The 1,153,433-nt window shown below is 37.9% G+C and overlaps 30 protein-coding genes and 5 long non-coding RNA genes across 61 annotated transcripts in view; 14 read left to right on the top strand and 21 right to left on the bottom strand.

Moving 5' to 3' along the window:
* The first annotated feature begins 46,849 nt into the window (after window positions 1-46,849).
* Window positions 46,850-52,453, top strand: LOC117982604 (very long chain fatty acid elongase 7-like). Its single transcript, XM_069498662.1, has 5 exons — window positions 46,850-46,929; window positions 48,489-48,683; window positions 50,140-50,210; window positions 50,569-50,868; window positions 52,232-52,453. Exons 1-5 carry the CDS (start codon window positions 46,869-46,871, stop codon window positions 52,451-52,453), a joined length of 849 nt encoding a protein of 282 aa, XP_069354763.1. The 5' UTR covers window positions 46,850-46,868.
* Window positions 51,877-61,478, bottom strand: LOC117982603 (very long chain fatty acid elongase 7-like). The gene is made up of 5 exons (XM_034968965.2): window positions 61,146-61,478; window positions 58,544-58,734; window positions 57,481-57,555; window positions 55,627-55,923; window positions 51,877-54,779 (listed from the first exon to the last, which is right to left on the bottom strand). Exons 1-5 carry the CDS (start codon window positions 61,210-61,212, stop codon window positions 54,555-54,557), a joined length of 855 nt encoding a protein of 284 aa, XP_034824856.1. The 5' UTR covers window positions 61,213-61,478; the 3' UTR covers window positions 51,877-54,554.
* A 12,282-nt stretch (window positions 61,479-73,760) lies between these two features.
* Window positions 73,761-103,520, top strand: LOC117982453 (very long chain fatty acid elongase 7-like). 2 transcript variants are annotated; one of them, XM_034968810.2, is made up of 6 exons: window positions 73,761-73,900; window positions 85,058-85,119; window positions 89,718-89,908; window positions 90,526-90,600; window positions 100,187-100,486; window positions 102,763-103,520. In XM_034968810.2, exons 2-6 carry the CDS (start codon window positions 85,065-85,067, stop codon window positions 102,991-102,993), a joined length of 852 nt encoding a protein of 283 aa, XP_034824701.1. In that variant the 5' UTR covers window positions 73,761-73,900; window positions 85,058-85,064; the 3' UTR covers window positions 102,994-103,520. The 2 variants fall into 2 exon arrangements, with proteins under 2 accessions (XP_034824701.1, XP_034824700.1); XM_034968809.2 differs by lacking the exon at window positions 73,761-73,900 and adding an exon at window positions 81,108-81,237.
* LOC138402402 (gastrula zinc finger protein XlCGF57.1-like) lies at window positions 92,487-99,686 on the bottom strand. 2 transcript variants are annotated; one of them, XR_011236777.1, is made up of 7 exons: window positions 99,423-99,686; window positions 98,047-98,221; window positions 97,099-97,191; window positions 96,434-96,568; window positions 95,026-95,391; window positions 92,722-94,316; window positions 92,487-92,558 (listed from the first exon to the last, which is right to left on the bottom strand). XR_011236777.1 is itself a non-coding variant. In XM_069498742.1 (6 exons), the coding sequence occupies exons 1-6, from the start codon at window positions 99,506-99,508 to the stop codon at window positions 93,285-93,287; spliced, it is 1,887 nt and encodes a 628-aa protein (XP_069354843.1). In that variant the 5' UTR covers window positions 99,509-99,686; the 3' UTR covers window positions 92,720-93,284. The 2 variants fall into 2 exon arrangements, 1 of the variants encoding a protein (XP_069354843.1); XM_069498742.1 differs by lacking the exon at window positions 92,487-92,558 and having other exon boundaries at window positions 92,720-94,316.
* A 17,525-nt stretch (window positions 103,521-121,045) lies between the features above and the next one.
* LOC117982397 (very long chain fatty acid elongase 7-like) lies at window positions 121,046-167,920 on the bottom strand. 3 transcript variants are annotated; one of them, XM_069498805.1, is made up of 6 exons: window positions 167,748-167,920; window positions 129,716-129,859; window positions 126,946-127,136; window positions 125,037-125,117; window positions 123,454-123,753; window positions 121,046-122,225 (listed from the first exon to the last, which is right to left on the bottom strand). In XM_069498805.1, exons 2-6 carry the CDS (start codon window positions 129,810-129,812, stop codon window positions 121,974-121,976), a joined length of 921 nt encoding a protein of 306 aa, XP_069354906.1. In that variant the 5' UTR covers window positions 129,813-129,859; window positions 167,748-167,920; the 3' UTR covers window positions 121,046-121,973. The 3 variants fall into 3 exon arrangements, with proteins under 3 accessions (XP_069354906.1, XP_069354907.1, XP_034824644.1); XM_069498806.1 differs by lacking the exon at window positions 167,748-167,920 and adding an exon at window positions 130,856-130,979; XM_034968753.2 differs by lacking the exon at window positions 167,748-167,920 and adding an exon at window positions 130,883-130,979.
* A 7,781-nt stretch (window positions 167,921-175,701) lies between these two features.
* LOC138402410 (uncharacterized) lies at window positions 175,702-178,292 on the bottom strand. Its single transcript, XM_069498829.1, has 3 exons — window positions 178,125-178,292; window positions 177,512-177,571; window positions 175,702-176,815 (listed from the first exon to the last, which is right to left on the bottom strand). Exons 1-3 carry the CDS (start codon window positions 178,136-178,138, stop codon window positions 176,554-176,556), a joined length of 336 nt encoding a protein of 111 aa, XP_069354930.1. The 5' UTR covers window positions 178,139-178,292; the 3' UTR covers window positions 175,702-176,553.
* Window positions 178,293-180,123: 1,831 nt separating this feature from the next.
* Window positions 180,124-188,626, bottom strand: LOC117982279 (very long chain fatty acid elongase 7-like). Its single transcript, XM_034968605.2, has 5 exons — window positions 188,506-188,626; window positions 186,442-186,623; window positions 184,426-184,494; window positions 181,763-182,062; window positions 180,124-180,333 (listed from the first exon to the last, which is right to left on the bottom strand). The coding sequence occupies exons 1-5, from the start codon at window positions 188,561-188,563 to the stop codon at window positions 180,124-180,126; spliced, it is 819 nt and encodes a 272-aa protein (XP_034824496.1). The 5' UTR covers window positions 188,564-188,626.
* A 62,867-nt stretch (window positions 188,627-251,493) lies between these two features.
* LOC138402354 (uncharacterized) lies at window positions 251,494-252,973 on the bottom strand. Its single transcript, XR_011236752.1, has 4 exons — window positions 252,494-252,973; window positions 252,249-252,369; window positions 251,905-251,983; window positions 251,494-251,792 (listed from the first exon to the last, which is right to left on the bottom strand). It is a non-coding gene; the product is annotated as an uncharacterized lncRNA (long non-coding RNA).
* A 3,252-nt stretch (window positions 252,974-256,225) lies between these two features.
* LOC117982179 (very long chain fatty acid elongase 7-like) lies at window positions 256,226-307,265 on the top strand. 3 transcript variants are annotated; one of them, XM_069498802.1, is made up of 8 exons: window positions 256,226-256,433; window positions 272,219-272,435; window positions 278,113-278,303; window positions 281,830-281,910; window positions 288,100-288,262; window positions 289,361-289,497; window positions 301,805-301,869; window positions 303,381-307,265. In XM_069498802.1, exons 2-8 carry the CDS (start codon window positions 272,336-272,338, stop codon window positions 303,763-303,765), a joined length of 1,122 nt encoding a protein of 373 aa, XP_069354903.1. In that variant the 5' UTR covers window positions 256,226-256,433; window positions 272,219-272,335; the 3' UTR covers window positions 303,766-307,265. The 3 variants fall into 3 exon arrangements, with proteins under 3 accessions (XP_069354903.1, XP_069354902.1, XP_034824373.1); XM_069498801.1 differs by lacking the exon at window positions 256,226-256,433 and adding an exon at window positions 256,636-256,733; XM_034968482.2 differs by lacking the exon at window positions 256,226-256,433 and adding an exon at window positions 271,751-271,854.
* Window positions 307,266-309,591: 2,326 nt separating this feature from the next.
* On the top strand, window positions 309,592-424,593 carry LOC117982178 (uncharacterized). Of its 9 annotated transcripts, XM_069498745.1 has the most exons (14): window positions 309,592-309,943; window positions 326,005-326,112; window positions 326,143-326,326; window positions 408,319-408,457; window positions 410,321-410,385; window positions 410,714-410,852; window positions 411,715-411,827; window positions 414,352-414,486; window positions 415,203-415,337; window positions 415,852-416,071; window positions 417,330-417,475; window positions 417,881-418,210; window positions 418,925-419,131; window positions 419,640-424,593. In XM_069498745.1, exons 3-14 carry the CDS (start codon window positions 326,182-326,184, stop codon window positions 419,738-419,740), a joined length of 1,875 nt encoding a protein of 624 aa, XP_069354846.1. In that variant the 5' UTR covers window positions 309,592-309,943; window positions 326,005-326,112; window positions 326,143-326,181; the 3' UTR covers window positions 419,741-424,593. The 9 variants fall into 9 exon arrangements, with proteins under 9 accessions (XP_069354846.1, XP_069354850.1, XP_069354849.1 ...); XM_069498749.1 differs by having other exon boundaries at window positions 309,592-309,776; window positions 326,011-326,326; XM_069498748.1 differs by having other exon boundaries at window positions 309,592-309,776; window positions 326,005-326,326.
* On the top strand, window positions 354,694-358,549 carry LOC138402348 (uncharacterized). The gene is made up of 3 exons (XR_011236749.1): window positions 354,694-357,579; window positions 358,145-358,282; window positions 358,372-358,549. It is a non-coding gene; the product is annotated as an uncharacterized lncRNA (long non-coding RNA).
* A 1,359-nt stretch (window positions 424,594-425,952) lies between the features above and the next one.
* On the top strand, window positions 425,953-581,060 carry cdi (center divider). The gene is made up of 9 exons (XM_069498832.1): window positions 425,953-426,675; window positions 561,238-561,359; window positions 568,526-568,727; window positions 569,737-569,822; window positions 571,737-571,866; window positions 573,020-573,145; window positions 573,965-574,080; window positions 574,596-574,699; window positions 575,123-581,060. The coding sequence occupies exons 1-9, from the start codon at window positions 426,310-426,312 to the stop codon at window positions 576,052-576,054; spliced, it is 2,184 nt and encodes a 727-aa protein (XP_069354933.1). The 5' UTR covers window positions 425,953-426,309; the 3' UTR covers window positions 576,055-581,060.
* Window positions 581,061-588,669: 7,609 nt separating this feature from the next.
* Window positions 588,670-590,825, bottom strand: LOC138402363 (uncharacterized). Its single transcript, XR_011236762.1, has 3 exons — window positions 590,531-590,825; window positions 589,578-589,762; window positions 588,670-588,800 (listed from the first exon to the last, which is right to left on the bottom strand). It is a non-coding gene; the product is annotated as an uncharacterized lncRNA (long non-coding RNA).
* A 1,083-nt stretch (window positions 590,826-591,908) lies between these two features.
* On the bottom strand, window positions 591,909-603,472 carry LOC117982601 (cyclic GMP-AMP synthase-like receptor). Of its 2 annotated transcripts, none has more exons than XM_069498788.1 (4): window positions 603,142-603,472; window positions 595,600-595,756; window positions 593,938-594,606; window positions 591,909-593,345 (listed from the first exon to the last, which is right to left on the bottom strand). In XM_069498788.1, the coding sequence occupies exons 1-4, from the start codon at window positions 603,147-603,149 to the stop codon at window positions 592,956-592,958; spliced, it is 1,224 nt and encodes a 407-aa protein (XP_069354889.1). In that variant the 5' UTR covers window positions 603,150-603,472; the 3' UTR covers window positions 591,909-592,955. The 2 variants fall into 2 exon arrangements, with proteins under 2 accessions (XP_069354889.1, XP_069354888.1); XM_069498787.1 differs by having other exon boundaries at window positions 595,600-595,759; window positions 603,142-603,471.
* A 2,809-nt stretch (window positions 603,473-606,281) lies between these two features.
* On the top strand, window positions 606,282-614,840 carry LOC117982409 (cyclic GMP-AMP synthase-like receptor). 3 transcript variants are annotated; one of them, XM_069498766.1, is made up of 6 exons: window positions 606,282-606,409; window positions 607,085-607,264; window positions 608,701-608,889; window positions 609,669-609,955; window positions 610,565-610,727; window positions 611,193-614,840. In XM_069498766.1, the coding sequence occupies exons 2-6, from the start codon at window positions 607,091-607,093 to the stop codon at window positions 611,991-611,993; spliced, it is 1,614 nt and encodes a 537-aa protein (XP_069354867.1). In that variant the 5' UTR covers window positions 606,282-606,409; window positions 607,085-607,090; the 3' UTR covers window positions 611,994-614,840. The 3 variants fall into 3 exon arrangements, with proteins under 3 accessions (XP_069354867.1, XP_069354869.1, XP_069354868.1); XM_069498768.1 differs by lacking the exon at window positions 606,282-606,409 and adding an exon at window positions 606,598-606,621; XM_069498767.1 differs by lacking the exon at window positions 606,282-606,409 and adding an exon at window positions 606,892-607,002.
* A 1,045-nt stretch (window positions 614,841-615,885) lies between these two features.
* Arl8 (ADP-ribosylation factor-like protein 8) lies at window positions 615,886-769,257 on the bottom strand. Its single transcript, XM_034968765.2, has 6 exons — window positions 769,243-769,257; window positions 627,606-627,811; window positions 625,802-625,882; window positions 624,802-624,875; window positions 623,800-623,961; window positions 615,886-623,541 (listed from the first exon to the last, which is right to left on the bottom strand). Exons 2-6 carry the CDS (start codon window positions 627,726-627,728, stop codon window positions 623,418-623,420), a joined length of 564 nt encoding a protein of 187 aa, XP_034824656.1. The 5' UTR covers window positions 627,729-627,811; window positions 769,243-769,257; the 3' UTR covers window positions 615,886-623,417.
* cwo (transcription factor cwo) lies at window positions 634,203-671,563 on the top strand. 2 transcript variants are annotated; one of them, XM_034968763.2, is made up of 9 exons: window positions 634,203-634,548; window positions 660,253-660,361; window positions 661,188-661,371; window positions 663,278-663,439; window positions 663,690-663,890; window positions 664,195-664,370; window positions 664,980-665,120; window positions 665,258-665,348; window positions 665,573-671,563. In XM_034968763.2, the coding sequence occupies exons 1-9, from the start codon at window positions 634,496-634,498 to the stop codon at window positions 665,749-665,751; spliced, it is 1,296 nt and encodes a 431-aa protein (XP_034824654.1). In that variant the 5' UTR covers window positions 634,203-634,495; the 3' UTR covers window positions 665,752-671,563. The 2 variants fall into 2 exon arrangements, with proteins under 2 accessions (XP_034824654.1, XP_034824653.1); XM_034968762.2 differs by having other exon boundaries at window positions 660,253-660,370.
* On the top strand, window positions 641,744-643,538 carry LOC138402319 (uncharacterized). The gene is made up of 4 exons (XR_011236731.1): window positions 641,744-641,796; window positions 641,911-642,105; window positions 642,808-642,863; window positions 643,428-643,538. It is a non-coding gene; the product is annotated as an uncharacterized lncRNA (long non-coding RNA).
* On the bottom strand, window positions 672,205-676,681 carry LOC117982411 (probable rRNA-processing protein EBP2 homolog). Its single transcript, XM_034968764.2, has 5 exons — window positions 676,473-676,681; window positions 675,431-675,651; window positions 674,089-674,247; window positions 673,814-673,961; window positions 672,205-672,619 (listed from the first exon to the last, which is right to left on the bottom strand). Exons 1-5 carry the CDS (start codon window positions 676,524-676,526, stop codon window positions 672,248-672,250), a joined length of 954 nt encoding a protein of 317 aa, XP_034824655.1. The 5' UTR covers window positions 676,527-676,681; the 3' UTR covers window positions 672,205-672,247.
* Window positions 678,343-708,065, top strand: upSET. 2 transcript variants are annotated; one of them, XM_069498712.1, is made up of 12 exons: window positions 678,343-678,508; window positions 679,137-679,248; window positions 680,879-682,584; window positions 682,977-685,506; window positions 685,839-686,017; window positions 686,931-687,108; window positions 688,156-688,594; window positions 689,212-689,300; window positions 689,436-690,770; window positions 693,287-693,503; window positions 697,016-697,135; window positions 697,472-708,065. In XM_069498712.1, the coding sequence occupies exons 2-12, from the start codon at window positions 679,210-679,212 to the stop codon at window positions 697,498-697,500; spliced, it is 6,861 nt and encodes a 2,286-aa protein (XP_069354813.1). In that variant the 5' UTR covers window positions 678,343-678,508; window positions 679,137-679,209; the 3' UTR covers window positions 697,501-708,065. The 2 variants fall into 2 exon arrangements, with proteins under 2 accessions (XP_069354813.1, XP_034824651.1); XM_034968760.2 differs by having other exon boundaries at window positions 689,197-689,300.
* On the bottom strand, window positions 708,732-725,656 carry Srp72 (signal recognition particle 72). The gene is made up of 13 exons (XM_034968517.2): window positions 725,499-725,656; window positions 724,373-724,607; window positions 723,814-723,958; window positions 722,361-722,551; window positions 721,597-721,734; window positions 720,799-720,931; window positions 719,960-720,139; window positions 719,134-719,295; window positions 711,340-711,552; window positions 711,074-711,171; window positions 709,834-709,935; window positions 709,562-709,666; window positions 708,732-708,908 (listed from the first exon to the last, which is right to left on the bottom strand). Exons 1-13 carry the CDS (start codon window positions 725,599-725,601, stop codon window positions 708,773-708,775), a joined length of 1,941 nt encoding a protein of 646 aa, XP_034824408.1. The 5' UTR covers window positions 725,602-725,656; the 3' UTR covers window positions 708,732-708,772.
* Window positions 725,943-730,171, top strand: LOC138402350 (uncharacterized). 2 transcript variants are annotated; one of them, XM_069498588.1, is made up of 3 exons: window positions 725,943-726,008; window positions 727,057-727,326; window positions 728,206-730,171. In XM_069498588.1, the coding sequence occupies exons 1-3, from the start codon at window positions 725,984-725,986 to the stop codon at window positions 729,300-729,302; spliced, it is 1,392 nt and encodes a 463-aa protein (XP_069354689.1). In that variant the 5' UTR covers window positions 725,943-725,983; the 3' UTR covers window positions 729,303-730,171. The 2 variants fall into 2 exon arrangements, with proteins under 2 accessions (XP_069354689.1, XP_069354688.1); XM_069498587.1 differs by lacking the exon at window positions 725,943-726,008 and adding an exon at window positions 726,029-726,349.
* On the top strand, window positions 750,723-763,682 carry Klp67A (Kinesin-like protein at 67A). 5 transcript variants are annotated; one of them, XM_069498736.1, is made up of 9 exons: window positions 750,723-751,502; window positions 752,188-752,406; window positions 752,836-753,041; window positions 753,552-753,724; window positions 754,365-754,499; window positions 756,857-757,041; window positions 758,099-759,008; window positions 759,622-759,735; window positions 761,418-763,682. In XM_069498736.1, exons 1-9 carry the CDS (start codon window positions 750,978-750,980, stop codon window positions 761,480-761,482), a joined length of 2,532 nt encoding a protein of 843 aa, XP_069354837.1. In that variant the 5' UTR covers window positions 750,723-750,977; the 3' UTR covers window positions 761,483-763,682. The 5 variants fall into 5 exon arrangements, with proteins under 5 accessions (XP_069354837.1, XP_069354836.1, XP_069354834.1 ...); XM_069498735.1 differs by having other exon boundaries at window positions 761,415-763,682; XM_069498733.1 differs by having other exon boundaries at window positions 761,403-763,682.
* A 7,519-nt stretch (window positions 769,258-776,776) lies between the features above and the next one.
* On the top strand, window positions 776,777-818,733 carry LOC117982341 (uncharacterized). The gene is made up of 13 exons (XM_034968696.2): window positions 776,777-777,854; window positions 781,974-782,133; window positions 784,940-785,041; window positions 786,039-786,176; window positions 788,063-788,146; window positions 795,237-795,393; window positions 799,382-800,018; window positions 801,243-801,402; window positions 807,940-808,041; window positions 809,045-809,182; window positions 809,689-809,772; window positions 815,246-815,402; window positions 816,165-818,733. Exons 1-13 carry the CDS (start codon window positions 777,078-777,080, stop codon window positions 816,259-816,261), a joined length of 2,793 nt encoding a protein of 930 aa, XP_034824587.2. The 5' UTR covers window positions 776,777-777,077; the 3' UTR covers window positions 816,262-818,733.
* A 7,678-nt stretch (window positions 818,734-826,411) lies between these two features.
* Window positions 826,412-835,078, bottom strand: LOC117982214 (probable peptidoglycan muropeptide transporter SLC46). The gene is made up of 7 exons (XM_034968534.2): window positions 833,995-835,078; window positions 833,604-833,760; window positions 832,666-832,767; window positions 831,971-832,108; window positions 828,083-828,166; window positions 827,551-827,707; window positions 826,412-826,609 (listed from the first exon to the last, which is right to left on the bottom strand). Exons 1-7 carry the CDS (start codon window positions 834,841-834,843, stop codon window positions 826,528-826,530), a joined length of 1,569 nt encoding a protein of 522 aa, XP_034824425.1. The 5' UTR covers window positions 834,844-835,078; the 3' UTR covers window positions 826,412-826,527.
* Window positions 835,079-840,513: 5,435 nt separating this feature from the next.
* Window positions 840,514-849,690, bottom strand: LOC117982195 (lysosomal proton-coupled steroid conjugate and bile acid symporter SLC46A3-like). The gene is made up of 7 exons (XM_034968513.2): window positions 848,664-849,690; window positions 844,796-844,955; window positions 844,569-844,670; window positions 844,071-844,208; window positions 842,540-842,623; window positions 842,043-842,199; window positions 840,514-841,320 (listed from the first exon to the last, which is right to left on the bottom strand). The coding sequence occupies exons 1-7, from the start codon at window positions 849,537-849,539 to the stop codon at window positions 841,245-841,247; spliced, it is 1,593 nt and encodes a 530-aa protein (XP_034824404.2). The 5' UTR covers window positions 849,540-849,690; the 3' UTR covers window positions 840,514-841,244.
* Window positions 844,964-848,654, bottom strand: LOC138402407 (proton-coupled folate transporter-like). Its single transcript, XM_069498808.1, has one exon. The coding sequence runs from the start codon at window positions 846,943-846,945 to the stop codon at window positions 846,103-846,105; it is 843 nt and encodes a 280-aa protein (XP_069354909.1). The 5' UTR covers window positions 846,946-848,654; the 3' UTR covers window positions 844,964-846,102.
* A 1,073-nt stretch (window positions 849,691-850,763) lies between the features above and the next one.
* LOC117982193 (proton-coupled folate transporter-like) lies at window positions 850,764-871,993 on the bottom strand. Its single transcript, XM_069498769.1, has 8 exons — window positions 871,858-871,993; window positions 866,058-867,028; window positions 859,267-859,420; window positions 858,666-858,767; window positions 855,512-855,649; window positions 854,640-854,723; window positions 853,460-853,616; window positions 850,764-852,621 (listed from the first exon to the last, which is right to left on the bottom strand). Exons 2-8 carry the CDS (start codon window positions 866,865-866,867, stop codon window positions 852,471-852,473), a joined length of 1,596 nt encoding a protein of 531 aa, XP_069354870.1. The 5' UTR covers window positions 866,868-867,028; window positions 871,858-871,993; the 3' UTR covers window positions 850,764-852,470.
* Window positions 871,994-880,169: 8,176 nt separating this feature from the next.
* LOC117982122 (lysosomal proton-coupled steroid conjugate and bile acid symporter SLC46A3-like) lies at window positions 880,170-888,315 on the bottom strand. Its single transcript, XM_034968417.2, has 7 exons — window positions 887,182-888,315; window positions 886,130-886,271; window positions 883,356-883,457; window positions 882,372-882,509; window positions 882,212-882,295; window positions 881,405-881,561; window positions 880,170-880,327 (listed from the first exon to the last, which is right to left on the bottom strand). The coding sequence occupies exons 1-7, from the start codon at window positions 887,977-887,979 to the stop codon at window positions 880,264-880,266; spliced, it is 1,485 nt and encodes a 494-aa protein (XP_034824308.1). The 5' UTR covers window positions 887,980-888,315; the 3' UTR covers window positions 880,170-880,263.
* A 4,422-nt stretch (window positions 888,316-892,737) lies between these two features.
* LOC117982598 (lysosomal proton-coupled steroid conjugate and bile acid symporter SLC46A3-like) lies at window positions 892,738-898,437 on the bottom strand. The gene is made up of 7 exons (XM_034968960.2): window positions 897,348-898,437; window positions 897,066-897,222; window positions 896,382-896,483; window positions 895,918-896,055; window positions 894,517-894,600; window positions 893,342-893,498; window positions 892,738-892,915 (listed from the first exon to the last, which is right to left on the bottom strand). The coding sequence occupies exons 1-7, from the start codon at window positions 898,125-898,127 to the stop codon at window positions 892,804-892,806; spliced, it is 1,530 nt and encodes a 509-aa protein (XP_034824851.1). The 5' UTR covers window positions 898,128-898,437; the 3' UTR covers window positions 892,738-892,803.
* Window positions 898,438-898,567: 130 nt separating this feature from the next.
* On the bottom strand, window positions 898,568-902,617 carry LOC117982597 (proton-coupled folate transporter-like). The gene is made up of 7 exons (XM_034968959.2): window positions 901,819-902,617; window positions 901,515-901,671; window positions 900,460-900,561; window positions 899,941-900,078; window positions 899,502-899,585; window positions 898,858-899,014; window positions 898,568-898,731 (listed from the first exon to the last, which is right to left on the bottom strand). Exons 1-7 carry the CDS (start codon window positions 902,611-902,613, stop codon window positions 898,614-898,616), a joined length of 1,551 nt encoding a protein of 516 aa, XP_034824850.2. The 5' UTR covers window positions 902,614-902,617; the 3' UTR covers window positions 898,568-898,613.
* A 1,391-nt stretch (window positions 902,618-904,008) lies between these two features.
* On the bottom strand, window positions 904,009-915,932 carry LOC117982121 (lysosomal proton-coupled steroid conjugate and bile acid symporter SLC46A3-like). Of its 3 annotated transcripts, none has more exons than XM_069498770.1 (7): window positions 915,082-915,931; window positions 914,255-914,411; window positions 908,166-908,267; window positions 907,258-907,395; window positions 906,566-906,649; window positions 905,195-905,351; window positions 904,009-904,182 (listed from the first exon to the last, which is right to left on the bottom strand). In XM_069498770.1, the coding sequence occupies exons 1-7, from the start codon at window positions 915,853-915,855 to the stop codon at window positions 904,023-904,025; spliced, it is 1,572 nt and encodes a 523-aa protein (XP_069354871.1). In that variant the 5' UTR covers window positions 915,856-915,931; the 3' UTR covers window positions 904,009-904,022. The 3 variants fall into 3 exon arrangements, with proteins under 3 accessions (XP_069354871.1, XP_034824307.1, XP_069354872.1); XM_034968416.2 differs by lacking the exons at window positions 914,255-914,411; window positions 915,082-915,931 and adding exons at window positions 912,529-912,685; window positions 912,785-913,673; XM_069498771.1 differs by lacking the exon at window positions 906,566-906,649 and having other exon boundaries at window positions 915,082-915,932.
* A 1,132-nt stretch (window positions 915,933-917,064) lies between these two features.
* LOC117982145 (uncharacterized) overlaps window positions 917,065-1,153,433 on the bottom strand; it is a 328,575-nt gene continuing 92,206 nt past the window's right edge. Inside the window, exons 3-10 of the mRNA XM_034968440.2 lie at window positions 1,115,554-1,115,762; window positions 1,082,349-1,082,484; window positions 993,573-993,706; window positions 977,599-977,760; window positions 975,404-975,517; window positions 973,128-973,305; window positions 921,814-921,874; window positions 917,065-920,815 (exon numbers count right to left, since the gene is read on the bottom strand). Coding sequence (XP_034824331.1) covers window positions 920,800-920,815; window positions 921,814-921,874; window positions 973,128-973,305; window positions 975,404-975,517; window positions 977,599-977,760; window positions 993,573-993,706; window positions 1,082,349-1,082,484; window positions 1,115,554-1,115,762 — 1,010 coding nt within the window. The 3' untranslated portion in view covers window positions 917,065-920,799. The remainder of the gene's footprint in view (window positions 920,816-921,813; window positions 921,875-973,127; window positions 973,306-975,403; window positions 975,518-977,598; window positions 977,761-993,572; window positions 993,707-1,082,348; window positions 1,082,485-1,115,553; window positions 1,115,763-1,153,433) is intronic.
* LOC138402343 (uncharacterized) lies at window positions 941,216-943,935 on the top strand. The gene is made up of 2 exons (XM_069498574.1): window positions 941,216-941,645; window positions 942,970-943,935. The coding sequence occupies exons 1-2, from the start codon at window positions 941,471-941,473 to the stop codon at window positions 943,800-943,802; spliced, it is 1,008 nt and encodes a 335-aa protein (XP_069354675.1). The 5' UTR covers window positions 941,216-941,470; the 3' UTR covers window positions 943,803-943,935.
* LOC117982144 (uncharacterized) lies at window positions 941,861-944,071 on the bottom strand. The gene is made up of 2 exons (XR_011236746.1): window positions 943,934-944,071; window positions 941,861-942,912 (listed from the first exon to the last, which is right to left on the bottom strand). It is a non-coding gene; the product is annotated as an uncharacterized lncRNA (long non-coding RNA).

Raw genomic sequence — 1,153,433 nt, 5'->3', positions numbered from 1 at the left:
AAGTTGAACCTGTTCTAATAGGCGGAAATATTTGTTGAGGCTGATTAAGAGTCTTTGTAGCCTTCCACAGAGATCGATCTCCACGACCTGTCGGTGATAACTGTTCAAGTTGATTTCTGATCGTGTAATTAGATGTGTCTGCTAGTATATTTTTAAGTTCTTTTATTGCACGATTTAGACTAGTTTTGTCATGCGGGCAGCGTGAGCTTTGCCAGACACGTCTGAGTCGCCTTTTTTCCTTAATTTTAGATCTTATGTCTGATGGAAGGTATATCCTATCTTGTTTAGGATTTAGAACAGGAGTGTTAATCCATGCTGCAACTTGGATTAAATTTGTCACATATGCAGCAGCATTATCGATGTCATCGGTGTTCTGGAGCGGAACTTTAAGGTTAATATTATTATTGAGATAATCTCGGTAGGATTCCCAGTCCGTCTTGTAGTTATGCAGCTTATCTTGGTTTTCACTCGTTGATAGAACAGTATTACTCACCTCCAAGATCAATGGGGAATGGTCTGATGATCCGTCTAGACTTGATTCAATTTTAGTATAAAGGTGGGATACATTTTTGGTTACAAAAAAGTCCAGGAGGTCAGGTCTTTTGCTGGGATCAGAAGGCCAATACGTCGGTTCGCCCGTCGAAAGGGTAAGTAAATGATTTATATCGACACTACTCTTCAGTTCTCTTCCACGTGGAAAGGTGTAGCGCGAGCCCCAGAAGGTATTTTTCGCATTCCAGTCACCACCGGCAATGAATCGATTGCCCAGAGTTTTAAAATATTTGGAAAACATACCTTCGTCGATTTTGTGACGAGGCGGGCAGTAGATGGCTGAAAGCGTAATGAACTCCGACTTCTCATGAACTTTGACTGTAGTGGCTTGGATATGGGGTGTTTTGTAGTGATCTAGCAAGTGGTGCTTCAAATTATTCCTGATAACTATTGCAGTTCCACCGTGGGCTCCGCCATCTGGATGAGGAGTCAAATAGCTACAATAGCCAGGAATTTCAAATATGCTTCTGACCGTTACGTGGGATTCCGAAATAAGAACAACGTCCAGCTTGTTAGCGGCTATGAAGGCTACTAATTCATCTTTTCTACCAGTGAGACCGTTTATGTTCCACGTAGCGATGCGTAAAGAATTCATTTTGAAATTTTAGTAACGAGTGTGGTGATAAGCCCCAACAGGGTACTTATTTGTTGTAGTAAGAGGTCAATTTTTTCACTTTGTTTTAGAAGTAAATTTTCTATGGAATTATAAGATCCAGGAGTTGATTGAGGTTCGGTATTGTTTGGTGGAGCTTTACGTGTTCTTGTTGCTTCGGCATATGTTTGTGTTCCCTTTTCTCCTCGACGTGTGAATGAATTCGTGTCATGTTGTTTAGTGTTATCCATGTCAGATTTAGCTTGGTGAAAAGATTTAGCGTTATAAGTACTCTTTTTTCTATTAGATATCTCCCTGTAAACCTGGCATCCCTTGTAATTAGCTGGATGGTCAAGCGAGCAGAGTGCACATTTAGCAGGTGAATTTCTATCTTTTTTAGGACATTCTGATGTTTTATGCCCTTCTCCACATTTCACACACCGATAGGGTCTCATACAGTTGTTTTTGGAATGACCATATTGTTGACACCTGTGACACTGGACAACTGTTTTTGATTTTCTAGGGTTTTCTATCTTAACTCTTTGGTGAAATATATATTCAATATCTTTTAGGGATCTATTATTTATGCTCGGCTCCACGTTGACGAAAAAGGTAGATGTAGGATTCTTGTCCGGCCCGTATCTGGCGTTGATTATTTCACCTCGAACTTTGTTCCCTGTTGACTCCACGGCTTCAACTATTGCAGAATGGGGAGTTGAGTGATGCAGGTTCTTTATTACGATTCGGTAGCATTTAGTATCTTTGCTAGTGAATGTGTGCCCAATCAAGCCATTTTGCCTTATAACATCTATTATCTTTTTATACTCATCCACGCTGTTGATGACAATTCGAAGATTGGTTTTACTAACTATTTTTAATTTGAAGTGTTCTGAATTGCTTGTAGACTCCAATAATTTAGTCAATTCATTTACATCCTCGATACCGTACAGGATAATAGGTGGGGGTTTATTTGCAAATTTTGTCCTAGGCATTTCGTCGCAATCATCAGAGGGGTCTAATGGGAGATCGCTGAAACTATTCCTGGTCTGAATATCATGTGGCGACGGAGAAGTACTATCACGTTTGCGTTTCGGGCCTCTGGAGCAAGGAATTTTTTGCCAACTAGGAGGATTAGCTGGTTTAAGAGTAGCTTCTTGAGTATCCATTCGTGATTCAGTTGAAGGTCCATGTGTTATATTCACGTAATGATCAATTTTCCGTTGGGTAACCTTAGTGACGTCTCCAAGAGAGGATGACCTTTGCCTAGTCAAATGCCCAGGCAGAGCTGACGTAGTTGGATTTTTGAGCACTTGCTGCTTCAATATTCTGCTTTCGTGCTGTAAATTACTTTGGCCAGTAACATTCTTCACTGATGGGGTAGCCTGGTTGCCCACTACCTCACAGTCTTCGGTAACCAATTTCTCACTCACAGGCCCGGGTACCCGTGAGCGCCGGTCGCTACCCGGATTGCATGGCAAAACACATTCATCATTAGGCATACTTTCATATAAAAGGGGGGGTTGGGAAAAATAGTTGTAACGCTTTCCCAAGGCCTTACACGCAGACTTTTTGGAGATTATTTAACTTCTCCTGGTTCCTGCTAACCAACGCAAGCAAGCCCGCGGTTGTCGGGGTAGTTTCCGCCGCCCGATGTTCGGCGTTGAAGTGTAACTGTCTGTTTGGTGTTGAGTGTCCTGTCTGAATAGCTGAGGTGTGTATGATGGAGAGTGAATCTTGTGACTGTGCAGAGTGCGGGATAGTGGGAGCAGGATGAGGTAGGAGAAAGTTGGATAGGTAACTGGAAAATAAGGTAAAGGGTAAATGGAATACGGCTGATGGTTTTTGTTACGTCTGATTCAGAAGGGATCAGACCAATAACAGGCAGCAACCACGGGAAGGTAAACACATCAGCCTTGCCTAGGGGATCTACGTGACCTGCACTCTCCCCCTAGGCCATCCGCCAGACCCAGCACCGGACAAGTGCTGGGAATAGAGATGGACCCAGCCTACCTGCTAGATATAATCCTAGTCTGCGCCCACCCCCGCCCGAATATATAATCTAGTATTTTATAAAAGCTGAAAGTTTCTCTGCGTACTGTCCCCAACACTGGGAGGTAAGTTTGTTTGGATGTTTGTTTGAGTCATGGTGGCTTTGGGAGATAACAGGTAATAAAGGTGTAAAAAATCTTACGTCAAAGTAGATAGAGGCAATCTTCATTTGGTCAGCGTGGTAAACTATGGCCAAAACTCTTCTCACTCTGAGAGAAGACCCTTGGTCTGTAGTGAGCCGACGATGGGTTGATCATGATGACGATGAAGTAGATTAGGTTATCTCAGGGCCTAGACTAAACTTTTAAGTAAAAGTCCCTAAATTATCCCATCCCACTTATTTATCCTCATAAATATAGGGAGGAAATTCCTAAGTAACCCCTAAAAATAAAAAATAAATCTAAGTAAGCTGTTAAATCAGCTGTTCGATTGCGGTCTAGTGACAGCTACAATGTCACGATTGAAATCACCTCCATTTTTTTTTTGTTCAGTAGTATTAGAAATCACGTCATGTATTGCCAGAGAGTATGGTGGCAACCCCCCGCCAATAACCTTTAAGGGTGTCCGGTGGGGGTTCCCACGGTACTGATTCCTCCGCACCTACGACCTTTCGGAATTCAGTCCGTTCTTTAACGGTTGAGCTATTGAGGTTTACTACTTGTAGGGGTGGTAAATTGGGCGGAATGGAAATATACCCGGATACGGAATAATCTACCACCTTACAAAGATTAGAGGAAAAAAAAAAATAATTTTACTTACTTGATCTATCTACCTAGTAAAGAATAGAAGCTAGCCGTCGACTCCCTTGTAATGTATATGAGGTGTTATAAATGAAATTTGCTAGATGTTAGGCAAAATTGTTTTTAATGTAACTTTTACCGGGGTCGCTTAATACATAGTGATGGCTAATAATGCTTAGTTATTCTAGCTTAATGCCAAGACTTAATTTAGATACATTAGAATGCCTTAGGTAGATAGTACATAAAATCTATGTATTAAATTTAAGATGCCATTGGCATGGAATAGACAATGACACAGTAAAATTCATAAAATTGTTTCAAAATAAAAGCTCAGTAGTAAAGACAGGGTTCTACTGTACACATACACTAAGAAGGTTCACTAAACTGTTCCAGGATACAAACATTTGCTTACTTGTAGGTGCGAAGACTGCAAGGTAGCTGGACGGCATCGGCCAAGCTCCCAAAACTCGATTTAACTTGATTCTTCACAACCGAAATGTTTCATTACAAAGATTTTCACCAAGTCTTATCCATAGAATTAAGTTGCCAACGTGAATGTGCAAAAGAAATAAATACGGAAAACGAAAGCAAAAAAAAAACGGAAAACCGAAAACTAAAAACGGAAACGCAAACGGAAAACCCTATTGAACTCCTGGCCACCAATGGTTTTCAGGAGTCCACCCACAACCCATTATCCTCATTTATTTGGGAAGATAAAATAACTGGAACATAATTGATGAAACATTGAAATACGTTAGGATGACTAAATTTATAACTATTGTATTTTCCCAGGCGAAGCCATGGGCGAAAAAGAGTGAGATTTTCCTGGAACGAAAAAATTCGTCTTCACATGTTGACTCCAGAAAAATTCTAAATCTCACCAATCGGTGTTGCCAGACGCAACCCGAGTGTGGCCGCTCTCAGTTAGATTGATCATGAAGCCAATTCATTTTTGAATATTTGCGGAACCTAAGGATATATTATAAGAACCGTTTTGTTAATGACTTAACAATAAACAAATGATATTATGGTTTTATTTAATTATTTTGTTTTATTTTTACGACAATTGACAACGAAGCAAACGCCATCTATTGTGGCTCGAATGAACTCTGAACATCGACCCACGCGTAGTTCTGCACCTTGATGCTAGGTGGCACCAACATACTTTGAACAAAATTGATTTTTATTAAAAGCGAAACGCTAGTTAGTAGTTCAAAATTTACAACGTCACATACTTTAATTAATTTAATTAATAGATCGTTTTCTTAGGTGGAATGTTTTTCCCTTTCTTACCTTGTGGAACCTTTTCTTAGCGAAGATCCAATAATAAAGAAAACTATCATTTAATGTTAACCTGCATTAAATTTTTTTGCCTAGCTGTTGTGCATTATAGCCAGATCAGTCAGATTCTCCTTTATACAGATTTTGCAGTAGGTAACTCTGAAACGAGCTAATGCGTAACCGTAATGAAGCATCTGATTGGATGCTGCGGGAACCAACTCTCCGGGGCTCCGAATTCAGCCAATTGATTATACCAATGTACATACATTTTACTACAGTAATTATCCTTGGTACGAGTTTACACATCTCGATACCGTTGATAGACTTCGAGTTTTGGAACACTAAATCGAGTAAAACATATTTTTTTTTTTTTTAATTAAGAATATTAGCCATATCAAATGACTAATATTCCCCTTTCCTCTCCAACCAAGCGTCAGGCTCGTACTAGGAGTTCGGTTTACAGTCCACTTCTTCACCGGTTGAGCTATTGAGGCTCTGTTGTTTTTCTTTAGAAGAAAGAATTATTAAGAAAGTGTTTTAATAAAAGCCTCAGTAGCTTAATTATTATCTTGGAGTGCACTATTTAAAATTGTCAGACCTACTCCTAGTACAAGTAAAAGGTTTGTCATTTCCTAAGAAAGGAGTGCAGTCACAAAGAGGCCGTAATAATATGACCACACACCGCCAGCACTCCATACAAATGAACTAAATTAATTTGTGATATGTCTACTACCGGAACACCGACCTGTCCGCCCATCTGTGTGTGTGTATGTGTGTGTGTGAGAGAGTGAGTGTGTGTGTGTGGGTGTGTGTGGCTGAGGTCTGAGCCAATTGAGCGGGACAAGGACAATGCAAAGGAGGATGCGTAAGCAGCATCAGTGCTTCCCTCTCGCGTAACAACAAGGTGACAGTGCCAGTAACCGTGATATTACTTTGCGGGTGACCATAAACTGCTAGGTCAGCGTTTCCCATTTGCCGGGTCGCGACCCGGTACCGGGCCATCAAAATAAAATACTGGGTCGCAACATTCCCGTCTTGTTTTAAAAATATTACCCACTATCGATCAACGCATCGTAAATATTCGTAAGGCTGAGACCACAATACTGCGATGCGACGTCGTAAAAAAATGTCAGCTAGATTTTCAACACTAGTTTACCTTGAAGTGGAACCAGACCTTAGCATAAAACTGGCGTCATTTTCCGCGAACTTGAATTCTTTAGTAAAAAATAAGGAGCAGCTTCATAACTTTGCACTAACATTTTGTGACTAAATAGGCGATATCAAAGTATGTAGTAGGTAGGTACTAGTAAAACCTTTTTACTATTATCTAATAAATGTGTATTATACCTAATGGAACCAGCATGGGTTTAAAAATGTTAAGTGGGTCACAAAGGGGCAGTGTGAAAATTACCGGGCCATGGCAGAACAATGTTTGGCAAACACTGTGCTAGGTGATTCTCTATATCAGTGTCTAACACTAAATGATAGCCACCGAGGTTGGTTGGTTCTACATTGCTGCTTTGATGATATTAAAATATTTTTTTCGTAGAAAACCTTCAACGGATTAAAAAATGACCTCGGTGGCTATCATTCAGTGTTAGACACTGAGTTAGCGAATCACATTGCTGGTAAGGGGATTGAGTGTTGCTTCTTTACGTAGATAGTAGGTACTTAGTTTTAGTTAAATCTGAATTTATGATGTGTTTCAATAATTTAAAATAGCTTGGGCTTTAATCCAAGTGTGTTCCAGGACTTAGCTACCTATGCTAACCTGAATCTCTGTAAATAAATCCCAGAATGCATAAAATGCAAATTGTGGACATTTACAAACGTTTCAACACGCCGCCTAAACGCAACATGACTAAATACACGTAAGCTGTAAACCTGCTAGCATAATGAGAGGACAACGACATAAAGAGTACAACACTCTACCACTTCATTACTCTGTGCCACGTCAAAGTTATAGCCCTTATTACAAAGGTATTTAGGTGCAGTTTTGCATTAAATTGCCAGCGTATCTCGGCCGTGCAAAACCGTGAGTGCGCATAATAGGAGGTAAATGAAGGCTTTTGTGTCCTTTCGAATATAGAGCAGGTTAGTGTTTGATGTTATGCGTTTTCACCTATTGACCGACTTGCTTTAACGAGAATGAATTAGGTAATTATTATGAATGGTTTATAGTTTTTTTTTATGTTTCGCTGGCAATCCTCCGACATGGTTATCGGAGACTTTGTATAGCTTAACACCGAACTGTAATCAGAGCGATTCAGTCTTTCGCCCCGTTCAACCCCGCCAGGGCTAAAGCTACGCCGACGACACCACGCTTAACCTCGGCGATCCCCTAGAGGACGACTTAACGTTAACGAGTGTACTTTTTTTATTTATTTATTCAGATACAAGTTAGCCCTTGACTGCAATCTCACCTGATGGTAAGTGATGATAGCGGGCTAACCTGAAAGGGGTATGGCAGTTTTTTTAAACCCCTTTGGTTTCTACACGGCATCGTACCGGAACGCTAAATCGCTTGGCGGCACGGCTTTGCCGGTAGGGTGGTAACTAGCCACGGCCGAAGCCTGCCACCAGGCCAGACCAGAAATTTAGAAATTATAAAATTCCAAACCCCTGCCAGGAACAGAACCCGGGACCTCCCACTAATAAGACCACAGCGCTCACCACTGCGCCAGGGAGGTCGTCAAAATCCAATTAATCTGAATGATGATCTGAATTGCATCTATGACTAGGAGAATAAGAAGGCTACGCATTGAAGAACTAAGTTGAGGCTCAAAAACCCGAACTGTATGTCCTAAGTCGAGGCGACGCTATTTACAGTTACCACAATTTTACGATATACTGTGCTCAGTGGCGTGCACAGGGTTTGAAGCCAGGGTAGGCATTAGTTAGGTAGTAACCTGTTTACTGGCAGGTCTTAATGAAAAATATGCATTGAGCTTACAACTGGGGTAAGCAGTGCATTTATGCCTCTATGACCTGCACGCTACTGAGTCTGTGCTATTACAACACTGAATAGTAGGTACCTATGCATTGCAGTAAGGAGTTTCGTATTAGGAACTTAACGACTCAAGTAGAGGCGGATCCGTTTCCCAGTTAATGTGGGCAATTACCCTTATCCACTCTATAGTTATGCTGACACTACAAACGGCGGCTTATCGGCGATAAAGACGCTTGGTTTATGGCGCTCGCTTAATTTGTGTGATACGATAACCGCGAGCTATAAGCGAAAATCGATACACGGCATAAATTAATATCAATAGCTATAGTACGTCGTAAATAAGGTTTTAAGGCCAAACTTAATTACGCCGTTGAGCAGATTTTACCTGGTGACATAGTTTTAGTTGAATCATATGTACATATGATCACCATAATCTCAACCCATCGCCATCACGGGTCTCCTCTCAGAATAAGAAGGGTTAATCACGATGGTCTACTGCGGATTAATAAACTTCACACACCTTTGACAACATTACGGATAACTCTCAATCACGCAGGTTCCTTCACTATGTTCTCTTTCACCCTTAAAGCATTTGTGGAATGGTTTACTTCACATATCTTTGTGAACACATTACACAATGGAAAACTCTCAGGCATGCAAGCTTGAAAGTTTCCTCGCCATGTTTTCCTTCGCTGTCAAAGCAAGTGTTTTGTCAAAGCAATATTATGCAAAACTCTGTAGGTTTCCTCATGATGTTTTCCTTCACCGTTGAAGTGATATTAAATTGTTTACTTACATACAAGGCACGTACTTCTAGACTATCATCACTTTTATACACTTAACTTGCAAACAGTGGCGTGCAGGTCATAAAGGCATAAATGCACTGCTTACCCCAGTTGTAATAGCTCAATGCATATTTTTCATTAGGACCTGCATGTAAACAGCCTACCTAACTAATGCCTACCCTGGCTTCGAACACTGTGCACGCCACTGCTTGCAAAATACTTACACACAATTTATACGTTTTTCAATAAAGGATTAATGTTAACAAAAAGAGAGTGTTGCATAATATAAATTGACAAGAGGTGAGCCGGAGCCAAAACCGGCAGTAGGTCGTTTTATTTATGAAATTATTAATATTGCGTTGCAGTTGAAAATTGGCATACAAAAAGAGGAGGCTTTTATTTTTCAGAATTGGATAGGTATGCGGTGTTAACCCGTACCTCGCTGTAATATTTCGGGCGATAAAATACAAAATGTGTAATTTTTAAGCAAATGCTATTATTTGTTTGAACTTTGAATTTATTTTAAAAAAGCTATTGACAAAATAATGGGTAAGTACCCTAAATAAAGATACCAGGGTTAAATATATAGCTCAACGCGTTGCGAAGCTGAAGTGGAAATGGGCGAGGGAATAATAGTTCTGAGGTAACCTCCAAGTGTGCCTGGGGGCTGCTGGTCCCTTTTGGATACGTCCGAGGGGAAGAGCAGTATTCTAATAACTTCTCTTCGCACATCGTTGGTGCGCCTCGGAGGTGCAGTTGGGTCCCCGGTGCAGGGTCCCCAGTTGCCAAGCGACGTGCAGGAGCACGGTTGGGTTTTGGTGGGTATTCCGGTCGCAAATAAAAAAAACAAAAAAGGCATATAGTTCTAAGAACCGATAGACATAGTGGTCTCAAGGAGCTAGATTGGCGACTTTACCGCCAAAAAGCACAGCGTTGGCTGACATCCGGTGAACCAACGACATCAAACGCGCGACATCAGCGCAGGGAGCCGCTGAACTTAGGCGGTGTAAAACTGACGTATGGAAGTCCAAGAGACCTATCTATGTCTCGCAGCGGACGTCTATCGGTAGACGACTTTTTTTTTTTTTTTTTTTAACGTGGGGAAATCCTCATGGATACCACCGCGCTCGGGGAGGTGCGGTGGTTATGTCGGACTCTTACCGACTAAAACCCCACGGTGTTCTGTCTCATCCGTTGTTGCTAGGCACAGGGACACGAATGTATTCGACTGCAACCTAGCTAACGGCTCCCGCCAAAGCAGGCCTAGCTCTGGGACTTAATGGGGTCCCCAACTCAGTTTTAGGCTCACCAGGGACAAGGGCTTGCCTTCCAACTCAAGGACCTATTCTCCCGCGGGCAACAGACTCCCCGTGTCTATTACCCAGAGGTCCTATTCAAGGGGGCAAGCGGCGGTCATGCGCAGCTCGCCTGCGCCCGATTCTCCTGCGGCGCATGGGATGAGAGTTCTCGGCTTCCTCTCTTACCCTCTCCGCTGCCTCCTTCTGCGTCATTACTTCCTCGCTGAAGGAGACCATCGCTTTCCAAGCCCTCTCACTGTCCACCATGGATCTGGCCACGATGGGCAAAGAGAGGTCCTGCCCCATAACCAGCGACTGGCGTGGCTCCGCCCATGCCGGGCACTCAGCCAGTGTATGGCTGTGCTGTGTCTGAAGCACTACCGCAATGGTGGCAATCCTCTCTGGGCTCTCTTCGCGCCACCTTGCACAGGTATTTACCAAAGCACCCATGCCCCGTAAGAACCTGTACAAGGTGGAACGTGAGTGCTCCGTGCTTCCTTTTCATCCACTCCTCAAGGATAGGACGGATAGCCTCAATGGTCATGTGACCGGTGTGGCCTCAATGGTCATGTGTGTGTGATCGGTAGACGACTATAACAACCCCTTCCAAGTTAGTTCAGTCACATCTTAGGCTGAGATCTATAGAGCGCACTTTGACTTTGCTCAGACTTAAGAGAGAGATATAGCTCTGTCTCATTTTAACTCTGTCTTCAGTCTAAGCTAAGTCAGAGTGTGCTCTTATAGATCTCACCCTGAGATCGCACAATAACTATATCTCTATGACTATAACTTACAACAAGCCCAGAAGCGTATTTTCCAGCGAAAAATAAACTTGCTGTAACATTTTAGTATAACTTTATAAAATAACAGAGTTTCGTCTGAAATTACGATGTTGAACTTCAATTTATTGCGAAAATATTCAAATTTTCTTAGCCCAAAGTAAAAATTAAAAAGGTACTTTAATAGACAACTCATTTAGACTTATTTATTGCGAGGGTCTTATATTAACCATTCTCAGGGGTCACGGTTGGACAGGGAATTTATTTTCGCAGGGTTTTTAAGAGCCCTTGTTATCAGTGAAGGGAAAGATGAGATCTTTTTCTAAAAAAAAACAGCCAAGCGCGCCGAACCGAACGAACGAGGGTTCTGTATGCCTTAGAAGAATACGTGTATTAATTTTGTTGTTATTATCTCTAACTGCTAATATAAGTTTGTAATCGCAAAAAAATCTGTCGATTTTCGGATTTTCCCTTTGCCTGTGCTTGTGAGACCTTGCTTTAAACGAGATGGACAAAATTTGCCCCAGGCTGAACTATGCCTATCATGAACTTAATGCCACGACTGCAAAACAACATGCGACTTTTTTTTCTTAAAATAGAAGATTTTCACTATTAAATGGCATCATCTCTGTACATTCTGGGGCGCGCCTCCATACAATTTTTGTCCATCTCCTTTGATAATTTAAGGTCAACGAGAATTAGCATTTATAGGTTTTGATTTATTTGCGAGTGTCAAAATATTATGGAGCATTAATAAACGTATTTTTTTAAATGCGTGGAGCTTGATTTTTACAGCTCAAGGGATCGCAGACCTAAGTATTCAACGCATTTCTGAGAAAAGGATCTTGACAGACTAACATTAGAGATTTATCCAGACAGACAGTCAGATAACGACGTGATCTTTTAGGGGTTTATTTTCCTTTTGCGGTACGGAACCCTAAAACACTTTAAGTTGCTTTATCTGGCCATTTTATGTATAAAGTATTGTTGCTTAACATTAGATCTTGCAGCTTAATTGGAGTGATTTAAATTAATTTAATTAAATGCCCTTTGACGCTGATTTAGATCTAAAGATCAACAGAATATTTCCAGTATAAGAGACTTTTTTAAAGATTTCCAAAATAAGAGGATGTTGACAATTACTCCTATCAAATACTCCTATCAAAAAAACCTTTTCAAAAATATCTTTATATTTGGACCGATTTGCATCTATTTTTTTCAATTGATAGCGAATTCGTCCCATTCCAAATTTCTGGTTCCAATTATCTGATCCTGATGCTGCAGGGTACTGCACTCCTATGGCAGGAACTTTTGATTATAATGATATGATATAAACTTGCACAATTTTTTTTTAAATATACCTATAACACCACTACAAAGTCAGTAAGTACTTATAGGAAATTGTTTTGTTCAACTTAATCGCTACATCATCCGCTTCCGCTCACAACCTGTACAAGCCCTTAAACAACAATGCGCGGTTTTAAACGTTGCTCGCAAATCGACGGTGCTATATACTCATAAAACTATATAGTTTCGACAACTCGTTACGAGCGGTTTGTGAAAAAGTTTTAGTTGCATCGCCTATAGAAACGGTATGGGTGAGCGTGTAGTAAGCGGTGTTTGAACTTTTTCAGCTCAATTTTAAAGTTAAAGCGGGTGGATGATCGCAGACTGTGACGTTCCATACATGCATAAAAGCACTGCCTACATCGCGTCATTAATTCGGGCGATGATCGCGTATTTGCGTTCTATCAGGTAAGACTTTTTTCTTAAATTTCGATACAAGTTAGCCCTCGACTGTAATCTCACCTGGTAAGAGATGTAGTCTAAGATAGAAGCGGGCTAACTTGATAGGAGTATGGCAGTTTTTATGGAACCAATACACCTTTGTTTTCTACACGGCATCGTAACGGAACTCTAAATCGCTTGGTGGCATGGCTTTGCCAGTAGGATGGTAACTAGCCACAGCTGAAGCATCCCACCAGACCAGCCCAAAAGTTTAGAAATCATAAAATTCCAAAACCCTGTCGGGAATCGAACCCCGGACCTCCCACTAATAAGATCACAGCGTTTACCACTGCGCCAGGGAGGTCGTCACTAAGCCTTATGGCGAGTCACCGAGGCGGGCAGCATGGATCTGAAGTAAACCGCTTGGCAACGTTCAAATTCTGTGTTTAAAACGTTAAATTTGAATTTAATAAATTATAGAAGTCCTGTTGAAAACCAAAATTTCACAGGTTCTCTGTAGTACTTAAAGACAAATATTTCCATGTAAAAATTATTTGCCAAGTCAGATATTTTAGTATTAAATAATTAGTTTTAGACTTTTATTTCGGCTTATTTCAAGATTTTATTTGATCGAGTGAAGTACTTCCTATTGTGTATCAAAGTAGCACATTCTTTAGACAATGTCTTTAGGTATATTGTATATTTTTAGCAAGGCCATTATTTAATAGTAAATACCTAAAACATTTGATCTAGCAAACCAGTTTTTTCCGCTTAGCCTCGGTGACTCGCCTTAAATAGCCGTTGCGCGTCGCGGTCGCGTACCGTTAAGCCTACCTTAGCACATGCATAGAACTTCGCCCACTTCCCAGTTATAACGAGTACACAACTAGCGCAGGATAGTGGAGGATATGCACCGCCACTTCACCCTAACTACATACTTGACACGTGTTTTACATGTGAGCAGGAGCATTTTCTGGAAAATTCACTCCTTTAAGCAGGTCGCAGTTTCGCTATCTCGACTCGCGATAATGCGGCCAAGAGTTTTACTTCGTTTTAAGTCGAGTAGATATACAACCTGTAGTATGAGTAGATGTATAACTAGATTTCTCCTAATAGTCGTGTAAATTTTGTGTCTTCCTGTCTGTTTGTTCTGACTAATCTCCGAATCGGCTGGACTGATTTGGATGGGGCTTTCATTAGCAGATTGCTGATATTAAATGAGCTAAACTAAATGAATGAATTAAATGAAATAAGGCTACTTTTATTTCAGAAAAAGAATTAGGGTTCCGCTAAAAAAAATTGAACCCATGAAATTCAATGTATAATACTAATTGTACCTATTAAGAAATATAATATTTTAATATTCTTCAAACATCAGCGCAGCCCATATTTTTTTTTTTTTTTTTAAAGAATATACCTAAGCCATGTTAAATTACTAATATTCCCCTTTCCTCTCCAACTAAGCATCAAGCTTGTGCTAGGATAGGTACGACAATTATTATAGTGCGACGGGCGGGGTTTGAACCGTTGACCTTTCGGTTTTCAGTCCACTCCTTTACCCGTTGAGCTATTGAGGCTCTGAAAAATTTAAAAAACTATTAAAACCGATAACCAGTTCATTATTCGGTCACTAGATGGGTCTGTTACAGGAAACAAGTTTGAAATGTATATTATTATTTTATTTCGCCACCAACACTAGTTTTATTAATAATAGTATTTTTTTCTATGCTAAATAAGTGGCTAAACACTGTTTTTGCAAAGTAACGAACAACTTACAATTAAAATACTTTTTAGTCTAAAAATACGCAAACCATGAACTACCTACTGACAGATGAAACGTCAAATAACTTTATGGAATAGATAAAAGGCGCACATTGGCCAGTTAAGTTTAAACGGAGTTTATCTTTTATTGCGTTGTTCAGAAACGCACTGTCTCGAGTTTATGGACTAGCGCTATTGAATAGATAAACCGTCGATAAAAGTACTCAGAAACCGGGCATTAGACGAACAGAATACAAATATAATGTTTTTGTTAAGAAAGACTTAGTTCAATTTGTTATGTCGCTCGTAGCATTCTGTACGAGTATCATTAAATAGTCATTAGGGAGTATTATGCATATAAGCAGGGTTTTATTTATTTATATTTTACTACGAGTAGCTCCTGCATGAGACATTAGTTCGCAGAGTTCAAATTCTGAGCAAAAGTTTTGACGGATGGTAAAAAATTCATAAATTAATTGTTAGTTTTGAGAAATCTATGAATATTTTGTGAGATTAGGTAGGTATTTTAATTTAGGAACTAGCTGATGCCCACGACTTCGTGCGTGGGTTTAGGTTTTGAAAAAACTCGGAGGATTTTTTTGTTTTTCTGTGATAAAAAGTAGCCTATGTCACTCTCCGTCTACCAATCCGCACATGGCCAGCGTGCAGTAGCGTGCAAGTCATAGAGGCATAAATGCACTGCGTACCCCAGTTGTAATAGCTCAATGCATATTTTTCATTATGACCTGCCAGTAAACAGGTAAACCTAACTAATGCCTATCCTGGCTTAAAAGTAGTGCACGCCACTGCCAGCGTGGTAGACTATGGTCAAAACCCTTCTCACTCTGAGAGGAGACCCGCGCTCTGTAGTGAGATGATGTCACTCTCCAATGGATTGAAATGATGGGGTCTTCCTGTACCTACTACTACTCACAGACCGACGATGTAAGTCACACGGATATAGGAAAATTAAAAATAATGCGTAAAAATGACTTCTCATGCGCCATTTCAAACTCTATGAGTCAAATTTCATGTCAAAAGTAAGATTTATTACCCTATTTTAAAGGTGAACCGTACTTTTGAGATGACGGTTGACCCATACAGTTGAAACAATGCTAGAGAAGTCATTTTGCGGACTATTACTTAAGTAACACACCGGCTTGAAGTTTAGTCGACGTTAGGCCGGCTAGTTACGTGAATCTACTAAACACGTGAGAAAAGCAGGTGTCTGTTATGTGTAATGGAAATCACTCACGATAGTTTAAACGCTAAAAAGGCATTTGATTTATGTAAAGAAATCATTGTAGTTTGTAGTCACTACAAGCAGAAGGTAGGTAGTATTTAACCGTAAACGTATAAAAGACTTTCTCGTATCTGGAATGAACCCAACGTCGCTTGGCTGGCAGTACACTGGATATATTTTAGAGGCATAAAGCCCGCTTAAGCCTAAATATTGCCTCGGGAGCGTTCGAGGATTTACCCCCGAATTTGCTTCACGGATGGAATGAGAGAATTAAGTTTTTACTTAATGCTACAAGTAAGATAATATTATGATATGGAGCATGAATTCACGAGTTTACGCGTCATAAGGTTACAAACTTTATGCGATTTTCACTAAGTTTGAAGAGAGATCAAACTCCAAAGATTGACCGTCGGTTCACCATCGAACGATAGTAATGATAATCGATCCAATGTTTATCGACCGGTATTTCTTTATGCTATTGAATTGATCAGTTGAAGTTTGTACGGAGCGGTTGTGTAGGCTTGTCGTACCAAAGAGAGATTTTCCCACCGAGTGGTTGTCTTGCTCGATAGCGCCACCTGGGCCGACGACAGTTGTATCTTGAAACTTCTATGTATAGTGCAGATTTCAGAAAACTCCATTAGTGCGAGTTATGTCGGCGGCACACTAATCGTTCGGTCATGAAACGTTATCGATTGAAAGCGCCATCTAGTTTCATATTGTTCATCATACCCGTGGTACCCATCTAGCAGGTTACTTGTGATTGCTTCCTTCTTGGTTTTTTGTCTTGCGTGATTATTTGATCGACTGCTTGCAACTTGCAACGCCATCTGCTTGCAGCTGTGGCGACCGTGGCGTTCACTTGCTCATATGATCCGGAAAATATACCTTCATAAGCCGCACGCCCCTTCAATAGTTCTCGCGTAAGTCTTACCTATCTCATAGAGATAGAAAGAGAGCGTTCGTTAAATTTAAGCCGCAGCGCTATGCGAGCTGAGTTGCACTTTATTGCGGCGTAACAAGAGTTGCTATTTTTTGCGGAGCGAGCCCTTTTTCTGCCTGAAAGGTAGGTATAAGTCCCGCAAATTGCTATTGCCCTGGAACCATGTCTCATTAACATCGAAATGACGTTATTTTGACGTCAGCCGAAATAAAAATATACCATCAGCTCGACACTTCAGTCTAGTGCTGATGGCACTAAAATGGCGGCCACGCGCATTAGCAATTTGCGGGACTTATTTAAACCACAGAGTAATATTATAATTAGTACTTATAACTAAAATAACAAAAATGGAAAAAAAACAGTTGACCTAACTAAGACAAGAATACGCGACCTTTTAAAAGCACTTCTTTGTACAGAAAATGGCATAAATGCTGTTCCTCTACTGACTACTATTATGCGCACTCACGTTGTCCCAAGCAACTGAAAGTTTGTGGAAAAACCACTCTTACAGCTTTAGTAATAAGAGCTGTAGGTAAATTCCGCTATTATGAATAAAAGTACCACTGTTAATGAAGTGTTGTACCAGCGCAGCGCACTGCTTTAAGCGCTTTTAGAGCCAATACACACTGGATACATATAGCATCTCTTCTATTGCCTCGTCGGTCTAAAGGTATGATTCCGAACCACGCTGCACGCAGCAGCGCTGCCGCAACAGTGCTGCCACCAGCTGTCACAGTCCTGTCGCGGCACTACTGTAGGGCGATTGTCTAAAACCTGCATCAGTCATTATTACAATCTCAATTGTTCTGATTGGCTGAATTTGTGCGATTCTTGTTGCAACAATGCATTGTAGCCAATAGTGACCGAGCGTTAACCAATCAGAGATGATTGCGATCGTGACATTGTAGCTGTCAAACAACCGCGGTAGGGCCCCTGGTCCCCATACAATGTCTATAAGTTTATATGACATTACATTCCGAGCAATGTTCCGCTACATTAATGCCTAGCTTTTCGGCTGGGCGTCATTTAAGATCTTAGTACATCGAGTGTGTTTTGGGATTTGTGTGGTGCTGCGTGGTGGTGGTGCGTATTGCTTGCCTGGTGGCTGCTTCTTCCTGCATGTTTAGCAGTGGGAGGGTGGGCGGTGCATTTAGCATGCTGCATGTTACACCATACAGATTCGACCTGTTTCAGCTGATTATAGCGAATTAAGCTTTTTGTTCATTGTCTAACAAAAGTTTCTCAACCCGCGTTGTAAAATGGTTTTCATCTACAGAATTCCAGAGTTTCACCATTTATGTAGACGACACAATGCATGTATTTTAGCAATCGTGATCACAGACCGATAAGTTTTAAAGTTAAGATCTTGTTTCCATTTTCAGACGGTTTTTTAGAATCACTAAGTTTACATTTAATAATTATCCATATCGAATCTCACGTTATTTTAAAAACTGATCCTGTACACCCTTTTGGCAATCACAATTATTTATGTATTCACATTTTATAATAATAAGGAGGTATTCTACAATAGTGCAACGGGCGGGATTTGAACCATCGACCTTTCGGTTTTCAGTCCACTCTCACACCGGTTGAGCTATTGAGGCTCTTATCCTCAATAGCTATATCCTTAGTTTAAACTGTAATGAACCCGTTTCTCTCACAATTTCTTTAACTAATAAATAAATAATCTGAGGAAAAATCATACGTCAAAACAGACTTGATCCAAAATTATTCTCCGTCTATTTCTCGTAAGATTAATCGCAATGGAGACACGCTTTCGCATGTCGGCTAACAAGACGTGGGCAAGTTTGAAATTGGTCGTTTGTTGAAAATTCCGCGAACTGCACAACTTCAATGTCGCAACGGCAACTCTTAGGGCTTGGTCAGACACAACGCGTGACTTCAGCAGCATAAAAATCTTAGAATAAAAGTAAAAATTCCGTGTTCGTTTCCTTCAAATATCCTTCTGGTTGCCGCTTACGTAACTTGCGTTGATTATTATCAGTTAAAGAAAAAGCAGTGATAGCCTACTGTTTAAGACATCCACCTCTTTATTTGGGAGCTTAGGAGTTCGATCCCGGGCACGTACCACTTGGTGGACAAACTCTTCTCATTCTGAGGACAATCGTGTTCAGTGGTAAGCCGGCGAGAGGAGATCCCGTATCGTATGGGCCAGTGCCTTCTCATACATAGTGGTTGTACTTAAAACTAATAAGAAACGAATACAAAGGTTGTGTGTTTTGTGTGTATGTGGTGTTGTCTGTGTGTGTGCGAGCGCGCGCGCGTGTGTGTGTGTGTGTGTGTGTGTGTGTGTGTGTGTGCGTGTGTGTTGCTGTGTGTGTGCTAGTAGTATGTTTGCGTGTAATAAATACTGTAGCTACTCTCCTACTATACTACGGTTAATCGTACCAGTGAGTGTAGTAAGAACCATTATTTGATGACGACGACGTTGACGATTTCTTAAGCCGCGTTCTATACGTTATCAGCGCACGCCACTACCGTCACGCGTCGCGTTGTGTTTGACCAGAAGTTTAATCCCCTTCGCTTTTATCAAACGGCTAACTTTGGAGGCCCAACTTCGGACATTTGATCCGGTCGAGGAAATTGTTTGATTCTCTTTGTTAAACGTATTTTGAATTAGAAATAATGTAATTACCACTAATCTAATCTTTTTTTAAACTGAATTGAAAACGAAGGAGATTATCCATTTAATCTGTATAAAAGAAAAAGCTGAGTGAGTGACAGAGACAACGCTCTAAAAAGCCGAAATGTCATTCTAAAGGCCGATGCACATTATTTTCTGCCGGGTACTGTTAAAATAAATCCGCATTGATTCCGCTTTATTACAGCGTTCGAACAAATTGTTCGCAATGATTCCTACATTTATATTTTCGCGTTCAATCCAGCGAAATGGATTGGGAAGGCATAGATTATAGATTTTCTCCGACACGGCCATTTTAATAGGTAGTATTGATACAATGAATCTCTTATAATCTGTTATTGGGATTGGATTTGGCCTTTAATATTTTAAATGCTTTTTTTTAATAGATTAATAATTATTGGTCTCGATGGGTTTTTTATACGTTTGCCGAAGTATGTTGAGGCCGTAGGGAATAATAAAATGCGGCAACCGTGAAAGATGTTTATTCAGAGCCGGCTTATGATCTACAAAACTTATGGGCTAGCAATACCAATAAAGAAATCTTACATACTATTATTTTAATCGTATTGCTTAACTACCTCACCTACATAATTTTGCATCACCTCTCTTTCAATCCGATGTGCAGGCAACCTACTTCGATATATTGAGGAGTTGCATTTTTATGTTACAGCTAATATGAACATGCTACGTTTAAACTGACAATTCGTACATATTACATTGCTTGCATTATCATAGTATCTGGAAACAGACAAATTTTTAATGATTTTAAGCTTATTTCCAAGTGAATACCTACCTAGATAGATACATACCAATTTTCACCAATTTTTAAACTGCTACGAGTATTTTAACCATAGAAGTCGAATTTTCAAAAATAAATAATTTATTGTTTCACCAAAATTACAACCAAAATTAGGTTAAGCCACCGATGCCTAAAATAAGTTGTACACTCGTGTTATAGGCATCAGCCTATAACACGAGCTATCGTCTGTAATAGACGAGACTAGAATATTAAAAACAATAAAGGAATGAAAAATATTATACGAAACAAAAACATTTTTGACATTAGGTTACAATAATATGAAGTTTAATATGTACCTACATATATACATACTATATGTAAATCCTTTCATGCAAAATAGTCCGATCCGTGTAGTAATTTGCGTCGTGTGTTGATAGATCAGTCTCTCAGCGTTTTCTTTTATATATTTAGACTAGCTTATTCCCGCGACTCAGTCCGCGTGGACTACACAAATTTCAAACCCCTCTTTTACCCCATTACGGCGGTTACGCACTCATCCGATAAATAAGTCCGAGTCCGTGAAATAAGTTCCTTTTTGTTTTGTATGGGTGCTTATGACATAACATGTCGTAAATAACCGCTGCTATTCTCACGGATGACGGATAGAACTCGGATGACGGGAATGCAGCGCGTAATCGCCGTTAGGGTTTTCAAAAATCCTTTCTTACCAGATGTCTACGTCATAATAGCTGTATCATGTATGCATGCCAAATTTCAGCCCGATCCGTCCAGTAGTTTGAGCTATGTGTTGATTGGTCAGCCAGCTTTTTCTTTTAGTGTTAAGGCGAGTCACCGAGGCGGGCAGCGCGGCTCTGAAGTAAACCGCTTGGCAACGTTCAAATTCTGTGTTTCAAACGTTAAATTTGAATTTAATAAACTATAGAAGTCCTGTTGAAAACCAAAATTTAGCAGGTTCTCTGTAGTACTTAAAGACAAATATTTCCATATAAAAATTATTTGCCAAGTCAGAAATTTTAGTATTAAATAATTCGTTTTAGACTTTTATTTCGGCTTATTTCAAGATTTTATTTGATCGAGTGAAGTACTTCCTATTGTGTATCAAAGTAGCACATTCTTTAGAGAATGTCTTTAGGTATATTATATATTTTTAGCAAGGCCATTATTTAATAGTAAATACCTAAAACATTTGATCTAGCAAACCAGTTTTTTCCGCTTAGCCTCGGTGACTCGCCTTAAACATTCAAAAACTGTAAGTGTGAATGTGTAATGTGTACATACGAGTAGGTATGTCATGTAAAACGTTAACACGTAAAAATGGGGTCGTTTAGCAGACTTCCGGAATATTTTATTATTTCCAATACACGGGCCACGGGGTCGTGGGTCGTAATGGCGTTGGTTTATCGCTGTTAATGTGTTGATGCCGTTCCAAAAACATGCATTATTTGCTTTATTACAGTTTGCGTGGTGTCGGAATATCGCAAATCTAAATATATAAAAGGAAAAGGTGACTGACTGACTGACTGACTGTCTGACTGATCTATCAACGCACAGCTCAAACTACTGGACGGATCGGGCTGAAATTTGGCATGCAAATAGCTATTATGACGTGGGCATCCGCTAAGAAATGATTTTTGAAAATTCAACCCCTAAGGAAGTGAAATAGGGGTTAGAAAATTGTGTAGTCCACGCGGACGAAATCGCGAGCATAAGCTAGTACCTACCTAGCGTATAATGCGTAAAAAGTAAGAACTCACTCGCCATTTTAACTTTACCTGTCAACTGTCATGTCAAAAGTACGATTTTATTCCTCATTTTAAAGACTAGCTTATGCTCGTGACTTCGTCCGCGTCGACTACACAATTTTCAAACCCCTATTTCACCCCTTTAGGGGTTGAATTTTCAAAAATCCTTTCTTACCTGATGCCTACGTCATAATAGCTATCTCCATGCCAAATTTCAGCTATATCCGTCCAGTAGTTTGAGCTGTGCGTTGATAGATCAGTCAGTCAGTCGCACTGTAGTAAAATATGGTAAAAAAGTAAAAAAATACTGAGTTTCGGATTCTACTTAACTATTTAAGAATTAAATTGTTTTTATCAAGTGACATTTTAGTCTATAACATAGTATCGATATAAATGACAAAAATTTTCACGGTTTTGGAACCAAATAAATCAGCGCCACCTCTTAGATACTAATGAACGACCTGTTTGAAATCCAGACGTCACTGAGGTTGCATTGGTGCTTTAGCACCACTGAGTCGGTGCCATTTTGTTTGTTCAATGGCCCTGTCCATACGAAGTAATATATAAGTCAATGTAGAATAGTAACCTAATCGTTATCATGAATAACGGCCTACTTCCATCACGCTTTAACATCTGACCTAAAAAAGTTAAGAAATTCTCAATCTCTTAAAGTAGTTTCAGTAATAAACAGCTGTCGAAGAAAAAAAATATTGGCGGTCCGCACCCCTCGGACATTAGACTCAAGATAAATTGGTAGGCAATCACCCTTAACGAGGAGCTAGGGATTTATCGGTGGATTACTGAAGCCTAATGAATTAAGCGCCCTTACATTACTGTTAAATAACGGATTTTTCTTTTAACGTAAACACACGGACGTCGATTTTCGAAAAAACGTCGTGGTTTACGCGCGGTTTTTACACTACCCAATTTTTTTTTTTTTTTTTATTTATACAAGTACCCTCGACTGCTGTCTCACGAGGTGGTAAGTGAAGATGCAGTCTAAGATAATAGCGGGCTAACCTGGAACTCCATACCCCTGGTCGGTTTCTACACGGCATCGCACTTGGCGACACGGCTTTGCTGGTAGGGGTAGGTAGCTACGGCCGTAGCCTGCCAGACCAGACCAGAGACCATATTTTAGAAAATATTAATTAAAAACCGGAAAGTCCTTGAGTGGAGACCGCGTTTAAGCAAGCGTAGTGTGGGACGCCCTCCAGCACGATGGACCGACGATATAAAGAGGCTGGCCGGAAGTAGCTGGATGAGGAAGGCTGAGGACCGGGTGTGGTGGCGCTCTTTAGCGAAGGCCTATATCCAACAGTGAACGTCCACAGGCTGATGATGATGATGATGATGATTATGATGATGAAATTAAAAACTGCCCCTTGCGCTTTCCAAAGTGACCGGCACTTATAAGAACACAATGCTCACCACTGTGTCAGGGTCAAATTTAACGTCGTCGTTTTAAGATAAAAGTATTAGACACGTCTATCTATTCTTGAATTTAGTGACTTTCAAATCAATAATTAATTATTTATTTGTTTATTTCTCGTTTAAACCATTACAAAATTTTTTCTTACTCTAACCTAATTTAGTAAAAACCAATAAATACTTCCACATAAGAACAATAGTAATTTATTCTGAATACTGCAAACACAACCCGTTTCATAAAATTTAAATTTAACTAGCTCTAAAAAACTGTCCGTTATCAACCCACTCAAGTGATACCGTGTAAATAAAATTCATTATAAGCGTTCGCTTGTCATGAAACATAAGCTAAAAAATTAAACGCGGCAGATCGTGTTATGAAATAATTAAGTGTGTTTGTTTCATCCATATCTCTTCACTTCATACATAAAGAGGTTTTGACCTAGCAGTACTCGCTGTTTAATTAAAATTGAAAGTTTTAATAAAGTGGTTTGGCGAAAGAAATTTTCATGTTCTTAATCTTAACAAGATGAAATGAAAGGGATGATTAATAACATAGTCTTATTAATAAAAGTCTTATAAAAAGAGCTCGAGACTTGAGTAGTACAAAATTATACCTAAGTATAACTTATAGACACTATAGTCCGCGACAGGTCGAGATGGCAATTGGGGTATGAGGCGGGGGGGACACCCTGCACACCAGCACGTCACCTGCATCGGGTTAGCGCGGGGGCTGTACGGGTGTGCGGGGTGTTTGGAGCAATGCCGGTTCATCGATGGTTACCAAATTTGTTGTGACCCGCCGGACCATTATATTAGGTATATTTTGTTGCAAATTGCAAACCAACCAGTAATTACTTTTACTTTTTGAATACTTTTGAATTCACCCGCCACGAGTTAATCCTATTGTTATTGCTAATGACGGTCTCAAGTGGAAACACGCCAGTTAATATTGAATGCACTATACCTAGACTGCTAAAATCATAACTCTTCCTTTTGGCTTTGCCGTAGTCGGGTAAAAATAAAACTACTTCCCTCTGACAAAACTGCTTAAAAGTTGGTCGCTCGATTTATTTACTCATTGAAAATTATGACTTTATTAACATAGGCGAAACTTATGAAAATGTCTTCATTTAGGAGCTTTGCAGCGTTACCCGCGGATTAAATTTACAAATTGGCCATTAATTTGTAATTTTAATTAAGGCATTTGAAATAATTTCACCGCCACAGGTGAAACTAGCCAGCTTACTGTGACCCCTCTCGCCCTGGTTTTAATTCCATTGTGTATATTAATAAATTTTTGGGACGGATGAAAATATATTCATCTAAATTTTAGTGGCTCTGCACACGACGGTCGTCATCTTGGCGCGTGGCGAAAATTGGAACTAACGTTGCCGTCAAGTGTCCCCTTTGTTCTTATATGAATACTAGCTGATGCCCGTGACTTCGTCCGCGTGGAATTTGGTTTTTCAAAAACCCCGTGGGAACTCTTTGATTTTCTGGGATAAAAAGTAGCCTGCGTGTTAATCCAGGGTGTAATCTATCTCCATTCTAAATTTCAGCCAAATCCGTCCAGTAGTTTTTGCGTGATTGAGTAACAAACATTCAAACATCCAAAAATCGAAACATCTACACTTTCACATTTATAATATAAGTAGGATAACCTATATAGTATACTTTACAATCTCTCATTCTTGATAAATATCCAGAAATGAACAATTTCGAGAGAGCAATAAGAAAATTGTTGAGTAATAAAAAGGTTCTATTTGAGCTTTTCTTAAGCAAACGCTGTTAATTAAGAAACCTCTGGGTAACTAGATGGATTAGAAAACGCAATGATTTCCCCTCGGCCCTCCGCTCAGCTGAGCATTATTGCCATAGTTGCAAATCTTTAATTTGCTAAACTCTTTTTTTTTTGGATTGACCTTTTTAGGGTCCTTACCAATGTGCCAATGGGTAGTTTTGACATCAATGGTGCCTACAGTACCCTAATACTAAGCCTCTGCCATCCCTCCGTCTGTCCGTACGTATGTCCGTCCGTTTGTCTGTCAGTGGGTTGCATCTCATGAACCGTAAAAGGCAGAGAATTGAAATTTTTACAGAGGGATTTTTTTTTATTAGTCTGCGACAGGTCCAGATGGCAATCGGAGTATGAAGCGGGGGGACGCCCCGCACACCAGGATATCACCCGCACTCGCATGCACCGAGTTAGCGCGGGGGCTGTGTGGGTGTGCGGGGAATTTCATCCCCGAATGCCATCTCGACCTGTCGCGTACTATACTTCTATAATAAATCTATTGCCGCTATAAGAACAAATAGCACAAAACCAAGATGGCGTATTTCAAAAATGACTTGTTTTGCTAAATCAAAAATTACATTGACATAATTCAATAATAATAAATTGGAGAATACCCATACCTTGAGAAGAACTTCAAAAATATATTCGGAAGATATTATAAGAGATACGAGTTGGATACGAGTAATTTGGTGAAATGAGCCAGAAAATGGGTAGAATCTACAAATATTCGGAGTTCAATGCTTCGGCAGAGACGACATTTCCGTTTTGGTATTACCAATTGTAAAATATAAAGGCGGACACAAGAGGTAGACAATTTTATTTATAACAAACGGAAAATGCACAAATGAAACAACAACAAGCGATTCACTTTTCCGCGTAGAAGCGGATTAGCGTTTTATAAACTGTCATTTTATTTATTACAGGAAAATTACCAGCAAAACATAACAATAAGGTTAAAAAAATAAGTAAAAAATAAGTAAAAATAAGTAATAAGGTTAAAAGTCTTAAAGGTTGTTTAAAAACCCCGTGAGAACTCTTGTTTTTCGGGATAAAAGTAGCCTAAGGCAATGTAGGCGAACAATTTATCTTCCCATTGATGTTGGAGGAATCTACTAGACCTAATAACTGTATGAATTTACTAGACTGCTAACTAATGTGATCAGCAATTTCAATATTAATAAAAAGGTGCCTTCCACAGCCTTGATGGCGTCACGTCAAAGTTTATTTTTGAAGGGATTGAGTTGCGCCGAATACACAAACTTGGCAAGTGGTACAGTTACGAAAGTCTGAATATATACATGGATAGTAGATACATACATACATAGGTACACTTTCAAGAGATGAGATAATTGTCTTAATTGTGATGAGATGCCTACGGTCGCAATTGGACCGATAAGTGGCCATGAACTGGGGCGGAGCTCGTTTGGGTCGGATTAAGAATTAATTAGCCCCGGGGTGAACAAATTCTCGCGCCTCTGCACCCTGATTTGACTGTCAACATCTTCTAACCTAACCAGCAGCTATTGTGCTAATGACTCATAATTTTAGTATTGAAATACTTGTTTCCTGCAGTCCTGACGGCATCTATATAATTCCATATATCAGTTTATTTTGGAAGAGATTAAGTGAATACAAATCAAGTAAAGGCGTCTGGACGATTCACTAGTATTGAGATTGATTGTCTTCTTTGTGTGGTATGCCTACGGTTGCAATCGGACCGATAAGTGGCCAAGAACTGGGGCGGAGCTCATTTGGGTCGGATTAAGAATTAATTCGCCCCGGGCTACAATGGTGGGGCGATTAATTTCTCGCGCCCCTGGATTAGACCATTCAGGCATCGGATTGAATTTTAATTGGAACACCTGATTTAATTCTGGGATTTCGCGACAGGCATTGTGTTAAATCGCGGTTTAATCGTTCATAAAGCTTTGATTATTGTCTGTGGTTTGAGGTGCTGGTTTTATTCGTGTCATACAGAGAGTTGCAATATTGCTAGAGTTAATTATGTCATGCAAAATGGTCTCAAATCATCGCTAAATTACTTAGCAACGTTTTTAAATATCAAAAAATACCATACAACTTTTCACAAATACAACAATGTCGCTAAGTAACTTTTCGATAGATTACAGATAGATTCAATAATATGAATTTCGGCTGTTAGAAAAGACCTTGTGAGAAAAAGACTTTGTGATAGTTCTAATAGGTTTAAGTGATTTTGTAAAGTGATGATAATAAAAAGAATACCCGGCTGAGTTTGTTGTGGGCTCTTCTCAGACTTAGGCGCGTTTGAAACGCGTGTAGTTTTAAGTACGTAATTAATTATCACCACTTTAATCATTTTACAAATAAACAATTTTTTACTATCAGTACCAATTAATAAAATTGGTGCTGGACTTTATTTTACCATTAAGTATATTATGATAAGTTATTATAGTAAACGGGGTTGATAGGTATATATTAATATGTTTTCTGAAACATTACATCTGTAATCATGAGGAGGGATGCTTTTTTGTCGCTTGTTTTATAAAAAGATTTGCTCTTCCGTTTCTATTTAACTCAATGTTTTATGTTAAACGAGAAACTCGATATTTGGAAATTTTATTAATCGCTGAACTTTCATATTAAATTTCGGGAAAATTCCGGCAAAGCTGGATTTTGGTATAAGGCTTTGACGAATATGAATAAAATCTAGGCTTAAGTATAATATCTATGTGTTTAAGTTGTTATAGATACTTACTTACTGTTTAAGTTTTTTTATTAAACTAACTAACGTACAAGTCCCGCAAATTGCTAGTGCGCTGGAACCATGTTAACTCGAAATGAAAATCGATCGAAATGACGTCATTTTGACGTTATTTGACGTACATTTAAGTAAAAATATACCATCAGCTCGAAACTTCAGTCTAGCGCTGACGTCACTAAAATGGCGGTCACGCGCATTAGAAATTTGCGGGACTTATACGTCAACATCAAACGAGTCGTATGGAGCCGTTGAATTCAGTGTGTGAAATCTGCCAATCCGCTTTTGGCAAAATTGGTAGACTTTTGCCAAACCCTTCTCATTCTAAGAGAAGACTCATGCTGTAGGTTATCAACCTATCAATGGCTGCAGTATACTAATAGGTACAGCCATTGATAGGTTGATAATCTATATATAAAAATGAATCGCTAAATATGTTGCTGATCGCAAATCTCGAGAAAAACTGAACCGATTTCGCTAATTCTTTTTTTATAATATTCCTTGAAGTACGAGGATGGTTCTTACGGAGAGAAAAATTTAAAAAAATCCTGAAAAAGAATCCTGTTTGGCGGTACGAAGTTCGCCAGGCCAGCTAGTGATGATATACAAATTTCTGCTGTGCCGGGATCTGAACTCGAGACCTTCCATAAGCTGAGCTCACCACTGCGCCAGAGAGACCGTAATTCCTCTTTGAGCAGTGAGGTGATTCCCTCCAGAGTTTCTATCGTATGGAACTCGGGAGTTGTTTGAATAAATTACAATAGACGTTGTGTTCTGTCGTACGCTGGCACTAATTTATACATACTTGCATTCTACGAAATAATCCTCTTAGACAAAGATGTAGAGAAGATTGGAGAGACATCATTGTTTCATGACCTATTTTAATTTTATTCTTATTTATTACTAGCGACCCGCCCCGGCTTCGCATGGGTGCAATGAAGATACTAATGTGGTGGCTTTGAGGTGTATTTGCCTCGGAAACTCTCAAATGAGGATATTTTCCGACCTAATTTACATTATTTCAATTTCTCTAGGGATCTCTAATTTTTTGAGAACTAAACTTTAGCTATAAACCTTCCTCTTGAATCACTCTATCTATTGGTGAAAACCGCATTAAAAGCCGTTGCGTAGTTTAAAAGATCTACGCGTTCATACATACAGACAGCGGGAAGCGACTTTATTTTATACTATGTAGAGAAGAGATGCCACTAGTTGAATCCTTCAATTCAATAGGGTCTGGGACTATGTAAGTAAAATGAAGTGATTTTTTGTATAGCGGTAGCTTATGGGGCTAGAATTCAGTATTAAAGAGAATAATTTTAAAAAAACATGGAGGATTTTATACTTTTGCCGAGCGAAGCCTCGTGCGGTCACTAGTCAAAACACATAAAGAGTTAAGTAGGTGCCGATTACTGCATTCAAAACAACTTCATATTTTGAATGGTGAGCGAAAAGCCTCAATTTACCTATTTTCGTATTGTTCAAAATAATAGGTTTCGCCGCAACGCCGGTGTTTGCATTTTAGAGTGAAAATGCGATGGATATTACGATCTTGTATAACAGCTAGGGTGACCACGCTTGGTCAAAACTAGCGAGACGACTTTTCCAAAGTATTTTTGTACTGTAATATCTGTACCTATGCAAAATACGAGTCGCAGGGAACCGCTTGATTCAGGCGGCGCAACCGTGGTGTGTGGAAGTCCTACAAGAGACCTATGTCCAGCAGTGGACGTCTATCGGTTGATAATGATGATGATGATGATGCAAAGTAAAGTTATTTCAAGTACCTAAGTAATAAATAAATAAACTATGCCTATGGTTAAAAATACGCTCATAGTTGCTGTAATAACTTTGATAGTTCTAATAAGTTTAAGTGAAATGGTGATAATAAAAAGAATAGGTACCCGACGGAGTTTGTTGTAGGCATATATAGCAGAAGTCTGTTATCTATGATTGTAGGCTTCTCCTTAGACCAGGGCGCGTTTGAACTCTCGTAGATTTACTTGTAAGTTTACGTAATTAATTAAGTATCACCACATTTCTTACAAAATCCACAATTGACAATGGTACCCAATTTGAATAAACGATTTGAGTTGAAAGAATTCCTAAAACTAGATGAATAGTTTCAGAGATTTCTTTTACTTGCAAACTTTACCTTTTTATAATTTTATTTATTTATTTTATTTATTTTGTTTATTAATTGAAAGTAATAAACAGCGTAATTACATCATTATTAGATATAATATAAATCTAAATCTAGCTTTAACAGAAGGCGACAAGAGATTACTTAAAATTATAATGAAAACTATTAATAATAATAATAAAAACCCTTCCTTCTTCCTACCTACCTTTCTGTAGACTATAGATAAAGCAAGATAATGTGGAAGCAATTTGATCACACCCATCTGAGTACGCGACAGGTCAAGATATCAATCGGGGTATGAGGCGAGGGGACGCTCCGTACACCCGCACGTCACCTGCGCTGCCAGCACCGGGTTAGCGCGGGGGCTGTGCGGATGTGCGGGGCATCCCCGATTACCATCTTGACCTGTAGCGTACTTCTATAAACCTTTGTATAGAGAAAGCACTCGTGAACGGCTTTATCGTGAGGAATAAAAAGCTTCGTCCTAAAAATAAAATGGCCAACCTAGTCTTAGAGGAATAGGTATTGTGGTTGAGAAAAATAGAATATATTTTTATCAGACCATTTTCTGCAGGAGGAATTCCGATGAACTCCGTCTAAGCACGACTCAAAACTTTTGCGAGTTAAAAATATTATTGAGTTATAAAGTTAACATTGGTTCTATTAAGTACTGCCTGTTGGGGAATAGAATTAAGTATGTTCTTAAATTTTTAACTTCATATATATATTTAATTTTCATTTTCAGAGAAGTTAATAAATTGAGTTATTTAATATGTTTAGTTTTTAAAAGCTTTTAATTTGTTTGACTTGTTCGTATTGGCAACAAAATTTTCTGTTCGAAATAGTGATGTTCGCAACTTCGTTCGCAAATCGCATGTTTAGAGATTATTTTTTAAATCCCGCAAGAACTCTTTATGTTTCCAGAATAAAAGTAGCCCATATTCCTTCTCCACGAGCAAGCTATCTTTGCAGTTTGTACCTACCTTCATCCACGATTAATTTAGGTTCTTTAAAAATCCCGTGGGAACTCTTAGATTATCCGGGACAAAAAACTCTGTGACCTTCCACGGGATGTAAGCTAACTCTGTACCCGTCAAAATCAGTTAAACGGATAGGGCGCGAAAACGTAGGAGACGTACAGATAGACAGACACACTTTCACATTTATATTATTACTAGCGTATACTCTTAGGGTTGAATTTTCAAAAATCCATTCTTAGCGGATGTTTAGCTATCTGCATGCCATATTTCAGCCCGATCCGTTCGTATAGTAGTTTGAGCTGTGCGTTGATTGATCAGTCAGTCAGTAAGTCACCTTTTCCTTTTATATTGAGTAGGTATTTAGATTTAGAAACTATGGGTTTGGGTTATAAGATAAGAATTTATATGTCTAATCTAGTTTCTCTGTGACAAAGAGTCGTATTTAAATACTTTACAGCGTCGTCTCGGCGCTACGCTTAATCTTCCTTGACTTATCCCCTCTTTGATGTCAGGTAAGCAGAATAATCCTATATACTTGCTTAATTCTACGAGTCACTAGAATAGAATAGAAAGATTTTTTCCACTGTGTGACTTGAAACATGGTTCATGCAGGAGACTTGCTCAGTGGTTCCTGTCTACTTTTGTGGTGTTAATAATATGAGGATTCTAAATAATATCTGTCCCGGCTTTACTCACGTGTGTAGTCGACGTTAGCCCGACTAGTTTCGAACCCATACGGGGGTCAAAACCGCGGCACGTGCGCGAACGGACTCCCTTGAAAAAGGACCCCGTTTGGGTTCGAAACTAGTCGGGCTAACGTCGACTACACACGTGAGTAAAGCCGGGACAGATATTATTTAGAATGGAAATCACTCACGGTAGTTTAAACGGTAAAATATGAGGATTACCTGTAGTAACCAATTTAGAGCCTTAAAACCCTTAAAAATCTGATACTATTTTCAAAGAGGTTAGCCGCCAACTCGGTTGGGCAGCGTTCAGGAAGCTTCGAGTGTATTTTCAAAGTCTTCGAACAGTGCGTGTTGCCAGTGATGACATATGGATCCGAGACATGGTCGCTAACTATGGGCCTCATAAGAAAGCTCAGAGTCACTCAGCGGGCGATGGAGAGAGCTATGCTTGGAGTTTCTCTACGTGATCAAATTAGAAATGAGGAGATCCGTAGGAGAACTAGAGTAACCGATATAGCTCAACGGATTGCGAAGCTGAAGTGGCAATGGGCAGGGCACATAGTTCGTACAACCGATAGACGTTGGGGTCCCAAAGTGCTGGAATGGCGACTTCGCACCGGAAGACGCAGTGTTGGAAGACTCCCCACTAGGTGGACGGACGACATCAGACGAGTCGCATGGTGCTGCTGGATTCAGGCGGCGCAAGACTGTGGCGTGTGGAAGTCCCTTGTAAGGACTTATAGGTCTCTTGTAAGAACCTCCACACGCCATGGTTTTGCGCAACCTGAATCCAGCGGCTCGCTGGGACTCACCTGATGTCGTCCGTCCACCTAGTGGGGGTATTCCAACACCTCGCCCACAATATGAGATTATAATAATTATTAGTCCCGAAATTGCTATTGCACTGGAACCATGTCGTATAAACATCGAAATGACGTCATTTTGACGTCAGCCGACATAGAAATAAAGGTACCATCAGCTCGAAACTTCATCAGCTAGTGCTGACGTTACTAAAATGGCGGCAATGCGCATTAGCGATTTGTGGGACTTATATAGGTAGTTAACTTTAACCAAAATTTGGCGCTTTCGCCGGAAAAAAAATATTTTAGCAAACAACAATCAGCGTTCGTCCGTGAAAAATTTAGTTCTTGTTGGTTAGATGCAAGTCCTCACATAAATTGGCGAGGCGCCGACGGATTCGGAGCATTAATTTGTGGTAAATCGTGTGGAAAATGGAAATTTTGTGCAGCCTCTGGCATCGAGGGAGGCAAACTTAACTCTAAGCTGCGAAATTTTTTTTATAACCAACCTGTACAAACTTGAGCTTTGTGCAATCAATAATAAGGCTATTTTCTAAAACCGTTTGGTTTTGTGGCCTGCAAATGTATCGTGGCTGATGATGGCGTCAGACGTGATAGGAATATTTCGTTCGTATTTTAATGAGAATAAGTTGTTTTGTATTTTTTTTTTTGGTATGTAAAAGAGATCAAAAATACAATGGAGCGCATTGGGTTTATTACTCACAAAATATTACCTAATACTTTAGGAAAGTGTTTACTCCTACAAGTTCATCGAAATAGTTTTTGTTCGAAACAACCTTTGACTCGCAAATTACTTTTGAAAATGAACATGGCCCGAAATTTTTTATATGTCTGGACTTAGACAATAATCTTACTTGTTTATTCATCTATATATCATTATATTATTATTATCAAAGTAATAAAATTATTATCTAAAATCAAACTAATAACATTCCGAGTTCGTAGGTATTTCCAAGGAAACGAAAATCTCTCTACCATTATGCCTCGTTCACATTGATCAAGTTACTCGATCCAGTAAGTTTATTATTAGTGGAGTAGAAGCACACGAGTAGATAGTGGTAGTGGCGTACAATACGCGGCCGAAAGTAATGTATATCGGCCTTCAGAATGACATTTCGGCTTTGTAGAGCGTTGTCTCTGTCACTCATACCTATATGACGTTTTGTCGGTCTCAATGACCGAGACAGTGCTCTACAAATCTGTTATCTCCTTCTAAAGGTCGATGATGTACATTACTTTCGGCTGCGTACTGTACAATACTTTTGCCATAATTGAGATTCAAATACCTACACTAAAATTCACTGGTTGACAATCAAACCTTGTCTGTAAGAATATTGTAATAGGGACCTTGAACCTACTCCTAGAAAAAGAAATATAAGTTTTACGATAGTGAGTTTGTGACCACAATCACACTTGATGGAAAGTGACGATGCAGCCTATAATATGGGACGCGTTTGCCTAGAATACACGTTTGTAGAATACACCTATTCACTTTTGATTTAGTGACACCCGATTTATAATTGGTAGGAAACAGATCACGGAAGAGTATTTTAAACATTATTAATGTTATTTATAGCGTTTAAATTATCGTGAGTTATTACCATTTTCTCTTCATAGTATCCAGTACTAGCTTATGCTTGCGACTTCATCCGCGTAGACTACACAAATTTCAAATCCCCTATTTCACCCCTTTATATGTTGAATTTTCACCTGCATGCCAAATTTCAGCCCGATCCGTCCAGCAGTTTGTCCGTTGTGAGCTGTGCGTTGATAGATCAGTCAGTCAGTCAGTCACCTTTGCCTTTTATATATTTAGAAGCCATGACGAATATAGAAGAAAGTACAGCCGGATTCTATACTTATAAAGCTAAGCGAGGGAGAGTTTGACGGTTAAAAATCTTTTAATGGAACGATGTGAAGCGGCCACTAAAATATTCAGTATTCAATATGATTTCGGTAACGCAAACTAATCTTCTATACGAGAAACCATTGTCCGTATCACAATAGCATCATAAATTAAATCTTATAAAGCCACATGACTCGCGAGTTCAGGAAAACTCAATGTCATCTAGGAAAATAGAATAGCCAGGAATAGCTATCTCCACTTTTTTAGGGCTGGCACAGAACATTTACTAGAAAACAAGATTATTTTCCAAAAACCTACTAAGTACTCATACAACTCTACTACGAAGTTTGATTGTTGAAGTGCGAGCATCGTACATCGATTTCGTCGTTTCTTCAAAATACCCAAATTTTAGGGTTCCATACCCTTCGGGTACAGAACCCTAAAAACAAAAAGCATTCAAAAATACCTTGTACCCGAAGGGTATGGAATCCTATTACCACCTATTATCAAGCCTCCGCTGTAAGTCCATCTGTCTGTCTTTCAGAGGGTTGTATCTCATGAACTCACACTTGACCGGTTTTATCTAAATATATAAAAGGAAAAGGTGACTGACTGACTGATCTATCTACACACAGCTCAATGTACTGGACAGATCGGGCTGAAATTTGGCACGCAGATCGCTATTATGGCGTAGGCATCCGCTAAGAAAGGATTTTTTAAAATTCAACTCCTTAGTGGGTGAAATAGGGGTTTGAAATTTGTGTAGTCCACGCGAATAAAGTCACGAGCATAAGCTAGTTAATAATAATTGAATGTGTACTCAGCTTTAATGTCCTCCAGCAAAGCTTATGGAAAACTTATGGAAAAACATGCGGGTATTTTGTATGCCCTCCAGTATGACATCTTAAAGAATGATGACAAGTATTTGTACACTATGGAAGAAGGTGAAAAATATTCATAAAACCTTGCACATTCCTGCTGGAAAAGAATCCAAACTGTAGAGATGTTTTTTTCCATTTTAATCCAACCGGAGAGATGTGTGGCCTATTTGGGACAACATGTCGATTGGGTCTAATTACTTTGGGGATCCAAATTTGGCCATTTTGTTTCCTCTGTGCCTCAGAGCACTTAGAGTAGTTTGCCTAGTACGCTCCCCAGTGTAGCGCTCTCCATATAGACGTAGTTTAGAGTAGTAATAATAGGGTCTTGGAATAGCATTGTGACGTCATTATTCGCTTCCCGTACAGCGTGACGTTAATAATTAAGTAATTATGATATAAAAAAACCGGCCAAGTGCGAATCAGGCTCGCGCTATGAGGGTTCCGTACTACAGTCGTATTTTTTCGACATTTTGCACGATAATTCAAAAACTATGATGCATAAAAATAAATGAAAATCTGTTTTAGAATGTACAAGTGAAGACCTTTCATATGATACCCCACTTGATAAAGTTATCTTACTTCGAATATTGAAAATACTAATTATTAGTTCATGATCACAATTTAATTTTTTTTGTGTGATCTAACCCTAAATTCACGGTTTTCAGATTTTTCCCCAAATACCAATAAGATCTACCTACCTGCCAAATTTCATTACGGGAAGTACCCTGTAGATTTCTTGATAGACAGACAGACACACAACAAAGTGATCCTATAAGAATTCCTTTTCTCCTTTTGAGGTACGGAACCCTAAAAATCACATCATTTTATTATTACAGTCCAAGCTACCCTATTGCAATCACAACTGAAAATCAGCGTCCTGCATCTTATGTTATATGTTAACGCATATGATGCAAGACATTATGCTGAGCTGTACACCCATTTGAAGTGGTGTCGCAGATAAAAATGTTACATCTGTACTTTGTTTTTATCTGTGACACCAACAACAAATAAATGCATTTTATTTCTTTCTTTCTTTCTTTCAATCAGAATCTGTACCAATGACGGTTACGCTCAAGAAGTTAGCAAAATGGTACATAGCTCTGCCTGGCAAGAAAGGCAATCGGTCAACGGTTATGTGAGTAAAGGTACGGACAGACGTGCGTGCTTGCGGAAAACCAGCGCTGCAGCTTGCTGCAGCATGATGCTGAGTGGGAGACCTATATTTGGTCACACGTACTCGTGTATGTTTATAGTATATTTTTATTATTATTTTTTACTTATCAGTTTAATTATGTAGATTGACTTAATTAGATTTTAAGGTTTATTGTAGTATTGTGATCAAATAAAAGTTTTCTTTCTTTCTTCTTTCTTTTATGATTGCTTAAAGTTAGCATGCTCATGTAACTGTTCACATTTGCCAGCAATAAGCATACTTAAATAAACTGTAGAGTTGTATGTTGTACTGAGTACATGCTAATAAGCAAACCCTTTTCTGGTGGGAGGCTTCGGCCGTGGCTAGTTACCACCCTACCGGCAAAGCCGTGCCGCCAAGCGATTTAGCGTTCCGGTACATGCCGTGTAGAAACTAAAGGGGTATGGGTTTAATAAAAACTGCCATACCCCTTCCAGGTTAGCCCGCTATCATCTTAGACTGCATCATCACTTACCATCAGGTGAGATTGCAGTCAAGGGCTAACTTGTATCTGAATTTAAAAAAAAACCCTGTTCAGACGCGCTCGGAGAACGCCCCCTTCTACCCGCGCCTCAGGTAGCGTGCTCGAAAATCAAACGTCGGTTGATTTTTGAGCACGCTCTAAATAAGCATGCTCATTACATTACACACGTGCTACTAATGAGCACGTCTGTCTGTACCTTAATGCCTCAGGCTGCTATCGTGCGCTTATGACATCTTTTTTAGACATCAAGTGCACCGCCTGGCGAGAGACATAACTCGCACGCTGCGCTTTGTTACTGTTCATTTTAAACTTTCAGTAAAGCTAAAAGTTATACTTTTTACTAACTTCGTGATTTTGAGAATTTCACTGCACATAAGTAGAAAAAATCGGCCAAGTGCGAATAAGACTCGCGCATCGAGGATTTCGTACTACAGTCGTATTATTTCGACGTTTTGCACGATAAATCAAAAACTATCAACTAGTGGTAACTAGCCACGGCCGAAGCCAGACCAGAGGGCCTAACATGCGCCCCGCGAGAAAATTTTGTCTACGCATTATCTCGTGTTTTTTTCATACAAATAAGACGAGTAAATGCGTAGACAAAATTTTGTCGTGGTGCGCATGTTAGAAGTGCAGAACAGACCAGAAATTTAGAAATAAAACTCCAAACCTCTGCCGGGAATCGAACCCGTGACCTCGACAATAAGACCACAGTACTTACCACTGCACCAGGGAGCATGGTGGACTATGCCCAAATCCTCATTCTCATTCATTGATAATGATAATAATAATCACGCACCGCAATGGACGATTAAATACCCTAAAATCCACGGGGCACAAAACATTTTGGGTGAATTTCGGGAGAATTTGGGCGGGTAGCCGAAGGTCACTTAATTAATATTATTTGAATTATACCTCTGTAAGGAAATTTCTGTGAACTCCAATGAAATTAAATGATTTAATAATAATTCTTACAAAATTAAGGGTTGCGCTATAAAGATACGCGGTAATTTTCGTCATGAAAACATCGTAAAGAGAGAGAGAGCCAGAGCGGGCCAGACCTTCGTTATTTTATAAAAGCTGAAAGTTTCTCTGCGTATTGCGCCCAACACTGGGAGGAACGTTTGTTTCAAACTCAAACTCAAATAATTTATTCAGAATTGGTAAAATTTTACGCTTCCTGATTGTCATAAATTTGTATTTGTAAGATGTTATGATATAGTGGTGATAATTAATACGTTCTTAAAACTAAAGCTACGAGGGTTCCATTTTATGTTTGTTTTGTTTATTTAGAACACTTAAATATTTTTGGTATACGTAAGTATAGGTACCAAATAACCATAATTATGAGCTTAAAAAAAGGTAGTTATATCGACATTACAGACAGACACTTCAATTTTATTTATTAGCATAGATGCGAAAATTCCTATCTGATTTCAGCACCAGTGTGGAAGAGCTTTTATATGCAATTTGTCAGTAATTTTCCGCAACAAAAATGTTTGTTTTCCAGACACCCTGTGTGCAGTTTAAACAATGACTAATATTGACGCGAGCCGAGCGATTAATTGCTTTCTGTTTATTTTGCACTTAGTTATTTTTTTATTGTTTTTAGGGTTCCGTACCCAATGGGCCTATTACTAAGCCTGCACTGTCCGTCCGCCTGTCTGTCAATATTCAAATGGAACCAATCTACGTTTGTATGAAGAGCGCTGGGGAGCGCGCTAGAGAAACTTCTCTCAATTCTACACTGTAGACGCGTATGTAACGTAGGTATCTTTCAACCTCCACTGTCCGTCCGTCCGTCTGTCTGTCAACGAAGTGTACCTATCTGTTATTTTCATGTACGATCGTACAGAACCCTTCATGTATGACTCTGATTCGCACTTAACCGATTTCTTATTTACACTAGCTTATGCCCGCGACTTCGTCCGCGTGGACTAAACAAATTTTAAACCCCTATTTTACACCCTTAGGGTTGATCTTTAACAATGAAATTTTAACATATGAGCTAAATAAAATATGTCATACCTACTGCTAATTGCAAAAATATTAACTACAAAACTTCTTAGCGTTTAAACTACCGTGAGTGATTTCCATTATAAATACTATCTGCCCCAGCCACCCTCACAACGGGCTCTACGGGCAGCGGCACGTGCGTCCCGCAGTCAAAACCGCGGCGCGTGCGCGGACGGACTCCCTTGAAAAAGGACCCCGGATGGGTTCGAAACTAGTCGGGCTAACGTCGACTACACACGTGAGTAAGCCGGGACAGATAGTATTTATAATACAAAACTTCTTCATAGACACTTCAAAACTGACAGACTTTCATACAAACTTAAACCCCTATTTTACCCCTTTAAGGGTTGACTTTTGAAAATTCCTTTCTTAGCTTATGCCTACGTCATAATAGCTATCTGCATGCCGAATTTCAACGCGATCCGTCCAGTAGTTTGAGCTGTGCGTTGATAGATCAGTCAGTCAATCAGTCAGTCAGTCACCTTTTCCTTTTATATATATAGATAATAATTGATAAAATATATCATTGCTTCAAACTTAAAATCGTTTTCCATTAAATTTCGAAAACAAACAAGAACCCTATCGAAACAGCTTTTATCCATTTAATTACAGCATTCCCGGCAATAAAATGTTAAAACTTTATATAATAATAATAATAGCACTTACAGTGGTTAGTGTAAAACAAAATTTAAATTATCAGTTTAACGGTAAATTGCGATTTGCGGACCTTTTCAAAGGTAAAATTTTGTGGTCCACAAATCCGGTAAAACGCTCGCCGTGAATTTTGAATGAGTTTAAAGGACTCCCATATGAAAATTGGGTCAATAGGAGACTCGTGTGTGTGACGGACCGAGAGACAGTGGAAGATTTTTAGAAGGTGATTGATAAAAGGATAACGGTACTGATTTTGAGCACACCTAAATATTAGAGCATTCGCATCCTCTTCTTACTACTATTCATACTAATATTATAAATGCGAAAGTGTGTCTGTCTGTCTGTCTGTCTGCTAGTTTTTCACGGGCCATCCGTTAAACCGATTTTGACAAAATCAGAGGTACAGAGATAGCTTGCATCCCGGGGAAGGACATAGACTACTTTTTATCCCGGAAAATCAAAGAGTTCCCACGGGAATTTTAAAAATCGAAACTCACGCAGACGAAAGTCGAGGGCTTCACCTAGTGTCATATAAAAAGGACAGACGCAGTTTGACAGTTTTAAATTTAATTTAGAGCTGTCAAACCTCGTTACTTTAGCTGCCAGTAAAGTCTTTAAATGTAAAATTCGTATTCTGTCCTCTTTTAGGAATGTTGTAAAGAAAAAGATGCAGATACAATAAATTTAGTTTAGAGAAAGACAACAGAATCAGCGCCAATGTTTTATATGGTTCCTAGATATTCCTTAAGCTTTTCAAATCATACGTGTACTAAGCTGAAATTTTGTCCATTCACGAGTTAGTTTCAGTTTTTGAAGTTTCCTGATTTAAGAATTATTTGTGTAAGCTCATATCATTAGGTATAATTTTTATTGTACTTATTTTTCCACTTTTTCAACTAGCTGTAAGTTTTCCTCTATAATAAACTAACATGAAATATTCAATTTATTTTTTCTTAGACGTGCTAGAAAATAAATACATTAAGAATTGAAGTTGTAGCGTCAATGACCTCTGTTAAATAACTAGTTACACATTGCATTTTTTAAAGTTTATTAGGAATCTAAAAAAGACTACGAAATAAAAATTTGCTAGGCAAACAAAGTACCTAATCAAAAATATTTCGAATTCCATAAATTTTGATCCCACCATGGTCTATTTAGCCATGTCAAGGGAAGATAATGAAATGTCAGGTTTTATCAAGCACCTTCCCATTGTTCCCCACGATCTCTGGAACTAAGAGGGGAATTTTCAATTATCTGAAAAATAAACTCATATTTGTATACTCAAGGTGACATTAAGTCTCTTGACATTACGAACCCCTCTGAAATGTAATGAATAATGATATAGGTAGCTAAAGTTAAAAGAGTTTACCCGACCCTTAATTTAATTTCAAAATATTATATTCGCAAACATCCAAAGTTAAACAAACACCTACTTACTAAAATCATAGGATCTACTAGCTGATGCCCGCGACTTCATCCGCGGTTTAACTCATTTTGTAGTTTTAGTGATTTAGTATTTTTTAAACCAGCAGTCAATGCCCCGCCTACGACGCGGCCTTGACTCCGAGTGGCATACTTACGCAACATTCGTTGACCTCTAGCGTCAGTCAGATGTTTTATTTGCAATATATCGTGAACTTTTCCAAAATATAGGATATTTTACAATTTTTTTCGCGTTTTTTTTTGTGGTATCCTATCAGTAATCTTCAGTAGGTAGGTATCAGCTGTCTTCGTTTTAACTAGCTTTCTGGTTACAACCTGTATAAGCAAAACTCTTCTAAAATTCTCTTTGCATTTCACCATTTTCCCTTAATTGCAATAAGTCACCTCCGTTTTATCTCCACAACAGTTCACCCCGCACCCCTAAAGTGATAATTTACTTAATTCCCTCTAGCCATTGACTTATATATTACTTCGTAAGGACAGGGCCATTGAACAAGCAAAATGGCACGGCATAATGAGTATTAGGTCCTAAAATGTTTATTTAGCACCAATGCAACCTCAGTGACGTCTGGATTTCAAACGGGTCGTTCATTCGTATCTAAGAGGTGGCGCTGATTTATTTGGTTCCAAAACCGTGAAAAATTTTATTCGCTTGGGCATATCTTGTCATTTATATCGATGCCCCTAGCTAATTAATTCGCGACGCGCACCGAATTCATACAGATAAGATTATTGCTTTAGTTAAATTGTAAGAGGTATCTACCTATTTTAGATTTAGGCTAAGTACACATTTTCGACGACCTCCCTGGCGCAGTGGTAAGCGCTGTGGTCTTGTTAGTGTTCGGGTTTGATTCCCAGCAGGGATTTGGTTTGAAACTTCATAATTTCTAAATTTCTGGTCTGGTCTTGGTTACAATCTCACCTGGTGGTAAGTGATGATGCAATCTAAGATGGAAGCGGGCTAAGCTAGAAGGAGTATGGCCCCCTTTGGTTTCTACACGACATCGTACCGGAACGCTTAATTGCTTGGCGGCACGGCTTTGCCGGTAGGGTGGTAACTAGCCACAGCCAAAGCCACCTAGGTGATTCGCTAACTCAGTGTCTAGCACTAAATGATAGCCACCGAGGTTGGTTGGTTCTACATTGTCGCTACACTGGGTGATATCAAAACATTTTCACGTAGAAATCCTTCAACGGATTAAAAAATGAGTTCGGTGCGGCTATATCTTTCAGTGTTAGAAGCTGAGTTAGCGGATCACACCCCAGACCAGAAACTTAGAAATTATAAAATTCCAAACCCCTGCCGGGAATCTATTATATAACCCGGGACCTCCCATTAATAAGACCACAGCGCTTACCACTGTGCCAGGGAGGTCGAAAGTCTTCTCAGTGAAAGTAGCGACTGGCAAGAAAGAAAAGAGTTTATCTGTCCTAAGCCTTAGTTTAGGTAAGTTAAGGGACATTTAAATACACGGTACACAATAAAATACAATGTTTTACGATTAACAGAATTGTTCAGAAGGCATGCAATAAAGCGAAATAACGAATACTTTGAAACGGCTCTGTATTGCGGATAATATAATTAAACTATCTCACCATTTTTAGGGTTCTGTACTCAAAAGGAAAAAAGGAACCCTTATTACCCTTAAGGATCACTTCGTTGTCTGTCTGTCTGTCCGTCTGTCGTGTCTGTCGAGAAAGCCTATACCTAGGGTACTTCCCGTTCTCTTCTCAGACCATTTGGAACCCTCGTAGCTTTAGTTTTAAGTTAGCGTTATTAAATTATCACCATGCAACAACCGACCATCAAAAAGTGTATTTTATTACCTACTAGCTGAACCACCCTGGCTTTGCTCGGGTGGAGTTTAGAAAATTGAGGGGGAGGTTGAATTAATTTTTTCTCTCCGTAAGAACCATCCTCGTACCTCAAGGAATATTTAAAAAAAAAAAAATAGCGAAATCGGTTCAGCTGTTCTCGAGATTTGCGATGACCAACACATTTGGTGATTCATTTTTATATTATCGATTTCGAATAAAACATTTGAATTTTTGAATTTTTTAGAAGTTATGGTGAAATAAAGAAACTCATAAGTACATCATGGTAGTTACCTACTATCAGGTAGTTATGCAAAAACAAGGTAAAAAATACATTCATGAGCTAGAACAATACTTCTACGTATGAAAAACTTTGTAAAACGGTAGGAAGTTTATTCCTAGTTCAAAGAGCACGTATCTACGTAAGTGATTTCCCAAAGGACATAACTACACTGCCGAATTGATCCAAGGTATAAGTTCCGCAAATTGCTATTGCGCTGGAACCATGTCTCATTAACACCGAAATGACGTCATTTTGACGTCAGGCGAAATAAAAATATACCATCAGCTCGAAACTTCAGTCTAGTGCTGACGTCACTAAAATGGCGGCCACTCGCATAAGCAATTTGCGGGACTTATACCAACGACTTCTATGGATACGGGCGGGTTTTAAAGGATGCTTGTAGGTGTCTTTCAGAACAGTCAGTTCAGATAAGGTCCTTATAAGGCATTCATCATGATCAACCCATCGCCGGCTCACTACAGAGCACGGGTCTCCTCTCAGAGCGATTAGGGTTTGGCCATAGTCTACCACGCTACACTGGCCATGTGCGGATTGGTAGACTTCACACACCTTTGAGAACATTATGGAGAACTCTCAGGCATGCAGGTTTCCTCACGATGTTTTCCTTCACCGTTATAGTGATATTTAGTTACTTAAAACGCACATAACTCCGAAACGTGAAAGGTGCGTGCCCGGGATCGAAACCCCGACCTCCGATTAGAAGGCGGACGTCCTAACCACTAGGGCTAGGCTATCATAGACTATAATAAGGCATTATAAGTGCGTACAACCCGCGGTCTATGTAGTCCACATGTAGTCTGTGCTGCTATATTTTTTTTAAATATTTTATTTCCATAACAAATATAGGTATTTACATAGGTTCTTAACACCCTTAGGTCTTATCGAATAGTCTGGGCGCTGCACATTCCTCTATACAGGGTGTAACCATAACGCTAGCAAAAGCTTAGCGTTATTGTTTTACTACCTAAACACAATCCAATACCAATAACCATTTGTCTCGTTTTGTACTTTTAGTGATTTAGAATTTTTCAAACCCACTATGTATAGCGTGCGAAACTCGGGTCAATGCCCCGCCTACGACGCAGCATTGACTCCGAGTAGCCTACATTCGCAACGTTCGTTGACCTCTAGCGTCAGTCAGATGTTTTATTTGCGATATATCGTAAACTTTTACAAAATTATAGATTTTTTTTACATAGGTAGGTATTTTTTTCGCGTTTTTTTTTTGTGTCATCATATCAGTAAACATCAGCACTATCACCTGTCTTCGTTTTTGCCAGCGTTCTGGTTACACCTGTATAAAAATTACATTATGAATTTATATTAATTTATATCCCGTAGTTTGAAATAAGCTTTAAAGTTTGAACCACAAACCAATCGAATTGGAGGCCTCGCGTTAAACCAATCGTTAAACCATTGGGCTATGACTGCTACAGCTATACACCATATAGGTACCTACACATACGCCCGAAAGTATTTTATTCGTAAAATGCGAAAAATACAGTGCTGTGGCGTTTACCTGTGATTTCCCACAGGACAGACTCTACCGGATTGTTGTACTACATGTGTAGCAAGCAGCGACGTTTAGTGGCAAAATGGATACCAGTTTTTTTAGACTCCCCTGCCCGAAACTGACGAAGTTACCTACTGTTTTTGAAGCAAAATAAACCTTTATAAGTATGCAAAGCTTTGCGACATTCAGATTTTTTATATGGGAAATCCATAAATCTAAATCTAAATATGTAAAAGAGAAATACCACTCACTCACTGACTGACTGACTGACTGACTAATCACGAAATCTCAGAAACAATAAAGCCTACAAACTTGAAATTTGGAAGGTAGGTTATTTCTAGAACGTAGGTAAATCAGCTAAGAAACGGTTTTGAAAAATTCAAAATTGAAGGTTGTATGAAAGTCCTATGTTTTTGGAGTTAGAGACGTGAAAATCGACATTTAGGTTATTAGCTTTAAATAATAAAAATCTGTATAATTCAATTTGGGAAATTCCCCCCTTAAGGGTGGTAAAATAGGGGGGCAATGTTTTTATAGAAACGTTTTAACAATTGTTATTTTTACTTGAAATTTAAAATGTAGGCTATTTCTAGGGGGTAGATATCAGATAAGAAAGGATCTAACTAAATTCCCCCCTAAGGGAGTAAAATGGGGGTGGAAGGGTTATATGAAAATCCTATGTTTTTGAAGTTAGAGATTGGCATTTAGGTATTCTGGCTTCCGTGCCTTAAGGTGAGACTGAGTGAGCAGGTAAGTGAGGCCTTTTGCAGCGGGAAAATTTCAGATCTCATGAGAAACCAGTACGCGGACGAAGTCGCGGGCATCTGCTAGTATTATATAAAAGGAAATGGTGATAGACTGACTGACTGATCTATCAACGCACAGCTCAAACTACTGGACGGATTGGGCTGAAATTTGACGACGGCCGATTCTTGGCAACTATTATTATTTCTAGGTTACATTATTCTAGATTCTTGGTTAATTATTATTACCGCCATCTATTAATGACTCGAGGAACTATGGTAAAAACACGTAAGTAGGCAGTACTGGAAGTGGTGAGTTTTAGAAAGCCTCAAGCATTTTACGATGAAATGTAACTAGATGGAGCAATCTGTCCTGTGATATGTTATAACTTATATTGCAGTGAGGTACAGACCTATCAAAGTACTCTGAGGAGGTATCATACGTCATTAATTGCGTGCGGTATTTGCATACTTTTGTAACATCGTAGCCAGGTTCCTCGATGAAATGATGACATACATAGCCACATACGGAACCCTAAAAATTTGCAAAATACATATTTTATAAGGTGAATAAAAGGTGAATTGACTGAATTTAAATAAATAAACCGAAATTATAAGTACGTACCTAGTCTACTGATTTATATAAATATTACTTATGTAGGTACGGTGTGAGTATTAGCGGGAAACTCAAAGCCCTTTTGATAGAAAAAAAAATTACTATGGAAAATAATTTCTTCAATACGCAAAACCTTTAAACCACTCTTAACTATTCACTAAACTAACGATTTGTGGTTAGATTCTTGATGGTTATCTAGTTCTACGTAGTAACAATATTGTAATGCCAGTGATTTTATAATCACTCATAATTTGTTGCTAATCGATTCATATAAACCGTATAATTATGATATATTTAGCATATTTTAATCCATGATATAAAATATAGCCATGACGTAATGAGTACTACTTTGCCAACCCATTTATCAGAATTCGTAACAGTCATCAGCATCATCATGATCAACCCATCGCCGGTCCACTACTAAGCACAAGTCTCTTCTCAGACTGAGAAGGATTTAAGCCATATTCCGCTACGCTGGTCCATTGCGGATTGGCAGACTTCAAACTCCTTTGAGAAAATTATGCAAAACTCTGAGGCAGATTACCTCATGATGTTTTCCTTCATTGTTAAAGCAAACTATAGGTATTAAATAATAAATTAATTAATTAATTGCTTAAAGTCCTATTAAAAAAACCAGCTAAGTGTGAGTCAGACTCGCTCACCGATGATTCCGTATGACAGTCGTAGGTATTTTTTCGACATTTTGCACGATAAATCAAAAACTATTACGACAATGCTTAACGTAAATCTTTCTGTATTCGCTTGCATTATGGCCAAACACCGAATTTCATTGATTATTAAAATATGTTACTTATTAATAATTTATAATATTATAGGTACTTTAAAAATGATTTACTTTTTAGTTGCAGTCTAGAAGGAACGGTGCCAAAACCTAACATGGAGCCACTGACACTAGATTTAAATAGGACAAGTTTTCAATGGAATACAAAAGATGAAGGTACTTATGTTACTATAATTATTATTAGTTACTAGCAAAACTATCAGCAGACGCAAGACGAGCTATCAGAACGGCATGCGAGCTAAAGCACAGAATATATAATAGTACTAGCTGATCCCCGCGGCTTCGCCCGCGTAGATTTAGGTTTTTAAAGATCCCGTATAGCCTATGTCTCTCAGGAATAATGTAGCTTTCTACTGGTGAAAGAATTTTTAAAATCGGTTCAGTAGTTCCAAAGATTACCCCCTACAAACAAACTTAACGACAATTACCTCTTTATAATATAATAGTATTATAAAAAAAAAAAAAAGTATAGATATAGATTGGTTATGCAAGGCTCTAAAGTTGTAATTTATTTTATTTTATTTTTATTCAGATACAAGTTAGCCCTTGACTGCAATTTCACCTGGTGGTAAGTGACGATGCTGTCTAAGATGGAAGCGGGCTAACCTGGAAGGGGTATGACAGTTTGTAATAAACCCATGTCCCCTTTGGTTTCTACACGGCATCGTACCTGAACGCTAAATCGCTTAAACCTAAAAAAGTTTTTTATAGAATAGAATAGAATGTTTTTTTATTCATGTAAACTTTTTAAAAGTGCTTATGAGTCAGGTAGTTTTAATTTACCACTGGTTCGGAATGCCGTTCCTACCGAGAAGAACCAGCAAGAAACTCGGCGGTTGCTCTTTTTAATTTTTCAATTTACAATGTTATTATACCGTATTATACAAGCCATTGCAGCCCCGTGCATTGCTGGAGCGAGTCAAATCCAAGCTTTTTTATCGTTTACATATTCTGCGACTGTATAATATGCTTTTTTTAGGAGCATACTTTTAACACATTTTTTAAATTTGTGTAAAGGCAAGTCTAAAATTGCTTGTGGAATTTTATTATAAAATATTACACTCATTCCCACAAATGACTTTCGCACCTTCCAGAGGCGGAGCGCAGGAGTAGCTAGCTTATTTTTGTTTCTAGTTTGCCTATCATGGAGATCACTGATTTTTTTGTAACTGTGAATGTTTTTTGTAATTTTTTATAATTTGTGTACCATTAATTCCATTGAACCATCGACTCACAATGTTAGACACCTTTCTAAAGTTACCCGTAGCTACTGTACCAACTCAGTTGGTGATTCTTTTTGCCCCCCGCACTATTTATTTTTCATTAAAATCTGGTAGCACTGGAAACGTCAAAAATGTTGTTTAATTAAAAATTTGACATGGTATAGGCCTTAGATGAATGATTACCTGGATGGATACTAAGCTCAAAGAATTTCTAAGTACTACTTCGTGTCACTATTTTCACCGATAGAGCGACGTTGCCAGACTTTTATGAGCTATCGCTTTTACACGAATGGAGGTTCCCTGAAAAAGACGGAGATAACAATACCTCTTTGACACATAGATGTACAAGAGCGGCAACACGTTATGGTTACCTCTATGTATACTATCTCTATGGTATAGGCCTTGGATGAATGATTACCTCTCTATGGTATAGGCTATCACGGCAATTTCTGTAAGTACCTACCTACATCTAAAATCTAAAAAACTTTTCAGTGCCGAATATCCATGACTGGTTCCTGATGAGTTCGCCAATGCCCGTAGCCGGAATCATGATCTCATATTGGTTGTTTGTACTGAAACTGGGCCCAATGTACATGAAGAGTCGGGACCCTGTTCAAGTCACGAAATACCTGGTTGTATACAACATCTTCCAGGTTTTCGTGTCTTTTTATATAGCTATTGCTGTAAGTATGGGCTTTTATGGTTTATTTAATCGACTTTACGTGCCGAAAAACTTTTCAACCTGGTTCCTCCTTCACCTTTCTGCTAGCGTACCGCAAGGCATCGCCAAGTTCTGCACCAGTACGTAGTCGAAATTCCCCGGACACGTAAGAAGCGATCTGCCTCCTCATTTCTAATCGAAATATATAAAACGAAAAGGTGACTGACTGACTGACTGATCTATCAACACACAGCTCAAACTACTGGACGGATCAGGCTGAAATTTGGCATGCAGATAGCTATTATGACGTAGGCATCCGCTAAGAATGGATTTTTGAAAAGTCAACTCCTAAGGGGGTAAAATAGGGGTTTGAAATTTAAGCATAAGCTAGTTCAATATAATAAAAGAGTGAATAGGCATCTTCTAGGCAAGCGCGCTCCATCTTAGGCCGCATCATCACTTGCCGCCCAGGGATGATTGCAGCCAAGCGCTAGTCTATAAATTAAAAAAAAAAAAAACTTTAAAAGAAGAAATAAGACGAAAGTATGAGTAAGACGAAAACATGTCTAATGTTTATGTCCCGCCTCACCCAGTACTCGTTGAGAGCTCTGCACTCGAAATTGTAGACGATAATATTATATGTATACCTAGGACACACAATCCAGTTGCGTAGGTCCAATTTCGAGAAAGAGGTCAGCCGTCGAATCTAACTCAGTTGGGCAGCGTTCAGGAAGCTTCGAGATGTCTTCTTGTCCAAAATTCCTCAGTGCTTGAAGACCAAAGTTTTCGAACAGTGCGTGTTGCCACTTGCCAGTGATGACATATGGATCCGAGATAATATGGTCGCTAACTATGGGCCTCATAAGAAAGCTCAGAGTCACTCAGCGGGCGATGGAGAGAGCTATGCTTGGAGTTTCTCTACATGATCAAATCAGAAATGAGGAGATCCGTAGGAGAACTATAGTAACCGACATAGCTCAACGAGTTGCGAAGCTGAAGTGGCAATGGGCAGGGCACATGGTTCGTAAAACCGATAGACGTTGGGGTCTCTGGGATGGGTGCTGGAGTGGAGACCTCGCACCGGAAGACGCAGCGTTGGAAGACCCCCTCTAGGTGGACGGATGACATCAGCGAGTCGCAGGGAGCCGCTGGAGTCAGGCGTCGCAAGACCGTGGCGTGTGGAAGTCCCTACAAGAGACCTATGTCCAGCTGTGGACACTGGACGTCTATCGGTTGATAATGATGATGATGAAAAGAAAAAGTTCTTTACTTGGCACCAAGGTTAACAGGCACCGTCTAGGCAGGCGCGCTCCACCTTGGCCTGCATCAGTATTCAGTATTCAATACTTGAACTTGGTATAATTGCAGTCAAGTGCAAGCCTATAAGGGTAAAAAAAACTTATAACTGCAGCGGGTTTTTTTTCAGTCTCATCAGATTCCTTTATCTGTATGTCTTAGATATTTCATTTTATTTTCAGGCAGTAAATTGTATGCGAACGTATGGTGTTTTTCCTTCAATATGTCCTGGAGATCCAGTAGAAAGAAAATCATTGGTAAGAACTTTTATAACATAATATTTTATGATTTATGTGGCACATAAAAATGTGGCATGGTGGCAAAACAGGCATGTGTATTTATAAATCATCTCAGTGGGTGCTAACCATTTTGAGGCACCAACCAATCATAAATGAAAGTATGTTTTCTAATTGAATTTCAAATGTTAAATAACATTTAATCCTTTTCAAATAAAACGATTTCGAATGTTTTTGAAACATGTCTGTGATTGGTTGGTGAATCAAAATGGTTAACGCGCTGGGATATTTTGGTCTCTATCATTTGTTTGGGATTGCGTAACAGAGGGAACGCTATACTAACTTCTTCCCGCGGATAGACTTATAATTTATGTTTCAGTTAGTAAGAAGTTGTCATACGTTCCTGCTGGCAAAGATCACGGAACTACTAGACACAATCTTCTTCGTATTGAAGAAAAATGGCCGCCAAGTGACATTCCTGCATGTGTACCACCATTCGATGGTCGTGATAGTTACATGGATAGCCCTAAAGATGGATTCAGTCTATCCCAGTGCGACTTTCATAGGTGGAATCAATGCCCTCGTTCATGCTGTCATGTACACATATTATGGTCTGTCGGCCTTCCCTAGCATGGCGAAATATTTATGGTGGAAAAAGTATATCACCACGCTTCAACTAGTAAGTGATTTAAGACTTCATTAGTTCTACCATTTTCACGATTTTTAGGGTTCCGTACCATAAAAGGAAAAAGGAGCTGTCTGTCTGTCTGTTCATCTGTCGTGTCTATCAAGAAAACCTGTAAGGTACTCGTACTGGACATTGACCTAGAATCATGAAATTTGGCAGGTAGGTAGGTCTCATAGCACAAGTAAAGGAAAAAATCCTAAAACCACGAATTTCTGATTACATCACAAAAAAATAAAAATGTGCTCATGAACAAATAATTAGTTTTTCAATTTTCAAAGTAAGAAAACTATACCAAGTGGGGTATTATATGAAAGGGCTTTACCTGTACATTCTTAACCAGATTTACATTTTATGCACAATAGTTTTTGATTTATCGTGGAAAATGACGAAAAAATATTACGACTGTAGTAGGTACGGAACCCTCGGTGCTCGAGTCTGACTCGCACTTGGCCGGTTTTGTTGTAAACGTTTGTATTAGATTCAAGGCATAGATACTTGCTATAAGTACCGCAAATTGCTAATGCGCATGGCCGCTATTTTAGTGACGTCAGCACTAGACTGAAGTTTCGAGCTGATGGTATATTTTTATTTCGGCTGACGTCACAATGACGTCATTTCGATGTTAATGAAACATGGTTCCAGCGTAATAGCAATTTGCGGGACTTAGACACTTCCAGCTGACGCCCGCGACTTTCATCCGCATGGATTTAGGTTGTTAACAATCCCGTGGGAACTCTTTGGTTTTCTGGAATAAAAAGTAGCCTATGTCACTCTCCAGGTCTTTGACTATACCCATGCAAAAAATCAGGTCAATCCGTTGCTCCGTTGCGACGTGATTGAAGGACAAACCAACAAACCAACAAACAAACACACTTTTGCATTTATAATAAGGGTACTGATTTATAATAAGGGTACGGATTTATAATAAGGGTACTGATTTATAATAAGGGTACTGATTTATAATAAGGGTACTGATGTATAATAAGGGTAAAAGTAAAGTAAAAGTAAAATATGCTTTATTGTACACCAAAACAAAAACAATAGACATATAACAAATACAGCATGTACAATAGGCGGCCTTATCGTTAAAATAGCGATCTCTTCCAGGCAACCTTAGGGTAGAGGATATTATAAAAATTAAAGAAAGCGGAAGGGGTGTACTAATTAAATAAAGTAAATACACATAATATACGTATGTATATATATATATATAAATGAAAATACAACAGTAAATAAGAGAGGAATAGACGACAGATAAGTGGAATAAAAGTAAGGGTACTGATGTATAATAAGGGTACTGATGTATAATAAGGATACTGATACAGCGTACCATTTATGCTTAATCTTGTTTCAGGCACAATTTTTTACAATTATGGCACACCACTACGTGTCCTTCAGAATGGCAAAATGTGACAAAATAGATATTTTCTTTTTGGCGACGATATTCCATTTGTTCCTTTTTGTGTATCTATTCTTAGACTTTTACATAAAAACTTACATGAAGAATATAAACAAGAAGACTGATCCAGGAAATAGTTCTAAGTGTAATGGTAAAAATAAAATAAAGCATAACTAAATTGCAGCTGTAGTTTTCTTTATAAGTTCACTAGCTGATGCCCGTGATTTCGTCCGCGTGGATTTAGGTTGTTAACAATCCCGTGGGAACTCTTTGGTTTTCCGGAATAAAAAGTAGCCTATGTCACTCTCCAGGTCTTTGATTATACGCATGCAAAATAATCAGGTCAATCCGTTGCTCCGTTGCGACGTGATTGAAGGACAAACCAACAAACAAACACACTTTTGCATTTATAATAAGGGTACTGATTTATAATAAGGGTACTGATTTATAATAAGGGTACTGATTTATAATAAGGGTACTGATGTATAATAAGGGTACTGATGTATAATAAGGGTACTGATGTATAATAAGGGTACTGATGTATAATAAGGGTACTGATACAGCGTACCATTTATGCTTAATCTTGGTTTCAGGCACAATTTTTTACAATTATGGCACACCACTACGTGTCCTTCAGAATGGCAAAATGTGACAAAATAGATATTTTCTTTTTGGCGACGATATTCCATTTGTTCCTTTTCGTGTATCTATTCTTAGACTTTTACATAAAAACTTACATGAAGAATATAAACAAGAAGACTGATCCAGGAAATAGTTCTAAGTGTAATGGTAAAAATAAAATAAAGCATAACTGAATTGCAGCTGTAGTTTTCTTTATAAGTTCACTAGCTGATGCCCGTGATTTCGTCCGCGTGGATTTAGGTTTTTAAAAACACCGTGGGAACTCTTTGATTTTCCGGGATAAAAAGTAGCCTATATTACTCTCCAAGTCTTTATCTTTACCCATGCAAAAAATCACGTCGATCCTTTGCTCCGTTACGACGTGATTGAAGGACAAACCAACAAACCATCAAACAAACACACATTCACATTTATAATATGGGTAACTACTGATATTGTGGCGGTCGCCACAATAGAAGCTAGATGGCGCTGTTCAATCGATGACATAATCCCGAACAAATGTACCGCCGACAGTACTCGCACTAACAGAGTGTTCTGCAATCTGTATATATAGAAGTTTCAAGATACAACCGTCGGCCCAGCTGGCGCTACCTAGCTCAACCAACCGCTCGGTGGGAGATTTCCCCTTTGGTACGGTCGAGCCTGCACACCGCTCCCGTACAATATGACATCGGTACTAATTTATAAAGTACTAGACTAGAGATGCCCGTGACTTCGTCCTTGTGGATTTAGGTTTTTTAAAAATCCCGTGGGAACTCTTTGATTTTCCGAGATAAAAAGTAGCTTACGTCCTTCCCCGGTATGCAAGCTATATCTGTACCAAATTTCGTCAAAATCGTTTGAACTGATGGGCCGTGAAAGGCTAGCAGACAGACAGAGAGACACACTTTCGCATTTGTAATATTATAGTATGGATAGTATGGATTTTTAATTAAGCAAAACGCTAAAAAGGCTAAGACACTTATGCCACAAGACCACAGAATATATAATAAGTCCCATTTCGCCATTTCAGTGACGTCAGCACTAGAATGAAGTTTCGAGCTGATGGTATATTTTTACTTAAATATAGTCAAATAACGTCATTTCGATGTTAATGAGACATGGTTCCAGCGCAATAGCAATTTGCGGGACTTATTTGTACCTACATTAGTCCCATTGTTGCTCATTGGCAAGTATCCTACAGGATTTAAAGCTAGGTTTTGATAATAACGGTGTAGGTGGGTTCTATGCTGCCACGCAATTGGTTCGTTAATCAGGAACAGTATCAATGTGCAGATATACATCCTCTCGTTTGTCGTTCAGCGTGCTTAGTATTTAGAATAATTAAAAAAAAACTTAAAGTTCCATTTAATAACATACCTAAATAGGTAGGTAATCGTAAAATCACAATCTTTGTATATCGGTACTAGGTACAGTTCTTGCAATTCACGAAGGCGAGTGAACTTTACTAGTGGTTTGGTTACGTCGTATACACGGACATTGCGTAAGTGTGCGTGCATGTCGGACCAATCAGTCGCGAGCAAGCGCTCGCAAACGCACGCATTTAGTGTCGGTACTTTACTTATAGGTACCGATACGACTTAAACACAAGCATGAACCACCCGCCCTCGTGAAATGCAAGAACCATAATAAGGAGTTAGTTTAATTTCGCATATTTTTCATGGTTTTGTACATCGTTATTATTTTTGCACTTCGCTTGTTTTCCTTTTGCTTTTATGTAACAAGTAACGTAGAAACTCCCGAATAGATATAAGAATAAGAACACATTTAGGACTATAGTAATCAGAAGAGTGTTGGAGGGCGGACAACCGGAGTACTTCAAGTTTGCTAATGCGTGCACCAGAATTAACACGAATTGGGTCTGAAAACAGAAATAAAGATATGTAAGTACCTGTTGCTTTGTAGGGTTCCGTAGTAAACAAGGAACCCTTATAGTTTCGCCAAGTCCGTCCGTCCGTCCGTCTTCGGTTAATCTCAGAGACTATTAGCACTTAGTGCTAGAAATCTGTTTGGCATGGGTATACGTATTAATCACGCCGACAAAGTGGTGAAATAAAATTGTGATGAATATTTTTTTTTAGGGCAGCTCCCTTACATGTAAAGTGGGGATGATTTTTTTTTCTCGTCTACCCCATAGCGTGGGGTATCGTTGAATAGTCTTCTTTTTTAAAACAAGAGTGAATTGACACCTTCTAGGCCACATCATCACTTCCCATTAGGTGTGATCGTGGTCAAGCGTGCGCATGTAATGAATAAAAAAAAATTTACAAAAAGTGTTTGTGTATCGAAGTCGGTTTTTATTTTTTTTGTAAAAAAAATTTATTTCACAATTTTTAGTGGCCCCATGGTATTAAAATATGCTATGCCTGGTTAAAAATCTACTGTTTACTAAGCTATTACACTGATCGCGAGCAATAATTTACTCTTATCCGTTGAGGAGTTCCATTATAATATATCTTCGAAGATGTTCATCAGATCTTCACCAAATTTAAATGGGACCAACATTGAAGTATACCTTTCAAACAAAAAAGAATTTTCAAAATCGGTCCAGGCGTCTTCGAGTAATCGGGGAACATACATATAAAATAAAAAAAGATTCCGACGAATTGAGAACCTCCTCCGTTTTTTGAAGTCGGTTAAAAAAAAGCTGAGGCTTGAATAGGGTCTTTTGTGTACGATACGGAACTCTGAAAAACTAAATTTCTTACCAATTGCATCCTTGTGATATATTTCTTCCACCACAGATACTTCTCCATTTCGGGGAACGCCGACAACCCATAGTAAGCATACATGATCACGTGCACATACGAGTTTATGGTGCCTAGGAACACTAGACTGTACGATGGTTCGTATTTCAGTGTCAGCCAGGAAGTCCAAAGCATTAAAGTATGGTGGTATACATGGAGGAAAGTGACCTGGTTGTCTTTCTTGCGGAGGACGAAAAACATTGTGTCCATTAACTCTGTGAATTTGGCGATAAAGTATAAGTAGGTGCTTGATGTGATCTGAAATAGAAAAGAGACTAAATAAGTAGAAATCTCGAGAACAGCTGAACCGATTTCGCTTATTCTTTTTCATAATATGTAGTATATTATAGAGATATGTATATAGGTATATATATTTGTATATATTTGTGTATTATTAGAATATGATTAGAATGTACTGTGTATGTAGTCTAATTTATAATAATACCTAGGGCCATTTTCGGCTGCCGCACCAACCTGTGCTTTCGTGATTCCTTTCGTCAAAGGTTGCCTGGAAGAGATCGCTTTAGCGATAAGGCCGCCTTTGCAAGCTAAATCTATTAGATTAAGATCCTGTATTGTGTTTTTTCAATGTTTACTTTGTGTTGTGTGCAATAAAGTGTAAATAAAATATAAAATAAAAATAATATTCCTTGAAGTACAAGGATGGTTCTTACAAAGAGAAAAGTTTTAAAAAAATCCTGAAAAAAAATCGACTGTTAGGCGGTACGAAGTTCGCCGGGGCATCTAGTAAATGAATAGAAATAGTGAAATTTCATACAAATGAAACTTTTATATTTTACTAGCTGATGCCCGCGACTTCATACGTGTGGATTTAGGTTTTTAAAATCCCGTTTGAACTCTTTGATTTTCCGGGATAAAAAGTAGCCTTTGTCACTCTCCAGGTCTTAAACTATCCCTATGCTAAAAATCATGTCGATCCGTTGCTCTGTTGCGACGTGATTGAAGGACGTCACTGAAGAGTGACACAGGAAGATTTTAGATTTTTATCCCGGAAAATCAAAGAGTTTCCTCGGGATTTTCAAAAATCTAAATCCACGCGTACGTCGCGGGCATCAGCTTGTACGAAATAATGCGAAAATATTATACACACTGTAACGAAGCGTTACATGAATTTATTATTTATATTATTTTTTTATCTTATCTATTATTATAAATCTTATTTTTAAACGTAATTAAGTATAGTTTTAATTAATTTGCATTTTTATTAAATTTAGGCGTTGCGAATAGCAACACCCATTTCCAAACGCAATCTTTGCTGTTGCTTGTTTTATACTTCAGGTCGAATAGAACGGCTTGAAGTTGGTTTGATTGACAGACCGCGATTATGCACCCGGCGCATCTTGACGCTGGGTGTGTAAGTTTTTTTGTTGCGTCCACCTTTTCTATGGTGGACGCGACGCCTTTAAAATGTGCGTTATTGAAATGTTCCCTTAAATTAATTATATTATGCAGTGCTCAGCACCGTCGGGTACCCACGGCAACATCTGCTGACATCGAACTCCCGGCCTCACACCATCTACGAGGCCGTCAACACGAGGGGAGTAGGTACACATTACTGCCGCTAGGGCAAAGGCCGAAATCAACGTAACACCACGACCCTACAAATTTTGTGTGCCGACCTATGAGCTAAGCCGCGGTAGTTTTTTTGTACCAACATTTTTATATTATTAAATCCTACCTACCGTGTGCTATTTACGCAGTTTCATTTCTATCATTTCATTCTTTTTTAACACCCGGTACAACACATGCAGACATTAATTGTGAAATCGGTTAAAAGAAGTTCTTTATACTCACCAAATAGCGACTCTCTTTTGTTTCCATAAGGCATGATGGACATAGTAATCCGTTTGTCCAAATAATACTGGTACCCTGAAAACAAAATATTAGAGAGTTCAATGAGAAATACTAAAAAGCATGTTTCCATGTAATACCTACCTATATCTACTTTTTTTTCTATTGACTAATTGACTAATATTCCCCTTTCCCCTTAGTGGATACGACAATAGTGCAACGGGTGGGGTTTGAATCGGCGACCTTTCAGAAGGCAGTCCGCTCCTTAACCGTTGCATTCGCACCTGCTGGTAAGTGATGATGAAGAAACAAAAAAAAAAAATGATGCAGTCTAAGATGAAAGCGGGCTAACCTGGAAGGGGTATAACAGTTTTTAATAAACCCATGCCCCATTGGTTTCTACACGGCATCGTACCGGAACGCTAAATCGCTTGGCGGCATTGCTTTGCCGGTAGTGTGGTAACTAACCACGGCCGAAGCCTCCCACCAGACCAGACCAGAGAAATTATAAAATTCCATACCCCTTCCAGCCATACCCCATACCCCTTCCAGGTTAGCCCGCTATCATCTTAGACTGCATCATCACTTACCACCAGGTGAGATTGCAGTCAAGGGCTAACTTGTATCTGAATAAAATAAAATAAAAATCCAAACCCCTGCCAGGAATCGAACCCGGGACCTCCCACTGATAAGACCACAGTGCTTACCACTGCGCCACGGCCGCAGCGCATGGAAAACGCATCGTATGGCCTCAGTCTTATGTGTGAATTAGCTACGGATGCGGATTCATCAGACCCAATTACAATCCTCTGAAGTCCTAACCTCTCTTGAGTAAAGTAGCAAATACCTACATAGCAAGTGGAAGAATAAGCATTTAATAGTCGGTTGAGTCTCGCGTCAGAACGAGACTAGTTTTAAAAACCATCAACCACCCGTATTTATACAATCGACACAAGATGTAGACACAACAGATCACGTGACGTCCGTTTCAAAGGCGGCAAATTACTTATTACAAGCGCGATAACACTAGTTTGTGTTAGGTACTTAAAATGTGTGTAATACTTACAACAATGGCCAAGTACAGGGAGTACAGCACTTGTAATACGTTGTATAGAATAAGTACGTTGGTAACTTTAAACGCATTTCGATGTTTCATGTAAGCAGGACCCACTTTAAGCACAAACAGCAAGTAAAAGGACGTGATGAAGAATAATTGGAAGGGAGTACTCATAAGAAACCAACCGTCGACAAAGTCCACTGAAACCAAGATAACATTCGAAAATTAAACCATGAAATAGTATAGAATAGAGTGGAGTGGTGTGGAGTGGGGTGGAGTGGGGTGGAGTGGAGTAGAGTAGTGTGGAGTGGAGTGGAATAGAGTAGATTGGAGAGGAGTGGAGTGGAGTGGAGTGGAGTGGAGTGGAGTGGAGTGGAGTGGAGTGGGGTAGAGTGGAGTTGAGTGAAGTAGAGTTTACTTGTGCTATAAGACTATACTTACCAAATTTCATGATTCTAGGTCAACGGGAAGTACCCTATAAGTTTTCTTGACAGACTACACGACGGCCTGTCTGTCTGTTTATATGCAAATTGCAATAAATGAATAAATCAAAAATCAATCAAATCAAATCCGTCGCGACGGACAGACAGGCAGCAAAGTGATCCTATAAGGGCTCCTTTTTGCCTTTTGAGGTACGGAACCCTAAAAAACCTAAATCTACGTGGACGAAACTGGAAAAGGACATAGACTACTTTTCTACTACTACCGGGAAAATCAAAGTTTTCCCACGAGATTTTAAAAAAACTAAATCCATCCTATACCTAAATCGCGGACGTATCATAAAATTGACGTATCATAAAATTATTATCGTCGGTAAAGTTCTTCAGTACTACTTAGTTACTTTAACTTAGGTATTGAATAACTTCAAGGACGGAAGTGAACCTTTGATTAGTTTATGTTTTTTAAACACAAACATACTAAGTAAACGTTATTTTTCAAAAGTAGGGATTTGCGAAATTTGATTAAAAATATTTACATACAATCAATTTGATTAGTGTCAATGTCTTGAATAAATTACTTATATATATTTTTTTACTCGTGGATATGCCTAGTCGTAGAATTTTGTAATCATTTTCATCATCACCAACTCTTTGTCGGCCCACTACTGAGGACGAGTCTGCTCTCACAATGAGAACGGTCATAGGCCCAGCCCATAGTGCCCATAGCCACGCTGGCGAAGTGCGGATTGGCAAACTTCACACACCTTTTTTAGGGTTCCGTACCTCAAAAGGAAAAACGGAACCCTTATAGGATCACTTTGTTGTCTGTCTGTCTGTTTGTATGTCTGTCTGTCTGTCTGTCCGTCAAGAAACCTACAGGGTACTTCCCGTAGAATCATGAAAATTTGCAGGTAGGTAGATCTTATAGCTGATATTTGGGGAAAAATCTGAAACACGGTTTTCATTCAATTTAGGGTTAGATCGAACAAAAAAAATTAAATTGTGGTCATGAACTAATAATTAGTATTTTCAACTTTCAATGTAAGAAAACTTATAACAAGCGGGATATTATATGAAAGGTCTTCACCTGTACATTCTAAAACAGATTTTTATTTATTTTTATGCATCATAGTTTTTGAATTACCGTGCAAAATGTCGAAAAAATACGACCGTAGTACGGAACCCTCATTGCGCGAGCCTGACTCGCACTTGGCCGGTTTTTATTTTTTTAAAGAATATTAGCCAAGTTTATCATGCTGACTAATATTCCCCTTTCCCCTCCAATTAAGCGTTAAGCTTGTGCTAGGAGTAGGTACGACAATAGTGCAACGGGTGGGGTTTGAACCGGCGACCTTTCGGTTTTCAGTCCGCTCCTTTAACCGTTGAGCTATCGAGGCTCTTTGAAAAAAGTATGGAAAACTCTCAGACATACAGATTTCCTTCACCGATAAAGCAAGTCGCATTCACATAACTTTGAAAATTTAGAGATGCGTGCCCGGACACGAAATTGTACAAATGTATTGTTAAATTTTCCATGAACAAGTAAGTGTGCAAATTAATTTTTCATGGATTTTTTTAACGAGTGAAGTATTTATAAATTTTAGACTAGCTGATGCCCGCTTCTTAGTCCGCGTGGAATTAGGTTCTTTAAAAAATTCGGTGGGAACTTTTTGATTTTCCGGGATAAAAAGAAGCCTATGCCACTTTCCAGGTCTTTAAGATCTATACCTATGAAAAATCACGTCAATCCTTTGCACCGTTGCGACGTGATTGAAGGACAATCCAATAAATCAACAAACAAACACACTTTCGCATGATAAGGGTACTGATGAATATCTTCGAAAAATCATAACGAATATTGCATTTTAGTCTTAAAATGGCACCGATTCCTTTGTCTTACTCTAAACTAAATTTAGAGTATCTGCATCCTTTTCTTTTTAACAATGCTAAAAAAGGAACGGAACGTGACTTTTAGTGCACAATACAAATTTAAACAGTAGGTTCGCGAGTGCGTGCTAAAATCACGGGTTTTACCATCTAAAAATTAAACATAGTAATGTCAAACTGCTTCTGTCCTTTTCATATTACAATAGTAAGAAGAGGGTGCGAGTACTCTAAAATTAGGTTGTGCTTAGAATTGGTCTAAAAAAGTTAATTAGAAAAAAAATTACCTTTTCCTTTGAAATTCCATATTTTTTCCGACAACGTAGCATTGTTAGCAACTGAACTCACATCCATTTTCTTTGAAAAACACTATTTTGTTTAGATTTTTTATTTATCACTTATTATCATTAAATGTTTACTTTTTATTTTAATATAATAAAATAATAACTGTTAAGTAATTTATATTCAAGTAATTAGGTTACTAGTTGATTGGTGGTGTTCGTATCGTCACATTGACAATGCAACTGTATATTTTAATTAACAATGAAAAATCCACTGTATAATTAAGCCACTTTAAATTTCGCAAGTAAGGGATTGTATTGTAATGAATAATCATTGTATTGCTATATATAAGGAAAAGTAACTCCGTAGATTTTTTTTTTAATTTAAGTCAGATAGGTCAGCCATTTAAAGATGAACTTGAATTTACTTTGTTACTATTAATTCCAACAGTGACGTCGTCATCGTCAACCGATAGACGTCCACTGCTGGACATAGGTATGTAGTACGGATTCTCACACGCTGTGGTCCTATACCGAGGACCCTCCCGCTCCCTGCGACTCGTTTGATGTCGTCTATCCACCGCCGGGGTCTGCAAACGCCGCGCTTTCCAGCCCGAGATCGCCTTTTCAGCACATTGGGACCCCAACATAATAATATATCGGTTCTTAGAACTATGTGCCTCGCCCCTTACTCTAATTTTTCTACTGATTTGATCACGTGTAGAAAAACTCTGAGCATACATATCTATCTCCATCGCCCGCTAAGTGCTCTGAGTTTTCTTATGAGGCCCATAGTTAGGGACCATGTCGCGGATCCATATGTTATCACTGGTAACACGCACTTCCCGAAGACTGGTCTTCAAGCACTGAGGAATATTGGGCAAGAAGATATCTCGAAGCTTCTCGAACAATGTCAAGCCGAGTTGGTTTCAGCAGCTAGCCTACTGAGTGACTCTGAGCTCTCAAGATGCGGTCCAACAGTGTATTTTAATTATTGATGAGGTAATTTTAAATCCAAACTAAGTACCTAATGAAATGAGGAGATTCGTAGAACTAGAATAATCGACATAGCTCAACGGGTTGCGATGCTGAAGTGGCAATGGGAAGGGCACATAGTTAGTAAAACCGATAGACGTTGGGGTTCCAACGTGTTGGAATGGCGACCTCGCACCAGAAGACGCAGTGTTGGAAGACCCCCCACTAGGAGGACGGAAGACATCAGACGAGTCGCAGGGAGTCGCTGGATTCAGGCGGCGCAAGACCGTGGCGTGTGGAAGTCCCTACAAGAGACCTATGTCCAGCAGTGGACGTCTATCGGTTGATAATGATGATGATGAAGTACCTAATATTATAAATTGGAAAGTGTGTCTTTTCAAGGCCTACTGAACAAATCTTGATGACAGAAATAGATAGTAATCCGGGGACGCATATATTATTATGGTTTTTATCATTAAAAATACCTCATCACCAAAAAGTAGCCTATGTCCTTCCCCGGTGTGTAAGCTAACCAAATTTCGTTAAAATCGGTTAAATTATTGGGCCATGAAAAGCTAGTAGACAGACAGACAGATACACGTTCGCATTTATAAAATTAGTATGGAAGTATAAGTACATACCTAAGCTAATTGTTAAACATAAAGACAAATGACACAAGCAGGTAAGAATAGTTAATATTAATTTGATTAAACACACACACATTTATATGACTAAACACTTATCGTCTTGTATAGTCTGATTTTTAATTCCGTGGAATTCTGACGTTTCTTAATGTTAACAGAGGTAAAACAATTCCCACAAAGAAGAAAACTTTAAATATTATACATAGATATTTAAGTACATAAATCAATTGCCATTTGCCGCATGTATGTAAGATCATCACTTGAGAACAAATCAACCGATTTGGCCGATTTTTTGTTGTTTTCGTAAAGGACAAGGTTTTTGTGAAAGAATTTCTTAAAAAATCCTGAATCATAATCTAAGCGTGTACTTTTAGGCACATCAAGATGATTAAAATTAAAAGGAACTAAAAATAAACTTACAAATGTTCAACATATAAGTCAAGATTACATCCTCAAATCAACCGATCCCATTGCTGCCAGTGTCCACTTTCCACTGTTAAAGATTGCACCCTATTTTAGTGCGAAGTTATGTCTTAGGACTTTTTATATTGATAGGGATTTAATGTAATTTGGGGTAAAATCGAATTTCAGGTGGTGGTCATACTGTTTTTCATACAAATAACTCCCCTCACCCCTTATGTACAAAAATGACAACGTCAGAATTTTACCGAATTAAAAATGAGAGTATAGGTATAAACCGTCACTTGTTAATAAAAAAGTTTATTTTAAATTCACTATATAGGTACCTACACACTTTAGGACGATCACACCTGATGGTAAATGATGATGTTGCCTAAGATGGAACGCATTGTTTTAAAGATTCCCGGATTAAAATTGGTGAAAACACTGAAGTAAACACAAAATAACTCTAATAAGTGTAACAAGAATTTAAAAAAAAATCTGCAATAGATACAGTTTCTCAAAAAAGATTAACTATACACTACAAATAGGTATTTCTAATGCCAACCGATCGATTTAGCTGATAGTACCTAAGTAGTAACTGAGAAGATTTTTTCTAAGAGACCACTTTTATACAATCTCTAATGACTTCCGTAAAAGTATGTAATTTTATGAACCTTGTTGTATCTAAGAAAGGTCACTACTCACTAGTCACTAGTAGTGTTTATATCGTTATGTTGCATATCGTTTTTATACGTTCCGTAGTAAACAAGGAACCCTTATAGTTTCGCCATGTCCGTCCGTCTGTCCGTCTGTCCGTCCGTCAGTCCGTCCTCGGTTAATCTCAGAGACTAATTGTTAGAAATCTGTAATTTGGCATGGGTATAAACAGTGGCGTGCACAGGAGTTCAAGCCAGGGTATGCATTTAGGTATGAACTTATTTTACAGCAGGTTATAATGAAAAAATAAGCATTGATTTCTTACACTGAGGGTAAGCAGTGCATTTATGCATCTATGAGCTGCACGCCACTGGGTATAAATATTAGTCACGCCGACAAAGTGGTGAAATAAAATGTTGATAAATATTTTTTTAGGGTAGCTCCCCTACATGTAAAGTGGGGATGATTTTTTTTCTCGTCTACCCCATAGTGTAGGGTATCGTTGAATAGGTCTTTTAAAAATACTGTGGGTATGGAAACATCATTTTTCGATTTCTAGATCCGTTTGTAAAATATGATGTTTTAAAGTGCTAATTTTTATTAGAGTCAAGTGTCCCCCCCCCCCCCCCCCCCCCCCCCCCCCCTCTATCAGCCAAATGGTAGTATATAGGAACGTGAAAAAATTCACAGCAGTAGTATATTATATAATCCATTTTAAAGGAAAACTATCATGGCTAAGTAGGGTTCACCGGTTAAGGAGTTATATCTGTTTTTCGAGGATTGTGACTACGGAACCCTACACTGCGCGTGGTCCGCCACGCACTTGGCCGGTTTTTTTTTTATGATTCTTCTGAAATGATAGGGTTTCCGGTGCAGACATGCAGGTTTCCTCACGATGTTTTCCTTCACCGTTATAAAGCTAGTGATATTTAATTGTTTGAAAAACGCACATAACTCTGAAAAGTTAGTGGTGCGTGCCCGGGATCGAACCTCCGACCGCCCGAAAAGAAGGCGGACGTCCTAACCACTAGGATATTGCAGTGGCAGTGGACAGGCCATATTGTCTGTCGCAGAACCAATGGCCGCTGGTGCAGACGTGTTATATAGAGTGGACACCACGTACCAAAGCGCAGCATGAGCCCCAACCCGCTGGACTGACGACCTTAAGAAGATAGCGGGAAGTGGGTGGATGAAGAGGGCAGAGGGCTGTATGTGGTGGTGCGCTCTCTCTAAGGCCTAGGCAAACAGGCTGATCGATTGATTGTACAAACGCCTGGTAAAAATGTTATACTAAAACTTTATATACAATTTTTTTGATCTTGCTGTTAACTTATTTATTTTATTACTAGCGGCCGCCCCGGCTTCGCACTATTACCATCTTCGTAAGTTTCTCTAACTTTTTGAAAATGAAATATAGCCAATGTTACACAGGAATAATGTAGCTATCTACTGGTGAAAGAATTTTCAAAATCGGTTCAGTAGTTTCAGAGACTACCTCCTACAAACCAACTTACAAATTCATAATATCAGTATAGAGTTAAGGTGTAATTTTTACCCTGTTTGACTCAGTCATCATATTAATATCAATACGATTACTATTATGCTAAACTAACTTACTCTCACGACTTCGTCCGCGTGGACTACACAAATTTCGAACCCCTATTTTATCCCCTTAGGGGTTGAATTTTTAAAAGTCCTTTCTTAGCGGCTGTCTACGTCATAATAACTATCTGCTTGCCAAATTGCCATGATGCCAGCCCGATCCGTCCAGGAGTTTGAGTTGTGCGTCAGTCAGTCACCTTTTCCTTTTATATATATTTAGATGCTCCCGCGATATCTTTTATTTTATGCGTGATAAGCTTACGCTTGATGATCATGCTTAAAAAAATCGATCAAGTGCGACTTGGACTCGCACACGAAGGGTTCCATACCATCGTACAAGAAATAACACTTTAACAATAGCGTCCATTTCGAAATCAGTACGCTTATCAGTACCCTTATCAGTACCCTTATTATATCAGTACCCATAAACGCGAAAGTGTGTTTGTTTGTTGGTTGGCTGGTTTGTCCTTCAATCACGTCGCAACGGTGCACCGGATTGACGTGAAAAGTAAATTGACGTGACGTGTAAAGCTTGTGTAGGAGTAGGTACGACAATAGTGCAACGGGTGAGGTTTGAACCGGCGACCTTTCAGATTTCAGTCCGCTCCTTTAACCGAGTTGAGCTATCGAGGCAATATAATAATTCACCACAATATTCACCACAGTGCACTAGGCAGAGGCATCTCTAGCCCTTGTGGCGCCCGTGTGCAACCAGTACCCTGGCGCCCTCTAGTCTAGTAGGAGCAGGGTCAAAATGGAATACTAACAGTTATATTTTCAAATGGAAATAGGGACAACCCTCCACCTCCCATGGCCCCACCAACCTCTCGGTTATATGGGCCGAATCGCGGGAGGGCGCCCGTTCGGTACTTGCTCTTGGCATTTTCCCGGGGCGCCTTCTTGAGTCCCTACAAATTATTTTGTCTCTTCCTTGTCCCTTATGCTCACTCTCCCCCCTTGGGGGCTAGACGTCACTAATACAGCTGTGATCTCCGCTGCTGCTCCTCCGTGGTGCCGACTTGGCACCTGTACGCTCCGAGCTGCTTCGCCTCTTATGCCAATGGTGCGCGAATTCCCGTAGCCGGTTGTAGTTCCCCGCCGATGAGACGAGGTCCGTGTAGAAGACCGGCCCCGCTTCCCCGCGTACGATCCCATCCAACATCGTCACTCGCAAGTCCTCATAGAGGGGACACTCCCACAGCACATGGTGCCTATCCTCGTCGCCAAAGCCGCACTCGCACGCCGGGCTCTCGCACAACGTCATCCTATGCAGGCGCGCCCGGAAACAGCCGTGTCCGATGAGGATCTGTGAGGTCTCGTAGTCCGGCGCGACCCAGGTGGCCCCGAGCCTGTCACCCCAAATCTCCGCAGACCACCGCTCCTGCCACATCGCAATCACATCCGACCCGATATCCCGCTTGCGTCTGCTCAACTCCTTCTTGGGCACGGACTGGCGCACCTCTTCGATTCTCCCAACACGGATCAATTCCAGGTCGGCCGGCAACACACCCGCGAGCACCGCTAGCGCAGCGGAGCTGGCGGAGCGATACGCTGACGTGAGTAAGATGAGGGAAGACCTCTGCGCCTTGATGAGCCGCCGCCCTCCCCGCCCAGCACGCTGCAGCATACGTTATCGTCGCTACGAATGTTCCAATTTTTTTTGTGTGATGTAACCACAAATTCACGGTTTTCAAATTTTTCCTTTTGAAGTACCCTGTAGGTTTCTTGACAGACCGACAGACAGACAGACAATAAAGTGATTCTATAAGGGTGCCGTTTTTCCTTTTGAGGTACGGAACCCTAAAAAGTTTCCACTTTAAAAATTTGGAATGTAGGTACGTAAAGTTTCTTGAAGTTCATGGGTTACTCGAATTTAATTTAATTCTAATTTGCGAATTAGAATTTCAAATGAGTCCTATATGTTAATCTATCCAAAATATACGTAACTAGCGACCCGCCCCGGCTTTGCACGGCGTGCAATGTAGATACTAATTGTTGTCACTGTGGTTATTTTGTTTCAATTTCAAGTTTCAAATTCAAAACAATATGATAGCATTTTCGATAAAAGCTCTCAGTCAGCTTGATTGAAGTGAAGAATCGACGTGATTGAAGGAGAAACCAAGAAATCAATAAACCAACAAACAAACACACTTTCGCATTTATAATAAGGCGTACTGAGGTACTGATGGACCTAGAGGCATTACGCACTGTCGACTCAGTCGGCCGGGCTATTAGTCGACAGTGCGTAATGGGCCTTACAAGTCAGAAGTCGTGGGTAAATTCTAAAGTTCCCAGCTAAGTCAATTTCATCATTATCATCATCATGAACGGCATTCCGAACCAGTGGTAAATTAAAACTACCTGACTATTCAAAAGCACTTGTAAAAATTTTACTTGAATAAAACATATTCTATTCTATTCTATTTATGATCAAACCATCGCCGGCCTACTACTCAACACAGGTCTTTCCTCAGAATGAGAAGGGTCATAGTCCACCACGCTGCTGGTCATGTGTGGACTGGCAGAAATAGAAATAGAAATGAAATAGAAATAGTTTATTTACATGAATATGGGAAGACAAGGTGTTTACAATACAGATTAAGCCAACATATCCAGTCAGGAAACCCTGACATACCATTTTTTTGACAAAAAAGTAGGTAGTCCATTTTTGATGCGTTTACACACCTTCGAGAACTCTTTATGAATTTCCTAGGTATATTAAGATTATTATTAATCCATGATGAACTTAATGGATTTGAGATTGATGTGATAAATTAATTGCTTAATACGCTCACAACTCCAAGAATTTAGAGTTTGCCACGAGTTTGCACTCAGTGTGCGTGGTAGTAATTTCTTGAAAATGGTTAGTGTATTAGAAAATCCCAAGATTTTAGCGGTAAAGCGTGACGCATGACCCTGTGTGTACGGCAAAATATTATGTAGATACATAATGATCAAGAACACACATTTCCATTCCTATAAAAATAAATTAATAACATTATAAAACAAACAAGGTTTTTACAAAAAAAAATTGTGGTTTAATGTTGCACTTTTCTATAATGAACAGCCTCTAGTGATATCAATTTATAAATTGCTATTAATTATATTTAGTATCTATTGAAGGTGAGAATAGCCAGGGTTACTTCGTACGCGTGGAAATAGGTTTGGTAGGTTTTTTCAAAAACCCGTGGGAACTCTTTGATTTTCCGGGATAAAAAGTAGCCTTTGACACACTCCAGGTCTTTATCTATATGCAAAATCACGTCAATCCGTTACACCGTTGCGACGAGATTGAAGGACAAACCAACTAACAAACAGAGTAGCAGCAGTAAGCAGAGTAGAGAAGAGTATCTGGAGTTTTATAATAATTACTAATATCTTTGCTTTGAAACTTTTTTTTCTTTTAATCAATTTTTAATTACAAATAAACTATTAATAAACTTAAATCTAAAAAAACAACATTAAATTAAAACTAAAATAAATTAAATTAAATCTAAAACTTCATCGAGACCACCGCAGCGAGGCATTGTACCCAAGATGCTGGCTGCTCTTTTCGCAATTTCTTCAAAAAGAGCTCGAGCCCCCGGGCCCCACGGCCCCAAGGTCTCCACACCAAAAGGCACGAATACGAAGCTCCCATCGAGGTTTTCATATTTGCCTGCCCTTTTGAAACTACATAATACTTTTATGACAATTGAACAAACCAAAGACACTAATATTATATTCGTTTGTAAAGCATAATTATTAAAAATTTCAATGAGTACCTACTCAATTTGTTCAAGAAACAAACTTCGTTTGCGTGGAGGGCGCCCCAATTTCCGTTTCCGCCACCTTAACCAAATTCAGGTGAATGGATCTCGAGATACATCAGCTTGACCCTCACAAGTAAGTACCTCTGCTTGAGCGAGAGGGACTGAGGGGGCCATGCAAGTTGCATATCTGTGGCTTGACCCCAATTTTAAGCAAAGCGGAGGGTAATCTCATGGTCAAGTATCAAAATTTCTTATATGTACCTAATAAATAATATGACGCGCAGACCTTGCTATTGAATGGTTTTATTATACCTATCTACTTGTTTGTAACGATGACAGACCACGCACTGCTAGAGTTAGGAATTTCCTTCCGGTATCTGGCTTCTTCCATCGAGAACTGAGGATCTGCTGATTGAACTCAAAACATTTATTCAAAAAATTGGGCACCATTTTACACTTTTTGATTGTCAAATTATTGCGAAATTTGTAAGAATATGATGTAATGGTGGTAATTAATAACGTAAACTTCACACTATAGCTACGAGGGTTCCAAACGAGCCCTAGTCTGTGAAGAAGCCCAAAAAAATCAAGCTATAATTATTAGCTCTTTATGCCTAATTTAATTTAATTTACTTCTTTCTAATTTCAATTAAATTGAAGTTTATTATAATTCATTATTATACCTAACTAGCTTATGCTCGCGACTTCGTCCGCGTGGACTACACAAATTTCAAACCCCTATTTCACCCCCTTTGGGGTTGAATTTTCAAAAATCCTTTCTTAGCGGATGCCTACGTCATAATAGCTATCGGCATGCCAAATTTCAGCCCGATCCGTCCAGTAGTTTGAGCTGTGCGGTGATAGATCAGTCAGTCAGTCAGTCAGTCAGTCACCTTTTTCTTTTATATATTTAACATTATTATACCTAACTAGCTTATGCTCGCGACTTCGTCCGCGTGGACTACACAAATTTCAAACTCCTATTTCACCCCCTTAAGGGTTGAATCTTCAAAAATCCTTTCTTAGCGGATGCCTACGTCATAATAGCTATCGGCATGCCAAATTTCAGCCCGATCCGTCCAGTAGTTTGAGCTGTGCGGTGATAGATCAGTCAGTCAGTCAGTCAGTCAGTCAGTCAGTCAGTCACCTTTTTTATATATTTAGATTAATCAAAATTGCCTACTAAAAAACCTCATAAGTATTATATCAGTATAAGCATGTTTTTTTATGTACCATCTGGTTTTAAATAATAATGTGCCCTAAATCAAAACGTGCCCAATAAGAGACGTTTTTTATTGAAAACCATTTGAAAACAGGTTTATGACGTGGTGATGGGACTATCCTAAATCTAAACGTAATAAAACTGGCGTTTTATAAAGATAAACAAGTTAGTGACACGTTAGGTATATTCATTTTAATGGTATGCGTTTCTGACGCACTCGTTAGATATAAACGTGGTTGCGTAGAAGAGGTAATTTTCTAGGTTTTTACGCGATTTTCTATACGCGGATCTCTACAAAATTAACCAATTATTTTAATAAAGTATCTACCTATTTATAAATTTTATTACTTCGTCGCGATAGGTTTTTTAATCCCGTGGGAACTCTTTGATTTTCCATGTCCTTCCCCGGAATGTAAGTTAACTCATCAAAATTGGTTTAACGGATGGATCGTGTTAAGCTAGCAGACAGACAGACAGACACACTTTCGCATATATGATATTAAACTATGGAGTATGGATTTATGGGTTGTTTACTTACCTACACTTTATTTCGTTAAACTGTGCTTTAAGGAAATTTCTAAATGTTTTTGTTTTTCAAATAAATCTATAATTTTTCTTAATTTCTGATGGTGAATTGATATTGACTACTTACACTAAAAACCTTAAATTATAAACAAATATTTAAAAAACCGACTTCCAAAACCACTACAAAGTAAAAAATAACTATTGTTTCTAGTTTCTATACGTGTAGGTATGTAAATATGGAGTCGGGCGAACATAAAAAAAACTAGAAATCAAAGTGTCCAGCTCGCCGGACTTCATACATACATACCTACACGTGTAGAAACTAGAAACAAAAGTTATTTTTTACTTTGTAGTGGTTTTGGAAGTCGGTTTTTAATTGATTTTTTTACTCTCCTAACTCATAATGGATATTAAGTAAAGAGTATGGAAAGCCTTATTTTATGATGGTGTACAATAAAGCATATTTCATTCATTCATTCATTGAAAGTGCTGTGTTAGCGGACTCCCCAGTAGGCTGAAAAATGGCAGTTTGTTTGCGGAAAGAGACCTTTACTAACTTCTCTCCGTGGATAGTAGGTATAGACTTCGGAATGTGAAAGTTCCTACAAGAGACCTATGTCCAGTTATTGACGTCTATCGGTAGACGATAACATCGATGGTTATCTGGAATAAATTATATAAATTGAGTCTGCATTTTAGCCTTTTTTTTTGGATAAAATAATTCAGAAAGCCCCTCGGATCGCACATACTTGACTGGTTATACTGGTATTTTGTTTGACTTTGTTATTGCAAAACATAAACCGTGAAAGCGTCCTAGCTATCATCTATAAAAAAAAGTCAGACAAGTGCGAGAAAATGTAGGAAAAATACGACTGTAGTACGGAACCCTCGGTGCGCGAGTGTGACTCGCACTTGGCCGGTTTTAACTTATAGGCTGTGCGTTACTGTTCTTACCTTTTCTCTTTCAAAAGGATTGTTAGCGAGAGTTGGGCAAACCTACTTCGATATTATTATCTAAATATTTCTAAATATATAAAAGGAAAGGTTACTGACTGACTGACTGACTGACTGACTGACTGACTGACTGACTGACTGACTGACTGACTGACTGACTGACTGATCTATCAACGCACAGCTCAAACAACTGGATGGATCAGGCTGAAATTTGGCATACAGATAGCTATTATGGCGTAGGCATCTAAGAAAGGATTTTTGAAAATTCAACCCCTAAGGGGGTGAAATAGGGGTTTGAAAGTTGTGTAGTCCACGCGGACGAAGTCGCAGGCATAAGCTAGTTATTATTAAACTTTATGTGATTTACGACAATTTTCTGTAAAAATCGCTAGCGAACCTTAAAAATAAAATAAAATATTTGTACCGTTTTTGTTACACCGTTTTTAGTGGGATGTCAGCTATGTTAAAGTAGGTACCTACTATTAAACAAATATAATCTAAATCTAAATATATAAAATGAAAAGGTAACTGACTTACTGACTGACTGCCTGATCTAGCAACGCACAGCTCAAACTACTGGACGGATCGGGCTGAAATTTGGCATGCAGATAGCTATTATGACGTAAGCATCCGCTAAGAAAGGATTTTTGAAAATTCAACCCCTAAGGGGGTGAAATAGGGGGTTTAAATTTATGTAGTCCACGCGGACGAAGTCGCGAGCATAAGCTAGTATTTATTAAAATGAAAAGGTGACTGACTGACTGATCTATCAACGCACAGCTCAAACTATGGACGGATCGGGTTGAAATTCGGCATTCAGATAGCTATTATGACGTAGGCATCCGCTAAGAAATAATTTTTGAAAATTCAACCCCTAAGGGGGTGAAATAGGGGTTTGAAATTCGTGTAGTCCACGTGGACGAAGTCGCGAGCATAAGCTATTATTATTACATACATGTACCTAAATAAAATTATAATGGGCGTTATAAAGCTATTTATAAATTAATTACGGTTAATGATTACAATGTGCGATTCTAATTTGATAATAATTAATCTATTATTTCTTCTGACAAAGCTCAAATTCGAAGCGAATAAGAACACTATTTTAATAAATCTACGCTAATTGTAATTTATTATTAAACAACTATGATACATAAAAATAAATAAAAATCTGTTTTAGAATGCACAGGTGAAGCCCTTTCATATGATTTTTCATTTGATATAGTTATCTTACTTCAAATATTGAAAATACCAATTATTACTTCATGAACACAATTTTTTGTGTGATATGACCACTCACGGTTTTTACATTTTTCCCCTAATGTCTGCTATAAGACCTACCTACCTACCAAATTTCATGATTCTAGGTCAACGGGAAGTACCTTGTAGATTTCTTGACAGACAGACAGACAACAAAGTGATCCGATAAGGGTTCCGTTTTTCCTTTTGAGGTACGGAATCCTAAAAATTAAGTAATTTTTTATGTAATAAAGGTAATAAATAAATAGTAAATACAACAATAGAATTTATCAGAATTTATTCAGCGCGGGGATGCATAATGGGCACCCTACCTAGGGCTCAAAATATTGATAACAACTTTAATTCTTAGTTTTAGTGATTTTAATTTAATGATATTTCTAAGTATAGTTTTACTTTATTATTATAAATAATAAATTAATATTATCTATGATCTATATATTTATCAGACCTATTTACTAAAAGCATAATAATTGAGCTTTTATAATTAAAATTTATATTACGAAAATCTGTAAAAAAATGTGTTTCCTGTAAAAACAGATATTACCTTGAACTTGTGCATACGTTTAGCTCAAAGACACCTTGTCGCCTGTTTATATAAACTTAACTTAAGCGGTGGTAGTGTGATCGGCCGATCATTATGATTTGAGTGTTGCTTCATAGCGCAGTGCCGGATTTAAATCTCGACTTTTTAATTTCAAGTTCAAGTTTACAAGTGTCAAGTTGGAGTGCTGAAAGAAAGTTCGTATAGACTGTACTTATCAGTTTACGGTAAGATTTTTAATTTGATTTTTTTACTGATGCCCGCGACTTCGTCCGCATGGATTTAGGTTTTTAGAAATCCCGTGGGAACTCTTTGATTTTCCGATATACCTACAGTAAAAGAGCGATTTTTATAAGGTGCCTCTTTGGATGCCTAGTCTAGGTCTAGGAAGTGTTTCATGTAACGATATTTTATATGTACAAATATGCATTAATTAACAGCTTTTATTTTTAGAACAGTTTTTTACCTATATTTTATTAAATTTGTATACCTAACGCGAACTCGCCATCCTCACATAAACTTTAACAGTTTCTAGAGGATGGCGAACTGTTTATTTTAAAATGTATTATTGAAATTTACGTGATCAATTAAATATATATATAAAAAGTAGCCTATGTCACTCTCCGGGTGCTCAACGAGCAAACAAACACTTTCTAATATTAGTAGGTCTGTACATGATTTTTGCGATGTTTCCCGATGGCAAACGACGATGCAATTTGACTTCATGTAGATGGATGCGGGCTAACCGGAAGGGCATAATATGGCATTTTCTACCCCTAATCGTAATCATGGTAAGCCGTCTTTTTAAACTAAAGTTTTGATCTTTACCTTATTTTCTATGCTTCTGTTTTGTAGTGTGTAAAGTGTACTAAGTATGTTTTCGTTATGGCCCCAAATAAAATAACATTTATTATTTACTAGATGATGCCCGCGACTTCGTCCGCGTAGATTTTGGTTTTTTAAAGTCCCGTGGGAACTCTTTGATTTTCCGGGATAAAAAGTGGCATTTGTCCTTCCCCGGGATGCAAGCTATCGCTGTACCCGATTTCGTCAAAATCGGTAGAATGGATGGGCCATGAAAGGCTAGCAGACAGACGGACGGACAGACAGACAAACAGAACAGGGATGATGTAAGTAAGGATTCTAATGATACCCCATACTTACCCCATACATGCATACATACAAAGTGATCTTATAAGGGTTCCGTTTTTCCTTTTGAGGTACAGAACCCTAAAAAAATATTAGAAGCCACTAGCTGACCCACCCCGGCTTCGCTTGGATGAAATTTTAAACCTTTCTTAGTAGGGTTACGTTATAAAACACCTGGATGTAATATCGAGTTTCTAGACCCAGTGGTTGGAACTGTAATACATAGTAATCATAGTATACCGCTCTTCTCAGTAGAACTACTTTCCTACGCACTACATTAGTTTATACATAGACATTATATAAATAGCGTAGTTCATCTAAATTATATGTCGTCGTTTCTAACCTTAACCTGAACTATCGTGTAGGTATTTTTTTTTAAATTCATTATAGGCAAACGCTTGACCACAATCTCACCTGATGGAAAGTGATGATGTGGCCTAAGATGGGACGAGTTTACCTAGAAGATGCCTATTCACTCTTGTTTTAAAGATACCCGGGTTGTAATTGGTAGGAAACACAGATCGTGGAAGAGTATTCCAAACCTTAGCCCATGCGTATGAGAAATGATGACGCAAAACGTTTCGTGCGTGTAGATGGGGTTATTATTATTTATTTATTTGATCTTGAAGGCTATATTGGAATTAGAATATATCTGGGTATCCACGCTGGGTATTTCTTACCTGGCCTGGGGTAACTTTGTTTGGGAATACATAATTTTCTGAGATACGGGCTCTTGCCGAAAGGTATCGTACAAAATCATTAGCAACAGCTATAGCTTACACCCCTGCTATACTCAAAGTCAAATGATTTATTCAAAATCTAAATATATAAAAGGAAAAGATGACTGACTGACTGACTGACTGATCTATCAACGCACAGATCAAACTAATGGACGGATCGGGCTGAAATTTGGCATGCAGATAGCTATTATGACGTAGGCATCCGCTAAGAAAGGATTTTTGAAAATTCAACCCCTAAGGGGGAGAAATAGAGGTTTGTTTGTGTAGTCCATGCGGACGATGTCGCGAGCATAAGCTAGTAGGTAATAAATTACTCTTTTTGATAGTCAGATGTTGGATTTGTAAGATATAGTTGTGATAATTATTACGCAAACTTAAAACTAAAGCTACGAGGGTTCCAAACGCGCCCAGGTCTGCGAAAGAGCCCACAACAAACTCAGCCGGGTATTCTTTGTTATTACCACAATTCTTTGTTACATCACACAAAAAAAAATTAAATTGTGGTCATGCACTAATTAGTATTTTCAATTTTCAAAGTAAGATTACTATATCAAGTGGGGTATCATGTGAAAGGGCTTTCCTTGTGTATTCTAAAACAGATTTTTATTTATTTCTAGGCATAACAGTTTTTGATTAATCGTGCAAAATGTCGAAAAATACGACTGTAGTAGGTACGGAACGCTTGGTGCGCGAGCCTGACTCGCACTTGGCCGGTTGATTCTTTTTTTTTGGTAGGACATACTTGAGAGGTCTATTTTACTCCGGTGAAGATCTGATGAATATCTTCGGAGATGGAGAACAGAACTCCTCAATGGATAAGAGTAAATTGCTCGCGATCAGTGTAATAGCTTAGTAAACAGAAGGTTTTTAACCAGGCATACGATATTTTACTACAATGGGGTAAAATTTCATCAAAATCGGTTGAACGGATGGGCCGTGACAAGCTAGCTGACAGACAGACACACTTTCGCATTTATAATATTAGTATGGACTAGTATGGATTATGTAAGTGGTAGGTATGAAAAATGCGACTTATTGTTATTTTTTTCGCATTGCAATATTGATATGTGAAGTGACCTCGATAACAGTAGGTATTGAGCGATACGATCTACTTAGAAAATTTGATCATAATTATCAGTTTAGGAAATGTTTTTATAAACATTTCCTAAACTGATAATTATGATCAAATTTTATTTATATAAATTCAAATATCAATTTTTATTTTTATAAATACAAAATAAAAGGCTACTTCCATACTAATAGTAGGTACATACGCGACAGGTCGAGATGGCAATCGGGGTGGGCCCGCCCCGTACACGCACACAGCCCCCACGCTTGCCCAGTGCGGGATAGCGCGGGTGACGGGCGGGTATACGGGACGTCCGTCCCCCCGCCTAATACCCCGATTGCCATCTCGGCCTGTCACGTACTAGGTATACTTGGTTAATTTAAAATCAAACTTGAAGGCCCACCTAAGTACCTGCTATTCCTAATACTAGACTATAGTCCGTACAAAATCAGAACTTAATCGCCATTTTAACTGACATGACAGTTAACACATAAAGTTAAAATGGCGAGTGAGATCTCATTTTGTACTCAATATACGTAAGTATATATATATAGTACGACCATCGATGTGTACAACCCATATAGTGCGTAGTAAGTACATATAATTTACCTAAAGGTGGTTGACTGAGTTCAATTTTTCATTGCCATCCTATCATTTTTCACTACCATCCTACCATTTTTCACTACCATCCTACCATTTTCTTTTCTTCGATGTCGAGTTAGCCCTTGACTGCGATCTCACCTGGTGGTGATAAATGATGATGCAGTCTAAGATGGAAACGGGCTAACCTGGATGGAGTACGGGAGGTTATAGCATCTAAACATTATAAAGGAAAATGTAACTGACTGACTGATCTATCAAAGCACAGACACTCTGGCACATGTCAAACTACTGGACGGATCGGGCTGAAAGGCATGTCGATAGCTATTAATTGAAGACATCCGCTAAGAAAGCATTTTTGAAAATTCAACCCCAACAACCATTGAGATAAAAACGCCCAAACTTTCGCATTTATAATATTACTAGACTAGATAGTTTTACCATACAATACATAACTAATGTAACTAGGTATTACCGTAATCTATATTTTATCGTATTGTATAGATAACTAGTTTATGCCCGCAACTTTATCCGCGTAGACTACATAAACTTCAAACATGGCTTTACCCCTTTAGGGATTGAATTTTCAAAAATCCTGTCTTACCTGATGTCTACGTTATAATAGCTATCGGCATCAGTCCGACACGTCCAGTAGTTTGAGCTGTGCGTTGATAGATCAGTCAGACAGCCAGTCAGTTAGTCAATCAATCAGTCAGTCAGACAGACATTTAAAATAAAATAAAATAAACAATTTATTCTGTTACCAATCATTAATTTTTTTTTGTAATTAAACCAATTTATCGATTTAAAATGGCTCAAAATCGATTTGGTTTAACCTTATGAGATTTAATATTTAAAGATTAGACAGCAAATAATTTCGAAAAAGGTTTTTACAAGTTATACCATAATTTAAATTAATGAATACTATGGCAACATTTTTTTTAATTGCAAATAATTACTTTTTGTTTCAAAAAAATTATAGCCTACTAGAGGATGCCCGCGACTTCGTCCGCGTAGATTTTGGGTTTTTAAAAACCTCGTGGGAACTCTTTGATTTTCCGGTATAAAAGTTGCCTTTGTCCTTCCCCGGGACGCAAGCTATCGCTGTTCGTAATTTCGTCAAAATCGGTAGAATGGATGGGCCGTGAAAGGCTAGCAGAGTAGACAGACAGACGGACAGAACAGGGATGATGTAAGGATTCTAATGATACCCCATATATCCAAAGTCCAAACCTGTTGGGGCCATTTAGGAGTTACGGTGGAGTAAAGAAACTTACATACATACATCTCCTCCTCCTTTTTATTTTTGGGCAGTCGTGCATAAACATGATGATCATGTCCAGAAGATTTGAAAAGTTTATAGTTTTCTTTATAATATTAGGTATAGCGAAATGAACGTATGCATAACAATAATAATTAACTAAAGAAATATTAAAAACAGCAAGCAAATACAAAATACATAATATGCAGATTTACATTTTATCAAAATTTTAATGGTTTTCAGGTGGTAATTTTTAGGGTTCTGTACCTCAAAAAAAAAAAGGAACTCTTATAGGATCACTTTGTTGTCCGTCTGTCTGTCAAGAAACCAGACACTTACATGTACACGTACTTCCCGTTAACCTAGAATCATGAAATTTGGCAGGAAGGTAGCTCTTATAGCAGACATGAAAATCTGAAAACCGTGAATTTGTGGTTACATCACAAGAAAAAAATTAAAATGTGTTCATGGAACCAATATTCCTATTTTTCCATTACTTTCAAAGTAAGGTTGCTATATCAAGTGGGGTATCATATTATTATGAAAGAGCTTTACCTATACATTCTAAAACTGATTTTTATTTATTTTTATGCATAATAGTTTTTGATTTATCGTGCAAAATGTCGATAAAATACGATTGTAGTACGGAACCCTCAGTGCGCGAGTCTGACTCGCACTTGGCCGGTTTTTCTTTATCGATCTTTGAAAGAATGTATTATGATAAGGTGACATGAGGTCGACCGTATATTATTATTATGTACCTATGTAATCTTGACTCCAGCAAAACGATAACAAAAATAGTAGGTATTGCACATTTTGCCATTTACACTTGAACTCGATTACATAGGAAAAGTGTCATAAACTACAAACAACATGATGCCCGTGAGTTTATCTACGTGGATTTAGGTTTTGTAGGGTTCCGTACCTCAAAAGGAAAAACGGAACCCTTATAGGATCACTTTGTTGTCCGTCTGTACGTCGCGTCTGTCAAGAAAACAGTAGGGCGATTGTCTATAACCTGCATCAATCATTATTCCAATCTCAATTGTTCTGATTGGCTGGATTTCTGCGATTCTTGTTGCAACAATGCATTGTGGCCAATAGTGAGCGAGCATTAACCAATCAGAGATGATTGCGATCGTGACATTGTAGCTGTCAAACAACCGCGGTAGGGCCACTGCTTCGCGATTGCGGGAGAATGACAGCTACACTGTCACTATCGCAATCACCTCTGATTGGTTAACGCTCGCTCACTATTGGCTACAATGCATTGCTGCAACAAGAATCGCAAAAAATCAGCCAATCATAACAAATGAGATTGTAATAATGATTGATGCAGGTTTTAGGCAATCGCCCTACAGGTACTAAGGTAGAAGACCGGTAAAAAGGTACTTCCCGTTGACCTAGAATCATGAAAATTGGTAGGTAGGTAGGTCTTATAACACAAGTACAGGAATAAATCTGAAAACAGGAAAACAGTGAATTTGTGGTTTCATCACAAAAAAATAATTAAAATGTGTTTATGAACAAATAATAGGCTAGTTGACACTTTTTTTAAGTAGGTCTTAAATGGTTAATATTTGTCCTATTAGATCAAAAAAATTAACACTATATTTTTTGCGCCCTAAAAACCGTAAAACTTTAATTTAAAAATATATTTTTCTTAGACAGGTGAAAACACTGTCGGTCATGTTTGGCCGACAATAAATAAAATTATAGTGTCTGTCTCTAATTTCGAAATAACTACCTCAAATAAAACTCATATGGTTATTGGAACTGTATACCATAACTGAATCGCAAGTTTTTAATTGTTTTGTCTGTCTGTCTGTTTGAACGGGCTACTCTTCGGAACAACTAAACCTATTTTGACGGGACGTTCACAGACAAGTAGAGGACTAACCAAGGAGTACACATAGGCTACTTTTTAAACCGCTTTTTGAAAAAGGAGGAGTTGTGTTTTTGTACCTATGTACACCGAAATATCCAAGATTTCTGAACCGATTTGCGTCCGATTTGCGTATTTTTTTAACTATAGAGAAACTTTGCGACATTGTCCCATAAAAAATTTGGATTCCAACTCCTCAATCCTGATGCCGTACGGGACCTTACCACAAAAATTGATGGGATTTAGGAACTGTCGGTTATAAATTGACATTTGAGGTACCTACCAAGTAAAGACTTTGTCGTTGAACTCGAGGACCCAACTCCTCAACCCTGATGCTGTAAGGAATTGCATTCCTAAATCGTCGTGATACCACGGAATTTTTAAAGAATCATCCGTTCAGAGAGACCTTGCATCCTAGGGAAAGGATTCTACGGATAGGCTACTATTCGTCCTGGAAAATCAGAAGTTCGCACGGGATTAAAAAAAAACCTAAATCCATGCAGTCGATCCACGAAGTCGCGGGGATCAGCAAGTTTATAATATATAAGTATAGGTGACGAAAATTCCAGTAACTCCAAGAATAAGTTAACGTTAGCATAAATGATAATGATTCATTCCTAATGACTTTAAATATATCTTTAATGAGTTATTAGAAGTGCAGGTAACGCAGTTATCTTAATTAATAATCATTTTTGATCAAACTGGTGATTTATGTCAGTTTTACGAAAGACAGTGACTGTATTGGATGTATGATATGAATATTATACTGAAAAGTGCAAGTTAATGTGAATAAAGTGACATTGACTTCAAGAAATGAGACAAGTGTTTGGAAGATATCTAGCAAGCGTCAATTTTAACCGGTAAATTTTAAATACCTATCAAAAATTGCGGACCGGCAGGAATCGAACCCGCGTCTCCTGGGATCGCGCCCGACGCTCTGGCCACTAAGCTACGGCATGCTTGCTGCCAGTGACGAAATTTGTGATATGTAATTGTAGGTAAAAGACTATAAAAATTATAAAAATACTAGTACTAGCACTAAGTAGTACTACTAAGCGAGCTTATGCTAGTACTACACTAAGTAGTACTAGCATAAGCTCGCGACTTCGTCCGCGTGGACTACACAAATTTTAAACCCCTATTTCACCCCCTTAGGGGTTGAATTTTCAAAAATCCTTAGCGGATGCCTACGTCATAATTTATAGCTATGTGCATCCCAAATTTCAGCGCGATCCGTCCAGTAGTTTGAGCTGTGCGTTGATAGATCAGTCAGTCAGTCAATCCTTTTATATATTTAGATTGAAGGTCTGGCACGCGCTGGCTCTTAGTCCATTAACATTATGCCGCACGATCTACGCTTTAGATTGATAAGATATAATATTCTCCAGAACACACAATATACCATAGAAAGAACATGTATTATTATGGTAATTATAACATGCGAGATAGGTATGCTTCATAGGTTCTGTACAAAGGCGGTTTTATCACTAACTAGCGATCTCTTTTAGATAACCCTAAGGTTAGGCTTTATAGTCGAAATTAGAAGATTGAAAGGCATGTAGATAATAACGAAACAATTTGAATAGCTATTCAAGGTAGACGGACTGATCTTATTTTTAAGAAACAAAAAAGTTGGGAAAAATAAAGTAAAACAAAAAGAAAACTCGAATTTAAGCACGAAATGTTTTGCGTCATTCATTTAACGTACGGTCCATTACGGAACAAGGCGAGACTCTCAGAATGAAAACGGCTTAGGCAGAGCTCTATAGAGCGCACTTTGACTTTGCTCAGACTTAACTTTGAGTTAAAACGAGATAGATTTATGTGAGAGATATACTTCTGTCTCGTTTTAACTCTGTGTCAAGTCTAAGCAAAATCAGAGTGCGCTCTATTAGATTTTTCACCCAGACTTTAGGCCATAAGACTAAGCGCGGATTGGCTGACTTCACACACCTTTGAGAATCTTGAGAATAAATATTATGGAGAATTCTTTGGCATGATTCGTCTGACTCTCCTTTGACCGGTTTTTTATATATCTACTTACTTTAATAAAATAATATTATGGTCGTGGTCGAAGATATTGTGACTAATATGAATAAAAATGGAAAGTAAAGTTTGACTTAGTACGGTAAATAGGTTAGTAGGTTTTATAGATAGACTTTTAGAGAGAGAGCCAGCGCGTGCCAGACATCCTTATTTTATAAAAGCGGAAAGTTTCTCTGTGTATTGTCCCCAACACTGGGAGGAACGTTTGTTTGGTTGTTCCTCCCAGTGTAGGGGACCCGCACTCCACCCGCGCTATCCCGCACCGGCTTAGCGCTGGGGCTGTGCGGGTGTGCGGGGCGTCCCCACCCCGATTGCCCTCTCGACCTGTTTACTAATGAATGTACGAATTTTCGATGTTTTTAAATATTGATGCCCCCATTGTCTGTACTGGTAGGTACCTACTTAATCGACGAAATGCGTCAAACGTTGAGATTCCGATTCATGCTCATTAATTTTTAATTAAGTAATTGAGACAGTCGCGACTCGCGAATGAGTGTATTGAACTTAAACGTTTGCATTTATTAAAAAAACCGGTGAAGTGCGAGTCTGACTTGCGCACCGAGGGTTCCGAACTCATCGATATAGAAAGTTACGTACTTATTAAGAACTAAGTAGACTAACGTAATATTAACGTAAGATTCGTACTAAGAATTAGTACCTACTCAAAATTTCTTTGTCCGTATTTTTTCTATTATGCATACAAATAAATAAAAATCTGTTTTAGACAGACAGACAGCCATACAAACAAAGTGATCCTATAACGGTACCTTTTTTCCTTTTGAGGTACGGAACCCTAAAAAACTGGTCAGGTGCGTGTCGGAATACGCATAAAGTAGTAAATAAAAAGTTTGGCGGTCATTCATTCTTAAGCCATAGTTTTTAGGGTTCCGTACCCGAAGGGATATTTTACGCACTAGCCCCGACTTCCGTCATCCGAGTTCTCTCCGTCATCCGTGAGAACATTATGACGTAGTAGATATGTCTAAGATGTCCACTGCATGGATTTGGAACAGAGATTGGATTAGTGCTTAAGCAATATCCGAGTTTTTATTTCCATATTTTCACGGACTCAGATCGGATGAGTGTTTATGTATATAAGAAAAAATTACCATCAGCTCGAAACTTCAGTCTAATGCTGACGTCACTAAAATGGAGGCCACGCTCATTAGCAATTTGCGGGACTTATACCGAAGTGGCCGTTTACCTTTTATTCAATGTACAAACTTTTTACCTTTTACTGTTAAATCCATAGACAAAGAAAGTTAAAACTATTTTTAAAAATTAAGACAGTTTAATTGGTTTGACATCAATGACGGGGTGTAAGCAGTAAGCGATTTCTAATACAAAAGGCTCGCAAATTATTGGAAACTAGTTTTTTGGTCGATAGAGCACTCATTTAGGGAAACTAATCCTATGGTGATTTCAATCAACAGTACCCTGTGCGTAAATAGCCTATTAGACTCTTTACGCACTGCATCCGATCACGAGTCCCAGGAATTTTCATGAGGCGTTTCGCTTTAGATCCGAGTTTCGTTTTCCGTAGCCGAGAATAGCTCAACCGGTATAGGAGTGGACTGAAAACCGAAAGGTCGACGGTTCAAACCCCGCCCGATGCACTATTGTCGTACCTACTCCTAGCACAAGCTTGACGCTTAATTGGAGAGGAAAGGGGAATATTAGTCATTTAAAAAATGGCTAATATTCTTTAAAAAAAAAAAAAAAAAATCTCCAATTCGGACCGAACTAACCACAATATTACTTGTATGAACACTTGCGTACTGCGTCCAATCCAAATCCGAGCCAAGAATCATCCGTCAAAACGAACGCAGTGTATAGAATAGATATACAGTCGACAATCGACATCCCGATTTATCCAAGTTTTCTACATTTCGATTTCCTCTTATTCGGCTTGGATGCAGTGCACCAAAACTTGAAATCGTTGTTAGATTTCGAGCATTGGACCAGTAACAGAACCACTAGTAAAATAGACCTAAAGTGACGGTTTTAAATTTTTTTTAAGGCTATGGGGTTGTTCCCGCATACTGAGTATCGATATAACTATCGACTAAAGAAAACCGTCGCGTCTTCATCAACATCAACCGATAGACGTCCTCATCTGGAGATAGATCTCTTGTAGGGACTTACACATGACACTTTCATACGCCGCGCCGCGCTGCTTGAATCCAATGGCTCCCTGCGACTCCACTTAATGGTGGGGACTTCAAACGCTGCGCTTTCGTACCCTAAGGCTGCCTGTCCACTGGTGCGGAGCGGGGCGGAGATGTCGTTGTCGATAAATAACGTGATAATTTCATTCCGTCATCTGACAAAACTCTGATTGGTCAACAATACACATCTCCGCTCCGCTCCGCACCAGTGGACAGGCAGCCTAACCCTTGCTTTGAACCCTAACGTATAACGGTTCTTCGAACTATGTGCCCCATCCATTGCCACTTCAACTTCGCAACCGGTTGAGCTATATCGGTTCCCCTGGTTCTTCTGTGGATCTTCTCATTTCTGGTTTGATCACAAAGAGAAACTTCGAGCATAGCTCGCTCCATCGCCCACTGAGCGACTCTGAGCTTTCTAAAGAAAATAATATTATATTGAAATATGGATTTTTCATCTTTTCAGGCACACAATGAACGGGGAAGTCGGCCTCCGATTCCTTGATTGGGATCTGACAAAAAGCAAATGTAAGTAAAAACTTTATTATAATTTAAAATTATTTATAAGCTTGACTTTATAAATATTTCTCTTAGACTGTAATTAATGTTTAAAATTAATTTTATGTGATGCATAATTAATTTTAAATTAATTACGCTCTGAGATTAACTAACTTTACAACTTACTTCTAACTTAACTTACTTAAAGTAACTTTTCAAATCAATATTTTCTTTCCATTTTCCAGTGGTAGGAATTTTCTCGGATAATACCTACCATTATTATCTTGAGAAAACTCTTGGATTTCATGCGGAAAATCTTTTATCGCTTTTTGAAATACAAATAAAAAGATTGTTTATTCAAATTCAAAGTATTTGTAAAAAATTTAAAGCTACATAGTATCTCTATATATATATATATATATATATAAAGATGGATCGCTGAATGTATTGCTGATCGCAAATCTTGAGAACAGCTGAACCGATTTCGCTAATTCTTTTTTCATAATATTCCTTGAAGTACGGGGATGGTTCTTACGGAGAAAATTAATAGACTGTTAGGCGGTACGAAGTTCGCCGGGTCAGCTAGTTTTTCATAAATCAAAGCCCCTATAGAGTTCTTGACGTATAATTATCATAGAAAAGGCTCGTAAAGTGTTCTTTTATTACCATTATATTTGTATATTTAAGGTCAAACTATCATTCATAAAAATTAACATTATCTTACCGATATAAACACGCTTCTTTTCAGGGTTCCGTACCCGAAAAGTGTCAATGGAACCCTATTCCTAAGCCTCCGCTGTCCGTCTGACCGTCTGTCTGTCAGCGGGCTGTATCTCGTGAACCGTAGTAACAAGGTAGTAGGGAGAGAATTTTCACAGAATGTGTATTTCTATTGCCGCTATAACAACAAAATATAATAAAAATGACTTTCAAGATGTGCTATGCAGCTATGCTGCAAAGATGTGAAATATGTGACCGTTTCCACCAATACTAAGCTATGTAGCTAAGCGTACTGTAGCTACTCTAATCTGCACATAGCTACACCACTCGCGACGGCCCATAGCACGCATCCTTCCATATAAAAAACATATCTTATAGTCTGATTATTAATTCCGTGGAATTCTGACGTTTCTTAATGTTACCAGAGATAAAACAATTCCCACAAAGAAGAAAACTTTAAATATTGTACATAGGTAAATTTAAGTACATAAATCAATTGCCGCATGTATGTAAAATCATCACTTGAGAACAAATCAACCGATTTGGCCGATTTTTTGTTGTTTTCGTAAAGAACAAGGTTTTTGTGAAAGAATTTCTTAAAAAATCCTGAATCATAATCTAAGCGTGTAGGTACTTTTAGGCACATCAAGATGATTAAAATTAAAAGGAACTAAAAATAAACTTAGAAATGTTCAACATATAGGTAAGTCAAAATTACATCCTCAAATCAACCGATCCCATTGCTGCCAGTTTCCACATTCCATTGTTAAAGATTGCACCCTATTTTAGTGCGAAGTTGTCTTAGGGCTTTTTATATTGATAGGGATTTAATGTAATTTGGGGTAAAATCGAACTTCAGGTGGTGGTCACACTGTTTTTCATACAAATAACTCCCCTGATGTATAAAACTGACAACGTTAGAATTCCACCGACTTAAAAATCAGAGTATAGTTGAATCCGTTTCCACCAGTGCAAAGCTATGTGCACCAATGAATATGATTGGTAGATATCAAACGCATAGCAACGGAAAAGCAGCCTTACTATTAGTAGATAGAGGTCAGAGGCCAGAGCTGAATAGCGACACAAGATGGGAAAAATCATGATTTCACACCTTTATACAAAATCACTGAGTACACAAGCCCGGTGAGGTAGTAATTATACGTTTATGGTTCGATGTTACGAAAACTAACACCTACTTGAAAATTAACACTAAGCTTCAGATACGGCGTAAACCTATAAAAGAGATCACCGTTAGGTATAGTCCGGGACAGATCGAGATGGCTCTGTCTGTACCTACCCGTAAAAAACATTTAAACAAACGATCCCATTGACTTATATATTCTTTAAAATCCCGTGAGAACTCTTTGATTTTTCGATGTAAAAAAAAACGGGCCGAACTGAGAACCTGAGAACCTCCCTTTTGGAAGTCGGTTAAAAAGTAGCCTATGTCACTGTTTAGGTCTTCAACTATACCCATGCAAAAAATCACGTCGATCCGTTTGTTCCGTTGTGACATGATTGAAGGACAAATCAACTAACTTTAGCTTTAGTTTTAAGTTTGCGTAATAATTATCACCACTTCATCTTACAAATCTAACACCCAGACCATCAAAAAGAGTAATTTATTACCTATTTTGAATAAATCATTTGACTTTAACTAATAATTAACCAACAAATAAAATATACACTTTCATATTTTTAATATGCGTAGTGATGATAGTAAACATAATATTTTTAACAAAAAATGTTTCTGTTTGGTATAGACTTACTTAACCCTTATAGACTTTGAAACCATCCAACCGATGTGCCACAAATCGCGTTCATTAGAAAGGCAATAATGCGAATATGGTTTAACCAATAAAAAGATGCATTAGGCAATTTTTTAGCGCAGTAGCACACGCCGGGTATCCACTAGAAATCTATCTATCTGTGTTATAAATAAAACATGAATCGCCGAAATGTATGTACCTACCTGGTGGGAGGCTTCGGTCGTGGCTAGTTACCACCCTACCGGCAAAACCGTGCCTCCAAGAGATTTAGCGTTCCGGTACGATGCCGTGTAGAAACCAAAGTTTTAATCAAAACTGCCGTAGGTACTCCTCCCAGGTTAGCCCGCTTCGGTCTTATAGACTGCATCATCACTTACCACCAGGTGAGTGATTGCAGTCAAGTAACTTGTATGTATCGGAGTAAAAAAAACCTACTTACGCGCATAACTTCCGAAAGTCTGCACCAAATTGGTTAATTCTTTTTTTTTCTATTTGTCAGGACAAGGTTTGCATGGGAAAATCCACGGGAAATGACGCAAAGTCGCGGGCAACAGCTAGTATCAGTACCCTTATTATAAATGCGAAAGTGTGTTTCTTTGTTGGTTTCTTGGTTTATTGGTTTGTCCTTCAATCACGTCGCAACGGCTTGACGTGGTTTTTTGCATGGGTAGGTATAGATAAAGACCTGGAGAGTGACATAGGCTACTTTTTATGCCGGAAAATCAAAGAGTTCCCACGGGATTTTTAAAAACCTAATTCCACGCGTACGAAGTCGCGGGCATCAGCTAGTAATATTATATAACCAATGTTTTTTCCCTACTTAGCCTAAATTAACATTGGAATGTGAACTTACAAAAAAAAGAGTATTTGCATTAACGTCTTTCGCATTAAATGATTAGATTCGTTAACGTGATTGTTTTCTATTTAACCTCTTTACGCTTGACCTCTTTTGGACAAATATTTGTGTGCGTAAGTACCTACAATACAATCGATTCCCACGTATGTGTTTACTTACAGTTACTATGCAATTGTGTCAAGTTTTGTACTTACGGTTTAATCGTTATGCCGTCGCGGCCCACTACTGAGAACAGCCCCCCGATTGTGTCATACAAAATACAAATACAAATACAATACAAAAGAGATTGCCCATTTTCTTAGGAGCTTTGGGCCCCCCCCTAATATAATTGTTATGTCACCATGGTTTTAATTTTATTTTGTAGACAAATAATTAACTCTTTTTATTCTGCAAACGATTTCTATTTATTCACCCTGGTTATAAAGAAATCTTATTTTTTATATTGCTGATATTGAGGTTATATTTAATTAATACTTCTTCAAAATAAATGCATGTTTACGATTCTAACTGTAATTGTGGATATTTTCAATAATAGAGTGAAAAAAAGTCGTTATAAAACATAATCGTAAAAAAATAACATATTTAAAAAAAAAAAAAAATTTAAGTTTTGACACGACCGCGCGCGATGCCACAAAAGAGGGCCCGGCCCGTTCACGGGCGATCTCCTTTCTTTATAGCGAATCTGGGTAAACAGTGATGTTACAAAAACAAAAAGGTACAGCCAAATTCTGCCTATTAGCATGCAATATGTTATGATATACCTAACAACGTGTAGGCACATAGTTTTGATAAAATTAGCCAAATTAAATACTTAGTCACAAAAGAATAAGAAACAAGATGGTACTTAATACAAAATAATATGTCAAAAGGTAACAACCATCAATCCACCAAAAAGGAAAAAATGTCATCTTAGATATTCGTCAACACTATAAAAAATATTTTTAATTAGGTAAATATTCGAATAATTTTTTTAAGGCCTTCTATTTTATTTATATTTACAAGTTCTCTTATTTCTAAAATTTGTTTACAATTAAAACGTATTCATTGTTATCGTAATCGATTGATTGGTTGATTCGATGTTTACATTTTTTCACAGCAAAGGGCAGAATTTGTTGACGATTATGATAACGATGAATAAGCTGTTTTTCTTACACAATTGGGGGGCTGGTGTTCTCTTGGGCTTAATAAATAAATAATAAAATAATAATAGTTTATTTCAATTAACTTAGGTAAACAGTAACTCTTAGAGGTTGGAAACTTCTTTACGTAGTTTTTGTTCACAGATGACGAAACCGACTCTCTGCCTCTGATGGTGACACCGGGCCCAGTGCTGATAATTTTAGCTGTATACCTGCTCTATGTACTGAAAATCGGACCATCTTTGATGACCAAAAGGGAACCTTATAAACTGAAGGCCGCATTAGTGCTGTACAATGCGATTCAAGTGGTCGGTTCCGTATATTTAGTTCGACGGGTAAGTTTTATCATTATGTTTATATAGACTGTAATCAGAAATCTAGCAAAAACGAAGTCAGGTGATAGTACCGATGATTACCGATAAGATACCTTTAAAAATTAAACCTTTAAAGATTAAAAAGTTTGTAATGTATTGAAAATAATATATCTGCCTAAGGCTAGTAGAGGTCAATGAACGATGCGTAGATGTGCCACGGGGTCAGTGCCACGTTGCAGGCGGGACATTCAACCCGAGTTTTGCGCTCTATACATTGCGAGTTTGAAAAATACTAAATCACGAAAACTACAAGTGTAAAGAAATTGTTATTAATATTGGATAGTGTTTAGGTAGTAAAATAATAGAGCCAAATTTTTGCTAACGATCGAATAACACCTTGTAACTATTCTATTTTAATAGAACAGCTATGATTGAGATTGAAATTCACTATAGCAACAAATAAAGTTTCTTTTATTTTTTCTTTGGATTTTAATTTAAAAAAAATTAAACTTAAAGTGTTCGTAAATCTGCCTCTATAGCTCAAGAAATGTGTTAGATCTGAACCCTAGATACCTACTACATTTTCCTAATTATTCTATATTCTATAAGTCACATTATTATACTTATTTGTTTTGCAGTATTTTGGACAACTGATGGAACAAGGGATATTTCCAAAGACGTGTCATCTTGCTAATGAAAACGAAAGAAGCGAAGTAAGCCACTTTTAATTATTTATTTTCGACTCACGCTTTATAATTTCGGAAGCTTCTCATAAAACCCGGAATTTAAAAAAATATATAAACATACCTACGTAGGTAATCATTCTCAATAAAAAATAATACATTTTAATGATGAATAAAATTATCAAAGATCTTAAAATATCATAATTTTTGTATGTATTTTTGTTTTGTAAGATGATGGTTATATATTTCTTTTTGTTTTTGTTTTTCCTGTACCAGATAAAAGATAAAAAATAACGTGAAGATTTTTTTCAAGGGTTTTACAGATTTTGACTTGATAAACACAAATAATTACGTTTCATTGTGTTACCTACTTCAGAAATTGTATTTAATTATGATAATCACTAAAATTATAAATGTTATATAATTGTGACGCCGCAACGTAACAACGGATAGGCGTGATTTTTTACATGAGTGACACAGGCTATTCTTACCTCGAAAAATCAAAGTTCCCACGGGATTTTAAAAACCTAAATCCACACGGACGAAATCGTGGGTGTGGTGGTAGTAATCTAAATACCAAAATATCTTCATTTATTTTATAATAGATACAACTAGCTGACCCGCCCCGGCTTCGCTCGGGTGGAATGTAGAAAATCGGCGTGGTACAATTTTTAAAATCGAGAAATACCTAAGTATTTTTAATTCTTAAACGAAAGCCTGAATACCAATTTTCATCGATGTAACTTTAAAAATGATGACTTTCATGCAAACTTCCGTCCCCTATTTACCCCACTCTGGGAGGAGACCCGTGCCCGTGCTCTGTAGTGAGCCGGTGATGGGTTGTGCCCCTTTGTTTCTACGCGGCATCGTACCGGAACGCTAAATCGCTTGGCTGCACGTCTTTGTTGGTAGGGTGGTAACTAGCCACCGCTGAAGCCTCCTACCAGACCAGAAATTTAGAAATTATAAAATTCCAAACCCCTGCCAGGAATCGAACCCAGGACCTCCCATTAATAAGACCAGTGCTTACCACTGCGCCAGGGAGGTCGTCAACCTGTCCCGGACTATACGTTTGTTTGAACGCTAAAAAAGAAAAAAAACCGATCAAGTACGATTCAGACTCGCGCGACAATGGTTGCGTACTCGGATATTTTTTCGACATTTTGCACGATAAATCAAAAAATATTAGGCATAAAAATAACTAAATTTTACTATTAAATTATTAATAGTAAAAATTTTTACTTTAATTTTAAAAAAATTTTGAAGACATTTTTAATTTTTTTGTGATATAACCACAAATTAACGTTTTTCGGATTGTAAACTTAACTTCTGCTATAAGACCTACCTACCTACCAAATTTCATGATTCTAGGTCAACAGGAAATACCCTATAGGTTTTCTTGACAGACACGACAGACGGACAGACAGACAGACAACGAAGTGATTCTATAAACATTCCTTTTTTCCCTTTTGAGGTACGGAACCCTAATAATTAAACAAATACTGAAATACTATATTATACCTAAGCACAAACTGTAAAAAGTTAATTAATATTAAATTATTCAAATCTGTCAGACAGCAAAGTCAGATTATAGATCATTAAATCTCATTTTAATTATGAAACGAGAGTGTGATTTATTTACTTGACGTCATTGATAATAATTAAATAATAAGGTTTTTCTTCGAGGATAAACCACCAAAATGGTTTATATTATATTAATCAGCAAATCTGTATAAAATATTTAATTAATTTTTGCATTAGTCTGTGTATTTGTTTTTATGTAATTTTTAGGGTTCCGTACCTCAAAAGGTAAAACTAGGAATCTAGCAAATTATAATTTTCCATACATTTTGTAAGTCAGAACCTACTCATTACCTGACCTTGAGTCCCATATATCAACAAAATAAAGAGAAATACTCAGTTAGAGATTGCATTTATTAATTTGATCGTCAAACTATAAATATTTACACAAAAATTCACCATTGTGGCTAATTCCTTTGTACACAATCTCTAAACTAAACTAAAATGCCAAATCTAAATCTATTGCTATCCCTTTCATAATGTTGCTTGCGGAAAAGGATAGCACTAGATTTAGACCTGTTAATTTAGTTTAGTTTAGAGATTTAGTACAAGAGAATTGGCCCCAATGACACGTTAAAAAGCAAACAACTATAAATCATATTAAAAATAAACTACTAAAACTAATATAAAGTTATTAACATGACCATTTGGTATTTTAGTATTTTTTCTCCCACTTGCTCGGAAATGGCTTCATCACAAAAAAACATAAGCTGGCCCTATACTGTCCGCACGCCAGCAATTTCTAACAGGACAGTAACAGAAATTGCTTGACAGTTTCTTATAGCTGACGAGGTTTAAACTTATTGAGTACTTTTTTTAATAAGACCGTCACTTTCGAATTGATGTGTTTCAGGCTGTATAGTTTATGACCTTTACATAATATAAGTTTTTTTATTGTTTCCTCACAAATGGGAGAAAAGTATAGGTACAAGTCTCGGTCAAAATAGCAATTAAAGATCTCGTTTTGTTTAAAAGCCCTCGGCTGGCGCCTCTTACTTTTAAAATCACTTACTAAGTCCGCGACTTCGCCTCGTCCGCCCAATATTACTCGGCTGGCAATTGCTTTATTTCCGGCCTAGACTGTAATATACTATTACATCTCTACTCGGACCTATGCAGTAAGCGCGAGGGCTTTAACGGTGAGTTCTCATGTGCTTCACTAATCCACTACTATCGGAGCTCTTATATTTACATAACTTACAACAAAATGGTTTTTCACCAGTGTGAGTTCTCATGTGCCTCACTAATCCACTATTTCGATTACATTTATACTCGCATAACTTACAACAAAATGGTTTTTCACCAGTGTGAGTGCTCATGTGCCTCTCTAAATCAACTTTTTTATTAAACTTATACTTGCATAATTTACAACAAAATGGTCTTTCACCTGTGTGAGTTCTCATGTGGACCACCAAAAGACTATTTTGGGAGCATTTATATTCGCAAAACTTACAGCAGTATGGTTTTTCACCAGTGTGAGTTCTCATATGCACAACTAATGCACCAGTTTGGCTACATTTATATTCGCATAATTTACAACAAAATGGTTTTTCACCCGTATGAATTCTCATGTGCTTAACTAAATCACAATTTTGGTTAGATTTATATGTGCATAAGTTACAACAAAATGGTTTTTCACCAGTGTGAGTTTTCATGTGCCTCACTAAATCATAATTTCGGTTACATTTATAATTGCATAATTTACAACAAAGTGGTTTATCACTAGTATGAGTTCTCACATGCTTAACTAAATCAGAATTTCGTTTACATTTGTATTCGCATAATTTACAACAAAATGGTTTGTCACCAGTGTGTGTTCTCATGTGCACCATTAAATGATTTTTATCTTTGGGTTGGTATTGGCAAGTCTTGCAAGTAAATCTATTTAGTGACACATGACTCCGAATGTGTTCTGCTAAAAGACTTTTTTGTTTAAACACTCTTTGACAAAAGTCACAAGTGTACACAGTGTTTGATGAAGTAACTTTCTCTTCACTAGTGCCTGCATATTCTGTACTATTCTGAAATGTCGCCTTATAACTGATATCTATAGAGACAATGTCCTGTCTCACACAAGAGCTGACAGCTTCTTGTGTTGTCGCCAGTGTGTTGTGTCCGCACCTGTCGTCTATATTAGCTTCTTCAGTTGATGGTACTTTGTTGTCCTATATAAAATAAATAAATTACGATCAAAACTCAAAATAGTTTATTCAAAATAGGTAACAAATTACACTTTTTGATGGTCGGTTGTTGCATTTGTAAAATGATGATATAGTGGTGATAATTTTTACGCGAACTTAAAACTAAAGCTACGAGGGTTCCAAACGCGCCCAGGTCTGAGAAGAGCCCACAACAAACTTAGCCAGGTATGATTTTGAGAGATCCCCTCTAGCTTGTTTAGTTAACAAGCTATGGTAATGCTTTAAAGGAGATGTTTTAAATTGTGCCATACATGTACGCTTCCTTAAAAAATTGAGAAATGTGACAATAATTTGAAAATTACAAATCATTAGTTTAAATGTATAGTTTAGTGTTACAAAAATTATTTTAAATTAAAAATTTCATAGAAGTCGCGGGCATCATCTAGTAGATAATAATCATCATCATCATGATCAACCCATAACCGGCTCACTACAGAGCACGGGTCTCCTCTCAGAGTGCGAAGGGTTTTGGCCATAGTCTACCACGCTGGCCATGTGTTGATTGGTAGACTTCACCCACATTTGAGAACATTATGGAGAACTTTCAGGCATGCAGGGTTCCTCACGATGTTTTCCTTCACCGTTAAAGCAAGTGATATTTAATTAATTAAAACGCACATACCTCCGAAAAGGAGAGGAGGAGGAGAGGAGATAATAATAGTGGGAATCTCACCTGGAGATGCATGCTCATATGTTGCATGTACGCATGTTCATGGACAAAATCCTCCAAACAATATGTACATTGGAAGACACACCTTTCATACTTCAACGGATCCTGAACAAAACTATGGATATTACTGTTATCTTCATTTTTCATTTCCATGTCTTCATCAACCCACATAGACTCTTCATCATCAACCCTTCCTTCAGCTTTTACAAACTCTCTGAGTCCAGTTTCCTCTAACTCTGTCTGTTTGTCTTCCGAGGGGTGTTCTAGTATGTGTAACTCGCAGTGGTCAGGTCCTAGCGTTGTTAACACCAAATTACTCTTTAGTTGGAGTTTTGTGCAGTTTATCATTTCTATATGTTGTCTTGTTATCTGTTGAGACAAGCTAAGTATTCAATATGTACATTACACTAAATAAATGGATAAAATGGATAGTCCTCTGATGGGGAAACTCGTGCAGAGGACTAAATCCTTTTTAGTTATTAAGTACTAACATAGTGATTAAGTATTTTGTTACTAACTCCTTAGTGTTTAAGTATTAACATAGTTATTAAGTATTTATTGTTACTAACACATAATGGATCAATTGTTGTCCGATTTAATAAATAAATTGAAATTGAAATTACAAAGATAAAAAATTGGTCAAGTGTGAATCGGAATCACAACCATCTTACAAGGAGCAACACATTTAATTTTTTAAAATTTTGAAGGGAGCCATTTTAATTTTTTTTGTTATTTGTTGTGGTAGCAACAATAGAAATCCATGTACTGTCAAAATTTTTACTCTCTACTATAATTATGGTTCATGAGATACAGCCCTCTGACAAACAGTCGGGCAATAAAGACTTAATAATAAGTCCCTGTTCTCTCTCCAATCTTCCGTTGGCATGGAACGGTATAAGCAATGCAAGTTTATTTATTTATTTTATTTTATTTCTCAAAGAACCACCCACAGAATTCATCATCATCATCATCATGATCAACCCATCACCGGCTCACTACAGAGCGCGGGTCTCCTCTCAGAGTGAGAAGGGTTTTGGCCATAGTGTACCACGCTGGCCATGTGCGGATTGGTAGACTTTACACACCTTTGAGAACATTATGGAGAACTCTCAGGCATGCAGGTTTCCTCACGATGTTTTCCTTCAAAGCAAATGACATTTAATTAATTAAAACGCACATAGCTCCGAAAAGTTAGAGGTGCGTGCCCGGGATCGAACCACCGACCTCCGATTGGAAAGCGGATGTCCTAGCTACTAGGCCAACACAGCTTTTTACCCACCCACAGAATTACACACTTAAAATTACATAAAATGTTTTTGAGTTTTATAGTGTAACTCAATTTACGGGCAGTCACAACGAACATTGAAAAACCGTCCAATAAAATAACCTAACCTATGTATAAAGTACTTACTAATTCATGTTTTTCAACTAAGTTCATCATCAGTGCACGAGCTCTCAAGCTCTTGTCTCTGAATCTACTAAAGTTCATCAATCTCTGAGCGCATTGTACGCAAAGTGTTTGTTTTAGGTTTCCTTGATCACACAACTGAAACAACATGTCATCATCATCATCATGATCAACCCATCGCCGGCTCACTACAGAGCTCGGGTCTCCTCTCACAGCCAAACTCAGAGTCCCTAATCGTTACTTAAGATTGAGTTAAAATGAGACAGATTTATGTGACAGATACAGCTCTGTCTCGTTTTAACTAAACTTAAGTAACGATTAAGCGACTCTGAGTGCGGCAGTCAGAGTGAGAAGGATTTGGCCATGCTGGCCATGTGCGGATTGGTAGACTTCACACACCATTATGGAGAACTCTCAGGCATGCAGGTTTCCTTACGATGTTTTCCTTCACCATTAAATCAAGTGATATTTACTTAATTAAAACCCACAAGTCCGAAAAGTTAGAGGTGCGTGCCTGGGATCGAACCCCCGACCTCCGATTAGAAGGCGGACGTCTAAATCTAAAAAATTTGAAATAGAAACAACATGTTAAGTATTTAAATTTTAAACAGTTGTTAAATATAATCCTCGTTCATCCCTTGTAAAGATAACATAAATTAACAACTTACAGGATGTCCCGTTAACTTTTCATATGCTTCTTCCAATTTGTGTTTACTAATTAGAAACAGCTTGCTATCAGTGTCTAGGCATATCATGCAAACCTGTAAATATACTACTAGTTACAGGTATGTGAAGATTAAAAAAAACAAAATAAAATCAAAAACTGACTTAAACAACTATAAACTCTGAACTCCTATGTATCATATCATGCTACACTTGGTTAAAATTCTACTGTTAAGTAAACTATAACACACATCACAAGCAGTTTACGCTTATCTGTTGAGGAGTTCCATTGTCTATCTCTGAAGATCTTCACCAAATTATTGAGACCAAACTAATAATATTATGTCCTTTCAAATAAAAAAGAATTAATGAAATACATAATACTGAATTGAGTACCTGTTCCTTTTTAGGGTTCCATACCTCAAAAGGAAAAACGGAACCACTATAGGATCACTTTATTGTCTATCTGTCTGTCTGTCTGTCAAGAAACCTACAGAGTACTTCCTGTTAACCTAGAATCGTGAAATTTGGCAGGTAGGTAGGTCTTATAGCAGACATTCGGGGAAAAATCTGAAAACCGTGAATTTGTGGTTACATCACACAAAAAAAATTAAATTGTGGTCATGAACTAATAATTAGTATTTTAAATTTTCGAAGTAAGATAACTATATCAAGTGGGGTATCATATGAAAGGGCTTTACCTGTGGATTCTAAAACAGATTTTTATTTATTTTTATGCATCATAGTTTTTGAATTATCTTGCAAAATGTCGAAAAACTATGACTGTAGTACGGAACCCTCGTTGCGCGAGCCTGACTCGCACTTGGCCGGTTTTTTTCCTTAGAATTCAGATCTTATATAAGTCTTAGCTCCTTTTCCTTCTACAGTCACCTTTAATTTGGTTTAGTTAATTTTGTTTTACTAACTATACAAAACATGACGTTATGAGTTACCTGCACTGTTGAAGGAATAGCACCAGTAATAATTTGCCTTCCGCCACTTTCTGTTTCATAAATTTCGTCATTTAGAAAATGCTGCGAGCAGACCACAGCACAATCTGGTAAGTGACTGTCTTGTTTGCCGAGGGCTCTGAGCCAGGCAGCACGAAGATGCACTTCACTGGGGAAGCTGGAAATTACTATTTATGTTACTTAAGGAAGCAAAAGCTGTGATAGCCTAGTGGTTAGGACATCCGCCTTCCAATCGGAGGTCGGGGGTTCGATCCCGGGCACGCACCTCTAACTTTTCGGAGTTATGTGTTTTAATTAATTAAATATCACTTGCTTTGACGGTGAAGGAAAACATCGTGAGGAAACCTGCATGCCTGAGAGTTCTCCATAATGTTCTCAAAGGTGTGTGAAGTCTACCAATCCGCACATGGCCAGCGTGGTAGACTATGGCCAAAACCCTTCTCACTCTGAGAGGAGACCCGTGCTCTATAGTGAGCCGGTTATGGGTTGATCATGATGATGATGAAGCAAACAAACCTATACCAGAGTGATTATGTTTTGCACAATAGATCCACCAATCAGATATAAGTATTTCAAGTTTACACTGACCCTTGAACTTTTAACCTAAACGGGAACCACCTATTTTTAGATTTTTAAACACAGATAGATTGCTATGGGTAAACATACTACATTATTATTTATTTAAGAATATTTCAGCTCTTTAAAATGTGGTTTTCGGCTGTCTATTCTGAGTAAGTTTTTGATTGCTCTAAAGCACCTTTGTAGAACCTTGAATACCTTTTTCCCGGTTCACCAAGTTAGCCCAAAATATAGGAATTAATTTAAATACTAGCTGATGTCCGCGACTTCGTTCGCGTGGAATTAGGTTTTTAAAAATCCTACGGGAACTCTTTGATTTCCCGGGATAAAAAGTAGCCTATGTCGCTCTCCAGGTCTTTATCTATACCCATGCAAAAAGTCACGTCAATCCGTTGCACCGTTGCGACGTGATTGAAGGACAAACCATCAAACAAACAGTCACATTTATAATATAAAGGTACTGATGTTGAAACGACGCTCAGGTATGGTGTCATTACAACATACCTGAACGTTGATTTGATGCATTCAAAATACGATATATAGGTACGTATTGTTGGCGTATTTCGCTTATTTTTAATACGCATTATAATACCTCATCCAAAGCTCTAGCTATGCTACAAGCGGCTGCAAGCGGGCTGCGGCCCAATGTTTCAATGACCCCAGCGTGACTAACTGATTACTGCTCAAACCAGCAGTCAGCACAGAATTTAAGCTGACAAACACAATATAAACTAACAAGTGAGATCTTGACGACTTGCGAGTCAACTCAAAATACTCACCCATGAAAACTAACCGCCTTCCCCTCCCCGTGTGATGTGGATACATTATCTGAAGTATTTTTGCAGGACGGCACACAGCACTGCATTTCCAAAACTTCTGTTCTGCTTCTACTAGAATGAATCTTCTGTGGGCTTGTGAGACTACTAGTGTAGTCAGTGCTACAAAACGGTCAAAATGCACCTGTTTCTCTATTTTTAATGTTATATAAAACAAAATAAAATGATTTCCTTTTTCAATCCAGCCACAGGTACCACAGACCAATAACATAGGTACCTATAGGATACTTTTCAAACTTTTCAAATGACAGTCAAAGATAATAATCACTATGACAGTTGTCATTGTTTTTTTCTGTCACTGGTTTTACGGCTCTGGGTTCTAGCCTTTTTGAGCCATTGAGTTAATATTTTTTTATTAGTGATATTATTTAAACTAGAATGATGCCAGCGACTTCACTGAATTTGGATTTTTAAAAATCCCGTGGGAACTTATTGATTTTGCGGGATAAAATTAGTCTGTCACTCTCCAGGCCTCCAGGCCGTTGCTCCGTTGTGATGTGATTGAAGGACAAACCAATAAATCAACAAACAAACACACTTTAATTACCTAGGTACCTATAATAATAACTGGGTAGAGATTCAGTCAAACTACTTTACTACTAGGTACCTATGTGGTATTACCTACTTTTAACTAAGTAACTTTTTACAGGTTAATGACTTCAATAAAATACGTCCTACTAATATTATAATCCAATTCATTGTTTCAGATTCTCTTAAGCATATGGTTATATTTCGCCGCGAAGGTCACTGAACTCCTAGACACAGTTTTCTTCGTGCTTAGAAAGAAGGACAATCAAGTCACATTCCTCCATCTATATCATCACTCTGTCATGATGATTGGCACATGGGCGTTTTTGAAGTACTGGCCTTCAACAACACTTATTTTCATTGGCTTCCTAAACTCCTTGGTGCATGTGTTCATGTATACGTACTATGGCTTAGCGGCTTTGGGACCCAAAGTGGCAAAATATATCTTCTGGAAGAAGTATATGACAAAGTTCCAATTGGTAAGTGATTATATCTTCACTATCTATAAGTACGTACTTAATGATATACCAATGAATGCAAAAGTACTTACCTACTCTCAAGTCATAATATCTTAAAATTCGAATTATAAAATCAAAATGTGTCACATCTTGGCTTACTTTATTCACTACCTACTAAAGATGGGCGTTATTGGCTATTTCTGGCAACGGTTATCCAACAGTTATTTAGTTTCAATACCGATATTGATAACCGTTGCCGAATATCGGTATCAGAGTTGTGTTTCAAGTAATTTAATATGCGCAACGCGCAGCGGTTTTCGTTGTAGTAACTAAGCTAGCTACCGTATCAATACCATCTGTATAGCTAGCGCGCGCATATTCACTAAAATAAAACCAATTTTACTTTCATAAATATCGTGAAGTAATCACAACCTTAAGTTCATAGCAGCAAAGTTTAATTATAATGATCATTGACATAGGTCAAACTATATTGGACGCCTGCACGAATAGTTTGCCACAGTCCAGTTAACCAAAAACATTTCACGAAGATTGATAAACCAAAGAGGACCTTATCTCTATTACTCTAAGGCTAACTGTATTAAGATTGATAGATCAAAGTGTAATGGACAAGTACTTGTACAGTTAAGCCTAGCGTAATAGAGATAAGGTCGGCTTTGGTTTATCAAGTTCTTAGTTACTAAGCCGGTACCCAATAACCGCTCCTTCTCAGCTTTCAGTGAAAGAAAGAAAGAGAAGGCATAATTATTGCGTTTCTAGTTACCAAAAAACCAAACAATGTATTGTCAGTTGCCAGTTGGCAGTGTTGCGTTGTCAGGTGGTTTGTCATAGATGATAGCTGATAACCGTTGCTAGCTACGACAATAACGATACGGTACGCTATAGGCACGGCAGCGGTTTTCAGTTAAGTTAAGCTATAGCGGACACATGTCTACTACCTACTATACTTTAATAAAAAAATAGTAAGTAGGTAGGTAGGTAGTTTATGAAACATGAGTTGCACGTGTTTAAAAAATGAGCCGCAGGCGAGTTTTTTAATAGTATCACAAGAGTGTTTTAATATCTAATTATGTAGAGTTTCCTACACTAGGTACTTTATCTAATCTCATATTATAATATTATCTTGGAGTGACTGAAACTGTCTCTTCTTTAATATAGCAAAGTGTTCTTCACATCGTTCACTTAGATAGTATAATTAATTATAATCAATTAATCACCAACTACGAACTATGCAATAAGACGATTCCTCGTTCTTTTAAAATTAGTAAAAAAATTAATATGGCTATTAGACCCCACCTATGACTTATGTCTTATGAGATGCAATTGCCTAGGCTGCTCTCAACATTTAATCCGCCTCTGGTGTTACGAGTACATAAGTATTACTTCACCATAGAATCCATATTGCACTTTGTAATGTAATCAACTATTAAATAATTACCAACGTAGGTAGTTATTTAGGTGTAGATTATGATTTAGGTTCTCATAGCTAAGTCGTATCTTTCTAACTTAAAACACTCCACGGTCAATAGGTTATCGGTAAACAATAGACCATCATTGTTTAAATTTCAATAGAAAAGTTGACGTATGAGCATTTTGTAATTGGATAATGATTAACTTGATGATTAATGACATTGGGGGATATTATCAGATAAATTAATAGGTACAGAATTTTACAATTTTATGTCATGAAATCTATTTTTCAAATATAATTAAGGTAGTTAGTCGTAATATTGTCGCGTATTGTCTCCAACACCGGGGGAACGATAAGCGACTATAAAGTTTTTGGATCGTCGGGACTTTGGGAGATAACAGATAACATAAGATAACGTAAGTTTTTTAAAGCAAGTACACCTTCATGACCTGTTATCTCCCAAAGCCACCATGATCCAAACTTCATAGTCGCTGATCGCTGTGTGCAATAAAGTATAAATAAATAAATAAATCGAACTTTTAGCTTTTATAAAATAACAAAGATCTGGCCCTCGCGGGCTCTTAGTGCAGATCATTTTTGAATTAACTTGGTATTATCAATTTGATTGCATGTCGCAACATTTTTGAATTAACTTGGTATTATTTATTTGATTGTATCTCGCAACATTTTTGAATTAACTTGGTATTATCAATTTGATTGTACCTATCTCGCAACATTTTTGTATTAACTTGGTATTATCAATTTAATTGTATCTCGCAACATTTTTGTATTAACTTGGTATTATCAATTTGATTGTACCTCGCAACATTTTTGTATTAACTTGGTATTATCAATTTGATTGTTACAGATCCAGTTTGTCTGCATTATCATCCACTACAACATCGCAGTGAGAGTCTCTGACTGCCCGCCATCTAAAGGTGAAGCGGCATTCATAGCTTGCAATACAGTCTTCTTTCTTCTCTTATTTTTAAACTTCTACCGACAGAGTTATACCAAAAGGAAACAACAACTATCAAATGGTATTTGTAAGCCAGCGTACAGTAAAGAGGAATGTGTTAATAGTAAAAAAGAAGAATAACTATAGATAATAAAGAAAAATAGTTAAAGAAGAAAGAAAAGCTAATCGTAGGTCTAAAAATAGATCTGATAATGATCTTCTTTAGCGAAATAGATGGTGATGTTATTATGAGGAATGATTATGAAAAAGATAGAAAGAAAAGGTATTCTAAAGAGCAGAAGTACCTAATAGATAAAAAGTACCGCCAAAGAATTAAGAATCGTATGAAAGAGGCAAAATTAATATAATATACTTATTAATATAATAGATAGAGTAGATAATTGTATAAATATATAAAAGGAAGGTGACTCAATGACTGATCTATCAATGCACTCAAACTAGGATAGATCGGGCTGAAATTTGGTATGCAGAACAGTGGCTCTACCGCGGTTGTTTGACAGCTACAATGTCACGATCGCAATCATCTCTGATTGGTTAATGCTCGCTCACTATTGGCCACAATGCATTGTTGCAACAAGAATCGCACAAATTCAGCCAATCAGAACAATTGAGATTGTAATAATGATTGATGCAGGTTTTAGACAATCGCACTGTGGAAAATCGAGGTCTGTTTCGGATCAAAAATCGATAACTTTTTTATTATAAAAGATTATACTGTGAAATTTTGCACTAATATAGATTAGTATATAAGGCTTTAAATGTAATGTGTTTTTCATATAATTCATTTTTATAAAATATATTAAAAATTAAAATAAAATTCAGAGTACAAAAATTACCTTTATTTTTCTTTTTTAAACTATCAATACAAGTTATAATGTGCACGAAACCTAATTATTTTATTCTTAATTTCAAAATACAAATCAATACTAAAGAAAAATATAAAATATATTGCTCTAATGTTAAAATTATTATTTTTATAACTCTTAAACAAAAACTGAAAGAAATAAATTGAAAATAAATTGACATGAATTTAAAACATTATATTTTTGTCGTAAAACTGCATAGTATAGTATTGCACTATATTTTATTTTGTAAACTTCGGGATCTGAAATTAATTAGCTCACTTTCAAAAACACTTTCAAATAATCTTCACGTTTTACGGTTTTATTATGTTGGTTATGTAGGTACGGATTATAAATAGCATTCTTTCTTTTTTTTGCTGGATTATGACGAGTCTGTATAAGATATGCCCGGTCTTCCACGTTTTCCAGAAGAACTAGAAGGTGTGGAGTCACTTGTAATATCTTTTGATATTGATAAAGTTATTACATATTCTGAGTCTAACCAGTTACTGTTGTTATTCATTAAAACTCATATAAGTAAAAGTCGATCCTTTTTCCATCATTTACTAAAAGCAGGAATAACATGTCTTTAAATAACACTGATGATAAAACATAATACTATTATGCTGTCATCAGACGATATTTTCTTTCGAAATTATTGATCATGCCTCAAAAGTTTTTCTCCTTGAATATAGGAAAGTAATTTTTTTTCGAATACCTACTTGATACATTGAAAAGAATTAACAAAAAACGTAAGTATATCATATTTGTAACAACTAAACGTCTCGTCTGTTTAATTATAATTAATAATTATAAACTGTAAATAAAGAAATACATGTCTCTTTATATATATTATTTGAAAAATTGTAGTGTGCATTTTGATTAAATTTGACACTCGTAAATAAGTTCAAAATATGTTAAAATTACTAATATAAATATTTTTTTATTATAAGATACAAAAAAAGACCGCAAACTATTGATATAAAAAGTCTACATTCTAAGCCGCAATAGAGAAAGGGTTTCCGTTTTCTGACTTTTGTCACATTTTTATCGATAACTTCGAAAAGCGCAAATATGCGCAGCTAATTTTAATAAATGTTTTTTATGATTAACTAAGCTACAAATCAACATCAAATGTAAAGCGTGGGGAAACGTGGGTAACTATTAAAAGTCTCAACGAACCTAAAAAAATCCTTTTTTTGACGTTATTTTATTTTACAATTATTTAAACGTTAACGTTAACATAAAATTATAAAAATATTAGTTGTTTAAAAATGTTCAGATAATGAGCTTTTCAGAAATGTATAATACTTTACATATATTCCTACAAAGTTTAACTTTAAAATCACTTTCAATGTGATGAAGTGAACTGGCTTAACATGGACGTCCGTAAAAATAAAAAAGTTTGTGGCCTTGCAAATAAAAAACTTTATATTATTAGTGCAAAATTTCTACATTATAGTTTAGTTAGACTCTTAAACTAATAAATAAACTAAAAAAAATATGAAATTTGCGACATTGACAAAAACGATTTTTGATATGGCGTTGTACTACCATTTTCCACAGTGAATCGCCCTGCTGTTATTATGACGTAGACATCAGCTAAGGCATGGCATAAGCTAATTTCAAATGAAGTCACTGTAAAATCTGATGGTTATCAAAACAAGAAAAATGTTATTCAACTTTTTTCGCAAATACCTGTTAGTTTTTATAATCCAGAATTACTTTAGTGAATGTAATTATGAAGGTAATTATGAATAATATAATATAAAAAATTAATAACCATAATTAAAATTGAAAAATAATTGCAGGTAGGTATACCTACATATATACCACGAAGCTAGTAAAAAATAGCTAAGGATGCTTAGGTTAGTTGATTTCATTGGTTCTACAAAAACATATTCTTTGTAATTAGATAGTTAGGTACATGAAGCGCTGCGCTACAGCTAAAAAATTTTGGCCACAATCACACTTGACGGAAAGTGATGATGAGGCCTAAGATGGGGCCGCGTTTACATAGATTCTAGCCTCTTGTTTTAAAGATACCCGGATTGTAATTTTATTGGTAGGAAACACATCGGATTGGTAGGATCACGGATTCAGATTGGTAGGATCACGGATTCAATAAATTAAGAAATTATATTTTTGCTGAAAATTGAAGTGTATATTATATTATACATAAGTACCTATTATTATCTATAAATAATAATACTATTGATAAGTTTTGTGATGTAGTTCATAATATTTCTAGAATTTTAGTTATTATAGTTAATAATTTTATTTAATTGTTTAGTAATGTAATTTATTCTACCATAAGTCTTTGTACATAGATTAAGATAAAATAAGTACAAGAGAAACAATTAGATACTTTTAATTTTATAATGGTCTCATTTGTCAATGTTGTTAACCCAAATTCAGTTCGACGTTGTTATGCGAAAAGGTTCTTACTTAGTTTTAGATTTTCAGCTTTAAAGTCTGAAATTATGTTGAATACCTAATTCTAACTCTATGTGGGTTAGATCTTTTTTCGCGTAGCAACGCCCAAAACCTCTCGGAAATTATGAATTTTAAAAAGAAATACTTACTTTCTTTTAAAAAATCATCTTCTATCGCACAGGGTAATCGACCAGTCTACTGATTCGTTAATTCTGTGTCTAACGCTGAATGATAGCCATCAAGCTCATTTTATTATTTGCATTGAAGGTTTTCTACGAAAAATATTTTACTGTCACTCAGCGAAGCAGCAATGTATGACCAACTTATGTCAAATGAGCTCTGTGGCTATCATATTTCAGTGTTAGACGCTACGTTAGCGAATCACCCCACAGTAGGCTCCGACGCGACGTCCTAGTAGACATCATTTTTTTTTTTCTACCATAAAGCACCATTATAAAATGGCAGCTTTATTACTACTACCATCTAGCCTATGGGCTAATAAGTAATATTATTCTAGCTTAAACTTCTACTTATGACACTTATTAGTAGACATCATTATCATCAACATCATGACCCATCGCTAGCTCACAGAGCACGGGTCTCCTCTCAGAGTGAGAAGGGTTTGGCCATAGTCCATCACGCTGGCCATGTGCGGATTGGCAGACTTCACTCACCTTTGAGAATGAGAACATTATGGATAACTCAGGTACGCAGGTTTCCAGATGATGTTTTCCTTCACCGTTAAAGCAAGTGATATTCAATTTCACAAAACACCTCAAACTTCGAGAAGTAATTCTCTCCTTGTAACAGGGTAAAAATGTAATTTTACGTCACTGTAAGAAGTTTTTTTTAAAATAAATACAAGACACTAATTTAGAAAAAACTTCTTCCACTTACCCGGTTGTTAATTTTATTGAATATCATCTAATTAGGTACCTAGGTACTTAGTTCTGTTTGTAAAATGGACAGAAAACGTAATCACTTCATAGAATTACTCATAATATTAACATTACATATTACCTTATGTTTACGAATTCTAGCGATAAATACGTTTGCTCAGAAACAGTAGGTACACATTGAAGACAAAAAAATTATTTAACATTTCTGAAGAAATCAAAATTATTCTACTAAAATTGGTGGCACTCTTAACTTAGCATAAGAATTACTAATAATTACCTTAGGTACTTGGTATTCATAATAACTAACTAGTATAGACATACTAGGTACTTTGATTAGGTAGGTGGCAGTGGCGTGCAGGTCATAGAGGCATAAATGCACTGCTTACCCCAGTTGTAATAGTTCAATGCATATTTTTCATTATGACCTGCCAGTAAACAAGTTCCTACCTAACTAATGCCTACCCTGGCTTCAAACTCTGAGCACGCCACTGGTAGGTGGGTAGATACTTCGATTGTAATTTGTTAATTAAAAATATATCTAACCTCAACTAGTAGATGGAAAAATCTCCAATAGTCAGATCATTTGAGTACCTATTGATTCATTTAATTACCTACACACATCCTACACACGATAATCTTGTGTAATTATGTGAATCAATATCGTATTTCACCGCAAAAACACACAAGTACTTAGGATCATTTAATGTTTTGTTAATAAAAAAATAATTACCTAGTGTTTGAATGCATAAAATGACACAATCAAGAAAAAATCAGACAACTCCATTCAACTCCAACAGCCATTGAATTGTGTGGTTTTGAATCAATTAAAATATAGTGTTTGGATTCTCGCACCTATTAGATAAAATACTTTCTTTCTTTATAGTCGTTTTACTCATTGCTCAGGGTCGTGATCCCTTTCCATTAATCGTATAATGACAGGAGTTGTCTTGGTATAATAATGCGGCTGGTTCTTAGATCCTTCCGCATACGACTCGGCTAAGTATTTACTTTTCGACTCAAAGTTGAAGTCAAAAAGTCAAAGTCAAATTATTAATTCAGAATAGGTAACATGTTACGCTTATTGATGGTCAAAATTGTTAATTTGTAAGATGATATAGTGGTGATAATTAATTACGTACTTAAAATCAAATCTACGAGGGTTCCAAACGCGCCCCAGTCTGAAAAGAAGTAAATTTACAATTATTATTAGATGATGGTGATAATAACCGGGAATGACGGGTGCTCTCTTAGGCACGGAGGAAACGAAAAGGCCAAATTCAGACCTCCACAGTCGGTTACCCATCCAGTTACCGACTTGGGTCAACGTTGCTTAACAATCGCAATCGATTGATATGTGTTGTAACAACTAGGCCACACGTTTCTCAGACAAAATACTAACATAGCCTTAACCATCTGCAAGTTGGAGTAGCAGTGGACAGAACATGCTTGTCGTAGAAGGGATGGCCGCTGGAGCAAAAAGTTAATATAAGTTTAAGTAGAACCGATAGACGTTGGGGTCCCAAGGTGCTGGAATGGCGACCTCGCACCGGAAGACCCCCACTAGGTGGGCGGACGACATCAGACGAGTCGCAGGGAGCCGCTGGATTCAGGCGGCGCAAGACCGTGGCGTAAGGAAATCCATACAAGAGATGTCCAGCAGTGGACGTCTATCGGTTGATGATGATGATGAAGAAGAATTGAAGATTTTCGTGTCTGTCTTGTCATATAGTGTGCGCATTTAGTACATTCCTAAAACCGTGCTGCGTGACTCAATAAATATTTTTTTTGCAGTTAAGCTCTTATTAGCATTGTCAAATATTGGCAGTAGCAATTGTTACATGTTCATGAAATTATATTAGGCACTGACACTTGACTACGTAAATGTTTGGTTAATTTTACTATTTGGTCTGTATGTTGACTCGTCAACTAAGTATCAAGTGCCTTGTAAAAACCCTAAATAACGAGTTAATAGTATTCGCACCTTAGTCACTAGATCCATAGCTGAGTAGGTACCTACTTCGAAGGTCGGAGTTGTTCGTGTGTGTACGTACGTGTTCGCACGAATCAATGGTCTTATTAGTGGAAGGTCCCGGTTTCGATTCCCGGCAGGGGTTTGGAATTTTATAATTTCTAGATTTCTGATCTGGTCTGGTGGGAGGCTTTGGCCGTGGCTATAGTTACCATCACCCTACCGGCTAATCCGTGCCGCCAAGCGATAGATAGATAGAAATATTGCACACAAAAAAAAAATATTACATAACTATTACAGAAACTAAAACTAAACAATAATTGTATGCAAAGGCGGCCTTATTGCTCACAGCAATCTCCCGTTTCACGATTTACCGTTCCGGTACGATGCCGTATAGAAACCAAAGGGGAGAGGGGGGGGGGGTTAATACAAACTACCATACCCCTTCCAGGTTAGCCCATTTTTACTATATTTTGGCTGACGTCAATTCGATGTTAATGAGACATGGTTCCAGCGTAATAGCAATTTGCGGGGCTTTTCTAAGACACTCATCGAGAATGTATCTTCGTGGGAACCTTTTGACACTATTGTTTGAATCGAAGCTATATTGTAGTACCTAATTACTTATTCAATTGCCTTTGACACCCTTTGAGACAACAATGAATGTTTTTTTTTAAATGACTAATATTTCCCTTTCCCCTCCAATTAAGCGTAAAGCTTGTGCTAGGAGAAGGTACGACAATAGTGCAACGGGTGGGATTTGAACCGGCAACCTTTCAGAATTCAGTCCGCTCCTTTAACCGTTGAGCTAATGAGGCAACGCAACTTCTATTCAATTCGGATCCAGTTCATTAACAATAGGTCAAAGTTGTTGATCAATATCGTCAATTTGTCTATCTATCAGTCGGATGATATCTATATCAGTGTTTAACCATTTAACTCGATGATAGCCACCGAGATAATTTGACATTTATTTTTAATCCATTAAGATGGTTTTCGGACGGATGGATGGTCGGTTGGGCAGCGTTCAGGAAGCTTCGAGATGTCTTCTTGACCAAAATTCCTCAGTGCTTGAAGACCAAAGTCTTCGAACAGTGCTGACATATGGATCCGAGACATGGTCGCTAACTATAGGCCTCATAAAGCTCAGAGTTACTCAGCGGGCGATGGAGAGAGCTATGCTTGGAGCTTCTCTACGTGATCAAATCAGAAATGAGGAGATCCGTAGGAGAACTAGAGTAACCGACATAGCTCAACGGATTGCGAAGCTGAAGTGGCAATGGGCAGGGCACATAGTTCGTACAACCGATAGACATTGGGGTCCCAAGGTGCTGGAATGGCGACCTCGCACCGGAAGACGCAGTGTTGGAAGACACCCCATTAGGTAGACGGACGACTATCTCGGAGCTCGGTGGTTATCGTTAAGTGTTGTACACTAAATTAGCGAATCACTCCCGGGCTAACCCATTATCACTACCCAATAATTATAAATGCGAGTATAAGATAAATGGTTAGAGTTGCTATTTATTTCTTGAAATTGCTACTAAACTCTTTAGATTTTGCTTAAGAATTAATTCTAAACCATTGACATTTTATTTGTAAACAGAGGCACGTCAAAATGATAGACAAAATACTACAGACGTAACAGATAATATATAGCAGCTAATCCAAAGGTCTTACATGGTGAAATTGATTTTATTATATTTTAGAAGTAAAGTAATTGTAGATTTAAATAGAGTATAATGTGGAATTTTGAAGTGTATAAATTTAAAACTAAAGTTTAATCTCTATTGTCGACTCTATTGAATTTGAGTTTTATATGGTATCATTATACTTATGGAAAGGGTAGCCAAAGGGCTATAAATGGCTCTGCTTTGACGGTAGAAATCATTAATTTTCCTATTTTTAATAAGAAGCTGTGACATACCTACAGGTACGAATATTGTTGATTTTATATTTCTATTGTTATACTATGTATGTTGTTTTATGTGTTGGTTAATGTGTAATTTGTTATACATCTGGTATTCCTTTGTAATAGTTTATGCTTATACCCTATGTGGGTTGGATATGTTATGGTAATACCTACCATAGTTGTATCTATTTTTCAATAATTGTGAATAGACACCGCCGAGTTTTTTCTTGCCAGTTCTTTCTCTCGGTAGATATGCTTTTTCGAACTGGCGGTAGATTTTTCTTAAAGGAAATAATAAATTATATAATGATAAAGCAATAATTAATGGTAAAGATAAACTTTGATTTGGAGGGACTTTTCCCTGAATAAAACAGTTTATTTCCTTATACAATCTTTTATTTTGTTTTCTACCTTCAACCACGCCCTAGCTTTTTGATAACGAACTAAGGTTTAGGCTCTCAGTAGGTGATTCCTGACTCTATTGTCTCTATACTTCTGAAACTAATCTAGCATCAGAAGTGGGATACGATATGGCTGAATTGTGCCTTTTCTAATGCAGTTTGTACAAGTTTCAGAAATACCGGCCATTTCGGATGGCTTTGTGAAAAGCCATCAAAGATGTTACAACAGGCGTTGTGATGACTGACGTCCACGAGAGGTACCACAATGGACATTGGATACCCTTAATCTGGATACCCTAAATCGGTATGGAAGCTTATTTTGTTCAAAGTGTTGTGAAAGTGAAAAAAAAAAGTGTTTTTGCGAGACTATTTTTTTCAGGCAGGTAGGCCTTAAAAAGTTTTATTGTGTAATCATGGACCTATTAATACTCTGCGTAATGTAGTAACACAAACTAATTGTATTATAGAAAAGATGTGGGTACTAAATAAATAAAATTTTTGCGGGTAATTTTGTATTCAGTATAGATGTTCTGTTTCAATGACTCAGATTAATGTTTGAAGGTGTTTAATCGCATGATGTCCCAGCTAGTAACACAAATCGATATTACGTAAATTAATGTTAAAAATTTGCAGGTAGTTAGTTGGTATGAAATTTTTATTAAATGATCATACGATAAAATGTGGTTAAATGTCAGACTGACCGAGCGGTGAAAAACTAAAGCAAGTTTGTCAGTAAATATTTACTGATGATTAATTTGTGTTCTATTTTAATTTACGTCTGACGTCTAGCCGTATATTCGTAATTTATATGATAGTGATGTTGACATTGAATCATTGAATATTGTTTTACGAGTGATGAGTCATCTTACTTTTTTTTTAGTTATGTTCTTGAGGCATTTCCTATGTAAGTACTTCGAGAACGAAGTACTTTTCAGGTTGGCCGAATAGATGTATATAATTTATTTATGTGTTACATAATGACAGAGAGAAAAGAAGGAAAAAAAAAGAACCAAAAAAAAAAAGAAAAAAAAAATTTTTTTTTTGTTGTAATTTTGTTTCAAATTAAGAACAATACAGAAATACATATTGCATCATTCGTTAAATATTGATGATTCATTGATCAGAAACGCGATTAGCGTGGCCATTTTTGTAAATTTGCTATTGACTTTGCATCGGAGTTCTCACTCGCGAAACGTAGAGATGAAAGATTTGTGATACCTACCTACAATAATTAAGAAATTTTGTTGGAGTTTATTTTTGTAGTTTTTATATAAGGATAGGTTAGGCTGCTGATGTCTTATCCTGTTGCTATGCCGCTAAGTCTAGTAGCTACTGATTGTTTGATGTCATTGTTTTTTTATAAATACCCACCGTTATGTAATGTGATGTAATGGATCTGCCAAACCACACTTGGCCAGCGTGGTGGACTATGGTCAAACCTGAAACCTAAATTTAGAATATTGGAGTTTAGAGATTCTTGACTACCCACTTGTGTTTGATATTTTTTAATTCCGTAGGTTTTTGTTTTGAATAATACTTTTTATTTTCTGACGTTTTTGATGTTTGAAATGTTTTAATTTTTGAACATGGATTTTCTTGTATTTAACTATTTTTGATATTGATTACTTCTTTGACGATCTTTTTAATGTAAATTATTTTTGTGTGATATTTTTTGACATTTTAATTTTTGGTACCTACCTTCATATGTTTTTATTTACTACCTTTTTGGATTTTATATTTTATTTATGAAAAATTGTATAGTGGTAGGTATATGGATCAAAACCAATGGTGTTAAGGGACAATTTTATGATGTTTACGATGTTGCCTTAAAACCAATGGTGTTGAAGGATATTTTGTAGATGATACTTTAAAACGTTGGAACCAACAGTGTTAAAAAGTATTTTTATAATATCGCTTTAATACCAGTGGTGTTAAAAATATTTTTTGATATTGGTTTAAAACCAATGGGGTTAAAGGATATCTTGTTTGGAAACATAATATGTGCTGTGGCGAGAAAAATATATCTTGTATTTTTTAGAGCAAACTGTGTGGTGATTTTGAACATGTTTTATTTTATTTTATGGTGGCCACAGACATGTTGTTTAAAAAAAATGTTTTGATGTTGTTTAACAACTTTATTTACTTAACGAATTGTTTGTTTTTATTTTGTTGCTTCGAGAACGAAGCAATTGTCAGTTTGGCCGTATAAGATAAATGGTTAGAGTTGCTATTTATTTCTTGAAATTGCTACTAAACTCTTTAGATTTTGCTTAAGAATTAATTCTAAACCATTGACATTTTATTTGTAAACAGAGGCACGTCAAAATGATAGACAAAATACTACAGACGTAACAGATAATATATAGCAGCTAATCCAAAGGTCTTACATGGTGAAATTGATTTTATTATATTTTAGAAGTAAAGTAATTGTAGATTTAAATAGAGTATAATGTGGAATTTTGAAGTGTATAAATTTAAAACTAAAGTTTAATCTCTATTGTCGACTCTATTGAATTTGAGTTTTATATGGTATCATTATACTTATGGAAAGGGTAGCCAAAGGGCTATAAATGGCTCTGCTTTGACGGTAGAAATCATTAATTTTCCTATTTTTAATAAGAAGCTGTGACATACCTACAGGTACGAATATTGTTGATTTTATATTTCTATTGTTATACTATGTATGTTGTTTTATGTGTTGGTTAATGTGTAATTTGTTATACATCTGGTATTCCTTTGTAATAGTTTATGCTTATACCCTATGTGGGTTGGATATGTTATGGTAATACCTACCATAGTTGTATCTATTTTTCAATAATTGTGAATAGACACCGCCGAGTTTTTTCTTGCCAGTTCTTTCTCTCGGTAGATATGCTTTTTCGAACTGGCGGTAGATTTTTCTTAAAGGAAATAATAAATTATATAATGATAAAGCAATAATTAATGGTAAAGATAAACTTTGATTTGGAGGGACTTTTCCCTGAATAAAACAGTTTATTTCCTTATACAATCTTTTATTTTGTTTTCTACCTTCAACCACGCCCTAGCTTTTTGATAACGAACTAAGGTTTAGGCTCTCAGTAGGTGATTCCTGACTCTATTGTCTCTATACTTCTGAGGCTAATCTAGCACGAGCGTGTTTGTTTGTTGATTTATTGGTTTGTTGCCTTGCAGATAGCTATTTTGACGTAGACATCCGCTACGAAATGATTTTTGAAAGTTCAACCCCTGAGAGTAAAAATAGGGGCTTGCAATTTGTGTAGTCCATGCAGACGAAGTCGTGGGCATAAGCCAGTCTAAATATATAAAAGGAAAAAGGTGACTGACTGACTGATCTATCAACGCATCACAGCTTAGTCTACAGAACGGATCGAGCTGAAATTTGGCATGCAGATAGCTATTATGATGTAGGCATCCGCTATAAAAGCATTTTTGAAAATTCAACCCCCAAGGGGGTGAAATAGGGTTTGGAATTTGTGTAGTCCACGCGGATGAAGTCGCGAGCATAAGCTAGTAGGTAATCAGTAAAACTGATGCACAATACAAATCGTTTTTACCACGGTCATAAATACCTACCTACCTACTTATTATTATATACTGATATAGTTATCCAAGACTCATCCCATGTACCTACCTAATAATAATAATAAACCAGTCATAATCAACGGCAATTATATATAACGAATATCATTACAGATTTTTTCACAATAAATATTCTTGTGATGTTGATAATGTTGTTATGAGGCTGTTAAATTATTCGTAAGTATGTGATTAAATTAACCATTAGTAAGTAATTTCCTATGAAATATTAAACAACTTCCGTAAATACCAATGAAAAAATCATATACAGTACGCGGCCAAGGGTAATGCATATCGGCCTTAAGGGTGCCTGTCCACTAAAGCGGAGCGGAGCGGAGATGTGTCAAGCAGTACCAATTATATTGTCGGTAAATTTTATTCCGTCATCAGACAAAACTCTGGTTGGTCCACACATCTCCGCTCCGCTCTGCTTCAGTGGACAGGCACCCTAAGAATGACATTTCGGCTTTGTAGAGTCTGTCTCTGTCACTCATACCTACATGACGTTTTGTCGGTCTCAACGACAGAGACAGTGCTCTACAAATCTGCTATCTACTTGTAAAGGTCGATGTATATTACTTTCGGCCGTGTACTGTACTTAGATAAGGTTTTTCTTTCTTCCTAATCTAAGTAGGCACCTTTGCAACTGATAGTGATTGATTTGATTTCACCCATTGAGGAGTTACTCCTCAATCTTCGAAACTATTCTCAGATCAGATCTTCATTATTCATCATCATGATCGACCGGTCGCTGGCTCACTACAGAGCACTATCCTCTCAGAATGAGAAGGGTTTAACCTTAAGTCTTCTACCCTGGCCAAGAAGATTGGCAGACTTCACATGCCTTCCGAACATTGAATTGAAATGAAATGAAATGAAATGAAAATGAAATGAAAATCTTTTTTATTCGTATAAACTTTTACAAGTGCTTACGAATAGTCGGATGCATCTACCACTGGTTCGGAATGCCTTTCCTGCCGAGAAGAACCAGCAAGAAACTCGGCGGTTGCTCTTTTCAAATATTTGATATAGGTACAAAATTATGCCATGTATAAAATAGTATTTGCAGTCTTGTGCGTTGCTGGAACGAGCTGCAGGTCAAATCCACGCTCTTTTATCATTTAGATAATCTTCAATTGTGTAATATGCTTTTTTCAGGAGCATATTTTTAATAGATTTACATAATTCATTATGCAGGTATTCCTTAAAGCAAGTGATAGGCATTTAATTAATGTGACGTTACCACTAAATTCACGGTTTCGGACTTATTCCTTTACTTGTGCTATAAGACCTACCGACTTACCAAATTTCATGATTCTAGGTCAACGGGAAGTTCCCTATAGGTTTTCTTGGCAGACACGACGGACAGACAGACAACAGAGTGATTCCATAAGGGTTTCTTTTTCCCCTTGAGGTACAGAACCCTAAAAAAGAACATGGTGGAGATAGGTACATGTCCACCATGTTCTTTTTTAGGGTTCTGTAGGGTAGCCGTAGGCCAGACTCCATACTAAAATAACATTCAAATCCAATCTACGAGGGTGGATTGATAAGTTTCCGGCCTGACTAAGAAAAACAAGGTTATTTAAAAAAAAAAAAAAAAATTCTCAACATAATCTCCTCCAAGACTGATACATTTCTCATAGCGGTGTTCCAGTCTATTAATGCCATCTCTATAGACTGATTCGTCAAGCTCCTCAAAATAACCATTTACAGCTTCGATTACTTCTTCATTGTCTGCAAATCTCTTACCGCCAAGCCATTTTTTGAGGTTAGGGAACGGAAAATAGTCACTCGGGGCTAGGTCTGGAGAGTAAGGAGGGTGCGGCATCAATTCAAACTTTAGATCGTTGATTTTAGCCGTCGCAACGATTGACGTGTGCGCTGGTGCGTTATCGTGATGAAACAAGATTTTTTTCTTCGCCAGATGAGGTCGTTTAATTTTCACCTCGTGGCTCAAACGTTGCAATAAGTCTGCGTAGTATTGACCAGTGATAGTTTTACCCTTTTCAAGGTAATCAATGTATATTATACCTCTTGCATCCCAAAAAACAGTAGCCATAACCTTGTTCGCCGATAAAATTGTTCTTGCCTTCTTTGGAGTTGGTTCCCCTGGTCCAATCCACTGTTTAGACTGTTCTTTGGTTTCAGGAGTGTAGTGGTGGACCCAAGTTTCGTCAACGGTTACGAATCGACGCAAATGACAAATTTGCGGTAGAAATGTTTTTTCGAATCAATTTTTGGTCGACTGTTAGCAAACGCGGCACCCATCTTGCACAGAGCTTTTCCATATGCAAATGTTGGTGCAAAATATGTTGCACACGTTCATATGACATCTTACAGGTCTCAGCTATCTCACGCACTTTCAATCTGCGGTCTGCCAGCACTATTTGATAAATTTTTTCGATCATATCTGGAGTTGTGACCTCAACGGGGCGTCCTGAGCGAGGCTCATCAGAGGTGCTCACACGACCCTTTTTAAACTCGGAAACCCACTGCTTAACGGTTGAATATGACGGGGAGGATGCCCCCAGTGTTGAGTCCATCTCTTCTTTAATTTCCTTCGGCGTTAACCCCTTCAAATAAAAGTATTTGATGACAGCACGATTTTCCTGCTTTTCCATTTTTACGAAAAACACAGAGGCGTCTTGTTCAGCGTGCTCTCAAACCTACACTAGCAAGGCGATCGGGCTGAAACTATAGCTACAAGCTATCCAAGGATGGTACTATAGAATGTCACCTTAAGGTAGGCCTAGTGGCGCCATCTCTTGGTCAGGCCGGAAACTTATCAATCCACCAGCGTAAAGGGATGAAATCAAACAATTGACGGCAGTATAACACTTTATAATAATAATTTCATACCCAGTTTATGTATTACGATAACAAGTGTAAAAAAAGCGTTTTTCGAAATACGAAACTATTGCAAGAAGTTTTGTATGTTGAGTTTTCCGCAGCGACATAGCTAGCGGAATTTGGGATGAAATGAAATGGGGAAGGGAGCAACACAGACGCGCGTGGAAATTTTCGTCAGCGTCTTTTCCGCACATTTCAATAATATTGTCTCCCAGTAGCTAAATTTCTATTCCCAGGTAAGGTAGGTCAGACTCCATACTGAAATACCCAAAAAAGGATCCAATCGAAAGGGATGAAATCAAACAATTGACGGTAGTATAACACTTTATAATAATAATTACAAACCCAGTTTATGTATTACGATAACAAGTGTAAAAAAGTGTTTTTCGAAATACGAAACTATACAAGAAGTTGAGTAAGTATAGTTGAGCTTGCCGCAGGGACATAGCTAGCGGAATTTGGGATGAAATGGAATGTGGAAGCGAGTGACATAGATAGACGCGCGTGGAAATTTTCTTCAGCGTCTTTTCCGCACATTTCAATAGTATTATGTCTCACAGTAGCTAAATTTCCATTCCCAGGTAAGGTAGGCCAGACTCCATACAAAAATATCCAAAAAAAGGATCCAATCGAAGGGGATGAAATCAAACAATTGACGGTAGTATAACACTTTATAATAATAATTACAAACCCAGTTTATGTATTACGATAACAAGTGTAAAAAAGTGTTTTTCGAAATACGAAACTATACAAGAAGTTGAGTATAGGTAGTTGAGCTTGCCGCAGGGACATAGCTAGCGGAATTTGGGACGAAATGAAATGTGGAAACGTGTGGGAAAAACGACACGGACGCGCTGGAAATTTTCTTCAGCGTCTTTTCAGCACATTTCAATAATATTATGTCTCACATCACAGTAGCTAAATTCCTATTCCGCGTGTGCCATTCCGCTAGGTTTGTCTTTAATCAATAAAAACTTATAATAGGAATATTATTTTACAAAATTGTACAAATTATAGTAGCAGTCCTATCAATACTTATATACCTACTTATCATCAATATATACTTATAATAAAACTGTAACAGGTCAAATTCTGTACATTGAAGATATTTTGAAAATTTTTTTTCGAGGGCACTCTATAATCGATACTGAACCCAAAACTGTAATTTTTTTCATTTTTGTCTGTCTGTCAGTCTGTCTGTCTGGCTGTATCACGGCCGCGCATCACGCTGAAACTACTGAATGGATTCCAATGAAACTTGGTGCGGTTTGAGGTCATACTATGAGGAAGAATATAGGATACTTTTTATCCCGAAATTCAGCATGGTTCCCGTAGGAGAGGGGATGAAAGTTAAAATGTATACTGAGTTGTAATTCATTAACGCGTAGTCCGATTTCATTTATTCTTTTTTTGTTAGAAAGGGGATATTTTAAAGATTGTTCCGTAAATATTTCAAGGTCATCGGTTTTTAACCGACTGTCAAAAAGGAGGTGGTTCTTTTTTCTACATCGTTTTTTTCGAGGTTTCTGGACCGATTTGCAATTTTTTTTTTAAATCAACAAAAAAAGTTTTCGTGGTGGTCACATAAAAAATTCTGGATTCAACTCCTTAATCCTGATGCTGCAGGGTTACTGCCCGCCTGAGTTATCAAGATTCAGGAAGTGTTCATAGTGAATTCGTATTGTAGGTACCAAGCAACGACTTTATTCTCAGACTTCAAGTCCCAACTCCTCAACCCTGATGATGTAGGGTACAGCACTCCTAAACTATAATGTTTCAGTAACTGCGGATGATGCAAAATTAATTTAGGTACCAAGCATAGGCTACATCATTGAACTTCGGCTCCTAACTCCTCAATCCTGATGCTGCAAAGTACTAAGGTCCTAAATCGTGGGGATTTTAGAATTTCTGATAGTGAATTGATATTTTAGGTATCAATCAACGGCTTCACAATGACACTCCCAGTCCGAAATATTCCACCCGAGCGAAGCCGGGGCGGGTCAGCTAGTAGTAAAATATTTACATAAAAGTGACGTGTTTTGTCTTTATCACTGTTTAGAGCTTTTTCATACACTACATACAGCTTGCTCTAACAAGGTATTATTATTATGACGTCAAGTCTACCTTGATTCTTTGTCTGAGGGGAAACAGAACACCTCCTGTCGCACTTAAGGGCTTTGCGGCAGACATAAATACGCACTAATGTCATGTACAGTGCGACAAGAATATAATAGAAGTATCTTGGCGCGTGGCGAAAAGTTGTTTTTTGAAAAAAAAAGTTCTTCAGTGACGCATTTATTGATTCAAAAACTTACCTACACACTAAAATCTACCCAAAGAATTTCTAAGTACTACTTCGTAGACCTTAAACTACTTCTAAAACTATCGTATATACACAAGTTATTTGGGTAGGTAAGTTCATTCATAAAGAAGCCTACAGAAAAATATTTATCTGTAAAAATTGATAAATAATTTTCTTAAGACAATATTATTGGTAAAATGTAACCAAAAAATAACATAGCTTTACCAAACACAGTACGGTCTATGACCGTTGACTATGCTTAATATTAATTAGTAATGGATTAATATATCGTTTGATGGATAAATAGTACGGAACCCTTCGTGCGTGAGCCCGTTTTTTATATTCAAGGTAGATAAGTTTGATGGTAACCAAGTATGACTATTAAAAGGTAGGTATGTTATATTAATGTACTTTACTATTATTTCTACTTCATTATCAATGCGTTGCGAATATGAGAGTTTTACCACATTTATATTGTCAAATTATTAGTAGGTAATTCATGACATTTTAATATCAGAAAAGGCTGTTTTACGACGGAGCAACCATATGTAATGCAGCAGAGCCATGGAATTGGAATATTAGGGTATGACAATCTGCCGATGATTCTAACTACATTTTAAATTATTGTACCATGGTCCATGACATGCCCCAATATCACACTGTGCTGTTCTGGCATAAAACGGCCTTAATATTTTGTGCGACACGTTCGAGTACCTACCTATACGGCACAGTGATGTCACAAAACTTCACGAGTGCAGCAAATTAACCAAACAATGGCGCCGATTCTCTTGTCTTTCTCTAAACTAAATTTAGACTATCTGCATCATTTTCTCTTTAATATTGCTAAAAAGGGACAGAACATGAATTTTACATTTAAAGACTCTAAATTTTAGTGCACGCTACAAATTTAAACAATAGGTTTGCGACTGGCAGCTAAAGTCACGCAGTTTGACAGCTCCAAATTAAATTTGAAACTGTTAACTTTCAATAGATACTCTAAATTTAGTTTAGAGAAGAACAACAGAATCTACGCCAATTCTTAATTATGCAGATGTATCGTCTCTAAAGGATCATTTTTATTGGTTGGTAAAAAGCATGCTGGGAATCCGTAGGCAAAGTTTGACCAAAAAATTCAGCAAAATGGAATGCTTTTTAAGAACCGCCAGCATGCATCCCGATTGCTTTTCCAATGAATATGAACCTTTATTCCTCATACGTTTTAGGTAACTATGCAACATTTATGCTTTTCAACTTATTAGGTGGTTCTCAGATGTACGAACAGCTTAAACTTTTAAATGCTTCTAGCTTTGAATACTTCTATCGTTACCGGCGGAGTGATTATGTAAAACGTTGCAGTAGTGAGAGCAACGCGACAGCAGTAGCAATCCGATAGTTCATTTGCTGTCTCTCTTCTTCTTCTTCTTATTTTACTTTGTGGCTATTGCTGTCTCTCTCTAACCGGACGTTTGGCAATGATCGCGAGATTTACGCCTGTCGCAAGCCTGTCGCGAGATGCGTAATCACCCCGCCGGTGTATCATACATTTTGTTGTGCAGTATCATCAATGGATTTTCATCATCTACTTGAATAGACTGTGTTACTTTATACAAATGTCCTTTTTGGCATGGTATATACTTTTACTAGCTTTTAGTTCAATAATTACCTACCAACGGCAGGTTACAACTATCACTAATATACTTCGAACATTATAATACATGGTCAGTGTTAGTTGTTTACTATATTATATTCCTATATTTACAAAGTATGTACTAAAAATTACGGCCGATATCTGAAATATCAATTAATTTTTAAGGCCACCTAAAATGCCAAGTGATGGTTATTAGTATTGCTAAAAACTCAACCATATTATCATTAAAATTTAATTTTTTTAGTTTTCGGGGTTAGTTTTATTCAATCTTTTTTTCCGTACTTATAAAACCATTTGCTTTGCCGTTTTGTATGCTAACGTTAGCATTTTTATCTTTAATCGAATGTTTTCTCTTAGTCTCAGGTTTTCCGTACGCCTTATAATAGAAGTCATAGAAGAGATAGTAGAAGAAGATCGAGTTGGGAAGAGTGAACACGACGGACCAGCGCGGGTAGCCACACTCGTAGAAGATAAGTTGAGAAGAATGTAGAAAGGTGATGCAGAACTGGAGCTGAAAGAAGAATAACCACTCGTTAGGAACACAAATTGTCAAGCCCAAAGTATCAAAAATTAAAACTGCATAGGTACCTAATAATAATTAATCCACGTATTTAAAATCTGACAGATTTTTAGTTAACATAATTAAGTATTTATCGTTTATCATGATGTTTATCTTAAGCATTAAAATTTAACTGCACGAATAATAAATGTTAAATTGTGAATATTGTGTTTTCAAAGGATAAAATAGTTGAGTCAAATAAATATAAAAGTAATGTAGATAACAAAGCAAACAATGGAAAGAAAGAAGAACATAAATAAGTATTATTAATTATAGGTAATAATCCAAGAGAATAATCGTTGATTTAATTGAAAATAAACACTATTTTTCGGTTTCTTAGTTATACTGTATACATTTAGTAGGATACAATAGACTAATGAAACTTTTCCTTTCATCTAACCATACTCGCCATTAATTTGATTGCTAGGTCCAATTGGTGGTTAAAATTACGACCTGTCATGCAACCAGACCTTAATCTATGATTATGTTAACTCATAGATTACCCCGCTCTTGTTCCTAGCTTTCACTACTAAAGTGACTGATAGTTAACTTTTGAAAGTTAAATGTACAACATGTAACAACTAACAACATTGCGTGACGTGCAAGTCGAATTTTTGATGATGTCGAAATATACTTTTAAGGTAATAAGGCCAATAATAACATGACATGCGCATTGATGTAATTATTAACATGGGTAATCCTCTATTCATCACGATCAACCCATCGCCGGCTCACTACAGAGCACGGGTCTCCTCTCAGAGTCAGAAAGGTTTTGGCCATTGTCTACGAAGCTGGCCAAGTGTGGATTGGCAGACTTCACACACCTTTGAGAACATATGGAGAACTCTCAAACATGCAGGTTTCCTCACGATGTCTTCCTTTTCCGTTAAAACAAGTGATATTTAATTACTTAAAACGCACATAGCTCCGAAAATGTAGAGGTGCGTGCCCAGGATCGAACCCCCGACCTCCGATTAGGAGGCAGATGTTCTTACCTTACTGCTAGCAGTATATTATTAGCTATAATTAACCTTAATTCTTCTTACTCAATTATTAATACTAACCAACATGTTGTAGGTAAGTACATAATATAAAAACTAATATCTACTTTCAAAATATTATCACTAATATTATTATCATTTTCCGCCTCAAAAATAGCAAAGTTTCATCAAAATCTTACCATTTGTAAAGTAGTGATGTATTTTTTCCAGAACAAGAATCTTTGGTACTGAGGCCCCATGGCAGCCAACATGTAATACGTGTACATGATTATATGTACGAAGGAGTTTATCACTCCTATCAATGTACCATGACCTCCGGGGTAGTACTTCGTCGCACCCCATGATATCATGGGCATCACTGTGTGATGGTACAAATGGAGGAACGTTATCTGACGTTCTTTCTTTCTTATCACGAAGAATACTGTGTCGAGCAGTTCGGACATTTTCGCCAAGAAGTATATGTAGACTCCTCGCGCTACCTGAAATTAGAAATGGGTTAGGATTAGAAAAAAATAGAAATAATAATAATGTCCGAAGCCCGAGGCTGGAATCCTGACAAAATTTTGGTCATAGCGGCTATTCTCGGTTGAAACTATTAGCTGCTCACATTATGAGTATCGAGCAATTAGCTGCTCACATTATGAGTATCGAGCAATTAGCTGCTCACATTATGAGTATCGAGCAATTAGCTGCTCACATTATGAGTATCGAGCAATTAGCTGCTCACATTATGAGTATCGAGCAATTAGCTGCTCACATTATGAGTATCGAGCAATTAGCTGCTCACATTATGAGTATCGAGCAATTAGCTGCTCACATTATGAGTATCGAGCAATTAGCTGCTCACATTATGAGTATTGAGCAATTGGCTGCTCACATTATGAGTATCGAGCAATTGGCTGCTCACATTATGAGTATCGAGCAATTGGCTGCTCACATTATGAGTATCGAGCAATTGGCTGCTCACATTATGAGTAATGCGAATCACTTCGACAAATGCATTGAATAAGTACCTAAATGGCGAATATTTGTAAACTATATTCTTAGAATTAAGTTCTCATGTAAGTGACTTTGTCTTTATGAGAATTAAACGTCTTTAAACCTAAACCTAACTAGGCAACTTAACAAAAAATAATTATAGTGCAAAAGTGTTTGCGCGAACAAAATATGTTTGCAGCCAAGCTCTAATCTATAAACTCCCTTACTCTCACAATTAATCCAATGAGACGGCAATTCGACACGAAAGGAAAGAAATCACGAAATAGAGCTACTACTTTTTCCGGGGTGCTACTAATGATTTCTTAACACAAACACGAAACGAATTTTTTGGCTCGACCCGGGGACTCGATCTCGAGTCAACAACAACAAGTATGAAGTAACAATCCACAGCCGAATAAGCTATCTACTAGAACTAGGCCAATGAGTCAGTCCTAAGTTCTGACTCAAAGATTTACCAAAGATATTTTGTCTTGATCACAAAAGTTGGAAACTAATAGGAGAGCAAACCAACACTTTCTTGCAGCTTGCAGCTTGACATACCCTATCCGAGGAAACTGTTTAGCTCTATCATTTGTATGGGTATTTAATAGAGATAGCGCTTTACTAACTTATTCCTCGGAATGAAGTTAGTATACCTAGCGCTCTCTCTGTTTTTGTATGGGAATAGGTAGAGATAACATTATATTATTCCTTCCTCTTCATTCCGCTGATAGGGTAGGTGTCAAACTTTTCAATGATAGCTACTTAAAGAAGAATTAATTACCCTCATAGCTTCAGGTGACTTGGAAAAATCGACTGGTTGACATTTCCAACTGTAAGTCCTCAACCAACCGGCGTCGAGGCCCTGAAAAAAAAACAAAAATCAAAATTAATTTTGAGTTGACTCAGAGGAACGCCATTGTACCTTTTGTACCTTTATACCAGGAACTGAATTATCAGTATTTTTATAGCGTTATCAAAGTAGGTATGGTTATGTTAACGAAAGAGTAAAGATAAAAATAACGATACAAGATTATATGTCCTATGTACTTTATAATTTTTTTTAATTTACATGGCAGCCATTTTGAAATGTTTATTATTTCTTGTTGCAGCAGAAATCAAAATACACATTCTATGAAAATTTCAACTCTCATGAGAATTGAGATACAGCCCGCTGACAGACGGACGGACGGACAGCGGAGGCTTAGTAATAGGGTCCTGTTGGCACCCCTCGGGTAGGGTACAGAACCCTAAAAACGCATGCAAGAAAAATGCCTGGTGCCTGGCGGTTGCTTTTTCCTGCATGTTTAGCAGTGGGAGGGCGGGCGGTACATGTCGCTTGCTGCATGTTGCACCATACAGATTCGACCAGTTTCAGCGGAATATAGCAAACAAAGCTTTTGGTTCCAGGTTCATTGTATAGCATGGATTTGCGCAAAGTAACGCCTGCTTTTATACGACATTTCACAGATATGCAACTAGCGTGGCCCCCTCAGTCCCTCTCGCTCAAGCAGAGATACTTACTTGTGAAATGTTATTCCTTCTATTTTACGTTCGCTTCAGCTATTGTAGCCTAGTATACTGTAACCACCATTGCACAATAACCTCAAAAACAAAAACAATACAACAAATCAATTATTTCTTTAAAATACTTGAGTCAACATAACCTCACTTCACTTTGTTTGTCAAGATCTCATGTAGGTACAAATACATCTTGACAAAAAAAAGTGGCCACGGCGATAAGGACAAAATATAATCACTTTGTCACGTTCTAATAAGATCTTAAATGCATTTAGCTATCTCGCTTTTACAGTAAGAGTCACATTAGGGCTACTTCTACAGGTATTTGTTCTGAGCGACATTTAATACAGGTCAATAGTCCAAGATAAAAAGAGTAATTTTTTGTGTTGTGCCGGAAACACGAATTCTTCGCGTCTCGCCTTCGGTAGCCGTAATGGAATCATCAATCAAAAGTCAACTTTTTGATTGCCTCTAGAGTGTCTAACACTAAATAATGATAAGTTATGTGCCGCAAAGTGCTTAGCTAACCAATCATTTTGAATATAGCGAATTTTATACAAACTTGTTTCAATGGAATTGTTTTTTAATTGCATAAGTAAATAACAGTGAGTTAAAATAGTAGTTATAGTCGACGCATTTTAAACTGAGTCGTCGTGCAATAAACGTCACTAACAGTAGGAATGTGCAAGTTGTAGACCACCAGGGTCTTCTGCATCTGGACGAACTTCTTGTCAGCCATGTACCGCGGACCCCATTTCAACGTAAAGTACAGGTACAAGCCGATTATGGTGAGCCCATAGGGCTCAATGGCTTATGTACAAACCTCGTAAAATAACCAGCAGCTGACGAGAACTTGTATGAAGTTGTAGACCACCAGGGTCTTCTGCATCTGGACGGGCTTCTTGTCGGCCATGTACCGCGGGCCCTATTTTAACGTAAAGTACAGGTACAGACCGATTATAGTGAGCCCCATAGGGCTCAATGGCTTATGCACAAACCTCGTAAAAAACCAGCAGCTGACGAGAACTTGTATGAAGTTGTAGACCACCAGGGTCTTCTGCATCTGGACGGGCTTCTTGTCGGCCATGTACCGCGGGCCCCATTTCAACGTAAAGTACAGGTATAGGCCGATTATGGTGAGCCCCATAGGGCTCAATGACTTATGTACAAACCTCGTAAAATAACCAGCAGCTGACGACAACTTGTATGAAGTTGTAGACCACCAGGGTCTTCTGCATCTGGACGGGCTTCTTGTCGGCCATGTACCGCGGGCCCCATTTCAACGTAAAGTACAGGTACAGGCCGATTATTGTGAGCCCCGGAATGGGGCTTTTGATGAGGAACCAGTCATTGGTCCGGGGATCTGGAATTGAGAAGGTTGTAACTTTAAAAATTTGCTACTACAAACTACAACTACAAAGTCTTGTTAGAATTTTTTCCACTACTGTCTTTTGCCGCATGTCTAGACTCTAGAGGATCTCTGCGACTCGTTTGATATCGCAGACGATATGTACAGATCTAGAATGAGTCTACCAACAGTACCAACATTGTGCTTGAAAGAGCAATCTCCAAATCATAATTTAGAAAAGCGATACCTATAATAATTATTATAATTCTTAAAAAAATTAAACTTTTTAATCTTGACGCGACGAACGTTGAGTTTTTGGTACGTGACGGTACGCGCTTAGATAAAAGTTTTTGCGTTATTTGACGCTAGATCACGATTACATTACGTGACCGATAATATTGACGATGATGCAGTCTTGAATGATAGCTAATAACCAATTCGATAACGTACACCGTTAATATTATATTTTCTGTCATCATCACCTTTGAAGGAAACAGTCCTATCCAATTATTGTTCTTGCAATTCACGAAGGCGAGTTAACTTTACTTGTGGTTACGTCGTATACATGGGCAATGCGTAAGTGTGCGTGCATGTCGGACCAATCAGTTGCGAGCAAGCGCTCGCAAACGCACGCATTTAGTGTACTTTACTTATACTGATACGACTTAAACACAAGCATGAGCCACTCGCCTTCGTGAAATGCAAGACCTATACTTACTTTGAATTATTATATTCTGACAATAAAGATACTATTATCCTGACCAAACATAGGCATGCGACAAAGATAAGACAACGTCACGAGTCAGGCACGGAAGAAATTATTCTAAAAGGTCAGGAATCAGGATTAAGACTTTTCCTGTTTACAATTTATAAATAACTAGCTTATGCCTGCGACTTCGTCCGCGTGGACTACACCAAATTTTAACCTCTATTTTACCCCCTTACGGGTTGAATTTTCAAAAATCCTTTCTTAGCGGACGCCTACGGCATAATGCATGCCAAATTTCAGCCTGGATTACGGACGGTTCTATTGAAATTCTGTCATTGTCCTTTAATCCCGTTCCGTCGAGTAGTTTGAGTTGTGCGTTGATAGATCAGTCAGTCAGTCAGACACTCACCTTTTCCTTTTATATATTTAGATTACTTTAATAAAACTAAGTAGATATCTACATAATTGTGACACGGAAGACATCGTAACTTTGAAATAATCCATTCAGACATCTTATACACAACCACACACACACACACACACACACACACACACACACACACACACACACACACACACACACACACAAACACACCCTGACACACGCATATACTAATCCAACATAATATTAAGTGATTTTAAACTTTTTTTTTTGTTTTGTAATTATTTCTCAATCTGGAGGTGGGCGTTAACAACTGTAACACAGTTTCTAACTAAAGCAGTTGTTACCGTTCTTTATTTTTAAGGCAACGTAAAGAGAAAAATAAAGATTTTTTCATAATACTTTTTTCTCAATCGGTAGGTAATAAATACTGTTATCTGGCAAAACAAATAACCGGAAACCATGAGACCTTGACCTGAAGTAAAATGTACATATAATAAGTAATAAGTATCACCACTTGACTCCACTGACTGTCAAGTGTCCAAGTTATTTCCGTTAGCTGACTTTACCCGATAGTTAACCATGAGTTAACCAAGGTCAGTTATTAAACCTTAGCGTAAGGAAACCTTGTTAGTGTTATAAGTTTGAAATGCAGAAATCAATACAAATAGTTTCAGACATTAACTGGTCCATTTAATTTTCGAAAAATCAATTTTGCACATGACTTTGGCCATATTATAATATAATTTATAGCCACTTCATGGTTAACACACGGGGATAATGTAGCTATATATCAGCGAAATAATTTTTAGAATCGGCTGATTAGTTCTAAAGATTATAATTTCTAAATTTCTGGTCTGGTCTGGTGGGAGGCTTCGGCCTTGTATTCAGATACAAGTTAGCCCTTTACTCCAATTTGACCTGGTAGTAAGTGATGATGGTGTCTAAGATAGAAGCGGGCTAACCTGGAAGGTGTATGGCAGTTTTAAACTAACCCATGCCCCTTTACCCTGTACCGGAACGCTAAATCGCTTGGCGGCACGGCTTTGCCGGTAGGGTGGTAACTAGCCACCGTGACCACTAAGCACCAGACGTGCTTAGTGTAAACGGGCGATTTTTTTTAAAGAATATTAGCCATGGCCCTTGACTAACATTCCCTTTCCTCTCCAATTAAGCATGAAGCTTGTGCTAGGAGTAGGTACGACAATAGTGCAACGGGTGGGGTTTGAACCGGCGGCCTTTCGAATTTCAGTTCGCACCTTTAAAATCGCTCTTCAGGGAGAGCGATTTTGCGACAAGTGTAACTTTATAATTTTCGTGCTATATGATTATCAAATTCAGCATCCCGGAAAAGTGCACATTCAGTCAACGCTCGTTATACACGCATTATGTAGGTGTGACCCAACGGGGAAAAAATTCCTATTAAGTCACAGTGAACGGGGAAAAATCCTTTAACCGTTGAGCTATTGAGGCTATAAAATTGGGAAATAAAATGATAATTACCAGCTAACTCCACGAACAGACGGTTGTACGTGTTCGCGATAGAGTTGTTGGAGAGCGCCATCTTGCTTCCGCTCGCGTGTTCACTTCCGGCTGTCATGAAAGGCTTTCCCGCATTTTTTTGACGACTATCGTTTTATTTGATACCTGAAAATAATGAAATTATAGAGTTAAATTGAGTTGGTTTTAAATGCAGTTGCGTAAATATCATCGAGAACGAGACTACAGTGAGACAGATGGATTGGGATTTCCGAGCATATACTTAACACTCATTTTGACATATGCGCTTGTAGTGCACGCAAAACAAGTAGGTAGAGGTATTAATTATGTAGTCCAATTTTCACAGAATGTTTGTCCTTCCTTCACATCCTAAATAAGCAACCAATCGACTTGATTTTTGGCATAGAGATAGTTGAAAGAACGGACAGTAAGTAAAATAGGCGACTTTTTATACCGGAAAATCAAAGAGTTCCCACGGGATTTTTAAAACCTCCCACGCGTATAAAGTCGCGGGCATAGCTAGTATCATCATAATTATCATCAACCCTTTCGTCGGCTCACTACAGAGCACTGGTCTTCTCGCAGAATGAAAAGGATTTTGGCCATGATCTTGATCACGCTGACGAAGTGCGGATTGACAGACTTCACACATCTTTGAGAACATTATGGAGATCTCTCAGGCATGCAGGTTTCCTCACGATGGTTTCCTTAACCGTTAAAGCAAGTGACATTTGATTACTTGAAACACAGTAAGTAAGTACTCCGAAAAGAAAGAAAAGAAGAAGAAAGAAAAGTTACCAAATAGGAGGCAGACACTCGATTCAATAGCAAAAAAATTCAGAGGCTCCCACTTTTTTGATGCTACATTCGCCATATTTACTTTGTTCATCAGAAATGTAACCTGTGTAAGTGACCATAATAGCGAATCAAATGTCACCTTATTCGTCGAAATCTGTTCAATAGCTTAGGTGATACATGATACATTACACACATACATAACATAGACTGCTAAAATCATAGACGTAGTCGGGTAAAAAAAGTCACATTTTTGGCAATCACCTTGGTATTGTTTTTTTAGGTTTTTAGGTTACCTACATAAAAATTTGGGGTATGCTCACTTAGGTTTTTGGGTTAGGTACCTACCTACATAAAAATTCGGCGAATGCTTACTTTTATGTCACAAGCACCAGCCCATTATCACTTTCATTAAAATTAATTACTTTATTTATCACAGACACAGAAGCACGTGCGCTCTCACTGAAAGCTTTGACGCAACTGAGTTTTCCCCTTCAGTCAGGCTTTCAGTGCCTTCACCTCCCCTGCAGCCTGCCCTTGGCGCAGTTTTCCACGTGCCACTACACGACACGACATACGACACGACTCGAAACGACGAGCGCCATAAATATTTAGCCTACTCATGCAATGACATCCCACAGCACACCGATATTGCCCGCGACTTTGTCCGCGTCAGTATCAATTTTTAAAAACCCGTGGGAACTTTTCGAATTTTCCGAAAAAGAAGTAGTCCATGTCCTTCCCTTGGATGTAGTCCTTTGGAACCAAACGTCAAAGTTTCTTAAGCGAATGGACCATGAAAAGCTAGCAGACAGACAGACATACTTTTGCATTTATAATATTGGTATGGACTCGCTTATGCTCGCGACTTCGTCCGCGTGGACTACACAAATTTCAAACCCCTATTTCACCCCCTTAGGGATTGAATTTTCAAAAATCCTTTCTTACCGGATGCCTACGTCATAATAGCTATCTGCATGCCAAATTTCAGCCCGATCCGTCCAGTATTTTGAGCTGTACGTTGATAGATCAGTCAGTCAGTCATTCAGTCAGTCAGTCAGTCAGTCAGTCAGTCAGTCACCTTTTCCTTTTATATATTTAGATATATTGATCTCAGTAGTTGCCGTGTTAGAGCATTTTTAGTTTTTACACAGATACTACACGTTTTACTGTCACGTAAAGGAATGCTAAATCGCACGGCACGTGTTTCTGATAGAGTGGTAACTACTCACGACCGAAGTCTCACAGCAGTTGCACCAGGCTGCAGATGTACGGATGATCACGAGACTTTAAAAAAAATAGTAGTTAAGGCTCAATTTCCTCTAACGCAAAAGTGGTTGGACGCTCAAATTCTAGCAACGTTAGTGCAATGTAAAATCTTATCTAGCCCAAAACATACCAAAAACAAAAAAAATATTTAGAAATACCAGAAACAATTTAGAGATTGTTAATTCTCAAAATACCCTCCCGGAAATTGAACCTAAGTTCTCCCACTTTAAAGCCCAAAGCATTTATAACTGCGTCAGGGAAATCGTCGATACTTCGTACATACGACAAATCGTATCGTACGTAGGCCCGTGGACAAACGCCCTTAGGCGCCATTTTGGTTAAGGGAGAGATCGCTAGGGAGGTGCGATGTACAGCATGCTCCATTTAAATACCTACAACTGTTTAGTTGATAGTTTTTATGAATGTTATATTTATGTAACTGAGTTTCGTATATTTTTAAGGTCCTTATCCACCCACTCCCCGCTACCTTCTGAAGGTCGTCAGTCCAACGGGTTGGAGGTCGGATACCATTATATTAATCGAAACCTATCAGTTGATTTCAACTGGAACTGGAATATCAGAAAAGTATGCAGTATTCGGAAAAATCCGGGAACTTCCAACTTAGACTGCATCATCACTTACCACCAGGTGTGATCAAGGGCTAAATGACCCTCAGCAATGAGGAAAACGATGCAGAGAGAAATACAGTGAAATGTTACAGTTATAATAACTATTATCTAGGCCATAATGTTGAAAAAAATTACATCACATAGGTTTTATATCGAGTTACACGCTGTATGTTTGGATAGCCTATCGCATAGACGGTTTCAAAAGAGCGATATATCTTACCTATACCTAAGTAGATACAAAATAATCTAGACATATTTATTTACTGGATTATGCCTGCGATTTTGTCGGCTAGTTCGTCTCGAGATCGACTCGAGTTCCACTCGAGGTTGATTCGAGTTCGACTCGAGTTCGGCTCGAGTTCAACACGAGTTCAGATAAAGATAATAAACACGGGTGTCAGCTTAACAGACAGAGCCCGAAATGCTCATTACTGTTATGTAAAAAAGTGTGATTGCATACTAGATAGATCTGTCAGTACTCAGTCAGTCAGTCAGTCAGTCAGTCACCTTTTCCCTTTTATATATTTAAAGATTAAATTTCTTTAAAAAAAAATTGTATTTATAAGACACGAAGAAAGATGTCTCAATATAGAGTAGGAAGTAAAAAGTAAACAATGTAAGGAAAAGTGTTTAAAATATTGCAAACACTTACTTACCTACACAATAAAGAACAACGAGGTCGTTGCGAAATATTGCCATAAAACTTCTATAAAACATAATATTTACAAACAAACGAAAAAAAACTGCAGATATAAACCAATTAAAATACCTCTCAAAAAGGGTTATCGAGTCAACCGGGGACCTAAGAGCTGGCAGCTACCTTCGTCAAAGAATTAGTTTGGCCATCCAAAACTGCTGCTAGCATCTTGGGTACAACTACAACGCCTCGCTCCGGTGGTCTCAATGAGGTTTTAGATTTAATTTAATTTATTTTAGTTTTAATTTAATGTTGTTTTTTTACTTTTAATTTAGATATTAAAAAAAAATCATTAAAATAATCTAACTCATTTGGAGCGAGCTATGTTGGGTATCACTCTCAGGTATAAAATTCGGAACGAGGAAATTCGGAGAAGAACAAAAGTGACCGACATAGCTCAAAGGATTAGCGGGCTGAAGTGGCAATGGGCAGGTCATGTCTGTCGCAGAACCGACGGCCGATGGGGCAGACGTGTTCTGGAGTGGAGACCGCGTACCGGTAAGCGCAGTGTGGGACGACCTCCAGCTCGCTGGACCGATGACCTGAAGAAGGTGGTGGGGAGCGGGCTGAGGACCGTGTTTGGTGGCGCACTCTTGGAAAGGCCTATGTCCAGCAGTGGACGCAAACAGGCTGATGGATGGATGGATGGATGAACTCATTTGCATTTGCCACCCAAGTCAGAGTGAAGTAACTCTCGGTTTAATCCTGAATCGACGTTATTATGTCAAATACTAGGGGCTATGGCCACTTAAAATAAATAAAAAATAGGGGTACTTTAGGGCTACCTGCGTCAAATGTACTAACATTTGACGCCTGCCCGTGACGTCGCAGCCTCGAGACGTTTTGTTAGATGTTCCCTAACTGTCGTGAACTGTCCCCAAGTTGTTTACATTTGGCAAAGATTTTATAAAACGTCAGATAGACAAAGGTCATACAATTGTTTTTTTTTTAAAGTGAAGACTATTCCGTAGGTCTTGCGTGTGTGATACATGCGCGTAGTGACTGACAGACAAACTGCATAGATATTGGTTCGGGATTTACACAACTTTGGACCCCTAGCGTGCTTCAAAAAATAGCAGCCCGTTATAAGTCCCACAAATTGCTAATGCGCGTGGCCGCCATTTTAGTGACGTCAACACTAGACTGTAGTTTCGAGCTGATAGTATAATTTTATGTAGGCTGACGTCAAAATGACGTCATTTCGAAGTTAATGACACATGGTTCCAGCGCAATAGCAATTTGCAGGACTTATACCAGAGTTGAATTATACTTTGGAATTTAAAAATTATAACATAGTACTAAGTACGAGTATCTACTGAAAAAGTTACTTAAGTACATCAAGTTTTTTCAGTAGGCAACACTTGTTTCCATGTAGTCCCGTTGTCCCCGTGAATAAAATTATTAAAAACTTTTTCTTGGTTTTTATGTTGTTGGTTTGATAAGAAACGCAGTATGTATATTAATTAAAAGTAATATTTATTAAGGTCTACCAAGTAGTTACCCAGTTATTGTAATTATTAGTTTTACAATGTTAACTAATAGGTATTTAGTAATATACTATCAGTTTATAGAAACAGAGGCCGCCAGGGCCAGACCTTCGTTATTTTATAAAAGCTGAAAGTTTCTCTGCGTAAGTCCAACACAGGGACTAGGGAGGAACGATCAGCGACTGGTGGCTTTAATTTAATTTTGAGGGTTCCGTACCTCAAAAGGTAAAACGGAACCCTTATAGGATCACTTTGTTGTCTGTCTGTCTGTCTGTCTGTCCGTCTGTCTGTCAAGAAACCTACAGGGTACTTCCCGTTGACCTAGAATCATGAAATTTGGCAGGTAGGTAGACCTTATAGCTGACATTTGGAGAAAAATCTGAAAACCGTGAATTTAGGGTTACACCACACAAAAAAAAATGGTGGTCATGAACTAATAATTAGTATTTTCAATTTTATAAGTAAGATAACTATATCAAGTGGGGTATCATATGAAAGGTCTTCAACTGTACATTCTAAAACAGATTTTTTTTAATGTATATCATCGTTTTTGAATTATCCTGCAAAATGTCGAAAAAATACTACTGTAGTACGGAACCGTCATTGCGCGAGCCTGACTCGCACTTGGCCGGTTTTTTTTTCTTCGGAATAGTATTACAGTCGGCCGCGAATGATATCGCTAATGATATGATTTCAATCCGTTCGGAAATCCAAAGCTGGATGACGTCCATTCAATTGGCATAAGTTTTTCACATTCACGAAACGATTTAGGAAGACGTCCACTCCATTTGGATATGATTTTGATTGATGGACGTGTCGTCGGTGGCTACCTTTAGAAATCACGTCATGATTGCCAGACACTATCTGCCAAAGCCACCGTGATCCAAGCTTTATAATCGCGGATCGTTCCTCCCTATGCTGGAGACAATACGCAGAGAAACTATCAGCTTTTATAAAATAACGTAGGTCTGGCCCTCCCGGGCTCTTAGTTCCTTAGATTTTAGTCGGATAAATGAGTCTATTAATTATGATTATTATTACCTAAGTCACGATAACATGATAATTGTAAATCAATGATGCTATCGTTAATTATGTACATTCTTATTTTATGGGACTTGTTATGTTACTCGTGTATACTTAAGTCTAGCCAATGCCAATATAAGACTTGTTTTCTTCTTCTTTAGTGTTAAGGCTAGGGACAGATCAAGCGGAACCCCGCGATTAAAAAACGGGCGTGGAATTTTTATGCGTTGTTTTTTGTTGGTTCTTCTCCTTAGACCTTTAGGGCATATCGTGGTGAATGACAGAGAGTAGAGGCGCGGTGTGCCAAGTGATGACTAATGTGTGGTTATAATGGGCAAGAATCATATTGAGCTGTTAGGGAGAGCGTTCATTTCAATCATTTCAGTAGAATGTCATAGTAAAAGCTGAGTTTAAGCCTCAAGTACAGATAGTTCAATCCACTATGACGCGCCCCACTCTTTGTCGCCCCACTCGTTGTGCTGAGACTGTGAGCTCTATCGTAAGTCGTAACGCACCGATCAGCGATGTGGGCACACGCACAAGAAGATAAATTAGGTAGAGATCAATCCCCGCACGAAAAAAAGTGGGGCGTGTCTTCATAGATTGAACTATCTACACATAGAATAAAAGAAGCTACATCTCTTTATAGTTTACGCCACTCTATCAGCATTAGCCATGGAAAGTACATAAGAGACGACGGATGTGAATCCGGCAGACATGTATTTTGTGTGAATTATGTTTACCGATTTTGATGTGTGTGAGAGTGACGGCATGCAACCTATATACAGACTACAGAAACAGCGCGGCATGGGCAAAGCACATCGGTATAATCAGGCCTATATCACGCCCAGCGCCGCGCTGTTACATCGCCCACGACCATCGCTTCTTGTGTGTCCCGCGCCTTACAATTTGAATCGTAATAATTTTATAGGCAAAAACTTTTAAAATGTAAAATAGAACATTTAAATGGCAGAACGTATCAGAATTTTAAAATTTTGATCAAAATTTGTATGGATTCCACGTGTACAAAATAATAAAATACCTCCCTTTCAAACAATCGATGGTAGTGATGATGCAGTTAATATTATTATACCTAGACCCCTAGTTGGTTTCTATGCAGCATTGTAAAGGAAAGCTAAACCGCTTGGTTTACCTAGTACGGACGCCAAAGCACCCCATCAGGTTTTAATATCTATTGTTTCTACCATTTTTATGTGTACTAGTTTTAGGGAGTCTTTGTCTAGTACAACATTTTCTTTGAATAAATAAAATATTATTATTATTAAAAAAAACATGGCTTTGCCCATTGATGTTGGAAGCCCCAGTGATAGCCATAACCTCAAACCTGATTAGACCTGAGTCTTCAAAAATTATAAATGTTACCTGCCGAGAATTTAACCTAGCTGGGAGGTCATCACTGATTTAACACTTTTAAAGGTTAAAAAAAATTATAAGCCTATATTGGGGCTGATTCTCTTGTACACAATCTCTAAACTAAACTAAATTAACAGGTCTAAATCTAGTGCTATCCTTTACCGCAAGCAACATTATGACAGGGATAGCAATAGATTTAGACGCGTAATTTTAGTTTAGTTTAGAGATTGTGTACAGGAGAATCGGCCCCATTGTAATATTAAGTAAGAATATAATATTACGAATAGTGTAAACTGTTAGTAATATAATTATGGTTATTATGATGAATATCATAAAATAATTATGATAATAAACATACCTAATTGTATAAGCGATTATGAGATCGTCGGCCTAAACTATTCATTTCTAAATCATTAAAGCACTTTTGTTTCATAATAGAGCAGCATATCTACCTACACATATTATCATCTTCTCTATTATATATATATATATATATATATATATATATATATATATATATATATATATATATAAACTAGCAGTTCCGCGACTTCGTCCGCGTAAAATTTTTGGTTTCTCATGAGATCTGAAATTTTCCCGCTGCAAAAGGCCTCACTTACCTACTCACTCATAAGGCACGGAAGCCAGAATACCTAAATGCCAATTTTCATGTCTCTAACTTCAAAAACATAGGATTTTCATATAACTAATTCAACCCCTTATCTGATACCTACCCTATCCCCTAGAAAGAACCTACGTTTCAAATTTCAAGTAAAAATAACAATAGTTAAAACTTTTCTATAAAAATATTTCCCCCCTGTTTTACCACCCTTGACTTTCTCAAATTGAATTAAGTATTCAGATTTTTATTACTTAAAGCTAATAACCTAAATGTCGATTTTCGCGTCTCTAACTTCAAAAACATAGGACTTTCATACAACCTTCGACCCCCCTTTCACACCCTTAGGGGGGGATTTTTTAAGGGGGATTTAGGGGGATCGCTTTGTTGTCTGTCTGTCCGTCTATCTGTCGGTCTGTCAAGAAACCTACAGGGTACTTCCCGTTGACCTAGAATCATGTTTGGCAGGTAGGTAGGTCTTATAACAGACATTCGGGGAAAAATCTGAAAACCGTGAATTTGTGGTTACATCACACAAAAAAAATTAAATTGTGGTCATGAACTAATAATTAGTATTTTCAATTTTCGAAGTAAGTAACTATATCAAGTGGGGTATCATAATATGAAAGGTCTTCACCTGTGCATTCTAAAACAGATTTTTATTTATTTTTATCCATCATAGTTTTAAATTTATCGTGCAAAATGTCGAAAAAATACGACTGTAGTACGGAACCCTCGTTGCGCGAGCCTGACTCGCACTTGGCCGGTTTTTTAGTGGTAGGCGTACCTGCTTACTGGTTTTATGGGAAAGGGTCATTCGCTTACCTAACACCCATGAACGGAAAGATTGGAACAACTATTTCGCGTAATCAGTGTTGAAAATAAAACTAATATGCATAATGTTATGTAAGATCTGTTATTAAAATGTCATGAATTTTCTATGAGATCCTATAAAATGAATTGAATTGGGGGCACTAGCAAAGCTAGCGCGTACTAGCTATTTACGTACCTAATGTGTTTAGTAATAAAATAAAACGATCAGAATAAGGTGATTCGTAGGAGAACCAGTGACCGACACAGCTCAACGGGTTGCGAATCTGAGGTGGTAATAGATAGGACACAGAATTTGAAAAACCGGCCAAGTGCGAGTCAGACTCGCGCACCGACGACGGTTCCGTACTCGGGTATTTTTTTCGACATTTTGCACGATCAATCAAAAACTATAATGCACAAAAATAAAAAATAAACTGTTTAAGAATGTACCGGTAAAACCCTTTCATACGATAGCCCAATTGGTATAGTTATCTTACTTTGAAAATTGAAAATACATTTTGTTTTTTTTTGTGATGGAGGTAACCACTAATTCACGGTTTTCGGATTTATTCCTTTACTTGTGCTACACGACACCTACTAACCAAATTTCGATCCAAATTACGCGTATTTGTAAAACTCATTTCAATCGGACATTTAAAAAAAATTACATTACAAGTTAGCCATTGACTGCAATCTCACCTGGTGGTAAGTGATGACGCAGTCTAAGATGCTAGCGGGCTAGCTTGATTTTTTTTTTAATTTGAAGTAGGCGAAAAATCTGTTACCAATTTCGACGGAATGACAATATATGAACAATTGAACCTAAAAGAGGTGGGAGAATCTGACCACTTTTTAGGGTTCTGTACAGGTACGGAAGGGACCTTATTACTAAACAAGGAACTAAAAGCTTAATTTTTTTATTATTCGCTTATACAATGTTATGGTCTGTATCAGCGGATAATAGCAAATTAAGGTTTTTGTTCCTTGTTACATATCTTCTTGACTTCCGCAAAGTAACGCCGGCTTCTATACTAAGCCTCCGCTTTCCGTCCGTCCGTCCGTCTGTCAGCGGGCTGTATCTCGTGAACCATAATAGAGAGTTGATCACAGAATCAGAGCCATCTTTATTCTATTGGAGGCCCTGGGCACATAATGGGGCCCCTAAGATCTTGACAGAGTAGGTACTATTTTCTTAGAATAGGCAAAGGAAGTAGATAAGTCACGTTCTAGATTTTCGGTTATAAAATATTGGTCAGTCGGTTATAGGTTGGTGATCTGGCAGGGACTAGTGGGCCCTATCGATCGTGGGCCCTGGGCACGTGCCCATAGTGCCCAGTGGGAAAGAGGGCCCTGCACAGAATGTGTATTTCTATTGCCTCTATAAAGAAAAATATAATAAAAAATCCAAAATGGCCACCGTGTTTACCACCACGTTAAAATAACGGCCACTAGATTAAAATCCATACTAATATTATAAATGAGAAAGTGTGTCTGTCTGTCTGTCTGCTAGCTTTTCACGTCTCAACGGTTAAACCGATTTTAATGAAATTTAGTACAGAGATAGCTTACATAACGGGGAAGGACATAGGCTACTTTTTATCCCGGAAAATCAAAGAGTTCCCACGGGATTTTAAAAAACCTAATTCTACGCGGATGAAGTCGCGGGCATCTGCTTGTAATTAATATGCGTTATTTCTTGTACGATAGTAGGGGACCTTTCGTGTGCGAGTCCGACTCGCACTTGACTGATTTTTCTGTGTTTGGCATTGTAGCACTAAAATCAATGGACCCATTTCAACGCATTTCAGGGCTGGTTTAATCGAGAACCAGTTTTATTGAGATGGTACTTAAATGTATGAGATAAAAATCTGTTATTTTATTAAAGTTATGCAAAAATAATTGTCTCTTTTTACATACTGGATAGAGTAACCGACATAGCTTAAGTCGCAGGGAGCCGCTGGATTCAGGCGGCGCAAGACCGTGGCGTGTGGAAGTCCCTACAAGACATCACAAAAGTCTACATCCAAAAAAGTGGGGGTCTCAAATAAATTATTTTTGGTATCGTATCGAGTGGGATGTCAATTATTGAAAGACGAGAAAATTTTGAGTTCATAAATATATACCTACCTACTACAACATTAAAATATACCAAGCGGCAGAAATATTGTAGTAAGTCAATCCATTCTAATAAGCATGGACACATCGTGGCATACAACACAAGAGCCCAAACATGGCACACGTTTCTAAATTCACCCTATTTAGCTTCAACTGCTCCATTTATACATTCCCGCTAACATTCAAGTCCTGTAAACTAACCTCAGTGATTAAGCCGCAATGCAAATCGATTAAGCACTCGAAGCTGAATAAGGTGATTTTAGAAGCAAACTTGAACAAAAAATGGAATGGAGTAGTGTAGCACTATAAATTTTTGTTATTTCTTTGAGAGATTTTTCGTTTTTGTAAATATGAAACTATTATACTATATCTATACTATATAACTATTATATATCTATACTATATATCTGCTCGTGCTGATTTACTGACTGACTGACTGACTGACTCATTTGATCACCTCTTCTGTAAAATTTGTATGTTTTTTTTACCGATGGTTTCGTATAGAGGACAAAAAATGATTCGGAGGAAAAATATGGATAGAGCTGATGATTGAGGATTTCGGTGAGGAGCACGGCCAGGGTATTGAAGATAGGTGGGGGGTGCTCGAACAAATGTCACTCAGAACTTCATCCAATTGACAGGGAGCTGAAAAATAAAACCAAAATGGTGGATTCGAGATGGCGGCCATACAAATTTCATGGTGTCTATCTCGGAGAATATAAAAGATACAAGAATGCTTCTTTGGCGAAAGATGATCAGAACCCGAAAGTCTACTTGGTTAACAGAAAAAAATTCAAGATGGTGGATTTTTTTTTGATATAAAATATATGGCGAATATTGAAGAGACTAAAAGTTGGGAACTATGCATACAATCACCTCGTCATACAAATCCACCGCGCTAGCACTGCGCACCGGAGGTCGTCAAAAGATAATAAAATAAATGTGATACAATAATGGCCAATAGATTTTACATTGAACAAAAAAAAGCTACTTCACAGTTTTGTTTTTCCGACAATCGTGACGCGCCCTTCCATCTGTCTCTTTCCGATGTGCGTGAGAGAATGGAATGGGAACATTGTAAATAATTTTAGATATTTCTAGTGTTTTCAATGGTTTTACTAAGTATTTTACACTTTTTCGCATGTTATCTTACGTAAATAAAATTAATTTACCGGTGGCAAGTCACACCATCTCTTTTCTGCGTCGTTAACGTATTATTTCGGCACTTTTTGATCGCGCATATTTAGGCATGTTGACAGCTTTGCAGTCAACATGCGACTAATGAAGAAAGTGTGCTTACACCGAGTATAAGCACAATTACTTGGTCCCTTGTTATGCGCGCCAGTGCGATGTCCTTACTTATTAGAATGTCATTGTAGTAAGTAAACAATTTTATTACAATATTTCAGCGTTTATTAAGACGATCGTAGTCGGGCTTTAGTTTTCGACTTTATCTTGTTAATTAATGCTAATCTTAGATCAATGTGTATGATAGTTGTATTAAGATGCAAAACGGTCATGCTACAGTTATTGAAATATTTTGAACAGAGCTCATGTGTGAAAGATAGCAAGTACCTACCCACTTTACTTATCAGCTGTTTTGCCCCTCTTTGAAAATGTTGAAATACTTGTTTACCGGTGTTTTTTACCGTATTTTTTTATTGTAACAAATATACCAAGTAAGATAAAATATGAAAGACTAACTGATGCCCGCGACGGAGCAACGGATCACAACAATACAATGTTGTATGTATTGTAACAAATATACCAAGTAAGATAAAATATGAAAGACTAACTGATGCCCGCGACGGAGCAACGGATCAACGTGATTTTTTGCATGGGTATAGTTGAAGACCTGGAAGAGTGACATATGCTACTTTGTATCCTGGAAAATCAATGAGTTTCCACGGGATTATTAAAAACGTGTACGAAGTCGCGGGCATCAGCTAGTATCTACGTAATAATCTCGTAATCTACATCCACAACAGAAGGCTGTTTAGGTAGGTACTTAAATATTAATTTGAATAAAAACATAGAAAGAAAGAAAGGAATAAATAAAACACGTTTATTTATACAACTGTGCCACACATCACAACTAAGCTAAGAGATGGTTATTTCGGCGCTTCTTCCACCTGAGAACAAGCAAAAGAAGCGCCGGAACGGAACAAACCGTCATGTGTCGCACTTGTTGCACAAGAACATAATATAGCGATGATTTTCAGCTGGTACCCTGGACCGGGTGACGTCACGGAATCATAAACTAGTTACTTAGTTATTTAGCACTATACATATTTTAATATCTACTAATAGTAAAACAAAGACTAAGCACACCTTCATAATTATATTATAGGTATATACATAGAGACTATAAATAGAGAAACCTCACATAGGCTCCTGCCTCCTACGCATGAACCCGTGAATTTGTAGTTACATCACAAAAAAATAAAAATAAAAATTCTTGTACGATGGTACAGAACCCTTTGTGTGTGACTCCGACTCGCACTTGACCGGTTTTTTCTTATAATTTCTTTTAAAAAATCTTGAATCAAGTTTAGGAAGGTACTTAAATATTAATTTAAATAAAAACATAGAGAATCCTCACAGAGGCTCCTGCCTCCTACGCATCATTTTGTAATATGAGTGAGAGTGGTAGGGATTTCCGAACGGTAATCTGTGGACCGCGGTATTTAGGACAGGCAGCGGACCGAAGCAGTGTCGAAACAAGCAAACCTGGCATCTAGACCAAGCAAATATATCGCTTACTGCATTACACTAAAGTTCACATGCACTGCAAATATTATGTTTGCTGGTACTTGTGAAAACCAATTTGCAAGACCTTTCAGGTCTCTTTACTGTATCTTAGGTTGAATAGCTCAAGTTATGGTGGGCGGTGTCTTTAGTAACGTTGGGTGCAAGTATGAATGAACCTTGCGAAAGTTAAGTAAACATGGGTGCAAGTGAAGTTGATGTAATGCAAATGTTTGTGCATGCGATAGTGAGAGTAATGACCCGTGGGTGTTTTTGGTAACAGTGCAAGTTCATGGTCGTCTGGTTATTGTTTTTTTTCCTCTTTTGGTACTGAATCAGCCTGAAACCATCGATATAACTGTAAAGATATGCCCAAGCGAACAAAATTTTTCACGGTTTTGGAACCAAATAAATCAGCGCCACCTCTTAGATACTAATGAACGACCCGTTTGAAATCCAGACGTCACTGAGGTTGCATTGGTGCTAAAGCACCAATGAGTCAGTGCCATTTTGTTTGTTCAATGGCGTGTCTGAAACGGCACGTCACTTTACAGTGAAGAACTTTACAGTGTTTACCCGAAGTATAGTTCGTACAAAATGACTTCTCACGTGCCATTTTCACTCTATGGGTCAACTGTCATGACAAAAGTACGCTGTCATACTCCTTCTAGTTAGCCCGCTTCCATCTTAGACTGCATCATCACTTACCACCAGGTGATATTGCAGTCAAGGGCTAACTTGTAGATATATATCTGAACTAGCGACCCGCCCTGGCTTCGCATGGGTGCAGTGTAGATACTAATGTGGTGTCCGTGAGATTTCAATTTTCCTAGGGATCTAAACAATACCTATAAACCTTCCTCTTGAATCACTCTATCTATTGGTAAAAACCGCATTAAAATCCGTTGCGTAGTTTAAAAGATCTACGCGTTCATACATACAGACAGACAGCGGGAAGCGACTTTATTTTATACTATGTAAAGATAAATAAAATAAAATCGGTATACCTAGGTATCTTCTAAGATGTAACAGAATAGATTATTTCTTATAATTCAAGCTAGGCTTCCGCTTGACGACAATCAGGCGTGATGCAAGATAATGATGAGGTCTAGATCGGAACGTGTTTGCCTAGAAGTCATAGTCAAGTTATAGATAGGTAAGTGAAGGTACTCATAGTCGTAAAATGGTTGCCTTGGAATGTTGAAACTTTTATTTATTTATTTTTTACTCTGACATTTTGCAAGGGGCTTTTACAGATAATCTATATGCCAGCCCCATCGTTACAAACCAAATTAAAATCAAACTACATAATTAAACCTAAAATTATATCAATTTGAGAGAATCACAAACAAATATATACACTCTCATTGTCGAAATGCTCGAAGGTTTGTTCAAAATACAGTTAATAAAAATTTTTTACAAAAAAAATAAAAACCGACTTCGATACACAAACACAAAAAATTTAAAAATAATTTAATTTATTACCGAATATATTATGTATACAAGAGTATAATTAATATAGTTCCATAATAATACTTTTTGGTGCCGGTGCCAATTAGCTTTAGTAGCTGCGCGAATCGTCTAGACTTCATATGTTTATGAGACTCCACAATGGCACCTCATTGGCACCGACCCCAAAAAATATTATTATGGAACTATATTAACTCTTGTATACATAATATATTCGGTAATAAATTAAATTATTTTTCAATTTTTAGTGTTTGTGTATCGAAGTCGGTTTTTATTTTTTTTGTACAAAAAATTTTATTTCACAAAGTTTAGTGGCCCCATGGAATTATGCTATGCCTGGTTAAAAATCTACTGTTTACTAAGCTATTACACTGATCGCGAGCAATTTACTCCTATCCGTTGAGGAGTTCCAGTATCTATCTTCGAAGATGTTCATCAGATCTTCACCAAATTTAAATGGAACCAACTTTGAAGTATACCCTTTCAAACAAAAAAAAATTTTCAAAATCGGTCTAGGCGTCTTCGAGTAATCGGGGAACATACATAAAAAATAAAAATAAATAAAAAAAATAAAAAAAAAGATTCCGACGAATTGAGAACCTCCTCCTTTTTTTGAAGTCGGTTAAAAATACCAATATTCATAAAATTTTAAATGTTGAAACTTGAAATTGATTTCACCTGTTTTAGACTTCACTCGTTCACCAATATTAGTGTGCGGTTAAAGATACTTCAAGTTGTGGTCGCAGATTTGTGGTTCTCGCGTTTAGTGGCTAAAGTCGCCACTAAATATTTTGTCATTGACCTAAAACCTATGTTCAATAGGTGCAAAAATTCACGAGTCAAAGTTCAAAACTAAACTTGCCTACTAACTAATTATTCTATTTATAGTTTGTACTTAGATGTTGTAAGAAAAACTCTCTTACTGAAAAATACTATAAAAACTTACCGACGTACGTAGGTATACCTACCTACCTAATGTATTTTATTTTGTTGATGAGTTTTTAGGGTTCCGTAGTAAACAAGGAACCCTTATAGTTTCGCCATGTCCGTCCGTCTGTCCGTCTGATCTTCAACGCGCAGCTCAAAGTACTGAACGGATCGGGCTGAAATTAGGCATGCAGCTATTATGACGAAGGCATCCGCTAAAAAAAGATTTTTGAAAAGTCAACCCCTAAGGGGGTGAAATAGGGGTTTGAAACTTGTGTATTCCACGGGGATGAAGTCGAGGGCATAAGCTTCATTTAGTAGAAGGGAAGATGACTTTGAATACATATCAAAAATTGCGGACCGGCAGGATTCGAACCCGCGTCTCCTGGGATAGCACCCGGCGATTTTTTTTAAATAAAATATAGAAATTTAATATGCTGAAGATGATTAACAAAAATACGCGAAAATAAAAAATATGTTTAGATAATAAATTACATCTGTCGATGTAATCACAGACATCCTTTCTTAATAAACTAGCTTCATTTACAGATAGGTGCTAAAATAAACGTTTTACTCAACAAAATGTCAAGATACGAAAAAATGCGTAGGAGTCGTTCCAACGATCAGCTGTTTTAGACTGACCTTCTTTGGAAATCATCATCATCATCATCGTGTGCCTTCTTCGAAACGAAGTTTTGAGGTCATCGATGCGAAAAGCTTCTCTATTAAAAGCCGCCGCCGTCTTTGGAAATACTTTCAAACTAATATTATATACTAGATGATGCCGACGACTTCGTTCGCGTGGATTTAGATTTTTTTTAAATCCTGTGGGAACTCTTTGATTTTCCGGAATCAAATGTAGCCTATGTCCTTTCCCGGCATGCAAGCTATCTATGTACCAAATTTCGTCAAAATCGGTTGAACGGATGGGCCGTGAAAGGCTAGCAGACAGACAGACAGACACACTTTCGCATTTATAGTATGGATTAGCTGATTGATGCCCGTGGCTGGATGAGGAAGGGTGAGGACCGGGTGTGGTGGCGCTCTTTAGGGAAGGCCTATGTCCAACAGTGGACGTCCACAGGCTGATGATGATGATGATGATCATTATGCCCTCATTATAATATTCTCTAGGATTTCATTAATGGGATGGTTTGATGTGCTTAGAAGAACCCAAATTTTTCATGAAAGAGATTCTTCTGATCTTTAAAGTTTTCTGATAGAAGGTAGGTAGGTACGTGTGAGTCATTGAGATAATAATATAGGAAGACACAGACAGGCACTTCCTTGCAATTTTATTATTCCAAGTATCATTCCATAACAGTCAAAATGTCAACAGCTTTGAGTCATACATAATGTGAACCACATTACTTATCTCTCGATTTTACTCTTATTTTACATTCTTCTTATCTTTTTTAGGGCTCCGTACCCCAAAAGGAAAACCGGAACCCTTATAGGATCACTTTGTTGTCTGTCGTCTGTCAAGAAACCTACGGGTTACCTACCTTCCCATTGATCTAGTATCATGAAATTTGGCAGGATGGTAGGTCTAATAGCAGGCATGAGGAGAAAAATCTAAAAACCGTGAATTTGTGGTCACATCATAAGAAAAAATTATAATGTGTTCATGAACAAATATTGCTATTTTCAACTATCAAAGTAAGATTACTAAGTATACCAAATGGGGTATCATAATATGAAAGGGCTTTACTTGTACATTCTTAAACAGATTTTTATTTATTTTTAGGCATAATGGTTTTTGATTTATCGTGCAAAATGTAGTACGGAACCCTCAGTGCGCGAGTCTGACTCGCACTTGGTTGGTTTTTTTTAATCTTTCTGCGGTCATGGTCACGCCATAATAATAAAATTGTAGTGCGTAATTTAATTTACTTTTACTTCATTTTCTGTAAGTAATTCAATCTCACATTTAGGTTTAACCCTTCTTCGGCAGGACTTTTAAAAGAAAAGGTTGCTTTGTGAAAAAATCGGACGAGTCGGACTCGCACACGAAGGGTTCCGTACCATCGTATAAGAAATAACACTTTTTATTTTAGTTTTCATTTCGTGGGCGCCATTTTGAAATTTTTATTATTTTATTAAGTAATTATAATATTTAACACCGCCGAAAGGAGTTTTTTCCACGGGCGGTCGAAGTGCACCCAGGTGGTGAGGGTGAAATTGTTTACGGTGGCGTGCGGTGCCTTCGTAGAAAAAGGAGGGTGGAATGAGGTCAAACAGTTCTTTAGGGCACTCCCCATTATAAATTGGGGATAATAAATAAATAAATAATAAATAAAGGCGATAGAACACGCAAAAAGAGCTTACAGTGTGACACGGCTCTCTTGGCACCTGAATGACATTGACAGGGGGGCAACCCTCGACCTCCCATGGCCCCACCAACCTCTCTTATATGGGCCGAATCGCGGGAGGGCGCCCGTTCGGTACTTGCTCTTGGCATTTTCCCCGGGCGCCTTCTTGACTTGAATTGACAGGGGGGCGCTGTTGGAGAACAAAGACTTAGAATATTCAAACAAGAACAAAGGGGACACTTGACAGAAACGTTAGTTCCGATTTTCGCCACGCGCCAAGATAGTCTCGTCGCACTGTACGTCTGGAATCTGGGGCCCTACCGCGGTTGTTTGACAGCTACAATGTCACGATCGCAATCATCTCTGATTGGTTAATGCTCGCTCACTATTGGCCACAATGCATTGTTGCAACAAGAATCGCACAAATTCAGCCAATCAGAACAATTGAGATTGTAATAATGATTGATGCAGGTTTTAGACAATCGCCCTGCTGGATAAACGTCTGTGGTCTCTGCAGTGCTCCAGGCTTTCCAACGAGCTGGTTAATTTGTCCAATGGAACGGCAATCCAAATTTTCATAAAATATTAATCTACATATTACTTAGATAGTAAAAGCTTAGTATGTAGAGAGCCTAAGTCATTTGAACCCTGTATCGTATTGCGAAATGCAAACAAGTCTAATGCAAGTGATGTAGGCATTTCTCTGCGCAACCCAATGGCCCACTTAAATTGCACAGCGCACATTATTTTATGGTTAATACGTAAAGTTATTGCAAGTTAACATAATATGTATAGTGGCTAAGTTGGTAAGTGTAACTAGTGGACGCTTGCAATTTGGACTGTACAATTATTTATTTAACTTACAGCTGATTAAAAAAGTTTTAAGCAATTAAATATAGTTTGCTTTTACGGTAAAGGAGAATATCTTGAGGCAACTTGGACCTAATCGAAGGTCAATTCCGGGCATCCATCCCTACGTTTTCGGAGTTAAGTGCGTCTTAAGTAATTAAATAAACGTCGTAAGGAAACTGGCCTGAGAGTTCTCCAAATGTTCTCAAAGGTGTGTGAAGTCTGCCAACTAGCACTTTGGACCCTTCGTGTCTAACGTGCTCCATGCAAAAAATCACGCCGATCCATTGCTCCACAAAGCCACCTGATCCAAAAAAAAAACCAGCCAAGTGCGAGTCAGGCTCGCACACTGAGGGTTCCGTACTACAATCGTATTTTTTCGACATTTTGCACGATAATTCAAAAACTATGATGCATAAAAATAAATAAAAATCTGTTTTAAAATGCACAGGTAAAGCCCTTTCATTTGATACCCCACTTGATATAGTTATCTTACTTCTAATATTGAAAATACTAATTATTAGTTCATGACCACATTTTAATTTTTTTTGTGTGACCTAACCCTAAATTCACGGTTTTCAGATTTTTCCCCTAAAGCCAGCTGTAAGACCCACCTACCTGCCAAATTTCATGATTCTAGGTCAACGGGAAGTACCCTGTAGGTTTCTTGACAGACAGACAGACAGACAACAAAGTGATCCTATAAGGGTTCCGTTTTTCCTTTTAAAGTACGGAACCCTAAAAACAGGCAAACAAACGTTGCTCCTAGTGCTGGGACGCAGAGAAACTTTCAGCTTTTATAAAATGACGAAGGTCTGGCACGCACTGGCTCTCTCTCTATAAATAATACACTGGGAGTCATGTTCCGTGGTTACTACAAAGGTTGCAACACGATTAAAGGATAATATATCTGGTTTGACCTTTTACACTTACATTTCACTTTCCACAGTTCATGCTAATATAACCTTTGTTTGAGGTGAGGTGAGGGATCACCACATACAAGTTCCTACCTAATGTTAACGGCTTCGGTATACGGAAAAACTCAAGCTTCGAGTTTATGATTATACCTGAATTTGTGTAACCTGTAAATATTTTTTCTTAAATAATTTTTTTTATTATTATTATTATTATTAAGTATCACTACCCTTATATTTAACGAGCATATTCCCGCGACTTCGTGCGCGTGGACTACGCAAATTTCAAACCCCTATTTCACTCCCTTGGGGTTGATTTTTCAAAAATCCTTTCTTTTGCGGACGGCTACGTCATAATTGCTACTTGTATCTGCATGCCTAATTTCAGCCCGATCCGTCCAGTAGTTTGAGCTGTGCGTTGATAGATCAGTCAGTTAGTCAGTCACCTTTTCTTTTTATATATTTAGACTAGCTTATGCCCGCGACTTCGTCCGCGTGGAGTAAACAAAATTTAAACCCCTATTTTACACCCTATCTTTCACAATGAGATTTTAACATAAAATATTATGTCATACTACTAATTGCAAAAATATTAACTACAAAACTTCAAACTTCTAACTGGAAAACTGACTGACTTTCATACAAACTTCAAAACCCTTTTTTACCCCCCTGGAGTTGAATTTTGAAAAATTCTTTCTTAGCGGATGCCTACGTCATAATAGCTATCTGCATGCCGAACTTCAGCGCGATCCGTCCAGTAGTTTGAGCTGTGCGTTGATAGATCAGTCAGTCAGTCAGTCACCTTTTCCTTTTATATATATAGACTAGATGATGCCCGCGACTTCATCCGCGTGGATTTAGGTTTTTTTTAAATCCCGTGGGAACTTTTTAATTTTCCGGGATAAAAATTAGCCTATGTCCTTCCCCGGGATGTAAGCTAACTTTGTACCAAATTCCATCATCGGTTGAGCTGTTGGGCCGTGAAAAGCTAGCAGACAGACAGACTTTTGTATTTATAATATTATCATGGATGTACAAAGATTCTGGTTGATGATCCTAGATACTATATACCTGTTGTTTTTACGTCTTTGACAAAAAAAACATGATATGGTAATCTCTGAATGACTCATAAAAAGTGGCAAAACAAAGATAACATTTACCTATGGACACATCCTAACCATAATGTCATAATACTACAAAATGTTATGTATATATTCGATGTGTGTAATCTACATAATACCTATATAACCCCGAATGTGAATTGAAATCAATATGTTAAATATGTAATTTATTCTAATTTATTCAATTTTCGTTCTAAATATTATTAGCAAGGCATTCATAATGGTAAGTTTTCACGAGTTATTCAATTTGCTTTTATGGTATAGAAATATAAAATGTCGTCGACATGACCCAGTTTTCACTAATCGATTTATTTATGTACAAGCTTATGCTCGCAACTTCACTATACAAAATCAAACCCCTACTTGTATTTCACCCCTTAGGAGTTGAATTTTCTAAAATCCTTTCTTAGCGAATTTCTAACAGACTTACTCAGAGTCGCTTAATCGTTACTTAAGTTTAGTTAAAACGAGACAGAGCTCTATATATCTCTCACATAAATCTGTCTCGTTTTAACTCAATCTTAAGTAACGATTAGCGACTCTGAGTACGACTGTTAGTCATAATAGCTACCTGCATGCCAAATTTGAGCCCGATCCGCCTAGTAGTTTAAGAGCTGTGTGTTTATAGATCAGTCAGCCAGACGCTTTTCTTTTTATTATAGGTATAATTTTTCGTTTGTCTGATTTTACCTTGACCTGGTGATGATGTAGATTGAGACGGAAGGCGTTGGCGGAAAAGTATGGCAGTTACATAAGCCCTTAGATTAGTTTCTACATGACATCGTTCCATAACAAATTGCTTGGCCAGTAAGGCAAAAGCCCACAAGAATGTCCAAACCGGGCCCAATTGTAATGTGATGATCGCAATCACTTTTGTCGACCGATTTCGTAAAAATCTGCATCAATCATTGTTATAATCTCAATTGTTCTGATTGGCTGAATTTGTACGTTTCTTGTTGCAGCAATGCATTGTAGCCAATAGTGAGCGAGCGTCAACTAATCAGAGGTGATTACGATCGTGACTTTGTTCTTTGTAGCTGTCATTCTACCGCAATCGAGCAGCAAATTAGATCACTGATATACTATGACTGACTATACTCTTTTTCTATCCGTATTAGAACTTAAGACGTCAGCCTAAAACTCTGTCGATCTCTAACTTTTGAAAATTATGAGCGTTTTGTGCAATTAAATACCATTTGCTTTAACCGCGAAGGAAAAAAACATCTTAAGGCAACCTGTGGCCCTACCGCGGTTGTTTGACAGCTACAATGTCACGATCGCAATCATCTCTGATTGGTTAATGCTCGCTCACTATTGGCCACAATGCATTGTTGCAACAAGAATCGCACAAATTCAGCCAATCAGAACAATTGAGATTGTAATAATGATTGATGCAGGTTTTAGACAATCGCCCTGCTGGATGCCTGAGAATTCTCCATAATGTTCTCATATCAAATATTGTGCGAAGTCTGCTAAGTGCCGATTTCACCAATATCGAATGGCGTGTAACCGAGGAATAAATTGGGCGTTATTAAATTTTTTTTATTGAAACATTACTTGTTTTGATTGTCGTTATTCCCTCGGTGCGCGATTCTGACTCGCACTTGGCCGGTTGTTTTTATTAAACTCCCGAAAAACCAGTCTTTGATTTCAGCGATAAAAGTACTTACCTAGCCTATGTCTGTCTCCAGAATGCAAACTATATCTGTACCTTTCATTAAAATTTGTTACGCGGCCGCGCGGGTGGACCGTGAAAAAGAAATGTCTGCTACTACGATTTACATATTTTATAAAAGTCACTCAGCGATTACCACCTTCACTGCCAAAGTCATAAATACCAAAGGATTTAATCATAATTATCGGCTAATTAATTTAAATAAGTATGATTTATTTCTGCAGCACAAATAAAACAAAATGCTTACATATTTAATCATTTTATATCTGCCATAAGTCTGTCATATAATAAATTATATCGCCTCAAAATCAAAATAAATAATGTCATAATTTAATAAAATATTATAATTTGCATGCGACTTTCCGCTTGAATTAAATTAAAAAAAATATATAAAGACTAGAATTTATCCGCGATTTGACTGCGTCAAATTTTTATTTCTCGAGGATATCGATCAATCAACCCGTTTGCGTCCACTGCTAGGCATATCCCTTCTCGAGACTAAGCGCTACCTCATCCGCTCACTTCCTACCTTACGTGTAGCATACCGCACTTGCCGGTACTGAGTCTCCACTTCAGAAAATGTCTGCCAAGTATACCTAATTGTGTAAAAATTTATAGAACTATATCCATCTTCAGTCAAGTGGAGACCACGTACCAGCAACCGCCGTGTGGGACGATCTCCAACCCGCCAGACTGACCTTCTAAAGGTCGATGTACATTGTTTTCAGCTGCGTACTGTAACTAGATGATGCCCTCGACTAGCGTGGATTTAGGTTTTGAAAAAATCCTGTGTGAACTCTAACTTTCCGGGATAAAAAGTAGCTTATGTCACTTTAACTTTGTCAATGCAAAAAAATCACGTTGATCAGTTGCTCCGTCGTTAAGGCACATATCTACTCATGTGGTAAAGGCTTGATTAAAAGACAAACCGACAAACAAACACACTTCGCATTTATAACTGGGTAGTGATATTTGTACGGATACGGATTAATTTAAAAAGGAAATAATTTAAATATGCATAACAGAAACCACTCTTGTAAAATGTTAAAAATTTATTAATTTTATTTTGAGACATTTTTATAACGCGGTGTGGAGAGATAAGTTGTTAATCCATTCAAATGTGAAATATCACATTAATTAAACTGTGCATGAGATGCATAAATTAATTAATGTATAAACAAATGAATTGTGCTAATACCTATTCAAATATTAATGAATATTTTTAACACATCTAATACATAATGCGCGCGTCTTGGTCAGCGTGATTAAGTTTTCAATGTGACCGTAAAAAGGTAACAGACAAACAGAAACTTTCGCACTTATATAATTTAGTATGGAATTGATTAATTGCTCATCTGCTCAGTGGCGTAACAGATGGTTAAAGTTGCGTTACAGTTAAACTTAAACTTTGACCATCAATAAAATGCAAAGTGGGTTGCATAAACTGTCAGTATTCATACCTCCATGATTAAGGTTTAAAGGTAAAATTTTGGTTCAAAGTTAACAAAACCTGATTTGACCTATTTTGCTTTAATGATGGTTAAAATTATATAATTACGGTAACATAACTTTAACGTTTGATGATCTGGGGCCATTTCATCCTGTGCCAAGTGGGTGCAAGAACTCATTTTAGATTAAATTAATTATTAAGTACTTCTTATTATCTACTAACTACTAGGTATCTACTAACCATTAATTTTAAGTTTGTTTGTACCCTAGGCATAAGATGAATAAACTAGTTTTCTTTCTTTCTCCCTTTAACTTTTACTTTAATGGCATCGATCTAGCGCAGTGGTAAGATGTGATCTTGCAAGTGCAAAGTTCGGGATTCAACACAACACAAAAACCGGCCAAGTGCGAGTCGGACCGCGCACGAAAAGTTCCGTACCATCCATACTAATCTATACTTATATTATAAATGCGAAAGCGTGTGTCTGTCTGTCTGCTAGCTTTTCACGGCTCAACTGTTCAACCGATTTTGACGAAATTTAGTACAGAGATAGCTTGCATCCCGGGGAAGGACATAGGCTACTTTTTATCCCGGAAAATTAAGGAGTTCCCACGGGATTTTCAAAAACGTAAATCCACGCGGACGAAGTCGCGTGCATCATCTAGTTATCTATAAAAACGAGCAAAATAATCACGTTTGTGGTATGGGAGCCCCCTTAAATATTGATTTTATTCTGTTTTTAGTATTTGTTATTATAGCGGCAACAGAAATACATCGTCTATGAAAATTTCAACTATCTATCACGGTTCATGAGATACAGCCTGGTGACAGACGGACAGACAGACGAACGGACAGTGGAGTATTAGAAATAGGGTCCCGTTATAGCCTTTGGGTACGGAACCATATAAACCAAAATTCACGCGGATGAAATTACGGGCATCAGCTAGTGTATAGATCTTGGTATAAATCTTGGTATAAATCTAGGTATAAATCTTGGTCATGACTAAAAGGTTCCACGTGGATTGATGAACCGTTTCAAATGAGGTCTAGACAATTAAATAGATAAAAAAGTAAGACGGTTTTTCCGTTACGTCTCAGATATCAAACAGTGATCTTGATCGTGGGAATATAATTGCAGTTTCGGCAACTATAACTCTGCAGTTCTACTAGTACTTAACAAAAGGGAATAAGTACTTTATTAGTTCGAGTTAAATGCAAAATTACGGCGTGCAATATCGTCAATTTATACTTAGTACCTAATTGTAGAGTCTGGTCATAGAGTCTAGGTTAGCGTAGGTATAACCTTGTCATTGTCAGTGAAGTTTCTAAGTATCTTGAAAAAGGGGGCTTCACCTCAAACTCTTATAGGATCACTTTGTTGTCCGTCTGTCTGTTCGATTGTCTGTCTGTCAAGACCATTTTTAGGGTTCCGTACCTCAAAAGGAAAACCGGAACCCTTATAGGATCACTTTGTTGTCTGTCTGTCTGTCTGTCTGTCTGTCTGTCTGTCCGTCTGTCTGTCCGTCTGTCTGTCAAGAAAACCTACAGGGTACTTCCCGTTGACCTAGAATCATGAAATTTGGCAGGTAGGTACATCTTATAGCTGACATTTGGGGAAAAATCTGAAAACCGTGAATTTAGGGTTAGCTTACACAAAAAAATTGTGGTCATGAACTAATAATTAGTATTTTCAACTTTCGAGGTGAGTGAATATATCAAGTGGGGTATCATATGAAAGGTCTTCACCTGTACATTCTAAAACAGATTTTTATTTATTTTTATGCTTCATAGTTTTTGAATTATCGTGCAAAATGTCGAAAAAATACGACTGTAGTACGGAATCCTCATTGCGCGAGTCTGACTTGCACTTGGCCGGTTTTTCTCAGTAACGCGGGAAAGTATCGAATTGAAATTAATATTAAATACCGGTTCCTGAAGCTATAAAAAAAATTAAACTTGGCTTGGAGTTAAAAAATCTAAAAGTACGTCCATAAATGACGCTCGCAAATAAATCAAAATCAATAAGCTACTGCCCGTTGACCTACAATTATGAAATTGGGCATAAAGCAAGGTATTACAGCACAACTAAAACGAAAAATCCGAAAATTGTTAATTTGTTGTTGTATCACACAAAAATTACACGTAACCCCACGTAATGTGGGATAAGATAAGGAAGAAGATATACTAAAATATTCTGTAAATATAAAATTACAGATCATATTATCTAAACAATATCTAGATAACTTTTCAGCGGTAAAACGGCACCGTTCTTACGTAACAAATTATTGTAAAGCTTGTTATCTAAACAGCGTATAGTGTTTCAAAAAGCATAAACAATAAAATTAAGCACCTACTTAGGTAATAAAAATTCAAAAATAGCAATTAAGTAAATAGCAGCACGATAAAACTACTTTATTACGTGTAAGGTATCTACGATATTTTTATTTTTTTCGTGCGAGTGAGCTTAAGGTACCATATAGACGGGCCACGAAAAAATTAAAAACGCGTCCTATTGTTTTTCTATACGATTACTAGCTTATTTTTTACCCCCTTATGGGTTTAATTTTAAAAAAAATCCTTTCTTAGCGGATGTCTACCTTCTGCATGCCAAATTTCAGTCCGATCTATCCAGCAGTATAAGCTGTGCGTTGATAGATCAGTCAGTTAATCATTCAGTCAGTCAGATTTTCCTTTTATACATGGATTATCGGATGTACCTACCTACCCACTGAGTTTTTTGAAATCGGATTGTGTCGGAATTAAAAGTTTGTGTTCTCTTAAATTTTTTAGCCAAGAAATACAGAATCTATCGAACCAACATAATCATACAAAAAAAATTTCATTATTCAAATCCTTGGTGTTAAGTTATTATATAATTCAAATTATAGGCGGCTACAGCATACAAATTTAGACAGATAACTCGTGCGTAAGAACTAGGGCATGATAAGAAAGGTTAAAATCCCTCAGTGGATTACAAAAAATATGGTCGGGCTATCTCTCTATTCTGTGTTTATTCCAATTCAATAAAGGTTCTCCATTTTGAAAGTAAACGCTTTTGGATTGAGAAAATCAGAAGAAAAGAATTGCTTCTTCAGAAAACTCTTTAAAAATCAATCTCTACGGCATAGACGTCACTGAGGATTGACAATCCTCAGTGACGTCTATGCCGTCCTATAAATCCTACATTTAATCGAACAATAACTTTCTTAGGACAATGTATAATGTATAACATCAAATTATCATTCACTAAGATCGACACTCGAAGCATAGTCGAGAAACGTAGCCCGTCTGTGAATGCCTTGACAATGAGAATTGACCAACGAAACAGTAATATCCATCAAGTGTAGGTACACGAAAGTAGCGTTATGTTATGATACCATATAATATGATACTCTCTATGCTCCAGTTAGCGTCATAAAAGTTATTTTCTTACAACTGCGATCTCTTTTGACAACCTACTGTGTGTTTGTTTGTTGGTTTGTCCTTCAATCACATCGCAACGGAGCAACGGATCGACGTGATTTTTTGCATGGGTATAGTTCAAGACCTGGAGAGTGACATAGGCTACTTTTTATCCCGTGGGAGCTTATTTATTAATAAGCTCCCACGGGATTTTTAAAAATCTAAATCCACGCGTACGAAGTCGCGGGCATCAGCTAGTCTAGACTAAATAAAAGCCGAACACATTAAGCCGAAAAAAGTCATAGGCCCAGACACAAAAGTGGCACAGGTAATAAATATTTCTAATAATGTAATTTGGTCCGTTGTAGTTATAAATCATCTCAATCGGCTATAGTCTCCTGCAAGCGAATAATATCATTTTCATAATGAACCTTTTACTTGTGTAAATATATAAAAGGAAAAGTTCTCTGACTGACCGACTGACTGATCTATCAACGCTCAGCTCAATGTACTGGACGGAGTAACCACAAATTCACAGTTTTCGGATTTATTCCTTTACTTGTGCTATGAGACCTACCTACCTACCAAATTTCATAATTCTAGGTTAACGGGAAGTACCCTATAGGTTTTCTTGACAGATACGACGGACAGACGGACAGACAGACAACGAAGTGATCCTATAAGGGTTCCTTTTTCCTTTTGAGGTACGGAACCCTAAAAACGTGTTAACGGCCGATAACCGTAGATATATGTTGTATAGAAGCAGGAGTTACTTTGCGGAAGTCCATGATATACAATGAACCAAAAGCTTAATTTGCTATAATCCGCTGAAACAGGTTGAATCTGTGTGGTGCAACATGCAGCATGCGAAATGCAAAGCCCGCCCTCCCACTGCTAAACATGCAGGAATAAGCAGCCACCAGCCAAGCAATACGCACCACCACCACGCAGCACCACACAAATCCCAAACACACTCGGATTCAGATTCAGATTCAGATTCAGATTCAGATTCAGATTTATTTATTTGCTTTCATGTACATTTACATTAATTGATGGTGGTACTCGACGCACGTTTTGCCCCGACACCGGAGCATCCTCAGGATGCAATTGTGCACAATTGCATGCTCCTTTTGGTTCATTGTATAAACCGTACATGTAGCCACGACCTAACGCGATAATTTCAACGAAGTTAGACGATTTTAGCCCCAATTCAATGGCTTCAGACGTTAACCGTTCCCGTGTGGCCACTCAGTTCAACGCGTTGATTATCGACGGAATTATCACGTTGATTAAGGCGTTGTTAGGTATTGACAACCTTAATTTGGCCCGAACATTAGGAACTGCGCTCAAACCTTGACCTTTTCGTAGCTTTTTACTTCGCATGATTAATATCATGCGCAAGCCTATCATGAATTTTAAAAAGATGCAAATATAAATATAGTAAGAAATTAATCATTTATTATTATCTAATAACATACCTAATTAGTAAATTGTTGCTAAAATACTTTAAGAAATTTATTCGTTAGTTCTTGGGCTATAAGTGGTACACATTCCACATCCGGACTGAGCTTTTAATGAGCCATCAACATCTGGACAGGTCAGATAATTACTATTGTTTAATTAATTTTTGTGAGATCCTATGCTTGCGCAAATGCAACTTTTTATAATGCTAATAATAATATGTAAATTCATATTTATATTGTAAACTAGCTGCCCTGGCGAACTTCGTACCGCCAAATAGACGATTCAAATTTTTTAAATTTTTCTCTCCGTAAGAACCATCTTCGTACTTCAAGGAATATTATAAAAAAAGAATTAGCGAAATCGGTTCAGCTGTTCTCGAGATTTGCGATGAGCAAAAGATTTAGTGATCCATTTTTATATTACAGAAGGTAAGACAGTGTCTTTATGTGTGTGAGTGTTTGTTTGATTGTGATGAATTTGATACTAGATAGCTTGCATCCCGCAGATGAACGAGAACGGATGGGCACCCACGGGATTTAAAACCAGCCAAGAGAGAGTCAGACTCGCGCGCCGAGGGTTCCTTACAACAGTCCTATTTTTCCGACATTTTCAATCAAAAACTAAATAATCATTGAATTTCTTAATGCTTTCTGCTTTAATGTGGGAGGCGTCGGCCATGGCTAATTAGCACCGGCAAAGACGTACCTACCGCTAAGCAATTTGGCGTTCCGGTACGATGCCTTGTAGAAACCGTTAAAGGTACCTAGTACCTACCCACTGGCATATCCCTTCTAAGTTAGCCCGCTTTCGTCGGACGGCATCATTGATTACTATTATTAGTAAGTAATTACCATAGATACCATAGATGATAGTTAAGGGCTAACTTATATACTCGTACTAGCGCTCGCCCGCTACTTCGTCCGCTTGATATCCAAACAATCATCTGTCTGTCTGTCTGCTAGCTTTTCACGACTTTGATGTTTAGACAAAGTTAGCTTAAGCCCGGGGACGGACATAGAAAACTTTTTATACCGGGAAATTAAAGAGTTCCCACGGGATTTTTAAAAAACCTAAATCCATGCGGACGAAGTCGCGGGCATCATCTAGTAAATTTTATAACTTTTCGCACTCGGGGATAATGTAATGCATGAAATGCATCAGTGAAATAATTTTGAGAGTCAGATCGTTAGTTCTGAAAAAATTATTAAAAAAATTAAAAAACCGACTTCCAAAACCACTACAAAGTAAAAAATAACTTCTGTTTCTACACGTGTTTGTATGTTTCAGTACATTACAGCATCAGGAGTTAGGACTTGGAATTTAATACAAAAGTTTATGCTCGCATTTACAGTATTATTTCAGCAGGAACAATTCCAGAAACTCTATGGTTTAGGAGTGCTGTACGGAGATTACCTACCCATCCAAGCTTACACATTATAACCTCTTTTGTAATTAAATTAAAATTAAATTGAATAGGATAGAAATCTATGCATTTTCGCATTTATAACACTAGAAGGATAGGATTTCACAATAGGAAAAATAGCAATATTTCAAATGATTCAGTGTTTCATGCATGAAGTAGGTGCCTACACACACTTGAGCCGCCTTGTAATCGTCCGGTTTCGGAAACTAACATCCCTTTTGAACTGTTTTACAAGAGTTTTACACTCTATTTAGCATATTGGTTAAATATCACCGCACACACAAAATCTAAAAAATATATAAAAGGGAAAGCCGACTGACTGACTGACTGATCTATTCTTTTTTTTATTTATTCAGATACAAGTTAGCCCTTGACTGCAATCTCACCTGGTGGTAAGTGATGATGCAGTCTAAGATGATAGCGGGCTAACCTGGAAGGGGTATGGCAGTTTTTATTAAACCCATACCCCTTTGGTTTCTACACGGCATCGTACCGGAACGCTAAATCGCTTGGCGGCACGGCTTTGCCGGTAGGGTGGTAACTAGCCACGGCCGAAGCCTCCCACCAGACCAGACCAGAAATTTAGAAATGATAAAATTCCAAACCCCTGCCAGGAATCGAACCCGGGACCTCCCACTATTAAGACCACAGCGCTCACCACTGCGCCAGGGAGGTCGTCATCTATCAAAGCACAGCTCAAACTACTGCTCGGATCGGGCTGAAATTTGGCATGCAGATAGCTATTATAACGTAGACATCCGCTAAGAAAGGATTTTTGAAAAAGAGGGGTTTGAAATTTGTGTAGTCCACGCGGACGAAGTCACGGGAATAAGTCAGTTTATAATAATACCATTTAGGTATGTAAATCATAATCTGTGATAGTCTAGTGGTTAGCACGTCCGCCTCCTATTCGGAGGTCGGGGGTTCGATCTCGGGCACGCACCTTTTCGGAGACATAGTTAAGGACCTGGAGAGTGAGATAAGCTACTTTTATTCCAGAAAATCAAAGAGTGCCCGCGGGATTTTTAACTACCTAAATCTACGCGGACAAAATCGCTTGCATCAGCCAGTATATCTGGGTTTTATTAATTTTTTTTTCTAAAGAATATTAGCCATGTTGAATGACTAATATTCCCCTTTTCCTCCCCAACTAAGCGTAAAGCTTGTGCTAGGAATAGGTACGACAATAGTGCAACGGGCGGGGTTTGAACCGTCGAGCTTCGGTTTTCAGTCCACTCCTATACCCGTTGAGCTATTGAGGCTCTAAAGTGGTTGGTTCACATAACTGGAAATCTATTACAATGCAAACCAAATACGGGTTTGAGATATTATGGTTCTTGCAAAAGTCTATAATATGTAAAACAGGTAAACAAAGAATTTCTTAAGATACCAACCGCTGTTTAAGAGAAGTGTAGGTATTTTGATTACGTCATGGACTTAAAACCACAGAGATAATCAACGAAGAGTATGTTTAATTAACAGTAAAAATAAAATATAATAAACACCATAGTTACCAAAGAAAGTTCAATAGCTCAACGGTTAAAAAGCGCGGCGGATTAAAATCCCAAAGGTCACAGGTTCAACCCCACCCGTTGTCGCACCCACTCCTTTCTTTTTTTTTTCCGTGGGAAATCCTCATGGATGCCACCGCACCCGGGGAGGTATGGAGGTTATGTCGGACTCTTACCGACTAAAACCCCACGATGTTCCACGCATCGCCTGGTGGCTGGGCTACGGGGTCAAACACGTTCGCGCAACCCAGCCAGCGGCGCCTGCTAAGGACCCTCCTCAGGGGACCAATAAAATCCCTACACAAAATTTCTACCTGCGATCTTGCACAGGTACCTTCCGAAGCAGCCGTGCCCCGAAAGAACCTGCACAAGATGGAAGGTAAGTACTCCGTGCCCTCTCTCCACCCACTGTTGAAGAACTGTCCTGTGACCTGCGCTGGGTGGTCGCACCCACTCCTAGCACAAGCTTTCGTTTTGTTGCAGGGAAAAGAGGAATACCTATTAATCATTATTAACATGGCTAATATTCTTTAAAAAAACACACAGGCAAACCAAACTCAATGTACCTACTAAGTGTTTGAATTATCCCTAATGGTATCTCCCCACCCCCCATAAATACTAGGTTAGGTACCTATATTATAATTACCGTACGGTCAACATGAAACTAACTGACTGACAGACAACGCACAGCCTAACAGTGGACATAGTGATCATTGAAAGGAGCATTATAATATATTCCTTGAGTTCCTTAGGGGAGCATTAAGAAGGGATTTTTGAATCTATAAAATCTACAAAAAAATTAAATTCAAGCGGATGATGTCACAGGAATAGGGTAGAAGTTAGTAAGAATAATACAATAATATAAAAACTTACTTAAAACTAAACTATACTAACTTATAATTTAAAATTAATCAATTTAGGTATGACGATACAAAACTAATATTATGCAAGTCCGCGTGGAATACACAAATTTCAAACTCCTATTGTAGTCCCTTAGGGGTTGAATTTTCAAAAATCCTTTCTTAGCGGATAGCGTCTACAACTGCATGCCAAATTTCAGCCCGATCCGTCCAGTAGTTTGAGCTGTGCGTTGATAGATCAGTCAGTCAGTCAGCTTTTCCTTTTTTATACCTATTTAAAATTGGCAATTTCAAGTAGGTATTACTAACACTTCATAAATCTTCAAACTTTTTCGCTTATACATAACCGACAATATTAATAAAATATAACAAACTTTTACAACTTAATCGTAACAACTTATAGATATTAAAGCATTAAGTTATGCGCTCCTAAAAAGGCTTAAGAATGATTTATTGAGCAATTTACATACTATGAATGTAACTTTTTCGGTACAATGGGACCGATTCTCTTGTACACAATCTCTAAACGGTATACAAAGAAATATTTTTTATATCTAAATTAAAATTAAAAAAACAACATATCTCTAAACTAAACTAAATTAACATGTCTAAATCTAGTGCTATCCTATTCCGCAAGCAACATTGTTGTTAAGAGATTGTGTACAACGGAATTAGCGACAATGGCGCTTATTCTGTTGTTTTTCGCTAAACTAAATTTAGAGTATCTACATCCTTTTCTTTTTATTATTGCTAAAAAAGGACGAAACATGAATTTTATATTTAAAGACTAAATTTTAGTGCACGCTACAAATTTAAACGATAAATACGCTCTCGCGACTGGCAGCTAAAGTCACGAGTTTTGACGGCTCTAAATTAAACTTAAAACTGTCAAACTATGTCTGTCCTTTTCATATAATATTAGTAAAAAGAGGATGTAAATGTTCTTAAATTTAGTTATTCTCAGAATCAGTACCAATGTGTGTTATACAAATACAATCAAGTGTTAGGTACAACACGGTAGTTATAGTATTCGGATAGTAAAATTAATTTGCGAGAATTTTAGCTGTTATTTTTTATTACTTATGTTAATCTGTTTTCCCTTTAGAAATAATATCATCATCATCATCATGATTACCTCATCGCCGGCTCACTACAGAGCACGGGTCTCCTCTCAGAGTGAGAAGGGTTTTTGGCCATAGTCTACCACGCTGGCCATGTCCGGATTGGTAGACTTCACACACCTTTGAGAACATTATTGAGAACTCTCAGGCATACAGGTTTCCTCACGATGTTTTCCTTCGCCTTTAAAGCAAGTAATAGTGAAGGGAAGGGAAAATTGAAAGAGACTTTCACATGCAGGAAGAGAAGAGAAGAAGGTAGAGATACAAGAAGTTATCTGTTCTACACGGGATTTTAAAGAACCTAATTCCACGCAGACGAAATTGTGGGCATAAGCTAGTAATTATATAAAAATAGTAGGTGACTGACTGACCGGCTTTGGAGGCAGGTAGAGAAGAGAAGAAGATAGAACGTGTTGATCCATACTAATATTATAAATGCGAAAGTGTGTCTGTCTGTCTGTCTGCTAGCTTTTCACGGCCCATCCGTTCTACCGATTTTGATGAAATTTGGTACAGAGATAGCTTGCATCCCGGGGAAGGACATAGGCTACTCTTTATCCCGGAAAATCAAAGAGTTCCCACAGGATTTTCAAAAACCAAAATCCACGCGGACGAAGTCGCGGGCATCATCTAGTGTAAAATAAAATGAGTAAGTAACTAGGTATATTTTTAATGAATCTACACAGACATGTGACGCAAGTAGCTCGTAGGTAAAAGTGCTGAGTGTAACCTACAAATCCTCATACCAACTCAAAAGTGGGACAAAATCTTTACACTGCAAGCAATATAATAACGTATGTAATACAATTAGAATGTATGTCTGCTTACTACGAATTTTCTTGACCTAGTATTTCGTAATTATTGGTTAATGCAAATTTGATAGGGCAACCATTGAGTGATAGGTTTCATCTTATTAAATGATAGATGATTAACAAATAATGTGAAATCTTTTTTTTTTAGGGTTCCGTACCTCAAAAGGAAAAACGGAACCCTTATAGGATCACTTTGTTGTCTGTCCGTCTGTCTGTCGGTCTGTCAAGAAACCTACAGGGTACTTCCCGTTGACCTAGAATCATGAAATTTGGCAGGTAGGTAGGTCTTATAGCAGACATTAGGGGAAAAATCTAAAAACCGTGAGTGTAGGCTTACATCACACAAAAAAAATTAAATTGTGGTCATGAAATAATAATTAGAATTTTCAATTACAGAAGTAAGATAACAATTGGGATAATATCAATTGGGGTATCATATGAAAGGTCTTCACCTGTACATTCTAAAACAGATTTTTATTTATTTTTATGCATCATAGTTTTTGAATTATCGTGCAAAATGTCGAAAAAATATGACTGTAGTACGGAACCCTCAGTCCGTGAGTCTGAGTCGCACTTGGCCGGTTTTTTGATGAAGTAATAATATGGTTTCGGTCTAAGATGGTAGTACGGTCACTCAGAAGTCTTTGATTTTCCGGGATAAAAATTAGTCTATGCCACTCTCCCAGGTCTTTAACTATACCCATGCAAAAAATCACGTCAATCGGTTGCTCCGTTGAGACGTGATTGAAGGACAAACCAACAAACGAACATTTATTATATGGGTACTACTGACGTGAATGTCATACTTTGGACATTCACGGATGCGAATGCGAATGCGAACATCTGCTGCCAACATTCTCGAATGCGAATGCGGATGCAAATATTCAGTTTTTGTTTATATTTGGCGCCATTTGTCTATGGCTTGGTGACCTTGTCAGTCACTCTACCAAATGATAAAGAGAAGACCGATAATGTGATTACGAGGTTAACTTATTTTTTATCACACTAAAAACATAAGAAATTAATGGATTTTGTTTTATTAACCAACAATTACACCAAAAAAATATTTGTATATTCGCAAAACATTCGCAGTAATTTCGCGAATGCGAATGCGAATATGCAAATTTATGCAAATATCCGCGAATGCGAATGCGAATATTCGTTACATCACTAATGGGTAGGTACTGATTTACACCAAACACGTCCGTTTTGCACTCGCTCGTAGATGGCACTTGTTTTGGAAAAATTATGATGATGGTGAATGACAAATAAAATTTATGGAGATTATCAGTTTACAAATATTATTACAATCATAAATTATGTAATCACCATAATATAATTTATAGGTCCATTTCATAATTTAGACCGACTCTCTAACGAGGCCTTTACGTGCGAGAGCCACGCAACTTGACCGGAAGCTTTTAGAACTGGATAATACTGCGTTAAGAAGATCATCGGGGAAGGTAGGTATAAGTCCCACAAATTGCTAATGAGCGTGGCCGCCATTTTAGTGACGTCAGCACTAGACAGAAATTCGAGCTGATGGTATATTTTTATTTCGGCTGACGTCAAAATGACGTCATTTCGATGTTAATAAATAAATAAATAAAAGTTTATTCAGCTCACAAAACAAGAAAAAACGAAAAAAAAAAAGAAAACCTAATGAGACATGGTTCCAGCGTAATAGCAATTTGCGGGACTTATAATCGTAACTCGGACAGGCAATGTAATGTCATCATCATTTTGACGACCTACCTGGCGCATTGGTAAGCGCTGTGGTCTTATTAGTGGGAGGTCCCGGGTTCGATTCCTGGCAGGGATTTGGAATTTTATATTTTCTAAATTCCTGGTCTGGGCTGGTGGGAGGCTTCAGCCGTGGCTAGTAACCACCCTACTTGCAAAGCTGTGCCGCCAAGCGATTTAGCGTTCCGGTACGATGCTGTGTAGAAACCAAAGGGGCATGGGTTTATTAAAAACTGCCATACCCCTTCCAGGTTAGCCCGCTTGCATCTTAGACTGCATCGTCACTTACCACTAGGTGAGATCGCCAGTCTACTACTGAGCACGGGTCTCCTTGATGGGTCGGAATGACTTCACACACCTTTGAGGACTTTATAGAGAACTCTCAGGCATGCAGGTTTCCTCACGATGTTTCCCTTCACCGTTAAAACAAGTGATATTTAATTGCTTAAAATGCCCATAACTCCGAAAAGTTAGAGGTGGATGCCCGGGATCGAACCCCCGACCTCCCGAATACGAGACGACCGTCTTAACCACTAGGCTATTAGGTACACACATAATACGAAAAAAATTGGATCCGCTCCCTGTTGACCGCTAAGCTTTTTTTTTAAATAGAGATAGCGACCAAAAGAGCAGGTGGGTCACCTGATGATAAGTGATTACCGCCGCCCATGAACATTTGCAGCACCAGAGGAGCTGCCAGAAATTTGTTGGTCCGCCCCTTGAATATCCCCATCAAGTGGGAACACCGCCGATAGGAGTTGATTCCAAAGTTTGCATGTGCGTGGAAAGAAGGACGGACGGACGGTCGAAGCGCACCAGACTCCCATGTGGTAAGGGTAAAATTGCTTACGGTGGCGCGCTGTGCGTTTGTAGAAAAAGGTGGGTGGAATGAGGACAAAAAGTTATTAAGGCTTACACTGGCATTGCATGTCGTCTGAATGATCCACTAAAGAAGCCCCTATCTTGACAACGAATCCCAGTATAAGCATCCGCTAATACTGTTCACTCTGGCTAGGCTATTAAGGCTTCTACTTGATGTAACTTAACATTAACACATCATTATTCACGCTCTCTTACAATCTAACTACCACTCCCTCTATCAATTTTACTTTTTTTTTAAGTCGCAGACGCAACAAGTGTTTAGCAAAACGACAAAACAAGACAACAGCTTGTTACAAAACGTCAAACTTTCACCTAAATTAGAGCTAAAAGTGTCTACCGTAAAAAATACGCATGCCCAGTCAAAGGGTTTGAAATAACCACATACCTACCGTAATTGAGACGTAATGCTTTCTATTTAAATTATCTAATTTATCTATAAAAAAATCTATCAAATTGCATAATAATACAAATTTAATTAAAAGAAAAAAACATTAAATTTAAAACTAGTGTGAAAAATTAATTTTACGAACCTCTACAGCTCCTGGGAAATAGGAGACACAATGAACTAAAAAAATGTACACACGCGATCGCGTAGTAAGAATTCGATTACTGGAAATGGGGCACAAAACACGTCAACCCTTCGAGATGGTCTGAAAGCAACTGGTGTAAATGCTTCTTGCAGTAGGCTGCGCGGGCGCAGGCTGTACTGCGATGTTCATCGAAGCCTACGCGTTATGCAATTTGAAATATTATGTTTTTGAGATCACCCGTCACCGTTTTCTCTAAGCAATTTTGTCTTTACGGTTTTGTTATAATATTTGTGCTGTTCGTACACGTGATAGTTTGTGATCCAAATTCCTTTAGAGCCTTCTATTTGTCGAAGACGTCGTGATAGTCTAGTGGTTTAGACATCCGCCTTCTATTCGGGAAGTCGACGGTTCGATCCCTGCCACCTCTAACTTTTCGGAATTTTGTGCCTTATTTAGCTATGAAATATCACTTGCTTTAACGGTGAAGGAAATATCGTGAGGAAACCTGCATGTCTGAACGTTCTCCATAATGTTCTCAATGGTGTGTAAAGTCTGCCAATCAGCTCTTGCACAGCGTGGTAAAGTATGGCCAAACTCTCACTCTGAGAGGAGACCCGTGCTCTGTAGTAACCCGGCGATAGGTTGATCATGATGATGATATAAACTACTAGAAACTAAAAAAGAGAAGCGAGAAGTGAGAAGCGAGGAGCTAAAAGCTATAAACTATAAACCGCTATAAACTATAAACTACCTATGAACTATATACTATGTATTAAACTAAACTAAACTAAAACTAGGAACTAAAGTTTTTAAATATGTAATATGTCTTATACCTGTATAATAATGTCGTATGGACGGAACGTGGACATGAACAGTGGAATGTTCACAAATTGCTCGTCCACAAAATATTTAAAGTTGGGTATCTCTCTTGACTCTTAGGGGATAAAATCCGGAACAAGGGAATTTGCAGAAGAACAAAAGCAACCGACACAGCTCAAAGGATTAGCGCTGAAGTGGCACAGTGCAGGTCATGTCTGTAGCAGAACCGACGGCCGTTGGGGCTGACGTGTTCTGGAGTGAAAACCACATACCGGTAAGCGAAGTGTAGGATGACCTCCATCCCGCTGGTCCGATGACTTGAAGAAGCGGGAAGCGAGTGAATGTGGAAGGCGGAGGACCGTGTTTGGTGGCGCGCTCTTGGAAAGGCATAGGTCCAGCAGTGGACGCATACAGGCTGATGTAATGGAATGAAAAGTTAATAAAAAATATAATCCATACTCCATGCTAATATTATAAATGCGAAAGTGTGTCTGTCTGTCCGTCTGTCTGTCCGTCTGTCTGTCTGTCTGCTAGCCTTTCATGGTCCATCCGTTCAACCGATTTTGACGAAATTTGATACAGCGATAGCTTGCATCTCGGAGAAGGGCATAGGCTACTTTTTATGCCGGAAAATCAAAGAGTTCCCACGGAGTTTTGAAATACCTAAATCCACGCGGACGAAGTCGTGGGCATTATAACTAGTTGCTTATACGGAAAACTTACTTTATAAGGAAACACTTTTTGAATAATCTTTTTTTTTTTCATTTAAATTTTTTCACAATCCAATTCCGGGATTCTGGTATCCCGGTATTGAAAAAAATGTTTCGGTATTCGAAAGCCCTTGCAATAAAACTGCGTGATGCAATCTAAACCATGTTGTGTAGACCTTTGGGCCACTAAGCCATCAAAGTAAGTTACTTTTCTTACGGTTAGTCAATATTTACATACATAGTTAAAATATTCCACAGTGTTATATAATTTAATAAACGGTTACAGTAAAGAGCCGTTAAACCGATTTTGGGGTCAAGGTGAGTATTTGCTTAGTAATTATCGCATTATTGACTATTTTCATCTTGAATGTACTATAATTATTATTGTTGTATTCTGAGCGTTTATGAACGTTTCTGCAAAAAGCACTTTACATAATCTAAGCAAAAATAGATTGTATAGAGGACTAAGTAGGAAAACATCTTGAGGAAACCTGCATGCCTGAGAGTTCTCCATAATGTTCTCGAAGGTGTGAGAAACGTACCAATCCGCACATGACCAGCGTGAAAAACTATGGCCAAAACACTTCTCACTCTGAGAGGAGACCCGTGCTCTGTAGTGAGCCGGCGAAGGGTTGATCATGATGATGATGAAGGAACAAGTCATGTACTATGAACAAAAATATTGGAAAGTCTGAAGATAACCTACTTAGGTCAAATTTTTATAAAAACTAAGCAGTAGGCACACTAGGCATAATTACGCATTTAATATTCTTGCAAAATATATTCACTATGCAAATGTTCTTACTTTCGCATTGACTTATATATTACTTCGTAAGGACAGGGCCATTGAACAAGCAAAATGGCACCGACTCATTGGCCCTAAAATTTTTATTTAGCACCAATACAACCTCAGTGACGTCTGGATTTCAAACACTTCGTTCATTAGTATCTAAGATGTGGCGCTGATTTATTTGGTTCCAAAACCGTGAAAAATTTTGTTCGTTTGGGCATATCTTGTCATTTATATCGATGTATTTTTGTCGATTTTAAGATCGAGTCCACTGAAGACAGGTCTGCAAATGAAACCAAGACACTAAAACTAGTCAAATGCGTGACAAAACACGCAAAAGGTAGGGTTCCTTAGTTATGCTTTTTTTATTTTTTATTCAGATAAGATTTTTTATTAAGTTTGCCTTTGACTGCAATCTCACCTGGTGGTAAGTGATGATGTAGTCTAGGTAGAGAGAGCCAGCGCGTGCCAGACCTTCGTTATTTTATAAAAGCTGAAAGTTCGAAACTCAAACTCAAATTATTTATTCAGAATTGGTAAAATTTTACGCTTCCTGATTGTCAAAAATTTTTATTTGTAAGATGATATGATATAGTGGTGATAATTAATACGTACTTAAAACTAAAGCTACGAGGGTTCCAAACGCGCCCAGGTCTGAGAAGAGGCCACAACAAACTCAGCTGGGAATTCTCTGCGTACTGTCCCCAACACAGCGAGGAACGATCAGCGACTATGAAGTTTGGATCATGGTGGCTTTGGGAGATAACATGTAAAAAAGGTGTAAAAAATCTTAAGTCAAAGTATAAAGTCTATTTTTCTAATACTTTCTTACGAATAGTAGTCACGCATTGCCAGACACCTAGTGTCATGGCAACACCCTGCCAGACACTCCTAAACTTTAATAAATTGTTACTCTCACCTACCTCTTATCGTTAGAATACTTATCCCGAATGACAATGGTTAAATATAAATTAATAAAAAAAAATCAACATGCGGCTTTATGGCCACATACAGGCTACCGCCATGTTGTTTTTGTTAACTTGAAAACTACGGAACCCTAAAAAATTTTTCGCCAATTCCAGTGGCATGTTATGGTATTATTATGATACGCAAAGGAAACTGTTACTTAACGCTTAATAAAAAAGATTTATTATATTGCCCAACTCTAATTGGATTGCTAGCATAAAATAATAATCGACGGCCTATCATCAAAATTCAATAATTTATAATAATCTTGTGATAGGTGCTTAATATAGAGAATAGCAGAAATTTATATACTTACATAAAGTATGTTTATTTTAACCTAGTTGACCAGGCCGGCTTTGCCCGGCTGCGCGATTGCGGGAGAATGACAGCTACAATGTCACGATCGCAATCACCTATGATTGGTTAACGTTCGCTCACTATTGGCTACAAATGCATTGTTGCAAGAATCGCACAAATTCAGCCAATCAGAACAATTGAGATTGTAATAATGATTGATATGCAGGTTTTAGACAAATGCCCTACGGATGGTCTTATCTATCTTTAACGACCTCCCTGGCTCAGTGATATCTGGTAAGCGCTGTTGTCTTATTAGTGGGAGGTCCCGGGTTCGATTCCCGGCAGGGGTTTGGAATTTTATAATTTCTAAATTTCTGGTCAGGTCTGGTGGAAAGCTTCGGCCGTGGCTAGTTACCACCCTACCGGCAAAGCTGTGCCACCAAGCAATTTAGCGTTTCGGTACTAACCAAAAGGTTGTGGGTTTAATAAAAAACTGCCATACCCCTTTCAGGTTGGCCCGCTTCCATCTTAGACTGCATCATCACTTACCACCAGGAGAGATTTCAGTCAAGGGCAAACTTGTACCTGAATTTAAAAAAAAATTGACGAACTCCCTGGCGCAGTAGTGAGCGCTGTCGTTTATAATGGGAGGTACCGAGTTCGATTCCTGTTACGTCACGTCAGGATACGTCAGGTTTTTTTCATCAGGTCCGATCCGGTCAGGTTACCTGAAGGCACGGCGATACAGGTCCGATTCTTGCGTCAGGTTACCGCCATGATGAGCGATCAGGTTACCTGATCGGACGTGTATTGTACATTCAAACAAATGTATGACTTCAATGCCTTCAGGTAGCCTCACCTGACCGTATCTGATGAAAAAACCTGTCTTATGTTGCCGGCCTTATAGTTTCTAGTTCTACTCGTTTCTCATTCACCGTCGGCGGTCGGACCACTGCCTAAGTCAGAAGGGATTTTCATAAATTCCACTCAAGCGAAGTCAGGGCGGGTCAGCTAGTATAAATAGAGGGTAATGATGCGCAAGGAACGTGTACTAACAATATCGGATGCGTATTGCGCCGCTGGAAACGGAAATGAAAGTTATTCACGTTGCCCCAATGTAACCTTCAGCCAACCAATGCTGTGTGTAAGGGACACGTAATATCCTCTATTCTACGAATCAGTTTCGGTTTGATACAATTTGATGATAATGATGATGATGGCGACCTCGCACCGGAAGACGCAGCGTTGGAAGACCCCCACTAGGTGGACGGACGACATCAGACGAGTCGCAGGGAGCCGCTGGATTCAGGTGGCGCAAGACCGTGGCGTGTGGATGTCCCTACAAGAGACCTATCCAGCAGTGGACGTCTATTGGTTGATAATGATCATGATGATGATGATGATGGAATCCTTTTATTCCCGCATGGAACTGATGTCGTGGTGCAGTTGTGCGCGTTATGGCCTTATCTAATTAATACAAATCATGCCCGCGTGGAATGGTGCCAAGAATAATGGCTGCATTTCCGCCCTGGACAGCTAGGCTAATCCGTTGCGCAAAAAATAAGCCCTCCTGTCTCCAGATGAGGCTATTAATCGCAGTGAAAGGTCTCATAAAAAAAAATTTTTTAAGACTCCACGGCCCCAGGGTTTCCACGGCAAACGGAACAAAACTGTAACTCTCAATAAGAGAGGCATACTTGCACCGCTTGCCGTTTTCAACTGTTTCTGCTGCGGCTCCCGGTCTTGATGCTGTCCTGATATGACACGGGGCCAATGTGTCAACGCAAGTTGCGTCCCACATTAGCGCCCGTCCCCGTTCCCGGAACCAGCGTCAATGGTCTTTCGCATATTTTATAATAATATTAACTAGCTGATGCCCGCAACCTCGCACCGGAAGACGCGGCGTTGGAAGACCTCCCACTCGGTGGACGGACGACATCAGACGAGTCGCAAGGAGCCGCTGGATTCAGGCGGCGCAAGACCGTGGCGTGGCGTGACTGATGGGTAGTGCAGAGATTCTGACAATGCAGAATAGCTCAGACCTATGATAATGATGATGATGATGATAGAAACTCTTAGATGATCATAGCAGGTACCCAGTGGCGTGCACAGAGTCCGAAACCAGGGTAAGATAGGCCTTAGATAATAGATACACCTTATGTAGACCTTTGGAAAGGCAGGTCATAAAGAAAAATGTCGTTTCAACTAGGGTAAGCAGTACTTTTATGCCTCTATGAATTGCACGCCACTGCAGGTACCTACGTAAATAGCATTTAATCAATGTCTGTTTATTATTCTATGACACTGGCAGACATTTTTCACACCTATCGATTGCAGTTTGACCTACGGCATGCAACATAATTTGTTTTATGTAATATATTATCACTAGCTTATCCCGCGACTTCATCCGCGTAGGCTACAGACATTACAAACTCCTATTTTACCGCCTTTTAGGTTGAATTTTCGAAAATCTTTCTTAGCGGATGTCTACGTCATAATAGCTATTTATATGCCTCAGCCGAACCGTCCAGTAGTTTGAGCTGTGCGTTGATAGATCAGTCAGTCAGTCATGCTTAAAACGCAGCTATGATAAAGATTTATAGGTAAGTATCTCTATTTTAATGTAAATTCAGAAGAATTCATTTTATTTGACGAAACATAGATAACGAAATAAAGTTGTACAGTAGCAGATAGTTTTGTATAATAATATTTGTGTTATCACAGATTATTTTAAAGTAAAAGTTTGTTTTGTTTTTGAGATCAGTGTAACTTTTCAGTTTTCAGGAAAAATTAAATTGTGGTGATTGCCACAATTGCAAGTAGATGGCGCTCCTAACTCGTACGAAGAAATTAGATCCAAACTTAAACAATCTTGTACATCAATCCATGCCTTGATTACGCACGTCGCTCTCACTAGATGGCAGCACGGATAGCATCCTAAGTACGATTAGTACGAGATTTTATGTCTCACCAACGTTGATAGTATTCGAGTGTCGAAACACTTCCGCCTTATAGTAAACTGGATCTTGTCTTCCTTGTTTTAAAGCTCAAGTTTGTTTACACATCTACAGTCAGCGCTCCAAGCGGAAACGTTATCAATGGCAAGGCATTATTGACTTCAATTCAAGACCCTTTAGGTCTACTTTACTTTGACGTTATTGTGTTTCGACTCTCGAATTCTAGCAATGTTGCTTGGTGAGACGTAAAATTATAAATAATATCTTCACGGCTGTACTCACGTGTTTAGTCGACGATAGCCCGACTAGTTTCGAACCCATCCGGGGTCCTTTTTCAAGGGAGTCAGTTCGCAGTCACAACCGCGGCGCGTGCGCGAACTGACTCCCTTGAAAAAGGACCCCGGATGGGTTCGAAACTAGTCGGGCTAACGTCGACTAAACACGTTAGTACAGCCGGGATAGATATTATTTATAATGGAAATCACTCACGGTAGTTTAAACGCTAAAAAAGAGACGTAAAATCTTATACTAAGCGTACTGAAGAGATCTCCCTTTGATACGGTCGAGCCTATAACACACCGCCTCCCGTACAAAATCAAAGGTTTTCTTGCGTTTCCATAATATGGTTCCCATTCATACTAAATGACAGGTTTAATAAAGTTAAGGTTTAGTTTTAAGTTTACGTAATTAATTACCACTATACATCATAGTACTGCAAATTCAGCAATTATTGGCAATCACAAAGTTTATAGGTAACGCGCTGGCTCTCAGTCCATTATCTTTAACACTTTAACTGCGGCAAACGCAAGTGCTGTGTTTTATATTGCGTAACGCGTATGCGGCTCGCACACGCCACGCACGTTCTATACAGGAATGCGGCACAACGAACATAATGCGTTTTTTTCGCCACTCCGCGAGTGCGGGCGTACACAAACCCTGCGTTTTATTGAATGCCAAGCCAGTGAACTAGTCAAATCAGTAACTTTTTATCAAACGTCAAAACGCGCGCTAAGTATACAAGATTCTATGAAATACTGGATGGTAGGGAATCCTTCGTGTGCGAGTCCGGCTCGCACTTGACCTTTTTTATGTTGATTATAATAAAAATATTAAATTATTAGTTGTTTTTTTTTTCCAAATAATATTTGCAGTTGAGAACCACCTCGTTTTTGGAAGTCAGTTAAAATAAAGTCCTATTATCTGCAGCTGGAAAGAGATTAGGAACTCTGTAATATTGTGGGCTCTTTTGTTTAGCAGTAAACGCAATAACAACAAGGCCGGAAGCAAAATAAAGCTAAAGACTTAATCCAAATCCTTTCCCTGGAGAGATTAAGAATAACAAAAATTATTACTTCATTCCACAGATAAAGTATAGATAATTTGGATTGGGTTTATCCTTAAATAAAACAATAAGCTTGTCAGTTCATTTTTATTTACAATTATTTACAGGTTAAAAATTATTATAAAAGAATTATTTACAGGTCAATTATCCATACTAATATTATAAATGAGAAAGTGTGTGTCTGTCCGTCCGTCTGTCTGTCTGTCTGCTAGCGTTTCACGGCCCATCCGTTCAACCGATTTCGACGAAATTTGGTACAGAGACAGCTTGCATCCCGGGGAAGGCCATTTAGGGACTTTTTATCCCGGAAAATCAAAGAGTTCCCACAAGGAGTTCTAAATACACGCGGACGAAGTCGCGGGCATCCTCTAGTTATAAAATATTTACATTACATACCTATTCATTTTTTTTTTTAATTTTTTTTTTTTTAATTATTTTTTTTTAATTTTTTTTTTTTTAATTTTTTTTTTAATGTACAAGTTCATTTAATAAATTCATTGAGGAGCCCTGGAAAATTGGAGACCCTTGAGCAGTTTAATTGACTCGCATAACCCCCCTTTCGCACGGCGTCCAGTTTTTTGCAGGATCCCGTTTGATGGCGAATGTGTTCGTATGCTAGCGTTCACACGAGCATCCCGCATGCGGGATGCTCGCTAGCATATAAACACATTCGCCTTCAAACGGGATCCTGCAAAAAACTGGACGCCGTGTGAAAGGGCTGTAAGGGTGACTGGCCACTGAAGCGGAGCGGAGCGGAGATGTGTTGAGCAGACCAATCAGATTGTCGGTAAATAACGTAATAATTTTATTCCGTCATCTGACGAAGCTCTGATTGGTCAACTATACACATCTCCGCTTAGCTTCGCTTCTGTGGACAGGCACCCTTAGTGTTAAAATACGAGTCAATTAAAACTACTAGCCCATTTTACCAGGGCTCCTCGTGCCTCGCTCCTAGCGCGCGTTCGTGCTGCGCCACGCGGCGCTGTACGCGTTTTTGGACTGCGGCCATGGCCGCGTCCCAAAGCGCCTGCAGTTCTTGGAGCTCCTGATCCGTCATTGGTGGCCTCCTCCTCTCCGGAGGAGAGCACCAATGCCGCGGCGGCTCCGGCAGCCGCATAGTCGGAGGGGTGCGGCGCTCGGGCTCAGGTGACGGCGGAGGCGCCGGTGTACACTCAGCTGTCTCCACTCTATAAGATGTCGAAGAAGATAGTTTTATCAAGTCCACTTTGATTACACAAAAACAAAAAGTCAGACTCGCTCACAAAGGGTTCATCACATCATACAAACATGGCAGCCAATTTGAAATTTTTATTATTTTTAGGGTTCCGTACCACATAAGGTATGAGGTACGATTTATAGGATCCTAGCCGAGTCTAGCAAGACCGCTTTTTGCATCCTGGCTGCGTGCGAACTGCCACGGAACCTCAGTCGCCTTAGATGGTGAGCGAGGCTGATTGGGATCAACCCATTCGCAGATATAACGATTGGGATGATTTCAGTGGACTCCACAGCTCAGTCTCTGTGGTCTCAGCTCTCACGAGGTTCTCATCATATGAAATGGTGATGTCCACCAAAAGCACCCTCGACTGTGCCCGGTCCACCACCACGAGGTCAGGCTTATTCGCTAGTATACTCCTGTCCGTGATGATGGACCGGTCCCAATAGAGCCGGACTCCGTCAGTTATTATTATTTTTATTATAGCAGACATTAGAGAAAAATTGGAAAATCGTGAATTTGTGGTTACATCACACAAAAATAATTAAATTGTGGTCATGATCTAATAATTAGTATTTTCAATAATCAAAGTAAGATAACTATATCAAATGTTCATTCTTATTATTTTGCACTATGCAATAGATGAATATTGAAATTGAAAACTTACTTTGCTTGGCAGCAAAACCAACGCTGCCACCACTTAGGCTGGCTGCCTAGCAGGGGATACCTGCAAAAACAAAATCAAAATTCAACCACTCCGGCTGAGATCTATAGAGTGCACTTTGACAGATTTATGTGGAAGATTTAGCTCGTTTTAAGTCTAAGCTAAGTCAAAGTGCGCTCTATAGATCTCGCCCTTAGTAATTCACAATAATTATTAGGTATCTATATATTTATTATAGACTAGCTGATGCCCGCAACTTCATACGCGTGGATTTAGGGTTTTAAAAATCCTGTGGGAACTCATTGATTTCCCGGGATAAAAAGTGTCACTCTCCATGCAAAAATCACGTCCGTTGCCCTGTTGCGATGTGTTTGAAGAGGAAACCAACAAACAAACACTTTCGCATTTATATTATGGGTACTGATTTTTATGCAACTGTCCGGCAGATAACTGTATGTATAGTAGGTAAAGGACAGACAAAACAAAGGTAAACTCTATGTATTGCAAACTTCTATAATATGATGAAACTTGTTTTATGTTGTTGTTGAACGAATTGCTACTACCCTTATGTTGAAACACTGAGCGTAGGTATTTAGACTCCAAAAAATTTACTTGCCTTTCAGTCTCCATCGTGACGCAAATAATCACCGACCAGAAATAAAAATAATAATAAACCGAATAAATTCCATCCACAACTGACAAGTCCGCGTCCACAGATAGTTCACAGACTAGTAATGATTTTTTTTACGGCTCTGGGTTCTTTTTCTGGCGGCTCCACGTGCTTGGTGTTTGGTAACTATATTCATGATAGGTAGGTAATATAATAATATTGTATATTTTAGTAGGTAGATAATGTAAAAAAACCGGCCAAGTGCGAGTCAGACTCTCACACCGAGGGTTCCGAACGTATTTTTTTCGACATTTTGCAGGATAGCCACCAAAATAAATATAGAAACTTTTAGCAATTTTTTTAATTATCAATAGTTGAACTCTATTAATTATTAGTGATTATACCTAAAGAAATCAGGTTTGTGACTTTCGGCGTAGTCTATGGTAAGCAGCGGCATCATCAAAGGTTTGCGGCGACACGATACAAACAGCGCGCCGCCAGTTACACTCGTGCCGACTGACCAATCGCGTGCAACCGCCATTCGCGTTTGCTCAAGCAACTGGTGTCATATTTTGTTTCACAGAGTACTTTTTACATATTTTTGTTTTTAGTAGGTGTAGCGACGCGAGGTGTACTAGATGGAAGTGAGTACTTACCGACTTTCTCTATTAATTATAGATAGGTATTGTGAGGAACTCTTATGTTATGAAGTTGAGGTTTACAGTTGGATTTTCGAGAACCTATGTAGGTACCTGTATTTCTGTAACAGGAGGTGATGTTTTGGTTTTGCTTATTACCTTATGACATTGTTTATATTTTATGCTGTTGACTAAAGAAGGTAAGTACCTACGTACTTAAGTACATTTATTTTGTTGTGTTAATCAGGAAGATCAAGACACTAATCCCAGCTCGTGGACCCCTGCGGCTGATACCTGCGCCGCGGGCACCGGCTCTGGCGGAGACGGCAGCGCAGGAGAGACGAATTTATCGGCTCTCCTGCGAGCTGCGATCGCTGCCGCACATAACCAAGACGCCGGGCTGTCCTGGCGCAGGACAGGTCAAGACGCAGGGGCTCTGCCATCGGGGGCGGCGTCGCAAGCGCCCCCCTCCGCCGCCAACAAAAACTCCCTTTCTAACCACACACCACCACACCAAAGAAAAACCCTTTCGGCTAAGGAGCGGGCTGCGAGGGACCTTAGGGACGCTGGGCCGTCCTGGGCCTACATGCCTTTTGAACGGCCCAGCGTCCAAGAGGCCTCTTGCAGCCGGCGGATCCTGTCCATCAGCGAGTCTGATGACAGTGACACTGATGGGCAGGGTCCGCGGAAGCGAAGATGTATTCGGAAGTGAATGAGATATCGTATTCACTTCCGAATACATCTTCGCTTCGTAGTCGAACTTTTTAGGGTTCCGTACCTAGTATACCTAGTTATTATAATATATTATTCAATTTTTATAATTTTTTGTAGTTTCATTATACATAATGTATTACCTAATGTATTGTACCTAATAGGTACATACCTATAAATATTTCATACTTTCATAATTATTATGTAGGTAAGTACGACGTTTTTGACGTGTAATAACCATTATAAATTATCGATTAAAGTAAAAAAGTACGTCATTATGATGTGACGTCACATTCCAATATTTCATAGAATATCGCATACAAACTGCGCGTTTTGACGATTGATAAAAAGTTACTGATTTGACTAATTGTCAAATACCGTAATATAACGCATCTGATGCGTGGGGCCGCACTGCTGTTGCTAAACGTTTCTCGCAAGTGATGCGTTTTGACCGCACGCTCGTAGCGTCCATTCAAACGCAGGGTACTCGTGCCCCGCACGGACGGTCGAGTTTGCTCCACGAGTGCGGGAACGCAACTGTCGCGTTAATCAGCCGCAATGCTGTATTGATTACGCTATAGTTCGCGAAGCAGTCAATGTGCATTCTAAAATGATAGGTTATGTTATAAATAATGATCACTCAATTTACATTTATTTCACTGTTTGACACACGCTTCGGTTCCCATGCCAATGTCAGCAACTTTCTTCTTAGATTTGGCGACGTAGCTTCGCACATAGAAGTTCGTGAAGAGAACAAAGAACGAGATGATGCTGGAGAGGCAGAAGTAGTGGAACAAGGCCGGGACGGGGCACGGCGTCAACTTCTGCTGATAGTGGAGATTGCAGAGAACTAAGATGAATTGCATCTGTAAGAAAGTATAAAAGAATATACCTACCTAATGTATAATTTTTTATTATTATTCAGATAGAAGTTAGCCCTTGACTGCAATCTCACCTGGTGGTAAGTGATGATGCAGTCTAAGATAGAAGCGGGCTAGCCTGGAAAGGGTATGACAGTTTTTAGGGTTCCTTACATCAAAAGGACAAACGCAACCCTTATAGGATTACTTTGTCTGTCTGTCTGTCTGTCTGTCTGTCTGTCTGTATGTCAAGAAACCTACCGGGTACTTCCCGTTGACCTAGAATCATGAAATATGTCAGGAAGGACCATCACAAGAAAAAAATAGCATCAAGACCGGGAGCCGCAGCAGAAACAGCTGAAAACGGCAAGCGGCGCAAGTATGCCTCTCTTATAGAGAGTTACATTTTTGTGCCGTTTGCCGTGGAGACCCTGGGGCCATGGAGTCTTAGTGCTAAAAATTTTTACGAGACATTTTACCGCGATTAATAGCCTCATCTGGTGACAGAAGGGCTGGCTCATTTTTTGCGCAACGGATCAGCCTGGCTGTCCAGCGCGGAAATGCAGCCAGTATTCTTGGCACTATTCCACGCGGTCATGATTTATATAGTAATTAGATAAGGCTAGCTTTAAGTTTTATTGTAATATTTAAAAAAAAAAAAAAAAAAATTGTTCATGAACAAATATTGCTATTTTCAACTTTCAAAGTAAGATACCAAGTGGGGTTTCATATGAAAGGGCTTCACTTGTGCATAATAAAACAGTTTTTTATGCATCGTAGTTTTAGGCTCGCGCACCGGGCGACGGTTCCGTACTCCAATCGTATTTTTTCGACATTTTGCACGATAAATCAAAAACTATTAAGTACCTACTCATAAAAATAAATAAAAATCTGTTTTAGAATGTACAGGTAAAGCCCTTTGCCTTTCATATGATATCACACTTGGTATAGTAATCTTACTTTGAAAGTTGAAAATACTAATATTTTGATCATGAACACATTTTAATTTTTTTTTGTGATGTAACCACAAATTCACGGTTTTCGGATTAATTCCTTTACTTGTGCTGTAAGACCTACCTACCCTATATTATTATTTTCTTATGTGTAAATATTATTTTCTATTAGTACAAGTACCTTATTACTTTCTTGACAGACACGACAGACGGACAGACAGACAACGAAGTGATCATATAAGGGTTCCTTTTTTACTTTTGAGGTACGGAACCCTAAAATCATCATTCATCAACCGATAGACGTCCACAGCTGGGCATAGGTCTCTTGTATAGGGACTTCCACACGCTATGGTCTTGCACCGTCTGAATCCAGCGACTCCCTGCGACTCGTCTGATGTCGTCCGTCCACCTAGTGGGGGTCTTTCAAGTTCCAACCCTAAAAATATATTTAGTTAAAGAAGTTTCTAGTATCAAAGTCTTACCAGTTGAACTTTGGTGAGGTGTTTCTTCCACCACACGTATTTCGCATACTCCGGCCCTAAAGATGAGATCCCATAATACGCATACATCAGCACATGAACAAAGCTGTTGATCAGCCCCACCACCACGAAGTGATCCGTGGGGTAGTACATCTGGTAGAACCACGACCAGGTCAGCATCAGGGTGTGGTGGAACACGTGGAGGAACGTCACTTGGTTATCCTTCTTCCTTAGCACGAAGAACACCGTGTCCAGAAGGTCTATATGCTTCGCTATGAAGTATGGTGTTATTTCGCTTATCACCTGAAAGAAAAGAGTTCGCATTGCTTCTGAAATTAATGTTTGCTCTTTTAATTTCGTCATTGCTTTAAACACAAGTTTAAAAAATCTATCAAAAGTAGGTATGCTCCTGAAAAAAACATATTACACAATTGAAGATTATCTAAATGATAAAAGAGCGTGGATTTGACCTGCAGGCCCTGCAGCTCGTTCCAGCAACGCGCAGGACTGCAAATTCTTTTGATACATGGCATAGTATTGTATATCAAATCTTTGAAAAGAGCAACCGTCGAGTTTCTTGCTGGTTCTTTCTCGGCGAGGAAAGGCATTTCGAACCAGTGGTAGATGCATATGACGATTCACAAAGACTTGCAAAAGTTTAATATTAATTGCATGCAAAATATTTTTTTTTTTATTTTTATTTTTTTTTATTGATATTTGCTCTTCAAATTTTGTCAGGCGTATAGAAAATAGAGGGACATGTGGGTTGTTTTCTTGTTTATTACAACGTTTGTCAATCGATTACGATTGTTAAGCAAGGTTGACCTAAGTCGGTAACTGGGGCTTTCTGAGACTGACCGACTTTGGAGTTCCAAAGGAGAATGCCAGATGGCCATAGTAAATTTGGCCCTTAGGTGCCCACACATGAAAGTACATGAAATGAACAGTTTATAATATAGCAATTATTTGGTAAACATTTGGATGTAAACAAGGAGATGGTTTCAATGTTACAAATTATTTTTATTTTTTATTTTCTAGAGGATCGATTTTCAAATTGTACAAACACATCGTACAGTAATGGGCTGATTACACCTACCGAGTACTGAAGCGAGACAGTAAAATGTCACTCGGCCGAGACAGTGCTGTGGTGGCCGTTTATACGTATTTCGAAATTGCGCCGAGCACTCGTAAGTGTTTATACCAACCGAGTACTCGACCGAGGACACTGACTCGCCACTGTACTCGTTAGGTGTAATCGTACCATTAGGGATAAATGGTTTTAAATACATGCGTCACACGTATTAAAAACTCAAAAATTGTAAGCAAATTTTTTTGCACAACTAGCAACTAGCTGCCCCGGCGAACTTCGTACCGCCTAACAGTCGATTTTTTTTCAGGACTTTTTTAAATTTTTCTCTCCATAAGAACCATCCTCGTACTTCAAGGAATATTATAAAAAAAGAATTAGCGAAAGCGGTTCAGCTGTTCTCGAGATTTGCGATCAGCAACACATTCAGCGATTCATTTTTATACATAGAGATATTAAGAATATGCTGGGCACAATTTGGGCCAATCCTTTTGGGCATTCCCCTTTGGCTTTTCCCTTCCTGCGTGGCTCTTCGCGTCGATCCCTGGTAGTATAACTAACAACGACAAAAAAATAGAAAATACGTCGCACAGTCGTTGCCCCACAGGGATTAATTAAATTACTAACACATCAAACGATTTACGACCATTGTATAGGTTATTAATTAACTTGTTTTTTTACTGTCAAAAAACATGATGTTAATCTACATAAATTATTATATAAGGATAAACGGACTAATTGATATATTAATAACGTAAACTTAGACCGGTGGATCTGGAAACATGAGGCTACGTGTAGGTGGACTCACAATGTAGACACTCAATAACACTCGATACACTATGCTGTGTAGGCCTTACTGGCCGCTAGAGCGGGGGGGGGGGGGGGGGGGGGGGGGGGAGTCCACGCCCGGGTGACGGTAGAAATCGGGGTCCTCGTCTCCGCCGGCGAAGACGCTGTAAAAAGGTTGACTTGTGTAGCCCTATGAGATAGGGAGCATTGTCGGTCATGATTTAGTCGTCGGGATCGTTAAGGACGTGCTTAGGGCGCCTTTTATCAGGGGGGGGGGGGGGAGAGGGGTCCATATATACTCATGTGCATATAGTCCCAATGCAGGACAGGTCGAGATGGGAATCAGGGTGGTAACGTGCGGGTGTGCGGGGCGTCCCCCAGCCTCATACCCCGATTGCTATCTCGACATGTCGCAAACTATAAGTAGGTAGATGAGATCGCGGGAAAAATCAAATTTTTAATCACAACCCATAATATTGTAAACTAGCTGATGCCGGTGAACTTTCAGTGTTTTAAAATCCCGTGGGAACTTTTCGATTTTCCGGGATGAAAGTAGCCTATGTCACTCTCCAGGTGATTGAAAGACAAACGCACAAACAACAAAGTTGTACGTAATGCGAAAAGTAATGGATTCGTGTGATTTTCGCGTATAGTTGAATACCCGGAGACTGACCTCGGCTAATTTTTGTCCCGTAAAATTAAAGGATTCCCACGGGATGCCTACCTAGGACAACCTACGCGGACGAAGTCGTGGGCATCAGCCAGAATTATTTTATGAACAAATCCTTACCTCTTTTAAATCTTCACCCCTAGGGCATCGAGTTATAATAACGCCATGTCTTATTACATATCTTGTGTACTGAAAAAAAAAACAAATTAAGTAATAATTATTATTTAAAAATTATATAGAAAAAAAATTGGGAACCCCCACTTTTTTGGATGTAAAAACCGCTACAATGGAACACGAAAAATAGTTACAAACATACATACACAGATACATACATACATAGACTGCTAAAATCATAACCCTTCCTTTTGGCTTTGCCGTAGTCGGGTAAAAAGGAAAAGGTGACTGACTGATCTGTCAACGCACAGCTCAAACTACTGGACGGATCGGGCTGAAATTTGGCATGCAAATAGCTATTATGATGTTTGCATCCGCTAAGAAAGGATTTTTGAAAATTCAACCCCTAAGGGGGTGAAATAGGGATTTGAAATTTGTCTAGTCCACGCGGACGAAGTCGCGAGCATAAACTAGTCTATCCTAAACTAAAACAAATAATAAGAATAATCCAATGTTAATAAAGCCTTGAACGCTTGTTATAACATGCTTTTCAATTTACGAGTTTTTGCAGAAAATTAACAGGTTCGATTTGTGATGAGATTTTTCTATTACAAAGAAGTAACATGGTTATTTGTGACGCCTACATTATTTTAATAGCAATTTATCTCTCTCAGTTTTGCTCTCTCTCCGTGTCATATCCCTCATTACAGAAGGTCGTAAGTAGTGAGTGTGACCCCTTTCCTAAAATTACTGGTAACAAGGAAGAGAACGTCTGATCGAATGCTTAAATCTGGGCTAATCCGAATTCTGATGGAGTTTGCAATCTGTTCAGATTGTTACAGAGTAGGTACCTAAGCAACATTGTTGTGAAGTTTGTATGATAGGATAGGATTGTAGGATAAGTTAGAATAGGCTACTTGACTCATATCTAATTTCGTCCAATAAATCATTATTTATTATAGTATTTTGCTTAAGACAACGAAATATATCAATAACAATTATTAAAAACGCAGGATGGATATATAAATCCAATTTTAAAAAATACAGTTTTTATTTTTATTTGAAACGCAGAAAACGCTGTCAGCCATGATGTGACGTCATTGTATATGTAAACAAAGAAATGTCATCCCTATGTCACGCGGGGACTAACGTAGTATCCATATATATAAAATTTAGAGTCCTGACTAACTTATATATCAACGCACAGCCTAAACATCTAAACAGCTGGTCCTAGATACATGAAATTTGGTGGGTGTGTTCTTTGTAGGTAAAGAGAAGGTATCCACTAGGAAAGGATTTTTTGAAATTCCACCCCTGAGTGGGTTAAATGGAGGTTTGAAATTTATGAAGTCCACGCGGGCGAAGTCACGAGCATAAGCTAGTTTTTATATATTTCTAAAAACTCATAGTAAACGTAAAAAAATATCGTTTTCTCTTTATAAATTGAATAAGTTATTAAGTAAGACTTACAACAAAGTGATCTTTGCAAAAATAAATTTGGGTTGAAGTCGTTAGTTATATAGGATCCCTTTAAGCAAGTCTTCGCGTGTTACGTATATTTATTTCACTGGGCACTAATCCACAACTTTCCTGTGGTCTTTATCGATGCGTTTTTTACATTCTCGGATGATACAATAACGAAAATTACTATATTTTTCATGTACTCTAGTATAGAAGTCATGTTTATTAAACTTTGGGAGGTTATGCTGTTGTTTACAAATGCATGACGTCAGAGCACAGATAATCTATCGGCCAAACATGGCCGACAGTGTTTTCACCTGTCTAAGAAAAATATATTTTTAAATGAAAGTTTTACGGTTTTTAGGGCGCAAAAAAATATAGTGTTAATTTTTTTGATATAATAGCACAAATATTAACCATTTAAGACCAACTTTAAAAAAGTGTCAAGTAGCCTATTGTATACATACATATAATTGTACATTAAGATATTGTACAATAAGGCTGACATACATCAATGTAAAAGCCTGATAATAAAAGATTTAAAAAAATTATCATACTCACCAGAAACACAGCATAAGATGAAAAGGCGACTTGAAATACATTGTAAAATAACAGAGGCGTCTTGAGTTGATAAGGTTTTCTGTCTTTCATAAAATTGGGCAATATCTTTAGCACTAAAATTAGGTATAACACTATCACTGTCCCAAGACCTACAGACGTTTCTTCGAATGTCCATGTGTTAACTGAAAGTAAAGAATTGGGTATTTGACTACATCATTTTTTTAAATAGAGATAGCGAGCAAACGGGTCACCTGATGCTAAGTGATTACCGCCGCCCATGAACATTAATTTGCAGCACCAGAGGAACCGGCCGATGCGTTGCCGGCCTTTTAGGAATTTGTTGGTCCGCCCCTTGAATAACCCCATGTTGTAATCTAAAGGGAACACCGCCGAAGGGAGTTAATTCCACAGTTTGCATGTGCGTGGAAAAAAGGATCTGGCACGACGGGTTTTTAGTGATTATTAAATAGCGGGCCTTCCAAAATACGTAAAATCCACGTCATTCGTTAGTTTAAGTGTAAAAACCCTTTTAAATTATCGATGAAACTAAAAAAGTACCTACGTCATTATGATGTGACGTCACATTCCAGTATTTCATAGAATATCGCATACTAAGTTCGCGTTTTGACGTTAGTTAAAAAGTTACTGATTTGACTAGTCGTTAAATACCGTATTACGGTCATTGATAAATAAATAACTTTCATTGGTATTAAAACCGTGACCATAGGCTATCTAAGCAAGAACAAAACCTAGGTATTTAAATAGGGTAAGAGGAAATCCCATCAAGCACACCCGTATCTATATACCCATAATAAAAATAAACTAGACGATTTCTGTACATTATAATAAATATAATGAGTAACCTATTTTTGGGGCCGATTCTCTTGTACACAATCTCTAAACTAAACTAAATTAACGCTAAAGTGCTATCCTTTTCCGCAAGCAACATTATGAAAGGGATAGCAATAGATTTAGACGTGTCGTTATAGTTTAGTTTAGAGATTGTGTACAATGGAATTAGCCACATTGTTTATCATAGAGCCCAAAACTATTTATTGTTTATTTTTTGTCTGTCTATCTGTCTGAGCACGCTTCAGGCTGAAACTACAGATTTGACGAAACTAAGCACACTTATCTTTAGCTAATACTCCGTTTTAACTTATAGGATAGTTTGTATCCCGAAAAACATTAGAGCTTCTTCGGATACTGGATTAAATTTTTTATCGATTTTACTCCATATGAAACTCCGATTGAATTTTCACGATTATTGTTTTTACGAAGTTTGTACTATCAGGTTGGTTTCATAATAGATTTAACTAGCTTATGCCCGCGTGGACTAAACAAATTTTAAACCCCTATTTTACACCCTTAGGTTTGATATTTAACAATGAGATTTTAACATATGAGCTTAATAAAATATGTCATACTGCTAATTGCAAAAATATTAACTACAAAACTTCTTTATAGACACTTTAAAACTGACAGACTTTCATACAAATTTCAAACCCCTATTCAATTCAAAAATCCTTTCTTAGCGGATGCCTACGTCATAATAGCTATCTGCATGCCGAATTTCAGCGTAATCCGTCCAGTAGTTTGAGCTGTGCGTTGATAGATCAGTCAGTCAGTCAGTCAGTCAGTCAGTAGGTCACCTTTTCCTTTTATATATAATATATATATATATATAGATTAAAAGTTTCAGAGATAGAGAATGGAAATCCTTAACGGGAAACGGGCAATAATAAAATAATTATGTAGGGACCCATTAGAAACTTACTTTTACTACACATATTAAGTAGGGATCTAAGTAAGGATATTAATTAGAGCCTTAATAGCTCAACGGGCTTACCCGTTAACTGGGAGTAGACTGAAAACCGAAAGGTCGACGGTTCATACCCCGCGCGTTGCACTATTGTCGTACCTACTCCTAGCACAAGCTTGACGCTTAGTTGGACAGAAAAGGGGAATATTAGTCAATTAACATGGCTAATAGTAATATGCTTTAAAAAAAATAAAAAAAATATTGACATTTATTAGTTAGATATTAATAATTAAAACACTTACGTAAACCACGATTTTCTTTACAATTTTCCGCAAATGGATCATCATATTTAGAAGCCATTGCAAAATACAACTGAGCCCCTTTAAATTTTCACTCTTACTGTTTTGTCCAAGACTACTTGTGATACTAAACCTGACAACAGGTTTTCCAAAGATTTATTTAATATATACCTCGTCATTATTCTATACAATTTTAATTAAAACACGGAAAGTTTCTTAATGCTAAGGATTTGTCACGTGAAATGAATCCATACTGCCCTGAGATACGATTTAAAATACTCTGGTGCTATCATGTACCTACTCGGATTTTACATGTGGCATATATACAAGATGTTCTATTTACTTGTCAAATTTCACGTAATGTAAAAAATAACGGGTCAAGAGCGAGCGTATGAAATACGCGGTAGGATTCCGTAGCCATTACGCTAGCGTAATTTATAAAAAAACTGGCTAAGTGCGAGTCAGGCTCGCGCATTGAGGGTTTATTTTTATTTTATTTTTATTTTATTTTATTAGATATGCCAACGATAAATTGTAACAACATTCACAAATATTAAAAACATGTCACAAACAATTTCATTCACAAAGGGTTCCGTACTACAGTCGTATTTTGCTACATTTTGCACGATAATTCAAAAACTATGATGTATAAAAATAAATATAAAATCTGTTTTAGAATGCACAGGTGAAGACCTTTCTTATGATAGCCTACTTTATATAGTTATCTTACTTCGAAATTTGAAAATACTAATTATTAGATAGTTCATGACCACAATTTTTTTTTGTGTGATGTAACCACAAATTCACGGTTTTCAGATTTTTCCCCTAATGTCTGCTTTAAGACCTAAGTACCTACCTACCAAATTTCATGATTCTAGGTCAACGGGAAGTACCCTGTAGGTTTCTTGACAGACCGACAGACAGACAACAAAGTGATCCTATAAGGGTTTCCTTTTTCCTTTTAAGGTAAGGAACCCTAAAAACCGAAATTCATAATTATCGACTGCAGCAGCTAACGAAAACCCAACTAAACAGTTGGGTTTTCGTATCACAATTGTCGCGATAATTTTATTTTCAAACATATTTTTGTTGCAAGGAGCTATCACACTATACCTACTTACCTATCAATTTTATTTTTTAAATTCTCATTTTTCATACTAATTTTTAATTAATTAAAATATCACTTGCTTTAACGGTGAAGGAAAACATCGTGAGGAAACCTGCATGCCTGAGAGTTCTCCATAATGTTCTCAAAGGTGTGTGAAGTCTGCCAATCCGCATTGGCCAGCGTGGTAGACTATGGCCAAAACCCTTCTCACTCTGAGAGGAGACCTGTGCTCTGTGGTGAGCCGGTGAGCCTCAATAGCTCAAGCGGTATAGGAGTGGACTGAAAACCGAAAGGTCGACGGTTCAAACCCCGCCCGTTGCACTATTGTCGTACCTACTCCTAGCACAAGCCTGCCGCTTAATTGGAGAGGGAAGGGGAATATTTGTCATTTAACATGGCTAATATTCTTTATAAAAAAAAATAAAAAAAAAAAATAAAAAAAAAAGGTGATGGGTTGATCATGATGATGATGAAATACAGGAGGGTAAGGGGGTGTGCTAACATCTTAGCACCCCAAATGTAAACCTCACCTGCACGTGGTGCACTAATGCGAATCAGCGAACGAGGATATGACGACCGAAGAATGGCGGGATAACCATTCCATATGGCTTGGCTTTAAATAACACAGACCAGAGACGGGCAGCAGCGTCACTGGTGCGAAATGGCCTACAGCCCTGCGCTGACCAACCCGCCTGCCCAGCGTGGTCTGTATGGGCACTAATGAGCAGCGCCAACAGACAAAGGCCCCCAGTTCCCGGCAGCCCTGCTATTCCCGATCACGGCAAGGCAGGCGGTGCTAAGAATCACCGGGCTATGGATGAGGAAGGCGGAGGACCGCGTTTGGTGGCGCGCTCTTGGAAACAGGCTGAGGACGCAAACAGGCTGATGGATTGGATTGGATTGGATACTAATTAAATAAAAAATTGTTTTTTTAAAAATCTGAATACGTTCTACTTATACCTATCTGAATAAAATTGCTCTGTTAGGTACACAGACGGTCAGACGGACGAAGAAACTAGGCTTCTTTGTTATCTGCAGAATCTTCTGGAAAAACCATAACTTCATCACAACAACGTCATCTGAAGGAGTAAATCACATGCGAAAGACAAACACAATAATAATTGTAACACTAGCTAATGCTCGCAACTTCGTCCGCGTGGACTACACAAATTTTAAACCCTATTTCAGCGTAGGGGTTGAATTCTCAAAAATCCTTTCTTAAAACAAAACAATCAATCAATCAGCCTGTTTACATCCACTGCTGGACATAGGCCTTCCCTAGAGCGCGCCATCACACACGATCCTCCGCCTTCCTCATCCACCCACTTCCCGCTACCATCTTAAGGTCGTCAGTCCAGCGGGTTGGAGGTCGTCCCACACTGCGCTTACCGATACGCGGTCTCCGCTCCAGAACGCGTCTGCCCCAGCGGCCATCGGGTCTGCGGCAGACGTGGCCTGCCCACTGCCACTTCAGCTGGCTAATTCGTTGAGCTATGTCAGTCACTAAAAACAAAACACCATGTATGTAATTAATAAATCACAAAACACTTTGTATTCAAATGTATCGTCCCAATTTCAAGAAATCCTAAATAGTTTTAGTTACATAATTATATTCAGTGATATATAATAAGGTCATTATGTACTTACCTATCTATAATCGGTGTCTGCCTTACTTACATAAGGCCTTTATATCATGGACTAGCGAGCGAAATGAGCCACGACAAAATATACCAAACAAATGTCGTAAGAGACATTTTGTCGTATAAGTCCCGCAAATTGCTAATGCGCCATTTTAGTGACGTCAGCACTAGACTTAAGTTCCAGCGCAATTTGCGGGACTTATAAGTACCTACATTTTCTAAAAAGGTGCAATTGAAAAGAGAATTTTATTCTCTGTATCTTTCATTATGTTGTCGCTTGGAAATTATATTACGTAAGTATATCCATACAAATATTATAAATCTAAGGGGTGTCCGTCAGTCTGTCTGTCTGTCTAAAAAGTAAGAGACAGACTAACTTTAACCTATTTTGCGACAGGAGCAGAAATAGTTTGCAATTTGCATCCCTGAGACAAAATATATGGGCTACTTTTCATATCGGAAAATCAACGAGTTCCCACGGAAATTATAAAAAAATGAAATCCACACGGATGAAGTTGCGGATATCAACTAAGTAGTTAGTTAATACGTTTTTTATTAAATAAAAATAGCGTACAAACGACCAGGCGGGTCACTTGATGTTAAGTGATTACCGACGCCCATGAACATTTACAGCACCAGAGGAACCGCCAATGTGGTGCCGACATTTCAGGGATTTGTTGGTCCGCCCCTTGAACAACTCAGAAAAAAAAGTTTTTTTCAGCCCACACGTTACAACAGCGCATAAAATCAGCCATTTTGATTTTTTTACGAATTTCAGCTCTTAGTGACATTCGCGTCATCAATACGAATCTAATGATGTATCATATTTTATCAAAATCGGGTGAGCCGTTCGGTAGTTACAAGCGGACATAGAAACGGACATACATACATACCCAAACACATAACCCTCCTTTGGATATCGCCACAGTTAGGTAAAAAAAGATTTTTTTAAACACGTGGGAATTTTCCAGCGTAAAATGTAGACATGTCAATTATACTTATATCTATATGCAAAAAATCAGGTCGATCTATTGCTCCGTTGCGACGTGATTGAAGGACAAACCAACAAACAAACACACTTTCGCAATTTATAATATGGGTAGTGATAATATGGGTGGGTGGGGATAAGAAAGTTGTGGTAGCCTAGTGGTTAGGACGTCCGCCTTCCAGTCGGAGGTCGGGGGTTCGATCCCGGGCACGCACCTCTAACTTTTCAGAGTTATGTGCGTTTTTATGTAATTAAAATGTCACTTGCTTTAACGGTGGAGGAAAACATCGTGAGGAAACCTGCATGCCTGAGAGTTCTCCATAATGTTCTCAAAGGTGTGTGAAGTCTGCCAATCCGCAATTGGCCAGCGTGGTAGCCTATGGCCCTTCTCACTCTGAGAGTAGACCCGTGCTCTGTAGTGAGCCGACGATGGGTTGATGCTGATGATGATGATGAATATGGGTAGTGATAATATGGATAATGAAATATGGGTAGTGACTAGTGACTAGTGATCAGGTAAACAATCCGATTCTCTTGTGTTTCTCTAAACTGAATTTAGAGTATCTGCATCATAGATAACTGCGTCTTTTTCTTTTTTATATTGCTAAAAAAGGACGGAACATTAATTTTACATTTATACACTCTAAATTTTAGTGCACGCTACAAATTTAAACAATAGGCTCGCGACTGGCAGCTATAAGTCACCAGGTTTGATGGCTCTAAATTAAATTTAAAACTGTCAAACTGTGTCTGCCCTTTTCATATTACATTAGTAAGAAGAGGATGCGAATACTCTAAAATGTATAGTGTGCTCAGAATCAGCACCACTGCGTGGTTTCCGAAATTTCTTTTTAACTGGCGATATTATTATATGATAAAGCAAGCAGTGATAGCCTAGTGGTTAGGACGTCCGCCTTCCGTCCGGAGGTCGAGGGTTCGATCCCGGGCACGCACCTCTAACTTTTCGGAATTATGTGCGTTTTGATTAAGTAATTAAATATCACTTGCTTTAACGGTGAAGGACAACATCGTGAGGAAACCTTCATGCCTGAGAGTTCTTCATCATGTTCTAACTCTGAGAGGTGACCCGCGCTCTGTAGTGAGCCGGTGATGGGTTGATCATGATGATGATTATTATATACCTGTCTAAAGCCTACGGACGATGCTCTTGTGCAACGTAGGTACCTCTCAGTTCGTTTAGAGTCGGTCCGTATAAAACGCCCTTTTAAAATAATTAGAATACCAAATTTTTGTAATTATGTAACAATGGGTCAGATTGCCAGAGGTCAGACTAGGATATGTATTTACGTCTCAAGTACGCACCATGTCTAATACTGCCTAAAAAAAATTATAGCATTAAATATAAAATATTAATATATAATATTAATATTAATATTATATATATTAATATTAATATTAATATTAATATAATATATAAAATATTAATTATAGCATTATATATAAAAATTATACATTACATTCCAGGCCTGAAATAAAGCGATTACTGGCGGAGTATAATTGGAAGGCCGAGGAGAGAGACTTTTAAAGTGATTTTGAAAGGACGAGGCGCCAGCTGAATGTTTTCAAAGGTGTGTGAAGCCGGCTCTATCCACGCTTAGCCAAAGTGGGGGATTATGGCCTGAGCCCTTCTCATTGCGAGAGGGGACCTGTAATCTGTGGCGATAGGTTAATCATGATGATTACGATCTCTTCATTTGTTTTAGCTCTGTATGATTGCTACACGATGTCATTATGCCATACAATACCTATTGCTCTCAATGCGTTGTTCTGAGAAAGGTATTGAAAGTCGTGAGTTGATTCAAATGCTCACTATTTCTACATTAGATGGATTACAGCATCTTCATTTACTTTACGTCTATTACGAGAAAATAAATTAATTCATTTCATATATTACTAGCTGACCCGCCCCGGTTTCGCTCGGGTGGAATTTAGAAAATCGATATGGGGTTGAATTTCTAAAAATCCTGAAACATGTATTCATTCATTTGTGATCGAAAACCTAAATATCAATTTTCATGGACATAACTTGAAAAATGACGGACATTCATACAAACTTCCATCCCCCATTTACACCCCTTAGGGGTGGAATTTCGAAAAATCCTTTCTTAGTGGATACCTACTCTTTACAAAGAACATACCCTCCAAATTTCATGTCTCTAGAATCAGTGGTTTAGGCTGTGCTACTATTATACATTCTGTGGCTGTGCGTTTTTATATAAGTCAATCAGTCAGTCAGTCAGTCAGCACTGAATTTGGGCGCGCGCGATCCCAGGAGACGCAGGTTCGAATCCTGCCGGTTCCCCAATTTTTGATATGACATACCAATTTAAAACTTATTTAGAAATTTCCTTGAACTGTAGGTAAAAACACTACAAAAATATAGTGGAATATTAGTCATCAATTGGCTATAATATTCTTTAAAAAAACCGGCCAAGTGCGAGTCAGGCTCGCGCAATGGGGGATTGAAGACCTTTCATAATATGATACCCCACTTGATATAGTTATCTTACTTAGAAAATTGAAAATAGTAATTATTAGTTCATGACCACCATTTTTTTTGTGTGGTGTAACCCTAAATTCACGGTTTTCAAATTTTTCCTCGAATGTCTGCTATAAGACCTACCTACCTGCCAAATTTCATGATTCTAGGTCAACGGGAAGTACCCAGTAGGTTTCTTAACAGACCGACAGACAGACAGACAGACAACAAAGTGATCCTATAAGGGTTCCGTTTTTCCTTTTGAGGTACGGAACCCTACAAAAACCTTAACCGTGGCAGATAAATCGCAGGCTGTAGCCAGTTGGTAAAAGCGATGATTGCCTAGTGATTAAGACGACGACGGTCTCCTATTCAGAGGGTCCAGGGTTCGATCCAGAGCATGCTCCTCCAACTATTTGGAGTTATGCAAGCTTTAATCAATTTTTAGCAGATTTTTATATCACTTGCATTCGGTGAAGGAAAACATCGTGAGGAAACCTGCATGGCTGAGAGATGTTCTCTAAGGTGTGTAAAGTATGCCAACTTTCACTTGCCAGCGCAGCGTGGTGAACTATGGCCTAAATCGTTCTCATTTTCAGTGGGCCTGACGGTGTCATATTGTCACAAGCATCGGCAAGCAAGCTAAACCAAAAAAAACTACATTTAACAAGTCGTACTAGTTTCCACATATTGCGTTACCACTTACCACATAGTAGATATATAGATACACGCTACAGAACATCTGTCATTACCAGTTAGACGCTAATTTCTTTGAATGACTATCGTAAAGGGTTCCAGCCTTGTACCCTATAGTGTAAGGTTCTTAGTAGGTGCATTTTGTCAATAGACCAATTGTTATTATTCTCTATCGAGTATCGTATCAATCGATTACTATAAGTCCCGCAATTTGCTAATTTGCGCGTGGTTGCCATTTTAGTGACGTCAGGACTATAGACTGAAGTTTCGAGCTGATGGTATATTTTTATTTCGGCCACAGAATTTCGGCTACCGTCAAAACGACGTCATTTCGATGTTAATGAGACAGGGTGCCAGCGCAATATCAATTTGCGGGATTATTAACACAGAAAAGATAAACTTACTGACTAAAATGTTTCCTCTACAGAGCACGCGTCTCCTCTCAGAGTGAGAAGGGTTTTGTTCATAGTCTAGCCCGCTGACCATGTGCGGATTGGCAGACCTCTGAGAACATTATGATTTATGGAGAACTCCCAGGATTGCAGGATTCCTCACGATGTTATCCTTAAGCGTTAAAGCAAGTGATATTTAGATACTTAAAACGCACATAACTGCGAAAAGTTAGAGGTATGTGCCCGGGATCGAACCCCCGACCTCCGTTTAGGAGGCGGATGTCCTAACCACTAGGTTTTTACAGCTTATAATATTAGTACCTTTATGGTATATGGCGCTATAATACGCTCAGATCGCGCTATAATCGCACTGTCTGTGTATGATAAGGATCAGAAGAGTTCAAATATTATTATTATTTTCGATTAATATTGACGAGAATTTTTGCAATAGAGACCCTTTGGTATCTATCTAATATTATTATATTATATATACTTTCACAGTCATGTTATTAATTAATAATTATTGTTATTTGTAATTGTAACCAAACTCCTATTTTAACTGTCACCCAATTTCGTTATCATAACCTTCGGTTCTATTTATTTTCTAGCAAAGTCCAATCAGCCTTATAACTTCAGCGAGACAACCTTCCAAGTGCAGTTGAGTAACGGACAAACACACTCACGGACAACATTTCACTTTTAATTAAATATATTATATCAATAAACATATTGGTCAACTGAATGACATGACAATAATAGGGCTGTTGAATGATATTCCTGGTAATAATTAATAATTGGTGAGGATTACCTATTATATAGTGTTTCACAAGAATTTGACGATTTATTAGGTACCTCCAATCTATAAGTTCGTGGGTAGTGATGGCAATTGGGGTATGAGGCGGGGGGACCTCACCCGCACGGGGTTATGGCAGGGGCTGTGCGGATATGCGAGGCGTCCCCACACCGATTGCTATGACGACTTATCGCGAACTATGCCCACTATACCTATAGGTAGTACGCGACAGGTCGAGATGGCAATCGGGGAGGGAACACCCCGCACAGCCCCCGCCCACGCGTTAACCCGGTGCGGGGCAGCGCGGATGACGTTTGGGTGTGCGGGACACCCCACCGCCTCATACCCCGATTGCCATCTCAACCTGTCGCGTACTATACTTACCAGTATCATAGTTTAGCGTTACCTACTAGTTTAGGCACTCTGGCGCAAGACACATCGGGGGAGCGCGGTTTGTTACCCCTGGTCTTTCCCGCGGGGTGCTTACGTAAAACGTTGCAGTAGCGACAGCAACGCGACAGCAGTAGCAATGCGACAGTTCTTTTTTTTTATTTTATTCAGAGACAAGTTAGCCCTTGACTGCAATCTCACCTGGTGGTAAGTGATGATGCAGTCCAAGATGATAGCGGGCTAACCTGGAAGGGGTATGGCAGTTTTTATTAAACCCATGCCCCTTTGGTATCTACACGGCATCGTACCGGAACGCTAAATCGCTTGGCGGCACGGCTTTGCCGGTAGGGTGGTAACTAGCCACGGCCGAAGCCTCCCACCAGACCAGACCAGAAATTTAGAAATTATAAAATTCCAAACCCCTGCCAGGAATCGAACCCGGGACCTCCCGCTATTCAGACCACAGCGCTCACCACTGCGCCAGGGAGGTCGTCAAAAAGTTCATTTGCTGTCTCTCTTCTTATTCTTCTTATTTTGCTTGGTGGCTATTGCTGTCTCTCTCTCGCCGCTGTTACGTGTGACGTTTGACAGCAATGATCGCGAGATTTAAGCCTGTCGCAAGATATGTACGTAATCACCCCGCCGAATCTATGGAAGATACCACGGGTACCCGTGGTCCCTCCCATACCTAGAAGATTGGTACTAGGGTTCATGATTTCTCGAGCTTATCAATTTCTAGGGTCTCGAGAATAGGCTACTTGACAATTTTTTTAAGTTGGTCTTAAATGGTTAATATTTGTCCTATTATATCAAAAAAATTAACACTATATTTTTTTGCGCCCTAAAAACCGTAAAACTTTAATTTAAAAAAATATTTTTCTTAGACAGGTGAAAACACTGTCGGCCATGTTTGGCCGATAGATTATCTGTGCTCTGACGTTGTTGTATTTGTAAACAACAGTAAGGGTTATACTGTTGTTTACAAATGCATGACGTCAGAGCACAGATAATCTATCGGCCAAACATGGCCGACAGTGTTTTCACCTGTCTAAGAAAAATATTTTTTTAAATTAAAGTTTTACGGTTTTTAGGGCGCAAAAAATATAGTGTTAATTTTTTTGATATAATAGGACAAATATTAACCATTTAAGACCAACTTAAAAAAATTGTCAAGTAGCCTATTCTCGAGGCTAATTTCTCGGGTCTTCTCGGGTTGTCGAGAAATTTACATTTACGTACGGATTTGCATATTCTTCGGTTCCAATAATGCGATTAATCAACAAATTCAGTGGTTTCCTCTCAAATAAAAGTACCAAAATAATTATAAGACTTTTATTGACAGTCTTCAACATAATTAGCTTCTTTTTCTTAAAGAAAACTAAAAAAATAAGCTATTCTGACATTTGTGACTTATACATATATACAATTACAGCACAAGCACTAAAAAAGCATTAAAAAGAAAAATAATCAACTTAAAACTTCTAGCTTCTTTCTTTTAAACAAAACAAACAATAAACAAAAATTTCAACATGAAAACGTTAACCTTATCCTAACTTATAATTAAATTACAATCACAGCACCATTTTTGGCATGTTAATTAGGAAAAAAAATCAAACGAAATTTTTGCATTTAAAACAAACGGCAAACGCAAATCGTTTTATTTTATAATTTCATAGACTCAAATATGATTTCTCGAGTTCTCGAGTTTTCTCGAGCTTGATTTCCCGGGAACAAAGCCCAACGATTTCCCGGGAATTCTCGGCTCGAGAATTCCCGGGAATGAACCCTAATTGGTACCCTCCCTCCGAGAAATACAATAGGTACCTACTACCGGCTTAAAGTTGTGTCTAGGTCAAGTCATAATAGGTACAGTCAAAGTCACTATTAAAAATAACTGAAAAAAAAGGACTTCCAAAAAAAAAAAACACTACAATCTGAAAAATAACTTTAATTTCGGAAGTCGCGGGCAAAAAACGAAAACAAAAAATCAAAGACAAAAACTCGCAAAAACTTCGTCTGCGTACGTCGTCTATATCTACGTAAATACGTAGGTAGATATTTTTTTCGATGTTTTAATTTTCAACGGAGCTAGAGACTTTTTATTTTGTTTTTATTTTTTAACATTTTACACCACACTTTTAGACCAAAGCACTAGATATAAAAACAGAGATCGGTGTTTGCAATGAGGAAGTTTCCTGGCAACGTTCGAGATAATTTTCATAGATGAAGATTGAATGATAAAGATGATAAATAATACCTATATCTATAATATGATCTATGCTTTAAATTTTTTAATTAAAATCGGATGCGAAATTAATTAATTACTTCTATTATACTTACATAGTTCACAGATTTTGTGGGGGAAAAAAGTTAGGAAAATTGCAGTGCACGTTAGCTTTTTTGTGTATATAGTGATAATAATTTATTGCGAATATTACGAGTTTTTATTTAGTTTTCTGTTTTAAATTTAGTATTGAAGGTGTGTAGAAGCCATTTATGGTGCACTAGATGATGCCCGCGACTTCGTCCGCGTGGATTTCAGTTTTTGAAAATCCCGTGGGAACTCTTTGTTTTTCCGGGATAAAGAGTAGCCTATGTCCTTTCTCGAGGTGCAAGCTATCTCTGTACTAAATATCATCAAAAACGGTTGAACGGATGGGCCGTGAAAAGCTAGCAGACAGACAAACAGACAGACACACTTTCGCATTTATAATATTAGTATGGATTGCTGTGTAAAAGTTGTAGTGAACGCAAATTATGAAACATAACCTTTCTTTTGTTGTTTTGTCCCTCTCAGGTATACGCGTCTGACAAATCTCCTTGATTCTTAGTCTGAGGTATCTAATGATAGTGTAGTAGGTATATTTTCAGTAATGCTCGCCTCGTATGGCTACAAAAACGTATTTAAGTAAAATTACTTACGTTCTCAACACCACAAGGTCACATTGAAGTTGGCCAAGAGCATTTCAAGAGTCTCTTTTGTTCAGTGCTCAGTGAAGAGTCCACATACACAGTGGTTGCTCAACGTTGCATTATGTTCTAGGATTAAATGAGATAATGATGTGCTACGTGTACAGATGTATTCGCAATAAATTATTTTATAGAGTAATAGAGCCTCAATAGCTCAACCGGTAAAGGAGTGGACTGAAAACCGAAAAGTCAACGGTTCAAACCCCGGCCGAAAAAAAAAGTCTATGCCAACAATATCCAATTATAACCTTTTATACATCGATATAAATGACAAGATATGGTCACAAACAAAATGTTTCACGGTTTAGAAACCAAATAAATCAGCGCCACCTCTTAGATACTAATGAACGACCCGTTTGAAATCCAGACGTCACTGAGGTACGGCACCGCAACGCACCATAGCGCACTGCAGTGTACAACAGCGATACAGACCGCAGCGCACCGCAGCGCACCGCAGCGCACCGCAGCGCACTGCACCGCACTGCACCGTCTCTGTGACCGTACCGCACCGCACCGCCAGGAGCATTTTAGAAATTTATAATTTCTAACTAATTTTCGCGAGTGGCATGCTTCGGCCGTGGCTAGTTACCGCCCTACGAGCAAAGCCGTGCCGGCAAGAGTTCCAGTACGATGCGTGTAGAAAGCGACAAGACGTAGTATACTCAAACTAACTGATTTTATAAAAATCCCGTGGGAACTCTTTGATTTTCCGGGATAAAAATTAGCCTGTGTCCCTCTCCAGGTTTTAAACTATACCCATGCAAAAAATCACGTCGATCCGTTGCTTCGTTGTCGTGATTGAAGAACAAACCAACAAACAAACACACTTTCACGTTTATAATAGGGGTAGTGATTACTTAACTGGTTTTTATGACTAATAGCCGTACTCAGAGTCGCTTAATCGTGACTTAAGCGACTCTGAGTACGGCTAGAGTACGTTTAGTTAAAACGAGACAGAGCTATATCTCTCACATAAATCTGTCTCGTTTTAACTCAATCTTAAGTAACGATTAGCGACTCTGAGTACGGCGGTAAGTATGAGTAAGGAGCTGGCTATTCGTCACGGTAGGGAGCAGCGCTTGCGCAAGCGTATTGCAAGTGACCCATGCGTGCAATATCTTATACCTACTAGTACCCAGTGGCGTGCACAGGGTTTGAAGCCAGGGTAGGCATTAGTTTGGTAGGAACCTGTTTAATGGCAGGTCATAATGAAAAATATGCAATGAGCTATTACAACTGGGGTAAGCAGTGCATTTATGCCTCTATGACCTGCACGCCACTGCTAGTACCTTAACCTATTCGCAGTTGTTTAGTGACATTTTACTTGACTGTCTCTTGGATTGATTGGGTCAACGATTGCGAGTGTTAAGCAACGTTGACCCAGGTCGAGAACAGGTCCTTGAGTTGGAAGGCAAGCCCTTGTCCCCGGTGAGCCTAAAACTGAGTTGGGGACCCCATTAAGTCCCAGAGCTAGGCCTGCTTTGGCGGGAGCCGTTAGCTAGGTTGCAGTCGAATACATTCGTGTCCCTGTGCCTAGCAACAACGGATGAGACAGAACACCGTGGGGTTTTAGTCGGTAAGAGTCCGACATAACCACCGCACCTCCCCGAGCGCGGTGGTATCCATGAGGATTTCCCCACGTTAAAAAAAAAAAAAAAAGGTCGCTAACTGGGTGGGGTGCCAGCCAGTGTGCCTGGGTGCTGCTGGTCCCTTTTAGATACGTCCAAGGAGAAGAGCAGTATTCGGGCCGGTGCAACCCGGTAACATGGCCAATAATTTCTCTTCGGAGATATTGTTGGCTATGGCTAATGACCTGGCAGGGGGAGGTTTCTCCGCGTGTCACTCTGACTAGCAGAGGGCACAGTGGACGAGGCGAAGGATGGGACGCGGGCGACGTCCCCGGTGGAGGGTCCGTCTCGGTGGACGTCGCTGGCTGGGTCTCGGTTAATTGCTTCGGTGTTCCCGTGAGCCAGAGAGAACTCTTGCCATTATGTGATTAATGGAAAGGAGTCACTACCCTCAGCAATAAGGAATACGACTATAAAGAAAGTCTATAACCTATTCGCATCTAGTTGTTCACTGACATTTTACTTGACTGTCCCTTAGTCTGGTAGCTGTTTTATTTAATTTTAGACCACGAGGTCCCAGGTTCGAGCACTCTACTCATGTGCTCCAGCTGTGTATCAGCATACTCTAAGTCTGCGGTCCAGCCGGGAGTGGCCAGCGGGCGCGATGCCATACTCTCCATGCCGCTCGGCACCCGCTCTCGATTAGGACGCGTCCGCGCGTCTTTCTTTCAGCTCTTTGTAAATATTGTGTCGTAACTTTTGGTGGCACGTAACGTCGTTAGTCATCGCCTAAGGGTTGATGAAACGTTTTTTTTTTCTCTAGGCATCTCCTAAATACTTAGGCATCCGATTTAGGCGACTCTTAGGTTTAGTGTAAACGGGTGTAAGAGTTTGTTCTACATGCTGGCCGCCACGCAAAACGGGCCCACTCCCACCTGGGCCACAGACTTTCCACGTTCTATAGATTTTAAAGTTAAAGCTGAAGTCAGCTCCTGGTAATTATTTGCTTCACATTCACGATCTGTTTTCTAAGGCCTCGTCCTCTAACAAATCCCACCTTTTCGCCATTGCTATGTTCTTGTTGCACCATATATAGTTTGTAATTTTAAATTCATATGGAAATTGAAAATTTATAATCGGAAGATTCATATAGAAATTTTCCGTTGCTATAAATATTTGTGAAACTCGCTGTCAACTTAATAATTAGGTAGGTACTTCCCCGCCCTGTAATATTATTTATTCATATTCTTATGAAATCCATATTGAAACTTAAAGGTCCAAGCGACACCGACATGCTGGTTTTATTAGCTTTTGAAATTTTTCACTAAACGCAACACAGGTTCAATTTTTAACGGAGTAAAAAAATGTAGTCTATCCATACTAATATTATAAATGCGAAAGTGTATCTGTCTGTCTGCTAGTTAAAACCGATTTTGATGAATTTTGGTACAAAGTTGGCTTACATACCGGGGAAGGACATAGACTCCTTTTTATCAAAGAGTTCCCACGGGATTCTTCAATCCACGCGGATCAAGTCGCGAGCATCATCGATCGACTAGTATGTATCTTTTTAGATACGTTGTACTAGTAAAATATATCTTTTTAGATATTATATTATCTTTTACTAGTACAACTTCCGTTTACAATTTAGAATTAACGACGAGTATTACAAATAGCAAGTACGAGTAACATACGAGTAAACAAGATATTAGTCGCATTGAACACTAGTGTTGCAACACAACTTCTTGCGCAAACGTGACTTCACCGTGACAAAGTACATTGATCCTCAGTCACATGTCACTCACATACCTAATTCCTATTATTTCTCTATTAATAGCTAGATAGATTTAAGCAACTAAATATCACTTGCTTTAACGGTGAAGGAAAACATCGTGAGGATACCTGTGTATATCTGAGAGTTCTCCAAGGTGTGTGAAGACTGTGAATCTGCATTTCGTCAGCGTGGTGGACTATAACCTAAGCCCTTGTCATTCTAAAGGAGATCAGTAGGGCGATTGTCTAAAACCTGCATCAATCATTATTACAATCTCAATTGTTCTGATTGGCTGAATTTGTGCGATTCTTCTTGCAACAATGCATTGTGGCCAATAGTGAGCGAGCATTAACCAATCAGAGATTATTGCGATCGTGACATTGTAGCTGTCAAACAACCGCGGTAGGGCCACTGTGCTCAGTAGTAGTGGTGGGTTGATCATGATGATGATGATGATTATGATGACAGATACCACATTACTCACAGACAGAAAGTCTTTATTGCACACAAACAAGAAAAACATAAAGAAAATAAAGACCTTTTTTTACAACAGCACCACACGCCACCGCAAGTAATTTCACCCTCAACACCTGGGTGCCTGGTGCACTTCGACCGCCCGTTGTGCCAGAATCATCCACACACATGGAAAACTGTGGAATCAACTCCCTTCGGCGCGGCGGTATCATACTAGTATCATGGCAACCCCCTGCCGGACACCCTAAAGGTTTTTTTTTCCAATTTATTTATCACCGACAACTTCCATACATAAAAGACCGCACATTTAAATACATACAATAAACAGTATGGTCGTCAATTACAGGTGAAACTTTACTTATAAACTAACATGCACTAACTTACAGACTAACAGATTAAAGTAAAGATTAACTTAATAACAGACAGACTTAATAACGTACAGAGTAACTTGACAGATTAACAGTAGGTAAAAATAAAATAGTTAAATATGTAAAGGAATTTAAATTTAAAGAAAAATATAGATATACCTACTTAACAAAATATAACTAACAAAATATCCACGATTAATGGTCTCTAAGGTTAAAAAGTTTAAGGGTTTTTGGCAGGGGGTTACCACGATACTAAATGTCTGGCAATGTATGACGTCGTTTCTAATACTGCAGAAAATTAAAAAAAATTAAACTTTTTAAAAATTAAACCTAAGATTTTTACACCTTTATTTAATTACCTGTAATCTTCCAAAGCCACCATCAAGATCCAAGATCCAAACAAACGTTCCTTCCAGTGTTGGGGACAATACGCAGATAAACTTTCAGGTTTTATAAAATAACGAAGGTCTGGCACGCGCTGGCTCTCTCTCTCTCTCTAATACTAATTTAATCTATTTCTTAGCTTCTACTTATTTGCTGAAGCGTATGTTATGACTAGCTTATGCTAGGCGACTTCGTAACAATACCCACGCAAAAAATCACGTCAATTGAAGGACAAACCAACAAACCAATAAACCAACAAACAAACACACTTTCGCATTTATAATAAGGGTAAGGTCCCGACCCGAAAAATGATTTTATTTTAATTTTATTAAGATCCGTTGGAGTATTCGGCACTAACCGCGGTACTCTAAGATTGAGTTAAAACGAGACAGATTTATGTGAGAGATAGCTCTGTCTCGTTTTTACTAAACTTAAGTAATGATTAAGCGACTCTGAGTACGGCTTAGTCACTTATTGTTGTTGTGATCTTTACCAAAGAAATCCATTAAGAAAAAAAAGAACTCTTCCCTTAACGATACAGTCGCTGCAAAATGTTAAGACACCACCACACGGGGTTGCGAAATCGCTAGCCGTTCCACGTCAAGCTCTCAGTAGTTATCGAGCGTTGGACCACTTTGCTTTGCTGCTCCGTCACGACCTTGCGCCGGCCTTCAGGTGAGTGTGGAAACGTCTTAAACTTGACTTTGGGTTTTGTAACGCGTTCATATTATAGTTTTAAGACTCCAAATATTTAGTTATCATCTGTGAAATATTTAGTTGTTTAATTTGTGCTATTTTATTTATGTGTGTGCTTGTTATGCTTACCTATATTTTATGATTGAACTAAATTAGTAGATACCGATGAAAGGGCAATTAAAAAAAAACGGCCAAGTGCGAGACTCGCGCACCGAGGGTTCCGTACTCGAGTATTTTTTTCGGCATTTTGCACGATGCATCAAAAACTATTTATGCATAAAAATATGATATGATACCCCATTTAGTATAGTCATCTTCATCTAAATATATAAAAGGAAAAGGTGACTGACTGACTGACTGACTGATCTATCAACGCACAGCTCAAACTACTGGACCGATCGGACTGAAATTTGGCATGCGGATAGCCATTATGACGTAGGCATCCGTTAAGAAAGGATTTTTGAAAATTCAACCCCTAAGAGGGTGAAATAGGGGCTTGAAATTTGTGTAGTCCACGCGGACGAAGTCGCGAGCATAAGCTAGTCCGACTATAAAAATTGAAAATACTAATTGTATGTTCATTAACACATTTTAATTTTTTGTGTAATTCCAACAAATCCACGGTTTTCGGATTTATTCCTTTACTTTATAATGCCTACCTACCTGCGAAATTTCATGATTCTTGGTCAACAGGAAGTACCCTGTAGGTTTTCTTGCTAGACACGACAGACAGACGGACAGACGGACAGACAGACAGACAACGAAGTGAGCCTATAAGGGTTCCTTTTTTACTTCTTAGGTACGGAACCCTAAAAAACGTGTCATAATTTGTGTAAAATAATAATTATAATTCGACGGCCAGTTAGTAAGCAAATATAAGTTGCAGCCCGCAAAATACGTTACGTTATAGGTCACATTGTATTTTATCTTCATCATGGTTTGGTAGGTATAGATAATTGTCCGTGATCATGAGTTTATGTAAATTCTAACGTATGAAGTTTTTTGTTTTAGTTCCTATTTTCGAAATGTTCAGGAGAAACACGTCTAGAAGAAGACATTAACTATCATCAAAAGTTCAGTAACATTTCATGCGGGGAATACTACAATCCATTATTCAACAACTTGCACAGTTGTACTACATTAATTCCTATATTATCTAGTGCAACGACGAAACATACAATATCATACTCGAAAATTTTAAAAAACTTAACCTACGTCGTATAAAGTATTAAGTATTCCTACTTCTAATACCTAATTAAAATACTTATACTACTTACTAAACTATGATGTTTCATCGTCTATTTCCGAAGATTACATCCTGCTCCCAAACTCATATAGAATCACCTGAAATTAAACTCTATTTTATTTTAGTTAGAAAAATAATCTTTACCCGACATTAACTTAAGTGGACACTAGACATCGACAAAACATAATTACATACATACAAATGGATCAAATTAATAACCTTTGTCAATTTGAAGTCGATTAAAAATAGAACAACAATACAATCAACAATTTACGCTCACTCCGATGATACTTCTGCTTATTATATTATTTAGAGTAGACCCAGTGGTCTAGTACTGTGGCTTAAATTAACGTTGATATCACCTCCTCCATAAGCCAGCCTTGGTTTATTTGCGGTATGTTATTCGGTTAAAAGAAATAAATTATTATAAGAAAAATCATAACACTTAATTTATGCAATGCAGATTTCAGATATTTAAAATGTTTTATTAAGTTAATAAAATAGCTGAAAAACTGGTGGGCAGTTATAAAAAGGTGCTTGTTAAAAATGAAATAGAAATAAAAATAGAAAGTTTCTTCAAATAAATTTGTAAAAGTAGGTAGGTAGATATTTTTGAATCGTCAAATGCCTGTTTTAACTGAACTATGCTCAAGTCTGGTGAGAGGCTTGGCCTGTGGCTTCATCACCCCACTCGCAGAGACGTTCCCACCAAGCGATTTAGAGTTAGAAACCAATTATTAGGAGTAAGGTATTGCTAGGAGTCGCATGGACCGAATTTCGTACCAACATCTCTATACTCCAAGAACTCGGCATTAAAAAACGACTTTCGGCGTTAGTACAGAGTCACATATTAGAATTCTTCGGACACGTCTCCCGGCGTGAGAGTGACTCCATCGAGCATCTTGTCGTGCAGGGCAAGGTAGAGGGCACCAGAGGGCGAGGAAGGTCACCCATGCGATGGACCGACAAAATTAAGTTTGCTGTGGGCGGTCCTTTGCACGAGTGTACCAGGCTGTCAGCCAACAGGGAGAAGTGGCGAATGCTCGTGTGGCATACAACATCTGCCCTCAAAGACCTTGCTTCGTGATGACCACGACCACTCTGCCAAGAGTGATACGACGAAGAAGAAGAAGGGATAAAGGTTAAAAACTGCCATTCTCCTTTTAGCTCAGGCCCCTGCCATATTCATATTATTATATTATTGTAAAGCTTGTTTAAATTATCAAACGTACTGTTATAAATAATTTATATTTCATATCTATTTAAGTAATCTGTAAAAAATTGTAATCCTATTTGGCCTTATTTTCAGTCTGTTATTATGTAAAATTATATTGTATATATCGCTGTTGATTGCAAAAAACAATAAAATAAAAATAAATAAATAAATCACTTTTACCAGCAGGTGATAATGCAGTCAAGGACTAACTTGAATCTAAATAAAAAACGTGTGTGAAAAATTTCCCACGACCTCTTGGGCTAAATCGAACGAAAAATAAACAAAAAATTCAGACGAAAATGACATGTTGGGTTCAGTAAATTTTGCACGGCATGCTTGGAAGGGTATGTGATTACTAATTACTTAATTTATAAGACCCCATCTAAATAATATACATGTAGGTACCAATTGAGTAATTAATTTAATTGAGCCTCAATAGTTCAACGGTTGAGGAGCGGACTGAATTTCGAAAGGTCGGCGGTTCAAACCCCACCCGTTGCACTATTGTCGTACCTACTCCTAGCACAAGCTTTACGCTTAGTTGTAGAGGAAAGGGGAATATTAGTCCTGATTCGAGCAAAATAAATGATTATGATTATGCAAGTCAAAATGTTGACTAAATAACGGTACAGTACAGAGGTCTGAAAATTGTAACTACCATTTTATCGACTAATGTTTCAATTCATTATTTATTAGCCTACTTTTACATTAATGAATCTAAATAAATAAAATGAAAAGCTGACTGACTGACTGATCTATCAACGCACAGCTCAAACTACTGGACGGATTGGGCTGAAATTCTGCATGGAGATAGCTATGCTAGCATGCTATTATGAAATAGACATCCGCTAAAAAAGGATTTTTGAAAACTCCACCCCCATTTAGGGGGTAAAATTTGGAGTTTCAATTTAGTGTAGTCCACGCGGATAAAGTCGCGGGGATAAGCTAGTTTATTATAGGTCAAATTTTAGCAAAATCGAGTACCTAAGTATAATATAACTAAACTAAACATTTAGATCATTAGCTTTTATTGCCAAACTTATGTAGTTTTTCATTTGATTGCCATCTCTAATCTACATGTTAATCGTGCTTTTTACACTCGACAATAACACTTCAATTACAAAGTTATTTGTCACACCTTGAAATTATATTATCGTTGTAATAAATCTCATTGTTAAACGATACCTAAAGGGGCTATTACACCTTCCTAAATTTAGACGACTAAATGATTTTGTTCCTAACTTCAAAGCAGTGTAATGTGTGTGTTACATTGCTCTGAAGTTAGTAACAAAATCATCTTATATTTGAATAATTCGTAGGACGTAAAACAGGGGTTCGAAATAGTCCACGCGGATGAAGTTGCGAAAAATATTTGTTATTCCATTCTAAATACTAAGTCTTATTCTATATACCTACATTCTAATCAAATTTTGATACCAGACTTTCGCGTCGTTTTCGTATATTGTTGTTTAATACAAATTAATCTAATTTATCTGTGAAAGGATTACAAGCCAACCAAATTAGTCACAAACCGAAACCAACGGAGCGTGACGACATACTTGTAATAGATAGGCCAAAAACGTGACAATGTAAACTGTCAACAAAAAGGTACCAATTGGCAGCTTTTTAGTCAATATGTTTTGTTGACTGTAATACTAAATTTGTTAGGTGAGCAAGATTTTATGTGCATTTTTTTAAAGTCTCAAATAACCTGTGATGTTAAAGGATATTTTATCGCCATTAAAAGTAACACCTGGATAAACACATTTATTGCTACATAAATGATTTTTCACTTAAATGGAATACGGGGTATGTTACAAAAAAGGGGGTTAAAAAATTTCGTCTTAAAGCACACAGTAAATACATACACAGCTTAGTAATTCAATGTGCATGTATAATGCCAACTATTGTTCCTATTGTTTATAGAAACACTATAATTATTATTGTTATGTATTAAGAAGTAGACGGAATAACACACTTTTTAAACCTTCGTGGTTTTTTGCTGTGTCTAAATTGGATTTCGTAAACAATCTTTATGTTGGTAATTAAAAAAACAAAAATCTATTGATATAGATTGGTTCATATGTGATAACAGACAGGTCGAGCATTTTCGCATTCGAAACGCAATATTTTGCAGTTTGTTTGCAGTAACTTAGACAAAACTGCTGATCGGCTGCATAGTCCACGTCCAGTTATCATTGCATGCCGTCTTTACACCGTGTTAATACTAAGGTCTATATGTATGACATGTATTTTACAATCTACATGTAGTGTTATAGGTATTTGTGTACACCAAAAATAGTTGAGAGAGAAACTTTAAATCAAAATGTAAAATGCTGGAAAAAGTTTAATTAGCTCTACCATATTATGCTAATACAAAAGAAAAACATTTTGTTTAAAGAATATTAGCCATGTTTATCATGACTTATATTCCCCTTTCCCCTCCTACTAAGCGTAAAGCTTGTGCTAGGAGTAGGTACGTCAATAGTGCAACGAGTGCAATAACTTGTTTGTTAGCAAAAACTATGGATAAGAGGCACGCGGATTAAAACATAAGAAGAGAAATTTACAAATATAACCTGCTCTATCTTTCAGATAAACCTCTTTATCACAAAACATGATCAATGAAGCGAGACTCTTGTGTTGAAGTGTCGCAAATAATTGCGAATTTAACGAGCCCCGGTCAGCGGTCAGTTTCGCCAACATTTCGTCACTTCTCTTCAAAGATCATGTCATTGGGTACATATCCGTACTATCGTGTACAGCCGGGTTATTTAAATACACCCTGGCGCAGTGGTAAGCTACGAAAAAGGCGCCCTAAGCACGTCCTTAACGATCCCGATGATCAAATCGTGACCGACAATGCTCCCTATCTCGCACGGATACACAATTCAACCTTATTACAGAGTCTTTGCCGGCGAAGACGAGGTCCCCGATTTCTAACGTCACCCGGACTTCGACTCACGCCACGGCCGGGCCTAGGGGGCTTACGGACTAACCAGTAGTTCAACAACTCCTTCCATCCCAACGTCATCCTAAGCCGTGGTCCGAGCCTCACAGGAGGCACCCTTAGGAGGACAATGCCCTCCTAAGGGCCCCTTGACCTCTCAAATTATTTCTTCGAGCCCTAGGGCTCACCCCCAGGCGGAGCTTTGCGCTCGATTAATATTTACCTCTCTTTCCATTAAAATTATACGGGTTTATGTAAAGTGAGGTCACAACCTTAAATACATCGATTTTATACTCTTTGAGTCTTTATGCCATTCAGCTATGACTGTTTATTAGCCATAAATACTTTCGCACTAAGCCCGCTCTGTTTAACATTTACTATTGTAATACGTGTCAACATAGTTTGCTTAACCATTTCTCAAACCGTAGTTTTCAGGCAACTTTCATTTACCTACTATTTGACTAATATTTTTATCGTTACTCGAGTTCTCCTACGGATCTCCTCGTTCCTGATTTGATCACGTAGAGAAACTCCAAGCATCATCGCTCGCTGAGTGACTCTGATTTTTCTTTTGAGGTCCATAGTTAGCGACCATGGATAAATCGTAGTTATTTGAAACAAATTGAACAGTTATTTATTTCAGTGCACCGTTTTAGGTTTTACCTTCGAAGGTGAACGGCTTAGCTAAGATGTGGCAACAGTGCAATACTACATTTATTTCTAACAAAATGTAAAAGGTAATGCGAAAATAAGTAAAAAACCTGTCAGGTGCGAGTCGGGCTCACACATGAAGGGTTCCATACCATCGTAAAAGATCCTAGGTACTTTTCAATAATTTTTTAGGGTTCCGTACCTAAAAAAGAAAAAAGGTACCTACCCTTATAAACACTTTGTTGTCTTTCTGTCGGTCAAGAAACCTATCTGGCAGGTAGGCAGGTCTTATAGCACACGTAACGGGAAAAATCAGAAAACCGTGAATTTGTGGTTAGATCACAAAAAAAAATGTGTTCATTAACAAATAATTAGTATTTTCAACTTTTAAAGTAAGATTATTATATCAAGTGGGGTATCATATTACGTTATTTTACTTGTACATTCTAAAACAGATTTTTATTTATTTTAATGCATAATAGTTTTTGATTTATCGTGCAAAATGTCGAAAAATATGACTGTAGTACGGAACATTTTGAACTTCGCCATCTTGGTTTTTTAATATTACTTAAAGTTGTTGTTATAGTGGCAATAGAAATACATACTTACTCTTTGAAAATTTCAGCTCTCTGCCTATAACGGCACCTCGGTTGTGGTAAATTGACAACTACAATGTCACGATCGCAATCACCTCTGATTGGTTGATGCTCGCTCAGTATTGGCCACAATGCATTGTTGCAAAGAGAATACCATAAATTCAGCCAATCACAAAAATTACGATTGTAATGATGATTGCAGGTTTTGCGAAACCGACCGACATTGTTTATAAGATAGCCGACAGACAGACGGGCGGAAATCGGAGGCTTAGAAATAGGGTCCATTGACACCTTTTGAGTACGGAACCCTAAAAATATATCCATTACCTTACCCACCTACTACAGTCTCAGGCACTCTCAGTAAACGCCACTTACGAGTCAATTAGTTTTTTTTATTGACGCTGATTATGGTATGCGCTTGAGCAATTTTTTGATCTGATATTATGGTCTGAGGAAGCTTCTGAGTTCTGATAAGATCTTTTTAAGGTTTCGTACCTCAAAAGGAAGAAAGGAACCCTTATAGGATCACTTTGTTGTCTGTCTGTCAAGCTGTGATAGCCTAGTGGTTGGGACGACCGCCTTCTAATCAGAGGTCGGGGGTTCGATCCCGGGCACGCACCTCTAACTTTCGGAGTTATGTGCGTATTAAGTAATTAAACAAATATCACTTGCTATAACGGTGAAGGAAAACATCGTGAGGAAACCTGCATGCCTAAGAGTTCTCCATAATGTTCTCAAAGGTGTGTGAAGTCTACCAATCCGCACATGGCCAGCGTGGTAGACTATGGCCAAAACCCTTCTCACTCTGAGAGGAGACCCGTGCTTTGTAGTGAGCCGGCGATGGGTTGATCATGATGATAATGATGATGTCTGTCTGTCCGTTTGTCCGTCGTGTCTGTCAAGAAAACTTACAGGGTACTTCCCGTCGACCTAGAATCATGAAACATAGTAGATAGGTAGATCTTACTACACAAGTAAAGGAATAAATCAGAAACCGTGAATTTGTAGTTATATCACAGAAAAAATTAAACGTGTTTTAAGCTTTGCCTCCCCACACATTTGTATATGATGTATGTAGATAGTAATTGGTGATTTTTTAATCTCTCGAAATGTCCCAACGTTTAATGACAATCATAGTGTGAAAAATAGTTTCTCGAGATCCCACGACTCGGTACAAGCAGATATACGCGATAATCGTGTGCAAAGTGATAGTGATGAAACTCACATTCGTTTCTTTATATACTTAGACAATTGTCGCTAATTCTGTTATTTCTGTTGCACTTGTCTTAATCTAGTTTTGTCTTTTTTTGCGAGGTGCATTATGAAAGAGATAGTAATGCATTTAGACCTGTTATTTTAATTTAGTTTAGAGATTGTTGGAGTGGCACTAACGGGGTCCGGGAGTGGTAGTTTAGGCCAGCCGAGCGCAGGTTGCACGCTTTTCATAAATATTAATTATATTTAAAATTCTATGCGCTCTGTTACAATTAAAAAAAAATACCGTAATCCCTGTTAAACGTAAATACGAAATTTTATTGCAATTGTTTTTATATCATTCGAATAAAACTAGTTTTTCATGGTCGTGTAAAAAATGCGTATTTTGGGAAAGCTTCGCGATTTTTTTGAATAGGGGAATTGGTGTTTTGGCTCTCGTAATTCACTAAACAATATCTTTCATTTTTATAATATTAAAAAATAAATAAACAAATTTGTAGTTTTTGAGGCCAAAACTTGATTCTTCGAACATCCGAAATGTTTCTCAACACCGCTTTTGGGATGCATTTCGCCTTAATATCATCTGTCCACGCAGTGACCCCTTTATCTATCCGTTTTGGAACTATGTACCTTGCCTATTGCCACTTCAGCTTCGCAATTGACATAGCTCAACCTATGTCAGTTACTCCAGTTCTCCTACGGATCTCCTCATTTCTGCAGATTTGATCACGTAGAGAAACTCCAAGCATGGCCTTATGAGGCCCATATTCAGCGATATGTCATCACTGGCAACACGCACTGTTCCAAGACTTTGGCCTTCAAGCACTGAGATCCAAGTATACATTTGTCCAACCATTCGCCTAATACCCTACCAAGGTCGCATCACCAGTCTTTCACACGCGCGTCATAACTTCATAACCCAAGCATGAAGTCCGTTACTCGCCGAGTTACTCTGGGCTTTCTTATGAGGCCCATAAATGTCATCACTGGCAACACGCACTGTTCAAAGACTTTGGCCTTCAAGTACTGAGATCCAAGTATACACTAGTCCAACCATTCGCCCAATACCCTACCAAGGTCGCATCACCAGTCTTTCACACGCGCGTGATTCATAATTTAGCGCGACATTAGAAGCAGCTTTCACAACGCGCACGAATATTAGGCGGCCTTGAGTTGTCGTCAAGGCCCAGAGAAATTGTGTAATGGCTATCCAACTACATGTGACCAATTATTTTATTGTCATACGCCAATAAAATTAAAACTATTAACATTCTTTGTACCTAAGTGTGACGTAGGTACCTAGTTGCAAGAGTTTTTTTTAGGGTTCCGTACCTCATAAGGAAAAAAGGAGCCCTTATAGGATCACTTTGTTGTCTGTCTGTCTGTCCGTCCGTCTGTCCGTCGTGTCTGTCAAGAAAACCTATAGTCCCGTTGACCTAGAATCATGAAATTTGGCCGGTAGGTAGATCTTATAGCACAAGTAAAGGAATAAATCCGATAACCGTGAATTTGTGGTTACATCACAAAAAAAATTGAAATGTGTTCATGAACAAATAATTACTAGCTTATGCCCGCGACTTCGTCCGCATGGCCTACACAAACTTCAGCCCCATTGTTTCCCCTCTTGGGGAATGAATTTTCAAAAATCCTTTCTTAGCGGATGCCAAAGTCAAAGTCAAATGATTTATTCAAAATAGGTAATAAATTACTCTTTTCGATTGTCAGTTGACATTGGATTTGTAAGATATACCTAGTGGTGTTAATTATTTCGCAAACTTAAAACTAAAGCTACGAGGGTTCCAAACGCGCCAAAGTCTGAGAAGAGCCCACAACAAACTCAGTGTACATCATAATAGCTATCTGCATGCCCAATTTCAGCCTGATCCGCCCAGTAAGTAGTTTGAGTTGTGCGTTGATAGATCAGTCAGTCAGTCACATTTTCCTTTATATATTTAGAAGATTCTCAATTCTGTGCCCACTAATCACACGTACTATAGTCATGTAGTTTTGCAAAGTCCTCTATTGTAACAAAGCAATGGTCTTACTCATCAACTGTTCTATAGAGTTTGGTATGTACAAAGTATTTGCAATCGTTTATTCAAAGCGATAATCAACTTTATTAGTACGAGATAACGTCTTAATTTAAAATGTATTTAAGTACGCATTCATGAATTGAGCAATTTAAACATAAAACGTTTTATTCAAGTTAAAAGGGCATAAATTAAACAGTAGCAGCATTCGAAGTGTATGTAGAAATTAGTTTGACGAATACTGTGAGGCTCTTTACGCACTGTATAAGATCCGAATACCCTGCAACTTTGTCCGCATGGACTCAAGTTTTTACAATCTCTTTCTCTCTCGTAGTTTTGCGGAACATAAAGTAACCCGTGTCACTTTCTAGGTCTGTAATCATATCCATGTAAATAATCACGCCGATTCTTTGCATGGTCAAACAAACAAGCCAATAAATCAACAAACAAACACACTTTCGCATTTATCATGGGAGCGCAAAAATACGCAAGCAACATTCATTGAAATGGAGGCAGTCTAAAATTGAATTTCGGATCCTAGTTTTCTAGATCTGAATTTTTAAATAAAAATAGCGAACAAGCAGATGGTTGACATGGTGTATGTGATTACCGCCCATTAACATTAGCAGCTCCAGGAGAACCGTCAATGCGTTGCCGGCTTTTCAAAAATTTGATCTGCCCACTGAATAACCTCATGTTGAAATCTATTGGGAACACTGCCAAAAGGAGTTGGCTCCACGGATTCTATAAGTCCCGCAAATTGCTATTGCGCAACCATGAACCATGTCTCGTTAATATCGAAATGACGTCATTTTGACGTCAGCCGAAATAAAAATATACCATCAGCTCGAAACTTCAGTCTAGTGCTGACGTCACTAAAATGGCCACACGCATTAGCAATTGGGTATTTGACTCCAATTTTTTTTTATTGCTTTATTATAACTAGGATAAAAATAATGACGTAAACTGAAAAAACTTATTAAATCGATTAAATAACAAAAAATTTATAAGCATTTAAATATTTCAGATTAGACAGAGATAGCGATATAGTATTTTGACGTCACACCTCACTAATGCCATAGTAGCTTCGTGCGGTTTCATACAAATTTTCGTTTTGCGAGAAAGGGATAGAAGACCCTCCCACTCCAAAATTAAAATGCCTGTCATTACGTCATTATTTTTATCCTAGTTTATGATAAAGTAATAATATTTATCAAACTCAAAAGTAGGAAAATACCTGTGAGTGGAAAAAAGATCTGGCACAACAGGTGGAATATTTTTTGGGTTCGGATTGGATGCAGTACGTAAAGAGCCGCGTGCTGATGTCTTGTCGGCAGGGCCCTCTTTCCCACTGGGCACTCTGGGCACATGCCCAGGGCCCACGATCAATAGGGGTCCACTAATCCCCGCCAGATCATCATACTATAACCGACAGACCGACATTTTATTAAGTACCAAAAACATATTTATTTCGATAAAATCAAAGGTCAAAAAGGGCCTCTCAAACAAACAACGATAGAGATTGTCCGACATGATGATGACAGATTGATGATCCGACACTCGGCGGCTGTTGGACTATTATTTCTTTGCCTATTCTAAAAAAATAGTAGGTACCTAATCTGTCAAGATAATAGGGGCCCCATTATTCTAATGTGCCCAGGGCCTCCAATAGTTTAAAGACGGCCCTGCTAGTCGGCAAGTTTTTCTAAAATCATTCATCTTAACTAGTCTGTCTAGTCTTAATGTTGTCTTGTCAGTATTAACTATTCAACTGAACGCAAGCGAGGCGTAACGGTCAATGATCTCGTTTCCGGTCAGCTGGCCGATTAAGATTAATAAATAAATACTTAAACAATTTATGCACTAGCTACCTACCTACTTGCGGAAACTTAGTAAATATATTAACATTTTTGCGTAAATACCTGTACATCCTTTTGCTTTTCGTAGTATTCTTATTTTAGTTTATTAAAAGTTATTTAATAAACAATTACCAAAAACTAAAACATGGACGCAACTACTGAAAAATAACTGGTTAAGTGCGTGCCACTTTTATTTTCTACTAGCTGATGCCCGCGACTTCATCCGCGTGGAATTAGGTTTTTAAAAATCCCGTGGGAACTTTTAGCCTATGTCACCACCACTCTCCAGCTCTTTTTTTTTATTAAAGAATATTAGCCATATTAAATGACTAATATTCCCCTTTCCTCTCCAACTAAGCGTCAGGCTTGTGCTAGGAGTAGGTACCACAATAGTGCAACGGGCGGGTTTTGAACCGTCGACCTTTCGGTTTTCAGTCCACTCCTTTACCGATTAAGCTATTGAGGCTCATCTTTATCTATACTGTAAGGGTGGTAAATTGGGCGGAATGGAAATATACCCGGATACGGAATAATCTACCACCTTACAAAGATTAGAGGAAAATAATAATTTACTTTACTTGATCTATCTACCTAGTAAAGAATAGAAGCTAGCCGTCGACTCCCTTGTAATGTATATGAGGTGTTATAAATGAAATTTGCTAGATGTTAGGCAAAATTGTTTTTAATGTAACTTTTACCGGGGTCGCTTAATACATAGTGATGGCTAATAATGCTTAGTTATTCTAGCTTAATGCCAAGACTTAATTTAGATACATTAGAATGCCTTAGGTAGATAGTACATAAAATCTATGTTTTAAATTTAAGATGCCATTGGCATGGAATAGACAATGACACAGTAAAATTCATAAAATTGTTTCAAAATAAAAGCTCAGTAGTAAAGACAGGGTTCTTACTGTACACATACACTAAGAAGGTTCACTAAACTGTTCCAGGATACAAACATTTGCTTACTTGTAGGTGCGAAGACTGCAATGTAGCTGGACGGCATCGGCCAAGATCCAAAACTCAATTTAACTTGATTCTTCACAACCGAAATGTTTCCTTACAAAGATTTTCACCAAGTCTTATCCATAGAAATTAAGTTGCCAACGTGAATGTGCAAAAGAAATAAATACGGAAAACGAAAGCAAAAAAAAAACGGAAAACCGAAAACTAAAAACGGAAAACGCAAACGGAAAACGGAAACCCTGCAACAAAGAAAAACAAGATTATAATTTGTGCTGTGTGAAAATTTCGACACGTGGAATTTTCCCGATCAAACACAACTCACCTATTGAACTCCTGGCCACCAATGGTTTTCAGGAGTCCACCCACAACCCATTATCCTCATTTATTTGGGAAGGTAAAATAACTGGAACTGAAAGGGAAAATCATGAAATTAGGATTTTCTCTAACCAAACCGCCATTTTGTCGAATCCACATTACTTGATTTTTCACTCACCATAATTGATGAAACATTGAAATACGTTAGGATGACTAAATTTATAACTATTGTATTTTCCCAGGCGAAGCCATGGGCGAAAAGGAGTGAGATTTTCCTGGAACGAAAAAATTCGTCTTCACATGTTGACTCCAGAAAAATTCTAAATCTCACCAATCGGTGTTGCCAGACGCAACCCGAGTGTGGCCGCTCTCATTTAGTTTGATCATGAAGCCAATTCATTTTTGAATATTTGCGGAACCTAAGGATATATTATAAGAACCGTTTTGTTAATGACTTAACAATAAACAAATGATATTATGGTTTTATTTAATTATTTTGTTTTATTTTTACGACAATTGACAACGAAGCAAACGCCATCTATTGTGGCTCGAATGAACTCTGAACATCGACCCACGCGTAGTTCTGCACCTTGATGCTAGGTGGCACCAACATACTTTGAACAAAATTGATTTTTATTAAAAGCGAAACGCTAGTTAGTAGTTCAAAATTTACAACGTCACAATACTTCCCCTCCTACGAAAAGGTTCAACAGGTTGAACCACGCTGCCCTCAGCGTCATCCAACAACTACTAACAATTTGCCTGAAACAAACAAACAAAAAAAACACAGAAGTTACGCGTGAACGCACATCTACTACTAACAAGGAAAATTGTCTAACAAAATAAATATACTGAAAACAGTGTAAGGTTTTATACATTATACTTAACTACACAACCCTAACTTCTAAAAAGAATATATACAAAAAAACTTCATGGTGTCTAAGACACTTGAGTGGAAACATCTTGGCATCATTCTTCAGCTGACTGATAGAATGCGTCTAGGCCTACGGTGGTTCACTCTTTTAAACTACCATCTTAATATTTGTTACTCAACAAATACGGAAAAACTGGTTGTGAACGGGTCCATCTGATATGGCAACCGTTCTCTATCCCATTCGGAAAAATAAAACCGAATCAAAATCGGAATATGAGAAAAAAAAAACGAAATAACTCTCCTAGAAAATAGATCTCGGAACAGAATCGGAAAAATAACAGAAATGATCCATTATCTAGAAGGAAAACGAAAACAAAACACAAAACCCCCCCCTTTTCGTTATCCCCAAAGTACGATATTTGCATTTTTACTTTCTCAACCGGTTGGTCTACCACAAGCATTCCAATCATCACATATTCATCCCTACATACATCCACTACATTCCTCCTCAACTGAACCATGGTAATGTAACTGTTAACTCAGAACATCACTACACTCATTCAAATTCCTAATTGAATATTGATAACTTAAATATTCAAACAGTTTAGACCAAACTAAGTAATGGCAAATATCTACTTCTTAATATCCTTAATATGCCAAGTGCCTATTGGGTGGTTGTCAGCTACTCTAACTAGTTCGTAAACCAAAGGTGACAAAACCTTGACAACCCTGCACTTTTCATACTTAGGTGCCAGCTTAGCTGCGAAAAAATTTGTAGCGTCGCTTTGTGGATAGGTCTTTTTCCACACTATATCCCCAACAGAATAGCTTGCAGACCTACGCCTTAAGTTGTAATGCGTTGCATACTCTGCATGAGCCTGAAACAAATTTCTCCTAACCTGACCAAATATGTCCTCCAAAGTTCCAAACTTTCCTGCGTATTCCTCCCTTGGAATTCCGGCCTCGTACTCCTTATCCGTGTCCTTATAGAAGGAACCATTTAAAACCGGTTCTCTAGCGTGGACAAGGAAGAACGGGGAGAATCCAGTGGATTCATTAACCGCACTGTTTATGGCGAACTGGACCTTGTACAGGTTTTCGTCCCAGGACCTGTGGTTATCTTTCACAAAAGCGGCTACAGCAGTCATAACAACCTTATTGTACCTCTCAACAAGGTTAACTTGCGGAGTGTACAGTGGTGTGTAGTGTAATTTCGGAATATTATAACGCTTAATGAGATTACGGAATTCAGATCCTGTAAATTGGGACCCATTGTCCACAATCACAGTCTCTGGAACACTATGGTTCAAAAATACAAAATTCTCTAGCGCTTTAACAACAGCGGCACCTGTGGCACGCCGTAACGGAAACAACATTGTATATTTCGAAAAACAACACGTCACCACAAAAAGAAATGTAAATCCTGATTTAGACCTAGGCAAAGGTCCGACTAAATCAGCCGAAATGACCTGAAAAGGTCTCTCGCAGACTTTAGGCTTCCCTAGCAGACCTGGAGTGGCTGATGTCGTGTGTTTATACGCAGAGCAAGTATCACAATTCTTAACGTACTCAACCACGTCCTTATACATACCACGCCAAAAATATCTGAGGGATAATCTGCGATGAGTTTTGAACACACCAAAATGACCTGCAGTTGCATCTGCATGGTTTTGTTGCATAATTCTATGGATGTCGTTCTTGTGGACTACCTCTTTCCAGTCGAACTCACTGAGAAGCTGGTATTTACATTTACTGTAACGATATAGTTTATCGTTCAAAATACAAAAATTCGGAAAATTTGCTGGATTGATTTTACAGCCATTAAATGTTTTGTCATACCAGTCATCTACCAAAACTTGTTGACTAGAGTTATCATTACGATCACCAACTACATCTACGTGTATGAGTCTCGACAAGGTATCCGGAACTACATTATCACAACCCTTCCTATGTTCGATAACAAAATTATACTGTGATAATCTACAACCCCATCTGGCGAGTCGTCCTGAGGGATTTTCTAAATTTAAGAACCACTTTAGGGATGCATGGTCTGTGATAATTGTGACTGGCTTGGAACCAAAATAAGCCTGAAATTTCTCCACTGCAAAAATCACAGCTAGAGCCTCGCGTTCCGTCGCGCTGTAATTCCTTTCGTTTTTATTTAGGCTCCTACTGACATACGCAATGGGATGATCGCAACCATCGGTTTCTTGCGTCAGCATACCGCCAACACCATATGCAGAAGCATCACAATGTATTTTGAATGGTTTTTCAAAATTCGGTACCGCAAGAACAGGTGCGGTTACCAACGCATTCTTCAATGTATTAAATGCTACCTCTGCCTGTTCGCTCCACTCAAATTTAGGTGCGTTCTTTCCTTTACTCGTTAGTCTATTGAGTGGTGCAGCGATGGTTGAAAAATTCCTAATAAAGCGCCTGTACCAAGAACAAGTGCCTAGGAAAATCTTTACCTCCTGTGCAGTTTTTGGGGTCGGAAAGTTCAAAACTGCGGCAACTTTTCCAGGATCTGTGCGTAAACCAAATTCATCCACTATATACCCTAAATATTTCAAAGAGTTTCTAAAAAAATTACATTTATCAAAATTTATGGATAGTTGAGCCATTTTTAGTTTATCCAGAACTCTGTTTAATAAAATTAAATGGGTTTCAAAATCAGCAGAACAAATAACAATATCATCTATATAACAAAATACTATTCCATTTTCAATATCACTACAAAAATTTTGATTAAATAACTGGTCCATTAACCTCTGCTGTCGTGCTGGTGCACCGCATAGGCCAAACGGCATGACTTTAAATTTGAATAACCCTCTACCAGGAACTGTAAAACTGGTTTTTTCCTGAGAGTCGTTAGCTAACGGAATTTGCCAGAAACTTGAACTTAAATCAATTGATGATAAAAACCTTGCCTCTTTCAAGCTATCTAGAATTTGTGGAATGTACGGTATTGAGTATGAATCCCCCTTTGTCACTGAATTTAATTTCCTGCAATCTAGGCAAAATCTCCAGTCTCCATTTGCCTTTTTCACTAAAATTGCTGGGTTATTCCAAGGGCTTTCACTCGGAGTAACTACGTCCATTTCCAGCATCCTATCTAACTCTTTACTTAAAGCTTCCTTCTTTTCGGGAGAAAGTGGATATTGTTTTATTTTTATTGGGAAGGCATCACCGGTGTCAATAACATGTTCAATTAATTTTGTTCTACCCAATCCAATTTTCGCTGAAGAAATATCTAAAAATTTATTTACTACAGATTGGGCTAATTCTTTCTGTTGAGATGATAAGTTTTCAAAAGAAGTGATGGTATGAATTTGTTCATTATCAATCGCACAAATATTGTAAAATTGAGAAGGTGCCTTAATTAATTCTAAATTATCAAAAATGCCAGGGGCTAACTGAAATGTTTTCCAAAAGTCACAGCCAAAAATAACATCCGCTATTATAGAGGGTACTACAAAAAATTTTATTATGTGAGTTACGGAATTATAAGTAATCGGAATAAACATATAACCCATGCAATCAAGTTTGTCTCCATTTGCCACTGAAAATGTGGTATCAATACTGCTATGCAATTTATAACCGAATCTCAAAAAAACCTTGTGCGCCTGGTTACCCAAAATTGACGCGCAAGCACCGGAATCTAGTAAACCTGTAATCTCAAAACCGTCAACAAAAACCTTTAAATGTGGCCTAAAGTCTCGTTTATCCACTGAATACAGAACTGTGTCAGGTAAAAGGGATGTTTTGTTGTTAATGACCAAGTTCTTTACTTGTGTCTCTGCACAGTTCTTACTAATTAGTTTTTTGAATTTTTGTCCGGAGCGGGTTTACTAATCGCCTTTTTACTACAACTTGGACATGTCTTTACTGTAAAGTTCTGACGTCCACACGAAAAACATCTAATAAATTTCGGAACTGTCCTGCAAAATTTAAAGGAATGGTTACCCTTGCCGCACTTGTAACATAGTTGTTTATTTGTTTTCGAAAAATCAGTGCCTTTACTTGTATCAACCTTAGGTGCGGGTGTGACTGAAAGTGTGTTTATCTGTTTTGTCACTTGTTTGTAAGCAAACTCTGAACTTAAAGTTGCCTTACTGTTAGTAGGCTCAGAAAATAAGGCGGAACGCTGCCTCGCAGCCTCTAGTTTGCGACACTTTTCCTTCAACATTGCGACAGACTTAATGTCAACAAGAGCTAATTGTTCTGAGTAAAAAGGGCGAATATTATGTAATAAAATTTGTAACTTTTGTTCTTCGGAAAGTGGTGTTGACAACCTTGAAAACATGCAAAACATTATAGCGAAATAGATAGACACAGGTTCTTCAGAGCCTTGTGTTCTTGCTCGAATTTCACCTAGCAACCTGTAGTCATAATCTACTGCATCAAATTCCTCTAAAAATAAAGTTTTCAATTCTGACCAAGACGAAACTTGACATTTGTTGCCTCTGTACCATAACAATGCTCGGCCTGTAAAAAGATGAAATGCAGAAACAAATAATTTTCCATCTGAAACGCCATAAGATCTTTTATATTCCTCAACGCGTTCGATGAAACTGCGCGGATCACCCTGTCCGTTGAAATGTAACTTCCACTTGGCAACATTTTTATCACCAGTGCAGTCAACGGCGGTACTCTCGGAATCCAGTGATTCGTCGTGAGACGACTCATTGTCAGCATCTAATCTGGAAATCAAACTCTGCAACTTTGTATGTAATTCACTCTTCCTACTTATTAAGCTGAGTTCGGAACACTGTATTCTCAAAATTCTAAAGTACAAATGTGAAGCTAAAGCTTTAGACCTACAGAGGGCATGTCTATCTTTAGTGTCAGAACACTTTTTTAATAAATCTTCTAAGTCTTGAAGTTTTTTAGTAATAACCCCTAACTCACTTTCAGAAGTGAAATCCGTCTCTAAAATTGATTCAGAAGGAATTTCCTGAATTAATTGTTTTAACTGTTTCTTTAAACCTAGCACTGTAGGTGCTGGAGTTTCGGAACGAATGGATACCTCATAACACAATTCGTCCTTCAAAAGTGAATGAAACTGGGCAAAAGTCTGTTCCATTGTGTTAAGTCAAAACACATTTAACAAAATATCGAGCTTGTGTAACTGTCTATGTTTAGCCTTATACAAATTGGTTAAACACAAACACAAAAGAAGTTATTTAAACTATTAAATATACACAAGCAAAATACACAACAAAAACAATATTCTTAAGTCTATCCTAACTATTTTATCAATTATGTTCCTATTCCAAAATATTGTTAATAATACAAGCACATATTATTACTATAGTAAACAAAATATAACAAAATAAAACTTCCCAAAATTGAATAAATGATTGTAAGGTGCAGTATCACCTTTATGAGTACACAGTGTGTTACAACCTTTACAATTACAAAAGTAAACAGGCAACAAAGTTGCAATGAACTCTGACTAGCATATTATCTTTCAAAAAAACAAAGAGATTGTGCAATGGTTTGATGGCTGTTACTTTACACTTTTAACACATAACCTAAAATACAACAAAATCTGTTTCTAAATGTCACTTTAAACTACCAGCATTCAATTAAACTTAACATGTTTTGTGTGTGAAGTAGCTTTTATCGTAACCTTAACACAGCTCTAAACAAAATTTCAACAAAATAATGAAGTATCAAGTCACTGAAAAAAAAATTGTTCATAACTTCCTACTTGAACTTAATGTAATCTCTGAATATAGTTTATATATTTAGTTTCACAAGTTGTAACTCTTAGTATTTATAAATGTATGTGTGTAACTAGTTAACAGGACATAGCGTTTCAAAACTTTAATTATACTAAGTTACCGGAATTTCAAACATAAGATGTACTTACTATTGAAAGCAATACCCAACAACAACTCAGTTAAGCAATGTTTATTACTAAACTGAAGGCAAACATTCACTTATACACCTCCAAGGTAAGTCGAATAACATAATTAAACGGCATAAGCACCATTTATAAAGTGTTGATTAAGTAAGAAAAAAAATGTTGGACTATACTCAGAAAATTACTTAAACTATCAAACAAAATTTCTAACTATTAGTTATTATTTAGTTAGTTAACCATAAAAACAGCTTAGTGCTCTTTGCAATGTGTCACTACTTAGAAAATTGTACAATCAGCGGAGTACATTTCATAAAATTCACAAAATTTCTCAAAATATACTGAAATAACTATATAAAAAAACGTTCGGGCGCCATTTGTAAGGGTGGTAAATTGGCGGAATGGAAATATACCCGGATACGGAATAATCTACCACCTTACAAAGATTAGAGGAAAATAATAATTTACTTTACTTGATCTATCTACCTAGTAAAGAATAGAAGCTAGCCGTCGACTCCCTTGTAATGTATATGAGGTGTTATAAATGAAATTTGCTAGATGTTAGGCAAAATTGTTTTTAATGTAACTTTTACCGGGGTCGCTTAATACATAGTGATGGCTAATAATGCTTAGTTATTCTAGCTTAATGCCAAGACTTAATTTAGATACATTAGAATGCCTTAGGTAGATAGTACATAAAATCTATGTTTTAAATTTAAGATGCCATTGGCATGGAATAGACAATGACACAGTAAAATTCATAAAATTGTTTCAAAATAAAAGCTCAGTAGTAAAGACAGGGTTCTTACTGTACACATACACTAAGAAGGTTCACTAAACTGTTCCAGGATACAAACATTTGCTTACTTGTAGGTGCGAAGACTGCAATGTAGCTGGACGGCATCGGCCAAGATCCAAAACTCAATTTAACTTGATTCTTCACAACCGAAATGTTTCCTTACAAAGATTTTCACCAAGTCTTATCCATAGAAATTAAGTTGCCAACGTGAATGTGCAAAAGAAATAAATACGGAAAACGAAAGCAAAAAAAAACGGAAAACCGAAAACTAAAAACGGAAAACGCAAACGGAAAACGGAAACCCTGCAACAAAGAAAAACAAGATTATAATTTGTGCTGTGTGAAAATTTCGACACGTGGAATTTTCCCGATCAAACACAACTCACCTATTGAACTCCTGGCCACCAATGGTTTTCAGGAGTCCACCCACAACCCATTATCCTCATTTATTTGGGAAGGTAAAATAACTGGAACTGAAAGGGAAAATCATGAAATTAGGATTTTCTCTAACCAAACCGCCATTTTGTCGAATCCACATTACTTGATTTTTCACTCACCATAATTGATGAAACATTGAAATACGTTAGGATGACTAAATTTATAACTATTGTATTTTCCCAGGCGAAGCCATGGGCGAAAAGGAGTGAGATTTTCCTGGAACGAAAAAATTCGTCTTCACATGTTGACTCCAGGAAAAATTCTAAATCTCACCAATCGGTGTTGCCAGACGCAACCCGAGTGTGGCCGCTCTCATTTAGTTTGATCATGAAGCCAATTCATTTTTGAATATTTGCGGAACCTAAGGATATATTATAAGAACCGTTTTGTTAATGACTTAACAATAAACAAATGATATTATGGTTTTATTTAATTATTTTGTTTTATTTTTACGACAATTGACAACGAAGCAAACGCCATCTATTGTGGCTCGAATGAACTCTGAACATCGACCCACGCGTAGTTCTGCACCTTGATGCTAGGTGGCACCAACATACTTTGAACAAAATTGATTTTTATTAAAAGCGAAACGCTAGTTAGTAGTTCAAAATTTACAACGTCACAATACCCATGCGAAAAATCACGTCAATCCATTGCACCGTTGCGACGTGATTGAAGGACAAACAAGGGAATGAGGGTACTGATGTCTACTTCGCTTCTCCAGGATGTAATAAATAGATGTCTCTATACAAAATTTTGACAAACTCGGTAAGTCGATTGCCCGTGAAAAGGTAACAGATACACAAACAGACAACTGTCTTGTCGTCAGTCTTGTTAGTCTGTATGATAAACACACTTTCGCATTTATAATATCAGTATGGATTCCGTATTGAACACATTGAGTGGAGTAAAATCATCAAACGTACTGCAGCGGAGTGGGTGAAGGTCACTCGAAGACCGGTAAAGTTGCAACACTTTACGCGTTTCAAAGAAATATACTATTACCGTGTCTCTAGAAGGATCTACAGTACGCTTTGTATAAGATTTTACGTGTCACCAAACGTTGCTAGAATTCGAGAGTCGAAACACAATACCGTCAAAGTAAAATGAACCTAAAGAGCCTTTAATAGAAGTCAAAAATTCAATGCCACTGATTTTAATTTCGCAACGTTTCCCCTTGGAGCGCTGGCTGTAGATGTGTAGACAAACTTGAGCTTTAAAACAAGGCAGTTAAGATCCAGTTTACTATAATGCGGAAGGTTTTCGACACTCGAATACTATCAACGTTGGTGATACATAAAATCTCGTACTAAGCGTACTGAGTTCTTTGTATTGTAAAACTTGACAATTTCATCAAAACTGGAAATTTAGGAGCAGCTATAAGCGCGTTGATGTCTTTTTTGGACACAGTTTTGTTTTGTGTCGAAATCCTTTGTGGAAACTGTAACATTATTATTATTTACTAACTAGTTACATTAGGGCGGCTGCCCAGAGCTGGTATAAGTCAGAACACCTTTTTGGTTGGTACATGGTTTAATTGGGTTACAACGGAATTACAAAAATGTTATATATTATAATTAAAGATAATGTAGTGTACGTCCGTTCGCGTCGATGATCGTACACGAAGGCGCCAATGTGTGCTTCTTCGGCAGGTAGCTCACGTTGCGCCGATGGGGCAGTCAGCCAGCGTAACAAACTGACCCGGCGAATTTCGTACCGCCTGACAGTCGATTTTTTATTTTTTTAATACTTACAATTTTTTAAATTTTTCTCTCCGTAAGGACCATCCTCGTACTTCAAGGGATATTAGCGAAAACAGTTCAGCTGTTCTCGAGATTTGCGATCAGCAACACATTCAGTGATTCATTTTTATATATAGAGATTTATTTTACATCTAATTGGAACGGTAGTGCCACTTAATTTAACTAGATGTGCAATGATAAATTTAAAAACAAACACAAAAAGACACAAAATACAAAACGATAAAACATTCAAGGATTTTGAATGTATGCTGAGAACATTGAACGACCTGTTGATGCTATGCTATTCGCGTACTTTAGTAACTCTCGAATCCAAGTTATACACCCGTCATTGAATGGATCCCATTGAGCATTATTGTCTCCAAAAGCGCATTGAACGATGCCAATGAACGCGGTATAGGTGCCATAGCTCTAGCAACATAAACCTCATATACATTCAGTAGTTTACTGGTGCAGACCTTTGCGATGCCTTGTGGTAGGTACTATAGTTTTTTTTTTTTTCTGCGACACACTCTCCGATATATATAGCAGACAGACAGGACAGCGCTCTCAAGGCGCACTGGAAGTCTGCATTAGTTAATAAGTATATTAATTATATTAACTAACATAGAATAAGTTTCTTACTAACATACATTATATTATAATATAGTTACTAACATAGATTAAGATGGTTACTAACATAATATTGTGGGCCTTTGATGTCTGTGAAATAAAGATTATTTATTATTATATACTGAAAAATACCGATAGACAGGCATCTTTACGCTGATGTTTACTACAAGTTAATACAGCAGGTGTACGAGAAAGTGATGAAACGCTATAGATAGGTATACGCCCACTGTATGACCTTGACTCGCCTAGCCGTGCCGGCGTTGAGTTCGTCGACATCCACGAATTAGTCCAATTACATGGCAGACGGTTAAATTTACGTTACGGTTATGGTTTAACTTCCACCGTTAATAAAAGCCTCAACTGGTGACAGAAGGGCTGGCTCATTTTTTGCGCAGCGGATCAGCCTGGCTGTCCAGCGCGGAAATGCAGCCAGTATTCTTGGCACCATTCCACGCGGTCATGATTTATATAGTAATTAGATAAGGCTAGCTTTAAGTTTTATTGTATTAAAAAAAAAAAAAAAAAAAAAAAAAAAGCGAAATGGGTTGCACAAGAAAATTTTATCTTAATCATGTAGGCATTTTAAACTAGCTTATGCTTGCGACTTCGTTCACGTGAACTACACAAATTTCAAAACCCTATTTCACCACTTTAGAGATTGAATTTTCAAAAATCCTTTTCTAGAAGATACCTCCGTCGTAATAGCTATATGCATGCCAAATTCCAGCCCGATCCATCCAGTGGTCTGAGCTTTGCGTTGATAGGTTAGTCAGTCAGCCAGCTTTGCCTTCTATATATATAACTAGCTTATACCCGCGACAGTGTCCGTGTGGACTACACGAATTTTAAACCCCTATTTTACCCCGTTAGGAGTTAAATTTTCAAAAATCTCATAATAGCTATCTATCTCATACATGCCAAATTTCAGGCCGATTCGTCAACTGCATAGATTGAGCTGTGCGTTCATAGATCAGTCACTCAGTCAGTCAGCTTTCCCTTTTATATTTATACTTAGACTAGCTTATGCTCGCGACTTCGTCCGCGTGGACTACAAAATTTCAAACCCCTATTTCACCCCCTTAGGAGTTGAATTTTCAAAAATCCTTTCTTAGCGGATGCCTACGTCATAATAGCTATCTGCATGCCGAATTTCAGCCCGATCCGTCCAGTAGTTTGAGCTGTGCGTTGATAGATCAGTCAGTCAGTCAGTCAGTCAGTCAGTCAGTCAGTCAGTCAGTCAGTCAGTCAGTCAGTCAGTCAGTCAATCAGTCAGTCACCTTTTCCTTTTATATATATAGATATCTTCTTCTTCTTCTTCCTTACCTTACCCCACGCCACGCGGGGTCGGCAAAACATATAGGTACTTACTACTTAGAAAATATATAGATTTTAATAAAATGGTGGGTCTATTTTAATTTCACCATAATAAAGTAACCAGACGTTAAACCATGCACCAATTCACGAGTAGACCAAGGACGAGAAACGGTCGCTTTGTTCGGTAGGCTTTATTAATATTGTTGTAGTGTTTGAATTGATATCTTTTGCTAGTTTCCTCATACAAAAAATACGTTTTACTCATCCTCGACTTTGAATAATTTCTTCATAGAAATTGCATAGATGAAAAATATAAAAATTCCACTTTAGTATGTAAGATAAGTATTTTGTAATATCTTCTATCATTTTCAGGATTTAAAAGACGTGTCTAAACAACAGAAGAAAAATATGAAAATTACTTTCAACAGGTCACCATTAGGTACATTTTTTTTTTCGTTTTCAACAGTGACAGAACAATGATGCCTACAAACTTACAAACCAACCCTGAAAAATATTTGCAATAGAATGAAGGTAGGTACAACTCAGACACTTAATTCAAAAGGAGTCTCCAAGTCTTGAAGTGCTCAGCTCTGGGTCTGGAAAGTTGTATCTAATCTAAGTATATAAAAGGGAAAGGTGACTGACTGTCTGACTGATCTACTAACGCACAGCTCAAACTACTGGACGGATCGGGCTGAAATTTGGCATGCAGATAGCTATTATAGGGGTTTTAAATTTGTGTAGTCCACGCGGACGAAGTCGCGAGCATAAGCTAGTTTTGCATACGAGTATAAGTATATAGACCCCTAATAATAAATAAAATCGACTGTCAGGAGGTACAAAGTTCGCCGGGTCAGCTGGTAAGTAATATAAATAAATTGGCTTACAATATCCTTAATTAAAATATTAATCAATCCGTGACACTCTTGAAGAAAATCCAATGAACTCACTCTGTTTAGAAGTACAAGTCCCCCCTTTACCCTTCCTTCCGAAAGCTCGAGAACCTGACCTGTCCCAAGTCAACGGAATCCGGTGTTGATGGTGCAACGGCCCGGACGCCAGTGTCGCAAGCCATGCCTTTCTATAGATACGTATGAATTAAGTTAACGGAACGAGATTTAGGATGGAAATCCAACAGAAGCTAAGATTTGTTGAATATAGTAAGGACTTTTTTTTTTTTTTAATTCAGATACAAGTTAGCCCTTGACTGCAATCTCACCTGATGGTAAGTGATGATGCAGTCTAAGATGATAGCGGGCTAACCTGGAAGGGATATGGCAGTTTTTATTAAACCCGTACCCCTTTGGTTTCTACACGGCATCGTACCGGAACGCTAAATCGCTTGGCGGCACGGCTTTGCCGGTAGGGTGGTAACTAGCCACGGCCGAAGCCTCCCACCAGAAAAGGACGGAGGACTAGCTTATGCTCGCGACTTCGCAAATTTCAAACCCCTATTACACCCACTTAGGGGATGAATTTTCAAAAATCCTTTCTTAGCGGATGCCTACGTCATAACAGCTATCTGCATGCCAAATTTCAGGCCGATCCGTCCAGCAGTTTGAGCTGTGCGTTGATAGATCAGTCAGTCAGTCAATCCTTTTATATATTTAGAAGACTAGCTTATTGCCGCGACTTTGTCCGCGTGGACTACACAAATTGCAAACCCCTATTTTACCCCCTTAGGAGTTGAAATTTCAAAAATCCTTTCTTAGCGGATGTCTACGTCATAATAGCTATCTGCATGCCAAATTTCAGCCCGATCCGTCCAGTAGTTTGAGCTGTGCGTTGATAGATCAGTTAGTCACCTTTTAATTTTATATATTTGGATTGTAACTGAAAGCTACAAGCTACGGCTTCATCTACATAGATCCTAATCTAAATCAGCCTGTGCTGTCCCACGTCTGGGCAAAGGCCTCCCTCCGATCCTTCCACCATTCCCTATTCCGTGCCTCTTCGTTTTTAAAAATCATAGAGCCTGGTTTTTAAAAATCCCGTGTATTTTTATTTTATTTTACTGGCCAACATTTTATTTTTATTTTCATTATACTAAAAATTGTAGTCACATAGTAATAAACCACACATAGTATCTAGCTATCCAGATAAACTTGGAAAGTAAAACCTTATAATATACATAGCGATACAATTAGCGAGACTAGAGCGAGCGAGCGATTAGGTTACTCGTTTAAAGTATAAGATTGAATTTACGAGAAAATAAATGTATGGCTTTCAATCTGCTTATAGCTTTGTATTTTTACTGGAGCGCGATCTCAAAGTCGTCTATCTCGAAATTGCGTACATTATAGACGCTACTTGAACAGCTGTTAAACACTTAACATATTCTAAGCCTAGAGTGGGTTTGATATATCTAAAATATTTACATTTAAGTTTCAGTTTACCTACTTTGTAACAAGTCAAGCAAGCAAGGTAGGGAATTTAATATTTGATTTTATTTTTGTAAATAAATATTAATAATTTGATTTAAGTTTTATTTTCGAACACAACTTAGCTATCTTAGTTTATACAAACTTGTAAACAAATGATAGTACTGAAAACGTAGGCTCTAATCTTTTAATGTAGTCGTAACTTATATAGATTTTTATTTTTAAAAAAAGCTGATAACCTTAATGCCGATTATCACGTTTCTAACTTCAAAAACATAGGACTTTCACATATAAAGTTTTGTGAAAAAAAAGTATTGTGAAAATCGGACAGAGTTATGCAGTAAAATAGATAAAAAAATTGATCCCGTATCCCGACGAATCCCTAATTTTTTTCGGGATAAAAACAACCCTATATGTTAATCCGGATTAACAGCTATCACTGTACTAAATTTCATTTAAATCCGTTGTGTAGTTTTCGCGTGATGCACGCACATACAGACAGACAGACAAAAATTCCAAAAAAAATTGTTTTGGGGTCTATGGGCGTTTGTGCACTAATCCGTATTCGGTTGGTATCCGATTCGTATTCTTACAAAATCCGTGATTTCATGGATGAGTGCACAAACGCCCTTAATCGATAATAATGTTTTCTCAGATTAAAATTTTCAAAATATAATTATTAATGTACAGAAATCGCCCAGTATTATTATAAGTAATAATAGATATAGATTAGTGTGATTGTGAACATTCTAATACAAAGAAGGCTCAGTGCGACAGGTTAAGAAACCCACTGGTTTTCACATTATAATTATATCTATTTACATCGCCGGCTCACTACAGTGCCGCGGGTCTCCTCTAAAAGTGAGAAGGGTTTTGGCCATAGTCTACCACGCTGGCCATGTGCGGATTGGTAGACATCACACACCTTTGAGAACATTATGGAGAACTCTCAGGCATGCAGGTTTCCTCACGATGTTTTCTGTCACCGTTAAAGCAAGTGATATTTAATTACTTAATAAAAAACGCACATAACTCAGAAAAGTTAGAGGTGCGTGCCTGGGATCGAACCTCCAACCTCGGATTAGAAGGCGGACGTCCTGACCGCTTGGCTACATTCATCTATTTACATAGTATTATTATAATTTTATCCCCATTGCGTTCTAAGTAAACAAAGAAGCCAATTTCATTGTTTGGCGTCACAGACGGACGTCATATTGTGGTCATAGCGTGCCGGTGGTGAACTTGACCTGTGCCAATTATCTACGGTGTATAACAATGTAGTATTATTACATAACACCATAGGCCACTGCCACTGCCTATGTTCGACCACCGACGATGAACGAGAAACGAGTAGAACTAGAAACGTAGAACTAGAAACTATATAAACGAGTTGGCGATCAGCGGGAAGCGAGTGTGTAGTTTCGATAGTTTTGTCGCCGGCCTATAAGCGAGTGTGCAAGTGCGACGAGCGATTACTCGCGCCATTCGCCCGCGGTCGCTCAGTCCTATGCAAACCTGCGCGCGTGTTCAAGTGAGCGAACATCGCTGAACGAATATCGCTGAGCGAGTTTATTTTGAAAGCTCGTCGCTCAGCTACAAAACTAGTAAAGCGAGTCGTCGCTGGCAGTGTGAACGGCCAGAGAACAACTTTTGATAGGTATATGCATCTCTGTCGTTTACACGGAATGTACATTTATTGTGCGTTTCTTGAGAGAGAAAATCGCCGAAAGTTAGTCGTTTTCTCGCCGGTAGTCGAACCACTGCCTTACACGAAGCTGTAGGTACGCCGGCTCTTCTCAGTTGAACCTACATTCCGAACTTGACTTGTCATAAGTGGCACATGCTGTCCTATCTATATCAATATTTCTATCCTAATAAATTAAATTGAAGTGTTTGTCTGTAATTTCGATATAAATCGAATGACGACGAACTTTCATACAAACTTTCACCCCCTATTTAACCCCTTCAGAGGTAGAATTTACAAAACTCCTTTCTTAGTCAGAGCTTCTCTATCTCTACATAGTATAAAATAAAGTCGCTTCCCGCGTCTGTATGTATGTATGTATGAACTCGTAGATCTTTAAAACTACGCAACGGATTTTAATGCGGTTTTCACCAATAGATAGAGTGATTCAAGAGGAAGGTTTATAGGTATAGTTTAATTCTCAAAAAATTAGAGATCCCTAGGGAAATTGAAATAATGTGAATTAGGTCGGAAAAAATCCGCTCATTTCACACCCATGCGAAGCCGGGGCGGGTCGCTAGTACGTCTTAAACGAAACCTACTGTGAAAATTTAACCCTTATAATTTAAAGTTTCTAACCCCACCTTTTTTAGTAGTTTAGGCTGTTTAGTTTAGTTTATAGATCTGTCAGTCAGTCAGGACAAGTCTTTTTATATTATGTAAAGATTTATTTTTGTCATTGTGCAAACATACAAAAAGTATAAAACAGCTTTGTTATCGTCAAATTTGTCCGTAATTTAAGATCTCACCTGATGTTAAGTGATTACAATACAAATTACCTACGTTAAAGTGGAACTCAGCGACCTTTACGAAATTCTTCAGTGTCAAAAAATGTTAACCCTAATTAACTTTCAGTATTTATTATATTTAACCCTTGACGTAAGAAAGGGATTATATTGATTGAACAAAGCACGGTCTTTGAGTCTACTTGAGTGAAATTACACTCCTTCCGTCCGTCTGTCACAGGCTTATAACTTCTGAATCACTAGAATAGAATAGAATAGAATAGAATGTTTTTTTATTCATGTAAACTTTTTAAAAGTGCTTATGAATAGTCAGGTTTAATTTACCACTGGTTCAATTTTAATTTACATTTTTAGTACTGGACGTAATTACTTCAAAAAACATAATAATATGCAAATTGATGGCCTTCGGCCGAATATTGCATGAAAAATATAAAAAGCTTAATTTCAGGAGGGCTCACGTACGAAATGGGGGGGGGGGGGCTTTAAAGAGGAGTTTGAAACCGAAACTTGTGTACAATTTCAGTTATTGTCCTGTACTACAAATACTAAAATCAGATAAACATTATAAAGAAACGAAATTATTTTATTTTTAATGCGCATCAGAGCTTTTAACATATTAATTTCACAATAATGTTAATAGATGGCGCTGTTATGGGATAATGGAACCACAGTTTAAGTTCAATTTAATGGGTAGTACCTACCTAGAATGATTTTTTTTCTCAATCCACGTGTATCTCTATACCTAAGATCAAGAAGGGATATGAACTACGTAAACATCTAAATAACTATTTGATGAGCAGAAAATTTTGCGGAAATCCACACGTCTACACGTAATACCAATTAAGGGTTATAATATTAGGCACCGCGCAAACGGGCCACCGACCACAGCCACAGGTGGTTGTCGCGCACATCATTTGGTACTGCGCAAGCGAAGGTGGTCGGTGGCTGCCATGAGTGGTCGATGGCCGCCACTAGTGGTCGATGACCGCCGCTAGTTGTCGGTGGCCGCTACAATTCGTAACATTCCCCTGCTGTAAGTAGCAACTGGCTGCTACATTGACATGTGACCCACGTTGACAACCTCGAGTGGTCACCACCAGTGGCGTGTCGCGGATACTGAATCGCGAGGAAAAAACTGCCATACATCCTCTTAGATTGCATCATCACTTACCACCAGGTGAGATTGCAGTCAAGGGCTAACTAACTAAGAATTAGTTTAGCCATCCAAAGGGGTAATGCTGCCAGCATCTTGGGTACGATGCCTCGCTGCGGTGGTCTTGATGAGGTTTTAGATTTAATTTAATTTAATTCAATTTAGTCTTTATTTAATTTTTTTTTTTACTTTTAATATAGATTTAAGTTACTTAATAGAATTGTTTATAACTTCCTCATGTAGGGTTAACTTATATCTGAATTTAAAAAAATAAAAAAAATTGGATGCCACTCTCTACTGCAAGTGTGCGGAGATTCCATATAAAACGTGTTAAAAATCATGTAAACAGCTAGTCGCCAGCCAATGGTGGCTGTGGTCGGTGGCCCGTTTGCGCGGAGCCTTATGTACTTAGGTAGTAAGTTACACGAGCAAAAAGTCTACAATTTGCTGACCCCAAGGTCATAGGACTTATCCTAATCTCACGTGCAAATCTCTCCGCTGGCAACAATTCCATATTCGTGATGATTTTTGTTACAAAAAATCTTTTGTCTTTTTTTACCAAGGCCCTATGGCTCATATTAATTGTGTATTCAAAAGTTGATTTTTGATATCATTTTTTTGAAATGAAAAACATATTTTTATGCTAACTTATCACAATTCAAGACTTTACCTCTGTAATCAAAAGTTGATTTTTGACATATTTTTTTGAAATGAAAAACACATTTTTACTAACTTAAGAACTTATTCATTTCATGATTCTAGGTCAACGGGAAGTACCCTGTAGGTTTCTTGACAGACAGACGGACAGACAGACAGACAACAAAGTGATCCTATAAGGGTTCCGTTTTTCTTTTTGAGGTACGGAACCCTAAAAATGTTAAAAGTTTTATATGGAGAGTTCAAGGGTAGAGACAGGTGAAGTGGCCGTAATTGACTTGAATGAGAAATCGGCAAATTGTATATTGAAATATCGCATTGTAATTATAGTGTATTATTGTTGTTGTAAGCGATAATTCGTGCATTTGAATATTGATGATTTTAGATATCACGATCGTTTTTAGTGTTATTTTCTATTATATAAAAATAAATCGCTGAATGTACACGCTGATCGCAAATCTCGAGAACAGCCGAACTGATTTCGCTAATTCTTTTTTTATAACATTCCTTGAAGTACGAGGATGATTCTTACGGAGAGAAAAATTTAAAAAAATTGCCTGAAAAAGTACGAAGTTCGCCGGGGCAGCTATAGTAATCTATAAAATCTATCTATACAGGGTGGCCGGGGACGTGACCTCTAAAAGAAAAAAAATACTTTATATTAAGGGGTATCCAAATCACCCCTATATACCTATGTTCAGCGATTTTTAGTAGTTTAGGAGATATGAATTTTTAATGATTTATTTTGCATAATTTTCATCAGTCAGTAGTTTTTAATTTTTTTCTTTTTCTGTAGAACATTTTTGGACAAGTTTTTTTGTGGTAATAAGTAAACATGAACTCAACTGTCCCCGCCTCATACTCCGATTGCCATCTCGACCTGTCGCGGACTTTACATTATCTCCGATTGCTAATAGTAGGTACCCATATTATAAATGTGAAAGTGTGTTTGTTAGTTGGTTTGTTGGTTTGTCCTTCAATCACGTCACAACGGATCAACGTGATTTTTTGCACGGGTATAGTTAAAGACCTGGAGAGTGACATAGGCTACTTTTTATCCCGGAAAATCCAAGAGTTTCCACGGGCTATAAATCATGAGGACGAAGTCTCGAGCGATAGATATAATTATCTATACATATGATATATTCAATTATTATATACAAATGAAAATACAATAAACAAAAATACCAAACTTATTCTAGAACATAAAAATTACAGATCGAGAATATCATCTAAACCACCGCAACGAGGCAGGGTGCCCAGAACGCTGGCAGCGTTACCTCGTTGAATGGCCAGACTAATATGCTGACCGAGGTAACTGCCAGCCCTCCGGTCCCCCCGTGGATTCCGCGATACATATGATAGCAAAAAAATTTTACAAAAAAAATAAAAACCGACTTCGTTACATAAACACTAAAAATTGAAAAATAATTTAATTTATTACCGAATATATTATGTATACAAGAGTTAATATAGTTCCATAATAATACTTTTTGGTGCCGGTGCCAATTAGCTTTAGCTGCGCGAATCGTCTAGACTTCATATTTTTATGGGACTCCACAATGGCACCTCATTGGCACCGACCCCAAAAAATATTATTATGGAACTATATTAACTCTTGTATACATAATATATTCGGTAATAAATTAAATTATTTTTCAATTTTTAGTGTTTATGTAACGAAGTCGGTTTTTATTTTTTTTGTAAAAAATTTTTATTTCACAATTTTTAGTGGCCCCATGAAATTATGCTATGACTGGTTAAAAATCTACTGTTTACTAAGCTATTACACTGATCGCGAGCAATTTACTCTTATCCGTTGAGGAGTTCCAGTATCTATCTTCGAAGATGTCAGGTTAAAGAATTATTTATTTCTCTCAAAGAATTACAAAATTCACTTACAGAGAAAACATATTTACAATAGGTAGGTACTTATTCGTTTGTTCGGCAATCATTATAACTTACTTGATCTACAACTCACATTACATATTTTACTTTAACAATTTGTTATTTTAATTAAGTAGTTGATATAATTTCAAATCCACCCTCACAATTCACTTTATTTTAATATCGCTCCGCCTTGGAAGAATGCGAAATCGTTGCCACAGTGTAGTTCATACAGTATAGTAACAAAATTTAATTAAGTAGGTTTATATCATAAAGTATGTGTTTTTTGAGTTTGTTTTTAAATATATTGAACGAGCTCGCATTCTTCACCTCCTTCGGTAATTTATTATACACTTGTACACCTGCAAATTTTATGTTTCTTCTTCCTTGAGAAGTACGTGTTTGTGGGAGCAAGATGTGATCTCCTCTACGACTGCTTCTACTCTGCACTTGATGTATTTTGGTGAAAATGATATGCGTGTGAATAGATTTGTTGAGTATTTTCCTTATTAGTATGCAAGTGTGATATGAATGGAGCTGTTTGATGTTCATGAGTTTTGTTTCTTTATACAATTTGGTTGTGGGTGTTAGGTAGTCATAATGAAATAGCATTTTTATAATTTTGTTTTGGGCAATTTGTAGGTCTTTTAGGTGTGTTTTTGGTGCGAATCCCCAAACTTCAATTAGATATAGTAGATGTGGTTTAACTAAAGAATTATATATTGTCTGGCGTACTCGACGAGGTAGGCAATGGATTATGTTACGCAGGGACCCCATTAAACTAGAAATCTTATTTTTAATATATTTGATTTGCGTCTTCCAATGCAGGTCACTATCCAATCTTAACCCAAGATATTTTTCGGACAGTTTCTGCTCCAATGTTTGATTATTGATTAAAAGTGGGGGATGTGATGGATTTTTTTTTATTTTTGCTCTTAAAAATGATATAGCTTGTTTTAGAAGCATTAATAGTTAGGAGGTTTTGCTCAAGCCAAATTGATAGTGTATCCAGGTCTTGTTGTGCGAGACTCACTATGTTGGTTATGGAACTACCAAAGTAAAACAGACATGTATCATCAGCATATAGGGACAGGTGGCCGTGTAGTTTGAGTTCGTGCATTGAATTTATATAGATAAGAAATAGCAGTGGTCCCAATATTGATCCTTGGGGTACACCAAATTCAGAGCAATAGCAAGGTTTGCTTTGATATTGACCAATTTTAACAATTTGACGTCTTTTACTTAAATATGATTCTAGTATTTTATATGCTACCCCTGATATGCCGATATCTTTGAGCTTCTGTAGTAGTATCGAATGGCTAACTGTATCAAAGGCTTTTTTTAGGTCAATGAATAAGCCCAGTGCAATCTTTTTCTGATCTATATTAGTGTGTAATTTTGTAATAAGGTCAACTGTAGCCGAAAGAGTATTGGATTGTGACCGAAATCCATACTGTCTCTTATAGATGAAGTTTATAGATGTAAGATAATTATTTAATCGAGTATAAATAAGCTTTTCAAAAATTTTGGATATAACCGGCAGTACTGAGATAGGACGGTAATTATTAGGGTCTGTTTTTGCACCAGATTTATGAATTGGAGTTACTTTTCCTATTTTTAATGCATCTGGAAAAGTTCCTGTAGCAAGGTGTTCATTGATACAGTTAGTCAATTCATTTCCTATGAGTTTACCGATACATTTTATGACTTTAGTGGTTATACCATCAATTCCCGTGCCACAGTTTGGATCAAGGCCATTTATTATTTTATAGATTTCATCGGTTTCACATGGTGTAAATGCAGTTAGTTTGTCATTGTAGGTTTGAGAATGTGATAATATGGGTGTATTATGTTGTTGTTTGGAAGAAATGGCATAAGCCAAAGTAGAACCAATCGCAGAAAAGAAATCATTAAATTTACCACAAATTTCATTGCCATCAGTTAAGGGGCCCATCTCTGTTAGAAGTTTAGGAGGAGTGCTGTCTGATTTTATTTTATTGTTTGATAGTGTGTTTATTAGGCTCCACATTTTCTTTGGCTCTCTTATATGTCTCATAAATTCATCGTAGTAAAATTTTCCTTTGATATTTTTTATTTTTTCGGCTGTGCTAATTCTTTCTTGTACATAATTTTCTTTAAGTTCATCATTGTTCGGATCCATTTTCAATTTGTACCAAATTTCATTTCGTTGCTGAATTTTAGTGATTATTTCTTTGCATATCCAGTCTTGGCGAGGTAAGTTTTGTATTTTGGTTTTCGTGATTTTGCTAAGATTTATTGCACATTTTAGGTGTTTTTCTAAATGTTCATAGCTGTTCGATGAATATTTCGTGTCTTCAATATATGTGTAAAGTTTTCCATAGTTGATGGCTTCATATTTTATATATTTCTTTTTTGCGGATTTGTATTTCTTCATCTTTAAGTAAATTTGCTTGTGGTCAGACATAGCAGAGTCGATAATTCCCATATGAAAGTCTTTATCTTTTAAGTTTGAGCATACGTGGTCGATGATGGTTTTTGTAGTGGATGTTTCACGCGTGGAGTAGTCTTTGTCAATTTTGTTAATAATTTGAAAACCACATTCCCGCAAAGTATCACGGTAACGTTTGCTATGACGATTTTTTGTAAGAAGGTCGATGTTGAAGTCACCGAATACTATTGCTCGTTTCTTTTGGACCAGCTGTGCAGAGTAGACTTCAAGAAATTCGTTTATATTTGAGATTCCGGGATTATAAACAACACCTATTTTTACCGCACATTTCTCAAGATGTACCCAGAGGTAATTGACTCCACCTGTATAAATTTCTTCATCTAGGCTATGGTTCAGATTTTTGTGTACATATATAGAAACACCACCACCCCTGGAGTCTGTTCTGATGTTATAATAGTGTGTGTAGTTCGGGATTTGGAATGATTCGGCTTCTTCACTAGATTTTAACCATGTTTCTGTTAATAAAATAACGTGAAGTGTACATTCTACGGATTTCAATATGCATTTTAATTCATCAAATTTCCCTTTTCTACAGATACTTCGAACGTTTGCGTAAAATAAGTTTAGGTTTGACTTTGAAGTAAGAAGATCCTGATAAGTATGACAAATCTGGTAAGTTATGGTTTCGTCAGAGTTACTATGTTTATCTGGTAGTATATTCAGTTTTTTGGCTGTATTCGTACGATTTTGGGTGTGCCTTTGACGTACTTAATAATTAAGTTCTGTTCACCATTGTCTTTACGACGATTTAATTCTTGGTCGAGTTCTTTGATAATGCTCTTTTGGGTAGGGGTCTGATCCGAGTATATTTTAACATTATTTCGTAGTTTATTTCTATTTCGTAAAAGTTCTCTTACTTCTTGGGGACTCTCAAGTATAACTTTTAGTGGGCGGGTTTTTCCGGGAATGAATTTACCAAGACGAAGACTTTTAATGATTTTGTGACTTGCGGGGACTATACTCTGAAGGGTCTCTTGAGCAACATTCATATCACCAGCTTGGCGTGCTAAGTTATCCGCGGCGGTTTGTTCAGCTAATCCAACAATGACAATATTTTTGCTCCTGTTAGCTCTTTCTTGTAATTCAGCAATTATTTTCTCGTTAGCAAAAACGTCAAGTGTAGCGGCATTCTGTGGGTTAGTTTCAAATTTCTTGATTTCATTCTCAAGGTTAGATATCTGAGACTTTGTGACTGTGTTATGTTTTTTGAGCTCTAAAATGTCAGCTTTCATGCTATTTTGCTCTGTTAATATTTTGTTAGTTGAATCTTTAATATCATCAAACTGACCTTTCAGTGTCGAGATTTCATCACGCATCAATTTGAAATGTGTGTCGAGTAAAGATATTATTTCCGTACGAAAGTTATTTAGTTCGGACAGAACGTCGCAACAATCTCGCTTCCTTTTCCGAAGAATAGTTCGGGTTCCAGTTCCCTCATCATCACTAGTTTTTGATAAGTCAGGTTGTGAAATTGATAAGTTTTGACTTACTGATATGTTTGTAGACTGTGGCAAGTGTCGACTACCCATGACGTAACTGTGCAGTTGCGATTAGGCGATACACGCAGGTGTAAGTAGGATGAAAAATGCAACTGTTTCTTTTACCCGAGGTGGAGCAGGGTGCACTTGTCGCTGAAGGATGAGGTGTCACTTCACACAATATACGTCTATTTGGCTTACAACTTATGAATTATTATTGAGTGAGACTTGTTATAATATTTTAAAATAAATTGACGACACGTCTGCTCCAACTGACTGCCGAAGCAAGCATGTTCATCAGATCTTCACCAAATTGAAATGGGACCAACTTTGAAGTATACCCTTTCAAACAAAAAAAGAATTTTCAAAATCGGTCCAGGCGTTTTTGAGTGATCGGGGAACATACATAAAAAAAAAAAAAAAAAAAAGATTCCGACGAATTGAGAACCTCCTCCTTTTTTTGAAGTCGGTTAAAAACTATAATAATTATAGTAGATACCTATTCCATAGTAGTAGATACATTGCAATACTAGGTATACCTTTGCAATGTGCAACATTTAACCTATGGATGTCCCATTTGAGCAATTGCTTCATAGTTTATGCGCATCAAATGATTAACCCTTTATAAACCACACCGACAAATATATAATCACTACAATAATTATACATTATTATCGGTTCGTCCAACAGTCAAGTGTCCACTAGCCATACAATCATATAGATTGTCCGTCTGTCACCAGGCTGTATGTCATGAACCGTAACAGATAGATAGTTGAAATTTTCACAGAAGATGTATTTCTGTTGCCGCTATAACAACAAATACTAAAAAACAGACTAAAATAAAAATTATTAAAGGGGAGAGCCCCCTTATTATTTACAACAAACGTGATTTCATTGCTCGTTTTTATAGAAAACCCGCTAATGCGAGTTGGACTTCCGTTTTACCCTTTGGGTACGGAACCCCAATAATGGTACGGAACCCTTCGTGCGCGAGTCCGACACTTGGTCGGTTTTTTTCATTTTTTCAAATAAGCGCGTCATACCTTTGATAATGAGTAATGACTCAAAAACTGATATTAAAAGCTAATTTGCAAATGCAATGTGCACGTTTCATCTACACTAAAGTCACTAAATCATCTCTTCATCAAAGTCAAGGTGACCGTTGACAAAAACTGAATAATCAAATCTAAATCATAATCAAATTAAAAAGGGGAAAGACCGGACTAAATTATGGGAAACTAGCCAGTATATTACAGTGGTAATAGCCACAAAAACTGTCATTAACTCCAAGCCTCTATTGTCATGAAACAATAGATCCTAATAGGTAGCCGTTTTTTCTTTGGTTTTTCAGATTAGTAAAGGTACTAACTATAATATCTAGTTTTTACTACAATTAAAGTTATTTAATACTAGCTGTTGCCCGCTGATTCGTCCGCGTGGATTTAGGTTTTTAAAATCCCATGAACTCTTTGATTTTCCGGGATAACAAGTAGCTTATGTCACTCTCCAGGTCTTTAACTATACTCATCCAAAAAATCACGTTGATCCGTTGCTCCGTTGCGACGTGATTGAACGACCAACCAACAAACAAACCCACTTTCGCATTTATAGTATGATCAGTCAGATTTCTTAAGATTCCTATTAGAAGAGTTAGATAATTGGAAAAGGTTAGGTTGGTACCTAGATACTAAAAATAATATTTTATTTCACAATAAATGTTTTATGTTATGTAAGTATACTGATTAAAATAAGAAAATTAATGCATCCATCTATACTAATATTATTATAAATGCGAAAGTGTGTCTGTGCGATATTAGAAATCTGTCTATTTAACCGATTTTAATGAAATTGGGATACAAATCTAGCTTGTTTCCAAGAGTCGTCCCAGAGGCTGACTTCTGTCCCGGAAAACCAAGAAGTTCCACAGGAAGGTTCACCCGTTTAAACGATTTTGACGAAATTTTGTACAGATATCATGCATTCCGAAAACGAACATTAGGTAGTAATTTTTTATCCCAAAAGTCCTGAGAGATTTTTCAAAAATTAAATGCACGTGGACGAAGTTGAGGGCATGATGTTCACTGATAATAATCTAAGAAAATTAAAATGTGAAAAATATTTTTAAAACAACGTTTTTCCATTACTTCGTTACTAAATTGTAATTGTATTTTATTTCACCTTAAAAAAATTATGTTAAATAAATAACATAATTTTTTTTAAATTATGTATACTGTTTAAAATAAGAAAATTAATGCATCCATCCATACTAATATTATAAATGCAAAAGTGTGTATGTCCGATTTAATGTCAGTCTGTTTAAGGCGAGTCACCGAGGCTAAGCGGAAAAAACTGGTTTGCTAGATCAAATGTTTTAGGTATTTACTATTAAATAATGGCCTTGCTAAAAATATACAATATGCCTAAAGACATTGTCTAAAGAATGTGCTACTTTGATCAAACTAAACTCTTTTTGACGAAATTGGGATACAATTCTAGCTTGTATCCAAGAGACGTCCCAATGTAGAGGCTGTCTTCTGTCCCGGAAAACCAAAAAGTTCCCACGGGATTTGAAAGGTTCATCCGTTTAAACGGTTTTGACGAAATTTTTTACAGGTGGTCCTTGCCTTCCAAAAACGAACATCAGTTATTTTTTATCCCGAAAGTCCTGAGAGATATTTCAAAAAATTAAATTCACGTGGACGAAGTTGGGGGCATCATGCTCACTGATAATTATCTTAGAAAATTAAAATATTAAAAATATTTTTTAAATTGTAATGTAGGTACAATATGTGTAAATTAAATTGTAAGACGTATTAAAAATAAAATAAGGTGTAAGTAGGTAAGTAGGTAACATACCTAATGCTTTTTTTTGCTGGCTTCGAATTAAATCTGTACATTGTACAACCCTGCACAAGGAAAATGGTAAATTAGATATCCATGTTTGTTATAAAAACGAGCTTATGCCCGCGACTTCATCCGCGTGGACTACACAAATTTCACACCCCTATTTCACCCCCTTAGGGGTTGAATTTTAAAAAATCCTTTCTTAGTGGATGCCTTTAATTTTTAAATAGAGATAGCGAGCAAACGAGCAGGCGGGTCACTTGATAGACGGTAGACCCTACGTAAAGACAAAACTTAGTGAACTGACCACAAGACAAATTAATAAATATTCATCTAATAACCTCGTTTTTAAAACGCAATAAGCCAAAATTCGTGCAAACAGTACTTTTTAATAATTTCAACAATGACGCAGTCTTGTATTACGAGTTATGCGTCTGTTTGTCTTCAAGTCCTTTAGTATTCAGCTCGCGTCGGGCGGCGATCACGCAACTCAAGTGAGTAGTCCTTTACAGCCGTATTAATCTTCGCATAACACAAAATAGTTCATTGTTCAAGTAGGTTACGGCCATTGAAGTAAATTATTAACTTCTTCTTCTCCTGCCTCTCTACTAGGTATTCTGACTGACTGACTGACTGATCTATCAACGCACAGCTCAAACCACTGGACGGATCGGGCTAAAATTTGGCATTCGGATAGCTATTATGATTATGACATCGGCTAAGAAAGGAATAAGCTATTCTCATCTTATATGTATAGGCACTAGTTTATTCTCGCGACTTCGTCCGCGCAGACTACACAAATTTCAAACCCCTATTTCACCCCCTTAGAGCTGCTATCTGTATGGCCTTTTATCTGTAGGCCTTTTATATTATTTAGATTACATCAGTCCACCATAAAATATAGCTTTTTAGACAATATTAGCCAAATTGCTGACTAATATTCTCCTTTCCCCTCCAATCAGCGGCTATACATTGGATATTTTTGATCACCACGCTCCGCGTAGGAAAGCGCTTGTCAAACAACGGCTGTGTCCATGGATGACGTCTACCATACAATCAATGTTAAAATTGCGAAATGCAGCTTACAGGAGGTGCAGATCCATGCAAAAAGATTCGCCCGAAAAAATATATTACAAAGAATTAAAAAAGGTTGTATTCAAAGCTATGGAAGCGGAAAAACGTGCCTATTATAAGTTCTATATAGATGGTCATAGTAGGAACCCAGCAGGGATGTGGAAGCATCTAAGATCAATTTTAGTGATTGATAAAAAAAAAGATCATGAGCTTCCTACGTCCCTGAATGACCCTGAACTTATTAATAGGCATTTTTTGGACATCCCACATAGAAATACAACTAAACTATCCACCTATACCTTCTTTGAATTTAATAGGTTTGGCCCTGACTCGTTCGATTTTAAATTAGCTAACGGACATGAAATATTAAAAATTATTAAAGGTTTAAAGTCAAATGCGACTGGCGTGGATAAAATCTCTCTAGAAATGTTAGAGTTAACACTCGCACAGAGTCTCACTACTATAACTAACATAATAAATAGATCCATAATAACTTCAACGTTCCCCGACGCATGGAAAACAGCCGTTGTTAAGCCTCTCCCTAAAGTTGACAACCCTACAAACTTAAAAGACCTCAGACCAATTAGTATCCTCCCATGTATCTCGAAAATTTTAGAAAAGGTGATATGTAGTCAAGTGACCAAATACATTGAGGAAAAAAATATACTACCCATTTTTCAATCTGGCTTTCGTAAAAGTCACAGCACAACGACAGCAATCATGGATGTAGTAGATAATATACTTACAGCACAAGATCAGGGCATGGGGACTATATTAGTCCTGCTAGACTATTCTAGGGCATTCGACTCCATTAATACTTCCTTACTCCTTTCCAAACTATCCTATTATGGTTTCACTTACAACACTGTTAAGTGGTTTGACAGCTATTTTAAAAACAGAGAACAGTTAGTCCAAATAAGCCAAACGAATGGCAGCCTGTTAGCCTCTCCGACCTTGCCAGTCCCTAAGGGAGTTCCTCAGGGGTCAATTTTAAGCCCCATACTGTTCGCATTATACACTGCAGATATGATTCACTGTATCAAACATTGCACTTATCACCTATACGCGGATGACGTCCAACTTTATTTTTCCTTCCAGCCACCGGACACAACTGAAGCTGTTACAAAAATTAGTCAGGATCTCGCAAGCATAGCACACTGGTCAGACTTAAACTCTCTCAATCTTAATCCTCAAAAAACAAAACTAATGATTCTAGGTACAAAAGGAACTATCGCGAAAATTGAATCTTATAGCCCCACCATTCGAATTGGAAATGATGCGGTGGAAAGAGTTTATGAAGCACGTAATTTAGGAGTTATTTTGACCCTAACTTACGTTTTGAAAAACACCTCCGAAACATTGTTAAAAATTGTTTCTATAGGTTGAAAGTCATTTATAAAATGCGCCCCTATCTTAGCACTGAGGTTAGAATACGTTTATGTGAAGCTTTGATCTTGTCAAAATTGAACTATGCCGACACTGTATATGGGCCGTGTTTGCTAGCCAGGTTAGCAAAGTTAGTACAGAGGGTTCAGAACGCCTGTGCAAGATTTTGTCTCTCCATAGCGCCTCGATCACATGTCAGCCCACATATCAATAACGCAAACATGCTAAATATGGAATCGCGGCGTAAGCTCCACTTAGCCACTTTGTTGTTTGGCATCATTTCTACAGGAAAACCAGCTTATTTGCACGCTAAAATAAAATGGGTACCTGAAAGAAGTAAATATAGTGTGAGGACTGTGAGGGCTGTACCCCGAATCGCTATGGCAAGGCATAAAACTGCTGCATTTCGAGGTACATTTAAACACGCAGCCTGTAAGATCTGGAATGATCTCCCACCCCCCATCAGAATGCTAAAATCTACAATTTCTTTTAAAAAAACTTTAAAAAAATATGTTTTAGAAAGCCAAAAATCACAGGGTTAAACGACTATTCCAGATCTTACACGCACTACAACACACGATACTTATCTCTGACTATACTATACTATGTCATATTATAATATACTACTTATTCTATATTATGGTGGTCAAGTGGTCAACCAAAAGATTTGTTAGTTCCCTGCAGGTAGTCTACACAAACAGAATAATGGCATTCCATACATCAAAAACATGTCGTACCTACATTTTGTATGTGTATAAGTTTACATGTGTTTAAGTATATATGTAATATCCTATATGTATATATATATATATATTATATTTATTACTCCACTAATAATGAAGTCTTTTTTTTTATTTTAGTTGATTTTTATATTATAGAGAACACTTTCGTTGTCGGGTCGTGACACTAGGGCTCTGCCTGAAAATCAGCGCTGCAGTAGTCAAATACTGCAGCATCATGCTGAGGCAGTAGCCTTTTCAGCTCAAACAAGACATCATTTTTCTTTTTAGTACTGTCGAGCTCGTAGTTTTAAGCTTACCTAGTTTTAATTTTTTTAATTTGTAACATTTGGTTTGTATGTTTTTTGTATTTTCTTGTTTTGTGAGCTGAATAAACTTTTATTTATTTATTTATTTATTTAATCAAGAAATTAAGCGAAAAGCTTGTGCTAGGAGTAGGTGCGACAATAGTGCAACGGGTGAGATTTGAACGGTGGCGCGCCGGTTGGCGCGGGCGACCTTTCGGTTTTCAGTCCGCTCCTATAACCGTTGAGCTATCGAGGCTCTAAACTAAGCTATCCACGTATAAAATTGTTCTATGCAGTGATAGTCTAGTGGTCAATACGTCGCTTGGCCACCTTTTCGGGGGACCAGCGTGCAGTTTGATCCCGGGCACGCGCCTCTAACTTTCGGAGTTTTAAGAATTCTGCACATCTGCACTTGGCCAGCGTGGTAGACTATGGCGAAACCTTTCTCTTTGAGAAGATACGCGTGCTCAGTAGTGAGCCGGCGATGGTTTGATGAGGATGATTTTAAAATATACCTACCCACGTATTAAAATATTGTAGAATGCTGATTTTCCTCAAAATCTAACGTGGTATAAAGGAATCTCGCAATGACGCAGCATTTGATTTGTCGGTCGATTTGTCCCCTTGCTTGTTAGATTGCTCAGTATGCAACTCGTGTCTGATAATTGATCAAGCAGTTAAAGTGAGTTAAAAGCCATAAAAATATTGTGAAATTATGCTGAATAATAAACTTAGAAGCCACCCAAGAGCATGTAAGATTAATAAATAGTTAATTGACCAAATCCTAGCCTATTCCTCTCTAAAAATAATAAAATAGGGTCTTGATGGACTGTAGAAATAAAATGACGTGATTTTTTGTATAGCGGTAGTTTATGGGGCTAGAAGGATAATTTAAAAATATTTTACAGGTTTAAAATCCGGTGAACTCAGAAGACCACAGAATGTTGTTCACAATCCTACTCTACATCGTCTACTACATGGTGTACACTGTTCTACTGGCGATAGCTGGTCTCTGGTGCTTCGAAGAATGTGCTTTGACGGAGGAAGAAGAATACGAGTTCATCCATCATCATCGAGCGATGCCGTATTGAGCGAGTCCAACTTATGCTTGGTCTACTTGGTCTACTGGAAAAACTGTAAGTTTTTGAAAATTATTTATATATTGCATGATGTATAAAATCTATCCCTAATAATATTATAAATGCGAAAGTGTATCTATATGTCTGTTCGTCTGTCTGTCTGCTAGCTTTTCACGGCCCAACGGTTTAACCGATTTTAATGAAATTTATTACACAGTTAGCTGACACCCCGGGCAATGAGATAGGCACTTTTTATCTCGGAAAATTAAAGAGTTCCCACAGGATTTTTACAAAATCCACGCGGATGAAGTCGTGGGCATAATCTAAAAATTATAATATTATAATACTATACTAGGGAATATCCGGCATATGCTACTACGCTAAAAAAAGAATGTGCCTAATATTTTTTTGTCTAAAATCATCTTCGCATTATTGCCTTTCTGTTTGTGGCATATCCGGTTTGGATGGTTTCAAAGTAAATAATGGACAAAGGTAGAAATATTTTTTGTGTTTTATAGATAGAAATAAGCAGTGATAGTCCGGTTTATTATTCGGAGGGTGTTTAGGTTTTCAGCTCAGGCACGCACTTTTAACTTTTCGGAGTTATGTACGTTTAAAGCCATTAAAAATACAAGTTATACTATAATCTTTATTCGTATTTAAAAAGGGATAGACAATTCTACTAAATAAACTTAAATCTTAATTAAAGTAAAAAAAAACATTAAATTAAAACTAAAATAAATTAAATTACCTTTTAAATCAATAAATTAAATTTAATAACCTCATCGAGACCACCGCAGCGAGGCATTGTACTCAAGATGCCTGGCAGCATTACCCCTTTAAATGGCCAAACTAATTCTTTGACCAAGGTAACTGCCAGCTCTCGGGTCCCCGGTTGACTCGATAACACTTTTCGAAATTTCCTCAAAAAGAGCTCGAGCCCCACGGCCCCGAGGTCTCCACACCAAAAGGCACGAATATGAAGCTCCTATCGAGGTTTTCATATTTGCGCGCCTCGCTGACGTGGTCTCGATGATGTTTTAGATTTAAGTTAATTTATTTTAGTTTTAATTTAATGTTTTTTTAAAATTTAGATTTAAGTTTATTTAGTAAAATACAAGTTGTAAAACATAAAATAAGTATTATTAGGTACGTACTTACTCAATAAGAACTTTTCAAGCTCACGCATGTGTATCACAGAACACATTTACTCCAGGAGAAGAAGCCCAACTACATACAAATAAAGTGCAGACTATGCACCGTCACGCCATCTATTAGTGATTCCATAGAATTAAACTTTTGGCGCGAAATTACGAACCCCGTATTTTTTTTTTTCTATATTAGGCCCGCATTTCAATCGCCAAATAATCTTTAACCGAGGAGTTTATTCCACAGTTAAAGATTATTATTTATGGCGATTGGAAAGCGGCCATAACAAAACTGGAATAAAACAAGTAAAAACTTTTTAAAATGCTATAATTTTTAGAAATAAATTTTTATATTATACTGTGAAAACCATACAAAGATTTAAGTTATGTTTTTACTTATTTTTTTTCTAAGCTATTAGATGAAGTAAAAAAAATGTACTTTTAAAGTGTTTTATTACAACTATGTCATAATCCACAGCATACATAATGAAGAAATTACAAAAACAGGTTAAAGTTAAACCAAAGTTGGATTACAGTAATAAATCTTAATAGAATTATTATCTTTTAAACAGATTAATTATTATTAAAGATCTAATACTGAAATGTTTTTCAAACTAGGGAATGTTACATAGCAAGAACTACTTATTCAATATATCATAAATAAAATAATGAACAGAACCAAGATAGGCATATAGGCATATTATTTTGGTAGTGGTTTGTGGAAGCACAGACCTTCAGGTCCTGAAATAAGGCAAAATACACAAAATTATTATATTTTTTTAACTGATGATTTATAAAAAATTGCAATAGAAACATTATATAACATACCACTGTGATGTATCTTATTACATACCACTGTGATGTATCTGGTGGCCGAGATAAGATAGGCACATTTGCTACCTAGTGGGTTGCGGAAGCCACACTGACTGTTGCTGGAATAAGGCAAAATACACAATCAATATATTGGTTTCTCTACTGAGAATGTATTAAGTATATATATATAATAATATGTACCATATTGCAATAGAAATCTATATTATGTACCACTTGAATTAAATGTTGCTGTGATGTGTCTGCTGGCAGAGACAAGATAGGCACATTAGGACAGGTTCTAAAATAAGGCAAAATGAACAATTGATGTTTTTCTGAGAATTTTTTACAAATTGCAATAGAAATGTATAGTTACTAGGTACATACCACTGAAATTGAATGTTGTTGCAATGTTTCTGCTGGTGAGCCAGGCACACTGCTGGTGTGCAAGCTTTTCAACACCTACTCAGTTACATTGGCAAAACAATATTCTGCCCAAATTCGAAGCCTGAAACATTATAATAATACTATATAATAAACCAAAATATCAAAAACACCCGCGTTTCTGATTTCTTTAGCCGGTTTGTAGACAAAAAGAACAGCTGGTACTTAAGGGACACGACAATATTTACCTTGCATAATTAGATGCCTTTCCGGCTCTTGGTAAAGAGTGGATAGTAAGTGTTGGGTCGAAAGCCAATGCACAGCACTTAACACGCTTTCTATATTTATCAGACATGATAAATTTAATCTTACAAACGAAAAGAGTCACAAACAATAAGTCACTGTCCTTATTTTTCTCTAGTCTCAATCACACTGCTGCGAGTTTCTTCAAGCTAACAGGGAGAGAAAAATAGAAGCAAAAACACTAAACCACATGAAATACAACTAAAAATATACAAATTTATCACAACTGTTGGGAAAGAAAACTTTCATATTTAAACCAACAACCTAAAAACAAACGTACCATAGAGTAGATAGTTGCCAGTTGTTTATAGTTTGAAACTTTGTCTCTGACTTTGAAGTCTAGAATGAGACAAAGAATTTCTTTGTTTCATTCTAAATGATTCCATAAAAAAGTCTGCAGTGGCCCCATACAAAGTTGCCACCCCCTGATGTGTATCAATGGTCGTTGATATAAAAGCCCACGGTATTTACACAGATTAATGGACACATAGACATATTTTTTGCGGCACTTGTCGAACGGAAGGTTTTACTGTGACTCGTTAAGGGTTCCGTACCTCAAAAATAAAAAATAAACCCTTATAGGATGACTTCGTTTTCTGTCTGTCTGTCAAGAAATAATATAGGAGTCAGATAGGTGCTTACTTCCCGTTGACCCAGAATCATGAAATTTAGTCGGTAGGTAGTATAGGTCTTATAACACAAGTAAAGGAAAAATACGAAAACCGTGAATTTGTGGTTACATCACAAAAAAAACAAATCACGAACATAATTAGTTTACTGAATCACAGATGGCGCTGTTGTCATGAACTTGTAGTGTTGCACATAATTAAGTATCTTGTACTTATGATGGTACGAAACCCTACGTGTGCGTATCCGATTCGCAATTGACTGGTTTTTACTATGATCATAACTTTTTCATCTTTAAAATTTCTATGAAATATGTATAGGTACTTATGAAAATCTTGAAACAAAATCTATTGTCTTTTTTACATCGAAAGAATTAATTTAGAATTTACTTTTAGGTGAACAATGGAACCCAAATAAAAATCATTTTGGACAACTATTGTTTTGACAATTTTTTTTACACGCCGTTGAGATTTGTAATTATTAACAAAAGTTAAGTAAATAAAATAGTAGTGACCGTGTCTGAAGAATTCAGATTTGGTAAAAATTGTATGCTACTCTCCAGGTTTTTAACTATTTAAATCCATGCAAAAATCACCATGACCCGTTGCCCCATTGCGGTGTAATAATAAAGGACAAACCAACATACAAGCACAATTTTTAATTACAATATGTATAGTGATTTGTTCATTGTTTCTGCTTACAACAATCTTATGAAATTTAAAAAGAGCTTATGACCTTTGCTATTTTTTCTAGAAACCATGTTTACAAGACTAGCAGTGTACAAAGGATGGGTTAAATGAGACATGACATGCCGTTTTTTGATCATGATGGCATGACAGATTATTATTAGTTGACGTAACAAAACTATTAGAATGACGTAGCTACCTACAGTTCACGCCAGTTAGGGAATAAGAACAAATAGGCACTTTCAGTGGGCTTAGAGTCCGTATTTTAACTCTCAAATGGTATAACTGTCAAATTACCTTTACTTTAGGAAATTAACGAAGAACGATTAAAAGAAATTAACTTTAGGCGAACAGTTGAACTGTTCGCCTAAAGTTCGACTTAAATCGTACTTTTGACATGAAATTTGACACAAAAAGTTACAATGGCGCGTGAGGAGTTAAATTTTATGCGTCATCAATAAGACTATGCGGCGTATACTGTCATGGCAACGAGTATACTAATAAAACATAAAGAAGTATAAAGTTTGTAAGTTTGGTTGTAGGGGGTAATCTCAGGGGTACTGAACCAATTTTGAAAATTCTTTCACCAGTAGAAAGCTACATCATTTCTGACTGACAAAGGCTATATTTTATTTTCAAATAATTAGAGATCCCTAGGAACATTTTAAAAGGCTACCCGTGCGAAGCCGGTGTGAGTCGCTAGTATTTTATAAATTTAAAATTGCAAAAATTACCAACAATAATTTTATATCTCTTATCTTATTAAAATATCTTACTAAATTATTTAAATTCAAAAGTGCCACCAGTGCCAATTATTTAAATACCACCATACAGGTTAATTAAGGGAATGGTTTTTGCTGCTCGGTTATTAAGTATCATCTTTTTTACTAAAAGGGCAAGGATCTGTTGCTAATTAAATAATAATTAATAATTACACTATCAACAATTTTTGTCTTTACAGTTTTTATCGAAGTAAGTTACAAGATTTTCTTACCTTACGAAATTTTAGGTAGTTTGTAAATATTGTGTCATGTGTACTAAAACATAAAATTTATTTTTAAAATATTTACTAACTAGCCGATGTCCGCGACTTCATCCGTGTGGATTTAGGTCTTTAAAAATCCCACTAGAACTCTTTAATTTTTCAATTTTTCCGGGATAAAAAGTAACCCTTGTCACTCTCCACATCTTTAACTATACCTATTCAAAAAATCACGCCGACCCGTTGCTCCGTTGCGACGCGATTGAAGGACAAACCAACAAACCAATAAATCAACGAACAAACACGCTTTCGCATTTATAATAAGGGTAGTGATTACCTACAAGTTTTATTCGATTCATTATACCTACCTAGCTAAAAAATTATTTGGAAATGTTTGGAAGGGCCTTGCAGCAATGAGGGGTTACGGTGCAGATATAGAGAGAATGATAACTTTTTCAATTCGTGTAATTATAATAATTTGTAGCTATAGCTCAAACTTAGTGTTAGATATTTGACAGAACGTCGAGCAAAGGTCAAGCCGGCGTACACTCACTCAACAAACCAAAAAATAAATAAACCTTTGTGAACAACCAAAAGGTAGAGTAATTCCGGTGTAGACATAATTCACAACCCATATAAATACGAAAGTGTGTTTGGTTGTTGATTTGTTGGTTTATTCTTCATGCAGCAAAAGATCCACCTAATTTTCCCATGGATATAGTTAAATACCTTAATAGTGTCAGAAACTACTTTTATCGCAGAAAACAATGAGTTGCCGTGGGATTTTTAAAAACCTAAATTCACGAGAAGTCACGGGCATCACCTAGTTTAGAAAATAAATTATTATGAATCTTTTTACTCTAGTCCGTAGATATTTGACAATAGTAGAGTAAATACAATAATAAGTTTTATATTAACTGTAAATAAATAAATAGATCAAGCTAAAAATTTCGTTCAGTAAATACACCTAGAAATTAGGTACAATTTTTTCAAACAAAAACAATACAAATTGACCTATCCATGACCTAGGCTTTATTTTGTAATTAGGTATAGGGTAATAGCACTGAATGCTATAATAAACACTTAAATTATTAGAATGAAGGAAACAGTAATAATGTAAATCGAAAAAGGAAATTACAAAACAGCGCGTAAAACTAATTACTCAACCCATTATTTATGTATTGTACAACATTCCTAGGTCAAAATCAAATTAAAAAATATTACAAAATTGCAGAATTTATTCAATTAAAAAACGCAGTTTTAAACACGAGGAGCCGGACGATGCAACGTCCTTACGCTTCTCGCCACGATATGAAACCTCTGTTCTTTTCAGTACACTGTGCATTTTGACCGGCTTAATACATTTTTATGTTTGCAATTATTTGTATAAATAAACATCTTACTGCGCGCGCTTCAGTCTAGTTCAGTCAGTGATGAAACCTTTTTTGTTTTATTAATTTAATTTATTAAAAATAATGCTACTAAAACAAAAAAAATATTTACGAGAGTTGAATGAAACTACTAAGTGTTTACCAGTATCTAGTGAAAATTAGTTTTACGTGAGGATAGAAACTGAACTAATTATAAAAGGTGAGTACTTACTTATCTTGATTTTAAACTTGATTTTGACTTGAAAAAGTCAAAATCAAGTCTTATTATTGTAGTCCATTACAACAATAATAAAACTTTCCACTAAAATAAATGCAAATATTTATCGTATCCATCATCAGTCCGTGATGAAACCTTTTTTGTTTTTATTAAATCAATTTATTAAAAATAATGTTACTAAAATAAAAAATTATTTACGAGAGTTGAATGAAACTTAGTGTTTAACAGTAGCTAGTGAAAATTAGTTTTACGTGTGGATATACACTAAATTAATTATTCAAGGTATGTACCTCCTTCCTACTTGACTTGATAAAGTTAACAATAATAAAACTTTCCACAAAAATCCAATGAAAACTTAAACTTTATTCGATGACTAAATTGATGTTTTGTATCGGATTTCCATCTATGCGCAAATCTCACTTGTAAAAGTTTATTCGAATTAAAAAAAAGATTTTTATTTATTTTATTTTATTTACTAAGAAAGGATTTTTCAAAATTCCACCCCTAAGTGGGTTAAGTGGGGGATGGAAGTTTGTATGAAAGTCCGTCATTTTTCAAGTTATTTGCATGAAAATTGGTATTTGGGTTTTCGGTCACAAATGAAGAAATACGTGTTTCAGGATTTTTGGAAAATTCGCCCATAAGGGTGGTAAAATAAGGGATGAAAGTTTGTATGGGAAAGTTTTAACTTTTAACTATTGATATTATTAACTTGGAAATTTGGAAAGTAAGTTTTTTCTTGATGATAGATGTCAGCCGAGAAACGGCTATGAGAAAATCCCCCCCTAAAGGGATGAAACGGGGGTTGGAAGGTTATATGTGTTATTAGGTGCTGTTCATGGTGCGCGTCCTGATGTTATAATGTTTGTTTCTGAAAAAAAAAATGCCACACGCCCAGGCTTCGCTCGGGTGGAGTTTAGAAAATTGAGGGGGCGGTTGAATTAAATTTTTCTCTCCGTAGGAACCATCCTCGTACTTCAAGGAATATTATAAAAAAAGAATTAGCGAAATCGGTTCAGCGGTTCTCGAGATTTGCGATGAGCAATACATTTAGTGATTCATTTTTATATTATAGATTAAACAGTTACAAGTACTTTTGAATCATCAAACACATTTTCCACTGGTTCGGAATGATTTTCCTACCGAGAAGAACCAGCAAGAAACTCAGCGGTTGCTCTTTTCAAAGATTTAATTTTCAAAATTATGCCATACTATTATATTAAAAAAAGTAATTGCAGACCCGCGCATTGCTGAAACGAGCTGCAGGTCAAATCCACACTCTTTTTAACCAACTTTAAAAAAGCTCCTCCTTTTTTACCAACTTTAAAAAAGCTCCTCCTTTTTTAAAGTTGGTTAAAAAGAGTATCTCGGCGGTAATCACTTCACATCAGGTGACCGGCCTGCACGTTTGATCGCTATTTCAATTCAAAAAAAAGAAAAGATTTACAAAAATTCCTTCAGAGCAAAGCCAGGGCGGATTAGCCGGTTTGATATTTTAACTTTTAATTTGAAAGCCTTGAAAGCACGCAAACTACTTACTAGATCATACCGCATTTTGTTATTTTAACCTCATAAGTCGTGTTTATGACTCTCAAGTGCAATTACAAAACTGATTTTGTAAGACGACCTTCCATGGTTTCATCTTTGAAGTCAGCCTCGGCGGTGTGTGCTTAGCCTAACCCGGGTCACTGTCGAACCGTCACAGTTCAAACATTAAGAAATTCGAACTTGATGTATGAACTTGGTCCAAAGCAAAGAATGCCCTAGCGCAGTGGTAAGCGCTGTGGTCTTATTAGTGGGAGGTCCCTGGTTCGATTCCTGGCAGGGGAAATTTGGAGTTTTGTAATTTCTCAATTTTCTCTGGTCTGATCAGGGGTGATTCGCTAACTATCAGTGTCTAACGATGAATGAAAGCCAACGAGCTGATACATTCGTTGGTTAATGGTTATACATTGCTGCTTTACTGAGTGACACTAAAATAATTTTTCGTAGAAAACCTTCAATGGATTAAAAATAAATGTTAAATAAGATCGGTGGCTATCATTCAGCGTTAGACACTGAGTTAGCGGATCACCCCTGGTGGAGGTTAGCTACCACCCTACCGGAAAAGCCGTGCCGCAAAGTAATTTAGAGTTCCGTTACGATGCCATGTAGAAACCAAAAGGGGTTTAAGAGAAACTGCCGTACCCCTTCCATCTTAGACTACATCATCACTTACCACCAGGTGAGATTGGAGTCTAGGGTTGACTTGTATCTGAATAAAAATGTGTACTGCACTACCTACTCAGCTTAAGCTCAGGGCCATCTTTAACCTATTGGAGGCCCTGGGCACATTAGAATAATTGGGCCCCTATGACTTTGACAGAGTAGTGGGTCGGGGGTAAACAAGAAGGATCGAATATCAGTCTTGACTATAGTTAACTATCTCTATGGTCCTCTGTTTGATTGGGAATTTTTGACCGTTGATTTTATCGAAATAAATATGATATGTTTTTCGGTAGGTAATAAAATATCGGTCGGTCGGTTATAGTTTGGTATTCTGGCAGGGACTAGTGGGCAGTGGCGTGCAGGTCACAGAGGCATAAATGCAATGCTTACCCCAATTGTAATAGCTTAATGCATATTTTTCATTATGACTTGCCAGTAAACAGGTTCCTCCCTAACTTAATGCCTACCCTGGCTTCAAACCCTGTGCACGCCACTGCTAGTGGGCCCCTATATATCGTGGGCCCTGGGCACGTGCCCAGAGTGCCCAGTGGGAAAGATGGGCCTGCCTAAGCTAGGTCACTGTCGGAGCGTCGCAGTTCAAACATTAAGCAATCCGAACTTGTTATATGAACTTGGTCTACAGAAAATTAAAAGTAAATTTTGAGATAAAATTTACATAATGCTTTATTTACTTATACACAGTGGCTGAAAATTTATTCTAGTGATTCATGTTTTTAATATAAAAGTTTGAACAAGTATGTACCTACACTTTATTAGGGTTACGTAGCCGAATGGCAAAAAACGGAACCCTTATAGATTCGTCATGTCTGTCTGTCCGTCCGCGTCCGTATGTCACAGCCACTTTTTTCCGAAACTATAAGAGCTATACTGTTGAAACTTGGTAAATAGATGTATTCTGTGAACCACATTAAGATTTTTACACAAATATAGAAAAAAACAATACATTTTGGGGTTCCCCATTAGTTAGAACTGAAACTCAAAAATTTTTTTTCATCAAATCCATACGTGTGGGATACAAACTTCCACCGAAAATAGGTTTGAACGAGATCTAGTAAGTAGTTTTTGATTTAGCGTGCAAAATGTCGATAAAATACGATTGTAGTACTACCCCTTTGGTTTTTATGGCGGCATCGTAATTCGCTTGGCGGCACGGCTTTGCCTTGGTAACTACTAACTAGCCACGGCCGAAGCCTCCCACCAGACAAACTAACCTAAATAAGATGATCTTTTATGACCTCATTTTTGAGTTCGACCTCGGTGATGTGTGTTCAGCCTAAGCCTGGTCACTGTGGACGTGTTGCAGTTCAAACATTAAGACATACGAACTTGATGTATGAACTTGGTTCAAAGCAAAGAATGAGATCAGACTTACGCAGCCGAAAATAATGTACATCTACCTTTAGAAGATTTGTAGAGCGTTGTCCCTGTTATTGAGACAGACAAAACGTCATATAGGTATGAGTGACAGAGATAACGCTCTACAAAGCCAAGATGTCATTCTAAAGGCAGTGCAATGTCGCGGCAGCAATGTAGCGGTACATTGCTGCCTAGCTCGCAATGTAATGTCATATAAGCTTATAGAGATTGTATGGGGACCAGTAGTGCCGCGACAGGACTGTGACAGCTGGTGACAGCACTGTTGCGGCAGCACTGCTGCGTGCAGCGTGTTTCGGAATCATACCTTAAGCTAGGTCTCTGTCGAAGCTATCCCAGTTCAAACATTAAAAAATTCGAACGTGATATATAAAATTGGTCAAATGAAAATGAAAATGAAAAATGAAAATGAAAATCTTTTTTATTCGTATAAACTTTTACAAGTGCTTACGAATAGTCGGATGCATCTACCACTGGTTCGGAATGCCTTTCCTGCCGAGAAGAACCAGCAAGAAACTCGGCGGTTGCTCTTTTCAAATATTTGATATAGGTACAAAATTATGCCATGTATAAAATAGTATTTGCAGTCTTGTGCGTTGCTGGAACGAGCTGCAGGTCAAATCCACGCTCTTTTATCATTTAGATAATCTTCAATTGTGTAATATGCTTTTTTCAGGAGCATATTTTTAATAGATTTTTAAACTTGTGCAAAGGTAAGTCCAAAATAGTTTGCGGGATTTTATTATAAAAGGTAATACCAATACCCACAAATGACTTTTGGACTTTCCTGAGGCGGAAGGCAGGAGCTGCAAGTTTGTCTCTGTTTCTAGTTAGCTTATTGTGTAAAATCATACAATGTGATCAACATAAAATTTTGCTTTATTTATTTACACTACCTCTGTGACCGCAATTTCATTCGATAGAAGGCTATTCGATTTTACTATTTACTGGTTTATGCCCGCGACTTCGTCCGCGTGGACTACACAAATTTCAAACCACTATTTACCCTTTTCATCATCATCGTTATCATCATCAGCCGTCCACTGTTGGACATAGGCCTTCTCTAAAGAGCGCCACCACACCCGGTCCTCAGCTTTCCTCATCCAGCCACTTCCCGCCAGTCTCTATATATCGTCGGTCCATCGTGCTGAAGGGCACACTACGCTGGCTAAACGCGCTTTACCCTTTTAGAGATTGAATTTTCAAAAATCCTTTCTTTGCGGATGTGTGCGTCAATGCATGCCAATTTTCAGCTCGATCCGCCCAGTAGTTAGAGTCGTGCGTTGATAGATCAGTCAGTCAGTCACCTTTCCCTTTTGTAAATTTAGATATCAGTAGGGATCCTTCCTAGACGTATTTACTTATAGACGATGCGTAGTCTAGTTTTCTATGCGTTGTAATGTTTACGCACTAGTAAAGTACAATCGCAATCATCATGCAACGCACGGTTTATCTGAGCATTATTTATTGCCATTGTATCACAACGCGGGAAGAATATTACTTAGCAATTAGCATTTTAGTTGCCGAGCTAAGTACGTCTTGCGGATTGCCTCAGATATAATTTAATTTCAATCGCTTTACTTACAACATAGAGCCTGAAAGAAAACGCGCCACAGAAATGTGTCCTATATGACTCCTAATAAATTATCAGAATGATGAATGCTATTGCGTCCACATGGATTTAGTTTAAATTTCTAAATCTAAATTATATAAAAGGAAAAGGTGACTGACTGACTGATGATCTATCAACGCACAGCTCAAACTACTGGACGGATCGGGCTGAAATTTGGCATGCAGATAGGTATTATGACGTAGGCATCCGCTAAGAAAGGATTTTTGAAAATTCAACCCCTAAAAGGGTGAAATAGGGGTTTGAAATTTGTGTAGTCCACGCGGACGAAGTCGCGAGCATAAGCTAGTCTAAATATATAAAAGGAAAAGGTTACTGACTGACGGATCTATCAACGCACAGCTCAAACTACTGAATGGATCGGGCTTAAATTTGGCATGCAGATAGCTATTATGACGTAGGCATCCGCTAAGAAAGGATTTTTGAAAATTCAACCCCTAAAAGGGTGAAATAGGGGTTTGAAATTTGTGTAGTCCACGCGGACGCAGTCGCGAGCATAAGCTAGTCTAAATATATAAAAGGAAAAGGTGACTGACTGAGGGATCTATCAACGACAGATCGATGCTGGGTGGCATGGTACATTTTGGCGTGGCGAGGTCCAACTCGTATGCAGAAATTAAAGCTTGTATACGCGGACATATTTTATTATATTTTAAAACTACCTACCTACATTTTTGTTTATAATAGTTACGCATACCTACCTAGAATATTAGACTAAGTATTAACTACAGAGGAATGTGCAGTGCTCTGACAAGCCGCCAAGCGCTTACGAGCATGAAGAAACCAATATTGTAAGCGTTTTTTCTTTTTGTGTGGAAATAAATAAAAAATAAATAAAACGCACAGCTCAAACTACTGAACGGATCGGGCTTAACTTTGGCATGCAGATAGCTATTATGACGTAGGCGTCCGCTAAGAAAGGATTTTTGAAAATACAACGCCTAAAGAGGTAAAATGAGGTTTGAAATATGTGTATGTCTACACGGATAAAGTCGCGAGCATAAGCTGGTTACAAATAAAAAATAATTAGGACATCATTAAAGATGCACGGGTTTCAGGAAAACATTAATTATTTTACAACAAACAATAGTTAAGTTGAGGCGTACCTCTAGGTACAATAGGTTGCATCAGTTCGTGTAATGGATGCAATTAACTCGAACGATATATCGTAACTTTAATTATGCAATTCAGTTTACCTTATAACATAATAAACAACGTTACAGTGCATTGAGACGAGCTTAGCAAATGAAAAAGAACATTGATTTATATCAATCAATTGTCGGAGCGAATATTTTACATATTATTTGAAACATGAAAAATCATTGTAATAAAACAATATCACCTGATTAAATTATATTTCTTAAGGTTTTAGTTTTAGTTTTATTGTTTAAGTAAATTTTTAAGATGTTCACAGAACCGCCCAGTTTCTTGCTGGTTCTTCTCGGTAGGAACGGCATTCCGAACCAGTGGTAAATTAAAACTACCTGACTATTCATAAGCACTTGTAAAAAGTTTACATGAATAAAAAACATATTCTATTCTATTTAGATTAGTATTTTTTAGTTAGTAGTAGATGAATACATTTTGTAGTTTAATATTTCAAATAATTCAAATAATTTAATAATTTAATATTTAATATTAACTTAATAATTATTTCCGGAAAAAAGTTAAAACATACTGATTCATATTGAAAATTGATATAATCAATTATTTATTCTTTTTAAGTAGGTAGATATAAAGACAATTTAGGTATTATATTATTTATGGGAAGAACAAAATATTTTACCTACACTTTAGTTTGATTTCCCTTAACGTAAACCTTCTCAAAAATAGATAGAACAGTACATTTGATTAGAAAAGTGCAAAATAATGTAAATAAGTAATGTTGGCTTGGCACATAAGTCTTTGCGTATTTAATTTGAGGCAATAGAACCGACGTCAACGCTACTAGCATTGTTTCAGTAAATTATTCATTTTTTCCTCAGTCCTATTGTTTTATATTGTGACGCAATTTCAAGTTCAAATGTTAGGTTCTGACATAACTATTAGTTAATTCTATTACTATTTTCACGTGGCACTTACTTAGTTATTTGCATACTAATTTCTATTTATAACGCGTAAAATTTAAATCAATTTAAATATATGTGCCAAATTTACATTTCGTAAAATAAGTGTACTTACAATTAAGTATAATCAAATTAAAGCCTATTTTAAATTTCACCAAATAATATTCAAATGAAAAATGAATTCTATGTTAAGTTACATAAGTGTTTTGTATGAGAAACCCGTCAAAATGTTTTTATCAGTTAAAGTTTTGTTATTAAATGATTGAAAACTGACTTTTTAGTAAAGTACTTAGTTTTTAGGGTTCCGTACCTCAAAAGGAAAAACGGAACCCTTATAGGATCACTTTGTTGTCTGTCTGTCTGTCTGTCCGTCCGTCCGTCTGTCCGTCAAGAAACCTACAGGGTACTTCCCGCGTTGACCTAGAATCATGAAGTTTGGCAGGTAGGAAGGTCTTTTAGCAGACATTAGGGAAAAAAATCTGAAAACCGTGAATTTGTGGTTACATCACACAAAAAAAATTAAATTGTGGCCATGAAATAATAATTAGTATTTTCAATTATCAAAGTAAGATAACTATATCAAAAGGGGTATCATATGAAAGGGCTTCACTTGTACATTCTAAAACAGATTTTTATTTATTTTTATGAATCATAAAAATAAATAAAAATCTGTTTTTGATTTATCGTAAAAAATGTCGAAATATACGACTGTACTACGGAACCCTCGGGCCTCGGCGCGCGAGCCTGACTCGTTCTTGGCCGGTTTTATTTTATTATTTGTTTTTACTTAATACATTTGTAAATCATAACAAAATAAAAGAGATACACTAAGCAATTATTCATAACCTGATAATTAAATCGCATCTTAGAAATACTTAATTTTCTCAGCAATAAAAAAATGCTGTTACATGCATACATACTAAATATTTCTTCGCCAATTATAATTTGCAATATTAATAACAGTAAAAAAATTGCCGCAATTTCATCTCGAACGTTTCAAAGTTGCAAATAAATACAAGACAATTAATTCGTGAATTAGGTAATAAGCTTCCATTGTGTATTCTATCTAGGTTAGTGTCTAGACTAATAACTAAAGAATCTAGTAGCAATGTTAATCAGACTCAGATCTTTTAGACAGAGAGCCAGCGCGTGCCAGACCTTCGTTATTTTATAAAAACTGAAAGTTACTCTGCGTATTGTCCCCAACACAGGGAGGAACGATCAGCGACTATGAAGTTTGGATCATAGTGGCTTTGGTAGACAACAGATAATAAAGTTGTAAAAAATCTTACATCTAATTACAAAAATTCTCTAAATTTTTTATATTTTCTTCAGAATAGCATTAAAATCACGTCATGCATTGTCAGACACTTAGGCTGACATCTTTAGAGCGCACTTTGACTTTGCTCAGACTTAAGATTGAGTTAAAACGAGACAGATTTATGTGAGAGATATAGCTCTGTCTCGTTTTAACTCTGTCTTAAGTCTAAGCTAAAGCAGAGTGCGCTCTATAGACCTCATCCTAAGTGTCGTGGCCTACCCTCTGCCAGACACCTTTAAACTTTAAGACAATAGAGAGAGAAACTTTCAGCTTTTATAAAATAATGAAAGTCTGGCACACGCTGGCTCTTAGTCCATTTGAATTAGTCTTTGTTATCTTCCACGAAAGACATTGCTGTACTTGCGAGTAAAGATTTTATTGTCAAACTTTTTTAGCCAAGGGATTAAGGTTTTTAAAAACCCCGTGGTTTTCTTTGATTTTCCGGGATAAAAAGTAGCCCACGTCACTCTCCCGGTTTTTAACTATACCCATTACCCAATTACCCATGCAAAAATCTACAATTGAAGGACAAACCAACAAACAAACACACTTTCGCATTTATGGGTAATGAAGCCTCTATAAGATCGTAAATATTAGACGTATATTGTAAAAAGTCCCGCAAATTGATAATGCAGGTGGCCGCCATTTTAGTGACGTCAGCACTAGACTGAAGTTTCGAGCTGATGGTATATTTTTATTTTAGCTGACGTCAAAATGACGTCATTTCGATGTTAATGAGACATGGTTCCAGCGCAATAGCAATTTGCAGGACTTATCTACATATATGTGTATTTTGAAAGAGCCTGCACGGGCCGGTTTAAATGTAAATCCACCTCTAATTACTAAAATAGCGTGTAATTAAACAAATCGTTCAGGACACTCGTAGTCTAGTCATTTCCATACTACACTTCCGAGCGTACGATTTTCAAGTCCTTGTAGCTGGCGCGTGCAATATCCTGCCAATTGCGTGCTCCGCTTGCGCAATGCCTGACACGCATTCTACCTATCATCCGAAAATGGTAGGATTATATTTACATTTTATATGAATGAGTTTATCCGCGACTTCATAAATATTTGCAGATAACTTAAATTCAAGCCAGATTTATAGGGTTTAATTAATAGACAAAGAAAGATTTTTCCGTTCCTTGGTAAAACCCTTACAGTTTCGTCAAGTCTAAAAAAATATTGATTACCTCCTTGAGTGATACCTTTATATATTATGTGAAGATCCAATTTCTGGAAAAATTCAAAATTTTTTGGTGGCTTACTATCACTTTAGGATAAAATTAAAACACTTTTCAAAAAATGGTAAAATACTCTATTATTGTTATGTAGCCTGAAGTCAAGGAGCCGGTGCTCTCTACGATATCCGGATGTCCCGTGATAAGAATCGATGCAAGGAGATTATACCTACACCATAAAATTATTCGCCGTGAAGTATGAAATAATACGAAACGCAACAAAACACCTTACAAAGGATTCTATCTTATTTTCTTGCAGGATAAATCCTATAAGTAGGTGTTTGTCTGTTTTTAGTATCGGTTTTTCGCTTCATCGAACTTCAAACACAACGATAGATACTTACTACTTAAACTAGTTTTTAGTTTTACTTCAATATGATATCGTATAGTGTGAACAATCCCAAATTGTCTCGAGATGGAAAAACACCGTTGCATGCCAATAATAGGCTACTAAGTTAAACGCTCTAGTGCAGTACAATAATAACATTTTTATTCTTACGTAAACAGCACATAACAGAGACCTTAACCTGGATGGCGTATAATAGCCCACAATAATTACTGAAGAGTTGAATATTTGACGTCTTTCATAATGTTGACGAAAGTTGACATTGACGGGTGGACGAGTTTTCCACTTAGGCCTAATGGACTAAGCGCCAGCGCGTGCCAGACCTTCGTTATTTTATAACAGCTGAAAGTTTTTCTGCGTATTGTCCCCAACACAGGGAGGAGCGATCAGCGACTATGAAGTTTGGTTCATGGTGGGAGATAGCAGTTAATAAAGGTGTAAAAAATCTTCATCATCATCATGATCAACCCATCACCGGCTCACTACAGAGCGCGGGTCTCCTCTCAGAGTCAGAAAGGTTTTGGCCATTGTCTACGAAGCTGGCCAAGTGTGGATTGGCAGACTTCACACACCTTTGAGAACATATGGAGAACTCTCAGACGTGCAGGTTTCCTCACGATGATGTCTTCCTTTTCCGTTAAAACAAGTGATATTTAATTACTTAAAACGCACATAGCTCCGAAAAGGTAGAGGTGCGTGCCCAGGATCGAACCCCCGACCTCCGATTAGAAGGCAGACGTCCTAACCACTAGGCTATCACTGCTTCTTAAAAAATCTTGTAAAAAATCTTACGTCAAAGTATTACCTAAGTCAATTTTTTTTATATTTTCTTCGGAATAGTATTAGACATCACATCATGCATTGCCAGACACTTAATGTGGTGGCAATCCCCTGCCAGATATCCTTAAAGATATACCTGTTATCTCCCAAAGCCAATCCAAACTTCATAGTCGCTGATCGTTCTTCCCTGTGATGGGGACAATAGGCGGAGAAACTTTCAGCTTTTATAAAATAACGAAGGGCTGGCATGCGCTGGCTCTCTCTCTATAAAGGGCTTGCCATCCGGTTCGGATTAAAATGAATTTATTCAATTTCTTAAGAAATTCTTGTCTGTGAAATTTCTAAATAGAAACATTCACATTCAAGGCTACTACTATTCGTTTTAGGGTTCCGTATCTCCAAAGTAGGTTATAAGTTACAGTATCACATCGTTATATACCTGTCGTGTCTGTCAATACTCAAGACCCGTTAAGGGAATCAAAACCTATAGGGTACTTCCCGCTGGCCTACTGCCTGCGCCGCTAGTCTAGAACTGTTTGGCAGGTAGCAATCTTCTATAATATAAAAACCGGCCAAGTGCGAGTCAGGCTCGCGCAATGAGGGTTTCGTACTACAGTCGTATTTTTTCGACATTTTGCAGGATAATTCAAAAACTATGATACATAAAATTAAATAAAAATCTGTATTAGATAGCACAAGTGAAGGCCTTTCATATGATACTCCACTTGATTAGTTATCTTACTTCGAAAATTGAAAATACTAATTAATAGTTCATGACCACAATTTTTTTTTTGTGTGATCTAACCCTAAATTCACGGTTTTCAGATTTTCCCCAAATGTCAGCTATAAGATCTACCTACCTGCCAAATTTCATGATTCTAGGTTAACGGGAAGGACCCTGTAGGTTTCTTGACAGACAGACAGACAGACATACCTACAGACAGACAACAAAGTGATCCTATAAGGGTTCCGTTTTTCATTTTGATGTACGGAACCCTAAAAATGATTCACTAAACGTGTTGGTCATTGCAAATCTCGAGAACAGCTGAACCGATTTCGCTAATTCTTTTTTTATAATATTCCTTGAAGTACGAGGACTGTTCTTACGGAGAGAAAAATTTAAAAAATTTGAATCGACTGTTAGACGGAACGACGTTCGCCGGGGCAGTTAGTATCTTATATGTATTTTTCCCTTTACGTCATACGTGTGCTAAAAGACCTATCTATCTGCCAAATTACATGATTCTAAGTCAACGGGAAGTACCCTATAGGTTTCTTGACAGACAAACAGACAGACAACAAAGTGAGAAGGGTTCGGTTTTTCCTCTTCAGGTATGGAACCCTAAAGATTGGTTACTTAAGTCAAACTAATAAAGGCCTTCATGATTAAAATACAATATTAGGTATAGTTCTTAAAACCGATAGACGTTGGGGTCTCAAGGTGTTGGAATGGCGACCTCGCACCGGAAGACGCAGTGTTGGAAGACCCTCCACTAGGTGGACGGACAACATCAGTCGAGTCGCAGGGAGCTGCTGGATTCAGGCGGCGCAAGATCGTCGTGTGTGGAAGTCCCTACAAGAGACCTATGTCCAGCTGTGGGTGTCTATCGGTTGATGATGATGATGATTAGGTATACCAAAAAATTCTATGATCTATGTAATGTATTGCAGTATGCCCTTACAATCAAGCCTGTAGGGCGATTGTCTAAAACCTGCATCAATCATTATTACAATCTCAATTGTTCTGATTGGCTGAATTTGTGCGATTCTTGTTGCAACAATGCATTGTGGCCAATAGTGAGCGAGCATTAACCAATCAGAGATGATTTGCGATCGTGACATTGTAGCTATCAAACAACCGCGGTAGGGCCACAGGTTTCATTATCGCCCAAGTACAATGAACAATTTGTGCATCGCATGCAATAATCTATACAATCGGTCGTACCTACAAGACCTGTCATGCAAAGTGTGCCTTTTGTTCGTGAATTTCTCAGAGAGGTAATCATTAAGCCTTTGTTTGTAACCCCTGACCTACGACAGTATTCTTTTCATAGTGTTAGATTCTTTTGAGACATTTTTGAAGTTCATAGACAGCCATTTTTAAGACAGCCTTGGCCTGGTAATGGCACAGAATATAAATAATAATAGTAACGGTAATGGCTAGAAAAATAACTCCATTTTATGTAAGTAGCTTTCAGTGACACAAATTTGTAGGTCTAGCTAGTATTAAATTTTTTATAGGCTCTATAGTCTGCATAATTGCTCTATATAGTCTGTAATCTGTATGGGTTAATAGCGCGGGGGCTTGCAGATCTCGACTTGACGTAATTTTAATCGAAATATCTCTTATCGATTTCTTAACTTGTCTCTTCTTCCATTCTTCAAATCCATTAATTTTAAGAATAGACGAAATCCTCAATCATAGACGGCCTACTATGACAGTGATCTTGACATTGATACTTCACTACTTTCGATAAATTCTACTGTTAGCGCCATCTACCCACAAGTGAAAGAACTTTTATGCGAACGAAAGTTTTTGATGTACTTTCCTAGAGGTCTCATGGCTCATAAGAATTCGTGTTCAACTTTCATTACCATAACGTCTGTTCATTGATGTTGGAATCCCCCTGTTAGTGTAAGGACTCGTTGTTGAAAGACCGTAAAAACCGGCCAAGTGCGAGTCAAACTCACCCACGAAGGGTCCCATTATCTATAAAAACGAGCAAAAAAAATCGCCTACATCATAATAGCTATCTGCACGCAGAATTTCAGCCTGATAGTCCGTCCAGTAGTTTGATCTGTGCGTTGATAGATCGGTCAGTCACTTTTTATACTTTTATATATAACTAGCTTATGCTCGCGACTTCGTTCGCGTGAACTACACAAATTTCAAACCCCTATTTCACCCCCTTAGGGGTTGAATTTTCAAAAATCCTTTCTTAGCGGATGCCTACGTCATAATAGCTACTAGTAATCTGCATGCAAAATTTCAGCCCGATCCGTCCAGTAGTTTGAGCTGTGCGTCGATAGATCAGTCAGTCAGTCAGTCAGTCAGTCACCTTTTCCTTTTATATATTTAGATATCTATTATAGATGTAATGTTTTAAAATATGGTTAAATTTATTTCAAAATTTTGTTGAAAGTGTGAAAAATTACAAAAGGAAACTTGAAGAAATATCTACGTGTGAAAATTAGACACTTCTGAAGGCCAATGTTATTCGAAGATTCGTTGCCTAATCCCAATCTCATGGCCTGATCTCTCACGGTCTAAGGGACTAAGTACCTATTCTTCCATTTTATTACAAAAAAACCGGCCAAGTGCGAGTCAGGCTCGCACACCGAGGGTTCCGTACCTACAGTCGTATTTTTTCGACATTTTGCACGATAATTCAAAAACTGTAATGCATAAAAATTAATAAAAATCTGTTTTAGAAAGCACAGGTAAAGCCTATTAGGGTTCCGTTTTTCCTTTTGAGGTACGGAACCCAAAAAAGCGGCCAACCCCAAAAAGTAGTTTTTGAGTTACAGCCAAAGAACGAAGAAAATAATTATGTAAAACTAGTGGTCCAAAAAAGTATGCCACATAGAAGCAAACTTTTCTATACTTTTTAGAAACATCAGTTCTTCAGCATTAAAAGACACTAAGTAGTTGCCCTACATGGAATTAACAAATATTGATTTTCATTAAAGTTACCAGCTTACTTCGTCGCTAATTCAGTGTCTAACACTGAATGATAGCCACCAAGCTCATTTGACATTAATTTTTAATCCATTGAAGGTTTTTAACCAAAAAAATTAACATCATTCAGTGAAACAGCAATATAACACCAACCAATGTCAAATGAGCTCGGTGGCTATCATTCAGTGTTAGACACTGAGCGAATCACCCGCGGATAGATGGGGCGTTCGAGTTTTTATTTATTAATGGGTTCCTACGCGACTAGTTAACGAAACATATTGTTTATGCAAGTGGACTTACATATTATATTATAAGAAAGTAACCACTGCTAAAATTAAATTATATATCTACTTTACTTTTTTATTTCTTCACTAGAACACCGTTATCTAAAAAATCATTAGGCACAGCTCCATAGTTCATACGAATAATATAGTAAAAAAATAGTCTCAAAAGCCTTCCAACGTGTAAATTACCTGAGCAACGGTTGCGGAAATATAAACTTTTTGCTCCGTGTAATAGAACGCAATTTTCCGCTGACGCAACGCGGCACTTACGTCCTTGTGCCGCGTGGGGTGGAACGGCAACGATTGGTCAAAACAACCGCGCGAGATTCAATTGCATTTGTGTGACCGGCGCGCGCGCACTTTCCAAGCTTTCGCTTTTATCCCACATGACTCGGGTTATATTTATGAATAAATAACACTTGGAGAAATGCCTTGCGCGGGCAAAAGATTTCGGTAAATTTTTAATTTAATTACTGCTCCAAAACTTGTGAAATAAACGTGTAAAAAGCGAACGATAAGTTCAGTTCGTTTTTAATAATAAAATTAGTGAAAATAACGTGTTAATCATATAACGAATTAAACGTAAATCTGCATTTTTATTAAAACTATTTTATTTTACAAAAGTTCAAAAATAACAATTTTAAATATTAAAATCCTTTTTACTCTTAATTTTTTCACAATATTAAGTAAACACCCCCTGGGTACTTGGTCCATTTTAATATTAAGTAGAATTTTTTCGTTGGTTTTTGGTTTGGGTTTTTTCAATTGCTGGTTTTTTACGTTGGATTTTTCTAAAAGAATTATTTTCTTGTTGCAGGTGACAGCTTGCTAGCAGCAAATTGTTACCGAGTAGTAGTGACTTTCGAAGCAAGTGGAGTGAAGTGTGTGACAAGTGAGATTTAACTAGTGTACGAAGTGATAGACTATTTCCAAAATGACCGGTTTCGTTAAATTAGCTATCGACGACTATTACTCGGACAACAACTGGACTACCATTATCAATAAATATTGGATGCTAGCTGAAAGAGTCTCAGGTAAGCTTAAAATATAACTAAATATTAATAAGGTTAGATTTATATCAATATTCTGGAGACACTTTAAAGGTTTAATTTAATTTAATTTAAAACAACTTTATTGTTACCAAAATGACACAGAGTAAGAATATAGGATACACCTTTAAAAAGCAAAGGGCGACCTTATCACTAAAGGATTAACTCAAAAAATCAAGTTTTATTGTCTTTACTCTTGATTTTATTAAAATTATTTATTTCTTCTTCTCTACCATTATCTTGAATTAGAGTTTTACTCTATTTTATTATTATTTTTATAAGAGTTTTGCATAAAAATTTAACTGCAATAGTTTTTTTAACTAAGTCATACTTCGTTTTATTTATCTAAGGACAGGACTTTTTCCGCTCCTTTTCAAACTCTCGCTTTAAAATTCTCTATGCATTCTTATATGGTCAACAATACCTATTACTTATATTGTATCTATCCGTGACTTAGCTCCTAAACTATATTTGCATATAAAAAAATATCTTTGAATAATATGATTATTTCGATCAAAATACACCAATAGAATAAAATCGTTTAGTCATTACTCATCCTCGAGAAATCCGTTCCCTATTCGTCGTTTAAAAATCAAAAATCAAATACCAATTGGTACCTACATCCTCTTAAATTATTTTCACACCTTTCGTTTCTATTCATACCCATTTGAATGTAAAAAGAAAGTGCTAACATTGCATTGTGTGTTTCGTTAAATTCTAATTGACATCCGAATATAAATGCTTTGCAAAAAAAAATGTGAAAGAATTATTATTTTAAACTGTACCGCAATTAAGTTTCTTTGTAATTGTTAATTCTAAAACTAAGTACTTGCTTGTGTGACAATTGTGTGACCTAATAATTATGGACTTTTACATTTTACGTATCTCTGACAAAACCACAGACATTAAAAACAAAAAAAACTATTCCGTAAGGTAAAATAGATCACACCAGACTTTTTCTTCTATTCTATATTTATGTACCTAGTTTTTTTGATTTGAAGAAACTTTTTTGCAAACTATTTTTTTTGTTCAAAGATTTATTTGAATAGATTCAATCTCTTCATTTATAACACTCTCACATAATTAATCAAATATCTCTATTCATCTTCGTCAACAATTTAATCATCTTTTGTCAGTGTAGCTATCTCCTTAATATGCCCGACAACAACAATATTATTATTTTTACAGCTGAAATTATTATTGTTGTTCTGTCATCTATAGACTTTATTTTGCCCTAATTGACTAACTTGTCGTATCGTCTAGTAATTTTCTTTCAATCATTCTTTTTCATGTATCAAACGTTTATTAACTTCTATCTAGTAGTACAGAGTATGCTCTGTACTATTATGAATCCTGAGCCATGATTGAAAATTCCCACTTTTTTTTCTTGATCATGATTTCAACTTTAAATGAGTCTGCTGTAACTTACACACTTTAAAGGCTTCCCTTCATCGTTTCTTCATTTACCATCACTAAACTGACAAAGAAAACAGTAAGTACTAAGTACCTTTCTTCATGACGACAACCAAGATTTATCTTTTGCAATTATGTCCATTTTCTAATTGGCTACTGCTTTCTGCTCATTAAGGTCTCAAATAACCTAATAGGTTCATTTCGTGAGTGCAATTGAAGGCTAAGATGATTCTGCTTACAATACAATGATTTTCCTTGACGTAAAATGTAAATGATCATGGATTATTATAATAACACCAAGCAGTAACTAGCTGATTGATGAAGTTCGTGATGATAAATTCAAACTCTCAATAGCATAGTGGCGGAAAGAAAAAAGGCGGAATACAAACCTGTGATCGTTAGTTACAATCTGAACTGTTATTATCTTAACTATCTAAATATATAAAAGGAAAAGGTGACTGACTGACTGACTGACTGATCTATCAACGCACAGCTCAAACTACTGAACCGATCGCGCTGAGTTTTGACATGCAGATAGCTATTATGACGTAAGCATCCGCTAAGAAAGGATTTTTGAAAATTCTACTCCTAAGGGGGTGAAATAGGGGTTTGAAATTTGTGTAGTCCACGCGGACGAAGTCTTACCGTACGTTCATCCTCTAAACCCATCGACGGCCCACTCCTGAGGAGGTCTTCATTCAGAATAAAGTGTTTAAACCATAGTCCACCACGCTGGTACGTATGGACGTGAAGATCTTTTACAAAGTCGATTAAGCTTGACAGTTAACGAACGGTTAACGGTTGTCGTAAGTTCGATGCGATTGGAGCAAAACCAGATTTTGAGATAGGTCAGTGAGTCAGTAAGGCATAAAATTAAATTAACAGTGAAAAACCAGTTATCATCATCATCATAATAATCAACAAACTTCTGAGCACAAGTCTCCTTTCAGAATGATAAGGATTTAGGCGATAATCCACCACGCTGGTCAACTGTGGATTAAACTACCGTTTGATAAATTAGCTTATTACAATTTTCGTAGGAAGCTCTAATTTTTTTGAAAAAAAAAATGTAGTCTATGTCACTCAGAAATAATGTAGCTTTCAACTGGTGAAAGAGTTTTCAAAATCAGTTCAGTAGTTCCAGACATTACTTTCTACAAACAAACTTACAACTTTTACCCCTTTACAATCTATATCTAAATATAAAACCGGCCAAGTGCGAGTCAGGCTCGCGCAATGAGGGTTCCGTACTACAGCCGTATTTTTTCGACATTTTGCACGATAATTCAAAACCTATGATGCATAAAAATTAATAAAAATATGTTTTAGAATGTACAGGTGAAGACCTTTCATATGATACCCCACTTGATAAAGTCACTCACTTCGAAAGTTGAAAATGCTAATTATTAGTTCATGACCACAATTTAATTTTTTTTGTGTGATTTAACCCTAAATTCACGGTTTTCAGATTTTTCCCCAAATGTCAGCTATAAGATCTACCTACCTGCCAAATTTCATGATTCTAGGTCAACGGGAAGTACCCTGTAGGTTTCTTGACAGACAGACAGACAGACAACAAAGTGATCCTATAAGGGTTCCGTTTTTCCTTTTGAGGTACGGAACCCTAATAAAAGGAAAAGGTGACTGACTGACTGACTCACTGACTGACTGACTGACTGACTGATCTATCGACGCACAGCTCGAACTACTGGACGGATCGGGCTGAAATTTAGCATGCAGATAGTTATTATGATGTAGACATCCACTAATTAAGGATTTTTGAAAATTCAATCCCTAAGGGGGTAAAATAGGGGTTACAAATTTGTGTAGTCCACGCGGACGAAGTCGCGTGCATTTGCATAAGCTAGTATTTGTTTAGATGAACGTCAAACTTTTGGCAACTAGCATGGCTACGGAAGCCTACAATCCACATTATGCGAAAACCATCGATATAAATGACAAGATACGGTCAAGCGAACAAAATTTTTCACGGGTTAGAAATGGCTGAAACCCACTTGACGAGCTTTTCGTTGGTTCTTTAATTTTACGGCTCACTGACCTATCTCAAAATCTCGTTTTGCTCCAACCGCAACTTACCGTCAGGTGAAACCGTAGTTAAAACTGTCAGACTTTGTCGAAGTTTAAAAGATCTTTAAGTCCATACGTATTTCCGGCTCTCCAACGCTATTTCCGCGAAAGTTATTTGACCTATTCGGTACTCGGCCGACTTTGAAACTGACATCTTGAACTTAACTTTAGGCAGTGGTCCGACCGCCGCGGCCGGCGAAAAAACGACTAACTATCGGCGATTTTCTCTCTCAAGAAACGCACAATAAATGTACATTCCGTGTAAACGAAAGAGATGCATATATCCAAAGTTGCTCTCTGACTGTTCACTCTGCCGGCGACGACTCGCTTTACTAGTTTTGTCGCTGAGCGACGAGCTCTCAAAAATAAACTCGCTCAGCGATATTCGTTCAGCGATGCTCACTCGCTTGAACACGTGTAACGCGCGCGCAGGTTTGCACAGGACTGAGCGACACAGAGTACATTGAATAAACGGGTACTGAGCGACCTTGGGAGAATGGCGCGAGTAATCGCTCGTGGCACTTACACACTCGCTTATAGCCCGGCGACAAAACTATCGAAACTTCCCGCTGATCGCCAACTCGTTTATAGTTTCTAGTTCTACTCGTTTCTCGTTCATCGTCGGTGGTCGGACCACTGCCTCAATCATGCTTTTTTTTGTTTTAAGTAAACCAGTTTTTCATAATACTTATTCGCTTAATCTGAACTTGTAAAGTTTACTGTTTTTTTTACTACCGATAAATTGTAAATCAGATACCATACATACCGAAAAACTTTAGGTACCTATATTAAGTATATGAAATACAGCACGTGTAAAATAATAACAATAAAAATCCTCTATATTTTTTCTTACTTTCGATCTGTAGATGATAAACCAATTTTCAGAAAGTGGTTAAATTTTGTTTTAAAGTTAAATGTGTTTTGAAATTAAAAGTAAAAGTCGATATTACGTTTTTAACTAGTCATTTAAACTAAGCAGTAATTTGACTACGCGAATTTCGAACCTCCATTTTACCTCCTTAGGTGTTGAATTTTCAAAAAGCTTTTTTAGCGGATGTTTGCGTTATAATAGCTATATGCATGCCAAATTTCAGCCTGATCTGTTTAGTGGTTTGAGCCGTGGGTTGATATATCAGTCAGCTTTTCCTTTTATGTAGATATAGATTAATTGTAAGACTGATACGTTAACCGAATCTTATTCCTCAGAAGGTACCTACTACATCCATGTAGAACTTTTTACTACCAGTATTATTTGGTTTTCTTATAATTATTTAGATTTCGCCAATACAAATAATAAATAAATAAATAAAATATTTTCATTTCATTTCAAATTGGCAGTTACCTCGGTCAGCATATTATAGTCTGGCCATTCAACGAGGTAACGCTGCCAGCGTTCTGGGAACCCTGCCTCGTTGCGGTGGTTTAGATGATGTTTTCGATCTGTAATTTTTACGTTTAATTGTTTAAATTCGTTTTAGTGATTTCAAATTAGCTATTACATTACAAAAATAGATACGCTAAAACGTAATGTTAATTAGCACCTAAGAGGGACATAGACTTATGATAAATGCCACTAGACAAATATTTTGCTGACATTCTCGTCATCTTCACTTTCACATCTAATCGTGTGACTTGCTAAAAAATCCTTTCTCATAAAATTAGCACTTTTTTTAATCGACAACGGATTTCGCGTATTACTTAGCACTACAATCGCGCAATCTCTCCTGACAATGCTTAAAATCTTCTTAGTCCACGAGACATTAATAGTGTCTCTATGGTATTTCTGTAACACTTAATTATAGATTTATTGAGAAATATTAATCAACTCAATGTTAACTTTTACTTTTGTGTTCAAACATTTTCCCAGTTTATTATAACTAAGCTAGGTAGGTGCTTGTTATATAGCACACATAATTTTTGTTCTCTTTTCCATCCAACAGTACCAACTAATAGCTAATGGACTAGTAAAAATTTAAGGATTTCAACCCACCGTCTAAACCATTGCGCCATCGAAGGATTGTCAAGATACTATGTTTTTTAACATCAAATTGAATTCGTAACTCTCTGAAATGCTTAAAACCTAAAATCAATCAGGTACACTACAAGGAGGAGTTATCAGTCCTAAACAATTAAGCGTATTCATCGTAGACCTTGTCCCCAGATCCCCGAGTACAAGGATGGTTCCTGTTCGACACACCCCTAGCGACCTTAGTGATGGTCATCATATACCTCGCCTTCGTCATGGTGGCCGGCCCACAATGGATGGCGAACAGAAAACCATTCCGGATAAAGAACGTCTTAGTCGGTTACAATGCTGGACAGGTTCTACTATCTTCGTATATGTTTTATGAGGTGAGTTTTTATACTGACGGCTGAATGCTCTAGCTGATTAATTAATTGTTAAGACTACATTAAATCTTAAGATGATCTTTTAAATACGAAATAGGTGTTTTTGACTTGTAGAAAAACACGAAAAACATGAGCCTCGCTATTTGATGTTTGGAGATAAGTTGTTATTTAAACTTATTCTATCTAATGATAAGACCTACATAAATTAGCCCTATAACTGGAAATAAGAAAAATGCAGAGTTAAATAATGTTCTTTAGTAAAATCTTTATGAAAGGCAAACAAAATAACATTGAAAGTGAGATTAATGATTGATAAATTGGTTTGAGCAATAAGAAATATTTAAATCAAAAAGCATAACAATAGTATTTTAAATAGTAAATTCAGTGTGTATATCATTTAAAAAATGAATAGGTAGTAAAGTAAACTAACAAAACTTATTTAATTCTTTTGAAAAACGAAGAATTTTGCGCTCTAATTGATTATGTTTAGAAGCGCATTTGTTTAAATAATTCAAACGTTAACCAATGTTTTCTCAACACATATTTTTGTGTTAGATATTCATACACTTTTAATCTGCTATAAAGATTAGGCTAAATAATCTTCGAAGTTAATTTAGATATTTTTTCATAATATTCACATAAAAATCAGATTAACAAAATCTCAAACTCATATTCCCATAAACAATATAAGTTACAATTGAGGTTTTTAATATTCTTAAAAATAAATCTGGCAGTTATCATACTTTGTAATAACTATAACATCTGTTTGTTAATTTTAATTGTTGTTTACACAATTCATATCGTTATATGTTTTTTTAATCTCTGTTAACACTTTTCTTACTTTAAATCTGTGTTGGATAATCTTATTATGTATAATTGTAAATTTAATGTAGCTAACACTAACTTCAAGTATTTTTATCGTGGCTTTTACATCTTTATCTTTTGAAATCTATGTTATTATTCTAGAAGGACCATTTTGTAGAATATTTGAAGCGTTTTTGACTTTGCTCAGACTTTAGAGTTAAGCCGAGACTTTGTCTCTGATAACAGATATCTGTCTCATTTTGACTCTAGCTAAAGTCTCAACTTACACAAAGTAGGTAAGCTCTGTAGATCTCCGCCTAAGCTTTTAGATTGGCTTCACCTGTTGTTAATCGTATCATGAATTGGGTTCTAGGGTTTTCCGTACCGGATAACGTAACTTTGGGACTTGGGACTAGTGACTTCGATTTGTTGAAATGATCAAGACAAGTAATAGAATAGGACAATAACCATTAATCAGGTGCATTTGCGTGCATCGACCTTGTCCGCATTATATGCCATATGTCATTCTTACAAAACGATCGCGCTTGACTGCGCTTCACCTGTTGACACAATCCAGAACTTATGTAAATACCATCTCTAATGGAGGCAATATTGCAAAACTTTATGAATCACCTAGTTCTTTTTTTAATCAGAAAACCCCCTGATTAAAAAATGAATTATGTCGGTGTAACTTTATCGTAAGAAAACTTCTAGGCTATTTTGAGATGAATAAAACGTCACAAACATGCTAATATTGATAGTAGTAGAAATTTCAATTTTTGAAAATCTCAAAAAATAAGCAAGTGTTACTTTCACTTCAGCCGGTAGTTCTCACTGACTGTCAATTTATTTACATGTGTAAGTTAATTTTTATTATTAGAAAGGCAACTGAAAAATCTTTCTTTTTGACGGATTTACCCCAACATAGATTTCATGTTAGCTTACCTATAGTACGCGACATGTTGAGATGGCAATCGAGGTATGAGGCGGCGGGGACGCCCCGTACACTCGCATGTCGGTCGCGCTCGCCCACACCGGGTTAGCGCGGGTGTGCGTGGCGTTCCCTGGCGATTGCCATACGAAAAAAGTTACCTAAGGCTCAGACCTTATAGTAGTACAGATACTTAGGTAGTATAGGAAGTGTCATAAAGCGCACAGAAGTGGCACATTTTTTGCTAGCGTCACGGGTGCATGACTTGGAAGATTATGATTTAATGGCGTTCCTTGACATCTCTATGACGAAAGATTGCGTGTTAGGGCAGAAACATTCCCAATACACGCGACGTGACTCCACGCCACGTCAATACTTCATCAAATCAAATCGTAGGTGAGTTGTTCTAGGACTAAAATCAAACTATAACAAGTCGTAATTAAAAACACGACTGGTCTGCCTAAAAATGAACTAAAAAGTAAATATTTTCACATTTGAAAATGGCGCTATACAGCCACAAAAATATTTATTTATTTTCAAAAAAGAATTATAGCCAGTGTCACTCGGGATAATGTATTGGATTTTAGAATCGACGATCTAACGATAGTCTATACCTACATTCAAGTCTGTTCAGGCATTTAGAATTTCATTTCATTTTAGCCATTTTAACCTGGCACCTATGATTTGAATAATGTATTTTTTTGTATAATTCTGTTGGTGGTTCAATAAAATAAAATAAATAAATAAAATTAAAACATTTAGGCATGTCACACGCGAAAAAAACCTCAGATTTTTTGACTAAGTCGTTTAAACTTTGAGCTATAGTTTAGTCAGAGCATTGATCTTACAACAAATAAAATTAAGTGTGTCCGCCTTCTATGCGTTCGCGCATCGTTAATATAAATAAGTTGAAACTTTGTACATTTGTTGTTGGCACTTGCGAGAAGGTTTCTGCCACAGTCTGCCAAAAAAAAAAAAAACAGTACCTTCAACGTACAATAAGTGGCGCGCCATTGAAGCAAGCTGATCATTAGGTCATCATAAATTGACGTGACCAGCAGCAGTAGGTAGGTACTTACAATAGCTTTAAGTTGCGTCGCGTGTTACAAGTATGTTTTTGTCTTTATTTGCATTCCAGTACCGCAAAGTACAAAATATAACATGGACCAATGCCTCGTTGTGGCTGAATGTCCTCGCTACCATGTTTTTGACAACAATTATGGTGTTTTTGACCATGTAATTTTAATTTCAAATAACATAAGTTAATATTAAGTGATTTCAAGATAATGACTTAATATACATACCTATACCTATAATATGATATGATGATGAGCCGGTAATGGGTTGATCATGATGTTATATCATCTACCATAGTCTACCACGCTGGCCATGTGCGGATTGGTAGACTATATTGGTGATGTTATATGATAATGATTTATTTTATTAATTCAAGTTTAAAATAAAACTCTTCCTATTTGTTGTAGGTAGGTACCTACTTATTGTAAAAAAATTAAATTGTTTTTATTTACCAAATAATGCCCGCGACTTCTTCCGTGTGGATATAAATTTTAAAAAGCCCGCGGGAACTCTTTGATTTGCTGGGAAAAAGTACCTAAGCAATCTTCATTTTGAACAGCCAAATCGGTTCAGTCATTGTGGCGTGAAGAAAGAAAAATACCAAACAAATCAACCTTAATCGAAGAATTTGGTTGTCTCTTCTTCAATTGGCGCTACTTTAAAGAGATCCAGATCATGGCTGTTTTGTATGTGGTGCATAACTTTTTCTTTTTACAGCACCTAATGTCAGGCTGGTGGGCCGACTACAGCCTCAGCTGTCAGCCAGTTGACTACAGTGACAGTGAAAAGGCGAGACGGGTGAGTAATTCCGTTTTCCTCCATTTTACTCTTTTTCATGTCAAAAGATTTTACTGAGATTTTTCATGATTGGCCTTCACGATTCATGATCAACCTTGTCACAGTTCACGACAGTTAGGGAACTGCTAACAAAACGTCGAGGCTCGACGTCACTGGCAGGCGTCAAATGTTAGTACATATGACGCAGGTAGCCCTAAAGTAGCCCTTTTTTTCTTTCTTTTTACGTCACCATAGCCTAATATTGGTCATACCCATCGTTGATTTAGGATCAAACCGAGAGCAGAGTGAACTACATTATAGATTACATAGTAGATTATACTATGGTGACGTAAAATTAAAGAAAAATAGCGCTACTTTTAGGCTTTTTGCGTCAAATTTACTAACATTTTACGTCTAAGCTTCGACGTTTACTTAGTTAAAACTTCCCTAAGTGTCGTGAACTGTGCCGAGAGTTCCCTCACTCACCTTGTAAATGCGGACTCGCAGACTTCACACACCTTTGAGAACATTATAGGTAGAGAACTTTCAGGCATGCAGGTTTCCTCATGTTTTCCTGCACTTTTAACGCCAAGTAATATTTAATACGGTATTCGACTATGTCAAAAATAAATTGTTTCAGGGATTATTAAATAGAGGGTCTTCCAAATTACGTAAAATCCGCGTCCTTTGTTAGTTTTATGTGTGATACCCAATTTGAATTATCGATTAAACTAATAAAAGCAAGTCTCAAATGACTGCGATGCCACATACCGACATTTCATAGAATTTCGCATACTAAGCGCGCGTTTGGGCGTTTGATAAAAAGTTACTGATTTGACTAGCTGTCAAATACCGGATTGCTATGCACAAAATTCTGAAAAGTACCTTATCTTCGATTTAACATTAATTTAAGAATAGGGACAAAGGAATTTGTCCCTAATCTTAATTTAATGCTAAATGTCTTTGCTGTAATGCTATCTTGTCCACACATAATGTTAAGATAACGTGGTGATAATGTACGGAATAAGTATAATTACGTCTTTTATACACAAACAGTCATGGTTAGTGAAAAACATATCTCGTTACTCATAGAAAGTGTGGAGATGAGACGATACCGGTTGTTACTGGCCAACAAACGTTTTGATAGAGTTACGTATCTGTTAGACCAATACTATAAAAAAAGGAAAAATCAAAAAAACATTTTTAAATATAAGTCCCGCAAGTTGCCAATGCGCATGGCCGCCATTTTAGTGAAGTCAGCAGTAGACTGAAGCTTCGAGCTGATGGTATATTTTTATTTCGGCTGACGTCAAAATGACGTCATTTCGATGTTCATGAGACATGGTTCCAGCGCAATAGCAATCACATTTTTTGTCTAGCATTTAAGGAGTGTTAAAATTGTAAGCAAATTTTTGTGGGTATAAATTGAATTGAATCCATTTAAGTGATGTTTGAAAAGACGAAGATTTTTTTTACTTTAGAAACAAAACTAGCTGATGCTCGCGACTTCGTACGTGTGGTTTTAAAAACCTAAAGTTTTTAAAAATCCTGTGGGAACTCTTTGATTTTCTGGATAAAAAGTAGCTTATGTCACTCTCCAGGTCTTAAACTATAGCTATGCAAAAAATCACATCAATTCGTTGCTCCGTTGCGAGGTGATTAGAGGACAAACCAACAAACCAATAAACCAACAAACCAACAAACGCATTTATAATAATATTATGATCAGTGATTTAGGAATCTTGTATGCATAACAAAACTTAAAATGCAATTATATCTTTGAAACGCGATAAAAAATTTTGGGTAGGTAATGTTAAAATCCAATTTTATTCTAATTTTATCCTCGTCTTCCATTTTTTTTCACCGTCAGTGGCTCTTGCAGTTTTAGCACCTCACACCTAACAAACGTAAAGTCACCATTACGACACCATTCCTCTAGTGAAACTGCAAGTTTAGCTACATAATAATAATATTTCTTAGTTGGTACAGTCTAACGCAGCAAAAAGTGAAACTTTTTATCAAAGGCCACTTCTGTCCATTCAAAGCTCTGCATAACTCGGTCAAGTTCATTCAAAGACACTCGCTATACGGCGATACTTTCGAATCACTGTTTATTTTGCGTACGAGAAGTATGAAACAAAAGAGAAATGAGTTTGGGCAAGCGACAAAACGACATGGTCGTTAGTGTAAATATCTTAGCATGTTAATGGTAGGTATGTGCGTAAGTTTCTTACACAAAGAGTTGTGAATCGTTCGACAAAATATTTTTGGAAATTTTATATTTCTACAGGCAAAGACTTGACGCATACAAGGTAATAATAATATCAATGGAATGCTCTTCCGGCTTCTGTTTTATATATATATATATATAAATATATATATATATATATATATATATATATATATATATATATATATATATATATATATATATATATATATAAATATATATATATATATATATATATTGCAACTGTAACTGCATCATCGCTCACAGCAATCCTATATACTTACACCTGCTAGATTTTTATAAATCCCCATAAGATATTATTTGATCATCTGGGATAAAAAGTAGCCTACTTGTATCTAATATCAAAATCTGTTTAACGGATGGGCCGTGAAAAGCTAGCCAATAGAGAGACAGATAAACAGACACACTTTTGCATTTGTTTTATTAGTAACTAGCTGATGCCCACGAATTCATCCGGGTGGATTTAGGTTTTTATAAATCCCGTAGGAACTCTTTGATTTTCCGGGATAAAAAGTAGCCTATGCCTTCCCCGGAGTATAAGATAGATACTCTGTACCAGATTTCATCAATGTGAAAACCTAGCGGACAGACAGACAGACACACTTTCGCATTTACAATATTAGTATGGTTGGAGGTAGACGAAACGCAAACTTAAAAGAGCGTTATCTATAGATAATTGGCGGTTCCTCTACTGCAAATCTTCATGTGGGTGGCAGTAATCACTTAACATCAGGAGACCCACCTGCTCGTTTGCTCGCTATTAATGTTTAAACAGGTTGAATTAAAATTTCAAAACTCAACACACCCAAAGTTGGTCAGGCTTTCAGAAATTATGGTGAAACTAGCTTATGCTCGCGACTTCGTCCTTGTGAGCTACACAAATTTCAAACCCCTATTTCACCCCTTTAGGGGTTTAATTTTCAAAAATTCTTTCTTAGCGGTTGCCAACGTCATAATAGCTATCTGCATGCCAAATTTCAGCCTAATCCGTCCAGTAGTTTGAGTTGTGCATTGATAGACCAGTCAGTTAGTCACCTTTTCCTTATACATTTAGACTAGCTTAGACTAGCTTATGCTCGCTACTTCGTCCGCGTGGACTAGAAAAATTTTAAACCCCTATTTTACCCCCCTAGGGGTTGAATTTTCAAAAATCTTTTCTTAGCGAATGTCTACATCATAATAGCTATCTGCATGCCAAATTTTAGCCCGATCCGTCCAGTAGTTTGAGCTGTGCGTTGATAGATCAGCCAGTCAGTCAGTCACCTTTTCTTTTTATATATTTAGAATAAAGAATAACACATATTATATGAACTCTAAAAACATTAGTACCCTCCCTACCCCTTTTTTCGGGCAGTCATAGTCGTATAAAAAAATCACAAAATCGAACTTGTGACTTGTTCGCGAGTAAATCCCACCAATGAGCCGGAAAGGTCGTCGAACCGATCGGTATTTCGCGTTATCATTTTGCTAGTCCATACCCACCGTTTCACTGACCCCAACCTTTACGGTCGCAATGAACTTGCCTGAGCCTGACGTAACAGAGAAAGCCGGCCGTCGATGCAGCGGTTAACTCTGTAATTACGTTCACGTCATCCGTCGAACGTCAAAAGTGAAATTGAAGACCTAGAGGACTTGTAGTTCTTGAGCTAAGATCTATAGAGCTTGTTTTGCCATTGCTCAGACTTAACAACCTGGGACCTCCCACTAATGAGACAACAGCGCTTACCACTGCGCCAGGGTGGTTGTCAAGACCTCTACTAATACGGACTGACGAAGTGTCACTTGGGATGATATTTATAAGAATTCTAACGAAACCCTATACGTCCAAATCTAATTAGGCATTTAGAAGTTATGGATGAAAAGGGTTTTGGACTGTAGTAATAAAATGAAGTGATTTTTAGGGTTCCGTACCTCAAAAGGGAAAACGGAACCCGTATAGGATCACTTTGTTGTCTGTCTGTCTGTCTTTCTGTCTGTCTATCGGTCTGTCAAGAAACCTACAGGGTACTTCCCGTTGCCTGTCAAATAAATCATGAAATTTGGCAGGTAGGTGGGCCTTATAGCTGGCTTTAGGGGAAAAATCTGAAAACCGTGATTTTGTGGTTACATCACACAAAAAAAATTAAATTGTGGTCATAAACTAATAAATAACTAGTATTTTCGAAGTCAGATACCGATACCAAGTGGGTATCGTATGAAAGGTCTTCATCTGTGCATTCAAATACAGATTTTTATTTATTTTTATGCAGTTTTTGAATTATCGTGCAAAATGTCGAAAAAATACGACTGTAGTACGGAACCCTCGTTGCGCGAGCCTAACTCGCACTTGGCCGGTTTTTTTTTGTGTAGCGGCAGTTTATGGGATTAGAATTCATTATTAAAGAGAATCTCTCTCCACCAGAAAAAAGGGCATAGGTACACCATATAATTTTTTTTCTTTTTAGCACCTAATCTTCACAACCCAATAGGTCCCCACGACGCTCGAGTAAATCCTCATTTAGCCTCTTTGGCTCCCCCACTATTAAATAATAATCTTTAACTACATCACTCATTCATTTATTCATATTTCATTCATAAATAAAATAAATTATGCTTCACGGATGTCGGCTGTTAAGTAACTCATTGAAGTTTAGATAATCTATTTAAAATACCACACATTTTTTGCGAACTCGCGCGCAAAAAAAGAAACATGATCATTTAGATATATTTAAATTAATTTTATAGCATAATTATGCTAATTTTATGAACACAGCTGTCATAGAGATCATTGTAAAACTGATGTATTTTATTTTTATCAATAAAAACACATTAGCGTTATCCTTCTATTCGATAATCTGAGCTGTCATCATCTAAATCTAAATATTATATAAAAGGAAAAGGTGACTGACTGACTGACTGACTGACTGACTGATCTATCAACGCACAGCTCAAACTACTGGACGCATCGGGCTGAAATTTGGCATGCAGATAGCTGTTATGAAGTAGACGTCCGCTAAGATAGGATTTTTGAAAATTCAAAGGGGTGAAATAGGGGGTTGAAATTTGGGTAGTCTACGCGGATGAAGTCGCGAGCATAAGCTAGTTTAAAACTAAACTATTTAAGACTTGATAAACAGTAAAAAAAATTAAAATTTTACTGTGTGGAAATGCGTTTGATGAGATGTGTTTAAAAAAAATTTACTAGAAAATATGTACATAACAATATGAATTTACATAATATAATTTTTTTGCAATAAAATTATAGTAGAGAGCTACTTATTTAGAACTAGGTAAAGGTCTCTTAGGTGTGTGAAATCTGTCAATCCACACTTTGACAGCGTGGTGGATTATAGCCTAAATCATTATCATTCTTAGAGGAGACCCTCAGTAGTGGTTCGGCGATTGGTTGAGTTTTTTTAATAGAGATAGCGAGCAAAAGAGCAGGCGGATCACCTGATGTTAAGTGGTTACCGCCGCCCATGAACATTTGTAGCACCCGAGGAACTGAATAACCCCATGTTGTTATTAATTCAATTCAAATAATTTATTCAAAATCAGTACCTACCCATAATATTATAAAATGTGAAAGTGTGTATTGTTTGTTGGTTTGTCCTTGAATCACGTTGCAACAGAGCAAGGGAATGACGTGATTTATGCATGAGTATAGTTAAAGACCTGGAAAGTGGAATAGACTAATTTTTATCCCGAGAAATCAAAGAGTTCCCACGGGATTTTTGAAAATCTGAATCCACGCGGACAAAGTCGCGGACATCAGCTAGTACGTAATAAATTACACTTTTTGATCGTCGGTTGTTGGATTTGTAAGATAGTCTAGTGGGAACACCGCCGATGGGAGTTGATTCCACAGTTTGCATGTGCGTGGAAAAAAGGATCTGGCACAACGGACGGTCGCAGTGCACCAGACACCCAGAGACCAGAATGATGAAACTTACTTACCGTAAAATCTTGTTTCCTTTCAGATGCTTCATCTATGCTGGGTGTACTACTTCTCGAAATTGTCCGAATTCGCAGATACGATATTCTTCGTGCTCAGAAAGAAGAAGAGTCAGATCACATGGCTTCACCTCTACCATCATTCCCTGACGCCGTTTGAGGCGTGGCTGCTTGTCAAATTTATTGGGGGTAAGGACCTCTTTTTTATTAATTAAATAGCTGCCCTGGCGAACTTCGTACCGCCTAACAGTTGATTCAAATTTTTAAAATTTTCTCTCCGTAAGAACCATCCTCGTACTTCAAGGAATATTATAAAAAAAGAAATAGCGAAATCGGTTCAGCTGTTCTCGAGATCAGAAACACATTTAGCGATTCATTTTTATATATAGAGATTTATTCGTACTGCAAATCCATACTTAATATTATAAATGCGAAAGTGTGTCTGTCTGCTAGCTTTTCAAGGCCCAACCGTCCAACCGATTTTGATGAAATTTGGTACTGAGTTAGCTTTTATCCCGGGGAAGGTCATAGGCTACTTTTTATCCCGGAAAGTTGAAGAGTTCCCTCGGGATTTCATAAAACCTAAATCCACGCGGACGAAGTCGCGGGCATTATCTAGTTTATAATAAATCGTTTAGAAAACCGGCCAAGTGCGAGTCAGGCTCGGGCACCGAGGGTTCCGTACTACAGTCGTATTTTATCGTAATTTTGCACGATAATTCAAAAACTATGATGCATAAAAATAAATAAAAATCTGTTTTAGAATGGCATACAGGTGAAGCCCTTTCATATGATACCCCACTTGGTATAGTAATCTACTATAGATATTGAAAATACTAATTATTTGTTCAAAACACCTTTTTTTTTGTGATGTGACTGTCACGCTTTTCAGATTTTTCCCCTAATGTCTGCTGTAAGACCTACCTACCTGCCAATCTTCATGATTCTAGGTCAACGGGAAGTACCCTGTAGGTATCTTGACAGACAGACAGACAATAAAGTCAGTACCCTTATTATTAATGCGAAAGTGTGTTTGTTTGTTGGTTTTTCCTTCAATCTCGTCGCAACGGTGCAACGGATTGACGTGATTTTTTGCATGGGTATAGATAAAGACCTGGAGAGTGACATAGGCTACTTTTTATCCCGGAAAATCAAAGAGTCCCCACGGGATTTTTAAAAAACCTATTTCCACGCGGACGAAGTCGCGGGCATCAGCTAGTGATATATAAGTGTTCCGTTTTTCCTTTTGAGGTACGGAACCCTAAAAATGAAAATAATGATTTCCAGGAGGTCACGGCACGTTCTCGAACATCATCAACAACCTCGTCCACGTGATCATGTACAGCTACTACATGATGGCCGCCATGGGGCCGCAGTACCAGAAGTACCTGTGGTGGAAGAAGCACCTCACTACACTGCAACTAGTAAGTCCTATTTACATATTATTACTAGTTTAAATACAAAATGTATTCATCTATTACTAACTAAAACTTAAAAGATACTAATCTAAAAGTTAACATCTTAAAAATTTACTTAAACAATAAAACTAAAACCTTAAAAAAAAAAATGTTTTAATTAAAATATATTATTATTAAAAGGAGTCCCTTTAGGCAGGATTCCGAAGATACTGGCAGCGTTCCCCCTTTGAATAGCTAGGCTAATTCTTTGTCCGAGGTAGCTGCCAGCTCTTCGGTCTCCTGTGATGTCGACCAGTGGCGTGCACAAGGTTAGAAGCCAGGGTAGGCATTAGTTAGGTAGGAACCTGTTTACTGGCAGGTCATAATGAAAAATATGCATTGAGCTATTACAACTGGGGTAAGCAGTGCATTTATGCCTCTATGACCTGCACGCCACTGATGTCGACTAACCTTTTTCCTTCAAAAGTCTTATAGCGCTAGGACCCCACGGATCAAGGGTCTCGACACCGAATGGGACAAAATCATATTCGGAGCCTAGACCCCTGTATTTGCATGTTTTGGCTTTTTCAGCCGCTTATTACTAGTTTATGCTCGTGACTTCTTCCGCGTGGACTACATAAATTTCAAACCTCTATTTAACCCACTTAGGAGTGGAATTTCGAAAAATCCTTTCTTAGTGGATACCCACTCTTTACATAGAACACACCCTCCGCATTTCATTTCTCTAGGACCAGCGGTCCGTTGATATGTCAGTCAGGTGAAGGAAAACATCGCACGCCTGAGAGTTCTCTTTATTATTCTCAAACTTGGCCAGCGTGGTGGATTGTGGCCAAATCCATCTCATTCCGAGACCCGTGCTGAGTCGGTATTAAGTATATTATCTAACAAAAACAAATTAAAACATGTATACTGTAATTTCGTTCATTTATTTAGAATTTAAAAAGGGATAGACATTTCTATTAAATAAACTTAAATCTAAATTAAAACTAAAATAAATAAAATTAAATATAAAACCTCATCAAGACAACCGCAGCGAGGCATTGTGCCCAAGATGCTGGCATTACCCCTTTGGCCAAACTAATTCTTTGATAAAGGTAGCTGCCAGCTTTCGGGTCCCTGGTTAACTCGATAGGTAACCCTTTTTGAAATTTCCTCAAATACATACATGTATCCTTGTACATTTTTGTTAAATAAAAAATAAATAAAAAAAAATGGTTAGGTGTTTAATTTTCTTTAAACCAAGTTATGCTAAGTTGATGTTGTAACTACCTTCATTATACTTAAACAAACCATGAGCGAGAGATTATTGTAACCTATGTGTTAACAGAGATTCTCAACCGCTCACCCAATGTGTTAATACTTAACACTTAACAGGCCCTTAAGTGAATGAGTCAATGCTTCTAACCTAAATTAAAATGTAGGTAATGTGCAAAACATCCGCGGCCCGCAGGATTTTGCACATTCTCCAGCTAATAAGGACCTTAAACACCACACCCCGAATTCCTTGAGAGGAAAAGTTGCGCAATGTTGTTAGGATATACGCCAAAGCTGAGTTGTATTAGAAAGGATTTTCCGCAATGATTTATTAGCGTTTACTTAAGCGGGCTGCGCTTGTGCAGTTTTAACTAGCATTTGTAGGGTCCCGTACCGTACCCGACGGGTGCGAACGGGACCCCATTACTCCTCTGTCCGTCCGTCCATCTGAGGGCTTTATCTTAGCTGGGCCAAACTTAGCTGGGCTGGCTATGCTTGTCAATTATCACAATAAAAAAAAATAGAATGATAAACAAACCTTGATGGGACTGACATAATTTCTTGACCAAAATACGGTAAATATATATGTACTTAACTGATCCACTATAGAGCCATTTTGAATCAACCAAAAATCATGGTCTGAATCTTAATCGTATTGTATATTGGTTCATCTCATATACGCAAAATTATAGTAGGCATATATTTTTATTTATTTATTGCAGTCAATCACCTGACCTAAGTTGGTGGTCGGTTCCAACCATGTTGGCTCGTCTATTATTCTATTACTAAGTGCCAAGGCTCGCATTATATTAATAAGATTTTAAAGGCACAAATGGTAAAATAATAACTTAAAGTTAGATGTTAAGTTAGATGGCGAAATTTCAATTTGAAACACTTGGCTTATTAACTTTACAATTGAATAATAAAATTGTTAGAATCATTTTGTAGAATCGCACAATTATTAATTTAATTAAAAATAAGTAAGGCATAGTTTTGTTTATTTGATGCTTTGAAATAAAATTGAGACAAAGAAGTGGTACGTAATTATTCGATTGCCCAAGCATGCAACGTTAACCAAGTATGTAATGGGATGGGTGGCCAATTGAGAAATAGAAACAGAAAGATATTCATTCAAATAAAATTTCACATGTTCTTTTGAATCCTCAAAAAATCTACAACTAATTTTGAATTTTCATACAAATCTTTGAGCCGGCGCGGCGGTGTGGTGTAACTTTGAAAACCTCAGATAAAAACATTTGTGTTGAATCATTAGATTAAAACAAAAATAATTAGTCTCTGTTTAACAAATCTCTCATCCCAACTGCTTGAAGCATTGAAGTAATTATTACAAAAGTGACTAATTATAATCACAGCGATGATTACGAATCATTGAATTATCAGTTCCCATGACCATGTAACAAAATGCAGACTCCGCACCAACGCTCGCAGTATGGTAAGAAAGACCGTAAACATACTTTTCACACGCCACCCGATCTAGCTCCGTGCAGATGTGTAGTGACACATCAGCGTTAGTTGTTGTAAGAACAGCCTTAAGGCACTATGTGTCCCAAAAGCGGTGTTGAGTCACATTTCGGATTTTCAAAGAATCAAGTTTAGGCCTCAAAAACTACTGTTTTTTTTTTAACATTATAAAAATTGAAGATATTCTTTAGTGAATTATGAGAGCCAAAACGCGATTGGCACAATTTGGCTCAACACCGCTTTTGGGACGCATATCGCCTTAAGGGCTCTAGCTCCGATGATAATGATCATGATGATGAAGTAACGACGATGACGACAAATACACGACGCGATTTAGTGTGTGTGTTTCTTCTAATCACAGAAAATACTAAGATTAAACTCAATGCACTTCATGGGAGTCAGGTTGGGCCACAGCGTGTTGTAAGTATGCTCCCAGCCTAAAAAGAAAATTGTCGATAAAGTGTTGTACAATGGTTTAACAAAAGAGACAAAATACTGGAACAAGGCCACGCGGTGGCAACTACAGAAGACTTGATTAAGCAACTGTAATTACAATCATAGTGTTAAAGTGACAAGTGACACTCGATTGTTGTAGGCTAAAACATTAGAAATAACACTATCATATACTAAGTACTACATTAAAAGCGCCCTATACACTTATGTTTCACGAAGGAATAAAAGGAGTCAGTGTTAAAATAATTAATAGAGTAGATAATATATTATATGAAGTGACAACATTGATTTCCTTTAAAAATGTTGTACCAAAATTTAAAGATATAACCAATTTTACGGCAAAAGAGCATATTCAGTTAAGAATAAAGTAAGTACTTGAAGCAAATTTTAAGAATATTACTAATGACGAGAATTTAAGAAGGCCAAGAATACAGAAAAAGTTACAAATAATGTTCAAGTAAATAATGATTTGCTTTTGCAAGGTATCGTAATTCAAAGCTAAATTACTTATCAAAACAGTGGAGTGCTCCTCTATCATCCGAAAGTAAATAAGGAGAAGTAAACTTTAAAATTGATAAATGTCCGTGATATTTATTCAGTTTTGATAAATGCCTAGACCAACTTCATGAAAAAATTTTAAGAAAGTATAATAATAAAATTATGAATTTGCTTGAAAATTGAAGCTATGACTCGGAAAAAAATAATACAATATAAAATATTACAAAGTTTCGAAGAATATTATAGTGACTTAAAAATCATAGGGTAAAACAACTCAAGTGAGCCGTACGCAAAGACGATAAAAGAACTAATTGGCTGGCATATCAACGACGTATCTAATTTAGAGATTAAGGTTTAGAAACCAGAGATTTGGCCTCTAGGTTCTAGAACTTTAAACCCCCACTGAGACAAAATTTGAGGAATCCTAGCGGTTTCCATAAAATCTTGATCCACGCAGACAATCGCTAAAAAACCTAGTAGAAGAATAAATATAAGCAAATGACAAGGTATTGTCGCTGTAATAATTAAACAACATTAAAAAACAAAGAAAATTAACTTGATGACGATATTCATCAAAATTTTCATAACATTGATGAGAAAGATGATAAAGAGAAGGCCGACTTAATAATTACAAGGCCACGGCAAAGCCATTGATAAAGTATAAAAAATAAACAGTAAAAAGCTGGTAGAAAATTATGTAACTTTTATAAGCAACTGACAGTAATAGCGTTGATCACCTAGTGGTTGAAGACGTGACCTCTTCAAGAGATTGAAGAGATTAGGATGGGTTCCCAACGAGTCACACTCAAACGTGTCAGAGTGTGACTCTTTGGGAAGACATAGAAATTTTTTCCTCACATCGAGTTAAACTATTACTAGTTGCAACTTTTTTATTCATTTCGAGTCACACTGTTAGTCTCTCTAGACTCTAGCGTGACTCGTTGGGAAGAAGTTGATTCTAAAGAATCGCGTTTATTTATTTGAGTGGGCAATGATGGCATAATCAATGAGAATGTCACGCACCTTTAACTTTTCAGAGTTATGTGCGTTACATGCATGTACATGAGAATGCATGCATGGTTGGGAGATCTCCATAATATCCTCAAAGTAGACTATGGCCAAACCCTTCTTATTCTGAAAGGAGCATGTGTTCATTAGTGGGTAGTAGGTACCACCGCCTTTATGTATAGAAAGAGAGAAAGGTGTCCAAGATAACTTTATGGTTTCTTCAATTCTCATCTTAAGGCATTTATCAAAAAAAAAATCTTCAACGCAAAGTGACGGCCACCTGTCGGACCACTCGTACTAATAAGGTACGGCTAATATCAAGCGTTGGGTGCAACATTCGATGATTTCAACACTGCAAGCGGAACGCTATATCCTTTCTCTGCTGGCTGTTGCACTTAGGGCTGCCGGCTTTATAATATTCACATTTAATTTATTATTTTAAAGGGAAAACTTTTTTATGTACGTTAAACGATTTTGGGATTCGTAAAAATTTCAAGGTTGCGTCACCAACATCCTAATATTAATAGTGCTTATAATGCTGATATGTGTAAAAAACTAAACTAAAGTCAATGGTTTTAATTTACAAATTATGAAATTTTATTTTTTAATACTTATTGCAGTTACGCTCTCATCCGTGTCCGTGAAAATACGTTCCAAAGTAGTCATAGAACTATTTGCATGGTAGCTACCATGACATATTATGACTTGGATATTTTTTATATCCGTATTTTCACGGATTCGAATCTGATGAGTGCGTGATCGCACTTACTATAACTAATTTGAAAATATAAACAAAACACTGTTATAATTCATACTTTAAGTTTCTTCTTACCTTTCACGAAATGCCGACAGAAGTGAAAACCAAATATTTTTTTTGTATGTTTTTGTTCAAAATCATGTTTACGAACTTTACTGAAGTCAAATTAAGAAAGATTCATAAGCATTGATATACATACATTTTTTAAATACAAAATATTTTTTTGCTCTCACATAGTTTATCATTTTCTTAAAATAAAATTTATTTTTTGGCACGTGCATTAGAAATTGATGCAAGTATGTAATAAGTTACTTTAATTCTTAAGTTCATAATATATTTGCAAATAGTATCATAAAGTCTCTCTTAAGTCTCAGTAATTTGATCCTTTAGCCATTATAGAGAGCCATTAGAACCAGCAGAAAAAAACAAAAAAAAATTGACAACCCTAGTTGTATCGCCGAGAACATTCTACCAGCAGTACTTCGGATGCAGTGAAAACTAGATAATTAGATTTAGTGCAGTGGCAAAGAATTCGTCGAACTGCATCTACTAGCTTTACCAGAAGGAAATGTTGCAATCTAATTGCGATTGCCATATTGCACAGTTTTATTTGTGGGATGCAAGATTCTTAGACATTATAGAAGAAGTCGACAGTAAAATTTGCTTTCAATAGCCAAGCACAAAGGCCTGGACCAATCCATACTTCCACACTAATATTATAAATGCAAAAGTTTCTGTCTGTCCGTCTGTCTGCTAGTTTTTCGCGGCCCATCCATTCCACCTATTTTGACGAAATTTGGTACAGAGATAGCTTGCATCCCGGGGAAGGTCATTTTATTCCGGAAAATCAAAGAGTTCCCACGGGATTTTTAAAACACCTAAATCCACGCGGACGAAGTCCTAGGCATCATCTAATACTTAAAAGGGTTCATACTCATTGCTAGTCTTAATTGAATAGGTAAGTTGTCGTTGATGAATCTTAGTCTAGAGTTCTACCAACTATGCGCTTTCCGATGCTAGGTCGGGATTCCAGCACCTTGGAAGGTCGGTTACATACATCGGTTACGTGCATCATCCATTGCAGCTTCGGTTGAAAACGGATATTCTGGTTCTTCTACAGATCTTTTCATTTCTAACTGGAACACGTAAAGATGCTCTAAGCTTTCTCCATCGTCTACAAAGTGTATCTGAGCTCTTTTATCAGGCACATAGTTGTGTCAACCATCTTAACCATCACTTAAAAGGCGCTCGTGCTCATTGTAATTATGTTAATTCACTTGATAGCAATCTTGCGAGTCTTTATTCGCGTGCGTTGCATTTTTATAAATTAGCATGCCTAGGACTTCTGGGTCTACAAGGTTATTTTTAGTTTATGAAATTAGAGTGAGTTGATCATCACTTCAGATTTCACACGTTTATCTGAGATTGTAGTCAAACTTAAATTCTGATATAATCATTATAAGAAATTGCCCGCCCTTATGGACTTCTTCTCAGACCAGGGCGCGTCCTGGAACCCTCGTAGCTTTTAGTTTTAATTTGACAAATGTAGTTAGTTATCTTCATCATGTTATTTTTAACATTTTACTTTCAAAGGTAATTAAGTATAATTGAATGAATTATTTTGACTTTGACTTTATGAACTTCTTAAAGAAGATAGTGTTTGTAGTAGAACTTGACCAGTTTTAAAACTACAGATATTTTAAAACTGGTTACATTATCTGGTCAGAGAAGTCATCTGATCGATACAGGCTTTGCAGGCACGGATGCTAAAATTGAAAGTGTACGAGAGAAAGTTTGAAAGCATAAATCTGAATAACATAAACACTTCAAGGCCCTATCATGGGAATGGCTTGCCTTGATCTAAAAAATGTTAGTTAAATTGTTACGCTTGGTATGTTAGTGTCTCAAGCTCTAGTGATTTTTTCGCTGCAAGGAAAATTAGAACAAAATATCAAGTGGTGGTAAAAATGGTGTAAAATTTACATGAAATCAAACAGAAGGAGCAAATAACTGAGTAAAAGCTTGAAACTTTACTGTAATTGTATCTACCATTTTGTTCGAAAGTACGCACTTTGGACTCAAATAAGATTCAGAAGAACAGAATAAGTTTAGTTTGACAAAAACGGTCGGATTCAAAAAATTAATTTTGATCAAAAGTGTAAAATGTCGGGTTCTTAGTCTATAGAATAGATATCACAAATTGGATTTCATACACCTTTGAGAACATTACGGCGAAAATTTCATACGCCTTTGAAAACATTAGGTACGGTGAAATCTCAGGCATGCGGATGTTCTTCACCGTTAAAGCGTTAAATAATAATTACTTAAGCCCGAAAACAGAAACGTGCCGTAATGAGATTGAACTTCGAACTCCCCGAATAGAAGCCCGAAGTTTTAACAACTAGGCTTTAGATAGGCATATACATTACAAAAGATCACAAAGTCAAACTCACAGTTCCGCTCCAAATACAGATAGGTAGGCACCATTTCATAGCAGAATAGTGTGTGAGTGACCTTGTAAAATTTTACAATTAATTGTTATTTGCACACTATTACTACCGCGTGCTCCGTTAACTTAAATAATAACTTGACTTGCAATTTTTCTTACACGTTAATAATGCGTCCAAATTGTAATCAGGACGTTTTATCTCTATTGTTAATGTTGTAATCTTTGTGGTTTGTTAAATAGAACGTTATTGGCTCTGATTCTGTTGTCTTTCTCTAAACTGAATTTAAAGTATCTGCATCTTTTTCTTTTTAATATTGCTAAAAAGGACAGATTATGAATTTTACATTTAAAGACTTTAAATTTTAGTGCACTCTACCTCATAGCTGGCAGCTAAAGGTGCAGCGTTATCATTTAAAATAATAGAAGAAGAATAAAGAAGAAAAACATAGAAGGCTATAATTAATTAAACCAAAATGGGAGCAAAGAAATAAATTTCACAGCAGGTACAAAATTGCAATAATAACCTACCTATAACTGTGGGAAAGGTATGGGCAGCACTTTCATTCTCGCCCAAATTTTACACGTGCAATTTTATCATTAAATTATTGCAATGAGAAGATTGCCAATGCGGCGGTAATCTTAAATGTAGTCTTAATTATACTGATTCTGAGTGCACCTAAATTTTAGAGTTTGTTTGATGTAACCACAAATTCACAGTTTTCAGATTTGCCCCCTTTATTATGCCAAATTTCTTGATTCTAGGTCAACGGAAAGTACCCTCTAGGTTTCTTGACAGACAGACATACAACAAAGGATCCTATAAGGGTTCCGATTTTTCTTTTGAGGTACGGAACCCTAAAATTGACATCCCAGTTCACCCTACATCTTTAGAGTAAATCTATACAAAATCTTTTTAAGACCAAGTAAGTATAATATCCTTAGCGGAAAGTCTAATTAACCTTCAAGCTACCAATGAAACTACATAAATTCTAAAACAGAAAATAATCATTGACACTTATAGAACTACCTAAGTGTTTAACGAGAAAACGAATAGAAGGACAAACACAGTAATTGCCCAGTCCACACGCAACCACAGAACCCACGATCTTTATGGTTAAGTATTAAAAAACATTGTCTTTATGTTTTACACCGAACGAAAATCTATTAATAGTTATTGCTAAAATATTTCTAAATTCGTGGACAAAAAATTGCGAAAGGGCAGTGGCGTGCAGGTCATTGAGGAATAAATGCACTGCTTACCCCAGTTGTAATAGCTTAATGCTCATTTTTCATTATAGCCTGCCAGTAGGCCCAACCGTTAAACCGATTTTGATGAAATTTGGTACAGAGTTAGTTTATATCCCGGGGAAGGACATAGGCTGCTTTTTATCCCAGAAAGTTGAAGAGTTCCCACGGGATTTCAAAAAACCTAAATCCACGCGGACGAAGTCGCGGGTAACATCTAGTTCCTTAATAATTTTTACAAATTATTTTGGTTCAGTCAGAGCTGGGGACTACGGACCCGGTACCAAAATTACAAAACCAACACGCAAATACTAAACTTTTGATAATAATTTATAATTATACTTTAATAGACTTTTAGAGACCTAATTTTGAAAATTAAACGCAAAAACTCACTCTCAAACATGATCGGTACCGTCTCCTTCAAACCATCATGATAGGCAAAATTGAGGGAAAGAGAAGCGTCGTCGGTGGAAGAAGAGAGTCATGGCAGTCATCCGAGATGGGATACCCAGTGTAGCACAACTTTTCAGTTTGGTGAAAGACGGCCAACCTCCAATAGTGGAGAGGCACAAGAAGAAGAAGAAAACTTTTGTAATTATTACTAGCTTATGCTCGCGACTTAGTCCGCATGGACTACACTTTTAAACTCCTATTTCACTCCCTTAGGGGTTGAATTTTCAAAAATTCTTTCTTAGCGGATACCTACGTCATAATAGCTATCTGCATACCAAATTTCAGCTCGATCCGTCCAATAGTTTAAGCTGTGCGTTGATAGATCAGTCAGTCAGTCAGTCAGCTTTTCCTTTTATATATTTAGATTATTGAAGCTTAGTTTTGTCCCGATTAAAAAAGAATATGGTATTTTTTTGTAGTGTCTCTTTTCTCAGAACATCATTATTCTGTCTCAACTCTCAATTCTTTAATTACGAAACACTTTCATTTGTATTTTGTTACTGATTTAAAATGGAGAGCAATATACCTACTTTCCGAACTTTATTGTATACTCACTTTTACTTTTTTATATTCATTATCGGAAGGTCTTATTCTACACTGTTTTAAAATAAGAATATTTTTTTCCAAAGGTTATAATTTCACAGTGTGTAAGTCCATACTTGCATACTAATATTATAAATGCGAAAGTGTGTCTGTCTGGTCTGTCTGCTAGCCTTTACGGCCCAACCTTTCAACCGATTTTGACGAAATTTGGTGCAGAGATAGCTTGCATCTTTGCTTCATTTTCTTTACTTTGATAGTATACTTACATACCTACAGATTTGTAAGAGTACTTTAGATTACTTAAATAGTTGCCACATGAACTGTCAAGACTTTTTACACTCATTGAATTATATTCGTTTTTACTCACAGCCACAGTATTTGGGTCACTAAGGGCTCATGTTAGTAAAAACTACACCAAACTAGTTTGATACAATTTCACCATCAGACTTGTTCACTAATAAAGAAAAACCGACCAAGTACGAGTCAGACTCGCGCACCGATGGTTCCGTACTCGAGTATTATTTTCGACATTTTGCACGATAAATCAAAAACTGTTATGCATAAAAATAAATAAAAATCTGTTTTAGAATTTACAGGTAAAGCCCTTTCATGTGATACCCCACTTGGTATAGTTATCTTACTTTTAAAATTAAAATACTAATTATTTGTTTAGGAACACATTTTAATTTTTTATTGTGATTTACCTAACCACAAATTCACAGTTTCGGTACTTTTGCTATAAGACCTACTTACCTGCCAAATTTCATGATTCTTGGTCAACGGGAAGTACCCTATAGGTTGTCTTGACAGACACGACAGACGGCCAGACAGACAGACAGACAACGAAGTGATCCTATAAGGGTTCCTTTTTCCTTTGAGGTACGGAACCCCAAAAACAGCTCATTAATGTATGGTTGACTTTTATCAATTCTAGTATTGATACACTAGGAATAATTAATGCATTTGAACGGGTTTTTGATGCAATAGAAACTTATGGAAATGAGAAAAATTTTGGAATGCTGAACGAAGCTGTGATAGCCTAGTGGAAGCTGTGATAGCCTAATGGTTAAGACGTCCGCCTTCTAATCGGGGGTCGGGGGTTCGATCCCGGGCACGCACCTCTAACTTTTCGGAGTTATGTGCGTTTTAAATGTCGTGGGAAAAAGGAAAACATCGTGAGGAAACCTGCATGCCCGAGAGTTCTCCAAAATGTTCTCAAAGGTGTGTGAAGTCTACTAATCCGCACATGGCCAGCGTGGTAGACTATGGCCAAAACCCTTCTCACTCTGAGAGAAGACGTGCTCTGTAGTGAGCCGGCGATGGGTTGATCATGATGATGATGAACGAAGGTCAAATATGTGGTTCAAGGAGAAAATCCTAACTTGACGCTGGACAAACCATAATTTTTAATTTCTGTAATTAAGTCACTAAGATGAACAAAAATATTTAGATACTTGTCCATTACCTCTAAACAATTACATTTTGGACGACCTCCCTGGCGCAATGGTAAGCGGGATCTCCCACTAATAAGACCACAGGGTCTTATTAGTGGGAGATCCCGCTTTTATTATTATTATAAAAGCCAATTTCTCTTTCATTTTGTGCCTTAAGTTACGATATTTAGCTTAATTAGCGTTCAGCATGCATCGCTAATCTCTCCACATTGAATAATTCGATGTCTTTGGTCAAGATGTGTAATATGTCATGCTATATTTTAATGATCCACGTATTTTTTTAAACGCAGTAGAAGAAAAAAAACGAATTTTTACTTTCTCAATATCATTAAGATACTTATTGAAAGTCGGAGAAAGTATCGGACCATATTTAAGGGCAAATGTTTTAATCCCCAAATATTTAATATTTAACTGTTTCCAGTCATAAAATAATTGACAAATCTCTACAGTAATCATAAATCTAAGGACGACCTTGAGACTAGATTGCTCTTCAATTTTTCGTCATCACATTTTAATCATGCCAAAAATCAAAGATTTGAACCTTATCTGTTGAATTTTTTAAGTTCTATTTCTGTACCCATATTCTTGGAAGTAAAATATTTTATAATTAATTATTTATACAGACTTCTAACAATATTTTCACGTATGATAAGAAAGTTATGAAAGGTTTATTATTTTGACAAACACATTTTAACCTATTATTTCTTTTTATTTCAGGTCCAATTTTTCATGGTGCTGTTCCATTCAATAAGTGCGCTAGTGTACGATTGCGGTTATCCAAAGTAAGTTCTTCGAATTTCATATAAACATAATAATTATTATATTATATACTATGTTCTTTTATTTATGTTGAATGGTCTACAATTACCTTCCTATTCTTAATATACATCTCATTATTTTGTCATTTCCGCTACGAATATGTGAACAAAATTGTCATAATGCTTATGACAATTTTGCTCTACATTTTAATTGATTTGTGCAATGTACCTATTGGTTGTGTATTTGTGTTTATTGTTTCTTCTAGTACCTATTCATTACCACTTATTGGTTGAGTTCATTGTTTCTTCTCGTACGTATTCATTACCACCAATTGGTTGAGTTTATTGTTTATTCTCGTACCTATTCATAACCACCTAAGTATTGGTTGAGTTTATTATTCGTTTACCGATCTTTACTTATTGCGTTACTTTGGTCGAGTTTTTGTACCCATCCTTGTCTATAGCCATACATGGAGAGACCAAACTGAACATAATTTCAGGCTTATCGGATCTGGGTACATACATGGGACAATCTTGTCCGTGCATTTCATGAATCTTTGAATCTCTTCAGTCCGCTTGTTCATCTTCGGCGCGTAAATCTTTTAGCCGAAATATCCACATATACGAATTTTCATCTGGTGAGGCAAAATTGGCAGAATTGTCCGTGTATGAGTAGCTAATAGCAGTATTTAATGACTTCGCAAATGCTCACCATCGTCATTATAATGGGCTTATATTACATCACACTACATCCGTTCTGCAACGTTACTTTGTAATTCAGAGAATCATTAATTTCGTGTTTTTTCTTTTAATGTTTTATTTTAACCGCATCTGATGATGATAAGTTTGTAAGATTTTTAAAGCCATTTTTAAAATGTAACCGTCACTACTCTCTAATGTCGTATGTGTAAGCAATTATGATTTGTGTTTACTTTCCAACCACTTGTTACAAGTGAAGAGAGCCTCATGTAGAAACGTCATAACAAAACTTTTCTACGCTGTGAGATGCGCAGGCATGGAAATTTCATAAAAAAAAATCAGTTATTTTTTGTTCGAACTGCTGTAGAATCATATTTTTTTATAGATATAAACTACATAATAATAGTAATTTTCTGTTACAAAACTTTCTGTCGCTCTCACGTTGTGAACATCAGAAGCTTACGACCGATCTGGCAATATTTCCATAGTATTCTTTGGCGTCTGGTATCTATGCATCTACAGTAGGTACCTTTATAAGCAGTCTTCCGCCGCGTATTTTAATATTTCTGAGCGTCAATTTATTATAACATGTAGATGACCAGCCTAATACACAGATCATTTTCATAAAGATCAACCTGGTTTTACAAGCTAGTAGATTGTGCGTAGTTCCAAAGATTCTTAGGTATCACATTTTTGTGATGCAATTTGACGTATCATTATATATTCAATTCTCCTTTAATTCAATCATTATTACTGTCATCAGCATCATCATCATCATCATGACCATAAAAAATGATAAATCATCTCAATAAACTTATGTGTGTAATTTGTTACAGAATCATCGCATCCGGTCTGATTCTACACTCGTCCATTTTCATCGTGCTCTTCACAAACTTCTATATTCAAGCATACAGGAGAGAGAAACCGAAACTTAAAGTTGATGCTTGTAATAACAACATCAATAATAATGGCTACGTCGCAAATGGACATGCTAAGACTAATGGACATGCTTTAAGCAATGGCCATGTGACAAGCAATGGCTACGCAACTACCAATGGCCACGCCACAATGAATGGCCATGCCATAGCCAATGGCCATGCCATAGCGAATGGCCATGTCACGACCAATGGTCACGCCACAATGAACGGCCATGTTATCGCTGAGACAAGTTTAACGAACGGATACGCCAACGGTCACATTGTAAAAGAAAAAGTGCATTAGTATGATCATTTTACTTTTAAAGACAACGTGAAAGTGATTAATAAAAGACTTTGTAAATATTTTAAAAGAAACGAACGGTACAAAGACTTTGTTACTGAATGGTATGACAAAAGATAATAAGAGGACTTAAATTTTACGCGTTACAGTTGAAATTGCTAAAAAATATTTTAAAGCTGCAATAAATCATTAATGGAGAAAATACGAAATCTTGTTATTACTACAACATAAACGCTTTCACTAGTGAACGGTATAATTTTGTCAAAAAGACAGTAAGCGAGACTCAACGAATAGTGGTAAGATGGCTCGTGTAATAAATGGAATGAACGTAAGAGAAAAACGTATGATTTTTGAAAGGTATTGATTGTATAATACAAAATTATTGTAAACTAGCTGACCCGGCAAACTTCGTACCGCCTAACAGTCGATTCTTTAATTTTTTTAGAACTTCAAAGAATATTATAAAAAAAGAATTAGCGAAATCGGTTCAGCTGTTCCCGAGATTTGCGATCAGCAACACATTCAGCGATTCATTTTTATATATAGAGTGGATAACATATCACATAAAATGTATGCAACCAAGTTACTTTTTTATAATGAAAAACAACTGAAAACTTAATAATATTTTATCCAACTGTGTTATTAATTCATTTTTCAAAATTTCTGATTCATCCCGTTTTACCTTGACTACCGATTTTATAAACTGAAATTAACATTTTTCGATTGTTTATTGCTATCTTGTTTATACTTTTTTTATTTTGCTCGCTTGGTGTAAAATATCGTATTGTTACGTTTAGGACGTTTTGTACTCTATTTTATAACGATTGCATCGATCTACGCCACTTCACTTTTCTAACGCTGGTTTTCTTTATATAAAAAGTTACTTGGGCTGTCTAAGGTACTTGCATTTAAAGAATATTTTGCAGTACATTAAAATGTAAATAAAATCAAAACTCATTAACCGATTCATGATGTTGTTATTATGTTCTAGTATATAAGATGGAAAGGCTCAATTGTTTAATACTACTGTAAGCTATGTACCTAAGTACCTATGTTAGTAACAAGGGACTAGTGAAATTGTAGGAACAATCAGGATTTTTTGGTCTTTAGAAAAACTTATTTCTAAAAAAAAAACGTGTTGTAAAGTACCAGAGGTTCTCAAACTTTTTGAAATACACCTAATGAATATTTTTATAGTAATATAAACAATTAAAAATGTAATGCATTCGTATATAAAGACATCCTCTAGAAACACACTAGCAATTTCTCTTAAAGGCTAAAGTGTCCTTTAATTTTAAGAGGCGCTGTAGAAAAGTTAGAAAAAAGACGGTTTTAGTATTTTATCCAAACATCACACATTAATATTTCAGCGTACCTGAAATAAGATAATGAACGAACTTCTATAGATAATTGATTAAGATCTAAAAGACTTTTTGTACATACTCTGTAAGTAATATACCTAATGCTAATTTACTTAAAAGTAAGACTCCATTCCTTTATCTTTTATTGAATCAATAAAAGATAAAGATAGTTGATCAAGTTAATACATCAAATTATATAAATTAAATTAACGAAGAAAATAAAACGACATGTCATAAAATTTCGCTGAACAGTGTTTTTGGATACATAAGGCATGTCCACATGTGCAGTGCCAGAGACGTGATCACGTCACAAAAATGTCTATTACTATGCATTTCAACTTAGATCTTTATTTGAAAAGTGGTTAAAGTTACGTTATTGTTACTTATATACTTTTGAACACCAATAAAAAGCAAAATAAGCTGCACAAGCCAGTAGGTGTTGTTATGATGATTAATGTTAAATATTCTATTAAAGTTTAATTTTAACCGCTTGTCATGCAACTGGATCTTGAAGAGAATCACCATCATTTAAATTGTTGGCCCATTCCTAAACTCACGATTTCTTTATTTTTCTAGTTTTCTTGAAAAATAAAACCAGTAAAATTTCATCAAGCAAACTTATGAGGTCACATTGAGTTACTTATTTTGCTTGCCAAAAACTGTTTGGCAATAATGAGATAACTATATTAAACTATTTTACTATTTTCATTTACACATACTTAATGATTTTATGCTTTAGAATAAAAACTAATAATGTGACAGATTCGATGTTCTTAATTCATATAATATTATGTGCCAAAAAAATGAAAATAAAAAATTTTGACTCATCCCCTTTTTACTTGGAGCCACCGAGTTTTTGTTGTTGCTAGTACAAGTACGATACAAAAGTTTTAGAATACTTTGTCGATGATCTTCTCAATTGAAATGCATAGTATATTAAATCATTCGCAGTTTCAAAGTTGTTTAATGTACACAAATTCAAACACTACGCAACCCTGCTACGAACTTGTTACTGCACGATTGTGTGCATACGCCTTAATAATTAGGTTGACATTCCACTGTGAGCTATATTTAAATTTAATTAATTTTTAAACTAAGAATAAGAATGTTACATATTGTTGAAAATTAAGAACTTTTGAAATATTTTCTTAAATATTTTATAGTGTTAGTTACCAATTTGGTGCTATATATTTTTTATAAGTAACTTTTTCCCCTATTTTTTCTCTACTTTTATTTTAATCTTTTTTAATTTTATCTACCTCATTGTCTTCCGTCCTTTATTTTATATCCGTCCAATATAAAGCTTTATTTAATCTTAGGTGTAAATGTAAATAGTGTAAATGTAATAAACAAATACTTTGTACCTACTTATATTTTGAAAGAATAGGTATGAGTGCATAATAAGGTTATCGCAATGCTTTGAATGTGATAGTAAATAAATTGCAACTGTACTAATATGGCCATAATATAGAAATATCGAAAAATAAAAAACTGGTCAAGTGCGTGGCAGAACACGCAAATGGTTGGGTTCCGTAGTTATGCTAAAAAAACTTTGATGGTAATTATTTTATAAAAAGTAGGTTTTTGTGAACTGTCTACGAATCTTCATTATGATTTTAAAATACCTATTCAACGAGGTATTATTCGAGGGGGATACCAAAATATTTTTTTGGCTGTGGCTTTTCATGGTCAGAACCCTGACTTTTTTTAATTTCAATGCGCCCCTGTATAGTCATAAAAGGTGTATATAACTGTGCTAAATTTCAACTTTACAACTCATATACCTACCTTTTTAAATTCTTGTGACACAGACATACCAACTGGACGAAACTATAACTCCTTTTACAACGAAATCCTAAAAGTGGCTTACATTAGATCTGATTTATAATACAAAATTAAAAACAGTATTACGAAATTCAAAACATATAATTTTAGTTATTATGATATAACTTTTAGCTCAATATGTCATAGCTCCCAGTGGAACAGTATCGTTAGAAATAATTTTAAAAGGCCAATGTATACCAGTCAGTTATAGAAAAAATAGCATATTATGTATATAGAAATACTAATTTAAGAACATACGACTTTATTGTACTTATAAATGTACACTTTTTTACATTATTAAAAATATATTAAACTATAGCTATGTTGGTTTTATTTTATACTAGCTTTATATTGCAAAACTTCGTTTGCGTGGATTTATGTTTTTAAGCATCCAGTTGGAATTTGTCAAAAGCCATAATGAGAACCTACATGCTAAATAAATACAGGTAGATCAGTGATATCCTTCTAGTTAAGACTTTGACTTCCTATTCGGGAAGTTGGGGGTTCAATCCAGAACACGCAGGGCAGGGCAATAAAGTTAAATCAATTAACTTTTTCGACTTACCCGCGACTTGAATCTAGGACCTTAATCAAGCTTGCCACTACTGTGACACCAACGAGGCTTTCAAAAAGTATGGTAGTGACATCTATTGAAGAGCACTGAAACTACGTTGGAGGCGGAGATGTCGCGGTCGCAAACTTTGGGAAGTTTTGACATACTTTCATTTTCGACTCATAAAAGCTGCCGAAGGTGTCGCTCATTGGTTTCATAAAAATACTTAATTTTATTTTTCAACATAATAATTTTCAAATCAATAGTTCTTTTAATTTATATTTATATTTACTTCCATAACAAATATAGGTATTTACATAAGTTCTTAACACCCTGTCTGGGCGCTGTTCATTCCTCTATATAAACATTACATTATAATAAAAATTTAAAAGAACAACTTTCATAAAATAATTATAAGGTAGGTAGGTACTTAGATAGAAGCCTTACAAATTATGCGAGAGAAGGTTAGGGAACTAAAAATGCAGCTAGAATACTGCTGCAACAGCTGTAAACGCTATGCTAGACTAGAGCATGGTAAATAAATATAACACTTAGGTACCTACCTACCTACTCCATTACAGAGACATCGTCAAGATGAATTCAGGAAGAGCATTCTAAAGTGCAAAAACAAACAGACATAGGTATCTCTTGAAAATAAGCTGCAGCATTGATAATGACAGCATAACTCGCTTGGCTGCAATCAGACTCTGGCAAAGGATGATAATATTATACCTAGTCTTAGATAGAGCGCGCTTGCTTAGAAGATATTATCTATTTACTCTTGACTTGAAGGATGACCAAACTATGCTCAATCATATAAATAACTAATGTAGATGATGCCCGTGACTTCGTCCGCATGGATTTACTCTAATTTTCTGGGATATAAAGTAGCCTTCTCCGAAATGTAACTATCTAACTGTGTACCAAATGTCATCAAAATCGGTTAAACTGTTGGAACGTGAAAAGCTAGCAGATAGACAGACCCACTTTCGCATTAATAAAATTAGTATACAATTAGTATGGATGTAAAGCCTGCAATAAATTCAAAACTTTTCGAATAAATTGAAAATTTTAGTCCTAAAGTTAATTAAAAACCCCCACATCAAAACATACTGAACAAATAAAATAAATAAAAATAAATTAATAAATAAATAATCATTTATTTGGTACAAAAAAGACGGAAGTAGGTATACAAAAGAGTAAAGACGGACAGTTTCTTTTACTGCCGGCTTATTATGGGACAGATCCCTTTTAAATACCTGTTAAACGCCCAAATCCAATAAAAATGAGCACCCTGTTACGACCTCATTTAAGAGCCAATCGGAACAAACTAATTGAAACGAAAATCCAAGCTTTAAATTTTAACGGCGTGCCTATAACTTCCATAGACCCTCGTAAGCCTTAATTATCGCCCGGCGAAATGTCAATAAACCTGACGTTCGGACGTTTTTTCTCCCCTTTCTCATTTGTTGGCCCTAAAATTGTAGCCCTACGGTTTGTATTGTAACAAACCTACAAAACCAAATATGAATGGAACTCCGCGATTCGCTCGACCTCGCGAATTATGTTTCCGAAAACGGATACAACGGACAAAAGCAGGGTTCGGTTTATACTGGATAGAGTTACCCTGCATTGAGAAGGGTACACAGGGTTGAAACACGCACCACTCTGGGACCTTTGGTTCAAGTAGAGCAAGCGAGATGGCGACACAATTGCCGATTCCTTTGCGCGTTCCTTTTCATGCACAACAATTTATTTATTTGAAAAACTCCATACAATACTATACAGTTTTAGTAAACCTTAAATTTTTATCCAAAATCTTAAAACGAACTAAACCTATACACATACGAATTAATAAATAATTCTCAAAGATATGTTACATAACATAAAAAAGACACATGAAACTCGAATCGTATTAATTAAGTTAACTGTTTAAAGGCTCTACAGTTATATTGGAATGGTTTATAATATTTAATCAATTAATTAATTAAATTAAGAATCAATGTTTTTTTAGCTGAAACGGAACGCAATTGAAGTGTACATCGTGCGCCGGCCGGGACGAAAACCTTCAGCCGGGGACACAATCAGTCGAATACGCGCGCGCGAACGGAGCGCCCGAACGCTGCGTCGCTTCCCCGCACCCTCTAATGCAAAATACAACAAAATAACCCAAAAACCTCACTGCCAATCACTAAAATATGTATAGACACAGTGTTTTCGTGCCGCCCCAAGTGTTATCTGTTACAAACAAGTGAACGGACCTGTTGTATAGAGTGGTAACGTCAGGAGCTTTGCACCCAGCGTCCCAGTATCTTGAATAATGATATAAAACAACATTTTGTACGGCAATAAATCGGTCGTAACTGTGCGCTTTAATCGGTAATGTGTCGTTCCACTCGGGGTTGAGATACTCTAATGGAATAATGGTTGGACCACATAAAGAGTGGGTGTCTGTGTAATATGCTAATCAGAGGGTTTCTTTAAACCCGCACACAAAAACCTCTGCACTAGATACTGCAGTGCGATTTGTGTTGCAAATTTTCGTGTTTTCGTCACTGCTAAAATTTTATTGATAGGTACCTACTCTATTCATTTATAAAGCACTGTTCCAGTTATTTGGTTCTTCCTTATATTCATTTAGGTACATATCATAAATGTATGCGTTAATTCTAATAAGTAGCTTCTTTTTTGTAAATATTGTATGTAGATTCAAAATAGTTGCGCTAGTGATTCCAGCATCAGAAATTGAAATAATTATATTTGTAACATCCAAAACAAAAGCAAGCAAGGGAGCAAAATTACGCGTATCTTATATTGGATGTTATTATTGCAATAAAACATAGAATACTAAATAATAATTTACTAAATAAATCTTTGATAATATAATTGTTTACTGTTTATTTTATTCTAATTGTTTAACCATTTGCGTTCCTATCGTCACGTTTAAGTTCTTATATTTATATTTATATCTATTTTCGTTGTATTATGTTTTAGGTTATTTATAGTTTCGTATATTTTGTTTCTGCCGTCTTACTAACAATGACCTTAAAAATAATATATCTCTAAGTTGTTAAATATATTTGCTTTTAATTTTTAAACCGTGTAGATTTCTATGTGATTTCATTTATCTAGAACATATTTTTATGAAGCAAGTTTATGAGCTAATTGCTAACACATATGTACACATGTTCTGGTCTTTAGAATAAGCAGCGCCAGTGCGAGTCAACTAGTTCATTACAAAAGCAAGAGAGCTCGTATCCAACCTAGCTAGTAACTACACATCGTAGACTGGTTTTACTTACTGCAATGTCTGCAGTGTTGTTTTTATCTCGAACGAAACAAAAGCCAGTAGAAACGCTGGTTGCAATTGTCGCAGGATCTTTGGGGTGCATTAATAATTATACCATTCCACATATTGTTGTGTCAAAAAAAAATTTACGTAGAGTCAAGTCATATTATGTGGTAGAGTTGAATGTTACTTAGATAGCTAATCAATATTACATTATTCAAGACTAACTACTTGAAATAATCAGAATAAAAAGAATCAAAAATAGTCTAACTGATCCGTAAAAAAATTAAGAAAGGATATAAAAATTTCTAGGTTTGTCGTTTTGTGTAAAACTATTAAGTATATTATTGAAAACCTATTAATTTAATTTGCCATACCTACCTTCTCCGTAGTTAAAACGATCTTCTTTGTTATCACTTATCACTTAAGAGCTCGTAAACTATTTTCATTTGTCGGTATTAAACTCGGGAAGATGCTATATTCAAATTTAGTTTAATTTATTTACTTTGCGTAAGGTAATACCATGAATTTAGCATTAATTTTAGAATTCAAATTACAATTTTTATGATCCATGACTATTCGTAGTCTAATTAGAGAAAAATATAAGACAGCCCCGTTAACTGTAGGTGCTATGCCCACGTAAATATGCTGACTTTTCTCTTACATCCAAAGTAATATTGAAGTAAAGACAGACAATCGCATCTTGGGAATAGAACTAAAACTCCATTTCTGTCTAGTATTCAGACAACTCCGCCAAATGGCTTCAGAAACTAGGGATTCATCCAGAACTACTGGCTTTACAAACTTCTATAAAAGCTCCGTGCTATTCCGCCAGTGGTCAAAAGAATTCTCCTTTTTTGCTTCCCCCTTTCAAGCTTCTTTGAAGCGCCTTAATAAACTCAATAAGTTATTTCGTATGTAATCGGTAAATCGTATTTTTTGCTGGAAAATATCATAGCGCTTATTATGATTTTACCTTTTTCATCATTGGTTTAGTATGTTTCTAGCATTCAACTAGAATTATCTACGTTTTCTAAATCCCTAATTGATACATTATGTACAAGTTTTCATATTTTGTGACCACAACATCCCGGTGATGTAATAATACATGGAAATACTTAAATATAAGTACTTTGAGTTACTATATGGAGTTTTCAGACTCCTTATTAATTTATGCACAATATTAGGTGTAACAGAAAAGTGTTGAGTAACTCTAAAACCTCCAATCAAGCAAAACCATGGAAATTTCAAAACACATGATGCTAAAACTGAAAATGCCTAAAATCACGGAAAATTTAGGAAATATATTTATCAAAATGATTCAACCGAGAATCTACGACCATTGGCTTACAAGGCAACAATGCACAGCTTTGCCAGAGAGGTCATCATGTCGTTGGATCCAGTAATTGTCGAATTGCTCACAAAATACGGATTTGTAGAGGCAGATGGAGTGAAATTCGTCCACGGTTCGTTTGTTTTCAACGCAAGCTGGCTCCAAAAACAATGAGGACCCGTTCCTAAAATGTAAATTTCCAACCAGTTTACGATTTATAAACGACACGCCTAAAACATGATACATAACGACCATTGAGCCTGTTATGGATGTTTTCCATTTGATTTACGTAATACGTAACTGTATTAAAAAAAACATAATCATTACTTACTACACTAATTATACAGTTAAATAAGAGGTGAAACAACTCATTATCTTAATCTGATTATAAAATCTCTACATCCTCAAGAAATAGAAATTAAAACATACTAAAATAGTCAGTCATATATATAAGAGAGTCACATACTAATTATACCAAGATCTGCACTTCTGGAGTTCATTGTTCTCTACTGAGTAATCAAATAAAATAAGTTTAATAATTACTTACCTGAAATATTTACATTAGGGAGTTCATTGGAAGATTAAAATACTTTGACCGTAGCGGTCAACTAAGTTTATGGTAGTAGAGATCAAACTTTCCAAGCCACAGAGCATTGATTAACTATAGTCAACATAAACCATTATCAGTGGGACATCAAGAATGTTCCTGGTTACTTATCTAAACAGTGACCAAACTAATCTAACATGAAAATAAACCCGAGATTCAATCGTAACAAAACAGGCAGTCTGATCAGTTTCATCAATCTGTAGATAAACGTACCTGTTAAAAAAACAAATTGAAACAAGCAACAACAAAACTAGAAACCCAATCAAACTCTCACAATGACCTAACGGTGAAAATAATTGTTAATATGCCTACTATTGAAATCAGTTCAATCATAAAAACAGTAACCCTAACAATCAAACCCGATTTAAGGTTCTTGACCCTTAAAATATACGCTTCAGTAAAATTTTATTATAAAAACTAATTAGTCACAGATTATTATGTACACACATTACCACCCATATTATGAATGCGAAAGTGTTTGTCTATAAATATTGTTTGCCTGACTGACTGACTGACTGACTCACACTAATCAACACACAGCTCAAACTACTGGACGAGTCTGGCTGAAATTTGGCATACAGATAGCTATTATGACGTAGGCATCTGCTGAGAAAATATTTTTGAAAATTCAACCCCTAAGAGGCTAAATTTGGGGTTTGAAATTGGTGTAGTCCACGCGGACGAAGTCGCGGGAATAAGCTGATTGGTTTATTGGCTTGGCATTTAATCACATCGCAATTGAGCAACGGATTAACCAACGCGATTTTTCGCACTTAAAAATCTGGAGAATGACAATTTAGCAATTTTTGCGCGAAAAGTCATATGGTATTTTCAAAAACCTGAATTTACGCAGACGAAGTCGTCGCGAGCATTGGCTATTTTATTACAAGATGGTAACAGATATTCTTTACCGTAAATTCATATTCGTGCAAAACTTTTCATAATTTTTTTTATCATAATTTGTTTTATCAGTTTATTTGTTTGTTCTCGTTTCCTACGCAAACTACTTGACAGATTTTATTGCTATACGAATATACAAATGAGGGAGGACAATCAGAATACTTTTTGTCCCCTTTAGCTACGCTATGGATTCCAGTTATATTTTGATCTGCCCATTATGTCAGGTCACTTTAAATAATTATTTTGAATCCCCCAACTATCAGTATTTAGTTTAAGTTTACGTAATTTATTATCACCATTACATTATTGTCTAATAAATTCCACAATTCGACAATCAAAAAGTGTACAATGATACCCAATTTGAATAAAGTATATGATTTTGATTTTGTACAGTAAAAATCAGGTTTCATACTAAAAACTCAAGTATTAGTAGCTAAGCGATTGGCCACAGCTTGTTATGAACCAATACAAATCATTAGACGAAACCTCACTAAGTGAGAAAGCTGCAATGGATGTTATAAATCATAAGATATCCGAGAATGGATGCCGAAGAACGTCGATTCCATCGGAACTCTTGTAATTTATTGGTTATTCCATTTAGTGTACACTTATTGGTTAAGAAAATTTATGGCTCACAAAATTTTATCTTCGAAACAGCAAATCTTTTAAACAAATTAGATAATTTTCAAATCTTTTAAACCAGTATTATTAAAGTTCATTTTGAATTTCAAACCTAAAAGGTATTTACAAGTTGGTACTTTTGAGTATGTATTGAACATTCATGTTCAAAATTATGATCCTTGGTAATAATTAATGTAGTTGGTAATACATCTAGCTCATCAAAGGAGACATGCAGAATAAAACTAAACTGTTGAGAGGAAAAGATTTTTTGTACATTTATGTATACTTTCTACATATCTCTATTTGACGTTTGTTGTATCTAAAAACTAAAAATGGTTCAAATAAAATGTCAGTGATAAAAATTGGGATGGATAGCTAACCATTTTGTATTTAAAGATAAACGAAAAATACACCATCCTCAATCATGTTCACGAAAACAATTTTCTGTACACCTTATTATAAAGAATGAATATGCTATAGAATGTACCGCTTCAAAAATCACTTAACCTAATGGAGCGTTAAATAAAGGTGTACGTATAACGTTAGTAAAAAATCTATGAGCAGGTTTTAATAAAAGAGATGCACCAACAAAAACCGACGCAAGCAAAAGCCGAGCCAAAAGAAATAAAACATCATGTGAAGTAAGAGAAATAAGAACAAAACTACCCCGACTTAGACTTATTTCTTGTGCTCCGGAAGTTATCAGCATTCGACCGGTTTTCTTGACTTACAATAGCAAGACTAACGTTATGTAGGCAATACGACGAGGATTGGGATCAAAACAACAAATTGAGTTAATTTTGGTGTATTTGTAACTGATGTGTTTAGAAACTGAAACTTATTTACTTGAGCTAAAATTGATAATGAATTAAGCTTCCTATTTCTACTGACAGTAGAACTTATACATACCATCAATTTTATTGTTTTACTCATGAACAGGATGTAACTCTAGCTTCAAACATAGACGTAGACTGGCGTAATAAGTTTTCGGGTTCCATATTTATTTATCATCGCCCTTAACTAAGCACGAGACCTCTTAGAATGAGAACGGTTTAGACATAGTCCACGACGCTGGTCAAGTGCGCATTTGTAGACTTCACACAGCTATGATAACATTAAATTAAGATTTATTAGGCATGCCAGTTTCCTCACTATGTTTTCCTTCACCATTAAAGCAAATGATTTGACAACGCCATAACTTCGTTAAAAATACCTACCCGGGATTGAATCCTGAATCTCCCAAAAAGTATGCCAACGTCTCGTATCACTTGTAAACAAAATTTTCTCATTGTATATTTGATACGTACATTATTCAATAATTCTTTCTTGATTGACATACCAAAACAATACCGCTGATGGACATACCAAATGTTTAGCTCGATCGCTAATGGAGTATTCTTTTTATGATGCATCAACGATATTTATAGTTCCTCGTAGTTTACGATTACGCACTAAAACATTCTACATCGCCTTGAAATTAATGATCTAATTTAAGTGCTACTTAATTTTAAGAAACTGGGAGCGAGCATGTTAGATTAATTTCTCGGCTACGAACTAATTCACTTTTTGAATTGCTTCCCTACAATTTTCTTTGTGCTAAGAACTTTCTGTTCGAATCAATTTATCTTGTGGAATATATTTTTGTTTTACTCGTTTGTAGTTGGTAGCTACTGTGGGTGATAAATTCGGCAATTTGTTTTACGGTGAAAAGTTACAGTTTTTGTTGTTACTGTCATAAAGCACTAGATTTAAAATCATCTTATCGTTGGCTACGTTATTGCAATCATTTATCAAGTCATTTAAGTTTTCTTTTAGTATAATAGGTATATCTCAAAAAGTTCAATGACTTTTCTTCTTATAAGATTAAGTTTGTTCTGTTATTTTGTTTTACTTTAATTTCAGTATAGAATAGCACCAATTTACCTACACTATTATTTCGATTTGAATTAGTTTCAGTGTATTACTTTCAAGTTAATTATTACTTAGGTTACAATAATTTCCTAAAAAAAACCTGTCATTAGAATGTTTTTTGAAACCAATTAGATATTTGAAATGAATATTTGATACATTTGCTTGGGAAAGTTTTCGTGATCAAAATACCTATTTTAAGTTTAAAAATATTAGTACAATACCTATTATTACATATTTTCAATTATGTACTTTGAATCCTGCGATATACGTTTCTAACAATCAAATCTATTTTCTATTTCTCTCCCTCAAACCAAAATAGCCGTTCAAGCGAAAAAGTGCAAAGACAAACCAAAATGGTTTGTCACTTGTGACTGACAACTGACAGACTGTTTCTCGCTCAACCGTCACACACAAAAATAGACTTTAATGTAAGAGAATTAAGATTCACGTGTGATGCAAATGTATCGCGGTTATGTCACATACGGCCTCGGGCAGTAGAGTATTACAGGACGATTAATTTATCACAACCTATGTTATGTTATGTTGGTTCTGTGACAGACGTTCAGCCAAAATTTATCATTATTAAATCAATACCCATGTTATTAATGTGAAAGTGTGTTAGTTCGTTGGTTTATTGGTTTGTTGGTTTGTCCTTCAATCACGTCGCAACGGAGCAACGGATTACCGTAATTTTTTGCATAGGCATATAGTTAGAGACCTGGAGAGTGATAAGGCTACTTTTTTAATTTAATTTTAATTTTTTTAAATTTACGTGGCCACCATTTTGAATTTTTTACCAGTTGTTGTTAAAGCGGCAATAAATACACGCTTTGTGAAAATTTCAACTTTCTACCTACGGTTCTTGAGATACAGCCCACTGATATACTGACAGACAGACGGGTGGACGGCAGGACAGCGGACAGCGAAGGCTTAGTAAAAGGGTTCCGTCGACGCCTTTTGCGTACGGAACTCTACAAATGGTAAATAGAGTCAAAAACTATGCATCATGTATCTATTGAGACCTTTCTTCTTTTTGAAAGTCAGTTGAAACCATTCTAAGTCATGTTTTAATCAAGTCGAAAAACAGGCTTAAAAAGCCACAAATTTAGCTGATATCCTGTATCCCGACCCATTGAGGTCCTTAATCATGAGCTTATCATGCAGTAAAGTAGCCAAATGAGCTTTTTTCACCCGGAAGCTGTATTAGGCAGTGGTCCGACCGCCGCCAGTGAGAAAACGACTAACTATCGGCGATTTTCTTACTCAAGAAACGCACAATAAATGTACATTCCGTATAAACGAAAGAGATGCATATATCAAAAGTTGCACTCAGAGTTTTCACACTGCCGGCGACGAATCGCTTTACTAGTTTTGTCGCTGAGCGACGAGCTTTGAAAATAAACTCGCTCAGCGATATTCGTTCAGTGATGCTCGCTTGCTTGAACACGTGTAACGCGCGCGCAGGTTGTACAGGACTGAGCGACCGCGGGTGAATGGCGCGAGTAATCGCTCGTCGCACTTACACACTCGCTTATAGCCCGGCGACATAACTATCGAAGCTACACACTCGCTTCCCGCTGATCACCAACTCGTTTAAGTTTCTAGTTCTCGTTTCTCGTTCATCGTCGGCAGTCGGACCACTGCCTAAGGACGTGATCCAGACAAATTGTATTAAAGATATTACTATCTAATAAAATAAAGCTTACACTGCTCGACAGGTTTTGACAACCTCCCTTGCGCATTGGTAAGCACTGTTGTCTTATTAGTGGAGGTCCCGGATTCGATTCCTGGCAGGGGTTTGGAATTTTATAATTTCTGAATTTATGGTCTGTGGTCTGGTGGGAGGCTTCGGCCGTGGCTAGTTACCACCCTACCGGCAAAGCCGTACCGCCAAGCGATTTCGCATTCCGGCAGATTCCGTGTAGAAACCAAAGGGGCATGGGTTTAATGAAAACTGCCATACCCCTTCCAGGTTAGCCCGCTTCCATCTTAGACTGCATCATCACTTACCACCAGGTGAAAATGTAGACAAGGGCTAACTTGTATCTGAATTTAAAAAAAACTCTGTTGTGAACTTACTAGTAAAAAATGAAGGTACAATTGACCCTAAATACAATGAATGTACCTACCTATGTAGGCCCAATTATTTGTGTTTTAAATGAATATTGGGTGAAAGATAAGTGGGATCAAATGTAAATAAATGATCATCAAAATATATAGGTACAAAAATACGACCCCTAAGGAGGTAAAATACGGGTTTGAAAATGTAGTCCACGCGGATGAAGTCACGTCAGTCATGATAGTTAGAGTACTTATTAAAATAATATTCTTTAGTGAAAAGTCCGTCTTCCCCACATATTCTCATGTGCAAACATGGTCAGCACTTGCCCAGGTCATCCTGTATGCTCGTATTTGCCTAGCGCCGCGGTCGGTACCTGGTGAGTGGCCCCGTTTCGCGCCGGCACAATGTTTGGCCGACTTATTTCTGAGTGACTTGAGGTTGAGACCCTTGCTCGAAATGAAAACTAAGCTCTTAAAATCCACGTAGCAACAACATGAAAAAAGCTTAATTTAGTGTGTATAATCTATACTTAAATTATAAAAAAACCGGCTGAAACTGAGAACCTCTTTATTTTTATAATTCAGTTAAAATTCTTATCTTAACGCAAAGCCTAAGCCACTAGGGTTCAATACCTACTTGTTTTGAAAGTATAAAATAGACAGGGCTTTCGGTCAAAAATGAGAAAATTACACACCACATATTTCGGTATTGCTACAGAAATAACTTGCAACCCGGAAGTCGGAATAGGAAAATACTTTTTTCCTGGAAAATCCAAGAGTTCCCACGGGATTATGAAGACCTAAATTCTACGCGTACGAAGTCGCGGGCATCAGATACTTATTCTATAAAACTTGCAGTAGGTATTTCAGATTGTCAAAATGTGTATCTTTCAGAATAGTGTACCGTCCATATAGGTTTCTTAATCTTAGGTACCGTCTAACTTTACTAAGGATAAAGTAATTCATCATCACCATCATCATCAACCAATAGACGTCCACTGCTGGACAATAGGTCTCTTGTAGGGACTTCCACACGCCACGGTCTTGCGCCGCCTGCATCCAGCGGCTCCCTGCGACTCATTTGATGTCGTCCGTCCACCTAGTGGGGGATCTTCCAACGCTGCGTATAAAGTAATTAAGTAATAATTATTGGAAGCAAAAATAAATTCATGAAATATGGACAATATATCAGTCAAATAAACCACTCGATCAGTGCGCCATAATAACCAAGAGAACACCGTGCCTCATGGTTCTACTTTTATGAAGAACGACTTATTAACAGTCAGTACAAGCAAAAAACACCCCTAAGCTACTTAAATAGAGTTCACGTTGACTGTATGGAATATTTTTGAAAATTTCTCCAGTCACGCGATGGGCTTGTAGGAAGTTTGGGTTCAATACACATTCGTCGGCACGTAATCGCGTTGTGTCGTAGCAGACTTATATCAAAAACATAAATAAAAACTTGACTAATAGTTATATTAAAAATTATGCTGATATGAAATACTATTTATTTACTCAAATATGTAAGTAATGGTACCTACCAAACTTTTGTAGTTTTTCATTGCAGCGTCCTTCCTCGTATTTAGTTTTATTATTTTGTATTATGTAGTTTTGAATTTTGATAATATATTATTTAAAAAAACATTGGCAGTTTTAGATCGTTCTGACTATTATCTTTTATATCATAATACTAATAATATAGCAAAAATAAGATACCAATTCGATGGAAACACAACATAATTATGAAAACCAAATTAATATAAATCTATATATTAAACAACAAATACATAATATTATACAACTAGATTGAATATTTATTAATGATTGTTGATGCGATTTTTCACTGACAAGTGTGTAGAGTCTCAAAGGCTCACGCTTTATGATATTATTTTTTGGAATATAGCCCTTATACCTTGGTAATAACGAGCAATGTGTTATGTGTGTGCAACTTTTTCTAGAAGTACTTATAATGGAATCTAGTAGTTTGATGAAAATATTATTACACGGTTTGTGTTTAAACAAGACGTTAAATTAACAGATTTTGGAAGTCAGAATTTCAATCTTTTTAACATTAAGTAGGTAAATCAATTGTCTAAGATTTAAAGACAGATAAGTACCTAATTATAATTATTCTGTCTTGTTTTAATGCTAAGTGAAGTCTGATCAAAGTCAAATTACACTTTACATAATTAATCTCAGCCTAAAGGGCCACCAACTCTCAAGTCTCAACCTCATCTAAAAATGAAAAAAAAACCTTCTCTATTTTGATAACATCTACTTAAATAAGCTATTCACAACCACACTATTTGACACCGCTATTAAAATAAAAATAGAACCATCTCAAGCACACCGGAAAAAAATCCTAAATCTCACTTTAACGTGAATAGAAAACGAATAGTATTAAACATACTTGAAGAGCTAACGAACTACAGTACGCGCCTGAAAATAATGTCCATCGGCCTTTAGAATGACATTTCGGCTTTGTAGAGCGTAGTCTCTGTCATCATCATCATTATCAACCGATAGACGTCCACTGCTGGGCATAGGTGTCTTGTAGGGACTTCTACACGCCACGGTCTTGCGCCGCCTGAATCCAGCGGCTCCCTGCGACTCGTCGGATGTCGTCCGTCCATCTAGTTTGGTTTTCTAACGCTGCGTCTTCCGATGCGAGGTTGCCATTCCAGCACCTTGGAACCCCAACGTCTATCGGATTTACGAACTATGTGCCCTACCCATTGCCACTTCAGCTTCGCAACGCGTTGAGCTATGTCGGTTACTCTAGTTCTTCTACGGATCTCCTCATTTCTGATTTGATCACGTAGAGAAACTCCAAGCATAGCTCTCTCCATCGCCCGCTGAGTGACTCTGAGCTTTCTTATGAGGCCCATAGTTAGTGACCATGTCTCGGATCCATATGTCATCACTGGCAACACGCACTGTTCGAAGACTTTGGTCTACAAGCACTGAGGAATTTTGGACAAGAAGACATCTCGAAGCTTCCTGAACGTTGCCCAACCGAGTTTTTTAACGAAACAAACTGTATACTGTCTGGGCAGGGTTACTTTTGCCCATATTATGAGTGAGCGAGACAATGCAAGACAATACGAGAGATAACGATGATGAAATAGGTGACCAGCTCTCGGTCTACACGCCCACGAGGCCCTTTTGAATCTCGTAATATAGGTTATATACCTGGCCGTTTGAAAAGGCTTAAGTTTTTTGTGTGGCATGAATCCAATCGGGTCGATTTAAAAACCAATTAAACTGGAAAGGTGTTCAACGTGTAGAGGGCCTTTAGTAAAGGTATGCTGTTCCCACATTTTTAGTTTCAATCATTCCCATCGCTCTACAGAATATATTGTATCTATAGAACGGCTATTCCAATTTTTAGGGTACCGTACCTCAAAAGGAATAACGGAACCCTTATAGGATCACTTTATTGTCTGTCTGTCTGTCTGTCAAGAAATCTACAGGGTAAGTAGGTACTTCCCGTTGACCTAGAATCATGAAATTTAGCAGGTAGGTAGGTCTTATAGGAAAGTTTGTATTTACATCACACAAAAAAATTAAATTCTTTTCATATACTAATAATTAGTATTTTCAATTTTCGAAGTAAGATAACTATATCAAGTGGGATATCATATGAAAGAGCTTTACCTGTACATATTAGAACAGAGTTTTATTTGTTTATTTGCATTATAGTTTTTGATTTATCGTGCAAAATGTTGAAAAAATACGACTGTAGTACGGAACCCTCGGTGCGCGAGTCTAAATCGCACTTGGCCGGTTTTTAGACGTAATTCACATAAATTTCCTTCCTTATTCACGTATCACGTATAATAAAGGAAATGATAAAAAAGCGTGGATTTTGATTAGACTGGATTGCAACTAGGTACCTACCTACTTACTGTATATTTTATTAATTATTTTCTGTTAAATTTTTGAAAACAGCAACCGCCAAGTGTCTTCTTCGTAGGAAAAACATTCGAAACCAGTCGTCAAATCCAGTTCGAATCGACTTGCTAAATTGTATGTGAACTATTCCAGTCAAACCATTTTATTTCAGTTTATTTTGACCTGTTTTGTCCTATATTGCGTCCTATTCTGTCCTATAATATTCTATCCTGTCTTATTCTATCCTATTCTATTCTTAATTCTATTCTATTCCTACAGCAGGTGTAGCTAACCAACCAACTTTACTCTACTAACTTTACTCTGTCGTGGGCCTGCTCCAATATATTTTGTAATAGGTATACGTACCGTACTGAATTCTTGCAAAATGGGCTTTGTCTTGTTATCTTGCTGTGCGGTGGACTACGGATTTCAAATATTTAATATACGCCCGCCTGAAGGGTAAATGTATTCTCTATAGCAGCCTTCGAAGTAGTGTATGAATTTTAATGGGTAGTTTTCTCAGAATCGATTTCATGTTAAGTCTGAAACAGTGGCGTGCAGTTTCAAAGCCAAGGTAAGCATTAGTTAGATAAGTACCTACCTATTTGCTGAGAGGTCATTAAAAATTGGCAAAATTAAAAAATTTAAAAACCTTTTGAATTCCTTGTATTATCATTGACATTATCAACCGATAGACGTCCTATGCTGGACATAGGTCTCTTGTAGGGACTTCCACACGCCACGGTCTTGCGCCGCCTGAATCAAGCAGCGACTGCGACTCGTTTCATGTCTCTTTCCACCTAGAGAGTCTTCCTACGCTGTGCTTTCCTGTGCGAGGTCGCCATTCCAGTACCTTAGAATCCCAACGTCTATGAGTTTTTGGAACTAAGGTGGGTAATTTGCACTTTCAAACCACAAGTGCAAATTAACCACTCACTTGTTTGTCTTTCAATATACTTAAGTAATACTTAATTGTTCGCTATTTTTCTTACAAAAACATTCAAAAAAAATTAACAACCCTTCAAACCCGCTTTCAAAAGTTGTTACAGTAAAGTGAGTCAAAATGTTATGTTACAATTATGGATTGACAGAAAAAATATAAAAAGCATTCGTGATTCAAAACCAGTTAAATAACGACCCTATTATTACGTGGCAGATGTTTTGCGGTTACCTATAGTGAATGAAAAAAACCTTATTATAGGTTATTATTTTGTTGTAGTTTATTAAGTCATTTTTGTATTCCTTACAAAAAATTCTGGCACCGTATCATACCTCTCTACACACCTGTTAAAACCTTATGATTATAAATAAAATAATATCTTTTACAGGACCAAACACGTTATATTCTTTATACTAGCGACCCGTCCCGACTTCGCATGGGTGCAATTTGAGTTTATCCTACTTTTTTTTCTTATAATATTTGTTAATTTTCGATGGAATCTTGATTTCTTCCGACATTTTGTTCTAAGAAAGTAAAAATTAAGCAAGTTTAAATTAAATAAATTTTATCAAAGTAGGTAATAAATTTAAAAGTTCAAATAATAAAATGACGCGATAAGAATCCATTAGTAAGAAAATAATTGACCTAGTGCGAGTCGGACTCGCACACGAAGGGTCCCGTATATCGTACGAGAAATTAAACGTATTTAATGTTTAAAAAAAATATGGCAGCCATTTTGAAATTTGTTATTATACTGTCAATAGACAGACACACTCTTTAAAAATTTCAAGTCTGTACCACAGATTCACGACAGTTAGGAAACTTCAAACTATTAGGTACGGTTCACATTTCACAAGATACAACCCGCTGACAGACAGACGGAAGGACGGATGGACGGACAGCGGTGGCTAAGTAATAGGTTGCCGTTGGCACCCTTCGGATACGGAACCCTAATAAGTTCACCGAAATCACGTTCATACTTATCAAAATCACGTAGCCATGTAATGTTAAAGGCCGTTCAAAGTATTAACGAAGATTAGAAGAATTAATCACAATTCGAGAGCTCGTACCTTCGGACCGCTCCGTCCATTACTGCTAAAAGGCCTTATCGACGATCTGTTTCACCGTTTTGATTTATTAAGGTTACCTTTAGTAGGCTAACCGTGATAACCCTGTTAACCTAGGACACCAGTTCATAGAGCTATCATCTCTGTCCATTTTGTTTGATAATAATAGTAGTTTATGAAACGGTTGCATAATGGGTGGTATTAAAACACGAGTTGTGAGTTTAAAAAACGAGCCGCAGGCAAATTCTTTAATAGTATCACACAAGTGTTTTAATACCTAATTATGTAGAGGTTCTTACACTACTTTATTTAAACTCATATTGTTTTAAAATCCACACCATAAAATCTTATTAACATAAAACTCATAAGCTTTTCTTGATAAATATTGCAAGAAAAAATATTTAAGTAAAAATATTCACTGTATTTAGGACCATGTATAATTACATTTTCCATCATAATGAAATTTATGAGCAACAAAAATATATGAATATTATAATTTTTTTTTAAATTATTCTCTTCAATAATGAATTCTAGCCACATATATTATAACCGCTATACAAAAAAAACACGTCATTTTATTACTATAGTTCAAGACCCTATTCTTTGATTTTCCGAGATAAAAGATGTATGTCTACGGGATGAAGCTATCTCTGTGCCAAATTTTGTCAAAATTGATTAAGCGGTTGACCATAAAAAGGTTATACAGATCAAAGACGGACATACTTTCGGATTTTTCACATTAGTATGAATTTTGGCATATGAAAATACCCTAATTATTAACCTAAATATTGATTATAACAATTTGAATTTCATTTCTATGTGATAAATTATAAAGGTATTGCATTAGTACTATAGAATTTGAATCTGAATGTGGTAAATAAAGCAAACTAAAACCACATTAATCTCTATTTATTGGTGAAATCATAACCACATACATTTTAAGCTAATCCAGCATAATAATAATATTACACTACACACAACCAATATATCATACCAATATATCGAATGGGTTCGAAACTAGTCGTACTGACGTCTACTAGACACGTGAGTAAAGCCGGGTGTGAGACATGTACAATATATCATACTTTTTATTTGACATATTTGCCGCCATAAGTTCACTTTTTTTTGTTTATAAATGTCAAAAATTGTGCATTTTCCCTTATATTCTTCTAAAAGTAAAGGCTAGTATCTATATCTAGAATCTAAGCTAGGTTTAAAAGATAACAGACAGACACACTTATAGTAATTTTTATACGGATGTTTCTTGAAATATTTCGAACTTGGTCACCCTACAATATACTTGTAGTAACCTTTCATGTTGATTCAAGATATCGTTTGATATAAGCTTGTAAGCCGCCTGATTAGGTACACTTAAACAATTCAAGAGTTTTACATAAAGCGCTAACTTAGTAACATTTTCAGCGCGGATTATGATAATATAGAATCTCAACTTCGGTAAAGAACGATTGAATATTGCCTCGAGTGATGAATATGTTAATAATACATATAGAAATAAGCAGTGATAGCCTAGTGGTTAGGACGTCCGCCTTCTAATCGGAGGTAGGCGGTTCGATCCCAGGCACGCACCTCTTCGGAACTATGTGCGTTTTAATTAATTAAATATCACTTGCCTTAACGGTGAAGGAAAACATCGTGTTCTCAAAGGTATGTGAAGTCTACCAATCCGCACATGGCCAGCGTGGTAGACTATGGCCAAAACCCTATTTTGTTTTTATGCATCATAGTTTTTGAATTATCGTGCAAAATGTCGAAAAAATACGACTGTCGTACGGAACCCTCGTTGCGCGAGCCTGACTCGCATTTGGCCAGTTTTTTATTGCACTTAACTTAAAACTAATTTTATTAACTCTATCTTAGTTTCAGTCACTAAAATCGTGTCATAACAGTAGTCAGTAATCCGAAAAACTATGAACAACACAAAAGTGAAGTGCAACTAACAGAAGTGTACAGAAGTGTACAGAAGTGTACAGAAGTGTACAGAAGTGTACAGAAGTGATCAGTGAAGTGAAGAGAAGTGTCAATGGTGGCGCGGCGATGGCGCGGCACCGGCCGACCGCGCGTCATTTCCACAACCAGCCGGAGCTGCAGAGAGGCGGCAGCTCAGGTCTGATGCTGCGGTGGATCTTCCTCGCGTGGCTGGCTAGCTGCGGCCCGCTGGGGAACACTGTCAAACAGGATGGTAAGTGCTTCTTTATCCATTTATCCTACCGTTTATCCCCGGAAAGAAGGGGTTCCTCGGCCCTTCGACAAAATCGATCAGGTTCAATTCTTCAGTCAATTATCTGCCCAGCTTGACCCGGTTTTTGCGTGTCGGCTGGCTTTGAGTGAAAAACTGAAGAAGAAAGACTCCGGCTTGAATAATAACCCTTCATTAGGGTTCCGCATGTGATATAATCTAAAGTAAATTATGAACTCAATAATAGTAACAAAAGTGTGAATAATAAAACAAAATGAAAGGAGTGTTTATCGACCCGGTGTTTTGTTTTTATAAACACAAGACTCTTCCACCTAATATTGGGGATTTTAAAGCTAAATCCACGAGCCTAGTAGGAAAAAATTAGAAGGTATTATGTATTTTATTGTTTACAGATATTTTACCTGTAAGTACAGTATTTTGATTATTAACCAACTTCAAAAAAAGGAGGAGGTTCTCAATTCGTCGGAATCTTTTTTTTTTTTTTTTTTTATGTATGTTCCCCGATTACTCGAAAACGCCTGGACCGATTTTGAAAATTCTTTTTTTTGTTTGAAAGGGTATACTTCAAAGTTGGTCCCATTTCAATTTGGTGAAGATCTGATGAACATCTTCGAAGATAGATACTGGAACTCCTCAACGGATAAGAGTAAATTGCTCGCGATCAGTGTAATAGCTTAGTAAACAGTAGATTTTTAACCAGTCATAGCATAATTCCATGGGGCCACTAAAAATTGTGAAATAAAAATTATTTTTCAATTTTTAGTGTTTGTGTAACGAAGTCAGTTTTTCAAGAATTAAATTAATTTTCCCTAGAAACGGCGACGGGGGCTAATGTGGGACGCAACGTGCGTTGACACATTAGCCCCGTGTCATATCAGAGAGATAGCATCAAGACCGGGAGCCGCAGCAGAAACAGCTCTTATCGAGAGTTACATTTTGTTCCGTTTGCTGTGGAGACCCTGGAGCCATGGAGTGCTAGTGCAAAAAAAAATTTACTAGACATTTCACCGCAATTAATAGCCTCATCCTGGTGACAAAAGGGCTGGCTCATTTTTTGTGCGACGGATCAGCCTGGCTGTCCAGCCCAGAAATGCAGCCAGTATTCTTGGCATATATTACCTATTCCACGCGGGCATGATTTGTATAGTAATTAGATAACGCTAGCTTAAGGTTTTATTGTAAAAAAAAAACACTAGAAATGTATAGCAACTTGAAGCTAGCAACATTTTTCCATCCAAGTCTGGCCGGCCACCGTGACGTGACGGGGCCGAAGGGGGGTGGTTTAGACAATAGTTCCGAAAAAAACGGGCCCTTTTGTTTCGTGCGACCCTCTGACAGCAATTAATGTTGTATTTTAACTTTATGCTGCATACACACGAGACGATTCTATCTATACCTACTCTATCGGAGATAGAGTCTATCCACGAAAAGAAGTACAACAAATACAGGATGTAACCAGAACGCTGGCAAAAACGAAGACATGTGATAGTAGGTACTGATGATTACTGATATGATACTACAAAAAAAATCTCAGACGGCGTTAACCATTTTGAGTCACCAACCAATCACATGAAAAAATTCATAAAACCTTTCAAAAAGGCCGGGTTTTTTGTGTATTATGCACATTGAGACCTTCTCGTTCTCACTCCTTGGTCTAGACTCTAGAGGCAACAAAATAATTCTTGAGTAGACTAGCTTTTCCCCGTGCTGTTGTGTTGTAGCATAATAAATCCGGTGTGAAGTCAGCATATTTTGATGACGTCTTGATAGAGTTGTAACGAGCGTCACCTGCCGCGTGGAGGGCTGAGCGAAGCGGATATTATTGTTAAAAAGTATAAACGGTTAATTTGTGTATCTAAATGAATTGTTTTTGTGTATTATGCACAGTGAGCACAGGGGGGGATGGATTTGGTCGAGTCGCAACTTGATTAACTAATGTTTGAACACAATACGTACAATATCATATCTTGGTAAAGTTTACAATAATTTAGACGACTTATTAGAAAGCTACTTTATCCAGAAGTAAGAAATAAATAAAATAAATAAATAAAAATAGTTTTTATTTAATTTAATTTTTACAAGTACTTTTAAATCGTCATATTATGCTTCTACCACTGGTTCAGAATGCCTTTCGAAATGCATAAAGTTAATTTATTAAGTAAGTTAATAATAATAAGTTACCTATATAATATCAAGTTTCACGTGAGTTAAGCCGGGTGGATCAGCTAGTGTTACATACGTAATAATTGACATACCTTGTTGAGAAAATGTTAGGAGAAAACGAACCAAAGTACCTAGTTTTTTTTTGAAAACTTGCAGTAAACTCAACGCTTCTCAACTTTACAGACGTCTAGCCCCTAACTAACTCGTAAACTGTGTTTGAGTATCCACTAAAGCTCCCTTATGAGATCTGCCGTGAATAAAATACGATACATTGCATTTTAGGTACGTACCTACATAAAACTTAACATATAACTAAGTATAAGATTTAAAATTAACTTTGACACCTTCAAATCTAAAGAAAACGCGCTAAAATAATAATTGATCGAGCGAAGCGAGCTAAATATAAATACGGTAAACTGTCCGTCTGTGTGTATATTTACCTGTCCACCCGAAAAATGACAGAATTTTTCTCTTTTTAATATGGTCTTGGACTGTAGTAATAAAATGACGTTTTTCTGTAGGTATAGTGGTAGTTTATGGGACAAGAATTCATTATTAAAGAGAATAGCTTTTAAAAGATCATGATTTTTATTTATTTTTAACGTAATTAATTACTAACGCCACGCTGTACAAAAAGCGGATAATGACTTCACAACGAATAAACGACAAGTATTTTTCAATTTTTGAACATAAAAAATACTTTCCAGCAGAAATTACTCTATTTTTATGTTAAAAATTGAGTAATCATTATTCGTGTTCCATACATTAATGATGTTAAAAATAAATAAAAGGATGTTTTTTTATTATTCTCTTCAATAATGAATTCTAGCCCCATAAACTACCACTATACAAAAATTCACATCATTTTATTACAGCAGTCCTTCGATTATAGATAGATTTAACTCAAGATCATCATCGGTTAGTCTGTATCCACCATAAGATTGGTATTTACGTCTATATCATCTGTCAAGACGATCGTCAAAGGGAGGTGTTGATTTCGGCGAAGGCTTCAGCTCCGATAGCCTCACGTAGATGAAGTTTAACCACAAGCCTTTGTGTCGCTTGTCAAAGACGGGCTATGGATACGTTAACAATGTGTTATTTAACTAATGGATGCCCTTGGGTTCGTCTATTGAATACAACGCAACGTAATTTTGACAGCACCTCAGAATAAATACTTGTAGAAATAACCCTATTGTCCCGCAAATTGCTATTGCGCTGGAACCATGTCTTCTTAAAATCGAAAATTTTGACGTCAGCCGAAATAAAAATCAGTTCGAAACTTCAGTCTAGTGCTGACGTCACTAAAATGGCGGCCACGCGCATTAGCAATTTGCGGGACTTATAACTCTTACTGTTAGAGCGCGATAGCTAAATGCATTTAAGCTCTTATTAGAACGTGTTTCCTCACTACTTTGAATCCTCACATAATTAGAATTATTATGTCAAAGAAATGAGACAAGACAGTTTGACATTTTTTTTAATTTATTGACTAGCGCTTGGCCGCAATCAGACCTGTTGGCAAGTGATGATGCAGCCTGAGATGGAGCGTGCTTATCTAAAAGATGCCTATTCACTCTTGACTTGAAGGTACCCATAACATAATTGGAGGGAAAACTGATGCTGGAAAGGTGTTCTAAATATTAGCGGTTCGAGTTAGAAATGAGGAGGCAAATCGCTACTGTTACACCCCTTAACTGTACCCAAAAGAGCTGATGACAGACCGACTCTGACTTGACCGCCGGTAGATAAGGTAGCTTTCCCAGTCAGTCCGTGCTAGACCTCTGAAGAGCGTAAACGTCTCTTGACTCTTCCAAATATCCGTGTTATATTCCTAGTTTATTTTATTTTTCAAGTTTAATTAATTAATTAAAGTGTATTTCTTTTAGTTATTAAATAAATCTTTTTTTTTTAACCTTTTCGAAAGAACCCTTGTAACAGTACGTATACGTGGAAATTCGACAGACCTCGATTTAAAACCAGGTCATCTGTCCTCATTTTGGTCTCCATCTCATTGAATAGTAACTCACTATAATTATAAACTTAGTAGTTAAATATTAAACATATTCGCAGGTGCATTATAGTAACGAACCGCTGACACTTAACACGCTTTACTTTCATTATAGCCAAGCACGGGAACCCGTACAGCGCAGAGACCTGCCTCTGAAAAGGCTATAAATAGGTTACCCAGCTCGCTCAATTATAATTAACGCTGAAGGAAAATCAACTAGAAGACCATTCATATACAAAATCCAAGATGTCCTCTTGACCGACTTTTTAGAAAGGCCACGGCAACCAAACTCAACGGAGACTAGCCCGCTACGATAGAGATATAAGTGTATTAATTAATATTTCAATAGGTATTATATTATATGGATTAGTAGTATGGTTTATTAGTATTTAGGTTTATTATATACACCACCTCCCACTGTCCATTTGTTCGTTTTCTCCCTAGAGGTTGTCTGGAAGAAACCGCTATTTAGCGATAAGTAGAAATATATTCGCCTTTTTGTACCTACATGCTAAGATCTATTTTTGTAACCTGTAATTTGAGTTTTGTGGTGCAATAAAGAAAATACATACATACTACATACATGCTTTTTTTAAATACAGAACAAAATAATATCAAGGAACTGTGCAGTCTGTATCTTGGTTTTAGTTATATCTACGGTTGGACCATTTAAAGAAATTATCTTCAATGATTTCTTAGGTAAACTGTTCAGTTTTCTTTTTTAATTTTTCTAAAGCGATCAGTGATTTTCTCTTTCCACGTCTTTTAGACGTACCTACTCAGTATTTAACCGAGGCCTGCACATCTTTTGAACGAAAGAAATTTCTAATTTGGGTATGTATGACATCACACAAAAAGGTGGTATAATATGATTGGTCAGCATGCTTAGTACGAGATTTTATGTCTCACCAACGTTGATAGTATTCGAGTGTCGAAAACCTTCTGCATTATAGTGAACTGGATCTTAACTGCCTTCTTTTAAAGCTCAAGTTTGTGTACACATCTACAGCCAGCGCTCCAAGCGGAAACGTTGCGAAATTAAAATAAGTGGCGTTGAAGTTTTGACTTCAATTCAAGGCTCTGTAGGTCCATTTTACTTTGGCGGTATTGTGTTTCGACTCTCGAATTCTAGCAACGTTTTGTGAGACGTAAAATCTTATACTAAGCGTACAGATCTTTCAAGTTGCGAAAAGCTTTTTCGATCCGTTAATTCAGGGCAAGTAGGTACCTACTACGAGTAGGTATGATCCTTTCAACAGTTTTTTGGCAAACCTCTTGAGTAGGCCTTTTCAACCTTTTTATCATCCCCTCAATAATCGACTAATACGTCTCTTGTATGAAATTAATTGAGGATCTTCAAAGAATATGCTTGGGTTATACCTATATGTATATATATATATATAATATAATATATAAAAAGCTTTATTTTTATCCCTTACTAATTAATTTTACATTTTTATCTATACTTAGTTTAAACTAGATATTCTTATTTTTATTCTTCCCAACTTACTTAATATTTACACTAACCAATTTAAATAATCTAATATCTACAATAAAAGTTTTATATTGCACTTTTTTTTTTTTTTTACTTAAGTTCTATGTAAGGGCCGCCAGTGGCGGTAAAAGCCTCCTCCATTTTACCCCATGTACACCTATCTCTGGCCAGCGTACTCCAAATCTTCCCCGCAACTTTCGCGAGGTCGTCTTCCCATCTTTTTAATGGTCTTCCGGGTCTTCGCTTCCAATTCAAAGGATACCAATTTGTTACAGTTTTGGTCCATCTATCATCTTTGTATCTTTGAATATGCCCCGCCCATCTCCATTTAAGTCGTAGGATTTGCTTTATTGCGTCTCTCGCTTTAGTCTCACGTCTTATATCGGAGCTTCTTACGCGGTCTCTTAGTTTCAGCCCAAGGAGACTTCTCTCTAGGCCTCTCTGGCATGTACGTATTTTTTTAATTGTTCTGATAGTAAGAGGCCAGGACTGACATGCATAGGTAAGACATGGTAAAAGACAAGTCTCTAATACTTTAGTTTTTATTTTTGTGGGAAGGTTACCTTTAAAAATCTACTTCATGCTCCAATACCTGTTCCACGTATTTGTTACCCGTCTGTCTATTTCTTTGTCGATAGAGTTTTCAAAGGAAATTAGCTGGCCGAGATAAATATACTCGTCTACATATTCTATATTAACCGTCTCTATCTTGATATGTTTCTTTACGGAGTTTGTCATTACTTTTGTTTTATCTTGATTTATTTGCAGTCCTACTTTTATACTTTGTGAGTTTAGTGTTTCTAGCATATACTGCAGATCGTGCGAGTTTTCTGAGAGTAGTACAATATCATCTGCAAATCTCAGGTTTGATAAGTATTTGCCGTGAATTCTTAACCCAATGCTGTCCCAGTTTAGCTTCCTAAATATATTCTCAAGTACAGCTATAAATAGCTTTGAAGAGAGCGGGTCGCCCTGCCTAACGCCCCGTTCTAACTTGAATGGTGTACCAACTCTATCTATACGTACGCTAGATGTGCTCTTCTGGTAGAGTTCCTTTATAATATCTATATATTCTTTATTGATGCCTTGTTCTGATAGAGCTCTCCAGATAGCCTCATGCGATATAGAATCGAAGGCTTTGGAATAATCTACATAACCAATATATAAGGACTTTCCATATTCCTTGTATTTCTCTATTATATTTTTTAAAGTATGAATATGGTCTATGGTAGAAAATCCCTGTATAAAGCCTGCTTGTTCAATTCCTTGGCCTTCGTCTATGGTTTTTGTGATACGTCGTAATAAAGTGGTAGAGAATACTTTATATAGGCATGATGTTAGACTTATAGGCCTATAATTGCAGATTTGATTTGGGTCTCCTTTTTTATATATCAGTGTAATTTCAGAATATGTCCATTGAGACGGAAGCTTTTTCGTTTTGAGTATCATGTTAAAGAGTCTTGTCATCGGTTTTATAAGAATGTCCTTTCCAGCAATAATGATCTCGTTGCTGATGCCGTCTGGCCCTGGACTTTTTTCTTGTTTTAATTTATTTATCGATAGCTCTACTTCTCTTTCTATAAACAGCGGCACTGAGTCGTCATTGTAAGTGTTCTCTACCATTATTTTTGTTTGGCACTGTTTACTGTATAAAGTTCGATAATATTGGGTAGCTACCTGAACTATATCATCTCTATTTGTGACAGTAGAGCCTGTTGCTGACTGTATTTGACTCATTACTATTTTAGTGGTGTTTAGCTTTTTATTTACTTTTTTTACTGCTCCAGTCTTCTCCAGTAAGTACTTTATGGTGTCTAGTCTATACGCTCTTATATTTTCTCTTATTTTTCTATTTATAGTTCTATATAGTAAGCTTAATTTTTTCTTTTCTTGTTTTGTTTTATTATTTTTATTTTTTAACGTGTGTCTCTCATTTATTAAGTTTTCGACTTCTTTGGTTATTATAAATTGTCTTTTATTTTCTCTATTTGTTATTCTGGCTATTTTTGAGCTATCTATTAAAAAAAATTCTATTCTGTCGTAGATCTCCTGAGGGTTTTCACAGCTTTCCCAGTCAATAATACTTATTTTATTCAAAAGTGTTGCTTTTAGTTTTTCTCTATCAACATGTTTCGCTGCCTTCTGATTATAGTGACGTCTTGATGACTTTTTGAGAGAAATATTAACAGCTGCTCTCACCATTCGATGGTCACTCGGAAACCTGAAATTACTTAGAACACTAATATTCTCTATTGATTTAGGTACATTTGTTGTAATAAAGTCAATTTCATTCTTTGTTATTCCATTTGGTGACTCCCATGTCTGATGTGGTGAGTTTACTGTAACGCGGAAGTATTTCGACTCTCGAATTTGGTTTGGTTTGGTGAGACGTAAAATCTTGTACTACGGGTACTGAATGTTATAGGCTATAAATTATATCATGTGGACGAAGTCACGAGAAAAAGCTAGTATTATTTCTCCACATCAAAGCATAACTTAGGCCATTGTTTACTTCTAAATGGTCTTTCACAACAGTTAATTGCAAAACAAACTTTATGACAAGTGCCTTAAGAGTCACATTAGTTCGGCTTGCTGGTGTCTAGATGATAAAGACCTTGCCCCGAAGTTAGTGGTTAATATCGATGTATGGCTCTTCGGGGAGCGCCTGCGTCTGTATGCGTCAAGTTTAGTATAAAGTGGTATAGATAAGTTGAAACTTGGAATTCATAAGATTTGCGGTTCAGAGAGCTATAGTAAACATTATAATGGTTTTATCATTGACTTATATTATATTACTTCGTATGGACAGGGCTATTGAACAAACAAAATGGCACCGATTCAGTTGTGCTTTAGCACCAATGCAACCTCAGTGACGTCTGGATTTCAAACGGGTCGTTCATTAGTATCTAGGTGGCGCTGATTTATTTCGTTCCAAAACCGTGAAATATTTTGTTCGCTTGGGCATATCTTGTCATTTATATCGATGGGTTTTATAACACCGTTAAAACTTCTTGGATTATTATAGATTGCATTTTGCTGTAGGTAGATAGCTGAAGATTAAAGTTCTTATATTCTTAAATCCACATAAATGTGGGAACTTAAATTCATACCTAGTATTAAAAATGTGAAATTCTGTCGTCTAGTCTTGTATCTGTTACCTACCTTTTCATGACCCATCCCCTTAACCGATTTAAAGTGTGTTTGTTTGTTGGTCTGTTGGTTTGTTGGTTTATTGGTTTGTTGGTTTGTCCTTCAATCACGTCGCAACAGAGTGACGGATTGACGTGATTTTTTGCATGGATATAGATAAAGACCTGTGAGAGATGATAGGCTTTTTATCCCGGAAAATCAAAGACTTCCCACGGGATTTTTACAGAACCGAATTCCACGCCGACGAAGTCGCGGGCATCGGCTAGTATTATCATATTATAGGCACATAGGTATATTCAGACGTCCCTTGATAACTCCGCCCTCGCAAAAACTTTGCACCTGACATGGCTAATTGATAAACAGGCTCATTAATCACCCGACTTGCTACGCAAATTGTTGTACCTACACCTACAAATATTCTCATCTTTACACCTCAATACATCCTAATTTATCAAGATTTTATTCTACCTAACTAGGTTATGCTCGCGACTTCGTCCGCGTGGACTACATAAATTTCAAACCTCTATTTCACCCCCTCAAGGGTTGAATTTTCAAAAATCCTTTCTTATCGGATGCCTACGTCATAATAGCTATCTGCACGCCAAATTTCAGCGCGATCCGTCCAGTAGTTTGACCTATGCGTTGATAGCTCAGACAGTCAGTCAATCCTTTTATATATATTTTAGATACCGCTTACCTGGTGACAGAAGGGCTGGCTCATTTTTTACGCAACGGATCAGCCTAGCTGTCCAGCGCGGAAATGCAGCCAGTATTCTTGGCACCATTCCACGGTAGCATGATTTGTATAGTGATTAGATAAGGCTAGATTAAGGACTAATATTATTGTGATATGTAAGTAAATATTAATAAGTTTATGTAAGACTAGCTTTCATCATCATCATCATTATCAGCCTGTGGACGTCCACTGTTGGACATAGGCCTTCCCTAAAGAGCGCCACCACACCCGGTCCTCAGCCTTCCTTATCCAGCCACTTCCCGCCAGCCTCTTTATATCGTCGGTCCATCGTGCTGGAGGGCGTCCCACACTACGCTTGCTTAAACGCGGTCTCCACTCAAGGACTTTCAGGCTCCAACGGCCATCGCCTCTACTACAGGCATGACCTGCCCACTGCCACTTCAGCTTGCTAATAGTTTGGGCTATGTCAGTGACCTTGGTTCTCCTGCGGATCTCCTCTTTTCGGATCTTATCCCTCAGGAAAACTCCTAACATAGCCCTCTCCATAGCTCGCTGAGCGACTTTGAATTTGTGAACAAGGCCGTTTGTCAGTGTCCACGTTTCAGCACCGTAGGTGAGGACGGGAAGAACACACTGGTTAAAGACTTTCGTCTTCAGGCACTGAGCTTTCAGCTATGTAAAAAACAAACAGAAAAAGTTAAACCCTCGTATTAAAATCACAGAGAAAACGAGTTGCAGTGGCTCGATCCGCACCTCAAACGCAAACTTCGCTAAATTAAGTTAACACGTTCCCGCCAGCCGCCTCCACTCGACAACCCACGTATGGTGGTTTGTAGACGAAGTTTTTTTAATATTCAATTTTATATTATACCTAGTTTGAATTGAAATATGAAGTCTAGATACATATCAGAGGTGACATAGACATCTCTCTGCATTATATAATGTAGATGCGATTCAGGAATGGCTAGCTATATCAGATAATATGACTGTACCTACTAGCTGATGCCCGCGACTTCGTCCGCGTGGATTTACATTTTTCAAGATCCCGCGGAAACTCTTTGATTTTCCGGGATAAAAAGCCACTTATGTGTTAATCCAGGGTATAATCTATCTTCATTCCAAATTTCATCCAAATCCGTTCAGCCGTTTTTGCGTGATTGAGTAACAAACATCTAAACATCCACACTTTCACATGTATGATATTAGTAGGAACTATTAAAGTAAGTATATATACAATGCTTCAATATTTTCTTTTAAAATATCACAAAATTTATTCAACTGAAGTCATACAGCATGCCATTGCGCTGTCAGCCCCCGGCGGTACAGTCTCGCCTAAGCTCTCCGCTCTCCGATGCACACGGCACGTCTTCTGCAACACTGTCTAATCTCTGACGGAATAAAACATTTTATATTATCTTTATAAAATAAATACAGACTGCGTGATAACTTATACAGCGTCTGTCAGTTATATTGCCAACCCCAGGCGGTAGAAAAATGCCGTCTCGCATAAACTCTCCTGTACACGCGACATGTGTGCTGCAATAGTGTCTTATCTGTAACGGAATACTTAATGCATTTTATACTTCTTTGTCTTTATAAAATAAATTCAGACTGCGTGATAACTTATACAGCGTCTGTCAGTTACCCTGTCAACCCCCGGCGGTACTGAAGTGCTGTCTCGCCTAAACTCTCCGCTCTCCGCTGAACACGGCACGTCTTCTGCAACACTGTCTAATCTCTGACGGAATAATGCATTTTATAGTTCTTTATCCTTATAAAATAACTACCGGATACCCGCGAGTTCATCCGCGTGGATTTCGGATTTTTTAAATGCCGTGGGAACTCTTTGATTTTCCGGGATAAAAAGCCTATGTCCCCGGGATGTAAGCTAACTCTGTACCAAATTCCATCAAAATCGGTTAAACTCTAAACTGTTGAGCCGTGAAAAGCTAGCAGACAGGCAGACAGACACACTTTCTCATTTATAATATTGAATATGGATAATAGCCATAAAAGAATTGAAAGCTACTTCAAATAATTAAGCCAATTAAGTAGGTATGTGGAGTTTGTTCAGCCATTAACGATTTTTAATAAGCCGCTTAGACCATCGGAATCAGTCGGTATCGAATTTCAAATTCAGAACTAACAATTATTAGTCTCGAATTAATATGCCATTTTTGTCAAACGACCAAAAAATCTTTTGTTTAGTTGTGCGATGATACTGACGTCTGCCTCTTATTTAGGGTCGGGGGCTCGATTTCGGGCATGCACCTCTCTGAGTTACGTGTGTTTTAAATTTAAGAAATTAAATAGGTATACCTACTTCCTGTATCGGTGAAGGAATACAGCGTGAGGAAACGTGCATACCCCAGAGTTCATAATGTTCTCAAAGATATGAAAATTCTGCCAATACGCACTTGGCCTGAGTGTGAACTATGGCCTAAACCGTTCTCACTCTGAGAAGAGACTAGTAGTGGGCCAGCGGTGAAATGAAAAATACAACCATATTAATGCAGCAGCTATGTATAGTAGTTTGACATAATAGTATTGCCATTTCATAAAGCACTCATCCATACTCAGTGGCGTGCACAGGATTTCAAGCCAGGGTATGCATTTAGGTATGAACTTGTTTTACGGCAGGTTATAATGAAAAAGTAAGCATTGATTTCTTACAATGAGGGTAAGCAGTGCGTTTATGCTTCTATGAGCTGCACGCCACTGTCCATACTCCATACTTAATATTATAAATGCGAAAGTGTGTCTGTCGGTCTGTCTGCTAGCCTTTCACGGCTCATCCATTCAACCGATTTGCATCCCGGGGAAGGACATAGGCTACTTTTTTCCCGGAAAATCAAAGAGTTCCCACGGGATTTTCAAAAACATAAATGCGCGCGGACGAAGTCCGCCGCCGAAGACTAGTAAAAAATATAAGTAACAATAACTATTTTTTATTGTAAAACTTTGAAAATCTTAAGAGGAAATGTCAAGTAGCAAGCATTTTTCTATAACTATGTAGTTATAAAAAGCAAAATGTCGATACACGGACGAGGGCGCGATTAAAATCTCCCAACTGGCAGCGTGCCAATACAAATAGACGCGGAAAAAACGGAAAAGTGCTTATTTTGGCTTCGCAAGTATGTTTGACGAGTCACCCCTAAGTGGAAAATAATATTTATTAGTCTAGGAGACCGCCACGTCATTGTAGATTCAAAGAAGATAGCAAACCACAAACTACATAATAATCTAAATATATAAAAGAAAAAGATGACTGCCTGACTGACTGACAGTTCTATCACCGCACAGCTCAAACTACTGGATGGATCAGGCTGGGCCTGCAGATAGCTATTATGACGTAGGCATCCGCTGAGTAAGGATTTTTGAAAATTCAACCCCTAAGAGGGTAAAAGAGGGGTTTGAAATTTGTGTAGTCCACGCGGACGAAGTCGCGAGCATAAGCAATGAAATTATTGGCCCCGTCATCGAACCAACATTCGTCCAAACTGGCCGATTTCATCTCTTCCACGTGAATTTTTATTTTTCCCCTTACGTGTGTAGGACCAGTAAAACTAGAAATGAAAAAGTCGACTGACAATAAATAGTAAAACTAAAGATGAAAATTAAAATAGTAGAAATAAAAGCTCGTGGATTGCTTCACAGCTACTCAATGTCGTTAACGAGTCGCTCGACAGGTCGCGAACTAGCTGCGGCAATCTTCCACTATTGTTTAATGGCCGCACTAAAATAACTCGCTCCGGGACTACTGCTATTTCAGTCTGTGTCATCTTATATCTACGATTGTTAACCGCAGTACCAATAGCCACAAACTAACGCTTGCAACTAAGAAAAAGTTTACCTAAGTACATAAACCTCTATCAACTCGATTTTTGAAAATTCAACCCCTAAGAGGGTAAAAGAGGGGTTTGAAATTTGTGTAGTCCACGCGGACGAAGTCGCGAGCATAAGCTAGTAAATTATATTTGGATTTTCATCTTTTATTCGTCATCATTTCATTTCAGCCTGCTGACAACAACAGGTTAGCTTTTCGTTTTATAAATGAATATTTGAAGCTTTAGAAAATATAAAGTCTTGATTTGACTCTAATTTAAAAGTAGAAAATATAAGTCTTGATTTGAATAGATTCAGTAGAAATCTTGATAACAAGTCATGATACCTACTAAAATGGTAATCGTAACGTCAATAAAATAAGAACTTAGGTAACTTTGGTTGGTGGTCTTGGCCACCAGTCTTGCTCCGTCAGTGGATTATCATGAAATGACAATTGTGTATTTATTGGACGTAGAATAAACTTGGGATAGATACAAAGTTTGCTGTACTAACTTTAAGTAAGCTCTATGCATTCTCAGGCCAAATTTAAGGATCATCCTTAATACGAATGTAGAGACTATTTACTACGAGATGGTGCCAGCTACTCCGTCTGCGTGAATTAAGGTTTATAAAATCCTGTGGGAAATCTTTGATTTTCCGGGATCAGAAGTAGCCTATGTCCTTCCCCGGGATGTAAGCTATTTCAATCGTGATGTTTTGAATCCGCGCCTCGTACGTGGCACGGCCCGCGCCCGCCACGTGTTGGCATAAATCATCCCTTAGTTATCCATCCCTAATGTGTACTGTGTGTGTTTCAACAAAATTCAAACAATAATTAGGTAAAGTTACCTATCATATTTTAAACTTGACTGACACTGAAATAGGCAAAGAGTGGCGTATGCAAATAAGTGTTAATTTATAACAGCCACTAAACAGAACCGCCCTAAGAATAGGAGCGGACTTATTTGCCACTAAGTGCTTTGCCGTGTTACAATTTGTCACCCAACAACTGCAATAATACCATGAGTATTTATTTATGTACAAATATGTATTATTCACTTTTCGCATTATTTTAAACCTAGTTTAATGTTATTTGTAAGGTTCCGTAATAAATCTAGGAATCCTTATAGAATAGAATAGAATATATTTTTATTCAAGTAAACTTTTACAAGTGCTTTTGAATCGTCAACTAGTTTAATTTACCACTGGTTCGGAATGCCGTTCCTACCGAGAAGAACCAGCAACAAACTCGGCGGTTGCTACGGAACCCTAAAAATAAACTTTGAGCAATTATTATTGGTTGTCAAATCAGGAATATAAATACAGGCTCTGTGAAAATTTCTTACATTTCATGAGATAGTAGGTACACCCTGCTGACAAACAGACGTACGGACAGCGGAGGCTTAGTAACAGGGTCCCGTTGGACCCTTCGGTTACGGAACCCTAGAAAGTGTCTGGGGAAAGACAAAAGATACTTTTCAATCCAAGAAAACATTGATAGAGATATTTAAAAAACCTAATCCATTTGTAAACTTTTCTGATGAACTTTCCCCTTGGTCATAATTTTCACCCTCTTAGAAATTAAAATAGACAAAGAGCGGTGTATGTAAATATGTCTTAATTTGACCCTAAGAATAATAATAGAGCTGTTTACCGCAAAGTGCTTTGCAGTGTCTCCATTCATCATCTTCCAACTACATTAATATTAAGACGGATAGCGTTTGTCATCTCACTCGCACGTGGCGTCTCGCTCCGACGCGACGTTATCTACTTGACAGTTTCGCATGGGGGAGCTTTTTTCGACAGTAATATTTATAGTGTAAGAGACAACAGTGAAAACTATAGTGGCTGCTCTATACCTACAGGAAGAAAAGAAATGAAGCATCCCTATAATTCCATTCTTACTTCTTATAAAATCATCATCATCATGATCAACCCATCGCCAGCTCACTACAGAGCACGGGTCTCACCTCAGAGTGAGAAGGGTTTTGGCCATAGTCTACCACGCTGGCCATGTGCGGATTGATAGACTTCACTCACCCTTGAGAACATTATAAAGAATTCTCAGGTATGCAGGTTTCCTCACGATGTTTTCCTTCACCGATAGCAAGTGACATTTAATTACTTAAAACGCACATAACTCCGAAAAGTTAAAGATGCGTGCCCGGGATCGAACCCGTGACCTCCGATTAGAAGGCGGACGTCCTAACCACTATGCTATCACATGCCCTTATAAAATAGGTAGTGGTATTTTTAAAAACCTATGAGCTCCCCATTATTGCTTTTTTTATGGGAGGCTAGTTACGTCCCTACCACCAAGCGATTTAGCGTTCCGGTACGATGCCGTGTAGAAACCTTGCAGTCTAAGGTGGAAGCAAATCGTCAAATGCATCAAATGCGTCAAGTGCATACCACTGTGCACTGGTATGGAATGCCTTTGCAACCAAGAAGAGCCGCAAGAAACTCGGCGGTTGCTATTTTCAAAGATTCGATACAATGAGTTATATGTTAGTAAAAATAAAATCGATATTTTAGTTTGATGATTGTTTTACTAACACAGATTTAGGAAAAGTGATAGAAATGTTTAAAAAATATTAGAAAAATAACTGAATGTATTATGGCTGTTGTAGAATATGTATCTACTCTTAGACTATGAGACATGTCTAAGTACACGGATGCAAACTGCACTTTTCATATCCAAACGTGGTTATCTACTATGGCACCTATATGCAGAAATACTGGGAACTCTATCTTAACTACTCCTAAAAGTTGCGAGTTCATGATTCAATCTTTAATAGGGCCTAGAATTTAGACATCGACAGCTGATATAATATACAGATACATTCGTACTTTATCGACAAATTGCACGATAATTATTCAAAAACTATGATGCATAAAAATAAATAAAAATTTGTTTTAGAATGCACAGGTAAAGCCCTTTCATATGATACCCCACTTGATATAGTTATCTTACTATTATTAGTTCATGACCACAATTTAATTTTTTTTTTGTGTAATATAACCCTAAATTCACGGTTTTCATATTTTTCCTCTCATGTCTGATATATAAGAGTTACTTAGCTGCCAAACAGGATTCTAAGTCAACGGGAACTACCCTGTAGGTTTCTTGACAGACAGACATACAGACAACGAAGCGATCCTATAAAGGTTGCGTTTTACTTTTTGAGGTACGGAACCTTAAAAACCGATAGACATTGGGGTCCCAAGGTGCTAGAATGCACCAGAAAGCGCATCGTTAGCAGAGCCCTGAATAGGTTGACAAACGACATCAAACGTATCGCTTGACGACCTCCCTGGCGCAGTGGTGAGCGCTGTGGTCTTATTAGTGGGAGGTCCCGGGTTCGATTCCTGGCAGGGGTTTGGAATTTTGTAATTTCTAAACTGGTCTGGTATGGTGGGAGGCTTCGGCCGTGGCTAGTTACCACCCTACCGGCAAAGCCGTGCCGCCAAGCGATTTAGCGTTCCGGTACGATGCCGTGTACAAACCAAAGGGTATGGGTATGGTATGGTAGGGTAGGGTATGGGTTTAATAAAAACTGTCACACCCCTTCCAGGTTAGCCCGCTTCCATCTTAGACTGCATCATCACTTACAACCAGGTGAGATTGCAGTCAAGGGCTAACTTGTATCTGAATAATTAAAAAAAAGGTAGCCATTGGATTCAAGCGGCGCAAGACTGGTGTCTAAAAATCTTATGTCCAGCAGTGGACGTCTGTCGGTTGACGATAATGATGAGTTGAGACTAAATAGGGTAGCTCGTAATGACGTTACAAATAAACACACATTCCAACAATAAAGGGCTGTAATCATTTGTCACAAACGGAACAAACCTTTGTCCCACCCTCGTTAGTAAACTCTGCAGTACTTTTTTGACGTCTGCTTTAGGGCGTTCTATAACGCCTTTTATAGACGTACCAACAAATCTGCTGCAACAACTCTAACAGCCGTACTCAGAGTCACTTAATAGTTACTTAAGTTTAGTTAAAACGAGATAGAGCTATATCTCTCACAAAAATCTCGTTTTAACTTAATCTAAAGTAACGATTAGCGACTCTGAGTACGGTGGTAAGTACGGCTGCAAGACCTTTAAAAAAAGGTATACGTTAAGTAACTCATGTTATAAAGAAAGTTAAAGCGTAGGTATGAATCTATTTGATTTAAGAAAAACAGATACCATCAAATTATGGTTAACTAAATGCGGAGTAAGCGGTGACAGCTAGTCATTACGACGTCCGCCTTCTCTTCGGAAAGTCGGGGGTTCGATGCCGGGCACGCACCTCTAATTTTTCGGAGTTATATGCATTTTTAAAACAATTAAATACCACTTGCTTTACCGGTGAAGGAAAACATCGTGGGGAAATCTGCATGCCTGAGAGTTCTTCATGTTCTCAAAGGTGTGAAGTCTGCCAATCCGCATTGGGCCAGCGTGGCAGACTATGGCCTAAGCCCTTCTCACTCTGAGAGGAGACCCATGCTCAGCAGTGAGCTGGTACTGGGTTGATCATGAAATGCGGAGTAAAAATAATTTATACTTATAATGTAAATGTTCAATTTTGCAAGTAATTCATGAGAAAATAGAGTAAAGGGAAACATTTTCAATAACTTTCTTTAAATTACTGTTAATTTTATGTTAGTTAAGAAATAAAATAAAACTGCAGAGTTGGGTCCGTAACCATAAACAATAGACAGACGTGCGAAAAAGTCAGTCGACTAACGCGGCCGAAAATGATGAACATCGGCCTTTAGAATGACATTTCATCTTTGTAGAGCGTTGTCTCTGTCACTCATACCCATATGCCGCTTTGTCGGTCTAAACGACCGAGACAGTGCTCTACAAATCTGCTATCTCCTTCTAAAGAACCACGTACTGTAGTCGCAGTTTGAAGTTGGCATGTCTGTTTATGATAAATAACAAAGATGCATAGAACACGCCACAAAAAGTACCATGACTTTTATTCTGGACACCATAAGGGCTACATTGTGAGCATTAATTTTTCTGAACTCTCAATTTTATATTGTTACCACTGAAAAATATTTTAAACCTTAAAACGGAAGATGTGAAGTACAAAATCGAATGCCATATATTTTACAAAGTTATAATATAAAGGTTATGTATAAGAATTTTTGTTCGTACACTCTCGCGGCACTCGAGATGAGTGTCTGAGACTTGGTCCCCTGAAAACTTGTGGAAATAAATACGGGAGAACACTTTATACTTTTCGTATCGAACAAAAACCTCTTGAGATTTCGTTTCAAGGACGTCGGAAATATGACAAAAATTCCTTACGAATTTGTAGGCTTTAAATTAGCGAGTTACTTTGTTTGGAGTTATAAATAGAAGATTTGTTCTAAAGTACTTATATTGAAAACTAGCGACCCACCCCGGCTTTGCACGGCGTGCAATGTAGATACTAATGTTGTCACTGTGGTTATTTTGTTATATTTCAAAACAATAAGACAGCATTTTCGATAAAAGCTCTCAGTCAGCTTGATTTCTTCCGAAATCTTGAACAATTATCGTCATTTTTCAACAAATTAGCACAAAACAATTTTTTTTTTTTTTTTTTCACTTGATTTAAAAAGCAGCACTGCAGTCGCGCTACCTCCTCGCGGCACTTTGAGGCTAATTTTAATGCGCCCTAAAGACATCTTTACCATCCTTTTTCGTTTATGGCTCTTTAGTTGTTTTCTTCCGTAGCACCTGACGATTATTTCTTGTTTTCCATTTTGTATTCCCACACAAAAATCGCCGCAGGTCTCCAATTAGTAACCCATATGCCATAAAAATCCTTTGAGTTTTGATTTATATCACATAATCTATGATTGCTATCTTTACCCTACAATCGGATTTAAAAAATCAACCAAATATTTTGGGCCAGTTTTTGATTTACGATTTTCAAAATTAGCCTGATATTTAAAAGTTCTTTGATTTTCCTAACCCGGTGCGAGATAGCGCAGGTGACGGGCGGATGTGCGGGGCGTCCATCCGTCTCATACCTCGATCATCTCGACCTGTCGCGTACTATACCTAAGTACTTGTAGGTATAGTTAGATACATCAAGCTCACCTCACTTGCCACAGCCAATTAGAGAATGGGGCTAGTAATGCTTATGTAATAGTCACGACGCTGAACTAGACAGGAGGGCACCAGCGGAACTATTCTCTAAACTCCTCGCTTTCAACGCTGAAGCAACGACGAAATTACAAATCACTATCTATTTAGATAGCTTGCACATAGGCTACTTTTATCCCGCATGGTTGTAGATAACTAGAGGGGGCCAAAATCACAGATGATTGATGATGAAGCAAAATTATTTTCCTATTTTTTTTTAAATATCAAAAAAAAGTGTGCTCACTTGATTCCAATCGTGGGCAAAATCTTATTGTTTTTCAATATTTTTTGTGTACCACAAGCAAGACGATGGATCGTGTGGTCCACCTCTTATTGTATCCGGGCCCTAAATCAATATACGCACCTGTAATCCCCAGAATGCTCCCAAATAAAGGGAAGGCAGGTGAAAAGACTGCGGTTGGTAATTTATTACAAAAATAAAGCCGTCGGCTATCTGATCGTGACTTACATTGCCCCTTTGAGCCCTTCGGAGACCTCGCTTGCTCACAGATCGACCTGGGTCTTGTCTATATGTTATTCTCTACTATAATAATTATAATATTGCAATATTCTGTTTATTTGTTTGTTATTTAAATAGATACCTACGGAGAGTCAAGAAAAATAGTCTGACTAAGATACTGCTCTAACTCTCATTAAAATTGATTTTAAATATTCAAAAGGTGGAGTGAGATGAAAACTGCCACTAGTTGGCGCTGATACCGTTAGTAGTAGTAGAATTAATAATTGTAAAATTGATTTTCTATCGCTTGGTATGTTTAAATATTACTATATATTTTATATTCATGAACTCTACATCAACTAAATATTATACCAAATCAAATCTCTATGTATAAAAATGAATCGCTGAATGTGTTGCTGATCGCAAATCTCGAGAACAGCTGATTCGATTTCGCTAATTCTTTTTTATAATATTCCTTGAAGTACGAGGATGGTTCTAACGGAGAGAAAATTTAAAAAAAAAATTAAAGAATCGACTGTTAGGCGATAAGTAAAGTAAGTACTATTAGCTAGTATCAAATATAAATAAAATTAAAACACTTTTCCCTGCATCGAAATTAGTCAAGGATCATTTTTCTCAGCAGCGATAAAGAGAGAGAGCTTGTCTGATTTTGCCATGATAAAACTTTTTGGCAAAACTTTGCGAATGTGTCGATAGACGACGCTAACATAGACAACTAGAAGAAGGTTCGAACTCATAGGGCTTAGTTTGGGGTGAGCCACTAGTAATAAATAATTGACAGTAAAGTAAACTCCAACTCCAGTGGGAAAGTTACTCAATAAAACACAGAAAACTAGAAAAACTTCTAGTCTGGGCTGGCTCCACAATCTAAATTATACAGGATGGAACCAGAACGCTAGCAAAAACTTAGCGTTATTGTTATAATATTATGTACTATCTAAACACAATCCAATACCAATAACCATTTGCCTCATTTTGTAGTTTTGGTGATTTAGTGTTTTTCAAACTCGCAATGTAAGTATAGAATGCAAAACTCGGGTTAATGCCCTGCCTACGACGCGGCATTGACTCCGAGTGGCCTACTTACGCAACGTTCGTTGAACTCTAGCGTCAGTCAGGTGCTTTATCTGCAATATATCGTAAACTTTTACAAAATTATATATATTTTTTTATTTATTTTTTCGCGTTTTTTTTTAGGATCACCTGTTTTCGTTTTTGCCAGCGTTCTGGTTACACCCTGTATAAAGTTGTGACTGACTCATCTACGTCCAGCCCATCTTTGGACCTAGAAAGCTGAAAGTACAGAGGTTTCGTTTATAATTTAGACAAGGAACAATTCCAAATTTCCTGAAATCCCCACGGGATAGGGAATATGTAAAGACGATTTATATTTACGCCGAGCCAAGCCGCGGGCGATCGTTGTTTTATAATTTGGTCAACGTCTAAAGACCAATGCATATAGACGGAGAGGGATCGAGTCGAGTGTTTTGATAACAACTTAAACTCACCTTTATGGACTGTGACATACGGTTGGCATTGGTGTACTGAAAGCAAAAGAAGAAGAACGCGCGACGCTTAATAAATGCTTGTGCGGAGCGCACGCTGCTGCGCTTAAAATAAAGCTTACTTTGAGTTGTTATCAAGAAAGACGCTGCGCCTCAGCCCCACTGGCCACTATAGTCTGCTGGTGTGCATTGCACATTACACTGTATGATAGAAATACATAGTTCGCATAGGGGCGTCTTGACTCTTGATTCATCACAAAGAATCATTAACGACTTTTTGTTCCCAAGCGGGCGGGCATATTTTGAATGGAATAATTAAAATTAAATTGAACGATTTCTTAATGAAGACATTAATTTTACAAGGCGTTGATTACCCTGCTCCGTCTACGGTTTTAGTTCGGTGTTGTCGTAGGTATTCTTTGCTGAGTTCCATATATAAAAGGAAAAGCTGACTGACTGACCTATCAACGCACAGCTCAAACTATTGGACGAATCGGGCTGTTTGGTATGCAGATAGCTATTGTTAAGTAGACATCCGCTAAGAAAAGATTTTTGAAAATTCAACCTTTAAGGCAGCTCAGTTCGGTGCTTTCTTCATACAAACGTAGGAGGGAAAATACAACAATATTCGATATTGTACGCACAAAACTAAGAATTATATCGATTTATCTCGTCATTATCTAGGTTCAATGATATCTAAAACATTGAAAAAAATATTGATTTAAAAGTTACGAGCCTCAAAAGATTCCTATTTTAACACTAAATTTATGTCAACTTTGGGCGTAAATAAATAAGATTAGGAATAGGAAAATTCTAAAAAAAATTATCATTAGACATAGTTTATTTATTCATTAGTTGAAATAACTTTACTTTGCAAACCTAAATTCAGTAGTTTTTTCTCAAAAATACTTTTCCCAAACTACTGTTCAACCCTTTTCAAGCGCTAGATTTCGGCTAAAATCATCATGCTTCTCACCCCAAAACATTAGACACCGCGCGGGTGGCGGAGGGAAGGGCCAGCCCAGCGGCGCGCGGCTGCGCGTGTAATATTGTGGTTTCTATGACGACAACTGTTGTTATGTTTTCAAAAACAAAAGTCGTAATGATTTTATAAAATTAATTTTTATTCAGTGGCTATGCAAATGTGTAGAAGATTGAGCAGAGCAGAGTCAATAAGTCCTTCAAATACTTATTGCATTTTGTACATTGACCTCTGGAATTTGAATTTAACCAATTTACACCAATTTAACACCAATTTTATTCATTGGTTTATTGACCTGACTTTGTTGTTGAGGTCCTAGTAGGGATATCTACTCGTGTGGTCCTAGTACAATAGGTAAGTAACTTTGTTTAGTTATTTATTTTATCTAATTTTAAAAAACCGGCCAAGTGCGAGTTGCTCGCGCACCAAGGGTTCCGTACTCAGGTATTTTTTTGACATTTTGCTCCATAAATCAAAAACTATTATGCATAAAAATAAATAAAAATGTGTTTTAGAATACACACAATACAGTAAAGCCCTTTCATATAATACCCCACTTGGTATACTTATTATACATTGAAAATTGAAAATACTAATTATTTTTTATTATACACTTTTTATTAACACACTTTTTTTTTTGTAAGTTGTAATCACAAATCTATGGTTTTCGGATTTATTCCTTTACTTGTGCTCTAAGACCTACGTACCTACTAAATTTCATGATTCTCGGTCAACGGGAAGTATCCTATAGGTTTGTGTGACAGATACGACACAGACGGAGAGACGGACAGACAGACAGACAACGAAGTGATCCTAAGGGTCCCTTTTTTCCTTATAAAGTACGGAACCCTAAAAAGGTACCTGTATATGTATAATAATATAGGTAGGTAGGTACCTACCTGGTGGTATTTCTTTGTATTTTTAGGGTTCCGTACCTCAGAAGGAAAAAACGGAACCCTCTGTCTGTCTGTCTGTCGGTCCGTCTGTCCGTCCGTCCGTCTGTCCGTCCGTCCGTCCGTCCGTCCGTCCGTCCGTACGTCCGTCAGTCCGTCCGTCCGTCCATGCGTCTGTCGGTCCGTCCATCGGTCCGTCTGCCCGTCCGTCTGTCCGTCTGTTCGTCTGTCGGTCTGTCCGTCTGTCTGTCTGTCCGTCTATCTGTCTGTCTGTCTGTCTGTCCGTCTTACAAATAAAGTACGCAACGCTTCGTACAAATAGTACTTTTTTATTTATTTACTAGCTGACGCCCGCGACTTCGTCCGCGTGGATGTAGGTTTTCAAAAGCCCGTGGGAACTCTTTTATTTTCTGGGATAAAAGAAGGCAGGTCATGCCTGTCGTAGAGGTGATGGCCGTTGGAGCCGGAAAGTTCTTGAGTGGAGACCGCGTAGGTATAAGTAAGCGTAGTGTGGGACGCCTTCCAGCACGATGGACCGACGATATACAGAGGCTGGCGGGAAGTGGCTAGGTGAGGAAGGCTGAGGACCGGGTGTGGTGGCGCTCTTTAGGGAAAGCCTATGTCCAACAGTGGACGACCGCAGGCTGATGATGATGGAAAAAATCACGTTGATCCGTTGCACCCCTCACACGTCCCTATCCGCCTTCTCCACTCCTGTCACGCTGGCGAATAAGTTTGGAATAGAATAGGATTTCGATGGAGTGCGTGGATTTTTGTGAACGGAGTTCAACCATGTAGTCGTGGTTTGGTACAATAGTAAATGGTACAATATTAATTCACCAACAACAGTTCCTAAAACCCATAGAATAGGAGTGCAGTACCCTGCAGCATCAGTATTGAAGAGTTGGAACTTAAAGTTCAATAATGGTATATATGTTTGGCATCTACAATATTATCTCACAATCAACAGTGGCTTAGGAGTGCAATACCCAGTACCCTGCATCATCAGGGTTGAAGAGTTGGGATATCGAGTTGAATTATGAAGTCGTTGCTTGGTACCTAAACCAGAGATAGTTTATTCTAAGCGTACCTTTAATATCAATTCAACATCAACTATTCCTAAAACAGCTGATTGAAATCCAAAAGTACAAAAGCTACCCGTGATTATTATGATGATGGTTGAGAAGTTGGCACTTGAAGTTTTAACATGTATGGTTTCTAACAAAAAAGAATGAATGAAATCGGACTACGCGTTAATGAATTACAGCTCAGTATACATTTTAACTTTCAACCCCTCTCCTAAGGGAACCATGCTGAATTTCGGGATAAAAAGTATCCTATATCCTATATCCTCATAGTATGACGTCAAATCGTACCAAGTTTCATTGGAATCCATTCAGTAGTTTCAGCGTGATGCGCGGCCGTGATACAGACAGACAGACAGACAGACAGACAAAAATGAAAAAAATTCCAGTTTTGGGTTCAGTATCGATTATAGAGTGCCCTCGAAAAAAAAATTTCAAAATATCTTCAATGTACAGAATTTCACCTGTTACAGTTTTATTATAAGTAATAAAATAATAATAATAATATTGATTCAGATACAAGTTAGCCCTTGACTGCAATCTCACCTGGTGGTAGGTGACGATACAGTCTTGCTTACGACTATTTCGGATCGGAAATTCTTGGATTCAGGTTAAATGCAGTGCAAAAAGAGAGATCATTAGGATTCCGTACCTCAAAAGGAAAAAGGAACCCTTATAGGATCAGTTTGTTGTCTGTCCGTCTTACAAATAAAGTACGCAACGCTTCGTACAAATAGTACTTTTTTATTTATTTATTCAGATACAAGTTAGCCCTTGACTACAATCTCACCTGGTGGTAAGTGACGATACAGTCTTGCTTACGGCTATTTCGGATCGGGAATTCTTGGATTCAGATTAAATGCAGTGCAAAAAGAGAGATCATTAGGATTCCGTACCTCAAAAGGAAAAGGGAACCCTTATAGGATCAGTTTGTTGTCTGTCTGTCTGTCTATCTGTCAGTCTGTCAGTGTGTCTGTCAAGAAGCCTGTAGGGTACTTCCCACTGACCTAGAATGATAAAATTTGGCAGGTAGGTAATAACAGTTATAACCTTGGACGATTTAACCTAAGGACGCGCCTCGCATGATTATTCCCCTCTGTCAATAGTAATGGATTTTTAATCCACTGCGTTTATAAACACTGTTTGCGGAATCGATTTTGTCATTGTCAGAATCGTTTTCGATGTGTGACGACGTCTTACACGCTGGGTGAAAAATGCCTGTTTGTGCCGTTAGTGAGTGCAAGAACAAATCAAACACATCAAATTTACAAAAAGATGGAATTTCATTTCATAAGTAAGTATTTTTGGTGTAATAAACGCTTTCTATAAATTAAATTACATAAATTATTATAATAAAATAACAATCGAGAACTTTACCAATTCAGTAATTGAGTACGTAATAATTCGGTAGAAACGAGTCACACTTCTCACGAGACTATATTTTGTTTTTTCTAAACAATTGCAACCCTCGATATATACAAATTAGGTTAAAATTTGAATACGCGTGAACAGCATGAAATTACGTAGTAGTAAAAATAACACTAGTCTCGTGGGAAGTGCGGTATACTAAAGACGGAGAGCCAGCGCCCAAAAAACTGTTTGAATTTACTAAGGCTAATTTTTTGCGCATACTGACCAGCTCTGTCCCCATATTCTGCTGACTAACCATTACAACTTTTATTTATATGCAATATACAAGTTATATAACAATTTTCAGCCTTAGTAAATTCATTTTATTACCTCGCAGGTACGACACCTTTGATAGCGCACCTGAGTCACTGTTCTCAGGTTCACTTGACTGACCGCAGTATGTTTGTGTACGCAACCATTCTAATGAACTATAAAAAAATTAGCCTTAGTAAATTCAAACAGTATTTTGGGCCCTGGCTCTCCGTCTATAGTATACCGCACTCCCCACGAGACTATAGTGTTATTTTTACAAAATTTTTCAGTATTAGATTCAATTGCATAGGACATAAGGTTCGATTTTTAAGAATCATGTGATAGTGATTGCGGTTCGATTATCGATATCGATGAAAACATTTTCTTTATTATTAACGACTAAATTACCGTCTTCAAGTCAAGTAAAGAATAGTTATTATTAATTACCACAATTTTTTCGCTACCTATACTTGTAATAAAACTGGTCGATTTCTGTGATTTCACGTACTTAATACATTTAAAAAAAAATTAAAGCAACGCAATTTTAGTGATAGGCGCGAAACGGGGTAGGGTGTCTCTGAACTAGTTTAGAGATTGTGTACAAGAGAATCGGCCCCAATGACGTGTTAAAAATAGAAGAGGCCACCGGGTGTGTTTACTAATTTATTTTCAAAGTATCATATTATCTGTCTTATGGAATTTTGCTGTGGGGTAAAAGCGGCAGGTATTGAGAAAATTTTTGCATTGCTAATTTGTAAGGGCAATACGTGTTATATTTAATAACTTACATTTAATATTTTTGGACAAAGAGTACACCATATTGGAATTACCATGTAAACCCAATGTGCAATAAATAAATGATTGATTGGAAAGAAAAAAACATTTTATTGATTGATATACCTACTAATTATGTTTGGTAGGCTTTTGCGCGGTCAGGTTTATTTTGTATTATATAATAATATAAATCATTAATAAGCACATTTTCACTATCGAAATTTTAAATGAAAATTTCGTTATATAAAAAAATACAAAAGATTAAAAATGATATAAAATAAGTAAAAAAGTATGTGCATATTTTTTAAATAAATATTTTTCTTATTTTTACGTTGCATTATTAGTTTTTGGGATAATTACCTATTAAGTGAGGTGAATGTATGCAAGAATACGCTACGCTGACCAAACACTGGTTTTAAGTAATTAAATACGAGTAATAAATTCTTACTTCTACTTTTGTTTCTGAAAAACTATCGATATATTTTAAAATATCGATACATCTCAGATATCTTACACTCGTAATGTCTTTGTATGTTGATGTATATAACTTATTAGTGTGCGTAAAATGTAGTAGTGTTGAAGATTTAGATATGTGTGTGTTAATAATGACACAAAACTTTGTTGAGCGAGTGTGTCAAGTTGTCTATGTAGTGTTTCCTCGTCCCGCACCAAAAGTGACAGAAATTTTTATTCGTAATATTAGGCGCGTTACAAGTCCATAGGTTAAATCGTCCAAGGTTATAACACACGTAAGGGGAAAAATCTGAAACAATGAATTTGTGGTTACATCACGAAAAATAAATAAAAATGTGTTCATTAACGAATAGTTAGTATTTTCAACTTTCAAGTAAGATTAGTAAACCAAGTGTGATATCATATAAAAGGACCTTACTTGTACATCAAAAACCGATTTTATTTATTTTTATCCATACTAATATTATAAATGCGAAAGTGTATCTGTCTATCTGTCCGTCTGTCTGTCTGCTAGCTTTTCACAGCTCATCCATTTAACCAATTTTGATGAAATTTGGTACAAAAATAGCTTGCATCCCGGGGAAGGACATAGGCTACTTTTATGATAAATAAGATTTAGTGGATACCGCTATTTTTCTGGAAATAACGTTAGATGCGAAACTTCAATGGGGCTCTCATATAAATAACTTATCGAACAGACAGTTCTGCTGCATATGCGGTAAAAAAGATTCGCCAGTTGACAGACATAGAAACGGCGAGACTAGTATATTTTAGTTACTTTCACAGCATTATGTCATATGGCATATTATTAGAAAAGAAAAAGAAAGAAAAGAAAAAACGTTTATTTTTTAAAGCTGTACCACACATTACCAGTTACCAACTGGTTAGGTTATCCCAGCGCCTCTTATACTTGAGTAATAAAGTCAAAAAACCTCAAGTAGAAGAAGCGCCGGAATAAAGTATGTCATGTGTGGCACAACCCAAAAAAGCCCTCCCTACTCAGCATAAATGCATATTGTCTTGCACAAGTACAAAAACATACAGCGCTGGTTTTCAGTAGAAACCCTGATTCAGATGGCACCACGGAATTATTATGGGGTAATGCTGCTGATATAAATTCTATTTTTGTGCTGCAGAAAAGGGCTGTTCGAGCCATATATAGTATGGGACCACGAGAGTCGCTGAGAACTAAATTTAGAGAAGTTAAAATTATGACAGTGCATAATCAATATATTTTTGAAAATTTATTGTACGTATATAAAAACATAAATAAATTAACAAAAAAAGTGACTGTCATAAGTTCAAAGTGACTGTCATAAGTTCAAAGTTTTCATAAAACGTAAACTAATTAAAAAATCCTATTACATTGTAAAGGATTATTTAAATGATAAGCAAGCTTGGGAATGAGTTGCTCGGCTTTGTGATAGTTCTAATAAGTTTAATTTATGATTTTGTAAAGTGGTGATAATAAAAAGAATACCCGGCTGAGTTAGCTGTGGGCTCTTCTCAGTCTTGGGCACGTTTGGAACCCTCGTAGCGTTTGCGAAATAATTATCACCACTATATTTTACAAATCCAACAACTGACAATCGAAAAGAGTAATTTATTACCTATTTTGAACAAATCATTTGACTTTGACTTTTGATCCCGGAAAATCAAAGTTCCCACGGGATTTTTAAAAAACCTAAATCCACACGGACGAAGTTGCGGGCATCATCTAGTGCATAATAAATAGTTTTTGATTTATCATGCAAAATGTCAAAAAATACTATTTACCTATTTATTTATTTTTATTTTTCACTAGCTGCCCCGGCGAACTTCGTACCGCCTAACAGTCGATTCTTTTTCAGGAATTTTTTAAAAATTTTCTCTCCGTAAGAACCATATTCGTACTTCAAGGAATATTATAAAAAAAGAATTAGCGAAATCGGTTCAGCTGTTCTCGAGATTTGCGATCAGCAACACATTTAGCGATTCATTTTTATATGTACCGAAATTCTAGTTACATAGTAGTAATAAATTAAGTTACATTGTAAATGCTTATCTCTAAACGGAGATTTAGAGATAAACATTTTACTATTGTAGTACGGAAACCTCGGGGCGCGAGTCTGACTCGTACTTGGCCGGTCGGTCTGTCGGTCGGTCGGTCGATTTATTTTAGAATGCATCGTATCGACAGCTGGTGGTAGTAGTTTACATATATCCTACTAATATTATAAACTAGGTGAAGCTATGATAGCCTAGTGGTTAGGACGTCCGCCTTCTAAACGGAGGTCGGGGGGTTCGATCCCGGGCACGCACCTCTAACTTTTCGGAGTTATACGCGTTTTAATTAATTAAATATCACTTGCTTTAACGGTAAAGGAAAACATCGTGAGGAAACCTGCATGCCGAGTTCTCCATAATGTTCTCAAAGGTGTGTGAATTCTACCAATCCGCACATGGCCAGCGTGGTAGACTATGGCCAAAACCCTTCTCACTCTGAGAGGAGACCCCTGCTCTGTAGTGAGCCGGCGATGGGTTGATCATGATGATGATGAGGTGATGCCCGCGACTTCGTACGCGTGGAATTAGATTTTTAAAAATCCCGTGGAAACTCTTTGATTTTCCGGGATAAAAAGTAGCCTATGTCACTCTCCAGGTCAACCATACCCATGCAAAAAATCACTTCGATCCGTTGCTCTGTTGCGACGTGATTGAAGGACAAACCAACGAACCAACAAACAAACACACTTTCACATTTATAATAGGTGTAGTGATGTGTGTGTGTGGATGTTTGGATGTTTGTTACTCAATCACACAAAAACGGCTGAACGGTTTTGGATGAAATTGGGAATGGAGATAGATAAAAGTGTTAATTTAGGGTATACCCTAAATTAACACATAGGCTACTTTTTATCCCGGAAAATCAAAGAGTTCCCACGGGATTTTTAAAAACCTAATTCCACGCGGACGAAGTTGCGGGCATCAACTAGTAATAAAATATAATTTGGACTTATCCGAATTCCGAAAGTCAGGGTTGTCAAATCACACTTATATTATAAAGGCGAAATTTTGTATCTGCGTGTGTGTGTGTATAGGTTTGTTACCCTTTCACGCAAAAAGTACAAGACGGATTTGGCTGAAATTTGAAATAGTGATCGCTTTTGAAAGAGTTCTCGCGGGATTAAAAAACCACTATATCCTCGCGGACGAAGTCGCGTGTATCATCTAGTTACAAATATAAGTATGTAGGTCATATTGTGTGCTTAGACAATTTAATTATATACTTGAGTTTTCATGTAACAGAAACAAAAATGGATTGGCGGAAGAGGAAAAAGAAACGGTTTAGACTCGCAAAAGCAAATCCCTTGCAAAGAGGAGATCTATTAAAATTCATCAGAATCTTTCCAAACCATAATATTATCTTGTGATGATAATGCCATTACTTTTTCGGGGTTATTCCCGTGCGTCACACCCGACGTGAGTAACAATGTGACTCGACGGGAATTTTATTTGACTGAATATGTACTTTTCCGGGATGCTGAATTTGATAATGACATTTATTTTCAAATCCAAAATAGCAGACATGCACTTTTCACAAAAAATAGAAATGGGTGTCGTTTTCAGGGTTTCCAGGATGCTGGTTTTGATAATGACATTAATTTTTTAATCTAAGATGGCGGGCCAGCACTTTTTATAAAAAATAGACGCGAGTGTCGTTTTCAAGGTTCTCCAGGATGGTGAATTTGATGATGACATTTATTTATTTTTAATAAATACTTATATATTATACTTCTATTTTAGTGGATCACGGGATTTTCTTTGGCAAGGAAACGACAAAGCAAAAAATCGAATTGAATTAGATTATGATGCTATCACACCGTACCATTTAGAGCCAGCTTCTGAAAGTTTGACACTGTGTTTGTAAGTTGATATTATTTAGATACTAGCAAATGCCCACGACTTCGTCCGCGTGGGCTACACAAAATTTCGAACCCCTATTTCACCCCCTCCAGAGTTGAATTTTCAAAAATCTCTTCTTAGTGGATGCCTGCGTCATAATAGCTATCTGCATGCCAAATTTCAGCACGATCCGTCCAGTAGTTTGAGCTGTGCGTTGATAGATCAGTCAGTCAGTCAGTCAGTCAGTCAGTCAGTCAGTCAGTCAGTCAGTCAGTCACCTTTTTCTTTTATATATTTAGATTAGGAATTATGATTAGGATAATATAATTATTATGTTACTAGCTGCCCCGACGAACTTCGCACCGCCTACAGTCGATTCTTTTTCAGGACATTTTTTAAATTTTTCTGTCCATAAGAACCATCCCCGTACTTCAAGGAATATTACCAAAAAGAATTAGCGAAATCGGTGCAGCTGTTCTCGAGATTTGCGATCAGCAACACATTCAACGATTCATTTTTATATAATAATATAGAGATTTACTATTTGTTGTCAGATTTGTCAATGCTGAATTATGTTGTATTTTAGTGACTCAAGACATTCCTTTTAGAAGAAAACAAGGAAAATAAAATGAATGTGCCCAATATACGTACCACTGAAATCCAACATGATGCTGCAACATTCAATTCCGTACTAAATATTGAAAGGTCTACCCATACCATACTTGTAAGTTGTTATGCTATGTTTTTTGCATACATTCTATATAGATAATACTCACAATATATTTACGTTGATTGTATGTTTATTAATTCCAGAAATGAAATGGAGAGCTTCAATAGTTCTGCGTCGAATGATACATCTAATGTGACTGTTGAAACAGAAAATGATACATTTTGTGTTTATGTGTGTAGTGGGCTTTTAGAGGGAAATTGAATTGTACCTACTTCCTACTTATAAAAATAAAATTTTCATTTTTGAGATCAAAGTGGAATTTATTTAGACTTTTTTATACACAAGTAGATGGTATATATAGTTTTTAGTCGCTACTAATAGATAAGTGTAGGCAACAAAATTTATTTTCACAGACAAACGAATGTGTAATCATGTGTTCCTAATAGGTAATCCGCCAGCACAGAGAATTCAACTCCTAGAGTACGCATATACAAGGATTTACATGAAAACAAAATCGTAAAATGTTGGCGGGGGACAGGGGAGAATGCTTTGTTGTGATTGGTGGACTGACTAATAAAAACAATGTGCGGAATGAGGGTACCGAACGGGCGTGGGCGATGATTCATTTAAAATTCCGTGGGATCACCACGATTTAGCAATGCAATTCCTTAGGTACAGCATCAGGGTCGAGAAGTGGGTCTTCGAGTTCAATGATAAAGTCTTTACTTGGTAGATATAGGTACCTACCTCTCAATATCAATTTATAACCGACAGTTTCAAAATCCCATAAGTTTTGGTGGTCATGTCCCCTGCAGCATCAGGATTGAGGAGTTGAAATCCACATTTTATATAGGACAATGTTGCAAAGTTTCTTTATCAATTAAAAAAAATACGCAAATCGGTTCAGAAATCTCGGAGATTTCTGTGTACATAGGTAGAAAAACACAACTCCTTTTTTAAAAGTCGGTTAAAAAAGTATCCTTTGTTAATTCTCTACTTGTCTGTAAAAGTCCCGTCAAAATAGGTTCTGCCGTTCCGAAGATTAGCCCGTTCAAACTTCAAACAGACAGACAGACAGACAGTTTTTAAAAACATTTGATTCAGCTGTTATGGTACAGTTCAAATAACAATATTATGAGCTTGCGGTAGTTATTTCGAAATTACAGACAGACACTTCATAGAAGTATGGATTTCTATAATATAATATAAGTACGAGTTGTTTATACACGCTGAGGTAGTAGTTACCTAATAGGTATGTATGTAAGTGAGATTTTATAGTATTCATCAAAAGATAAGTAGGTAATCATTATCATTCAAAAAAAATTTAAAAATATCTATTTCAGTAGGTAAAACAATTTCACATAGTGCGTAGTAATTGGGACCATCCCAGTAAGTGTTTTAGTATTGCTACGAGTACTCGTGGCAGGCGACCCCGCTCTTCCATAAAATCTTATACAATAATAATTGAAATAAGTAGTTCCTTCATAAATCATATATTTACAAAAATTCATCGGTGACATCTGTCCAACTATCTGTGTGCCATCATCAATATATCCGGACGCTAGTGTGAGCGCATGCACTCGCTACACTGCTCATCACTGAGTCTATTTCTTTCTATCACAATGTTAGGTGAAATAGCATACAGGTTACCCACGTGGGCCGAGCAGTTCGGACGTGCATCCAGCGTCACCTTAAGGGAGTAAAATAGGGGTTAGAAATTTGTGTAGTCCACGCGAACGAAGTCGCGCCATAAATAAGGTTAGATAATGATAAATGCTTAGATAAATGTTTTCTAATAACTTGTGTACACTAATATAAACTTCACTTTTACTTTTATTTTATTTTTAGTTTGATACTTTGATTTTTGGCAGCGTTATATTTTATAGTAATAACCGAATAGTAGGATTTACAAGAACTCGTAAAAATAATAGTCCTATTAATAAACTAGCTTACGCTCGCGACTTCATCCGCGTGGACTACACAAATTTCATATCCCTATTGTACCCCCTTAGGGGTTGAATTCTCAAAAATCCTTTCTTAGCGGATGTCTACGTCATATTAGCTATCTACATGCCAAATTTCAGCCCGATCCGTAAAGTGGTTTGGCTGTGCGTTGATAGATCAGTCAGTCAGTCAGTCACCTTTTCTCTTTATATATTTATGCATACCTAGTGTACGCAAAACAAGGGGTCCGAAAAGTTAGAAGTGCGTTCCCGGAATCGAAACCCAAATCTCCCAAATTGGAGGCTGACACCACTAGGCTATCCTCGTCGCCAAAATGCTAACTCAGAAATTGTTCACCCATCCAGTTACCGACATGGATCATATTGCACAGCCGGCAAAATTTTCTACGCCATTGAAACAAGCCACAGCACCCTTAAAAAATTATAATTTCTGTCCGAAATCTCTTCATTAATAAAAATCAAAATCACTCAAAAGGCTGCAGGGTATAGGGTCTAATGGATAGCGATACAAGCCATTATGGTCATTAGCCACTAATTAATAAAGCCCAGAGTGGCCCCGCCCGGCGCTGGGCAGGGGAGTGTCCGGGACCGATAGCGTAATCCCGGCTTTTTATCTCGCGCCCTATAGACGGGACGGCTAATAAAGTGGCACGAATATTTGACAAGAATCCTGGAATTCGGCGTCTTTTTAAGGCTCTGATTTTTAGGCTTGAACCACAGCTTTAACCTTTAACTTTAAACTTTAACAATTTATTAAACTTTAAAGTTCTAAGTTGCCTTTAAAGTACGTCTGGCAATGCATGACGTGATTTCTAATACTATTCCGAAGAAAATCAGTACCCTTATTATAAATGCGAAAGTGTGTTTGTTTGTTGGTTTATTGGTTAGTTGGTTTGTCTTTCAATCACGTCGCAACGGAGCACGTGTTTTTTGCATGGATATACTTAAAGTCCTGGACTTCTACGCGGACGAAGTCGCGGGTATAAGCTAGTAATATATAATTTGACTTTATACCTACTTTTTAAGATTTTGTACATCTTTATTACCTGTTATCTCCCAAAGCCACCATGATCCAAAACTTCATAGTCGCTGATCGTTTCTCGTGTTGGGGACAAATGACAATGTGCAGAGAAACTTTTAGCTTTTTTAAAATAACGATGGTCTGGTACGCGCTGGCACTTAGTCCAAAAGTATAAGAGTCTACTTAAACAGGATCCAACATTTTGTGTGAAAATCAATTAAATTTTTGTTTGCGCTCAAGTTTTGACACAAGTTATAATTCCCCGGAATAACACCTCGCGCGGGGAAATATTTGACGAAGCGATATACCGCGCTTATGTAGAGGAGAGCGCGTTTCCATTGAACATGTTATAAAATCGTAAAAACGTTCCGACTTTTAATTTAAGAACGTACTGCCTACTTATACTACAATTTCTGTCATTAAAATATCTGAAGCTACGTTAATTATCTATAACCGTATATCTAACTGACGTTCATTTTATATGCCCGAATAGTGTGGCAATGAACTCGCGCACTCGATATCCGTGAAGAAGGTTAGTATAGTTGGCAGGAAATTTTGGTGCGCCATTGATACCGCCTCGATTGCGCCTCAAGGTTCCACTCTGCACAAAATTCTCAAAAATTTGTATGTGCGCCGCACATTACGACTAAAGTAAGTCTGAGCAAAGTCAAAGTGCGCTTTATACACCTCAGATTATATAATGACATTAGGGAAGACATTGAAAGAACTTTAGTTCTGCGACCTTGATCTAGAGTCTAGACTGTCAGGAGCCTGGGAATATCTTAACTCACGTAGACCGTTTTTGTAGTGTTCGAGCCAAAAAACCGGACATTAATTACAACGGAAATTTTACCGTATCGTGTGGCAATGGACACGCGCACTCAATATTCTTGAAGGAGGTTTGTATAGTTGGCGGGATGAGATTCTAGTGCGCCATTGATACCGCCTCGAACGCGTCTCAAGATTTCAGTCTGAGGAGTATGTGCACCGCACACTACGACTCTGGACCAATCTCATTTCATACAAGAATAGCATCCTAGTATCTAAAGAAGACTCTCAAGCTTCTCTACGGCAATAACGCTATTACACTACACAAAACAATATATTGTTTTGTGTAGTGTAATAGCGTTATTGCCGTATTATGTAGATCCTTTGTACTATAGTACAAAGGATCTACATAATATATACCGCACATTGAATGAAACAACTCTCAACAAACAAAGTAGATGGCGCCGCACAATCATCAATCTCGCTATCAGAGTTTGAGAACCGTATCGTGTGGCAATGGAATTGCGTACTCAATATTCGTGAAGGAGGTTTGTATAGTTGCCGGGAGGTCCTGATGCACTGCATTGATACCGCCTCGAACGCGTCTCAAGATTTCAGTCTGAGGAGTATGTGCACCGCACACTGACTCTGGACCAATCACATTTTATAGGATATGTCGTATGAAGAACTTGGCTTGGTTGTATAACCAAGTTAAAATATAATAGAAACTTTATTGATTTGATTTTTCAATGATCGATCAGTCAATCAAAAATAATAACTGAAATTGATTCTTAAAAACAGCAATGTAAATATTAAAAATCAGTCAAGTGCGAGTCGGACTCGCACACGAAGGGTTCCGTACCATCGTACAAGAAATAACACTTTTTATATTTTCATGGCGGTCATTTTGAAATTCTCATTATTTGTTGTTATAGCAGCAATAAAAACACACATTCTGTGAAAATCTCAGGTCTCTAACTATTATGGTTCTAGAGACGCAGCCCGCTGACAGACAGACGGACGGACGGACAGCGGAGTCTTATTAACAGGATCCCGTTGGCACCCTTCGGGTTTAGAACCCTAAAAGCAGCCAAAACTAGGTAGGTATATGTACAGTTAAATAATATAAAGTAATGAATGAAATTAAAACAGTAGTTTATGTCGGAGTCAGTCTATCAATTAATCGGTAAGTAATTGACGGACAGACTGACCGACTATCACCATTTACCTTTTAACGGCTTGCGCTGTGAAAGCAACTATTTTAAGAATTTTCAGTAAATAAATAATTTACTTCATTAATCAATCAATCAATCGACCAACCAATAAACTTTTGAGTGGATTGTGGAGTAGGTATATTTATTCTAAAGTTTTTAATAACTTAGTAGTCCACTAAAGTTATCTCTAACTACCTGATGTCCGCGACTTCGCGTGGATTTAGGTTTTTAAAAATCGTGAGAACTCTTTGATTTTCCGGGATAAAAGCCTATGTTACTCTCCAGCCCCCCAATTGTGTAAGAATAACCATTTCATGGCTATCGCAATCGTCAAGAAATTCTGCCCTTTGATTGGTTGATTCGCTGTTTACATTTTTTCACAGCCAATCAAAGGGCAGAATTCTTGACGATTGCGATAGCCATGAAATGGTTATTCTTACACAATTGGGGGGCTGGTCTTCAACTATACCCATGCAAAAACTCACGTCGATCCGTTGCTCCGTTGCGGCGTGATTGAGGGACAAACCAATAAACCAACGAACGAACACACTTTCGCATTTATAGTACTACTAGCTGATACCCGCGACTAAGCACGCGTGGATTTAGGTCTTTAAAAATCCCACAGGAACTCTTTGATTTTCCGGCGTAAAAAGTAGCCTATGTCATTTTCCAGGTCTATATCTATAGACCTACCCATGCAAAAAATCACGTCGATCCGTTGCTCTTTTGCGTCCTGATTGAAGAACAAATCAATAAACCAACAAACAAACACACTTTCGCGTCTATAATATTATGGGTAGGTAGTGATTAAATAAAGTTGGGAGTAAAAGCTAGATTAATGAAAAATACTCAAAAAACTGAGTTATACAAACTAAAGTTTTTCCAATAGCAATAAAAACCGTTCATAATACCGACATGCATCAAGGGATTATATTATACCCTCGTAGGATAGGGGCGATATGAAGTGTCTCGTAACGCCAGACTCATCTGATGCATTCCATCTGATATTAATCGAACCGGTCTTTTTATCTCTCTCGTAGTCGTACTTATCCAACTGCACCTACCAAATCTAAGTAATGTTGACAATTCTATCTTTATAAGGGCCTGCACAGACGACGGATTAAACGGACGGACTAGGACGGTGAAAAATCGTAGTAAAAGGTGACGGACTTTTGTCGTCCGTGAACAATATACCCTCGTCTGCACAGGCCCTTAATCTATACCTCTAATTAGACAAAGCTGGCACAAAGACCTAGATTTTATGTAAAAAAACAAGATAAGACAAAGTTGGCAGAAGAAGCTAGATTTACTTATTTAAAAAACTTAGCCAAACAGAGTTTCCAATAACAATCAAAACTGTTCATACCGACACGTATCAAGGGATTATATATTATACCCTCGTAGGATAGGGGCGATATGAAGTGTCTCGTAACGCCAGACTCGTCTGATGCATTCCATCTGATATTAATCGAACCGGTCTTTTTATCTGTCATACTTATCGATCTTTTTATCTCTCTCATAGTCGTACCTACTTATCCAACTGCACCTACCAAATCTAAGTAATGTTGACAATTCTATCTTTATAAGGGCCTGCACCACTTTGGTTTGAACGAGATCTAGTAAGTAGTTTTTGATTTATCGTTGCAAAATGTCGATAAAATAAGATTGTACTACGGAACCCTCAGTGCGCGAGTCTGATTCGCACTTGGCCGGTTTTTTTATATCTCTGGTAGTCGTACTTATCCAACTGCACCTACCAGATCTAAGTAATGTTGACAATTCTATCTTTATTAGGGCCTGCACAGACTTCTTAACAGGAAAACTCAACTATTTTTGGCCTGACCAGGGAATCAAATCCAGGACCTCGTCCTCCGCAGTCAGACATGCTAACCAATATCAACGATGCAGACAACGAAATTTTTGCGTAAAGGCCTCTACACATAACTGTGTGTCAGTAAATTAAACTTTTACAAGTACTTTTGAATCGTCAAATGCGTCTACCACTGGTTCGGATGCCTTTCCTACCGAAAAGAACCAGCAAGAAACTCGGTGGTTGCTCTTTTCAAAGATTTGATATACAATATTATGCTACACTTATACAAGTACAAAAAGTATTGTTACGTATGTCTGAATAATCAGTATGTAACCAACGAACACAAAAATATGTCATGTCGAAAAGTTCCTGGAAACAAAAGGCTGTATTTGTATTTTGTGTAGCGTGTAGCGTGCATCATACACATACAGTCGCAAAGTGAAGTTTTCTCATGTGTCCAGTGGGGTTAGTATGAGTATTGCGTTTCGCAAACGTTGATACATTTTCGAACATCGAAACACAACAACATCACATTAAAATGGATCTACTATCCTTGTTTTAATGTCGTGCATTCAGTAAGTACTAAAGCATCGTGCAAGATTATTACACTGTACTTTTTAATTTTTTTTGAATTCGCATGGCGGCCATTTTGAAATTCTCAATCTTGGTTGTTTATTATAGTGACAATAAAAATATACACTCTGTGTAGGTAACTTTTAATTCTCTACCTATAAGGGTTCATGAAACACAGACCAACAGACCTACAACGGATGGTGGATCGTGACTCGTGAGGCCCTGTCAGGGCGGCAAATACAATTTGTTGTAGGTACAATAATATGATTATTAAAATTTAAGATACCATCAATGTTGGAATTGATATACCTAAGCATATTAACATTACAAATTTTAAATATTATCAATTTTTATTTTATTTATCAGTATAATTGTCAATTATATTATATTGTAATAGGGTCCCGTTAGCACTCTTCAGGTACCCTAACGAAAATGACAGCTGAGATCCATTTTTCTTTGACGTTATAATGTTTCGATACTTGTAATCTATCAACGTTGTCGAGATGTATAAAGTACTAGCCCCACAGAGCACAAAACATCACCCAATTCCCGGCGGAACAGTAATCACTTTCCCCACGTTGCCTCAAAGGGAATAATAGTCACACGTGACGACTGACGGCCGGTGCTACTCTGACCCTGACCTCTGCAGAGAAACTAGAACATACCTAATATTCTTCTTTCTAAATGTTATGTTCATGCGAAATGCACCGCCCGCCCTCCCACTGCTAACCATGCAGGGAAAAGCAGCCACTAGGCAAGCAATATGCACCACCATGGTACAGCACCACACAAATCCCAAAACACACTCGATGCACGTTTCGCCCCGACAATTGTTATGGCAATAATTGTTCCTGCATGTTGCATCATACAAATTCGACCTGTTTCAGCGGATTATAGCAAATTAAGCTTTTGGTTCATTGTATATTCTTCTTTCTTTCTTCGCTCTGGGCTGGTTTCCCCACTTAAACGTTTCCATCTGTTGTGCGTGCATTTGCCCCTCCCCGCTGAAGTCTTCACTCCAGCCATCCAAGCTCGCTCCAGAAGCCGCCCAGGTTGCCGAAGGCTTCATGAAGTGACCCTCGTAGCTTTAGTTTTAAGTTTGCGTAATAATTATTACCACTATATCTTACAAATCCAACATCTGACTATCAAAAAGAGTAATTTATTACCTATTTTGAATAAATCATTTGACTTTGACTTTGAAGTTGGGGAACCCAAATGCCGCTCGCGTTGTTCTGCGCGCCCGTGCGCTCTTAGAACACGTGCGTCGGTGTTTCATCGACCTCCTTGCAGGCCCTGCACAGAGGACTGTCGGTGACACCTACCTATAGCTAACTTTATTGCAACGCAAAAAAAACCTACCACCACCAAATTTTTATTTTTATTTTTTTTGATGCCAAAGTAGCTCTTGCCTGGTGGTGCCGAATCAACCTCGGATGGAAGTGGGCTAAGTTGAAAAGAAAATTGTGCCACACGTCACATCTTAGTAACTAAGAGTTGGTTATTCCGGCGCAATAAGCCCAAGTCTCTGGTGGGAGGCTTGGGTTAGTTACCACCCTACCGGAAAAGCTATGCCACCAAGCGATTTAGCGTTCCGGTACGATGCCGTGTAGAAACCAAAGGGGCTTGGGTTTATTAAAAACTGTCATATCCCTTCCCCCAAATTATTATGATATTATCTGAAAAGTAAGCAATTAAGTTTTAGTTACCTAGTTAGTTACAGCACTAGTGCGTAAACGCCTCTATTAAAGTATTAAAGCTTGTTAGTATAAAGAGTAAAGGGTTTACAAGCTAGGTTCGTTACAGCAGCAATCGGTACGATTTCGTTATGCAGATTTGACTCTCAACTGCTAACGACATGATCGCCGGACATAGCCAATTGCGATTGACTTGTAGAACGTTGTATCTGGGTTTTCTGTCTAGTACAAAACAAACTCGTCCCTAGACCTTAGTCCATTGTACTTTTTAGGGTTCCGTAGTAAACAGGGGGTGGGTGTGGAAACATCATTTTTCGATTTCTAGATCCGTTTGTAAAATATGATGTTTTAAAGTGCTAATTTTTATTAGAGTCAAGTGTCCCCCCTCTATCAGCCAAATGGTAGTATATAAGAACGTGAAAAAATTCACAACAGTAGTATATATAATCATTTTTAAAGGAAAACTATCATGGCTAAGTAGGGTTCACAAGTTAAGGACTTATATATCTGTTTTTCGAGGATTGTGACTACGGAACCCTACACTGCGCGTGGCCCGCCACGAACTTGGCCAGTTTTTTATTTTTTAAAGTGAAAATTTCTGGGCGTGTTGGACAATTTTTGGCTGGGTAAAAACTTCAAGGTGGCGTCATTCTTTCGTCATTCGGCGTTTTAAGTTTTTACACAGTATCGTACTGGAATGCTGAAATCACTAGTCGGTACGGTTTTGCCAGTAGAATGGTAATTAGCCACAGCCGCAGCCGAAGGCTAGGCTTGCCACGTTATTCTATTAGCAAATGTAGAGAACATGGTTAAGATTGATTGCAAAAGTTGTATTTTTTTTTCATTCAGATACAAGTTAGCCCTTAACTGCAATCTCACTTGGTGATGATGTAATCTAAGATGGATGCGGGCTTAATTGGAAGGGGTATGGCAGTTTTTATTAAACCCATACCTCTTTTGGTGTCAACACGGCATCGGTACCGGAACGCTAAATTAACTAGCCATGGCCGAAGCCTCCCACCAGACCAGACAAAAAAATTGGAAATTATAAGATTCCAAACCCCTGCCGGGAATCTAAGCCGGAACCTCCCACCACTGCGCCAGGGAGGTCGTCAAAAGTACTAAGTGGGGAAATTAATAGATTATCTTCCTAAGTTATACCGTTCTCCACGTAGCCCGCCTTCAGTATCGGGTATCTAAACTCTAAAGGCTGTATAGTTACGTGACGGCAAACGTCAAAAGGGATTGTGTACCGCCATTGTACCGCAGAGTACATGATATCAAGTCATGAGAATACGTGTATTCTGACCCTCACAAAATGGTCTACAATTATTTCAAGTAACGGCGATTACGCACTGCACTTACGTCATCCGAGTTCTATCCGTCATCCGTGAGAATAGCAGCGATCATCTACGACATAATATGTCATAAGCTCCCATACAAAACGAAAGTGAACGTATTTTAACGGACTCGGATCGGATGAGTGCGTAACCTCCGTAACTATGGGTATGAGACTTGAAGTTTTTTAGCCAGTTTTTGGGAAAAAAATACTAAGTACCGTTTAAGAAATAATGACTGCCAAACTATTTTGAAATGGTGATAGCCTAGTGGGTAAGACATCGACTTCCTAGTCAAGGGGTCCAGGATTTGATCCCTCGTGCAACTTTAACTTTTCGGAGCTATATTATGTGCGTTAATTAGTATCACTTGCTTAACGGTGAAGGAAAACATTTTGGGAAAACTGCATGCTTGAGACTTCTCCATGTTATTTTCGAAGGTGAGTGAAGCCTACCAATCCGCACTTGGCCAGCGTGGTAGACTATAAGCAATCCCTTCTCATTCTGGGAGAAGACCTGTACTCAGTAGTGACCCAGCGATGGGCTAATAATGATGATAAATGATGTAGAATCTAGGTCAACCACATTACCACCCTAGTTAAATAACAAACGTAATTATAAATGCCTAGGTAGGTACATCAATAAAACATGATTATAGTCACTTCAAAATCTCATTAGTCAAACACAGGCAACAATAACAATCACATAACACGGACTTACAATACATGTTGCATTTTAATACGCTCTAGTTTCAAAATAGGTCACGGTCGTACAGCTTGTACTAACAAAACAGACACTTATTTTTTCAGTCGGGGAAAATGTGAGGACAAAGCCACTACTACCTTCTGAATGTAGGATTTACTAAAAAAAACTAGTCTATTGCGAGTACACGCAAAACGCAGGATTCCGTAGGTTTTTTTAACGCTGGGAAATGCGTTTATGCATCCCCCCTCCCGGAAGCCAGCCAGCTATCCAACCAGCCAGCCAACTGGAGGAAGGTATGTGGGACTCGCCGGCCGAGAGGCGATCGGAATACCCACTAAAACCTAGCGGCGCCACAACGCGATCCCGCGCAAGTCACCCGCGTCCTATCCTTCGCCTCGTCCACTGTGCCCTCTGCTAGTCAGAGGGACACGCGGAGAAACTTCCCCCTGCCAGGTCATTAGCCATAATAAATAAATAAAATAAAAATAAAAAAGCCTTTATTATTCCTTATCTTGAACTAAATTATTTACAATTTTTTTTTAAAACAGTATATATATCTACTTTTTACATCTAACATTACCTACTTATTATTAGTAATTTGTTAGTATTTTTTAATTAGTATAGGTGAGTGTATGAACTGTATGTGTCTGTGTGTATGTGTGTGTTCATATCTGAGAGTGTGCTTGTGTGTATGTGGATGTGAGTTTTTGTGAGTGTGATATTGAGATGTGTGATTTTAGTATGTTAGTGAATCTTAGCATATTTTATTTATTCTTGTTTTTCTTCTTTCTTAGATAAGGACCCCTCTTGGGTATAGGCCTCCTCCAGGTGGTGCCATTTCTTTCTGTCTTTGGCGCTATCGAGCCAATTTTTCCCCGCTATTCGCACAATATCATTGGACCAGCGCGTCTTCGGTCTACCTATTTTTCTTTTGCCTGCTGGACCTGGCCAGGTGGAAATTTTTCGTGTCCATCTTTCGTCTGTCAATCTCGATACGTGTCCAGCCCATTTCCATTTAAGTTTCAGGGCATGTTTCAAGGCGTCTGTTAGCTTTGTCTTTTTCTTTATTATGTCATTAGCCATAGCCAACAATATCCCCGAAAACAAATTATTAGCCATGTTACCGGGGTGCACTGGCCCGAATACTGCTCTTCCCCTCGGACATATTCAAAAGGGACCAGCAGCACCCATGCACACTGGGAGGTTACCTGGCTGGCACTCTGGATTCCGTAGCCCTGCTAGTTGCTTTTATGATGAAAGCATACCCATCGCCAACTCACTACTCCTAAACGGCTCTCCTCTCAGATTGAGAAAGGTTAGAAATCTGGCCAAGAACGGACTGCAGACTTCACACAACACACCTTTGAAAACATCACGGAGAACTCTCAAGCCTCTGGCATGAAAATTCCTCACGATATTTTCCTTCACAGTTAAAGCAAGTGATATTTATTTGCTGAAAACTCACAAAACTCTGAAAAGTTTGATTGGATCGCGCCTTGGACCGAACCCCTGACCCCCGACCTGACCGGCCGACGTCTTGACCACTAAGCTATCGCCTTTTCAAAATAGTTTGCCAGTCATTATTTTTAAAACGGCGGTATATTTTTTTTAAACAGTCTAAAAAACCTCATAGTTATTTTTAAATACCAATACCTATTTAACGAGGTATCAGTCAAAGAGTTAGACCAAAATTTTTATCCGCCCGACAGATTTTGATGAAATTTAGTACAGACAGAGCTTGAACACCGGGGACTGACATAGGTTGCTTTTTATCCTAGAAAAGGATATTATTGTCAAACCTAAATCCACGCGAACGAAACCGCGGACATCATCTAGTTGCTAATAAAATGATAAAAGGTTTATTTTTGATAATCTTGTATCGGCCACGGAAAAGGTATCTTTAGTTATTTTCTTAGTATATAGGTTGTCGTTAAACCAAATAGCAATTCATTCGTTCTCCGAAACAATGGCCAATAAGAAAGCCGGCAGTTCTCTGTCCGAAGTCGGTTAATCCCCCCGAGATGAAAAAGTAGAAAAGATATAAAGGCTGGCGAGTAATCGATCCGCCGAATAGAGTTAGGATGGCAAACTGTGACTAAGTATTATGGTACATATTATGAGGACAAAGCGTTATTTAGTAGGTACTTTATTGTGACACTAGTGCGTAAAAATACTAATTACAGTCGAAGGAAAAATATTAGAGTAGGTACAGATCAAAAAGTAGAAGAGATACAAAGGTTGATGAAATTATTAAAGATCTAAAAAGAAATGTTCTGACTCACTTTTTGACTGACTCATCAAACACTTAGCCCAAATCCTTGGACCTAGAAATCTAAAATTTTGCAGTTTCCTTTATTTAGATAAAAATATGGCCGGGTTTTTTCAAAATTCTATAGCGATAGAGAATAAAAAGGATTGTTGCCGTCCCCTTTTTATTCTTATAAAATACAACCTGTTTTTTCAAAGCTACCTTTGTAGGTTCATTCATATAAGGAATTCTAGATTTTTTCCTTTCTTACCAGAATAAGTGTAATAAACAATTACTGTCTTTAATTACCATAGATCGATTATTATTTACCAAACCAGGACTGTAAACTGTACAGCATACCTGTAGGGTTTAGCAAAATTAGCTAATAACGCTTCCGCTTATGAAGTCGCTTACTCTCAGGAACTGGACCAAAATCTGCAACTTAGAAGTTAGTATGAACACTCGCAAGCTTTAGGTAACAGATGGCAGGAAATGATAGAACTATAGCCCTCGCTTATCATTGACTCCACTCTGCTGAGTGCTGACCTGGGCCACTGATACTTGACACAAGATAATGAATATCAAAATTCTTTTGCACACAAAGCACATTAAAACTACTTCACATGCCTTTACTTATCTAATCTGTGTTCTCATCATAATATCCGGTGTTTTCTAATAATTTTCGTACATATTTTTTCGATTTTCAAAATCAAAGTTACACAGACTGTGAATTCATTAAGTCATTCGCGGTAGGAAAGGCATTCCGAACCCGTGATAGATGCATGACGACTCAAAAATACTTGTAAAAGTTTAATTGAACAAAAATATTTTGATTTATTTATTTTTATTACCGCCCTTGATCGATAATACACATTAAAATTAATACTTAAAATGACGGACTTTCATACAAACTTCCATCCCCCATTTAACCCACTTAGGGGTGAAATTTCGAAAAATCCTTTCTAGTGGATACCTACTCTTCACAAAGAACACACCTTCAAAATTTGATGTCTCTAGGACCAGGCGGTTTAGGCTGTGCGTTGATATATATGTTAGTCAGTCAGAACTTCGTCAAGAATTTGAATTTTATATATACAGATTGAATTCAGTTCTTATCTAAGTAAGTAGTTGAGAATTCACATGATTTCTGGAATGAAATCCTATAATTTAGGTATAAGGCTACAGTCTACACAATCAAATATTATATCGTCCAATTTGCTCACGGGATTTGCTCGCGATCCTCAGCAATGAGAAATATGGGATCTTTCAAAATGCATGCTATTCCAATTTAAACTTTATAATAAGTTATTTTAGCTCGGAAAATTAACGCTGTTATTATTAAACGTGCTTTATTACACTAGTTATTTAACAGCCAATGCAAAACGCGCAGAGCTATATAGCTCCAGCATTAGCGGCATTTTAGCGAATCGCTTTAATTAAGCAACTATCGCGTTAATAGATTCTACCTGCTATTATTAAGTTAAGGTTAACTAGAGTAACCGAAATAGCTCAACGGGTTGCGAAGCTGAAGTGGCAATGGGCAGGGCACATAGTTCGTACAACCGATAGACGTAGGGGTCCCAAGGTGCTGAAATGGCGACCTCGCACCGTAAGACGCAGCGTTGGAAGACCCCCCACTAGGTGACCGGATGACATCAGACGAGTCACAGGGAGACGCTGGATCCAGGCGGCGCAAGACCGTGGCTTGTGGAAGTCCCTACAAAAGACCTATGTCCAGCAGTGGACGTCTATTGGTTGATAATGATGATGATGATGATGATTATTAAGTTTCCTTAAAATTGTACTTTGCCAGCCAAAAGTCTTTAATGAGGTACTGACGTACGACCACAGGAAATTTAACAAAACTTTGAGGCTTTGACGTCACTGGCAGGCGTTAAATGTTAGTACATTTAACGCAGGTAGCCCTATTTTTCTTTGATTTCACGTCACCATAGACTAATATTTGACATATCGTCGATTCAGGATCAAACCGAGTGTTCCCTCACTCTAGTTCACTCTGTTATGGTGATGTAAAATCACCGTCAAATGTATAATACGCGACTGGTCGATATGGCAATCGGGGTGGAGACACTACGCACATCCGCACAACCCCCGCGTGAATCTGGTGCGGAATGACGCAGGTGACGTGCGGGTGTGCGGGGTGTCCCCCATCTCATATCCCTATTGCCATCTCGACCTGTCGCGTACTATAGGTACATAGATATAGCGGATAGGTAGAGATAGGTAGGTAGTGGGTACCTAGTATAGCGAAGTAGCACTAATTCACTCGGTAGCAAATTGTTAGCTCGTAAAGACTTGGGGAATAGTTTTAATTGCGTTACCCGTTAATTGATAGATGCTACTTTGCTACCTGCTACTTTGCAATTGTAAAGTTTCACTTTTGCCGCACTGTAATTTGCGGGAACTGTTCATAAGTGTAACTGGGTGCAAATGGGGAAAAGGGATACTTTGCTTTATGTTTAAAATAGGATTTCTCTCTACCTCAAAAATATATAAAAGAAAAAGGTGACTGACTGATTGACTGACTGATCTATCAACGCACAGCTCAAACTACTAGAAGGATCGGGCTGAAATTTGGCATGCAGAAAATCCTTTCTAAGCGGATGTCTAGATCATAATAGATGACGTAGACATCCGCTTCGAAAGGATTTTTGAAAATTTAACACTTAAGGGGGTTAAATAGGGGTTTGCAGTAGTCCACGTGGACGAAGTCGCAAGCATAAGCTAGTCACGATATAATTTAGATCATATTGATAATAGGTCCCTTTTTAAGAAACTAAGAAAGGATTTTTGGAAATTCTATTCCTAAGATTGTTAAATAATAGGGGATGTTGGTATGAAAGTCTGTCATTTTTCAAGTGTATCTATGAAAATTTTGTATTTGGGCTTTTGGTTAAAAATGAAGAAATACCTAAGTGTTTCAGGGGTTTTAAATATATATATTCTACCCCCAAAGGAGATTAATGTTTGTATGAAAGTCAATCATTTTTCAAATTATCTATGAGTATTGAGTAGATATAAATTTTCGAAATATCATGAGTTATAGGTACCTACTGGGGCTAGACTGTTGTACTGATATTGATTATTACAGGTTTTATGCGTGGCCGCTATTTTTCAAAAATTCAAAATGGCTGATTATTAGGTAGACCAAAAAGCGCCTTTTTAAAATACCTAGGTATAATGCGCTACGGGTGCTTTTAAAGCAGGCAGCTAATGTGCACCCAGCCTAAGGCTATTAATTTTTTCTACTTTCAGTACTGGTTTTATAATGTTTTAAAAAAGATAAGTGATGACCAATTAATCATTCCCTAAAAGATCACTTAAAGGGGCTTGTACATGTGTTATCTTTTTTTTAATCGAATAAAATAACGCTGTCTAACTAATGGGGGAGATGTAACTTAGGATACCAGCAAAATATCTCAAGATAATCCGAATCTTATTACGTTATTTCAGAGTTCAAATTCCTCTGTAATTCCAAAGTAAGTATGAATTATTAGGCGGGCTTGTCAAATTAATTTGATTGTTCTCTGAATTTTTAAACACTCAATTTTCCACTTTACTTCCCTATGAATAAAGTTCTGAATTATTAATTTACATTTTCGGATATATTTATGTTTAATTAATGGTTAATTAGGACGGCTCATTAAGACGTGTCCCGTTAGCATTTATTTGGACTTAGTTAATTTCATTTGGACAAAAATTAATTGGTACGTTAAAGAAGGAAGCTGGTGTTCAGAGTTTTTATGTTTAAATTGGCCCTCACGAAATTAGAAAGCAAAGATTAAGTAGGTATCTGTACTGCGCATTACATTTTAGACTAGCTTATGCCCGCGACTTCGTCCGCGTGAACTACACAAATTTCAAACCCCTATTTCACCCCTTAGGGGTTGAATTTTCAAAAATCCTTTCTTAGCGGATGCCTACGTCATAATAGCTATCTGCATGCCAAATTTCAGCCCGATCCGTCCAGTAGTTTGAGCTGTGCGTTGATAGATCAGTCAGTCAGTCACCCTTTCCTTTTATATATTTAGACTAGCTTATGCTCGCGACTTCGTCCGCGTGGACTACTAAATTTCAAAACCCTATTTCACCCCCTCAGGAGTTGAATTTTCAAAAATCCTTTCTTAGCGGATGCCTACGTCATAATAGCTATCTGCATGCCAAATTTCAGCCCGATCCGTCCAGTAGTTTGAGCTGTGCGTTGATAGATCAGTCAGTCAGTCAGTCAGTCATTCAGTCAGTCAGTCAGTCAGTCACCTTTTCCTTTTATATATATAGATTAAATCTCTAGATATTTTTTCTCACGCTTTAAAATTATGATAAAAAAATTGAAATTCTTCGGGTTTTTCTAAAATAAAAGAGAGGGAATATGCGTGGTCAGTATATACGTGAGAATATGCATTTTAAATTCATTCAAGCTGAATCGAATGTTAAGACGTAATATCGAGAATTCTACATAATACCTGTGAGGCGCTGGGTTGCCAATCTTCAAATCATTTTAGAAATTGGTTGAAAAACAACACACCTACCATATTTGCAATTTTGTTTTGATTGTTAAAGATATGTGAAGGCTTACCTAATTGTTTTTGTACCTGTGAATAATTAATGTATTCTATGATGATTGAATTCTATAATTGATTGAATATCTATAATTGATTGAATATCTGAAGCCCCAATAGCTCAACCGGTAAAGGAGTGAACTGAAAACCGAAAGGTCGACGGTTGTATTGTCGTACCTACTCCTAGCACAAGCCTGACGCTTAGTTGGAGAGGAAAGGGGAATATTAGTCATTTAACATGGCTAATATTCTTTAAAAAAAAAAAAAATTATTGGATACCCGCTGTCTCGCCTCGCTGCGCCGTATGTGTGTCCAAGCCCTTACATTACTATCAGCTGGCAATCATCCGAAATTATTAAACCGAATGTGTTTCAACATCAGCTACCTAAACACCACGTTTGCGTGACACTTCTTTTACTCTAGTGTTATTTTGTGAAACATGTTTTCTATATTTTGTGAAACGTGTTGTCTACTGCTCTATAAAAGTAAAGTAATAGGCAGTTAAATGTCCCATTTCCCATTTTTTCGTAAAATAACTACAAATTTTTGTATAACCAGTGGCTTGACAAAGGTAATAAAATTAATTAAATTATACTGTTAGAGTAATAATAGGTACCTATGTTTGAGCAGTATTACAGCACACTATTTACACTTACGGCGCCGAGAGATTTTAAGAGAAATAAATGTATTTACAAATTACAAACTAGGTACAAAACAAATTTTTAAACTTAATTATCATTAAAATAAATACAATTTTACATACTATAAGATTTATTGTTGTTAGGCATAAATAATAAAGAGATAAATCGATTGCTTGGTTTCAGATCTACGACAACAAATAATAGAAAATTCGGCGTAATAGGTTAGTATTGAATAGCGCGTATGAATCCAATCCCAGACATTTATGCCACAGAATAAAATATAATCAAAGTTAGCATCTAAAAACTAAAAGAAAGATAAAAATCCTTCTTACTTCCATTTAGTCATTTACCATCACTCATAAAGAAATGCATCGTATTATACCGCGTTTGTATGGGGAGGTTTAATTAAAAAAATATGGCCGACTACGAATTTTATGAATGCCCTTTAAATAAATTCAAAACGGAGTCTTTTCTAAGGATGTCTTTATGTAGGTCCGCGGAGAGTTTAAGGACTTTTCAAGACCTTACACAAGTTTTAGTGGATTTATTTTCTCTTTATTGAGAAGGTTCTGGTACTTGTAAGAGATGGTTCGATAGGTCACATTGGGTATTGAATTGGTGTTGTTTAGCACTTTTCTCACAAAGAACATACGTACTAGCTCGTTTAAAAGCTTTATATCATACTAGCTTATTCTCGCGACTTCGTTCGCGTGGACTACACAAATTTCAAACCATTATTTTACCCCCTTAGGGGTTGAATTTTCAAAAATCCTTTCTTAGAGGATGCCTACGTCATAATAGCTATCTGCATGCCAAATTTAAGCCCGATCCGTCCAGCAGTTTGAACTGTGCGTTGATAGATCAGTCAGTCAGTCAGTCAGTCACCTTTTCCTTTTATACATTTAGATCTATAAGATAATTCATTCATAGCTGTAAGGTTATGGTTGCTTAAGCTTTTATTATTTTGTTTGGAAAATCATCAAAATACGAATCCCTTTTGAAATTTCATAAAAGAAACACAACAAAATTCCAGTCAAGGCAATATAGAAAATTCAAGTCTCTAAAATCACTCGACCGGGAATGTACCTACTTAACTTAGGACTAGCTACTTAGTAGGACGTAGACATACCAATCAAAGAGGTCGTCTAACCTTAAACCTGTTGCTAAAGATCTATATGAATTCTACAAAGTCGTTTAATCACTAGACCCTTTATACTAGAGGGAAAGTCTTAATAATGAATATTCTAAGGGTTCCACGGGGGTAGTTTATTAGAGAGCGATCATTAACGAAACGATTAATACGCAATGTACCCCTTTATAAATACCTACTCTATAAGCGTTCCATCAGATTTCCCCGCTCTTCAAAACCGCTCCATCAATCGCGAAAGCCAAACAATACCTGATAAAAGCCGTCATATCAAAGAGAGTTGTTTTGTACGCTGCCACAATTCACAGGTGTTAGCGACTTAACTAAATATCACAACATAATAACAGCTATGGTACCCAGTGGCTCGAATTCTTGGCTGAAATCTACATTATAGAATGTACTTTGAATTTTCTCAGCCCAAAGATGTATAAAAACTCCTGATAGGCCAAGCTCATGCAATTGTATTTTAAAGAGTGAATACAAATCATGCGTTTTTGTATGTGACAACGGGGTTTATGCACCTTTTGACTCCTGCGAGCGTGCTTCAAAAATGGTGGCCCTTTACCAGGTTTGGTCATATCTCAATAATTTTAAATACATGTCAAAAATTGCGGACCGACAGGAATCGAATCCGCGTCTCCTGGAATCGCGCCCGATGCTCTGACTACTAAACTACAGCAAGCTTGCTACCAGTGAAGAATTTTGTGATGTGTATGTTTACTCAGTACTGAAGCGACTGTTTACGCCATCTAGTAGCAACGCTTTTGCAGTTATCGAAACTAATTTCAAATGCCTATATTATAATGCAGCTCTTTAGTCTATTCTCTACTCTACAGCCGTAGATTTAAGATAGATTTCAGTGGGTTGTGGCTGAAGCAACAGAACGTGCGACGGACGCGGGATGCGTGACGCGATGCGAAAGCATCCACGACCTAAATCTACATGTGCAGGTATTGTGGTTGCGTAGGTGTGCATGGTGCCATTAAATATAGTGGGAGACGACCACCCTGCGGCTGATGTTCCCACATCATAGTTGCTTTGGTCACGCAGGTTTGGATGATGCTTAATTATTATTGATACGTCATATCGCAACTAGGTCACACGTCCGCTATCACTAATCTCTTATAACTTAAGCCCGCCCCACTGTGTATAAGTAAAATTCGATTGACACGCCGTCAGACCGCTTTCGGCTGTCATTTTGCATTTTTCGAGTGTTTCTTTATAGATACCAAGGAAAAAAGGGTTGGTTTTTAGGGTTCCCTACCCGAGGGTTTCCAACGGGTCCCTTTTGCTAAGCCTCCGCTCTCCGTCCATCTGTCTATCTGTCTTTCTGTCAATCTCTTTGCTTTGTAACCCTTGTTGTAAAAAAACCAAATTACTTAGTACAATATAGAGTTTTAAAGAAAATTAAACAATCGACTTCCAAAAAAACCATTAAAAAGTAAAAAATAAATGAAGTCGGGCGAGCTTATCACGGTTTGATAGTTAGTTTCGTTTACTATGCCCAACTTCAACATACATACACGTGTAAAAATTTTTTTTTACTTTGTAGTGGTTTTTTTGGAAATCTGTTTTTTTATTTTAAGCTTTTTAGTGTAAGTAGTCCTTGCTTGGCTCCTAAAATGTAATTCACCAGCAAAACTTTCCAAACCCACACGGCTTTCAAATAAAAAGCTTTCAAAAGTAGCAATATTTTGTTTATATGACCCATGTTAACTTAGAAATCCGTTTTGGAATTAAAATTAGAATCCGCATTAAGGCTCAACAAATCGTTAGTCTTAATTTGAGTTGCCCGATGAATTAGGGCAGAGCTAAAAGAGTAGCGAAGCTTTAAGTTGCTATAATTCACCTAGGAATTAGACAAAGACACGATTACAACGTGAAATTAAAACAAATAGCAGTTTTTTACAAAAAATGTATTTTTATTTCTTAGATGCTGATTTGGTTTTTCAAGCCATTAGTTAGATTGATTTAGGAGCGTCGTTCTAATACTGAATTTTAACATATTAGTTTAATTAATAGCATTTGTGTGATAACAACTGTCTACCAATCCCCAAATCGCCAGCGTGGTGGACTAGGGCCTAACCCTTCTCATATTGAGTGGAGACACGTGCTCTATGGGCCGATCATGATGACAACTATTTTACACTGTTTTCATAGCTAAAAATCGAAAGCAGCGTACCAATCACAAAAAGTTAAGGAGGAGAGGTATAGCTGTAGATACGTAATATTAAATAAATAAATAAAAAACCTTTTATTCAGCCAAATTTACAAATAGGTACAAACAGGTACCAAGTATTACATTACCAAGTATATTTATTACCAAGTTTATTATATTTATATATATTATATTTATATTTATTACCAATATTATTATTATATTACCAAGTACCTACGTCGCTATTTTATCAAAACTTTACTATGTATTCAGCTCTACATACCAAAAATACTAGATACAGTGCGACAACCCTATCTTGGCGCGTGGCGAAAATCGGAACTAACGTTGCCGTCAAGTGTCCCCTTTGTTCTTGTTTGAATATTCTAAGCATTTTTTCTTCAACAGCGCCCCTCTATCAATGTCATTCAAGTGCCAAGAGAGCCTTAGATACTAGATACTAAATACATCATCATCATCATGATCAACCCATCGCCGGCTCACTACAGAGCACGGTTCTCCTCTCAGAGTGAGAAGGATTTTGGCCATAGTCTACTACGCTGGCTAAGTGCGGATTGGCAGACTTCACACACCTATGAGAACATTGTGGAGAACTCTCAGGCATGCAGGTTTCCTCATGACGTTTTCCTTCACCGTTAAAGCAAGTGATATTTTAATTACTTAAAAACGCACATAACTTATACATACATAGTTGTATGTATATACTAAAAATCTTCTTGCTATGAAACTCTGACGTTTTGTTTGAGCAGCAAAAAGCTCGTTCCAGTATGTAGCGGAGGCCTAATATTGAAATGCAGAGTCAGCCTTCGAGCGTGATTGACGAGCGGCCGCGGTAAGCAAATACTCCCCGGCTACCACCTCCACCTTTACAACACACGACACGATCACCGGAATATATTATAAAAACATTACATCCCATCAGCTAGTACAAAATAGGGAGAATATTATCCCAGTGATTAAAATTTTGAGTTTGTTTAAATTTAACACAACAGAAATACAAAACTAATTAGAAAAACCCGACCTATCCCACCAAACCTTTGCCCTGAAGGTTTGGTTTTCTGTAAAAGTTCACTTGAGTGAAACTTGAGCGCCCAATCAGGAAAGCTAACAGACGAAACTTTTGTTCGAAAACTAATTTTTAGAGTTACTGAAGTTGTATCATTGTATGTCATTATTATTTACGGGATTTTCTTTTTAAAGAATATTAGCCAAGTTAATTGTTGACTAATATTCGCCTTTCCTCTCATATTAAGCGACAAGCTTGTACTAGGAGTAGGTACAACAATAGTGCAACGGGTGGGATTTGAACCGGCGACCATTCGGTTTTCAGTCCGCTTCTTTGACCGTTCAGCTAGCGAGGCTTTTTTAATTTGTTTAATGTTTAAAGATTCATTTAGGCCAGAACAATTACGGCATGCTAACGGATATAAATATTTGTAATAGTTAACTATTAACATTAGTCGCAAAAAGAGCTAAATTTCCGTCTGTCTGTCTGTCTGCGCTTGCTTTTCACAGCCTATCCATTTAACTCATTTTGATGAGATTTGGTACAGAGATAGCTTGTATCCCGGGGAAGGACATAGGCTTCTTCGATCGCGAAAAATCAAAGACTTCCCACGGGATTTTTGAGACTAAACACACGCGGACGAAGTCTTGGGCATCATCTAGTACGATAATAATAAAAGCCAATCGTGTCTTAGGGTGTAAAAGCTAAGCCGACCGCACAAGAGTTATTAAATTTGCACACGCGCCACTAATTATCGGGCAGACTCCGAACCCAATCTATTTATCAGAATTCAGAGCGGAGCGGATGCGAGCGCCGCCGTGCGGAGAACAATGTGGACGCTTAATAAATGTATAAAGATGTACACACACACACACACACACGCACCTTGAACTTTTCGGAGCTACGAGTATGTGTGCATTTTAAGCAGTTCGATATCCTACAAGCCTTAAGCCTTTTTTATTTTAATCAAAAATCAATAATATTTAAAAATCGAAAATATTTATTTCAGTAAAACAATTTCACATAGTAAGTATGTAGTAATTGAGATCATCCTAGTAAGTGACTAGTATTGCTAATTACTAGTACTATTTAATACTAGCTGACACCCGGGACTTCGTCCGCGTGGATTTAAGTTTTTAACAATCCCGTGGGAACTCTTTGGTTTTCCGGGATAAAAAGTAGCCTATGTCACTCTCCAGGTCTTTTAATATATCCATGCAAAAAATCACATCAATCCTTTGCCCCGTTGAGACGTGATTTAAGGACAAACTAATAAACCAATAAACAAACACACTTTCGCCTTTATAATAAGGGTACTGATTGTTTTGACATTTTTAATAGACTTACTTGTATGAAAATGTCAAAACAATATTCAAATATTTAGAGCCTCGATAGCTCAACGGTTAAAGGAGTGGACTGAAATCCGAAAGGTCACCGGTTCAAACCCCACCCGTTGCACTATTTTCATACCTACTCCTAGCACAAGCTTTACGCTTAGTTGGAGGGGAAAGGGGAATATTAGTCATTATGATAAACTAAGTAGTAATTTTTTTTTTTTAAGCGATAGTATAGTAGGGCCCCTGCATAGTGTGTGCTATAGCCCTTAGTAGCCATACAAAATGGCTAGGTATATAGGTATACTTATGTTAACATTTCATTATTGTGCAAAGGTTCTGTTTCATATTTGTTTGTGCTGAGTCATTGTTTGTATCATTTGTTACATTTATTTTCTTATTACTTTTTTTTTCATTATAGTACCATTTTATTTTTTCGGCGTGAAGTAGGGTTTTTTAAATAATTTTATACTTACATAGGTAGGTATTAGCTACTTAGCATAATATAAGTTGGTTAATATTATGGCTCGCACTTTTTAAAGCAATTATTGCTCGGCAACACGTATGGATCAATCTGGAGCAATTGTTTCGCATAACATTGCATTGGTGTCAGGTATTTCTGGGTATTGCAATAAATTGCTTCATGGGGTCGTGACGTCATAATTCACTAAATTGTCTGGAATTGCGGAATTTCAATTGCCATTTTATATTAGTAAATTATAATTTACATGAATTACAATTAATGTAAATTATAACTTACTTATAAGTACTTATACAGATTAAAGTTAAAAAACAAATAAGTAGTTTTCTTAGTAGATGTAGGTAGATAAAAAAAACAAAAAAAACATTACCTGTCGATATTCCTGGCCCCCGAACTAGGATTCCCTGAGCTACGGGAAGGCAATTTCATACACTTAAAAGATAACAATACATATAGTTTAGTTCTTCTAATCTAAGCTAGATACCTACTTGTTTTGCCGTTTAGTCAGTTTAAGGAAATTTAGGTTTGTTTATGTTACGTTATATTATTGATCGAAAATCACATTTGTTATTCAATTTTACCCTCACACTTAATAGTAGGCATATGGTAGTGAATTATTAAACAGCAAACAATAATAACCCAAGCGACTTAGACCCCAAAATGGATACCCAATGTAAAAGTAGGCATTTCCATAGTCCTAAGTCAAAATTTCCATATGCATAAGAGAGCCATCCCATCCTCCCATACATACAATCTAAATGTGTTGTTGTCGCAATTTGGACTCTGTCCCGTGGGCGTAGAGCTTTATATTGAATGTTGCCTTATCTTAAGAGTCCATTTGCCTAGCGCACATTAGTAAAGTTGCCCAGTGCTAAGAGTAGGGTCAGTATGCTATCAAAAAAATTCGGACATGCCTGTTTTTCAGTTTGTGTTAAAAAAGGCTAAGTATCTCTATAACATTATCCATTTTTAGACTGAATCTCTTGGAAATACCTCAAACACTCCCTATTTGGGCCATGTCTAATAAAGTTATAATGACAGACAATCCATCGATTTGATAAGTTTCTGTATAATAAATCAACTCAAAAACCAAATCAAAATCGTTAATTTGCCTGAATGCATACATAGAGAAGATATTACAGCGATTTTGTAACAATCTACAATTCGCCATACGATGGGTGTACATTTGAATACGTATTGTTGAACACCAACTTATTTTCCTTATACATGTACTAGCTTATGCTCGCGACTTCGTCCACGTGGGGCTACACTAATTTCAAATCCCTGTTTCACCCCCTAGGGGTTGAATTCTCAAAAATCCTTTCTTAGCGGATGCCTACGTCATAATAGCTATCTGCATGCCAAACTTCGGCCCGATCCGTCCTGCAGTTTGAGCTGTACGCTGATAGATCAGTCAGTCAGTCATCTTTTTTTATATTTAGATAATGTTTAAAAAAATAATTATGTCACAATGTAACAATTGTCAAATTGCCTCGATAACTTGACACATTTTCAACTTCTTTTTTTTAGCTTTTCAACGTTCCAACCCAAAGAAATTTTAAGTACTAATCTTAGTACAACAATTATTACTTTCCATATCGATGTTCCAACCTAACATAACAGTTCAATTTGTTTCAATGTATAAATTAATATAATACCACAATTAAACCCTACGCCATTTCAAAATGCGCTTCAATAAAAATCCAAACCATTTATTGTCTCGATTTCATTGAAAATAATACGATACTGCAAAAAAAGCTTACAGAAAAAAATGCAAAACACACCTAAAGAAAAAACTTGATTGAAAACTTCCCGCTTAGCTGTTTCGATTATTATTATTCCCCCCTCGCATATGCACCCTACTTCTCACTATCCGAAATAAAATATTTATGGAACTAAAAGCACTTTTTCTCTTTGATTCAGTGGTTCTATCGGTTCGGGTGTTTCGTGGTAATAAATGTGTTAGGGGTGGTCGGCCATAAATAAAATTAGTCCATGGAACACTCTCCCCGCGGCCTCATCATAATGATATGGGGTATCATTGAGTTATTAGCACTTGAATGTGTCAATATATTGTTGCATCAACCACTTTGGAGATTACACTTCAAATGTGTTTTAGGGGGTCCGCAGTAAAACAAGGAACCCATAAAGAGTTTCGTCCAGTCCGTCTGTCAAAGTCAAATGATCTATTCAAAGTGGTTGTAGTTGTACACTTTTTGAAGACGACTATAGTGCTGATAATTAATTAGGTAAACCTAAAACTAAAGCTACGAGAGTTCAAACGCGCTCAGGTCTGAGAGAGACCACAACAAAATCAGCCGAGTAATATTTTGTCTATAAAAGCTGTAGAATTACAATCTCAGTTGTTGCGATTGGCTGAATTTATCGTATTCTCGTTGCAACAATACATTGTAGCCTATAGTACCTAAGCCAGTGTTGACCAAACAGAGGTGATTGCGATTTTCACATTGTAGCTGTTAAACTACCGTGGTAGGGACCCTACTATCGCCAAATTGAATAATCAGATAGAGTAATCAGATTTTGAAAAAAATCTTGCAGGTAACGTACCTCCTGAACATACAATGTTTTCCCTCACCGTTAGATTAAGCATATTTGATTGCTTAAAAGGTGCGATCTTGGGATCAAACCCCGGATCCCTGCCGAATAGGGGCTATCGTCTGCTATTATCTGCCACGAAATCATACAAATTGGTTAGCCCCACTCACTTTACCCAGCTTTCGTTTCTAATTTCCAAACTACCAAGCCCTGTTATTAGGCATTCTTAAATGTAATAAAGTCTTCAATATTCTTCGCGAAATTGTTCAAACGTTTGACGTTTAAAGTACAAGTAAATGGACGCCAGGAGCTCGCTGGCTAATTCCGATTTCAGTGCACGCGACGTCGCAACTCGTCCACGACAACACGCTACGTACGAATTACGGCGGAATTTACACTTGCAGGCTAAGGGATGATTTATGCTACACCATGTCACGTTCGAGGCACGTCCAACGCGCAAACGGCGCGGTCTGATACGACCGTATACTTTCCGTACCGTACTACCGTATAAGTGGTAAAATATGTGTCCCCCCCTGTAACTTCTAAAATAAGAGTATGATAAAACTAAAAAATATATATGATGTACATTACCATGCAAACTTCCACTTAAAATTGGTTTGAACGAGATCTAGTAAGTAGTTTTTGATTTATCGTCCAAAATGTCGATAAACTACGATTGTAGTACGGAACCCTCAGTGCGCGAGTCTGATTCGCACTTGGCCGGGTTTTTTTTATTTCCCTCAAACATTCTGATTAATAGCAAGTTTATGTCGCCTTACGATCTACGAAAGCACCATTTTTTTAAACTAAACCCCTTCTGTGAAATCAACCCTAAACAACAGACCATACGGTCTATACGACCACGTCGATATTTTACCAGTTTTACAAAGGATTATTGTTAATGGTAGACATGGTAAAGCGTTTAAATACCCTTAACATATGTTTTGTCATTTGTGGTAGGGTATATATAGCTTTTAAAGTACTGCAATATTTATATATTATTCATTTGCTACATGATAAGATATAAATTATAATTGTGACAACTTTTGTACAACTTAATAATATCATTTCCGACCAGACAAATAATTCTGTAAATAGCTTCGAATATGGAAACATCAAAAGTAATTAACTTCAGTGCCTTTATTTTGTAAATATACTACCAGACGAAATTTTCAAGAAAACTTACGTAACATCTGATGACTTTCCTGGTGCAGTGAGCGCCAAGACCCCGAGTTTGATTTCCGGCATTGGCAATTTAGATGCTAAGATTTAACATTTTAGTATAACGATGGGGCTGGCATATAGATTATCTGAAAAGCCCCTTACAAAATGTCAGATAAAAAAAACATTTTAGCACGATGCAGCTACCGATTACGAGAAAGAATTCAATGAAACTACGTCCATCTTTGACTTCATCATTAATTAATTATCTACCAGTTACCATCAGACACTGTCAAGACTAAAAGATTGGTCAACAGTCTGTTCAACTCCAAAGTCAAAACTTAATACAAGTATGCACGAAACAGACTCAAGTCCTTTGAACTTCACGCCTATGTAACTAGCACAAACGCCCACTAAAACTGTTTATAATAGGATATTAATTACACAAAATGTCTAAGCCTACGTTTACAGAAGAGCGGTTGCTAGTGTAAAGTCTTACTCGTCTAAAGTCGTACTTAAGGCATTAATTAGTATAGATAAATAATGCCTTAAGTAACGATTAAGCGACTCTGAGTGCGGCTGAGAGTAATACATATTTACGCAGTATCTTGACCAGCTATTCTGTTCCAGCCTAAACATAAATTGGGAGCTAAATAAACACTTCCTCATGACTTGGGTTTATTTGAGGGTGGCAAGTCATTTGTTCGGATTTAGGATTAGGATATTAGTTGTTGGCATCTGTTTTTGTCATTTCTCAATAATATCGAATTGTAATTGCAACCTTATGACATTCACATTTAGATTTAAATTTTAAAAACATGTGTTAATCTCTTCTGTAGTTCAATATTTGTGAAAGCAGTTCCTTAAGACTGGGTGTTATTCTAAATCTTCTATTTAGTATGTTCAGTGGAAATAAATCAAATGAATAAACTAGCTGAGCCACCGCGATTCGGTTGGGTAGAATTTATGAAAAATCATTTCTTGTTCTTAAGATTTTGTAATGTAGGTTCTCTTTAACATCTTATTTTATTATTATATTTACCTACCATGATTTCATCCGTGTGGATTTAGGTTTTTTAAATCCCGTAGGAACTCTAATTTTCCGAGATAAAAAGTCCAAATTTCGTCAAAACCGGTTAAACGGATGAGTTGTTGAAAGGTAACAGACAGACGGCATACTTTCGCATTTATGATATTACTTAGTATGATAATGTGGCTAATTCCATTGTACACAATCTCTAAACTAAACTAAAATGGCATGTCTAAATCTAATGCTATCCCTTTCATAATGTTGCTTGGGGAAAAGGATGGCACTAAATTTAGACCTGTTAGTTTAGTTTAGTTTAGAGATTGTGTACTAGAGAATCGGCCCCATTATAATAGGTAGGTATGGGTAGGTACGTAATATTACTAAGTATGAACTAGCTTATGCCCGTGACTTCGTCCGCGAGGAATGCACAAATTTCAAAGCACTATTTTAACCCCTTAGGGGTTGAATTTTCAAAAATCCTTTCTTAGCGGATGTCTACGTCATTATACCTATCTGTATGCCAAATTTCAGCCCGATCGGTCCAGTAGTTTGAGCTGTGCGTTGATAGATCAGTCAGTCAGTCACCTTTTCCATTAAAATATTTAGATAAGGATATAGACTAAAATAAATCTGGAAAATTTAATATAATTAGCTGAATTCATTAAAATAGCATCAAAATATTAACCTCTTCTTTCTTTTTCTTAACTTAACTTTAACTTTCTTGATAAGTTTTAAAATAGCTCGTGAGAATTTCCAAAGAAGCCACATCGGAAACTATGCAGAATACAAAACGAAATTTCCGAAGTGCATCAGCTGAAAATACGTACAATTAACCGTCCATTGGAAAACATTGGACGGAGCGAACGGGGCCCCGACCGCCGGCCGGCGCGACCGCAGTGCTAGTTAAAATGCTTTTCGTGTTAAATCATCGACGTCATCGGGCTATTATAGTTTTGTATATTCGAAGCTGAGAGGGTCGTTTTGGAATGGTCGTTTGGGGGTTGGTGTTGCTCGCGTCCGTAGGTTGTACCCCATTACCCTACACGTGACCCCCGGGTGGTGCTAAACGAGTAACATAGGTGGTAGGCTTCGGCCGTGGCTAGTGTAACCACCCGTCGAGCAAAGCCACACCGCCAAGCGATTCGTTCTGTGGTGTGATTCGTCGTGTCGTAGGGCGGTTCGTGTTCCGGTGTGATGCTCGTAGTAGCCAGTCCAAGGGGGGTGGGTCTGTATTGTTGCGCTGCGTTTAGAGACAGGACCCGATTTGCGAGGTGACTGCACCGGACGTCTCGACCTGGAGCCTAGCGGGATCCGAAGCACGGTTAACCGCTGGCCGACCGCAGTCAGTAGGGGGCCCAACTAGTAGGTTAGCCACCTATGAAAGGCTGCCCCGCCAACTTGCGAAAAATCCTGGGATGGCCTCCATCGCGCCGGTTGGCGACCGGTGAGAGGACCCGATGGCAATTCCCAGGGGGGTTCGGGCGTCCCCGCAGTCTCCAGTCGAGCTTTCCAGCAGTGTGGTCTCTTTAAAAATCGTGGAGTCTAAGAACGTAGCGCCTGGTACAACTGCCATTCCGCTTCCTATTCACCCCTTTTTAAACAATGAAACACAAACATAAGAAAAGAAAGTATAAACAGCGGCTGCACCTCCTCTCACTCAAAGTGCACCTCACAAACATCAGAGGACTGCACTCTAATCTTTTCGCAGTCCACCACCATCTGGAGACTGCAAAGCCGCACTTATTGTTCCTCACGGAGACGCAAATCGGAAATCCAGCAGATACTTCATACCTACAATATCCCGGGTACTCCCTTGAATGCAATTTTAAACCGCACGCCGGGGTCTGCTTGTATGCCCGTAATGATATCTGTTGCCGGCGTCTTCGTAACTTAGAGGTACCCAACTTTTCTGTCTTGTGGTGCCTTCTAGACTCAGGCAGTGATCAAACACTCTTTGCCTGTGTCTATCGCTCACATAGTGGAGACAAAGAGACAAATCAACTCTTCGAGTACCTCAGTGTAACGGCCGACGTTGTCCAACAACGGTACCCTTTAGCTCATCTCGTCTTTCTGGGAGACTTTAACGCTCACCATCAAAACTGGCTATACCCATTCCAGAAAACCGACCACGCTGGAAAAGAGACATATAAATTCGCTCTTTCTCACAATCTCACCCAGCTAGTTCAGGAAGCGACAAGGATTCCAGACGTTGATGGGCATACTCCAAACTGTCTAGACCTCCTACTGACCACTGATCCAGACCGTCACTCTATTGCTATCTCAGCACCTTTAGGCTCGTCCGATCACTGCCTAGTGAGGTCAGTATCAAACTACCGTCCGCCCATTTCAAGTACTGGTTGCAAGAGAAGAGTGTGGCGGTATAAGTCAGCGGATTGGGACGAAATGCGTCACTTCTTCGCATCCTACCCTTGGCAACAAACATGTTTTTCCTCCAACGATCCATCGAACTGCGAGACTTCCATTTCCGAGGTGATTCGTCAGGCAATGGAGTTTTTTATACCATTCGCTGACGTACCCCTTAATGGCAAAACCCCGCGGTGGTACAATGCAGAGTGTGCCCATTCCGAAGCCCAGAAACAATCAGCATATTTAGCTTGGGTTGACGCTCGAAGTCGTAAGACTCCAGACTTGAAATCAAAGAAGAAGGAGTTCAATGTTGCTGCCAAGTTACATAAGACAGTTTTAAAGAAGGCTCGATTCAACCGCACTAAGCGGATCGGGAACAAAGTAGCTTCCTACCCCAGTGGTAGTAAGGCTTTTTGGTCCCTAGCTAAGTCGGTTGAGTCGAACTTCTGTCGGCCTACACTGCCGCCGCTGCTCAAACCTGACGGATCGCTTGCTTTCACAGCACCTGACAAGGCAAATCTTCTCGCTTCACAATTTGCTAAAAGTTCACATCTTGAGGCTGGAGATGCCTGTCCACCCGCTCTCCCCACTTGTGATTCCATAATGCCTGAAGTGCATATCCATCAAAAGGAGGTTCTCAAAACACTCCGTTCCCTTGATGTGAACAAAGCCAGCGGTCCTGATGGGATCCCAGCAATCGTCCTGCGAAACTGTGCCCCTGAACTATCTCCTGTCCTGACACGTCTGTACCGTCTCTCTCTGAGTAAAGGTCAAGTGCCCAAATCCTGGAAAATCTCTAATGTACAACCTGTACCAAAAAAAGGCAGTCATGCTGACCCGGCGAACTATAGACCTATAGCTATCACCTCGTTACTTTGTAAGAGCATGGAGCGCATACTAAATACGAAGCTCCTGGCATATCTCGAGTCCAATGATCTACTCTCCGACCGCCAATACGGGTTTCGTCAAAAGCGGTCCGCCGGCGACCTACTCGTGTATGCCACCCACGTATGGGGAGAAGCTATAGAGAAGCACGGAGAAGCACTTGCTGTCTCTCTCGATATATCTAAGGCTTTCGACCGGGTCTGGCATGACGGCCTTCTTAACAAACTTGCAGCATACGGCCTCCCACCATGCCTATGTGACTGGATATCTAACTTCTTGAGTGAACGTTCCTTCCGAGTAGTCGTTGACGGCTGCTCGTCGGATCTTATGGCCGTCAATGCTGGTGTTCCTCAAGGGTCTGTCCTCTCCGCTACACTTTTTTTGCTGCATATCAACGATCTGTTACAACCCGGTATCATTGGGTACGCCGACGACAGCACTGTAGTGGAAAGTTACATATCCAGTCCGCGTGCTGGTGGCTCAGAAATCAGTGAACTCAGAGAGGCAATGGTTGAACGGTTAAATTCCACCCTGAAATATGTTTCAGATTGGGGTGATGCCAATCTGGTAGAGTTTAACGCGACAAAAACTCAGGCGTGCCTGCTTACAGCTAAACGGAGTCCTTTCACCTTGACTCCCACTTTCCGAGGTGTCTCCGTTCCTATCACCGATCATATTGATCTCTTAGGTCTCGACATTTCAGCCAATATCAACTTCGGAAGGGCTATCGAAGCTAAAGCCAAGACTGCTGCCAAAAAACTTGGTATTCTCAACAAAGTCAAGCAGTACTTCACGTCGCACCAACTGGTAACCTTATATCAGGCCCAGGTCCGGTCGTGCATGGAGTACTGCAGTCATCTCTTCGATGGCTCTGCTAAATACCAACTTGCCGCTTTAGACGCCGTTGATAGTCGAGCCAGGAGACTTATAGGCGAAGATTCACCACTTTTGGGGAAGCTTCAAAGTCTTGATCACCGCCGAAAAGTTGCCGGCCTATCGGTGTTTTACAGGATATATTTCGGAGAGTGTGCGCAGGAGCTGTTCGATCTTGTCCCTCCCTCACCTTTCTACCACCGTACCGCAAGACACCGGGCGAGTTTTCACCCCTATGTCGTCAACATTCCATCTTCGCGCACGAAACGCTTTGCGTCATCATTCCTTATACGCATGGCTAGGGTCTGGAATACTCTTCCTAAATCAGTGTTTCCTGTCAATTATAATCCGGGTATCTTTAAAACAAGAGTGAATAGGCACCTTCTAGGCAAACGCGTCCCATCTTAGGCCATATCATCACTTTCCATCAGGTGTGATCGTGGTCAAGCGTGCGCCTATAATGAATAAAAAAAAAAAAAAAAAAAAAAAAAATGGTTTTCGTAGTCTGTGCTCTGGCTGAGCTGATTTAGTGTGAGCGTTGTTTGCGACGTAATTTCTGTTACAGGTCTAATTTTCTTTTCTTACTTAGCGTATAGTATAAGGAACTTATCAACTTACCCTAACTAACTTGTATATTTGAACTTGTAACTTGTGCCAGATTTGATAAATGTTTTTGGGTAGCGAAACCAATAATTAATGTATGGTTTTTGGAGTAATTTTCTAAATATGTTTTTAAGTAAGTAACAATTTATATCCGTTACAGTTAGTATGGACAGATATATGGGGTTTTTATTCTGCTACGTCTTGTTATACAAACTTTCTAAACGAAATATAAAGTTCATGTCGACCTAAAATGCGTATGCTATTGGCCCACGCGTAGGTATGATCAGCCTCCTATTGGAAATCATTGGCCCGCAAAATGGACGGAGTGAACGTGGCCGGCGCGACCGTAGTACTAGTTTAGGGTTAAAATGCTTTTCGTGTTAAATCATCGACGTCATCGGGCTATTATAGTCTTGTATATTTGAAGCTGAGAGGGTCGTTTTGGAATGGTGTATGGTAATCTGTGCTCTGACTTAGATGATTGTGTGTGTAATTTGTAGGTATGTAACTTCTGTTACAATTCTAATTTTCTTTTCTTACTTAGCGTATAGTATAAGGAACTTATCAACTTACCCTAACTAGCCCTAACAGGCCGGCAGACAGATTGACTGGCACACTTTTGCAATCATAATTTTAAAATGGGTTATGGTTGGTATGAAAATGGGTTTTCTTACTCAGTCAAATCTTGTCATCCAGACTATCACAGAATATAAAGCGCATTTCGGCCGGAAATGCCTGCGTTATTGGCCCGCGCGTACAATTAGCTTACAATTGGAAAATATTTGTTCGCAAAATGGACGCGCAACGGCGAGACCGACCTTAGTGTTAGTTTAGGGTTAAAATGCTTTCCGTGTTCATTCGGCGGCATGTAGTGCCCACTTGATTTGCGTTTGGATTTTCTACTTTTAGGAAAACATCGTGAGGAAACCTGCATGCGTGAGAGTTCTCTATAACGTTCTCAAAGATGTGTGAACTGTGAAGTCTGCCAATCCGCACTTGGCCAGCATGGTGAACCATGGCCTAAATCATTCTCATTCCCAGAGTTAGCAGTTTGCTTGCGAAGGGTTTTTTTAGTTTCATTTATTACCTATTAGATAATGCCCGCTATTCAGGTGTTTAAATATCCTGTGGGAACTCTTTTTTCCGGGATAAAACGTGTAGATGTTCGTCTCCGGGATGCAATCTATTTCTGTACTAAAATTCGCCAAAATCGGATACACGGATAGGTCTTTGAAAATATAGTAGATAGACGGCGACATCGCGTTTATAATATTAGTATGTATTCAAATAAAACACTTTAAATTCAAGTGTGTGTTTGTATAATTGAAAGCACTGTACCATAAATCGTAGAGGTATACTTATTCTAATCAGGTCTCTAAGAAGGCTAAAAGCGTGGGTCAAGAGAGCTATATATCCCTGAAGGCGCCTAAACGTACTTCATAGTCTAAGAGCAAGTGACCTAAAATTCCTGAGGCCCTGATCTACTAGTGAACTTGCGGTAGATAAAGATTACAACGGCCTTACTCGCGGCTCGTCATTCCTTCAATCCATCCATACTAATATTATAAATGGGAAAGTGTGTCTGTCTGTCTGTCTGTCTGCTAGCTTTTCACGGCCCATCCGTTTAACCGGTTTTAATGAAATTTGGTATAGAGATAGCTTGCATCCCGGGGAAGGAGATAGGCTACTTTTGATCCCGAAAAATTAAAAAGTTCCCACGGGATTTTTAAAAACCTAAATCCACGCGAACGCAGTCGCGAGCATCATCATTCATTCATAGTATTGAATAATTGCTTTAAATAATAAGAATACAAGCCATGTCCTCGCTGTATCGTTGCGAAGTTCCCTCGGAGTGTATTTGGAGTTAATTTTGAGTGAGCCAAGTCATGGTGAAATTTTGAATGGGTTGTCATAGTAGGGTGTTTTACCATTTTTTGGTGTCTTATAATTTGATCGCAAAGTGATAATAAACTACCGAAAAATTTACAAAAAATTTATTCGATCGCAAATGCAAAATTTTAATGCATTTTTATTGCACTTATGTGCAATAAAAATCATTATTTTCTCAAAGCTGTTTAGAGCCTTTCAAATTTCAATTATCTTACGCAACATTAAGAGCATAGAAATCACTAGCTCTTAGTGTACGTGTTTTGAACATCACGTATCGCTATCCAGCCGAAAATATTAATAATCTATGACCCATAGGGTTGCCTACAGACTAAAAAATATAAAAAGCAGAATAATAGAGTACTATTTGTACTAATAGTAGGAGTTAGTACTTGATCGTATGTCTAGTAACTTGAGTTTATTTACGTATTATAAGTATGTCTATAACTTAAATTGAAATTTTACTTTTTGTTTATACATCACTTATTTTAATGTTGAGATGATATAAGACGCTTCATTCGGTGAGTTGAGTGTTTTTAAGGGCTGTCTGTCTGTCTGTCTGTCTGTCTGTCAAGAAACCTACAGGGTACTTCCCGTTTACCTAGAATCATGAAATTTGGCAGGTAGGTAGATCTTATAGCTGACATCTGGGGAAAAATCTGAAAACCGTGAATTTAGGGTTAGATCACACAAAAAAAATTAAATTGTGGTCATGAACTAATAATTAGTATTTTCAACTTTCGAAGTGAGTGACTATATCAAGTGGGGTATCATATGAAAGGTCTTCACCTGTAAATTCTAAAACAGATTTTTATTTACTTTTATGCATCATAGTTTTTGAATTATCGTGCAAAATGTCGAAAAAATACGACTGTAGTACGGAACCCTCATTGCGCGATCCTGACTCGCACTTGACCGGCTTTTTTAAATACTAAAATCAATATATCAAAATAAAATCAATTAAGTTACCTTCCAATCGACAACCCTAAACTATCCAATACTCTCGGTGCTATTTATTTACGTGGCCATTACAGGGTTAAGTATAGGTTGCTTGAAATTTATACCTTTCCGCCGCGTAGGTGGTATACAATTTATTATACATTATACACTACTTTAGGACTGAGAGACTAAGGAAATAAATAGACGGCATTCTTGGGAACAAACGTTCATTTATAGTAAAGCCCACTTACTCATTCAGTCGTTTAGCTCTACAGTTCTCAATTATTGAGATTGATCTCATTTTCCTAGTCGGGACATAATATAATTATAAATTTATCATTTACTCAAGTTGTAATAATATAACCATGAGTATTAAATATTTGCATGCTACATAATATTATGTTTAAACATCATTCAGCAAATAAATTTCATTTCATGTCTATTATTTTCACACTATGCAAATATCGATGAAAGTTGAGCAATACAAGGAATGGGTATTGCAGTTTATTAGATTTTTCATCATACGGATCACATAATCGTGTGGCGAAACGACAGTCGAAAATCAAAAGCGAAACTTTTATTTAAATATAGGTCAAAGAGATCATTGAAAGATGATAAAAGCGGCTTCTGCGCACTGGCTTCATATTTTAATATTTGCGACTCTATCTCCTTTTTAGTCTTTGTAACGTATAATATAACATACCTCCAGGCTTTAAAGGTGTCGGATTGTTTGACTTATCTGTCGGATACTTTACAAGGGACATTTAAGTTGAATGTTGGATGCATCTAATTATGGCGGTATTATGTTACCTTAATAGCACTTTGTATTTAATGTATAATTATGGGACTCACAGGTGGCCATGAAAAATTTCAAATAAATATAACTAACATTAACTAGTTTATGCTTGCGACTTCATCCGCGTGGACTTCACAAATTTCTAACCCCACTTAGGGGTTGAATTTTCGAAAATCCTTCCTTAGCGGATGCCTAAGTCATAATAGCTATCTGCATGCCTTCCAGCCCGATCCGTCCAGTAGTTTGAGCTGTGCGTTGATAGATAAGTCAGTCAGTCACCTTTTCCTTTTATATATTTAGATTTTTATTATGAAAATTCTTTAGAACCAGTGGTAGATGCATCCGACTATTCGAAAGTACGAGTAAAAGTTTATTTGAATAAAAAAGATTTTTATTATTTTTTTTATTTTATGTTTTGCAATAATTCGAAGCTATAATAGAATGCGGCACTTTAAACCGCCTCAGTTCCTGTTCACCCCTTGTGATATATTCACCTACTTCGCATAAAAAATCGTATGCGTTAACTGTAAGTGCGCTCCAGTGTTCAGCGTTCACATTGAGTGCGTCAGAGATTTGTGTTGTTGTTTGTATGTTAATACATGTCACCATAAACTTTTGTACCATTAAACTATGGAAACAACTAAAGTGTATGGATCGATAAAATTATCATTCCGTGCAGTTAGAAATTATAAGTAAGTAGCTTATGCTTTATTTTACTCCCTTTAGGGGTTGAATTTTCAAAAATCCTTTCTTAGCGGATGTCTACGTCATAATAGCTGTGCGTTGATAGATCAATCAGTCACCTTTTCCTTTTATATATTTAAGAAGATTGTTCAAAAACAAGTTCTTATGAGATAATTTTTAAATTATATGACAATAATTAATATTATCATTATTTTATATGAATGTTAAAGGAAATAATAATTTACTGTATACTTATGTAAATAATTTTAGGTAAGCACATATTGCTGTGAAAAACGACATTCAGAAGTTTTTCTAGTTTTCTTTAATTTTTTTGTTACATTTTGTACAAATGAATTAGCGCCGTTCAACATTACGCATTTTTACTTGCAGTCATGGATATAAATGACATGATAATATGGTCAAGCGAACAAAATTTTTCACGGTTTTGGAACCAAACAAATCAGCGCCACCTCTTAGATACTAATGAACGACCCGTTTGAAATCCAGACGTCACTGAGGTTGCATTGGTGCTAAAGACTAAACACCACTGAGTCGATGCTATTTTGTTTGTTCAATGGCCCTGTCCATACGAAGTAATATATACTGCAGTCAAATACTGCAGCATCATGCTGAGGCAGTAGCCTTTTCAGCTCAAACAAGACATCATTTTTCTTTTTAGTACTGTCAAGCTCGTAGTTTTAAGCTTACCTAGTTTTAATTTTTTTAATTTGTAACATTTGGTTTGTATGTTTTTTGTATTTTCTTGTTTTGTGAGCTGAATAAACTTTTATTTATTTATTTATTTATTTATTTATTTATATAAGTCAATCCTTGCAGTATTTAAATTTTCAACGCAGTGTGTTCGAGATTAGTTAAACAGTGGGGCCGATTCTCTAGTACACAATCGCTAAACTAAACTAAATTAACAGGTCTAAATCTAGTGCTTTCCTTTTCCGCAAGCTACATTATGAAAGGGATAACAATAGATTTAGACGTGATATTTTAGTTTAGTTTAGAGATTGTGTACAAAGGAATTAGCCACATTTAGTGTTTAATTCATCACGGGATTGCGAGCATGGGCCGTTGTATGGAAAACAAAGTAAATAGGTTTTTGTGTTGGAAAAATGAGTGCAGCACATTATAACAAGCGTGCAGCTGCTACCGCTTGAAATTTAGGACACAGGTTTGCAGGTTCTTTCGTGAAAGTACCTGAAGCACTCACGAAATACCTATGCTTGAAAAATAATAAATGAGAACTAGCTTATGCTCGCGACTTCGTCCGCGTGGACTACACCAATTTCAAACCCCTATTTCACCCCTTAGGGGTTGAATTTTCAAAAATCCTTCCTTAGAGGATGCCTACGTTATAAAAGCTATCTGCATCCCAAATTTCAGCCTGATCCGTCTAGTAGTTTGAGCTGTACGTTGATAGATCAGTCAGTCAGTCAGTCAGTCACCTTTTCCTTTTATATATTTAGATTTTCATTAAAAGAAAATGAGAAGTGGCGCTCCACGTTGGGAAAACCCATACAAAAACTTCGTATTTCAAGAAAAATTCAAGTTGCTTTGCCAAGTCTTTTAAAAAAAATCTTAAAACAACAGAGTTGATATCTACCAACCTATATCTCTATAGATAAGTATATAAAAATGATTCGCTAATCGCTGATCGCAAATCTCGAGAACAGCTAAACCGATTTCGCTAATTCTTTTTTCATAATATTCCTTGAAGTACGAGACCATATGGTTCTTACGGAGAGAAAAATTAAAAAAAAATTTAATCGAGTGTTAGGCGGTACGAAGCCGGGGCAGCTAGTAGTATATAAAGACTGGAGCTTAGTTTCAATGTTTCCATCGCAAATCGATGCGATGTATTCCGGGGTCCATCGCTGAATGGGAATTAATGACAGCCGCCGCTGGCGAGCACCTGACTCGGCGGAGTAGCCTTCTCTTAGCCTTTTTATAGCGCTCATTTCAGAGAATATGGCGCCTAATGTATCATGAAATACTTGTAAATAGTGGTATTTTATTTTAGCACCTATACTAACTAACCCGTTCCTGCTTCGTTTGGATGTAATTTCCGCAAATCCTTTAGGTTAGGCCGGCTTGGCTTTCCTGGTAGATCGATAACTAGAACCTCCCGAAGTTTCCCACCATATCAAACTAGAATTTCAAATTTTGAAGTTATCAAACCCGGGACGCCCACCTACAACACGACAGTGCTAACCATAGATACACTAATATGCAAACCACTGCGCGAAGGAGATGAAATACCTCCTACTTGTAAGTATAAATCTTTTAATTAAGCACTAGCTTAATATGCTCGCGACTTCATCCCCCTTTCACAAATTTCAAACCCCTATTTCGTGACGTGATTGAAGGACAAACCAACAAACCAATTAACCAACAAACAAACACACCAGGTAATCTAAGAATCATATTTTCTAAAGAGAGATATACGTACAAATAGAACTATAGAGACTCTGAGACGAAATTTCTAAACAGCAATAGATCGTTACTTACACAATAATAACATGAATCTTCAATGTATGTACAGGGTGTGTTATGTACAGGGTGTCAAGTTCCAAACAAAATTCATCGTCGTCTTGTAAATATTCATTTAAACAAATGAACCCTCCCGCCAATTTAACTAGACTTACATGTCACGACTCAATACCGATACGACCACGACTGTTATGGGTGGTTGCGACTATTGCTTCTGGATTATCTATTTTATTTTAGTAACAAAAGCCCGGTGAGTCTACTGTCTAGGACTGAAGTGTACGAATAGAGCGTATAAGTCCCGCAAATTGCTAATGCGCTGGAACCATGTCTCATTAACATTGAAATGACGTCATTTTGACGTCATTTGACGTATATTTAAGTAAAAATATACCATCAGCTCGAAACTTCAGTCTAGTGCTGATGTCACTAAAATGCCGGCTACACGGTCGATTGATGCTTCTTGCGATTTTTCCTTGTCTCGAAGAGCGTGCCTTTACTAATCCTTAAAAGCATACTGAAATAATTTGTGACGATGTTTTTTCATAGATCTAAGAAGATAAGATCGAGATTTAAAAATCTACTCCAAAGAGATGGTCGACATCAAAGAATTTTAAAAAAAAAATGTCGTGTATTATAAAAATGAGTTGTTATGAACAAAATGATGAGTAATTAGCAAAGTTCGTGAGTACATTAATTTTATTTCTGTGCCTCGTAATGTATATCGTATCTAATATATTGTTTATTACACCCATTTTCATGTACTAAATCCAACGTCGTATGCTGGGGTATTGTGGTGTGTCATGTATCTTATAGACCCAGTAGATTGGTTAAGAAAGCAACACAAAAGTAAATTGTACCTAAAACTAAGAGCTAGTGGAGTGGAACTAAGTTTTTTTTTATAGCAACTTAAACTCGGATAATATACCTAGTACCTAGTACCCTTTGTTTCGGTGGGGAAAATGTAATTTCGAATCCCGCATAAAAGGCAAGGCATTCTAGGCAAATGCGTTTCATCTTAGGCTGCATCATCACTTGCAACCAGGTCTGATTGCAGCCAAGCGCTAGTCTATAAATTAAAAAAGAAGTACACATCCGTATGTCGGTCTCACTGGCTCTGCCAAGATTGAGGATACCCTCTGAAAAATCGACAATTTGAGAATTGGGGTCATACGACATGTTTCCTGTTCACAGTCGATATTATGTATTTGGCGGTAGAGGTTGTGTGTGTGTTTGTGCTCTTTTCGTCACCATTTTCCTGAAAAACTACTAGGCCGATTTTCATGCATTTTCATGCATGCGATTTTGAATCAAGAAACGCATTAAGGTTCTTGATTTCTTATATGTTTTACGGCTGTAGACCTACAAGAGGGTGTTGAAATCATATTGTTTTTAATTTTTTACTATTTCACCGTTTTCCTGAAAATCTATTGGGCCAATTTACATGCACTTCTTTGCATTACAGTTACACAGGTGAGGCTAGGTTTAGGCTGAGATCTATAGAGCGCACTTTGACTTTGCTCATACTAAAAATTGAGTTAAAACGAGACTGATTTATGTGAGAGATATAGCTATGTCTATGTGTCATTTTAACTCTCTCTTAAGTCTAAGCTAAGTCAGAGTGCGCTCTATAGATCTCACCCTTAAAGTTATCCTTAAAAGATATAATATTATGTATTATTTATATGGGCACTGCAATAGTTTGTTTGGTTTTTGATCGAAGATTGTAGCAAAGAAAGCGTGATATTCCTTGTGAATACAAAGTCATTACGACCATAAATCAATTTAATGATATTTGCTATCACTACTCAGTATTTAATGTCCATTCTATATTCACCAAGGGCACCGCTTCCGGTTTCCGTTAACTTTTCGCCTCTACATTGTCTCTGGCCCTTCAATAAATGATACGCAATTTGCATGGAAATGTATGTGAATTGTTGTGATTCATACTGATTTGTTTATGAGTCACTTTCTTAGGACATTCGCTGTATAAGTCCCTCAAATTGTCCCCAAAAAAGCCCGTGGCCGCCATTTTAGTGACGTCAGCACTAGACTGAAGTTTCGAGCTGATGGTATATTTTTATTTCGGCTGACGTCATTTCGATGTTAATGAGACATGGTTCCAGCGCAATAGCAATTTGCGGGACTTATACCTACCTACGTGTAACTAACCGTGTACCCGTGTAACCTGTCTGTCTGTTTGTCTGTCTGGTTTTAACGAAATTTGGTATAGAGACAACTTGCATCTAGGGGACACGTGGATTTAGGCTACCTTTTATTCCAGAAAATCCAAGAGTTCCCAAGGGTTTTTACAAAAATTAAATCCACATGGACGAAGTCTCGGGCATCAAATTTTGTTATAGAGATAGCTTGCATTTTGGACACGGATATACATAGGTTACTTTTTATTACGAAGAGTTTGCACGGGATTTTTAAAAATCTAAATCCACGCGAACGAAGTTGCGGGCATCATCTAGTTAAATGCATATACCTAAAGCATCCGTTTGTAGTGGTTCAAAGAAGAGTAGACGGGCTTAAAAAAATGTGGTTAGAAATATGTAGGTACCTACTCCAAATTTTTTTTTACATTGGACTTACTATTCACAAAAGAGCTCATAATATTGCTCATTGGAAGCTTAATTTGAACAAAGCATTTAAATAAGTACACCGTTATTATCCGGATACGATTATAAAGCCGGGTATTCACTTAGGTCCTGTTGCATGAAAGGTGGTTGCAGTTACATTACGGTGGTTACGGCTACTAAAGTTTGACCAAAAAGCAATGCGAAATTGACTGATAAATAATTTGAAAGTTGACACTTGACAGGCGGTTAATCTGTCATAAAATAAAATGAATAGTTAGTAAGTAAACTAAACTTGGATACTTAAACGAGTAGGTATGTATGTATTAGTTTCATCGAATTAATAATTTGAAGAATAAATAATTTTTAATTTTTTTTTAATCCTGGGCCCTAAATTAGGAAACCTTGTTTTTAACGGCCAGTGCCTTTCTCAACGTAGTAGTGGAATTAAAAAGGTAATGTTTTTTTTTTAACTTATTTAAGTATAATAATTCATAATACTACACAGCAGTGTGTTGGCGAGTTTGCGCTCATAGAGGATTACACGGTGCCCTTATAAATTATCTAAATATATAAAAGGAAAAGGTGACTGACTGACTGACTGACTGACTGACTGACTGACTGACTGATCTATCAACGCACAGCTCAAACTACTGGACGGATCGGGCTGAAATTTGGCATGCAGATAGCTATTATGACGTAGGCATCCGCTAAGAAAGGGTTTTTGAAAACTCAACCCCTTAGGTGGTGAAATAGGGGTTTGAAATATGTGTAGTCCACGCGGACGAAGTCGCGAGCATAAGCTAGTCTTATAAATAATACTTACTCTAATACGTACTTATTAATATAATCTACTTACATTAACCTAACTTACTTATCCAACACTAAGTACTTATATTATTTACAAGTTAAATTTACATATAGTACAGAAGGTGACGCACACATCCGCACTGGGGCCGATTCTCTTGAACACACTACACTAAACTAAAATGACATCTGTAAATCTATTGCTATCCCTATCTGTCTGTAATGTTGCTTGCAGAAAAGGATAGCACTAGATTTAGACCTGTTAATTTAGTTTAGTTTAGAATATGTGTACAAGAGAATCAGCCCTACTGTGCATCCACACTAATATTATAAATGCGAAAGTGTTCTGTCTGCTAGTTTTTCACAGCCATCCTTTAAGTATATTTTGGCGAAATTTGGTACAGAGATAGCGTGCATCCTGGAAACCGAAAAATCTATGAGCTTCCACCGGATTTTTAAAAACCTAAATCCATGCACGTAATACATTAGGTACATGCTAACCTCTTACCTCTGTTTTCAATATTCAAACTATCTGTAATATATAATCTGTAAGAAGTTACTCAGCAACATTGTTATTTATCAAAAAATGTATCGTATTGACAAAATATAAACGCTGCTTAGTAACTTATCGACAGAGTAAAGATAGATTAAATATTGAAAATGGACGTCAGTGAGTACCCGGCTTAACATGTATTAAGTAGCTACCTACTTATTCTCATAAAAAACTTTTCATTTTGTATAATCCGGGTTTATTGTTTGCGTCCGTATTCCTTCGGAAGCCTGCTTGCAATTAGGGTCGCCACGGGTTCCGTCGTTCCCGGACTTGTCCTACTTTTGGGGACATTATTTTTTAAGACCATCCGGAATGCAATTGCTATTGGATAATCGCGATTGTTTGCAAGTGTCGTTTGAAGTTCAATAATAAATTTCTTCGGCGCGCTGACGCGTATCTTTAACGCACAGTCTGGTTTTGTATAGGTGCAATTATTTCTGTTTTAATGAGGAATTTTCCAGGGCGTGTTCCCTTCCAAGGCGGGAGAAAAGGGATAGTACTTTTTATCCCGAAAAATAAAGTTCCCTCCCACTGGCTAAACCAGATTATTTTTTACATTGACGCTTCTTCTGGATAGGTATGTCCTGAACACTAGGACAAAATATTAAAAAATATATATATATGAGATATACTAATTTAAAAAGGTAAGTATGCCTAAAACAATTTTATAATTATTTGAAATAATCTTAGAAACCTTGAAGTGCATGTACCAGTACCTGTATACTGTAAAAGTATCATAAAATATATAGGTATACTTAAATATGCCTCTTTTTACAACTAAATTTCAAGTATACAAGAATACAAACAAGCTCAGTTCAAATTATAACGAATGCAATAAAATTGTAGCAGTGTCATATACACAGCATTTGTAGCGTAACAAGGCGTATTAAAGTCATTTCTTTATCCCATTTTTCTAGTTAAATAGATAGCCGTACTAATTGCAATACATTTTATATCTAGTTAAGCTGGAATATGGCCAAGAAAGTTTAATTTTACTAACTAGAAATGAATTAGACGGTTGAACAAAGAGTGTGTTTTGTTATGTGTTCCAAATATTTGCTTTGAGGATTTAATTTCGGGATTTTGTTTTGTTATGTTGATTCTACTTAAGTGGTGTGAAATTTCGAATTAATTTGCTTACCTACTTCTGAAATGGGAAGTCTCTAATATTAAATTCGTTTACGCAGTTTTAATTATAACAACTACGTAAAACCATAGATTAGTCCGCGACATGTTTAGATGGCAATCGGGGTATGAGGCGTCAGGACGTCCTGCACCACTCCTGCACATCCGCACGTAGGGTTGCCAGGCGTCCGGATAAAGCCGGACATAGGTAGGCTTTTTGATTGCGTTTCCGGCCAAAATAAACGTTGTCCGGCTTGTCCGGCTTTTGTTAGGCTTTTTACATTTCGCAAACGAGCGTGGCCGAGCGTAGGCGAGTCGATTGTCGGTCGCTCCCGCAGGCGGCAGTGCCGCCTGACAACAAGATTTATGACAATAATAAAAAAAAGCTCGATTTTACATACAATTTTTTCGTCGTACCTATTAATACTGAGACACAAAATCTAATATATATAAAAGGAAAAGGTGACTGACTGACTGACTGACTGATCTATCAACGCACAGCACAAACTACTGGACGGATCGGGCTGAAATTTGGCATGCAGATAGCTTTTATGACGTAGGCATCCGCCAAGATTTTTGAAAATTCAACTCCTAAGTCGCGAGCATAAGCTAGTCCTCAATAATGTAGGTTGTACGGCCTTTCTACCCAAATTTCCGCCCAAACTGGCTGGTCTGTCCGGCTATTAGATTTGGCGACCTGGCAACCCTATCCGCACGTCACGCGGGGGCTGTGCGGGTGTGCGGGGCGTTCTCTCCCCGATTGTCATTTCGATCTGTCGCGTACCAAAGGCACAGTACACGGCAGAAAGTAATGGCAGATTTGTAGAGCATGTTTGCCTGTCTGTTTGTTACTTTTTCACGGCTCAGCCTAAAACTGATGTTGACGAAATTTTACATAGAAATAGCTTGCATCGTGGAAACGAACATAGGACTCACATTTTTATCCCAAAAAATCAAAGAGTTCCCTATAGTTTACGTAAGATTCTCATTCAATTTTGAAGTTATAACCCGAGTTATGTAAATTATTTGCTCAAAACTCCCCTGTACAGTTTACATGCTATGGCAAAGTCACCACCACACAATCAAAGTATCATAATAATAAATAAATGTTTGTATGCTCTTACAGTTTAGCCGAAATTAAGTAATTTACATTACGCGACAAAATTAAATACGCATTCATACCTACTATGTGTGAGTAAGCATAATGTTGGTTTCACACTTAGCCGGGTAATCGTTGCGTTTATATAGACCATTATAACGTTATCAGCAATCTAATGAAAGTTTTGGCTTATGCCTTTTTGCGCTTTATCAAATTAAAAGGAACTTTGTGTTGATTTTCTGTAATAGTGGAACGAAATTTCTACAAGTAGAGATGTTCGAATTACGAATCGAGATGTTCAACATCAAGATGTTGGTTTCATACACACCAGAATCATATCACAAGAATTACAGTTGAGTTACTATAATGGCAATTAGAAGTACTTACATAATTATAATTAAGATTATCAATTTATATTACAAAAATTCAAACAAATATGTAATACTAAATGATGGCCGCGACTTCTTCCGCGTGGATTTCGGTTTTTAAAAATCCCGTGGGAACTCTTTTATTTTCCGGGATAAAAAGTAGCCTATGTCCTTCCCCGGGATGCAAGCTATCTCTGTACCAAATGTCGTCAAAATCGGTTGAACGGATGGGCAGTAAAAAGCTAGCAGACAGACTGATAGATTGATAGGACATGGCTAATGGTCATTGTAAAACGATCACACTCGATGACTGATTCAGGCTATTACAGCACAATGATCGCTCAATTGCCTCTCACAGATGGATGAATAAAAATCATCCCCATTGACAATGACAGTGTTGCAGTTGTCTGGTTATTATTTGTTCCTTTGTCGGTCTAGACGTGATAAACGTTTTTCTAATAACCAATATCCTGTTGGTTCAATAAGCTGTGACAGCCTAGTGGCTGACGTCCGCCTCGCAATCGGAGGTCGGTGGTTCGATCCCGGGCACGCAACTCTAACTTTTCGGAATTTGGTGCATTTGATTTAACGGTGAAGGAAAACATCGTGAGGAAACCTACATGCTTGAGAGTTCTCCATAATGTTCTCAAAGGTGTGGGTTGTCTGCCAATCCGCACTTGGCCAGCGTAGACTATGGACAAAACCCTTCTCACTCTGAGAAGAGACCCCGTGCTCTCTAATGAGCCGGGGATGGGTTGATCATGATGGTGATGATGAATATCCTGTTGGACCAGTTTTGGACTTTGATAATTGTTCTGAAAAGTTTAAAATCTGATTGGTTTTCGTTGCATCCTCTAATCCCATTCCTTGGACTATTGACGCACTAGTACTCGTATTCATAAAAGGTCAAAACAGGCTATAATAGCAGGTATGTGCTAGATTCATATTCATCCCAAATTCTATGAGAGACGAGAAGTTCCTGACGTTTGATTCCCTCTTTCCCAAAAACGTCTGATCTTCTCTTTCCAAAAGTTACAGCTTCTATACAATATATAAACGAAAAGCTGACTGACTGATCTATAAATCAGTAGTTTGAGCTCAAACTACTGGACGAATCGGTCTGAAATTTGGCATGCAGATAGCTATTGTATTATGACGTTAACATCCGCTAAGAAAGGATTTTTGAAAATTCAATCCCTAGGGGTAAAAAAGGGTTTGAAATTTGTCTAGTCCACGTGGACGAAATAGCTTAGCTATAACCTAGTTACAAGATATTTTGGTTACCTTCAATCTCTTATGTCAAATCCATACTAATATTATAAATGCGAAAGTGTGTCTGTTTGTCTGTCTGTCTGTCTGCTAGCTTTTCACGGCCCAACCGTTTAACCGATTTTGATGAAATTTGGTACAGAGTTAGCTTATACCCCGGGGAAGGGCATAGGCTACTTTTTATCCCGGAAAATTAAAGAGTTCCCACGGGATTTAAAAAAACCTAAATCCATGCGAACGAAGTCGCGGGCATCATCTAGTGACCCATAAAAAATGGCCGCAATATAAGTACCTACTTAAGCAGAAATAAACCGAGCTAAATGGAAGAAGCAATAATCAATAGTTAGAAACCCACTGCTATGAATATTTTATACTTTCATTACATTAACAACGCTTTGAAAGCCTACAACTACACTACAGGGGCAGTAATAATATGTTAGAGCACTTATTGCTGCTTGCTGGAGTGCCAAGACCTAATTACGGTAATGGAGAATTACTCTTATAAATATTTTTATCTATATTCCATAACATTAAATGTTTTCCATAGTTTAAAGTGTTTTGATATGAAATGTTTAACTTACGGGGATGACATAGCCACCCATGACTAAACCCCCAAAAAGAATAAAGAGAGAAAAAAAATAGTATTAAATCAGTACCCTCATTATAAATGCGACACTATGTTTCTTTGTTGGTTTATTGGTTTGTCCTTCAATCACGTCGCAACGGTGCAACAGCTTGACGTGATTTTTGCATGAGTATAAATAAAGACCTGGAGAGTGACATAGACGTTAGGAGTGACATACTTTGTATCCCGGAAAATCAAAAAGCTCCCACGGGATTTTCAAAAAACCTAATTGCACGCTGACGTATTCGCGGGCATCAGCTAGTGGTAAAATAAGTTTTTCTATATCTGTATGAAGTTTTTTTCAATCTGACATATCATCATCATCATTATAAACCCATCACCAACTCACTACTGAGCACAGATCTCGTAATGAGAAGAATTTGGCCATAGTTTACCAAGCTGGCCATGTGTGGATTGGCTGACACTTTTGGGACAATTATGGAGAAATCTCAGGCATGCAGGTTTCCTCACGATGTTTTCCTTCACCGTTAAAACAAGTGATATTTAGTTGCTTGAAATGCACATAATATAAGTACCTACCTAGCTCCGAAAAGTTAGTCTCTTTTTGGTATCTTTTACTGCCCCTATAGGGGAGCCCCCTTAAATATTTATGCTATGTATATGTGCTATGTTTAAAATCAACTCCCAATAAATTGTTCGAATATCTTTGTCCTCAGGTTGCGCGTTCCCGGCGCGATGGCAAGGCCGCTGGTTCCAGTCCGGAGTGATCCAGCCCATCATGATAGACGGCGCCATCCTCTCCAACAAGGGCCGCTGCCTCTCCTCCGAGGGCGACAAGTTTCTTATCGTTGATGAGTAAGTCGAATTATTAGTTTACACCATTTTCCTACTCATCGCCAAACTGTCGGAAGAAAAATTCGTATTTCCAAGTTTGATAGCAAACTTTGGATAAAAACTCAAGAGACTTTCTATCTCTCTCTTTCCGGTTGAGTCCTCATGATTGAGTATGAATATCATGATCACCATGGATGACGTCATAATGTTCTTCTATCAAGTTTTCTTTGGTCACATGGTGTACCTGCCATAGAATTTCTTTCTGACCACGCCGGGTTGAAGATTCGTCTCACAGTCTTTTGCGTCATAAACATGGGACAACAAGCTTAATTTGCTTATTTCCGTTCAATAGTAATTCAATAATAATATCTATTAAGATAAGATTTCATTCTGACCCTAGACCAACATCACAGAACAAACGATTCTTCAAACGCAATCCTATATCGACGACCTCCCTGGCGCTGTGGTCTTAATAGTGGGAGGTCCCGGGTTCGATTCCTGGCAGGGGTTTGGAATTTTATAATTTCTAAATTTCTGGTCTGGTCTGGTAGGAGGCTTCGGCCGTGGCTAGTTACCACCCTACCGGCAAAGCCGTGCCGCCAAGCGATTTAGCGTTCCGGTACGATGCCGTGTAGAAACCAAAGGGGTATGGGTTTAATAAAACTGCCGCTAGTTAGCCCGCTATCATCTTAGACTGCATCATCACTTACCACCAGGTGAGATTGCAGTCAAGGGCTAACTTGTATCTGAATTAAAAAAAAAAAGATATGAAAGAAAACTGGATACCTAGTTTCGTCAAAGAACTTTTACAATAATATGTGATGATTATACTCTCAGTATCTATTCCAGTAAATTCTAGAGAGCCTAATATGAAAACCACTGAAAGAAAAACGACATCTATTATAACAAAAGCGTTCTCATTCGCTCACCTCATTTCAGTTGTGATTCAAGATATTCCCTGAGATTCGAGTGGAGGGGGGAATAGGGCAATAATTTTAATCTCGATATTATGCTCGCCGAGATTGTCAGTGTAGAACTGTGGATCTGTTGAAAGCTCCTCGGAGTGTCTTTCGATAGTATCTGGAACGACGCGCATTTATCACTTTTGGCGTTTTACATTAGGCTAGCTAGTTAGGTCACGGGAACCAGATTATTTGGCAAGTAACTTTGGGAAGTAAAAATAAATCTGCTGGTTCTTTTTAGAGAAAAATAATGTGTGACTTCAACAGAGTTTAGTCTTATTTTCACTTTCCTTTAAAAGATCTGCCAAAGCCAGGAAACCCAAGGAAAACTTGGTGACATCAAACGAGTCGTATGGGGGGGGGGGGGGGCTGTGTTCTGGCGGCGCGCAAGATCGTGGCGTGTGGAAATTCCTACAAGAGACCTTTGTCCAACAGTGGACCTCTATCAGTTAACGATGATGATGATGATGATGATCATAAAACAGCTATAAGCATGCATCTATTATGCATCTCTTATCGAGTGTTTCATTCATTTTTGTTTTGCTTGCCATGAAGACTTTGGGCACGGTAACGGTGCTTTGGGGCCATAGAGTGCTAAAAAATCTTCTAAGATATTTCACCGCGGTTAAGTTTTTTTTTTCACCTCTCTTTCCCCTCCAACTAGACGTAAAGCTTGTGCTTAGAGTAGGTACGACAATAGTGGAACGGGTGGTGTTCGAACCGCAAATTTCGCATTTATAAATATTTTTTTTCATTCGTAGGTTCCTAAGTATGATTTTTTAATAAAAAGAAAAGCTTTTTATTAGAAAATAAAGTAGGTAAGTAATGTACGTGATAAAAGTATCCCCTGTGAATATGTATTTACCTACAGCAGGCAGACAATAACAACATAATGATGGTAACTACGGTATTTTCTTTACAGAAAAGGCTGTTACCGTTGCGTTGTGATGCATGAAAAACACACGAACGTTCTGCAATACAAAGAGAGTGAGTATTTTTATATCGCAAAACTCTACCTACTCGTGACCTACAAAAAATGCCTTATAATAGCTTTTTGCTTGCATGAACCTGGGGCTCGATCACGGGAGAATGACAGCTACAATGTCATGATCGCAATCACCTCTGATTGATTGATATTCGCTCACTATTGGCTACAATGCATTGTTGCAACAAGAACACCATAAATTCAGCCAATAACAACAATTGTGATTGTAATAATGATTGATGCAGTTTTTCCGCAATCGACTAGCTGAGATGATGAAACTTTCCTACTGTCCCTTATTCTGATCAATAATAATAATTTTCTATTTCCCAGCCTTCTGCCACCGCCGAGACGCCCTTCCACACCTCTGTTCAATGATCACCGGCGACGCGCTGCTCTACTCCATGTTCAGGGAAAATGCTGAACCTGTGGAATGTCCTCTTAAAGGACCGTTTTCTTTTACTTATAACAGGTAAAATCAACTATATTTTATATTTGTCACAGATTATAGACTACTTTTGTGAATTCACCATTGTTATTATTTCTATACAACGTTAGTTCTGGAATACAAAAACCTATCTCTATGACAAAAACAGAAACATGTGTCAAATGTTTTTACATAAAGAATAAATATACGAAATTTCAAAAATATTTAATGAAAACTTGCGAAGTTATAAGCTTGTGTTGAGTCGTTGTCCCGCAAAAACATGGTCACCCCAAGCAATCGGCTGTGTGCGAACGGGACGGCTAGCGTCGATCGTGCGCGCTCTCGTTTTCGCGGCTCGATCAGCTGCTGCATGTGGTCATTCAACTAGGTGTTCTAACTTGCAGGATTTTAAAGTATTTTTGGTCAAAATATAACCCGTAGTAAAAATGATTGCAATCAGTTCTTTTACTGATTCTGAATATACCTACTACTTTTAGGTTTTGCGTATTATACTTAAGCTAACGTTGTATAAGTTAGCCCTAGACTGCGAGCTCACCTGGTGTTAGTCATGATGTAGTCTAAGATAGTAGCGGGCTAACCTGGAAGGGGTATTAAAATATCTGCTATAGAATAATACATTTTGTTTAAGTTCTTAATTATCCTTATAAGATAGACTACATCGTGCAAGTTTCTTCCTGGTTGTTCACATTAGGGTGGGCATTCTGAAGCAGTGGTAGATTTTTACCTATTCTTCTTACTCTATCTTTCTATTTCTAGACGACGTTGAAAGCGAAAATGGCGATGACAACGTTTCAAACTTAGTCGATATCGATACGTGGCAAAGATAACTGTTACTTCCTTAGATTAGTCCGCAAAGAATAATGTTAGAATTTGTCTTTAATTTCAGGGGACACGGCGATTGCAAAATACCGGCATCGTCTATAGAAAGCTGCACTGAAGACTCCAGGTTACTGCTCAACTATCAAGCGTGCCCTGATGTTTACGGTTCAGAAAGTACAGGTAAACCATACAAATAAAAATAAAATAAAAATAATATACTTACCTACTTTTTTCAATTCAACTTTTACAACTTTACTTTTGAATCGTCAATATAATATATTATCATAGAAATAATACTGTTATATCTAAACTAATGGATACTACGTCCGATAGTCGGTGACCAATTCTTGTCGGCTAAAAATAAAACATAGGTACACATTGCAATATTGAAACGCACACGTCATAAAGATTGTCAATGGTGATTTTAGGAAGAAAAGTTCACAAATCCCCGTTGATGGGGGGATTTTTTGCAGGGATTAGTGCAATAACCCAAAAAGTCGGTCCAAAATCTATTATAAAAGTCAATGAAATTATTGGCCCCGTCATCGAACCAACATTCGTCCAAACTGGCCGATTTCATCTCCTCCACGTGAATTTTTATTTTTCCCCTTACGTGTGCTACACCAGTAAAACTAGAAATGAAAAAGTCGACTGACAATAAATAGTAAAACTAAAGATGAAAATTAAAGTCTGCTAAGAATAAATAGTAAAATAGTAGAAATAAAAGTTCGTGGATTGCTTCACAGCTACTCAATGTCGTTATAACGAGTCGCTCGACAGGTCGCGAACTAGCTGCGGCAATCTTCCACTATTGTTTAATGGCCGCACTAAAATAACTCGCTCCGGGACCACTGCTATTTCAGTCTGTGTCATCTTATATCTACGATTGTTAACCGCAGTACCAATAGCCACAAACTGACGCTTGCAACTAAGAAAAGTTTACCTAAGTACATAAACCTCTATCAACTGCCATTTTAATGCCATTAACTTGACTCTAACAAAAATTATAAGCTTTAAAGTACTCAATTTTTATTAGCACTTTAAAGCTTGTAGAAGTTTTTTTTTCCAACTCCTACAGTTCTTGCAATTCACGAAGGCGAGTGGACTTTAAGTTTACTTGTGTTTACGTCGGACACGCGGGCATTGCGTAAGTGTGCGTGCATGTCCGACCAATCAGTCGCGAGCAAGCGCTCGCAAACGCACACTTTCAGTACTTATACCTTACAATACATACCGATACGACTTAAACACAAGCATGAGCCACTCGCCTTCGTGAATTGCAAGAACTGTACCACTATATGAATAAAGGCAAGGGTCACGACTCCCAGCAATGATGCAGAGAGTTATTTGTTAAAACGTTCATAACGCTGAGACAGTCGCGAAGATCTGATTGTATTTATAAAGACAATAGAAATAACTTGGCTATTTTAAGTGACGGTGGAATGGAACCATCTTGTTCGTGCTTGTTAGTTGTTAGCAAACTGCTGCAGATAATATTGTTTGAGATTTGCTGATTGGCGACGAACCTGGATCTTACAGCCATAGCTTAATTAGGAGCGTATCTCCTAAAGTTTGAGTAGGTAATTATTATTTGGGTCAAACTGCTATCTGTTGTAGCCGTAGCTATCTGTAATCTGTATAACGGCACTCCAATTATATCTACTCTTAGTCCAATGCCTTACGCCTAACTACTCAAAAACGTGATAGGTAATTTAAAGTTCTCGAGCAAGTTTAATTTTTACAAACAATTTTTTTGCACTGATGTTAAGTGATTTAACCACCACTGCGTTGCCGGTCTTTTAGGCCAATATGTGTCTGTCTTCAGAAGTTCATGTAGGTATGTGTGCAACAAAGTACATAGGTATTATTCTAGGTAGGAAAGGCACTCTGAACCAGTAGTAGATGGATCTGACGATTCAAAAATACTTGTAAAAATTTAATTGCATATATAACAAACAAGAAGGAATTTGAACATTCCGCGTCGACCTGTCGGACTATAGTGAACACTAACTATTTTTAGGGTTCCGTACTTCAAAGGAAAAAAGGAACTCCTATATGATCACTTCGTTCTGACTGTGTCTGTCGTGTCTGCCAAGACAAGGGAATTAAAACCTATAGGTACGGTACTCCGGACCTACCGACTACCTACTCCGACTCATGAAATTTGGCAGGTAGGTAGGTAGGTGGGTTACAAGTAAAGAAAAAAATCAGAAAACAGTAAAGTGGTTACAAAAAAATTAAAATTTGTTCACGAACAAATACTTAGATTACTAAATCACATCATAGATGGCGCTGTCCATAATTAACTCGCAGTGTTGCATACAAAAATGATATATCTTGTACGATGATGCGGAACCCTTCGTTCCAAGATTTCTAACGTCACCCAGACGTGGACTCACGCCACGGCCTCGGGGGCGTACGGACTAACCAGTAGTCCAACAACTCCACCCATCCCAACGTCAATACTAACTAAGCTATGGTCCGAGCCTCACAGGAGGTGTCCTTAGGAGGACGTTGCCCTCCTACCTCTCAAATGATTTCTTCGAGCCCTAGGCTCACCCCCAGGCGGAGTTTCGCGCTCGCCACCCCCACGGTGACGCTGTAGCGGCCAGTAGGGCCTACGTAGCAGTCAATCCGAAACAACACAAGGCATCCTTCGAGTGCGACTCCGACTCGCATATGACTGGCTCTTTTTTCTTTTCAGTGGAAGAACTGGAATGCCTGGCGACGTGGAAGGAGGGCAGTTTGCGCTTCCTGGTGGGGAAGCTGCACCACAACCACGCGACCAGCAACGAGGACCGCTACAGATGCTTCGTCTACGAGAAGACAAATGGTATTGGTAAGACTTGGTTGGCTTTTGGTTTGTATTCTTTTGGTTTCCTTTATTTTTCTAAGATCTATTCTAATGTAACCTAAACTACAGTACGCGGCCAAAAGTGATGAACGTCGATCTTTAGAAGGAGACAGCAGATTTGTAGAACACTGTCTCGGTCGTTGAGACCGACAAAGCATCATATGGTTATGAGTGACAGAGACAACGCTCTACAAAGATGAAATGTCATTCTAAAGGCCGATGTTCATCACTTTCGGCCGCGTATTGTATCTCATGATTGGTTAACTGTCCATTTCGTTCCGTTTTGACGCTTATTTGTTATTTGATATTACTTATCTATATATTGTGGATTTTTACTGATCGGTTTATCAATTTTAATTTGGCTGGTCTGAACTGTGCGGCAGTCTGTTGTGCTTGTTTTGCGCACGGTTCGGGAGTATATATTTTCTAAGTTTCCGAAAACATTTATATAAGGGATAAATAAATTCCCAATATTCTTGCTTCATCTGCCAATCCGCACATGACTAGCGTGGTGGACTATGGCCAAACTCTTCTCATACAGAGAGGAGACCCAATTTTGCTGATCCTAAACTTGACTTGAAACATTTTTATTAAACGTATGAAATCAGCCATTATTATAAGGATAAAAAAACGCGGTGGTAGCCTAGTGAGCTTGCAATGGGTTGGTCATGATGATGAAAAGGATCTTCTGCTTTTTCCAGCTTCAGGCAGCAGTATGAAGGAAGGGCCGGCCCCGGCGGGCGGCGTGGAGTACAGAGTGGCGCAGTCCGGCGACGCGACCTGCAACGGCCTCTTCAGTGCCACGGAGGGGTCCAGGACTATGGCTTTGAAGAGAGGTCTTTATAACATTTTATTTCATAACTAAAATAAAATAAACTCTTGCATAACCTATTATAAGCTTCTAGCCCCCTTCCCCCTTCAGGCCCAGAATGTTGAGTTCGTAAAATATTGAATTCTTATAATGTGGAATTCGCGAATGTTGAATCTTAAAACAAAAACACAAGAATCGGTTGTTTGAGGTGACCAAACCCATATCTAAGCTGTGAGGAGATGTAACAAGAAAATAAAACTAATTAATGGAGTTGGTTGCTAAGTAAACTTTTAATTCAAATAAGTATGCTTAAACGTAAGTAATAGAAAAAGAAATGGCCAAGTACGAGTCGGACTCGCGCACCGATATATGAATTAAAATTAAAAACTTACTCAACAAATACGTATTATGTACCAACTTAGTTTAATTTTTTTGTAAGTCTGAGCAAAGTCAAAATATGCTCTATCTTAACCTAAGCGATAAGTCCGCGAGGTCATCAGATATCGCTTTTCAAAATCAAATTTTATTCTCATTTTCAGTATCAGTCCGCTTCAACTGCCAATTCCCTTCTTGGATGACGTTCTCCCTTACGTGGCACACCCTCGACTTCAGTAGCAACTACACATTCTACCAGCGCAACGCTACGCTACGCATCACCAACCAAACCGGGGCTGAAATCAAAGTTCACTGCGTTTATGTCAAAGCCAGCTCACCTAGCGGTAACTCTGTCGCCCTGGTAGCTCACTGGCAGCACCACTGGTAAGTTACGTTAAAACGTTCGTAATTATCTAAGTTAGTGGGTTTTTCAGCGTACATCTATCCACACTCGCATCACCAACCAAACCCTAATCAAGAACAAAGTTCACTACAATGAACCAAAAGCTTAATTTGCTATAATCCGCTGAAACAAGTCGAATCTGTATGGTGCAACAGGCAGCATGCGAAATGCACCGCCCGCCTTCCCACTGCTAAACATGCAGGAAGAAGCAGCCACCAGGCAAGCAATACGCACCACCACCACGCAGCACCACACAAATCCCAAACACACAAAGGTGCATTTCGCATGCTGCATGTTGCACCATACAGATTCGACTTGTTTCAGCGGATTACAGCAAATTAAGCTTTTGGTTCATTGTATATCATGGACTTCCGCAAAGTAACGCCTGCTTCTATACAAAGTTCACTACGTTTACGTCAAATTCAGCTCATCTAGCGGTGACTCTATCGCTCTGGTGGCTCACTGGCAGCACTACTGGTAAGTTACGTCAAACAATTAGCTACTGATTCTACCACTATAATACTATGAAATCAGGCGCACTGAATGTACGACAAAACCATCTCACCTGCGGCTCTGCCGGTAGCTTAGGTACCTTAAACATATCCCCATAAAGTATGTGGTAAGTACCTATTTCACATAAAAGAAACAATTGATATGGAGATAGGTAATAGGTATATCATTTTTTGTCGTTCGGTGTTCAATAAAGATTTTTTTAAATTTATTAATCACTAGCTGATGCCCGCGACTTCGTCCGCGTGGAATTAGGTTTTATAAAAATCCCGTGGGAACTCTTTCATTTTCCGGGATAAAAAGTAGCCTATGTCACTCTCTAGGTCTTTATCTATACCCATGCAAAAAATCACGTCAATCCTTTGCACCGTTGTGACGTGATTGAAGGACAAACCAACAAACCAACAAACAAACACACTTTCGCATTTATAATAAGGGTACTGATAATGCACTTACAATAGTATTATATTATCTACAATTTACATCGTGCCAAACTGCACAGCAGTTTATGGCGAGTTTTTACTTTACTCTATTTTTAAAATCATCACCGATATCACAGGTAAGTTCGCTTATGCGGTGCGGTGACTCATACGCATGTTGCGTATGAATTAAACGAACTTACCTGTGAGGTTTTGTGGCATATAACAATCGGAACCATACATTTATTTTTTGGTACAATATGATACCTTTTCCTTACTAGCTTCTCATCTTATCATTGTATGTTTTCAGTGCGACCCGATACGTCTGCGTGGTGCTATACCGACGTGATACCTACATAGCTGAGTTGCAGCGAGGCACACCCACTTCTAGGCCGGATGATGCCTGCTCCACGCATCATTTTAATGCTGTCACAGCACCTTACGTTACTTTAGTTGGTATGTATAATATGCCTATTAAGAATATGTTACGTTTGCAATTGACGAAGTAAGACGAACTCCCTGGTGCAGTGGTGAGTGCTGTGGTTAAGCTAGTGGTACCTTAAAAGACAATAATTGAGATTGTAGTAATGACTGATGCAGATTTTTTTACCATTGAATAGCTAATACATTTTTGTATCTATATACAAGATCGAAAAAAATGTTATAATCGGGGAGGGAACGCCCTGCTCACCTGGTACGGGCGAGCGTGGGTGACACGTGGGTGTGCAGGGTGCCCCCCCCCCCCCCTCTTACCCTGTTTGCCATCTCAACCTGTCGCGGACTATACCAACCAACCAACAATATAAATTAATTAAAGACATCCTACATAAAATCTGTAATTTATTATTGTTTCTGTTACAGCTAGTAATCCAGAATCAAAAGAATGCCCGTATTCTGGGAAATACATAATCTCAAACCACCGTCACAAACGAAGTTTTGGTATGAGTGAACGAGAGAGAAATAGGAGTAAGCGAGACAAAGCAATGTTTGAACATAATCATAGGGTTAACCACACTAGACTGTTCAATTTTAGCGTAAGGAATATGTCGAGTACTCCGATATTGAGGAGTAGAAGACAATCGGAAGAACCGAGTTGTGCTGGCGGCGTGTACAGTAAGCTGGCGGTCGGGTGCAATTCTAATAAGAACATGGAGTTTTATTCCACTTGTGATAATAAGGAAATAGTTACAGGTAAGTTTCATTTAATTAATTATTGTCAGTAATGAAACCTTCCACACTTAATGTTCTATGATACGACTATATTAGAATGCTAATTAATACAGCTATATAATGAAACAACATAACTTACCTAAACTTAATTTTTACAGGTAACTTCTGTTTATAGCCCTCGTACTAATTGAGTTGTGCAGATATTCAATTGTATTATTATTCCTCATTAAGTTACTAGGATACATACTTATATTATAAATACGAATGTCTGTTTATCACCTTTTCACGGCCCATCCGATTTTGTCGACAGAGTTGAGAAGGATTTGGCTTAAAACAACAATATTAGGGTGTGTTGGATTGTCACAATTTGAATGATCGAATATCACATAACTAACATTTGAATGATTGAATTCTCTATTTCCTGTGATCTTAGCAGATGGCTAAGATTATTAAAGATTAGGTGATATAGTAAATTTGCTTTAACAGTGAAGAAAAAAGTGGACTGACGATAGGTTGAGACTTGAGATTCAAATCAAATCAAATCAAAATCATTTATTTCTAAACAAAAACATTGTTCTGTAGTGGTGGTTAGATCTAACAATTTTTTTAAATTTTAGAATAGCCTTTAGTAACATTTGAGAACAAAAGTAGTTTTCCTTGCTAGATTTTAACGAAAACCAGAAATTATAATTATGATGGTGAAGATTTTTATTTTAAAATTTGTAATATTTCCAGTATACATATGCCACGGTGGTTGGTATGAGAACGGCGCATCATTCGTCGTGACAACGCCAGTGACGCGGGACAGCACGGCGGCTCGGCGATACTGCTTCGTGTCTCGGGAGCCACGCGATGGAGCTCTGACTGTGGCCCGCTCGGCGGCTAACTGTGAGCGCGCGGTGTCGGACTCTGAAGCTATGTTGTTTGACGCCGCATTTACTGGTCAGTATACATATGCCACGGTGGTTGGTACGAGAACGGCACGTCATTCGTCGTGACCACGCCACGGCCCACTACTGAGCAATTGAGCATGGGACTCATCTCAGAATGAAAAGAGTTTTGGCAACTGTCCACCACGCTAACTAAGTGTGGATTTACATAATTCACACATCTTTGAAAAGATTAATGGAGAACTCACAGGCATGCAGGTTTCCTCGCGTAATTTCCCTTCACTGTTAAAGCAAGTGATATTATGTCAAATGTTTCTAAGGGTTTTAAAAACCTAAATCCACGCAGATAAATGCAGGGGCATATTCTAGTTTAATATGAAAACTATTGATCTTTGTATATCTTTTTTATTGTACCTGTAATCAAGTTTTACTCAGAAAATCTAGTTTTTCGTGAGTTATCGAAACTTACCTGTGAATATTGTGAAGCTACTTAGTCTGGGTACCTACGTATTTTTATACTTAAGAGGATTTTTTGATTGATTTGTATTTAATTGTTCTAGGTAAATGCCAAGACAAGCCTAACGGCCAACCGTCTGTCATACCATCGGCATACATCATCTGTGTAGCAGCCGTCATCCTACATTTTATCATACCAAGGTGATTTACAGAGACACATAATATAGGAATTTTCGAACCCCTACCGTTGTAATTATATCAAAAGCTTAGATAAAAAAATGTTATTTTCCCACATTGTTACATTATTTTAATGTATTTTGAAATTGCTCATCACATAATAATTATAAGTTTTACTTAGATGATATCATTTAATTTGTTGTGTGTACAGGTAAGTTATAATAAAACTCAAACGGATTGTTGCTGTAAAAGTTTTTTTTAATTTTATATAAGTGATTAAGCATATTTTTATCAAAGCGTATTAGCCGCCAATTACCTTATATTATGATTTAAGAATATTAGTCACCGTAAATATTTGAAACAGTTACATTTAGATATTTTCACCCACATAAAATTTAATGCCTCAAAATACCTATACCTACAAATATTTATTCAATTTTATTTTATTTTCAATTAATTAACGTTTTCTGCACCTCAAGTATAGGTACATATAAATAAAATTAGGTACAACCTCTTCCATGATAAAAATATAAGTGAAGCCTTATATTGCTTACATAAATTATACTGACTCAGATATTCAGAAATATATGGCTTTTAACGATTTTTACCTGTTTCATTAATATTTCGTACTTCAAATGAATATAAAGATGTCATATTATTTCGAATGATGATAGAGATGGTGCAAATGGTTGTGAAATAAATGTTTATTAATAACTACTGGTGAAGGAGTCATCTTAAATTCTTTGGTTTTTAGAGTGTGTAATAAAATATGATAACATCGGTAAAAGAAACTTTAAAAATACGATATTATGTATCAGAGATAGGTATATATTTTTTTGGTTAGATATTGTAAGAATTGCAAGATATAATAGTTCAAAATTAGCAATGATGAGTAATTAATAATAAAGATTTTTGAATTCCATGTCTTACGTTTAATACGTTACTAGAAGAATGTCAAATAAATATCCCGATATTTCAATATATCGTTTAATATAACATCATAATCTATCTTTGGCTAAGAAGTACCGAATGATATTTTTTTTTATTTTAGTCACTTGCAAATTCCTCAAACTAATATAAAAAACCCAGTGTAACTATCAGTTAATCATATTCAGAATCTATCAAATACAACTTTATAATAGTTCAAGGCTTAGCTTAAAACGTACTGCACGCCTCTTTTGCGATTTTACCTGTAGTTTGTCTGGTGGGAGGCCTCGGCCGTGGTTAGTTACCACCCTACCGGCAAAGCCGTGCCGCCAAGCGATTTAGCGTTCCGGTACGATGCCGTGTAGAAACCAAAGGTGTATGGGTTTAATAAAAAAAAACTGCCATGCTCCATCCAGGTTAGCCCGCTCCCACCTTAGACTGCATCGTCACTTACCATCAGGTGAGATTGCAGTCAAGGGCTAACTTGTATCTGAATAAAATAATAAAATAATAAATAGTTATTTACTCAAAAATTGAGTTATAATAAAGCAATAAAAGCGTTCTTAGAAAATAATACTATGAAATGCTCTAAAATTCACATTTTTTTAACTAAAGGACAAGGTAAAGGTAAGTTAAATCAAGTTTGTACCTTTACCTTGAAATGAGTGAAACAATTTTGGATACCCTATATAATCATTAGTGGAATGCATTTATTTACGCACATAAATAATTATTATAACTAATATGATAATTAAAATAGAAATCTGTAAAACAAATCTAAACTATTATTTTTCAATTTTGTGAATTCTTAGGTACTCATAAATTCTCTCTTTTGTAATAAGTAGTAGTTTCAAAAAATATCTTCCACTTTATTGTACCTATTTATGATATAAAATTATAACAAACAAACAAAACATAAACTAGCTTTAATCACAGCATCGAAGACTGTATATTTCTCAGATAGTTCTTATATTTATAAGATAACTTTAGTTTCTCTCGCAATACAGTTAAATTTTTAGTATGTTATTCTTCGAATCATTTATATCCGGAACAACTTGCAGAGCATGCAAATTATTTGTGACATGTGTCGCATATAAATTATAATTAGTATTTGTAGAATGCTAACTAATATACCACGTAGGTACAGTAGGTACCTACGCGGCAGAAAATAGTGTACATCTAACTTTAGATCGGTTTCGGATTTCGGTTTTGTAGAGCGTTGTCTCTGCCACTCATACCTATGTGACATTTTGTCGGTCTCAACGACTGAGACAATGCTCTACGAAACAGCTACCTTTCTCTTTCTAAAGGCCGATGTACGTTATTTTCTGCCGCGTACTTTAAACAAGCGATACTCACTCACCCTCGCTAATTTATCATCGCCCGGAAACTCGGTTTTCGCCTTGTCAGATCCGAGTCCGTGAAAATACGTTCCGAAGTTGTCATAGAACTATTTATATGATAGCTTATGACATAATTATGTGACGTAGATATTTTTATATCCGTATTTTCACGGTTTCGGATCGGATAAGTGCGTGATCGCTCTTAGCCAATACCTACTAATTTTTTATTTCACTCGTGAAATTAACGAAATATTGTGAAAGAAACTAGTCGCTTTCTGCTTATAATTATAATCATAAATATTATTATGTATTTAAATAAACAAGAAATATTATTATGTTTTATGTGAAAACATTCATGTTAAATCGAACACGAAGCTTAGTAAAGATGTACAAAGTTATTGTAACGTGTTATTGTGTAGCTAGAATAATTTAGCGCTATATTTTCCATGAACGGTGTGTGTTCATATTTAGATATCTTAAATATTTGGTAGCCAGCACAAGGAATAATAAGCTTTGTGTTTTCATACCGAAAATAATGGCGTGCAGGTGAAACTAAATGTAATATCTGGAAATATCCGAATGATCAAAGGCTAAGAAAGTATTTTTTTTAAATGAGGGTAGTACGAGAAAAGTTTTTCAATATGAGCTATCTTGTGACTTAATCATCATATTGGTTGAGTTTCTGGCACTCCTGCTAAAACTCTATAATAGACAGTATGAGTGAAAAGAGTGCCATCCAATCAGAAGGATTGCAAAGTCGCATCACATCAAAGTTTTATCAGTCTGGCCTCACTTGGTCACGTGACATAAGGAATATACCTAAAGAGGCGCAGCCCTTCGGGGGTGCTCACGTTACTCTTGTCTCTTATTAGAGAGAGAGAGAGAGAGAGAGAGAGAGAGAGAGAGATGCGCTTATTAAATTTTAGGCCGCATGTTGAATTTGCACTGTATTGCATCGTAACAAAAGCCACTATGTAATTAATGTTTACATATTTGCGGAGGAATCCTTCTGTACCTGGAAGTATTCTATAGTTTTATGATACACATGCATTTTTCAAAATCAATCATGGTTTGAACTGCTCAAAAAGAATGTACCTACTTAGGTATCTTCGTGTTTAAAACAAAGCTTATGCTTCTTTGTGCCCTTTTGATTTGCCCCAATTTTTATAAATAATCTATTTATACCGCCCCCACCCTAACATCTTGAAACTACTTTGTATTTGTTCGCTTAGGTTAAATATTTACAACGTTCCTTACCACCTAACCATATTGAAATTATAATTTAATAACTTTAAGTAAAAATATTTCTACCACTTTTTATCCATTACTAATTAAAATATGTTAAAAGTTAGCTATACCTACTTACTTTCGGGCCGTATTACAATCAAATTTACAGATCAGGCTATGAAAGTTTGGATGTTACTCCTTTACACTACAAATGACTAAACCAATATGGCTAAAATAGCTTATTACATAACTTTTTACCTTGGGAATTAAAGAGATACTAAGTACCTACGTCTCTTCTTCTAGCTCACACAGTGAACGAAATATACCAAATTATTAGCAATTTTACTTAATTTTCTACGTAAGCGATGTTAAAAAATAAAAAATCTAAGGAATCAATTATTCTGCTAATTATTGTAATACGGCGCCATCTGTAAAGCTTCCTTTTTATTCTCATGGAAGGCATCTAAAAGATCAACGCTGATTGTGAAGTATTCCAAAGACATCAAACCTCGAATATAGAATGGGAAGGGAGCTTGAATGATATCTCATACTCACGATTGTTACAAACGCACCATCTGATGGTGGATTTTATAGTTAATACGAATTTGTTACAAATTTCTAAGGGAAGCAATGTTTCCTTCATCAAGCAATACTAAGATAGTTAAACTAGATTATACATTTAGATAAGGGAGAACGAATACTCACTATGAGATTAATGTAATTATAGTTAACTAGATAGTTAAGGATTAGGTATAAATCGCGACAGCAATAATATATTTGTATTTATAGCTATTGAGCGTTAAATTTTTAATAGTTAATAGGTAGTTGTGAATAATTGAGCTAGTGTTGTTATTTTTTATTGTGACAGAGATGTTTCTAAGGAAATAGGACGAAAATCATCTTTAAATATATTATAGCTATATGATCTCGAAACATATTAATCGCTCTGAGCTAATACCTAAATAATGTTAACGACAATGGATATAGAAATAAAATTATACGTACATTGGCAACCAAAACAAATGCAGTGAGGCCACCTGTTAACTGAACAAAAATGAATAATACAGAATACTTAACTAATGAATAATTTATTCAAACTACTGTATAGGTACGACGTACCTACCTAGAATTTGTGATTTATAAAAAACTGCTAAGTTAAGATATGATTTTTTGATTTAAAAAGTTAATAATTAATAACTAGGCATAATTCTTAATAATAAACAGATTCACCAGTAGGGCGATTAAGATTAAGGCGAACAAATTATATGTTGAGGATGATTTTCTGCAAAAACACTGTCATCGTGGTTTACATCGTGTGATATAGATACATTTAATTAAGTATATATAGTCGTCAGCATGGATTATAATAAACTGCGAAACTGTAGTGTTTGTTTTATTTCTTCATCCTTTGCTTTTGCCTGACCCACAATTATTTATTTTTATTCGATAACCCTTGACTGTGATCTCGTCTATCACGAATGGCAGTTTTATAAATCCATAAAATGTCACTTGGAGTCCGACCGCCGACGATGAACGAGAAACGAGTAGAACTAGAAACTTAAACGAGTTAGCGGGAAGCAAGTGTGTAGTTTCGATAGTTTTGTCGCCGGGCTATAAGCAAGTGTGCAAGTGCGACGAGCGAATACTTGCGCCCTGCTCGCGCCATTCGCCCTAAACTAGTAAAGCGAGTCGTTGCCGGCAGTGTGAAAAGTCGGAGAGCAACTTTTGATATATGCATCTCTTTCGTTTACACGGAATGTACATTTATTGTGCGTTTCTTGAGAGAAAATCGCCGATGGTTAGTAGTTCTCGCCGGGCGGTCGGACCACTGCCTTATTTATAAAATACTAGCTTATGCTCGCGACTTCGTCCGCGTGGACTACACAAACTTCAAACGCCTATTTGACCCCCTTAGAAGCTCTGAAGAGTGACAGAGACATAAACATGGTTTTTTGTCTTTGCCATAGTTTAGCTTTTTTTGTTGGGCACAAAATACTACGTGCCCAACAAAAAAAAGCTATGTGATAGTAATTTATTGCGAATATTACGAGTTTTTATTTACAATTACATAATATAGTTTTCAAGTAGAAGGTGTGTGAGCCATTTATGTTGCATTGCTGTGTAAAAGTTTAGAGAACGCAAATTTTATTATGAAACAACCTTTCATACGTAAGTATTATTAATTCTTTTGTTGTTTTGTCCCTTTCGGGTAGGTAGGTATACGCGTTTGACAAGTCTCCTGATTCTATTGATATACCTATGCTTAAAATTCTTAAATTTAAATCGGACGCGAAATTAATTAATTACTTCTATTATACTCGTAGTTCACAGATTTTGTGGGGGAAAAAAGTAAGGAAAATTGCAGTGCACGCATAGAGTAAAGTAGGTACTACTATAGATTGAAAAAGAGAGCCCCATAGAGATAGTACCTACCCACTCTACGAATTTATTTGCCAACACAACACTAGCGCCATCTATAACCTAACCAATCAGAGCTGCTCTTGTTTTTTAAGGTTTCTGGCTGTGGACTCCAGCTCTTTTTAATTTTTAAGAGTGGGCCAATGTCAACCAACATTGGCCCAATCATGGCCAAACATGTACATTGTACCATAGACAATTTTTTCTTACATTTATTTACTTACCTACTAAACGGAGTTTCAGTTACGCCAACATTGACAAAATAAAACCTCTACAGGTGTGCCACCTTTCAGAAAATAAATGTCATTGCAGTTGAAGTGGCAGGGGCAATGCTTGCTTGCTATTGCTTACTTTCTGCTTTCGTTGCTTTGCTTGTACTCGCGTCGCCAGTCAATGGCCTCTTCGGTTTAGAACACAATAACATAAGTCTAATAAACTCAAGTTTAAACTTTTCAACGAACTGAGAGTTCTTATCAGAACTGGGGTGCTTCGGAGATATGTGAAAGTGACAGTGGCGTAAAATCGAATTCTTTTTAGTGAGAATTACAATGTTTCGCATAGTTTCAAGTGCCGCCACATGAATTTTATAATGGTTCGAGGATTCGTGTGTAAGACCGAAGCTCACTATGTTCGAAGCGGGCTAACAGGAATGATAAACATTAGTTCGTGATCAACAGTTAGAATGCAAGACGGTAGTAGTATAAGTACGGAGTTGAAGAGGAACTTCGAGCGGAAGCCTACGAAAGTGTTAAAGATAGCCGAGAGTTTCACGAACTTGGACGAAACAGCGAAGGCTGGTCGGTTTGTGCGGGGTCCGAACTCACGGACGGGCAGGAGATTCCAAGAGAATGGCGGGCGGACTAAACGCGGGTGTTGTGATGATAGTAATTGTGCGGAGTCAAGTGTGAGTGATGGTGAGAAGGTCGGTGACCGCAGGGTGACGGGCTCCTCGTGCACGGCTCTGAGGACCGCAGTGGCCGCGCTGTACCCCTTCGACGACTTCATCCTCGAGAAGATCGGGACCGGGTTCTTCTCCGAAGTTTTCAAAGTAAGACCTCATCTTTCTGTTTGTTTACAAAGTAGCTGTAGATCTATCACCTAAATTTGACTGCAGTGTGACAGTCCTAATGATTATCACAGGTTAATAAAAATTCTGATATGTACCTGAATGCACTCCACTCATATATGTACATTTGGTGCACATAGACTGGCAGAATTTCGTCAGATTGTATATCTGCTTCTGATGCTTGCAAAGTGAGTGAAACACAAATTCTGGTAATATGCAGCTAGTCTAACTATACAGGTTTAGCAATCATACAGTGAATACAGCGAATCCCAATAATTGAGAGCAGCAATCTCTCAACGACAACTCACATGTTAAGAGAGCAAATCCCCAGGTTTGGTATGTTGGTTCGTAAAACTTTTTTTTGGAATCTACATTATTAGAAAGAATTTAGATGTGAAATAAAGTGTAGAATCAGCAGTTTGAGCTGTACGTCAATAATATTTCATGTCACATGTCACATAATATAAAAATTTGGTGAACTGGTGATATTGTGAACTGAACAGATCACATTCACTATCCATATCCATACTTAATATTATAAATGCAAAAGTGTGCCTGTCTGCTAGATTTTGATAAAATTTGGTACAGAGTTAGCTTTTATCCCGGAAAATCAAAGTGTTCCCACAGGATTAAAGAACCCAAATCCATCCATCCATGTCACGGGCATCAACTAGTGTTTGATAAAGTTGCAAACTATGAGCTAGGTACAGTGTGCTAGGCCTACTGGTGATTATTTAAATTCAAATACTCTCACAAAGTGTCAATTTATTAAGTACTGACTTAGTTGTTGAAAAGTTTATCTCTTTTTACTAATAAACAAGAAGTAGGTGCTCCAGCAAGATATAAGGAGGCTGACGGTGTGTTGGTGCTCTTTAGGGAAGCCTTATGTCCAACAGTGGACATCCACAGGCTGATAATGATGATGATGAAGAAGTAGTTATTTACCTAGTTCGATAAATAAAAGTACAATGCTTACATTTCAAAACTGAACACTAACCTGAGTTTTATTTCTAGTAAAAAGTGTTAGCTAAGAGAGTTTCACAAGAATAGATTACAAAATAAATGTGGCCTCTATATTTGTTGATAAACACATGGCAATAATCTTGCCGTTATCATATTGGTTATTTGGCAAAGACATTTTTTGGCAGTTGCTCTTTTGCTTACAATTTCACTGGCATGTTGCCTTCACTAAATATCTGTACTAGAATGTTGCTAATTTGCATGTAATTAAAATGACTGGATGCCATAAAAGTTCATGGTAATTTAGGACAATTAACTACATAGACTTTTATACTTGTTATTCTGGTATTTTATATATATAAAACGAAAAACTGACTGACTGATCTATCAACATACAGATCAATTCACTGGGCGGATCAAGCTGAAGTTTGGCATACAGATAGGTAGATTATGACGTAGACATAAGCTAAGGAAGGATTTTTGAATATTTTAACCCTAAGGGGACAAAATAAATTCAACCCCTAGGGGCCAAAGTCACGGGCATTAGCTAGTTTTAGTTATATAATATGTAGGGAGGAAGGAAGACATATTGGAGATGTTTCTCAACAAGTTCAAAATTTCCCAAAATGTAAACTTATTGAAAAGTCCTATTGTCCTAATATCCAGTTGTATTTAAATCCAATAAGATTTTTTATTTGAACTTAGGTAAGTAAGTCATCATCATCATCATGATGATCAACCTATCCGCCAGCTCACTACAGAGCATGGGTCTTCTCTCAGAGTGTAGGGTGTATGTATGCTTGTAGGTTTCCTCACGATGTTTTCCTTCAAGGTAGCAAGGTAGGTTTTATTTTAGTCTCCTTCCGAAATTCAGGGTGATCATTGAATATTTTTGTTGAACTTGATAATTGGATGTTGCGATAGGAATCACACTCTGATTTATTAATTTATTTTACCATTAGTTTCTTTAAGATTAAAACTCTCAGATAACCCATTGGTATGTGCTGAACTTGTGTTCCTCACTTAGGCTTTGGAAGGACATTCCAATAATTTGTTGAAAATCAGTACCCCTACAATACCCAGTGCAACGGATTGTGATTTTTTGCATGGGTATAGATAAAGACCTGGAGAGTGACATGGGCTACTTGTTATCCCGGAATACCTAAGAGTTCCTACAGGATTTTAAAAAATCTAATTCCACGCGGGCATCACCTAGTATTTAAATAATACCTGCTTTTTTTGAATGACGCTAATATAATCAATAACATCAAACCACAGTCGTTGTACCTACCTACAGAATAATTCAAATTCAAAAATACCTAACTATTCAATCATCATATTATTATTGTTATGGTTTTCCTGACCTTGCCAATGACCTTAATCTAACTACTCATACACTACACTTTGTATATATAATTTGATTTGTTAGTAAGTACTTACCTTGAATGTGTAATATAGTTACTAATATATGACATTGAATCTCGTACTCAAATACTAGACCATATTTGTATTTTGTACTTCTCTATAGTAAAATCAGTCACCTTCAATATTTTTGTGTTGTTGTTTGTAGCGTCATGTACAGATCCATTCATCATACTTAATATCGTAATTAGTTATCACCACTATATTCTACTACTACTAACTACTACACAATATACACTATATATATACTACTTACTAGCATGTTACTAGCATCTTACAAATCCAATACCTGACAATCAAAAAGTGTGCAATAGTAGGTACTTACTTGCCTACTTTGAATAAATGATTTGACATAGACTTTGATTGGTCTGTCATAGCAAGGGGAAAAGGTAAAAACCGCGTATAGAAAGAGTTGAGATCGGTTGTGCATTTCCTATTTTTCTCTAGTTTAAAGTCAAATCATAAAAGCCGGGTCCAGACGAGTGTAACGTGTAATGTAACACGAATTCTACGTGTGGACGACACTACGAAAATTTCATATAATGCTCGCGCCGGCGCGCGCTCGGGCTGATCCATCGGCTGTCGGTATTTTGCGCGAACACAAAGGTGCTCACAGTACTCGTTTGGACGGATTTGCTGAGATTTTAACTCCACAAGTAAAGAAGATCTTCTTTTATACAATTTCGTTTTCTACCATCGACGTTTCAAACGTTTCCGGTCTGCAGTTAGTAAATACATACAAAAGCAGCACCGGCTATCACGACCTTTCTATTCGGCGTGTTCGTACTTCGTAGCAACTGAGTGGAAACAGCTCTTTAACAATAGATTCGCGTACACAATTCGCTTTGAGTTCGTGTGCCATCCACACTGTTGACGCTAAATTACAAGTAATCTTACATTACACGTTATACTCGTCTGGACCCGGCTTTAGGCGACGTTAACGCCATTATTTTGACGGCTTCTTATTACTTTGTCGGTTGTATTCTCCAAAAAACTTATTTCCGAAACACATTTTCGCCCTTCCCTTTGTCACGGTGGATCGAGGAAATGATTCAGCCTATCCGTTAAATTATTATCGTACTGTGATACACAAAACGTTATTTTTACACGTTCGTGTCTTCAGCCGGTAACTGGACTTTTGTTGAACTTTGTTGTTCAAACAGTCTTGAACAGCGTTTGTTACTTACGGTTTGTTGACGATCGTAAGAGCGTTCTCGCATTTCTAGGGTTACGAACCCAAAGGGTGCCAACGGGACCAAATCAAATCAAATGGTATATTCAAAATAGGTAATAAATTAAACTTTTTGATAGCATTTATAATAGTGGTGATAATTTTTACGCGAACTTAAAACTAAAGCTACGAGGGTTCCAAACGCGCCTTGACCCTATTACTAAGCCTCCGGCTTCGCTATCCGACCGTCCGTCTGTTTGTCAGCGGGCTGTACCTATCTCGTGACTGTAATTCGTGAACCGTAATAGGTAGAGAGTTGAAATTTCTACAGAATGTGTATTTCTATTGCATCAAATTATTATTTGTTCTTATAGCGGCAATAGAACAGAATGCAAACAACTTTTAAATGGCCAGCTGCTCGATTACGGTAGAATGACAGGTACAATGTCACGATCGCAATCACCTCTGATTGGTTGACGCTCGCTCACTATTGGCTACAATGCCTTGTTGCAACAAGAATCGCACAAATTCAGCCAATCACGACAATTGAGATTGTAATAATGATTGATCCAGGTTTTACGAAGTCGACCTACAGGGCATCAGCTTGTCACTGATACAAATGTACGAATGCAGTTGTACTAACATTCCATACATGAATAATTAAGTAACTAATAATAATCAGAGTCATCAAAAGAATACGCTGAGGATCGTGTCGGTCCTGTGACAGCACCTTTGTTGGTTGTTGGTTCAAGTGAGGCGAAGAAAGGCATGCTTCACTGGTGACATCACTTGTTAGTAAGTAGTGTTTATTGTGAGCGGAATTCCACAGTTCAATGTCAGTATTGTGAAGCCATTTTCAATATTTACTTAGTGATTAGGTTTCACGAGTATACGTATATAACTATTGGAAATATTTTACGACATCTGTAATATTATGATTCTGTGATAATGTTAGTAGGTAGGTACTCCTGAATCATCGCCATCTTCATTGTCGACCTGTGGAGACGCTAATTTGCTATTTTCGAATGGCTAAAATCTTTATATCATGTATCTACTTTACTCGTGGTAGTTACATCATCGATACAATCAATTTTAATATTCTTTACTTAGTTTTCACCTGCGACAAATACTAGGGAAAGTAAAACAGTAGGAAATTCGGTCTCGCTTCCAGTAGAGAGGCGGGTTTATAATGAACTGAATTAATGGGTCACTCGGCGGGCGATGGAGGGAGCTATGCTTGGAGTTTCTCTACGTGATCAAATCAGAAATGAGGAGATCCGAAGGAGAACTAGAGTAACCGACATAGCTCAACGGGTTGCGAAGCTGAAGTAGCAATGGGCAGAGCACACAGTTCGTACAACCGGTAGACGTTGGAGTCCCAACTCCCAAGGTGCAATAATGGCGACCTCGCACCGGAAGGCGTAGCGTTGGAAGACCCTCCACTGGGTGGGCATGCGGCATCAAACAAGTCACAGGAAGCCGCTGGATGGCGGCGGCGCAAGAACCTGGCGTGCGGGGGTCCCTACAAGAGCCTGTCCAGCAGTGGCCGTCTATCGGTTGATGATGATGATGATGTGATGGTCTTGCTTCCAGTAGAAAGGCGGGCATATAATGAATTGAATTAATGGGTGGGTTAGGGCTAAGCGGATGTCTGATTGGTTCTATCCTGAAACGTACGAATTAAACTATTTTCGATTTTCCGGTGTGCACTGTTACGCCCAAACAATCGAAGATATAGAAGGCGGGATTTCGTCCGCTTATATCGAAATTGTTGGTAATTGAATCATTTTATACATATATAACTTTTTCAAACAAACCTTACATGATATTTTTTTAATTGATTTGTATTGTTATGAAATATTAAATGAATTTAAAATTGCTACATTGCGAACGCCGCCACTATGCGTTCTATTCGCTGACTTGTTCTATGAATTCACAGATCTTCAAAAGAAGTCTGTAAGATGAAGCTAATAACACTGATAGTGATATTAAGGCTGAGATCTATAGAACGTACTTTGACTTAACTCAGTCTTAAAACTAGATTTATCTAGATGTATAAGTGACATCTATTCTGTCAAGCAAGCAAAAGTGCAAATCAGCAAATCGAGCAATGTAAAATTAAGCTCTATACATATCTCAGCCTAGTAATCACGGATATCTAAGATTATATCAGAAAAACAGAAGAAGACATATCTAGATAAGACAGTGGCATTGCCCTAAATGATGATTTATGTTTCTTGCACAATTCTATAAATCTTGAGTCTCAACAGCAAGCAGCGGAAAATCTAATAACATCAATGTTCAAAGAGCTAGATGAAAGAAACATGTGAGATCCAAAAGTAGAAAGACACAAAAACATCACCGCCCGATGTTGCCTGCGCCAACGTTATCTGCGACAAGTGATCGAGAATCACGCAGCGCGCTGTCAAACGCATGCGCATTTTTTATCTGCAATCAGTCGGGACGTCAAATGGGCATAGCAATCTTTTGAGACTGTCATGTGGAACATTCTCTTTATGTCGACGTGTAGACTTTTTGTGGTGCATATCGATTATATTGTTTTCGAATTTCTTGTCGATTAGAAAAGTTTTATATATATGATGAGCAATTTTTTCAAATTTTCTTTCAAAATTCTTTGCCGATAAAGCTTTTTCTATTAGGTATATGGTATTAGTTAGACAACACCGTATGTAAAGAAGATGTTTAAAGTCTGTGAAGCAGACGTTTTGTTCAGATTCAGTTATAATTCGACACTCAAAAATATCATTTTAGGAACAATTTTTTTGGTTATGTGGACAAAACTACAAATTTAAGCCAATTATCTGATGAACATACTAAAGTATCTAAATGGTTTTTGTAGCATCATTTGGAAACGCTTCACAAATCACAGTATAGGCACTTACTAATTCTATATAGCCTTCACATGTTATCAAATTTGCACCTGTACGTTACAACAAAAACTAATAATAACTAAGTAATCTGTCATGATATTACTTAGGTACAGCGAAGCAGACAGTAAAAAAAAAACTCATCTTCAATCTCAATTAACTTCCGAAAACTTGGCTGTACGCTTTTATAATAAAACTGGTGAAGTGCGAAACTTTGCGCTTTCACAATATTATTTTATGCGAAATTTCTCAACGTAACCTTCGTTAAAAATACCAAGTTATTGCGTGTATTTGAAATGGCTTCTCGGGTATACCTTAATGGAACCACTTTCCAGATTACAGAAATATTCTATGCTTATAAATTGCTATTTTACTAGTGGTCTTTCAGAATTTTATTTTAGACGGTCGTTACTACTTGATTGCTGCAATATATTCTGATCCTGAACTCACTTCTCCATTAGGTCCGATATTAAGCATTTCTTTAAGGTGTACATTGGTACTCAATTTGAATAAATGATTTGAGTTTTAACTTGGTCTATGAATATTAGTTACTCTAACCTGTTTTCTACCGTAGAACTTTTTTTAAATTTTTATTTCATTATAGCACACTTAAAATTGACCTTTCTTTTCATCTTCCTTTTTTCTGCTAAATCTTAATTAAGTACTTCATTCAGTATTGTTTTTGTTATTTCGTCTATCGAATTCTTCACCTTCCAAATGTTAGCCAGTAAATGTTGCCACGATTTTAAAACACATTCAAATGTTGTGTATCCATCTGTTTACTTTTATTGTAAAAAAATGCTAAAGCTGTGACAGCCTAGTGGTTAGGACGTCCGCCTGCTAATCGGGGGGGTTGATCCTGGCCACGCACCTCTTACTTTTCGGAGATAATGTGCACTTTAATTAAATATCACTTGCTTTAACGGTGAAGGAAAGCATGGCGAGGAAACCTGCATGCCTGAGAGTTCTCCGTAATCTTCTCAAAGGTATGTGAAGTCTCCCAATCCGCACTTGGCCAGGTGGTAGACTACGGCCAAAACCCTTCTCACTCGGAGAGGAGAGCCGTGCTCTTTGGTGAGCCAGCGATAGGTTGAGCATGATGATGATATATCGATAGTTAGGCTTAGTTCACAATAGGTTCTGTAGTAATATAAAATGATGTAATTTTTTTAATGTGCTCTGTGTTCTTTTTTAATGTGTAGATGGGTTGATCATGATGAAAAAAATGTAGTACTTAAATAGTTAATACAAAGCTAATTCCTAAGTTAATAAGTTTCTTATGAAGTATTAGTTATCGCAAAACAATCGAGCAACGCAACAATTGAGTTCCACGGAAGAAAAATAGTTATAACTTTTTGTTCGGCATTGTGAGATTGAATGCAGGAAAATGTTTCTAAGGAAGTTTGATGTGGATACAGGATGTTACCTTCGAGCAAGGTTTACGAGCCAACATAATATTTTTTTTAGTAGATAAAGTACTTGACCATATTGTAGCAATTTGAAGATAATTAAGGTGTCCTTTTTTAAAGAGTTGACTTTTTTGAAAAGACCTGCTGCGCGATTGCGGGAGAATGACAGCTACAATGTCACGATCGCAATCATCTCTGATTGGTTAACGCTCGCTCACTATTGGCTACAATGCATTGTTGCAACAAGAATCGCACAAATTCAGCCAATCAGAACAATTGAGATTGTAATAATGATTGATGCAGGTTTTAGACAATCGCCCTACTGGGTTCATGTTTAACCGAGAACTAGTATGGAAGTATGTTATTGATATTATTACTATAAAATTCAAGTATATTTTGCTAAATTCAACGTTTTGTTTTCCTTCCTTCCTAGATCGCTGTACTAAAATACTAAAATGTTAAGTGGTTTTAAAAACAATGTCTGAAATAACTTTTAAAATCAAAATGAAAACTAGTCGGGTAACCTACTTTAGATCCTGATTTTAACATTCCATCGTTAAAAGTGACACGTTGATCGATCGTTTTAACTGTAATTACATTAATTAAGTACTTAACTACTTATATTTGTACTAAGTCGACTCGACGTAGTTAATCGTCAGATTGGGACAATTTTTTTTTCATGATGATCCATCAAGCCGATATGTATGAAACCAGTTCCATTAGAAAGGCAATAATGCGAAGATGGTTTTAGAGTTGGGTTTTTTAGGGTAGTAGCACGCGCCGGGTACCCGCTAGTAAATTATAGATTAGTTCATTGCAATTTCGCCAATCTTTTCTGCAGTCATGCCAGTATCAATGAAGCTGACATTGTGCTAATGACAAAATCACCGAATGTACCCGAACCCGCTGATTCAGCCGAGAGGTTCGCGTCCTCAGCCGTCGAAGAGCCTAATTATAGCTAACCACGTGCGATTTGTTTGTGATGCGCTTCGGCCGGTGATTTTTACTGCTCGTTACAGATTTAGATTTAACCTCTTCTGCACAGGAAATCGATCGCAAAAAAAAGTTCTTTGCCTAATCATTTCAGGACGCGACTGCCCAAAGTTTTGAATACATGTTATACATACATGTATTCAAAACTTTGTGTACCTATGTGAGTTCCTTTACTCCACAATAACTTTGAAATGCCTGAACATAATATAACATGAAACATACAGATTGCAATGTTAAAGCGCACACGTCCTATAAAAAGTCGGTCAAAATATGTATGATAAAAGTTGGTGGCCCGATTATTATCGGACCTACAAAAAGTCTTAATGTGGGTGGAACGCCTTGTCACTTGGAAGGCTTAAATATCTTCAAATATGCGAAGTGGACAGACAAATGAGTAAGTACATAACTAACTAATAACCAGCTTAGCGACAAAAAGCAACATCAAAAACGACACGAATTCCCCGACGGCCGCCGCTTACCTCGACCGCTTTTCGAGCGAAATCCACTCGCTCGCCGCTCGCCGCCGAGCAGATGTTTTCGACATTCGCTGCAGATAACGACGCTAATTACACTTTGGGTTTCGCAATTACATCCTTGTCATTTGCAGATAACAACTTAGATCGTAATTAGGCATTACAGTTAAATCATCATTCTAATACCTACTTTAAAAATTGCGCTTGGAAGTTGAACGTGCCAGTAAGTAAATAAACCGATAGATAAAATCTTTTCCCATTTTTACTCAAGTCCATTACTTACTATTAATTTAAAACATCAGCAGGCTTCATCAATTTATTATTCTCGCTTTGACGTTTTTTCTAGAGGGTTCAAACATTGTCTTGAAGACATTTTATTTAGAAGTCATGGAGAGTATTGGTAGTTATCCATGCGTGGCAATACGTTCGCACTTTGATCACCACAGACGTAGTTCCGAAGTTCCTGGATTGCTCTGCTACAAAAATTCAATACGTATTTTAATAAAACGTCTTTCTATTTCTGCTTCTGTCAACTAACAGATTCTTCCATTGCTTGTGCCTTATATTGAAGTCAGACATGTCTCTCTTGGCGCAATCCAAGCGTAGCTGAAGTCAGGTTAGTTGTACTATTAACCACGCATAACCGTTTCTCTTTGCATGTGCTACTGTGCCAAAAAAGAACTTCATGGGGTAGCCGAGAGATAACAACTTTGATCAGAAAAAAAGTTCCTACCCTATGATTTATGTGGTCTATTTTTTGGGCTTCGACGTGTAACGTTTCGTGGCAAGTATGGTAAGGAAGGATGCAGCTGTGGTTGCCATTTTAACCATGAACCATATATAGGTACCTACTTTTATAGGTTTTATGGGCAGGACTTGAATGATAACAGAGTTATTGCCACATTTTATTACTTCACAGCTTCATTTTTTTTTTAAAAGCGTAAAACCCCTTAGTTACCGTTCAACGTACTTACTGACCCACAAAAACTGGTCTTGAAATTTTTTGTTTATTTTTCAATCGTAATTTCAGCATGGCAATAATTATGTCATACCTTATTTAAACTCGGCCTCTGGCGTAACCTTTATGATAAAGCGCCGCTTTTTGATAACACCGCACATAATAATATAATACTTAATTATACTTAATTACTGTTTTATTAATAGTAATGACGCACTGTAATCTTAACTGAGGTCAGGTTGGAATCACTAACTATATTTTATCTTCAGACATACAGTGACATAGGTAAACTAACTATAGATATTTAATCTGATACGTTAGACTATTATATCAAAACTTTAGACACCGGTTTAATTAGTTTTATTGCGGGTTCACGCTTCACAGCGATCTCACAATGATTAAGTGACCATGCAGGCTATAAACCTTAACAAAGTGTGACAGTTTGGTATGCAACAGAAATATTTGATAGTCGGTCCAACAGTGCAGGAGGTCATCCTAAACTGTGCTAGAATTGGCAAACGTATTGACGCGGTCTCCACCCCTAAACACGTCAGTCCTAGCGGTCATCGGTATGAGATGACCTAACCTCTGCCACTTCAGGTTACTAACTTTTTGGGCTGTACCGGTCACTATGGGTCTCATACAAAATTTTCGGAAATATGATATCCTCGCAAATACATTGGCAAATCTAAATTCTAAACACAACAATTTTCCTTTACTTTTATCTAACTCTAAAATACTACGTCAGAAGTCGCTTTTGCATAATAACTTGCACATTAGTTCCGCAAGTCAAGAATTCAAGATGTTCAATATCAGGTTTAGCATGTGTTAGGTTTAAAGATCGGTCAATCAGTCGTTACCAGTTAATTGCGGAGAAGTCCTTTGCGAAGGCCGCTTAAACAGGTTCTTAATAAACCATGAAAATTATAACTGCTGTGTTTATGCAATTATATGATATTATGACGTGATCTTGAGGATTCTTTATGTAGGGTGGACCTCTTTTGACATGGAATTTTCCTGATTTTTCCAAGTCGTGTTCTGCTTGGTTATTGGTCTGATGTTTGACAGTTCACAACTAGAGTAGCAACCGATACCGATCCGATAATTATTCCGATATATCGGAATCGGCAATATAAAGTATTTGCATGTTGTGTTTTCTAATTAAAAAAATTATCAAGTTTAATGTAAATATTAATTAACTTTCCAAAAATGACAATTTCACTCTGCTATACTTTTTAAAAGGTTGTAAATCTTTCAAATGAAATGTTTTTGTAGTGCCTTATTTGTTTACACTTTCTATGAAATTCACTCAATTTATCGGTATCGCTATAGCCTATACTTTTTAGGGTTCCGTATCTCCAAAAAAAAAGGAACCGTTATAGGATCACTTCGTTGTCTGTCTGTCTATCTGTCGTGTCTGGCAAGACCCGTCAAGAAAATCAAAACTTATAGGGTACTTCCCGTTGACCTAAAATCATTAAATTGGGCAGGTAGCATTGTCTTATACCACAAGTAAAAGAATAAACCTGAACAACGTGAGTTTGTGGTTACATCACTCTGAAGAGTAATGCATAAATCAGCTACTGCACATCTACAAGGTCAGTGACCTTTTTACGTGACACCAACCAACTGTACAGTACTTCTAATCATACCGGTTTGAACCCGATATATCAGCGTGCTTACTACCTAATAAATATTCTGTGCCGGAACACCAAATCGGCGTTTGGCGGTCTCTATTTAGCCTCCAATTAATTAATTGGCTTCACTGCTATACCGGAACGCTAAGGGCCTAACTATGTCGACGACGCGGAAGTCTAAGTGCATAGGCCCCTAAACGTTGAGCTTTGCTTTGCATGCTATACTATGCTATGCTATGTGCCCAACAAAAACGTAAATGTCAAGAATAATAAAAGCGTATGAATCAAACTAATAAATATTTTATTTATTTATTTATGAATCAAACACTGCCACATAAAAAGCTGAACGACAAAGGTCGTTGAGAGGTATTACGTAGCCGTTGGTTATTGAGTGCGCTCGTCAATTGATAAGGCAGACGCAGGTAACAAGTAACAACCTTCCCCGCAAGGCTGTCTTCAACATACGCGGAGCCATTAACCTAAAAACGGGTAAGGGTTCGTGTCTTATGTGCCCACTTACAAGCCGTTTAACATTGAATGGTTCTTTTTATTTCGCGAAAATATACGATGGCAGCTCTTCAAGTGGTATTTTTGAACAATTCGAAAAGAGGTTCTGAAGTTACTAAGTTGACATGTTTATGTATAAAAATAGGACGTTCTATAATTTGTATTATCATGCATCTTCTATGCATTGTATAAAGCCTTTATAGTTGTCTATGTATCTCAAAAACTGTTCAAATTCTCCTCAATAGAAAAAGAGCTCACCTTGAATCTCCCATATTGCAGTCGAAGGTTCTATAGGAATATATCTAGGAAGCCTAAAATGATATATTATCTAGCATTGACATGCTAAATGTCCACACGCAATTTTTTTCTCGAAAAATAGTCATGTGCCTACGTAATAAAACTAAAGCCACCCGTGCGTAACCGAGCAAAGCAAGTAAGCCAAAGATAATGGTAAAAAATATTTTTCGTAATAGTTGCCTACCTAAGTCGTAAAAATATCTTCGACACACATTGCGACCAAGTAGAGCGTAAAACAAATTGTCACGAATATGAAGAAATTGACACTTTGTGAAATATTTACGCGGAGGCTATAATAACTATCATTTCACAAGAATACTATAGGTACTTCGAAATTATTCTTAAATATAAACTCGACTTATACTTAAATCTTGTAATTATACATTTAACATTAACATTGACGTTTACATAAATTGCGATACTTGTTAGAAGACAATAAAGTGCAATTTAGCTCGCACCGGGCTGCGGTTTAAAATTTAATAAACGCCTCTCTTCTATCGCGTAATTTTTTTTATCTCGTATCTCTCTCTCATCTAAATAAAAGGAAAAGGTGACTGATTAAATGATTTATCAAACTACTGGACGGAGCCCGCTAAAAGGCATGCATATGCTGTTAATCTATTATGACGTAGACATCTGCTAAAAAAGATTTTTTGAAAATTCAACCGCTGAGGGTAAAATAGAGGTTGAAATTTGGCAGTCCACTAGTCGCAAGCATAAGCTACTAAAGAGATAAGAGAGTTACGCGAGTGCCGTCGAAGGAGCTCATTGGCGTAGGTATATTTCTCGGGTCACGTGACAAATGAGCCTATCCTGATCCTACTTAATACAAATTAATACTGTACACTATAATAACAGGTCCAGTTGGTTAACATCATAACCGTACAAATCCAATTCGAAACTGATATTAATAGCCCTGGCGTCCATCCCATTTGGCAAAACTCCTTGAAATTGTATCAATGTAACGCAATTTTGGTGCCGTGGAAACCAATCTATCACACGCCTTAATTGAACTATTTGATTAACATGTTAATTATTCCATTGCAAGTGTTGACAGTTTATATCCAAGGTTGGGCTTATCAACTATTTGTACTGGTTAGAGAAAATTTAGAACACATAAATAATTGAGATAATTAAATGGGCTCCTTTACTTGTCAAGTATTATGAGAGTACTAGCTGATGCCCGCGACTTCGTCCGCGTGTAATTAGGTTTTTTAAAAATCCCGTGGTAACTCTGATTTTCCGGGATAAAAAGTAGCCTATGTCACTCTCCAGGTCAGTTAGGTTGGAATCACTAACTATATTCTAAGTGAGAATAAATATCTTTAGCCGTATATTTTATCTTCAAACGTACAGTGGCTTAGGTAAACTAACTATAGATACTTTACCCATGCAAAAAATCACGTCAATCCGTTGGTGTGTGAAGTCTGCCAATCCGCACTTGGTCAGATCTTACTCATTCTGAGAGAAGACCCGTGCTCAGGTAGAGAACCGGCGAAGAGTTTATGTTAATGATTATGATCGGATATAATATTTAAATATAATATATTTACAATTAACTAGTAATTATTGATTAAAGATTGCTCATCAGTAAGAAATTTGTGAGCGTAAGCAGATGGGCAAGACATGTCTGCCTGAATACAAAGCGTCTAATTTAAATACTAACAAGGCATTTAACGGAAACTTTGTTACGTGAAATGGTTCATAAGATCTTAATATACAACAATAAGCGCGGTAATGAGATGACGTAGAAACGTAGAAACTTAAAGTCGGTTAGAACAAAGCTGAATTTGAAGTGGAGATTTTCCATACAAATGATGTGCGTGTAGATTTCCTTTTAGCTGGTGTTTTTCTTAAAGTTCTTATAAAGAAACCAAGGATAATAAACAAATATGTGTTTAGAATCAATAATAAGCAGACACCTGCTTAAGAAGATGATAAAACGACGAGGAAGCTTCAAAGAAACATTTGTATTGAAGATCCAAATGAAAGAGATTTTTTTAACCTAAAAAAATCAATATTAGTCACATTTAAAATTTGAAACATCGGGTTTAATTTTAAGGCGATTATTCTCTGAGATATGGTCAGTAGTTAAAATAATAATGTCAGGTACATTTTTGATCTAGTACCTAAGTAGCATGGAAGTACTAAATCTTACTGATGTAACTAGTCTTCTTTTTATTGAAACACAAAAAATGTTTGTATCCATGTCCGTTATAGACTTTGAAACCATCCAACCGATGTGCACCAACCGGTTTCATTAGAAAGGCAATAATGCGAAGATGTTTATTTTTAGCGTAGCCGGGTATCCGCTAGTACTTATTCATTCTATTGTGAGTACTGACTGCTCTCATTGCATTAAATATACCAAAATCTCAATCATATGTAAAAGTGAAACGTAAAAGACGTACGAGGCATATGTCCGAAGCATTCGTTCCGAGGTAATTACAATGCAGTGAATCCAGTTTCACTTGTCATAAAAGTTAACGGTTTATCATTTTCCGTTTAAGTAAAAACAGATATTACTTTCGGTGTAGTTACCTTCAAACTTTCCACGTGTTGAACGCGATTGCGCATGACGGTGCGGAATCGGTGCGGTTTACAGTGAGCGCAGTTTTGTTTACACATCCAAAGCTAAATCCGCTAAAGCCGTGTAACTAATTATAATTTGTCTATTACGTCTTTGTTTACAAGAAGTCGGTTAAAAAGAGAAACTGACTGACTGACATAATACCTATCAATGTGCTGCTAAACCGCGCCGTTTACAAACCTGAGATTTTGCATGTATCTAAAGGTGAGATCTATAGAGCGCACTCTGACTTTGCTTAGACTTAAGACAGAGTTAAAACGAGACAGAGCTATATCTTACATAAATTGGTCTCATTTTAACTCAATTTTAAATCTGAGCAAAGTCAAAGTGCGCTCGATAGATCTCTGCCTCAATCTTCTCTCTCTCTCATTTGTTTAAGACAAAATCTAAATATGTATAAAACACGAAAAATGTTCCTACCTATGCATGTCCGTTATGGACTTTGAAACCATTCAACCGATGTGCCTCAAACCGTTTTTATAAGAAAGGCAATAATGCGGTTGGTTTTTAAATGGTTTTTTAGCTTAGTAGCACACTTCAGGTATCTGCTAGTTTTAAGTAAGTGCAAATTCAAAAATAGGAGCCAATAGTTGAAAATTAACAAAATGACGTCATTAAAGTTGTGCTATAACCAATGATATCTACTAATAATGTGATAATAATCAATACGCATGATGGTGCTGAATTTGTTAAACCAAAAAAACTTATCATGTTTGTTATTACGTTAACTCGCTCCACCTAGACGAATCTAATGAAAAGAGCAACCGCCGAGTTTCTTGCTGGTTCTTCTCGGTAGGAAAGGCATTCCGAACCAGTGGTAGATGCATCCGACTATTCGTAAGTACTTGTAAAAGTTTATTCGAATAAAAAAGATTTTTATTTTATTTTATTTATTTTATTTTAATGAGTTGACATATCATAATTATCGGTTAAGCCGTTGAGTAGTTGTGGACATAAGAACGGACCCATACATACAGGTCAAACACATAACCCCCCTTTTGGATTTCGCCGCAGTCAGGTAAAAAGAAAGAAAGAACATTGCGTGTATTAATTAGATCATACTAATGGATGAAAATCTAAACTAGAGTATATGAAAGCGATCATCATCTGATTTTTGAACACAAATTAAAAACATGATTGTGCATGACAGCGCGAAATCAGTGCAACTCGGAGAATACTCATCTCATACATTAACGCATCTGTATTGGAAAGTCATCAATGCAATGATGTAAATCTTAAAACTGGTGAAAGTGTATAATATTTTCTTACAAGTCAGCTAGAGTTTCGTACTGATATGGTACAAAAAGACACTGTGGAAATGAGACATACCTACATAATATTATTATGTAGATTCATAATATAATGCTATCGACTCCAAATTGTGTTAGTAGTGATAATTAATTTAAAATGGTAAATCGTAATGGAGTAAAGTTTTATATTATGAGTGTTGACAGTACATTAGCGTTAATTTTGTGAGAACGTCAACAAGTTAAAGTAATGATGAAGCAAACACATTTCCTGACCTGGCTAAGAAAGAAGATAGATAGATAGAAATACTTTATTGCACACAAAAAATATTACATAACTATTACAGAAACTAAAACTAAAAAAATAATTGTATGCAAAGGCGGCCTTATTGCTCACAGCAATCTCTACCAGGCAACCTTTGGTGAAAGGAGAAACTAGGTGTGTTGGATAGTACTTAGAAGATTAGATCCTAAGGGTTAGATCTATAGAGCGCACTCTGACTTAGCTTAGACTTAAGAGCTATATCTCACATAAATCTGTCTCGTTTTAACTCAATCGTAAGTCTGAGCAAAGTCAAACTGCGCTCTATAGATCTCAGCCTGATGCCCAATCTCACCAACGACCCATAAGATTTAAGGGACCCCTAATTATATTTAGGGGCCAGTTAGGGGATGGTTTCTGTTTCACCAGTTTTAAACAGTCCCTTACTGACTAAACGGTCTCCTAAATTTAGGAGGTGGATAATTGGTCCCATAAACCTTCACATAAGTAAAAGTTACTTAAAGAAGGCATGATGGACACTGATTTATTTGATTTCCTTGATAATTTAGATATGATTGATACTATATCCTTCATACTAATACATAATAATGCGAAAATGCGTCTGTCTGTCTGTCTGCTAGTTTTTCATGGCCCATCCATTCAACCGATTTGGACGAAATTTGGTACAGAGATAACTATTTCGATAAAATAGATTTTTTCGAAGATAGAGGTTATTAATATTAACAATAATTATTATATTTGTTGGGGAAAAATGATAGCAATTTTTTTGGGATTTCCTGATAATAGTTAAGTTTTTCATATATCTAAATTTTATATAATATTGAATCAAATAGGTATTATAATAAATAACAATTCTGTAAAATAAACTTCAATCCAAATTAAAACTAAAAAAACCAAACTTATCTACTATTGAAGCTACGAAATAAAAGCATAAAAGGTTAGGTAGGTAGTTTATTGCTCACCTAACGGTAAATTTTGAATGGTTCGAATGAGTCTGTTTGGTGCTAACTGCTAACTAAAAGGTACTTATTTTATTTATTGGGGATACTTAATAAAATATAATACAAAATGCGCGGTAAATAGAGTACTCGTAGTACGTGACAGGTCGAGATATCAATGGGGGTCTGAGGCGGGGGGACGCCCCGCACACCCGTACAGCCCGGTTTGGGAAACCACGGGTGACGTGTGGGTGTGCGGGGCGTCCCCCCGCCTCATACCCCGATTGCCATCTCGACCTTTCACGTACTACAAGTACTCTATTTAATTAAATTCGCAATATATACCAAAACAGTCAAAGCAAAGATCTAACAGAGTGTCAAACATAGACTAAAAATATGATGTTTTATTGTATGTTCACACAAAATTATAATATGTATCGGTCAAAATACAAAAGAAATATTTCTCCGTTAAAATAATACATGAATTACGTATTTTTTCTATAAAAATTAACCAATTCCGATATAACCGGTAACAACAACTCTGTATCATTCACTATCGTCGTAAAAAATCTGTCACATACGGAGGAGTCCCATAGTAAGAGGCCTGTTGCGTTCGTGAAAACAAATTTTAGTTATGGGTTGATTTAGGGGACCTTTTAGCTTAGCGGTCATCTAACTATGTGATTGTTTAGGGGATGTTCGTGAAATCGGGCATTAGACCTACTTTACATAGACGAAAAACGTAAGAAAATGTTTGTATCTTTATAAAGGGCGGTTTGACTACAACTACCATTTTATGCGATAACCGAAATTTTTATATTATGATAATAAATAATATCAACATAATATTTTGACGTCTAATTTGAGACATAATTTTTTAGTATTTTTTTTAATAATATTTTGATTACTTCTTTCGTACAAATAATAATAATAATTTATCAAGTATTTACAAATTTTAATCTCATCGGGATTATCTGTATACATTTCCTGATGAGTATTGGATATTCTAGATATGTAGTAAAATATGAAGATCGCTTATACTTAGTTATAATTTATTGTAAACATCCTGTATACTGTATTCAGCATATATATATTATATTCTATTAGATTTATGTAATACTGACCGGACTTGCGGAATTTTGAACTGTACAAATACGCATCTGTTACATACAAGGGTGTTACGAATACGATCGCTACATTGTCCGCCGTTGTATTTATTGCGATATGAAACGGTCGGTTTGGCAGAGAACTGGCGAAACGCTCTTGATAGCTCCGAATTGATAAATAATTTTATAACCGCGTTATAGTTAACGCAAATTTATTAGGCAACATTAAATATATTATTTTACTTCCGCTATATCATAACCATATTGTTACACGCATTCAATCGGCTAACGTGAAAGTAAGGTATTATAAGTTATAACTAATACGCATGTAAATGATTTAAAAATACTGGTTTCTGTTTAAAATCGATTAGACTATCTTAGTCATAAATTAGATGACTCTGAATTAATTCATTGCGTAGTAGCTTTAGATGACGCCTAATAACTTTATTTTATTTTATTTTAGTTATACTTTAGATTGTGATAGTTAACTAGTTTAATGCTAAAATAACTAGCTTGCATGATCTAAAAAACTCGTTTATCTCCCGCGCTATTATAAATTAACAATTATCAATTTCATTTACGATAGTGTTCAATTACATAAATTGACCCATAAAATAATCCAGCAAATGAAGTGCAATGCTTTTAATTCACATTTAGATAACAACTACATCCGTTTTATGTTTTTGGTCTTGAATTATCGCTTGAAAAACATGTTGTTATATCTCCCGTACTAATCAAACTCTTCATTCATCAATTTCATTGGCGGTAGCGTTCAATTACTTAAATTGATGTGTGCGGTGCACATAGATCCAGCTTGGAGAGAGGGGACCTTTGCCGACTTAATTCAATCAATCCCGCTCGCACTCCCTTCACGCTTGTATCGAGTTTCACAGCTGCTTTAGCTTCTGGCACCTCTCTGTTTACAAAATGTTGCTTATTTAGCTATTCATTTATCGTGTTTCCTTTGCATATTTTGTTTTCTGCTATTTACTCAGCTATCTTTAGAATTTATGTATTACTGGCGACTCGTCCCGGCTTCACACGGGTACAAACTAGATACTATTGTGATGCCAGTATGTATGGTTATTTTGTTAAAATATTTCCAAAGTATAAGACAGCATTTTCGATGAAAGCTCAGTCGGCATGATTTCTTCCAACACCTTGAACAAATTACTGTCCAACAAATAAACAAATAAAAATATAAAACTAGACGTATATAACCTTCCTCTTGAATCTTGATGAAAACCACATTTAATCCGTTGCGTAGTTTAAAAGATCTAAGCGTCGCTTCCGGGAAGCGACTTTGTTTCAATACTATGGTAGAAATGTAAATTTTTGGGACTTTTTTTTTTAAATTATAGACTAGCGCTTGGTTGCAATCAAACCTGGTGGCTGATGTGATGATGCAGCCTAAATAGAGGGATGCAGCCTAAATAGAGGGATGGAGCGCGCTTGCCTAGAAGATGCCTATGCCTATACCTTGCCGACTCAATTTAATCAATCCCGTTCGCTGATCGCTCTCCCTTTGCGCTCTCATCGATTTTCAAAGCTGCTTTATTTTCTAGCACATCTGTGTTAACAATTGTTGCCTATTTAACTATTGATTTATCGTTATCGCCTTTGCATAATGTTTTTATTTGCTCAGCTGTTTGTAAATTGAATATTATATTGCATAGGGGACCTTGCCGAATTAATGCAATTGACACTAGATATCAAGGTTATAATTTTCAGTGGCACAATTATTTCTAACCTCTGCCAACCAACTTTACAACAAAATAGTCAACTCCTCATATTATTTGGAATTTTTTTAAAATGCTTCTCGAAATAATCTTTATCGATTTTATCCGACATTTAACCCTTTTAGTATCGTTTTACACCTCAAATCTTACATCTTCCAATTAGTATCGTCTACTCGCTTATACTGTTATTTATACAAAATAGAACTTTCAAGTTATTTACTAAACACCTGTACTTAATTAAGGTTAAGAATAAAAAAGCGAATTACCAGCAAACCGTGAGAAACGTTTCACAATGGAAGTCATCTTCTCTGCAATTAGACGACCGAGGCATGGTAAATGGCGTGATTACGAATTTTAAGATGTTGTTTGTTGTAGGTACCTACAGTCTACACATCTCAGGGCTAGTATAGCTAATTAACATTTAAAATAGTTTTTCGTTGTCTTTTTTTTTAATAACTGAACTATTTATTCTTGAAGTCAAGTGAAGTTGTTGTCGGTGTCGTTTACCTTAGCAGATTTTGAGTTTTTAGGGTTCCGTACCTCAAAAGGAATTCTTATAGGATCACTTTGTTGTGTGTCAAGAAACCTACAGGGTACTTCCCGTTGACCTAGAATCATGAAATTTGGCAGGTAGGTAGATCTTACAGCAGACATTCAGGGAAAAATCTGAAAACCGTGAATTTGTGGTTACATCACACAAAAAAAATTGTGGTCATGAACAAATAATTAGTATTTTCAATTTTCGAAGTAAGATAACTATATCAAGTGAGGTACCATATGAAAGGTCTTCTCTTGTGCATTCTAATTTTTATTTATTTTTATGCATCATAGTTTTTGAATTATCGTGCAAAATACGGAACCCTCATTGCGCGAGCCTGACTCGCACTTGGCCTTTTTTTTTTCTCATGTATATTACGCTGTCTCTATTTCTATATCGACTGTTAATAAATTAAAATATTAATTTCATCCCTTTTTTCCTTGTAGCTTTCTTACTTTATTCTTGTATTTATTTCTCAATTTGAACTTAATTGTGTATTAGATATTTATGCCTATTGTAAAAAAACAATTCGTCATAAACCCAATATATGCGACAGCCTTCAAAGTAGTATTAACTTATCAAGAACATCGTTTTGCGGTAGGCACTGATTCTGTACCCGTAGTACAAGATTTTACGTCTCACCAAACCAAACCAAATTCGAGAGTCGAAATACTTCCGCGTTACAGTAAACTGGATCTTAAATGCCTTGTTTTAAAGCTTAAGTTTGTCTACACTTCTACAGCCAGCGCTCCAAGCGGAAACATTGCGAAATTAAAATCAGTGGCATTGAATATTTGACTTCAATTCAAGGCTGTTTAGGTCCATTTTACTGTAACGCGGAAATATTTCGACTCTCGAATTTGGTTTCGTTTGGTGAGACGTAAAATCTTGTACTACGGGTACTGGTATACAAATGTAATTCGAGTTGTATCAATATCATATCGCGAATTGTGGGAACTGAAATATAAATATGATACTCCCGAATAGTTGACACAGATTCGTTTTAATTAGAATGTCTTATTTCTGAAATTAACTGGTATACTAACAAATATTTACTAATTAACTAGTTCATACCTGCGACTTTATCGTGAGGATATAGTAGGTTTTTTTAAAATCTCGTGGGAACTCTGATATTCCAAATTCCCATGAAATCAAATCAAGATAATATATTAAGTAAGTATTTCATGAAGGACAATTATTATTATCGTCTCTCTTTTCCCAGGATGCAAGTTATCTCTGTGTCATTTCATCAAAATCAGTTCAGTTTTTGAGCCCCAAAAACTAGTGCCTGAACTAAATTGATAAAACATAAATCTAGTGTTATTAGTGCTATACTTTTTGAGCTGTCATATTAGTAAGAACATTTTAAAAAAATTGTGTAAGTACTTACAACAAATAATTTAGCCACATTATATCAAGAAATTAGTCTTTTATTTTTAATTTCTTTATTTCAACTAAATAAAATTGTACATTTTTACACTTGACATCCAGAAACTTTCTTGAGTTTATGTGGATGTTGCACAAGTAGTCTAAAAAATGTAAAGCACAAAAAGAATTGCGTTACAAACTTAAAATAATGTAATCTAGTTACTATACAAGAATTGATAGATAGATATACAATGCGAAGTTTATAAAAAGTTACGTAAAAAATAACTCAGATAAGGAGCAATTGAATGCAGTAAAAGGAAACAAAACGAATCGAGAGATAATAAGATAAAGAGTAAGCCTGTAATCTAATTTACGAGCAGGCGTCAAACCGCAACGTGGCCACAATAAATAGTTTCAATAACCCCTGATGGCGACCTCACTTCTTTTTGTTGTGGAAGGCTATAATAGGGCTGTAATAACTTCATAATCTGATCCTATTTTTGGTTGTTATGCTCAGACATATTATTTATAATGGAGTATTATAAATTAAGTAACTAAGTTTTATTTATTTTATTTACTCTCACGCACACAAAATAAATGTACGATATGAAAGCAAAAAATATTAAGTACAAATGTTAACTAAATGTAACCTACAAAAAACATTACACAACTACATATTATATTTGTATTGGGCGGAGAATTACACCCCGGCAGGGGAGACCAGACGGCCGGGGGTCAGCACGACAGGTTGGGAAACCGGCGGACTACCCTCACCGAGTCATTTCACTTCATTACCGCTTACTGCGTCCTGGCAGCGAGCAAAACTGCCATGGAACCGCAGTCGCTTTAGATAAAAAACAATCTTCTTCACAATTTTGTCTACACAAAACAGCTTGCATCGACGAAAGAGGATCATAAAAGTAAACCTTCCTAGAACCACAAACCAGTTAAAGAAGTCGTTACCAACAAGATAGAATGACAGAAAATGCCAAGACGAAAATATGTGGAAATAAGAATGATAGATGACGAAATATTCAGCTAAAAAGACTACTGACTTTTATTAAAGTCCGATATATACCTACCTACTGTTTATGCGTGACCAGAAATTCTTTACACATTATTAAGTAAATTATTTCTTTGAATCACATTATAAACAAAACAATCATTGGTGCGTGTTTGTCGGCCAAGGTCACACGACACGATAACGGACGCATAGTTTCGGCTCAGGCACGTTTGAATCATCAAATAGTAGCAATAGTACTACTATTATAGTAGTGATAAGAGTAAAACTGGAACATACCAGTGCTGCCCAAACACGTCTGATAGTATTTAGATGATTACAAATATAGGTTACAAAACCATGACCAAGTAAAACAGTCAACTTGTCACAGGATATACATTGCGACAAGGCTATCTTGGCGCGTGGCGAAAATCGGAAATAACGTTGTCGTCAAGTGTCCTCTTTGTTCTTGTTTGAATATTATAAGCCTTTGTTCTCCAACAGCGTCCAACCCAGTCAATGTCATTCAAGTGCCAAGAGAGCCTTGTCGCACTATACTTATGACACACAGAAGATCAAAGATGCCTTGTCGTCTAAACCAATAGACGTCCACTGCTAGATATAAGTCTCTTCCAAAAAATTCCAGAAACATTCAAAGTTGCCAGTTCGCCATTTTCACATTAATCAACCTAATTCATAAAATTCTAACAGCAGGCTGTAATCTTCCCCGCAAACTTCATCCGAAACTAAAATTACGACTTCAATAAAGGCACCCTTAGGATTTTATAAAGTTTTTGGTTCCGACATCCCTGTGGGGTACTATTTCGTAACTTAATAATATTATATACGTCTTCCAACATTTTCATCATTGTAATCACGTATAAGAGCAATTACAAATGATTGAAAGTTCCTAACATTGTTACCTAGTCAAACTGTAACTAGTAGCTACGCATGTATTTGGATATATAAACAGATCTCACTAGGCGGGTTCGCCAAAGACGTCACTGTCCTCATTTCCTTTACGATGACCACAGACCACCACCTATTGACGCCTTATAGCCGGACACCCCCATCGCCAAGCTTAGGCAGTTGCTTAGCATTAAAGTCGGCCCATGCCTGTTCGGTACCCTCATTCCGCACATTGTCTTGATTACGTTACTTTTGAGTCCACCCATCACAAGCATTCTCCCCTGTCCCCCGCCAACATTGTACGATTTTGTTTTCATGCAAAACCTTGTGTTTGCGTACTCTTGAGGTTGAATTCTCTGTGACGACGACACACTGCGTCTACCCCAAAACGCCTCTCGAACTTGTCAAGGCCAGAAAAGTCAAAAATTAATACCAAAAAGCTTATTTGATGTTGATGAGCAATATTGAACACGTTTCTGAGGTTTGCAATTTTAAATTTAAATTAAACACCCGGTTTACAATTTTTGCAATTTATGCAATTTTTTCTCCAATAATTAATTATTACATTCATACAATACTTACTTAACAACAACTCGTTCACGTTGAAATATAAGCGATCAACGCAAATACTTAATGACTTAATTTTGCCCATTTAGACTTCGTCAGTCCAATTACCTGAACTAGTTTTCATCTGCTTAGAACCTGTTTCGAATGCGAATATTTTTAATTCTATAGTCGTATCTGAGCCAATTTTATTTTTTATAATACACAATTACTGTACTTATCTTTCTAAACCAATAACAATTTGTACCGTTAATTAAACTGGACTCAATAGTTGACAGAGTAGTTACACAAAATTGTTTGTTAGCTGACCAAGATTAATCCAAATGGTACATGACTGGTTTAACTTCGGTGGTCATTAATTTGTCTATTTACCGACAAAATGATTGTGTTTATTAAGCACGTCTTCCCACAAATGTTTGATTGTCTTAAATTTTTTTTGTATTTTTACGTGAATATTTTCTTCTTAACAGTTAAATCCATACTAATATTATAAATGCGAAAGTGTGTCTGTCTGCTAGCTTTTCACGGCCCAACGGTTCAACCGATTTTGAATAAATTTGGTACAGAGTTAACTTACATCTCGGGGAAGGACATAGGTTACTTTTTATTCCGGAAAATTAAAGAGTTCCCACGGGATTTTCAAGACAACCTAAATCCACAGCATCAGCTAGTTAAATATATGGGAGCAGTACAGCCAAAAATAGGATCGGATTATGAAGTTAAGTTAGAGGCGTATTATAAGCCTTCCATAACAAAAAAGAAGTGAGGTCGCCATCAGGGGTTATTGAAACTATTTTCATCTAGTCTAGTGTGTAATAAAGCCTGCAGTTTAAATAATTAAATAACATCACCGACCTTGAGAGGTGACGAGAGACGTAATGGCCAATACGTAACACGTAAAAACAAAGCCAGAACGAACGTGGGACCATGTGTGTGGAGACTTTCACGACTTTCGCCACTAATTACACGTGCCGACGGAACAATGCAAGCAGATCTCTAGATGTTGCCATTAATTGCCGATCACCCAGGCTTTCTACGACACCTATGGTTCATGAACTCACTCGATATTCACATTGACAATAATGACAATCGATAAAGAGTCATACGTTGTACAGTTGCCCAGCTCTAATCCTCCTATAGTGAAATTAGTGTTATTTGTGAAAATGCTCATAAACTTGACTTGTTCATATAGTTAATACTAGCTTATGCTCGCGACTTCGTCCGCGTGGATTTAGGTTTTTAAAAATCCCGTGGGAATTTTATGGTTTCCCGGGATAAAAAGTAGCCTATGTCACTCTTCAGGTCGTTAACTATACCCATACATCACGTCGATCCGTTGCTCCGTTGCGACGTGATTGAAGGACAAACCAACAAACACACTTTCACATTTGTAATATTGTTGTGATAACAACTGCAGGATAATCCATAAAAAGGATATATTTGTAGTGTTGATTTAATATCCCTGTTTCGAGTAAAATAAAAAGTAGTTGATCGCCAAGTAGGTACCTAAAGTAAATTCCAAAAACATTGATGGCAATTGCCAACAAAAAGAATTCCAAAATTTTTTTTAAAATCATTATCAAAAAGAACTAGGCTCTCGTATCTTTAGTTTTCTCTACATCATATTATCTATAAGCTGGTCTCCTTAGTCCTTCACCATATTGGATACACCAGATTCACCATAATCGTTGACCTTTCTCGTGAGACATTTGATTTCATTTAAGCATATCAACAAATCATACTAACTATAACTAACTATGCTTTACAATCAAACTCCCATATAAATTGTGTTGTATAATTTCACTATCCAAAACATCACTGAAGTGCTACATTATATTTATTTAATGCCGACTGTACCTCTCGTGATGACGGATCACAGATCGATTCAACTTCAACCATACAACAGGTGACGCTAAAACGCCAGTGAATAAACAATTACATTTGATAACAATGGCAACAGGCGTCTAGTGCTTTATTTTTTGTTCAACGAGAAAGTGTTTGCGATTGGCTGCTTCTTCTTTAATGTTTTGTGTAATGTTCGTTTGAATTCTTAAGTGTTCATTATGTTCAATTTATGGAGGCACTTTGAAAGAATTCTTTTTAATATTTGATAAAAACGAGAATTTTTTATAGTTTGACACGAGGTGAGAGTCAGATTCGTTGAAACGCTCCTGCGCCGCTAACTCAGTTTCTAACACTGAATGATAGGCACGGAGCTCATTTTTTAATCCGTTGAAAGTTTTCTACGAAAAAATATTTTAATATCACCCAGTGAAGCAGCAATGTAGAACTGACCAACCTCGGTGGCTATCATATAGTGTCAGACACTGAGTTAGAGAATCACCTAGCTGGTATAAAGGCACCCTCAGTCTTTTAGTTTTCAACTGAAAGTAGAATTTATCAATGTATAGGCTTTGTTGGGCATTTCCTAGAATTAAGTGCTATAAATTACTTATTTAATTTATTATTGTTCTAAGTTTTTAACATATCGTTTCATCATTACTATGTGAAGAAAGATGGGATTTTCTTTTGTTCTAGGTTAAGATTAAGAGTAATGTTATGTATTAAATTAGTACTAGGTAACTCTGGGAAATGCTCGTTTTGTTCTTTTAAAAAGTACTCTATTATAACACGTTTCAAAAGTTTTATGCTAGAATCGTAATCTCGTATGCAATATCTGAACCCTCTATTAAACTTAATAAATCACTCGATCCATTTTGAAGTTTAAGAGGGTCTACATTTAGAAAATTTGCAGTAATTCAGTTTTATGATACAGATTTCTCGAGTATGATTTGCAATTAACATAGGCCTTCCAACATTCTGAGAAAATCCGTTGGTTAAAATAATTGCTCGTAAATTTTAAGTCTCATAGTTACAAAATATATGACATCGTACGAAGACTCTATTTTAGATACGTCAGAGACCCGACAAATTTTATCATCATGTAGATCGTTAGTGGTTATTTACGATAACTGCTCGTCTAATAAGTACCTCAGTCTTATATTTACAACAACCATAAAGAGCTCTATCGCAGTTTTTTAAATAATTCGACATAATCAATGAAAGGCGAAAGCATGGCGTTTGCAAGAACATGAAAGCCAGTATTAATATAATAGACAGCGGTGCGAAAGACTTTATATTCGTTAATGTATTGATGAGATTTTTAATGAGCTAGAATATTTATAATTATTTTGAATATGTAATATATATTCTTGACTACTACAGATTTATTAGTAAAGCAACTAGATATAATTTGCGCCGGCTTTGCACGAGTGATTTTAATTAAGCAATGGCACCGATTCCGTTGTCTTTCTCTAAACTAAATTTAGAGTATCTGCATCCTTTTCTTTTTAACAATGCTAAAAAGGGACAGAACATGAACTTTACATTTAAAGACTCCAAACTTTAGTGTACGCTACAAATTTAGACAGTAGGCTCGCGACTGTGCATTAGAATCACGGATTTTACCATCTAAAAATTAAATTTAAAACTGTCAAACTGCGTCTGTCCTTTTCATATTACATGAGTAAGAAGAGGATGCGAATACTCTAAAATTTGGTTGTGCTCAGAATCAGTACCATTAGCTGAAACTTCCCCGAAAGACTAATAAAATCCATTCAGCAGGCACATTTTAAGTTAAATTGTTTCAAACGGAACGCCTATTGTGGTATTATCTAATTATTATTATTAATACCAAAGCTCATTGTCACTTAGTGGGCGATGGAGAGAGCTATATGCTTGGAGTTTCTCTACGTGATCGAATCAGAAATGAGGAGATCCGTAGGAGAACTAGAGTAACCGACATAGCTGAACGGGTTGCGAAGCTGAAGTGGCAATGGGTAAGGCACATACTCGTAGTTCGTAAAACCGATAGACGTTGGGGTCCCAAGGTGCTGAAATGGCGACCTCGCACCGGAAGACGCAGTGTTGGAAGATCCCCACTAGGGGGACGGACGACATCAGACGAGTCGCAGGGAGCCGCTGTATTCCATGTATTGTGTCCCTACAAGAGACCTATGTCCAGCAGTGGACGTCAATCGGTTGATGATGATGATTATTAATACATAATGAAATAAATCATTCACATTATACGTAACAGAGCCAACGTTCAGTAAACTTTCTCGTTCATCAAAATAAACGCGCTTTCGTCGGAACTTAGTTTTTAATTTGAAAGTAAGTTTATGGTTACCAACAATATCTACATTGTCTAACACACCAAGTATTTTGATGTGAATCCTCCATTACGGTTTCATTCGGCTATAAAAAATAAATATGCTAGATTATTTTTTAAATTTGAAATTTATGCATTGGGCACTTTAAAATCGGATTGAACAGAATAGAGAAAACGGAACTTCGTCTGCTAATCCTTTAAGACTGCATAGTGTATAATTATGTCAACTTTATAAACTGTATACTGTACATTTGAATGCTATGTAGTCTGTGTACCTACATAATACGTATCGAAGCATCTTCAAATTTAGCTATGGCGATAATATCGACGAGCATTAAAAACCAAAACGTATTCACTAATACAGCAATGATATGCAAATCTAAAATACATTTCAAATGTTAATTTATTTTTACATACTTAAATAATATGTATTCAACGAATAATCTTATCGTATTTTGGACTCGTATCATTCGTAATATGATTATTATGTTTCCGCCAGCGAAATAAAAACTTGTGAACAAAAAATTCACTAAAGCCAATTTACCTCATTCAAAAGTTTTTCTTATGAATTTTAATTAGTTTTTGTATTTTTTGTTCCATTCGCGTTTTTATTCATTGTTGTTACCATATTCTTCATTCAATCCCTGTGCTTATTTTAAAACTAGATGATGCCCTTGACTTCGTCCGCTTGGATTTAGGTTTTTAAAAATCCCGTGGGAACTCTTTGATTTTCCGGGATAAAAAGTAGCCTACGTCCTTCCCCGGGATGCAAGCTATTCCTGTACCAAATTTCGTCAAAATCAGTTGAACAGTTGAGCCGAGAAAAGCTAGCAGACAGACAGACACACATTCGCATTTATAATACTTTATTCTGTTACATCATTACGTGTAATCTCAAACGCCATTTGTAAATTTTATCAAGCGGATAGATTGTTTTATCATAGACTAGCTTATGCTCGCGACTTCGTCCGCGTGGACCACACAAATTTCAAACTCCTATTTCACCTCCTAAGGGGTTGAATTTTCAAAAACCCTTTCTTAGCGGATGCCTACGTTATAATAGCTATATGCATGCCAAATTTCAACCCGATCCGTCCAATAGTTTGATCTGTGCGTTGATAGATCAGTCATTCAGTCACCTTTTGCTTTTATATAATATATTTAGGTAATTGATTTTTGAACTACTTCCTAGTATCTTTGGTACGTTTTCGTTTATCCTATGACGTAAACTCATATCTACGTGACCACGAAGGCGTATGACAATTTGATTATCTTTGCTCGAGACTGATATATTTGTCGCTAATCAGTCAAGTCATAAAGAATGTTGCATTCACTTTCCCGGCATTTTTGCGACATTTGCTTATTATGCTTTTTAATGTAGGTAGGTACTTTTTAGGTTCAAAAAGGTAAGGTTAGGTTCAAGTTCTTGAACCTAACCTTACCTTTTTAAGTTCAAAAAAGGTAAGGTTAGGTTCAAGGTTCTATCCAATACTGACGTCTTCTCGGTACTTACCTATCTGTGCTTCCTGCTAAGTATAACTTGCATGCTTCAAAGTAAAAGTGAATAAAATTCATGGAATAGGATATTTGATGACCTCCCTGGCGCAGTGGTAAGCGCTGTGGTCTTATTAGTGGGAGGTCTCGGGTTCAATTCCTGGCAGGGATTTGGAATTTTATAATTTCTGAATTTCTGGTCTGGTTTGGGTGGTGGTGGTCTTCGGCCGTGGCTAGGTACCACCATACCGGCAAAGCCGTGCCGCCAAGCGATTTAGCGTTCCGGTACGATGCCGTGACGAAACCAAAGGGGCATGGGTTAATTAAAAACTGCCATACCCCTTCCAGGTTAGCCCGCTTCCATCTTAGGCTGCATCATCACTTGCCTGCAGGTCTGATTGCAGCCAAGCCGTAGGTATTTAGTCTATAATCATTTTTTTAAATCTTCAATCGCGTTGCAACCTAGATCTCTTGCTTTTTATCTGGCATGATCGTCGTCAAGCGCAAGCCTAAAATAAAACATTCAGGTCACCAATAAATACCGATTTCGACCAATTCGCTTGACCAAACGTAACGATTCGTTAAAGTCTATCGCAATAAGGCCACATAACCTTCGGGTCTATTCGCGTAGTGTGGCCATAGTATAGACAACAATAAGCCTGCGCCGGCGCAGCGTCTTGCTTAGCCGGCACCAACGGGTCGTTGACCCTGCACGGGTTAGCGTACGAGCATTGATATACCAGCACCCAAAAGATATACCTACATTCTACCATTGACGTCACGTGAAAAGTGGCGTGAAAAACACATGAAAAAGAACCATTAAATATTGAAATGTTTTCTGGAAACTTATGCTAAAAACTAAATCGGCTCATATTGGCACGAAAGAATCGACAGTAATCAGTACCCTTATTATAAATGCGAAAGTGTGTTTGTTTCTTGGTTTATTGGTTTGTCCTTTAGTCACATCGCAACGGTGCAACGGATTGACGTGATTTTTTGCATGGGTATAAATAAAGACCTGCAGAGTGACATAGGCTTTTTATTCCGGAAAATCAAAGAGTTCCCACGGGATTTTCAAAAACCAAAATCTAGTTCATATCTTTGGCTTTTTTATATCGACGCGTATGAGATTTAAACCGATCCGCTTATTAGGTATTCTCTATCGTGTGGAGTGTAAGCCAGTTTTGTACGCGCGGTCTATTTTAGGAATGTAAAAACGTTCACTTTTGTAGGTGAATTCACTTCCAGTGTGACAAGAGCTATAGGCTACTTTTTATCCCGGAAAATTAAAAAGTTCCCGCGGTATTCAAAAAACAAACGTGCGGACGAAGTCGCGGGCATCATCTAGTTACTTATAGATTTAAAAAAAAAATCAGGCTAGCCTGTATTCAATTTGGGCTTCATCATAATCTATCTCTACATAGTATAAAATAAAGTCGCTTCCCGCTGTCTGTATGTTTGAACGCGTAGATCTTTTTTTTAAACTACGTAACGGATTTTAATGCAAATTTCACCAATAGATAGGGTGATTCAAGAGGAAGGTTTATTGGTAGAGTTTAACATTGGTTTGTGTTATTTTGTTGAAATATGACGATATTTGCACAAAATATCGAAAGTAATCTCGAATCGGACTCTGACACCACATTAGTATCTACATTGCACCCATGCGAAGCCGGGGCGGGTCGCTAGTTTACAATAAGTGAAAAAAACTTCAACCTCTTCTAAATCTTATCTTATAATATATATAAAAGGAAAAGGTGACTGACTGACTGACTGATCTATCAACGCACAGCTCTACTGGACGGATCGGGCTGAAATTTGGCATGCAGATAGCTATTATAACGTAGGCATCCGCTAAGAAAGGATTTTGAAAATTCAACCCCTAAGGGGGTGAAATAGGGGTTTGAAATTTGTGTAGTCCACGCAGACGAAGTCGCGAGCACGAGCTAGTCCTTTATAAGAATCTTTGCTTATAGATCCATGGTTTCAAAATTTCGTATAATTTCCTTTTTGACTTGAAGATCTTTTCACCAAAGTCTGCAACATTTATACACTTATATTTGATTTCAATAATTCCACCGGATGTGATTGTCTCAGCGACGTGACAAGGCGTTGACGCCCTTAAATCAATGTAACGCCAAGCGCCGCTTAAGAGTGCTCTCCATGGTCGCTTTAAGTCGAGCGTTAACTAATTACAACATTTACGGGAGGGACATATTCAAGAGCGAGATGAGTGATGTGTGAACACCGCGAATCAATTTGATACTACGTCAATATTATTGCAAATTAATTAATATTTTTCATATGAAAAGAACCTCCCCCCGTGGTGCTTAGTTTTATACCGATCACAAGCACCCGGCGTCCCTGGAAGCAGTTACTACACAAACAGATAGTAGGTAGGCTGACTAATCTTTTCACCACGACACGGCCACCTTTAAGACCGAGCTATCGCAGTTGCGGCTTTTTGGGCTGCCCGTGTTTGAGGTGACCGTCGACTCGAGAAGAAGAAGAACACACTAAAGACATTTGAAGTTAAAATTGAAATTTTACAGTTTCTCACATGGTTTATTTACGCACGAAGTTGTCCCAAAATTTGGCTGAACATAGAGATGTTTCAAGAATCATAACTTTCAAAATTATAAAATTTAACTACATTTATTGTTTTAAGGCATAGACAATGAAAGGATAAACCAATATCTGGCTTAGTTATAGATGTAGAACAACAAATAATGCATAAAAATAGGCGTAATACGTTTTTATGGTGAAGCGCGCAAGAAGTGTAGCCTTAAATCAATGTAACGCCGAGCGCCGCTTATCCTCCCATTCAGAACGTCTCCCAGTCCCCTTTGACTCCGGGCCCTTACGCGCAGATGACGGGTTCAACGACCGGGCGATAATAGAAAACCTTATTTTGATTGCCCGTGCATTTTCCCTTTGCTAGATCGCCGGAGATTTTATTGAAAAGTAAACTACCTATTGGTTTATTCGTTTTCTTTTTTGAAAATACAATCCATTTATGTGTGACTTCGTCCGCGTGGACTACTCAAATTTCGAACCCATATTTTACCCCCATAGGGGTTGAATTTTCAAAAACCCTTTCCACTACTTTTTTTGGGCAGTCCTACAGAAATCGGCGTTCGATAAAAGTAATCGTTATTCGATACATACATAATTTCATTAAACTGGGTCGCTATTCATAATATAGCATCGTAAATATCGCCAACGTGTGTAATTATTCAATCTTTTACGAGTTTTTTTCTCTTTATCTGGTAACATGTTCCGGCCATATATGGCGCAGGTACAATTTCTTGGCCTTACTTAACAAGTGCGGCCTTTATGATATTTTTTCTTCTTGAAAAATGACACTGTTCTTAATATTTTTGCGACCTACATTTATAATGGAACTTGACAAACACCCCTCGGGGTGTGGACCATTCATCATTAGTACCATAAAATCTGCCTGTAGACTGATTTTTTTATAGACTAGCGCTTGGCTGCAATCAGACGTGGCAAGTCAGAGATGGAGCGCGCTTGCCTAGAAAATATACAGTAACTGTGGCCCATTGCAACTTAAAAACAGAGTTACCTAACCAGTGCAATCTTTATGTTGCAATGCCAAGCTATACCTTTTTCATTTGGTATGTAATGGTGTTAAAGTGGTAATCACCACAAGGTCAATCGCTGGTCAATCGACACATTATCCATTAACTAAAACTGCTATGTTGCAATTGAAGATCATCATCATCGATAGACGTCCACTGCTGGACATAGGTCTCTTGTGGGGACTTCCACACGCCACGTTCTTGCGCCGCCTGAATCCAGTGGGTACCTAGCCACCTACGATCTGTTTGATATCGGCTGTCCACCTACTAAAGGGTCTTACAACGCTGCGCTTTCCAGTGCGAAGTCGCCATTCCAGCTTGGGACCCCAGCGTCTTTCGGCTTTTCGAATTATGTGCCCTGCCCATTGCCACTTCAGCTTCACAATCCGCTGAGATATGTCGATTATTCTGGTTCTCCTCCGGATCTCCTCATATCTGATTTGATCACGTAAAGACACACAAAGCAGAGCTCTCTACATCGCCCGCTGAGTGACTCTGAGCTTTCTTATGGGGCCCATAGTTAGCGACCATGTCTTGTCCCCAAATGTCATCACTGGCAACACTCACTGTTCGAAGGTTTTGGTCAAGCAACGAGGAATTTTGGACAAGAAGACATCTCGAAGGTACCCGGACGCTGCCCAGCCGAGTTGGATGCGGCGGTTGACCTCTTTCTCGAAATAGGACCTTAGCTGTTATGGTGTTGCAATTGCCAAACCATATTTTTTACATTATTTACGTAATAGTGTTACACTGGTAAAGGTAGTGAATAGGCACCTAGGCACCTTCTAGGCCACATCATCACTTTCCATCAGGTGTGATCGTGGTCAAGCGTGCGCCTGTAATGAATTTAAAAAAAAACACTACCAGGTCATAGCGCTGGTCCATCGACCTAACATCCATTCACTAGACTAGCTGTTTGCGAACGTATCGGCAATATCGGTAATTCATGCGTGACTGGTAACATTACACTTAGGTATTTATTAGGCAAGCCGTGATAGCCTAGTGGTTAGAAAATAGAAAACGTCCGCCTCTTATTCAGGAGGTCAAAGGTTCGATTCAGGGAACTAACTTTTCGGAGTTATGTGCGTTTTAAGCATGCTTTAACGGTGAAGGAAAAATGATTCATTGTGTGATTTAATAAAAATCTTAACAAACAACGTTAGTTAGTTAGTTTGTAACGCATGACTAAGATTACAATTTAAATAAAATTAGTAATAATAGGTTTTATGTCAGAGATAAGCTATGACTCATGTAAACAAACCGATTCTTTGCCGCGGAGATAAGTACTTATTTATTTATTTAAACCACTATATGAAATTTAAAAAAAAATAGGGTAGGATAAAAAAACAGTTTTTGAAAAAAAAAAAACTACCTGTTACCAAATAATAACAGTCAGAGTCTCGACCCTCAATTGCCACCTCGACCTGACGCGTACTATATGTGGTCGAGACGGAAATCGGCGGGGGACGCCTTGCACAGCCGCACATCACCCGCGCTCGCCCGCACCGGGTTAGCGCGGGGGCTGTGAGGGCGTGCGGGGCGTTCCCTCCCCGATTGCCATCTCGACCTGTCGCGGACTAATTTACCAAATTGTTTGCAGCACTTATCAATGACTTCTATGTATACTAGAAGTCATTGGTACTTATTCTAATTTTGGCACAGCGACAGATTTAACAATTCAAATGCATAAATAGATTGCTACAACTTTGATCATAATAATTAGTTCACTAGCTAGCTTTTTATTTCACGCGAGCGAAACCTAGGTCTACAGGTACTATGTATAATACGCGACAGGTACGCCTCATACCCCGATTGCCATCTCGGCCTGTCACGTAATATGCGTACATAATAATTTTATTATTGTTTCATTTCAGCAGTCAACACATTCAATCAAACATAATCATTTGATTGTATAACACGTTCCCAAAAAATTATAACAAGTTCTCTACAATCGCAATACAATTGTAACACAATGGCGGTGCGGATAACACGTCACTTACGTAAAAGGGTAGTCACCTCACCAATGAATGGTGTTTAATTTGGAAACTCACAACATTCTTCAATTATACCTTATATTACAATACATAAAGCATCGGTAGACATGCCAACTTTTAACTCCACCTTCGGTTATAAACTGACTTTTTCGCGCGTCTGTAAGTAGGTTCGTTACTCGGGCCCACATATAATTATTACTTTATTGGAAAAAAGTTGTGAGTGTAAAGCCTTTAAGTTCTTTTCCAAGGGAGTTCGCAAGTATACTTCGGACTATGGGATAACCAGGCTAGTCAGCATAGAAATTGAATTGATGCAGTTTGGTGAAGGAAAACGGCCTAAGTAAACTTCTTGACGTGTAGGTTTGCCAGGGCTGCTACGTAAAGAAAGTTGAATTAATCTGATATTTTTATTTTATCGTCATCATTTAATTTTATGTATTTAATAAGGAACACTTACAACATACATATTCTACATTTACCACATTAATATTATTATTATTATGTACACTTTATTTGTACCACCACAAGAAGGATTACAATAAAAGAATTAAAAAAACACAGACAGAAGGAAGATACAAAAGGCAGTCTTATCGCTAATTAGCGATCTCTACCAGGCAACCTTAAGAATAGGAAAATATGAGGAAAGTTAGACTGCAAGATTAACCATCAGTGAATTTGCCGCTGATTGGAATGTTAAGACTTGTTGGCATATCTGCAGATGCCTTAACGTTACATTACATGGTAGCATTTCAGTGAAATTATTTCACACGCAACAATATGTTAATAAACACTCCTTCAGTATAGAAATGACGATGAGAGTATAGTTTACTCGCACTCGCATACCTACCACGTATCACGTAACTCGTCTGGTTTCTTCGAGTATGTGGATGACTCTTCAAAATCTTCATAGTTAGAGACTAAAGTGGGGTGTCATTGCTGGCGGATATTGGTGCTAATTGGACTGTATACCAAACCTAACTAAACAAGGTGCAATAAACACATATTCGGTATGAAAATGACGATGAGAGTTTTCCCGCACTTGCATACTGTATCACGTAACTCGCCTGGTTTCTTCGAGTATGTGGATGACTCTTCAAAATATTCATAGAGACTAAAGTGGGGTGTCATTGATAGCGGATATTGATGCTAATTGGACTGTATACCAAGTCTAACTAAACAAGGTATAATGAAGTGTTTATTAGGTTCCGGTACTCTGCGTACTTTGCTGGTAATGTGACTTTGATAGGATTTTGAGGCAATATTTTTCAGATACCTTTTAGCTATCCGCGAATCCTATCAAAATCAAATTTGTACTGTTTGTATTTACCATATTGTTGCATTTGTATATCCCATTAATTGTCGTTATAAACAGCAATACTTAAACATCCGCTGTAATTCAAGCCCCACCTCCTTGTATAATAACAACGAGAGCGAACAATCATGCAACTTTCGTAGCTTCGCGACTAGGTTCCGGAATTATGCGTACGCTGCTGGTGGTTGGTACCACAGTCTGATAACATCTACGCAGTCAACTGACCGGCGATTATGTGGGGCCACCGGCCAGTTTATGGGTGTTGCTCGTCTTTACGTAACCACATTGGATAGTGAAATGAAAATTTTCTTAGAAACTGCAACCAAGGAAACATTTAATGCAAATGTTCTTACAGGACAAAGCAAAGCTCCTTAGAAGCGAACCTTTGTCAGTTAAGGCAGATTACAAATTGCAGTTGTAGGTACTAAGACTAAAGTGAAAAAGTCCTGATAACCTAATGGTTAAGATGTCCGCCTCTTATTGGGAAGGGCAGAGGTTCGATCCCGGCACGCACCTCTAACTTTTCGGAGTTAACTATGTGCGGTTTTGGCAATTGAATATCAATATTTTGCCGGACAGCTCGTGAAATTCTAGCGAAAATAACAAGAAAGAGGGTAGTTCGCTATTGCCCTTGACAGCTCGAACTTCATCTCTCGCAGCACCGCAGTCCTTTCGTGACCACGATCCGTGCAATTTGGTTGAAATATCGACAAATAAAAACGCCAAATTAATCGTGGTTTACATTAAAACATGTCGTTAAATCACGAAATAAACTTAAAATCAAAAGCAATGTGACTTGAGTCCAAGATAAAACCTTCAACCTTCAAACCTTTCTGAAGCATCAAAAGTGAGACAGAGTTCAAAATCCGTATGACACTAGATATTTTTTGCTCTACGGCGCGGCGCGGCGTCACAAATATGCAGACTAATAAGAAATCAATTGGCTCCTGTCCCCTACGTTACTAAATCTCGGCTCTCAAGTCTCGTTCAATACTAAGAAAGCCTATTAAAATTCTATCTCGGAACTTCTTTTTGCTGTCGCTGAAGATTTTTATGTGAAATGGCGCAATTAATCGAATGCAGATAAATCTGTTTTTGTGTAACGCAGTGTTACGTGGTTTGGTGTTAGTGCCCTTAATGAAGCAACTTTCATCTTGCAATCAACAATTATTAACTTTGGGGTTTTACGAAAACTTGTTCAATTTATGCCAACGTCATAAAATGGATCTTACATAGGTAGTTAGTCAATAGCTTTAGTTGGTTAGAGTTAGGGTTTATCCTGTAAATACGTATTTTCTAAGCTAATACTAGAACGAAGACATTAAGACAAAATTTCCACAGGCATTTAGGACTTCGATCGGCACATACGTAATGGATATTTTAAAATCTCATCCATACTAATATTGTTAATGCGAAAGTGTGTGCCTGTCTGTCTGCTAGGTTTTCACGGCTCAACCGTTCAACCGATTTTGACGAAATTTTTATCCCGGAAAATTTAATAGTTCCCACAGGATTTTTAAAAATCTAAATCCACGCGTATGAAGTCGCGGGCATCAGCTAGTACCTATATAATCTAATTTAGTCTCAACATTGTCTCATCATTGTCAGCCTCAAAATATATTCCATACATTGCTTCACTAAGCCATGCCGATAATATCATCAGTATAGATGTATCGTATCACATGTAAACATATGAAGTATTCGGGTTTGTTAGCATAACTGTCATGTATCGCAGCTCCCAGAGGCATGACGAATATTCTGTATTAGTCACCACAGGCGTTAAGTGAGGCCTGGGCGTCAGTATAGCACGCATACATTTCCGGACCCCAACGCGCATTAATCCAAGAGGGGGGGACTCACAGGGCACTAATAAAATTAATCATAACATTTGCGTGGCTTTCCTATGTCTATGTTGCGTGGCCATGAAATGTTGGTCTGCATGTCTGGATCATGTTTTAGTGTGAAGGATTAGCTCAAATTTTGTGATCGTTTTAATTGGTTGAATTTATGCTACAATTGCGAAATTTGACAATCACAGGACGTGTTGCTCGCTAGTAGTTTGTATATACATCCTACAACATCGCAGGTAACGGATATTCCTCGGAAACCGAGGCTTGTACATCAGCAGAGATGTTGGAGCGCACACTTTGATTATTATCAATGGATATCTGGCATACGCTATGTAGCAGCTATACATTAGGTTTCAGCATCTTAACCGAATTCAAATCCTCGTTTTATCGCTTATCGAAATGCGATTTCATATTCTTGAATGGCTCGATGCATTGATGCAACCTGATGCAGTTTATAAGATAATGCCGTTCGTTACTAAAACTAGCATCTCTATTATTTGCCAAATTATATATTTAAACGGTTGTTAGTGTGACTATTATACAACAGCGTCGCGCGGCACGCGATAGTCTTTAGAAGCTTAATTATTATCTGTCGTCTGACTCACCACATATCAATTGCTCGATCTGATGTGAATCATGGGTTTACGATTCGGGCCGCGTTAAGGACCACGGGTTACTCGACACAAGGTCACATGAAATCGCATCGGAAATTTAAATTAATCTGCTAAAGCACTTGGGTACGCTTGAAACCGTAGAAAGTGCAAGTTTGTCTTAGGCTGGGGTGACATGGTATGAGTACGCTTGCATGTTTGCAGGACAAAATTTTTCTTTATTATTTCCCCATCCAAATTCACAGACTTTAAGTTTAAAAGCGTGTTAAAACTTAAATCATTATTTAAATCATTATATCAATATGACCCTTACCACAGAAATCAATTTGAAACCACTGTTTTTATTTTAGATGGCTATTGAACTGTCAATGTGATATATTTAGAAACGGTGACGCTAATGGTTGAGACACCAGAGCAAAAAAGTCTAGCAACATTGCTTTGTACCTTTTTAGTCCCACATTCCATAGTAACAACTTAATCTGCATTATAATCGTACACCTCCACAAACTTATTCGGCGAATTTTTGTAGTCGCTTATCATTTATTATTTTTTATTATTTGGTTTCTACAATTATTAACATCTTTGAAAGAATTCATACTTCTTTTCTCTTTTTTGTATTATTTATTTTTTTCGCTTGGCTTGGATCCTCGATTCATATCCCAGAGGTATAATTTCAATTTATGAAGGTCCGAGTGCGATTGCTTCACTTACCTTTGCTTCAATCTAAATAAAAATAAGCTATAAAGAAACATCTATGTAGTCATTCGAGCGCATTTGTACCGTGTCCACCCCGCTTAAGTGAACTGGGCGTATCAGCGGAAAAGAAGTCAGAGAAAAAAACATCCAATTTTACATCGTCTTCCGTACATCATAAGTTTTATATTCGCTTGTAGAAACAGAGTCTTCTCTTTAAAACTGATAGAATATTTTAATTGGTGCTATCAATTGCCTCAGCGCTTTCTACATAATATGTAAAGAAATCTAGGGAACTACCTCTTGTACGCGGTCAATGCAATTTGTTTCGTATATCACAGAATGGTGATTCGATTCAAAATGTTACTGTGAATTCTTCTGCTGGTGTCGATAAAATTTTATTGTTTTATTTTTATTTGTATTTGTCACGCACATTTTGTATGGTTTCATCTGCATCGGTCCGTAGTTACAGTTTTAAAATAACGGATATATATTCAAAAGCTAAATCTCTTCATGGTATTAATTTTCCTGGTGTATTCGTAAATCTACGATAAATTATGTAATTTATTTGTCTTTATCCATTTTATTTACTATAAGTTTCGAATCTGTAACCAATATTGGTATTAATAAAATATGATCAGTGAATTTATCAAAGCTTGAAAAAACTTCATCGGGAGTTGATTAGTGTACTTTAATGGGCTTAGATCGTATATAAAAATCACTATCTGAATCGATCTCGCAATTATTTTATTCAAAAGAAATCCAAGTCCCGAGTACAACATTCATCTTTCGGATTAACTGCGAAAGCAATCCACCCGGAAGTAACCATACAGTGCGAACCAAAATTAATAGTAACAATAAAAATGAAATGAAATAATTTATAGCCGGTCGAAATGTCGATCGTGAATTTCACTTGCTTGCACTTTACAGTGCCGTAAACGTGTGCATATTTTAAGGCTTGTACATACACAATGCGCAACGAAACGTCTCCTTTGCGTCTGATAAAGTTGCTTCGCTGCTGCTAGAAGTTGTGATAAAAGGAATGATGGTGTTCACACTTTAGAGCTCATGTGAGCCGCACTAATGCAGCCTTGCTCTGTACTTTGTAGTGTTTATTTAGTTCCTTATATTAGAAATCGTACCAAATGATCGTACCATAATGAATCTATATATATAAAAGGAAAAGGTGACTGACTGACTGACTGACTGACTGATCTATCAACGCACAGCTCAAACTACTGGACGGATCGGGCTGAAATTTGGCATGCAGATAGCTATTATGACGTAGGCATCCGCTAAGAAAGGATTTTTGAAAATTCAACTCCTAAGGGGGTGAAATAGGGTTGAGAAATTTTGTAGTCCACGCGGACGAAGTCGCGAGCATAAGCTAAAAAAAAATAAAAAAAATAAAAAAAAATCGCAATCATTGCGTTGTCCTGTCGTGCAGTTGCAATCACGTGATTCTGCTGTCTAGATATAGGCTAGTCTACAAACTCCATGTCGCTCGGCGTACTATAGAAAGTGTTATGCTCAGGATTTCTTTGAGGGATAAAGTCCGAAACGAAATTATCCGCCAAAGAGTTAAAGTAACCGACGTAGCTCTCAAGGCTAGTCCGTAGAAGTGGCAGTGGGCTGGTTACGTTTGATAGAGGACCGCTGGAGGTGAAGGTGAGTAGAGACAGCGTCTCAGCAAACGGAGTGTACTCCCTGATTACGTGGATCCAGAAAGTAACTGATACTTATTGATTGCGAAAGAATAGGCAACGTTGGCGCTACCTAAAAGGTGCATATGTCTAGCAGTATGCATCCACATATTGACTGTTGATGATAATAATGTCGTTGCCGTCGCGCTCGATGTAGGCCCAAGCCTTAACCACGAGTAGGAATAAAGTGGGGCTGCAAGTGTAAAAACGTTAATGTTCAACTTGGCTGCCCGCGATGATCTACTTCTTAAGATATTTGTAAAGGTCTGTGATACTAACAAGGAAATAGCATTTCTTGTTTGTTAAACTCGAGTGATTTTTGTAGCATAACTACAGAATTCTTTGATTTTAAAAGGTAAGTTACATATTTATGTTATTCTAAATTTATTGACTAGGAATCCCAATAATCTAATCGGAATCTAATCACAAAATCTCCTGATCTATAAACATGAATACTTCTTCTCATCCATTCACTCTTAGCAGTGTTTGTGTAAATCTTATACTTACAGTACGTGGCAGAAAGTAGCGTACATCGGCTTTTAGAATGACATTTCGGCTTTGTAGAGCGTTGTCTCTCACTCACACCTATATGACATCTTGCCGGTCACAACGACGGACAACGCTCTACAAATCTGCTATGTTCTTCTAAATGTCGATGTACATTACTTTCGGCCGCGTACTGTACATCTTTTAATGCTGTTTCGATCTCGTTCCAGCGTTTTTTAATGACGGCATTAGGTGACAAATGAAATACTACTAACAAGTAACTATCGATGCAATCACTCAAACAACAATCAAAAGTTGCTCAGCTCTAAATCAGCTGAAAATTAATTGTTAAGTAATTATCGTGACGTTCGAAATTAACTTCCATACTAAAAATTGCTGCTTCACCATTAATTTCAATTGCGTCTAAATCTCGTGTGTCATCTTCTTAACTTTAAAGGAGGAAGTGAATCTCTTTCGCTACAGAGTTACATTAGCTAGCCTTTAAAATTTCCAAGTCACGAACAGAAATAGGAAAAAGGTGACCAAATTTTACGGTCACTCCGAGTATAAAACGTTTCCGGCGGAGTGGCGTGTGCGGAAACGCTTGCATAAGCAAAGTTGAATACCGATCCAGCACTAACGATGTGTTCATTGTGTTGTTACAGTTGGACTTTCTATGGACGTGCATTTAGGAAAGAATATAGAGCATCCTGGCCGACGCTTTTGTTTGCTACGACTTGACCTTGACTTTGTTTACTACGAAATATCAAACTTCTGTAAAGTGTTACATGTGCCAAATATTATTATTACTTATATATTCCTAGTGGTTAAGACGTCCGCCTCTTATACGGGAGGTCGGGGTTCGATCCCGGGCACGCACCTCAACTTTTGAAGTTATGTGCATTTTAAGAAATTAAATATTTGTTTTAACGCTGAAGGCAAACATCGGGTCACCTCTCAGAATGAGAAGGGTTTGGCCATAGGCCACCACGCTGGCCTATGGTCAAACCCTTCTCATTCTGAGAGGTGACCCGTTCTCAGTAGTGAGCCGGCGATGGATTGATCATGGCTCATTGCATTTCAACGTTTGCGTTTTGAAGAGTATAACTTCAAGTTTCTTGTCGGGTGTTCTGCCTCCCGAACCCTCGGTAGAGTCTTCACTCTGGATTTGGCATAGGAACCACAATTATTAGAATTGAACGAAGCAAAAAGAGGATTAGTGTCAATGTACTTGTATCTAGTAACTAGTATTTTTAATTCAAGCAACAATGAACAAGTAGACCGTTTGTTAGTAACTTTATAATTAAACTTTATAAAATAATTTCAATAATCAGCAAACTCCAATTAAGAACACGACGCCAAACAAAAAAAGAATAAAGATTACAACACGCAACTTTAATGAGGATGATAAAAATAGTCAGGTTGTACCACACACAACGCACTCTATCAACGCATAAACATTTCCATTACAAACAGCAATTGTAGCTTCCACTGGTTTAAAAATAAAGTATACATCACAATGTAGGTCTTTATGAGCTCTTTCGAGATTATCATGTCAAGACAACTTGATCGGACCAAAAATATTGATTGTCGTTTCGTAATACTTTCATTTTCGTATAATGCAATTGCATATTATGACGATCCGGTTTGCGCGTAACTTCGTCCTTTGTACAGCCTTTACATAAGTTCCTCGTCTTAAGTAATATGTTTTTTTAACAAAGAAGTTTTTATTACTGACAAGTAGGTCAGAAAAATACTGCAGAGAAGTTTCGCTGGGATCGTTCTTTTGAATGGTACCGAGGGGAATAAAAACTCCTAACAAACCACAACAAATTCATAACTTTGACCTCATTCCATGAATTAGAACAATTTATTTTTTTAGGATTCCGTACCTCACGGATGCCAAAAAAAAAAAAAAAAAAAAAAATAGTAATAGGAAGAGAGCACAGCATGTGTATTTCTATTGCCGCGATAACAACAAATACCTAATAAAAATTTCAAAATGGCTGCCATGAAAATTAAAAAAAGTGTTATTTCATGTACGATAGTACGGAACCCTTCGTGTGCGAGTCCGACTCGCACTTGACCTATTTTCAATCACGTCATTTAGAGCAGTATGTTTTAATGAGACGTAGAAATAGGTCATCATTATCACATTTCTTGTTGAACTGAGTAGAAATGTTGGAATGAATTTCAATGCACTTTATAAATGACAAGTATCATTTCCGGCCAATTAATGCCTATTCGTATTTCGTTAATTACCGCTCTTAACAATGATGACAGGTGAAACGATTACCGTAGATCCTTGAGCCAGCCAACCAGAAATTCTTCCACGAATGAGCCCTCTTTGTCTTTTTGTTGTGCCTTGGATAATGCGACTGCTATAGTTTTGTATTCCGCATTGCATTCGAGATATATTGTAATACAAAAATTCACTAACACAACTATTAAAAACCAATTTCAAATTACATTTCTTACTCTTCAAGGCTTTGCTTCAAATTTCTAAGACGGCAAAAGTATCTTTTAGTTAGTACTTAGTAGGTATCTTATTTGTTAATCTCGTTTTCTTCTACTTTAGCTGGATTCCTAATTAGGCTCTAAAACAATTTCAAATCCATACAGTCATATTATAAAAGTGGATATAATCAATGGGGTCTAGGAAGTTGAGATTTCCAATAAAAGATTTTTCCTAGAACGTATAGTTATTCCCGTTTAAAAACTATTTTTTTTTAAATTTTACCCGGATGAAGTTAGGATGGGTCAGCTAGGCATAAACAAATCATTATGACTACTGTGTTACTACTAGATACCAAACACAATACTAAATTGTTGTCGAGAAGCAAGCACTGCTCTGGATAAATGTTTATGTTGTCAGTAACATTCGCACCGGCGAAATGTGGGTTAATATCCGCCTGAAATATATTATTGCACTCCGCATCTCAGGTGTTAGCAATTTATACTGGAGTTAACTTAACCAGTTGTATAACCTATTCATTCTTGTGGCGCTGCGAATTTGGTCATGGTCTCTAATAATATGTTTTGTTGATGGTGTTCATTTTGTCAGTAGGTACATATCTTTTACTATGTAGCATGTTCTTAGATTCGGGCCATTAGTAGACCCAAGGGTGAGTAACATGTCAACCTATTTTAACATACGACAATGGTAAGCTACTGCAGATTAATAATAAGTTTTTAGGGTTGCACACCTTATAGGATCACTTCGTTGTCTGTCTGTCTGTTGGGTCTATCAAGAAACCTACAGGGTACTTCCCATTGACCTAGAATCATGGAATTTGACAGGTAAGTAGCTCTTATAGTAATCTATCTCATACGTAAGGGAAAAAATCTGAAAACCGCTAACTTGTGGTTACATCACGAAAAAGAAATTAAAATGTGTTCATGAACAAATATTAGTATTTTCAACTTTCAAAGTAAGATTACTATACCAAGTGGGATATCATATGAAAGGGCTTTACCGGGACATTATATATAGCAGAAAATGTCAGCTGTAGTACGGAACCATCGGTGCACGAGTCTGACTCGCACTTGGCCGGATTTTTATATTTATCTAATATCACTTTACTGAGTATAGTACACCGTATCTAATTTGCGAATACTAATTTTCCTTTTCACCAATGGCTGCTCCCAACTCCAGTCTCCATTTTCAATGCTTCTTTGAATGTAAATTACTTTGTGTTTACCCGTAAAAGTCGTAAGAATTAATTATTTCTAACTAAACATTCTCTGTTTTGCATCTCTGCACGATAGGTGTCTATTACGGCTGTTGAAGTTGCCGCTTGAAAGTTGGATACGAAAGGATCTCTTATTTTCTATTGAGTAAACGTTTTAGTATCGCCAATGTTTGCTTTCTGCGGATTTCGTTTTATGACTTCTTTTAGTTTCATCGTTCTTCAAGTAATCTCTTTAGAAACTTCATCTACAAAGGTTTTCTGGAGATATTATCACGGGACCAAATATTAGTCTATAGATATATTGTAGCGCACTAATGCAATTTTTTTTGTTTATACACCGATCCTTGTGTATGGTAAAAGAAGCCTTTTTGTATAGGACTACAACATCAAAGATTTAATTATTATTAACACTAATATTCAGAACTTATGAATTACGGTCTGAGCTAGCCGAGTCGGGAAGGTTTCATCATCATCATCATCAACTGATGGACATCCATTGCTGAAGTATAGGTCTTTTAGGAAATATATCTTCTGCATTTTTGTTGACAAACACAACCCCGAATATAAACATTATGTAAATTAGGTAATATGTCACAAAACACGGCCTAGGCGGAAGATATATTATGCGGAACTTGAAATTATAATTACTCAGGACGGGAAAAAAGGGTCACCGTGATTTAATTCTCGCGTGTCAAACAGACATGCTTAACATTTCCTATTAACAAAGTTAAAACATCCACTCATGGCATCTTGACACGCACCGCTTTTATGGTTCTCTCGTGGAATTGAGGCCCTCTGTATTTTCACTTTTATCATATCCGGTGATGTTTCGATGACCTTAATTGACCGTATTCAAAAGCGAGTGGCCGTGAATGCGATTCCCAATCCAATTTAGGAAACGACAATTTAAGGTGAAGATTTCAGTAGTATTAATGTGAGTATTAAAGTGTACTTATCGGTTGGTGCCATTGCACCATTGCCATTGCCATTGCCATTGATATAAAATCTTCATCGAAGGTGCTATCCCCGTGCTAGTCCCGCAAAATGCTATGGCGCTGGAACCATGTCTCGTTAACATCGAAATGACGTCATTTTGACGTCAGTCGAAATAAAAATATACCATCAGCTGGAAACTTCAGTCTAGTGCTGACGTCACTAAAACGGCGGCCTCGCGCATTAGCAATTTGCGGAACTTATAGGGCAAAATATTCATTCAAGTTGTCCTAACTTTAACCCGGGTGACTACGATTTATTACACTAATATTTTCGAGTAACTTTTGCGGCAGCACTCAAGATCTATGCCTTCTCTATGATCACAATCATATAGAACGCATCATGGATCTCTAACGTATGTAATCCATAGATCACATAATATACAGTATACAGGATTCATTGCTACATTAAAATAGGTTCTAACAAGTTCTATCAAGTCAGCCATTTCCAATCATGTGAGACTACGAGAGAATTGAATCTTATCAATAAAGCTCTAATTTTTCTCACAACATGTACTCAAATACAAGCATATCATAGAGCCTTGTAAGCCTCTAATGGACGCTACAGATTGGCTATCACGACTATCACATTTCTGCTGTCAATGCCACGTTTCTAGATGGTCAGATTTTACTTCCGATAATACCCTTATATCAACACTAGTAACAAAATGTTATATTAATATTATCTTTATATTTACCTGTCCGTTTATTTTTAGTACCCGTAGGTTGATTTTATCTAAAATAGATATAGAAAGATTTTTATTCAAATAAAGTTTTACCAGTGATTTTGAATATCTCGAAAATGTTTAATAATATTTTATATCAACTGCAAGCAGAAACATAAGAAGACTACTGCATGGCATGACGTCCCAATATACGCGCACGTACGCGATACGTGGATCAGAAAGCACTTCAACTTCAGCTTACGACTCCGACAGCTGATGCCTTTCAAAGTGAACGTCTTTATTAATACATTTCCTGGTCTTAAACTTCTAAGAACCTCTCTATTATACAGGTTTGCGTCATGCGTTCTTTTTCATTGTTTCACCCCAAAGGCCCAGTATCTACCAAAGCAGGGATGGGCGAAGATGTGTTTAGCAGACCGCTGAACACATCTCGAATCTAAAGTATGATTATTGTTTCGTGCCGTGCCGCAGTTTCTTAACCGAGGTTAATATGCTTGAGTTGCTTAACATTATAAAATTAAACAGTCCATAAAGCTCTTTCCCAAATTCAGATATCTTTAAAATAATAATTGTATGCACCGCATTTGCAAAACGGTATAAAACCGGTTGTTTTCCAGTTGCGCAGTACGAATTAATTCCACTTATCTTCAGCGGAGTCAATGTTTATGCAATGTTTAAGTAACAAAAGAGCAGGTAAAAGTGATATAAGCCGTAATTAAAGCAAACTGCTACATTTTTCTAAATACATTAAGCAATTATAGTAACTTATGCTGATGACGCGCGCCGGGTTGGTATTCATTGTCCGTAAACATGGCATTTTGTAATTGTACGCCCAAAATGTAAGGCTTTCGTTAGAATTTTAATTCTTTCTGTAATGTTGAACGAACGTAAACGCTTGCGTTGTGAATTGTTATGCATTCTAAACAATGCACAACGTCTTCGGCTCTCCTTTTATTTATCACCATGTCATCATCTTCAACGGATAGAATATATCCACTCTCTTGTAGGTACTTCCACATGCCACTGTCTTGCGCCTCCTGAATCCAGCAGCTCCCTGTCATTTGATGTCGTCAGCTGTCCACCTTTTATTTATACAAAATTTTTGTATGTACAAAAATTGTTCTTTCTATATTAATTTTGTATTTATTATTGTTTCAGGTAAGAACCCGCATCAGAGAAGCGACATATCTAAACTTGTAAGGTATAATACGAGGTTGTATTATAATGTAGATTGGCAGACTTCACACATCTTTGAAATCATTATGGAGGACAGGCATCTCAGGCTCATCAAGCTGTATTATTTACTTACTAGCATTGTTAAAAAGTTGTACATAAGCTTTACATAGTAATTTTTATGGAGTTTTATGTAGGTAAACGCATATTATGACAAGCATATTATGTGCCAATACTTTCTTTCATGTTAACGTTACCTGTGCGCATATCTGTTTCTTAGTACGGACAGGAAAAATGTGATTTGACATCTTCCTACAATTTTGACAGATTAATGCCAACACGTGGCGGGCACGAGCCGTGTCACGTACGAGGCACGGCTTCAAAACATTACGAACATTTTCTATGAAGCAGTTTATGCTTCACCCTGCCGTGGCCGTGCAAGGACGCTACATAGTAAATGAAATGAAAATGCAATAATTTGTTTGCAAGAAACATTGTATATAAGATGTTAACATAAAATTAATAATTATCCAAAATGTTTCGTCAATTGACATGCAAAATGTGTTATGAGTTGTCTACATGATCATTATTGACCCATTAAGAATACTTGCCCTTTTTGAACAATTTCGATAATTAGGTACATTGAATTATGCTCAAAGTACCTACACATTGCAGTCATACTGAATGTCAGATTTCACAATGTAAAGCATGAGTAAAAAGGTATTCTTTCAAGGAAATAATGTTGTGATGAGTAACATAAGTTTTTAAAGAAATTTGGAGGTCATACGTTTGAACTTGAGTGGCGACCATCGTTCATCGAAGCGTATCACCTTATGTTGCGCCAGGTGTTTATCGAAAGGGGAACTTATGTGCAGACATAAATAATATACATACTACCTAGTATGGGTATACTGTGTCTTTTAATTAACTGACATAGGATAGGGGACTCTGAACGTGAAGGTAGACGTTAAACTGTCTAGTATTGCTCCAGGACGAGTTTTTTTATTGCGATACAAGTTAGTCCTTGACTGCCGTCTTCTCTCTCTCCGGTCGTTCCTTCATTGCTGAAGATCGTGGTCCTGGCAAACTGCCCTCGAATGGATTATCTATTTCCACCGGCTTCTGTTGGTGGCCATTTTCACAATGTGATAAAATCCACACCTGCTGGACTCCTTTAGCTGGTGAGCGGCCTCTCGCTCTTTTGCCCTCAGTGTTGCCCGTCACTATTAGCTTGACTGCCATCTTACCTGGTGGTAAGTGATGATGCAGTCTTAGATGGAATCAGGCCAACTCGGAAGGGGTAGGCAGTCGATGCTAGTAGGCATTCATTAAACCCATACGCGGCATCGTATAAGAACACTATTCGCTTGGCGGCACGGCTTTGCCAGTAGAGTGGTAACTAACCACGGCCGAAGCCTCCTACCAGATGAAAGTAGTAAGTAGAGTATTTTAATAATCAAAATGCACGTGGAACGTGGAAGAAGTCGCGGATATCATCTAATCTATACTATTATAATCGGAATCGGTAGTCGGGAGACTCGGATCGGATTACATAGGAGAAAGATCTGGGAGCCCACGGAGGAAGGTATACTGGAATGTTTTAACAATTGGCATAAAAACGACAGGAATATTGTGAGTGTCATTTATTGACTGTTTGATCTTTGCTAACCTTATTACATGATCCCTGCGAGACCGTCGCTTATTCCTTGAAGTTTTAAATAAAGTGGAATGATTTATGAGAAAACTTGTAGGGAATCATGAATTTGAGTATCTTTAGCCGAGTATTTCAACACAAGTAACTAGGCAACAACAAAGCTATCGGAACGCATCAGGAGCTAGTGTATTCGACAAGCCCGTGCCAGCGACATATGGCGCGCTCGCCTACACGGCGCTTGTAGTAATTGGACGCGTCGCGGCTGTGGTGTCAGAGAATTGTATGAAATCCCATTTAATTTTCTGTGTCTATTCGAGTTGTGCACTGGCTGATATTAGAGATACCCTGACTTGTCACATAATAAGGTTTGAATATAGAATTGAATATATGTATCAATACATATTATATTCAATTCTATATTCAAAACTTATATTAATTTTATTCTAATTGATATGATGCCTATATTCAAATACAGGCATCATATCAATTAGAATAAAATTATTAAATATCTATTCCAATAAAATTAATAAAAATGTGACTTATCAAATATCAGTATAACATGCCTCCCACTAAGAAATATTTTTTGCAAAAATTACATCCGGTATTGGTCAGCTAGTTTCGTTCAATTCTTAATTCAAAATGAAAAAGTTTTCAATAGATAGTGGTAGGATTGAAAGAGGGGGCCCGGGGATTAGGGGGGGGGGGGGGCATGGCTACGAAACAAGATAGTGGACTTGAATAAAAACACTCAGTTATGGAGAGGATCATGACACAACAATGTGGCTAAGCCATGGCAAGGCCATGTGCTCTATTCGTTTTCCCATGGATTCTTATCAGAGGGGTCACGGCCAGGATGTGATCGTCATTTAACTCCATCAAATTGTTTTTTTTAATGGATTCAAATTGAACAATTGAAGGACCATTTTACTCTATTTACATCAACTTTAAATCAAAAACTAAGAACAAAAGTAAGGAGCATCATACGACACGAGCGACGTCCGTAGGTACCGCACGAGACATTAAGGTTGACATTTTGGTCGCATCGTAAACGTGCTCTTTGTCTGTTATCTGCGACCAATGACGAGTGATTTCTTACTTCCCTATTAGCTCTTCTCCCTTTACAACCCACCGCCTCCCATGGCTCCACCAACCTCGCGGTTATATGGGCCGACACGCGGGAGGGCGCCCGTTCGGTACTTGCTCGGTCTCTTTCCCGGGGCGCCTTCTTGACTCCCTACAAATTCTTTCTATCCTTGTCCGCACAAGCACACACCACTCTCCACGAGACACATGTCATGCAGGCGCTTGTTGCTGTCTCCCTGAACAGGTTATAGTTTTTATATTACAGTTTATTTTTGGTATAATCTTATCGTATTGTACGGTAGATAGATACCTACACTCGCGATGGCGCCACCTGAGGCCAAGTCTCGAGACAGGTCGGTTCCACGCGTGTAGGTCGGGCGTCGCGTGGAGGTCGGATACCCGATGATACGTATTATATGACTGCTCACTACCGATATCTGCCTACCGCCTACTAGCATCGACTGTTCGTAATTACCTAGTACCCACGTGTTGCTACACTATATCTTATTTCATTATATTGACAACGCAACATAGTATATCAAAAATTGCAGCGCCAGGTTCGTGTAAACAAACACACACAGCAACATGATCTTAGTAAAGTTTATATTCTCTCAAAATATTCCAAAACTTAACCTAAAACTTAAATACGTTGAAATGTCTAGAGTGGATAGAGTTCTAATTTTTCTTAATATTATACTCATACATAAACCACAAACTTTCCAAAATAAGAGAGCTTCAAAGTCTCTTACTATGTCAAATACTATTTTTTGAATTCTTACCTATAAGTGTAGAAATTCACATTCTATTAAATACATTACACCTTCGGGATAAGTAACATATCAACAATTAGTTTTATTTATGAAATACTTATTAATTAAAAATACCCCACATAATATAATTGTGCATGAATATGTAAAGAATTTTTATCATTGCCAGCTATTTATAGACGGAAACTACAGTTCAATACTTATAAATAGAAAAATGATTTGTAAACAGCGACACTGGTATCATACAAAAATAATAAATACTCACATGACACAAGTTTATGATAAGGCTAAAAATAACGTATAGTGAACAGTTTTGCATTGAAACATGACGGGGAATTTTTATCTCCTTCAACTATGTAGTTTACAGTCATATTTAGACGTGCCAACTAACTAGATGCTGAGTTCGGACCACCCCATATATATTATGCGAATACCCACCCCATACTGACGAAACGGTCGAACCGGTCATCATCTTCATCATCAACCAATCTGCATCGCCGGCCCACAATTGAGTCCCCTATCAGAATGAGAAGGGCTTAGGCCACAGTCCGTCACGCAGGCCCAATGCGGATTGGCAGACTTCATACACCTTTGAGAACATTATGGAAAACTCTCAGGCATGCAGGTTTCCTCACGATGTTTCCTTTACCTTAAAACGCTCATTACTCCGAAAAGTTATCGGGTGTCGGCGTCTCCGGGTTCAAACCCCCGACCTCCCGAATAGGAGGTCGACGTCTTTACCACTAGGCTATCACCGCTTTTTTCTTCGAACCTGTAAAGTCTAATAATTTCTTATGACGAGCCAATCAACGTTCATAAAACATTTTATGACATAGTAAAAAAATCTTTACAAAATATACAGCTATTAAATGACAAGGTAGAATGAAACTAGCTATTAAAAGAAACAGCTATTAAAAGAACTAGCCATTAAAAGAAACTAAGTATACATGGTAATAAAAATAAAACAATTGTTGAAGGGCGACTCGGACATATTTGATATGATATAAACTTTCTCAGTCACTGATGCCCCCGCCGCAATAAATTATGCCTTGTCTCTTGATAAGAGTAAAAATAAACCACAATGTGAATAAGATGATTTTGCGTTGCGTCGCGCGTCGGTACGCGACAAGGAATCTTTATCAATGTCAGATAACGTCTAGGTTAGTTACACACGGACCACATTTCAACATTTGTTTAATCTTTATTTTATTTTTCACTGTATTCATTCCTTCTATTTCTATACTTGTTCATTAATTTGCGATCTCGTTTGCTCCTATTCTTTCTACGTTTTAAATACCAGTGCCTATTTTACATTTAACTCTACATCTTAACAACCTATGCGTTTTAGCTGGTATTTCTTTAGAACGAATATTAAAATAAATCCAAAATAATTAACGATTTCCATTTCAAGGAAGAGTTCACTTCTTTATTGTAGAGAGGGATGGAGAATCAAGATGGATCGGAGATAACATGTTTTACACTTCAGTAGAATAATTGATTTTATTAATTAACTAGCTTATGCTCGCGACTTCGTCCGCGTGGACTACAAAATTTCAAACCCCTATTTCACCCCCTTTGGAGTTAAATTTTCAAAAATCCTTTCTTAGCGGATGCCTACGTCATAATAGCTATCTGCATGCCAAATTTCAGCCCGATCCGTCCAGTAGTTTGAGCTGTGCGTTGATAGATCAGTCAGTCAGTCAGTCATCTTTTCCTTTTATATATATAGATACATTTTGATTTTGCCAATTCGCTTTGTTCTGTTAAGTTCCTTACGTTTTTGGTGTCCACTGCATTGGTTCGTTGCAACATTATCGCGAATTCGGTCAAGACACAAAACTGTGGCTCATGTATAGCCACTAGCCAGCCATATGTTCCACATTCTAGAACCTTCGTACTTAAAGAATAAATAAGTCTAGTCATTGACGCACTGGCTTACCTAGATTTGCAATTGATAAAGCCATCTGTCGCGGCTCGCGACATCGTTTCTCTCTACGGGCATGCCGAGTTTTGCAAGTGAACTGGATAATTCTTTGAGTTTCCGAACTAAACTGCTGCATAACCTTTTTTTCGTTAAATCAAGTATTGAGGGCACACGGTTGTATAATCTAATTACAATGTTACCAATTATTGTTTTGGGTGATCATATTCATAACACAGAATTTCATTCAGTTTCATTATTGTACCTTTACAATTTACCCCGAAAGGTGGACTAATCCTAATAAAGGACACAAAGTAGATACAAACGGAGAGTGTGCCGAAGAACTTTTCGACCTGGTTCCTCCTTCACCTTTCTACTATCGTACGGCAAGGCATCACCAAGGTCTGCAGCCGTACGTAGTCGAAATTCCACGGATAGGTACGAAGCGATTTTCCTCTTGATTTCTAATTCGAACCGCTAAGATTTGGAACACCCTTCCAGCATCAAATTTCCCCTCCAATTATAATATGGGTACATTCAAGTCAAGAGTGAATAGGCATCTAGGCAAGCTCGCTCCATCTTAAGCCGCATCATCACTTGCTACCAGATCTGATTGCAGCCAAGCGCTAGTCTATAAATTTAAAAAAGAAAAAAAAACGCTAAGGTAAGCTGAAAAGGTAAGGCCATTGTTTCTTAAAAGCAACGATGCAACAATTTTCTCACCTGAACCGTCATAATATTATTGTATCTGTTACGCAGGCGAAGCCAGCGGCTGATACATAGTGAGCCAGCGCAACATGCATTCCCATTCCCACGTACGAATACGACCCGTATAGCTGACGCGGCGTAATACCAGAACCCGCGCGATGTGGGAATCGTAATATTAAGTTAGAATATTCTCATCCTTAGAGATAAGCACTAGTTATTAGTCTTTTCATTTTAAATGTAACTTTGAATATAATTATTATAAGGATATTATCGCCGACTAGTTTTCTTCCATCCACCTCCTGCGAGCCTAAACATTACTGGCGCAGTGACGGGGTAGGATAAGCTGTACCTGTAGCTGTATCGGACAACTGTGACGGAGAACAACTTATCCTGAGAACCTACCATTCGGAGGCCGCAGTGTAGTGGAGAATCTAAACTTCGATTCGTGGAAAGAAATAGATCGGCGATGCGGTAAGTACTTGAATCGTTCAAGTTCCTTTTGCCTATCCTTTTCCGACTAACAAGAAAAAGAGGTATTGTGTTTAATTTTTTTTTTAATTGATTTTTTTAAATCGTACTTTTATTGAATCCTCATTTATATATCGTCCTTATTCCTAAAATTTTATAATCTAGGTTTATACAAAATCTATAGACCTATTTAATATAATTTTACGTGAACTTTAGGGAAGTAATTTTTTATTGAGTGTTTTTTAAAAAAAGTTTTTTGAGTGTATTTTTTGTGTGTGTTAGTTTAATTTTTATTCGTCAAGATTTTTCATCCAAGGTCAGGACGTAGTTTCGTAGGTTCGGTTAATAGGTCAAGAGCCGTAGACGAATCTAGGAACTTAGAAGACATGGCATCAAACGATTTAGATACTATCTATAAATCTATTAGATTTTTACCCGAATTTGACGGAAATCCTCATGTGTTAACACGGTTTATAAATTTGTGTGACCAATTAGTGATTGCCCATTTTGACGTTAGTCCGGGACATGAATTACAAAATTCGGCATTAATTAGTGGAATATTAAATAAAGTGACAGGTTCCGCGGCTAGGTTAATTAATGCAAACGGTATCCCAGATAGTTGGAATGGCATACGAAATGCCCTTATTAATAATTTCGCAGACCATCGCGATGAGACCGCTTTATACAATGATTTGTCTCTACAGACACAAGGCTCTAGCACCCCACAAGAATTTTACGAAAAGTGCCAAAACCTGTTTAGCACAATTATGACCTACATTTCCCTACATGAATCCGTACCTACCACAATAGAGGCTAAACGGCAACTTTACCAAAAGTTAACCCTGCAGTGTTATTTACGTGGTCTAAAAGACCCGCTAGGCTCAAGGATACGGTGCATGCGGCCAGTGTCAATGGAAAAAGCCCTCGAATTTGTACAAGAGGAACTTAACACCCTATATATACAACAGCGAAATGAAGGCGGGTTTTCTCATAAAAATTTTGGACATAAATTTTCCGTATCAAATTACACAGATCCTTCAAGGTCACAAGGTTTCGCTATGCCTGGGCCATCTTGGCAGCAGCCTTTACATTTTAGACCACCTCAGAGTCAGAAACCTATGCATTTTAGACCTGGTTGGAAACCTAACCCTCAAATGCATCCGCGTGGTCCTAGTCGTACCCAATTAATGTTTCGCGCTCCTCCACCGAATTATAACCCGAAGAGCAACGTTTTCAAATTACCAAATCGACACCAACCGCCTAACAATTCTAATTTCCCACGTCCCATGAGCGGTGTGAGTCATTTCACCCCTAGACATTTACCACCATCGGGACATGATTGGCGTAAATTTGGTAATCCACCACCAACTAACTATATGAAATCACGCGACGTCAATTTTAATGAACTTAACTATGACTATGATTATGATTATGACTATGACTATGACTACGATTATGACTATGACAATTACGAACAATTCACGAATGAATGCTATAATAACTATGAGGAAAGCTCCTCGAACGTTGAACCAAGTCCAATAACAGAAGAAGTTGATCAGAAACAGGAAGTCAGTTTTAAGAAAGAAAATTTTCAGATAGTCAGCGAATCCGAAAAACCAGGATAGATGTCAATTTTTATGTCCAGCGGCAACTTGGTTATGTACAGATTAGTAATCCACCTCTCAGATTTCTTATCGATACCGGGGCGAATCAATCTTTTATCAGTCCTAAAGCAGTACAAATGTATTTTAGTAATATGCCACTTAACTATGAACCCTTTGAAGTAACCAACGTGCACGCAACAACTAAAAATGACTATTCCATTACATTACCTTGGTTTTCCGAATTTAACGAAGATGGTGATATTACTTTTTACGTATATAATTTTCACGAATACTTTGACGGTCTTTTAGGCCTAGATTTACTTGAAAAATTGGAGTCCACTATTAATCTTAAAGACAGAAAATTAGTAACGCGTAACGCTGAGATTCCAATAAAAATGTATGATTCGCGTAACGTTAATTTGTTCGAAGAAATTATTCCTGCTCATTCATCAAAGCTATTTGCATTGCCTATTAATTCGCAGGACGGTGATGTCTTGATTCCATCTCAAACTATATGCAGCTGTATTATTTCCGATTGTATAACACGCGTTAAAAATAAGAAAGGATATGTTGAAATTACTAATGATTCCCCGAATGATATAGTTTTTTCCATAGACAAACCCATATCAGCAGAACTTTATAATTTTGAATGTGAGCAAACCAATGTTTCTTCGAATCGTGCTAAAGAAGTTTTTTCTCGTCTTCGCACTGGACATTTAAATCCAGAAGAAGCAGCTAATTTGAAAGCACTGTGTGCAAAGTATGCCGACGTGTTCTATCTTGAAGGTGAACCTTTAACGTTCAATAATAAGATTAAACATAAAATTAAGACCAGCGATGAAATTCCTGTACATACAAAAAGTTACAGATATCCTTATGTCCACCGACAAGAAATCAGAGATCAGATCAGTAAAATGCTTGAACAAAATATTATAAGACCTTCTGACTCCGCCTGGAGCTCTCCTATTTGGGTGGTTCCCAAAAAGGCAGATGCTTCTGGTCGTCGTAAATGGCGTCTTGTCGTGGACTTCAGAAAAGTAAACGAGAAAACGATTGATGATAAGTACCCTATTCCCAACATCACCGATGTTCTAGACAAATTAGGGAAATGTCACTACTTCACTACCCTAGATTTAGCTAGTGGCTTTTACCAGGTTGAAATGGACCCCGCTGATATTCACAAGACTGCATTTAATGTAGAGAATGGGCACTATGAGTTTTTAAGGATGCCCATGGGGTTGAAAAATGCTCCATCGACTTTTCAGCGAGTCATGGATAATGTTCTCAAAGATCTACAGAACAAAGTGTGTCTAGTATATCTTGATGACATAATTTGCTTTAGCACAAGTCTTCAAGAGCACATAGTTAATTTGGAAAAGATATTTCAGAGATTGCGTGAGTCAAACTTCAAGATACAGATGGATAAGTCTGAATTCTTGAAGTTAGAAACCGAATTTTTAGGTCACATAATTTCTAAAGATGGTGTAAAACCAAACCCCAATAAAATAGCAGCCATAAGTAAATATCCATTACCAAAGACTACGACACAGATCAAACGTTTTCTCGGATTGCTAGGATATTACAGAAAATTCATCCCTGATTTTGCACGTCTAACAAAGCCCCTTACTCAATGCCTGAAGAAAAATTCTAAAATAATAATCGATGATGAATACATAAGGTGTTTCGAGCACTGTAAGCAACTGCTTACCAATGATCCCATTTTACAGTATCCGGATTTTACTAAAGAATTTTTGCTAACAACTGATGCTTCTAATGTCGCAGTAGGTGCCGTTTTATCACAGGGCCCAGTAGGGTCTGATAAACCGATCGCATATGCATCTAGAACTCTTAATTCTAGCGAATTGAACTATAGTACGATAGAAAAAGAACTCTTAGCAATCGTCTGGGCCACCAAGTATTTCAGGCCTTACCTTTTTGGACGTAAATTTAAAATTATTACAGATCATAAGCCCCTGCAGTGGGTAATGAGTCTTAAGGAACCTAATTCGAGACTTACAAGATGGCGTTTAAAACTCAGCGAGTTCGATTTTACGGTGTTGTATAAGCAAGGAAAGTCTAATACCAACGCGGACGCGTTATCGCGCATTGAAGTTCATGTGGAAGAGCTAAGTTCGATTGCTGTGAATCTATCGGACGGAGCTCCCTCTTTAGATGACTCTGGAACTCTCTCAGCTCCGGAGCCTGAAGATGGTTCTAGAACAGCAACTGTCCATACTGATGACGAAAGCCCCATCTTGGAAATCCCGATTTCAGAACATCCGTTGAATAAATTTACTAGGCAAATCGTTTTTAACGTTGTAGGTGATATTAAAACCAAACCAGTCACTACACACCCCTTTGAAAACCATAAGCGTACGACTGTTCAATTATCTGAGTCAAATTTAGAAATAGATGTCATCAATGCTATTAAAGAATTTGTTCAACCTAAAATTAAAACTGGTTTATTAATCAATCCACCATTGGCTATGTATAAGATAATTCCAATAATACAGAAAACCTTTAAAAATTCGTCAATGATACTCAATTTAGCTAAAACAGAAGTAGAAAATGTTCGAGAATATTTAAGGCAGCAACAAATTATAGATAAGTACCATGATGGCAAGACAAACCACCGCGGTATCAATGAATGCTTTCTTGCTTTATCTCGAAAATTTTACTGGCCTAAAATGCGAGAGCATATTTCAAAATTTATTAACGACTGTGCAGTATGCGGACAGGCTAAGTATGACCGTAATCCAATCCGACAGCAATTTCAAGTAGTTCCACCACCCAGTAAACCTTTTGAGCTTGTGCACTTAGACCTCTTAAGTGTAGAAAGCTGTAAGTTTCTGACAATAGTCGACTCTTTCTCCAAATATGCTCAAGCATATTTCTTAGGAGACAGCACGGCAGTCAGTGTAGTTCAAGCATTACTTAAATTTAGTACGCATCATGGAAATCCTTTAACTGTAGTTACTGACAACGGTCCGGAATTTAACAATCAACTTATATCTGAGTTCTTCAAACTTCATAAAATCCAGCATCATAAGGTCGCACCACATACTCCTAACGAAAATGGTATCGTTGAAAGATTTCACTTAACACTCTTAGAACACCTTCGTATCTTTAGAATCAGTCAAAAGGATGAATCAGTAAGGAACCTGATACCTTATGCTCTTCTAGCCTACAATAGCAGTATTCATAGTTTCACAAAATGCAGACCAATCGAAATAGTAACTGGACATTTTGACCCACGCGACCCACTCGACATAGACCTCACGACACATGTCTTACAGCAGTACATACAGGATCATAAAAATAGAATGAAAATTACATATAACCTTATCCACGAATCCTGTAGTAGTCTACGCAGAGATTTAACTAATAGTCGTAATAGAACTAGAGAGCCCGAAGCAAATTATTCCCCAGAACAACAAGTTTTTGTTAGAAACCCTGTTGCCTCTCGTCAAAAGGCAGCTCCCCGCTATACTCAGGATGTAGTTGTGGCAAATCTCCCAATCCACATCTACACTAGAAGAAAACGAGGCCCAATCGCGAAGTCAAGACTAAAGAGAGTTCCTAACACTGCCCAATTGTTGCAGGATCCTCCTTATAATCAATCTACTTCTGCAGCCAGTGGTAATGATCCAACATGATAGAGTTAGGATATTATAGTGTTAGGATATTATAGTGTTAGGTTAGTATTATGTAAGAAATGATATCATTTTGTTTTTCATAGTTTAAAAATTTCCTGTTAGTTTAACCTAAGTATATTATGTATTAATTTCCCATTACCACATACGCATCATGATATCCTTGTCACTTATTATCCATTCCTTGCTTGAACGAATACAGGTACATAGAGGCTGAATGCTCGAAGACCAGCAAAGGTTATCTATATTATAATATGCCGATATACGAAGCTTATAGATTTACACTTACCCAGAATAGAAGAAGACATAGCCATCCAAGTTATAGTTTTACCTAAAGAAGAATCCTTTGACTCAAGACCATCCATTATGAATAATTGAAGTCCACAAAACTGGATCACCTACATGATGCAAGTGCAAAGGTTTCATCTCAAACGCCTATCACTCTACCTCCAAGTACGGACCATGGAGTTATTTATCACACAATCATTACCATTCGCCATATTAATTGGAACCTGCAGACTGAATATGATCATTACAGTTTATCAGAAAATACATCGCACGAAGACCTTGCAGTTAAGAAACATAACCAAAATTCTGAGTTCTTCATCCGATGACCTTTCGGCGCAATTCACAGCCAAGGTGTTCCATATGCGCCGATCTGATGGGGGAGGTGTTACGCAGGCGAAGCCAGCGGCTGATACATAGTGAGCCAGCGCAACATGCATTCCCATTCCCACGTACGAATACGACCCGTATAGCTGACGCGGCGTAATACCAGAACCCGCGCGATGTGGGAATCGTAATATTAAGTTAGAATATTCTCATCCTTAGAGATAAGCACTAGTTATTAGTCTTTTCATTTTAAATGTAACTTTGAATATAATTATTATAAGGATATTATCGCCGACTAGTTTTCTTCCATCCACCTCCTGCGAGCCTAAACATTACTTATCTGTAACACTTTCACAACACAAATCTCAGAGGTAATTGAGTAATAATGAAATAATGCTTAAACTGAAATAAAATTTAATTACTATTAACACACAGTCACGATTATATCACGCCGTATAAATACAGTGATAATAATAATAATATATGTTGTAACTTGTAACATACTTTTTAATTTCTTGCATCTGCACTCTGCAGCAACTAGAGTCAGGTAATACGAATCGGTATATTTCCTCGTTTCAAACTTTACCAGGTCAAAAAGTTTTGAAATACTTAATTTTGCTAATACCAGATACAGAATACTTAATACCAAGAGTAGTTCACTCTGGTATTATAGCAAAAGTAAGAGTGAGGGAACTCTCGGTTTGATCCTAAATCGACGATATGCCAAATATTAAGCTATGGTGACGTAAAATCAGAGAAAAATAGGGCTACTTTAGGACTATCTGCGTCAAATGTGCCAACATTAGAAGCCTGACAGTGACGTTGAAGCCACGTACGTTTTGTTAGAAGGTCCCTAACTGTCTTGAACTGTGATAATACCATTCAGAGAGAAGTAGATATTCCAAGCAAATATTGCATAGCTACTCTAATTCTAAATTTTCTATAATGAAAACAAGAGTTGAAAATTAATCTTGCCAACTTTCAAGAGATATGGTAAGAATCGTATTATTTCTAATTTGGTTCCTACATTTCATCGTATCGGAACACTAAATCATAAATTTTTGGTCGATACAGTAGATAGCGAAAACCACGATGTCGCGAATATTCCGTTACATTTAAGTATAGCAAACCGCTCCAAATGTACACAAAATAGGAGTTGTGTAGATATCTGAGGAACGCTTTTGACAAATTGTATCACAGCTCAGACAGGTGATTCTAATAATTTAGTAGCATTAACTTACTGTTACATAGAAAGCGAGTTGCCTCAAAGCAAAAGATTGTGCTGCAAAATACCACTCGAAATTGCTTCAACATTGCAACGCCGGTAATCATAGAAACATGTATTAATAAATAATGGACATTTTCTAGCGAAAGTCAGACAATATTATGGTTAGCTCGATCTTATTGATGGTTGCAAGTCTTCGCCGCTTGCAGCATGCCAACCCGTCGTGCAAGTTTTTCAGCCAAGAATGTCGAATCGTTGCCGGTATTGGACACGACGACTAAAAGTATTTGCGCCGACTTTTGTCTTTCGATTCCAGTTCGGGACTAAAGAAAAACCAGTTGACCGTCGGATTGTGTGGGATGGCCGAAATTATGTTCTCGTCCAAACATCCAAAGACATTTGGAAGTATAATATAACTAGCTGATGCCCGCGACTTCGTCCGCGTGGAATAGCTTTTTTAAAAATCCCATGGGAACTCTTTGAATTTCCGGGATCAAAAGTAGCCTATGTCACTCTCCAGGTCTTTATCTATACCCATGCAAAAAATCACGTCAATCCGTTGCACCGTTGCGACGTGATTGAAGGACAAACCAACAGACCAACAAACCAACAAACAAACATACTTTCACATTTATAATAAGGGTACTGATTAGAGTTCAGTAGCTCATATTAAACAAGTTTTACATTACTGAGTTTTATTTTATCGATAGGTATGCTGCAGAAATCAACGTATTTATGATGATAATGTTTTAACAAATCATGCTTGCCTTGAAAATGATAATTATGCTGTTTATTTATTAAAACTAGCTTATCCCCGCGACTTCGTCCACGTGGACTACACGAATTTCAAGCCCCTTAGGGGTTGAATTTTCAAAAATCCTTTCTTAGGAGATGTCTGCGTCATAATAACTATCTGCATGCCCAGCCCGATCCGTCCAGTGGTTTGAGCTGTGCGTTGATAGATCAGTCAGTCAGTCAGCTTTTTCTTTTATATTTCTACAGATATAGATTTCCAAGATTCCAATTAAAGTAAAGGTGTGTAGTTAGGTAATTGTGAATTATTATGATTATCCGATTTTACAGAAATTACCTAACGATAGGTCCAAAAGGTATAAGGTATTTTTATGGTAATTTGCACCAGGAACTGTCGTTAATGTTTACAATATAGCCTATGGGCTATGGGACATACCAAAAAGGTGCATACAACTTTCTTTCTTACATAAAATTCACTTTTAATGGTATATATGACAAAAACTGGAAATGCAGCGAGCAATTCACTTCACGTTTTCCCTAGATGTAACGTTTATTTTCACTGCATAAGCGATTTCGTAATGTTTACTTTAAAACGATGTGAGGAAACCCAGATACGGCACAGATTAACGAATCACCGAAATCTGTATTATTTCCAAAACTATATAATAATATAATAATAATAAATTATTTATTGATCAAAAACATAGGTACAATTATACATACTTACTTACTTATACATACTTATAATAACATACCAATTTGTTAAGTAGGTATACACATACAGAAATACCGACTGTCCCTAAGCTAGGTTTTAATACACCTGTGTTTTAGGCGACAGCTCTCTCCTTAAAATTCATGGCTCATTTTATATACAAAACTGTCTAAATTGTTTTCTGAAAATGGATCGGGCTGAAATTTGGCGAGCAGATGCAGCGCTATTGAGACGTAGACATCTTCTAAGAAAGGATTTTTGAATATTCCAGCTTTAAGGGGGTAAAATGGGGGTTTGAAATTCGTGTAGTCCACGCGGACGAAGTCGCGGGTAAAAGCTAATTCTATTCTAAGACACATTTTCCCGATGTTGGGTTATAATATTGTTGTATGAAGTTTGTACATTAACGAATATTGGTCAATTTAAAAATTTCAACTTGTGTCATTTCAACTTTCTGCTATCTTAATCATAATCATCTCAAAACATCGCCAGCTCACTACTGTACTGAGCCGAGTCTCCTCTCTAAATCAGAATGGCCACCACGCCTGCCAAGTGCGGATTTACAGACCTCATTCATCTTTGAGAATATTATGGATCTTGTCTATGCGATCTTTAAAGCTGGGGACAATTTTGCGTTAGTTTGAACATAAAATAGAAAGTGCCTTATCTCATGAACCTACATTTTTTGGCTCATGGAATCCGGGCCGACTATACCCAGAAGTCCTCTATCGATTTGGACTATCAACGATCATCAGTCAACTCATTACCATACGAATGTTTGGATTCCCCCGGTCAATTTAGCACGATTCTCTCACAACATTGGATTTACGGCCTTTGTCTCTCACGTTAAATTGTTTTTATTGCGATTCAATACAAATATTGATGAATATTGCTCATTGTTTTGCTTTAGGCATCTCCGCTCCTCGAAATTAATTGACTTTGACGAATTATTGGCTCGATATTGTTGCCTGTTTCTATGGTTAAAATAATAGGCAAGAATTAAGTACCAGGAATGTAGACGACTCTTTTATTCTTATCTTTCAGTTTAATATCTTCAGATATAACGTAACCAAAATTTAATCGTACGTGAAGGTAAAGCAGATCAATATTTTTCCTTGTTTTCTTGAAAGGAAAGAAAATTATTATTATATCATTTATTTATCAATGGTGTCACAGACATTATTCTATTTTTTTTGTCTTTAACATCACCTAAAATACGGTTCAGCCTGTGATACCCTGCATCATATATTGTGCATACACATAGTACTAAGCAGGGCGCTTTTACAGACTATACAGATTTAAGATTTTGATTGTCTTGGAAAGATAACACGTCCGTACTTCTTTGCTTATATTATTACAACTGCACTCAATTTAACTAAAAGGTACTCTAATCGTTTTCCAGATTTATATTTCGATTTGTTTCATACATTTAAAATTTTATAGTCGTGATGGAGCCAGACATAAATATTTTTTTTACATAATTCCGTCATTTTTCATTTTTAATTCATGAATGCTGAATTCTTAATCACTTGTCTTTAATCTTGTGCGCTCATACAGCCTTATGCTGAATTGTATGACACTTAAAACTAATAGTTGTTCAAAGTCCACTTGGTGGCAAGTAAGTGCACGTGTACACCGTTTCATCTCATAATTGCTCATCTAGCGTAACAGAAGCACATTAAAACTCTTTACCAGAACGTTAAAATATTTCTTTATCTATGTATTAGGTAACTTTTTATATGAACGTGCGGATTTGAGTCGCATGCAGTCATTGAACTCAAAGATTGCAAGCATCGAACAAAATCATAAACGTTTGTATAATAAGCTTAGTATTTCAACAACACTATTATAAAGTGCATGCTCGAAACTGACAATTATATTTAAAACTGTTGGTCAAAATATTATGACATTATAATTAACGTACTTAAACACTTAAATTAAAATAAGTTTGGAGAAATAAGGGATGTTACATAAAAGACATAAAGAGTGATTCAAAAGAGAACTGCATTCACTTACAAGTAATTAACGATCGCTTCATATTTCAAACTAAAGCAACATTAATTATGTAATACCTTTCTCATTAGTCGTGATCGTGCGAAATTTAATTTAGGCGATTGACAGGAAAGCAAAGAAAAAGTTAACCGCAAATCTTTTTACATATTACGATGTAATAGATGTATAATAATTGGCGATTAAACATGACTCAAACAACGCGTTGTGTATCATAACTGAATTAGATGTTGTATATTAACAAGAAGCCTTATATGCGCCTACTCAAATAAACCTTATCACATCAAAATCTCAATATATTTTTACCAATAACAAAATATGTAAATACGGTTTTAGTTGCATTTTACTCCTTCTTCTTAAAGCGCCGTCTCCTATCGGAGGTTGGCAACCATTAGGGCTATATGTACCTTAGACGCTGCTGCTAGGAATAAAGATCGGGGTACTCTTCCCGTACCATTGAAGTAAATTCTTGAGCCATAATGTTATTCTTCGGCCAGGTGGTCTTCTACCGGCTGTCTTCCCCTGAATTATGAGCTGAAGGAGGTCGTATATTCCACTCCTGCTACTACATATTTTGCTTGTAGAGAATTTCTCTAAATACTATTTTGTACGATGCAAATCGTCTCATATTACTTAGCTCAAATTATTTTATTATTTATCGTCGTCTAGGATCAACAGCCCCATATAAAGCATAATCTAGACTACAATAATTTCTTATCTATAGTCTTGTGTCTTGTTTGACATTTACGTTACTATACAGTTTCCCATACACAGCAGTACCCATTTAATGATCTGCAGTGACCTCTTAGAAAACATATATTTCATGGTCGTAATCTTGATTGATTAATGTTCCTATTTGTGCCGTCGCTTATTGTTCGTTTCTCACGTGTCTATTTGAATGCATAAGCATATGCTCAGCCCTCGCAAGTTAAAGAACTTGGATACCATTGTCCGATCTATCTCGGTCCTCATCGGGTACATATGTTTTTGTTATGTTTGCATTATCTGTATTATTGTGAGCTGCTTTACTTTCCTTTTGCCTTAAAGGTGCTTATCTAGTTTCAATATTAATTACGTCTACCATTTCTGTGCTTGTATCTTACAATTGTTTATGTTTTAACGAATGACTTCGTTTGAAAAGATTTTCATTTTTAGGCAGTTTTAGTTCTTTCCTTTTACTTTAATGTATAATTGTATTGAGCAGCACCTATGACTCTATCACTTGTAATTCTTCATATTTGTATAACGGTACAAAAGGCTGTACGCGTGCAGCCATGCCTATGTTTACTTAAATCAGTAATAAAATACTCATTAAATCTGACTTTCGCGACATGAATTTCGTTTGTAAGGCTTCGAGGTGCCTTTGGACTACCTTTTAATCCGATTAAAGACTTTGCTTGTTTTCTCTCATCGTTATTTTTGACCTATTTGTGTGTAGCAAACGTTTTTAGGGTTCCGTCCGTCTGTCCTGTCTGTCAAGAAAACCTATTGGGTACTTCCCATGGACCTAGATTCATAAAATTTGGCAGGTAGGTAGGTCTTATAGCACAAGTAAAGGGAAAATACGAAAACCGTGAATTTGTGGTTACCTCACAAGAAATAATTAAAATGTGTTCTTGAAGAAATATTGGTATTTTCAAGTTTCAAAGTAAGATTACTGTACCATATGAAAGGGCTTTACCTGTACATTCTAAAACAGTTTTTATTTATTTTTATGCATAATAGTTTTTGATTTATCGTGCAAAATGTCGAAAAAATACGACTGTATGTGCGCGAGTCTGACTCGCATTAGGCCGGTTTTTCAGTTATAATTAATGTACTCAAATAAAATATATTTAACTTAAAACATCAAACTCTCGATCATATCTTTTGGGGTGGCTTTAGGTGGCGATAAATAAAAAATAACCAATTTTTTGCGCTATTTCCATTTTTATTATTTTAAAACCGCATGGTTCTTAAGGACCCATGACTACAGAAACATAAGTATTTTCCACGCAAGGGTTAAGCTGTGTCATTACAACTTTCTATTTAATTTGATTACACATTATAGTCACGCCCTTCTTTAGTTAGTTTTCATACATTTACATGTATATATTCATACAACAGCCTTTGCGAGTGTCATGATGGTTCCGCGATTTGGCTCATCTGTCCTTAGGTGTAACGATCACTGTCGAGGTCTCTGGCTCGCGAACTTTGGATTGTCATGGCCATTGTTTGTATGCAAACTAATTTTCAATCAAGGAAGTCGTTTTTTATTTGCCGAGACATAACTATGTATGTTTTGAACTCACGACGTGACTCATCTTGAAAGATTTAATGATCTTGAACTCCCTAGCGCAGTGGTGAGAGCTGTTGTTTCATAAGTGGGAGGTACCTGCTTCGATAATTAATTCAAAAATTTCTAGTAAATAGTATCTTATGCCCGTCTCCGAGATGCAAACACTCTGTACCAAATTACGTCAAAAACGGTTGTTAAACAGATGGATCGTGAAAATATAAAAGACACTTTCCATCCAATTTATATTAACGTGTAACGTAACACATTTCGTACATACAAAACGTTTTTCCTTCCAATATCATCATCTAGTTAACAATAAACAATTTTAACTCTGTTAAAAACTTTTTTTTTAAATAGAGGCGGCGGACCGCAGGCGGATCACCTGATGTTAAGTGATTACCGCCGCCCATGCACATTTGCAGCACCAGAAGAACTGCCGATGCATTCTACATACATTAGCATTATATTACATACATACTCGACGACGTCGACGACCTCCCAGGCGCAGTGGTAAGCGTAATTTCTAAATTTCTGGTCTGGTCTGGTGGGAGGCCTCAGCCGTGGCTAGTTACCACCCTACCGGCAAAATCCGTGCCGCCAAGCGATTTAGCGTTCCGGTACGATGCCGTGCAGAAACAAAAGGTGTATGGGTTTAATAAAAACTGCCATACTCGTTCCAGGTTAGCCCGCTCCCACCTTAGACTGCAACGTCACTTACCATCAGGTGAGATTGCAGTCAAGGGCGAACTTGTATCTGAATAAAAAATAAAAAAATACTATTACATACATTCACATACATGCATACGTTGTATTTTTCCAACAATTTCTCAACGATATGTTAAACGGTTCTCAGTGAAAAGTGCTAACTGTCGGCGTTTGCATTCTCTGGTCAAATGATAATGCGCACGCGATCCAGATCGTTTGTTGGGAATCTTCGCGGTATCGTACCTGTGTACATCATCGAGTTACGATTCAATTAAGTATTTCATCGATTTCGTTTGTTACCATCGATGTTTGTTACCACTTTTCAATTTCAATTCCAAGATGTAATAGAGATGTGTTTATTAGGGTTTGAAAAAAACAAAGCCGATTTCATGTACTTAAACTAGACTATGCCCGCGACTTCGTCCGCGTGAATTTAGGTTTTCAAAAATCCTGTGTGAACTCTTTTGATTTTCCGGGATAAAAACGACCTATGTCCTTCCCGGAGATGCAAGCTATTTCTGTACCAAATTTCGTCGAAATTGGTTGAATGACTGGACCGTGAAAAAAGGCAAGCAGACAGACACACTTTCGCATTTATAATATTAAAAAGTATAGTATGGAATAAAAAGTATTTTGTTTGCTAAACTTAGTAGTAGTAACTGTAGGTCATTTTTTGATTGTTCGGTTGCTGCGAATAAAAAAATGTTATTCTTAAACAACGACAAGAAATACATATTTAGTCATAGCGTTAAAAATAAAAATAAATTACATAATTTCAATTTAGCTGAAAGTAATATTTTTTTGTAGAAGATCAAATATCAAACTAAAATTATTCGGAAAACAACAAACCTGTAAATTCCAGCTCACAATGTCTAACACTAAATTAACAGTCTATTTTGGCTTAAGTTGTTTTTCCTAAATCTGCGAAAATAGACAATTTATTTTAGAAATTGAAAGTTTGCCAACAGTTTTTTTTACTATCTAGTTCTGCCATAATTTTCCAAATCAAAAGTACAAGGTTTCTGTAATTTTCTGTGTTCAAATGTGTTTCTTATGCCGTCGCCACATATTACAAAGATCTGATTACATTTGAATACTTAGAAATGACATTTAAAGCTTTATACAGCACTAGCTTATGTCCGCGAATTTGTTCCCCCCGTTCCCACTTGTCGTTTGTCGCTTGATGTTCCAGTGGCAGTACATTTTGACACAAAATCGGTTCCCGACAAGTGTGAGTAGCTTCATAATATTATACAAAATGTTCTGTCACTGGAACATCCGATTTAAATCCGGGCCCGACAAAACGACAAGTGGGAACGGGCAGTAAGGGGTTGAGTTTTCAAAAATCCTTTCTTAGCAGATGTCCACATCATAATAGTTATCTGCATGCAAAATTTCAGCCCGATCCGACCAGTAGTTTGAGTTGTGCATTGATAGTTCAGTCAGTCAGTCAGTCAACTTTCCCTTTTCTTGTACTGCATTTTAAATATGTTTGGCGCCGTGACACCACCTTCTAAACTATAGTAGCATTGGCACAATAGATTATCTGTGAGCATTATTAAGAGAACTATTTGTGTGAAAACAGCACAGAGCATAATACTTACCTACAGGAAGTAAACAACTAAGTATCTAATTTATATCTAACTGAGGGCTCTGCCTGAAAATCAGCGCTGCAGTAGTCAAATACTGCAGCATCACGCTGAGGCAGGAGCCCTTTCAGCTCAAACAAGACATCATTTTTGTTCTTAGTACTTCGGAGCTCGTAGTTTTAAGTTTACCTAGTTTTAATTTTGTAATTTTTATATATTTGGTTTATATATATATTGTTTCTCTTGTTTTGTGAGCTGAATAACCTTTTATTTATTTAATCTAGATAGTAAAACTGTCATTTGAATACTAGACGATCCAGATAAATCAGGATGTATGGTCGACCTTGTGTCTTGTGTGGACAATTAGTCGTTTGGCTGCTACGACCCATTGTCTGCAGAAATAGCCCTTGGGATGACATTCGTGAAAATAAGTGCAGCGTGCAAAAGGTGATAAAATGTTAGCTCATATATCAACTTGGATAAAAGCGTTGTTAAAAAAGCGCAAACTGATTAAAACTAATCTGTTAGCGCTTTTTGAAATACTTTATTTAAATAATCTGTGATTTAACTGTTAATATATTACCCTACTAGAAGTAAATGTGAGATTTTGCATGTAGATTATCTCTATAACGTATAGTCCGCGACAGGTTGAGATAAGGGGTATGAGGCGGGGGAACGCCCTGCACACCCGCACGTCACCCGCACGGCGCCCGCACTGGGTTAGCGTGGGGGCTGTGCGGGTGTACGGGGCGTTCCCTCCCCGATTACCATTTCAAACTGTCGCGTAGTATAAACCCCCATTAAAAAAAGTTTTCAGTGTTTCCAACCGAGCGATGAAGGCGCGAGTTAACTAGTCTGTTATATTACTGACTGACTGACATACCAACTCTCAAGGCGCTCACTGGTTCGAGATATTTGAGATTTTGCATATAAGTCCTTATAAATTAGGCCTCTAAAGTTAATATTCCCCTTTGATCTACGCAACGTAGAATCGATAAAATAGTGCTAGAAAAAAAGGTAGTAGACATAATTTTTTAGTTTGATTTCAGTTTGTTTACTACTAAACTACTGCTTACTAGAAAATTCTATTTTACCAAAGTACGTATCAAGTCACATGGATTGGCGACCTCGAAGCTGTGTGTAACTAATCGCTAGCTCAATGGAATCTATAGCGCACAACCTTGCCTCTCTGTCGGACACTCCTTAGGTAAATACGCTGTAAGGCAGTGGTCCGACCGCCGGCGAGAAAACGACTAACTATCGCAGATTTGCTCTCAAGAAACGCACAATAAATGTACATTCCGTGTAAACGAAAGAGATTCATAAGGATATCAAAAGTTGCTCTCTGACTGTTCACACTGCCAGCGACGACTCGCTTTACTAGTTTTGTCGCTCAGCGATGAGCTTTCAAAAATAAACTCGCTCAGCGATATTTGTTCAGCGATGCTCGCTCGCTTGAACGCGTGTAATGCGCGCGCAGGTTTGCACAGGACTGAGCGACCGCGGGCGAATGGCGCGAGTAATGGCTCGTCGCACTTGCACACTCGCTTATAGCCCGACGACAAAACTATTGAAACTACACACTCGCTACCCGCTGATCGCCAACTCGTTCAAGTTTCTAGTTCTACTCGTTTCTCGTTCATCGTCAGCGCTCGGACCACTGCCTAATGATGTACTTACGGTTGTTTACTGGGTTAGTTACATTGGCAATGCAATACGCCACTTTTTCCTTTGTTGTAACTACTTACCTAGAGTGAACATTATGGAAATTCATACAATAAGCAGATTCTTCTTCGTTCTAGTATATTTCCGGTTTTTTGCCAAGGTCTGCTCTAAGCCCATTTGGTAGGTTAATGTGAATCATAAAACCGTCATTAAAATGTTAAGGGAACCTCAAATATTAAGCATACTTTGCCCTATTCACAAAAATATGATAAAATATTAATTCAGGTACCTACTCTTGGTAATCGTAAATTTTAAGATAAGCTTTCTGTACCTACTTATTGCAGTGCCTCATCAATATCGGATCACACTATTCTCAAAACACAACCACGACACAACTAAGGTAGAATTTGTATGACGACATTTTTTACATTTTATATTTAAAAACATCAGGAATTGAAAAATTGCGTCCTGGTTTTCCGAATAATTATGCTAAATTCGAAATAGAAATTCTTAGCATCAGAAATTATGATAGCAATTAGTTCACACTAATGATGGTTGAAGATATAAATTATGTTGATTTTAGATATCTTTCCGATAAAAATACACGTGCGTCGATTTAAAATTGCATACGAGTGAACTGTAGGAAATTGATAGTTTCTTCATAGTAATCATTTATTAAGTTGCAACATTTCGTTGCTTCCACGTTGTATGTTTTCATTGCGTACATTACAAAGGGAAAAATGAGAATCACCTCAATTACTAATTGCTTCCAAATTAACATATTGCATTAGTGATCACAATTAAAGTTGTGCATAATAAAGTTCAGGCATATTTCTTTATTTCAAACTAGCTTATGCTCGCGTCTTCGTCCGCGTGGACTACACAAATTTCAAACCTCTATTTCACCCCCTTAGAAGTTGAATTTTGAAAAATCCTTTCTTAGCGGATGCCTACGTCGTAATAGCTATCTGCATGCCAAATTTCAGCTCAATCCGTCCAGTAGTTTGAGCTGTGCGTTGATAGATCAGTCAGTCAGTCAGTCACCTTTAATTTTTATATATTTAGATATCGGCTAAGTATGTAAGTAAGTATATTGCTCGATGCAAAAAAAGATTGACTACATCATAGAAGCCTGGAGTGAAATCAAAAATAAAAGAATGAGATCTAAAGGAACAGAAAGAGACTTGGAAAAGAGTAGTGTCTGCCTTTTATTCCGAAAAGGGAATATACGATTAAAGAAGAAAGACAAGACGTTTGCGAAATGAAGCGTAAAAATTATTGTAAAGTTAAATTCTTGAAGTTAAAGTGCTATAATTTAACTTTACAAAATGAGTTTGTAACCAGAAAAAAATATTCTGTAATGCTAGTTTCCTCCTAGGATTACACATTTGTTATACCGCTATTTATAATTTTTCTTTCATTTTCTTTCAAGTTTTATGTTCTCCTAGCTTATTTAAATAAAGATTAAATAATTTTGAACCACAGTTACATTAAAATATTATCATTGGTTTTCATCCGATTTTTCGAAAAAGTTAATTAGTGTCTTCTTTATCGACAATAATCGATATGAATGATTAAGGTATCATTAAACATTTAATCTCTATCGTCCTTATTTTAAAGCTGCTGAGCTGTTTAAAAATGCTTTAAGTTGTATGAAACAAACAGTGATTCTGATGTCAAACCATTTCCAACGTTGAAAATAAACATGTACCGCGTGATTGTAGCCATCGCACCGATCTTCGAGCAATCAACAAATCGCTCCGCTTCGTTAATCCATGAAACGAGTGGTAGAATATTAAAAACGGTTTCAAATTGATTCGAGTTGATGGTCAAAGTAATAGGACAAGTTTGATACAAAAAGTTTTTTTAACATATTATGCAGGCAAAAATGCGATTCATATTCAACACAATTTTGCAGCACACAATGTTGCAGCTGGCCCGCAGTACTTTGGTGGTCAAATATTTTGGTAGACGGCAACATCATCATAATCAACCGGCTCACTACAGAGCACGGGTCTTCTCTCAGAATGGGCCAATATTTTGGCAGAGGGAAACATCATCATGATCAACCCATGACCGGCTTACTACAGAGCGCGGGTCTCCTCTCAGTATGGTCATAGTCTACCACGCTGGTCAAGTGCGGATTGGCAGAATTCACCTTTGAGAACATTACGGAGAACTCTGTGGCATGCTCGTTTCCTTGCGATGTTTTCCTTCACCGTTACAGCAAGTGATATAAAATTAATTCAGAAAAGTTAGAGGTGCGTGCCCGGGATCGAACCCCCGACCTCCGATTAGAAGGCTGACGTCTTAACCACTAGGCTATCACAGCTTTTAGGGAGAGAAACATGCTTAGTAGACAAATCTACAAATCCTATTAGGAATCGCATGCTGCACGCTCTCGCAATGTGATTTTATATAAGACACGTGACTCGTGTTTTTATTAATTCCGTTTCGTATTAACCTCTTATTTCAGTTTCTTTAAATACATTTTAATTGCTTACGTTATCACACAATTAGCTCAATTCATTTATTTTACACGTGATAATGATGTAAATTAAATTGTAATTTGTAGATAAACTAAATATTCCTACAAGGTATATATGTGTCGTTTTGTTTTACAGTGTTACCAGTGGAAAGGTTTCATCATCATCATTTTTCACATTTTTATATAGGTCTGTTGTAGGGACTTCCGCACGCCAAGGTCTTACGGCGATTACGCACTGCACTTCCGTCATCCGAGTTCTATCCGTCATCCGTGAGATTACCAGCGATTATCTACGACATACGTCATTCAAAACAAAAAGGAACGTACCTTTTTTGCACGGACTCGGATCGGATGAGTGGGTAATCGCTCTTACGCTGCCTGAATCCAGCGGCTCCCTGCGTGAGTCAGTGGGAAGGTTTACCAGTGTTTTATCATTTTTATGATAACAAACTAAGTTAGATATTCCCGAATCGAACGCATTCTCTTAATTTCAGTATGGCATGCTTCTATGTTGTAGATATATTGTGTATTATTTTTAATTCGTGTTCTTGTTTTTCAAATGACTTCACTTTTATCGAGATTCGAGACATTTGCATTATCTCTTCAAGGTTACGTTGATGCGTCAACAAGTCTATGTCAATGACCGGCGCAGAAAACTTTTATCCCTGTCTTATTTTTGTTGCTTTTTAAGGTTCCGTACCTCAAAAGGAAAAGAAGGAACCCTTATAGGATCACTTTGTTGTCTGTCTGTCTGTCTGTGTGTGTCAAGAAACGTATAGGGTACTTTCCGTTGACCTAGAATCATTAAATTTGGCAGGTCTTATAGCACAAGTAAAGGAAAAAATCCGAAAACCATAAATTTATGGTTACATCACAAGAAAAAAATTAAAATGTGTTCATTAGGTATTTTCACTAGTTAATTGACTTTTATATTATTATATTATTGTAAAGCTTGTTTAAATTATCAAACGTACTGTTATAAATTTATAATTAATAACTATTTAAGTAATCTGTAAAAAAAATTGTAATCCTATTTGGCCTTATTTGCAGTCTGTTATTATGTAAAATTATATTGTATGTATCGCTGTTGATTGCAAATAAACGAATAAAATAAAAAAAATGAACAAATCAATTAGTATGTTCAACTTTTAAAGTGTGGGGTATCATAAATGAAATGGCTTTACCTGTAGATTCTAAAACAGATTTTTATTTCTTTTTACGCATAATATTTTATCGTGCAAAATGTCAAAAAAAAAACTACGACTAACCCTCGGTGCGCGAGTCAGACTCTCACTTGGCCGGTTTTTATTTTATTTTAAGTCTATATATTAAACAATTTACAGCTTAGTTGTTTTCTCTCTTCTAAATTACTCCAATTTTAACGCGACTTTTTCCATTATCTTTTTAACGCGACATGCCGTCTATGTCAACAGCTGGTGCAGAAAAACTATAAACAAACGATTACTTCACAACGGGCCGTCTATTATCGAATAGCGGCGGCCTTGCCACCGTTTGGCCCAGCACTGGTGCCGTTGACTCCTTGGCACTTTCTAGTGGTTTTTGTAGTATCGCGGCTATAAATCGCCAGCGGTATGTTAGCGGTCGATTGTAATGACGGGTTGGTATTTAACGAGTTCTCTAGCGCAGCGGTTTGCTGTCATGTATTGTTAGCTACCAGATCTGGGTTCGATTAGGGAAATTTTGTTTCCTAAATTGGCCTTTCTAGGTAGAGTATTTCCATCTTACCAAGATCATTTTAGAACGGTGATAGTCGAGTGGTCCAGGCTTCGACGTCCTGTTCGGGGGCCTGTTAGGGGTGCTTTGTGAAACCTACATGCCTAAAAGTTATCCATAATATTCTCAAAGGTGTGTAGTCTACCAATCCGCACTGGGCAAACGTAGTAGAATATCCTAAACCCTTCTCATTCTGAGAGCTTTTCTCAGTAGGCCGATCGATTGTTGATGAAGATCATTAAAATAATAGCAAATCTGTCATATTATATCTGATATTTAATTCGAATTTTTAGAAAGGTAGATTTTTATCTGATGAAATAATTTTACAGATATGTAAAAATAAACTAGAAAGAAGATAATTATGCTACCAAACCGTAACCTTTTAGTAAGTGAATTTAAAGATGAGGCGACTACAAAAAATCTCTATCATGTTACGTGTGGATGAGTTGGGATAAATATAAACTCATAGAAAACGTGCCATCTGAAATTGTCGCGCAACGAATCTGCTCACGGCAGGTGGCTGAGTGAACGCGCAACACCTGCCGACGCGCGACGCGCGTTCGCCTTATCTCGAATAAAATTTGTGCTAAGAACACACGAGTGTTTTCAGCCCCGATATATTTATTTTTGAAGTGAAACTCCTTAACGAACGTTTAGTATCTGAACCTAAATGTAACAAATGCATGAGGTACAGTACGCGGCAGAAAGTAATGTACATCGGCCTTTATAATGGCATTTCGGCTTTGTAGAGCGCTGTCTCATACCTATATGACGTTTTGTCGGTCTCAACGACAGAGGCAATGATCTACAAATCCGCTATCTCCTTCTTAAGGTCGATTTACAATACTTTCTGCCGCGTACCGTACTTCATTGGCTGGGCAGCGCACATTATTGCCCATATTGTTTAGTAAGCAAGACAGAGTATATTAGACTATTTCTCTTCTCTTAGATATTAGGTTTTTGTTAATCTTCTTCTAGCGTCGTATGCAGTTTTTTTGTTGTTTTTATTTAATAGTTAACAGTTGGTATGCATTTGTTTATTCTGATTTGAATCGTCTCCATGATCTGCAATATAGTGATAACTGATAATAAAATCAACAAAAAAGACAGATAACTTGTGCATCTGCTTACTTATCCGTGTAGATTAGTATTAACTACAATTACTATAATATGTTATCCTTCAATAAAAAGCGGTGACGGGCGACATCCGCTTTCTACGCCAACAAAAGCTAATATTTAAGTTACGGTGTCGTATCCAATCGATTGCCATAACTAATTAACATTAGACACAGAGTCACAAGGTCTAGTGACCGCGTTCAATGGCCTTATCGTCTATATTATTATATTATGTTAGATTATCGCCACAATCTCAAATGTGTAAGCACAACCTCGTATCAGCTGTTACCTACCTACCTGTTGACGAGCTCCCTGGCGCAGTGGTGAGCGCTGTGGTCTTAATAGTGGGAGGTCCCGGGTTCGATTCCTGGCAGGAGTTTGAAATTTTATAATTTCTAAATTTCTGGTCTGGTCTGGTGGGAGGCTTCGGCCGTGGCTAGTTACCACCCTACCGGCAAAGCCGTGCCGCCAATCGATTTAGCGTTCCGGTACGATGCCGTGTAGAAACCAAAGGGGTATGGGTTTAATAAAAACTGCCATACCCCTTCCAGGTTAGCACGCTATTATCTTAGACTGCATCATCACTTACCATCAGGTGAGATTGCAGTCAATAGCTAACTTGTATCTGAATAAAAAAATAAAAAAAACCATTATGTTAAAATATTAGAAATACTTTACCGTACCACTTCCCAGTTAGGTCGTTTGTGCACTCATCCGTGAAATCACGGATTCCGTAAAAATACGAATCAAGGTTCAGTTCAGGATCAAAGTTCTTCTTATCTGACGCTAAAACTGTTCATATAATATCTACCAACGGCTTCACTCACGTATTTAGTCGACGTTGGCCCGACTAGTAGACTACGGGCAGCGGCACGCGCAGCTCGCAGTCTCAACCGCGACGCGTGCGCGAACTGACTCCCTTAAAAAAGGACCCCGGGTGGGTTCGAAACTAGTCGGGCTAACGTCGACTAAATTTATTTATTTTATTTATTTTTTTTTAAAAAGAATATTAGCCATATTAAATGACTAATGTTCCCCTTTCCTCTCCAATTAAGCGTCAGGCTTGTGCTAGGAGTAGGTACGACAATAGTGCAACGGGCGGGATTTGAACCGTCGACCTTTCGGTTTTCAATAGGTGAGTAAAGCCGTTGGTAGATATTATAATGTTCATATAAGTATATGATATTGACATGATTTTATTTTTCCGACGTTTACTTCTACAATTACTAGTCTAAAACGATAGAGTCTACAACTTTGGAATAAAAACAGCGCGGCATCGATGTCTTTGTGGTCGTTGTGCACTAAGCCGTATTGCGAATACGCCGATGCGCTAAATACGTCGGCCTTGATTCGGTTAGCAATTAGTTTTATGTGCTTACTCTTTCACATTTCTTTTTTTCTTAGGTATTTGTCTTTAAAAATAAGAATGCGACTTGATCCTAGATTTTTGTCATCAAGACAATGAAATGTGTATTTTATAATCCTTCTTCTTCTTTTGATTTAGGCCAAATCAGCTGTTTTTTTTTTAAAATTATATGGCGCCCAAATCAGCTTATTTAATTTGTATTGAAATCAATATGAATATCTTTTTCATTAAATTTTACCTAGTCACAATTAATTATTATTATCTATTACTAAGTTTATCAATGCTGGCCCCTAAGACACGGGATTTCCTAGTTTAGGGGTCAGGATTCCAGAGAGTTGAGTACTGTACTGAGTTGTTTAAATAAAAAATAAAAAATGCATTTTGCAACTATGTACTACAATTTTAAATAATATAATAATAATAATATAATAAAAAGCTTTATTTTTATCCCTTACTAATTAATTTTACATTTTTATCTATACTTAGTTTAAACTAGATATTCTTATTTTTATCCTTCCCAACTTACTTAATATTTACACTAAACAATTTAAATAATCTAATATCTACAATAAAAGTTTTATATTGCACTTTTTTTTTTTTTTTTACTTAAGTTCTATGTAAGGGCCGCCAGTGGCGGTAAAAGCCTCCTCCATTTTACTCCATGTACACCTATCTCTGGCCAGCGTACTCCAAATCTTCCCCGCAACTTTCGCGAGGTCGTCTTCCCATCTTTTTAATGGTCTTCCGGGTCTTCGCTTCCAATTCAAAGGATACCAATTTGTTACAGTTTTGGTCCATCTATCATCTTTGTATCTTTGAATATGCCCCGCCCATCTCCATTTAAGTCGTAGGATTTGCTTTATTGCGTCTCTCGCTTTAGTCTCACGTCTTATATCGGAGCTTCTTACGCGGTCTCTTAGTTTCAGCCCAAGGAGACTTCTCTCTAGGCCTCTCTGGCATGTACGTATTTTTTTAATTGTTCTGATAGTAAGAGGCCAGGACTGACATGCATAGGTAAGACATGGTAAAAGACAAGTCTCTAATACTTTAGTTTTTATTTTTGTGGGAAGGTTACCTTTAAAAATCTCCTTCATGCTCCAATACCTGTTCCACGTATTTGTTACCCGTCTGTCTATTTCTTTGTCAATGGAGTTTTCAAAGGAAATTAGCTGTCCGAGATAAATATACTCGTCTACATATTCTATATTAACCGTCTCTATCTTGATATGTTTCTTTACGGAGTTTGTCATTACTTTTGTTTTATCTTGATTTATTTGCAGTCCTACTTTTATACTTTGTGAGTTTAGTGTTTCTAGCATATACTGCAGATCGTGCGAGTTTTCTGAGAGTAGTACAATATCATCTGCAAATCTCAGGTTTGATAAGTATTTGCCGTGAATTCTTAACCCAATGCTGTCCCAGTTTAGCTTCCTAAATATATTCTCAAGTACAGCTATAAATAGCTTTGAAGAGAGCGGGTCGCCCTGCCTAACGCCCCGTTCTAACTTGAATGGTGTACCAACTCTATCTATACGTACGCTAGATGTGCTCTTCTGGTAGAGTTCCTTTATAATATCTATATATTCTTTATTGATGCCTTGTTCTGATAGAGCTCTCCAGATAGCCTCATGCGATATAGAATCGAAGGCTTTGGAATAATCTACATAACCAATATATAAGGACTTTCCATATTCTTTGTATTTCTCTATTATATTTTTTAAAGTATGAATATGGTCTATGGTAGAAAATCCCTGTATAAAGCCTGCTTGTTCAATTCCTTGGCCTTCGTCTATGATTTTTGTGATACGTCGTAATAAAGTGGTAGAGAATACTTTATATAGGCATGATGTTAGACTTATAGGCCTATAATTGCAGATTTGATTTGGGTCTCCTTTTTTATATATCAGTGTAATTTCAGAATATGTCCATTGAGACGGAAGCTTTTTCGTCTTGAGTATCATGTTAAAGAGTCTTGTCATCGGTTTTATAAGAATGTCCTTTCCAGCAATAATGATCTCGTTGCTGATGCCGTCTGGCCCTGGACTTTTTTCTTGTTTTAATTTATTTATCGATAGCTCTACTTCTCTTTCTATAAACAGCGGCACTGAGTCGTCATTGTAAGAGTTCTCTACCATTATTTTTGTTTGGCACTGTTTACTGTATAAAGTTCGATAATATTGGGTAGCTACCTGAACTATATCATCTCTATTTGTGACAGTAGAGCCTGTTGCTGACTGTATTTGACTCATTACTATTTTAGTGGTGTTTAGCTTTTTATTTACTTTTTTTACTGCTCCAGTCTTCTCCAGTAAGTACTTTATGGTGTCTAGTCTATACGCTCTTATATTTTCTCTTATTTTTTTATTTATAGTTCTATATAGTAAGCTTAATTTTTTCTTTTCTTGTTTTGTTTTATTATTTTTATTTTTTAACGTGTGTCTCTCATTTATTAAGTTTTCGACTTCTTTGGTTATTATAAATTGTCTTTTATTTTCTCTATTTGTTATTCTGGCTATTTTTGAGCTATCTATTAAAAAAAATTCTATTCTGTCGTAGATCTCCTGAGGGTTTTCACAGCTTTCCCAGTCAATAATACTTATTTTATTCAAAAGTGTTGCTTTTAGTTTTTCTCTATCAACATGTTTCGCTGCCTTCTGATTATAGTGACGTCTTGATGACTTTTTGAGAGAAATATTAACAGCTGCTCTCACCATTCGATGGTCACTCGGAAACCTGAAATTACTTAGAACACTAATATTCTCTATTGATTTAGGTACATTTGTTGTAATAAAGTCAATTTCATTCTTTGTTATTCCATTTGGTGACTCCCATGTCCATCTCAGTTTCGGTGACTTTTTAAACATTGTATTCATTACTTTTAGTTTATTTTGTTGGCAAAATTCAATAAATATTTCTCCCCTTTCATTTCTGTTGCCGTATCCGTACGAACCCAAAGCATAGCTATCATTTTGTTTTATTTGCCCTATCTTCGCATTCATATCTCCTATACAAATGATGTGCTTGTTGCATTTTTCAATTGTATTTTGTAAGCTTTGATAAAAATAAGTAATCTCACTGTCATTAGCCTCACTTGTAGGTGCATATGCTTGTATAATTGAGTAAATATTTTCCTCAATTTGTACTCGTAGTAGAGCCACTCTCTCAGTTATACCTAAAAAGTCTAAAATTTTTATTTGATTTTGTTTTCTTATCAAGAAACCGACTCCCTTTTCTCCCTTCGTTTCGCCGTAGCTATATAGCATATATTCGCCTCTATCTTCTATGTTATAGCCTAGACGGCGCACTTCGGAGAGCCCTATTATATCCCATTTTATTTGTGATATTGCATGCTCTAGTTGTATGACTCTACCTTCGTTAGCCAATGATCTGACATTGAAAGTGGCTATATAGAATGTTTTCTTTGGTGGAGGGTTTTTGTCTACTACCCCCGCGGTGACAGGCCGTTCTGGGGGAGGTTTTTTATATTTTTTATATTTAAATGTTCCGTTTTCTCTAATGTTGCTGGCTTTTGGCGTTAACCCTTGAGTTAATTGCTACTGTTTTTCTGGTGTCATATTATCTTGATTTTTGTTTTGTTTAATTTTAAATAAACCACATTATAATTTAACAGACTCTTGTAAAATGACCCATATCTACTTCAAAATAGATTTAACATGCTTCATAATTTACCATCAGATTTGTAAACCTCTAGTTGAAAAAGCTACCACAAGTTATCTTGAATCTACAGCAACACGTCGAATTACAATGACACTCGTTTTACTTGGTGCAATTAGTATTTAGTGGCGGCGATGAAGATTGCAACACTGTTGCCTCCAATGCCTATATGCGGTGTCTGTAATCATAATATTCCGCTTATGGTTACCGATAACGTCTATGTTGGTTTAATCCGTGGCATCGTAAAAACCTGTCCCGGTTTAGGAATGGGAACTATTACAGCGCGGCGATTAAATTTTATCTCCCTGCCTACATTGTGCACTTTATGAAAAATTTATAACCATTCTAATTTAAATAGACGTAAAATAAAAGTTATAACGTAGTCGAGGAAAAATTAATAGATTTTGTCTTGTACAAATAAGCATGTATGAGCATTTATGTAGTTTTTATTCGACGTGGCAAGTCTGCGCTATAATGAACAACTATGTAATAAGGCTTTGCGAATTAATACTTGAAAATCCATTAAATACTAGAAAAAAACATTTTTTTGCGGTCTTAGGAAAGATCCATCCACAGTCAATCAAATGTACAGTACGCAGCTAAAAGTGATGAACATCGATCTTTAGAAGGAGACAACAAATTTGTAGAACACTGTCTCGGCCGTTGAATCCGACAAAGCGTCATAATATGGGTATGAGTGACAGAGACAATGCTCTACAAAGATGAAATGTCATTCTAAAAGCCGATGTTCATCACTTTCGGCCGCGTTCTATAAGTATTTGGCTCAAGGCTTTAAGTTGTTGTTCTGCCATCAAAGTTCCGCATCTGTTTAAGGATAAACCAAGACACGGAGGGATATCAAACAACCAAATTTAGTACCAGCCAAAATCAAGAGTTAGTTTCCGAGGATGTTCCGGTAGTAGAGGAAACGTGCGTCGATCAGTGATTTGATGTTCCGGCATGTTTACAAATACGAAGTACCTAAAATATACCTATATATAGTTAACTAATACATTTCATGCCAGATTGAAACCTTTGATTTTTTGGATTAAAGTTGAACAGTTCTAATCTTTGGATTTTAATAAAATCCAAAGATTAGATGATTCTATTCGTACTAATTGCTCTGTCTTGGCGCTTCGTATAAATTAATTTCCTTTCCCTTCGTATAAATTATTTTAAGTCCATACGGATTATAATAGTACAGTAAACTTCTTGATTTCTATTATAAAATAATTATTTTGCAATGTGGTGCTCCTATACTTGGTCATATTTTCACGATAGTGATGCTACTGACATGTGTAAACGTTACTTAATCGGGCTGCAGATCCAATAAGTCAGGTGGTTGATATGTGTTTACCAGTAGAACGTGTTGGAGATTCCGTAATAGATATTACCTGGGTTCGACGTTGCGTAGGAGTGAGGCGCCACGAACGCCCGCGCAAATTATATCTGTCTGTATCCACTCGGTCACAACCTGTGTATACTCGATACTCTATGATTTTGTGAGATGGTTATTGTATGTGACATATTTCGTTACACGAGTAATAAAACCCTTTCAGTTTATCATGGTAAACATGTTTGGGATATAAATAGATTAAATTCTCTTAAAATAGTGGCTAGTATGATGATAGACTTAGATAAATTAGGTAATGCGTTGAATTTGTTATGAATTATGACTGTTTATAAAAAGCTTATTTCCTCTTGCCGTGGAGATTTCCAAATAAGAGGAGAAATGGCTTGGCTTCAATAAACTGAGTTTCTAAAGTCGATGCTGATATTACAGTCATCGCTAAATAAATAATTTTATAAATTATGTTTAATTGGGAAATGTCTATTAAATAACAAACTGAAGGTATACGGAAGAAAGTGGAGAAATATCATCCGTGGCAGAGAGCAGACTATCGGGACCTAGGCTAATTGTGAAGTCATAAAAACGATAGCTCTTGAACAGCTTTACGGAATCAGAATAAGCCATTTTGCGTCGATAACACAAATTTTGTTAAGTCGAAGCAGCAAATTTTACATAATAAATGTCACCCTTATATTCCTTTTCCTTTCTTCACCGACCTAGCTTTCCTCTATTTCTTCATATACCCGTACTGTTTTTTCCTTCTTATGATTTACTAATTCTTAAAACCTGTGAATCCATATATGAATCGCATAGGTATGACAAGTTTATTCATAAAATGATGCAGAATTACGATATAGATATCGTTGGCAGGATATGAACCAGTTCGTTATCTGTCTCTGCTTCGATGCAAGACCATTATTACAGACTACTATAAGGTTAAAGCCCTTTATTAACTATGTTAATTAATACAATAAATTAATCATCGCTTTATAAATCGGAGTCTATCGTAAATGTGGATAAGTAGGTACATAAAGATATGCATGGGCGCATCATGATAATAATTTTCCAAAGCAATCATTTTGCAATAACTATTCTGGAGATAAATGAAGTAAAATTACTAATGGATGTCTTCATATACTCTTCTTGTAGATACTTTATATTCAAATATCTTTATTTTATACTAGCGACTCATCCAAGCTTCGCACGGGTAGCTTATGACAATGTTCATAGGGATCTCTAATTTTTAATGGAATGGAAAAAAATGGAATATAGCCTATAATATGAATAATGTAGTTTTTTGCTGGTGAAAGAGTTTTCAAAATCGGTTCAGTAGTACCAGTGATTACTTCCTAGAAACAAGCTAACAAACTTTACCTCTTTATAATATTAAAATAGATAGGCGAACTTGTGGCTCTTATGAAAAAGTAAACCTTTAACTTAAATGGTTCAATAAACTTTTAAAAAAATCGGTACAGTTTAGATTAGATTATATAACGTAACTTTTGTCTCTCTCTCTAGTATCTCTATTATCTATAGTTATAATGTTGCCAGTTCTAGTATATCAGTCGTATCTTCTTATTTCACTATCAAAATTTTGACTTATTAGGTACTAGCTGATCTATGCTGACTTCGTTCGCGTGGAATTAGGTTTTTTTTAAAATCCTATGGGAACTCTTTGATTTTCCGGGATAAAAGTAGCCTTTGTGTTAATCCAGGGTATAATCTATCTCCATTCCAAATTTCATCCAAATCCGTTTAGCCGTTTTTGCGTGATTGAGTAACAAACATCCACACTTTCACATTTATAATATTAGTAGGATTAGGCTCTAGTAAAGTATTTTTCTGCTTTATTTTAGACTATTCAAGGTCAATATCAACATTTCAAACCATATCATGTCACAGATCGTAAACATTTGCAAAGAATGCTTGACTTAAAATTTTAACTCTTTTTTTACCTGAGTCCGAAACTTCCATGGCCATGATGAAATGAAATGAAAATTTATTTATGACAACAATGTCGGTTTACAGTTTTGAGTCTTCCCGACTCAAGTTCTTACTTCCCTGAAGTAAGTTTAATAAACCTGTGTCTCAGGGTCCTCCTCCTCCTCAGTCTCAAAACTAAGTCTAAACAATTAGCATGCAATGTGTCGTGCGTGTATGTGTGTGTGTGTGTGTGTGTGTGTGTGTGTGTGTGTGTGAGTGTGTGTATGATGATAATTATATATAGATGATAAATATGATGAGAATTCCAGTTGTAGTTCGGAAGAAATATCGATACTCGTGTACATCAGCTTTCATTTTTAACACAACCGATTAATGAAACGTAAATAAAAACCCCCACATGAATTCCTCATCCTCATCTATTGCCTCAAAAAACTTGTCGATAATTAGATGTGTCGCATCCGCCGATTACGTGCAAATTATTGTTCGCTTGCGGAAACAATGGAGGAAGAAATTAAGTCGCTTCCTCCAAAGCCAGATTTTTTGCCACACGATGGCACACGATTGCATTTTTAATTATTGTTCGTATACGCTTCGCGAACTTCTGCTTGTATTTCATTTAGGTACCTACCTACAGTACGCGCCAGAAAATAATGTACAGTGCGACAAGGCTCTCTTGGCACTTGAATGACATTGACAGGGGGGGTGCTGTTGGAAAACAAATGCTTAGAATATTCGAACAAGAACAAAGGGCACTTGACGGCAACGTTAGTTCCGATTTTCGCCACGCGCTAAGATAGCCTTGTCGCATTGTACATCGGGCTTTAGAATGACATTTCAGCTTTGTAGAGCGTTATCTCTGTCACTCATACCTATATGACGTTCTGTCGGTGTCAAGGACAGAGACAATGCTGTACATATCCGCTATCTCCTTCTCAGTACCAGGTATTATGTGATGTCCTAAGGTTCTATATTGTTATAGTTTTGTAAACTAGACTAGTTTCTCAGAACATTCTCAAATGTTTTTTAAAAACTTCTTATTATTGAGAACTAGTTAAAGAAGTTTTTAGTCCCCCATTTTAAAAATAGTCACTTCTAGACACTGACCAACAGATGAATATAAAATACCTATCTGACAATAATCATCATGATACTGAACACGGGTCTCCTCTCAGAGTGAGAAGGGTTTAGGCCACAGTCTGCCACGTTGGGCCAATGCGAATTGCAGGCTGGTTGACAATAATCAATGTAAGATTATATGTATTTGAAGTTAACTGTACCAGATATCATTGCAAAACAGAGGCAATTGTTGTTTTTTTTTTCAATCCTCAGTTAATCTTTCGACAGTGCCGTGGGTGCAAAGGAAGTTGCATCAGAAGGCAGTTGCTACCTCTGCCCGAGTGTCCATCGGAGCTCATAAATAATTCACGCCCACCGTCCACGCTATAGGGCCAGTATTAAGGGCTTCGACAAGAAAAGTCCAAACACCGTTGTAAACAACGTTATTTATTACGACAGAAGAGAAATAATTTTCCTTAGATGATTGTACAGTCGCAGTCGGATTTATGAGCAGCCTAGATACACAAATATTTTCATTGGTATCTATATTTGAAAGAAATATTATGCAAATACCTATTGCTGGAAGATTAATTTAAAAGGTGTCATGTTTAATTTAGACACTATTATTAAGAACTGGAAGAAGAAGCTTTTCGATCAGATGGCTTTCAATAAAAAAGCTTTTCGCATGATGATTTCGATGAAATTTGGCACAGAGATAGCTTACACCCGGGGAAGGACACATGCTACTTTTTATCCCGGAAAACTAAAGAGTTCCCACGGAATTTTAGAAAACCTACATCCACGCGGACGAAGTTTCGGGCATTAGCTAGTCAAAGAATGATCTGCAGTGTTTTAGTCGGGCATTTTAATAAAAATAATAAACCCAAAACTAGGTAACTAAACAAGCTCAGTAATTGGAAGGGATAATAGACCTAATTCAATACCCCTACAAAAAATAAGCGAATTTAATTGACAGACCACTTGATCCCATTTTAACGAACCGTGTACAAAGGACCAATCTAAAGCTCTTTTGTTAGTAAGTGGGGCAAACATAGGCACGAGTTTGCACGACTTAGGCCGAAACGGAAACACCATTACGGAGCAAATAAAATCTAAATATATAAAAGGAAAAGGTGACTGACTGACTGGTCTATCAACGCACAGCTCAAACTACTGGACGGATCGAGCTGAAATTTGGCATGCAGATAGCTATAATGACGTAGGCATCCGCTAAGAAAGGATTTTTGAAAATTCAACCCCTAAAGGGGTAAAATAGGGGTTTGAAATTTGTGTAGTCCTCGCGGACGAAGTCGCGAGCATAAGCTAGTTAATGACTATAACAATAGTCTAATTCACTGAAATATCATTATTAATGAAGGCCCATAACACACGTACACAAACGTAATAACAAAAATGTGTATTTTAAATTGTAATTTTTTCTGTAATAAAATGAAATTTGATGTTGTATTTGTAATTCCACACACTGTTTGCATTTAAATCTGTATGATTAGGTAGTAGATATAGTAAATGATGTAAAGTCCGCGACAGGTCGCGATGGCAAGCGGGATATGAGGTGGGGGACGCCCCTCACACCCGCACGTCACTCGCGCTTGCCCGCACCGGTTTAGCGCGAGTGTTGTACGGGTGTGCCATCTAGAGTCTAGACCTGTCGCGTACTATATATGAAGGCATTGTAATTACAACCTGACAACCGGAAAAAAAATTAATTTTAAAAACACAAATGTACATCGGCCTTTAGAATGAGATTTCGGCTTTGTAGAGCGTTGTCTATGTCACTCTTACCTATATGACGATACAATGCTCTACAAATCCGCCATCTCCTTCTAAAGGTCGAAGTACATTACCTATCGGCCGCGTACTGTAAGTATATTATTGTAGTGAAAGAATGTAAATACTTTCAAACTTTTTCTTTTATCTTCTGGAATGCTAACCCCAATAGTAAGGGCGAATATTGCCGATGACATATGCTGCATAGAAAGTACCTACGCATCGATGAAAACCAGAAGGTGAGGTATTTTGGACTGGCGCCCAGTAGGCTATGCTCGAAATCATCCGCCATTGCAAATAGTTGTTCGACGGCTACTTGATACACTTTCAATTTTAGAATACTTACAGAACAATTTTAGACTTGCCTTTACAAAAGTTTAAAAAATCTATTAGAAGTGTGCTCTTAAAAAAGCATATTATACAATCGAAGACTATGTAAATGATAGGGCAAAAGACCGAGAGGTCGCTCACCAACTAGGTGGTCCGACCAGCTAAAGGAGTCCAGCAGGTGTGGATTTCATCACATTGTAAAAATGGCCACCGACAGAAGCCGATGGAAACAGATAAGCCATTCGAGGGCAGTTTGCCAGGACTACGATCTTCAGCAATGAAGGAACGACCGGAGAGAGAGAGATGTAAATGATAAGAAAGCTTCGATTTGACTCACTCCAGCAATGCACGGGGCTGCAATTGCTTGTACAGTATGGTATAATAATATGTATTGTAAATTGATCTCTATGGAAAGAGCAATCGCCGAGTTTCTTTCTTGATGGTTCTTCTCGGTAGGAACGGCATTCTGGACCAGTAGTAAATTAAACTAGTTGACGATTCAAAAGCACTTGTAAAAGTTTACTTGAATAAAAATCTATTCTATTCTACTCTATTCTATTCTATTATGTTTAGTTACTCAGCTTACGATAATGCGAAGCTTACGAAGTTGATGATGCGATGCACACAATATTTGCATGTGCAAACTGGGAAAAAGAGAGAAGAGAGATTGTCAGTAGAATGGGAGACTTAACAGTAGAAAATCTGATAGAAAAAATGCTAGAAACTGAGGAAAACTGGACAGCTATAACAGACTTTGCTGAAATAATAATGAAGGAAAAGGAAGAAGAAGAGAAAAGGAGAGGAAAAGAGTAAAAGACAAGAATGTTGCTGTGTTGTAGGCTGAAAGGCGGGTACACAGTCAACAAGAAGACAGCAGGGGTTTTTTAGCCGGTAAGAGTCCGGCTCTACCTACGGGTGTCCATGAGGATTTTCCCCCTACTGTATAAAAAAAAAAAGCTTACGATAATGCTAAGTACAAGTACTAATACCGCTTTTATAAGTCGCATCGGCAAAATTCGTTTTTGCAGGAAAGCGATAAGTTCCTACCGCCAACTAACGGCGGTTACGCACTCATCCGATCCGAGTTCGAGAAAATACGTTCCATTTTGTTTTGTGACATAAATGTCGTACATAATCGCTGGTATTCTCACGGATGACGGTTAGAACTCGGATGACGGAAGTGCAGTGCGTAATCGCCGTAAAACTGAATGTACACCAATGAAATACAGACCTTATTGCTTGACGTTAATATTTTAATTTAAACACAAAAGCAATAGAGACTCTAGTGCTATCTCGCGCGTACAAAACATGACGCATAGGCAACAACCAATAGAAACCCGGGTCACAGCTGAAAATCAGCGTCCTGCATCTTATGTGTGTTAACGCATATGACGTAGGACATTGTGCTGAGCTGTACACCCATTTGGGGTGGTGTCACAGATGAAAATGTTACATTTGTACTTTGTTTTTATCTGTGACACCAATTACAAATAAATGCATTTTCTTTCTTTCTTTATTTCTTCTAATAGCGGACGGACGCGCGCTATGATTGACTGATAATTTCGCGCCATTAAAAATAAGGTTTCTGCGCAGGTACATCGGCTTAAATTGTAAAAGTGGCATTACTGTATAAGTACTGCACTATGGTGGTATTTTCCATCAGGTGTGATCGTGGTCAAGCGTGCGCCTATAACGAATAAAAAAAAATGGTACTTAAGTGTGTAAACATTTTGAGCGTCTATATTACCTAATCCGAGAAAACTAATAATAGAAGTCAAAAAAAAATCTGAGAGCAAATCCGCCATGTTTTTGTTTTTGTTAGACTCTGCCCATTAGCTAATGATGGAAAAACACACGCAACAACAAAAAGAAGTAAAACTAAAGTTCAATCTAAGTTTGTAACTCGAAATGTTTGAAATGTAGTCTCCGAATTAACCCGTCGCATTCAATCCTGAAAATAAAATCGGTATATAACTTCTCAGCCTTCTCAAACTTGAAATACACACACACACAACACACACACACACACACAGGTACACAATATTGAAAACTTATAAATTGTTTTCATGTCCTATACATATAGAGGTATGCCTAGAAAGCTGTCGGTTAAATCAATCAGTAATTATATTATAAATGCAAAGGTGTGTATGTTTGTTGGTTTGTCCTTCAATCACGCCGCAACGGAGCAACGGATCGACATGCATGGATATAGTTAAAGACTGGAGAGTGACATAGGCTACTTTTTATCCCGGAAAAATCATAGAGTTCTGACGGGATTTTTTGCATTGATATAGCTAAAGACCTGGAGAGTGACATAGGCTACTTTTTATCCCGGAAAAATCAAAGAGTTCCTACGGCATTTTTTGCATTGATATAGTTAAAGACCTGGAGAGTGACATAGGCTACTTTTTATCCCGGAAAAATCAAAGAGTTCCGACGAGATTTTTAGAAAACCAAATCTTCCACGCGGACGAAGTCGCTGGCATCAGCTCGTAGCGAAATAATAAAACTTTTGAACAAGTTTGTTTATGTTTACCTACGCCATTTCAACGTAGCAGTGCGTTCTCAAATGCATGTACCTACTGATTTTTTCTTCTGGTCAATTTCGGCTTGTTTAAGGTTAATAACTTGTTTGAAATTGTTTATGTTTATCGAATCGGAGTCAGAACGAAAGGCGCTGTTTACTTGATGCATGATTTTAATCCCATTCTGTTTTCTTTTCAGGTAAGTGTTCGAGTTGAAATGTTTCTTCCTGGAACGTCTGCATCGAGAGTTTTACGGTATTCAGTATTTTCTATACACAGCGATATATTCATGTCTGTGTCTATACATTATAACACCTTCAGTCTACATCTTTACTCTACTACTTCAATCATCATGGTCACCAGCACCGGCCCACTACTGAGCACGAGTTTCCTCTCAGGATGGGCAGACTTCACACACTTTTGAGAACATTATGGACAACTCTCAGGCATGCAGATTTCCTCACGAATCACGGTCTTTTCCTTCAGCGTTAAAGTAAGTGATAATGTGGCTAATTCCTTTGTACACAATCTCTAAACTAAACTAAAATATCACGTCTAAATCTATTGCTATCCCTTTCATAATGTTGCTTGCGGAAAAGGAAAGCACTAGATTTAGACCTGTTAATTTAGTTTAGTTTAGAGATTGTGTACTAGAGAATCGGCCCCATTTATTACTTAAAATGCACATAGCTCCGAAAAGTTAGAGGTGCGTGCCCGGGAACGAACCCCTGACCTCTTGATTAGGAAGCGGACGTCTTAACCACTCTACTACTTATTTATATTAATTTGGTTTAAGCGTCTACATGACGTAGATACCTAGGGCCTTGGAAAGTCATAGACTACAGATCATTCATAAAGTTTGAGAACCCGTTTTACAATAGATCTATTAAATTAGGTACATTCAATGTGTTCGCTCCTTTAGCACGTATTGAATCAAGCAATTACACTAAATCCACTAGACCCAATTTGTCCGTATCAACAAATTTCCTAACCCATCACATAAATTCCTCCGAGCCGTTATACCATTGGCATTGAAACAAATGGTTCTGCAGTTCTAGACGCAAGCATAAAGCTGAAATGCATAACGCGATCTAATTATAAGAGCTCGTTAGTATCGAAGGACGGCGAAGACGCGGGATGCATTCGGCTGACGCACGATGCCACTCAGTTATAATGCATAAATTTTAAGAACGCATTCGCCATATTTGCTCTATCAACGGGCAAGTCAAAAGAACAGCCAGTTCACTTATCTTATCCCCTGCCATAATGTTGGCACCATTGCAAGTCACGCAATAACAAACCCTAATTTCTAAGGAATAAAGCAAACAATAAAGCAATGGTGCCAACATGTCGGCAGGGGACAAGTTATAGTGAACGGTCTGTCTGTTTTCACTTAATTATAAAAAATAATGATTAAGGTACTTTTGACATGACAGACACATGAACAAAAATGGTAAGCGCTTTCTCAAAGTGAACTGTTCTTCTTTAGATTAAGGACTAAAATCGTACTTTTGACATGACAGTTGACATAGAGCAAAAACGACGAGTGCGTTCCTAAAATGTATGCACTATAGTCAGTTACACTTCACACGGTCGAAAGGCCGCTCGCATAGCAACGATGCATACAGCGGAAGCAATAGGCTACTTGACAATTTTTTTAAGTTGGTCTTAAATGGTTAATATTTGTCCTATTATATCAAAAAAATTAACACTATATTTTTTTGCGCCCTAAAAACCGTAAAACTTTAATTTATTTAGTTTTAAGTATAACCACAGGGTTATACTGTTGTTTACAAATGCATGACGTCAGAGCACAGATAATCTATCGGCCAAACATGGCCGACAGTGTTTTCACCTGTCTAAGAAAAATATTTTTTTAAATTAAAGTTTTACGGTTTTTAGGGCGCAAAAAAATATAGTGTTAATTTTTTTGATATAATAGGACAAATATTAACCATTTAAGACCAACTTAAAAAAATTGTCAAGTAGCCTATTAGGTTTACTTGACTTGCGTTTGAATAATCAGCTGACTTTTCGAGTTATCTACTTTTATGATATTCTTGTATTGCTTTAAAAAAAGAAAACTGAAAGATTTGTATAACGAAACAAAGCAACTTAGGGATGCCGACATCACCTTTAAATGCGAAAGTGTGTTTGTTTCTTGGTTTGTCCTTCAATCGCGTTGCAACGGAGCAACGAATCGGTGCGATTTTTTGCATGGATATATGTAGTTAAAGACATGGTGACTAGGCTAATTTTTATCCTGAAAAAATCCGTGTTCCCACGGGGTTTTAAAACCCTAAATCCACACGGTTGAAGTTGTTGGCATAAGTTAGTATAATTTGGAATTTGAGTTTGAACGGTGAAAAATCATTCAGAACCTTTTACGAGGAAGTTTTTACAAGAAAATTTAAGGACAAGTAATTAATATGTTTACAAAATATCGGCACTCCCCAAAGTGCCTTTTTAACTCAATAAGGAAAATGAACTTTCAAGATCCTCTAATAATGCACATGGCAGGAAATATTATCAAGTGAAGTGCAGAAAAAATATGGCCAGATTATAAGCAAATTAAATTAAAAGTCAATTTCGTGGCGATGCGCTTGGAAAGGTGTCTTACACCTCAATGGTCGATTCAGGCGCAACTACGTCTCTTGCCAGAATATACAATAACTTGGCTTTAGAAATACTTGCAGATGCATTTGTTCTCAGACTCCTGGCACTTTAACAAGACGGATATACCGCAGACTTTGCTTTATTTCAACGACAATTTATTATATTTGCCTTTGCAGTCGTCTTCATATAAATGGGACAACAACCTAAACAAGCTGTTTTAATGAACAAAATATACGAATAATGCTAACTCAAACAATGTAGAATTGCAGGCCTCAATTATGAAATTCAAAAATGTACCCAATATTGAAAAACTTGTACATTTATCTTTTCTAGGCTATGATAATGTAATTCTAATATTTTTCCTGATTGTCAATTTACTATGGGCAGAGTGAACTAGAGTGAGGGAACTGTCGGTTTGATCCTGAATCGACGATAATATGTCAAATATTAGACTATGGTGACATAAAATCGTAGAAAAATAGGGCTACATTAGGGCTACCTGCGTCAATTGTACTAGCATTTGACGCAGAGAAGTTCCCTAACTGTCGTGAACTGTGCTATGGCGCTATGGGTAAGTTGACAATCAGGAAAAGAGATCTTTATGTTTCCCTTTATGTCTTCTTCAAAAAATTCCATGCACACATGCAAACCTATTATTAAACACATTACAGCGGATTATGAGCATACACCACTCGTACAATGTGCATGCGTAAGTCGTTAAGATGTGTGAGGAGTAGGTAAGCCTGCGGCCTAGGTGGGAGCGGGTGCGTCCTGCGGGGCGGGCAGCGGACGCGATGCCATACACTCCACGCCGCTCGGCACCCGCTCTCGATTAGGACACGTCCGCGCAGCTTCCTTACAATTTCTTATTGACCGAGCGAAGCGTGTCTACTTGATTGAAATGGCACTTATCCAAATGGCACTTATGTCCGTCTCTAAGAGCCTTATAACTTACTGAACTTGTAAGTATTACTTCAAATTTAAACATGTAAACTGATGGCCTTCCGCCGAATATTGCATAAAAATATATAAAAAGCATTATTTCAGGGGGGCTTTTTTGATGATTTAACGCTTTATATCAAAAACGGCTACATTATTAGAAACCGAAACTTATGTATCATTTCAGTTATATCCTGTAGTTACTTGAACAACAAACACTAAAAAATTTGATAAGTATTATAAAGAAATGTAATTATTTCATTTTTAATGGGTACCAGTATTTTTAACATTACTTTACAATAATGTTAATAGATGGCACTGTTAACATTATAAAACTATCGGGAATTATGGGATACCGCGAAGTCTTAGTTCGATTCGACGCGCGACGCACCCGCTCCCACCTGGGCCGCAGGCTTAGACTGGCCGCGTCCACGGATCAGTGGGAACGTTATTTATAGCACTCATAAGCCCTTCGGCACGTCGGATGTCCATTCCTCAAGTTCTTAGCGTGTTTCGTAACGGACTTTTTCGGTCATGCATTTTTATCATACTAATTCCATCTTGGAATTTTTCTTCGGCGTCATTATGTTTTGGCACTTGGCACCGACAAAAATTTTAGTTTTTGCCTTATCACAAATTGGCTTTTCAAGTAACGTGGTTTGGAATTAATTAAATATATTCATATTAAATACTCATATAAATACAAATATTATAAAGAGGTATTTGTTAGTTTGTGAGTTTGTTTGTATGTAGAGGATACCAAATCACCGGAGCAAACGGTCCGATTATGAAAATTCTTTCACTGTTCGATAGCTATATTATCCCCTAGTGTTATAGATAGGTTACAAATGAAAATACTATCCCGCACCGGGTTAGCGCAGGGGCTGTGCGGGGCGTCCCCTCCCCGATAGCCATCTCGGCCTGTCGCGCACTCTAGGTAATTTTGAATATTGCATTGAAATCTATGGACAGGTGTGATGCAATCGACACGTAGTTACAAGCGAATGTGAGAGGATTAATTTATTAGCTCCTACAAACATATCAATCACAATCACGAGTACTGCTGATAATAATGGGATTTGACAAGTGTTGTACGAGTAGATGTTACGCTAGGTAGCGTTGCAAGTCTAACAAACAAATGATACCGCACTAGTGCGACAAGTTTCGTAATCAAATATATTATTTCTTCGCTGTTTCATGTAACTGCTGAATGCAACCGATTCAGAAAGAGAACATTTTTTTAATTTATAGACTAGACCACTATAAATCCCATATTGTCATTGTTCTAAGGAGGTTTTAAGTGTTCTAATTGATTTAAATGTATTATTTAATTTATTATTGTGGCAAGGTTTTTTTTTTGTAAATAGTCAAATTTAAAATAATATTATGAGCTAATAAAATGCTTGGCTCACATAAAATAAAAGTATATTACAAATAACAATCATTTGAATTACATAGGCACGAGGTAAATAATGTTAACGCGGCAGGGCTCGTGACGAGCTCGCTGTCTTGCGTGCGTGCACGTTGTCGAACATGGGAGTACTGAGGGGCAGACGGAGGAGCGGGACGCGCCTGCGGCGGTCACGGGGAAATGCTTGGCGGCACCCCCGCGCCCCACTGTCGCGTACAATGCCTACACGTTGCCTTACATCTCCCCCCTATAGTCCTGGTGGTAGCATGGTACCAATAGGACTAGCACCTAACTTACGGGGTCGGCCCCGTTTACGCTTTTCCTGAAGCGGCGCTTGGATGTGACCAACGAAGGGAGTAAGATCAGACGAGTGGTACTTACCAATAACCTCCTGATCGCTGATTTTCTCCAGCTGGAAAGTAGCAGGACCGCACACCTGGCGCACGCGGTACGGGCCGTCGCGACGCGGCAGTAGTTTCGGCGTTTGCCCTCTGGCAGCGTCGTTGGAGCCGTGGGTCTTCAGCAGGACCAAATCACCCTCCTTATACAAAGGCGCCGGCCGTCGCCCATCATCTGCGTACTTCTTTGATTCCGCTTGCGCGCGTTCATGCACATCTCTGGCTTGGGCTAGTACATTAGCCATCTTTTTCAGGTAAGGCGTAAAGCTAGGGATGAAATTGTCTTCATCTAAAATGGCGCGGACGTCGGTGGTGGCATCGCTAGGAGCTCGGAGTTCCCGCCCGAAGGTGAGATAAGCAGGTGAGAATCCGGTACTGGCAGTCACAGCTGAGTTCATCGCAAAGCGGATAGCGGCGAGGTGAGTATCCCACGAGGTGTGATCTCGGCCGACTAATATAGCGAGCTGTGGCTTGAGGTCTCGATTCTTCCTCTCAATTGGGTTACTTTGCGGGTGATAGAGTGGGGTGAGTGCCTGGGTGACTCCCATGGCGTGGCACGCCTGCTGCATCACGTCACTGATGAATTGGACTCCGTTATCGGAAATCACCCGGCGGCTCGTCCCGTACCTAAAGTAAATTTCGTTGATGAGGATTTTAGCACACTCTGCGCTCGTAGCAGCTTTAAGTGCGAACAGCTCGACCCACCGACTACATACATCTTCTACTATAAAGATCCAGCGATTCCCTTCTTGGGTCTCAGGGAGAGGACCAAACAAGTCGATAGATATGACTTCGAACCTTCTCGCCGTAGCTGGCGTCTGTACTAGGCCAGCTGGTTTCCGGGTATCCACTTTATATCTCTGACAGGGAACGCATCGCTTGATGTAGTCAGCTACCTGGGCTCTCATGCCTGGCCAGTAGTATCTGGCTCTCAGACGTTCCAAGGTGCGCTCGACACCAAAGTGACCAGCGGTCGGTGCGTCGTGTAGGTCGGCGAGGGCGCGCGCGCGCTCGTGCTGCGGCACCACGAGGCAGGGCTGCTCGACGTCCTCGTCGTCGGCTGAGCACCTGTACAGAATGCCGTCTGACATGACGTAGCCTTTATCGGACCACACTCGCGCTTTAAAGGGATCGTTCGATTCCATGTCGTCTATAACTTTCTTGACTTCAAGATCTTTCATCTGGTTCTCTCTGATATCTGCCGGGTTTCGCGTGGGCATATCCACGATAGTATAACAGAAATCGCACGCATCATCGTTAGCGCACGATGGACGCGATAGTGCATCGGCGATAACGTTCTTTTTACCTGGTGTATAATTTATCTCAAGATTATACTCTTGTAGCGACAGCGCCCAGCGTGCTAGACGACCACTCGGCGATTTCAAGCTCATGAGCCATTTCAGCGGTTGGTGGTCGGTCATCACACGTACTGTCGATCCTTCTATATATCCTCTAAATTTCTGCACCGCCCATACAACCGCGAGCGCTTCTCTCTCCGTCGTCGTGTAGTTTTTCTCGGCGCTATTGAGTAGGCGGCTGGCGTATTCGATTGGACGTTCGTCAGGCCCCTCCCCTTGCATCAAAGCAGCCCCGAGGGCGTAGCCACTACTATCAGTGTACAGCGAGTAGGGTTTTGTGCCATCAGCTTGTCGTAATATAGGTGCAGATGTAAGTTTTACCTTTAACTGTTCGAATGCATCTTGCTGGTGTTGCTCCCATCGCCAGGTGCTGGCCTTCTTCAGCAGATCCGTCAGCGGTTTTGCTGTAGCAGCAAAGTTAGGGATGAAACGCCGGAACCAACTTGCGGCTTGAATGAAGCTCTTGAGATGCTTAAGATTTAGTGGTGGGGTCATGGCTGCGATGGCGGTCACTTTCTGGCAGTCCGTGGACAAGCCGCCTGGCACTATCACATGCCCCAAAAATCTTATGGAGTCTCTAGCGAAACAGCTTTTCCCTCGATGGACGCGCAGCTTGAACATCCGCAGGCGTTGAAAAACAGCCTCCAGGTCTTCCAGGTGCTTCTCGTATGAGTCTGAAAGTAAGCACAAATCATCAAGGTAAGCCCATATATTGATATCCTGTAGGTTGGATTTAAAACGGTCCATCAACCTTTGAAAGGTAGCGCCCGAGTTCCTCAGACCCATCGGCATTCGTTTGAACCTATAAGTCCCTAACGGCGTGACAAACGCAGTCTTATCCCGATCTTCAGGCTGTACTAAAGCCTGAAAGTATCCCGAGCGAAGGTCAAGAGTTGACATGTAGTTGCTCGCCTTTGCCTCGTGAAGGATATCTTCCATCCGAGGAAGTGGATACCGGTCGGGTTCGGTGACTGAATTAAGCTTCCTATAGTCTACGCATAAGCGCACTCCTCCATCTTTCTTTCCTACTAAAACAACGTTTGCAGCCCATGGTGATTCGCATTCTTCTATTATGTCCTGCTCGAGTAACTTTTGCAGCTCCTTTTCTAATATCTCCTTCTTACCTGCAGACATTCTATAGGGTGGTGACGCAATAGGTTGTTGACCCTTCTTCACCTTAATGCAGTGCATAGCGTACTCGGTAGGCGGGCCGTCAGCTGCGAACACGTCGGCATACTTGGACAGCAGCTGATCCAGCTGGGACCTCTGGTCACTAGTAAGCTTAGTACCCTCTTCATCTCTAAGGTAGACAGACTGATCATTATTTAAAGCGAGAAGTTCATCATTTTGTGATGGTGAGTGGTCATCGTTTTTAGATGGTAAGTGGTATGTAACAAAATCATACTTGGTACTCGGAGAGTCACTAAAGTACCAGACTTGTTGAGGCGCATCAACTATTATGCCTGCCTGAGTAATAAAGTCAAGGCCGAGTAAAGTTCTAGCATCGGCAGCATCAGGTAGTACCATAAAGGTAATGGGCAAATCGCGGCCTCCCAATTCGAGTTCTGTGTCACCGGTGAAAATTCTACTCACCCGGCGAGTCCCATCAGCGAGTCTCACTGATCGTTGCGACTCGTAGAACTGCACCCCTGCATCCAGCAGGATGTGATGCAGTCCCGGGCTGGCGATGCAGTGCGTCGCTCCGGTATCCAGCATGGCGACGCCTGCTCGGCCCGCGGCGCTCACCCGCACCACGGGGCGAGCCGGTGCAGAAGTAGGTTCGTTGACTTCTGAAAAGCTGTGAAAATCCACTTGTTTATCGCCTGCTTTATTATTGTTACTGGCAGCCCTGCAGGTAGTGCACCGAGATCTCACTACCCCTAGCTGGCCACATCCATAACACCGCAACGCACTACTATTGTCGCTCTTAGAGCTTGATTCAGATTTTTCTTTCTCTTTGTCTTTTAACCTACGGCATTCTGACACTACATGCCCAAAAATATGACAAAAGCTGCACTTGGGGCGACTTTGCCGTGGTTTAATAGTTACCTTGTCAGCGTGACTAGTACTAGGCAAACTTTCCATATTATTATTATGAGAAGAGTTCTTTGAAACAGGTTTACTACTTACGTTTACTAATTCTTCTATGTTTTCTTCGACTTCCCTAGCCCTACGTAACAACCCCTCAGTACTTACGCATTCCTCACGCTTCAACCGTTTACGCACGCGTTTATGTAAAAGTCCATAACACATGTCTACTTGGATGTGGTCCTCGAGGTTGTACGGAAGTTTCGAAAGCGCCGCACGAGTGCGCGCGACGAACACGTCGGCACGCTCGCTGTCCTGTTGCTCGGCGGCGAAAACGTCACGGAAGATCTTGTATGGAGCTCGTGGTGCGCCGAACATGCCTCGTAGACACTCTATCGCAGCGGCCCACGTGGTCGTTGTTGCCTTCACGCCTTGCCACCAGACAGCTGCCTCACCAGTGAGAAGCATGGGTAGGCCTCGCAGAGCGTGTTCATCGGAGACGTTAGTGCAGTCCTTATACACCTCGACTGCATCGATGAAAGCTTCTAGCACGTCGGGATCGCGCGGCAAACTCCCCGCGAAGCGAGCCGAACACTTCGCGAACGTCCCGCATGGCGGCGGCGCGGGCGGCGTGCTGATATTTCCACCCGAGATCCCTCGGATGAGTGCGGCGAGCTGGCTCTCCGTTATCATCAGTGCAGAAGGCGACTCCCGGGTCGCGCTTCCGATGAGATCTTCTACTTCTTGCTCCCGGTCATCCGGGCTGGCCATCCCTTCGTTTTTCGACTCCGTCCGGGTCTTGCTGCGCGTCGTCATCGCGTCGTAGTAGGGTTAGGTAGCGATGTGTCGCTTCACAATCACCCAAAATGGCCGTTGGCTTCCCAGAAGCGCGACGGACCTCTCGTACGCGATGTAATTAACTCGACGCGATAGGTATCCCCGTTCGTTACGTAAAACGTCTATTGAGTTGACCTCACTTTAGCACGGCAGTGTTCATGGATCGTAACAAAATGTCCGTTGACCGTTGGCCACAAGTAGCGCGACGGAAAAAATCGAACGAACGCGATTCCACGAAACCACACAAAGGTAGGTATGTACGTACTCCCGATTGAATGTTCTTTCCTCGTGCTCCACGTTTAGGCGCCACTATGAGCTAATAAAATGCTTGGCTCACATAAAATAAAAGTATATTACAAATAACAATCATTTGAATTACATAGGCACGAGGTAAATAATGTTAACGCGGCAGGGCTCGTGACGAGCTCGCTGTCTTGCGTGCGTGCACGTTGTCGAACATGGGAGTACTGAGGGGCAGACGGAGGAGCGGGACGCGCCTGCGGCGGTCACGGGGAAATGCTTGGCGGCACCCCCGCGCCCCACTGTCGCGTACAATGCCTACACGTTGCCTTACAATATTAAATTTACATAAAATAATTCTAATATAATATTGCATGCCTTAGCATACAAGGTATTTGGCTGTACCATCACAATTTATGACTAAGAACCATTGTAAACCCAAATAAGCAATAAATAATTTGATTGATTGATTGATGAAGTTTTTTTAGTTAAAGCAATAAAGTTCATAAGTATGTTGAAATAAAGATTACCATTAAATTAAGCTAGTCCAAAATCATATGCTATTTACATAAATAAGACGTTTTTGATGAATCAATCTAAATCTAAATATATATAAAAGGAAAAGGTGACTGACTGACTGACTAATCTATCAAAGCACAGCTCAAACTACTACACGAATCAGGCTGATATTTGGCATGCAGATAGCTATTATGACGTAGACATCCGCTTAGAAAGGATTTTTGAAAATTCAACCCCCAACCCCTAACTTAAAATTTGTGTAGTCCACGCAGACAAAGTCGCGAGCATAAGCTAGTTAATATTAAATGCGTAAAGTTGTGAATTTTCATAATTTTATCGTGAGTCACGATATTTCTAAAGATAAAAGTAAATGTCAGTGTATGTGTTGTTTTAATATTTGCTAAGTAAAAATAATGTACGCAAAACACCTCAATGTTAAAAGGGCAGACTGAAATCTAAACGGCCATTGGCATAATCACATTGAAAGGTTACCAACTTACGTTTCGTTTATTCGTAAACTTCATCTCGAACTTTTACATGCTTTTATTAACTACTAGCTGATGCCCGCGACTTCGTACGCGTGGATTTAGGTTTTAAAAATTCCGCGGGAACTCTTTGATTTTCCGGAATAAAAAGTAGCCTGTCACTCTCCAGGGCTTTAACTATAACCCATGCGAAAAATCACGTCAATCCGTTGTTCTGTTGCGACGTGATTGAAGGAAAACCCAACAAACCAACAAACAAACACACTTTCACATTTGTTTTGTTTTATTTTTTTTATTTAGATACAAGTTAGCCCTTGACTGCAATCTCACCTGGTGGTAAGTGATGATGCAGTCTAAGATGATAGCGGGCTAACCTGGAAGGGGTATGGCAGTTTTTATTAAACCCATACCCCTTTGGTTTCTACACGGCATCGTACGGGAACGCTAAATCGCTTGGCGGCGCGGCTTTGCCGGTAGGGTGGTAACTAGCCACGGCCGAAGCCTCCCACCAGACCAGACCAGAAATTTAGAAATTATAAAATTCCAAACCCCTGCTAGGAATCGAACCCGGGACCTCCCACTATTAAGACCACAGCGCTCACCACTGCGCCAGGGAGGTCGTCAAATAATTATAATATGAGTAGAGATACCTTCTAAACAATGCTAAAGAATTTAAACACTTTTCACCTACTTCTAAGTATTGTAATTTGCTATATCTATTTCAAACTCATTGAACTCCCACGACAATTCATCAATTATTATGTTACCATCAAGTTGGTAGATGTTGGGAGGTGAGAGGAGTATTCCATAGGGGCTTCTCAAAACAGTAATTATATCGTTTGGTCTCATTCTATTTGTCTCTTTGAGTTCATTGTTTGGTTTTTGTTTTTATTTCGAAAACAATAACTCACATAGCAAATTGGTTTTTGGGTAAGCGCCTTGCCGCTTGTCCGAGGACTGCAATGCATTCCTCAATAAGTCAACTTAGATCTAAACACAAAGGCGGCTAATTTACGTAATACAAATATAACTATAAAACTTATATTAAAAAGTCTTCTGTGTTAGAGTTATTTAACTCAATTGTACATTTGAAATCCTCAGTGATTTTAAAAACTTTTCCTTTTCCAAGCTAGGCGGGCGGGCGGGCGGGCGGACGGCGGGCGTGGCATGTGAAATGCATCGAGTTTAATCAACTTAGCTTCGTCGACGGGCCTGAATCGAGTCTTTTAATCCTGTTCTCAAACAGCTTTTAGCTCCATAGCTTTGCACCGAGCGACGGGCGACGTACTGTTTAATTTAATAGCCCCGCAGGATGTTGAGCTAATGAAGTTTGTTACTCAACAATGAATCGTATAGTACGGGACAGGTCGAGCTGGCAATCGGTGTGGGAACGCCTCGCACACCCGCACAGCCCCCGCGCTATCCCGGTGCGGTAAGGCTACAATAATACGCATGGGCCTAAAATTTAAACTTATCCATACTAATATTATAGTCTGTGTATATAAGTGTGTCTGTCTGTCTGCTAGCCTTTCACGGCTGATCCGCTTAACCGATTGTGATGAAATTTGATAAAGAGATACCTTGCAACCCGGACATAAATCAAAGAGTTCCCACGGGATTTTCAAAAACCTAAATCCACGCGGACGAAGTAGCGGGCATCCTCAAGTCTAAAAAAAATGTTTCCCACAGAGCAACTCGTCTCGCCAGAAATAATTTGATCCTGGAAAATCAAAGAGTTCCCACGGGATTTTCAAAAAACTAAATTGACGCGAATGAAGTACCGAAGAAGCATCCTCTAGTCTAAAATAAAATGGTTCCCACAGAGCAACTCGTCTCGCCAGAAATAAATTTAAACAATCACTCAGTGCACCTCGATAATAATCAACGGAACGAAATCGAGAGTGCTTAAATCAATCAATGCAGGTATTGTTTATCAAGATGCTTTACAATCCAATGGCCGCGCCAAAATAAACTAACCGATATTTACAATAGGAAGTCATCACTCTCGATGCTGCGAATTGGTCATTAGAAACGTGACGTCACCTGTGTTCTGTGAACAGAAAGATCTCTCAATTCTATAGAGGATAGATAATAAGTTTAACCGGTAACCGGTGATAGTGTATCCTAATGGTTAAGACTTTGAGGGATGAATGTGTGATGTATGAAGTCGGGCGAGCATAATAAACGAAACTAGAAATCAAAACGTAAAGCTCGCCCGACTTCAACATACAGAAATAAAAATTATTTTTACTTTGTAGTGGTTTTGGAAGTCAGTTTTATATATTTTTTTTTCTATTTTAAACTCCAGCTAATAAGCTTTGCGGAAGGATTCCTTAACCATTATGTTTGGCTTCAAGTATACTATTTATCATTGTTAACCCAGTTTCGAAATATTTCCTTTAACCATGAGACAGTCTTAATGATTCCAAATGAAACTTTGCGTTGGTATTGCCTTGCCAAAAGTTTTATACTTTTTCTGATACACTGTTACGGCTGGTTTACATAGTTCCAGTTGCATTCCTATACCTATTTGGCTATCTAACCCAGCGTCGTATTGATGAAAATTATGTTTGGAATGTATTATATAGAATAAGCTGAAGACCCTAGTGGTTAGGACGTCTGCGTCCTCATCGAAAGTCGGGGGTTCGATCCCGGGCACGCACCTCTAACTGTTCGGAGCTATATGCGTTTTAAGTAATTTAATATCACTTGCTTTAACTTTGCTTTAATTAAAACACCGTAATGCAGGTTTCCGCATGCCTGAGAGTTCTCTATGTTCTCAAAGGTGTGTGAAGTCTGCCAATCCGCACTTGGCCAGCGTGGTAGACTCTGGACAAAACCCTTCTCAATCTGAGAGGAGACCCGTGCTCTGTAGTGAGCCGGCGATGGGTTGATCATGATGATGATGATCATGAGTGCAACGTTATCTTTATTAGTTACTGAATTAGCAGTCTTTCAATACAGTGTCAGCTTACCTATACACCTATTCGAGTATTATTCACTAGCTTACGCCCGCGACTTCGTCCGCGTGGACAACACAACTTAAACCCCCTATATTACCCCCTTAGAGGTTGCATTTTCAAAAACCTATTCTTAGCGGATGTCTACGTCATAATAGCTAATTGCACGCCTAATTTCAGTCCGATCCGTCCAGCACCTCGATTGCGGTAAACTTACAACTACAATGTTACGATCGCAATCACCTCTGGTTGGTTGTTGCACGCTCAATATTGGCTACAATGCATTGTTGCAACAAAAACACCATAAATTCAGCCAATCACAAGAATTGCGATGGTAATGTTGATTGATGCAGGTTATGCGGAATCGACCTAGAGTAGTTTGAGCTGTGCATTGATAGATCAGTCAGTCAGTCAGCTTTTCTTTTTATATATTTAGATTTGTATGGAGTTCACAACTCAATGGCCTAAAATGAAGGAAAATCTATTCCAGTACACGTGGTCGCTGGATGCAGCGGATTGGAGTAATGCAAACCGGCTTTTACTTTTTTACTTTAGCTTTTCCTAATTAGTATCTTCCAAATGACTTGGCTCGTGCGAGACGATCTTATCTGGCTTTATTTTTAGTGTCAATTGCCCGTTGTTTTCACTAGTTCTAAAATTATGTAAGGTGTGAGAAAATCTGCGTTCCGTATCACGTAATTTTGTTTTCTATTGTCTTTATTTTTTCATCTTTATTCACGCTCCTGTTTTCAACATCTCTTTTACACTAATTTAATTAAGACGAAATCTTTATTAGTCTTGCTGGATATTATACTTACTTATAGTAGTTTATTTTATATCTTGACTCTCTTGATCTGAATTCTTGTTATATACCCTCAATGTAAAGTATATTTTAAAATTGATACCTACCCTTTTTAGCTGAAACGCCATTAATAACAGAACGAAAATTGTCTACTATTTATATTGAACGCGAATATTTTATGTATATAACTGTCATTATAATTTAATTTACTTCATGAAAACAACCGCGAAAAGTCAACATAAAAGAATTCGGAATTATTTTATCTTAACTTTTGTAAATATTTTTAAACTGAGTTAATTTTTTGAAGTGGTACACGAAATAAATAGTAAACACGTGGGTGGTATTGAAAATGTTAATGTACTTTTAATTCTTAACACCACAAGGTAAGTAGGTCGGTGCTCGGGCTCCGAATATTTTCAGTTTCGAAATTTGTAGAGCGTTGATAATGCGGCTTGTTGGCTTTGCTATACGTCGCCCACGAGTATGTGGCAAATTACTTTATAATAAACTAGATGATGCCCGCGTCTTCGTCCGCGTGGATTTAGGTTTTTGAAAATCCCGTGGGAACTCTTTGATTTTCCGGGATAAAAAGTAAGCCTATGTCACTCTCCAGGTCTTTAATTATACCCGTAAAATTTATGATCAAACGAACTTACCTGTAAGTGAAGTTCGATTCAAATTATGCGAGCAAGCTTCATTCGACGCGATTTGGGGTTTTACTTATTGTAGATGTTTATCACGTCAATCGGTTGCCCCGTTGCGAGGTGATTGAAGGACAAACCAACAAACAAACACACTTTCGTATTTATAATATGGGTAGGTACTGATACATAATTAATTAAAATCTAAAACAGGATATAGAGAAATTGACATCGCTAATTGTTGACAGTTAACAGTTTGAACGTCTCTTCGTGATCTAAATTTTAAAATTTCACTCATCTGTACCCTTATTATAAATGCGAAAGTGTGCTTGTTTGTTCTTCAATCACGTCGCAACGGTGCAACGGATTGACGTGATTTTTTGCATGGGTATAGATAAAGACCTGGAGAGTGGCATAGGCTACTTTTTATCCCGGAAAATCAAAGAGTTCCCACGGGATTTTTAAAAACCAAACCCTAATTCCACGCGGACGAAGTCGCGGGCATCAGCTAGTTATCAATAATTGTCAAATTTAAGAAGCCAAAAGAAAACCACGCTAAAATTAGAATAAATTAAAGCTAAAACTAATAACAAGGGATCATAATTTTTGTCATTTAATACTACTTAGGTAGGATATTGCGCGACAGGTTGAGATCGCAATCGGGGTTGGGAACGCCCCGCACAGGCGCCTCCCTAACCTGGTGCGGGTGACGTGCTGGTGTGCGGGGCGTCCCCCGCCTCATACCCCGATTGCCATCTCAACCTGTCGCGGACTATACTTATTTTTTAAGACAAAATAAATCAGAGTAGGTATAGGACGCAGCCGAAAGTAATGTACATCGACCTTAAAAAGGAGATAGTAGATTTGTAGAGCACTGTTTCTGTTGTTGAGACCGACAATACGTCATATAGGTATGAGTGACAGAGACAACGCTCTACAAAGCCGAAATGTCATTCTAAAGGCCGATGTACATTACTTTCGGCCGCGTACTGTAAAAACTTTAGATCATCTTAACATCGAAGGAAACTTTTAAGTCTTCAACATGCGATCCCTAGTTGAGATCCCTAAAAGTCTTCTTTCTATAATAATACCTACCACTTATTTAGAGACGATGAATTCTGTACTGAAAAGTACTGAAAGTATTCGTTGCATAATAATTCAATGATGAATTAATGTAATATTATGTGAGCTAAGAATTTTAGTGAATTTATAAATCTCATATTCGCACGTAACTGTTAACAACGCAGTAGGTATCCTAAAAAAGATGTAAATTCTGACTTAACTCTACGATAAAACGTGTTCACTTCTTTGGCTTGTGCTACGCGCGTTACAACTATCGTTTAGAAATAGGTCAAGTGTGACTCGGACTCGCACATGAAGGGTTCCGTACCATTGTACAAGAAATAACTCTTTTTAACTTTTTCGTGGCGGCCATTTTGAAATTTTCATTATTTGTTGTTAGGGCGACATTAGAAATACACTTTCTGTGAGATTTTCCACTCTCTCTGCCTTTTACGTTTCACGAGATGCATGAGGGACAGGGAGGAGTAATAAAATAATTTGCGGCGAATCAAGAAGGCGCCCCGGGAAAACGCCAAGAGCAAGTACCGAACGATTCGGCCATTTAACCGAGAGGTTGGTGGGCCCATGGGAGATGGAGGGCTATCCCTGGTTCATGAGATACAGCCCGCTGACAGACTGGCGGACTGTCGGACGGACAAAGGTGGCTAAGTAATAGGACCCCGTTGGCACCCGGATCATCATCATCATGATCAACCCATCGCCGGCTCACTACAGAGCACGGGTCTCCTCTCAGAGTGAGAAGGGTTAGGCCATAGTCTACCACGCTGGCCATGTGCGAATTGGTAGACTTCACACACCTTTGAGAACATTATGGAGAACTCTCATGCATGCAGGTTTCCTCACGATGTTTACCTTCACTGTTAAAGCAAGTGATATTTAATTAATTAAAACGCACATAACTCCGAAAAGTTAAAGGTGCGTGCCCGTGATCGGGCCCCCCGACCTCCGATTAGAAGGCGGACGTCCTAACAATTAGGCTATCACAGCTTAACGATTAGGCTATTACCCTTCGGGTACGGAACCCTAAAAACTAGATTCACTTCCAGCGACAGTAACAGATGTTACGCCCACGGAACTTCCATTACCGCATTGCTTTACATAACAATCTGTAGATAACGTGAAATTAAAAAGCGAAAATCTTTTAGATAATATCCTTCCATGCGTAATTGTGTATGCGATGCACTGTACACAAACTCAAAGTAGTCCGTGTGAAAATACCATTAGAAAGGTGCATCTATATTTGTACATGTACAATCTAATCGTTTGTGAACTAAACTAAGTACTTCCTGACAATGTGGAGCGGCCTCGTAATTTTTAAATGTCTGTTTCTGTTTCGGTTTATTAATAAATATGAATTCGTTTAGGTTATGTAATTAACTGCTTCTTGATGTAACTGATTATATTAATCTAAATAGATACCTACTTAAAAGGAAAAGCTGACTGACTGATCTATCGACGCACAGCTCAAACTACTGGACGGATCGGGCTGAAAATGCAGATAATAGCTATTGTGGCGTAGACATCCGCTAGGAAAGGATTTTTGACAATTCAATTCCTAACAGGTCAATCCTTTGCCGGCTCACTTCTGAGCATAGGTCTCCTCTTATAATGAAAATTAAAGGCCATAGTCCGCTATGTTGGCTAAGTGTGGATTGGCAGACTTGACCCACTTTTGAAAACATTATGGAGAACTCTCAGGCGTGAAATAAATGAAATGAAATATGCTTTATTGTACACTATCATAAAAAGAAACAGATTTTCTCGCAATGTTTTCCTTCACCGTTAAAGAAAGTGATATTTAATTCCTAAAAACAAATTGCTTGGACTAAGTATTTTAATCCTAGAAAGCCTTTTTTATGAGCCATGTTAAACCAAAATGACTAATATAGGGAATGTTGTATGCAATTGAACCATTGACCTATCGGTACATACTCCATGCCCAAACCGTTAAGCTATTGCGGACTACAATTGGGTATTTTCCTACTTTTGAATTTGATAAATATTATTACTTTATTATAAACTAGGATAAAAATTATGACGTACACTGAAAAAAATAATTAAATCCAACAAAGATTTACAAAGTTACAGTCATTTTAATTTTGGAGTGGGAGGGTCTTCTATCCCTTTCTTGAAAAACGAAAGATTGTACGAAACCGCACGAAGCTACTATGGCATTAGTAGGTGTGACGTCAAACTGCTGTATCGCTATCTCTGTCTAATCAGAAATATTTAAATGCTTATAACTTTTTGTTATTTGATCGATTTAATTAGTTTTTTCAGTTTACGTCATTATTTTTATCATAGTTTTTTTATTCAGATACAAGTTAGCCCTTGACTGCAATCTCACCTGGTGGTAAGTGACGATGCAGTCTAAGATCGAAGCGGACTAACCTGGAAGGGGTATGGCAGTTTATAATAAAGTAATAAAAAAATTGGAGTCAAATACCCAACTGTAACACCGAATATTAAAGTGATCTAAATTCTACCCCCTTTACATGTAATGAATACAATGCCAAATAATTTGATAAACATTAATGTTAACCTATTCAGTATCTCGGAACAACCAGCGTCTCTAACTCGTTGTATCTATTCAATGCTAATACATCTACAAGATCCGTATTTTCTTCGGTAACTGCCAAAGGGCTGACCGCAAGTAATGGATCGCAATCGATATTAAACGGTCGGCCTTGATACGGATTCCGAGTCCAATAACTGTTATGCCGTTTCTGGAGTGATACTACTTTGAAGTGGCTTGAGTTTTTTTTTAAATTCTGATACTTGAAGTGTTATCGCACTTGTGGTTGCCGCCTTTTCTAACGGAAGTCACGTGATCTGTTGCGGGGAAGCCATCTTGAATCGATTGGTATAAATGCGGGTAGTTGATGGTTTTCAGGCACTCTCGTCCAACTCGAGACTTAACGACTATTAAATGCTTTTTAGGGTTCCGTACCTCAAAAGGAAAAACGGAACCCTTATAGGATTTTCCTCAACCCTCACTTTGTTGTCTGTCTGTCTGTCTGTTTGTCTGTCTGTCTGTCTGTCTGTTTGTCAAGAAACCTACAGGGTACTTCACGTTGACCTAGAATCATGAAATTTGGCAGGTAGGTAGGTCTTAATAGCTGACATTTGGGGAAAAATCTGAAAACTGTGAATTTGTGGTTACATCACACAAAAAAAAATTAATTGTGGTCATGAACTAATAATTAGTATTTTCAACTTTCGAAGTGTTCTGTTAAATATGGCGTTTCAGAAACCCAAAGTCAAGTTCTATTAAATTGAGTGGTCTCATAAAACCCGTTTCTTGCGTCCTAGTCGTAACTCGTAATATGCGATCGCATCACATTTTATTGCAGTGGCATACAAACGCTTCTCAATTTATATCAGACGTCCAATACATGGAAATCACTATGTCCTATATGTATGTATGTATGTATGTGTCCTGTATGTATGTATATGTGTATGGAAGTCCTATATTTTGTTCCATAAATACTTAACCGCAAGTAATAGCTCTACGTCAATCAATCTGCAAACGGTCGGTACAAATTCCGCGGGACAGTTACTCTTAGCGGTTCATCTCTATTAAGCATCTATTAAGCAATTGCATAAGCCGCTTCTGTTTTAATAGGTATCAGTCTGAAGTGATCGCTGCAATGCGATAGCAGTTTAGCTGAAAAAGCTGTGATAGCCTAGTGGTTAGGACGTCCGCCTCCTAATCGGAGGTCAAGGGTTCGATCCCGGGCACGCGGTTCTAACTTTTCATTAGTTATGTGCGTTTTAATCAATTAAATATCACTTGATTTAACGGTGAAGGAAACATCGTGAGGAAACCTGCATGCCTGAGAGTTCTCCATAATGTTCTCAAAGATGTGTGAAGGCTGCCAATCCGTAGCGTGGTGGACTATGGCCTTCTCATTCTGAGAGGAGACAGTAGTGAGCTGGTAATGGGTTGGTCATGATGATTATGATGATGATAAGCCGCTTGTCACTGCAATGCGAAAACAGTTAAGCGTTTGAACTTTAATATGTTGGAGCAAATGAAATCGCGCCTGCAAAGTAGTAAAATGATTGGTTGGGTGCAGTCTAGGTGCAGTAACGACTTCTAACCGGCTGCACTCTAAGTAGGAATTACCTCCTCGCAACATCCTGCCCCCCAATTGTGTAAGAATAACCATTTCATGGCTATCGCAATCGTCAAGAAATTCTGCCATTTGATTGGTTGATTCGTTGTTTACATTTTTTCACAGCCAATCAAAGGGCAGAATTCTTGACGATTGCGATAGCCATGAAATGGTTATTCTTACACAATTGGGGGGCAGAGAAACAAAAGATCTGGAGCTCGATTTCAGCAATTTATAGAATAGTGTTCAATAAATTCACTCTGTCACTCATATCTATATGACGTTTTGTCGGTCTCAACGATAAAGACTCTACAAATCTGTTATATCTACTCGTATGCTGCTCTATCTCCTTGCCCATTATATTGATTACTCTGGTTCTCCTACGGATCTCCTCATTTCGGATTTGATCACGAAGAGAAACTCCAAGCATGATTCTTCTGTCTCTCGTAAAATTATGTTATACCATTATTTTTATAAATAAATATTAGGACTATAATATAATTACGAATACATGTTAATTGCGTGTTATAACTTAAAACTCGGCGTGTTTTCCCACGAAACTTAAGTAGGTACATATACATTACATAGGTATAACAGGTTATAGCAATACCGTATTACATTCGATCACATCCTAAACTGTAATCACAAAAAATAGTCCGTAATAGATATTAAAATAAAAGCGATCGGCCTTGGTCCGAAACCGAACGGTTATTGTTGCCGGTCAATCTCTATGGAAGAGTCGCGTGCGGCGCTCCCACTATAATCCGCGACAAGTCGAGATGGCAATCGGGGTATGAGGCGAGGGGACGCCCCGCACACCCGCACGTCACACGCGCTCACCCGCACTGAGTTAGCGCGGAGGCTGAGCGGGTGTGCGAGGCGTTTCCTCCCCGATTGCCATTTCGACCTGTCGCGTACTATATACCTCGACGAGCTGACGTGACCGTGGCCATACGATAGCAGTGCCTTTCTGATGCTAACAAAAGCTGTACAACAAATGGCCTAATAAAATACAACAGGAAGAATTATTTCTCTTTACTACTGACCATGTCAAGGCCGTGAAAGGTAACTTCTGTAGATCGACCTGTGCAAACTTTGACAAAAATTTTCTTCTGTAATGTACTCTATAAAGTGGCATATATAAATATTTTATAGATTGGTTCATACACGTTTACGTATGAAGAAAGAAATATATATTCAATCCCAATTAAAATGTTAGATTTAGAATAGAATAGAATAGAATATGTTTTATTCAAGTAAACTTTTTACAAGTGCTTATGAATAGTCAGGTAGTTTTAATTTACCACTGGTTCGGAATGCCGTTCCTACCGAGAAGAACCAGCAAGAAACTCGGCGGCTATAGACACTGAAGGCATGATACGTGTTTTAAGAGTTGTGGAAATTTCATTTATTTTCATTAAATGTAATAGTACATTACATTCCAGGCCTGAAATATAGCGATTACTGGCCGAGTATTATTGGAAGGCCGAGACGAAGCCGAGGACTTCTCGAGTGATTTTGAAAGGACGAGGCTTTTAAACTAAACGAGTACTAATTTTAATGCTGAAGCATTAGACATGTTTAACAGCGATGTGTAAGATTTGAATATAATCTTAACTGCATTACGTATTATAGTTAATATTTATTTTTGACTTTCTACAATAACCAGCTGAGTATACCTAAACATTAAAGCAATGACCGTTAGGTCGTTGGCACTTACTATGTGCCATGTTGCGGGTTACCACATGTTACTAGTATGAGCTCAGAGCTCAAATCCAGAGCAAGATTAACCAACCACTTTAGAAGCTATCAAATTATACTATACCCTTAATTTAATGAGCTTTATTTAATTACTAGGGATAGATTACTAAAAAACTTAGTAACTGCTTACTGCTTTCATATTTTTTTTTAACTTCTTTGATTGTATTACAATAATCTCTGCTTCATTCATCGTCATTATCTTTACCAACCGATAGACGTCACTGCTGGACATAGGCCTCTTGTAGGGTCTTGCGCCGCCTGAATCCAGCGGCTCCCTGCGGCTCGTTTGATGTCGTCTGCCCATCTAATAGGGATCTTCCAACGCTGCGCTTTCCGGTGCGAGGTCGCCATTCTAGCACCTTGAGACTCCAAACGTCAGTCGGTTTTTCGAACGATGTGCCCTGCCCATTGCCACTTCAGCTTCGCAACCCGTTGAGCTATGTTGGTTTCTCTGGTTCTCATACGGATCTCCTCATTTCTGATTTAATCACATAGAAAAACTCCAAGCATTCCTCCATCCACACGCCCACTGAGTGACTCCGAGCTTTCTTATGAAGCCCATAGTTAGCGACGTGTCTCGGATCCATATGTCATCACTGGCAACACGCACTGCTCGAAGACTTCGGTCTTCAAGCACTGAGGAGTTTTAAACGCGAAGATGTCTCGAAAACTTCCTCGTTTTAGCTTCATTAGCGAGATAAAATCCAGAAACACTTTATATAGTTTGTTTGCTGATCAGTAACAGCCTTCGTTATAAATCGCATCGAGAACTAGAATACGAGATTCCAATGGCCGATTAATTAATTCCACGATCACGATTTTGGGTGTCTGTAAATCTTAGTCTGTCTAAATTCAAATAAATATGTGCCGAGTTGAACCGAATGCCTAATTTCTGGGTCAGACTTTAATGGCATAGCAAATTTTCCGATATCTAAATATATAAAAGGAAAAGGTGACTAACTGACTGCCTGACTGACTGACTGATCTATTAACGCACAGCTCCAACTACTGTACGGATTGGGCTGAAATTTGGCATGTAGAAGCTATTATGACGTAGGCATCCGCTAAGAAAGGATTTTTGAAAATTCAACCCCTAAGGGGGTGAAATAGGGGTTTGAAATTTGTGTAGTCCACGCGGACGAAGTCGCGAGCAAAAGCTAGTATATTATATTTCTTGTGAAGTGCAGAACTCTCGGTATTTATGTCGAATGCAATTTGTTTTTACGACGGCATTTGCCCTCTAAGGAATTCAAATTATCTAACAAATCATGTGGTATATCCAAATTAATGTGCTAAAACCACGCAAATCCCTATGTAAACGACACTATTTCTTTAGGATGACGTTTAACGGTAGTCTCTACGTTATTCGCACCATACAAACTTATTTTGGTTCCCATTTGAATATTAACCAATCAAACTCTAGAAACTAATATCTATGTCTGGTGGGGGGCTTCGGCCGTGACTAGTTGCCACCCTACCAGCACAGCTGTGCCGCCAAGCGATTTAGCGTTCCGGTACGATGCCGTGTAGAAACCAAAGGGGTATGGGTTTAATAAAAACTGCCATACTCCTTCCAGGTTAGCCCGCATCCATCCTAGACTGTATCATCACTTACCACCAGGCACCAGGTGAGATTGCAGCCAAGGGCTAACTTGTATCTGTTTTTTTTTAAATGTCTGGAGTTTGCCAGGTTTCAGTAAAAATAACTAGTTTTAAAGTTACACACGTTTAAGGATTTGTATCTACATTCTTGAGATTGTGGAACCTTGAAACTGAATATTTTAACGGAAATCTGGAAAACCACAGACAGATATTAGTTCCTATTACGAAATTTCATTGAATTTGATTGGTTAGTCTACTACGTTTGTATGGAGTGGGTGACGGAGAGACCGCTATTTAACCGCGCAGTTTATATCTAAACGCTAAACCACGTTTGTGTGTTGTGCACTACGAATAAGCCCCACTTAAGTCGGGGGATTAATAAGAAAGCTTTGCAATAACGTAACGCGATTTCTTGTGTGACTCGCGAGTCGCGCGTAATCGAAAGTCATTCGAGCAAAAAAGAGTGCGCTGTACCCGCGGCGATATAGCAGAATGTACCTATAGTAGGTATAGGGTTGCCAACTTTTATTAGAAGAAATAGAGTATTAGAGAAATAGAGTATATTCCAAAAAAGAGTATCATTTATTTTACACTAGATGATGCCCGCGACTTCGTCCGCGTGTATTTAGATTTTTGAAAATCCCGTGGGAACTCTTTAATTTTTCGGGATAAAAAGTAGCCTATGTCCTTCCCCGGGATATAAGCTAACCAAATTACCAAATTTCATCAAAATCGGTTGAACGGTTGGTCCGTGAAAAGCTAGCAGACAGACAGACAGACAGACAGACACACTTTAGCATTTATAATATTAGTATGGATTTTTAAAAAGGTACACATTGAAAAATTCGTGGTAATGTAAACCTCAAAACAACTTGTGACATGACATTGGTATAATGACATTAGTGGCTGCGTTCAGAAAGTCTAAATTTGCGACATATTAACAGTAAATAGTCGACCCTTTTGGTTATGATAATGATTTGGTTTGCATAATATTACATGACTGGCACTAGTATAGTAAACATTGTGAAAAAAGAAGAGTATTTTAGCGTACTCTATTAGTCATTAGTGTTATAGATTATAGAGTACAATACTCTATTTTAGAGTACGGTTGGCAACCCTAAGTAGGTACGCGACAGGTCGAGATGGCGATCGGGTAGGGAACGCCCCGCACACCCGCACAGCCCCCGCGCTTGACGCGGGTGACGTGCGGGTGTGCGCGACGTCCCCCCGCCTCATTGTCATGTCAACCTGTCGCGCACTATATCTATGGAATCAAAAGTTCCGCTTAATCAATTTGCAAGGAAGATCACTCGGAGTCGAGATAATCCTCTCCAGACGTGGTGGAATGCAGCGCGACTCGCAAGCGAATCTCACCCTTCCGCCTATGATTATATTCACCGTCTATACCAATATTATAAATGCGAAAGTCTGTCTGTCTGTCTGCTAGCTTTTCACGGCCCAAAAGTTTAACCGATGTTGATGACATTTGGTACAGAGTTAGCTTACATCCCTGGGACGGACACGGGACATCCATACTTCCATACTAATATTAAATATTATAAATGTGAAAGTGTGTCTGTCTGTCTGCTAGTTTTTCACGGCTTAATAGTGTAACCGATTCTGATAAAAGGCACAGAGTTAGCTTACATCCCGGGGACGGACATACTTTTTATCCCGGAAAATCAAAGAGGTCCCACGGATTCTTGAACGTCCATCCGTTTAACAGATTTACATAAAATTCGGTACAGATATAAGAAACACTGTATCCCGGAAAACCAAAGAGATTTTTAAAATACATAAATCTACGCGGATAAAGTCGCGGGCATCATGTAGTCTAAAATATTTAGCGAGATGCATAAAAACTGCATTACAGACGGCGCCATGTTGGATGCCCGTATTTTTAGTTGGACAAGAATAACTGATCTCAGACTCTGGCGATGCATCTGCATCACCTTAAGCGCAGGCCACATTGGGAGCGAAGCGAAAACAAACTAAGTTCGTTTCTAAATAATTTTAAATATATATCAAAAATTGCGAAACCGGCAGGATTCGAACCTGCGTCTTCTGGGTTCGCGCCCGACGCCTTGGCCGCCAGGCCACGGTTTCGCTTACTGCCAGTGACGAAATTTGTGATATGTATGTTCACTCAGTACTGAAGCAACTGTTAATGTTATCTAGTAGCGACACTTTGCAGTTATCGAAGTGTAGGTAAAAACACTATCATAAAAATTATGAAAATATAAGTTCGTTTCGCTTCGCTCATGTCGCTACCGCGTCTTTTCATACTTCGGTTCATACCGCGAACAGCAGAGCTAAACTAAGCTAGCTATTCGTACTGAGCGAGCGAAACGAACATAGCTTCGTGTTTCGCTTCGCTCCCAATGTGGCCTGCGCTTTATGCGTTGGCGGAAGGATGAAACGTAAGAATGTCTTACAGCTCTTCTTATCTGAACTAATTAGAATTTCATTAAAAATTGAAGAATAGGTATTATATTCTCGACAATGCTATTGTAATATGTTGTTAAGTAATTTTTTATTAATAAGTGCATAAAGTAAGGCGTCATTCTGAGAGGAGACCCGTGCTCAATAGTGGCCCGGCGCGATGGGTTGAAATGATGATGAAAACAAGTAGCCTCAATAACTCAACGCATAAGGAGCGGACTGAATTCCGAAAGATCGATGGTTCAGACCCTTTAGTTGTACCTCCTCGTACGCTTAGTTGAAGGGGAAAGGGGAGTATTAGTCATAATTAACACGGCTAATATTTAAAAAAAACACAAGTAGTTATATAGAAAATCGCGAGAATAATCTATATATTATATATATAAAAGGAAAAGGTGACTGACTGACTGACTGACTGAAATTTGGCATGCAGATAGCTATTATGACGTAGGCATCCGCAAAGAAAGGATTTTTGAAAATTCAACTCCTAAGGGGGTGAAATAGGGTTTTGAAATTTTGTAGTCCACGCGGACGAAGTCGCGAGCGTAAGCTAGTCTATATATATAAAAGGAAAAGGTGACTGACTGACTGACTGACTGACTGATCTATCAACGCACAGCTCAAACTACTGGACGGATCACGCTGAAATTTGGCATGCAGATAGCTATTATAACGTAGGCGTCCGCTAAGAAAGGATTCTTCAAAATGCAACCCCTAAAGGGGTAAAATAGGGGTTTGAAGTTTGTATGAAAGTTTGTCAGTTTTGAAGTTTGCAATTAGCAGTATGACATATTTTATTAAGCTCATATTATGTTAAAATCTCATAGTTAAAGATCAACCCGGCTGTAAAACAGGCGTTTAAAATTTGTGTAGTCCACGCGGACGAAGTCGCGGGCATAAGCTAGTTGCAAATAAACGCTGGGTATTTGTAAAGTGACCTAAATAATTATGTGGTATTCTTGCTTGTAGGTAGGTACCTCCACTAAATTGTATCCCACGTTTTCGTGTTTCAAAATTAAATAAATTAATCGGCCATATAATTTAAGATTAACCCAGAATCACTGGTGGACGGTGGTACTTTATTTATAATGTCCTACGCAATCCGCGGGTGTTTCTTTCGAATGCAAATGAAATAGGTCGTTGGCAGTTGGCACCTTTCATTTACTATTCAAACCTAAACATTTCGCATATTCCTTGAACGTTCTACGCAGAATTCTGAAGTATCCTCAAGTTCTTAAGAATACCCTGACGCGCTTCTCCATACAAACATATTACGCCTATTATTCTGTTATTAGCTGATGCCCGCGACTTCGTCCTCGTGAAATTAGGTTTTTTTTTAATCCCGTGGGAACTCTTTGATTTTCCGGGATAAAAAGCCTATGTCACTCTTCAGGTCTTTATCTATAGGTACCTATGCAAAAAATCACGTCAATCCGTTGCGACGTCATTGAAGGAAAAACCAACAAACCAACAAACAAACACACTTTGGCATTTATAATAAGGGTACTGATTAGTTGTTCTAGATTCAAAACTAAGCTAGATATTAATTCATCTCTCCATTATCTATGCTCTTAAACAATAAATTTGGTTCAAGGTTCAAGATTATTTATTTGCGGAAACATTTTTTACAATGAGATGTCATTACAATATACTTGCTGATGGCCGCGACTTCGTCCGCGTGGAATTTGGTTTTTAGAAATCCCGTGGGAACTCTTTGATTTTTCGGAATTAAAAGTAGCCTATCTGTAAATCCAGGGTATAATCTATCTCCATTCCAAATTGCATCCAAATCCGTTCAGCTGTTTTTGCGTGATTGAGTAACAAACATCCACACTTTCACATTTATAATATTATTAGGATTAGGATTAGAATTGTCCAGTAGAAATGTTTCACCTTAACAATTAGGCATGCAAATATAATTAGTACGTATAACATATTATAATAGGTCATTTTAAGCATGGTTTTATATTTATTTAGAAAGTTATGATTTTTAAAACATCTTCGTGTAAATAAACCATGTAAGAAACTACGAAATTGCAAAAAAATTAACGCAATACCAAACGTTGATTCACATTGTTCACACCCCTCGCATCTTGCTCTTGTTGTGTATGTCCTGCCCGTAAAATGTTGTTTGCAATATCACGCTCCACTTGGACAGCGACCATGGAGGGCACTCTTAAGGCGCTAAGTTCCTAGTGTGACAAAGCAGTTTTGACACTCAGATTTATATCTACACGTAGGTATTTAGTTATCACTTCATCTTTATTGTTTGTTACACAATAAATTAGTAGAAAGATACAATACAAGCTTGTCTGGCAATTTTATTTTAATCCGATGCTAATGGCCATCAGCGCTTTTGTTTTTTAAAAGAAAATTTAAAAGTTTTACTATTTTCATTCCAAGAGTCCACAGTAAACAAGGTAGAATCTCCATTTAAGTTTATTCGTCCATCATTCTTTTATTTTTTACACTTTCTTTCATTAGTAAAATTTTACTATTATTTTTATTTTTGAACAAGACCAAATAGGAATCTGTTTAAAGTTTGATGTTTACTCTACGAATCGTTTTTAACTCTCCGTTAAAGCTGACTGATTTATTTTGTATGATTAATGTATAATAATATTATGTATTTAATTTTTCGCATATCTGCAATTTCTTCCAATAAAATCTTAGATATTTTTATTTTCACCATCATAAAATCCTATGTTTACCCCTAGAAGGGGTAAAAAGCATTTTATGAGGAGAAAAAGGGGACAGAGAGCCGACAATACTCTAACCATTGCAATTTTCTGAGTATATAAAAGGAAAAGGTGACTGACTGACTGACTGATCTATCAACGCACAGCTCAAACTGGACGGATCGGGCTGAAATTTGGCATGCAGATTGCCATCACATATTATAACGTAGGCATCCGCTAAGAAAGGATTTTTGAAAATTCAACCCCTAGGGGGTGAAATAGGGGTTCGAACTTTGTGTAGTCCACGCGGACGAAGTCGCGATTATAAGCTAGTTTTCCGTATAAAGCTCGACAGAACTTTACTGTAGGAATGGTTTTTCTAATCTGAGATTCGCCGTTATGTAAGTTATCCTCCGGCGAAATTTCAAGTTTACCGTTTTAGATCGCATTTATTTCTTACGTTAGATGTTCTCGCATAAACAATGCAAACAATTGTAAAAATCGCTAGCGAACCTTTTCAATAAAAATAAAAAAATAAAAATAAAAATGCATCTTTGCAATTTCTTCCGGCTACACCTTTCCTATGGTCCTGCGGGCGACGCTGCGCCGCGCGCCGCAGGCACGCCTTATCGCCTCTGCACGATCCGCAGCCCGTTATGAAAACTTAACCCTTCGTTTACATTGACAGTGGAGAAGCGAGTTGGATTCAAACTCAAATACTTCTTATCATTTAACAGAAGTATATTTGTAGCGCGCTGCAAACAAACGTAGTTTAGTTAGCCTTTAAATATAACCGATCAATGAAATTTCGTAGACACGTTCGAGAAATATTGAGTTAGATGGATTAATATTCAGTTATTTCTTTTCTCGTTTTGAGTGCTAATGAGCTACTCAAGTCTCAATTGTACTACGATCTAGCCTAATTTATGACTAATACGTAGTTTAACTTTATTATAAATTATCTTATATACAATTTTATTTTATTATACTATGAATTTGTCCACTGACACATCTTTTACACTTTGTTCACGTTCAAATGAGTGCCAAATTACGTTTGTATGGCGAACGCTAGGGGGTTGCTAAGAAAAATGTTGTTAATAATTTTTAATAAATTCTTTACAGTCGACAAACATCTCCACTGATATTACATTACTTTTATTAAGATTTCTGCAATTCATATCTAGTGACTTCAGTGAAGGACAAATTCTTGTAATTATCAGCGACACAATTAAGTCTTCACAGTCACACACACAACAAGAAAGACCTATTCGTGTTATGGCTAAAAAATTGCCTGCCTCATGCCAGCCCAAAAGAATAATTGAAGACCTTCAAAGCAAGGGTTATAAAATAGAAAATGCAGTGAACAAACTAAGATGGCAGAATAAAGAGCCGCTTAATATGTTTACTCTAACATTTAATAATGTAGAAGATATAAATAAAATTTATGACATTAAACACATTCTAGGGTGTAAAGTTGAAATTCACCCTATCAAAACATCAAAACTGGTACCTCAGTGTAAAAAATGCCAAGCATATGGTCACACGCAGAAATACTGTGCCAGAGAGGCCAGGTGTGTAAAATGTACAGGAAAACATCTGACTCGAGACTGCACTAAGCCAGCAGAAGAAAAACCCAAATGCTTACACTGCGGTGAAGCGCACCCTGCTAACTATCGGGGTTGCATGGTTGCCAAAGAAATGCAGATCCTAAAAAATAAGAATCTTAAAAAATCATCAAAATCATCCTCATCTTATCCTCAGCGTTCATCGAAACCTGAGAAATCTACTAATTCCCATATAATTAAAACTAATGAAGACACGAACAAAAGTGAACATCAAACTTATGCTCAAAAAGTCTCTAGAAATTTGCCAAGCACAAAACTGCCCCAGGGAAATATGGAGAGCAAACTAGATGAAATTCTCAAATACATGTCCTCGTTTGACGAAAGATTGCAAAAACTTGAAAGTGGCGCTAATAAGGCTACCAATAAGCCAAAAAAATGAATAATAAGCTTAAAATATTTGCATGGAACTCAAACGGACTACTACAACATCAACAAGAGCTACAAGTAGTCCTTGATACACTAAAGATTGATATTTGTCTAATATCTGAGACACATTTTACTAAGCAATCGTTTATTAAATTTAACAGTTATAAAGTGTACCATGCCATACACCCAAATAATACAGCGAGAGGCGGCAGTGCCATCTTAATTAAAGAAAATTTGTACCATTATCAAGAATTCCAATATGAGGAACAGGAAATTCAGGCAGTAGCTGTGAAGGTCAAAACTACAAAATACGAATTTTCGGTAGTAGCTATATATAGTCCCCCAAGGCATTCAATTTCAAAAGAATATTATGTGAACTTCCTCGAGAAAATTGGACATAGATTTATTATTGGAGGTGACTTTAACGCGAAAAATACCTTTTGGGGCTCCAGATTGACTACTACAAAAGGTAGAGAACTCTTAAGTGCCATTAAAGATTTAAAATGCGATGTAATAAGTACAGGTAAGCCTACCTACTGGCCTACAGATACGATGAAAATACCAGACCTAATTGACTTTTTTATTTATAAAAACATATCAACAAAATATCTAGACATTGATGAAATGTTCGACATGAATTCAGATCATTCTCCTATTCTCTTAACGCTAAGTGACACAATCATATATAAAGAAACCTATCCTGGTCTTGTAAACAAAAATACAGACTGGGACAGCTTCAAAATGGATTTGACTAACAATATTAACTTAAATGTGCCGCTTAAAAACTCGGAACAACTGAACGAAGAAGTAAGAAAATTTGTATTAGATATTCAGCTGGCTGCTTGGAATAATACACCAAAGCTTAGGAAAAAGCCCCAAGGAGTGGTTGCTTATCCCAAAAATATCCTTGAACTCATCATTGAAAAGAGAAGGCAAAGAAAAAAGTGGCATCATTCAAGATCTCCACTTGATAAAAGGTTGCTGAATTACTTGACTAAGGCACTAAAGAAACAAATCAAAAACTTTAATGATTCGTCAACCTACAGTTATCTCCAAAGCCTCACGAGTGAAAGGAGTACCGAATATTCACTTTGGAAAGCAACTAGGAATTTAAAAAGACCATGTATGCATATTCCTCCAATTAAAGAAGAAAATGGAATGTGGGCAAGAAATAGTGAGCAAAAAGCTAAAAGATTTGCAGAACATCTCGAAAAAATATTTCAACCAAACGAAGGAGAGCACATTGATTTTTCTACGATGGAAACAAATCAAGAAAACTCTCCCATTAAACTAGTAACGCCAAAGGAAATACTCAGTATGATTAATAAACTGAACTTAAAAAAAAACTCCAGGATATGATCTTATTACTACAGAAATCCTGCGAAACCTTCCAAAAAAAGGAATCGTAAAATTAACGACGCTGATTAATGCAGCATTTAGAATTAAGCACGTCCCTGATTTGTGGAAAGTTGCAGAAGTAATTATGATTGCCAAACCAGGCAAACCACCAAATGAGGTTACATCATACAGACCAATTTCTCTGCTACCAATTATCTCAAAACTTTTTGAGAAGCTACTGCTCAGCAGATTGAAACCTATATTAGATGAGAAAAATCTGATTCCTGACCATCAGTTTGGATTCAGGGAAAAGCACTCGACAATCGATCAAGTACACAGAATAACAAATATAATTGAAAGAACACTAGAAGAAAAGAAAGTCTGTTCAACCGTATTTCTTGATGTAGCACAAGCCTTTGATAAAGTCTGGCATGAAGGTCTTGTTCAGAAACTTAAAGTATTACTTCCTCAACCATTTGCAAACATATTAGAATCATATATATCTGATAGAGTATTTCGAGTGAGGCAAGAGGAAGCTTACTCCAAACTCAAGGTGATCAAAGCTGGAGTACCTCAAGGAAGCGTTCTGGGACCTGTCCTTTATCTCCTGTACACGTGTGATCTTCCACAACCCGATCACAATACCATCGCTACTTTTGCCGATGATACTGCTATCATAGCTGTGGGTAATACTCACCAGGAGGCATCGGGAAAAGTTCAAATAGCTCTAAATGAACTACATAAATGGACGAAAAAATGGAGAATAAGACTTAACGATTCCAAGTCTGCCCATATTGATTTTACTAATAAAATACCAAAATATTATCCCATTTATATTGACCAACAAAAGATACCCTATGCTAACACGGCAAAATATCTTGGAATGACTCTTGACAGTAAGCTACGCTGGAAAGCACATGTCAAGAAGAAAAAAGAAGAGCTAGAGTTACGGTACAAAAAATTGTACTGGCTCATAGGCAGAAACTCATCACTGTCAACTAAAAATAAGATACTATTATACAAACAAGTCCTAATGCCAGTGTGGACTTATGGTATCCAGTTGTGGGGCTGTACCAGAAAGACCAATTTACTAATAATTCAGCGATTCCAAAATAAAGTGCTTAGGGGTATCGTCAATGCACCCTGGTACGTCAGGAATGTAGACATTCATCGCGATCTCCAAATGGGCTTCGTGGACACAGCTATTAGCAAACACGCTAAATCCCACGAACGCAGGCTCCATGAACATGTTAACGTCGAGGCTATCCAGCTCCTCGACAACACAGACCTAATACGTAGACTTAAGAGGACTAAGCCTTTTGAGCTAGTGTAGTTATAGTGAAAGTGTAGTGCTAGTGCAAATCAAAGATCACACGAACAAAGTGAAAGCATAGTGCTAGTGCAATTTAAAGAACACAAGAACAAAGTGTCTTCCAATAAGGTATCTTAACTATAAACTAAGCTAAGTCAATGGACAGATTCTTAGGTATAAGTACGTTTATAAGTTTAGGTTAATATAATATTGCTTATTAGCCTCTTTCATAGGCTAGATTGTAATGGTAGTAAAGTACTGGTGACAGTGCTTTACGACAAAAAAAAAAAAAAAAAAAAAAAAAAAAAAAAAAACAGTCGTTAATGCTACGAGTATTTGCATGGTTATTAAATTATTGATTAATCAACAAATCAAATAATAGATCTTTATCAATGCCTTGGCCTGCTTTATACGATTATTTTCTTTGATCATTCAATATTTTATAAATCCTCCTTTGCGTAAGAATGTATACGATGTTAATAAAATGTATTTTATTGTCTAGAACAAAAAAAATTATTCGATGTGTAACGTATCAAGGTGAATCATGCATTCAAGAGTATAAAAAGCCAACTCTAAATTGTTAAACTCGTTCTTTCATTTTTAAGAAAATATATTTAATTTAACGAATGCTTTATCCGAATCATCATTATCATGATCAACCCATCGCCGGCTCACTACAGAGTACGGGTGTCTCCTCTCAGAGTAAGAAGGGTTTTGGCCATGTCTATCACGCTGGCCAATTGCGGATTGGCAGGCTTCACTCGCCTTTGAGATCATTATGGAGGAACTCTCAGGCGTGCAGGTTTCCTCGTGATGCACGATCCTTATTCAAATGCCAAAGAAATAATATTGTAAGAAATATTTAAACCTATCTTCACAGACTATGAATATCAAATGTTATTAACCATTGTAGCGAGGAGTCCCGTTGCTTGCTTATGCAAACGAAGCGGGCGTGCAAAATGAGAAGACGATCTTTTCATAACGAAATATTATTATTGTGTGTCTTCAGGAAGACGAATCTTATTTGGTATTATGAAGATTTATTTCGTCTATAGTATAAATTCGCTGGACGTATGTAGCTTTGAATATAAATTCAAAAGTAAATAAGTACTGTGAATTGAAATAAATCTTCACAAATTTTTGGGTACTATCTAAACTTTTTCCAATTTTATTGGCTGGTAGTTGGAAAAACTTAAGTTATTTTATCATTATCAAAATTTACCTGAACACTAGACACCACACGTCATTTCTACTGGGCAGAACGGTTGTGCATAAAGGATTGTATATTTTTCAAAAACTATTATTTTACAACGTTTACGTATAAGGCTTAATTCACACGTACCACAACCACACCACAGCCACAACCACACCACAACGACGCCATGTGGTCGGGCGTATATTTTGTATTGAAAATGAATATTCAATTTACACGTACCACATTTTGCCGTTGTTATCGACCACCTGTGTAATACGACCACATCGCAACCACATCGCGACGGCAACGCCACCACCGGCGGCGTCGTCGTCTTCTTCTTATTAATAAAAGCCATAACAAGGATAGCAACAAAAATCTTTCCTCCATGACTACGTTCAGTCAAGCCGTGTTTCCTCTACGAAAGCCGGAGTAACTGCACATGACCACGTGGTTACCACATTGCAACGACAGCAACAACGCAACCACATCGACATTTTGCCGGTACCACAACGCAACTGCAAAAAGCCGCTGCGACACTATTCACACGTAACCACAGCTTGACCACAATTTGTCGCTGCGACGTGGTGTGGTTGTGGTACGTGTGAATACACGCTTAATAGTGAAATGTTGTGAGATGTTTTTGAAAAAGACCTTACTGAGATGTAAATACAGATTTCCTTTACAAAACCTGTCGGCTCATTCCTCAGCTCAAGCTATATTTGTATTTTTGAATAGCTAAAGCAGCTTCAAAAACAAAATATACTAAACTAGTTTATGCTCGCGACTTCCTCCGCGTGGACTTAGGAGTTGAATTTTCAAAAATCCTTTCTTAGCGGATGCCTACGTCGTAATAGCTCTGCATGCCAAATTTCAGCCCGATCCGTCCAGTAGTTTGAGCTGTGTGTTGATAGATCAGTCAGTCAGTCAGTCAGTCAAAAAGAATAATATAATACTTAATTTCTCCATTATAAAAGTTTACAATATTGCATGGATCCTCTCGCGTTGCCCGTTATCAGAGCTGTAAGATAGTGTTATCAGGGTTAGTTGCAATCTTTTTTATAGCACCTTGCTTCTACGTAGGTGTAGTTTTACAATAATGTGTTTACTTGGATACATTCTTGTATGCTATAATTCATCATCATGATCAACCCATCGCCGGCTCACTACAGAACACGGGTCTCCTCTCAGAGAGAAGGGTTTTGGCCATTGTATACCACACTGGCCATGTGCGGATTAGTAGACTTCACACACCTATGAGAACATTATGGAGAACTCTCAGGCATGCAGGTTTACTCACGATGTTTTCCGATTTAATTACTTAAAGCGCACATAACTCCGCCCCGAAAAGTTAGAAGATCGAACCCCCGACCCCCGATTCGTCTTGCAAGCGAGTCGTCTCAATATTCAATTCCCAAAATTCAGTTCACGGAATAATGTTTTCTTCTCATTGGTTGAATTATAATCTCGTTTTTGAAAATTGGATGATACCTGCTATTTAAGTTTTTTTAATTCCGTGGGAACTTTGATTTTCCGTGATAAAACGTAGCCTAGTATTGTGGGTCTTTAATCTGTATACCTCCTTAATTTCAGACATCTTACTGCCGCACTCAGAGTCGCTTAATCGTTACTTAAGTTTAGTTAAAACGAGACAGAGCTATATCTCTCACATAAATCTGTCTCGTTTTAACTCAATATTAAGTAACGATATACTATATAGCGACTCTGAGTGCGGCTGTTAGACTCTATTATAAGTTATCATATTGTGAGACTGCGGTCAAGCGTCAAAAATGACTTTAGCATATCAACTATTATCAAATAGTAAAAGGCTCTCTCTACCTTTGTTAAGTATACTGTTACACCCCATTGTTTCAACTAAGTAACAATTGATACGTTTAATACAAAGTCATGTCTTTGCGACTATTCAGTTTTTACAAGTTCATTGGTTTCTAGTTTACCATAACACGTGCATCGTGTTCGTGACGTGAACTCTTCTAGAAGCCTTTTAGTCTCATTTACAACTTTAGTTTTAATTAGGGTATAAATTGTTGTCTATTGGCAACACCAACAAAACTTCATCTGTAACGTATGACAGTCAGTCAGTTAGACGGATGCCTACGTCATAATAGCTATCAGCATGCCAAACTTCAGCCAGATCCGTCCAGTAGTTTGTGCTGGGCGTTGATAGATCAGTCAGTCAGTCAGCTTTTCCTTTTATATATTTATTAGATGTCTTACAGTAGCTTTATCACATAAGTTTCTAGAACTGTAGTTCATAGAATCATGTTATTAGGAAAGTAATCTATTCCAGTCATAGAGTTATGATAGAGATAACCACATCACTGATTCCAGTGCAAAAAAAGTGACAGGCAAGACGACAAGGAAGCCTTAGTAAAGAAGTATTTAATTTGGCTAATTTTATCAAAACTATGTACACGTTGTTAGGTATATATCATAACATATTGCATGCTAATAGGCAGAATTTGGCTGTACCTTTTTGTTTTTTGTAACATCTCCACTGTTTAGCTAGATTCGCAATAAAGAAATTTGTATTTGTATTTGTATTTGCTGAAGATGGAAACGGACTAAATTGGAGGATTAATTATTTAACCCATACTACTAATACATACTACTAATACATACTACTAATACATACTACTAATACATACTACTAATACATACTACTAATACATACTACTAATACATACTACTAATCGGTTTCAACGCGACATCGTAGGTACCTACTCTTATTCTGTGGTACCGGAAAGCATAATCGCCTGGACACAACTCTTTACCAGCAGAAAGAGGAGACTCGCACTTGATCAGTTTTTAGGGTTCCGTAGCCGAATGGCAAAAAACGGAACCCTTATTGGGTTATCCATGGAATATGGATAGGTCTTCAAAAATGATATTGAGGTTCCTAGTATCATTTTTTTCTAAAATGAATATTTTGCGCGAGAGACACTTCCAAAGTGTAAAATGTGTCGTCGTCGCCCCCCCCCCCCCTTGTTACTTCTAAAATAAGAGAATGATAAAACTAAAAAAAAAATATTATACATTACCTACCATGCAAACTTCCACCGAAAATTGGTTTGAACGAGATCTAGTAAGTAGTTTTTGATTTATCGTGCAAAATGTCGATAAAATACGATTGTAGTATGGAACCCTCAGTGCGCGAGTCTGTTTCGCACTTGGCCTGTTTTTATTTTTTAAATATTCTGCTGCTCGCGAAATGCGTCACACAAAATGATCGTGTGAACGAGCCTTTATTAAGCGAGCGACCACTTGACACGAGCTGAACTGATGCTATTGTGTGATATACGCGACGCTTGGAATATCACTTGAACTTTCGCCTAATTATTTACCGATCGAAGAGGGTTAGTGGGTGATGTGATCATGGAGGTTGATATAATTTGTTTAAATAAAGTCTAGCAGGTCAAGGATGCTGCTAGGCTATTTTTTTTCAACGATTTGGACGATCTGTATAGAGGATACTGCGCTATAAGACCTACCTACCTGCCAAGTTGCATGATTCTAGGTCAACGGGACCCTATATGTTTCTTGACAGACAGACAGGCATACAGACAACAAAGTGATTCTATAAGGGTTCTTTTTTCCTTTTAGATACGGAACCCTAAAAAGCATTCTTTATGTACCTTGGCGCATAAAATGTAGGTAAAGTATTCGCAAACAGTGCAGTGCGCGAGTTGTATCAACAAACTCGAGGCTCAGTACAGCTCTGATAAGATAAGAGACCCTGCACACCTATGGCCGAGAAGACTATTATCTCTTAGCGCATATCTCAGGCGAGAAAAAGCATAGTGGAATATAGCTAAGACGTCTAACTCCTATTTGGGAGGTCGGAGGTTCGATCCCGGGCACGCACCTTTAACTTTTCGGAGCAACGTTTGAAGCAATTAAATACTTCACACACCTGAGAACATTATAGAGAATTCTCAGACACGCAAGTTTCGTCACAATCACTACCCATATTTAAAATGCGAAAGTGTGTTTGTTTGTTATTTTATTGGTTTGTCCTTCAATCACGTCGCAATGGAGCCACGGAACGACGTGATTTTTTGCATGGATATAGTTTAAGACCTGGAGAGTGAAATAGGCTACTTTTGATCCCGGAAAATCAAGGAGTTCACGGGATTTTAAAAAATCTAAGTCCATGCGGGTGAAGTCACGGCCATCAGCTAGTGGTTTTATAATCCTGTCATATTGTTATCAGTTTAACGAGTTCCATCTTTGACTGCATTAAGGACCAAAATCAAAAGATACTCTTGCGCAAAATCTGTTGTTCCTCATTAGCATTCCCTTTTGCTTCTCTACATAGTATAAAATAAAGTCGCTTCCCGCTTATTTATGTATGTATGTATGAACGCGTAGATCTTTTAAACTACGCAACGGATTTTAATGCGGTTTTCACCAGTAGAAAGAGTGATTCAAGAGGAAGGTTTATAGCTATAGTTTAATTCTCAAAAAACTAGAGATCCCTAGAGAAATTGAAATAATGTGAATTACGTCGGAAAAAAAATCTGTCATTTGAGAGTTTCCGAGCCAATGACACCACATTAGTATCTACATTGCACCCATGCGAAGCCGGGGCGAGTCGCTAGTAGCATATAAATTCAAAAGCGCAACTGCAACGTAAACGTAGCCGCGAGTTAAAACCAAATCAAGTAACCTATAATTTGGTGCGCATCGATGCTTAACTGTAGTGCCTTATCTAAAACTGCATTAACACCCAGAGCGAATCCCGGCCGAAGCACGTCTCGAAGGAAAATTTCCATAATTGCACTGCTTTCAACTGCACCGCTCTTCAAATATGGCTTCCTCTGACCCTAAGCTGCTAACTACCGTAATATGCCATCCCAATACGGGAATTCTGATACTATCGCTGCTTTATAAACAGATAGACTAGAGAGAGACTAGATTTGTGTTGCGCTCTCGAGTTATATACGGTAATTTATGGCAAATAAATTGCTTTTCGATCTTGCAGTGTTTATTGTTCACCCATTTATTTGAGACATCTAATAACAATAAATTGTTCTCTCAATCTAAATATATAAAAGGAAAATGTGACTGACTGACTGATCTATTAACGCACAGCTCAAACTACTGGACAGTAGATCGTGATCGGGCTGAAATTTAACATTCAGATGGCTATTATGACGTAGGCAATAGGCATCCGCTAAGAAACGATTTTTGAAAATTCAACCCCTAAGGGGGTGAAATAGGGGTTTGAAATTTGAGTAGTCCACGCGGACGAAGTCGCGAGCATAAGCTAGTTGTGACTAAAAGGCCGAACGGTGTACAACAGAATTAGCCACCATGTGACTCTACTTCTAGATTGCTATGTGATTTCATCATCATCATCATCATCATCATCATCAACCAATAGACGTCCACTGCTAGACATAGGTCTCTTGTAGGGACTTCCACACGCCACGGTCTTGCGCCGCCTGGATCCAGCGGCTCCCTACAACTCGTCTGATGTCGTCCGTCCACCTAGTTGGGGGTCTTTCAACGCTGCGTCTTCGGGTGCGAGGTCGCCATTCTAGCACCTTGGGACCCCAAACGTCTATCGGTTGTACGAACTATGTGCCCTGCCCATTGCCACTTAAGCTTCGCAACCCGTTGAGCTATTTCGGTTACTCTAGTTCTCCTACGGATCTCCTCATTTCTGATTTGATCACGTAGAAAAACTCCAAGCATAGCTCTCTCCATCGCCCGCTGAGTAACTCTGAGCTTTCTTATGAGGCCCATAGTTAGCGACCACGTCTCGGATCCATATGTCATCACTGGCAACACGCACTGTTCGAAGACTTTGGTCTTATGTGATTTATTGAAACGCAACACCCAAACAAACCATAACAAGTAATAGCTGCAATGTCTGATTCGAAAATTGGGTAGGTATAGTGTTCACGCCGGAAACACTTTATTGGATGGCACCTTTACATAAAGACGAAATTCATTCAGGACCTTATCACCTTGGTGATAAGGGTGACAATTAATAGAGGAGTAATGAAGTCGTGAGGTTGGTGGGCGTAGGCGTGAAATACTGTTACGATCGCACTTGGGACGGTGTGAATGAGCCGTTTCGCAAGAACTGGCGACCGAGTACCCATTGGGTACTTGTTGCCAGTACCATAAATCACTTGAGACCGTTTTTAGAGTTCCATCAAAGTGCTGTTGAAGAGATGACGGTCGGTTATCATTTTTATCGGTGACAGATTCGTGCTTGACCTACCAATAGTCCCCATCGCGCGACGGAAATGTGCCAGGGTCAGCGTACACGGCGACAAGGCTATCTTGGCGCGTGGTGGAAACCCCTACCGATGTTATAAATGCGAAAATCGGTTTTGTTTCAATCACGCAACGAAACAGTGGATTAACGTCATTTTTGTTTTGGCATAGATATAATTAAAGACGTAGAGAGTGACAACATGGAAAATCAAAGAGTTCCCACGGGATTTTTAAAAACTAAAATCCACGAACGGAGTCGCGTACACCAGCTAGTGACAATATAATTATAAGACTTCGAAGGAAGCCATTTTGATAACGTAGAGCTATAGCCAATAATTATGTTATGGCACTTAACGAAGATTATGTGTATTATTATAAAAGCCGATTGATTGATAAATAATATCGGAAACTAATTATAATTTATAAGCTAGTATTGATTGAAATCTGATAATAATGACCAAAACCTATAATATAAAATTATATCTCTCTATGAGTCTAAATAATACTTAAATTTTTAATTACACATTTTATTTACCTACCCCTCGACATGTAGAATGATTGGATCCGTTTAGACCAATTTCACCTTACTAGTCAAATATAAACCTAGTCTCAAAAAATAGATTCAAGAACATCAATCTTTAGGTAATATAATAACTCATAAGACTTATAAGTTGTCCTACAAAATATTGAATTTTTTATTCAAGATTGGGAAGGTAATATTATAGAACGAAACAGACTTAAATAAATAAATACAAACCGGATATTTGGAGCACGTTAGGATAGGTCATGGAAGTTTATCTTAGCTACTTTTAGAGGAAATATTTATGATATAACCAATAGTATAGTTTTACCAGTGACCTTCAAGGGGGTACCATCATCATCAGTGCCAAGTATATGAGTAAAAATAGAAGCATAGCATCCTGAAACTGTTTACTGAATGTAATTTACAAAGTATCCGATTCTAGATTATACTTACAGGTTTTTTTTGTAAGGATACCCATGAAAATAAGGAAATATATACAAGTATATAATACATATATTAATATATACGTATCGTGTACATTGTACAATCGCTAGCAATATTCAAAATTCGTGTCAGGAAACACTATCTGTAATTTAGATTATCTGTCATATAAGTATATGAACAGCTATATATTATTTATATAATTATATTATATATTATACTTATTATATATGTATACATGTGTGCGTATATATTATACATGTTCTAGACTCTAGTATGTACCTATTAGAGATCAACTCTGCAAAAACATTTTTTACCTTTACTCTTTGTTCCCTTTTCAGGTAACACACAAAACGTCCGGCAAGGTGATGGTGCTGAAGATGAACCAGCAGCGCGCCAACCGGCCCAACATGCTGCGGGAGGTGCAGCTCATGAACAAACTCAAACATCCTAATATTTTAGGGTGAGTGTTTTCCTTCATTAGAATTCAAGTCCGGAAATTGTTCAATCCCTTCTCCATCCGTTATCTGCATTATTTTGGCTTATCTGTGTTTTATAGGATATATTTCGGAGAGTGTGCTCAGGAACTTTTCGATCTTGTCGCCCCTTCACCATTTTACCACCGAACCGCAAGACGTCGGGCGAGTTTCCATCCTTATGTCGTCGACATTCCATCTACACGCACGAAACGTTTTGCGTCATCATTCCTCATACGTATGGCTAAGGTTTGGAATACTCTTCCACGATATGTGTTTCCTACCAATTACAACCCGGGTATCTTTAAAACAAGAGTGAATAAGCATCTTCTAGGTAAACGCGTCCCATCTTAGGCCACATCATCACTTTCCATCAGGTGTGATTGTGGTCAAGCGTATACCTGTAATGAATAAAAATAAAAAATAAATGTGTTTTTCCACATAGTTTTTTACGCTTATTATGAAAAACTGTTAAAAATTATTATTATTACATAAATTATTACAGTTAAACAGTTAAAAAGCACATAACTCCGAAAAGTTCCAGGTCTCGAACCTCGGACCAGCCGACGCAACGTCTTAACCTGTAGTGGTTGAGACGGGAAGGCTATCAACGCTCTTTACATTCATTTACCTACAATGTAATATATATCTAATGTTACCTATGACCAAGTTTAAGCGGCATGCACCATTCACTTCAATTTACTTAATCCTCACCTCATCCATACTATCCATCCATACTAATATTATAAATGCGAAACTGTCTGTCTGTCTGCTAGCCTTTCACGGCCCATCCGTTCAACCGATTTTGATGAAATTTGGTACAGCGATAGCTTGCATCCCCGGAAAGGACATAGGCTATTTATCCCGGAAAATCAAAGAGTTCCCGCGGGATTTTGAAAAACGTAAATCCACGCGGACGAAGTCGCGGGCATCAGCTAGTTAATTATAAATTACATATTTTATTTTAGTACGTATAAAAGAGAGTAGTTTACATATCTTTTCTCATAATTCTTTTCCTGTCGATTTTTCGATTTCAACACTGATTTCTTTTATATAATTTTGTTTTTTTTACTACCCATTTTTTAATTATTTTTCTTATATATCCCGGAAAATTAAAGAGTTCCCACGGGATTTTCCTAAATTCGCGCGGACGAAATCGCGGGCATCATCTAGTAAATTCATAAGCGAACAACAACCCCAGGTCAAATGTCATCTTCTCCAACCATGCATCGGTAATACGTAAGTCACGTAACATGTTATGAAATTGCGACGGCTTCAAAACAATGGGTTGCACTGTTTCAGTTCGTTTCCTGGTCGCTTATCTCCGCAAATAATATAAAAACAATGCCTCTTTTATTAGATTGTTGAATAATGTTTTTTTTTTCTCAGCAATCTCGGCCGGGTGTTTGAGCTGTGTGCGCTTTCATTCGAGTGTAACTAGAACTAATATGATTCGAGGAATTTAGATAAAGCATTTGATAGGCGTTAATTTTTATTCTAGCATAATTCATATTAAATAATTAGCAGATGCGTCCGCGTGGATTTACATTTTTCAAAATCCCGCGGGAACTCTTTGGTTTTCTGAGATAAAAAGTAGCCTATGTGTTAATCCAGTATATAATCTATCTCCATTCCAAATTTCATCCAAATCCGTTCAGCCGTTTTTGCGTGATTGAGTAACAAACATCCAAACATCCACACTGTCACATTTATATTATTATAGGATAATGCATATTAGATAATTTGCAGTTCATTTGATTAGCTGGCATTCCTCTCATTTGTATTGGCTAAAGTTCATAGTTACACGATTGTGATAATTTATAGAAATACGAGTAGAGCTGCTTTCTAATATCGCGGTGGTCATCTTAAGGTATAGGTATAAAAAAATCTCAACTAATCCAACATCTGCATGTTTTTCAAAAAGCAAACTGCTGAAAAAAATCCATTTCAATATAGTGCATAGGGTAGGGTACATTACTTTCGGCCGCGTACTGTACTGACAGTTTCAACATTCGTGACAACGGCTATTATTTTTGGCGTCGTCGTGAAAAAGTTAATGCTTTGGTGGGCAGTTCTCAGAAATGGGTTTGGGAGTGGGTTGAGGAGGCAGGTACGTCACCTATTACACAATCCCGTCTCGGCAGTCGTGATTAAAATCTACACTAATATTATAAAGAGGAAAACTTTGTTTGTTTGTTTGTTTGTTTGTTTGTTTGTTTGTTTGTTTGTTTGTTTGTACTGAATAGGCTCAAAAACTACTGGACCGATTTTAAAAATTCTTTCACCATTCGAAAGCTACATTATCCACGAGTAACATAGGCTATATTTTATTTTGGAAAAAAATAGGGTTCCGTAAGATATTTGGGTTTTTCGGACACAAGGTGTAAAAAATCAACCAGAAAAGTTACTTATTTTGCGTACGCTGCCTAAACTATAAAAGATAGAACCATAATATTATATAAAGAGGTAATGTCGTTAAGTTTGTTTGTAGGGGGTAATCTTTAGAACTACTGAACCGATTTTAAAAATTCTTTCACCAGTAGAAAGCTACATTATTCCTGAGTGACATAGGCTATACGGGATCTTTAAAAACCTAAATCTACGCGGGCGAAGCCGCGGGGATCAGCTAGTATTATATAAAGAGGTAATGTCGTTAAGTTTGTTTGTAGGGGGTAATCTTTAGAACTACTGAACCGATTTTAATAATTCTTTCACCAGTAGAAAGCTACATTATTCCTGAGTGACATAGGCTATACGGGATCTTTAAAAACCTAAATCTACGCGGGCGAAGCCGCGGGGATCAGCTAGTATTATATAAAGAGGTAATGTCGTTAAGTTTGTTTGTAGGGGGTAATCTTTAGAACTACTGAACCGATTTTAAAAATTCTTTCACCAGTAGAAAGCTACATTATTCCTGAGTGACATAGGCTATACGGGATCTTTAAAAACCTAAATCTACGCGGGCGAAGCCGCGGGGATCAGCTAGTGTCAAATAAAGAGGTCATGTTTTGATGTCGCCCCAGATGCTAAGCCATTGGGAAAGTGCATAATAAGGCTTAATAATAATAAAACAATAAGGCTTGACTTTTCGTCAATTACCGCACTTCGTACCTCGTAAAAGTTTTTAATTTTTTTATTTATCTTCTAAATATATAAAAGGAAAAGGTGACTGACTGACTGACTGACTGTCTGATCTATCAACGCACAGCTCAAACTACTAGACGGATCTGGCTGAAGTTTGGCATGCTGATAGCTATTATAATGTAGGCATCCGCTAAGAAAGGATTTTTGAAAATTCAACAGGGGTGGTTCAAAGGGGGTGAAATAGGAGTTTGAAATTTGTGAAGTCCACGCTTACTCCCGAGCATAAGCTAGTGTTTAATAAAAGATTAGGAAATTGTAAAATAATCAGGACTAAGCTATAAAATTCTCTAGTCTAGTGCATATCAATGTTGATAGAATAAGAACAGAATTTTGAATCTAGGTTTCATAAAACTTGGTTAAATACCAGGAAAATCATCATGATCAACCCATCGCCGGCTCACTACAGAGAACGGGTCTCCTCTCAGAGTGAGAAGGGCTTTGGCCATAGTCTACCACGCTGGCCATGTGCGGATTGGTAGACTTCACACACCTTTGAGAACATTATGGAGAACTCTTAGGCATGCAGGTTTCCTCACGATATTTTCCTTCACCGTTAAAGCAAGTGATAATATTTAATTACTTTAAACACACACAGGTAACTCCGAAAAGTTAGAGGTGCGTGCCCGGGATCGAACTCCCGACATCCGATTAGAAGGCAGACGTCCTAACCACTAGGCTATCACAGCTTCCAGGAAAATGCTAGGTTGAAAAGGAAAGGAATATCCATAGTTTGTACTTTGTAGGGTCATTAAACAATCAACAGGAAGTAGCAGCACGTCAGCAAGATTATCTCGAAGACGTCACGTAATGAAAATAGGGGCGGTGTCAAGGCCCGTCAATCAATCGAGCAATCAATGCGAATTGGCAATTAAAGTCGCGTGCACGAGAGAGCTCCATTATAGTAGGGGAGCCCGAAGCTAAATATGGATTTACTCGAGCGTCATGGGGACCTATTGGGTTGTGAAGATTATAGGTGCTAAGAAGACAAAAAGGTTATGATGTATGCCCTTTCACTGGTGGGGAGAGCGTGTAGGTAAATGTTTTCAAAAATGTAAAAAAAATTATCACAAAGAAATACTCGAGCGCTTCCGAATATATTAATAGTGTTTTGCCACCAGGTCTAATTGCAGCCAAGCGCGAGTCAATAAATTAAAAAAAAGAAAAGAAAATAGAGCTAAAAACATTTATCGAGCGGATCAGATATTGAGAAGGGATGTTAAGTGAATCCTCGAGAAACTCCTATTTAAAAGACTGACGATTTGGACGAAACCAAAAGTCATAGCCAATATTTGAAACTTTGGGACTCTCCTATTTTCTGTATCTAATTAACTTACCTTGCTTTAATCTGACGCGCTCGAGTAAATCCCAAAATCCCCGCTTGGGCTCCCCTACCGTTATAATGCAAACGCCATGGAAGAGTAGAACAAAATGCGGCGAATGATAGATGCACACGCAAAAGACGTTACGGCAGTGAAAGTACAAGTCCTTCCTAGGAAGTTCGACAATCGAGCGGCACGATAGTGAATGCCATTGTTATCTTCCAACTATTTAATGATGGGCTCTTATGTGAGTCTTCTCTAGACTAGATACCAATTATCCAACATCTTAAACAACAACGAGGTAAAGTTGCCGTCAATCAATGTTTCTGAGGAAATTATTTGTCGTGCACTCATCTACTACCCGGCTTCGAAAAGGTACTTTATGGACAAGCACATCTATTTATGCTGTTGATTCGCTGTTTAAATATTTTCACAGCCAATCAAATGGCAGAATTTGTTGACGATTAGGGGGCAGATTCGAGAAGCGGTCGACACACCCTTCTGCAATGCCTTCCGTACGGCCTTCAACAGGGAAAAATGGCGTAACATCGTAAAGAAGGTCGAGGGAGCCACGATCCTCAAAATTGAGGGACCGACGCGAAAGAAGATTTCTATGTAACCATGGATGTAATCTTCAAATAACGGAGTCGGTACACGAAGTTGAGCCATTTTTCACTGTCCCAAAGAAAGAACAGAAATAGAAACAAGTTTTATCACAGACGAACCACATTCATGCACCAGTAAGATGATATAATTAGGCGGAACGGGACTTTTGCTTGTTTTTAGAGCTATTTCGCTTCAAAATCTGAGAGACGAGACGGTCCAACTTCCTAGAATTTGCTTCAACGAAACGCTCGGAAGTAAAATTTTAAACTTTGAATGTTTGCATATTATTCAAAATCAACGACTTCGCCAGCTTTATGCGAAATGATGATACCTATATATTTTAATGGCATTAACTGTATGTCTGATCGTAGTTTTATTTGATTTGAAGAAGATTTGAATCTGAAGAGTAAACCAATTTACAACAAGCTTCTTTTGCTATAATCCGCTAAATCTAAATTTATAAAACGAAAAGGTGACTGACTGATTGATCTATCAACGCACATCTCATCATTTCAGCCCGATCCTTCCAGTGGTTTGAGCTATGCGTTCATAGATCAGTTAGTCAGCTTTTCTTTTTAAATAAATGTAAGACTAGCTTATGCTCGTGACTTCGTCCGCATGGACTACACAAATTTCAAACCCCTATTTTACCCAATTTTTAAAAATCCATTCTTAACGGATGCCTACGTCATAATAGCTATATCTACACGCCAAATGTTCAAACCCCACCCTTTGCACTATTGTCGTACCCTACTCCTATTAGTTGGAGGGAAAAGGGAAATATTAGTCATCACGATGAACTTAGCTAATATTCTTTAAAAAAAATCAGCCCGATCCGTCCAGTAGTTTGAGCTGTGCGTTGATACTGATAGATCAGTCAGTCAGTCAGTCACCTTTTCCTTTTATATATTTAAACTAGCTTATGCTCGCGACTTCGTCCGCGTGGACTACACAAATTTCAAACCCCCATTTCACCCCCTTAGGGGTTGAATTTTCAAAAATCCTTTCTTAGCGGACGCCTACGTCATAATAGCTATCTGCATGCCAAATTTCAGCCCGATCAATCCAGTAGTTTAAGCTGTGCGTTGATAGATCAGTCAGTCAGTCAGTTAGTCACCTTTTCCTTTTATATATTTAAATAAGATTTAGCTCACAACATAACATAGGTATTTTAGCCGCTAGGCTTTCCACGCCTTCTGTTTGCCGCAACTAAAGGGTTGAACCTCAAAATGTGTTTCGAATGTCGTCTCGAGTGGGCCCATTGTTGTGTGCCGTTGACTTTCTGCTGCGAGCTGCGACTACACTACACTACTTATACGCACCTAGCTTGACAAGAGGTAACAACGGGGCGAACGCATTGTTTACTATTTACATTTTCTAGTTTCTACCCAACTAAATCTAATTTATATACCTAGGTACGACGTTGGCGAGGATTTTTAAAATTCTCGTGAAAACTCTTTGATTCTTCGGGACGAAAAGTAGCCGATGTGTTAATTCAGGGTATAATCTATCTTCATTCCAAATTTAAGCCAAATCCGTCCAGTAGTTTTTACGTGAAAGAGTAACAAACACACACACACATACACAGACACACATTTGCCTTTATAATTAGTAGGATTAGTAGGATTGCTGTTTGTGTGAGCTGGGCTCACTTAAGTCACGTTACCTAAGAGATGGACACTATAGTACAGTGTGTCCGAGATCGAACTAGCGATAATTTAGGGGTGTCTTTTACAACTCATTACCACACCATCTGAAACCATTTTTTAACATTTTTTTTATTACAAAGCATTTTTGATCGAGTTATTTTTACGTTTTACATTATTGTTAGGTGTATAGCGATAGAGAATATTGTATGCAATCGAATAAGAGCATTTTGAGGAGCTATACAGCCACAGACTTTTAAGTTATTACATTTTGTTTTTGTGTATATATTATACACAAAAAAATTAATGGGTGCCTGGGATTAAATCCCGGCCTTTTATTCGCGGAGAATAGAAGGCCGATGTCTTAACCACTAGCATATTACTGCTAGCCTAGTTAGTGGATGAGAAGTCTAAATCTGTGCCTATCTATAATTCCAGATTCATGGGCGTTTGCGTACACGAGGGTCAACTGCACGCTCTCACGGAATACATGGAGGGCGGTTCCTTAGAGCAGTTGATCCTGAGCAGGCCTCCCGAGCCCCTACCTCAGCCTCTGAGGATATCCCTCGCAGCCGACGTTGCTGAGGGCATGAAGTACCTGCATTCATTAGGAGTCTTCCATAGAGATCTTACTACTAAGGTAACTATAGCACTATTTATCTTAGAGCCAGTGGCGTGCACAGGAGTTCAAGCCAGGGTATGCATTTAGGTATGAACTTATTTTACGGCAGGTTATAATGAAAAATAAGCATTGATTTATTACAATGAGGGTAAGCAGTGCGTTTATGCTTCTATGAGCTGCACGCCACTGCTTAGAGCAATTGGAAACCTGGGAATCCCCCGAGGATATCCCTCTCAGCTGGCAAATGGCATGAAGTACATGCATTGTTCAGGAGATTTCCATCTTACTACTTCATAAAACTTGTGAGCTCACTATTTGTAAATATTTCCTAAGAGTCATTGATCCTTAGGGTTCTTCGTGCTCCTCCTGAGAGTTCAGAAGGAGAAAAGAACCAAGAAGTTCAGGATTTCAGGTAAAAGTTTCCCAGGGAACCAACCGATTATATTGACAAAACCTTGGACAAATGTCCTGGGTTGAGTTAGAGATTCTTTAGTTATAAGGCCCGTTATAGTAGGTACCGTTCCTTTTGTGTCTTTCCATCAAAATGTCGTTGCTTTCCATAGTTGATTTGGCTAAGCTGTGCAGATTTTAGTGTGGGAAAACACCAAATTATAGGATTATTAAGGCCCCGAAGAAAAAGCTGTTAGGACGTCCGCCTTCTAATCGGAGGTCGGGGGTTCGATCCCGGGCGCGCGCACCTCTAACTTTTCGGAGTTATGTGCGTTTTAATTAATTTATTATCACTTGCTTTAACGGTGAAGAAAAACATCGTGAGGAAACCTGCATGCCTGAGAGTTCTCCATAATGATCTCAAAGGTGTATGAAGTCTACCAATCCGCACATGGTAGACTATGGCTAAAACCCTTCTCACTCTGAGACCCGTGCTCTGTAGTGAGCCGGCGATAGGTTGATCATGATGATGATGATGAAGGCCCCGATCGTTTACATTTGGATATCAGCTTACACTCTGTTTATTTATTTTTGTGTTGATACAATAATGTTAATAATAACTTGTTATTGTTTTCAGAATGTACTATTAAGGAAGCGACCGGACGGCGACTACACCGCCATTGTCGCTGACTTCGGTCTGGCCGCCAAAATACCTCATCCGATGTAAGTTTATTTTATGTCTTCAATCCGGTATTCCGTACCACACTATACTGCTCTTCTTTGTCGTATCACTCTTGGCAGAGCGGTCGTGGTCATCACGAAGCAACGTCTTTGAGGGCAGATGTTATACGCCTCACGAGCATTCGCCATTTCTCCCTGCTGGCCGACAGCCTGGTACACTCGTGCAAAGGACCGCCCACAGCAGACTTAATTTGGTCGGTCCATCGCATGGGTGACCTTCCTCGTCCTCTGGTGCCCTCCACCTTGCCCTGCACGACAAGACGCTCGATGGAGTCACTCTCACGCCAGGAGAAGTGTCCGAAGAATTTTAATATGCGACTCTGTACTATCGACGAAAGTCGTTTTTTAATGCCGAGTTCTTGGAGTATAGAGATGTTGGTTCGAAATTCGGTCCATGAGACTCCTAGCATTCGCCTCCAACACCACATCTCCAGAGCATCAATCTTCTTCTTCTCGACCAGTCGCAAAGTCCACGTCTCCGCAGCGTATAAAAATATGGGGAAAACAAGTGTTTGAACGAGCCGGATCTTCGTAGTTTTTGTAATGTTCCTGTTCTTCCATATTTTCTTCAGCTTGTCCATCGCAGTTCTTGCTATCGCCATACGTCGTTTTACTTCTTCACTATACTGCACTTGTCAAAAAATAGACTTTATACTTTGATGTTAGATTTTTTACACATTCATTACCTGTTATCTCCCAAAGCCACCATGATCCAAACAAACGTTTCTCCCAGTGTTGGTAACAATACGCAGAGAGACTTCCAGCTTTTATAAAATAACGAAGGTCTAGCACGCGCTGGCTCTCTCTATACCTATTGCGTATAAGTAGCATCGCTATTACTTCTAGCCATCGAGATAAATGACAAGATATGCCCAAGCGAACAAAATTTTTACGGTTTTGGAACCAAATAAATCAGCGCCACCTCTTACATACTAATGAACGACCCGTTTGAAATCCAAAAGTCACTGAGGTTGCATTGGTGCTAAATAAACATTTTAGGACCAATGAGTTGGTGCCATTTTGCTTGTTCAATGGCCCTGAAGTAATATATAAGTCAATGCTTCTAGCCGTAGTGCATAACCGATAATTACACAAGTATGAAGTACGCACAATCTACGCAGCGGGAAAGCGAGGCACGCTATTTCGCGTGCGAAAAGCGATATCGTGTGGCGGAGCGGGTCATTTGTCAAGTTTAGGCAATTTATCAAGGCGGGTAATGTGGCAAGTTGGCAACACTGGCAAGCACCACAACACAACCCTTCACTTTTATTTACGACGCCTAAACGAAAACGTTCCTACGCATAAATTCTTATCTCATGTCCCATGGTGTAGGGCTAGGTTTTCTGGGAATTTTCATGTTGTGCTCAACGTTAATACAACGCACACCGTTACAAATGATTATATTTATGCAGTGTCCTGACTATCAAAAAGAGTACCTACAATAGTACCTACTTTGAATAATTTTTTTAACTGTCGATTTTTTGGTCGTAAAAGTCTTACGGCCAAAGATCTGTTATTGATGGATCAGTGCGTTCCGTATGAGACTACATCGTTAGATTGAAAAATACGATGATATTATTATATTACTTAGACCTTTGACCACTTAAGCACCAGTCCGAAAGGGCATGGGGTCGAATCCCACCGCTGCCACCATGTAGTAAAACGACCCATGCAATACAATATTTTATACTAAGTAGGTAACTACGTATACAATAACTACGACGAATTATAAATTCTAAAATGTAGTTTTATAATAATCTTTTTTTTATATCATAAAGTACTGACAGCAGTACTTTACTAATATTACAATCTAACCTATGAGAGAGGCTAATAAGTAACATTATATTAACCTAAACTTATAAACTAATATAATAATCTGATTTTGGTTTGTTTCAGCACCGGCTACAGATTGCCGAGTGTCGGTTCGCCCTGGTGGATGTCGCCAGAGTGTCTCCGGGGCCGGTGGTACGACCACCGCTCCGACATCTTCTCCTACGGGATCATTCTGTGCCAACTCATCGCCAGGGTGAGTTATATTCCAGCATCGCTACAGATTGCCGAGCGTCGGTTCGCCCTGGTGGATGTCGCCAGAGTGTCTCCGGGGCCGGTGGTACGACCACCGCTCCGACATCTTCTCCTACGGGATCATTCTGTGCCAACTCATCGCCAGGGTGAGTTATATTCCAGCATCGCTACAGATTGACGAGCGTCGGTTCGCCCTGGTGGATGTCGCCAGAGTGTCTCCGGGGCCGGTGGTACGACCACCGCTCCGACATCTTCTCCTACGGGATCATTCTGTGCCAACTCATCGCCAGGGTGAGTTATATTCCAGCATCGCTACAGATTGCCGAGCGTCGGTTCGCCCTGGTGGATGTCGCCAGAGTGTCTCCGGGGCCGGTGGTACGACCACCGCTCCGACATCTTCTCCTACGGGATCATTCTGTGCCAACTCATCGCCAGGGTGAGTTATATTCCAGCATCGCTACAGATTGACGAGCGTCGGTTCGCCCTGGTGGATGTCGCCAGAGTGTCTCCGGGGCCGGTGGTACGACCACCGCTCCGACATCTTCTCCTACGGGATCATTCTGTGCCAACTCATCGCCAGGGTGAGTTATATTCCAGCATCGCTACAGATTGCCGAGCGTCGGTTCGCCCTGGTGGATGTCGCCAGAGTGTCTCCGGGGCCGGACTATGACTGCATGGCACTACTCAGCTTTTATTGGGACTCAGGCTAGGATCGAGACCAGCGTGGCCGTTAGGACGCGTGTCTGAGATTCCATGTTTCCTAACTTCAGGGCTTTTTGCACGAGCCACCGCAGGGCGATTACTGACAATAGGCGATAGCCATTCATTGGTACTGATTTTGAGCACAACCTAATTTTAGAGTATTCGCATCCCCTTCTTACTAATGTAATATGAAAAGGACAGACGCAGTTTGACAGTTTTAAATTTTAGATGGTAAAACCCGTGATTTTAGCGCACAGTCGCGAGCCTACTGTTTAAATTTGTAGCGTGCACTAAAATTTAGAGTCTTTAAATGTAAAGTTCTGTCCCTTTTTAGCATTGTTAAAAAGAATAGGATGCAGATACTCTAAATTTAGTTTAGAGAAAGACAACGGAATCGGTGCCAGTGATCGCTTGTAACTGCGAACGTCAATGGCACAGTGTTTGTTCGTCAGGTGGACGCGGACCCGGACGTGCTGCCGCGCACGGACAACTTCGGCCTCAACTACATGGCGTTCGTGGAGCTGTGCGACGAGGACACCGTGCCCGACTTCCTGCGCCTCGCCTTCCATTGCTGCATTGTGAGTGACGACTCTTGTATCCACGCTCTTGTGACCTGTACCACAGTTCACGACAGACATGAAACTTGTAACAAAACGTCGAAGCTTCACCTACACTGGCAGGCGGCAAGTGTTGCCAACATTTGACGCTAAGTAGGCTATAAGTATCTTTGATTTCACATCACCCATAGCCTAATATTTGACAGACGTCGACGGGCGCGATTGCGGTAGAATGACAGCTACAATGTCACAATCGCAATCACCTCTGATTAGATGACGCTCGCTCACTATTGGCTACAATGCATTGTTGCAACAAGAGTCGCACAAATTCAGCCAATCACAACAATTGAGATTGTAATAATGATTGATGCAGGTTTTACGAAATCGCCCTACGGGATCAAACCGAGAGTTTCCTCACTCTAATTCACTCCACCTATACCATGTAGATGTTCTACGCAAATATCTGCACGTATGGGATTTTTTCTGAGATGCTACACACGCATTTTGGATGCTTTGGACCTTTCGTACGCGTTCGCACGAGTCAAATTCGTACCAAAACGCATCTAAAGGGTGGCTAGCCTAAAAGTTGTTAATCGTGCAATCTTTTTGATATCTTTTCCTTCATGAATTTGTGATTACATTTGCCTTTTATTTAAATGAATAAAATAATTTTGCGTTTTGCTTCTTGGTTGCTGCTATGTTGTAAAAATGCAAATCCAAGTCGATATTTAAATGTCCAAAACATTTTTAAAAGTGGTTCATTTACCAGTAACGGACTTGTTTTGCGTCATTTATTAGCATTTTTGAACTTTAGAGGTGTTCTGAATTGGTATGTTTCAGTATGACGCCAAAGCGCGGCCGCTATTCCCCGAAATAGTGAGTAAACTCGCCGAGGTGAAGGAGGGCCTCGACGACGCCGCGTGGGAGTGCCACACGCCCAACAACTCCTACGACAGGTTCGTGCGAACATTCACTAGTTAGGGTCAACCCACCACATCCCATGGAGCCATGGAGCCACCTATCTCGTGGTTATATGTCCCGAATCGCGGGAGGGGCTTGGTGCATTCCCGAGGCGCCATCTTGACTCCCTATAAGTTGTTTAATATCTTTATGATTATGTGTTTCTCCCCTTGCTGGGGCAGGCGTCACACATGACGGAGATCCCCGCAGACCGTCGTAGTTCTGCTTAATATCGGGATTCGCTTCTGCTTCCTCGCTGTCCCTGCGTTGCGTTTTCCTCGTCTTCTCAATTTCATCCTCCTCGCTGTCCTTCTCTCCGTTCCTCCCTTCATCGCCGCCGCACATCTGACCCGCTCCGCCTCCTATGCCACATGTGTGCGAATTCCACCTAGTTAGGGACAGTGATACTAGTTGGGGATAAGGATACTAGTTGGGGACAGTGGTACTTGTTGGGGACAGTGATACTGATGAATATCGCTCGAGGTTGAACGGTATGTTTGTTTGTTAGCAGCGACTCCGCGGACTCGTCAGGCCCACGCTCGTGCCCCGGCCTGTCCGCGTGGCGCCGCCCCGCGCGCCTGCGCTCCGACAGCAGCCCGCACTGCCGCGACCACCGTGAGTGCCTTTCATTTGCCGTTTGAGGTTTATCCGAACTGTTGTGACGCTACAAGTTAAGCAACTTAGAATGTATTTCAGCTTTTAAATTGCTGTGGGTGGTAATGTTTGTTCGAAACAACTGTTAATGGTTCATCATATTATGTCAATTATCGGAGCATGTCTAATTAGTTTAGAACCTGGCTAGGGTCTCTTGCTCATGAGCAGGTACAAGTGTGAAAAACATTGGTGGCGAGCAAGAATAGTCATCAGCAAAGTCATTATTCCCCTTCCTTACAACAGTGTCGCTGCGCGTCGCTGCCCGTGTCTGTTTTGAAACGTAGCGCGTGATTTACTCGTGAATATAAGGGCTTCGGATGGTCACGAAACCTATTGGATATATTCCGATAATTGTTGTTCAACGAGGTGTGGTTTCGTTGTCAGACGCGGCGGCGCATCGGCGCTCGCTGTCGGAGCTGGAGTGGTCGTGGCGCGGCGCGGGCGGCGGCGGCGCGGCACACCGCTCGGCCGGCGCGCTGGTGGCGCCCGCGCCCGCGCCGCCGCGCCTGGCGCGCCTGCAGCGCCTGGCGCACATCATGCTGCTGCGCGACGCGCACGCCGCACCCGCGCCCGCGCGCGCCCTGCACTCGTTCCGCGGCGTGCACAAGATCCTGGAGCCGGCGCGCTGCAGCTCGGGCGACGCGCCGCCCAGCCCGGCCGACGAGCCGCGCGCGCTGTCGCTGCCGCCATCGCCCGTGCTGGCGCGCCGTGACGACGAGCTGCGGCGCCGCGCCTCCTGCGAGAGCGGCATCTTCAGCGTGGCCAACGAGGACCCGCCGTCGCTGGGCGCGCTGTGCCCCTGCTCGCTCATGGGCTGCCACCGCTGCTGGTGGCGGCGCGGCGCGGAGGGCGAGGCGCGACGCCTGCGCGTGTGCGGCGACTGCCTGCGCGCCTACGACGCGCTGCTGCGGCGGCGCGTCGAGGAGCGCGCGGAGGAGCGGGAGGAGCGCGAAGAGCGCGGCGCGTGGGCGCCGTTCCTGTGCGGCGGCGGCGGCGCGGGCGAGGCGCACGTGCTGGCGCGCTGCTGCTGCGCGGCGCGCGCCTGCCCCGCCGCGCCGCGCAGCGTGAGCGTGACGGACAGCAGCGAGGACGCGGCGTCGCTGGGCTCGGACTCGCTGTACGACGAGCGCGCGCCGCGCTCGGCGCAGATCGCGCGCATCGTGGAGTACTTCGAGCGCAAGGGCGGCGGGCGCGGCAAGGGCCAGTACATCGTGGACGTGCGCCACCGCGACGACGGGCGGCGCTGCGCCGCGCGCCTCACCGTGTGCGAGGGCGCCGTGCGCTCCAAGCTGCCGCTCTTCGACAAGAAGTCGTAGCGCGCCCGAGCGCCCCGCGCCGAACGCGCCGAGCGCGCCGACCTCCACTGACTGACTAAAATAAGCATTTTTGTTGAACGTTAAAATGATCGTAAAAAATAGTAATATGTAAAATCTCTATTCTTAAGTTCTGATTTACAAACGAGAAGTAGTGCCACTATAATAAACTTTTTGTTAACTTTCTGCCGAGCTGGCAGTTCTGTACACGACTTGGCCTCCGAGCCATGTGTGCAGTACAGAGTTGCTCCTTCGATATTATGTCATTCGTGTTAAAGAAATCTTCCGCGTGAAGCGAATGAACCCTCGACACGTCGCGGCGTCGGCTGACAGATGTACTTTTTTCATACTTAATTTGGTATATAATAATAAGTTATAATAATATTTGTTTACATATTTATAATTTATATACAGTATTACACTACTACTTGCCAGTTTATGTAAGCTTGTAAATAATATGTTTCAAATTTAATATTTAAGTAAGCCGTAATCATTATAATTGTACTATATTTGCAAATATTTTAGCATTTCGTGAACTAATTTTGTTAATAAGTTACGATTATTTTTTTGTAATTATAGAGACTTAAAGTAATTTTGTTTACGCTACAGTGAAGGCAGAGTCATAGAATTCTTTTTATTTCTTAAATCCACAAAAATCTATTTATTTACCTAGATGTTTATCTTAAAATTTATTGTATACTATTGCGGGGCGAATTCGTCCTAAACTAAAATTAATCTTTAAACTAAACTACTTTTATCGAAAAAGATGTGTGACTACTCTTAATGTAACTTTGACGTATAAAACTCTCTAAACGTGAGGAGCTGCCGAACAAAACGGTGTAATTACACTTCTGCTCATAACGATCTTATCTTTTTTCTTTGTTCCGGACGTCTGTGGCCCATTGAATACCAATCTGTACTCATTTCCAAGCAAAATGCCCTAAAACTGTACTGAAATTGAGTCCAACGTTCATGATTTCGTTTACTGAATACAAACTTGAACTCATTTCCAAGCAAAACGGCCTAAAACTTTGCTAAAATTCAGTCCAAATTTCGTGATTGGGATCAAAACGATACAGGTAGGACAGTGAATTTTGAACAGGTTTCATTCAATTTTTTGCTCCTTCTTTAAAATTGTAATTCGTGCAATTACACCACGTTTTCCGCCAGCTCCTCAGTTTAAAAATTAAACCGTCTAAAGATTTAAAGGTCTAATCAATGCCAATCCGGCACGAAAGTCCATATTTACACCAACAGCAATAATAACTTTAAGTTGAATTTATTAAAAGTTTGCCAAATTAAAACGATGTAAAAAAACTATTTCTGAAGAGACAAATATTTTATCAATATATTTGCAAAGAGTAACTCGATTGTTATAACATTTAGGCCAATACATGTGCCAATGTGTATGCCAACACCTAAAGGTTTAGCCCACGGTTACAGCGAACATAAATGGTCTAATAGCAATGTCTAACACTAACCGTGCATTTACATGTTCGCCATCGCGTCCGGCTCGCTACTCGCCGTTACTGTGACTGTCGAGTGCGAGACTAGACAATGAGGAAGTTTCATGGCAACGTTCGATAAAATTTTCCTAGATGGCGCTGAAACCTACTACCATTAAAGATGAAAAATATTACCTATAACTATATGAGCTATGCTTTAAATTTTTAAATTTCAATCGGATGCAATAATAATTAATTACTTCTATTATAATTCACAGATTTTGTTATATTATTATTATATTATTTTTCATCTTTAGTGGTGGTAGTATTTAGCACCCTCTATGAAAATTTTATCGAACGTAGCCTAGAAACTTCCTCATTGGTTAGATGAATGACAGACGTCTCGCGTCGCCCTTCGTTCGAATGTGTAAATGCACCGCATTGGTCTTAATGTAAAAGGTAATATTTAAGAAAAAGGTTATTTTTTGTATATACTGTACAATACCATGTGTCAAATCAGTCTCCAAAATAAAATCGAGTGCTAATCAGATTTATTGAATCGATTATTTTCGATCGATGATTTTTATTATGGTACAAATTCTGGCTTGTAACCAATACAAATAACGTTATACAAGTTTATAACACGTTACTTACGTTGGTTCAACGTTATAAACTTAACGAGTTGAACCTAAATGGCAAAACGGTGTAAATCACTCGCACCATTTTGCCGTTTAAGTTAACTAAAACTGGTTCATCTAATCTTTTTCACAACTAAAGGTTATAAGAAAACTATTTTTGAACTAAATATATAATATAGTAAAATCAAACCCAGTGTCAAATGTGGCATCCAGTGACTATTGTTAATGTATTTTTAACATTTGTTATACAATAGTAGATATAGATCACGAACAAAATGACATCGCACAAGTGGCCAGACGAACAAAAATATTGATTCAAAATTAAAACTTAACACCTATGCAGTAAGTCTAAATTTGACTAATTTGAGATAAGGTCCATCTATTATTTTTGCTTACATTTTCGGGTCGCTTTTGAAGCACTTATTACCTACAAATCCTATAGATACTCATATTGCTGATTTTTAATGACATTGGCGCCGATTCTGTTGTCTGTCTCTAAACTAAATTTAGAGTATCTGCATCCTTTTCTTTTTAACAATGCTAAAAAGGGACAGAACATGAACTTTACATTTAAAGACCCTAATTTTTAGTGCACGCTACAAATTTAAACAGTAGGCTCGCGACTGTGCGCTAAAATCGCGGGTTTTACCTTCTAAAAATAAAATTTAAAACTGTCAAACTGTGTCTGTGCTTTTCATATTACATTAGTAAGAAGAGGGTGTGAATATTCTAAAATTGATTTGTGCTCAGAATCGGTAATCACTTGCAATTCCGTTGCGGAATTTCGGTTGAATATATTTTATTAAATTGATATGTTCTCTTATTAATTATATATTTTCTTCTATCATCAAATCCCTTTTGCAATTTTTTTTTAGTATTCATAAGAGGAAATGGTTTCATTTCTTTTTTCTAGAAGCTCCCAAAACATGATGGGTTTTATAAACTAAATAATTCTAAAAATTAAAATCTAACTCAATCTTTTTCCATATTTCCATCTTTGTTTTTTCGTCAAAATAATTGATTCAACATAAAAACTTTCAAAACAAAACGATATATTTTTGTAAATAAAATCATAATAATATCTATATTTTTTTCAATATTGCGAAATACAGTAATCGTTTTTAACATCATCAGGGTATCTTTACTGTAAATAAATTCAAAAAAATCATTATATAATTAAATACCCAATCATAATCTTGAAAGTAACGTTTACTCTAGAATGATATAAAATCGAAAATGGAAATAATCATCTGTGCCAAATAAAAATTAAATATTGAAAAATCAATAAAATCACATATTCACTAATATATTTAACTGTCTATGTGTCACGGGCAAAACTCGTTGGATGCGGATGCGGACATTTTCCAAAAGAGTTGATATTGCAAAGAATCAATTCTGGTCCAAAATCACCAACTGAATCTAGCCTTCTTGTATAATTTTGTACTGTATGGCGCCCTTACATCATATTAGTCCCGCAAATTGCTAATGCACGTGGCCGCCATTTTAGTGACGTCAGCACTAGACTGAAGATGCGAGCGGATGGTATAGTTTTACTTCAATATGACATAAAATGACGTCGTTTCGTTGTTAAAATGAGACATGGTTCCAGCGCAATAGCAATTTGCGGGAGTTATATTAAATAATAGTAAAGGCCTGCACAGACTAGGAACAGTCCTCGGGGTAATTTTTGTCCGTCAAAATAGATCGCTTACAACTGCTTATAATGCACACGAGGGACTAAAAGTGCCCCGTACAAAATGTCCCCCGAGTAGCCGAAGACAATGACAGACCGGCGGGGTGATTACGTATCTCGACTCTCGCGACAGGCTTGCGACAGGCGTAAATCTCGCGATCATTGCTGTCAAACGTCACATGTAACAGCGGCTAGAGAGAAACAGCAATAGCCACAAAGCAAAATAAGAAGAAGAGAGACAGCAAATGAACTGTCGCATTGCAACTGCTGTCGCGTTGCTGTCGCTACTGCAAAGTTTTACGTAATCACCCCGCAGACAAGTGCGTCAAGGTACACAACGGATTTTAGTTCGCGTTGAGCGCCGTGTGCGTTGAGTCCGTGGCAAGTTCTCGGCGGACATTTTATCTACGCTTCGGAGATTTTTGTCTTCCGCTGACAAAAGTCCCTCGTCTGCGCAACCCGCAGGCCCTAATCAATTACTCAACCTGGGCCACTGTCCAGGTAGAGTTTGCCCAGTAGACATTGCCCAGATTGCGCACTTTGCCCGTAAAATATGTATATTGTATAGTTGGTGTTGAAACATAGGGCAATCTTTTCATTTACCTGAGAGCAATTTTATGTCCGTCCAAGGCGTATGTAGGATTTTTTAATCGTATCCTCTGACATCTGATTTTATTAATGCAGTAGCATTCTGAGTGGTAAATCCAAACTACTGAGCGACTAGATTAATGCCGTTTTGAAATCAGTCAAAAATTTACAATGGTCACTAAAAATGATAACACTACCCGAAAAATATACCCGTTCCGAATCTGTTATTGTATCGATAAATGATATCGAATCGGTTATCGGTATGCGATAGTCGCTTATAAGTTTGGAAGCCTATAAAACTTTGAATGACGTCAATTCGACATATTTACATAATTTCTATTGGTCAGAAGGTGCATCCAGACTATGTAACATAATGTGAAACATGTTATACAACCATGTTTGAAAATAACATTTTTAATGGTTTTATAGCACTTTTATTAGTAGTGTGACCATGTCATGATATATAGACATCATTTTAAATCAATTTGAATGTGTCAGTCAATAATTTTTTTTTACATGTAACATAATCTGCACGCACCTTTATTGACTTATTCGCATAACAATAATTGAAAAAGTGCCTTTCATACAAAAGGTTTTAAAAGGTATGATTTTTTTACAAACTGTCATCAGACTGTAACATAACTGCTTTTTTAATACAATCGGAAAAAACTACGCGATTCTGACTAAATAACACAAAATTGGGTAGAATTAAAATCATGGAAATATAAGATGTTTAGCTTAATTATTTATTAATAATTATTATACATGATATTATACTAACTAATAAAAATGTATTATTAAATCTATGACCGTCGGTAGTTTATAAATCTTTTTGTCGTGTGACAATACAAATTAGTGTTGCCCGTATACTAAAGAAAAGACTAAGGAAAAAGATGGATGGAGCGTTCATAAAAGTAAAGCCAGGCCTGCTCTGCAACTCTGGTACGTCTACCGTCTATCTTTTTCTTTTTGTCTATGTATACTACTTATATTGTTGTATAACGCGTTCATCCAATAAGGTTATAATTATATAGAAGTAATATATTATTTGTCAGATGTACCTGTTATTTGATACACCTATGCTGATGTAGATATTGTGCAATAGACGAATAAAGAGATAATTTTGACTGATTCGCCGACGGAATTGTGAAAAAATGTTTTATTTTAAAAATTGCGAAGGACGAACAAATATCAAGGGTGCAACATCAAATCATTACCACTATTATTAGATGCGAAAGTCTCTCTATCTGTTACCATGCGCTTAACTGATTGACAAAATTTGGTACATAGATAAGATAGCTTGTTCTCGAAAACGGAAAAGCTTTTGATTTTTCGGGATAAATGTAACCTATGTCAGGTTACATTTAAACTGGAAAAATCAAAAGACTTCCGACGGAATTTTCAAAAACCTAAATCTAAACGGGTACAAAGTCGCGGGCATCATCAAATTTTCACAATTTCACGGCTACAACATAAATGGTGTAACTTTTGTCAATTATTATTATAAGTAAATATGTATTTAAGATTGGAGAGTGATTCAACACTAACACTGACTGTTTATTTTCTGTTCGCAAGACAAGGTTACACCCAAGCCAATCATATCAGTTTGAGAAAACGTTTAGTAACTAGTTATTTTTGGTAATAAATCTACCTAGATTTAAAAATGCATGAGTGATTGAAAAAACCTTGTTCTACATCAACGGTTTTAAAGAATCTTCTAGACAAGCGCGCCTTAGGTCTACCTTAGACCTCAACATTGTTTTTATAATGCTTGATTATCGTCTACCGCAAGCCTAAACTTGCAATAAACATTTAAAAACTTCTTGAAAAAGCAAGTTGTGCCAAAACAATATAATTTTGTTTGATATTTCCATATTTTCAAAATTATTCACTGTTTGACAATCACTCGTGTATTTTATTATTAAAAAATAAGTTAATGCGTTTAGTCAACATCATATTAACACATTTCAAATTTCATTTGAAACTAATAATATTTATGTGGTCACGCCGAAATTGTCAATATCGTGATATCGATCTCAATATGAGATTGATATCACGATATTGACAATTTCGGCAATTTTTTGAAATACCTGTCAAATGACACTTGAAAAATAAAGTTTGCAAGGAAAATACTTGCATGCAAAAGGTTTTTTTCTAATTATTTACTTAACTTTGTTTTTAATTTTGTAATATTGTAATTTGAACATTATAATAACTAGAAAGTCATTCCTATTCTTATTTTAACTGTATATATTCTTGACTGTTGATTTTATTGTGATGTTGACTATACGAATATAGACTAATGATTCTGGTTTAGAGATGGTTTCACATTGAATCTATACAATACAAATTGAATATATGAAAATATCTTAAATTTTTTAGCACACAACATTCTCTTATATTCGATTTGAAATTTATAGTATATGTGATAATTAACTAATAATGATAAGGTCTTGTTTACACTATGAATACTGCTCGACCGAGAATAGTACACTCAACAAGGATAACTAAATGGCTGCATTACTTTAGCGATTCGGTTGCGACCAGACACCGAATTACCGGTAATTTTTCGTACCGGTATTTTACAAAGTATCGTTATGTTAATATTAAAGAGTAACGATAAAAATAATGATACCGATATATACATTAATTCACGTTATCAAAATAACAATACTTATACCGGTACTTATACACCTATGTCTCTCGCTCTCTCTCTCTCTAACGATGTTTGACGATGAACGACTCGATCTTCCATCTTCTCTCGGCGGTTAAGTAACGATCAAAATATATAAATAAAACTGATTGGCATACCGCTATTAACATTACCATTTTAACGTAACAATAAAATATTTTGGTAGTTTAACGTTAAATTTTAGTAACTGAAACCGTCCCTGGTCGCGATACGTCATCTTCAGACACAACTTCAACTGGCGGCAATCAGGGTTGGAAAAATAAACAAAACATTTAAAACATTTTATTTGTTTAAATAAAATGTTTTAAATGTTTTGTGTTGTATTTGTACAAATAAAATGTTTTTGTTTAAAACATTTTATTTGTAGTAAAAACATCTTTTAACACAAGGCCAACCCTAACGGCAACTGCACGATCGTCGCCAAGTTTATATCATAGAGATGACAGGCGACATCACCAACTGTCACAAAAGATTGTCTGGTGGGAGACTTTGGCCGTGGCTAGTTAGTAGTTACCACCCTACCGGCAAAGCCGTACCGCCAAGCGATTTGGCGTTCCGGTATGATGCCGTGTAGAAACCAAAGTGGTATGGGTTTAATAAAAACTGCCATACCCCTTCCAGGTTAGCCTGCTTCCATCTTAGACTGTATCATCACTTACCACGTGAGATTGCAATCAAGGGCTAACTTGCATCTGAATAAAAAAAAGATTAATGAATAGCTCTGCAGTATAATCAAGAGTGTACTTTCTTGATGGAGCACTATCTACGTGTAGACTGCCCTTTTGCCCGAATACTGGAAAGTATCTTGTGTATAATGGCCTTCACAATTAATTGACTGTTCAGTATTCGACCGCTAAGCTGTATTTTCCTAGGCTAGAAAAAACGTTTCTTTGACACCCAACGTTAGCGTTAAAAGACGCTATATAGGCGCTATTTGATGATATCCTAGGAAACTAAAGCTATAGGACTACAGTAAGATTCAAACTTATTGGGGACTGAGAAGCAAGTCGCAAGTCGTGTCGCAGTTACATCTCACCAACGTTGATAGAATTCGTTGTAAAATCTCTTACTAAGTCATACTGTACCTGCGCAGACTCACACCCGTATTCAAAATGCTTACTATGAGGTCTCAGTGCGCTCGAACGCACAGTGTAGGTTCCACCAATCAAATGACTGTATCACGTCAGTTTTCAATAATCTGATTGGTGGAACCCACACTGCGTTCGAGTGCACTGTGAGACCTCATTGTAAAGAGCTTTCGAAACGGTAAGCACGTAGATATTTCGCTTGAGTCAAGCATTTTGACCTTTTACAAAGTTTGCTTGATGCATTTCAAATCACGCGTCAAATACGTGATTGATGCGATTTTAGATTTTATACTTTTCTTTGACGCGATGAGAAAATTTTCATTTGCTTGATCAAGCTGCTTGACGGGCGCATCAAGCTCGCATGATGCAGCTTGATCAAGCAAAACAAATCTACAGTACGCGGCAGAAAGTAATGTACATCGACCTTTAGAAGGAGATAGCAGATTTGTAGAGCATTGTCTCTGTCGCTGAGGCCGACAAAACGTCATATAGGTATGAGTGGCAGAGACAACGCTCTACAAAGCCGAAATGTCATTCTAAAGGCCGATGTACATTACTTTCTGCCACGTAGTCGTGCTCGACTTCAAGCCGTTTGATCGTCTCGGAAGCTCTTAAGTCTTAGGGATTGTGAATATACGGGTGTGACTCTCATAGCTCACTTCTCAGTCGCCAAAGAATGAATCCACTCTACTAACGATAGGTTAGGGATTTGTTAAAGCGGTCGTGTCATACGTCCGCGCCCGCAATAGCCGATAGCTATAGTTAGCCGACTGAGGCGCTCCAGAATATACCTAATAATTTGTAAATGAAAGGTGGTATTAATAAATATATTTTGTTTCTATTTTTGTTTTCATTTATTTGATCGATTGCCTAGTGGTTAATTGGCCTTCTATCCGGCGCGTCCAGGGTTCGATCTTGAGTAGACATCGTAACTTTTTGGAGTTAACTACCTATATGTACATTTTAAACATCGCTTGATCGGTCAAGGAAAATGTCGCGAGGAAACCGATAAGGGGTACGGGTGTAATAAAAACCGACACACCCCTTCCAAGTTAGCCCGCTACCATCTCACACTGCATCATCACTAACCATTAGGTGAGATCGCAGTCAACGGCCGACTTGTAATAGAATAAAAAAGAAACCTGACAGTTTCCTTAATGTTACCCCTCAAAGGTGTGTAAAATATGCCATAAAGTAAGTTTTTGAGTTATCGCGCCAAAACACGTGAAAATCTTCAAAAGTTGATGTTTGTTTCTAAAAACAAAATATGCTAAAGTATGTAGGTAGAAGTTACGACCAAAGTTTTTAATTAATTTTGAGTTTAATCAAAAACTACGTTTTATCATAAGTATCACTATCTTATAATATAATAAAAAACCGTCCAAGTGCGAGTCAGGCTCGCGCAATGAGGGTTCCGTACTACAATCGTATTTTTTCGACATTTTGCACGATAATTCAAAAACTATGATGCATAAAAATAAATAAAAATCTGTTTTAGAATGTACAGGTAAAGACCTTTCATATGATACCCCACTTGATATAGTCACTCACTTCTAAAGTTGAAAATAGTAATTATTAGTTCTTGACCACAATTTAATTTTTTTTTGTGTGATCTAACCCTAAATTCACGGTTTTCAGATTTTTCCCCAAATGTCAGCTATAAGATCTACCTACCTTCCAAATTTCATGATTCTAGGTCAACGGGAAGTACCCTGTAGGTTTCTTGACAGACAGACAGACAACAAAGTGATAAGGGTTCCGTTTTTCCTTTTGAGGTACGGAACCCTAAAAATGAATCACTAAATGTGTTGGTCATCGTGAATCTCGAGAACAGCTGAACCGATTTCGCTAATTCTTTTTTTATAATATTCCTTGAAGTACGAGGATAGGCGGAACGAAGTTCGCCAAACAAATGTACAATTTGAAAAGGGGGCACAATCCTAAGCGATGAACGGCAATCGGGGTATGAGGCGGGAAGATGTCCCGCACACCCGCGCTCGCTCGCATCGGATTAGCGCGGAGGCTGTGCGGGGCGTTCCAACCCCGATTGCCATCTCGACCTGTCGCGGACTATACATATACAATTAGACAAAGAATATTATTACCTGCTTATTATTATCATATCAGCAACTGCGATACCTCAGACAAAGATATAAGGTAAGTAGCTAATATAACTAAACCATCCTATTTAATTTCACATTACTCATACTCATCAGTGCAAAGAAAATGATTAAATAGACCATACCTACCTTAGTATCTCAAGATAACCTGCTTATCTTTAGATTAGATAAATACAGTAAAGTATAAAAAAACTAGATATTAATTAATTATTTATGTAAAGCTTTTATTTTTCATTATTTTCAAAATAAATTAATATGTAAGTAGCAAAATTCAATATGTTACGGATCCTTCTAGTTATCGCAGTCACAAACTTTTAATTTTTCTGGTGGTGCCTGAAAAAATCATTAATTTCATTATAATAGTTAGTAAAAGTACGCATCTCCTGTTCTTAAAGGTGTGTGAAGCCTGCCAATCCGCACTTGGCCAGCGCACTTCTCAATAAGAGAGGGGAGACCCGAGACCATACCTAATGGGCTGGCGATGATGGGTCGATCATAATAATAGACGAGGCAGTTGTCTAATCAGTTTATTTTACTAATGGTACGGCTCTACTATCGGGATTCGGCAAATAGCTCGTAACATCGCGAATTGTGTTTTACACACAAAACACAATTCGCCATATTTATTAGAATTGTGTTTTACACACAAAACACGAACACAATTCGCGATATTACGAACTATTCGCCGAATTCCGGTAGTGGAGCCCTCCCTACCATAACGGGTTTCGTCTTCGCAAAGAATCCGTCGCAAGAGTCAGAGGCACCTTTGCCGGCACTCCTTAACAAAGCCTTTATCTTGTCTTTGAACTTATAATAAATGGCGAACAGGCCTAGGGTGGTGGTGCCTATGACAGGCATCCAGCTCTTCGCCCAGCCCCCCGGTGCAGGGAGCGAGCTTAGGGCTCCCGGCCATCCGCTCAGCGAAGACGCTTCGGACTGGAGCGGCGGCGACAGGATGGGACGGGTGCGCGAAGATTGCCGTTCTAATTCCTCAGCGCTGCAAATCGTTTAAAGCATTTGAGGTACCTACCTACTTGCAAACTCACATTTCTGTAAGTGACGATCGAGTGCTGTGTGTGTCTCAAACCATAAAATCTCGAAAGTCTCATAATTCCAATTCTAACCTGAATAGGTATAAGTCGCGTATCTATACATAAGTATACCTATCTAGTAAGTACCTAATTGATAAATTATACTTATAGGTAAGTATCGACACCAGTCGATAAACAAAATCTAATGCGTACTTACATTTTGTTAAGTGTCGATGATGTATGCGAGTTGAATTACTAAAGTGGTAGGTAAATATAATGGCCGGTACACACGACAACGATTTATCGTAGCGATTTCACTGAGCAGTCTGTTTGGGCAGTTTTATCGAACATGTTTGTATAAGATTTTCAAAATCCGTGGCGTTTGCACAGTTTTATCGTATCGTGCGGATGGAAGTCGGAGCAATCGTTCAGTTCGTTCTTTACTCACGGGGGTGTATCTCAACGGGAATAACCCGTTCGTTCCAAGAGCTTGGCCTGAGATGCCTGGTTTCATATTATTGTAGAAAACTTGATGCATTCGTAGGAGCGACCTATAGTTAAAAATCTGTGTGGCAGACGTTGCAGACAATCTTTCGGAGGACTTATTGCTTCTCTCATCACGGTATTTTTTTGTATTAGCGGAGTGACTAAAGTCAGCAAGTGTAAATTCCGTCTGTTGTGCGTTTCCGTCTAACGCACAACAGACGGAAACGTTTAAGTGCGGAAACCAGCCCAGAATGAAGATGAAGAAGTCACTTCCTTCATCCTTAAATATTTAAGTACCTACCTATGCCAATATTTTGGAGCTAATTTCAATTTTCAACATGAGAGTATGACTTTCTTTTAGAAGCTCGTCCTTACACCGCACACTACATGATTTTCTTCTCTTTTTGCGCAAAATAAGCAAGACTGCCGCAAGTGCGTCTTCGTCCTCCATCGCGGATGGCATGTTTCTCGTCTGAGTTTTCAGGTATAAGTTTCAAATCGCTATCGATAAATCGTTGTCATGTGCACCGGCCATAATGGAGCTAGATAAACTTTTTTACTGACTAGGTAGATTTTTTAGGTAGGGTAAAAGGTGTTTTGTCAACAGAACTACTAGGAATAAAGAGTAAATATTCACCAGTCACACATGTGACCTGTGGTCGGATGTGGCCTTGATAAGTTGTAATTTTATTGTTATTAGGCCTTAGGTACTGCCTACTATTCTGAACATAAATACATTATTCTTGAAAAATGTCTTGGTTTTCCCATTTTTGGTTTGTTTTTATTTATCTTAAAAATATAATTATCTCAGTAAAAATTTCATAAATAATTTTGAATTATTTATTCCAGACAGTATTATGACAGAATGGCATTGGCAGCAGACATGGACAGATTGCGGAGTTTCTTCTTTTATTGCACTCCAGTTCTTACTCTTATCCGATATTTTTTCCGTCACCGTGAACTTGACACTGCAATTAGAAAAAAATCACATAGATCCGTTGCTCCGTTGCGACGTGACATTTTGCACGATAATTCAAAAACTATGATGCATTTAAATAAATAAAAATCTGTTTTAGAATGCACAGGCAAAGACCTTTCATATGATACCCCACTTGATATAGTTATCTTACTTCGAAAATTGAAAATACTAATTATTAGTTCATGACCACAATTTTTTTTTGTGTGATGTAACCACAAATTCACGATTTTCAGATTTTTCCCCGAATGCCTGCTATAAGACCTACCTACCTGCCAAATTTCATGATTCTAGGTCAACGGGAAGATTTCTTGACACATACGACAGACAGACGAACAGGTGGACAGACGGACTGACAACAAAGTGATCCTTTAAGGGTTCCATTTTTCCTTTTGAGGTACGGAACCTTCAAAACAAGAATCCACTTCTGGATATAGGTAAGTACACTAGGGACTTCCACACGCCACGGTCTTGCGCCGCCAGAATCCAGCGGCTCCCTGCGACTCGTCTGATGTCGTCCGTCCACCTAGTGAGGGGTCTTCCTACGCTGCGCTTGCCGTTGCGAGGTCGCCATTCCAGCACCTTGGGACCCTAGCGTCTATCAGTTTTTCGAACTACGTGCCCTGCATATTGCCACTTCAGCTTCGCCACCTTGAGCTATGTCGGTTTTCCTCATTTCTGATTTGATCACGTAGAGACTAGAGTAACTCCAAGCATAGCTTTCATACAATTGATAGTAGATAGGTATAGTTAGATAATACTTATGTACCCAGGCCGGCTCGCCCGTCTTGCAGGTGCACACGTAGCTGGCGGCGCCGTAGTTGTGCGACGTGGCGCCGTAGGCCTGGCGCGGGCGGCCGCTCAGCATCTTGTACAGCAGCGCCAGCAGCCCCGCGCCCACCACCACGCCCGCCGCCAGCGGCACCCAGGCGTCGCGGCTGCTCATGCTAACACCTTTGTAACATAGGGTTGCCAGGTGGAAAAACCGGCCAAGTGCGAGTCAGGCTCGCGCAATGAGGGTTCCGTACTTTTTCGCCATTTTGCAGGATAATTCAAAAACTATGAGACATAAAAATAAATAAAAATCTGTTTTAGAATGCACAGGTGAAGATCTTTCATGTGATACCCACTTGATATAGTTATGTTACTTCGAAAATTGAAAATACTAATTATTAATTCATGACCACAATTTAATTTTTTTTGTGTGATCTAACCCTAAATTCACGGTTTTTTAGATTTTTCCCCAAATGTCAGCTATAAGATCTACCTACCTGCCAAATTTCATGATTCCTAGGTCAACGGGAAGTACCCTGTAGGTTTCTTGACAGACAGACGGACAGACAGACAACAAAGTGATCCTATAAGGGTTCCGTTTTTTGAGGTACGGAACCCTAAAAATGGAAAATACACTACTCTGCATCTCAGATCATCATTGAATTTTTCAGAACTAGATAAATCTATTTTCACGAACGCTCAGCTCGTGCGTTATAACAACTGTTCTAACGTAACTTAATTTCCATACTTATTATATTGTATGAGGTTGAAGGGCGGTAACGCCCACGTGTCGGTCCTGGCACTGGCCGGCCGCTGCCGCCACACGCTCGTTCGGTCCGTGCGTTCGGAGTGCCCCCGCCAAGTCGGGCAAAGGCACAGCCGTAAATTTCCTATTTGCACAGAAATGTGGACCATTTTTACCATAAGTTTATTTTATGGTTTACGTACCTGGGAAATTGTTTTTGTACAAACAAATTGTACTTATCTAATATTTTTTGCGTTTGCAATACCAGTATTATGTGGGGGGGTTCTGCCTGGACTCCCTTCACACACGCTGCAATTGATGCAGTTCACGATTTTAAACCCCACCCAAAACGTGCAGGATCTGTGCCTACCTTTGCAGTCATGTCGATTCAATGCTATTTACCTATTTATTTATTTTTAAAACATTTAAAAATAGGTAACTAGGTAATTATACGCAAATATTTAGCAAAACGTGTGATAATAAAATCTATGAATGATATGGATGATACATAGATTAATTATTATGATGATAGTAATAAAATGGATGCGTCTGAATTTGACGTAGGTAGGTACATAGGTAAATTGACAATGATGAAATTATTTTATCTATGATTTGGTTTCAGTTTCAGTTAACGGAGGTACTTTTGTGGTATTATTAAAATCTGTATTGATGGTTTCAGACTTAGATGGATGATATATACCTACTCACTTATCTTGGGGATGAACACGGTGGCAAAAAGCCATTTATTACCGATTAGGGATAAAGTACGCGACAGGGTGAGACTCGAGACGGCAATCGGGGTGGGGATGCCATGCCCCCTGCACAGCCCCCGCACTAACTTTATGCGGGATAGCGCGGACCTGTGCGGGGTGTCCCCCCCGCCTCATACCCCGATTGCAATCTCGACCTATCTACTATATCGCGTACTTCCTATATGAATACCATACGGAACTTTAAAAGAGCAAAGCTCTACTTGCACTTTAGCGGTTCTTTTAATTTTGTGGGAACTCGTTAATTTTTCGGCATAAAAAGTAGCCTTTTAGTACACGGCCGAAAGTGATGAACATCGGCCTTTAGAATGATATTTCAGGTTTGTAGAGCGTTGTATCTGTCACTCATGCCCATATGACGTTTTGTCGGTCTCAACGACCGAGACAGTGCTCTACAAATCTGCTATCTCCTTCTAAAGATCGATGTTCATCACTTTTGGCCGCGTACTGTACTAAAAAGATGATGCCAGCCCAGCCAGCAGCCAGCAGCCAGCGACGCTTCAGTGTGCATTTAGGGTTTTAAAGAATTTTGTGGGAATGCTTTGATTTCGCGGGACCAAAAATAGCCTATGGATGCAAGCTATCTCTATACCAATTTCATCAAAATCGGTTAAGCAGATGGCCCGTGAAAAGCTTACAGACAAAAACTTTTGCATTTATAATACCTGCTTACTGGTATGGTGAAATTATGTGAGTTGTGAATTGATGCACAAGAGGTAGGTACCTAGTACCTACTTTCATTTCACCTACTTCAATAGGTATTATAATATGAATAGGTACTCACTCTCTTTTGAGTTTTAATAAAACAAAATTCTAAAAAATACTTCATATATTTTATAATTACATAATAATAGGTCAACATATAAAATCTTGTTGACTTCATCTGTAGGTATATCCTCACCAGAAATATAAAAAACTCTAAGAAAAAACTTGCTATGGAGGCGCCGCTATATTATGGTCTATGGTCACTAAGCCTACGGTCAAATAGTAGTCGTGTTCGTTTGCTTCTCTTTGTGTGCATGTGCGCTTTGTGTGCATGTGCGCGATTCGTGCATGTGCAGTTGCCTGGCGCAACAATATGGCGAGGTATTTTATTTTTCTGGTCAGGCTGTATAAGTCCCGCAAATTGCTCAAATTGCTGGAACCATGTCTCATTAACATCGAAGTGACGTCATTTTGCCGTCAGCCGAAATAAAAATATACCATCAGCTCGAAACTTCAGTCTAGTGGTGACTAAACTAGTCACTAAAATGGCGGCCACACGTCTTAGCAATTTGCGGGACTTATTAGGCTTAGTTACTAACTTAAGAGCTAATAATGAACTGATTTTTAGCAAAATATGTGAAGGATAAATTTTCACCCGTCCGCGTCCGAGAAAAATATATTGCAAAAAAAATTTTTGTACACTTAGGTAAGTAGGTAACTAAAAAAAAATTATGTTACCAATAAATTACTATCATGGAGAGTAACGGATTTTGGAAAAGAAATTAGTTTAAAAAGAATTATGTAAGATTACTTACTTCCTACTGCAATGGTAAATACATAAACAAAAAAGTATCTAATACTAGCTGTTGCCCGTGACTTCGTCCGCGTGGAATTAGGTTTTTTAAAAATCCCGTTGGAACTCTTTGATTTTCCGGGATAAAAAGTAGCCTATGTCACTCTCCCAGGTCTTCATCTATACCCATGCAAAAAATCACGTCAATCCGTTGCACCGTTGCGACGTGATTGAAGGACAAACCAACAAACAAACACTTTCGCATTTATAATAAGGGTACTGATTAAAATCACTGTATTTTCCACAAACAGAACATAAGTTTAAAAAAATACTTTTAGTTCTAATCATACAGGCCACATTTTATAAGAACTTTCTGTATTCCTGATATTCTTTATCAGTTAACAGATATTTCGCGACCGATTTATAATCGTAGGGGTTCTTAAGTACATTCAATAAGTCGTTAATTTTACCCTTGTACTCATTTAACCTGGCAATATCCCAACGTTGAATATAATTTTTTCCTCTATTCCAAAAGTATGGAATATTCTTTTTTGCCAATGCATCATACAACTTCTGCAACATATGTTTGAATAATGTGGCTATGTCATTCTGTTGCCAGAAAGCTTCTTTTTTATTTAATTTTTTAGATTTTATACCATCTTGAAAGTCTGCAATTTCCCAGAAAAAAATCGTTTTGATGTAATAACTGGCTAGCTTGTCCATACCTTGAGCATCTCGGAATTTTTTGATCTGCAAATAATAATATTATATTTTTATACAACCTTATATAGCACCATTAGATATAAATAATATGTGTTTTAGCTACATATAGCCTTTTCTGGATGTAGTAAATATATGTAAGTTGTAGATTTGTAATAGTGAAAGAATTAATGAAATTGATTTCAGAGTTTGAGAGATTGCAAACAAACAAATCTTTCCTCTTCGTAATATAAATAACTAGATAATGCCCGCGACTTCGTCCGCGTGGGTTTCGGTTTTTAAAAATCCCGTGGGAACTCTTTGATTTTCCAGGATAAAAAGTAGCCTATGTCCTTCCCCGGGATGCTAGCTATCTCTTTACCAAATTTCGTCAAAATCGGTTGAACGGATGGGCCGTGAAAGGTTAGCAGACAGAAATTTAAAACTTTCACGCACAATTACACGACGTTACGCACTAAAAATCTATCCAACTCAAATCCAGGAATTCAACATTATTTTGCTGGGATTACGCACACGATATACAGACAGACACACACTTTCGCATTTATAATATTAAGTAGTATGGATTAGAAGAAAGCAAGAGTTTAAGTTAGGGGAGTCGGGACCCCAAAACTAAACTCACCAGCCGAATGATCTGTCGCAGGTGGTAGGTGTTGTAGAGCAGCTGCTTCTCCTGGTCCTGCAGCGCGAGGCGCCACGAGCGCTGCTCCTCGTGCGGAGTCGACGGACCGTCGGGATTCGGCTTCGGTACCGCCAGCCAGTACTCTCTGCGACATCTTTCCGGAATCTTTCGATACTTCTTTCCCAGCCATCTGCTCTCGGGGAACTTGAGCGCCGGTACGAGGTCCACATCCATCTTGAACCCGTCGGATTCTATGTGTATCGTCCAAGCTGGCCCGCTGGAAGACGAGCGGATCGTATACGCCACGCCATCCACGAAGCATACCGGTCGACCATTCAACTTTTGAAACTCATTGAGACCTCGGTTGCCGACGCTTTTGAACCAATCTGAGAATTTGGAACCGAGGATGAAATTCTTTTTATCCAGCCACTCGTACGCCGTCCTGTTGATCGAAGAATCCTGTCCGTCACGGTACGGTATATTCCGGAACTGAGCTCCGGCGCGGAGCCACAAATATTCGGGGCGGTATTTTTCGATGAGAATATCGCTGTTCGCCGGATAGAGAGGATCCTCGTGCATGCTGACCGGCACGTCGATCACGATGTCCATGTCGAACTCGTCCGGCTTGTTTATGCGGAGGTTGTCGTAGTGACTGCCAGCAAATTGGATCTGGAAAATATCGTCCCTTTGAAGCCCTAAGATGACCATACCAGCGAATCATGGGATTTAAAGTACAGCAGTGATAGCCTAGTGGTTAGGACGTCCGCCTTCTAATCGGAGGTCGGGGGTTCGATCCCGGGCACGCACCTCTAACTTTTCGGAATTATGTGCGTTTTAATTAATTAAATATCACTTGCTTTAACGGTGAAGGAAAGCATCGTGAGGAAACCTGCATGCCTGAGAGTTCTCCATAATGTTCTCAAAGGTGTGTGAAGTCTACAAATCCTCACATGACCAGCGTGGTAGACTAAAACCCTTCTCACTCTGAGAGGAGACCCGCGCTCTGTAGTGAGCCGGTGATGGGTTGATCATGATGATGATGAAAGTACCGTGAACTTGGCTGTCTCTATCCTGTATATAAAATTAAATATTTTAATGTTTTTGTTGATTGGGCAGTTCCCTGTTGGGCCATACCTATATGCGCTGTGCACGCTGAATTGCAATTTATTGCGTCATAACAAAAGTCGCTATATTTATTTAAAAGGACTTTCCGGAATGATTTTTAGGGTTCCGTACCTCAAAAGGAAAACGGAACCCTTATAGGATCACTTTTTTGTCTGTCTGTCTGTCAAGAAACCTACAGGGTACTTCCTGTTAACCTAAAATTATGAAATTTGGCAGGTAGGTAAATCTTATAGCTGACATTTGGGGAAAAATCTGAAAACCGTGAATTTGTGGTTACACCACACAAAAAAATTAAATTGTGGTCATGAACTAATAATTAGTATTTTCAAGTTACGAAGTAAGATAACTAAGTATTTCAAGTGAGGTATCATATGAAAGGTCTTCACTTGTTAATTCTAAAACAGATTTTTATTTATTATTATGCATCATAATTTTTGAATTATCGTGCAAAATGTCGAAAAATTACGACTGTAGTACGGAACCCTCGGTGCGCGAGCCTAACTCGCACTTGCCGGTTTTATGTACATGACTACTTACGTTGCTAACATAACGCTCGTAGTATTTGTCGACGGCCTTCATGTTTTGCTGGAGGCTACGGAACACCTCACCGAACACCCTGTAGTGGAGCTGGAAGTCCTTCTCCTTCAACTTGATGTATCGATTGTGGATGTCGGCCAGCAAGGAGTTCAGGTTACTGCTACAGTAAATAAACGAATAAAATAAATGCTCGATAAATCCAATACTAAACCAAACCGACTTCCAAAACCACTACAAAGTAAAAACAAAACGCAAGCGCGTTGCATGACGTCACTAAGCCAGTAGGGCGATTGTCTAAAACCTGCATCAATCATTATTACAATCTAAATTGTTCTGATTGGCTGAATTTGTGCCATTCTTGTTGCAACAATGCATTGTAGCCAATAGTGAGCGAGCATTAACCAATCAGAGATGATTGCGATCGTGACATTGTAGCTGTCAAACAACCGCGGTAGGGCCACAGGTTCGCAGATATAATATTGTCGACGGTTAAAAGGAAATAGGGTATAAGCGACAAAAGATGAAATGTTCAGGAGAGCCGTTCAAAGTTTTAAATTTTAGAAAAACTGACGTATTTTTGTCATTTATTAAGATATTGTGAAAAGTGAAACAGTTATAAAATCAGATAGAAATGGAACAGTTACTGGTATTCTTAGTTTTAGTGATTTGACGTTATTTAAAGTAGTTTTTGTCGCTTATTACCACAGCTTTTAATTTTTGAATGATGAAATATGGCATAAGATACAAATGACAAAATCAAATATTAAAGGATAAGAAGCATATGCGACATTCCAATTTATCATTTTGCAAGGTAAAAGGGTATAAGCGACTAGACCGTTCAATCAATATTATAGGAAAAGAAGGATAAGATACTTTTCATAGTGGTTGTATAAAAGATAATAGGGCACAAGAAACAGTTGGCATTCAAAATAATACCAGGATATAAGACATTAGTAACACACAATGTCGCTACGAAGCAAAGAAATATGGATGAAAAGCCACCTCAAAAATAATGAAGTAGCGCAACCAACACAATCCTTCATCAGGAAAATATCTAAAACAGATATTACACGACACTGTAATTGGGTCTCTAACTTCTAAAGTAGGGTGAAATTGCTTGGGAGTAAATTTTCACAAAAACATACTAAGGATCTATCTTACTAAGAAGCCTATTACAGTATACCCTGCTATAATTTTACACTAAATGGTAGATTTAAAAGATATAGCTCGTCATTTCATATTTAATAACGAGCAGATAGTGTGATGTTGTTTGAAATAAAAAAGGAGTTTTTGTTAATACTTTTTAATCAAGAAAAATCAAAATTAACCCCCTTACTAATAAAAACACGAATCGCTTAATAAACCTATTTTAGCTAAAACACTGTTCTTTCATAATGCTGTCAACATTTGACAGAAAGTGTTAACATTTAAAAAAGTAATTAACATTATACTGTTAAAGAAGGTTTTGTATTAATTTATGTGTCACACTGGCTGTCTATTTTATTCTAAACTAGCGGCACGCTATGATGGCCGGTTTGACGTTTGTCCGCTCATGAAGTTCCGTATTAATTGATAACGACTTTGAAGGAAATAATTGTATTACTTTATTGACGATAGTGATGTGCAGAGATTCATAAATTTTATCGAATGTAGTTTTAGGTTTAGGACTCAAAATTTATTTATTAAATTGATTTCTTAAATGTATACAAGTGTAGAAAAATCAGTTTGCACCATTTAAGGGGTGAATGTACTTGTGAATATGAACAATTTTCACTATGTGGACAAACCTCTGAAATCGCAAAAAAATATCAATAAATTTTTAAAAATGGAATCTAATACGATCGTCACATAGGATCGCTGGCTAGCACAACTACTACCTCCGGCAAACTCGCGTCAATGCTCAATGCAAAACAAAGCAGTTTCGAATTGACGTTGCTTCGAAAAGTATAAACTGTCAGTGCAATGCGATTGTGATATAGTTTTGACCTGGCTTTGGATTTCAAATATTGATACTGCATTACTGTTGACCCTTGCTCGTTAATTTGGACTCTGTTCAAGCCCTTTGTTGTGGATTTCGTCGATATGACCGAACGTACGCAGAGAACTGTTCTAAATAGTCAGACACGTGAGTTCCTAATACGCCTTCGTAACTATTTCGATCGTGAAGCTCAAAATGGAGGGCCAATTTTACCTATAACGTCAGTGGTTGAACGCGTAGCTGATGCGCTTAATATTGGACAACGAACTGTTAGACGGATAACTAAAAAAAAATATGGCGAGACTGGCACAGAAGAAAATAAACTTCACACACCAAAAAAGAGAAAACGAGCAAAACCAGTCGTAGGCATCGATAGCTTTGATGCCGATGCTATCCGAAGACATGTTTACGGCTACTATTTACAGAAGGAGTATCCAACAAGAAAAAAGTTGGTGCATTCACTGAAGGAAGCTGGATTATTCTTCGGTGGGGAAAGTTCTTTAACGAAGATTTTGAAGACCATTGGATTTCGATACAAAAAATGTAACAAACGCAAAATATTGATGGAAAGATTTGATATAGCGATGGCAAGGTATACTTTTTTACGGCAAGTGAAAGAAATCAAAAATTGGCAAAATGTTGTGTTCTTGGATGAAACATGGCTTAATGCTAACCATACTGTAGGCCGTTCTTGGAACGATGACACAGCAGCATCTACTTCCAAAGTTCCTGTAGGAAAAGGATCGCGACTTATAATTTGTCACGCCGGAACCATCAACGGGTTTGTCGAAGGTTCTCTCATGGCTTTTGCGTCAAAAACCACTGGAGACTATCATGAAGACATGAATGGAGAAAAGTTTACTGAATGGTTTACCTCAATGTTGTGTAGCCTCCCTGAACCATCTATTATAATTATGGACAACGCCCCATACCACTCGATGCAAATTGACAAGCCACCTGCCCAATCCCAAAAGAAAGCTGATATCGTCGCATGGCTTCGTAAAAATGGCGTAGATGCAAACATGAATATGTTAAAAGCGGAATTAGTACGTCTTTTAAAAGAAAACAAACCAACCAAGATCCGATACGTCATTGACGAAATAGCATTAGAACATGGGCACAGAGTTATACGGTTACCGCCTTACCATTGTGAGTATAATGCGATTGAGTTGGTGTGGGCTCAAATTAAGGGATATGCTGCAAGACACAATACAGAACCCCCATTTACCACAAAAAAAATGCTAAAATTATTAGAAGAAGCTTGTGAACATGTGACTAAAGGAGACTGGGAAAAGGTTGTGAATAGAACTGTTAAATTAATAAGGGAAGATTATGAAAGAGATGTGAAAATAGATAATATTATAGAAAACGAACATATAATTATTAATGTATGTGATGATAGCAGTGACGACAGTGAAAATAGTAGTATGGACGAATCTGATTAATTATGGCCTTTTGTGGCACCTTTTTCGGTATCTTTTGTATTCATATGTTTCTTGTGTGCATATAAAGTATGTATATTCATTTTCGTTCAAATATTCAGTTCGTTCAAATAAATTAAATAAACATATACATTTTTGTTTTATTAAACCTATTTAATCAGGTACAAAAACAAAACTTAATTGTTTTTTGTTCGAGAATAAATTGACATTCCACATCACTATTGTAATGTGTCAAACCGGCCATCATAGCGTGCCGCTAGTGTAATTCCTTTTAAAATTTGGAATGTCACTCTAACATGTCTTATAATAAAAATATGTTTTCTCAAAGTATATTATTTATTTAATTGAATTTTATCGATCCTAAAACGGACTATGATTAATGAAACAAAGACTGCTGGTCATGTAATAAAAACAATTCTCAGCGATAATGGTGGAGAATTTCATAACGAGGCTGTAGAAAATATTTTAAAGTCTCATGGTATTCAGCAAAGATTGATAATGCCATATACACCAGAGCAAAATGGGTGTTGTGAAAGAGATAACAGAACTTTAGTTGAGGCTGCTCGTACTATGATGCATGCTCATGAAGAACTTCCACTTGCTTGTTGGTCAGAGCTTGTCAACACTGCTGCTTATGTTCTGAATAGAACTGGACCGACTTCTACAGAAGGTAAATCGCCATTTGAGTTATGGTTTGGACAAAAACCATCCATTAAATATTTAGGGTAACTGGTAGTGAATGTTACGCTCACGTTCCAAAACAAAAGCGAACAAAACTCTCCAAGAAAGCCGATAAATGTATTGATGGTAATGATGGTTACAGATTACTGGGCTGTGATAATAACGGCAATGTTAAATTAATCAGATCGAGGGATGTAACATTTAATGAGTCGATTATTAGATCAATTGGATTAGATTCAGATGCAACTGAAGCAGATGAACAAAGTAAATCAACTGAGATAGAAATTCACTTCCCTAAGACTAATGAAAATCATCCAATGTTCGATGCAAGGGAGGATGTATTACAAGATGATGCTGTTTCTAGTATGCCTCAAACATTGAATGCTCCAGATTCAAGCTCACATGAAGTAATTCCCACTTCGTCGACTAATGGAAATGAAATCATCAGTCAAAATGAAGACGAGTCTAATGAATCATATGTTACTCCTAATTCCTCTGATTTTGAGGATGAAGAAATTCCTGAAACAAGAACTTTTCGAGATAGATCTATACTAAGACCACCAGTACGATTCGATGACTATTTTATATCTACTGTTGTAAATGATTTAGGCGAACCTGAAACATATAAACAAGCTATAAATAGTTCTGAAAAAGCTGAATGGTTGAAAGCTATGGAAAGTGAGCTAAATTCTCTGAAAGAGAATAAAACTTGGATACTTGTGGATAAACCGAAAGACAGAAAGCTTATTTCTTGTAAATGGATCTATAAAAAGAAGACCAATGCTGATGGAAGCCTCGACAAGTATAAAGCTAGACTTGTAGCAAGAGGCTATACTCAGGAGAAGGGAATTGATTATGAGGAAACATTTAGCCCTGTTGCTAGAATGTCAACTATTAGGTCAATTTTAAGCATCGCTGCAAACGAAGGACTATCTCTCTTACAGTTTGATGTAACAACTGCCTTTTTGAATGGTTTATTAGAAGAAGATATCTATATGAAACAACCAGAAGGCTATAGTGATGGCACAAATAAAGTCTGTAAATTGAAGAGAAGTCTATACGGACTTAAACAGGCTCCCAGATGTTGGAACAAATGTATTGTCGACTATCTGAAAAATATTGGTTTTAAACAATGTGACACAGATCCATGTTTGTTTATTAGAAATCGACGAGGCAATAAAATTATTCTAGCGCTCTATGTTGATGATGGACTTGTTGCATCAACAAATCAGAAAGATTCTGAGAAGTTTATAGCTGAATTGAGAAGTAGGTTCAAGATAACCACTAAACCAGCTAATTAATTTCTTGGTTTAGAACTTTCTAGTGATAAAGATGGTGGAATTGTAGTTTCACAAAAGCATTATGCTCAAAAGCTACTAGAACGCTTTGGGATGAGTGACTGTAAAGCAGTCAATACACCAATTATTAAAGAAGCTCAAACAGATTCTGAAAAGGAGAATGATTTTAAGTTTCCTTATAGAGAAGCTGTTGGTGCATTAGCATACTTGATGACAGCAAGCAGACCAGATATATCGTACGCTGTAAGTTTTGTATCTAACTCTACTAACTCTAATCCCACTTCACTTGCTAATCCCACTACAGAAGATGTACAAAAGGTCAAGCGCATTTTTCGTTACATCAAAGGAACAATAGATTTTGGAATTGTATATAAGAAAGACTACAAGTCTGGAATCTTAGAATGTTATAGTGACGCAGATCACGGTGGAGATCCAAATACAGGACGCTCTACATCTGGAATTCTGTGTATGTATGCTGGAGGAGTAATTGCTTGGGCAAGTCGGAAGCAAACATCAGTAGCAATTTCGAGTACTGAAGCGGAGCTCGTAGCAGCTAGTGAAGCAGCTCGTGAAATTGTATGGCTTAAGAGACTGTTTAATGAAGTTACCAAATTAAAAGAAATTCCCAAGCTGCAAATTGATAATGATGCAGCTATAAAAATTTCTCAAAATCCAGAGCTTCATCGACGTACGAAACATATTGCTTTAAGACATTTTTATGTCAGAGAATTAGTTTCAGAAAATGATCTTGAAGTCAAATATGTTCCCACAGAATATCAATGTGCAGATATTCTAACTAAGCCTATCCATAAGCCTAGACTTATGTTTATTTGTAAGTTAATCGGCTTGGTGACATAAATTTCTCAAAACGGGAGGATGTTAAAGAAGGTTTTGTATTAATTTATGTGTCACACTGGCTGTCTATTTTATTCTAATTCCTTTTAAAATTTGGAATGTCACTCTAACATGTCTTATAATAAAAATATGTATTCTCAAAGTATATTATTTATTTAATTGAATTTTATCGATCCTAAAACGGACTCTAATATATACAAAAATAAAGACAGCTTCGCAGCTTAAAATTAAAAGGCACCGTGTTCACGCTGTCACAGTGCGCGGCTGAGTGTTGCGGGGGACAAGCGACGCGTTTAAAACTGTTTTTTGTGGTATCCAATGGCATAAGCCCCGACTCGTTATTAAATCCTTATTTGGTATTGCGGTATAAGCGACGTATAAGTATGATTGTAGAACGTGGAAATATGTTATAATCGACACCATGATATCTAATTTAATTTAAGTAATATGGAATTAGCGACAATCGTATTTATATTAGTAAACGGAAGTAAGGTATAACCACCAGTGTCATATTAAAATCAATTTAGGTAATAGGGCATAACCGACTTGGCTGTCATTAAGAACTGAATGGAAATAGGGGATAACCGCCAGAGTAATATAAGTTTGCATTTTGTATATAGGGCACAAGCGCCATAGCTCTGTTAAATTACGAAATGGAAGTAAGCTTTAAGCAACATTTGTACTTTTCAATTGAAATGCTTAAAAGGCATAAACAACCAAAAGCTTGGCACCCTTGTGAAGTAAAAAAGCATTACCGACAACAAACCCAAAATAAATCATTTTTGTAGGGGTACAATCACCTTTATAGCAAAAATGACCAGAATTTTCGTCGGTTAGCAAATATAACACTATAAATTGTTTTTTTTTTTGCTTGGGCATAAACGCCAAAAAAGTCACCGTAGAGCCATGGGAGTAAGCGCATTCAAAAGAGCAGAAAATTTTAAGTCCAATGGCATAATAACACATTTTTGACAAAAATGTCGCTTATGCCCTATTTCCTTTTAACCGTCGTTGTATTTCCGGTGGGGTGTATATAAAAGGACGGGCGAGCATAATTAAATAAACTAGAAATCTAGTGTAAAGGTACATTTTTATAGTGTACACTGTACAGGTATTATGTTTCATCTTTAATGGTGGTAGTATTCAGCGCCATCTATGAAAATTTTCTCGAACGTTGCCTGGAAACCTCATTTAAAAGAAAAATCATAAACAATGAAATTAAACACAAGGTTATAAATAACTTCTTGGATGAATGATTAGGTACCTACTATCTCTATGTATTACTTACCTTTCCATGTTATTACGAAAAAATCTGGGGTTGCCCTTAAATTGGCAGAAGCTGTAAGAGCACAAAGGAAGTCCACAACACTGCAATTACTAGAAAGCTTTGCTGCTTGCTCTGCAATATTTCTGCAAGATTACACTGGGCTACACTGCGAAATCAACTGACGCGGATGCTCGGAGCCTCGGACGTTGAAATTCGAGTCGTGCTCGCGTATGAAATTAAAACGTAAAAGTACAACGTAGTGTTTTTATCCTCTTTGGACGTTTTCATTATCACAGCACAATAGGTAGGTACATTTGCAGAAACCGGTAAGGCCCAATCATAGACGAACTCGAAACAAGTCAGAGATTAGGTAGACATAGACACCTTACAAAACATACGTGAGTCATAGATAAGTATGTGATCACAGACCAGTAATATGTGATTCCATGAATCTATGGATAGAGCGTCGTGATAGAGCGTTAGGTACTACCTACCTATCTTATGCCCAAAGAATTTGGAAGCCTATGTCGATGCTTATGCCGGTTCCAGACAGTCGGCCAACACTCCAACAGCTGTTCGTCCAACCTTCCACGTGTGGTGAGATAGTTCGTATTGTTCATGTTTGTCGATGTTGGGTCGTGTTGGCGCGTGATCGCTCGGATGGCGGTAAATCGTACCCAGATCAAAGAAGTTGGTCAACTCACACGAACAGACCCTCCACACATAATTGCGGTCGCTTCACTCGGGCGACGCAGACGTGTGCACTGTGCATACGCTCCAACTTCAACTGCAAAATATTTCGCGCCATGCATTTGGATATTTATTATTATTATGGGGATATACTGGGATGTAAGCTAACTCTGTACCAAATTTCATCAAAATCGGTTAAACTGTTGGGCCGTGAAAAGCTAGCAGACAGGCAGACAGAAAGACGTTACGTTACGTGTTGTAAGTCTTACTTAATACCTAACTTATTCAATTTATAAAGAGAAAACGATAATTTTTTACGTTTACTATGAGTTTTTAGAAATATATAAAAACTAGCTTATGCTCGTGACTTCGCCCGCGTGGACTTCATAAATTTCAAACCCCCATTTAACCCTCTCAGGGGTGGAATTTCAAAAAATCCTTTCCTAGTGGATACCTTCTCTTTACCTACAAAGAACACACCCACCAAATTTCATGTATCTAGAACCAGCTGTTTAGATATTTAGGCTGTGCATTGATATATAAGTTAGTCAGGACTTGAAATTTTATATATATGGATACTACGTTAGTCAATAGGGATGACATTTGTTTGTTTACATATTTAATGACGTCACATCATGGCTGACAGCGTTTTCTGAGTTTCAAATAAAAATAAAAACTGTATTTTTTTTAAATTGGATTTATATAACCATCTTGCGTTTTTAATAATTGTTATTGATATATTTCGTTATCTTAAGCAAAATACTATAATAAATAATCATTTATTGGACGAAATTAGATATGAGTCAAGTAGCCTCTTATGCCGGTTCCAGACAGTCGGCCAACACTCCAACAGCTGTTCGTCCAACCTTCCACGTGTGGAGAGATAGTTCGTATTGTACATGTTTGTCGATGTTGGCTCGTGTTGGCGCGTGATCGCTCGGATGGCGGTAAATCGTACCCAGACTTGTCCAAGTACCCAGATCAAAGAAGTTGGTCAACTCACAAGAACAGACCCTCCACACATAATTGCGGTCGCTTCACTCGGGCATACGGTCGTGGTTGAAACTCTCTGTGATCGATGTATAGATGTATCCAGATATGTTATTTGCTTTCGAAGGTTCTACGCGAAATCCGTGTGTGTAATATTTTGTGTAATCAGTTATTATAAATGCGAAAGTGTGTTTGTTTGTTGGTTTGTCCTTCAATCACGTCGCAACGGAGCAACGGATAAACGTCTTTTTTTGCATGAGTATAGTTCAAAACCTGGAGTGACATAGCCATAGGCTACCTTTTATTCCGCAATACCAAAGAGTTCCTACGCATACGGGTGTGCATACGCTCCAACTTCAACTGCAAAATATTTCGCGCCATTCATTTGGATATTTATTATTATTATGGGGATATACTGGGATGTAAGCTAACTCTGTACCAAATTTCGTCAAAATCGGTTGAACGGTTGAGCCGTGAAAAGCTAGCAGACAGACAGACAGACACACTTTCACATTTATAATATTAGTAGTGTGGATGTTTGGATGTTTGTTACTCAATCACAAAAAACAGCTGAACGGATTTGGATGAAATTTGGAATGGAGATAGATTATACCCTGAATTAACATATAGGCTGCTTTTTATCCCGGAAAATCAAAGAGTTCCCGCGGGATTTTGAAAAATGAAAATCCACGCAGTCTCTGGCATCACCTAGTATGCTCATGCAATTATTGCTTGATTAAATCAAGCAATAATTTAGTTCAGGTGACCAACTAATATACGGCGCTAATAAAAACTACAATAGGTGATAATAAGCGACTTTCCGGCCCCTGGGTTAGGTTTAGGTTTTGATTTACTTTACTCTATGGTCAGAGATTGCAAATGGCTGCCATTTGTGTTTTGAATCGGCATGGTGTTTTGTTTTTTCTGTTTTGGCGAAAGGTAAATTTCGTTACTAGTACCTACGTCGAGTCGAGTGGTTTCTTCTTCGTCTTCTCGTGAAATTAACATTTAGTGATCTGTGAGACATAATAAAAATAAAAAGTAAATCACAATCAGTGTTGTTATTCCAATGAACCTATAATAATTAAGGTGCCAATAAAAAGGTGGTCCTGTTACACTGCGAGCATTAAATAGATAAACCAAAATCACATGGATCTTTGACTTTCAGTGTTTTATTGTTTTCAATTCACTAATAAATTAAGTATTATTGTTAAATTAATACTTGTTTTAGAACTCAATAAAACACTGTAAAGTCAAAGGTCTATTGTGGTTTTGGTTTACCTATATAATGCACGTAGTAGGTACCGTGCCTATTTATTTATAGGTATAGTAGGTATATATGTATGTAGATACCTATAGGTATGTATACAGTTACAGTTGTAGGTGACCAACTAATAGATGGTGCTAGGTTTGCATTAGGAATTTGGGTGACATTAAAATCTTATGAGAAGGCTCTCTAGGTATTTCCAGTGTACCTATTACTTTACTCTATGGTTAGGTTTTTATTGAAGTCAGGGGGTTTTAAGGTAATGTGGGTTGGATTTAGTAATCAGCCGCAGGAATTCTGAATTACTGAAGCTTGGAGATTGGCTTCCCCCTTTCTTATTAGGTACCCACTTACCTTATTAGTAAATAGTAGTTACCTACAGATTTGTTCGTAAATACATCAAAAATTTAGCGCTCGCTGCGCAAGCGCTTTGTTCAGTGGCTCTACCTGCAGGTTTTAGACAATCGCCTTTAGGTTTTCAAAAGTCCCGTAGGAACTCTTTGATTTTACGGGATAAAAAGTCTAAGCACGTTTCATGGATGCAAGCTTTCTCTGTAGGTATAGTTAGTACCTGGTTAAAAAGATAGACCGTGAAAAGGTAACAGATATGTAGATAGACAGACACGCTTTCGCATTCATAATATTATTAGGTACCTACAGATTTATTCCTAAATATATCCAAAATGTTACTTTTTGAGCTGTCTCATGTTACATTTGACTACCTGCCACTGTGATTTTCTGGTCGGTGATGACTGGTGGCTCACTGCCATCTCACTGCTCAGGTGCTGCTCAGTCACAGGCACAGCTCAGTGGTATAATGGATTTAATATAGGCACAGTTTTACGATACCTACTAGGCATCCTCTTTGCAGTCTGCTAGTCTCAAGTCTGGTGTGGAGCGCCAGAATTTGGGAACCAGCATTTCACCAATGATAGGTTCATATTTTGTTATTCGAAATATTTCTGTACCTTACCTTACCTTATACCGACTTATTAATAATTATTGTTCATTCTCCAGTAAATTATGTCAACCAAAAAGAAGAACCTGGACGTGTACCTCAGCGAGATATTCAAACAATTCATTGCGCTGAAAGATGACGATTGCAAACGATCTCAGGAGGTGTTCAAAAGTGTGTTCGAGCAGTTCAAGCAGAAGATGGGCGAACAGTGCAATTACTTTGGGAAATACGCATCACAGGTTAGCAGAATACTACCTACCACTGTAAAAATACGAAAGTGTGTTTGTTTGTTGATTTGTTAGTTTGTCCAATCGCGCCGCAACGATGCAACTGATCAACATGATTTTGTGCATGGCTATAGTAAAAGACTTGGAGAGTGACATAGGTTACTTTTTATGCTGGAAAATCACTGAGCTCCCACAAAATTTTTAAAAATTTAGATCAAAGCGGACTAAGTTGCAGGCATCAGCTAGTTACTTGTACTTGTTCGAGCACATCACATTTGTTGTGATTGGTTGAATGTATGGCATTTTAGCCAATAGTGAAAGAGTGCCAACAAGGTGCCAACCAGTGTGATTGCGATCATGGCACTATAGCTATCATACTATACCAATAGGCTTATGGGAGTGGGACGCTAGTCACAGTAGAGTTTATTAGCTCTAGGTCTACAAAAATAAGCTAGCTACTCCTGCGCTCCGCCTCTGGAAGGTGGGAAAGTCATTTGTGGGAATGAGTGTAATATTTTATAATAAAATTCCACAAGTAATTTTAGACTTGCCTTTACACAAGTTTCAAATTCAAATTCAAATTCAAATTTCTTTATTGCGAATATGGGTATGGGAAATTTGTGTAGTTCACACGGACGAAGTCGCGGGCATAAGCTAGTAATATTATAAAATGTGAAAGTCTGTCTGCTATTTTTCACTGACCATCTGTTTAACCTGTTTGTGTATATTTGGTACAGATATGTATATTGTATATATTGCATCATGTATAAGCATATAAGCTACTTGTTGTTTCTGTTTCCTCTCTTTGATTTTTGAGGATATAGCCATACATCATCATCATCGTCATCATCATCATCAACCAATAAACGTCCACTGCTGGACATAGGTCTCTTGTAGGGACTTCCACACGCCACGGTCTTGCGCCGCCTGAATCCAGCGGCTCCCTGCGACTCGTCTGATGTTGTCCGTCCACCTAGTGGGGGTCTTCCAACGCTGCGTCTTCCGGTGCGAGGTCGCCATTCCAGAACCTTGGGACCCCAACGTCTATCGGTAGTACGAAATATGTGCTCTGCCCATTGCCACTTCAGCGTCGCAACCCGTTGAGCTATGTTGGTTACTCTAGTTCTCCTACGGATCATCATTTTTGATTTGATCACGTAGAAAAGCTCTCTTCATCGCCCCGCTGAGTGACTGAGCTTTCTTATGAGGCCCATAGTCAGCGACTATGCCTCGGATCCATATGTCATCACTGGCAACACGCACTGTTCGAAGACTTTGGTCTTCAAGCACTGAGGACTTTTGGATTCGGCGGTTGACCTCTTTCTCGTAATTGGACCTACCCAACTGAAATTCTCGAAATTGTAAAGCCATACAAAAGATGCTAAATCTTTTGTACCTATATTTTGTTTCCTTGTTTCTGTGAGCTAAACAAACTTTTATATCAATAGGTGCTGTATGCGGGCAGTGTGTACGACGGCATCAAGGTTAGCAAGCTGGATGAGTTTGACATGGACATTGTCATCCGCCTGCCGATCAACTACGACGATGGAGAGAATGGCATCATCATAGAGAACGACCAGCCCGGCTTTGTTAAACTGAAAATCATCAAAGCTTTTGACAACTTGGATAAGCAGAAGGTAATTCTAATCTAATATCCTGTTCTAAAAATATTATATAGTCCAATATAACATAGTGTTAACTTTTTTTTCATAAATTAATACTTATTTTATTTCATTTAATTGGAAGACTACGGTACACAAAGAAATAATTATTTATGACAACCTTATTAAACTAAACTTAAGACTGTTGATGTGGCTAATTCCGTTGTACACAATCTCTAAACTAAACTAAAATGACACGTCTAAATCTATTGCTATCCCTTTCATAATGTTGCTTGCGGAAAAGGATAGCACTAGATTTAGACCTGTTAATTTAGTTTAGTTCAGAGATTAAAATTAGAGTATCTGCATTTTTTTCTTTTTAATATTGCTAAAAAAGGACGGAACATCAATTTTACATTTAAATACTCTAAATTTTAGTGCACGCTACAAATGTAAACAAAAAAAAAATTAAAATAATATGTTCATGAAAAAATTGTTTACTTAATCACATGTAGATGGTGCAGTCCGTCATTAACTTGCAGAGTTCTACATAAAAAGTGTTAGGTATACCATCAACCTTGTACCGTGTACGATGGTATAAGTCCCGCAAATTGTTATTGCGCTGGCACCATGTCTCATTAACACCGAAATGGCGTCATTTTGACGTCAGCCGAAATAAAAATATACCATCAGCTCGAAACTTCAGTCTAGTGCTGACGTCACTAAAATGGCAGCCACGCGCATTAGCAATTTGCGGACTTATACGGAACCCTTTGTGTGCGAGTTCGACTTGTACTACGGTTTTTTTTCCATAGGAGTGGGAAAACTGTCACAAAGTGACTCGAGATTGGCGCGATGCAGACAAATACTTTCTGCAAAACAAATTCCGGCACTGGCTGCACAGCATCGTGCAGAAGACCCTCAACGAGCTCAACGGGCAGGTCACCGTCAACGGGGTGACATACCTCATGAAGTACAAGATGTCTGGACCGGCCTACACCCTGAACATCCGTAACGTGGATGGAGAGGAACACTTCTTGCTGGATGTCGACCTCGTGCCTGTCATACGGTTCATGATGCCGCGGTGGCCGGAAGGATACAGGTACCAGTTTGTTATTACCCAGCCCAAAGGACAATGACAGAATTTCTATAGAACTGCAACCCACTTTATTATATAAAAGTCGTTTACATGTATGCTTTATGCAGCATTTTGTTGCTGTTTCATCACTGATAACTATACATAGGGTTTATCACCTCTAAAACTTGCGGTTTTTCATTAAATCTAAGATTAAGTCACATAATGATTCTAGGTTATATGCAATTTACCAATAATTGTGAAACTAATAAAAAACATCCGCAAGATTAAAATCACAATTTTAAATTTTTAAGTGCTTATTTAATACTAGGATAATTATAACTAACTTATATTGTGTGTAAATTGGTGGGTCAGGATCTGGCATTCTCCTTTACAGGATGTAACCAGCACGCTAGCAAAAACTAAAACAGGTGATAATAGTACTGATGATTACTGATATGGTACCACAAAAAAGAACGCGAAAAAATATATAAAAATCCTTCATTTTGTAAAAGTTAATTGAGGAGGTTCAAGACACACCTTTGATTACATTATGGAGAACTCTCAGGCATGCAGGTTTCCTCACGATGTTTTCCTTCACCGTTAAAGCAAGTGATAATGGTGAAATAATTCCAGAGTAATGGAAGGCAGCCAGATCAAGGAGTGGTTGGTGGTGCCCAAGCCCAACAAAGCGGTGACAGACGAAGCGCACAAGAACAGGCTGTGGAGGCTCTCTTTCCAGGACTATGAGCGGGACTTGATCAAGGGCTGTCAGCAACTGAAGACCACCATACGACTGGTAAATAGTTTTAATTTTAATTTGTACCAAAAACATTTACAATAAAGAAAAAAAGAGAGTAAAGGTTTTAGAGAGATTAGAATAGATATAGAAACTTATTTATGAAAAGAACATAAGATACTATATATGACGGCAGAGCCGTTCTTCAAATTATAACAGGATGCACATTAAACAAAACGGAAATGCGCCACCTAGTGGCAAGAACACAAAATTGTATGTTCCGACGCGCTTTTACAGAAATCATGACGTGCTCTGTTTATTTGAGCAGCCTGTTTATTTGTACGGGCAGCGGCGCGCAGTCATAACCGCGACGCGTGCGCGAACTGACTCCCTTTAAAAAAGCACCCCGGATAGGTTCGAAACTAGTCGGGCTAGCGGCGACTAAACACGTGAGTAAAGCCGGGTGAGAGATATTATATATAATAAACTTCTATTTATTTATTTAAAAACGCATTTCTAATACAGGTGAAAAAGTTACGCGACGCTCGCGGCATGAAGGCCATTGCTAGCTACTACATAAAAACGTTGTTCCTCTGGAAAGTACAACAAACCAACGACAAAAAGTACTGGCAGAAGAAACTGAGCGTCATCTTCCGTGAAATGGTCGAAGAACTGTACAATGCTGTTAAAGACAAGAACATACCATACTTTTGGAATAAAAACAATAATTTGTTACAAGGGGTCAAGCCGACCTTGCTAAATAGCTACGCTGAAAACCTTAAGCAGGTTCTAGACAGCATCGATGCGAACGACGTGGACAAAGTCGCGTACGCTTTGTTGAACGCTGAAGAAATCAAGGAATTCAAAGACTCCGAGTTCTATAAGAAACAAGCTATCACAAATAACATCGCTGTTACACCGAACAGCATCAGTAGATCTACGTCCATTGTCAGCTCAAGTTCTTCAGAAGTTAACTCTTCAAAACCAGTACAGAAGGAACCACATGATGACAGCGTTCTGGAACTTGTCAAAAGTCTTACTTTTAAAGTTGATCAGTTGACGATCAAGGTCGAACAGCAAGAAGAGAAAATAATACAGCAAGACCAGAAAATAATACAGCAAGACCAGAAAATATTAAAGCAAGACCAGAAAATAATACAGCAAGACCAGAAAATAATAAAATTAGAAAAAGAGCTGAAGTCACTCAAAGGTAGCAATCAAACGATATTGGTAAAGGAAGATTTAACGTCAGAATGTAATAAAGAACTGGTATCTGAAACGATTGCTATGGCAGATTCTAAAGTGTTAGATTTATTAACTTTTTAATAATAAGCTCTTAGGCTGATATCTATAGTGTGTACTTAGACTTTGCTCAGACTTAGGTTTTAGTTAAAACAAGACAGATTTATGCCTGCGATATAACGCTGTCTCGTTTTAACAGTTTATTAAGTTTGAGAAAAGTCAAAGTGTGCTCTATAGATCTCAACTTTAGACTGCATCTCACTTACCACAATGAGATTGCAGTTAGCTGATAAACGTGACATAGACAAGTTTAGCTTGTCTGCATTTACCATTAAACTAGCCTAGTTGCATTTAATGATTCGTTGTTATAATTGAACATTAACTAGGGTATCGAGGCGAGGTCCTACTATGAAAACCAAATTAACGTTAATGTAAAAAAATTAAACTTATGACTTCCTTAAATGATGATTCAATTTCGATTGGCTTTAAAAATTCTGTGATATTTAGTATTAATTCACTAACATCCAGAATCACATAATAGAGTTTAAATTTTAAAATTTAAAAACAGTGCCATATGTTTATTACACTTGTGACCAAAATACTTTTTATTATACATTAATTTAAATACAAATCTAAACTTATTTCTAAGCAGAACGGTCTAAAACTGCACTGAAATTGAGACCAAAATCCATGATTTCAATCACTCACCTTGTATTCGTTTGCAAGCAAAAAGACCTAGGACTGTGCTACAATTGAGGTCCCTAATTTCGATCAAAACGGTACGGTACAATTACAGTAGTTTTAACAGCTTTTATTCAGTTTGTTGTGGTTAACCATAGAAGGTAAGGTTGTTGGTGGTATTCGACGGCAGCGGGATATTGCAGGAACGGCGAGCGTAGGTATTCCGTAAGTATGTAATGTAATATGGTAGGTACTCCCATAAGTTTTAGGCTGAAATGTAATTTGGTCATGCAATTACACCGTTTTGGCTTTGTGTAGGCCTAAAAAATATATATTTAGACCTCAAAACTTGACAGCTACAATGAGACAGTCGCAATCACCTCTGATTGGCTGACACTCTCTCTCGCTATTGGTTAGAATGCACTGTTGCGCAAGAATGCCATAAATGAAACCAATTACGATAACACGGTATCAATGCTGTTAAAGGCATCTCAGCTCGTATTGGGCGGCAAGCTTTTGGCTGATTAAAATATGTGAATATACACATTACTACCTTTTAAAATTTTGTAATATCAATATAAGAATGTGTGATAAATATTGACTGATAATGGCCGAATATATAAAATCATAAGAAAGCAATGGAAACTTGTTACATATTTTTTTCGCTTAGAATTGCTGAAGTCTGTTCAATTATGTTGTTAAGAAATGTTTTTAAGTCATCTAATAGAAGATTTAGTTTCTGTTGTGTAATCAATTAAGGTCCGCACAAAATAGGCCGGCCGGCGGTCCGCCATTTGGTGACCCCTGGCCTAAACCCTTCCCATTATAAAAGGAGACCCTGCTCTTATTAGCCGGTGCTAAGTTGTTTTATTGATGTTTATGACAGAAGTCTAAAACGTAGGCATTAATGGGGCCGATTCTCTTGTACACAATCTCTAAACTAAACCAAAATAACAGATCTAAATCTAGTGCTATCCTTTTCTGCAGGAAAAATTATGAAAGGGATAGCAATAGATTTAAACGTATCATTTTAGTTTAGTTTAGAGATTGTGTACAACGGAATTAGCCTCATTATTATCTTATTTTACACAACTTGCCGCTTTTTTTTAATCTACTTGATTATTGCCATTTGGCGCTGTTAGACTATAGATTTTTATCTCTATCATTTGTATGGCATTACATAACAGAGAGCGCGATACTAGCGTCATGTGAGGGTGCTTAAATGTTTCAAAATACTATCAACATTTGAGTATCAATTTTAACCGATCCGAATCCGAACCAGTGGTAGATGCATCCGACGATTCGAAAGCACTTGTGAAAGTTTACTTGAATAAAAAAAATATTAAAAAAACCCCGGTAAGCTCGGTGGGGAGCTTTGAACCGGCACAAACATAATTACCTACTGCCATTTTCTATGCACAATTTATATTATGTCAATATCTATGTTTAACTGTAATCAAGCGGTTGGGACGCTCTTGTATTAAGTCAGTATTCGGCCGTAATATCTTGATTTTGTACTTATTAAGTTTTTATTATAAGTTATTTTGTAAAATTTAGTAGTTTATTTATCAAATAAGGTCACAATTACTAACTTGACTACTTGATACTTAATAACTAAATTACTTGATAAGTAATTTCTAATTAAATTACCTATTAATGATAAAAATATTCCATATTATAACGGTATTAATTTAATTTTACCCAAATCTCCAGATCTAAATCGTGCTGGTTTTTTCACAATGTTGCTAATTCTGTTATACACTCTACCAAAATGACAGGTCTAAATGTATTACCATCCCTTTCATAATGCTCCCTGCGGTAAAGGATAGCACTAGATTTAGATCTGTCAATTTAGTTTAATTTAGAGAATGTGATGTGGCTAATTCCGTTGTACACAATATAAAATAAACTAAAATAACATGTCTAAATCTATTGCTATCCCTTTCATAATATTGCTTGCGGAAAAGGATAGCACTAGATTTAGACCTGTTAATTTAGTTTAGAGATTGTGTACAAGAGAATCGGCCCCATTGTGTACTTACAACAGTTTCTAAACTAAATTGACAATTCTGAATACAAATGCTACCCTTTTCACATAGTTCCTTGTTAAGGATAGCATTAGTTTTAGACCTGTTAAATTAATTTTATATTAGAGATTTGTGTATAATTGAACCATATACCAATATGATGATAATTTTTGCATTTTTTATAAAGATTGATATTATTAAAACAAAGATTATTTTATTTTTATACGTGTGTATTCATTTGCCTACCTTTGTAAATTATCAAATTTTTACGTCAAGCTTTACAGTAGCTAACTTTCTACCGCAATCGAGCTGCTGTTATATAACTATCAAGTATAGGGGTTTGTAGCATCGAAGACGCTATAATACGCGACAGGTGAAGATGGCAATCGGGTTAGGGACGCCCGCAAACCCACATAGCCCCCGCGCGAACACGGTGCGGGCGACCGCGGGTGTGCGGGGCGTCCACCCACCTCATACCTAGATTGCCATGTCGACCTGACGCGCACTATAACATCATGTACAGTACGCGGCAGAAAGTAATGTAAAAACGTGTGATCAGTATTCAGTTTGGTAACTATTTAGAAACTCCCAGCGTCGCGTTGTTAGAACATCGAAACACTAAAGTCTGACTAAAATTAACCTAAATGTGATTGTTTTAAAGTTTAAATTCGTCCATACATCTACTGCCAGTACCCGTAGTATAAGATTTTACGTCTCACCAAACCAAACCAAATTCGAGTGTCGAAATACTTCCGCCATATAGTAAACTGGATCTTAATGGCCTTGTTTTAAAGCTCAAGTTTGTCTACACTTCTACAGCCAGCGTTCCAAGCGGAAACATTGCGAAATTAAAATCAGTGGCATTGAATATTTGACTTCAATTCAAGGCTCTTTAGGTCCATTTTACTTTGATGTTATTGTGTTTCGACTCTCAAATTCTAGCAACGTTTGGTGAGACGTAAAATCTTATACTACGGGTACTGTTCTCCAAGCGGTAACATCGAATTTAGTACCTACCTACAGAAAACAACTTTAAGACAATAATTTTAATCTGAATTTATAGTATTTCCATGTAGAACGATATAAGTAGATGTTCTATCAACATTGTTGGCGAGATGTTCAGACATAGGTACCTACTAATTCTTCACAGAACCCTGAGAGTAACTTTTCAAGTTAAAGTAATGAGTAAATCTGCCAATAGGTATGTGACCGTTTTTTTGTAATAATAAGGCCTCAGATTAAAAAAAGGGGAAAATTAAACAAAGAAACCCAGTCTTGAACGTAATTAAAAATTTATTTCCTGATTTGTGTCATCAATCATCATAGAAAAAAGAATATTTTACAGCCAAGTGACATTACAAAATAAATCGTCGCTAGCACAGATAACTCAAATAACACCGGCCTATTTTAACTGTTAAGCCAAGCCGCAGGGGAGGGTTATAACTTACAATCGTTTAACCCGCCTGCGGCTTGGGCTCAAAACTTTCTCTTACAAAGACAAAATATTTCATTATTTTAATTTAAATAAATATATTTGCAATAAAAACGCCTGTAGCTACGAGAAAACAACAACCATTTCAATTTAATATTGTGGCTAATTCGAACTTATTGGCCGCATTGTTGTACCAATGTGGCCAATTCTCTTGTACACTATCTCTAAATTGACAGGCCTCAATCTAATGCTATCCTTTTCCGCAGGGAGCATTATGAAAGGGATGGTAGCAATATATTCAGATGTGTCATTTTAGTTATGAGATTGTGTATCAAACTCCGCCACAATATTATAACCTCTTAAACTAAATTGACAGGTCTTAAAATAATACTAATTGTCGAAAAGGGCCTGATAATTTAGAGTTTGTGTACAGTCGAATTAGTACCAATGTTAGTCGTTATCGTTTCGATTATGGTTATTTGAGATGTCTATCCGGCAAATAAAACGGAGTCTTTTGGTTCTATACCTAAAAAGTATTTCTAAGCGCCAGGCAAGCCCGCGCGGCGGGCGAAAATGCGAGAACTAGCCATTTCAATCAATCAACCAATTCCAATGCCTATAGACCGCATTCATACCCATATCTCGCTATAAAAATGTGCCAATTAATAATATCGCAGTTTAGATAATAATCATACAGTTGGGCAGCGAAAAATCTTGCCCTAGTAAATGTATGCCGCGGACCTTGCTCATATGAAATGTTTTCTGTTCTCCCGTTTCGCAATGATAATAATCTTAGTTGTCTCAATGTTGAGTTTATCAAGGACCGGTATAGTTCCCTGCGATCAAACGTTCGTTGTCTGAGGGCGGTTACGCACTCATCCGATCCGAGTCCGTGAAAATACGTTCAAGAAGTCATAGTCCAATGACATATTATATGATATTTTTATATCCGTATTTTCCGATCGGATGAGTGCTTGATCTCTCTAACTGTATGATTGCTAAACTAGGAATTATGATACCAGTGGGTTGAAATTTTATCAGTACTTATAAGCACTTGATAATCGTACGGTAGGTAGGTATATGAAAATAATATGCGTTAATGCTGTTTACATGGCGATTGCCTAATCATTCTTGGCGAGTCAAAATCCGGCTTATTAGTCTCTACACTCATGACAGTCTTTTATTACTAGATTCTTGATATAGATAGGTCGTATTTTTATTTTAAAGGGATCATTAATAAATAAAGTGCTCATTTCATAAAGCTCATTAGATAGAACTAGTTTACAATAAAAAGAGTGTAGAGCGAATATAATCTCTTTCGACAACACAATGTGCAAGAGAAGCAGGTTAATTGATAAATTGATAATTTTAAACCTAATGACTGACGATTTTCTCGTGCGAGTCTAGTACAGCCAATAAACAAACAAAATATATAATTAATTACATTTAATTATATACAGCTATTATCGAGAAAAATTATTATTAGTCTCACACTAACTATATATAATAATTATATATTTTTAACTTATTATTTAGCTAACAGTATGAGATAAGTATATTTATAATGTATATAATGTTATATGCTAAGATTAAGAATCTAAACACTCTAATTACAGTAGTAGGTACGTACGTATCCTCAATATTGCAACTGCAGATGAAAAAATATATCTGATATAATATTTCGTACTGGCAACACCATATTTACAATCTATAATACATTAAAATTGAATCATAAATACATAGTCTAAATTTTACAACAAAAAAACATATAATTCAATGTATTTTCGTGAAAAAATATAATATTAAGTATATAAAATGTAAATATAGTTGTTGACGCAAAACTTTTTGATATATTAGATTAAATCTAACAGTTGCAATAATATTGCCTGGATAAGTATAATTTTCCAATGTGGCAATACCTTGAATTCATGCTCCAATAATACAATAAATTTTCAACAAGCGCAACAAACTTGGCACCCCAATAATATAAATAGACCGCCTTTTTGAATGAAGACAAAATAATGCCACACTTACATCGCGAGTGCTTCAACTCAAGCTAACTAATTTTAAGACCTAAGTGAATTTAAATACATTCTCATTGAATTACAATTAAACCCCTCCTTTCTACATTTTTTTTAGTGGAAACTGAAACGCCTATGTTATTAAATTAATATGCATTTTAGCTTTCGGTAATAAGGCGGTTGTATCCATAAAAAATAAATGACACAAAAATAGAATTAAACACATATTTGTGCCTATATAATGAACTTGAACATAGAAAATTTGCCTGAGATACTGAGAAAGATTTGGTTAGGATCAAATACATAAAAAAAACATTAAAAAGTTACAAAGTAATTGATGTTGGGGTTCCAAGATGCTGGGTGCTAGACCCCCACTAGGTGGTCAGACGACATCAAACAAACGCTGCCATCAAGCAAACCGCTGGATCCAAGCGGCGCAAGATCATGGCGTCCCTACAGAAGGCCTATGTCCAGCAGTGGACGTCTATGGGTTGACGGCAAGGAGTGGCCGTTGGTGACTTAGCAATAATATACACATTTTTATGTATTCGATCAATACATCTTTCCATTATCTCTTCATCTTTAATAAATAAATAATTAATTAATAAGAGAGGTTGAAGTGTAATTTAATGTGAAAAATTACTCGCCAAAACACTTCAAGAATCGAAGCTTTCGTTACCATAGATAAGTCAATAAGTAACTTTACTTTATTTTCAAATACCTTCCCAATTCACTCTCATAAAGTACAGTGCGACAAGGCTCTTTTGGCGCTTGGCGAAAATCCGTTGGCGTCAAATGTCACCTTTGTTCTTGTTTGAATAGTCTAAGCCTTTGTTCTCCAAGACCGCTCCCATTCATTCATTCCATCCATTCATTTTTATTCATTATAGGTATACGCTTGACCACAATCACACCTGATGGGAAGTGATGATGTGGCCTAAGATGGGACGCGTTTACCTAGAAGATGCCTATTCACTCTTGTTTTAATTCAAGTGCCAGAAGAGCCTTGTCGCACTGGATGTCGGGTAACTTCTATCCTTGATAGGTTCTGGCGAACCTAGAGTCGCAATTTACGCATGAAGAGAACAAGTCAACTCTTTTTTTTAAGGAAGTGTCTAAATGGCCACTAGCGGTCGTTCGATAATAAAACTTATCCAGTCCCAAACCTTTTTATTAGCTTTTAAAAGTTCCCGCTAACTATTGAGGTTAAATTTTCAATTGAAGTGTCAAGTATATTTTTGGTGGCCGGAGTACCTCCTAACTAAGTAGCCCAGAACGAAATGTCTTGTCTGTCCTACCCCTAGTCTTTGTAAAGCTCGAAGCCAGAAGTTCGCGAAAGAGGTGCTGAATGAAGCAAACCTACGAGGCCGACTGGAGCAAGTCGGCGAGCGAAGCGAAAAGGCGACCTCCTTAACAAAGAAGGGAATGAAGGGGCGACCGCGACGAAGCGAGTCTTATGGAGTAGCTCATTAATAAAACAGACAATTAAAAGCTAATAACTTACTTTTTAATAAATAACCACAAGTATACTAAATCGAATTTTATAATAACTTGCCACTTAGGATTTAAACAATGTATTTTTTTTGTATAATGCTGTTTGTGGTCTAGTAAAATTAAAATACTAGAAACTTTCTTTAAAAATTGAACCTTATCAGTTTGCATTAAGGAACACATTTTGAAAACTAGCAACTTCTCTTGTAGCCGAATAATTTTTCGAATCAGACGACTGTTTATGGCTGTCTAGACACTTTCTTTTTACTCACACTTATTAAGGCGACGTTTTATGAGCCGTGCATGCTCGTTGGGCATTAGGTAAAAAAGATCCCCGCCGCACCTCACTTTGTACCACGATCGAAAAATCACTCTCTGCGCAGCTACAAGATCAGTTTTTTACCTAACACCAACTGTATAACACGCCCACTCGACAGCACGCCACGGTTAGTTTTTATCTTTGCAAAAATCATTCGAACAATCTCGATTGTTGTGATTGGTTGAATTTAGGGTATTATTTGTTGTGATTGGCTAAGATGGTATTATTTGTGTGTGTGGCGAGTGGCGTGTCGCTAGTATGTTTCTGGCTTAAATGAGATTTCTCGAGAGCAGTCCAAAAATTCGCGGCGCTTACAAATCTACCAATCTATTAAATAGATTTAACAGCCTATTTTTATTTTATTTGTGTTAATAATTATAATTAATATAAGACCCCACGGACAAACCTACTGAAAAATCGCGTGCAGAATCCTTCTGCCATACTGTACGCGCAAAACTTAGTCCAACCTAAACACGAGGCGTATGACTGCCCATTGTATGAACAAAGCAAATCTCAGCCGGCCTTTTGTATTAAATCCTCAGTTTTATGACTAGCGCAGACCGCCATGATGCCACTTTAGATTGGACTACCTACTTGTTTTACAATCACTATAACTCATGGAGATCCACAGCCATAACTAATCTCAGAGGGCGCCACAAGAGGTCCGGCCAATGCAAGCTGTCATCTTCAGTTTCAGACTAAGGAGGTTTCTTAAGTTTACTTGACGAAATATTTTTTTAAATTACGGCGTTCCACAGATGATACTATCTCTATGGCCGGTCAGCTTATAGATTGGCAGTGTGGGTTCCCATTGAAATATTAGCATCGTGCCAAGTTATCTGCGCGGACAAAACTCCGTAGACAACCACATTCGATTTCCCAACAGATTAAAGCCCGGTTTCCACCTAAGCTGAGCGGAGAGGAGATGACGTGTTAAGTTGACCGATCAGATTTTTAAAAAGTACGTAATAATTTTTTACGTCATCTAGGAACACATCTCTCCGCTCCGCTTGATTAGGTGGAAACCGGACCTTGTCCGTGGTCTTAAAAGGAATCTCAAACGGGGCATGCAAAAACTATTCGTCTATTTCAAAATCTTCAAGAATTAATTTAAACAATTCTTGACTACCTACATAAAGAGTGTCAATTGCTTTAGGCCCAATATGGTGATTGACGTTGCAAACATACTGTTGTGTTTTTGTTAGTGTCGCCGAGCGATAGTCAACTATTGATAGTTCACCATAAACAAACTACAAATTCTTAAAAGGCCGGCAACGCATTGGTGGTTCCTCTGGTACTGCAAAGGTTCCTGCTCGTTTGCTCGCCATTTTCATTTAAAAAATAAATAAAAAATTAACAGGCAATACTTTCGATAGTAGATAGATTAGACTGTGTTGGACACAAATAGTGACTATACTATCAAATTTAGAGAACTTTGAAGCAAAGGTATTACGCAATATACTTCCTGCACCACTCCACTACCGCAGGAACCTACTCAGTTATGCGCAATGGCTGTAGTCAGATTTGCTGGCAGGTCATGAAAAATAAGATTTATTGAGCTGTTTAATTAAGGCAAACATCCTCTATGGATGATATCTATAGTCTAACTTGACTTTGCTCAGACTTAAGTTTCAGTTAAAACGAGACAGATTTATTTTAACCACAGATATGTCCAGATTTGCAACTAGCGTGGCCCCCTCAGTCCCTCTCGCTCAAGCAGATTTTCTTACTTGTGAAATGTCATTCCTTCTACACTTCACGTTGTTTGTCAAATACTCACGTACAAATACATTTTGACAAACAAAAAAAATGGCCACGGTGATAAGGACAAAGCATAATCATTTTGTCACGTTCTAACAAGAGCTTAAATGCATTTAGCTATCTCGCTCTAACAGTAAGTGTCACAAGGGCTACTTCTAACAGTCCTTATTCTGAGATTTTAACGATATAACGCTGTCTCGTTTTAACATGTCATAAGACTGAGCGAAGTTAAGTTCGCTCTATAGATCTGTCTATAACCTGCATGCTGTTGACTGTCAATAGGACTATCGATATGTTGGCAACAAGGCCCGATATCCACGTATGTGTTCAATAGGCCATTCAGACTATTATTGATATAATAAATACTCTATCCACGGAGACAAGTTAGTATAGCGCTCTTTCTGTTACGTAAGTCCATACGAATGACAAAGACAAAAAACTCAGTGGGCGTTGAACCATTTTGAGTGACCAACCAATCACAAACATAGGCTGTGTTTTCTGTACTCGTTGAGTAGGACGGAAAACCTCTATACTACTCTAAGAGTAGTACGGAAGACATAGTTCATGTTTGTGATTGGTTGGTCACTCAAAATGGTTAACGCCCACCGTACAAATGACAGAGGCAAAAAAATCAGTATTTTTAGCCTGTCATTTGTACGGGATTACGTAACAGAGAGAGCCCTATACTAACTTCTCTCCGTGGATAGAGTATATTATCATTTTTTCACTAATCTTATTAAACACATTTCCGCTTTGATGGATACCGGACCTAGCCAACTCTCAGTAGATACGTGATTTTTTTTACAAAAAGGTCAATATTTTTGTAAATAACAAAATCCACAAAGGGGCCTACAATGCACCATGCTGAGGATCTACGCAATCTCTACATAGTGTTTACGCGACGTCAATAGAACCTTTCATTGATTACGTAAGATGCTTTTTTATTATCTTCTTCTAGCTTAGAAAACTATGAACTCGAAATAATACTAACATCCCTTTCTAATTTTACGGAATACAAAATATTTTTGTCCTGACGCACAGAATATACATCCAGGTTCAACGAGCGTCAGCGAATTGATTCAGAGTGGAAAATCTCTGTTTCCATATTACACATATATTCTACCTATTTGTGACCTGACGATAAGTTATTAACAGTAGCACTCAGTGTCGCTAATCGTTAAGATTGAGTTAAAACGAGACAGATTTATGTAAGAGATATAGCTCTGTCTCGTTTTAACTAAACTTAAGTAACGATTAAGCGACTGTGAGTACGGCAGTTAGGAACGTTGTTATTTGTCAAGAATGATACGATTTTTTGACAAATAATAACGCTGCTAATTAATGGACATAATAATCTTTCTATAATATTTTATGTCACGTTATGTCAACGTTTTATTTTGTCAAAAATTGTATCCGGTCTTTTCCACAGATTACAGATAGATCTAATATTGAAACCAAACGCTAACCACCGCTCGCTACCTCAACTCGCACCGGCGGCGTACAACCTCGAATACGTACGTGTACGCACCACGTTCACATTATATTTACGTCGTTAAATTTTGTTCATAAATACAAAGCAATAAAGCTCAGTTTACTTTACTCGAAAACTACAGACCCATACTAAGCCTACAGATTTCTCTCTCTAATCATCTTTACGTAACAAATGAATGGCCCCTAATGAAATAGCTGTTTATGGTAGTGTGTTGTCGAGCCGGCGCCTCGTACGTGTGTGTGAGCGACTCGTGTATACGTGTAAGCGACTCGCGAGTGTGCGAGTTAACGCGCGCTCCCCGACTTACTATGCGAAATGAGCCACTGAAGAGTTATGTCAATGTTGTCCTTCTCTTTGCACGAGATCGAGTAACAGCAGATCTCGCGGTCTTGGATAGCTGATAGGTTCCTGAAAGAAGGTAAACATTTTTTTAACCAAAATTAACTTGAGCTGGACGTTAATCTGCTTCAGACACCTGCAATGCTCTGCGTTGGAGCGCATTTGCCTAGAAGGTACTTAAGTTATACATATGTATCTGCGACCATCACCAGAAGGGAGTTCCACACCTTAGCAGGCTTGTTGCCCAACACCAGCACTGGGAAACCCGTGAGGTGCTGCTGCTGCGTCCCGTGCCGCTCGATCTCGTCACTCGTGTCGTGTACTCACATGCGCTCGATGAGGCCGTGCTCGTCCAGAGCGTGCGGCAGGTCGCGCTTGTTGCCCAGCACCAGCACAGGGATGCCCGTGAGCTGCTGCTTGTCCAGCAGACTGTGCAGCTCGTTCCGTGAGGCCTCAATCTTGTCAGGGTCGGCTGCGTCGACCATGTATCTGGGGGCAAAAGTAAACTGATATGTTGTACATATTGTGACAGCACTCTGCGATAATGGGTAACAGATACAGCCAAATTAAAAATTAAAGATGAGTCACGGTGTACTACTGTAGAGCGCAGACAAAATGCGAGGCGGGGTCCTATCAAGTTACATGGGCATGATCACGACAGGGCGGCACTTAAGAGGGGGACTTTAACATGAAAAACTTTTGTCTCCACAACCAATGATTTACAACTAAGTCTTAAGGGAGACTTAGGCTGAGATCTATAGAGTGCACTCTGACTTTGCTCAGACTTAAGATTGAGTTAAAACATGTCAGATTTATGTGAGAGATATAGCTGTCTCGTTTTAACTCTGTCTTAAGTCTAAGCTAAGTCAGAGTGTGCCCTATAGATCTCACCCTTAGTCTAATTGGGCCGCAACCGCTGCTTATCATAAAGGTATGAGACTAAAATGTTGTGAAACTACAGTTGTTTCCTTAATTTTAATGAATTCATCTAAATATATAAAAAAGAAAAGCTGACTGACTAACTGAGTGATCTATCAACGCACAGCTCAAACTATTGAACGGATCGGGCTGAGGCACTCAGATAGATATTATGACGTAGAAATCCATTAAGAAAAGGATTTTTGAAAATTCTACCCCTAAGGGATAAAATAGGAGTTTGGAACTTGTGTTGTCCACGCGGACGAAGTCGCGAGCATAATCTAGCAAAAACAAAAAGCAAAGCTAATTGACTTTTGAAGGATTTTTCGAACAAAATGTAGGAATATGAAAGATATAAAATATTAAGACAACCAAATAAAAGTATTGAAAAAAATATAAAATTCAACTTACACAATAGCGTTGACTCCTCTACAATACCTTTCCCACATGGAACGGAATCTGGGTTGACCGCCAATGTCCCAAACCTAGGAATAATAATAAATACTGTGGATTTCGGGTATAACGACGATGAAGGGACCACTCTATTTTCGTCGTTATATCCGAAAGTCAGTTAAAAGTTAAAAGTTTACAGGCAAAAGGTAAAGAGATACAGACACGTACACATGTATACGTATAGTTAAAGGTCTCCACACTTGCTGACCATCTGTGTTTATGTAAACAAAAAATAATAAATGTTTGTGAAAGAAAGAAATCTTTGTGTCTTTGGCGGCCGACTCCGGTCGCAATATCTGCGTGGGATTTCTAGGAAAAAACCACATGAATTTTGGTACTAAAGTTTTGTATGCTTTAAATTCAAGGGACTTAGATTTAACGTCGCTATAGGTAAATGGTCACTACAACCAAGGTCGTAATAAATGAAATCCACTGTACATTGTAGCTGCCTCACTCTGATTGGCAGCATAGCTTTGCAAGTTAGGATGGTAACTAGCCACAGCTGAAGCCTCCCACCAGACCAAACCTAAGCTAATTTAGAATTAATTTTCCAATTAGACTCAGCCGAGAATCAAACCCTGTTCCAGGGAGATCATTAAATCGTCTTGTCAATAACTGTAATCCATACTATAATATTATAAAAAAGAAAGGGTGTCTGTCTGCTGGTTATCCATTTTGACGAAATTTGGTACAGGTATAGCTTGCATCCCAGGGAAGGACAAAGGCTACTTTATCACCCAGGAAATTAAAGAATTCCAACAGGATTCTTAAAGAACCTAAATCTTTGTGGACAAAGTCATAAGCATCATCTTTTTGGTACAGAGATAGCTTGCAGCCCAGAGACAGATTATAGGCTATTTTTATCCTGGAAAATCAAATCCTATAAGATTTTAAAAACTTAAATCCACATAGACAAAGTCACATGCATCATCTAGTGAAATATAAAACAAAAACTTACTTTAATGGTGACATTGCCTTTGGTAATTTTGCGCATATTAAATCCAACAGTGGGGATCATGTCTTCACTAAATTGGCCAGACTGAAACATAAACAAAACAAATGATCGTTGTTTTTAAGTCTATCCTGTATTTTTTATTCTTTGTCATAGTATTAAGCAATATAAGTCCCTCAAATTGCTATTACGCTGGAACCATGTCTCATTAACATCGTTGACGTCAGCAGAAATAAAAATATACCATCAGCTCGAAACTTCGGTCTAGTGCTGACGTCACTTAAATGGCGGCCACGCGCATTAGCAATTTGCGGGACTAATAAAGATGTTTATACAAAATATCAAATATAAAACAAAAAAATATATAAACCAGCCACAATAATAATATTGTGGCATAGTACCGTAAAAAAGAAATCCTCTTGTTATAATAACAGGAAAGTAAAAAGTATACATCGATGAAAAATACCAACTCTAATGAATAAAGAATCATACAAACCTTAATACAATAATAAAAGTAAAATTAGAACAAATAAAAATTAAAACTCAATTTTGATAATTACATAATATTATATTTTCTGTTTATAAGCATAAAAGGGCTTGTTTCACTACTTCCAGATAGACTTTATCTAACGAATAAAATTGATGTTCTGACAGTGTTTGTATTGGAAATCTGTCAAAATAAGAAATTTATCTGTTAGATAAAGTTTATCTGGCAGAACACAAAACTGCAGTCCAAAGAGCCACAGAGAAGCAATAACAACAAAGTTTATCTGCCGGTTATGAAACAGGTCCTTAATAATTTATATCAATAATTATGATAGTATTAAATTTGAAGTTCATAATATTATATTATCAGCTTTTTATCACTAAAATATTTTGTGTTTAAATGAATATATACTCAAACTGGAGTATTACTAGTGAACCTCTTTGATAACAGCAAACAAACATAATATAGGTACATATGCATTTCAATTCCCAAATAATGGCTTTTATGTGTGTCAACTGGAAACAGCCCCCCGATTGTGTAAGAAAAACGTATTCATCGTTATCGTAATCGTCAACAAATTCTGCCCTTTGATTGGCTGTGAAAAAATGTAAGCAGAGAATCAACCAATCAAATCTCCCATTTTATTTCGCTATTATTGTAGCTACCTTATAAGTTTTTATTTTGTTACCTGTCCTTTTTTGGCACACCGCAATAAATGATATACATACATCCAAGACACAGTTTTTACTAGTTCGGAAAACAGGTGTACAGTAATGTTTTTGTAATTATAACTGATCTATGTCAATAATGTCTTGTTCTGTTATGTTGTATTTATTTTTGTGCCAAATAAAAAATAAATGTTAAAATGTTATATAAAGAGATTTATATTACAGTCATGCAGTCATTATCAGTGTACAAAAGAAACAGTAACTACTAGTGTGTACATTTAACAAACTAAATTTCAAATTCAATAAAAGAGACTAAATATTTACTTAAACCTATTTTTAATCAATAAAATATACAAAAATATACTTTCCTTAAGAGAAAATTTTGTACATAATATTATATTACTAGTCGTGAGACCAAATACATCCCGCTAGGATCTAACTAATAACAACATACAAACAAAAGACTTTGTAGCGTTAGATAAACTGAGTCATGAACAAAAAGTGTATCATAATTTTTCTAATGAAAATTTAATGTGCTTTAAAATGGTAATAGTAAGAAGTTGTGGAGAAAATTACAAGAAATTTAAATGCTAATTATAGAGAATAGTGAACAATACTGTTAAATTCTGGTAACTGATTGTTTTCAGTAACTTACAGCTATGACGTTAACGAAAGTTGTTTTCCCCGAATACTGTAGTCCAACAAGTGTTAACTCCATTTCTTCCTTCCAGAATAAGCTTTTGATCCAATCTAGGATACGATTAATCAAAGCTAACATTTTTATTCCGTTTATAAATATATTTTGTTTCAGATGAAAGTCAAATTAAATACGCCTTTCGGAAAAATCGCTGCCCGCTGGTGCTTACAATATGACAGTCACAGGCTGTGTTCAGAAATCTCTGTAGAAAGTAAAAACATTTTTTTTAAATTCCTATAATAGAATCATAATTTAATTTAAATTAAAATAATTTAATTTTGCTAAAGTAATAAGTAATATGAAATAAATAATTAACTACATCATATCGCATAAAGTTGAAATATTCAATCAATTTTCAATAATTTTTTCAATTAAAAACAATAATGGCATTTTGTTGTTTCTAAACGCAGTCAAAGCAAAGACTACAGAATTGAATTAGGGTCGCAGACTATAAATGACTGTCATAAATTTTAGTGTTGCCAGTACAAAAAAAGCTACCAATATTCGGGGAAAATGGCCAACAATGTAACTATTTTTAAGACCACTCAAGTGACTCAGTAGTCAGTAGCTCAGAATAAATACATGTAGAAGTAGCCCTATTGTGACACTTACTGTTAGAGCGAGATACCTAAATGCACTTAAGCTCTTATTAGAACATGAAGAAATGATCATTTCTTATCCAGGTTATCAGCGTGGCTACTTTTTTGATTGTCAAGATAAACTTTGTACGTGAGATCTTGACTAACAACTTGAAGTGAGTTTATGTTGACTCAAGTATTTTAAAGAATTAATTGGTTATTGAATAAAAAAATTCTTTTTGAAGTTATTGTGCAATGGTGGATTGCAGTATACTAGGCTACAATAGCCGAAGTGAAATTAAAATAGAAGGAATAACATTTTACAAGCACCTCTGCTTGAGCGTGAGGGACTATAAAAAAATCAGACATAAGTATATTTTACCATTTCAACTAACAAAGTAATTTTAATTTACTTGCAATCAAAATAAAACTAGACTTCATAACCGAAATATAGGGGTAAAATATAAGAACTAGGGCTAGCAACATTGATAAGTCACAATAATGACAGCTGACAGCGCTATCAATGACACAGGTGGGGCGCGAAATTTAATCTGAAGAAAGCATTGGAAGAAAGACAATAAACAAGAAAAGAAGAATTTGAACTAAGTTGAATTTAGATTAGAGACTCAAAAGTTTGAAAAACTTTGTATCTAAATCACAGAATAAAATAAAAGTAAAAGTAGGTATGTACCTACTTGGTTGGGATAAGCCATAGAGATCATGGGATAAGCTAATTCATAGCTTCACGAGTGCCGTCATCGGCCGTCCGTCGGTTTTGCGAGAGACTTGGCCGGCCCACTGCCACTTCGGCTTGCTAATCCTTTGAGCTATGTCGGTCGCTTTTGTTCTTCTGCGAATTTCCTCGTTCCACTTTTTTTTAAATAATATTAGCCATGTTAATCATGCCTAAAGTCATATTGCCCTTTCCCCTCCAACTAAGCGTAAAGTTTGCAAGTTTGAACCGGCGACCTTTTGGATTTCAGTCCACTCCTTAACCGTTGAGCTATTGCTATTGAGGCTATTGAGGACTCTGATTTTTTGATGCAAATATGTACGTGTGTGTTATATTTCGGAGAGTGTGTTCAGGAACTTTTCGATCTTGTCCCCCTTCACTATTTTACCATCGAACAGCAAAACGTCGGGCGAGTCCATCCTTATGTCGTCGACATTCCATCTACACGCACGAAACGTTTTGCGTCACCATTCCTCAAACGCATGGCTTGGTTTGGATTGGAATACTCTTCCACGATCTGTGTTTCCTACCAATTACAACCCGGGTAACTTTAAAACAAGAGTGATTAGCCATCTTCTAGGTAGGCTTAGAAGGGCTAAGCCTCATCATCACTTTCTATCAGGTGTGATTGTGGTCAAGCGTTTGCCTATAATGAATTTAAAACAAGTGCGTGGCGCGCCACGCGCAGTGTAGGGTTCCGTAGTCACAATTGACCTCGAAAAACAGATATATAACTCCTTAACCTGTGAACCCTACTTAGCCATGATAGTTTTCCTTTAAAATTGATTATATTTACTACTTCTGTGAATTTTTTCACGTTCCTATATACTACCATTTGGCTAATGGGGGGGGGGGGGGGACACTTGACGTACTCTAATAAAAATTAGCACTTTAAAACATCATATTTTACAAACGGATCTAGAAATCGAAAAATGTCGATGTTCCCACACCCACAGTATTTTTAAAAGACCTATTCAACGATACCACACACTATGGGGTAGATGAGAAAAAAAAATCATCCCCACTTTACATGTAGGGGAGCTACCCTAAAAAAAATATTAATTATCACAATTTTATTTCACCACTTTGTCGGTTATACCCATGACAAATAACAGATTTCTAGCACTAATAGTCTGAGATTAACCGAGGACGGACGGACGGACAGACAGACGGACGGACATGGCGAAACTATAAGGGTTCCTTGTTTATTAAGGAACCCTAAAAATGTACTTTAATTATCTCTGCCGAGAATCGAACCCATGGATCGCCCATTTAATAAGACCATAGTCGTCACTCGTCAAGATACATTGTATGTAAAGTTATTTCGGCTCGGAATGGGGTGATGTTGACAAAACGCAGCCAGCACATGGTAAGCAATGTGCATTTCTAGGGTTATAACTACACAAACAAAATAATACCTTTTAGGTAGGTATACTATAGTAAGTATATATCTACGGCTATACTCACAGATCCAGTCGACGTTAGCCCGACTAGTTTCGAACCCTTCCGGGGTCCTTTATCAAGGGTGTCAGTTCGCGTACGTTTATGTGGCTAGAATTCAGTATTATAGAGAATAATTTTAAAAAATCATGATTTTTTTATTTCCTAATCCTAATAATCCTAATAAATTATAAATGTGAAAGTGTGGATGTTTGGATGTTTGGACGTTTGTTACTCAATCACGCAAAAACGGCTGAACAGATTTGAGTGAAATTTGAAATGGAGATAGATTATACCCTGGATTAACACATAGGCTACTTTTTATCCCGGAAAATCAAAGAGTTCCCGCGGGATTTTGAAAAATGTAAATCCACGCGGATGAAGTCGCGGGCATCAGCTAGTTTTTACTATAAACGTCACGCTGTACGGAAGGTGAATAATGACGTCACAATCCGTAAACGACAATATTTTCAAATTTAACGGTGAAGGAAAACATCGAGAGGAGATCTGCATCCTGCATGCCTGAGGGTTCTCAATTTTGTTCTCAAATATCGCACCCCTAGATGAAAAGGTCACTAAGTCAAAAAGTGCGTGTTTTGAGTTAGTGGCATTTTCAAACTCCTGACTTGAATACCTACACGGCGATATAACTCACGTAACTATACCTTCAACCGTCATCGAATAATGGTCCAAAACGTAGGTTTACTTGAATGACCCTCCCCTCAACGGCGCGAACATACTCCGTCATTTTGAGTAGTCTTAAGGTCGACGAAGGTGGATGACGTTTGAATAGTGGCTCATTTTGAGTTGCAGGAGTTTACGTGAAATTTACTAATGTAAGTCATCATTAAATTCGTTTTTATTTAGAGTTAATTGTGTTTTACTGATATTTTATTGCGATATTTTTTTTGATATTTCAAGTTACTGATATTTACATGACAGTAAAATCAAATTCCGACTTACGGTAGTTTTATTGAAGGAAAGTTTAACGTCCTTTATCTTGGCCTGTTTAGTCAAAAACGTACTTTTCATAGATAAAAGGTTATTATTATGACATTTAGAATTAGTTTTTTTATTCGCTATAAAGATTCGAAAAGCAGGACTTGATATTTTTGGATTTTTTGAGTTGGTTGACTTTACATGATTGTTCATTTTTAGGACAAAAAAGTGCAGGAAAACTCATGATAAACACAAAAACAGGAACTTGACCAGCTAGCAGCATTGGATGATAGAAGAACCCTTCCATCCCATGGTATAGAAGTGCTGAACAGGGTAAAGGAGACTGAGTTGTTAGTTCCATTGGATGTTCCAAGAACGCTTCCGTGCCCTGGTATGGAAATGCTAAATAGAGTAATGCACCTGAGTTGCCAGTAGCATTGGATGTTTCAAGAAGTATTTCATCCCCCCATAATATGGAAATGCTCAATAGAGCGTATGAGTCCGAGTCGCCAGCTGAAGAAGGGCTAGTTTCATCACCGAGCATTTCAGAATCTTCTTTAAATCTTGAGCAGCCTAAAAACGCTGACGGACGACGAAAAGTTGAAACATCAGTATGTAGTCTCACCAGTTTATTTCGACGATTCTGACGCAGACCCGTACAACGAAAACCCTATTCCCAAAAGAAAAAGTATCTCTCCTTTGTGTAAGTCCCCTACTTCACCAACAACGTCAAGAACTCGCTCCCTTTTATCTTCGTCCAGCACAAACCCCATTCTAAAAAAATTATCTCCTTTGCGTAAATCGCTACTTCACTAATAATATCACGAACTCGCTCCCTTTCATCTTCGTCTAGCAGTTCAAGTTCGAGTAGTGGCTCCAGCAGCAGCTCAACCTCAAGCTGTAATAGCTCAAATGATGAAAGAACGCTACTGGCTCTTATTGCGAAATTCAGAATCTAGGCCAAAATAAGGCCAAAATATTGCTTCAAGACCCAATGAAAATAACACTACCCACCCTGATCATGAGGATCACAATCTGGTTCCAAGTGTAGAAACTCTAGCAAAAGAACAGATTGTCCAGAGTAAGAAGAAACTAAGGAAACTGGAGACATGTACGGTTAATATAACCAAAACTCCGAGCAATTCAGGAAAGCTGTACAACTTCAAAGTCACGGGATCAACTAAAAAAAGAAATCCATGCTCGTAAATTGCAACCTCCTTGCGGAGAAAAATGTCGTTTTAAACCAAGTTTGACTCAATAACCCGTCAATTTGTTTTTATAAAACTAAGCAAATACCAGTTTTATGTTACGGAGAAACCATCCTAATACAAATAATTAATGATTCAGTTTAATTTTATTTTCTGCTACACTCCCAAACACCTATTTCACCCCTTCAAGGGTTGAATTTTCCAAAATCCTTTCTTAGCAAATGTCTACATCATAATAGCTATCTGCATGCCAAATTTCAGCCCGATCCGTCTAGTAGTTTGAGCTGAGCGTTAATAGATCAGTCAATCAGTCAGTTAGTCAGCTTTTATCACTCATTTAGTAAATAAATAACAGTTTTGTTTTTCTTTACATTTGTTACTGCTATATTTCAACCATTTTTATTCTAGTAAAATTAAAACTTATCGCCCGTTCATGGCGTAACTCAAAACTCTCCAACAAAAAGTTATCACAATTTTGAGGTGAAAAGTAATGTAACTCATTTTCATTTCAGATAAAGTAAGCTAATTCTACTTACTGCACAAAAAACTTGCTCACTACCGCTGCAAAACTAGAGTAACTAAAAAATCTCGATTATTTCGGGGTTTTAACAGATAACATACAAATAAGTTAGTTGAATAAGCTTTAGGAAATATTGCTTTTACGAATGTATTATTAGATTTTCCGTATCTTTCATAGATATCCTAAAATCAGTTTTTCGTCGTTTCTGAACATTTTGGTTTTTTGACTTAGTGACCTTTTCATCTAGGGGTGCGATATGTCTGCCAATCCATTCGTATTTGGCGTGCGTAGCGGACTGTCTCCTGTGGCCTAAACCCTTCTCATTCTGAGAAAAGTGCTGTGCTGTGTGTGCTAAGCTCAGTAGTGGGCCGGTGATGAGTCGATCATGATGACAGTCATGAAAAGTGTGTCTGTCCTTTTCACGGCCCATCCGTTCAACTGATTTTAATGGTAGGTACCTAGATATATAGCTTGCATCCTGAAGACGGACATGAGCTACTTTTTATCCTGGGAAATCAAGGAATTTTAAAAACCTAATCCACGCGGACAAAGTCGCTGGCTTCATCCAGTAATAATACTCCTATAATCTTGACAGTTTAAATGGTTTAAATTTTTTTAAGGATAATATGTAGGGTGACCACGAAAATAATCCCAAAATTTAGGATAATTAGGACACAGGATTTTAAAGCTCTTAAGTCAAAAAATAATAATTATTTTTCTCAAAGCTACAGCTCAGGCAATGGCTTAAAAAACTGGTCAAGAGCGAGTTGAACTCGCACATGATGGGTTTCGTACCATCGTACAAAATTTAACACAGCACTTTTTAATTTATTTTAATTTGCATGGCGGCCAATTTGGAATATTTATTATATTGTTGTTGTAGCGGCAATAGAACTACACACTGTGAAAACTTCAACTCTCTACTTATTACGTGAGATAATACAGCCCGTTGAAAGACAGACACACGAATGGACAGCGGATACTAAGTAATAGGGTCCCGTTGGCACCCATCAGTTGCGGAACCCTAAAAGTGTGTCATCAACATCCGACAGCCCTGAAGGCTGAAGGCGTGCAGCAGCACATTCCTATACCCGTGCCATATTTTGACGGCGGCGCAATCACATGACTAGCCGGCCGGCTGTCCCCGTGCGCTCTCAGAAACATCGCGAGCGTCTCACAACGCTGACGTTTCTTTGCTACGCGCATAAACAACAAACAAACATTAAAACAAAAACAACTAACAATCATACAAAAACAATTTCGTGAATTATAAATCGTATGGGGCTCACCTAACAGTGTTTGTGTAATAGTGTTGTGCCCATACGGGAATGATGTGACAGTATAACGAATTATAATTCGTTGGTGAGAGTGTATTGGTGACAAAGTGTTGAATCGATTCTTTTTTGCACTTGTAGTTCAATTTCAATATTATGGAAACACGTAACTATTGGGAGGAGAACGGACATCCCGTTAAATATGATAAGTGAGTATCAACCCATTAACACAGCTGTTGTTTATTTTGTTAGGGTATTTAGATAAACTGGGTCGTAATAAAAGTGATAGACATCTCGAAGTACCTACATCTTACAAGGAAAATTTTCAATGTTGATGTTTTTATGAATGAGATTGAAGCTATACCTACTCGTACCGTACCACGTGAGTTTTATTAAGAAACGACTTCGTAACGCTACGCCGTCAATGGAATATTTTGAGGAGATGTTCGTAAACAGCTGATATTTATCGTCGAAATGCGCACGTATTTGAATCTATATATTATATGTACTTACTTTACGATATACTTAATAATATAATAGTTAAAGTCCGATACCACGTTGGCAAGGTCTTGAAAGTCAATATTGTAAATATATAAAATACTTATCAATTATTTTTGCAGGACCAACTAGAAAATTACTGAATTTTGTAACGGAATGTCCAAAAAGATGATGATAAGTTGCTTTTTTTCTATTTCGGAAGTCTTCATTCATTTTGATTTTAAGGTTTTACCCAAAGCTAGATATCCACTACAGTTGAATGATGTACCTATATCTATCTCCAGTCCTCACAAAGATATTCGACGTCCAATTTTGATAGGTATTATAGGTACCTAGATAAAGCATAGTGATAAATGAGTAAATGATTAAGACGTACCTACCTACCTATGTTCAGCGTTGAAACACACGAGACAGATATTCGCACCATTGAATTAAAGAGGTCAAGGTCGTACAAGGCTTTTGAAGGAAATGGAATAGGTATGACCGGAATTAAAATCTTGAGATTTATTAAAATAAGTATGACGTCAACTTTCTTGTCTTATTTTTCTTGTGAATGTCTTAATTTTTCGTAGTTTTATTAGAATTTAATACCAAAGCTTCAAAAAAAGCGACACGAATATCTGAATCGCTTAGATGCTACATAGAAAATTTCTCTTCAAATACCTAGGTAGGACACGTATTACCTACATTAAGAAAAAAACGTTAGGTTGGTTATTACAAAGTCTTGATTAGTAAATTAATTATAATTTATGCAGTGACATCACCAATAATATCGATTATCCAAATTGACTAACGCAGCAGTATTCGCCGCGAATCGTGCGATCGGTAGCGAAAGCAAGCGGCGCGCGGCGGCGTAACTAAAATAGCTAAACACGTGACTTGAGGCCGCCAGCTCCACGAGCCGCGTACCGGCCTCCACACGCCGCGTGAAACGTGACCGCGCGCACACCACCACGCGATGCGAGCGTCGGAGCGCGCGCACACGAAAGAAGCGCATCACGTTTTGAGTATCGCCTGATTACAGAGCAACGCGAGGTGGAGTAGACTGGGTTTTAGTGCTCTTTTCCGATATGCTATAATATATTAGGTTATACATATTATATGAAAGAAACAACTGTCCGATTGACATTTTATCAAATACTCAGCTCAAACTGAAATTCCGCATGTAGCTTTTCTTTATAACATAGTTCTCCACTAAGTAAAGATTAAATAAAAAACCTAAATCCTTAAAAATAAAATCGCATGAAGAATCTAGTATGATATTATGTAACTGAACGACAGATTGCTTATTGTATAACTATCTAATCTTAGTCTGCTGCCACCAATATTTGAATGAATAAATAAATATAAATATAGGTTGCCGGTGGCTTGCCAACTATATTATACGCTTATGAAATGTCAGACACTGACTATTTTGACGCCGGCTATGATAAAAATCAGGAGCTGTTCAGCCAGCCAACGTACAGACAATAGACATAAGAAAAAGTCAACTGCCATGCTAAGTTGTTTAAGACGTGATGAGTCTAAGATGCTAATACAAAATGTTCTGGCGTTCAATGCTAGGGAAAATTGCGACTCCACAAAATAATAAAAAAATCCGTCTCTATAAACTTTGCAGCACGGAATAATTAGCAGCGCGAACGTATCAATACCATAATACACTGCACAAGTGGGCTCGCACTCTAGCTGTCAGAATCGTTACGTATGGCAACTCCTCCTCGTGCAAGTAGCCGCACGTTTTTACCTCTTTTATCCAGATAAGTTTTTGTTAATATCTATTTTATTTTGAATGATCTAAGAATAGATCTTTCTTTATTCGCAAGAAGTATACCTACTAACTAAAAATAAACCTAAACTGGAATTAATAGAATTGCAACATTGTAAATAGCCGTGTAGGAAAATTTTGGTCTAAAACTGTGATTGCAGTATGGAATTTTTGCGTAATTGTTTGTGTCGTTATTCAGTAAATTATGCAGGCAGCAGATAGGCTAATATTGTGAAATGATATTTCAATTACTTGTAAAACTAAATGCCGTAGGAAATTTTTCTATGATCATTACTTTTTTTAATTAGATAAGTAGGTACCTACCAACTTCGGTAAAATTGCATGACGTAGGAACTAGTACTTAATAATAATAATAGCTCATGATCATGGGTCATGAGTCATGAGTTATTTACCTATACACGTGTAAAAACATTAACTAGGGCTACCAACCATTCAAAGTTTTTTGGGACTTTCCGAAATTTGTAAAAAAAATTGGTGACCCGACCCGGTAATCTAAACGACCAGGAACTTATGACTAAGTATAGGTTTTTTTTACGATGTATTAAATATATGTACCTACTCATGTAGGGACTCACTAAGAAGGGATTATTGGAATTTCTACCCCTAAGGGGTATAGGGTAAGTTATCTATGAAAAGTAAACTAAAAGTCCATCATTTCGAAGTCATATCCAAAACGTCATATCAAATTATCGATCGATTGAAATTGAAAGATATTTGGCTAGTTATTATAATATATTTGCATAGAGCGAGACCAATTAATCTATGTATATTTGATGATTTGAAGTACCTACTAACGTGTTTCAGGTTTTGTGGGAATTCCTCCCCCTTACTCATTTTTAAAAACTCTCTTGGAAAGAAGCCGGGGTGAGTCAGTTAGTCAGTATAGATAATAATATGACCTAGTTAAATACCAACCTAACTAGTTATCGCCGTAAAATCGCTAAAGTTTTGCATTTCTTTACCTGTTTAATCCCGGATGTCAAACTCGGAAATCCCTGTTGTTTTTTTTTGCACTTGAAAAACAAAAAACAAAAAAAACTTGCACAAAATTGTTGATTGACGTAGGAATTATGTCAATATCATAGAAGTAATAGTACGAAATTGTAAGAGTGTAAAAGAGATAGTCTATACCTACCGATATGCTTTCAAGCGTGGAGGAAAACGTGACTACTGTACAGTTATTTATGATTCAACGGATTCATTCTAGTTATCGATCGTACTTACGTAAGGAGTAGGTACCTATAAAATTGATTTCTAGGGGAAATATGAGTATGTTGCTTTAGTTTCAATAATTGTTTATACAACCTAAAAAAATAGTTAACAGCATGTATAAGTACATAAATGCTTGATAATATTTTTTTTGTTAACTAAGTGAATAGACATGTGCTTAACTGCTATTGAACCGAAAGAAAATTTTAAGTTAGATAGATTGATCAAAATATCTTACCTACTTCTAATTTTGAAATTATTTAGAAATATTTACTTGAATATTCATGTAAATATTAGTTAATCATACCTACGTATAAAAAAAATATTTGTAGGGCTTGCATAGTTTTAGATTTTATTGGGATATTCTCAATTACACTTTTGTCGTCACAAATGATTCAGTGTTTGAACCGCCAAAACGTACCATAGATCTCGCTCGGCAAACTTTCGCATTATATAATATGTGTTTAAAATACTTACTGAGCTTACGAGTGTACTAACTACCAATACCAGCATACGCGGGTATCAGCTACTTGATCCGCGTGAATTTGATTTTGTAATCCCGTAGGAACTCTTAGATTTTCCGGGACAAAATTGTCTAGGATCTAAGTTATTTGTGTGCTAAATTTAATCAAGATCAGTTCAGTGGCCATGAAAATATTATAAATATTGATAATGCATGAAATAGCCTAATCAACCAATTATTATGTCAGGAAGCACATATTTTAATCGACTTTTTTGAATCTACTTTCAATGTGCTTTTCACAAAGTTCACCCTATGAATTTTTTGATTTTTCCCACAGAATTCTGTGACATGACAAAATATTATGGAAATTGTATGAAGCCGATCGCACTCACAAAAAACCGGCCAAGTGCGAGTCAGGCTCGCGCAATGAGGGTTCTCTACTGCAGTCGTATTTTTTCGACATTTTGCAGGATAATTCAAAAAGTATGATACATAAAAATAAATAAAAATCTGTTTGTACAGTTGAAGACCTTTCATAATATGATACCCCACTTGATATAGTTATCTTACTTAGAAAATTGAAAATACTAATTATTAGTTCATGACCACAATTTTTTTTTGTGCGGTGTAATCACGAATTCACGGTTTTCAGATTTTTCTTCAAATATGAGATCTACCTACCTGCCAAATTTCATGATTCTAGGTCAATGGGAAGTACCCTGTAGGTTTCTTGACAGATAGACAGACAGACAGACAGACAGACAGACAGACAGACACAACAAAGTGATCCTATAAGGGTTCCGTTTTTCCTTTTGAGGTACGGAACCCTAAAAAACCCGTGCGAGCCGAAATTGTGTGGTAATAATCGCTTGGTGAAATTTCGCAGTGTGGGCTTATCATTATAGAACACGCGATCCACGTGTCTTGACTGTGCATCGAAAAAAATATCACGTGTTTGTACTTTGTACTTATTAATAACGAGACATTTTTGCAGTATTATCTCAATAAGTCAAGTACCTAGTCATATGACCGCGCCGAAATTTCAGAACTCGAAAGATTATAGTGTAAAAGCTTCTTTAAAGAATAGGAAACAAGATTGATGGATTACAAATAATATAAGAATATAGGAGAACGTGTAAATGCCGTACATAATATATTATTAAGTGCAGAGAAGGAAACACTAAAGGAAATAATCATGAACTACCGCAGACATCTGACGTAAGTGGAAAACATATAGTTATCCGCTAGTTTTCCGGCCTACTACTCGTACATTGCAGAGCTAGTGGTAGTTAGTACAGCAAAGAATATTTCATAAAATTGAACACTAAGTAGATGTAATAAGTTTTGAAATCGAGTAAGATCTTGGTGCCAAGGCTTGCGATCAATGCTAAATGTGACTGTCTTCAGATTTATTGACCTTAAACATTTCTAGGTACAACAAACAAATATCTATTTGTATACAGCAAAGAGCTTTGTACACACAATGACCTAACACGCTGGAATTTTATATTCGGCAAACGTGTACAAAATAATATTCAATCAAGGATTATACTGCACAAGCGATATTTTTAATATAATATCTTATTTTATATTAGGTTATTCCCAATTAGGTATCCCAGTATTTAATGACGCTATTCTGTAATAGTATTACATAGTAGTTAAGAGCCATAACATACTATATTGTTATTGTTTATGATGTGGAATGATCTTGGCTGTTAGGCTAGGTCATGCACGGTACTGCGCAATTTCGCTGTGACCGTATTAATAGAGCTAGTGATAAGAAATAATACCTATTGAACGCTATTTATACTGTTGAAGGTTGTTTAAAACGCACCAATCAAAATATTATTGGTTTTAAACGCAACTTTTAGCGCCCTAAGTAGGTATATTTTTATTTTTAACGAACGATAAAACTGTTTAAATACGAATCTTAAATTAATATTAGACAGCTTAGTATTACTAGTGGTATTAATTTAAATAAATAGGTATTCAAAACCATTTTTAAGTAATTTTATAAACACTTTGTAATTTTGTAATTAATAATAATTAGTGTTATTATTACGTAAATAAAATTAATTTATGAATGATAAAGAAATTCTCTATTTACATCTCTACTTACCTATCTATCTATTTACATACCTACATACTTTGAAAAATCATTTTCATTTCGAAATGGAATTTAACTCTTTATTTTACTATTACTAGAGTTAACTGCTTTAATTAGGACCAATCCCATTTGATGGAAATCATAAATGGTTACCCTACTTTAACCCATCTTCAGTGAGGGTCTCTTCAGAGTACTGTTACATCCCGGATTCCAGAATCTCGAATCGAATGACAATAATATCACTGAATTTAATTATTAGGCAATATGTAGAACATAATTTAGATACAGTAGGTACGACGCAGAAAATAATGTAAGTACATCGGCCTTTAGAACTAAGGGCTAACTATGGGCCTCATAAGAGAGCTCAGAGTCACTCAGCGGGCGATGGAGAGAGCTATGCTGGGAGTTTCTCTACGTGATCAAATCAGAAATGAAGAGATCCGTAGGAGAACTAGAGTAACCGACATAGCTCAACGGGTTGCGAAGCTGAAGTGGCAATGGGCAGGGCACATAGTTCGTAAAACCGATAGACGTTGCGTCGGGGTCCCTTGCACGGTCTGCTATGTGATTCTCTAAAGAACGGTTCAACGTTGCCAACATCGATGCGGTCTGCGAGGTAACATCGTACAGATCGACCAGGCCAGCAACGGTTGTAAATTTGTGATTCAGCCCCCCAATTGTGTAAGAATAACCATTTCATGGCTATCGCAATCGTCAAGAATTCGGCCCTTTGATTGGCTGTGAAAAAATGTAAACAGCGAATCAACCAATCAAATGGCAGAATTTCTTGACGATTGCGATAGCCATGAAATGGTTATTCTTACACAATTGGGGGGCTGTAGTGGCTTTAAGCTCATCGGTGATCTTATGGTTGAGACGGGCTCTACGATGTTATCTCGGATGAGCCAGTGATGTCATCCTATTTTTATTTTCATACCGATAAAAAGTTACGATTACGAAATATGGCATTTATAGTGGGTTTAAAATTCATTTCTGATTACCTTTGCTATTTTTATACAAAGTTAAAGCAATAAATGCAAAATACTATGAGAAATTATCATTATTTAAAAAAATCTTGGACATAGGCAGGAGACCTTTGCCTTTGTTTTGCATCATTAAAAAAAAAGTTGCTTCCCGCCGTGCAAGATGTCAGCCAGCACAAAATTAAAAATGGTATTGGTAAATTAATGATCACCTACACCCTAGAAAAACGATTACTCGACAAAATCTCTAGTCTTAAAACAAACTGCACGTAATAAATCAAGTGGTTAGTGGAGCACTTATAATTCCTTTACTGATTTGGTGACTTCATAGGTCGTCACCAACAACTCAACAAATAGTGCGTGAACTTCGTCTTTGTACGTCGTTTTATCGTGTTTTGTTTTAAAATACAAGTGAGTATTAAATTAAACTTAATTTACTCCGATATCAGTGGTTTTAACCTTGTGTCAGACTGCCTATCAAACTGTTCTTTCGGTGCTGACCAACGATTTAATAATAAATTTCAGTGCCTCGCAATATTGCCCCATCCACTGCTCAACTTGAAAAATTGTTCAAATTTATGGAGTAAAAACCATGGTCAGCAACTGGGCACGCTCGCACTGCCCTTGCTAGAGACCGTAGTGACCAAGCATCACCAAGAAGTTGGACAATATTGGATGAATATAAATGGCTGCATCAAAACATGGCAACAATAGCAAACGGTATGTAAATATTATTTTCAAAGACACAATCTACTTTCTAAGCAGAGTATAAATGTTAGTACCTACCTAGTGTTAAATGTTGTCATACAATACAGTATTGGAAAGATAAAAAGGATGATGCAAAGAGAAAATGCAGTAGCATGGTTATTGCTAGAAGAAAGAACAGGCAGTGGTATGGATGAAAATATAGCAGTAGCAGAGCTAAATAACATTGAGCAAATACCTAATAATTGTTTCTCTTATGGGTGGAGAAAGTTTTGCAACAGGATAGGAAGATTTTGAATTGTCTGTTATCTATGTTATCTCTATAAATGAATATTTAAATCCTGTTGGAACTCTGCTTTTCTGAGATAAGAAGTTGTCTATGTCAATTTCCGGGATGCAAGCTACCTCTGTACCAAATTACAAATAAATGCATATATATATACAATAGATGGCCCTTTAAGAATCCTGTGGGAACTCTTTGATTTTCTGGGATAAAAAGTATCTAGCTTATGTCCGTCCTTGGGATGTAAGCTAATATTCTGCACATTTCTTCAAAATTGGTTTAATTTTTGGACCGTGAAAAGCTAGCAGACAGATAGACACACTTTCGCATTAAAAGTTTAAGTAGGTATTAGGTATGGCTAGTATGGGTACGTAATTAATATGGAAAATTATTTGAAATAATAATATATAGTACTATTTTTTTTCTTATTTCAGAATGATATATAAATGATGAAAGTTTACCACACTTGGAGAGTTATTTGGAGCCTGCGGTGTGTATAATATTATTGTATATTATATCCGTACCATTATATAAATGCGAAAGTGCGTTTGTTTGTTGGTTTGTTAGTTTGTTGGTTTGTCCTTCAATCACGTCGCAACGGTGCAACGGATTGACGTGATTTTTTGCATGGGTATAGATAGACTTGGAGAGTGACATAGGCTCTTTTTATCCCGGAAAATCAAAGAGTTCCCGTGGGATTTTGAAAAACGTAATTCCACGCGGACGAAGTCGCGGGCATCAGCTAGTCTATACTAGCTTTTATACCTATGTATAAAAGAAAAAGGTGACTGACTGATCTATCAAAGCACAGCTCAAACTACTGAACGGATCGGTCTGAAATTTGGCATGCAGATAGCTATTATGACGTAGACATCCACTAAGAAAGGATTTTTGAAAATTCAACCCCTAAGGGGGTGAAATATTGGTTTGAAATTTGTGTAGTCCACGCGGCCGAAGTCGCAAGCATAAGCTAGTATAAAATATACCTACGGTTTTTTTTTGATTAGTTAATTATTTCAACTCTTTCATAATATCTCAACTGTGGCTGTTGCAGGCGAAGAACTCACAAGGGAGATTCATCATCATCATCATCATGATCAACCCATCGCCGGCTCACCACAGAGTACGTACGGGTCTCCTCTCAGAGTGAGAAGGGTTTTGGCCATAGTCTATCTACCACGCTGGACATGTGCGGATTGGTACACTTTACACACCGCTGGTCATGTGCGGATTGGTACACTTTACACACCTTTGACAACATTATGGGGAACTCTCAGGCATGCAGGTTTCATCACGATGTTTTCCTTCACTGTTAAAGCAAGTAATATTTTATTACTTAAAAAGCACATAACTCCGAAAAGTTCTCGTGAGCTGTGATAGACTTGTGGTTAGGACGTCCACCTTCTAATCGGAGGTCGGGGGTTCGATTCCGGGCACGCACCTCTAACTTTTCGGAGTTTTGTGCTTTTTATCCAATATCACTTGCTTTAACGGTCAAGAAGAAGATCGTGAGGAAACCTGCATGCCTGAGAGTTCTCCATAATATTCTCAAAGGTGTGCGAGTCTACCAATTTGCACATAGCCAGCGTGGTAGATTATAGCCAAACCCCTTATCACTCTAAGAGGAGACCCGTGCTCTGCAGTGAGCCGGCTATGGGTTGATCACGATGATCATGAATTCTTCTCAAGCAGTGGAAGACACTCAAATTCCTGAGCCTCTAGCAGTTGAGAAGCTTTTAAATCCTGTGGGAATTATTTCATTTTTTTCTACCAAAAGTCTATAACAAAACCTGTCTGTTTTTCTATGGTTAAAAAAAAGGTAAACTAAGTTTATATTGCACTTTTATTATCTTTTCCACACAAATATTAAAAACAAATGAACGAGTAATGCAATAAAATATATTTTAATTTACTATTGAAAAACACTAACACACACACGGTATAAGATATAAAATGTATATAACATTAAAATATATGTAAATAGTTAAGATTAAGATAAGGAATAAATAAAGGCTTTGAAATTGAGAATTATCTAAATCTACTCTTTTATTTATTATTGCATCTGTCTTGCACGCCACGAGCGATTAGCAAGGAGTTCTCGGCACCTTTGTCCTTCTTCTAAGCCCTCTGCTCTGCTTTGACGAGGATTCCTTTGCAGCATGCTCATTATCCTATGTTCTTCTCGGATTATGTCATTTGGCAATGACAACGCTGGTAATGTTGTAGTATGTTGTGTAAAACGTGCATGCAACATGCTAAGTATAATGAATCTTCTGGCCACCATCCCTGGGCCATAATCGCTATGAACTAGAAGGCATCTAAATCTTCGTTTTAAACTCCAAATAATACATAAGTACACCACTGCACGACTAGCTCTTGATGTAGGGGAGCAAATCCCTTTCTAACATTGCCACAAGTTCCTCCGTGATACTAAATATTTTTACATAATGCGTCTGTCGAGAGCAGACGAAGACCACGTATTTGACAACCTTTTGCACGCCTTTTTATTTTGTATTCCTCTTGTTTAGCTTCTTCTAATAAGAAAAATGTACTTGAGCTAAGCGAGCAGCCATCTGAAGTGAAAAACGATAAATAGTTAACTCAGATATTTTTTTATCATTTAATTATACTTACTATAGAAAATAACAAAATAAAACTCACATTTTCACCTTTCTTTTAAAGTTTTTCTATGTTTACAACGAAATTTAACTCGTGCATCGATGGTGCATCGTAGAGAAAAGCTACACCGGAGACGCTTTTCCGTTTGACACATAGAATCGAAGGCGAGGGCGTACGATGTAGTCGAAGGCGAGCAATTAGAATAGCAAATTCCATACATAAATGTCAAAAACCCGTTTCCTACATCGATCACACTCGCTCGTGAAGCGCTAGTGTCGCAAAGGTGAGTCGAACGCGATTAATAGAATAACAAATGTGCTACATCTAAGGAAACATCCGATGTGCGACCGATGTAAATATTATTTTACCTTAGAGAATCACACTGCTGGTCACAGAGTAGGATGTATGTTTGTGGTGTGACTGAAGCACAAACCAACAAACAAAATTACACTTTCGTATTTGTAATAGAACTAGCTCGCGATTTCGTTCGCGTGGACTACACAAATTTCAAACCCCTATTTCGACCCTTTATGGGTTAAATTTTCAAAAATCCTCTCTTAGCGGATGCCTACGTCATAATAGCTATCAACATGCCAAACTTCAGCCCGATCCGTCCAGTAGTTTGAGCTGTGCGTTGATAGATCAGTCAGTCAGTCTGTCAGTCCCCTTTTCCTTTTATATACTTAGATTATCTCTATATATAAAAATGAATCGCTAAATGTGTTCCTGATCGCAAATCTCGAGAACAGCTGAACCGATTTCGCTAATTCTTTTTTTTTTAATATTCCTGTACGAGGATGGTTCTTACGGAGAGAAAAAATTAAAAAATTTGAATCGACTGTTAGGCGGAACGCAGTTCGCCAGGGCAGCTAGTTAATGATAAAGTTTATTTTGTTTGTTAATTGTGTTTGCATCCTCAGTATTTCTAAGAAGGCTTAATTTATAATCCTCACGTGTTTTGTGGCCGAGAAAAATGTGTATTGGGGAAATCCATTGACGTCTTTACTATTTGTTTTTTAATCACAAAGCATAAGTAAGGTAACTCATTTTGTACAAAAAGTAACAGAGCACTATCAACTATCAATTTTTTTACGATTTTGTTTTATAACGACTTTTTTCACTCTATTATTGAAAATATCCACAATTACAGTTAGAATCGTAAACATGCATTTATTTTGAAGAAGTATTAATTAAATATAACCTCAATATCAGCAATATAAAAAATAAGATTTCTTTATAACCAGGGTGAATAAAATATAGAAATCGTTTGCAGAATATAAAGAGTTAATTATTTGTCTACAAAATAAAATTAAAACCATGGTGACATAACAATTATATTAGGGGGGGCCCAAAGCTCCTAAGAAAATGAGCAATCTCTTTTCATCAAAATCGGTTAAACGGATGGGCCGTGAAAAGCTAGCAGACAGACAGACAGACGGACAGACAAACTTTCGCATTGTGGGGTATCAGATGAAAGGGCTTCACAATATGTGCATTCTAAAACAGATTTTTATTTATTTTTATGCATAATAGTTTTTGAATTATCGTGCAAACTGTCGAAAAATACAACTGTAGTTAGTACGGAACCCTCGTTGCGTGAGCCTGTAGAGTCTCTATAATAATAAAATTAGGCTGAGATCCTATTCCGCCCCGGCTTCGCTCGAGCGGAAATATAAATTCGTGGCGAAAAATCCGGCCTTATTAATCCTTGTTTACATTACCTTCAAGACTTCATGTGATGACTCAAATGAGTGAGTCAGAACTTTTCTTTTTAGGTGTAAGTATTATAAATATAGGTAGGTAGATTGATAGTGGAAAACGGACGCAAGTCGTAATCAGTTAGTAATGGTTAGGCTACGTACCTACTATCATTATAGTTAAGTACGTAGGTACCTCCAATAATCTTAAAGTTACAAACATTAATGTTTTGTATGGATAGGTATTTATTTACTATTTGGCTCGAGTGGAAAATTTTCTCGACTTGTACCTACACAGTACAAGTAAACATAATAGGTAGGTACCTACTTACACGTCTTATCAAACGAATATTACGTTCAGATATTTTTTTATTATTTCCAGAATATTACTTATGCTTGACGCTGGTTCCCTGGGAACGGGGACGGGCGCTAATGTGGGACGCAACTTGCGTTGACACATTGGCCCCGTGTCATATCAGGAAGACAGCATCAAGACCGGGAGCCGCAGCAGAAACAGCTGAAAACGGCAAGCGGCGCAAGTATGCCTCTCTTATAGAGAGTTACATTTTTGTGCCGTTTGCCGTGGAGACCCTGGGGCCATGGAGTCTTAGTGCTAAAAATTTTTTACGAGACATTTCACCGCGATTAATAGCCTCAACTGGTGACAGAAGGGCTGGCTCATTTTTTGCGCAGCGGATCAGCCTGGCTGTCCAGCGCGGAAATGCAGCCAGTATTCTTGGCACCATTCCACGCGGTCATGATTTATATAGTAATTAGATAAGGCTAGCCTTAAGTTTTATTGTATTAAAAAAAAAAAAAAAAAAAAAAAAAAAAAAAAAAAAAAAAAAAAAAAAAAAAAAAAAAAAAAACTTATGCTTTAAATTTTAATAGATTTGACGATTTGATGATTTTTGACGACCTCCCTGGCGCAGTGGTGAGCGCTGTGGTCTTATTAGTTGGAGGGCTGGGAGGTCCCGGGTTCGATTCCTGGCAGGGGTTTGGATTTTATAATTTCTAAATTTCTGGTCTGGTCTGGTGGGAGGCTTCGGCCGTGGCTAGTTACCACCCTACCGGCAAAGCCGTGCCGCCAAGCGCTTTAGCGTTCCGGTACGATGCCGTGTAGAAACCAAAGGCGTAGGTATGGGTTTAATAATAATGAAAACTGCCATACCCCTTCCAGGTTAGCCCGCTCCCACCTTAGACTGCATCGTCACTTACCATCAGGTGAGATTGGAGTCAAGGGCTAACTTGTATCTGAATAAAAATAAAAAAATAGATACCTACCTACTTAATGTCCACGATTTCGTCTGTCTGGATATACCTACTTAGATACAGCACGCGGCATAAAGTAATGTACATCGGCCTTTACAGCCGCACTCAGAGTCGCTAATCGTTACTTAAGATTGAGTAAAAAGATTTATGTGAGAGATAATAGCTCTGTCTCGTTTTAACTAAACTTAAGTAACGATTAAGCGACTCTGAGTGCGGCTGTTAGAGTGACATTTCGACTTCGTAGAGCGTTGTCTCTGTCACTCATACTTACTTATATGACATTTTATCGGTCTCAATGACAGAGATAATACTCTAAAAATCTGCAATCTCCTTCAATCTAAAGGTCGATGTTCATTACTTTCTGATGCGTACTGTACCTATGTTTTTTAAAATCCTGTGGGAACTCTGATTTTCCGGGATAAAAAGAGATTTACAGTACAGGGTAGTAGGTAGTTACCTAACTAACAAACATCCAAATAGAAGCACTTGATGATGGACCGGTGACTTCGCTGTGGATTTAGGTTTTCAAAAATCCCATAGGAAAGTTTTGATTTGCTGGGAAAAAAAGTACCTATCCTATCTCCATTTCCACGATACAAACTATCCCTGTACCAAATAGATGATGACGGCGTGGACTTCATCCACGTGAATTTAGGGTTTCAAGAATTCCGTGCGACAGGCGACGCATGTGTGACCTTCAATTGTAATCTGTTGGCTGAAACTCTAGTATACTTACTACAATTTGCACCACAGTTTCTTCTCCGAAGTACAAACTCCCATGGTCACAATCCACGTCAATATAATTCGCAATATTTGAAGGTCAAAGTATCGCTAGACGACACTGTGTGACCTTCAAATATTGCAATCTGTTGGCTGTATCGCTGAAAATGCTGAAACTCTAGTATACTTACTACAATTTGCATCACAGTTATTTCTCAGAAATACAAACTCCCATTGCCACAATCCACATCAATATAATTCGCAATATTTGAAGGTCAAAGTATCGCTAGACGACACTGTGTGACCTTCAAATATTGCAATCTGTTGGCTGTATCGCTGAAAATGCTGAAATTCTTGTATACTTACTACAATTTGCATCACAGTTAGGTACTTCTCAGAAATACAAACTCCCATGGCCACAATCCACATCAATGTTATTTGCAATATTTGAAGGTCAAACTATCTGGAGGCGATACTGTGTGACCTTCAAATATTGCAATCTATTGGCTGTATCGCTAAAGTTATAAGTCCGCAACTGGTTGAGACGGCAATCGGGGAGAGAACGCCCCGCACTGGGTTAGCGCGGGGGCTGTGCGGGTGACGTGTTGGTGTGCGGGGTCCCCCCCCGCCTCATATCCCGATTGCCGTCTCGACTTGTCGCGTACGGTACTTACCTACTTACTACAATTTGCATCATAGTTTCTTCTCGGAAGTACAAACTCCCATGGCCACAGCTCACAATCGACATCAACATTATTTGCAATATTTGAAGGTTAAGGTCTGAAGGGGTGACACTGTGTGACAAATATTGCAATCTTGTAGGTAATGTATTGTTGTAGGTATCGCTAAAAATCTATAATATGCATCCCATTTTATACCACGATCCCTAAGTTAAACTCCATCCCAGGGATGGACATAGGCTACTTTTGTCCCAGGAAAACCAAAAAGTGTCCTTCAGGTTTTTATAAAACCTAAGTCGCGAGTACGATAAAGTTGCGGGCATCATCTAGTCACCAAAAGAAATCTGACAGAAACTGCCCTACCCAGCAGTATTATTAAAGGAAATGGGTTATGACTTATGAGTCACTACTCTAAAAAGGAACATGACGCTTTGAAAGATTTTTAAGGTCAAGATGCCTATAACCGACACTGTGTGACCTTCAAATATTGCAATCTGTCGCCGACTTTCTAGCATACAATTAGCATCGGAATGGGTATGAACTATGAAGTACAAGCTCGGCTCGTTATCGAGTATCGGTAGTATCGGTTGCGTCACGCGATGGCGCGCGCTCCGCGCGGCGCGCAACGTGAGCGTCGCACGTGGCGCCCCACGATGCCGGCGATGGATCGATTGTACTGCGGACACACGTTTGTTGAGACCTTTCCTTTATTTTTAACTTGATTATGCCCGCGACTTTTTCCACGTGAATTTAGGTTTAAAAAAACTTGTGGGATCAAACTCATCTTTTTTCGTTATTTTTCAAGATAAATGTCTCCGAGATGCTATCTCTGCACCAAATATCTAATCTAAATCAGCCTGTACTGCCCCACCTCTGGGCAAAGGCCTCCCTCCGATCATTCCACCATTTCCTATTCCGTGCCTCTTCAGGCCACGTAACTGTAAACTTATCTGATTCATCACGCCAACGTCGCCTCGGCCTACCACGCTGGCGATGATGGTTCTGGGGAGTCCAGAAACAATCAGATTTTGCCCATAAGTCATCTGGTATACGCCACACATGACCTAGGCCCATGACCGATTTGAGTAAAGCGGCCAACGTTAGCTACTCGCGTTTTGGAACGTATAGCAGAATTCCTTACGCGATCTGTTAGTTTTACATCAAGTATGCTGCGTTCTATGGCTCTTTGGTAAACCTTGAGCTTGAATTTAGCTTTAGAATGAGATTTCGGCTTTGTAGAGCGTTTTCTCTGTCACTTAAACCTATGTGACGTTTTGTCGGTCTCAACGACAGAGACAATGCTCCACAAAATATCGTTCTAAATGTCGAAGTTCATTATTTTCTGCCGCGTACTGTATATCTAAAATAGCGATTCATATTTAAGACAATGATGTATGACTGTATACTATAAATAAAACACACTAACACCCTAAACGCATGCATATGTATGTCTCTTACGAATTGTCTTTATTGGCATTGTCTAAAACTACAGCAGTAAATTATACTCGTGTTAAAGTACAATACTTACTTGTAAGTAGGTATTGTACTTTAACACGTGTATTTAACACAAAGTACAATACCTACTTGTAAGTAGGTATTGTACTTGAAGAAGCGTAGAAGAACTAGAGTTACCGTCATAGCTCATAGGGTTCCAGTTCCAGACCTGGGTTGGCACTAGTCATATCGAAGAACTGCTAGATGTTTGGGGTCCCAACGGCCAACTCCCAATGTGCAGAAATGGCAACCTTGCACAGCGTTAGCAGACTCCCCATGAAGTGGCCTGCTGACATTAAACGAGCGCAGCGAGCTGCTGGATTCAGGCGCGGGCAGTGCAAAACCGCATCGTGAGGTGTGGGAGTCCCTACAAGAAACCTACGCCTATCGGTATTCGGTTGACGATAACGACGATCTACTTACAAATCTTCACAAAATCTAAAATAAATAATTATACATATTATATTATTCAAACAAATAATTACTTAAATTAAAAGATTTTACTAGCCACACCGCCTTGAAATTATATGGGATTCCCCGTATTATTTTGCGATAGTAGGTATACCGTATAAGTAGTATGTAGATGATATCTGATTTCTGAGATACTTCCTGCAAAATAATGATAGGGGAGCACCCGCACCGGGTTAGCGCGGGGGCTATGTGGGTATACGGGGCGTTCCCTCCTCGATTGCCATTTCAACATGTCGCGTACCTACCATACTATGCGTTTTTTTTGTGAAAAGTGAAAACAGGCAAAAAACTTTGTAACTCTTGTTGGTTCAGTATCAAACTTTTGATCTCGAAATATTTTTGAGCTTGGTTTATATTTAGCTGTTCTTATTTTGAAGGAAAACCTACAAAAATATAACAGTTACGTTAAAAATAATCAAAATAACTTCTTCTTTTCTTGTTTAGTGGCTAAACAAAATAAAAAAGAAACTCAAGTTTTATATGTATTTCCACAGATTAGAGAAATTATTCACTCATCTGTGTGTATTTCAAATAGGTAATATGGCAATGGTCCTTATATTCGAAAAGCATGGTAGGTAAATTATTTTCTAGATAACCTCTTCTTCTTGATCAACCCATAGCTGGCTCACTACAGAGCACAGGGCTCTTTTCAGTATAAAAAAAGGTTGGCCATAGTCCACCACGCTAGCCAAGTGCAGATTGGCAGACAATGGTCAAAATCTTTTTAATTTTTTTTATCATTAGGTAGGTAGGTAATAGGTATGGTACATAATTGTAAAATTATAACAAAATATATTACCCGAATTTCCGAATTAAGTACGGATTCTGCTGTACAGTACTGCTGCTGTAAAGTCTATTTAAAATATATATCGATTTACTCCACCTTCAATAAAATGCTTCTTGATAGGTTCACCTTTGACATTCTGCTGAGAATTTGCGCCATAAAAAGTCAATAATAGGGTCGTTTACCCTACTTTTAATAAAAACAAGCTTCGCGTTGTGGTTTTCGCTTCCATCTCAGCCTTATCGCGTCCGCTTGACCTCAAACCAAACACGTGATGCCCGTAGCACGTACTAGATACGTACGTTACTTTTACCTACAGTCATATTTTTACGTTTGAATAGGTACTAGGTAGGTAGACAGGTAGGTAGCTTGGGTTTATTCCATGACAAGTTAGCCCTTGACTGCAATCTTACCGTGGGTGATTCGTTACCTAAACTCAATGAAAGCCATCAAACTCATTTGAAATTGGTTGGATTTACATTGCTGCTTCACTGAGCAATCAGTACCCTTATTATAAATGCGAAAGTGTGTTTGTTTGTTGATTTATTGGTTTGTTGGTTTGTCCTTCAATCACGTCGCAACGGTGCAACGGATTGACGTGATTTTTTGCATGTGTATAGATAAAGACCTGGAGAGCGACATAGGCTACTTTTTATCCCGAAAAATCAAAGAATTCCCACGGGATTTTTAAAACCTAATTCCACGCGGACGAAGTCGCGGGTATCAGCTAGTATGACAATAATTTTTCGTAGAAAACCTTCAATGGGTTAAAAATAAATAGAAAATGTACCTACTTGATGACTTCATTCAGTGATGCACTGAGTTAGCGAAGCCACCGCTCATTTGACATTGGCTGGGTATACATTTTTTTTTTTAAAAAGAATATTAGCCATGTTAAATGACTAATATTCCCCTTTCCCCTCCAAATAAAGCTTGTGCTAGGAGTAGGTACGACAATAGTGCAACGGGCGGGGATTGAACCGTCGACCTTTCGGTTTTCAGTCCACTCCTTTATCTGTTGAGCTATTGAGGCACATTGCTGCTTCACTAAGGGATATTATAAATACTTAATGAGTTGAACATAGAGTTTTTCTTGTATTTGGGGCTTATAGGTATTTATTTGCCGATCTCCCTGGCGCAGTGTTAAGCGCTATTGTCTTATTTATGGGAGGTCCCGATTTTGATTCCCGGCAGGAGTTTGGAATTTTACAATTTCTGGGTTAGTCTGGTGGGAGGCTTCAGCCGTGGCTAGTTACCACCCTACCGACAAAACCGTGCCGCCAAGCGATTTAGCGTTTCCGTACAATGCCGTGTAGAAACAAAAGGGGTGTGGGTTTAATAAAAACTGGCATAGGTACCCCTTCCAGGTTTGCCCGCTTCCATCTTAGACTGCATCATCACTTACAACCAGGTGAGATTGCAGTCAAGGGCTAACTTGTATCTGAATAAAAAAATTAAATAATGTTGCCGGTGCTGTCCAATTCAGTCCAGTGCTGGAATAATGTGAACCAGCCGTTATCCTATGTCCGGATTCCTTTAGTAGGCAGAAGCATAGGTATATATAGTGGTGAGATAGTGTATTCAATATTAACTGGCGAGTTTCCACTTGAGACCGTCATTAGCAATAACAATAGGATTACATTCGACATGCTACGTAAACAATAGGGGTAATAAACCAAACACTCCTAGAGCCCATTCATTTTGAGGAGCCGGTTCAACCTTATGTAATATTTTGTTGCAATTTGCAAACCAACCAGTGTTGATACTTTTGAATTCACCCGCCACGACTTAATCCTATTGTTATTGCTAATGAGGACCTCAAGTGGAAACATGCCAGTTAATATTGAATGCACTATACATTACGATCACTGTTGATGTTCATGAGTAACCATCCGCGCAGTGACGAGTGCGTCACTGACTTCATTATGAATGGAGAACATGTTATACACCTATTAATAGCATTCATCGACTATTTAAATCATGCATTGAAATAAATGTATGGAATGGCTAATTCCGAACAAAAATCGTATTCTATTTTACCTAGGTATAATGCTGTCGAAAGTAAGTAACTATCTATGACTCTGAACATCAAGTGTCAAGTGGTAAGCAAAAACGAGTTGCAGGACTTGCAGCTCGCGAACATATTTTTTGATCGGGATGACAAGTCTACTGTCAGTGTATGTAGTGTAGTAGTGCGTAGTGCGTAAGCATAGTTGTTTTAAAATAAACAGGTAACAAATAATAAACTTAAAACTACAGTCACAAAAGGAAAGAAATAAGTAGGTACCTTCATATTATTAATGTCAATTTGTAGACCCACTTAGTGATTGCCAAAGGCGATGGGAAACTAGATAGAAGGAGAAAACGATAAAGGAAATGGGGACAAGAGAAGAGGTGCTAAAATTAGTCAGTTACTTCTACAAACACAATACGGAAACAGGCGGTAACACTCTGGCTCAAGGATAAAATCGGTCACACGGCGGCGATGTAAGTAGTTTTCATATAAAAATCGGTTCAGTAGAAATAAAAGTATATAGTCCGTCGCATGATTTTAATTAAAAATAAATAAAAGCTTGACGAAAGCGAATCTAAATAAATGTTAAATAGGTATGTTTAAAACTGAATACTTAATGGAAGATCTCAATGGCAAAGCCCGGATATGACGTTCGCAGTTGGTATTTGGTAATTCATGCGAGCTGCAAACAATCGCACGATTTAATTAACGTGACCGCCGCACGTGTCGTGTGCTGGTAAGGAGAGATCAGCTGGATTATAATTTCAGCTGATGATGTGAAATTTGCCGTTTGGAATGACAATTTTGTAATTATTATTACTTAAGTAATACTATTAAAAGTTTGCAAAAAGTTTTTACAGCCCGCACATTATCATAAACTCCGCCATTTAGATTTTTTAAGAGTGCCCGGGATCTAACACCCACCTACCGAAAAGAAGGCGGACGTCTTAACCACTAAGCTATCACTGTTTTTTTAGCATTTATAGCATAGCGGGATTTACAGCAAACTTAGGTTGACGCGAGCGAAGTCGCGGTCATCAGCTTGTGATTCAATAAAGCAGCTTGTTTTCGTCACCTTGCACCAGTGTTTCCATGTACACGGTAATTACCGTAGATGCACCGTAATTCAGCCCTAATCTACCGTCAAGGTAATATGGCCATTACCTTGACCGTGTCACCGTAATGCAAAATCACGTTAAAAATTCATAATATACTGCGTAATAGTAGTATTTCGTCCTTATTCAAGCAATAAGGAAGGAGTAAAATGTAAAACTAATGAGATTTAACAAAATATTAATATGAATAAATCCGTATATGAAAAAGATATTGCTATACTAGGAGAGTCAGATTCAGAATAATATTAATAGCTGATTAAAAAGCTAATTCGTGACGTTTTTTCTTTTAAAAATGACACGGTATTCTTTTAGCTAATCCACCGTAATTTAATCTAGAAACACCGTAATTTTAACCCTTGAACACGGTAATTCTCAATTTACATATGGAAACACTGCCTTGCACTGTCACGTTTCGCTCGCACACACGTGACTCTGTCGTCACAGCTCACAGTTGAAGAGATTTAGGGCAAAGAATACGATTATTGTGACTGCAAACCTTCAAGATGGCTGACTGGTCGAGGATGAAACACTTTTGCAATCTTCTTCTTTAGGTACCCCGTCATTGACGAATTATTGAGTTTCCTTTCGGTGTTATGTGCGTTTTAAGCTTGCTTTAATAGTGAAGGAAAGCATCGCGACGAAACCTGCATGCCTGAGAGTTCTTCATTTAATATTCTAAAAGGTGTGTGAAGTCTGCCAATTCGCCCTTTCCCAGCCTGGTAGACTATAGCCAAACCATTCTCATTTCGAGAGAAGACCCGTGCTGAGTGAGCTAGCGTCTGGCAATAGGTTAGGCCTACATTCACGCCCCCTGCCGTATTTACTCAGGCGAATTTGCACTTTCTTCCGTCTCTCCGAACCTTTTTGAGTCCACCATGATTAGATAGGTAGGTACCTACTTAACCCAAAAAATGTTCTACCATAGGTACGGATGTTTCCCGATTTTATTCTTTGCTTGTCGACTTCTTAATTTGACGACTTCCACGTTTCACGATATATTTCTTGGAGATCATGCTAGGAGGCGAGTGTGTAGTCCGTGGCCTCCCCGATTGCCATCTCGCCCTGTCGCGTAGTATAGGAATTACGTAGTCTACTAGAATGTAGATATTCGGGTTTCTATTTCTTGGAACTTTGACTTTCCTTGTATGATTGTAGATCACTTTCAAAGTGTCGGGTAACCATGATAATACAGGACGCGGCCGAAAGTAATGTACATCGACCTTTAAATAGAAGGAGATAGCAGATTTGTAGAGCACTGTCCCTGTCGTTGAGACCGACAAAACGTCATATAGGAATGAGTGACAGAGGAAATGCTCTACAATGCCGAAATGTCATTGTAAAGGCATCACTTTCGGCCGTGTACTGTACTATGTTGCGCAATGTAGGTACCTACTACCTACTATCTTCACGTCACGTGCACATTTGCGTGACGAAATTTTTGGGTCATTCATTAATCTTTAATCGGGAAACCTCATATAATTAATTAGTTTTCTTCCAACTAGAAGCAAATGATAATATTTTTTAGATTTTCAGAATGACTGTTTCTTTTAAATTTTAAGTTGCAGTTGCAAATTTGTGCATCAACAGCCATTTTAGGAATCAGTACCCTTATCAGTACCTGTGTTTGTTTGTTGGGTTGTTCTTCAATCACGTCGCAACGGTGCAACGGATTGACGTGATTTTTGCATGGGTACCTATAGATAAAGACCAGGCAGAGTGACATAAGCTACTTTTTATCCCGGAAAATCAAAGAGTTCCTACGGGATTTTTAAAAAGCCTAATTCCACGTGGACGAAGTCGCGTGCATCAGCTAGTAAACTATAACTATAAAAGCTTTAAAGTTGAGCCAAAAAAATATTTGGGTCTCATTCTCGAGTTGGACTGGACAAAACTATAAGGGTTCCTTGTTTACCGCGGAATCTCTAAAAATACACGTTTGACGTCACGGCATATAATAAACTAGGTCATTCTTATTACGAACAGCGTCATATAAGCAACTAGCTGATGCCCGCGACTTCATCCGCGTGGAATTAGGTTTTTTTAAAAATCCCGTGGGAACTGTTGGATTTTCCGGGATAAAAAGTAGCCTATGTCACTCTCCAGGTCTTTATTTCTCGACTCTAGTATCATAAGGTCGGATGTGGATTTTTGCTACTTTTCAGGAGAGCCAAAACAAAAATGCTAGGGAAATCGGGTCATAATTTCTAAACTACTAGAGATACAATTTCAGTTGTTTTTGTAATATTTAACTCTTAACTGTACCTGTCATTAACCATTACTAGAAATACTTTATCATTAATAAATAAAATATAAACTCACAATTTCTTCAAAATGGACGATATGCGACTTTATGCTGGTAATATTCGTAACTGTGCTAAAAAATTGTGTGCATAAGTTGTAAACCGACTTTATGGCTGCAATTTTTACTATTACAAATTTGAAATAAAAGTCGGATCTATTACTTAATATTTCATAATACGTCTTAACTGATTATACATAAGTAATATTCGGACAAAAGATCACAGTAGTTAGCTCACAAAAATCATTTAGGAGTTTTGTGAGATAGCAACAATGTACCTATCAGATTTTTCTGAAACTGATTAGTTAGATCTGAAACATAATAATTGCATTCGCCCGATAGACGCAATGACGCCGACGGATGCAATGGTCAGCCATTGCATCCGTGTAAACCTTGTGACTTCTGAATGAATGAAAATAACATTTACAAATTCACAAATAAAGCCCATTAATTAAAAACAACGGCCAAAAATTGGAAAAAAAATTACAAAGTAATTAGAAACCTACAGTGGGCCAAACATTTTTTGTGGAATTGCATACATGACGGTTACATCAATATAGCTAAAACATGCCAACATAGCCTGATTTTCCTTATAATGATTAGGTACGTAAAGTAAGAATGGAGGTCAGCAGGTACCTACTGCAAAAGTTGGTTATATTTTACAGTGGATAATGGTTTCTCATTATGTCGTATATTGGGCGAAAGCGGGGAAGAATTTTAAGTTTATATGTACCTATAACATACTAATGAAATACAAAAAAGTCTTCTTTAAAGTAGTTTTTATAAAATAATAACACCCAGCATTATTGCGTTAGTTGTAGCCAGGTAATATATTCCGAAATCTGAAAATCCCCGCCGTTCTTATCTTTTTTTTTTGATATAACAAACGGTCCTGATATATCACCTTTGTAAAGGGATGTGGTCTTTAAAAATATGTTGTAGTGCCAAATCAAACTTATCAAAAAGTTTTGTTTCCTTCGCATGTTCTTGTAAACTGTGACCAATCTCTTAGTTTAGTAATCTGCATTGTTTTCAGCTGTTCCCTTTTTTTCTATTTGTGCATGGATTACATCTTACTCCACGTAGGTACATGTTGCATTTTAGCATAAAGCTTGTGATTTATCACCTTTTAGTGTGGTAATCCTTATAATAATCATAAGTAAGCCATAACGATTATCATGCTCCGATTATGACCGACACAATTATCAGACCACAAAGTCAATTCTTCAACAATTTCGAGAATACTTTGTTTCTTCTCTAGTAGATTAATGAAGACAAGATACTGTTTTATTCCTTCCGCTGCAGCTGATGTTTTCAGACCACATTAAAGTAGCAACACTGCTGGTAGCATCATGAATCGTTTTTAAGGTGCAGAAACTACGCAGGTATAAGGATTTACTGTTAGTCAAATCTGGCATTGCCACTTTTGTAATAAAAAAAATACTTTCTGCTTTCTTGAAAATTCCATTGCTTCTGTTTCGACTGTTCTTTTTAACAGATACTTTTTTAAACTGTTTCTTTCGTGTTTTAGTTAAGTTTTTTATTTTTTTACTTTCACTTTTATTAGTTGTTTAATTAATAAATTAATTTATACTACATTTATATTTAAATTAACATAATCTAAAGCTTCCTATAATAAGGTATGTTTCGTTAGAATCACTATCATCACATATTGTAGGTGCCTTATAATTTCTGCTCTCGATTAATATCAAATTCGGTCGATTATAAGACGGGTAAAGAAGAAAAAAATTGATTAGGTACTCTAATTTTTTAAGGCTACCTTAAAAACTAGGGCAATACATTTTTGAACTGATGATTTGAACTATGATTCATAAAAAACACCATAATGCACGGTTTTTTGCTTAGTGGGGTATTATTATATTATATGTTTAGATTTCCATGGTGTGATTTCGTGGTCCTAAAAGATTTTCTAGTCTACATTTTCAAAATGTCTTCAGCTTTATTCTGGCTCTTTACTTTTTTCCCGCAGTTTAGTCCAAAATTTTGGTGAAATAGGATGGATCTCTTACCTATTAATCACATCAACTTTAATGTAGTCACAAACAAAAAGCTTTATTTCAACTTACTTCCATGAATTTTATTGCAAAATTATTTATATTACAAGGCAAAAAGTCTTAAATGATTCACAGTCCAAATATTAATACAAAAAATTTGAAGCATAACATCTGTTATGATTTTACCTAACAAAATTATTACATATTTTAGAAGCAGAAGTGCGTAACTGCAGTACCAGCTAGTATTACAAATAAACTTATTTCGTAGCATAATGGTCGAACTCAAAATACATCTATCATTTTTCTCCATTGCTTTGGTGCATACATACGCAAGTCAAAAAATATAATTATGGTTCTCCAAATTTTTAGAATGTGTTCAGATACGACATTATGCATGTATTTATCTTTGCAACGAAAAGAGATAGAAATACTGGTGTCAGCTTGGCAGAAAGAGCCCGAAATGCTCATTATCTTTATGTAAAAAAGTGAGTTTGGTCGGAAGTACACATCCGACCTTATGATACTAGAGTCGAGATTTATACCCATGCAAAAAATCACGTCAATCCGTTGCACCGTTGCGACGTGATTGAAGGACATACCATCAAACAAACACACTTTCGCATTTATAATAAGGGTATACTGATTTTGATAAACCATTTGATTTGATTTAATTTGAACTATGTGTATGTTTTGTTTCAGCTACAATTCGAACGACGGCTTCGGGCGCACAGGGGAGCCCCTCAGCTTCGCGCCGCCGTCAGAGGACGAGGCGGAGTACCCGCCCGGCGTCTACCTCAAGAAGGGGAAGGTCTCGAGGGCAAGTCGCACTGAATATGCCCGATTTTTATCTCTTTTTATCATTTTTTTTGAATAATTTGGCTTTCAAATAAATTAGGTATCATCATCATCATCTTCATCTTCATCGACATCATCATCATCATCATCATCATCATCATCATCATCATCATCATCATCATCATCATCATCATCATCATCATCATCATCATCGTCAACCAATAGACGTCCACTGCTGGACATAGGTCTCTTGTAGGGATTTGGACACGCCACGGTCTTGCGCCGCCTGAATCCAGCGGTTTACTGCGACTCGTCTGATGTCGTCCGTCCACCTAGTGGGGGGTCTTCCAACGCTGCGTCTTCCGGTGCGAAGTCGCCATTCCAGCACCTTGGGTAGTCCAGCAAATTGGGTATAAGTCCCACAAATTTCTATTGCGCTGGAACCATATCTCATTAACATCGAAATGACGTCATTTTGACGTCAGCCGAAATAAAAATATACCATCAGCTCAAAACTTCAGTCTAATGCAGACTTCACTAAAATGGAAAATCACTAGATTAAGACGACGGCCTTCTAAGAGGTCTATGAGGTCGGGGGTTCGATTGCGGGCAAGTGGGCTCTAATTTTTCAAAGTTCTACAAGGCTATCTTGGCGCGTGGCAAAAATCGGAACTAACGTTGCGTCAAGTGTCCCCTTTGTTCTTTGCCTTGCCTTTGTTCACCAACAGCGCCCCCCTGTCAATGTCATTGAAGTGCAAAGAGAGCCTTGTCGCACTGTAAGTACTTCTTATGTTGATCACTTAGTAATCTTAGATCCTAATGATCTCTTTGTATTACAGCAAGACCCAATGTCTCACCGCATCATAGAGAAGCGTCGCCGCGACCGCATGAACAACTGCCTGGCGGACCTGTCGCGCCTCATCCCCGCGGAGTACCTGAAGAAGGGTCGCGGACGAGTCGAGAAGACCGAGATCATCGAGATGGCGATACGGCACCTCAAGTTCTTGCAGGACCGCGTCAATGGTGCGTAGGACACTCTGAGGCTGTAGGGCAGTGTAGGGTGACTTTTCAAGTTAACGGTAACTTCTAAATATTTTTTTTAAAATTTTAACAACAACTTCAATGGTTGGTAAAACACTTAAATAAAATGACAAAATAACGGTGTGCATATTCCCAGCGGAATCAACTTTTTTTTCAACAAGAAAAAAAGTTTTCTTCGACTTTTCAAAAAACAAATTGAAATTCAGTAATAAAATGTTTAAAAAAAAACCGGCCAAGTGCGAGTCAGGTTCGCGCGACGAGGGTTCCGCACTACAGTCGTATTTTTTCGACATTTCGCACGATAATTCAAAAATTATGATGCATAAAAATAATTTAAAATCTGTATTAGAATGCACAGGTGATGCTAAATACTTCGAAAATTGAAAATACTAATTATTAGTTTATGACCACAATTTTTTTTGTGTGATCTAACCACAAATTCACGGTTTTCAGATTTTTCCCCGAATGCCAGTTATAAGACCCACCTACCCGCGAAATTTCATGATTCTAGGTCAACGGAAAGTACCCTGTAGGTTTCTTGACAGACCAACAGACAGACAGACAACAAAATGATTCCCATAAGGGTCCCATTTTTCCTTTTGAGGTACGGAACCCTAAAAACATCAGTTTCTAATATGTAGCCGTTCTTGACCTATAGGGTCGAATTCAATCTACACTTTTTACTCCCTTCCCCCCCTGAAAAAAGCTTTTTAAATATATATTTTTTATGCAATATTCGACTGAAGGCCATCAGTTTACATATTATTATGTTTAAAGAAGTGATTACCTACGTTCAGTAATTCAGAAGCTCTGACAGACAGACGGACAAGTGCAATTTCACTCAAGTAGCCTTCAGAGACTTCGCTTCGCTCGGTTTATTCAAATTTAGTTCTTACCCAACTACCTACCTATCCTTAAAATAAAACGTATAGGAATATAATTAATAAAGGCTTGTTTTTAAAATAGCTAAGCTTTTCGAGCTAAGGTTATAATTCAGGCGCACGGTAGTGCAATAGCCAAGTTCCGCCGAGTTCATAGTGCAGTAATTATTATAACTACACCATTTCTTGTAGGTTAATTTTATACGTTTTAAATATATACCTACAAAGTTTAACTATATAGATCTATATTCGATACAATAAGAGAATATTGGCTCGCGACTATCAATGACTTAGTTTTCTTCAGACGCTTCAAGATTGATTTCCATCAGAATTATTAACATAGTAAGTAACCTGCATAAGACAAGAATACTTTATTTGTTGTACATGTATTATGTTTCAAAAATTTTGTTCTGAAGTGCTTGTTTTGTTACTATTGAAATAATTGAAAGCTTAAAAAAATACTCGGCTATACTCGCTTTATTTCTTCAACACAATTAAACTGCTCAGGTTAATTTGTGCCTCCTGCTATCTTCACTTCAATTTGTTAAGTTGACACAACATTATATCACATTTGTGAGTGCAGTCAGCAGGAATTATCAACTGTTAGCAAATAGCAATTGAATAGCAACCACGGTCACTGCACCTTTTGAGGTGCAGTTTTCATACGTATTTGACAATATTTGGAAAAAATTACATATCACTCGCGAAAGTTAGTCAAACAAAAAGCGAGAATAGCCGTTGCGAACAATCAATCTGTGGTACAGTATATTTAAACTTATTGGCAGCTGAGGAATTGGTCACAAGTTGCATCGCAATAACATATTTTGGGTCACTGATGTAATTTCCGTCATTGTTTTGTCCTACCTACCTTTGTGGACCTGCTCTCACAGTTCACTTCTCAGCTGCCAAAAGATTGAGTCAAACTATACGCCACTACACTGAAGAACGCTAATGTTTGCGAGAGTCCCCGCCGAGAGATGTTCCATCTTGCACGTGGGTTGTTGTAGCCGCCGAGCGACAAGCGGGAGAGGAATTCCGCGCTGGCTATCAAGAGGCCGTGGCGGAGGCAGTGCGCTTTCTCGTCGAAGTGCAAGGCTTCGGACCAGGGGACGGGCTATGCATGCAGCTCAGTTCACATATGCAGCGACATTGCGATGCTGTTACCAAAGGTTGGTGGTTTTATAAACTTATTAAAAGTCTGAAATCTAGTAGATTTATTGAGCTTTGTAAGCTGAAGTGAACCTAGCAGTGCATGCAGTTACAGTGTGTTGTTTTGAAGGCTTTTAATTTTGTTTCTTCAAATAAAGCGAATAAGTTTTTAATAAAGATTCTAGTTTTTTGACCCAAAAAGACATAATATATTGCGTGTTATAAAATATCATGCTACCATAATTCCAGTTCTCACTTCATCTTTTTCAGGAGATGCCATGACACGTAGTGAGAAGTCGAGGTCGTCAAACCCCGGGTCTTCTTCAGAGACGACCAGTTCGTCAAGCAGTTCTCACGGATTTGCCGTAAAGGTTATCCAGAGGCCCGAGCTGCCACCTACCTTCCCAGTTGAGCCCTATGAGCAGGAGCGGCCGGCGGCTGGGCCCCAATATCCTATAGAGTGTGAAAGAGGTAAATAACTGAACTTTAAAACTCTTTAATATGATCTGGGTATAAGCAACTCAAAGGATCGTTGAACGTAAGGATCCCAAGGTGCTAGAATTACCAACCTGCACCGTAAAGCGCAGTATTGATAGATTTCCCACTAGGCGGATAGGCGACATCAAAATAATCGTACTGGAGCCAAACGGCATAAGATCGTAGACTATAAATCCACGCTGTTTCCGACTACATCAATTATTTTTTCTTTAAATAAATAGCCAGTAGTTCGAAAGCTTTCAGTCCTGTATGAGTAACACATTATATCTGATTTCAGTACAAAATCTAGCGGCACCAGAAGCCGAAAGCCAGGAGCCCTTACCTTTGGATGGTCGGATCAAACGCGAGGCGTTGCGGAAAGTGCGCAAAATTGAACACTCGGACGATTATCTCCATTCCTACAAGTTTAAGAACTCTATAGAGAGGCGATTTAGCAGATCCCAGGATACAGAGGTATGGAGATATTTTTTATAGAAGTTTGGTTGTAAGCTACTGTGTAATAAATGCCAGTTCACATAACCGCTGATTGATCATCTATAGCTTAATGTCCATAGTTAAACAGTATATTATAGATGGTGCTAACTAACAATAATGGATCCAGATGATATATCCGATTTGTTTCAGAAGCTCATCCATGTTATCAGACATTGTGTAAACAAATATTATCTCTGGACTCTTCTCAAGTTTCCTCTAGTATGACTACTTCTCAAGTTCTTTCAAATTATCAGATTTCATTTCAGCGAGTTTTTCCATTTTTAGTAAAGTTTTCTCGGCAGTTTAACTTGAGTTATCCGACCTACCTACCTACTTTTTATACATAGTTATGCAATAAATTATTATTATGACTTAAGAAGGATTGACCGAGAAGGAGTTGTTCTACTTCTGCCTAGAAATTCGAAGCCAAAATCTTTTCAAATAAATTTGGTTTTTGGAAACAAAAAGCTAACGTGAACGAGGCTACACAAAGGACTGTCTGTGATCAGTATATTAATCCGAACCGGTTAAAAACTCTAAACAGCATAACATCATTTGGATCCAACCAACACTGCGTCCTTTGCACAGGCGGCGGACTGCCCTCCACACAGTGGGGTTAACGGTGCGTCTCATGGCAAGCCATATGCACACAAGCGACGGCGTGCCGCCAAGCCTGCGTCATCTGTTCCTACCTCCGCATCCACGTCTACTGAGGATACCTCGCCACAGGTAGTTACGCACTTATATTACTTACCAGTCAGTTCTCTCATAATTGACGTAATGTTATGTTTAAAAACATTCTTGTATTTATTTAAAACGCAGGTACATATTTACGTTACCTAATTTAAAAAATGTCTTAATTTCAGGACACGTCAAGCGAATCCCCTCATAACCACCATTACGACAAGCCTCCACCACCGACGCAATATGTGCCAGTCTTCGCTCTCAATTCATTAGGTAAGAAAAATAACCATCCCCACGATTATCTTAAGATAATGTCCCATTTCCTTTCATATGAGACTCAAGTATCAATTTAGATGCTTATAATGGTAATTATCAGATATTATGTAAGAACATTTTACACAAGTCCACACCACCCTCAATTTTAGCAAAAAAAAGTATAGAGTCATATTGTGTGAAATTTTGTGTGTTACATTGTTATATTCTCTACGTTTTCACAGGGAAATACTACGTGCCACTAAGCGTAGAGTACGCTTGCATAGCGCGTCAGCTTGGTGCCATGGACTCGGAGACGCGCCCCATCACTGCGTTACATCCAGTCACTATACACGTCAACTTTCCCTGCCTCAACTACCACGTGAAGCGCGAGCCAGTTGAACGGCAGTGGCGACCTATGTAAACTTGTGCAACCACACTTGCATCTTGCTGTTTAATTTATTGTAATCATGGTACACTACAAAAGGCACCAGCCCCCCCCCCCCCTCCCCCCTAAGCAAGAGTAGCGATTATCACATATTTGATTGGCTGAATTTATGACATTCATGTTGCAGCTGAACATTTTAGTGAATAGTGAAAGAGTGTCAGCCAATCAGAGGTGATCGCGATCGTCGTACTGAAACAATAAATCTACGGTATGAGGCTAGCGGATAGCTAAACCACCTGTAAGTACAAGAGAAGAATTAACAACCAAGACTAAAAAGGTGGAGGAGGTCTCTGACAAAATTGCCGATTTTCCGGGAGGGTTAACCCGTATTAAGTGGCTTATTGCTCGTACTCACTATTCTTATGAATGGCAATGTCAGAAGAAAACTTTAAAGTGTCTTTTACATCTTATACAACTAAAAGAAATGGACAGAACTGGGTTTTTAATAAATCCAATGCCTTGCAAGGATTCCTAGATAGAAAGTGCAGTTAATATCGGATGTGCTCGTTTGCTTGTTGTGCAAGTTAAAAAAAACTGGCTGAGAACTATTTATATCGGCATACAGTTAAAGCGTACCCAATCTTAACCTAATACTATTTTAGTAAAAAAATGTACCTACCTACTATGTAACTACTTAAGTCTTATCGCAAAACTTGAAGTGCTATCTTTAATAAATGTGCCAAAAATGTATTCTGTGCAATGCTGCTGGTACAGCTATGTACCTATTTAATTGTTTAAGAGATAATAATAAAAAGGCAACATCCAATTGTACAAGAACTTGTCGAGGTGCACTGCGGTGCGCCCATGATAATTTCATTGTTTGAATATTGTTTTTTTTTTCTTAAAACATTTATAATATTAAGTTGGGTTTGTCACGCAGTTCCGTACATGCTCAACGAGCAAGCTCAATAGTACATATGGAGAGAAGAGCCAGCACGTGCCAGACCTTTGTTATTTTATAAAAGCTGAAATTTCTCTGCGTATTGACATCCTTAAATTTTTAAACTTTAAGGGTGTCTGGCAGGGGCTTGCCATGATACTAAGTGTCTGGCAATGCATGACGTGATTTCTAATACTAGGTATTCTGAAGAAAATATTAAAAACTAGCTGCCCTGGCGAAGTTCGTTCCGTCTAACAGTCGATTCAAATTTTTTAAATTTTTCTCTCTGTAGAACCATCCTCGTACTTCAAGGAATATTATAAAAAAAGAATTAGCGAAATTGGTTCAGCTGTTCTCGAGATTTGCAATGAGCAACACATTTAGTGATTCATTTTTATATTATAGAAATAGACTTTATACTTTGACGTAAGATTTTTAGACCGTTATTACCTGTTATCTCCTAACGCCACTATGATCCTAACAAACATCCAAACAAACGTTTCTCTCAGTGTTAGGGACAGTACGCACAGACACTTTCAGCTTTTATAAAATAACGAAGGTCTGGCACGCGCTGGCTCTTAGTCCAATAGAAGCATCGACATTTCGTCACACATCGAACTCGCTTGAATGAATTGTAGAACTGAGAGCATGTACAATACGTAGCGATATGTCTTTCTATTTTGAAATGGTGTAGCAGTTTTGTAAATAAGTAACGGATTCTTAAGGCGCAAACACATAACTGTGTTGTCGTTGTGGTGTATTGTATCCACAGATTACAACGAAATCTGTCGACGGTCAAAATTTGAACCGCAGTTCGAGCTTCAGTGCGCTTCGAGTCTCGACAGAATAGTAGGTATGCGCGTCTTTACGTAATGGTGCTTTCACACTCATGGCAAACATCGGCCAATGTCTTTTTTTGTAAGCGCTTGAGTGTAGAAATGCATTACGGCTGAGATCTATAGACATATAATATATGCTTTACGAGACATATGTCTTGTTTTAACTCTTAAGTCTGAGCAAGGCACTTGAAACCAAGGCACCTTTTGGACTCATGCGTTTACTGACAATATTTGTGTCTGATCTCTAAACTAAACTAAAATGACAGGTCTAAATCTATTGCTACCCTTTTCGTCTGTCGAGTCGTTGCTCTCTGCAGAAAAGGATAATAAGAAGTGGTACATACCTAGTTTTGAACTTGTCAGTTTAGTTTAGAGATTGTACCTGTACAATAGAATTAGCCACATTATTTAGCCCGACGTTTGCCACAAGTCTAAAAGCCGCATACCTAACGAACGAATACAGCCCACATCATGACTTGCATTCTGTTGCGTCACAAAACACACGGCACAACACCACAGTAATGTGACTGCACCTTTATTCAAAAGCAGGGTCTCGGCAAATAGGGGTGCTTTTAGTACGAATTTATTGTTAAGACGACGCAACGGTGTATAAATATTAGAATTACCTACCGTAATTTTTTGTAACCTCATGTAAATAATATAGATTACCTAATTATTATAGATGCCTATATTGTAAATTGTAAGGTAATTAGGTACCTACCTAACTTACCTACGTACCTAATTATTAAAATTATTTATATTTAATTATTTACAGAGATTTATCTATTTTATGTAGACAAGTATTTGTGTTTATTTCAAATTAGGTATAATGTAAAGTATACAGTCAATGTAAATAAAAAATAAATATAGCTATAATTCACATAATTAAATACCGTTTAGCGTGTTACACTAGTCTTGTTCGTTTGCTTTTTGTACACGACTTGCACGCGCAAATTAGTTTTGCGCGTGCGTCCTTATCTCAGTAACATTTGCTTCAAGTTTAAGCAACAGCATCACAACAGCATATGCACGAATCGCGCACATGCGCACAAAAAGATGCAAACGAACACGGCTATTGCAAGGTCGATGATTATACCTACGCATGCGTCATAATATTATAAATAAATAAAATATTATTGACCTATCTAAGGTTTTAAATACATTCCACATCAAACTTTCTAACATGTTGAAAAAAACAGTAGCTCTCAAGTTTATACTAAAACATAACTTGAAAATAGGTAAGTACTTATAGGTAAGTACCTACTTTAGTTTTCCTTAGTTTACTTAAAAGTTAATAAAGAACCTAGCTTCTCGCTGAAATACGGCTCTTACGACCTTGATATCGCGAACTGTCAATGAAAATATCATGATAATATGAGTGGAAAACCTAACTCCAGAAGGTCTAAAGCGCCGGAAAATTCGCGTCAATTATGCGTTTCTCCGATAAGGTTTTTGCGATTTGTTTATCTACCAAACTAAGGAAACAGTATACTTTCAAAATAATAACGTAATAGGTACCAAACGTTGATTATAGCTTTGTTAAAATATCATCCATCTCACTCTCGAGTATGTCCCACCCGTATGTTGATTGGAACAGCATGCATATTCTCGCTTAACTTGGAGCGACTATGGAGAGCACTCTTAAGACGCTGTGGTTACCTAAGTTTCCTTCTCTCCCGAACTCTAACATTTTGAATGATTGTGAAAGAATCAGTACCTACGTACACTTTTAACAAATGTGGTTCAAGTTCCTGGCGATCATTTCAGACACAGCGTCTTAGCTCTTAAGTCAACTATGGAAAAGTGGATTCATAGATATAATGCGTAAAAAATGAGAACTCACTCGCCGTTTATGTGTCAACTGGTATGCCAAAAGTATGATTTTAGTTTATTTTATTTTATTTAGATATTTAACTAACTAGATTTAGGTTTTTAAAAATTCCGTGGGTATTCTTTGATTTTCCGGTATGCCTCTCTACCCGCCTTCTACACTCGTGTCTCTGCCGGACTGCCGCGGCCGTCGTTATTATTTTAATTTCGTGACAGTTGACACATAAAGCTAAAATGGCGGGTGAGTTCTCATTTTGTACGGACTATATCAAATCTATGTATTGTATGTATAGGTATTATTTTTATATTTATAATTTTATTATTGTATACCTAACTAGTGATTGGTGGAAGTGAACAGAAGACTGTAACACGTGGTGATAAGACATACCATTGTATACCTTGTCTAATATATGATGGGGATTTTGACAGCTCAAGTCCATGAAGTTTCGTATTTTTTCGGTTAAAATATACCTACTACAGATACGTACTTTATTGATTAGTACCGCCCACCCCACTTACCGTAGTGAAGTACATACATACGCATACATAACGAATAACCACAGACTATCAAAAATCAATTTTGAAATAAAAACAAATAGAGCATTTAAAAATTAACATTTAAGTAATTTATATTATTTTTTATAAATAAATATTAAGGTTCTTTGCAGTAAAATATCACGTAATTATTTGTAAAATAAACGAATACTTAGGTACCTAGTTATAACTTTGTTGATTTAATTTTTTCATTGTTAACACATTGAATATTCCAGTCGTGTAGCGTTATTAAAATTTATAAATGGGAATGATTTTGATCACTAATTTTATCAAAAAAATAATTGTTTTACATTCGAATCTAACCATACGGCATAACCATGCAACTATCAATTCTAAGTTATATGGCGATAATAATCGATAATTGAATAGGTGCACTAACGATTATACACTAGGTACCTCATCCCTAGCTGTCAGCTGTCAAAATCACCATCCTACATTAGAATAGTTACGTTGATAGTTCCGGCTGTGATACAGAATGTACCTAGTCAAGTGCGGCAACCTTGACAAAGTTGATTTTTCGAACATTATTCTTGTTATAAGACTTGTAGATTTTATATTATGCTAGATTTAGGGTAGCTGTAAATAATTATTATATTTATACCTACACAGACTAAAGTGAAAGATAAGAGGATATAAATAGTCGAGAAAAACGTCATCATCATCCCAAATCTTCGTCCGAGTCAAACCCATCGCCGTGCCACAACGAACGTGTCTCCTCTCAGAATGAGAAAGATCCAGGCTTTACACACCTTTGAGAACATTACTTAATGGGGGCAAGCAGGTTTTCTTGCGATGTTTTCCTTGCTTATAAAGCACATATGACGCGTAAAATCTAACTCCTTATGCGTCATCTTAACTTTTTGTGTCAAACATGTCAAAAGTACGATTTTAGTCCTTTTTAAATGCGACTGTACTTTTGACTTGACAGTTGACCCATGGAGTTAAAATGGCGCGTGAGGAGTCATTTTTTACGGACTTACCTATAGCTCCTAGGTCCAAGATCGAGTTCCGGATCCTCCCGAACAGGCCAACGTCAACACCAGGGATTTGTTTATCTCAGTGTTAATAAATCGATGCAACGAAATAAATACATGTTTAAAGAAACGATGCATTATCTTCTAATATTGTATAGCTTACTGTGACTATTTACCTACCTAGTTACTTCTAGGTATGTATCTTAAATTACTAAACCGATTGCAACAAAATGCATGTACAAAGCGAATAGTTTCATAAAAAAAGGTACCTAGGTACTTACAATAATGTACCATAGAAGTCTTCAATTACTCGGAACCGCACTATATTTACGCGTCATGAATGTTGAAAATTAGTGCGGTTACCTACTGTGGCGGCTACGCTCTTCTTTGCGTCACCCACCTATTCTAATCTGGTCTCACTTTTATAAATAGGGTTTGTAAGAGGTCCGTTTATTTTTCTTTTAATTGAAAAGTTAACTGTCTGTGTTAACTGCAAAGTTTTCGCCATATTGTTTAAATTTTAGAGGTCCGTTTATTTTTCTTTTAGTCTGTGTATGGTCTGTGTTAACTGAAAAGTTTTCGCCATACATTGTTTAAATTTTATTTTTATTGGTATCTATTTTTGACTAGCAACAAGAAGTTCTTGTTTGGTCAATTTGTTAGCGTTATAATTTTCGAAGATGTTTCAATATACATATTTTGTAAGAATACTATACAAGTTTTATTTATTTACCTATACTTATTTCAATACATCGTCATCATCATGATCAACTCACTACAGAAAGCGGGTCTCCAATCAGAATGAGAAAGGGTCTAGCCTTTTTTTACCCTCCTTATTTTGTATTTATGTAACCCTCTGAATTAAAATGCATTCACATTCAATCATATCAGAAAGTTTAGAAACTAATTATATAACACGTGGGTGACTCCACAAAAAATGTGTAGCTGTTCTTTAGACCGATCTGCCCCAAACCAGTTTCATTAGAAAGGCAATAATTCAAAGATGGTTTTAGAGCACTAAAACAATTAATTTAAAACAATTAGGTACATCCGTTTTTATTAGCGTACTAACACACGCCGCACCGTCGGGTATCCGCTATAGTCTACGCATTTTAAACCGAGTCGTCGAGTTATCTGTCTTTTTCGCTCGCACTTACAGGTCGTAGGCAAGTGCGAGCGAAACAGACAGATAACTCGACGACTCAGTTTAAAATTCTAAATGAAGTTCTTTAATTTTTGTCCTCATGCTATTATTATCACTCTGAGAGGAGACCCGTGCTCAGTAAGTCGCGGGCATAAGCTAGTCAATAATAAAAACCTGAACAAATCGTTATTTGTATTAAAAATAACACACATTTGAATTCCAATAGATTTATTTTATCTTATCAATAAAATTATCTTTTAGCATTTTTCCTCTTAGATTTCCCAGGTCTTGCATTCTTTTTATTATTAGGCTTAAAGTTTTTAGTCTTAAAATTGAATGGTTTCTTTTTGGCTGAACTGTTGAACGCATCCATTTGATTTGTCGACTCTCTTGTATTTGATTTAGATCCCTTCTTTTTGCCTCCAAAACCAAACTTGCTATCTTTCATTTCTCGTTTCTTGTTGACTCTTCTGCCCTTTGCGTTTTTAGGGTCGCCTTTGTTGGCATTTTTGCCCTTATTGTCGTCCAAAAAGTCTAGGTCTGTAGATTTCCCCTTGCGAACCCTCTTCAGTTGTTCTAGCATTTGTTTTTTGTCAGCGGCCTGTTTCACCTTGGAGTCAATCTGAAATCAAAACCAGTTTTATTAATTACGAAATACTAGAAATTATATTTTTTCTACACCAGACTCTTCATATACATAAATATTTGTATCTTTTCAGCGATTTTTTAGGGCTTTGATTATGAAAATGACGTCCATTTTCAACGATTTTTTTAGGAAATCCAGCGTGTCATTTCCAAGTATTTAATGGAAAGGTGGATTTTTTTGAAAGAAACTGTTAGGGGTGTCATTTCTGAGGGTTACCCATAAACCATCTTAAATGTTAATATGCGGAATCCTAACAACTGAGGCTGGTGTTTGTAATTTGCAGTACAAATAGACAGTACTAGCTACAAAAAAATAAGATAAAAATGATATCATAATAATTATGTATGACTAGCTTATGCCCGCAGCTTCGTCCGCGTGGACTACACGAATTTCGAACCCCTGTTTTACCCACTTAGGGGTTGAATTTTCAAAAATCGTTTCTTGGCGGATGTCTACGTCATAATAGCTATCTGCATGCCTCAGCCCCATACGTCTAGTAGTTTGAGCAGTGTGTTGATAGATCAGTCAGTCAGTCACCTTTTCGTTTTATATATTTAGAACAAATAAATATAGCTTATATATAAAAATTGGCTTTGTTTTTCACCATACATAGTGAGCCTGTGAGTGACTCAAACACTAAGGCGGTGGTCTGTAACAAACGCCGTAGCTCGCGTCCGACGTGATAACGCACGAGCGCCGTGCGCCGCATCCATCATCGTCATTTCGGAGCATTCTGGCGTACGGACGTCGCGTTTTTTTCATAGAAGATGGTGAAATTTACGAAGGAACAAGATGAATTACAAATAGAATCAGTTCAATTAAACAGAATTTTATTTTATTGATCAACCCTCGACCTCTCTCTTCACGAAAAGATCGTGACGCCTTTTTCTTCTCTCCTGTTTCAATAACATGTGTAGAACAAGATCATCATCCTCTTCCTCTTCGAGAAGAACTCTTAAAATTGTTTGTTCATCCATATTTTAATCGCTCACGTCCATTCACATTGAGCGCATGCGAGAAACTAAAACACTTCCGAGTGACCATCGCAACGCTGCGCCGCGTTCAGAGTCAGCAGACGCTGGACGCGACTTTCGGCGTTTGTCACACTTTTGTTTACAGACCACCGCCTAAGAGAAGAAAACCATCCACAATATACCAAGTCCCACGAACCTGTACTCTCTTAGCGATCTTCTTCTGGTCGCGCAGCTGCCGCACCTTCTCCGTGCGCGCCTGCGCCGCTTGCTTGCTCATCAGACTCTTGCGCACTTTCTGCATGTGCTCGTCCGACTTGGCCATCTCCGCGAAATAATCATCTGGTCTGAAAGAGTAAGTTATGATCATCGTTAACCCATCAGTGACTCGCCACAAGACTCTCCTCTGGAAATGAGGAAGGTTTACAAGGTAATGAACCAGTTTACAAGCAAATGTCTTGAGAAATAAGTTACCTTCTTGTCGGTATATTTAGTTCCTTAAGCCTCTTGATGCCATCCAATACAGCAGCTTGTGCCTGTCTGTGTAAGAGGTTCTCTCTCTTGAACTCATTGAGCACCGGGTCCTGTGTGGGGTCATATAACTTGTTGCCTTTTGTATTCTCCACTACATTCCTGGAATATATCACACATTCCTATACACAAAATAGGTAAAAAACCGGCCAAGTGCGAGTCAGGCTCGCGCAATGAGGGTTCCATACTACAGTCGTATTTTTTCGACATTTTGCACAATGATTCAAAAACTATAATGCATAAAAATAAATAAAAATCTGTTTTAAAATGTGCAGGTGAAGACCTTTCATAATATGATACCCGACTTGATATAGTTATCTCACTTCGAAAGTTGAAAATACTAATTATTAGTTCATGACCACCATTAAATTTTTTTTGTGTGATCTAACCCTAAATTCTCAAGGTTTTCAGATTTTTCCCCAAATGTCAGCTATAAAATCTACCTACCTGCCAAATTTCATGATTCTAGGTCAACGGGAAGTACCCTGTAGGTTTCTTGACAGACAGACAGACAGACAGACAACAAAGTGATCCTGTAAGGGTTCCGTTTTTCCTTTTGAGGTACGGAACCCTAAAAAGCACTAAAAAAATCTGTCTATTTTATTTTATTTTCTTTATTGGGTTTACCAACAGCTTAGTCATTCACAAATACAGTCACAAAAACAATTTTAACTATGTAAAATACATTCACAAAATGACAAGCTTATTATAGGCAACCACAGCATGCATAAACTTAACATACATTTCCTAAAGCTAATTAACAAAATTAAATTACAGTCTAGGGCAAGTCGGACTTGCACTCAAAGGGTTCTGTACCATCATACAAGAAATTAAAAAAAAAATCATGGTTGCCATTTTGAAATTTTTACTATTTGTTGTCATAGCGGCAATAGAAATACACATTCTATAAAAGTTTCAACTCTCTACCTATTACGGTTCATGAGATACAGCCCGCTGACAGACAGACAGTGGAGGTTTTGTAATAGGGTCCAATTGGCACCATTTGAGTATGGATCCCTAAAAAGAAAGGCATGAGCTTGTAGTAAAGCCTCAAGTTATTGTATCATCATTCAACCCATCACCGCCACACTAGTGAGAACAGGTCAGCAAATTGTTTAAAACAAAAGTTAGAAATTCAGAATCCAAACAACAGACCAGAACAGACCCCAAATAAAAGGCTATCACTGATCTTAACTGCTGTATTTCTCAGCACTATTATCATATATTGCCTTATTAAATCCTCAATAACTAAAACATTACTATAACTAAATAATGTAATAAATACCTCCTCCTTTGTGCTGTCTGTTGCATTTGCAAGGCTATATCTGGAGCCATTGGGGCCACAGTTGTAACCAAGTCAACAGTTTCTAACCAAGGCAGTTTTAACTCAAACTCCTTCAACTTTGCCTTCAAATCTGCTACATTGTTTACATAATTCTTCTCTACTTTCTCTATTTCCTCATTTAGTCCTGGCTTGAGTAATCCTTTTGCAAAAGCCTCTTGCAACTGTAATATATATATACCCTTTTTATTTATATAGATGCAACTTTGTAATAATTTTTATCTGTGCTTTGGTTACACAATAATATAAAGCACATAAGTACAGGTAGGTGAACAAACAATGGAAAAATTTCTCTAAATTTCTCAATACTAAGTTAATGATTTTAGGCTAATTTTGTGGTTAAAAGCCATATTATTATAATGTAAATAACAGTAGATAATACCTACTAAGTTATTAATACACACAGTGATTTTTATGTTAAAAATCGTAGCTTTAGTTTTAAGTACGTATTAATTATCACCACTTAATCATATCACCTTACAAATAAAAATTTATGACAATCAGGAAGCGTAAAATTTTACCAATTCTGAATAAATAATTTCAGTTTGAGTTTGAAAAATGTAAAATAAATCATATGGTTTTACCAAGTATTTAAAAAAATAACGGGTCAATCTCAAGTAGTATAGCAGATCTCTAGGCTCCTACTAGTTGAACAAACAACATCAAATGACTCCAAGAGAGCCACTGCCATGAAAGTAGTGCCAGTGGTAATTTCTAAAGGAAACCTATGTCCGGCAATGAACGTTTATCGGTTGACGACTCGAAATAGAGAGTATTAGTTCAGATATTTAATTCTGTCATCTGAGGTGATTTAGTTAGACATTTGCGTATGCATAATGCGGTTCTGAAAAAATCTTACTCAAGATAAAGCTACATAAGCTAACAATGCTCATGGCATTTAAACCAAGGCCTGTCTATCATTCCAAGCAAACATTTGAGTAGCTAAATCCTAAAAATCTTTGTAGCGAGCAGGAATTACACTTACTTCTTCATCCGAATCAATATCTGTGTCGCTATCGTTCATTACGAAATCGCTCATACTGACGTATATTAACTGGAATATTGTTTAATTAAACTTTTCAAAGGCTTTTCCAACAAAGAAATAAAATTATTCCTTTACTATTTTACAATCACACAACATAACCTCAAAATTCCAATATTCAAAAATGACAATGTGCATTTGACAGTGACACAAATCACAGATCACTATAAATCACAGATATGTCCAGTGGCCCACTGCAATATGCAACTAGCGTGGTCCCCCCAGTCCATATTAATCTATGCCCCAGTCCCTCTCGCTCAAGCAGAGGTAACTACTTACTTGTGAAATGTTATTTCGTCTATTTTACGTTCGCTATAGTATACTGCAACCCACCATTGCACAATAACTTCAAAACAACAAAACGAATCAATTATTTATTTACAATACCTACTTGAATCAATATAAACTCACTTCACGTTGTTTGCCAAAATCTCACGTACAAATACATTTTGGAAAACAAAAAAAAGTGGCCACGGTGATAAGGACAAAACATAGGTAATCATTTTGTCACGTTCTAATAAGAGCTTAAATGCATTTAGCTATCTCGCTCTAACAGTAAGCGTCACAACCATAGCTACTTCATTGTGTTTCATAGACATTCGAGTGTCAACCATGGTGTCAAGTTGGACTATTGAGGGACTAATGTTTGTGTGATTGATAGGCTATTGTTGGTTGTATAACGCATAAAATGCATTTTGTACAGACTATACATGGGTAACATTGATATTGTAATGGATATAGTAGCGGAGGTTTTTAGGATACCATTAAAAAAGGTTTTGCGTATAGATCGACGGAAAAGAGTGAAAAATTAAATGAGGGTGCTACTTTTGTTCTTCTTGTACATGTACACCATGTACTGCAACCAAAACAATATTGATATTTGTCATTTTTGAAATTATTAAAAACATTGGAGAATCTATATCGTAATAATAGTAAAACCAAACACTATGTCGTAATAATAGTAAAATTGTATTTATAATAATTATACTTCGTGACATGCACTGGTGAATTGCTCAAAGTGTCCTAAAGGTCTTACTACCTCCCTTGTAATAGCTCATTAGTCAAAGTTAAAAACGTTTGCTTAGTTCATGTATACTTCTTGAATATAATAAAACAAGTGGAAACCCACCGTGTGCTACTACGCTACACAAAACAAAAACTCTACCCGTCTAACCGTCTTCGCATATTTGCCTTTATAAAATACCAATTTGGGGCACATCGGTTGGGTGGTGTCAATATTTTGTAATTTAATAATTTCTACTCTGAACGGTCGCACTGTTTATGTGTGCGGCAACGATACAGTCTAAAAATTATTTTTGTGATTCTTTGCGACGTTGCGACGCGCGACGCCACTTGTTTGCGACCATTTTGCGACAAACAACCGGCAGCACAACAGGGTACCTACTTTTTATACAAAGTGTTTGGCTGGCCTCTGGCCTTGATGTCGGAACGCACCTTAAAATAAAACAAAGAATCAATGGAACGCACCGATTTGTATTATTCTGGAAACTGAAATTTTAAAGTAAAAAAAAAAACTTGAACTCTTTGCTTCAACAATAGACAACTAGATTATCTCTGTATTGACAGATTATTGTTAAATTGATGGTCAACTCAACATCTTTTTATTCAACTTTTATTTAATTTGCTTCTAATTCCTATTTTTTTGAGTTTCGCAAAAGAGTAAAAAAGTGATTTATTTTTTAAATTCGTTAAAAAAAAACATATATTGTTTATTTTGTATTTATATAAAGGTAATGTATTTAAAGCTATATTTGACCGGAAATATCAAGTACTTAGACATGTTCCGTGAAACCCCCCGTTGTTTTGTATCAAGAAAATGCAATGGCCGCCATCTTCGACTCTTGTGAATGTTTTGGTCGTAGTTTCGGACTTTGAGGCCTTTTTCAATTGTGCTATGAAAATACAGGGTAGAAATAGTTTCGCTACATCGTAAGAATATTGAATTCATTAACGTACAGGTTAGTATTAAACTCCTTCATTATTTTATCTGAAAGTGTTTACATCTGGATTTCGTAGCCTAACTTTTGTGGTGCTTTATTTTTATGTGAATAGTTTGTGATATTATTAGCGTTGTTATGAATGATTCACTAAAATTATATTAATTATGTCATATTCGCTGATATAAATACACAAACCTCATTTATTTATGTATTGATATATTTAAAGCCTTTAGTTACTAAGCGGGATATTATAATGCATCAGTCCGAACAAATCAGTTTTATTTCAATTGCAAATTCATTTATTTCCGCGTTATAATTCAATTTTAGGTTAGTGTTTACTTTTGTGATGTTTGGAGACATTTCAGTTTTTGTGCCACAATAATGGCGGCAGTGAATTTTAACCTAGCCACCGATTTTCCTAATTTACGATCGACTAGCGGAGGCTTATATGTATTTTTTTGCTATTATTTGTTGTATTTTCTCGTAGGAATCAGAATAATGTGACTTTTGACTATTTTCTGGAACAATGACCTCGAATGTCATATCGTATTTGTGGACTATAAATATTTTCACAAGATCGCTATGCCGCGTTCGGCTTGTGAAGATTGCAATGGCAAGTGGATAAAAAGATGATTTTCGATTGCAGTCAAATAAAATAACTTGGGAGGCCGGGCGCTCTCCAAATCTTCTCGGGTTCGACCCAAGATGCTATTCTCAGCATGTCGGCGACATCAGAATATGAGCCAGCGGTCCGGCAAGTGAGTAGATAATCATCGCATTTCACATTATTCATTAAACTTTTCACTCTAACTCTCTCAATATAACCTTTATTTTTCACAACAAAAATGTCTGCCATCAGAAAGATTTCATCATTTTATACTAAAAATCATTCTACATAATTGATTTTTCTAAATTGTTTTATTGTTTTCATTCGTCATAAAACTAACTGGCAATTGGGTGTCATCTAAACAAAAATAGGCAGACAGCTGCATATTTCTCAACAGTTAGGTATAATTCAATATTTTGGGAAAATAAAGAATATCAGTAAAAGGGGCCTTAGTGTAACTTTGCAAGTTAAAAAACATATGGGAGATAGATTGATCTGATGAAATTATATGGAAATGTCAAATAATAGATTTATGCTGGCACACATGTAACTAGCTAACTCCATGCCTCTGTGACCATGTTAGAATTAATATTTAGCACAACTTGGTCCAACCATAGTGGTAGGGGCTGAATTATATGGTATATGTTTCTAAAAGTAGCAGAATTACAAAACCCTTACTGTACAGTAACAGTGTACTGTATGCCCTATTTAAGTATTCAACAGTTTATTACTTAACATAATTATTCCTTCTACAGTGCATATTGTTCGTCACTTTCACATTATCATATGAAACAATTTCATTTACACACAGGTAATAAATAAACGATTTGAAATTCAGTGTTGTATTATTGATACCTTTAGTTTGTAATGTAAAAATTGTAATTTGTATGTTTTTATTTTTATAAATGCAAAAAGTGTATTTGTATTTTCAGTTTTACTGGTGAGTAAAGGTTACTTAGGCCTGGTATCTATCTACCAATCTGATAGGCAGAGATGTGTCTACCTCATCAATTAGATTTTGTTGATAGATGATGTGATAATTTTTCACATCATTCTGATTGGTCTGCTAAACATATCTCTACCCATCTCCGCTATAATGGATACTGGGCCTTATACCGTACCAATGCTAAACATCTTACAGCTAGTCTGTGGAAGAATATGTACTTAGGATGTTGATAGGTGTTGTTTAAGAATGGTACAGTTTTAATTTGCTGCAATCCTTTTATTACTTATGTTACTATTTATGATTATGATTAAATATTTTTAATAATTTTTGGTCTATTGACATTAACTATCACCAAGTTGATGAATGCATTTAATAGAGCTACTTTAATATTCAAGCACTTGGTTTCTTTATGTTGATCATATGATAATTAATTCATAATATGGGGGACTGTGTTAGCTACAAGTATAGCTCTGATTGATTGAATTTAGAATTAATGGGAACTTCTACAAGGCATTGAGAATATTTGGGTGTATATTCAAATATTGTAAGATCTCAATTCCTAGCTACTTATTATATAAAGCACAATTTACAAAAAAAGAAAGATAATGCAATTTTATAAATCCAATAAGTAATTCCATTGCATACAAACTATACTTTGTGTTGCCATGTTAAAATATGTGTTTGGTTACTGGAGTTTCATGTATAATCTGTAAATAGGTATTTTTGGATGTGATGTTATGTTATGTTTTGATTGTTACTTCGCTGCTGCGACTTAATTTCATCTTATTTATCTTATCAAGAACTTGATTACTGATGTTTGTAAATTTTGTTATAGGACTATGGGCCGACCACCTCCAGTGAAAATATATATGAGCATGTTTTGGATCATAAATTAACGAATACTATGGATATATCAAGCGTAAGAACACCTGTACTAAGGACTGTTCCCCTTTCACCCACCCAGGGTGACCCTGAGCCTGATTCCACGAACCCAGAGAGCATCATTCAATCTGTTCACAAAGTAGATAGCAATGAGATTGAATATATTAATGAGAAGAGATGTGACACAGAGATGTCAGTTGATTCGCTTTCTAGAATAGTTAGGATTGAAGAAACTACTATTGACAATGTAGGGCGTGTAGCCTACCCTATTATACAAGAAGCTGATGATTCTGAAGATGGCAACTATGTAGAGAATACCGCAGCTCTCATTCAAGCTCCGTTGAATACGTCAATCGTGCAAAGCGTTGCGAAACTCCCACAGAACTTCACAATTAACGTGGATGCGGCCGTAGGTAACATTACAGCGATACAGAATGTGTCACAGGATGTAGGCAACCAAACGTTATGGTTGCCAACAATATTAGCCACTAGTGCAGCTCCTGACGGTAAAAATGAAGATGACCGACCTTCAGGTGTGTCACAGATTATAATCACTAGCGAGAGCTACGTCAATAACGCAATCCCGTCAAATCGCAGAACGAACATTATTACAGAGACCGGCTACTTAAGCCGTCCTAAAACTTCGAATGTTCAGATATTGAGCAACATATCTTTACCCAAAAATTCAAATTACCCTCAACAGTACATAACTCAGGGTAAAGAGATTGCTGCACCATTGTACGGAACACAGAATCACGTGTACAAGTTGAGTGCCAATGTGGTATCACAGAAGCAGTTGAACAGTACGATGTTGAGCACAAAGCCGCCTAAGAACCAGTCCCTGATAGGTGCCGCGTCACTGTCGCCCACCGTCATAAATAACACTTCCATGAAGAGCATGCCATATGGACACACATACTCGAAAAGCACAAACTTAAATAAGCTGAATAATGGTGCCAACTTAAATGCTATGGTTGCTGCGTCCTCTGGTAGCACGCAATGCCATATTTTATCCAGAGTTGTTTCCGGTCCCAACAAGTTATCGGTTCATTCTGGAAGGAAATCTGTAAATACATTCAAAGGGTCGAAAAATTCTCAAGCAAACCAGAAGAACCAATCGAGAGCTATAAAAATAATACAGCAGGCTGGTACTGCTCACAAGTCTGAGAATAAACCGTGGCCTTTAGCTAGCGTTACATATAAAAGTCAAGCTCCAAGCTATGGTATAGTCGAGTCTAACACTTCAAAAGTTATACAGAAGATTGGGAGTCCTACACATAAAAATCAGCAGACTATGACTGTCCAAAAAGTTCCCAAAGGTGAACGTCTCGTTCTACAATCGCCTTGTGGACCAGTTTTATTATCTACAGGTCCCATAAGCTCAAGTATGCCTAAAGGCCCACATTATGTCCAATCAGGTTCCACTCCAAACCTTAGATACGTCCAAACGTACGGGCCTGACAATCAGCTCTCTACAGTGTCCCAAGTGTCAGCCAATCAGCAGTTGACTGCACAGATCCTCAAATCTCTGGCTCAACCTAAACTAATGTTGCAACAATCTCCAACACCTCTACATACGATAAATCACAAACCTCTTCCGATTATTGCAATTGAAGAACCAGTTGAAGCTAAATCATTGAATCAAAAACGGATTGTGTTGTAAGTATTGTAATATTAAGCCTTTTCTCACATTTGAGACGTATTCAATTGTATTTTGATATAGGTACTCGTAGAATTCAAAAACTCTTAAATTGATCGCATATTTCAGAGCGCGATAAATAACCTATTTTTCTTTAGCGAATTTTCAGTACTGAAAAATTGGAAGCGCGGCTCGCCTGGAATGTCCGATCAGCTAATGCTGTCAAGTTGTGCTGTTTAATAATAGCGGAACTTGTAGAAAACTGGTTTTAACTGGCGACGCAAGTACAAATTTATATGCCAACGTGATAACTTGCGTGGGTGTTGAAACTGATCTTCTATTTGATGATAGGCAGAGTTTAGAATTCTACCTAAATAAGATATATTATTTTTAACACAGTTTTTTCTTGCAGTGGGGATAAATCAACATTATTGACAGCAGATGATATTATTGGTATGGAGGAGAGACCCAATCTTTCTGAGGAGTTGCGTCGATATTCCTTCCAAGCACTGGCGTTTATCATGCTCGATCACACATATGCTTTGCCTGTACAGAAACAGCCCATCGTCAGTACCCCAACTAGCATTGTGGCTTCCTTATCACCAATCATGACTTCGACGATTACGACGTCTACTCCAATGAGTCCATTAAAATGTTCCCCCATCCCAGTGACTTCGATTTCTCAAGAGCTACCTCCAGTCATACCGATTAGTATCGTCGGAGCTCCCATACCAGTGACGTCTGTTCAACTCGGAGCTCTGACTTACAAGCCCCAGCTTCCTCCATTGCCTCCTCAAGATGAGGATACTGCATCTGTTATATCTTCGATAGAAGGAGAAAGAAGACCTCCGCTTCCCGGTGGTAGTGACACAGAGACTGCTCCGGAAGGAGAGGAAGAGGGGAAAACTAGATGTATTTGTGATTTTGTACATGATGATGGGTATATGATATGCTGCGATCGATGCGGTGAATGGCAGCATGTCGATTGTATGGGAATAGATCGGAATAACATACCCGATGCGTACATGTGTGAGCTATGCCAGCCGCGGCCTGTAGATCGACGTCACGCTAGAGCCATACAATTGAGGAAGAGAGAAGAGCTAAGTGCGCTGGGTGCATCGGATTCGGATTCCTCGGAATGTGGACGGCCTCCAGGTCAAAGAAGAAAACGGTTATTAACTGTTACCACATATACTGATACCAGTGGATCATGTGTGACCACATATAACTCCAGTATGCCTGTTCTACCACCTTTACCCCAACCCTCTCTAACCTTACCAAAAAGAGGTCCCAAACGTCCCAAAAAAGCAGAGGTAGTTAGAAAAGTCACTAAGAGAAAATTAGTAGAAAAACGTGTGAAGCGAAAGAAGGAAATGATGTTGAATAGAAGCAAATACAACACTAACATGCCTACTCAATCTCATTGGCGGGACCAATACGAACAGGCTGTGACGAACCACTACAGCCCCGAACTGCGCGCTAAGATTATGAAATATAGCAGCAAATTAGGTAGTACACCTAACATGGCTGCAGCAGTAACCGCACATTTATGTACAACAGTGCCTCACGCGGGTGGAAAAATACTTATCGCGACAAAGGACCTTAAGGACAACTCTCCCATTATAGAACTGAGAGGCAAATACATGCTGTCAATCCAGCACAGGCCCCAGTTACAAAACTCAGCTAGAGCAGGGAGTCAAAAACCTGGGCCTTTCGTATTTTTCTACAGATTACCAAAGGATAACACTCAAATTTGTATAGACACAAGGACGTACGGGAACGAAGCGAGATTCGTCCGCCGTTCTTGCAAGCCTAACGCTGAATTACAGCATTGTATCGTTAAAGGAGCTTTACACGTTTATATTGTGACAATAAGCGATATTCAATCCAATACTGAAATCACGGTTGGACATGACACGAACGGTAGCAAGCAACCTTGCGCTTGTGGTAATCCTAAACACTGTAAAGTCAATGGGCTAAGTCCTTTGGTTACCAGAAAAAGCGTGGATTACACGCAAAGAGAAAAGAGAAGTAGGAACAGGTGTTTTAGTGCATCTTCACCTGTATCGCCTCCTTTAACTCCTCTCGTGACGACTCCTATAATGGATTTACCTTCACCATTTGGCATCGTTAAAACAGAGAAGAAATCGCCTATAAAACACGAGTATCCTCCGATGTCGCCAGTCAAACAGCCTTTACTTTCTCCAGACTTCCCTGCTCCTGTAAAATTCGAACCGTTATTCATGAAGCATGAAAAAGAGGAAGAAATTGACTTAACAGCAAAAGAAGAAATGAAACCAGAACTAGATGAACCTGATTATGTTAAAGTCGAACCTAAAGTAGAAGAGCATATTGAAGAACCAGAAGAAGAAATGGAGTTAGAACCGGAATCAGAAACGGAAGCAATCATTTCAGATATAAAAATTGAAGAACATGAAATCAAAGAGGAAGAAGTTTTGCCTCCTCCGGTGGTTGAGGAGAAAATTGTGGAACCTATAAAAGAAATTGTGAATCCAATAAAAGAAATTGTGAAACCAATAAAAGAAATTGTGAAACCAATGAAAGAAATCATAAAGCCTGTCAAAGAAAATGTGAAGCCTATAAGAGAAAATGTTAAGCCTATAAAAGAAAATGTTAAGCCTCCAAAAGAAATTGTGAAGCCTGTAAAAGAAATTGTGAAACCGATAAAAGATGAGAAACCGGTTCTGGTTGAACCTAAAATAGAACCTAAAGCAGAACCGAAGATTGAACCTAAAGTAGAACCAAAAGTGGAACACGAGAGACCTGTCACTAGGGAGTTAAGTGCCAAGTCTGCATGCCATGACAGGTCATCACGATCGAGTCGAACCACTTGCGTCAATCAAGACTCCTTGGACGACAAAACTGATGATTCGCAAGACAAAATCACTGCAGCCAATAAGGAAAAAGAAAAACGGAAAATGGTAAGGGAGTTTGAAATTTTATGAGATGTATTCAAATTTTTTAGATCCAAACAGGTGCTGAATTTCGATTGAAGTTTTTGCAAAGCATTATGGCAATATTAGGCTCCTCTATTAAGAGAACAATGGGCCCGGATCTCAAACAAACTTGAGATTCAGGCCCATTGTTTTGTTATTCACCGAAGTTTTCGTCTAGTCAAAAATTATAGAAAATATGATTGCATCAAAAGATAAAAGTGCTATTTTTATTGTCATTTTGATTAGTAGTTACCAATCGGAATTCTATAACATTCTTTGCTTCTTTATTTTTTAATTAAAAAAAATTGCCTTTTTAGACTCGAGAAGAACGTAAAATGGAAGCAATAATGAAGGCCTTCGAAAGGATGGAAAAGGCTCAGCAAAGGAAACAGGAAGTAAGGGAAAGGCAAAAGCGAAGGGAATCCGATCCACACCCGACTAACATTGAAAAGGATGACGATGACGATTTACACTGCAGTTCTAAGAAGAGAAAGAAGTAAGTCTTAACACTTCACCATTTATTGATTTTGTATAACTTATTTTTGAAATACATATTGTGTTCTCATTTCTGATAAATAATTCGAGACAAAATCTTTTGCCTCCTAAATCACGCTATTTAAACGGCTCCCTTTGTAACGTAGTAATTGTTTTTTTTTTTACAAAGTATTGATACTTTTACAAAATACATTTTAGATTTCGGTAAACGTTACATGATTTCATATACTGTAAAATATTTTTCCTCTAAATTAATTTACTATACATCAGCGCCGAACAGGCCAAGAGGCGCAAATATGAAAACCTCGATGGGAGCTTCGTATTCGTGCCTTTTGGTGTGGAGACCTTGGGGCCGTGGGGCCCGGGGGCTCGAGCTCTTTTTGAAGAAATTGCGAAAAGAGTTATCGAGTCAACCGGGGACCCGAGAGCTGGCAGCTACCTTGGTCAAAGAATTAGTTTGGCCATCCAAAGGGGTAATGCTGCCAGCATCTTGGGTACAATGCCTCGCTGCGGTGGTCTCGATGAGGTTTTAGATTTAATTTAATTTATTTTAGTTTTAATTTCATGTTGTTTTTTTTTGATTTAAGTTTATTAATAGTTTGTTTCTGTAATAGTTATGTAATATTTTTTGTGTGCAATAAAGTATTCCTACCCCTATTATAATTAATTTACTATACTCTTTCCACACAAAAAAGTTACGTAATCCCATACAAATGACAGAACCAAAAATCTCAGTGGGCGTTAACCATTTTGAGGCACCAACCAATCACAATCATGTTTTCAAAAAACATTCGAAACTTAATTCGCTATACTAACTTCATTTCGTGGATAGAGTATAAGTATTGTTTAATTATTTGACGTTAATAAAAAATTATAGTGAAATATTTTACTAATCTTATGTTTTTTTCTTTCAGACGTAAAGGCCGCGCGCGCACAGCATCTCAGTCTAACAGACGGCGACTCAACTCTGCCGACAGTGATATGGTGACATCGGGAGACGAGGCTGGACCGTTATCTCCTCGAGGCCCGATTCAAGCTGAGCAGCCCTTACCTACACCCGAGGCTGAAATACCACATGAACCGGTCAACGAGGTAAGCTCGCTCCCATAGACAATACTAGTCAATGGAAAGGGATAATAATAATTATTCACTAGACATCCACCTACATACAAATATTTAATGTTATCCTAATCCTAATAATATTATAAATGTGAAAGTGTGGATGTTCGGATGATTGGATGTTTGTCACTCAATCACGCAAAAACGGCTGAACGGATTTGGATGAAAGCAGATCGCCCGTGAACGGGCCCTCTTTTGTGGCGTCGTGTCAAAACTTATTTTTTTTTAAATGTGTAATTTTTTTACGATTATGTTTTATAACGACTTTTTTCACTCTATTATTGAAAATATCCACAATTACAGTTAGAATCGTAAACATGCATTTATTTTGAAAAAGTATTAATTAAATATAACCTTAATATCAGCAATATAAAAAATAAGATTTCTTTATAACCAGGGTGAATAAATTGAAATCGTTTGCAGAATATAAAGAGTTAATTATTTGTCTACACAATAAAATTAAAACCATGGTGACATAACAATTATATTAGGGGGGCCCAAAGCTCCTAAGAAAATGGGCAATCTCTTTTGGAATGGAGATAGATTATACCCTGGATTAACACATAGGCTACTTTTTATCTCGGAATATGAATGAGTTCCCGCGGGATTTTGAAAAATGTAAATCCACGCGGACGAAGTCGCGGGCATCAGCTAGTAATTAATAAATATAAATATTCTTTTTTGTCAACCGTACCCTTTTTCGTAGCTATGACGTCATCTTTTAACGGTCGCGAACTGCATTCTCTGTGGTCGTTTAGAGTTACATGAGACATTATCTAAACAGTCACTTTTGTTAGAAAATAATACTCTATCCAAACTTTGAAATTCCTCAATAAAATAATGTCAAAGTCATTCAGTCAATAAATTCAATATCTACACAATTAGGCCACTTCAGCGTTATCTGACCTAGTAACACTGACGTTTTTTTCCACAATAATAATTGAGTTATAAGCAGAAAGTTCGATAATAGTCCCTTTAGAGTAGAAAAGAATGGTTTTTTATTCACAACTTCGTTCACAGGATCTCGGCTTAAGCTCCGCGTGCCTTCTCGTCGAAGCCGCGGTCGGTTCCGTAGAATCTGCGTTCAAACTTCCCAAAACGAAGAAAACCATGGCAACTGAATGGATCGGACGCTCTCCCGAACGAACCCCGTCGCCGTACCAATCCCCATACAGACCCTCGTTAGTTTCCGCTCCGTCACTAGAGAGCTTAGTCCGAGTCGCTTCTACCATGATTGGTGATCTTAGTGCAACTCAAGAGTATCACGAGGAAGAGCAGCAGCCTCCATCGCCTCCCAGAACTCCCGGAAGGGAGAGGAATAGGCCTCCGAAGAAGGCTAAAAGGGTAACCAGAAGCACTCCAACAGTGGAAGTCCCTGAAGTGATTCCAGTACAGCACAGTGCAAAGAAACGTTGGTTGCGACAAGCGATCAGTGAGGAGAGCGATTCGCCGATGATGGGTAAGGAAAGGATCCCGTCATTTAGGCTCGGACTATAATATGTATTTTGAAGTTCCAACAATCTTATAAGTCCCGCAAATTGCTATTCCGCTGGAACCATGTCTCATTAACATCGAAATGATGTCATTTTGACGTCAGCCGAAATAAAAATATACCATCAGCTCGAAACTTCAGTCTAGTGCTGACGTCACTAAAATGGCGGCCACGCGCATTAGCAATTTGCGGGACGTATACCACAAATCGTATGTTTTTTATTTTTTTTTAAAGTATATTAGCCATATTAAATAACTAATATTCCCCTTTCCTCTCCAACTAAGCGTCATGCTTGTGCTAGGAGTAGGTACGACAATAGTGCAACGGGCGGGGTTTGAACCGTCGACCTTTCGGTTTTCAGTACACTCCTTTACCTGTTGAGCTATTGAGGCTCCAAATGTATTAAAAAAAAATATGTCTTATTTTCATTTTAAAGTCTCGTGTTAAAAATTAAAATATAATTACCAATTAAAAAACAATAAAAATCTGTACCATGGAAGTGGACTATGTTGTAATCCGAGCCTCCATTTGTTTTTCCAAAATATATCATGACGTCATTTTAGTTGTAGATGCATTTGTTTCAGAATCCCCTCCGAACGAAATAGTGACTCCATTGAAGAAAAGACGGATGGCGCGAGAATCGTTGTCGTGCGAACAGAATACTATGGTCACCGTAAGTTTCTAAATAGATTACCCTATTTCTGAAGTCCAGTTCAGTCCAGTCTAGCCTTAGAGTTGGTGGGACTGCTAATTTCCTAGGAACAGGCTGACATTTCTGTGATTATGACTGTAATTTTTTTTTGTTTAGTGTAACGACGAGACATCGCCAGTGTTAACATCTGAGGACTCACCGGTCAAAGAAGACGCGTTGTTATTAGCGCGACAGTACAAACGGAACATAATGGACATGTACAGTCGAGATCGGACGCGCTCCGATAGTGGACAAGGCTCTGATGACCAGTGCAACATAGATCATGACGTACTAAACGTCAACATAAGAGGCGTGCATAACCAGGAACATATAAGGAGAATCATTGGAGTACCTCCAACACCTGAAGAGGAAATGCCTCCTGAGATAACCAAACCGGAAGATGTCTTGACAAATAATAACAATTTGGAACCGGATGAGGGGGCTTACAATAATAAAGTTGTGCCAATGGATATAGATACGACAGTAGTGACGCAAACCAAAATAGAATCAAGTGAAAACATACCAGAAATCAAAGATCTAAAAGGCATAGAGAGCCCGAATGACAAAGCACACAGTTCCCAATCGGCTGACACGAGTGGCAGCTCATCTCCACAAAGAGACGAAATGGACGACATCCAGAAGAAAATACACTCGTTTCATACTGAAAACATACAAATACTGAAGAGTAGGAATAAAAAACCGCCTAAAGAAAAGCGAAAGAAGGTTAATTTAAATTTTGATCTTAATATGGTAGACGATCAGATCAGCATACAGTTGCGTACGGAGGATGACACAAGTTCAAAATCGCCTGAAATCAATGGAGATATACACGAGGAAGCAAATTCTCATGAGGATGTGAAACTACTCGTTTCGCCCGAAAACATACCTCTACCTCCAGTAGAGTCAATACCTCTACCTGCACCGGAGAATATACCGCTACCGGAAGAAACAAGTCCGGTTGTCATACCTTCTCCCGAAACGATACCACTACCTGAGGAGCCTATGAAACCTGTCGTTGTTGAAACTGTGGTAGAAAAAAGGGATGAAACTGTTGAGGAAAAGGAGGATAGACCCTCAGTGCTAGATAATGCCCTACCGTTTTCGACTCGATTTAGTTCAACAGGTTTGTTTTCTGGGATCTTCAGCAACATGTCGCACTCGTTCAAAGTGGACACGACGATAAATGAAAACATACCGAATATGTCGTTGATAAAAAGTGCGATAGATCGGACGACCAGTTTGGACGCCGGGCTGTTTGAAGCATCGAGCCCGGCGGACGAGTTGCGCAGTGTTCAGGAGCTGTTGACCCGTGTTAGTAATATGGACAGCAACAATAGCGTGCTGCTGTCGGGCGTGCTGCGAGGCACGACGGCGTCGCCGCGGCCCTGCGCGCGCTCCGACCCGCGCCTCAACCCCCCGCCGCAAGACAAGCCCAAACCCGTCCGGAGAAAGGTGAGCTCCTCAAAGAATTACAGTACATACTAATATTATTTCCATATTAATTAAATAAATAAATAAAATAAAATAGCCTTTATTCTCTGATACAATTAGTTATACATCTTATATTACTAACTAACCATATTACTAATTTCTTATTTCCTATTATTTATACATAATTTATTCTAAAAATTGGTAACACCAGCAATTTACAGATCAGGTTGTCCTCTTTGGACATAGGCCTCCTCTAGACTTCGCCATTTTTCCCTGTCTAACGCCTATCCATATTAATTACTAATTAATTATTATCAGAGTTGGCAATGTGGCTAATTCCGTTATACACAATCTCTAAACTAAGCTTAAATGGCACGTCTAAATCAATTGCTATCCCTTTCATAATGTTGCTTGCGGAAAAGGATAGCACTAGATTTAGACCTATTAATTTAGTTTAGTTTAGAGGTTGTGTACAAGAGAATTGGCCCCATTGTTTTAAAGTTTAAATTGCTTACAACAAGTATTTTAAACATAATGTTCTCAAAGGTGTGTGAAGTCTACCAATCTGCACATGGCCAGCATGGTACACTATAGCCAAAACGCTCCTTTGAGAGGAGTCTCGTGCTCTGTAGTGAGCCGGCGATGGGTTGATCATGATGATGATGACATAATATAGTTATTATACATAATATAAAGCTGTAATCCTTACTAATATTATGAATGTGATTGTTTGGTGTTTGGATGTTTGTCACTCAATCACGAAAAAACGGCTAAACGGATTTCATTATGAAATTTGGAATGCAGATAGATTATATCCTGGATTAACAAATAGATTACTTTTTATCCCGGAAAATTAAAGAGTTCCCGCGGGATTTTGATATATGTAAATCCACGCGGATGAAGTTGCGGGCATCATCTAGTACCAAATAATTAAATTGCTGAAATCGTTAATGCATCGAAATAAAATTGCATAATGCAAAACCATCAAAGTGAGCAACAGGAACTGGTTTGGCAAAGATGGCAAGGTCTCGCGTTGACCTTGATCTTACTAAAGTGCATTTAAAAGCTGTTTCCACTCTTTTTATTCATTGAATGTTTTTTCTTACAACTTATTTGCACACTAAGGCTGAGATCTATAGAGCGCACTTTGACTTTGCTCAGATTTAAGATTGAGTTAAAACTAGACAGATTTATGTGAGTATATAGCTCTGCCTCGTTTTAACTCTGTCTTAAGTCTAAGCTAAGTCAGAGTTTACTCTATAGATCTCACCCTAAGTTTGTCGCACATTGCCGCAAGAGCAACGCATTTTTCAGTACAGCGAGTCGGCTGCATTTGACGCCAGTCGTATTTCTTCGACGCGTTTGTTGAGGCCGACTCCTGCTGCTCTACTATTCGCGCTCAAACGGATAAACCGATTTGCATGCGGTTTCTTTTAATCGAAATGAGATTTCTGAAGAATAAGTGTTGAGATAGACTAACAAAATATTATTGATTTATTTTAGATTAAAATACATTGATATTAAGAGGTTCAGTCAAAAATCTTAGCGGTAATAAATTTGGATCAAGGTTAAAGATAAGATATTAATTAAATAATCGTGCGTTTGATATTGGGATTTTTTTCAGTTTATTTATTACTAGCTGATGCCCGCAACTTCGTCCGCGTATATTTACGTTTTTCAAAATCCCGCGGGAACTCTTTGATTTTTCGGGATAAAAAGTAGCCTATGTCCTTCCCCGGAATATAAGCTAACTCTGTGCCAAATTGCATCAAAATCGGTTGAACGGTTATAGGCTGTGAAAAGCTAGCAGACAGACAGACACACTTTCGCATTTATAATATTATTATGGACTAGCTTATGCCCGCGACTTCGTCCGCGTGGACAACACGAATTTCAAACCCCTATTTCACTCCCTTAGGGGTTGAATTTTCAAAAATCCTTTCTTAGCGGATGCTTACGTCATAATAGCTATCTGCATGCCAAATGTCAGCCCGATCGGTCCAGTAGTTTGAGCTGTGTTTTGATAGATCAGTCAGTCGGTCACCTTTTCCTTTTATATATTTAGATTATAAAATGTTTGTCTACTTCACTTTTGGTAAGATTCAGATTTACTTAGATTTTTTGAAGAATAATGTGCGATGCGATGCGGCGAAATAAGACCGCACGTTTTATGTAGGACTATCAAATGTGGAACTTACATCCCATCTCCCAAGTAATAAGATGGATATTTCATAATATTTTTATTAAAAGCCCCTAAATGTTAGAAATGAAAAAGTTGTTCGCAGTTAAGTATATTATGTCTTAAACAGAAATTGACGACCATCTTGGATTTTAAAAAGGGCAATCATGTGCACTCTAGAATTCCTCGGAAATGAAACCCGTATTGATTTCCTCAATTTATTTAAGGCTGATGGCTTATGCAACTTAATAAATCCGCAGCGGTGGCAGTCTCTGCGCATATAAGAGTTGAAAATTGGCGTCTTTTTACTAGGATGTAAAGCCCGCGGTCTAATATCGATGTTTTTGGTCGCATACAGCTCTCTATCAGCGAGTACCGAAAGCGGCACCTGGGCGCGGCGACGGAGGAGGGCGGCGGCGCGGGCGGCGGCTCGTCGGGCGAGGGCGGCGAGTGGTCGCGCGGCTCGTCGGGCTCCGCCTCGCTGTCGCCGCAGCGCCTCGACGCGGCCGCGGCGGCGGCGGCCGACGAGCTCGAGCAGCGCCTGCACAGGGACCTCCACGTGCAGCTACCGAAGGGTAAGTTGATCCGTGATTGGTTGGCTGTTATATCACGTCATACTCAGCCCCCCGCATTGGTTACCACGCGTCTTCCTAGTCTGCCGCGTGCGAAGGTAAATGTTTCCCAACTCGTGCCTCGAGATCTATGCTGTTTACTGCCGTTTTTCGACAGTAACATTTTGTTCATTTTAGTTTAGTTGCATTACATATTATGACGACTCAAATTCTCCCTCTAAACTTTTTAGCTTACAACATTGTACTATAATAATATTATAATACCTCTCATGACCTCTATAAATGATGGCGGCTTCAAAACAGTTGATCTGTTTGGCGGCCATATTGACCAGATATTATAGTCGACGCATTTTAAACTAAGTCGTCGAGTTGTCTGCCTGTTTCGCTCGCACTTATAGGTCGCTGGCTAGGTGCCAGTAAACCTGTAAGTGCGAGCGAAACAGACAGATAACTCGACGACTCAGTTTAAAATTCGTCGACTATAGCAGCTAGTGTCAATTGTTGGTGACCTACTAATAGACAAGTAATAATTTAATCACACAGTTGCGGTACTATTGCGGTAATAATACATATATGTATTTAGACAGCGATATTATAAAATGCAAAAACCAGTAAAGAAACAGTAGGTATTGAACAACGATAAACATAATGTAAACATATGCGCCGAACTCCTTTATCACCATAAAATGTTCATGTACATTGTACATATTACATAAATATACATATACTACTTACTGAATGCAGTTACAACTTGATAAGATATAAAATGTTCAATTTATTCCACATTTACCTACATAAAATAATATCATGATAACCTCTATACTGCTCTATAAAGCTGTGATAGCCTAGTGGTTAGGATGTCCGCCTTCTAATCGGAGGTCGGGGGTTCGATCCCGGGCACGCACCTCTAATTTTTCGGAGCTATGTGCGTTTTAATTAATTAAATATCACTTGTTTTAACGGTGAAGGAAAACATCGTGAGGAAACCTGCATGCCGAAGAGTTCTCCATAATGTTCTCAAAGGGGTGTGAAGTCTACGAATCCGCAGATGACAAGTGTGGTAGACTATTGCCAAAACCGTTTTCACTCTGAGAGGAGACCCGTACTCTGTAGTGAGCCGGTGACGGGTTGTTTATGATGATGAACCTCTATACATCTTCATGGTAATAATTAAGTACCTTATTTATTATTATTGCATTTCACGTTTGCATTTTGCATTTTTATTTTTACAAGTTAAATTTTATGTGTCATAATTGGAAGTTGTAAGGCATACTCGGCATTACGGCATTAGCTAGTATTGTCCAGGTCACAATAGTTAGGGAACTTGTAACAAACCTCGAGGCGTCGATGTCAATGGCAGGCGTCAAATGCTTAGTACATTTGACGCAGGTAAGGTAAGGACTAAGGTAGCCCTATTTTTCTACGATTTAACGTCACCATAGCCTAATATTTGGCATATCGTCGATTCAGTGGCCCTACCGCGGTTGTTTGACAGCTACAATGTCACGATCGCAATCATCTCTGATTGGTTAATGCATGCTCACTATTGGCCACAATGCATTGTTGCAACAAGAATCGCACAAATTCAGCCAATCAGAACAATTGAGATTGTAATAATGATTGATGCAGGTTTTAGACAATCGCCCTACAGGATCAAACCGAGAGTTCCTCTAAGTTCACTCTGGTATTGTTATAAAAATCGCCCGTACTAAGTATGCGACTGTTTGAAATGGCAATCGGGGAGGGAACGTCCCGCACACCCGCACAGCCCCCAGCGCTAACCCGGTGCGGGGTGCCCCCCCGCCTCATACCCCGATTGCTATCTCAACCCGTCGCGAACTATAGATGCGTCGTAACTTTGTTTTGCAGTTTGACTCAACAAGCCATTGTTTGCATCGTAAACACACATACATGTTTGTATAATTAATTTCAAACTTGTGTTTTTTCTATACCCAACTAAACAATATACGTTAGATAATGAACTTTATTCTAATAAACATAAAACCTAAAATTGTATAACACTATGATAAATGGTACTTGTAAGCCAACTCTGAATGCCTAAGCTGTGAGCTAATCCGGTAGGATATAGTTATGTATATATGACAATAACACGTTTAGTTTTTTTTTTAAAAGAATATTAGCCATGTTAAATGACTAATATTCCCCTTTCCTCTCCAACTAAGCGTCAGGCTTGTGCTAGGAGTAGGTACGACAATAGTGCAATGGGCGGGGTTTGAACCGTCGACCTTTCGGTTTTCAGTCCACTCCTTTACCGGCTGAGCTATTGAGGCTCTCACATTTGAGTTTGATTTTGAGTTTTCACATTTTTTTTAATGCAAGTTGTGTTTTATTTTAGTATATGTTTACAATGGATGTTTTGTAACTTTATTCGGGTTGCTGGGCCATATCTGACCACATATCTAATAGATAAGCTACAGTACGCGGCCGAAAGTGATGAACATTGGCCTTTAGAATGTTATTTTTTCTTTGTAGAGCGTTGTCTCTGTCACTCATACCCATATGACGTTTTGTCGGCCTCAACGACCGAGACGGTGCTCTACAAATCTGCTATCTCCTTCTAAAGATCGATGTTCATTATTTTCGGCCGCGTACTGTACTAGCGTGGCCCCCATAGTCCTTGTCGCTCGAGCAGAGGTACTTATGTATTTGTAATATGTTATTCCTTCTATTTTACGTTCGGTTATTGTAGCCTGATATACTGCAACAAATAATATATTTTGCCTGGTGGAATTAAGGAATAACACTTTTTAATTTTTATGGCGGCCATTTTGAAATTATTATTAGTTGGAATCCAATTTTATTATGCAACTTGCTTACGCTCGCGACTTTGTCCGCGTGTCAAACCCGTTTTTCCCCCTTAGGGGTTGAATTTTCAAAAATCCTTTCTTAGCGGATATTTACGTTATAATAGCTATCTGCATGCCAAATTTCAGCCCGATCCGTCCAGTAGTTTGAGCTGTGCGTTGATAGATCAGTCAGTCAGTCAGTCACCTTTTCCTTTTATATATTTAGACAACGTTGCAAAGTGTCTCTATCAATTAAAAAAGAAACTATGCAAATCGGTTCAGTAATCTCGGAGATTTTGGTGTACATAAGTAGAAAACACAACTCCTCCTTTTCTGAAAGTCGGTTATAAAAGTAGCCTTTAGCAAGTAAAGAAATGTAATGTAATGAAATGAAAATATTTTTTATTCAACTAAACTTTCACAAGTACTTTTGAATCGTCGGATGCATCTACCACTGGTAATGCCTAGTATAAGGCAGTAACCCTGGTTAATGCTTTACTTGTCTGTGAAAGTCCCGTCAAAATAGGTTCAGCCGTTCCGAAGATTAGCCCGTTCAAACAGACAGACAATAATTTTAAAAACGTGTGATTTAATCATTACAGTTCAAATAACCATAATATGAGCCTAACGTGAGGTAGTTATTTCGATATTATAGAAATACACTTCAATTTTATTTATTAGTATAGATTTGTTATCTGTCTTCCCTAGGCGTGTTCGACGCTCAGCCCACAGCGTCCGAGCGACAACGCGAGAACCTGAGCTCTCGACTGCGGCGAGAGTTCGGCCTCGCGCTGCACGACGACGACGACGCGCGCCTCGCCGACACCGGTGAGTTGACGTGACGCACTGCTGCACAGCACACGACACCAACCACACTAAACTCTCGCCTATAGAACGTACATTGACTTAGCTCTGATTTTACCTAGAAATTAAAACGAGACAGATTTCTGTCTCTCGACTATACAGGTGTAACCAGAACTGGCATACCCCTTCCAGGTTAACCCGATTCCATGTTAGACTGCATCATCACTTACTACCAGGTGAGATTGCAGTCAACTTGTATAAAAATAAAAGTAAATATAATACACACTCCACACAGCTCAAGTACTTTTATTTAACTTATATTAAAACAATATTAACTAGTGTCTGTTTCCATTGCTGCAGACGCGGTCGCGAATCGCTGCGACAGATAGAGGCGCGCCGCGGCGCGGAAGTATTTTTGTAAATCTCACGCGACGCCGGGCGGCGCGCTTGTAATATACACTTTTATAATCGATTCGGTTTTATTGTATTGTATTATATTATGTTCGGTTTCGTGTCCAGTGCGAGAACGCTCTACGATTGGCCGCGGGCGGTTTTTCCCCGCAACGTTTTGCGGTTCGATGAAATGAAAACAAGCGGAGTTGCGAACGCACTGGCGATGATTCATCGCGACTGATTTTAAAAACGCGACTTTGATATTGACGCGCAGAATATAACCACGTATAATGCATACATTTTGAGATCTTCTTACTCGCCATTTTAGCTCCGTGTCAACTGTCATGTCAAAAGTACGTTCTTAGTCCATAATTTAAAGGTGAACCGTACTTTTAAAGAAGAGCTAGAATGGCGAGTGAGATCTCAAAATGTATACCGATTTGTAATACACAACTGATCTCTAATGAAATTAAGAGCGGTTTGAAATCGCGAGTGCGTGTTCTGCGGTTGTGCACGCTGGAACCGCGGGAGAAAACCGTAGTGCGTTCTAGCACTTATCGTTTTTAATTTTTTCTTCATTTTCACGGTTTTTCTGCAAGTACAAATTGTTTTTATTTCCCTCTGTACATATTGTATATAGGAGAGTTATAAGGTAATTTTACGGTACGTATAGGTAATATAATGGTATAATTAATATTATTGAATAGAGAAAAGATTTTTTATATGTGTACACACAGTGTTTTATGTATCATTGCGATATGTTTATTTATTGAATATATTGGAGATTCGAAGGGGTTGTAATTGTATGTCGAATTGGCTAATAAGATTTTTGTACGCAATAATGTAAGTAAATTAAAATTATTGTTTATATTATTTTATTTGTTTAACTATTTCTTCTTTTACTCGTATACAACGAGTCCGATTGTTACCATCCGTTGATTACGCCACACTTTAAACAAAAGAGTGTAAACATGTGACAAATTAATAGGAAGAGGAAACATCTCAACTTTTGTGATATCATATCATGATATGAATTTTTGTGATTTTGAATTTGATCAGTATAGTCCGTACAAAATGAAAACTCACTCGCTATTTTAACTGTCACAACTGTCATCTCAAAAGTATGGGTCACCTTTATAATAAAATCGTACTTTAGATATGTCAGTTCACACAAAGCTAAAATTTTGTACGCATTTTATCACAAATTAACTATAACAATGGTACTGATTCTGAGCACAACTAAATTTTAGACCATTCGCATCCTCTTCTTACTAATATAATATGAAAAGAACAGACATAGTTTGACAGCTTTAAGTTTAATTTAGAGCCGTCAAACCTCGTGACTTAAGCTGCCAGTCGCGAGCGTATCGTTTAAATTTGTAGCGTGCACTAAAATTTAGAGTCTAAATGTAAAATTCATGTTCCGTCCTTTTTTAGCAATATTAAAAAAAGAGGATGCAGATATTCTAAATTTAATTTAGCGAAAAACAACAGAATAAGCGCCATTCAAATCATAACATTCAACTGCAAATAATTGTGACAACACATTAATTCGAAAAGTGACAAATTATGTCACAATTCATTTTGTGAACAGCTGCGCCATTGCGGTACAATGACAGCTACAATGTCACGATCGCAATTACCTCTGATTGGTTGACGCTCGCTCACTATTGGCTACAATTCATTGTTGCAACAAGAATACCATAAATTCAGCCAATCACAATAATTTCGATTGTAATAATGATTGATGCAGGTTTTACGGAATCGACCAGCAGTTGTTATTCCAATGTCATATTCTAAACCTAGATATTGAATATACAAACTATATTATTGAAAATATTCTAGATGAATTGTTATATTGTTATACCTAAATGTTACATATTTACAACTTTAGTGACATGAATATGACAAACTCACGTGACAAATTAAAGTAGGGTAGAAAGAAATATATTATTAACACGCGTCGCGAGACGAAATTACGTAGCGCATGTTGAGTTAAAATTCCTAGCATTTTTATGACTAGTGGTGTCATGACTTTTTGTAGTCCATAAAATACTATGATGTCATTTGACGCCAACGCGTCGCATGTTTTTGACGTGTGTGACGTAATCAAAGCATGGCCCCTTAGAGAGAGCGCACACTGCAATGCGGCGAGTTGCGGTGCGTTTTAAAATCCATAAATTTAAATTTAAATTAATAAAAATCGGGTGCGGAATCCATGTAGTTCTATAGTTCACAGATTTTGTGGGGGAAAAACGCACAGAAATTACCGTGGTGCGCGCTAACTCTTAGACTCCGTTCACATGGCATTAACACCGCACGGTTGTTTGCAGGATACATCTTACCAAATACGCAGCGACGCAGACATTGAGCCTTAGATCTATTGAGCGTACTTTGACTTTGCTCAGACTTAATACACTGTTTAAACGATCGGTGACATAAGTCTGTCTTGTTTTAACGGAAACTTAAGTCTGAGCAAAGTCAGGGTAATATGGTCTATAGATCTCGGCCCTAGGTATAGTATAAAACCGTTCACACGGTTAAAACTGTACTTTTTTTTGCAGTACAAACACCATGTGAATGGTATGTACATATGTGCCACTACGAATTCGGTAAGATTTTATCCTGCAAAAAACGTGCCGTGCAAATGTCGTGTAAACGGGTTGTTTCGTGTAGGTCTCTTGTTAGTGTAGATTACATTGTGTAATTTAGTGTCGATAAAGCCATTCTTAGAGGTAAATACGTGTCATAATTATGTAAGAAAGTGCGTGATTGCAAAGTTTTACATCACATGGTACAGGCCCTTATTTATGTACGGTACGCTAGATTTTGCTGCCGGTTTTAGATTTTCGTTACTATATTACAGTCCAAAACCGGAAGGCCGGCACGTCGCGATTGGCCGAATTGGGCGAATCCACAAAATTCCGAAGCCAAAAGCCTTATGAATTTTCAGGCCAATCTAGAAGTGCCTTCGTCTTTGTTTCCAGAAGCATGAGTGTAACTTTTCAATTTGACCTTATAACTCGTGCTTTCAAAGTAACTAATCGAAAATAGCGGCGCTGATCATTCCATCTCACTTACACACTATAGTAAGAGAGTGAGAGGGAGTTATTAGTAGGCCAGTTGCGATAAGTTTATAAGCACGAACTTTTAATGTACGTCCTCGTATATAGAGTTACGTTTTAACGTTACACTATTTATGAGGACTAGCAAATAAACTCAAAATGACTACTGTCCTTAGCTCGGTTCGAAACTAGCTGTAAAATAATACCAGTAAAACAATCAGTCAATATTTTTATTAATTCCTAGTAGCACTTACACAATTAGATTTTAATAGTGTATGACACTTATCATCACAATTACTTCCAAGTACTTTTCACACCATAATCTCTGCACAGTGTTTGCATAATAATAAAAACGTTTATGAACTATGAAGTGCATTAAATTTTGTGACAAAATCTAAAACCGTCATTTGCATTGGCCGGATTGCAATATAAGATTCATTTATGCATGTGTGCGTGACACGACCTATTCGCTCTTAGAAAGAGAGAACGCTAGAATATATCGTTAGTATTTCATTTACATGCATTAGAAAGATATTATTGAATTTACCGCGTATAAAAAAGCAGAGACAGCGTTATGTTTTTTATTAAGTATATTAAGCAGTCTGCACCAGGAGGATATCACGTATAAGCACGTACAGACACACAAATGACATTCTCCTTTTTATTATTACACTTTTAAAGTAAAATTGCTAGTAAATAAACCATATATTTTTCTTAGATTACCTAAATGTAGTGCAGAATGACGCAAAACCTTGAAATCAAATTCACACGATGAAAAAATAATTTCAAACTTAATAATAATAATAATAAATAGTAATTTTTTTACTGAACATAATTGCCCCATTAAAACTAAATACTGACATCGATTTCTGTAATATGAATTTCAGAGAAATAACCAAACAACCGAACCCAAGTCAGTCAGACTTTCTAACTCTACGCATTTTATCTTTTAATGGTAAAAAAAATGTTCTAATGTTTCCGCCGATAAAAATTAACAATTAATCATTTTGATGGTACCTAAAGAAATTGTGATTTCAGTTCACCATTTTTGTCGTTGCTATCATAACTTTCAACTGTACCATTTTAAAGTAGATAATAATTTGTCATAATTTATCATTAAAAAAATACAGCGAAGATGATAAAAAATACAGGTTTTTTTTTAATATATTTTCACTGTATTTTTCATCTTTGTGTCATTCGCCTTTCAGAAACTTGCACGTACAATATCATCGACCTGCCTAACAACGAATTGATGTAAACCTCGGACTAAAAGTTAATGTTAGACAAAGCGGATACCTGCCACTGTATTACGAAGCTTGATGAAATCAATGCCATAATCGCTATATTTTGTATTGACAGGCGTATGTTTTCTGTTGTTGCTATAAAATGATTTAACAAAATTAATATTCCACTTTCTCTGTCCCTCCCATCTAAGCGTAATGGTTTCTATAATACCCTATCCATGGAAAGAAGTTAGCATAGCGCTCTCTCAGTTACGTAGTCCCATACAAATGATAGAGACAAAAATCCCAGTTGGCGTAAACCATTTTTAACCGACTTCAAAAAAAGGAGGTTCTCAATTCGTCGGAATCTTTTTTAGTCACCAACCAATCACAAATATGTTTTTAAAAAACGTCGTCGTTTGTGATTGGTTGGTGCCTCAAAATGGTTCACGCCCACTGCGATTTTAGCCTCTATCATTTGTGTGGGATTACGTAACAGAGAGAGCGCTATACTACTTTCTCTCGGATAGGCTATAGAAGTAGGTACGACAAATGTACTAACATTTGATGCCTGCCAGTGACGTCGAAGCCTCGACGTTTTGTTAGAAGTTCCCTAACTGTCGTGAACTGTGACAATAATAGTGCAATGGGTAGGCTTGGGATCGTCCGTCGCTTTTCAGATTTGACCCTTAGTTTCCTCTTTATGAGGGCAATAAAACAAATGTGTTCTTCACATCTTCTTCTCGAGTCAACGGTCACCTCAAACATGGGCAGCCCAAAAAGCCGCAACCGCGATAGCTCAGTCTTGAAGGTAGCCGTCGTGGTGAAAAGAATAGTCAGCCTACTGATTTTCTTAATGAAGTAGCTGCTTCCAGGGACGCCGGGTGCTTGTGATCGGTATAAAGCTAAAGGCTCTTTTTATGTCCCCATGTCTACACATATTGTATGAGCACGAGGGTAACACAAATCCAGCCAATGTGAACAATTGCTGTATTCATAATGCTCTAATCGTAGGTTTCGTAATAAACCCAGTGATACACGTGCGACTGAATGGACTTGCAAAATATTCTGTTTGTTAATCGATTTAATTTTAATTTTGGTTTTAACATAATTAAATTTTTGGAAATACAAATTAAACTATATAAGTACTTAATCAATATAGCACAGGTGAATTGAACCAAAATACAACTTAACAAATAAATGTAATTGTTTTGTGAATGCACCTGAAATTATAATTTATCACATTCACTATCACATTTTTTTAATTTTAATAATATTGCATTTTCTTATTTAAGTATACAACTTTTATGTATTGATTATAATATAAAAGTTAATGTTATTGTTTAAAGCAAAAAATATTGGTACTGATGTCATAAATTCGGTCAAAAATTAGGTCTCATAATATTTGGAGACTCCAATGCAAAAAGTGTCATAGTCCATTTTTGTCATTTTTAAAATGTCAATGCAGGCTAAAAGCACCTATCTTTACAAAACATTTTGAAATTGAAACATTACTAATACTAAGACAGATAATTCAAATTCAACAATTTACTACTAATGAGTGTATAATATACTCATTTTAATAAACATCATTACACACATTACATCATAAAAAATAAAAATAAACATATTATTATGTCTGACATTTACTATAAAAAAACATTATCTTTTCTGTCGATACAATACCTTTTAAACAGTACAGTAACACAACCTGACATTTTTTAAATTGAGAATTTGGGACTACTTATTGCATTAAGCCTCCATTTGAGATTTTTGTGTTATATAAAAAAAATTTGATAGTGATGTATATGATATAGCTGGTAGCTTCGCCCAGTGCAATTTAGTCCATTCTATTTGCTCAATTTTTGTTAATTTTTAAAAAAAATTGAAGTGAATTAATGTGTCAAATTACAACAACCACAATTAAAATTTAGCTTTTTGATAAAAACATTGTTTTTTCTCGTTACACGTTATTAATTATTGATCTGAATTGAATAACGTACCATAAAATGCCTTATTTATTATTGTTTTACGCGTTCTGTAAATGGAATAGGAAGTAATTTAAAAAATCGGATGCAATTGTAGGATATGTGTCGGTTTTTACCGTGAGATCATAATGGATATATGAAAATCTCATATTTATTGGTAAAATCATTTACCAATTGCTATAGCCCGAAATCAGAATCATAATAAAAATACTTAATGTTTTGTTGTACTCAATTCAAGCAAATTTATCCTCCTCACAAAAATTATTTATTTGAAAATTAACGGAAATATAAAAAATACAGCAAAACCTGCCAATTTTCAAAACTATCGTTCTTTAGGTATACCGTTTGACTGAGACATCTTGTGTGTGTGTTATTTTTTAGGTCAACTGTCACAGATCAAATTAGCTATAACTAACAATATCCTTTCAAAGAGATTTGTCTACCATGTTACCATGGTACACCGACCCAAGCGCTGCTCTTCCCCCCGGACCTATCCGAAAGAGGCCCGCAACACTCAGGCACACGGAGACGTTACCTTGTGGCTGGTACCCCGTCAACTGTCATACCTTACTCACTTAGGCGTCTCAGTGAACAGTATACCTATAGTCTATAGTTAGTAGGCAATACTTTTGTTTGCGGCTTTGCTTTGCGCTGTTTATATTTTTTTTATACATTGCCCGGGATGGCCTTGATAATACCGCCTAAATCTAAATTATACATTTATAATAAGTAGACTGAGCCATTTATTGTACGAACATCTTCGTTTCGATACTTAATTCTTAGTTATTTTTTGTGATGCAAAAACTTAAAATATGTTCATACTTCATTGAATACTTGCATTTAATTTTGAACAGATACCGAAGTCCTAGTTTTTGAGTTAATGGGGGAGTTAAACCTATATTACAATAGTTATTGCAGGCGTCTGCATCGTCTCAAGTATGTCACACAGAAACGCAAAAAATCTACTTACTTCATTGTTTTACAGTCCCCGCAGGTCGCCTCTCAATTTTTCAAAAATAAATATAAAAAAATCTGGCAAATACACGTTTACACGTGCAGGAATAATTTGCCTAAATTTTATTAATATAAAATATTCATTATACTTATGTGTATCTATTAAGTATTTGTTGTCACGTTTTTGGTAAGCAAATAATTATATGAATTTGCTCATATATTATTTTGTTATGTATCAAGATAAACATCTTACTTTATAATCTGAATCAAAAGTTTTACATGTTTTTGATGAAATCAGTAAACTATACTTATTTCACTTTATTTTAGCTATTATTGTTAAATCAATGTATTTTTTTAAAAGTTAATATTAGCTTTATTCAGAAACGTGACAATACTTTAATAATAATCTGCAAAAAAATCTCTACTTAACAATAGTACCAATTTAGTTCTACACAAATACTGGGAAACTAATTTTACAAAACTAATAATTGTGTTGTCCCTTTCTGCAGCGAATATTGTGTAAAGGATGTCAATATTTTTAGTTATGTCAATTTAGTGTTAAATTATTGTGTATAATGTGATTGGTTTCATTGCCTAGCTCTGCATAATATTTATTCATATTTAGATATTAGACAAACCGTTGCAATAAATCGCCTAAAGGCAAAAATGTATTAGTGTATAGAATTATTAGACGCTAGTGATGTAACGAATATTGGCATATTTATGTGAAATATTCAAATACATACGGAAAATCGATTTTATTAAACCAACTAATCTAAATTGATTAGACTATCTTTATACTCTATACTCTTCTTTAGAGAACATTTTTTCTTAGTTCTTGTCAATTTAGATTAGTTAATAACAATAATCGGATTAGTAAATAATCGAAATCGATATTCGTCTCATCATTAGTAGATATGTACGCAAAACAATAATAATCAGCTTATTTTTTTTATTTTATGCGTGAATTTAAATAATATTTAAAAAAGATATAATTTTTTGTATAGAATTGAAATGTACATTATTATTTCGATCCAGTTTTTTGACAATTCGAGTTGTGGTATGTAAAATTCGGTGCGTTCATGATTTCAAAATCATGAATTGAAATGTAATGTAAATATCGAGTCGGGGTAACTTTGCTGTTTCAATTTCCATGTAACTTTGACAGTTAGTGGTTAATGTTGACATTAGTTGTCAAAGTTACGTTGAAAGGCATAGTTACTGCTATTTAGTGTATCTCTGGTTGTTGAATAGAACTGTAAATTGAATTCGCTTTGTCTTGATGTTAAAGTGCATTTTGCTGTGATGTTTCATTTATGTGTCTTTGGACACTAAACTAAAGTACGCACACGAAGTTACGACTCTATTAAAACATTTACTCATATGTTTGTCTCTGTCAGCTTGTGTACTACAGTGCGACAAGGCTATCTTGGCGCGTGGTGAAAATCGGAACTAACGTTGCCGTCAAGTGTCCCCTTTGTTCGTGTTTGAATATTCTAAACCTTTGTTCTCCAACAGCGCCCCCCTGTCGTCAATGTCATTCAAGTCACAAGAGAGACTTGTCGCACTGTATCTTGCTCGCACAGCATAAGAGCATAATGTTTGTAAAAGCGTTAATTTTTTTTAAATTTCGTTTGGGTGCTTCAGTGAAAAACTTGCCATAAACTTTGTATAGAGAACATTTAAAGAGGTTAGAAAATATTTTGGTATAATATTGTTTAATTTTATATCGTAGACTATTATTATTATTGTAGGATGTTTTAAGCTCACAATAATTTCTGTTTCATACTAATGTTCTTCCCCACATATTAATAGAAAATTATTAATTATACGTTCTAGTTAAATAGAATATCACGTAAAATTCAATAATAAGTCTCATTCAATAATTAATAAAAAAAAATGGAATTATTTTATTGCAAATATTATCTAATATCACAATGTTTTGAACTACTTACCGAGGTGGAAGGGTATTTGTAAAATAATGTTTTTTTAATTAATGGTGCTAATTCGGTTGTACGGAAAGTTTAAAACTAAATTAATAGGATAAAATACCGTTCTTTTCCAAAAGGAACTGTGCGAAAAGATGGCACTAGTCCTGTTAAGTTAGTCTTGTGTATGAGAGAGTTAGTACCAATTGAAAGTATTTTTTGAATAAGATTGAAATCGTTAGATATGCCTGTTAAAAAAAAGTATAGTACTATATCCGAGAGAGGTGAGAGATTAGGTTGTCTCTTTCTCTCTTGCCTAATTTGCTATTTTCGATCTCCAAGTTGGCGACCTAGCTCTGTTGACACATTTCGCACTTACAGCCGTACTCAGAGTCGCTTAATCGTTACTTAAGTTTAGTTAAAACGAGATATGAGCTATATCTCTCACATAAATGTCTCGTCATCATAAGTAACGATTAACGACTCTGAGTACGGCTGTATGTGATATTAGGGCGAATCTGACGATTTATTTCTTTGGACATTATGAAGTTGTGTAAACAAAATCAGCATGATGCGCTCTAACACATAAAATAATAATAATATGAAGTATTTTGTAGAATATTAGATGAAATCTTTGTGATATCTTTTAAAATATCATTCAGTAGAGGAAACCTGTGTCGTGTAAATAGTAATGTTAAATGGATAAGCGATAAAAAGCTACATATATTTTGTTAACGATGTCGGATGATGCGTCTTTACCTTTACATTGCCTTGTCGAAACTAATGTTTTTTTAAGTAGGCAAGTTCTTGTTGGTACATTTGTCATGTAAAATATAACTGTGCACCAAAATATCAATTCACGGTTGTATCGAGGATTATAATATTGTCGTTTCAAAATCGATTTATCTGCAAATTATTAAACATCGAGAGTCCCGTTTCTCAAATAGTGAGGTAAAATTCGATATCCATTAATGATAAAAAAAACTTATTTGATAAATTGTTTTTAATTGCGTTTATATTATGATCCATGTTCGATTAACAGTGTTATCAATTTAGGGGTAAAATGTAAATGTATCAAAATGTGCCAAGAGGGACTTGCCCTCTTAGAGAAGTTTATAAGGAGTTTGTATATTTTCCCGCCTTGGCCTGAGTTATCGGATCGGTTGAATGTAAGATATTCGTGTAACAAAAGAATATTTTGCAATATAACATAAATTATATAATTTTTATTATATTTTTTTAATTTTAAGCGGATCGTAAAATGGTAGAGCTCTTGTATATTACGCAGATGTTAAATATTATTATTTCTTTCTTAATGTTTGAAGCTAAGCATGTAAAATTTAAAATAATAATATAGAATAAAAGATGTTATGATAATTAATTACATAAAATCTTCGTTTGAATCTAATGCCTTTCCTTTCATTCATCCCTGCCTGTCCTCTTTTTGTTAAGACTTTAGACCTATGTGATTCGCCCTTCCTCAAGGATCTACCTGTGCAGTGAGCGTGTTAAGGCCTATGCAAACGAAGGACTTGTCCGCGAATCGTAGATAATATACTAAAAATTCAATTTTTTCAAGAGTTCAAAGAGAATTCAAAGTTGCTGTCACCCTCCAGCACCCCGAACCATACCCCACGAGCCGTCTGTTGTAATAGTGACTTATTGAAAGCGGTGATAGCCTGGTGGTTTAAGACGTCGGGAGATCCGTGGTTCGATCCCGGGCACGCATCTCTTTTCGAGCTGTGCGTTTATCACTTGCTTTAATGGGTGAAAGAACACATGAGAAAACCTGCATACCTGAGAGTTAACTTCTTCAAAGCCAATCCGCACTTGACCAGCGTGGTAAACATGACGTATAAATCCCACAAATTGCTAATGATCGTGGTCGCCATTTTAGTGACGTCAGCACTAGACTGAAGTTTCGAGCTGATGGTAATAATTTTATTTCGGCTGACTTCAATCTAAAATCAGGTCATTTCGATGTTAATGAGACATGGTTCCAGCTCAATAGCAATTTGCGGGGCTTATACACAATAATATTATTGAGGGCAGAAATAAAACACCATAAGCGATATAAAGTGTATATATTGGTATATTTTATGGGTAGACACTACCACTTCCCCTTCCCCTTGCCCTTCTTCTTCTGTTGCTGCTTGCGTTGCCACGCGCTGTCCATGGACTTGGGTTCCACGCGTGGACTCTTTGCCGCCGTCGCAGTGGCACTCGGAGTCTGCTTACTCATGTCACTGTAAGGTTTTTTAAATATGTACAACTTATTGCCCGGAATCGAACCCCCGACCTCCGATTAGAAGGCGGACGTCCTAACCATGACAAGGCTGTCACCTCTAACTTTTCGGAGTTATGTGCGTTTTATTTGCGCTTTGTCATAAGCCCCCCCATACTTTTTTTTATTTTTTATTCAGATACAAGTTAGCCCTTGACTGCAATCTCACCCGGTGGTAAGTGATGATGCAGTCTAAGATGATAGCGGGCTAACCTGGAAGGGGTATGGCAGTTTTTATTAAACCCATACCCCTTTGGTTTCTACACGGCATCGTACCGGAACGCTAAATCGCTTGGCGGCACGGCTTTGCCGGTAGGGTGGTAATTAGCCACGGCCGAAGCCTCCCACCAGACCAGACCTGAAATTTAGAAATTTTAAAATTCCAAACCCCTGCCAGGAATCGAATCCGGGACCTCCCACTATTAAGACCACAGCGCTCACCACTGCGCCAGGGAGGTCGCCTAGAATACAAAACAAAAAGGAACGTATTTTCACGGACTCTGATCGGATGAGTGCGTAACCGCCGTAAAGAACGTTACAAAAGTTGAATTTCGTTGATAATTTTTTTAGTTGAAGAATCCGAATATTTTTTTTTTAAATATGATATATACTCACTATTGATCGACCGCGTTCGTGGTCATCCCCTGGCTGCCCTTGATGACGTCACGGCGTATGCCGCGCCGCTTGCGGTACGCGGTACGCTCGTACTTGGGTAACCATCTGATACAAATAAAGATTTTATTTACAGATACTTATTATAATTCATCACTATTAATTCTCAATACACTTATCATTTTTCATTAGTAATTTGCACACTGAGAAGCAGGCGCAGGAAGACATTTGGTAGGAGTTGGTAATTACATAAAAAAATTATAACTACAACAAACCTTTCCGGGTCGGGAGGTCTGGAAAGGTCAGCGTTGGGCGGCAACTTGGTCTTGCGCTTGCGTTTCGCCTTCGTCTTCTGGCCCAACTCCGAACCGGGCGTTCTGGAAGTGACCAATAAAATTAACTTACTTGAAGTTTAATCTAAATATATAAAAGGAAAAGGTGACTGACTGACTGACTGACTGATCTATCAACGCACAACTCAAACTACTCGACGGATCGGACTGAAATTTGGCATGCAGATAGCTATTATGACGTAGGCATCCGTTAAGAAAGGATTTTTGAAAATTCAATCTCTAAAGGGGTGAAATAAGGGTTTGAAATTTCTGTAGTCCACGCGGACGAAGTCGCGAGCGTAAGCTTGTAATAAAAAAAATAAAAAAAAACATTGGCACAGCACTACCACCTTTTAACCGACTTCGATAAATAAGGTGGTTCTCAATTCGTCCAATGTTTTCTTTAAATGTACGTACACCAATTTTTTCGAGGTTTCTGGACCGATTTACAATTTTTTTTTAAATTCAGCAGAAGTATCAGTGGTGGTCCCATAACAATTTCTGGATCCAACTCCTTAATCCTGATGCTTTCGAAGTTATCGAGATTCAGGAAGTGATCATAGTGAATTAATATTGTAGGTATCAAGCAACGACTTCATGCTTGAACTCCAAGTTCCAACTTCTCAAATCTGATGATGCAGGGCACTCCTAAACTATAGTGATTCAGAAACTACGGATGATGCTGTATTTTTTAAAGGTACCAAGCATAGACTACATCCTTGAACTTCCGATCCCAACTTCTAAATCCTGATGCTGCAAGGTACTGAACTCCTAAGCCGTGGGGATTCGGGAATTTCTGATAATATGGTGAATTGATATTTTAGGTATCAAACAACGGCTTCTTGATTACACTCCAAGACCAAACTCCTCAAACTTGATGATACAGCACTCCTAAACTATAGAGATTTAGGAACAGTTCCAGGTGAAATAATATTGTAAAGCATAGGCTTTGCTATTAAACTCCAAATCCTAACTCTTCAATCCTGATGCTGCAAGGTACTAAACTCGCTCATAATTCGCGTGTACAAAACACGGCGCGACCAATTATTAGTGGACGGACGCGCGCTATGATTGGCTGAGATATTTTCGTGGCATTCAAAAATAAATATTTCTGCGCAGTATCTTATAAAAATTACCAATTTTAACGCTAAAATACTGTATGTGTGTTTTTTTCTAAACTCACCCGGGAGACTGTTCCTGCTTGCTCTGAACAGTTTTCTTGACGACTTTGGCTCCCATCATCCATTTAGAAGATTCCAACGCATCCACGTCAATTTTGCTCTGAAAACATTTTTATGTTAATACTTTAGGTACTTAAATTAAATTTTCTTAGTAGATTTAGGTAGTAGGGTAAATGGAGAGCGAGGAGGGTAGATGGCGGAGTGCTTGGGGGGGGGGGGGGGGGAGGGGGGACTTTGCCAATAGGCTATAGAATAGTTGAATAGTCACCTCCAACTCGGATATGGGCGGCAACCCGGCGGCCAACTTCCTCGCCCTGTCCGGGTCTCCGACCAACGCCTTGACGAGCCTCGCGAGACTACGCTTGTCGCCCGGCGCCGCCGCCGCGAGCGCCTCGTGCGCGACGGCGGCCGCCGCGGTGTTGTTAGCCCTTTGGTGGGCTTCAGCCGCCGCGCGCCATATGTTACGGAGGGATAGCAGTTTCTGGAACAATTTTTTTTCTCAATATAATTCTCTAACATATAAAAAGAGTTATCCAGACGGACTGTTTTTTTTTTTTTTTTAAAAAGATTATTAGCCAAGTTAATTGCTGACTAATATTCCCCTTTCCCCTCCAACTAAGCGTTAAGCTTGTGCTAGGAGTAGGTACGACAATAGTGCAACGGGTGGGATTCGAACCGTCGACCTTTCGGTTTTCAGTCCGCTCCTTTAACCGTTGAGCTATCGAGGCTATATATTATCAACACATCAACTCTTTTTGGCGGTGTTCCCACTATATTGCAACATGGGTTTTGATAATCCTGGTAAATAATAAAATGGTGGGTCATCTGAAAGGCTGGCAACGCATTGGTGGTAATTATAGTTACAAATGTTCATGGGCGGCGGTAATCACTCAACAACAGGTGACACGCCTGCTCGATTGCTCGCTATTTTTATTCAAAAAAAAAAGCATCCTAAACCTCTGAGGATAGAAACTTCTGACAGTAGATTCCTTGTATAACGTATGCACTCAATAAGGTCTCCTTCAAGCTACTTGAGACTGGCAAAGTGCATTGTGCTGACATGGCATTGAAAAAAGCCAAATATCAAGAAAAGAAGAAGAAAGTATTTTTGCAAATTTCACTCCCAAGGGAGTTAAATAAAGGATGAAACTTCATATGAAAGTCTGTCATCCTTTAACTTATATTCATCGAAATTGGTTTTAGACTTATGTATAACATAAAAATGAACAAATACATGTTTCAGGATTTTTTGACATACCATCTCCTCACTGATTAAAAAAAATCACTCGAACAAAGCTGTGGCGGGTCAGTTAGTATTTTCAAAAAGGGCAATCAGTTTCAAACTGTAACATATAATTAAAGAACAGAATTTTCACTTATTTTTAGTTTAATTTTAAGTAATACTAATAACCAGGACTTCCCTCGTTTGGGCTCGAACAGAATACATCGGCGGTGTTCCCACTAGATTATAACATGGGGTTATTCAAGGGGCGGACCAACAAATTCCTAAAAGGCCGGCAACGCATCGGCGGCTCCTCTGGTGCTGCAAATGTTCATGGGCGGCGGTAATCACTTAACATCAGGTGACCCGCCTGCTCGCTTGCTCGCTATATCTATTTAAAAAAAAAAAAAAAAAAAAAAAAACCAGCGTTGTGGTTACGCTGTGTATCCACAACATTCAGCTGAGTCGGGCCTTTTCGTTGGCACGACACATTGTAGACACTACTTATTTGTTGGATCAGCTTTAAGGAATGTTTTCTTTGTAAATATTTGTGTTTATCGTGTGTTGGATCAACCAATAAATGTAATTCTATTCTATTCTATTCAAACATTCACATTTGCTAATCTTGCGCTAGTTGCATTTGATAACGATTTTAGATGAATTTATTTGATTTTGTAAGATCTCACACACTTTTTTTAATGAACTTACCTCCTTATCGTCCTTGTAATGTTCGTAAACGTCAGTAAACAACTTGGAAGCCTTCTCATAGTCATTGTCGGCAGTGAGCAAAGTGCACAGCAGGCCAATGATAGCCGGCCTGTACTTGAACTTACGGGTTATTCCCGTTGAGTCACACCCCCGTGTGTAACACTGTGACACAAGGTGCCTAAAATTTCAAAACATTCCCGTTGAGTAACACTGTTACACAACGGGAATTAATTTGAACTTGTTGGCACCTTGTGTCACACCTACATAAATACATATTATTGCGCGTGTATCAAGTACTAACTGATTGTGCACTTTTCCGGGATGTTATTTATTTATAAATACAAGATGGCGGACATGATTTTTTTTACAAAAAATTGACATGGGTGTCGTTTTTAGGGTTTTCGAGGGTGCTGAATTTGATGATGACATTTATTCTGAAATCCAAGATGGCCGACATGGATTTTTTACAAAAAATTGACATGGGTGTCGTTTTCAGGGTTTTCGAGGGTGCTGAATTGGATGATGACATTTATTTTGAAATCCAAGATGGCCGACATGGACTTTTTACAAAAAATAGACATGGGTGTCGTTTTCAGGGTTTTCGAGGGTGCTGAATTTGATGATGACATTTATTCTGAAATCCAAGATGGCGGACATGATTTTTTTTACAAAAAATAGACATGGGTGTCGTTTTCAGGGTTTTCGAGGGTGCTGAATTTGATGGTGACATTTATTTTGAAATCCAAGATGGCCGACATGGACTTTTTACAAAAAATAGACATGGGTGTCGTTTTCAGGGTTTTCGAGGGTGCTGAATTTGATGATGACATTTATTCTGAAATCCAAGATGGCGGACATGATTTTTTTTACAAAAAATAGACATGGGTGTCGTTTTCAGGGTTTTCGAGGGTGCTGAATTTGATGGTGACATTTATTTTGAAATCCAAGATGGCCGACATGGATTTTTTACAAAAAAATTGACATGGGGGTCGTTTTAGGGTTTTTGAGGGTGCTGAATTTGATGATGACATTTATTTTGAAATCCAAGATGGCTGACATGGATTTTTTTACAAAAAATAGACATGGGTGTCGTTTTCAGGGTTTTCTAGGGTGCTGAATTTGATGATGACATTTATTCTGAAATCCAAGATGGCGGACATGATTTTTTTTACAAAAATTGACAGGGGTGTCGTTTTCAGGGTTTTCGAGGGTGCTGAATTTGATGTTGACATTTATTCTGAAATCCAAGATGGCCGACATGGATTTTTTACAAAAAATTGACATGGGTGTCGTTTTCAGGGTTTTCGAGGGTGCTGAATTTGATGATGACATTTATTCTGAAATCCAAGATGGCCGACATGGATTTTTTACAAAAAATAGACATGGGTGTCGTTTTCAGGGTTTTCGAGGGTGCTGAATTTGATGATGACATTTATTCTGAAATCCAAGATGGCCGACATGGATTTTTTACAAAAAATAGACATGGGTGTCGTTTTCAGGGTTTTCGAGGGTGCTGAATTGGATGATGACATTAATTTTGAAATCCAAGATGGCCGACATGGATTTTTTACAAAAAATAGACATGGGTGTCGTTTTCAGGGTTTTCGAGGGTGCTGAATTTGATGATGACATTTATTCTGAAATCCAAGATGGCCGACATGGATTTTTTACAAAAAATAGACATGGGTGTCGTTTTCAGGGTTTTCGAGGGTGCTGAATTGGATGATGACATTAATTTTGAAATCCAAGATGGCCGACATGGATTTTTTACAAAAAATAGACATGGGTGTCGTTTTCAGGGTTTTCGAGGGTGCTGAATTTGATGATGACATTTATTCTGAAATCCAAGATGGCCGACATGGATTTTTTTACAAAAAATTGACATGGGTGTCGTTTTCAGAGTTTTCGAGGGTGCTGAATTGGATCATGACATTTATTTTGAAATCCAAGATGGCCGACATGGATTTTTTTACAAAAAATAGACATGGGTGTCGTTTTCAGGGTTTTCGAGGGTGCTGAATTTGATGATGACATTTATTCTGAAATCCAAGATGGCGGACATGATTTTTTTTACAAAAAATAGACATGGGTGTCGTTTTCAGGGTTTTCGAGGGTGCTGAATTTGATGGTGACATTTATTTTTGAAATCCAAGATGGCCGACATGGATTTTTTACAAAAAAATTGACATCGGGGTCGTTTTAGGGTTTTTGAGGGTGCTGAATTTGATGATGACATTTATTTTGAAATCCAAGATGGCTGACATGGATTTTTTACAAAAAATTGACATGGGTGTCGTTTTCAGGGTTTTCGAGGGTGCTGAATTGGATGATGACATTTATTTTGAAATCCAAGATGGCCGACATGGATTTTTTACAAAAAATAGACATGGGTGTCGTTTTCAGGGTTTCTAGGGTGCTGAATTTGATGATGACATTTATTCTGAAATCCAAGATGGCGGACATGATTTTTTTTACAAAAATTGACAGGGGTGTCGTTTTCAGGGTTTTCGAGGGTGCTGAATTTGATGATGACATTTATTCTGAAATCCAAGATGGCGGACATGATTTTTTTTACAAAAAATAGACATGGGTGTCGTTTTCAGGGTTTTCGAGGGTGCTGAATTTGATGGTGACATTTATTTTGAAATCCAAGATGGCCGACATGGATTTTTTACAAAAAAATTGACATGGGGTCGTTTTAGGGTTTTTGAGGGTGCTGAATTTGATGATGACATTTATTTTGAAATCCAAGATGGCTGACATGGATTTTTTTACAAAACATAGACATGGGTGTCGTTTACAGGGTTTTCGTGGGTGCAGAATTTGATGATGACATTTATTTTTAAATTCAAGATGGCCGACATGAATTTTTTACAAAAAATTGACATGGGTGTCGTTTTCAGGGTTTTCGAGCAAGCTGAATTTAATGATGACATTTGTTTTGAAATCCAAGATGGCCGACAGATTATTACAAAAAATAGACATGGGAGATTTTTGTAAAAAATCCATTTTGGCCATCTTGGATTTAAAATTAAATGTCATCATCAAACTCAGCACCCTGGAAAACCCTGAAAACGACACCCATGTCTATTTTTAAAAAAAAATCCATGTCGGCCATCTTGGATTTCAAAATAAATGTCATCATCCAATTCAGCACCCTCGAAAACCCTGAAAACGACACCCAGTTCTATTTTTTTTAAAAAATCTATGTTGGCCATCTTGGATTTCAAAATAAATGTCACCATCAAATTCAACACCCTCGAAAACCCTGAAAACGACACCCATGTCTATTTTTTGTAAGAAATCCATTGTGGCCATCTTGGATTTCAAAATAAATGTCATCATCAAATTCAGCACCCTCGAAAACCCTGAAAACGACACCCATGTCTATTTTTTGTAAAAAAATCCATGTCGGCCATCTTGGATTTCAGAATAAATGTCATCATCAAATTCAGCACCCTCGAAAACCCTGAAAACGACACCCATGTCAATTTTTGTAAAAAAAATCATGTCCGCCATCTTGGATTTCAGAATAAATGTCATCATCAAATTCAGCACCCTCGAAAACCCTGAAAACGACACCCATGTCAATTTTTTGTAAAAAAAATCATGTCCGCCATCTTGGATTTCAGAATAAATGTCATCATCAAATTCAGCACCCTCGAAAACCCTGAAAACGACATCCATGTCTATTTTTTGTAAAAAATCCATGTCGGCCATCTTGGATTTCATAATAAATGTCATCATCAAATTCAGCACCCTCGAAAACCCTGAAAACGACACCCATGTCTATTTTTTGTAAAAAAATCCATGTCGGCCATCTTGGATTTCAGAATAAATGTCATCATCAAATTCAGCACCCTCGAAAACCCTGAAAACGACACCCATGTCAATTTTTTGTAAAAAAAATCATGTCCGCCATCTTGGATTTCAGAATAAATGTCATCATCAAATTCAGCACCCTCGAAAACCCTGAAAACGACACCCATGTCTATTTTTTGTAAAAAATCCATGTCGGCCATCTTGGATTTGAAAATAAATGTCATCATCAAATTCAGCACCCTCGAAAACCCTGAAAACGACACCCATGTCTATTTTTTGTAAAAAATCCATGTCGGCCATCTTGGATTTCAAAATAAATGTCATCATCAAATTCAGCACCCTCGAAAACCCTGAAAACGACACCCATGTCAATTTTTTGTAAAAAAAATCATGTCCGCCATCTTGGATTTCAGAATAAATGTCATCATCAAATTCAGCACCCTCGAAAACCCTGAAAACGACACCCATGTCTATTTTTTGTAAAAAATCCATGTCGGCCATCTTGGATTTCATAATAAATGTCATCATCAAATTCAGCACCCTCGAAAACCCTGAAAACGACACCCATGTCTATTTTTTGTAAAAAAATCCATGTCGGCCATCTTGGATTTCAGAATAAATGTCATCATCAAATTCAGCACCCTCGAAAACCCTGAAAACGACACCCATGTCTATTTTTTGTAAAAAAATCCATGTCGGCCATCTTGGATTTCAGAATAAATGTCATCATCAAATTCAGCACCCTCGAAAACCCTGAAAACGACACCCATGTCAATTTTTTGTAAAAAAAATCATGTCCGCCATCTTGGATTTCAGAATAAATGTCATCATCAAATTCAGCACCCTCGAAAACCCTGAAAACGACACCCATGTCTATTTTTTGTAAAAAATCCATGTCGGCCATCTTGGATTTGAAAATAAATGTCATCATCAAATTCAGCACCCTCGAAAACCCTGAAAACGACACCCATGTCTATTTTTTGTAAAAAAATCCATGTCGGCCATCTTGGATTTCAGAATAAATGTCATCATCAAATTCAGCACCCTCGAAAACCCTGAAAACGACACCCATGTCTATTTTTTGTAAAAAGTCCATGTCGGCCATCTTGAATTTCAAAATAAATGTCACCATCAAATTCAGCACCCTCGAAAACCCTGAAAACGACACCCATGTCAATTTTTTGTAAAAAAAATTCATGTCCGCCATCTTGTATTTATAAATAAATAACATCCCGGAAAAGTGCACAATCAGTTAGTACTTGATACACGCGCAATAATATGTATTTATGTAGGTGTGACACAAGGTGCCAACAAGTTCAAATTAATTCCCGTTGTGTAACAGTGTTACTCAACGGGAATGTTTTGAAATTTTAGGCACCTTGTGTCACAGTGTTACACACGGGGGTGTGACTCAACGGGAATAACCCGAACTTACCTCCTTATCGTCCTTGTAATGTTCGTAAACGTCAGTAAACAACTTGGAAGCCTTCTCATAGTCATTGTCGGCAGTGAGCAAAGTGCACAGCAGGCCAATGATAGCCGGCCTGTACTTGAACTTACCTCCTTATCGTCCTTGTAATGTTCGTAAACGTCAGTAAACAACTTGGAAGCCTTCTCATAGTCATTGTCGGCAGTGAGCAAAGTGCACAGCAGGCCAATGATAGCCGGCCTGTACTTGAACTTACCTCCTTATCGTCCTTGTAATGTTCGTAAACGTCAGTAAACAACTTGGAAGCCTTCTCATAGTCATTGTCGGCAGTGAGCAAAGTGCACAGCAGGCCAATGATAGCCGGCCTGTACTTGAACTTACCTCCTTATCGTCCTTGTAATGTTCGTAAACGTCAGTAAACAACTTGGAAGCCTTCTCATAGTCATTGTCGGCAGTGAGCAAAGTGCACAGCAGGCCAATGATAGCCGGCCTGTACTTGAACTTACCTCCTTATCGTCCTTGTAATGTTCGTAAACGTCAGTAAACAACTTGGAAGCCTTCTCATAGTCATTGTCGGCAGTGAGCAAAGTGCACAGCAGGCCAATGATAGCCGGCCTGTACTTGAACTTACCTCCTTATCGTCCTTGTAATGTTCGTAAACGTCAGTAAACAACTTGGAAGCCTTCTCATAGTCATTGTCGGCAGTGAGCAAAGTGCACAGCAGGCCAATGATAGCCGGCCTGTACTTGAACTTACCTCCTTATCGTCCTTGTAATGTTCGTAAACGTCAGTAAACAACTTGGAAGCCTTCTCATAGTCATTGTCGGCAGTGAGCAAAGTGCACAGCAGGCCAATGATAGCCGGCCTGTACTTGAACTTACCTCCTTATCGTCCTTGTAATGTTCGTAAACGTCAGTAAACAACTTGGAAGCCTTCTCATAGTCATTGTCGGCAGTGAGCAAAGTGCACAGCAGGCCAATGATAGCCGGCCTGTACTTGAACTCGCTCTCCTCTAACAGCTTCACCGCTGCCTTGCGGTCACCCTGAGAATAACAAATAAACACTAGGATATAAGTCCCGCCAATTGATATAAATATAGTATTCGACTCCAATTTTTTATTACTTTATTATAAACTGGAATAAAAATAATGACGTAAACTGAAAAAACTAATTAAATCAATCAAATAACAAAAAAGTTATAAGCATTTCAATATTTCTGAATAGACAGAGATAGCGATACAGCAGTTTGACGTCACACCTACTAATGCCATAGTAGCTTCGTGCGGTTTCATACAAATTTTCGTTTTGCAAGAAAGGGATAGAAGATCCTCCCACTCCAAAATTAAAATGCCTGTAACTTTGTAAATTTTTGTTGGATTTCAATATTTTTTTCAGTGTACGTCATTATTTTTATCCTAGTTTATAATAAAGTAATAATATTTATCAAATTCAAAATTAGGCAAATACCCAATGACAGGTTTTTTTTATTAAAGAATATTAGCCATGTTAAATGACTAATATTCCCCTTTCCTCTCCAACTAAGCGTCAGGCTTGTGCTAGGAGTAGGTACGACAATAGTGCAACGGGCGTGGTTTGAACCGTCGACCTTTCGGTTTTCAGTCCACTCCTATACCGGTTGAGCTATTGAGACTCTAAATTACAGGATTGTGTTGGCGTTATTCATAGGAGACATTTCTTTATTCCTACCTGAGCTAATAACACCTGTGCAGCGGCTAAGGTAAGTAGTCCTCCGTGTTTGAGCAGTAGAGTGACGGCTTGCGCACGTTTCCCCTCTTTGACAAGCGAGCAGGCCTCCACCAAGGCCGCTCTGCGCTCCTGGTTGAACTCGCGCGTTAGTTTCACGCAGCATTGCTTGCAGAAGTCCGGCTGAAAAAGATTTTTTTTTATTTTACAACTAGCGACCCGCCCCGGCTTCGCATGGGTGCAATGTAGATACTAATGTGGTGTCTGTATCATTTTTAGGGTTCCGTACCTCAAAAGGAAAAACGGAACCCTCATAGGATCACTTGTCTGTCTGTCAAGAAACCTACTAATTCCTGTTGACCTAGAGTCATGAAATTTGGCAGGTAGGTCTTATAGCAGACAATTGGTGAAAACTCTGAAAACCGTGACTTTGTGGTTGCATTACACAAAAAAATTTAAAATTGTGGTCATGAAATAATAATTAGTATTTTAAATTTTCGAAGTAAGATAACTATATCAAGTGGAGTATCATATGAAAGGTCTTTACTTGTGCAGTCTAAAACAGATTTTTATCTATTTTTATGACATAGTCAGCTATGACTCAACCCCAAAAAAAAAAAATAGAGAGGAAAAAAAAAAAAAAACTATTTTTATGCATCATAGTTTTTGAATTATGGTGAAAAAATACGACTGTAGTACGGAAGCCTCGTTGTGCGAGCCTGACTCACACTTGGCCGGTTTTTTTAAACATTAAAATGGTTATAGAAAGCTATACAGAATAGGTAGAAAGTTGAATGTCACAGAATGTGCTCCATAGAACTCAGCCTGGGCTTGTTACATACCTGATTAGAATAGATAGCCAGTATGGCCTGGTTGTAAGCAATGCTGGCCCGCTGTCGGGAGTTCAGCTTGTGTTCCAGTCCGTCTTGGGTGGCAGCCTTCATGCGCTTGCGGGAGTCGAACACGTTGGTGTCCCTGCGGAAATCATAAGGTCTAGAACTCAGGCGCATACAGTGCCACAAGGCTATCTTGGCGCGTGGCGAAAATCGGAAATAACGTTGCCGTCAAGTGTCCCCTTTGTTCTTGTTTGAATATTCCTCAGAATAAATACCTATAGAAGGAGCCCTATTGTGACACTTACTGTTAGAGCAAGATAGCTAAATGCCTTTAAGCTCTTATTAGAACGTGACAAAATGATTACCGGATTAAAATGATGTCCTTATCACCGTGGCCACTTTTTTCGTTTGCCAAAATGTATTTGTATGTGAGATTTTGGCAAACAACGTGAAGTGAGGTTATGTTGACTCAAGTATTGTAAATAAATAATTGATTCGTTTTGTTGTTTTTTGTTTCTGAAGTTATTGTTTTGTTATTGGCTACAATAGCCGAAGCAAACGTAAAATAGACGGGAATAACATTTTACAAGTAAGTAAGTAAGTTTCACTGCTTGAGCGAGAGAGACTGAGGGGGCCACGCTAGTTGCATATCTGGTATATCTGTGGAATATTCTGAGCCTTTGTTCTCCAACAGCGCCCCCCTGTCAATGTCATTCAAGTGCCAAGAGAGCCGTGTCGCACTGTACACAGAGTGATTAATGGAAATAGGTCATGAAATGATCTGCACTCTGAAAATGATGTTACCTATTGATGACAACCAGGTTGTTGCTAGCGATGGCGATGAGCGCCTGGTCGGAGGGCTTGTCCTTCAGAACATTCTGGTACAGCGACGCTGCTTCCTTCTCCTTGCCCATCTGTTGCTGGCAGTATGCTTGCTGCACCCTGAAAAGGACCATAAACATTCAATATCAGAATTTCGGATTTTTAGGGTTCCGTACTTCAAAAGGAAGAATGGAACCCTTATAGGATCACTTTGTTATCTGTCTGTCTGTCAAGAAACCTACAGGGTACTTCCCGTTGACCTAGAATCATGAAATTTAGCAGGTAGGTAGATCTTGTAGCTGACATTTGGGGAAAAATCTGAAAACCGTGAATTTAGGGTTAGATCACACAAAAAAAATTAAATTGTGGTCATGACTAATGATTAGTATTTTCAACTTTCGAAGTGAGTGACTATATCAAGTGGGGTATCATATGAAAGGTCTTCACCTGTACATTCTAAAACAGATTTTTATTTATTTTTATGCATCATAGTTTTTGAATTATCGTGCAAAATGTCGAAAAAATACGACTGTAGTACGGAACCCTCATTGCGCGAGCCTGACTCGCACTTGGCCGGTTTTTTTACTTAGCAACACCACATATAAGGGGACACCGCGACACTTCACAAGATGGCGGCGTTAGTTCTGATTTTGGCCACGCGCCAAAAGATCCTTGTCGCTCGCACTGTAGAGGTTTTTGTAGTATCATGTTGTGAGTAGAGATTAGAATTTGTATTCATCTATTACCTGATGATGGCAGCTTCCTCCTTGGCCTCCTCCTCAGTGCCTCCGTCCTCAATGACGCTCTCTGCACAACCTTGCTCAGCCCTCTTGAGCACGGGCAAGGCCTCGCTGTACTTGCCGCGCAGAGCAAGTGTGGTACCCGCATTGTACGATAGCTCGTACGTGCTCTCTTCAAACGTTGGTAAATCGGCTGACTGGAACAATTGTTTTATTTGAGGACATGTTAAAATATCAAATCATTTATATAATATAAAATAAAAGCATCAAATCCCATTATCTACATTAAAGTTTTCATAATGTTGTCCAAGGTGTGTGAAGTCTGCCAATTTGCATTGAGCCAGCATGGTGGACTAAAGGCGAAATCGTTCTCATTCTGAGAGGAGACCCGTGCTCAGTAGTGGGCCAGTGGGTAGTCAGATGGGTTGATTATGATGATGAGGATGTTACTAAACCCACATAACGTTAAAGTGTTCATGTGCAAGTGAGCCTTAATTATTTTTACAAATAGGTAAGTTAAGAGAGTAGTTACTCAAGAGTCTCTTACACAGATATAAAGTTACAATCAAAGCCTTGTATTTAAAAAAAAACCGGCCAAGTGCGAGTCAGGCTCGCGCAATGAGGGTTCCGTACTACAGTCGTATTTTTTCGACATTTTGCACGATAATTCAAAAACTATGATGCATAAAAATAAATAAAAATCTGTTTTAGAATGTACAGGTGAAGACCTTTCATAAATGATACCCCACTTGGAATAGTCACTCACTTCGAAAGTTGAAAATACTAATTATTAGTTCATGACCACAATTTAATTTTTTTTTGTGTGATCTAACCCTAAGTTCACGGTTTTCAGATTTTTCCCCAAATGTCAGCTATAAGATCTACCTACCTGCCAAATTTCATGATTCTAGGTCAACGGGAAGTACCCTGTAGGTTTCTTGACAGACAGACGGACAGACAGACAGACAGACAGACAGACAGACAGACAGACAGACAGACAGACAGACAACAAAGTGATCCTATAAGGGTTCCGTTTTTCCTTTTGAGGTACGGAACCCTAAAAATGGGCATATCTAGATGCGAGCCGATCCTGCTCGAAGGCGAACACATCATTTCGGCGTTGATCAATATCCTGATGCGTTTATCCAATAGCCCCTGGCGCTAGGATTTCGAGGTCGCGAGTGGCTGGAGTTTAGCTCTAGCCGGCGACCCTGAGAAGTGGCACAAGCTGCTGTGCCTACATGCAGATGAGTCCAACGGGCGTCGCGCTAGAGAGGCACCGTACGTACGTGCCTCTCTCGTGTACGTTCTTAAGGGTTCCCGGAGCCTCACAATAACGCGCAGAGGGCCACCGATATCCCACCACCAAATCTCACATAACCCAATTGGCAATTGGCTATCTTAAGAAGATTTCCTCCTCGAAAAAAAAGATATATCTAGATGCACTGCTCTAACTCACTGGATTGAGCGCAGCCAAGTTGGCCACCACAGCGGACATGTTGGCCTTCCTCTCGTCTTCGTAGTCGTCAGTGGTGTTCTTCACGATGTCCCGGTAGAGGTTATAGCAGTCTTGATACTGCTCCAGACGGTATAAGATTTGAGCCCTGGGGAAGACAGAAGAAATATGGAAATACGTCTGCGTGGATTTTCGTTTATCAAAATCCCCCAGGAACTCTTTGATTTTCTTGGATTAAAGTAGCCTATATGTTAATCCAGGATATAATCTATCTCCATTCCAAATTTCAGCCAAATCCGTCCAGTAGTTTTTGCGTGAAAGAGTAACAAACACACACACACACAAATACACATATATATATACTGTGTGTATATCTGTGTGTGATAGTGAGATGTTTCTGTTATCTTTTCATGAGTCTGAGCGCCTCCAACAGTCTCCAAGGCCTCCTTGAGACAGTTGAGACAGTTGAGCCTGTATTGCGAGTAGGCCTTCTCAAACACAAGCTCTGTCGCCAGGGCCGCATTCTTGGCATTGCTGGCCTCCTTGAAGTTGTGGAGCTCACCTTAGTTCCTTTAAAGCTGGTGTCAACTCCTGAGCGCCGTCAACAGTCTCCAAGGCCTCCTTGGGGCAGTTGAGCCTGTACTGTGAGTAAGCCTTCTCAAACACAAGGTCTGCTGCCAGGGCCGCATTCTTGGTATTGCTGAGCACTGTCAGTGCCTCCTTGAAGTTGTGGAGCTGGATGAAGCAGATCACCTTGCAGTGGAATGCCTTTTGCTCATTTGGCGCTATTTGCAGGACTGTAGAAGAAGTTTTAAGTTATTTTAGTTAAACTATACCCATCTTCTAATATACATGGTGTAAACAGAATGCTGGCAAAATCAAAGACAGGTGATAGAACTAATGATTCCACAAAAAAAACCCGAAAAAAATATAAAATACTAATGCCCGCAACTTCGTCCGCGTGGATTTTCATTTTTCAAAACCCCGCTGGAACTCTTTGATTTTCCGGGATAAAAAGTAGCCTATATATTAATCCAGGGTATAATCTATCTCCATTCCAAATTTCATCCAAATCCGTTCAGCCGTTTTTGCGTGATTGAGTAACTAACATCCAAACATCCACACTTTCACATTTATAATATTATTAGGATTAGGATTAGGATAATGCAAATGAAACATCTGACTGACGCTATAGGTCTACAAACGTTGCGTAAGTAGGCAACTCGGAGTCAATGCTGCGTCGTACGCGGAACATTGACCCGAGTTTTGCACGCTGTACATTGCGGGTTTGAAAGTACAAAATCACTAAAACTACAAAGTGAGGCAAATAGTTATTGGTATTGGATTGTGTTTAGGTAGTATAGCAATAACGTTAAGTTTTTGCTAGCGTTCTGGTTACATCCTGTATAAAACACAAAAATATTTCTGTCAAAAAATATGTCTGTTATAGACTTTGACAGAAACCATCATTTCATGTCTCTAGGACAAGTGGTTTAGGCTGTGCGTTGATATATAAGTCAGTCAGTCAGTCAGGACTTATGTACAATAAGTAAATAGGTAGTTATAAATAACTAAGGAAAAGAGGATTTTAGTTAAGCAAATACGTGAACAGACTTTACGTACCTACAAGTTAGTGGAGTTTTATAAATGAAGTATAAATTGATATATACATAGCGTATTTTACTGACCTTTTCCTGCTGCTTTTAATGCCCTTTCATAGTCACTGCTCTGACAAAATTTATTTAATTCTACATAAGCCTGTACAAGGTTAGTTTCCTTGTTGGCTGACATTTTTTTGACAACAGACAACTCGACACTCGACAGTCAACAGCTGAGCCTCATTTTTTTTACCTGGTTTTATGGCTCTGGGTTCTAGCCTTGCTGAGCCTCAATAGTGTTCTGTGGCCTCACATAGTAGATAATCTATGGTAAATACCATGGAGGTAAATACATGGTAAATAGGTACCTACCCATTGCAAATCACATTCAAACCTTAATTTAAACAAAAACAAAGGGGGACACTTAACGATGACTTAACGGCTCAGAACAAGGACTGTATAACAACCACAACAAGTAACAACATACGGCAACGTTAGTTCCGATTTTCGCCACGCGCCAAGATAGCCTTGTCGCACTGTTGACTACAAAGTACAAAGACAACTGACAAAACGAAATGGCGTGCACTGACCAGAAAAAAGGTGAGAATTTAAAAATGCATTATGTTTAAACACGACTGTAGTTTCGTTAAAATAAAGTAAAATCATAGAAATTTTAAGTACTAATTCTTAAGAATTATTACTTTCTATATCGATGAGTAAAACCGATCGATGAGATGAGTAAATAATGACGTACGGAAGATGCGTTGTGCCCGGGTGCAGTAATTTGGGACATCATCTAGTACCAAGAGGGAATAGTCGAAAATCTCTTTGGATGAAAGCTATGAAATTAGAAGGTCAGATTCTGAGGTTTAAGAGGCCTTCAGTGTGTAAATTACATTTCAAGGAAACTGACTACATGGATTCAGAATATGTAGATACGGGTAATTAATTAATAGATTCTACTAGGTACCTATTTAGAAAGAAATAACTATTAAGTAGATATTATTACTAGATGATGCCCGCAACTTCGTCTGTGTGGATATGTTTTTTAATAATATAGGAACTCTGATTTTCCGGGATAAAAAGTAGCCTATTTATTAGGCCCAGGATAAGCTATCTCCATTTCTTTCAGCCAAATCGGTTTAACAGATGGGCCGTGAAAAGCTAGTAGTCTGACAGACATACTTACGCATTTATAATATTACCTTTATAGTATGGATTAGGATTAAGATTTATAGGTATTAACTACTAGCTGATGCCCGGGACTTCATACGCGTAGATTTAGATGTTAAAAATGCCGTGGGAACTCTTTGATTTCTGTTGCGACGTGATTGAAGGACAAACCAACAAACAAACACACTCACATTTATAATATGGGTACTGATTATTATTATTATTATTTAAGTTTATAAAGAGAAAAGGTGAATGACTGATCTACTGACGCATAGCTCAAACTACTGGATAGATTGGGCTGAAATTTTGCATGCAGATAGCTAATGAAAGGATTTTTTAAAAATTCGATTACTAAGGGGGTAAAATAGGCGTTTGAAATTTGTGTATTCCATATGAACGAAGTCGCGGCATAAGCTAGATAGTACCTAATATTAATTTTATTAGAAAGTGCTTTATGAATATTGTTATTTTACAGGAAAAATGAAAAACAGGTATTTAAAAAGACATGCAGTACCATCAGTTTTTCCATGGAGTGATGCACCACCAACTGCCTCTCAAGATGAGAAGACTGCAGACTCAAAATCTGAGAAGAAAAATGCAGAATCCGGAAATATCTTACATACAAATAATGGTAATACTACAGAAAAGCTATCATCTGAAATAGGAACATCGTCATCACTTGAAATGGAAAAGGATTATGAAAAAGATATTCCTTCTGCAGCTAAAAAATCACATACAACCCTAAGTAAGTGCTTAAAGCTTAATAATTTACACACATTGTTTAGTAGTTAACTAAATTTTAACTAATTTTTTAGCGACTCCGCGTAGATTTACATTTTAAAAATCCTGTGTGAACTGATTTTCTTGGATATAAAGTAGCCTATGTCCTTCCCCGGGATACAAGCTATCTTTGTACCACATCAAAATTGGTTGAATGGATGGGCCGTGAAAAGCTAGAAGACAGACAGACACACTCTCGCATCGGTACCCTTATCATAAATGCGAATGTTTGTTGGTTTGTCCTTCAATCACGTCGGAACGGTCCAACGGATTGATGTAATTTTTTGCATGGGTATAGATAAATACCTGGTGAGTGACATAGGCTACTTTTTATCCCGGAAAATCAAAGAGTTCCCACGGGATTTTTAAAAAACCGAATTCCACGCGGGCGAAGTCGCGGGCATCAGCTAGTTTATAATATTAGCATGGATTACTATTTTGTTTTCTGACAGAAGACTTATAAAACTTGGACTTAAAAGCAGACGAGAAAGAGGTGATCTAATTGAAACTTACAAAATATTAAATAATTATTATAATGTCCCAAACTTTGAGAGCATGTTTCCAAAAAGGAGCAATCCTAGATTTAGGGGATGATGATAGGAAGCTACAATATCAATTGCCATCGTCAAATCCATTAAAATACTTTCTGACCAACAGTTATTCACAAAATGGAATAAATTGTCTAAGGATGTGGTTATGTCAAGTCAACCAGTTCAAGAATAGATTGGACAAACATTTGGAAAACTTGAAGCACTTCTGATATAGACGCATCAGCGAAAGCTGCTTAGTCTATTAAAAATAATAATATAATAATCTGTAGTACTTAATGTCATTTTTGTTGCAGATAAGCCTTTCAGATATGACTTTACGCCGGGACCATCTTGCGTTCCGTCTGAAGAGGCCCGTTTTCAAGAACCACCGAGTGTACAAGAGAGTGAAAGACATAGTTCTGAACCAAACAACAGTCTTACAGAGATCGAAATTGATATTGGAAATGATATTGAAACTACTGACAGTGTTCAAGTGAAACAAGAAAATGATGATTCAGATAATTCCGTTAAATTCACAAAGCCTTGTGCAAGTTGTGGACACCTACCCTATTATAGTGTACACAGTTACAAAAACGAGCCCAACGGAGTTAATTTTTACACAGGTCTTGACTCTTTTGATAAATTGATGTCTGTATTCAACAGTTTAGGGGATGGTGTCAACAATCTAAATTATGGTTTAGATAGACAACCTCCAGAGCACCTCGATGCATTGGAACAATTTTGCATGGTATTGTTAATACTCAGCAGGCACAGAGAGGTCCAAGACGTAGCTATGACGTATAGAATAACGACGAAACAAGTCGCAAACATTTTCACTACATGGATCCGCTTTATGGCCTTACAATGGCGAACTGTCAAATTGGAGTTTGATAGAAAGGCTATTTCATATTACATGTCATTGGACTATAATGATAAATATCATGCTAGAGATGTAATCGATGCAAATGAGTGTCTAGATAGGAATCCTCGTCTGCTATCAGCGTACGAAAACAGAAATACTGTAAAAAATCTTATTGGCATGGCTACAAATGGTCTTATAACATACCTTGCACCTTGCTCTAGTGATTCCGATTCTAACAGACAGGTCGATGAAAGAAGTTCATCCAATGATGAAATGGATAAAGTATTGAGCGTACAGGATATATTTTTGTCACACGGGATTAAAGTTGGGCCTACCGCCTCTAAGAAATATAACCAAGCTAACCCCGACTTTCTCACAAGGGCTAAAAAGAGTGCAGACAAAAGTGTCCATGTTGAACGAATAGTTGAAATGTTGAAGTCGTACAAAATCTTAACAGAGAGAATGAGCCACACTGAAACTGCAGTGGCCAGTGAGATCGCTTTTGTTGTGGCCATGTTGGTCAATTTCAGATCAAATCTTGTAAAATAGCCGATGTCCGTAACGTTTTTTAATAATCGTGTGGGAACTCTTTAATTTTCCGGGATAAAAAGTACTAACCCCGATTTTCTCACAAGGGCTAAAAAGAGTGCAGACAAAAGTGTCCATGTCGAACGAATAGTTGAAATGTTGAAGTCATACAAAATCTTAACAGAGAAAATGAGCCACACTGAAACTCGCCTAAGCAGTCGCCAGTGAAATCGCTTTTGTTGTGGCCATTAATAATCGCGTGGGAACTCTTTAATTTTCCGGGATAAAAAGTTGCCTATGTTCCTTCAGGATGTATGCTAACTCTGTACCAAATTTCACTAAAATCGGTTAAACAGTTGGGCCGTGAAAGCTAACAGACAGACAGACACACTTTCGCATTTATAATAATTAGTAATATTAGTATATTAGTCATTATAATATTACTAATTACAGTAGGTACGCGGCAGAAAATATTGTACATCGACCTTTAGAAAGAGCGGTTTTGTAGAGCCGGTAGAGCATTGTCTCTGTCGTTAAGACAGACAAAACGTTGGTCAAAATGAGTGACAGAGACAACACTACAAAGCCGAAATCTCATTCTAAAGGTCGATGTACAATATTTCTTGCCGGTTACTGTAGTATTAGTATAATATTATATTAGTAATTAAAGCCTGACCGGAAAAATAAATCAGTTCGCCATATTGCGGAAAACGCGTGGAACTAATTTATACAAGACGTATGCTTAGTGACCACTGACCATAGACCATATTTTACTAGTGGCGCCCCCAGAGCAAGTTTATTTATTTTTGGTCAGGTTATAGTAATAATTAATTTATTAATATTAATATGGATGTAGACACAGTATGGATAAAAATGCATAGAAACTTAAATGAATTGTTTTATTTTAAAATGCACTCTTCTTGACGTTGGCGGCTGTGTACTTGTGTAGGGCTCTTCCAGTCTCTGTGTCATATTGACCGTTGCCAATGTAATGTGCTGATTGCCTTCATCCACAGTTCCCGCACAATGCTGATTGCCGCCAATTGCAGAAGCTTCTTGACCGGGATGTGAAACAGTCTTTTCATAAAATTCCTTCAATATTTCTGTCTTTTCTTCATGAGAAATTCGTCTCTCTACCTTTACCCACTGGCCACTATACTTATCTCTCTATCTTATACTTCACAGTCCTTAAATGTGAAAATGCAGAAATAGCACAGCTCTTTTACTGCACAGTACAGAAACTGCGCCTACAGTGGTAGGAGAACCAGAGTAACCGACAGCTCAGCGGGTGGCGAAGCTGAAGGTGCAAACAGGCAGGGTACATAATAGTTCGAGCTTCGAAAAGCAATAGGTGTTGGAATAGCGACCTTGCAGCGTTGGAACTTAAAAGACCCCCCCCCCCCACTAGGTAGATTGACAACATTAGGTGACTCGCAGGGAGCCGCTAGATTCAGGCGGCGCAAGACAGTAGCGTGTGGAAGTCCCTACAAGAGACTGTCCAGCTGTGGATGTCTATCGGTTGATGATGATCTAACTACCCCTGCACTTGATAAAAGGAATCGTGTTTTCACTCGCCGCTTACTACTTTTCTCACATAGTTTAAATATTAGGTACATACAGTACGCGGCGGAAAATGTACACCGGCTTTTAGAATGACACTTCGGCTTTGTAGTGCGTTGTCTCTGACACTCATAAGTCATAATATGTCATACCTATATGACGTTTTGACGGTCTCAACGACATAACGCGCTACAAATCTGGTTTTCGCAGGATTTCGCTATTTGGATAAAACGCCAGTTCGGGTCGCTCCTTCGTCCCGCACTTACCGCACGATTGCCTTGTCTAGACTTCGTCGAACCTCTGCATATAATTATTATCATTCTATTTCAAATTCCACTGATTCCAGTAGGTATAATTCCCGGCAGTTATGTAGTTGCGTCTGACCTACGATGCGAGTGCAGGTATTGTTCTACGCGCTCGTGTACTGTGTACGGATGTATGTTCTCGCACTAATGCCGATGGCGAACGCTGGGTGCAGCATGGCACGCGGGCTGGTGTGTTCCGCTCCCTCGCGTAGCGCGCTTCAAACTAATTTTCTCTCCGAGCACATCGTCTCACTTCCCAGTTCCCACACACTACACGATACAGAACAAACTTTTTCACCATCCAACTGTTCACCATCTGCAGTGGTACGAATACGACACCTGAACAGATTCTGATTAAAGTTACTCAACTCTAATTGGAAAACTTGTACTGATTAGATTGTTTTCAGAAGGATTACGTTTAACCCCCCCAAATTAATATTCAGGAAGATAAACTTTTCGTTCCAAAAGTTTAATTAAATTATTTACCCGATCATTTGGCAATATCCAATCCAGGGTTAGAATCGAGAGAACCTTTAGCAATATTTTTTGTATTCATTTTTAATTTTCCATATATTATGCGTACCTACCTACCTACCTATATCAGAGAAAGAAAAGAACTAAAGGATCACTTCGTTGTTTGTCTGGTCAAGACAAGGTAATCAAAACCTATATATAAGTAGGTATAGCGTAGGTAAATAGGTACTTCCCGTTGAGTAATGTCTTACAGCACAAGTATCTAAAGGGAAAAATCCGAAAACTTAATTTGTGGTTAGGTAGGTACATCACAAAAATTAAAAAGAGTTATTTCTTGTACCTACGATGTGCGCTTCGTGTGCGACTCCGACTCGCACTTGGCCGGTTTTTTCTATTAGGTACCTACTAAGTAATTTTAGGGTCAAGGATCAGAACGTCTTTCGTGAATATCTCAATAATGGTTAGTTCACTCTGGTTTTTTTTTTTTTTTTGTATTGGCCAATTTTACGCAAAACGTATGCTATTAGGTGCCTCCCCTCCACTGAACAAAGTTTACGGCCTCACAGGTGAAGAAACGATAAATTGTCGAAACCAATTCCGAAGCGAAAACGATATTTTGGGTGCATATTCGCGTAATTTTTGCTGAAAGCCTCGCACGCGATCTTCGAACGTAATTAAATATAGAAGAAAGCCAATTTTCCGTGTGAGTGCCCGAGTGGCCCGAACCTCGTGCTGCCATACCGGCCAAATTAACCCGTTCTGGAGTTTCTACAGTGGTCACATAATAAAACATTCTGATCTGTGTCAGCATATTATTGAAAGAAAACAATAGGTATAGGTAGGTAGGTACCTACTACATTTGTATTCGTATTTATTAATTTTTTCGATTTCTTACGAAAGTCAGATAGATTGGCATGGTGGGTACAATACAATGCATACTAATATTATAAATGCGAAAGTGTGTCTGTCTGTCTGTCTGCTAGCTTTTCACGGCCCAACCGTTCAACCGGTTTTGATGAAATTTGGTACAGAGTTAGCTTACATCTCGGGGAAAGACATAGGCTACTTTTCATCCCGGAAAATTTATGAGTTCCCACGTGATTTTTAAAAACCTAAATACAAGCGTACAAAGTCGCGGGCATCAGCAAGTAATAAAATAAGTGTACAAAATATGGCATAGAATTTAGATACTACTAGTTAATAACGGCATAAAAATAAACTAAGTACTTATTTTAAAGCACTATAAGCGGTGAAAGCCAAGTGGTTAAGAGTTTAAGACGTCGGTCAGCTTTACATTTTGCGGGGTCCGAACTCCGAAGTTTGATCAAACCCCGGACCCCGCAAAAGAAAAAGATTAGAAAAAACCCAGGAACATTTAGAGATCACTAACTTTTCGGAGATAGATGGAAAGCAATTGGATACTTAATCTATCATTCATCGCTAAAGGAAAACATCGTGGAGAAACTAAAATCTGAATGACCTGTTTGGCTGAGAGATATCCATAATGTTCTCAAGATATTACGTGGAGACTGTCCCCATGCAGTCTTCTTCTGCTTGAGGCCGTTTGGCTTGAATGCTCAAGTATTAGAGGTGCCGGGATATTAAAAAGCGTAGGTGGTGCGGCACAACGTTCAAAAATAAACGTTTAATTTCCATCACATAGGGGTATTATAAATGTGAAAGTGTGTTTGTTTGTAGGTTTGTCCTTCAATCACGTCGCAACGGAGCAACGGATCGACGTGATTTTTTACATGAGAATAGTTTAAGACCTGGAGAGGCACATAAGCAACTTTTTATCCCGGAAAATCAAAGAGTTCCCACGGGATTTTTAAAAACCGAAGTTCACGCGTACGAAGTCGCGGGCATCGGCTAGTATAAATTAGCTAGCATCTATAAATTTACTTTCTTTGTTTCAGTAGTGGGCTGGCGATGGATTGAGCTGATGATAATGATTGCGTCGTTTAAGGAATACTTAAGTATTGTAATTTTACGGAAATCTGGTAAACCACAGACATAGATTAGTCTTTAGAACTATTATAAGATTTCATTGAATTGTATTGTAATGAGAATCTAAATATATAAAAGGAAAAGGTGACTGACTGACTGACTGATCTATCAATGCACAGCTCAAACTACTGGACGGACGGGCTGTTTGGCATGCAGATAGCTATTATGACGTGGGCATCCGCTAAGAAAGGATTTTTGAAAATCAACTCCTAAAGGGGTGAAATAGTGGTTTGAAATTTGTGTAGTCCACGCACGAACGGACGAAGTCGCGAGCATAAGCTAGTAAAACTATATGTCCGGCGATACATATTCACATACATTTGTTCCATACATTTGTATGGAACGAGTGACGAAGAGACCGTCTAACGTTCTATTCTGCGGTTATTGTAGAGGAGATTTCAATAGGTGCATCATGCGGTAAACGGATTGCGATGTCTAGTTAGGAGGAATCAAATCTAGATGTAGGCGAGCCGAGCAAGCCTAACCCCAGCGGATCCCGGTAATTGAGCTAGCTTCGGTTCTAGTCCCTAGGTACCTACTACTTTGAGTGCTCCCTTTTAACTTTTTTCGCGAATAAAGTGGTAGTAAGTAGGTAGGTACCTACCTAATGTCGAAAGGAGTATTTTCGAGGTAGGGCTGCAAAGTGCCTAATTGAAATTGGACTCAATTCCTATTTATACATGGTGTAACCCAGAACGCTAACAAAAACGAAGACATGTGATAGTAGGTAGGTACCTACTGATGATTACTGGTATGATACCACAATAAAAAACGCGAAATAAATTCCTATATTTTGTAAAAATTCACGATAAAACATCTGACTGACGCTAGGGGTAAGGATGCGAGAGGCGGTCGCGGGTTTGAAAGATACTAAATCACTAAAACTACAAAATGAGGCAAATTCGACATTTTGCACAATAAATCAAAACCATTATGCATAATAAAAATTAATAAAAATCTGTTTTAGAATATACAGGTAAAGCCCATTTATATTAGCCCCCACTTGGTATCTTGGTATCTTTGAAAATTGAAAATACTAATTATTTGTTCATTAACACATTTTTTTTTGTGTGGGATGTAGGTATCTAACCACAAATCCATGGTTTTCAGATTGATTCCTTTACTTGTGCTATAAGACCTGACTATCTGCCAAATTTCATGATTCTAGGTCAAAGGGAAGTACCCTATTGGTTTTCTTGACAGACACGACAAACAGACCGACAGACAGACAACAAAGTGATCCTATAAGGATTCCTTTTTCCTTTTGAGGTACGGAACCTTCAAAATCGGTTGTGCTGTTGCGTAGCTACAAACGGATATAGGAACGAACATACATACATACATACAGATCAAACACATAACCCTCCTTTGGGCTTCACCGCAGTCGGGTAAAAAGCTCAGCGCGTTAGGACCATGTCGGGGCATAGTGTACAAGCCAAAATAATGTGGCAGCAGTTTTACTTTTTGAAATCTCACTAAAATGATTATCATTACCCTGTCGTCCATTATAAAATGAGCAAACAAACCATCAGAATAAATACAACGCTGAGCTTTCACATTTTGTGGTTTTATTTACGAGCGCCACATTATATTAATGGAGCAATCAAAATTTATCAGTGCCTGTGATGTATTGTATTTTAACAATGTAACGCTTTAGGGAATTCCAGGAATTATGCTATTATGGAATCAATTCGATAACAATAGCTGGGACATGTTCCACAAACTTTTGTTATCGAATCAAATCTATTTATAGTAGGTACGCGGCCGAAAGTGATGAACATCGGACTTTAGAACGACATTTCATCTTTGTAGAGCGTTGTCTCTGTCACTCATACCCATATGACACATTGTCGGTTTCAACGACCGAGACAGTGCTCTACAAATATCATGTCTCCTTCTAAAGATCTATGGTCATCACTTTTGGCCGCGTACTGTACTTTCTCTTTTAAATCTTTAGTAATTTTTAAGTGATCTATCGCGGTAGACCGCTGCGGGATCACATAAAGGCGAAAGCATTATCATTTATCAAGCTTAACTTGTAGTTAAAAATTCGTTGGCGCGATTCAACCTTCATAGTGTGTGATTGAAGATTATGCCTATGGCGCCATCTAGTGTCAGTAATGTGGAGACCGCTATAATATTATAGTAATTAAACCGACGGTGGATCACGCCGTGAACCACGCGAAGGCGGCCTCGTCGATGCTGTACCAGGTCCTCACCTCAAGACTATCACCGAAGACCAACCTCCGTATCTACGGAGCCTATGTCCGCTCACGCCTGACGTATGCGGCACCTGCGTGGTACGCTCTTTGTTCGGCTTACCAGAAGCGCCGGCTACAGGTTCAACAGAACAAGTGCCTGCGCCTGATTGTTGGAGCTCCGAGGTACGTCAGAAACGACGTCATTCATCGGGATACCAAGACGCCCACCGTGGAGGAGTACGTCCATGCACTTGCGCGGCGAATGTTCGCCCGCGCGGACCATGGACCGTACATACACCTCCGCGGGATAGCACCGCTTCAACCCAGACCACCAAACGGGCGTCCTCTACCTCGCGAGCTTCTGCGGTCACCCACACCAGCGCAACGTGCTGATGAAGATGACGACGATGAGGACGACGCAAGCTTTACCGGATTTGACAATACCCCTGTGCACAACGACGAGCCCACAGCCTACAGTACTAGCGCCCAGGACCCAACACACAATAGAGACCTCGAGGCCCTAAGCCAAGAAGGCAGGCCTTAGCCGACAACGGCTTAAAGGACGTTACCGGGGAAGCGTTCTTCCCCGCGCCACACCCGGGCAAGGAGGCCATGCCTCGAGGCCCGTACCCCCGTTTTGGCCTTGGTCAAACGGAGAAGACCACGCTGCTGCTAATTAAACCATACAAACAAGACCTCGAGGCGCTAAGCCAAGAAGGCAGACCTTAGCCGATAACGGCTTGAAGAACGTTACCAGGGAAGCGTGCTTTCCCGCGCCACACCCGGGCAAGGAGGCCCATGCCTCGACGTCCGTAGTCCGTACCCCCATCATGACAGGTCAAACTGAGAAGATTCGTAGGGTCATTTATTAGACCACCGTGCACCGGTACGACACAAGACACAACACGGATAAGCTGTTTCAACAAGGTCTACGCTATAGAAAGACGCGCCATGGCCTTCCAGGCAAAAAATTAAAGGATCCAGGTAGACATGGTGCAACCCCGTCAGGAAGTTTCCGGGCAAAGAGGACCAGCGTCGAGATTAATCGAGAAGACCTTTTGTCCTCGTAATTTTAGTCTAGGACTATGTGTAGGGCTTGTAGGGAACTCATCATAAATTACGCCAGTGCCCGTCGCATTGGAATTCGTCGCCAGAAGCTTAATATTTCTCTGTCGTCATGCGACATTGCATTGCGACGGATTTGATGTATTGCGTTAGTAGTTACGCTGTAATTTGTTAATGCGTAAATCAAAGTGGTGGTGGCTTGTGGTATCTATAAAGAGCTTAGCACAGAGTACATTATATATGAGCTTAGTACACATTGGCCTAACGCATTCGACCAATAAGAACGAGGCGAAAATTATGACAGGGCCCTTTGGCGTTTTGCAACGTGCGGACTGGACAGCGCCGCTGACCGACTTGCTAATTTCAGTTTTCATATTATAAACATGAAAGGATCTTGTGACTTCGCAATTCTTAGTGCGTGTTGCCAGTGATGACATATGGATCCGATACATGGGCGCTAACTATGGGCCTCATAAGTAAGCTCAGAGTCACTCAGCGAGCGATAGAGAGAGCTATGCTGGGAGTTTTTCTACGTGATAAAATCAGAAATGAGGAGATCCGCAGGAGAAGATTAACCGACATAGCTCAACGGGTTGCGATTTGCGAAGCTGAAGTGGCAATGGGCAGGGCACATATAGTTCGGAAAACCGATAGACGTTGGGGTCCCAAGGTGCTGGAATGGCGACCTCGCAACCGGAAGCGTTGGAAGACTCCCCCTACTAGATAGATGGACGACAACAGACGAGTTGCAGGGAGCCGCTGAATTCAGGCGGCGCAAGACCGTGGCGTATGACCCTACAACAGACCTAGTCCAGCGGTGAAAGTTTATCGGTTGATGACGATGATGGTTTAATTAAACACGGTGGCCAGCACTTGTTGAAGCATAGGACTAATGTGTACTCAAGTCTTTACTAATTTTAGAGACAGTTTAACGCGATTTGTCCATAAAATTCACAGGAAAGTAAAGTTTTTATGCGAACTTCTATGTTTTCTAAATAAAATTTCGCAATCTCCAAAGATCAATTTAATTTTGTACACGGGATTGTAATTTTTATTTAAATTATTTTTATAACAAATCAAAATCCAGCTTCCCAGGCCAAATTATAAATTCAGAGATTATTACTAACCATATCTACTTGTAATTAGGTACTGATCTCTGCTCCAAATAGTCTAATCGGCGAAATTTTTAATAAAGGTAAAATATAGGTCGATATCTAATTTACTCGAGCTCGTAAAGGACAGCTATGAGTCGAAAAATATTCTCCATATTATACCTAAATTATAAACAAGTATGGCTTACGATAAAATTTTATTTTACAGCAAACCTAATCGTCCAAGAGAGCTATGCGAATGCGAATATAAAGCTGGTAATACACATAAATAATCTCGGGCTTAAAATTACTTTCAGACAATTTGTCAGGAAAAAGTGTCCCGCCGAAACAAATGGTCCTAACCTTTTTCAGTCTAACGGAATTTTCTAATCTATTATTTTGAACATATTCTGCGAGATTATTACGCTAATGTATTATTTTTCTAGAACATAATGTTTTGGAACCGTCCAAGAAAAATCTGACTGAAATTAAATAAAATTGATTAGTTACTTTCAGGAAAGTGTCTCTTTTTTTTTTACAGCCTAACGGGATTTTCTTTATGCTGTGAGATTTATGAAGTACAGCTACTGTAATGTATTCTTTTTCTATCTATTTTGTAGAACATAATATTTTGGAACAGTCTCAAGAAAAATCTGATTGTAAAAACGTTTTGGGAAAAATCTCAGAATAATTTTTAAATACTTTCATATTAATTAAAATTAAAAAAGATTTCGTACCTCAAAAGGAAAAACGGAACCCTTATAGGATCACTTTGTTGTCTGTCTGTCTGTCTGTCGGTATGTCAAGAAAATTAGTTCTTTTTTACGCAAAGGTATTTCCCGTTGACCTAGAATCATGAAATTTGGTAGGTAGGTAGGTTTTATAGCTGACATTAGGGGAAAAATCTGAAAACCGTGAATTTTTGGTTACATGACACAAAAAAAATTTAAATTGTAATCATAAACTAATCATTAATATTGTAAATTTTTGAAAGATAACTATATCAAGTGGGTTATCATATAAAAGGGCTTTACCTGTGCATTCAAAAACAGATTTTTATTTATTTTTATGCATCATAGTTTTTGAATTATCGTGCAAAATGTCGAAAAAATGCGAACGTCTCATTGCGCGAGCCTGACTCGCACTTGGCCGGTTTTTTTAAACAAAGAAGATCACAAAGAGTCACGTAAGTATCTTTCGTTATAATAAATAACTGAACACTACTCGGATTAAATTGTTCCACCAGTGAGGGGGGACATATTTTATCAGGAGTCTGTGATAAATTGCGCGAAATTCAATTTAAAAGGGTAATGTTTTTGTCCCTATTACGACGTCACTCGACGCGCGCCTATAAACTCTGTCGGTCCACTGAACAATTGAAATATTGAGGCCTCACATACCTTTCCCCCATAAAAATATTGGCCTAAGCCCTACTTTTGGTTTCCGATCACGGTTTGGGGTATTAAAGTGTCGACGTAATGGCACGGGTTTCGGTAGAAGGAATGACCTGTGTTACGTATCATTGCGCGGCATTGATTCAGGATAGAAAATGATCGAGGAAAAAAGTAAGAAAAGATTCAAATACCTGAGTACTTAAGTTATTTTTTTGAATGTACCTATGGTCTTCTCTGCTTGCACTTGTCAAGTACTATTGACTCAAGTCCATTACTTATGAGTGAGCAACTAAGTATGATAGATGAGCTGTATACCTTCGGTGCTCCAACTTTGGGCAATGCCAACATCTGTCTCTACGCCGAAATAACTACTTCACGTACGTATTACGTGGTATTGCTACGTAAGTAGTTTGTCTAAATAATCAGCAATAGGTATTATTGATACCTATATTATCACGCCATATTTTTCTATAATTTTGAATGAGTCTATGGAGTCAGGATTCTTTCCAGAACTTATTAAATGTAGTAAATTGATACCTCTTTTTAAATTGGGTAGCAAAAGAGGCCCAAATAACTACAGGCCAATCTTAATAATTTTGCCAACACTTTGCGCAACATAATATGTATTTGGAAAAATCAAACTCGACTCTAATGAGTTAGGTATAGCAGAGGGGGTATTAATATGCCCTCACTAAGAATAAAGGAAGGGCTCATGACTCGACTTTTAGCAAAAGATACCTACCTACGACGCAGAGAGACTATTTTTGCAAATAAATTTACAAATGAAATCTTTAACGGGTTTCTTCAAAGGGACATTCAAATCGACCGCAATAAAATACTTATTTCAGCAAAATTCAAAAGTAAAGCGACGAAATACAATTCTATATATTATTATCAGAGTTAGATTTTTATGACTGAACGTCCAAAGAAATTAAAAGATCGTAGGAAAGTACGGATCTTGGAATAAATATTTACCAAAGGAAGCAATTATGAGGTGGCACGTTTTTGCCTTGCGGCAACACTCAGTGCGAGCGACGGCCCAGTGTTGCCAGCGCAATTTATACCCAATAGAAATTTCAATCCTTCTTAAATCCTCTCCTGGTGAATTAGACGGCAGCCGAGGATGTTTTGACGCAAATTGGACAGGCGTCAAGATGGGCCGACGCATCGTTAGTGGCACTTCTAGATTTAACGAGATTGCCTCTCTGACGCAGGGCTGGCACTTGGCATACTCCTACGGTAATATTCGGTTATATATATCCATTTTGACACATAAATATATTCTTCTCTACTAATTCCATAAACGAATCCTACCGACTGCGCCACTGAAGTATATTATTTAAGAAAAACGCGAACAGACTAATGTTTTTCATCGAATAAGAGTAATATTTATTTTAAAACTACCTCAATACAGCATAATTATAAATATCAAAGTATATCTGTGTTACCTTTTCACATCTCTACACTGAACCGATCTTGATGATTTATTGAACATCGATGTTTTTTGAACAAATACTTATTTAGTATTTTCAGCTTTCAAAGTAAGATAAATATACCAAGTGGGTATCATATAAAAAAGGCTTTACCTGTACATTCTAAAACAGATTTTTATTTATTTTTATGCATAATAGTTTTTGATTTAGCGTGCAAAATGACGAAAAAATACGACTAGTATCCGTACTGCAGTCGTATTTTTTCGCACATTTTCGTACCGAGTGAACCGACCCTCGGTGCGCTAGTCTGACTCGCACTTGGGGGTTTTTTTATTAAATTGAAAGATGCTATTCGACAGCCCTGAGATCGTCATACACGGACTCGCAGAGTTGATCGCTCGCTATTGCCTAATAAAGACTCCACGTATGGGATTTCAATTTGGGGGCTCTTACTTTGACGGGGGCTCCGGGCTTCAATTTTCTGTAGCACTAACCCAGGCGCGATGGATCTGACGTCAATATGTTAAGTTAATCAGTATGATAGATTGAACTTTATTGATTCCATTTCGTTGGATGTCGAGGGAAGAATTTTTATTACATACCACTCCTCATAAATCATACACTTATGAGAGGTTGTAATAAAAAGCCGTTAGATGTCGTAGGATGAAAGGTTCTTACGTATTGTACTTACCTACTTCATAGATCTATTTACTTATATAAAATCTCGTACTTTGTCTCTCACTCACAATTATAGGTAGGTATAGATGTTATTGCGCGCTAATCCAGTATTTGACAACTATTCAAATCAGTATTTTTTATCGAACTTCAAAACACGCGCTTATTTGTATTCGAGTTTCTATGAAATATTGCTATGTGACGTCACAATGACTTGATGTGCTTTTTTGGTTTAATCGATAATTTAAAATGATCATGACACTTAAAACTAACAAAGGACCTGAATCAGACCAATGACAACATAGAAATTATAAATTCCCAATTGCCCCTGCTGGAATTTGAACCCTCGACCTTCCACTTATATGACCACAGCGCTCAACAAACTGTGCCTGGGTGGTTGTCATTTTGTCTCAAGCTCAACTTACTATTTTATATCTAAGTATTCATGGAAATTAGCAAACATTTGACTCATGAAGATGCAGTTTTCCAACAAAAATGTTTCAAAACTTGTGCGAGTTTTCGTCCAACAGAAAACTCCGTACGCGATCCCTGTAAGCGTCAAATGTGCAAGATAGGTACTTAGTTGCTCTTTCTTCTTTGGAAATACTGATACTACCGGAAGTTTTTATTTTCTTATTTCTAACTGCTATTCAGCTCGGTCTAATGCTTTAAGTTTCAACACCAAAGAAAACTTTTCTAATTAACGTACTTAGTTACGAGAACTAACAAAAGTATGTGGAATATACAAACAAAAAAAAACAACGTAAAGTTACTTAAGAAGAAGCGCATAGAAGAAGAAAGGAGTTCTGTAAAGCTTTCTACAAGGTCCAGGTTTAGATTCCTTTTGTAATTTAGGTATCCATTCACTGATATTGGAAAGCAGGCCGCAATGAGTTTGGCCCCTAGACCGTTATGTGTTTGGCCCCTCCTGGACCACTATGCGTTTAGCCCCTAGACCACTATGCTTTTGGCCCCTAGACCGCTATGTGTTTGGTCCCTAGACTGCTATGCTTTTGTTTGGCGCCTAGGACCGCTATGCGTTTGGGTCAGAATCAGAGCAGAGGTGTGAGGAAGGACAAACAAACACACTTTCGCATTTATAATATGGGTAGTGATTATGGATATTTTATTTTCTGACAAAATAAGGGCTTACTAAAATATCATTATTTTATAAAGCCTAACTATTAATTTACGAAATACTTACATCCATCTAAGCGTCGAGGACAATCGCGATCTCCACAATAATCTCGAGTTTTGGCAATTACCATGTAAATTTGCGAACTTCGCGAAATAATTTAACAGGATGGAGACGTCGGATTCAAAACAATTTATATGTTAATTCTGCTGTATGGACTACGAGTAGGTTCGTACACGAATAACTTCACTCCACTTCGGATTTGTACAATGCCAAACATTCCCGTCGGGAATAGGTAATTATCGCGCGCGTTATTTTACCTATGATTTGTTGAGTCCTCACACCCTCAGTTCGCAGGCATCTCTGACAATATATTGTACCTACTACCTACCTAGGACCAACTGTACCTACTGCAGCCATTTTTTTTTAAAAGTATAATATAACTACCTACTTATTTATAAATTTACAGGTCAATACAAAAAAAAACAATATATATAGTATATACATACAGAAAAACTTATCACTAAAAAATTTATATTTACAAAAAATATACGCCGTCCAAATGGTCATTTATGGGCATTGTGCCCAAAACACTGGCGCTATTACCTCGCTGAACGGCAAGGCTCAACCGTTGAGCGAAATAAGCACCAGCTCTTGGGTCACCAGACGCGTGGATCAGCTTTTGGGACACGACTTTTATTTAAAGCTTTCGTGTCCGATGACCATGGGCCCAGAGTCTCAAACGCAAGCGCCGCAAATACATAGTCCTTACTAATGACTGAGTATTTACGGCGCTTAAGCTCTTGAGCTGACTCGGCTGCTGCAGCCGCTTTTTGGCACGTGCCCGGTAAATGGGACGCTGCCAACGTGTCGACGCAGGTCGCATCCCACACCAGCGCAAGCCCCATCGACCATGGTACTATAGTCATCGCATCTGGCCTCTTGCCGTCATCCCTGAACAAGCCGGAAGGTTCTAAGCTGAGCTGGGATGGAGGCAGTGGCCAGAGCGCGACGGACTATATCATTAAAAAAAGCAGCCATTAAAAAAATGTAATATGTAAATAAAGGAATTATTAACTTTAAGTAGCAAGTAGGTATCTATAGAAGCGACAATAACCACTAAAATAGGCTTCCCGACGCGCGACGTGCAGTGTCGTACTGTCCTCGTCAATAAATTGTTTACCGAGTTGAAAGTACTCAGTTTACGATATACCTCCGACCTTGACGACCTCCCTGGCGCAGTCGTGAGTGCTGTGGTCTTATTAGTGGGAGGTCCCGGGTTCGATTCCTGGCAGGGGTTTGGAATTTTATAATTTCTAAATTTCTGGTCTGGTCTGGTGGGAGGCTTCGGCCGTGGCTAGTTACCACCCTACCGGCAAAGCCGTGCCGCCAAGCGATTTAGCGTTCCGGTACGATGCCGTGTAGAAACCAAAGGGGTACGGGTTTAATAAAAACTGCCATATCCCTTCCAGGTTAGCCCGCTATCATCTTAGACTGCATCATCACTTACCATCAGATGAGATTGCAGTAAAGGGCTAACTTGTATCTGAATTTAAAAAAAAAATACCTACCGTAATAATAAGTATGTAATTTGGCTTATCAGGCTCCAGCGTGGTATGCGGCAGTCGGCAGATAGATGCATTCGGCAATAATTTATTTAGATTTTAGCACGATGATAGAAGCATAATAGCTATGACGGCTCTACGATGCAGCTTATATACCTAGTATTGGAACTGAATAAGTGTAACCAAAGTCGTCCACTGAAACGCGAATGGAGCTAAATAAGTAAAGGAACTAAGAAACTAGTCCTTGAAGAAGTTTGCGGAATCTGTCACTCGCGTAATAATATGGCACCTAGGGATTGCAATCCCGCAAAACGGGATCCGGCATTCCCGCGGGATCCCGCTCCACTTATTAATCTGCTGGATCCCGCACCTTCATAACGCGGATCCGCGGATCCCGCAAATTTAAATTTACCGCTAAAACATTCGTGAAGTTTTGCGTAAGAAAGCGAGTGGCTCGAGCACGACGTTGCCGTTTCACACAGTGGCGGGGGCTGGCTGTGGCTTCGTTTCACATAGACATCACCGACCACCGTGCGCTTCGCGCGTGGTTTTGTATGTGACAGACAGAGTGTTTCGTATTCACCGTCCGTGCGTTAACGTATTAGTATTCTATTATTTTTTTTTGTGCTATTTTATATGTTGATATGCCCGTAAATGGAATATGATGTCGTAATGTGGCGTGAACTTTGCTTAGCAAGTAGGTACACATTAAATACATACTTGCAAGTAACGAATAATGATCATGTCCAAGTCCAATGAAACTGAGAATCCCGAGTAAAAAGGGAATAAAGGCGACGACAATCAACTTGGTAAAGGTCTGTGGTAATACGTACATATGTAAGACATGTTAAATTAATAATACTTGATTTTTAAACAAAAACCTGTAGTTTCATTCGATTTTATAACATAATATTAAATAAGATAAAGTATTAATTTTTCGATCTTAATAGCCCTATAAGATCAAAAAATTAATACTTTATCTTACATACAAACGGGGCAAAAAGGTGAATAATTTCAAATATGCGGGATCCCGCGGATCCCGCGCGGGATTGATCAATCCCGCATATCAATCCCGCGGGATTGAGTGAGCTGCGGGATTGCAATCCCTAATGGCACCCAAACACAGGTTTCGTTACAAAGTACAAACATTTAATCCTGTTGGAATCTGCAACTCCATTTCAATCGAGAACTCGCTGAATCCGAATCGATTAACGAGTAATTTCAAGCTCAAATCGATTCCGAGTGCGGATTCTTGGCAACTGGGAGCTATCTCAAACTTTGCGAGAGTTAAATATTGCTTTGATTGTATCGTGAATCGTGATTCGTGTTCAATCTTCTGCCAGTTCGAGATTATTTCAATTATAATAATGTTGAACAAGTTTCCAGAACTGATTTCACAGTTGGCAATTTATTTTTGGACTTGTGAAATAAATCTTAGCTTTTCTGGCTTTTATTATTTACTTTGGTTGCTTATACAAAGTTACTGAACACAGAATTCCGTACCCTCATGCTGTTGGGTACCTAAAAAGTGGGGGTGACATGAGGGTAGGTCTATTATACCTACAGTACGCGGCCGAAAGTAATGTACATCGACCTTTAGAAGGAGATAGCAGATTTGTAGAGCACTGTCTCTGTCGTTGAGACCGACAAAACGTCATATATAGGTATGAGTGACAGAGACAATACGCTCTACAAAGCCAAAATGTCATTCTAAAGGCTGATGTACATTACTTTCAGTCGCGTACTGTACCTACTTTTCGAAAACGCGAGAAACGAAACCAAAGCCAAAGCAAAGCATTGATTGAATAACCAATACAGCGAACGCCGCTGCGCGACGGAACAGACAAATCTTTTTGCACCACCAACATCTTTAAACTTTATACCTGCTTGCTAGCTGCACCGTAAAGATTTCGCAATGATGTTTTCCTTCGTCGTCGTCATCGTTGGAGAGACCTGTGGCTAGTGGCGTTCAGAGGGTTTCAAGATGGTTTCAAGCCAGAGTAGACTTTGTAGTCTATAAAATTAAAAACTACCAAAATTTCAGGTTTGTAACCCATTTCGTCGACGAGCTAGATACCTGTACACGCGGACAGATCGACTGAATGGCAGACAGATAGCAGAGTGACATTACCTAACAGGACTCCGTTTTTACCCTTTGGGTACAGAACCCTAAAAAAGTAAGCGTAAAGCTTGTGCTAGGAGTAGACCCAGGTACGACAATATTGCAATGGGTGGGGTTTAAACCTCCGATTTTTCGGATGTAAGTCCGCTCCTTAAACGTTGAGCTATTGAGGCTTTAGGTTTGGTAGTAAATTACTTATCAAATCACAATTAATCCACGCGGGCGGCAAATTAAATTTCCAACAGGCACAGGTCGAGGAGTAAGGAGTTGACACTTGACAGGTGACGACGGTAGCCGCTAGAGACCTTCGCCAATACGATCGGAAATAACTAGTGTTGCCGATCGATAGTCAACTATCGATAGTCCACGACTAATTATTTTCTGGAAAAGGTGACTCACTGATCTATCAACGCACAGCTCAAACTACTGGACGGATCGGGCTGAAATTTGGCATGCAGATAGCTATTATGGCATCCACTAAGAAAGGATTTTCGAAAATTCAACCCCTAAGGGGGTAAAATAGGAGTTTGAAATTTGTGTAGTCGACGCGGACGAAGTCGCGAGAATAAGCTAGTTAGGTATATTTGTCTGTCGATAGTGGCCTGTATTTGGATAAAATAGTTATTACAGGGATAATTTATTGCCCTAATTTTGCCATAATACTAAGTAGGTCTGTTAGAATTATGTTGATAGTGTAACTAAGTAACTGTTCAGGTATACCTACTACTAACTATAACAGGTAAGTAAGTACTAAATTATACTTATCGATAGTTCGGCAAGTCGGCAACACTAGAAATCAACTGAATTGCTATTAAAGGTATGGTACATATGTATGGACTACGACCACTTGTTTAGATATGTTTAGAAGAAGGTTTCGATAATTTCTATCTCAAGATAGAAGATTTTCCCAAAGTGTGTTTGTTTGTTGGATTGTTGGTTTATTGGTTTGTTGGATTGTTAGTTTGTCCTTCAATCAAGTCGCAACGGAGCAACGGATCAACGTGATTTTTTGCCGTGGAGAGTGACAAAGGCTACTTTTTTCCGAAAAAATCAAAGAGTTCTCACGGGATTTATCCATGCGAACGAACTCGCGGGCATCAGCTAGTCAGTACCCTTATTATAAATGCGAAAGTGTGTTTGTTTATTAGTTTATTAGTTTGTTGGTTTATCCTTCAATCACGTCGCAACCGAACAACGTTTTGACGTGATTTTTCGCATGACATAGGCTACTTTTTACCCGGAAAAATTAAAGAGTTCCCACGGGATTTATTGCACGCGAACGAAGTCGCAGGCATCAGCTAGTATATTATATTTTGAAGAGTACCTAGTTTTCGTAACAAATAACAGTCTCCAGACAACAGAACAACTCGGCGGCGCGCGAGGAAGCTGTGAGTTGGAGCTACTCTGAAGTTTCAAAGACAATGCATTGTAATGCGAATGTGAAATGTGAGTTTGCCAACTAATTGTTTTGTCTTCGCTCCTTAGTCGAGAGTCGAGACTGTTTGGAGGAAGACGAAGATACCTTAGCTTACATACCTCTATACCTACTCGTATTTGAAACCTACCAAGTTCAGGTTTTTCGTAACTTTAATAAAACCTACCTAAATAAATATCCCTACCGTGTAGCTGTCACTATCAATGGCAAATACATTGCCATTACTACATCATCAGAGCGATGACAGCCTAGATAAGACGTCCGCACCTACCCTCAGATTTTCTTACAATTGCCCGATGGAGGTATCCAAAATTCTCAAATCCGTTCAAATCACACATTCCCAGGGTTCCATATCCGAAAGGTGCCAACGGGAACCCTATTACATGCCTCAAACATGCCATACAAAGCCTCCTCTGTCCGTCCGTCTTTCTGTCTGTCAGTGGGCTGTATTTCATGAAGTGATAAGTAGAGAGTTGAAGTTTTTCCAGTGTGTATTTCTATTGCCGCTATAACAACAAATATGTACCTAAGTAATAAAAACCAAGATGGCGACTTTCAAAATGGCCGCCATGCAAATTAAAAATAAACAAAAGTATCTGGTACTGTAAGTACTGGTGCTGGAATGGCGACCTCGCACCGGAATACGCAGCGTTGGAAGACCCCCCACTAGGTGGATGGACGACATCAGACGAGTCGCAGAGAGCCGCTGGATGCAGGCGGCGCAAGACCGTGGCGTGTGAAAGTCCCTACAAGAGACCTATGTCCAGCAGTGGACGTCTATTGGTTGATGATGATGATGATGATGATCTACTGTACACTGTACAATATCTTATGCGATGATACGGAGTATGACTCGCACTTGTCTAGCTTTTCCAGGCTTTTCCGTATTTCAGTCTCTTGTATTATTCATTCTGAACACAAAAGGGGCTCAATATAATTCCGGTTTCTCCGAAGTTTTAGCAGCAGTCCCGACTGAATGCTAAGACTCTCGTTATGTCCAGATAACATCGGCGGCGGAAATTACGGGGAAATTATATTTGTTTCTTACACAGCGTCGCGCGTCGCAATAACGACTCGTCTTAGCCACGCTGTGTATAAATAAACCGAGAATAAACCTTCATTTTGTATACGGAGAATTAATCTCGCTGGTTGTTATAATGACAGTTTTTAGGGTTTCCATTGGGATGAAAAATTGAGGGCACGAACACTAGGTAGGTACCTACTGTGTATATAGTGTGCTACGAAGCGTGCCCAGAACCTCACGATAGATTGATGTGTATTACCTATTATTGACGTACAAGGCCGTGGTGCACCAGGGTCTAATAACAAATCTAAACGCTGTCATGCCTTTCGTTCGCAAAAAACCAAGCAGACAAACACGCGGGTACCTATTATTACAAAAATATGTATGTGTGACTATGATTATGGCATGAACTACGACTCTGATTTTCTATCTGTAAGATTGCAGGATCACCCATGGGCCAAGGTTAGTCCGTATACCTAAGCGACAACCCTATGCAGCACTAAGTAGGTAGGTACCTAAGTATTATTTTAATAAATCAATATGCTGAGTAGTTTTGTTTATTTATTTCTCCTATGCCACTATTATTTTCGGATTGTGAGATAGATTGCTTTTCATGGCCTTATGAACATGGACTTAATATAATACTGAACAGAGTAGGTACCTAACTATCTACACCTTATCATTTTGTGAAGATTTTCAGGACCCATCCGTTTAATCGATTTTGACAAAATCTTGCATCCTGGAAGATGAACATAATAGCTATACCTAGTCGAATTAAGACGTTTCCAATCCAATGAAAAATAAATACTTAGTGCGGCAAAAAGAATCACCAACTGAGTTGGTACAGTAGCTACGGGTAACTTTAGAAAGGAGTCTAACATTGTGAATCGATGGTTTAATTAAATTAATCATAGACTTATGATACTAGAAATTAATGGTATAAAAAATAGAAATAAAATTATGAAAAAAAACTCAATCACCTGCTGTAAATCAGTAGGTACTCTTTTTATAAGTGCAAAAGTGTGTTTGTTTGTTGGTTTGGTGGTTTGTCCTTCAATCACGTCGCAATGGTGCAACCACGGAACAGAAACTGTTCTTTCTGTTCCGTGGGTGCAACGGATTGACGTGATTTTTTGCATGGGTATAGATAAAGACCTGAAGAGTGATAGACTACTTTTATCCCGGAAAATTAATGAGTTCCCGCGGGATTTTTAAAAAACCCAACACGCGGACGCAGTCGCGGGCATCAGCTAGTTAAAATTATATTTTTTATAACATTTCTAAACCCGATATTCTACCAATGTTACCCGTCACCACTGCACACAATGATACAATACGGGCATTTTAAATTGAGTACGTGTTTCCGAACGCGTTTGACGTTTTTGTAATTAAGGTTGAACCGCATTAAGCGGTGTCGCGTGACGATGGTAACGATGCACGGACCGTGCACGTGCAACACAGTGCGTTGAAATATTATTTCAATCATTTTCATATGATGCATGTCACACTGGAGCAGTGCTGCACATCAGTGCGTTACTGTACATCGCGGTAAAGTTGCCTCTGAGAAAATATTTTGACTATGCAGCGACACACAGTGACGTAGCAAGCGGAGCATTACGTCTGACGTCATTATTTATATTTATGTACTAGACTTGGCAAAGAGATAATAAGTATGTATATTAAAACTTTCTCATTGCTATCATATTTCTAATAAATGTTTACAAAAATAACATAACAGATATAAGAAAAAATAAAATAACAGAAACAATAAAAAATAAAATAACAGGTGTATTATTTTATTGTAGGTATCATACATTATGTAGCGCTGCGACTCTATGCCGCTCTAATGCGGTCAGACCTTTAGCTTGTTTTGATATGACGCACGAATCATGCTCTCTGATTGGCTATTCGCTCAGCGTCTGTCAACTTCACATTTAAATTTGAAACTTCTGACGGTTAACTGGTTAACAAAATCAAATGGTAATTTTAAAAATTAGAACGATGATTGTGATTTTTGTCATAAATACTCCACACAGTCCATAATTTACGACTTATGTTATTTTAAGGACTGTTGTGCTTGATATTGTGTGTATTTTAGAGTTATTTTGTGAAGGAGTGCTGTAGTAATTTGTGCTGTTTGGTGGATTTTCGACGTAACGACTGGCGACTACCTAGGCACCGATATCGTGACCGTTTGCTTTCGGATTAAAATGGTTAAAATGGATAAGGGCACAGCCCTTGTACCTTCGAAAAGTGGTTCAACGCAGAAAATGGCAGCGAATATAACAGTAGTTGTAAGAGTGCGACCCTTGAACGATAGAGAATTAGGCCAGAATAACCGCACGGTGATCGAAGTTGTCGACGAGAACCAGCTAGTATTCGATCCCAAGGAGGATTTGCCGCCTTTTTTCTACCAAGGCGTCCAACAACCTAGCAAGAATTACCTTAAACGCGCGAATAAAGAGATGAAATTCGCGTTTGACAGTGTATGTGGGCCTAACGCTACAAATCAAGATGTTTTTGAGAGTGCCACTAAAGATATGCTGGCAGCTTTGATGGAAGGGTATAACTGCTCGGTGTTTGTGTACGGGGCGACTGGCGCAGGCAAGACATTCACTATGATTGGCAGCAAAGAGCATCCTGGGATCACATATTTGACAATGGACCACTTATTTCACACTATAAATGGATTTCAAATGGACAGAGAATTTGACATTGGCGTATCCTATATTGAAGTAAGTACAACTACAATACCTAAAATTTTTAGGGTTCCGTACCTCAAAAGGAAATATGAACCCGTATAGGATCACTTCATTGTCTGTATGTTGTGTCTGTGAAGAAAATAGAATCAAAACCTATAGCGTAGGTATGTTGACAGAAAATTATGAAATTTGGCAAACTTGGTGATGTCATAAAGCATACAAGTAAAGGAAAAAATCTGAAAACTGTGAATTTGTGGTTCCTTCACAAAAAATTTAATATTACCGGTTATCTATCAATATTTTACTTAGCTTTGTTATTTATCTAAATGGGCCTTAATTTTTTTGAAAAGTAACAATGTTACTTTAGTAGGTATATTATTTATCTACTTAAATCATAATTTAAATCTAAATATATAAAAGGAAAAGGTGATTGACTGACTACCTGACTGACTGACTGACTGATCTATCAATGCACAGCTAAAACTACTGGACGAATCGGGTTAAAATTTGGCATGCAGATAGCTATTATGACGTGGGCATCTGCTAAGAAAGGATTTTTGTAATTTCAACCCCTAAGTGGGTGAAATAGGTATTTAAAATTTGTGTAATCCACACAGACGAAGTTGCGGGCATAAGCTAGTATATCAAATATAGATGAAACTGGATCTAAAACAACAGAACTAAACAGAGACTAAAGCTTTGACTCTCTTGTTCTCAGGTATACAACGAAAACGTGTTTGACTTATTAAAGAAATCTTCCATCCCTCTCCAATTGAGGGACTACCACCAGTATGGGGTGACGGTGGCGGGGCTCTCCATACACAAGATCCAAACTGCCAAGGAGCTGCTGGATATGCTGGAGTATGGCAACCATAACCGGACGCAGCACCCCACAGATGCCAATGCAGAGAGTTCTCGCAGTCATGCTGTCTTCCAGGTAAGGGGAAGGGCAGCAAATCTTACTAATATTATAAATGTGGATGTTTGGATGTTTGTTACTCAATCACGCAAAAACAGCTGAACGGATTTGGATGAAATTTAGATTATACGCTGGATTTACACATAGGCTACTTTTTATCCCGAAAAATCAAAGAGTTCCCGCGGGATTTCGAAAAATGTAAATCCACACGGACGAAGTCGTGGGCATCCATAAGGCAGACTATCTGACGGCCTAGGGCACTCAAATTTGGGGGCAGTATGAAGACTTCACTAGAGCTAAATAAACAGGCATATCTAACACATCAAAAGACTTATTTTACTTAGATGATGACCTATAGTATGGGACAGTTCGAGATGAAAAACCCAAATCCACGCGGACGAAGTCCCGGGCATCAGCTAGTTTATAATGTTAGTATGAATTTGGCAGGTGTATGTAACAATGCGCTGCAAGACAAGCAGCCAGTGTCGCATGGTGAAGCTATCCATGATCGACCTGGCCGGCAGCGAGCGTGCCTCCGCCACGGGCTGTGTGGGCGAGCGATTTAAGGAGGGCGCCAACATCAACCGCAGCCTGCTGGCGCTCGGCAACTGCATCAACAAGCTGGCCGACGGCAGCAGCTACATACCCTACAGGTGAGTGCTGAAGGTTGTACAAGCCAAGGGACCCTAGGCTTGCTGCAAACCATGGTGGCAACTTAGTAATTTTTATGCCATATTTCAGGGTTCCGTACCTCAAAAGGAAAAACGGAACTCTTATAGGATCACTTTGTTGTCTGTATGTCTGTCTGTCTGTCAGCCTGTCAAGAAACCTACAGGGTACTTCCCGTTGACCTGGAATCATGAAATTTGGCAGGTATTTCAAGACATAGTCTATCACGCTGCCCATGTGCGGATTGGTATTTGGTAGACTTCACACACCTTGGAGAACATTATGGAGAACTCTCAGGTTTCCTCACGATGTTTTCCTTCACCGTTAAAGCAAGTGATATTTATTTAATTAAAACGCACATAACACCGAAAAGTTAGAGGTGCGTGCCCGGGATTGAACCCCCGACCTTCGATAAGAAGGCGGACGTCCTAACCACTAGGTCACAGCTTACTTATATACAAATACAAATTATTAAAAGTTTGGTTTTTAACTAGGGATTCTAAACTGACGCGCCTCCTTAAAGACAGCCTCGGAGGCAACTGCAAGACTGTTATGATTGCCAACGTCTCGCCATCGTCACTCTGCTATGAGGACACCTACAACACTTTGAAATATGCCGCGAGGGCCAATAAAATACAACTCAGCATCAAGAAGAACATAGTCGATGGTGAGAAGTACTACATTTTTTTTATTTATATTTACTATCCTAATTTCAGAGCCTCAATAGCTCAACGGTAGGCGCGGACTGAAATCCGAAAGGTCGGCGGTTCAAACCCCACCCGTTGCACTATTGTCGTATCTACTCCTAGCACAAGTTTTACGCTTAGTTGGAGAGGAAACGAAATATTATTTCATGATTAGCATGGCTAATATTTTAGCGTTTAAACTATCGTGAGTGATTTCCATTATAAATATCTATCTCGGCTGTACTCACGTGTCTAATCGATGTTAGCCCGACTAGTTTCGAACCCATCCCGGGTCCTTTTTCAAGCTCCGCTTGCCTGGATTACGGTGACGGTTCCAGCGATGAAGATCAGCAAGAACTGTCGGGAGACGATCGGCAGCTGTCTCCCCCCCCACCCCAGCCACCCTCGCAGCGGGCTCTATGGGCGGCGGCGCGCGCGGCCCGCAGTCACAGCCGCGGCGCGTGCGCGAACTGACTCCCTTGAAAAAGGACCCCGGATGGGTTCGAAATTAGTCGGGCTAACGTCGACGATAGATATTATTTATAATGGCTAATATTATTTAGGGTTACGTTGGCACCCTAAAAATTGAAAGACGCTATGCAATTTATGCTTTTTTTGAAGGTAACATGAACTCCGGTCAGTGTATGAAGATGATTAAAGAGCTGCAGCGGCGGCTTGAGGAAGAGGAGAAGAAGAATAAGGAACTACGAGCCAAATTGGCCATGTCCACCAACGTTGTGACTGTTGACACCAATGGTAAGCATAAGGGCTGAGGTACTTCGTCTCTGTACGTATCTACGTACGCACAACCCATCACCTCCCATGGCCCCAGCAACCTCGCGGTTATATGGGCCGACACGCGGGAGGGCGCCCGTTCGGTACTTTCTCGGTGGCTCTTTCCCGGGGCGCCTTCTTGACTCCCTACAAATTCTTTCTATCTAATCCTTATCCGTCCGTAATAGGCTAGTTGACACTTTTTTTAAGTAGGTCTTAAATGGTTAATATTTGTCCTATTAGATCAAAAAAATTAACACTATATTTATTTGCGCCCTAAAAACCGTAAAACTTTAATTTAAAAATATATTTTTCTTAGACAGGTGAAAACACTGTCGGCCATGTTTGGCCGATAGATTATCTGTGCTCTGACGTCATGCATTTGTAAACAACAGCATAACCTCCCAAAGTATAATAAACATGACTTCTATACTAGTTTACATGAAAAATATAGTAATTATCGTTATTGTATCATCTGAGAATGTAAAAACGCATCGATAAAGACCACAGGAATGTTGTGGATTAGAGTGCCCAGTGAAATAAATATACGTAACACGCGAAGACTTGCTTAAAGGGATCCTATATGACTAACGACTGCAACCCAAATTTATTTTTGCAAAGATGACTTTGTTGTAAGTCTTACCTAATAACTTATTCAATTTATAAAGAGAAAACGATAATTTTTTACGTTTACTATGAGTTTTTAGAAATATATAAAAACTAGCTTATGCTCGTGACTTCGCCCGCGTGGACTTCATTTTCAAACCCCCATTTAACAACTCAGGAGTGGAATTTCAAAAAATCCTTTCCTAGTGGATACCTTCTCTTTACCTACAGAGAACACACCCACCAAATTTCATGTATCTAGGACCAGCTGTTTAGATGTTTAGGCTGTGCGTTGATATATAAGTTAGTCAGTCAGGACTTTAAATTTTATATATATGGATACTACATTAGTCCACGCGTGACATAGGGATGACATTTCTTTGTTTACATATTGAATGACGTCACATCATGGCTGACAGCGTTTTCTGCGTTTCAAATAAAAATAAAAACTGTATTTTTTTAAATTGGATTTATATATCCATCCTGCGTTTTTAATAATTGTTATTGATATATTTCGTTGTCTTAAGCAAAATACTAAAATAAATAATCATTTATTGGACGAAATTACATATGAGTCAAGTAGCCTATTAGTCTTTCTCCCCTTTCTGGGGCAGACGTACACAAAAAACGCAGATCCCCGCGTGCCCCGCGGTCCGGATCCTTCCTTAAACATCCACTGGTCCACGATCACGGTCTGAGCTGTTCCGCCTCTTGTGCCAGTGGTGCGCGAACTCCCGTAGCTTGCCGAAGTTTTCCGCCGAGACGTACGTACAGAGAAATTGGAGTGGAGTGAAGTGGAGTGCTAATTATAGTATGCGACAGGTTGAAATGAAAATCGGGGCGGAAACGCCTCGCACACCCGCACAGCCCCCGCGCTAACCTGGTGTGGACAAGCGCGGGGGACGTGCGGGTATGCGCCCCGCATTTTTTTTAAAATAGTGATAGAGAGTAAACGAGCAGGCGGGTCACCTGATGATAAGTGATTACCGCCGCCCATGAACATTTGCAACACCAGAGCAACCGCCGGATGCGTTGCCGGCCTTTTAGGAATTTGGTCAGCCCCTTGAATAGCCCCATGTTGTAATCCAGTGGGACCACCGCCGATGGGATATCCCGATTTCCATCTCAACCTGTCGCGGACTATAGGTTATATCTATATTTCGACTTCGATTCCTGGCAAGTTCAATTTGGGTCTTTAATTTTCTAAATTATCTCTGGTCTGGTCTGGTGGGAGGCTTCGGACGTGGCTATTTACCACCCTACCAGAAAGCCATCTCTCCAGGCGATTTGGCGTTCCGGTACCATGTCATGTAGAAACCGATAAAGGGTACGGGTTTAATGTAACTGCCATACCCCTTCCAAGTTAGCCCGCTTCCATCTTACACTGCATCACCACTTACCATCAGGTGAGAGCAGTCAAGGGCTAACTTCTATCGGAATCAGTACCCTTATTTTAAATGCGAAAGTGTGTTTGTTTATTGGTTTGTCCTTCAATCACGTCGCAACGGACCAACGGACTGACTTGATTTTTTGTATCTGGAGAGTGACATAGGCTACTTTTTATCCCGGAAATACAAAGAGTTCCCACGGGATTTGTAAAAAACCAATTCCACGCGGACGAAGTCGCGGGCCTGTTAGTAAAAAAAAAATCTAGTTATAATGGAAAAAATGATTTTAAAAAGATAATCTTGGTACAATTTTATTTAAAAAACTTTCCTTCTTATTAATGCTAGCGAAACGAGCTTTATGGAGTCAACGCATCAACGATGTAGAGACCATGCACGGTGCGCTGGAGAGCAAGTTGCTTACTCTGATGAGTCAGCAGCGCGTGGTCGCACTGAGGCACTTCCTGCGCACGCGCGCCTTCGAGCACGTCGCTGATCTCGCGCACCGCTCGTCATGCGACGCATTGGAGCAGGTATGTACACTTACTCTAACGAGTTAGCGTTACATAATCTTGCTCTCTAATCTTCGGGTTATGGTTAACTGGGGGCCTACCCGTAGTTTGACAGCTACTGTATGACGATCACAATAATAAGGTATTTTGGAAGAGGGCAGGGGCAATTTGGAATTTTTAATTTTTAAATTGTTTTTAGTCCGGTTTAGTGGGAGGCTACGGCCGTGGCTAGTTACCACCTTACCGGCATAGCCGCGCCGCCGAGCGATTTAGCGAAACCTATAGAATATAATAGAATAGAATATATTTTTATTCAAGTAAACTTTCGTAAGTGCTTTTGAATTGTCAGATAGTTTAATCTATATATATAAAAGGAAAAGGTGACTGACTGACTGACTGACTGACTGAATGACTGACTGACTGACTGACTGATCTATCAACGCATAGCTCAAACTACTGGACGGATCGGGCTGAAATTTGGCATGCAGAAGCTATTATGACGTAGGCATCCGCTAAGAAAGGATTTTTGAAAATTCAACTCCTAAGGGGGTGAAATAGGGGTTTGAAATTTTGTAGTCCACGCGGACGAAGTCGCGAGCTAGTTTACAAATAAATAGTGACCCATATCATAAATGCGAAAGTGTGTTTGTTTGTTGGTTTATTGGTTTGTTGGTTTGTTGGTTTGTCCTTCAATCTTGTCGCAAAGGAGCAACGGATCGACGTGATTTTTTGTATTGGTGTAGTTAAAGACTTGGAGGGTGACAGGCTATATTTTATCCCGGAAAATCAAAGAGTTCCCACGGGATTTTTAAAAACTTAAAGCCACGCGAACAAAGTCGCAGGCATCAGCTAGTAAATCATAAATCCTTTATTTTGCTAGAATACATGTAACAATTGTATGTAGTAAATTTTTTAAGGTAAGTATCAATGTAATCGGCTATTTCTGGGTTTAATACTCCTTCCAAATTAGCCTGCTTCCAACTGTAACTGCATTATCACTTGAGATTGCAGTCAAGGGCTAATTTGTAATGGAATAAGAAAAGGATATAAGATTATTGAACGATGATTTCTTTCCTAGATTTGTACCGAAGAGATCCCACGACAAGAGCGCGCATCAGAGAACTACGTACAAAAACACGTGAGCTGGAATTTGAAAATTATGAACATCTGGAAACAATGGACAGAGACGGGTCAAAAACTACAGAAATTGCTTAACGAATGCCTGGCGGACTGCCCTCAGTTGAACGACTACGTCGACAATATCAAACTGAAAAGCATGAACAGAATAAGCGAAGCTCGACATGATTTAAAAGACACGCTTTTCTCAATCATGAAAAACGAAATAACAGTTTCCACAGAATGCATGGGTGATGCGTTCAACATGCTCAAAAAAGTGTATCTAACTTTGAAAGGTTACGGGCACGCTCCGCCTACATTGACTATGGAATACCTCGAAATAATGAACAAGGTGAAATCCGCGAAAAGTATAACCTGGTCGGATGATATAAAAATTGATCCGCATTTCAAATTCATATCGACCATGGATCTAGAAAATCCGATAGCCCCCCTCAACTTCAGTGAACAGCAAGACGCCAAAAACAGTACAATTGACGTCATAACGGATAGCGACGACTTGGCTGACGTTGAGAATAGGGAACCTTGTACTAAGAAGCGTAAAGGGACACCGATCAAACTCCAAAATAATGAAACTATAATCATAAATGACTCATTAGAAGCTTTGGATACCGAAAATATTAACTCTGCGAAGAAATTTAAAACGGAAAGAGCAGATATGGAGAATTTGACTGATTTTGGTGAACTGAACCCGGCGGATTTGAACTCGACTTTTGTTCTCGCGGGGAAGACGGATGTGTTCAGAAAGTTGCCGGTTAAAGTTGAATCAAAAGAAGTACAGCCTGTGAAGAAGGGGCTGACGGATCGCACTAACACTATCCAGAGGACTATCAATTTCAGTAATGACAGTAAAGGTAGGTGTGAGTTCATCACCTACATCAACCGATAGACGTCCACTGCTGGACATAGGTCTATCGTAAGGACTCGCCACGGTCTTGCTCCGCCGCCTGATTCCAGCGGCTCCTGCGATTTGTTTGTCCATCCACCTTGTGGGGTCTTCCATCGTATGAGGTCGCTTTTCCAGCACCTTGGGACCCCAACGTCTATCGGTTGTACGAACTATATTATGCCCTGCCCATTGCCACTTCAGCTTCGCAACCCGTTGAGCTATGTCGGTTAGTCTAGTTCTCCTACGGATCTCCTCATTTCTGATTTGAACACGTAGAGAAACTCATTACTCTTACCGATCATTTAACCAATGATTGCTCTCCGGTGCGAGGTCGCCATTCCAGCACCTTGGGACCGGTTCCGTACCCAAAGCGTAAAACGGGACCCTCTTACTCTGCTGTCCGTCCGTCTATCACCAGGCTGTATATCATGAACCGTGATAGTTAGAGAGTTGAAATTTTCACAGATGATGTATTTCTGTTGCTACTATGACGTCTTTTCGATGTTAATGAGACATGGTTCCAGCGCAATAGCAATTTGCGGGACTTACATTTGTATTTAACTGATATGTTATACCAGCTCGTATCGTGAAGCCGGTGATGCCAGTGAAGCGCGTGGGCACCGCGATGCCGCAGCCGCGCGGCCCGCCCTTCGGCTCCAGTGTGCCGCGTGACGGCTCCAACTTCCGCACTGGTAGGTACTAGCTCGCCGCTCCCTTTGCATCTTTCATCTAACTGAATAAGTGGGGCACTTTCAATTATTTTGTCTACATTTTGCCATCTATTGTGTTTGGCTCTTAAAACATTTTTAGACTGGGGGCACACGATGCGTTGCGGCGCCGCACTGCAAAGATTTTACCGTATCAGCGTCCACACGAGCGGTGCGACGCCGCAACGTTGTTGTCGCAGCGGCGCCGTAGCAGCGTTGGACAGTGTCCTTCCTTGTGACGCATAAACAACTGAGCGGTGCCGCTCCGACGTCGCAACGCATTCCACCCCTCCCCGCCTCGTCTCGGCGGTTGCAAAACCGGTGCGGCGACGGAGCGCATCGTGTGACATGCCACAGATATTTCTATGTAAGACGATGCAGCGACACCGCTCCGGCGCCGCACCGTCGCCGCAACGCATCGTGTGCCCCCGCTTTAAAACTGGAATTCATAGTTAAGATAGGGGCTTCTTTAGGGGACCATTCACAAGACATGTGTTATATTCAACTTTATAGTTGGGCCATTATGAACGTGCGAACTGAGTCATAAATCAATGCCGCAGAAGTCGTTATCGATAAAAGGATGCCGTTCGGACGCAGGTAGCTGGTAGTTTTTTTTTTGTATTGTTTCTCCTCGCTCTTTATCGACTATCGACAAATCCTTTTTTTACTGTTACAAACTACGCCTGTTAAGTGCGAGCGAGAGGTCTGATAAAAATGATTTATGACGCAGTTCGCACGCTCGTAATGGCCCAACTATAGTGCATTGCATAAGAGCTCCTTTTTACCTTTTAAGGTACAGATTCCTTAAAATTACTAAAAGAGTTCTGAAATTAACATTTATTTAATAACGCTCGGTTCGACACAAATCAGTTTAATTAACAATCAAAATCGTAACTAACTCAAAGTTGTAACTTTCTCAATAACCCGCCCCGTGTTAGCGAACATTGGTTCTGACGTGTTCCCTTCGATGTTAATTAGTTACGCAGGTTTGAGTTAATTTGACATTACAATATCTATGCGGTGTTTATCGATTGAGTTACAAAATAAAACAAACGGTTTTCGGATTTTCCCCTTTTGCTATAAGACGCTACCTGCCAAATTACATGACTCTAGGTCAACGCAAAGGACTCATAGTTTAGATTCCCTTGATGGGTCTTGACAGATACGACAGACAGACATACAGACAATGGAGTGATGCAAAGAGCTCCTTTTCCCCTTTCGAGGTACAGACACAGTATTATAAACTGCGGCCATACCAATAAAAATTTGCGTCGTGTATTGAACGCTGTATGACGTACGCCGCGAATTTGAATATTTGAATCTTCCGCCGTAAAAACGTCTACAGTAACGACTTTGCAACAACGCAAATTGTTGGTGTGGATGCGTCTTTGGTGTGGAGTGGGTATAATGTGGTATGTTTCTATCAGGGTTGGAAAAAATAATTAAAAAACATTTTTTGTTTAAAATATGTTTAATTTAAAAAATAAATAAAACATTTAAAAACACTTGTTTTGAACATTTTTTTAAAACAAGTCCAACCCTGACTGTTACACTTTTTGTTTGCAATTAATACTAACAAAATTAATGTTTGTGCTCGTTCGCTAACAAACTAACAGGTGTATCAAAGAAAACTCATGTCACTGAAAAGTCAGTGGGTTTTAAAGCAGTACACGTGCGCGACCGGCCGCACGCGCATCCCTACTCGCGCCCCGGAGCCTACACCAGGAAGTGAACACGAGTGAAAACGAGTGAACGACGAGTGAACACCGAGTGAACACCGAGTGAACATCGAGTGAAAATCGAGTAAACACCGAGTTCACGGCGAGTGAACACCGACTAAACACCTAGTGAACAGTGAGTGAAAACTTCACAGGCAATACCCACAGTATCTATCAGCATATTGGTGTTAGGCCTACAGGTCTATGGAAGAATCGTGGTCGCGCCACGTCTCGCTCACTCACCATTTCGATTTATATGTAAACTGTATAAGTGACAAATAATTGAACCTTTTGCAAAGTTTTATATGTACTCTTAAACAATGTGGCTAATTCCGTTGTACACAATCTCTAAACTAAACTAAAATGATACGTCTAAATCTATTGCTATCCCTTTCATAATGTTGCTTGCAGAAAAAGATAGCACTAGATGTAGACCTGTTAATTTAGTTTAGGTTTAGAGATTGTGTGAAAGCGAATCGGCCCCTGTTTGATTAAAAATAATGACAGCAAAAGTGAATATAATTGTGACGAACAGTTTTAAGATGTTATATAAATATTACTTTTGCCTATTTAGTGACTTTGCGGTGACATCCAAGTGTATTTGTTTAGTTAGTTTCGTTTATAAATTGACTTATTAATTTTTAAATGTTAAAAGTACATTATAGGTGTTGTGATAATGACATTTGGCCTTTGTAGAGCGTTGTCTCTGTCACTCATACCTACGTGACATTTTGTCGGTCTCAACGACCTAAAGGTACCTCTTTCTAAAGGTCGATGTACATTATTTTCTACCGCGTAGGTACTGTACTATAAAATTAGGTTGGGTTAACTTAGGTAACAATCTTAAATTACATAGCTTAGGTTTTGATGATGGGATGTATTTACCGCCCTAGTGCCTTAAAGTATAAAAAACGCATTGTTACGCCAGTTCGTAATGTTTGTATGTTTTTCATACTTTACAAAATGTACCTTTGCCTAATGTAGGTACCAACATTTTCTGAAGTAAATATTTCCAACTTCCAAAGTTATTAAATTGATGGTTAATATAATGCATAATTAATTTTATATTGTACTAGCTGATGCCAGCGACTTCGTCTGCGTGGATTTATGGTTTTAAAAATCCCGTGGGAACTTTGATTTTCCGGGATAAAAGGATGTGCCGTGTGACACTAATGTGTTAGAAAGCCTTTAATAAGTGTTGCAAACACTCCCTCGACTGAGAAGAAGCCCAGAATAAACCCAGCAAAATTAATTTATTTCTCCTGTCTATGAGAAAGGTCTTTTAAAAAGTAGGCATAACATAAATTAATAAATATTACTAGGTAAATATTATTAGGTATAGTACGAAACAGGTCGTGATGGCAATCGGGGTGGGGACGCCCCACACACCCGCACAGCCTCCGCGCTAACTCGGTGCGGGGTAATGCGGGTGACGTGCGGGTGTGCAGATCCTCCCGCATAATACTCCGATTACCATCTCGACCTGTCGCGTACTGTAGGTATAACATAAATGTATTGTCAACAAATTTTACTAAAAGGTTATTAGCTTTAATAAATTAACACAATAATTTACTTTGTAAGAACCATTTATATTGTATTTATTTGTAGCGTTTTGTACCTATGTAGTATGTACCCGAAGCAACTTTTTGTAGGTATTTTAATAAAACTGGTTTTTCTATTTTATAATCGTGTAAAAAATGCGTATTTTGGGGAAATTTCGCAATTTTTTTTGTGTCGAGCCAAATTGTGCCAATCGCATTTTTGCTCTCGTGATTCATCATTCACTAAAGAATATCCTTATTTTTTTATAATATTAGAAAATAAATAAACAAATTTGTAGTTTATGAGGCCAAAACTTGATTCTTTGAACATCCGAATTATGTGTCAACACCGCTTTTGGGGACGCATATCGCCTTAATATCTTGTCAACTTTTTTTATAGATTTAGATTTATTCATTTATTGTATGACATGCTTGTGTGAATTTGTAAAAAAAATAAAAATATTTTTTATTCAAATAATGCATCTACCACTGGTTCGGAATGCCTTCTGTGTAGAATATCTTTGTTATAATGAAAATGTATATTTTTATAATTATGATTGTAAAAACATAATTTTTACGACATTATAAAACTGTTTAGTAATAATATATTTTTGTGAAGTAAATAATATTATGATTAATAATAAAAAGATTTTGTATTATTACGATAAAAATATTGAATTGTTTCATTTTATTTGTTGTGTAAGTGAAAGGACTTTAGTAATAAAATCACATCATTTTATTATGGAAGACCCGAACGGTATTTTCGACAGTGGTATGAATATTATTGGAGTGATGGGTTCGACTCCCGCGAGGTAATTACGAATCTTGCGACAGGCGTAAATCTCGCGATCATTGCTGTCACGCAAGGCCAAGCGCGTCACTGCGTGACGTCAGTGGTCTGGAATACAAGAACCGCCTTAGAGATTTACAACGCCTGCGTGACGTCAGAATACCTTAGAGATTTCCAGACCATCTGACCCCCCACACCATACAAACACACACCAGGCGAGAGCTCACGCCACTAATGGACAATATCACGAAATCGTCCTATTTCACACATTACACAACCTAAATTCAACTCTAACAACACACATCATAAAGCTAATTTTACCCTGCACAAAGTGTGGTTTGGAATCCCCGTATTATAGCTACTAATGTCAAGTAATGTAAAGAAGAAGAGAGACAGCAAACGAGCTCTAGTTCACCCTCTATTAGACTATGAACTGTCGCATTGCTCTGCTGTCGCTACTGCAACGTTTTACGTCATCAGCCTGCGCCGCGCGCCGGTTGGTTTAAAAGCTTGAAAAAAAAACAAAGAAGTACAGACACAGCGCCATGGAGATCACACTACAGAGCTTGCGTACGATTAGTAGTAAGTACATACAATATACACGCTGAAATTTTAGTGGTTGTTTTCCCGAAGCGAAATGATTTTGCCGTGGTATTACAATCGATTTATAAATATAAAAAATTATTAGAGTCAAAAATGACAAATTTACAATCGAGAAAAATAATAATCGAATGAGACCTCGAACCAATAGTAGTTCCGCATGCGTGCAGGCTAGTTTATGCCGTATCACTACGCGCGAGAGTTTATTTTGCTCTAAACTTTTTCACTTTATTGGCAGCGCGGTTCGAGTGGATGTACCTACCTACTATTCACATTACGTCTAGTGAGTTACTATAGTTTCTCACACTTTCGAGTTGATGATTTTTTTAAAATTATTTCAAAACAAAAACATTTTTATTTTTTAAGTTTAACTCAAAATTTCGATAGTACTACTAAGGGATAATCGTTCTGCCGCGGGAAGACAACCACTAAAACTTCACCGTGTATAGTGCGCTCGTGCCCGATCCGTCCAATGGTTTGAGCTGTGCGTTGATAGATCAGTCAGTCAGTCTGCAGTCAGTCACCTTTTCATTTATATCTAGGTATCTGGTCTGGAGGGAGGCTTCGACCGTGGCTAGTTAGACCCTACCAGCACACCGCCAAGCGATTTAGCGTTCCGGTACGATGCCGTGTACATTTACACGACGTTACACACCAAAAATCTAAGCCCAAATCTAGAAATTTAATATTATTTTGCTGGGATTACGTAGGTAGGTACACGTAGAAACCAAAGTTGTGTGTAATGGTACGATTACACCTACCGAGTAGTGAAGCGAGACAGTAAAATGTCACTCGGCCGAGACAGTGCTGTGGCTGAGAAATTGTGGCGAAATTGCACTCGTTAAAGTGTTTATACCAACCGAGTACTCGGCCGAGGACACTGACTCGCCACTGTACTCGTTAGGTGTAATCGTACCATATGGGTTTAATAAAAACTGCCATACCCTTTCCAGAGGTTAGTCGCCTGCTTCCATCTTAGACTGCAGGTCGCACTTACCACCAGGTGAGATTGCAGTCAAGGGCTAACTTGTATCTGAATAAAAACATAAGTATATTTAGATTAGGATATGACACTATTCATCATCATCATCAACCGATAGATGTCCACGGCTGGACATAGGTCTCTTGTAGGGACTTCCACACGCCACGATCTTGCCTGAATCCAGCAGCTCCCTGCGGCTCATGTGATGTCGTCCGTTCACCTAGTGAGGGGGTCTTCCAACGCTGCGGTTTCCGATGCAAGGTCGCCATTCCAGCAACTTGGGACCCCAACATCTACCGGAGCCCAACGTCTATCGGTTTTTCGAACTATGTGCCCTCCTCATTGTCACTTCAGCTTCGCCACCCGCTGAGCTAAGTATGTCAGTTATTTTGGGTATAGATAGTTCAATCCACGAAGAGGCGCTACTATTTTTCATGCGGGTACATCACTTGCATTATAACCGACTAGCTGACCCGCCCCGGCTTCGCTCGGGTGGAATTTAGAAAATCGAGGTGGGGGATGAATTTCGAAAAATCCTGGAACACGTATTTCTTCATTAGTGACCGAATACCCAAATACCAATTTTCATGCAAATAACTTGAAAAATGACGGACTTTCATACAAACTTTCATCCCCTATTTAACCCACTTAAGAGTGGAATTACGAAAAATCCTTTCTTAGTGGATACCTACTCTCTACAAAGAACACACCCTTAAAATTTCATGTCTCTAGGACCAGTGGTTTAGGCTGTGCGTTGATATATATGGCAGTCAGTCAGTCAGGACTTTGAATTTTATATATATATAAAATAGATTGGGACCAAGAGTGGGGCGCGTCATCATGGATTGTACTATATAGGTAAGTCACCCGCCATTGGTTGGTACAAAATCAATACAACTATCATTAAACAGCCTTTAATCTTTAAACAATGTAGGAATGAACAAAGTTTAAATTAAAAAGTTAATCACTCGTTAAACCAATGTTCCAACAAATTGCAGCTATCTAGAATCTAGAACATTCCTTTGACAAAACAGAACCTTAAATAACAAAGTTTCAGGGTTGGTGCGAAGATTTGAAACAATACCTATCTAAGATACCTACTTACTATTTCAAACTATGTTTTCAGTACCAAGATTTTCGATGGAAACTTCGAGTTTGTGATAACAATTTCATAAGATTGAAATACCTAAATCTAAGTAGATACCTATACCTAGATAGATTCTGCGTCAGTCAAGCCAATAAATCGTGAGTGACGATGATGAATGATTTATGGAGGCTTAGGGTTGGAGCAGATAATTTTCATTTTATTTTATTCCGATACAAGTTAGCCCTTGACTGCAATCTCACCTGGTGGTAAGTGATGATGCAGTCTAAGATGAAATCGGGCTAACCTGGAAGGAGTATGGCAGTTTTTATTAAACCTTTGGTTTCTACACGGCATCGTACCGGAACGCTAAATCGCTTGGCGGCATGGTTTTGCCGGTAGGGTGGTAACTAGCCATGGCCAAAGTCTCTCATCAGACCAGACCAGAAATTTAGAAATTATAAAATTCCAAACCCATGAATTGAAGCCAGGACCTCCCACTAATAAGACAACAGCGCTTATACCATTGCGCCAGGGAGGTAGTCAAAAATGCAAAAACCTAATCTCGAGCCTTATTGTGGTTTTTTAATTTTAAAGGCGTCTTAAATGCAAAAACCTAATCTCAAAACACCAACACGAAAGGCAAATTGGTTAGCTCAAAAAGGGTGCGGGCATAATCGGGGTTCTTTATATTCCCCTCGGACCGGCCAATTAGCACCGGTGGTTCGGGTTTAGGTGAGGGTAGTCCGCTAAACTTACCCTTGTTTAGCGGTGCCACGGCTAAAATTGATTTAATTTACCCAGAAACTATACAAAACAAAAACCGGCTAAGTGCGAGTCTGATTCTCGCACCGAGTGTAGGTAGGTATAGATAGTTCAATCCACTATGATGCGCCCCACTCTTTGTCTCAATCGGTTACAATGCATAATAGAACTTACGATAGAACTCAGTCTCACACATAACAATGTGTGAGACTGAGTTCTATCGTAAGTCGTAACGCACCGATCTGCGATGTGGGCACACGCACAAGAAGATAAATTAGGTAGAGATCACTCCCCGCACTCGTGGTTTCCCTGCACGATAAATAGTGGGGCGCGTCTTCGTGGATTGAACTATCTTAGTATCTATAGTACTAAGGTGTTTTTTTTCGACTTTTTTGCACGATAAATCAAAAAGTATTGTGTATAAAAGTAAATAAAAATTTGTTTTATAATATACAGAATGAACAAATAATTATTTGTTCATTCTTAGGTAGCAAGTAGTAAGTAGTTCTCACACATCTGTGTTCTAGAATGTAAAGCTATACCACTCTCTAGTCTGTGAGCTGTACCTTATTTACCAGTTGTTGAAGGAAATCTGGATAATTGTCGACCTCCCTGGCGCAGTGGTAAGTGCTGTGGTCTTATTAGGTTGGGAATTTTATAATTTCTCTGGCCTGGTCTGATGGAGGCTTCGGCCGTGGCTAGTTACCACCCTTCCGGCAATGTCGTGCTGCCAAGACACTATCTCCGAAGAGAGATTATTAGCAATGTTACCGGGGCGCACCCGAATACTGCTCTTCCCCTCGAACAGATCCAAAAGGGACCAGCAGCACCCAGGTACACTGTGAGGTTACCTGGCTGGCACCCCATCCTGTACTATATCTACCTCAAACTTTAGTTTTTTTAAATGGTCACACACTGTCACCGGATTCGACGAAACTAGGTACTTTGTTAAGTTTGAACAAAGGTTTTCATTGATGTAGGAATAATCTACGTGAAGGGTTCCTTATATTACAGAACTATAAAAACAAAATAAAGCCTTACCAAAAACACTGGTGTGTTGTGTGTATGTGTGGCGCAATATTGCGCCGTGCCGCCCCCTGCCGCCGCCGCCGTGTCAACATTTGCGGGAAACCTCGGTTTTCCGATGCAATGAGTTTTCAAATGGGGTGTCGTCTAAATACAGGCCACGAGTGTAGGCTAAAAGGAAGGTTTTTTTTCATTTTAAAAGGTTAAATACCTACCTAAATGAAACGTTTTTTTATTACTTACATTTTGTTTTGATTTTTACATGACTACCCAAAAAAAGAGTCGAATTTTCAGGGTTTAGGTATTTCAAATGTGTTTTTTTTTCAATTAAGTAAGTATTTGATTAAAACACATGGCTTTAGGTAGTGATTTGCCTGCTCAGATGCTCACTATTAATATGAAAATACTTACCTTATTTTATCATTATAAAAGTCAACTGCGACTTTATTTTTAACACAGTGTTTATTGTTGTTTATGGTTGTTTAACACAGTGTTCAAATGTATAGAGTTACATGGCAAATCTGAGAACTCTTTCAGAACTAAATTCAGTATGATACGATATTCTGCCCGTCGAATCGTAATTCATAAGTAAAAATTGATTTCGGAATTCTGATATTCATTTCGAGATTGACATTCACAATTCGTAGTTATTTGCCTGTATGTAGTTGACATAGGATTATTTATAGTCTGATGAGGGTCTGGTATAAAAATTTCATGCTCCAACGAAATACGTACGGCTCATATTAAAAATGTATAGCATTATGACGTTGTCGCATATGGAATTATGTATGAGTCTTGTCCACCATAACTCTCGCCCTACCTAAAGCCTCCTCCGACCCAAAAGGCTCAATTATTATACACACGCACTAACGTGTCATATTTTAAAGAGAGATTTATTATATTTACTTAATAAACTCCCAGAAGACGTATTGGAGAAGTTTCTCAACAAGTTTTTTTTTTTTAATTTGAAAAATCCTATTACCTACATGCTTACAATGTGAAGAATATTAGCCATGCTTATCAGGACTAATATTCCCCTTTCCCCTCCAACTAAGCGTAGCTTGTGCTAGGAGTAGGTACGACAATAGTGCAACGGATGGGGTTTGAAGTTTGAACCGCCGACCTTTCGAAATTGAGTCCGCCCTCGACCGTGGAGCTATTGAGGCTCGATTTAAACGATGAGAAAGCTTGGGAATGACTTGCTTTGATAATTTTCATGTAGGTATATTGTGAAATGATAATAAAGAGGTGGGTACCTGGATCTCGGGGAACTAAGGAGCATAAACTTTGGTCGGCTTCTTGGTTCCCCGGGAATTATCTGTCTGTATTTATTATTATATATTATTTATTATCAAAGTCATCGATAGATCATAGAAGCGAGGAATACTTGTAAGTTTACGAATTACCCCTATTTACCCTAAAGGTAAGCCCGAAGCACGTGTTACTAATTGATGAGGTCCGACCCGAATAAAAAGAGGCCGATTATGCTCGCACCTTTTCAGGGTAACGGGCGAAGGGTAACGGGTAACCAAATTGGCTTTCGTGTCCTGAAATTTGTTTCTGTTGCCAGTACGTGTTTAGCATATTATGTAACAAAGTAGTGCCGATTAGTTAAATAAACTATTTTATATATGAACTAGCTTATGCTCGCGACTTCGTCCGCGTGGACTACACAAATTTCAAACCCCTATTTCACCGTCTTAGGGGTTGTATTTTCAAAAATCCTTTTTTAGCGGATGCCCACGTCATAAGAGCTATCTGCATGCCAAATTTCAGCCTGATCCGTCGTAAAAAAATAGGGTTATTTTAGGGCTACCGGCGTCAAATCAGTAGGTAGTAGGTACCCTTATTATAAATGTGAAAGTGTGTTTGTTTGTTGGTTTGTTGGTTTGTCCTTTAATCACGTCGCAACGGATCGACGTGATTTTCTGCATGGGTATAGTTAAAGACCTGGAGAGTGACATAGGCTACTTTTTATCCCGGAAAATCAAAGAGTTCCCGAGGGATTTTAAAAACCTAAATCCACGCGAACGAAGTCGCGTAGTAATATATTTTGACGAATGCTAGTGACGTAGAAGCCTCGACATTTTGTTAGAAGTACCCTAACTGTGCTTAAATACAGAAAGTCACGGACGTAGGCTCGGATATGTTAGTTCTCTGAGCAGGATGCTTTTAGATTTTGGCCTGTGGCGAGGCATGCAATATTCCAATCGCATTTGGATGTCAGTAGTATGGCCACTATGACATGTCTAATCTGTATGCAGCCGCGGGCGATGCGCGCTAAAACCTACAATTCATGAATTAATTTGCTATTGAAGTGGTATATTAGGTAGGTATACTTTTAAGTACAAATTGAAAGTCACTCAGCGAGCTATGGAGAGGCCTATGTTAGGAGTTTCCCCGAGGGATAAGATCCGAATTGTTTTTTATATTATAGAGAACACTTTCGTTGTCGGGTCGTCATACTAGGGCTCTGCCTGAAAATCAGCGCTGCAGTAGTCAAATACTGCAGCATCATGCTGAGGCAGGAGCCTTTTCAATAAAAAAAAAAAAAAAAAAGAGATCCGCAGGAGAACCAAGGTCACTGACATAGCCCAAACTATAAGCAAGCTGAAGTGGCAGTGGGCAGTTCATGCCTGTCGTAGAGGCGATGGCCATTGGAGCCGAAAAGTCCTTGAATGGAGACCGCGTTTAAGCAAGCGTAGTGTGGGACGCCCTCCAGCACGATGGACCGACGATATAAAGAGGCTGGCGGGAAGTGGCTGGATGAGGAAGGCTGAGGACCGGGTGTGGTGGCGCTCTTTAGGGAAGGCCTATAATATGTCCAACAGTGGACGTCCACAGGCTGATGATGATGATAATGATGATGATACTTTTATGCACAAAACTATTGGATAAAGCCATCACTTACCACTTTTTTAATCGATGTACAAGTCCTAACTGTGATTTTAGATATAGGCTACCTTTTATGCCGTAAAATCAGAGTTCCCACGGTTTAAAAAAAACTAAATCTTCAGTTAAAAAAAACTAGGTAAGTACCTACCTACGTGCTTAAGTTTTTGCGTTTGTAATTTATTTTCTGATTTGTAATGTGCAATAAAGGACGGAACACTTGCGCTTCTTTTGTCCGTGTTTAAAATGGCCGCCAAATAGAACAGCTTAATTAAAAAAAATATTCAGATACAAGTCAGCCCTTGACTGTGATCTCACCTGGGTGGTAAGTAAGTGACGATGCATATTCTGAGATGGAAGCGGGATAAGGAAGGGGATGGCAGTTTTTAATAAACTCATGCCTCGTTGGTTTCTACACGGCATCGTACCGGAACGCTAAATTGCTAGGCAGCACGGCCTTGCCAGTAGGGTGGTAACTAGCCACGGCCGAAGCATCCCACCAGACCAAAAAGGCCGCCCATTCTTTATTGAGATATTTTAAAGGTCATACTATTCCGTTTTTTCAGGCTTTTAGATTACCAGCGTGAGCGAATTGAGTAGGTAAGAGTCAGACTACTATTTCAGTCAAACAAGGTATCCTATGTTAGGTATTTGGGACCGTAGTTAGGTCTAGCCTCATTTATTGACATCGCCAGTATAGCAGGCCGTTAAGTGCCGCAGCGGAAGGGGAAACAATCGCAATTTGCGAGGCCTCAGGCCGTAAACATGCTTTACGGACTGGCCTTCTGATGGACGAGCGATCTGCTGAGATAATATGCGTAGTTGCTAGTAAGTAAGATTTCCTCTATGGGTATAGGTATTATAGGCCAAAAGGTAACTCAGTGTTAACTTTACCCCTTTACCCCTTTGAGGAAACCTGTATGCCTGAGAGTTTTCTATAATGTTCTCAAAGGAGTGTCAAGTCTGCCAAGTCTCACTGGGCCAGCGTGGCGTGCCGTGAACTAAATTTTAGTTTTTGGGCTTTGCTGTCTATTCTCAATAGCGAGCCGGTGCGGGCGATGGGTTAATCATGATGATGATCTATTACATAATTACAATATGTTGTCAGATGTTCTCAAAATGTGAAATTTTTTGAAAAATATTCGAACTGGAAATTATTTTCAAAGGACTACGAGTAGATAACTAAGTATGTCATATACAACTAAAAAGGTAAATACTATTTAAATGGCTTTTAGATCTATAAGCCCCTAATAAAAAGCACTTAGGTAGTCAACTAGCGATTAATGGCGTAGGCGTGCTACGAGTTTATAAGTTTATGAAATTATTTCGAACGGTTAGGCAGGGCCTAAGTGGCAGGCACTAGAAATTAATAAGTAGCAATTCATTTTTTATTGCGTTAGAAAAGCTCTAGATATTTAAAAAAATATCTACTTACCTAGGTATTTCTTTGGCGACTTCATAAGGGAGAGGTTCTGGGATCTACTCATGTGTTCTGGGTCCCATTCCACGCCAAAATTCAGCCACAATTGGGTAGGTATTTGACTACATTAAAAATAAATTATTTCTCAGTGAATATGAAGGTCTTCCAAAATACGTAAAATCCACGTTTGTTAGTTTTAAAATAACCATTTTAAATTATCGATTAAGCTAAAAAAGTACGTCATTATAATGTGACGTCACATTCCAGTATTTCATAGAATATCGCATACTAAGTGCGCGTTTTGACGTTTGATAAAAAGTTACTGATTTGACTAGTTGTCAAATACCGTATTTGGGAATCTAATTTTTAAAGATACTGGTTAGCCCTTTACTGCAATTTCACCTGGTGGTAAGTGAATATTGATGATGCAGTTTAAGATGTAAGCAGGCTAATTTTGACCTATATGTTGGTAGGTACATGTGGTCGGTTTCTACGCGGCATCGTACCGGAACGCTTAATTGCTTGGTGGTAGGTACTAGGTATACCTACGTCTTTGCGAGTGTCGTGGTAACTGTCAAATCGTCTCTGGTCTGGTCTGTTGAGAGGGTGAAATTATTAATACGAAAATACGAAAATATTCCAGCCGGGAATCGAACCCGGGCCCTTTTACTTATAAGATCCCAGCGCTGACTACTGCTCCGCCAGAGAATTCATCAAATACAAGATTTTCATCATCATCATCAACCAATAGACGTCCATTGCTGGACATAGGTCTCTTGTAGGGACTTCCACACGCCACGGTCTTGCGCCGCTTGGATCCAGCGGCTCCCAACGACTCGTCTGATGTCGTCCGTCCACCTAGTGGGGGGTCTTCCAACGCTGCGTCTTCCGTTTCTCTACACGTGATCAAATCAGAAATGAGGAGATCCGTAGGAGAACTAGAGTAACCGACATAGCTCAACGGGTTGCGAAGCTGAAGTGGCAATGGGCAGGGCACATAGTTCGTACCACCGATAGACGTTGGGGTCCCAAGGTGCTGGAATGGCGACAAGATTTTGCGCAACTTTAATCCAAAAATGATTCTCAGGATGCGGATAGGCAGATTTCACTCACCTTTGAGAACATTATGGCGAACTCTCAAGCATGCAGGTTCCCACACGATGTTTTACTTCACCGTTAAATCAAGTGATATTTAATTGCTTAAAATGCACATGCGTGCCCGGGATCGAACCCCCGACTCCCCAAATAGGAGGCAGACGTCTTACTTAACCACTAGCTATCACCGCTAGACTCGCACAGCTAAACAGTACCTAACTAAGCTGATATATTGTCCATAAATGCCTCTATTAAATCTATAAGTAACGGATCAAGAATACTTGAGCACTCAACTAGCCAATTAATTGCAGGTTATAAGATTATTCCGGCTAGTTGGGCCGATGTGCGCCTTCCACACGACTGGCTTGCAATGGGAATGTTCTGATTTCATCTTTATTGCTGGGCCCAGTAGGTATAAAGACGGGTAGAAACCAATAAGGGGTAATATAGTTATGCACCTTCCAGGTTCCAGGCTATGCTTACATACAGTATTTTATTTATCTAAATATGTAAAAGGGAAGGTGACTGACTGACTGATCTATCAACGCACAGCTCAAACTACTGGTCGGATCGGGCTGAAATTTGGCATGCAGATAGCTACAATTATGGTGTAGACATTCTGCTAAGAAAGAATTATTAACCCCTAAGGGGATAAGGAAGGAGTTTGAAATTTGTGAAAAATAAGAATTATCCCGTTCTAACTAGTAAATCGTGGTAAGCATAAGGAATAAAAGTAAGCGAGGAAATTAATAGCAACTCATCTAAACGTACTTATTGCTAGCAATGTTGCGTATTATTTGTATGCTACTAGCTTATGCCCGCGACTTTGTCCGCGTGGACTACACAAATTTCAAACCCTTATTTTACCCCTTCAGGGGTTTGAAGTTTGAGCTGTGCGTTGATAGATAAATAGTCAGTCACCTTTTCCTTTTATATATTTATAGATTTACCTATTTATTTTAATGTATATAATACCGTGATACCACTTGTACGGGTGCGGTGTGCAGGCGCGACCGTACCAAAGGGGAGATCTCCCACCGAGCGGTTGGTTGTTCTCGGTAGCGCCAGCTGGGCCGACGGTTGTATCTTGAAACTTCTATATATAGTACAGATTGCAGAACACTCTGTTAGTGCGAGTACTGTGGGCGGTACATTTGTTCGGGACTATGTCATCGATTGAACAGCGCCATCTAGTTTCTATTGTGGCAACCGCCACACCACGATTAATTTGATGGGTTTATTTGTCGATATTTAATAGTGATGTAAAGTACGTGAGTAAAGTTAATAGTCACGTTGTGAGTGTATTTTGCCGGACAGCTCGTGAAGTTCCAGCGAAAAGAACAAGAAAGAGGATAGGTCACTACTGCCCTTGACAGCTCGAAGTCTCGCAGTACTGCAGTCCCGTCGTGACCACGACCCGTGCAATTGGGTCGATATATCAACAAATAAACCATCAAATTAATTGTGGTATGTACCTACCTACCTACCTACCCATTAAAATATGTCGTTAATAAGCTTAAAATCATTAGTTTAGATAAACTACTGTTATAAATGCGAAAGTAACTCGGTCTTATTAAAACTTTCGTTATTAAGGTTAAAGGTAAAGGTAAAAATTCTGGTTCAAAATAAAAAGACCGTGCCGGTCAAAGTAGGTATAACGAATCGATAACCGTGAGGTAAATTGCAACCTCAATAATATAACAAAGCCAGTGAAAATGGGTTAAAAACTAAAAATCAACTTGCAAGATTTGACCTAAACTAGCATTGTATTAAAAGCTTGCAATAAAAAGCTCGCTAACCCCATTGTCCGCGATTTATTTTGCGCTCCAATTTCGAGATATTAAACTGTTCACCTTTATGAAAACATTTATTCATACCATTCATGTAGCCACGCAATAAAATGCGGGCCATTTGCATGAGAACAAAAAGGGGCATCTATGATTTTTTATACCGATTTAATGTTGGTATAAATCACGGAGATAAAAACGTATCCGATGTCCTGTATTCAGTACATCAGGCCCTGACGAATGGTGTTTTAATTGCTTTTGTGGCGCTCGGAATTAAGTCGTTGTAGCTTCATGGACCATTAGCTTTGTTCTAAAATTCTGTGCCGATTGGAAAAAAAGAAAAAGAAATATTGATAACTAAATGATGCGCGACTTCGCCCGCGGGGATTTAGGTTTTTAAAAATTAAACGTTTTTATTTTCCAGAATAAAAAATCCCTCCAGGGTGTAAGCTATCTCTGTGCAAAATTTTGGCACCATCATCATTAACCCATCGCCGACTCCTCTCAGTATGAGAAGGGTTTGGCCATAGTCTACTACGCTAAGTACGGATTAAAATCCGGAAAAATCCGCTACAATTTTTCAAAATCGTTTCTTGGTCGAACTTTACGTTATATGTAGAAATAATATACTTACGTGCAATACGTTCAAGTTTCTACAGCAGGTAAGTAATGTGAGCAGTACTACGTTGATAATATGTCAGTTAGTCAGTTACTCCTTAATCATCATCATCATGGTCGACCCATCACTGACTCACTACAGAGCACGGGTTTCCTCTCAGAGAGAGAAAGGTTTTGGCCGTAGTCTATCACGCTGGCCACGTGCGGATTGACAGACTTCACACCTTTGAGAACATTATGGAGAACTCTTAGACATGCAGGTTTCCTTACGATGTATTCCGTCACGTTAAAGCAAGTGATATATTGCACATAGCCCCGAAAAGTTAGAAATGCGTGCCCGGGATCGAACCCCCGACCTCCGATTAGGACGCCCTAACCACTAGGTAATCACAGCTTACTTCTCCTTAATAGTATGGGTATTTAGAATATATACATAGAAGATAACTTGCAAATGTACTTATAAAAAAACAACTATTCAATTTTGCACGGCGATCTAGAAGCGCTATAAGACAGGCTAAAAGACAGGATTCCGTCTGAAAACGCGAACCTGAACGTTTCAATATCATCCGCCTACTAAAGCGTACCTTGACCGTGTACTAATGACACAGACGTACCCACTGTTTCACAATAATGACAGACATTGGTCTAATGGGATAAACGGTAGGCGAGAGCAAGGTTGTGACGCCCGTCCACGCAGTGCCGCGATCACTGCCGATCTGAGGCGACACTGTACCAACAAATTGGTAAATGACTCCACTCGAACGCGTATCCGTTCACTCTACTTAAGACAAGAGGATCCTCCAGTCTGCCATCTACCCCGGGGCACATCAGTGTCCTAAATAACGTCGACGAACCGAAAGGGATTCCCAAGGAAATGCAGCGTACGATGACGCTTTGAAACTCTGGAACAAATACTAACCTTCATCAACCGACAATATGAGAAAAAACAAACTCCTAATACATAAATCTTCATAAGTCAATTTGATACTGATCTCAATATTGACGAAAAATGAACGGAATAAGCGTCGGAGCTGAAAAATCTTCCGGGGAAGCCAAGGAACCGAAGAAGAGGATTAGTGTTAAAGAAAAATTGATGCAGATCAGGTCCAACATAACAGTGGAACCGATTATAGCGTGCTACATAATGTCCAATGTGTTCTCCGGCTTGGCTATTCAGAACTTAAATTTGGAGAAAGCTTGTCGGGTGAATTTAGGGTACAGCGATGAAGTTTGTTCGGCGTTGAACAGGCGGCAGACTGAGAACTATACAATGGAGGAAGCGGAGGTGCAGAAACTTACAGCATCGGTGCAGGCGTGGAAGAATATTGTGCAGACAGTATTCCCCTGTGTACTAGTTCTATTTGTCGGTTCCTGGAGTGACAAGACGGGGAAAAGGAAAGCCTGCATTCTATTGCCGATCATCGGTGAGGTGCTGTGCGTCACGAGTTTCATGTTGAATACGTACTTCTTCTACGAACTCCCACTGGAGATCACGGCTCTCTCCGACTTGTTTCCATCGCTAACCGGTGGATGGATAACAGTTTGCGTTGGTGTATTTAGCTATATTGGTGACGTGACGACTAAAGAAATGAGGACATTCAGAGTGGGAGTGGCAAATTTATGTATGTCGCTAGGGATCCCCATAGGAATGTCGCTAAGTGGGATCCTCCTTCAACAGATCGGATACTATGGGATCTTTCTAATATCCTTGTGCTTGTATTTCATCAGTTTGACATATGGATACATTCGTCTCAAGGATCCGATTCTTCCTGAAGACAGGCAGAGAGTGAGTTCATTTTTATTTTAATGAATTTATTTAAACGATTACGTAAATCTTCCTAATCATCTACCTACTTCTATTACAAAGTAAGCAATCTGTTTATACGTCAGTTATCGTAAGGAGCTGAATCTGAATAGTTCCACTAAAGTACTGTAGTGCCATCTCTAGGTTTTGTAGGTTATTTAGAAGTTAGAGTGAAGTAATTAAGAATTTAACCGTGACTAACATTTTAAGAAAATGAAATCATTTGAATCTCTCTTTTCATCAAGATAGATTTAAACTTCAGCTAGCTTTGGTCTAATCACGGTTCATGATTAATTAATATGTATTATTGTTTGGGGCTCTCATCCCTTCAATGCATTACTATAACTATAATGCATTCTAAATTATAATAGGTACATTAGCAGCTTTTTTTAAAAGTAATATTATTATGATTTAAATTCAGAGAGCTGCCACAATCTATATATATATATATATAAAAGGAAAAGGTGACTGACTGACTGACTGACTGATCTATCAACGCACAGTTCAAACTACAGGACGGATCACGCTGAAATTCGTCATGCATATAGCTATTATAACGTAGGCGTCCGCTAAGAAAGGATATTTCAAAATTCAACCCCTAAAGGGGTAAAATAGGGGTTTGAAGTTTGTATGAAAGTCTGTCAGTTTTGAAGTGTCGATAAAGAAGTTTAGTAATTAATATTTTTGCAATTAGCAGTATGACATATTTTATTAAGCTTATGTTAAAATCTCATAGTTAAAAATCAAACCTTAGGGTGTAAAACGGGGGTTTAAAATTTGTGTAGTCCACGCGGACGAAATCGCGGGCATAAGCTAGTTATTACTAAAGGTGTTTTCTCACAAAATGACCACAACCTGTGTGAATAAGGCTTGATTTTACTGTCACTAATATCGCTGTCTGTATCATATTATTATGATGCACTCATATGCACTCATACCATAGTTCATGACACTAAAACACGTCGAGGCGTGGGCGTGTCTTCGAAGTCCTTCGCGGCAGGCAGGTGTCAAATGTTAATAATACATTTGATGCAGGTGGTTATAGGTAGCCCTAAAGTAGCCCTATTTTTCTTTGATTTTACGTCACCATAGCCTAATGTCAAATCCATAGGTACTTAATATTATAAATGCGAAAGTGTGTCTGTCTGTCTGTCTGTCTGCTTGCCTTTCACAGCCCATCCAGATTCAGCCGGCGCAAGACTGTGGTGTGTGGAAGTCCCTACAAGAGACCTATGTCCTGTATGGACGTCTATCGGTTGATGATGATGATGATGATGACTTATCGTTCCAATAAGTGGGAAGTACACGTCAACATCTGTCTGTCTGTCTGTCTGCTAGCCTTTTACGGCCCATCCGTTTAACCGATTTTGACGAAACTTGGTACATCGATAGCTTGCATCCCGGGGAAGGACATAGGCTACTTTTTATCCCGGAAAATCTAAGAGTTCCCACGGGATTTTTAAAAACCTAAATCCACGCGGACGAAGTCGCGGGCTAGTATCAAATATTCCAAATTGTTATTTCGGAGTAAGATTTTAAATAAATTATTTGACTTTGACTTTGACTATCGTAGGTATCTAAGTAGTTAAGTAACTAAGTACCTAGTTACTTCACAAAGCTTTGTATAAGAAACCCCGCTCGCTTCGTTCGAACTATTATCTAGTATCTACTTGCCAATTTCCTGTACTGTAGCTGTTTTCATTACGAGTTTCTGTAAAATCAAATAAAAATAACTACGCACACTTCGCTTCTCTATCTTATCTCATATAAGCTTATAGAGATTGTATGGGGACCAATAGTGCCGCGACAGCACTGTTTCGGCAGCACTGCTGCGTGCAGCATGGTTCGGAATCATACCTTATGGGTTACTGGTTAGTGGTTACCGATATCGACTGAGGTAGGTATAGCCATTCATCACATGACATGGCTTTGGTTACAATCTCTGACACAAATCTAAAGTACCTAGGCTGATGAAACAGTCTTGAGACTTGAGAAAGGCAGCCAATATAATCGGAAGCTTAGGGTTGCTGGTTATCGACTATAAGGTACAGCCGTTCATCACTCTCCGGCCGTCCTACGTCTAAGTGATAAATTGCTCTGTGCCACTACGCAAATTTGAGCGAAGGGGAACATCGTAACACAATCAGCGGTTTCACGGGGCTCGGATAGGTGTCTGAGTTTGTAATGGAGTCCGACGATTGAAGGTTTCACATCATTTATGTCTTGAGTTCTTGTAAACAAAATGTCGCGCCGGATTGCGGACATCCTCCTTTTGGAAGGCTATGACTGCGACAAGACTACGACAAGACAACGATATGTGTACGACAAGACAACGAAAAGGTTACGATACTACTATGACAAAATTACGACAAGACTAAGACAAGACTTCAACAAGTGTACGACATACTAAAGACAAGACAACGTTAAGACTTAGACAAGACTACGACAAGTGTACGACAAGACAACGACAATACTAAGACAAGACAACGACAAGTGTACGACTAGACCAAGACAAGACAACGACAAGTGTACGACTAGACAATGACAAGACAATGACGAGTGTACGACAAGAGAAGGACAAGACTACGACAATACAGCGACAGGACTACGACAAGACTATGGCCACTATTAAAATAAAAAATCAATATAAGCCAACTTATGGCACACAGATTCTAAAAGTAGATTCTACAGCCAGCAAGAAATTCAGCAGTTGATAATTTTTTTTTAATAGGATAGAGCCATGTTAAATGACTAATATTCCCTTTACCTCTCCAAGTAAGCGTCAAGCTTGTACTAGGAGTAGGTACGACAATAGTGCAACGGGCGGGGTTTGAACCGTCGACCTTTCGGTTTTCAGTCCACTCCTTTACTCGTTGAGCTAATTGAGGCTCTAAAGCTTTCTAAACGTATATTTTGTACAAGTGGGAAACTTACAACCATTACTACAATGTAGCTGATCTGCGAGATACGGTTGTCAATTTATTCCGTTTGGCGTGGATGCAGTACGAATGATTTATTTTTCGGTTTCAATGAAAAATAGATATAATATATCGAGCTGGATTCCGCATCTGTTATCATTGGATTCCAAAGCCACACAAACTGAGTTTTTATGTAGGTATAAGGACGATTTTAAAATCGATTTAAATGCTGTCGTTTATTTTTTATTTATTCGAGTAGGTACGACAAGAGTATGTACGAGATCCGATACATCGCTAACTAAGGGCCTCAGAAGAAAGCTCAGAGTCACTCAGAGGGCCACGGAGCTCTGGCGTAAATGAAGCTTAATATTAATTCTGTGTCATTATCTTGTGCCCAATGTTTATTGGTTTGCAATTATCCTTCCTTCAGCGAGCGATGGAGAGAGTTATGCTTGGAGTTTCTCTACGTGATCAGATCAGACATGAGGAGATTCTTAGGAGAACCAGGGTAACTGACATACCTAGCTCAACGGGTTACGAAGCTGAATGGGCAGGGCACATAGTTTGAAAACCGATAAACGTTGGGGTCCCAAGCTGCTAGAATGGTAACCTCGCACCGAAAAGCGCTGCGTTGAAAGACCCCACACTAGGTGGACAGAAGAAATCAAACGAATCGCAGGGAGCTGCTGGATTCAGGCGGCGCAAGACTGTAGTGTGTGGAAGTCCCTACAAGAGACCTATGTCCTGTATGGACGTCTATCGGTTGATGATGATGATGATGATGACTTATCGTTCCAATAAGTGGAAAGTATACACAACATCTGTCTGTCTGTTTGTCTGCTAGCCTTTCACGGCTCATCCGTTCAACCGATTTCGACGAAATTTGGTACAGAGATAGCTTGTATACCGACAAAGGACATAGGATACTTTTTATCCCGGAAAATTAAAGGGTTCCGAAGGGATTTTAAAAAACCTAAACCACGCGTACGAAGTCGCGCATCTAGTAAGTAATAAATTACACTTTTTGATGGTCGGTTGTTGGATTTCTGAGATGATATAGTGGTGATAATTTTTACGCGAACTTACAACTAAAGCTACGAGGGTTCCAAACGCGCCCAGGTCTGAGAAGAGCCCACAACAAACTCAGCCGGGTATAATATTCATTAATACCTTATTCTTCCAGGAGCAACCAGTGGGCTGCCGAGGATGGGTCTGCTCGTTCTTCGACGCGCGGCACGTCAGGGAGACCCTCACCGTTGCCTTCAGGAGTGGGCCTCGCAGACGACGCCTGCGGGTCTCGTTGCTCATAGTCGTCGTGTGTGTTATATTCGGACCTTTACATGGTTAGTATACTTTAATCCTAAAAATCAAGCTGTCATTTATGTAATTTTAAAGCTGTAATAGCCCGCATTTTAATCGGAGGTCGGGGGTTCGATCCCAGGCACGCACCTCTGACTTTTCGGAGTTATGTGCGTTTTTAAGCAATTAAATATCACTTGCTTTAACGGTGAAGGAAAATATCGCGAGGAAACCTGCATGCCTGAGAGTTCTCCATTACGTTCGCAAAGGTGTGTGAAGTCTACCAATCCGCACATAGCCAGCGTGGTAGACTATGGCCAAAACCCTTCTCACTCTGAGAGGGCCCGTGCTCTGTAGTGAGCCGGCGATGGGTTGATCATGATGATGATGATGATGATACTTTAATCCTTAAGTAGATGATGCCTACGACTTCGCTAGCTAGCGTGGATATAATATGTTTGAAAAATTCAGCGGCGGCAACAATGAATTTTTACGGGATAAAAAGTACCTACCTGGCCTATTGTGTCAATCTAAGGTATAATCTATCTTCAAACAAACAAACAAGTATAATGGTAATATGATAAATGCTATGCTAACTCTCGAAAATTGGGTTACGGAACCACTTAAAATTAATATCTAAGTATATAATTTTTAAGTGGAAAACGTTGGTAAACGGAAACACGACACTTGACTACTTAAGACATAATACTTACCTGGAAACTTCTAGATTACGCTATAATGCGTGAAAGAGGATATTTCCGTTGATGACTCGTTTCCATATTAAATTTTTCGGCAGCAGGATGTTTTGAAGAACTCAGTACCCGTAGTACAAGATTTTACGTCTCACCAAACCAAACCAAATTCGAGAGTCGAAATACTTTCGCGTTACAGTAAACTGGATCTTAAATACCTTGTTTTAAAGCTCAAGTTTGTCTACACTTCTACAGCCAGCGCTCCAAGCGGAAACATTGCGAAATTAAAATCAGTGGCATTGAATATTTGACTTCAATTCAAGGCTGTTTAGGTCCATTTTACTGTAACGCGGAAGTATTTCGACTCTCGAATTAGGTTTGGTTTGGTGAGACGTAAAATCTTGTACTACGGGTACTGGAACGAGCAAATAACTGTATTAAAATTACGAGTTGCCTCTACAATAACAAAAATATCATCATTATGTGTGTATGAAAAGTTTAAATTTTTTTGAGCCTCAATAGCTCAACAGGTAAAGGAGTGGACTGAAAACCGAAAGGTTGACGGTTCAAACCCCGCCCGTTGCACTATTGTCGTACCTACTCCTAGCACAAGCCTGACGCTTAGTTGGAGAGGAAAGGGGAATATTAGTCATTTAACATGGCTAATATTCTTTTTAATAATAAAAATAAAAAATTACAAAAAAAATAAAAACCGACTTCGATACACAAACACTAAAAATTGAAAAATAATTTAATTTATTACCGAATATATTATGTATACAAGAGTTAATATAGTTCCATAATAATACTTTTTGGTGCCGGTGCCAATTAGCTTTAGCTGCGCGAATCGTTTAGACTTCATATTTTTATGAGACTCCACAATGGCACCTCATTGGCACCGACCCCAAAAAATATTATTATGGAACTATATTAACTCTTGTATACATAATATATTCGGTAATAAATTAAATTATTTTTCAATTTTTAGTGTTTGTGTATCGAAGTCGGTTTTTATTTTTTTTGTAAAAAAATTTTATTTCACAATTTTTAGTGGCCCCATGGAATTATGCTATGACTGGTTAAAAATCTACTGTTTACTAAGCTATTACACTGATCGCGAGCAATTTACTCTTATCCGTTGAGGAGTTCCAGTATCTATCTTCGAAGATGTTCATCAGATCTTCACCAAATTGAAATGGGACCAACTTTGAACTATACCCTTTGAAACAAAAAAAGAATTTTCAAAATCGGTCCAGGCGTCTTTGAGTAATCGGGGAACATACATAAAAAATAAAAAAATAAATAAAAAAAAAGATTCCTCCTCCTTTTTTTGAAGTCGGTTAAAAATTATAATCAACCCATCGCCGGCTCACTGCTGAGCAGGGGCACCTCTCAGAATGAGAAAGGTTTGGCTATAGTCTACCACGCTGGCTAAGTGCGGATTGGCACCCTTCACACACCTTTGAGAACATTATGGAGAACTCTCAGGCATGTAGGTTTTCTCACAATGGTTTCCTGCACCGTTAAAGCGAGTGATATTTAATTGTTTAAAACGCACATAACTCCGAAAATTAAGAGTTGTGAACCGCTGGGCCATCTAAAGGACTGAATTAAACTCGGGGTTTGAAATAATAAAACTTGTTTAATTATCTAATAACTAGGATTGTATAAAAAGCACAGTATACGCGGCGGATACATAAAACCAAAGGAACAGAACAAGTTCCATTTCACCAACACTATCACCCGCGCTCTCTAATATTGACGACCTCCCTGGTGCAGTGGTAAGCACTGTGGTCTTATTAGTGGGAGGTCCCGGGTTCGATTCCTGGCAGAGGTTTGGAAGTTTTATGATTTCTAAATTTCTTGTCCGGTCTGGTTTGAAGCTTCAGCCGTCGCTTGGTAGTAGCATTTAGCGTTCCGGTACGATGTCGTGTTTCAGCAAGGGTTTAATAAAAACTGCCATACCCGTTCCAGGTTAGCGCGCTTTTATCTTAGACTGCATCATCACTTACCACCAGGTTTGATTGCAGCCAAGGGCTAACTTGTATATGAATATAAAAAAAAGGTAATCACTGAGTACATCAGGTGACCCGCCTGCTTGTTTGTTCGCTATTTGTTTTATAAAAAGCTTAGAAAAATAAGTTTATTTTCTTTACAGGTGAAATGAACGTTCTTTATCTGTTCATGCGATATCGGTTCAACTGGGACGAAGTGCAGTTCAGCATGTTTTGTACATATAGCATAATCACCAATTTAGTGGGTGAGTTCAAACTACTATTGTTTCTAAATAATAGAAAATACCCGCCGAAGTCTTTGAGTAAATTAGTAATTTTTCGTTTAAAAATTCCTTGAGTAAGTTTAACTTGTTTAAACAATAATCTATATTTTTTCTACAACCGCACCGCGCGCCACCGCGGTGTAAGGAATTTCACCCTTACCATCTGGCTGTCTGGTGCACTTCGACCGTCCGCTGCGCCAGATCCTTCTTTCCACGCACCTGCAAACTATGGAACCAACTCACATCGGCGGCGTTCGCACTAGATTATAACATGGGGTTATTCAAGGGGCGGACCAACAAATTCCTAAAAGGCTGGCAACGCATCGGCGGCTCCTCTGGTGCTGCAAATGTTCATGGGCGGCGGTAATCACTTAACATCAGGTGACCCGCCTGCTCGTTTGCTCTCTATATCTATTAAAAAAAAATCTTCTACGATTCATGTCATTATCATAGTTCAGCGGTTGAGCCGTAAAAGTTATCTCACACACAAAATACAGTACGCGGCCAAAAGTGATGAACATCGATCTTTAGAAGGAGACATCAGATTTGAAGAGCAATCTCTCGATCGTTAAGACCGACAAAACGTCATATGGGTATGAGTGACAGAGACAACTATCTACAAACCTGAAATGTCATTCTAAAGGCTATGAAGTTCATCACTTTCGGCCGCGTACGTAAGCTTATGCTCGCGACTTCATCCGCGTGGACTACACAAATTTCAAACCCCTATTTCACCCCCTTAGGGGTTGAATTATCAAAAATCCTTTCTTAGCGGATGCCTACGTCATAATAGCTATCTGCATGCCAATTATCAGCCCGATCTGTCCAGTAGTTTGAGCTATGCGTTGATAGATCAGTCAGTCAGTCAGTCAGTCAGTCAGTCAGTCACCTTTTCCTTTTATATATTTAGATGACATCGTTTTCAGAGCTGGCGATGGTGTTAGTTGACGATGATGTTGATGATGAATTAACTTCTCAGGAACGCTGTTCTCGATCAGCATCTTCAGCGACTTGATGAAGCTGGATGACACGCTGGTGGGCATCATCTCCTGCACCAGCAAGATCCTCGCCTCCTTCATATTCGCCTTCGCTACCACCACTACTGAGATATACATTGGTAAGCTCCCACATGTGGACGATCCTTAACCAGCTCGTTAGGAAGCTTGGAGCACCGCAGAGACGTAAGCTCCCTTTGCGAGTTCTGTCGCCTTTATAATGGGGGCGTCTTTTGAGGAGTAGTTTGACCCTCCTTTCATTCCACCCTCTTTTTTCTATAACTGCACCGCACGCCACCGCAAGCAGTTTCACCCTCACCAGACACCACCTGGGTGTCTGGTGCACTTCGACGGTGTTACTTCCTTCAGCGGTGTTCATATTAGATTTCACCATGGGATTATTCAAGGGGCGGATCAATAAATTCCTGAAAGACCGGCAATGCGTTGGCAGTTCCTCTAGTGCTGCAAAATGTTCATGGGCGGCGGTATAATCACTTAATATCAGGTGACCCGCCTGCTTGTTTGCTAGCTATTTTATGCATGCTGGCTGATGGTTTTGGGAACCTCCAGAAAGAATAAGTGTGTTGGCGCATCACACCGGGATTGGACTTTGTTATTTAACTTAAAGACTTGAAACACATTATACTTGCTTTAATTTAGGGTTAATTACAAAATTGGATGCATTTACATATGCTTTACATTAAAAAAAACCAAACGTCAATGTGTCACAGAGCGACGTCTTTTTCTCCACAATGGCGAATATATTATGTTAATTTTATTTAGAAAATACTTTATCAAAATTGTCCTGAAAGCTATTTTCTATTCAAATTTAAAATAGGTAGGTAATTTTGTAAATGATAATCATATTGTTAATATCAGAGAGATCGGTCCAATAAATTTAATTACTGAAATATGATGTGTTAAAATATTCACCTAATCCGTTGCACTATGCAATCATAATTAGTTTTGTGTTTAACAATTTTCAATCCATTTAATATTTCGGTGTAATCAAATTCGTGATAATAGCCCAATATATTTCAACTAGCTTATGCTTGCGACTTCGTCCGCGTGGACTACACAAATTTAAAACCCCTATTTCACCCCTTAGGGGTTGAATTTTCAAAAATGTTTTCTTAGCGGATGCAGCCTACGTCATAATAGCTATCTGCCTGCATGCCAAATTTCAGGCCGATCCGTCCAGTAGTTTGAGCTGTGCGTTGATAAATCAATCAGTCAGTCAATCCTTTTATACATTTAGATTTAAATCATTATTTAAGTAGTTAAGTACGTATAAGCATTTGTGTTTAAGTTTGTGTAACCTAAAAAACCCGGCCAAGTGCGAGTCAGACTCGCGCACTAAGGGTTCCGTATTATAGTCGTATTTTTTCGACATTTTGCACGATAAATCAAAAACCATTATGCATAAAAAAAATAAAAAATCTGTTTTTGAATGTGCAAGTAAAGTCCTTTCATATGATACCCCACGTGGTAGGTATATAGTTATCTAACTTTGAAAATTGAAAATACTAATATTTGTTCATGAACACATATTTTTTTTTCTGTGATGTGTTCTTTTTTTGGGCAAATGTTTAAAAAATAAAATGTATCCGCAGACAAAATAATAAAAGTACAAGGTTCAAATCCCAGCAAAAAATGGAGAAATTTCTCTTTCATACGAGTGGAAAATTGAGTTGCTACCTACTTACAGAATATAATATTTGGGCACGTAAGCTTTTATAGCTAAATCCACTTCGGCGGCTTTAATATTTTATGAGGAAATCGATTGTGACGTGCGGGTACTTACGGGATGAGGGTCGATGCGCACTGTGGAGTTTTATATGTTTTCTAAATTATATAAAAAGAAAAGATGACTGACTGACAGAAGAAATGTCGAAAAAATACGACAATAGTAAGTACGGTACCAGTTAGTTACTCTGTTTAGTAAGGCTGTATGCTACAACAGCGATATCATCAAGCTTATAAAATAAAACCAATTTCTCTTTTGCAGCACCCCTGGTAGAGATCTTCAATGGGACATCGTTCATAGCGATGCGCTCCATCGCATCCAAGTTGGTGACTAGTGAAGAATTAGGTAAGTCTATTTTTTATTAAAGCGGTGATTGTTTAGCCGTTATGGCGTCGGCCTCCTATTCGGAGGTCCTAGGTTCGAGCACTTTTCGGGGTTCTGAGCGTTTTAAAAGCAATTAAATATTACTCGCTTTAACGATGAAAAAAATATTGTAAGTATGTTTCGGGAATACTGCAAATATTTTAAAAACAGAATTTACTCTAATGTTGAAAAGCTTAACTAACATTTTTCTAATAGAATTTTTGAATAAATTACCATGGTTTTTGAAAAAAATACACCACATTACACGTCTGCTCATTTGTTTGCTATTCTTATTAAAAAAAACTATATGATGCCCGCGACTTCATCCGCGTGGCTTTAGGTTTTTTAAAAATCCTGTGTGAATCCTTTAGGTCATTTTTCGGGATAAAAAGCCTATGTCCTTTCCCGGGATGTAAGCTAACTCTGTACTGAATTTCATTAAAATCGGTTATAACTTAAACTGTTGGTGAAAAGCTAGCTGACAGACAGACAGACAGACAGACAAACTTTCGCATTTATAATATTACTAGGTTATTCTCGCGACTTTGTTCGCGTGGACTATACACATTTAAGACCCCTATTACACCCCCTTAGGGGTTGAATTCTCAAAAATCCTTTCATAGCGGATGCCTACGTCATAATAGCTATCTGCATGCCAAATTTCAGTCGGATCCGTCCAGTAGTTTAAGCTGTGCGTTAATATATCGAAATTGCGAGATAGAAATTATTATATTACGAGTGCATTATAATTTTTTTTTACAAAAAAAAAACCTTATAATAGGATCGTGACTTTTTTCGAACATCCTCCTGTACATAATATATTATATCATAGAATTTTAGACGTCCTTCAACTCTTCCTCGTCTACTTATCAAAGAGCATTAATTTGTGAACAGCAATAAAAAATAATAATTTATCGACGGCCTATTTGAATGCATTATGATACCGGCTTAAAGGACAGTTTAATTAAAATGTATCCATACTAATATAGTAATATTATAAATGCAAAAATGTGTCTGTCTGTGTCCGTTTGTCTGTCTGTCTGCTAGCTTTTCACTGCCCAACAGTTTAACCGATTTTGATGAAATTCGGTACAAAGTTAGCTTACATCCCGAGAAATGAAGAAGGCTACGTTTTATCCCAAAAAATTACCTAAAGAGTTTTAAAAGGATTTTAAAAGCCCTAAAGCTACGCGTATGAAGTCGCGGGCATCATCTAGTTTTAAATAAATTGAAAACTAGCTAAATGAATGAAAATTAGTTTCACCGAACATCCTGTATACTTTTGTTTTAAGACGACTTATAACAAGTTTCCATAGTGTTAACTTATTTTAATATTTTTTATGTGAAATAATTTATTAGTAAGTAGGTAGGTACTTTACTTCGTAATCATAGTGCATTTTGTCACGTTTAGTTATATTTGTTGTGACAAATAATGAATTTATAGTGCTTTATGTAATATAAAAAAGGCAATATATTTATCATCATCATCATCATGATCAACCCATCGCCGGCTCATTACAGAACACGGGTCTCCTCTCAGAGTGAGAAGGGTTTTGGCCATAGTCTACCACGCTGGCCATGTGCGGATTGGTAGACTTCACACACCTTTGAGAACATTATAGAGAACTCTCAGGCATGCAGGTTTCCTCACGATGTTTTTCTTCACCGTTTAAGCAAGTGATATTTAATTAATTAAAACGCACATAACTCCGAAAAGTTAGTGGTGCGTGCCCGGGATCGAACCCCCGACCTCCGATTAGAAGGCGCACGTCCTTACCACTAGGCTATCACAGCTTATGTATATGTTATTAATGTATTTATAGTTATTTTTAATTTTTAATATTCGTACCGTAAAACGGGGTGAATAGGAATCGGGGTGTGAATAGGGACAAAACTGGGAATGAGATTTGAACGTAAAAATAATACCCAAAACAGCTTAGAATTTTGGTAGCATTGTTTTTCCCTATAGTAGAATATTTGATCTTTTATTTGGCATCACTGAACCAGAGACAAATTGACATTAAAATAACGAAAGCGTCATTGCAAAAACGTTGTTCAAAACACGCTAAGCCGTAGGTCTCAAAACTTTGTTTACTTTGACGCAGTACGAGAATAAAACAGTAGAAAAACTATTAGAAATCATTAAACATTTATCTAAGAGGCGTCACAAAAGCAGATTTGTCTAAATGTTACATATTTTTCTGTAAAAAATTGGAAACCAAGTGGTTTTGGCTTTGCCATGGGGATTATAGGTACGGGAAAGGGGTGGATAGGAACGCTATACTTACTGAATTGGAACGAATCAAGGTTAAATAGGAACAGTAAGGTTTATATAGGGACAGGGCTGTCACTTTAAATATTTAATTAAATTGTTCAAAAAAATTCTTCCTTCTTGTGTAGTCGACTAGTAAAATTTAGTTAAATGGCATTTTACTGTTTAATATTGATAAATAAATAAAAATATTTTTTATTCAATTAAACTTTTACAAGTATAGGTAACTACACTACCTACTTGTAACAGTTTAATTAAATAAAAAATATTTTTATTTATTTATTTTTGAATCGTCAAACCACTGATTCGGAATGCCAGCAACCAGCAAGAAACTCGGCGGTTGCTTTTTTTTAAAGATTTGATACCTACTATGCCATGTATAATAACATTTGGTATGAAGATAACTATTAAGACATAGGCATCCGCTAAGAAAGGATTTTTGAAAACTCAACCCCTAAGGGGTTGAAATAGGGGTTTGAAATTTGTGTCGGACGAAGTCGCGAGCATAAGCTAGTTTAGTAATATTAGAGGATAGAGCTAACTTGTGTTTGACAACCCTAACCTTTTTTCCCTATTCACCCCTTTGCCATTCCGTTACACCCCGGATCAAGTATAAATAGGGACAGCATATATTTTGATTAAAATATACCAGTAATTTATCATTATTTTATATTTTTTGGATGATTCCTTAGAATACTTACAACCGGAGATGCTTACAAACAGTTAAAGCATCATAATTTGTACCAAAACATCCGTAAATTTCAATGCGAAGTTAGATTTCGTACCTATTCACCCCGTTTTACGGTACTAATATTATAAATGCGAATGTTGTGCTATAAGACCTACCTTCCTGCCAAATTTCATTATTCTAGGCCAACAGCAAGTACCCTCTAGGTTTTCTTGACAGACACGAGGAACAGACGGACAGACAGACAAACAGATATACAGAAAACGAAGTGATCTTATAAAGGAACCCTAAAAAGGAACCCTTCCTTTTGATAAACATAATTTTTAATTTTTGTAGTTTTTTTTAAATTTTGGGCAGCATATTGATATGATTTTTGAGTTTCAAAGGATTTATAATAAAACATTTTTCTAGTAGTTTCTGTAGGTTCTTACAAGCGATGCATAGTATCATTGTTTAGCAATCATACAGTTCGGTAATGCGCACTGCACAGTGCAAAAGTGGGAGATGGCGAGACGCGTATCACACGCGTGTTTGTGAGCCCGGTAGAGGATCTGGAAATATCAACATGGTGGTTGGTGGCTTAGAGATTTACAGAACATTCCGCGAAAGTACGCAGTACGCAGTGTATTTCTTGAAAATTCATGAAAGTTATTAGGGTTTAAGATATGTTTTTTTTGTGTTGTATGAGTTTTCGTGTTAAAGGTACTTATTTATGTACTGAACGTAGGCGAAAGCAAAGCCTATGCACTATGCAGTCTAAACAAGTCAAAATCAAGGTCAAATATCTTTAATAAAGTGAATGTTTATAATACGTTTCGCACTTTTCGAATGAACAATAATAAAACTAGATTATGAGTTAAACTTGCATTGTAAGTTGTAATCGTATACTTTGTAAATTTTCCTGGTGTAACTGTATGATTGCTAAGCTGTGCATATTAAGCTATAGTAGCTCGAGTTACAGGCCTCTATCGAATGGCACGGAAATCATGCGTAAAACAATATGTCATTGACAATTTTTTTTAACTTTTCTATTGAAACCCATTGAAACGTTGCATTGCTTCTAGACACTGTGTTACGGAGGTGTTATGTTACAAACGTATGAATTAAAATCTGTCATTTTTTATGTTAGGCGCTACGTTGCGCGCGATATGTTTCAGCGCAAAAAGTGTTCTAGAAATTAAGTAGATCGATTTCATTCATTTGAGATTTTTTTAACTTTCGGGACATGATAAAAAAACGCATAGAATTTATACTTCATATTGTTATTTCATTGATTTGAGATTTTTTATATATTTATTTGGCCGCCATTTTAGTGACGTCAGCACTAGACTGAAATTTCGAGCTGATGGTATATTTTTACTTAAATGAGACATGGTTCCAGCGCAATAGCAATTTGCGGCACTTATACCTATACATATTATTAGGTCGGGGCACATCAGCTAATGTTTGTTTTCTTTTGTTTTGGTGGCCTGCTTTTCTTATTGAATTACTATTTTTTCTGTACCTACATTTATTACCGCTTCAAAGAGCATTTATTATTATTTTTATCGAGAAGCTTATCTAATCTCAATTTAGGAATATTCAATGGAAAATCTTCTTACTTATAAATTCTTTTTATTGTTACAATTTATTTAGTACGAATAAATAAAATAAATAAAAATCCTTATGATCTACAATGATTTTTTGTCGTGGTTGAATGGCCAGAATGATTTCTTTAGAAAATCAGTACTTACAAACGTATATAACAACTTATATGTTACTTATGTAACTTTTGTAACTTCTATTTTTTATTTGCTCTACATATGATGTGTAAATCCTCCCTAGCAACCTACAAACCGAAAATTAAAAAAAAAACAACTGAAATAGTTCAGCAAATTGTACGCATGTGTAATTCAAGAATGCCAGTAACATAATATTTCTATGCAGTTCATGTTACATTCTAACATGAATGAATATTTTATATTCGTTTTCTTTCATTTATTTTTAGCAGAGTTCTCGAGTTTCGTGAATGATAAAAACCGGCCAAGTGCAAGTCAGGCTTGCGCACCGTGGGTTCCGTAGTACAGTCGTATTTTTTCGACATATTGCACGATAAACCAAAAACTCATAAGAATAAATAAAAATCTGTTTTAGAATGCACAGGTGAAGACCTTTCAAATGATACCCCACTCGATACCTATAGTTATCTTACTTCGAAAATTGAAAATACTGATTATGAGTTTACGACCACAATTTAATTTTTTTTGTGTGATGTAACCACAAATTCACGGTTTTCAGATTTTTCCCCGAATATCTGCTATAAGACCTACCTACCTGCCAAATTTCATGATTCTAGGTCAAGTACCGTGTAGGTTTCATAACAGACAGACAACAAAGTGATCCTACAAGGGTTCCGTTTTTCCTTTTCAGGTACGGAACTCTAAAAAACCCGCTGTTATTTCATAGTTTTAAGTTTTCCCTTCTGTCGGGTTGGCACTTTTGAGGGCATTATGGATAACTCTCAGGCATGCTTCCTTGCTATGTTTTCCTTCACCAATGAACATGTTCATGAACAAATCAATTTACTAAATCACATATAGATGGCGCAGTCCGTCATTAACTTGCAGTGTTCTACATAAAAGAGTTAGGTATGTCTTGTACGATGGTACGGAACTATTCGTGTGCGAGTCCAACTCGCACTTGACCGGTTTTTTTATTGATATTAAAGTCAAAGCTGCGATGCACCGCACCTATTTTGTATGTAGATTAAACTAAGACATTGCAATTATTGGAATTGCTGCAAGTGAAGGTGTGAAGAGACAAAAGTCTTAATAGATAAGATAATATCCTTTATCTATAATCTATTTAAGTAAATTAATGTAAGGTATTAATTTCTCGTATGAATTACTTAGGTATATAATAAAACAATCCTTTGCTGATGTCATTTTCAAGTATATGGTTTGTATTTTTATAGTAGGTATGTATGTTTGTTTACGTCCGTCTGTCAGTCTGTCAGCGGGCTGTATGCCTGTATCTAGTGAACCCTAAATAGGTAGAGAGTTGAAATTTTCACAGTATGTGTATTTGTATTGTCGCTATAGCAACAAATAATAAAAGAATCAAAATTACCGCTAAGAAAAAAGTGTTACTTGTTGTACGATGGTACAGAACCTTTCGTGTGCGAGACCGACTCGCACTTGACCGATTTTTTTACTTATATTAGTTAGATGATAGCCTAGTAGTTAAGACGTCCGTCCGCCTCCTATTCGGGAGGTCGGGAGTTCGATACTGGGAACGCATATTATCTAACTTTCAAGAATTATGTGTGTTTTAAGCAATTTAATATCACTTGTACTTTAATGGTGAAGGAAAACACCGTGAAGAAACCTGCATGCCTGAGAGTACTCCATAAAGTTCGAAGTCTGCCAATCCGCACTTGGCTAGCATGGCGCCTGGCGGACTATGGCCTATAGAGCCTTCACTCGTTTGCTTCTCACTCTGAGAGGAGACCTGTGCTTAGTCCCCCGGCCGGCGACAACGGGTTGGTCATCATAGTGATGATGAACCACTACCCCTATTATAAATTCAAAAGTATGTTTGTTTGTTTGTTGGTTTGGTGGTTTGCCTGCGACTTCATCCGCGTGGAAATAGGTTTTTTTTAAATCCCGTGGAAACTCTTTGATTTTCCGAGATAAAAAGTAGCCTATGTCACTCTCCAGGTCCTTATCTACAACCATGCAAAAAATCACGTCAATCCGTTGCACCGTTGCGACGTGATTGAAAGACAAACCAACAAACCACCAAACAAACACACTTTCGCATTTATAATAAGGGTACTGATTAATGATAAAATTTACATTCAGTTCACATTGTTTCTTAATCTATGATACTGGACGGTTAATTCCACAGAACACACCATCCGCCTTCTTAACACGATAGAAACTAATTTCCAGCCATGGCCAAATTTTTGTTGTCAAAAATCAAGTTTTTTGAAACAACATGTAGGCGCAAACAGGCGAATAATATTATGATAAACACCTTTTGCCGACTCATTTTCAAAAAAATGCAATCCCGTACGGATTTGGTTTTAAAAATTCAAGCGTCACAGGTTTTTTAACACTTTTATTTTACAGGTAAAGTGAACTCTCTCTTCGGGCTGGCGGAGGCGATGATGCCTCTGGTCTACGGCCCTCTGTACTCCAGGGTGTACATGGCGACTCTGAACGTTCTGCCTGGCGCTGTCTTCCTCCTGGGGGCCGGTATGACCGTCCCGGCTGTGGCCATTTTTGGGTAAGCTGTAATCTCTCTTCGGGCTGGCGGAGGCGATGACGCCTCTGGTCTACGGCTCGCTGTACTCCAGGGTGTACATGGCGACTCTGAACGTTCTGCCTGGCGCTGTCTTCCTCCTGGGGGCCGGTATGACCGTCCCGGCTGTGGCCATTTTTGGGTAAGCTGTAATCTCTCTTCGGGCTGGCGGAGGCGATGACGCCTCTGGTCTACGGCTCGCTGTACTCCAGGGTGTACATGGCGACTCTGAACGTTCTGCCTGGCGCCGTCTTCCTCCTGAGTGCCGGTATGACCGTCCCGGCTGTGGCCATATTTGGGTAAGCTGTAATCTCTCTTCGGGCTGGCGGAGGCGAAGACGCCTCTGGTCTACGGCTCGCTGTACTCCAGGGTGTACATTGCGACTCTGAACGTTCTGCCTGGCGCTGTCTTCCTCCTGGGTGCCGGTATGACCGTCCCGGCTGTGGCCATTTTTGGGTAAGCTGTAATCTCTCTTCGTGCTGGCGGAGGCGATGACGCCTCTGGTCTACGGCTCGCTGTACTCCAGGGTGTACATAGCGAGTCTGAACGTTCTGCCTGGCGCTGTCTTCCTCCTGGGTGCCGGTATGACCGTCCCGGCTGTGGCCATTTTTGGGTAAGCTGTAATCTCTCTTCGGGCTGGCGGAGGCGATGACGCCTCTGGTCTACGGCTCGCTGTACTCCAGGGTGTACATGGCGACTCTGAACGTTCTGCCTGGCGCCGTCTTCCTCCTGAGTGCCGGTATGACCGTCCCGGCTGTGGCCATATTTGGGTAAGCTGTAATCTCTCTTCGGGCTGGCGGAGGCGAAGACGCCTCTGGTCTACGGCTCGCTGTACTCCAGGGTGTACATTGCGACTCTGAACGTTCTGCCTGGCGCTGTCTTCCTCCTGGGTGCCGGTATGACCGTCCCGGCTGTGGCCATTTTTGGGTAAGCTGTAATCTCTCTTCGTGCTGGCGGAGGCGATGACGCCTCTGGTCTACGGCTCGCTGTACTCCAGGGTGTACATAGCGAGTCTGAACGTTCTGCCTGGCGCTGTCTTCCTCCTGGGTGCCGGTATGACCGTCCCGGCTGTGGCCATTTTTGGGTAAGCTGTAATCTCTCTTCGGGCTGGCGGAGGCGATGACGCCTCTGGTGTACGGCTCGCTGTACTCCAGGGTGTACATGGCGACTCTGAACGTTCTGCCTGGCGCTGTCTTCCTCCTGGGTGCCGGTATGACCGTCCCGGCTGTGGCCATTTTTGGGTAAGCTGTAATCTCTCTTCGGGCTGGCGGAGGCGATGACGCCTCTGGTCTACGGCTCGCTGTACTCCAGGGTGTACATGGCGACTCTGAACGTTCTGCCTGGCGCTGTCTTCCTCCTGAGTGCCGGTATGACCGTCCCGGCTGTGGCCATATTTGGGTAAACTGGGACCCTAGGATTCCAACATCAATGACTGGGACGGTCATACCGTACAATTAAATATAAATATAACGTATTCATTAAATATACCGTAGGTATATAAATTAAATATACCGTATTAATTAAATAATATTTAAATTCCTAGTAATTCGCGTCCTCGTGACATCATGATCAACCCATCGCCGGCTCATTACAGAGCACGAGTCTCCTCTCTGAATGAGAAGGGGTTTGGCCATACTCTACCACGCTGCCCAAGTCCGGATTGGCAGACTTCACACACCTTGAGAGTATTATGGAGATTTCTTAAGCATGCTGGTTTCCTCACGATGTTTTCCTTCACCGTTAAAGCAAGTCATATTTCATTGCTTAAAGTACACACAGCTCCGAAAAGTTGCGTGCCCGGGATCAAACCCCCGGGCCCAGACACAGTTGCAGTCTCCATTTCACTCTCATATTCCGATGGGATGGTCCTTCTAAGGTACGACTGACGACTTTGGTTTGTAGTTGACCACATGACCAGTTCTATTTACTTTTGACTTGAGTAAGGAACACTGTCTAGCAACGTGTGACGCTGTTTAAAAACCATAAATATGCGAAGATGAACCGGAATTACCGCTATTATTATATTTTCACCATACTCTATTCAACGTATTGGGCAATCTGAAATAGCTTTAAAGTAAACTCTGCAATAATAATACTTAATACTTACTTGTTTTACATTTTTCTCTCATTTATTCTGCATAAATAAATAGATAGGCTCCGCTTAAAAACTATTATTGTCGATTCTATAAAATTAATTTGTAATTAATTATTTATGAGTCTTTTTTTGTATTTTTGCGTAGAAATCATAATATAGGTAGATTTACTAACTACCTAGTAGGTATAGAGTACAGTTTAGAGTAAAGAAGATGATGTTTCATTCCAGATGGATGTATTTCGAGCAGCGCGAGGACAATAAGCAAGTGGAAGAAATGGAGAACGTAAATAAGGACGTTTAGTGACTTTTAAATATAACCTAAAACTAATTTACAGTGACTAAAAATGGATTAAATAGTAAAACTTATGATTGTCTTTCATTTATATAGGTACCTATAGCTGTAAATTTTAATCCTAATATAATTGACATAATTAATATAATTGACTTTCACGCTTCGAAGCCTTTGTATATTGCTGTACTAGATTTAATCCCGCGAATTTGTCCGCGTGGACTACACAAATTTTAAAACCCTATTTTACACCCTTAGGGACATCTTTAACTATGAGATTTTAACATACGAGAATGAGCTTAATAAAATATGTCATAGGTACTGCTAATTGCAAAAATATTAACTACAAAACTTCTTTATAGACACTTCAAAACTGACAGACTTTCATTACAAACTTCAAACCCCTATTTTACCCCTTTAGGGGTTGAATTTTGAAAAATCCTTTCTTAGCGGATGCCTAGCGGATGTCATAATAGCTATCTGCAAGCCGAATTTCAGCGCGATCCGTCCAGTAGTTTGAGCTGTGCGTTGATAAATCAGTCAGTCAGTCAGTCAGTCAGTCACCTTTTCCTTTTATATATATACTAGCTTATGCTCGCGACTTCGTCCGCGTGGACTACACAAATTTCAAACCCCTATTTCACCCCCGTAGGGGTTGAATTTTCAAAAATCCTTTCTTAGCGGATGCCTACGTCATAATAGCTATGTGCATGCCAAATTTCAGCCCGATCCGTCCAGTAGTTTAAGCTGTGCGTTGATAGATCAGTCAGTCAGTCAGTCAGTCAGTCAGTCAGTCAGTCACCTTTTCTTTTTATATAATTTAGATATTATATAGATTGCAGCGATTAGTTTTCAAGTAGGTATCCATACCGGTGGTTAACCTAATACCTGTATTGTTTAATAATAGTCCGTGGGTTTATTTTCCACTAGATGATGCCCGCGACTTCGTTCGCGTGGATTTAAGTTTTTAAAAATCCCGTGGGAACTCTTTAATTTTCCGGGATCAAAAGTAGCCTATGTCCTTCCCCGGGATGCAAGCTATCTCTATACCAAATTTCATCAAAATCGGTTAAACGGATGGGCCGTGAAAAGCTAGCAGACAGACAGACAGACAGACGGACAGACAGACAGACAGACACACTTGCGCATTTATAATATTAAGTATGGATTTGCAATAGGTGTTTGCAGATACTTCTAACTCTGCTATATGACAATAAAAAGGATGTTTGCGGACAATCGACTGCTAGATACCCGTATGTATTGACGCCGACTTAGTTTCGCGACTTATCTTAGTCAGTCGTTGCGTCCGTGACACTTAAAAACATGCTTTGAATAATAAAATAATAATTATTGTTTATAGCGATAATATTATGTGTTAAACGTGATTAATAAATAATAAAGAAAATTTCCATCAAAACAAAAATGGATCGTGAAAACTTAAAAGATTCCGCGGGAAATGCTGAAGAGCAACAACCCTTAAAGATTCAATCCAAAATTGTTATAAAAAATATGACCTGTTGGGAAAAATTTCAATATGTGAGATCTAACATAACAGTCGAGCCCGTTGTAGGCTTCTTTGTCTTTCCCAGTATTCTCTCTATGCTGGCAACACAGAATTTAAATTTGGATAAAGCGTGCAGAGTTAATCTCCAATTCGGCGAGGCCGTGTGCAACAACTTGAGATTAAGAAAGCGGGATAACTTAACTTTAGAAGAGGATGAAGTACAGAAGTTGGTAGCATCAGTGCAAGCTTGGAAAAGCGTAATCCTTACGATAGTTCCTACAATCTTAATGCTGTTTATCGGAGCTTGGAGTGATAAAACCGGGAGGCGGAAAATCTGCATGCTAATGCCGATCTTTGGGGACTTTATGGCTTGTGTGCTTAACATGATTAACACGTATTTTTTCTATGAAGTCCCAGTAGAGATGACTGGTTTTATGGAGGTCATATTCCCATCGCTAACTGGCAGTTGGTACACACTATTACTAGGTTGTTTTAGCTACTTGAGTGATATTACTTCGAAGGAAACGAGGACGTTTAGGATAGGAATATTGAGTCTGTGTATGACAGTAGGTTTTCCCATTGCCATGGGTTTAAGTGGGGTGCTGTTGAGGTATACAGGGTACTACGGGGTGTTCTCGGTATCAGCTCTGTTCCAGTTCCTGAACTTCTGTTACGTGACATTTGCCATCAAGGATCATACGTGGTTGGACTGCAAGGAAAAGGTTTGTTCTGATTTTTAATAATAATCATAAAGCACTCGATTTTTCCGGGTTCACTACTCAACTGCGGTTCCGTACCTCAAAAGGAAAAACGGAACCCTTATAGGATCACTTTGTTGTCTGTCTGACACGCGACTTCGTTCGCGTGGACTGCACGAATTTCAAACCCCTATATCACCCCCTTAGGAGTTGAATTTTCAAAAATCCTTTCTTAGTGGATGCCTACGTCATAATAGCTATCTGCGTGCCAAATTTCAGCCCGATCCGTCCAGTAGTTTGAGCTGTGCGTTGATAGATCAGTCAGTCAGTCAATCTTTTTATATATAGAAAAGAAGCAGAAGAATATTTTTTTTGAATGAGAACTACCTTATCCAAAGAAAATGTTTAAAGAAAAGGTGCTGTTCTTGTTTATTATGTCATCAGACGCAGATAACAGTAATTGAGATAACAATATGAATTAGTATAATGAGTGTTTATGCATTTCTAATACAATTACTATAATATGACTAACTGCCGTACTCAGAGTCGCTTAATCGTTACTTAAGTGTAGTTAAATTGGGACAGAGATATCTCTCAGATAAATCTGTCTCGTTTTAACTCAATCTTAAGTAACAATTAGCGACTCTGAGTGCGGTGGTAAGGTACACAGAATGGAATAAAGCCCAATCTTATTGATAACTAATTAAACTCAGTTTTATTTAGGGTAGGATGGGGCTTAAAGGTCCACGGGTAAAAAGGTCCAGCATAAGTATCTAAAACCGGCCAAGTGCGAGTCAGACTCGCGCACCGAGGGTTCCGTTCGTGCATACAGTCGTATTTTTCGACAAGTAAGTAAGATAACTATATCAAGTAGGGTATCATATTATGAAAGGGCTTCACCTATTGGCATTTCTTAAACAGAAATTTATTTATTTTTTTGCATCATAGTTTTTGAATTATCGTGCAAAATGTCGAAAAAATACGACTGTAGTACGGAACCCCCGTTGCGCGAGCCTGACTCGCACTGGGCCGGTTTTTTAAATACAATATCAAAAAATAATACGGAACCGGCACGATTGAATCCCAGAGAGGCACAGGGGTGGTATTATTTTAAACTTGCTGTAAACGATTTTGTTTGAAGGTTTGAATTAGGCCGGCTTCGTAATTCTTGATATTCCATAGAGTGTAGGTAAACAGTAAACACTATAATATCATAAATATTTAGTACCTATTTCCCAACAATTTCAGAAAAAGAAGAAAAGATGCATTGGATTTTTGATGGAATTCTTTGACTTCCGGAGTCTCAAGGACACATTTCATATCGCGTTCAAGAAGGGCGCCAACAACCGCCGACTAAGGATATGTCTCATCATGACTGTGGTGTGCTTGAGCTTTGGACCCCTGTGGGGTATGTATTCATGATTTTCAAGAAATACCCCTACCATTATTAGAGATTATTATATTTAGAGCCTCAATAGCTCAACCGATAAAGGAGTGGACTGAAAACCGAAAGGTCGACGGTTCAAACTCCACCCGTTGCACTATTGTCGTACCTACTCCTAGCACAAGCCTGACGCTTAATTAGAGAGGAAAGGGGAATATTAGTCATTTAACATGGCTAATATTCTTTAAAAAAAATATTGATGTTTTGTATACAAGCAGGCGTTACTTTGCGGAAATATATAATATCTATAGGTAAGGAACCAAAAGCTCAATAGGGTCTTGGACTGTATTAATAAGAAAATTAAAAAAAACCGATTTCCAAAAACACCAAAATGTAAAAAATAACTTTTGTTTCTACACGTGAATTTATGTTGAAGTCGGGCGAGCTTCACGTTTTGATTTCTAGTTTATTTTATTATGCTCGCCCTACTTTATATTTACAGCTGATAAAGAGCCTATCTTCCAAATTTCAAGATAGCAATAAGATTTTTATTATTTACAGCGAGTAACCTAAATGCCGATTTTTACGTCGCTTACTTCAAAAACATAAGACTTTCATATACTTAATCTTCTAACCCCCATTTCACCACCTTAGGTGAGGATTTTCGTAATTACCTTTTTTATCTTACCCTTGCCCCCCGAAAAAAACCTACAATTTAAATTTAAAGTTAAAAATAACAATAATTAAAACTTTCCTATACAAAATTTATCTATTTCACATACGCATGTGCAAAATTATGCACGTTTCCATAGTAAATTTCCTCATACAAATAAGTGAACGAAAGCCGGTGCACAGATGGATGGAATCTGGGTTAAGTGGATGAAAACCGGTGAAATCAGCATTTTCAGCATTTTAAATAGATAAAAAATAAAGCATTATACTTTTTAGGGTTCCGTACCTCAAAAGGAAAAACGGAACCCTTATAGGATCACTTTGTTGTCTGTCTGTCTGTTTGTCAAGAAACCTACAGGTTACTTCCCGTTGACCTAGAATCATGAAATTTGGCAGGTAGGTAGGTCTTATAGCTGACATTTGGGGGAAAATCTGAAAACCGTGAATTTAGGGTTGCATCACACAAAAAAAATTAAATTGTGGTCATAAACTAATAATTAGTATTTTCAATTTTCTAAGTAAGATAACTATATCAAGTGGGGTATCGTATGAATATCAGGTCTTCACCTGTGATTTTTTAAACAGATTTTTATTTATTTTTATGTATCATGGTTTTTGAATTATCCTGCAAAATGTCGAAAAAATACGACTGTAGTACGGAACCCTCATTGCGCGAGCCTGACTCGCACTTAGCCGGTTTTTTTATTTAATCTCAATTTTTATAAAAAATATTATATGAAAAGTATGTATATTTTAACAATTTATCGTTTTAAGATATTACAAGAACATAATTTATATTGCCACCCTGTTAAACTTTGCTTCTCCACTAATTGGACGGAATCCGGAATTCCCATACTCTATACCAGTTTAACGACAATTTAGTCTACACTCTACAGGACTCAAAAGTCAAAAGTGCAACGACCGAGAAGCGACGAAGCGAGTGTTTGATAAAATAACATAATATTGTAGGATTTTTATTAGGAATATTATAAGTATAGATTATGTTGTTTTGCTAAAACGATATAATTTTTAGGGTTCTGTACCTCAAAAGAAAATAAAAACCGGCCAAGTGCGTGGCGGGCCACGCGCAGTGTAGGGTTCCGTAGTCACAATCCTCGAAAAACAGATATAACTCCTTAACCTGTGAACCCTATTTTGCCATGATAGTTTTCCTTTAAAACTGATTATATATACTACTGCTGTGAATTTTTTTACGTTCCTATATTATATGTACCTACTAACATTTGGCTGAAAAGGGGGGGCGGGACACTTGACTCTAATAAAAATTAGCACTTTAACCCATCATATTTTACAAACGGATCTAGAAATCGAAAAATGATGTTCCCACACCCACAGTATTTTTATAAAAGACCTATTCAACGATACCTACCCCACACTATGGGATAGACGAGAAAAAAAAATCATCCCCACTTTACATGTAGGGGAGCTACACTAAAAAAATATTTATCATAATTTTATTTCACCACTTTGTCGGCGTGATAAAATTTACACCCCCAAATTACAGATTCCTAGCACTAATAGTCTCTGAGATTAATCGAGGACGGACGGACGGAAGGACAGACGGACAGACGGATGGACATGGTGAAACTATAAGGGTTCCTAGTTTACTACGGAACCCTAAAAAGGGACTCTTGCAGGATTACTTTCTTGCCTGTCTGTCTGTCCGTCGTGGCTGTCAAGAAAACCTATAGGGTACTTCCCGTTAATCATGAAATTCATGAATAGCACAAGTAAAGGAATAAATCTGTAAACCGTGAATTTGTGGCTACATCATGCAGGTTTCCTTACGATGTTTTCCTTCACCGGTATAGCATAACTCCGAAAAGTTAGAGGTTGAAAAGTTGCCCGGCATCGTACCCACGACCTCCCGAAAAGAAATCGGACATCTTAACCACTAGGATATCACCGCTTCAAATGTGTGTAATGTGTATTACAGTTTTACGATGTGTGTTCAGTGTTCCTACTTATGTATTAGTGATTGTATTAATAGTTTTATACACAATGTATTCTTGACATTATTAGATAGGTTTAGGAAAGTAAATACCTGTTACTTAGTTTTGTCAAAACAAATATATGTAGATATCTATTGATAGGTTCACCTCAATCGGTGTAAACAGCGATAAAATTGTTATGATTGGTGCATTTAGATATTATGTGTGGTGTAGATACATAATGTGATACGTAATACTACCCTTATTTACTACCCCTATTATAAATGCGAGAGTGTGTTTGTTTGTTGGTTTGTCCTTCAATCACGTCGCAACGGAGCGACGGATCGACGTGATTTTTGCATGACAACGAAGTGATCTTATAAGGGTTCCTTTTTCCTTTTGAGGCACGGAACCCTAAAAAGGAACCCTTATAGGATCACAGTCAAAGTAAAGTCTATTTTTCTTATATTTTTAGGGTTCGGTACCTCAAAAGGAAAAACGGATCCCTTATAGGCTCACTTTGTTGTCTGTCTGTCTGTCGGTCTGTCAAGAAACCTACAGGGTACTTTCAGTTGAGCTAGAATCAAGAAATTTGGCAGGTAGGTAGGTCTTATAGCTGACATTCGGGGATAAATCTAAAAACTGTGAATTTGTGGTTACATCACACAAATAAAAATTAAATTGTAGTCATGAACTAATAATTAGTATTTTCAATTTTGAAGTAAGATAACTATATCAAGTGGGGTATCATATGAAAGGTCTTCTTCTGTACATTCTAAAATAGATTTTTATTTATTTTTATGCATCATAGTTATTAGTCATTATAGTTGCAAATTATCGTGCAATATGTTGAAAAAATATGACTGTAGTACGGAACCCTCGTTGTGCGAGCCTGACTCGCCCTTGGCCGGTTTTTTCGGGATAGTATTAGAAATCACTTCATGCATTGCCAGACACCTAGTGTCGTGGCAACCCCCTGCCAGACGCCCTTAAAGTTCAATAAGGTCTAGCACGCGCTGGCTCTCAGTCCATAAATAGAATCCTACTTGTGTAGATTATGTTGCACTCAGGAAAATGCAGGTAATAAAAGTTAATTAATTAATGGATGTATTGTACTCGTACATACAATCTACGTACCTGACATAATAACCTGTTTAATATTTTACTGCCTTGTTTTTGCACGCGTGTATGCATTTTGTATTATATATCATTTTAACTAATAGCGCTGTGATATATTGCTTTGTAGGCTAAGAGATGGCGATGCATTTCTCTTCTGTTCACAAAACAGTCGATTTTATTTAAGTTTATCATCTGGGTTTTGAAAACTTGAAGATATGCTAGGGATAGGTCGAAGGTTTGGCCTATGAATAGTTTATTAATAATCATAGTCTCTTGGCATTCCCAAATATTGCCTAGATCAACCGCATAAAAATTGAAAATCAAACGAACTTGGAACTTCTTCGACGCGATTTGGTTTATATGTTGTAGTTGCGTCACACGCTTCAGCCTAGCACACGGATTTTTAGGTATTTTTTACTTTAAAAATGGCAGCCCTGCCTACCAGCTTTCAACCCCCACTACCCCTATCCCTACCTATATAATAATATCTTTATGGATTAACTAGATTGCGACGTAGCTAGAGGTTAGAACCAAGAATTTTGTTTAAAAAATAAATTAAAAATATTTTTATTTATATATTAATATTATAAATATTTTTGCTTCGGTCTTTAACTGACAAAAATAAAACTGTTGCATAACGAAGTAGACCTTTAAAAAAATTAAACGTCATTTTGATGCTTTTCCAATGTTCATTCGAGAAACATTTAGTGTCATCAGCTCCTAGCCTACACGGAACATTTTGCGCTGTAACTCCATTACTGTCAGCTCAATTCAGTAATTGACGCTCCTCGAAACACTCTCATGGATTGAAATGAATGAAAACGGACAGCGCCAGCCTTCACTGCGTTTTATACGCATTTTATACCTACTTACGTGCAACTGGTTTCAGGTTTTAATGGGATTTTAAAAGGACCCGTCTCTCTCTGAGAGAGAGAGAGAGAGACGGAGCCTGTTCCGAATCTGTGCACGCCACTGAGAGTGACACACGCACACACACGGATAGATTTTGAATCCAGAGTAGGCATTAGTTAGGTAGGAGTATGTTTACTGGTGAGTCAAGATGAAAAAAACAACATTGAGCTATTACAACTAGAGTAAGCAGTAAATTTATGCCTCTATGGAGTGTACGCCACTGCTCTCTCTGCATCGTATTCTTCATTGCTGAGTTTCTCTACGTGGTCAAATCAGAAATAAGGAGATCCGTAGGAGAACTAGAGTAACCGACATAGCTCAACGGGTTGCGAAGCTGAAGTAGCAATGGACAGGGCGCATAGTTCGTAAAACCGATAGACGTTGGGGTCCCAAGGTGCTGGAATGGCGACCTCGCACCTAGTTGTAAGACCTCCCACTAGGTGGACGGACGACATCAGACGAGTCGCAGGGATCCGCTGGCTTCAGGCGGCGCAAGACCGTGGCGTGTGGAAGTCGCTACACGCTACCTGTTTCCAGCAGTGGATGTCTATCAGTTGATGATGATGATGATGATATAACTATACCATTTCTATCACGTTATTTAGATTTCTGTGGAGAGTACTTTAAAAAAAAAATAGAATATTAGCCAATAGCCATGTTAAATGACTAATATTCCCCTTTGCTCTCCAACTAAGCGCAAAGCTTGTGCTAGGAGTAGGTACGACAATAGTGCAACGGGCGGGGTTTGAACCGTCGACCTTTCGGTTTTCAGTCCACTTCTTTAGCAGTTGAGCTATTGGGGCTCTGTACTCATCAAATATACAACACACAAAAAATCCAATCTATCCCCTATGAATTTTGTACGTGATTTTCATTTGATGTTCATTTTAAATTGCATGGCGATATAAAACATTTAGTCCCATCACTGTGGAACAAATATGATACTGGGAGAGCACTTCGCAGATTTCGCCCGTTTTGATGATTTTTAAGGCGAATTCTCACCGGCATTTTCGTTGATTGTTTTTTAACATTTTTTAGGGTTCCGTACCTCAAAAGGAAAAACGGAACCCTTATAGGATCACTTTGTTGTCTGTCTGTCGGTCTGTCAAGAAACCTACAGAGTATTTCCCGTTCATCTAGAATCATGAAATTTGGAAGGTAGGAAAAATCTGAAATCCGTGAATTTGCACAAAAAAATTTAAATTGTATTCATAAACTAATAATTAGTATTTTCAATTTTCGAAGTAAGATAACTACCTATATCAAGTGGGGTATCATATGAAAGGACTTCACATGTGCATTCTAAAACTGAGTTTTATTTATTTTTACGCATCATAGTTTTTTAATTATCGTGCAAAATGTCGCAAAAATACGACTGAATTACGGAACCCTCGTTGCGCGAGCCTGACTCGCACTTGGCCGGTTTTTTTATTCAATCCGAATCAGACCTTTACTGCGATCTATCCTATTGCAAATAAGACATCTGACTGACGCTAGAGGTCAACGACGTTGCATAAGTAGGCAACTCGGAGTCAATGCCGCGTGGTATGTGGGGCATTGACCCGAGTTTTGCACGCTATACATTGCGGGTTTGAAAAATACTAAATCACTAAAACTACAAAATGAGGCAAATGGTTATTGGTTATTGGTATTGGATTGTGTTTAGGTAGTATATCCGTAACGCTAAGTTTTTGCTAGCGTCTTGGTTACGCCCTGTTTACAACGATTAAATTGATGATTTTGACTTGTCGAATTTTGCCCAGTTACCCAGTTATTTACTCGTGGTATCTACAGTCGTCGTATTATGTCGTGTAACCACAATAATATAAGCCTACAATCATTAATTTAAATAATTGTGTAAAGTACTGTGAGTATCCGCCTTAATGGACTTTTTAAACTTTTTCAGGTGAACTGAGTGTAATGTATATTTTTGCGCGATATCGTTTCAACTGGGACGAGGTGAAGTACAGTATATTTTCTACATACAATCTCGTCGCGCATGCTCTAGGTGGGTCCAATTTTTATATATTTTAGAGCTGGCGCGCACCACGGTAAATATCCGTGCGTTTTTCCCCCCGCAAAATCTGTGAACTACATAGAACCGCATGCACTGCGAAATGAATGTCGCAGCGGATTTTCATACATTTTAATCCAAATTTATGGATTTTAAAACGCACCGCAACTCGCCGCACCGTGGTGCGCGCTAGCTTTGGGTTCCGTATCAACGTATAATAGGAAAAGCTGACTGACTGACTGTCTGATCTATCAACGCACAGCTCTACGGACTGGACGGATCGGGTTGAAATTTGGCATGCAGATACCTATTATGACTTAGACATACGCTAAGGAGGTTTGAGATTTGTGTAGTCCATGCGGACGAAGTCGCGGGAATAAACTAGTCTTCAGAGAAAAAAGGCACCCTTCGGGATTACTTCGTTGTCTGTCTATCTGTCATAGGTATTCCACGAGTAATTTAGTACTTATAGAACGATTCAAACTTTTTTTTTTGTTCTTCTGGCTTTACACCGATTCAAACTTAAATGCGTCTGCGTGAAGCTAGATTTGCGATCTTGCGCATGGTACACTCGAGAACTAAATCACTTGACACGTTTAACAAAAAATTAACAAACAATAACTATAACGAAACAAAGTAACTTCTCGACTCGACTATACAAACAGACAAGACACGTATAGTGAGAGAGAGACGGCGGAACTGGCGGGAATGTAAGAGCGAGACGTGCGCTGTTACCCTCCCCGCTACCTCGGGCGACCTCGGACTCCCAAAATGTGTGTTCTGCGCAACGTCGTGCGCAAACTTCAGGGGCGCAATTACGATTGAATCGTACTGTAATTTACGGTAATTTAGTTCCACGAGTTTTCCGCAATATGGCGAGGTGGCTTTAAGAGAACTTATCGACGGATTACGGATAGATTGGTTCATTATTTTTAATTTCAGATGAAAGCCGTCATAATATTAGTAGGTAGGTACATAATAATTTTTACTGTTTCAGGTACAGTGTTTTCGATAAGCGTGTTCAGTAAGAAATTGAGAGTAGATGACGCGGTACTGGGAATGATTTCCGCGACCAGCAAGATTGCTGGTTCCGTCCTGTTAGCGTTTGCGAGAACTAACGCTGAAGTTTATTTGGGTAAGAACTCATCAGGCAGCAAACAAGCTGACTTACTACTCGTAAACCAGCTTCATTGCAATTACAATAAGCCCTTATAGAAATAAAATAAAAATAAAAATATTTTTTATTCAATTGAACTTATACAAGTATTTTTAAATCGTCAGATGCACTGGTTCGGAATGCCTTTTCTACCGAGAAAAACTAGCATGAAACTCGGCGGTTGCACTTTTCAAAGATTTGATATACAATATTATGCCTATGTATAAGAAAAGTATTTGCAGTCTTGCGCGTTGCTGGAACGAGCTGCAGGTCAAATCTACGCTCTTTTATCATTTAGATAACCTTCAATTTTGTAATATGCTTTTTTTAGGAGCATACTTTTAATAGATTTTTTAAAAACTGCCACACCTCTTCCAGGCTAGGCCGCTTCCATCTTAGACTGCATCATCACTTAGCACCAGGTGAAATTGCAGTCAAGTGCTAACTTGCATCTGAATTTAAAAGAAAACCATTTTGTTTTGCAGTACCAATCGTGCAGATATTAGACGGCACAATGACAATAGCGCTGCGATCCATCGCCTCCAAGCTAGTTTCTCACCAAGAATTAGGTATGTTTCTTCTTCTTCTTCTTCTTCGTTGTAGCACTATTGGCAAAGCGGTCGTGGTCATCACGAAGCAACGTCTTTGAGGGAAGATGTTATACGCCTCACGAGCATTCGCCACTTTTCCGTGTTGGCCTGGTACACTCGTGCAAAGGCCCGCCCACAGCAGACTTAATTTGGTCGGTCTATCGCATGGGCGACCTTCCTCGCCCTCTGGTGCCCTCCACCTTGCCCTGCACAACAAGTCGCTCGATGCAGTCACTTTCACGCTGGGAGACGTGTCCGGAGAATTTTAATATGCGACTATTATACATATATACTCTTGGAGTATAGAGACGTTGGTACGAAATTCGGTCCATGAGACTCCTAGAATTCACCAGCACCACATCTCCAGAGCATCAATCTTCTTCTTCTCGACCAGTCACAAAGTCCACGTCTCCGCAGCGTATAAAAATATGGAGAAAACAAGTGTTTGAACGAACCATATTTTATTCAGCTCGTCCATCGCAGTTCTTGCTATCGCCATACGTCGTTTTACTTCTTCTACGCAACTTCTATTGTTCGAAATTAAAGCTACCTGTGTTAGTGTTGTTGAAGAGTATGATGCGCAGGCTTGCTCGCGTGTCATCGCAGAAGAGACAAAATAAAGTCTTGGATTTCCAACGATGCCTCTTTATTTCATTATAAAATAAATAGTAAGTCATCAGCGTCACATTTAAATTACGATGCAATTAGATTTAACATTTAAGATAAAAAGAAATCAATTTATATTTATGGGACGAACACAATCGAAGGTTATAATTAAAGGAATGACAGGACAGATGTCAATGTCAAGTTAACATGTCAAAGATCATAAAGTCGATGTAGATCATAGACAATTTCAACACTCCTCCTTATGGTCTACATCGGATAAAGCAAGGGCTATAATTATTTGTACATAATATACTGAGACAATATACATACAAGACACATATATATTGAATTGCGAACCCTTATTCTTAAAAACAACTAGTTTACACTTATTACATTCAATTGACACTACACAATAGCTTTGTTAACACATCTGCTACCATCTTGGCTGTTGGTTAAGCATTTTACACTCATTAAACCGTTTTGTACAAAATCTTTAACAAAATGGTAGCGCAAATTTATATGTTTTGTTCTTTCGTGTGACTATTATTTTACTAGTAACAATTTCTGAGCAGTTTGGTTGTTATTGTATACTTCAAAATTAGTTTTGTCAACAAGTTCTCACAAGAAACTCCTAACAAAACAGATATCTTTGCATACATTACTTATGGCTATATATTCCGCCTCAGTGCTGGATAAAGCCACACAACATTGTTTTCTAGACTCCCAGCTAACTGCATTGTTACCTATCTTAACAACAAAGCCTGTAGGTAAGTATATAATTTCCTATAACACCTATCATTTGCCAAGTCAGCATCTGTATAAACAGTTATATTAAAAACAATCACTTTTACAGAAACAAAGTCTTAAATTGATAGTACCAACCAAGTATTGCAGAACTCGTTAAGCAGCTATCCAATGACTTTTATCAAAAGTAGTTAAATACTGGCTAAGCTGACTACAGCTCAAGGCTATATCAGGCCTTGTGCATACCGACAAATACATTAAACAGCCTATAAGTTGCCTGAACTGATATACATTATCATTTAAAGGTTCACTATTTGTCCTTTTGAGTTAACTATTACAATCATAGGTGTAGAAACATTGCTTAGTCTTAACATATAAAAACGTTTAAGTAACCTTTCAATATAACATTATAACAATATAAGTATATTTCAGATTGATCCAAGGTCAAAACATTCTTATTTCTAATCACATGTACCTATACTTAAACAATTTGTTAATGAACTAAGATGCTTGACACTGAAATTTGTACTTAATAAGCTAAACAAGTCCTGTGTATCACATGTTGAGAAAATATAAAAATCGTCAACGTAGAGAGCAATGATAGTGAGGTCCCTATTATTCCTTTTCACATACACACAGGGCTCACACTTGCTTTGGACAAATCCATTCTTCAACAACAAGCTTTTCACTTTCAGATTCCACATGCGACTTGCTTGCTTAAGTCCATATATACTCTTGAATAGCATACAGCATACATACATACATTTCTCCAATTTACAAACAAAACCTTGCGGTTGTTTATGTAAAACCTTCAATTAGATCGTCATTCAAAAATCCGTCACGTCCACATTATGTTCCATAGACATATCTAATTATTGATATGTCAAGGAAAACAAAATACGCTTGGTCAAATGACGCACCACGGGTGAAACAATATCAGAGTAGCCTAAACATTTCCTCTGCATAAAGTCGCAAGCCAAAGCGAGCTTTAAATTTATCGGAATTACCCAATGTGTCATACTTTAAATTCATACTTAATATCCACTTACACTTCACAACATTAGCATCAGCAGGTCAATGCACTAGCTTCCAAACCTTAATATCCATAAGTGACTCATAGTCTACCTTCATAGCTCACTTAGAGGAATTTGATGATGCTACTGCCTCTTCATATGTTTGTGGCTTTTTCAAGTAAAGAGCTGGTGTACATACCTATTTCATAATCGCCATATCGTATCGGCGGTTTACCACGTGTACTGCGCATGGGGCGGCTGCGGACGGTCACAGACAGCTCTGTACGAGTCGCGCCTTCCCCTCCAACTACTACCTCCCTTGCAAGTCACCGGCTGCATCTCCGGTTCCTCAGCAGAAGACTCAGCATCAGCAGAGGTGTTTACCTCGCTGTAATTGCAGCAGTCATCGCCAGACTCAACATCTGTAAATTCATTAAAAATCATGAATTATTTATACCTATATAGACTACACTAGAATCCTAACAAGATTGACTAGAATTTAACATATTACTATTATTACAGGTACTACTATTATTCAATTCTTCATTATTTTGAATATTATCACAATTTAATTCACTATTATATTCATTAAATATAAAGAACTATCATTAATATTTAAAATTAATCCATTTTTAAATCAAGGCATTTAAAATCCTTATAAAATATGTCAGCAATAAAATGCACATTCCTTGACAAAATAACCTTCATTTAATTAGATGGGTCTATAAGTTGGTAACCTTTTATGAATTCTGAATAACCAACATACACAGCTTTACCTTAGCGTTCAATTTACTAATACGAGTAGCCTCAGGAATTAATGAATAGGCAATGCATGTAAAAATAAAGGTGTCCAAGACAAACAGTGTGTCAGGACCAAACCTCCTCACGCACCGGTCCTGCTAACGAGCATTGGGGCTTCTATTTGTCAAACAAATAGCCATCACACAGCTTCACCCCAGCGGTTACAGAGACCTACCTAAATATTATGTTTCATTAAAGAGCTCTAAAACACCACTCTGAGCACAATACGGTACTGTCAGCTGATGAGGTATTCCTTTTTCTAGGAAACATTTAAAACTGTCACTACAGCACTCACCAGTCATCACCATCATTATCAAAAACGCAGGCATCTAATATGCAAGCCAGTCTGCTTTTCTACATAATTCTTGAAATTGATAAAACAGACTTTAATAAATGTTCAAAACTTTTATGAGAAATATCATCAGTAAGGGTTAATAAATACTTTGCACATACCCAGCTAGAGTCTTTCATAGGGCCGCATACGTCACTGTGTACCAGTTCCAAGGGCCGGCTTGCACGTCTCACAGATCCTTTTGGGTAAGCCCTGGCCACAGGCTTTCCCTCTAGGTAGGCAACACACTTGGTAAAGTCTTCCTTGTCAACCTGAAATGAGACGCTACGTGCTGCACACTTCCCAAGTGTACACTTACCTTTAAGACAAAAACACCCTAATCTTCTATGCCACAATTTAGCAACAATACTATTATATGACTCAGCTTTTGCAATCTGTGCTTCCTGCACTTGATGTAGGACAGCCATCGATTGCTCTTTTGCAGAAATATCTTTTATTTTGTAAGCACCCTTACATAAATCAGCAGACATAATGGGCTTGCCTTTTATATTGCAGCTGTCATATATAAAAACACCCATTCACGCCAAAAACAAAACTAAAACCATGCCACTCTCGAATACTTACAGAACACAGACTTTCAAACAACAGCAGAACATACAAGATATTGCAAACTTTAAAAAAAAATATATCAACGCTTACATGCATATCTCAGATACCAGAGCTCTCTGATTTAGTTTCCTTAACCAGCACAGGTAAGCTTAATTTTATTAGATTTTAAACTAGTCAGAAGGCTAAAATTATTGCACATATGCGATAATGAATCACTGTCCACAATGAAGTCCGCACTTTGTGTAGCTGCCAAAAATGATGAAGCATATACAGTCTGTTCTTCTTTATTATTCTCTTTCTTCTGTCGCTTCAATTTCTAGCAAAGAGACTTCATGTGACCAGCCCTTCCGAACTCCTCCTGAATTCAGCGAGCACAAACTAGCTCTGAAGATAATGCATTAGTCATCGATGCTGTCTCCAAGGCTGATACAAGAGTGTTAAAATCCTGAGGGAGACCTGATAATAATATTTCAGCAATTTCTTTGTCTTCGATGACCTTACAGATGTCCGCAAGTTGTTGTACAAAGGGTATAACTTAACTGTTTCAATGTATCTGGTCATATTATCATATTGATTAAAGTCTACACTATGTAGTTGCTGAAGTAGACTCGTCTAAATAGACCTTTATCTTCAAAAACACATTGAACTTTATCCCAAGCTGCCTTTGCTGTATTCATTCCATACAAGGTCTAATAAAGTGGCTTAAGGCTTGATATTCTAGCAAGAGCCTTACAATCTTTAGTAGGTAGTGTCTTTCTCCATACATAAGACACAATCCAAAAGACCCTCTAGAATAAGTGAGTTTTTGATTCCAAATTTTTCAATGCTTACGTCGCCCATATTCGGCGCTGATTGACTAGACATCGCTTTAAATAATTAGTACTCACAATTCGTCCTTCTACGACTTTCTGGGCACGTTAACCTGTTGAAGAGTATGATGCGCAGGCTTGCTCGCGTGTCATCGCAGAAGAGACAAAATAAAGTCTTGGATTTCCAACGATGCCTCTTTATTTCATTATAAAATAAATAGTAAGTCATCAGCGTCACATTTAAATTACGATGCAATTAGATTTAACATTTAAGATAAAAAGAAATCAATTTATATTTATGGGACGAACACAATCGAAGGTTATAATTAAAGGAATGACAGGACAGATGTCAATGTCAAGTTAACATGTCAAAGATCATAAAGTCGATGTAGATCATAGACAATTTCAACAAGTGTTTCCTACCAATTATATCCCGGGTATCTTTAAAACAAGAGTGAATAGGCATCTTCTAGGTAAACGCGTCTCATCATAGGCCTCATCATTACTTTCCATCAGGTGTGATTTTGGTCAAGCGTTTGCCAATAATGAATTTAAAAAAAAAAACAAATTGATTTCAGGCAAAGTGTTTTCCCTCATCGGCCTAGCTGAGACAATGATGCCGCTGATGTTTGCGCCACTCTACGCCCGCGTCTACATACTGACGCTGCACACTCTGCCTGGAGCAGTATTTCTGCTTACCGCCGGAGCAACTATACCCTGCCTTGGCATATACATGTGAGTTTAAAGGGATCATAACCTAGTTCAGTGATCGTCTAGTCAAAGAGTAAGAATAGTATGTTACCAGAGGTTCAAAGAATCCATCTAGACAGAGCATGCTCTGTCTAGATGCTCGCTCGATTGCAATCGTGCGGTAAGGGAGCGACCTCAAACAGCACCAGTAGTTCCGGGACCTATACAGCAGAGTCATTGTGGTCGTAATTTACCACGAGATCAATGTAAGTATTTAATCGCATAAAACGCACATAACTCCGAAAACTTAGAGGTGCGAGCCCGAAATCCAACCCTGCTCCATAATAATAATCTTCTGTATTTATAAAATCCCCTATCCATCCAGTAGTTTGAGCTGTGCGTTGATAGATCAGCCAGTCAGTCAGTTAGTTACCTTTTCTTTTTATATATATTCAAAGTGCTGATTGACTGACTGACTTATATTGTATCAACGCATAGCCTAAACCGCTGTCCTACAGACATGAGATTTTGAGGGTGTTTTCTTTGTAAAGAGTATAGGTATCCACTAAGAAAGGATTTTTCGAAATTCTACCCCTAAGTGGGTTAAATGGGGGATGGAATTTGATATGAAAGCCTGTCATTTTTGAAGTTATTTGCATGAAAATTGGTATTTGGGCTTTCGGTCACAAATGAAGAAATCCGTGTTTCAGGATTATTGCAAATTCGACCCCCACCTCGATCTTCTTAATTCCACCCGAGTGAAGCCGGAGCAGGTCAGCTAGTTTCTTCATAATTGTCTTTTCACAGATGGTTCTTCAGGCAGCACAAGGAAGACGCGCGGAAGAAAAAGCTCAACGTATCGTCCAATCCAACCGTGGCAACAGATTTTGACGGAGCAACATAAATCCCAACAATGTTTAAAGTATTATGCGGGACTTAAGCCGGGACCAAACTTTTTTTTCTCTTTCCATTAAAAATTAGTTATTTATTAAAATTAGCCCTTGACTGCAATCTGGTGGTAAGAGAGAATGATGAGTCATGCAGTCTAAGATGGAAGCGGGCTAACAGGCATGCGAGTAAATTTAGAAATCAAATAGGTAGTCCCTGCCGGGAATCGAACCTGGGACCTTCCTCTTGCAGGACTACAGCACTCACTACTGCGCCAGGTAGGTCGTCTTCAGACACAGACCATTTAGCGTTCGGTGTCTTCAGAGGTGTAAGGTCATACATATTATTATAGTAAATGATGTGATTTTGTCGATAGGTTTCTTAAACCTCTTGCTACATAATTTCAAAAGAAAATAGGTATCTCTGATGAAAAGGTAGACTATAAGACCCGTTGTCTAAATTTATAAAAGGAAAAGGTGACTCTGACTGACTGATCGATCAACGCGCTGTCAAACTACTGGACGGATCAGGCTGTGGCATGAAGATAGCTATTATGACGTAGGCACCCGCTAAGAAAGGATCTTTCGAAAATTCAACCTCTAAGGGGGTGAAATAGGAGTTTGAAATTTGTGTAGTCCACGCGGATGTATGTCGCGAACACAAGCTAGTTTTAATATTTATCAATTTTCTAAATATGAACGAAATTATGTTTTGAGTTTGATCTATGATTGTATCAAAATGCCAAAAGATTTAATTTTTAAATCCACCATTCCAATCCAATTCGCATTTCATAAATGTGCAATTTCATGCATCGAGCTGTGCCTATATAGTGATCAGTATATACTGTATACTGATCAATTATTTATTTGTGCTAAATGAATAAAATCTGTCAATTGAGAGCGAGCACTGTAATGCATCGATGTATGCGCGATGAATAATTTCTTCACTTTACTCTCGTGTAGTATTCATGCATTCAAATATTAGCGGTTTTGATGGAGATATAAATTGATGTCATGATAAAGCCTGTAGTACACACCGTAGCAGCGAAACAGCTGACGTTTCGCTATGACTTGTCAGTGGTATCACATGATGCGAAACAACAGCGAAACTGCCTGTTCTAAAGGCTAGTTTACACTTTGATTAGTGCAACTGCAGGTGTTTATCGATAGTGAGTGCGAGTCCTCAGTACTAGTTGTGTCCAATACCTACTGTTTAGCTTCTGCGCTTAGGAAAATTCAATTATTGTTGGGCGTCGAACAGTAAGTATGGACTTTTAGTACAGGCTTCTTTACTGCCAAACCCAGGAATTTTCATCATCATCATCATCATGATCAACCCATCACCGGCTCACTACAGAGCACGGGTCTCCTCTTAGAGTGAGAAGGGTTTGGCCCTAGTCTACCACGCTGGCCATGTGCGGATTGGTAGAATTTTCATGACTTTGCTTAATTGTAGAAGTGCAATTTTATATTTAGGGTCCTTACAATTATAAAGACATGTTTTAGATACTCCTGTACAAATTTATAGGTCGTATCTTCGGTCCACTTCGAAATTTTTCAAATTCAATCAAATTGTAAACTAGCATTAACACAGATATTTGACTACGACCATCTCTTCTTCTTTCCCTTGGTATTTCTCTTCTCAGGTCGCTAACACATTATCACGCGTGGAAAAGCCACGTGATTTTGCCAAAGTACTCATAGTCAAATCTTTGCGTTTAAACAGGCTGTTTCGCTTCTGTTACACAACAGACAAGTCATGGCGGAACTAGTCAACGTTTTCGCCGCTTTCGTTGTGTTGTGCGCAATTACAAGCAGAATTCCTTACGCGATCTGTTAGTTTTATACCAAGTATGCTGCGTTCCATGGCTCTTCGGAAAACTTTGAACTTGGACTTTTGAGAGTTCGTCAGAGACTAAACTATTATAAGGAAAACTAAAGTATACAGGCATGGATCGTCCTGGATAATGGAGAGTTTATGATTTAATAGATTTGACTCAAGTGAAGAGTTTTGCGAAGTGATCTCCTACTTTCGCAAAGAAAAATTGAGATTTTTATTTTTTATTGTAGATCGTTGTTGTTAAAAATTTGATTGTGATTTTTGGAATTATATTTATATTTTATTTTATTTGTAAGAATTTGATATTTCTGATAGATTTTGTTTATAATGTCTATATATTTTAATGTTTGATTTTAATTTTTTATTATAGATCGTTGTTGTTAAAATTTGATTGTGATTTTTGGAATTATATTTATATTTTATTTTATTTGTAAGAATTTGATATTCCTGATAGATTTTGTTTAATAATGTCTATATTTTAATGTTGTATGATTTTATTTTTTTATTGTAGACAGTTGTTAAAAATTTGATTGTGATTTTTGGAATTATATTTATATTTTATTTTATTTGTAAGAATTTGATATTCCTGATAAATTTTGTTTACAGTGTCTATATTTTAATGTTGTATGAAAATAAATATTACCAATAATTTGGTTTCATTTTAAACTTAAATATTTAAAATATTGTAGTTGATAGAAGTCGACAGTTTAAGGCCGCGGATTCACTCGTAACTTTTACTAACGAAAGTCGAAAGTAGTTTACATGAATAACTTACGACTTTGCTAATGTAAACACTGTTATACATTACCTCTATTACATTTACCTTAGTAAAAAAATTGCAAATCTAATTAAAAGTTATTTTATAAAACGTACAAATTAAGTGGACAGGCGGCAGAGCGTATTTCCGTAGCTCGATAAGTACCTCCGGCCATAGCCTCTCACCCTCTCATGTTTACAAGAGGGTTTCTTTTTCTAGAAATTCTTTTTAGTGAAAAGAGGAGTTAAATAATTTTTCGCCTTTTGCCTTTAGTTCATTATCATCATCGGTCTCCTCTCAAAATGCCATGTATACCAAGTGCAAATTGGCAGACTTCACACACCTTTGAGAATACTATGGAGAACTCTCAGGCATGTAGGTTTCCTCACGATGTTTTTCTTCATCAAAGTCATATTCAATATAGTTAATAAATTACTCTTTTTGATAGTCAGATGTTGAATTTGTAAGATATAGTGGTGATAATTATTACGCAAACTTAAAACTAAAGCTACGAGGGTTCCAAACGCGCCCAGGTCTGAGAAGAGCCCACAGCAAACTCAGCCGGGTATTCTTTTTATTATCACCACATTCATTATCAGCATCATTTTTATTATCAGCTCATTTCCAAGCTTGCTTATCATTTAAATAATCCTTTACAATATTTATTGTAATAGGATTTTTCAATGAGTTTACGTTTTATGAAAACTTTGAACTTGTTGAGAGACATCTCCAAAATGTCTTCTGGAAGCTTATTATAAAAACGTATGGAATTACGAGCAAATGAATTGCTAACTTTACTTAGCCTAGAGGCGGGCATTACAAGTTTATTTTTATTTCTAGTATTTACATTATGACATCGTTAAAGCAAATGATATTTAATTGCTTAAGACGCCAAAAAGTTAGAGGTGCGTGCCCGGGATCGAACCCCTAACTTCTCAAATATGAGACCGACGTCTTAGCCCCTAGGCTAAAAAAAAAAGCTTATTACAGTGCCTATATTCGCTTGGTTTTGACATTTTGGTTTAAGTTTAATTTTATGATTTGCCTGTATTTTATAAACAAATATTTAGTCACACTCAATAATCACAACTGTTAACTATATTTGTACGCCGCCATGGCTAATGTGCTGGACTGTTTCTTAGATTTAACATCTTATGTACCACATTATGCAAATAAATAATTATTCTATTATTATTCTATTCTATTCTATAGGCTACCACAGATTTCTATGCCAACCTTTGATAGGAGACGGCACTACAAGAAGAAGAATACCATACTAATTGAAGTCTTTAGACATTTCTCCAGAATTTCGTAATCAAGTCGATCCTTTCAGACAGGATTAATTTCAAAGACGAAGTAAATCAGTAGTAATGTGAAATGCGTGTTAATTAATACTCGCACGGAGTATGGAAAATGATTGCTTTGTGAGGAAGGGTTAGAAATAGGTCATTGACATAATTCAAGCTCCTTGATATTTTAGCGTTTAAACTATCGTGAGTGATTTCCATTATATTTATAATGTCTGTCCCGGCTTTACTCACGTGATTAGTCGACGTTATCCCGACTAGTTCCGAACCCATCCAGGGTTCTTTTTTCAAGGGAGTCAGTTCGCGAACGCGCCGCGGTTGTGACTGCGAGCCGCGCGTGCCGCTCAAGACAAAACAAGGGCATCAGTCGTGGAACAGGACACTATTAGCTCCGCTTGCTTGGATTACGGTGACGGTTCCAGCGATGAAGATCAGCAAGAACTGTCGGGAGACGATCGGCAGCTGTCTTCCCCCCACCCCAGCCACCCTCACAACGGGCTCTACGGGCAGCGGCACGCGCCGCTCGCAGTCACAACCGCGGCGCGTGCGCGAACTGACTCCCTTGAAAAAGGCCCCCGAATGGGTCCGAAACTAGTAGGGCTAATGTCGACTAAACACGTGAGTAAACCCGGGACAGACATCCTTGATATTCTTGGTAGGTAGGTATAGATCGATCGGATATCTTTGCTTTTCTTTCCTTCATTAGGATTTAGATGTTAATTACGTAGCGTTTCGGGTTGGACAAAGGCAAACGAAGACTTTTACTAACTAATTTTATTGTTAACTAGCTGATGCCGGCGACTTCGTTCGCGTGGATTTAGTTTTTCAAAATCACGAGGGAACTCTTTGAATTTCCGGGATAAAAAGTAGCCTCTGTCACTCTCCAGGTCTTTATCTAATACCCATGCAAAAAATTACGTAAATCCGTTGCACCGTTGCTACGTGATTGAAGGACAAACCAATAAACCAACCACATGCCAAGGTCTTGCGCCGCCTGACTCTTCTTCACCGATAAAGATCGACGCAAACCTAAAACAAGTTCAAAAACTCAAAGACAAACGAGTACGAGTGGAAGTGAATAGCAGTGTTTTGCTTGCGCTCATTTGCCTAAATCTAAATAATGGTTTGCTCAATTATAAATTCGCCCGCTTGTTTTGTGGAACTGAAGCTCGTACAGTTCAGGAACTTCACATGATTTGCATAAACATTCCATCCTCCATTTCGTTATATTTTTCCCTTTTGTTTTATATTGGGATGCAAATTATTGACATCATTACTCTCCGAGCTCGGATTTCCTCTCAGAATGAGAAGAGTTTAAGCTACCACGCTGGCCAAGTGCGTATTGGCAGACTTCAGATACATTCGAGAACATTATAGAGAACTCTCAGATATGCAGCTGCTCTATTGCGGTAGAATGACAGCTACAATGTCACGATCGCAATCACCTCTGATTGGTTGACTCTCGCTCACTTTTGGCCACAATGCATTGTTGCAACAAGAATCGCACAAATTCAGCCGAACACAACAATAGGCTAGTTGACTCATATCTAATTTCGTCCAATAAATGATTATTTATTATAGTATTTTGCTTAAGAGAACGAAATATATCAATAACAATTATTAAAAACGCAGGATGGATATATAAATCCTATTTAAAAAAATACAGTTTTTATTTTTATTTGAAACTCAGAAAACGCTGTCAGCCATGATGTGACGTCATTAAATATGTAAACAAACAAATGTCATCCCTATTGACTAACGTAGTATCCATAATATATATAAAATTTCAAGTCCAGACTAACTTATATCAACGCACAGCCTAAACATCTAAACAGCTGGTCCTAGATACATGAAATTTGGTGGGTGTGTTCTTTGTAGGTAAAGAGAAGGTATCCACTAGGAAAGGATTTTTTGAAATTCCACCCCTGAGTGGGTTAAATGGGGGTTTGAAATTTCCAGTTCCAGAAAGTCCAGGCGGGCGAAGTCACGAGCATAAGCTAGTTTTTATATATTTCTAAAAACTCATAGTAAACGTAAAAAATTATCGTTTTCTCTTTATAAATTGAATAAGTTATTAAGTAAGACTTACAACAAAGTGATCTTTGCAAAAATAAATTTGGGTTGCAGTCGTTAGTGATATAGGATCCCTTTATGCAAGTCTTCGCGTGTTACGTATATTTATTTCACTGGGCACTCTAATCCACAACTTTCCTGTGGTCTTTATCGATGCGTTTTTACATTCTCGGATGATACAATAACGATAATTACTATATTTTTCATGTAAACTAGTATAGAAGTCATGTTTATTAAACTTTGGGAGGTTATGCTGTTGTTTACAAATGCATGACGTCAGAGCACAGATAATCTATCGGCCAAACATGGCCGACAGTGTTTTCACCTCTCTAAGAAAAATATATTTTTGAATTAAAGTTTTACGGTTTTTAGGGCGCAAAAAAATATAGTGTTAATTTTTTTGATCTAATAGGACAAATATTAACCATTTAAGACCTACTTAAAAAAAGTGTCAACTAGCCTATGGAGATTGTAACAATGCTTGATGCAGGTTTTACGAAATCGACCTACACGTTTGCTCACGATGTTTTCCTTCGTTCTCCGAAATTCCGAAAAGTTAGACTTTCCAAATAGGAGGCGGACATCTTCACATCACCGCTCATCTCATACATTACAACATGAAATATTAGTATTCATATGGGGTACATGGCAACATAAAGACGGCTAATTTGAAGGGTTATTCATGGACGCGTGAACGCTTGAAGGTTTCGTATCTCATTATGTGTTATATACTTTTAAATTGGATTGGCCCTTCCGAGCCTGCGCAATGCGCATTCTTTTCAAAGGGCCGCATTAGTATATTAAAATATTACATATTAAGTTTTGTTGTAATATTTTCATATAAAAAAAACAATGTAGGTACCTATTACACAATTACATAAAGTAAGGATAAATATTATAGGTATCCGAATGCGTAAAAGCTAACCAAACTGAACTGCATTCTGAAATAAAAAACTTACAGTAAAGTTCGTTTTAAGTAAACGCGTAATGCCTAGGTAAACGCGTCCCATCTTAGGCCACATCATCACTTACCACCAGGTGAGATTGCAGTCAAGGGCCTTGTCCTGTACCTGAGTACCAGAGTACAGAGTGAGTACCTGAGGGAGACTCGTACCTGTCTGAATAATAAAAAAACCCCTTTCAGCGAAAAGCTATCTTTGAATGGATATTATTATAAATAAGAGAGAAACTATGTATTTGTTTATCTTTTAAGAAAAATAAGGAAAACTAAGGTAGTTATACTTACCTACTTATTATCACCCATAATTTTATTAATACAACCCGCAAGGTAGGCGTGTTAATAACAGCTTAGACCTAATGATATTTAACGCTGGGCTTAAATTAGGTATATTTATGGGCATAATCTTATTTAAAATTTTCTTTCAAGGGATAAGGAAAAAACCAGACCGGACGTTTGTTAATTTAATAAAAGCTTCTAATGGTAGCTTAGTACCTACTAGTACTTATCTTTTTAAGGTTCCGTAGGTACCCAAAGTTTGTACGGGTACGGGCAGCGGCGTGCAGCTCATAGAGGCATAAACGCACTGCTTACCCAAGAACTAGTTACCGTAGTTGAAATAGCTCAACGCACAATAATTATCCTTTATGACTCGCCAGTAAGTAGTTAGGCCCCTACTCAACTACTGCTTACCCTGGTTTTAAGCCCTGTGTACGTCACTGCCAACGGGGCCCTATTACTAAGACTCAACTGTCCGTCCGTCCGTCTGTCTGTCAGTGGGCTGTATCTCGTGAAGGTAGACAGTTGAAATTTTCACAGAATGTGTATTTCTATTGCCGCTAAGTATAAAAACAAATAATAAGAATTTCAAAATGACCGCCATGAAAATTAAAAAAAAAGTGTTATTCCTTGTACGATGGCACGGAACACTGCGAGTCCGACTCGCACTTGACTGATTTTTACTAAGTAATTAAAAAGAAAGTAAAAATACTTCGCTTTTTGTTTCCAAAGCGAAATTTTCATTTATTGAATGTCCACCACCTTTTTAGTGTAACGACTTGGTTATTTTTATTTTTGCGCAGTTTTCTCACCCGGCCTTTTCTTCTATTTTTCTCATGAAAACTTAAATAAAACCCGTTCAATAGGTTTTGAATATTTTATTCAACTAAGTTTTTGTATAAATAAATTCCAACGAGTTCGTCGAAATTTATTTATACAAAAACTAAACCCTACACTAAAAAGCCTATACTGTAAAATTATACTATACCGTGTCGCAGTGGTGGTCCCGGATTCTATTCCCGACAGGGGTTTGAAATTTATAATTTCTATATTTTTGGCCTGGTATGGTGGTAGCCATGCCGCCAAGCGATTTAGCGTTCCGGTATGATGCCGTGTAGTAAGAAACCAAAGGTGTATGGGTTTAATAAAAACTGCCATAGTCCTTCCAGGTTAGCCCGCTTCTATCTTAGACTGCATCATCACTTACCACCAGGTGAGATTGCAGTCAAGGGCTTAACTAAAAAAAATATAAATCTAAACATATAAAAGGAAAAGGTTACTGACTGACTGACTGACTGACTGAGCTATCAACGCACACGCTCAAACTACTGGACCAGGGCGGGTCGGGCTGAAATTTGGCATACAGATGGCCTATTATAATAATGACGTAGATATCCGCTAAGAAAGGATTTTTGAAAATTATTCCCCAAAGGGGGTAAAGTGGGGTTTGCGATTCCATTCGTTGCCATTAACAGTTCCATGATGGAACTATTGATGTTTTTTTAATCACTAATTCCATTTTAAAAAGAATTTGAAAATAATAGAACTGATGTTGAAATTTTTATCACTAGTCCCACATTATAATTTTTTGTGTAGTCCGTGGGTGAAGTCGCGGGCTTAAGCAAGTAGGCAATAAAAAGATCGCTTACAAACGCTTAGTGTAAACTACTCTTTACGTAACATGATGATTTAGCGGATCAACGTCAAAAGCTCGCATCACTCACCCGAGATCGTTAATTATTTTCAAAACTGCCTCTAAAGGACTAAGAGCCAGCGCGTGCCAGACCTTCGCTATTTAAAAAAAAACCGAAAGTTTCTCTGCGTGGTGTCTCTAACACTGGGAGGAACGTTTGTTTGAATCATTGTGGCTTTGGGAGATAACAGGTAATAAAGGTGTAAAAAATCAATTATCTAACTATTACCTAGTAAAATATAAAGTATAATTTTTGTATATTTTCTTCAGAATAGTATTAGAAATCACGTCACGCATTACCAAACATTTAGTGTCGTGGCAACCCCCTTCCAGACACCCTTAGCAAAATACAAATAAACCTGGAATAGCGGTGGAATAGTAATACTCTGTTTTGTCTTTCTCTGTCATCAGTAATTTGACATTTGAAGGAAAAAGACAAAACAGAGTATAACTATTCCACCGCTATTCCAGGTTTATTTGTTAGAGGGTTAAACTTTTAAAGGTCCACTACTTACCTGTTATCTCCCAAACCCACCATGATCCAAACAAACGTTCCTCCCTGTGTTGGGGACAATACGCAGAGAAACTTTCAGCTTTTATAAAATAACGAAGGTCTGGCACGCGCTGGCTCTCTCTCTCTCTATAAATGTTGAAAACCTCATTAAGACGCGCGTCGCCGCACATAAAAGCCCTTTCGAATTAAACAAAAGGTGATTTTTGCTTGTTCATTAAAAGTAATTAAAAAGGGCCGATAATGATGGCGCTCTAAATATTAATAACCACTTTATCTCTTATAAAGTATACTGTTTGTTATGAAGAATTTTGTTTAGATAAGTGTATTTTAGTACAGAAGCGGCGATGGCTTTAGTATTTAAGTCCTAGTATTTGGAGAGGTTCGGGGTTCGCTTCCATCTTAGACTACACTCACATCATCACTTACCACCAGGTGAGATTGCAGTCAAGGGCTAACTTGTATCTGAATAAAAAAGTCTCATTTTCTTGCTTTTTTTTCGTGAGGAAACCGGCATGCCTGAAAGTTCTTCGTAATGTTCTCAAAGGTGTCTGAAGTCTGCAAATCCACGCTTGGCCTGCACAATGAACCTATACATACCACTCTCATTGGCAGCCCGTGCTCACTGTTGAAATGATGATGATGATGATGCATTATTATTAATAATTTAATTTCAAATACTTTCATAATTACTCGAATACGCGCTATTTTACAAAATCTACCAAACAGGAAGCAAAAACAAAATAATATATCTTTTTGTACGCTATGTATATAAAAATAATAATAATTATATAATCTACTTACTGTAGTTTAATAATATTTTAACAATATTGAAAAAAAAACTCTTTTGAAGTCTTGATTCTCTTCAGCATTTTTCCTTATCACCAATTTTCAGGTCTTGATTAGATTTCTTCAGTCTATCTTTTTTGTGTTCAAAATAGAGCCACCTGTGAAACGTCCAAAGAGTTCATACATGGTAATGCTCGTGGCTTCGTGCACCTAGATTTAGAACAGTTAAAAAAAAGTGTCTGTCTGTAGTCTGTACTTAATTTCGAAATAACTACCGTATATAAAGGTCATAATATTATGGTTATTTGAACTGTACCATAAAAGAATCACACGTTTTAAATTTTTATGTAAAATAGGGGTTTGTAATTTGTGTATTCCACGCGGATGAAGTCGCGAGCATAAGCTAGTATAGTACGCGATAGGTCGAGATGGCAATCGGGGAGGCAAATCACACCCGCACACCCCACGCGCTAACCCGGTGCGGGCGAGCGTGGGTGGCATGCGGGTGTACGGGGCGTCCCCCGCCTCTTACCCCGATTGCCATCTCAACCATATAAGGCAGAGATGGTACAATCAGTTACATCACCCACCTGGGTGTCTGGTGCACTTCGACCGTCCGTTGTGCCAGATCCTTCTTTCCACGCACATGCAAACTGTGGAAACAACTCTCATCGGCGGGTTTCCCACTAGATTACAGCATGGGTTATTTAAGGGGCGGACTAACAAATTCCTGAAAGGCCGGCAACGCATCAGCAGTTCCTTTGGTGCTGCAAATGTTCATCAGGTGATCCGCCTACTGGTTTGCTTGCTATCAGTACCCTTATCAGTACCCTTATTATAAATGCGAAAGTGTTTGTTGGTGTTTGTTGGTTTTGGTTTGTTGCTTTGTCCTTCAATCACGGCGCAACGATGCAACGGATTGACGTGATTTTTTGCATGGGCATAGATAAAGACCTGGATAGTGACATATACTTACATATACTACATTTTATCCCGGAAAATCAATCATCGGAGTTCCCACGGGATTTAAAAAAAAACCTGATTCCACGCAGACAAAGTCGCGGGCATCAGCTAGTCTCTAATAAAAAAAAGGTCTTACCCAAATATAGCAATAGCTGGTAAAGTGAGCAAAGCACCCAATAGGAAGACAGCGCCAGGCAAGACGTTGAGTGTTACGATATATACTCTGGAGTACAGTGGCCCGTATATCAGAGGCGTCATCGCTTCGGCCAGGCCGAAGAGGGAGTTCATTTTACCTGAAAAAAAAAACCAGGCCAAGTGCGAGTCAGACTCGCACAACGAGCATTCCGTACTACAGTCGTATTTTTATGTCATTTTGCACGATAAATCATAAACTATTGTCAAATTATGCATAAAAATCTGTTTTAGAATGTACAGGTAAAACCCTTTCATATGATACGTCACTTGGTATAGTAATTTAAAAGTTGGAAATACAAATTTTTAGTTCATGAACACATTTTAATTTTTTTATAATAATATGATGTGTCTACCAATCCTCACGTGGCCAGCGTGGTAGACTATGGCCAAAACCCTTCTCACTCTGAGAGGAGACCCGTGCTCTGTAGTGAGCCGGTGATGGGTTGATCATGATGATGATGATGATGACTCACCAAATTCTTCTCCACTAACAAGTTTCGTTGCAATGGAGCGCATAGCGATGAAAGATGTACCATTTAGAATTTCCAACAAAGGTGCTGAAAACAAAATGGAGAAATTAAAAAAAATATGGCCTCTTTTAAAAATAAAATAAAAATGGCGAGCGAACGATCAGGCGGGTCACCTGATGTTAAGTAATTACCGCCGCCCATGAACATTGGAGTACCAGAGGAACTACCAATGCGTTGCCGGCCGTTCCTGCCTTTCAGGAATTTGTTGGTCCGCCCCTTTAATAACCCCATGTTGTAATCTAATGGAAACACCGCCGAAGGGAGTTGATTCCACAGTTTGCATGTGCGTGGAAAAAGGATCTGGCACAACGGGTAGTCGAAGTGCTCCAGACAGTAGACACCCAGGTGGTGAGGGAAAAAGGTAGAATCATTACGAAACGATGATCTAAGAAATAAAGTTTTGGAGAGGCGATGACGTAATATATCAAGTAGGCAGGTACTCAAGAGACTAAAAGAGTGGTTAAGTAATGTTCTTATCAATGATTGATAAGATTCACACGTATCGTTTAATGACCTTCTCCCGTTCCCATCTCAAACTGAAATGCTCTTTTTTTGTTGTTTCTGTTATTTTATTGTTTGTTTGTTTATAAGTATTTTATTTTTGTAATCATTTTTTAAAACCTTATTGAGATAAGCACACATTGGTTGATTGCGTAAGATTGAGTACCTAAGCAAAATCGACCCAAGTCAGTTCCTAGATGATTGACTCCTCCCGAGGCCTCATTGTGAAATCGAAATTGAGAATATAGTGATCTTATTACAACAGTTGAACAAAAAAAAATACACACATGTACACACACACACTAACACACAAACTCACACTGACACACATATGCACACACACACATACACACGTATTTTTATGTTTCATATTCTAAATTTAGTTTTTGTATAAAGTAAGTGTTTATTTGTTAATGACAGAGGAGGGAGAGCGGGGACCCTGAGATACAGGTTTTGCAAACTTACTTCAGGGTCCCTGGCACAATTTTTAAAAATGCCTTTTTAGAACAAATAAATCATTTCATTTAAAAAAAACGGAATCAATTAGATTTTTAGATTAGAACATTTAAAAGTTCGCTTTATTAAAGGTGCATTTACATATTCGCATGGGAGAGCGAAATGAAGGGGCAAGCTGTCGCGAGGTACTTGTTCACTCATTTGTTTCAAGTCTCGTCTCGAAATGACGCAGTGATGAGATCGTGTGCATTCGATGACATTAAACTAGTCCTTGCACTTTGCAACTTACATTGCCCAACGGTGTCTTGCGAGTTGCGATACTTTGCGCACTGCTTTGTATAGAAATGTATGGAGAGTATTTGAGGTGAGTGACCGCGATAGATATCAGTAGATCAATAGAGATATTATATCGCGCAACAATAAGGGTACGGACAGACGTGCTCAAAAAAAGCGTGCTTTTATGCTAGCTTAATGTTAGCATGCTCATGCAACTGTTCACATTTGCCAGCAATAAGCATGCTTAAATAAACTGTAGAGTTATATGTTGTATGTTGTACTGAGTACATGCTAATAAGCAAACCCTGTTCAGACGCGCTCGGAGCACGCCCCCTTCTACCCGCGCCTCAGGTAGCATGCTCGAAAATCAAACGTCGGTTGATTTTTGAGCATGCTCGAAATAAGCATGCTCATTACATGACACACGTGCTACTAATGAGCACTTGCTCAATAAAAGCATGCTTTCGTGCTAGTAATGAGCACGTCTGTCCGTACCTTTAAGAGCTGGGCGATGGCGAATATGTAAATGCACGGTTAGGCCACTAAGCGCTGGCTAAGATGCTGAAAAACATGCTAGAGCGAAGAAAACTCTGTAGTCTGAAAAAATCTCTGTGGCAAAATAACATAGCCCGCTTCATAGTAGGTACGCTCAGCGACGTCGAACTTGTGGACAAGGCCAACTGTAAGCACACGAGTAGATATATAGACCAGAGGGGAAGCTTCATACTAGCGGCTGGCTGTAGGTTCACTCACTCTAGCGCAGCTCACGCACACCACGACGTGTCAAGGACGCTCCGTTTGCCGCCAAACTGGGCGCACGGAGCGTCCGTGGCACGTCGTGGTGTGCGTGAGCTAGTGTGAAGCTTCCCCTCTGGTCTATAATATCTACTCGTTCATTATGATTAAACACTTTCGCCTTTAGGCTTTCCAATGCCCAGCCTAGCTGTATTCTTCTGTCAGCTTCCTTCTCGAAGTTTTTTCTCCCAAGTTGCTTGCTAATGCGTTGAGCTATATCGATCACTTTGGTTCTCCTATGGATATCCAGGATTTCCCTCAGAGAGACACCCAACATAGCAAGTTGAAAGCAGCAGCAATAAGCTGTCTTAACTTGCCTGAATAACGGTTACAGAACTTTGTAGCTTCGCAATAACCATTGTTGAAGTGTGCATCCGCTAAGTTTAAGCAGTGTTGGTCGCAAAGTTAAGGCAAGTTAGACTGAAGTAAGGTGTGAGAAATGTTGCTAGTATTTTACCACTTGGCAGAGTTGAGTTATTTTCTCAAAGGTGTGTGAAGTCTACCAATCCGCACATGGCTATCGTGGTAGACTATGGCCAAAACCCTTCCCACTATGAGAGGAGACCCGTGCTCTGTAGTGAGCCGGTGATGGGTTGATCATAATGATGATGATGATATTTGAGTCACCATAACTTCATAATAGGTACCTACACACCTATGTGTTATAATATTCATGTAATTTGTATGCTTCTATTTTATGAAATTCGCATCTCTGTCCGTCTGAAGACACAGAAATAAAACGATACTCTTTCCACGTTAGTTCGTTTCTATCTTAGACTGCATCATCACTTACCACCAGGTGAGATCACATTCAAGAGCTAAGTCGTATCGGTTTAAAAAATCTTTGAAACTCCATCATCATCATGATCAACCCATCGCTGGCTCACTACAAAGCAGGGGTCCTCTCAGAATGAGAATGGTTTTTGGCCGTAGTCTGCCACGCTGGCCATGGGCAGATTGAACGCCTTCACACACCTTTGAGAACATTATAGAGAACTCTCAGGCATGCAGGTTTCCTCACGATATTTTCCTTCACCGTTAAAGCAACTGATATTTAATTGCTTGAAACCCACATAACTCCGAAAAATTAGCAGCGCGTGCCCGGAATCGAACCCCTGATCTCCCGATTAGAAGGTGGACGTCTTAACCACTAGGCTATCACGGCTTATTTTTAAACTTCATCATCATCATCATCAACCAATAGACGTCCACTGCGGGACATAGGTCTCTTGTAGGGACTTCCACACGCCACGGTCTTCCGCCGCCTTGATCTAGCGGCTCCTTGCGACTCGTCTGATGTCGTCCGTCCACCTAGTGGGGGGTCTTCCAACGCTGCGTCTTCCGGTGCGAGGTCGCCATTCCAGCACCTTGGGACCCCAACGTATATCGGTTGTACGAAATATGTGCCCTGCCCATTGCCACTTCAGCTTCGCAACCCGTTGAGCTATGTCGGTTACTCTAGTTCTCCTACGGATCTCCTCATTTCTGATTTGATCACGTTGAGAAACTCCAAGCATAGCTCTCTCCATCGCCCGCTGAGTGACTCTGAGCTTTTTGATGAGGCCCATAGTTAGCGACCATGTCTCGATTCCATATGTCATCACTGGCAACACGCACAGTTCGAAGACTTTGGTCTTCAAGCACTGAGGAATTTTGGACAAGAAGACATCTCGAAGCTTCCTGAACGCTGCCCAACCGAGTTAGATTCGGCGGTTGACCTCTTTCTCGAAATTGGACCTACCCAACTGGATTGTGTGTCCTAGGTATACATACTCGTCTACAATTTCGAGTTTTTAAACTTACCCAAATATATTTCCAAATCGTTTCTAGCAAAAGCGTAGGCGAAGGATGCAACAATCTTGCTTGTGTTCGAGATTATTCCTAGGAGAGTGTCATCTAGCTTCATATAATTGCTGAACAGACTTATTGAGAAAGCCGTTCCTGAAACAAATAAATTAATTATTCCATGTATCCGTGTACAAGTGGAAGAAGTGAACCTTCTTCAGGTTTATCAAAAATGTAAATCCGCCATCTTGGATTTGTTTTTTTTTTGCTCTCTCCTATGTTACGAGTATAATAAACTTCAAACACATATTTCACTCCCTTAGGGATTTAATTTTCAAAAATTCTTAGCGGACGCCTACGTCATAATAGCTATCTGCATGCTAAATTTCAGCCCGATCCATCCAGTAGTTTGAGCTGTGCCCTGATAAATCAGTCAGTCAGTCAGTCAGTAAATCAGTCAGTCACCTTATCCTTTTATATATTTAGAAGACTAAAGGATGCCCACGACTTCGTCTTCGTGGATTTAGGTTTTTAAAAAATCCCGTGGGAACTCTTTGATTTTCCGGCATAAAGCCTATGTCCTTCCTCGGGATGTAAGCTAACTGTGTACCGAATTTTTTCAAAATCGCTTAAGAATAGCTAGCAGACAGACAGACAGACACACTTTCGTATTTATAATATTAGTATGGATATGGATAATAAGAAATGCTTACCAAGCAAGTTAGTAATTATACTGTACGTAGACCACATGCTGAATTTCACTTCATCCCAGTTGAATCTGTATCGTGTGAAAAGATACAAAATTGTGAATTCACCTGTAAAAAAAATTGTTTTTTTTTTTCAATTTCATCATCATTTCAACCCATTACTGGCTCACTACTGAGCTTGGGTCTCCTCTCAGAATGAGAAGGGATCATAGTCCACCACACTGGCCAAGCGCGGATTAGCAGACTTCATACATCTTTCAGAAATCTGAACTCTCAGGCATGCAGGTTTCCTCATAGGCATAGCATTTCCCGTCATACTTAAAGCAAATGATGTTTAATTACATAAAAAAACGCACATAATTCTAAAAAGTTAGAGGTGCGTGCCCGGGATCGAACCTCCGACCAATTAGGCTAGCACCACGTAGGTAGGTATAATTAAATAAATAATATTTTATTCACAGAATTGTTGGTGCAGAAATACATAGTCTTAAGTAGGTATTTAGTAGTAAACAGGGTGTAACCAGAAAGCTAGCAAAAATGAAGACAGGAGGTAGTACTGATGATTATTGATAACATTCCACAAAAAAAAAACGCGAGAAAAAATTAAAAAACTTAATTAAAGTTCACAAAAATATTTCAAATAAAACGTCTGACAGACGCTAGAGGTCAACGAACGTTCCGTAAATAGGCCATTCGGAGTCAACGCCGCGTCCTATAGGTGGGGTATTGACCCGATTTTTGCACGTTATACATTGCGGGTTTAAAAAATACTAATTCACTAAAACCACAAGATAAGGCGAATGGTCATTGGCATTGGATTGTGTTTAGGTAGTATAATGATAACGCAAAGTTTTTGCTACCGTTCTGGTTACACTCTGTATAAATGCATTTGTTATGTTGCCAAACATAACACATAATAATATTATTGTTTGATAAATAGTTACCCTGACTAGGTCCAAAGACTACGAACACAACGATAAGTAGTAAACACACACGCATCCTTCTGTTGCCATTGTCTTTCTTGAAGGCCACGCGGAAAGTCTCCAACACTAGACCGACATCGAAGAATTCTTTGAAGAAACCGAATACGCCTTGATTTTTCTGAAAATATTGTAATTTCATATCCTGAGAATAAAAAACTATGAGTTTCAAAGTCAAAGTAAAATCATTTATTCAAAATAGGTAACATTGTAGGTACACTTTTTGATAGTCGGGGGGAGGGGGGGGGGGGGTTCTAGACGGGCTACCCGATGATTAAAATTTTGTTTTAAAAATCTCTGTTAATTTTAATTCAAGAATCGTAAATAGAATTAATTTAGCGGATTTATATCTTACCTTATTTCTCGGTTTCGGTTTGGGATCTTCTAAATAGAAATGTCCGTAAATAAGACTAAATAAATACAGACTTGCTGATAGTGAAAATATTCCATAGTAACCTATCCAAGTCAGCAGTATTCCACTCAACGCACTGCCTATCGGATACCCAAGCGACATGCATAGATTGACTATACCAACTCTGTAGGTTCTATCTTCAGGAGAAGTTATGTCACCTATGTAACTAAACACACCAATGAAATTAGTGAACCAACCGCCTGTTATAGCTGGAAAGATAGATTCTGTGAAAGCAGTAACTTCAGCGGGTAGCTCGAGAAAATAGTAAGTGTTTATAATGAAGCCTATACACGTAATAAATTCACCCACTATAGGCATGAGTATGCAAGCTTTTCTTTTCCCAGTTTTATCACTCCAGGCACCAACGAACAATATAATTAAAACCGGTATTGCCGTTTGAACGATATTCTTCCAAGCCTGAATTTCAGCAATTAATGTTTGAACTTTCGCCTCGTATTCTGTATAATTTTCCGTCTGTCTAGATTTTAAAGCGTCACAAATTTCTGTGCTGTAGTTGAGGTTCACGAGACAAGCCTTTTCTAGGTTTAAATTTTGCGTGGCCAGCGAGGCTAAAACGCTCGGCATGATGTAGCATGCCAAGATAGGCTCAACTGTTGTATTCGCTTTAATTATTTTTAGTCTTTGCATTAGTGTTATTTTTTCATTTTTTTCTTTCTTTTGAATACTTTCATGTTCCGATTGTAAGGGAGAACTTTCATTTATTTCTTCTTGTTTCGTATCTTCTGAATATTCTTTACTTTCTTTATTATTGACACACCCTAACTCAGCCATTTCACATATAATTGTGCGCAAAAACGTTATAACTCAATAATAATCACTTACAACATCTCGTAAAATTACGCCGTCTACCAGTAGAACTACAAATACAATAAACTGAATAAGTGCAGTTATTTCTCTTTGATATAATTATTTGTATAACAATAATTACTTAAATTCAATATTTGCAAAGTTATTTGATAAGAAACTTATAGGATGTCACGAAGGTTAAAAAGTATGTCTTCATAAGATTATGAAAATATTACTATAAATAAATGCCAAACTGTGTTTGTTTGTAGGTTTATCATTCAATCAAATAAAGTTACACGTCAAAATTTGCATATAATTATTATATTATTAAGCGCCTTCACAATAAAGGTACATTTATTTTTTATGCGATAAAGCAGCGCGCGTGCAGCAATTAAAGCAGCAAGCGTGGTTTAAAAACCACGTCCCTTCCAGGTTAGCCCACTTCCACATTAGACTGCATCTTCACACCACCAAGTAAGACAGCAGTTAAGGACTAACTTATAATCGAAAAATAAAACATTTTTCTCATAAAAAAACCGGCCAAGTGCGAGTCAGGCTCGCGCAATGAGGCTTCCGTACTACAGTCGTATTTTTTCGACATTTTGCACGATAATTCAAAAACTATGATGCATAAAAATAAATAAAAATCTGTTTTAGAATATGCAGGTGAAGACCTTTCATATGATACCCTATTTGATATAGTCACTCACTTCGACAGTTGAAAATACTAATTATTAGTTCATGACCACAATTTAATTCTTTTTGTGTGATCTAACCCTAAATTCACGGTTTTCAGATTTTTCCCCAAATGTCAGCTATAAGATCTACCTACCTGCCAAATTTCACGATTCTAGGTCAACGGGAAGTACCCTGTAGGTTTCTTGACAGACAGACAGACAGACAGACAACAAAGTGATCCTATAAGGGTTCCGTTTTTCCTTTTGAGGTACGGAACCCTAAAAATTAGCAGTCAAGAGGAACGGGGGAGTAGGGACTGCAGACACAAGTGAAAACTATGAAACAGCAGTGTTTTTTGGATTTTGCAATTAATCGCATTAAAAAATAAAATTTTAGTGTATCGCTGCGATTACGTGGAACGATCTTATAGTTTAAATTACCAATCCCAAAATCGCCCAACGCGCTTAAAAAGTTTTGACTTCAAAAACATTCCTGTGGTCCAAGCGGTTATTTTGACCGCCGGTCATCCTCTCGTGCGTTTTGACCTTTAACTGGGGATGAGTCAATCAGCATTCAACACTTATCTCTATCTATCCTTATACATTTTTGTATTTTAATTTGGTAAAAATACTGCTAAGATTTTCATGTTACAACTTACAATAATCTACAGTATGCTTAGTATAAGACCACCAACGTTAATAGAATTCGTCAAAATAGGCTTGAATGCTCTAGGATCTAGTTTGTGCATAAAGTTGTGTTATTATAATCAGTGGTAACCTATTGAATTTTTGACTTTCAATCAAAAAACTTAGATCTATTGTCATCACTATCGTCACGATCCACACTTGTGACCTCAGCCGGACATAGGTCTCTTGTAGGGACTTCCAGACGTCATGGTCTTGTGCCTCCTGAATCCAGAGGCTCCCTGTGACTCATTTGGGTTCATTCAGAGGTTTGCGGCGTGGCATGAAGAACCGACAAATTTAAAAGTATCTAAAATTGAGCGTTAGGACACTGAAATAAGATTTATTTTAAAATTTATTTTCTTTATTGACTAGAGGATGCTCCCGTTGCGCTCAGTGTGAAACATCAAGAGTAGCTCATCTTTTGCGCTTGAACTGCTGGCAAGCTCTGACCTTTACGTACTCTTTTGTGCTCCAGCCGGGAGCCGGCTCTGGTCTATGTGAAAAAATTAAAAAACAACACTTTCCGATGCTCTCCAAGCCGGTCTATCTGAGCGAAACCTTTGATGTAGTCTGTTCGTTTTACTATGACGTTACGTGTTTCGAATCTCGAATTCTATCAACGTTGACATATAAAATCTCGTACTAAGCACACGGTAGATTTATTTGGGATGCAGCAAACCGTAAAATAGGCCTAGATTCATCCACTTATTCAAATTCATTGTGAAGCGATTCCTTCCACATCGGTGGGAACTGTCCTGCCTTTATTGTGTTGTTTATGTTTAAGTAAATTAATTCAACTCCGTCTGGTCTTTGGTCCGAATGGATACCTTTTTATTTTAAGCTTAAATAAGGTTTTGGAGTTTTTGAAGGCAAGGTGGACGGTGGTGCCTCCGCAAAGACGAGCCAAACCAAAAGACGGGCACCACCTCCCTTTTCTGGAAGCGTTTCTTCGTATATTGAACCGTTTTTAGGGTTCCGTAGCCAAATGGCAAAAAACGGAACCCTTATAGATTCGTCATGTTTGTCTGTCCATCTGTCTGTCCGTCCGTATGTCACAGCCACTTTTTTCCGAATCTATAAGAGCTATACTGTTGAAACTTGGTAAGTAGATGTATTCTGTGAACCGCATTAAGATTTTCAAACAAAAATAGAAAAAAATAAATTTTTTTGGGGGTTCCCCATACTTAGAAGTAAAACTCAAAATTTTTTTTTCATCGAACCCATACGCGTCTTTAAAAATGATATTAAGGTTTCTGATATCATTTTTTTCTAAACTGAATAGTTTGCGCGAGAGACACTTCCAAAGTGGTAAAATGTGTGCCCCCCCCCACCCCTGTAACTTCTAAAATAACAATGATAAAACCAAAAAAAAATATATGATGTACCTATATTACCAAGCAAACTTCCACCGAAAATTGGTTTGAACGAGATTTAGTAAGTAGTTTTTGATTTATCGTGCAAAATGTCGATAAAATACGATTGTAGTACGGAACCCTCAGTGCGCGAGTCTGATTCGCACGTGGCTGGTTTTTTCTATTAATATATATATAGCTGTTCGTGCTGATTCACTGATTGACTGACTGACTCACTCATTGATCACCTCTCCTGAACATTTTTGTATGAAAAAAAATTTTTAGACTGATGGTTTCGTATAGAAGACAAAAATTCATTCGGAACATAAATAAATAGAGAGCTGATGATTGAGGATTTCGGAGACGGGTGAAGAGCACGCTTAAGGTATATTGAAGATAGGTGGGAGGTGCTCGAGCAAATGTCATTCGAAACGTCATCCAATTGCCAATAAGCTGAAAAAAAATTCAAAATGGCGAAAAAAAGATGGCCACCATACAAACATCGTCGGTGTCTATCTCGGAGAGTATAAAAGATAGAAGAGCACTTTTTTCGCAAATGATGATCAGGATCCAAAGGTCTACTCGATGAATAGAAAAAAAATTCAAGCTGGAGGAATTTATTTTTCCATAGAAAATGTATGGCAAATAAAGTTCACGTTTTGAAAAACCAACGCTGCATGCTCGCGGACCACTTCAGTGGTCCGCGCACCCACGCGCCCTACTAGCTTATTATATATACGCACTGTACAAGACGGTGCTATTTAGTATTCTGTGGCACTTCTAACGTACATAACCAATGATAATATTGCGATACGGAATAGGGCTGTTGGACTTTGCCCCTACGACCTACCGAGAAGAAATAATAATAATAAATACACTTTATTTGCACAACCACAAGAAGGATTACATTAAAGAATAATAAACACAGACAGAAGGAAGATACAAAAGGCGGCCTTAACGCTAATTAGCGATCTCTACCAGGCAACCTTAAAGATTGGAAAGTATAAGGAAAATTAGACTGCAGGTGGTGTAACTATGTTTGATATAAGTAGCTAAATTAGTCAGTCATCATCATCATCATGATCAACCCATCGCCGGCTCACTACAGAGAACGGGTCTCCTCTCAGATTGAGAAGGGTTTTTGACCATCCACAGTCTAACACGCTGGCCATGTGCGGATTGGTAGACTTCACACACCTTTGAGGACATTATGGAGAACTCTCAGGCATGCAGGTTTCCTCCCGATGTTTTCCTTCACCGTTAAAAGCGAGTGATATTTTAATTAACTAAAACGCACATAACTCCGAAAAGTAAGAGGTCGAACCCCCGACCTCCGATTAGAAGGCGGACGTCCTAACCACTAGGCTATCACAGCTTTAGTCAGTAGTAAACATTAAATAATTTGTTTATTTGATACTAGCTTACGCTCGCGACTTCTTTCGCGTGGACTACACAAATTTCAAACTCTTATTTCACCCTCTTAGGGGTTGAATTTTTAAAAATCCTTTCTTAGCGGATGCCTACGTCATAATAGCTATCTGTATGCCAAATTTCAGCCCGATCCGTCGAGTAGTTTAATCTGTGCGTTGATAGATCAGTCAGTCAGTCACCTTTTCCTTTTATTATATTTAGATAACATTTGAATATTTTCCGTATCGGTCGAGACGACAAAGAATATATTATTTCACCTTGCTTTTTTTTAAAAATAAAGATAGCGAGCAAACGAGCAGGCGGGTTTACTTTTTGCATAAACATCAGCACTCAGATTTTAACAAAAGTAACTACTGTTTTTGCGTACCTTGAGCAGATGATGTAATTAAATTATTGGCCGTCGCGTCGCTCGTCGGCACAAACTAGCAAATACAAATACTAGTCTCTATCGTACACATTTTGTTTCTCAGAAAATAAGTAGGTAACTCTGGCGGCACTGAAATCTAGAGCCCCTGTGTACGACTTTAAATGATTATTATTATTATAGTTATCAGATGTTAGTGAAAATAACCAAGACTGACGATTTAGTGTACGAAAAGATTTTGACGACCTCCCTGGCGCAGTGATAAGCGCTGTGATCTTATTAGTGGGAGGTCCCGGGTTCGATTCCTGGCAGGGATTTGGAACTTTATAATTTCTTAATTTCTGATCTGGTCTGGTGGAGGCTTCGGCTGTGGCTAGTTACCACCCTACCGGCAAAGCCATGCCAAGCGATTTAGCGTTCCGATACGATGCCGTGTAGAAACCAAAGGGGCATGAGCCGCTTCCATCTTCTGATCTTCTGCGACTGCATCGTCACTTACCACCAGGTGAGTTTGCAGACAAAGGCTAACTTGTATCTGAATAATAAAAAAACGAAAGGCTAAATTCAGGGCGCCAAAGTCGGCCACCCATCCAGTCACCGATTTGGGGCTAACCGGGCTAACGTTACCTATCTGCTGCTTGCGCCGCGCGTCGGTCGTAAGTAGACCACATGTCCCTCATATAACTAGGTAGTAGGTATATAATAGTTTTTATAAGTAGAGATATTATTAATTTGTTTTATGATAGGAATGATTATGATAAATGTATTTAATTAACTATTAATTGCTCTATATTATTTGCTTTATTATAAATAAAAGACAGGGTTTCGTTGAATCTCGCGTCATAATGTTTTCAATTCACTCTGATGTTTGTTAACAGATCCCTTGAGGAAGTAAGCAGGCTTAACTAATATTTCGTCGGTTTCTTCGATAGACATCCACTGCTGCCATAAGATTCTTGTAGGGACTTCAGTTCTCTTTCTTTCTCTCTTTTTAGGGTTCCGTATCTCAAAAGGAAAAACGAAACCCTTATAGGATCACTTTGATTTTTTTAGAGAAGTATAGTACACCTTTAGAAAAAAGTTAGAAGATTATACAGTACCTACTTTTGAAGGATCTTAAAACAGAAGAAATAAAAGACAGAACCAGAAGTGTAGTGTCAGGATTTATTATGATACAAAAGTGTAAAGTTTTTTTTTAAATTATTAAAGAAATATTGTAAAATATTCGGGTTGCAGCATGGTTTCAGTCTATAGAAGGCTTGAACCAATGTTTTTTGAAATTATAGGACCATGTGCTATTTCACGATAGCTGTAGGTAGGTGTTTTTTTTTATTAATTTTCGGGTTTTCAAACCATGGGACATTTGGACTATTGTGATCACGTATTGGTTTTGGATCATTTGGATATTGGATGGCGACTTTTGTGGATTTTCATAATAATACTTAATCAAAGAAACTTTTGCATTTGTAAGTAGGGTTTACATATTTACTTTCACTTGCTGAATGAATTGGGTCTATGAGTAGTGTGTACCTATACTATAAGTCCCTCAAATTGCGCGTGGCCGCCATTTATAGTGACGTTAGTACTAGTGACTAGAGTGAAGTTTCGAGCTGATGGTATATTTTTATTTCGGCTGACGTCTAAATGACATCATTTCGATGTTATTAATAGCAATTTGCGGGTCTTATACCGTAAGTCGTATAAATTGAGAAGATGATGGCACCTTCATTATTATTCTCAACCTTACGCTAGTAAGGTAAGGTAAGACCTACCTACTGGAGTATTAATATACAGGCAAAAATACCCACTTTCGCATTTATAGGTATATATGGATTTTGTTCGTTATTCGCGTGATAGTTATGGGCATTAGGTACACTACATTTCTTTTAGTTCGACCCCGTTCTGCTTTTTTGATCTTCTTAGATTTCTCCTGTGTTCCCAAAACAGCCAACTGAAAAATACAGTTTTAACTTTTAATAGGCAAACTACGTATGAATTTTCGTTCGCTAAGCCGAGGTGAGAATATTTCTAGTTAATTGGACATGAAAATAATTTATTCAATTATTAGTTTTGTTTTTTTTTTACGATAGGTAGCGTTAATTAACACGAAACCAATCACGAGAAAGCTATGGTTATATGGTTGGAGTTTCTTTACGTGATCAAATTAGAAGTGAGGAGATCCGTAGAAGAACAAGTGGCAAGTGGGTAGTCATACCCTATAGGTACAAGTTTGCCCATTTCCATCTTAGAGCTGGCGAACACTACGGTAAATTTCCGTGCATTTTTTGCCGCAAAATCTATGAACTATAGAACTATATAGAAGCGCGCACACTTCGGAATTAATTCTGCACCGGATTTTAATAGATTTAAATTTTAAATTTACGGATTTTAAATTAAAACGCACTGCAACTCGCCGCACCGCAGTGCGCGCGCTCTCTTACGGCCGAAATTAATAAGCTATCTATCCACGATTTGCCCTACTAAGGAAACTAACTACTAAGGATTTGTGGTTGTATAGAGTAAACTCTATGTAAACTGCCAAATTTGTATCTTGTAGAGCAAATCGTGGATGGATAGCTTCGGCCGTTAGACTGCATCGACGCCACCAGGTGAGACGGTAGGCAAGGGCTAACTATACCACCGAATAAAAAAAAATGGCTAACGAGTACTCACATGAAAACAACCACTGCGGGTAACGTCATGGCGGCTCCCATGAGGAACACAGCTCCCGGCAACACCTCCATAGTCGCCACATACACTTGTGTGTAGAGAGGGACGTACACCAGAGGCATGAAGTTCTCCGTGAGGGCGAATATCGAGTTCACTTTGCCTGAAACAAGCCATTAGTTATGTGCATGAAGTTTTTTTATAAGGAAAACATCGTATCTCATTTTTCGTAACTTTACAGAAAAGCGCGTCAAAGATTTAAAAAAATTAACCTTAAAAATTTTGTCAGCACAGTAAAAAAAAACTAAAACGAGACAACCTCTGAAGACGTGTGACCTACCAAAAAAAAACAAACATCAAAATCGGTTCATATTTGACGGGGAAATCGGGTAACAAACATACAAAAAAAACATACAGCCGAATTGAGAACCTCCTCCTTTTTGAAGTCGGTTAAAAATAGAAATAGAATCTCGTACCAATTTTATTTAAGAGAAATAACTTACCAAATTCAGTAGGCAGGACTAATTTCGATACAATGGATCTCATTGCTAACAATGATGTCCCATTTAAAATATCCACCAGAGGAGCTGAAAAATATGAGAATAATATTAATTGTATGTGTAAGGCAACCCCAGTAACGGCCATCATACGTCGAAGCGAGAGAGCAGTAGCAGCTTGAACTAAAAACTACTTGTAAGGAACAGAATTTGCTTCGGGTGCGGGATGTTCTAAATTCAAATTACATTACATCCCTTAAGACATAATGAATTTCAGTACAATATTACATCGCTTAAGGCGTATAATGGATTTCAGTACAACATTACAACCCGGCTAAGTCATAGGAATCTTATGACGTACTTTACCTTTAGCTAACAGCCCCCTAATTGTGTAAGAATAACCATTACATCGCTATCGCAATCGTCAAGAAATTCTGGCCCTTGATTGACTGTGAAAAAATGTAAACAGCGAATCAACCAATCAAAGGGCAGAATTTCTTGACGATTGCGATAGCGATAGCGAGGAAATGGTTATTCTTATACAATCGGGGGGCAGGTCTATAATAAGCATTCTATAGAGCGAGTGGTGTGAAATAGTAGATTATTAACCAAGGGGATAAAGCAGTGTCTTCTGTCGCGGGTGACGATTTAAATCGCGAGCGTAACGAAGGACTCGAGGTTTACTCCCGAGCGTAGCGAGGGTGTTAAAAACTTAAATCACGAGCGAAGCGAGGGATTTAAGACGAGTCCTGAATGTATCGAAGGATTTAAGTTCACCCAAGACTAAGACAGCTTTATCACCGAGGTAAATACTCTACTTTTCATACCATTTGCGAAAAAATTAACACAATAATAATATGAGATAAGCATTTATTAAACGTATTTTTAGAACATTAACTTATTTATAAAAATAAATTAAAATAAACTTAACGTTTATGTATTTGAGGAAAACAAAAACGCGGCAAATTCCTAGACTAATATTTTTTGTCGGAAAAGCAAAGGCATCAAGCTCATACGGCCTTGTCGGTTTTCGTAATTTTATTTAATAATCATAACTGCATAATAAATGCGTATTCCTTTTTCAAAAAGATGTATAATGCTTTATATACAAACTCAATGGTGTAAACCTTCGTGGTTTTTGCTGTGTATAAATTGGATTTGTTAAACATTCTTTATGTTGGTAATTTAAAAAAAAAACACAGATGTAGTCTGTCTGTCTGGTGGGAGGCCTCGGCCGTGGCTAGTTACCATCCTACCGGCAAAGCCGTGCCGCCAAGCAATTTAGCGTTCCGGTATGATGCCGTGTAGAAATGAAAAGTTCAGTATAAATTTCGGTACCTAAGTATTCCAAATTTAAATCACATTATCTCCCTAGGGGATGAATGAAATTCAGTACAATTTTCTTTCCCTGTTTTTAACAGATTAAAAATGACTATTGTTATGTACGCTTTTTGTGGCATTGAATGTCACTTTTTTGAGCAAGTGGTACGAAAAATAATATAAGTTACTTAATAACCACCAAAATGTTTGTACTTACCAATAAAGAATATCCTTTCGTTTGGTGCAAAACAATACACAAAAGAGGCGGCAATTTTGCTGAGAGTGGATATGATGCCGAGGACAGAGTCGTGCCACTTGAGGTATTTACTGAACACCGTTATTGAGAAGATTGTACCTGAAATCATAATATTAAGCAAGCTATAGGTAGCTAAACACCAACAGGAAATAACATTAACATCTATTCGTATCAATACAATAATTATACTTCTATACTTCTATCTTGGGACCCCAACGCCTATCGGTTTTACGAACTATGTGCCCTGCCCATTGCCACTTCAGCTTCGCAATCCGTTGAGCTATGTCGGTTACTCTAGTTCTCCTACGGATCTCCTCATTTCTGATTTGATCACGTAGAGAAACTCCAAGCATAGCTCTCTCTATCGCCCGCTGACTGATTTTGAGTCTTTCTTATGAGGCCCATAGTGACCATAAACCATAGACCGTGGATAGATTACAGTAAAGTAATTAAACTTACCGATAGTGTGAGTAACAAAGTTGTAAGCTTGAAAAACACTGAATCTAACTTCGTCCCAGTTGAACCTGTATCTCGTGGAAATGTACATTACGGATATTTCACCTGAAATGATATCGTTAATTAATTAATATTAATTAATAAGTCTCCCTCTAAAGTTAGTTAAGAGATTGTGTGCAACGGAATTAGCCACAATATGATTTAGATTTTAGATTTAGAGCAAAACTTGCCATGCATAGGTCCGAATAGAATACTGACTACAACAAGCATGGTACATATCCTCAGCCGTCTGTTGTTCGGCCCATTCTTGAACACAACTGTGAGGGTTTCCTTAACGTTTCTCAGATCGAAGAACGTTCGGAAAAAGTGGAAAACTCCCTTTTTGTCGTGCTGAAAAGAGAATTAAGTAGGTATTATTACTTTTTTGTTAAACTACAAATATGCCCAATATCAAGACCCTTCTCACGATGACATGCAATATCATCATGAGAAGGGTCTTAATTTTATTGTGATTATTATATAATGAAAATAAAAATTATGATCTGAGCCAAGATAATATGACATGACAAAATGATTTGCAAAAAATCTTATAGATTGGAGTTATAAATCGATAAAGATAATAATAATCATGCATAATCAATTAGCCCGGCGGCGCTTGCCCAGTAAATTGTACCTTATTATGTAAAATATAATAATATATAATAAATACATAAAATGTAAAACAAGGTAAAAAGACTACGTGGCCAATCACCGAGCCGTTGTTGGTCTGACCAACTAAAATCGCTTACTGCGATACAAATCTTCAGCCGAAGACAGAAGGGTGGAAGACTTTGTTAACAATGCTAAAAAGCATTGCAGTAAGTAAATGGCCATCAGACATGCAAAAAAAAACCACATAGACCACCAAAAAACCACAAGTACAAAGTAATTTAAAATAAAGATTTGGAGGAGATTCTGTGAATAAGACTACTCAACTATTTCAGTCCTATGGCTACTATCTAGAGGTCTAATAAATTTTTAAATTGATCTTCATAATTTTCATTACTTATTTCAATTATCCAGAAACCTGAAATTATTATATCTATTTGTCAGTCTACTACAAGATCAAGATAAATGGTCTCATATTGATTATTTTTAAGGCAATCATATTAATTAATGTGTTTCATGCAAGCTAACTATTAAAAGATAGGCGTTATCAAAACACCTTATACAATAAGCATTTTTGAATGAATCTGAATCTTAATACGAATACGAAAAGCCGCTTCTCAGCCGAAGTAACCATTTATAAACTTAAAAATACACGTCATAATATTCTAAAAATAATTACATAAGTACTTTAGAAAAGAAAACTGTAAAACTCGGAAATCGGGTACCTGATTTCTAACTTATCTATTCCAATTTATTATCACACAAGTATTAATCAATCTGTTTTAATTTATATCTTTTTTCCTCGGTTTATAGTTACTTAATTCTAAATCTCTGATAAATTTCTCAGAAATATAATATGCTCTACTGTTGAGAAATTATTATTTATCAATCACGTATTTTCAACACTTACCAGTTTATGTTCTGGGGTGCGTTTAGGATCCTTTACGAAGAAAATAGTGTAAAGGAGATTCATAAAATGCAATCCACCAGAAAGACCGTAACATCCATAAAAACCAATCGTTTTTAATAGTATACCACTAACTCCCATCCCGATGGGAAATCCTACGGTTATACTAAAACTCAACAGTCCCATTCGAAAAGTTCTATCTGTATCCGTTGTTATGGCACTTATAAAGGAATACGAAGTTAGAAATATGATACACCACGAACCAGATAATCCGTCAATGAGAGCTTCACTAATCACAAAAATTTCCAGATTGGTCTGCTTTAGAAAGTATGTGTTAATTATTCCATTGACGCAGACCAGACACTGTCCCGTAACAGCGTAACATAAAAAGAATATTCTATATCCAGTTTTGTCTGAAAATGATCCAATGAATAGAGCCAACATGCAAGGAATCGATGCTGTAATGTATGTTTTCCAAGCCATAGCCTGAGCAACAAGACGCTGGACTGCTCTCTCGTATGCATTTTGATCACCTAAAGTTTGTGCTCTCAGAGCATCACAGATTTCCGTAGTAAAATTTAAATTAACCCGGCATGCCTTCTCTATACTAAGATTTTGAGATGTCAATACGGATATGATGATTCCAAGTATAAAAAGAAACGTCGAAGGCTCCACTGTTATATTTTTCATTACATAAAGGCAAGTTTCTTTGCATGTTCTTTTCGTTTCTTCATCATTTTCTTCGTTATTATCTTGTAATCGATCGGTTTCTCCGAATTCTTCTCTGGGATTTTCAGTGGTTATATTATTTCTTTCTGCAGTCATTTTTACTGTTAATTGTACATGGAATTTTTGATTTTTTATTTATTACTCAGCATTGTTTTATGAAAACATATTTTATAACTCGCAAATCGTCTTCACTAATTTTACTTAAAAGAATAATGAGTTACGAGGCGTCAAAATTACTATTGATAAGATTGATTTTATCAGTAAGTCTATATAGTATTTAATTATTAACAGTTAACGAGACAGATAAAAAATTGTGTTTGAGTCGTTTGTAATATTGAAATCGTTTTGATTCTTTCTATCTAATACCACGTTTTATTTTTATTGTAAGAGGAACCGACTATAACAACGTGTTAACATTGACCATAAAATTGTTTTACCATCCTTAGGCTGAACTCATGTGAAAAATAATATGTATTTGAAAAGTAATATTTAATTTTTCATTTTCTTCTAGATGGAGGTACAGAAACAGTAGTGATAACCTAGTTTTAAGATTAGCCTTTAGAGGGTCCGGTTCAATATTGGGTACGCATCTCTAACTTTTCGGAGTTATGTGTGTTTTAAGCGATCATTTGCTTTGACAGTAAACGAAAAAGTGTTGAAACCTGCATGTCTGAGGATTCTCCGTTATATTCACAACGGTGTATGAAGTTTGTCAATTCGCACTTGTTCAGCGTGATGGACTATAAATCTTTCTCATTTTAAGAGGATACCCATGCTCAGAGTGGACTGGCGTAAGGTTGAGAATATGAAGGTAATGCCATCAGCACCTTCATCTTCTCAATTCATACGACTTACGGTATAAGTCCCGTAAATTCATATTGCGCTGTAACCATGTCTCATTAACATCGAAATGACGTCATTTTGACGTCAGCCGAAATAAAAATATACCATATACGCTCGAAACTTCAGTCTAGTGCTGACGTCACTAAAATGGCGGCCACGCGCATTAGCAATTTGCGGGACTTATACTTACTAAGTACTTTTATAAACACCTCTGAAGGTACCTATTTCTTAAATAGTTTAATTAATTCTTATCGCAACTGTAAACTATCTAACACCTGGCTAGACACAAAATTCTGATAGTGAGTGGAAATCAACGTTCGATTTGATGTTGTTGTTCGTAATAATGTATTAATTAGGTCATCTGTGAATTGATAACAAAATCAAAGCTATCAATATTAAATTAAGAAACTCATTTGAACTTAGTACGTAGACTTATCTAAATATATTAAAAGAAAAGGTGACTGACTGACTGACTACCCTAGGGCTCACCCCCAGGCGGAGCTTCGCGCTCGCCACCCACCCATAGTCAATCCGAAACAACAACAAAAAACTGACTGACTGACTGATCTGAACGCATAGCTCAAACTACTGGACGGATTGGGCTGAAATTTGGCATGCAGATAACTATTATGACGTAGGCATCCGCTAAGAAAGGACTTTTGAAAAATCAATCCCTAAGGGGGTGAAGTAGGGGTTTGAAATTAGTGTAGTCCACGAAGTCGCGAGCATAAGCTAGTCTATCTAAATATATGAAAGGAAAAGCTGACTGACTGATCTATCAACGCATAGCTCAAACTACTGGACGGATTGGGCTGAAATTTGCCACGCAGATAGCTAATATTAAGTAGACCCACTAAAAAGGATTTTTGAAAATTCAACTTTAAAAGGGGGTAAAATAGGGGTATGAAATTTGATTTTCCCACGTGGATGAAGTCGCGAGCATAAGCTAGTTAAAGTATAAAAAGACTCACCATTTTCTGTTCAGCACTGCGCTTTTTATCCTTTAGAATGAAAATATTGTACAGCAAATTAATAAAGTGCAGGCACCCACCTACCCCATAGCATCCATAAAAGCCAAACTTTTTTAACAATATACCACTAATGCCCATTCCTATAGGAAATCCAACTGTTAAGCTGAAACTGACCAATCCCATACGGAATGTCCTATTATCATCGTTGGTCACATCACTTATGTAAGCGAATAAGGTCATGAGGCAAACACACCAGGATCCACTCAGTCCATCAATTATAGCATCTGTAAATACTAGCGCTTCTAAGTTGAGTTGAGTAAAGAAATAAGTATGAATGATACCATTGAGGCACAGTAAAATCTGGCCGATAACTGGCAACATGATGAAGCCTTTTCTGTGACCAGTTATGTCTGACCAAGATCCTATGAAGAGAGCCAGCAAACAAGGTATAGTTGCAGTAATGTTAGTTTTCCATGACATAGCCTTGGCGACAAGCTTTTGAACGGCTCTTTCATATTCGTTTTGTTCACCTAAAGTCTGTTTTCTGAGGGCATCACAGATCTCTGAGGAAAAATTTAAGTTCACACGACAAGCCTTCTCTATATTCAAGTTTTGCAATGTTAAAGCTGTCAAAATGGCTGGAATTATATACAAGAACATCACTGGCTCCACTGTTATATTCGTTAATATGTGACAACAAGTTTCTTTGTACGACCTTTTGGTTGTATCCTCTCTTTTTTCAACATCTTCTCGTAAATGGTCTGTTTCTGAGTATTCTGTTTTACTATTTTTATTATTCATTGTTTCTGAAGCATCGTTCTCTGTACAACTTTTTATTCCATTTTCATGCATATTAGGAATTTTTTCAGCAGCCATTTTATTTTTTACCCGTAATTTGACGTCACTGAGTTTACTTGATTAATATATTTTGCTTTTACTAATTTAACATTATTTTATTCCAAGAACAGCTCTTGATACATCAATCTCACTGAGGAGAATAAACTGAAATTCCCCGGTCAAAACAATAGTATCGGAACGCTTCATTTATCAATTTATGCTTTAATCACTTTGGTAATAAACAGTAAAATAGTTGGATTAAGGTTGATAAAGAAGAATACAGCAAGTTTCTTGCTCAATATAATGTCTGAACTAATCGGAATATCAACATAGATATTTGATAACATATTATTATCACGAAGATTTATAATATTGAAATAACCGGGTTTTAATTCTAGTCACCATCTACTTACTAACTTCGAAAAGACACGTGGAAGTCAAAGTTTTTAATTTGAATATTTATTTGTAATTATGGTAAAAATAGCCACATCATGAAGCGTCTGGCACATTTCATAAAAATGATGCTATTTTATGAAATATTACAGTGACTATAAACCACATCATGAGCGGACCGAGGCACCTCATGCATCATGAGGTGCCTTGGTCTGCTCACTGATAATTAATCATTTAGTCTGGATTTCCTTCAAGAGCTTCTGGCTTCTCGCTTTACAACAACATCCCTAGGGTATGAAAAACAAGGCTGCATGGGTGGAGTTCGGAGTGCTCAGGTTTCATTCTGGGCCACATTCACTAATCTCATGCATTTTTATGGGCTCTCTACTTTTTGGTATTACCAACAAAGCCAATTTTTTTTAAATTCATTATAGGCAAACGCTTGACTACAACCACACCTGATGGAAAGTGATGATGCGGCCTAAGATGGGACGCGTTCACCTAGAAGATACCTATTTACTCTTGTGTATAGTACCTACTAATTATTTGCCAATAATAATATTATGAAATGCCACCATTTTATAAAATACAACCTGGCTCCGACAGACATTTTCTGTCAATTTGTACAGTACCTATAATATTTTGAATCAAAAATTTTATTAATGTTCATAATATAATTGACCGTTAGTTATATTGAATCATGAATTCGTGTTTGCTAAAAAAATTAAATAGCGTAGCTAGGAAATAAATGAAAATTATGATGGGAAACATAACAAGGTGATGTATATATTCCAGAAGAAAATTAATAAAACGAACTAATTTAATTATTGATAAAAAATTCAATTAAATCGGAAGTCAAATAAAACCAACTTAAAAAACAACAAATTTAATTAACTTTTATAACTAGTTACTTACAATACTTAATAGTTATTCATATCACAACCAGATTAACAAATAATTTTATTAATTGTATGAAATTGAAGTGTATCTATTGGAGTAATAGAATAGTTTGTTCTCAAGGAACATAAGCATGGAAATAAAAGGATAGCTTAGTTGGCGATCCAGTCCAGTCAGCCATTATGACCATTTCCCTAATGTACACTTGCCTCTAGTAGAAATCGGTAGTAGACAAAGTATACTGAAGTAGCAGAATAGTTTGTTGTTGTTCTTAAAAAACATAAGCATGGAAACAAAAGGACTAGCGCATAAGTTAGAAAACCAGTCGAGAAATATTGATCCTTTGTGCACTTGGCCCTAGTAAGAAATCGGCAGAAGAAAATAAATCTAAAAACATCTCAATTCTCAAGTACATTATACAAGCTTTGTCAAACTATATTATATTTTACTAGGTAGGTAGTTTTTGTTTACAAAGACCAATATTGTGGTTTCCAAGAATAAAATTGTAAGCCCATATTAAAAATTTAAGCCCATATTAATTAATTGTAAGCTCATATTATAATATTATTTCTGACAAGGATTAAAATAATTAGTTCAATAAAAATAAATTTATTTGTTAATCTATCGAAATACTCAAGACGATACAACGTTAACATTCTAACAATTTTATTTAATACTGGGATGGAATGTAAATTATGTATTTTAAAATACATGCTTGGAAATGATTTTTTTGATGTGTTCAATATTAATAATTTTACTAGATGATGCCTGCGATTTCGTCCGCGTGGATTTACATTTATAAAAATGCCGTGTTTTCGATTTTTCGGAATAAATAATATCTCAGTCTCCAGGTCTTTAATTATCCAGGAAAACAACCACGTCGATTTGTTGCTCCGTTGCAGCGTAATTGAGGGACAAACTAACAAAGAAACACACTTTCGCATTTATAATATCAGTAGTGAAAAGGTTTAAACTTAAAGCATTACACCTAGCAGATATTATTTTTCGTAGATAATAATTATGTAATTAGTTATTCTGAGATATTTTATGTGCTATTTTTAATAGCGATAAAGCATTAATGATATTTACATTTAAATAACTTCATTGCTTATATTTTAAAAATAAGTGAAACTTAAGTATAGGTACTAATTTGTTTTGGTTGGTGCGAATTTGGTTTTACGCAAATCTTTTTTACAAAGTCTAAGATAATAATGCTTTTAGTATCTTTCTAGAATGGAAACTTTGAATATATCTAACGTCCAATGAGTAAGGCTTTGCCCAACTTTTTAAGTTCCGATTTAATTATTATTCTACGAATTACTTTGTTCTTGTTTTTACAATATAATTTCTTTTTATTGGAAATAATTGTTCCCTGAGTTATACTCTATCTGTGGAAAAAAGTTAATATAGAAGTCTCTCTGTTAGGTTATCCCATACAAATGACTCTGAATGAATTTGATTCACCAACCAATCACCAATATGTTTTCAAAAACATTCGAAATTCAATTCGAAAACATAGTTTCACTTGTGTTTGGTTGGTGACCCAAAATGGTTAACGCCTACTGAGTTTTTTGGCTCTGCCACTTGTATGGGATTACGTAACAGACAGTATCTTCAAATAATTTCTTTTAGTTGATAGAGTATAGTATAATATCAGTCTTTTATTATTCAACCGTCTATTTATAACCGTGTTGAATTAAAATTAGGACTAATTTCGGGTAGTGGCGGTTTCTCAGGAACTTTTATGGCTTCAATTTCTTTCTTCCCTTCAGCTTCAAAAGCTTTCTGTCTTGCCTTTTTCAAATTTATTCGGTGCTGGGTGAAAAAGTATCTGAAAATAATAAAATTGAATGAATAAAATGACACGAATAAAAATAAAAAAATCAGTCAAGTATGAGTCGCATTCGCACACCAAGGGTTCCATACCATCGTACAAGAATAGCACGTAATTTGCATGGCGGCCATTTTGAAATTTGCCATCTTGGTTTTTTATTATTTGTTGTTATTGTAATATAAATATTCACTCTGTTCATACACAGCCAGAAGGTTGGAAGAAGATTTCATAACGATTGGTGACGATTGCAACTTAGATAAGTATGATAAAAGCCGGTGTGATGAGACTGAAGCTAATGAGGACTAGTTTCAAGCAGGACGTGTAGGGTGTTCATATACAGCCATGAGTAGAAAGGTTGGAAGACCTGCGCGATTGCGGTAGAATGACAGCTACAATGTCACGATCGCAATCACCTCTGATTGGTTGACGCTCGCTCACTATTGGCTACAATGCATTATTACAACAAGAATCGCGCAAATTCAGCCAATCACATCAATTGATAAAAGAGCGTGGATTTGACCTGCAGTTCGTTCTAGCAACGCACAAGACTGCAAATACTATTTTATACATGGCATAATCTTGTACCTATATCAAATATTTGAAAAGAGCAACCGCCGAGTTTCTTGCTGGTTCTTCTCGGTACGAAAGGCATTCCGAACCAGTGGTAGATGCATCCGACTATTCGAAAGTACTTGTAAAAGTTTATTCGAATAAAAAAGATTTTTATTTTATTTTATTTTATTGTAATAATGATTGATACAGGTTTTACGAAATCGACCTACTGGCACACAAGTAGATACTGATTTCATAAACATAGGTGAGGATTGCAACTTACATAAGTATGATGGAAGCTGGTATGATGAGAGCAGAACTAGTGAGGAACACAGCTCCTGGCAGCACGGTCAAAGTTTTCATATACAGCCAGGAGTAGAAGGGCTGGAAGATCAACGACGCCAGTGTCTCCGTGAGGGAGAAGAGGGAGTTCACCTTAGCTGGAATAAATTAAGTTAGATTTAATTTCATTAAGTTTTATAATGTATCCTACAGCACTGCCCTGACCAACCCTTGCGTGCGTGGTCAGTATGGGCACTACTTTTAATGAGCAGCGCCAACAGACAAAACCCCCAGGTCCTGGCAGTCCTGCTATTCCCGGTTACGGTAGTGGTCGCGGTCACGGCAGGGCAGGGGGTGCTAAGAATCACCGGGCTACGGATGGCTACCATACTAAACGACTTTGCGCAGTGTGGGACGACCTCCAGCCCGCTGGACCGATGACCTGAAGAAGGTGGTGGGGAACGGATGGATGACGAAGGCGGAGGACCGTGTTTGGTGGCGCGCTCTTGGAAAGGCCTATGTCCATCATTGGACGCAAACAGGCTGATGGTAGTTTTAATGAAGCGGCGCAAGTATGCCTCTCGCATCAAGAGTTATTTTTGTTGCATTTGCTGTGGAGGCCGCGAGGCTCTGGAGTTAAGAAATTCTTACGAGACATTTCACCGCAGTGAATTGCCTCATCCGTTGACTTTTAGCTTTTAGATTGCCTGCCTGTTTAGCGAAATTGCAGCCGGTATCCTTGGCACCATTTCTCGCTAGCATTATACAGTTATCAGATTAGGCTAACTATAAAAAAGAAGACCATGCCTGCGACTTCGTCCGCGTGGACTGCACAAATTTCAAACCCCTATTTTACCCCCTTAGAGGTTGAATTTTCAAAAATCCTTCCTTAGCGGATGCTTACGTCATTATAGTTATCTGCATGCCAAATTTCAGCCCGATTCGTCCAGCAGTTTGAGCTGTGCGTTGATAGATCAGTCAATCAGTCAGTCAGTCACTTTTTCCTGTTATATGTATAGAAGATGCTATGTTTGTTTGTTGGTCTGGGTGAGTGACATAGGCTACTTTTTATCCCGGAAACTCAAACAGTTTCCACGGAATTTTAAAAACTAAATTCAAGCACATGATGTATCTAGTATTAAATATTTTTGAATTAGCATAACTAGAATAATGTCTCTTACCGGTTTCTTGTTTGTCGACTAGCTTTGATATGATTGACCGTAGTGACGTAAATGTTGTGCCGTTTAATAGCTCCACAATGGGTACTGAAAGAAAAGTATACAAACATGATATGAAGTAGAAAAGGCCCATCGATGTAAAGGCCCAGTCGACAAGGGGGTTTTGGCCAAGGTCGAAATTGGCATTAGGATTGACATTGATGGATAAAGAAACAAGTACAGACCGTTCACTATAACTTTTCCCCTGACGTGTTGGCACCATTGCAAATCACACAGTAATGAACCCTAAGTTCTAAGGAATAAAGCAAACAAAGCAATGGTGCCAACATAAGGTCAGGGGAAAAGTTATAGTGAACGCAGAAATGATTCGGACTAATTTTTGTAAAGCATGATAAAAACCGGCTAAGTGCGAGTCGGACTCGCACTCAAAGGGTTTCGTACTATCGTCACACGAGTAGATATATTGAAAAGTGTTATGTTTTGTTCAATTTTGCGGAACACTTCATGTGCGAGTCCGAGTCCTATTGACCAGTTTTTTCTGGAGATATGGAACCCTAAAAATGGACACTTGCCTTTGCGCGTTAACCTAATAATTTATTTTATTTATTCAGATACAAGTTAGCCCTTGACTGCGATCTCACCTGGTGGTAAGTGATGATGCAGTCTAAGATGTTAGCGGGTTTACCTGGAAGGGGTATGACAGTATTTATTAAACCCACACCCCTTTTTGGTTTCTACACGGCATCGTACTGGAACGCTAAGTCGCTTGGCGCGGCACGGCTTTGCCGTTAGGGTGGTAACTAGCCATGGCCGAAGCCTCCCACCAGACAAAAATAAACTATGAAATAAACTATATAAATAAAAAAACAACTTACTCAGATACATTTCGATGTCCGTTGTTATAAAGGCCGTCCAGATGGAGCCCAAGAATTTGCTGGATACAGAAATGAGGCAGAGAAGCGAGTCGTCGATCTGTAGTTTTTTGCTAAGAACTGTTATTGAGAACAGCGTGCCTGGAACAAAGCTTTGTTGCTTAAAGTCAAAGTTGTTTCTATATTCAAGAATTTTTTTTATTTTTTTTATTATTTTTTATTCTGTAACAAGTAAAAACAGTCGCGTTTGTTTAATTTCTATGTAATTATTGCTTAGTGCTCGTTCGCTTCGTTAGCTCGTGAATTCCAGCGAAAATAACAAGAAAGAGGGTAGTTAGCTACTGCCCATGACAGCTCCAAATTCATCTCTTGCAGCACCATCGTGACCACGACCCACAGAACCAAAGAGTCTTTGAATAATATATGTATAGGTACAACTGGATCGAAATATCAACAAAATATAAAACCATTTTTAAGGCGTTCTTCAGCCCTTCGACACTCGAATACTATCGACGATGGTGAGACATAAATCTCGTACTAAGCGTTTTTATGTATTTTATGAAAATGGGAAAAGACATAAAGAAAGAGTGTGTAAGAAGCCTCCAACTGTCGCATCCAACTCGGTGTAGCATTGTTCATGTTAGACGACGCGCGAAATCGCCTGTTTTACTGTGCTAAATATTGGATTGGACGGCCATTATATTTTATTACGTACTAGCTGATGCCCGCGACTTCGTCCGCGTGGATTTAGTGTTTTAAATCTCGTGGGAACTCTTTGATTTTCCGGGATAGGAGTTGAGAGTTCTCCAGAATGTTTCCAAAGGTATGCGAAGGCTATAGAATACGTGAAGATTTGATTGTTTGGATGTTTCCATACACAAGTGTCAAAGTATTATCATCATGATCAACTCATCGCCGGCTCATTACATACCACGGGTCTCCTCTCAGAGTGAGAAGGGTTTTGGCCATGTCTACTACGCTAGCCATGTGCGGAATGGTAGACTTCACACACCTTTGAGAATATTATGGAGAACTCTCAGACATGCAGGTTTCCTCACGATGTTTTTCTTCACCGATAAACCAAGTGAAATTTAATTACTTAAAACGCACATAACTCTGAAAAGTTAGAGGTGCGTGCCCGGGATCTAACCCCCGACCTCCGATTAGAAGGCGGACGTCCTAACCACTAGGCTATCACTGCTTATAAAAGTGTCACTGTATACACACTTGCAAATACATCACATTATGCAGCCTATTGTGACTTGTATCAATACCTAAAAGACAATGGCTGATGTGTGCCTGGGACTTGAAAACACTGACGTCAAAGGACAACACTGACCATGACAGACGAGTTCACTCAAGACTTAGATCAAGTCCCGTGGGAAATTATTGTCTAGGCATTAAGCAAGGCTGCAGATAAAATCGCAGTCAATGCCTAACTTTTTTTTTCATTTTATTTTTATTTACTGCAAAGATAGGTTTGCGCCGTCGACTGATTAAAAAAGCTAGACTAAAGTACTGTGTAACCGCGACTGAGATAGCGATAGCCCGACGTAACGATGAATAACGCGACAATTACCATTGTTTAGTAGTCAATATTAATTGTATTAACCGATCAACAACATTTGTATTAAACGTTTTTTATGTGAAAACAAGTAAATAACTAATGAGAAATACAATGATGCCACGAATTCACAAAGTTTGTTTTGCAACTAAAGTTGTACTTATTCCTTTAAAAAATCGGTTACACGATAAAGGAAAAAAATAGTTTAGCTGCGTCTCTGTTTATCACATTAGTAACTTTATCTGTGCTCTCTTTTTAGTGTGAATGAGAAAGCAAACGTTTCTTTCTCTAGATTTTTTACTCCGTCTACGGTTTGCGCCTGACGACAATCATCAACGTGTCATACCCCAATTGCCATCTCGACCTGTCGCATACTATACTTCTTTAACTAAATGTTATCCACATAAACTTTGAGCTTAGTGAAAAAACGAGCAACTTTTCTCCTACACAAAAAGTTATTCGAAGAAATCCCCTTTCTTATAATATATTCAAATATTTCCACCCAAGTTTTTCTTTTCAGTTTAAAAGGCCTTTGAATACTTGTTTGGTAAATAAATTGTATTTCCTTACAAATAAGAACGAAGTGGTTACAATTTTGTTGAACGCAAATCTTAAAATTAGTTCGACAGTGCTGAAAATGTGAATACAGGAAAAGATGGTGTACCTACCTGCTAGTAAATATTTTAGTAGGCTTCATCATCATCTGAAATTGGGTATTTTTTTATTACTTTATTATAAACTAGGATAAAAATAATGACGTAAACTGAAAACTCTAATTAAATCGATCAAATAACAAAAAAGTTATAAGCATTTAAATATTTCTGATTAGACAGAGATAGCGATATAGCATTTTGACGTCACACCTTACTAATGCCATAGTAGCTTCGTGCGATTTCATACAAATTTTCACTTTGCGAGAAAAGAATAGAAGACAGGGAGGGTCTGTCTTCTCTAAAATTAAAATGCCTGTAACTTTGTAAATCTTTGTTGGATTTTAATATTTTTTTCAGCGTATGTCAATAATTTTATCCTTGTTTATAATAAAGTAATAATATTTATCAAATTCAAAAGTAGGAAAATACCCAATTACTGCTCTCCCACTACGGGGTACGGGTATTTTGTGCAGTAGAATCTGCATTCCGAACCAGCGATAGAGTCACAGACTTAGGTAGCATAGAGACACTAGTTCTCCTACATGAAAGCAATAAATTTAAAATTTGTACTAAGAGTAAATTGTAAACTCCCAAATTTCTCTGTCAGGAATCGAACCCGATCCCTTTTATTCACAGAACCACGTTTACCAATGCGCCAGGGAGGTTCGTCATATAATTATGACATCTAAGTACCTGCTGGCTTAACTTGCACGCCACGAGAAAATTTTGTTTACGCCTTTTCTCGTCTTATCTATATAAGTATGTCTATCAAAGCTAGCATAGACAGTTATAGTACGAGAGAGGCCAAGATGGCAATCAAAGCCCCCGCTAAGCTAAGCCGGTGCGGGATAGCGCGGGTGACGTGCGAGTGTGCGAGATTCCCATCTCGACCTGTCGCTTGCTACAGATAGCCTGGAGAAAGTTAGTCTATGATATTTACCGACAGAGTGAAGGAGTATAGCGTAACTGGTGTAGAAGCTGTACTTTGCCGGATCCCAGTTCAGCTGGTTCCTCACGAACAGGTAGAAAACATTATGCTCCGCTGAAAAAGAAGAAATTACCTCACTCAAAATTGAACTCAACAGATGATCGGAAAAGTATGAAACCTGAGAATAAATTTTTTCTATTTCTATAATCACACCACAACGCGGAGCAAACAGCTCGATGTGATTTTTTGCACGGATATAAGTACCTAGATACAGATGAGTGTCATACCTAAATCCACTCAGAGAAAGTCACCATTTAGTAACAAAGTTTAAAAAGTCATAGGCCCGAATAATATGAACACGGCGACCAGTGTGAGAAGCACTTTGACCCGTCGATTTGAGGTTTGCTTTCGGAACGCGACGCGCCGCGTCGATTGTGTCCACTACGTGAGACACATCAATCAACGGAACAACGGATGTACTGATTCTTTGCATGGCGATAAGTATTTAAAGATGTAGAGAGACATTGGCTACTTTTTATTTTCAGGGGATTTTAAACCTCAATCGACACATGAAAGAAGTCATCATCACCAGAATAAAGTCATAGGTACTTACACATCGAAGGCCCGAATAATATGAACACGGCGACCAGTGTGAGGAGCACTTTGACCCGTCGATTTGAGGGCCGCTTCCGGAACGCGACGCCGATTGTGTCCACTACGTGAGACACATCGAAAAACGAAACTCCTTTGCTGTCGCCTCTCTGTATCTGCGAAATATGTAAATTTTACGATGTTAGCTTCTAGCTTCCTTTTTTTCCTTTGTGTTTTGTAGTGTAGGATTATGTGAAAATAAGGGAGCTTTTTTCTTTCTTATTTTACCGACTATATAAAAAAGCATTGCAGAAATAATACAAATGTATAAAATCAGTCAAAAAATGGGAATCCTCGAAAATATTATGCTAAAAAAAGTAAATTTGATTTTCAATCGTGTCCAGCAATAATTTTTCAGTGTAAATTATTACTATTCAACAAGTATCAAAATCCAAACCTATAATTATTTTTCTTCAAACTATTTAATTTCTGTTAAATGTAAGTAATAGGGTATTTTACCCCTTTTTGAAAAGCGTCTTTATTTGATCCTAAGTTGATAAAAAACTACCAATTTTTTTTATCCCAACGATAAGTGCAGTAAAAATGCATTTTTTGCAATTCAAATTTCGCCTCGAAAACGCCATCTTTTTATAACATGAGCTGTTATGACGTCACACGGATTGGTAAGCAACGGTGTTTTCTTAGTGAAATACGTTACAATTTCTATCCATGTGACGTCACAGTCGGAATTAACATGGCGGCTACGGTATCATGCGTTTTGGATATTTGTAGAACAGATAAAAAAGTGAAATTTTTAAAATGAATTATAAAATTCCTTATATAATTTTATAAGCTGAAATTAACATTTTCGATTGCTTATTACGAATACTATCTTGTTTATACATTTTTAGATTTTTTTCTCGCTTGGTGTAAAATACCGTATATTAATAACTTTCATTGCTATCGTAAACAATTTTTCGTCGCAGTACACTGTACATTTTGTACAAACGGTTAAGCATTTCAAAGTGTAAACGTATAATATTACCTATATTATACGTTATACGTTATACTATTAAATATAACCGCGTAAGTGCCAACATGACCACAGATTACATTTGATCAATTGTTCTGTATGTAGGATGACCAAAATAATATTAATTGCAAACTGTATAATTTAGTAAAATCTGTTTAATTTTGTAAAACTGTTTCTAAATCTAAACAGGTAGGTATATAAAAGGAAAAGGTGGCTGACTGACTGACTGATCTTTCAACGCACAGCTCAAACTGCGGGACGCATCGGGCTACTTGGCATGCAATTAGCTATTATGACGTAGACGTCATAAGCTAAGAAAGGATTTTCCATGCTGATGAAATAGCGGATATTTAAACTAGTAATTTTGTAAAATTGTTAGCATAAACTATAGAAGGATAAATTGACTGAAGGGGTCTCTCTCAACAATGAGGATTATTACATTATTACGCGTATATTTGACTACACAGTGGAAAAGAGTTACAGGTTAGGACTTTTCTGGGACTCTTCCTCAAAATGTCAGATGGTTGGTGAACCTATTTTGTTTATTGTTACGTGTATTCACCATCCCGCCAACTATTGTTCGCATAATGCATTTGACGCACAATTTGCATTATTGATTTTTAATACAACTAAGCTACGGTAAAACAACGCGAGAACTTTCGTGCGGCTGCCGCGCGGTGGCCGCACGTTACCGCGTTCTTTTGTTCACTAGTCTGAGTTTAAACCACGCGAAAATTTTCGTGCGTGCGCTGTGATAGCCACTCGTTCGCCACTCCCGTGTGTGAGTGAGCACTATTTAATAGACAACAACATTCAAGTACCTCGACACAACCTAATCGCGCGGCCGCCGCGCGTTATACACGCGGCCATTGTGATACCACTTTGCTCCTTTAATTTAAATCATAGATGCTAAATAATTAGGGCTTATTTTCCCTTAACAGCACGGTCTGTAGACATGTGCATGCGGTCGCCGTGCGGCACCCACATAGCGACCATGCGGCGAGCGTATTGCTTTGCGAAGAAATTCGTGGGAAATAGACGCGCCCTTAGGACGGTTGTTGACTATCGTTTTTTCTGCGTGTTACACGGCGCGCCTTTACACGTTCTGTTTGTTTCAGGCTTTACTGACCCACTTCGATTTACAGCTGAATATGCAATATTAGTTTCAATACACCGGAATAAAACGAATTAACGACAACACTGATATTTCATATGAATATTTGTGCGATAAAGAAGTTTTTCATCGAATAATACTCGTATAAATATAAATATATAGGGATTTCTGAACCCAAATTTCTTTTACTAAGGTTTTAGACTTCCTGTATATGAAGCTGGTGCCACACCGGTGTCGGACTGTAAGTTAGTGTAAATACATAAAAATCGCATAGAGCCTACCGCGTGGTGACGCACCGTCTCCTGCCGCGTCGTGGGTGCCGCCCTTTTATTATGTGAATAATAATATACGGCGCGGCGCGGCAGTGGTGTGGCGCGGAAAATGTAACAGACAAACGTATTAGACAAACAGATAAACTCTCTTAAGTATAATATTATGGATTAACATGAAGTAGTTGATCCACCCTAGCTTGCTATAGCGTATGAGTAGATTGATCGAGCTTTACCTACTATGACTTATGACAGTCAGTCAGTAACTCCTTACAGTTATAGTTGTAAGTATTTATGTAGTAGAAGGCCCCTCAAAACTGACCTATCTTTATATATAAAAATGAATTGCTGTATATGTTGCCGATCGCAAATCTCGAGAACCGCTGAACCGATTTCGCTAAATCTTTTTTTTATAATATTCCTTGAAGTACGAGGATGGTTCTTACGGAGAGAAAAATTTAATTCAACCTCCCCCTCAATTTTCTAAACTCCACGCGAGCGAAGCCGGGACGGTTCAGCTAGTAAATAATAATATTGAACTCGTCAGAAATGTCATTGACTTTTAATTATCTCAAGAGTCACGTGTCGTTTTAAATTAAATGGTCATTTTTTTAGGTCAATGTGGGCAGCTAAGCCGCAAAAAAGCTGACACCTGTCCTGTCTGTAATCTACATGATCCTTTATAACGTGCTCATTACTTATTATCAACAGTCTATACGATCCACTTGTAGAGCTATAACCACATATTTATCCAAGGAACCAAAAGCTTAATTTAGGCAAATTTGTATGGTGCAACATGCAGCGTGCGATATGCACCGCCCGCCCTTCCACTGCTAAACATGCAGGAAATGCTAGCCATCAGTACGCACCACCTCCACCCAACACCACACAGATCCTATACAGATAAGTATATATTTCTATGTAGTTTTATGTAGGTCTACTATATTTATTTTGCATAGGGATATTAGTGTATTAATATTTTAATATTTTAATATTATATTATATGGTTTAGTTTATTTAGCTATTAGTATTAAGTTTATTATATACACCACCTCCCATTGTCCATTTGTTCGTTTTCTCCCTAGCGAGCGTTAAGGTAGTCTGGAAGAGATCGCTATTTAGCGATAAGACTGCATTTTTGTACCTAGTTTTAAAGATTTCTTGTTGTAAGCTGTCATTTGTGTTTTGTGGTGGTATAAAGAATATACATACATACATACAAATCCCCAAAACACACTCGATACACGTTTTATTCCGACACCGCACTGCACCGGAGCATCCTCAGGAAATGTAGACTTTACAATGCACAATTTCTACATTTCCTCGTGTTGAATTACCATGTTGTTTCGTTATTCGTAGCGTAAGTATAGTGTTTATATAGTTATTCAATAGTTATTCACATTTTCAAACAAAACACATTTTAATAAAGTAAAAAAAAAGTTGCACATTTAAAAGAATAAAACTTTTCTCGTACCTATTACCAACTCTGATTTCCGGCTTTTTCACTTGTCTTCTGAAATTCCTAAATGGAATCTTCTTCTTCTTTCTAACCTTATCTCACGCTACGTGGGGTCGGCACAACATGTCTTCTTCTTCCACTCACTTCTGTCATCCGTCAACGTATCCACCCCTTTTACACGCATATCCTCTTTCACGCAATCCATCCACCTTTTCTTTGGTCGTCCTCTCCTAATTTTTGTTCCTCATGCATACCTACCTAATGTAAATTATGTGGCTAATCATCAATTACTTAATCTCTTTAATATACTTATTATTTAGAACATACCTACAAGCTATTTGATATAATCACATTTTAATCTAATCACATTTAAGAATATGTGCAAAGTGACCCAAATAATTGAAAAATTATAATAATAAACTGAAAATTTGTAAAAATAATATTTTTAAGCCCCTAAGCCTATTTGGATTTTCTGAAGCCCAATTTTGAAACATTTAGCCTGCTTATTTTTAGGGTTTAGTACCCAAAGGGCAAAACGGCTTTGTCTGTCTGTTATCTTTGTACAGCCATCCGCCCATCCGCTTAACCGATTTTGACGAAACTCAACATTTTTGACGAAATATTCTACATAAAATGCCTGACCTACTATTAACGTTGTATATCGGGTGGGTGGTTCCTTTGAATGAATGATTGTGTGGTTACTAACCTATATCTCTATGGTGGTTCTACGCCGATTTCTCTCTATCTTTCATCATATCATAGTAACTATATACCCTTATTAAACTTTTATAAGAGAGATAGATTATTATGTTGCAAAAACATGAGCTACCGAAAATTTTAAATTCCTGTATAAAAATATTCATCACATATTATAATAATCAGCAATAATAATTATATTGTATTTAAGTTATTTTATCTAAGGATTTGCGATTGTAAATTACTCTATCGGTACTATCAAAAACACAAACAAATATGTCATACATTTTATGTATGTAGCCCGATCTTTTATCTTAAATACAGAGTGTAACCAGAACGCTGGCAAAAACGAAGACAGGTGACAGTACTGATGATTACTGATATGATACCACAAAAATATATATATAAAAAAATCGTACAAATTTTATAAAAGTTTAGATAGACGATAATAAATTAAAAAAAAAAAAAAGTCGTAGGCGGAGCATTGACCCGAGTTTTGCATACTATACATTGCAGGTTTGAAACATACTAAATCACTAAAACTACAATATGAAGCCGATGGTTTTTGGTATTGGATTGTTTAGATAATATAACAATAACTCTAAGTTTTTGCTAACGTTCTGGTTACACCCTGTATATAATATATTTTCAGACGTAGCACATTTTATAGCACTGAATGTGTAATATATTACTAATGATTATAATATAATTGTAGATAATATTCCATCCATGCTTCCATACTAATGTTATATAAGGGATAGTGTATGTCTGTTACCTTTTCACGGCTCAAGATCTATATTATAATTGACCGACAAAGGGTTCGGTGGCAGTCTTTAAAATATTTACGAAAAGGCTTTTAATCCCAATTTTATTTAACATAACAACGATAGACGGTTAAGGGATACAATGATCGAGTAGATAGATGGATGATAGATAGATACAACGGTCGGAGCAGCTAGGCCCCAGGCATGAGCCCGAAGGAACCTGTACTTCCTGCAGTTCTAGTTTCTAGTTCTTTTAGAAACTTTTCTTAAATAGGTTAGCGATAAATAAGTATATAAACACACGTGTTGTCATTTCCCTAGTGGCAGACATAGCCTTTGCAAAAGCCACGGGCATAGCATTAGCCCGAAAGATAATTTACCTATAATAACTGAGCGCACATCACTTGCTCAGTTTCATAAATAGATTAGCGATAAATACACATGTGCTGTCATTTCCCTAGTGGCAGACATAGCCTTTGCAATAGTCACGGGCATAGCATTACCCGAAAGAGAATTTACCCATAATAATTGAGCGCACATCACTTGCTCACTTTTCATAAATAGATTAGCGATAAATACGCATATTGTGTTATCATTTCTCTATTGGCAGACATAGCCTTTGCAAAAGTCACGGGCATAGCATTACCCCGAAAGAGAATTTACCCATAATAATTGAGCGCACATCACTTGCTTACTTTTCATAAATAGATTAGCGATAAATACGCATATTGTGTTATCATTTCTCTAGTAGCAGACATAGCCTTTGCAAAAGTCACAGGCATAGAATTACCCCGAAAGAGAATTTACCCATAATAATTGAGCGCACATCACTTGCTCACTTTTCATAAATAGATTAGCGATAAATACGCATGTAAACACACGTGTTATCATTTCTCTAGTGGCAGGCATAGTCTTTGCCCATGCACGTGATCCATTGTTCTCCAGTCTCTGAGGTAATAGGTACTAATACATGAACAGGCAATGCTATTGCGCGTTGCAACAATAAATAATGATAAAAGTGTTGTAATCATAAACAAGATACCGGTTATAGATGCAATAATAACTGTATCAATACGAAGTAGGCGATGATAATAATTATAAAATTAAATATTTGTAAAGGAAACTTGTTGTTATCTACAAATTCTTACGTGTGGCTTAAGGCTCGCTAAGATCCAATGTTAATCAAAGTTGGGACTAGAAGTTACATTTGGGACTTATTATATTATGCTTTAAAGTAGTAAAGGTTCGTGCAAATGGGCCAGTAGATTCTGCGTTACACACGCATTAATAAACAAATCGAAAAACTAAAAGTACCACAATTTTATACATATTAGTAGAGATAAGAGAAAATTCAATCTCAGTTGATTCTTTGAAAAGCCCATATGAGAGTAGAATTTTAGCAAAACCTGTATCTGAGAGGACATGATGTTTTAATCTACGCGTATAAATATCGTTGTAAAAAAATACCTAATACTTACAGTAGGCATCCCTCGTTCCTTTAGCCATTCATCAGGTTCACTCAGACAATAACATCCATATAGAAGTACAGCAACGAACATGCCTGTCGTCAAAGCAAATATACTGTAGTATCCCAACTGCACTTTCAGCAAGAACCCACTCAACCCAATTCCAATGGGGAGTCCTGCTGTCATACCGATGTTCACGAGACCAACTCGGAAGGTACGGGATTCTTCTGAAGTTATATCACTAATGTAACTGAACACACCGAGGAACATAGTCATCCAACCTCCCGTTATAGCTGGAAAAATAGTCTCTAAAAACACTGTCACATGAACCGGAATTTCATAGAAGAAGTAAACGTTCACCAAGTTATTCAACGACGTCAATAATTCACCGAAAATTGGCAGTAAAATGCAAACTTTCCTTTTGCCCGTTCTGTCACTCCATGCGCCCAAAAACAAAATCATGATAAAAGGTAATCCGGTATGAATAATACTCTTCCATATATCGATCGAGGATATTAGTTTTTGTACTTCTTTCTCATAGCTTGAGTAGTTATTGCTATTTTTCTTGACTAAAGCGTTACAAATGTGATCTTCGAATTCAAAATAGACTCTGCAGGCTTTGTCTAAATTAAAATTGGTCATCGCAAAGCGAGATATAACACTAGGTATAATCAGGCCTGCTAGTAACGGCTCAACAGTAATATTATCCTTTACATACCAAAGCTTTTCCGTAAAACTTTTTTCTTTGTTACTCAGCTGTTCCTTCTCTTTGTTCAAAGGTTTTTCTTCAATTTTTTCTATATTCTCCTGTTTGTCTGCCATGGTGGCAAAAGTGTGTAGGCTTTCTGCTTCTTCTACTGTTGCACGTATATTTTCATTTTAATTTGAAACTATCGAGGCGCGAACGGCAATCAGTGTTGCAATGTTCAATTTAACACAATGAACATCAATGCGGCAGACATTATAATTACTTTTGTTATTGACTTGTTCGATATATTTGTTTGATATCAATTAAGCGTAGATAATGATAAACGTAGTCAAAGATAATAATTGGCTTTTGTTGTGTATTGGATGGATCAACGCTAGTTTTATTAATACTGATGATTGTCAAGTCGTGTTATCATAGTTTGAATTCTATTATATTATATATCTAACTATAAAGGGGGGGGGGGTACCCCTATTCCCACTTGTCGTTTGTCGTTTGTCGCTTGATGTTCTAGTGACAGTAGGTACATTTTGACAAGTGTGAATAGCTTCATATAAAATGTTGTCCGCGAGTAGGTTCACGGGGAGGGGTGGGGGGAAGGTGGGAGGAGGGTGAGGGGGGAGGGGGTGGTTTTGGTGGTTACGCACTCATCCGATCCGAGTCCGTGAAAATACGTTCCGAAGTTGTCATAGAACTATTTGTATGGTAGCTCATAACATATGATGTAGATATTTTTATATCCGTATTTTCACAGATTTGGATCACATGAGTGCGTAATCGCTCTTACTGTTACGTCTTCTACAATATCATAAAGGATGACTTACTGACTGACATTAACATTAAGCTCAAACCATTGGATCTAGAATGTTAAGACCCTATCATGTAAACGATTTTCAGACATTCCAACAAAATCTTTATAAACCTAAATCCATGCAGATGAAGTCGCGGAAAAAAGCTAAAAACAGTAGAGCGTCAATAATAATTTTTCGTCGAAATGACTAACTTGAATACCTACTGGTTTGTGTAAATTAAGTAATAAAAGTACAAAGTTATAATCTTAATGAAGTGCAATAATTTGTTGAAGGAGGAAAATTCAATAATTAATAATTGACCGAAATTTCCTATCGGTTAATTGGCATGGTAGACTTATTTGTTATCGATTTCACCTCCTTAACGATCCTCAAAATATAATATCAGTGATATTATCACTAACAATGATAACAGGTTAAGTTTTTTTGGTTGTTGTCCTAGGTTGTCGGTCTAGCTGATCGTATATTCCCGAAAATTTTCTTGTGGTTCGACTCCACTTCCGGGATTCAGAAATTATTCGTGATATTGCGAATGTGGTATTTGACAACTAGTCAAATCAGTAACTTTTTATCAAACGTCAAAACGCGCAGTTAGTATGCCATATTCTATGAAATACTAAAATGTGCCGTGACATCATAATGACGTACTTTTTTAGTTTAATCGATAGTTTAAAATGGTTATTACACTTAAAACTAACAAAGGACGTGGATTTTACGTATTTTGGAAGACCCTCTTTTTATTTTTAATGTAGTCAAATACCCAATTGTGTGGCTGGCGCGGCGGTAATCATATCGTTCCGCACATTCACGCTAACTCGAATGGTTGGCGCGAATATAGTTTGTTTTAAACCCCGCAGAAACTCATTGTTTTTCGGGCTATATTTAATACACCATAGGGAGGACACCTATTTGCTGGCACAGAATCTTATTTCATCAGAGCTTATTTAAAAAGCTGTCAGTATACTGAATAGTGCGTGTGGCCAGCTGATTTGCCGAATGCCGAAGTACTCGTTGCCCGAACTCGAATCGTTTGCCAAATCCCGATAGTGGAGGCGCGTGAATTTGTCTTCTCTCAGAATAAGATGGGCGTAAGCCACAGTCCGCCACGCCGGCCCAACTTCACACACCGTTGAGAACATTATGGAGAACTCTCAGGCTTGTAGGTTTCCTCACGATGTTTTCCATCACCGTTAAAGCAAGTGATAATTTAATTGCTGAAAATTAACTTAACTCTTTCAGAGTTAGTGGGATTGAGCCATGCGAAGCCGGGCGGATTGCTAGATAATATTTATGGAAATTTTCTAGCTTATTTCTAGCGATTTGTTCAACAATGGGGCCGATTCTCTTGTACACAATATCTAAACTAAACTAAATTAACAGGTCTAAATCTAGTGCCATCCTTTTCCGCAAGCAAAATTATGAAAGGGATAGTATTAGATTTAGACATGTAATTTTAGTTTAGTTTAGAGATTGTGTACAATGGAATTAGCCACTGTCGTGTAAAATCTGTTTAATCTGTTACAATTTACGGAAGAGCGAACGCAAAATGCTAGGTATGTAATTGTAGGTACGATTGCGATTACAAATAGTTATGGAAATCACATTGTCACTGTCAATAATTACATGATATGATTATATTTGATTGTGTACGATTTTTAGGATCACTTCGTTGTCTGTCTGTCTGTCTGCCTGTCGTGTCTGTCAAGAAACCTACAGGGTACTTCCCGTTGACCTAGAATCATGAAATTTGGCAGGTACAGGTGCAGGTTACAGGTAATTTGACAGTTGAGCTGATGGTTTATTTTTATTTCGGCTGACGTCAAAATGACGTCAATTCGATGTTAATGAGACATGGTTCCAGCGCAATACTTTAATATTGCGGGACTTATATAATGCCATTTAGTACTTATATAGGTACTGTGTGAAATAATTATCGTAACACAAAAAATTATAACAAGTACAACTACTATGTAAACATGTGGTCATGGAAAATGAGTTTGGTTTAAAATGCCGTGTTAATGTTTACCTACACAGTAGTTACCTATAATACATCCGGTTATATAAGACGCGTTTGGTAAAAACTAAAAACACTTGTATAAGGTGACTGACTGACTGATCTAGCAACGCACAGCTCAAACTACTGGACAGATCGGCCTGAAAGGCATGCAGATAGCTATTATGACGTGGGCATCCGCTAAAAAAGGATTTTAGGAAATTCAACCCGTAAGGGGGTGAAATAGGGGTTTCAAATATGTGTAGCCTACGCGGACGAAGTCGCGAGCATAAGCTAGTCTATAGGTACATATAAAACAAAAAGCTGACTGACTGACCGATCTATTAACGCACAGCTCAAACTACTGGACGGATCGGGATGGGCATGCAGATAGCTATTATGACGTAGGCATCCGCTAAGAATGGATTTTTGAAAATCCAGCTCTTATGGGAGTAAAATAGGTGTTTGAAATTTGTGTACCTAGTCCACGCGGATGAAGTCGTGGTCGTAAGCTAGTGATGTTATATAGTTTTCACATTTATAATAAGGGTACTGATTAACTGTTTCCTACGACTTCATTCGCGTGGAATTAGCATTTTTAAAGATCTTATTGGTATTTCTCAACATTCTTTGAAAGTGTTCCTCTAGGGTAGTAGAGGTTGGGGTGCCAGCCAGGTAACCTCCCAGTGTGCCTGGGTGCTGCTGGTCCCTTTTGGATGCATCGGACATCCGAGGGAAGAACAGTATTCGGGCCGGTGCACCCCGGTAACATGGCTAATAATCTCTCTTCGGGGATATTGTTAGCCATGGCTAATGACCTGGCAGGGGGGAGGTTTCTCCGCGTGTCCCTCTGACTAGCAGAGGGCCAGCGGATGAGGCGGAGGATGAGACGCAGGCGACGTGCGCGGGATTGCGTCGTCGCCCGTTGGGTCTCCGGAGGAGGTGAGATGCACATAGTTGGTGCACCTCAGACCTGCGACGGGGGACCTCGTGAGTGGGTCCCCGGTGGAGGGTCCGCCTAGGCGGACGTCGCTGGCTGGGTTGCGGTGGTTTGCTTCGGCGTTCCCGTCACCCAGTCGCCAGGCGACGCGCAGGAGTGCCGCTTGGTTTTAGTGGGTATTCCGGTCGCCTCTCGGCCGGTGAGTCCCACATACCTTCCCTCCAGTTAGTTGGCTGCGTAAATGCATTTCCCAGCGTTGAAAAAAAAGGGTAGTAGAGGCTACTCATAGCATAATTTCCTCCTATCTTGGTCCACTGGTTAAGATTGTGCGTTGTTTGTTAGTTAGTCAAGGCAGCATTTTCCTACGGGATTTTCAAAATGCATAAAGCCAGGAAGTCGCGGGTAAAAACCGGCTAAGTGCGAGTCAGACTAGCGCACTGAGAGTTCCGCTACAGTCGTATTTTTTCGACATTTTGCACGATAAATCAAAAACTATGTGGGTGACGAGAGACCACCGTTAAGTGACCTTTTTCTAAAACGTGTTACTGCTATAATTAGAAAAGCTACTAAAGCACAGTTTTTTTTAACCGGTGAAGTGCGAGTTGGACTCACACACAAAGGGTTCCGTACCATCGTACAAGGTATACGTAACACTTTAATGTAGCACACTGCAAGTTAATTTCTGACTGCGCCATCTACCTATATTATGTGATTTAGTAAATTAATTCTTTCGTGAACACATTTTTTTTGTGATGTTACCACAAATCATGGTTTTCGGATGTTTTCCTTACTTGTGCTATGAGACCTACCTACCTTCCAAATTTCATGATTTTAAGTCAAAGGGAAGTACTTACCTTTATAAGTTTTCTTGACAGACACGACAGACGTCTGTCAAACAGACGGACAGACATACAACAAAGTGATCCTATAAGGGTTCCGTTTTTCCTTTTGAGGTACGGAACCCTAAAAAAGAATTAGCGAAATCGGTTCAGCTGATCTCGAGATTTGTGATCAGCAACACATTTTAGCGATTCATTTTTATATTATGTTGTATAGAGATAGTCTAGCGTTTTTTAATGTTTTTCTTTTTATGATACATAAATAATATAATAATACATTGATAGAGATGACGATAGTTTTATTTGCTCGACTAAGGATAATTTTTAAGAAGATACCTACTACTATATTATTATTATGCACTATTAAATTTAAAAACTTTTTTAATATAAGTATCTATCTATATAGGAAGTAACTCTAATCTCAAAAACTTATTTTTTTAGTAGAAATTAATCCATCCAACACTGCCAATTATTATGATTACAATAAATTCGTGATTATTTGAACACAGAAAATAATATACATACAAATAAACAATGCAAATGTTATTCCCACAAACACTGTCACAAAAAACACGTCATTAGCAGCTTATTAGCATTCGATTTGTCGCAAAGAATTACAGAATAATAAATCAAAAAATACAGCTTGAACTCCCATAGCTGTAGTGTTAATAGCCGATACAAGAGTGGTCAAATACGTTTAATATTCTGCTTGCAGTCATCTAATAGTATAAGAGCCAGCGAAAGATTTGCTTAAACTTAGTTTACTCTATACGAAATATAAGTGAAAGTTCAATTTTGTGATCACAATCGTATTAGTTTGTGTGATTCAATATAGTCATTAGTTATACGTTTAGTTTAATTACGCGCGTAAATTGCATCAGAGACTATTTCAGGCGTTAGTCCTTAGTCGTAATCACCGAGTGCTTATTTATCTATCTATGATCGTAACTTAAAAAAATAAAATAAAATTGTTTTCGAATATGAATATATATAGTATATATAATATTATATACCTAGATATATAACGGAGAAATAAATCGATATCTCGCTTAATTTAGGATTTAAAACAACACAATTAAATAGATTGATCAATATTCAATATTAATTACGTTCGAGTATATCTTCTGCTCAAACTGTGATCAATATCGGTTGCCTTACCCCTTAGATAGGAGGTTAGAGGGCAATAGCTCTCTGAGTATCAATAAAACATGTTTAGAATAATAAATAGTCCCTGATAAACCTAGATCTATCTAGGAGAACTAGAGTAACCGACATAGCTCAATGGGTTGCGAAGCAATGGCAATGAAGTGGCAATGGGCAGGGCATATAGTTCGTACAACCGATAGACGTTGGTGTCCCAAGGTGCTGGAATGGCGACCTCGCACCGGAAGACGCAGCGTTGGAAGACCCCCCACTAGGTGGACGGACGACATCAGACGAGTCGCAGGGAGCCGCTAGATCCAGGCGGCGCAAGATCGTGGCGTGTGGAAGTCCCTACAAGAGACCTATGTCCACAGTCCAGCAGTGGACGTCTATTGGTTGATGATGATGATGATGATGATGAGACCTAGATCATGATAGGAATAAAATGCAAAACACTTGTAACAATTGATTCACCAGCTCTTCTTGTACAATATTCATACACGGCGAACCTCCAAGAACAAACTATGAGGAAAAATAGTCTTTATTACAATACATTAGAATTTAGATCTATGTACCACCAAATTTCCACATAAGAGCAAACAAGATGTATCTAACATCATTATCCCAAATTCTTCTTTATGATCAGTGTTTTAGAGACTATAACTCTGTATCAGAACTCTTCGTCAACTACATGAAATGCTTCTTACTTCTACGTGTCCAATTACTTACTTAACCAACTTCCTTCGGCTATCTTGTCCTTTGTGGCTGGCCATAACCTATGTAGTATATAAGTGTTATCTATATTTACCGAACAATAGAAAGATTAGGCTGTTTTTTCACCAGAGATGTGTTTTGCTACGTTGCTATGCATGTGTGTGATATGATATCCACCAATCATATCACAATCCGTTAACTCCAATCATCCATACATCCATCGTCCATTGACTAACTCTAGAACCGCAGCGTTGGCAGATCCCCCACTAGCTGTACAAATACTGTACAAACGATATCAAATGCGTCGCAGAGAGCAGCTGGATTCAGGCATACATGAGCACGGATTTCCTCTCAGAATGAGAAGGGATATGGCCATAGTATACCACGCTGGCCAAGTGCGGATTGGCAGGCCTCACACACCCTTGACAACATTATAGAGAACTCTCAGGCGTGCATGTTTCCTCACGATGTTTTCCTTCACATTAAAGCAAGTGATATTTAATTACTTAAAACGCACAAACCTAACTCTAAAAAGTTAATGGTGCGTGCCCGGGATCGAACCTGCGATCTCCGATGGAGGCGGACGTCTTAGCCACTATCACGGACCTACTAAAAGTCCCGCAAATTGCTAATGCGCGTGGCCGCTATTTTAGTGACGTTAGCACTAGACTGAAGTTTCGAGCTCATGGTACATTTTTATTTCGGCTGAAGTCAAAATTACGTCATTTCGATGTTAATGAGAAATGGTTCCAGCGCAATAGCAATTTTCGGGACTTAAACATAGTTACCTTTATTTATTACCCTATCTTAAATCACGAATCAATGTTGATCTTTTTCCATTATCAACAGATTAACAAAAAATTAACAAACGGTAAAACCCCAACCAAACAGATTGACCTTCTCTTCTTAGAATATTATGTAATGCTAATATTGAGTTAGGTTTATTTGATCATACATTAGTGCCTTAGCAGATTTGATAATTTGGGTCCCAGCCATTGCATTCGTGTCAGCGTAAACTATAAGTTGCATCGCTTTTTATATTTTTAAGGCCTGGGTAGGGTAATTATTAGTCTCTCACGGAAGCTATCTAGTTAGTATGAAGGGAAAAGTTTTTTTCCTTTTTTCTTCAGATACAAGTCAGCCCTATACTGCAATCTCACCTGGTGGTAAGTGATGATGTAGTCTAAGATGGAAGCGGGCTAACCTGGAAGAGGTATGGCAGTTTGGTTTCTACACGGCATCGTACCGGAACGCTAAAATGCCGTAAGAAGAGATGTCGGTCACAGACAAAGGTTCTAGCTACGCAACTGAATCCGCGATTGGACGGAATCGCGAGTACGGTCGAATCATAGAGCAGGGCGTTTGTGCACTCATTCGTATTCGATTCGTTTTCGTGATTCGTGAAAATAAGATTCGAAGTACAAAACGAACGAATGCTTAGGTATTGCTTGTGCACTCCTATGACGGCTACTTGCAATCGTATTTTGACGATTCGTCAAAATACGAATCAAATGAGTGCACATCATCATCATCATAATCATCATCAACCGATAGACGTCCACTGCTGGACACAGGTCTCTTATAGGGACTTCCACACGCCACGGTCTTGCGCCGTCTGAATCCAGCGGCTTCCTGCGACTCGTCTGATGTCGTCCGTCCACCTAGTGGAGGGGGGGCTTCCAGCACTGCGTCTTCCGGTGCCAGGTCGCCATTCCAGCACCTTGAGTGCACAAGCGTATACAAACGTTGTGTATGACGGCCACTTCGAACCGTATTTTCACGAATGACGAAAACGATTCGAACACGAATGAGTGCACACTGCACAAACGCCCTAAGAGGATAGGGATATCTACTTACGTGGCTGAATTGTTTTGCCTTCCGAAGAATAAAGATGAGTAGGTAAGTACCTACACGAAGCTGAATCTCAACTTAGAAACGCGCGTGACTGGTTGTCGTGTGCAGGGGCGTTTTGTTTTTGGGTTCCGTACCTCAAAAGGAACCCTAATAGGATCACTTCCACGCACAACAGACGGAAACGTGCGAAAACCAGCCCAGAGCGAAGAAGTCTTAGAAGGATTACTTCTAGTATATCTATATATATAGTATATATATTATGTATAATATAGTAGTCTAGTAGTAGGTATCTTCTTAAAAATTATCCTTAGTCGAGCAAATAAAACTATCGTCATCTCTATCAATGTATTATTATATTATTAATGTATCATAAAAAGAAAAACATTAAAAAACGCTAGACTATCTCTATCCAATATAATATAAAAATTAATCGCTAAAATGTGTTGCTGATCGCAAATCTCGAGATCAGCTGAACCGATTTCGCTAATTCTTTTTTAGGGTTCCGTACCTCAAAAGGAAAAACGGAACCCTTATAGGATCACTTTGTTGTCTGTCTGTCTGTCTGTCTGTCTGTCAAGAAACCTACAGGGTACTTCCCGTTGACCTAGAATCATGAAATTTGGTAGGTAGGTAGGTCTTATAGCAGACATTCGGGGACAATCTGAAAACCGTGAATTTAGGGTTAGATCACACAAAAAAAATTAAGTTGTGGTCATGAACTAATAATTAGTATTCTCAATTAATCAGTAAGTTAACTTTATCAAGTGGGGTATCATATGAAAGGTCTTCGCCTGTGCATTCTAAAACAGATTTTTATTTATTTTTATGCATCATAGTTTTTTAATTTATAATTATTCTTCGAAGCACGGTAAAGTACGGGGATGGTTCTTACGGAGATAAAAATTAAAAAAAATTGAATCGACTGTTAGGAAGTTCGCCGGGGCAGCTAGTTAAACATAAATTCTTAGGGTTCCCTACCTCAAAAGAAAAAAGGACCCCTTTTAGGATCACTTTGTTGTCTGTCTGTCCGTCAGTCAGTCTGTACGTCTGTCGTGTTTGTCAAGAAAACCTTTAGGGTAAGTACTTCCCGTTGACCTAGAATCATGAAATTTGGCAGGTAGGTAGGTCTTATAGCACAAGTAAAGGGACAAATCGGAAAGCCGTGAATTTGTGGTTACATCACAAGAAAAAGAAAATGTGTTCATGAGCAATAGTTAGTAATTTTCAACTTTCAAAGTAACATTTGGGGTAACATATGCCTGTACATTCTAAAACAGATCTTTATTTATTTTTATCCATGTTTTTGATTTATCGTGCAAAATGTCGAAAAAATACGACTGAAATACGGAACCTTCGCTGTGCGAGTCTGACTCGCACTTGGCCGGTGTTTTTGTTAGGTGTATAGGTATTAGGTAATGCTGTGAATAGGTGTGCTACTTAGGTACTTTTTTTTTTGTTGTTACGTATTGTTCAATAAAGATTTTATATTTTACTAGTTTATGCTCGCGACTTCGTCCGCGTGAACTTCACATTTCAAACCCCTATATTACTCTTAGGGGTTGAATTTTCAAAAATCCGTTCTTGCCCACGTCATAATAGCTATCTGCATGCCAAATTCCAGCCCGATCCGTCCAGTAGTTTGAGCTGTGTGTTGATAGATCAGTCAGTCAGTTAGGCAGTCAGTCAGTCAGTCAGTCAGTCATTCGGTTTGTCAGTCAGTCGGTCAGTCAGTCAGTCAGTCAGTCAGTCAGTCAGTCAGTCAGTCATTCAGTCAGTCAGTCACCTTTTCCTTTTTATATTTGGAAGTGGACAGTGTAAAAGTTGAACAGCTTTATTTCTTCATCGGCCAAGTTTGGTTTCTTGACAACGTACAAAGAGCCACCTGGGAACTCAGTTTATAACTGTTTTTATAAACTTCCACAAAGGCAGGAAAAATGTTATTAGTGTTCCCAACTCTGTTTCCTTATCATAATATTTTATTTATTTTCACTTTATAGCTGACAGTTATTGATAGAAATATTTTAGGGATGTAAGCCCCAAAGTAATAATTCGACGACCTCCCTGGCGCAGTGGTAAGCGCTGTTTTCTTATAAGTGGGAGGTACCGGGTTTGATTCCTGGCAGGGATTTGGAATTTTATATTTTCTAAATTTCTGGTCTGGTCTAGTAGGAGGCTTCGGCCCAGTGGCGTGCACAGTAGAGGTGTCAAATACAGGTTCATGTGTGTATCACAATATTATCACGTGTTACAGACAAATATTTAATAATTATTAACGTTACATTATTTTGTTACAAAAAAAAAATTGCTTGAACCGTGAGGCGCAAGCAGAAAAATGGGTGCAATCGATTTTCGACCTTATTGACATACGTCAGAAAACAGCATTTTAGCAATCTATGAATTATACTGAGCAAGAATATGACAAAAAACAACATTCTCATAACCGTCAATAAGGTCGAGATTTGCTTGCACCGATTTCACCATGAGGCGCAAGCAGATAAATGGGTGCAAGCGATTTCCGACCTTATTGACATAGGGAACAACATTTTAACAATCTATGAATGATACCTACTGAACAAGAATATGACAAAAAACAACTTTCTCATAACCGTCAATAAGTTCGAGAACTAGGGTATACTCGATTGATATAAATTTTAAATTTTACTCTTAATAGGTACCCAATCCATACCTTCGCGACAGGTCGAAATGGCAATCGGGGAGGGAATGCCCCGCACACCCGCACACCCGCACGGCCCCTGTGCTAACCCAGTGCGGGCGAGCGAGGGTGACGTGCGGGTGTGCGGGGTGTCACCCCCGCCTCATACCCCGATTGCCATCTCAACCTGTCGCGGAATACAGTACCTAGTACCTACCTATGTATGTAAAAATAAAAACAAGTAGAACGATAAAGCAATGTCAAGTAGATACCTACAATACAATAGGTAGGTAAGTTTACCTAGTTACCTATAAAAAAATCTTTTTAGTAGGTAACTACTATATTTATTATCATACATTTCTACATATTTATTATCATACGAATTATAAAATGATGATGATGATTTCTAAAAAGAACAATACCACTTCACGTACCTAACCTATTACCTATAATACTTAAATGTATGATAATACCTACACTTTGAAAAACATTTTCTCATACGATTTATAAAGTGACGCAAGTATTTCCAAAAAGAACAAATCTACTATAATAGGTATTATTAACGCGCGACACAAATCTATCACAACACAAAAATGTACCTAATCTACATTATTTTGCCTAATCTACATTACAATTATTCGCCTTAAATATTTATCGACACTCAAGTTCACAAATAAATAAAACTGCATTCAAAATTTATTACGAAACAAACAAAATGATAAAAATACTAGCCGCATACTTGTATCATCACAGTCAACATGTAACAGGCCAATACGAAAATTCGATGTAATAATTATTCACCGTCGAATCGCGACGATATTTGTATTCAGCTGTACCTACCTAATATATTTTAATCTAATATCGTCGCTCGGTCGCGCCGCGCGCGGCGTATCAAAGATCGAACGCCTGAGTTATTTTTTAGGAAGGATTTTCTCAAATTTTCACTACTTATTATATATTGTATTCAATTTTGTTTTAATCTAAAAACGAATATCTTGAATACATTTATATATTTAATAAATTTATTAGGTACATTATTTTTTGACACCTCTAGTGCACAGGATTTGAAGCCAGGGTAGGCATTAGGTTTTTTTTTTTTTTTTGATGCCTCTATGACCTGTACGCTACTGCTTCGGCCGTGGCTAGTTACCACCCTACCGGCAAAGCCGTGCCGTCAAGCGATTGAGCGTTCCGGTACGATGCCGTGTAGAAACCAAAGGGGCATGGGTTTATTAAAAACTACCATACTCCTTCCAGGTTAGCCCGCTTCCATCTTCGACTGCATCCTCACTTACCACCAAGTGAGATTGCAGTCAGGGGCTAACTTGTATCTGACTTTAAAAAAAAATTCGAACCCTTATCATTTCTAAAACAAGACCAGTGCTCAGTAGTGGCCCGGTGATTGGTTGTTGTTGATGAAGATAATGATGATAAATTTCTAAATTGTTTTTGGACTGGCCGGGTCTGGTGGGAAGAAAAGACGTGCCGTCAAACGATTAAACGTTCCGATGCGGTGTCGTGTAGAAACCGAATTATGGGTTTGTGTGTTATTAAACTACTGTACCTACCCTTTCTAAGTTAGCCCGCTTTCAGTTTACACTGCATCGTTAGTTCTTCTTCACTCTGGGCTGGTTTCCGCACTTAAACGTTTCCGTCTGTTGTGCGTGCATCGCCCCTCCCCGCCGAAGTCTTCACTCCAGCCATCCAAGCTCGCTCCAGAAGCCAAATAGACCGCCCAGGTTGCCGAGGACTTCATCACAGATGAGATCATCATCAAGGGCTCATCATTATCATCAGCAACCGATAGACGTCCACTGCACTGCTGGACATAGATCTCTTGTAGGGACTTCCACACGCCACGGTCTTGCGCCGCCGCCTGAATCCAGCGGCTCCCTGCGACTCACTTGATGTCGTCCGTCCAAGTGGGGGAGTCTTCCAACGCTGCGCTTTCCGGTGCGAGAATTTCGAGGCGCCATTCGTGAACCTTGGAACCCCAACGTCTATCGGTTTTTCGAACTGTGTGGCCCAATGGGCAAGGGCCAATAATTCAGCTTCGCCACTCCCTGAGCTATGTTGGTTACTCTGGTTCTCCTAAGGGTCAAGTCCAGGGCTAACTCGTAAAAAAAAACTTAATTTACAATTCACTAGCTGATGTCCGCGACTTCATTCGCGTGGAATTATGTTTTTAAAAATCCCGTGGGAACTCTTTGATATTCCGGGATAAAAAGTATGTAGGTAAGTGGCCTATGTCACTCTCCAGGTCTTCAACTATACTCATGCAAAAAATCACGTCAATCGGTTGCTCCGTTGCTAACCAACCAACAAACCAATAAACCAACAAAGCAACAAACAAACACATCACTGATGATGATGATGATGATGATGATTATAAAATGTGAAACATTTATAATATCGGTAGTGATGTAGGTATATCTAAGGTCCAAAGTCCTGAGACAATAAAACACAATTTAGTCGTCAGCCATACTTTATTAAATCTATTTTAGGTGTAAAACAACAGAAAAGGTACAGTAAAAAGAGAAGGTAGTGTAAAAGTTTGTGCGCGAGACTTATTCCTTTATCACCTCACGCCGCCTAAGTTTCGTTTCTCGTCGGTGCCGCACGAAGAGCCACCTGGGGGCAGAGAGTTTGCGAACTGTAGGCTTAGTACAAGATTTTACGTATCGCTAACGTTGATAGTATTCGAGCATCGAAATACTTCAGTATTGAAGAAAAATTTACCTTTAATGCCTAGTTTTAATAAAAGATTTAATAAAAAAAAAGCTCAAGTTCGTCCATACATTTACAGCCAGCGCGCTTCAAGCGGAAACGTTGCGAAATTAAAATCAGTGCTATTGAATTTTTGAGTTAAATTCAAGGATCTTACATTTAATTTTACTTTGACGTTTTTGTGTTTCGACTCTCAAATACTATCAACGTTGGCGAGACGTAAAATCTTATACTAAGCGTACTTGTATTTATAAATATCGCCAATAAATGGAAACAGGAAGTTTCCGAACTGTACTATGTAATAAATATCGACGATTAAAGGAAATAAATGGTTGGTGTTTTGACTTGCTATTGGAACAATGCTGTTTTAATAACTTCAAAAGGTAGTTTTGAGTTATCGCCCAGACAATTGCAACGTGGGAATTTTCAAAAACTAATATTTTTACCAAAATGTGAGTAGTAAATGATGGTACATACATAGATGGTCCCTTTCATATTTTGCCATTTGTGTATGGCGTGCAAAATTTGAATCTGTGATAGCCTAGTGGTTAGGACGTCCGCCTTCTAATCGGAGGTCGGGGGTTCGATCCCGGGCACGCACCTCTAACTTTTCGGAGTTATGTGCGTTTTAATTAATTAAATGTCATTTGCAAACATCGTGAGGAAACCTGCATGCCTGAATGTTCTCAAAGGTGTGTGAAGTCTGCCAATCCGCACTTGGCGGTAGACTATGGCCAAAACCCTTCTCACTCTAAGAGGAGACCTGTGCTCTGTAGTGAGCCGGCGATGGGTTGATCATGATGATGATTATGATTACCTGTTGTCTCCCAAAGCCACTATGATCCATCCAAACAAACGTTCCTCCCAGTGTTGGGGACAATACGCAGATAAACTTTCAGCTTTTATAAAATAACGAAAGTCTGGCACGCGCTGGCTCTTAGTCCATTGTCTTTGGGAAAAACTAAGATAAAAATGTCATACACCAAAACGCTGATAGCCGGCACAGTCATGCAGGCGCTATAGATGTACACCGCGCCGGTGAAAACGGGGATAGTACGGGCATACAGCGCGGAGTACGTGGGGTCGAATACTAGCGCCGCCAACGTCTCCACCAGACTGAAGAGAGAGTTCATTTTCCCTGGAAAATACAAAACAATTTTATTAGTAAGTAATTTTATTAGTAAACTAGTTGATGCCCGCGACTTCATACGCTTGGATTTAGATCTTAAAGAATCCCGTGGGAACTCTTTGATTTTTTCGGGATAAAATACTTTTATGCTACTGCATATGTCCTTCCCCGGGATGCAAGTTATCGGTTAAACGGATGGGCCATGAAAAGCTAGCAGACAGACAGACAGACAGACAGACAGACGGACGGACAGACAGACAGACAGACACACTTTCGCATTTATAATATTAAGTATGGAAGTATGGATCAGCCAAGTATGATGACTAATATTCCCGTTTCCTTTTCCAACGAAGCGTTTAACTTGTGCTAGGACTAGGTACGACAATAGTGCAACGGGTGGGATTTGAACCGGTGCCCTTTCGGATTTCAGTCCGCTCCTTTAACCGTTGAGCTATTGAATCTCATAAGTTTCGCAGCTTAACTTTGGTCAGCTTTAAAAAAAAAAGCTTTTAGCATAGGTGCATAGCACATCTCTGGTGGATTTTCTGACGTCTTTTAAAAACTGAATTGGAATTGACATTTTACTGATCTGCTTGATGTCTTTTCTCTCAACTTGCACGTACGAAATCTTCATAAAATAATAACATAGAGGTAGTTACCCATCTCCTCGGGGAGCACCAGCTTAGAGGCCATTGATCGGAGCGAGGTGAACGTGGTCGCGTTCAGAATCTCAATTATAGGGACTGCAAAGAAAATTATAACTTTTAGCTATTACGAAGACGAACGAGACGACGTGTGGTGGTGAGTGAGGTTATTTACCCATAAACATTTGGAGGTCCGTGTAGACAAAGGCCATGTATAGGGAACCCACTAGTTTGCTTGTGCTGGAGATGAGGCAGAGCATAGAGTCGTGGAATCCCCAGTGCTTGCTGAACACGCTAATGGAAAACAGGGCACCTGCAACCAAATATGTCAATTTAGATGATGACTATGTCAAAAAAATATAATTTCTTAGAAACTATTAAACTATCTTCCATAATTCGTACAATCCACGCCCGCTGTTAGTTTTAAGTTTGCTTACTATTTTAAATTATTGATTTAACTAAAAAAGTACGTTAAATTACGTCAAACGTTTATGTCGTCACATCTATGTCTTTCATACAAGCTCCCTTACTAAGCAAGCGTTTTGACGTTTGATAAAAAGTCACTGATTTGACTAGTAAGTAGTCATCATCCCTATTTAGGTACTTATTTACTATTTTAGTTATAGCATACAGGATTCATTTCAGTTGGTGTTATGTTTTGTAATTATTATTATGAAAAAAAATAATTAGATAAAATTAGTTTAAGTTTGTTACTATAATTTCTCATTAAGTGAAATTTGTGTATATCTGATTTCTTTTGAGAATAAAATTCTTTAACCACAAAAAAATCGATTCAGATTGGAATCGATTTTTATTTTTATTTTCATTCGATTTTTTCCCTCTTGTGCCACGATCAGGAAGTACGTTTGATAGCAGCGGTCGTTCTTTGATTAAGATTTAGCCATCTAGATATGTTATGACTGAAAGCCGTATTTCTAGCGCCTCACTTCGGTTAGTGGCGAGCGAAGTGAGCTGCCGACATTCGACACTCGAAAAGGTAAAGCTGATTTCAGGCATGATAAAGCGAGTCTTCCATATAATCACACTTTGGGTTTTAGCTTTAACATATTAAACATACTTACATTATTTTGACAAGATTTCGTGAAAATATAATACCAATTTTAATATTAAAGGTCTTACATGCGGCGAATGCACTTACCTAGGGAATGCGTTATAATACTGTAAGTGGAGTAGATACTGTATTTCAAAGCATCCCATTTAAGTCGATATCTCACAAACATGTATGTGATTATCCTCTCGCCTGGAAATAGAAAAATGCACTCAAATATAATGGCTATAAGGTTTATAATGCAAGTGTGTCTAAGAAAAGCTGCAGAGTTCAGTTTTCCAGCTAACAGTGCATATTTAGCTTAAGTACTATAGCTTTTTCCATAATGTTTTACTATGGGTCGGTATTGACCCAGGAGTCTGGCCCTTGTTCTAGTAAATAAGTAAATAGTACGTAATTTAAAATTGTAGGGTACTATTGTTAGTTTTAATTGTTTTTTATTGTTAGTTGTAAGAATTATATTGTACTTTTAGCTTATTGAGTAATTAATTTAATTATTATAGATTTATGCAAGGAATGTCTTAGTTTAAGTTTTACTATTTAGAAGTTTTAAATTAAGCATGTTGATTTATACATTGATAGTCCTAAGTTTATATAAGTCGTCATAATTATTAGTTTTCTTTGTATACCGTTGGCTTCCTATCAAATAAAATAAATAAAATAACAAATAAATAAATACTTTGGATAGTAGTAAGATGCATTTTAGAGCCTCAACAGCTCAGTGCTTAAAGAAGCGGACTGCAATATGAAAGGTCGGGGGTCAATCCCGACCCATTTGCACTGTTGTAGTACTACTCTTAGCACAACCTTGACGATTTCCCTGGCGCAGTGGCAAGCGCTGTGGTCTTATTCGTGGTAGGTCCCGGGTTCGATTCCCAGCAAAGCCGTGCCGCCAAGCGATTTAGCGTTCCGGTACGATGCCGAATGCCTATGGATTCAATGAAAAAAAACTGCCATACCTACTCTCCAGGTTAGCCCGATTCCATCTCAGACTGCATCATCACTTACCACCAGGTGAGGTTGCAGTCAAGGGCTAACTTGTATAGGAATTAAAAAAAAACTTTACGCTTAGTTGGAGAGTGTCAACGTGTATCACGTGTTGTCTTCAAGGTAGAAGCCATGTTATCTCTGTGCCTAATTTCGTTAAGCAGTTATGATGTAATGTAACAGACAGACAAACAAGGAAAAAATAACACAAAAAAACCATTTTATCATTTGCAATACTTATTTATCTGCCTACTTTTAGAACTATTTCCTTATTTGACTAGGTACAAGATCACTAGCGGCGCGGTATCTATGATAAATACTTATAATTTATGGTCAAATTAAATTTAGCAAACATTATTTTTAGCTATATTAATATCCCTAAGCTTGTCACAATAGAACCAACCATTTGTTATCACAGATCTATCTTATCAGACCAATACTCGTGGGCGTTCATTGTTCTGATGAAATGCCTATATTTAGTGTGATTTAAGAAGTTTAGGTCTTTATTAGTATTTAGGTAGGTATATTATTAACATAACTAGTTTATGCCTGCGACTTCGTCTGCGTAGACTACTCAAATTTCGAACCCTTATTTTACCCCCTTTAGGGGTTGAATTTTCAAAAATCCTTTCTTAGCGGATGTCTACGTCATAATACGAGTAGCTATCTGTACCTACCTATGCCAAATTTCAGCCCGATCCGCCCGGTAGTTTGAGCTGTGCGTTGATAGATCAGTCAGTCAGTTTTCGTTTTATATACCTACTTAGATTATGACGTTAAAAAATATAATATAATAATATATATATACGATATTCTAGAAAAATATACATAACAATTACTATTCCATTAGATATATTATTATAATAATATAACTAGGTGATCCACCCCGGCTTAGCTCGAGTGGAATTTTTGAAAACGACAATTTTCTAAATCCTGAAATTTGTAGTACTTTTATTTTTGACTGAAAGCCCAAATACCAATTTTCATGGATTTAACTTGATATTTAGTGGTCCAAGAGGGAAGGTCACTATTTAGTGAGTGAAATAATTTTATTTATTACTAGCTGATGCCCGCGACTTCGTACGCGTGGATTTAGGTTTTTAAAAATCCCGTGGGAACTCTTTGACTTTCCGGGATAAAAAGTAGCCTATGTCCTTTCCCGGGATGCAAGCTATCTTTGTACCAAATTTCGTCAAAATCGGTTGAACGGATGGGCCGTGAAAAGCTAGCAGACAGACAGACATACTTTCGCATTTAATGGATTTTTTAAATTTTCCTTTCTCCATTTTTATCCAATAGGTAGCCTAAAATATTAATTTTCATCGAAATAGCTTGAAAAAAATTTACAGACTTTCATACAAACTTTTATCCCCTATTTAAACCTCTCAGGGGTGGAATTCCTGAAAATTCTTTCATAGTGTTTGGTGTTTCTACGTTATAAAATACCCCAAGTATAGTCAAATTTTCAAGTTTCTAACCAATATAATTATTTATCTCTATTGTCGGGTCATCATCATCAGTACCCTTATTATAAATGCGAAAGTGTGTTTGTTTGTTGGTTTATTGGTTTGTTGGTTTGCAGATTTGTTGGTTTGTCCTTCAATCACGTCGCAATGGTGCAACGGATTGACGTGATTTTTTGCATGGGTATAAATAAAGACCTAGAGAGTGACATAGGCTACTTTTTATCCCGGAAAATCAAAAAGTTCCTACGGCATTTACCTAACCTAAATTTAAAAATACCTTTATATGTATACCTAAATAAATAAATTTTTCAAAACCTAATTCCACGCGGACGAAGTCGCAGTCATCAGCTAGTATTATTACAAAACATGCTGCACCTCTATGGAGATCAAAAGTTTTTTTATGGAACTTACCATGATTTGGTCCGTATATAATAGCCACAACGAATAGAGTCAGAATGATTTTCTTTCTCGTGTTTCCATCTCTTTTTTTGAAAGCTACGCTAACTGTCTCCTTTATTAAAGATACTAAATCAGATAAAGCAACTGGTTTGGGCTGAAATCGAAGAACAATAATATTTCGATTAACTTTACTTGCACGGCAGAGATCTAGGTACTATAAAGCTAGGGCCACACCTGCGTGTCATCAACGCGGGATGCTTGAGCGTCCACGACGCGACGTAAATCTAAACGTGCAAACCTACGCGATTGTTGCAGTTGCGACATTTAAAGGCATGACGCCATTAAAATTCGTGACGTTCCCGGTTCGTAGTCGCTTCGATTGCGCAGGCTTGGACGATGCCTAAATGCCCAAGTAAAACGTGTTAGTTAGGTATTTAATGTTGAACGTGAAAGCTTCTATGTACCTACCCTCAAAACTACGACATTCAAGGGGCGGATAGATAAATTCCTCATAAGCCGGTAACACATTGACGATTTCTCTGGTGCTGTAAATATTATTGCGGTAATCAATTATTTTCAGATGACCCGCCTGCTAGTTTTATCGCTATTAATTACTGTCATATAATTAATAAAAACTTCATTAAGCATGGCATCATAGGACTTAAAGTAGAGTCCGCACATTTGAACGTTTAAATTTGACTGACTAAACTTTAAAACGTCCTGTGGAGACCAAGACAATACGTAATCAAGTAAAAAAAAAAGTAATTAGTAGTAGGAAATATATGAAGGTGAAGATATTTTAGCGTTTAAAATGTCGTGAGTGATTTCCATTATAATATAAAATATCTCTTAACAGATATACTCACGTATTTAGTAGACGTTAGTCCTACTAGTTTCGAACCCATCCGGGGTCCTTTGTCAAGGGAGTCTTAACCGCGACGCGTGCGTGACCTGACTCCCTTAACAAAGGACCCCGGATGGGTTCAAAACTAGTCGGGCTAACGTCGACTAAATATGTGTCGACTAAGGTAAAGATAAATAAAATAGCATGTGTAAAAACTCACCTTTTCATTCTCTATTCCAGGTTTAGTTTTCGTCTTCAAACAAACGTACCCATACGTTAAAGTAATCAAATAAATGACCAAAGACAGCGTGAATATTCCATAGTAGCCCCACCATTTCAACAATATTCCACTCAAAGCCGTTCCGATCGGGACTCCAGCAGTCATGCACAAGTTAACCAGCCCAACGCGGAAAGTCCTCGACTTCTCATCAGTGATGTCACTTATATAGCTAAACACCCCCAAGTAAACCAAAACCCAACCGCCAGTAATAGCTGGGAACAAAGCCTCCAAAAACATAGTCAATTCAACTGAGATTTCGTAAAAGAACACCGTACTGAGTATATTGCTTATACACACCATAGATTCACCAAGTATCGGCAAAAGGATGCATACCTTTCGATTGCCTGTACGATCACTCCAAGCACCCATAAATATAACAAGTATAGTCGGCACGGCAGTTTGTATGACGCTTTTCCATGTTTCAATGGACGATATAACTTTCTGGACTTCACCTTCGTAGAATGTAAGGTTGCCTTCCCTCAGAATTAAAGCATCGCATATGCTGTCATTGTAGTTCAATTTAACACGACACGCTTTATCCAAGTTAAGGTTCTGGATGGCTATCCTAGCCAGCATCGATGGTATGATGAGACCGGCTACTATTGGTTCCACAGTAATATTTGATTTTATATCCCATAGTTTCTCAAAAAAGGTTCTCTTTTCAAATTCTTCTTCTTTTAGCGGGTTTTCATCTAGCGGTTGTTCTTCGGGATTTAGTTTCTTCGTTTCCCGAGACATGATCAAAATAGCTAACAGCGTGGATGCTACAGATAAACTAAAGTGTATCTTGAATTTATCTATTTGGTACGGAGTCAATCATTTATCTTTGTGCCAGTTGTTTAAACAAAAAAAAAAGGAAAAGATTTTCGCAATAGTAAATAGTAGTAATCTAGGTTGATTTTATTTGATTACAAAATAAGTAAGCAGGTAGGCTTATATAATATCCTCTTGTAAAATTATTTTATCAAGCATGATTCATAACCTGAATCTCTATCATTCAAGAATCAAGAATAATGGATCAGTTCCATTACAAGGCCCGTGATGATGATGATGATGATGATGATGAAATGGTGATGTATTTTGGGGTTCCGTTACAATCCCAAAATACATCACCAGTTCAAGCTCCTATTTCGATATACTTTCGCATATTCAAATTGATCGCTTAGATGACGTCAAAAAATTACCACGTTATCTTCTGATTGGTCGATTAAACATCTCCTGTCCACTCCGCTTAGTTGAAGGCCGGGCCCTGTAAGTGTTTTTTTTTTAAATATCTTATGATATAAAAAAAAACTGTCCTGACAGCAGTACTTTACTATTACTACAATCTAGCTTATGCGATAGGCTAATAAGTAATATTATTATATATTATCCTAAACTTATGAATCGGTCCATTGACTTATCTTAGTTTATAGTTAAAGAGTATTTATTGGAAGACACTTTGTTCTTGTGTTCTTTAAATTGCACTAGCATTACAAATGATATAACAGCCCTCTTTTTGCACGGGGGGGTTAAAAAGTCAGTTTTTTTTTTAAATAAGTATATGTATAATATTATTATCTTTATTATGTTATTCCTACATGATGAAAGCAGGACACGCTGTGTATAGTAGTTATCATTATTTAACATGCAACTAATAACTATTTACACAGGGTGATTATTTCGCTACTCTATCGACCATGAACTGATAAAGTAACAATCGTGTAATTGTAATTTTATAACATTTTGAATGCATTACTGTTTGTAGATTGATTACTATGTGCTCTTTGTTACGAGTAGCTGTTTGTTTGTATAAAGGACAACGTGCCTAGAAATAAAGACGGTAGGTATTCGAATAGGGATGATGACTATTAGTCAAATCAGCGACTTTTTCTCAAACGTCAAAACGCTTATTAGGGAGCTTGTATGAAATACACAGATGTGACGTCATATACGTTTGACGTAATTTGGCGTAGGTATTTTTTTGTTAAAACGATAAATTTAAAATGATTAGTAAACTTTAAACTAACAGCGGACGCGGGTTTAACGAATTTTGGTAGACCCTTTATTTAATAGTAATAAAAAAAATTACACCTTTTTAACCTGTTATCTCCCAGCACGGCTAGCATGGGCCGAAGATAAAAATTATATCCCCCGATTTTATCCACTGCACAGGAGATAACATTAACTTCTCCACCCCTCAGAGCACGGCAACAGGGGAGAGGAGAAGTTTATCCCCGTTTGACATTTCACGGGGACTCGGGGGACTATTTATCCACCGTCTATAGCATGGGGCCAAATAAAAGAAGATAAACTGTCCTTTTTTGACATTTGAGAGGGATAATTTTATCCTCGAGATTTGAGGTGGGTATAATGCTCATAGAACTTTAACTCAATTATTAAAAGATCAAAAAACATGTCTCGCGCTTTTTTTATTAGTTTGAAATAGAGAATTTAGAACGAAAATAACATGAGCACGTAATTAGTGATGGAAGTAATCCCTTTGAATTTCCCGACGCTGAGTTCCGACACTTGTTTCGGATGGACAAATATTATGTGCTGTACTTGTGCGAGCAGCTTAATGAAGCACTAAAGCCGATTAATTCGATGGATGGATTCATAAAAGTAAGTACCTAAGTACTTACCTATTACCTAAAACCATCTTGTGCAAACGAATAGGTACCTACTTAGGTAGGTAGTAGGTACCTACAAATAGGTCCTACATGCGGCTATTATCTATTTATTCTACGTCCTCACATCTATAAGACTCTTGGCAGATGGTAGTTACCAGTGAGATACAAGTCAAGGTCATGGGATGACTATTGCCCGCGACTTCATCTGTGTGGATTTAGGTTTTGAAAATCCTGTGAGAACTATTTGATTTTCCAGAATAAAAAGTAGCCGGTGTCCATCCTCGGGATGTAAGCTAACTCTGTAGGTACTAAATTTCATCTAAATCGGTTAGACTGTTGGGCTGTGAAAAGCTAGCAGACAGACAGGCAGACACACTTTCGCATTTATAATATTAGTATGGATTATTGGAAATATAAAATAACACAATGACTCATTATAATAAAATCATTTATTTGAACAAAATAGGCAGGAGTCTAATTTAACAAAACAATTCTTAAATTAAAATACACACCTATATCATAGTTAAATACATAATGATACACAAACACAATAACACTTTACAAATTATAATGGTTCATCATAAGTGTTTTGTAAGAATAAATATGTTAGCCTATTATATTTTATAGACCATTTCAGTATATCCTCTTACTCTTAATTTATTATTATTGAAAATCATTAATGTATAAATTGTATGTTTCAGAATTCCAATGGAACAACCAAAGGACAGACTAGAAAATGTAACAAATAAAGAAATCTCACATATCTATGGATCAAACCAGACTGCTAACTGTTGCCCGACAATAAAAGGGAAAAAGGGATGGAATAATAAATACATATTTGCATTAAAATATATTTCTTTAAGTACCTATTACCTAAAACCACCTTGTGCAAACCCATCCTTATATCTACTACTACTACTAGGGTTCTGTAGGGTACCAATGGGACCCTATTACAGTCTCAGCTCTCCATCTGTCTGTCTCCTGAAACGTAACAGGTTAAAGTTGAAATTTTGTACTTATTTCTATTGCTGCTATAACAAAAAATAAGTTTCTTCAAAAAATAATTTTGCTTTAAGTACTCTTTCTGTGTGATTGAGTAACAAACACAAACTCTTAGGCATAATATTAGGAATACCAATTAAAACAATGCTTATTTGGATGTACACAAATCTCTGATGTTAACTTAACAGATCTAAAAGTAGTGCTATTATCCTTAAGAAAAGGAAGTAACAAGTTTAATGTTCAATCAAACCACACTGCCATAGAATAACTTCCTATATTCATAACTATTTACAAATTACAAAAATGTACATATCCTCTACTTACTTTTTATTTATTTATTGGCATTTATAGGAAAACTACTCGGGGCTATTGGTTTTATAAAGTACCCACTGTGTACAAAGTGGGTTAAACGACAGTCTCACCATAGTCCACCACCAACACTTCAAAGATTTCCTGCCATAAGATAAAAAACATTGGCTTGACATGCTTATAAAGAAATTAGGTTAGTTTAATAGCTCAAACCATACTAGCTTAACCAATTTTAAGTGATATTGAACTCTTCTCAGTGCAGTGTGCTAAACTGTTAGTTTTATCATCATCTCAAACAATAATGAAAATATTTTATGTTGATAAGATGTGTACCTAACTTACCTATTCCAATAGGTAGGTACCTAAAGTTATTTTGAGTTTGTTATACAAGACACACATTTAATAGAACTAAATTAATACACGCATCTCTCTGGCTGGCCCATTATGGAGTCTTCAGGTCCAATTCCTGTTGAGCATTTATGCCCAACAGTGATAATTAATATTGAACACTTATGTGCTCATATATGTGACCGACGGCACTATTGAGACATTTCCCGGTGGTCCTACATCCCGAGCTGCCTCATCATACTTGTCAGTCAGTGGCCAGTGCCCTTCTTCAAGTACATATTTCCATGTCTGCAAATAAAACAACAATTTATGCATTTCTTTGTCGCTAACAATATCAATATATTATCACTTCAATTTTGTGTACTGACTAACACAAATTGTCTTTGTGATACTTACTGTGATAGCTAGGAATTTCAACTATTCGATTATTTTTTAATTTGGATAATTCAAAAGTGGAGTTAGGTTAGGTAAACACAAACAATAACAATACTTACGTGCATAATCTTCTGTGAATGTTTTTTAAACTATTTTACGGCTCCGGCTTCTAGCTCTTTTAAAATAAAAAGCAGCCACAGACGAGTTACGAGTAACGAAAACGAGCAAAATCAAAAGCACAGATAAAAAATAATAACACTTTGACATTAACCGAGGACTAGTCTTTCCCCGCCTTATCACCGGGGATAATTATATCCAACCCTGTGCCCATGCTCGGAGAGTGGAAATAACTATCGGAGGGGATAAAATTTTTATCCTTTCCTCGGGGAGAAAATTTCCCGGCCCATGCTAGGCCTGCAGAGCCACCAATGTCCAAACTTCATAGTCTCTGATCGTTCTTCCCTGTGTTGGGAACGCCACACAGAGGAACTTTCAGCTTTCATAAAATAACGAAGGTCTGAGGTAATAACTGATGATAGTATGTTGTATTGAATCAAGCGTTATAGTAGCCGGCAGGAAATATTGTACATTTAGAAAGAGATTTCGGCTTCGTAGAGCGTTGTCTCTGTCACTCATACCCATGTGACGTTTTGTCCCTTGGACAACGTTAGGGACAACGCTCTACGAAACCGCTATCTCCGTTTAAAGGTCGATGTATAATATTTCCTGCCGGCTACTGTACCTTAGAAAAGTCAGTCCAACTAAGTTATTATTTTATTATTCAGATTTTCGTTCATTCATTATTTTTACATTGTAGTGAAATGAATCACAGGGGAAAAATAAATTTAAGTAACGTAAAGTAAAATATATAATGATAATAATTGTTCCATAACAATAAAATTGTGTAATTGTGCTTTCATTCGGGTTCATTTTTAGATTTAAATTCTTGATCAGAGTCTCTTTCTTTATCGCTTATAATTTCAATCTTGTTTTTGACTGCGTCCTTTTTGTCTTGTCTGTAGAACCAACTGTAATGAAAAACAAATTCAATTCTTCAGAAGTTCGTAAGTCATTAATAACTAGATGATGCCCGCGACTTAGTACGCTTGGATTTAGGTTTTTAAAAATCCCTTGGGAACTTGTTGATTTTCCGGGATAAAAAGTAGCCTACGTCACTCTCCAGGTCTTAAACTATACCCATACAAAAAATCAGGGCGATCCGTCGCTCCGTTGCGACGTGATTGAAGGACAAAGTAACAAACATACACACATTCGCATATATCGAACACAGGGTTATCGCGGGGGCTGTGCGGGTGTGCGGGGTGTTCCCACCCCGTTTGCCATGTCAACTTATCGCGTACTTTAGTTCCACTTCACTTCATCCATATTATTATGTGTCGGCGCTCAGTGCAAGTTAGTTCTAAGTAATAGAAATCGTCGCCCAAAAAACTTACCTGTAAACGATAACAGGTGGCACCGTCAGCACAATGCTACAGTAAAAAAGAATGCCAGAATCGATTTTTAGAGACACCATGTATATCCACGAATACACGGGCCCAAACACCATGCACGTTAACATCTCTGTTAAATTGAACACCGAAATCATTTTCCCTGAAATAAATTAATATAAATACTATGGTTACGTGAGATTGTTTTGCAGCCATTTTTAGGGTTCCGTAGCTAAATGGCAAGAAACGGAACCCTTATAGATTCGTCATGTCTGTCTGTCCGTCTGTCTGTCCGTCCGTATGTCACAGCCTTTTTTCCGAAACTATAATAACGATACTGTTGAAACTTGGTAAGGAAATGTATTCTGTGAACCGCATTAAGATTCTCACACAAAAGTAGGAAAAAAAACAATATATTTTGGTGGTCGGGATACGTAAAACTGAAACTCAATATTTTTTTTTGCATCAAACCCATACGTGTGGGGTTATCTATGAATAGGGCTTCAAATATGATATTGAGGTTTCTAATATAATTTTTTTCTTAACTGAATAGTGTGCGCGAGAGACACTTCCAAAGTGGTAAAATGTTTGTCCCCCCCCCCCCCTGTAACTTCTAAAATAAGAGAATGATAAAACTAAAAAAAATATATGATGTACCTACCATGCAAACTTCCACCGAAAATTGGTAAGAACGATATCTAGTAAGTAGTTTTTGATTTATCGTGCAAAATGTCGACAAAATACCATTGTAGTACGGAACCCTCGGTGCGCGAGTCTGATTCGCACTTGGCCGGTTTTTGTCCATCTTGATATTTGGACATTATACCGCGATTAATAGCCTCATCTGGTGACCGAAGGGCTGGCTCATTTTTTGGATCAGCTTGGCTGTCTAGCGCAGAAATGCAGCCAGTATTCTTGGCACCATTCCACGCAGGCGTAATAATTTTTATAGTAATTAACTAATTAGATAGGGCTAACTTTAAGTTTTATTATAATTACTTAAGTTATTGCAAACAATTTAGGTCTATTCTCTCCTGAAAGGAATATAAGTCTATAACACGGAAAGCCGTGTTGGACTTATATTCCCGCACAAGATTTAAGTCCGACTTTGGCCGAGGAGAGTACAAAAAAATTTAAAGGTTGGTGGTTATAATAAGAAAAATTAAATAATAAATTGTTACCCAATTCATCACTGGAAACAAGCTTAGACGACATTGATCTTAAAGAGGTAAAGGAAATCCCGTTGAACATTTCTATAACTGCAGCTGAAATAAAAAAAACTGTTTTAGAATGTACAGGTGAAGACCTTTCATATGATACCCCACTTGACATAGTCATCTTATTTTGAAAATTGAAGATATTAATTATTAGTTCATGACCACAATTTCATTTTTTTGTGTGATGTAACCACAAATTCACGGTTTTCAGATTTTTTCCCGAATGTCAGCTATAAGACCTACCTACCTGCCAAATTTCATGGTTCTAGGTCAACGGGAAGTACCCTATAGGTTTCTTGACAGACCGACAGACAGACAGATCCTATAGGATCCGTATAGGAGGGTTCCGTTTTTCCTTTTGAGGTACGGAACCCTAAAAAAGTTGAAGTACTGGTGTTTCTGGAAGTAAGTATAAGTACGCGACGGCATAATATTAAAATATACCAAGCGTTAGAAACCCAATTCGGCTATAATAATATTACCTTCACTTACACATTCTAATTGGTGTTTCAGAATAATATGGCTCTACAAGTACAAACAAGAAGAGCGGAAGCAATGGGAGCCCTAAAGCCTGTACCCCTAAAGCCCTAAACTGTAGCCCTAAAGTGCCCTCCATGAACTTAAATCACTAACTAAATGAGAAGTTGTTGAAGGAACAGGAATACAGTGAACTTTGCCAACATTGGGGCCAATGCTAATTTCCCGATCCACGCGTTGGGCGAAAAGTGTTGGGGCCAACGTTGGTGCCAGCGTTGAGACCAGTGTCAGGGCCAGCGTTGTTGCCATCAATGGAACCAACATTGGGGCGAGTATAGTGGCCAACGTCAGGACCAGCGTTGGGGTCAGCGATGGGGCCAGCGTTGGAGCCAATGCTAATTTCCCGATCCATACGTTGGGCGAACAGTGTTGGGGCCAGTGATGGTGCCATCGTTGGGGCCAACGAGGGCCAATGTTGGGGCCAACGTCAGGGGAAACGTAGGGACCAGCGTCGGGATCAGCGTTGGGGCCAACGTGGAGCTGAACTCCTCTTCTTCTGGATGTCCTGGCCTTATCACTTTTTGATCAAACCATAGTTGCTGCGTGACAAGCTGATCAAGCAACCTTGGGGCCAATGCTGATTTCCCGATCCACATGTTTTGGGCGAACAGTTATGGGGCCAGCGTTAGGGCCAACGTGTGGCTCTAAACACCTATCTTGTTTGTTACTTTTTAGTTTATTTAATTTATACCTAGTCAAGTTACAATTTTCATTTTTTTCTATTTTTCCGTACTCGTGTTACAGTTTTTATTAACTTTTTTAAATAAAATATTTGAATCATGCCTAATACAGTAGATTTCATAAATAAATAGTTACGCCATTTCTTACCAGTGTACATATCCGAGGGATTTCTAGAAAGACCTGTTGCTAGAGCACCCATGATTTTGCTAGCACTTGATATGAGACCAAGTACTGGATCTCCCCATTGCCATTTCCGACTAAATAAACTGATTGCGACTACGGTGCCTGGAAAAAATGAAGACGTTTGCTATAATTTGTTGTGCAATCACATATTTTAGTAAAGTATAGTACGATTCAAACGTAAATGCGCCCCTGAAGTTTGCGCACGACGTTGCGCAGAACACACATTTTGGGTGTCCGAGGTAGCGGGGAGGGTAACAGCGCACGTCTCGCAACTTCACGCAGACGCATTTAAGTTTAAATCGTACTGTATCTACTTGGTCTTTTCTGTCGTATTGAAATTCCGTGTTAAATTAATCTTATGTGGGTATCTAAAAATATTATTTGCTTGTATGCGTGTGTTATAGTGGGTGTGTGTTTGTATCTCTTACCGATCGCGTGTATGGCAATGTTGAAAGTATTATAAATGCTGAATTTGACAGCATCCCAGTTGAAGCGGAACCGAGTGAATAGGTACCGTATCATGGCCTCTCCTGAAAAGTAGTAGGAGAAGAAGAAGAATTACTTTATAGCACCCAATAAACAGAAGCTGACAAAAATGAGAGTTGAGAATATTTCCGTTATTGGCTCTTGCAATTCTTTATGATAAGCGATAGATTCTCAAACACAGCACTAGCAAGTACTTGCAAATATTGACTTAATTTGTTTGATAGTTTGTTATCTTTTATCATTTATATTTAAGCAATTTTAAATACTGTGTGTTTGGTTCCATTTATTTACATTATATTATTTACACCGTACCTACCTAAGCATAATATCATTCAGCGGGCGATGAAGCTATACTTGGAGTTTACATTATCAAATCAGAAATGATTAGATCCCTAGAAGAATCAGAGTAACCGATATAACGTAATGGGCTGCGAATTGGCAAAGCGGTAAAGGCAATGGGCAGGGCACATATTTAGTTTGAAGAACTGATAGACATTGAGACTTGGGGTTCCAGAACCAACCAGGGTGCGGGAACTTTGCATCTATAAACTGGTCAAAGCAAATTGACATTAATTAATCACAACATGGTTATTTTCTAATACGAGCTTTTATAGTTACGTACTTACCGTTCAATGGTCCATATATAAAAACAACAGAAATCAAGACAAGAATAGATTTTGTTCTTCGCTGATTAGGTCCTGATTTGAATGCAACAATCATAGTATCTTTGACATGATTAATATCAAAAAATGACTTTAGAAATCCACCAAAGCCAACTTTATCCTAAAATAATAATTGATTTCTATTTTAATTCAAGCTGAAAGTGATTGAGTAGCTATAAAATTAATTCTTCAATAACAATTAATCAGAAAACTTATTGATTATTTTGTAAAGCAGTCGTTACCTACCTTTTCTTTGGTATCTAATGCTTTTTCAGGATGTTTAATGCAAAGCATTCCTAAACCAATACAAAAGCAAAACAAGAGACTACATGTTGTAAAAACTCCATAATATCCAGTATATTTTAACAATATACCACTAAAGGACGTCCCGATAGGCCCTCCGGCAGTTACACAAAGACTTGTAAGACCCACTCTAAACGTTCTTGTTTCTTCACTAGATATTTCACTAATGTAACTAAAACCTCCCATGGAAAACGTGGTCCATCCACCGGTTATTGCTGGAAAAAATGCTTCAAAGAACATAGCCACTTGTACTGGTAGCTCCTTGAAATAGTATACGTTAAGTATGCAACTCAAACACAAGAGTAATTCTCCGACTATTGGCAGTAGAATACATATTTTTCTATTCCCAGTTCTGTCACTCCACGCTCCTATAAACAGAATAAACAAACTTGGAATTGCGGTTAAAATTAAATTCTTCCACGCTTCCATTGACGCAACAAGCTCCTGTATAGCCAGTTCTTCCTGCTGGTACATCGCTCCTTCTTTTGCAATCAGAGCATCGCACACTTTGTCACCATATTTTAAGTTGACTCTACAAGCTTTATCGAGATTCAAATTTTGTGTGGCTAATTTTCCTAAGGTACCAGTGACAACATACATCACAAAAACAGGTTCTATTGTTATGTTATCTTTGATATATAATATTTTCTCTTTTAATGTTTTTTTTGTTGTATCTTTTGTGTTTTGTTGTTTTTTTAAAGGTTCTTCATCTGTTGTTGCCATATTTCACGTTGGTTTGTATCTGATGTTAAAATGTCTATGTGGTGCCACTAGGCCTTATCAAATTGTTATTACAAAATTGTTATCAAAGTTTAATGATATTTTTGCTATCAGTCTGTAAACAGTGTTACAGTTGATATTAAACTTTTATATGACAAACACCAAAGTTTTATGGACCAAATTGTAAGCAAGGCATTATAAATGTTGGGATTATTAATCTGATCGTCTAGAGATTTCACTAAACTTTAGGTAGTCCCTGCTGTAACCACGCTGTGATTGATGGGTAACCTATCGACTGATGCGATCACTGCTGATTGTATGTTGTATTGAAGCAGGCGTTACCTTGCAAAACGCAGTCCAACTACTATATTTTTATTATTTAGGTTTTCCTTTATTTTTTTAATTATAGTGAAAGGATTCATATGGAAAAAATAAATTTAACAAACGTAAGTAAAAAATATAATCCTTAATAATAAAACAGTCCAGCTTTTATTCGTCAATGAATTCGTTTTTGGATTTAAATTCTTGAACAAAGTCTTTTTCTTTATCGCTTACAATTTCAGTCTTGTTTTTGACTGCGTCCTTTTTGTCCTGCCTGTAGAACCAGCTGTGATAACAAACACAAACTTTTCATAAGTTCTTCTAAATAATATATTGAAAAAATTAAATCTAAGATCAAGTGTACGTAAGTTATTTCTAAGAGATTGTCGGAAACAAAACTACAAAAACTTACATGTAAAAGATAACAGGTGGCACCGTCAACACAGCGCTACAGTAAAAAACAATCCCGGAATTGATTTTTAGAGACACCATGTATATCCACGAATACAAGGGACCGGACACCATGGACGTTAATATTTCAGTTAAATTGAAAACCGAAATCATTTTCCCTGGAAATAAAAAAATGCGATCATCAGTTGAGGTTATTTTAGAGCAATTTTCATCAATGTCGATCTTGGTCCTAAAATGTAACTGAATTTAGTATTTTTCAAATACGCAATGTATAGCGTGAAAAAATCGGGTCACTGCCCCGCCCACGACGTGAAATTGACTTTGAGTGACCTACCTACGTGACGTACGTTGTCCTCTAGCGTCCGTCAGATGTATTATTTGCCAGAGTTCTGGATACACGCTGTATGAATTATGTCTCTAGTTTTGAGCTATAGAGCTTTGACTTTTCTCAGACTTAAGTTTTAGTTCAAGCGAGAAAGATTTATGCCAGCGATATAATGCTGTCTTGTTTCAATATTGTCCTAGCTAAGTCTGAGCAAAGTGGACTTATATTGCCGTGCAAGCTTAAGGTCCGAACAAAGAGAGAGTACAAAAAGTGTAAGGGTTGGTGGTTATCATAAAGAAAATAAAAATATAAAATGTTACCCAATTCATCACTGGACACGAGCTTAGAAGACATTGACCTTAACGACGTAAACGAAATCCCGTTCAACATTTCTATAACTGCAACTGAAATAATAAAAAAACGGTCAAGTGCGATTCGGAATTGAATACGAAGGATACCATTGTCCAAGAAACAACACTTATTAGGGTTCCGTACCCGAAGGGTGCTAGCGGTACCAGTCGGGCTTACACCAACTATAGACGTGAGTATAGCCGGAACCATCTACTTAATTTTATAACTCGGATATAATTTTATAAAAGGGAATCGGGGAAGGAACGTCTCGCACACCCGCACACCTCCTGCGCTAACTCGGTGCGGGCGAGCGTGGGTGACGTGCCGGTGTGCGGGGCGTCCCCCGCCTCATACCCCGGTTGCCATCTCAACCTGTCGCGGATTATAGTTGATTTTGCCGTTTCTTACCAGTGTACATGTCCGAGGGATTTCTGGAAAGACCTAATGCTATAGCACCCATGATTTTGCTGGCACTGGATATGAGACCAAGTACTGGATCTCCCCATTGCCATTTCCGACTAAATAAACTGATTGCGATCACGGCACCTGAAAGAAATGTAGGTATGCTTTAATTTGTACTAGATTCAGATATTTTAGTAAAATACAGCAGTATTTTAGTAGGTGGTATGTACCTACTTGGGCTCTTCTAGAATAATGAAATTAAATGTAAGTATAATTAATTTTATGTATGAATATATTTATTTAATAATAGGTTCTTACATATGAAAGTCAGTCTAAGACCGTGAAGAAATAGTAATACTTATTTATGTTTCTAAAAAACATAAAAGGTACGTGTGTGTATGTCTGTGGTTGTGTGGGTGTGTGTATGGCTGTGGTTGTGTAGCTGTGTGTCTCTCTCTCCCCCCCCCTCTGTGTGTTTGTGTGTGTGTGCATATGGGTAAGTGTGAGTGCTCGTGTGTCTCTTACCGAACGCGTGCATGGCAATGTTGAAAGTATTATAAATGCTGAATTTGAGAGCATCCCAGTTGAAGCGGAACCGTGTGAATAGGTACCGCACCGTGGCCTCTCCTGAAAAGTAGTAGGAGAAGAAGAACTTATAGCAACCTAATGTACAGAATACGACAGGAATAAAAATTGAAAATATTTCCACTAGAGCCTGGCCAACGAAAGAAGCGACTGGAAAAGCGCGGCAAATCCAAAGAATATCAGTATGGCAGCTCCAAATTTAGTATAATGCACCTGTAATCACCTATTTTGATACTTTAGAATACCTTGCTTTTATATCTGTTCTATCAAATTAGGTAATTCCAATACGGCGATTGTCTAAAACGTGCATCAATCATTATTACAATCTCAATTGTTCTGATTGGCTGAATTTGTGCGATTCTTCTTGCAACAACGCATTGTAGCCAATAGTGAGCGAGCGTTAACCAATCAGAGATGATTGCGATCGTGACATTGTAGCTGTCATTCTCCAGCAATCGCGCAGCAGGTATTTATACCTACTAATTTTGGGGCTGTAATACTGATATTTCTTGAATTTGCCGCGCTTTTCCAATCAAAGAAGACTTTTGTTGGCCAGACTATAAGTATTGCCTCTTTGGATAGCAAGCTTTTATAACAAGCGACAGATTCCGAGACACAGCACTAGCATGTGGGTGCAAGTGACGTAATTTGTTAGATAAATAATTTCATTTATTTTATCTTTTATCATTTATATATTCAAAGCCATTTTAAATACAGTATGTTTGTTTTCATTTGTTTACATTATGTTATTTACGCCGTCAGTATAACATCATTCAGCGGGCGATTGAGCTAGCTATGCTTGGAGTTTCTCTACATTATAAAATCAGAAATGAGGAGATCCGTAGAAGAAATAATTTTCGCAACCAACACCCAATAGATGCGAAACTTGCGAAGCTGAAGCGGCAATGGGCGGGGCACCTGAACACAATATAGTTCGAAGAACCGATAGACGATACTTTGTATCTATGTTATATCTTTTATAGTTACGTACTTACCATTCCACGGCCCAAATACAAAAACAATGGAAATCAAGATGAGAATGGATTTGGTTCTACGCTGGTTAGGTCCTGATTTGAATGCAACAAGCATTGTATTTTTGACATGATTAATATCAAAAAATGATTTCAGAAATCCACCAATGCCAACTTTATCCTAAAATAATAATTGATTTCTATTTTAATTCAAGCTGACAGTGAATACGGTTAGTAATTCATTTACTTAAAATAAGTGAGTAGCTATAAAATTATTTCTTCAATATCAGAAAACTAATTGATTATTTTGCAAAGCAGTCGCACCTACCTTTTCTTTGGTATCTGATGCTTTTTCAGGATGTTTAATGCAAAGCATTCCTAAACCAATACTAGAGCAAAACAAGATACTACATGTTGTAAAAACTCCATAATATCCAGTATATTTTAACAATATACCACTAACAGCCGTTCCGATAGGCCCTCCGGCAGTTAAACAAAGATTTGTGAGACCCACTCTAAACGTCCTTGTTTCTTCACTAGATATTTCACTAATATAACTAAAACCTCCCATGAAAATCGTGGTCCATCCACCGGTTATTGCTGGAAAAAATGCTTCAAAGAACATAGCCACTTGTACTGGTAGCTCCTTGAAATAGTATACGTTGAGTATGCTACTCAAACACGACATTAATTCTCCGACTATTGGCAGTAGAATACAGATTTTTCTATTCCCAGTTCTGTCACTCCATGCTCCTATAAACAGGATCAACAAACTTGGAATTGCGGTTAAAATTAAATTCTTCCACGCTTCCATTGACGCAACAAGCTCCTGTATAGCCAGTTCTTCTTGCTGGTACATCGCTCCTTCTTTTGCAATCAGAGCATCGCACACTTTGTCACTATATTTTAAATTAACTCTACATGCTTTATCGAGGTTCAAATTTTGAGTGGCTAATTTTCCTAAGAAAATAGTCATAACATACATGATGAAAATGGGTTCTATTGTTATGTTATCCTTGATATATAATATTTTCTCTTTAAATGGTTTTTTTGTTGTATCTTTTGGGTTTTGTTGTTTTAAAGGTTCTTCTTCTCTTGTTGCCATAGTCGCGTTGATTTGCATCAGATTCTGATGTTGAAATGTCTATGAGACAAATCCATTACAATGTTCTTGCCTTATCAAAGCAGGAATTATTTCTTTTACAATATTATTATCAAAGTTTAAATATGTACCATTCTACTGTCGTCCGTCTATCTCTGTTAATGTAATTTTATGTTTTCTCTTAGTAAAACTCTTATATTTTGACTAGCTTATCCCGCGACTTCGTCCGCGTGGACTACACAAATTTCGAACCCCTATTTTACCCCCTTAAGGGTTGAATTTTCAAAAATCCTTTCTTAGCGGATGTCTAAGTCATAATAGCTATCTGCATGCCAAATTTCAGCCCGATCCGTCCAGTAGTTTGAGATGTGCGTTGATAGGTCAGTCAGTCAATCACCTTTTCCTTTTATATATTAATACGAACTATAATTTACTTAAATATAAAAAATGAAATATAGCAGGACAGTGATACTGTATAGTACGCGACAGGTTGAAATGGCAATCGGGGATTGAACGCTCCGCACATCCGCACTGCCTCCGCGCTGGCGCATGTGAACGCGGGTGTGCGGAGCGTCCCCCACCTCATACCCCGATGGCCATCTGGACCTGTCGCGGACTTAAACATCGTATCGTTTTAAACGGAAAAATCTTTTTGTATTCGAAAATTCCGAATACAATGACAAATTCTGATCTTTCCGGCGACACAATAGTTTGCTCCGAGAACGAGGACAGGCACAAACTCTCAAGTTTAGTGACACCTCCGCCTCTGTTTTGTACGAAGTTAGTCTATTGACATTTGACAATATAAGATTATATAATCCAAACTAGCTGACCCGCCTCGGCTTCGCTTGAGTGAAATTAAGAAAATCGAGGTAGAGGTTGAATTTCCAAAAATTCTGAAAATTATTTATTTCTTCATTTGTGACCGAAATCCCAAACACCGATTTTCATGCAAATAACGGATTTTCATGAAAACTTTCATCCCCTTCTTCTTCTTGCGAGCGTGCGTTACCTTTTTAACCCCATTGGTAGTAGAATTTTCAAAAATAGTAAAATAAACAAGGAATGTTTACTACGGAACCCTAAAAAAGAAAAGAAATTAGACTTATGATTTACGTTGACTTAAGATTTTTTACACCATCATTATCTCCTAATCCAAACTTCATAGTCGCTAATTATTGTTCCTCCTTTTACGGAATATATTGAAAATGTCTATGTCATGTCGTAAATCGAGTAAGTTTTAACTTATTTTACTGAATGAGAAATTGGGAAACTCGTCCCTGTTTCCAAATCGAGAAAGAATAATAAAAGGCCATGGACTTGCAACTAACCATGTTTACTGGGTCAAATACTACATTTACCTAGTGCTAAATATAACGAAAAGGTGCAGACTAAAAGAAACTTAAAAATAATAATTAAGTAAAATAACTTTATTCAACAAAATACAGTCCGTCGTTCAAATCAATACTGTTAATTAAACAATCCCCTTTAGGTTTAGATTCTTCATTTTTAGGTTCTTCTTTTCCTTCTATTCCGATTTTTTTTGTATTTTTTTCTGTAATTTCCTTTCTGTTTTGGATAAAGAACCATCTGAAAATACCCAAATAAAGAAAAAAAGAGAAAAAACGTTTATTTTTTAAAGAACTTGACCATTAAAGCTATAAAATGAAAATATTAAAAATCCCGACATCCAAAAACACTACAAAGTAAAAAATAACTTTTGTTTCTACACGTGTATGTATGTTGAAAGGCCTCAAGCAGATGAAGCGCCGGCATAAACTACGTGTGTGGCAAAACCCGAATAAAAGGTCCCAACTTAGCATGATGCTGGACACCTTGCACATTCACAAAAGCATACAGCGCTGATTTTCAGCCGGAACCCCGATTCAGTTGACGCCACGGAACCTACGCTATCTATAACATCTATAGTTTACCTAAATATAAACGTGCACTTTTACAAATAATATACTTTTACGAATAATATGGACTCAATAAGAAAAAGAATGGTTTAAAAAAAAAAGAATATTAGCCATGTTAAATGACTAATATTCCCCTTTCCTCTCCAACTAAGCGTAAAGCTTGTGCTAGGAGTAGGTACGACAATAGTGCAACGGGCGGGGTTTGAACCGTCGACCTTTCGGTTTTCAGTCCACTCCTTTACCAGTTGAGCTATTGAGGCTCTAAAAACAGAACGTAAGAATATACAGACGGCTTCCCTTACGCATTTTAATATTATCATAGATTGTGGGCAAATTAAAGTTCTTATATTACTGTTTTTATAATACCTACTAAGAATTTTAAACGTCATAAAATAACCTTGAATTTCTAGAGCTTCTCAAGATATTTAAAATCGGTCAAGTGTGAGTCGAACTCGAACATGAAGGGTCCCGCACCATCGTACCCGAATAACTATGGTGGCTGTTTTGAAATTTTTATTATTTGTTGTTATATCAGCAATTGAAATACACATTCTGTTAAAATTTCAACTCTCTTCCTATTGTGGTTCACGAGAATACAGCCCGCTGACAGACAGACGGACGGACTCGACCCGTTGGCACCCTTCGGGTACGGAACCCTAATTAGAAAACAAAAAATAACTTACACAAATATAAGAATCGGTGGTACAGTAATTACAGTGCTACAGTAATAAATAATCCCAGAATCAATTTTTAGCGAAACCATGTAAATCCACGAATAGACAGGTCCAAATACCATGGATGTTAACACCTCTGTTAAATTGAACACTGAAGACATTTTCCCTGAAAATAAAATTAAGAACAATTATCAACCAATCGCCGCCGCCGGCTCAATACACGGGTCTCCACTCTCCTCTTAGAATGAGAAGGGCTTAGGCCTCATATAATAGTACAGTACAGCTCTGGCCCAGTGCGTATTGGCGGACTTCACACACGCTTGAGAACACAGAGCTTGAGATTATTATGGAGAGTTCTCAGGCATGCAGGTTGCCTCAAGATGTTTTCTTTCACCGTTAAAGCATAAGATAAAAAAAACCTAAAAATGTAAAACCCAGATAGTGTTAGCAATAGCAGTATTCAAAAAATGTTTATTTCAGTTTATAAAATTACTAGCTGATGCCCGCGACTTCGTCCGCGTGAAATTAAGTTTTTCAAAAATCCCGTAGGAAATCTTTAACTTTTCGGGATAAAAAGTAGCCTATGTCACTCTCCAGGTCTTTATCTATACTCATGCAAAAAATCACGTCAATCCGTTGCACCGTTGCGACGTGATTGAAGGACAAACCAACAAACAAACACTTTCGCATTTATAATAAGGGTACCTACTGATGTAATGAATTTTATAATTCATTTTAAATATTTCATTTTTAATCTGTTCTACAAATATCCAAAACGCATGATACCGTAGCCGACTCTTAATTCCGACTGTGATGTCACATGGATGTTGATTGAAGTTGTAATGTATTTCACAAAGAAAATGATTTGGTTTATCGATCCATGTGACGTCATTACAGCTCATGAATCTAACAGATGGCGCAAGCGTTTTCGCGGCGAAATATGAAATGCAAAATTTTGCATTTTTATGGCACTCGAACGAATAAATCTTTTGGTAGTTTATCATCACTTTAGGATCAAATTAACACACTTTTATAAAAGGGTAAAATATCCTATTGCTTAAAACGCACTAACTCCGAAAAGTTAGACGTGCATGCCTGGGATCAAACCCCTGACCTGCCAACAAAAGGGCGACGTCTTAACCACTAGCCACAAGGCTATCACCGCTCACACAGCTATAAAAAATATTTGTTGTACTAGCGTCAAAAGAATTTCACCCCGATGAAGATGACCGGACAGTGGATGCATAGTACCTAATAGGGTCTCGTTGGCACCCTTAGGTACGGAACCAAAAAATAAATAAAAAAATTAAAAATATTTTATTCTATAAAAGATAAAATTATATAATTTGCTTGTTAAAAACAGAAATATTGGTACAATACCTAGTTCATCGCTAGAAACAAGTTTAGATGATATGGACCTCAAGGCAGTGAACGAAGTTGCGTTGAACATTTCTAACGCAACGGCTGAAAAAAATAACACAATCTTTGAAGACTCGCCTTAAAGATAAAATTTTTGTTGCTCGATTGTGGGTACAGAAATATGGTCTAAGATCCGGTATTAGAATATTATATATATAATAACCTAATACGGTTGGATTATATACAGAGTGTAACCAGAAGGCAAAATCGAAGACAAGTGATAGTACTGATGATTAAACTTAATTAAACTGATGAACAAAATTAATTTAAGATGATGGTATGGTATGATACCACAAAAAAAAACGCGAAAAAAATGTAAAAAAATCTCATAATTTTGTATAAGTTTACGATATATTGCAAATAAAACATCTGACTGACTCTAGAGGTCAACGAACGTTGCGTAAGTAGGCCACTCGGAGTCAATTCCGCGTCGTTGACGGGACATTGACCCAAGTTTTGCAGGCTATACATTGCGGGTTTGAAAAATACTAAATCACTAAAAGTTGGGGGCGTCATTTACTTGGTACAGAGATAGCTTACATCTTACTTTCTATCCCGGAAAATCAAAGAGTTCCCACGGCATCTTTCAAAAGTTAAATTCACACTGACGGACGCACAGCCACGGACACCATCTGTATCAAATAATTTCTTACCAATATACATCTCTAAGGAATTCCTAGAAAGACCTGTTGCTAAGCCGCCCACGATTTTGCTGCAGCTCGAGATGAGACCCAGTGTTGCATCTCCCCATTTCCATCTCCGACTAAATATACTGATTGAGATCAATGCACCTGAAAACGTACGTACTAATAATTATTATTTTTTAACTAAAATCCAATTACTTAATAGGTAGGAATATACCTACTCTTGAATCTAATAGTATCTGTTCAGAACATAAATAACGGGAGCTTTATTTATATTTTTTATGATTGTGTTTCATATAATATGAAATACTCGTTGTATGAAATCATAAAACACGTATCAACCTTTTTCATTATCTTTAAACGCAACCTAAATCCAAACTAATATTGTTAATGCGAAAGTGTGTCTGTCTGTTTGTCTGCTAGCTTTTCACGGCGCAACAGTTTAACCGATTTTCATGAAATTTGGTACAGAGTTAAGTTATATCCCGGAGAAGGACAAGGGCTACTTTTATCCCGGGAGTTCTCACGGGATTTTTAAAAACCCAAATCCACGCAGACGACTTCTTGCGTCATCAAATCAAATCAAATCAAATGGTTTATTCAAAATAGGCAGTAAATTACATTTTTTGAAAGTCAGTTGCATTTGTAAGATGATATAGTGGTGATAATTTTTACGTGAACTTAAAAACTAAAGCAACGAGGGCAAGGAGGGTTTCAAACGCGCCCAGGTCTAAGAAGAGCCCACAACAAACTAAACACTTAAATCTAGTAGTTACCCTTCGTTTGCTTTGTTGTAGATGAGAAAAAAGTCTAGTTCATGCTAGATATTGTAGTTTAGTGCGGACAAATAGAGAGGAAAACAAACTTTTCCATACAAACGTTACAATATATTCAAGTACAAATAAAACTGCACTTACCGAGCGCGTGTATGCAGATGTAGAAAGTATTATAAAAGCTGTATTTGAGAGCATCCCAGTTGAAGCGGAAGCGAGTGAACAGATACCGCACCGCGAACTCGCCTGCAAAGTTTAAGTTTTATATTTAACATAACTAACTCTTACACTTTGCATATTCAAACATAACTTAACATACTCGTAACTTAAATACAAATAAAAATAATTAAATGAAATTGATAAAGCAATTCAAGTCTCTCTTTTTTAAAAAAAAAAAAAAGAATATTAGCCATATTAAATGACTAATATTCCCCTTTCCTCTCCAATTAAGCGTCAGGCTTGTGCTAGGAGTAGGTACGACAATCCTGCCGTCCTAAAGCTAAAGTGTCGTTAACTACCACAACCAAGTTTCGAGATATGATCAAAAAAGCGCGAATTTATGAAGAAATGATGCCATTTGATAACTAATAACCGTATACAAAACTTGAAACTATGAAAATGTAGAGCAAATAGAGCACTTTTGAATAGCTGTATTTTTAAGTTTCTAAAATAAATAATAATTAAAGCAGGACAGTTTTGGCTTTTTAGTCTAGCATTTTTTCTAACAACGTCTTGTATTTACATAACTTAAATGTCGTTAGATTACCCTTTAAGACGTTTAAGGCTTGGATTGCATTTACTTTTTTCATCGTTTTACGAAACTAAAAAAAAAATTATAATTACTAAAGTAAAATGACTCTAAAAGACTTTAACGACATTGTAGGTTAGGTTATGATCCTTAAAACTATCAATAACATAACACTTAAAATGCGGCTTTTGTAATTTAAACACATTTTAGTCTAGTAGAATAGAAATGGTTTTTATACAGTAGCGTTTTTTGGGGAGAATTGCTAAACTAAAATGTGGTTTATTGCAAATGATCGAACCGTAGCGACGTTTTAGGTTAGCATTGTTTATAAAAATTTGAGGTTTTCCAATGAAAGTAACGGTAACTACAACAATTGAAAGAGGAACAGTCCGAAAGTAGTCTCTTATTTTGTTAAAACTTATAGTATTAGTGCTAGAAATCTGTAATTTGGCATGGGTATAAATATTATTCACGCCGACAAAGTGGTGAAATAAAATTGTGATAAATATTATTTTTAGGGTGGCTCTCCTACATGTAAAGTGGGGGTGAATTTTTTTTTCTCGTCTACCCCATAGTGTGAGATATCGTTGAATAGGTCTTTTAAAAATACTGTGGGTGTGGGAACATCATTTTTCAATTTCTAGATCCGTTGTAAAATATGATGTTTTAATTAAAGTGCTAATTTTTATTTCAGTCAAGTATATGAGTCAAGTGTCTACCCCCTTTATCAGCCATATGGTTGAATAAAGGAACGTGAAAAAATTCACAGCAGTAGTATATAATATAATCAATTTTAAAGGAAACTATCATGGCTAAGTAGGGTTCACAGGTTAAGGAGTTGTATCTGTTTTCCGAGGTTAATTATTGTACGTAGATATTACGAGTAGCATATTAATGTATATTATAGTTTTATTGTATCTATTGTATTTGTGATTGATCGTAATCCTAATAATATTTTTTCCAACTTCCCCTGTGAAGCTGGATTTTATGACTCTCTCTTCAGTTACCATCGTCCTTTGTGGGCCCGTTTGTAGAAGTGAACCGTGAAAAACCATGGATTTCAAAATATCCTCAGTATTCATAAATAAAATAAAAGCACTATCTTAGGTCAGCTGTAATAATTGTGACATTACAAAATCCATAAAATCATACAATTTTCCTTTTTTCTTCATAGCAAGTCCTCTTAGTCCGTTATGTCCTCTTGTTTTCTTCCCACTACGCTATCATACAGTGAGAGGTTTGAACTCATTGGTTATTTTGCCTATTGGTGCAAACGTTTCATTGAATGCCACAAAGCGTTTACAGAAAGCTCTCGCAGGCGCACTAGTCAAAGTTAGAAGCTTTTGAAATGTGGGTATACAGAAGAATGTTGAGAATCTCTTGGGTACAGTGTATCAAAAATGCAACTGTACTACAGAGGCTAAGTGAAGATGTTGAAATCCTGAAGACCATAAAAGTGCGGAAGTTGGAGTATTTCAGCCACATTATGAGAAATAGCAAATACGACTGCCTTCAGCTCATTATTCAGGGGAAAACAGCCGACAGTCTTACCACCAGGCCGTAGAAGAACATCGTGGCTAAATAAGAATAAGAATTTACGCCAATGGTACGGGAAGAGTACCCGATCTCTTTTCCGAGCAGCAGTGTCCAAGGTGCAGATAGCCCTAATGATTGCAAACCTCCGATAGGAGACGGCATTGCAAGAAGAAGAAAGTCACAACCTCGCGAGATGCGGGAATAGTTAGAGACATTAAAGTTATGTATTGCGGGATAGAGTTATTTTAGGATAGGAAACAATATTTTTTTGCAAAATATCACTAAACTGTAACGCGTTTATGTGTCATTAAAGACATTTTAGTCTAGCATTTTCGTTAAAAGACATTTAAGTTATGGATTAGTGCACCATAATTTTGGAGAAAAACTTAATTTAAAAATAAGTATAGTGACTTTAAAGACATTTAAGTTAAGGAATTTAAGAAAAAAACCAGCTTTGAGACATTTTAGACTGGCAAATGTCAGTTAAATGCGTTTAAGTGTTGTTATCATATGAACAGGTAGTTATTTAACGACGTTCTTCATATTGCTATTTCAAAAACTACAGCAGCTAGGAAAATACCGGTTAGATTGGTCGATAGAAAAAAAAAATCTAAGTAAGATAGCGTTAAAAAGTCAAATTTGGCCAAATGTTGGTTAACGACGTTTTAGCTTGAGGACGGCAGAATAGTGCAACGGGCGGGGTTTGAACCGTCGACCTTTCGGTATTCAGTCCACTCCTATACCGGTTGAGCTATTGAGGCTCTAAACAGCTAGCTCTCTGAGTCACGGTTCTTTTTTTGTAATGTCCCTGCTAGTAGCATAGAATATATTTTAATACTTAGTACTTTCTATGTAGAGAAGGATCACTCACAATAAATACTAATAAACGCCTCTATCGCGTAAACTTCTATCTCTTGTCTCTTTCTCTTATGATTTAAGCGAGTGCCGTAGGACACGCTGCCCATATTATATCAAGCTAGGCGCACTCATCAATGGACTCAAGAGGTGTCGCGAGCCGACGGCAGCACCCGATCCCCTTCGATCTCAAAAGAGAGAGAGAGAGAGAGAGAGAGAGAGAGAGAGGGAGAGCGGGGGGGGGGGGGAAGTATAAAAGATAACAGTATACACGATAAAAAAGAGGCGTCTATATATAAAGGAAAACTGACTGACTGACTTACCTAGCTCAAACTATTGGACAGATCGAGCTGAGATTACTTGGAATAATATTTAGCACCAATGTAGATTTGTTGTACTTGTTCTACTTTTATCTTACTAAATTAAGTTTTTAGCAATTTTCAGGTCTAGCTTGGGCATAACTTGCTATAAATCCCATATACAGGGTGTAACCAGAACGCTAGCAAAAACTTAGCGTTATTGTTATACTACCTAAACACAATCCAATACCAATAACCATTTGCCTTATTTTGTAGTTTTTATGATTTAGTATTTTTCAAACCCGCAATGTATAGCGGGCAAAACTTGGGTTTTACTACGACGCGACATTGACTCCGAGTGGTCTAATTACGCAACGTTCGTTGACCTCTAGCGCCATGCAGATGTTTTATTTGCATATATCGTAAAGTTTTACAAAATTATAGGATTTTTAAATATTTTTTTGTCGTTTTCTTTTTGTGGTATCACATCAGTAATCATCAGTACTATCAGCTTGCCAGCGTTCTGCTTACATCCTGTATCTACCTATCGTACTATATGACAGTTATTTTGTAGATTGAAGCTACGTACCTAGATTAAAGTTTCTTGAAATTATGTTCTTAATATTCACACTAGCAATATTTTATGTACAACTTAAGAGCTCTCTTCTGAGCCTCGATAGCTCAACGGTTAAAGGAGCGGACTGAAAACCGGAAGGTCGCCGGTTCAAATCCCACCCGTTGTACTATTGTCGTACCTACTCCTAGCACAAGCTTTACGCTTAATTGAAGGGGAAAGGGGAATATTATTCAGCAATTAACTTGGCTAATATTCTTTTAAAAAAAGCAAAAAATAAAAATTTGGAAAAAAATTAAATGCTATTGCTTTAAAAGTTTTCTCAATACTTGCATACCAGACTTAACTGGAGTTTGATATGTAGATTAACAGTTTAAAATTTTTTTTTTGTTTTAAACTGTTTTGTTGAAACCCACATTTGTTTACCCTGCTGGTAGTTACAGTAGCATCATTATCTGTGAGTTGCACAAATATTGTAATGTTTTGTTTACTTACCAGATAGCGGTATATGCACGAGAATAACACACGTCAAAACTAAAATAGACTTTTTTCTGCGTTGTTTAGGTCCTGATTTGAATGCTACAGTAAGAGTATCTTTGATATGTTTCATATCAAAAAACGACTTCAGAAATCCACAAATATCGATTTTGTCCTAAAATCATATTAATTTTGTAAAATTGAAATAGGTACATTGCAATTTTTACAAATGTTATTTTCAAAACTACTTTTAAAAAACAATAGTAATAGCTACCTTATTTTTATCAGTTCTTGGTTGTTCTGGATCTTTGATGTAAAACAAACAATGCAAAATACTACAGCAAAATAAAAATGAACTTATCGCGAATACTCCATAATACCCAGTTTTATTCAACAATATACCACTAAGGGCTGTTCCAATTGGTTTACCGGCCGTCAAGCATAGATTTCCTATGCCCACTCTAAATGTTCTGGTTTCTTCACTAGATATTTCACTAATATAGCTGAAAGCTCCCATATAAATTGAAGTCCAACTGCCAGTTATTGCTGGAAAAAATGCCTCTAGAAACATAGTAGCTTGTACTGGTATTTCGTAGAAATAGTACACGTTGAGAATGTTACTTAAACACATCAATAATTCTCCGACTATGGGCAGTAGGATACATATCTTTCTACGTCCAGTTCTATCGCTCCATGCTCCTATAAAGAGGATAAGTAGGCTCGGTATCGCAGTTAAAATAAAATTCTTCCATGCTTCCATTGGAGCTATAAGCTCCTGTATAGCCAGTTCTTCTTGCTGGTACATCAATCCTTCTTTTGCAATCAGAGCATCGCACACTTTGTCACCATATCCTAAGTTAACTCGACAGGCTTTATCGAGATTCAAATTTTGAGTTGCCAATCTCGCCAGGACCCCTGGCACGACATAAGTTATTAAAACAGGTTCGATTGTTATATTACTTTTAATATATGCTATTTTCTCCCTAAGCGTTTTCTTTTTTGGTTCTTCTTTTAGTTTGTTCAAAGGTTCTTCCTCTTTTGTTGCCATTGCGTGCGTAAAATTGTATCAGGTGTTGACATGTCTGTGACTTTTGTCTATTGGGGTAGGTACCACAAGTTTTGCTTATCATATTAAGTATACTTTAGCTTTAACAACTATCATTGTGTGACGTTATCTGAAGACAAATATATTTTATACATATTTGTATTGCGTATGATTGCATTTGTTTGTCAATAATTGTGTTATTATGACGTAATTAGAAATTATTCCACTAATAATATTATTCCCTCTAACGTCGACTAAACACGTGAGTAAAGCCGGGACAGATATTATTTAGAATGGAAATCACTCACGGTAGTTTAAACGTTAAAATAATATTATTGTTCTATTTTTCATATTTTTGTCAATTGTAGTCAAGAAAACATGACTCTCCTACCTATTGTGTCACTATAAATGAATAGTAGCAGTTAACGTCTTACTTATTAGTACCTAATTCCTATTCTTTTCATAATAACTCGCACGCTACTCATAAAAGTTTATGCCCAAGCTTCAACCAAGCCAACCACCGCAATAAAAATTAAAAATACCTACATAAAATATAATATTACGTGTTTAGTAAGAGTTTGTAAAATCCACATTATCTACCTGTACCTAATAACTTACTTTCAAAGAAGGAGGAGATTGATAATTCGGTGCGTATTTTTCTCTCTTCATATTATACCTATTTTTTTGCTGTTTACTTACCATTGGCAGGTCCATATATGAAAGCAATCGATGTTAGTACCAAGATCGATTTTATCCTGCGTCGATTGGGTCCTGGTTTGATCGCTACAGTTAATGTGTCTTTCACATTTTTAAAGTCAAAAAATGACTTCAGAAATCTACAAAAACCAGTTTCATCCTAAAATATAAATAAATAAAGACATAAATATAATAATTTAAAAAAAATCCCAAAGGTTTTTATAAAGATTCCACTGGGAAATCTTAAATTTCTTTTTTAGTGAAAGTCTAGGTACGTTAGAGTACATGCATAATTTCCTTTTTTCTAGAGCCAGTGATTTGACTTGTGGTTGGATTATGTCAGTCAATTATTCCAGAATTAGACAGCTGATACTAGTTATAGACATAGTTCAGCTAAGAGCAGGTTCTGAAGTCGAAATAATATCTAAGATTTCCTGATTATACTCATAGGCAACTAAGGGTTCTGGACTTCATATATTTTAAAATTATGAATTACTCCATTTAACCACCCTTAAAACCCTAGCTTGTTGATACCCTAGGGTGTATTATCGGAAACACCTGTCTGTATATCTAATCCAGTTTAAAAAATAATATTATAAGTACAAAAAGTTAATAGGTTGGATAACCGGACAGACGCCTGTCCGGTTATCTAACCTCGTATACACGGTATACGAGTATACGAGTACCGAGTAATAACGTATATATTGCGAGTATATACGTTTCCGAGTATACACCCTAGGGGTGGCTGTTTTAGGGTGGATAAAAGGAACAAGCAGAAATTATGGTTTTTAGTTCATTGTCAAAGTAGAACTACTGCGGTTATTGCCTACCTTCTCTTTATCAGTTATAGTCCGTTTTGGATTTTGAATGTAAAAATAACCGTGACAGATACTAATGGAAAATAGGACCGAGCTTATCGTAAACACTCCGTAATACCCAATATGTTTCAACAATATCCCGCTAAGGACTGTTCCGAGTGGCGCACCACCCGTTAGACAAAGAGTCGCTATACCAACTCTAAAAGTCCTCGTTTCTTCACTAGAAATTTCACTAATGTAACTAAAAACTCCCATATACGTTGTGATCCATCCACCAGTTATCGCTGGTAAAAATGCTTCTAAGAACATGGTCACTTCCACTGGTAATTCGTAGAAAAAGAAAGCATTAAGTATGTTACTCAAACACATCAAAAGATCTCCGAATATTGGCAGTAAGATACATAATTTCCTATTACCAGTTCTATCACTCCATGCTCCTATGAATAGAATTAACAAACTCGGTAAAGCAGTTAAAATGAAGTTTTTCCACGCTTCCATAGAAGCGATAAGTTCTTGTACTAGCAATTCTTCTTTCTGATACTTTGTTCCTTCTTTTGCAATGAGAGCATCACATATAGTGTCTCCATATTTTAGGTTAACTCTACACGCTTTATCGAGATTTAAATTTTGAGTTGCCAATCTTGCTAGAACTCCTGGTACAACGTAGGTTATCAAGACGGGTTCTATTGTTATATTCTCTTTGATGTATGCTATTTTTTCTAGAAGTGTTTTCTTTCTTGGTTTATCTTTTTGTTCTTTCAAAGGTTCTTCTTCTTTTATTGGCATGATGCGCGTGATTTTGTGTCAGATGAAGAAATATCTATGTCGTTAGAATGTATTAGAACTAAGACTGCATCGTTGCGTTTACTTAATTTAATCTTCTAATCAAAAGTGCATTGTGGCCTTTACTCAGTTTAATTATAAATAACTTTATCAAATGTTAAATATTATTTAACCACCTACATATTCTTGATAACATTATGCGCTAACATAGGTATTGTAAAACCATCGCTCATCAGAATCCACTATCATAATATTGACAATCTTCGTATATAGAGCAATAAAGGTAAGTCTGGACGTCTGAATTAAAGCAGTAATAGCTTCGCAGTTAAGACATCGGTTTCCTACTCGGGGGGCCGGGCGGGGGTTTGATTCCAGGCACGCACCTCTAACTTTCCGGGATTATGTACGTATTTATGGATCCGTACCTCAAAAGGAAAAAAGGAACCCTTATAGGATCACTTCGTTGTCTGTCTGCCTGCCTGCCTCTCTATCTTTCCGTCTGTCTGTCCGACTCTCTGTCTGTATGTCTGTCTGTTAGTCTGTCGGTCTGTCCGTCGTGTCTATTAAAAGAATAAAAGGGAAAAGTGTTCTCAAAGGTGTGTGAAGACTTCCAATCCGCACTTGGCCAGCATGTCCTAAGCCTCTCACATGTGCTCAGTAGTGGGCCAGTGATGAGTGAAATATGATGATGATAAATTGAGAATTTGAATCACATTCATTCAGACAATATTTGAAAATTGTTGAATTATAAAGAAGATATTTTTCGATATAAAATTCTGTATAAATTTTCTGTCAGGCAGATATTTGCAGTAGAAACTTCCTTAGCTTCCCAACACCCACCGAGTGGATATCCGCACTTGTACACCTAGTCATTCCTCTGTAATACTTGTAATCTCCCCTCAATTCCTGTAATTTCGTCGGTAAGGGGACGCCAGACTTGGATAGGAACGTCAAATTTTATACACTCTGTTATCTGATCTTCATGCCTTTTATATTGCGACTATCTCTGGTATATTCAAGCCTACCTTTTATCAGTCCTTAATTTGCTCAATTTCTACCTTGGGCCTAAATTTATTCCTAACACTGTTGGAGGATTGGACCTGAGTCCAGACATTTTGCCCATGCTCCTTTGACTTATTTTTTTCCTCATTAATGTTCTTGTAGTCGTAGTGTTCATGAAGTCAGAAGGTAAATAAAATAAACACAGTTAGATATTTTCAATAGTTTATTTAACTTCTTAAAAAGAAATCGCATTATCATTGAGCAACACAATATAGAGCAAGAATCGACTCCGTATAAAATTTATTTTTTTAAACAACATAATCACTATACTAACAGCTATCGTGAAACAATAATTATACAGAAACAAATACATTAGAGATGAACTCTAACAATAATTAGATTATAGTATGCTTAGAATTAATCACATGTTAAATTACAATTATTTTTATATTTTTAACAATATATATTCATTTATAATTATTAACATAACATTCGTCAGCTTATAGTTTTGTAAACTATAATTATTATTTTAAATCAACAGCTGTTGTAGAATTACAATCTTGGATCATGGTTTCTTTTTTTATATAGTGCGTTCAGTTTGAGCGTTTGAGTGCGGATCAGTTTATCGATTTGTATGACGGATCGATAATAAAATATCGTAATAAATATTGAGCATGTCCTTATTAATTGCTATGAAATTTAGCATCAATCTATGATGTGTCTATTTATTAAAATCTTACACTCAAGCTGCTGTTGAATTTTATGTTAAAACCATGTTAACTTTTATTTATGTTAAATGTTAAAAATAATTGTAATCTTGTATTGTAGAATTATAATATACTTACACAAATATTGTCTACTTCATCGTACATACATTAGTTTTAAAAGAATGCCTCTTGAGTTTGGCATTTCTTACACAATTCAGCATTGAATGCTATAACTTTGTACAGGTTTTTTATTTTATGTGTAATTTATTATGTTTTATGTTTTATATTGAGATATACCTCAACTAAAAATTTTTACACGATATTTCTAAGTTTGAACTGTTTACTTCGATAGTTTGAGTTTGTTAAATGTATAAAATTGACGTAAAGATGTTAAATGTGAAAAACAATAATACTATCGTCAATGTATTTATGGAAATTATCATTGTTGCAACGTATTATATTATATTCTTTGACAATATCGTATTTTTTAAACTATATATTTTAAATTTAGATACCGTTCAGCTCACACATTATGTTTAGTCACGTTTATGTACATAATTAACTATTATTAGATATTAATTAGGAACGTGATATACCAAGCGTAAATGGTGGGCGCCCAGATTGCGATAAGCTGAGATTCAATGTATGGCAGCGATTCGAGACGCTTGTTTCATTAGGCCAAGGCAACCTTGTAACGGGCCGCCATTTTTTGAAACACGTTCGTAGGTGTCAAAGGGTGCCTAAGACCCGCGCTAATATTTATGTAGGTATATAACCTGTGTCACGCGACCCACCGCACACACATATTGTGTATGGTGGCACAAGAGTTTACTTTTTAAAATACACTTGCATGAGCTTTGCCTATCTGGAGTTTTATAATATCTTTGGGCTAAGGAAAGCTACTTAGTAGAAAAACGCGCGTGGATTATTTTTTTCTTCATCTTGTCAGTGCAGATTTGGAACTCCGCTAATATTCCAATTGCAATATGTCAAATCGCAGTACCGCCTACGGGATTCCAATACTCTTGTCTGCCTTAAAGTTCAAGCACACGTTATCATCATCATCATTAATAACAACATTATTATCATCATTTGCACTACATCCTTTTGTGGGCCCTGTCGAATCCAGCATTTAAAGTTTAGGTCTGCACTCCTGCATAGTCGAAAATCCATGGACGAATCCGTCCATGGATGGGCGAAATCCATCCACGAAGCGACTGAATATGGAATACCGGCTACTCGTCAGCTATAATATTGGTACTTTCAAACGATGAGTGAATATGCAACTTCTAGACAGGCGTGCTCCTATAATTAAGCCTAAAAAAATCTCTATCCTGGGCAGAGCGCGTCCTATACTCTTGCTTATTCGTATATCAAGCCCCTAAATATACCTTCCAATTAATGTTACATTATATTCTAATTCTACTAGACCATATACATTAAAATATCTAATATACATAATTATTAATATTTCACAGTATCCGATACGATTTATATTATTATAACTTGAAATAAACTATTAGGATTTCCCTTATATTTATTTAATCGAAGAGAAAATAATAATATATTAACACATACAAGTGGTACATCAACATTTATTTTGATGTTTTATTTACACTTCTATTATGTTTTCTGTACTATTTTCTAATATTATATTTTTTATTAATTCATCATCTACGTAATATTATTGTAATTTATGCCAAAACATAATTACAATACATTAATTACTAAGTAGGAGTTACTTTTTATATTACATAGTTATTTACATTAGCAATACATTCACACATAATCTATAAAATTTATCTATACCCATATATTATCATATTATGATTGTTCTGCTAATCATCCTGTCTACTTAACATATATTTTTTCTTTAGTAATATTAAATTAATTTAATTTTATGGCATTCGTTGTATTAGGAAATATATAACAGTGCCTGTATAGATTTTTTACTAAATTAACTCGTCACTAAAGTTGACAATAATCTGTCAATTTTGTATGGAGGTGTCAAATCACTGTAAAATCCACCCCACTTTATACTCCACACACAAATAATACAAATAAAAAGTGAAATATTTCTAAACTCCATTCGCATTTAATTTGTAAAAATTAACTTTGGATTAACAGCAGATCAACTTACAGCCGTACTCAGAGTCGCTTAATCGTTACTGAAGATTGAGTTAAACGAGACAGAGCTAATATCTCTCACATAAATCTGTCTCGTTTTAGCTCATTCTTAAGTAACGATACGCGATTCTGAGTGCGGCGGTTAGTGTCTTGACTATTAGGTACATTTAATAATAATAGACGACATTTTTATTGATGCTGTAAGCTAACCGCACGTTACGAAAGAGTTACTTTTTTGAGTACTATAAAAGTCTAGACGATCTGCATTTTGGACTGCAAGGTAACTGCAAAATTACAGTTTGGTGACTGATGCTGATCGACTGCGTAGCAATGTTGCCAACTAAGCCCTTCGAATCCAAAGCATTTTTTGATATTTCTGCCCATTGTTAGACGAGAAAAAAAAGTAGTGGTGGCACACTGCAGAAAATCTAACCACGTCCGGCCTTCTCAAAATGTACTTATCGATCAAAGATTTTCAAAAACATAATAAAAAAGTTAGTAGGTTACAGATTAACTGTTAATCTGGTTGACACTATTAAAATTATACCCATTGTATACATTGGTCCAACAGCTTTTTTGGATATTAATTAACAAGACCGGTTCTCCGGTTGGTACAGTTCTTGTAATTCACGAAGGCGAGTGAACTTTACTTGTGGTTACGTCATATACATGGGCATTGGGGAAGTGTGCGTGCATGTCGGACCAATCAGTCGCGAGCGAGCGCTCGCAAACGCACACATTTACTGTAGCTTACTTATACCGATACGATTTAAACACAAGCATGAGCCACTCGCCTTCGTGAAATGCAAGAACTATACGTCGCGGTCGGTTCCGGTCATAGATAAAAAAAGGTGGTTCCGGTGCACGCATGAAATCTTATCGCTGTTAGCAACCAGCGTTTACACTTTAGCCAGCATTCGATAGATTCATTGGGCCAACGTGGACTGGAGGCTTTAGATGTCCTGATTCTTTTTCATATTATTCTTATAATGAAACAATAAAACAACTAGGTAACTATATAATAACGCTACGGGTAATTTTGTTCACAATCATTATTATGTTAAAAATCTGTTGTATTTACAAACTGCTTCTAGTCGCCTCCGGCCAGTCATCATCGCAGGATCTCTCTGAAACAAAAAATAACGTTATTTTTGAAATCACACATGTTTCACATCCGGCTTTACTTAAGTGTTTTTTCGACGTTAGCACGACTAGTTTCGAACGCATTCGGGGTCCTTTTTCACAGGGGCTCAGTTCAGCCATCCTCACAACGGGCTGTGCGGGCAGCGGCGCGCAGTCTCAACCGCAACGCGTGCGCGAACTGAGTCCCTGTGAAAAAGGACCCCGAAAATAGTCGGCTAACGTCAAATAAACACGTGAGTAAAGCCGAGTGTGAGACAAGTATAATGGAAATCACTCACAATAGTTTAAACGATAATTTTTTTGAAATGTTTATTTTTTACCTACGACCTGATGGCCTCCCTTGCGCAGTGGTGAACACTGTGGTCTTCAAGGTCTTAATATATCTATAGAAGGTCCCGGATTCGATTTTCGATTAAAACTTGTCATATCAAACCATAATTTGAGAAATTTTAATTTCTGAATTGCTTCTGGTATTGTACGATGTGAGTATTTGGCCGTAGCTAGTTACCACACTGTCAGCAAAGCCGTGTCGTCAATGGATTAGCACTGCAGATGATACTGCGTAGGTCCTATAAAATTAGATTTCTGCGCAGGTACATCGGCGTATCTTTTAAAAGTGGTAGTACTGTAAAACATATATTTTAGCGTTTAAACTACCGTGAGTAAAACATATAGGTAAATCATCCTTGTTGCGTAGAGTCCGGTCCAGCCCCAACGGCCTCCTGAAGGTATTTTCTGACAGGATCGACTGCCAGTACTTGAATCATTGTTGTATGATTCACGTGCTGGCATATCGATCCTGTCCTAATTTAAATATAACTATTTAAATTAGGACAGGATCGATTATTAGGATTATTAGGATATTTTACTAACAAGTAGGTTTAAGTTTCGTGTAATTAATAACACCAATATGATGGTTGGTTCCTGTTGGTCGAAATAAAAACATTTTATTTTATTTATTTATTTTATTTATTGCAATTACCTTAATACTTCTCTGATCGTAAAGCTGAGTATAATAAGCAGCACTGACGCTTCAACGGGACCTGTAAACAAAATAAAATTTTGTCAAATAACCTATCATAATGTTTACCCGACTGCTACGAAGCTCAAAAGGAGGGTTATACGTTTGACCTGTATGTCGTAAATATGTTCGTTCGTATGTCCACTCGTAACTGCTCAACGACTCAACCGATTTTGATGAATTTATTATTTTCGTTAGATTCGACTCGTCTTGATAGCGCGAGTGTCGCTGGGTACATAAAATTCTTAAAAAATCAAAATGGCGGATTTTATTCGCTTTCAGGTGCGGCCTAAAAAAGATGCAGTGCAAACCGCAGCCAGTTTTTTTTGGAAACTCATTAAAAGCAGTTGATTTCTCGATTTCTATTCGATTCGATCAATCGATTTTACCCTGGGCGTATTGGGGCATCCTCGAGCATCCTCTTATTAAAAAAGAAAAGGAATGTAAAAATAAACTTTATTTCAATGTCCTAAAACTTCAGTCATTTTGTCGTGCTCTCCGCGCCGGTGTATCTGAACAGACCCTAAAGTCTCGCACAAAAACCTAAAACATTTTTCAAAGTTAACGGAGGGTAAAAACCCATATTTCCAATACAGCCCCGGGTATAAAGCCGAGCGAATATTAATATAAAACAATCTCCGGGGCCAGATGTTGCGGGTCTTTATTTAATAAACTTGATCAAATGAACAATGGATTCGAATGTCGCAAGAAAGATATTAGGGTATCCGCAGCCCGGGATATTATGGAGACGTGATGTACGTTGACCTTTATGTTAGAATACTTTTTTAGGGTTCCATACCTCCGAAGGAATAAAGAAAACCTTATAGGATCTCTTCGTTGTCTGTCTATTGCAAGAACGCATGAAGGTATCATGTTGAACGTAATATAATATGCTTAAGATTGAGTTAAAACGAGACAGATTTATGTGAGAGATAAGCTCTGTCTCATTTTAACTAAACTTAAGTAACGATTAAGCGACTCTGAGTACGGCAGTTAGGTTTCTGAGGCTCAAGTCTACAATCCCCTGGTGCTGAGAAAAAAATCGAACTTCTTTGTTTAAATCAAAAGATACGGCCGTTTATGGTGCATATATTGACACTCACAAGGGACTCAAAACCTATCTAGGCACAATAGAATATTTCCATTTGACCTAGAATCATAAAATTAGACAAGAAAAATAATCGACAAGTCGAGATGGCAATCAGGGAGGTGACGTCCAGGTGTGCGGGGCGTCTCCCCCGCCTCATACTCTGATTGCCATCTCGACGTGTCGCGTACTATACCTACTTTTTAAATAAATAATTGCTATTATTATTGCTTCCAGAAATTGTAATTTTGACTTCGCAATTCCCGAGGTAAATATTTATTCATACCCTTTATAATTATGTTCGAGTGGTTTTAATTGGCAAATCTCGGTATCAACCATAGGCACATAATACATACAGAGGTTCAACGAAGCCGTCCTCTAGACAGAGCAATCGTGCGGCAAGTGCGGGACGTAGGAGCGACCCGCGGGTTGATTACCTACGTAAAACGTGTAGCGACAGCAACGCGACAGCAATAGCAATGCGACAGTTCATTTGCTGTCTCTCTTCTACTTCTTATTTTGCTTTGTGGCTGTCTCTCTCTAGCCGCTGTTACGTGTGACGTTTGACAGCAATGATCGCGAGACCTGTCGCAAGATACGTAATCACCCCGCTGAACTGGCCTACATAGGGAGTTAGTATAAGGAGAGACACAGTACTCCGACGCCTTTGATCTCGTGGTAAATAGCGACCACAACGACTCTGCCATGACTCTGTCATACAGGTCCCGGAATTACTGGGTCTGTCTCGGGTAGCTCTCTTACCGCACGATTGCTCTGTCTAGATAGTTTCATTGATCCTCTGGTAGGTATAGGTTATAACATACTAGTACTAAGTAAAGATTCTATATAAAGAAATTTCTCCTAGAAACCTCTTTTGAAAATTTTAAACGTCTTTATGACAAGATCTGTTGAAACGAATGCTTTAACTTATTACAACTTATCCTATCTATTTAAATTATATATCTAAACTCCGTATGCATTAACACTGTTGCACCAAATAAAATATAGTTTTAGTAATGTATGAATATATATATAGTATAGTATAAATATAGTATAGTATATAATATAATATAATATAGTATGAATGAGGTCGATGAACTTTGTCAGCCCTAGCACAGACTACGGTCTATTTGGGCTGCAAACTGCCAACACCAGTCGCGGCTTTTTGTCTAGTGCTTTGGTCTGGAAGTGTGGTGTGAATTATTCGCTTTTTTTGTCTAAATAAAAAAATAAATAAATAAATAAATACTCTGGGCACAAGAGGCGGAACAGCTCGGGGTGTGATTGTGGACAAGTGAGTGCTTGAGATGGAGAAAGGATCCGGACCGTGGGGCACGCGGGGATCTGTGTTGTGTACGTCTGCCTCAGAAAGGGGAGAAAGACTCATAGGGGCAAGGATTAGATAGAAAGAATTTGTAGGGAGTCAAGAAGGCGCCCCGGGAAAGAGCCACCGAGCAAGTACCGAACGGGTGCCCTCCCGCGCTTTGACCCATATAACCGCAAGGTTGGTGGGGCCATGGGAGGTGGTGGGTATCCCTACTCTGTGGTTAGGGCCCTATATTGAAGGGTTGCCGTGGTCGTCATATACCGTGAGTTCAAAAGCGTCGGACTACTGTAATTCTTGTTATACTGTGGTATCGGGTTGCTGTTAAAACAATCATTACGAATTTCGACAGCATGGAAATGGACGAAATTGGGCCAGACTCGTCGTTTATTAACAGCTACGAAATTAATTTTAGGAAATAAATAATGCCTATCGTCTAGTGCCGTGATGAACCGTAATAGGCTAGTGGTTAAGACGTCTCCTTTTAATCGGGAGGTCGGAGGTTCGATCCCAGGCATCTCTAACTTTTCGGAGTGGATAATATGTGTGCGAATTAAATACAACTTGCATTTTAGCGTTTAAACTATCGTGAGTGATTTCCATTCACATCCGCGACGCGTGCGCGAATGGGTTCGAAACTAGTCGGGCTAACGTCGACTAAACACGTGAGTAAAGCCGGGACAGATATACAACTTGCATTAACAGTCGCTTCAGTACTGAGTGAACATACATATCACAAATTTTCTCACTGGCAGCAAGCGAGCCGTAGCTTAGTGGTCCGAGCGTCGGGCGCGATCCCAGGGGACGCGGGTTCGAATCCTGCCGGTCCGCAATTTTGTTGTGTTTAAAATTATTTGAAGATAACAATGCCTTTTACAGGTTCCATGTAATCCAGGGTCTCACGCGGCTGTGAGCTCAAATCTTCACAATCGCATATTAAGCTCGCTAAACACGTGTCAAGAGTGTTAAGCGGCGGCAGTTAATCTCAGTTAAGGGGTTACGAGGGAGGATGGAATTTGTTTACGTGTGTTTCTTATGTGACATTTGTCATAATTACGCGAAAAGCCGTTGGCAGTGAATTGTGGGTTATTTCAACTAAAAGAAAAAATAATCGGTCAAGTGCGAGTCAGGCTCGCGCAACGAGGGTTCCGTACTACAGTCGTATTTTTTCGACATTTTGCACGATAATTCAAAAATTATGATGCATAAAAAACTGTTTCAGTATGAACAGGTGAAGCCCTTTCATATTATGATACCCCACTTGATATAGTTCGATCTTACTTCGAAAATTGAAAATACTAATTTTTAGTTCATGACCACAATTTAATTTTTTTTGCATTGTATTGCGCTCAGCGTTGTCATGTAAAATTTGATTAAAATTACTAAATAATTTTGAATACATATCAAAAATTGCGGCAGGATTCGAACCTACGTCTTCTGGGTTCGCGCCCGACGCGCGACTTGAACGCTAGGCCATCGGTTCGCTTACTGCCAGTGACGAAATTTGTGATACGAACTTTCACTCGGTAGTGAAGCGACTGTTAATGCCATCTAGTAGCGACACTTTGCAGTTAAAACACTATCATAAAAATTATAAAAATATTGATTCAATTTAGTTGCGTTTTTATTTAGAACTAGATGATGCCCACGACTTCATGCGCGTGGATTTAGGTTTTTCAAAAATCCCGTGGGAACTCTGTTTTTCCGGGATAAAAAATAGCCTATGTCCTTTCCCGGGATGCAAGCTATCGCTGTACCAAATTTCGTCAAAATCGGTTGAACGGATAGGCCGTGAAAGGCTAGCAGACAGACAGACAGATAGAAAGACAGACAGACAGACAGGCACACTTTCGCATTTATAATATTATTAAGTATGGATTTGATTAAAATTAGTTGTAGACAAGGTATAGTGTTACGTGAATCGTCAAATACCTACTTTATCTTTGTTCGAAGTAGATAGGTATATTAAAGTGTTCCCAATAGAGAAAGAGAGAGAGCGCGTGCCAGACCTTCATTACTACCCATATAATATCACTACCCATATAATCATCTATATATATAAAAGGAAAAGGTGACTGACTGACTGACTGACTGACTGACTGATCTATCAATGCACAGCTCAAACTACTGGACGGATCGGGCTGAAATTATGTTTAGAAATTATTATCTATTATGACGTAGGCGTCCGCTAAGAAAGGATTTTAGAAAATTCAACCCCTAAGGGGGTGAAATAGGGGTTTGAAATTTGTGTAGTCCACGCGGACGAAGTCGCGAGCATAAGCTAGTTACCCATATAATATCACTACCCATATAATCATTACCCATATAATATCACTACCCATAATATAATAAATGCGAAAGTGTGTTTGTTTGTTGGTTTGTCCTTCAATCACGTCGCATCGAAGCAACGGATTGATGTGATATTTTGCATGGATATAGTTAAAGACCTGGAGAATGGAAACTTTTTATAATAAAGGTGTTAAAAAAATCTTATTCATATTATCTCATAATCGCTAATTGTTCCTCCTAGTGTTGGGGACAATACGCAGAGAAACTTTCAGTTTTATAAAATAACGAAGGCCTAGCACGCGCTGGCTCTTAGTCCACAAGTGTTACAGCGTCGTTACCGCATCTCGCTGTTGACTGAGGCTGCTTGTTCAGCGGATAAGAGAGATAAAACAGTATTTATTACGTGTTCTATTCTTGTATTTGCTTTACTTATAAAACAACATTTTGTTATTTGTGGAAGCCAATACTTTTGTACGGTTATAGAAAACAAGGAAAACATAAAAAAAAACTTTTTATTCAAGTAAACTTTCACAAGTACTTTTGAATCGTCGGATGCATCTACCACTGGTTCGGAATGCTTTTCCTACATACATTATGCCGTGTTTGCGACAACACAGTTCGTGTGCACTAGGCACATACTAAATCTGATAGAAAAATCGGTCAAGTGCGAGTCAGGCTCGCGCAACGAGGGTTCCGTACTATAGTCGTATTTTTTCGACATTTTGCACGATAATTCAAAAATCATGATGCATAAAAATAAATAAAAATCTGTTTTAGAATGCACAGGAGTCGGACTCGCACACGAAGGGTTCCGTACCATGGTACCAGATATAATATATGTGTGCACTATGCACTACGGCATAATTATTAAGTTCATATTACTTTCACGGACATATTTTTTGGGATTAGTAGGTGAGCTCATCCATTATTTTCAGTTAAGAGATCATTATAATAAAAACCGGCCAAGTGCAAGTCAAGATCCGTACTACAGTCGTATTTTGTCGACATTTTGCACGATAACTCAAAAACTATGATGCATAAAAATCTGTTATAGAATGCACAGCCAGCAATGGCTTTGTATAAACAATGCTTTACCTACTGAAAAACACTTAGCGTCGGACGTGGAGGGAAGCAAATGAATGAAGTTAGTTAGTGGACAAAGATAAAAAGCAAATGGGTTCCGCTTTATGGCCCCAAGTTCAGGAAACACTTTGTCTAAACATTTGCTAATGGAAATGGAAAGGAGCCAGTTTCCAACAGTTGATTCAGGGGGGTTTTTACACGCATTGTAGGTTTGGTGCCAAATCGCAGACCCACGTGGAAATCTTAGGTCAATCTAATAATTTTAAGCTTAACTTTTACAACTTTATCATGGCCAAAATCTGCTATACCTAAAAGAATTTCTAAATTGAGAACGAGAGAAATTCGGTGTAACGTCGAAATCGTAAACATCGATCATTTTAATAAACGCAATTTACATCCAACACTGGATGCCAATTAGCGCAGAAACTCCCAACACGGCCATCTCGGCAGCTGTCGTTAGGAACGCTCGAGTTACGGGGACAAATTCCCAAAGCGATCCGAACCCAGCCGCAGGTGTCAATTGACAACGGTGCCTGAGATTCCACACGAAACGTGTAAAAATGCGAGTAACTCTCAGTTAATGTTGAAACGTATAAAACTCAGATCCGGCTCCATTAGGAGATTTCCATTAATCATGACAAATATCTATGAATAATATAGTCAAACTGATTGGACTAAATTCTCATATTATGATTTCAAACCAGTCGCAGGTTTCAAATAACAGCGGTGCCTGAGATTCCACACGAAACGTGTAAAAATGCGTGTAACTCTCAGTTAACGTTAAAACGTGTAAAACTCAGTTCCAGCTACATTAGAAGATTTCCATTAATCCATAATTTTGTTAAAATTATAACAATATAGTTTCTTCACCAGTCGATTCCATAATTAATCATGAATCAAGTTTCATTACAAATTATCAGCCGACTGGCAAAATAGGTTACAAGATAGGTTTTACATTATATTACTCAAATTCCAGAAATCCAGCGTTTATGACAAATACTCGACTGTAGAAAAACTGACTAGGATAAATTCCCAAAAGCTCAAAGCGTGCCAAACATAGTCACAGGCAATTTGTGAAAGAATCCCTAAAATCGAAGTAAAATTAAATAGACATGACGATAAAGACTCAATTACCAGAAAAATCGGTCAAGTGCGAGTCTACTCATATACGAAGGGATACGTACTATAATACAAGAAATAACACTTTTTTACTAATGTAACCACAAATTTACGTTTTTCAGATTTTTCCCTTTAATTGTTCTATAAGACATTGCTATCTAGCTTTAAGTTCCTTGCCGCATTTTGACAGGGACGACAGACAGACAGGCTACGAAGTTATCGTATACGCGTTCCATTTTTTCTTTAGTGATACGGAACCCTAAAAATCGCGCCAGGGTGAGATAAGGATAAACAGAGATGGAGGCACGGAGGCCGCAGGGAGGAAATAACTGACATAATCGCTCCGGATCCGGCCCTTATCCGGGATTATAGTTATGTTTTACCCGGTTTTATGAAGGATACTATTACGTCATTAGCAATAGAGCCTATTATTTTACATTAAATGGGGGTACTTAGGTACAATTAGAGAGAGAATATACGAGAGAGATATAGAAAACCAGCGCTGTATGTTTTTGTACTTGTGCAAGACATATTATGGCATTTATGCTGAGTACTTAGGCCTTTTTTTTCGGGTTGTGCCACACATGACATACTTTATTCCGGCGCTTCTTCTACTCTTCTACTTGAGGTCTTTTGACTTTACTACTCAAGTATTAGAAGCGCCGGGATAACCTAACTGGTAATGTGTGGTACAGCTTTAAATAATAAACGTTTTTCTTTTCTTCTTCTTTTCTTTTTCTTCTTAATTGCGCTAAGTATATGACTGAATATGGCACATTAGTTTATTATTTACTTGATGATGCCCGATGGGAATTCTTTGTTTTTTCTAGATAAAAAATAGCCTGTACAGAGGAAGTTTGCATGCCAGGACCCATACCCATACACGTATGAAATGGATGATGCCCGCAACTTCGTCCAGGTGGATTTAGGTTTTTAAAAATGCCGTGAGGACTCTTTGATTTTCCGGGATAAAAAGTAGCCTGTGACCGTACCCGGGATCCAAGCTATCTTCTATACGAAATTTTGTCATAATTGGCTAAGCGGATAGCTGGAATAAAACAAATAAAACCTAAACATAAACCATCCTAAATATTTTTCCGTTCTTTCGATGTTAGACAGGAGAAGGCATTCGAGTATCGTCGCATATTCCGATGACTATTTCTTTCTCTACATATCAATGTGGTAACAACTACACCAATATTTTAAAGGACCAGCAAATAAAGCACCTTATCGCACTACAAAGAGAAAAATCCATACAATTTCACTGTCAGTTAATCAGAAATACAAATTCAATGAAACATAAATTGAATTCTTGTTTTTCGCATTTACAAGGATAACCGCAAAATACACCTCCATTCACTGTCGTACAATTCTGTTTCCATTTGCACGACAAAATCATGGCTCGGAGAAAATTATTTTTTTATGTGTTTCCCTCTGTTTGAGCGCGGAATAATTCGGATAATTTAAAAGGCAATAAATTAAGGCGAACAATACATGGATAAATCGTTGTCACGTAAGAATGTCGCATTAGGAACGGGAGATTCTCTAGTGATGTGACTTGCTTTGAGATTTAAAACGATTTTATTCGTAGTCTTGTAAAATTAGCTATTAAATCTAATACAATGATTGCTGTAAGACTCGAGTCAGTAAGTAAAATCACTTCAGTCACACACAAAAACTGTCGTTGTCATCGAAAATTAAGTTTATAATGACTCAATACTGTAAATTAAGAGAAAGTGCTTTGCCGAAGGGTGGTATTGCATTGAATTATTTATACACTTAGAGCTTTAGAAGGTGACCGTACTAATATACTTTTTTTATCGATAGATTTAGTCACGGTGTCGGATCACTACGGCTGGTGGATGGCTGGGGATTGTAGATGGAAGCAATAACAGTGGCACGCCGCAGTTACGGTGTTATTGCATTGTATTATTTATGCGTTTACAGTTTTAGCCAAGGTGACAGCATTTTTTGACTTTTAAAATGTTATATCGATAGATTTAGTCACGGTGTCGCATCACTACGGCTGGTGGATGGCTGGGAATTGTAGATGGAAGCAATAACAGTGGCACGCCGCAGTTACGGTGTTATTGCGTTGTATTATTTATGCGTTTAGAGCTTTAGCCAAGGTGACAATTGCTTGGGTCATCTACTTTGGAATTTTAGAGTTATTTAAGCCATTCCTGCTGGCGTGTTTTTGTAGGTATTTTATGAAGGGCATAATGTCGTGATAATACGACCTTTTGTTTCCAATTTGTGTTATTTAGTTTTATTAAATACTAAGTATATAAGTAGTGATTTGACCAAATATGGACTTTGTGTTTTTAGCTAGCTGTTTTTGATCTGGTATTGCAGTTTAAAGTTAGATGGATGGATTTAAACCGTAGATAGAGTAATAAAGGTAGATACAGGAACGTTTGCTTTCTCATTCACACTAAAAAGAGAGCACAGATAAAGTTACTAATGTGATAAACAGAGACGCAGCTAACCTATTTTGTGTCCCTTATCGTGTAACTGGTTTTTTTCAAGAATACATACTAGGAATGCAACTTTAGTTGCAAAACAAACTTTGAGAATTCGTGGCGTAAGTGCTCATTAGTTATTTACTTCACATAAAAAACGTTTAATACAAATATTGTTGATCGGTTAATACAAATATTGACTACTAAACAATGGTAAAAATTGTCGTGTTATTCATCGTTACGTCGTGCTATCGCTGTCTCATACGCGGTTACACAGTACTTCAATCTACCTTTATTTCTCTATCTACGATTTAAACTTAAATATTTAGCTTTAATTTTATACCAAGAGATTTGAGCTGTACATTGATGCACCTATCAGTAAAACAAGATTTTTTTGTATGTTGTGCTATTTTCTTTAAGACATATTAGAGAGAGACATAATATCTCTAAACAATAAAAATCCTATTACAAGAAAGCTTGGCAATGAATTGCAACTGCTCTGATAGTTCTAATTATTTTAAGTTTTATTATGAGATAGTGAAAATAAAAAAAATACCCAGTCGAGTTTCTTGTAGGCTTCTTCTCAGACTATATGCGGTGCTTTTGGAACTCTCGTACTTAGTTTTAGTTTAGCGTTAACACAATTTTATTAATTATCACCATTACGTCACTACTATAATATATTACATTGTTAAATTCAACAACAATCGAACCTCGCGAAGAACAGAGTACCTATATAAAGCCTTCGCTAGTCGGAGAGGCGCGCAAAGTAGAAGAAATTCAACAATTGACATTCAAAAAGTGTATAGCACGCGGCGGAAAGTAATGAACATGGGCTATTAGAATGACATTTCGGCTTTGTAGAGCATGGTCTATGTCACTCATACCTATATGACGTTTATTTTATTTATTTATACTTTATTGCACTCAATAACAACACAAGTAAACATAGTAAAAACATACAAGGATCTTCTAGAAGGATCAGACGCGGGTTCGATTCCTGCCGGTTCGCAATTTTTGATGTTTATTTAAAATTACAAGGATCTTAATCTAATAGCCGTAGCATGCAAAGGCGGCCTTATCGCTAAAACGATCTCTTCCAGGCGACCTTTGACGAAAGGAATCACGAAAGCACGTTTTGTCGGTCTCAACGACTGAGACAATGCTCTACAAATCTGCTGTCGCCTTCTAAAGATCGATGTACATTACTTTCTGCCGCGCACTGTACAGTGTTACCCACTTAGAATAATTAATGTCTTGGCTTTTTAAGTATAATGCTAAATTAGTTAGTCATAAAATAAACAAGATACCAGAGCAAAATTATTATGAGCCAAGTTCGAGTCTGAAAAGTTCCTAATTCAATTTTGTACGTCGTTATGAAAAGTGTAAGCTCAGTTAAGTTAAAGGGTAGGCAGTGCCGCACGGGGTCCTGCCCGATTTAAAGTAAAACGGTAGTCCAGAATATTCCCAAATCTAATTTATTTTAGCTCAAAGCCGCTTCAGGTAGCTTAACTTAATTTTAAAATATCAGATCATCTTGGAACTTCGCATTTAAATACTCTGCAGCAGAAATTTTAAACGGCTAGGTATATTGAAAACTTATTCGATTTTGATAACCCATAAAATCAAAACTATATTACAATAACTTTCTTATTCCAATAATACCCATAATATTAAAATCAGTACCCTTATTATAAATGCGAAAGTGTGTTTGTTTGTTGGTTTATTGGTTTGTTGGTTTGTCCTTCAATCACGTCGCAACGGTGCAACGGATTGACGTGATTTTTTGTATGGGTATGTATAAAGACCTGAAGAGTGACATAGGTTACTTTTTATCCCGGAAAATCGAAAATTAAAAATCCCGTGGGTCGCGAGCATCAGCTAGTTGGAGGATAAAACTGATGCTGGAAGGGTGTTCCAAATGTTTGTGGGTCGAATTAAAAATAAGGGGGCAAATCCGTGGGATTTCGACTACGTACGGGTGCAGACCTTGGCTATGTCTTGCGGTACGATAGTTGGAAGGTGAAGAAGGAACTAGGTCAAAAAGTTCTTCAGCACACTCTCCGACTACCGATAGACAGGCAACTTTGCGCCGATGATCCAAACTTAAAAGTTTAGAATTGACCAGCGCTTCGTTACCAATGAGTCTTCTAGCGCGACGGTCCATCAAATCCAATGAGTCAGTCAATTTAGAAAAGACCTACGTGTACCAACGCACAGCTGAAACTACTGGACGGATCGGGCCGAAATTTTTATCTACACCCCCTAAGCAGAGTTTTTGAAAATTTAACCCCTAATTAATTTAATTTTAAAATTTGTGTAGGTGAACGAAGTCGCGGGCATAAGCTAGTATGTTATAAAACCCAGTAGATTAGGATAAAAATGGATTGGAAGCCAGCGAAGCATGCTCGTAAGCCTCCAATAGAATTGATATACCTATACCTAATTACCTAGTAGTAAAAGTTCAACATCAATTTATGTAAACTTTCCACTTTGCATCTCTGGCAGTTTCTAAGCTACGCGCATAAAACTAAAAGCAATTTCATATACGACCATAATCAGAAAGTTATCGCCCGCGTGCGAAACTTGTATCATCATCATCATCATCAACCGATAGACGCCCACTGCTGGACATAGGTCTCTTGTAAGGACTTCCACACGCCACGGTCTTGCGCCGCCTGAATCCAGCTACTCACTACGACTCGTCTGATGTCGTCCGTTCACCTAGTCGGGGATCTTCCAACGCTGCGTCTTCCGGTGCGAGGGCGCCATTCCAGCACCTTGGGACCCCAACGTCTATCGGTTTTACGAACTATGTGCCCTGCACAGTGCCACTTCAGCGTCGCAAACCGTTGAGCTATGTCGGTTATTCTAGTTCTCCTACGGATCTCCTCATTTCCTCAGTGACTCTGAGCTTGTATATGTAGAGGAAATAAATGCCAAGTTTCGTATGAAATTAGATTCGGCTAAAATAATATTTGGGCGTTGTATTAGTTAGTAGATTACTATTTCCATAGAACTTCTTTGGTATCCAAGGAGGTCTGCAAAATTAGCTTGTTTAGTTATCACTCTTGTCTTTGTTCGAACACAAAGCTACAATTTCGCGATCGCAATCTCCTCTGATTGGTCAACGCATTGTTGCAACAAGAATAGCATAAATTCAGCCAATCACAACTATTGCGATTATATCTAACTAGCTGATGCCCGCGACTTCGTCTGCGTGGAATTAGGTTTTTGAAAATCCCGTGGGAATTCTTTGATTTTCCGGGATAAAAAGTAGCCTATGTCACTCTCGGGGTCTTAAACTGTACCCATGCAAAAAATCACGTCGATCCTTTGCTCCGTTGCGACGTGATTGAAGGACAAACCAACAAACCAACAAACAACCACACTTTCGCATTTATAATAAGGGTAGGTACTGATTATAACACGCGGATGCTGCGTCTTAGAACATCGTTTGTTTACAACAAAACGAATCACTTTTGCGTTGGCTACAACTGCTTACAAGGTAAACAATAATCAAAAAGTTATTATCCAAGTTAAAGCCGAGCCAAAGGCAATAACTCTGCAGGTCGCGATCAGGTGCTCCTAACTGCCCTGATTTACTTCGCTACTTGCCAACTTGATTATTTGTTTTTTCGAACCAGTTATGAAAAATATTTTTTCGTGGCAGACGATTCTAAACTTATAGGTATTATGCCAAAAGTTTCCTAGGACTTTGTTCGTTAGGAAATGTTTTTTCTGTGGGACTGAGATGTTTTCCTTCGATTAAATGTTTTTACCCATGCAAAAAATCACGACGATCCGTTGCTCCGTTGCGACGTGATTTAAGGACAAACTAACAAAGCAACAAACCAACAGACCAACAATCAAACATACATTCGCATTTATAATAGGGGTAGTGATAAAACGCATCGCTCAAGGCGGGGCGGCGCGGTGATTCACCGACTTTGTTAAATGTTAAGTAAACTCCTTAAAATTCATTTACCGACCGTACATAACCCATCTCATAATAATAACAGGAGAAGTAGAGCATAATTCAGCCAACAGTGGTAAAGTCACGACCCGCTGCGGAAATATTTAGTTTTAATTAACGCATCGCACGTTCCGAGTAAAAATTCATGGCCAGAACGCCCTCTTACCGCTTTATAAATTGTTTGCTCACTAAATTTTGATCGCTTAATATTATTTTCAATGGAGGGAAGTCAGGTTTTTGCGGGAATAAAAATGTTCTTGCTGGTTTCATAGCTTAATCCATCATCATAATGATTATGATCAACTATTGAGCACGGCTATCCTTTCAAAATCAGAAAGGTGTAGTGTAGGCCATAGTCTGCCACGCTGGCCCATTTTGGATTGGCGAACTTCACACATATTTGAAAACATTATAGTGAAGTCTTAAGCCTGCAGGTTTCCTCACGATGTTTTCCAAGTGATATTTAATAACTTAAAACGCACATACCTAACTCCAAAAAATTAAAAGTCTCACATTACGGCGGTTTTAGATCTAAGACAGAACATATAAGACTATCAATAGGTACTATCAGTTGGTCCTCGATTCATCACTAACCACCAGGTGAGATCGCCGTTACTATAGTTAGCGGCAATAGATATACACACTCTTTGAAAATTTCAAGCTTCTACCCATTACGGTTCATGACTCAACAAAGTGATCCTACAAGGGTTCCTTTTTTCCTTTTGAGGTACAGAACCCCAAAAATTTAACTATAAAAGGGTGTGATTTGACGGAGAGACAAAAAATGAGCTCAAATTCGCCTTCGCCTTGAACCCCATGGAGCATCTAATTCCACAGATTCAGATGCAGTGACAAATGTTACGTTTTTCGCTCTACGAAATGGATGAGCCAAAGGGTTGAGCTATGAAGATAGCGGTTTTATAAGATTAGTTTTTTTTAAATTCATAGACTAGCGCTTGGCTGCAATCAGACCTTATTTATTCACATACAAGTTGGACTTCGACTGTAATCTCACTTGGTGGTAAGTGATGATGCAGTCTAAGGTGGTAGCAGGCTAACCTGGAAGGGATCTGGCAGTTTTTATTCAACCCATAACCCTTTGCTTTCTACACGATATCGTACCGGAACGCTAAATCGCTTGGTAGCACGGTAGGGTGGTAACTAGCCACGGCTGAAGTCTCCCACCAGAGTAGACCAGAAATTTAGAAATTATAAAATTCCAAACCCCTGTCAAGAATCGAACCCGAGACCTCCCAATAATTAAATAGTTCTTCTCGGTAGGAAAGGCATTCCGAACCAGTGGTAGATGCATCCGACTATTCGTAAGTAGTTGTAAAAGTTTATATGGGGATCTTTCACACACTTTCAAACAAACATACTATCATACATACATACTAAAATTCACATACACAAACTACAAACAAACACACCTTTCATATATAGACCGCAGGTCGCGTGCAGAGCTAGTATGCGCGCCGCCGCCGCTCTGTATGAAATTTACTACATAAACCGGTTCGTGTGACGTCCCGCCTGCACCCGCCTGCGCCCGCGCATCGAATATCGATGCCGACCTAATAAATTGCAACCCGCCAGTCTGTTCCAACGCGCCACTGCGACACCGTGCCCACGCATGTTCAGTGGCCGCACGCCAGACACGCGTTATAATAATTTAATTTTGTTTTTATCGAACCGCGGACCTTTTTCTACTCTTCAAGTTTGTTGTATATATAGTTACGTTGTAAATAGTATAATATCTTTGTGGTTTACAAATTCACAAGAAATACAGATCGGTGGTTAGAAGAATACGGGATTTCATTTACCCCACCTCACGCACCACCATAGTTTGTACGAATAAAAAAGATTATTATTTTTTATTTTTATTTTAATAAGACCACAGCGCTTACCACTGCACCAGGGAGGTCATCAGATCTGGTGGCAAGTGATAATGCAGCTGATAGAGCGCGCTTGTCTGGAAGATGCCTATTCACTCTTGACTTGAAGGGACTCATATTAAAATTGGAGGGGAAAACTGATGCTGGAAGGGCGTTCCATATCCTAGCAGTTCGAATTAGAAACGAGGAGGCAAATTAGAGATAGGCATTTTCAATGGTTACTTGGTTTATTATCTATAAATATAAAAAATTTTTACAAAAAAAATAAAAACCGACTTCGTTACATAAACACTAAAAATTGAAAAATAATTTAATTTATTACCGAATATAAATTATGTATACAAGAGTTAATATAGTTCCATAATAATATTTTTTGGTGCCGGTGCCAATTAGCTTTAGCTGCGCGAATCGTCTAGACTTCATATTTTTATGGGACTCCACAATGGCACCTCATTGGCACCGACCCCAAAAAATATTATTATGGAACTATATTAACTCTTGTATACATAATTTATATTCGGTAATAAATTAAATTATTTTTCAATTTTTAGTGTTTATGTAACGAAGTCGGTTTTTATTTTTTTTGTAAAAATTTTTTATTTCACAATTTTTAGTGGCCCCATGAAATTATGCTATGACTGGTTAAAAATCTACTGTTTACTAAGCTATTACACTGATCGCGAGCAATTTACTCTTATCCGTTGAGGAGTTCCAGTATCTATCTTCGAAGATGTTCATCAGATCTTCACCAAATTGAAATGGGACCAACTTTGAAGTATACCCTTTCAAACAAAAAAAGAATTTTCAAAATCGGTCCAGGCGTTTTTGAGTAAACGGGGAAAATAAAAAAAAAAAAAAAAAAAAAAAAAAAAAAAAAGATTCCGACGAATTGAGAACCTCCTCCTTTTTTTGAAGTCGGTTAATAAAAGGAAAAGGTGACTGACTGATCTATCAACGCACAGCTCAAACTACTGGACGAATCAGGCTGAAATTTGGCACGCAGATAGCTTTTATAATATTATTCTACATCCGGGTGAAATAGGTGTTTGGTGTAGTGAAGTCGCAAGCATAAGCTATTAAATTTATAACAATGATTTTGGTACATGAAAAAAAAGTAGGTAATCAAAAACCGGTCTAAGTTGGCGATTATAGCATATTACAGTACACGGCAGAAAATAATGTATCGATGTTGGAGATAGCGGATTTGTAGAGCATTGTCTCTGTCGTCGAGACCAACAAAACGTCATATAGGTATGAGTGACAGACAACCCTCTACAAAGCCGAAATGTCATTCTAAAGGCCGATGTACATTATTTTCTGCCGCGTACTGTAAACTTGTAGTTCTTTGTATAGAATTTTCTATTTCATCTTCATATTTTGTTGGTGCCGAACTTGATAGGCGATGGACTGGATCATGGATGATACACAATGGATTGGTTTAGTATGAATCGCTACGTCCATGGCCCAAGGCAAGTAAAAACCGGTCTAAGCGGAAATTCAAATTGAATGACAATAAGATTGACGGGCAGCCAGATAGCGGACCCGTTTCATTTCGCGAGGTTTTATGTATGGCTTAAGAACGTATTGCTGCCACGACACGCGTTGGTTCAGGCTTTTTGTTGTAATGACCTTATTCTTTCAGTTTTTTTGCGACCATAGCGGGGCATTAAAAAAAAAACCAGCCAAGTGCGAGTCTGACTCGCGCAACGAGGGTTCCGTACTACAGTCGTATTTTTTTGACATTTTGCATGATAATTCAAAAACTATGATACCTACATAAAAATAAATAAAAATCTGTTTTAGCATGCACAGTTGAAGATATTCATTAGATACCCCACTTGATATAGTTATCTTACTTAGAAAATTGAAAATACTAATTATTAGTTCATGACCACAATTTAATTTTTTTTGTGTAGTGTAACCACAAATTCACGGTTTTCAGATTTTTTCCCAAATGTCAGCTATAAGATCTACCTACCTGCCAAATTTCATGATTCTAGGTCAACGGGAAGTACCCTGTAGGTTTCTTGACAGACCGACGGACGGACAGACAGACAGACAGCAAAGTGATCTTATGAGGGTTCCGTTTTTCGTTTTGAGGTACGGAACCCTATAAATTACAATTTAATCATCATTACTGTAATATTATAAACGCGAAAGTGTGTTTGGTTGTCTTTTCATAGCCCAGGTTTATTCTTTTTATTCCTATTGAAATAAGTGTTACTGAATTTTCAACTTTTCAATGACACTAATTTCTGAAAACTATTTCACACTCTAGATTTTTTTTTAAATTTATTATTAACATACAAGAAAGATTACATATAATAGATAGCACGCATTGTAAAAAAACCACAGAGGTTTGACCCTCAATGCGTACGTCTGCGCATTACATCATGCATTATATCATAAAAAATTATAAATAAATAATATTACTATAACATTATAATATACTAACTTAATGTTAAAAAACAAAGCACAGATTATATATATATATATATATATATAAGCAGTGGCGTGCAGGTCATAAAGGCATAAATGCACTGCTTACCCCAGTTGTTTAAGCTCAATGCATATTTTTCATTATGACCTGCCAGTGAACAGGCTCCTACTTAACTAGTGCCTACCCTGGCTTCAAACCCTTTGCACGCCACTGCATATAAGTACCTATCAGATGCCTGCAACTGAACTCGCTTGCGACTTGGCATCAAACGCGCAATGCGTGTAAAAACAAGTGAATCGACTGTTCAGCGCTGGCTCCCTTCCATTTCCATTTCCATTAGCAAATATTTAGCCAAAGTGTTTCCCAAACTTGGACCCATTAAGAGTTTGCTTTTTGTCTCTGCCCCTAAATGAACTTTTTTCATTTCTCCTTACCATATTTATGTGTTAAGTGTTTTTTGGATTGTAATTCTGGATATTCACTGTTTGAATAAAAACTTGTATTTTGCAGTATGAAATGGGTAGAGTGAACTAGAGTGAGGAAACTTTCGGTTTGATCCTGAATCGACGATATAAGGCAGTTACATGTGACCGTTACCATGGTCCAAATATCAGATTCTATTCACAAACTTTCGTCAAAATAAGTTGAGTGAATGGGCTGTGAAAAGTTAACAGACAGATGGATTAAAGACAGTTTCACATTTGTATAATTAGTATGGTCTTTTGAAAGGTAATGCACTTTCTTACCATTTATTTGTGACAAAGTATTATCGAAGTATTAATTTTATACTATAAAAACCGGCCAAGTTCGAATCAGGCTCGCGCACCGAGGGTTCCATACTAATGGTATTTTTTCGACATTTTGCACGATAATCCAAAAACTATGATGCATAAAAATAAACAAAAATCTGTTTTAGAATGCACAGGTGAAGCCCTTTCATATGATACCCCACTTTAGATACCTAGTTATCTTACTTCGAAAATTTAAAATACTAATTATTAGGTTATGACCAATATTTTTTTGTGTTATGTAACTACAAATGCATGGTTTTCGGATTTTTCCCCTTTTGTCTGCTTTAAGACCTACCTACCTGCCAAATTTCATGATTCTAGGCCAACGGAAAGTACCCTGTAGGTTTCTTGAAAGACCGACAGATAGACAGAAAACAAAGTGATCCTATAAGGGTTCCGTTTTTCCTTTTGAGGTACGGAACCCTAAAAACTGTAGCATAAATTCACGTATACGTAGGGGAAGTATCCTATTGATTTTGTATTATAAAAAATGAACCATAAACTCACGTAAACTTTTCACTTTGCATCTCTAGCAGTTTCTAAGCTACGCGGATAAAACTAAAAGCAATTTCATAAGAGCATAATGTTCATCACGAAGTTATTGCGCCGAACCGAACTCTTAGCTAGGCAAGTAAATGCTAAATTTATGATGAGATTAAGAACGTGCGAATAGTCCATAAAGTTAAGATGCAAATCAAGTTGTTATACGAGTAATTGTGCAATGAAATTGTTATTATAAGACGCATCGGGATCTTATGTTTAAATTGATTTTGAGCATCTTCATAATGGTTTATCAGTAAGGGCCGATTTCACCAACGCAAAATAAGTCTTCTCCGAGAGTAAAATATTTTGGCAGGTTTTCAATACAAAAACTGTCATCACCAATGCACCAACTCTAAGGCCTGAATTCCTCTGTCGCTGACGTCGGTCGCGTACGTCGGTCGCGCGTACGAATATACGTTGTGTTATATATAGCACCACACTGTGACGCTGACATCAGCGGCGCGCGAGTTGCTACGCGCCGCGTATGGCGCGCGTCGGTCTCGCTCGTCAGCGCCGCGTACGTCGGTCGACTGACGCGCTATAGCACGCTATGAGCGTCCTCACTCTGTTCCCGACCGTCGGCTAAATGGTACGCGCGCGCGTACAGTCGCCATGAATATTGATACCGAACGTGTGATTGCCGAGGTGCGCCTACGTCCTGCATTGTGGGATTTATCTAATGAACTGTACAAAGATCGCGATGCCAGAGCAAAATTTTGGTTACAAGTTTTTGAAGCACTGTTTCCGGATTACAATAATGAGGGCGATGATAAAAAAAAGGAGATCGGTAAGTAAAAGATAATGTGTTTATAATAATTTTATCAGATATACATGTGGAATGCGGGTGGAGTAGCGGGAAGGGAAACATAATTTTTTGTCTTATTCTACCCCGCGTCCCCCAACGTCTTACATTTTACGGGACAGTCGCGCACGAAGTTGCTCCACTATAACTGGCTTATGCTATATCAGGGTTCAAAGGTTCATGAAAAATACACACAAACACTAATTGTACCTACACGTTTAATAATGTCCATACACAAAAGTTTTATGTAGAAACTACAATTTAAAACAAGATACCACACGAATTACAATAAAATCTGTCGTTGCAATCCCAAATCCCAAACACATCCCACGCAATTAGCGTGAGATGTGTAGATGCAATTTCTTAGTAAATATACTGGTTTTGCCATGGCAGAGAACCTTCCGGTGAAATAAAGTAGTTAGCGAATAAGTCTCTTAAAGTATCGCCTGTCCGATTCATAATGTTATAGCTGCTTAGAGAAACATTTTCTAAACCAACAATTGACATAGTATCAATAACATCATATTCATCACGTACTCTTATAAAGTTATGTAATACACAACATGCTTTGACTATTTTGATGCTGTTAATCAATGAAGTCCTCATAGGCCTGTGAAATACTTCAAATTTATTAGACATAATACCAAAAGTAGATTCTATGTAGCGTCTTGCCCTACTAAGGCGGTAGTTGAATATTTTTTTCTTGTGAGTCATATTACTACGAGCGTATGGTCTTAAAATATGACGTGATATTCCAAACGCTGCATCCCCTACAATCATGTAAGGAAACGGTGTCCGGCTGTTATCTACTTGTCTCGGTTCTGGTAGGTTTATTTCGCCGCTTTGTAATTTTGCATACAAGTTACTGTCCCTAAATATTATTGAGTCAGAATCTGTTCCACAAGCACCCACATTAATATACTTAAAACAGTAATTAGCGTCACACATAGCCAACAGAACGATTGAATAATATTTTTTATAATTACTGAATAAACTTCCACTGAATGCAGGGCAAATAATACGGACGTGCTTGCCATCTATCGCTCCAACACAATTTGGAAAATTTGCTCGTGATTCGAAACCCTCAGCGATTCTCAGCCAATCTTCATGTGACGAAGGTAGTCTTAAAGTTTCGTCGTGCAGAACATCCCAAATTTTTGTACACACTTCTGTAACGATTTTGCCAATAGTTGATTCTCCAAGCCGATAGTGGTAATGTAGATCTATGTAGGTATTGCCGGTCGCAAGGAATCTGTAAAATGTAATATGTATTAATTTTACTCTTTTTTCTTATTTTTTATTGTTTCAGAAAAAATTGTGCAGCAACGATGGAAGACTGCAAGAGATGCATATATGCGTTGCAAAAATGTCTTAAAAAATACTCCCTCAGGATCAGGTGGAAGTAAAAAAAAGGTGTATATATATTTTGAAGATATGAAATTTCTTGATAAAAAACACCAAGCTGAAGTTGAGGACTCCATCGGAAGTAATCAGGCTACACCGAGCGCAAGTAATCAGGATACCCAAAGCATATCTTATCAAGACGTGCCAAGTACGTCCAGTCAGGACATACCAAGGAGCACAGGACTTGAAGTAAATACAGAATTACAGAAAAGTGTTGCTCAAGAAAATTCTACAGACTCTGATTTTCGTAATAAACATTCTAATAAAAATCAGCGAAAAAGAAAACAGACCGACACTGATGAATTCGATAAAGAGATGCTAATGATGTTCAAAGATAATGCCAAACTTTTTAAAAATGATGACATGAATTTTTTCATGTCTCTCCTGCCAATAACAGAAAAGTTTACAACGCATCAAAAATTGATTTTCCGTACAGAAATGCTCAAAAAAGCAATGGAAATTAGTAATATACACAATCCATATGAAATAACCAGTAGACCGAATTCTTCAGATTCGTATTTTTCTCCACAGTCTGAATCGATTTTACACAGTCAAGATCCGATCAACGTACAGGAATATGAAACTTTCCCTGATATATCAAATACCGTTTCACAAGAATGTGTGATGTACGAAGTACGTCCCACTACTTCTTATACATCAAACTCCGGATCCCAAATTATTTCTCAAGGATACCAAACCATCCATGGCATTACTAGGAAAGCCAACGAAGACAAGTAAAATGTGTCCTTCAACAAAATAAATAACTACTTATTATTTTTTACAAAAAATAATAAAAAGGTTATATAAAAATGTGTTGTTTTCTTTCTTATTATTATATTCCAATGATAGATTGATATAATGTAACTCACCTCAATGTAACAGCAAGTCGTTCCACTGGAGGTATAATTTCTCGATATATGGAGCAGTGTTTCAGGTGATTTTCTAACTTTGATAACAGTTCATCAAAAGTTTTTACTCTCATTCTAAAATAATTAAAGAACTTTTCCTCGTCCTGACGTAGCTTTTCAAATAATGTAGAAAATTCACCATTCGTCACCCTATCAGCAACAATTGGGTGAATGTGATATCTTTTTCTACATTGACGCCGTCTCCGCTTGCGTAAGTATGTTGCAGCAACTAAACAATTTATAAACGGGTTCATAATTATCCCAAATCCACTTGGAGACGCCTGTACCGTGGAGCGGTCGGTATCGCACTACGGATGTTTTCATTGGCGCTGATGGCCAGCGCGCTACGCGACTGACGGTACGCGACCGACGTCAGCGACAGAGGAATTCAGGCCTAAGAGCACTCACTTTGCTCAGTGGTCTGATTGCTCAGCACCAACAATTAGATGTTTTTAATATTAGTATATGTGAATTTTTATTTAATTAAATATCACTTGCTTTAACAGCGAAGGAAAACATCGTGAGGAAACCTGCATGCCTGAGAGTTCTCCATAATGTTCTCAAAGGTGTGTGAAGTCTACCAATCTGCACATGGCCAGCGTGACTATGGCCAAAACCCTTCTCACTCTGAGAGGAGACCCGCGCTCTGTGGTGAGCCGGTGATGGGTTGATCATGATGATGATGATGATATGTGAATTTAATAAATTATGTACAATATGTAACTTCTGACTCGGTATGCGTATAAAAAAACGCGAAAAAATCCAAAAAAAACCCTATATTTTGTAAAAGTTCACGATATTTGCAAATAAAACATCTGACTGACGCTACAGGACAACAAACGTTGCGTTAGTAGGCCATTCAGAGTCAATGTCACGTTGTAGGCGGGGCACTGACCCAAGTATTGCACGCTATACATTGCGGGGTTGAAAAATGCTAAATCACTAAAACTACGAAATGAGGCAAATGGTTATTGGTATTGGATTGTGTTTACGTAGTATGTATAACAATAACGCTTAGTTTTTGCTAGCGTTCTAGTTACACTCTGTTATTTGGTATTCGCATACAAAACACGCTATCATTGTCAGATAAAGTCATTATACAGAACATAAACACCAGATCCGTGATTAATGTACGGTCCCGTGCAAGAATGAGCTCAAATCTTCCTAATACCCGCCCCCCTAGCAGTTAACATAAATTAAGATTGCCAAACACGTGTCCTGAGTTTCGGGCGGCGACGGGTAATCTCAGAAGGGAGGAGTGAATACGAGGATTTGTTTACTGGTTCATTCTTAGACGTGATGTTATCAAAATTATGTTAAAAGGATTAAAAGGATAGGAAATAGCGATGAGTCGGTATTTAACAGTAATCTTTTCCATGTTGTCTGTCTAAAGCCAGCCATGAAAGTTAATCTGGGATCCTAGTGTAACTTTTAAAGTTAAAGGGACATAAAACTTTTTCGTCGCTATTCCATCCATACTTAATTACAGATTTACGCACAGTTTACGTTAACTTGAAAAGTTACATCTGAACAGTTTGTTTCCTATAAATGATATCATAACGCTGCTATTTTAAAATTAGTGCTACCTATTCTTATTCTCAATAGGTATAGATTGAAAAAATAACGATATTTTTAGATAGCTGTTACGTTTAAATGTTGGGGGAAATTTGGATGGATAAACTTATTACAATTTAGCTAAATTAGAAATATATGCTAAAGAAAAGATATAAGAAATGACTCGGACAAAATAATATTCAAGGTATCTGTACATAATATTTTAATGTGAATGTACTTATTTTTAATGTAATTTTAATGTAGTCTAAATTAATGAATCATTGCATGCCGCAAGGTAGAATTTCGACGTACACTAATAATACCTTTAAGATCTGTAAACTAACCCAAATTCGCAATAAAGAGAATTGAATTGAATTGAATTGAAAGAAAATTCTTCAATGTAAAAAAGCGTGAAATCGGTACGTTAAAAACTAACCTGCAACTTACTGAGTTTATCCAACCAGCTACTAATACAAGCAATTAACTCAATTATTGCGGACATGTGCACCGAACAACTGGCTAAAATGTTCTAGGCAGTATTCCGAGTATTCCAAAGTGAGCCGCGTAAACGGTATGTTTATGGGGAGTTCATAAAACTATTTGATACTCCCTTGGTCGGATGCTTTGGAAATAGTCCAAAATATTACATGAAATATTGCGAATAGTCCAGGAGTTGCACGAGATGTAGGGCGCGAGGTTATTTATCGCTCACCAGATAGTTTATTTTGCGGTCAATTAACCTTTATGCACTTTTAACATATGAAATTTCTACGAGATGTGTATAACGTAGCACTTATTTTTCATGTACTTTCATATCAATAATATTATACAATCACCTGATGAAATAAATTTTAATTTAAGCAAATAAACATCATTTGCTTATTTGCAATGCAATTAAACAAAGTGAAGAAACCAGTATGCTTGTGAGCATAATGTTCTCAAAAGTGTGTCAAATTTACTAATCTGCACTTGACCATGGTGGCATGGACGACCTCCGTGGCGCAGTGCTAAGCACCTTGGTCTTATTAGTGGGAGGTCCCAGATTCAATTCCTGGCAGGAGTTTGGAATTTTGTAATTTCTAAATTTCTGGTCTGGTCGGGTATGGTGGGAGACTTCAGCCGTAGCTAGTTTTTTTTTAAATAGATATAGCGAGCAAACGAGCAGGCGGGTCACCTGATGTTAAGTGATTACCGCCGCCCATGAACATTTGCAGCACCAGAGAAACCGCCGATGCGTTGCCGGCCTTTTAGGAATTTGTTGGTCCGCCCCTTGAATAACCCCATGTTATAATCTAGTGGGAACACCGCCGATGGGAGTTGGTTCCACAGTTTGCACGTGCGTGGAAAGAAGGATCTGCCGCAGCGGACGGTTGAAGTGCACCAGACAACCAGGTGGTGAGGGTGAAATTCCTTACGGTGGCGCGCGGTACGGTTGTAGAAAAAAGAGGGTGGAATGAGGAGTTACCACATTCAGATTAATTATATACTATTAATTTTTTTTATTTAGAAATGATTTATTTATTACATAGGAAAATATTAATAAAACATACAATTATTCTATTAAATAAACTTAAATCTAAAAAAAAAACATTAAATTGAAACTAAAATAAATTAAATTTTATATTTGATGACTGTACCTACCTATTGTTTTATTTAGAGAAAAGATCAAGTCTCTGTTTCATTCGGTTAACGGAAAAACAGTGGGTACAAATGGGAAAAGCATTTTATATAAAAACTCTACACCTGGGTAAAATCATTCTTTTTTTTATGAAAAAGAAAGAAAGTATTAATGCTAATTAGACGGTGCGATAATACGAAACCTTATAAACCCGACTGAAAACGTGTACGTTGTTTCATGCGGATTATATTTCAAACCCTTTTACTTTAGAGCTCACAATATTATTCATTTTTAAATTAATGTTTTTTCAAATCTATTTGTTGGAACGTAGAATGCTTGACTTTGATACAAAATAATATAATAGTTTACTTACCTGTTTGTTTGTGCACGCCTCATATTATATCTAACGGTTATAAGTATGTTTTTTAAATTTCTTATGTTTTTGTGAATATATTACAATCAGATATTCGAAATCCGAGATTTCGAAATAAATCGGTCGACTTAGAGATTTGAAATTTAAAACATATATTATTCTTTGAGTAATCTAGAACTAGATACCTACTAGTAGAAGAACTTTGAGGAATTTTAACGGATTTTCTGAAAAAATGTTAATAGGCGCAGATGAAATCACGGGAATAGTCTACTGACATATTATGGTAGATCTAAGTTATTTAAAATTTCATAAACTGTGTGTGGTGGTTGCCACAGTAGAAACTAGATGGTGCTGTTCAATCTATACAATTTCTTAAAGCTTTAAAAGGATTTTGCAGAAATTCGAACGGATTTAATCAACTCAAACTAAATAAATTCAAATATTGTCAGAGTGCGTACAAAATTTTACACTTCTCGATGTCAAAATTTTTTATCTTTGTAGTGATATGATCGTGTGAATTAATACGTAGGTACTTGAATAAAGCTACGAGGAACGCGAAAGTTCGAGACGGGAAAATAAAACCTAAATCCACGTGGGCATAGTTGCGAAAATCAGCTTGCAACAAATAAACTTCATTTTGAGGCTAAAAATAATAACGCCACCCATTTTTAATTGGAAGCAAAAAGTTCTCTGTAGAGAATTATTTACCAGCAGTCCGCTGCCGCGACAAAGCCGAATAAACCGCTTCCGCTGGATTAACAGAAAACTCCGCGTCCATTTGTATCCAATTTAAAATCAAATTAGAAATAAATACACTTTCTATTCCATTCGATCAAAGTCTAAGGGCTAGCGGACTGAATATTTCAAGTTTCACATCGGACAAATTTGTAATTGACTTTAAAAAAAGGGATTTTCAATTCGATATATATATTTTTAGGGACCGTACCTCAAAAGGAAAAAGAAACTCTTATAGGATCACTTCGTTCTCTGTCTGTCTTTCCAACTGTCCGTCTATCCGTCTGTCTGTCGTGTTTGTCACAAAAACCTATAGGGTACCTACTTCCCGTTGACCTAGTATCATGAAATTTGGCATAGGTAGGACTTATAGCACAAGTAATGGAATAAATCTGAAAACCGTGGATTTGTGGTTACATTACTCAAAATAAACGTGTAAATGAACAAATAATTAGTATTTTCAATTTTCAAAGTAAGATAACTATACCAAGTGGGGTATCATATCATACCTGTATATTCTGAATCAAAAAAGCAATAAGTGTTTGTTTCTTAACCGGCTGCTTTTGAGTGTATTTTTAAAGTTGCAGACGCCTTAAATTTTTAGCTGTACACAAATGGACAGGTTTGGTTTTATCCTTTCCACTCAATCCGCGTCAACAATAATATGTATTCACATAGGGATCTGTTTAAACACTACTAACGACTCATTAGTCTGGCTCTTAGCCTATGACGTGCGGGACCAACTTCGCGAGTGCCATAAGGAAAATGTAGCTATTATCCAAGAAGCGAGATTTACCCCAAATCGAATCCCGCTCCCTCGTCTAAAACGGCCTTAATTTAACGGACGAATTTGTCTAATTCCAATTCGTATGCTGTGACAAATGTAGTGATTTTTATTCGGGATTCGCTTTTTTACGCGCCATATAAATCACTTTTTTAGGGTTCCGCACCTCAATAGGAAAAACGAAACCCTTATAGGATCACTTTGTTGTCTGTCTGTCTGTCAAGAAACCTACAGGGTAGGTACTTCCCATTGACCTAGAATCATGAAATTTGGCAGGTAGGTGGGTCTTATAGCTGGCTTTAGGGGAAAAGTCTGAAAACCGTGAATTTGTGGTCACATCACACAAAAAAAATTAAATTGTGGTCATAAACTAATAATTAGTATTTTCAATTTTCGAAGTAAGATAACTATATTAAGTGGGGTATCATATGAAAGAACTTTACTTGTACATTCTAAAACAGATTTTTATTTATTTTTAGGTATAATAAGATTTATCATGCAAAATGTAGATAAAATACGATTGTACGGAGGTTACGGAACCCTAAAAAGCACTAATCTGACACCGATGTTACAAATAAAGCTGCATAAAGTTGCTAATATTCCCGGCGAGTTGCTAATATTAAACGTGTGACAATAGGTAAACATTAACAGTCACTCCATGCAAGCGCGATTACGTAGATTTTAAACATTTTAAGCTATCCACGTTTTCTAGTACTTAAATCTGTCCCGGAGTTTCGCATTTAGATTAGGTATTTATGGGTCGCTTACAGCTTAACTTTTCTGTAAAACGGCGCTGGATAAATTGTATTTTCTCTGTTACGATGCCAAGAAGTAAATTTCTTTGAGTTCAGAAATGGAATTTCTCGTAGCGTAAAGCACTCTCTGGGGTCAGTTTTTTAAGTAAGTGGATTCTACGGGAGACATATTGTAATTTTACGTGAAAAATTGTTGTTTTTTAGGGTTCCGTACCACAAAAGGAAAAACAGAACCCTTATAGGATCACTTTGTTGTCTGTCTGTCGGCCTACAAGGTGCTTCTCGTTGACCTAGAATCATGAAGTTTGGCAGGTAGGTAGGTCTTATAGCAGACATTCGGGGAGGAATCTGAAAACCATGAATTTGTGGTTATATCACACAAAAAAATTTAAAGTAAGATAACTATATCAAGTGGGGTATCATATAAAAGGTTTTTACCTGTGCATTCTAACACAGATTTTTATTTATTTTTATGTATCATAGTTTTTGAATTATCCTGTCAAATGTCGAAAAAATACGACTGTAGTACGGAACCCTCATAGCGCGAGTCTGACTCGCACTTGGCCGGTTTTTAACTAATAAGAAAGGAAAATATAATGACTTATTTAATAGGTATATACACATACCAGCGGTGATAGCGTCCGCCTTCTTTTCGGGAGGTCGGGGGATCGATCCCGGGCATGCACCACTAACTTTTCAGAGTTATGTGCGTTATTAAAACAATCAAATATCACTTGCTGTAACGGTGAAGGAAAACATCGTGAGGAAACCTGCATGCCTGAGATGTTCTCAAAGGTGTGTGAAGTCTGCCAATCCGCATTGGGCCAGCGTGGCAGACTGTGGCCTGAACCCTTCTCACTCTGAGAGGAGACCCGGCTCGAGGCATTCCAGCATCTTGAGACCCCATTGTCTATAGATTCCCCGGACCGTGAGTGCGAATAACTTAGTACAGCTTTGTAAGCCGATTATAGGTTGATCATCATCATGATCGAGCTCACTACATAGAAAATATAGTAGTAAATAATATAGACGTTAATTTTCGAAAGTTTAATGAAAACATTTAAATTTGATGCGGTAAAAGCTCGGCTCTGAACTCGAAATTTGCGAGAATTCGTCCGAAATTTTGTGCGAAGCAAATAGAGGTAGAGTTGCAACTGAACATTACTGTTAGGCTAGTAGAGCGTGACACAAGTTGTAAGAGATAAACTGAAATACTATTAGGTCCTACTATTTATTTTTAACATCGTCATCATCAACCTTACTACTCACTATATAGAGCACTGGCCATCTCTTAGAATGAGAACGGTTGGCCATAGTCTAACAATCTGGCCAAGTCAAATGAGATTGATAGCTATCAACAATCACGTCGGGGTCACCAGTTTATAAGGGTTTATGAGAGTGGCTCTTACCAATCTATAGCGCCGTGTTCCTTTGTCAGTATATCGGGGTAAATAACACAAAAAGTTCACCAATTCGTTACTGTTTTAATAATTTCTTTAGTTCAAGGTTATAAACACAAATTCAAGATAAAATATAGTAGGTCCCGTGCATGCGGCGTTTGAGGAATAACTGCTTGCCCGCACTAAGTTTTACAAACAGGCCAACATGGCAAAACGCTTGACGTCAGCGGCCCCCCACATACACCAAAAAATTACATGTTGAGACATCTTCGCCAGTAGTGTGGTAGCTAGCCGCGGTTAGTCTCCCACAAGTCCAGGCCAAAGAGATTTTTTTTAAATTATCTATGCAAGCTAGCTTTAGGCTATTACGAGTAGAACTAATTCAGTTAACATTAAAAGAAGTTGCTCGTTTATTAGTTTGCTCGCTATTTGTATAAAAAAGAAAATATTTATTGTGTAGCTGCAGCTTATGACTAGAGCCTCGCATAATTCCGAGGTTGTTTACACGCACACAGCGTATCCGCGAGCTCACTGCGCTCCGATGATGGACCCAAAGTACTTAGCGTAATGGAAACTTATAGATGTTTTCGAACACATCAACCAAAAACTTATTTAGTGGTTTGAAAGATTCGTAGGTTATTAGTTAAAATAGGCTCGCCTGTTCGTTTGCTCAGTATTTGTATAAAAAAAGAAGATATTTGTTGTATAGCTGCCGCTCTGCCGCTTATGACTTGAGCCGCACTAAATAATTCTGAGGTTGTTTACACGCACACAGCGTATCCTCGAGCTCACTGCGCTCCGATGATGGACCCAAAGCACTTAGCGTAATGTAAACTTATCGATGTTTTCGAACACATCAACCAAAAACTTATTTAGTGGTTTGAAAGATTCGTAGGTTATTAGTTAAAATATGCTCGCCTGTTCGTTTGCTCAGTATTTGTATAAAAAAAGAAGATATTTGTTGTATAGCTGCCGCTCTGCCGCTTATGACTTGAGCCGCACTAAATAATTCTGAGGTTGTTTACACGCACACAGCGTATCCTCGAGCTCACTGCGCTCCGATGATGGACCCAAAGCACTTAGCGTAATGGAAACTTATCGATGTTTTCGAACACATCAACCAAAAACTTATTTAGTGGTTTGAAAGATTCGTAGGTTATTAGTTAAAATATGCTTGCCTGTTCGTTTGCTCGGTATTTGTATAAAAAAAGAAGATATTTGTTGTATAGCTGCCGCTCTGCCGCTTATGACTTGAGCCGCACTAAATAATTCTGAGGTTGTTTACACGCACACAGCGTATCCGCGAGCTCACCGCGCTCCAATGATGGACTCAAAGCACTTAGCGTAATGGAAACTTATCGATGTTTGCGGATAGATGGACCAAAAAACTAATTTAGTGTTTTTCAAAATGTAAGCATTCTTAGGTTATAGCCTATATCTCATGAGATGGACAGGCCAATAGAGAGAGTGCTATGGACGCCCCCTTACATGAGTGCACAAGAAAGACGACCTCCCTGGCGCAGTGGTAAGCGCCGTGGTCTTGTTAGTAGGAGTAGGGAAAATTGAAAAAAAAGATAATCAAAAATAATTATTTTACCCCCTTAGGGGTTGAATTTTCAAAAATCCTTGCTTAGCGGATGCCTACGTCATAATTATTATAGCTATCTGCATGCCAAATTTCAGCCCGATCCGTCCAGTAGTTTGAGCTGTGCGTTAATAGATCAGTCAGCCAGTCAGTTAGTCAGTCAGTCAGTCACCTTTCCTTTTACATATTTAGATTAAGATTTTTATTTTTAACGTGGACTGTACCTACAAAAAATCATCGATATTTAATATTTGAAGGATGCTAGAAGAGCAGCAGCCTTGTTGATGATAATTTATTTTAAGAATTATTCAGAGACTTTATTAAGATTTTTCTCAGGTGTATACAAAATGAGAAAGATGACGTCACAAAACGGTTTTAAAATACGCATTATGGCCATTTAGAGGCGAGGGCAGAGATTCATTTCGCCGAATTGTAAATTTTATTGAAAATATAAAGCGCTTTATTAAAAGAAAATCTCTTCATATGAAATGCGCGTTATTAAAAATGGAACTTACCTACCTATTCATGAGACGTTCTTCGTCAAAAAAAGTCTGAGAAAAGACGAAGAAGATTAATAAAAAAGATAATTCCATAACTATCTTTTTTTATTCAGATACAAGTTAGTCCTTGACTGCAATCTTACCTGGTGGTAAGTGATGATGCATTCTGAGATGGTTGCTTACGGGCTAACTTGGGGGTATGGCAGTTTTTATTAAACCCATACCCCTCTGGTTTCCTTATAAGTTATTGATGCCGTTGCCGTGCCATCATGCAACGCTGCCGTCATGCGTTGTTTGTTTGAACAGAGTTTACGACAACAAAATGATTCAAAAAAAAAAAATTAAAAATGTATATGATCGCTATGAAAATAAAATAAAAAGTTTTATTTCTTGTACTATGGTATACGTCCCGCAAATTGCTAATGCGCGTGGCCGCCATTTTAGTGACATCAGCATTAGACTAAAGTTTCGAGCTGATGGTATATTTTATTTCGGCTGACGTTACAATGACGTCATTTCGATGTTAATGAGACATGGTTCCAGCGCAATAGCAATTTGCGGGATTTATACGGAACCTTCGTGTGATTTTTGATTTTTTCACTTATTAGTTACATGATAGAGCCGTGATAGCCTAGTGGTTAAGAGGTCCGCCTCTTAATCAGAGGTCGGAGGTTCGACCCCGGGCACGCAGTTCTAAATTTTCGGAGTTATGTGCGTTTTAAGTATTAAATATCACTTGCTCAGTGGTGAAGGAAAACATCATGAGGAAACCTGCATGCCTGAGAGTTCTTCATAATGTTCTTAAAGGTGCGTGAAAACTGCCAATTCGCACTTTTCCAGCGTGGTGGTGGTACACTTTTCACTTTGAGAGGAGACCTGAGCTCTGTAGTGACCCGGCGATGGGTTGATCATAAAAATGAACCGATTGTAAAAAAAATAGCAACAAATATACCTCAAAAACTATTTCCGACGTGCAACAATGACGGTTCATTGGGGAGAACTGTTCCCAGTAATTCGCGCCAATATTGCAATGCCGTACTATCTGCAGCCAAATGAACGCCGGAGTGCAAATCAGGTGCAAATTTGAACGCACGCTTCGTTTCGATCTCGCACTTTGACTCCGCACAGAGTCACTGATTTGAAATTCTCCCGAACGTTTCATGATCACTGAACCCATTCAGAGCCTCAATAGCTCAACCGGTAAAGGAGTGGACTGAAAACCGAATGGTCGACGGTTCAAACCCCGCCCGTTGCACTATTGTCGTACCTACTCCTAGCACAAGCTTGATGCTTATTTGGAGAGGAAAGGGGAATATTAGTCATTTAACATGGCTAATGTTCTTTAAAAAAAAATGACTTAAGTATATATTACTTCGTACGGACAGGGTGTAGTCCCCGAACTCACGAGGACGCCAACTCGAAAGACTGACGCACCGCCCCGATCTTAACTTCATAGTTATAGCCCCTGACACACCGACTCGTTATCCAATGACCGACAATTCAACAGACAGACCGGACATACTCGATATAGCTCTTCTAAAGAACATCGCCCTTCAGGTGAGTCCTTTGGAGGTGCTGTCCGAGCTAGGTTCAGACCACCGTCCCGTCCTAATGCGGCTAGGACCCCCGCCCACCGCGGCCCCCCCGACCAAAACAGTCATTGACTTCAAGAAGCTCTCAGAGCATCTTAAGTCTATAGACTCAGTGCACATCTCTCAAATTCCTGACATTATAGGTAGTCTAGATGAAGCGCATGCAGCCTCACTGCACCTTACTAATCATATCCGCGATGCTCTAAGCGCCTGCTCCCGACAGATGCCGAACGGTTTCACCCGTCGACAGTTGCCGGACGACGCCAGAGAGCTCATCACCATCAAAAACGCTAAACGTAGAGCCCATGACGCATGTCCTAACGCCGACAACCGGAGAGAACTCTGGAGAGCCCAGAGGGAGGTAAAGGCTCGCCTTGCCGAACTCCGCGACGAACAATGGGACAGGAAGCTGAGTGAGCTCAAGCCATCGCATGTAGCCTACTACAGCCTGGCGAGAGCTCTCAAAGCCGACCCTGTCTCGGCCACTCCTCCGCTTTTACGTCCCAATCAACCGCCCGCCTTTGAAGATGTCGATAAGGCCGAATGCTTGGCCGATAGGTTAGAAGCCCAATGCTCCCCGAGCACCATCTCTGTAGACAAGTCCCATATAGAACTAGTCGAAAACAAACTAGCATCTATCTTCTCTTCCGCCCCAGGTGGCGATCCAATCCTCCCGACGAATAGCGGCGAAGTTCGTCAAATTATCAAAGAATTTCACGCCAAAAAAGCCCCAGGCCCCGACTCTATTAATAACAAAACTCTAAAGTTACTCCCCGACGTATTAATCAACCTCCTGGTTGTCATTTTCAACACCCTCATGGCGGGATGCTCCTTCCCCGACAGGTGGAAAGAAGCTACCGTTATAGGCATCCCCAAGCCAGGGAAACCTAGGAACCTCCCTACTAGCTACCGCCCCATTAGTTTGCTCAACACCCTTGGCAAGGTGTATGAGAAAGTCATCCTTAACCGACTTAGGTCCGTCGTAGAGGAGAAAAACCTCCTCAACGACGAGCAATTTGGCTTTCGAACCAGACACTCATGTGTTCATCAAGTGCACCGCCTCACGGAGCACATCCTTCTCGGTTTCAACCGATTCAAAACGAGAGGTATCCCAACGGGAGCCCTCTTCTTCGATGTAGCCAAAGCCTTCGACAAGGTGTGGCACGCCGGCTTGATCTACAAGCTTTACCATCTTGGCGTGCCCGAAAGACTCGTACGTTTACTACGAGAATTTCTCACCAATCGAACTTTTCGCTACCGTCTGGATGGGACCCTATCCTCCCCAAGACCTCTCCGAGCTGGAGTCCCTCAGGGCTCCCTGCTCTCGCCACTTTTGTACGCGCTGTACACCAGCGACATTCCCAGATCCCCTCATGTTCATATAGCCCAGTTCGCGGATGACACCGCTCTATACAGCTCCGACTTAAACTACCGAAACGTTAAAGCTCGACTCCAAAAGGCAGTCAGTAGCCTAGGCCACTGGTTCCGCCTTTGGAGGATAGAGGTTAACCCGGAAAAAAGCGCAGCAGTGCTCTTTCAAAAGTCCAAAAGGAAATCACAATACAAACTTCGACAGACTGAAATAACTCTTTACGACCGCCCCATTCCCTGGCAAACTAATACCAAGTACTTGGGTGTAACCTTTGATGACAAGATGAGCTTCGCCGCGCACATTCGTAGAGTCCGCAAGAACGCAGCGTATGTGCTCTCCCGTCTTTACCCCATGATTTGCGCAAAGAGCAAAATGTCACTTCGACATAAAGTCACGCTATACAAAACGTGCATCCGCCCAATAATGTCTTATGCCTGTGTTGCATTTGCACACCTGCCGCCCTCCTCTCTCAAACCTCTCCAAGTCCTACAGAATAAGTTTATGCGTACGGCCACTGGCTCCCCGTGGTACATGCGCAACGTGGACCTCCACAGAGACCTCCAACTCCCGACAATAGCTCATTACTTTAAACAGCTTTCCAAAAATTATTTTGAGAAAGCCATTAGACACCCCAACCCCCTAATAGTTGAGGCAGCGACTTACACCCCTGACCGAAACGACCCCCCAGATAAAAGACGCCCTAAGCACGTCCTTAATGACCCCGACGATCAAATCATGACCGACAATGCACCCTATCTCGTAGGACTACACAATTCAACCTCATCACAGCGTCTTCGCCGGCGAAGACGAGGTCCCCGATTTCTAACGTCACCCGGACGTGGGCTCACGCCACGGCCTCGGGGGCGTACGGACTAACCAACAAAACCGACAACTCCACCCATCCCAACGTCATCCTAAGCCGTGGTCCGAGCCTCACAGGAGGCGCCCTTAGGAGGACGTTGCCCCCCGACCTCTCGTATTATTTCTTCGAGCCCTAGGGCTCACCCCCAGGCGGAGCTTCGCGCTCGCCAACCCCCCCGGTGACGCTGTAGCGGCCAGTAGGGCCTACGCAGCATAGTCAATCCGAAACAACACAAAAAACAGGGTGTAGTTCACACTGCACCGGTCCGTGTTCCAGTTTGGAAGCATTATTTTTCTGGCTAATTTGACCGGGCTATGATATTAAATAGTGTACTTTGAAATACATAACATTATTATTTATTTATTATTTATTTATTATTATTTATTTATTATTTAATTAGAACGGCCATAAAGCCAATTACACTAATTAAAATACGAGTACAAACTAACATAAACATACTTACAAAAATTAACAACTTAAAATTATAAATTTTAAAAAGCAAAATTATAAATTTTCACAAAAGTGCAAGATCTGACCCATGAGGTCAGGCCATTTGTCAGCAAATATGTCACAGCGAGGGGACTCCTTCAGCAGTGCGTTGAGCGCAGCCAAAGTGCGCGGTATGGGTGACCTGGAACGCGCTACCGTGCGACTAAACGGACTTACGAAAAATTTGGAGCGGTGGCGGAGATAGCTGTAATTAGAGTGCATAAACGCAGCAGAGCTTGTTGTGATAGTTCTATCTAGTTCAGAGCAGTCAATCACACCCCTAAGAATTTTGCAAATTGTACCAATTTGGTCGCAGTCTCTTCGGGTTTTGAGCGAGTGGAAACCCAAGTGCCCTTGGAGAAATTTTTAATATAACATATATAAGTATATACATAACATATAAGACAATATATAAGACAAACTCTGTACCTACCTACTAACAAACAATCATCATCATCATCATCATCATCATGATCAACCCATTACCGGCTCACTACAGAGCACAGGTCTCCTCTCAGAGTGAGAAGGGTTGTGGCCATAGTCTACCACGCTGGCCAAGTGCAGATTGGCAGACTTCACACACCTTTGAGAACATTATGGAGAACTCTCAGGCATGCAGGTTTCCTCACGATGTTTTCCTTCACCGTTAAAGCAAGTGATATTTTAATTACTTAAAAACGCACATAACTCAGAAAAGTTAGAGGTGCGTGCCCGGGATCGAACCCCGGACCTCCGATTGGAAGGCGGACAAACAAACAATACCTACTAACATCTTAGCAATTTAAGAATACAAAAATATATTGTAATTAACAAAACTAACATCATTTTTGAACTGTAATGCATTAAGGAGTATGGGAATAAATGGCTTTTTTATTTTTATTTTTATTTTATTTTATTTATGCACAGGGCTATTGAACAAACAACATGGCACCGACTCAGTGGTGCTTTAGCACCAATGCAACCTCAGTGACGTCTAGATTTCAAACGGGTCGTTCATTAGTATCTAAGAGGTGGCGCTGATTTATTTGGTTCCAAAACCGTGAAATATTTTGTTCGCTTGGGCATATCTTGTCGTTTATATCGATGACTAGACCATAAATACTCAACTAGCATTAGAGAGATTCGTATATAGGTACATAATGACATTGAAAGTAGAGCAACCCAGCCATGTTTGCGTATTCGAAATCAATTTTTTTCCCGGTGAGACAGAGTTAACTCTCGGTTTAATCCTGAATCAAAATCAAAGAAAAATTGTTGTTTCATAGGTAGGCTAGCGTCAAATATTGGTATCATTTTACGCCACCTGTCAAAGCTTCGAAGTTTTGTTAGAAGTTTTAGTAAAACTATCGTAAGCTGTGACATTATGAAATCTAAAATCGAAATATATTTTGTATTTCGAATGGAAATCATCAACGTTCAAATAGGTGGAATAGAAATGAACCGTTCGAATTTCAAAATGCATCGCGGCAATAACATCGAACCAACATCGAACAATAAACTGGGCATGCGTTCCAATTTGCAGCGCGGTCGTTTCGCTAAACGGCACCGAAATATTGACGCCTATTGACGCCGACGACCCAAAATTCGAGTCATTACTGATACCGTAGAAGCAACACACTAGCGACATGTCGTTCGACAAAAAGTTGGTGTCGTTGTCTTCGCCGACATACATCCACAGTTGAACGAAGGTAGGTGTCTTGAAGGTAGTTATTATACTGTTTATTTTGTAAAACATAGCAAATAACACAAACGCAAAGAAATGAACAAGATGAAAGAAATAAAATACAGAATACAGCCTTATTGCTTAGTGCGTGCGTGCCGTGAAAGAGGAGTTAAGGAGAAACCCCTTGAATGTACTTTTACACTACACAGGGTTTGTGTCCTGTACTCTTAGCTCCCTATTGTTAAACGTACAAGAAAAAGTACCTATGGGAGTGGCTCTCCAAGGGGATCGCTGAGGTACATCGCTCTAACTAACTTGTCAGAGTTATGTGTTTTAACTTTTTTTTAAATTCAACATCACTTGCTTCAGAGGTGATCAAAATCTGCATGTCTGATAGTTCTCCGCAATGATCTCAAAGGTGTCTGAAGTCTGCAAATCCACACTTGGCCAGCGTGGTAGACTATGGCGAAATCTTTTTAATTTTGAGAGGAAACCTGTGCTCAATAGTGGGCTGGCAAGGGCTTGTGATGAATATAATGTGACTCTTAAATACCACAGGATACAATAAAAAGAATTCAGCTCTGTTTTATCACCGTGAAAAGTTCTGAAGACACGACACGATAAAAAGTTGCAAAACGAAAGTGTGTCGCATGTTAAAGACCATGTCATTATCGTCCAGATCGGAAATTAATTCTCGGGGCGCCCAATTTCTAGTCAAACTGTTTCACAGTGAGGTTTTGATTGCGTATGTCAACCGCACTCAACGAGAAATTGGAACAACGTAATGATTGTACCTACTGACCATAAGAAAGTCATATCGAAGATACAGCTAGCAAAATCATGATCAACCCATTGCCGGCTCACTACAGAGAACGGGTCTCTCCTCAAAGTGAGAAGAGTTTTGGCCGTAGTCTACCACTGATAGAAAAGGACTGACCGACTGATCTATAAACGCACAGCTCAATCTACTGAACGGATCGGGCTGAAATTTAGCGTGCAGATAATTATTATGACGTAGACCTCTGCTAAGAAAGGATTTTATAAAATTCTACCCAGGGGGTAAACAGGTCTTTGAAATTTGCGTAGTCCACGAGGACAAAGTGGCTGGCATAAGCTAGTCACTTAATATCGAGTGAGCCGCCTGGTCCTTTGTTCGCTATTTATATAAAAAAGACTTTTTTGTGATCTCAGCAGCAAAGTACGTTCGTCTATAGGTAAAAGGGAAAGTCAAAGTCGAAGTTAAAGTCAAACTATTTATTTATTCAGAACTAGCTGCCCCGGCGAACTTCGTACCGCCTAACAGTCGATTCTTTTTCAAGAATTTTTTTAAACTTTTCTCACCGTAAGAACCATCCCCGTACTTCAAGGAATATTATGAAAAAAGAACAAGCGAAATCGGTTCAGCTGTTCTCGAGATTTGCGATCAGCAACACAACACATTCAGTGATTCATTTTTATATATAGGTAGAGATAGGTAACATGTTAGGCTTACTGATGGTCTTTTTTTTAGACAAAATATAGTAATCATAACTAGAAAAAAATTAACATTTTTTTTAAAGTTTCTATCATATCTTATACAAAATTTCTTCTGCTTCAGCCTTCAATCTTTTCCACGTGTCAGGTGGTGATTTAATGAATTTTGAAAGTAGAAAATACCTCGTATTCTAAATTTTTAATTATACAGCTGATGCGCTCCCATTTCTTTACATACGTAACCTTCAAAAACTGTAGGTGAAAAGCTCGTTTTCAGTCTTATTTTCACGTCGTTTTCACTGCATTTTCCAGAGAGTTACCATATTTCTAGAGGCAGAAATGTCTTGCCTCAGGATTCGAAAGGACCAGTCGTTCTTTTTCAGCGACGCACAACGGAATTTCCGATGCTGCAACACACAAATCGAAATCTTGCGCTGCGTTATCGCAGTGCATATGCTTCAAAGTCTTTCCTGCGATGCGTCGTCGCACTGCTCAGTATTGTGTAGTAAGGATCTTTCCACAATATTTGAGGTACGACGTCGCATTGCAAGAACAATGTCGCACTCAATTCACTCTCTCACAACACTCAATACGAAATTTCCACGATCGTTGTGCGTTGTCGTAAAATTTTGCGACGCGACATCACACCGCAAGCATTCTGAATAAACTCTAACTGCATTTTATCATTCCGAAAACTGGCGCTGAACCCACTGTGTCTTTTATGCAAGACTAGCTGGTGCCCGCGGCTTCGTACGCGTGGATTTTAGTTTTCAAAAATCACGTGGGAACTCTTTGATTTTCCGGGATAAAAAGTAGCCCATTTCATTCTCCAGGCCATAAACTATACCCATGCAAAAAATCACGTCGATACGTTGCTCCGTTGCGATGTGATTGAAGGACAAACCAACAAACGAACATAGTTTCGCATTTATATTATGGGTAGTGATGATGGCTAGCGCTTGACGAGAATCATGTCTGGTGTCAAGCAATCTTACATTATGACGCAAGTTTTTAGTTAAGGACACACGACGACACTATACACTAGACACTCAATGCCATTGAGTGTCTACGTGTGTCCTGGTCCGTGACATCTTGTTGCAGGTTGTAGTGTCGGTGTCGCTTAGTGTCCGCGACATCGCTGCGGGGACAGGCCATGTGCGGTGTCCGACACAAGTGTACGAATTTCGAACCTGCGCGAAACTTTTAGCTAGACCAAGACGTCCCGCACGTGGTCTGCGGAGGGAAACAAACATACAAAACTTAAAGTAATCTGTGCTATTGTGATTAAGATTAAAAATTAAAAATGATTAAGTTTTTAATGTCTTTGTAATGCTTTTGGCGGGGGGTGCTTATTGACGCGTGTTTTATGAGGTTTGCTCCTCTAGTAAAACGATATCTCTCAGGCCTTTTCAAACTTGACCTTTGGATTTGAAAGGAGTCTGTTTTTCCTGCGGTTCTGTTATCATGTCAAGGTTGGGTACATTCTGAATTTTCCGTAGCAGGTATCTCTGGCGGTATGAAAATCACAAGGTTGTTAATTAACTGAGGTGCTTAATGCTGTATGCGGAAAACAAAATAAACAAAAAAATGTAAACCGTGGCCATGTTTGTTTTTTTTACGTTGTTTGTACTGTATTGCCACAGCTTGGCATATTGCTTATCACACTAATATTAAAAAAGGCGGAAGTTTGTGTGCGAGTGTGTGTGTCTGTCTGTCAAGAAACCTACAGGGTACTTCCCGCTGACCTCATCATCATCATAGAATTATGAAATTTGGCAGGTAGGTAGGTCTTATAGCAACCATTATGGGAAAAATCTGAAAACCGTGAATATATTATGGTTACATGACACAAAAAAATTCAATTGTGGTCATGAACTAAAAATTAGTATTTTCAATTTTCGAAGTAAGATAAGGCTTCTTTATTTATTTTATGCATCATAGTTTCTGAATTATCGTGCAAAATGTCAAAAAAATACGACTGTAGTATGGGACCCTCGTTGCGCGACCCTGACTCGCACTTGACCGGTTTTTACATAATATTATACAATACAATTGCTCTACAAGCATAATACGCGCGACATTCAAAATACACAATGATATTTCCCAAATCCCCCGACCGGCGAAAATGAAAACAATTACCTGGTATTCACGCCACTTTTTATATAAATAAATAGGCAATAACCCGCAAGTGTTTGCATTCCAAACGCCGAGGGCGCAATTTATTTGGTGATAGTTATGTTCTACGCTCGTTTGAACTTTAGCAACGCTTTTAGTTTGTACCTACTCCAGTTACAGAAAGGAAAATCTATTTTCGCGTGTGCTGTAGCTCAGATATTGGATTTCGCTCTTTGTTAACTTACGACGGGTAAGTTGAGCGTTTTGGATGGTTTTTATTGTTTTTGTTTTTTAATCTTTTTTATCCATACTTAATATTGTAAATGTGAAATTGACTCTGTCTGTCTCCTTGCCTTGAATGTGCCCAAGTACGTGGCACGAAACACGGACGCCCGAAGGGCATTCCAAACCTAAGGGTCCGTGTCAGAAACGTTGAATAAAAACGTTTCGTGCGAGTAGATTAGATGTCAACCACATACGGATGCCAACGCTTACGGTTCTACGTTGTTCTATGTTAGAATGTTAGAACGTCAGGAACAACATGTGAGTCAAGTCAAGAGTGAATAGGCATCTTCTAGGCAAGCGCACTCTTTCTTAAACGGCATCACAGCCAAGCGCTATACTATAAATTAAAAATAAACATTCTTCATAGTACATGCGATAAAAACCGATAAACAGGTAAATACGTGTACGGGTTAATAGGTTTACGGTAAATATTAAAGTGATTCCATAAACGGAGACACAGGACAACAGGAATGTAATTAAGTAGGATACCGCGACAGTCCGCTCGACGGGGAATGCTGCCAGCAAAGAAGTATCTTTATTAAAAAGCTTTGTTTTGCAATTTGGAGGGCGTTGCGCCGAGAATAATTAGCGTAATAGCGTTAATGGTAAGCGATAGGGATGCGACGAGGTGTTCGTATCTTATCGATGTTTTACAAAATTCGATACTTCGATGGAGAGGGCTATGTTAGGAGTTTCCCTGAGGGTTAAGATCCGAAATGAGGAGATCCGCAGGAGATCCAAGGTCACTGACATAGCCCAAGCTATGAGCATGCTGAAGTGGCAGTGGGCAGGTCATGCCTGTCGTAGAGGCGATGGCCGTTGGAGCCGGAAAGTCCTTGAGTGGAGACCGTGTTTAAGCAAGCGTAGTGTGGGACGCCCTCCAGCACGATGGACCGACGATATAGAGGCTGGCGGGAAGTGGCTGGATGAGGAAGGCTGAGCACCGGGTGTGATGGCACTCTTTAGGGAAGGCCTATGTCCAACAGTCGACGTCGACAGGCTGATGATGATGATGATGATACTTCGATGAAAATGGAAGCAGTAATATTTATTTCTGACTTTTTGTCAGGAATGCAAAGCGACAATTGTGTCTGTCATCAATTAGGTAATTTTCGTGTCTCAGATAGTGTCCTGTCCGTGTCCTTGACTGCAATCTCACCTGATGGTAAGTGATGATGCAGTCTAAGATGATAGCGGGCTAACCTGGAAGGGGTATGGCAGTTTTTATTAAACCCATACCCCTTTGGTTTCTATACACGGCATCGTACCGGAACGCTAAATCGCTTGGCGGCACGGCTTTGCCGGTAGGGTGGTAACTAGCCACGGCCGAAGCCTCCCACCAGACCAAGCAGACCACGCTGCAACGAAGCAACGGATCGACATGATTTGCTGCTGTTTCCATGAATATAGTTTGGGTCTCGAGAACGAAGGCTACTTTTTATTCCGGAAAATCAAAGAGTTCACACGGGATTTCAATATGGAAAAACCTCCATCTGCGCAGATCATCCTTTTTTATTGTGAGGAATTTTGATAGTTAACTATCAACATCGATATAATTTCTTAAAAGAGCAAGCAATCACTACAAAAAAATTAAACGCCCCAAGAATTTTTCTCGTAGAAGAAAACGTGGTAATTCCGAGTAATGAATATTTAATTATTGTTTTCCTTTTTGAACTTTTATCATAAATTTGCGTAATTAATTCATTGTTTAACACGTTTCTCTACTATCCCTAAATAGGAATAAGAATGACATTTTTATAGGCTTAGGAAATGGGTATAAAAATACGACGGAACAAGGAAGTTTAGGGAAAAAATACCTAATAAATTATTTTTTAAGACATTATTACCTACTTCTGAGTAATTTTACTTACTAACGACGTAAGCTAGTCATGAATCATTTTTAAAAACTAGATGATACCCGCGACTTCGTCCGCGTGGATTTAGTTTTTCAAAAATCCCGTGGCAACTCTTTCATTTTCAGGGATAAAAATTAGCCTATGTCCGTCTTCGGGATTTAAGCTAACTCTCACCAACTTTCATCAATTGGTTAAACTGTTGGGCCGTGAAAAGCTAGCAGGCAGACACAAATACACACTTTCGCATTTATTTTAATATGTATTATTGAAATTTACGTGATCAATAAAATAAAAAAAAAGTAATACTAGGTCATGCCCGCGACTTCGTCCGCGTGGACTGCACAAATTTTAAACCCCTATTTTACACCCTTAGGGTTGATCTTTAACTATGACATTATAACATATTATGAGCTTTAAATAAAATATTACTGCTAATTGCAAAAATATTAACTACAAAACTTCTTTATAGACACTTCAAAACTGACAGACTTTCATACAAACTTCAAAGCCCTATTTTAACACTTTATGCCTAGGTACGTCATAATAGCTATCTGCATGCCGAATTTCAGCGCGATCCGTCCAGTAGTTTGAGCTGTGCGTTGATAGATCAGTCAGTCAGTCAGTCACTTTTTCCTTTTATATATATAGATTAGTTTGGATAAGTCATGTATTCAACATCGTAATGCAGGTAAATTATCTAATTTTCCTGACAGCAAAAGCTGCTGATCTAAGTTTTCTTGCTAGTGTCTTTATATCATGAGCACCCCATTGAAGCTCACTATACAAGGTCACTCCCAAAAAAAACTGTAGATTTCTCCATGTTCAGTGTTTCTCTATTTATTAGTATAATATACTACACTACCGCAATTATTAAGTAGGTAATACTAACTCCAAGTATTTATGTAGATAAATAGAAAACTTTATTGCACACAAAAATTATGAAATTAACAAGACAAAAATGAAGAAACTAAAAACTCTGTCTGGTGGGAGGCTTCGGCCGTGGCTAGTTACCACCCTACCGGCAAAGCCGTGCCGCCAAGCGATTTAGCGTTCCGGTACGATGCCGTGTAGAAACCAAAGGGGTATGGGTTTAATAAAAACTGCCATACCCCTTCCAGGTTAGCCCGCTTTCATCTTAGACTGCATCATCACTTACCACCAGGTGAGATTGCAGTCAAGGGCTAACTTGTATCTGAATAAAAAAAAATAAAAAAAAAAAAACTAAAAACAATTATTGTATGCAATGGCGATCTTATTGGTCAGAGAAATCTCCACCAGGCAGGCAACCTTTGGTGAAAGCGAAACTAGGTGTGTTGGATAGTACTTGTACATGCAATATACAGAATCTATGTGGTGGTAAGTAGTTTTTTTAGGGATCCGTACCTCAAAAGGAAAAACGAAACCCTTATATGAAATTTGGCAAGTAGGTAGGTCTTATAGCAGACATTAGGAAAAAAAAACTGAAAACCGTGGTAACATCACAAAAAAAAAAAAATTGTGGTCATGAACTAAAAATTAGAATTTTCAATTTTCGAAGTAAGATAACTACATTAAGTGGGGTATAATTTGAAGGGGCTTTACCTGTGCATTCTAAAACAGATTTTTATTTATTTTTATGCATCATATTTTTTGAGTTATCGTGCAAAATGTCGAAAAACTACGACATTAGTACGGAACCCTCGGCGCGCGAGCCTAACTCGCACTTGACCTGTTTTTTTTTGTATTCAAAAGCAAGTTCAAAAGCAAGCGTTAGGTAAAAATTAGTGGTGTGTCTTCTGCGAGCAAAACAATAACATCTCAAGCATTTCTAGCGCGATGTAGCAAATCATAGCCGTAGATATACCACGGATTATATCATTGAATTCCCTGTAGTGAGCGAGTATAACGTCACCAACAAACCGTTATACATGCAGGCAATCACTCAAATATTTGCCGCTGCTGGCTTCGCAGCTATAATATCGAGGCTGTTTGCCGACGCTGAATATTCCGGCCGAGTGAGCAAAGGTAATGTTTAGTTCATGTATAGACAATGTATCGGCAATATTTGCACGGCAGTGCGATGTGCAAATACGGCGTTTGCGTGCATCTTCCTGTGACATTATCTCTAATTGTTCTCAGTATGTTCAGTTGTAATTGTATGCTTGTTCTCAGGTGGAAGAAGCGCCGGAACTAGCTCTTAGTTTTAAGATGTGATGTGTGGCACAGTTATGTAAATAAACGTCTTTCTTTCTTTTCTTTCTTAATCAAACTGACGGATCTAAACTATAATATAAATAGACGTTTGACATAACATCAGCATTCAACTATGATTCAACTGAACCTGTAAGAGACAATTTTGATTTAGTTGACTAGGAATCCAAGCTAGGACTAGGTACCACGTCATTGTGATAGATAATAAATAAAATAAACTTTTTATTTTCTCATAATTTCGACTCACATGTACCTATTTACCTATTTCAGCTCGTAATAATTGTAAAATAGAAAAATGAACGCAGATTTTGCTTCAAAACAATATAACTCGCTAACAAAACATGGCCGCCTAAACATACCATGGATAATGGATATCATTGAATTCCGTCCCATATAAAGCCGCCAGCAAACCGTCATACATGCAGGCAATCACTCAAATATTTGCCGCTGCTGGCTTTAGAGCTATGATATCGAGGCTGTTTGCCGACGCTGAATATTCCGGCCGAGTGAGCAAAGGTAATGTTTAGTTCATGTATAGACAATGTATCGGCAATACTTGCACGGCAGTGCGGTGTGCAAATACGGCGTTTGCGTGGTTTGCTCACGTGTATGCTCTATCGCCTTGACGGTTGCTACCGACAGCTTGTGTAAGACACCTTTGTATACAAAGCTTATCCATACCTACTAATTTATGTTTGTAGGGGATAATCTCTGGAACTACTAAACTGATTTTGAAAATTCTTTCACCAGTTGAAAGCTACATTATTCCTGAGTGACATAGACTATACATATTCTCAGCGTACATATTCAAAATCCTTTGATTTTTTATCGTTTTGTATTTTATGTCTTTTTTCTTGTACCTTTATTTGTATTTAAATTTATTATTAATTATCTAGTTAGTGTAAGTGGCACTGCCGTTCTAATAAGATGTAAAAAATAAAATAAATAAATAAATAAATATTCTATTTTCAAAAACATCCCTACGAAAATTGTAATAAGATACCCGTGCGAAGCAGGGGCGGGTCGCTTGTTTTAAAATAAAATGCGAAACTGTCTGTCTGTCACTTTTTCAGACTTCTACGTTAAACCAGTATTAACAGAAATTAAAACAAATTAAGTATAATATCTTGCATCAAGAATAGCGTAAAGCTTATTTCACACTAGGGGATATAAATTATATTATAGTTTGGTCAAAATAAGCATTAAAGGTTAGGTACTATAACTCGCATAGGGCTAATGTTGGGAACACCAATATACTTATAAATTATTAATTGTGAAAAGTCCCCATCGATTTATATTGATACACAGACACATACAAACATTCGTCTTTGTAATATTGGTGTGAAGTGCGATGTGATTAGATCACAGATCAGATAGAACATCATTTGAACAGTCGAAACCTGCAGTAGTTCCCACAGCGGCCACAGTGCAGCGTGTGAACTATTGCAGTGTTAATAAACAACTTAATTAGTCCCAACTCCGGCACCCGCCGCGCGAACTTCGCGATGCATTCACAACTTTGCTTTGTATACAGACTTTCAAATAATGCAAGGTGGCGCTGTAGTTGCCGCTTCTAGATTATAATGAATTTTGCTTTATTTTTGGTTTAGTTTTAGTAACTTTATTAATTAAGTATCTAAATTAAATAGTTTGATAAATTAATTAATGACTAGCTGATGCCGCGACTTCGTACGCGTGGATTTAGGTTTGTAAAAATCCCGTGGGAACTTTTTGATTTTCGGGATAAAAAGTAGCCTATTTCCCTCTCCAAGTCTTAAACTATACCCATGCAAAAAATCATGTCGATCCGTTGCCGATATTATGAATTGATAATGTGAATAAAATAAAGTTTTTTATATTCTACTTGTATATTACATAGTAGTTCTATTAACTATACCTACATAATATTTTACGCCACATAAACTTCTAGACCAGCGTAATGAACTTTCTCATTTTAAGTTTTAATGATATTTACTTTACCCTGCCACAGGAAGCGTTTTTTTATGAATTTATTCAGTTGCCAGGAAGCACTCGCATTTCGCCCCGAAAGTTCTCGACGAAAATTGCACTGCAAGTCAGTAGCGGTAAATATTTGAATTGTAGAGCGGGATTGGTTTGCTTTCTACGTATTCAAAGGCAGTGTTTACATCGAAATATAAAAATTCCTCGCGATCTCCGCGTCAGTCGCTGCTAGACTTTGGGAATTGCCACATCGATTGGAATGGAATTTGTGTAAGGGATTATTTCCTGACTTGTTTCACTACGGCTTAATTCAATGCACACCAACGCGTGCGCGGTATTTTGTATTGGATTAAATGGTTTGAAGACAAGGTAAGTAAGGAAGCGAATGTTGTCAAGACCATTAAAGCGTTAAGAATGCGATGGGCAGGACATGTACAGCGCATGTACCCAAGAGCACCGAAAAAGTTATTGGACAGCAAACCAGAGGGTCGTAGAGGCCGAGGAAGACTAGAGGTCGGAGGTGGATAGACGAAGTGGAGAAGGACATGAGGGTTTTGGGGGTTCAGAGCTGGAAGTAAGCTGCTTCTGACCGGCCCCGATGGCGGAGTTTTCTTGCCTAAGTCAAGGCTCTAGGTGAGCCTTGGCTTAGTAGCTGTTGCGCTTTGTTGATTATAATTGATGATAAAATGGTCTAAAATAAGTGAACTCTGTATCTACATATATAAAAGGAAATACTGACTGACTGATTGATCTATCAACGCACAGCTCAAACTACTGGACGGATCTGTTTGCCATGCAGATATTATGACGTAGACATTCGCTGAGAAAGAATTTTTGAAAATTTAACCCATAAGGGGGTGAAATAGGCCCATAGAGATTTGAAATTTGTGTAGTCCACGCGAAAGAAGTCGCGGGCATGAGCTTGTAAAGCAACTAGATGAGACTTCGTGATCTGCATGGATTTAGTTTTTTTGATCCTGCGGGAACTCCTACTTTTTCGGGATAAGTAAGTAGTAGCTTATGCCCGTCAAACGTTAAAGTTGGTTAAATAGATGGGCCGTGAAAAGATAGCATACAGAGAGAGAGACACACTTTGCATATCCAGACTAATATTATAGAAAGTGTGTCTGTCTGTCTGCTAGCCTTTCACGGCCCAGCCATTCAACCGATTTTGACGAAATTTGATACAGAGATAGCTTGAATCTCAAGAAAAGCCATAGGCTACTTTTTATCCCGGAAAATCAATGAGTTCCCATGGGATTTTTGAAACCCAAATCCACGCGGACGAAGTCGCGGGCATCGTCGAGTTTTATAATATTAGTATGGGTTACGTTTGATTCAATACTACCTGCATATTATATGAATTGCAGACTCTAGAGCGAAGGTTTCCATCTTACTGCATCATCAGTCATATCAGTGCCAGTTAATATGAAATTTTACGTCTCGCCAATTTTGATAGTATTCGATAGTCGAAGAATTCAAGAGAACAAAAAAGTAAAATGAACCTAAAGCTTCTCGATTTAAAGTCAAAAATTCAGTAGGTAGATTGGTTTTAATTTCGCAACGTACAAACTTGAGCATAAAAACAAGGCAGTTAAGGGCAATTTTATTTCAACGCTAAAGTGTATCTATCGACTCTCAAATACTATCAACGTTGGAGAGAAGTAAAATCTTATACTAAGCGTACAGTTAATGAAATAAAAATAAAGTTCGTGTAATTAGCTCATCACACTGCTGCACCCACTTGTGCAGAGTAGTTTTGAGATCTTTTAATTACGTTTTTAATTAGGTATTTCTTCTGAAGAATATTTTCACAGTTTTAAGTCGATCTTCAGATGTTATAAGAGCTTTTTTTTATACACGTTAACACCTATTTAATTCGTTGATTTTTGAAGCCCATTTAAGTAGTACTCTCAGTCAGCGCTCTAAGTACTCGCAGACATGATGTATAATCTCTATATATATAAAAACCGGCCAATTGCGAGTCACGCTCGCGCAATGAGGGTTCCGTACTACAGTCGTATTTTTTCGACATTTTGCGCGATAATTCAAAAACTATGATGCATAAAAATAAATAAAAATCTGTTTTAGAATGTACAAGTGAATACCTTTCATATTATGATACCCCACTTGATATAGTCACTCACTTCGAAAGTTGAAAATACTAATTATTAGTTCATAACCACAATTTAATTTTATTGTGTGATCTAACCCTAAATTCACGGTTTTCAGATTTTTCCCCAAATGTCAGCTATAAGATCTACCTACCTGCCAAATTGATCTGACAAGAAATCTGACAGACGGACAGACAGACGGACAGACAGACAGACAGACAACAAAGTGATCCTATAAGGGTTCCGTTTTTCCTTTTGAGGTACGGAACCCTAAAAATGAATCGCTGAATGTGTTGCCAAGCGTAAATCTCGAGAACAGCTGAACCGATTTCGCTAATTCTTTTTTATAATATTCCTTGAAGTACGAGAATGGTTCTTACAGAAAAAAAAATTAAAAAAATTGCTTGAAAAAGAATTACTGCTAGGCGGTACGAAGTTCGCCGGGTCAGCTAGTTATATTTAAAAAAAAGTTAACGGAAACCATTTGACGCTCGATTTCACGCATCGGACATGAAACGGTATACCAAGATTTTTAGTTGTATAGAAAACAAATTTGTTTGAAACAAACTATGCATTATCATCATAAATAATGTATTAAATAGCTTGTGCACTGAACCTAAACGATCTATAAAGGTTTTAACAGATTCATTCGTGATTTATAGTTGATTAATGTCGAATCTCATTTTAAACACGGCAACAAAATCGCTGCGTTAAATTACATTTTCGAATATAATTTTACACTTCTCGAACTGCGTTTAACAATTTTATATTCGAACGATAATTTATAACTTCAATGCAATGGTATATTGCTTTTGATAGGCTCAACGCCGCGCCGTTACAGTGATGAATGGGCATAATACGAATCAAATAGTGTTAAATCAACTATATTACAAATATATAAAAGAAAATTTTGATTCAGTGTAGGATGTGTAGTTTAGTCATTCTTTTATGAGCAAACTTGTTTATGCCCGCAACTTCGTTCGCGTGGACTACACAAATTTTAATACACTGAATTTCCCCTTTAGGGATGGAATTTTTAAAAATCCTTTCTTAGCGAATGTCTGCGTCATAATAGCCTTCTGCATGCCAAAAAGCCCGATCCGTCCAGTAGTTTGAACTGTGCGTTGATAGATCAGTCCTTCCTCCTTTTCCTTTTCCATTTATATATTTAGATTTATCTGTGTCTGTAGTTTTTCAGATTTCTGTAGAAATGTGTAATTTTAAAGTTGATTGAGTTTAAAGACGTCATGAATCTTTGAAACACATTTTTACAGAAATCTGGCATAACAAATGAGAAAACGAAGAGCAAAATTGTTAAAAGATGAATGAAATTCTTAAAGATTTCAAATTCTTATTTGATTACCTGTAAGTGGATAAAAAATCTTAAAAATGCTTCTTATCATTGACTTATATAAATTACTTCTTATGGACATGACTATTTAACAAACAATATGGCAACGACTCAGTGCTGCTTTAGCACCAATGCAGCCTCAGTGACGTCTGGATTTCAAATGGGTCGTTCATTAGTATCTAAGAGGTGGCGCTTATTTATTTGGTTCCAAACCCGTGAAAATTTTTGTTCGTTTGACCATATCTCGTCATTTATTATATTAGAGACATTATAGAGCCTCAATAGCTCAACGGGTAAAGGAATGGACTGAAAACCGAAAGGTCAACGGTTCAAACCCCGCCCGTTGCACTATTGTCGTACCTACTCCTAGCACAAGCCTGATGCTTAGTTGGAGAGGAAAGGGGAATATTAGTCATTTAACATGGCTAATATTCTTAAAAAAAAAAAAAAGTTTTATATCGATGTTCTTTACTAGTTTCGCGGCAGATTTTTTCCTAAGAAATAAATCAAGCCTTGTTACTACATACCTGAGGACCGGTCCCTGGTACCAAGTACCGAGGCGATCTGAGGCCGCTCCTCGTTTATCACGAGCTCCGCCTGCTCGTTGTACACGGAGTGCACTGTGGAGATGCAGGTCAGCCTCAGCTGGCCTCGCTCGAAGCTGCCCGGCCTCACCATGAAGGACAGCTGGCTTATTGATGCCACCTGACAAATAAAATTAGGTTAGCGAAAAACACAGAGAATTCAAAGAGAGAAGTGAAAAAGGACCCCGGATGGGTGCGAAACTAGTCGGGCTATTTAGTCGACGTGACTACGTACGTAGTTACGTCAGTATAGTCGGGTGTAAGATATGTATAACACAGAGAATTCAACCTCAAGAGTACGCATACACAAGGTTTTGCATGAAAACAAAATCGTAAAATGTTGGCGGGGGCAGGAGAGAATGTTTTGTTGTTGGTAGACTCAAAAGTCAATCAAGACAATGTGCGGAATGGGGAACGGGCGTGGGCCAATTTTTATGCTAAGCAACTGCCTACGTTTGGCGATCTTCGGCTATTAGGCATCTATAGGTGGTAGTCTGTAGAGAAAAAGGAGTAAAATATTTTTGATTACAGAAACATCATCACCATTCTTAGCAATCCTTTGCCAGGTCTCTACTGAGCACGGGCTCCTCTCAGAATGAAAAGGGCTTGCGTCATATTCACCACGCCAAGTGCGGATTAAGAAACTTCATACACCTTTGTGATTGGTTGGTGACTCAAATTAGTTAACACCCACTGAGGCTTTTGCCTCTATCAATTGTATGGGAAAAGGTAACAGAGAGACTGCTATACTTAATTTTTTCCGCGGATAGAGTATAGTTATTTTTCTTATACTCTCAAATCACACCTGCGTGTCATGAACGCGGGATGCGGGTCGCGTTGCGGGAGCTCCCACGACGCCAATCTATACGTGTACCCCTACACAACTACAATGCAAATCGCAAACCTCATCTGTTAGTGCATTGTTACAGATTACTTTAATCACTAGATGCGTGCGTCCCACTCTGCAGTTGCGGTCAAATCGCGTTGTAATCGCGCAAGTGTGCAAGGCACCATTAAATATTATCATGAAAGGCGACCGCCACGAAATTCAGGTTCCCGCTTCCTAGTTTGCTCGCGCAGGTTTGGACGATGCTTTAAGGTACAAGATGGGAGATAATGTGTAATTAACTACTAACTTGTATAATTAAAGTTATTCAAAGACATTAGCGGCAAGGATGTTGGGTTCTCAGTTCTTGTCTTGTTGTCTTAAACTTTGAGTAGTTTGAGCCAGTTCGATCTGCTGTGTGGATATTGAAGTTATTGAATAACTTGAATATCCAATTTGCACAAGTTTACAAAGACGCCGCGTTCGCGTTGGTTAGTTTTGATTTGGGACATTTCGTCGAAGCCGTTTATTAATTTAATGTGAGTTATTACTCACATTAAATTAGCTATTACTAAGCTGTGGTAGCTAGTGGTTAGGACGTCCGCCTTTCAATCGGAGGTCGGGGGTTCGATCCCGGGCACGCACCTCTGACTTTTCAGAGCTATGTGCGTTTTTAAGTAATTAAAATATCACTTGCTTTAACGGTGAAGGAAAACATCGTGAGGAAACCTGCATGCCTGAGAGTTCTCCATAATGTTCTCAAAGGTGTGTGAAGTCTGCCAATCCGCACTTGGCCAGCAAAGGTAGACTATGGCCAAAACCCTTCTCACTCTGAGAGGAGACCCGTGCTCTGTAGTGAGCCGGCGATGGGTTGATCATGATGATGATGAGCTATTACTTAAAGATTATGATATTTAATGTAATAACACGGACCAAAAATAACTTTTTGCACGACTAGCTTATTCCCGCGATTTCGCCCGCGTGGACTACACAAACTTCGAGCCCTTAGGGGTTGAATTTTCAAAAATCCTTTCTTAACGGATGTCTACCTCACAATAGCCATCTTCAGTCTAATCCGTCCAGTAGTTTGAACTGTTTGAACTGATAGGTCAGTCAGTCAGTCAGCCAGTCAGTCAGCTTTTCCTTTTATACGAGTATATATACAGACTACTCTAAAAAGAGTTCATGTGAGTTTTTTATTCCACCATTGATATTAAAATTTATATAAACAGTCTGAATCAAGTCCGAGCCTTCAATTTGATGAATGAATGATGTGATGATTCCTGACACCCACTATCGTTAGAGGGAAACAGGTAATATAAGCCTTTTGGAGATTTTACGACCTATAATTTAAAATGAATCTAATTAATATATTAGGTAACGATAACTATACCTTTTTAGATGACTCTACAGTCGGTATAGGATCAGTGATGTCTTCATCCATGTTGTCCTGACCTTTCTGCGTTGGAAACATGACCGTGTCTTGACTCGGCAGTATCTCTCCATCCTGGAAATAAATAGGAAAATATGTTTATCTGACAAAATAGGGCGTTTGTTGTATTTCGTTCTATAATAGTAAATACATTTTTTTAAAGAATATTAGCCATGCTAATCATGCCTAATATTCCCCTTTTCCCTTCAACTAAGCGCCAGCTAAGCTATTGAGGCTTTTATTTTGTCTTCATTGCTATGAGATTAGCTTCCCGTCCCCGCGTCTAAGGCGTTTGCTAATCAAATACTCACTTTTACTCTCTTCTTCTCTTCTTTCTCTTTATTGTAAACTAGCTGATGCCCGCGACTTCGTACGTGTGGATTTAGATTTTTTAAAAATCCCGTGGGAACTCATCAATTTTCCGGGATGAAAAAAAGCCTAGGTCCTTCCCCGGGATATAAGCTAACTCTGTACCAAATTTCATCAAAATCGGTTGAACGGTTGGACCGTGAAAAGCTAGCAGACAGACAGACAGACAGACACACTTTCGCATTTATAATATTAGTATGGATGTTTTTGGTACAAATTACATAAAATATAAATTAAATTAAAATACCTACTAATGAATCAGTAGTAAAAAACCGTAGAGACTAGAGAGGGAAAATCCAAGAGGCGTTTATTTATCTAGCGGTGGACGGCTATTAATGAATCTATCTTTAGATAATAATCCGTAGATAAGTAACTTTGCAACGTTGTTATTTGTCAGAAAATACCATATTTTTGACTATAAAAACATTGCAATATTGTCTATGTTGGCCTTCTATTCTATTCTAATGGTCTTCTATTCGGGAGGTATCTAGATGCGTGTAAAAGATGTGTGAAGTCTGCCAATCCGCACTGGCCAGCGTGGCATCTTATGATGATGATGGCCGAAACTCTTGTCATTTTGAGAGGATACCCGTTTAATAACAAAGAAAGTGGATGCTTAAACTATTTATCACAACATTATCATAGAAGAAACATTCAAGATTTCTCAGAGCAGTTTCATCCGAATGATATTATAATAACTTTATCGGCCACTCATCGAGACAACAATGGGCTGTATTACTCGCGATAATGAATATGTTCAAGAAACCGAAATGATTGAGAGCCAAAACATCGTTTGTTAGGGAGGCAACATTAATCACTGTCAGTAACCAATTAGAGTATAATAATTGTTGCGAGAAAATCTCGAATCGCCGAATACCGCCGAGACATGAATTAGTTACGCCTTAGATTACTTTCGGGCTATTGTTTATATTTTCATGCGCGAAATAGAAATGAGGCTGTGATTAATTAAGGCTCAAAATTTTATAGCGAAGTCAGATGCTTCTGTTGCGTCGATAAAATGATTGAGTGCTCACATAGAATTAGATATCCATATCACTACCCGTCTATATATATAAAATTCAAAGTCCTGACTGACTGACTGACTTACATATCAACGCACAGCCTAAACCGCTGGCCCTAGAGACATGAAATTTTGAGAGTGTGTTCTTTGTAAAGAGTAGGTATCCACTAAGAAAGGATTTTTTGAAATTCCACCTCTAAGTGGGTTTAATGGGGGATGGAGGTTTGTATGAAAGTCCGTCATTTTTCAAGATATTAGCATGAAAATTGGTTTTTGGGATTTCGGTCACAAATGAAGAAATATGTGTTTCAGAATTTTTGGAAATTCAACCTCCACCTCGATTTTCTGAATTCCACCTAAGCGAAGCCGGGGCGGGTCAGCTAGTAATATTATAAATGCGAAAAGTGTTTGTTGGTTTGTCCTTCAATCACGTCGCAATGGAACAACGGATCGGCGTATTTTTTGCATGTGTAGTTAAAGACTGTATAGATCTTAGCCTCAGTCTAGTCTCGGGGTGAGATCTTTAAAGCGCACTCTGACTTTGCTTAGACTTAAGACAGAGTTAAAACAAGACAGAACTACATCTCTCACATAAATCTGTCTCGTTTTAACTCAAACTTAAGTCTGAGAAAAGTCAAAGTGCGCCCTATAGATCTCAGACCGGTCCCGTGACGCGGTTTACATACACACAAACGCGTCAACGCTCATCAATAAACTTCCTAACACAACCAATCGCGATCATAGTGAAATAGAACTTGTCACTTACTTGTACAGTATCAACAAAAGGCCCGAACGCTTTCCACGGACTGAATATAATATTGCTGTTTTCATCTCCAGGTGCTGCAGTGCTTCGATCGTATCTCGGCAGGTTGATCGAGATAGCCGGACTGGGTAGTATTCTTTGCTGTATTATTGGTTTGCCTTGGATCTGGAATAATATAAACACATTTTCATTATCATCATCATCATCATCTCCACCCATCGCTAGTCCACTACTAAGCGCGGATCTTGGCGACACGTTTGTGCCGTGGGTGGTAGGCGGTACAGCCCTGCATGGGGACCTCAGCGGCACATGGCCTCTTTCTGTGAAACTGACATATCACTGAAGGAGCCGCAGAGCGGGAACAAGAGCTGGACGCTGACGCCTACCCGCTCCGCAAAAGAAGACAGGGGAGAAGAAGGAGACTTTATACTCACCTTCTCCCGCCTTAGGTATTGGGTGTAAACCTGTGCCGGTTCAACGTCAGGACGTCGGATCCGGATTTTTAGTGGGTATGCTGAAGGTTGTAACAATTACAGTGAGTTCCACATAATACACTCTTGTGCGGGATGCATTTCTCTTAAGGAATGGCTTCTGAAACAAACTTACTCGGATACTGAAAGACTTTTGGATATTCTAGTGTAACCCCAATTGTACACAAACATATACAAAGACACTCACATATGCAAATTATACATGCTCATTCACTTACACCCCCACACACACGCACTCACGCACACACAAACACAGATAACATGGACTTCCACGCACATATTATTTTGTTTAGCTCTTATGTTTAGTTAGTATGTTAGTTAGTATGTAGTTAGCTTTGTATTCACCGAGCTGAAGGCCCTGTTTTCCGAGACACAGTTTCTACTAGTTCGGAAAACAGGTGCACAGTATTGTTTTGGTAAGAATTTTATAATAATTAGTTTTAAGGTACGTGTCAATACTAACAAAAATATGATTTTGTATTTGGTGGAAATAAATGATTTTTACCAGCGGGAAAAAAATGCGGTCGAAGCCTGAAGCCTCACACCCGACCGATATTAAGAGACAGTATTTTAAAAATTACTATAAATCCCAGAATAGATCATGCTGGGATTCGAATCTAGGACCTCCCATTTTTAAGACAGCGCCTAACACGAAAGTCGTCGAACTTGTAAAAGCATTAAATTAAACCACTTTGCTACTAAAGTCTTTTCATAACTGGCGGTATCTTAAGCCTACCCTGTTCCCCAGCCGTCTAAAATAAGACAATAGGTACGCCTCGTCGTATGTCCCAAGACACTCGACAGTAATAGAATTTTGTAACGTCCTCGTGTATTATTTGCCCACGCTTCGATACTAAGATTATTTTGAACTAAGATACTCTCGAGATGGGACGAAGCTTTTATCTATCAAATAGATAAACACTATTAACTTGACCGATATTACGTTTTTTCAAGAACCGTTATTTCTACATTTAGCTTTACTTGTCCACTAGGCTACAACATTTTTAGAGATTTTTATGATACCTAAATCAAAAAGTAGGTACTTATATGTGGCTTAGAAAAAGAAATTTAATAAAAACGTATTTTAAAATATGCAAATGAGGCTTTATTTTTATACGATATCCCACATGAACAAACCAACAAACCAATAAACCAATAAACCAACAAACAAACACACTTTCGCATTTATAATAAGGGTATTGATATCACGACCTTCAGCAATGAGCAATACGACGCAGAGAGAGACCATAAAAAAGTAAAAAATTTGAAATAAGTTCTCTCGGATGATCTCGAAGGTCTCGGTTGCTATTATTCCATCCGCGAAACCCAAAAGTCGTAGACATGGCGTAGAGGTAAAAAGTCATGCACGACAAATTTATTCAAGCCGCGTCCGCTCTGGACCTTTGTGTTGCTAATTCCATTTTATTCTTTTCTATTCTACTGTCATTACGTGGGCTAACGTCGTTTTCAATAGGTATGTTCAATAAGATTCGAATGCACAAACGCTCGAATTTTTGATTAAAATAAAACGTGGGAGATCTTTGACATTATCATTATTCAGGTTGATATTTCTCACTTCCAAGCTTTAGTTAAAACCAAATGATACTGATCGGGTTGTGACCTGTGAAACTAAAGTGGCAATAAGCAGGGCACATAGTCCGAAAAAAACCGGCCAAGTGCGAGTCAGGCTCGCGCGACGAGGGTTCCGTACTTCAGTCGTATTTTTTCGACATTTTGCACGATAATTAAAAAACCTCGATGCGTAAAAATAAATACAAATATGTTTTAGAATGCACAGGTGAAGCCCTTTCATATGATACCCCACTTGATATAGTTATCTTAATTCGAAAATTGAAAATACTAATTACTAGTTTATGACTACAATTTCTTTTTGTGTGATATAACCACAAATTCACGGTTTTCATATTTTTCCCCTAATGCCAGCTATAAGACCTACCTACCTGCCAAATTTCACGGTTATAGGTCAACGGGAAGTACCCTGTAGGTTTCTTGACAGACCTATAAGGGTTCCATTTTTCCTTTTGAGGTACGGAGCCCTAAAAACTGATAGATGTTGAGGTTCCAAGGTACTAGAATGGCGACCTCGCACCGAGAAGCACAGCGTCCGCATCCCCACTAGGTGGACAGGTGACATCAAATGAGTCGCAGGGAGCCGCTCAATTCAGGCGGCGCAAAACCGTGGCGTGTGGAAGTCCCTACCTATATCCAGCAGTGCACATCTATCGTTTGACGATGATGATAATACAAATATGACGACGAAAGCCAAAAAGTGACGACGTTTTAAATCCGTCGCGCGTGTCATTCACTTTGGCCGCGACATATCGAAGTCTCAATCAATCAATCAGCCTGTTTGCGTCCACTGCTGGACATAGGCCTTTCCAAGAGCACGCCACCACACACGATCGTCCGCCTTCCTCATCCACCCACTTCCCGCTATCTTCTTAAGGTCGTCAGTCCAGCGGGTTGGAGGTCGTCCCACACTGCGCTTGCTGATACGCGCTCTCCACTCCAGAACACGTCTGCCCTATCGGCCATCGGTTCTGCCCACTGCCACTTCAGCTGGCTAATTCGTTGGGCTATGTCGGTCACTCTGGTTCTCTTACGGATTTCCTCGTTACGAATTTTGTCCCTCAGAGAGATTGTGGACAAGACCAACTGTCAGTGTCTACGTTTCAGCGCCATACGTCATCACAGGTAGGACACACTCATTAAAGACTTTCGTCTTTAGGCTTTATATATCGAAGTCTAGGTACCTTTATATAGAAGTACTTAGCAAGTCTAATTGGGTCTTTGTAACATTTGAAGCCGCTCCAGTAGGTAGGGAACCTGTTGATGATGTAGGCATGTAGTTTTGTGGTTTGCTTGTTGCGGCCAAACTCTATCTCACACAATACTCTAACCATAGTAATTACCTATGCATAATTAACTTCACAGCACCTGTTTCATAGCATGTATGAGATGTTCGTATAATAGTATCCGTAACACTGGAATTTATAGTCAAGATAGGGCTACTTTAGAGGACCATACAGATGACATGTTAGTTGTCATGTTCAACCTTTGAAATGCATTATGTTTCTATATACAGAGTGTAACCAGAACTACCAGTCATACTACCTAAACACAATCCAATACCAATAACCATTTGCCTCATTTTGTAGTTTTAGTGATTTAGTATTTTTCAAACCCGCAATGTATAGTGTGAAAAACTCGGGTCAACGCCTACGACGCGGCCTGTGGCGGCAACATTCGTTGATCTCTAGCATCACTTAGATGTTTTATTTGCAATAAATCGTAAACTTTTACAAAATTATAGGATTTATTTGTATTTTTTTTCGCGTTTTTTGTGGTATTACATCAGTAATCATCAATATTATCACCTGTCTTTGGTTTTGCCAGCGTTCTGGTTACACCCTATATACATGTCGTCTGAATGATCCCTTAAAGAACCACTATCTGGTCTATGAATTCCAGTGTAAGAGGCCGTAGTCTTCTTCTTAAACCACTAAGCTATCACTACTTGGAAAGCTAAAATACAAAGTATAAAAAGTATTGTAAAAACAAATTATAATGTACTGAATGATACCCGCAACTTTGTCCTCGTGGATATAGGTTTTTAATCCCGGGGGAAGTCTTAGATTTTCCGGGATAAAAAGTAGAATATATGTTAGGTTAGGGTACAAGCTATCTCCATTCAAAGTTTCAGCCAAATCTGTTCAGTAGTTATTGCGTGAAAGAGTAACAAACACTGACACAAACCTTCCCTTCATAATATTATTATTGTGAAATAAAGTTATGTACCTATCCTACCTAACGAAGAAGTGCTTAATTTCGTTAGACTTTCGTCTTGGCCTTATAAAACAGAGAAGTCTACATAAGGCAACATAACGATGTATTAAATTAAGTCACACACACGTCAACCGTCACTAAAGCAGCTGGTGACATACGTGAGAAGAAAGTGTGACACCGTGACATGACCCAGACATGTCAACTGTCACTTACAGTCAGAGAATATAAAACATATATAAAGAAAATACACATCCTTTATATTCAGAGCGTGGGGTTTGTAGAACGACAAAAATATATTATCGTCTCTGAAACTTTAATACTAACTCAGATTTAGGTATGTAGTTTTGAGAACTAAGACCTTACAACTACCATACGTACCTACATACGAGTCAGATTGAAAACCTTTTCATTTTAAAGTCAGTTAAAAGGAATGCTCCCTTTAGTTACTATAATTTATTGACGAATTTAAGAACAATAGAGAGGGAGCCCGTGAGGGCCAGACCTTCGTTATTTTATAAAAGCTGAAAGTTTCTCTGTGTTGGTGACAATACCAACACAGGGAGGAACGATCGTCGATCAGCGACTATGAATTTTGGATCATGGTGACTTTGGCAGGTTACAAAGACGTATAAAATCTTTCGTCAAAGTATAGGAATGTCTAAATTTTTATATTTTCTTCAGTATCTTGATAACTATTTATAACAAATCGAAATATAATTTGGTTCAAAAATAGTGACGTTATTTTTCACCCATTTCAACGCCCTATCATGAATCTCCTACATTCCAATTCACAGCTCAAATATATGATCCTTTCAAAGAGCACCCTAATACCCAATTTGCTAAATAAAGTTCCCCGCCAAGATAAGGCTGTTATTATCGATATCTATCACTGACATCACTATTTCCTATAAAACCGTTTTCACGTGAGTACGGTAGAGTGAATGATGACAACGCTCAATCATTTGCCGTCCTACGATCGTGCAGCAGGGCAAGCCAAGCTATATTTATAAACGTCTACCAGCCTGTCGTAAGCTATCGACGCTATTAAATATGTAAATGGAGGCAAATAATCAAGCTTTTAGTTGAAAATTCTAAACTACTAATATGGGTCAAGGTAGTAAGGCTTTAAAATTTAAATAAACCGATTTGGAGACAAAAATGCAGCAATATTTAAGCTTATTAAAATTAGCCTATCATCTCTGTTTTCAGAACGCAAACTAGTTCTGTACCTAGGTACTAAATTTCTCAAAAGTGGTGAAGCGGATGGGCCGTGAAAAGGCTCTAGATAGACAGTCAAAATGTTTTCGCATTTATAATATTGATATTATATTTTACTAGCTTATGCTCGCGACTTCGTCCGCGTGGACTACACAAATTTCGGACACAAAATTAGAATTTTTTTGGTCAAATTGCTGGTTAAATTACAGCGCAGTTAATGACAGAAAGAATGGAAAAAATAATAAAATTGAATTAGCAACACAAAGGTCCAGGAAGGACGCGACTTGAATAAATTTTCCATGCATGACACTTTTGCCTCCGCGCCAACCGCCCGCCCGCCCGCCCGCCGCGCCGGCCGTTTGAATTGTGCGCGCGAATCATAGCCGGAAATGAATGAAAGAATTTTTTTTGCACAGGTAAAATGGAGGGATTTTTTATTCTAAGTAAATTAATTGCAGTGTTTTGTTCTCTGCGTATTTTTTTTAAAGGTAAAATGAAGGAATATTTTTCAATTTTTTTCTGAGCCTTCAGAGCCTTCAGTAGTTTGTGCAATGTATACGTGTAATTTGTGTACTTACTCACTTTTGCCTCCGACTTCATCTGCGTGGATTTAGGGTAGTTGCAAAAACTGCTGCAGCATTTTTTTTTTGCATAAATATACTTTTTACTATAGATAGGTAGGTTAGTAGGTATAGTACGCAACAGGTTGAGATGGTAATTGGGGAGGGAAGAGCCCGCACACCCTCACAGCCCCCGCGTTAACCATTTGCGGGGGAATGCAGGTGGCGTGCGAGTGTGCGGGGCGTCCCCCCGCCTCATACCCCGATTGCCATCTCAACCTGTACTATACATATTGTATTGTCGTGGTGATAGCCTATTGGTTAAGATGTCGGTCTTCAAGTTCCTTCTATCCACGTTGGTAGCTTCGGGATATCCAAGGTTCGATGCTGGGCACGTACCTCTAACTAAGTATTCAGGATTATGTGCGTTTTAAGTTATTAACTATCACTTGTTTTAATGGTGCAGAAAAACATCGCAAGGAAACTTGCACGCCTGAGTAGTTTCCATATTATTCTCAAAGGTGTATGAAGTCTCCCAATTTGGCCAAAACATTTTTAATCTGAGAAGGTGACCCGTGCTCAGTAGTGAGCCGGCAATGCGTTGATCATGATAGCTTAAAACATTAAAATTAATTTACTCTTCGTATTTAATGTCTAGGCAGTGCTCATGCATTATGAATTATACTCTTTAACCTAATCTAAGGCTGGCAAAGTTCCAACGTTGATAAAGTGATAGTGATCTTCGTAACCCATTTACGAGACAAACGTTATTGTGGAGGTCGCAGGATGTGGAAAATCTAAATAAAAACTATCAAAATTATCTTATCGATTTCGTATCTGATGTATTGTGGTCTGGTGGGATTTGGTCCGCGAGGACTATAGTACGCGACAGGTCGAGATAATCGGGGTGGGATGATAATAACCTAAACCGGGGCGGGCGAGCGCAGACGTTATGCGGGACGTTATGCGGGTGAGCGGGGCGTCCCCTGCCTCATAGCACGATTGCCATCTTGACCTGTCGCGTACTATAAGCACCTATAAGTATAAGTGGCCCTATTTACGCAAACCAGAACCAATCCGCACAATGATAGATGAGTTTTGAGAAAAAGCAATTTTTGTCCACTTTGTGTGTAGATAAAATATAAAGTTTACTGTCATACCAAGTGAGTCCAGCCTGATATTAATACTATGCTTTGAAGAAGAAGTATGTTGTACTTTATACCTATTATCTAAATATTATAAAAGGGAAAAGTGACTAACTAACTGACTGACTGATCTATCAACGCACAGCTCAAACTTATCGGCAAATCAGGCTGAAATTTGGCATACAGATGAGCTATTATGACGAAGGCATCCACTAAGAAAGGATTATTGAAAATTCAACCCCTAAGAGTGTCCTTTTTATTTTATGCGTAGGTACTGTGCGTATACACGCTGAAATTTTAATGGTTGTTTTCCCAAAGCGAAATGATTTTGTCGTGGTATTACAATCGATTTATAAATATAAAAAATTATTAGGAGTCAAAAATGTCAAATTTACAATCGAGAAAAACAAAAATCGAAAGAGACCTCGAACCAATAGTAGCACCACGTGCGTGCAGGCTAGTTTATGCCGTATCACTACGCGCGAGAGTTTTTTCTGCTCTAAACTTTTTCACTTTATTGGCAGCGCGGTTTGAGTGAATGTACCTAGCTACTATTCACATTACATCTAGTGGGTTACTATAGTTTCTCACACTGTCGAGTTGATGATTTTTTTTAATTATTTCAAAACAAAAACATTTTTACTTTTTAAGTTTAACTCAAAACTTCGATAGTACTACTGAGGGCAAATCGTTCTGCCGCGGGAAGACAACCACTAAAACTTCACCGTGTATCGTATTGGCTTTAATTTGGAAGGAAGATTAGAAACAGATCCAATATTATTTCCCTAATAATGTTCCCAGAATATACTAAAGTAAGGAAAACAATATAATAAATACTCGTAGATTAGAATAAAATAACTCTTGAAGACACACATCCATTATTCACACGCAAAGAGTCATCAGCGGGCAAAAGTTACGACGCCTCAGATCGTTTTCACCCCAAACACAATCATATTTCCATTATTAAAGATCTCTGTTGATATCTTCCATATATTTTCGACGTTGTCTCAAGTCTCACAGACTCATTGGTATGCGCACGACACAGTTTATTCAAGGCATTATTTACGCCCTCTGTCTTCAGTGTTCTTTATGGAATTACCGACTCGATGTGTGCCTTGAGTTCATAAAATAACTAGCTTATGCCCGCGACTTCGTCCACGTAGACTACACAAATTTCAAACCCTTTTTACCCCTTTAGGGATAAAATTTTCAAAAATCCTTTCTTAGCAGATGTCTGCGTCGTAATATCTATCTACATGTCAAATTTCAGACCGATTCGTCCAGTAGTTTGAGCTGTGCGTTGATAAATCAGTCAGTCAGTCAGTCAGTCAGTCAGGCAGGCAGCTTTTTCTTTTTATAAGTACATAGAGAAGATAAAAGATAAATGTGCAAGAGACTAATACTGAAAGTTGAAAGCCATCGTAAGCTCATTAGTATCAACCGATAGACCACTGCTGGACATAGGTCTCTTGTAGGGGAGAACAGCAAATAGCAATAAATAAGCAAATTAAGAATAACAATAGAATTAGCAAGTTCCAAGCATTATTTATTAAGGGGACTCAGTTCAGTGCTTTCTCCATACAAACGTAGGAGGGAAATTACAACAATATTCGATATTGTACGCACAAAACTAAGAATTATATCGATTTATCTCGTCATTATCTAGGTTTATTGATATATAAAACATTGAAAAAAATATTGCTTTAAAAGTTACGAGGCTCAAAGATTCCTATTTCAACACTAAATTAATGACAACTTTGGGCGTAAATAAATAAGATTAGGGACATGAAAATTCTAAAACAATTTATCATTAGACGTAGTTTATTTATTCATTAGTTGAAATAACTTTACTTTGCCAACATAAATTCAGCAGTTTTTTCTCAAAAATACATTTCCTAAACCCTTTTCGCGCGCTTGATTTCAGTGAAAATCATCGTGCCTCTCAACTTTCTCATACAATGTCAAGTGAAAAGCAAACATGTTACCCACGTGCACTGCCAATTTCGGTCGAGCGTCCTGCGTCACCTTAAGCACGGGTCTCCTCTCCGAATGAGATAAGCTTAGGCCATATTCTACCATTCTAGCCCAGCGCAAACTAGCATCATTTATACACATTTGAGAAGATTATGGACTCTCAGGCAAGCAGATTTCCTCGTGAAATTTTCATTTACCGTTAAAGGAAGTGATATTTAATTATTTAATTGCTTAAAACGCACCGTACATTTTTAGAAAAACTTTTTTTTCCACACGGGCTTGTCTTGTACAGTGATGAGATTAGATTAGGTACGAGTGTTATTGTAATATTTTCATAAACAGTACGAATATATAATAAAAAAGTCATATTATATTTCCCCTATATTCCCCAAACATAATCATATTCCCATTATGACATATCTGTGTTGATGTCTCGCATATTATCTCTCGAACGTCGTCTGTGGTAGCCTCATTGGTATGCGCACGACACAGTTTATTCGACGCTCTACGAAACCCTGTTTACAGTCTCCTTTACGGAATTATCCATCCGTTATCTCGTATATTTCCGCGGTGAAATTGCTGCTCTCTACGTCTTAACGCTTATATTATCACGAACTAAAGTCGTTCCATTGATGTGCTCAACTTTATTTAACACGTTCTATTTTATGGAAGCAAGACGAAACGAAAAGTCCTGGTGAAAGTTTATGACTTCAAAATAATGGCATTATACCTACCAATACTATCTTCATAGTATGACATAATATCTGTGTTGATGTCTCGCATATTATCTCTCGAACGTCGTCTGTGGTAGCCTCATTGGTATGCGCACGACACAGTTTATTCCACGCACTACGAAACCCTGTTTACTGTCTTCTTTACGGAATTATCCATCCGTTATCTCGTATATTTTCCGCGGTAAAATTGCTGCTCTCTCTGTCTTAAAGCTTATATTATCACGAACTAAAGTCGTTCCGTTGATGTGTTCAACTTTTAAACACGTTTAAATTCTACACGTTTTTGCGTTCTATTTTATGGAAGCGAAACGAAATGCAAAAGTCCTGGCAAAAGTTTGTGATTTCAAAATAATGGCATTTTACCAATGTTCATAATAGCGTACCTATAATTCTTGCTGATGAGAAGACAGGAAAGAGGATTTTTTTTTAAAATTCAAGTTAGCCCTTGACAGTGATGTTGCAGTCTAAGATGAAAGCGGGTTATCCTGGAAGGGGTATTGCAGTTTTCATTAAACCCATACCCTTTTGGTTTCTATGCGACATCGTACCGGAAGGCTAAATCGCTTGGCGGCACGGCTTGGCCAGTAGGGTGGTAAATAGCCGCGGCCGAAGCCTCCCACCAGACAACAGAATATATGCGTAATGTAAAGTATCTACTTCTTCCCGATATACTACATTATTTACCCACCTCCCAAGGTAAAGGAAACTTTCTTATCATTAAACAGCACCCTTTTACCAACTTCTCAACACAAATAAAAGTTTTCAGCTCGAGCATCTTTGCGCTGTTTCATTGTTTCGCCAACAAATTGTTCTTATTTGAAAGAGATCTTCTCCATCCGGCCATTTTGCTTGTTTATCCGATTCTACACAGTTTCAACAGGCTTTATCTGGATTGCCTCTTTCATGAAATGTTCATTTTTGTGATCATCATTATTATTAGCTTAGGGGCGTCCCAGTGACACTGGTTATTCCAGCCCTTCTGCTTGGGGCATTAGCTTAAATTACCAAGTGGTGGAGGCGCCATGATGACCACTACCCTAGAAAGTATGGGCGCTCGCATAAAGAAATTTTAAACTTTTGTGAAAATGTGAAACTTATTACAGGTACAACAGTACAGTACTCGTCCGAAAGTAATGTACATCGACCTTTAGAAGCAGATAGCAGATTTGTAGAGCATTGTCTCTGTCGTTGAGACAAAACGTCATATAGGTATGAGTGACAAACACAACGCTCTACAAAGCCGAAAAGGCATTCTAAAGGCCGATGTACATTACTTTCGGTCACGTACTGTACCTAGACCCGACAACAGCTGATATTAAACTGACTGCAGCAGCACAGAAATAAATACAAATACATTGTACAAATGTCAAACCCTACTCACAAGATATCCCGTTGAAGAATCCATACTGAGATCCGCATGCATTCACAAATGGCATAACTTGTAAATATTCTATCTGTAGATATACGATAGATATACCAATAAGACGTTGAATGTTTAAAATCACAATGTCGTCGTCTTGAAAACTTTTATTTATACTCTCTTGCTTCAACTTTATATCTGTTGCAAATAAATCGGGTTAGTTAGATGTAGTGGAAAAGTTGTGAGAGCTGTGGACGTGCTGTGGCCTTATCGTTGGGAGGACCCAGGTTCTATTCTTGGCAGAATCTATTTATGTGGGAATCTCTGATGTCGTCTGTTCAGCTAGTATAGTGCCCACGTGCGAGATGGCCATTCTAGCACATTGGAAACCACAATGAAGCTATCGCAATAAAATAATGTTACTTATCAATATTTATAATGAATTTTATTGTTATTTTTTATAACACACCACGATTACTATTCCAACCTGTCACGGACGATACCTATACATTCTTGTCTACAATTTCGAATGCAGAGCTACACGATTGCCAGATAGGCCGGGACATGAACATTAGACATGATTTTAGCTTATTGGAATTTAGTAAATAATTCCCGGTAGCTGTAATAATAGTCGTATGCTAAATACAGAGCAAAACAGTAAGCTTCCAGTGCACGAATTTGTAATCCCCGAATGGTACAACAGCTCTAAATTAGTAAATATCGAGTCCTGACAATCGCCAGCGGCTAAGACCAGTTAATAAATAAACTTCCGCAAACAAAGAGATATGGGACAAGCTTACACGGGGGCTTTATCACAATATACGGGGGTTTCTCTATAGTCGGTTGGGGTGTAGTAAAATTTAACAAAGTGAAATTTATTTCTATACCCCTCGCTAACTGATTATAATTAAGTTTGACCCTTTACTGAACTAAATATTTTAAAGTTTAACAAAGCAATTATATTTTAAAATGTTTTACGTTATATTGGATTAGCTAATAAAATATTTAAAACTAGATGACGCCTGCGACTTATCGTCATGGGATTAAGGTTTCTTAAAAATCCCGTGGATATTTGATTTTTTGGGATAAAAATATTTGATGTGTGGTTTTAGGATGCAAAAAAATTAAGCATCTCTGTACCGAATTTCGTCATGATCGGTTAGGTGGTTTAGCCGTAAAAAGTAATAGAAAATTGCTATGGTAAAGTCATAGCGCTATATTAAAATTTATTATTTCTTATTTTAATTTATTATTTATTATCTTTAACTTGCAGTTTACAGTTGGTTTACGGGTTGACAGCAATTTTAATTGATTGTATATTAATTATAATATCACTTGAAAAAAAAAACTGTTAGGCCACTCTGGCTCTCATGGCTTCATTTATGATATTAGTATGGAAGTATGGGTTTGAGTGTGCATCCGAGTTACATTGTGGATTGTTCAAGCGAGATGCATGCCGAGTAGTTCTGCAACTGTATGCAAGCGACAAGCTGTAACTTTCTTTGTTTTCATTTTTGTTAGCGATTTTATTCTAGTGTGACTAAAAAGTTTGTGTTTCACAGTAAGTGTTATTTGAAATTACCATATTTATAAGGCACTAGCTGATGCCCGCGACTTCGTCCGCGTGGAATTAGGTTTTTAAAAATCCCGCGGGAACTCTTCGATTTTCTGGGATAAAAAGTAGGCTATGTCACTCTCCAGGTCTTTATCTATACCTACCCATGCAAAAAATCACATCAATCCGTTGCACCGTTGCGACGTGATTGAAGGACAAATCATTTTTATCCCGGAAAACCAAAGAGTTCCCACGGGATTTTTAAAAACCTAATTGCACGCGAACGAAGTCACGGGCATCAGCTAGTAAGTAATAGTTTAATGCTTTTGGCGTCGTGTTTGTACTCTTTTTTATTTAAAATAAAAAACATTGTTTTTCGTAGTAGACATAATAGCTTACTCCGAATATTGTTATATTTTTTTTTTTAAAGAATATTAGCCATGCTAATCAGGACTAATATTCCCCTTTCCTCTCCAACTAAGCGTAAAGCTTGTGCTAGGAGTAGGTACGACAATAGTGCAACGGGTGGGGTTTGAACCGCCGACCTTTCGAAATTCAGTCCACTCCTCAACCGTTGAGCTATTGAGGCTCAAATTATAATTATGATTTAGCGATAAAGTAATATAAAATAGGATCTAATTGTCTGTACGCTACGTATGTAGTTGTAGGTAGGTACAAGTGTACAAACAAATATTTAATACTGTTAGCAATAAGTTATCTTGAAAAACTGTTGCATAACTTTGTTGTTATTATTATAAAAATAAATGACATTTAAAAATCAAAATCAATCAATCTCTCAGGACCGTCAATTCCACAAACTATGTCCTTATTTAATTTTACGTACATCTCTGTGAATTTGTAATAAAGGAAACCCAATTCTGTGCACATTTTGGGTTTCCAGGTCAAGCGATTTCAAATTTCTAGGATATAATAGATTTAAACAGTGAATTTCATTTTACAATGAACTGGGGTGAAATATAGTTATAGTTTGCTCCGGAGCTATGAATATAAATTTATATTTGAGTGTTAGAAGGAGAAAATGTTTTTATTTTTTTGACTTGATATTCAAAGCCAATTCAACCATTTTAAACTTGAATGCAGTAGTTTTTTTTTATGTGAAAATATAAAGCTTAAAGCTAGCCTTATCTAATTACTATACAAATCATGCCCGCGTGGAATGGTGCCAAGAATACTGGCTGCATTTCCGCGCTGGACAGCCAGGCTGATCCGTTGCGCAAAAAATTAGCCAGCCCTTCTGTCACCAGATGAGGCTATTCATCATCATCATGATCAACCCATCACCGGCTCACTACAGAGCACGGGTCTCCTCTCAGAGTGAGAAGGGATGAGGCTATTAATCGCGGTGAAATGTCTCGTAAATTTTTTTAGCACTAAGACTCCATGGCCTCAGGGTCTCCACGGCAAACGTAACAAAAATGTAACTCTCGATAAGAGAGGCATACTTGCGCCGCTTGCCGTTTTCAGTAGTTAAAATACACAATTATTTTTTTCGGAAAATTGAATAACTTTTTAGGAGTACGGAATGTCATTTTCCTCTAAAAATATTGGACCGATTTTGATGCATTTTTAGCCTTACCTCACAGAAATATTAGACATGTTTTACGGTTGCAGGTCGTTTGTATACAGCATTTTACTTCCTACCATTCCAAATGGTGGTGGTTAATCTTAATCTTTTATCTTTGAAGCCGCGGGCGGTGGCTATCAAGTTATAATCACACGAGGTAAGTAGGTAGGTACAATATTCCATGAATACTATGAATTATTAGAAAATGCGCCTATACTCGAAAACCGTATCAATGAAACCAATGAACCCATACATATAGTACAATGGCTTTGAATAGAATACAATAGATTGTCTCTAGAAAAGACACTCAATATTTGTACGATTCGCTATTGAGTTCGCCCGACACGAATCAGGCATTGTAAGGGGGCGGCGCAGTGTACTGAAGTTAGCGCGAAATTTAGTAGGTGTAGAGAGCTTACATCCCGGGAATAAACGTTCGCTAATTTTTATCCCGGATACATGAGATAAAAACAAAGAGTTTCTACGGGATTCTTAAAACCTAGAATGCCCTAGTAAATAATATTTCGACATTATTAATGAGCATTTCGATACAGACATTTAAAATTGTGCGCAATAAATTTCTGCTTAAACAACATTTCATTTAAAAGACTTTTTCTGTAGTGATGAGGAACGAATGCGCTTCGATAAAAGGGAAAGACTCATTAATCTGGAACGTCATGACGTCACGTCGACGTCAGTGCAGCAGACGTCAGCGACTAATTGATAATTACTTGTAAGGGTGCACTTCGAGTACCTACAGAGTATATAAAATCGATAAACTACGGAAACAGCTCTTTCCAGCTCTAGTTTCAGGATGTAACTTAAAATTTTATTTATTGCTTGGGTAACCTGAAATTTTTGATGTCATAATTGATTGTAATAATCAGCGGTAATAGCCCAGTGATTAAGACTTCGGCTTCCTGTTCGAGAGTCCGGGGTTCGATTTCGGGTAAAAGTTAGTAGGTATTGTCGCGTCAGTACGGCCCACGCCGCGCGTGCATCGTTCTTTTCGACTGCGGCCCATGGAAGTCTACCTTGTATTGATACGATGCCGTTTAACGGTATGGATTTGATAAGCTGTCGTACCCTTTGCAAATTGCAGTTATCGTGTCTCCATGCCAACATAGAGCTGGTCACAGTTCACTAGTCATTGAACAATAACGTACTTATTTACATATCGATATGGTTTACTCAATTATCAACCTTCAAAAGCAAATTTGGGAGATTAGACCAAAACACTATATTTTAGTATGTGGCAGTCGCCATTGGATACGAAACCAAGCCTTGACTACTCACGCCGCTCTCACTAGATGGCAGCACGGGTAGCTTCCTCGAAAGTGAAAGGAGAACATGCAAATTTGAATCGCACTACGAGAGTTTTCTGAAATCTGCACTATATAATTATAAAGACACAACCGTCGCGTCGGCCCAGCTGGCGCTACCAAGCAAAACCAACTAACTGCTCTCCCTTTGGTACGGTCGAGCATACACACCACTTCTTTACAAGTAGGTACACATAAAATATCATAAAAAGTCAAAAGAACTTACGTCTCTTCCATTGAGCAGCCAAGTGAGATTAGCTGGTGGATCAGCTGGTGGCGAGATGCATTGCGCTCGAAGCGAGTCGCCTGATGCATACCAGCCTTTTTCTGCTTTGATTGTCGGCTTATCTGGTGGTAGTTCTGTGGACAATTTAAAACATAATAATTAATTATTAGAAAGGAGCTATTCTAGTCATTTAGTCATTAACTAGCTTATGCTCGCGACTTCGTCCGCATGGACTACAAAATTTCAAAACCCTATTTCACCCCCTTAGGAGTTGAATTTTCAAAAATCCTTTCTTAGCGGATGCCTACGTCATAATAGCTATCTGCATTCTGCATGCCAAATTTCAGCCCGATCCGTCCAGTAGTTTGAGCTGTGCGTTGATAGATCAGTCAGTCAGTCAGTCAGTCATTCAGTCAGTCAGTCAGTCAGTCACCTTTTCCTTTTATATATTTATATATAAGATTAAAAGATTATTATTCTTGCATTCCAATATTGATAAATTATTAAACAATTATATATTATTATTACAATATTGCAGCCCCGTTGGGGCACAGCAATTTTAGTAGGGAGACGGCGCTAATTAATCGTCAAGTAGATAGTCATTAATCTTGTAATAGGCTTCTTCGATTGAGAATTTTTTGAATGTACCTACCTATTGATGAACGCTATATTATTCTCAATTTTTTTGATGTTGTCTGGAATTTTATTATAAATTTTCGAACACATGCAGTTGTTCTACTCCCTTTACTGGCACTGCCAAGGGTCACTGGTAGAGATATCTCATTGAGATAAGTGCTTCCCTGTCCACTTTTACTCTCTTTTTCTCTTTATTGTACATAAAATGTTTTAGTACAAATAATCACTAGATTAGCAAACTTAGTAGCTCCCGCACATGGCTTAAAAAAGGTCTACACATTCACCTCGGTGCGGTGTGTGTATGGTGTAACTGTATGTGTAGGTAAACTAGGTAAAGTTATTATTTCCCCGAGCGGCGCGGAGGTGTAGACTGTGGCACCATTCTACATCATCATCTTCACCGTCTACAGATAGACGTCCACAGCTGGACATAAGTCACTTGTAGGGAGTGCCACGTAGATTAGACTAGCTTCAATATTTTCAATATAAATAAAAGTAAAAAAAGTATTCTTAATTAGGTTTTAATTCCGCTTTTCGGCTATGAATTCGTAAACGATCTACCTAGCTAGATTAGCAAACTTGGTAGCTTTCACACATGGCTTAGGAAAGGTCTACACATTCACCTCGGTGTGTGTATGGTGTAAGCGTATGTGTATTATTTCCCCGAGCGGCCCGGAGGTGTAGACTGTGGCTAATTAAGGAAATTGTTTATACTTTATCAAAGTTACGAGCGGCTCCAGTTAAGTTATTACACGATTTGCGGTTTAAGCGTAAAGTGTTTTTTAGGGTTCCGTACCTCAAAAGGAAAAACGGAACCCTTATAGGATCACTTTGGTGTCTGTCTGTCTGTCTGTCTGTCAAGAATCCTACAGGGTACTCCCCGTTGACCTAGATTCATGAAATTTGGCAGGTAAGTTCTTATAGCAGACATTCGGGGAAAAATCTAAAAACCGCGAATTTGCGGTTACATCACACAAAAAAATTAAATTGTAGTCATAAATTAATAATTAGTATTTTCAATTTTAGAAATAAGATAACTATATCAAGTGGGGTATCATATGAAAGGGCTTCACCTGTGCATTCTAAAACAGATTTTTATTTATTTTTATGCATCATAGTTTTTGAATTATCGTGCAAAATGTCGAAAAAATACGACTGTAGTACGGCACACTGGTTGCGCGAGCTGACCCGCACTTGGCCGGTTTTTTATTCATATATTTTCTAGCTTATGCTCGCGACTTCGTTCGCGTGGACTACAAAAATTTCAAACCCCTGTTTAACCCTTTTAGGGATTGAATTTTCAAAAATCCTTCTATCTACGTTATCTACCGGATCTACGAATATCTACGTTATAACAGCTATTTGCATGCTAGACAGCCCGATCCGTCTAGTAGTTTTGAAGTACTTAGTTGGGCTTAAAAAAAAATACTTATATGTAAAAGCCGTTTCCGCTACAATTATCAAGGGTGAAAAAGAAACAGAATCACCGGATCGCAGCTATTTCGCGCAAGATTTATCTTAAAAAACCGGCCAAGTGCGAGTCAGGCTCGCGCAATGGGGGTTCCGTACTGCAGTCTTATTTTTTCGACATTTTGCACGATAATTCAAAAGATATGATGCATAAAAATCTGTTTTAGAATGTACATGTGAATACCTTTAATATGATACCGCACTTGATATCGTGAGTAGTTATCTCACTTCGAAAGTTGAAAATACTAATTATTAGTTCATGACCACAATTTAATTTTATTTGTGTGATCTAACCCTAAATTCACGGTTTTCAGATTTTCCCCCAAATGTCAGCTATAAGATGTACATACCTACCTGCCAAATTTCATGATCATTTCATTTGATTTCATCATTTCCCTGTAGGTTTCTTGACAGACAGACGGACAGATAGACAGACAGAAACAAAGTGATCCTATAAGGGTTCCGTTTTTCCTTTTGAGGTACGGAACCCTAAAAAAATATCAGAATCACCGAATCGCAGCTATTTCGCGCAAGATTTATCTAAAAAATAAAACAAGCAGGCTCCAACGAACTGCGAATGTCAATACACTGACTGCTTCAGAGCTACGATAACGAGTGAATCTTGTTGGGATTCGTCGCAAACATTTCTCCGTGTTAGGTAAGTACTGTTTACACCTAATCGTGTAGTTTGAAGCTGGGTAACTATGCAAATAAATGCAGCAATGTATGTTTCGTTGGATCCAAATATTCGAATTTGCTTATAAACAACCTTTGGAGAGAAGATAGCGAGCAAACGAGCAGGCGGGTCACCTAATGTAAAGTGATTACCGCCGCCCATGAACATTTGCAGCACCAGAGGATCCGCCGATGCGTTGCCGGCCTTTTAGGAATTTGTTGGTCCGCCCCTTGAATAACCCCATGTTGTAATCTAGTTGCGGTGCGTCTTAAAATCCGTGAATTTAAATCTATTAAAATCCGATGCGAAATTAATTCCGCAGTGCACGTGCTTCTATGTAGTTCTGTAGTTCACAGATTTTGCGGGGAAAATCTATCTAAATAATAAAACAACGAACTGTGAATGTCAATACACTGACTGCTTCGAAGCTGCTTTATATAACGAGTGAATCTTGCTGGGATTCGTCGCAAACATTTCTCCGTGTTAGGTAGGTACTGTTTACACCTAATCGTGTAGTTTAGAGCTGGGTTTAACTATGCAAATAAATGCAGCAATGTATGTGTCGTTGGATCCAAATATTCGAATTTGCTTATAAACAACCTTTGACATGACATGATCAACCCATCGCCGGCTCACTACAGAGCACGGGTCTACTCTCAGAGTGGGAAGGGATTTACCACGTACCATACCACGCTGGCCGTGTGCGGATTGGTAGACTTCACACACACATTTGAGAATATTATGGAGAACTCTCAGCTACTCTCAGGCATCAACTCAGAAAGTTTAGAAATACATGCCCAAAGAGAGTCCGAGAAATACGGACCCCCTTAACAGAGGACCTTCCGTCACTCGCTCCATACAAACTTAGTTTCATTCGCATTTGAATACTAGCTTATGCTCGCGACTTCGTCCGCGTGGACTACAAAATTTCAAAACCCTATTTCACCCCCTTAGGAGTTGAATTTTCAAAAATCCTTTCGTAGCGGATGCCTACGCCATAATAGCTATCTGCATGCCAAATTTCAGCCCGATCCGTCCAGTAGTTTGACATGTGCGTTGATAGATCAGTCAGTCAGTCAGTCAGTCAGTCAGTCACCTTTCCCTTTTATATATATAGATTAAGCAACCAAAGTCAACAAAATTTTGTAGACACGTTTGTGGTCATTTTTGCTGTGGTTTGCCAGATTTACATAGAAATGTCTAGTTTTAAAGTTACAGGTTTAAAAATCCGTATGTAAATCCTTGAGCCGTGTAACTTTCAAACAAAATATTTTAACAGAAATCTGGAAAAACACAGACTTAGATATACAACATACTACATAACGTATTTACAAAATTTCATTGAGTTTCATTGGTTGGTATTCAAATGAGAGTCAAAGTACGTTTATTTACTACGAATTAATCTAAATATATAAAAGGAAAAGGTGACTGACTGACTGACTGATCTATCAACGCACAGCTCAAACCACTGGACGGATAAGGCTGAAATTTGGCATGCAGATAGCTATTATGACGTAGGCATCCGCTAAGAAAAGATTTTTGAAAATTCAACCCCTAAGGGGGTGAAATAGGGGTTTGAAATTTGTGTAGTCCACGCGGACGAAGTCGCGAGCATAAGCTAGTTCCTCATAAACACTAGACTATCACCGCTTAACTAATTGTTAGAAGGTGGAACAAACAATTTCTATTAAATATCTGTCCCGGCTTTACTCACGTGTTTAGTCGATGCTAGCCGGACTAGTTTCGAACCCATCCGGGGTCCTTTTTCAAGGGAGTCAGTTCGCGCACGCGTCGCGAATGTGACAACCGCGTCAGACAACCAGTCACAACCGCGACGCGTGCGCGAACTGACTCCCTTGAAAAAGGACCCCGGATGGCTTCGAAACTAGTCGGGCTAACGTCGACTAAACACGTGAGTAAAGCCGGGACAGATATTATATAAGTATAATGGAAATCACTCACGATAGTTTAACTTTAAACGCTAAAATTTCTATACAATTAGCCACCGTCTACACCTTCAGTCTCCTGAAGGATTAGAGAGTAAATCCCCCACACACCCGGCAGTAGGTACTTTGTGTTAAATACTTTGACCTTTCTGTAAGCACGTACATATGGCGATCCATTTAATCCTAAACTAGTTACTAGTAGCAATTGTACGTGTAGATAATCTAACTAACTTTACGTACACGGAATCGAAACGTGGCAGAACGTAGTTGGGCCCTCTGACAATAGATCAGATAGAGACACTCTCAAAGATACGTGAAGTCGCCAAATCCACACTTGGCCAACGCGATTGACTAGCTATGGCTGAGAGTGTACTCAATACTCAGTAGTGGGCCGGCGATGGGTTAAGACGATGACAATGATGATACAGGGTGCAACCAAAATGCTAGCAAAAACTTAGCGTAATTGTTATACTATCTAAACACAATGCAATACCAATGACCATTTGCCTCATTTTGTAGTTTTAGTAATTTAGTATTTTTCAAACCCGCAATGCAGTATAGCGGGCAAAACTGTAGTCAATGTCCCCACCTACGACGCGGCATTGACTCCGAATGGCCTACTTAGGCAACGTTCGTTATCCTCTAACGTCAGTCAGGGGCCCTACCGCGGTTGTTTGACAGCTACAATGTCACGATCGCAATCATCTCTGATTGGTTAATGCTCGCTCACTATTGGCTACAATGCATTGTTGCAACAAGAATCGCACAAATTCAGCCAATCAGAACAATTGAGATTGTAATAATGATTGATGCAGGTGTTAGACAATCGCCCTACTGATGTTTTATTTGCAATATATCGTGAACTTTTACAAAATATAGGATATGTTTTTTTAATTGGCATCTTTTTATGGTATCATATCAGCAGTGGCGTGCACAGGGTTTGAAGCCAGGGTAGGCATAAGCTAGGTAGGAACCTGTTTACTGGCAGGTCATAATGAAAAATATGCATTGAGCTATTACAACTGGGGTAAGCAGTGCATTCATGCCTCTATGACCTGCACGCCACTGCATATCAGTAATCTTTGGTACTATCACCTGTCTTCGTTTTTGCTAGCGTTTTGGTTACAGCCTGTATGGTAAAATCACGAAATACGTGCAAAATCATGAGCTAAAATTTATCTTCGCAAAAGTAATTGAAAAAAAAAACAATATCTAATGTTGGCGAAATTTCCCTAAGCCTAGCATTTGTCTCTTCAAGAGCTACTAAGCAAACAATAACATATAACGCACGAACACATCCGGGCCCGCGTTATATTGTATTTCATCCCGATTCAACAAGCGGATTTGTGTAAAGAAAAGAGAAAAACATTCCAAGTAAAGTGGGTATTACGGGCCAACCCTACGCAAAAAAGTAGAACACTTTTTAGGGTTCCGTAACCGAAGGCTGCAAATGGGTCCCTATTACCAGAGTGAACTGGAGTGAAAGAACTCTCGGTTCGATCCTGAATCTACGATATATGTCAAATATGGTGAAGTGAAATCATAGAAAAATAGAGCTACCTTAGGGCTACCTGCATCAAATGTACTAACATTTTGATATTTGCCAGTGACGTCGAAGCCTCGACGTTTTGTTAGAAGTTTTCTAACGGTAGTGAACTGTGCTACTAACAAGCCTACGCTTTCCGTCCGTCGGTCTGCTTATCTGTCAGCGGACTGTATCTCGTGGACCAGAGACAACCCTCCACCTTCCATGGCCCCAACAACCTCTCGATTTTATGGGCCGAATCGTGCGAGGACGCCCGTACGGTACTTGCTCTTGGCGTTTTCCCGGGGCGCCTTCTTGACACCCAACAAATTATTTTATCTCTCCTCCCTGTCCCTTATACTCTCTCTCCTCTCCACTTTGGGGCTAGACGTCACTAGCACAGCTGAGATTCCCGCTGCTGCTCCTCCTTGGTTTCAGCCTGTGTATCTCGTGGACCGTAGTAGGTAGAGAGTTGAAATTTTCACGGTATATGAATTTCTATTGCCGCTATAAGAACAAATAATAAACATTAAAAAATCGCGCCATAAAAATTTAAAAAAAATTTGAAAGTGCTATATCTTGTACGACGGTACGGAACCTTCGTATGCGAGTCTGACTCGCACTTGGCCGGTTTTCTTTTTACATCAAAAAAGATATTGGAAAAGACTTTTGCGTTGATAAGAAAAACAATTCGTGCTCATTTGAGTGCCTACTTATATTTAGAGAGTACCTACCTACCTAAGTGAAAATGTTGCCTTGCGTCTAACATTCGAATAATGACAAAAAGGGATGTTATTTAATCGCCTTATTTAAAACAAAGAGCTTTGGCGTAAAAAGAAAAATCGGCCAAGTGCGAGTCAGACTCGCGCACCCTAGGTTCCGTACTACAGTCGTATTTTTAGGTGTTTTGTACGATAAATCAAAATAAATATAAATCAAATAAAAATCTGTTTTAGAATGTACAGGTAAAGCCCTTTTTATAAGACACCCCACTTGGTATAGTAGTAAACAACAAAAATAGGTATTTATTAAAAACAAGTTTATTTCTTAACCTGGGTTAGCCAAGTTTAAATTGAATTTTATTTTACCATTAAATGCAAAAAATATATAAGGAGTAGGTACCTGTATTTGTAGGTACAAAAGCTAAATAAATTTTACAAACATTTAAATTACACGGCATAAATCTCACAATAAACAGCGGGAGTTTTATTTTATTTAACTGCTCCCAAAAAATATAGCACAAACAAACGGGACATAATTTAATTCTCTTGCTTATATACCCAGATTTTAGTTTCGCGCTGCATAGCTTTATTAAAAGCAGGCCCGGACTCCGAAGTGGAGAAATACGTTAAGGAACCATTTACACTGGTAGCTAGGTTTTAGTTTTAGTAGGTCAGCGACGAAACAGTTTATGAAACACATATTTATTATCATGGATTTAAACTACTCAAACGAAATTTTTAAAATTCGCATATAACTTCAGTCTAACATAAGCAGTACTTTAGCGTTTAAACTACCGTGAGTGATTTCCATTATAACTCCCTTGAAAAAGGACCCCGGATGGGTTCGAAACTAGTCGGGCTAACGTCGACTACACACGTGAGTAAGCCGGGACAGATAGTATTTATAAGCAGTACTATAGGAACAATTTTCTTCAGTGAAACATGACTATAATCTCGACACTTTCTTGAAATATCCATCATCATCATCATCATCATGATCAACCCATCGCCGGCTCACTAGAGAGCACGTGTCTCCTCTCAGAGGGAGAAGAGTTTTGGCCACAGTCTACCACGCTGGCCATGTGCGGATTGGTAGACATATCCATACCTAGTATAAATATTATCAATACGAAAGTTTTATAAACTGTGTTTGCGCTAAGCAAATAAAAGAATATTTATTATTTATTTATTTATTTAAAGTGTGTCAGTCTGTCGCTAGCTGTTGCTGTCGCTGCTAGCTTTAATGGATCATCGGTTTAACCAATTTTGCCCTCATTCTCAGAGAAAAGGGTTGATGATGATGATGATAAAGTCAAGCCATTGGAGTCGAGCGTATAAATTATAATATGTAAGCCTGTGTGAGAGTGGTATGTAGATTGACACGATTCAGGGATCAAGTGTAAATAGGCCTTAATATTGAAAGAGTCATATTTCGCATTTGAAGGGGGGAGCCGTGACGTCACAGGTGGCGCGGCGAAAAGGCGACGGTTGACTTTGTAATTCAAATCGGGACCGCGTTACGGGATACCTCAGAGGTACAGCGAAATTTAAATATGGAATATTAGATTGTTAAAATATACCGCTTTAATATTCAGATTTCATAAAAAGAGCGCGAATTTAAAAGAGTTTCTTATCTTCATATAGGTATTATAAGCTCTTGGAAAAGTGAATTCGAAATTTCGTATATTCTTGTTTGATCTCCGACGATCTTTTTCCATGAAACATCAAAGTTCTAACATTTAATTGAAAGCAAAAATAATACATCAATAACGTCTCTGACACAGGGTTGGCATTATTCTAAACAAGTAGTGTGAAACAATGAAACCATAGATTAATTATTGGTCTCGCTACGCTCTACAGTGAAACATTAAAAAACCAGTAAATATTTGATTAAAACCTGTTAACAGTTTAAAACAGTGAAAGGAATGAAACATTAAGAAAACCAATAAATAGTTGATTAAAACCTGTTAACAGTTTAAAACAGTGAAACATTAAAAAAAAAAACAGTTAATTTTTGATTAAATATGTTAGCAGTAAAAAACCAGTAAACATTTGTTTAGAACATGTTTTTTTTAAATTTTGTTTTAAAGTGAATTGAATGCATTGAACGGAATGTGTTCTACTGTTAAAAACATGTTTATTTTCCAAACCTGCTCTGACGTACTTTTTCCAATAAAATTAAAGTTTTAATTGAAAATAGAAAATACAAATATTTGTTCATGAACACATTTTAGCTTTTTTTTTCTATGATGTAACCACAAATTCATGGTTCTCGGATTTATTCCTTTACTTGTGCGATATTACCTACATACCTAATTTTATGATTCTAGGTCAAAGGGAAGTACCTTATAGGTTTTCTTGACAGACACGACGGAGATATGGACAGACTGACAGACAGATAGACAACAAAGTGATCCTATAAGGCTTCCTTTTTTCCTTTTGAGGTACGGAACCCTAAAAATGACACTCTGTCTTTTGGACAAGTATTTTTTACTAATGCTTTAACTTTACAGAAAGAGCTATTTAATAATATTTCTTAGCTTCCAATCCAGGCCTGGATTATTCCAAATTGTATCAGAGCAACTAGTTGATACAATTTGCTTTGTAATCTTGAAATCTTAATTAGGTAATTAGCCTGTGAGAAAACCTATTATTCTGTTTCTAGGTCGAAATTCTAGGTCTTATACAAACTTAGGACTGTTCCAATTTCAGTGTTTATAACAACAATAATATAGGAATGTAGGGGTTCCCTGGGATGGTAACCAGGGTTGGGTTTAAACATTTGCTTAAAACAAGTTTAAACAAATGTTTAAAAAACATTTTAAACATATTATAATTAAAAACCAGTTTTAAACATAATATGCGCTGTTACAAGTGGTATTTTAACTGTTTAAAACGAACATAACTCCCATAATAATTGAGAGGTGTGTATCTGAGATCGAACCCAAAACCCCTTTAATAAGGAACTCCTATATCCTTTAAACTATAAGGCTAAATCAAGTTATTTTCTGATAATATTAAGTACCAACATTAGCACTCCATATCTTGTATGATAAGAAATTAATTTCTATTCCACATTAATGTACGCGAAGCCTTCCAACTTGATCTGTAAGTAAATTACTCAGCGAAAATTGTCTAAAGATTCACCTTCCCGAATCCTCACTCAATCGTTAAGGTAGATCATACGCGGAGCGGTTCACCGCACCAGTAGGTACAAGGAATCTTAGCCTGTCACGAAAAAAGTACTTGTTTTATCAGTTTGTCTCTCCTAATTTCCTCTTCTAATACAGGTATTTTTAACGTGATCAAATCTGAAATGAGGAGATCCGTAAAAGAACTAGAGTGACCGACAAGCTCAATGGGTTGCGAAGTTGAAGTGGCAATGGGTAGGGCACATAGTTCGGAAAACCGTTAGACGTTGGAGTTCAAAGGTTGCGCAGCGTTGCTAGATCTCCCACTAGGTGGACGGACGACATCAGATGAGTTACAGGGAGCCGCTGGATTCCGCCGGCGCAAAACCGTGGCGTGTAGAAGTCCCTACAAAAGATCTATGTCCAGCAGTGGACGTCTATCGGTTGATGATGATGATTTTTAACAGAGTAACCGACATAAATATGACAATGCATTTAGCCATCATTCGGCGCACTGCGCTCCTACTCGCCGCCACTTGCCGCGCTGCGACTCTACTCTACTCGCTACTCTACTACTACGCTACTCGCTTTGCTTAAGTTAATGAGTTTTGTTACAAATTGCAACTACTAAGTAAAATATTATATTAAATTTTTCGTAAATACTCCGCCCTGAAGATGAGGTGACTGGCACCGCACTAATAGTGTATAATCTGCTTTTCGCTCATGAATCATGACACTCAAATACTTATATCGTATTTGATATAAGCATATTGTAACATTAGATAACTAAGTGACATTCTTAATGTTATGTGCTTGCATCTGAGTGAAAATTAGATATGTGGACTGCTGCTGTTGACAAGGCCGTGTGAACTACTCTTTAAATATAAAATGAACTACATCAAATGCTACTTTCAAACGCTTTTCCACGCACCACTGCGGCACGCGGCAAAGTGTGTGAGACGCCTTAATAAACAGAGAACTACATTAGCGTGATTGTCTACATTTGTTTTGCGAACTTTACAGAACTCCTGAGAGCTACTCTGCTAATTCGAACTTTGGTAATCTTTTAAACTAATTGAGCTGAACTCATGAACATTCAACTCATAAGTTCTAAATGTACTCATAATAAATGTTCATTATTATGTAATTTCAATAATGAAGATATTATGAATATTGTTAACTCATTCCAATTTACTAAATTGATGCTAGGTATGTTATGCTGTTCCCTTTATACTTGAAGCATTTCTTTTGCAGAACGATAAACTTCAGAATTTAAGTTTCCAGAACTTCTTTCCCTGTATATACCTACTAGTTTATGACTTAAAACTGCATCTGTAGGTTTAAAAATACAGCTTAGCGATTTGAATTGCTTCCGATTTTGTCAATTTTTATGAGCTTTTGAGTATGTTGCAAATAAAAATTCTTACAAGATTGCCATATGAAAAACCGCACCAAATTGAAAACCTTCTCCTTTTTGGAAATCGGTTAGAAATATAAATCATTTCAATCACTACATACCCATATTATAAATCCGAAAGTCTGTTTGTTTGTTGGTTTGTCCTTAAATCACGTCATAACGGAGCAAAAGTTCGACATGATTTTTGCATGGGTATAGTTAAAGACCTGGAAAGTGACACAGGCTACTTTCTATCCCGGAAAATCAAAGAGTTCCCACGGGATTTTTAGAAAACCTTATTCCACGCGGACGAAGTCGTGGGCATCAGCTAGTAGAAAATATTTAAAAGCTATCCACAGAAAATGTGTTATTGTTGCCACCACTAAGTTTAATATTTCCCCTACTTTACATTCAAGGGAGGCGGCTGTAAAACGTCCATCCGATGCCAAGTTAAAGCCAATATTAAAGAATCGTGGATCGTTTAAAAGGGCTACCACACGCACGATACTTTTGGCATCAGCGACCGGCGATTAGATCGCTTTTTTGAAGCTCAAAGCTGTGATTGAACTGTTAACTCCAGCTTAGAGTGCTTCCATTATAGAAATCATCCGTTACTGCGTGAAATAAAGAAATCGAGAAGAGTTGATCTAAATACATAAAAAGAAAAGTCTGGACTCACTGATTGACTCATCAGCCAGCCTAAACTCTTGGACCTGCCACTTTGAGATCATGCTCAAATGCGACAAGTCACTAAATCTTTATATCGTACCGAAACAATCGCTAAAACCGTTTTGGCACCTCAATCGATTGCAAGAAATCGCCAAATACGTAAGTGCATCGATGCTGCAACATCTTTCCATCTTGTGCTTTCTTCGAAACAAAGTTTGGGGATCATCATTCGAAAAAAAGGTAAGGGGGAAAACGACAATACCATCTAGTTGGCCCCAACTGTCAACCTCACGTGCTCGTGATGCCGCTTGCTAGATAACGGACGAGGCTCTGGCTACCGACCAACGGCAGTATATTATCCATTCACCCGGCCAGACAACTAGCCGGAAGAGGTGACATTGGTCTTGGGATTGAAATATCTCCAAAAATGCATGTGTCAGAAACCACTGCTACTAATTTTCCTAGTAAATCAACACGAAGAAAATCAAATAACGATGATTTGATCGTTGATGCTTAAATTAGTATCGCGTGTACTGTAGCCTTAAAACGTGACCCGGTGCCAATATTAAGGAATCGCCGATCGCTTATAAGACGGGTTATGGTTCTCGGATGCTTTTATACTGATTTATAGAAAAGGTTTTATTGAATTAAAAGATATAAAATTTATTATTAGTTCTGCTTTCCCTGTGTAATAAAAAACCTGCGCTTACATTCATCTTTTTTTATTGTACCAGACAATCAGTAAATTGATTTGAAAGTAGATCGTAGGATCCTAGGGGTGTAGACGTTTTTAATGTATAGTTCAATGCGATGTATAGTATAAAACCCATGAACGTCTTAGTTCCTTTCTATGACATAATCAAGCCTATCAATCAGACGTTGTTTTATGTATCATTTTTATAAATTGAAAATGTTACATTATATAAAAATCGGTCAAGTTTGAGTCAAATTCGCACGCGAGGGGTTCCGTACCACCGTACAAAAATAAATCTTTAAATTTTAAATTTTTATGGTAGCCATTTAAAAAATTGTTGTTGTTTTGTTGTCATAGCGGCAATAGAAGTACACATTCTGTGAAAATTTCAATTCTCTAACTATTAAGGTTCATGAGGTACAATGAGAGGTAATAATTTGCAAGGAGTCAAAAAGACGCCCCGGGAAAACGCCAAGAGCAAGTACCGAACGGGCGCCCTTCCGTGATTCGGCCCATATAATTGAGAGGTTGGTGGGGCCATGGGAGGTGGAGGGTTGTCCCTGGTTCACGAGATACAGCCCGCTGACAGACAGATGGACGGACGGACAGCGGAGGCTTAGTAATAGGGTCCCATTGGCACCGTTCGGGTATGGAAGCCTAAAAAATATACCCCTACCTAAACTGAAAGCTTGAAACGAAATGAATACTAGAAACTACAGTTTAAAAAAGTTATTGCTATTACCGTTGTACCGTTAAGCACTCACGTTTTATGGACAACAGCTTTTTAAAAAAAAGAAAGGTTATTGCTATTGCGTTATTTGCGTGTTTGCGGGTGGTTCGTTATGTAAATTATAGAGCATTTTCCGTCATTAGCGATATTTCCACCGCAAACCACTTAACATCGGCGGCGGTACAAAGTGTTAATGGCTGTTAACATCATACCATTATTTTTGTGGCTCTTTACCGTTAAACGTTTTATAGACAACTCTTTTTGTTTAAAAAACCGGTCAAGTGCAAGTCAGACTCGCGCACCGAGGGTTCCGTACTACAGTCGTATTTTTTCAACACTATGCACGATAAATCATAAAATATTATGCATAAAAATAAATTTAAATCTGTTTTAGAATGTACAAATAAATACCTTTCACATGATACCCCACTTGGTGGTGTATATCTTACTTTGAAAATTTAAAATACTAACTGATTATTTGTCATCATTTAATCATGAATACAATTTTTTTTGTGATGTAACCACAAAATCACAATTTTCGGATTTTTTTCTTTAAAAAATCCTACACCTACCCGCTAAATTTCATGATTCTAGGTCAACGAGAAGTACCTTATAGGTTTTCTTGACACACACGACAGACGGACGGACGGACGGACGGACGGACGGACGGACGGACGGACATCAACTAGTTCAAAATAATAATTGTAGACAACATTTATAGATTTAATTACTACCGTGAACTGCACTCAGCGCAAACACCAGGATAGCGCTTAGCCATATTCCATTTGAGCGTGATTTATCGAAGTGATCGCCGAGCGTCACGCTTAAGCGGTTTCACATTGTCTCGCTTAAGCAGTCGCAATAATCGATATTCGCTTCACTTTTATTGCAACTCGCTCGAGCCGTGACGATTGAGGTTGCCGCGGCGGTGCATTTTGTAGTCATTGGTTTCTGAACTGGAATAGTTTGTGCGACTCTTTGAACTGTGAGTAGGTACTTTGAACAGAAAAAGCGATTGAGTTTCTTTTAACTTCCCACTGACTATTTGGTGCGCATTTTTGAAATAAGAATCTGTGTGAAAAAGTAAGCTTGCCAACCGCAAAGAAGACGGCAGGAAACGGCAGGTTTTTTTTTAAATTTTTCCTTTCTTTATGGAGTGGAAACGGTAATAGTCTAGTGGTTAAAACGTCGGGCTCTTAGTTAGGAGGTTGAGGGTTCGATCCAGGGCACGCAAATTTAACTTTAAAGAATTATGTATGTGCCTTTAAGCAATTCAAAAATATTACTTGATTAACTTTGAAGAAAAACATCGTGAGGAAACCTCCACGTCTGAGAGTTTTCCGTAATGTTCTCTCGTAAAAGAGCATCCGCCGAGTTTCTTGCTGGTTCTTCTCGGTAGGAACGGCATTCCGAACCAGTGGTAAATTAAAACTACCTGACTATTCATAAGTACTTGTAAAAAGTTTACATGAATAAAAAAACATTCTATTCTATTCTATTCTCAAAGGTGTGTAAAGTCTGCCAATCCGCTGTTGGCCAGCGTAGTAGACCATGGCCAAACAATTGTCATTCTGAGAGGAGACCCGCTGCTCGAGTGCGGTAGAATGACAGCTACAATGTAACGATCGAAATCACCTCTGATTGGTTGATGCTCGCTCACTATTGGCTACAATGCATTGTTGCAACAAGAATATCACAAATTCAGCCAATCACAACAATTCAGATTGTAATAATGATTGATGCTGGTTTTACGAAAGCGACCTACTGTGCTCAGTAGTGAGCCGGCGATTTTTGTTAATCAAGATGAAATATTATCCACAGTACGTACCTACTTATGTAACTGTAGAACCTTTTCATCATGATCAACCCATCGCATCGCCGGCTCACTACATGAGCTCGGGCCTTTTCTCAGTTCTATAGTTATACAAGTATTGTGGATAATATTTCATCATGATCAACCCGTCGTCGCCAGCACGGATCTCCTCTCAAAATCTAAATATATAAAAGGAAAAGGTGACTGAGTGACTGACTGAATGACTGATCTATCAACGCACAGCTCAAACTACTGGACGGATCGGGCTGAAATTTGGCATGCAGATAGCTATTATGACGTAGGCGTCCGCTAAGAAAGGATTTTGGAAAATTCAACCCCTAAGGGGGTGAAATAGGGGTTTGAAATTTGTGTAGTCCACGCGGACGAAGTCGCGAGCATAAGCTAGTGAACTATAAAACCATAGTAACTTAAAATGGCGTTCTTTATAAATAAAGGAAGAGAAAGATGGTCTTGTCGGATGTCTGCGGTGTTTAAATTCAAGGAGAATTCAGAGAGCGCGCTCTATTTCACTTAAAGCAAGTAAGGATATATCGCCACAGTGGGCCAAAGATTAAGTGAATTGCTCGCGGTCTTACTTATTGCTGTTTTCTGGCGCCGTGTGGTTGTTCCACGAGCGCTTGTTTTACGATAGTTCGACGCCCGGCAGTTTGGTGGATTGATGGATACTGAGATAGGGGGCTATGAAGTTGTGTAGCTGTTTAAAATGTATTAAGTTTGCGCTGTTCATACTTTTATTTGTGAACAATATTTTCTTCCAGAATTTAGAAGCGTTCGGTTTATTGACGAAAAAGGAGAAATTTCAATCTAAATATATAAAACCGGCCAAGTGCGAGTCCGACTCGCGCACTGAGGGTTCCGTACCACAATCGTATTTTATCGACATTTTGCACGATAAATCAAAAACTATTATACTTAAAAATTAATAAAAATCGGTTTTAGAATGTATAAGTAAAGCCCTTTCATATGATACCCCATTTGGTTTAGTAATCTTACTTTGAAAGTTGAAAATAGCAATACTTGCTCATGAACACATTTTAATTTTTTTCTTGTGATGTCTTACTTAACCATAAATTCAAGGTTTTCAGATTTTTCCCCTCATGTCTGCTATGAGTCCTACCCTTCTGCCAAATTTCATGATTCTAGGTCAACGGGAAGTACACTGTAGGTTTTTTGACAGACAGACAACAAAGTGATCCTATAAGGGTTTCGTTTTTCCTTTTGAGGTACGGAACTCTAAAAACGAAAAGGTGTCAGTCACCTCCAGCAGGTTATCTCAAATCGAAGCTTTGTAGTTTTTGTGGCCAAATTTGCATTCATTTGATATGCGTTTTTATGCACCTCCCGTGTCCACCTCGGTGCCGAATTAGCAATTTAAATCCGTGATATCGTTTGCTTTAAAATAAATGTCTTTACATTTGCGGTTCCAACATAATACCTATGAGTACTAAATTTGCACTCTTACTTAATTGCTGGACTGCGGTTTGAATTTTATTTATATTATACGAGTAATTTATTATTCCGGTGGAGTAATCTATGTAGTTTTAAATTGGCCGAAACAAATACGTTTTATACCGCTAGAGAACATCCGTGACTGAAAGTTTTGTTAAAAGTTCTAGAACTAAAACTTACTGAAATGTATAATGATGTGATAATGACAGCTGACCATTGTAAGTTTTAGTGCTAATGAGCACATAGACAGATAAACAAAATCATGTAACTATTTTGCGCACCAAGTTTTAAATAGGCCTAGGTACTGGCATCTACAAAATGAAATTTTCATAATCTACTAGCTGCCCCGGCGAACTTCGTACCGCCTAACAGTCGATTCTTTTTCAAGAATCTTTTTAAATTTTACTCTGAGATGAATGAGATTCGACATTAATCAACTATAAATCACGAATGAATCTGTTAAAACCTTTATAGATCGTTTAGGTTCAGTGCACAAGCTATTTAATACATTATTTATGATGATAATGCATAGTTTGTTTCAAACAAATTTGTTTTCTATACAACTAAAAATCTTGGTATACCGTTTCATGTCCGATGCGTGAAATCGAGCGTCAAATGGTTTCCGTTAACTTTTTTTTAAATATAACTAGCTGACCCGGCGAACTTCGTACCGCCTAGCAGTCAATTCTTTATCAAGCAATTTTTTTAATATTTTTTTCTGTAAGAACCATCCTCGTACTTCAAGAAATATTATAAAAAAAGAATTAGCGAAATCGGTTCAGCTGTTCTCGAGATTTGCGATCAGCAACAGCGATTCATTTTTATATATAGAGATGAACCGTGCATAAAATAACAGGGTACATTATGGCTGAGTGTTAAAAACTGTCAACATTTATAACACCGCGTACACACTAAACAATAATTTACAACAACACACGCTCAAGTAAAGGGAGAATAAATCAGCGAATTTCTTCAGGAAATACTTATTCCGCACGCATTAGCCGACAAAATTGTTGGCTCCGTAAAAAGACCGCCATAACGCCGGTCGAAATTATTATAAATCTTCATAGCATTACCATAGACCAAGTTGGGGAACTTTGCTCTTCGCAGAATTCCCTCGTAAGTGGACAGTAACTCAATGAAGCATGTAAGTATTCTGTGACTCTCCTACTTTTTGCTCTCGATTCTATCTTGGAAACTTTCAGAAGAAGTACCCAATGATAGACAAAAACTTGGTGGTCGTGTATCCCGAGGTTTTTGTATCAAACAGCGTTAAAAAATCGCGAGAATTCGTTATAATTTATCAGTTAGTGATGATAGCTGAGACGCATGTTCTCCAAGGTAAGGAGGAATGATAAAGGTCGAAAAACGAAAGTCGGTCACTCATCTTGTAAATTACTTGGGACTACGTTGCCCTAGCGCTATTGCCTAGTTCAAACTATCACATTTTAAGCTACACTTCTCTCAAACTCACTATTTACGTATTTTTTTTCTGAAGATATTTGTTTTTGAGAGTAAAATTTGATTGTGATTTTTTGGGAGTAAAATATAATTTAAATACTTGTGAGAACCATTGGTAGGAGATATGACGGATTGTTGTCTCAAACTATTTCCAGTGGAGTCAAGGCGTCACGCTGTTGCGAGTGAGAAATAAAGCCAATGACTCCTTGGAAAAGGGACGGGGAGAAATGACGGGTCCAGAGCCCAGACGTGATGAATTATGTCTAATTTGCGAACTCTTCGACACACATTTTTCCGGCGTTTAACTAGTTCTAAACTCCTACATTCTGTGAACTTTTTGTTTTTTATCTAAGTTACAAAATAAGCTCGTGAGAATTATTAGTAGGAGACATGACGGATTGTTGTCTCAAACTATTTCCAGTGGAGTCAGGGCGTCACGCTGTTACAAGTGAGAAATAAAGCCAATGTCTCCGTGGAAAGGTGACGGGGAGAAATGACGGGTCCAGAAGTAACAAATTATTTCAAATGCGCAAACTATTTAACCCACATTTTTCTGGCGTTTAACTATAGTACTAAATTTCTTCCTTCTATGAGATTTTTATTTTATCTGGGTTACTTTATAAGCCCGTGAGAACTATTAGTAGGAGACAAGACGGATTGTTGTCTCAAACTATTTCCAGTAGAGTCAGGGCGTCACGCCGTTACGAGTGAGAAATAAAGCCAATGACTCCGTGAAAAGGTGACGGGAAAATATAACGGGTCCAGACGTGACGAATTATTCCTAATTCGCGAACTCTTCGACCCACATTTTTCCGTCGTTTAACCAAGTATTTCTAAACTTCGTCCATCTCTGATCTTTTTAGTTTTTTGCTTGGATTATATAATAGTTTTATAGTCGTTCAGTGTATGAAATAATGTTTTATTTTCTCTCTATCGATTGCCTAGAAGAGTTTGCTAATAGCAATAAGGTGGGATGCTAACTATTTTAGTTTTTGCATTATTGCATCATTTTGGTGTAGGTCATCGATTTGGTGTAGATCAATAAACAATGTCATTGATTCATTTCGTGCATATTTTTTTTTTAAATCATCAATTGAGATTACAGTGAAACTCAAAACCGTAAAAGGGTAAAAAATTCATAAAAAAATTGCAATATCAAATTGAGTTGTTTTAAATTTGATATCTCAACAAGTTATCTAACAGAAAAAACCGAATGCGACTGAAACTGGCAAATGTAAACAGAATATTTTTATATTTTCGCGAACATTTTGAAAACGTTCGTCGAAATCAAAAAATGGAACGTAGGTAACTATCAAAAAACCGTGATTCATACAATATAGTTCCGGCTTTTCCGAAACGATGTTTGATAGTGTTTTTGTTATTGTTAAAGCCTTTGGCTACAGAGATGCCATTTTATTTACTAGACCGTGCAATTTTCAGTAAAGGGTCTCAACCTGAATGACCTACAACCTACAACACAAATAGCACAGTCATAGTTTTTGTAGAGGAAATTGTCGTTCGATTTGCTTTATTCAATAACTAGCTGAACCGCCCCGGGTTCGCTCGGGTGGAATTAAGAAAATCGAGGGAGAGGTTGAATTTCCAAAAATCCTGAAAAACGTATTTCTTCATTTGTGACCGAAAACCCAAATACAAAATTTTATGCAAATAACCTGAAAATTGACGGACTTTCATACAAATTTTCATCCCCTATTTAACATCCTTGGTAGTTGAATTTTTAAAAATCGTGAAACAGTATTTTTTAATTTTTAATGGAAAGCTTATACCTACCAATCTCCATCAATGTAACTTCTAAAATGACGGACTTTCATACAAATTTCCATCTTCCATTTTAAAAGGGAGTGAAGTCTGCCAATCCACACTTGGGCAGCATAGTGGATTATGGCTTAAGTTCTTCTTATCATGAAAGGAGATATTCCTTCTATATCAATACTTGAGATGATGATAATGATGAAACACAGCTTTCATGCAAAAAAAACCGTGATAGTCTAGTGTTTAAAACGTCCGCCTTCTATTCGAGAGATTGTAACCCGGGCACACACCGCCATGGGTTGATCATGATGACGCTAACGGCGGCGGTTACGCACTCATCCGATCCGAGACCGTGAAAATACGTTCTTTTTTGTTTTGTATGGGAGCTTATGACATAATATGTCCTAGATAATCGCTGGTATTTTCACGGATGACAGATAGAACTCTGATGACGGAAGTGCAGTGCGTAATCGCCGTAAGGCAGATTAAAGTCTTATGAATTAAGTTGTTTTATTTTATTCAATTTTATTCTCTTTAAGATCTTTTTTTTTTTTAATATTCTTTATTGTACACCAAAAAGAAAAGACACAAAAAGAAACATGTAAAAGAAGAACATACAATCAGCGGCCTTATCGCTGTGAAGCGATCTCTACCAGGCAACTAGGTTGACGAGGATTTAAGGGCTAGTGAAACTGGGTTTAAGGTGTACGTAAGTTGTTAGGGAACATAAAGATAATAATTATAATATAAGTAATATGTATATTAATAGGCATAGAAATGCCTTAATAATAATATATAGATAAATATATACATAAGATATATATCTTTCTTTTTCTTTTGAATAAAACTTTAATTTAAATAGGAAAAAACTTTCTTCCAGGTCGTTCTCGGCTAGGTATTTCCATTTTATAGCGGCTAATTCGATTTAACGCCCAGGTACAGACTACAGAGCTTGTGCTATTTAGCAGCAGTTTCTTATTGGATTAGCGATAGCTGCATTCAGACGTAGTAATTCTTGTTTCCTTTTTTTTACAAAAAGAGTCTTAAATGTATCTTTATAGATTTAAAAAAAACCCGGGGGAACTCTGTAATTTCTCGGGATAAAATAGCCTATGTCATTCTCCAGGTCTTTAACTATACCCATGCAAAAAATCACGTTGATACGTTGCTCCGTTGCGACGTGATTGAAGGACAAACCAACAAACATACACACTTTCACATTTATAATAGGGGTAGTGATGAGAATAGGCTGCACAGACGAGATATAGTATTCGGGGTACTATATCTCCTTCAAAATAGATCGCTTACAACTGCATCGAATTAATTAAATTAAATATTAAAATTAGTTAAAAAGTTAAAAATAGATAGGTAAGTTTAAAAATTCAAACGATACACTAGAAATTTACAGGAAAGTGTAATACAATATGATACTAATATAGCTTACGCTCGTGACTTCGCCCACGTGGACTACAGAAATCTCAAACCCCTATTTCACCCGCAATTTTCAAAAATCCTTTTTTAGCGGATGCCTACATGATAGTCATAATATTAAATAGTAGCTACATACAAAATTTCAGCCCCATCCATCCAGTAGTTTGAGCTGTGCGTTGATAGATCAGTCAGTCAGTCAGTCAGTCACCTCTTCCTTTTATATATTTAAAGATTCGTCAAACCATTAATTATTGAAAAAATGTGATTTTTTTAGCAGGGTTATTTTAATGTATTTTTAAAATTGTGTTCCTTATCGATTTTCAGGAAAATTCACAGAAGATAACTTAAGTATTAAAATAAAAAGCAAACTTTGATCGACCTATAATTACGATTTCGTTTCACGTATATTATGCGAAGATTCGCCCTAAAAGTTGTCGAAAAAAAATTATTACCTTCGAAGCGTTCCCGGTAACAATATCATTTCATAATCTTCATATCGAATTTCCTCAAAGGGCGATATCGCTGTCTCGTATTAAAAAAAGTTGCCAAAGCATTTGAAATTCAAATGGGATAGCTGGAAAACCGACATGAGCGGTCTTTTAGATTTTTCGTAGAGAATATCATATTGGGTGTACTTTTTACCGATAATACAAAAACGTATAGTACCTATGTAGTTTTTGACGACCTCCCTGGCGCAGTGGTGAGCGCTGTGGTCTTATTAGTGGGAGGTCCCGGGTTCGATTCCTGGCAGGGGTTTGGAATTTTATAATTTCTAAATTTCTGGTCTGGTCTGGTGAGAGGCTTCGGCCGTGGCTAGTTACCACCCTACCGGCAAAGCCGAGCCGCCAAGCGATTTAGCGTTCCGGTACGATGCCGTGTAATCGTCGAAACCAAAGGGGTATGGGTTTAATAAAAACTGCCATACCCCTTCCAAGTTAGCCCGCTATCATCTTAGACTGCATCATCACTTACCATCAGGTGAGATTGCAGTCAAGGGCTAACTTGTATCTGAATAAAGAAAAAAAAAATGTCCCGCAAACTTTTACGGGTTGCGAATGGCAATGGGCAGGGCACATAGTTCGTAAAACCGATAGACGTTGGGGTCTCAAGGTGCTGGAAGACGCAGCGTTGGAAGACTCCCCCACTAGGTGGACGGACAACATCACGAGTCGCATGGAGCCGCTGGATTCAGGCGGCGCGAGACCGTGGTGTGTGGAAGTCCCTACAAGAGACCTATGTCCAGCAGTGGACGTCTATCGGACGATGATGATTAAGTTCAGTCAGCATAAACAAACGAATCCATTGTACAGTACACAGCCATTGACAAAGAAAAATATGAAAATAGAACAGACAAAAAGATCCACGGTATCAATAAAATAATTTCAGAGGTTCAAATGAAAATAGAAAATTGTTTGTGATATATTCCGCTGTCCGATCCACACAAACGCGAAGGTGCGAGGGAATTGCGCGAACAATATTTCTTCCCTAGAACAAAGAGCTGTGGGTAACCGCTAGACTTTAATAAGGTAGTTCTGTCTCCTTCGCTCAGTACCGCACTGGTCCTGATGAGGGAATATACACAGCTGTTCGGTCGCATTCGGAGTTACCTTGAGGCACTGTACCTATAGCCGAAAAAATAAAATTCTGATTTCCTCAGAAATTTTAGCTGAGAATGTTTTATGCAACACGTTGTACCGTACACATTAATTATTAAGTATCTTTATTTAGCGGACAATAGGGCCGATTCCCTTGTACACGATCTCTAATCTTCTAAATATATAAAAGGAAAAGGTGACTGACTGACTGACTGACTGATCTATCAACGCACAGCTCAAACTATTGGACGGATCGGGCTGAAATTTGGCATGCAGATAGCTATTACGACGTAGGCATCCGCTAAGAAAGGATTTTTGAAAATTCAACCCCTAAGGAGGTGAAATAGGGGTTTGAAATTTGTGTAGTCCACGCGGACGAAGTCGCGAGCATAAGCTAGTCTAAACTAAATTAACAGGTCTAAATCTAGTGCTGACCTTTTCCGCAAGCAACATTTTGAAAGGGATAGCAATAGATTTTAGACGTGCCATTTTAGTTTAGTTTAGAGATTGTGTACAACGGAATAAGCCACATTATCACAACAAATAATAATAATAAATGTTTGTCTAAATTTAAACTTTCTTCATATTATTTGGCTGACTTGAAAAAGTTTAAAATAAATTACTAACGTGTTAATTTATACTTATAGTAGGTATTTATATAGTTTTATTTATTGCTATTGCTAACTATCAATCATAATATTAAGTTTACTTGGCGCAATAATTGCGAATGTAGTGCACACTTATTATCGATATACATAGCGTGTGTTTTTGTGTGTAAATCATGTAGTAGATGTAGAATATGTATATTGTAAGTGTTCCTAATTTAAAAAAAAAAAACTTGTTGTTCCTTGTGTACTATGGGAGACCGTGAAGTCGTCAGCGTTTATCCCAGTTAAAATGTGAATAGTCCCCAATATAACAAGCAATGTAACGGGAGTCCGCATGTCTCGTTCCAATGAGGCAGACTGATGGGTAGCTGTCGCCAGTTCCCTCTGAATATTAATTTCGGAACATAAATTTCGCGTCGGCGCTTATTGGACGGCGGGTACTCGGGATTATTACCCGCCCTTACGGTCTGGGCAAATTTAAAATTGCACCTTCAGTTATATTAATATCTCAGGATTCCATGACTAAATTGGTGTTTGGTACTGTGACTTAATTCCTCAGTGCTTGAAGACCAAAGTCTTCAAACAGTGCGTTGTGTGCGTGACATATGGATCCGAGACATGGTCGCTAACTATGGGCCTCATAAGAAAGCTCTGAGTCACTCAGCGGGCGATGGCGAGAGCTATGCTTGGAGTTTCTCCACGTGATCAAATCAGAAATGAGGAGATCCGTAGGAGAACTAGAGTAACCGACATAGCTCAACGGGTTGCGAAGCTGAAGTAGCAATGCGCAGGGCACATAGTTCGTACAACTGATAGACGTTGGTGTCCCAAGGTGCTGGAATGGCGACCTCGCACCGGAAGACGCAGCATTGGAAGACCCCCCACTAGGTGGACGGACGGCATCAGACTCGAGTCGCAGGGAGCCGCTGGATCCAGGCGGCGCAAGACCGTGGCGTGTGGAAGTCCCTACAAGAGACCTATGTCCAGCAGTGGACGTCTATTGATTGATGATAATGACTGTGACAAAAGTTGAAAGGTGTCTCTTTCCTTCTCAATTTTGTGCGTGCTTGTTTTTTAGGGTTCCGTACCCGACGGGAGCCTTCGTTGTCCGTCCGTCTGTCCATCCGTCCTTCTGTCTGTCAAGTCAAATCATTTATGCAGTTACATAATCCTAGATATAAAGTACACTTTTTGATTGTAAGTTAATGATGTAATGGTAATAATTAATTATGTAAACTGAAAACTAAAGTTACGAAGGTAGGTCTTTTGTAGGGACTTGAACATGCCACGGTCTTGCGCCGCCTGAATCCAGTGACTCCCTGCGACAGTATATAGGCATGTATATAGGCCTGTATATAGGCAAGTACATATGCCCTGTATATAGGCAGGTAACACAGTGAAGAAGGAAGGTAAGTAAAATGTATTACTGTAAATAGCCCGGGTCCATTAACGACGCAGCCGATATTTATGTCCCACTCTCCGACCCTCTACCCTCCGACCCTCCACCCTTGCAGTCGGGAAGCGACTTTACCTACTTCGTATTAATTCTGCTCTTAATGTAATGTATACAGATACCTTGTACAGGTGTATCTATTAAAAATCGAATCAAAAACATTCGTTATGTACTTAGTTTGTATATAAATCTATATATATAAAAGGAGAAGGTGACTGACTGACTGACTGACTGACTGACTGATCTATCAACGCACAGCTCAAACTACTGGACGGATCGGGCTGAAATTTGGCATGCAGATAGCTATTATGACGTAGGCATCCGCTAAGAAAGGATTTTTGAAAATTAAACTCCTAAGGGGGTGAAATAGGGTTTTGAAATTTTATAGTCCACGCGGACGAAGTCGCGAGCATAAGCTAGTAGTAGTATATAACTAACTAACTAGCTTATCCCCGCGACTTTGTCCGCGTGGTCTACGCGGAATTTCAATTCGTCGGCAGCAAGCGAACGGTAGCTTAGTGGTCAGAGCGTCGGGCGCGATCCCAGGAGACACGGGTTCGATTCCTGCGGGTCCGCAATTTTTCATATGTATTTAAAATTATTTTGAAATTTCCTTGAAGTGTATGTAAAACACTATAAAAATTATAAAATATAGTACATGTATATATTTTGTACAAGTTAGAGCGGGGGCACACGATGCGTTGCGGCGGCGCGGCGGTGCGGCGCCGGAGCGGTGTCGCTGCGTCGTCTTACATAGAAATTGACGACCTCCCTGGCGCAGTGGTGCGCTCTGTGGTCTTAATAGTGGGAGGTCCCGGGTTCGATTCCTGGCAGGGGTTTGGAATTTTATAATTTCTAAATTTCTGGTCTGGTCTGGTTCGAGGCTTCGGCCGTGGCTAGTTACCACCCTACCGGCAAAGCCGTGCCGCCAAGCGATTTAGCGTTCCGGTACGATGCCGTGTAGAAACCAAAGGGGTATGGGTTTAATAAAAACTGCCATACCCCTTCCAGGTTAGCCCGCTATCATCTAAGACTGCATCATCACTTACCACCAGGTGAGATTGCAGTCAAGGGCAAACTTGTAACTGAATAAAATAAAAATAAAAATAAAAAAAACTGTGGCATGTCACACGATGCGCTACGGCGCCGCACTGGACTTGCCACCACCACCACTGAGACGAGGCGGAGAGGGGTGAATGCGTTGCGACGATCGGAGCGGCACCGCTCAGTTGTTTTTATTATCATAATTGTCCAACGCTGCTACGGCGTCGCTGCGACATAACAACGTTGCGGCGCCGCACCGCTCGTGTGCCCGCTGATACGGTTAAATCTTTGCAGTGCGGCGCCGCAACGCATCGTGTGCCCCCAGTCTAAAAGTATTTGCTGTTGAATACATGAGATATTTGACATTGATCCACTATGAATCTAATGGAGGCCAGCTATTTGCAGTTAAACATTTTACGCCACTGCTTACATTATAGGCACTATGCTGGCGTTATAGGCACTTCGACGACGTTATAAGCACTTCGACTACCTACTTCTTTCTTCTCTCTACAAATCCTATACTTCGGTTCGTATAGACTCTCGGATTTCAATCCCGGGTTTATCTTTTACTATTTATTTTTATACAAACTTTGAGTTACGATGTTAAAAAAAACCGGCCAAGTGCAAATCAGGCTCGCGCAACCTGGGCTCCGTACTACAGTCGTATTTTTTCGACATTTTGCATGATAATTCAAAAACTATGATGTATGAAAATAAATAAAAATCTGTTTTAGAGTGCACAGGTGAAGACCTTTAAAATGATACCCCACTTGATATGGTTATCTTACTTCAAAAATTGAAAATACTAATTATTTGTTCATGACCACAATTTAATATTTTTTTGTTTGATGTAACCACAAATTCACGATTTTCAGATATTCTCCCGAGTGTCTGTTATAACCTACCTGCCAAATTTCATGATTCTAGGTCAACGGAAAGTACCCTGTAGGTTTCTTGACAGACCGACAGACATACAGACGACAAAGTGATCCTATAAGGGTTCCGTTTTTCCTTTTGAGGTACGGAACTCTAAAAATAAGTAGATATTAACCAGACTAGACATGATGTGATCATGGAATCCAAAACGTGATTATCATAGTGACGACCTCCCTGGCGCAGTGGTAGGTGCTGTAGTTTTATTAATGGAAGGGGTTCGATTCCCAGCAGGGGTTTGGAATTTTATCATTTCTAAATTTCTGGTCTGGTCTGGTGGGAGGCTTTGGCCGTGGCTAGTTACCACCCTACCGGCAAAGCCGTGCTGCCAAGCGATTTAGCGTTCCGGTACGATGCCGTGTAGAAAACAATGGCAAACTGCCATATCCCTTCCAGGTTAGCTCGCTTCTATCTTAGATAGCATCATCACTTACCACCAGATGAGATTGCAGTCAAGGGCTAACTTGTATCTGAATTAAAAAAGATAGCAATTGTTGTTATTAGCTAAATGTGAAGTTAGTTCGTAGTTAGTAGTTTACGTATGAAAATAGCAGTGTGCCAACTAAATTATGTAGTGTTTTTGTACACTGTGTCAAATGAGAAACAGCGCGGTCGGACAAAGCAAAACGTTACAAGAACTAAAATACATCGTCCCCAAAGCTCTGGTCAAACATTCCATTAATCACTTGAATAATAAATCACTAATCAACTGCTACTCGAGTCGCAAAAGTTATCATCAATTCACAGAATTCGGTCGAGTGTCCAGTGGGAGATCTGCGCGATGCGTAAACTGACGCGATACTCTTGAACGTAATTACTCGACTAAAATATGTCTGAGAGATGCTCTTATTCGATAGGTATGGAGAGCATTTTTTAAATTGTATTTATTTAATTAATTTAAATTTATTATCGAAAATTTTATTCATGTATTATTTAATAGCCTCAATAGCTCAACCGGTAAAGGAGTGGACTGAAAACCAAAAGGTCGACGGTTCAAACCCCGCTCGTTACACTATAAATTGTCGTACTTACTCCTAGCACAAGCCTAACGCTTAGTTGGAGAGGAAAAGGGAATATTAGTCATTTAACATGGCTAATAGTCTTTTAAAAAACAAAAAAAAAAAACAAAAAAAATAGGCGTTTTAGAAATCCCGTGGGAACTCCGGCATAAAAAGAAGCCTATGTCACTCTCCACGTTTTTATATGTATATAGGTACCCATGCAAATAATCACGCCAATCCGTTGCACCGTTGTGACGTGATTGAAGGACAAACCAACAAACCAATAAACCAACAAATTAACAAACACACACACTTTCGCATTTATTATAAGGGTACTGATATACAACGATATTTTTGGGGACGAGAGATGAAAAGCATAATCGTTTCGCATTGCCAATGGAAAGTTGCCATAAAGATTTAAGATAATGAAAGTTCAGAAGACTTGCAAGAGAATTGTCAGGGGAGGCTTTTTATTAAATAAAAGAAAGAATGAAATTACGACGATTTAAACTTAATTGTGTTGACTCGTAATTTTTGAAGGTCTTTATTATGAGGGTACTGAATTACTTAGTACATAGAGATTGCTGCTTTATTGTGCCATAAACAAATAGAGGTTATTAGACGAAGGCAATTTATAGTCGGACGTGTCTCTTGCTCTAGGTGGTGATTAAATAGTAATTGTACCTACATATTTATTTACAAGTACCGTTCGCGACAGGTTGACATGGCAATCGGGGTATGAGGCGGGGGGGTGAACGCACACCCGCACGTCACCCGCGGTATCCCGCACCGGGTTAGCACGGAGGCTGTGGGGGTGTGCGGGGTGTCTCCACCACGATTGCGATGTCGACCTGTCGCGAGGCTGTAGCTTTAAGTTTTGTTGTAATATTTTCATTATTAAAAATAAAAACTTTCCATACTGACGTTACATCACACGCCGCTCGCGAAATGTCACGAATGTCACGCACACATTCACAACGTGTTTGTACATTGGTTACCACAAGTAAAGCGCGCGTCGCTTCGTGAGATAAAAATACTATACAGGACGCTGATTTTCAGAACTAAGAACTTACGTACAGAATTTTCGTACTAAGAGTACTGTGTATTTCTTTATACTGTGTACAATGACCCTGTAGGGCGATTGTCTAAAACCTGCATCAATCATTATTACAATCTCAATTGTTCTGATTGGCTGAATTTGTGCGAATCTTGTTGCAACAATGCATTGTGGCCAATAGTGAGCGAGCATTAACCAATCAGAGATGATTGCGATCGTGACATTGTAGCTGTCAAACAACCGCGGTAGGGCCACTGGTCGTCGAATCTCAAACGGCTCCGCGTAATGTTGTTTTCACTTATGAATATTAATGTCTGGGGATTTTTCCCATTATCTCTCAGCCACTGAAGGACGATTGTGGAGAATATATTTCAAAACTTTTCACCTTCCACTAAGTGATTTAGTAGACGTCGGGGTTCGTTCACATTGAGCATGCTCATTTATTTAATGTGGTGAATAATGTTGGGTAATAACATTTGAATAGTCTACCGTATTCTATGATATTCTATCACTGATGTTACTTGGATTTTTGTTATTATCCGCGACATATTGTGCTAAATAATAATTAGGAGCGGCATTATTGCCATTTTTATATTATTTTCATTTGTTGGAATTACGGTTAAAGAACTTTATTCTCATTGGGAATTAAATTCACTTACATGAGAAATTTAACAAATAAACAATAGGTATCTTATCCACACATCAACTGCGACTTTATACCAAACAAAGTGGGTAGAAATAAAATTATTACAAAGTAAGCGAGTCGATCGAGTGCGCGAATGGCACGGACATAACATGGGTTATTAGAGACTAGATACGGCTGGCACTTCAAGGTCTGTCTTAGACTGTCTGTCTGTTTGTCTGTCGTGTGTGTCAAGAAACCTATAGTACGCGATAGGATAAGACGACAATCGGGGTCCAGCTCAAACCACTAGATGGATGGGGTTGAAATTTGGCATGCAGATAGAATTACGACGTAGGCATCGGCTAAGAAAGGATTTTTGAAAACTCAACCCTCAAGGGGGTGAAATAGGGTTTTGAAATTTGCGTTGTCCACGGGGACGAAGTAGCAAGCATAAGCTAGTATAAGTACTAAGGGATCCTACATAACTCACCCCTTTCCCTAGGAAGCCGGGTATCATTAGAAAATTCTTCCCTCCAAAAAAGAAGTGAACTAACTAACGTCTTTTTAGGAATACGTATCTCGCCTAAAAGAGTACAATAGAAAAGACAATTTCCAAAATCAGGTATACTAATTACGTATACTAGTTTTAGAGACTTAAGCAAGTATATTAAACTACATTTGAATATCATTAAGCGAATTGCGGTCTACGTAACGGAGCTCTGGAACAAAACTATAAGGATTAGTCAAGTTTAACAATGATTAGTTAGTTTAATGAAAGCGGTGTGTTTGATGTTTGTTCAGCGAGGGGTTACCACTAGGCCGCCTCTTAACATTACCGAAACTTTAACCGAAATGCTAGTTTTAACTTCTAACGATATCTTTAAAGTTATCCCTAAAGGTTGTTGAAAGGGTGCTTATTTTATTTTATGGCAGGACTAGCTTATGCTCGCGACTTCGTCCTACCCCAATTTCACCCCTTTAGGGTATGAATTTTCAAAAATCCTTTCTTAACGGATGCCTACGTCATAATAGCTATCTGCATGCCAAATTTCAGCCCGATCCGTCCAGTAGTAAGAGCTGTGCGTTGATAGATCAGTCAGTCAGTCAGTCATCTTTCCTTTTATATATTTAAGATTAGTAGGTACGTTAGAAAGTTCTATAGTCTTGGAAATTAAGGGACGAAAAACGTTCCTAACAAGCCAGTTTTTCGGAAATAATTGTAAAATTTCATAGAGTGCGCAAAAAAATATGTTGAACTTTATTACCTAAATATTTAGTCAGTTAGATTTTTTAAACATTGCAACGATTGAACACGGGTTTCAACATTTTTATTTACCCAAAACCTGCCTGTAACCTGCTTGTGAATCAGCCTGAAAATGAAAAATCTGCAAATTGCAAATCTTAGATTCGTACCTAACAAAAAGTAATAGTAAAATTGACCCAAATAACGGACCACCATTCTTATAGGTGCTCAAATAATGTGGAATTTCTAGGCATATGAAATTAAAAATAAGTTTTCATATTTGTACACTCATCCCTAACAATAGACACCTCAAAACATCCAATTATTTAGACGAAGGTAGACCTAAATAAATTAAAAACCAAGCTTGAAATTTGAAAACATTTCTATGTTGTAAAACTTAATTACATTAAAGCCCGCAATTATAACGGTATTACACGACAAAACAGACCATAAACGATTACCGCTTCATTCATAATTAGAGTGAAGATTCTGGTAATCTTGGTAGAGCCTTGAGAGAACACGTCAAGCAATTTGTGTAAAATTAAATGTACACCGTAAAGGGTCGTGTTTCGCATTTCACTGGAACACCGCAGTTGATGGTGAGGCTGTGGTCGTACTGCGAATGAGAAGCGATTATATAATAGCTTAGCTATAATCTAAACATATAAAAGGAAAAGGTAACTGACTGACTGGCTGACTAACGATTGATCTATCAACGCACAGCTCAAACTAATGAACGGATCGGGCTGAAATTTGGCATGCAGATAGCTATAATTATGACGTTGGCATCAGCTAAGAAAGGATTTTTAAAAATTCAACCCTTAACGGGGTGAAATAGGGGTTTGAAATTTGTGTAGTCCACGCGGACAAAGTCGCGAGCGCTAGTGTTCGATAAAGTTCGCAAGACCAGTTTATAACGCATTTTACAGTGAATAGAATAGAATAGAATAGAATAAATTTTCATTCAAATAAACTTTTACAAGTGCTTTTGAATCGTCAGAATAATTACCACTGCTGGTTCGGAAAGCCTACCGTTGTGCCGTTTCTGTACCTACTGAAAATGCAAATGACGTCCATAGAACAAGTTGGGCGCCATTTTTTCTAGGGTTTGTGAAATATTAAGCAAAATTTCAAACTCTTCAGCATCTACTATTTCACTTTTAGGAATGATGCATTGTAGAAAAAATTAGTTTTTGGGATTCAAAAGGTTCTGCCATTTTTTTATACCAGTTTTCCAAAAATCTTCGTCAATTAACATTTTCATAAGCATAATTTCGTTGTAACATTTAGTTTAATTTTATTTCACTAAATTTTAATCGTATAGGACCACCTCCAGCCCGCCCCGCCGGACCGATGATCTGAAGAAAGTGGCGGAGAGCGGGTAGATGAAGAAGGCGGAAGACCGTGTTTGGTGACGCGCTCTTGAAAAGGCCAATGTCCAGCAATGGTGCGTCCATTACACAGGCTCATGCAAAGGATTGGATAGGAAATTTAAATTAAAATCTTAGACATAAAGAAATCTTTTTGTTTTGATTTAATATATTTTATAGCATCGCACTCTCTTAGGATAGGCAGATGTCCTAAACAAAGACATGCTCAAAGATCTCGGGAGGTAATTGTGTACATGTGAAAATGCTAAGTGTTATTTGAGGACAAATTTCCCCAAGTTTTACAACTTTGGTAAACACTTTTATCGGTTTAGCGGTGTGTTTTGTTCGCATTTGGGAGAGAATTTGTTGACGACCTTATTTGGTGGGTACTTATCGATAGCGCGCGCGATATTTAGTGTGATACTGAAGAATGAGCAGTTGGAATCAGAGAACTTAGAATAGGTAATAGAACTGATGGTTGAAGGAATGATAGCCAAGTGATTAATATGTCCGCCTCCTAATCGGGAGGTCGGGGTTTCGATCCAGGACCTCTAGCTTTTCGAAATACGGTATTTGACTAGTCAAATCAGTGTTTGATAAAAATATCAAACATCAAAACGAGCACTTAGTATGCGATATTCTATGAATTACTGGATATGTGACGTCACATAATAATGACGTGCTTTTTTAGTTTAATTAAAATGGTTATTACACCTAAAACTAACAATGGACGTGGATTTTATGTATTTTGGAAAACCCTCTACTTAATAATCACTGAGAAATATCTTATATTTGATGTAGTGAAATACCCAATTATGTGCGTTTGAATTTCGTCAAAACCGGTTAAACTGATGGGCAATGAAAATCAAGCATACAGCCAGATAGACACACTTTTACATTTATAATATTACTAGCTTATGCTCGCGACTTCGTCCGCGTGGACTATTTCAAAAATACTTTCTTAGCGGATGCCTACATCATAATAGCTATCTGCATGCCAAATTTCAGGCCAATCCGTCCAGTAGTTTGAGCTGTGCGTTGATAGATCAGTCAGTCAGTCAGTCAGTCACCTTTTCCTTTTATATATTCAGTCTATGGATTACGTTCATAAGGAGCGGTGATGGCCTAATGGTTAAGACCATGACTTTCGGGGCTTCGGAGTTTTAATCCTGGGCGTTCCACCTCTAGGTGCGTGCCCAGGATGGGCCATGTGCGGATTGGTAGACTTCACACAGCTTTGAGAACATTTTGGAGAACTCTCCAGGCATGCAGGTTTCCTCACGATGTTTACCTTCACCGTTAAATCAAGTGATATTGAATAACTTAAAATGCACATAACTCTGAAAAGTTAGAGGTGCGTGCCCGGGCTCGAAACCTCGACCTCCGATTAGAATGCGGACGTCCTATAACCACTAGGCTATCACAGCTTATAGCATAGTATACATACATATTAGTACTAATGTGTGCCCTCTATATGCGTAAAATCTATTATTTATGGTCTTAGAATGCACGAGTCAGGTATGCCAGTAATTTTGCCAGCTTGCTTCAGGTATTCCTTGTGTTAGCTAGCTAGGAAGCTTAATTCGGCCAAAGGAGAAGAGACCTAAAGAGTAAGTAAGTGCTCTTTACTATAAATGTATAACAATATTAGTCCTACTTGTTGTTTCTATAATACTGACTACCTTATTTCCGCGACTTCGCGTGGACCACACAAATATCAAACCCCTATTTACTTCCTCATGTGTTGAATTTTCAAAAATCTTTTCTTAACGAATGTCTATGTCATTATCTGCATGCCAAAGGGTTTGCATATTTAATATGGAGCCTGGCCTACCTACATGTGCACCATTTCTTTTTTAGGGTTCCGTACCTCAAAAGGAAAAAGGAATCCTTATGAGATCACTTTGTTGTCTGTCTGTCTGTCCGTCGTGTCAAGAAAACCTATAAGGTACTTCCCGTTGACCTAGAAGCATGAAATTTGTTAGATAGGTAGATCTTAAAGCACAAGTAATGGAATAAATCCGAAAACCGTGAATTTGTGTTTAAGCAATTATGTATCATCAATTATTTTGATACAATTTGTTCACACAAGCTAGAGGCAAGCACATAGGATAGGAACACAATGACTTTGTGAACCACACTCTGATATTGCGCAGTTGGTGACTTTGTATATACCTAGCTACTTTTTTTTAATGTGACTGCATCAATCATCACACAGCACAGTTCAAAATTTCCGTCTCAAAAGTTCGTAGTTCGTTACACATATTCCCCCTTTAAAGCTTCGAAAATCGTTTAACATGTAAATATTGCGGTTCAATAACATTGTCATAGTGCCGTCCAGATTATTCGCTCACTAACTCAATTGCAGCTAGGGCTGCCTGCCGTCCGGGTAAAGCCGGACAATTTAAGCCGTGTAGAAACCAAAGGGTTTAATAAAAACCGGCCAAGTGCGAGTCAGGCTCGCGCAATGAGGGTTCCGTACTACAGTCGTATTTTTTCGTCATTTTGCACGATAATTCAAAAACTATGATGCATAAAAATAAATAAAAATCTGTTTTAGAATGTACAGGTGAAGACCTTTCATATGATGCCCCACTTGATATAGTCACTCACTTCGAAAGTTGAAAATACTAATTATTAGTTCATGACCACAATTTAATTTTTTTGTGTGATCTAACCCTAAATTCACGGTTTTCAGATTTTTCCCCAAATGTCAGCTATAAGATCTACCTACCTGCCAAATTTCATGATTCTAGGTCAACGGGAAGTACCCTGTAGGTTTCTTGACAGACAGACGGACAGACTGTCAAAGTGATCCTATAAGGGTTCCGTTTTTCCTTTTGAGGTACGGAACCCTAAAACTGCCATACCCCTTCCAGGTTAACCCGCTTCCATCTTACACAGCATCATTACCTACCACCAGGTGAGATTGCAGTAAAGGGCTTACTTGTATCTGCATATTTTTTTTTCATTTATCAGGATCACCAACAGCTAATCATCTACATCAAACACAAAATTAAAAATACGAGTTCTTAGATAAAATGACGAGCTAATTAAAGGTAATCACCGCATGCAATAAAAAAAGATCTGGCAACCCTAATAGAAGCGGAGCCGACGACGGTAGCGACTGGCCTATTTGTGAGCAGATTGCACGAATTGGTTTCACGATTTGACTATGCGTTATTTCATTTTATCGGTCTGTGTACATTTTTCGCTGAAATTTACCGTTTTACGCTTTGTTAAGTTTATGATTTTTATTGAAATATATTTTTATTGTGCGCTGCATCATTTTTATTGCGGATTGCATTGCACTCGAACGGGTCTTGTTGCAATAATCTTACATATTTTTTGTGGTCTAACTTTAAACAGCATGGAGTACCTAATTATAACGCATGCCATTATAGAAATGGATCAAAACAAAGTGGCACTAATCATTTAATTTCACCCTGACACTATACATAGGTATACCTAATGTGTAAGTGAGATCGAATGATTAACTTAATTTCGCTCTTAACTATTTTTATTTCATTCAGATACAATTGTTAGCCCTTGACTGCAATCTCACCTGGTGGTAAGTGACAAAACAAAAATCACGTCATGCATTGTCAGACACTAGAGTCGTGGCAACGCCCTGCCAGACGCCCTTAAAGTAAGTTTAAGAAAATTAAAAAAAAATCACACTTTATATTTGACGTAAGATTTTTTACACCTTGGTTACCTATTTACTCCCAAAGCCACCATGATCATTTCATAGTCGTTGATCGTTCTTCCCTGTGTTGGGAACAATACGAAGAGAAACTTTCCGCTTTTATAAAATAAGGACGGCCTGGCACTCGCAGGCTTTCGCTCTATAAGAGACAGACAGATAATAATAATTATATTATCCAGGTGATTTTTACCATCAGTACTAAAACTTTTTAATAACATTTTAGGAAAGGAAAATTTTGCGTCTTACCTGCACAAGCCATTGGATTTCATGGGGTTAATCAAGGGGTGGATCAATTCTGAAAAGCTGGCTATGCATGGGGGGTCCTTTGGTACTCGTAATGTTCATCGCCGGCACCTAGTACCTAACCTCAGATAGCCAGACTGCTCGTTTGCTCGCTATCTAGGTATATAAAAAACGTCTACTAAAAATAAAGAGTACCCAGTGGGTACCTACGTAACACGCGACTTTTTCTTTCGACAGCTCGTTTTTTCCCTTTACTGTAGACAACATAGTTTCCGAATAACTCTGCGAGTTCAGTCGGCGAACCGCCAAACTTTGTTCTTACGACGCTTTTCATGGTAGTTAACTTCAAATGAGTGTTACACGGGTGACTTGGCTGAATTTATGCTCGCAACGAGAACGCCAATACAATTTTATTTCTCTTTAAAAACTGAACTCACATCTAATAGCAAAAAGAACCCGGCGTGCGCACCAAACCGCAACGCATTCTTCGGTACCTCCTCCTAATACGAGTATGGTTTTCAGGAGAGAGAAAAATATTTTTTGTTTTAAATTTATCATCGTCATCATCAACGGCCTACCACCGGCTCACTACTTAGCACGGGTCTCCTTCCAGAATGAGAAAGGTTTCACGCACCTTTAAGAACATTATGGTGAACTCTTAGGCATGTAGGTCCTCACGGTGTATTCCTTTACCGATAAAGGAACCGTGATACATAATTGCTTAAACGCAACTAACACCGAAAAGTTAAAGGTGCATACCCAGAATCGAATCCCGGACCCCCCGACTGGGAGGCTGAAGTCTTAACCACTAACATTGACATTTTCAATATATTCCATGAAATTGAGGAGGTTTTATTTGCTGGCAGCGTTTGTTCTACAACTACGGCCCCTTGTCAATGTCATTCATGTGCCAAAAGGGTCTTGCCGTACTATACGTACGGCGCGTGCTGATTAATGTGCGATCATTTTAAATGTACTTTCACGCCGTTCAAGTTCCAGAGTAACCGAAGCAGGAGAAAGAAATAAACTTATTTAATTAGGAGCTTTGCATGGAATTTTCGACAAAGTTGGTCTGGTATAGAAAATAAGGGTGCACTCGCAATGCTATGCGGGACAAAGGTGCACGGTGGACGGTAGAACTTTGTTAGTGTCGCTTTACTGTTCAAAGTTGGTCGAATTTTAATTGCATGTGTTTCGGCTCTTCGAGGAATTTCTATTTAAATTCTTGATGATTGTAAACTATTTTTTTATAGTGTTATTACCTACACTTTGAGGAAATTATGTCAAAAATTGCGGACAGGCAGGATTCGAACCTACGTTTTCTGGGTTCGCGCCCACGGTTAGCTCACTGTTTGAGATATATATAGGTATGTTCACTCAGTACTGAATCTAATGCTAATGTTAATTATCTTTTTTTCTATTTCCACACTATAATTATCTCGAATAGGTGCCTTATATTAAGACACACTGCAATGAATATCTATGGATCCAAAGAAATATTATTATTTTCAGTCGTAAATGCACATGATCGTCTTCTGGCTGAACTAACCGTTTCAGTTACATTAGGACTCTAATTTTCAATTGTTTGTTTTTAAATGCTAAGCAACTAGTTCAACGGCTCTTAGACTAATAAATTTTTTTCACATTGAGAATTATTATTAAGATCACCAAAAGGTCACTGACTCTTCAGAGGACGACCAATCAAACCAAGTTAAAAGCAAATTCTTGAATCTCGAAAGCGACTGAACTTTGAATTTATTCCGTCTCTAGGCGCTAATGGTTTAGGTTAGAACAAAAACTCGCTTGATTAAAATCGTTTGTTGTAATAAAGGGAGCACTAAAAAGTTACAACCGTACGGAACGGCAGACCGGTCGGTATAGGACCGTAAAATCGATCAGCGATACTGATCGCGGCGGCGAAAATAAATGTCAATTATCCGTAAAGACGTAGAAATTATACCAAAATTAAATTGTAAGTTATTGCACCAAAGTTTTCCAGATATATTTAGTATCTACCTTTTTTATCTAAGATTCATGAGATGAACAGACCAGTATGCTTAGTGTGAGATTTCGAGATTTCACATCTCACCAATTCAAAACACTAACGTTAAAGTAAATCTAGAAAAGGATGGTACGGTTGTGCCTTTGTTTGCTCGACATAGCGGGGGCACTGCTGTGCTCCCAGATATGTCAAACCTTCCTTGTTTTAAAGCTCAAATTACATCTACAGCCAGTGCTACTAGCGGGGACCTTGTGAAGCCTGCTGACAGACAGACAGATGGCACCTTCCACCGTCCACGCACTCGAACAAAGTAAAATTAGTTTTACGATCAAGTGTGAAAGGGGGCTTATTTTTCCACGTCTACCTGTTTACATTCGCGAGTGAAACGGCGTCTGAGATTTTATTCCCGTTCGTACAAAGGGCCGAGAGATTAAACGTGAATTGAGTTATATGATAAAACTAGCTGACCTGCCCCGGCTTTGCTCGAGTGAAATTTCCGAAAATTGGTGTGGAGGTGGAACTTGCAAAAATACGTTTCTAGTGATCGTTTTTGAACCCAGTGGGCTGTGCGTTGATAGATCAGTCGGTTAGTCTTTTTACTGTCGTATGACGCATGAACTACTCTTCAAGCATCATCATATCCACAGCTGCACATAGGTCTCTTGCTGGGACTTCCATACACGTCACGGTCTCACACCGCCTGAGTCCAGCGGCTCCCTGCAACTCGTTTGATGTCTTCTGTCCACAAATCAGAAATGAGGAGGTCCGTAGGAGGACCAGAGTATCCGACGTAGCTCAATGGGCTGCGAAGCTGAAACGGAAATGGGCAGGGCATACTGTTCAAAAAGCCGATTGGGGTCCCAAGGTGCTGAAATGGCGACCCACACCGGAAAGTGCAGCATTAGTCGACCCCCCACTAGGTGGACAGACGACATCAACAAAAGGTATCTATAAGCTTTCATAATTTTCCGTTTACATTAACGACGTAATAGCTCTGAGAAGAGCACACAACGCACTCCAAAAACCGAGTGCACTCGCTTTGAGCGTCGCTTTTAGCTAAATTAAGCTCCCCTCAGCGCGTCCTCACAAGACATCCCGGAGCGAGCGGCATTACTGCCATACCTGACTCAAGATCTGAAAGTCCAGGACTTCCCCCCTTTACTAAAGGAAGCAACTTGCGAAACAAAGCAAGCCGTATTATATCCTACCAAAATTCTCTAAGTTAGGTATCTCTAAAATTTGGTATCATTAACATAAAATACGAGGCACGCCTAGTAGCTCTGCTAAATTTAGTTTAGGTAAAATGTGGAGCTCCTATTTAGCTATTAGCTTTGCACTGGTATGAGGTTATTCAAAAGCCGGCAATGCAAAGTATTAATGGTTTTTAGGTTATCTACAGAGAAAAAAGAAAACCCTCATCGGATTGCTTCAAGCCATCAAGGGAATCCAAATCTACTGCTACACCTGACTCGATATCTAAAATTCCAGGATCCTCTTTGCTAAAGGGGTTCCTTGCGAAACAAAGAAAGCCGTATTATATTCTACCAAAATTCCCTAAGTTAGGTATCTCTAAAATTTGGTATCATTTACATAAAATAGCTCTGGTATAGTTAGTTTAGGTAAAATGTGGAGGTCCTATTTAGCTATTAGCTTTGCACTGACATGGGATTGATGAATTTTAGGGTTTGCATCTCCAGAGAAAAAAGGAATCCTTATAGGATCACTTCGTGGTCTGTCTCTCAATTAAAACATATAGGGCACTTTCAGTCGACCTATAATAAATAAAACACCTTATCCTAAAAATTTCAGCTTTCTAGCGTCATCCAGACCGAAGCTATGACTGCTCTCAAATACGACGAAACGCTTCGAGAAAAGGTACGTAGTGCCCCGTCCTTTAGTTTGGCTCGTCTTGGCGATTGATTTGGCAGGTAGCACTGTTTTATAGTACAGTGCATAATATTGTAAAAGAAAAAATTCGAAAACCGTGAATTTGTGGTTACATCACAAAAAAAGTGTTGTTTCTTGTTCGATGGTATGGTACCTTTCGTGTGTGAGCCCGACTCGCACATGACCGGTTTTTTTGGTGATGCGCGTTCATGGACAGTGGTAATCATTTTACTTCCTTGCACATCAACTCCTCAACGAGTAACAGCAAATCAATGGCGATGGATAATAGCTTGGTAAAAATTTTACTTCTAGTTCTAACCATACTACATCACATCACGATCAACCTATCACCGGCTCACTACAGAGCACAGGTCTCCTCTCAGAGTGAGAAGGGTTTTGGCCATAGTCTACCACGCTGGCCAAGTGCAGATTGGCAGACTTCACACACCTTTGAGAACATTATGGAGAACTCTCAGGCATGCAGGTTTCCTCACGATGTTTTCCTTCACCGTTAAAGTAAGTGATATTTGAATTACTCAGAAACGCACATAACTCCGAAAGTTAGAAGTGCGTGCCCGGGATCGAACCCCCGACCTCCGATTGGAAGGCGGACGTCCTAACCACTAGCCTACCACAGCTTTTCTTACTACATCACAATATGCATACATTTTCATCTCGGGTGGGTTCGAAACTGGTCGGGCTAACGTTCAACTAAACACTTGAGTAAAGCCGAGTGTGAGATATGTATAATGGAAATCACTCACGATTGTTGAAACGCTAACATTTTCATTTCTTCCCTGTTAGGTACATAATAGGGGACAAAAGTACCTAAGTACGTAACTAAATTTTTCAGTGAATTCAATGCGGGTTTCATTATTACTTAGAAAATTCACGAGAAAGGTTTAAAGGATGTACCTATATTTATTCCAATCTAAAACATAATGGAATATGTAACTTTGTAAACCTTTGTTGGATTTTAATATTTTTTTCAGCGTACGTCATTATTGTTATCCTAGTTTATAATAAAGTAATAATATTTATCAAATTCAAATGTAGGAAAATACCCAATTCCGCAAAGTTGGGTCTTTCAATAATTTTAAATTAATAATTTAATATAAATAATTAATAAATAATAATTATTTTTAAATTATTTATTTATTTGTCCGAATTCAACTTCGTGGAATTCCGCAAAGGTGGGTTTTTCAATAATTTTAAATATCAATAAAGTTGTTAAAATTCCAAGATACGTCTAGGTACATAAAGTTTTCCCTACTTCTTATATTTAAGATGAATCTTCGTAGGCGAAACTATCGGACGAGCACTCAACATACAAGCAAGTTTCCTTATGAAAACTTTTAAGGGTGTGCGCCAAAGAATTCCACTTTGGTAGCGATTTTCTGCATTTTCATCCATCTTGTTCAATTTCTATTACGTTTCATATTCTTTTGTTTACTGAAAAATATACTTTGACGTGAAACTTATATCATTCTTCAATCTAAATCGGGCATCATCTATTTGGTACAGAGGTAGCTCACATCCCAGGGACGGGCATAGGTTACCTTTATTCCGAAAAAAAAAGTTTCTATGAAATTTTTCAAAAACTAAATCCACGTGGATGAAATTGTGGGCATCATGCCCACTGCCTATAATTATTATAAATACGAAAGTGTGTTTGTTGTTGGCTTATTGGTTTGTTGGTCTGTCCTTCAATCACGCCGCAATGAAGCAACGGATTGACCTAATGTTTTTACATGGATATTGTTGAAGACGGAAAATCAAAGAGTTCCCAGTTCTCACAGGATATGTGAAAATCTAAATGCACGCAGACAGAGTCGTGGGCGTCATCTAGTAATTTATAAGGATAAAACGTACAATAGGTGCTTAAATGTTAATAAAAATCATCGAAAAATCACAAATAGCTAAAGGCGAGTACGCTCAATTTAACACCCTTATGCCCTAACGCGTCCCTGTAAGCGATTGCCCATTACCGATGTACGAAATTTCAATAAAACGCGTTCGGAGGGGAACAGACGGGCTCGAATGATTGTCAAGCATTTCTTATTTAACGGGAAAATAGGGAGATTTAGCTCCTTTACGGATTTATAAAATACACCCTGATTTATATTAGCAATTGATTGTGTTGATATTAAAACATCAAACGATTCGCAGGGAGCCGCTGGATTCAGGAACGCAAGACCGTAGCGCGTGGAAGTCCCTACAACCTATGTCCGGCAGTGTATGTTTATGTGTTGATAATGATAGTGATGGATGATGAAGCTGTGATAGCTTAGTGGTTAGGATGTCCGCCTTCTAATCAGAGGTCGGGGGTTCGATCTCGGGCACGCACCTCTAACTTTTCGGAGTTATGTGCGTTTTAAGTAATTGAATATCACTTGCTTTAACGGTGAAGGAAAACATCTTGAGGAAACCTGCATGCCTGAGAGTATTCCATAATGTTCTCAAAGGTGTGTGAAGTCTACCAATCCGCACATGGCCAGCGTGGTAGACTATGGCCAAACCCTTCTTACTCTGAGAGGAGACCCGTGCTCTGTAGTGAGCCGGCGATGGTTGATTATGATGATGAATGATAATAATGTTGTATGTTGCAAGCGCTTCTTTGCGGAAATCCATGATACACAATGAACCAAAAGCTTAATTTGCTGTAATATAATCCACTGAAACAGATCAAATCTGTATGGTGCAACATGCGACATGCACCGTCCGCCCTCCCACTGCTAAACATCCAGGAAGAACCAACCAAGCAAGCAATACGCACCAACACCGCGCAGCACCACACAAATCCCAAAACACACTCGACGCACATTTCGCCCCGACACCGGAGCATCCTCAGTAGATGTAGACCTTACAATTGACTTACTGACTGACTGACTTTGCAATTGTGGATTTGAATTAGTTGAACTGAGGCAACAATCAGACACATTTTGCATTTATAATAGCATGTCATAATTTATATAGTAATTAGATAAGGCTAGCTTTAAGTTTTATTGTAATGTTTTCTTAAAAAAATATATAATACTTATTAGTATGGATTAATTAGGCACCACAATTCAATGCTTTGGTACTGAATTGAACTGTTACCATCATCGCTGTATTAACCCTAGTAAATTATGTAGGTTCAATTACCAATTACCATCTTAACGTAATCTGGGATATACGTAATGAACTAATGGCATATAATGGCGAACATTTCAACAAATCCCTTCAATTGGGAGGGATTAATGTGAATTTCGTGAATATTAGAATATCAGCTTAGAACTAGATGCTGATTGTGCTGTACACAAATTGTGTACAGCACAATCAGCATCTACTGAATCCCTACTGTCTTCAAGTAGCTACAATGCAAAAGATAGATACCTATATCACGTTTAGGTCTCACATGGGTCTCACATAACTAGGCATTTATCAACTCCTTGCATATTATTATTATCACAATCAAAAATACGGTATTTGACAACTAGTCAAATCAGTAACTTTTTATCAAACGTCAAAACGCGCACTTAGTGTGCGACTTGGATGAATGATATCTCTATGGTGTGCGATATTCGGAGAGGGCTATGTTAGGAGTTTCCTTGAGAGACAAGATCCGAAATGAGGAGATCCGCAGGAGAACCAAGGTCACTGACATAGCCCAAACTATTAGCAAGCTGAAGTGGCAGTAGGCAGGTCATGCCTGTCGTAGAGGCGATGGCCGTTGGAGCCGGAAAGTCCTTGAGTGGAGACCGCGTTTAAGCAAGCGTAGTGTGGGACGCCCTCCAGCACGATGGACCGACGATATAAAGAGGCTGGCGGGAAGTGGCTGGATGAGGAAGGCTGAGGACCGGGTGTGGTGGCGCTCTTTAGGGAAGGCCTATGTCCAACAGTGCACGTCCACAGGCTGATGATGATGATGATGATGTGCGATATTCTATGAAATAACGGTGTGTGACGCCACAATCATTTGACGTAATTTTTTGTTTAATCGATAATTAAAAATGGGTATTTCACTTAAAACTAACAAATGACGCGGTTTTTACGTATTTTAGAAGACCCTTTATTTAATAATCACTGATTTATTTTTAATATCAATCAGTAATCAATAGCGTACTCGAAATTATTTTTATAATTGCATTTTACTCGGTACATCTCTAGCTTTTTATTGGTTAATACCAGTTGCTATTTACCATATTGTTATACTCGTAAATCGAGCAAATGATTGCTGCTTAAATGGGCTAATGCAAATGGCTTCACGGAAGACTTGGTCCTGATTGGACACAATCTCGTTCGCTTATTTGCAATAACTTTAGGCGCTTTGCTAACAAGTTAGGGAGAGCATGTGTCAGATTAAGCAACTTTCTTAGAGGTAAGTATACTCTATCCACGGAAAGAAGTTAGTATAGGGCTCTCTCTGTTACGTAATCCCATACAAATGACAGACGAAAAAAAAATACCAACTTTAATAACCACAAACACTAAAACCACCCTCTTTTTTTGAAGTCGGCTAAAATTGGAAAATAATGGCCTTAGCCATTTCACCAATCAAACAACACAACCCGTACACACCGAATGCTCTGCTCTGGGCACACTGGTGACTGCGCGCCTTTTTGTGTTCGTCAAAAAACCGACAAATTGCGGATCGCTCCGCTCGCGACTTGAAACTCTCGTAGCGTGCGCATGAAATGCACTGTTCGCGCGCAAGAATTTGCTACAAAGTGTGTTACATATTTGCATGAGATATTGCGCCAGTGCGGACGGCAAATTTTTTGGCATGTTATTTTGCATGTTAAGTCATGCGTTAGTCTGTACGCGGCATAATGTAGATAACTATATTAAAATCTTAAATTTAAATAAATTTAAACTGTATTTCAAACCTAAACCACAAAACAAGAAAGGTATTTTGTAATACATAGGTATTTTGGTATAGTATTTTGTGCCTAATTTAACAAATAAATTGTTACAATATTATAAATTCAGTGAAAGTAAATTAAACAATTCAATATTTATTTTGTTAACATCAGAGTGAACTACCTCGGCGATTCAGTTTCGCTTGTTGTTAACATTCCGCCAACGCAATTATATTATAATTAATTTCATGTAAATTATCTCAGAGTTCAGCCTTTAATTAGATAAGACAGGACTAGACACTTAATTATTACATAATTTACGTAAATTATTTAGGAATTAGGATTTTGTTGTTGAAATAGCCTTACGTATACTTTATTTTATTGGAAATTGGAATCTTAACTAGCTATTATTATAATTTACAAGCTTATGCCCGCGGCTTCGTCCGCATGGACTATAAGAATTTCAAACCCCTATTTTACTCCCTTAGGGGTTGAATTTTCAAAATCCTTTCTTAGCGGATGTCTACGTCATAATAGCTAACTGCATGTCTTTCAGCCCAGTCTGTTCTTTTGGCTTTGCCGTAGTCGGGTAAAAAGAAGCTTCCTTAGCGTGCTCTCTATACTAATGTAGATTGATTCCCATAAAATTCAATGAAATTTTGTAGACATGATAAGTTACAATCCGATACGAACCAAGGAAGTTTATAACTTCGGTTCTCCAAACAAAAAAAAAAGAAATATTTCCATAGACCTTATATAAAATACTGTCGATTCATATCCTATCCATTTGCAATCTCTTCCAATAATAGTTTGCCATTTAACCTCCAATATGTCATCCCACTTGTCCGATACATGGTCGGTCTTATCCAGATCTTTGGCGGCAATCCAAATGTCGGCCATCTTTACTTTATTACCGCTATACGAGGAGCTATAAACCCACTAAAAAGACTTGCTTGTGCGATTATAGAAAAGGTGTAGAAAAAAGCTACTCTGAAACTTTGTAGAGTTATGTTACTACGAAAATATGATAAAACGAAACCTTTATTGCTCTTTCGAAATATTTTGCGTCCTTGAGAACTTATATTATCTTCTATTCTTTATTGTAAAACAAAATGGCAATCAGCGTTTATCGGCCTCCCATTTGGGGGTCTGGGGTTGGATTGGATGGATGTAGTATTTTTTTACTATGCGTATATTTACAATACAATAGGTACATGACAAAAATGTCATGAAACTAATTATTTATTGTTTTTTTTTTTTTACTTTTATATTTAAAAGCTTTTGCTATTATGATCTAACATAATATTATAGGCTAAGTACATTTTATATGAACAATAATAATATGTCAGTCAGTCAATCACCTTTTCCTTTTATATGTTTAGGTTTTAATAATTAGTTATTATCATTATTTTGTATCATTTTATCGTGCGTCAGATACAACTAGAAAATCCCATTACATTTAAAATACAGAGATCCGTGTTATAAATCATAATACTACGTCGTTCAGTCGCAGGTCGCGAAATATGTGCGCGTTAAGATTTATGAGCCGACAATGGCTCGGGGGTCGGGGGTCGCGTTTTCTTAGAAATACACAAACAATATCGGATAATGCTAATCTAATACTCTTTTTTCTTTGTTCTGCAACTATGACCTATTTGTCGTGGAATGGCCCAATTTTTTTCCTGGATACTTCAAAAAACAAAATAATACGGCTACAAACCTTATTTTATAACCCCATATTATTTTGTTTTTTAAAGTCTGTGGAGTATGGAGTCTTGACAATTTTTTTATCAGTCGTCATCCGTTTCTCGTAGTTTTTGTATAGACAATGTTTTACTTATTACAGAAGTATTACAAGAAAGCACTAAGACAGTACGAGCAACTATAATTCGCGACAGGTCGAGATGACAGTCGTGGTGGGGTCGCCCCACACACCCGCACAGCCCCCGCGCTAACTCGTTGCGGGATAGCGCGGGTGACGTGCGTTCTCCATAATGTTCTCAATGGTGTGTGAAGTCTGCTAATCCGCACTTGGCCAGCGTGATATACTATAGCCAAACTTTTCTCATTCTGAGAGACCCGTGATCAGTAGTGCGCCGGCGATGGCTTGATGATGATGAATATGACAAGTGAGATACCTAACTAACTAAGAAAATCAGGTATCACTGAAAAAAAATCCGACCCAGGGTTTCATTTTCTCCTTCCAAAAGAGTTTCCTTTCCTTTTAAAAGGGAGAACTTTTTCTTCCCGATCTTGGTAAGAATTTCGGAGTTTTCTGATTTGATAGGTAATCGATCGGTAAAGGAAAAGTTCTACCTTCTGAAAGGAAAGATGCGTTTTTAAGGAGAAAATGAAAAGCAAATTTCTCAGTAATAACAGAAAATGAATAGAAAATACATTGTCGTTTAATTGCAAGCTATCATCAAGAAAATGCTTTTCCTTTCTTTCAAACAAGAAATACGAGCGCGCTAAGATTTATTAGCTGACAATTGCTCGGAAATCGTCTTTTCTAAGAAATACACAAACAATATCGGGTAATGCCAATCAGAATCTAATGTTCTGTTTCTCTTTGTAAATTTTGCCGATTTGTTTTGGGTTTTTAGGGTTCTATACCTCAAAAGGAAAAACGGAACCCTTATAGGATCACTTTGTTGTCTGTCTGTCTGTCTGTTGGTCTGTCAAGAAACCTACAGGGTACTTCCCGTTGACCTAGACTCATGAAATTTGGCAGGTAGGTAGGTCTTATAGCTGACATTAGGGGAAAAATGAAAACCATGAATTTGTGGTTACATCACACAAAAAAATCAAATTGTGGTCATGAACTAATAATTAGTATTTTCAATTTTCGAAGTAAGATAACTATATCAAGTGGGGTAGGTAATATGAAAGGTTTTCACTTGTACATTCTAAAACAGATTTTTATTTATTTTTATGCATTATAGTTGACTCGCACTTGGCCGGTTTTTATTTTTTATCGCTAATTCCAAGTTTTTAGGCTTCTATTTTACCATTCCATTAGACATGCACGTGGTTACATAGCTACGGATATGTAGGTAAAAGTCTGCCAATTCGCATTAGGCCAACGTGGTGCACTAAAGCCTAAACCGTTATCATTCTGAGAGGTGACCCGTGCTCAGTAGTGGGCCGGGGATGAGTTACGACGACTTAATGACGTAAAGTATAAGTTTTATAGTTAATAGTATAAGTAAGTAAACCTACTACAAAAATATTGCTTCATTTTCATAGCTTAGCCCACTTTAGTAATTGGTGGAATATGTTTCAAGAAAGAAAACACGCACTGTTCGAAGACTAAAGTCATGAAAAACTAAAGAAAACTATGGGCCTCATAAGAAAGCTCAGAGTCACTCAGCGGGTGATGGAGAGAGCTATGCTTGGAGTTTCTCGACGTGATCAAATCAGAAATGAGGAGATCCGTAGGAGAACTAGAGTAACCGACATAGCTCAACGGGTTGCGAAGCAGAAGTGGCAATGGCCAGGGCACATAGTTCGTAAAACCGATAGACGTTGGGGTCCCAAGGTGCTGGAATGGCGACCTCGTACCTGAAGACGCAGTGTTGGCAGTAGGTGGACGGACGACATCAGACAAGTCGCAGGGAGCCGCTTGATTCAGGCGGCGCAAGACCGTGGCGTGTGGAAATCCCTACAAGAGACCTATGGCCAGTAGTGGAAGTCTATCGGTTGATGATGATGAAGATGATGATGTTTCAAAAATTAAGGTTCAAAGTAAAGCTATTCTTTGGTGGGTTTCACATACATCCCTCACTATAATATTATTGTATCATATTACTATGTAACTTCTAGGGAGAGTGCCTAATAGAGCCTCAGCCTTATAAATGCGAAATTGTGTTTGTTTGGTGGGAACCTTGGTGTGGTGGTGTAAACTTTGAACTTTAAGGGTGTATGGCAGGGGGTTTCCATGACACTATGTATCTAGCAATGCATGACGTGATTTCTAATACTACCTATTCCGAAAAAAATTAGACTTTATACTTTGACGTAAGATTTTTTTACACCTTTATTACCTGTTATCTCCTAAAGCCACCATGGTCCAAACAAACGTTCTTTGTTTGGTCAGAGAAACTTTCAGTTTTTATAAAATAACGAAGGTCTGGCACGCGCTGGCTCTCTCTCTATAATATTATTTGAAAACAAACAGTAAAATAGATGAGAGATAATAATGCCGTACAAAATCATATTAATATTGCATTATAGTTAAGGTTAAATGCGTCCACGATGTGAAAAACAACATAATATGCTTTACCATTAAACAAAGTCCTCACGTCCACATAGGTAGTATTCCTGCAGAGTGTAGAACAATGACCTTTGTGGCACATGCCGTCACACAGTGGAATGGCGTACATTGCATAGCATCAAATACAAAACAATGGTGTTTCATATACTATTTTTGATTTTGAAAGGGAAAACAAAAATAATAATATCCTTAGTAATATTTTATTGTGAAATTATATATATTTTTCCATTTACTCGGTCACGCCGACTGTAAGCCTTACACCCACCTGAAGGTGTTTTTTTCAGTTCGAGGGTTCAAGGCTTCAAAAAAGTTTTTATTTTTTATTTTTTTTATTTTTTATTTTTATTCAAACATATATCTACTTGTAAAGGGTAGAACAATAGTATCCTTGCTAATATTTTATTATTTACATTTTTAGAAATTCACTAAAAACCAAGATATTAAATAACTGCTCATTTAGGAAAGACGAAAAAGTCACTGTTTTTATATAGAGCTTTTTATAAAAAAAGGAAGCTTCGCTTTAAAAATCCTGTGGCCTCCATATTACTCCTGCAGAACAATCACCTTTGTGGCACACGCCGTCACACAGTGGAATAGCGTGCATTCCATAGATTCAAACATAAAACAATGGTGTTTTATGTCTCTATTTGTGAGGGAAAAACCACGAATGCAAATATTTTCACTTGTATGCCGATTGGTGTGGATTTCGTGACAAAGTGCAGTTAGTTTACGATTTTATTAGCTTTTTTTCGATAAGAATTCAATTCGGAATTTGCCGTTTAAATACACAAGTTTACAGACTTTGTTTTTATGGATAGGTATTGTGAGGTATCAAATTAGTAGCGTAGCTTAGGTTTAAATAATACTGGTCAAATAGTGTGCAAATAATAACTATCAGGTAGGGTTCCGTAGCCATGCTAGTTGCTAAAAACTTAGACGGCTATAATAATAACCGTCAAACGTTTTAGCTTTTATTTAAACAATAATGTCATAAGGTATTTATATCAAAACATTTTTTTCGACCTACGACTACAAGCCCTTTCACACGGCGTCCAGTTTTTTGCAGGATCCCGTTTTCTGCAGGATCCCGTTTGATGGCGAATGTGTTTATATGTTAGCAAACATCCCGCATGCGGGATGCTCGCGTGAACGCTAGCATACAAACACATTCGCCATCAAACGGGATCCTGCAGAAAACGGGATCCTGCAAAAAACTGGACTGCCATGTAAAAGGGGCGTAACGCTTTTCATTTTGAAGAGATAACCCGTTTTTTTTTTTCAAATAGCAGTAATAGGTTTTTATAACTGTACTGACGCAGATTTTATAGTTTACTGTTAATGAAAAGCCTGTGACACACAGATAGACGACATGACGCAATGGACGAAAATATAAGGATTCCTTGTTTTACTCCGGAATCTCAAACAAATCGTTTTGAGTTTGCAAATAAAACAGACTAAAAATAGACGGTGCGGTACTATGATTGTATTGATTTTACTTGTCGAATCTCAACATTCTCAACTCTACATCAAGTTTGTTTACTCAAAACCAGAGGTATCGGGCAAGTTTTTGAGAGCAAGAGCTTGCACATTTCGAAAACTTTGATGGTTTCGATAACACTTTGCGCTACCGATTTTTATTTCACAAACCCGGTAAAGAACTTAGTTCTTCTTCCAGCTTTAAAAATGGTACTAGGGGGTATTTATGTGCGTTTAAGCTATTAAATACTTATCACTTGCTTTAACGGTGAAGGAAAACATCGTGAGAAATATATTTCATGAGTTTTCCATATAACGTTCTCAAAGGTGTGTGAAGTCTGCCAATCCGCACTTGGTTAGCGTGGGGAATTATAGCCTAAAAGGGCGTAACCCCTTCTCATTCTATATATTCTATCATAATATGCAGTTCTATCGTTTATTATTTTGTTTTCGTTTGCACATATTTCGTTAATATTTAATTAATATTGTTTTTGTAAAAAAATTGTGTAATGAAGTGATCAGTACCCTTATTATAAATGCGAAGTGTGGTTGTTTGTTGGTTTGTTGGTTTGTTGGTTTGTCCTTCAATCACGTCGCAACGGTGCAACGGATTGACGTAATTTTTTGCATGGGTATAGATAAAGACCTGGATAGTGACATTTTTGACGACCTCCCTGGCGCAGTGGTAAGCGCTGTGGTCTTATTAGGGGGAGGTCCCGGGTTCGATTCCTGGCAGGGATTTGGAATTTTATAATTTCTAAATTTCTGGTCTGGTCTGGTGGGAGGCCTCGGCCGTGGCTAGTTACCACCCTACCGGCAAAGCCGTGCCGCCAAGCGATTTAGCGTTCCGGTACGATGCCGTGTAGAAACCAAAGGTGTAGGTATGGGCTTAATAAGAACTGCCATACTCCTTCCAGGTTAGCCCGCTCCCACCTTAGACTGCATCGTCACTTACCATCAGGTGAGATTGCAGTCCAGGGCTAACTTGTATGTGACAAAAAAAAATGGGCCACTTTTTATCCCGGAAAATCAAAGAGTTCCCACGGGATTGTTCAAAACCCTAATTCCACGCAGACGAAGTCGCGGACATCAGCTAGTTAATAAATAAATTTTAAATTACTAATTTTGTGAGGCGATCTTTGCCCAGTAATGGATACTAGTAATGGATAGAGATGATGATCGTTGATTTCATAAACTACTTTATAATTTTTTGATGCTAAAGATTCAAGTCCGTAGAACATGAAAACTGTTGAGTCCTGTTACTTGGGCTTGGATGCTCATCTTATTTGAATTAGTGTAAGCCGAAAGTTTCCGCAAAACTAACCGTTTGAAGACCTCCTTGTAAACTTTGGGAAAAGGACGGCCGTGTGGTTATCTTATTAAGTCAACTTGGGATATCGTTGCTGAAGTTTCCCTACCGTAATAACTAGAGTTGATTTAAATAAAATCATAATGTTTGTTAACTACTTGCTCATGTCCACTCTTCTCGTTCTGAGAGGAGACCCGTTCTCAGTAGTAGGCCGGTGATGCGTTGAGATGATCATGATGTTAACGATTTCGTCCACGTAGGTTTAATTTTATCAGACGTCAATTTATGCCAACGCCGCCCATTCCTACACGAGGTCACCATTCCAGCACCTTGGGACCCGAACGTCTATCGGTCCTTCAAACCCACTCCGCCCAAGGGCTCATGTCGTTTCTTCTGGTTCTTCTACGGACCTTATCTTTTCTGATTTGATCACGTTAAGAAACTCCCATCACATTGTTCTCCATAAAAAAAGTCAATTTCAATACAGTTCGAGTTATATTGTCATTGATATTTTACGCCATCTATTGAAAGCGTGTACGCAATAAGTCAGTCTAGAAGCTAAAATAGCTAGACCTTTCGCGAAGAAAGGTATCAGTTTTATCTCACAACATTCGTATCTGTTAGGAAGACGAATTGTCCACCCCTATAATACGACGCAGCCCGTCCCTACACAAGACAGTTTCCAAATAACTCTGCGAGTTCAGTCGGCGAACCGCCAAACTTTGTTCTTACGACGCTTTTCATGGTAGTTAACTTCAAATGAGTGTTCCACGGGTGACTTGGCTGAATTTATGCTCGCAACGAAAATGCCAATACAATTTGGAGTTCTGTAAATGTAATCTAATTGTATGTCCCCTGAACGTCACTCACGTCTCTCATATTGTCATTTGTCACGTGTAAAAGTGTATTTATTGTTTGTCGATCTATTTAGATAACTTCAAATGAGTGTTCCACGAGTGACTTGGCTGAATTTATTTTCGCAACGTAAATGCCAATACTATTTAGAGTACTGTAATTTACAGTGTAAATAAAATCTATTTTTAAGTCCCCTGAACATCACCCACGTCTCATATTGTCAGGTCTCTAAGTGTATTTGTCAATACATCTATCTATAACTTTTTCAAGTTCAACCGTTGAATCTATCTTTGTCACTGATATATCTATCATTCATCGTGGAGACGGATATAGGATACTTTTAATCCCGAAAAGTCAAAGAGTTCCCACGGGATTATTATAAAACCTATTCTTTTATTGTAAGAACTATTGCGGGTATTGATATTGTTTTTTATTTTCTCTTTGGTGGTATTTAGTAAGCAGTTTTAGCCGAGGTCACACATCACATATACAATCACATAATATAATCCACAGCTAATATTGAGCTTAACTGACAGAATGTAACTAGCTAAGGGACTCAAATAAAAAAAACCTTAATCCTCGTGGGCAAACCCGTAGGCATCCCTAGTCGGCGTGGGCAACCGTAGTCGGTAGGTACATAAATTTTTCTAATACCAATATCTCCGATAGAATAAAAGATATTGAAGTTTGAAGACTCTCAAATAATAGTAGACTATTTTTCGCCAAAACGCCAATCATCTATATTTCGATGACATTTCGCGAAAATAAAAGAGCGTAGTGAATTTGAAGAGTGGCTGCGTTCAAGCGTGAACATTGTCTTATAGTGCAAGAGCCCGTAGGAATTTTGTGAAGGTGCATAATTACGTGGGCAGGCGTCAGCAAACGAGTCGCAGGGAGCCGCTGGATCCAGGCGGTGCAAGACCACGGCGTGTGGAAGTCCCTACAACTTACAAGGGACCTATGTCTAGCAGTAGACCTCTATCAGTTGATGACGACGACGCAGAATTACAGCTTTTTATGAAACGAAGCTTCTTAACGGGCATTTGGAATGGGGACTCAAATCGCAAGAAGTGAAACTGAAATGACGTAACGCATATATCATTGGCTAGGCATCGAGTTGTGCATACAAAATATGAATGAGCGAATCCATAGAATATACGATTTTATACACAATACGAAAATAGCTTCGCTTCTGCTACGCCATACCCTATAACACCACTTCATGCCTTTAACGACAAAATATTATCTCTTAACTGCGATCTCACTCAGTGTCAATTGACTAATGTTAAAGTGGACTAACTTAAAACGGGAACGGCAGTTTTATTAAATCATACAACTAGTCGGTTTCTATGCGACATAATACCGAAACGACGCTTGGTGGCACGACTTTGCGGGAAGGGCAATTTAGTGTTCTGGTACTATGTCCCGTAGAAACCGATCAGGGGTACGGGTTTAATGAAACTGCCATATCCCTTCCAAGTTAGCCCACTTTCATCTTACACTACATCATCACTTACCACCAGCTGAGACCGCAGTCAAGAACTAATTTTTTTTTTTAGCCAATGATGACTAATATTCCTCTTTTCCCTCCAACTAAGCGCCAAGCTTGTGCTAGGAGTAGGTGCGACAATAGTGCAACAACTTAGCTTTAAAGCGGAGACCTTTCGGATTTCGGTCTGCTCCTCTAACCGTTGAGCCACGGTAATGTTATAATATAGATAACATTACCGTGGTTGAGCTATTGAGGCTCATCATCATCATCATGATCAACCCATCGCCGGCTCACTACAGAGCACGGGTCTCCTCTCAGAGTGAGAAGGGTTTTGGCCATAGTCTACCACGCTAGCCATGTGTGGATGGGTAGACTTCACACACCTTTGAGAACATTTTGGAGAACTCTCAGGCATGCAGGGTTCCTCACGATGTTTTCCTTCACCGTTAAAGCAAGTGATATTCAATCAATCAAAACGCACATAACTCCGAAAAGTTAGAGGTGCGTGCCCGGGTTCGAACCCCCGACCTTCGATTAGAAGGCAAACGTCCTAACCACTAGGCTATCACCGTTTACTTATTGAGGCTCAATTGAGGCAAAATTTGTATTGGAATTGAAAAAAACCTCTTCACAACTTCCCACAAGCTCTCAGACCAGTAGCCATAGTCATCGAGGGGAGTATGAAGCATGCATATTTGATTTCGTCATAAACTCAATTTACAGCTAATCTGATCTCGGATTGTCGAAGAAATAAAATTTCACACGCCGTTGAGTCGCTCTTGAATGTAAATAGGGTAGGCGCGGGTGTAAGGGTACCTAAAGTTGCCTTGCCGGGGTGAACTCGCACCAAGGTGAGGGGATAGGGTAATATCGAGTGAGTATCTTCTAGAGTCTAGAGGCGTGAAATAGGCCTATGAGATTTTTGTCTATTTATTGCCAGCCTACTTAGCATGAAAATTGTGATTAAAAGACAAAAATCAGTCATGTGCGAGTCGAATTCGTGCACAAAGGGTTTCGTCGAGTACCATCGTACAAGATTATGTTTATTTGATTTTGATGATTAATTTTTATTAAATTACGTGGCGCCTATTTTGTAATTTTCATTTTTACTCACACTGCACTCATTTACACAAATGACTTTAAAGCACTATATTAGGTATCCTATAGCACGGTGGCAACAGTGCACGGATACTATGAGTACTTTACAATGTAAAGGCCTGCTTATAATAATTACTTGTAATTGTATTACAACTTGTAGGAGCTGCATTAGACACGTTGCTTCAAGACGCGGCGTGTGTAATTCAGTGTAAATTCAAGACAGTAAATTAGATTCCTCAAAATTAGGGCCTCATATGAAAACTCAGAGTCACTCAGCGGGCGATGGAGAGAGCTATGCTTGGAGTTTCTCTACGTGATCAAATCAGAAATGAGGAGATCCGTAGGAGAACGTTAGAGTAACCGACATAGCTCAACGGGTTGCGAAGCTGAAGTGGCAATGGGCAGGGCATATAGTTCGTACAACCGATAGACGTTGGGGTCCTAAGGTGCTGGAATGGCGACCTCGCACCGGAAGACGCAGCGTTGGAAGACCCCCACTAAGTGGACGGACGACATCAGACGAGTCGCAGGGAGCCGCTGGATGCAGGCGGCGCAAGACCGTGGCGTGTGGAAGTCCCTACAAGATACCTATGTCCAGCAGTGGACGTCTATTGGTTGATGATGATGATGATGATGAAATTACATAGATTTCCTTCGCCCCACAGCATCAAGTTACGCCATTAAATTTTTGTCCCCGCGCTATCGGCATCAATGATCGAGTTTACGGGCCTATACCGGTCTGCCATTCCGTACGGTTGTAACTTTTTAGTGCTGCTTTTATTACGACAAACGATTTTAATCAAGCGAGTTTTTGTTCAAAGCAAACACCATTAACGCCTCGAGACGGAACAAAATTGTATGCAAAGTCAGTCGCTTTTGTGACTTAGTGCGACCCCGTCAACTATGAACTATAAAACTATTTCCGCAGAATGGTTTTTATAGTTTTATTAAAGTGTTTTACCTACACTTGCATAAAATAGTTCGTAGAACCGATAGACGTTTTGGTCCCAAGGTGCTGGAATGGCAACCTCGCACCGGAAGACGCAGCGTTGGAAAACCCCCCACTAGGTGGACGGACGACATCAGACGAGTCGCAGGGAGCCGCTGGATCCAGGCGGTGCAAGACCGTGGCGTGTGGAAGTCTCTACAAGAGACCTATGTCCAGCAGTGGACATCTATTGGTTGATGATGATGATGATGATGATGAATGAAATCTTAGATAAAACGGTGACTGACTGACTGACTGACTGATCTATCAACGCACAGCTCAAACTACTGGATGGAACGGGCTGAAAATTTTACACGTTGACTTATTATGACACAGACATGATAAGAAAGGATTTTTGAAACCAACCTCTAAGGGATTAAAATAGAGGGTTGAAATTGTGTGGTCTACGCGGATGAAGTCGTGGCTATATGCTAGTTCTGATATAAATTTTTAATACGTACCTACATATTAAAAATTGTGGAAAGAGCAGTGATTGAACATGCATCCCTGAAATGAAAATCCCATGAAAAACTAGCTAGACAAATTAAATTAATGGTATAACGCTAAAACAGGGACAAACAGCAAAAAGTCATGAATGTTGTAATAATATGTGAAAGGGGTTAAAGCTAGAGATGGGCAAAGTAAAGTAGCAATAATGCTACTTTTAAATCATTTTCATTTGATGCAATTATTATTTTTCTTCATACCACCTTTATAGTCACTTCGCAGACAATTTTTCACCGATCAATTTACAATCGTTTTCTACCTATATTAATTTAGCTAAATATTGTAATGAAGATCAATAGCGCTGATAGTAATAATATTTTTTTGTGGAAAGTGAAGAAGAAAATTCACTTTCCGTACAACGTAGCAAATTATTGTTTGCTGCATTAACTTCACTACATTTTTCCCCTTTTCTGACCCGCACTGATGCGAGTGTTCTCACTCACATGCTCTTTAGCGTCTTAGCTCGACCGTAGGCGTGTGAAATTTATACAATACTAGCTTATGCTCGTGACTTCATCCGCGTGGACTACATAAATTTCAAACCCCCATTTAACCCACTTAGGGGTAGAATTTCAAAAAATCCCTTCTTAGAGTGGAGACCTACTCTTTACACAGAACACACCCTCCAAATTTCATGTCTCTTGGACTAGCTGTTTAAGTTGATAACGATGCGTTGATATATAAGTCAGTCAGTCAGGACTTTGAGTTTTATATATACAGAAAACGGGATTAATAGTAGTAAATTTCAAACTTTATAAGATTATGCTTCGTGGTTTTTCAATAGCTACTTTCTAAAAGTAGCAAGTGTTACATATGAAAAGACTTTTCACATGAATTTTCACACGCTACCTGTGAAATGGTCCACCTCTAGTTAAAACCACCCCGTAACATTACCACGTAAGTAATTGCATCGTGACGTTGCCAATTTCGCCCCTTCTCCCGTCAGCCGTCAGTGCCACCGCGCGTAAACCACTGCGTCATCTTGGTTTAAATGTATAATATATTTTCAAGTGATTTGCATGAAATACATTCCTGTATAATAATATTTATACAATACTAGCAACCGCTCACCCCTTCACTCCCGTGGGAATTTCGTAATCCTTCGCCTTATTCCTTGTCTACTAAATGTCAGGAAAACTCTGTGAATATTTTCAGCTGTTTACTTCCAATGGTTTGTGCTGGGCCTTGATGAGTCAGTCAGTAAGTCAGAGTGAGACACGACTTTTCATTTTATAATATACTAGCTGATCCCCGCGGCTTCGCCCGCGTGTATATAATATAGCCTATGTCACTCAGGAATAATGTAGCTTTCTATTGGTGAAAGAGTTTTTAAAATCGGTTCAGTAGTTCCAGAGATTACCCCCTACTAACAAACTTAACGACATTACCTCTTTATAATATTAGTATAGATTTATTAGACTAAATCATGTCTGAGACTGTCTGGGTGTACCTACATATAGGTTTCTGAAAAATTCCACGGCAACTCTTTGATTTTTGGGGATAAAATGTCCATGCTATCTCCATTACAAGATTCGATTAAATCTGTTCAATTGATGTAGTGTTAAGAGATAAGAAACTTCCAAACATCTGAAGTTTTACATTTATAATAACACTTACATTTTATATGAATACATCTCGATCATAACGATGGTGGAATGGAGGGATGGATTCTTTGAATTATATCAAAAGATAAGTTAATCTATTAAGTAGTTGTGCGAAACAAATGTAATGTTTCAATTTAATTTAGAAAAAAGAACTAGAAAAGCTAAAGTACATTAGGGACATTGGAATACTACGTGACTGGATACAAATTTAGTTTGGAAGAATAGCTTAAAAAAAGTTGTTGCTGCAGTTGTTTTAAAAACAGTGCTTCTTTCTATTGCAAGAGATTTATTTTTCTTCTTAACTTTTTTCTACAAGGCTTCTATAAAAGGGTACTCTACATTCAGACCATGTTGTTGGTCACAAATTGCAACTTTCACCGTTATTGATGTGGTTTAGATAAACACAATCATGTCATCAAACAATTCACAGGGAGCCGTTATAAAATTAAAAAATTAAAAAAAAAAAATTATTCAATTAAACTTTTACAAGTATTTTTGAATCGTCAGCTGCATCTACAACTAGTTCGGAATGTCTTTCCTACCGAGAAGAACTAGCTAGAAACCCGGCGGTTGCTCTTTTCAAAGATTTGATATACAATATTACGTCATGTATAAAAAAAGTATTTGCAGTCCTGCGCGTTGCTGGAACGAGTCAAATCCACGCTCTTTTATAATTTAGATAAATAATCTTCAATTGTGTAATATGCTTTATTGCGTGATAGGCTTGCACTTTACGACAATCATGCAAAGTCAAAGTCAAATTTTTTATTTAGAATAGGTAACATGTTACGCTTACTGATGGTTAAAAAGACAAATAAATTACTGCTAGTCTCACTTTAGTAAAAAATATGGTAACTAACTTTTCTTTTGATAAAAATTCTTCATCCCAAGATTAAAGTAATATGTAAACGAGCATTGAGTATTAACATAATTTTTAGAGTACCTTTTCAGATATATAAATACATATTATTATTAATATTACGTTACATAAACCACTCTAATTTTAATTTGGGTTTTGGTAGTAGAAAGTTTTCAACTTATTACGCAAATCTATTCTGCATACTGCGCTGCTAAGATAATTAATTTGGAAGACAGAAATGCAAATCGCACTCACGACTCGAGCGCTTACATACGAACGGCACTTTGCCAAAGAGCTACAGCACTGACTTCGACGCATCAGCGACTGACAAGCTTCGAAACGTCAACACTGCAGCTGTTGTCTACAGTGCTACCAACTTACCTATCTGTTCTCACAGCTACAATGTCACGATCTCAATCACCTCTGATTGGTTGACGCTCGCTCACTATTGGCTACAATTCTTTGTTGCAACAAGAGTACCAACAAGAATCGACCAGCAGGTGACAGCGTCGCTAGTGGAGAATACGTAGTTTTTAAAAGTAGAATTCTAATTTTAAAAATTCGTCTAGAAAAAGGAATTAAATTTATTCCAACACTAGCTGATGCTCGCGACTTCATACGCGTAGATTTAGGTTTTTAAAAATCCCGTGGGAACTCTGATTTTTCGGGATAAAAGTAGCCATGACACTCTCCAGGTTTACCTTCACTATACCCATGCATAAAATCATGGTTGAAGAATAAACCAACAACGACAAATATTTTTCCTTTTGATGTACGGAACACTAAAAAGGGCTTCAAAGCTCTACCTTCGACGAAGTGTCGTTCGTTTGCAAGAGCGCTTAGAACATAAATAGCTGTACAGACTCCCTCTTCACGTTTTAAGTCAAAGGAAACCAACAGCATTTAATTAAATATCTTAACATGACTTTCGAATTAACTTATCTTTGCTTTGTTTCTATTACTTTCGATTCCAAAGTTCTTTTCTTTGAAAAACTTTTAAGAAAATGGTTTTTTAATTTACAAAAGTTTTAGAATTTCTGTTTGATAATATTATATCTACTTACCTTCATCGTTATTCGTATCAAAGATAATATTTTCTTTCATCATGGTAATTTGGTAATCCTAGCCGACTTGTTACAACTTCACTCGAGTAAAAATTCGGAAAATTCTTTCTTAGCAGCTCGGGTCTACGTACAGATCATTACTACCCTGAACCACTCTTCTTGCTACCACTACTAGTGACCCACTTCGGCTTCGCACGAGTAGCTTATTACAATTTTCGCAGAGATCTCTATTTTTTTTTTGGAAATAAAATGTAGCCTCAGGAATAATGTACCTAAGTAACTTTCCATTGCCGAAAGAATTTTGAAAATCAGTTCAGTAGATCCACCAATCAAACTTACAAACTTTAACTCTTTATAATATTAGGTAGTACATATAGATTATCATTAGATTCTAAACGTTGAAATAATTCAAAGTTAAGAGAAATGTTATGGTACTGAAGCCGTGAGAGCGGTAGCTCAACGGGTTGCGAAGCTGAAGTGGCAATGGGCAGGGCACATAGTTCGGAAAAACGATACACGTAGGGGTCTCAAAGTGCATTCCAAAGTTACAAGGGATCAAATATTTGTATGAGAATCTTTTAGTCATACTCGGTTTGTATGGAGCGCGACGAGTACACTCCTCTTAAATACAATAGTTAAGCGTTCAAACGCTTTATGCACCGTGAAGCGATTAGCCGTGGAATTATGCATGCTCGCACGAGTCAAGCGCAAACCCGTAATGCGTTATTAATGCGGGCTTCAACTCGATAATTGTCCCCGATGACCGTGCGCTAATGTGCTGAGCTCTTAATATTATCTTATATATACCTAACTTTGTGGTAATTGATTAGTAATTCATCTTCATCATTATGATCAACCCTTCACCGGCCCACTACTGAGCACGGGTCTCCTCTCAGAATGAGAAGGACTTAGGCCATAATTCCCTACAGTGGTCAAGTGCTTATTGGCAGAATTCACACACCTTTGAGAACAATTATGGAGAGTTTCCTCACGATGTTTTTCTTCACCGTTAAAGCAAGTCGTATTCAATTATTTAAAAACACATTTAACCGCTAATGTGCTGAGCTCTTAATATCTCTTAAATGAAGCAAAACGAAGACAGATGATAGTACTGAAGATTACTGATATGATACCACAAAAAAAACGCGAAAAAAAATCCTATATATTGTAAAAGTTCGCGATATATTGCAGATAAAATATCTGACTGACGCTAGAGGTCAACGAACGTTGCATAAGTAGGCCATTCGGAGTCAACGCCGCGTTGTAGGCGGGGCATTGACCCCAGTTTTGGAAGCTATACATTGCGGGGTTGAAAAATACTAATTACTAAAATCACTAATGCCGCGTAGTAGATGCGCTAAAAAGAATGTGCCTAATGCATTGTTTTAGTAATTTTAGTGGTCTAAAACAATCTTCGCATTATTGCCATTCTAAATGCATTCTAATGAAACCAGTTTGGGACACATCGGTTGGATGGTCTCAAAGCCTACTATAACGGACATGGGCATATAGGTAAAAAGTTTTTGTGTTTTTTTAAATAGGAAGGATTACTGTAAATAATTAATAAAAATTTGTATCTATTTCCACTTCAATATCTTGACATGAATAGATATACTTATAAATACAAATTACACTGTAGAATATGAATTAATGCAATCATACTAACAAGGTAAAATTATTGACAAGGAATGTAACAGTTGTGGACCGTGGTAGTACTTAATTAGAATTTAGTTCCAAACTCACTGAACAAGCTAAATATTTAGCTTAGTTTCAAATCTAATTTCTGAATTATTATGTATGAAACGGTTTTACATTAGGCTTTCCAGTGGTCATCAATTATTAAAGCTCTTTAGGCGTTGTAATTTATGCAGCGATAATTGCGATAATTATCTAATCTAAATGCAGCAGTGTAATAGGGATACCTACCAAAGTAAATAAGGTTATTTTGATCCAATATTCATCCTATGGTTAGACTTTAGAATTTAGACGTCCCGGGCTCACACCTTTAACTTTTTGGAGTTATGTGCGTTTCAAGCAATTAAATATCACTTGCTTTAACGATTTTTCTTGTCTGATTTATGTAAGGTGAAATATTTCTTTGTAAAATATGTTTCTGCAAATAAAGAATCTTGAATCTTGAATCTCGAATGAAGGAAAAATCGTGAGCGTACCCACGTGTCTGAGGGTTTTCCATAATGTTCTCAAAGGTGTGTTAAGTATGGCCAAACCCTTCTTATTCTGAGAGGGGACCCGGAACCAGCGGTGATGGGTTGTTGTTGATGATGATGATGATAACCTAATAATCCTTTTCATTCTAAGAGGAGACCATGTTTAGGACTGGGCAGGCGATGTGTTGTGATGATGATCAGTAAGCTATTGAGCGAGTTATCTTAGGGGTTTCCTAAAAGGATAAGATCTGAAACTAATACTAGGAGAATCGAGGTACAGTACGCAGCAGAAAGTAATGTACATCGACCTTTCGAAGGAGATGTCTTAGTCGTTGAGACCGACAAAACGTCATATAGGTATGAGTGATAGAGACAACGCTCTACAAAGTCGAAATGTCATTCTAAAGGCCGATGTTCATTACTTTCTGCCGCGTACTGTAGGTATAGTGACCCTGACCTAGTACGAATTGGCATACTTCACTCTTCACACACCTTTAAGAACATTATGTAGAACTCTCAGGCTTGCAGGTTTCATCACGACGATTTCCTTCACCGTTAAAGTAAGTAAAAACTAAATCGAATGTACAAAAATTAAGTCAGAAAGGCCGAGTATGGCATTTCGCCAATTCCCAAGGAATTGAAGACGTGGCTGTTGTTACGTTTATTACTTCCGTTTTGAGGGGCCAGAGATGATAACCATAATGGATTTACTTGAAATGGACAAGGATTTCCTCTAATGGAAAAAATATCTGAAAAACAAGATAACTACTTACTGAAGAAATTTTGTGATAATTTCACTTTTGCGGTGACTCGTAGTATCTTAGGTACACAATAGTGAGGGTAATTAATGTAGATTCAGACCATAATACTTTTTTGTACTGTTTCTATTCAGAATGTGCGAACATGCGTAAGTCTCAGGCATGCAAGTTTCCTCACTATTTTAAAGTGTTAAAGTTATGTAAACGTTAAAGCAAATGATATTTACCTAACTCCAAAAAGTTAGAATCCCGAACGCCCCGAGTAGGAGGCCGACTTTACAACCTCTAGACTACCAACCTACCAATAAAATAAGATTTATTTTTTGAAAAGAGTTGCTCGTCTTAGCTATGGTAGAAAAAGCTATGAAAATATCGCAAATCTTTGCTGTTGGAACGGCATGTCGACTTACATTGAAAATATCAAGGCTACTTCTACAAATCTACAAACTCAAATATGTAATAGGTACTAGCTGATACCCGCGACTTCGTACGTGTGGATTTAGGTTTTTAAAAATTCCGAAGGAACTCTTTGATTTTCCGGGATAAAAAGTCTATGTCCCTCTCCAGGTCTTAAACTATACCCATGAAAAAAATCACGTCGATCCGTTGCTCCGTTGCGACGTGATTGAAGGACAAACCAACAAACCAACAAACTAACAAACACACACACTTTCGCATTTATAATAAGGGTACTTACTGATTTTGTTTAAGAAAAATCTAAAAAAAAAATAATGTGCCTGTAAAAAGTCTGAAGTTGCTTATAGATTCATGAAAGGTAAAAAACTATTATTTACGTTCATAGTTTTAAAAATAAAGTTTAAATTTAGCTAACTAATAGATAGGTAACCAACCGTACATTGTAATTATTGAAAAGTCCGTACTAATTGAATATTTCACCACATTGCGGGTTGTTCTACGTATTAGAAGGGATTTATAAAGTGATAACAATAATCTAATGCAATTCGCACGCTTGTTTGAGGTCAAAGTGAATTATAGTTTTCAATTACGCGGCATTCCACTCTACAATGATTTTCATTAGCGCGATGAGAGCTTTTTGGAAATTAATTGTACTGGCAATGAGCGCTGGGTGACGTCAAATGACGGTTCATGGCGTGTAAATAACTGAAATTGCGTAAACAGAGCAACGTTTCAGCGAAAAACATTCGTTCCCATAATTTTTTAGGGCTGCGTCACCAAAATCCCTTAGCTAATCTCACCCATAAGTATAGCGGTGAATGAAAAAATGAAAAATAATTTCCTGGAGAATAACTCTTGCCGGGATTCGAACTTGGGACACCATAGCGCCTTTACCATAACGCCAAGAAACCAATTAGCAGACCAATCAAAACTTGTGAAAATAAAAGTGTAACAAAAATCGTGTATTGCTCTTTTCTTCGTAATTTGGAAGCTTCGCACAGTCCAGCTAATCCGGGACGGGCCGGTATTGCTGCAACAAATTAAATTGGTGACTGGGATTTAGAAGGAAAAGCGTTCCAATTAGTGTTTCGTAGGGGTCCGGAAATCCAGTAACACGCTCGAGGGAGGACATAGCGGTGTCGTCCTAGGTATACCAAAAGATAGGAAATTAAAACTGATTGCAAGTTACGATACAAGCCGCAAGCAACACATTTCTCAGTATCAAAACATTTTTTTTTCAGGAATTAAAATGCTTTTTTTGGATAGATTAATTTATTATGAAGTATTTATAAACCAATATTTGATTTTCTCACATTTCAGGGCCGCCGAAAGAAATGTCTTCTGTATAAATAAGTTGCCCTTTGTACGTCCTTTTCACTGCAACTATGTTTTGTTGTAAGTTTTAAGTTATTGTTACACAAATAAATAAGTACAGCTACTAATGACGTCATTGAAATTTATGGCCAATCCCAATTCTGTCTTTAATAGAATTACTTTCGGTCAGTATGCGAGCAAAATAAAGGCATCAAGCGTATTTTTACAAATCAGAAGAGTTTTACAAAGCTTAGAATATACTGTTACTGGTACTGAATATACTCATCCCATATTTAAACATTACATTCCACAGTTTGATTCAAACTTCGATAAGTAAGCGTTTCTGTGAAAGATGCAACAAAAATTACTAATAATTCATGCCCACTTTGATGACAGCACGAATACAATTTTGAGACCAATAGGGCGGAACAAATCTAAATGTTGAACATGGCATCTCTAGGCGAGGGACGAGTTACTTTTTGGATCCAAACGATTTTCAGTTGTGAGTTCGGGACCATCGGGATTGCCCACTCGAGACACCTGCGACTTTGTTTACTGGATAGTTAGAGATTCGCTCTGATTGTGTTTTTGATATTTTTCGAGACTCAAGTACCTATCTAACAATCTGTTCTTTGTTGTACTTGTTTTTGAGATTCAAATGCCACTTCTATATTGGGCGAAATTTTATTCTGTGAACTGAAACATGACTATTTTATATTTCGACTGGAATATTATACCTACTATCAAAGAGGGGTAAGTTTTGATTCCTGATTTGGTGAATATAGGTAGCAATATCTAAATACATTTGTCACTAGGTACCTAACATTTATTTATTTATTTATTTATATTTAACATTTCACTGCAAATTATATTTCTGTCTTTTTGTTGAATGTTGAAATTCGATACAGAGGGAACTTGTACCTCAGCTATACTTCGCAACAAGTCGACATGGCAATCAGGGTATGAGGTGGGGGGGATATCCCGCACACCCGCACGTAACGGGTTAGCGCGGGGGCTGTGTCACCCCGATAGCCATGTCGACCTGTCGTGAACTACACCTACTCTTTATGCCAGAAATTGTAAATTTTTAGAATACCGTGAGTATTCTTTGATAAGAATACCCATGGTATTCTTAAAATTTAAATCTACGCGGAAAAAATCGCTGGCATTATTTATAAATACCTAATAAGCTAAAATGACACCTAGTTTCTCCTTTCACCAAAGGTTGCCTGGTAGAGATTGCCGTGAGCAATAAGGCCGCCTTTTCATACAATTATTTTTTAGTTTTAGTTTCTGTAATAGTTATGTAATATTTTTTGTGTGCAATAAAGTATTTCTATCTATCTATCTATGATTCCTAGCCCCACGAGTAATATAATATTTTAGTGGGTTATGACGTGACGTCACATAAACTAAACATGAGCGCTCAGTTACATAACCCACAAAAAGTTGAGCGGTCAGGTTATTTCGAAATGGCATTTCGCCAATGCACCAAGAAATTGGATATGTGGCTGAAGTTCATTACTTCCGATTTGAGAATATGTTGCTAAAGAGATAGAAGAAATAACTGGAAAAGCCACAGTAGCTCAAAGGTTTAAGGAGCGGACTGAAATCCGAAAGGTTACCGGTTAAAACCCCATCCGTTGCACTATCGTTGTACCTACTACCACAGAATAATATAATAGTAATAATTGCTACTACTAAGACAAGCTTTAAGCTTAGTTGGAGAGAAAGGGGAACATGATTAATATTCTTTAAAAAAACCGGCCAAGTGCGAGTCAGGCTCGCGCAATGAGGGTTCCGTACTACAGTCGTATTTTTTCGACATTTTGCACGATAATTCAAAAACTATGATGCATAAAAATGAATAAAAATCTGTTTTAGAATGTACAGGTGAAGACCTTTCATATGATACCCCACTTGATATTATAGTCACTCACTTCGAAAGTTTAAAATACTAACTATTAGTTCATGACCACAATTTAATTTTTTTTGTGTGATCTAACCCTAAATTCACGGTTTTCAGATTTTTCCCCAAATGCCAGCTATAAGATCTACCTACCTGCCAAATTTCATGATTCTAGGTCAACGGGTACCTGTAGGTTTCTTGACAGACAGACGGACAGACAGACAGACAGACAGACAGACAGACAGACAACAAAGTGATCCTATAAGGGTTCCGTTTTTCCTTTTGAGGTACGGAACCCTAAAAACTCTATATTTTAGACTAACTTTTGTCCACGACTTCATCCGCGACACATTTTATAATCTTCTTCTTCTCTATAAGTATTATAGAAAAGGAAAAGCTGACTGCCTGATCTATCAACGCACAGCTAAAAGTTCTGGACGGATCAGGCTAAAATTTAATATGCAGATAGCAATAGGCTACTTGACACTTTTTTAAAGTTGGTCTTAAATGGTTAATATTTGTCCTATTATATCAAAAAAATTAACACTATATTTTTTTGCGCCCTAAAATCCATAAAACTTTAATTTAAAAATATATTTTTCTTAGACAGGTGAAAACACTGTCGGCCATGTTTGGCCGATAGATTATCTGTGCTCTAACGTCATGCATTTGTAAACAACAGCATAACCTCCCAAAGTTAATAAACATGACTTCTATTATACTACTTTACATGAAAAATATAGTAATTATCGTTATTGTATCATCCGAGAATGTAAAAAACGCATCGATAAAGACCACAGGAAAGTTGTGGATTAGAGTGCCCAGTGAAATAAATATACGTAACACGCGAAGACTTGCTTAAAGGGATCCTATATGACTAACGACTTCAACCCAAATTTATTTTTGCAAAGATCACTTTCTTGTAAGTCTTACTTAATAACTTATTCAATTTATAAAGAGAAAACGATAATTTTTTACGTTTACTATGAGTTTTTAGAAATATATAAAAACTAGCTTATGCTCGTGACTTCGCCCGCGTGGACTTCATAAATTTCAAACCTCCATTTAACCCATTCAGAGGTGGAATTTCAAAAAATCCTTTCCTAGTGGATACCTTCTCTTTACCTACAAAGAACACACCCACCAAATTTCATGTATCTAGGATCAGCTGTTTAGATGTTTAGGCTGTGCGTTGATATATAAGTTAGTCACGACTCTAAATTTTATATATATGGATACTACGTTAGTCCCCGCGTCACATCGGGATGACATTTCTTTGTTTATATATTTAATGACGTCACATCATGGCTGACAGCGTTTTCTGCGTTTCAAATAAAAATAAAAACTGTATTTTTTTAAATTGGATTTATATATCCATCCTGCGTTTTTAATAATTGTTATTGATATATTTCGTTGTCTTAAGCAAAATACTATAATAAATAATCATTTATTGGACGAAATTAGATATGAGTCAAGTAGCCTATTATGACGTTAACATCCGCTAAGAAAGGATTTTTACAAATTCAACCCCTAAGAGGGTAAATTAGGGGTTTGAAATTTGTTTAGTCCACATAAAGTCGCGGAAATAAGCTAGTTCAGGTATAGTTTATAAATCGTATCATCATGATCAACCCATCGCCGGCTCACTACTGAGTATGGGTTTCCTCTTAGAATGAGAAGGTTTTGGACCATATGCCAAACGCTGGCCAATTACAGATTGGCAGACTTCACACACCTTTGAAAACATTATGGAGAACTCTCAAGCATGCCGGTTTCCTCAATATGTTTTCCTTCACTGTTAATCACAACTCATATCTAGGTAGGATACTTTCTGAAAAGGCAAAATTGATAGAATGAAATTTAGCAAACACTCGTTGTAGCGTGAACAGCAAAATAACCAAATTGGTTTTAGTTAGAGCCGTTAAATTGTAATTAGTATTATATCGGTTAATTAGTATTTAGTTGCTAATTAAATTATCATTTATCGCACATAATATTTTATTGCAGATTGTTAAATTTTGATTTTATAGGTAACTAAATGATGCCCGCGTTTAGATTTTTAAAAATCTCGTGGGAACTCTTAGATTTTCCGGGATCAAAAGTAACCTATGTCCTTCTCCGGGATGCAAGCTATCTATGTACCAAATTTCACAAAATCGGTTGGACGGATGCGCCGTGAAGAGCTAGCAGACAGACAGACAGACGGACAACCCTCCACCTCCCATGGCCCCACCAACCTCTCGGTTATATGGGCCGAACAGACAGACGGACAGACAGACGGACGGACACACTTTCGCATTTATGATATTAGTATTTCACCCCCTCAGGGATTGCATTTACAAAAACCCTTAGCGGATGCCTACGTCATAATAGCTACCTGCATGCCAAATTTCAGCGCGATCCGCCCTGTAGTTTGAGCTATGCGTTGATAGATCAGTCAGTCAGTCAGTCACCTTTTCCCTTTATATAATATTATTTCGATTACTTTTATTTTCAACTTCAGAGCAATTTCGCAAATTATTATGTGAGGTTAGGGACTGGGAGTTCCTGGGTAAATGTGCCAATTAGTATTTCGGGGACAAACATTTTGCAAATGGGGCCCGGGACACGGGACAAAGGACTCCACTCGGGCGACGTCGAAGCTTCCATGTTAATTGCGCTCTTTGAAAACGACGTAATGTTATTGGCTAGATAATTTAGAATTTACTAGCTGATCCCGCGACGTCCTAGTAAAATAAAAAAATAAAATAAAAAAAATCTTTTTTATTCGTATAAACTTTTACAAGTACTTACGAATAGTCGGATGCATCTACCACTGGTCCGTAGTCCGCGTGAATTGCAGCTTTTAAATATCTCGTGGGAATTCTTTGATTTTTCCGGGATAAAAAGTAGCATATGCCACTCTCTAGGTCTTTAATTGAGGGTCAAACCACTGTGGTTTTTTGCAATGCGTGCTACCTAATATTTAATTTATTTGTATGTCGTTAATAATAATTAAAAAAAACTATACCCAGATACCCCAGGCATTAAATCACGTCAATCCGTTGCTCAATTGCGACGTGATTGAAGGACAAAACAACAAACAAACACACTTTCGCATTTATTATATGGGTAGTGTTTGTAATATGAAATGGTGCTGTCGACTTCATCCACGTGGATTTATTTGAAAACCGATCAAGCGCGTATCAGATCGCATACGAATGGTTCCGTACCATCCATATTACTATTCATGAGACACAGCACGCTGACAGACAGACAGATATACCTACGTTCAGACAGACGGACCGACGGATGGACAGACGGACAGACAGCGTACTCTTAGTAATAGGGTTCCAATGGCACCCTTCGGGAACGGAACCCTACAAAACCCGTGGAAACTCCTTGATTTACCGGAACAAAAATAGTCTACAGTACGCGGCAGAAAGTAATGTACATCAGCCTTTAAAATGGCATTTCGGCTTTGTAGAGCGTTGTCTCTGTCACTCATACCCATGTGACGTTTTGTCAGTTTCAACGACAGAGAAAATGCTCTACAAATCCTCTATTTCCTCCTAAAGGTCGATGTACATTACTTTCTGCCGCGTACTGTTCATATCCGTCTCAATTCACTGAAACAAATCTTTTCAGGCATTTACAAGTTATGGTGGAATAAACAAACTTACATACATACATACACCATGAAAACATTACAATCCTTTTTTGGGCAGTCGTGTAAAAACAATCCCCCCAATCAGATCAAAGTCAAGTACTTACCGTATTTCTTGATTCTCCACGATTTTTATTGTAGTTCTTGTACGTAAAAGAAACACCAAGTCCGACCATTAAGACATTAATGTTAATGCCGTCTCATTTTTTCCAGTCAAGCTGGAAAGAGACAATAAATAGAGCCATTTAACGTAATATCCTTTTCGCAGGATGTATCGTCTAATTACTGAAAACGCTCTCCGTTACCTACTTATAGTGTGAGGGACAAAGGTAAAAGTTAGTGTCGTTTTTATACATACAAATAAATAACTCCATAAATACAATATGCGACCCATCTTAAGCCATATCATCACTTTCCACCAGGTGCGATTGTGGTCAAGTGTGTGCCTATAATTTAAATCTAAATTCTAAATATATAAAGGAAAATTTGACTGACTGACTTACTGATTTATCAACGCACAGTTCAAACTACTGGACGGATCGGGTTGAAATTTGGCATGCAGATAGCTATTATAACATAGACATCCGCCAAGAAAGGATTTTTTAAAATTTTTTTCTCGAGGGGGTAAAATGGGGGTTTGAAATATGTGTAGTACACGCGGACAAAGTCGCAGGTATAAGTTAATGAATAATAATAATAAAAAAAGAAATAAAGGAGTCTTAAATAAATCTTCTAAATTGACCGCAACAATAAAATTGCTAAATATTGGTAACAATAAAAAATATTGGTAAATTAGGAATTGTTACCAATATTTTTACTGTCTATATAAAATCATTAGGTATTAAATTAAGTTCAGCAACCATAATAATTAAGCAAACATAATTATATTGTTAATATTTATATTTCAAAACATTAAAAGCTTATACGAGTCAGTAGTTTCTGTTTTCCCATCCCAAATGAATTAATGAATGAAATGTTATGCATTATTGCACTCCAAAAGGTAATTAGATTATAATAGCATGTACACGATTTGGAAAATTCTGTAAGTGTATCGTGTTTAAACTGAATAAATGAATTAAAAAAAGAGAAATTTTATAAATTAAAAAAAAACTGTAACTGGATAATTTTTGTACATTAAATATATTTTGAAAATTTTAATCGGGGGAATCATTATTATCGATATAGACCCCAAAACAATTTTTTTGGGGTTTTTGACTGATCTATCAATGCTCAAACTACTGAACGGATCGGGCTAAAATTTGGCATGCAGATAGCTATTATGACGTAGGCATCCGCTAAAAAGGGATTTTTGAAAATTTAATCCCCAAGGGGGTGAAATAGGGGTTTCAAATTGTGTAGTCCACGCGGATGAAATCGTGAGCATAAGATAGTTATTATTAAATCTTCATGAAATATTCGTTCCATAACTGTAGGTATTATTAATGGGATTAGATAATATAGCCGTTAGCAACAAAAAAAAATGTAGAAGGTATTTTTTTCATAACAAATATTACGGTGGCCTCCTTGCTTATTAGTTTTTGTTTCACCTTAATAAGTTGATACGTGTCCAGTTTATTAGGTGGAATTGCTATTGTTTTTACGCCCACCTATAATTTGATGAAGGATCGCGTAATAATGAGATTTCGGGGAAAAACCCTATTTCTTCATCATATGGTCCTTATGTTTGAACCAAATAATATAACAGGTATTTTATCATCATCATCATCATCATCATCATCAGGCTACGCCTACTGTTTGATTAGCAAGTAAAGCTGTGATTGCCTAGTGGTTAAGACGTCCGCCTCCTAATCGGAGGTTAGGGGTTCGATCCTGGGCACGCACCTCTAACTTTTCGGAGTTATGTGCGTTTTAAGTAAAATAAATATCACTTGCTTTAACGGTGAAGGAAAACATTGTGAGGAAACCTGCATGCCTGAGAGTTCTACATAATGTTCTCAAAAGGTGCGTGAAGTCTGCCAATCCGCACTTGGCCAGCGTGGAGAACTATGGCCAAACCGTCTCATACTGAAACGAGACCCGTTCTGTGTATAGGACATTACTGTACTGTACTGTCGATAGGACATTATGGAGAACTCTGCAAGTTTACTAGCGATGTGTTCCTTCAGCCTAAAAGCAGATAGTATACATTATAAAAGCTGACTGACTGACTGATCTATCAACGCACAGCTCATACTATTAGACGGATCGGGCTGCAACTTGGCATGCAGATAGCTATTATGAAGTAGACATTCGCTAAGAAAGGGTTTTGGAATTCGACCTCTAAGGGAGTAAAATGGGGTTCAAAATTTGTATAGTGCACGCGTACGGAGTCGCGGGAATAAGCTAGTTGATAATTATATAGTTTATTGAGTAAAGAAAACAGAAACACGAGAAAACATAAGTTAATAGACTTTTAATTAAATACGGAAAGAATTTAATTTTGCTGTAATAGAAAAATTCTTAGCTACTGCGTAGGTATTTCACTATATCTGAAACTAGAGTCAATGTTGCAAGGAATAGAATTGTAACTCGGGCCACGGATTGCGTTTTTCATTTTCTCATTACTGTGTAGTAGAGTAGGTACGATTGAAAGAAAAATGTTTAGTTGGCTTCGTAGCTGTTTTAAAAATGGTTAGAAAAATAAATCTACTTACCTAATCTTTTCTTTTTAGGATTCCGTACCTCAAAAGGAAAAAGGTACCCTTATAGGTTCACTTTGTTGTCTGTCTCAAGAAAACCTATAGGGTACTTCCCGTTAACCTAGAATCATGAAATTTGGTAGGTAGGTAGGACTTATAGCACAAGTAAAGGAATATGTCCGAAAACCTTGAATTTGTGGTCACATAACAAAAAAAAAGTGTTCATGAACAAATAATTAGTATTTTCAATTTTCAAAGTAAGATAACTATACCAAGTGGGGTATCATATGAAAGGGCTTTTCCTGTACATTCTAAAAAAAAAAAAATTTTTTATGCGTAATAGTTTTTGAATTATAGTGCAAAATGTCGAAAAAATACGACTGTAGAACGGAACCCTCGGTGCGCGAGTCTGACTCGCACTTGGCCGGTTTTTTCTTATTAAATCACAAAAAAATGTACATAATGGGCATCATCTAGTAGAAAACAAACTTAAGGAATATTTAGTTTAATTTTTAAGGTCAGATTTATAAGTTGTAAACTATAAGTATATATATTTTTGTGACGACTAAAAAAGCTAAGCTAAAAAACGGTCGTGATTAAGCCTAGATACAAAAGGAGGTCACTTCATTAGTAGAGTCGGGTACCTAGACCCATCTGTTGCTGGATGTAATTACGTCTCCCTCCAACGTTGATTGCATTGGATGTTTTTACGAAGCGTGCATTCGATACATTTTTTTTTTTTCTTTTTTAAAGAATATTAGCCATGTTAAATGACTAATATTCCCCTTTCCTCTCCAACTAAGCGTCAGGCTTGTGCTAGGAGTAGGTACGACAATAGTGCAACGGGCGGGGTTTGAACCGTCGACCTTTCGGTTTTCAGTCCACTCCTTTACCGGTTGAGCTATTGAAGCTCTAAATACATTAAAGAAAAGAAAAGAAATAGCGTTTATTTTTGAAAGTTGTACCACACATTACCAGTTATATCTACGGGTTTGGTTATCCCAGCGCCTCTAATAACTAAGCATTAAAGCCACAAAAGACCTTAAGCAGAAGAAGCGCCAGAATAAACTGTATAATGTGTGGCAAAACCCGAAAATTATATAGGTATATTTTCGTACTCGCCTTTTAAAGCCCTATTTTGATATCCCACTTGAGTCTTGAAAAAAAAACTTTTTTTTTTAGCCCGCACATTAAAGCACATATAATCCGCCATCTTGATTTCTAAGAATTTAAGCTTAGTAGTGACACTCGCGCAAAAAAAAAATTATGACAAATCTAATGATGTATCGCTTATCGAAATCGGTTGAGCCGTTAAGCGGTTACAAACGGACATAGGAACGGACATACATACATACACACAGGTCAAACACATAATCCTCCTTTAGGCTTTGCCGCAGTCGGGTAAAAAAGACCTGAACTCAGCATTTATTAGTCATGGCTCGTTACAAGTCGTGCCGTCAAACAATTTAGCGTTCCGGTACGATGTCACGTAGAAACCAATTTAGGGGTCAGGTTTCATTAAACTGCCATATACCTTTATTATTACCAAGCAAGATACTTACTACCACAAACTAAGGCTAGCTTCTATCAATGATTTTCAGAAAAGAAAAATAAATCTATACAAATAATAATATAGAAGCCCACATTTTGATGGATCATATTAAAATACTCGGAATTTACTCGCTGAAGAAGATTGAAGACGAAGTAAAGCGAAATCAATATAACAGATTCCTGTCTAATAAATGATTTAAAACGACTGCGGCTTAAAGCAACAGCGAACTTAATATAGCTACATCATGTAAGGAACTCACTAATAACTATTCAGTAATTAAATACTCAAAATTATTGGTACCTTAATTAATCGATCGCGCATTATTAAAGTCGTTACAAAATTCCATTCATTAACGATAGAGACAAAACGACTGGCGAAGCCTAATTAATAATCTAAAAGCTAAATATATCACTAGAAAATGTGATAATTAAATTTATGGCTGACTACTATGACTAAGAGTCAGCTCGTGCCAGACCTTCGTTATTTTATAAAAGCTGAAAGTGTCTCTGCGTATTATCTCCAATACAGGGGGAACAATCAGCGACTGTGAAGGTTGGATCATGGTGGCTTTGCGAGATACCAGGTGATAAAGAAAAAAAATCTTACGTCAAATATAACGTCGTACGTCTTCCGTCATCCGAGTTCTCTCCGTCATCCGTGAGAATATCTCGGATGTGCCTCGAATTCAAATCGGACATAATGTGACAAGATGTCCACTGAATAGCTTGGATGTGGATCAAAAATCGAATTAGTGCGTAAGCAATATGCGAGTTCGGTCCGAGTTTTTATATCTATGTATTTTCACGGACTTGGATCTGTTGAGTGCGTAACCGCTCTTAATCTAAAAATATAAAAGGAAAAGGTGACTAACTGACTGACTGACTGACTAACTGATCTATCAACGCACAGCTCAAAGTAATGGACGGATCGGGCTAGAATTTGGCATGCAGATAGTTATTATGACGCAGGCATCCGCTAAGAAAGGATTTTTGAAAATTCAACCCCTAAGGAGGTAAAATAGGGTTTTGAAATTTGTGTGGTCCACGCGGACGAAGTCGCGAGCATAAGCTAGTCTATACTAATATTATAAAAAGGTAAAGTGTGTATGGAAATAATCTCCGGAACTACTGAACCGATTTTGAAATGAAATGAAAATTCTTTCACCAGCAGGAAGCTACATTATTCCTGAGTGACATAGGCTAAATCTTATTTGTAATAAAATAAAGATCCCTACGAAAATCGTATTAAGTTACCCGTGTGAAACTGGGGCGTGATAAAGGTAGAACGACTGGCGGAGCTTAGTTAGTGATCTAAAATCTAAATATATCACTAGAAAATGTGATAATTATATTCATGACTGGATATTTGGTAAATTGGTAGCGTTATTTTGCTTAAAGAAATACCAACAAAGGGGATCGGCGAGATCATCTTACGCTGGTCCAATAAATCCAGCCAAGTCGGAGTCTATGTAAATAAATCATCGACACATTTCCGCTTAGAGCAGTTTATCAACATTACGTAGTCAGACGTTGTCGCCGATCTGTGCGGACCTTTACTCCTGGACAGTGGATATTATATTCAAATTAATTCCAAAGGGCCAATGGCTAAAGTGATTTTAAAGTAGAAGCAATAGATTTTTAGTTAAGTACTAGCTGATGTCCGCGACTAAGTACGCGTGGATTTAGATTATTAAAAACCACGTGGGAGCTCTTCGATTTCCCGGGATAAAAAGTAGCCTATGTCACTCTCCAGGTCTTTAACTATACCCTATGCTAAAAATCACGTCGATCTGTTGCTTGATTGAAGGACAAACCAACAAGCCGACAAACCAATAAACCAATAAACAAACACACTTTCACGTTTATAATAAATAAATAAAGTATATGGGTACTAATTGTAAAAAATTTAAAGTAGGCAATCTTACTACACAATGTTAGTTTTAGTATACGCAAAACCTGAACGTAGTGTGTTCAGAATCAGTAACAGAATCCTTTTTACTACGGTTTATATTTTGACCAATAAATAAGTTTGAGCACCTTGTGGAATGACCGCAGCTGATTCATGCGCAAGCGAGAGGCGCACGATCGACGCCAGCCGTCCCGTTCGCTCACAGCCACTTGCTTGGGGTGACCATGTTTTTTGAGAACACCAACTCAACACAACAAGCTTATAACTTCGTAAATTTTTATTAAATAATTTAGAAATTTTGTATATTTATATTCTTTATGTAAAAATATTCGACACGTGTTTCGGTTTTTGCGTATACTAAAATTAACGTTGTATAAAAACCCAAAAGATTGTTTGTACCTGTGTCCGTTATAGACTTTGAATCCATCCAACCTTTTAGCCATTAGAAAGGCGAAGATGGTTTTAGAGGGTTTTTTTTTTTGGTTTTTTAGCGTAATAGCACTACAGAAACACAGATCGTGGAAGAGTGTTCCATGTGCATGAGGAATGATGACGCAAAACGTTTCGTGTGTGTAGATAGAATGTCGACGACATAACGACATAAGGATGGAAACTCGCCCAATGTCTTGCGGTACGGTGATAAAATGGTGAGGGGGGGACAAGATCGAAAAGTTCCTGAGCACAATATTTTATAATCAACTTAAAAAATAGAATAAAGATAAGAGTTTATGTAAATAAATAATCAGCGCCTTCCCTGCTCAGTTAATAAACGTTAGGTAGTCCGACGTCGTCTCAAATTTAGGAAGACCTTCGCCCCTGGACAGACTGTAGCTATTATATTCAAATTAAGTCCAGCGGGGCCGTCGGCCATTTGCTGAAAGTGATTTAGAGGTAAGACGTGGGATTATTCGGCACGGGACAGGAATAATCTTTAGTGGTTTGTTGCGATAGGGCTTTTTTGGATTATAATAATCTTGGCTGGATAGCCGGCTACCGTAGGAATATGAATCACTAGTGTTAGAGTTGAATTATGATTTATTAATTTCTTCGTGCTATGTTTGAAGATAATCGGTTCCGACGAATTGAGAACCTCCTCCTTTTTTTGAAGTCGGTTAAAAATAGTGATAAGTGGTGATATTTGCTTTAAGGAGCTTAAAGTCAAATTCAAATATTTTGTTTAGTAAGTAAAGAGGTACCTAGTGTACACTTTTTGAACATCATGAAAGATTAGTTTTATGAATTATTAACTACTATTGAATAATTATTATTCAATAATAGGTAATTAATAAATATACCCCGCTATCTTGCCACAGAGACGGAAGGTGGACTAGATGGCTTATGGCAAGATGTGGTTGTACATCACAAAAAAAAATGTGTTCATGAACAAAATAATTGGTATTTTCAATTTACAAAGTAAGAGTACCTACTACGCCAAGTGTAGTATCATATAAAAGAACTTTACCAGATTTTTATTGATTTTTATGCATAACAGTTTTTGTTTTATCGTGCAAAATTTCGAAAAAATTACCCGAATACGAAACCCTCGGTGCGCGAGTCTGACTCGCCTTGGCCGGTAGTTATATTAGAACTTCTAGAAGGCAATTTGGATTGTGAGTACACAGTGCAATTAACTTTTATTAAATGTAGAAGAATTTAATTATACCTACTATAAAAGAGAAATACCCGTATTGCTATTTGTAATTTTATCTACGACCAATATTGCACGGAATAGGATTGCAACTCGTCTACTGATTGCTTTTGTTTTTCACTTGTGAAAACTGAGTGTTTCAAAAGGTTCTAAATGATTGGTCGTATATTTTTAGATGCGACATTTCAAATATATAACTCTTATTTGATTGTTGATCAATCTCAATTAAATTTTGTAGACACGTTTTAGTAAATTATTATATGTGGCTATGGGTTGTCAGGTTTTCGTAAATATACCTACGTCGTATCTAAGTCTTAAGGTACGATTCCGAACCACGCTGCACGCAGCAGTGCTGCCGCAACAGTGCTGTCGCGGCACTACTGGTCCCCATACAATCTTTATAAGCTTATATGAGATTACATTCCGAGCTAGACAGCAATGTCGCGGCAGCAATGTAGCGGAACATTGCTGCCTAGCTCGGAATGTAATCACATATAAGCTTATAGAGATTGTATGGGGACCAGTAGTGCCACGACACACTGTTGTGGCAGCACTGCTGCGTGCAGCGTGGTTCGGAATCATACCTTTAGACTGGTACAAATAATACCTAAGATTATATTTCTGTAGTTTCGAAGTTTCTGTAGTATAAGAAGCTGTATGATAAGATTCAAAACCTGCATTTAACTTTAAAATAACTGCCTACATTTTGAGATCTCACTCACCATTTTAGCCCTATGTATCGACTGTCATGTCAAAGTATGAACCGTACTTTTGACATGATAGTTAGACATAGAGCTAAAATGGCGAGTGAGATCTCAAAACGTTTGCATCGTATTTAATTTAAAAGTTACAGTACCCAGCCCTCATCGTGAGCCCGGCTCATTATATTTGACGCAATAAGTTTGAAGGCTACAGTAAACTACCCAGTTAAATTAAAAATATAACAAAAACAGATCTTGAGAAGAATAGTAGAACAACAAGAGACATTTAAAACTATGTCGGGCCGTAGTCAGCAAAGCGGGTTTAAAAGATTCCAGCATAAAATATCTTTTATAAAGCCAGCTTACCAGTAAGCCAGCGTTAGTGAAATACTTTAGTGGTATATGGGTATAACCGTAATATTGAATATTATTCCATATACAGCACAGCATCGTAAACTTATCTTGGGAGCTGTCCTAATGGCCGTGGAGAGTTGCGGTTGAAAATAATGAAAATCGTAGCGGCTAAATTTCATTCGCGTTCAATGTACCTAATTAAAAAATATTAGGTAGGTACTACTGTAGTTGTTTCTGCTATACTTACCTAGAAAACTCCCACTATCTTCAAATGCTTTGGGCGGGTGCTGCATATTGCATGCTACACGTATAGATTTGTTTGTTTTGGCGGATTACAACGAATTAACTTTGTTGTTTCTTGTGCATTATAGCCTAAGTTGATCCTACCAGGAATTATAAATAGCGTTACAGCATTGCTGCGGCAAAAGTAAGTAGGTGCTATTACCGCACCTAGAGTAAACTTGAATGAAAGTACTAGGCGAGCATGAAACTATCAAAGTGTACAAAGTTGGACGCAACCTAATTTCCAGTAAACAAGGCGGCTCGAGGCGTCGAAGCGTCGGAAGTGGGCCGTTATGCTGCTATGAACACCTGCCTACAACTTTATGCTGAACTATTTTAAAATACGGTAAGTGAAGGAACTTAAGGCTAGGCCAGTTTTATCGAAATATAGCCAGAAGGAAATATCTCCATACTCTGGCCATATTTCGATGGAACTGAGTAAAAGACGTCATAAAAGTACTAGATACTAGATAATAATTCATAGACCTAAGATTGTTTTTCTCCATAAATGAATAAAAATATTAGGCAAGCATGTATGTATCAAGTTGGACGCATCACGCAACCTTATTTTCAGTAAACAAGGCTGCTCAAGGCGTTGCGTCGAAGCTTCGGACGTGGACGGTGCTGCTAGCAGCATTTATTTTAAGATGCTGCATAGCTATTAATATTTTAAACTCTTTGTCTCCTCTTTGTCATGCTGCCACGACGCGATGGCCGCGCACGTCACATACCTAGTTGTTTCATAGCCTACCTAGTTTACCTACATTTGATGCCTGCCAGTGTAGGTGAAGCCTCGAAGTTTAATAACTGACGTGAACTGTGGTTATACTTGAATGGAAGTACTAGGCGAGCATGAAACAATGAAAGTGTACAAAGTTGGACGCAACCTAATTTCCAGTAAACAAGGCGGCTCGAAGCGTCGGAAGTGGGCCGTTATGCTGCTATGAACACCTGCAGAACTTACAACTAACAACTTTATGCAGAACTATTTTTAAATACTATTGAATAAGTAATGCTTGCACCCGGCAATACTGTAAGTTTAATTAAAATGTGTCACAATCCGTGTGAACGTGTGAACTATTTGAATACAGTGTGACTTGCTGCAGGCATTCATTTTGTTTTTAATTAACGACTAGCTTTTGCAGGCGGTTCCGTTTTATTATTCGTTACTAGCTGATGCCCGTGACTTCATCCGCGTGGAATTAGGTTTTTAAAAATCCCGTGGGCACTCTTTAATTTTCCGGGATTAAAAGTAGCCTATGTCACTCTCCAGGTCTTTATCTATACCCATGCAAAAAATCACGCCAATCCGTCGCACCGTTGCGACGTAATTGAAGGACAAACCAACAAACAAACAAAATTTCGCATTTATAATAAGGGTACCTACTGATGCACGAAAATGGAATAGGCTTAAAACAACCGTTACCACAAAATCCATACTAATATTATAAACGTGAAAGTGTGTCTGTCTATCTGCTTGCTTTTCACGGCCCATCCGTTTATTAAACGGATTTGATGCAATTTGTAACCGATATAGGATACTTTTATCACGGGTAAATCAAAAAGACCAAAAGGGATTATTAAAAACCTAGTAAGAGTCGAAAAGAGAACTTCCTGTTTTTTTTAATCACTGCAGTAACGCACACTAAATTTTTGATCAGTTGTTTAAAGATATACCTAACCAAATTTGGTTAAAAGACTATTAAAAGTACTTAAAATGTTACATTTCCGAAACATCAGTTGATGGATGCAGATTAATAATAGCGACCTAGAATAAACTTAAACTTACTAACAAACAATTTATCAATAGGCAAAGCAAAGCAAGCAAAACATGACAAAACTTCAAAATTTAGTAGTTCCAGATACCGCAAAACTGACAGTGCTTCGAATAGTTTCACGACTAAACTAGATAACTTGTAGGCAGGTTGTAGACAGGTATGCTAAACCCATAGTTATAAATGACAAGATATGCCCAAGCGAACAAAATTTTTCACGGTTTTGGAACCAAATAAATCAGCGCCACCTCTTAGATACTAATGAATGACCCGTTTGAAATCCAGACGTCACTGAGGTCGCATTGGTGCTAAATAAACATTTTAGAACCAATGAGTCGGTGCCATTTTGCTTGTTCAATGGCCCTGTTCTTACGAAGTAATATATAAGTCAATGGCTAAACCAGTTTACAAACTTTTTTGATGTCATAACGTCCCTTTTACTGCTAGCTGACATAAATGCATAATGGAAATCGTTTTAATCTCATATTTATTGTCATAACTAGCTGATGCCCGCGACTTCTACCGCGTGAAATTAGGTTTTTTAAAACCCCCTGGGAACTCTTTGATTTTTCAGGATAAAAAGTAGCCTGTCACTCTCCAAGTCTTTATCTACACCCATGCGAAAAATCAGGGCGATCCGTCGCTCCGTTGCGACGTGATTGAAGGACAAACCAACAAACACACATTGGCATTTATAATAAGGGTACCTACTGATTTACCTACTACTCCATTTTTGTTAGTCACTGTAGAGTTTAGACGATTACGATTCCAACGACATGGGTTTCTACAAATTTTCAAAATCTAAACCCATACGATATAGATTTTAAAAAATTCGTAGAAACTTCTTGATTTAAGTGGTTTTAATTCCATCCAGGTGGGTCTCCAGGATGTAAGTTATCTCAGTTAAAAAATCATCAAAATCGGTAAAATAGAAGCCGTGAAAAGGTAAAAGACAGCCAGACAGACAGACATAGTTTCACATTTATAACATTCGTGTGGATTGTTGCAAAGTTATCTACACTTTCAGCAATTTTGTAACACAAGTCAGTAGGTACCTACTGCAGTAGTTTTGCAGGTTATTCTATACTAGCTCTATCGAATCTATAAAGACTTAGGCAGTGATCTGACTGCCGGCGAGAAAACGACTAACGATCGGCGATTTTCTCTCTCAAGAAACGCACAATAAATGTACATTCCGTGTAAACGAAAGAGATGCATAAATCAAAAGTTGCTCTGTGACTGTTCACACTGCCGGCGACGACTTGCTTTACTAATTTTATCGCTGAGCGACGAGCTTTCAAAAATAAACTCGCTCAGCGATATTCGTTCAGCGATGCTCGCTCGCTTGAACACGTGAAACGCGCGCGCAGGTTTGCACAGGACTGAGCGACCGCGGGTGAATGGCGCGAGTAATCTCTCGTCGCGCTTGCACACTCGCTTATAGTCAGAAAAAAAGGCTAAATTTAACTAGTTTAATAAGTTATTAAAATGTTCCCTCATATAAAGCTTGCACGTGGATATAGATCACAACGCGTAGAGGCTTATTGAGAGTTTTAATCTTTATAATAACCTAACTGCAATATTTACTTGATTAGGGCACAATTGCTATTGCAACCACATAATCAAAATAGCGACCTAAACACAAAAGTATTTAATAGTCGTCGAGTCTCGAGTCGGAACGAGACTGAAGTAATACGCAGTCGGGTCGTCCACGCGGACCCTCGCGGGTCCCGGGGTAACTGTTTGGGGTGATGGCCCCCTTCAGTGGTGGCAACGCCGCCTGGTCACGGGGTGTGACCACTGGTCAGTGGTGTCAATCCGGTGGGCCCGCTGCGGTTCGATCAAGTCCGCGTGTGATCGCGGGCGATCGGTTACTGCAGCGCGACGTGGTATGTCCGTGGGCTTACAACCCGCCGCTCAGCGAGGTCGAGCCCGCCAGATGTAGCCCGTCAGCCAGCGGCGAGGAAGCGATGGGTCGATCAGGTGGTAAGGTCACGTGGCAGGCCTCTCATGTCCGGTGGGCGCCGATGGTATGGCGCGATGCCCTGCAAGTGCTGGGCTCGCGCTCCATCCGCGACTGAAGTAATAACTGTCAAACACTCGTATTTATACAAATCGAATCAAGATGGCTACCCCACCACAGATTGCGTGACATCGGATGTGTCAAATATTGTCTGATTCATTAAACTAACTTCAATAAGATAACAATAGTTTCTAGTTCTACGCGTTTCTCGTTCATCGTCGGCGGTCGGACCACTGCCTTAATATAGAATTGCTCAACTACAGCCGTTAAATACCAGTTGAACATTGAGCACGTAACTATGAAACTGTATGAAGTTCGTCGTAACGTAATTTTCAGTAAACGAGTCGTCTGGAGGCGTCGAAGTGTCAGGAGTGGATCGTTACGGCTCCGCGCACACCTGCCTGCCTCGGCTAATGGGAAACTGCTGAAAATATGGTAACAGTGAAACAATTTTATGATCACGGCCTAAGAATATAATGTACTAGTCTAGATGATACCCGTGAATTGTATCCGCGTGGATCGTAGCAACTCTTTGATTTTTTGGAATAAAAAGTAGCTTACTTATATCCGTCCCCGGTATGCAAGCTATCTCTGTACCAAATTTCGTCAAAATCAGTTAAACGGGTGGGACGTAAAAGCTAGTAGACAGACGGACACACTTTCGCATTTTTAATATGTACGAAGTGTCAGAGTGGATCGTTACGGCTCCGCGCACACCTGCCTGCCTCGGCTAATGGGAAACTGCTGAAAATATGGTAACAGTGAAACAATTGATCATACATCATGGCGGCCTAAGAACATTACATAATTATGAATAACAAACGGGCTTAAACTTATGTGTATGAGGTTGGCATCTTCGTCCATGTGGATTTAAATTTTCAAAAGATCCCGTGAGATTATTTTTATTATATTATATTATTTTTTTCGGGACAAAAAGCAGCCTTTCCTGGGATGCCAGCTATCCCTGTACCTCTTATCAAAATCAATTCAACAAAAATTCGCGTCGATTTGTTAACAAATCGAGGAGGAGGTTATCCTTTTAGATTTAATTAATTATTAAGTACTTCTTATTATCTACTAACTACTATCTACTAACCATTAATTTTAAGTTTGTTTATACCTTAGGCATAAGATGAATAAACCAGTTTTCTTTCTTTCTTTCTTTCTTTTCTATTTAAAGTAGGTAGGTATATTCAAAAAGTTCAAAATGACTTCAATCGAAAAGCTGCACCAGCTTAGCTTTGAAGATAAAGGAAATAATATAACATAGCGATCGCGAAAACGATTGGCGATCTTTCTTCACATTTTCCGCTTCCATTACCTCAATATTACCGTGGTAATCAAAATAAAATGAATCGATGAGCGCCCCTCGAGAACTTATTTTCATATCGAATATTTAATAACTTAATATCGATTATTGAGTTCACAATGAATTTTCACCCGGGTTCTCGGTTTTTAATAACTTTGCGCTTGGGATTTTATACGCGCAAATTTACATGCAAATCTCTTGGATGGGATTTAATAGAATTCATTATAGCTAGCGGCATACTATTATCATAAGAGGATAAAAATATTGTACCGGATATCGGATGATTTTTATGCGACAACATCGCTAATGGAATTGTGCTTAAAAATTTACTGTGAAAATTGATGCCCATGACTTCGTCCACTTGATTGGATTAGGGTTTTAAAAATCGTGTAAGTCTTTGATTGTCCTATATAAAAATTACCTAGCCTACGTCTGTCTCAGAGATAAAATCTATAATTATGTGCACCAAATATGGTCAAAATCGGCTAAACAGATAGGCTAGTATACATTGGTATAGAGCAAGTGGCGGAGAGTCCCCGGTTAAGCCTTTAATATTGCGGTTTTTCCCGTAGATAATCTTGCGTAGGCAATCTTTTTTTTAATTTTAATTATTGGCCATGTTAAACGACAAATATTCCCCTTTCCTCTCCAACTAAGCGTCAAGCTTATGCTAGGAGTAGGTACGACAATAGTGCAACGGGCGGGGTTTGAACCGTCAACCATTTTCGGTTTTGAGTCCACTCCTTTACCTGTTGAGCTATTGAGACTCTAGATCCAGATCATTTTAATAATCAAGGTAAGTACCTATAAAAGTTTGAACATTATAATAATAAGATGTAAAATATTGCTAATTAATTAATTCACAAAGACCGCGTTATCAAAAAGACGTTCATGTAAAACAGAATAAAGCCCTAAAAGGAATGTATAAGGCTAAGTAAACATCAAGTACAAGCTATCAACGTTGTAGCTCAAGTTTAGTTTCAAGATACATAAATCCGATTGTGCCGCTCGGAAAAGAATATAAAATAAGCTAGCAGGAAAAACACCCCAGCCGCGCTGTGGTTTGTAGCTACCAGTTGGGGTCATTGAAAGTTAAAACTAGAATTTAAATTTAAATTCATTTATGCCAATTTTTGGCTCTTATAAATAAGAATGTTTATCGCCGGAACAACAATGCACAAATACGACACACTAGAATAGAAGAGAATATATTTTTATTCAAGTAAACTTTTACAAGTGCTTCTGAATCGTCAACTAATTTAATTTACTTGTAGCTCAAGTTACATGATACAATATAAAGTCGATTGTGCCGCTCGGAAAAGAATATAAAATAAGCTAGCAGGAAAAACACGCCAGCCGCGCTGTGGTTTGTAGCTACCAGTTGCGGTTATTGAAAGTAGAAACTTAAATTTAAATTTAAATAGCTTTATTTCATTTATGCCAATTTTTGGCTCTTACAATTAAGGATGTTTTTCGCCAGAGCAACGATGCGCAAATACGATACACTATCAGCGTTGTATTGTAGCTCAAGTTACAAGATACATAAAGCTGATTGTGCTGCTTGGAAAAGAATATAAAATAAGCTAGCAGAAAAAACATACCAGCCGCACTGTGGTTAGTAACTAGTAGCAGGCAGTTTGAATTGAAACTTTTAAGTTTATCAATAACTTGGTTATCGAATGGACGTCTTCGTTTAATATTTTGGGACAAATCAAGTATCTTTAGTTAATGAAATTGCAAATATACACTAATTCTAACTTGTAACTTTGTGGCGGTTACCACAATAGAAACTAGATGGCGCTGTTCAATCGATGACGTAGTCCCGAACAAATGTACCGCCGATAGTAATCGCACTAACGGAGTTTTCTGCAATCTGGACTATATATAGAAGTTTCAAGACATAACCGTCGGCCCAGCTGGCGCTACCGAGCACAACCAGCTCGGTGGGAGATCTCCCCTTTGGTACGGTCGAGCCTGCACACCGCTCCCGTACATTGGTGACCCCGACGTGATCAAGAACGGTCGCACACCTCAACAACCGACGTGATCAAGAGTGGTCGCACACTACAACAGCCGACGTTGATACAAGAGTAATCGCACACTACAACAGCCGAAGTCATCGAAGACCAACCGCACACCACCGCACTGCGTACATAACGTGATCAAGGGTGATCGCATACACCGCAACACCTTTGGATCACACACCGCAAGCCCGACGTCTCCTCCAACTCCAAGTCTACAGCAACAGCAATCACATCGAGGCCTGTAAGACGGATGTAGCACAGCTTCGGGGCACAATGGCTCTGCACTCCATCACCAGCTACAAGCGTCCTGGTCCACCGCTTCTCTGGATGGTTAGCAGCCATTGCACTTCCTTAACACGCCTTCACGCTACAACGCCACCTCTCTTCACTGCTTCACATTACGCGTTCGTCTCGGAGGGGAGTGATGTGGCGGTTACCACAATAGAAACTAGATGGCGCTGTTCAATCGATGACGTAGTCCCGAACAAATGTACCGCCGATAGTAATCGCACTAACGGAGTTTTCTGCAATCTGGACTATATATAGAAGTTTCAAGACATAACCGTCGGCCCAGCTGGCGCTACCGAGCACAACCAACTGCTCGTTGGGAGATCTCCCCTTTGGTACGGTCGAGCCTGCACACCACTCCCGTACAACTTCAAAAACATTATGCTCTTATAGTAAGCAAATAAATTATAGTAATTTAATTTAAATTTGACTAAACTACTCGGCAAAATGAACATATTACTTTTCTTTAAAAATAAATAAATCATGTTATTGTTTATTCTAATTTTAAAAACAAATATACATTTTAAATACTGCATTTTAATTTCAACAAATAAAGATTTTAACCAATAATTTAGCAAGCAAACAATATAGTAATGCCATTAGTTTTTACCTCACGATAGGTCAAGATGACAATCGGGGTATGAGGTCCGCACTTCACCCGTACTCACCCGCACTGGGTTAGCGCGGAGGCTGTGCGCGTGTGCAGGGCGTTTAAATATTTCAGACAACTACTTACCTCCCGGCGAACGAGCTAGTAAAATAGCTGTCTGAATAGTAACCATTTCTCGGTCGCACAAGTAGGATTTCTGCTAGCTTTAGCCTTTTTGTATTGTATTGTAATACTTAACTTAAGGAACTATTATTATAATAATAGTCATTTGTATAATTTTTATAATGATTGTATTTATATCTTAGTGATTGAGTTGAGTGATTCTACAATATAATATGATATCTTGCTGTTGTTCCAACTTTTCATAACGTTCTGGCTATTTTACAAAAGAAGGTCTGATTTTTTTTTTCATTTGAAGCCAATATCAATCAATTAAATTAGTTAGTCAATATCGTGCTCTGTACAGTATTGATACGATTTGAAGAAATGATAGAAACGGAACCTGCAAAAATTAAAAATTTATCGATAAGCTCAAATCCGTATCTGATACCAACGCAGTTCAAGTCAAACCTAAAAAGTCAATTTGAACAAGTAAACATTATAAAGGATTCTTTCTACAAAGGAATAATCGGCCCGCACGCATACGCGCACTTTTTGTTATTGAAAAAATCAATAAAACGTCTGCCTGTGCTGGACAGCCAGGCTGATTCTTTGCGGAAAAATTGTACAGGTATTTATTCTGAGTTCCCATATATTATGTCTATGTACTCACCTACGACGTGTATATAAGCCGATCGGACTTGCGTGTGAAAGGAAGGAGCGTCCGCGGACACCTCGCACCGATATCGTCCTGCGAATGCCTTTGTTGCCTCTCTTAGGACAACTTGCTGGGACGTCGATCGCGAAACCTGGAACAATAGAACAGAAGAGACTGAGCATGGACAACAGGTTCGAATAAAACTTTGTCACCACCCATGTTATAAAAGTGAGAAAACATATAGAGTAAATAAATATAGAAAATGAAAAAGTTCCCACGGGATTAAAAAAAATCTAAATCCACGCGTACGAAGTCACGGGCATCAGCTAGTAATATTATATACCAGTATATACCTACCTAGAATACTAGACTACTAACGACAGAGAATGTGCATTGCTCAGACAAGCCGCCAAGCGCACGAGCACGAAGAAACCAATATTGTAAGTGTTTTTTTGTGGGAAAAAAAAGCTTCGGTCGTGATTAGTTACCACTTACCACCGTGGCTTATACCAACATGACGATCATGTCAGGAGATCTATAACACTAGGTTATGTCCGCAACTTGGTTCGCGTGAAATTAAGTTTTTAAAATCCCGTGGGAACTATTTGATTTTCCGGGATAAATAGTAGCCTATATGTCACTCCCCAGGTCTTTAATAATTATACCTATGCAAAAAATCACGTCAATCTGTTGCTCCGTTGCGACATAATTGAAGGACAAACCAACAAACAAACACACTTTCGCACTTATAATATTTTAGAGCGCGCTTGCTAAGAAGATGCCTATTCACAATTACCTTGAAGATAATATGATATCTATACTCATGTGCCTTAAGGTGACGCAGTACGCTCGACCGAACCGGTTTGCTTTTCACTCGACATTGTATGAGAAAGGTGAGAGGCACAATGATTTTCACCGATATCAATTGCAAAGTATAGTTATTTCAACTAATGAATAAATATACTATGGCTAATGTTAAATTTCTTTATAATTTTCATACCCCTAATCTTATTTATTTACGCCCAAAGTTGTCACAAATTTAGTGTTAAAATAGGAATCTTTTGAGGCTCGTAACTTTAAAATCAATATTTTTTTCAATGTTTCATTATATCAATAAACCTAGATAATGACGAGATTAATCGATATAATTCTTAGTTTTGAGCGTACAGTATCAAATAATGTAGTAATTACCCTCCTACGTTTGTATGAAGAAAGCACCGTCCTGAGCCCCCTTAAGCGAAACCTTAGCGTTTCGTATCAGAAACGTTTAACAAAAACGTTTCCTGCGAGTATATTGGATGTCGATTGTCAACCACATAGAGATGCCAACTTTAACGGTTTCTCGCTTAATCATCGAAAAAACTTGCTAATCTGTGAACGAAATTTTAAATCAATCGGCATTTTCGTTTACCAGCTAAAGTATATGATAATAATTATGATTAACAATGCCTTTGCGATGCTTTGCGATCATTAAAAATTCTCTTAAAACTCAAACAAGTATCTATTAATATCAAGCTCATAAAAATCGTTTTAGAGGCGGACGTACAAAGTCTTTATGCTTGAATGCTTCGATTGTCGTCCATAGCTTGTCTCAAAGCAGTAATTAAAATGATTTTTAGGGTTCCGTACCTCAAAAGGAAAAACGGAACCCTTATAGGATCACTTTGTTGTCTGCCTGTCTGTCTGTCAAGAAACCTACAGGGTACTTCCAGTTGACCTAGAATCATGAAATTGGCAGGTACGTAGGTCCTCTCGCAGACATTAGAGGAAAAATCTGAAAACCGTGATTTTGTAGTCACATCACACAAAAAAATTAAATTGCGGTCATGAACTAATTATTAGTATTTTTAATTATCAAATTAGATAACCAAGTATATCAAGTGGGGTATCATAATTATGAAAGGACTTTACCTGTGGATTTTAAAACAGATTTTTATTTATTTTTATGATTCATAGTTTTTGATTTATCATGCAAAATGTCGAAAAAATGCGACTGTACTACGGAACCCTCGGTGCGCGAGCCTGACTCGCATTTGGCCGGTTTTTTTTATTCGTCTCCAACATTTCCTGCGACCCATTTTTTCATCGCGCGCTCATTGGAAAATAACAGTTTGCTCAGCAGACACTAATTCTAACTCCCAGCGACATCGTTCCTCATTGTTATGAGCGCTTATCTTAAGAGGAGTTTATATTTTGTAGTGCGCTCTAAAGAAACGTAATTTGATTCTCATTTGAATACCTACCAACCAAACTCAATGAAAATCAAAAAAGCTGTGATAGCCTAGTGGTTAGGACGTCCGCCTTCTAATCGGAGGTCGGGGGTTCGATCCCGGGTACGCACCTCTAACTTTTCAGAGTTATGTGCGTTTTAAGTAATTAAATATCACTTGCTTTAACGGTGAAGTAAAACATCGTGAGGAAACCTGCATGCCTGAGAGTTCTACATAATTTTCTCAAAGGTGTGTGAAGTCTACCAATCCGCACATGGCCAGCGTGATTAGACTATGGCCAAAAACCCTTTTCTCTGAGAGGAGACCCGTGTTCTGTAGTGAGCCGGCGATGGGTTCAACATGATGATGAAACTCAATGAAACTAATATCAGAATATCTATGTCTGTGATTTCCAGATTTCCGTTAAAATATTAATTTGAAACATGCTCTCAAGAAATTTACACAAATCTCTAAACACGTATAACTTTAAAACTGGTTTTTTTAAATGAAAATCTTACAATCTGCATATAAATATTCTACAAAATTACATCGAAGTTGATTGGTTAATATTCAAATAGAACCAATCTACGTTTGTATGGAGCGAATGACTGAGAAACCACCGTTAAGTGTCTAAGTAAACAAACGTTTACACTTAAACTATTTACTTTTTTTTTATAGAGATAGCGAGCAAACGAGCAGGCGGGTCACCTGATGTTAAGTGATTACCGCCGCCCATGAACATTTGCAGCACCAGAGGAACCGCCGATGCGTTGCCGGCCTTTTAGGAATTTGTAGGTCCGCCCCTTGAATAACCCCATGTTGTAATCTAATGGGAACACCGCCGATGGGAGTTGATTCCACAGTTTGCATGTACGTGGAAAGAAGGAACTGACTACTTATAACTAGAACCTGACAGATCTTGTCGCATTGAAGGAGGGCAAGGTACGCAGGCAAGGGGAAAGGAAATTGGGATTTGTGGTGTATAAAAATCCACTATGTACGAAATGTACTTTGAATACTCAATATTAAAAATGTGAAAGTGTGTCTCAATCGGTATTTTCGTTTACCAGCTAAAGTATAATAATTATGATTAACAATGCCTTTGCGATGCTTTGCGATCATTAATTTTTTTCTTATAACTCAAATACCTAAGTTTTAATATCAAGCTCATAAAAATCGTTTTATAAGCGGACGTACAAAGTCTTTATGCTTGAATGCTTCGATTGTCGTCCATAGCTTGTCTCAAAGCAGTAATTAAAGAAGATTTTTCACAGCCCACCCCTTTAACGGATTTTAACGAAATTTCATCAGACAGACACACTTTCGCATTTATAATATTACAGTATGGATATGGATGCCACACAAATTGATGTTCGACCAATATCGTCCAGTCTATCGAGCGTCCATCGGAAAATATCTCCTTGTTTACTATCCACATTTTAATTTGTAACGACATCGCCGCCCATTAGGGCTGTCATCTTAGTGTTCGCAGTTTTTATAAGTTATTTTTAGAATTCTTTCTGCAGAAAGGATGGGGAAAAATACTGGTATTTTAACGTCCCCTTCCTTTTTGTTATCTGGAAGCGAAATAATTCCAAGAATATAAAGGACCCGAAAGTTAATTCTTACTTTTATTTCGCTAAGAATTTTTCCCTTTGACCTATTTTGAAATTTTCGGATGGAGGTTATTGTATCGTATTCTGATGCCTTAACAATAATTTTTTTTGTGATTTATTTATTCTATAATTTCATAAAATGCCTTATTTTGCCATACCAGCCAATATAATTATAATAAGGCTTATTATACCTAACAGTGCAAATGTTTAAATCAAATAAGGACCTCCCTTTTGACGACCTCCCTGGCGCAGTGTTAAGCGTTCTAGTATTATTAGTGGAAGGTCCCGGGTTCGATTCCTGGCATAGATTTGGAATTTTATTTTTCTAAATTTCTGGTCTGGTTTGGTGGGAGGCCGTGGCTATAGTTACCTACCACCCCACCGGCAAAGCCGTGCCGTCAAGTGATTTAGCGTTATGGTACGGCCGTGTAGAAACCAGACTGGCATGGGTTTATTAAAAACTGCCATCCCCTTCCAGGTTAGCCCGCTTCCATCTAAGACTGTGTAGGTACTGATACTAATTAGTAACTGGCAATGCATGATCGTATGACGTGATTTCTAATACTAAGTATTCCGAAGAAATTGACAACTTTATTACCTGTTATTTCCCAAAGCTACCACGATCCAAACTTCATAGTCGCTGATCGTTCGTCCCTGTGTTGCGGACAATCCGCGGAGAAACTTTCAGCTTTTAAAAAATAACGAAAGTTTGGCATGTGCTCGCTCTTGGTCCACAATATCCGGAACTGATTTAATTGAAATATGATCCGATTCTGAAAATTCTTTTACTGATAACCGAATACACCCCAATTTCTATAGGCTATAATTAATTAGGCATATATATAATATTACGTGGACAAAGTTGCGGGAAAAGCTAATAAGTATAATAACAGGTAAGTTTAAGTACCTACAATCGTAATTTAATTTAATTTGGGAGATTCCAGCCCTAATAAATGTTTACACACACAGACATAGCTAAAACCCTGTAGTAAAGAAAATAATTCTAACCATATTCTTCGCGTAAACCGAAACCATTTCTCTTTGCGAGTGAATCTATTTCCGAATACACCTCTTAGACCAAGAGATGGTGCATAGTTTATTTTATTTATTTTCAATATTTAGCACATAGCGGGCTCACACCTCTTATCTACGAATCTGGCCATCATGCATTTTATGTGTCCTCCCTTTCTCTCCCAAGCATAATTATCACTTTCACATACTCTTACGTTCCATTTCCCACAAACCTGTATAACCTGGTAGAACAAGCCAAGGTTTTCTTTGGCGATATAGAAATATTATAGACTAGCGGACCTGCCCCAACTTCGCTGAAGTGGAATTTTCGAATATCAGCGAGGGAGGGGAATTTCCGAAAATTGTCAAACACGATTTTCTTAGAGTTAAATCGAAAGCCCAAATACCATCCCTGTTTACCATCCCATTTAATTCTGTTGGGAATGGAATTTCCAAAAATCCTTTATTTGTAAGTGCTCATGCTATAAAAGGAACCTGCTGTAAAAAGTTCAAGTTTCTAATCTGAGTGGTTTAGGCTGTACGTTGAAATATCAGTCACTCAGTTAGTAATTTAGTCACAACATTCTTTTTATATATTTTTGTTCAATATGACTTTTGATCCTTTGATTTCTTCCTTGATTCAAAATCAAAAAATCCGTAGTTCCGATTTTAATTTTACACAATTTTCGATTTGATTTTGGAGGCTGTAAATGAAACTAAGCTTTAAAAAAGGCTTTTAACTTCATCCATTTTACTTTAACACTGAAGTATTTTGACGCACCAGACCAGAGATTCAGATAATATTATAAAATTCCAAACCCCTTCCGGGAATCGAACCCGGGACCTCCCACTAATAAAAACAGCGCTTATCACTGCGCCAGACAGGTCTAAGTAGATATATTGATAGAATTTCATAGATAGAGGCCGGAACTCCCCTAGCTTCCATAATTCGATATTTGACAGCTAGTCAAATCAGTAACTTTTTATCAAACATCAAAACGCGCGCTACACTAATGCGAGATTCTGTGAAATACAGATATGTGACGTCACAATCATTTGATGCATTTTTTAGTTTAATCGATAATTTAAAATGGTTATCACACATAAAACTAACAAAGGACGTGGATTTTACGTATTTTGGAAGACCCTCTATTTAATAATCATTGAGAAAATATAGTCTAAAATAGAGCCTCAATAGCTCAACGGGTAAAGGAGTGGACTGAAAATCGAAAGGTCGCCGGTTCGAACTCCGCCCGTTGCACTATTGTCGTACCTACTCCTAGCACAAGCTTGACGCTTAGTTGGAGGGGAAAGGGGAATATTAATCATTTAACATGGCTAATAATCTTTAAAAAAATATATTAAAAAAAATATTTTTGTCATAGTCAAATAGCGTATTTGTGCCGCCACAACAAATGATTGACCATCTCTCAGACTATAAGCGCAAACGACATAGTTGATAGTCAGAATGAGTAGAACATTGACTCGATAGGGGACGTTGCCAAATCACCAGCCATCAGTCGGCTATTGTACTGTTTATTTTGCTTACGGAAAAGTGTGCATCCGAATTAATATCGCCCGCCGTGTCGTTTTATTTCTATCGGCGAGACGGGGAGCAAATAAATAAATGTACAAGCAAATAAATAAATGTAAATGCATTTTGTATTGGTTTTATAGTTTCTTTTTCGGTTCGAACTGTTCAACACGTGTAAAAAATGGGAATGTACACTAAAGTCTGGAACATACACAACGAGTTACAGCAGCGGTGCGCGATGGTACTACCCGTCTGAAATATCTGAGAACCTGTCTTAATGACGTCATGCAACGTGCTTGCGTCGGCAACGGTACTGGCACTGGTACTGGCAACGGTACTGGTATAACATAGTGTTTATATACTCTTTGGGTACTAGATAGGCGAAAATGGGCGAGCTGCGGGGAAACGCGAGTGGAAGCGCATTCCAGCGAGGTGCGCAGATATTTCCGACCGGTTGTAACTGCATAGTTACACTGAATATGTGCTTAAAGTTGCATACAGATACGCAGACCTTAGTTCGTAACAGAAAAAAATATTGTATATGCAAAAGTGTGTTTGTCTGTTACCTTTTGATGGCCAACTAATTTTGACGGGTTCAAAGATAGCTTGCATGAGTTGCATTCCTAAAACGGGTATTGTTTATTTTCATCCCGTTTCCACGTGATTTAAAAAAAAACATAAATCCACGCGGAGGAAGTCGCGGGCATCCTCTAGTCTAAATATAAAAGGTAGAGTATTCAAAAGTATAATGCAATACAAACATAAAACTGTGCTGGTAGTAAAATAATAAAAGTTCCCCGCAACGAACAAAATTTTACTTTGGAATTAATGTTATCGCCGTTTTATTTGTATCGGCAACACGGGACCCGAATATACAAAACGCATTTTAATTTCGTGCCTTTTGTTCGGGTTTCATCTGTGCGAATGTTTTATGAAATGCGAAAATGTGTCTGCCTGTCTATCTGTCAATATAAGTGTTATTTCTTGCTTGATAGTGCGGAACACTTCGTGCGTAAATCCGACTCGCACTCGACAGATTTTCTCAAGTAAAGGGTACATTTTGTATTAGGATGGTCATGTAGTTACACACTGCTGCGATAATAACGCCGCAATGGAAGTAGGACGTATTATCGCAGCAGTGTGTAACTACATGACCATCCTAATACAAAATGTACTGAAAACAGATATCGCAATAACGCATGCCATATTATCGACCTATAATAACGCGCCTGTGCCCCAGCCTTAAGTCTCTAACAGCATTAAATTTTAAAAAAAATTAAGCAACGAAAACGTACCTATACTTAACAATAATAATTATGTACAGTGCGACAAGACTCTTGGCACTTGAATGACATTGACAGGGGGTCGCTGTTGGAGAACAAAGAATATTCAAACAAGAACAAAGGGGACACGTGGGGACACTTGACGGCAACGTTAGTTCCAATTTTTGCCACGCACCAAGATAGCCTTGTCGCACTGTAGTAAGTTTTAGAAATAGGAATCCCGCACCACCCATTAAAGCCATCTGCTCGAAACAGACACTCAACACAATCTCATATTCTACGTGGACGATTATCTAATCTAATTGGCAGTCCATTAGAGATCTCCATGTTCCACTACGCCATACAAGGACAGCGAATGTGTTGTACCTCTACTAAAGTTATGTTCTCCTGGTACTTTTCTTCTTTGTTATTTTTGTTTTATTTTCTTGGAGAGGAAAACAAAGAAGTAAGTAGAGAAGTGTAAGTACAGAAGAATGCAAGCAAGGGATTTTGGAAAATTAAACTCTTAAGGGAGTAAAATAGGGGGTTGAAATTTTTTAATCACACGCGGATGAAGTCGCGAGCATAAGCTAGTGTCGTGTCTTATAAAAATCGTGCCATTGCAGACTCCTTTATCATATACTTAATACATTGTTATAGAACATTATCTTAAAACATAAATTACATATAGGTAATATTATGATACATAATCTTACATATTGTGTTCAATCTGCTTAGTACCCATTGTGGTGAAAGCGATCTGTTTACAAGTACGTTATAATCAGCTTTGTGCTGATAATCGAAGTAAATTAACGCGATATTCCTTCAACTATGTCATGTGCCGATTAACATGATGAAATTCACAGAAGGAAATATTGTGTGAACTTATCAATACAGATTAAAGGCTTTGTACATGAAAAACTTTAATTAAATGAATATGAATATGAAATGCAATGAATAATAATTATTAATTAAAAATTTGTTACATATAAGTTTCATGGAGTCTCAACAATAAACCGGGTCTATAGGTAGTAGTTGGTTTGTCCTTCAATCATGTCGCAACGGAGCAACGGATTGACGTGATTTTTTGCATGGGTATAGTTTAAGACCAGGACAGTGACATTTTTACCGGAACTACAGCTACTTTTTAACCCGGAAAATCAAAGAGTTCCCACGGGATTTAAAAAACCTAAATCCACGCGTACGAAGTCGCGGGCATCAGCTGGTCTTTGATAAAAACTTTTTCATACAAAGAGTATTACAATACGGGGACAGTGTTTACAATTAACCAGCACTAACCAACTGGAGTCACCGTGAGCTTTAAGAAAATCCACTGAAATTGGTAAGTTTGCTACGCTTGCCGCTCGCAGTGGCGTAGCAGCTCGTAGACCAAGTAGATTTCTACCGTTCTCTTATAGTTCTCCTACGGATCTCGTCATTTATGATTTGATCACGTAGAGAAACTCCAAGCATAGCTCTCTCCATCGCCCGCTGAGGGACTCTTAGGTTATAATGAGCTCAATATAAGCGACAATTTCGCCAGTCCACATTATCTCTACGTAGCTACGATTAATAAAGGCCAGTAACTACCCAATGATGAGGCAAGCTGTCATTAAGCCAAACTGGCCGCACTCCGATAGCGCTTCAAGTTTAAATTATAATTATGCGGCCAAATAGATTTCATGCATCACATGCTTTAATTAAAATTTTACGTCAGTAAACCTCGGCTGCTTATCAACGTAAAGACGGACTACATACATTCCAAACCCCCATTTAACCCACTTAGGGGTGGAATTTCGAAAAATCTTTTCTCACTGGATGCCTTCTCTTTACAAAGAACACACCCCTGGGACCAGCAGTTTAGGCTGTGCGTTTATATGATATAAATCAATCAGCCAGGACTTTGAATTTTATATACACAGAAGATTGTCCCCACAAAAAGGAAAGAAAACCCTGAAAGATTTAAGGAATTCAGGTACACGAGACTGATCACACCAGGGAAACAAGATATCTTGAGAGACGAAGGTGAGAGATGTAATAATCAAAAGCCAAACTCCTAAAGTTTATAGCACATTAAATTCAATGGCTAAAGTGGGACTATAGCGAACTTAAATATTCATCGTCTAGTTACTACGAACTAATATCAATAAACGTGCAAGTTCTGGCCGACACTTATGAGTATGCTTACACAAGTAAATATCAATAAATGATGAACTTTGTATGAGATACTTAAATATCTCAGCAGTATTTACTATAGCAAGCTGTGATAGCCTATGTGGTTAGGACGTCCACCTTCTAATCGGAGGTAAGGGGTTCACGCACCTCTAATTTTTAATTAATTAAATATGGAGTTATGTGCGTTTTAAATCAAATATCACTTGCTTTAACGGTGAAGGAAAATCGTGAGGAAACCTGCATGCCTAAATGTTCTCAAAAGTGTGTGAACTCTACCAATCCGCACATGGCCAGCGTGGTAGACTACGGCTAAAACCCTTCTCACTCGGAGAGGAGACCCGTTCTCTGTAGTGAGCCGGCGATGGGTTGATCATGATGATGACTATCATCCCAAACGATATCTCATCTCACATTCAACAATCCAATGATGTCATAACAGTTTATTTGATAGTTGCCTGACATATTGGAGGCGGACGGTTATTGGATAATGAGGAGCGTCCGCTATTTGGCCACGCTTACTCCGTCAATGAGCTGGTCACTCATGGACGTCGAATAGATACGTAATAGGTACTTTGACGCATATCTTTATTAGTATGGGTATTACCTTTTATAATAAAATCCCGCAAACTATTTTGGACTTACCTTTGCACAAGTTTAAAAAATCTATTAAAAATATGCTCCTGAAAAAAGCATATTACACAATTGAAGATTATCTAAATGATAAAAGAGCGTGGATTTGACCTGCAGCTCGTTCCAGCAACGCACAAGACTGCAAATACTATTTTATACATGGCATAATCTTGTACCTATATCAAATATTTGAAATTTACTACCCAAAGCCACCATGATTAAACTTCATAGTCCCTGGTCATTCCTCCCTATGTTGGGGACAATACGCAGAGAAACGGTCTGCTTTTATAAAATAACGAAAGTCTGGCATGCGCTGGCTCTTAGTCCATAATGATGTGGGTAGTAAAAAGTTGGCAGAGCCTGCATTTTTAAAAGCTAATTTTCAATACAATTCCCATGCTAAGCCGAGTTTCTTGCTGGTTCTTCTCGGTAGGAAAGGCATTCCGAACCAGTGGTAGATGCATCCGACTATTCGTAAGTACTTGTAAAAGTTTATACGAATAAAAAAGATTTTTATTTTTATTTTATTTTTAACTAGCTTATGCTCGCGACTTCGTCCGCGTGGACTACACAAATTTCAAACCCCTATTTCACCCCCTTAGGAGTTGAATTTTCAAAAATCCTTTCTTAGCGGACGCCTACGTCATAATAGCTATCTGCATGCCACATTTCAGCCCGATCCGTCCAGTACCTAGTTTTAGCTGTGCGTTGATAGATCAGTTAGTCAGTTAGTCAGTCAGTCAGTCAGTCAGTCAGTCAGTCAGTCAGTCAGTCACCTTTTCCTTTTATATATTTAGATATAGTATAGTAGATAAGTACCAGCACTACCATACAATAGGTACTAAAGTAACATAGTTACTTTATAGTGATTAGAGGTATCCTTAACGTGACCTAAATGTCAGTTACTCTGGTTCTCCTACGGATCTCGTCATTTCCTATTAGATCACACAGATAAACTCCAAGCATAGCTCTCTCCATCGCCCGCTGGGTGACTCTGAGCTTTCTTACGAGGCTCATAGTTAGCGACCATGTCTCGGATCCATCACTTTTCAAAGACTTCGGTCTTCAAACACTGAGGAATTTTGGACGAGAAGACATCTCGAAGCTTTCCGAACGCTGCCCAGCCGAATGTCAAATTTTCGAGGACACTTATAACCGTAAACTCGTTTCATAGTTTTTCATCAAAGGGCAAATTGCACAGGGGACCAGTCAGTTAGTAAAAAAAATAACAATTATTGTTATCGCAATTTGTTAGCGCTTTGCTTTCTTTATTTTTGTGAATCCACCCTACTTTTCACCTGAAACGTACGTATTTCTTAACCAAAGGTAAAAACTAAAAACATGGCTATGGTAAATGTAAAACCAATTATTATCATACCGCTAGATAATGGCTCTATAGCGATCAACGAAATAATAACATAATGATAAAGGCCGTACAACAAACACATTTCGCTCCGATTCTCGATCGTTTCGATTCAGATGGAAACGATCATAGGACACCTTTACATTACTGTGAAAGGTTATTGTGTGTTTATTAGTAAAACCCGCCCGTATATAAAATTGTCTGTAAATTCTGATGGTTTTATTCCTGGGATCCTTTGTATTTTGTGTATTTATGAAAATAAATAAACGAAATAAATAAATTTATGAAAATAAATAAACGAAATAAATAAATTTATGAAAATAAATAAACGAAATATCTAGAAAATGTCAACAATTTAGTCAAATATAGATATTGTAGGCTTACAAAATAACAAAATGTACTTTAAAAAACAACAAACACATTTCGTTCCAATTCTCGATCGTTCCGATTCAGATTGGAACGATCATTGCGGAACATTGTTGTGTGTTTATTAGTAAACCCCGCTCCTATACGAAATTGGGTGTAAATTCGGAAGGTTTTATTATTTTATTCGGCTAAATAATTAAATAAAATAATATTTATCTCTCTATTAACCGTTAACACTCATTAATATTGATCACGAAAGTATGAACTCTCCGAATTCAAAACGTATAGACTGTCTGACCAGTAATTACTGTATTTATTAAGTTTTACACCTTATTTTTATTTTTATAAACCCCACTCCATATTCTGTTATCTAGGAAATTAGTCAAACAGTAGGCTTACAAAATAATGAAATGTACTAAATGATAAAAACAACAAACACATTTCGTTCCAATTCTCGATCGTTCCGATAAAGATTGAAACGATCATTGCGGAACGTTATTGTGTGTTTATTAGAAAACCCGTTCCGATTCGGAAATTGGCTGTAAATTCTGATGGGTTCATTTTCATGGGCACCCTTTGTAGATTTGCTGTATTTGCCAAATTAACGGTTATACCGATTGCCATTTTACGTTGGAAATTTGAATTTTTGATCCCTTCGATAATATTATGGAAGTGCAACATAAACGGGGAATATGACGAAACTGATATAAAATCTCAGATTTTTGTTCAAAATCTCGGATATTTCTAATCTAATCTAATTAGGATCTCTACTGAGCATGGCAATAGAGCAAGTTGGCCGCGTCGAGAGAAAAAAATTAAAATACATAAAAAAAATTCGTTTTAGAAATAAACTATTAGTAGATACGTATCAAGTCAAGATGGCAATCAGGGTATGAGGCGGGGGGGACGCCCCCGCACATCCGTGCCGAGTTAGCGCGGGAGCTGTGCCGGTGTGCGGGGCGTTCCCTCCCCGATTGCTATCTCAACCTGTCGCGGTTTATAGCAGATTCCTACAAAATCCGAATAGTATAAAAAACCAAAATATATATATACATGATGTTTTCCTCAAAAAGCCTCAAAAATTTATTCGCAGCATCTGTTTTTGGATAACTAAATCAATAAAATGTAAATTAGCATTTCTCTAAATGGAAAGATCAAATTTTTCATTATGAAAAACTGAGTTCGAAACGAGATTGGGCTCAAAGTAAATGACTTTCTAATATTTCTTAGAAATATTTCGAGAATCTATTAAAAGATAAGTCAGAGTACTTAGAAGAGGTGTATACCTCTTTCCCAAATATTGATGAAAATAGTTTCTCCAGCAGCTCACGCCTGCCAACCTTTCGATTTCGCAATCGGAATTCAATCTGACACAAGATCTAACTCCCATATGTTCTATAGTCAATGTTCGCTCATCATTACAGTTCACTATCCCTTTCACCCGCTCTAGCCAGTCATATCCCAGTATCAATGACCTAGGTAAACGTCGCATAATTAGTACAGGTGCTTCAACTAAGGTACTACCTAACTGAAACTCTATTAGTACCAACCGATTTGTACTCTCACTTCGAGATCCGAACGCCCCCTGTATTTGGATTGCTGGAATAGCGATTTCTGGTAGTTTCCTATTTTCTCTCACAATAGAATCGTACAATTCCCTAGTTATTCCACTAATCTGGCTTCCCGTATCTATAAGAGCACTCATACTCCTTCCGTACAACCTCACACACACTTCTGGTAATTTAGGTAAAGAATAGTCAATACCTACGTCGATTTGTTCATCTAGTTCATGAAACATTGTATACACGTTCAATTGTCTTTTCGTACACGCCTCGCACGACATGCCTACCTCGCTACATTCTGCTATATTCTCAAACTGGTTTTCCAATAAGACTCCTATGCTACTAATTTCCAATTGGCAATTTTGTTCGTCATTATCGGGGCCGCCTCTCAATAAACGCTTAAGGCCTCCTTCACCTATCCCTAGACTCTGTCCCGGTTTCCATCCACTCTTAATCAAGATCTTATAGACCACACCTACTCTTTCGTGTTCTGAGGTCTCACTGGCCCCCGTTCTACACAATATTGATTGATTCGACCTATTTTGTGTGGGGTGACCTAGTTTTTTGACGGTCCCTCCCCCACTTTCTTAGACACAGCAGAGTCTTCGCCCTCTTTCACGAATGTGATAGCCGGTCTGACCTGCTTAGTTTCGGATACCGTGGGCCTGTTAAAATTTGCCCTAGAAATAAATCGACGGTAACCCCGACCCCTGGTCGAATTTCCCCTAGTCCTCCAATTGTTTGTCGACATTGTCGCTACGATAGGACGCCTCGATGGCGGTTCATTGTATCGCCTACCACCTCTATAATTACTATTCATACCACCTCTCATAACCCCCCTAGGTTTTTCAACAATATTTTGTTCTATGTCTCTGAGGAACTTTGCCCCGTTCATAATGCTAACTACTTCAGTTCTAGTAAACCATAGACGTTGTATGTCTATAGCATAATGACGCATAATGGAATTTACCAAATCGCGCTCGCTAAAAGCAATGGTTAATGATTGCATCGATTCTGCCTGCTCAGCGAAATGCTCAGACATCGTCATACCTGAATCGCTCGAGTATACTGCATTTATCAACCTATATCTAACAGATTCTTGGATTTGTTCGGTCCAATAGTTCCGCCTAAAATCGGTTTCAAAATCAGCGAATGAAGTCCACTCTTTCGAATATAGTTCCATAACCTTTCGTGCATTCCCCGAAATGCAACCTAGCGCGATATCAATCTCCCGATCTGCCCCGTTTACTGCCTTTATATATTTTTTTAATTGTTTTAAAAAGGTGATGGGATTAGTGAATGGCTTTCCGTCAAAATTTGGTTTGGTAACCGACGGTTGTACTACAAACAAGTTTCGGGTTTCAGCAAACGCTGTACTTGTGCTCGCGGTGTCTAGACTAACCCCTTGTCTATCAGATTTTCCGCTTTCACTTACTCCTATTGTCTGTTGTGACGAAACACTCGCGCTTTCGTTTTGGCCTGCGTTCGAACTAAGCTGTTGTAATTTTGTTTCGAATTCGGTGATTTTTTTCAAAAGCAACTCTAATGTAGTATTCCCTAAGGTCGACGTTTGCTCGCTCGATTCTACTGGGCTAGCTTCGCTCTGTCGCGTACCCGCTTGCTTTGTTCTACGTGTTTTTCTACCTGCAGGCATCTTTTTTTTTTTCAATTCGTCCCTTTTCGTTTTACCTACTCAAGTGCCAACTTAAATTATATTTGAATACTTTCGTAAGACGCGAAGCCGTATTTTTAAAATTTCTATATTATTAATACTAATTTGCAATCATATGTCTGAGATGTGTTTCTATTATATGAATTCTCTAGGTTTGAAGAAATTTTAAGCCTAAGAAATAAGCAAGGAATAATAGCTCGATTCTCTGCAGTATCTTCTGAAAACCTGTAAATTGTACATTTATAAGACATACAGCTTATTTCTGCTCCTTCTTATACCTAAAATAAATGTAAATGTACAACATATAAACATAATAACATGCACAGTGTGTCCTCTAACCTCTTTTTATTTGTTTATAAGATTTTGCTCTCATATACCCAATCACGACTTCCTACGTTGTGTTCTATTTTTTTTTTCTATAATCTAGTCATATCGTTAATTCGAATACATACATAGATTCTGGTCGCTCGGCATCAAAATTCTGTGATGGTACGGTGATCGTCTCTGCTTCTTTCAATGATCGGCTATATAGAGAGGAAATTTAACAAAATAGCTAGGCTGAACTTAGGACACTGTTGGCATTTGGAATAACATGTTCTCTCACGTGTGGCAAATTTAATCTGCCAGGCACATTGCGTTGGGCGGACACATGGACATCTTGACCTTCTACCAGGTTTTCGCGAGTTTGCTCATGAAGCTTATTCCAATTAATTCTACTATTTTGAGTCATTTGACTTCTCAAAATGTCCCTTTGGGAGAGAGATCAGCTAGTTTTAGAACGACCTGGTAGTGAGGAAAATCAGTTGGCATGTGTATTTAGCCAGATTGGGCCATCACTTTAAACCGACTGACGAGTCTTAAGGCAGGGGGAGTCCCTACGCTAGAAACTAGCCTTTATCCATTGTTATCGAGGCCTCGGCTGACTACCCTTTTCGCTACGAAGCGTTCAATTGCCTTGTATGGGAGCAAGGTTATTTTTATGAGCTCGGAAGCTAGCCTCAGCGCCATGGCATTTGTATATATGTATATATTTGTTCAGTTATGTAATAGGTTGGCCAACCTATCGTTCGGGTAGTCCAGCCGGATAAGACATGGCATGTACGTGTGTGCCCGATTCGTCACCGCCGGATGCCGCCAGAATCAACCGTGTGCCTTTAGTCTGGGGAAAACCAGACTTTTATACGTCGGACGTATCAAATTAATTACTTCCAAAATAATGCCTCGTGTGTCACACAGTTCGCCAGCCACATTTGCCCCGAAGTTCGGTGCAAAAGAAAAGACACAAGAAAAAAAAAGGTCTGTACCTGCTCTATTGTTTACCCATTGTCCCGTTACCCGAAGATGCTCGTTCCCCTTCACAGCATACTGTTTATACGTCGTGATATCCTAAATGTTAAAACGCCTGCCATCTACTCGTAGTTCGATGGTTCGAACTCGTCAAATACCTTTAGCCTTTCGTAGCTTTAGGTATTCAAATTAATCAAATATCACTTGGTTCGTCGTAGAAAGAAAACATCGTGAGGTAAACCCGCAACCTGAGAGTTCTCTATGGAGCCCGCGCTCAGTAGTGAGCCGGCGAGGGTTGCTCATGATGATGGTGATGGTATCGTGGTAGCTGATAGTTCAAAACACACCACATTATCCAAAATATTTGTGTGATTTTGCCCAACAAGTCAATGTGTATTTTTGACAAGGGCGTTCCATCTGACTGCGTTAGTCTGCCAACTTTATTCTATTTCTTATTTATTGCTAGGTAAGAGCTATTATTGTGAATTCGGTGTACTGCTGAAAAAAAACTAGCCTGAACTTTACTTAATAGTAAGAGTCGTGATATAGGTAATATGAGAGATTTAATATTGGAGTCCGACACATGGAACCATGTATCTACGGCATTTTTGAACACACACAGTTCGATCGTTTTACCTCTAAAATGAATTTGAGCTCCATTATTAAATGTCTATAGAAGGTATCTAGACGTGATAAATAAAAGATGATATTTATACTCAAATGCTTTTATTTTTGGTAAATAAGTTGTTTTATTTACTCTCACAGTTGAGTATTTTTAGAAAAAAAAGAAACTGGTATTGTGATTTAGACGGAATTTTAAATGTGTTTGTTACATTTAAAACCCGCCAAATGTTCGCTTCCTAGGCCAATCTATTTAGAAGGGAAAAACGAACATTTAAACTTTAAAAACCCTTACGGCCGCGCAGTTTATTTCACAATCAATTACACACATAATATGTCATAAAATTTAAGAGAGATTTCTTAAATTTTATTCCTAAAAACGAATTAGAGTTAAAGACACACTGTACACACGGTTATATACATAATCTAGCACAAGTATTTATTCTAAATACATCTGAACCTAGTTACACAACTTGTCTAGTTAAAACACTTCGGTATATTCTTTCTAATTTAAACCTACTCGCGAGGTTCACAATGCGCCCCCACTTCTCGCGACTATGCATACACAATGCGGTGATTAGGTATAATATGAAATTTTCACACGCTAAACCCGTGGTCCACTCCATCCAAGCCCAGGGTTGAGACCATTGTCCACGTCTAGCATGATATTGGTCTTCTAGATTATTTTCTAGATCTATTTCATCTAGGTATACCGGTTAATCAATTTTATAAGCTTAAAAGTTGTGGAACTATTTTCAAAATTTACACTAAATATAATAATCTGGGTACTTCACCATTAAACCGCCGCTGGCCCGAACACACTGTCTCTATAACCTTATCTTATTTCTCAGGACAGATTTTAACAATACACTATACTATAATTTTAATCTACACTCCAATTTTGCAAAGGAAGCTCAAAATATCTCGAATGGACGAGGTCGCGAGGTTCGCGCTGGGATTTGTACTTCCGACCCGAGCCGAAATCCTGCCTTGACTGCCCTCCGTTCTTTTTCCAGTTCTCCCTAAAGGTCCCCGTGGTCGTGTTTCGTCACGCCCACAGTTCTCTGAAAACCAAAAACACACGGGGGAGTACGGTTCTCTGATTGGTCTCCTCTTGCGCACAAAATTACCCTATTGGCCGAAAACAAAATTGCGTTCCAGGCCCCACCTCCAAAAATCTGTCCACATTTGTTCGCAGATACTTGTCGCCTGTTATTTGTCCCTAGACATATGATTGCCATTAAGTATTAGTTTTTGCCGTGTTTAGCCAGAAATTTTAAAATAACTCACGCATTTCTTGACGTCTTTATTAACAAACGCACTCTCTACTCTCGATAATTTGTTTTTGCTGTATTTAAAATTTATGGTCGCCTTTTTATTTTTCTTTCTTTGTTTTAGATTTATTGCCTTAGTTTTGAGAACGCCATAGAATCGTGTATCACACGGTAATAAATTTGGTGATTTATGAGTGACCATCTCACTGCGACTTCGTTCGCGTCCTCCTGTCTTTGAAGTCAGCGCGGAGCCGCATTGTGTTACTGCGTTTTGATCCTTTCGTTTTTCTCTTTCTTCTCCTTTTCTTTTCTCTCTCTCTTAAAACTCATAGGTACCTCTTACCGACCGGTTTTTACGCAACATTGGACCTAGGAAGGATCATGGTATGATTTGGTCGGGTTGGTTGGTTGGATTGGCCGTGGCTAGTTAAGTGGTACCACCTTACTGGTAAATATTTCATTTACAATTAATTTATTTATTTATTCAGACAATAATGGATCCATTTAGTGTTAGTAAATACTAAATAACTATGTTAGCACTTAAACACTTATGGTACGACTAGCTTATGCTCGCGACTTCGTCCGCGTGGACTACAAAATTTCAAAACCCTATTTCACCCCCTTAGGAGTAAAATTTTCAAAAATCCTTTCTTAGCGGATGCCTACGTCATAATAGCTATCTGCATGCCAAATTTCAGCCCGATCCGTCCAGTAGTTTGAGCTGTGCGTTGATAGATCAGTCAGTCAGTCAGTCAGTCATTCAGTCAGTCAGTCAGTCAGTCACCTTTTCCTTTTATATATGGTACGATTACACCTACCGAGTAGTGAAGCGAGACAGTAAAATATCACTCGGCCGAGACAGTGCTGTGGCTGAGAAATTGTGGCGAAATTGCACCCGTTAAGTGTTTATTCCAACCGAGTACTCGGCCGAGGACACTGACTCGCCACTGTACTCGTTAGGTGTAATCGTACCATTAGGAGTTACTAACAAAATACTTAGGTAATCACTATGTTAATACTTAATAACTAAAAGGGATTTAGTCCTCTGCATGAGTTTCCCTAAAAAAAGCTGTGGTAGCCTAGTGGTTAGGACGTCCGCCTTCCAATCGGAGGTCGGGGGTTCGATCCCGGGCACGCACCTCTAACTTTTCGGAGTTATGTGCGTTTTTAAGTAATTCAAATTTCACTTGCTTTAACGGTGAAGGAAAACATCGTGAGGAAACCTGCATGCCTGAGAGTTCTCCATAATGTTCTCAAAGGTGTGTGAAGTCTGCCAATCCGCACTTGGCCAGCGTGGTAGACTATGGCCAAAACCCTTCTCACTCTGAGAGGAGACCTGTGGTCTGTAGTGAGCCGGTGATGGGTTGATCATGATGATGAGTTTCCCCATCCATCTTATCCGCTATCATGCGCAGGATGCTGTTGCTGCTTCCACGGACTCTTGCACAATAGCGAGGCTGTTTTCTTCCGCCAGATGGCATCAAAGCCATCTGTCCGCGCCTCGGTAAACATAGCCGACGCACAACAGAACCGAGGTTGCCGCAACAAAATCTTGAACGCATTATTATATTGGATTCGCAGCGCGTTATAAGCCGTTTGCGTGTACTGAAACCATCGGTAAAGACGTCTGTCCCCAAGCCATTTAGCGTTCCGGCACGATGCTCCTAGCAACCGAACAGGAACTCATACAGCCTTTAATTAAACTGCCATACCCATTTCATGTTAGCCCGCCTTCATCTAACTCAGTTCACACGTCATAGGTATAGTCCGCGGCAGATTGAGATGGCTATCGGGGTATGAGACGGGGGGAAACCCCCGCACACCCGCACAGTGCCTGCGCTCGCCCGCACCGGTTTAGCGCGGAGACTGTGTGGGTGTGCGGGGCGTTTCCTCCCCGATTGCTACCTCGACCTGTCGCGTACTTATAGGTATAATAGATTCGCAGAGTTTTTGAAGTGTTCTCTAATCTCAGGGGCTGGAAACTGTTTTTAGTTTCCTATAGTTTCTTGTATTCGGAGGGTCGGCGGATCAATCGCGGGCACGCACCCCCAACTTTTTGAAAATATGTGCGTTTTAAACAATTCAATATCATTTGCTATAATGGTGAAGGAAAACATCTTGAAGAAACCTGCGTGTTTAAGAGTTCTTGATTATGTTCTGAAAGGTGTCTGAAGTCTAATCCACATTTGTGGCCAGTGTAGTGGACTAATGGTCAAACCCGTGCTCAGTAGTGAGCCGGCGAGGGGTTGATCATGATGATGATCCTTTTCATATTAGTCTGCCTCCATCTAAATCAGTTCACACGTCATAGGGCGTTTGTGTCCGCATCCGTGATTTCACGGATCCGTGAAAAAAATACGATAATTGAATGTACCTACGTATTTGTATGACAGCCACTTCGAAGAATCACGGATACGAACCGAATACGGATGAGTGCACAAACGCCTACACAATATTCGACAATGTTCTGAAATCTCAGGGGCTGAAAACTATTTTTAGTTTCGTATATTTTTCGTATAGTTACCGTTGAGCCCCGTCCGGCGTTTAGTTTAATTCCGGTAATGGTGTAAGATAATCTCGGGTCTGTGGGCCTCTACTAATATTTATCTTGCCGAGTGGACCCATGTGACCTTCGTTGTACATACTCTTTGATTACATTATCTATATATATAAAAGGAAAAGGTGACTGGCTGACTGACTGACTGATCTATCAACGCACAGCTCAAACTACTGGACGGATCGGGCTGAAATTTGGCATGCAGATAGCTATTATGACGTAGGCATCCGCTAAGAAAACATTTTTGAAAATTCAACCTCTAAGGGGGTGAAATAGGGGTTTGAAATTTGGGTAGTCCACGCGGACGAAGTCACGAGTTTAAGCTAGTTCGAAAATAAATAAAGGAGATTGTACAAGGTACTAATTTCGAACACGGCCTCAAGATCCAAAGGAGCCGTAAGAACTAGAATAGATTTTACACTGCTGAAATAAGTGTAAACACATCATTATCGTCTCAATTTGCAACCCTTGGCGATCCACTACTGAGCACGGGTCTCCTCTCAGAATGAGAAATGAAAAACTAGTAGAAAACTGGATTATTTTTCTTTAATTCCCAAAAAATATTTCGTAAAACACTCATCTATTCAGCAATCAATTAAAAAATGCAAATGGAATTTCATAAATAATTTTCAGCTTTTAGTGATTCAGATTTTAAATGTTCTATGATATTGTTAAAGTTGAAAGTTATTTTTAAGATGAATTCTGAAACATCTAGGCCTATCAAAATCCTAGGGATAAAATTAGAGCTACTAGAGCCATGCAACAAATACATATATAAGGTTGGGTCTTTTCCTCCTGACTGACTGACTGACTGACTGATCTATCAACGCACAGCGTAAGCAACTGGGTTTAGAAATTAGAAATTAGATTCCATTTATGGCGTAGGCGCTCACTAAAGGTTTTTTGAAAATTCCAGCCTTTTTCAGACAAGCGATGAAAGTTTGTGTGAAAGTCCGTTATTTTTAAAGTAATATCTATCAAAACTGGTTTTTATACGTGATTCATTATTTTTGACAATTCCAAGGGAGTAAAATATAGGGAATGAAGGTTTGTATAAAAGTCCGTCATTTTTCATGTTATGTTAATGAAAATTAGTATTTCGGCTTTCGGTCAATAATAACGAGAAACCTATTTGCGTTTCAGGATTTTTGAAATACCACCCGAGCGAAGCCGGGCCGAGTCAGCTAGTAATGAACTAACTCACGACAATTTGAACGCTAAAAATATAACATGTTGTCTGAACGTTACGAAATATCACAAACAAACCCAAAATTAATGTAAAGAAAACATCATGTTGTAACGTGGAATCCTATAAAGAAACATTCTACTTAAGTAAATATAATTTGGTTATGCGTATTTTTATGTAAGATACGTATAAACATAATTAAAATACCAAAAAAATTCATGGAAGATGCGTACTTACATCGAATTCGGGAGCTTTTTCAACTAATGACCTCCTTCCTTTGCGTCAAACGCAAATAATGAGGCAAATGTTTGATAGCGCAGCATAAAATGGTGGGGCCTCTCCAATTTAATCATTGCCTTTCATAAGAGTCCTTGGCTTTCAATTCAATTGAACTCATGAATATTTCAAAACATCTGAGCGAATCTACCTTCGATGCATGAGGTGGCTAGTTACCACCCTACCGGCAAAGCTATGCCGCCCAGAGCTTTAACGTTCCGGTACGATGCCGTGTAGAAACCAAAGTATGGTGTGGGTTTAATAAAAACTGCCATACCCCTTCTAGCTAGAAGTCAAAGGCTAGTTTGTATCTGAATTAAAAAAACGGCCAAATGCGAGTCAGGTACGCGCACCAATGGTTTCGTAGTACAGTCATATTTTTTCGATATTTTGAACGATAATTCAAAAACTATGATGCATAAAAATAAATAAAAATCTGTTTTAGAGTGCACAAGTAAAGCATTTTCATATTTTGATATCCCACTTGATATAGTTATCTTACTTTGAAAATTGAAAACACAAATTATTAGTTCATGACCACAATTTAAATTTTTTGTGTGATGTAACCACAAATTCACGGTTTTCAAATTTTTCCCCATAATATGTTTGCTATAAGGCCTAACTACCTGCCAAATTTCATGATTCTAGGTCAACGGGAAGTACCCTGTAGGTTTCTTGACAGACAGACAGACAGACAACAAAGTGATCCTATAAGGGTTCCGTTTTTCCTTTTAAGGTACGGAACCTTAAATACTTCAGTCAGGCGAACAATACAGTTTACGTATTTGTAGATTGTTGACTTAATGTATACAGTAATATGTAATACCTGGTATCAATGGATTTAATCACACTGCTGGGTGTAATCTTCTATAATCTAGGCTTTCATGGGAGATTCCTTTGGTAGAGCGGTGTGAACACATTGCAAATAAGGGCTCTATTTCTTTTGTTAGATCGCAAAATGGATCGGGGCTGCCCAAAATTTGTCTTTAATGTTTTGGTAATTTATATAACGCCTATCGCAAAGAACTACAAAAATAGTCTGTCTAAGAAACGTTAATAAAAACCCGGCCAAGTGCGTTTCAGGGTCGCGCAACGAGGGTTCCATACAAAAGTCCTATTTTTTCGACATTTTGCACGATAATTCAAAAACTATGATGCTTAAAACTAAATGAAAATCTGTTTTAGAATCCACAGATAAAGCCCTTTCATATGATACCCCACTAGATAAAGTTATCTTACTGAAAATATTGAAAATACCAATTTTAGTTCATGACTACAACTTAATTTTTTTGTGTGATTTAACCACAAATTCACGCTTTTTAGATTTTTCCCCTAATGTCTGCTATAAGACCTACCTACGATCTAGGTTCATGATTCTAGGTCAACGGGAAGTACCCTGTAGGTTTCTTGACAGACAGACGGACAGACAGACAGACAACAAAGTGATCCTATAAGGGTTCCGTTTTTCCTTTTGAGGTACGAAACCCTAAATACAGAACACATTTTTATTGAGTGAACGATTTCCCTTTAAAAAAACTCTTATAGAAAACTACAACCTATAATCTTTTTCTCATACTTGCTCAGTATTTGTTTTTTATTGTTTTGGTAATCTAAATATATAAAAGGAAAAGGTGACTGACTGAAGGATTTTTAAAAATTCAACCCCTAAGGGGATAAAGTAAGGGTTTGAAATTTGTGTAGTCCAAGAGGATTTCTAAAATAGTCTATCTAAGAGAAATTAGTATAAAAAGAACAAAACAATTTTCATATATTAAGAAGATTTCACGAACATATTAAGTATAACAGAAAATGTCAACGAAACCCCAAATCTGCCATACTGATTATGCCCAGTAACGTAATCCAACTTGAAAAGTTACCATCACGTTCGCCATAAATTTTCCCTTAGCTGCTTTCGGAAGTTTTTTATGAAAATTCGACAAGAGCTCGGGTCCTTCATTAAAAATATCTGGGAATTCTGGAATCTTCTCTCACAAGTGGATACCCAAAGTAATAATAGGTACAATTTCAAAATTTATTATCTTGGCCTTCGAACCTTAGAATTCAGTTTGCTACCTTAGAATTCAGGTTGCTAAGTTCTACAACCTGATTATTATAGTTAAAGAGCTAATGCCACGTTTAAAGGAGACCGGTTCATTATAATTTTAATGAAGTAGGCTGAATTCTCGTGCAAACTTTTTTTATTACTACTTACTATCAGCGATATTGAGTTGACAAGCATAAGAGAAGAACCTGCAAGTAGGTAAGGTAGTTGTATTTTAATAATAATCAAATTCATTCAAATCAAATCAATATATAGTACGCGACAGGTCGAGATGACCAAATCGTGGTATGAGGAGGGGGGGGGGGTCACCCGCGGGTCAGCGAGGGCTGTACGGATGTGTGAGGCGAACCCAGCCCGATTGCCATTTTGACCTGTCGCGTACTACTACGTAAGCTTATTGCAGTCTCATTAAGATTTATAAATTTCCTCCAGTAGGTATAGGTAAATACACTTAAAACCTAAATATATAAAAGGAAAAGCTGACTGACTGACTGACTGAAAAGTAGTAGTTTCATAGCCTATTGCTAATGTAAGTTAAGTCTAGTAAGTGTGCGTAAAGTTTGAATGTTTTGTTCCAAGCTTCATGTGACGCGAATGTGCCTATGTGCAGCTGTGGACGACGACAAAATTTGACGTAGGTACTTAAATTAAAACTTTGAACTGTTCACCAGTTCCCAAACTATCTTAGAGCTCTCTATCCTGAATATTGGAATTATGAACTAAGTAGTTTAAAGATGGGGAAGCAAATATGTTTGCCTCATAGCGTACTTCGTTAGTAAAGTAGGAAATCTGATTGGTACTTAATTTTATTCTTGTGGAAAATCTTTTCAAGTATAGGAAACTAGCCTTTGCCCGCGACTTCGTCCGCGTGGACTACACAAATTTCGAACCCCTATTTTACCCCCTCAGGGGTTGAATTTTCAAAAATCCTTTCTTACCTGATGTCTACGCCATAATAGCTATCTGCATGCCAAAATTCAGCCCGATCCGTCCAGTAGTTTGAGCTGTGCGTTGATAGATCAGTCAGTCAGTCAGTCAGTCAGTCACCTTTTTGTTTTATGTATTTAGATTTTATGAGAGTTACATAAACTTTTAAAAGCGGTCATAGCCTTGCTAGTTAAGACTTCGGTCTCCTATTCAATGGGTCTGAGGTTCGATCCCGGGCACCCATCTCTACTTTTTGGAGCTATATACGCGCGTTTTTGGCAATTAAATATTACTTGCTTTAGGGGTAAAGGAAATCATCGTGAGGAAACCTGCACCCCTGAGAGTTCTTGATAACGTTCTCAAAGGCGGGTGAAATCTGCCGATCCGCATTTGCCAGCGTGGTGGACGAATGCTAAAACCTTCTCATTTTGAGAGGAGACCCATACTCAGTAGTGGGCCGAAGATGGGATGAGATGATGGTGATGAAATAACTTTTAACGACCTCCTGGCGCAGTGCGTGTCGTGCGTGACAGAAAACTTCTCTGGTAGGGTTCCGTAGAAGATACTAGTATGCTAATTACTTCAAATTTGACTAGTCACTATATTATCTTGAATGATAATTTTTTTTTAACTCTCTGAACAACCTTTTTTCTTCTTTCTTTCTTCACTCTGGGCTGGTTTCCGCCCTTAAAACGTTTCCGTCTGTTGTGCGTGCATCGCTCTGTTCAACCTTAATATAATGATTTTAAAATACCTAGGCTAGATATCATTCAAGTCAAGGGGACACCAAAAGTTTCCTTTGGTCCTCACTTTTCATGTTCAAAAGAACCTTCAGTAAAAGGTTTCTATAACTGTGCTTTTTAACCTTACAGCTTTTTGAACTGGCTTGACACACGGACAAATATACAGACAGTATTTGTGTCTTGTAGTGTAATAAATTATGTACATATAATATACATACATAAAAGTAGCCTACGTCACTCTCCAGGTCTTTAACTATAGCCATGTAAATAAATAAAAGACAAAAAAACTGATTTCAATAACCACAAACACTAAAAAGTAAAAAAATAATTTTACCAAATTGAATTGGGGGCCTTTGAACCTCTGAATTATGTCCTACAAAACAAAAAAAAGAATCATCAAAATCAGTTTGTAATTGACGTAGTAATCGCGTAACAAACATACAAAAAAAACACACACCGGCGAATTTAGAACCTCCTCCTTTTTTGGAGTCGATTAAAAATCACGTCGAGGCGTTGTTGGTCCGTTGTGACGTGATTGTAGGACAAACCAATAAACCAACAAACAAAAATATTTTCGCATTTATGTGAATAGGTAGTGATAGTAACTAGGCAACTGATAGGTATTGATGGTAAAAAGAGGTATAATAGATATCTTCAGTTCAAAAATAAAGTATCAATAGGGCTTTGTTGTAGTACACGTGTAACGTGATATATTTGAATATAATATGCAAAATAGATATTTTCTTTTCACAATATACTACCAAGCGAAAGTAATACCAATATTTTCACCGCCCAACTTATTTTCATTATAACAGAAACCCTTTAAGGAAATTGCACTAAAATGATTTTCGCAGTCTATGATAATAATAGTGGAGCAAAAAATAAAGTAATAACAATTTATATAACGCCTGACGGAGCTACAAAACAAGCCATAATCAAAACAGAGTAATTATATCTCTGTTACAAACTTCTTGTAACTAGGTCACTTAAGTTGTAAGACTTGTTTTGCAGTTAAAGACATAAGAAAAAAGTTTGATAAGATGGAGGTCACACGATGCGTTTCCGGTGCGTTTTGGTGCGGCACCCCTGTGGATTTGAGTATAGGCTGTCACACGGTCACTGCGTTGCCGCTCCGGCAAAAAGTATGGCGTTGCAACGCACCACCCCTCCCCACCTCGTCTCTCTGAACCTAAGTTCGTTGCGCGTGCGGTGCGGCGTCGCACGACGTCGTTAACGCTTCGTGTAGCATGGTCACACGAGTAGATAATTATATGTATAGACCAGAGGGGAAGCTTCATACTAGCGGCTAGCTGTAGGTTCACTCACTCTAGCGCAGCTCACGCACACCACGACGTGTCACGGACGCTCCGTTTGCCGCCAAACTGGGCGTACGGAGCGTCCGTGGCACGTCGTGGTGTGCGTGAGCTAGTGTGAAGCTTCCCCTCTGGTCTATATCTACTCGTGTGGCATGGTACAGCGATTTCTATGTACTTAGGATGACGCAGCGGCACCGTTCAGTGCGGCTACGCAACGCAACGCATCGTGTGCCTTCACTATACAGTCTGATCGCATAATTATTAATCATCATGATTAATCCATCGCCAGCCTTTTTACTGGCGGTCATAAAGCGAATCCCCCTTACGAAAAGTGTCACTGTCACCCCTCCCGCACCGCTCAGTTGCAATATAGTTTTCGTGGTTTTTACTTTTTAGCGTACCTACAAAGTCGCAAGAATCTGCTAGCTGTCTAATAAATACTTGGCCAGCAAAAATAAGCTTTTTATACCCGCTATATGATCAGTTGTATGAAAAGGCAGGTTTTTAGTGGCGGTCGTAAAGCGAATCTCCCTTACAATGGGCCCCACAATAAAACATGAAAAGTGCGTTAACGACCCGATAAAATTGTGTTTACTGTATACACGGTCCGGAGCATGGGTCAGGTCCGGGGTTCCGGAGGTCTCGTTACAGTTTATTGATATCACCACCTATGTCGCGAAAGAAAAATAAAAATATGCTTAGAGTTACACGAATGGGTAATTTTAATTACTCTCACTTGTTCGAAAAATGCTTCATTGTAAAACGGCTCTTTTCTGTACACACGCCAGTAATTTCCAAAACGACGATAAAAGAAATTGCTGGACAGTTTTATACTGGCAATGAGGTTTTTTAAATATAAACTAGATCCACATAAATTAGATGTTTTTTAGGCTTCCGTTTCTGACACTAAAAGGAAACACATTTTCAATAGTTACGATGAGTTAATGATGAGGTCTAAATATTATATTTTGTAAACGAAGAGATCAATTCAACTATAGTAAAATAGATTCACTGACGCCAACAAACGCCACCAACGCGACGCCACAAATTATAATAAGCAAGTCAAACCACTTCATATTGTTTGGTTACCGAATTTAAATTGAAAAAGTTGCCATCAGGTTAAACATAAATTATCTCGCACCCGCTTGAAAATGTTTGGGAAAATTTGACATGAATTTGTGCCTTCATTAAAAATATCTCAAGTCAGTGAAGTGGGTACTTACTTAGTGTAATAATAGAATTTGGCAAATATCCTGGTAATTTCTTTTTAGGGTTCCGTACCTCAAAAGGAAAAACGGAACCCTTATAGGATCACTTTGTTGTCTGTATGTCCATCTGTCTGTCTGTCTGTGTGTCTGTCTGTCTGTCTGTCTGTCTGTCTGTCTGTCTGTCTGTCTGTCTGTCTGTCTGTCTGTCTGTCAAGAAACCTACAGGGTACTTCCCGTTGACCTAGAATCATGAAATTTGGCAGGTAGGTGGGCCTTATAGCTGGCTTTAGGGGAAAAATCTGAAAACCGTGAATTTAGGGTTAGATCACACAAATAAAATTAAATTGTGGTCATGAACTTTTCATGAAAACATGAATAAGGTTTTTAATATTCGAAGTAAGATAACTATATCAAGTGGGGTATCATATGAAAGGGCTTTACCTGTGTATTCTAAAACAGATTTTTATTTATTTTTATGCGTCATAGTTTTTGAATTATCGTGCAAAACGTTGAAAAAATACGACTGTAGTACGGAACCCTCAGTGTGCGAGCCTGACTTGCACTTGGCCGGTTTTTTTTAAATAAGCGATGATAGCACTACTTACTGAGCACGTGTACCTTAGAATGAGAAGAGTTTGAGCCATACACTACCACGCCGGCTGAGTGCCGATTGGCAGACTTCACAAACCTTTTTAAGAACATAACGGAGAGCCCTCAAGTATCCTTGTGTTGTTTTCCTTCACTGTTAAAGCTTGTGATATTTTATTTGATTGTTTAAAACGCACATAACTCCGAAAAGTTAGAGGAGGTAATTACGACTCATGAAGAAAACGTTTTGGTCCGAAGAAAATCTTTTTAATACAGTCAGTTTTCTGTTTCAGAATTTTTTTTATTAACAGAAAGTATGAAAGCTTGTACTCTTTGAAGATAAGAGAAAAGCATAGAGTAAACATTATGTTCGCATCATACTTCGTTACTTAAGAAGATTGAGAGCTTATTGAGAGATGCTGTGTATATATTGCAACTACTTACTGAGAAAATTATATATTTAGTATCCAGGGGGTATGGGGAAAATAATAAATTCATAGCTGAATCTCGTGTTTTCCTTTACGTAGAGAGCTTGTGATAAAATAATTAGCTAGTTCTTAGTAGTTACTTTCAGTTATATGCATTTTAAGTAATTCAGTGTGACTTGCTTTGACGGTGAAGGTAAACATCGTGAAACATTTGGGGAAAAATCTGAAAACCGTGAATTTAGGGTTAGATCACACAAAAAAAAATTAAATGTGGTCATGAACTAATAATTAGTATTTTCAACTTTCGAAGTGAGTGACTATATCAAGTGGGGTATCATATGAAAGGTCTTCACCTGTGCATTCTAAAACAGATTTTTATTTATTTTTATGCATCATAGTTTTTGAATTATCGTGCAAAATGTCGTAAAAATACGACTGTAGTACGGAACCCTCATTGCGCGAGACTGACTAGCACTTGGCCGGTTTTTTTTAATTTATTTTTATTTAGATACAAGTTAGCCCTTGACTGCAATCTCACCTGATGGTAAGTGACGATGCAGTCTAAGGTGGGAAAATTATAGTGAGTATTCAGGTAGATACTTAAAGTAGGAAGCAGTATTAAATTTTACGCAAACATTAAATTCGAGCACCGCATAGTTTCCGTAAGCCCCTCACAATATTCTTAACTAACAAAGTATGATACAAAACATATTTGAAGAAAAGTAAATTTCCTCCTATCTTTAAGCCACTTACTCCATAGTTCCAGGACGCTAAACTTTAAAGCAGCAAACCTGAACTTTGGTAAAGTTTACAAAGTTAGCGAGAGATAATAATTTTCCAAATTATATTATTATGCTGAGTAACTTTCGAGATTCCAGATATTTTTAATGAACGGCCAAGTCCTTGTCGAATTTTTATAAAACTTTTGAAAGCCGGTAAAAGAAAATTTATGTGAAAACCGATGTACAAGTTTTTCAACTTAGATTATGTGGCTAGACACTGGAAATATAGTGGATTTTTCTAGTGATATCAAAAACCTTAAATATTAATAAAATTAAATCCACGTGGACGAACTCAGCATCAAATGGTGCCTAATAATATACCTAAATATTTATAAAATAATAAACTTTTCTAAGTGCTTTTAAATCGTCAGAAGAATTTAGCACACCAACTTAACCAACCTGTGGGCTTTTCTAAGCAAGCGAGTAAAACCATCATAATCATCTTTTACTCAGGGTGAAATCGATAGAGCGCACTCTGACTTTGCTAAGAGTTAAGACAGAGTAAAAACGAGACAGACGTATATCTCTCACATAAATCTGTTTCGTTTTAACTCAATCTTAAGTCAGGGCAAAGTCAAAGTGTCATATATAAAAGGTAAAGGTGACTGACTGACTGACTGACTAACTGACTTACTGACTGACTGACTGACTGACTGGCTGACTGATCTATCAACGCATAGCTCAAACTACTGGACGGATCGGGCTGAAATTTGGCATGCAGATAGCTATTATGACGTAGGCATCCGCGAAGAAAGGATTTTTTAAATTCAACCCCTAAGGGGGTGAAATAGGGGATTGAAATTTGTGTAGTCCACGCGGACAAAGTCGCGAGCATAAGCTAGTCACTCCATAAAATCGCATGCCACTTTGTTTCGCCAGAGTGAAAGTCAGACATTTCAATTAACATGCTAGCTAAATGGCCGTTCCATCATCGAAAGCACAAAAAACAGCGAGAAACTTATAAAATGCTGTATAATAAACGCTCCGAAAACGGAAAGGTACCCTCGCTTAGACGCTTTCAAATATTCATGAGTTCAATTGAATCGAGCGCTGAGGATTTTTATGAATGGCAATGATTAAATTGGAGTGCCTCCATCATTTTCTGCTGCCAGCGATCAAACGTTTTCCTTTAGAAAATCAGACCTTCAGTGGAACGCGCAATGATGTAACGCGTTATTTAACGGCACCGATTCCGTTGTCTTTCTCTAAACTAAATTTAGAGTATCTGCATCCTTTTCTTCTTAACAAAGCTAAAAAGGGACAGAACATGAACTTTACATTTAAAGACTCTAAATTTTAGTGCACGCTACAAAGTTAAACAGTAGGCTCGCGACTGTGCGCTAAAGTCTCGGGGTTTACCATCTAAAAATAAAATTTAAAACTGTCAAACTGCGTCTATCTTTTTCATATTACATTAGCAAGAAGAGTATTCGAATACTCTAAAATTAGGTTGTGCTCAGAATCAGTACCATGGTGGAACTTAATTAACTTATTTCTGAAGCCAAAATTAAGTCATTTGTTTGTTTTTATGAAAGGCAATATTTAAATTGGAGCGCCTCCATCATTTTCTGCTTTTAAAGATCAAACCGAGGATCAAACATTTCCATTAAGAAAATTGCACCTTTAATGGAACGATCTAACGCGTTATTTATTTAACATTATGGAACATAATTAGCCTATTTTTGAAGCCCAACTAAGTCATTTATTTATTTTTATATTTTTATGAATGGCAAAGATTAAATTGGAGTGCTTCCATCATTTTCTTCTGCAAGTGATTTACGTTTTACTATAGAAAATCATGATTACATACTCTTTGCCTTCAATACAATAATCTAACGCGTTATTTAACATTGTGGAACTTAATTATGTCTGAAACCAAAATTAAGTCATTTGTTTATTTTTATGAAAGCAATGATCAAATTCGATTGTTTCGATCATTTCCTGCTTCGAGTGATCAAACGTTTTCCTTTTAGAAATTACAAAATTACACCTTTAATATGATTTATTATATTTCAACATTGGGGAATTTAATTAACTTATTTTTGAAGTCCAAACAAAGTTATATATTTATGACTACCCATATTATAAATAATAAATGCGAAAGTGTGTGTGTGTGTTGTAGTAGCTGATGCCCGCGACTTCATCCACCTGAATTTAGGTTTTTAAAAATCCCGTGGGAAATCTTTGATTTTCCGGGATGAAAAGTAGCCTATGTTACTGTCCAGGCTTTTAACTATACCCATGTAAAAAATCACGCTAATCCATTGCTCCGTTGCGACGTGATTGAAGGACAAACAAACCAACCAACCAATAAACCAACAAACAAACACACTTTCGCATTTATAATATGGGCAATGATTAGGTATTTAAGGTTTTTGTTATCACTAGAAAAATCCACTACGTCTTCAGTGTCTAGCCACGCAATCTAAGTTGTAAAACTTGTACATCGGTTTTCACATTTAAAAAAATTACCAGCTTTCAAAAGTTTTATAAAAACGCACTTTCGCATTTATAATATGGGTAGTGATTAGAAAACAGGGTACAAGCATAAAAACTGTACTCACATCCACGTCTATCCCAGGCTGCGCGAAGATCCGCGTGAAGGGATACTCTTTGGGCAGGTAGCTGAAGAACTCTTGTCGCCCTCGGTACCACTTGACGCTGTATAGCGTCTCGTTACCTTCGAGCGTCCATTTGCAACCGAGGAGCACTGTGTCTCCTAATCTGACGGCGGAGGGCGCTATTAGCGCTACGTCTCTGAGCGCTATTGTACCTGAAACAAAAAAATGTGACTGAGTGAAGATCTATTCATATAATTAAAAAAAACGACTTCAATAGCCATAAACACTAAAAAAAGTAAAAATTATTTGAGAGCTATGTTTGGAATTTCTCTACGTGATCAAATCAGAAATGAGAGATCCGTAGGAGAACTAGAGTAACCGATATAGCTCAACGGGTTGCAAAGCTGAAGTGGCAATGGGCAGGGCGCATAGTTCGTAAAACCGATAGACGTTGAGGTCCCAAGGTGCTGGAATGGCGACCTCGCACCGGAAGATGCAGTGTTGGAAGACCCCCCCACTAGGTGGACGAATGACATCAGACGCGTCGCAGGGAGCCGCTGGGTTCAGGCAGCGCAAGACCGTAGCGTGTGGAAGTCCCTACAAGAGACCTATGTCTAGCAGTGGACGTCTATCGGTTGATAATGATGATGATGATGAATAAAAAAAGGATAAGCTCACGGTAAAACCTAGTAATCAATGTGGGCATATTGTGCGCACATAACGGTATTACCATCAACACCTCTGGACACAATTGCGTATAAATCGGACGCAGTCCGACTTCTAATTGCATTAAAGCTCAGGCGACGCTTGATGTAATGTAATTGTTTGCGGACCGAACGTGGTCCCGTGGGGCTCCATTACTAGCGGATCTTCATAAGCTTTATTACTTAACATGCTGGAAAATTATTAAATTAAATTCAGAGACTTGATGTAATTGGAGAATGTATAAATCTTAGGTATCTTGCTCGTAACCGCATTTTGAGATGTTAAAGTCATGTTAGAATAAGCATTTACAGGCAAAATACGAATCAGGCTTGTTGTACTAAAAGTACGATACGTTAGTTTATCTTTGATTGCTAACTGATGAATTACAATTTGGGCTATGAAACGGGAAACAACTGACGTATCAACGTGTTAACCACAGCTCAAACCGCTGGTCTAGAAACTTGGGATTTTGCATATAGAAAATCAAAATCAAATAATTTATTCAAAATAGGCAATAAATATTACCTACACTTTTTGATTGTAAGTTGTTGGATTTGTAAGATAATAAAAAGTGGTGATAATTTTTACGAGAACTTAAAACTAAAGCTACGTAATTCTCAATATGGCATAGATTACCAATAAAAAGGATTTTATTGGTAATCTATGTTATATGGAAATGCCACCCAAGTAGCGCCAGGTCAATATATTTTTTGCGTTATCAACCACAAAAGCGGTATATTCTCACAGAGGTGACAACTGACAATACGGGTATCATATAGCAATCGTTCCACTTAAAAAGGCAACCACGTGCCTCACGTTTTAATAATATTCCAGTCCAGACGTAAAAGTAATGGCAGCAAAAACTATTCCATCCGCTCGCACTCGGCACGTGAACGTGGTACTAATATACGTCCACTGATGGCGGTAAAAGAAAAATACGACGCTGGACAAATGTTTTTGTAAGCTACGCGGGGAAATTGATTGCTGTAGTGTACGGTTTTATAGTGCCGTGGTAAATACTGGGACATTACTGCGGGTGACGAGTCTTGATACTTCAATGTTGGCCTACTGTTGTATACGTAACTGGTCATGGCCTTGGTTCATAATACATAGACCAGTCAGGCGAGCTTTTAAAAGAAAATTACCACTCTGGTCTAATGTTTTTGTGAGCTACGCGGGGAAATTGATTGCTGTAGTGCACGGTTTTATAGTGCCGTGGTAAATACTGGGACATTACTGCGGGTGACGAGTCTTGATACTTCAATGTTGGCCTACTGTTGTATACGTAACTGGTCATGGCCTTAATTTCATAATACATAGACCAGTCAGGCGAGCTTTTAAAAGAAAATTACCACTCTGGACTAATGTTTTTGTGAGCTACGCGGGGAAATTGATTGCTGTAGTGCACGGTTTTATAGTGCCGTGGTAAATACTGGGACATTACTGCGGGTGACGAGTCTTGATACTTCAATGTTGGCCTACTGTTGTATACGTAACTGGTCATGGCCTTGGTTCATAATACATAGACCAGTCAGGCGAGCTTTTAAAAGAAAATTACCACTCTGGACTAATGTTTTTGTGAGCTACGCGGGGAAATTGATTGCTGTAGTGCACGGTTTTATAGTGCCGTGGTAAATACTGGGACATTACTGCGGGTGACGAGTCTTGATACTTCAATGTTGGCCTACTGTTGTATACGTAACTGGTCATGGCCTTAGTTCATAATACATAGACCAGTCAGGCGAGCTTTTAAAAGAAAATTACCACTCTGGACTAATGTTTTTATGAGCTACGCGGGGAAATTGATTGCTGTAGTGCACGGTTTTATAGTGCCGTGGTAAATACTGGGACCTTACTGCGGGTGACGAGTCTTGATACTTCAATGTTGGCCTACTGTTGTATACGTAACTGGTCATGGCCTTGGTTCATAATACATAGACCAGTCAGGCGAGCTTTTAAAAGAAAATTACCACTCTGGTCTAATGTTTTTGTGAGCTACGCGGGGAAATTGATTGCTGTATTGCACGGTTTTATAGTGCCGTGGTAAATACTGGGACATTACTGCGGGTGACGAGTCTTGATACTTCAATGTTGGCCTACTGTTGTATACGTAACTGGTCATGGCCTTGGTTCATAATACATAGACCAGTCAGGCGAGCTTTTAAAAGAAAATTACCACTCTGGACTAATGTTTTTGTGAGCTACGCGGGGAAATTGATTGCTGTAGTGCACGGTTTTATAGTGCCGTGGTAAATACTGGGACATTACTGCGGGTGACGAGTCTTGATACTTCAATGTTGGCCTACTGTTGTATACGTAACTGGTCATGGCCTTGGTTCATAATACATAGACCAGTCAGGCGAGCTTTTAAAAGAAAATTACCACTCTGGACTAATGTTTTTGTGAGCTACGCGGGGAAATTGATTGCTGTAGTGCACGGTTTTATGGTGCCGTGGTAAATACTGGGACATTACTGCGGGTGACGAGTCTTGATACTTCAATGTTGGCCTACTGTTGTATACGTAACTGGTCATGGCCTTAATTTCATAATACATAGACCAGTCAGGCGAGCTTTTAAAAGAAAATTACCACTCTGGACTAATGTTTTTGTGAGCTACGCGGGGAAATTGATTGCTGTAGTGCACGGTTTTATAGTGCCGTGGTAAATACTGGGACATTACTGCGGGTGACGAGTCTTGATACTTCAATGTTGGCCTACTGTTGTATACGTAATTGGTCATGGCCTTGGTTCATAATACATAGACCAGTCAGGCGAGCTTTTAAAAGAAAATTACCACTCTGGACTAATGTTTTTGTGAGCTACGCGGGGAAATTGATTGCTGTAGTGCACGGTTTTATAGTGCCGTGGTAAATACTGGGACATTACTGCGGGTGACGAGTCTTGATACTTCAATGTTGGCCTACTGTTGTATACGTAACTGGTCATGGCCTTGGTTCATAATACATAGACCAGTCAGGCGAGCTTTTAAAAGAAAATTACCACTCTGGACTAATGTTTTTGTGAGCTACGCGGGGAAATTGATTGCTGTAGTGCACGGTTTTATAGTGCCGTGGTAAATACTGGGACATTACTGCGGGTGACGAGTCTTGATACTTCAATGTTGGCCTACTGTTGTATACGTAACTGGTCATGGCCTTAATTTCATAATACATAGACCAGTCAGGCGAGCTTTTAAAAGAAAATTACCACTCTGGACTAATGTTTTTGTGAGCTACGCGGGGAAATTGATTGCTGTAGTGCACGGTTTTATAGTGCCGTGATAAATACTGGGACCTTACTGCGGGTGACGAGTCTTGATACTTCAATGTTGGCCTACTGTTGTATACGTAACTGGTCATTGCCTTGGTTCATAATACATAGACCAGTCAGGCGAGCTTTTAAAAGAAAATTACCACTCTGGACTAATGTTTTTGTGAGCTACGCGGGGAAATGGATTGCTGTAGTGCACGGTTTTATAGTGCCGTGGTAAATACTGGGACATTACTGCGGGTGACGAGTCTTGATACTTCAATGTTGGCCTACTGTTGTATACGTAACTGGTCATGGCCTTAATTTTATAATACATAGACCAGTCAGGCGAGCTTTTAAAAGAAAATTACCACTCTGGACTAATGTTTTTGTGAGCTACGCGGGGAAATTGATTGCTGTAGTGCACGGTTTTATAGTGCCGTGGTAAATACTGGGACATTACTGCGGGTGACGAGTCTTGATACTTCAATGTTGGCCTACTGTTGTATACGTAACTGATCATGGCCTTGGTTCATAATACATAGACCAGTCAGGCGAGCTTTTAAAAGAAAATTACCACTCTGGACAAAATGTTTTTGTAAGCTACGCGGGGAAATTGACTGCTCTAGTGCTCGATTTTATAGTGCCGTGGTAAATATTCGGACATTACTTACCCCCTTAGGGTTTGAATTTTCAAAAATGCTTTCTTAGCGTATGCCTACGTCATAATAGCTATCTGCGTGCCAAATTTCAGCCCGATCCGTCCAGTGGTTTGAGCCCTGCGTGGATAGATCAGTCGGTCACCTTTTCCTTTTATATATTCTTTTCGGCTTCGCACGGGTAGCTTATTACAAGTTTTTTGCATGGGTATAGATAAACATAGGCTACTTTTTATCCCGGGAAATCAAAGAGTTCCCACGGGATTTTAAAAAAACCTGATTCCACGCGGACGAAGTCGCGGGCATTAGCTAGTAGTATATATAGATCTCTTCCTAAAACGATTGGCGGAAGGATATCTTACAAAAAGTCGTCCTCTTAATCCTCCCCTGACCCACTTCTCTAAATTACATTTCCTGAATTGGCTCAATGATATCGAACCTTAAGCCTCTCCTAGAAAACTTTTATTTATTTTTAACCGACTTCCAAAAATCCAAAAATTTGAAATTTGTGTAGTCTACGCGGACGAAGTCACAAGCATAAGCTTGTCCACAATATAAAATTACTTTTCACCTAAATGTGAGGCATAATTGGTTCGATATCGGTTGGAGCCTATTTCGGTAATAGAGGCGAGTGTGTTTGATTTCGTACGTATTGGAAACGATTTTCGTCCAATTTATCCAAGGGTTATGGTCCTTAAATATCAGGTTTCTCAGTGGGTAACAATATAATAGCTATTATTATCAATATTGTATACAATTTTTCAGAAATCCTGTAACTTAATACTTATGGACTTGTTTTTTCCTTAGTTTGAATCTGCAGTGATTTGAAGAATTTAGACCAGACACTATTTTAGTAATAGATTTGTATGTAAGATCGTGTAGCTATAAAACTATACATTTTACAGAAACCTAGAAAACTACAAAGACAGCGGAGACTTAGGCTGAGATCTATAGAGTGCACTTTGACTTTGCTCAGACTTAAGATTGAGTTAAAACGAGACAGATATGTGAGAGATATAGCTCTGTCTCGTTTTAACTTTGTCTTAAGTCTAAGTAAAGGGGCAATGCACGCACAACAGACGGAAACGTTTAAGTGCGGAAACCAGCCCAGAGCGAAGAAGAAGAAGAAGAAGAAGAAGTCTAAGTAAAGTCAGATTGCGCTCTATAGATCTCACCCTCAGTAAAGAGATCTCGTTGGCGCCCTTCGGGTACGGAACTCTAAAGACGAAACCGAATCAATTCACGCAGCACCAAATATGAAACTTATGAATGATACCTTACAAATCTTGTACAATGCTTCATCCGAATTGCGTTCTCGATAGTAATTGGGTTTGCTACGTTATATTTAGCATTCCATTTGAAATATAGCCTTTGTGTAGGTATATTAGACCCCGCACCGGATGACTCAGTGTTGGAAGACCCCCACTAGGTGGACGGACGACATCAGACGAGTCGCAGGGAGCCGCTGGATTCAGGCGGCGCAAGAACGTGGCGTGTGGAAGTCCCAACAAGAGACCTATGTTCAGCAGCGGACGTACATCGGTTGATGATAATGATAACCTACGGTTCATGAGATGCCAATACGGACGGACGGACGGACAGCGGAGGCTTATAAATAGGATCCCGTTGGCACCCTTCGGGTACGGAACGCTAAAGACGAAACCGAATCAATTCACGCAGCACCAAATATGAAACTTATGAATGATACCTTAAAAATCTTGTACAATGCTTCATCCGAATTGCGATCTCAATAGTAATTAGGTATTTTCCTACTTTTGAATTTGATAAATATTATTACTTTATTGTAAACTAGGATAAAAATAATGACGTACGCTGAAAAAAATATTAAAATAAGATTAAAATCCAACAAATATTTACAAAGTTACAGGCATTTTAATTTTGGAGTGGAAGGGTCTTCTATCCCTTTCTCGCAAAACGAAAATTTGTATGAAACCGCACGAAGCTACTATGGCATTAGTAAGGTGTGACGTCAAAATGCTATATCGCAATCTCAGTCTAATCAGAACAGAAATAAAACTTTTTTGTTATTTGATCGATTTAATTAGTTTTTTCAGTTTACGTCATTATTTTTATCCAAGTTTATAATAAAGTATTAAAAAAATTGGAGTCAAATACCCAATTGGGTTTGGTACCTTATATTTAGCCTTCCATTTGAAATATAAGCCTTTGTATAGTGCTGGAATTTTACTAGTCGTTTATTCTTTGTAGCAAAAGTTTCGTACTGTGTTATGCAACACTGGCCGCTGCCGTGATTGCCCGATTCAAAGTGACAGACGGAGCCGGGCTATTATCGAATTGAAGACGCGTGTGGTAGAGTAGGTACCTAATAAGTATGCACCGCCCATCATGGTGATTTTTTACGCTTTAATGGAACGCACAAAATATCTATGCTTTGTCGTTCACTGAGTCTAAATATAAAATAACTGGTTGAAAAGGTCTTCTAAATCACTCAAAATGCACGGACTAATTAAATACTGAATAAATCCTAGTTTGAGGGAGTGGTTATAAAACAAATGGGAGTTGCCGGTTTGATGGCCAAAAGCGCTTGGTTTGGAAACAGAGGGACTTAATTTAGTGAACGGCATTCGAACGATCTCAAATGGTAAAGTTTGGAAGGAGCTTTCAAAGTGCTACATTGGTTCAGTTGCGAGAGTGAAGCGGATTAGACTTGTCGCTTATATGAGGTCGCATTCAGAGTGAGATTCCCAGAAGGATGATGATAGTTGAAGGATTATCTATACTAATATTATAAATGCCAATGTGTGTCTGTCTGTCTACCTATTTTCTTTTCACGATCCATCTCTGCTTAACTGCAGTGGGTACAAATCTTGCTAATATGCACCGCCCAACGTCGTGATCTTTTTACGCTTTAATGGAACGCACGGAATGTCTATGCTTTGTCGTTCACTGAGGCAAAATATAAAATAACTGGTTGAATGGTCTTCTAAATCACTCAAAATGCACGGACGGAGTAAATAATCAAATCTATACTATATTATTATAAACGCGAATGTGTGTCTCTCTGTGTATCTGCATATTTGTCTGTCTAGCTATTTCCTTTTTACGGTCCATCTGCTTAATTGATTCTCCTGCACAATGGTACAGTACGCGGCCGAAAGTAATGTACATCGGTCTTTAGAATGACATTTCGGCTTTGTAGAGCGCTGTCTCTGTCACTCATACCTATATGACGTTTTGTCGGTTTCAACGACAGAGACAGTGCTCTACAAATTTGCTATCTCCTTCTAAAGGTCGATGTAGGTACATTACTTTCGGCCGCGTACTGTACATAAGATAAAACACTATACACACTACGGTCTATTTCGGCTGCACATTGCAAACACCAATTTCCGTTTGTGCTTTGGTCTAAAAGTGTGGTGTAAAATGTTCACTTTTCATTAAATAAAAAAAAAACCATGGCGGCCATTTTAATTATTGGTTGTTATAGCGGCAATATAAATACACACTGAAAATTTCAACTTTCTACCTATTACGGTTCATAAGATACAATCAGACAGACAGACGGACAGTGGAGGCTTAGTAATAGACTCTCGTTGGCACCCTTAGGATACGGAATCCTAAAAAGCAATCACGAAGTACAAATATAATTCTAAGGCACATAATCTCGATGTATGCATGTATAATATTAAAATTCCCATATTATGTATTACGAGCATCATCGCCACGAGGATATTTTCAATTAAACCCACCAGTATCTATAACGATTGATAATACGACAGGCTTTCTGTCTGTCCAATTAAACCCGATATTGATAGGGTTGAGCTTCCATGAATCTTAATAAATTAATTTTTATATTTTGATTACTGGGATCGGGCAAGGAGTTTTCACACAATTTTTACAGCGAGATATATACTTATCTACATCTAAATTTGATTTAAATACCAACTGCTGGAAATTGGAAAATCTATATCTACAACGTTAGTTTTAGTATACGCAAAACCTGAAAGTAGTTTGTTCAGAATCAGTAACAAAATCGATTGCAATCATTTTTAGTACGGGTTATATTTTGACCAAAAATACTTTAAAATCCTGCAAGTTTGAACAACGAGTTGAATAACCGCTTGCACCAGCTGATTCTAGCCGCGCGAGCGGGAGCGAGCACGATCGACGCCAGCCGTCCCGTTCGCTCACAGCCGCTTGCTTGGGTGCTTGGGGTGAGCATGTTTTTCGAGGACAACGACTCAACACAACAATTTGGCTCGCTACAAAAAATTTGTGAAGTTTCTCCAAAATACGCATTTTTTACACAACCATTAGGAGAAAAACCAGTTTTATTCGATTGATATAAAACCAATTTTAAATAAAATTTCGTCCTTATGTTCAACGTTTAATACACTAAATGATTATGGTATTACTTTATGGTAACAGAGCACGTAGAAATTTGAATATAAATATTTATAAAAAGCGTGCATCGAATTTGCGCTCGGGCGGCCTAGACTACCGCTCAAAGTCGCCCTCAACGCGTCTGGAAAGCGCCCGTGTACAGCTTCAATCGCATTTCGTCTTAAAATCAGACCGTGTATATACAGATTGAGGCAGCCCTGTGCCCGTAACGCAATATCTTGCGGCTACATGGTATCCAGAGCCACTCGACCTATGTTGATATCAATATCAAATGTCTAAATATTTACATAACAACAACAAAATAATTAGCGCATTAAAGAGAGAGTGTAGAAGAGTGGTTAACAAATCGGCCTCCTTTTCGTGGGGTTCGACCCTGGGCACGCACCTCTAATTTTTCGGAGTTATGTGCATTTTAAGCAATTAAATATCACTTGTTTTGATGGTAAACATGCTGCTCGATTGCGGTAGAATGACAGCTACAATGTCACGATCACAATCACCTCTGATTGGTTGACGCTCGCTTACTATTAACTACAATGCATTGTTGCAACAAGAATAGCACAAATTCAGCCAATCACAGCAATTGAGATTGTACTAATGATTGATACAGGTTCACAAAATTGACCTTCTGTCATTGGATCGATGTTATGATGCCAGTATATATTGGCCTATGCGTTTAGCAAGAGCAGGCTTTGCTCCTCTGAAGTTTGTATACAAACCTACATAAGTCAGCAAGCCAGCCAGCGCTGGCCACATGCGGCAAATGTACACCAAGTGGTCTTGTACACGTTCGCCAAGTGCAATGGCTGAGTAAATTACCAGGCTCTTACTAATGGAGACCTTAACACATTCTGCCTGAAACAAATTAGTCTGGTCAACGCTTGGCACCAGTGATATGATAAACTACAAGATTGGCAATCAGTGCTTCAAAAATTGCACGAAAACCACGATATCGCTAATAGGCAGGTCATAGAGGCATAAATGCACTGCTTACCCGGTTGTAACAGCTCAATGCATATTTTTCATGATGACCTGCCAGTAAACAGGTTCCTACCTAACTAATGCCTACCCTTGCTTCAAACCCTGTGCACGCCACTGCTAATAGGTATATTTCAAATTAGTGTGATCGAATCATAGCCAACATTAAGACGTCAAAATGATAAAATGCGCTTTTATAAAATATTGTAAAAATCACCACCTAAACATCAATATTTCAGAGGGAATAAATATCTTTTTTAGTTAAGTTTATGTCGATAACTGTTTTTTTCATAATACTCAAAATATAAATAAACATTAAATAAATACAATAAAATACGTGGAGACTCTTTGATTTTCCAGGAGAAAAAGTAGCCTATGTCTATCTCCAGGTCTTTAACTATACCTATGCAAAAAATCACGTCGATCCGTTGCTCCATTGCGACATGATTGAAGGACAAACCAACAAAGAAACACACGTTAGCATTTATAAATGGGTACTGATATGGGTACCTACTGATTATGCATGTTATTATATTCATTCGTTACATAAGCTGTTGTTTCACTAACGTTATGACTACTACACATTGGAACAATGCTTTTGGCAAGTGCAGTCCAATGTTAAACGCAATTTCCAAATTGCTCCAAGATCCTCTGAAGTTTGTATAAAAACCCACACAAGTGTCATCCTTCGCTGGCCACACGCGAAAAATGTACGCCAAGTGGCCGAATAAATTAGGTCAATGTGTACTAGGTGCTTACTAATGGAGACCTTAATATGTTTTGCCCTGGTCCATTACGCTGTGGGTACTGGTATGACGTCATAGCTTGGATGAAACAAATCAATCTGGTGGGCTCTTGGCACATATTAATTGCTCAATCAGCCTGCATCTAGGGTATGCCTGTAGTTTAATCTTAGACAGAAGCTTCCATTAACATTGATGATATGTATAGGTCTTAATACTATGTATATAAAGGCTATTATACAATGGCTTTGTGTGCCTTTGACTGAGTTGATAACGTTTGTAACAATACTCAGGTCTATTATTACGTATAACATACATAAAGACTTACAAATGTCTGTTAGAATACAAGGAGGAAACTAATTAAAATATATTTCATACTTTTATCAACATAATCATGATCTTGATCATGAATGTATGCCCATAATTAATAGTTGTAATAGTAGGTACCTACTAGTTATTTGTAACCTATTTTTAATGATTGTGATTGTAGTTACAATTTTATTTATCGTCGGCATATCAAACTCATCGCCGGCCCTCTACTGAGCACAGGTCTCCTCTCAGAATGAGAAAGCCATTGTCTGCCTTGCTGGCTAAGTGCGGATTGGCAGACTTCACACACCTTTGAGAATATTGTGGTGAACTCTCAGGCATGCAGGTTACTTCACCATGTTTTCCTTCACCGTAAAGCTAGTGCTATTTAATTTTTAACCGGAAAGTCAGATGTGATCGCGACGGTACAAAAAATTACGCCCTTTACGGCTTTAGCAAGTCTAGCGAATTGTCTTTGCATGCGATCTCTTTAGTATATTAAGGTGTTCTATGTGAAATGTTATTTATTATCTTTTACTAGCTCATGCCGGCGACTTAGTTCGCGTGGAATTAGGTTTTTCAAAATTCCCGTGGGAACTCTTTGATTTTCAGGGATAAAAAGTAGCCTATGTCACTCTCCAGGTCTTTATCTATACCCATGCAAAAAATCACGTCAATCCGTAGCACTGTTGCGACGTGATTGAAGGACAAACCAACAAACCAATAAACCAACAAACCAACAAACCAGTAAACCAACAAACCAACAAACAAACACACTTTCGCATTTACAACAGGGGTAGTGATTCATCAGACCTAAGAATAGTACGTGGCAGGTCAAGATGGCAATCGGGGAGAGAACGCCCCGCACAACTGCACAGCCCCCGCGTTAACCCGTAGGGCGATTGTCTAAAACCTACATCAATCATTATTACAATCTCAATTGTTCTGATTGGCTGAATTTGTGCCATTCTTGTTGCGACAATGCATTGCAGCCAATGGTGAGCGAGCATTAACCAATCAGAGATGATTGCGATCGTGACATTGTAGCTGTCAAACAACCGCGATAGGGCCACAGGTGTGGGCGAGCGATCTCATATTCCGATTGCCATCTCGACCTGTCGCGGACTATACATTCTCCATCGCTGAAAAGGCCCGAACAATAAGTCAACAATAAGAGTATTGCAAAGTGGGATTCCAACAAATTAATTCCTAGTCATGAAATGAGCACTCCGGGGATCTCTGTGGAGCATCTTTTAGCATAATTTATTTACCTACGCTAAAATAAAAAAGGAAATCTGTATGAACAAGTACGCCAAAGTCATATCAGTATCCTTATTATAAATGTGAAAGTGTGTTTGTTTGTTGGTTTGTTGGTTTGTCCTTTAATCATGTCGCAACGGTGCAACGGATTGACGTGATTTTTTGCATGGGTATAGATAAAGACCTGAAGAGGGACATAGGCTACTTTTTATCCCGGAAAACTAAAGAGTTCCCACGGGTTTTTAAAAAACCTAATGAGAGGAGGAGACTTACGCGGACGAAGTTTCGAGCATCATCTTATATAGTACTTATAATTAGACCATTAATATAATATAGTTTGAACGCTAAAATTGAGGTGTATTATTAGTAACATTACATCATTATAACAGAAATCTTCTGCGAAATTTAATATCCCTGCCACAATGACACGAATAGATGTTCCACATTCAAGTATAATATTAACACTATTAATAAAAGCTGCCTATCTGAGGCAGGCAGCCGGTTTAAGGGTCGACGGTTAAATATGGCCAGATGAGGGAAATATGACAACATCTGAACATTTTCTCAGTACGCTTAGTATAAGATTTTACGTCTCACCAACCGTTGCTAGAATTCGAGAGTCGAAACATAATACCGTCAAAGTAAAATGGATCTAAAAAGCCCTTGAATTGAAGTCAAAAATTCAATGCAACTGATTTTAATTTCGCAACGTTTCTGCTTGGAGCACTGGCTGTAGATGTATAGACAAGCTTGAGCTTTAAAACAAGGTAGTTAAGATCCAGTTTACTATAATGCGGAAGGTTTTCGACATTCGAATACTATCAACGTTGGTGAGACATAAAATCTCGTACTAAGTGTACAGGCATCTTTGCCCTGTACAAATATTGGTAGGATATCAGTTTTTTTGCGGAGAAAGAAAGATAAGTACTCGTATTTTAACGTTTACTAGATTTCGTACTTTATGTTATTACTACCCATATATATTTTTTTAAATGGCGAGCAAACGAGCAGGCAAGTCACCTGATGTATAGTGATTACCGCCGCCCATGAACATTTGCAGTACCAGAGGAACCACCAATGCGATGCCGGCCTTTCAGGAATTTGTTGGTCCGCCCCTTGAATAACCCATGTTGTAATCTAATGGGAACACCGCCGAAGGGAAAGATTCCACAGTTTGCATGTGCGTGGAAATATACCATACTTAGACTTACCCATACTAATATTATAAATGCGAAAGTGTGTCTGTCTATCTGCGTCTGTTCAACCGATTTTGACGAAATTTGGTACAGAGATAGCTTGGATCTCAAAAGGACATAGGCTACTTTTTATCCGGCAGATCAAAGAGTTCACACGGGATTTAATAAAAACCTAAATCCACTCGGGAGAAGTCGCGGGCATCAGCTAGTTTATTATAAATGGGAAGTTTGGATGTTTGTTACTCCTTCACGCAACATTGACTGAACCGATTTGACTGTTAGGAATATAGATAACTTATACCTAGAATTAACACAAAGGTTGAGTTTTTTTTTATTCAGGTGCAAGTAGGTACTTCTTATCCCGGAAAATTTTGGAAAAACCTATATACACGCGGACAAAGTCGCGGACATTATTCAGTATTAAAATAAGTTAAAACTATTGAGGTCCCTGAGTATCAATTAATTTATACCCCCATCATTCATTTCTTAAATTTTGGCGCAGTCGGTAGGTTGTTTCTAAAACAGCTAAAAATATCAAAACCTATAACAATATTTTGCACACATAATAATTATGGTGTGCTAACCCGTGGCTAACCCTGACCGCAAACGTAATAATCTTGCGGTCATCGCCAATATGAACATAATCCGCAACTAATCGATCGGAATAAACTAGCTGATGCCCGCGACTTCGTCCGCGTGGAAATAGGTTTTTTTTAAATCCCGTGAGAACTCTTTGATTTTCCCGGATAAAAAGTAGCCTATGTCCTTTCCCGGGACCCAAGCCATCTCTGTACCAAATTTCGCCAAAATCGGTTGGACGGATGATCCGTGAAAGGCTATAGCAGACAGACAGAATATTAGTATGGATGAATACGTCCAAGGTGAAAAAAGAAAAGTGAAACTTAATTTAACTCGGCCCACATTCATTATTAAGGCTATATTTATTTAGGCTCGTTGTAAAATGAAATAGGGTATAAGTGATTAAGGTTACGAAAGCACTCTTTGATAAAATTTCAGGAAATGATAAATTGAATGTGGACAGGCCCTTATATTTTCGGCTCGACAACTTCGAATACATTTTATGTGGATTGTGAGCTATAATAATAAAATTACATCGGAAAGGAAAGGACTAAGTCACGGTAATGTTATAAGCAGTATTCCAACTTCATACAAATGGGCGAAAAGCGCCTCAATCTCGCGGTGCGCTCGTGGTGCAGCCAGTCGCGACTGTGCCGCAGTGACGAACGGACGGTGTTTTGTTTTTTTAATAACCGCGCAATTTTTTCACTAAAAATAAGTTCAAGTACATATTTAATATTATGACAAGTACATATTTAAACACAAAGTAGGCAAATGACAAGTACATATTTAAACACAAAGTAAGCAAATGTAATTAAAATGCCGGAGGCGGGCAGCCCTATCGCATGTTTACGTACCGCGCTGCTGTAGGTATTTATTTCAAAGATACGGCCGAGTTACATTACTGTAAAGATAACATTACCGTGACTAAGTAGACCGCGAGCTTAACCAATTTTAAATTAAGGACAGTCAATTCTAAAGAACAAAGATATTGAAGTGAATAATGTGAATAATGTAGTGAGCGAAATGAAATCTAAATTAACTATTATTATACACCAAATATTTTTTACATATACCACAACTTCAAATTAAGCAAAAAGAAAAAAGTGTACAATATTGGGATACAAATTAAATAACTAAAATATATATTATATTGATATAAAATAAATATAGGTAATATATAAAAAACCACAACTTTAAATTAAGCAAAATAAAAAACTGTAAAATATTGGGATACGAATAAAAATAACTATAAATATCCAAATTATTTATCATTATAAATACAAAGTATAGGTAAGACAAAGTCAAAGTTAATCTAAATCCACCGTAAAAAGGATTTTCTGAAAATTCAGCCGACGGAGTCTGGAGGGTCAGCACTCAGCAGTCAGCACGTAGGTATAAATCATGAAAGCTCAGATGAAATCATGAAAGTTTCTACCCTCCATACCAAATCTATAAGATTTATCTATAACCTTCAAAATTAGAAGGGAAATTTCAAAATTTGATAAATCCCATTCATCATCATCATCATGATCAACCCATCGCCGGCTCACTACAAAGCACGGGTCTCCTCTCAGAGTGAGAAGGGTTTTGGCCATAGTCTACCACGCTGGCCATGTGCGGATTGGTAGACTTCACACACCTTTGAGAACATTATGGAGAACTCTCAGGCATACAGGTTTCCCCACTATGTTTTCCTTCACCGTTAAAGCAAGTGATATTTAATTAATTAAAACGCACATAACGCCGAAAAGTTAGAAGTGCGTGCCCGGGATCGAACCCCCGACCTCCGATAAGAAGTCGTCTAGACGTCCTAACCACTAGGCTATCACAGCTTATAAATCCCATTCAATAAAGCATAATAGCAACATACTTCATACAAAGGAGGTTCTTCGTCCTAATGTTTTCACCATTAATTTACAGCCCTTTGAATTAAAACAAGCCTGAGTACCTTCATCTTGTTACAAATAAATCTGAAAGGGTGTAACGCAATGAAAGCGTAATTAAAACAGAAATATCAGCTCAAGCGTTTAATGTGTTAAGGTGGAGACATACTTACGAAACGCCGCTAATGATCCCTAATTAGGTAACTATGCAAAACTAGCTTATGCTCGCGACTTCGTCCGCATGGACTACACAAATTTTAAACCCCTATTTCACCCCCTTAGGGGTTGATTTTTCAAAAATCCTTTCATAGCGGATGCCTACGCCATAATAGCTATCTGCATGCAAAATTTCAGCCCGATCCGTCCAGTAGTTTGAGCTGTGCTTTGATAGATCAGTCAGTCAGTCAGTCACCTTTTCCTTTTATATATTTAGATATCGCGACTTTGGAAGCTTTTTATTTGAAAACTAGCTGATGCTCGCGACTTCATCCGCGTGGATGTAGATTTTCAAAAAACCCGTAGGAACTCTTTGATTTTCTGGGATTTCTTTTAAAGAATATTAGCCTTGTTAATTATGACTAAGATTCCCCTTTCCCCTCCAACTAAACGAAAAGCTTGTGCTAGGAGTAGGCACGACAACACAGCAACGGGTGGGGTTTGAACCGGCAACTTTCGGAATTCAGTCCGCTCCTTAACCGTTGATCTATTGAAGCTGAGATTAAAAGTAGCCTATGCCACTCTCCAGGTCTTCAACTATGTCCATGTAAAAAAATCTGGTTAATCCGGTAGGTACTCCGTTTCGGTTTGATTAAAGGACAAACCAACAAACAAACGAACTTTCCCGTAAATATTGCTAGCTGATACCGGCGACTTCATCCACATGGATTTAGGTCTTTAAATTAAAATCCCATGGGAACTCTTTGATTTTCCGGGATAAAAAGTAGCCTATGTCTCCACTCTCCAAGTTTTTAACTATATCCATGCCATACTAGTTCAACCAATAAATAATTAAGTAATGTTAATAATAAGAATTGTAGTGGCACATCGCGTCGTGTTTCTTATCAAGTATGTATCCACCTTTACCTTGTTTCCCACTGACCCTTATCAACGTTTGGAGTTCATTTTAATTTATACAAAACGTTACAGAGTTCAAATAAAAGATTTATTAGAACAAAGGCGGTCTTCGCGATCTCGAACGTAGAAAACCCTACTTGCTGGACAAAATGGGTTTTAGTTTATTTTCTTATTTATTTTGTTTACGGTTGCAGTTAGGAAAATAGTTTTGTTTACTGAATTAGATAATTAGGTATTTATTTTATAGACGACTAGCTTATGCTCGCGACTTCGTCCGCGTGGACTACACAAATTTCAAACCCCTATTTCACCCCCTTAGGGGTTGAATTTTCAAAAATCCTTTCTTAGCGGATGCCTACGTCATAATAGCTATCTGCATGCCAAATTTAGCCCGATCTGTTGAGTAGTTTGAGCTATATACCCGTCGAAATCGGTTAACGGATGGGCCGTGAAACTGTAGGCAGACTAAACTAAGATACAGGGTATTCAAGAACCTGCATGGCCCCAAAGAATAAAAAGAAGAAGAAAGCCTACCTATGCGAAGCCAAGTCAAATCAGCATATGTTATATAAATTAAATATTGATTGGGTTTTACAAAAGCTCCTGGTATTCGTTATTTGACACGCACATCCATATCCGGCTTGGAGCCATGCCGAGACCATAATATATTGAACCACTTTTGATTGTAAAGCTGTGTACATACTGGCTTTCATTTGACATTATTGAATAGGTCGTCTCTCCTCGTAGTTGTAAAAGAGGCTTGTGCCACCAAACAACTCAGTTTTAATTGAATAATGTCCAGAATAACTGTTTAAATATAATTTAAATATATAAAATGAAAAGGTGAACTGATTCATCTATCACACTATACAAACAATCACATAATTTTATTACTACAGTCCAATACCCTATTCCCTCTAGGGAGGTTTCTGCACTTACACTGGAATTCATTATCTTCTAAATATATAAAACGAAAAGGCTGACTGATCTATCAACGCACAGCTCAAACTACTGGACGGATCGGGCTCAAATTTGGCATGCAGATAGCTATTATGCCGTAGGCATCCGTTAAGAAAGGATTTTTGAAAATTCAACCCCTAAGGGGTGAAATAGGGGTTTGAAATTTGTGTAGTCCACGCGGATGAAGTCGCGGCCATAGGCTAGTTTAAATATATAAAAGGAAAAGGTGGACTGATCTACCACACTATATAAAAAATCAAATATTTTTAGTACTACAGTCCGATACCCTATTCCATAGGGACCTTTCTGCACTTACACTGAAATTTATTATTAGGATAGGGGCTTCTTTAGGGGTCGATTCAAAAGACATGTGTCAATCACTACCTCTATTATAAATGCGACAGTGTGTTTGTTTGTTGGTTTGTTCTTATAACACTTTTTAATAAAATAACACTTTTTAATATTTGAAAGAAAGAAAGAAAGACAAGATGTTTATTTATACAACTGTGCTGTGGCACTATCTTCAATCACGTCGCAACGGATCAAAGCGATTTTTTGCATGATTCGAGTGACATATAGGCTACTTTTCATCCCGGAAAATCAAAGAGTTCCCACGGGATTTTTAAAACCTAAATCCACGTATACGAAGTCGCGGGCATCAGCTAGTCACAAATAAATAATAAACCAAGCGATTTCTGTTCCATCCCAAGCTTCAATAATTAAGTAGGTAAATTCAACCTAGCTTGTTAGGATCTAGTACACGTAAACACGGGAATCAACTCAAACATCTATGTAAACGCCGCCTTAGCTCAGACGTGGCTTGGAAGCCTGACATGTGGCAACTGCAGATTGAGTATTAATTAAATTGACTGCAGTCAGTGATTTTTAACCGACTACCAAAAACGAGGTGGATATCATTTGGCCCGTTTTTTATACAAAAAGTTAGTGATATTTAAAAAAAGATAATTTTTCTTGTAATTTTTCGCAGATCATTTAGATATTATTAGATTACTAGATTTAAATAGTCGTATAATATCATGAAAAAATCAAACACGCGTGTAAAAATAGCCTTAGCTCAAACGCGTTTGGAAGCGAGGCATGTGGCAAGTGGCAACTAATTGCAGCAAACACTGGCTATTAAATTGACTGCCGTCAGCGACTCATACTAGTACAGACAAAATGTCATGCTGGCAAGCTTAGCTTGTATGTAAAATGTTACACGTAAACGAAATTTTTGCTTTCAAGCATCGATATAAATGACAAGATATGCCCAAGCGAACAAAATTTTTCACAGTTTTGGAACCAAATAAATCAGCGCCACCTCTTAGATACTAATGAACGACCCGTTTGGAATCCAGACGTCACTGTGGTTGCATTGGTGCTAAAGCACCACTGAATCGGTGCCATTTTGTTTGTTCAATAGCCCTCTCAATGTTTCCAAGTAAATGTCTTCGTATTAATATCAGATTATTCTCAGAAGGTCGCAATCAACAATACCACATAGATAGGTACTATTTATTTCAATGGTCATATAATATCAATGACGGATTTCTATCTATACGAATAATATGAAAACGCTTTTAGGTACTCTATTTTAGTTCTGTAATATTATGATTGCTTTGAAATTGCTCGTCTATTATTACTTCAGAAGATGATCAAATCGGTCATATTATTTCATAGCGTTGTTTTTCAAATAGCGTCTAATGTATACATTCCTCCTACTTACCATTTGAAATTCAAAAATATTTAATTTTATGTAGTCTCACTTATTCGAGAAGAGCTGAAAAAAAATTTAGTAGACCATACTCTTTTCAAAAGTCAAATTGTTAAAATGTATTATTACATCAATGTACTTGTATAGAATAGAATAGAATATAATGTTTTTTTATTCATGTAAACTTTTTACAAGTACTTATGAATAGTCAGGTAGTTTTAATTTACCACTGGTTCGGAATGGCGTTAAAATAATCTCTTTACAGGGATGGTTACAATTTCTTAATTTTTAGGGTTCCGTACCTCAAGAGAAAAAAAGGAACCCTTATATCCTATAAGGGTTCACTTCGTCGTCTGTCTGTCTGTACGTTTATCTCTCCGTCTGCCGTATGTGTCAAAAAAACCTATAGGGTACTTCCCGTGGACCTAGAATCATGAAATTTTTGGAGGTAGGTCTTACTTATAGCACATGTAGATAAATGAAAAATCCGAAACCCATGAATTTATGATTACAACACAAAAATAAATTAAATGTGATCATGACCAAATAATTAGTATTTTCAATTTTCAAAGTAAGATAACTATACCAAGTGTGGTATCATATGAAAGGGCTTTGCCAGTATATTCTTAAACAGATTTTTATTAATTTTTATGCATAATAGTTTTTGATTTATCGTGCAAAGTGTCAAAAAATACTCGAGTACGGAACCCTCGGTGCGTGAGTCGTACTCGCACTTGGCCGAGATTTTAACGTTAAAACTACCAAACATTTTTTATGTTATGTTAAAAAAAGCTGTATGCTGTATGTAAGCTGTGTATCGTTAGATAGAGATAGGTGTATAATTACCGGTAAGTATAAAATATATTGTTACTTTTACTGGTAAGTGGTAACGGTATCTATAAAACGTTAATGGATCAGGTATCGTTATTTTTAGTTACGGTACTTTGGTAACGATACTAAAAATAAATCGGTCCCTGCTTATGGGCAGCTAAATACAAATGACAAAAACAAAACCGCATATTCAATATCAAAACAGCAACAATATAGAACAAAATGGGACTTGTACTCACGGCTTTATCCAAAAACAACGGGTACCACATAAATAAAGAGAAATCCAGAGGGATTCAGATGATATCACGAGATGTCGAACGCTACACCAACTTGATTCCTTTGGTCTTTATTCAATGCTGTTTTACATGAAAATATTGTTATTGCGATCGAACTTTCTCGGAAAATTCTATTCTAAATGCTGGAGAAAAGTCGTCTGTTATCAAAACTGGGCGTTGATTAAACAAATGAGTTCATCCGGTTTCTTACACGTACAATATTCTGTCTATCTATATTATCTACTCGTCTCTATGTATAAAAATGAATCGCTGAATGTGTTGCTGATCGCAAATCTCGAGATCAACTGAACCGATTTCGCTAATTCTTTTTTTATAATATTCCTTGAAGTACGGGGATGGTTCTTACGGAGAGAAAAGTTTATAAATTGTCTGAAAAGGTATCGACTTTTAGGCGGTACAAAGTTCGCCGGGGCAGCTAGTATACTTATAAAAATACTTGTACTGACTGACTGATTGATTTATCAACGCACGCCCTAACCGCTTGGGTTAGAAACTCGAAATTTTGACAGTAGGTTCCTTCAGGCATCTACAATGAAAGGATTTTTACAAATAGGAAATGAAAGTTTGTATGAAAGTCCGTCATCATTCAAGTTATAATATCTAAAAGAATCAGTATTTGAGCTTTTAAATAAAAATAAAGAAATGCATAAGTATTTCAGGATATTTAGAAATTCTACCTCCAAGGTAGAATTGGCAAGGTAGAATCGGGATCCGTTGGCACCCCTAAAAAATTTATGTTTTTTATAATATTCCTACTAACATTTTATACAATATTTTTATCATGATGATGAACCGCTGAACAAAAAGCATTATGGCAAACGAAAGTTTTCACGCCCCAGTTTACAATAACGTAATGTGAGGTGTATTATACCTGTGCGAGTGCTATGAATAACATTGCTTAGGTATTTTTTACCTTAAGTATATGGGAAGAAGGTATAATTTTGAGTGTTAACTGTACATCTGAATTTTATAATAGAAAACGTTGTGTTCCCAGTGTAGATAATAGATATCATGACTATTATGTTTATCTTAGTGTCGCCTTTTTAGAGTTTCGTAGTGAAACAATAAACCCTTATAGCTTGTCCAGTCCGTTTGTCCGTCTATATTTTGTTTGTCCATCTATCTGTATATCCGTCTGTCCAGCTATTTTTAGTCACAGCCATTTGCGTAAGTAGGCCACACGGAGTCAATGCTACGTCGTAGGTGTGGCATTGACCCCAGTTTTGTACGCTATACATTGCCGGTTTGAAAAATACTAAATCACTAAAACTACAAAATGAGGCAAATGGTTATTGGCATTGGATTGTATTTAGATAGTATAACACATAACCTTTTGCTTGTAGTCGTGAAGACTATACCTACACATTATGTATAATATTCATTATATAACATTTTATTCCTTGTAAAATCGTACATGTACAAAGAACAAAACTTATAAAACAAATGTACATTACGACAGACGAAAACCCACATTATAAAAGGTTTGTTGATTTGTTTTGACGCGACGTGTTCTGGAAACCCCTTTTGTTCAAAATCCCCGAGCCGTGGGCTCTTAGCATATTTCAATGATGTACGCTGATGTAACGAGCATCCCTTTAAAAGGGTAAGCGGGATACGTACAGCTGTCTACCTAAAATCTGTACGTGCAAATATAGCCACTATTCGACATTATATGAATAGCGATAATCCTTTGGATAGTTTCTGTGCTCGAGCGTGGTTTTTAGAGTTCCGACCTCAAAAGGAAAAACGGAACCCTTGTAGGATCACTTTGTTGTCTGTCTGTCTGTCGGTCTGTCAAGAAACCTACAGGGTACTTCCCGTTGACCTACAATCATGAAATTTGGCAGGTAGGTAGGTCTTACAGCAGATATTAGGGCAAAAAATCTGAAAACCGTGAAATTGTGATTATATCACACAAGAAAAGTTAAGTGTGGTCATGAACTAATAATTAGTATTTTCAACTTTCGAAGTAAGATAACTATATCAAGTGGGGTATCATATGAAATTGCTTTACCTGTGCATTCCAAAACAGATTTTTATATATTTTTTTGCATCAACGTTTTTGAATTATCGTGCAAAATATCGATAAAATACGACTGTAGTACGGAACCCTCGTTGCGCGAGCCTGGCTCGCACTTGGCCGTCTTTTTGTATTGTGTTGCGGGTAGTTTTAAAAAGGTTCTCATTTGCAGTCGCGATACGAGCAGGTCTGATGATTGGGGCTCTTTAGGCCCCATCAAAACTGTGAACGCTCTTGACTCGGTCGTTATTTGTCACGCTCGTGTTTTCCTGAAAACGTTGCGAATGGGTGTAATAAACAAAATATGTCGTGTGTATTTGTTTGAATCCGATATTATAATATACTAGCTTATGGTCATAATAGCTATGTGCATGCCAAATTTCAGCCCAATCCGTCCAGTAGTTTGAGCTGTGCGTTGATAGATCAGTCAGTCAGTCAGTCACCTTTTCCTTTTATATATTTAGACTAGATGATGCCCGCGACTTCGTCTGCATGGATTGCGATTTTTTAAAATCCTGTGCAAACTCTTTGATTTCCCGGGATAAAAAGTAGCCTATGTCCTTCCCCGGGATATAAGCTAACTCTGTACCAATTTTCATCAAAATCGTAACCGATTTTTGATTTAACCACATCATTGTCGCCAAGTACAAACCTATCCTGCCCCCCAATTGTGTAAGAATAACCATTTCATGGCTATCGCAATCGTCAAGAAATTCTGCCCTTTGATTGGTTGACTCGCTGTTTACATTTTTTCACAGCCAATCAAAGGGCAGAATTCTTGACGATTGCGATAGCCATGAAATGGTTATTCTTACACAATTGGGGGCTGTAGTCAAAAAATAAAAATGAACCATGCAGCACTCGTGCTTTTGCAGTTCGGAAATATTAACCGGACACCCTACACAATTTTCCCAACAAATAATTACGTATTCCCAAAAAAATCTGCGTAGAATTTTTATCCCGAGCCTGATATAAAGGTTTGACACCACAAAAGTTATTTTCATATAGTCTAGTAACTTTACGATGTTTTTTCGTTTCAGCATTTTAGTATGTACTCAACTATATCTATATAGAGTCTTTATTATCTCTAGTACTACATTATGGGAGTCATATTTTTATATAGATTATGCCACATACAATAAATAAATAAATAAATCATTTATTGTTCCAAAGCGTTGGTACAAGTATAAGAGTATTTTTCCGACATATTATCACGACAAAAGACTTTCTTAAGTAATAAGTTTATAATATTTAAATTTTAAATACGTATCTAGAATTTATTTCTTAGTAGGTCAGTAGGTAGGGGAATTTTTAACAGTTTATACTAGGTATTTAAACTTTAAATAGTACAAAATTATTATCATAATAACTAACTAATTAGTTACATCTTTACTACTTGGCTTAAAATTACCCTCGACCCCCAAACTAGGTTAACCCGTGTCATGGGGGTCAGTCTCTTCCCAGATATGCAATGACAAAGATTATTATTCTTACTTTGGAGTGTGTATGAGCGCGCGCGTGTTTCGGTGTATGGGTTTGTGTATGTGTGTGTGTTTGTGTGTGTATGTATGTGAGTGTGAATGAGTGTGTATATTCCACAATACTTATTCTATACGTATTTTTTACAGACACAGAGCAAAACAGCAAAGTGGTAAATTATTTTGACGATTTAAAAGCACTTGTTAAAGTTTACTTGAATACAAATATAGACTATTCAACATCAAGGCGCGCATCACACTGAAAGCGGCCGTATACGTCCATGGTCTTAAAAAAAGTCGCATTGTGTGTGTTTCAAGCTTTATATCCAGCCTCTAATCTAAAGTCCAAAGCAATTACGACTGTACTGAATAACGTAATATGTATAGTTAGTTAGTTTAGTCGACCAATACCATTTACTTATCAAAGTATATAAGGACTACTATGGTCAACTTAAAATAAACATAAATATTATAAAAAATAATCTTTGTTACCGTTTGCGTTTGCGTACTTATCGTTCATTCGATTGAATTGAAACTTTATACATTTATTGTTGGCACTTGCTTGAAGGTTTCTGACTTAACTCCACCAGCGTAGGTGGCGCGCGATTCTTAAAACAGAAGAAGGGGGAGAATTTTTATGAATCTTAAAAAAATATTCTTAACACTATCCCCGAATGTAATTTATATCTAAATATATAAAAGAAAAAGGTGACTGACTGACTGACTAACTGATCTATCAACGCACAGCTTAAACTACTGGACGGGTCGGGCTGAAAGGCATTCAGATAGCTATTTATGACGTAGGCATCCGCTAAGGATTTTTAAAAATCAGCCCCTAAGGGGTTGAAAGAGGGGTTCGAAATTTGTGTAGTCCACGTGGACGAAGTCGCGAGCATAAGCTAGTAGGCTTTAAATAAGAAAAAGTGGACGAAGTCGCGGGCAATTGCTAGTAAAAACCAAAATTCGAGCTACCACTTTAGTACACCTACGCCCACTTGATATGAACACATCTCCAACCCTAACAAGTGGTGCGTTGGGAATATGTGCGTTTAGTATGCAAAGCGAATGACTGCTGACTGAAATCCCACTATCGAGCATACTACTCCCCAGACGCGGCGATGTACGTCGAATTCCACCATTCAAATCCCGATCGCAAAGTGTTGTTCACATCTTATTGAACGAGGATATGTTCAGAAAAGTCCCCATGTAAAGGTGATCGTATACCACAAGATGACCCACAAGAAGCATAAGCTCCACTAGATCCACATAAGCCGCCAAAGGCACGCATTTTTATAATATTTTTATTAAGTAAGTACTAGCTTATAATCGCGACTTCGTCCGCGTGGACTACACAAATTTCAAACCCCTGTTTCACCCCCTTAGGCGTTGAATTTTCAAAAATCCTTTCTTAGTGGATGCCTACGTCATAATAGCTATTTGTTAACCGACTTCAAAAAAAGGAGGAGGTTCTCAATTCGTCGGAATCTTTTTTTTATTTTTTTTATTTTTTATGTACGTTCCCCGATTACTCGATGACGCCTGGACCGATTTTGAAATATTTTTTTTTGTTTGAAAGGGTATACTTCATAGTTGGTCCCATTTAAATTTGGTGAAGATCTGATGAACATCTTCGAAGATAGATACTGGAACTCCTCAACGGATAAGAGTAAATTGCTCGCGATCAGTGTAATAGCTTAGTAAACAGTAGGTTTTTAACCAGTCATAGCATAATTCCATGGGGCCACTAAAAATTGTGAAATAAAATTTTTTTACAAAAAAAATAAAAACCGACTTCGATACACAAACACTAAAAATTGAAAAATAATTTAATTTATTACCGAATATATTATGTATACAAGAGTTAATATAGTTCCATAATAATATTTTTTGGGGTCGGTGCCAATGAGGTGCCATTGTGGAGTCTCATAAAAATATGAAGTCTAGACGATTCGCGCAGCTAAAGCTAATTGGCACCGGCACCAAAAAGTATTATATGGAACTATATTAACTCTTGTATACATAATATATTCGGTAATAAATTAAATTATTTTTAAATTTTTAGTGTTTGTGTATCGAAGTCGGTTTTTATTTTTTGCATGCCAAATTTAAGCCCGTTCCGTCTAGTAGTTTGAGCTGTGCGTTGATAGATTAGTCAGTCACCTGTCACCTGCTGAGTTTCTTGCTCAGACGTGGGATAAGGGATGATTTATACCAAAACGTGGCGGGCACAAGCCGTGCCACGTGCGAGTCGCGGACGAGGCACGGATATCTTACCTGATTCACGTTGAATTTACCAATTCGAGTTCAAGGCCGAAGTTATTTTGTCGTGACGTCACTGGTATGCGATCTACGGAAACGTTTTCCATATAAATCGCTTGTGGCTTGTAATATACAATGCGAAAAGAGTCGATGGCTCGCGAGGGAGCGACCCTACTGAAGCTTTATTAGGCCAATCCAGTAAACGTTGGGGTACAAGTTCGCCAAAAGTTTGCCTCTGGATTTTACGAGTCTTGGATGTTATATGTATAAATATACAGAATATATGGGCCTGAGAAATGCCTGAAATATGAGCCAGACGTAACCCAGTTCAGGTTATGGGAGGTATAAAATATAAATCGAGCCTCAATAGCTCAACGGTTGAGGAGCAATACAATGAGGAACAATAGTCAAATCAATAACTTTTTATCAAACGTCAAAACGCGCACTTAGTATGCGATATTCTATGAAATACCGGAATGTGACGTCACATCATAATGACGTATTAGTTTAATCGATAATTTAAAATGTTTAGGATTACACTTAAAACTAACAAAGGGCGTGGATTTTACGTATTTTGGAACACCCTCTATTCAATAATCACAGAAATAATTTCTTTTTGACACGGGCAAATACCCAATTACATCCGAGCAAGCGAAGCCAGGGCATTAAAAGTGCGCTCTGTATGTTAACTGAATATTCTCTAGATTCTAGAAACGTGGAAGAATTAAAAAGCATTTCAAAAACAGAAACTAATGCGATTTCAATCGTTTATTTTCTTGTGAAAAACAAAAACATTTCCTTTCGATCCGCAGTTAAGAAATTCCAGATAGAAAATAATAGCAAAGATTTTACCGTAATCCGCCCGGGTGATTCCTTAGCAATGTTCGCCTGAAAAAAGACGGTCAAGTGCGTGAGACTCGACTAGAAAGGGTTCCGTAGCGTTATCTTCATTGTAACATTTTACTGTCGTGGTCGTTCCTATTTTTTTAATTCTAGCTAAAAGTTGCTCCCAAAACTGCATATTTTATTTGTTGTTATAGCGGCAATAGCAATAGCGATACATATTCTGTGAAAATTTCAACTCTACCTATTACGGTTCACGAAATACAGTCCTCTGACAGACAGACAGACGGACGGACGGACAGACCACCACCTCCCATGGTCCCACCAACCTCGCGGTTATATGGGCCGAAACACGGGAGGGCGCCCGTTCAGTACTTGCTCGGTGGCTCTTTCCCGGAGCGCCTTCTTGGCTCCCTACAAATTCTTTCAATCTTATTCTTGTCCCTTTGAGTGTTTCTTCCCTTTCTGGGGCAGAAGTGCACGAAAACGCAGATCCCCACGTGCCCCGTGGTCCGGATCCTTTCTCAGTCTCAAGCACCCACTGGTCCACAATCACGGTCCGAGCTGTTCCATCTCTTGTGCCGGACGTACGAACAGCGGAGTCTTAGTAATAGGGTCTTGTTGGCACCCTTCGGGTACGGAACCCTAAAAATCAGTCAAAAACCGTTGGTTCCGTCAAAGGCCACTTTATTTCGGTCACGCGCGAGCTTGTTAATGAAAATAATAGAAGAGAAAGGCCGTTCGTGGAGCTAAATTGCGTGGATGTGGCACTGAAGTGAATTATAATCAACCGTTAAAGATTTCAGATTAGGGATTCGGGTTTAGGGCGTGGAACATGAAAATAAAGTACGTTTCACATCCAAGAAAATTTAGCTCTGATTTACATAAAACTAGCTTGTGCCTTCGATTTTGCCTGCGCATTCTCTAGTCATGTGTATTCGACTAGATGATGATGAACCCATGATTTAGGTTTTTAATCCTGAAGGAAATTGTTAAATATCTGGAAGGAAAATAATTATAAGTTTTATTAGGATTTTTTATAGTAATCATATATTGTACAACAAGTGCATAAAACAAGCCATTTTGTCCCAGGCGTTTATCTACCCGAGCCGAGGACGAGGGCAGATACATATATAAGTCGAGAATAAAATGGGTTTTATGATCGAGTTATAAACTCTGATTTTCATTTCGATTGCGAGGAAATGAACCAATAACATTATTATAAGTCCAACTTATTTTAAGAATCAGTGGGTCAACCTAATTTTGTAAAACAATTAACGATTTATTATTATTATTTATAATAAATATGTCTAAAGTGAAATTCGAGCAATTTTGTAATGAGGTTGTATAGGTCGGGAGACCTCATCATAAGTGCAAAATACTACTGGCACTGTGTAGAAATTACATACTTACAATTGTGTCATTCGGACAGATTCTTGCTTACCTATAAACACTTTACGCACAAGAGCATGAAAATCAGTTTTAGTCCACTTACAGTAAAACTTTACGAGCATGAGAAGTGAAAAGATTTTTTTTTTGTTAGAACATAGATAAATAAGTTTACTAGCTTCTGCCCGCGGCTTCACCCGCGTGGCCTACAGGAAACAAATGGCAATTTTTTTATTCAGAAACAAACATTATAACATCAGGACGCGCACCCTGCACCAGCACCGAATAACACATACTTATAACCTTCCAACCCCCATTTCATCCCTTTAGGGGGAAGGATTTTCTCATAGTCGTTTCTTAGCTGACACCTAACCTCAAGAAAAAACCTACTTTCCAAATTTCAAGTAACTAATATCAATAATTAAATCTGTCCCATACAAACTTTCATCCCCTATTTTACCACCCTTATGAGCAAATTTTCCAAAAATCCTACAACACTTATTTCTTCATTTGTGACAGCAAACCCAAATACCAATTTTCATGTAAATAACTTGAAAAATGACGGACTTTCATTCAAACTTTCATCCCCCATTTAACCCACTTAGGGGTGGAATTTTGAAAAATCCTGTCTTAGTGGATACCTACTCTTTACAAAGAATAGACCCTCCAAACATGTCTTTAGGACCGGCGGTTTAGGCTGTGCGTTGATATATATGTCAGTCAGTCAGTCAGTCAGAACTTTGAATTTTATATATATAGATTACAAGACAATTTTATTTACTTATTATAAAGCCAAAAATGTGTTACTTGTTACATATCATAGGCTACTTTTATCCTGGAAAATTAAGGACTACCCACGGGATTTTAAAAACCTAAATCCGGCAGATGAAGTTACGGGCATCGGCTTGTGTTAGATAATAATGCTTCCGATTTTTCAGGTTTATGTAATTAATGTTACCTACCTTTTTCATGTGAGGATTTTCAAAATGTCTATTCCAGTATCAGTAAGCGCGTGTGGTGCGGTCAGACCCGCTCTGTATTCCGCAAGCTAACGTACAATAAAGGCGCGCCTGAGGGAGGCCGCTGTCACTAAATATCAACTTTCCCATTGTTCACACAAGTTATGTCCGCATTTTGTATCTGTTGAGTAATTATGTTGGGACTGGGTATTGAAATAAGTGCATTAACAACCCTACTCAGAAGTTAATCATGCAATGTATGATTATTAAGGTACTTACAGACAACTAGATGATGCCCGCGACTTTATCCGCGTGGATTAAGGTTTTTAAAATACCGCGTGAGAAATCTTTGTAAAAAGTAGCCTATGTCCTTCCCCGGTATGCAAGCTATCTCTGTACACAATTTCGTTAAAATCAGTTGAACGGATGGGCTGTGAAAGGCTAAAGCACCAATCTTCACTGTCTTCGTGATCTATCTATGCAAAATAAAAAAGTATTATCGACTGACTGATCTTGATAGATCTAAATGCTCAACGTAAACTTGACATCTTGACAGTTGTTTTCTGAAGAAGACACTCATTATATTTTTTTTGGAAATTCCACTCCTAAGGGAGGAAATTAAATAGGAAATTAAAGTTTGTATGAAATAAGTAAGTCATTTTTCATTCAACTTATAGCCAGGTATCAATGAAAATTAGTGTTTAATTTAGGTTGCGTAAAAATATTTTGCTTTCAAAATCTTTTTTTGTAACCTTTCGAACGGACATCGAGCGGTCCGCAGTCCCGCGCAAAACATAGTTCCTAACAAACTACTACCAAAGCCCGCCGATACCGCAAAATCTTTTTGCCCCTCAAAATATGGGTGACTATCATTTACATACAAACAGGGTTTACGCAGCTACGAATTTTTTTGGATGATGAATTGATGATGATGATGGTTTGAATGATGCCCGCGACTTTGTCTTCGGAACTCTTTGGTTTTTCGGGACCAAAAGTTGTCTATGTCCTTTACCGGGATGCAAGCTATCTCCGTATGCTCCGTACCAATTTTTTTCAAAATCAGTTAAATGGATGGCCCTTGAAAAGCTAGCAGACAGGCACAATTCTGCATTTATAATATTAGTATGGAAGTATCTGAGATGGGTGGAGTGGGCGATGGAAAGAGCTATGCTTGGAGTTCCTCTACGTGATCAAATCAGAAATTAGGAGATCCGTAGGAGAACTAGAGTAACCGATATAGCTCAACGGGTTGCGAACCTGAAGTGGCAATGGGCAGGGCACATAGTTCGCAAAACCGATAGATGTTGGGGTCCCAAGGTGCTGGAATGGCAACCTCGCACCGGAAGAGCAGTGTTGGAAGACCCCCTACTAGGTGGACGGACGACATCAGACGAGTCGCAGGGAGCCGCTGGATTCAGGCGGCGCAAGGCCGTGGCGTGTGGAAGTCCCTACAAAAGACCTATGTCCAGCAGTGGACGTCTATCGGTTGATGATGATGTGATGATCTGAGAAGGTTTGCCCACTGGCACGATTGCTGATGATTAACGACATAGTTTGATATTGTGCTTTTCACTTCAGTCATATCAATATAATAATTCATGCATGATAAACGAGTAGGTAGCTAACCGTGAGAGTTACCCGCGAAACAGTAAAGACAATAAACCGGTTCCCCAGCGCCTAATGCAAGCAATCTTATACGAAAGTTGTGTAACTACTGCGAGCTATTTGAATTAATTCCAGACGAATGGCATAATTTAGTGCCTAGGTAAGCAGAATATATTCCTGCATATAATATTACGAAATTTTGCCTGCGACTTCTGCAGGAGTGGAATTTCGGGAAATGCTGAAATATTTGTTTCATTCCTCATGTTCTTGGAGAATTTACGTTTAATTTCGAGGTAGTCTGACACCGGACGTTTGTAGCAACTTTTAAAGTTACCCCTCGGTAACAAAAATGGAAAAGTTTTAATTCAAATAAACTTTTATAAAGTGCTTTAGCATTGTGAAGTAAATCTACCAGCCTTGCTGTTCAGCGCGGAAATGCAGCCAGTATTCTTGGCACCATTCCACGCGAGCATGATTTTACAGTGATTGGATAGTTGTAAAATTTTCAACAAAAAAATTATGTACAGGTACATATAAATAATAATTTAAAAAATATTAAAGTAGGTACACTAACTACTCATATTATTATCGCAAAAGCGTGTTTGTTTGTCCTTTAATCACGCCACAGCGAAGCAACGGATTGTCGTGAATTTTTGCATGGATAAATTAATAATAGTTTAAGAAGAGGTTTAGAGAAGATATAGAGATTTTATCCCCGAAAATCAAAGAGTTGTCATGGGATTTCTGTTACGTGGCGTTTTCTGCATCCATTAGAAAAAAGCCGTTCAAGTGCGAGTCGGACTCGCACACAAACGGTTCCGTACCATCGTACAAGATAGAATACTATGTGTTTTTTTTGATAATTTGCATGGGGCAAATTTAAAATTCGCTATCTTGATTTTTTATTATTAAGTTATAGCAAATACCTACACACTGAAAGTTTCAACTTACGGTTCACAACATACGGCCCACTGACGGACAGAAGGGCTGACAGCGCAGGCTTAGTAATAGTGTGCCGTTGGCACCCTTCGGGTACAGGACCAACTCGACACTCCTGTAATATTTTATTAAAACAAAGTAAAATATATATTTTATGTCTACATATAAAAAACCGGTTGAAATAATTTACTTTAAACTGGCGTGGTGTAAAGGCAACGTTTTCATACCGCAAGAAAAATAGACTACATGTTAGTACAACAAAGGCTGAGTTTTCACAATATCAACGCGGTGTTTGCGAGGATTCCCACAGGGGTGCAAAATCACTCTTTGCTTGTATGTAAATGTTTATTTGACGCTTTATATCTGAGTAGGGTTGTAAAATGCACTTATTGATGCAACGTTTAATAAAACTAGTCCCTAAGATAATTCAACAAATAAGAGTCAAAGATCTTTTAATAACGCAATAAAAAAACAACACGTTAGAATAACAAAGGCTTAGTTTACACAATATAAACTCAGTGTTTGCAGGGATTTCCACAGGGGTGCAAAATCACTCTGTACTCGTATGTAAATGTTTATTACAAGGTTGTAAAATGCACTTTATTGGTGCTAACGTTTAATAAAACTAGTCCCTAAAGTAATTCAACAAATAAAAGAGTCAAAGATCTTTTAATAACGCAATAAAAATAGACAACACGTTAGAATAACAAAGGCTAAGTTTGCACAATATCAACGCGGCGTTTGCGGCGATTCCCACAGGGGTGCAAAATCACTCTTTGCTTGTATGTAAATGTTTATTTTGCGCTTTATTGCTGAGTAGGGTTGTAAAATGCTCTTTATTGGTGTCAACATTTTAATAAAACTAGTCTCTAAAGTATTGCATTCCACAATTTTAAGAGTCGAAGATCTTTTAGTTAGTGAATAAAAATAGACCACACGCTAGAATAACAAAGGCACAATATCAGTGCGGTATTAGCGGGGATTCCCACAAGGCTGAAAAATCACTCTTTACTAATTGTAAGTAAATGTTTATTTTACGCTTTATTGCTGAGTAGGGTTATAAAATGCACTTTAAATTTTGCAAAATGCATTTTAATAGTAGTCACTTTTGATCTTGCCAAGACCTACAAAGATTTTTTATTTTAAAAAAGCAATAATGAGTTACTTACATTAAAAGTTATTTTTAACCACTTGAGTTTACTTACGTTATTTTGACTTACTACCGTCTACAGTTGATTTGATTGATTGATTTTTAAATGTCATTTATTTTTATAATAATTACAAAAAAGTTATGCAACAGTTTTTCAAGATAACTTATTGCTAACAACAGTATTAAATATTTGTTTGTACAGGCTAAACACCTTTATAAACACAAACCGTCTACAGTAAAAAGTGCATGTCTTGAAATTAAGTTGGAATTGCAACATTTATCGTGTCTCATAATATCTCCACAACATACTAACAGTACCCGTAGTATAAGATTTTACGTGTCACCAAACGTTACTAGAATTCGAGAGTCGAAACACTTCCGCGTTATAATAAACTGGATCTTAAATGCCTTGTTTTAAAGCTCCAGTTTGTCTACACATCTACAGCCAGCGCTCCAAGCGGAAACGTTGCGAAATTAAAATCAGTGGCATTGAATTTTAGACTTCAATTCAAGGCTCTTTAGGTCCATTTTACTTTGATGTTATTTTGTTTCGATTCTCGAATTCTAGCAACGTATGGTGAGACGCAAAATCTTATACTACGGGTACTGTTCGATCACGTTCGGTACGAAACGGCGAAGTTATCTTGGTTGCAACTTTTGCTAGCAATAGAACAATTTTCTATCTTAATGAACTTCAACTTTTGCAGAGACAACGCTCTACGAAACCGCTATCTCTTTCTAAAGGTCGATGTACAATATTTTCTACCGCGTACTGTACCATAAATTTCCTATTTAAACAGTAATAAACTACTATCTACAGTAATTTAAAGTGCATGTCTTGAAATTAAGTTAAAATTGCAACATATCGTATCTCATATCTTCACAATACACTAACAGTTCGATCACGTTCGGTACTAAACGGCGAAGTTATCTTGGTTGCAATTTTTGCTAGCAATAGAACAATTTTCTATTTTAATTAACTTCAATTTTTACAGAGACAACGCTCTACAAAACCGCTATCTCTTTCTAAAGGTCATCGATAATAAATTACCGCCTACAGTAATTTAAAGTGCATGTCTTGAAATTAAGTTGGAATCGCAACATATCGTATCTCATATCTTCACAACACACTAACAGTTTGGTCACGTTCGGTACGAAACGGCGAAGTTATCTTGGTTGCAACTTTTGCTAGTAATAGAACAATTTTCTATCTTAATAAACTTTAACTTTTGTTGTTGTCACGATACCAATTTTTATCGGCGGAATTAGATTTCTTCCCTTTGACTTTCTGCTGCCACTGAAGGCGAAGTTTGGACGGGAGATGGTGGCATCCAATAGTGGAATTGATTTCTGTATTAGACGTTTGTTTGTCTAGAAAATAGTTTTCTGTTTTTCTTACTAGCTGACCCGGCGAACTTCGTACCGCCTAACAGTCGATTCTAATGTTAAAAAATTTCTCTCCGTAAGAACCATCCTCGTACTTCAAGGAATATTATAAAAAAAGCATTAGCGAAATCGGTTCAGCTGTTCCCGAGATTTGCGATCAGCAACACATTCAGCGAATCATTTGTATATATAGAAAAGATAGCTAATTCATCTTAGATTGATTTTAAAACTAGTATCAGGTAACCCTTCTCATTCTGAGACGAGACTTGTGCTCAGTAGTGAGCCGGTGATAGTTTGATCATGTCATCATGATAATGATGGTCATATAACATATTTGGAAAAACAAGAGCGGTTTCGTTATTGTCTGTCGTTGAGACCGACAAAACGTCACATAGGTATGAGTGACAGAGACGACGCTCTACGAAGCCGAAATCTCTTTCTAAAGGTCGATGTACAATATTTCTTGCCGGCCACTGTACATTCCGTACCCTTTGCCTCTTATCTGGCCTCTGGCGTAACTTAGGTACATATTAAATAGATATAATGACGTCACTCATTGTCCGTCAGCACGCAGTTAATGACGTCACTCGTGTATCAAATTAGTGTGTAGAACGCAAGCTCGTTACTTGCATTAGGTTAGCTTGTTAAATTATATAATAAGCGACAACGCTGCAGGCGGGCCAATTATATTATGCTGTTTTATCATGCAGATTAGTGGTGTCAAATACTGTTAAACTTACATAATATAATATCAATAATTGTTATTAAAATTTATTGATAAATAAACACGTTAAAAATATAACACTGACTAAAAAAAAAAAAAACACGATACCTACCCCACTTGATTTCATCTTACTTTGAAAATTGAAAACACTACTTTCATGAATACATTTCAATTTATTTTTGGTGATGTAACCAAACGAGTCGCAGGGAGCCGCTGGATTCAGGCGCCGCAAGACCGTGACGTGTGGAGTGGAAGTCACTCCAAGAGATTTAATGTCCAGCAGTGGACGTCTATCGGTTGATGATGATGATGATGATGATGATGACGTGACCAGAAATTACGGTTTTCAAATTTTCCCCCTTGCGTGTGCTATAAAACCTAGGTACCTACCTACCTGATAAATTCATGATTCAAGGTCCATGGGAAGTACCCTGTAGGTTTCTTGACAGACAGACAGACAGACGGACGCACAGACAGACGGACGGACGGACGCACAGACAGACGGACGGATGGACGCACAGACAGACGGACGGACGGACGCACAGACAGACGGACGGACGGACGCACAGACAGACAGACGGACGGACAGACAACGAAGTGAGCAAAATAAACTACACCATCAAATTACCCGAAAAAATAAACTAGCAAAAAGTCTATGAACGCGCACTATCGTTAATCGAACAGTATCGGTAATAAACAGAAATAACAAAAATTTCGACTATTGTATTATTTATGTATCAAATCAAAGCATCAACAAAAATAACAAAATTATTTAACTTATTTATTAACACTTCGTAGGTATTCGATGGGAACAACAAAATCATTTGATATGCTAAATTTATCATCATATCGATGTGGTGCTATTTAACATTAGTTGACTTGCTATTTTTAACCATATTCAATGCATCGGTATTTTTAGCGCATGACGTAATCGGTCGCAATCGGTAGGTATAATGTCGTCGCGCGCGTTTTGCACCGCGCGCCCCCTTCGAAATTTAATTTCCTGGAATCTTCGCGCTACCTACTTAAGTACCTACTGCAGCTACTTAGAACGTAGGTATAGGTCCTAACTATAATAATTTGTAATTTTTGATTTAATAATATTTTTTTATTTAAAATTGTTAAGTTGTAGTATCGCAGTTAATCAACAAACTTTAATATGTGTTAAATTAACAGGTTAATAAATAAATTGGTCACCTCTAATGCAGATGCTTAAATATGCAGCACACATTATTATGTAACTAATATTATCAGACGGGAACGTGTGACCTGATTAGTGGTGTCAAATACTGTTAAACTTACATAATATAATATCAATAATTGTTATTAAAATTTATTGATAAATAAACACGTTAAAAATATAACACTGACTAAAAAAAAAAAAAACACGATACCTACCCCACTTGATTTCATCTTACTTTGAAAATTGAAAACACTACTTTCATGAATACATTTCAATTTATTTTTGGTGATGTAACCAAACGAGTCGCAGGGAGCCGCTGGATTCAGGCGCCGCAAGACCGTGACGTGTGGAGTGGAAGTCACTCCAAGAGATTTAATGTCCAGCAGTGGACGTCTATCGGTTGATGATGATGATGATGATGATGATGACGTGACCAGAAATTACGGTTTTCAAATTTTCCCCCTTGCGTGTGCTATAAAACCTAGGTACCTACCTACCTGATAAATTCATGATTCAAGGTCCATGGGAAGTACCCTGTAGGTTTCTTGACAGACAGACAGACAGACGGACGCACAGACAGACGGACGGACGGACGCACAGACAGACGGACGGATGGACGCACAGACAGACGGACGGACGGACGCACAGACAGACGGACGGACGGACGCACAGACAGACAGACGGACGGACAGACAACGAAGTGAGCAAAATAAACTACACCATCAAATTACCCGAAAAAATAAACTAGCAAAAAGTCTATGAACGCGCACTATCGTTAATCGAACAGTATCGGTAATAAACAGAAATAACAAAAATTTCGACTATTGTATTATTTATGTATCAAATCAAAGCATCAACAAAAATAACAAAATTATTTAACTTATTTATTAACACTTCGTAGGTATTCGATGGGAACAACAAAATCATTTGATATGCTAAATTTATCATCATATCGATGTGGTGCTATTTAACATTAGTTGACTTGCTATTTTTAACCATATTCAATGCATCGGTATTTTTAGCGCATGACGTAATCGGTCGCAATCGGTAGGTATAATGTCGTCGCGCGCGTTTTGCACCGCGCGCCCCCTTCGAAATTTAATTTCCTGGAATCTTCGCGCT

The sequence above is a fragment of the Maniola hyperantus genome, chromosome 5, assembly GCF_902806685.2.
Source record: "Maniola hyperantus chromosome 5, iAphHyp1.2, whole genome shotgun sequence".
Lineage (NCBI taxonomy): Eukaryota > Metazoa > Arthropoda > Insecta > Lepidoptera > Nymphalidae > Maniola > Maniola hyperantus.
This window is presented reverse-complemented; position numbering and strand designations above follow the sequence as displayed.

Bases quoted from the DNA above. Each gene is read 5' to 3' on its own strand.
- LOC117982604 (XM_069498662.1), top strand. From the start codon at position 46,869: ATGGAGCCACTGACACTAGATTTAAATAGGACAAGTTTTCAATGGAAT. The intron at 50,211-50,568 runs GTAAGAACTTTT...TTTATGTTTCAG, and splicing joins CAGTAGAAAGAAAATCATTG to TTAGTAAGAAGTTGTCATAC. The intron at 50,869-52,231 runs GTAAGTGATTTA...ATCTTGTTTCAG, and splicing joins ATATCACCACGCTTCAACTA to GCACAATTTTTTACAATTAT.
- LOC117982603 (XM_034968965.2), bottom strand. From the start codon at position 61,212: ATGGATGTGAGTTCAGTTGCTAACAATGCTACGTTGTCGGAAAAAATA. The intron at 57,556-58,543 runs GTAAGTATTACA...TTTTGTTTTCAG, and splicing joins CCCTGTACTTGGCCATTGTT to GGTACCAGTATTATTTGGAC. The intron at 55,924-57,480 runs GTGAGTATAAAG...TTTCTATTTCAG, and splicing joins CAAAAGAGAGTCGCTATTTG to ATCACATCAAGCACCTACTT.
- LOC117982453 (XM_034968809.2), top strand. From the start codon at position 81,191: ATGAGACAAGTGTTTGGAAGATATCTAGCAAGCGTCAATTTTAACCG. The intron at 81,238-85,057 runs GTAAATTTTAAA...TCATCTTTTCAG, and splicing joins GCAAGCGTCAATTTTAACCG to GCACACAATGAACGGGGAAG. The intron at 85,120-89,717 runs GTAAGTAAAAAC...TTTTGTTCACAG, and splicing joins GGATCTGACAAAAAGCAAAT to ATGACGAAACCGACTCTCTG.
- LOC138402402 (XM_069498742.1), bottom strand. From the start codon at position 99,508: ATGCAGTGCTGTGTGCCGTCCTGCAAAAATACTTCAGATAATGTATCC. The intron at 97,192-98,046 runs GTAACTCATAAC...GTATATTTACAG, and splicing joins CTATTCCTTCAACAGTGCAG to GTTTGCATGATATGCCTAGA. The intron at 94,317-95,025 runs GTGAGATTCCCA...TATTTTATATAG, and splicing joins ATATGAGCATGCATCTCCAG to GACAACAAAGTACCATCAAC.
- LOC117982397 (XM_069498805.1), bottom strand. From the start codon at position 129,812: ATGACAGCCGGAAGTGAACACGCGAGCGGAAGCAAGATGGCGCTCTCC. The intron at 127,137-129,715 runs GTAATTATCATT...TCTCAATTCCAG, and splicing joins TCTGTTCGTGGAGTTAGCTG to ATCCCCGGACCAATGACTGG. The intron at 123,754-125,036 runs GTAATTAATTCT...TTCTAATTTCAG, and splicing joins AGTCACCTGAAGCTATGAGG to GTAGCGCGAGGAGTCTACAT.
- LOC138402410 (XM_069498829.1), bottom strand. The intron at 176,816-177,511 runs GTAAGTTTTCAA...GACATCTTATAG, and splicing joins TGGTTTTGCTGCCAAGCAAA to AGTGGAGACAGCTGAGTGTA.
- LOC117982279 (XM_034968605.2), bottom strand. From the start codon at position 188,563: ATGGCTTCTAAATATGATGATCCATTTGCGGAAAATTGTAAAGAAAAT. The intron at 184,495-186,441 runs GTGAGTATGATA...TTTTTTTTTCAG, and splicing joins CATCTTATGCTGTGTTTCTG to TACACAAGATATGTAATAAG. The intron at 180,334-181,762 runs GTAAGACTTTGA...ACTTTCTTACAG, and splicing joins ACCTCACCAAAGTTCAACTG to ATGCAATTCATCTTAGTTCT.
- LOC117982179 (XM_069498802.1), top strand. From the start codon at position 272,336: ATGACCGGTTTCGTTAAATTAGCTATCGACGACTATTACTCGGACAAC. The intron at 278,304-281,829 runs GTGAGTTTTTAT...TTCTTTTTACAG, and splicing joins CTTCGTATATGTTTTATGAG to CACCTAATGTCAGGCTGGTG. The intron at 289,498-301,804 runs GTAAGTCCTATT...TTTTTATTTCAG, and splicing joins ACCTCACTACACTGCAACTA to GTCCAATTTTTCATGGTGCT.
- LOC117982178 (XM_069498749.1), top strand. From the start codon at position 326,182: ATGGCGCGGCACCGGCCGACCGCGCGTCATTTCCACAACCAGCCGGAG. The intron at 410,386-410,713 runs GTGAGTATTTTT...TCTATTTCCCAG, and splicing joins CGTTCTGCAATACAAAGAGA to CCTTCTGCCACCGCCGAGAC. The intron at 418,211-418,924 runs GTAAGTTTCATT...TAATATTTCCAG, and splicing joins TAATAAGGAAATAGTTACAG to TATACATATGCCACGGTGGT.
- cdi (XM_069498832.1), top strand. From the start codon at position 426,310: ATGCAAGACGGTAGTAGTATAAGTACGGAGTTGAAGAGGAACTTCGAG. The intron at 573,146-573,964 runs GTGAGTGACGAC...GGTATGTTTCAG, and splicing joins TCGCCTTCCATTGCTGCATT to TATGACGCCAAAGCGCGGCC. The intron at 574,700-575,122 runs GTGAGTGCCTTT...TTTCGTTGTCAG, and splicing joins CCCGCACTGCCGCGACCACC to ACGCGGCGGCGCATCGGCGC.
- LOC117982601 (XM_069498787.1), bottom strand. The intron at 594,607-595,599 runs GTAAGTAGTCAT...GATATTTTCCAG, and splicing joins ACGAGCGTTATGTTAGCAAC to ATCCAATTTGCTGGCAGTCA. The intron at 593,346-593,937 runs GTGAGTTTAGTT...TATTATTTGCAG, and splicing joins TGCGACAGATCATTCGGCTG to ATCAAAAAATTCCGAGATGC.
- LOC117982409 (XM_069498766.1), top strand. From the start codon at position 607,091: ATGTCAACCAAAAAGAAGAACCTGGACGTGTACCTCAGCGAGATATTC. The intron at 609,956-610,564 runs GTACCAGTTTGT...AAATAATTCCAG, and splicing joins CGGTGGCCGGAAGGATACAG to AGTAATGGAAGGCAGCCAGA. The intron at 610,728-611,192 runs GTAAATAGTTTT...TTTCTAATACAG, and splicing joins TGAAGACCACCATACGACTG to GTGAAAAAGTTACGCGACGC.
- Arl8 (XM_034968765.2), bottom strand. From the start codon at position 627,728: ATGTTAGCTTTGATTAATCGTATCCTAGATTGGATCAAAAGCTTATTC. The intron at 625,883-627,605 runs GTAAGTTACTGA...TTTATGTTTCAG, and splicing joins CTTTCGTTAACGTCATAGCT to TCTGGCCAATTTAGTGAAGA. The intron at 624,876-625,801 runs GTAAGTTTTTGT...TATTATTCCTAG, and splicing joins AAGGCAATGTCACCATTAAA to GTTTGGGACATTGGCGGTCA.
- cwo (XM_034968762.2), top strand. From the start codon at position 634,496: ATGGAAACACGTAACTATTGGGAGGAGAACGGACATCCCGTTAAATAT. The intron at 634,549-660,252 runs GTGAGTATCAAC...GTTTTGTTTCAG, and splicing joins CATCCCGTTAAATATGATAA to CTACAATTCGAACGACGGCT. The intron at 665,349-665,572 runs GTAAGAAAAATA...ACGTTTTCACAG, and splicing joins CTTCGCTCTCAATTCATTAG to GGAAATACTACGTGCCACTA.
- LOC117982411 (XM_034968764.2), bottom strand. From the start codon at position 676,526: ATGAGCGATTTCGTAATGAACGATAGCGACACAGATATTGATTCGGAT. The intron at 674,248-675,430 runs GTATTTATTACA...GATATATTCCAG, and splicing joins CAGACAGCACAAAGGAGGAG to GAATGTAGTGGAGAATACAA. The intron at 672,620-673,813 runs GTTCGTGGGACT...TTTTGATTTCAG, and splicing joins AGATCGCTAAGAGAGTACAG to ATTGACTCCAAGGTGAAACA.
- upSET (XM_034968760.2), top strand. From the start codon at position 679,210: ATGTCGGCGACATCAGAATATGAGCCAGCGGTCCGGCAA. The intron at 686,018-686,930 runs GTAAGTCTTAAC...TTTTTCTTTCAG, and splicing joins AGTTCTAAGAAGAGAAAGAA to ACGTAAAGGCCGCGCGCGCA. The intron at 693,504-697,015 runs GTAAGTTGATCC...TGTCTTCCCTAG, and splicing joins CCACGTGCAGCTACCGAAGG to GCGTGTTCGACGCTCAGCCC.
- Srp72 (XM_034968517.2), bottom strand. From the start codon at position 725,601: ATGTCAGCCAACAAGGAAACTAACCTTGTACAGGCTTATGTAGAATTA. The intron at 720,932-721,596 runs GTAACATCATTT...TGATTTCCGCAG, and splicing joins AACCTGGTTGTCATCAATAG to GGACACCAACGTGTTCGACT. The intron at 720,140-720,798 runs GTATGTAACAAG...AATCTTTTTCAG, and splicing joins TGGCTATCTATTCTAATCAG to CCGGACTTCTGCAAGCAATG.
- LOC138402350 (XM_069498587.1), top strand. From the start codon at position 726,154: ATGACGTACGGAAGATGCGTTGTGCCCGGGTGCAGTAATTTGGGACAT. The intron at 726,350-727,056 runs GTAATTAATTAA...GTTATTTTACAG, and splicing joins TTCAGAATATGTAGATACGG to GAAAAATGAAAAACAGGTAT. The intron at 727,327-728,205 runs GTAAGTGCTTAA...TTTTTGTTGCAG, and splicing joins AAAATCACATACAACCCTAA to ATAAGCCTTTCAGATATGAC.
- Klp67A (XM_034968962.2), top strand. From the start codon at position 750,978: ATGGTTAAAATGGATAAGGGCACAGCCCTTGTACCTTCGAAAAGTGGT. The intron at 753,725-754,364 runs GTGAGAAGTACT...CTTTTTTTGAAG, and splicing joins CAAGAAGAACATAGTCGATG to GTAACATGAACTCCGGTCAG. The intron at 759,736-761,366 runs GTAGGTACTAGC...ACAAACTAACAG, and splicing joins CGGCTCCAACTTCCGCACTG to GTGTATCAAAGAAAACTCAT.
- LOC117982341 (XM_034968696.2), top strand. From the start codon at position 777,078: ATGAACGGAATAAGCGTCGGAGCTGAAAAATCTTCCGGGGAAGCCAAG. The intron at 786,177-788,062 runs GTAAGCTCCCAC...TCTCTTTTGCAG, and splicing joins CACTACTGAGATATACATTG to CACCCCTGGTAGAGATCTTC. The intron at 795,394-799,381 runs GTAAGCTGTAAT...TGTCTTTCCCAG, and splicing joins CCGGCTGTGGCCATTTTTGG to TATTCTCTCTATGCTGGCAA.
- LOC117982214 (XM_034968534.2), bottom strand. From the start codon at position 834,843: ATGGCTGAGTTAGGGTGTGTCAATAATAAAGAAAGTAAAGAATATTCA. The intron at 827,708-828,082 runs GTGAGTCATCAT...TTTTTTTTTCAG, and splicing joins TGTTAGTGGAGAAGAATTTG to GTAAAATGAACTCCCTCTTC. The intron at 826,610-827,550 runs GTAAGACCTTTT...GACGTTTCACAG, and splicing joins CCAGCTATTGCTATATTTGG to GTGGCTCTATTTTGAACACA.
- LOC138402407 (XM_069498808.1), bottom strand. From the start codon at position 846,945: ATGACTGCAGAAAGAAATAATATAACCACTGAAAATCCCAGAGAAGAA.
- LOC117982195 (XM_034968513.2), bottom strand. From the start codon at position 849,539: ATGGCTGCTGAAAAAATTCCTAATATGCATGAAAATGGAATAAAAAGT. The intron at 844,209-844,568 runs GTAAGTTTAATT...TTATGATTTCAG, and splicing joins CTTTGTTACTCACACTATCG to GTACAATCTTCTCAATAACG. The intron at 842,624-844,070 runs GTAAGTACAAAC...CATATTTTTCAG, and splicing joins CGAAAGGATATTCTTTATTG to CTCCTCTGGTGGATATTTTA.
- LOC117982193 (XM_069498769.1), bottom strand. From the start codon at position 866,867: ATGGCAGACAAACAGGAGAATATAGAAAAAATTGAAGAAAAACCTTTG. The intron at 858,768-859,266 runs GTAAGTACCTAT...CTTCTTTTTCAG, and splicing joins ATTATTCGGGCCTTCGATGT to CGGAGCATAATGTTTTCTAC. The intron at 852,622-853,459 runs GTAAGTTGCAAT...TATTATTTTCAG, and splicing joins CCAGCTTCCATCATACTTAT to ATACTTTTTCACCCAGCACC.
- LOC117982122 (XM_034968417.2), bottom strand. From the start codon at position 887,979: ATGTCTCGGGAAACGAAGAAACTAAATCCCGAAGAACAACCGCTAGAT. The intron at 882,510-883,355 runs GTAAGTGCATTC...ATTTGGTTGCAG, and splicing joins TATTATAACGCATTCCCTAG to GTGCCCTGTTTTCCATTAGC. The intron at 880,328-881,404 runs GTATGACATTTT...CTCTGCCCCCAG, and splicing joins CCGGCTATCAGCGTTTTGGT to GTGGCTCTTCGTGCGGCACC.
- LOC117982598 (XM_034968960.2), bottom strand. From the start codon at position 898,127: ATGGCAACAACAGATGAAGAACCTTTAAAAAAACAACAAAACACAAAA. The intron at 897,223-897,347 runs GTAGGTAACGAC...TTATTATTTTAG, and splicing joins CATTAGATACCAAAGAAAAG to GATAAAGTTGGCTTTGGTGG. The intron at 896,484-897,065 runs GTAAGTACGTAA...ACTACTTTTCAG, and splicing joins TATATATGGACCATTGAACG to GAGAGGCCATGATACGGTAC.
- LOC117982597 (XM_034968959.2), bottom strand. From the start codon at position 902,613: ATGCAAATCAACGCGACTATGGCAACAAGAGAAGAAGAACCTTTAAAA. The intron at 901,672-901,818 runs GTAGGTGCGACT...TTATTATTTTAG, and splicing joins CATCAGATACCAAAGAAAAG to GATAAAGTTGGCATTGGTGG. The intron at 899,586-899,940 runs GTAAGAAACGGC...TTATTATTTCAG, and splicing joins TCCCTCGGACATGTACACTG to TTGCAGTTATAGAAATGTTG.
- LOC117982121 (XM_069498770.1), bottom strand. From the start codon at position 915,855: ATGCCAATAAAAGAAGAAGAACCTTTGAAAGAACAAAAAGATAAACCA. The intron at 914,412-915,081 runs GTAGGCAATAAC...TTTATATTTTAG, and splicing joins CTATAACTGATAAAGAGAAG to GATGAAACTGGTTTTTGTAG. The intron at 908,268-914,254 runs GTAAGTAAACAG...TAAACTTTGCAG, and splicing joins CATATATGGACCTGCCAATG to GCGAGTTCGCGGTGCGGTAT.
- LOC138402343 (XM_069498574.1), top strand. From the start codon at position 941,471: ATGAATATTGATACCGAACGTGTGATTGCCGAGGTGCGCCTACGTCCT. The intron at 941,646-942,969 runs GTAAGTAAAAGA...TTATTGTTTCAG, and splicing joins TGATAAAAAAAAGGAGATCG to AAAAAATTGTGCAGCAACGA.